Raw genomic sequence first — 1,112,085 nt, 5'->3', positions numbered from 1 at the left:
CCAGCGTGTTATCCAGGAGGATCTAATGTTTCTGCTGTACTTTCATGTCCATTTTTTTCTATTTTTTTCATTTGTTTTATTATTGAACTAGTTTGGTGTTTACTGTCGTTTGAAAGGAGGCGAAGGGAGCAGCTGGTGCTCCTCTCTGGTACTTTTGATGGAAGTAACAAACATTTGGCTCATTAGACGTTGTTTTTTTAACTGGCTCATTCATATTTAGAAAGACCTTTTGTATGTGAAGTGAGGTGCTATGTGAAAGCATCTTTCCTGTTGGCGACTGGGTCTGTGTAGGCCTTTGTTAGTGATTAGAAGGCATTACTACTTGTTAGGTATTGTGTGGTCTTAATGAACTCGTCCATTTCCCAATTAACATTAGCCCCTGGGCAAAGAAAGTCACCCACTGCCTTTGCACTGAACAGACAGGAGTTATGTCAGCTGCCCATTCACCATAGTATTAGGTGGAAATCAAGAGATGTATGTCCTTGGTCACTACATGCGCACATATTTTGGGAATGCAATGATATTTTCCTACAGATTAGTACAATTTACGCAGTGCTTAATTTGAGCCAGTGGCAACTAATTGTCAACACCAGCACTTATGACAATCTGCCACATGGTGGCAGTGTCTGTCTAATTTAGAGATGAGCACAATAACAGTTGTTAATTAATTCAATATACATTAAAAATGGCTACTGCCCGCCCCAAGCCATTCTTATAGCTTCAAGGGCCTGGAATAGTCTGAACTGTCACACATTTAGGAGTGTGATGGTAGTAGTTGTGTAGGTGCTGTCACTGGCAGTGCTGGCAGGGACCATAAGGTGTGCACACTACAGTGGCCTCCTGACGAGGGCCCTGGCACTAATTTGTTAAAAAAATTAAACACTGGTTACAAGTAAACAAAGACCCCCACAAGGTCACGCAGTCCATCAGTTTCCCTACATGTGTCAGCACCTGAAGGAAGCTTCTTATCCTAGATGTACCCCAACACTTACATCGCTTTGTGAGATGTAGCATTTTAAAATGTAAGGTTTTTGCTGCCAGACACTTTTACATATTCCAGATTTGTACACTTAATTTGTAGCTTTTGCTTCACGCCCCTTGCTAAATGGAGGCAACTTCTGAGCCAGAGATTCTGCAGATAGGCTTCTGCATGCCCTTTGTACGCGCACAAAAGTTGTTGGTCTCATCCTGAGTAAGCCGTCTCCTCCTTTAAGGGCCAAGATGCTCAGGTAAGTTGTAATGTGTCAAATCTCAGGATCTTTCACGTGTTTACTAAATTATGCAGATTGAATGGTAGTTCCGGGGCACCCTCTTGCCCGGGTGGGTGCCAGAGACCGATTCCAAGTGGGAGAGCTTCGAAATCACATCCTCCTTTCTGCAAGTGAGCCTGATCTGTAAACAGGACTCACTTCACAGATACCAAGGGGAGTGAGAGAAACACCGGAGCATAGCAGACTCTGTGCTAGTGCAACGATATGACAATCACAGCTCAGTCTGTGGATCTGACTTACTCTATTAGGATATACGTGTGTAAGAAAGGTCGTACATGTATCTTCTTGTAATCGCATTTAACCCTATTCTTACGTCCCAAGTTTGCGGAGCAGTAAGGGGAGAATTAATGGGGAACAATTGCTCATTTCAATACACTTGAGACCCCGATTTCCGAGTAAGGTGTAAAGATGAAATACATACATCAAAGAAGAACACAGCTTTGATAGCACAAAAGATGCAGGTTTACAGTCTGTGTAGTTTTTGGCCGCTGATAACCACCTTTTTGTCAACATCTAGAATATGTGGCCAGAATCTAATTGAAAAATGAACTAAGTGGAGTACAGGAGCTTGAAGGCCAATGAGCATAATCTCCTATTTATATAAAAAAAAATACACAAAAATGCCTGTGGTGTGAAGGAAAGTTGGGGCCATTTCCAAGGGGGCAGGAGTGTCTACTCCATTAGGATGGAGGAGTGTCGCCCCACTTCCAAAAATGCCCCCCATAGATGAAAAATAAAATGGTAATAAAGTTAATTTATTAAAAAATAAAATTTCATCCACCCGTCCTGAACCCAATGTCAGGACAGGGCAGAGCCACTGCTGCAGCAGGGAGGAGTGGTGGGCTGGCTGTGCTTAGGTTTAAAGTGCGCATGTCTCTTTGGCCGGCCATCTTGTGACGGCCAGTCAGACATGCACGTATTAAACCTCTCAAACCCAGCTGTCTAAGTTAGAGAAAGCACACGCCTCCAGTGCTCTTGAGAGCACTGAGGGAGGCTGCTCCCTCCAATCCTGCCACTGCTCTCATGCTGGTTGGAGCCATGAGAGCAGCGTCAGGATTGGTTAGGAGAATTTGCTGGAACCCACGGATCCTGGAGGAGATAGAGCAGAACAGGACCAGAGCAAGAAGGACGTCAGACGTCGTGCAACAAGCAAGGTAAGTGGTTATTTTCTTTTATTTACACTCACCTTGCATGCATGCATGCACGCACCGACCAAACATGTGCCTGCCTGCCTGAGGTCTTGAATGTCCAGGACAAAATACCTGCTTTTTAAGGACAAAAACCTTCACCTACCTTCAGGTGGCACATTTCATAGGGTTTCTCGTCACATCACTTGCACTTGCAGATGCCTGTGGTGTGAGCTGCGCCTCTTCACAAAGAAGAAGCACTTGGTATTGTACTACAAAACAGTCATAGCAAAAATATTGTGATGGTAAGTATGTATAGCTGTAAGTATGGCTATGCTAGTCTTACATTTTCTTATGTATCTTGAATGTGTGTGTGTGTGCATGCGTGGGTGTGTGTGTGTGTGATTAAGAATAGTACATCTAGACTTACCCATATATACTTGCCTTCACAATATTTTTTACATCACTGTTTTTACTCTGATTTTTTTGTATTACGATATCTAGGGCTTAATTGTACTACTATACCACAGCGGACATATACAACATAAAACTGTGAATGGGTTACTGTGAATAAAATAAAGTTTTTTGTAGCTCGAGGTTCTGAGTGACATCACAGACAACCCGAGCTTCACTCTTGATGTCTATTTGATGCCGCTCAAAGCGCCAGGGGGAAAAACATCCCCATTAATCGCCGTTAGCCATATGCACTTCTGCTTCTTTTTACTGAAGACAGTGATAGATATTGTGAAGTTGGAAGGATGTAGAAGACTAGTGGCAAATCTCTATACTTAGAACATGTACTGGTACTAACACTTAATTCTTAACACTGGCACTTCTGTTCATGAGAATCCACCACAAAGTGATGTTTCCTGACTATTTTTGAGCAGTAAAAAGAGTGTTTATCAATTCAAAACTCAATAAAAAAAATATTTAATGCCAGCGCCTTAAGTACTACTTTGAGGCATCTGGAATAGTCCAAATGGTGACATTTGAAGAGGTGTGGCGGCATTTGGCAGCACTGGCAGGGGCAGTGGGTGATGCAGTGTGCAGTGGTATCCTGAGCACATGGGGGCATATTATCAAGACAGGCGATAAAATTATCGCCGCTTTAGCGTCAGAAAACTGCCGCTAAAATGGCCATAATGGGCTTGATAATATGCTCTATGGAATTCCAATTGAAGCCCATGTTAGATGTGAAGGACATCTAACCTGAGCTTCAATTGGAATTCCATAGAGCATATTATCAAGCCCATTATCGCCGTTGCCGCTAAAGCGGCGATAATTGTATCGCCTGTCTTGATAATATGCCCCTAGTTTTCTACACATTAAGCACTTACTGTGTGCCGCTGCCTGCTTAACCAACCTTTGTATCGATATCCACATGCTAGCTGTCTATTTCAATCATTCAGTTTTCTTATAAAGCGCGACAACTCACCCATAAGGGTCTCAAGGCGCGGCGGGGGGCAAATGACCATGCTCTTTAGATGCATGCTGGCTTTGCACTCAATGGCAGTATGATTTAAAGTGTGCGATAAACGGTAAAAAGTATGCAGGAAATTAGCATATAGGCGATCCTAGTGGCCACAAAATTCTGTGCTTTGTTGCTTTCTATGTGCTGGCCAAAGACAATAAATTAATCACTTTATATGAAAATGAGTGGGCTACACTTTAATCATTTGTGGTCTGGACTTGAACGTTTGCGTCCCCCATAGCTTTGAGAGGGGCTTTACCTTTGCCGGCGGATGCAGTGTGATCAACCCTTATCCTGAATAGATGGCACCCAACAGCAGGAAGGGAGCAAATAGTAAACCATGCCTACTGAAACGGGTACCAAAAACCACATGCATAGTCTTGATTAGACCTCCTGCCTCTTTAATCACCACCAGACACTCCCTACCATTTTATCCCTGTCTTGCAGGCCCTATTCATTCCTGCTTTCTCCTTTTGTCACTTTTTTCGGTCTTTCTCTTGCTCCTTTCCCGCTTCTGTGTTGTTCTTTCTCTTGCTCTGGGTCAAAGCGTGATGAGGATAAATAAGTGCCAGTCCTCAAAAGTGAGTGCCAGTGGCCCCCACCTTCAACCACTGGCCTAAATTAAGCACTGGTTAGGACTACCCCATTGGGGCTCTGGCCTGTTTATTTCCCTCTACCGGGGAAAGGTAAGGAGTTGAATGACTGTAATGTTTGATGAAACATTTCGTTTTATAAAAAAGGAAGGCAGCAAGTTCCATTTTTACCTCCCTCTTAATTTCATACACAAATGACCTCCAACTCCTTTCCTTCATGCAAAATCCACATTTCTTCTGCCCCTTTTACTTACTACTTGAAATATATTTTAGCACTTCAAATGTTTTCAGTGCAGCAAACTTCAGAAAAACACAAGTGTAAATATTAAATAAATGTAAGACATGTTGTAAAACAATACTTGATTTTAAATAGATGGTTGTGAGATCTTTTCATAGTAAAGAAGTGATTTGAGGATGAATGACATGGCAATAGCATCACATCGTACTCATAAAAACATTAAAATTGGAAAAAAAGACACAAAATCACTCATTACAGTTCCCCATTATTTTGAGAGGTTATACCACCCCTATTAAATGCTAACACTTCCAGGTGCTGTATTTACTGGATGTGGTCCTACCTCCCCCCTCACCTGACATGGGGGTGGGAGGCGACGTAATACTGCATGTTTTCCCCTGCTCCAAGCTGCAAAACACAGACAGTACTGTATTTTCCTGCATAAATTCTGCAGCGCCTTACCAGGAGAAATGTGTGCAGGAAAATGGCAGTATTTCTGCATCAGTCGTAATCCTCCTTTGGGCACAAGGTATATCTGCACCTAAAAGAGTATTAGCACTGGACTCAAGAGAGACCTAAAACGGTTTAGGAAGATTATTTACATGCAAACAAGGCGCAGTCGTTCAATAAACATATCGTGTTGCAATTTCTCTCCCCTCACCAAGAGGCGAGCTTACTGAAGTTTGCTTTACCTTGAGAACATGGGAATCACAAGCAGGCCCAGCCTCAAGTAACGGAGGAGTCAACAGAGGCGGCCTTCGGGGCTTGGAATCCTTCAGCCACATTACTTGTAAACACTGCTTAGTAAACATGGGATTAGTTATGAAGGAAGCAATACCCAGGACACTGGCCTGTGAGCCCATCCACCCTGAAGGCCGGCCGCCTTGTGTTCAACATTACAACCCGTTGTCCTCCATTGGCTCCAAGGATGGCTCGCAGCTCCTTTCACCAAATCCGCAGGTAAACAAAGTCATCTCTGAGGCACTGAAGCAGGATTTAGAATTGCGTCACTTGTCTGCATGCCCTTCAGGGATTTGCAGAAAACAGATGTTTACGATGGAGTGAGTCCTAAATCAGCCTGCTTGTGCCTGGAAAAAGATACACGAGGGAAGAGCCTGCGGTTATAATGCCAAAGTGCCCATTTATATGTGTCGCATTTCTGTCCCAATGTTTAGAATGTTTTAACATGGGCAGGTGACCCTTTGTACAGATGTTAGTGTTAAACAAGTTTTGTATGCAAAAAAGAGATTGTTTAAAAAAAAACAGGAAGTGTGTTTTGTCAAAAGTGTCTCGAATTGTCACATCCTAAAACTTTCCATTTGTTCATGTTTGATCATGCCATAAAAATCTTTAGACCATCCACCTTTTTTCCCTTCAATCTTTATACACATTATGCAGTGACAACGAAATGATGCGGGAAAGGGGCACCGACTTGTGCCTTTCCTTGTCACATAATGTAGTCAGCTTGTAGCATATTTGCTGCACTTTCTGTGATAGCGCTATCCGCTGTTTTGTCACTTAACTCACATTGCTACAGAATGAGTTCCAATGCTATGTGCCATAGAGAGGTTTCTTAAGAAAAGTATGTACATTAACAACTTCCTGTTGAAAATGCTATTCACAACAAACAATTATTTTGTCTTGCATGACAGCACAGGGACTTAAACCCATCTAATTCCTAAAGTAGTATAATGTGTATCAAACACACAGTGCTGAACACAGCAGAAAGCAGACATGCACATTTCTTGTATTAAAGGTCCTGTATTATTCTAGGTATCTATCCCAGTTATGTGTTAGAACTGGCCTTCAGCTTTAAGTATGCCCTATGTCGGCACTATGCGCTTATGGTGCACCACTCTCCATTAAGAAACAGACCAGCAGGACAGTATTTTGCATCACATGTATATATTGTAAGCAGAGGCACTGTACCACACAAAGCATGATTAGACTATACAAAGGGAAGTGATATGGGGTTTCCCTGCACCCTACATGTTGAAATACCTGCTGTTTTGCAAACAGTGCCTGCGGTGTAGAAAACAAATATTGAGGCAAAACGTTTTCATGCCAAAGAAGCAATCATTATTTCCACCATGTTTGAAACACAAAAAAATGCGTCAAGACTTTCTCATTCGCCAGATAAAATTCTACCCCAGTCCTTCCTTCAACTAGGGACAGTAATACTGCCCTGGCAAAGGTTTCACCTCATTAGTAGAGCTTAAGCTACCCGAATTAATGCAGCAATGGACATGTGAACAGTGACCAGATCAAAGTGTCTGCCACTAACTACATTGCACCAAACAAGTTAGAAAAAGTGTACTTGCTCTTCCTACACTATAAAAACCCACTAGATGGCAGTAGGGAACAACACCGAAGCTTTCAAAACAACCGATAACTCTAGCTGGGCGAAAATAGGACGCTAGCAGCAATTCTTCAAAGTGATGCTATACTTTATTAGGTCTAAGGAAGAACTGCAATTCACTGAAGTGAAGGGTATTCATGCGAACTACCGTCAGGGACGCACAAAGCACCACAGCCCAGCACAAGATCATCAGAGGTATAAGGAACGCAAGCTTTTAGGCCCGTGGACTCCAATATGGCCTGGTATTGCCGAGTCCCCTCCCAGTCAGTGGCGTAGCTAGAGCTTGTGGCGCCCGGGGCTATCCCTCAGATTGCCGCCCCCCCCCCCCCGGGGGTGGGGGGGGGGGCATGCATTTCAAAGAGGTCCGAGAGACACGTAGTATCGCCGCTAATAGTTAACTTGATCATGCAACTTACATGCATATACATGACACGGTCCAAGGCTACACAGTTGCATACACCGGTGGCCGGCAGTACAAAAGAGAACACACAGACTGCATGATCTATCTGGGGACTCAGAAAAACCGCATGTGACATCCATCAGAGAGCTGCGTGAACAATTACCTGGTAATCCCCTCAACACAATGCAAACATGCACATACATGACACTGTTCATGTAACCTGCATCTACAGCTTTTTTGGCGCCACACTAATAACCTCTTTCTCCGTAAATACCTTTACTACCACCTTCCAACAGTGCCCCTCATCCCTCCATGGCCCCCCTAGTGACCTCCTCCTCAGATTGCCTCACGCCACAAGTGCCCCTCATCTCCCCATAGCCCCTCCCCCTCGTGACCTCCTCCTTGGACTCCCTCACTGCCACCATCCACCAGTGCCCCTTATCTCTCTGTAGCCTCTCCCCCTCATGACCCCCTCCTCAGACTCCCTCACTACCACCCTCCACCAGTGCTCCTCATCTCACCCTAGATCCCCCTCCACGCCATGACCTCTTCCTCGGATTCCCTCACTGTCATCCAGGGCACAAGTCCTAAAAAAAGAAGTGGGGGGACGCTGACGTCACAACAGCAAGTGATGTCACGAAAGGTGGCTTGCACCATCAGACTCATTGCCTCCCCTCGCTCACCCCTTAGATGCCATTGCATCAGAGAAGCCAGCGCGTGAGCAGCATTCTGAATGAGCTCCGATCTCGCCCCAGAGAGGCCAAAGAGTGAATGTGTGGCTCCATTTGCTCCAGTTATCGAGCTCCCGGTAAAATAAGTGGGGGGATGCCATCCACCCGCCTGGTACCCCGACTCGAGCCCTGCAGTCACCCTCCACCAGTGCCCCTCATCGCTCCACAGCCCCTCCAACTACCTCCTCCTCAGATTCCCTCACTGCCACCCTCCACCAGTGCCCCTCATCGCTCCGTAGCCCCTCTCTCATATGCATTTGTTGTTTAGCGCTACTCATATCAGTGTAGTGTGTCTGCACTTTACACCACGAACACATTATACAGAGACAATGAATCATACAAGTATGTAAATCAGTCTACAGGGAATGTCACATAAACCAATGAGGATTACAAGGTGTAGGAATCTGCTGCATACTTCGAAAGAGGACACAACAACCATAAATCAAGATATTTCTCCCCGTTGTGCCTCTGGTGGGGAGGCGTACAATTCTGATACATTCCCAGGTCTACTTATGTTGGTGAATCTGGGAATGTGTCAGAATCCATGGTTAAATGTGCTGGAACACCTACACTCCACCTGAGGCATGCCTCCCTGCTGCAGATTAACGCAAGGCAGCGATTGCGCTGCCTTGTGTTACTCTAGATTCCTCAAACCAAGGTGGCCTTGCGTGACTAGATAAATCTCATTTAGGTTTTGTGACGCCATTTTGTGCCCTTGCGACGACGCAGAACCTTGATAAATGTGCCCCTGTTTGTCTTTTGTCTCTGCAAAGCGCTCACATTTGAATTCATCCACACCCTCTTTCATCTTGTTTCATTGCTACAGATACAATGATTTCGTTGTAATGTTAGCAAAATGGAATTAAACATGCCGAGGAGGGAAGCAAAAGTGTGATTTGTTATGAAATGTCTCTAAAAACCTCCCCAATAAAAGATTATTCGCAGCAAAACACTCCAAGTGTTGCTTTATGTGTATGCTATTTCAACTGCATACACTCCTGCTTGCTGCAAAAACCTAATACCTTTTTAATTTTTCAATAATTTATTTTGAAGCCACATTTAATTATTAATTTGTGTGATTTAATGTGAACTGTACCTGACCAGCTACAAACATATTTCATTGAATCCATTACCCTGCATAATTCATTTTTATTTTTGCTTTATTCTGAAGGAACTTGCATCAAACTGCTTCCATACAATGTACTGTCGAAACGAAGCCCTGAAACAAATTGTTAAACATAGAATGCACAGCGTGCACAGCTTGATACATGTTTTAAATTTAAAAAAAATTATAATACACAAAGGGAAATGAAAGCAGCTGAAGAACACATAGCCACATCAGAGGTGAAATTAGTTGAATTTCATTTAATCACTTACACTTCTGCCATGACCAGCAAGTGTTAAATGGTAATGCATAGGCCTACTCGTAACATGATTATTCTGACCAAAACATGGTCATTATTCTTTAAAAAGGAAGAATATACGCGCTTTATTGGCCACAGATGTTTCCCAACTACTCCTAGGGCAATTGATCTTGTTGCCTGTCAGGGATTAAAAAAGAGGAAATGGAAAATATAGTCAACTTCTTTACTCTGCAGGATGTTTTCTGAGCCACTTAATGGTTGAATTAATAATCAGTGCTAAAAAAGATGTACATGGTGCCAGTCTAGAATGTCACCCCTCGTTACTGCTGAAATATATTGTTCTAAATGGAGCGTAAGCTCATTCAAATCCATTTGGAGACGGAGGAAGGTGATAGACTCTTGTGGTTTCTTAACTGCTTAATGTTGAGAAAAAGCTAACATAGCATTCGATCTCGGAGCTTTCACTCATGGGCTCAGATTAAGATGGGCCGTAAAATATTGTGGAGAGGCAGGTCTGGAAATAGCATTACCGGTAGCCTTTGCCGCACTGTATTTCAAAGTAGGTCCGTGTCATCCATACTGGTGGGCAGTATATTTTGAGAGGGTTTGGTCTGGGGAAACACAACCTTAGGATTTAAAAGAGTATTCCATGGGGGTCAGCTTTACTGATAAAAATGTATCTCTGCCCAAACATACTCATTTTAGCAACATTAGAATGATGAAAGACTGAGGAAGTTCTAACTATATCACAAAACAAATCTATACCATTCATGTTTGTATGCAGCTCTTTGGTGACAGTTCATTGGTCACTGTCCTATGTTAGGATTGTAACTTCTGAACTGCAAGTAACACAAGCATCTCTGTGGCAAAGGCAGCAACCCACTGAGCTTCCACACAAAATACAGTTGTTCATCTGCATATAAAAACTACTAACAGACAAATAATTGCTCTCCAGCGGATCATTAATCACCAGCGTTATTGGGGCATCTTTTATTGTCTTATTGTTGTCCTGCATCGGCCATGATAATGATAAAAATTGTTTAAATGAAGCGCACACGAAGTACGTGTCTTGCTGGGCCTGCGCATATTTTTAAAAAGAAAAGATTGAAACACATTCTCTTACCTACTACTGCAGTCTGCACTAAAACGAATTATCCACGCAGCAGGCTCAGCAGACTGCCCCAGGCCACAAGGTCCTCACGAGAGTGCGTAGTGGTGAAGCGCGTGACGCGTCACCGCTACGTTCTCATCGCGAGGGCCGGTCAAAAATGTAGCCCAGGGCCGTCATTGGTAGCGCTGGCGCGCGCTCCAACGTTGACGGCCCTGGAGCAGGCTGGGATGGGCCAGTCAACAACGTATAAGCGGGCGGCGCCGCGGGCAGAGATTAACGGTCATCATGGGGGCAAATTGCAATTGCAATTGCAGCAGCAGGCACTGGCGCACTCAGCACTACAGGTCAGTGCGCGCAGTGTGCAGCGCGCTGCTTGCACTCAAACTGGGCCGCCCGGCTGCGCGCGCCGTTGCGGCCGCGGCGGACTTTATAATTTATTTAGTGAACGCCCTAAATATAGTGCCGCCTGGGGCGGTCCGCCCCCACCGCCCCCCATAACTACGCGCCTGCTCCCAGTACATGATCAGTCACACCCTACCCCTGAAACCCTCTCTCCCCCGAGGTATTGATAGTAAAGCATCCAACACAATTATTTTGGATTAGGGGTCGTAGAACCCCAGCCGTATTTTAATAAAAATAATAAAACGTAGAATGTTATAACGCAATAAAAAAAATTAAAATATAAGCAGAAAACCACAACATATTCAATCACAGTTTTGAGTACATTATTGAACACAATTTATGGCTAACCTTAACATGAATCTAATATATAGCCATACCTAACTTAAAACTGGAGGATGTACATTTGTTTTCTGCGAATCCTGGATGAGCCTACGTGCAAGGTCATGACTGTTCCCCATTAATTGCCAGGTCCCCTTTTACCAGAGTGACCTTGCGCAGGAGGCCCGTGTGCCCAGCAGATTCTTTTCGGGGGCACCCCCTACCCCCTTCCGTCCTACCTCCCAGGGGCTGATGTTATGCCACGTTGGCGCCCAATGCGCCTGCGCAGAGGTTGGCCCAAGCAGCCTACCAGAAGCGGAACTCCCTACCCCCTGCACCCTTCAGCCTAACGGCTGCCAGCGCCCCCTGGAGTGTGATGAGGGGCCACAGTCTCCCCCCCAGGCGTCTCCGTTAAACAATGGGATGCCTACTAAGAGATGTAAAATTTGACCTAGCAATCATGACCTTACCGCAGACCAAGGATACTCAGACATAAAATACGACAAGTGAAAATTGACTGTGACCTGCAAAGTAAAACATATTGAAATGGAATTCCTTAACAAATAATGACAAACCAATTACAGACCTGAAACCTTATAAGCAAACAACCGATTAAAACAAGCCTGAGAGAAGTACTTTCTAAAACCTCGCTACCTCAGGGGATGGTGGGTGGGGAAACAAAAAAGAAGGCTTCAAGCGCCCTCCGCGCGTGCTGGCGAGGTGATGCGATCGGCGGGGGCAGAGTGGCAAAGAAGAGACTCTCCCGCCGCTCTGCTGCTCTTTTTAAAGAGCGCTTTACACACAAAAACCAGCTCAAACAGGTCCCGGCTAGGTCTGGGACCCGTTTACAATGCGTTGCCCCAGAAGCGCATGAAACTGCTTCCGGGGCATGCCTGTGGTAGCCAATGGGTGAGGGCGGGAAGGGCGGGCCCTACGCGCATCATCAGCGCTGGCCCTGCCCCTCCCCGCCGTGGAAAGTGCACCCGGGACTGGCACGACCGCCATATTGGTTCCAGGTTGCGCCTTCGTACCTGTCTTCAATATGGTTTACAAATCTGGGGTAGTGCTCCCTTTGTAGAGAAGAGCAATAAGTATCAAATCTTTAAAAATGGTCACCGATCGGACCCGACACACTACCACCCTATTTCATTGCTGGACATATCAGGGAAAATGTATGTGAAACTGTTATTTAATCACATTGAGGACTGGGTTGAAACTGAACAGATTCTAGCCAACATGCAGGCAGGCTTGAGAAGAGCAGTGGCCACAGTAAAATTCAAATTCACATTTTTTTATGGTAGCTGATTAAAACCACTCTATAAAACACTATATTAAAAACGAAATTTCATAGGCATAACATTTAAAAGACTACAAATACACTTAAATGATTGATTTACTACAGTCTTTGCCAGAATATTTTCAACAAAATTAATAAATGTTACAAATCAAGCGCTCAAGCGAATGTTAGGGACTACTACTTCGTGCTGACAGGAGCTAAGTTCCACCCGAAGAAGCAATAGTTGTTAGCCAAGCAAGCCTTACTGCTGCCACTGCTGGACAGAATGTGCTCTACGGTTTCCTTGGGATGGCCACAGAGCCTACAATGCTGCAGGGTAGGGGCATCATGCCACATGAGAAGCAAGTCCAAGGTGGAGAGTCTCTCAGTCGATATAGCAGAAGTTTGTGCTTTATAATTTTTCCAAGGTGAGTTCCTAAGTCGGGTTGGCTGAAGAGGACCGGATAGCTGTTGATCACTGTCCAGGCATGGGCACGTTTTCAAAGTTCAGGCTTGTATTCCACAAGTGACAGTAAACAGATGTTCCTGGAGAGCAGTTTTTAAAAAAGAGAGTACCTGACTGTAGTGTTCCAGAGCCCTTCAGCCTGCAGTCTGGCTAATGAGGCATGTAAATAGTGCTTTACTGGCATTTTATCTTATATCTTTATTTATAATTTGTAGCCAGAGCAGATGTTCCAATGTGGCCATTGGAACCTGGGAGATGTGAAACACAATTTCAAGAATGCGCATTCACAGGCAATGGAGTGCTTGACTCAACCAAATTCAAGATGAATTTGAGCCAGGGAGGAGAATTGTGGGAGGCGAAACACCCTCTTGTAAATCATTGTACTTAGGTTGTCTTGCAGTTTCGCCTCTCTCCTCCTCAGAGCTTCTGAACCATAGGCAAGCGTGGGAGGTGATTTTGCCTGGAAGCTTTTAAGCATCGGCACCATCGTGGGACCAGAAAGTTGCTTGAAGAGCCAGCAAAACGCAAAAAAAGTGTGACAAGGCTTTTTCATTGTGGAGTAAAAAAAACCTTAGTTGTCACACAGCAGGCCCAAGTATTTATACCTAAATCCCGTCTCATAAATGGTTGTATGCGTCACTGCTCCAATATCTCAAGTGAGTGAACGATTGGCACCCAGGTAAATTAGGGCCCTCACCACATTTCTTATATATATTCGTTGGGTCCTCACCCACAGGTGCCACCTTTGTCCTGCTTCACCATCGGACCCACACCTACCTCACCTTATGTGAGAGGGTGGGCTCTATGCGTTTGTAAGCCGATCAGTTAGAAAGTGAACGACAGGGGTTTACATGAGTGAGTTAAAATTGCCTCATAGATTAAAGAGCAATGTTTTAGAGAATAAGGTCTAGGGCGAGATTAAAAATGGTGAGATGTTGTGATGAATTAATGGTCGTTGACATCAGAAGGACAAATCGTTTCAGTCGTATAACTTCCCCAGGGGTCAATCGGTTTTCTTCAGGACCTAGATTATACTATGTTAAATCCCTGCACGATATGGTTGGGCTTTCCAACCTATTTCAATGCATTCATAGTACTTTTAAGAAGCATGCACGTGCGGGGGCGTGGCTTCGGCGTCTTCGGTGATGGCCGCCGATTTCGGGAGCTCCGTAGTACCGTGACACAGTTCACCCTCTCCAGGATATTTTTGCTCCTTTTCGGAGCGCGGAAAGGACATATATCAGCGTCGGAAGTGTATCCTGATGCAGCGCAATATCTTTTCCACCGTTTGGTGAGCTCCTAACAGTTTTTTCTCCTCAAAACGGCTGAAATGCACTCGCGGACGCCATTTTGTTTTCATTTTTCAGGCGTTTTTCACATTCCCTGATATTTTACCTCAGAAGTTGCGTATTATCGCCTGAAATGTCTACTTATCCAGAATTTTTCTATTGCCTCATTGATTTCCGGTGGTAGGATGCGCTTGGGTCTTCGTATTTGAACATTCCAGCTGTGCTATTTATTTACTTCAAGTTATTCTGCTCCACGTCTGGTTCTGGACTTGTGGGATTAATACTGCTTTATCCAGACTCCGTACCTCTACCAGCTTGCCTTGTGTTACAATACTCTCTGGGTCTGACTCTTTTGAAGCCGTCACCAGCATTTCTGCGTCTAACAAAATTTACACTATGGCGGCAACTCGGACCAGCCGTAAAGAGGTGCCACAGTCCGCTGGTGCCTCTTTAGAGGACTTCAACCCTTTTACTATTTTACCAGAAACTACAGATGAAGCTCTCAGCGACCCTATGGCCATAAAAAACTCCTCCTCGTCTACGACTCGTTTGGGCTCCAAACAGGGATCTAAAATTCCATCTTCAGCTCCCCTCACCCCTAGGAAAAGAGGGAAAGCGAATCCTCCATCTCCCACTGGCTCTTCTACACCTCTTTCAATGGAACTTCTTCTTGAGGAGATTCGTGCCCTCAAACCCTATATGGAGGAAACCAACACCCGTTTGCTGAGATTAGAAGATAACTGGTCTCACACTGAACAGCGGGTGGATGGTCTGGAGAAACGTGTTGATGCTGTTCAGGAGTTTGCTGACAAGGTTCCTCTTATCCATAAAGATGTTGAACGTCTTCAGCAACAAGTTGAACAATTGGAAAATCGTAATAGGCGTAATAACTTGCGCATTTATGGTTTGGCGGAAGGTCTGGAAGGTTCTAACGCCATATCCTATTTTCAGTCATTTCTTCCGACTCTTCTTGGCCTTCCGGAATCTCCTCCATTAAATATCCAGCGTGCACATCGTTTGGGCCAGAGTCCCCGTTCTTCATCTCCATCAACAAAACCCAGAGGAGTAATTTTGTACTTTCTGGAATATACGGAGCTACTTAAGGTTTTACAAGCAGCCAAACAACGGGGAAAAATTTCCTGGAATGGTTCCAACCTCTTCTTCGCTCAGGATTATGCCAAAATAACTGCTGACCGTCGAAAAAGGTTTTTAGATATGAGACCAGCTCTACGCAGTTTGAATGCACGTTACGGCTTATTCCATCCCTGCCTTTTTAAAGTTACTCTTAACAACAGAACCACCAACTATGAAGAACCCGCTGTCCTGCAACAATTTTTGGACTCTTGTAAAGGAACTTTCATGGATATCTCTAAACCATGATATGTCGTGTAGTGTTTGTTGTGTATTTACCCGTTAATGTACACTTCGTGTGTATCAGTCATTTCCGTTAGTTTTTGATGTCATTATCACTTCTCACATTAATTGTTATTTTATTTTATTTCTTCTTTGCCAGGTTGTGGTTTCCGTGCCCCCCTACATAATATTCTAAGTTTCGCCTGGATGGTGTTTCTCTGTGTACTTCGCGTCCTGCGTCCTCCCGTCTGACGTGTGGCCCTCCCCATATGGCTCCACCTACCCCGTTACTCTTGTTCTTTTGTGGTACGTTTTTCTGTTATTGTACTGTTTTATCAATTGTTAGCTTTAATTTGTTCCTCTGTTCCCTATTTCTTTCTTTCTCTCTTTCCCTCCTTTCTCCTTATTCCTCTGTTCTTCTCTATCTCTGGTTGTCCTTTTATATTTCTCATTCGTCTACAACGTTTCTCTTATTCTCACTCTCTTTTCTCTACACTGTTTCCTGATCTTCTTTGTTTCTCACTGCTATTTTTCCACAATAAGAAGTTGCTTTCATGTTTTGTTGTGCTTCTTGATTACTTCTGTCTTTATGCACAATACATTCTTTTACGAACAATTTTGAATATGTTTAAATAAGATCTATTATGTCGTTAAACATTATATCTTGGAATGTTAAAGGCTTGGGTTCTCCTATCAAACGTCAACGAGTTTTGTCTCATATTGCAAACTTAAAAGGTGATATTGTTCTTCTACAAGAAATTCATATTCCAGACACTGAGGTAACTAAATTGAGACGATGTTGGGTGGGCAATGTTTTCGCATCACCAGGTTCTGGAAAACGCAATGGCGTTGCTATTCTCTGTCATAAACGCTTAGATGTTCAACTCATAAGTCAAGATAATGATTCAGAGGGTAGATGGGTTGTGGTCTCTTTGCTAATTAACAAGATTCCTTTCACCATTTTTAATGTTTATGACCCCACTTCCCCAGATAAATTGTTTTGGCCTCAAATTCTCTCCCGTTTAATGCAATGTACTGATGATTATTTAATTTTTGGGGGGGATTGCAATATGATTGTGGATCCCTTTATTGACAGGAATTCCGGCTCCAGGTTTGTCCCGTCCTCTATGCATTCTCAATTTATGTCTGCTATTTCTCAAAGAGCTCTTGTAGACTCTTGGAGGCTTTGTCACCCCACACTACAAGAGTATACTTACTACTCACCTGCTCACTCCTCCCAATCTCGACTAGATTATCTTTTTATTTCTAAAGCTCTTCTTCAACACATTTCTCATTCGGACATAGGCTCTATTCTACTCTCTGATCATGCCCCAGTTTCCTTGAATTTAGATTTACTCCCTCCCACTAAAGGTAATAGACGCTGGAGATTCAATAACTCTCTTCTTTTAGACCCTAAGTTCCCGCCAGCCTTTCTCGAATTCGCTTCTTTATTCTTTAAAGAAAATGAATCCCCTCAATTATCTCCTCAACTTGTATGGGATTCCTTTAAAGCTGCTTCTAGAGATTTTATTATATCCTTTGTTGGCCGAAAAAAACGTGCAGCTTTTCTTTCCTCTCAAGCACTTACTTCACAAATCAAAAAACTGGAACATCTTTATTACTCATCGAAAAGTCAGTCTACCTTGAAAGAATTAATTAATGCTAAACTCTCTTTCAATAAGATTTCTACTGATTCTGCAAATTTATATTTACTCAAGTCTAGTGCTAAATTTTATAGTGCGCAGAACAAATCTGGCAACCTTCTTGCTAAATATCTCAAGATCAAAAAGGAACGTACTAAAATTGATTCTATTGTATCCTCTGCTAATGCCGTGCTTCATAAAGATGAAGACATTCTTTCGGAGTTCTCTAACTTCTATAAATCCCTATATACCCCTGAATCTACTCCTCTTTTATCTGACATTGATCAATACTTAGCTTCCATTCCTCCACCTCCTTCTTTAGATGTTGATTTCTCTGTTTTAGAGTCTGATATCCAGATCAAGGATATTCTTACTGCTATTCAGTCACTTAAAAAGGGAAAGGCGCCAGGTCCTGATGGTTTTACCATAGAATTTTATACCCACTTTTCCAAATTACTTATCCCTAAATTACTCAACTTATTCTTGTTTTTTATATCTTCCCGAAAATCTGAAGGTTCTTTTCAGGAGGCTTTGATTGGCCTTCTTCCAAAAGAGGGTAAAAACCATACATTATGTAAGAACTATAGACCTATTTCTCTAATCAATCTAGATTATAAGATTTTTGCAAAGATCCTTGCACTTCGTTTGGACAATATTTTACCTCATTTAATTGGCAAAGAGCAATGTGGTTTCATTAAAGGTCGTCATCTCTCAGATAACACTCGCCTCTTTTTCAATGTCCTTAGTAAATCTCAATCCCATAAGTCTTCGTTAGCAGCTGTAGCTTTGGATGCTGAAAAAGCTTTTGACAGGGTTAATTGGCAGTTTATTTTTTCGACTCTTACTTGGTTTGGTTTTGGCCCTAAATTTTTATCCTATATTTCTTTACTTTATTCTTTTCCGAGATCGTTTATTTTAGCTAATGGCCTTGTTTCTTCCTCTTTCCCACTTCTCCGTGGCGTCAGACAAGGGTGTCCTCTTTCTCCCCTTTTATTTATTTTGACGTTAGAACCCTTTTTATCTAAAATCCGGATGAACGGCAATATTACTGGCTTCCCTTATGGGGATAAGCACTTAAAGATCTCGGCGTACGCTGATGATATTCTTTTATTTCTATCTAATCCTCAGACCTCCCTACCGGCTTTTCTTTCAGAAGTTTCTTCTTTTTCTTCTGTTTCAGGTTATAAACGTAATGTGGATAAATGAAATTCTTCCATTAAATAAATATTGTTTTCATGCTGATTTTGTATCTTCTTCTTTCCATTGGAACTCTACCAAAATTAAATATTTAGGTTTATGGTTCACCCCTTCTATTAAGGAAACTGTATCGCTCAATCTTAAAAACCTCCAATCGACTTTAATTAGTTCCACAACAAGATGGCATCCCTTGTTTTTATCTTGGTGGGGTAGATTGGATTCTATAAAAATGATGTTGGTCCCTATCATCTTATTTTTCTTATCTAATCTGCCTATTAACATCCCTAAATCTTGTTACAAACAAATATATACTATTTTATCAAAATTTTTGTGGCAGAACAAAAAATCTAGGATGTCCTTTTCCAAACTTAAACAACCTAAAAATTTGGGTGGGGTTAATTTCCCTGATTTTGCATTATACCATACTTCCTTCTTTCTTAAGAATTCTTCTCCCCTACTATCTCAAAATACGACTGATTTGTTATCATTGCCTCTGTGGGTAGATATTGAATCCTCTTTCATTTACCCTCTCTCATTTGATGATTTTTTATCCATATCGAATACTCCTCAGAAATTCTCCTTTCCTATTCTTAAACATATTCGTAAAACTCTTCATCCTCTTATGCTGGATGGTTTCGATGACCGTACCAATTTCTTACAATCACCGATTTGGTACAACACTCGTATTAAGATCAAAAATCGGACCCTTTTTTGGAAAGAATGGTTCAATCTTGGTCTTAAATGGACTCATCAACTTTTCATAGGCGATACTTGCATTCCTTTCCGTATATTGCAACAGCGCTTCTCTCTTCCCTCCTCCTTTCTTTCTAAATACAAATTACTGACCTCAGCTGCCCAAAGTTCCTATGATAAGCTTCCGGCTTCTCTTCTCCTGTTACGATTTCATTCTTGAAATCGAACCCCTCAGCCTCTCAAATTTACAATAAATTGAGGCATGCTAATCAGACTCGAGACAAATCTGCAGTTGAAACTAATTGGGAATCCGACTTATGCACTTCCTTTTCCACGTCAGTATGGGATAACATCTGGATTAAGATAAGGAAATCTTCTAGAGCAGCAAATACTACACAAACATTATTTTTTATATACAATAGACTATTAATTACTCCAGCCAAATTACATCAGATTAACCCTATCTCTCCCTCCACTTGTTGGTCATGCCCAGCTCCTGTTGCAGACCTTAAACATATGTTATTTACTTGCCCAGTCATTCATCAATTTCGGATTAAAGTTTGGCAACAAATTAACAAAATATTTCACACACATATCCCCTTTTCCTTCTCTCACATTTTTCTAGGTAGTGTTGCGGAAGTTTGGCCTTCATCCACTTCCCTTAATACTCTTATTATTTACTTACTCATTGCTGTTGCCTTTCAACAGATCACTAAGTCGTGGAAAAATGCCTCTAATGTCTCTTTTCAAGCCTGGTGGTATGGCGTTTGTTATAATCATAGGTTAGATAGAGCTTATGTTTACCCGATTACTCTGGCTATTAAACGTGACTTGTTATGGCTTCCTGTTACCAGTTTTTTAGATTTATCTGCTCAATCATTGCCATCCCATGTTCCTGCCATAGAAGAAGTTTCCAAGCCCCCTTAAATTAAGTTTAATTCCATTAAGGTAATTTAAATGTTGTGCTATTTTATATATACTCTCAATATATAAGTGAATTCGTGGTAGTGAGTTCATTACAATGTATCTGTTATACTTGGTGTATAATACTGTTCTATGGTATTGTTATAGGACTTGCATATATTTTTCTTTTTCTCTCCTTCCCCCCCCTTCTTCTCCCCTCTTTTTTTTTTCTCTCTCCTTAGTATATATAGTTTATTTTCTATTGATATTACTTCTGTATGCTAGATTGTATTTTTGATGTATCTATTGCTTATTTTCAATAAACTTTCTTTAAACTCAAAAAAAAAAAAAGAAGCATGCACGTGCAATACAGACAATACTTTAGGACCTTACCCTTGGTAAGCACCAGAATCAGCGGACACAGGAGTATTATATGGTGTTGACACAGTAGCAAAAAATGGCAGAACACTTTATCACAACTAAACATACAGTGAACTACCTCAGATGGATCATCCTGGAACAAGTCACAGCAGAATCAATGAACCTAGAATGAATTCTCTTTGAAAAAGAACAAAGGTGGATTTACAAATTGTCCACCCATATAAGGGGCCTTAATGATGAAATTTCATGGTGGAATATCCTGGAACTCCTATAAGGTTCACTTCCCCTTTAAAACCTTATAAAAGTGCATGCTAATAAAACATTACTCCCCAGAGCAAGAAAGATGTGCAGGAAAATGTTAAGAGTAGAGATACACCTGAGAGGCAGGTCCTTGAATGTCCATATGGGTAGTGGCAGTACTCCACTGCATACTTGTAGTTGTATTTCACTATGACTGACAGTAGCTCTATTAAAATGTTTTAACCATATTTGGGGTCCATCGGTGGTGGTCTCTTTCCAATTTAAACAAATTCCTTTTGAATGACATATCCAAAGGAGGAGTGGCAGTACTGCCCTCAGGCCTTGCAGCTACAACTCTGACCCCATATTAATTTTTTACTCTTAAAAAACAATTAAATGAGTGGGATTCTTTAAACATACACCAGTGGCCTCTGGAGAAAGTATTTGTGATCAGAAATACTGGGACTACCATTCCTAGCAGGCACCTTCAATGTGCGGGTGACTCATGCACTATCGAGCAATGTGTGCTAACACGAATGCAGGCAGCGGTACCACACTTCCCAGCCTCCCTGCTTTGAGGCACTGTTGACGCATCCCTACGGAGACGTCATCAGTGAGGTCGGGCCTACTGTTCCGAGTCCCAAACCTCTCATTTTACACTATTTTCTTTCTCTCCTTCTGCCCAACACTGAGTGCTATTAGGGTGAGCACTTTACTTATTTAAAAAATCTTTTAATCAACATGATTAGTACTGGTTTAACAGATATTTTGGCCCAATCAATCACGTGACAGACACAGTGATCAAGTGAAGTTAGCTGCTGAGCCTCTTTTAATCGTCAGAAAGTGCGAGGCAAGTTAACATTCAGAGGTGCAGGGATATATGCAGGTCACAATATGGGCACGTTCCCATGAGGAAGTAAGTGCCTCAATCCTTTTGCACCATTTGATTAGCGGGACCATTTGACTAGGTTTACTAAAAAAAAAACTATCTGTTGTCCTCTTTTCAATGTTTGACTACGTGGACTGTCCCTCCGGCAAAACCCTACGATGCCTTATTAATAAATATGCCATGAAGGTAGACTGAAGTGTGTGTGAAAAAGGGTTCCCCTAGTTGCTTTTAGGTCCAAGAGGAGGGGAGAAAAACAAGTAAAGGAAAAACCTCTTATCTGACCTATCTTATTTTTACAGTACTAGTCACTTATACTTTAAGAAATCCCCAGAGTACAATATCATTTCAAAAACAGCTTACTTTTTCATCTTTTTATTATTTTCTTTTTTATAACAAAACATTCATATACTTTCTTTTAGCATGTACTTTATATATCATTTGTACATTTCCACAAAAATGTTTCCACATTAGATTACAACAATTTATAAAGTTGAAAGACAAAACAGTTTGAAGAGACATTAGAAAGAAACCCCCAAGGAAAACCATCACACTATCATTCTCACCTGTCACTCTACTCTTACATACCATCAGTCATTCCACAGAAAAAGGTTTATTTTAATTAAAAATAAGAACCACATCTGGTGTGAGATCCTGCTTGGGTTGTGATCCAAAAATTAGTAGAGTTCTTGAGAATTCATGGAGTGTTTTAGTGAGAACATTGACATATGATTCTTCTATGGATCTCCCAGATGTATGGTTATTGGTCTACGCACGTTTCGGAGACTACATACAAATTTCACGTCTCCTTCATCAGGACCAGTACATTTTTAGAAATGTCTTTATCGTCTGAGCGGCGATAGGCAGGGGTTCTCTATGTGTAATATGGCGTGGGATGCCCTCTAGTTCCAAAGGCACCTGATCCGTGTTTCAACTCGCGTCAAGTAAATAGACACTTCTAGGAATTAACTCCTCTATTAAATCAGCAAATATTGAGAATTATGTGTCCTGATCTGTTGGACAATTGGTTATTCTTATATTCTTTTTACTATTTTCAGAAAAGGAAGAGGTAGGGCCACACTTTCTAGAGCCCTATTCTGATTCCATCTAGATGGTTTGAATACACAATTCCACAAGGGGATAGGCTTCGTCTTTTCCTCTACAGAAAAACCCAATTAGGAGACGTTCAATGCTCAAGTCTTCATTCTCATGGTTTGTAGAGTGCTAGCCCCATTTTCGTTGCCGCCAATTCGGAAAAACCCCTGCAGGTAGACTGAACCATTACCACTCTATGTGTGCATGTTGTACACGGTTGTCTTAAGTTCATTCTTGATTTATTTTTTAGGTCTCGCCTAGGCTGCGTTTGCGCTGTCTCTTCAAGACATGCTGTATTTAGGATATGGGCATAAAGCTCCACCCACTTTCCGCCCATCTTTTTAATTGGCTCCTGTCCCTCTTCTTTGTAAATGGTGGCTTTTCATTGGTCGATAGGTTTAGTAGTCCCTCCTTAGTACCGCCTTGTCTCTTTCTGTAACCTCCCATGAGGACACCCCCTGGTACATGTGTGGTTACTCCCTAGGTTTTAATTAAAGTCTCAAGGCACTATTTTCTTAAAAGGCTTCAGGCAAGACACACACTTGATCCTAAGCTAGGCTGGCAGTAGTTACTTCGCTCATTAGAATATCTCACATTTATATGAGACCGTCTGTAAATTTCCATTCATCAGCTCCACACAGAGTACAACCTAATCCGAAATGAATGTAATAAATCTTTTGTCACGGGGGCGCTAGGGGGCGCGCGGACAAGATGGCCGCTAGCGCATAAGGCTCCCACAGCCTGGTGCCATTCTCCTTTGAATTATCCTGCCAGCAGCGCGAGACGGGGTTGCGGACGCCACCCGCTGCTATGTGAAGAACTCCGGCGGCTTTGTGGGGAAAATTCAGGGCCGGGGATGGCCCGCCGCCTCCGATATCAGCTCCGGTAGCTGGCCCGGTGAAAAGCACTGAATGGGCTGCAGGTGGCGGCTGGCTATGAGGGGCACTCCAGCCCGCGGCTCGCCACGAGGCGGCTAGGCCGCATAGGCCGCACAACACAGGGAGGACGCGAGCTGCCAGCGGCCCACAGAGACAACGAGGCCAGTGCAGGAGTTGGCGACGTGAGGCGAAGCCGGTAGCTGATCTAGCTGCGGCGACTACACGGGGGAAGTGCTGGAGCTGCGGGAGTCGCCGAGGTGGGTCTCGCCCACGGGAGGTGCTGCGGACGGCGGATCATGGCGGCATGATCGAGGGGAGAGCCTGAGGCGGCTGCTTCGGGGAGTGGCAGGACGCCCTGATCGGATCGGACCCCCCGGTGAGGCCTAATGGACTATCTATCGGAGCGGCCTAGGTGAGGCATACAGGGCTGGTGCCCGGCGCGAGGGTGAACTCTGAGGAAGCGGCGGGGAGGTCTGGGTGGCGGAGCGGGCCTCCCCGTGTGCAGAGTCGAAGAGCCCGTTGGAGCTCAGTGCGGGCAGCTGAAAGGGAACGGGCCGTCCCGGCGCTGTGGAGAGCAACCTTGAGGCCCAGAGACTGAGTGACTAGTGGGCCTGACGGACGAACATTGCCCCTGCTGTGGGGTGCGGCCGCACAAGGAGTGGGGAACCGCCTGCTTCCCATGGCGGGGAGGATGCCTGGCACTACCGTGTGCCCCCTGGGGAGTCGTCAACCTGCGGTGGGGCTTCGATTTCCTTGCACCTGCTGCGAACAGGAGGCGACGAAAGGTCAGTGAGTTAGCCGGCGGGGACTGGCAGTGATCGACTGGCGAGAGCTCTGTACAAGGGAGCGGCACCGACTGATGGTGATGGAGCAGCGGACCGGGGCATAGCTGCGGCCGGCGAGCCGCTGGGCCTGTACCAAGTAGATTGTCAGGTGGTTAGGGCTGCACTGGCTGGCAGCCCATGAGTGATGTGTGCAGACAACTGAAGTGGAACATTGATGGACCTGACAGATAAGAGGCACCCGCGACGGGGCTGAGGAGAGACACCTGGAGGGGGTCTTTGTTCTACTGCGAGACCAACGCGGGCGGCTTTGACAGCTTCGGGTGCCTGGAGGCGCCGGGCAGAGGACACCGGGTTGGCGACAGATGCTGAGGGGGTCTCGCGACCCTCTCCCTCTCCGGCAATGGTGGTGGAGAGGGGATGCTAATCTTCTAGTGCTCTGACGTAGCGGTGCTGACGACTGAACTTGTCTGACGTGCACCAGAGAGGACCGCGAATGCCGTCAGCACAACAGTTGGCTATGGGGCGGTTGAGGAACAAGCTAAGCGAGGGACTGCCGAGGGTGGAGGGCTCCGGCATGGCACCGGGACGCCCTGGCGGAGGTTCGGAGCAGCCTGCGTCGTCGCTTGAAGCCAAAATGGACGCCATGCTGGCGGCAGTGGACCGTCTGGGTAACACCCTGGAACAGACTAGGACCTCCCTGGAATCCCGCATTGATAAAGTTACAGTGGATTTCACCCTCCTCCATGCTGACCACCGCAAGTTGGTGGACTCCGTCGCTCAGCAGAGCCAAATGCTTCAGGCCGTTCAACCGGTGGTGCGCAGCCACACCGCAACCTTACAGGACCTGATTGACCGAGTTAATACCCCGGAGGACCGTGCTGAGGATGCTGAAGGCCGCTCACGGCGCCACAACATCCGAGTAGTGGGTCTGTTGGAAGGCGAGGAGGGGCGGCACCCAGAACAGTTTGTGGAGGGATGGCTGCGAGACATTCTTCCTTCGGGGGTGCTCTCCCCACAGTTTGTGGTAGAACGGGCACACAGGGTCCCGGCGCGGAGGCCTATCCCCGGGGCTCGGCCGCGTCCCTTTCTTTTCAGACTCCTCAACTACCGGGATAGGGATGTGGTGCTTCGTGAAGCCAGGAAGTTGGACGCCAGTGTAGTAGGCGGTGGACCGGTGATGATGTTCCCGGACTGTACGGCGACGGTCCAGAAACGGAGGAGCAACTATTTAGCGGTGAAGCGCCGGCTGCGTGAACTACAGATTCCGTACTCCCTGCTGTTCCCTTCGCGTCTCCGAGTGGTTGCGAAGGAGGGGACCCGTTTCTTTGATGCCCCGTCCAATGTCTGGAACTGGCTGGAGGAGGTGGGTCTGCACAGTGGTCAGAGGTCCACGGATCTGGGAGCTGATGGGCAGCAGGAGAGAAGATCGCGGCGGAGGCGGCGGAGGGAAACCCGCAGAGGGATGGGGTCGGCCCTTGCCGTGGCACCCAGCCCGGAAAAGATGCGTCTGGAACGCCAGGAAGCCCTGGAGGCGGTGGCGACCCTGGGGTCTGTGAGCAGCCAGGGGGACGCGATAGTTCATGAACATAGCGACCCCGAGACTAGTAGATCTTCCTCCCCGGCTGCCATACTCTTGGAAGATCAAATGCTACCAGTGGTGACACCTCAAACAGCTGATATCATTGTGTGACCATCGCCCACTGGGGCAATGGTGTGTGCATGCGAATGGGATGGAATGAATGGGACTGGGTGTGGGGGTAGGCTCTAGGCCCCTCTGCTCCTCTGTTGGACATAGTGTGGTTCCTCGCACCGGCGCGCGCAGATCGGCTGGGGCGCCTTCGGTGGGTGAGGTAATGAGCGACGGGGCATTTCCCCCTTGGGGGAGGGACACGCATGTTATGAGCAGTCGGCGGCGAGTGCAGCCACAGTATGACTACTCGCGCGGGCTCGGCATCGCTAGCAGCTTAGAAGGCACATAAGGTGATGGTGGGGGAAGCACAGTGACATAGCAACTTGCGACCGTTACAATCGCCCTGAGCGCCCACTAGCCACCACCTGGCTTAGTTTTCCATAGACATTAGGCTTGTAGTTTGGACGAATGCCCGTGCTGTGGTTTGCCCTGACAGTTACAAAGTTCTTGGGTTTTGTTAAGTGCGCCCAGCTGCACACCGAAGTTCCATTACTTGTTATTTTGTTACAGCATACCGGCATGACACCCAAAACCGAGGTCTTCCCCCTTAACCGACCCGACCCTGGTCCTGTGTCCTACATAGTCCTTGCTTGTCTTAGATGGCTAACACTGTGGTAATTACATGGAACATAAGGGGTATGCACACGCCGGCACGTCGTTATTCTGTTTTTGCCTATCTGCAGCGACATAAGGCAGCCATCGCCCTCCTCCAGGAGACCCATATGACACAGCCGGAGCTTGATAGGCTGCGAACTCGCTGGAGGGGTCAACTTTACGGGATCACTTATTCCGCACACACCCGTGGCACATTGATTTGGGTAAGGGCGGGCACTCCGTTCACATGCACAGACACAGTGGTGGACCCCTCCGGGCGGTACACCTTGATCCGGGGGAAGCTTCATGGACATCACGTGCTAATGGGCTCCCTATACGCCCGAATGTCGACCAGCCATCGTTCTTAGATCATCTCTCTGCGGTGCTGGCACCATACGCGGGCATTCCCTGGCTACTCGGTGGGGATTTTAACGCAGTCGTTGATACGCATCTAGATAGGTCCTACCCGCCCCTCCGCAGCAAGCAGGCGGTTTCGAATGCGAGGAGCCTCACTGACTGGCTGTCGCACTGGGCCTTACGTGATGTGTGGCGCAGCCTGCAGCCCGGCGACCGCATTTATTCGTACTACTCGGCGGTAAACGACCTTCATGTCCGACTCAACAGGGTGGTGGGCTCTCACTCTTTGACTCCCCTGATAGGCCAGGCAGAATATTTGGGCCGGACCCATTCGAATCATAAACCTCTTAGTCTGTGTCTGCGTTGGGACCCCGGGCGGCCCCCTGTCCCAACGTGGCGACTGCAGTCGGCAGCTCTGGAGGATGCTGAGTTCCGCGCCTCCCTGGGCACGGCGGTTGAGCAGTTCTTTGACCTGAACGAGGGGATGCCAGGTAGTGAACTGACGGAGTGGGACGCGCACAAATCCACCATACGGGGACACTGTCTAGGGGCGGTGTGGAATATCTGTAGGCGGCTTGCACTGTCGCTCGCTGCCTTGGAGTCTCGCCTTCTGTCGTCTGAACGCCACGGCGAGGGAGGAGGTCGGGACTCGATCCGACTGGCGCGGCTCCGGACGCGTCATGCTGAACTACTTGAGCGGCTGCGATGCCACAACTATGCGGCTCATTCGGCTCGGGTACACGCCACGTCCGATAGGGCAGGGCGGCTACTAGCCTGGTTGCTTAGGCAGGAGGCGGTGCACGCCCCGATAGACTCTATTCGTGGGCCTGACGGGGTAATGGTATACACACAGTGGGAGATCCATCAAGTACTGACGGCGCACTATGCGGCTCTATACAGTTCAGCGGGGCGCAGGCAGGCACAGGATCTAGATCGGTTTCTGGAGGAGGCCCACTTGCCCACGGTTCCCGAAGAGCACCAAGAGTCACTGGAATGCCCCCTCACAGTAGTGGAGATAGGAGATGCGGTGGCCTCTTTGGCCTCTGGAAAGGCACCGGGGCCGGATGGACTTCCGGCAGAGTATTACAAGGCCTACCGGGAGTCCCTAGTGCCCAAGCTGCATACTCTCTATCTTGCGGCCCTTGAAGAGTCCACTTTACCTGCCTCCATGCGAGAGGCCTATTTGGTCTCCCTGCTTAAGCCTGGCCGTGACCCTACCATCCTGGGGTCCTACCGCCCCCTTGCCCTTCTTAACGCGGACTACAAAATTCTGGCCAAGTTATTGGCGGAACGGCTGGCCACACCGGTATCGGCGGTGGTACACGGAGACCAAAATGGTTTTGTGCCAAAGCGCAGCACCTCTCTTAATCTGCGGCGGTTTTTTCGGGTGGCCACTGATGGGGCGCAACACTGGCCTAGGGCGGGCTGTTTAGTCCTAGACCTAGAGAAGGCCTTCGACTGTCTTGAGTGGGGGTACCTAGTGGCGACGCTGTCACATTATGGGCTGGGCCTTGGGTTCCTCCAGATGGCGGCACTCCTCTATAAGAACCCTGTGGTGAGGGTGAGAACTGGGCCTTACATCTCTGACGCCATCCCGATCGGTCGCGGTACTAGGCAGGGGTGCCCTCTCTCGCCCTTCCTCTTCGCGCTCGCAATGGAGCCTTTGGCCGCTACGCTTCGTAGAGTACTGACGGACGGCATCCCCCTGGGCGATGCGACCCACCGGGTTTCACTCTACGCGGATGACCTTCTGGTCTTTGTCAAAGATGTGGCGTGCATCCCGGTGGAATTGGAGCGCGCCCTGTCCGACTTCGCCGCGCTTTCAGGTCTCCGGGTGAATGCCGCTAAGTCGTGTCTCAATGCGTTCCGAGCCGAGACCCGGGACTCGCAGTACCATCTCGGGGGCGTGCTGGTCAAGTGGCAGCCGGACACCTTCCGTTATTTGGGTATCCAAATATATCGGCAACCGGCGGATCTCGTGGAGGGCAATCTGGGCAAGGCGGTAGCAGCGGTCAGGGCTCAGATGCGGTTCTGGGGCACCCTCCCTCTCGCGGTTACGGGGCGAATCGCCTTAATCAAAATGGTGATTCTACCCAGGCTACTATACTATTTCGCTAATCTGCCCGTTTACATACCAGCATCCTTCTTTGCAGCCCTAGAGCGATCACTTCGAGACTTTGTATGGGGTAATGCACGCCACAGAGTTGCATTACCCAAGCTATGCCTCCCCTCTGGCCAGGGGGGGCTCGCAATGCCGTGCTTTGCATATTACTATCTGGCGGCGCAGCTACAGTGGGTGGCTCGGTGGTTGGCGGACAGAGAACGTGACGACGCGGCGACCGCAGCGCCCCCCATCTCCTTGGCTGGTATCACCGGGTTGTTCCATCCGGCCGCAAAGGGGTTAAAGCCGGTGCCTCTTCTCGTCAAGGTGGCCTACCAATGTTATCGATGTGCTCTCTACCTGACCCGGAACCGTATCCCATACGCCCCAGCCATACCGATAGAGGGTTCTCCAAGTGGGCGGAGGGTGCTGTGTGCTGTCGAGCTCGCAGACTGGCATACGGCGTACATTCACACATTGGGGGACCTTTACCGGGACAGTGTTCTCCTATCATTTGCCTCGCTGGTGGAGGTGTCGGGGTTACCGCCTGGCCACTTTCTTCGTCACCGCTCACTGATAGCGACGCTGATGAACTGGTGGGGCGATCTCAGCGAGGAACCGGAGCAGCACTTCACGATGCAATATCTCCATGTCAAGGGGCGTGGGAGGCACATGATGCGGTGGTTCGCAGCCTCTCTGCGTACACACGCAGCGATTAGTCTAGCCCCACTGCACCGTAAGTGGGAAACGGACTTAGCCCGGCCCATGGCAGACAAGGAGTGGGACAGGGCGCTGCAGGGCCCGACGAAGATCCCCAGAAACATGCGATTCCGCCAAATACAATACTTTATTCTACATAGAGCGTATCTCACACCCGATTCTGTCAATCGGAATTTCCACCGTGCGGATGTGGGCTGTCCTCGCTGCGGGGAACTGGATGCTGGGCTGGGTCACATGTTGTGGAGCTGCCCCGCGCTGGATTCGTACTGGCGGACAGTTCATGGAGCGCTCAATGCATGTACGGGCCGTCGACTCCCATTTGAATGGCCGGTTTACTTGTTGCACCTTTTTCACAGAACCCCCTCCACGAGGGTCGCCTCCAGGTTTACTGACCTGGGACTGGTGGTGGCGAAGCGACTGCTTACCAAGCGCTGGAAGGCGGCGGAACCGCCTCATGCGCGAGCATGGAGGGGTTCGCTGCTGGTGTGGGCAAGGGCGGAGGGCACGGCCTTTTTGCGGGAGGAAACACTAGGCCTCAGGCAAACACCAATAGCGAGTCAATGGGATGCACTCCTACAGGCCATGATGCGACTTGAAGGGGACACCGAGGGGTTCGGCGGGGGTGAGATGGGGGCGCCCCTGGTGTGGAGCGGGGCGACAATCAGGCTGAGGGTGGGGCATGAAGTGTTGTACCAGGGGCCTGGTTGCTTAGGTGGGGCACAAGGGAAAGGAGATAGTGTTGCTCACACAGCCTGTATAGAGGGCACGGGGATGGTGGGTGGGGGGGGCCGGAGCAGGGGATAGAATAAGAGGTTGCTGGAGCGAAGGCCGGAATCTGCTGTTGTTGTTTTACCTGGGAGTTTGTTGTTCTGCCCCATTTCCTTATGGTTAGTCAACTGTTTATGGGAGCACGTAGGGGGTGAGCGGGCGAAATACTACAGGCTTATCTTGGTGAGGCCCCTCAGCGACATGCTTTCAAAGGGGACGTTGTGTTAGTATTTTAGTCGAGAGGCCCGCAATGTTCTTCTTTATTAGAGATTAGGTGATGAGCCCGCTCCCATTAATTGATGCATACATGGCCAGAGATGCACTATTGAGTCTATTTCAAATGTAAGTCATCCGGATCTTAAAATGTACTGTGTATTTTGTTTAATACTAAGAAATGCCAATAAACAGATTTAATAATAATAAATCTTTTGTCACATTTCAAAGCTACTAATTGTATATATGGACATAACTATTTGAATGTACTCTTAGTACTGTCTTGCAAGCAATGAATTATGGGTACGGTGGATTTTACCAAGACTTCTGCAGGGTGCAGTACCATATGTGACCAAAAGAGGTCCGCAGTGCTAGTACCTTGCTCACTAGGATCATCTAGGAGCAGTTTGTGGTACTGCACCTAGACATGCAGTACTGGTGCCTTGCTCACTAGGGACCTCTAGGAGCACCTTGCGGTACTGCACCAAGACATGCAGTGCTGGTGCCTTGCTCACCAGGGTCCTCTAGGAGCAGCTTGCGGTACTGCACCGAGACATGCCTTGCTGGTGTCTTGCTCACTAGGGACCTCTAGGAGCAGCTTGCGGTACTGCACCTGGGCATACAGTGCTGGTGCCTTGCTCACAAGGGACCTCTAGAAGCAGCTTGTGGTACTACACCTAGATGTGCAGTGCTAGTGCCTTGTTCACTAGGGACCTCTAGGAGCAGTTTGTGATACTTCCTCGAGACATGCAGTGCTGGTGCCTTGCTCACTAGGGACCTCTAAGAGCAGCTTGCAGTACTGCACCGAGACATCCAATGCTGGTGCCTTGCTCACTAGAAACCTCTAGAAGCCACTTGCGGTACTGTACTGAGACATAAAATGCTGGTTCCGGGCTCACTACCCAAGCATTTACAATGCACTAGATCTCGCATTACTGAAAGTATGAGCTATTGGCATTTTATTATTATTTGCAACACTAATACCTCAAACTAGCAGTAATGCGAGACCTATTGCATTGCAAATGCTTGTTTTGAAGACTGTGCCTTGCCTTTGTACATACTTGTGACTGTGTGGATTTGTGGATTTAGACTTAACGCATTGAGGGGTGATTCACACATTTAGCATGCTTTACCGCACTCTAAAGGGAGATTGTGCCTTAAGCAATATGATATCCAATATGAAATTTCTAATGCACTCATTACTTTGACACTTATTCTCTTTTCAGCTATGGCTGTACCAAGGAAAACGTCCTAAAGTATGGTCTGTATGTTGCATGCATGCTTCTTAAAAGTATCAAATCAAATCAAATCAGGGGCATTTGTTCAGCGCACATATCACTCGGAAGTCTCATGGCGCTTGCAGACAGCTCTGAAAGATTGCTTGATTAGTTGTCAAATAGCCATGATTTTAGATTCTTGCGAAAGCAATTGTGATCAGTGATTGTGCGCAGATTTCTGGGAAGTTTGTTCCAGAATGTGGGGGCAAGAAAAGGACCTTCCTCCGCTTCTGGCGGCGCGGATTCTGAAAGGTGTGAGTAATGATTCATTACTGGATCTCAGGGACCTACAAGGCTGGTACCACCTTAGTTTTTTGGACCAATATGCCGGGCCGATTCCATGCATGTTTTTGTGTACTAGTCAGAGGATTTTAAATTGAATCCGCTTTCTGATTGGAAGCCAGTGTAGGATCTTAGGCTGGGGGCCGAAGGGGATCTGGGCGGAAGATTGAGAACCAGCCTAGCTGCGGCGCTCTGCAAAATCTGAAGCCTTGTGAGAAGGCCTTCATTAATTGAGGACACCAAAGCGTTGCCAAAGTCCAAGCAGTTTATTATTAGTCCCTGGACTAATGGTTTCCTGGCCTCAGTAGGGATCCATTTGAAAACCTTTCGCAGACTACGCATTGTTCTAAAACAGGAGCCTACTAGATGGTTAATCTGACTTTGCATTGATAGTTTGTTGTCCATGTGGAACCCCAGATTCCGAACCGTCTGTTTTGGGGTTGGACAGTGGCCCAGGTTAGGGGGCCACCAGTCATGGGACCAGTGTTCTTGGGCCTTGCCAAAAAGCACAATCTCGGACTTTCCTCCATTTAATTGAAGGTGATTTGTGTTCATCTACCTATCAACATGGGACATGCATTCTTTGAAACGCAGCTTTGTTTCCACTGGGTCTGGGCCAAGAGTGACCAAGATCTGTGTATCGGCGGCTTATGATACAACATCAAAGCCGTAAGATCTGATCACCTTGGCCAACGGTCTTATGTAAAGATTAAAAAGAGTAGGGCTAAGAATGGAGCCCTGTGGCACTCCAATCTTTACTGGTCTGTTTCAGGAGACGGTGTTTCCCACTTGTGCTGTTGTAATTCGGGCTGTTAGGTAACTCTTGAGCCATTTTAGGGCGTTCCCCCTGACACCAATCTCCCAGAGTCGATGTTCTAGAATGCTGTGGTAGATGGTGTCAAAGGCGGAGGACAGATCAAGCAGGACCAGGATTGATGATTGACCTCTGTCCAAAGCTAGCCTGATTTTATCTGTTACCTCGACCAGAGCTGTCTCCGTGCTGTTGCCAGCCCTGAAGCCCGACTCAGAGGGATCCAGTAGCCCATGGCTCTCGAGATGGATGACGAGCTGTTGATTTACTAGAGATTCCCGCATCTTCCCAAAATAAGGGAGCAATAAAATGGGACGATAGTTTAGGAGGAGTTTGGGATCGGCTGAGGGATTTTCAAAATTGTTCTGACCCTGGCAGCTTTCCATGCTTTCGGGAACTCAGCCTGCGATAATGATCTGTTAAATAGGTCAGTTAGACTATCTAACAGTACCGGTGCGATGATTGGGAAAAACTTTGGTGGCACAGAATCAGTAGGTGAGCCTGATTTTATTTTCTGCATAGCTTTTCCCACTCCTTCGATGTTACACTCAAAAAAATCAGCCAGGATGTGAGGGGGGGCTGGAGACACGCTGAGCGTATTTTCTGGGTGGTTGTTATTTACTTGGGGCGGAAAGGAGTTATGGATGGCAATGATTTTGTCATCAAAGAATTTAGAGAGAGTCAGTCCATTCTTGGGAGTTGGAGGTCAGTGACTGAGTGGGAGGTGTTGTAAATTCTTTTGGAATTTGGTAGAGCTCCTTACACCAATTTGCCGCCTTATCTATTCTGTTTAGGCAAAACAATTTTTTTGCTTGTCTGATGTCCTCCATATAACTGCGGTGGATCTTTTTATATAATTTGCGGTTGGTTAAGTCTCTGGTTTTCCTCTATTTCCGCTCTGCTGTCCTGCAGGATAGTTTCGCTGTCTTTAATTGCTCCGTGAACCAGGGGGCGGTCCTAGATTTAACTTTGACTCTGGTAAGAGGGGCAATTTTGTCTAATGCGGCCGTTATTGCTTTATCAAAGGAGGTTGCTGCCAGAACTATGTAACTATGTTGCTGCCAGTACTATGAATGCTTTGAAATAGGTTGGAAATCTGAACCATATCACGCAGGAATTTAACATAGTATCATCTTGGTCCTGAAAAAAGCTGATTGATCCCTAGGAGTAGCTATACGGCTGAAACATGTCGCACTTTTGATGTCAAGGACCAATGATTCCTCACGACATCTCACTGTTTTGAATCTTGCCCAAGACCTTATTCATTAAAACAGTGCTTAAGGATCCATGAGGCAATTTTAACTCACTCATACAAACCCCTGTCGTTCACTTTCAATGTGCTCCGCTTACAAACACGTAGCACCCACCCATTCACACTAAGAGAGTTGGGTGTGGGTTCGATAATGAATCAGGCCACAGGTGGTATCTGTGGGTGAGGACCCAAAAAGTATATCCAAGAAATGTGGCGAGGGAACTAGTTTACCTGGGTGCCAATCGCTCACTCACTTGAGATATTTGAGCAGTGACGTATACAATTATATAAGAGACGGGATTTAGGAGAATTGGGATAACCTTCCTTTGTGTATATTCCAAGTATTTCTTTTCAGCTTCCCTGTTGTACCTTACTGCCATTCAAATCCCAGTTTCCATGTTTTTTAATTTTGTTCCCCATGATTAAGACTTCAGTTTTACACTGGTTCAATTTTAGCTTGTTAGAGAGAGAGCAGCTGTGTAATGTATTCACCAAACACTGTAAATTGATTCTGGTCTTGCTCATTAAAGTCAATGCAGTGAGAGGGGCCCCCGGACCAAAGGCACATGGCTCTGTAATAGACTGTCAGGTCAAAAGATAATTCCCTTTGGATCACTTGTTCATTCACAGGTTACATACATACACACTCTCAAAGTCATCATACATCTCCCATAATGCTAATTAAGCCAGATGTCAAACACATCAGTAAAAAAGATTGTGTTACAAATTTTGACAAAAAAGTCTCCTTGTAAATAATCAATGCAGACTTATTTAAAACCAACAAAATATAATTAAAATGAAATATGTTAAAAATACATCACAACAATTAGATTGAATAGGGGAGAGAGAAAAAAAGCGAACAAGACGATCACATGTCATTAATTTAAGCCAGCCTAACGGAATCAGTAAAGCCACACGATAACAATCAATTTCTTCTCTATTGTGTTCCTTTGATCCTCAAACTTGGCACACTAGATGCGTTGATGCATTTCGGTGGAAATATTAACTACCACCTTCTTCAGGACGTGAATACATTTCTCTCACCAGAAATATATCTAGTAATTTGTATTAAATCCAGTAAAAATAGGCCTTCTAAGGGGTTGTTGGATAGGATTGCATTGTACGCTGATGACGTCCTCTTCTTCCTTACTAATTTGGATGGAACGGGACCACGGCTCTTGCGCATCATGCAGATCTTTGGGGTGACCTCTGGATTGTATATGAATCCCCGTAAATCTACGCTGTGGATGATCGGAGGCTGGGAAGAATTGGGAAGAAGAACTTAAAGTAATCTACTCTTTTTCTAACTTTTATAGATCTGAAGACTGCATTCAGTCAATAGATGTCTCTTTTGGTCTATGACGAACCAAAGAATGCCTGAAAGAGCACTCACAGTCCTGCAATGTCTTCATCACCATACCACTGCCAAGGTAGCATACAGAATGATGGGTGCATGCACAGCTGACTTACCAATTAAAGTGGGCGTTCGCCAATACTATGTGCCAGTTCCTCTTCAGTTTATTTTGTATATGAATGACATAAGAAGGACCTTGCTGGCCTGAATTTGGACACTCCTAAGATAGGAGGCAAAAAAGTATTGATTCTCCCTTTCACCAATTACACAGGGGGGCAGATTTACAAGCCCCTTGCAACACTTTTGCGCCGCCGTTGCATCAACTTGTGTGATGCAGCGGTGGTGTAAAAACTGTGGCCAATTTACAATGTGATGCATCTAGGGAGATGCGTCACGTTGTAAAGCCCTGCGTCACATTATACCTGCGCCAGGTATAATGTATGCAAGGTGGGCGTTCCCATGCAGGAAAGCTTCGTAAAATTGGCGCAGTGAAATCTACAAGATTTTACTGTGTCACTTCTAGGACGCCACTGCGTCAAAACCTTACGCCTGCTTGAAGCAGGTGTAAGGAGTGTTGCAGTGTAGTGGGAATAGGCCTCAAAATGCACTGCTGGAGTTGCGTCGTGCTTGCGACACGACTCCAGCAATGCGTGACTTTTGCCCCAAAAGATGTGTGAGAATTTCAGACGCATCTGTCAATCCTTGCGCCATGGTGCGCCGTATTGTACATAGGGCGCATCCATGGTGGCGCAAGGGTTTCTCGGGGTGACACATGGAAAATGACGCATCTTTACAGATGCATCACTTTCTTGTAAATCTGCCCCAGGGTTTTTAACACAGACGAAGATGTCCATGCTCCGTCTGCTGAGGGCCTTTGAAAACTACTGGAAGCCCCAAGCACCATCAAAATCAGTAAAACAAAGTTCTTGGTTATGAACCAAACAACTCACTAGAAGAAAACTTTCAATTTGATTGTTCTGCATATTAACAAGTCGGCACATTTTATTATCAAGGTGTATGCGTTTACTGCAATTTGCAAAGGGCAAAAAGGTATTCACCATGAGACAAAATGTGGAAGCTGTACTGTGTTGCAAGAATAACATCCACGGAGTGCCAATAAAATAAATTCTAGAAGTGTGCAAAATGAATGCAGTAACCTCAACTTTGAATGGGGCTGATTTATAGGGCTTTGAAAAGGCCACAGAGCTCCAGGAGATTGAATATCCTTTCTTAAGAATCATGCTGCCACTGGCCCCAGGCACTCCGAGGGAACATCAGTGCTTTAAACTGGATCCAAACAGCACAGAGATGCTAATCCACCTAAAACCTGTTTATACTGGACCAGGTTTTGGATAAAACTGACAGAGAAGCTTTATCTAAAGTCGCTTATCCACATCATGACCTATAAGGCTCCACAAAAATACAATGGCTGATTATATTTAACAAACTTTAAAAGCAATAGGATGCACTGCTTACTGGTACAATCCCAGTTCAGGTAACAAGGCCACTGCTGCAATTATTAAAGCATGTTATTTGAGAAGAATGCTATCATGCCAACAAAATTCTAGGAAATTTAGTCTGCTATCCCTCAATTTGGAGACAAAGAAGCCAAAGACCTATGAATAGTATTAGGATGTCACCTACCCAGAGCCTATACTTAAAATGCAGACTCGGAGTTCTACTTGTTCTAGCCTACACATAAAATGGCGCACAAACAAGGAATGTTCAGGGTTCTGCAACAGTGATCTCAGTGGATCAGAGACCTTGAAATTTTAAATGCTTCTTTGTACAAAAACATTGATCCTGAGAAAACAACTGCTTTGCCCTTTGTCTTGGAAGAACAGCACAAGATATTGTAATGAGGTTATGGCCTTTTGTCATCAGACTGATCTATCCAATATTTTACTCCCATCGCTTATTATTGTATTGTATTGTATTGTAATTGCATTTATATAGCGCTTACTACCCTTGACGAGGCATCAAAGTGCTTTTTTCGACGAATAGCATGCTACTCCGGAACCCATAAATGATTAGTGGTGAATTAGTATAGTGAAAATTTGAAAGTAATTTGAGCGGTGAGTATGTTAGTCAGTTATTTGGATTAAGAAGGATAGTGGAGGGATAGAAGAAGAAAAAGGTTTTCATTTATATAGCTCTTGCTACCCTTGATAGTGTGCTGAAGCGTTCTTTCGGCGAGTAGCACGCTACTTCTGAACCCATAAAGTATGGTGCTGTGGAGTTCGCAACAACAAACTCCCAGACCACACACTCCCCACTGCCCCACTGCACCGTCAATGTCCAAGAATAGATCTAGACACCGCAGGGGCACAGGGCCCATGCACCTGCACCATCACTAGTGGCCTAGTGCACCCAGCTAGAGGGGCGGCCGACCCATGCAACAGGCAGCTTATATTTCCATGGACTGGCAACTCACGAGAAACGGTTAACATTACCTTACTTTGATAGTATATGTGGTAGCTATTACTGATCAGCTCATTCTACACATTTTAAACATATGTATTTTTAGCTGAATTATTTAAATGTTTTCTAATCTATTGCGTTGCTTTAAGCTGAAACAGCAAATAAGAGGTCAGTAGGGCTGTTTTTGTGGTTTAGGGCATGGTCTCTGACTCTTTCATGACAAGCTTCCCAAAATCGTATAACATTTCTCGCAATTATTATATGCAATGTTCTTAGCAACTTAATACATGGTAGTGGGCTTGAGGACACTTCCTATTAGAAATGCGGATACTGTGAGTAAAGGTTTTCAAGTTATCTTAATAAATATAAACCGTAGGAAACATTACTAGCATCGAAGGGACTCAAAGATCAGACCGTATTACAGAAATGCCCTAGGGGCACAACAGGGGTCTGCGCCTGCTTTGTGCACCCTCAGGACATTTAGGTATTACAGAAGGGGCCGCAAACACTGGTGCGGCCCCTTCTATAATACAGATAGTGCTGGCGCACAGATAGCGCCAATGCTACTATTAGAGGGCATTCCCTCATTTGCGTGGGGCATGGCCCAATGCAAATGAGGAACTCACTATGCCTCTGTGCCTGTGCGACACTACTAATGTGGGAGCCGAGGCAAACATGCCTATAGGAGATGCACTGAAAGGTACGCCTCCTACAGGCATCCCTCTGGAGGGAAGAAAGGGGGCCCATGGACCCACCCAGACATCCCCTAGCAGACGGGTGCACCTGCCTGCAAGGGGATCGCTAACCCCTCTTAAAAGTGCAGACGGGTTGCCGACTGCAAAGAAAAACACAGAGCAGCGGCTCCCTTGAGGGCGGCGATTTCCACTTAATAGGGCATACTTTCCCTGAGTCTGCTTCAAGGTACAGGAAGCAGCCAGGCTCCCTCACCTAAGTCAATCACAAGGCTGCAATGTGGTGTTGTGATTGCTAATGCGCGTAGGGACAGTGAATTCAGACAGGGGCTTGAGGGGTGGGCATGTCCTCCATGCACGCTGTAATGCTGGCTGCATTTCAAACAGGGAAGTGCACAAGACTGTTCTGGCCGGACTTAGAGGACAAAAAACAGACATTGTACACTTTAGTGGGCATACCACTGAGCCCTAGGCCTAATTGTGAGTAGAGCAGCCCCAATCACCCTCCCTCCCAGAAAGGAAACATAGCATTAGTACATAGAAAAATGACCTTCATGGTATTTGTTTCACCGTCTAGCACTGCTCAGATTCATGGGCCCAATGCTCCAGCACCATAGTGGATTATCCCCCACTGGGGGTCCCTCACCCAAAAGTGCTACCCCTGCACACCACTATACCCTGTGCATCCTCCACTACACTTCACACCTTCCACTCACTTGGACATCGACACGGTGGTGTTATCTGATTCACCCTCACAAAATCTGTGACTCAGCCAGAATGATCCTCAGCTAGGTGGGCTTACACAAGCCTGGGTACAGCATTCACTGCCAATACAGCTGGGTAATCACACGAGGAAGGTGATGCAACACAACTCCCTTAGGTGTGTAGTTTCAGTGCTTGTGCAACATAAGTTTGCATCATCTCAGGGTCCGCACCCTCCACAGCGTATGGCCAGTGACCCATCCTCTGGCCTCTGCTGCAGATATGCGTTGGCCACCATTGGCAATATCCTTTGTACAGCCCACGTATTGTTGGTGCATGGTATGCAATGTGTACCTCCCTACGTTGTTACTCAGGAGGACATGTACCATTCACAACTACAAGGGGGACCAGGGTGTATTCTCACACAAGTCTGCAACATGCCTCCATGCAACCTGGCAGACTACACCACCAGGAAAGGGTGATCACCAATGCCTCAATGCCTAACAACACAGACCACCAACTACACTGCACCTCGCATCCCAGGTCAGCTCACAAATAGCAGGCCACCAATGCTACCCTGAGCCGGAAACTCATTTGTACTTAGATGGGTTTGCATGCGATTGCGTAGTAGGAGTGCCCAATGAGATGTGATGCACACTGGTATTGCTCAGCAAAGCACTTGTACTCAGTAGTGTAGTCCAGATTTTCTCCTTTCCCGGGGTCTCTGGATGGTCATCATGGCTGTTGGGGGGCTTGGGGGAGTTGTTGATCTGTGATGTACTGGGGCCAGGCTAATCCATTCTACATGATAAAGAATGCTAGTTACCTAGTTCTAGTAGGTTGACTTATAGGCTTGTTTTCACTGTTGATGCCATAATAAATAGGGCTGACTAATTTGATTTCCTTTGCCGCTAATGTGCCTTTTGTCAGTCATTGCTTACTAACGGTGGAATTACTAACACTTTTACAGCAGTGTTTCTGGCAGACTTCATTGCAGCCAACTGCAAATCTCGCCATGTCACAACGTATTGTAATAACATCACTAACAGTGCGTTCTTAGTGGGCGATAGGCCGGGACATCGCAAACTTCCGCTAACTAGTGTTTGTGGTAGTTTGAGTGAGTATGTGTACCTATGGGCCATAATGTCGCCAAAATGTGCATGGACACATATCTTTAGGTTGGCAGTATGTTGTGCTTGAAAGGAGGCCAAGACACTGGTATCACACACTAATTTACAATTGACATTGCAGTGTTGCCCGAAAAGTGCACTTACCACTAAGAGCAACATTTCCAATGCACTGTATGTACACAGGGCAGTAATAATGAATACCAATGACCAACACCACTACTGTAACAACAAATGGTGCAATGTCCATGCAAGTGGGTATGAGTCTTGATCATCAGTTTGTATCAGGACATAGATCGCTTGAATGTGACACAGAGATCAGCTTTGATAAGCCACATGTGATGCCTCTTACTAAACCTCACTACAATTGAACATGCAAACACAACTAACAGATTTGCACCTTATTTTTCAGAGGATGCACCTTCAACATCACAACAGGTGGATGACACCAATCTTGTTGAGGGAATGGACGACACCCTGCCCTCCATTGAGAGTGACACACTGGAGGACCTCATTACCACTATACGGTCACCTACACCACCTCCTGAGCGTGACAACGGTGTGGTAACTGCTCCAGCTGAACCCCAACCACCACCACCAACAGAATCTGCCACAACAAATATGAGCACAGACTGGGAGAACACACAGGTAGAGTTCCAAAGAACCGCTGTAGCTCTACAACGGGAACTCCTCAGAGAGGTTCATGTGGCTGTGGAGAGTATGGGTGGCATCCTGCAAGCCATACTGCGAAGCCTGAATCCTGATTTGGCAAACATTGGTACAGAACAAGCCAGCACCACCCAAACACCAGGACTTGCTCAATCTCTGGCTCACATATCCAACATAATGAGTCAAAAGCATGTACAAATGCCACCACAAAGTGGCACCAGGGATGTCGCTCAGCACCTCGAAAACATCGATGAGAGAATGAGAGGCATGCAGCAACGGCAAGACATGTACATGGCAACTATGACTGCCTTTTATGGGGAGTTGCTGACTGTAGTTAAAAATCAGCAAGTGATGTTGAATGCTCTAATGGCAAACTTCATGTCACCAGAATACGTGTTCCCTCACACCTCCTCTGCCACTGCTGGCGGTAGCAGTGGGACAACACACCCTGCAGCTACAGAACCAAAAAAGGCCCAATCTGACGACTCGGAGGAGTAGGACGAGTCAGCAACACAGTTCCGGAGGAAGACTGGTCACTAAAATGACATAAAGTCACAGGTGTCATATGACAACAGAAACAATTTGACTTTGATGAAAAAAATGTCGGACAGACAAGATCATTTGAAAAACGTGAACACTTGTGCCGCACACATTTTTTTTTCTTCTTCATTCAGTGAAGTAGAATAGATTGTGTCCTTCAACAATGTATTCATCACAAAGCTAAATTCAAAATAAAATCTCTTTGTTTCAACACTCTCAAACATGTCAACATGAGTGCTGCTTCACTACTTGTGTGTCAAGAACAATGTGCCCTTGTGTCTGGTTTGTACCATTCCACAATATCACTGGGTATAATGTTTGTTGGAAAATCCAGACACACTTGAAAGAGTGTGTAAGCACTCGATCAATGTCTGTTAGTATGACTATGCAAATGTGAAAATACATGTTGTCATAACGAGATTTTAGGTGCAGATTTACATGAATGTGCCACAGAACAACAAGCCCTTTGACTGTGCTACACTGTGTAACGTTCTGAGCACAGTAATGCCACATATATCCAATCAAATGTGGCATTCCTGTGCTCTCCCCTGCTCTGGTGCTGAAACGGCTGACATGCACCTCTGTATGCACCATGGGGCATGGATGACTGCGTCATGGTGAGATTATTTGTTGTGCATGAAGGGGTACCTCCCTCCACAAAAACGGTCACAACAGGCTTTTTACTAAATGAATGCGTGCTGTAGACTGCAGCACACCTTCAAACTTTCAGATACGCGGAGAAAGGAAAAGCATGCTCCTCAATGTGCCTCTTTCTGCCACCCCTAGTGTGACGTAGCATACTGATGCATTGCCAGGTTTACGATTCCTCGTTAAGCTGGAAATGTGTCTGCTTCCAGGGTTGTGAGGTGTGATTGATTGATTGATTGATTTATTATTAACCGTTCGATTAGTTAAAATCATTAGAGTAAAAAGCTAAAATTAGAACCCCACCTTGCCCACCCACCCTTTCCACCCCCCTCCCGGTGCCTTCCATGAGATTAAAACCCCGTTCCAACAGTCAATCTTGTGTTGCAGAGACCTTTCGGCTTTCTATCCGGGTACTTAATTTTAGTGTGGCAGGATTCCAGACAGAGCACTTGAAGTAGCGGGCGAGGTCTTCTTTGCCCATTGATGTTTGCGGAAACCATTTGTTGGTGCATTTATTAACTCTGATTTTGAGAGCTTAAGAGTCCTTTATACTCTAGCGTCTAGAACTTGTCCAATCTGGTAAATACATTTTGCCGCTCTTGCAAGGTGGTGTGTTTTTGTTTCCGAGAAGCACCAATCTGATGCCTCCTTACAAGTTCTGATGCCAAGGGCTCTTAAAATGGGACGAAGCAGCCTCTGTTGTTCGTTGATGAGTTTTGGACAACAGCACAGTAAATGAAGCCATGATTCCCGTTGGTAGTTGCATAGGCGACATGAAATGGCTCCGTCTGTTCGTGCCCCTGCTGGATTGAAGCCCCAAATTCTTAGGGCCGTTAGCCTCATAAAAAGGATTTTATTACGGCCCGGGGCCCTCTAATGCTTCCATTAGATATGGTTGGACTTTCCCCAGGATGTAAGATTTGTCCAGTGTCATCGTATAGGTGTTGTGTCGGAGTGCAGTTAGTTCCTTTTCATAAGAAATGGAGCGGACCTGCCGTCTCATGGTGTTCAACCAGGCCTTATGCGGGATTTCTGTTAGGGGCAGACTGTTTCGATCTATGGTTAGGGTCTCTATTGCTTTACCCAGCTTGATGTGCCAGGGGAAGACCTCTTCTTTGAAGATTGTTGCCAAATGATGTTTTAGAGAGTTGTGCTGTGCTTTAAGGACTCCAATATAATACTTTATTAGGTCTCCCTGGAGGGACAGTTCCAGTCTGGCGAGCCCTAGTTCCAGCCGTAATCTCGTGTTCCTAGCATTCCTGGGTACTTGCAGCACGATCGTGTGGGCTTTGACCTGCGCTGCAGCTATAAGTTTGTCTAAAGCTCCTGGAAATTCCAGGTGCCCATAGTTGATGGCTGGAATTAATTTTGCCCTGAGGACCTTCAGCATGGGTTCGGCTGTGGGGCTGGTCAGGCATTGGCTTAGTCGTCTTATTGAACAAATTACTTTGTTGATTTTAGCAGTTAGATGTTTTGTATGAGCTGCCGATGTTGCCCTCTCATTTAGCAAAACTCCTAGATAGTTATAGGCTGCGGTGGTCCCAATTTGGTGGTCTTCCAACTTCCAGACCGCTTGTTTTTTGTGCGGGTATCAGCCAAATATCATTATCTTCATTTTACCTTGATTAACTGTCAGGTGATTTTCCTTGTTGTACTTCCCCAGCTCTATTAGGGCTCTTTGGAGACCTACCCTTGTATGGTCTAGCGCTACGGTGTCATCTGCGTACTGTAGGATTGCCATTCTCGCCTTGCCCAGTCTCGGTGGAACTAGGCTTGCCTCTTTCAGGGCTGCCCCCATGTCTGCTGTATAGAGGTTGAATAGAAGGGGGGCCAGGACGCAACCCAGCTTCAATCCGTTGTTGGTTTCAGCTTTTGCTGATAGAGCTGTGGGGCTTATCTTGACTTGTTCCCAAGTCTCCTCATGAAGGGATATGATGGCCATCAGTAGCTTAGGAGGTACCCCGCAGGATGACAGTTTTCTCCAGAGTTTGCCTCTATCGACTCTATCAAAAGCCTTACTCTAGTCGATGAAACAGCAGAACAGCGATGGGTGCCTGACTTTCACAGCACGTTTTGGGAGGTAGGCCAGGGCCATGAGGTTATCTGTTGTTGCGCTATTTTTCCTGAAGCCGGTCTGGTAGAATGGGAGTATGTCGTTGTTGTTGGCCCAATCCTCTAGATCTCTCAGTAGTAGTTTGACAAAAGCTTTGGCTTCTACATCCAGCGGGGCCACTAGCCTATAGTTTGCACGGTCAGAGTGGTCGCCTTTCTTGTGAATAGGGAAGGGGATAGATCCTTTCCATGAGTGTGGAATTACTGCCGTTGTATATGAGAAATTGTATAGGGGGTGAGGACTGTGGAAAAGAGTGTTTGAGCTGTTTTAAAGACCATGAATGGAATGCCATTTGGGCCTGACGCCCCATCATTCCTCATTTTCCCTGATCTCCAACGTTATTTCAGCTTTCGTAAAACCTGCGCCCTCCAGCTTCATTTGTCCTGCTTCGTCTGGGTGCTTGGGAAGAATGGCTGTCTGGGTGCCTACTCCCCGGAGGTTCTTCAGTGGGGCTTGCTCTGTAGCTGGTATATATTCCCCTTACCTACTCTTCCCACTCGTTGCTTGCAATGTTCTTCTCCTTGCTCCTGGGTTGGGAGCTCAGACGGTTGATGTACCTCCATAATTTAGCGTTGTTCTTTTCCTTTAGCAGGGCAAATATTGTGATCCATTTTTGTTCCATCTCTTTCCTCTTTTGCTCACCTACTTTCCTCTGCCGATGTTCCTCCTTTCTTCCTACTTCTGTGTGCCTTCATTAGCGCTCCTTTGCATTGTCTCAGGCACTTCGGTGGCTGTGGGTTCTTTAATGAATTGGCCTTGTGACAGAGAATTTTCTTGCGATGATTTTTGCCCAGCTTCCGCCATCGGTCTTCTGTCAGTTCTTCCCAGAGGCTGATCACCTCTGATTCGGTCTCCCATGGTCTACGGGCCTGCCACATTGATGCCCACTCCTGCATTTTCCCTTCGTGAGAGGTTGTCCATTTTACTCTTCTAATGGCTCTGACCATTCATCCCCTGTGGTTTCTCCCAACATTTTCAGAAGCTCTGCTGCTTCCGTTCCTAAGTTTAATCTTGCGCATAGAGGCCTGTGGTCACTTTCTCCTCTATCGGCAACCTGGAATTCTTTCAGCCTGTCCGCTGTTTTTTCATTGATTAAGATGTAATCTATAGTGGATATATTCCGAAACGATGGTTTAGAGCACCACAAGGGTGATCGTAATTTCATCAGGAAGTGGGTAGAGTATAGTTTGACATTTTTAAGAAGACTGAGCAGTTAGCCTGCCTTTAATGTGTTTTCCGGGGGCCCTTTCCAAACCTCTCAAATTAAAATCTCCTGTGATGATTACGTTGTAGTGCTCATATTTTACTATTACATCTTCCACCATGAACACCCACAGCAACTCACATGGAACGCCCTATTCACAAATAAAGCTGTGTGTAAAGTGTCTGTAGTCACAAGGACATGAAAGTCCAGGCAGGGTGGCTAGTTAAGTCCTTGTAAATATGGGGCAGAGAAAAGTGCTGCCAGTTTGTCACAAAAAGTCACATACTGGCAACGCTAGTGGATTTAAAATCTGCACATCACACATTAATGATGTAGTGTCACAATATAAAACTTGTACAGCCTATGAAATTAAACATACCAGTAAACAAGATATTGTCCAAGGACAGACAGTCCTGAATAATTAGTTGATTTAGATTCGGAGCTTGCTGTGACCAGATTCTAAGCCATCCTAATATCGGAGCCACAGCAATCTGGTCAGAAATATAACCAGCGCCCAAGTCTTCATGTATGTTAAAGGATGCTGCAGATTGAGGGAGCGATAGGACTTTTCTAAAAAATACATTTTCTGCCATTTGGATCTTGCTAGATTTAGTATAGCCCCACACCTCACTCCCATACAACACCATGGGCAAACATTTAGCGTTATAGATTTTCATGATGGCCGGTAATGGCTTACAACCTAAACGTTTAGCAAAGGCCAACAGGGCCCCTGTGGCCCTCACTAATGTGTTTTTTTTCATTGAGCATTGCATTACCCACGATCTTCTATCGTCAAAGGCAATACCCAAGTATGGGATTTTAACTAGAAAAGGTAAAAGCAAAACAGGGCGATAATTGCTCAAACATGATGGATAAGCAACAAGTTTCTTAAGCAATGGGAAAATCATCGCCGCCTTCTAACCTTCAGGAAATGCTGCCTGATCAATCAATTTATTGCAGATTTCCAGGGCCTTAGCTCAGGGAGGGTATTTGGGGTGTAACACCCCCCAGATAAATGCATTCTAGGCTTTGGAGATGGGTCTGGGGGTCCTGTGTCGGGTCTGCTGTGTCTGTGTTGGATTCTTTCGTTGTGCATCAAAAATAAAAAACAAAATTGTTGTAAAACAAGGAGAGGGAGAGAGAGACAGAGATATACATCTTTTAACTGAATATCAAAATGTGAAACCAGATAAACTGTTATCAATACCAGATTTCCTGCTTGCCCAAATTGTGTGACCCCAGGCAAACATTTTATCTCCGTTTTTATTTATTTTCACACATGAAAGTATATTTGAATACTTGAGTTAGGATGTGTGCTGTACAAACACCTATCCTGTTTGATTTAATAGCCTATAGTGATGCTCCACCTATAATAAGAATCTAGGTAATGGTCAGGGTTTACATGCTGTAATGGCATTGTTGGTGGGGGTAAGGGGAGAGCCAATAACTTCATGTTTAAAAACTATCACTTTTTATAAATGTCTCTCTATGCAGTGATCTAATCGGATGTAATAAGATGAAATGTTTACGCATGTTAAAGAAATACACTTTCTTGAATTTTGAACAGACTGTATCATATTTTTACATTATGTTTGTTGCATTATATATGTGCCAAATGTTTTCCTGGCTTGGGTTGTGGTTGGACTCATAGAGCCAAGCCAGACCATTGGTTCAGCTCAGGCTCAGCTCACTTTATTAATTTGCAGGCTTACCCACCTAAATTTGGGACTTAGGCTTAGTACACGGGCCATCAGTCACTTGATAAATGATTTGGAAACGGCGAGATTGTAACCATGGCACCATGCCTACATGCACCAATTTGAAAACTCTGCCATTAAGGCTCCTCATAGCAGAAACAAAGAAGAGTGTGTGCAGTGAAAATCCATTTCAATTAAATGATCCCAGGGCAGGGACTCCAGGCCGTTGGGTTGTACATGACCGTTGTCATGAGTTCACAGGGAGAACTACCATGTCTGGGTGGGATGGGCAGGGGCGTAGCATTAGAGTTTGTGTTAGGGGTGTGACACCCCCAAAGGCATTCTTGACTTCGTATTTGGGTCTGAGGGCCCTGAGTCATTTTTGCTATGTCTGTGTCCATTTTTCTCATCCTTCTCATTTCAATAAGAGCTTTTAACTCATTCATGTTTGTTGGAGCCGAAACAAAAATGTATGGTGAACAGTTTATCAAAAATAATAGTCAATCTGCACCTGTAGAAGTACTCCATGAATGGGTACACGTTTACTATTGTTGTAAATTCACAAGCATTGGCAGTGGTAGCCTTGGAAAGCTGAGGTAGCCTCAGGTTTCTAGCATACCACTGGCAATCAAACACCTAAAAGGTGATGGGATGAATGCTTGCAAATAGTAGAACCAGTGGCAATAGCTCGGAGTAGCATCTCAACCCATCGTTTTTTGCCCAATGTGCCACTCTAAACAAAAGCCCATTTTGGTTTGTGGCTGATTATAGTTGTTCTATGTTCATCTTATATCAGTTCCTTTGTGGAGTGCATTTTGGTTTTTCATATGCAGATGCTTTGTTGACGTGGAGGTGTACGCCGTGCTGGTCAGTCCATGGGGGTACATGGTCTGGCTGTAGTGGATGTGGTGATGTTCTGCCTTGGCTTGTGGTTGCGGGTGGTGACAAGTTGTTACTGTCAGATGTTTTCAAGGTTGTCCTTGCAGCTGGCAAATTTGTTGTCACAGGTTGTCAAGCTGTGAGTTGAAGTGTGTTACAAGTATGTTGTACATGTATGCGATGGCATGTTGTGCAATAATGTTGGCGATGTAGGTGGTGTACACAGTTCAAGGACTGGATGGTCTGTAGCCAAGTGTCCCTCGCAGAGTTGTCCATGGGCTGACCTGGATCTGGAAGTGTAGGTGTTTGGTGTTGAGCGGGCTGTTGCTTGAGCTTGAGTTTGTGATTCGGAGGTAGCTCTTAAGTGCAGTGATATGGCCTCATACAGTGCGGTTGTTGCAGGCCCTTCCTCATATTTTTATATTGTTCGGTGATGCAGTTGGCAAGTAAAGCTACATCGGGTGCAAGGTTGTCGATGACGATACAGATCTTCATGGCTAGTCTGTGCAGGGAGGACACTTTGAGGGGGATGCATTTCAGGGTTCATGAGTTGCTGCAGTTTGGTGTGTACGTAGTGTGTGTGTGCAGTTGATGGTGAAGTCCTGGGGGCAGTGTAGTCTAGATTACTGTCCATGGTTGTTGCTCTGTGTGTACAGGTAGCATTTCTGAAATATTCCACTGGTACAGTGCAAGGACAATTTTCTGAGTCATAGCTAAGGTTATTTTGGAGAACCATGACCTGTGTCGCTGGTTGGGTTTGGGTTTTTGATGGCTGCAGAGGGGTTTGGCTGTTGAGCAAATACTGTGCATGGCTGCTGTGTGGACAAGCATCAAACAGCATCAAATTGGGAAGGGTTTACGGATGCGCAGCTTGAACTCTGGAATTGTCATGGTGGAGGCACTGCGGGTGCATCAGCATCAGGGACAGAGGGGGAAGCAGGCAGCCAAAAGAACAAGAAGACATGTGCAAGAAACAATGCAAAAGTCACAAGCAAGGTCAAATCAGTGTTCAATCAGGCAACAATATAGAGTTTAACATGCTGCAAGCATGTTGAGAGTCGAAGAAGTATTGTGAGTCCGCACATCAAAAAACTGTGTACACATGTGCATGCTCAGACACATTTTTGGACCAGGCATCCTTACAGCATTGTGCAATTGTGTCTGTGTAAGGGCATGTCTGATGAATCTGTCAAAGCACATGCTAACTCACAGGGATGCTACACATGTTTATTTCACACTCAGTGAACAGTGATGTGGAATTGATCCAGCATTTACAATGTCCAGGTGTGGGTGACACAACATTGCTGTACTTAATGTGAAAAGAGTTACATGGTCTGGTAATTACATGCATGTGTCACGCTAACTTATGTTTTTTCCATAGAATGTAAATATGTCCGGAATTCCAACATGATTGTACATCTGTTCATGTTTCTTAGGTGGACCACTGCCATATACACAGGGGGAGGTCGACTCATTCTAAGACCCCAGCACTACCAGTGAGTATCATTCATCATTTATTGTGATGTGCAAGGATGGAAGCTTGACTCTGTATGAGGGCAACTATAGTATAATCACTACATCCAGCTGCAGTCTCAACTTGGCGAACGCTATCAAAGTTCAAAGATCACGATGAAACACATTGTGAATGTTGTACTGCGTGGAGACATGCGTGGACACATTAAAAGCCATGAAAGTGTCAGACAGGCCTTCCCTCTACCCACAATGCAAAATGGAGTGCCCATTGCCACTTAGACTGGAGTAGCAGAAGCCAAGCGGAGACAGCAGCATCAGATGGCTGATGTTTGGAGAGGAAGGCCTGCTTAACAGAGTCCCCACTACATGTGGGTAGTGGTGTTGTGCTCAATCGTTGGACAGGACATTGTTCCTGGGTTTCAGTGTGGGTGCAAGGTCAGAGTCAGCTGGTCTAGGGAAGTACATGGGTTGCAATGCTTTTTTGCATAGACTCAATGTAATAACGCAGAGAACAAGCAAGCACAAACTGGCCATGCTCAGTATCCATCGTTGTCATATGTCTCTTCACGATTTTGACATTTGAAGTGTGAACAAGTTTATTTTTGTGACTGTTTTTTGTAATCCACGCCTCAAATGTCTGATGTATCATACTAGGAATACCTGATCAATGATGCACTTTCAAACAACATGCATAGACCATACTCATTTGTATGCAAATGAGCCATAGGAATGGCAGTCTGCCTTATGTATTTGGATGGGGTAATCCTTGTGCTATGTCAATAACAATCTTAAATTGTGTCATCACACAAGGGTTCTGATGCTCCGTCCATCACCACTCCCTTTTGTACCGCATCACACAAGTGTGGCACATCCTGTACTCCAAAATTGCCTTCACAGTCATGACTCCGTAAGACTTATGTCATGATGCTGTAATGAATCCTTGGTCCATTATCATGAGGACTAAGTAGCTGTGAGCAAACTGTAGGTATGTTTTGTGTGTCGTAGATTTAACAATGTACACAAAAGCTACAGTCAACGTTTTGAAGGTAGGTGCATGTATGCTTCAATAAATAAGCTGAGCTGCAGTTCACCCTGCTAGTACTACATGGCATGCTGCATGCCAGTCAACATGATTAGTGTCATCAATTCTGAGGGTCATTGTTGTTGAGACAGCAAAAAAGGAAATTGCTACTACAGTGCATTACTCTGTGGAAGTGTGAAATGAACAGTCAAGCGGCATATATGTATAGAGAAGATGTTCTTCATCCACAACACACTGTGACACTGTCTGATCTCAGCTGCCGTTGCAGATTAAGGATCACATGACTGCATGATTTGTACATGGGGAGCCAGATAATGTGATGGCTATGAGCAAATTATCAAATGCCATGATGTATGTTAACTGGTTAGTTATTTCTCGGGCTGTTCATAAATTGATTAGTTTTTAAGTGTGAAAATGATTTACGTACAATCATGACCTTCAGCAGACTGCATAGTATGTGATGAACCAAATGAGTAGTATTGATTTATTGATGATTTTAGTTCCAAATTTTATTGTTATAAAAATATTGTTATTTCACCAGCTTTGACTATATTCTTTTATGGTCATCATTTAGTATGTTGTATGTGTGAGTAAGTGGGCACATGGACTGTGAACACAGATTACTTTTTGAGTGCATCAGATGCGTTTTGGAGGCCCCCACGTTACAAGTTGGCCCAAACTTCACTGGCTTCTGTTTCGGCAGCTGTGCAGCGATTTTCAAGGGATTGAAAAGTCTAGCCCACCTCTGAGTTCCGGATTGAGATGGGGCGGTCGTGAGGTGATTACATTTCACGCTGGGCGGGATGCACGATTATTCCTGCCCCCACCGGATAGATTTCTGGACTCAGGGGTTGACGTGGTTTGGGGACTCAAGGAAGCACTTCTTGCACATTATAACAGGATATTTTACTGCAGCGAAAGAAATTTATCCTGCCACTGCTAAGATGTTGTAATTTTGAACAGGTCAGACCAGCTCTGGTTTATTTACAAATGCTTGGGTCTTCTGCAATATGTTTCGGGGTGGCGAGTTACATTATAGGGGCTGTGAGATGTCGTAAGAAAATGCTGCTACCCTAATCGCCCCCCTCTGCCTTTTCATGTCCACAGTGTAACAGAAAGTTTTATTGTAATGACAATTTGATGCAATGATTTCTGAAATTTTTATAAAAAATAATTAATTTTCCATTGGGTGACATACTTTTTATTGTGTTTTTGTACTCATCAATTGTATAGCACTTTTTATATTGTAATATATTTAGTTGTGTTAATTATGATACAGTAATGTGAATTCCACCGTACAAACCAGCAAGTACGATTCGTACAGAAATACCATTTCCGTACGATTTGTAAAAAACACCGTACGGCTAAAAAATACATACAATTCCGATCCTGTCAGGCAGCGTTTTACGGACCAGCAAGTACGATTCGTACCCACAGCACTCCGCACGGCTATATTTTTACGGGAGCCAAAAAGTGCCGGAAAAGCTAAGTACGCCGCGATGCACATGGAAAAGGGGGCCCGGTACGCGCCATACACGCCATCACCCACATCGTACGTGTCATCATGTACAGTGCGTACCCCAACATTGCATATGTACGGACCGTACCCCCAGCCCCCCCGTATGTACGCACCGTACCCCCAGCCTCGTATGTACGCACCGTACCCCCAGCCCCGTATTTTTTTTCTTAATTATTACTCAATTAACTTGCCATCCTATACCCTACAAACCTAACAACCCACACCTAAAATATAGCTAAAATTATTAAGTATAACACAATTTACATGACTGATAATTAAATAACTAATTAACAATTAATTGTTAATTAATTATTACCTAATTAACTTCTCAGCCAGTAACCTTGCAAACCCAGCCGACCACACCTACAATATAAGTAAAAAATATAATTAGTGCACAATTTACATAATTATTACTCAATTAACTATTTAATTATACATTAATAATAATAATCATTTAATATTACTTAATTAACTTAATTAACTTCCCACCCCATATGCTAAAAAACCCAGCAACCTGCAACGAAAGTAAAACTAAAATAGATTAGTATTACATAATGTACATAATTAATAACCAATTCAATAATTAATAATTAATTGTAATTTAAGTATTACTTAATTAACTTCCCACCTTATACCCCTAAATACCATGCAACCCAACCTAAAATGTAACTAAAATATATGATTATTACAGAATTTACAGAATTAATAATCAGTTAAATAATTAATAGTACATTAAAAGTTATTTGTTAACTAATTATTACCTGATTAACCTCCCATTTTATACCCCTACAAACATAGCAACCCCCACCTAAAATATAGGTACATTAAATCAGTATTACATAATATACATAATTAATATCAATTACATACTTAATGAAAAAGAATTAATTAATAATTGATTATTACTTGATTAACTTTCCACCATATCCCCTACAACCCAACAGCCTGCTACAACACTATATATTACTATTAGCAATTAAATTAAACAGTCTGAAATTATATAGAATGACAAACTATATATTTGAAAAAATAATAAATATTATACAAAAAATTGTAACATAAAATTAATATATGAACTAAAACACATTAACATAATTTTAAACAATATTCATTGCAACTATATTATTGAAAATGATATTAACAACAATGATACTCTTAAAACCATAATTATTGACCTGAAAAAACGATATTATTAACAACCATATTTCTGCATCACAATATTTTTTTGTATCCTAATACTTTTTTTAATTTGTGTTTCCCAATATTTAAAACTCAATATTTTGTCCAGCTGGTGTCTTGCCACCTAACATCACAATGCATGCTCAGACTTGTAGGGCCATACCTATAGAGCTAAGAGGCAAATTAATACTGCATATCCAAGAATGCTTACTGCTGTTGGACTAAAAACCTTTCATGGGCTGAAAATCACTGACAATCACGCTTACGACTTGGGGTCACCCCGTGTGGTGAACCTCCACATCCGCCAAAGAATTGTCCAAGTCAGGTGGCCGAAGGGGGCTTCCAATTTTTGAGACCCCAAGACCCGATATGACCGAAACTTGCTCCCCCCACTTCAAAGATTGAAACGAGACTTTGCACAGTGGAGGACACTCCCTCTCTCTCTGCTGAGTAGGTCAGCACTTTTCAAAATGATGTTGTTGCCACGCTTCCTTTATGCCTTGCAGAACTACCCAGACCTGATCCCAATAAGTTATTTTAAGGCAGTAGAGGGCCTCCAGAGAGAACTACTTTGGGACGGCAGACCCCGAGTAGCTTTACAGAAGCTAGTTCTGGGATAGTATTATGGAGGGATCGGTCTTCCAGATATTTAAAAAATACTATTGGGCCGCTCACCTGGCCGCAATCAATCATTGCACATATCGGTGCTGGGATGACCTGGGGTATAGAATGGACAAATGGTTGCTTCTAGGTGGTAATTACAACTTGGCCCTCTATTCCAGTACTCGAAAGTTTCCACTAACAGGGCTAACCAAACATTCAGTGCAAGTCTGGCAGGCAGCAAATAGAAGCCTGGGATTGGACCAGAAGCTTACACTCGCTACTCCCTTTTGGGACACTGAACAGCTAGGCACATTGATGACCTCGAAGGGGCTCGACAAATGGGATTTGATTGAGATCTCACAGATAGGGGATCTATGGAAGTGGGGGATAGTGTCATTTGCCTCCTTGAAGCAAGAGTACGAACTAGCTGACACTGAGTATTTCCGTTATTTGCAGGTGCGGCATGCACTGATGGCGAATTTACCCAAAGGTCCGATCCCCTTAGACTGATCAGGGAACAGTGGGAGAGGGATGGACTAGAGCTTGACAACGAAGAGTGACAAGAAGCGGTCTCCTCCCCACGAGCGGTTGCGATTTCCTCTAGGTTGCGTCTGGTACAGTTAAAGATTCTTCATAGAGTGTATGTATCTGGGTCTCGGCTTGTCAGCATGAGAAGAGTGAATGAAGGGAGGTGGAGGAGGCAGTGTGGTCAGGAAGGTACATTCATGCACATAATATGGGAATGTGGTTATATTCAGAGTTACTGGATGGAGATACACGAGTGCATGAAAGAGGTCCTTGGGGTAAGCCTCAGACCTGAAGCTAAACGATGTCTCTTAAATGTTTGGGAACCCACTGACTTAAAAAGCAAAGATAAACTATGGGTCACACTTGGTCTGATGTTGGCTAAGAGGAATATAGCCCAGTTCTGGGGTTCTAGATTGCCACATAAACTTGAAAAATGGAGGGCAGACATAGATTGGTGCATGATTAGCGAAAATACAGTGTATATAGCTCGTGGGTGCCCTAAAAAGTGGTCCGCAATTTGGAACAAATGGAACGAATATCGGGGTAAAATTTGTGTTCCACCTGCTATCTCCTCCCATGGAGGAACCTGTAACGCCTTGAGTCCTGAATTTGTCAGTACCACCTGTGTGGCTCGATGTAAAGATGTAATTGTAATTTAACGCTGCTTTATTCCTCCTATCTGTACGCATAATGTTGATTCTCTCTGTCTAATAAAAAGATTTTATATTAAACACTTGTGCGGAAGGAGTGAGATCCCGCATTAAAACAAGAAGGGGCAAGAATGGGAATCCCTTCCCCAAAGGGAGTGTTAGTAGAGAGAGGGTGAGCTAATTTAAGGAATAGATAATCACTGCACATTTCCCTAGATGAGAGACAGTGCTGGGGAGTTTCTCATCCCACCATTACAACCAGGATGCTAATAGCAAAGATAGAACAGAAGGATTAGGAGAGCCAAGGGCAACAGCAGAAGAAAGAGGGTACACTAAAACTAAAACTAAATTTTCGCTTGTCCCTTAGCAGCGACCAAATGTATATAAAAAGAATCGAGACTCAGGCTGCTCAATTTTGGGGGAAACAGGAATTGATTGTGGCACATAAAAAAATTGAGAAAAGACAATGAAGTCTAGGTGAATGCCCATAAAATGCATTGTCTTTTTTATCCCGCGAGGGAATAGGCAATCACGCTATCACTTTTGAAATGAAAGGGGAAACAAATCAATGATTTCACCTGAAGTACCCGAGCTGCTGCTCCTTCCACAGTGTGTTTTGTGGATGGATGAATGGATGGATAGATATGTTAACACAACCTATAAATTAAGACAATCTGTTCCGCAAAGGCCCTACCTAAGCGTGTACATTTTCACCTCAAACTTCACTGTGTACATTGATGATCGAGAACAAAAACACACCGGCACGCTACATTCCACAGAGTAAATAATTAACTGGGTTGCATTCCAGTGCGTTCATGCACAATGATAATGCAGCAGTAAGCCAGTATGTACAGGCTGCTGTGGTGAGATTTCAAAAAGGAGCGCCACAAACTTGGCTAAAACAAACAAACCCCTCAAAGGCAGCATGGCGAGGCCGACATAGATTTATGAAGTCTGTACAGCAGCAAACATACCCGAACGCAGACTGGCAGTTAAAGATGCCAGGACGCGGTGTGAACTTTCATTTGTGTTTCTGGAACCCATCTCATGGTATGCTCGGAACTAAACACCTGTGGTGCCTTTGACCTTTCAAGGCACGTTTCTGTGTCTAGAGTGCAGGAAAATGAATCATTTACAATTCACACCAGTTAATATATAAAAACCAGCCAGACCATCATCATGCCCCTAGTCAGAGTAAGTAAGAGTTGTGCATTTCACGAGTGGTGTGTGTTTGCTGTGTTTTCGTGGTTTCTCGCATATACTCTGCGATGACTTGGCACCTATGACAGCATGTCGATGACACAATTTACAGTGTTTAGCACCTAATCATTTGTGTATGTTTTATGTTGTACATCTTTACTCTCCAGATGGGATAGAACACCATCTCGCCTACATGTGAATGAATAGACAGATGCATTATTAGGGGTCTCCTGTGCCCTGATGAAACCTCTAACTCTCTTTATGTGGTACAGTCCTCTGATAATCATTCAGCCTGCCTCTCCCCACCCCAAGGCATTCATTCAGACGAGTTTGCGTCTTCCTGGCAGCTGCTAACCTGCACGTCAAAGAAGCAATAATAACAGTAGTGACTCTCATCCAGAAACGAGAGGAGAGGAATCTCAGAGGCCACTGGCCCGACCTACTATGGATCCGATGCAACTGGGCCTTGTACCCCTTCTGCACATGGCTCTCAGTGGTAGCTGTGGACAGGCAGTCAAAGCTCCCTCTGGGAAAAAGTGTGGCTACAGGTAAGCGAACACAACTAATAGCTCAAAGTGCAAACACTAAGAACAACAAATCAATGTCCAGTCAAATACTTGCTTTTATAAGAAAAATACGTGTAATTTCTAACTCTACACATGCAAATGAATAACAACATTCCTGAGCAATGACACAATCCCCTTGAGGTTAGGGCACTAGTCGTTGTCAGGCAAAACCCTGTCCCACCCCCTTCTTATAACGTGGTAGGGGTTATTCCCCATTCATTGGTTGCCACATCCAGGATTGCTAACTAGTAGGCCGTATTCAAGAGTTCCTCTTGGATTCTTCAGGATTTAGTCCAAAAGTGTCTATGGTGCCGCGGCGTGTTAGAAGCTAGTCCCCCAGAGCCCTAAAGGCCCAGTTCCAGTCTTACCCGCTCCGGCAGTATGGAAGCATTCAGGGGTGCAGCGAGAGCCCTCTCCACATGCTCTTCTGAATACTGATCATGTTTGGCAAAGCTGGGCTGCTCGCAATAGGTGCAGCGGCACATACTCCATCCTGCGAACAGAGCTGCCAGTTTGTTCCAGTGGTCAGAACTGACCCACCCAGCAGACACAAGGTAAGTCACTTCTCCCGTAATGGAGGGGGGATTGATCCTCCAGCTCCCAATTTGAGTTCCAATGATGGTGAGACATCTACGGCAGCCCTTGCAGTCCTCAAAGAATCAAGCAGGTGCAGTTCACAGTTGGCGGGCTTGACCTGTCAGTCACAGCAATCTTTTTTCCGTCTGGGCAATGACCTGAACTCTTGGCCATGGTGTTACCAGCAGCCACTCTTAGCATATGAGATTCCTACGGTACACATGGTCGGACCTAGACTCCTCAGGTGAGATCACGTCTCACCACGGCAGCCCCTCCTGGCATATGGGTTCCCTGATCTTGGCGGACACAAGTCTCATGCACCTGTCCCAAATAGTTTCAACAGTGGCCCCCTCTGGCATGCGGGGTCACTGTTGTGAGACAGTGCAGGCCTGACATTTCTGCACGGCGATCCTAGCATGGTTTAGATCAGGGGTACTCACAAACTTTCTCTCGGGGGCCAAATTTACAGTGTGGTTTGTGGCCGAGGGCCGCACCGGCGGGGGCAGTGGGGGAGGAGGGGGGGGGGGGGCTAGAGCAAAAAAAAAAACTGTGACCATGAGGTTGAACACAGGCCCCTGCAGCAGACGCCTTCGTCCACTGAGCCACCAGACCCGGCATTCACACATCTCTATCTATCTATCTATCTATCTATCCATCTATCGATCTATCTATCTATCTATCTATCTATCTATCTATCTATCTATCTATCTATCTATCTATCTATCTATCTATCTATCTATCTAGCTCTGTCTCCCTCCCTCCCTCCCTCTATCACTCTCCCTCTCTCTGTCTCCCTCTCTCTCTATCTATTTCTCTCTCACTCTCTCTCTCTCTCTCTCCCTTGGTCTCCCTTTCTCTCTCTCTCCCTCCCTCAGTCTCGGTCACTCATTCAGAGGGGAGATGCAGGGGCGCTAAGAAGAGGTAAAATACAACAAAGCCTCATTAACAAGTGACTTGGCTTTTAAAAGAAACGCCCGGCCCCCATAGCTCCGCGCTGCTGCAACCGGCGGTGCTTGCACAGGTATGATGTCAGCAAGGTCCGCGGGCCGCCAGGGAAGGCTTGCCGGGCCGCTGGCGGCCCGCGGGCCGTACTATGAGTACCCCTGGTTTAGATCATTTTGGCCCTCTCCTGGCATACGGGGGTCTCTGGACTGCTCTGGAACACGGGCAATGACCTGATCGGTGCACAGCCATTCTCTTCACACCTCTCTCAAGGGTGTCCTCTCGGTAGGGCTCCCCACTGAACCTCGCTACCTCCAACACCTACTCCTCGTCTTCACAAGGCACACTGGTCTTTACAAGCAAGGAGACTAGCAGGCCTTGGCCCCAGTCCTGGACACAGACAGAAGTCTTGCAGAGATTCCACTCCTCACACACCCTATCTGGCTGCTTGGCAGATGGCAAATTTTGGGGTCTCAACCTCACCTTCTTATAGTCCTTTACCAGACACCTAATGTGATTTAGGGTCGGAGTCTTTGAAGTTATATGTTCGGGTTCAGTTTCTTTGGAAGTGTAGATTCCTACCTTTCTTTTCTACTCCTAAAAGAATGTGTCACAGCAGGCACAACTCCAAAGCTGATTGACCCACAGCACAAATCATGGGAGTGAACAGAGTTCACACCTGGATGTCAGCCACAATGATATGCGCCTCAAAAGGTTTATCCCAGGCTCCCAGCCCTACTCTTTATGATTCCCTTATCAGTACTATCTCCTTCCTGAGATATGCCCAGGCACCTTCCTTGCGAGCTATCACTGAATCAAAGAGCAATATTTTGAAGTGTATAGGGAGAGTCTCCTCCTCCCTTCCTCCAGTGTGTCCCTCCCATCACCCCGGAATTCAGCAAGACACAAATCTGTCTTGGGGGATTCCTTTCCCCCTCATACCTTCACTAGAAAGGCCTGGGTGTCCCAAAATGAAATCCCAGTGTTCTCCCTGTAATGTACCAATGCAGGCACACTTACTCAGTGTACATTCACAGCACACTTACTCTGTACTATTATCTCCATGCACTGTACCAATACAGGTACACATACATTCAATACACACATTCAGCCTGTGTGCACTATTCAGTTCTGAAGCTTTTCTATACTGTACCAGGGTGTGCTATTTGCAAACATATACACTGCCAGCACACACACTCACCATGTGCACGCTTCACAACACTTCACCCTTCATGTATTGTACTTCACACTAGCACACCTACACCCAGCACCCTGCATTGGACTTGTGACCTCAGACCCCTGCTGACTCACCTGTACGCCGAAGAAGGCCTGCAACTCTGTGAAGGCCGTTAGCAACACCACCAGCAGTTGCCAGCAAGCCTTTGAGGTGCAGCCCGCTCATATGCTGCTCATGGGCCTGGTTCTCGGCCGAAGTGCTGACACACTTGCAGCTGGTGCGTATTCCTCATTGAGGAGGGAGAAGATGCATGCTGCCGCCAGACTATGACCAGCCAACAGGACTCACATTTTGTGAGAAAAGTAACAGTGAGACTTTTAACAATGAGCATGCAAACTCTACATGAGAGGGATAGCACTGAACCTGTGCCTAAAAGCCTTCCACACGTTTACCTTACAGATAGAGGAAGTTGAGGGGAGAGCAAGAGGAACCTTGGACCCTGGGTAGATTGGCCCTGCGCCCGTACTTAAGTGTAATGGCATTTTATAGTGTGTAGTGTGTAGTATTTCACTTTCATAAAAAAAAGGCAAGACCTTGATTGGAAAATCAATAATTTTGGTGCTGGGTGACTCGAGTTATAAGATACATTCCCCCACACACTACCTTCCTAAATATCTGTGAGTGTGTGCCATCACTCCCACTGGCAGCCAAGTGTTGAAGGGTTTGTACTTGTTCAACCTTTGCAGAACCACAGCATGACAGACCCCGGGACTTGAGAGGCAAACGTCTACAGCCCCCGTGGCTGAGGCCGAGCTGCCCCTCCTTGCCTCGTGGATCGTGGACCCACGTACAGAGTCTAACAATTGGCGGCAAGTGAGATTCTGCTCTGCCATTATAAACCGTCAGCACAGGAGCATCAAGAGTAGATGGCTCCTAGAAACAAGGGTTCCAGTACACCTCTTCCTGATCACTGTGAAGTGTGGGGATTCATAACCAGATGCAGAATACTTATACTTCTTTGTGCATCTGTTGTTGGTGCTCCTATCTAGAGTTGGACCTGCTGTGAGGAGCATCAGTCTACACAAAGGCTGTGTCTAGAAGACAGTGTGGAAAGAGCACATGAAAGAAGATCCAATGCAAGCCAGTTCTGAATGTGCAGATAAAGAATACACATCACCTGTATGCTTTACCTATATAAAGGTAGGAGGAGCTGGTCCACTTGCTGTTCCAATTCCAAGTTCTCTAAGACTAAGGAAGTGGGTGCTGCACAGATCACCCAAGGACTGCTGTGCAACCAAAGCTGGTGCCTGCTGACAGGCAGTTTCGCAGAGGTAAGAGAGATCATCTGGAGTCTGACCTGGAAGGAAGAGCATTCTGCCTGAACTGAAGTGTCTGGAAGCTGACCTGCCTGAGAAAAAGCAGGAAGAAGCAAGTCGACCTTGCAGGAAGACCAGACGGTCAGGGTGAACAGGGGAAGCTGACCCTATGGCTGAGGGTCCACTCACTAGAGTATCACGAAAAAGTGTACGTCATGCTCCTGGATCGAACTGTTGTCGCCCTCAAGTGGCTAGCTCATTATGCTATCCTGAGGTGTGCAATCTGACATCACCATTACAACACTGACCACGAGTAGTCTGTGGCAGACGGGACGTGTGCCTGAACTGTGATGCTGCAAACTGAAATTATTTCTGCCTCGGAGCTGCTAATCTGCAGAAGGCTGACTGCAGTCGACTACATTGCTGCATCGACCTACTAGACTTGCACATTTTCAGCCGCTGACACCAACATCGAAGATGCACCACCACCAGCAGAGGACTTGTGACTTCTGCCCTGTTGATTTACTTGCTGCTCAGAAGAGGTACAGCAACCTGTGAAGGCCAGCTGCAACAACACCAGTGGCTGTGAGCAAGGTTATGATGTGTGGCCTCCACATCTACTGCTCCCGGGCCAGAGTGTTGACACACTCGCAGCCGGTGCCTTCCTCCTGGAGGAGGGAGCGGACGCATGCTGAAGGCCGACAAACATTAGTCAAGAGGACTTATGCATGGTGAGAAGAACAAAATTGATACTGTAAAGGCTGAAGACACAAACCCTGCATGAGAGGGGCAGCATTGCACCTATGTTTGAAAGCCTACCAAGTAGTACTCTAGAGATATTGGAAGGTGGGTGGAGCAAGGGGAATCTTTAACCATGGGTAGAGTGATATATAACAGTCCATGGGGCATATTATCAAGAAACGGCGTTAAGATTATCGCCGCTTTAGCTGCAGAAAACTGCCGTTAAAGCGGCGGTAATGGGCTTGATAATATGCCGCAGAGAATTCCAATAGAAGCCCATGTTGACACTAGAACATGGGCTTCTATGGGAATTCTCAAGGGCATATTATCAAGCCCATTGTCGCATCTTTAGCGGCAGTTTTTTGCCGCTAAAGCGGCGATAATTTTAACGCCGTTTCTTGATAATATGCCCCCTTATTCGTAACTGCATTTTGTTGTAGTGTGTAGTATTTCATTTTCAAGTGTATTAAAGTACTTTCTTTTATCAAAAGACAAGCACTGGATTAGAAAATCAGTTGTTGCACTGCTGGTTCTCTGTTGACTTCCACTGCTGCCCTGAGAAGCTTGTAACTGCTCGCCATCCCTATCATTGAGAGTCAAATGCGAAAGAGTTGTACTTGGCTCGGTTTTGCAAAGTCATAGCAGAACAGACCTTAGGACATCACAGGCAAACTATACCAACCCCTAGGCTGAGACCAGTAGCCCCGGCTTGCCCTTGGGCCCACTGAACATGATCTGACAACTTCCTTCTTGAAGAGAGATACTCAGTGCGGGGACAGATCCAAATCTGATGGCTTCTTCTCCACAACTTAATTGCCACCCTTAGCTCACTAAGTCATTCTTGATGTAAAGGCTAAATTATGCTTTTCTATTCTTGCCTAACTTGCATCTTCACCAGACTGAAGACACACACAATATTACTTCTGCCACTATTACAGTCTCATGCTTGGGACTTAAAGTTTTAAAACAACTGCTCACAAAATGTGCCTCTTAGTGTTACCATATACTCCTTTACACTCTACAGAACAAACAATCTAGCTCCTCTCATCATCCTTTTCCTCAATACTAGGTTCCTCTGTGCAACGTGATCCATCAGTTTGGTATAGTGGTCCTCCAACCTTAACAAGCATTTGCAATGCAATAGGTCTCGCATTCATGCAAGTTTGGTTTATTGGCATTGTAAATGACAATGCCTTTTATTTTTGTTTTGGGTTTTAAAACATAAATAAAAGGCATTGTCATTTACAATATTAATAGCTTAAACTTTGGCAAATGTGAGACCTATTGCATTGCAATAAAGGGCCTTCTCGACTGCTTGTTAGATTGTAAATATCAGAGGAAGAGACCGGCCGGCGACGTCATCAAAGTAGTGATAAATAGTGCAGTGAAGTAGATGTGTAAGTGTTGTAAATGACACAGACACAAAGTGTGAAGTGAGAGTTACATATGATTCGAGCTATAAACACTAACAAAGTGCTCCAACCCCTTTTGCTCTGTGATTACACTGTCGTGGCTCAGGAGGAAGAGCGGGGGGAGCTATTTCCTGCCCTCTCTGATCTTTGGCCTAATAAAAAAACACTCCAGCTGTAGTAGGGCCTTGGTTTCACCTCCTAGTGCAGGGCCTGCTGTGCTTTATGGCAGGCATGGAGGGAGGGAGGGATGGTCTCAGCTGCAGGTCCGGCCTCGTGCAGTGCCCCTGCTATTACTAGTGTTCGAGAGGCGCTGAGGTGGTGGTATTGGTGGTGGTGGTGGTATTTTTGGTGGTGTTAATTGCATTTGTAAATGTTAATGTTAATTGCATTTGTAAAGCGCTGCTGCTATCCGAAGGTGTCCTGGCGCTGGGGTGAAGACCTACCAGAGATTTAAGAAATTGTGTGTATTGCGAGCTAGTTTGTGAAGAGCCAGGTTTTTAACGCCTTCCTAAAGTCTATCAAATTGGTCATGCGTCTCAGATGTAATGGAAGTGTATTCCACGCCTTGGCTGCGTTAGCACTGAAACTTCTGCTACGCCAGTTAGCTTTTTTCCACAGGGGTATTGTCACCAATTTAGCATCCGATGACCGGAGTATTCTTTTTGGTGAGTACCAGCGGAGTTGTTGCTTTAGAAAGTCAGGCCCTGATCCATGCAGAGCCTTTAAAACCAGACACAGGGCCTTGAATTGAGTGCGCTTTCTGACTGGTAGCCAGTGGAGTTTTTTAATAGATGCTGTGATCGATGCATACTTAGGAGTTCCTGTAAGTAGTCTGGCAGCAGCGTTCTGCAGCATTTGTAATTTGTTCATAGATCCTTCTTGAAGCTTAAGGTAAAGACCATTACAGTAGTCAAGTCTGGACATTATTAATGCTGTGACCACCGTTTGTTGTGCATCTTTAGGAAGTAGGGGCATTATTTTTTTTACATGATCTGAGAATGAACGAAGTGGTAGATGGCACAGAATGACCCTGGTCCTTGAAACTGAGAGTATCATCAATCCAAACTCCCAGGTTCTTCATCTTCCTGGTCGGGGATGGCAGTGGACCCAGGGAGTTCGGCCAGCAGTTTGGGGTCCAGAAAATTGGAGTGTTGCCAAAGAGCACAACCTCCGTTTTGTTGGAGTTTAGCTTCAAACAGTTCTGTGCCATCCAATTGCCCACCACGTACATGCAGTCCTGTAATCTGGATGCGGTGTCGTGTAGCATCTCTGGTCGTATTGCTGCCACGATTTGGGTGTCATCGGCATAGGATGTTAAGTTAAAACCATAGGATTCAATAAGGGGGGCTAGAGAGGACACGTAAACGTTAAAAAGCGTGGGACTTAATGAGGACTCCTGCGGAACTCCACTTGGTGGTGGTGGTATTGGTGGTGGTTGCATTGGCATTCGTGGTGGTGGTATTGGTGGTGGCGGTATTGGTATTGGTGGTGGTATTGGTATTGGTGGCTGTGGTACTGGTATTGGTGGTGGTGGTGGGTGGTGGGGGTATTGGTTGGGGTGATGGTATTGGTGGTGGTGGTATTGGTGGGGGTGGTGTTGGTGGTAGTGGTGGTGGTGGTATTGGTGGTGGTGGTGGTGGTATTGGTGGTGGTGGAGGTGGTATTGGTGGTGGTGGTATTGGTGATGGTGGTATTGGTGGTAGTGATTTGGTGGTGGTGGTATTATTGGTGGTGGTGGTATTTGTGGTTGTGGAGATGGTGGTATTGAGGTGGTGGTGGTATTGAGGTGGTAGTAATGGTGATGGTGGTAGTGGTGGTGGTAGTGGTGGTGGTATTGGTGGTATTGGTGGTATTGGTTGTGGTGGTGGTATTGGTGGTGGTGATATTGGTAGTGGTGGTGGTGGTATTGGTGGTGGTATTGGTGGTGATGGTATTAGTGGTGGTATTGGTAGTGGTGGTGACGGTATTGGTGGTGGTGGTATTGATGGTATTGGTGGTGGTATTGGTAGTGGTATTGGTGGTGATGGTAGTGGTGGTGGTATTAGTGGTGGTGGTGGTAGTGGTATTGGTATTGGTGGTGGTGGTATTTGTGGTGGTGGTATGGATGGTGGTGGTGGTATTGGGGGTGGTATTGGTGGTGGTATTGGTTGTGGTGGTGGTCTTGGTGGTGGTCTTGGTGGTGGTATTGGTGGTGATGGTATTACTGGTCGTATTGGTAGTGGTGGTGGTGGTGGTATTGGTGGTGGTATTGGTGGTGGTAGTGGTGGTGGTGGTGCTATTAGTGGTGGTGGGGGTATTGGTGGTGGTGGTGATATTGGCAGTGGTGGTGGTAGTATTGGTGGTATTGGTGGTGGTGGTATCGGTAGTGGTGGTATTAGTGGTGGCATTGGTGGTGGTATTGGTGGTGGTGGTATTGGTGGTGGTATTGATGGTGATGTGGTATTGGTGGTGGTGGTAGTGGTATTGGTGGTGGTAGTGGTATTGGCAGTGGTATTGGTGATGTTGGTGGCGGTATTGGTGGTGGTGGTATTGGCAGTGGTGGTGGTATTGGTGGAGGTAATGATATTGATGGTGGTGGTATTGGTGATGGTGCTGGTGTTGCAGCATGGAACATCAAATTCCCCCTTCGTCACAGACCAAATACCTCAACAGCAAATTCACTCATATACATTCATTGGTGGGCCCATAACACCAATACTCACACTCTGTTGATCTGATTCCCTAGAGGAATAAGCTTCCAAACGCTGACATGAAAGGAATACCTTTACCTTACCCTAAATACATTGACTTTAACCCTAAGATATTCCTCTCATAAGGAGATGAACCATTTAGTTGTTATCTATGATATTAGTGATTAAACTCATCTATCTACACACTACTTCTTTATCCTAATTCTCTTCTCCAAATTATCGACACAACACATTTGTCAATTAATCAAATATTCTTTATCTAAGAAATATTGCAAAAAGTGTTAGAAATCATCATCAGCATTTCAGAGCATCATATTTACCTAATCTGGCTAAAAGTCGTCCTCTAAGTCAGTCAGGTCGGGGAAAATTTCTTTATTCAGCAAAGTTAGGCCGCAATTCAGTCTCTCAAAGATTCAGGATAACAGCTGTCCAGCAGTGTCACCGTCCTCTCCGTCAGCATAACGTCAGGAAATCGAGTCCGTCAAAGAAGAGCGAGCTTTTTTTAGTTCAATTCCCTACCTACTTTTATAATGAAAATAATGTCAAAAAGTATCAAGATCGGGGTTTTAGAAAGTCCTGATTGGTCGACTTGGGGTCGCGGGGTAAAGTTCTCATGGTGTCTGTGAGATGAACTCATCGCACTTGCTGGTTCCGGTTTTAAATTGTCCATTGTCTATGCTGCTGGCGAAGTTCCCGGAGAGACCTTGAAGGGTACATGTTCTCCCGGGGTCAGGCCCTTTCTGAGGCCAATCTAAAGCCATAGTTGGACTCGTTTCTCCTTTCAAGTGTTTCTCCATTTCTACATCCCAAACTGTTTTCTCCACTTTTCCTTCTGAAGCCTTTCTTTGCATTTTCAATCTCCTTTCTTCAACCATATCCAAAAATGTCTTCTCTTCTTTCTTTAAACTGCAATTCAAATTATCTCTAAATATATATTCTAATGTTAGTTCTTTGGTCTCTAAGAAAAATTCACCTAATACCTTTGCAGGTTTTACCTTGTTTAGTTTGTTAATTGCGGGTACTTGTGAAAATATAGTATCTACATCTCAAAAATAATATTCTAATTTACCTGTTTGATAAAATAAACTAGCTATTACACTACATGTTATTCCATATGTTACTGGAAGGTGATGATAAGTCACTCCTTCAGATACAGATGCAGGTAATTGCATACAAACGTAGCAATCCCTTACGTCCATTGTTTTTACATATTCATACAACAATTTTGAAAACACATTGTTAGAAAAATCTGTTATTGACCTGTCTTTATGTAAATAGTTTTTATCTATTCTAGTTGGAACTACCTTTTGAACTTTCCCTATATTAGTTATGTTATAACTATGTCCTTCTAATGTATCTACAGTTACTTTAAATGAAATTAGTAGAGCAAGAACACTCCAAAGAAGCATTCATAATCCTGTATAACAACAACACATTTTGCACCATCTTCTAAGGAAGGTACATCTACTTTTGCTACTTTCTATGTTTACCATCTTTTCTAAAATGAGCCGTGTCTTTTGACTTAGCCTGTTCTACTACACAACTAGTTTCTAACCCAAGGCTTCTAAGCACCTACGTGGTTCTACCAGTTTTTGTCTTTTTCAGTGTTTTATTGTCTTTCCATCAGTAATTTCTTGTCTCATTCAGTTTGGCATCTCATCATCTTTCACTTTCCCTTCGTTTTCAACATATAGGTTGTCCTGAACATCCGCTTCTTCTCCAATATCGGACAAGATAACTCTCAGGATTTCTGATTCTTCGTCTTCCTCAACCACTTCCGGTACAACCACCTCTGGATTTCCTTGGCTATCCACCTCTTCTTTCACTTCAGGCAGGGCCACATATGTCCATTCCTGTGATTTATACTTCTGGTTAGGTTTCCTTGTTCTTTTGCTTTCTTTAACTACTGTCTGTTCTTCTCTTTTCGATTTTTCCTGACTCTTCACTTCATTCACCTGTTCAGCCCTTGGCGAATTTACACGTGTCAGTCGATATCTCAGTCTCTTTATTTTGTTTGGACACACCTCGTCCTTTGCCGCTCTTTTCAATTTACTCCCTTTATCATTCTTTTCAGTTCGCCAAGCTCTCTTTCTCAGAACTCGGCCTTCTGGTAGTTCATCTTCGCTTTCCTCAGACTCTGTTTCAACTTGCTTTTTACCTTCAACAATTTTTTTTTCCACCACTTCTTTTGTTTTCCCTACTTCTGTCCCTCCTCGGATCTCCGTCACGCAATCTTCCTGCTGACTACTTGTCCCTGCTTCTAACTGGATGTTGGAGTTCCCTACACCTCCTCGGGGTTCTTCCACAATAATCTTTCCCTCTCTCTCTGTATCTGGCACCTGTCCATCTAAAGGTGTTGTTTCAGGTGGAATTTCTCTCAATCTTTCATCTGGCACTTCCTTCTCATGGATTTCTTTTATTGTCTCTCCACTGTCTTTTTCTTTGTTCTTCCCTTGTTCTTTCTTGGAAGAGTGTGCTCTTTGTTCTGTCTCTGAGTCTGAACTGGTATTAGAAATCTGTAACCTTCTCCTCAGGGAATTACTTCTGGGGACCAAAGTTAAACTTGGCTCTGTCTCCCCCCTTTCAGGGTTTTCTCTTTCTTTGTCTTTTGGCTCTCCGTCATCCGACTCAGTACTGGATTCTGATTCATCAAAATACTCCTTTTCTTTACAGTCAACTGGATTTGGGATTCTCAAAGTATGACTTGCATGGATCCAGTTCTTCAATCCAGCACACTTCACAGCTGTTGTTGAGGTCAAGATGACTTGCCTTGGTTTTCCCCACCTGGGAACCAAACAGTTTCTTCTTCTGTGTACTTTTATCCTTACCCAGTCCCCTGGGCTTAGATCATGGGCTGGCTTCTTTTCAAGAGTGGTGGCTTCCGCTCCAACCTGATGAAACACAGAATGAACTGCGTCAGCCAGGCTTTTACAGTATTCCAACACCATGTCATCAGTTATAGTCATCAGCTTGTTGACTGGTATAAACGCATGGCACGTCCCATGATGATCTCATGAGGACTCAAACCAGTAGTTCTGTCTGGAATTGATCTAATAGTCATGAGTACTAGAGGCAAGACATCGGGCCATTTCATACCTGTGGCTAAACACATTTTCCCTATTCTGTTTTTGATAGTACCATTCATTTGTTCTAGTACTACACCAGAAGCCTCTGGTCGGTAGGCACAATGCAGTTTTTGTAGTACATTCAATGCTTCACAAATCAGTTTTATAATCTCATTATGGAAATGTCCTCCTCTGTCTGAATCAATTGTTACTGAGAACCTAAATCTAGGTATAAATTCCGTCAAGAGTAATTTTGCCACTGTCATTCCATCATTTCTTCTTGTTGGGAACGCCTCTACCCACCTGGAGAATAGGCATACCATCACCAAAACATACCTCAACCTGTTACACGGAGGCATCTCAATGAAATCCACTTGCATTCTAGTAAAAGGTCCTTCCTCTCGACCTATTGTTCCTAGACTCACTACTGTCTTTCTTCCTGGATTGTATTGTTGACAAATTAGACATCTTTGACAAATACTTTCCTGAACTTGGCATTATACCAAGTTTGCTTAAAAGACCTAATCACGGGGTCTCTCCCTATGTGTCCCTGTCCATGATACATCCATGCCATGGCAGACATCATGCTATCAGGCATAACTGGTCTTCCATCTCGGTAGACCCACACATGATCTTTTTCTCTTGGTGCACATTCTGCTTTTACCCACTGTTTTACTTCTTCCTCTCCTGCTTCTTCCTGCAATTGTCTTACATCTTCCCATGTTCCCACAGTGTTAGTAAACATTGGGAAACAAGAAATCAATTCTCTTTCCTTTGCCCGATTGATTGAATTCTGATTTTGTGCACAATATTGTGCCATATCATTGGCGAATTTGTTTCCAGTGGCAATGTAATCACCACTGCGACTATGGGCAGCACATTTTACCACAGCCAATTGCCTAGGTAGCTGTATTGCCTCAAGCAACCTTCCGACCACTTCATCATTCTTAATGGGAGTTCCACTTGAGGTTAGGAAACCTCTTTGCAGCCAAATTTGGCCAAAATCATGGACCACCCCATAGCCATACTGGCTGTCAGTTATCACAGTCACTCTCACACTTTTCCCAATCTTGCATGCTCTGGTCAGGGCAACAAGTTCAGCAACTTGGGCCGACCTTACTCCTTTCAGATAGGATGCTTTCACCTCTCCTGCAACTGTACATACCGCATATGCTGCACTCATCACTCCATCATCTGTTCTCAAACAAGATCCATCAACAAACATGACATAATCACTTTCTGGCAAGGGTTCATCTTTTATGTCAGGTCTTGGTTTTGTACGGAAATCAAGTACATCCAAACAATCATGATCTGCTTAATCTCTTACCTCCACATGCTCTACGTTTGGCAACAGCGTTGAAGGATTCACATTCACACATCTCACAAGACTCACATTTGTTGCACCCAAAATGACCTTTTCATACTTAGTCAGTCAGCTGTGCATCATATACTGGGTACGACTCCTTGTTAAAAGAATCGCCACATCATGAGGTACAAACACTTTCACAGGATATCCCATCACAATTCCCTCACTTTGTTCCAAACTTCGACATGTAGCAGCTACTGCTTTCAGACACCCAGGAAGGGCTACAGCTACTGGGTCCAACATGGATGAAAAATACGCAATTGGTTTCCTCAGTTTTCCATGCTTCTGTACTAGAACAGAGAGTGCACATCCATTTCTCTCACTGCAATACAACTCAAACTCCTTGTCATAGTCAGGCATTCCTAATGCAGGCGCTTAAACAATTCTTCTCTCAATCTCTTGAATGCTGCCAACTCCTCTTTGTTCAAATCAATTGGATCTCTCACATCACTTCTTGTCAATCGTACCAAAGATTTTGCAATCAATGAAAAAATGCCTATCCACTGATGAAAATATCCAACCATTCCCAGAAACATTCTCACTTCCCTTTGGGTCATTGGTGGACTCATTCTTTTTATGATCCTGATTCTGTCTATGGTTATTTTCCTGTGTCCTTTCTCAATGCTGTGTCCCAAATATTGGACTTCTTTCTTACAAAATTGTAATTTCGATGGTGACACTTTTAGTCCTCCATCTGCCAAATGATTCAGCAAGGCTACTGTGTCTACCTCACAAGCTTCACGAGTTTTCGATGCCACAAGCAGGTCATCGATATATTGTACTAATACTGAGTTTTCAGGCATTTCTAGACTTTCCAAAGACTTTTTCAATAGCTGAATAAATATTGAGGGGCTTTCTGTATACCCCTGTGGAATTCGGCAGCACGCCAAAATACGCTCACCGAAACTAAATGCAAAAATTTGCTGACTGTCATGGTGCAATGGGATGGAAAAGAAAGCATGGCACAGATCAATCACTGTATACCATTCTGCATCATGAGGGATCTGATATAAAATCACAGATGGATTCGGTACAATGGAACAACATGGTACAACAATTTTGTTTATCTTTCTCAGATCTTGCACTATCCTGAACTTCCCACTAGGCTTTTTCAGTACCATGATTGGTGAATTACATGGACTACTCATTATTTCTCTAAACATTCCTTGTTTTATAATTTTCTCAATCACAGGAGTAACTCCTTCGATTATTTCAGGGGTCAATTTATATTGTGGGACATTTGGGTAACATACTCCTTCTTTTACAGTTATTTTTACTGGATCTACATTCCTCATCAATCCTACGTCTTCTCCTGTGAAGTCCCAAACTTCTGCTTTTACAGATTGTTTTAATTCTTTTGGTAATTTATCAGGGTTAAATACAGCATAGGTTCCTGTAACCTCTTTCTCTCTGTTTGCCATTGTCATTTTATACAGCACATCATCATCTGGTGTTTCAAAGGCTATTCCATCTGGAGTACAAAATATGGTGCAATTCATCTTGCACAATAAATCTCTACCTAACAAGTTCACAGGACTGGTATCGCACACTACGAATCGGTGCATTTCAGAAAATGTCCCTATACTAACTTTCACTAGCTCTGTAAGGTCAGTTTTAATCTGTCTGTTGGATACACTAACTACTTGGATCGTTTCATCCGAGAGAGGAAGATTCTTGACATCAGCTGATCTGACAGTTGATCGAGTAGCACCGGTATCAACTAGGAAAGTAATATTTTCATTATTAACTTTTCCATCTACAAATGGGCCTGTCTGGTCTACTTCTAGAGTTGCGCCAAGTACGCACTCTTCTTCCTCCCTTCGGCACCGTCAATAACCCTCTTCTGAATCGCTTTCATCGCGTTGCAGCCAATACTGCGAAGCAGCTCTAGCGCGTTGCGGCTTATTTACCTGTTCTTCGTTGTAGAATCCATTCTCCTTGCTATACTTCTGGCAATTTTTGTTCTGTGGAAAAGGTGGTTTTGGCACCTGATTTTGTTGTGTTACACCCTGCTGTTGTCGTTGCTGTTGACCACTCACCTCATTCTGCACCTGTGGATTCAATGAGGGATTTTCATCGTTAGTACTTGGAGGAAATTTACACTCGGATTTCCAATGCCCTATCCTACCGCAATTATGACGCGGAAATTTATTTTTAGCTTCCTCAATATTCTCTTTATTTTTCCCAGGATTAAATGTTTGTTTCGATCCAGCTTGTTCTGCTAATTGTGCTTCCTGTCTCTCTACTACTTTTACCTGTGCCCACATAGCCTTCTCTTTCAGTTTTCGCTGTTTTGCTTCAATTTCATCACTGAAATATTTAGCATGTCTCAATACTTCGTCTATTTTCTTATTTTGCCAATCTACCGTATGCTGTTTTATCATTTCACTAATTTCTGGACGAAGACCATATACAAATCTGTATACGAAATGACTCAAATCCTTGTCACTCAAATTTTCATCTCCACTGAATCGTTTAAAGGCTAAAATTAACCTCTCATAATAGGCATGTACTGATTCTTGGCTTTCCTGATGTGCTCTGTCAATTTTTACCCAATCTGTCTCTTTAGGGGGTACGTTGTTCTTCAAAAATGCCATAACCTGTTCATACTTCTTCATTACCTCGGGGTCTGGAGCTCCTGTTTTTGGATCCCTTGGGTATTCCTGTGTCGGCCAATCTATTACTATTTTACATTCTGTCCATAGATCTGCTGGTACTATTATGTCAAACAAGCTATTCAGATCGATCCACAATACTTTGGATAATTTCACAAATCTGTCCACCTGTCTATACCACTCGACGGGTTTTTCACGCAGTCGAGGGAAGTCATTCGTAAATGACAAAATATCCTGTCTAGTCCATGGGACATGTACATATCCTCCTCCTGGAATCTCTCTCATAGGGCATTCTGTCACAACCTTCTCTTTTTCTCCCACAGGGTAGGCTGAAAACGTTTTGTCTGAAACTTCATCTCGTTTACGATACCATCTGCTTTTCCATTTGTCCACATCTCCCCATTTTCTCAACAAAATAATTATCACTTTAATCTGACCTATTCGTCCTGTGGTATTCATGTTTTCAATGTCTTTTTTGGTGAAATCTACTCGATAGGGTTTCTGTAGTGCTTTTACCTTTTCAATATCAATGCCCATTTCATTTGCCACTTCTTCTAATCTTTCATGAAGACTTTTTGCTCTCCATGTTACGCTTTTACACAGAAATAACAACTCCTCATCTTGATAAGTTTTTAACTTTTCTGTCGGGATAGTTCCTACTATTAATTCTTCCAGTACCATTCGTAATTTGGCCACATCTATTGGCTGGGATTCCTTGTCTTTCTTCTGTAAGCTTCTCAACCATTCACTCAATTCCTCTGTAGATGGTCCTACTGGCTTTTCTACGTTTCCTTGTCCCAAATCTTTTTGAGTCTCTGACATTGTCTCTATTATCGTCATACGCTTTTCTTCACAGTTTTGACCTAAAAACAGGTTATTTGAAAAATTTGGTTCAATCATACTCATAGTCTGTCTCCATGGATTCTCACTCTGACTCATTCTTGGTTGTTCAACCAGTTTACTACTTTTATAAGGGACTGACAAACAATGTTCGCTATCTTTCTGCTTATCAAAAATAGGCATTACTGGACCAATCGTTACTGGAACGGTTACCGCTTCTAAATTCTTAGTCAATTCTCTTATTTTCTCGGTTAATTCTAGGATCGTTTTTGCTAGTTCTGCTGAATTTTCTCCATCTAATTTTCCTCCAGACGTCTTTTCTACCTCTCTAATGGAATTGTTTTTTCCCAAATCTTGGAACTCTGGTTCCGATTTTATGATTCGTACTGTTTCTTTCATTGGGGCACTTGGGGTTAATATTTCTGGTTCTGGTCGATATGGAGGTGGATTCTTATAGAACATATCATCAAGAACATCATCCTCTGATTCATTCACTCCATACCCTCTCGATTCCACATTATGCCTCTTTTCTACACACTTTCGTCCTTCATTCTCTCCTATAGTTCTTACGGGAAACAAACCCTCAGTCATACTCGCATTCCGCCACCTTCTCATTCGATCATCATGCGTCTCATGTCCGTATGATCTGCCAAACAGGTACCTATATCCTCTACCGTTTCTCTGTCTTTCTCGGTCATGCATCTCGTCTTCCCACTCCGTCAAAGCCTCAAATTGAGTCGGTCTAGGCCTCGGTTCTAAATTCATCATTTTCTCTCTCAAATTTCTCAAAACAGCCAAATTAAATGAACCATGTTCTGGAAAAGCCAACACTCCGTCCTTCTCGGTATACTTGACCCAATTATCTAACCAAATATAAGTGTGACATCCATATTTCGCAACCATAAAGGATGCAGGGGTTTTCAGTGGAGGAAGTAACTGTCCTTCCCTAGTTGCAATCGGTTTGTCCTTCTTAAACCACTTCTTAATTCTACCAAACCATGACTTTTTCTCCTTTTCTGGTGGATCGCAATACATTTTCCCTTCTTTCGTGCCTCACTAATCCCTTTACAACTGTACCGCTTTTCTGCCCAATCGTAGCGCGACTCACACTAACGCACCAATCCGGAGCGTTTACGTCACCCTGTATTTCTCCACTCCTAGCGCGGCGCACACTAACGCACCAATCCGGAGCGTTTTACGGTTCTGACCGACTGTCCAATCCCAGCGCGGTCGTTCTGACGTCAGCATCCACTGCGGCAGCTCCTGCTCCTGTCTACCCCTCCTTCAAAAACTCCGCTCAGTAAGTTTTTGTTTCAATTTCTACAATTCTGTTAGTAACAACATAAAGACGCCACCATTGTCCGCTTCGCTAACCAAGGAATAGCAATAGACCTTTCTCACGAGAATTCTGTTTTTCCCGAGAGCAGCGCTTACCTCTGCCCTACTATGGAATCGTTACTTCCGTTGATAAAGTAGCACATCCCTCTACCTTAGCCTTCTAACAAGCATTAGCTAACCGTTTCTCCAGAATTAAGACACATAGTTGGTGACCCAATGCTCCTGAGAAATAAAACTAGAGTTTCACAATTAACCCGAATGCCTTTACATTCACGCACTTTCATACAAGAAAATGTAGTACATTCACACAGAATCCTGTCTTTCCCGAGAACAGCGAACCGTCTGTCCTACTACAGAATTATGACATACGTTAACAAAGCAGCGCTTCCCTCTCCTTTGTCCTTCTAACAAGTTCAGAGAATACCTATTACCTTTCCAGTGATAAGCGTTATCGGAATGCCATTTGGATCCCTGGTACCTAAGACCAGAATTTCACAGGTAACCTTCGCTATCATACTCACTTCTCTCACACAGAAAATATCTCTAATGGCAACACACGGCGATATCACCGAGTCGAACCCAGACAATGCGTCGTGCAACTTCAATCGTCACACGTTTCTCCTGTGTACCTACATGATAACAACAATTCCGTCTTTCCCGAAAACATCGCTTACCTCTGCTCTACTACGGAACCGTTACAAACTTCCGACTTCCTACATCCCAGAAGCCGTACAAACAACATAAAACCCAACACGACACATAAAATGTTAGTACATAAACCAATATCAATAACCAATAATCAATAAGCTATTTACAAGCAATAATCACCAAACCAATACAATAAAAACCATAACTCTGCTACCAGAAAAACTGTTGCAGCCTGGAACATCAAATTCCCCCTTCGTCACAGACCAAATACCTCAACAGCAAATTTGCTCATATACATTTATTGGTGGGGCCCATAACGCCAATACTCACACTCCGTTGATCTGCTTCCCTAGAGGAATAAGCTTCCAAACGCTGACATGAAAGGAATACCTTTACCTTACCCTAAATACATTGACTTTAACCCTAAGATATTCCTCTCATAAGGAGATGAATCATTTAGTTGTTATCTATTTAGTGATTAAACTCATCTATCTACACACTACTTCTTTATCCTAATTCTCTTCTTCAAATAATCGACACAACACATTTGTCAATTAATCAAATATTCTTTATCTAAGAAATATTGCAAAAATTGTTAGAAATAATCATCAGCATTTCAGAGCATCATATTTACCTAATCTGGCTAAAAGTCGTCCTCTAAGTCAGTCAGGTCGGGGAAAATTTCTTTATTCAGCAAAGTTAGGCCGCAATTCAGTCTCTCAAAGATTCAGGATAACAGCTGTCCAGCAGTGCCACCGTCCTCTCCGTCAGCATAACGTCAGGAAATCGAGTCCGTCAAAGAAGAGCAAGTATTTTTTAGTTCAATTCCCTACCTACTTTTATAATGAAAATAATGTCAAAAAGTATCAAGATCGGGGTTTTAGAAAGTCCTGATTGGTCGACTTGGGGTCGCGGGGTAAAGTTCTCATGGTGTCTGTGTGATGAACTCATCGCACTTGCTGGTTCCGGTTTTAAATTGTCCATTGTCTATGCTGCTGGCGAAGTTCCCGGAGAGACCTTGAAGGGTACATGTTCTGCCGGGGTCAGGTCCAGGACATTGCTGCTGGCGGTGACGCCTGTGCACTTCACCCAGAACCTCGTGTTGTCAGGGGCAGTCACGTTCAACGTCTCGTTCAGCCATGTTGTCTAGGCCGAAATGGGCAACTTCAGCAAAAGAAACACAAAAACGTAATTAAAACATATAAATGGCTAATAAAATGTTATCCCTTCGCTAATACCCATATGTGTGTGTAATTATCTAGCAGAAAGCAACACTCAAAGCGGTTTATTCTCACTTAATAAAGCACAAATCACAAATACATCACCAAAGCAACATATATCATGCAATATTCTAATTTTCTACTCTTAGTATGCGTACTCAAGTTAGTTTACAATTAATATAGCCATGCAAAGTGCAATTCCCACGTGTAATTCTTTTGTTAGTATGATTGATAAGTATTTCACTGCAAACCAATTAATAAGATTACTATTAGTTAATTATTCAGATTAATATAAACATACAGAATGGGGGGTATACAAAATGTTGTACTACCAGCTCCAGCACTGGTATTAGTGGTGGTATTGGTGATGGTGATGGTATTGGTGGTGGTGGTATTAGTGGTGGTGGTGGTGTTTTTGTTAATAACACAGGCTTTTGAAAACAAGCCGTCAGGTGGCTTTAGTACAGATGACATGTAACACAGATGTGCTGTTGTCAGCTTCAGCCCATTAGCACAGGATTATGTGCTACCTGGAATTCACATGACTTAATTCGCTAATCATTTCTAAATCCATTTTACTTGGGGGGGTTGAAAGAGACACGAGGTAATGTCGGTTAAAGTGATTGAAAGCAGGCGCCTGCATTACGTTGGCGGCCATGCTGCTCAAAAAAACACAAGTGGTTTCAGCTGAAGCAGCGCATGTCCAGCCTGCAGTAAGAGAAACTCAATAAAATAAATAGTGCTTACAGACTATAAATAATAGGTCCCGTGTAACAACCGAAGTAAAAGGGCCAGTCGCCATGGGAGGGTACAAATAGAGACAAGGCCGTACTAAGGAGGGACTAACAAGCCTATTAACAAATCCAAAGGCCGCATTTACGAAAGACAATGATAAAAGCCAATGAAAAATATGGGAGGAGAGTGGACGCTGCTTCTCTCCCATATCAATCAATCAATCAATCAATCAATCATAGGCATTTGTATAGCGCACTGCTCACCCGGAGGGTCTCAAGGCGCTGGTGGGGGGGGGAACGCTACTGCTCGAACAGCCAGGTCTTGAGTTGCTTCCTGAAGGCGAGATGGTCTTGCGTTGTCCGTAGGTGGATGGGGAGGGAGTTCCATGTCTTGGCTGCCAGGTAGGAGAAGGATCTTCCTCCGGCGGTGGCTCTGCGGATGCGGGGGACGGTGGCGAGAGCGAGGCTGGCGGAGCAGAGCTGGCGGGTGGGCTTGTGGAAGGTCAGGCGGCTGTTGAGGAACTTGGGGCCCAGGTCGTGGAGGGCCTTGTGTGCGTGGGTGAGGAGTCGGAACGTGATTCTTTTGTTGACGGGGAGCCAGTGCAGGTCTCTCAGGTGTCCAGAGATGTGGCTGTGTCGGGGGATGTCCAGGATGAGTCGTGCTGAGGCGTTCTGGATCCGTTGGAGTTTCTTCTGGAGTTTGGCGGCGGTGCCGGCGTAGAGGGCGGTCCCGTAGTCCAGCCGACTGGTGACGAGGGTCTGGGTGACCGTCTTCCTGGTCTCGGTGGGGATCCACCGGAAGATCTTTCGAAGCATGCGCAGGGTGTTGAAGCATGAAGGCGAGACGGCGTTGACTTGTCTGGTCATCGAGAGGGAGGAGTCCAGGATGAAGCCTAGGTTGCGTGCGTGGTCCGTTGGCTTGGGGGTGGCTCCCAGGGCGGGGGGCCACCAGGAGGAGTCCCAGGCGGAGGGTGATGATCCCAGGATGAGGACCTCCGTCTTGTCTGAGTTCAGTTACAGGCGGCTGTTCTTCATCCATTCGGCGACGTCTTTCATCCCTTCGTGTAGGCTGGCTCTGGCGGCGTCCGGGTCGCTGGTGAGGGAGAGGATCAGCTGGGTGTCGTCGGCATAGGTGATGATCTTGAGATTGTGTTGACGTGCGATGGTTGCGAGGGGGCTCATGTAGACGTTGAAGAGGGTGGGGCTGAGCGATGACCCTTGTGGAACGCCGCAGATGACTTCGGTGGCCGCTGACCGGAACGGGGGGAGGCGGACTCTCTGGGTTCTTCCGGCGAGGAATGAGGTGATCCACTCCAGGGCCTTCTCCTGGATGCCGGTGTTGTTCAGGCGCTGTACCAGGGTGCGGTGGCAGACAGTGTCGAACGCTGCGGAGAGGTCCAGGAGGATGAGGGCCACAGTTTCCCCGTTGTCCATTAGGGATCTGATGTCGTCTGTGGCTGCGATGAGGGCGGTCTCCGTGCTGTGGTTGGCTCGGAAGCCGTATTGCGAGTGGTCGAGGGATCCGTTGGTCTCGAGGAAGGCGGCTAGCTGTCTGTTGACGGTCTTCTCGATGACTTTGGCAGGAAACGGGAGGAGCGAGATGGGGCAGTAGTTCTTGAGGTCGGAGGGGTCTGCAGTTGGTTTCTTCAGCAGGGCACTGATCTCGGCGTGTTTCCAGCACTCCGGGAAGGTGGCGTTGAAGGAGGCGTTGATGATGTCGCAGAGGTGGGGTGCGATGATGTGGTCGGCCGTGCTGAAGATGTGGTGTGGGCAGGGGTCCGTAGGGGATCCGGAGTGGATGGTGTTCATTGTGCGTGTTGTGTCTTCAGTGCTGACAGGGGTCCAGGTGCGGAGGGTGGCGGTGGGGGGCATCGGTTCGGTGGTGGGGTTCGTGGTTGGTGGGCCGAAGCTGTTGTGAATGTTGGCGATCTTGTCATGGAAGAAGGCTGCGAGGGAGTCGCAGAGGTCTTGCGAGGGAGTGATGTCATTGTTTCCGGCGTCGGGGTTGGAGAGCTCTTTGACGATGCTGAAGAGTTCCTTGCTGTTGTGGGTGTTGTTGTCCAGTCGTTCCTTGAAGGCTGTCTTCTTTGTGGCGCGGATCAGTTGGTGGTGTTTGCGGGTGGCATGTTTGAGGGCCGTCATGTTGTCTGTGGTCTGGTTGGTGCGCCAGGTGTTCTCCAGGGAGCGGCAGTTCTTCTTGGAGGTGATGAGCTCGTCGGTGAACCAGGAGGCTTTCTTGCTGCCGTGTCTGCTGGGGGGGGGTTCTTCTTCAGTGGTGCGAGGGCGTCTGCGCAGTTGGTGATCCACTGTGTGAGGTTGTTGGCGGCTTCGTTGGGGTCCGTTGAGCTGGTGGGGGGGTTCTGGCTGAGGAAGGTGGTGAGCTGGTCGCCGGTGATCTTGTTCCAGCTCCTGCGGGGGGCTTGTTGAGGGTGGTGGTGGGTTGTCGTTTTACTGAAGCTGAAGTGGACGCAGCTGTGGTCAGTCCACTGGAGATTGGTGGAGTGGCTGAAGGTGACGTATTTGCTGGATGAGAAGACTGGGTCAAGCGTGTGGCCGGTGTAGTGGGTGGGGGTGGTTACCAGTTGCTTGAGTCCGAGGTTGGCCAGGTTGTCCAGCAGAGCAGTGGTGTTGCGGTCCTTGTTGTCCTCCAGGTGGAAGTTGAGGTCCCCCAGGAGGATGTAGTCGGTGGAATTGATGGCGTGCGGGCTGACGAAGTCTGTGATGTCTTCGCTGAACTGTGTGCGTGGTCCCGGTGGTCTGTAGACGAGGGTGCCTCTGAGCGTGGTCTTGGGGTCGGTGTGTATCTGGAAGTGGAGGTGTTCGGCGGAGGTGAAGGTGTCATCGGAGTTGGTCGTGATGCGGATGGTGTTCTTGTGGATGATGGCGATGCCTCCTCCTGTCTGGTTGATGCGGTCTTTCCTGGTGATTTTGTAGCCTTCCAGGACGGCAATGGCGACGTCGGGCGCTGAGGAGGCGTTCATCCAGGTTTCCGTCAGGAAGGCGATGTCTGGTGCTGTCGAGTCGAGGAGGTTCCAGAGTTCGACGGCATGCCTGTGAACGGAGCGGGTGTAGAGCAGGATGCACATCAGGTGTTTGTTGCTGGGGCTCGGTTTAGCAGGTGCGGTGTTGGGTCGTAGGCCGGTGAAGCGGCAGGTCAGGCAGGTGAAGGGTCCGTGGGTGCGTCTCGGGGTGGCTCGGTAGCAGGCGGTGTTTCGGCCGGCGTTGAGTGCGTGGAGGGTTTTGGCATCGTAGATGTGCAGGGTGTGCTGGCGAGGGCGAGGACCAGGGGGTCTGGCGCTGGGCGCGGTCCAGGCGCGGACGGGCGCACACGGGCTTACCTTTGGCGCACCTTCGGCACTCAATCGGCGCTCCCGCTGCGCGCTTCCGCTGCGCGGTCGCTCTGGGGGCGTCATAAGTAAGGAGCCGGGAGGGAGGAGCAGCTGGGTGGCGGGAGCGGGGCGGCGAATGGAATCACAGGGGGGCGGGGCCGCAGGGAGGCAGCGGCGGGAAATTCCACGAAGCAGCGGGCAGCGGGAAATTCCCAGGAGCAGCGGGAAATTCCCAGGGGCAGCGGGCAGCGAGCGAAGGAATCTGCAGGCAGGAGGCGGCAAAGGCAGGCAGGAGCGGCAGCAGTGAGTGGGGCGACCAAGCCCTTTGGAGGGCTGAGTGGTCACCATACTCTACTACAGCAGTCTTGCAGAGCGAGCAGCACATGCGCGCTGCCGCTAGGCTCGTCCTAAAAATAGCTAACTTCCCTTTATTAATAGGCTTTTTTAATTGCATCCACAAGTTTCATCTATGGCTTAACCTCTGACCTGATATAGTATGCTGAATGTACTCCATCTCTTCAGTTGAAAACTTGCAATCTCTATGGTCAACCTAGCTTCTATCAAGATACCAAAATCTTGATGCAACAATCATACCCAAACTCTTTTCCCCCACATACCAAGATGTAATTCTGCAAATACTGGGCCTTCCTTAAACAAATTTTGCATCAAACATTGCAAGACTGCAGAAACTGAAACCATGTCAATGGGAGAGGGTGCCTGTGTATCCTATGTATTCCTTCAAATCTCTAAAGTCAACAAACATACTCACAGTAACTTAATACAAAATAGTAGGTTAATGGCCTAAAATCATGGGACTCAAACTATCAGACTTCCATTATATGTATAGTCGTCTCCTGTAAAAATCTTTGCAATTCTTTCTTCAATGCTAGAGAGACAATTATAACATTGTATACCTTTATTAATGTCTAGCCTTAAGTACTACATGGTGGGTAACTCCCTTTGAACAAACCATCTCCTCCTTAAACATGTGAGGAAGCTCTCTCCTCCACCTGTTAATTTCAATTATTCAGTTACCAATCTTTGATCAGGATGATTAGAATCTCTGTGTGGCCCAGTTGTTCTGCCCATTTGTCACTAAAGGCATTCCGAAAGGTTGATATTCATGAAGTAACAAAAAGTTATCCTGCTGAGGAGTCTTCACTATTAGACACAGAAATCCCTAGATATTTTCGGCAGGGGTCTTGAGAAATTTGGGAAGTTAACCATACACTGAGAGCCATATTCACAAGGAGCTATCGCCAAATTAACAGCACTTTATCGCAGCCAAAGTCGTGATAAATGTATCTCCCCATTCACAAGCTGGTGCTAACAGCTCACAGCACCAGTTTACCCGCGATAGCAGCCGCAGAAAATATCGCCACAGAGGATCACCGCAACTATCGCCAATGAGATGCAGAGTAGGCGTTCCTGTGCCAAACGCCGCGACAACACCACACCTCAACATTCTCAACGACCAGACAGATCGGGTATAAGAACACAAAACCGGCGAGAAGGCGCGTTAGCACCAGGAAATCTACACCTGCTCTGACATTGTGTTAAGTCAGACGGCAGCCAGCACCACAAAAGGGAGACCAGCCCTGGGCCACATCGGAAGTGCAACAGATGCCATGGAGCCACACATCATGCGGCCCGGACAGCCAAGAGGGCCACAACACCCACCAACACCACCCTCCCGACCACCCCTCCCTGGCACCCCCCCAAACAAAGACATGCCACATCAGCTACACAAAAACATGTACAAATTATTCTGCATGATGCCGCACAATCACAACAGTTGAAATGCATGTGTCGACACAGAAATGAGCATCACACATTCACTTCCGAAGCAACAAAAAAAACGTTATTAAAATGAACACCGAAATCAAATGAAGACACATGGCGGCTCAGTCCGTAGGTCACAGTCTCACAGTCTGCAAGACAAAAAACATGATGAGAAGGTGTGTCCTGCGCACATCAAAGGACAGAGACAGAGCGAAGGAGAGAGAGAGAGAGAGGGATAGAGAGAAGAAGAGAGGGGGAGAGAGAGAGAGAAGAAGAGAGGGAGAGAGAGAGAGAGAGAGAGAGAGAGATAAAAGAAGAGAGGGGGAGAGAGAGAGAAGAAGAGAGGGAGAGAGAGATAAGAAGAGAGGGTGAGAGAGAGAGAGAAGACGAGAGGGGGAGAGAGAGAGAGAAGAAGAGAGGGGGAGAGAGAGAGAGACGAAGGGAGGGAGAGAGGGGGGAGAGAGAGAGAAGAAGAGAGGGAGAGAGAGAGAGAAACAAAAGAAGAGAGGGGAGAGAGAAGAAGAGAGGGGGGAGAGAGAGAGTGAGAGAGAGAGAGAGAGAGAGAAGAAGAGAGGGAGAGAGAGAGAGAGAGAAGAAGAGAGGGGGAGAGAGAGACAGAAGACGAGAGAGAGCCGCCCCTGCGCACCCAGGCCACACAGCTCACCTGCTGCCACCGGTGTGTTTCCAACCACTTGGCAGCATGTAGTGCAGTCCATTAGGTCACACATCTGAGTCAGAGCCGTCATCTGAAACAGAGTCCAGATACATGACTGGCACAATACACACACTCGCACAAGACAGCAGCGCCTGCCCGCCCATGCACACCCAGGCAGAGGCATCATAAAGGCACCCGCTGCCCACGGAGCATGCCCGCCCATACGCACCAAGGCAGAGGCATCACAAAGGCACCTGCTGCCCACAGAGCATGCCCGCCCATGCACACCCAGGCAGAGGCATCACAAAGGCACCCGCCGCCCACGGAGCATGCTCGCCCATGCACACCCAGGCCTCACTGCTCACCTTCCGCCACCGGCGTGTAGACTGGATGTCCTACTACGTTCCGCTGCAAGCCACAAGCCATAAGCCCAGGGCACGCGGACATGGCACCCTATCACTATGCAGCCACGCTCCGCAGGCCACCAGGTCTCACGTGTGTTGCTGGGTCTTGAATACTCCATGTCTGAGGACATACCAGTGCACCCGGCAACATCGCAGGATGCACACCCGCTCAGTTTTGACTTGTTCAGCATTACGTACATCAATTGTGTGTCTTTTGCACACCCAATCAGCCCAATGGGTGCCACTAAGTCTGTGAGCCAGAAGAGAGGCCACGTGGCGGTAGGCCCGCGCTGCCCGATGGCTCTGGCCTACACTGCGGTCCAGCAGGGCACACGAAACCTGAGTTGCCCGGACCGCCGGAACGGGGCATCATCGCAGGGTGCCCACCCACTCAGCAGGTGCCACTGACTCAGTGCACCCAAAGTCACTGTCCCGCGGCGGGGTGCCTGTGCCTGCCACAATGCGCCAGGTGCAACTAACCCTGTGCAACCCCAGTCAGAGCCACGTGGTGGTCGGCCCGTGACGTATGTAGGCCTGGGTTGCCACTAACCCTGTGCAACCCCAGTCAGCGCCACGTGGTGGTCGGCCTGTGCCGTACGCAGGCCTGGGTTGCCACTAACCCTGTGCAACCCCAGTCAGCGCCACGTGGTGGTCGGCCCGTGCCGTACGCAGGCCTGGGATCCCACTAACCCTGTGCGCAACAAAACTCTTGTGCCTTTTATGACTGGGAACTGTGGCTTCCATCATCCAGTCACCACGGGCAGAGGAGAATGTGACGTCGTCGACCCCTTATGTTGGCGGAGTCACATGGCCTGTGACGCCTGTGCCGGATGGGTGTGGTGTGCGTGCAAACCTGCCCTCAGGGAGTGGCTGTGACATGCTGACAACTAGACCAGTGACCTGCACACCATCAGCGAGTACGCCTGCGACAGGTAGCAATGAGGACCCCCTCTCGGAGCGTAAGCGGAGTGGTCTGGCCTGCCGTACGCCAGATCAGTGCAGGGCTTGCCACAATGACACGTGGGCTCTGAGCGAAGTTCAGTCCATGTCCAGACAAGGAAGTGAGTGATGCGTGTGTCCCAGTTATAGTGTCCACGGGACCCGGTACACAAAGTGCAATGTAGCACCCTCTGACTGGCATCCCACAGGATGCGCATCATTGAGGCAAGGGAAATCACTGTCCCTACATTCATCCACACATGCATACATGACTGATGATAGACATGACACAGCAGTGCATCAATGGATGTTTATTGCACATCCAGTGCAGTTATGCAGCTGAAGTGGTTCAGGGCCATGGCCAGCACACTACACAATATGGGCCCGTGGAGGGCCAGCCAGAGTCCATCCGGGGATGACAAGTCCTGCTGAAGGGAAGGGTACAGTCCGCAGCCTGGTCGCCGTGTCATTGGGCATCAATCCGGAAGTGGCAGTCCAGGGAAGTGGTGTGGCGCCGCAGCCAGGGCGACTGACTCCGGAATCTGAGGATCACGGTTCAATCCCCGGCGCCGGCTGCAGATTAGCTCAGCACCATGTGACTCTGGGCAATAGCTTGCTTAATCTTCCTGACGGCCCCCAGCGCCTAGAGATCCTTACGGGTGATTGTTCGCGCTTTACAAAATGTGGATATTATGTCGCTGGCCAAGGTGAGTGCATCGTAGTGTATTGTGGGTCAGTGGAAGGTCCCATCCACGTCCTCATCCCCGGGTGTGTGCCCTGCCCCACCTGTGGGTGTTGTAGAAGCGGCTGCCGCACTGTGTGCCTCTGACACATCAGGGGCCTGAGTGAAGCAAGCTGCCGCACTGTGTGCCACTGACACATCAGGGGCCTGAGTGGATCCGGCTGCCGCACTGGCAGGCACTGACACACCAGAGGGTGGGGATGTGGATGGTGTGGGCGCAGCAGCATTCATCAGCACCACGCCTTGTGGCAGCAATGCCATGGTGGAGCTCTGTAGGGCATGATAGATCCCAGCTACATTTCGATGATGTGCAGCGGTGACTGCCATCTTTTCCGCCTCCATCCGCACCATGTCCTCCATGAGCCCCCCGTATGTGTGCCAGCTCACGGCTGGTATCTCTGGAGCCACTCTGAGCAGACAGCTGTTCTACTCTCCGTGTCATGACTCCAGCGATGTCAGTAAGGGCTCGCTGGAGACCATGGGGCAGACATAGACACCCAAGGATGGCGTCCAGTTTGGCAGCCATGATGCCGAATCCCACCCGTACCTGCTCAGTCGTCTCCATCTGGCACTCCAGCACACGGCGTTGGAAGGCCATGTGTTGTTCCTGGAGGTCTTGGGAGGGTGCCGGGGCTGTGGGTGCCTCTTGCTGGGTGGTTTGGGTGGTGGGTGGTGTCTCATCGATGTAGCTGGGCTGCCCTGAGCCTGGAGGTGAGTGGCGGATGAGGTCAATGATGTCTTGGATGGTTTGGGCATTGATGTTGGCGTTGTCCTCCTCGTCATCCGTGAAGAGTGTCTGGGACTGCTCTGCAGCAGGTGTTGACGGTGCCCCTGCGATGTGAAGGGGAGATGGTGTATTACAATGTGTCCACATGTGTGTAGACGCATGGTGCAGGTTGACATTCAGACAGCATGGCATTGTACATTGTGACAGTCTGTAGATCTGAGCGATGACCCAGAGTCATTGAGGGTGTGCACTGTGTTCTGCTTGATTGTGCATGTGTGCCATTGTGCCCATCTCCACCAGTCCCCCCAGTACCTGGTGGTCACTCACCCTGTTGCGGTTGTGTTGTGTCCTGTCGAGCAGTGTCCGGTTCCCCGACTCCGGCCACAGTCTCTACATTGATGACTGTTGACACCATCTCCTCCATGTCATCCAGCTCCAGCTGTGGCGCTGGGCCCCCACCTCTAGTCTGCGTTGCTACCTTCTGGTTGGCGGAGAGCTTCTCCTTGGTCTTCCGCTTGATGTCATTCCATCGCCTCTTGACCTCGTCCATTGTCCGCTTGTGCTCTCCGACGGCATTCACCTTGTCAACGATGTCCCGCCATATTGCAGTTTTGGTGCCCAGTAACACGTTGGCGGTGACGAAGAGTTGTTGATGTTGTACCATCAACTCGGTGACTATGATCCTGTACGCCTGCGGACTGAACATCGTCTTCCTCGTCTTCTTGTCCTTGCCCTTCCTTGTCCCAGAGGTCCCGGGCTGGTCGTCCGGGGTGCTTGTGGGGTTGCGCTCGTCCTCCGTGCCTCCTCCGGCTGCCTCCATGGTGCTTGGGTGAAGGTCAGTTTGTGTGTGGGTGTTTTTTCAGCTTTTATGGAGATTTTACCCACCTGCCAGGTGTGTGTTGCAGGCCTGGCGCTGCTTATCGCTGATTTCCTCATTGCGCTTTGGCCCATCGCAGGTTTTTTGGTGTTGTGGTTTGTGTTTGTCCGCGGTTTCGGCAGACTATCGCATGCTACCACCTTGTTGTGAATCCCACGTTGTCACTGGGTTTTTTTCCCGCGATGGGCTGTGATATTGAAAGTTGCGTTACGCTACTCTTGCGGTAGTTATCACACGTTCTTGTGAATATACCCCTGAGTTTTCAAAATGACCATTGTATGTGATCTTAATGGGGAATTGTGTGTTTTATAACTATACATTCTGAGGTGAGGAGAAAGCCACCAATATTATTGACAGGTTCAGATTTTTTGTTTTTTCATCAATGAAATACAGGATTGATTTGCAAATGACCATTCCATGATATAACATGAAGTTCCTGGATCTATGAGGACCATTAGCTCAACCAGTTGTGTGATACTCAAAGAGATATGAGCAGGAGATAATGCGAACGATTGATGGAAGCATGTGTAATGCTTGACCCCATCTGCCTTCTAAAAGGGAGCCTTGTCATTTTTAAATTACATTCTTAATTTGGAAGTGAGATACTCCTACAAATTTAATAAATGCAGTCTTGGTTTACAGTCCAGTTATTAAAGAAGATCTGCTTAAACTCTGGTAGCACTAGTACAGGCTGAAGGCAATTACCCAAAGAAAAGAGTGTTAGGTTTAAGCAGTACCAACCAACATTAAAATTAAGAACACAACACAACAAAATTCCTAAACCCATTTAGTTAAGTAAAATATAGAAACAAAAAGACAATAAATTATCAAAATTCGATAAGAGGAACAGGAGACATTAATTTTTAAAGTTTTATGGCAAAATAGTAAAACAGAAAATGCCCATAGGAACAATGGAGATCTAAAGCAGTGGTTCTTAACCTTTTGATTTTTGTGGACCCCCACTGAATTACTCCTGGAAGCCAGAGACACCCGCCTAAACACTTTCTACAATTAGAACCTCAGTAAAATACACACAAAAACAGAAACAAGTACACATCAACCAAATACACAAATGGCACATTTTTTTTATTCGATCTACAAACAAAAAAATTATAGAAAAATTGGAATTTTCATTTTAATTGAAAAGTTTGAAGCTTATCTATATTTTGTGTTATTTCTAGAAAACAAAGAGATATGCTAGATTCTACCATTTCGATTCGTTTTTTACTCTGAATGCGTGATCTCTTTTTGTCAGCGCAAACCAGTGCTTCATTTGAAGCCATCAATTGCCCATAATGCATTCTGTTTGCTGGACTTGTGCTATTCCGATACTTTAAGCTAAGGATAACAACTTAGGGGCATATTCTCAAGGATCTATCGCTGAGTTAACGGCACATTAGCGCAGCCAAAGTCACGATAATTATATCGCCCCCATTCACAAGCTGGTGCTAACAGCCCATATCACCAATTTACCTGCGATAGCAGCCGCAAAAAACATCGCCAAAGATGAACCCGGTATTTAACGCTAATGAGATGCAGAGTAGGCGTTCCCGTACAAAAAGCAACGACAACACCACTCCGCAACATTCTCAACGGCCAGCCAGATCGGTGATAAGATCACAAAACAGGCGATAAGACGCATTAGCAGCAGGAAATTAACACCTGCTCTGACCTGGTGCAAAGCCAGATGACAACCTGCAGCATAAAGGGAGCCCAGCCCAGAGACACACCTGAAGAACAACAGATGCCATGGAGCTACTCATCATGCAGCTCGGAGCCCCAACAGGGCCACAACACCCAACGGCACCACCCCCAGGACCGCCACCCCCCCTGGACCCCCACCGCCCTCCCGGACCACCACAGAGGCAGCGCAGACAAAGACAGCGGACCTTCAGGAAACGCACCAGCCTCACAGACTTAACTCCAAAGTATGTCATTGCCCACTACAGACTGAAAAGGACAACCATCCTCGGCATCCTGAACATCATTGCCCACAGGCTGACGGTACCAACACAGCGGACAGCCAACATCAATCCGCAGACAAAGCTGCTGGCTGTGCTGCACCTGTTGGCCTCTGGGAAATTCCAACCAACAACCGCCAGAGTCGGAGGAGTCTCACAGCCAGCCCTATCCAAGTTCCTCAAACATGTCCTGGATGCCATCACCAGCTTGATACCCCAGTGCCTATACTTCCCCCACACTGCGCAGGAACAGCTGGAGACCAAGCAAAGCTTCTACGCCATAGCTGGATTCCCGCACGTGTTGGGGGCAATTGACTGCACACATGTCCTATTTGTGCCCCCTGCCGACACTGCACACAATTACCGCAACAGAAAGCACACACATTCCATCAATGTGCAGGCAATAGTGGATCACCGGGGACTCTTCACCAATGTCGTCGCCCACTTCAAAGGCAGTGTGCATGACTCATACATCTTCCGACAGTTCATCATCAACCGGCACGTCCAGGATGGCACCTACGGAAATGCAGTGCTTGTTGGTAAGTACCAAATGAACACACCACACACCTCCAATCCACAATCATGCAACTCACAACTCTGGCAATACACATGTTACAAACCCAAATACAACATGCCCATCCACCAGACACGACAGCACAACTTATTGTGGCAACCTGGGCTAGCCATGTACATGAGCCACCAACGGCATGGCACATCAGCCACACACCAGCGGAATGTGGAGGTAGTTGGCAACCAGGCATGTGCGAAGGAGGCAAGTGACCCATGAATGAGAATGCACACATTGCCAAGTGTAGTGTGGATGTGCTGGACAGATTGCAGTATGCAGATACATGTCAACATATAATGCTGGTGTCGGTACTGTTGTGGACAGTGGACGCAACCATGTCACCCCAGCCAGTGGGGAAGATCACGGAAATGTAGCTTGTTATATCCACCCTGTAAGTGTGTGCGGAGTGGGCTTACCCGGCGTACGCCAGGCTAGCGTAGGAGTGTGAATGAAAAGCACGTAGCCCTGGGTGTGGTTCTCTTCCGGAATGGCCAACGTGTCTGCCAGGGCGGCGCCTCTCACCCGGCCACGAGGCCGACACCGTGTGCGACAGTGCCTGCGATCCTGTGTGCCTGCCGCAGCCCGGGCCGCTGCTCGCCGAACCAGTCTCGTCCACCCCTGGCCATCCAGGCCTTACTGCTCGCCTGTAAACACCGGCGAGTCTCCAAGAGGGCCCACCACGTGCCTGTGCTAGCTCCAAGCCAGAGACCCATGACCTTGGCAGCCTCCTCAGACCATCGCAGCCTCTGCGAGCAAGGCCCGCAGTACTCCTCTCCCGCTTACGCACTCCACCGGCATACACAGCAGACAAGTAGGTTACACATTTGGAACTGAGTCTTGATTACACGATGGCAGAGTACATATTCGTGGCATGGTTTAAATCCCTATACTCCCTTCGATGTGTTGCCACCAATTCTGTGCATAGCATTTCGCCCAAACGTGTCTGTGGGCCCTTGCGGACTTCTGCCTTAGGCCTACACACCGGTCCAGCAGGCCTCAGACAAATCCAATCCAGTCAGTCCCAGGCAGGACACGGCATCGTCGCAGGGTGCACACCCGCTCAGCTCTGGTGCCTCTACCTCCGTCAACCAGGTATCTTCTCCACATGCCATGCCAACACCATGTGTTAGAGATCCAGGAGGAGCTGGCTGCACAGCGGTTGCCCCACGCTGACCGCTGCCTCCGGCACACACTGCGGTCGAGTAGGACACACAATTGGAACTGAGTCTTGATTTGTTCATTGCAGAGTATATATCATTGTACAGGCCTCATCGCAGACTACATCCCCTTCCAGCTCTGGTGCCACTGACTCTGTGCCACAGGAGTCATAGGCACTCTCCCGTTGAACTTTGTTGGCATCTGAGTCTATGGCCTGGGGGTTGTCTATATCATGTAGCTGATACTGACACAGTGGGAAAAATAAGACTGTAGCATTCAACTCCTCCATAATGCTTGTTTTTGCTTGCTTCTGACCTCTGCATCATGCCCTGGATGGACACCTTTCACTGTCCCCTGTAACACTCCGCGACATTCTCCTTGGACATCAACGAGGACCCGCTCAGCTCTCGTGGCCCGATACCAGGGCACCACAAGTCACCGTCCCTTGCGTGTGCCTGTACCTGCCGCTGGGCATCCGGGGCCACAAACTCTGTGCAGCTCAAGTCATGGATCCTTGCTGTTTGTACTTTGAACTTATGATTGTCTGATCACTGTTGTAGTTGTTGCCAGCACCAACCAACCCCTGAGGGGTTGCTTACACTACCCAGCACCCATCCAGCACAGGCATCACTGGACGTGTGACCCTGGCAATAAAAGGTGATGGGCGCACATGCCCGTAGCCAGTTCCACAAATTATCTCAGTGTGTTTGTTTGGTCATTATGTATGCATGAGGGTCCCGGGCCATACCACATCACATTGTGCTGTGTACAGCGTGCGCAACCTTGTCACCTCAGGCAGTGGTGTAGACCTGGGACATGTGGCTGTGTCGGACCCCCCTGTGTGCGTAAGTGAGTGGACCGGCGTACGGCAGTACGGCTTAGGGGTGTGGTCATTCGACACGTGGCTCTGTGCGTGGTTGAGTTTAGGCCTTGACAAAGAGGTAACTGATGCATGTGTCCCTGGTGTAGTGTCTGCGCCACCCGTCACGCAATGTGCAATGTTGCCATGTAGCATGCCCACGGAGTGCGGCCTCGGTCGAGGGGTACATGAGGGTGAGCAAGCCCGCCCGGGGTCCGGAATCATACATACCAACTGTTGTGTGTGTAGCTATTTCCTCAGCATAAGACAAAGGTCTACCCTCAACCGCAGGGCGAGTTCAGCCAGGCATGAACTCTACATCTGTGTACGCCCTGTCCTTACCACAGGCCTACACACATGGGGCCGCCCGCCTTCAGGACACAACATCATTGTGTCATTGTCAGGCTTGTGGACATGCGCAGACGGGCATGACAATGGTGTGCCATAGGGGTGCAAGTGATGCAACCGCGCTGCGCACACTAGTGAATGGGCTCGGGAGGAGGGAGGAGCAGCAATGAGGCTACGTAATACACATTGATGCCGCTCATTTGCAACAAGCAGTACATGTCATACAGCAATTACAAGGCCACACATATCACACACCAATGAACCAGTGAGCCTGCCAACACATCATGCAGAACCACCTATTGACTTATGTCTCTCTGCACCATCACAGGTGACAAGGGATATGCACTCTGCGCTTGAATGATGTCACCCCTCCGAGCCCCGAACACACAGCCCCAGAGGCAGTATAATGCATCCCACAAGCGCACCAGGGGCATCGTGGAACGCACATTTGGCGTGTTGAAGTCACGTTTTAGGTGCCTGGACGTCACAGGTGGAAGGCTCCTGTACAGCCCAAACATTGTGTGCAAGATGATCATTGCATGTTGTGTGTTGCACAACATATGTGTATGCAGCAAGGCACCATGGATACCAGTTCCAGAGGCACCGGACGATGATGATGAAGATGAGGCAGATGGACCACACCCCACTGCAGCCGCAGCAGGAATAGCCCGCAGTGACACCATCATTGCAAATTTCTTCAGATGAGCACGTCACAATGTGACAGTCCTTGGCAATCATGAGACAGTACAGAATAACCACAGGTACAGCATGTGCAAATAAATGCATTCCAAAATTACATTCCCTAAGTGCATGTCATTCATCTGTACAGGCACATCACTCAGACAGGTGTGAGTGCGACATGTGTTGATAACAATTTTATGATGTGTTCATGGATGGTGGGTGTGTCACCTCTGTGCAGAGAGGCTGTTTGGGGTGTCACGTATTCAAACTGCCAGTTCTGTGTGTCACAGTTAGTAGGGTATCCCACTCTTCGGCGTTTCACATGCATCCAAGATCATTCCATTTTGGCTGCCTTTTGTGATCTATGGGTGACAACAGGGCTCCTTTTGGGGTCAGTTATGTACCACCATGATGCAGGGATGCCCCCTGTGACTCAAGTCCCACAACATGGTCAACATGTACATAAGCGGGAATCACTGCCCATACATTCGTCCACGCTGTCATGATTGATTGATCATGGAATTGACACGTCTGTGTGCAGGAGGGGTTGCTTGTCCCTCGGCAATGTAAAGGGGAGATGCGGTTTCACTGTGTGTTCCATGCATGTGCCTGCATTGGCTCAGTTTACATGCAGGCTGCATGTCAATGTACATTGTGACTGTGAGGAGATACCTATGTGATGCGGGACAATGGTCATTTGTTCTATGTCACGGATGTGGGGTTGTGCTCGTACACTGTCATCTCACCGTTTTTGTACTCTGCTTTTATGGTGCATTTTCCCACATGACGCGTGGGAATTGCAGGCCTCTCGCTGGTTATCACTGATTTTTGTATCGCGATTGGCCTCATCGCAGCTTTTCTTGCGTTCGGGTTTCGCATTTGTGCGGAGTCGCGTTGATTTTATCGCAGTCATTTGATGCGTTTTCGTAGGTCTATGGCATGGTGCCGCCGGGTTGAGAATACCACGTTAACACTGAGTTATTTTCCCACGATAGACTGCGATGTGAAGAGTTGCGTTAAGCTGATTTTGCGGTAGTTATCACACGTTCTTGAGAATATCCCCCTTAATTTTTAGCATCTTATTTCAAATTCCTTCATTCATAGAGTGTTTTAAATTTGTCAAAGTTGCTTTTATATGTGCATAGGTCAGTGTCACAGACCCCCCAGGTCCGTGGATCCCAGATTAAGGACTGCTGATCTACAGGTCACATTATGTCTATCTTCATTACCTAAAAACTGCTAGTAGGGGCCACCCTTGTACCTGAAATGAAAATGAGGAACTTTTCTATTCTGCAGGAAGCTTCAGTAAACTTCCACGCTGGTACACTTCAATGCTTGTTGTCTTCCAGATCCTCTTCAGAGGTACTATAGTCACCATTCCAGGAATGGGTCAAACCTCTCTGCCTGGCTTCCTGCTACAGAGAAAAATCTCAAATGTGTTATGATGCTGGAAAGTCACCTCTGGTCTCCCCAACATCCCTGGGATCCTCAAGGCAGGAATCATGCAGCAAGTCAGGCACCAGGTCTCTCTCTAGTTATGGCTCTCTTATGGTCCAGCCTCAAGTGGTCCGCTTCGAATTCTTCACAGCAAGCATCGCTTCTCTTTTTTTGTGTCCCTGTAGCAGTAACAGGAAGTCAACCAGCTGACACTCGCTGAATATTCTGTCTTTGATATGTTTCTTCCCTGGTCCTGGAATGCTCTGAGGAGGTGGTGGTGAAGTGACAGTCTTATCCTGTGCACTACCAGTGATTGGCAAATTCCTTACACCCAATCATGGTAACTTTCTTACACACTTACACAAATTGAACCTCCTTTTTCAGCATTTCCTTTCCTAGTTTACAGAACTCCTTCCCACGGTCGCCCACCCATTCCAATTGAAATAAACAAACAATATCTCAATTAAGAAATAGGGGAAACATGGGAGAATGGCGAGACACCAGAGACACTGACTAAAGTACAGGCACTGGATATCATCTCAGCACCTTCACCGAACCATTGCTCGGTACTCATTGAAAAGAACACAGCATGAAATAATGAGTATACTCAGAATACAAATAACTGCTGTGCAATATTTTGTGTTCAGTAATAAACTTACCCCTTTCAATGATGACCTCCATGTCTGAAGAGAAACATTGATTGAAGCCTCTCGGTGCTCAGAGATGGTGGACGAGCTAAAACACATCCAACATGCAAGTTCAAAGTTCAGTAAGCAAGTCCAAGTGGATAGAAAGTTATGTTAAGATTGAAAGAGAAATGGAGGAGCTTCGAAAGGGAATACACAACAGAAGTCACAAACGGGAAATCGGCCCGTTTGCAACTGCAAAAAAAGAGTGGTTGTATGTACAAACAATATTTTAGAGTCAATGACTCGCAAAATAGTGTTTGCGAGTCACTATTAGGAAGGGGCATGCCAAGGGCATCCCTTCCTTATAGCGAGTCAGAATGGCATGTACCATTGTTTTGCGACCGCATGTGTGGTTGCAAAACACTCGCAGTTTACCGCCTACTTCAAGCAGGTGGTAAGCCACTCGCAAACAGGAAAGGGTCCCCAGGGAACCCCTTCCCCTTTGTGAATGGGTGCAAAAATATTTTTGAAGAGAAGGCAAGGGTCCCAAGGACCACTGCCTGCCCTTAAAAAATGGAAAGAAAGTTGTTAGTTTTTTTTTTTTAAACGCATCACGTTTTCCTTTAAGGAAAACAGGCAGCTTTATTGAAAAATCAAACACAGACACAGGGGTCTGCTGTCCCCAGCAGGCCTTCATCCCTGTGTTTGCAGGCCATTCCAATGGGTCGCAAATTGCGACCTGCCTCATGAATATTAATGAGGCAGGTTCCTTGGGACCCATTTGAAAATCGCAAACAGTGTCTCAGACACTGTTGTACATTCCATTTTGCGAGTCACAAATTGCGAGTCACAAAACGTCGCAATTTGCGACTCGCAAAATGGAATGGTCGTACATCTAGCCCAAAGTCAATTTATTAAGTGGTAGTGAGGAAGCCAAAACAACAAAGAATGATGCCAGACACCTGAGCTTCTACAGGACCAAGTTTTATACAGCTGCTTCCATTCTTTTTTTTGGCAAACGTTTTTTTGTTTTGAATTTTGAAGCACATGCAAAATAGACATGACTTAAATGAGTGACATAAGTGACTACAATATGGTTTACAAATGGGTTGATCCAAATATCCATAATTGCAGAACGCCATGCGACAAGAGATTGAGCGCTATAAGGAAAGAGCCAAGTGACACTGTGGGAAGCCAGAACTGTCTGTGAATTTGCAACATCCTGTTCATTGGTCTTATATGGTAGAGAACAGCCGTGTATCAAGCAAGTGTTGGAACCTGATAGTGATCCTAAGCTAACCGTTTAACAGGCTTTCTCACACAGTCCTGCTTTTTTACTAAACCTGACAGTCTCTTATGCAAAATGGCCCTAATCTTTCTTCAGCTGCAGAATCCTTGTCCTTCCTTCTAACCACTACCCTATGCAGATGGAGTATGCTCCCACGGCTAGAAGTGGTTTCCCCTCCTATTTAGATTACATACAAAATGTCTAGAGTGGCTCTGGGTAATAATGATTTCACTTCTTGAGATCCCCATTTGGGGTTGCCACTTCTAAAGAAAGAACTATGAAAGCTGTCATTTGTGTTGCAAACTGTTTCTGTCGCCCATTCAAAAGGCTAATCAGTGCTTTGTGGCACTATGAACAACACTTCCTGCTCCCTAAGATAAACTCATTGTCATTCAAGAATTTTTTTTAATGACAGCCACCCTGGGATGTGTATTTAGTCCCTGGAGCAGAACTAGGCCAGCGGACATCTCTAAATTTGGAGTACAGTCACTCCAAGCTTTAACTAATGCCCTATGTTTTGTAAATAGGGGAGAAAGATAAGAACAATAAGCAAAGTGTCCAATTGGCCAAACATAAGCAGGGTGAAGTGAACCCAAAAAAGTTTCAAGGAAAGAATTATAGATGGGGAGCTGCAGGACACAGGGGTAACTCCAACTGCTGCCTGTGGCTGAAACCTGTGTGTTGGGTGTGTGGTCCCAAAGGACACTTTCAAAGAATTGCAGCAGTGGGAGTGGGAGTAAAAAGCTCATCAAAATTCTGACAGAAAATAAAGAGATAGTACTACAGGTGGTGGGGGAAAGGGTGAATAGATCACTGGATGACGTGTAAATTGAAGAAATGCGAGTGAAGATGTTATTTGAACCAGACATTGGTCTCGGAGAAGGGACTTGAGTGCGGATTAAAGACAAGGGTGAACTTTTTTAAACCAGAAGTAATGCCTGTGGATTATGAAGGTGAACCAAACAAGCTGATGGAATATTTCATAGGAGACATACAATACAGGAGTGGACATCACAGGCAACATGCATGTTTCGGTGAAATTCGACTGTGTTTGGGCTTAATAGTAGACCCCTCTGCTGACCCACCCACTGTTTTGAGAAAAGGGTGGAAGTCTCAGAAGAGGTAAATGTTAACAGGTTTGAGGAATTATTTATGCGAGTGTAGTGTTCAGTAACCTTCACAGGTACTTAAAAGGGTATGTGCATAAGATAAAGGTCAGAGAAGGAGCACAACCTAGAGTGAGCAAAGTAAGACTTGTGCCATTATTGGTTAGAGAAGTTATGAAGAAAGTGCTGAAAAGATTAGGGGAGAGGACATAATAGAAGCTGTGGAGATAACTGAATGATTTCCTCCCAAAAAACAGGGGGTGGATGAGAGGGATATCAGGCTGTGTATTTACTTATGCAAATTGAACAAAGAAGTTGTAGTAGACAAATACTTGTCAAGGGGAATGCTGGATACTCACGGTTTGACCACAAGACACATTCATTCTGCGGACCTTGGTGTCTGGTCTGTGTGGCCAAGTACTCTTCAGGATGTGGGCGAAAGCGCTTTCCCACACCCTTCTGATCTGGATAATGAATAGATCATATAAAACTATTCACTGAATTTACTAATGATGATTGCTGCAACATGTCATTATGTCTATCAACTGACTTGCTATATATTAAGTTGGCAGGTGTTTACATAACATGTTTATATATGTAGTTTGTATAGTAAAATGAGTTGGATGCATACCCTGTAACAATACTTCATAGGGGTCGATTACGATGCCGTCCGAAAAGGCTCCGAACGGGATTCGGATTCGGCGAATCCGGTTCGGAACCTATGTTTCCGACCGAATCGGACACCTTTCTGGACGACCGATTATGATGCAAGGAACCCGTTTTGAGCTGTCCGAATCATTTCTGAACGGCATTTGGATAGCTCGAGTTGTTCGGAGCCGACTCATACAGCTCTATGGTTTCTGCTAGAGCAATTACGATGCTCCGATTCGGTCAACCCGACACAAAATGGCTATCTAATTTTGGGGGCCCGTAGCAGGCCCCCCCCCATGACCTGGAGGCCTCCGGGTGGGGCCCGTGGGGGTACCCAAGGGATCCCTCTTACACACCATGCACAGTGTGGCAGGCACCATGGGGTGCCCGTCGCAGAGTGCCTGGTTTTCCCCAACCACCCCTTTTTAGTTCTTGCGCCTAGCGTTACAGTGTGCAGCACTGCTCGCTCAGCGAGAGACCTCATGTAGGGGGTTCTGAAAGCTGACCACACGCTCATGCGTGTGCTTTTGTTTTCATCAGCTGCTATTGGGTCTTTGTAAAAAAAGCAGCACGCCACTGGTGAAAGGCGTGTGAATGTCACAGCTTCTTTCCAAATGTAACCGCCCATTTCCCAGTGGTGCCTGTTACGCGCAGCAGCGGCACAGACAACATGCTCTCTCGTCCCCGCTCCTCTGTCCTCTGTGGTGCGCACGCACCACTGGTTTCAATTCCCGCCCCCGCTCCTCTGTGTTTTTCCGTGGAGTTAAAAATAGCCAGGACTAGCTTGCAATAGTCTCGTAACGTGGCGCTAACCGAAAGCGATGTTTCCGAGTTGCTCTGCCCTTCAGCACAGATCATGTCAGAGAGGCAGGGAATCACTAAGAATATTGGTCCCACAATGGATTTCGCCATCGTGAGCAGGTGCGCTCTCCGTGATCTGTTTACTTTTCTTTTCTTTTCTTTTCTTTTCCGGCATGGGCGGAGACAGCCCACGGTCAGCCGACAGGGATTGGTTTAAAAAGCAGGAAGAAGAAGTGATGCTACGGCCGTATCTACTCCAGGAACTTGCATTTTCTGCGTGCACCCCGAAAACAACAAGGCACCGAGGTTGTAAGGGAGGAAGTAGCGTTAAAGGCCAATTAAAATAGTGAGGATGTGCGGAGGGCTCTCCCCGGGCTCTGTAAGTACAAGTCGAGAGAGAGTCTCTGCCCATCTGGAACCACTCTACGCTAGGGGCATGTACTTGCCGGAGCGTTTGCTGCTAATTGGGAAAAGGCACGGGATGCTAAACATTGCCTTTTTTTGGCGTGAATGGAGCGTGATGCTGTGCAGAGAAGGGCTGCGACGCCGTGTGAACGCGGAGCTCTGCTGCGCTGCAGATTGGAGCCCAGAGAAGTCTACCACCCGCTACCATGTCCTCCGAGGAGACTATCAAGTTCCTGCTGGGGGATAAGTCCTACGAGGTGTGCAAGAGTAAGCTGATGGAGCGGAGCGACTACTTTCAGCACTGTACAGCTCGGGTATGAGGGAGTCCCAGCCGGGGCAGTCGGTGCAGCTGCAGGGGCTGAGCATCCCAGGGCTGGAGCTGGTCATCGAGTTCATCAACACCTCCCAGGTGACCCAGGAGCAGGAGACTCTCGAGGATCTGGTGGAGAGCGCCTCCTTCCTGCAGGTCACTCCCATGCTGGAGGTCCTGCTGACCCGGATCCAACTGGACAACTGCGTGGAGCTCTGCAATCTGGCGGAAATCTATGGCACGCATGACCTTAGGGACACCTGCTTGGAGTTCATGGCCTGCAACTACCACCAGCTGCTCCAAAGGCCAGAGTTTCATCTCTTCCCTACTGCTTTTCGGCAGCAGGTTAGGGAGCTGAGGATGAAAGGGGACGCCACCCTCATAGCCCTGTGGGACTTCTTTGGCTCCACGTTGACAGGTCTCCAACAGGAGGGACCCTGGTCCATGATGAGGTTTGATGAGGCTGCCCAGACATGACTGCCCATGGCTAGCAACCTGCCACCCAGCATGGTGCATGTGAGAGGATATGGCTAAGCTGTAATGGACAATTACCTCTTCATAGTTGAAGGCTTTAGGATGACCAGCCAAGAAATCTCTGCGGTCCATTGCTATAATCCTTGCAAGAATGAGTGGTCGCAGATAGCTTCAATGAATCAGAAGAGGTAACTGCCTGTTCAACTATTAACAAATCATGTTTATTTTGTACATGTTTTGGTATTTTGAAAGGAAATGAAAACAAAGCTTTCCTTGCATAATATTCTACCTCTCGAATCACACACTAACACTCAAGGCATTGATTTGACTCCAGAATAAAATGCACTCCTGCGTGCCTAGTTCAATTCATTGTTTTCCCTACCACTGAACCCTTGCATTATTTGATTTTCTTCATGGTAGACTGGTAGGTTTTGAAAGAGTTTAGCATAAATAACTTCTGTTGTAATGGGTGCACCAAATAAGTTAAACTTCCTGTATGATAGTTTGGGTTCCTCTTGCGGAGTTAGGTTGGGTAGGCCTGCCCCAGCGTTTTGTTTTTTTTAAAGGTCTAAATGGTGCAGATTGCCTTTCAAACACATAACATTACTAAAATCCAGAGTCACCAAACATGCACTAATAAAGTATTCCAGTACTTTTATTGTGGGTCAGCCAAGTGATATGATTCATAAGGGTGTTGAGGGCTCACCCTCCAAAGAGAACTTATAGGCATTTCCAACTAGCAGTTAAAACAAGCGAACGAGAACACAGGCTCCCATTGAAACAAGCACTGGCATAGCCAATAGGTCTCGCTTTTGGGACCTTATAAGTATTTAGTTATGCAGCATAATATCCTTGGTGCAACAACATAAACTGTTGCATGGCTAAACATTTATAAGGTCCCAAAGGCAAGACCTATTGGCTATGCCAATGCTTGTTTCAATGGGAGCCTATGTTCTCGTTCGGAACACAGGCTCCCATTGAAGTCAATGCAAGTCCGACCGAATGATGTTGGGAAGCATCGTAATCGGTCGGTCAGACTCTCAGAACCCGAGTCGGTCAGAAACCATTCTGAAACTGATTTGGTCGGAATAGTTTCCAAACGACATTGTAATCGACCACATAGTATTTAATGTACTGCTGTGGTAGGTACACATAGGTGTTCTTTCTGGGTTGGCAAGTATTTATAACACACTAACAGTTTGGTCCTGTGCACAAGAGCTTTCTCAATGGTGTTGTCAAAGTCAAATGGTAATTACAGGCTCTGGGATATGCTTAAATGTCACTGCTTGACTGTAACCCGTAAAGGGGTCTCAACAGCACTTGGGTTGCTTTTTGCAGCGAGGCAAGTATTTGCCACCTCTAGAAAGTTAGAGTGTCTGTAGAAAGACTGTTTAAAGCCACATTCCTTAACAGTACAATTTAAAATGTTTTTCCTCCTACAGGTTTATATCCACAGACTGCATGCCACGTAAAATTCCCCTTGGTATATTTCTAAAACCCTGCAAGAAAATAAAACCTTGACTTAAACTATAAATTCTTTCATCCCACCTTTATTTTGAATGCCCCTCTCTTCCCTTTCTACCTTCTGCATGCCTCCTGTATAGACTACTCTAAATTGCATGCCTCTCTTAATTGCTCTGTCTTGAATCTATATCCCTGCAATCTAACAATATCTATTCATTCCATCAACCATTAACTTCTCACATAACCCCCTCTAACGATCACACCTAAGTCATTAATGTACAAGAAAGAAACTGGATTAAATGTATGGAATAGTTTATTTGAGAGCACAAGACAAATTCCAGCACCAATGGATTGACTACTAACGTTGGGCTCCCGAGTAGCATGCTATTTGCTGTAAAATGCTTAAATGCCTCATTTGGATAGTAAGCTCTCTATAAATGCAATCAAAATTAGGTGTAATTAAACCGATACCTTTGCACCTGTAAGGAATAGTGCTTCATCAAGTGGTGAGTTGTAATTTCTCTTTGTGATTGTCATTCCTCAGATGCCCAGAACTTAAATATGGGGGAACAAAACAAAAGGATTAATTTCTACGACTTTTCCATGTACAAACCAGAGTAAGGCATGCTTTGACCAAGAACATAAAAAAAATAATGAGGGTTAAATGGAAAGAAATCGTCGCGTGGTTACATAATTCTCACATTTGAATATAATTTCGATTAATTCCACCATTTAACACCACACTCTGAGGTCTTTATTTAGAGGTTAACAGTAGCAAGCAGCAAAACCCTTAAAAATGCTTTCAGTGCCAGATTTTGCACTAGTGCTGATTTCAAATAGGAAACAAACAGCTTTTGTTTGATGGGATACTGTGCTCTGTTAGTCTCTTATTTTATTTTAGTTCTTTCTAGATTGCACTTAGACCCTGGGCATCATGACGCTAGGACAGTGAGAGGCACACCAGAGACAGAAAGAAACAAGCATTGGCAAAGCCAATAGGTCTTGCCTTTGCGAGGTATAGGTTGTGTTAATGTTTTTAGACGCTGCTGTGCAACATGGCTAATCGTTAAAAAAACAGAAATGACAGCCAGGTTATAGAGCTATTGTTATCGGCGGTGTGAGGGAGGGAGGGAGGGAGGGAGGGATGGTAGGGCAGTAGGCAACACTGAAGGAGGGGGAGGCAACACAGAGCGTATGGGAAAACAAAAGTGTTATGACATGGCCAGCGTGCCTGTATCATACCACTTTTTTTCTGTTACAGCAAGATGAGGGTGAGCCACAAGTTCGACAGAGCAAGAGGTCAAGGCAACCAAGACAAAAGAAGTAAGGAGTGTGAGTGGGGGTGGGGAAAGCTAACAAGGGGGAACGAATGAACGGAGGGAGGGTGAGAGCGGGCCAACCCAGACAGCAAACATTTGGAGGCAGGCCAACACAGACAACGACTAGAGGGAGAAAGAGATCCAACATGGCAAATGAACAGAGGGAGGGAGGAAGGTAGTTTAGGGACAAGCCAGCACGGACAAGGAAGGGAAGAGGATGAGGGATGCAAGCTAATCTGGAAAATAAATGAAGGGAGGGAAGGAGGGCAGTGGCAAGCCAACACGGACACTGGAAGGAGCGATGGCGGGTGGGGGCAAGCAGAGGTATAGGGGAGGAACACAGAGGGGAAGAACTATGCAAGGGAAACAGCTGCTAAAGACACACTCTGGTAGAGTGCTTAAATTGAAATAAAAAAAGTAGTGCCTAAATAATAAGCATTGGAAGGACACAAGTAATGAATCAATGCTCCAGGTAAGGGACAAACACATGAAGAGCAAGGAAGGCTACAGAAAATAACCAATAAGAAGCATTCAAATGAGAGTGACAATTAAGCCAAACAATGGTAAGCAATGGGCAGTCCCTAAGCCCACTGATAGAACACAAAAGATCTCTAAGAGACAGTGCTGTGTAGGCGAGACCTAAAAAAGAGTATGGGGTAACTAATAGGACAGATAAGTCTTGATCTGTTCATGAAACATAGCATGAGAGTTTGTTTTGCAAGATTTCACTTGCAGGTTTTTCCAAATTGAAGGGCCCAGAACTTTGAAGGATCTAACATGGAGGCATTCAGAATAATATTAGGGCACGTGAAAAAGCACCACATGTCCCAATTTCAAAGATCTGGCTGGCACATCCTGAATCACTAGTTGGAGATCAGCTTTGGTCCGGTCTTGTGAAAATGCCCGATACATCAGGCAGAGACTTTGAAATGAATCCTCTGTTTCACCTGACGTTAATGAAGGGAATGGCGAGCTTCAGACACCTGATCAAATTGACAAAGCCCACATGCAAGCCGAGCTGCTATGTTTTGAATATGCTGCAACTTTGTGATATGATGCTCCAACAGATCACGATGGAGGGTGTTCCCAAAGTCTGCGCAGGAGAGGATGGTAGCACTCAGAAACATTACACAGTAGTCCTGTGGCAGGAAGAGGAAGATTTTTTTCAAAGTTTTCAGCAGTAAAAGACACATCGTCCAATTTTTATCTATTTGGGTATCCAATGATAGGGTTCAGTCTAACCGGAAACCCAGACTTCTCACACGTGGAGGAAGAGGGAGTGCTGCTTAAAAAGAACAGCCAAAAGGTGTCAGACCACATCTAGGAGTTGCTTATGGCAATCAAAAGCCCTGTCTGTCTCCATTAAGCATGCTTGCCAGACATTTCTTAAGGGTTATTTGTTGGGGGAAAAAAACATATCCATATGTATGTATGTACCACATAGATAACAGTGTTTGTTCCACTTCTCCTCCACACTGTCTCATCCTATTCAGCTATTCCACTTTTCCCTGCACAACCTGCCTGGAGGTGCCAGCTAAGTCCTCCATGGCACACCAGCCTTCACGGATCACATTCCAGCCCTGGAGCAAGGAGGCTCTCACTCTGCCCTTGAATGACAGTTCCAAGAGCTGTAAAGACTCACACTTAGAGATCTTTCTCCTTTTTCTCTACCATACTATGCCTTTTCTGTCTCCCATGTTAGTTACCTGACAAAAGGAATTCCACACACAAGGTCATGGCTTCCTTTAGCCGCTTACACTGTACACTTGTTTCTGTTCCTTTAGGTTTGTGCAACTCTTTTGTCAAAAGTGCCCGTGGGTGAAAGCGCTGAAAGCTCAGCAACGAATTGCGTGCCATTGGCTTCTGAAATAGTTCTGTGTAGATCCTCCCGTCTTTAGGGTATAGCAGACCTCTTGCTTTCACCCACGGGCACTTTTGACAAATCTCCCAGTGGGTCAATTCCTGAGATTACGCGGGAATTGTACAGAATTGGCCCAGTATAAGAAACATTTAAAAAAACGTCTTATACAAGGAGCAGCAAAAAGAGCACGTAATAACAACAGAGAAGCGCTCCTGGAGACGCATGAAAAAACTAAAAGTGACAGGATGGTGTGTGTCACGACTTTTAGTGATTTGACTGACAATATTAAGAAAGCCGTTCATAAAAGCTGGCATATACTGAATACAGGCAACCTCACATTAGAGAGACCACTGTTCGCTCTGAAACGCAGTAGTAATTTACGTGACATGTTGGTCCACACTAGACCGAGAACAAGACCAATACAGGCAAGACAACAAACACTATGGGGGACTTCTCCGGTGATGGGCCATTTTCCGTGTGGTGCCTGTTCAGTGTATCCTTTTACCCAACACACTACTGTCCCTGAATACACCCTGGAGATTGAATAACCACACAAATTGTAACACAAGTGGGGTTATTTATAAGATAACATGTCCGTGTTCATTAAAATACATAGGGATGACTACACGAAAAATAAAAAATCGAATTGTGGAGCATCGCAGTGCATTCAGATGTAAAAAATTGAATACACGTATGACCAGACACTACATTGAAAAAGCACACTCAAAAAGCGATTTGTCATGGGTCATCACTGACAAACCTAAATATGATGTTGGTATGGGACCTCTGGAAAGGGTTCTCTCTTTCGACGGGAACAAAGATGGGTTTTTAGAACCCAGAGCCACATTTCAGGACTAAACGAGAACATTTCATGGGGTTCCCTTTAATAATGGTACCCTATTGATTGGGAAACACCCCTAATGATGAGATGGGATATAAATAACATTTTTACATTATGTAAGAGTTATTTATTTTGCCCTTGACCCTCATAATAAGGAACCATTGTAGTTAAGGGTCAGTAACAGCCCCTTATAATGTATACACACAGCGATAACTATAGAGGACATTTTCCAATGGCAATATTACTATTCCCATGACCATCGGGACGTTTTTGACCATATGGCAACCTCAGGGTGTACACATATATATATAGCTTTGAAAATTGCTGTCATAAGGGATTTTACAATAAACATGCAATTTTCATTTGACGGCCTGACGATTATGAGTATTTATTATTGCAGATGCATTCTGAATATAAAATTCGTCATTGTAGCGCATATCAGTAAGGGGAGAGTACAACTCCCAGCAATACTGGGACCGGAAGGCACGTTAACAACTTCCGGGTCACTGAGGGCGTTCATTGCTTGTAAAGGCTTTTTAAGTGCAGGAGACGGAACAGCTCTTCCCCTTCGGCCTTTAGCACAGGAGACATGCAGCGACTTTAGAGGTAAGGAGTGGGGCTTAATATATATAATAGCCTTAGAAACGTGTTTTTGCGTTGGACACCTCGTGTCATTAACTGAGAGGAGTTTTTGTTGTGAAACGGGACGTTGGAGATCGACACTTAATACCTTTACATGGCAGGAAGATCTCCTGTTCCCTTGCTTGGAAGCAGACATGTGTATTTTACAACAATACGTGAAAGGGACCATTGTACTATACTAAGAACGATTATGAGAGAGAGGTCTTGAGGAACATGTAAGAAATTATATTTCGACAGTCACACCACATTTTAAGACGCACTGTTTTTTTTCAATACAGTGGGTGTAAATTTGAAATGCTTTTCCAGAGCATACATCTTCTTTAAGGTGGTAATGAAAACGGCACAGTCTTTAGAAAACAAGAATATAGTGCAGACAAGATGGATGAGTTCACTATAGTGAATTTTGGGATATAGATGGATGTTATTTGATCTTAAACATAAGAGAGAATTGGAATTGAAATGAGGATTTCTGGCAAACTAATGAACGTGGAAGAAAAGTTTGACAATCTCTATAGATAATGAAAATATGTGTGTTTTTTAACCATGCATTTTTAACCATGCACCATTACAATTTCTAAATCTTCTGATTGTAGAGACCTGGTGTTAAAGGACCTCTTGAAGGAGGAGGTACACATAGGGCACCTTTTTGGTGAGACAATTATAATGAACTTTTGTAGTTTACAAAGTTCTAACACATGTGCTGGGACGTGGTATTGACACTGGTGTTTATGTGTGACACACAATTGTGGGAACTGGTTATATAGGTGTATATATAAATGAAATAATTATATGACTGTGTTTTTTCAGCAGACGGTGGACCAGACTGTGGTTGGTACCACCGGTGGATGCCATTTATTGAAGTATGGCCTTTTTTTACATATTTATGATTTCTCACAGTTTGAGCAGAGTGACTATAAGCAGGTCCTGAAGAATGCCACAAACCTGATGGTCAATAGGCAGAAACATGCTGACCAAATCTTAAAAGGGTAACATCCATATCCCTTTTCACTTCGCCTTTTTTAGCCCTAACCACCGGGGACCTTATTAAATTTAGCTTTGTCCACCAGGAGTTAGTTTTAGTTCACTTTTTCAAATTTATTTTGCACTCTGGCTCTCGCTCCCCACTACTTTGGGGGACTCAAAACACCTCACGCTCCTCTCCTGCAGGAGAGTTGTAGCCCACACTATGTACCTTGCGGACACAGTGTGCAAGAGGGAACCCAGTGATGAAGCATGTCACCCTTGGGTGAGTGAGGGCTCTTGTCTTTATAAGACGAATTGTCCATTTCCCTTATATACCTCCCCACACATATTTTCATTATTACAGTTAGATCGTCCAGTTTTCTTTTTGTGAGTTAGGGTATTTCAAGTGCCAGCTTCAGTACCACATGTATCTATAGCTGTAGCACCAGGTTTGTACCCTAAAGATTTGGGCAAACACTAGAACTAAGGATTTTACATTTCCTTTGGGAATTGTGTCCGTGTTGGGAGATAGTAAAGGATGGTGTTGGACTTTGTGCATGCTCAGAAATGACAGGACTGCAGTCTTTGATAAGCTTGAAGAGGAATATGACTTTAGAGATGACTAAAAACAAGGTTCTTGAGCAAGTGAATTCAGAGGTTCGGGCAAAGTGCAAAAATTAGGCTTTATTGTTGAAAACATGCCATCCCCATTAAGTGACACTTAAGGAGAATGCAATTACCTTATGTGCATCAGTACAGACCGTCACCTCAGGCAGAGAAGGCAATAAACCTGTGATTGAGCTTCTCTTACTACAGGGTATCATTAAAAAGACCCCTAGCTCCTGTAATAGTCCTATCATGTCACTGCCCAAGGATGATACATGACAGTATAGGTTCAGACAGGATTTACACCAGATAAACAACATTGTGACACCTGTTGTGCCTGACACTAATACAATATTATCTTCTATACCCGTAGAGGCAGAGTATTTTACGGTCATATATCTTTTCTCTGTGTTTTTCAGTATTAGAGTCCATCCAGAAAGTGAGTTTCGCTTTGCCTTCACAATAAAAGAAATGCAGAGCACTTTTCCACGATTAGCCCAAGGCTACACTGAGAGTCACACAGTCTATGTGGAGGCAGTAAAGAGAGACCCGGACAGCCTACACATGGAAGGTGGTAGCATCGTCTTGCAGTACACTGATGACCGCCTTGTGGCATCTCCATCACTTGAGGTCTGAGAAAAAGACACTGTAGCTCTGCTGAACCACCTCCAGGAGAGAGGACACAAAGCCTCACTGTCACAATTTAAGTGCTGCCACAAAGAGGTGACTTACCTAAGTTATGTGGCATCCAAAGGTACACACCGCATATTACCTGACAAAATAAAATTGATTCAGAGCATTCAGCCCCCATCCTCCAAGAAAGGAATTATGTCCTTCCTAGGGATGATGAACTACTGCCACAAGTGGATACCTGAGTACAGGTACTATGAGGCCATCTTGAGACAATGTACACTGAAAGATGTACCCAACTTCATTCTATGGACTAATGGACTTGCAGACTATTTTAAGAAACTGAAAGAGACTTGTGTACTGCACCAGCATTGGGGCTGCCTGATTACAAACTGCCATTCCATCTCTCAGTGTCAGATCAAAATGACATTGCAAATGGTGTGCTGACACACAGCAGGGCTCTGGAAAAAGACCTATGGTATTCTACTCTGTGACTCTTTCTTCAGCAGTGACTGGGCATCCAGCTTGTGTGAGAGCGGTGGCCACAGCAGCTGTGATGGCAGAGAGGACATCTCCCATTATGGTGGCCTATTACTGTATTGTTTATGTGTCACATTCGGTATAGTTGTTGCTGTCATCCGCAGCAACACAACACTTTTCAGTTGCCAGGTGCACAGGTTATGAGGTCACCTTGCTGTCTAACACTAATATCACCATTAAAAGATGCCCACCTGTTAATTTGACTACATTATTGCCTGTAACAGGTAATTCTGAGGAGACACCTGACCATGACTGTGTTGCGGTTATAGAAACATGCACCACACCAAGACCAGATTTACAGCAGACACCATTAGAAAAGGCAGACTATTAGTGGGTCACTGATGGTTCCTCCAGCAGACTGACAGACACTGATTACAGAGCAGGATATGCTATTATAACAGTTGACACCATAATTGAAAGCTCAGCTCTGCCACCTGGCATGCCTGCCAAGCAAGCTGAGCTGTATGCTGTAACAAAAGCATTCATCCTAACTGAAAGGAAGACTGTTAACATGTGCACCGACTCGTTACGCCTTTGGAGTTGTTCATGATTTTGGCCAACTGTGGCAATATCGTAGCTTCATAACAGCAGCAGGGCGCCCCATTCAAAATGGTCCTTTAGTTTGTTAAATGCAATATTACTACCCCACAGGATAGCGGTCATAAAATGGGAAGCACACACATGAGCTAATACTGAGATTGCCAGGGCTAGCTCCATGGCTGACACAGCAGCAAGAGAGAGCATGTTACAGCTAGTACAGGTGGTGCCTTTAATGGTGAAAAGCATACTAAAAATTCAGTACATTCAGTGACGATTGTTGCTAGTTGATGTGAAGGAAGCACAATGGTCTGCAACACCAGATGAGGAGAGAGTGTGGATTGATGCTGGATGTGAGCAAAATGATGAGGGATTGTGGATCCACTGTGATGGGAGGTTTGTGGCCCCACACAGTATGTTCCTTCTCCTTACAAGACTTGTGCATGGACCCACAGACATGGCACAAGTGGGGATGAATGCTGTGATTCAAAAAGAATGGTTTGCACCAGGGATAACAGTTGTCACTTTACAATTCTGCTCCCATTGTCTTGTGTGTACCCAACATTCTAAAGGTTGGTCCCCTGCTACACATGTCACTTGCCCGTACCACAGGGTCCCTTTACCAACTTGTAGGTTGATTTTGCTTCTATGCCCCCAGTGAATGGATTGAAATATTTGCTGGTGTGTGTGGATCAGTTTTCAAAATGGGTGGAGGTGTTTCCCACAAGGAAGAATGATGTAGCATCTGTTGGGCGAAGCTTGATGAAAGACATCATACCCAAGTTTGGGGTCCCCCAGGGCATAAATAGCAACGGGGGATGAGTTTGTGGCTTCAGTTGTGCAAAAGATGTGTGACTGTTTAGGAGTAGAGTGGAAACTGCATGCCCCTTACCACTCTCAAAGTTCAGGTCAAGTGGAATGGATAAACTCCACAATAAAAATAGATTAGCAAAGACAACTGATGCAACAGGTCTTAAATGGTCTGATGCTCTGCCTTTAGTGCTGCATGCCATAAGGGCAACACCACCTAGAACAACTCTTTTGTCCCCCCATGAGGTACTATGTCAGTGGGGGTGAGGTTGCCTCTCACAATGTCCCAAGAAGCACTGCTGTAGACTGAGGAAAACATTTCTGACTATGCTCTACAGTTGTCAGCAGTCTTGAGGCATCACAATCTCGAGGTGAAAGAAGCTTTTCCCCATCCATCCTCAGAGCCCTCACACCCTTTTAAAGCTGGAGACATGGTAATGGAAAATAAAAGATGTTTCTCTTAGTTCTAGGTGGTCTGGACCCCACATTGTGCTCCTCGTAAACCGAACTGTGGTTATGGTGGAAGGACGTCCTGAGTGGATTCATGGGACAAGAAGCAGAGCTGCAGCAACAGCACCTGAGACAGAGGCACCAGTAACTGATGAGCATCTGTCACCAGAGGAGCTGCGCAACACACCAGACAAGGAGAAGACAGACCAGACCATTCCTAAGAGCCATGCTGAGGGCCCATCATCAAGTGTTACAGGGACGGTGACACTAACTGATGCTGTTGAGTAAAGGACGACAATGAAGTCTTGAAGAAAGGTGATGGTCTGCACCTGCGGAAAAATAGACTGAAGAGGACACCGCAGGGCAGGTCTGAACAAGACAACTGCGGACCAAGAGGAGAAGCAGAGGGCAGCACACTGTGTGCCTTTGCATTACTGATACTTAGAGAAAGTGTCCTAAACCTGAGTGACAGAAAGACATTTCGTATCAATGTTTATAACTTTCGCAAGAATGCATCTCATTGTGCAAACAATATTTTTTAGTCCTTTAATTATGTGTATGCTACCTGTATTATGATCACCAGATGACCATCCCCTCATCGTAGTACATGAGAAAGTAGCCCAAGTTTTATGTCTTGAAGATTGCTGTATTTGTAGCGAGCTATCCAGACACCCCAGGGACCCTATTGGATTATATGATACCGCTGAGCTAATCTGTGATCAACTCTATTCTGAGCTAAACTATGATCAACTCTATTCTGAGCTAAACTGTGATAAACTCTATTCTGAGCTCTAGCTTGAGGCCTACTTGCGGTCATTTAAACTTAGGTGCCTGACACTTAGATGACCGCTCATCAGAACACTAATACCTGACCCTAATTTAGCAGCTCATCGAGTCCTTTGAGATCCATAGCACCATCCGAAATGAAAAGCGCGAGGAGCGATACCGGATTACAAACCCATTCCAGAGAATGTGAAATTTAATGATTAAATTATTCACAAAAACGTAATGATTTCCCAATCCTACCCTCTATGACCGACAGACTGAGGTAAAACCTAGGTGGCAACCTACACTGACAACAGGGACAAAATGATTCCGATCACCTAATTTTTCCTCCGTGCCCTTACACCGAACTACATGAAATCCCACGGCCCAAACTCTCTCTCCATCATCTTCCCCCCTAACCTTTCACTCAGAGCGAATAGGAAACTTCAAACAAAGGATGATCAGACAACACCCAGAAACATTATTCGTGGATATTTATCACTGCTCCTCCAAAGGTCAGCAGAAAATGGATCTCATATTTCACACCCTGAACCCCGAGGAATGGAATACCATTTTGAAAACCCACCTCCACATATCCAAAACAACCACCACCCCTCTCAGCTGCAAACTGACGATCTCACTCCCCAACCGCCCGAAGCACAGCGGCAACACCTCAGCGACCATTTACAGCAACGGTACAGTATTGATCCAAGCCAACAATGACACTCTTGACTCATTCGATACCCTCTTCCCCACGCTACACAACGCCCTCACCCATCTCCGACTTGTCCACTCGAACAACCCCCTAGTCACCAACAGACCGACCCCCCTGGAGAATTCACGAAGCAACCCCATGACACAACACACCAACCCCAACTCACACCCCCCTGACACCACCTTCTTCCCCTTCCATGCCTCCCCGGACTTGCACAATACATATCTCTCAGCCAGAACCAATCAACACTACGCCACAGCCAAGACTGTCCAACCACATGCAGAACTCCACCTCCCCACATCTCCACAATACTACTCCCAACAAGCAGCGAGCATATTTGACCCTCAGTCATTGTCTCCTAACCTTCTCCTTTCACCAACTCTCAAAAAATTGACGCGTGAATCACGACATGCCTTCCCACACCACATTACCTCGACCACCCCCAAGGGCAACTTAGCAAACACCCACACTCTGGGACACTCTCTTTCCGGAAAGCTATCTACATCCCTGGACAGACCCACTTGGGAAAGCAGAAACCTGAACTCCACCACCCCCTACTCCTCGATCATTACTCAGAGACTGACAACACTAGAAAACCAACTAGAGACTGTAATACAGGGCATCAACACTATCATATCATACCTCTCATCACCTCTGGAGCCCTCCCAATGTCCTCACCTCCCATCCACAATTACCAACACTAAACTCACAGGACCCCCAAGGCTCAATGGCACAGCTGGACTACAACCACCCTCCTGAATGAGCCTCGAAGACCCAAAAGAACAACCGAGGCAATGTCCATGAGTGAGGGGTTTGACCTTGCCAACTCCTACAACGCATCCTCAGCGGTCAACGCCGGCTCCAAAATCCAGGTGATCACGGTACTTGGAAGAGAACGCTCCCCACATAGAACGCCGAGGCCTCCAGCTGTCCTCACGAATATCCCCGCGATCCCCCCAATGATGAAACTCAATGACAAAGGGTCGACCAACTGCATGCTCATTAACTGTAGATCGGCCACCAAGCATGCTACTGAACTGGCAGAATCCATCCTCACCAACGACATAGACATCACATTCATTACAGAAACGTGGTTGAATGAGTCCTCCCCCCCAATCATGGACATGCTTGTCCCCCCAGGGTTCTCAATCATCAAAAAGATAGAACGAACCACCGCGGTGGGGGCATTGCGATCACTCCTTCAAATATAACTCATTTGAATATCTAACCACCATGATTAAGACGAGCGACAAAAAAACACTAAACTGCCATCTCCTCTACCATCCTCCTGGCAACACCCAGCCATTCGGAGAACACCTTTCAGACCTGATAACCCACTGCTCTCTCCTAGACTCCAACAACATAATACTAGGCGACCTCAACCTACATTGGAACGATGAAAACAACTTGCTGATCCAATACCTGAATGAACTTCTTCTTAACAACAATCATACCCAGCACTGCTCCAAACAAACCCATAACAAGGGGGCAATTCTAGATGCCATCATAGCTCACGAAGTCACAATCACTATTGAACATATCCTTCCTGTTGACTGGTCAGATCACCATATCATACTATTCCACATCAATCAGACATGCCACCACCTACCCCGTACACAGGAAGACCGACATTGGGTGAGAAATCTAAGACAGATCCCCCTTGCCGACCTAGAAGAAAAGGTAAGCTCACTCCTTCCCACCACTGCATGTGACCTTTCGACAACTGAACTCGCCTCGCACTACAATGCAACAATGACCTCCATTCTCGACCATAGAATTCCCATAGAAGCCCATGTTCTGGTGTCGACATGGGCTACTTTGGGAATTCTCTGCGGCATATTATCAAGCCCATTATCGCCACTTTTTCGATAATTTTAACACCGTGCTTGATAATATGCCCCTAAGTTTTCGTATTACCTTGTGAAGGGAGGGTCAGTCGCCGGAGTTGCACTGACGTCACAAAGAGCCGCGCTGGAATAGGTTGAAACAGATGGCGTGTGACTGACGCAAATTGTAAAGGAGGGGTTAGTAGTAAGGAGCAGAAATGACGACATCGAAAAAAGGCCACGCTGGCATTGGTCAGACCACGAGCATGAGCCGTAATCTGATTGGGTGATTGGATGAAAGCTGTTTTTAGAATGGTTGGTGAAAATGTGTATGGTTGATTCTCATTTGCCTTTTGGTGTGACAGAAAAGCTCGAGGATTTGCAGATTATTGTTTAATGTATCAAGCGTCCAGAATGTATGGAGAAAAGAGAAAAATGTAATTTATAAAGAAGATTAAGAATTTCTTTAAGAAAGATAAGCCTGTATTAACTAGAGAGGGAATTCCTATTCCACCGCCAAAAACGCCTGCTTCATTTATGATGATGGAGAGAGGATATTATACGTGTGTATGGATGGAGAATTGGATAGAGTACATGAAAGGTGATGGTGTTTTAGCTTTCCCAGAACATGGTATGTTTAATGGGAGAATTCTTCAGAATTTAACAATGCGGATGAATGATTTAGATCCGAGACCTAGGATGGCGCAGTATGAGGCATAAGAAGAATGGGAGACTGAATCATATGAACGAGAGAAAAACAGGAGTGGAAGATACATGGGTCATTTTTCTAGGTATTTGCGTGAGTCACGTGAGGGACAGATAAAGCAATGGGGAAGAGCAATGGTATCGGAAGGTTTATATCCAGTGTTAATGGCTGAGGAACAGTCAGGGGGCAAGTGTAAAGAAAAAACAAAACACATGAAAGTGACAGGTTATGGTAAATCAGATGATGAATTCATGGAGGATATTTTAACTAAAAACCCTCCACTGTATCAGGAAGGACCCAGTAGAGTAACCCCGAGTGCACCAGTCCTGGGAACACCCTTGATTCCACAGATTTTACATGATCCATCAGTTAATAGGGTACTTCATGATAAGGAAAAGGAAGCGTTGAATAAAAACAGAGATGAATTAATACAGAAAATAAGCCGATTAAATTTAAACCCTGAAGCATTGACAATACCCGTAACTATAGGTTCCGTTGTTCCATTGTATAGAGACAAGGTAAATTGCCCAAAACCACAAGCTGTAACAACTTCTTTGAATAATCCTAGAAAATAAATTGTAATAACTGATGACCAAGGCAGTGAGTGCGATTCAGTAATTTCATTACTGGATCTGCCGATAAGGGAATCGGTAATTGAAACCCCAAAAAGAGTTACACCTAGTAGTTCAAAAGAAGGAAGGTCAGTGACATCCTCGGGAGTCAGAAGTGCAACAGCGGTAACTCCAGAAGATCTAGAGAGATGGGCACAGGGAATAGAAAAACATATCTCACCCCCAAAAGATTTGAGATATTTACAAACTGAAAGTGGAATTGGAAGAAATGATAGCTGGAAATGTGGGAATAGATAGATTAAACACTTACAAATGAAGAAGAGTTGTTGTTTCTATGTAGGAGTATAACTAGGAATGCAAGATTGTTTCATGAGAAATTGATAGAACTTGCCTCTGAGATGGGGATAGACATAGGGAGATCAAAAGTGCTACAGAATCCTTATCGAGTGGAGTTTACTGACAAAGATTTAGAAAATATGAATGTGTCTGGAAAGAAGTTACAAGTAAAGGAGTTGATAAATATCTTGCAAAAATGGGGAGATATTGACAAGTGGAGGACAAGGTGGACAAAGAAGGAGGAAGTAAAGGCAAAAGAAGCGTCTACTGAATATATGTTAAAAGAGTCAGGGAAAGTAGAGAGACTGTGCCCTATGAGCGAGGTACCTGGAGGTGGATATGTTCATGTTCCATGGAGTCAACAAGATATTTTGTCATTTACAAATGATTTCCCTAAACTAAGAGAGAAACCAGTTGAATGGTATAAACAGGTTGAAAGGTTTGTGAACATTTCAAAGGTTTTGTTGAAAGACTTGGATGGTCTGTTTGACATAGTGGTACCTGCTGTTTTAGGGACAGAATGTAAGATCACAGTTGATAGGCCAAGTGAAGAGTATCCAAGAGACTCGAAAACAGGAGCACCCTCAGATGATGTGATGAAGAAATATCACCAAGTAATTACTTTCTTGAAAGGGAAAATTCCACCTAAAGAAACAGATTGGGTAAAAATAGATTGAACAACCCAAGAGCCGAATGAATCTGTTCATGCGTATATGAATGACTGTTGTAGGTGTTTAAGCAGTACAGTGGTTTTGAGAACATTGGAGATAAGGATATGGGTCACTTTGTGTATCGGTTTGTGTACGGTCTAAAACCAGAAATTAGTCAGATGATTCTACAGCATATGTTGTGTTGGCGGGGAAAGCCCATATATGATATTCTAAAATACGCGAAGTATTGTGGGGACGATATTGAGGCAAGGCATAAAAAGCGAAAAGAGAAAATTATGTGGGCACAAGTGAAATTGGCAGAACAACAGGAACTTAAATTAAATAGTTAGACTGATGGTCAGATGAAAGAACAGAATCAGAATGATAATGTGGCGAGTGGTGGTAAATCAAGAGGACGAATGAGTAGAGAGGATGCAAAGAGGAAGTTTCCTTGTCATGGGTGCGGAAAGCTTGGACAATGGAAAAACGATTTTAAGAATTTTCAGAATAATAATGGGCCAAACCAAAATTTTAATCCACAGACGCAGAATGAGGTGCTTATGAATCAGCCGCAGCAGGTAGTTAATCATCAGTGTCAGGTGCCATCTGCCCCATGCCGAATTTTGTGAACAAGCCAAAGTACAGTGCGGACGCCGGATTTCAAGGAAGTGGTAATAAAAATTCTGTGATTTCACAATACCTTTTGCAGAATAATTATGAAAGTGAGAACGAGCAATGACGGTGCCTGAGGGGGGAGGAAGAGGAGTGCGTACTTGGCGTATCCTTGCCGGTAGATCAGTCAGGTCCATTTATTGATGGGAAAGTGGAAGGCAATGATATAACTTTTCTATTGGATACTGGTGCTACCCCTTCTACTGTGAGAACAGCAGACATCCCAAACCTACCCCTCTCTGGAGAAGCAATCCAAGTAGTCGGAGTCTCGAATCAATAGATTAGAACCCCAATTACAGAAACTATGGAGGTGCATATTGAAAATTTTAAAGACATGCACAGATTTGTAGTCTGCAATTCTAGTCCAGTGAATTTATTAGGAAGAGATCTGTCGTGCAAAATGAACTGCACAATTTATTGCACACTGAATGGTGTTGGTCTTCAAACCCCTGATGAGGAAATCGTATACAAGATAATGCTTGCAAAACAAGGCACAGAGATAGATGAAATTAATGACAAAAGATGACTTACCAGAAGAGCTGAAAACAACCATGAATCCAGAAGTATGGGATTTCACTGGAAAAGAAATAGGGCTAATGGCAAATGTAGACACAGTCAAAGTGACTGTGAAAGAAGGTGCAGTTTACCCCAACACCCAACAATATAAAATGAGTCCCGAAGTCAAAGCAGGAATAGCTTCCGAGATTGACCGAATGATTAAACAAGGCATCTTAAACCCTTCGCTGCGGCGCGAATTCCGCCGCGGCGCTGGGGGGGTGCGGGGTGAGCGCGGTGCCGCCATGCTCGTGACGGAACCACGCCGTCATGAGTCACGGGCGAGCTGTGCTCATGACGGCGTGGTTCCGTCACCACTCTGCCCACTCATTATTTTGGAATTAGTGCCGCGTGGGCGGAGTGGCCGCAGCATGACGGAACCACGCCGTCATGAGCACACGCCGCCCGTGGCTCATGACGGTGTGGTTACGTCATGCGCATGAAAGGGGTTAAAAGAGATAATGAGCAGTCCTTGTAATTCACCTATAATAGGACTCAAGACGCCTAGTGGAAAGTACCGGTTAGTACAGGATTTGAGAAAAATTCATAAAATTGTAGTGCCTTGTTGTCCTGTAGTACCAAATCCAGCAGTGATTTTGTATCACATACCTTGGAATGTACGATGGTTTACAGTAGTTGATTTGTGTCAAGCATTTTTCTCCATTCCTTTACATCCAGACAGCTAGTATCTTTTTTCTTTTAAATTTGAGGATCGTATCTTGGCATGGAACCGAGTTCCTCAAGGGTATAGAGAAAGTCTTTCAATTGTCAATCAGATTTTGAAAAAGTGCCTAGAGAAGTTAATTGTGCCTAGAGAAGTTAATTATGCCCAGAAAATCAGTCTTAGTGCAGTATATCGATGACTTACTTGTGGCATCGAAATCCAGAGAACAGTGTGTTACTGATTCAATTGCATTACTGAATCATTTGGCTGACGGAGGACACAAGGTGTCACCAGAAAAATTGCAATTTTGCCGAACAGGAGTTAAATACTTTGGTCACCAGATAGAAAGGGGAGTGAGAAAAGTGACCCCTGAGAGAATTAAAATAATCAAGCAGATGCAGTTACCGCGAACACAAAGAGAGATCAGAATGTTTTTTGGAGTGGTGGGATACTGTAGACAGTGGATTGTAGGGTTTTCCTTACTAGCAAAACCATTTATTCAGATGACACGGAAATTAGTGAAAGATCGAATAGTTTAGGATGATGAAAGTGTGGAAACATTTGTAAAGTTACAAAATTGTTTATGTGAGGCCCCTGCTCTAGGTATGCCTGATTATACGAAAGAATTTGCAATGATCTGTTGTGAGAGAGAGGTTCGTTCGCTTTCAGTCTTAACCCAGAGACATGGTTTAAGCCGACGTCCAGTCGCATATTTTTCTGCTACTTTAGATCCTGTGGCTTCAGCATTACCCGGCTGCTTAAAAGCAGTAGCTGCTATCTGTATGAGTCTGGAGCAAAGTGAGTCAATTGTGATGGGACATCCAGTACAAGTCTATGTTCCACATTAAGTTCAGATATTGTTAACAATAACTCGAACACAGCATCTTACCCCTAGTCGAATGACTAAGTATGAAAGAATAATTTTGGGAGCAGAAAATGTGACAGTTATCAGGTGTACAATGGTGAATCCAACTACTTTATTACCAGATTCACATTGTGAAGAAGTGAGAGATGAAGCAGATCATGATTGCTTAGATGTAACAGAAATGTGCACTAAGCCGCGCCCTGATATACCGGAAGAGCCTCTGAAAGAGCCCGACCATGAACTATTTGTCAACGGCTCTTGTTTAAGGCGTGAGGAAGGAGGACTGAGTGCAGCTTATGCTATTTGAAAAATATCTGGGGTCATTGAAGCATCCTGTTTACCGGGAGTCAAGTCTCCACAAGTAGCTGAATTGATAGCTTTAATAAAAGCATGCAAAATTGCGAAAACTTGGAAAGTGACCATATTTACTGATGGCCAATATGGTTACAGGGTTGTGCATGACTTTGGCCAGCTTTGGGTGCAGAGGGGATTTCTGACTTCTTCAGGGTCCCCCATTCGAAATGGAAAATTCGTAAAGGAACTACTGGAAGCAATACAATTGCCAAAAGAAATAGCAGTGGTCAAGCTCACCAGTCAGGAAATAACTATGTGGTGGCTGGTAATCAATACGCTGACCAGATTGCTCAATACTGTGCGAGAAATAATATGGCAATAAACAAGAAAATTGAAACAAGTGGAATCAGCTGCCAACTTATGCTATTCTCAGCTTTCGAAACATGGGATGAGGTGAGACAGTTGCAGTAAGGTAGAAATTAGTGAAAAGGAAAAGTGGATAAAATCAGGCTGTGAAAGGAGAGCAGAAGATGACGTATGGGTGTACCCTGATGGCAGACCAATCATGCCAGACTGCTTACTTTCTCAAATGGCAAGAATGTACCATGTAGGCTGGGACACTATGATCAGACTATTTAGACAAGATTGGTATAATCCAAGGTTTAGGGTAGTCGCAGAAAGTCTTTGCCAGAGATGTTTAGTTTGCCAACAAATAAATCCAGGCAGGAAGACAGAGATCATTTGGGGAAAAATCGGAAAGGCAGAAGGACCATTCATAAGATTACAGCTTGACTTTATAGAGTTACCACCATGCAGGGAAATGAAGTACGTCCTTGTCATAGTGTGTTTGTTTTCACGATGGGTGGAGGCATACCCCACTAAGAAAAATGACAGTATAACAGTTGCCAAATTATTGTTGAGAGAGCTAATTCGACGATTTGGTTTTCCAGTAACTTTGGAATCTGATAAAGGACCTCATTTTAATAATTAAGTAATTCGATTATTCTGTGAAGCATTCAAAATTGAACAAAAACTGCACTGTGCATACCGCCCAGAGGCTTCTGGAGTGGTAGAGCAATTGAATGGCACAATCAAGTCAAGACTGGCAAAGGTGTATGCATCCACATCACTGAATTGACCAGACGCATTGCCTCTTGTACTGATGGGACTCAGAAGTATTCCTGACAGAAACACAGGATTGAGTCCCCACGAGATTCTCATGGGAAGAGCAATGAGACAAGCATTTATACCAGGAAATAAATTGCTGAATATATCTGATGATCTGGTATTAGACTATTGCAAAGGATTGGCTGACCTAGTGCGTTCTGGCTCTCACCAGGTTGGAGAAAACGCAGTTGCCAGGCAGCCGGATCAGGTGCATGATTTGAATCCCGGAGACTGGGTGGCAGTGAAAAACACACCAGAAAGTCATGCCTAGCACCCAGATGGGATGATCCACGCCAGGTCATACTGGTCACTACTATAGCAGTGAAGTGTGCACGTTTGCCAAATTGGATTCATGGAAGCCACACAAAAAGGATTCCAGCCCCTGCTGAAAAGAGACCGCAACTGACACAAACAGTTGAGGCTGCTGAAGGTTGTGCAGTCGAAGAATCTAGAGTAACAGATTCTGAAGACGCTGACTAAGAACTACGAGCACAAGTCAGAAGGATTGGATACCAGTGGTAGATATACCTGAGGTGATTATTCAAACAAGAAGCAGAACCAAATTAGCAAGACAAGAAACTAGAAAGAACCAGATAGGTGTAGGAGAACACGCTGAGGAAGAGGTGAATAAAGCTACTGGAGAACCTGAGTAGGACCAGACAGGGAAAGAAGAACATACTCAGGCAAGCAGATTGATCAAAAGACCTGAGCAGGGACAGACAGGTATAGAAGAACACGTTCAGGCAGCAGAAGAACCAATTGTGGTAAGACCTGACCAGGACCAGTTAGGTGAAGAAGAACGAGTTCGGGGGGAAAAAGAACAATTTGATATAAATCCCAAACAGGAACAGATAGAGGAAGAAGAACATGTTCAGGCAGACGAAGCCGCAATATTAATACCTGAACAAGGACAGAAAGAGAGGGACTCTGAAGACGAGGAAAATCTGGTTGTGCCACAACATAACCAGAATAAAAGAGCTCTTGAGAAGGACAAAGAAGGTGAAAGTGCAGTGCAAGTTAAAAGGGTCAGAAAAGGAGATAACTGGCAAGGTTAAAATATCATTTGAGGAAAACAACTGACAATCCTGAACAAGTGAATGAAGTTACGAGTCAGTCTGAGCAGTGAACTGTGAAAAACACTCAAAGAAGTCTGAGACTAAGAGTCTTGAACAATAAATCCAAAGGTCCTGAATGGACCTACATGATTCTAGAAAAGTTTGAGAATCTAGATTTAAATGAAGAGACAGACGAAGAAGTAAATACAGAACAGATTGGCGAAGGGAAAGTGAGGCCTCCTTGAAGTAACAAAGAAATAAAATTCATAAAGTAAAGTAAAGAAAAGAAGAGGAATCTTCTTAGACTAAAATGGCTGAAGACAGGGTTGCTGAAAGACCAAAATGAAATTGAGCAAAGAGATGCTGTAGGGCTTGCATATGTAGCATTATATTAGTGGTCATAGTATGGCTATTTCTAACAATAGCAGTTCCTTATCTTATGATAACAGACAAGAAGAATGACACAGACACTAATGAAAAGATAGCTAACATGGAAGGAGATAGAGTAGAATTAGAAGCAGCAGATGAGAGTGATTTACATCATACAGTAACAGATAGTGACACATCTTCGAATGTATTCACAAAATGATTGTTCCAATATGTAAACACAATGGAAATTAGTGATTATTATGTTTGTATGAACTTACCAGCTTCAGTAGCAGAAGGAGTCACATACCATCATTTACCATTAACATAGGGTATTTCATGTAGCATACTGACAAGTTTATTCTATAAAACCGGAAAACTTCAATATTACTATTCAAACTTAAATGTAGTATTTCCAGAAATTCCTATCGAAAGAATATGCATTCAGTGCTTAGTAGTCCAGATGCACAGTTTATAGGTGAATTTTTCTTAACTATGAAGTCAATAGATATAGCAAAGGCACACAAGAATAACCTAACATGCTCATTACGTAAAGAAGAGAAAGTGTTTTTGAATTTAGTTGAAGAGAGGAGACAGGATTTCCAAAGAAAGGCTACAGCCCAGAAAACCGATTACCACCATGGGCTGAGAAAGAGGGAATTTATACAGCTGGCAAAGCTCATGCTGCGATGTCTCTAGACTTTGTAAAGACAGGGAAAACCTGCCTCCATGGATTAAAGTCAGATTATAATAACGTATTTATTGGTTCCAGTGAATGTGAACATAACTTCCTAATTCTGGGAGGTTGGAGACTAAAAGGAGGAACAGATCAAGTATTTCCTGGTGTTTACTACGTGTGTGGGAATAATGCCTATTATAAGCTGCCTGCACGGTGGTACGGTAATTGCTACTTCGGTTAGTATTTCCGAAGATATATCATGTAAAAAGCATCACTGGAAGCAATGAAAACACTAATGAACTAACATGAAGAAAGAGAGCTAGCTTTCAGAAATAATAGATGACATATTTGGTGCATTGATACCTTCAGTGGGAGTCATTCTGAATTCGCGTAGAATCTGTCAATTGTCAACAGTAGTTGATCGTCTATCGACTGATATTGCTGGAGGTTTCTTGATGATTAATACAGAAATGGTTGCAATTAGGTCTATGGTTTTACAAAATCGACTTGCGCTTGATATATTATTAGCAAAAGAAGGCGGAGTCTGTAAAATGTTGAAAGTGCAACATTGCTGCACTTACATACCAGATAAAAGCACAGAAGAAAAGAAAATTCCTTCCTGTCACTGCGAGTAAAAACCCCTGTTTACTCTTCTCTCAACCTCGGGGAGGACCTGTTAATCCTCCAGGGATACTCCTCCTTCGGTTAAGGCCAAAGTTTCACAGGCGGGCCCTCTGCTATCAATCACACTCTACTTTTATACAATATAGTCCCTACTGTAATACTTGCAGCCCTCCGTAGCTTCTCAGTATTATGACAACAGACGAGTAACCTTCTGCAGTGTGACTTCCATTTAGCACACTCTTCCGAATTCCATTTCCGGGATTACCAGGTATCTCTGTACCTGTGCTTCCAGACAACATAAAACACAACACTAACTCTTTATGTTCAAACATATAGTCAAATCGTCATAACAAATGTCAATATTCAAATCAATGATCAATAATCACCAAACTAATCAATAATAACCATCACTCTGCTACCAGAAAAACTGATCCTGCGAAAGGCCAAAACTTTTCACACATCAAAATATCACTTGCAATGGGCCCCTATACGCATTTAGATTTCCTGATTGTTTCGCTGGGGGTCAAGTTTTATTTCGTTCGATCTGAATTTAGTCTATGTCTAACTAATCTTCACAGATCAATACTCTTCCTTTGGTCAATGGACCATTAGTTGAGTAGTTGATGGTGATATTAACTAAATTCATTAAAATTATCTTATAACTTGCAGTAAAATAATCACAGACTCCCTGTAAGATTCAATCATTTTTATCAAATAATTCAATCAAAATGAACGCTCATTTGCACAGATTCACAGTGCAAACTCATCAACTTTCATGGGAGAGAAAAATTCATTTATCAAATTTTCATTCAAATTACAGACTCTTTCAACAATCCCCATATACATTAGGAGTGATAGATGAAGAGAGAGAAGACACAATAATCTATACTTAGCAGCAAATATTCAAGATTTAAGGAAAAGTGAAAGTTACCAAAATGGAGCAGGAAATACAACCCCTGGCCAAAAGGGTTGATTGCGGTGTCCTGATTAAGAGTCAGGAGACAAAGACTGTAGGACAGGTGCCGGATAAGATTATACTTACTATACCTTTCTAGAAACCCGATGCACCGGAGCACATCCCTCTCTTACACTCTCTCCCTCCTCGATATTCTTCCGCAACTCTTCAATCTAATCAGACTGTCTCTGAGTATTGAATCTTCCCAGTCTGTTCTTCTTAGTAGCATCAGCGACTCTCCTCAGCAGCAGCAACTCTACTCATCTCTCTCCCCATCTCGCAACTACCAGTAACCTTAAGTTACTCAAATGATACCCTTTAGTTTTGCATGTCCCACCCCCAAAGGTTGCAAATATCTGTGAATCCTGAACTATGATTGGGCCAGAGCAGGAGAGTTGTCATCACCTCATGCAGTCATCTCAAAATCCTTACCTAATTCTTTGTTTAATAAACTCTTCCTACATAATGTATTCACTTTTCATGACTCTTCCTGTTCCCATACATCTCACACAATAGATAGATACAAATTTTATATAATTTCTTCAGTTGAGAATCCTTTCTCAAGCTCTTGTCCTTGGGTTTTGGCCGACGACCAATATCCCGGTCAGTGGGTCACTCTCAGTCTTCACTGCGCAGACTCAACTTTCATTGTGTTTCACCCGCCATCTTTCTTTCGACTTAGCATATCGGGCCCAAAACGTTCACTATTGACAAAGAAACATAAACAAATGTTAATTTCTCAAATATGTCATTATCTCTGTTTACCTCCCCCTTATACTCTATCCCATGTTATTTTCTTCTTTGTTACGCAAAGCGTTAGCAACGAAAAGCTTCTTTTAAAATCTGGGTAGCATATGCCAGACATGCGGTACTTCGAGACCTACAGTTAGTAACTCTTTGCACATGTGTGGGAGTTTTCCTCTCACATGGTTAATCACGTGGTTAGTTGCAGAGGACCGGTTCGTGCATGCGCAAAGCGATTTTCGGTTTCAAGCGGGATTTTAATCATGTAGCAATTTATTCTTTATTATTTAAGCAAGAAAAATGCCCTTTTCCCGTGTATGAATGTCATGTGTGTGTTAGTTTTCTTTTATCTATGGTTTTTATTGGTTAGTGTCTGTTAACAAGTGGTTGATACGAGCAAGTTTCTTTTTCTCGAATCCTTGCTCCATCACACCTATTATAGAGACAATACAGGGTCTATTTTTGAGCTAATGCATATATTGATTCCTGGAAATGGTTAATATGATTTAGAATTGGCCCTTGTTAATATGTCTTCTAAGTTAGCCATACCATACAGTGCAACAAGAGATGGACTTCAAGAGTTGCAGGTGGAAATTAATTCTGTGGCTGCCATGACTATTCAACATAGAATTGCAATTGACCTCCTGACCCTACAATAAGGAGGACTGTGTGTTTTACTCAATTCTTCTTGCTGTTATTTTTCTAATAGGAATAGAAACATAGCTAGGGATGTGGCACAAACTAAGCATGTGGTTCGAATATTTAATGGAGGAGAGAAAATTGCAGATTCTGGGGATTGGTTGTGGCTGTGGTCTTGGCCCCCAACAGAATGGTTGAAGAGCGTAGTTCCACCACTATTGGGTATCTTTATAGATATAGTTGTACTTTTGTTTTGTCTTCAGTGTTGTTGCTCCCTGGAACAGCAATTGTGTGTAGAGGGCACCCTTTCAATATCTGCAGTTAAAGCTTAGAATACAACAGGAAGTAGAGGAGACACACAAGGAAATATTTAAGTTAATAACTATTGACATATAACATATAAATGCATTGAATACTAGTATATCATTTTGTCCTGGTCTCAATAATGATTACCTCATGGTTCTGTATCTATGTGCCAATGTATGCATTTTATTTAAGCATGCAGTAATGGCCACAAAAGCTGCGTACTTTATTCTTTATATTGTTATGACTATGTTTCATCATATATATTTTTACATTGGTGTATGATGTAAATATAAAAAAGAGGGGATTGTTGAGAAAAAATATATTAATGTCTATATGTACGTACCACATAGATCACATAGTTAGTTCCAATTCTCCTCCACACTGTCTCAACCTACTCAGCTATCTCACTTCTCCCTGCAAAATCTCCCATGGGAGGTGTCAGCTAAGTCCTTCAAGGGACATCAGCCCCTCCTTCACAGATCGTACTCCAGCCCTGCATCAAGGAGGCTCCCACTCTGTCCTTGATGGGCAGGTCCAACAGCTGCGCAGACCCACACTTAGAGGTCTTTCTCCTTTTTCTCTACCGTACTATGCTATTTCTGCCTCCCATGTTAGTTAACTGACAAAGGGCATTCAACACACAAGATCATAGCTTCCTTTAGCTGCTTACACTTTACACCTGTTTCTGTTCTTTTAGGTTTGTGCGGCATTTCTACATGTGTGCCATATTTCACAATATACCTTCTGTTCATATTTGTGTGGACTGAAGTTATACATGTTAGCCCACATTTGGCACTGTGCCTTTTTTGGTCTGTGCTAATGCTGCATTTCTGTACTGTATATAAAGGCCACACAGTGGTCACTGGAGGAAGAAGGAGCCTGCTGTACTAGGTGCACATGGTGTGCGTCTGCTCCATCTTCCTTTGGCCGGACAACACTCATTGGTACTTACAAATGCATTTAATATGTTTCCAGGCCCCTGCTGTGTCTGTTGTGTTCCTTTCATCGCTCCGGATGAGATTGCAAAGCTATTCCCTGACAGTATTTCTGGTCAAATTTTATATGAATTTGGTTATCATACGCCTAGGTCAACACCTGGACACCAAAACTGTGAGTCAGTTATCCCAGGGGTTTGAACATATATGTTAAAATATGTATTATTGCCCTTTTCACAGAACCCAGTGACTTACGTGATCTTAGGAAGGAAATTATGGTATTAAAGAGGATTGGTGCACAGGCCATATGCTTCAGAATGACTCCTGGTTAAGGGTAGAGAAACTATCAGCTACATGGGCCAATTTGCCATTCAGCTGACAGATTTTGTCCTGCACCAAGGAGAAGTGTGCGAGGTTCTCAACTGACTTACTCACATTATTGCTTCCATTTCTTAAATGGGATCTCAGCGATCCCTCTCTTGGGGATCACTGAGATCCCGAGAGAGGAAAAAATAGATTCAAAAGCAGGCAGCCGATCTTGATGCAAGTGTGACAGTAGGCGCCGCATCCTTCCAGAATCTATGACACGAGAAATACTCGTGTTTAAAGTACAGAAACTTTTACGGTAAAACCCGTAAGTTACACCCGTCACCAACCTATGCTCACCTTAGCGTGTGAACATAGTTCACATGAGCCCAGGGTTCACTCCGAGCCACGTGTCCTGACGAAAGCCACTTTAATTCTCACCTGTGGCTGAAACATGTAGACCACATCACTTTAATTCCCTTCTCACATAATCGAAGAGTCGTACGAGACCATTGTTTCATTCACGTCCATCAAATCTAAATTTTTTATCCTACCCTAGGGACCACATAATAAAAGTACCAGGTACCCTGTAGGTAGGTTTAACCCACATTATCACGATACTCCCCCTTAAAAAAAAAACACAAAATAACCAGCTCCGTTGTGAACAGGCGTCGGAGCATACCTAGGAGGCATTCGGCCTTCTAGGTGGGAACCCGATGATGAAGCATACCACCGACTACGTTGGTGGGTGAGGGTTCTTCTAAAAAACCAACTGGTTTCCCTGTCAAGGAGGCTAATATTTAATTGACCCCTGTTATTGGGTTTTCTAGAGCGTGGCTCTATGCTCGTTCTCTTTGTTGAAATGCTTTCAGATATTAACATAGTGTAAATGTAATGCAAATATGTTACAAATAAGTGGAAAACTGGTACAAAATATCTTCGTTTCTCCCCACAATGATCAGACCCTGAATTTAAGATGAGTACTAGGTTGGATTCTCTGCAGTATTCTCGTTTGCACCTAGTTCCACAGAGGTTTTGCAACCGATTTAAGCCCTTATTTAGAACATGGCTATGAAACTAGCAGACACGGACTCACTGGAGTTACTATTGCTAAATTAGCCATATTTTGAATGAGGCCTGGGAAATTGAGGAATAATCAGTGGTGACGTTGTTGACAGTGAGTTCTTTCTCTTCTGTCTGGCAGCTAAAGCACTGTTGAAAATGACCTAATGGTGGTGTGCAGTACTACCACCACACATCCTGGCAATTTTCAAAAATGTTTGTGATTGCAGAGCAGAAAAAACATACAGTACCCTTTTAGCAAACATTTTTTCATCCTGTCCTATGCAAAATAGGGTCTAGGCATTGGGTGTAAAGTCCGGGCATATAATGTTTGTGCTTGTTTTTCAGCCATATTTGGGCACGTTTTGTATTTAATTTACCCACACCTTATAGCAAGGGCCACTAAAATTATGCGACAGGAGAGGACCAAATTATGCAGCATGGTTGACTAAATTGTGTGGGAAGAGAAGGTAAGTTATGAGGGGTAATGTGGCACATCATGTGACAGTATTACTGTATTATTTTGCCATTTTTAGAAAATTGAGGACATTGTAGAAGCTTCCTAGGAATGCATTCCGCCCATTGCTTACCATTGGCATTGTGTTTTGTAACTCACATTTGCTTGCTTTCTATTTGTTGACATTATATTGTTTTAGGCTGTCTTGCCTTTTCCCTCCTGTGGAGTGCAGCCTGTTCACCACCTCCCTGATTGTCTCCTTGTAAGCTTCCATGGGTTCCCTTCTTTCTTATAACTCTTTTTTCTTTTTTGTGAGGCACTCCACAAAAGTACATGTGTTTTCAGTTGTCTCCCTTAGGCTAGTTCACAGTGAACAAGTGCTGGATTTCTTTGAAAAGGTTACCTGTCTCCTATCTTTCTGCTTGACTGATTCTTCTTATCACTGCCAGTTCATCAAACTTGCATGCTTGTGAGAAACAATGTTCTGTCTACGAGCTTGTTTATTTTGGTCAGTGATTTTACTAATAGCATAACTCTCTCTTAAGGCCCATGCCATAGGACCTAGAAGTAGGGAATTTGGAGGTGATGAACCACCCCCAAAATAACCATGCTGGAGTTCACAAGTGAATGAGCAATAAACAGGCCTTAAATTTTATTTTTATCTTCTCACATTTGCTGTGGATGCAAAGTCAGATGCCAAATGCTCCTGAAGGAGGATTATGTGTACTTTTCTTATTATGACAGCAAGGTGAGATTTATGTGACAATCTTGCTGGGTACTGGGGGTTGAAAGGACAAGCTGTGGGATATTATATTTTTCTAGCACACAACAAAGTTTAAATACCAGTAATTAATTGCACAAATATTTCACAATATATCAGAATTAGGGAAGCATGCATGAAGCACAGTTTTGGTAATACTGAATTGTGGTGCAAACAAACATTTTAATACTCTCAAATCAATTCAATTCAATTCAATTCAATTCAATGAAACTTTATTTCCGCCAATTTGACCATAAAAGCATATATACAATAACATACATTTCATTTGATTCATGATAAAACAAATAGAGAATATACATTCATCATGTGGCATTGTATAAATGACACACAAGTATAACCTACAAACACCCTACGTTGCAATCAGTCCAAAGATCACTGGCTACATTAAAGTGCGTGTGCAGTGTATATGTACAATTTACAATGTCAAGTTTGATAAGCCCGTACTCTATCTCTCAGTTCAACCAAAAATGTATATAAATAAATATATATATATATATATCCCGCTCCCGTGCACCGATGAACGAGTCACTCCGCGGGCGGGTGCTGAAATGCGGCGATGCTCCGCATATTATGTCTGCTCCACAATTCCTTCAGTTTGTCGAAGGAAAAACAGCACTCGTGGGACCTTTTCACAGCAGTGATTTATTCTTAGCCAAACAGACGCGTTTCGGAAAAAATCCTTCGTCAATGTTTACAGTGTACAATACGAGGCGCCATTTTTAAGCAGCGTGTAAGTATCATGAAAACAGACAAGGGCTGGCGTACCGCCGTATTGCGTGCGCCATTTTGGAGCGATTATCACATCAATAGCAAATGCCACAGAGACAAATAGAAATCATTGTAAGTCATACGTTTCTTAATAAAAACATTTCAGTTCAAGCTCTTTATATGTGAATATCGCTCATGAGTCTTCAAGAGTTCTTAATAGTTTTCAAATTGTCTTATCGTTAATCTGTGTTTTACGACCAACACATTTGTGTTTGTAAGCGCCATTTTAGAACAGTCATCGCACCATTGGGGAATGCCCCAGAAACAGATGAAATTCATTCTACGTCAAACGTTTTTAAATTTCAAAAAGACATTTCAATTCATTCTCTTTGTGTGTGGCTGTTATTTATACAACATTAAGAACTCTGGAAAATCTTTGAATCATCTTGCCGTGTATCGGCGTTTAGCAACCAACTTATTCAGGTTGCAAATTCACCCCCTGTCTGTTAATTATATAGCCATATATCGGCACCTGCTATAAAAGACAAACTCAAAAAATAGATCGAATAATTATTAAAATCAATTGGTCAGTATCAAATCTATAAGTGACTATACAGCATTAGTTTCCCAAATGGACCACCAGTTCTTCCCCACCATTCAGTCCATTGGGAAATTTCGTGTGGAGATCTATGATATAACGAGATTCCAATCTCCTCAATTTTAGCACTCTGTCCCCTCCCCTGATATTTGGTGGTACAAAGTCAATACCAAAATATTGTAATAGGTCTCTATTACTTTTATGTTTAATGGCGAAATGTCGTGCTACAGGATAATTAAAATCCTTTTTGGCAATAGCACGCATATGTTCCAATATTCTGAGTTTGACGCAGTGTATGGTGCTCCCTATGTATCTTGGGGCACTTGAGACAATACACTACGTGTGTTGTTTGGCAGGTCATGAATTTGGTTATTTTCTTTCCTGATTTCAAACCTTTTATCTCATAAGTCAATGTCCGCTTACTGAAAGCACACGCCTTACGCTTGCCACATGGATAAAATCCTCTCATGTCACTAAGTGTTCCCTGTCTTGATGGTATCATGTCTAGATGACTGTGTACTAGGTTGTCTTTGAGTGAGCGTGCTTTTCTAAAGGTTATTAATGGTGCTGCTGGAATATCAGCTCCAATAATAGCATCAGTTTTCAATACATACCAATTTTTCTTCATTATATTTCTCAGAATATTGGCATCTTCGGAAAAAGTTGTTATCATCCGAAATTTGCCGTTATTTTCTTCTTTCTTTTCTTTTTGTTTAATTAAATCCGTTCTGGGCAGAAGTTTTACCTTCCCAAGCGTACTTTCTAACAGATTCAGATTGTAGCCTCTCGCTAGAAATCGACTTAGACTCGCTTCGGCTGCCAAATCAAAGTCGCATTGCCTAGAGCAGTTTCGTTTCAGTCTAAGAAATTCTCCATAGGGAATACTGTTTTTCAGCTTTTGAGGATGGCTACTTTCCGCATGCAGCGTACTATTCCCTGCTGTTGATTTCTAGAAATTTTCAATGCTTGTTTACTTTGATTCAATCAAGAAGGCATTCAGATGTCACACATTTTCCTTAAATTCTGAATGGTAGCACTCTAGTTGCTCATTAGATCACTGTAGTAAAGCTACTGCTCCCCAGGGAAGTCTGCTGCTGGTATTCAAAGTGCATGTTTCAGTCTGCATGTCAGAATTTTTTTATGAAATGGAAGAGGATTTGAGAAGTCAAAATGTGCCCTAATCTTTCTTTCTGCAGCACTAATCATAATTTCTATGGCAAAATGAACCCCCTCATTTTGTTCCTTTGCAAATTAAATGTTTTAAGTGTTACCACTTTATTCCAATCAAGATGGCATCAGGTGTGCCATACTTTTGTCATAAGTAGGACTGTTAGCGCTCTAGTTGTTCTTTAAAAAACTCTGGGACATTCTGTCATTGGGCTATAATTGGGCTACATCTCGGTGATATTTGTGCTACATTTGGGCTCTTTTGTCTCTGGTGGCCATCTTGGGAGACGTATTTGTTTTGAAGTTTCCTAATTTCCTCATTTACAGCAGTCTCCTCAGTAGGAAATACTTTCAGGTTTTTTACTTTCATTCCATCAAGAAGGCATTCAGATGTGTCACACATTTGCCATAAACTCGGAATGTTAGCACTCTAGTTGCTTATTAGATCACTGTAGTAAAGCTACTGCTCACCAGGGAAGTCTGCTGCTGGTATTGAAAGTGCATGTTTCAGTCTGCATGTCAGAATTTTTTAATCAAATCATTTTCTTTTGTCCGCACTAATCATAATTTCTATGGCAAAATGAACCTCCTCATTGTGTTTCTTTTAAATTAAACTACTCACTCTCTACTACTCACTCGCTACTACTTTCTACTACTCACTCTCTACTACTCTCTCTCTCTACTACTCTCTACTACTCTCTACTACTACTCTCTACTACTCACTCTCTACTACTCACTCTCTACTACTCTCTACTACTCACTCTACTGCTCTCTACTACTCTCTACCACTCACTCTCTACTACTCTACTACTCTACTGCTCACTCTCTACTACTCTCTACTACTCTCTCTCTACTACTCCCTCTCTACTACTCACTCTACTACTCTCTACTACTCACTCTCTACTACTCACTCTCTACTACTCTACTACTCTCTACTACTCTTTACTACTCACTCTCTACTACTCACTCTCAACTACTCACTCTCTACTACTCTCTCTACTACTCACTCTCTACTACTCTCTACTACTCACTCTACTACTCTCTACTACTCTCTAACACTCACTCTCTACTACTCTACTACTCACTCTCTACTACTCTCTACTACTCTCTCTCTACTACTCACTCTCTACTACTCACTCTACTACTCTCTACTACTCACTCTCTACTACTCACTCTACTACTCACTCTCTACTACTCTACTACTCTCTACTACTATCTCTGCTACTCACTCTCTACTACTCTCTACTACTCACTCTCTACTACTCACTCTCTACTACTCTACTACTCTCTCTACTACTCACTCTCTACTACTCACTCTCTACTACTCTCTACTATTCTCTCTCTACTACACACTCACTACTACTTGCTCTCTACTACTCACTCTACTACTCACTATACTACTCACTCTCTACTACTCTCTACTACTCACTCTCTACGACTCCACTACTGTCTACCAATCACTCTCTACTACTCACTCTGTACTACTCTCTACTACTCACTCTCTACTACTCTCTCTCTACTACTGACTCTCTACTACTCACTCTCTACTACTCACTACTACTCACTCTCAACTACTCTCTCTCTACTACTCTCTACTACTCTCTACTACTCAATCTCTACTACTCTCTACTACTCACTCTCTACTACTCTCTCTCTACTACTCTCTACTACTCATTCTCTACTACTCTCTCTCTGCTACTCAGTCTCCACTACTCACTCTCTACTACTCACTCTCTAATACTCACTCTCCACTACTCTCTACTACTCTACTACTCACTCTACTACTCACTCTTTACTACTCTCTACTCTACTACTCACTCTCTACTACTCACTCTACTACTCTCTCCTACTCACTCTCTACTACTCTCTCTACTACTCTCTACTACTCTCTCTCTACTCTCTACTCTCTATTACTCATCCTCTACTCTACTGCTCACCAGGGAAGTCTGCTGCTGGTATTGAAAGTGCATGTTTCAGTCTGCATGTCAGAATTCTTGAATGAAATAGAAGAGGATTTGAGAAGTCTCTCAAAATGTGCCCTAATTTTTCTTTCTGCAGCACTAATCATACATTCTATGGCAAAATGAACCCCCTCATTTTGTTCCTTTTTAAATTAAATGTTTTAAGAGTTACCACTTTATTCCAATCAAGATGGCTTCAGGTGTGCCATATGTTTGTCATAAGTAGGAGTGTTAGCGCTCTAGTTGTTCTTCGGAACACTCTGGGAAGCTGCAGTAGAACACAAAGGAATCAACTGACAGTCTCTGCCCTTGTTGGATGTACATGTTTTACTGAGAATGTCAGACTTCATTCTCACATGACTAAGAAAGATAATGTGAATTTACAGAAAATACGCTCTCAGTTTAGCTTATATATCACCTTCCAAACCTCTGTGGGAAAAGCATGTGAAAATAGTTTTCTCTCAAACATGATTCATGATATCCCAGCAGAAGGCTTTTTCACATGGTAAAATCACCTTAGAACATATCACAATTCCTAAAATGAGTATGGTACCATCAACAAATGATTTATAATGTAACTAAAGTCTTAAAACCTTCTATTAACTGCAATGCTTTTTAAGGAGTAATTTACGTAAATGGGTCGCGACACTGCTCGTCATGCTGCAAATAACCCCAAAGGATTGTGGATAGTGTAGTGGCTACGGTGAGTACGCCTACGCCACGAGTATATAGAAATATAATGCCATCCCTGGACACGTGTTTCGAGGTAATTGCCTCTCGTCAGCAGGGAGCAGGTAGGTATGCGGGGTGCCGATGACTGCCATATATATAGGTAAAATACCTTCCAAGGCGCGCAGGTGCAGACACCAGGCTCGTCAGCCAAAGTCGCTCGAATGAGCTATTAGTAATTTACGTAAATGGGTCGCGACACTGCTCGTCATGCTGCAAATAACCCCAAAGGATTGTGGATAGTGTAGTGGCTACGGTGAGTACGCCTACGCCACGAGTATATAGAAATATAATGCCATCCCTGGACACGTGTTTCGAGGTAATTGCCTCTCGTCAGCAGGGAGCAGGTAGGTATGCGGGGTGCCGATGACTGCCATATATATAGGTAAAATACCTTCCAAGGCGCGCAGGTGCAGACACCGGGCTCGTCAGCCAAAGTCGCTCGAATTAGCTATTAGTAATTTACGTAAATGGGTCGCGACACTGCTCGTCATGCTGCAAATAACCCCAAAGGATTGTGGATAGTGTAGTGGGTACGGTGAGTACGCCTACGCCACGAGTATATAGAAATATAATGCCATCCCTGGACACGTGTTTCGAGGTAATTGCCTCTCGTCAGCAGGGAGCAGGTAGGTATGCGGGGTGCCGATGACTGCCATATATATAGGTAAAATACCTTACAAGGCGCGCAGGTGCAGACACCGGGCTCGTCAGCCAAAGTCGCTCGAATGAGCTATTAGTAATTTACGTAAATGGGTCGCGACACTGCTCGTCATGCTGCAAATAACCCCAAAGGATTGTGGATAGTGTAGTGGCTACGGTGAGTACGCCTACGCCACGAGTATATAGAAATATAATGCCATCCCTGGACACGTGTTTCGAGGTAATTGCCTCTCGTCAGCAGGGAGCAGGTAGGTATGCGGGGTGCCGATGACTGCCATATATATAGGTAAAATACCTTCCAAGGCGCGCAGGTGCAGACACCGGGCTCGTCAGCCAAAGTCGCTCGAATGAGCTATTAGTAATTTACGTAAATGGGTCGCGACACTGCTCGTCATGCTGCAAATAACCCCAAAGGATTGTGGATAGTGTAGTGGCTACGGTGAGTACGCCTACGCCACGAGTATATAGAAATATAATGCCATCCCTGGACACGTGTTTCGAGGTAATTGCCTCTCGTCAGCAGGGAGCAGGTAGGTATGCGGGGTGCCGATGACTGCCATATATATAGGTAAAATACCTTCCAAGGCGCGCAGGTGCAGACACCGGGCTCGTCAGCCAAAGTCGCTCGAATGAGCTATTAGTAATTTACGTAAATGGGTCGCGACACTGCTCGTCATGCTGCAAATAACCCCAAAGGATTGTGGATAGTGTAGTGGCTACGGTGAGTACGCCTACGCCACGAGTATATAGAAATATAATGCCATCCCTGGACACGTGTTTCGAGGTAATTGCCTCTCGTCAGCAGGGAGCAGGTAGGTATGCGGGGTGCCGATGACTGCCATATATATAGGTAAAATACCTTCCAAGGCGCGCAGGTGCAGACACCGGGCTCGTCAGCCAAAGTCGCTCGAATGAGCTATTAGTAATTTACGTAAATGGGTCGCGACACTGCTCGTCATGCTGCAAATAACCCCAAAGGATTGTGGATAGTGTAGTGGCTATGGTGAGTACGCCTACGCCACGAGTATATAGAAATATAATGCCATCCCTGGACACGTGTTTCGAGGTAATTGCCTCTCGTCAGCAGGGAGCAGGTAGGTATGCGGGGTGCCGATGACTGCCATATATATAGGTAAAATACCTTCCAAGGCGCGCAGGTGCAGACACCGGGCTCGTCAGCCAAAGTCGCTCGAATGAGCTATTAGTAATTTACGTAAATGGGTCGCGACACTGCTCGTCATGCTGCAAATAACCCCAAAGGATTGTGGATAGTGTAGTGGCTACGGTGAGTACGCCTACGCCACGAGTATATAGAAATATAATGCCATCCCTGGACACGTGTTTTGAGGTAATTGCCTCTCGTCAGCAGGGAGCAGGTAGGTATGCGGGGTGCCGATGACTGCCATATATATAGGTAAAATACGGAGGTGCTATCATGTATATTGGTCCCAAGATGGCTGCCAACACTTCTTGGATGAAGTGCTGACAGCCAATCAGATCTCACGATGAGATGTGTGGTTAGGCTCCGCCCAGATATATATGTGAATTTACTTTTGATTTTCTCAGGAACTACTGAACGGATTTACACCATTTAAGCAAAAGGCATGACTCTGAACCAAGGTCTACCTTTCTGCCAAATTTGGTGTAATTCCGTTCAGCAGTTCGGGCTGTAGCTGCGTCAACAGGTCCTATGGGAAATTGCATGGGGAAAAAGTGTTTTGGGACCCCCCTTTTTTCTCAGCCCCCGCTTGACGAATCACCACGAAACTTTCAGGATAGGAGCGGACCGGAGCTGGCCAAAAGTTTGGAAAATTTTGGGAAGATTCGTCAACGGGCGCCAGACTTATTGGGAATAGAATGTTGCGGATTTCCTATGGAAAATAGGTCCTAACTGTAACGATCAATGGTTCTGTTCCGCAGGAGCGCCAGGAATCCTGAAGAGAAGTCCTCAGTCGTCCCCCACGCCCCTTCTGCTCTATCAAACTCTAGAGCTAGGAGGAACGTTAGGGAAAACAGGGAAACAAAACAAGGGTAGGCGGGGGAAAAAGGCAGGTCTTGTGGTGGACAACTTCTGTGTAACAGGCAGGCCTTCACGGCTGTAAAACAAAAAGGCTTCGTTAATGTGCATTTATCCACCCTCACTTGTATAACCTTGAGCGAGTGGAAAGAAACCTACCACGCTATCTTGACTCTGGGAACTCTCAGCACGTATCTTATCGTAGATGCTAGGAACCCTATGTGAATATACAAGTGTTACCACCAACAATCAATCCCTCTATAGACAATATATATCTAACTGTAGTTGTCTCGCTTACCCCTATCTTCTAACTAGTAGGAGCAGGCGGAACGCTAACTTCTTTGTTTTTCTAATGATCGTCTGAGGTGAGTACGTCACCGAAGGGCTGCAGGGAATATGAGTGTGAAAAGAACGTAAGGGATACACATGAACAACCCCCCCCCCACTTAAACCCGTGCAATGACTACTGTTTACCGTGTCTGTTGGGGAAGTACAGCTGTAACCTACGACAGAACTCAAAGGTCCACGCCAGTTTCTCCTACCTAATAGTGGTATATGAAATATAAACGGAACTGAAGAAATCCAAGAAAACAATATCCCTCTGGCCCAGAACAGTCAGAGAGGCTCCTTAACCGCAGGGTTAGTTTAGAAAACGCAAGATACTGAAACACAGGTCCCAGTGCTTAATTCAAGAAGTCCACAACAGTGAGCTGCATAGAGAACAGCCCCGTGAGTAACACCAAGCTACAAACGCCGAGGCCTTACTTGGAACCGGAGGCTTCTGGAAGGTAGACGACTTCAGTTGGTAAATGGACCAGCGCACGTCTACCGTTGCTGCCCCAGTGAATACTGAAAATCCAAACACCACGCCACACAAGGAACAGCACGGCCGCTCGTACTGTTCGCTACACGGCGACCACTAAACCGGAAACAGGAAACACGCCGAAACAGGAAGTCAGGCAATACACCGAAGGACGGAAACGGGCTATCAGCTAGAACGCTAAGCAGCGTTAGAAACCCTCAGTGCTCCTTAAGTACCCTCCGCATCTCCAGGCATGACCGCGGGGCATGACACTAACTATAACTACGTACTGGCGAACGCCAGTAGGTAATATATATATATATATATTACCTACTGGCGGTCACCAGTAGGTAGTTATAGTTAGGACCCCTTTTCCATAGGAAAACCGCAACATTCTATTTGGAATAACTTTGGCGCCGGTCGACGAATCCTCGCGGAATTTTCAAAACTAATGGGGCGCTACGCTCCGCTCCTACCCTGAAAGTCTCGGGGGGATTCGTCAAGCGGGGGCTGAGAAAAAAGGGGGGTCCCAAAACGTGTTTTTCCCATGCATTTTTCCATAGGACCTTTAGACACAGCTACAGCCCGAACGGCTGAACAGAGTTACTTGAAATTTGGCAGAGAGGTAGTCCTCAGGTCAAGGAAGTGCCTTTTGTAGGTCTGGTGTAAATCTGTTCAGTAGTTCCTGAGAAAATAGCATTTAAATCAATATCTACATCTGTGGCAGCTTACGGTGCGCTTACCGTGCGCTTACCGCAAGCTTACCGTACGCGTACGGTGACGTGCGCGAGCGCGATTCTGATTGGCTGTTAGATCTTAGTAAACATTCGAATCGGTCGAAACCAGGAAGCGGCGGCCGCCATTTTCTCTCTCGCACTCTGAGGGGGGGAGGAAAAACAAAGGCCAAAAACATGTAAAGGGACTGTTTAGACAGCTCCTAACCACCTAGCCTTGATGAATGTGTCTACAAAGAACCCCCAAGGCCAAAAATCCATATTTATTTTTTTACTAAAAATCGCCGATTACGCTTACCGTACGCGTACGGTAAAAAAATGTTTTTTTAAGAAACTAATCCTCTATTTCCCCACCCCGTGTGCAAATGGTGCCCGCAGGGCATCATTCTTGCATGGCATATTTAGTACTGCATAAAATGTAAAAGCTTATCTTTCACAACGAAGCGCATAATATCTCCTCCATGTGCGAACGGTGCGCGAAGCGCATCGTGCGTACATGGCCCATCCACGGCACTAACTGCGTAAAGTGGGCGCGCGGTGCGCAAAGCGCTCCGCGTGCTCACTGTGCGTGCACGGTACGAACTGCGTTAAGTGGGCGCGCACGCCACGAATGGCGTAAAGTAACTTAGCATTTAAAAAACCGTACAAATTCACTGAAAAAACCATAGGTTTCACACACGTTATAGTTAGGAATTAGCATTTAAAAAACCTTGCAAATTCAGTGAAAAAACCATAGGTTTCACACATGTTATAGTTAGCTGGACATTTTACTGATAAAAAACCAATGAAATTCCCCCGTTATAGTTAGTGCAGGCAACTATAACTCACGCGACCGCAATCCTCTGCTGATGACATATGTGTCTTTATGAAAAAAAAATATTTGTAATATATGTATAGCAAAAATTTAATGGAAGAAGACATGGGCAAATAAGTGTCTAAATACAGTATTAGCATCAGCAGAGGATTGCGGTCGCGTGAGTTATAGTTGCCTGCACTAACTATAACGGGGGAATTTCATTGGTTTTTTATCAGTAAAATGTCCAGCTAACTATAACATGTGTGAAACCTATGGTTTTTTCACTGCATTTGCAAGGTTTTTTAAATGCTAATTCCTAACTATAACGTGTGTGAAACCTATGGTTTTTTCAGTGAATATATATATATATATAGTTTTTTTTTATTTCTTTTTTTTTAAAGTGCTTATAGCAATCAATTTAGAGGCTGTAAACATTATCATAGACCCTTGGATCACAGTTCTACTTCTTGGTAGTCCTACACACTGGTGCACTATACATTAAGATAACAAACATCATTAAAATAGTTATAAAAAGCTCATAATATTCATATAAAATACCTTCAGTTAAAAAAGTGCACCAGAATTTAACCATTATCTGTGGGGGTCTACTTGCTACTGAGAATGCTATAGGGAGGCTAGCGTCATTTTTCAGTATCCTATAAGCCTCTGAGCATTGCCTGGTTCCCAAATTTCGGCATATCTGGATCAACCATCGTTTTCTCGCTTTCTTTTACCCAGGGCAGAAAAAAAACACGTGGTATTCTGATTCTGCTGCATTGTTACAGGCCGGGCAGCCCAAAGTTTGTAGGCCCGCCCATTTGTTCATAGAAGCACGCAGTGGCAGAACCCCGTGCCTGAATTGTAAATAGAGCTTCCTTGCGGTGACAGGCTTGATGTCGTCCAGTACCGACTCTAGCCTGTACTGCTCTTTGACTTCCAAAAAAGCTACAGTAAGCTTGCCTAATGAATGATTCCCTTGTAGTTGGGCCAATTTATACTCCCAGTAGCTGTCCTTTAGCTCCTTCCTTGACACTGTAGGGCATGTTAATTCTGGACTATCCCACAAATTACCCCGTCCCATGGTCAAAAGAGTGTTCCGGATAAGGGTAAGCCATGGTATTCTCCCCACCCCGGGTATTCTCAACACCTCTCTTAGTTCTTCCCTATACTCAGCCAGTTCTGGAGTGACCCACAAACGTCGCCAGAATGAGAGAGGTCTGAGTGCAACTTCTTCCGCGATTGACCTAATGCCCAAGTCTAGTCGTAGCAGTGTGAGAGGGGAGCTATGGGGGAGACCATATTATTGCCTGACAAAGGTATTTTCTACTTGTGTAAGACTGTCAGGAGGGCAGTGTCCCCATATTACTGCCCCAGAACCTCTAGCTTGTACCTTATATATTTCTAGTACTGGGCCCACAGGTTTATGGCTAGAATTTCGAAATACCTTGGTCAGGCCCCCCCATTGTCTGTGCTAACTTCAAACTAGTTTTTTTGATTTGCACCCCCCAGTCCATTTTTTCTGTGATCGTGATGAGGAAATATGAATTTTGTGATCAGTTATGTCCCCTATCGTAGACCCCAACGGCTCCATGTACATACTACAAGTACATGTATGTTCCCTCCAGTTCCAGTTATAAAGACGCAAATACATGTGCGTCCACCGTCAACATGTCCTCTTTCAGATCCGCCATGAATGAGTCGGATATTCCGTTCCTAAGTATGAAAGGCCACCGACTTTATGTGGTTCACTTTCCACATTTTACAGTTCAGGCGAGTAGGCCCTGAATTCTGCCATCAAGCCTTTTCCTGCCTTCTGCCTCTGAAAGCTCCAGTCCGAACCTGCATCTGTATCCATGAACTTTGTCCTACTCCCTGCGCGGCTAACGGTGCCTGATCCAGCCCGTTGCCTGCCAAAAACTGTATTTCACCTTCAAGATTATCTGCTCCGCTCCTCACCCGATGCATTCCTGTCTAGTAGTTTAGGTAAACATTCTTCCAGCTACCGTGCAAAGGGCCAGGCCTCACTGTCCTCACGCAAGTAATTCATAGCCCCTGTTACTATGGAAGATTCCTGCCCCCTCGCATCTCATGTAGACACTTAGACGCTTGTACACGCACTAACAGTCAGTATAGAATAGATTTCGTCCGAGAGACCTTTCCTTTTGGATAATACAGTTCTTTAAACATAAGATATTAGATATGATTTGGGATTAGGTTGACATGACCCCCCAGACTTCTGTCTCCACATGTAGAGCTAAATGTCAAGTCCCCTTCACCCCCTAGTTGCACGTCAATCACACGTCATATGGCTGCGCGCGCATCTCTGCCAAATATTTTCTGCTGACATTGCAGGATTCTCTTATGGATCCACCCACTTGTGACATCATGTTTAATGACGTTTCTAGTTACGCCTATGTTTACGCCTTTTTTCATTACGTATGTGTATCATTATCTGTATTATCAGCTGTTACGCCTCCTGCATATGTCTTAATGTAATGCTTTTCATATAAATACCTTTACTTGTCAATAATGTATTGCCTTCCCTTCCTGAACCTTCGTGGTGATGGAATTTGAAGCCTACAGTTCGAACTGTAATTCCTTTGTAGAGGAATAAAGCCTTTCAGAACCTCTAATACCACGGATTCTGCCTCTTATTTATACTGAGTTATTCTTACTAGACTTTACCGCATAAAAAATAGTACCGGTAATAAAATATTTACCACATAAATTGGCGCCCGAACAGGGACACTTTCTCATCTCACGCGCCGGAGGTGCGTTGCAGGCCCGGTCTCCTGCCACAGCTGAACGGACAAAAACGCGTACCTGCAGGATTTCCTGTATCTCCCTCCGGCCAAGCGGGGGCGACTGAGGCTGCGATCAACACCCAGACGAGGCGGTGAGAAGTGCGAAGTATCCCGACCAGAGCCTAGCTGAGAGAGCAAGATCCGAGGTATACAGAGGCCCACCAGGTTCCGAAGTTCCGAGTCGAGTCGAGTCCAGTCCGGTCCAGTTTCAGTTCAGTTCCGAGGCCTTCCGTTCCGCGCTACCCGGTGACTACCATTGCCGGGGAGGCATTTAAACGTGCACATAGGTTGTGCCGGTCAAGACGGGTTTGGGTACACAAATCCGGTCTGCACTGTTTCAGCAGTGTATCTGTACTGTCTAGCAGTATATCTAGTATGTCTTGCATATAATTCAGTATTATCTAGTGTTAGTATTATGTCAGTAACTAGTTTTCTATTAGTTATCATTGTTCGTTAAATATTAAATGTTAAATGTTTTAATACGTTCTACATATTGTGGTGTGAATGATTGTTCATTATTGTGTTTATTGTATTAAGTGTGTTCAAGATTAAGTAATAAGGTCTAAAAATGCCGCTCTTTTCAAAATTAAGACAGATCAAAACCAGAAAAGGGGTACTCGAAGAAGCTGTTCCCATTCCACCTAGGGACACTCCAGGGTACTTTATGTATCATAAGCATGGCCTAGATGCCGTACTATTTCTTGATTTATGGGTGGACTACACCAAAGATTTACCAGAAAGACAGAGATGGCCCGCAGCTGGGACCCGGGATGCAGATTGCATCATGAGAGTAGAAGAAGTATTATGGAAAAATAAAGCCAGACAGTCACAGAAAGATGCCATTGAATTATGGCGTAAAGAATCATATAGACGTACAGAAAAAGCGCTCAGACAGGAAGAGAAAAGTAGGGAGAATTCAAATAAAGCCCGAGAAAATATATTAATTGAGGAAGGTACCCGAGTAAAAGCAGAACAAGTAGATAGACAACGAAACACTCTTATGAATGGTATGTATCCTCTTTTGGCCGAAGGGTTACCTCAGGCCACCCCGGAAATACCGAAAAACTTGACACCCCCATTGCTCCCGATAAAAGCACATCCCAAAACAGCAAAAGATATTTTCCTTTCTTCCTATTTAGATGATGTAGCTCCTGAATATGCTAATGCTCCGCCACACGCACAGCCCACCGATGGTGCTCAACGCCAAGATCATCCGTCTGTATCCCCGCAACAACAAACTCCTACGCCCATTCCCACAGGTCCGTCCGTTTCTACCGTTTTTCCCGCATCTACAATTTCTATCTTACATCCAACAAATCCTTTCTTGCCCAGCACCTCAGATGGTGCTACAGGAGGTACGACAGACATGTTTGCCACCCCGCCGCGAAATAAACAGACCCTTAGAGATTTAGCACTCCAACGTACACCCCAACTAGCGACATCCGACATGTTTAAAGAACACCTTGTGGATTGTAGATACGATCCAGTGCCAGGTAAACAGGACAGATTGCTACTATCATCACTACGTATACGACGAGCTACATTGAAAACGAAGAAAAGGCCCGAGCTGCAGGATCAGGGCTTGGGGAAAAGACTACAGCACTACCAGGATTACTAGTACAGGTACTGCCACGTTTATTAACTACGAAAAAGGAGGACTGGGGTGCAATCTCAGCCTGTAAACAAAAGCAAGATGAAGACACTAGTGATTTCTATTCCCGATTTGAAAAATGTTTTGGTATCAATAGTGGCATAAAAGCAAGTAGCGAGTCATATCCACATCTGTTTGTGACAAAATTAGTTGAAAATTCCCTGCCGCAAGTTAAGAATAGAGTATTGAAATTTGAGAGTACCTGGCAAGGTAACACCCCGTCACAGATGTTACAGATGTTACAATATCACCACAATAGAATTAGAGAAGAACAAGAACATGAACAAAGACGTATGAAAGATACGAAAATGAAAATGCTTGTTGCCCAGTCAGTTCCAGCTGATGGTCATAAAAAAGGTGATTCCGCAGGTCCGACGAAAGGGACATGCAACTATTGTAAGCAACAAGGTCATTATATACACGATTGTGCAGTTCTGAAACATAATATCGCCACGGGTAAAACTCAGGAAAGACCACGTCCACCTAGACAGGATCAGAACCAACAACAAATCCCTCAGCATGCACAATCTAGGCCAGTTCCGCAACAGGCAGCTCCACAACAGACCGTAGCCACACCACAGCAGCAGCCTATTGCTGCAACACAAGCAACAACACAACAGATGTACCAGTATGCACAAACTGATTATCCCGATTATCAGCGATACACATGAAATAGCCTAGAGAGGGAAGTTGGCTTACCCCTTATCGAGGTTCCTGTAGATCAAGAGGGACCTTATGTACATAGTGAACTATTAGGGGAAGACAGAAAGTTTTTACTTGATACAGGGGCAAGCAGAACAACTATACGACGCAGTGAAGTTCCAGGGGCACCCCTCTCAGGCTCACAGAATATTTCCCTTGGATTCTCAGGAAAGCCTATCATTAATGAAGTAACGCAACCCCTTCCACTTACGGTTGGTCCATTGACACGAACCACAGATTTATTGCTTACTAAATCATGTCCAGAAAACTTGTTAGGTATAAAAACATTGAAATCTCTAGGAGCTATAATATGTTGTTCTCCGGAAGGAGTACGATTATTTTTACGTGATTTCAAAGGTCACTACGTGTCCAGAGACATGGATCACCGGCTGCAGAATTTACCTACACATCTATGGGCACAAGGCCCAACTGATGTTGGTTGCATGAACATTACACCATATCGAGTCACACTAAAAACAGGAGTAGTACTACCACGAATGCGACAATACAAGTTACCACCAGATGCTGTTGTGGCTTTGCTGCAAATCATTGACGAGCTCATTGCACAAGGAGTGGTTGTAGAAACCGACTCCAATGTATGTAATTCCCCGATAATTCCGATTCTTAAAAGAACGGATCCAAAAGCATCACCAGTATATCGATTAGTTATTGATCTGCGCGAATTAAATAAATGTATTGTACCACAATACCCTGTGGTCCCAGATATCTCTTCATTACTAACAGCTATTGACTCAGAAGCAACGTTCTTCACTGTAATTGATCTCAAGAATGCTTTCTTTAGCGTCCCAATAGATCCGGAAAGTCAATATTTGTTCGGATTCAGTTTAAATGGACGAAGTTTTAAATTCACACGCGCACCTCAAGGATTTACAGAAAGCCCCAGCATCTATAGCCAAGCACTGAAACGAGAACTTGACAGTATCCACATGCCAGTTAACACTGCCTTGCTTCAATATGTCGATGATCTGCTGATCACCGCCCGAAGCGAACCTGAATGTGAAAAAGCGTCACTGACGGTTTTAAGATTTCTGGCCGACAAGGGGCACAAGGTGTCCCCTTCTAAGCTGCAATTCTGTGTCCAGCAAGTTGTTTACCTTGGGCACTTGCTGTCCAAGGAGGGAAGACAGCTTACACCCGAACGCATCCAGTTAATTGCTAACATGCCACCACCCAAGACACAAAAGGAGGTGCGGGCTTTTATAGGTCTCACTTCATACTGTAGGCAGTGGATCCCTCAATATGCATTTCTAGCAAAACCACTCATTCAGTTGACAACACAGGAGGCAGCCACATCGACTGTCCTCCCTTGGACTCAAGAACATACGCAAACCTTTGAAAGCTTAAAGAAAGCTTTATGCCAAGCACCTGTTTTAGCAACACCATGTTACAGTAAGCCTTTTACACTCTTTGTTACAGAACGCGAAGGTACTGCCTTGTCAGTACTCGCTCAGGAACAAGCAGGATCACACAAACCATGTGCTTATTTCTCTAGTACATTAGATCCAGTAGCTCAGGCTCTTCCTGCGTGCCTGAAGTCAGTGGCAGCAACAGCTTTAGCAATCAGACAAAGCGATGCCATAGTGTTAGGACATCAATTGACAGTACAAGTACCACACGCAGTAGAGGTTCTCTTGAACCGCACACAAACACAACACTTGACTATAGCAAGACTCACTGGTTATGAATTAACATTGTTTCAGCCACATATAGAAATCAGACGTTGTAATACGTTAAATCCTGCCACACTTTTGCCCGTAAATGGAACAGATCCATTAGCACATGATTGTATTGAAGTCATTACTATCACGACGAAACCCAGACAAGACTTGACAGACATCCCTTTATCAGATCCAGACCTGACATTGTATGTAGATGGTTCATGTATGAGAACAAGTACAGGAGAGTTAGTGGCCGCTTACGCAGTCACAACAGACACTGAAGTCATTGAAACAAATTGTATTAACACTTTGTCAGCTCAAGCAGCAGAGCTCATCGCTCTGACACAAGCCTGTATTCAAGCCAAAAATAAGAAAGTCAACATATACACAGATTCACGTTATGCATTCGGAGTCGTCCATGACTTCGGCGTACTGTGGCGAGAGAGAGGTTATTTAACTTCTCACGGTGCCCACATCCAACACGGACCCCTCATTCAAGCCCTATTAGACGCGATTCATCTACCTATTGCAATATCGATTATGAAATGCAAAGCCCATACAAAAGTTACCGATATCATTTCTCAGGGTAATGACCTAGCTGACAGAACAGCTAAACAGACTGCTCAGAATCAGACCCATACAACTGACACGACAAAGACAATAGTTCCGACACCAACACATTGCATGACAGTTAAGGATCCCGCCCTTGATGTAATTGACATACAGACACATGCTACACCAGAAGAAATAAAGAAATGGACTGAATTAGGAGGGATCCAAACGGATCAAGGATGGATGACGAAGGGAAATTCTATATGGTTTCTTCCCGATTCCATGGTTCAAGTCATCATTAACACAATACATAGTCCAGCGCACCTAGGAGAAAAAGCTATGCTAGATAGCATTCAACACATTTGGTTCAACAAACACTTGCGAGCAGCAGCCAAACAGAAAGTACGTACCTGTATGATATGTTGTCAGTTTAATCCAGGTAAAAGCATTCCCGTAGAGCAGGGTGGATTTCAACCTCCCGATCACCCTTTTGAAGTCCTCCAGATGGATTATATCCAGATGGAACGATGTCGAGGATTCAAATATGTTCTCGTAGTTGTCTGTGCTCTTTCCCGTTGGACAGAAGCCTACCCGGTTTCAGATTACACTGCCCCGACTACTGCCAAACAGTTAGTTCGAGAATTCTTCCCACGATACGGTTTACCACGTGTTGTATACTCAGATAACGGCCAGCCCTTCTCATCCGAACTAATGAAACACGTTTCACTTCTGTTAGGTTATCAATGGAAATTCCACTGTGTCCGACATCCCGAGGCAGCAGGTCTCGTGGAAACGCCATAATCAAACTCTAAAAATTAGATTGTCCAAAATATGTAGAGAAAAAGGTGTCGATTGGATAGTAGCCTTACCAGTTGCGCTCTTTTACATGAGGATGGTAGCACATTCTCGAACAGGGCTATCCCCGTATGAGGTGATCTTCGGTAGACCGCCAAATATGTGGGGGACGCCTATACCTCGTAAAATCACTGATGTTGACTGTAATATGCTGACAGATTACCTAGCTTCCTTGATGTCTGCACTACAATCTTGTCGTTCACAGGTAGCTTCAGCTTTTCCCGATAACACTGAGGTGAAGCCCCATGACGTGGTTCCAGGTGACCTGGTTCTTGTGAGGAATTTTGACCGGAAGACCCAGCTGGAGCCCAGGTGGAAGTCGCCCAAACTCGTCTTGCTGACAACAAGGACAGCCGTGAAGGTTGAGGGACGTAAAGGGTGGTTGCACTCGAGTCATATCAAGAAATTTTATGGACTACCGTCCGATGTGAACACTCAGCCCTGCATTCCCTCACAGACAGACTCAAAGCTCCCCTTGGTTGAACAAACAAAAAACGAACTCTATAAACTGAAACTAAGGTCTAGCAAGTCAGACAATTTGATTGTTTAAGTCCTCTCCAAGGTGAATCGGTTGAATTTGTCTCTGACATGTATCCTCTAGACCGAAATAGAGAGAGAAATAGACAGATAAAGCTTAAAAAACACGCGTACTGTAAATCGCTTCGTAGTCACTGCACAGTTACATTATTAATTTTGTTTTTTCTAAGTCTTTTGATCATCATTTCTAGTGTATTGCTACATATGTATTACCCTATTTCTAAGCGTGCTTACAATGTTACTGCTGAACATTCTTTTAGCGAACTACCTCCGCATGAGTTGTCTTATAGATTTGCGCTGCGCAACAACACTTTTATTAGTATGTTACATCATTCCCATCAGACCAGCAATGCTACCAATTGTTGGATATGTGGCCGACTCCCTCCCTATCAGAACTATAAGGGAGTTTTGCCTCTCTTTCCGTATCCATTCACACACAATGGCTCCTGTGGAGCATGGTTTAGTTTGATTAATTCCCTAGATTCAAATTCCGTAGTTTATCAAGACAACTGGGTATGGGGAAACCTGAACCTAGTTTTGCTTAAAGTCTGCTACCCTAACAAGGAGGGACTTCCCAAAAGAACAGGAACTGATCTAGAAAATGAAGTATATAGATTAGGTAACTTTACACTTAACCTCATGATTCTGAATGTTGAATCCGAAGCTACACCAATCTTGCCTGCTATGTCAGTATTTCCAGTTAAAGGTGAATTATGTGTAAGAAAGAATGGTTCCATACACCTGGGCCATAGTAAATGTACCACTGTGATAAAATTCAGTGATCAAGGCAAGTCTACATTCAGAGCATCTCGTCATTCCTACTTCATATGTGGCCAGACTGCATATATACGTTTACCTCTAGATTGGGATGGTACCTGTTACATAGCATTCCTTCTGCCACCTGTTTTCCTAGCCCCTCCTGACTATCACAGAAATACCCATTTAGTACACAATAGACAGCAGAGAGATCTCCCGATTGTCGATTACACTGAAACGGCATGGGAGCAATACACAGATTTCAATAAAGGTTTCTTTCCCTATATAGGTACAGTCACTAATAGTAAACTGATACGTAGATTAACTAGAACCCTTGAAGCAGTAGTGAATGAGACTACTTCCGCCCTAGGCAACTTAACAGAGGAGCAGTCTGCGATGCGGATTGTTGTGCTTCAAAATCGTCTTGTCCTTGACGTCATCCTGGCCGATAGGGGCGGAGCTTGTAGGGTCATCGGATCAAGTTGCTGTGTTTTCATACCAGAAAACTCGCCGTCAGTATATAAAGCCATAACTCGCCTTCATAAGATTATAAGCCAGATACACCAGAGTCCAGGCACCTGGACTTGGTCCGGTTGGTTCTGGAGCGTGTTGTCAGCCTGGGGATGGAGGATCCTATCCTTCCTAGGTATTGGCTTTCTCATACTATTCAGTTGCTGCTTATGTCTACAATGTGGGCCAGCGATTTGTGGTCTGTGTGCCACATCGTGTATCCCGCATCCAAGTTTTCGTTCAAGATCCCGGAAGAAGAAAGAAGAACAAATGATGCTATATGACCAGATCGATGGATTGATGAAGATCGATATCTCCTGAGGGTCCGTAGGGGACAAGGAGGGAATGAGGAAATATGAATTTTGTGATCAGTTATGTCCCCTATCGTAGACCCCAACGGCTCCATGTACATACTACAAGTACATGTATGTTCCCTCCAGTTCCAGTTATAAAGACGCAAATACATGTGCGTCCACCGTCAACATGTCCTCTTTCAGATCCGCCATGAATGAGTCGGATATTCCGTTCCTAAGTATGAAAGGCCACCGACTTTATGTGGTTCACTTTCCACATTTTACAGTTCAGGCGAGTAGGCCCTGAATTCTGCCATCAAGCCTTTTCCTGCCTTCTGCCTCTGAAAGCTCCAGTCCGAACCTGCATCTGTATCCATGAACTTTGTCCTACTCCCTGCGCGGCTAACGGTGCCTGATCCAGCCCGTTGCCTGCCAAAAACTGTATTTCACCTTCAAGATTATCTGCTCCGCTCCTCACCCGATGCATTCCTGTCTAGTAGTTTAGGTAAACATTCTTCCAGCTACCGTGCAAAGGGCCAGGCCTCACTGTCCTCACGCAAGTAATTCATAGCCCCTGTTACTATGGAAGATTCCTGCCCCCTCGCATCTCATGTAGACACTTAGACGCTTGTACACGCACTAACAGTCAGTATAGAATAGATTTCGTCCGAGAGACCTTTCCTTTTGGATAATACAGTTCTTTAAACATAAGATATTAGATATGATTTGGGATTAGGTTGACATGACCCCCCAGACTTCTGTCTCCACATGTAGAGCTAAATGTCAAGTCCCCTTCACCCCCTAGTTGCACGTCAATCACACGTCATATGGCTGCGCGCGCATCTCTGCCAAATATTTTCTGCTGACATTGCAGGATTCTCTTATGGATCCACCCACTTGTGACATCATGTTTAATGACGTTTCTAGTTACGCCTATGTTTACGCCTTTTTTCATTACGTATGTGTATCATTATCTGTATTATCAGCTGTTACGCCTCCTGCATCTGTCTTAATGTAATGCTTTTCATATAAATACCTTTACTTGTCAATAATGTATTGCCTTCCCTTCCTGAACCTTCGTGGTGATGGAATTTGAAGCCTACAGTTCGAACTGTAATTCCTTTGTAGAGGAATAAAGCCTTTCAGAACCTCTAATACCACGGATTCTGCCTCTTATTTATACTGAGTTATTCTTACTAGACTTTACCGCATAAAAAATAGTACCGGTAATAAAATATTTACCACAGTGATGACGAGATACTCAAAGACAGACACCCTCTCTAGGGGTCTGCCGTCCAGACATGGGTTTGGTCGGGTACTTTTGCCTGAGTTAAACACCACTAATTTTGTTTTTTGTAGGTTAATCTCAAGCTCCCTTTCCTTACAGAAGGCATCAAATTTATTAAGAACCCTCTGTATACCATTAGGAGATTTTGATAATAACAAGGTATCATCGGCAAACATCATGGCCGGGATTTTGCGTGTTGCCAACTTAGGTACGTCTAAATCCTTCTCTGTGCTTAAAAAATCAACTAGCTGATTTATAAAAAGACTAAAAAGGGTTGGGGCAAGGACACATCCCTGACGACACCTCTGCCTACAAGGATGGGTGCGGTGAGTTCCCCGTGTTTGCCAAACCTTATTTGCGCATAGTTTCCTTCATGTAACCAACAGAGGATTTGGAACAACTACTCCAGGACCCCCATCTCTAGCAGGGTTGCCCACAACTTGTCTCTTGACACCAAATCAAATGCAGATTTCAGGTCCACAAATATTAGAAAGAGGCTGCCACCCTCCCTACACACGGTCTTCCAGTGTAATAATTGTACCCTAAAATCTGATCCAGTGTGGACGTTTTTTCTCTCAACCCTGCTTGAAACGGGCTAAGAACTTTATGCTCCTCCATCCAGCTCTGTAGGCGACACAACAGCACATGTGCAAAGATTTTTTGGCTCATATCAATAAGGCTTATGGGCCTGTAATTTTTGGGTAGCAACGGAGATCCCTTTTTATAAACTGGTATGATTTCAGCCCCAGCCCAACTAGCGGGAATTGCCATGCCTTGCAGAACAGCATTGAATAAGATCCAGAAATATGGTGCCCCGATGGTAGGTTCACTACGGAACAAATCCCTGGGTATCTTGTCTAACCCTGGTGCCTTTGCTGGTGCTATTTAGCCTAAAGCACCGGTTATCTCTTTGAGTGGTATCATCGGGGTATCATCGTTCTCTCTAAGTGCAGTCGTGAGTGCATTGGGACATTCGGCCTGTGGGGGGCAAAGTTCATTATCCACTGCGTCATCCTATATCTCTACCCTTGCGTAGAGGGACTTGAAATGGTCCTTCCACACATCTGCCCCTAGATTTGGTTCCATCGCCAATTTTCCTTCGGAACTACCCTTGTTTACCATGTTCCAGAATGTCCTCATATCACGGGTGCCCAAGCAACTTCTCAGAAATTCCCACTTATCACTTTCCCACCCTTTTTTAGCCTCATCAATATTATTTCGATAGGCCACTCTATTGATTTTAATCAATGGTCTATCATTGGCCTTAATGGCAGAGATCAAAGCTATTTTGGCCTTTCGGCATCTTTCATTATACCAAGGATGTCGGGGTTTTCTGTTGGTTCTAATTTTTTGGGTCGGAAAGAAGAAGTCAGCCATGGTAGTCATTAGTGTAGTATGGTTTTTGGGCGACCTTCAAAAGTTCAATTGAAGTGCCGTCAGCTGAAACAGATTGCATTGAATTCACAAGAATCGGAATAACGGTTTGGGACAGGGAGCCTAACTTTTCTTTGTATTGACTTATGTCCGCCCATCGGACTCTCATCCTGCCGTTGGTAAAGGTCAATCTGCCGTCAGCTGTCATAACCAGACCTGTAGCGCTCCCAGGACTTGGAGTAAACAACTCTAGAATTAAGGCATTGTGATCACTATTGTGACGTGGCTCGAATTTAAAAAAAAAAGCTACCCTGTGCCAAGATTTTATATCAATCAGAATATAATCTAGTATGGAGCCGTGTCCAATTCTATTAAAGGTGTATTTGCCTGGTGTGTCATACTTTGTTCTACCGTTACATGCCCTCAGTGAATGTTTTAGTACAAGAGAGTTCATCTTGAGCACCAAAGGGGTCCAGACTCTTACTAGCGGACTAGTAGTCTCTGGGATACCCCAATATTGATCTTCTTCACAAAGGTTATCTTTGATCATGCCATCTAAGGGCTCATGCTGGCAGTTGAAGTCCCCTCCTAGAATTACCAGGCAGTTATCAGGGATAGTAGCGAGAAAAGTTGTTAGCTCATCAAGTGTCCTTGACTCTTGATTACGGCTAACTGGTCTCGAGTAGACATTTATTACGGCGATTGTAATCCTTGATGGAAAGTTAAGAAGGACACATAGAATGTCATTTGAGGATGTTTCTAATTGTTTAGCGGTACAGCCCAGATATACACCCACCCAGATACAAAGCCCCCCTGAGGACCTCCCCTTTACCCCCGATGTTGCAGCTATGCTATACGAAGCATAGCCTGATTTGGGGATGTCACCCCTTGCCAAAGTCTCTTGAAACATGCAGATCTCATGTTGTTCGATAAATCTCCCCCATTCTGGATTTTTCGTCTTGGGGGCTAATCCAGCTACATTCCAGGATAGAACTTGCAGCCTTGATGGATCCGGCCGGCTATCTATGACAGCCAGTACAGGGGAGGGCGGGTGCGGGGGTCCCACCAGTACACAAATCTGACTTCTGGGTGATCACATTGGATGTAATATGAGATTGTCTGTTAGTTGTGGCCTTATTACATCTCTCAATTTTGTCCCTTAATGTCCCACTCAACCTCCCACAAGTCTCTTCCTCCCTTGATGACATACTCTGGCCTATGACCACCTCTATTTGGACAGTTTTCCCCTGTATCTCTCTCTGGTGCTGGTGTTCCTTCAGCCCGTATCTCTTGGGCTCAAGTCAATCTACTCCTTCTAGACCACCAAATCTGTTTGTTGTTGGAATATTAAAGAGTAGCTGCTTGGGCCGATCATAATCTAGGTTGGTAGTTTGGTAGTTCTGATTTAAAGTTCTCCCCTCTCAACCATTCTGCCTTCTAATTTGTTGGGGTCTCTCTGGAGGGTAAAAGTAACCCAGCAGAAGAGCCCTTATGGCCCCCTCCTGTCTCCAGTCATCCCTACTTAGGATTGCTCGGGCGACTAGGGGATTTCTGAAATTTATCACTATACAGTCTCCCTGCATAACCTTGGGTCTCCAACCCACCCATCCGACTCTGCGAGTTCTTAGGGTCTCTCCTGCATCCTCCTAAGGGAATTGCTTATGATTGGCTAACCAGAACATGCATTCATTTTTTAGTTCCTGGTGTGATTCATTTTACCCCCTCCCAAGCTCAGGAATACCTGTCAGAACAACAACATAAGGGGTTGAGGCAGGTGGTAGATTAATGCACGGCAGGGGTAGACTTTCTATGTTTGCTTCTGTACTTTTAATAGATCCTACCCCCTCCCGCTGTCTATTTGCTTGCCATTGCCTACTGTTATGTGGTTGTGGAGATGTTATATTGGCCCTGCTAGAACTTATAGTGCACTGTCTAGCTTGATTAGGGGCGATGATGGTAGTGGGACCATTATGTACAGGTGGCGGGTCAGCCTTGTTGATACTGGGTTCAGCCTGGGCTTCTTGACCATTGTCAGTCACTTCCCTCCCATTTATTACCCCTCAATTGCCTGCCTGGGCCTCGAGCAGCATAGCCAGTTTGTCAACCCTTTCTACCAGCATTTTAAGCTCATCCTATACAATAGCCCTTACTTGGATTTGTAAGTCCACCATTAGATTTGTGACCCATGTTGGATTTTCATTGTCCATTACTATGTGGCTGGATGATCCTCCTTCCCCAGTGTCTATGGTGTCCATAATTTCTTCTGCACCCTTCTTTCTTTTTACCCCCGTTCTCGCCTGTGCTTTGGGTTATCCTTTTTTCGCGTGAAGTGTAGGTGCGACCCCCATATGTAAATCAGCATTGGATACTTTGTCTGCAGTTATCAGGGCCCTAGGGGAATCGCTAACCAAGGATCCTGAGGCATGTGTGGTGTCCAGATCTATCAAAGGGAGGTCCAAGTTTGGGGTTAGTGATAGCCGTCTCTCAGTCAGCTCTATTTCTGTTGCCACCACTCCTATTGCTCTCTGTAACATCCTGTCAATAGAAGTGGGTTGGGCTTTAGGCTTTGATTTCGGGAGTGTCATTTGTTTCTTTTCAGCGCAGATTCGCTTACCCATTTTTAGGTCTCGCCTGACCCAGCGCATGCGCTGGTCTGGCGAGACTTATTGAGAGGGCTCCAAAAAGTGCTACCATGCCAGCCTAGAGCTACAGCGCATGTGAGCGGGCGCGCGCGCCGCGCTTTACCGCGATTACTTTCACTTTCACGGCCGTGCGGCCGCTTTGATGTGATCGCGATGGCGATCACTTTCACGCCCGCTTTGCATAGCCAATAGGTCTCGCTTTTGGGACCTTATAAGTATTTAGTTATGCAACTGTTGCATGGCTAAACACTTATAAGGTCCCAAAGGCGAGACCTATTGGCTATGCCAATGCTTGTTCTACTTGCTTTCTACTTGCTTTATTAACGTAGATGTTGTAGAATCACCACTTGTATTCAAAGCTAGCAGTAGAGCACCAACATTTGTCTAGATCATGTACTGATTCATCCCAAAATAAAAATTTAAAAACGGGAGAGCTCACTGGTACAGTTAGGTGTGTAGAGGGTTAGGACACTGACCTTAACCCCTTCTGTGCCACGCCCTTTCCCCCTCCTGTGCCGGGCGTTTCATTAGTGGGCGGGTTTCATGACGAGATAGTCTCGTCATGGGCACAGCGCGACCGTGCTCCATGATGAGACTATCTCGTCATGGGCACAGAAGAGGTTAAGCCAAGCGATATTCAGAGACCAAGTCCACTTATTTCCTGAACATGAACCAGGGGGGCCGCTCAGCCCAGCCTCGATCGGCTGCAGACGGGCGCAAACGGGCCCGCCTTTGTCCTGGGCTTTGCCCGGGCGCCACCCGTGCGTGTCCAGCACTGCGGAAGCCCACAGCTGTTTAAATACTTGCACCTCCTGGCGATGCGATGACGTTGCGCGCTCGAGATAGCGTGGTGGAGTCTGGGGTGGCAAGTCCTGGCCCCCACTAAAGGGCTGGCTTGCAGTGTGGGAAGCGGGCGTCCCACACCGCGGGAGCCTGCAGCTGTTTAAATACTTGCATCTCCTGGTGCTGCGATGATGTCGTGCGCTCAGGATAGCGCGGTGGAGTCTGGGGCGGCAAGTCCTAGCCCCCACTAAAGGGCTGGCGTGCAGTGTGGCAAGCAGACGTCCCACACCGCGGGAGCCCGCAGCTGTTTAAATACTTGCGCCTCCTGGTGCTGCGATGACATTGCGTGCTCGGGATAGAGTGGTGGAGTCTGGGGTGGCAAGTCCTGGCCCCCACTAAAGGGCTGGCATGCAGTGTGGCAAGCGGGCATCCCCTCAGTGATTTTGATTTCCACACATTATTTTTTGTGCTCTGTATAGTTTTATCAGTAAAACTGTATGTTTGTGCAATATAACGGCACGTTCAATTGAAAAGGTGTTCTCTTTAATGGCAGTGCGCTACCACCCCATGCATGCTGAACTCTATGCTACTCCACTCTACTCCACATCACTCCGCTCTAGGATACTCTATTCCACTCTCCACCACTACACTCTACTCTACTCCACTTTATAACACTCTATGCCACTCCACATTACACCCTTCTACTCTGATACTTTACTATACTCTGTGCTACTCCACTCTACGCCACTCTAATCTACGTCACTTCATTCTATCTATTCTATGCCACCCCCTCTACTCCACTCTATGCAACTCCACTTTACGCCATTCAGCTCTACTTTACGCCATCGTCACTCCACCAGACTCTACGCTACTCTATTCTATGACACTACACTCTACGACACCCTGCTCCACTCACCGATACTTCGCTCTCTCCACTTTGCTCCACTCTACACAACTCCACTCCGAGACCACACCATTCTACATCACTTCATGCCACTCCACTCCCCTCTAAATCACACCACTCTACTCCACTCACAGCAACTCTATGCCCCTCCACTCTACAACACTCCACTTCACTCTCCACCTCTCCACTTTACACTACTCCACTCTACGCCACTCCACTATTTGCCACTCCACGACACTCTACGCCACTTTGTGCTACTCCATTCTATGACTTTCAATGTCACTCCATTCTATACCACTCCACGCAATCCACTTTATGCTACCCCACTCTATAGCACTTTACAGCACTCTACACGACCCTGCTCGACCTTACTTTACGAAACACTGCTCCACACCACTCCACTGTAGGATACTCTACACCACTCTACTCTGCTCTACTCCAGTCTATTCTATGCCACTCCACTCTATGGCACTCTATGCTACTCCATTTTATGCCACTCCACTCTACAACATTCTACTCCACTTTATGCCACTCCATTCTATGACACACTACTCTACGCCACTCCACTCCACTCGACACCACTCCACTTTACTCCACTCTATGCCAGTCCACTTTACCCCACTGCACTCTATGCTACTCCACTCAATGGCACTCTATGCCACTTCATTTTATGCCACTCCACTGTACAACATTCTACTCCACTCTACGCAACTCCATTCTATGACACACTACTCTACGCCACGCCACTCCACTCTACACCAATCCACTTTAATCCACTCTACGCCATTCCACTCTACGCCACTCCCCATTAATCAGCTGTATGCCTCTCCACTCAATGCCACTCCACTCCACTCTACCCTACTCAACTCTATGATGCTCCATAACACTCTACGGTACTCTACTCTGCAATACTCCACTCTTTCACACCCTACTCCAGTGTATGACACTCCACTTTATGACATTTGACTCTACTTTACTCCCCTCTAAACCACTCCACTACAACACTCTACTCTACACCACTCCATGCCACTTTACTCCACTCTATGCCTCTCCACTGTATGCCACTCCACTCTACTGCACTCTTTGCCACTCCACTCAATGCCACTCTATGCTACTCCACTCTAAACCATTCCACTCTAGGACACTGTACTCCACTCTACGCCACTCCACTCTACACCACTCTACATCAATCCACTCTACATGTCTCCATGGTATGCCACTTCATGCCACTACACTCTACTCCACTCTGACACACCACAACACTCTATGCCACTCTACTCTATGCCACTTCATGCCACTTTACTCTGCTCTATGCCACTTTACTTCACTCCACTCTACGGCACTTCACTCTACGACACTCCTCTATATGAAACTCTACACCTCTCTAATCCACTCCATGACACTCCACTTAACTCTGTACCACTCCACTCTATGACACTCTATTCTACTCTGTGCCAGTCCATGCCAATCCACTCTCCGACTCTCCAATCTAAAGTAATTTTAATCCAGTCTGCTCCTGTCTAAGCCGATCTATGACACTCCACTCTACGACATTCCACTCTCCTCTCCGCTCTAGACAACTCCACTCTACGCCACTCCACTACACTTTACTCAACTCCACTATACAACACTATAATCCACTCTAAACCACTTCACTCTATAGTACTCCACTCTATGACAATCTACACACCTCCACTCTACGCCTCTCCATTTCCTTCCTTCTTTTTTAGAGCAACATGTATCACACACTTTTCAGTAACTTTTGAGCTGGAAACTATTTTCTTTGCAAAATCTGCAAACTATGCAGCAGATGACGGATCATGTGCTAAATGCTGAATATCTATATATAACTCGCAGCCTCAGTATCATATAATTCCAGTGACCCTGCTTACAGCTATTGATAAATATATACTAGAGAGAAAAATCTGTCTCAGGGGGCTCCATCTGACTCACATAGTAATATGTGAAGGAGTAATAATGGATATTAAAAACTTTAACAACCATATTTAGGTTAGACATTACAACGGGGTTGCTGCACTACTCCTCTTGGACCTCTCGGGCTGCCTTTGACACAGTTGACCATGACACTTTGAAACAAAGACTCTATGAAGCCGGCATAGAGGGAACTGCTCCAGATTGGATCGTGTCCTACCTTCAAAACAGAACTAATGTCATCCATATCCCACCTTTCTCGTGCAAACAATACTCCACAAAAGCAGGGGTCCCTCAAGACTCTATCATCTCGTCCACGCTTTTAAACATCTACATGAAGTCATTACCGGTACTGATCAATCAATTTCACCTCACGTGCTATAACCATGCAAATACTCCTTCAGCTGGAATGCCCCAAAGACATTGGAAAATCCCCAATTTTCAGTTGTCTCAGAGCCGTGGATCAGTGGATGACTTGGAGCCATCTCAAATTGAATGCATCCAAAACGGAAATACTCACGTGTGGCGATTGGAAACATTATAACCCGCTTGCCGCCTGGCCTGATGAACTGGGATCACCACCTAAAGTATCGAAGGAAGTAAGAAACCTTGGAATGACCATGGACTTCAAACTATCGATGAATGCCCAAGTGGACAAACTAGCAAGATCAAGCTTTGTAACTATAAAAACGCTGCAACACATTTTCCCTCATTTGGGAATTCCACACAAGGTACAAGCTACCATCTCCCATGTTCTGTCCAAACTCGATTACGCCAATAGCCTCTACCATGGGTCACCTTTAACAACCATGAAAAGACTACAACGGATTCAGAACTCGGCCGCCAGACTACTCTTGCATATCAAACCGCGAGACCACATCTCACCTGCCTTGAAAGCCTTGCATTCGTTACCGGTTAAATATCACAATCTAGAAGAGACAAGGGATTAAGTCCTCTCTGACTCCCTTAGCAAAACGTAAATCTCACACAACAGAGATAGACTTTATAGTACAAAATAGAGATCCTATACAGTAGAGACGGGAAAATCAAAAAAATTCTTAATACTGCCCTCACACACTTGGTAGTGTCATGCTTCATCATTGGGCCGCATCATACACCCAGGTGCAGACCAACACACTGGGTGGAGCGCAATTTTTTAGAGGAAAAAGGATGAAGCGCAGTGGTGAAGGTAGAGTATAGTAAAGAAAGACAAAGACACAACACAAAAAGTGTCAATCAAATTATACAGGAAAATAAGTTTTCTCCTAAAACGAAAAGGGACCAAGAGAGGTGCAGAAATACTTCTAAAACTGCCTAGGGGTTAACCCGTATCTATTTATTCCGTGTCAACCTCTGGCAGGGTTAAAATTTTCAATATGGGGAAATCGGGGAAGGTAACGACCCTTCTATCCCCACTGCAATTACCAACATGTTTCTGCCAGCTTTTTATGCGCCCCACAAGGTCGCTCTGGCATTCGTCAGGGTGTTGGTCCCTATTTTTGCGGTCTGGACCCCTATTTGGGTATTTTTTACCTTATTTACTCTGTAAACGTGGGCTTTTTCCCAACGTCTATTTTCTCTGGAAAATATCGAGAGGAATCTCTATTCTAAAATGAGAGAGAGACAAAAACAGACAAAACCCAACCTTGATTTTCATACTCATCATTGAATTTCATTGTCTTTCCTCACACCAAAATTCCCGTGCATTATTAAAAAGATTTTATTTCAGCCAGTATACTTCAGCACACACCTAGCCCCTCACCATAGGTCCACCACACAATACGAGTGCTTAATAGTTTCAAACACATCGTGGATAGAAATGGTCGGCTTCAAGTCTGTATATAGATTCTATAGCTTAAAGAACCGAACCACCGATCCCAGTGGATTAAAACCATGCACCACACCATCAACCAGATTCATAGTTACTTACAAGAGTTTACGGATTAATATTCTTAACCCGGGACGGTAGGGGAGGTGCTCTTGTCGTCACACTCTGTCAGTGTATGATTCATCAGATATATCAAAAGACATATAAAGGATAAAAAAGGGGGGGGGAGGGGGAAAGAGACACCAGGATACTAGCGTTACCAAAATGCTAAGCAGAGCAAAAAGTAAGTCCTTGTATGCCCCCACCTATTCTACCTCTGAAGGCTCTTTTGTCCAGGTTTAAAAACAGTCCTTATTTCCTTCATCCTCCACCTAGTCTCCGATTTACAAGTTTTTAAACACATTGGGGTCCCTCTGTGGTGCGAGGTCGATATACTTTTAGAACACCCCCAAAGCCTTGCTTGGTTCAAACACACACTCAGATGCCATCTTACTCACTACTCCAAAGAAGCACTGCCTCTGGTAGCCCCTCACGCGTCCTCCGTCGACGCTTGTCCCGGAATCTCGAATCTCCATATAACGGGGCAGGAAGGCTAAGTCCTACCTTCCTTTCCTGGTACACTACGTCAGTTCCCCTGTTACCCTAGCAACTCGCCAGCAACGGAACACGAAACTTAGTCTAAAGCCTCACCAGCGACTGACTAATGTGGCGGCCATTGCTCCCAGACCTTATTCTTATGAGGCACAGATCTTAAATCGTATTATCAACAAAGAGAAGATGTTCAAATATATATTACCCTTCAGGTCTACTCGCAAGGTTTTTTTATATATATTTTTCCTCGGTTATAATTATAAAAATTACAAATGTATGAAAATATAATAAAACAGGAAGGGTTATTTTCTATAAACAAAGGGAGGGATCAATCTAGTACTACCAGACCCGACCCACGGGACCATCGTTCCTTTTAAAAGTGCAAACCCGCCATCTGTACTGGTCAGTATATATTTGTGCTAGATTCTCCTTGAGACACATCTTTTTATCAACTTATATAAGTGACGATCATAGCCATCAACTTCAAAAAGCCTGATATACTCAATCTTACATGAAAAAGGTCTGTTTCATTGCCCAACTTCGTTTGTGCTTGCATATATGGTTCATCTTTTCATTATACCATATAGTTGGAACCAGGGTATGCCATCATTTAACCCCTTTGTGCTGCTTCCAAGTCTTTCAACCCATCTTTGTTCTCTCACCAACAGGTAGTTTGAAATATCGCCCGTGCCTGGCGGAACAAAGGGTTTATCTAGCACCAACCATCTCAACTCGTTTTCCTTATGTTTGTATTCATAAAAGTGAGCAGTCAGTTTTGTATTAGTTTTTCCACACCGTATCGTACTCATGTGCTCCAAAATGCGGGTTTTTATTTTTCGAGTCGTCATGCCCACATATTGCAACCCACAGGGGCACATGAGCAGATAGATAACCTTTTCGGTATTACACGTGGAGTGTTGTCGCAGCTCCCATGGTCGACTTAGTCCTAAGTCTATACTTTTTCCATTCACAGACCCTGGGCACGCTCTACAGTATCCACATGAATAATGTCCCACAACTGGTGGTAGGAACTGATTGCGATTAGATGGATTATCTGGGTCCCTTAGTGACCTCTGGCGTGTATTCATAATCATATCTTTTATGCTCGCACTCTTCTTAAAGGAAAAAAGAGGGGTGGGTTGATTCAATCCATTAGAATTCAGGATGCGCCATTTCTTCTCTACAATTTTTTTCAAATGATTAGAAATTGTGCTTCTTTGGAGTAGTGAGTAAGATGGCATCTGAGTGTGTGTTTGAACCAAGCAAGGCTTTGGGGGTGTTCTAAAAGTATATCGACCTCGCACCACAGAGGGACCCCAATGTGTTTAAAAACTTGTAAATCGGAGACTAGGTGGAGGATGAAGGAAATAAGGACTTTTTTTAAACCTGGACAAAAGAGCCTTCAGAGGTAGAATAGGTGGGGGCATACAAGGACTTACTTTTTGCTCTGCTTAGCATTTTGGTAACGCTAGTATCCTGGTGTCTCTTCCCCCCCCCCCCTTTTTATCCTTTATATGTCTATTGATATATCTAATGAATCATACACTGACAGAGTGTGACGACAAGAGCACCTCCCCTACCGTCCCGGGTTAAGAATATTAATCCGTAAACTCTTGTAAGTAACTATGAATCTGGTTGATGGTGTGGTGCATGGTTTTAATCCACTGGGATCGGTGGTTCGGTTCTTTAAGCTATAGAATCTATATACAGACTTGAAGCCGACCATTTCTATCCACGATGTGTTTGAAACTATTAAGCACTCGTATTGTGTGGTGGACCTATGGTGAGGGGCTAGGTGTGTGCTGAAGTATACTGGCTGAAATAAAATCTTTTTAATAATGCACGGGAATTTTGGTGTGAGGAAAGACAATGAAATTCAATGATGAGTATGAAAATCAAGGTTGGGTTTTGTCTGTTTTTGTCTCTCTCTCATTTTAGAATAGAGATTCCTCTCGATATTTTCCAGAGAAAATAGACGTTGGGAAAAAGCCCACGTTTACAGAGTAAATAAGGTAAAAAATACCCAAATAGGGGTCCAGACCGCAAAAATAGGGACCAACACCCTGACGAATGCCAGAGCGACCTTGTGGGGCGCATAAAAAGCTGGCAGAAACATGTTGGTAATTGCAGTGGGGAGAGAAGGGTCGTTACCTTCCCCGATTTCCCCATATTGAAAATTTTAACCCTGCCAGAGGTTGACACAGAATAAATAGATACGGGTTAACCCCTAGGCAGTTTTAGAAGTATTTCTGCACCTCTCTTGGTCCCTTTTCATTTTAGGCGAAAACTTATTTTCCTGTATAATTTGATTGACACCTTTTGTGTTGTGTCTTTGTCTTTCTTTACTATACTCTACCTTCACCACTGCGCTTCATCCTTTTTCCTCTAAATAATTGCGCTCCACCCAGTGTGTTGGTCTGCACCTGGGTGTATGATGCGGCCCAATGATGAAGCATGACACTACCAAGTGTGTGAGGGCAGTATTAAGAATTTTTTTGATTTTCCCGTCTCTACTGTATAGGATCTCTATTTTGTACTATAAAGTCTATCTCTGTTGTGTGAGATTTACGTATTGGTTACCGGTTGCCAGAAGATCCATGTTCAAGCTGCTTTGTATCACCCACAAAGCAATACATGGAATGGGACCGCTCTTCATCAGGAATAAAATGACTAAACACATTCAACAAAGGAACCTCCGCTCTACAGGGGCACCTCGCCTCAAAATCCCTAGATACAAGAAAAAAAACAGGAGTGGCTCATCCTTCTCTGTTCAAGCCGCTAAACTATGGAACTCTTTACCCCCCAACATAAGATCCACCGACAGCCACCTTATCTTCAGAAAACTACTCAAGAATTGGCTCTTCCTCACATAAGCACAATACACAAACAGAAATTTACTGCATATCCCTCTGTATATAAACATTTATTTTCACTATAGATAGATATCACTATAGATATGTACCTATCTTTGTGTATTGCCTGCAGAATAATTATGTAAACTAATGAAAGTACATAACACTTGAAAACCGGAGTTTATATGGTGCATCTTTGGTCTACATGTACTTGCTGCCATTTTGCATCTATGTACCTTCCATGTACTTGGATCTGTGTGTTTGTACTTTTCTACTGAATAAGCATATCCAATGCACTACCCTATTTCTCATCCTGTACCTCATCAATATCTTTAATCTACATATACTTACCTCATTTATGCATCTATATACTTTCAATGTACTTATGGATCTATATATTTATCACGTTCTTCTAATTTAGCATTTCCAATGCACTACCCTATATCTCAGCCTATACTTCTCTCAATATATCTTCTAGCACAACTTTCTGACTCATCTCAAACTTCTTTCTACTACTCTTTCCAATGCACTACCCTATTTCTCAGCCAATTCATCTATCAATATATCCTCTACATCCACTCTCTCATGTATCCCAAACCCCATACCACTACTATGATCCCCAAAATAACCCTTGCTAGACTCTCCCCTACTCTACCCCTCCTTGCATCATTTGATGCCTCTTTTACTATACCGATCCCCCCTAAACAAACCCTTCTAAACTCTTTCCTCTGGCTCTTCCCCTCCAAACCCCTTTTTACTCATCCAAAAGCATCCTCCTACTGCTATGACCTAAAAAACAAATTATCCAAATCCTTCACTCTTCTATCCCTCCACTATCCTTTTCAATCAAAATAACAGACTAACATGTTCACTTCCCAAATTCCATATTCCACTATGCTAATTCACCACTAATCCTTTATGGGCTCCAGAGTAGCGTGCTACTCGCCAATAAAACATTTCAACACCCCATCAGGGTTACAAGCGCTATATAAATGCAAATCTTTTTCCCTTTCTCCCCCTCCCCAACCCTTCTCAATCCAAATAACTGACTAACATATCCACCACTCAAATTACTTTTATGTTTCACCATACTAATTCAACGCTAATCCTTATGGATTCCAGAGTAGCGTGCTACTCTACAAAAAAGCACTTCAAAACCCCATCATGGGTAGCAAGCTCTATATAAATACAAAACTCTTTCCCTCTTCTATCCCGTCGTCTACCCTTCTCTATCCAAATAACTGAATAACATATCCACCACTCAAATTACTTCATATTTCACTATACTGATTTTCAACACTAATCCTTTATGGGTTCCGGAATAGAGTGCTACTCGCCAGAAAAGCGCTTCAACACCCATCAAGGGTAACAGGTGCTATATGAATGCAAAACTTTCTTTCCCCACCTATCCCTCCGCTATCCTTCTCACTCCAAATAACTGACTAATATCCACCACTCAAATTACTTTCATATTTCACAATACTAATTCACCACTAATCCTTTATGGGTTTCCGGAGTAGCGTGCTACTTGCCAAAAACAAGCGCTTCAACACCCCATCAGGGGTAACAAGCGCTATATAGAATACAAACCTTTTTTCTTCCTCTATCCTTCTGCTATCCTTCCGAATCCAAATAACTGACTAACCCATCCACCACTTAAAATTACTTTTATATTTCACTATACTAATTCAACACTAATCCTCTATGGGTCCCGGAGTAGCGTGCTACTCGTAGAAAAAACGCTTTGACGCCTCGTCAGGGGTAGTAAGTGCTATATAAATACAATTACAATACAATACAATACAATATACTATACATACTTGAGCTTTCAGCCTGCCCTTGTCATCCATTGGTATACATTTTGTTTCTGCCAGCATCAGCATACGTCAAGGAACACAGGGGCAGCCCTTCCAGCCACTGGATTACCTAACTGGAAGTGACGGTATTTCCGCTACTCTACAGTGTTTACATCCACACAAAAAGTGGTAATCTTCTGTGCCATGGTCCACTTTTGCAATGTGTGCTTTTACTTTAAAATAAATATTTTGACATATACACAATCCTTGCAACCAGTTCCCTCATATGCCACATAACATCATACTAAAACCGTCCACATACAAAATAAGAATTGGCAAAGCCGAAAGGTCATTAGCCCGTGCCAGACTTATTGGCTTTGCCAATTCTTGCTACTAAAGTGCCCTACAGTAATAGGGGGTTATGTAGATTTAGGTGTTAATTGTAGGACAAAAATACCCGGGAAGAAATGCATTTGTGTAATCTAGTGGTTGTCATTTTGTGCTATCAATTAGTACCTACGTGTAGAGAAATGGGAGGTAATATATTCAAAGTTTTTGCATCTGTCTTGCATGTGTTAATTTACCATTTTTGTACATTTGGGGCTCATTCTAACTTTTGTGCAATCCTGCTTGGTAACTGCGGACACTGTAAATCTTGCTACTGGAGTACGGTATTTACCAGATGCAAAATTACTGCACATATTGTCATACGGTTCCTACTAATTAATGTGTTTCCGGACAACATAACCATCAGAATATGGGGATTGAGTCAACACACACCATCAGAGTATATTGGCCCAATTCCTAGCTAGCTCAGAGTGGCCATCTGATTCCCTGATCTTCCAGGGTACCAGATGGTATCTGCAACCTCAGCACACGACCACTCTAATTCCCCAAGGAAATCATGGAAACAGATATATCCTTTTGTTGTTACTCAGGCATGCTCAAGGGAGACACAAGAAAGATATAAATTGGTTTTTCAAATATTTATTTAAACAAATGTATTTGTGTGTAAAAGGTGTGTGCTGCAATTATTAGTAGGATGAAACATTGCATTGTAACCAGCATTATAAGAATGGTAAAAAAGATAAACAGTTCAATCATTATAACATTGTTGTGTGATTATATAATTATATTTATGCTGACCTATCTAATACTACCTACAGTAGTGAAAGCATAGTGGGAGTACCCTATGCCAGATCTCCTGGGACACCCCAACCCCCCATTCCTGTGTATGATGTATCAAGAAGCCGATCTGATGTAGAGCAGGCTACCATCCTTTGAATTCAGTCTGAAGCCCATTCCCCCTCCAACTCAACCAAATTATTTTGTTCTTTGTGGTTTTTGTTCTTCTGTCTGTCTTTTTGTGTGACATCCTTGATCCATATTTATCATAACTGTCCAAAAACATATTTTTGGGATATTATTCTGATTACCATGTGGATCTATTTAAAAATGCACTGATCTTATGTAATTTGTACTTTTTCCTTTTTAAATTTGCTTATTTTCAAATACTTATGTCATAATTGATTTTGTTGTGGGATCCACCTGTGGTGTTGTGGAAAATATGCACAGCCTTGAAAAAGTCCCACGTCTGCACACTGTTGGCTGGTCACAGTGTCCAAAATCTTGTATCAAATCACAAACTGTGATAACTTATTGACTTTTATTCTCAACATACTCTGAATAACCCAATTTGGAATCTAACGATTGGATTTATATACTATACATGACTAACCTATACCCTTGGTTATTGTTTATTATTGGAATGTGGGTTGCCAGGGGTATAACCTTCTTATAGGTTAGTACCTGGGACATCATTCTTAGCTCTATCTAGGTGATGTAGACCTCCAAACATTGCAACCAGCACAGATTGGAAACAGAGAGAGTCAATCATTGTTCAGTGCTCAGTGACTCCGAAACAGAGAGAGTCAATCATTGCTATGATTCCCAGCAGTACTGTCTCCAGTGCATGCGCTAACTTAGAGAAATTCAGAGTTAAATGGATGTGTCTTAGAAAATGCATTTGCGTAAAAGAAGCACATAGCAGACCCTTGCATGAGCACATGCCTAGATGAAACTGCACTAGATAATACCTACGTGCATAAAATCATGGAGATGTGCCTTACATTTGTGTGCCTTCTATGATGCTTTATGATTAGGGCTGAAACCTGGCCTCTTTTTTTACCCCTATTACCAGTATTTTACTGCCTGGGATGGTACAAATATTGGGACAATCACCTTAAGCCGATATTTTTTTCTATTTCAGTATATACTTTAAACAGTAAATGTAAGACATTACTATAAAATGTGTTCTAGAGTTGCCTGCTCCGAGATTGATCATTAAAGTTAACAATGGCTGAAAGGTCATGTTAAAATGAATGTATACCATTTTATCTAAAGTTCTTCTTAAGTATCATATCCAATTTTTTTCAGGTTCTTACAACGTGAACAAGTTGCTGGTATGTTTATCTAGGAAAAGTGACAACCGAATTTACGAGGCATTATGCATGTGTATTGAAGAAAACAACTTAATTCTTTCATCGAGGCATGCACAAATCTCTTCACCTCTCATCTTATCAGCTTGGACAACACTATCTTCCTTGGTGATTTCAACATCCACTGGGGAAGAGAGGGTAACAGTCATGTGGACACTGTTACCTCCTTTCTCAAAGACAATGATTTCCAACGAAACTGCCATAAACCCACACTCCACAAAGATGTCATTCTGGAACTGATAAACTCCAATTCTCCCAACCTACAGTCATATGACCCCATTCCAGTTGACTGGTCTAACCACATGAAGATCCCATTCTCTCTATCCGGCATTTATACCAAAATATCTAGGTAAAACAAGAAAGAGAAAATATGGTTCAGGGACACATCCAACCTTGCTTCAGAAGTCAAAGCCATCATGGGCTTTCCTAACCTAGTTTCTATTACACCTCATCTTGATATTAACGAGGCCACTGACAAGTACAACTCCTGCTCATCAATAAAAGTGCACCCCTGAAGTGCAAATTATCCAGACCAAAACCAGCTAGTCCTTGGTTCTCTAAAGAACTTTATGAAGAAAGAAAGCTTATCAGAAAATGTGAGAAAGAATGGAGGCTAACGCCCTCTCACCTGAGAATGACTAAGTTTAGCAAAGCGCAAAAACAACACAAGGACTGAATCCTCAGAGCCAAAGCCGACCATTTTAGAGGCCTAAATCCTGCAAAGAACAGACTGATGCGCCTATTTGAGGTTTTTGCACAGACTACAAACCCTCCACCACTTCAGCTCTTAAGTCCGGGACCGGACTGGGAACCGAAACCAGCCCTTGCAAACTGCTTGGCCGGCCCCTGGGGGTGGGGTTTGGGGGAGGGTTGCGGCCAAGCTGTTTGCTAGAGCCGGTTTAGGCCGATTTTGTTACAGGGGGGCCGATATTGCTGGCCCCCTGTAACAAAAACGGCCCCACAGGAGCCCAAACCTGGCCCCCACCCTGGCAGCCCACATGGGAAACGCCCGGTGCCCGCTACGGCCAGTCCGGCCCTGCCTAAGTCATCCATGGCCCACTGCAACAACTTCGTAGATTTCTTTGATAAAAAAATTTGAGACATCCATATCGCTCTACCCACCAGCGACTTCCTGGAAACAGTTGAAATTCTCCCTTGCAAGGCGCTGCAATCATGGTCTTCTTTCTATACAATTTCCGAACGGGACCTACAGCTAACAATCTCCGAAGTAAAACCCTCTAACCACCTTCAGGGCGCCATTCCAGGTTATGTTAGCAAATCTCTTGCCAAACACCTACTGCCAATAAGGACCACCATGGTCAACTCGTCTCTCAAACAGAGTCTATTACCAGAACGACTAAAAGTCTTTCCTCTTGAAAAAACAGCCTCTCGATCCAGAGAACATGAACAACTACCGCCCTGTCTCCACACTCCCATTTTTAGGCAAAGTCATTGAAAGTTGCGTAGTGTTCCAACTCGCTTCCCACATTTGAACAAACAACCTCCAAGCCACTCTCCAATCAGGTTTCCGCCAGGGCCATAGTCCAGAAACTGCGATTCTTTAAATAGTTGACCTCTTCCTTAGTAACCCCAGACTCCCGGTCTTCCTGGATTTATCCCCTGTATTTGACATTGTCATCCATTTGGACCTCGTTCGCACTATAGAACAACATATGGGATGTGGAGGCACAATCCTAAACTGGTTCTCCTGATACCTACCCAATCATTCCCAAATGGTGAAAATTGGTAGCTCATTCGCTAGACCAGTCAGATTTCATCAAGGGGTCCCACAAGGCTCTATCCTCTCCCCAACACTCTTTAACCTCTACCTATGCCCACTATGTGTGATTCTCAGAAACTCTGGGATTCTCTTCTATCTCTACGCCAACGACACCCAAATATACATGAAAATCTCATCCCCAGAAGACGTCGCCCTGCCTTCAAACACGCTCTTAAAGATTCAAAATTGGATGTCTGAACACCAGTTACAACTCAACCCAACTAAAACTGAATTTCTCTTGATATTACCTCTGAAGGCACAAACTCAAGTACAAGAATGGATGACTAACCTTCTGGCCTTGGATGGCGGCCCGCCATTGTCCAGAGTGCCAGATCACGTGGTATATAACCCATGACATAAATCTCAATCTTCACAGGCACATCATAGCCATGGCCAAAAGCACACAACATCAACTTACGCAGCTTTGGGGCATTAACAAGGCATCAAAACAGTGGTGCAGTCTCTCGTGCTCTCCAGATTATGGAATTGCCCTTCTCTCGGGTATTCACAAAGTTCATTTAGGCTCACTGAGAGCAGCTCTAGAAATTTGACCGCATTTCCCCGGCCCATCTAACTCTTCAATGCCTTCCCATTGAAGAGCGGGCCCAATTAAAAACCGCCTGCATTACCCACAGGGCGCTGCACTCCTCTTCACCCTCCTATCTAAACGAGAAACTGAAAATCTCAGGAGCAAATAGGGGTTCCAGAATTGCCCAATCCCTGCTTCTGGAACCCTCCACCTTCAATTGAGAACGATACAGGAACCAATCATTCTCTGGTAGTGCCACAAGCATCTGGAACTCTCTGACTTACCCACCTTCAAAAAGGACCTTAAGCTCCACTTTTTTGATAGGCACCTCGGTTAATCATCCTCGACAATACTTGAGTACTCTCTCCACCAGGATCGGAACTAACTTGGTTATTGTGTTGTATTGTATTGCAATTGCATTTATATAGCGCTTACTACCCCTGATGAGGTGTTGAAGCGCTTTTTCGGTGAGTAGCACGCTACTCCTAAACCCATAAAGGATTAGTGGTGAATTAGTATAGTGAAATATAAAAATAATTTGAGTGGTGGCTGTATTAGTCAGTTATTTGGATTGAGAAGGATAGTGGAGGGATAGAAGAGGGAAGAAGGTTTGCTTTAATAGAGAGCTTGCTACCCCTGATGAGGTGTTGAAGCACTTTTTCGGTGAGTAGCACTAAAATTTAAATCAATGCTTTAACTGTGTGCGACCTTTTACCAACTCTTGCAATTGTCTAATGTGTTAACTCCTGCAGGCATCTACAGATGTAAACGTTGGACTTTCAAATGGGGGAGAGAAGTTGGCCTAACAGCTAGGGCGGTCGACCTCGAATCTGGGGAACTGGGTTCGAGTCTCGACAATGACGCTGAACATCCTGTGATTCTGGGCAAATCACTTAATCTCGCCGTGCCTAACAAAAAAAAAACAAATGAATGTGTCCTCATGTAATGCAACTGGAGCTATGTAAAGCGCTCTGATACCCGATTCGGGTCAGGTTCGCCCTATAAAAAACTCTGTAACCAGGGCTTTAAGTGGGTCGGGTTTCACTGGTGCTGAGCACCAGCAGTTTTTAGGTCTCGCCTGAGCCAGCGGATGCGTTGCTCTGGCGAGACTTTTAGTAAGTGCGCTTCAAAAATCCGACCACAGGCTTTTTGTGTGGCCTAAAGCATGCGGTTACACGCACGGTTACGCGCACAGGCGCCATCTGGCTTTCCTCTCTCGTCATGGCTCATTAAGCGCAGCTGCTTTCACTTTTGCCGCCTCGCGCACACGCATACAACTCCCGAGCTTGTTTTTTTTAACTTTCAGCACGAGGCGCGCGCGCTTGTTGCTAAGTGTTTTCCAGAATGTGTGTTTTCATTCACTGACTTGCAGCTCAAAACAAGCAAAAAAAGGATTTGAAGTAACAATTCTTTCCTCCACTTTGCCGCCACTGGAGGCACACGTAGGATGTACTCCTTCTGCAAAGCGAGCAGCGGGCTGAAATTCAATTAAAGCTTAACCCATGTGCTCACAATACAAACATCAGAAATAATTACTCTCTCCTTTATTCCCAGGTTATAATTACTCTCTCCTTTATTCCCAGGGCCGAGGTTTGTTGTTGAACCACCACCGCCTGGAGGTACATTGATTTACAGGAAGTTGCCCGTTCATTCGCATATTAATCATTTACAAATACTACTGTCGCAGCCAATGAACCCTGATAAGCCGCAGTTATCTGAGCCAAATGTGTCATCAGCGCGTCAGTGTCTGTTTACGAACAGCTCCCTTCCCTCCACCTCTCCCTCCCCCCTTCAGAGTTCAGGAAAATATTTGTTCCGAATGGTCTCGTTTGAACCGCACGCAGCTCCGCTCGCGGCTCTTCTGCAACCTGCCTCTGTCCTGCTTAATGTGTTCGAAGAGGGCATCTGAACAGTCAAGTGGAGCGAGTAGACAAGTAAAGTGGTTTTCATGGGAAAATCTTCTTCTTTAATTAAGAACAAAAAAGAATTTCTTTCTCTGGTCCTCCATTTTAGGTCCTTCGTTTGCTTTTAATGCAAGCTAACTCATTAGGTGAGTACACAGGAAACTCTGCCGGTAGAGACTTGGATTTTTTAATCAGGAAAAAGGCTGGCGTGGTTGCTCACTAAATGTCGCTGATGGACAGCTGGAAGTATGCTAAGTGATGAAGCAACCTGCCCGTTGTTGTGAAGCTCTTCCAGGCGAGTGTAGGCCGTTGCTGTATCACTACCAAAGGCCTATTTTCTTTGTGTGCCCATTAGTGCCACAAATACAGGTTAACCTCAAACAGCCCTGTGTCCAAATGGTAAGTCAAGGAGGAGTTCAAAGCAAACACACATGTTGATTGACACTTCCGGATATGTTACTTCCATCAGGCTTTTTCTTCGTAAGGCATTGAAAAAACAGGGGTTACAGTAACCAAATGGGCGATTTTTTTGTCATATAAAGAAGAAAGTTGCTGTAGAACGGATAATTGTGAAGATATATATAATGCACTTATCAGTTCCACGCATGTATTCCGAAGAGAGGTTCTTGTCTCTTGAACCAGTAAATCAGGACATTAATTTTAAAGGTTGAGTTGTGTTGAGAAAGGGTGTTACAAACGCAGAGACAATGATGGCTTGAAGCATACCTGGCAAAAGGTACCCACATCCCACTGCTATTATGTATTCAGAGAAAAAACAGGGATATGTGTGTTGCTGCGTCCGGACTTAGTCACCACCAGTGCACCGTCTGACCAAATCACTGTCAACACAGCACAGTGAACAGAACACAGTCTGCATCTAAATGGATTTGTATAACTGGAACAACAATGTAATTTAATGTACTTCAACTTAGGCTAAAACATTAAAAAATAAGGGCAACAATTTACTAATAAAGACATATTATTAACAAGCATTGGCATAGCCAATAGGTCTCGCCTTTGGGACCTTATAAGTGTTTAGCTATGCAACAGTTGATGTTGTTGCACCAAGGATATTGTACTGCATAACTAAATACTTATAAGGTCCCAAAGGCGAGACCTATTGGCTATGCCAATGCGTGTTTAAAGGGGGCATCGAAACGGGTCTCTATCGAGCTCTGTTTTGTGCCCTGGCACAGGCGGTCCGTTTGTTTCCGGACATCGATGTGCGCTGCTCACACTGCTCACTTCTCACTAGTGGAGAAGTTACAGCATGACGTCATGCCAGGTAAGCGTTGTATGGGCAGGGAAATCCTTTAAAGAGAGTCATTTTCTCTCTGGATTTCCCTTCTCTTTTTGAAACTCAGGAGCAGCAACATTGTCGTGGTGTCACCAGGGCTTTAAGTGGAAGCTTTTTCAATATTATATATAAGCCATAGTTGCTGCTTATTTATCTTATGAAACTAACAACCATTGACAAATCCTATAGTCTTGACTCATTGTAGGTGCCATGTTACTTCTTGTATCATCGATCTGGATGTAATGACAGAAACAGCAAAATGCCAGTCAGGCAGCACACTATGCTAAGCACAAACTTTTAGCTTATGTGTTTTGAAGCCACGCCCATAATCACATTGGCCACGCCCCTTTGTGAGACACTCCCCCCCCCCCAGTATTTTCATCCCTTTAAAGCCCTGACTGTAACTGGAAGTCGCCGTAACCCATGTGTCCTGCTACTGTTATAAAGTGTTCTGATGCCTTCGGGCCATGTCCGCGCTATATTAAATTGCAAAAATAAAATAAAAATAAATAAAAAGGCTAAAGCACTCCAGTTGCAACTTCTTTCATGTGGATGGTATCTGAACATGATTGTGTGGTACAAGCATTTTCTCTCACCCTCGCAGATGTTCTCCCTCTTTCCTCACCGCCCCTCCCACACCCTCTGACTCGGAAAGCATGGCCTGTGTGTACTGGGTGTACGCAGGCGCGATGAGGGAGCCCCGTAGAGGGAGAGGGAGGAGGAGGGAGGATGCAAGACAAGCTTATGTGATACCTAACTGTGAGCAGCCCATACCGGCTGCTGCCTTATCTCTGCTGCTACAAAGGGGGTCTGCGTGCACTGCCCTGCGAGACAAGGGGTTCTCCCGGAGCACGCAGCAGGGGTGAGGGGCCCCCACAAGCAAAGGGCTCACATGCCCATTCACAGATACATCCCCGTCGGCTCTGACTGGCCGAACCTGGACTTTTTGACTTTGTTTGCAAGGAGCGCGCAAAATAAACAATGGCAAGTAGGAAGGTGAGTCAGGCTCCGTGCAGGATTTCATTGCGGGGGTGCACCGTCTTAATTCAAGGAGGAAAAAGAATCAAGATGGGGTATACGTACAATTACACACCACCGGACCCCAGTAGGGGCAGTGTTGTGAGGGGTGGCTTGTTCTATGTGACGTCAGAAAGGTGTGCTGAGCTATCCTGCTCAGAGCTGTACTCAATGCAGTTTTTTGTAAGGAATAGAATACACTTTTTGCCCCCTCATTGAATGAAATGCCTGTTCTGTTTTGTGGTGGCTGCTGCTTCATGGGGGAGGGGGGGAGGTAGTGTTACTCCAGACTCCGTTCAAATAAAAGAGGACTTACATGCTGGCCAGGAAAGTGGGGTGGAAATGCAAACAAGTGCGGGAGATTTTCCTTTCTTTTTTTCTTCCCTTAAAGATTAAGAGGGGGTCTTTGCAGCATCTCCAGAGGCTGGAGTGCAGCAAGCCTGGCACACTCATACCTGCAAACTCTTAATTATGTGCGAATATCTCATTTTTTGCCTATTTTTTTTTTTATTGCATCCCTGCTTAAAAACATGACTATTTATAAGTTTTAGTTATACGATGTCTCTTTTTCCTCCCTGATTTAAAAACAAACATTCTAACACACTTTCACGACCCCCGCCACCTCAGTCGCACCTAACTGGGTTTTATTAACTGTTGACTATTTGTTGCGCTCGCTTAACTTGGACAGCCAGGTATTGCAAGGTTGGTATGTGGTTGCTGCTGCCGTTTTCTTTTTTTTTTCCTTTTCACTTTCATGGAACTTGTCGGCGCAGGCAGTGGGGGAGAAGTAATCTTAGCTCCCCCTAAATCCCTTTCGTGTTGCGGGGATTCTGCTCATACACAGAACTATGAGCAGGAAACCAGGACCTCAGTGAATTGTGGTGTACCAAAAAACTCACCTTAGTACCCAGAACCCCTATCCGACTAGCATCAGTGTCTCATTCGTTCTCTGTACTACAGCGAAGCTACCAATGATTAGACAACCCAGAACAAGCGACTTAGGTTACTCTCAGGAATGGTGGGAATCAAGAACACCTTTTCGTTGCTAGTCTCATATCAGTCCACAACATGAGTAATTAGAGACACGGAAAAGTTTAAAATGTTTATTTTTAACTACGTGCTCTAAGATGCAGTATTTTGGCTAACATAAGCAAACAAATGATTAGAAATAAAACCATTGTTACATTTCCATAAAACACAAAGGGAGAAATCATATTTTAATGATAGTGGAAACAGGTCCTATAATATCTTGTGTATCACCCTCCCCTGGCTATAAGCTAGTTTTATATTAATAATGGAAGATCTCTAGGTTTGAATGAGGAACCCCATACCTCCAAGATCAGCTTAGGTGAATCACATCACAGGATCAGCACTGCTCTCTGTGTCTGGAAAGGTTTTCTCCAAGAGTGCCAGCATCATGCATGCAATGCAATATTAAAGGCACCCAAGTTTCAGATATTTGCAGCTGTGTGCTTGTTGTGTCTAGAGCGTGGGCCAATCAACCTGAATTCAACAGCATACATTGTTATTTTACCTTGACGGTTTCTGCACACAGTGTTCAGACTAAGGTCGCGGTGTAAGTCTAGGGATGTGAAAAACAGACCATTCTCATGTGAAGAAAAAGCAAGCAAGCAGTTTTACTTATAATAACAGCTACCTATAGTGTCGTGTGCAAAAGCAGCAAAGTGGCAAGATGGCATTAGCGTCTAAAATGCTTATGCTAACATAGCAATGTGTGCAGGCAAAACCCTGTTTTCACTACACCCTCCCTTGATCAGACCACGAACAAAATAGGAAAGCAATGTAGGAACGCAGAGTTCAAGTTCAAGTGAGACAGAACCAAGTTCATATCTTGCCAATCCGGATAATTAGTAGTGAAAAGTTCGAAATTGTGTGTTGGGAAAATGTTAAAAAACAAAAAGATCACTCTGGAACAAAAATATAAAAGTAAAAAAATGTAAGTTTGTACATGTGGAGGATGGACGACCACCAATTCAATCCATCAACGTATAGGCACAGTATGTTGCAACAGCCTCCAAGAGGAAGTCATTGTAATCTTCATAAAATGATTCAGCCATCCAATCTAATAAAGTAAATGAACATACATGTTCTTCGATAACCAGAGCCTCTAGCACAACTTGCGTGTTCTTCGAGACAACTTCGCGCCAGGATGTCATGGGCTGCTGCATATATATCCCAATTTCCTAGGATTCCGTGTGCAGCTGCACAGGCCATAATCCCGATACCAGAACAGTCCAACTCATGAGCCACTAAGGGACTCATCAGTCGATCATTATCCAGGGCAGGAGACGCCGTATTTGAGAGGCCCAAATCCAGAGCACATTCAAATGAACAATCTAGGCAATGGAAAACAGGTTTGCTCGTAAGTAAAGTATGAGAACCGGAAGGACAATCCATAGGCTACACTCAAAGTGGCCAGAGGTAGTGTTCCATAGTATTCAAGCATCCGGTTGCGAGATTCGAGCAGCTGGGGCAGGCTGTCTTGTGACACAGATCATGCAGCCATTGCGGAGCAAACAAATCAACAGCAACACACCAGCAGTCAAGGCGAGGAATAACGGCTGCCCGCCGAAGACACTGGAAAAAATAGAATGAAAAAATGCCGGTATCACACCAAATATTGTTTGGAACGAAGTCACAAGGCCAGAGCCCACAACTTTGAAAAAATGTGCCAAGCCAGTTGTTGACGAGGCACTGAATATAGTGTGAATCAGAGCTCCAAAATGAGGTGGGAGAACAGTATTTAAAAGTGCATGCACCTCGGTGCGGGTGTTAGCTACGTGAAGGACAAATAGTTCAAGAGAGGACGTTAGGGCAACTTCTTTTTGAGACAATAGAGCCCTTATTCTGCTCATCTTGAACAACCCTGCTTTCTCGGTGCTAAATTCGGTGTGTGAACGTTGCAAGCGCCATGCAATTGGATGTACAAACTACTGAGTGATCAGGTGTCGAAGTGCACTCCTCTCCTTTTAAATAAACCTCTTTATCCTCTCTCAGGCACCTGTATGTGAAGGGGAGTGACCAAACTTCATGTAGGAAAGCGGTACCTAGTGGTTCATATCTGCCTAAGGCATAGTGTTTCATACATGAAATGAACTTAAACAATGGAAACGGTAGTGTGATTAACCCATGGATAAGCCACACAGCTGAGTTCGATTCAGCCACAGAGAATGGTAAAGGTTCCAACTTTTCAATATGCAATAGTGAATATCCTTCATGGACATGAACTGTTGTTTATCTGTCAGATTAAACTGCAAGAATAAAGATGATGTATTCATGTAGTCCCAGGGAACTTTCCCAGCCTTCAATGTTTGTAAAGTCCATGCAAACTGCACTATAGAACGCAAATGATTTTGACCATGGTATAAGACAGACATGTCATCCTGTACAATATCCACAACAGATGAAACAATATTATCTAATGTATAAATTCTGAAAGAAAGAGTGTTAATGCTATTATTAATGACAGCAAGCACTTTTTCCAAATTTGCTTGATCAATAGTTCTCAATCTAGAAGCAGCATCAATTTGAGATAATTTCCAAACTTCGTTGTAAATAGCATATACCCATCTTTTGGAACTGCCACCCACAGGGCCCTTAACAAAATCATTCAAATCTACATAGTCAGTTAATTTGGACAAATGAAGTTTAACTGACGCCAAGCTGGAATGTTTAAGCCAGCTTTGACATAATTTTCCTATTGAATACGTAGTAACAGAATGGGAGGTTTCAAACCAGGGCTCAACCCTAACCTGTGTGTAGCCTGATTGCAGCTCCAGAAAACGATGTTGACATGAGTCTGAAGTTTTTTGCCATAACAACCATCCGTGGGGATCTAAATTGTAAATATGGAAGGAAGTATTAGTAATTAGTGACTGCAATTCATCAAGGGACAGATCTGTGTGATTGTCCCAGGAACGATAAGCACCCAGGTCATGAATAGAAGGGGCATTCATTTTAGAAGTAGCCAATCCAAAGCAGGTTGTTTGAAAAATAGTAGAATTCAAAAATAACATATGGTTCGGGATAAGGCATGCAAGATGCAATGCTTCTGTGCCTTGGACTTGCCAGGATTTAGAACCCCAAACACTTAAGGTCAATGGTATCTTTCCACAGCTCATAGCACCCTATAGCTAATTCATCCATAAAGGACTTCGAATACAGTAATTTAGTGTGTGTAAGTCTAACTTTGAAAGCCGACTTAGCAGATATTTTAAAATAAAAGGCTTCAGGTTTAGATACACTGAAATCGGTAAAATATGTAAGTTTTTTCACTAGAATTTTGGAACTGTCTTCAATGGGAGCTGGACAATGTTCCCATTGTGTATAATTAACAACATTTCTAAATGTATTTGCTTTATGCAGGAAATGATTGCCATAGTGTTGGTAGCAAAATAACTCTCCATAATTCGCTGAGTCTAAATACAAATCTTCAGCATCAAAAGCAGCATAATATTTCAAATCAGAAAAAATAGCCTCAACGGCTTGGACATCCCAATCATCAGAGCGTATGTTTTGTTTCACAACATCCCCCATAGAAACACAAAGTACATTGGGGACATTAATCACCTCTGTAGGGCCATGAATTTGACATTTTACAGCATCCCATACAATCCCATCTAACACAGGCCAGGCAGTAATGTTAACAAAAGTCTGGTCCCTCTTCATGATGTGTGATGAGGAGAGGGGTGCCAAAGTTCCATCAATTAATCTAATTGCAGTTCTTTCAGTAAGATGATGTCCATTCACAAAACGAAAAAATACAACCACAAATCCAATCAACATAAACAAAAAAATAGATATGAGCACCAGCCAAATGTAAGTCCAAAGGGGGATTAAAAAATGTCTTTTAAACCAAACAGCAAAAATAGAAATTTACTATGGGGCATTCGATGTCGCTGAGTCAGTGTCAAAAAAATAACGTGACTGGTCAACTGCACTTGTTTGCACACCATGCAACGACACATCTGTGGGATAAGTATACTCCATTTCTTCATGGGGACCACCAGCTGGTGGAGTCAATAAAAGATTAGTAACTGTATGCATCTCAATGGCAATGTCAGGCCTGTTCGTATTTGCCGGAGCCAAAACAGAATTTCTCAGCATTGCTGGACAAGAGACCACTGGAGTCATACTAAGAAGAATCAGCCACTCGTTGTAGTTTGACATTGTTAATGGAGATGTACCTATTCTCCTTGCGACCAAGAAGTGGAGGTAAAATGACTATTCTTGTACCCTGCACGCCAAGCACTGGAACAGGTGCACGATAAGAGGGGCCGAACTCCTTCTTGTTCTCCACCTTCTCACGGACCAGGTCACCAACTCGAGGTAGCCAGCCAACTACCAGAATCTGAAGTGCAGCATCAGTCATGGAGGGCAAGTGTTCCTTTGCAAGACTGTCTCGAGTCTCTTGTAGATTCTGTAACACAGCAGAATGATCATCTACGTCAAAAGGGTGCGGCAAATGCCGCCATGTCTAGACCATCAAGGTCCGGGAGAAACATTTTTATGCCAAAGAGCATTTCGTATGGGGTCCGCCCACCCAGAGACCTTCTAAGGAGATTATTAAGTGCACGTTGAACGCTATACAAATGGGCCAACCAGTTCCTGCCAGTACCTAAACCCCTAGCTGTCAAGGATTGCTTTAAGTCACAGTTCATTTGCTCCACAACAGAATTGACCTCAGGCCGGTATGGAGACAAAAATTTTACTTGGACCCCCAAAGACCTCATAGCATCCTTGTACGCCTTAGAGGCGTACGCCGGACCTTGGTCCGAATGGAGGGTACCACATGCAAAAATTCCCACGAAGACACGCAAATCCCTGATGACAGTTCGAACATCAGCACTCCTTTATGGCCAGACCCATAGAAAACGTGTGCAGGAATCCACTGCAACTAAGATGTACTTATACGCAGTATCAGAGGAGAAAGGACCGCAGTGATCTAAATAAACACACCCAAGTGGTTTATTAGATATGTACAACTGTGTTTGAGGTGGACGCGCAGCAGTCGAAGGTTTAATCTGTTGTCAAATGTCACAAGTAAGGACATAATCACAAGTCTATTTATACAATCCGCGCCACCAGTAACGTTGTTGTAAAATAGTAACAGTCGCTGAGACGCCTGCATGGGCTGAGGCCATACGTTCGTGAGCGTCTGTTTTCAAGGAAAGTCTGCGGTCCACGTTGGGAATCAACCTGTCACCAACGTCATTAATTCTCACATAGGGAACATTATCAGGACTTAAATGATAAGAGTATTTAGAAGGGAAACCTCGAGGATAATTATCACCCTTCTCTGTTGCAGCAATGGCTGCCAAAATGTCATCATCAATCTTACTTTTGGATCTTGTAACTGCTGCTACTAGATATGTTGCCACTGCTGTTTTCGCTGCTTCATCAGCTAAACTGTTGCCAACAGCGAGTACCCCTACGCGCTGGTGACCAAGAGTATGAATTACATTCACGAGCGGCAGACGTTGTTTAAGATCTGCGACTAGAACCCAATGCATTTTATTTTTGATTGTGCTGCCTTTGGAATCACGATATTCATTTTGAGACCAAAAGAATAAATTGTCATTGAAGGAATGAACACAGTAGTATGAGTCACTTACAATAAGAGTAGTCACTCGAGGATCAGCAAACTCTAGTGCAAGCACCAGAGCACGTAGCTCTGCCACTTGGGCGGTACAATCACCTAATGTCTGCGTATGCACGACATCAGACTTGAATTCTCCATTCAAAAGGTACCAGCCACTATTGCGCAGGCCACTGAATAAGAATGCTTAGATTCCGTCGCCGGTTGCACCGAACCGTCAGTGTAAATGATACAATGGTAATCCTCAAGCAGGCGCAAGGACAGAGGAGCTGGATGAACAAATTCATACTGTAAATACTCCTGAGTCTGCAATGAGGCATCAAAGATGAATGTGACATCCGGAGACATCAAGAAGTGGCCCATTGTATCCAAGGCGGATGCAAAGCTTTAGAATTCAGTACACTGATACGGTATGACAACCAACATGCGTCTCCCTTGCGATAGCACTCTCTCTTTTAGAAACGCCATCTGTACTGCAGTTAATACTTTCTCAATGGTGGAAAAGCGCATTCCGGCCGAAGTGTACAAGTGTGACTAGTAAGCAATAGGGATCGTGTCCCCCTCATTAAATGTCAAGTACGTGAAACCCACTGCGCCAGGCACAATTCTGATTACGAGGTTTGTGTGGTTATCACGTGTCAACAAGTATTTAGAAGCAAGAAGATCCGCCTGCAAAGATTGCAAAATGGCTGAATGTTCTGACAGCCAGCAAGATTTTGTAAAAGTAGGTTCTACCAAGGCATATAGCGGCTTGATACGCTGGGCATAATCGGGAATGTAAGTACGCCCGAAATTCAGCTGGTCAAAAAAATTTTAAAACAGCAATTTCTCCAGGAAGTGAGGTGCTAAACCTCGACCTTCGTTGTTGAGTTCATAGCCCAAAAACAACACTGTATACTCCGAAATGAGTGATTTTGCAAAATAAATTGTAACCAAAGTCCGCAAACATGACAATGATGCGGTCAACGCGATACAGATGCAGCCATAATTCGTCGTCTGTGAGATACATATCACCAACATACGAGTACGCATCAGGGTCATTGCTCTCCAACAGAGAGACAACACGTGCGGCAAAGACGCCTGGATTGTTTTTGTAGCCCATGGCTAATCTTTTAAACTGTTTTTGTTTGCCGCCAGAAGTAAAGGCTGTCCATTGACTACTAATAGAGGACAGGTTATGGCTATAAAAGCCATTCGAAATGTCAAGTGTGGTTTTAAACCTTTTTCTCACGAGACTATACCCGAGGGCAGAACTGTGGGTGTTTTGTATCGCGCACGTCCGACAATGAGAGTTCAAATGCCGATAATCCAAAACAAGGTGGTACGACCCATCAGGTTTGGTTACAGTGAAAAGAGAATTATTCATGGCTGACACACATGTTTCAATTACACCTTGATATTCCAATTGTTCAAGGATTTCTGCGACGTGAGATCTAGCTTCTCGGCGCATGGGATATTGGGGTTGTGGCTGTGGCATAGACCGTAATGGAATTTCATGGTTGGGTGATAATTTATCCCAACCAACCTGAGTACGGTACAACGCTGGTGCAAGCACCTGTGTCCATTCCTCTGCAAAGTTCTGAGCTTGCTCCTTCGGCACAGTGTGCGCGAAAGATGGGAGGATTACCTCCTCCCCTCTCAGAGCAGCCAAAACGAAAGGTGGGGGCCAGTCCGCCCCCGCTAACAAAATGTCATATGTAGAGGTCAGATTCTCCCAAAAAATCCCTTTGATTGTATGTTGTATGTCACCTTCAATTAAAAGGACTATGTCATATAGTTTGTCAGTGGGAGCCACTCTAGTGTCAGCAGTTTCTACAGTAATAAACGTGTCAGTTGCTGTCACCTTCAGATATGGACGCAGTGCTTGCCGCACTACTGTAACTTCCGCTGCGCTGTCTAGCAGCGTTAGTGCCCATGTCAGGTTCCGAAGCTGTGATCTCACTATCTGTGGCATACCTCGCTGTTAGTGCAGCAACTTTCTTTTACTGAAACTGGGGTCAATGTTGAAAGTCGTCCTGCTTGCCTTTACCATCAGCTGGGCGGGGCTGCTCACATCCTTGAGGGGCACCCCGACCTCTGCCACGTTCACCTCCACCGGCTTGTGAGTCCGATGTTTTGTGTGTAGAACGAGGAGAACGCTGATCAGGAACCTGAAATCTATCAGGAGACCTAATTCTTGTGTGATTGCGCAATTCATATGCGCAGTCTCGCTGGCGAGATTTAACGTTTTAGGTTAGATTTCTCTAGTGGGCTTTAAGCCCCGCCCCTCCTTTCCATTGGCTGGCATCACCGTTGATGCTAAACGGTGGCCAGCCATTGGAAAGGAGCGTCTCGTGACGTACACTTTTCTCTTTTAGAGCCGTCCCAGTTGGACTGGCTGCCCCGACTTACTACTGGCGTAAAAGGTTTTTTATCTTTATGGGGCCAAACACATGGCCCCATAAAGATAAGAAACCAGTCATGCGAGGCAGTCCAACTGGGACGCTCCAAAAGAGAGTTGTTGTTGGCATTGTAGAACGCGCCTGCAGTGTCGGGGACCCGGGCTCACTCCTCCCGGTCAGGCGCTGCAGCAGTTGAACGCAGGGCAGCAGAAGAGGCTCTCCCGCCAGGTTCCCTCCTCCGCTGTAGTGGTGCACTGTGGCTGCCAACGCGCCACCCAGGCCGTGTGCAGATCGCAGCGCTTCGCGGGCCTCTCCGTCTGCTGCCAGAGTCGCGAGGAGCCCCAGGGTGCGCAGGGTCACGGGTGGGCCGCAGTGCGGGTCCTCGATCATCTCCACCAGGCAGGTGAGGCATTCGCTGGGTTGCACTTGGCTGGAAGCGAAGTGCCGGGTCAGCTTCAGACCGGCGATGACCTCAAGCTGCTGCTGTAGCGCGCGCCAGCGCCAGCACTTGCATAAACACACACGGGCTCAGCTGAAAGGGAACACGAAGGAGGAACTCAAAATGGCGGTCCGAGTTCCATCTCCACTCAAGTCCCTGCTTCCTTATTAATACCTACTCAACAGCACTTTCTTCCTGCAGGCAGCAACTTCCACTGGCCATAGCCGCCAAGGTTTCAATCTGCTATGTGTGACATTTTCATAATTTGAGTGTAATTAAGAGTGACACTAAAACGACTATATGTGACCCTTTCTTGCAAGCACAATAAGGTAATGGAGACAAGGGAAACTTACAAATATCAGAAATTACACCCATTTTGCTTGCGAGAAAGTGTCACTTATAGTGCAAAGGCAGAAGGATAGGTGAACGTTACCATTGCTTGGAGGATGCATGCACCACCTCTGCTCTCCTGCACCCTCTTGGGACTAACTCCACGCTGGACGTCCGATGCACAGCATTGTGACCCTAAATGCCACATTAAGAACTGACTCATGTGTTGCTCTCTCATTTGGTGCTCTCCTCAATCCCTCAACTGCCTGATGCAACCGCTAAGCTGAACACACACACACACAGGTGACAGGGAGTCCAGGTTTACAGCTAAAAAAACAAACTTATTTGAAGCATCCGCATTCCGTCTTTTCTGCTAATTGCCTCAATGCTTCCTGGAGGATGCAATGCGCTGATAGCTTGGATCCTCTCAGTGGGCCGGTCGGTCCAGTCACAGGTCAGATCGCTGCCTTTTAAAGACAGCACACAAGTCGATGATGTCCGTGCCCTGCCCGCGAACCCAGCAACACATGTGGAGGCTGGTAAGAGGTCAGGTCATGTCTGTCAGATACCCGGGGGGGAGGGGGGAGGATGAAGGGTAGCTGCTGAGACACTGGTAGGTGGGCCGGGCAGGTCAGGACTTGAAAAAACAACCTGTCTGCAAGCAAGAATAACCTCCTCCATGATCGGGCATGGACCACATTGAAAGGTGCTACTAACTGTAGTGGCAGCGGCCCAGCTCACCAATGAAAATAAAAGCTGTTGCTGTGCTCTGGGGCCAATCACCGTCCATAACAGGCAAGGCGCTGCCCCTGGACACTCTAGTATACAATGCAGCTGGGTCAAATTAAATTGTTTATCCAAGACGTGCTGGCAGCCGGAAGAACCACATATGGAAAGGAGTTGGCCTAACGGCTAGGGTGGTCGACCTCGAATCTGGGGAACTGGGTTTGAGTCTCTGCAATGACGCTGAACATCCTGTGATTCACTTAATCTCCCCGTGCCTAACAAACAAGCATTTGCTTCGAGAAAGTGTCACTTATAGTGCAAAGGCAGAAGGATAGGTGAACGTTACCATAGCTTGGAGGATGCACGCACCACCTCTGTTCTCCTGCACCCTCTTGGGACTAACTCCACATTGGATGTCCGATGCACAGCATTGTGACCCCAAATGCCATTGGCTGGCATCACCGTTTATGCTAAACGGTGGCCAGCCATTGGAAAGGAGCGTCTCGTGACGTACACTTTTCTCTTTTAGAGCCGTCCCAGTTGGACTGGCTGCCCCGACTTACTGCTGGCGTAAAAGGTTTTTTATCTTTATGGGGCCAAACACATGGCCCCATAAAGATAAGAAACCAGTCATGCGAGGCAGTCCAACTGGGACGCTCTAAAAGAGAGTTGTTGTTGGCGTTGTAGCGCACGCCTGCAGTGTCGGGGACCCGGGCTCACTCCTCCCGGTCAGGCGCTGCAGCAGTTGAACGCAGGGCAGCAGAAGAGGCTCACCCACCTGGTTCCCTCCTCCGCTGTAGTGGGGCACTGTGGCTGCAAACGCGCCACCTAGACTGTGTGCAGATCGCAGCACTTCCCGGGCCTCTCCGTCTGCTGCCAGAGTCGCGAGGAGCCCCAGGGTGCGCAGGGCCACGGGCGGGCCGCAGTGCGGGTCCTCGATCATCTCCACTAGGCAGGTGAGGCATTCGCTGGGTTGCACTTGGCTGGAAGCGAAGTGCCGGGTCAGCTTCAGACCGGCGATGACCTCAAGCTGCCGCTGTAGCGCGCGCCAGCGCCAGCACTTGCATAAACACACACGGGCTCAGCTGAAAGGGAACACGAAGGAGGAACTCAAAATGGCGGTCCGAGTTGCATCTCACCTCAAGTCCCTGCTTCCTTATTAATACCTACTCAACAGCACTTTCTTCCTGCAGGCAGCAACTTCCACTGGCCATAGCCGCCAAGGTTTCAATCTGCTATGTGTGACATTTTCATAATTTGAGTGTAATTAAGAGTGACACTAAAACGACTATATGTGACCCTTTCTTGCAAGCACAATAAAGCAATGGAGACAAGGGAAACTTACAAATATCAGAAATTACACCCATTTTGCTTGCAAGAAAGTGTCACTTATAGTGCAAAGGCAGAAGGATAGGTGAACGTTACCATAGCTTGGAGGATGCACGCACCACCTCTGTTCTCCTGCACCCTCTTGAGACTAACTCCACGCTGGACGTCCGATGCACAGCATTGTGACCCCAAATGCCACATTAAGAACTGACTCGTGTTGCTCTCTCATTTGGTGCTCTCCTCAATCCCTCCACTGCCTGATGCAACCGCTAAGCTGAACACACACACACACAGGTGACAGGGAGTCCAGGTTTACAGCTAAAAAAACAAACTTATTTGAAGCATCTGCATTCCGTCTTTACTGCTAATTGCCTCAATGCTTCCTGGAGGATGCAATGCGCTGATAGCTTGGATCCTCTCAGTGGGCCGGTCGGTCCAGTCACAGGTCAGATCGCTGCCTTTTAAAGACAGCACACAAGTCGATGATGTCAGTGCCCTGCCCGCGACCCCAGCAACATATGTGTGTCAGATACCCGGGGGGGGGGGAGGGTGAAGGGTAGCTGCTGAGACACTGGTAGGTGGGCCGGGCAGGTCAGGACTTGAAAAAACAACCTATCTGCAAGCAAGAATAACCTCCTCCATGATCGGGCATGGACCACATTGAAAGGCGCTACTAACTGTAGTGGCAGCGGCCCAGCTCACCAATGAAAATAAAAGCTGTTGCTGTGCTCTGGAGCCAATCACCGTCCATAACAGGCAAGGCGCTGCCCCTGGACACTCTAGTATACAATGCAGCTGGGTCAAATTAAATTGTTTATCCAAGACGTGCTGGCACCCGGAAGAACCACATATGGAAAGGAGTTGGCCTAACGGCTAGGGTGGTCGACCTTGAATCTGGGGAACTGGGTTTGAGTCTCTGCAATGACGCTGAACATCCTGTGATTCACTTAATCTCCCCATGCCTAACAAACAAGCATTAAAAATGCAATAGGCCTCGCCTTTTATTAAGTTAAAGCCATTTGCTTTGCTATATAATACCAAAGCAAATGGCTTTAACTTAATAAAAGGCGAGGCCTATTGCATTTTCAATGCTTGTTCTGTTGCTGCTTCCCCTGTTTTTTACCTTTCCAATTTTGTTTAGGAAAAACAGGATGGTTGTCTTTTGTAGACTTAGCCGTCTGAGTTTGCGGTTGCGCTGTTGTTTCAGCAAAAGGCTTAACACCCAAACTATTGCGGCCAATGATCTTATATGCCTCCGCAATAATCCTTGGTAACTGCTGGGGTTTATCGACGTCGTCGACGAGGCGCAGCGCATTCGACACCTCAAAGTTAACAGCATCTCCCTTGACGTTAGCAAGGATGAGATCAGCAACTACATCGAACACGCCGACAAGCCTCATTCCCAACTCGACCGCCGCCTCCGGACCGTGCTCATCCTGAACACGCTTAATCACGGAGGGCAACACAGTCATAGACGGTGTGCCGAAGCAATTAGCGTAGACCGCTGCAAATACTTTACCCCAGTTCTCACAATCTGTTACCTCTGGGACTAAGTCTTTCTGCAAACTAATTGTAAGAATACTGTGTTTCTCCACAGGAGTGGAATTAGGGAATACTGCTTCCAGCTGGTCAAATTTCTCAGCAACCCAATAAGGCATATCGTCCTTATTCTGGGGGCGCTTGCCCATTACCAAATTAACCATGACGGGACTAATATTAATCTCGGCCGGTCCAACTGGTTGCTGCGCAACCCCAGGTGCCCGCACCTGAAGATTGCGTGAGACATATTGCACCAAAGGCCTATGCACCGCAATCAAGGCGTTATGTAGATGACGTAAGTCATCCACCGGGGCTTGCAAATATCGTGGATGAGGAGTGAACCCGGCCAAGACTGGCCAAGTGGCCCCAGTAATGGACAAGGGACCTAACCGAACCAGAGTTTCGGTGTGAGGAAGGGCACCATTGAACCAAATACGATGCTGCCAAGCGGAAATCGGAATTTCCTGCGTCGTATGCGGCGTGTAATTCGCTGGAACTGCCGTACGAGTGTATGAGTGGAACGTCTTATCATTCGCATTTTCCTCCGGAAAAGTAAGCCAAGAGTAAAAAAGCTCATAGGGGAACGATGCATTGGCACTCACCACAAAGATAATTGACATTCCATCGTCCGGCACCCCGAACTGCGTCAAATGATGCCGGAGAGGTGCACGACTATGCGCTGCAATAGCAACTTCAGCCATAAGGACGCAGAGAAGAAAAACAATCTATATTAAACCGTAGCACAAAAAAAGGGGCAATAATTCAAAATGAAACCTTTTTAATTGTCAAGCTTGAACGAACCTATAAGTCTACTATATAGGTAGGTTTAAACCATCACTCCCGCCAACCGGAAACAAGAGTGAGGGTGTTGTGGACAAATACAAGCACTACTAAGGCGTCTCAATCATAAGACCAAAACATTAGTTGCGCCATGTTGCGGGGATTCTGCTCATGCACAGAACTATGCGCAGGAAACTAGGACCTTAGTGAATTGTGGTGTACCAAAAAACTCACCTTAGTACCCAGAACCCCTATCCGACTAGCATCAGTGTCTCATTCGTTCTCCGTACTACAGCGAAGCTACCAATGATTAGACAACCCAGAACAAGCGACTTAGGTTACTCTCAGGAATGGTGGGAATCAAGAACACCTTTTCGTTGTTATTCTCATATCAGTCCACAACGTGAGTAATCAGAGACACGGAAAAGTTTAAAATGTTTATTTTTAACTACGTGCTCTAAGATTCAGTATTTTGGCTAACATAAGCAAACAAATGATTAGAAATAAAAGCATCAGCATTGTTACAATTCCATTAAACACAAAGGGAGAAATCATAGTATAATGATAGTGGAAACAGGTCCTATAATACCTTGTGTACCACCCTCCCCTGGCTATAAGCTAGTTTTATAATAATAATAGAAGGTCTCTAGGTTTGAATGGGGAACCCCATACCTCCAAGATCAGCTTAGGTGAATCACATCACAGGATCATCACTGCTCTTTGTGTCTAGAAAGGTTTTCTCCAAGAGTGCCAGCATCATGCATGCAATGCAATATTAAAGGCATCCGAGTTTCAGATATTTGCAGCTGTGTGCTTGTTGTGTCTAGAGCGTGGGCCGATCAACCTGAATTCAACAGCATACATTGTTATTTGATCTTGACTGTTTCTGCACACAGTGTTCAGACTAAGGTCGCGGTGTAAGTCTAGGGATGTGAAAAACAGATAGTTCTCATGTGAAGAAAAAACAAGCAAGCAGTTTTACTTATAATAACAGCTACCTATAGTGTTGTGTGCAAAAGCAGCAAAGTGGCAAGTTGGCGTTAGCGTCTAAAAGGCTTATGCTAACATAGCAATGTGTGCAGGCAAAACCCTGCCTTCACTACATTCGCAAGGCCCCTCCTCTCCTGAGCACCTCAGAAGGGGGTGAGTGAGGCCTCTTGTTCCTCCAACATCAAAAGCACAAGGGGGAGGGATGAGGGAGGGCGCCCTTGAGTCACAGATATGGCCTTTTCAGCAGCCTGTTCCAAGCTATCTTTTAATTACTTGTTTCTAGGATGTTATTCCATGTGCATTTTTTGTACGGTCCTCCGGATTCGCAACAGGCTCTAGATTACAAGGTAGTTAATCAACATTATTTCTCTAAAATGTGATCATTTTGAACCGTGATCCTGCCAATCACAAACCGTAAGGTGCGTCAGCATGTTCACGCAAACTAGCTTCCTTCTAATTTTGACAAGTGTGAGATGGACTTAGTTCATGCTGAGCGATCTTTTTTTTCCTGGTCTTGCTGACTCTCTAAATAAGGTGTAATTTGAAGGCTGCTAGACCCCTTTATGTTGGGGTCAGTTTATTTAAATCGGGGAGGCCCCACCGATCTGACGCTTGTGAAACTGGCACCTGTGAAACAAAAATAATTTTGTGCTTGCCAGTTGCCCTGGGAGTAACCTTATGTCACGAGTAGCTTTAGACATCTGTGTTAGATTTGTAAACCTATGTTGGCAGCCCTTCTAGCCTAAACCGTATACCTTTTTCACAGTTTTTTTTTTAGGCAGGCATGGGTGAAACTTGATTTCTGGTTTAAAAAGATATGCGTTTAGGCGTGTGCCTAATAAAATGCTGTCTTCTCTAGATACTTCTCACTGGTAAATCCAGCCTCGTGCTAACGGTTTTCTGCTTGAGCAAAAATGCAGTTAATGATTACGAAGGAGTACTAAACAGCTTTACAGGGATAATTGACAGTAATTGGTAATCAAAGCAGAAAAGCTAAGGATTGACTGGGCATGGAACGTAAATCACCCTCTTGCCTCATGGCCGGAGGGGTGGACGTCCCTGTGTGGCAGGTTTTGAGACAGATGTTCAACTATGTGAAAAAGTCTATGGGACCTGCCTCTTGTTACAAATGAAAAGCATAACCCGCTTTGCATTCTGGGACGTGAGGTTCTGTATATATTATGGTACAAGGCTACCAGTACCAGAAGGCAAAACATGAAAAAAGGAATGTATAAGCCTTAATCAGGGCCACTGGAATTATGCGGCAGGGGAGTGCCAAATTATGCAGCAGGGTTGAGTAAATTATGCGGCAAGAAAAGGCAAATTATGTGACACATTTTGGGATAGTATTATGACATTATTTTGTCATTTTTAAAGTTAAGACTGTCTGGGCATAGGTTGCAACTCATTAGTACCAGTTTAAGACCCAAGCACAGCAATAAGCTACAAAGAGTGACCAGTCAACTTTTGCAAAGGGCCTTCCACTGTGCAGCAACACTGTTACTGCGTTTTTAGTAACTTTTGAACCGTTTGAGCTAGAAACAAACTTTTTTTTTGTTAAAATCTGCATATTATGCAGCAGGTGATGGATTATGTGGCAAATGTGGTAAATTTATAATTATGCAAGAATCACCACGATCGCACAATGGCATAATTCCAGTGGCCCTGGCCTTAATGTGCATTTCCACTGGGAATAAAAAAAATACATCCAGGGCCCCTTTGTGCCAACCTCTGAAACGTATTTGAAAACATTCCCTCTCCATGTCCTGTGATGAGACCCAGGGCATGCTTCGCCTTGGCTGAGGGGTTCCTGGGACACTGAATTACTTCTCTTTAAAACCTGCCATGCTGCGTCAATGAGGCGAGGCAGTGCAGCAGGGGACTGTTTAAAGAGTTCAGCTCCAGTCCCTAAGGAGAAGAGGGCTAGGGAAAATGTGAACATGCAAGAAACAATTATTAATGTGCACTGTCACCTGGATTTTTCAACAAAAAAAACCTGGGACCTGTATTTATTAACAGTAAAAGTGTCGGTACACCGGGATAGACTTTGAATATCGTCTGGTCACCCTATGCAAAAATGACCTGAACCCACTGCGTTTATTATTTTTATTAAACATATTGAACACATTTGTTCTTGAGTTATGATCAAAAATAGATAGCGCCACCATATAGTAAACTGTCTTAAATAAGTGCTGGTGTTTACAGTGGCTTGCTGAGCATCTGCAAACACTGGCACAACTTAAGTACCGGTTATGTTGTAGCTGCCTCCTGCTTTCTTTGAGATTGTTGCAGTAGTAGGTTTGCTGTGGAGTGTTTTTCAGTCCTGTGCCCTCATTCTGAACTTGTCTGTATTACACAGCGGTAAAATCAACCTGGGAATTACCGTTATTGCATGGTCACTGTTTAACCTCTGTCAGTTTTACTTTTTGATTCACAATTTCTCAGGCCGGATTGCGACAGCCCCCCCCCCCCCCCCCCCCCCCCCGTTTTTTCATCCCACTTAAAGCCCTGACTGTAATTGGAAGTCGCCGTAACCCATATGTCCTGCTACTTGTTATAAAGCGCTCTGATGCCATCGCCCGCGCTATAGTAAATTGCAAAAATAAAATAAGAAGAAATAATAAAAAAGGCAAAAGCACCCCAGTTGCAACTTCTTTCGCGTGGATGGTATCTGAACATGATTGTGTGGTACAAGCGTTTTCTCTCACCCTCGCAGATGTTCTCCCTCTTTCCTCACCGCCCCTCCCACCCCCTCTGACTCGGGAAGCATGGCCTGTGTGTACTGGGTGTACGCAGGCGCGACGAGGGAGCCCCGTGAAGGGAGGGGGAGGATGCAAGACAAGCTTATGGGATACCTAACTGTGAGCAGCCCGCACCGGCTGCTGCCTTATCTTTGCTGCTACAAAGGGGGTCTGCGCGCACTGCCCTGCGAGACACGGGGTTCTCCCGGAGCACGCAGCAGGGGCTGAGTGGCCCCCACAAGCAAAGGGCGCACATGCTCGGTCACCGATACATCCCCGTCGGCTCTGACTGGCCGAACCTGGACTTTTTGACTTTGTTTGCAAGGAGCGCGCGGGATGAACGATGGCAAGCAGGGAGGTGAGTCGGGCTCCGCGCAGGATTTCATTGCGGGGGTGCACCGTCTTAATTCAAGGACGAAAAAGAGTCAATGGGGGATACGTACAATATAATTACACACCACCGGACCCCAGTAGGGGCAGTGTTGTGAGGGGTGGCTTGTTCTGTGTGACGTCAGAAAGGTGTGCTGAGCTATCCTGCTCAGAGCTGTACTCCATGCAGCTTTTTGTAAGAAAGAGAATACACTTTTCGCCCCCTCATTGAATTCCATGCCTGTTCTGTCTTGTGGTGGCTGCTGCTTCATAGGGGAGGGGGCGAGGTAGTGTTTGTTACTCCAAACTCCGTTCAAATAAAAGAGGACTTACATGCTGGCCAGGAAAGTGGGGCGGAAATGCAAACAAGTGCGGGATATTTTTCCTTTCTATTTTTCTTCCCTTAAAGATTAAGAGGGGGTCTTTGCAGCATCTCCAGAGGCTGGAGGGCAGCAAACCTGGCCCACTCCTACCTGCAAACTCTTATTTATGTGCGAGTATCTCATTTTTTGTCTATTTCAAAAAATGCATCCCTGCTAAAAATGCGGGTATTTTCAAGTTTGAGTTATACGATGTCTCTTCTTCCTCCTCGATTTAAAAACAAACCTTCTAACACACTTTCACGACCCCCGCCACCTCAGTCGCACCTAACTGGGTTTTATTAACTGTTGACTATTTGTTGCGCTCGCTTAACTTGCACAGCCAGGTATTGAAAGGTTGGTATGTGGTTGCTGCCGCCGTTTGCTTCTTTTTTTTCCTTTTCACTTTCATGGAACTTGTTGGCGCTGGCAGTGGGGGAGAAGTAATCTTAGCTCCCCCTAAATCCCTTTAGCAAGGCCCCTCCTCTCCTGAGCACCTCAGAAGGGGGTGAGTGAGGCCTTTTGTTCCTCCAACATCAAAAGCACGAGGGGGAGGAATGAGGGAGGGCGCCCTTGAGTCACAGATCTGGCCTTGTCGGCCGCCTGTTCCAAGCTATCTTTTAATTACTTGTTTCTAGGATGTTATTCCAGGTGCATTTTTTGTACGGTCCTCCGGACTCGCAACAGGCTCTAGATTACAAGGTAGTCAATCAACATTATTTCTCTGAAATGGGATCATTTTGAACCGTGATCCTGCCAATCACAAACCGTAAGGTGCGTCAGCATGCTCACGCCAACTAGCTTCCTCCAAACTTTGACAAGTGTGAGATTGACTTTGTTCATGCTGAGCGATCTTTTTTTTTCCTGCTCTTGCTTTGGTGACCTTGTCGACTCTCTAAATGGGGTGTAATTTTAAGGCTGCTAGACCCCTTTATGTTGAGGTCAGTTTATTTAAATCGGGGAGGCCCCACCGAGCTGACGCTTGTGAAACTGGCACCTGTCAAACAAAAATAATTTTGTGCTTGCCAGTTGCCCTGGGAGTAACCTTATGTCACGAGTAGCTTTAGACATCTGTGTTAGATTTGTAAACCTATGTTGGCAGCCCTTCTAGCCTAAACCGTATACCTTTTCAGAGGTTTTTTTTTAGGCAGGCATGGGTGAAACTTGATTTCTGGTTTAAAAAGATATGTGTTTAGGCGTGTGCCTAATAAAATGCTGTCTTCTCTAGATACTTCTCACTGGTAAATCCAGCCTCGTGCTAACGGTTTTCTGCTTGAGCAAAAATGCAGTTGATGATTACGAAGGAGTACTAAACAGCTTTACAGGGATAATTGACAGTAATTGGTAATCAAAGCAGAAAAGCTAAGGATTGACTGGGCATGGAACGTAAATCACCCTCTTGCCTCATGGCCGGAGGGGTGGACGTCCCTGTGTGGCAGGTTTTGAGACAGATGTTCAACTATGTGAAAAAGTCTATGGGACCTGCCTCTTGTTACAAATGAAAAGCATAACCCGCTTTGAATTCTGGGACGGGAGGTTCTGTATTTATTATGGTACAAGGCTACCAGTACCAGAAGGCAAAACATGAAAAAAGGAATGTATAAGCCTTAATCAGGGCCACTGGAATTATGCGGCAGGGGAGTGCCAAATTATGCAGCAGGGTTGAGTAAATTATGCGTCAAGAAAAGGCAAATTATGTGACACATTTTGGGATAGTATTATGACATTATTTTGTCATTTTTAAAGTTAAGACTGTCTAGGCATAGGTTGCAACTCACTAGTACCAGTTTAAGACCCAAACACAGCAATAAGCTACAAAGATGTGACCAGTCTTGCAAAGGGCCTTCCACTGTGCCGCAACACTGTTACCGCATTTTTAGTAACTTTTGAACCGTTTGAGCTAGAAACAAACTTTTTGTTGTTGTTAATGTAGCAGATGATGGATTATGTGGCAAATGTGGTAAATTTATAACTATGCAAAAATCACCACGATCGCACAATGGCATAATTCCAGTGGCCCTGGCCTTAATGTGCATTTCCACTGGGAATACAAAAAATACATCCAGGGCCCCTTTGTGCCAACCTCTGAAACGTATTTGAAAACATTCCCTCTCCATGTCCTGTGATGAGACCCAGGGCATGCTTGGCCTTGGCTGATGGGTTCCTGGGACACTGAATTACTTTTCTTTAAAACCTGCCATGCTGCGTCAATGAGGCGAGGCAGTGCAGCAGGGGACTGTTTAAAGAGTTCAGCTCCAGTCCCTAAGGAGAAGAGGGCTAGGGAAAATGTGAACATGCAAGAAACGGTTATTAATGTGCACTGTCACCTGGATTTTTCTATTAAAAAAAACTGGGACCTGTATTTATTAACAATAAAAGTGTTGGGACACCGGGATAGACTGAATATCGTCTGGTCACCCTATGCAAAAATGACCTGAACCCACTGCGTTTATTATTTTTATTAAACATATTGAACACAATTGTTCATGAGTTATGCTCAAAAGTAGATAGTGCCAACATGTAGTAAACTATCTTAAATAAGTGCCGGTATTTACATATAGTAAGTGGCTTGCTGAGCATCTGCAAACACCGGCACAACTTAAGTACCAGTTATGTTGTAGCTGCCTCCTGCTTTCTTTGAGATTGTTCCAGTAGTAGGTTTGCTGTGGAGTGTTTTTTAGTCCTGTGCCCTCATTCTGAACTTGTCTTTATTATAGGGCGGTAAAATCAACCTGGGAATTACCGTTATCGCATGGTCACTGTTTAACCTCTGTCAGTTTTACTTCTTGGAAACAATCGCAATGGACCGCACTCCGCTAGCCCCTCCTCCGGGTCGCCCCAAGGGAAGCTGGTACATGAAGTTCTTGAGTGGTTCACCCCAGTGGGTGCAAGTAAGTACTTGTTGAACTGATGATCTCTGATGGAGTTCTTGAGTGGTTCACCCCAGTGGGTGCAAGTAAGTACTTGTTGAACTGATGATCTCTAGACCCGATACATGTCCCGGGTTTTAAAATATCGCCCGAGACATGGCTCGGGTTTCGGGATAACTTCCCTCATCAGTAGAGAAAATAGTTAGGGGTGGAAGAGAGGGCCGCCAAGCAACCATCAAAGGCCTCAGTGCCCGCACAGGCACGCAGGTGCGTCGTCCAGGAGCTCGTCAGCTCAAAGCTCGAGGGAGCCATTTTTAGAAACTATCGCAATGGACCGCACTCCGCTAGCCCCTCCTCCGGGTCGCCCCAAGGGAAGCTGGTACATGAAGTTCTTGAGTGGTTCACCCCAGTGGGTGCAAGTAAGTACTTGTTGAACTGATGATCTCTGATGGAGTTCTTGAGTGGTTCACCCCAGTGGGTGCAAGTAAGTACTTGTTGAACTGATGATCTCTAGACCCGATACATGTCCCGGGTTTTAAAATATCGCCCGAGACATGGCTCGGGTTTCGGGATAACTTCCCTCATCAGTAGAGAAAATAGTTAGGGGTGGAAGAGAGGGCCGCCAAGCAACCATCAAAGGCCTCAGTGCCCGCACAGGCACGCAGGTGCGTCGTCCAGGAGCTCGTCAGCTCAAAGCTCGAGGGAGCCATTTTTAGAAACAATCGCAATGGACCGCACTCCGCTAGCCCCTCCTCCGGGTCGCCCCAAGGGAAGCTGGTACATGAAGTTCTTGAGTGGTTCACCCCAGTGGGTGCAAGTAAGTACTTGTTGAACTGATGATCTCTAGACCCGATACATGTCCCGGGTTTTAAAATATCGCCCGAGACATGGCTCGGGTTTCGGGATAACTTCCCTCATCAGTAGAGAAAATAGTTAGGGGTGGAAGAGAGGGCCGCCAAGCAACCATCAAAGGCCTCAGTGCCCGCACAGGCACGCAGGTGCGTCGTCCAGGAGCTCGTCAGCTCAAAGCTCGAGGGAGCCATTTTTAGAAACAATCGCAATGGACCGCACTCCGCTAGCCCCTCCTCCGGGTCGCCCCAAGGGAAGCTGGTACATGAAGTTCTTGAGTGGTTCACCCCAGTGGGTGCAAGTAAGTACTTGTTGAACTGATGATCTCTGATGGAGTTCTTGAGTGGTTCATCCCAGTGGGTGCAAGTAAGTACTTGTTGAACTGATGATCTCTAGACCCGATACATGTCCCGGGTTTTAAAATATCGCCCGAGACATGGCTCGGGTTTCGGGATAACTTCCCTCATCAGTAGAGAAAATAGTTAGGGGTGGAAGAGAGGGCCGCCAAGCAACCATCAAAGGCCTCAGTGCTTCTTGATTCACAATTTCTCAGGTCGGATTAGAGAAAAATATGTGGTGTCTCTTTTGCTAAACAGTACTAGAGTGTGGTAATCCCCTTTCTCACTTATTTTGTCCTGTGCAAATTCCTCCAGGCAGTTCTTGGAGGCATTTGTGCAGGGGGTAAAAACACCAGTCCATGTGCGAATTGTACCTGATTTTGGACTTGCCGCAGCATTCAGAATGAGCTTGCAAGGTTTTAGCCATGCCTTCTTTTCATTTAAATCCTTTAAATTTCCGCTTCTGAAGTATGTCATACAACAGAATGGGTGAGTCATGTTGATTACACATCTCTCACATTTACAAGATTGTTACCAAATTATTTTTCTACATACAAGGTCCACTAGAAATCAAGCCACCCACATCCCCAATGTGCATATAAAAAAACATTTGTGAAGTCATGGTTTGCCCTTAGATCTGGTCCCCCTGGCACCTTTGTCCTTTCTGTGCCCACTAAGGGTCCTATCCCAGAGCACAAAAGGACCATCTCTTATGCAAATCCCTGCTCTTTATTTCTGTCGGTGACTCTTTCACCCCAGAGCAGCCCTACGTGGGGTACCCCCGACACCCGCCATAGAGTTAGCCTGGGAAACCGGGCCATTTCGAGTTCCCCCTGGTGCAGACTTCATCCTCCAACCACCCAAAAGGGCCTCGGTCCCCTAGCGCAATGCGTCGAAGCGGAGTTAAGGGTCCTGAAAGCGACTGACTAAACCTCCCAAAAAGTTGCAGCTTCTTTACTGATTGCTGCAAACACCCCCTTTAAGGTCCACATGACACTGGTGTTCTGCGCCTTTATGCCTGTGAGATTCCAAGGGGACCTCAAGAGTCCCTGTCAACCATGAATTCACCATACCCCGATAGGAAAACAGGCATAACATAACAATTGTCCTATAACAGAAAAGGAACTAAGGAATGTGTAGGTGGTGAAAACAAAAATTCCCACTGCCTGCAGCGGCTTCTGGTAACTGAGGGTCTCATGGTGACCGGAGGTAGTGTTCATGGCGAGTAGGACAGGAACATAGAGTTTGAGCACTACCTCGCTGCACATTTTAATTCCACTGACCTGCGGCTCTGGCCCACCTCCACGAGATCACCTCACAGCGTTTGACCTCCACGGGGGGGTGGGAGGGGGTGTTGACCCAGCATTGGGCCATCATCTGGTAGCTTGCTATTTTGCCTCACTTTCCAGCCTGCCGTGTCTTCCATATGTCTCATGTTAGGGGAGAGCCTATGGACATCAGGGGTGTGGAATTCCAATAGCCCAACAGTGGCAACAAGGTTTTATGTTTATTTTGTCCTTGGGACAAGTCGATCCAAACCCCTGCTTCACAAACCCGTTGGCTGCCAGTGTACAGTACCACATTAGGGATCATTGTCTGCAGTTAAAGTAGAATTTGAATCAATATGTTAATGCTGTTCGAACTTGTATTTATGGTTGATTAATGCAAAGACTTTATTATTAGGATGAGCGCTCTAAGGAACTTTAAGCTCTGACCGCACTACTGACCGTGGTTCCAGTAAAAAACAATTAATACATTTGCAAAGATTAGCACTATGAAGCTACATACAATGCTCCCAGAATGCTCCCTGATTAGATGCAAATATCTGAAGAAGGTTGAAAGTTAGATTGATGATCCTATCCTTTCAAAATAAAATGGTCACAAAAAATGCAACCATGAAAAAAAATGTTTTGCTAAACTACTATGAAATATTAGGTGCCATTTTGTTGAAGCATCATCTAGGAAAATGTAGATGCAAGTTAGAATTTCCAACAATATTCATAATGGAAGCAGCATAACCAGCTTCAACAAGATTGTGAGAAATATGAGAATAAACAAGAATTATCAAAGCCAAAAGGTCTGCCATTGGTGGTTAGCATTTTGGTTTTGTCAATGTGTGTCATGTTTTGACATGTTTTTTATAAAAAGGTATTGTTGTGGTAGCTGTCGGGTCCTCACCATTATAACAAACATTGGCAAAAATACCTTTTGGTCTCAAAAAGCACAGTAGTCCCTGGCACTGAACAACACTACTTTGTGTGCTGATATATGTTCCCTGTGAAAGAGCAGAATGCTGTCACACACAGTGAAGCCAGCTGAGGGAGAGAATTTTAGTAAAAAACAAAAGTTCTTGGTTAATGCCGACCTAATTAGGTGCCCAGTTCTTAAAGAAAGTCTCAAAAGTGCCCCCATAATATATGTCCTTGCATTAATGAATATTTACAGGTTTAATTAATTAACAAGAATTTACTAAAGTAGGCCAGAAAATCGTACTCCTGGAAAATATTCGTGATCTGCATTTTAGCACAAGAAAATATGTATGTGTAGATTTGCTCATGTGAAAATCTGAGCGTCTACAAGCTCTCCTTTCCTACAACCCCTTTTTTCCCAACTCTGGAAGAAGTTTTACTTCTGCCTTTGTCAGTAGTAAATTTCCAAACTTTCTCAGTATAGAAAAAGATTAGAGAGGAGCTGATGAAAACCCCTAAAACATGCAAGTTATGTAATGAGAATGCCGCCATAATCTGTCGCTGCACAGCGGGGCACAAAAGCGACAAGTGGATTTTTTTATAGGATAGGTAGAACTATGAAGCAACCTTCCCATGGACATGTAGATATTTTATTGAATTCCACACCACTGGGACATATGTAAGGGACACATCTGACCTCTGACTCAACCCCGTCTTCTCAAAACCTTTCCAAAGGACAGCCGTAGACCCAGTTTTGTTTGGTTAGAGATATTAAATCTCAGGCTGTACATAGTACAGAATATCTTGAAAACTGCATAATAGTACACATCACTTACATTTACAAGATTGTAGGGCCATCGTCTGCTGGCCTGCCATTTTGCGCCACTGTGCCCTCCATAATGTCAGATTGCCCCATGTTGGGGAAGAGCCTTGGGCAGAATGGGTGACTCTTGTTGCTTACTGCTTTATGGAAACATTACCCCATTCAGGAAATCCACTCCTATGGGTACATTGACTGAAGCATGAGATACTGTTTCAGAAGAACACCCAAGTAGTATGCACATGAGTGACGGGGGATGGGGAATTCATCTTCGCATTACATTCCTCAGAAAAAAGCAATGGTAAAGCCCTTATGTCTGGCTTTAATGTACCAAAACATGGAAACACAGGAATTCACAAATGCTGTTTATCACATTAAAGTCAGTTGTATTATTTTTTTAGCAATGCCGAGGGGAAAAAACCAAAATAAGAGAAAGCGTATGTGAGATAAAGAATTGAGACATACAGTGAGAATGGAGTGTACTTTTCTGATTTTTAATAGTCTCCCATTTATTCCAGTTGTACCATTCTGCCTTCCATTCAGTGCTTCATCAGTCAGTAGCATGCACCATCAGCCACTGGCATGAAGTGACAGAGTTTATGTGGATGGTGACAAACCCACTATGCCTATATTTCATAGAACTGGTAACAATAGATATGCAGATAGATGTGTCGTCAAGCCAGACCTAAAACACGGATTGAGACATGAAGAAGCTTGTTGCCACCTTTCACCACTGTAACAGTTACCCAGTCAACAAATTGGTCACGTTTTTGATGATTGAACAAATGAGAGAGCCCACCTTGTTCTGGGGGTGAGCAGTGATAGGAGGGGGGGCACGCTAGGATCCCTAATCCTCTCCCACTCCGGCCACCATTTGGCCATCTGGGCGGCAGGATGAATCATGTGGGTACCGCATACTGCAAGCTTCGTGCCCCTTGCTCTTGCATGAGGGATAATCGGATCCCCTAAGACTAAGCCACCTTCTTGTGACGTCACAAGAAGGTGGCATAATCGCACCGACTGGTATTGCTGGGGCGAGGGAAAAATATATTTAGGTTGGTGCCATCTTGGCATCTGTCTCCTTTCCATGTTTCTGACATCATACTAAATCATGCTAGATCAGCAGACGGTTCAAGCAGAGTTTGTTCTGACCATTAAAGTTTGGGTTGGACTGAGGTTGGCAGACATTTAACTTTTATAGTAAGTTTAACACTGGGCTGAGGTGAAGGTCAACAGTGTAGGCAGAGTGCATGGCATGGGGCTGTAGCTCCTCGTTTCACAGCAAGGAAGAGACCCTATAGGACCTGGTGGTTGGATGAAGCAGGACCATGACAGGTGTCCGGTAGGACAGAGGTCAGAGATCACCCCTTTGGAAGCAGGTTTTTTTTGTCGCCTACATGGATGGATGGATGGAATGAGTACCTGAATGCTGAGTGGGTGAATATGCATAATTCACAAAAAGTACGTTCTCAGAAAACTTGTACCATCCTAAATATTAATAGGACTTGAACTCATAATTCGAAATGTGAAAAGTTGTGTTAAGGATGTGGAGAGACCTTTCTTTAGGACAAGACCCCTCACTCACCCGAGGGTGACATGCTTCATCATAGGACTCCCTCCTCACACCGGAGCTGCATGTAATAGAAAAAACATGTTGTAAACAAGAACAGACGATTATCCTGGCCAGTAACGATTTGTAGCCAGCCAGTCTGTCTGACTGGTGAAGAGTTCACCATCTCATCTGATCAAAGGCATTAGATTACCTCTCTTTATCCCAAGGCTACCCCACTTGAAACTCGGCCGACAAACAGTCCGAGTCCTCCCTTTAGGGGTCCTGGCAAGAGGAATATGCAACCAGAAAGCCTGGTCTCCATTACATATAATGTCGATGTCAAGCGTAGGAATGATTTTGTTGATATTCAGATTGTGTTTAGTAACTGTCAAGTTATTGATTGATATGGACAATCGGAAATGTTTTGCTTTTCTTGTGTTTTGAATAAACATACTCCACGTGGTACATGCTCCCATATAAAGCGTCAGTTTTTATCATTGACTCAGTTGAGTTGGGGATGGGATTTTACGTCCGTTCCACATTGCTATGTTGTATATAGTTGATTTTGTGACTAATCTCTCAGGAAATGTTTTGACTGCATGGTTTGTGTGTAAAATGTTTAGTAAATTACTGAATTAGAAACCTGAACATCCTGCTAAATTGTTATGCTGATAATCCTTTAGATTGATTGAAATTAGATTAGGTCGAAAGGTCAATCTTTATTCAGGGTGTATTAGTTTTTCGTTACTGTGTTATATTTGCTTCAATGATGGCTGTTTCTGGTGACTGGAATAGTGATACATTTTCTACGTTGTGTCTGTAGCAACCTTTTCTTTGGCATATTGATTTACACTGTTTCACTGAATTTGTTGTTTACACTTGAGTCAGCAGTGCACGCTACATAAATGGTTACACCCACTCACTACATAAATCAGTATTATAAATAACACACCAATTTGAACAATACTTGTAATAGGAATCTGTGTATTATTAACCCATAGCAAGTTAGTCGTCCATTCGAACGGTGATTACACAGATCTGTATTTCCTATGGTGGTTTTAACTAAGCTATTAACTGTTGCCTCGGTATGGTTGTTGTCTCAAGAAGCAAACATTGACATGCGATGAAATTATAATTTCTTCAGGAGTTTTTTGTTCCTGGTGTGGTGGTGGACGATTGATTGGATGAGGCAAAAACCAACACAATGATCAAATAACCAGATTAATTATTGCATAAAAAAAGATCAATGTGTACAAAGAACAGTGTCACTTTAATGTGTGTCACTTTAAAACCAAAAACCTAGCACAGTGGGTCTGGCTTTGTTTGCCAGTAGGCACATTTTTCACCTGGCACCAAACTAGAGGTCTACCAGGTCATACCATTGACAGGATTTGCCAGCAGCTGCCTCTTACTGTTTCTCAGCAGGTGAATTGTCTGCTTTTGGTAACCTGATGTACTAGGGCAGCTTTTGGGGAAGCCTCATTCATTTTTAGGTCTCGCCTACGCAGACACAAGCGCTGCATAGAGAGACCTCTTGGCATCGCTCAGCACTTTTGTTAAAACTCGTGCATGTTTGCACTTCTGTCTATGGGCACTCGTGCATGTTTGGCATTTCCCTTGCGGGAGCGAGCAGCAGCACCATCTGTTAGCAATTATCACGCCTTGCAGCTCGCTCCCGCAAGGGAAACGCCAGATATGCCCTCAGCGTCTGCAGGCACGCAGGGGCCATATGTTTTTTTTTTAATTATCGTGTCCTTAGCGCGATCGGTTTCACTTTCACGGCCGCGCGGCAAGGTAAACCCTGAACATGGACTGACTATTAATAGTGCAATGTTTATATCTTTGCTGTGTGGGCCAATTTTCATACAGAATGCACAGTCTGTCCTAAACAAGCACAGGTGTTTCACATATAAACTGTAATTATTGCCTTTCTCAATTACTGGCATTAAGCGGTGCCTAGTATCTTTCATATCATACCGATGTTACACAGTACTCTTGTTATTATCGGCTGCATGAGGTGTGTTACCTCATGCAGCCGATAATAACAAGAGTACTGTGTAACATCGGTATGATATGAAAGATACTAGGCACCGCTTAATGCCAGTAATTGAGAAAGGCAATAATTACAGTTTATATGTGAAACACCTGTGCTTGTTTAGGACAGACTGTGCATTCTGTATGAAAAGTGGCCCACGATTTCTTCCATATCTACCCAGACAAACGTGTGTCATGCGTCTTTTGACGGCCATCCAGGTACCGTTCCTGTGCCTGCTGAGCTGCCTCTTCCTTCTCGGCTAATCTCCGGCTTTATCATGGCGGCATCGAAAGCTTGTTGTAACACCGGCCTCTGCAGCCTTAACAACCCGTTCTTTCTTGGTCCTGACCGTGGATTACTTATTTTATCTCTTGCTGTCCCTGTGGCTCCTTGCAAGGGCTCTGGACAGATTCACACGTAGTGAGGCAGTGCAGAAAAACAATGGCTCGGCGTTTTAGGAGCATTACAGCCTTTTGTGTGAAAGTGCAGCGAGTACCTCTTACATAAGTGAGGCGGACCTGAGGAGAAGGTGAGGGTTTTTTTAAAACATTGCTTCCTCTGTAGGCAGGCAGGACTGGTGCTGAGCCAGTTACTGTACAAGGGGAGGAATGGTGACAGGAATTACTGCACGTCTGAATAGATGTGGGGAAATACTAATGAGGTCATTCCTGAAGCACTGCTACAAGCAGCCACTGAGTTCTCACTATCCTTCTGTCCTAGTCAGTTGGTCATTTGCGGCCATGCAAGGGTGTGAGTCAGCGGGCCAGGATGGGGGTATATGACAGCAGTATAAGAGCCCCAGAAAATCCGAGTTCTGAGAACCAATCCGAAACCTCATGGCCGCACCATGGGGCTTATGTTTTTTAGCACAAAATGTGCCCTCACGTCAACAATAGACACGAAGCCGTGTTTGGTGCTAAAACATAAGCTTAGACGTTGAGCATTGGTTCGTTGGTGAGCAAAATACATAACCTATTGATTGTTGTTTTTGAGTTATGGCTAGTGTTTAATTCTAGGGTCTTTTCCATGAACCATCTTGCATGTGTGTAAATCGTGCAGGACATGCGCGTCACCATGCCTCCCAGTGGAACTGCTCATACGAGCAGGCTCTGCCAACAATTTGCTGAACCTGGCTTTTATGTAAAAGCAATAAAAGTCATGAGTAAATTAACAGCTGAGAGGCCGTGGTGGGGGCTCGCCTTTAAACGAAGTCTACACATATGCTTGCAGTAGGACAAATAAGGTAGGCATGATGTGCCAATTACTGACGAGTGTCCCAAGCAAAGGTACTAGTGTTTAACATACCCTCGTGATCGGGGTGTACCTATCAATATTGTGGCAGGTGTAGTGGCAGCATGGACTAGGGTTTTGAGGTGGGCACTGCCCCTCAATTAGGACTTTTTAATACAGAATATAGGGGGAACGACAGATTATTTTTCCTTGCTTGCCTAAGGTACCATTGCTATGTCACTGCTTGTAATTGACAGGTCATGGATATATGCTATGTCGAATGAATACAACCCACACTTGCATGATATTGCGACACTGGAGAACCCCATACACGCCAGGGCCAGACAAGGGAGCCGGTTATACCTGCACATTGACAGGAACTGGAAGAGCCTGCCGGAGCCTCGCCGCAAGAAGCGTTAACAGCCCTCGGGTCCTTGGCGGGCTTCCACAGTGCACCAAGGATATTGTACTGCATAACTAAATACTTATAAGGTCCCAAAGGCGAGACCTATTGGCTATGCCAATGCTTGTTTTATTTAGAAGGGGCGATAGGTGAGGTAGCTTAGCTGACGTGATCCAGCTTTGTGCAGCGTGAAAGCAACAGAAAGATATTCCGTTTGTCTACACTTTTGTATTGTATGCTATGGTTGATTTTAAACCAGGGTTTCCAAAACTTAAAAGAGCTGATGATTTAGCATTGACTTGCATGTTTAACTGTATTAAAGGGTAATTAAGCTGCCTGCCTCAGGACATGGATACACATTGCTAACCCTCAGGTGGAGTTAAGTCTGGCACTCATGACTTCCTCACTTACCATCCATGCTATTTGTAACGGCTTCCCGCAGACCTGGGTGGTGAGTCTGGAGGAGGGGAGAAAAAAGCGCTTACCTGAAAACGGCTGCCCGCCGCCTCTCCTCCGTACTCTTCTTCCCGTTTCTGGTCCAGCAGTACGAAGCACCCTGTCTCCCAGGCTCCCCTGAGCCAATCTCAAAGCTGCAATGCAGTGTTGTGATTAGTCTGAGCAATGTGGATCGGAGCTCAGGCGTGGAATGGGAGGCTGGCCATGTACCTCACCAGGCTGTGCATTACAGCCTGTTGGGGAACATGCAAAGTGCGAATGACTGTTTGGCCGGCCCAAGAGGGCGGCCAAGCAGTCCTGCGCACTCAGGGAGTGCAAACCACTCCTCCCCCTACTCTGGTCAGCCCTGCCCGAGAGACACAAACTGCAATAGGAAAACTAAAATAATAACGATACATTATCATCATTTTATTTTTCCCTTTGAGCAGTGGGGCGACGCTCCTCCGCCTTAGCCGAGGAGCCGCCACTGCATGCTATAAATTTACATTGAGGAATGGAGCCTGTCGTTTGTTACTGTTTCAATGAAAACTTGAATTGGGTGAGACAATTCTTTGGCACCTGCTATGTAATAAAATTGTATCAAACCTGTACTCTTCAGAACCTAAACACCCAATCATACGTTTTATGGAAGATGTATTTATTCAAAGTCTTGCATTAGGTGAAGTATCTTGTTATGCAGCACAGGGAAGGGATGGGTGTGGATATTTTCAACACCATCGTTACTCACTTGTCGAAATTCTTTGAAAGGCTATCCAACAAGAAGGGGCATACCTGGTTTCCAGGAAAGCAGCCTTGAAATAAAAGGATTTTCCACTCTTTGGTTACACAATGCACACTGAATGCTAAGTGGAAGTGAGTAGTCCTGTACTCACTTTGTCTGTGGTGAAGTAAAACCTGAAAATCAAACTTTGTGATTGAATCCGATAGCACATAGAGTGTTGTAGCGCGCGCATAATTTAGAAGCATAAACATTTGCAGTTCATACAAAACTGTTAACAAAACCAAATTTCCCACAATATTATATAACTGCATCTTCTCCACCTGCTTCTCCGTTTATGGACATTGTGTGAAATGAGTTGGCGTTTAGTAGATTCATTTATGGAGATGGGGCTAGCACAATATGGAAAAAAAAAATCTACAAGCTTGAATAACCTACAGCCAATACATAGGGTATACCTACTCAGCTGAGGCGGATTTCCCTTCACACCATGAACATCTCTGGTTTGGAAGTGAGTAGGGGTCTCTGAGAAAAGCACGACTGAACTAACCAACCGTTAAATAAGAACCCAACCAACGTTGGCGGCACCATGTCATGTAGTTCCTACTAATCCGTAGGATGTGTGCATTTGTTGGACAACATAATCTTTGGGTGAGGTGCCTAGACTGAGTCCGAGCACCCCCACAGGATATGGAGACCTGCTAGCTCACAATGCCATCATAAGCCCCCCTAACCTTAACAGGGTGCGACTGGTGTCTGGCAACCACAGAACATGACAACGCTGACCCCTCCGGGATCGTGGAAACGGGTCAGGACCTTTCACTCTGTAACTCGTGCTTACTAGTGCTCAGAGAAATATACAGATTACACAGTGGGACGTTTTCAATATATTTATTGAACCACCATTATTCTTGTATAACATACATGTGCTGTGATAATCAGACAGAAGCAGATGAAAGTGATTACAAGCACCAAAAGAGTAAATAGTAGATACAGTTCTACCTCTACCATGGTGCTAAAACAGTGTATATATGCAGGCATATGAGACAAGGCAATAATCAGGTGTACTCCTACTATGCAAACCCTACTCTGAGTGTACCTAGAGTGTGTGTAGGTGTGAAGCCAAGAATCCCTCCAAGGGACAATCCAACCCTATTACTTGGTGGGAAAGAATGTAGGAACCCGTCTTGATCACAAACTGGACAACCTCTCACAGAGATGCCAGACCGCTGCGTGGTGAAGTCTCAGCATGCAGGGACCCTCGGTGTCAGCTGAAGTGCCTCCTCTGCTAATCTTTTGGGATACTCTTTATCCTGTGTGAAGCAGTGTGTGTCCTGGTCGCTGCCTCCCTAGTGTGCATGCAAATGTGCCATTTTGTTTTTCCTGCGTTGCGGGTGGGTTTGTACCAAGCTACTTTATTCCCCTATTTCTTGTTCAGCCCCTCTCCTTTGTCGACGGGACATTATGACTCTGAGCCCTGCTGTTATTTTTTTATTTGAAGAGTTTTATAAAGCGCGGACGTGACCCATCCGGGTATCGGAGCGCTGAACAAATCATAGACAGCTGATACAGAGTAAATGGCAAAATAGTGAGAGAACAGCAAGAACTGCAGAGCACCATCAAGCAGGTTGACTCACAATCAGATATTGACAACATTATTCCTACTGAGGCACTCAAAAGGGTTCTTAATAGAGCTATTTGTTCATCAGAAATCTTTTCATTTCTATTTTGAAGGCAGTAATAGAGTGGTTGGTTCTGATAGTGGGTGGCAATGAGTTCCATATTCTAGGGGCTAGGCCAGAGAAATAACGGTTGTATTTTGTCTTCTTGTTGAGCTTCTGCGGTTTCAGCGATAGGGAATTGGCACTTCTCAAGTAGCTACTGCCCCCTGAACGTTCAAGTTTAATGGCCACGTAAATGGGAGTGTTGTGGTGTAGCGCCTTATGAGTCATGCAGGCTATTTCCAGTTGGATCCTTGCTTCAAGCGGGAGCCAGTTTAAAGTTTTAGGTCTGGACTGATATGATCAAATTTCCTAGATTCCGTGACTAACCTATCTGCTGAGTTCAGCACCGCTCTTAATGGTGCCAACCTTGTTTTGGGAAGGCCTGCGAGTGTAACAATCTTGTAGTCTAATCTGGAAATGACTAGGGATTGTATTGCCATATGAAGATCTTCAGGGGGCAAGAAAGGTTTGATTTTCTTTAGGATGCTCAGCTTGTAGTTGGCTCCCCTGGTTGTTGCGCTGAAATGATCTTGCATATTCAGGTATTTGTCCAAAGTTGTACTGAGGGATCTCATGGAGTCCATGATGGTCGGGACGCAATTCGAGAGCTGTAAGTTGTTTCAGCCGTTCATGTATAGGGACAGAGCAGTTGGGGGGGGGGGGGACGGGGAGATCAGGAGTAATTACGTTTTGAAGGCGTTGAGCATGAGGTGGTTGTGGGTTAGCCAATGTTGGGTTTGCAGCAGGGTGTGGTTGAGAGTCTTAACTTCTTCAGGGAGTGAGATTTTCAATTATAATTGAGTGTCGTCTGCATAGATGTGATAAAGAATATTACAGTGCTTTAGAATTTCCATGAGAGGGGTTCCATTAAAAAACTGAATAGCGTAGGAGAAAGCATGGATCCTTGAGGTACTCCGATCTAGACCGGAGTGGAGTCGGAGAGAGTATGGTTGACTTTTATTCTTTGAGATCTGTTATGTAGGAATGATTCAAACCAGCTTGCAACAGGTTCGGATAGCCCCATCCTTGTCTCCAGAAGGCTGATCATGCCATCATGTTTGACCATGTCAAACGCAGAGGATAGATCTAGAAGTATAAGTAGGCATAATTCCTTCTGATCAGGTCTCGGGTCATCATCAACCATATCTGTTAGCGCTGTTTCAGTGCTATGTCCCTTTCTGAAGCCAGATTAGATCAGCAGTCGTCCAGAAGATGGAACTTTTCGATCTGGTCACAGAGTTGCAAGTGTACACATTTTTCAATGGCCTTTGCTAGTGTGGGGAGGTTGGTAATGGGACGGAAGTTGTTGAGGTCAGACTGATCTGCATTAGGCTTTTTGAGTATAGGAATGACCTGCCCTATTTTTAGACAGTCGGGAACCAGGCCCTGAGATAGGGATGCGTTAATAATCCTAATCCAGAGCAGAAGAATGGAGGATTTTAGCTCTTTGGTAAATTTAGCTGACACAAGATCAAAGAAATGGTTGGAGGGTTTTAGCGATATTATTATGTTGAGTATGTCGACTTCGCCTGGAAATTTGAAAGCATTCCAGGTAGCATTGTTAGGTCTCGCCTGACCCAGCGCATGCGCTGGTCTGGCGAGACTTATTGAGAGGGCTCCAAAAAGTGCTACCAGGCCAGCCTAGAGCTACAGTGCATGTGCGCGGGCGCGCGCGCCACTTTTACCGCAATTACTTTCACTTTAGTGGCCACACGGCCGCTTTGATGTTTGATCGCGATCACTATCACTTTTGCGGCATAGCCAATAGGTCTCGCTTTTGGGACCTTATAAGTGTTTAGGTATGCAACTGTTGCATGGCTAAACAAATATAAGGTCCCAAAGGCGAGACCGATTGTTTTTTGTGGAGAAGCCTGGATTGGGGGGTATTACCTCATTGTTGAATGGGGAGGCGATTGGGAAAGGAATGGTTTGGTAGATGTTGGGAGGCAAGATGTTGGTCTGATTCGATCTGCTTGGTCTTCTCCATGAAATGGGTGGATAAGTCGTTTCTACAAAGTGACGATCCCTTCTCTCCCGAATAGGAGTTACTTGGGGGTTGCTTGTTGCTTGATAAATTCAAATCGTTTTTTGGGTCTATTTTTGACTTAATCTAGTTATGTATTTATTATAGGCACTTCTCGTCGCCCTCAAATGCTTGAGGTGAGAGATGGAGGGAGAGATTCTCTCAGATAGTCTTAACTTACACCTTTCTTTATTAAGGTAGCAGTTGAACCAGGGTTTGGATTGTTTGCAAGGGAGTCTTTTTAGCTTTTCAGAGCAACTATATCAAGAATGTCTGACATAGATGGGAAATAGTGATCTCTGAGATCGTTAACATTCATCATGTTTGTAGGGGGTTGTAAGATTTTGTTGCTGATAGATAGCTTGGTAAGGTTAATATTTCTAAGGTCTCTGGTCCATTGCTTAGTTTTACGTGATTGACCCTTTCGAGCTAGCGTGTTGCCCAAGATAAGGAAGGAAACTAGATAGTGATCAGACCAGTTGCAAGGGGATATGGATTCCATTTGTAAGACATTGTCTTTGGAGATAAGGTTGAGGGTTGCACCTCTATTGTGTGTACGGCACATGATTGAGTGAGGTTGAGGTCCAAGAGGAAGGCTTTGAAGATGTTCAGTAAATGGTCCTTAGTCTCATTCCAGTGAATGTTGAAATCCCCAATGAAGATCTTGTTGGTGTTTTGGTCTGAGGTAGATACAATGGTCTCCATTAGCTGTTAAATAAAAAGAAGATTGTTACCTGGGGGGTTGTAGAGAGTGTGTAGAGTGCATACTATCTTATTGTTGTTCCATATATCGATACCTATTCACAAGAGGGCACTGGAGCAGTACGAGCTTGTTTTAGGGTGAACGAGGGGTGTAAAATGCATACTAAGCCGCCTTTAGTTGGGTGATGTCAAAGTTGGGTGGAACGAGAATGTCCATAATAGGTGAGGAAGTGTCCAAGAACGCCCTCCTCACCGCCTCAGATGACATCTGCGCCCTCCTCGACCAAGGCCATACGGCAGCCTTCATCCTCCTGGACCGATCAGCAGCCTTCGACACCATCTCCCACCGCACACTAACCACCAGACTCCACAACGCTGTTATCCATGGAAAGGCCCTAGATTGTATACGCTCATTCCTCACGGGCAGAACACAGGGAATAAGACTCCCACCCTTCCTCTCGGAACCGACAGAGACCAGAACCGGCAGAGACCAGATGCGGAGTGCCCCAAGGATCCTCGCTCAGCCACAACCTCTACAACGTCTACATGGCCCCCCTCGCAACCATCATCAGAAACCATGGGCTCAACTTCGTCTTCTACGCCAATGACACCCAACTCATCCTCCCCTCCCCCCACCAAGCAACCAGACGTCACTATGCACAACTTTCAAGATGGGATGACAGCCGTCGCAACCTGGATGAAGATCAGCTGCCGGAAACTCAACTCAGAGAAAACAGGGGTCCTCGTCCTCGCCCAATTCGCATGGGATGACACCTGGTGCTCCCCTGCTCACAGAAACCCACCCCAACAGACCATGCACTTAACCATAGTATCATACTGGTCTCATCGCTCACTATGAATCGCCAGATCAACACCCTCAGCATACTACGCAAAACATTCAATTTGATAACCCCCCCCCCAACACCAGGAACACAGTCAGTCATGCCCTTCATCACCAGCAGACTTGACTAATGCAATGCCCTCAATGCCAAAATCAACGAAAAACTCCTCCGCAAACTCCAAACCATCCGGAATGCCGCAGCCAGACTGATCCTCGATATCCCATGGCACAACCACATCACCTAACACCTCCGCTACCTCCACTGGCTCCCCGTCGAAAGAAGAGTAACTTTCAGGCGGCTCACGTATGCCTACAAGGCCCTCTACAACATCAGACCACAATATCTCAGCAACTGCCTCTCCTTCCATATCCCCAAGAGAAACCTCTGCTCAGCCGACCTCGCCCTAGCCACTGTCTCACGCGTTCACAGGAACAAAACAGATGGAAGGTCGTTCTACATCACAGCCAAGACCTGAAACGATCTCCCCCCTTCACCTCCGGTGAAGCCCAACACTGCACCAATTCAGGGAAGACCTCCAGACCTGGCTCTTCGAATGACTCTGAGTTGCACCCCCCCACCCCCCCAGCGCATTGAGACCCCAACGGATAAGTTGTGCGATTTACAAACCCCTGATTGATTGATTGAGGTTTCCGTTAAGATTAAGAGGTCAAGGTCTTGTGCTGGATGAGATCAGCGATGTCTGCAGGGTGTTTATCGACTGACCTACAGTTGAGAAGCATGGGTTTGATATGAGATTTGGTCATTAGTGTTTTGCAATGAGTAGTTGGGACCTGTAGAAAATTACACCTGTTCAGAGTTCTAAGGTTAAGACTAGGTTCTCTGAGAGGGTTGGAGAGGATGGTCTGGAATGTAGGAGTCTAGCTTAATATATGGTTCACACTTATGTAAGTTGAGCACCTTGTACTAATCCAGACAACCCTTATGGTGATTTAAGTGGTCTTAGACAACCTTAGAAAGCTCTCTAAGCGGTAGCTGTGGAGAGCAGCCTTCAGGCTTAGTCGAAATGGAGTGTGAAGCAGCTTTTTTTTTACCAGTACTAATCATATAGTGAAGGTTAAGAGAAAAGGGACCACACATTGCAGTTATAAAAATATGTATGTATCATAAACACTTGCTAACACATTGCAAGGGCTCCTCCTGGAGATATAAACATAATACACACAATAATTCAGTAATAGTGCATGTAAGTAGTACAAATACACAGTGGTCATCAGGGTAAACCGTAGCCTTTTATCTACCTCTTATTCTTCCCAGCGCTGCGTCTTGTACCTGGCCTGCTTCCCTCTTAAGAGTGCGCTGTTCTGTGCTCTTGCTCTAATTCCTGGTTGCATGCCCTTTTTAGGTCTCGCTAGCGTAGGCTGCGCACATGTGCAGTCTCGCTGGCGAGATTCAATGTTTTGGGGATTTTTCAGTAAAGGGCTTTAAGCTCCACCCCTCTTTCCCATTGGCCGGCGTCACCGTTTATGCTAAACGGCGGCCAGCCATTGGGAAAGAGCTGTTGGTGACGTTTTCGCTCAGCTTTTTCTGCCGTCCCACTTGGACGGCCTCGCCTGCTTCTGAAGTAAAAGGTTTCTTATCTTTATGGAGCTAAACACCTGGCCCCATAAAGATCAGAAGGAAAGCAGGCCGTCCAAATGAGACGGCAGAAAAAGCAAAAAGTCGACGTCAACCGCGGCTGCCTGGCGAGCGCTTACAGACTTGTTTACTTTACTCGAAAAGGGCAGCTTCTCTTCGCAGAACGCAGCATGGCAACAGAAATCTCAAGGCACAACGCGTGGTGTTTATACAAAGCAATCCATAGCGGCTTTTACTGTCTAAGCTACATGAAAAAGTACGCACAGCTGCAGTCCATTTTGTAAGAGAACCTGCGAGCATTCGTGGCACATAGTAAAGGGCAGAAAAAAACAAGCCAAGCATGTGGCGCAATGGTCAGAGCTTCCGAACTTGTAGTTGGGGAACCAGGTTCGAATCTCAGCGTCGCTCTTAACCTGCTGTGATTTTGGGCAAATCGTTTAATCTCCGCGTGCGTACCAAAAATGAACGTGTCCTTGTGTAACGTAACTGGTGCTCATCTAAAGTGCACCAATACCTCCGGGCCGAGTTCGCGCCATATTAATTTAAAGTGCAAACAAAAAAAAATTCAGCAATTAGTCCTGGCGGGTACGTGGAGGGCGCTTACTCGTGGCAATGCACAATGTTTTGCAACCACACCTACTTCCACAAAGCATGGCATGGATTCACACTGTGAAGGCAGGGGGTAACTGCGGAGCTCGCTCTCTCTCTGCCTGTACCGACTTGGAAGGAGCTGACAGCGATCCTACCGACTCATTTATGCTGTCTCCCACCTCCCATTCATAATGTGTAATTCTTTGTTGTGGCTGCTTACTATAAGGCGAACAGCAAAACACACAAGATGATGGACGGAATGTTGCACATTGGCAAAACATTCACCCCCAGTCACAGATCTGGGTTTAATCCATCGTTCTTTTGCTCACCACGCCACCCCAGTTCAGACATGGCCATATGCAAATCAGTCTTGACCCTGTGCCTCCTGGGAACAGTCCAGCCCGAACTGCCAAGCCATGTCTTCCCTGGACCGGAATCAAGCATCCTAGGACCGGTTTCGGGGTTTCACCTCTCTTCAGCCAGGATAGCTTGACTCCAGTGGCGTAGTGAGCATGGGACCCACGTCTGGGCATACCCTTCCCTCATAGGGCGAACAGCAAAACACACAAGATGATGGACGGAATGTTGCACATTGGCAAAACATTCACCCCCATGCCACTGTAATCAAGCTGATCTGGCAGAAGAGGGGTGAAACCCAGAAACCGGTCCTAGGATGCTTGTTTCCAGTCCAGAGAGGACCTGGCCTGGCAGTTCGGGCTGGACTGTTCCCATGAGGCACAGGGTCAAGACTGATTTGCATATGGCTGGGTCCAAACTGGAATGGCATGGGGAGCAAAAAAAACGATGGATTTAGGCCCAGATCTCTGTACTGGGGTGAATGTATGACATTGTTCTGCATTCTGTCCATCAATAGTTCTTTTTGCAATCGCTTACTATAAGGGGCATTATCTGCTCTGTTTCTTTAAGGAACAGGGATCTCAGTGCCGACACACTGCAAATTGAGATGCTGAGAGGAACGTCTGCTGTTGCAGACAGGTCACTGTCCCGTCATTGACTTTAGTGCGCCATTACTGCCCCATTCATAGCATGGGGGGTGGGGGGTACGTCACTGCTTACAGCCCCACTCCGCTGTGCAGGATTAGTGAATCTTTTGCTACACAAATGCAGCTCGCAGCAGAACGGAAAGTTCTGCACAGCAAGCTCCCATGATCCCTCCTGCTGACATCACTCATCTGAACAATGCATGTGTTTAAATCTTTATTTATATTCTTCAGATATTTGAATATCTCTATCAAGGGGTGTTCCGGAAGTTCTCCCCAAGGGAAAACAAGCATTAAAAATGCAATAGGTCTCGCCTTTCATTAAGTTAAATCCATTTGCTTTGCTATACAATACCATTAGCAAAGCAAATGGCTTTAACTTAATCAAAGGCGAGACCTATTGCATTTTCAATGCTTGTTTTCTCTTGAGCATCAGATCACTCCTCTCTTCCATGCGCCGTCTGGCCTGTCTCTTTTGCTCTAAGCTGCGTGTCGCTTTCATTGACCTGGCTTCACTTTCAAATTCACTCTCCGCTTCCTCCTCTGCAACCTGGGCAAATCGTGTGGCCTCTCCCTCATCATTGGTTCCCGGGGGACTTGAGCTCCCTTCTCTCCTGAGCTCAGTCACTATCGAGACCCCCCCCCCCCCCCCTCTAACCCCACAAACTTTCCTGACACTCATGTATGCCCGCTTGAACCAGTGGGAGTGTGGATTTTAATTGCCTTTCAGGTGTCGCATGTTGAGCATTGAGGATGGGGAGTCGACCATTCTGGGGACCTTCCCTAGGTGCTTGGGCTTCACTGGAGGTGTTTGGGCTTGCTTGCCTTTGGTTTTCTTGGGCTGTCCTTGTTTAGGTGGGTGGCTCCTCGGCTTCTACTATTGTTGGATTTGAATATCCTAATGCAGGGGGAGCTTGTGTGAGGACATCCATCCTTGCATATGGTGGGTGAGGTGCAGACTGCTTGCTCGCTACCTGCATTGTGGGGCTATTGGTTTTAGCTTCTTCAAAGATGGCCCATAATTCTAATAATAATTCTCTTATCTGTCTTTAGCCAAATGCTTTAGCCTTTGTTTTGGGTTCTGATGTACTCTCTAATCCTCTGTGACGGCTGCTTCAGGACGGACCTTCGCCCCGGGGATTCAGCTGAACTTTAAATCAATTGCTCTGTCTGCCCACCTTTCTCGTTGCACAATCTCGATTTGTTCTGGGCGGGTATCCTTCCTTTGGCTTCAGGTTCCAGGTCCCAATCGGCTGCAATGGTGGCTCGCCAAAATGTTGCTTACGTTGGATTGCCCTTAAAAAACAAAAGACAAGAGGCGTTTTGGAAAACAGGAACAGTTTGTTTAATTGAACGTTAAGACCGGGAGAACAGTTACAGGCACAGGGTCTGAGGACAGTTTCAATTTACAATCTGTAAGCATTCTTCTCGTATACAAAATATGGTGAGTTGTAAAAGTTTCTGGCGTACCATATATGCTGAGGAATGTTGGTTGCTGCCTTTGGAGTCCTAAATTAATTGCCTAATGGTTACCACAGGTGGGTCTCAACCTGTTCAAAGTGTCTCGCGCTGAGAAAAAAACCTAGTACCACGCTCCTGTGACTGCTGGACAGTATCGTAGTAATCTGCCCCAAAACGGCGGTTTCACGAGTCCCTATTGTGCCTTACACCCCTGTGCTGTCTTTCAAATGGTTCTGTTGAATGCCTGCCAGGGGATGATGGCTGTCTGCTATTTTGTAAACCAGCACAAATGCCTGTTTATAGATATACTAATAACTAAAATCATGCAGTGTAACAATAAGTATGCTGAACATTTAGTCTATTGTAACAAATAGTTTCAAGACAGCGATTCTTTTGATAAAGAACGCGGTACCTGTCGTCATTTACCGGGTAATAATTTGTTTATGATAAAGTGCAAAACGCAAAACATTTAACTAGTTTTGTGGAAATATCTTACATTCATCTCAAACTTGTCGTGGGTTTCTTTAGGTTGCCGAAGTGTGCGATGGTTGTTAGTAGGTAGGGTTTTTGTACACAAATCAGTGCACTAAAACCAGAAACCAGCAAACCGGGTTTACTTTGAATTGGCATGGGCTGTTACGAGCTGTCACTTATGAGAGTTAATAGCAGCCGGCTGTCGCCTGCGCTGGGGGCTCGAGGGAGGTGCGAATTTTGATAAGATGCAAATGAAGCAGACATCTGTCCTCTGGGTGAAGGTTTTCAGAGGTCTGTTGTTAAATGCCGACGTATTGTGTTTGTTACAGACAGCCACAGCAGCTGTTGCACAAGGATTTGTACTGTTTTATAGGACATGTCGTTCTGCAGCTCTACCGAAATTTTACATTTATTTTGAAATTGGATCCAGTGTACTGGCTGCAATAATACGACTTGCATTTCAAGTATGCTTCGCGTCATAGGACTTGCTGTTACATGCTTTAACATTATTGTGAGGTTAGAAGCTCGATTATTGAACATGGGTTAAGTTCCGACTTATTGGTCGGTCGTAATTGGCTGTTTGAAAACTAAAGCTAGTCAGTAGTATGTGTTTTTAAATCTATTTTACTCGCTTTTTTATTGTATCTACTTATATTAAATACAATTCATATCGAGGAAATTGGGGCCAGCAGCTTGCTTGTGCTTTAAGAAAGGTTGTGCAATGGAAGTATGCCTATTATCAACATCTTCAGCGCAATTACACATTTATTGAACATAAAAACACAAATTGGTATAGTAGTTATAGACTTGTAACTATTGCTGCGATAACAGTGGTTCTCCCTGCCTTGCATAAAAAATGCACTGCTTCATTTACAGCAGATTCACCTCAGAAGGCGCTGCTTCACTCCTAGCAGATTCACCTCAGAAGGCGCTGCTTCACTCCTAGCAGATTCACCTCAGAAGGCGCTGCTTCACTCCTAGCAGATTCACCTCCAGAAGGCGCTGCTTCACTCCTAGCAGATTCACCTCAGAAGACGTTGCTTCGCTTACAGCAGATTCACCTCAGAAGGTGCTGCTTCACTTACAGCAGATCCACCTCAGAAGGCTCTGCTTCAATCATAGCAGATTCACCTCAGAAGGTGCTGCTTTACTTGCAGCAGATCCACCTCTGAAGGTGCTGCTTCACTTACAGCAGATCCACCTCTGAAGGTGCTGCTTCACTTACAGCAGATCCACCTCTGAAGGTGCTGCTTCACTTACAGCAGATCCACCTCTGAAGGCGCTGCTTCACTTACAGCAGATCCACCTCTGAAGGCGCTGCTTGACTTACAGCAGATCCACCTCTGAATGCGCTGCTTCGCTTACAGCAGATTCACCTCAGAACTCGCTGCTTCACTTACAGCAGATTCACCTCAGAAGGCGCTGCTTCACTTACTTCAGATTCACCTCTGAATGCGCTGCTTCACTTACAGCAGATTCACCTCTGAATGCGCTGCTTCACTTACAGCAGATTCACCTCTGAATGCGCTGCTTCACTTACAGCAGATTCACCTCAGAAGGCGCTGCTTCGCTTACAGCAGATCCACCTCAGAAGGCTCTGCTTCAATCATAGCAGATTCACCTCTGAATGCGCTGCTTCGCTTACAGCAGATTCACCTCGGAAGGCGCTGCTTCACTTACAGCAGATTCACCTCCAAAGGCGCTGCTTCACTTACAGCAGATGCAACTGCCAGAATGCACTTACCAGAATTTCAGTTCCAGCAGGAGCGATGAACTGTTCTGCACTTCTCCGTTTCCTGGGTTGAACAATCGTAATATGGCGGTTAGCAGTCAACCCAGAAGAAGGGGAATGAAATAATAGAAAGCAGAGATACTAGATATGGATATTTTTACTCCTCGCTAGTCGTTGGTAACATCTTCTGCATTGTAAATATTTAAAATAAGATTGTCTTAAGTTCCATATCTCCATATTGAACCATCAACCACTCACTATAAGAAATTATCTACTTCCATGGCGGTGCGGGTTGACTGGTGTGCCAAGATGGAACAATCAATTTACAAAGCTTGGGGCTGTCCACAGAAGCATACTAAGATTTGGGGCAAATGGTGGTCATATTAAGGGCTGGAGAACAATGATTGAATGGCTTGTAACTGCGAATGCAATGTTATGGTGTATACATACCGCCAATGTGTTGAACTTGAGATGAAATGTACTGAGAGTTTATAAACAAAACAAAAATTGGTTTATCAAAAAACAAATGATCTACTTTCAAAATATTTCATGCCTCAGACTCTGTTAGTTGGTGGAACTCTTATTCCTGGAACTGAAACCTTAACAGTATATATGTAAAAATGATATTACCCTGGTTTTGTATAAACTTACTCCCTTCTCTAATAAAGATACCTCCAGTTTTGTGAGTACACCCTCCCCGTTCTGATATACTTTCATGATTAGTTCCTTAAATAAGAAAAGCATTTTTTGAACAGTTGGAGAGATCAAAAGAATCTTATACCATTTTTTTAGTCACATATTAACAGAAGCAAATAAACCTTAATAAGACGGGGATCAATTGAAGTCATCTTTCCACAAGTATCCCAACGAATTCAATACAAAATATTACGTCCATTGTAGTTTGGACAAGATTGTCCACCTTTTTATCTGCTCTGGGTCCCCGTGCCTTGGCAATTGCCATTTCACATTCCTAAATCTGTCGAAGTATGGCCAAAAATGAGGATACTCTATGCGATATTACATCAACCCATGCCCTAGCAATACATAAGCGTGCACTTACTATAATGATCGAAATCAGGGACCTAAGATTCGGTTCCCTACGGTCTGCAAATCAATTAAAAATTTCTTTGTTAGTTACCGAAATTACAACCCCAACTGGTAGATATTAATTGAAATGGGCTATTCCAAAACTCTTTTAGCCTCGGGCTTTCGATAAACATGTGGATTATGTCTGCTGCAAATAAATGCAATTCACACGTAAGTCAGGGGCATAACACAGGTCCTGGCAGCCCTCGCGGTGCGCTGGGCCCCCAAGCTCCAGGGGGCCCCCTCAGCACATCATTGACTGCAGAGCTCCTGATTGAGCCAGGAGGGGGCCCCTCCACGTGCCTTGCATGGAGGCCCCCTCAAGCTTTGTTACGCCAGTGACTTAAGTACGCCTGGTCTTGTGATGCAAACAGGGCTGAAGGCTAGGACTCCGTAAAGGAAGAAAGCACTACGCTACAGTAGGGTACTTCTGGATGTACCTAGTGGCTTGAGGGTGGATATCACTTACTCTTTGAGAAGAACGACGGTGGACCCACCACACATACGGGCCATCATCACAGTGGCTGTCTTGATCCTTGACTGGCCACTATAAATAACTTTTTATATTATAGAAACACTGTGAACAGAGTGACTAACCACTAAGGTCCTGATGAATGCCTTGGAATTCCTTTTGGGGACCACTTGTGGGCAGAAACATGTTGACCATTGAGACAGGTATATCTGGTTCACAACTCTGATCCTCTTTTTAACCCTACCCCGTTGGGCCTATAGAATAAAGGTATTTTGGCCCCCTGGAGGTAGTTTTAACTAACACTACACATTGTATTTTCACTAGCACTCTGTCCCTTACTGACCCCTTTACCATCGCTCATCAAAACACCTCTGCTCCTCCCACTCAGGGAGTTGTAGCCCACACCATAGACTTCACAGTCTGGGTGTGAGGAGGAGACCCAATGAGTGAGTGAGGGACACTCGGTGAGTGAGGGTTCTTGTTCTAAGAAAGGATCGCCTTCATGTAAGCAAATTCATCATATCACACACATAATTATCTTTACAGGTTACAGTTTTGGGCAGTGGACTAGCCTTCAGCGCTTTTTGCATCACAAGACCAGGCATACCCAAGTGTGAATTGAATGTAATAGTGGGATTAGCACACATCTGGTAGGGCCAATCCCTAGTGAGAATATTATTGCTGCAAATAAATGACATTTAGGACAATACACACGTGATGAGTTTATAGAAGGTGTCCATTTAGAAATAAGTTCAGGTGTATAATACAGCAAATATACCATCTTAAATTGTTAAGATTAACAGATATTATTGCTCGGTCCAGTATTTCCTGAGCCTCTTGTATTTTTGCACCAGTTACTATAGTTGTTAACCACTGACTCCACTTTACCGCTACCTGTGCGCTATCATCTTTAACATGAGACATGAACTTCCAATATATTGTACTTGTATCACATTTTGGAGATTGACACATTAACAAATATTTAGCAGGAGTCTTGTGCTCCTCTTTATATTCGCACTTATGAGCAAGATAGTCCCTGACTTGAAGATATTTTTAAAAAGATTGTTGCGGAAGGCCATATTTCTCCCGTAGTACTGCAAAAGATCGTAGTCCATAAACATCGTAAAGCTGGCCAAGATTTTGTAATACACTATTCCCCCAAGCTTGCCCCACATTGTCATAAAAAATATTGCAGAATAATGGAATACCCCACTGAGGGTAAGCGAGTGGACGGTTGGTAAAGAAAACTTGATACAAATTTCTCGCCATATTCGAACTCCGTCCCTTATCACCCTGAATCTCACCCTCTTAAAATAGTTATGATCCATTAGCTTGTGCATTGCATACCTGATATCTGAATCTAGTGCTAATTGATACCCAACGACTAGTCTTACTTCTCGCCAACCAGTAAGCTTTGAATTCGACCCATAAATGAGTTCCAGAAATAGAATTTGACATCCGTCAATTTAAAACCCCCCTGCTCATAGGGCAATTTTATATATCTGATGGACCGTCTAGCTTTCTTATACCCCAATATGAAACTACCAATAGCCCCTTCAAGACGCCTAACAAACAAACCAGGCAACCGCACAGGTATAGAATGAAAAAGATAAAGGAATTTTGGAAAAAAAATCATTTTTATAATATTACATCTTCCCCAAATGCTCAAATGGAGGCGATGCCATTGGCACAGCTTAGAAATAACTACCTTTAAAAGCGGCTCATAGTTAAGAGTAACTATATTTTCCACTTTGCTGCTGAGCCAAGCCCCCAAGTATGTGGCACTATCTGCAGCTCCCATTAGTAAAGTGGGTCAGGTAGTTGTTTCAAAATTAAGTATCGTTTGCGTTTTGGATAAATTGCGCTTATATCCAGAGAAAGCACCGAATGCTTTTGCCTCCTTAGATATAAGGTTAATAGCTATACATGAGTTGGTGACATATACTGCAATGTCGTCTGCATTTGCAGTTATTTTCAGTTCGACCCTATTTAATCTTGGAGGCTGTATGTCCTTGTTCAACATCAGGTGTTTTATGTAGGGTTCAATATAGAGAGCAAACAGCTGTGGGAAAAGCGGGCATCACTGACGCGTCCCCCGAAATATAGAAGGAACTAGCCGCCCATTACAAGTTGTGCCCTTGGATTCATGTACAGTTTCTATACTAATGCTATGTACCTTACGCCAATTCCAAAAGCCCCCATACTCTCCCAGAGCGATTTCCAGGTGACTCTGTCAAATGTCTTTTCTGCATCCAGCATTATCATTCCCATTCAATCTCGAGTTTTACCGGCAACATCAAATGCTGCAATTGCAGTGCTGATGTACGCCGTAATATCCCTTCCAGGCACAAACCCATGCTGCTGTTTGGAGACCAGCTCGCGTATAAGAGAGGCTAACCGTGTAGCTAAAATGTAGCTACATTTTCTTTTTATATATCTTTGCATCTGCGTTTATCAGAGATATATTGGGTGATAAGACCCCCTGTCCTTAGATGGCCTGCCCTTCTTAAGAAAGACTACTATTTTAGTCACTCCCCATGATGCTGGGGTTCTCCCATAGTTCCTTAAACTAAGCCTGGGCGAAGTTCGTGGACTGCCGCGCTACGTGGAGCTCCACAAGCAACGCAGTGCGTTAGGGTCATACCGTTCACTGTGATTTTTAAGTGGTGAAGAGCCTTTCTGTTTTCTCACATGCATTTTCGAACCCAAAAGCTACAATGCAAGTTTAAGTTCTATAATACTTTAATTTGAACTTTGAAACAACATTTTAAGCAATTTATCTGTTTCCAAAATACAACTTCATTGCCTAGACCACTTTTCTGTATTCAGCTGTAATTTGAATCCTGCTTTCACAAGGAAAATAAGATCCATGACTTTCAGAGACTGCTAGCAAAAACCTCAAATGCCTAGCAAGGAAGCTCTGTACCACACAGAATCTTAATATCTTCAAGATGGCCACCAACATGACCCAACATTCGAAGAGTTCTGTAGTTTCATAAAACATATAGTTTGGAATTTAAGTTCAGGTACCTGTGTGTAGGGCATCCTCCAGAGATGCAAAGTCTTTTACTAAACTATGCCTATGTGTACTGCAAGCCTTTCCTTCCTGAGAATAAGCGTAAACCTTGTGAATTCCGCTTGATGTGAGCGCTAGCGCAGAAAGAAGAGTCTATGCTGCAGACCTTGACAGCAACTTGTATACCATAAATGAGAAATGTATGTTCAACAGTTTTAGACTTTACCAATGTTTCCGTCGATCAGCACTGGATCTATTGCCGTCCACATAAGAACTTAAAAACATATATTTTTGTTACAGGAAAATAATCACTGGGCAAAAGAATGTGTGCCATGAAAGACATTTACATAAAAACTATAGTTGAACATTATGGTTCCAATCTATGTTTTGGTAAACAAAACTCCACTACCCAATGCACTGATCATAATATTGCAAATGATTTCACAGATGACATTACAAATAACACGGGTGTAACCATATATCACATCCCTGTTAATAACAATGAAAACACCCCTTCACCACATGGGTCGCTGAGCTCAGCATTTGACTCTGCCCAGCAGGCTCTTCATGCACTATGCACCTCTTACCCAAGAGCCTAGCTACCTTTAAGCTAAGCACAGAACCTGACTGTCACCCAGGCTCTACTTTGTGCATCTTCCCTTTGATCTCTGTTGAAATTTCTCTTAAAGGTATTTTTCCAGGCTGTCTTGGTCCCGTCTCCCATCTGTGTGGGCTGTGTCTTGGGGCATGAGTACCTTTTGAATATTGCACCCAGGATTTATGGTATTTCTATGATTGGTCTAAGGATAGGCTTCATATTTTTTGTTTAATTTAAAGGGCTAGTCTAGTTGCCTGTTTTCTGGACATGGTGATGACAGGTTAGATTCTGGTGTAATGAAGATTTCTGGTAAGTAATCGGAGCTGAAGTCTCTGTTTAGAGCAAAGTACAGAGGTGATACCAAGCATGCTTCTTAATTTCTGTAAAAGACACACAATTGATGGACGGTATGCAGAACAAATCCAAACATTCACCCGCAGTCAAGAGATCTGGGTTAAATCCATCATTCTTTTGCTCACCATGCCACCCCAGTTTAGACCTGGCTACATGCAAATCAGTCTTGACCCTGTGCCTCCTGGGAACAGTCCAGCCCGAACTGCCAAGCCAGGTCCTCCCTGGACCGGAAACGAGCATCCTAGGACCGGTTTGGGGATTTCACCCCTCTTCAGCCAGGATAGCTTGATTCCAGTGGCACAGTGAGCCCAGGACTCGCGTCTCAGCATACGTGGCACACTTGGGGCGAGAAAGCAAAAGACACACAATTGATGGATTTCTGTAAGCAAACCCAACAACTTAATTTATGGAATCGAAGTGATATCAATTACCTACTGACGTTCAAGGGAATGCTGTTTTGAGATTTGAAAATTTAGTTGAGCAAACAATATTGGTTGGCCATTTAACAATTCAAACATTGACAGTATGCCCCATGCTAAATACATATATTTTTAGGTCGAGCCTGGGCAGTGCATGCGCTGCGAGCCATGCTGTATTGGAGAATGTACTTGAAACCCGCCCACTTTCTGCCCACATTTGTCATTGGCTTGTCATTCTCCTTCTTAAATGTTGGCATCTGATTTGTTAGGTTTGTTAGTCCCTCCTTAGTACCGCCTTGTCTTCATTTGTAATCTCCTATGAGGACTGGCCCTTTTACTTCGGTTGTTACACAGTATGTCTTCTTTACTCTGGAAGCACTATTTTCTTTGAGTTTCTCTTACTGCAGGAGGGTCTCTCATTCACAGTTGTGACCACTGGCTTGTTTATTTAACTTGTAGCAAAAGGGCAGCTCTTCAGGGGGCCATGGGAGATGGAAAGGGGCAACTCAGTGATGCCTTGAAGCATTTGCAATGTAATAGGTCTCTCATTTGTGAGAGTTTATGCTATTTGCATTGTAAATGGCAATGTGTTTTATTTATGTTTTAAAAACCAAAAAATAAATAAAAGTCATTGTCATTTACAATACCAATAGCTCAAACTCGCGTAAATGTGAGACCTGTTGCATTGCAGATGCTTGTTGGTGTTTGTCTTCAGGAACAAAAAAAACAAATCCGAACTATCTAAATTGTAGTATCACCCTCACTCCCACTTTTAAAAAAAATCCTATTTATAGTTGCTGGATTTGCTTCACTTAAGGTGTTCTATATGTACATCAGGAATTTTTATGTCACACCGTTCCACCATATTTTAAAAATAATTAAGGATATATATATACTAACAGTGTGCTAAATGGTTAGTGGCATGTGGCTATTACACCATTCACAAGACCTCTGTGCCACATGTTGAGAAGAATGGCAAATTAGAAAAAAAAGTACAATTGGTGAAACTAAAAATGTGTCCAAGACGCAATATATTTGACCTATTCTTGCAAAGGAGACCATGAAATGGGGACAGTGATGTATCTGATGTTTTTGTTTTTATTATTATATGTTGGTACTACTTTTATTTTCTAGTCCTGGACATTAAAAGTGTAGTTGTCCTTGGTTGGCAGGTTATTAATCGCGCCCTCCTACTTGCACTATGAAATGCCTTCACATTACTGGCACTCTGGTTCCTTTTGCCTGAAGTGTAAACATCTTCAGACTTTAATCTGGCATGATGTAGACAATTTAGAAGATCACTTAGCGTGTGAACTTATTATTACTGTCCTCCCTTTATTATTTGAGCTTCCTTGCAGCAGATTACAAAAATGAAACTAGTGCCTCTGATGATACAGTCACTTGGTAACCTTACTCTCAATACCACATCAGTTGAATGCGTAAGAATCATCACTGTCCTTAACCAAGCACATCCATACTTTAGAGCAGTGGTCTCCTATGGGCATCTCGGTAGCTACTGGTAGCTCACCTGTGCCTTGAAAGCTGCTCCCTGAAATGCAGCCCTGCGCAGTATGTATTTCAGAGTTTCTAGCCATTTTTGAATATGGCAGTACTACACATGTCTGTATCCTCGGTGGCCACCAACCTAACCATCAGCAGGGCAACATGCTTACATGCAAATGCACACTGTGGCAGCCTGTGGTAACTGCAACATAACCACTTGTCTCCACTCTCTATTTAGCAAAGTCGCAGGGAGACAAGTTGCTTTGCAAGGCCCATTCTATTGTTCATATGGTGCCTGTGAAAACTGGACCAGAAAAGATGTGTTACCAATTGCCAGAGTGGAAGCACTGAAGTGTGGAACGACTGGAGACCGAGTGGAAACATGTGCTCATGCTTTTGCAGCCCTGTAGCCAAGGAGAGCAAAGGCGGGGCTGAGAGTGGAGACAGGTAATGGCCATGCTTGGTTGAGACTGGGGGTAGTGGTATGTGCATGTATGTATGTTTAATTGTTTCTATGTATATGTGTACGCTACTATGTATTTGTCGTGTTTGTAACTGGTATTGTGTCCCTCTTTGAAAGACATTATCTCACCCTGGCAGCCATTCTTGATGTCAGGGAGCACCGAATACATATGGTGGCCCTAGTATAAGGGGTTCATCTGTCACAATTCTGATTATTTCTGACAATGTAGGCATTGGAAAAATAATTGTATAACTTGATGTTCGAGGCATGTGAGCTGTAGATAACATGCTGTGCATAGCCCGCCATCTAGCGTTGGGTTCGAATGTTTGCACTTTGTTTTTGTTTGAAGAAGTCTTTTCCAATCACGAGGTAGGTGACTGCTCCTTTCGGTGATAGTGCGCATGGGCATCAACTCCATTGTTAGAATGTTTTTTCCGCCATCCAGTTCGGATGTGCATTGCTGCGCTCCGGTTCGGCACGTTTCTCTTGTTCCCTTCGTCGTGCAATCCACTACCCTCCACAATATTGTTTCTCGATCCCGTTTCCTATTCTCCGCGTATTGTTTAGAACCAAAAATCTTCGATCGGAAAACTCGTGGAGGGCGGTTGGGCCTACCCGTGCGGGGCTCGCTAGCAGTCGATGGAACGGACTCCATTCAAGCTCTGTACGGGGTGTTGCGCCAAGTTCCTGCGCACTGACCTGCACGAAGTGTGCAATCTCGGTTTGTCCCCGGAACACGAAGAGAAAGACTGCGAAGCGTGCCGTTTCGATCGAAGAAGATGCTCCGTGACCGTAGGCCTCGACGTCACAAAATGCAGCAACAAGGCGGCTCCGCACCAGACATCTTCGGAGAAGATTCCGACCAAGAACACGCTCATGGAGCCGAGGAAGGAGAACATGTCTCAGTGTCTGAAGTCGACATGGAAGAAGAGGAGCAGGTTACACCTGATCAACGTACAGTGAGTACAGAAACCTCCTTGCCCCAACAACCAAAACCTAAAAAAGGCTCTGGTCCTTCCTCTGCCCTGCGGGCCAAGGTCGGCACTAAGAAAAAGTTTCCAGCACCCCGCCCGTGAGCCCGGCGCTGAAACGCAAAGAAAAGTCTTCCGGCTCAGGATCGAGTCGGCTCCATGCCAGTGCCGAACCAAAATCCTTGGCGCCGAAAACCAAGCATGTCCATCTTCCATCTTTGTCCAAGCCTAAATCTTCAGTGTTGAAGAGTTCAGAGCCGAAAAGTTAGACGCCGAAAACTACAACTAAAAAGAAAGACTCCAACAAAAGATTTTCGGTCCGATGTTCCACCTCCGGATCCAAAACAAAAAACTGGTTATCAACCCAAATACTGGACATATTCATGCCAAATTAACTGAAAAAAGGAAATTGACACATCAGAATGAGCATCCTATACCTCTAAAGACAAGAAATATGGGTATAAACCCATCACCACCTTGTACTCCACCTCCTTCACCTGATAATCCTCACCTACTTATTACCCCCACTAATTCACCAGCACCACCACTATCACCTGACTGACCGGATGAGTGGGATGGGGATGACAACAGGCCACAAGATGTTGATCAATGGGAGGATTATAATACTGAACCACATACAGACACTGAAGCTGATTTGTATCCATGTAGGCCTTCGCCTCCTGATGGCAATATAGGTTATATCAAGCTTCTTAATAGGGTTGCTCACTATCATGGGGTGGAATTACATAAACTTTAGAGGAGGAATTCTTATTCGAGACATTAAACTCCACTCAAAAAACAACACACACTTAACCAGTGCTTAAGTGGATGCTTAAGCATGCAGATGAGGTTTTCAAAGACCCTGTCAGGGCAAGAATAATCATGGCCAGGGTTGAGAAAAAATATAAACCAGCAACTACTGACCCTGCTTACATTAAGGGTCAACTGCCCTTAGACTCTTTGGCGGTCTCTAATGCGCACAAACAGGTGAGGCCCCTCCTCCTGATAAAGAGTCCAAGTTAACTGATGCCTCTGGTAAAAGGGTAGCTTCTCAGGCAGCTAATCATTGGCGCATTGCCAATGCTCAGGCTTTGCTAGCCAGATATCATAGAGCTCATTATGATGAGTTGGAAAAACGTATCCAATAGCTACCTGATGAGCACAAAGCTAAGGCAAATGATCTCATACAAGAAGGAAAACTCATTACCAATACCTCCATCAAATGTGCATTAGATGCAACAGACACAGCAGCACGTGCAGTAAACACAGGTGTGTTGCTACGCAGACACTCATGGTTAAGAATATCAGGTTTCAAACCTGAGGTACAGGCCTCCATTCTTAATCAACCTTTTGACAAGGAACATCTGTTTGGCCCACCTCGCTGGAGAAAATGAACAAGGACACTGAGTCCGCAAAGTCCATGGGAGCTTTACAATTACCTGCTAATAGAGGTTCCTTTCACCGCTCATTTTACAGGGATGGTTCCAAAACTGTTACCAGAGAAAAATCCCTCCTCCTCTTACAAGGGCAACAATCAATTGCCCTCATCAAGAGGATATTTTAGAGGAGGTTATAGAGGAAACAATGGTTAGGGAAGAGATAGAGGCAACTTCACATGCACTTCCCCCGCTATTAACAAACAGTGACTTGCTTCCACTACCCTTCGATCATTCCACTCCTGTCTGGGGACGTCTCTCTCAATTTCTACCTATCTGGAAAACCATCACCTCAGACAAATGGGTTCTACAAATTATCCAATGTGGTTACTGCTTGGAACTTATACACTCCCCCAAACATTCTTCCAAGATCACATGCAATGTCACAGGTCAGCTCACCCTTAAAAAAAAAAAAAAGAGGTTCAATCTCTGTTAGAAAAAGGCGCAATAGTGCCAGCCCCATTAAAACATCAAGGAACTGGAGTATACTCCCTATACTTCTTAATTCCCAAGGCGGACGGATCTCTCAGGTCTATACTGGACCTCAGAGAACTCAATCTATACATTCAATAAGACCACTTTCACATGGTCACTCTACAACCAGTATGTTCACTCCTTCAACAAGGCGACTTCCTGTCCAATATGGACTTAAAGGATGCCTATTTCCATATCCCAATACATCCTGCTCATTGCAAATACTAAGGTTCGTAGTAGCAGGACAGCATTATCAGTTCAAGGTGCTCCCATTTGGAGTGACAACTGCACCCAGAGTTTTCCCCAAGTGCTTAGCAGTAGTTGCAGCTCCCCTTCGAAGACACCTTCACATCTTCCCATATCTGGCCGACTGGCTCATAAAAGCCAGCTCACAAAAAAGCTGTCTCTCACACTCCCGAAACAGTGCAGTTGCTCCACGATCTTGGATTCACTGTAAACTTGTCCAAGTCTCATCTACAGTCATCCAACACACAGGCGTATCTGGGAGCCACAATAGATGCACAAACTGCTTTGGCCTAACCCAATCCGGCCAGAATCTACAACATGCAGACTCTGCTCTGCCAGTTTTGGCCTCATCACTCATTGCCAACTCAAGTGTTCATGCAGTTACTAAGGATGATGGCGTCTTGCATACTAACAGTCCCTTACGTAAGACTTCACATGCGTATCCTGCAAGAGTGCTTAGCACGTCGGTGGAACCAGGCTCAGGGTCTATTATTGGATCTAGTGTTTGTGGGCGGCTGCACCCATCACTCTCTGCAGTGGTGGAATACACAAAACCTTTCAAAGGGCGGCCCTTCATCGACCCGGTTCCACAGATAGTGCTAACAGCAGACGCATCGCTCACTGGTTTTGGAGCTCATCTCCAAACACATTCAATTCAGGGCATGTGGAGCCTGCAGCAAAAGCAGCTCCACATAAACCATCTAGAGCTGCTAGCAATTTGTCTAGCGCTCAAAGCGATTCAAGTTAATCTAGTAGGCAAAGCTGTCCTGATCCATGCAGACAACATGACAGCAATATACTACATACAAAAACAAGGGGGACACACTCTCTACAGCTGTCACAACTAGCACAGACCATCTGGAGATGGGCAATACATCACAGAATGCTTCTCCTGGCAGAACACCTTCCAGGAGTAAACAATCGAATTGCAGATCTGCTCAGTCGGTAAAAGACAACAGATCCACGAATGTGAACTCCACCCTCAAGTTCTCCTCCCATTCTTTCAAATGTGGGGCTTTACAGACCTAGATCTGTTCGCCACAAACCTAAACACAAAATGCCCAAACTTCTCATCCCGACATCAACGCCCATTGTCCAAGGGCAATGCACTATGGATGAATTGGTCAGGGATATTTGCCTACGCTTTTCTGCCTCTCCCACTCATTCCATTAGTGGTTCGGAAGCTCAGACAGGCGTCCCTGACATTTATCCTAGTTGCTCCCACATGGGCTTGACAACCCTGGTTCACAACCCTGTTGGAGTTCAGTAGTTCCTCATCAAAAACTATACCTCACTCCCAATATGCTCACTCAGAACAATGGAGGAATAAGATATTCCGATCCCAGCAATCTCAACCTTGTGATCTGGCATCTGAAATCTTAAGTGTTTGGCTACCTTAATCTTCTGCCAGAATGTATAAATATTATCAGAGGCTAGACGTCCTACCACAAGAGCATGCTATACAGCAAAGTGAAAGCGATTTGTGATATACTGCAATAACTATCAAATAGATCCACTGGACACTTCAGTTCAAAACATCATTTGCTATCTACTACACTGCAGCATTCCAATTGAGTGCACTCTTCCATAAGCTTACATCTTGCTGCATACCTACAGAACAGACAACATCTGTCTCTTTTTAGAGTGCCTGTCATCAAAGCATTTATGGAGAGACTTAAAAGAACATTCCTTCAAGACTTCCACCTGCTCCGGTGTGGAATCGCAACATTGTCCTCTCCAGGCTAATGGGTCCACCCTTTGAACCATAAATGTGAAATAAAATTTCTTACTTGGAAGGTAGCTTTCCTCATAGCTATCGCATCTATGAGGAGAGTGGGTGAGCTTCAGGCACTAACCATAAAAGAACCATTCTTACAAATACATCAAAACAAAGTGGTTCTGCGGACCAACCCTAAATTTCTACCAAAAGTCATTTCTGCCTTTCATATCAACCAATCTGTTGAGTTGCCTGTGTTCTTCCCTCAACCAGATTCTGTGGCAGAATATGCCTTACACACTTAAGATGTAAAAAGAGCTATTCTTTACTATATAGAATGTAGTGTTGTTCCTATATCCCTGATAGGCTCTGTGCATTGGAATAACATACACTATAGATTTTGACATAGGACTAAGGTCAGTATGTCTCTATCGAGTATATTAAACTTAATTACTTGTGTGTGCCAGCTAACTCAGAGGTCACTAGAAACTTCTTGAATATACAAGAAGGGATTAGTCTCTGACAACTGCATAAACATGACAACTTTGTTTCCTTTTAGAATCGGAACAGTCTCCGAATCGTGGAAACCATGGATAACCGTTTCACTCAGTCAATCGTGCATGCTTAGTTTCTACAGAGTTGCACAGAAATAGAGAGACGGGCGTTTCAATAAAAGGGTTTATTGAACAGTCTTATTTCTCATGCAAGAGATATGAATTGCTACAATCGTAAGACAGACTGCGAAGTACAATCTGGACGAGGTTAGCAGTAAGATAAAATCATACTGCAATAGCATGGTTTGTAGCTATGACATATATTAATCAAAATACATACATAAATAACATAAGCTAAAATGTGATACTCATCTGATTCTTCTAAATTGTTCTACCCCAGTGTACCTAACCTAAGTGCAGTACGAGGTTTGAAGTAGGTGCCATTTCTGAAGTATAGCTAGCTATATTTTAGTTTAGCCAAGAGTTGCCAAAAGTTTCTCTAAGTTCTAGTCAGCTCCATACCTTAGAATGAGAGAGGTTGGAATCTCTTTTCTGGACTCGATAGTCTAACCCCCCGCAAGGAAAGTCAGAGAGCACTGGAGCTGGATTCTCTGCGAGGAGGATGGCAGCGTCAGGTCAGTGCATCAGGCTGGAACTCTATCTCCTTCCGAACTTGCCGTGGCGAACCGCGTAGTCTGGGTTGGATCAAATCCTCCGGGAACCGCAATTTGCCAGGGCAAGTGGTGGTATATTTATACTTTGAAGGTGTCTAGGAATGCCAGTATTGACGTAAAAGTCGGGCAGAGGAACGCCATGAATGAACCCCTAAGGAATAGATGTTCATGCATACTTAATGAGTTCTTGGAGAAATCCATATTCAAGCTGAGGGAAATTCCTAAAGGCTTAACGTTCTGGTTTTCCAAGAATTCGTTGTGGATGGTTGATGTAGGTAGCCATGCCTGAATTTGGTTTGTACGGACAATGTCTAAATAAGGGCCGGATTTCTATATCCAAATAAGGGCAATGTGAATTGTACCTATGTAAGGGCATAAATCTGGAAACCTATATACGGAATTTAAATCTGCACACAACAAGAAAGCACAAAACCTTTCCGCAAAACAAAACAATTATTTGTCGCTTTTGCTCCACCACGTAATGCCAATATCAAAGTCAGGCATTGCAAGGTGAATAGTCAAATGCATTCAGATATGCTATGCAAAAGCAAAAAGAACTTTAACAGTTCCCCCTAGAGCACAGTCCACTCGCAAACTAGCGGCTTCTGTGGAATTTCTAGGAAACATACCCATAGATGAGATCTGCAAAGCTGCAACATGGTCTACACCTCACGCATTCACAAAACACTATTGTGTAGATGTGTTAGCAAGACAACAAGCTTGTGTGGACCAAGCAGTTTTCCGTACACTATTTCAGACCACTGCAACAGCTACAGGTTAGCCACCGCTTTGCAAAATAACTGCTTTTTAGTCTATGCACAGCATGTGATCCACAGCTCACATGCCTCGAACGGAACATGCTACTTACCCAGTATGCATCTGTTCTTGGCATGAAGAGCTGTAGAGTCCCATTCGCCCACCCACCTCCCTGGGTACCTATACATGTTGCAGTTACATCTTCCTTAAATACATACATATATGGACATCTCTTAGAGGTGTGGCGCCGCGGCCAGGGCGACTGACTCCGGAATCTGGGGATCACGGTTCGATCCCCGGCGCCAGCGGCAGATTAGCCCAGCACCATGTGACTCTGGGCAATAGCTTGCTTAATCTTTCCGACGGGCCCCCAGCGCCTAGAGACCCTTGCGGGTGATTGTTCGCGCTTTACAAATGCGGATTATTATTATTATTACTACTCTTACTAACTCCATTAGCGGCAAACAATCTAACAATGGAGTCAATGCCCATGTGCATTCTCACCGAAAGGAGGAGTCACCTACCTTGTGACTAGAAAAGACTTCTTTGAACAAAAACAAAGTGCAAACATCCGGACCCAACACTAGATGGTGGGCTATGCACAGCATGCGACTCTACAGAGGCATACTGGGTAAGTAGCATTTTCCATATGTTGGTTGGGCATCCTCTGATTAATCATGGCCTAATGCAGTTATCCTTGCTAGTATACATGGCCTAATTGTGACCATCTATTACATACCTGTGGCCATCCAGGGGATAATAATGCCCATGACCAACAGAAAGTGGTGCTCGATTGCTGACATCAACCTATATTCGTATGGAAAGCAATTGCAGTAGATTTACTGCACTGCCACATTGGCTCTGAGGTCCGGGAGCAGAGGCCATTTTTATATCCTCATGATATATTTAAAACGTTTGAGAGGGAAGAGGACGCAACATAATCTTGCTCAACTAGCACTTCAGTGAGTTCACGAAAGTGGACTCTAGTAGCTTATTCTCTCATTCTATGTCAGATTTTCAGTTCTCATTAATTGCCCTAGACTATCCTGGAAGCTGTATCACTTACTCATCATGATCTGATATTTACGCAGAAGGTAGCAGAAACTCTTAGTCTATACCTGTGCGGTCACCTTCAACATCTTCTGTGTAGCACTACATACACAGAGATGCAGTGGTTGCATACTGCCTTATGCCTTCAGCCCTGCATTGTTGGGCGTAACACCAGTGAACCCTTACATCCTCGTCCCACTTACTGCTTAAACCTAGAATTCTTTACAAGCTGATGAGTTTTCGCCACTCAATGAATCCTCACTCAACTAGAGCGATGTTCCTCTGCAAGCTATGGACATGTTATGGTGTTGGACATAGGCGAGGATTGCAGGAGCTTCAAAGTGTCTGGAACCTCTGGAAATGTAAGAAGGTCACCAGGAATCCAATGGGGGTGGGAGTATTCAAAGATTTGTATCTAATTTCCCTCTGTGTCGTTTCCTGGCTTTCAACTAGTTGGGCGTCGATTCAACTACATTTATTAGAGTGACTAAAATAGAGTTTTTTTTATATTGCACTGTACGGTCTTGGAATTGTATTAACTTGTTTATTTTTTTATATGTGTTTCTCATAACTTCTGTGCCACACTTTTGTGCTTTCTTTTAGCTCATATAAACTTATTTTTCAATGTGTTTTTGAAGTCTCTTCCATACCAAAGAGACCAAGGGAAGCCGAGTTGAAGTAATTGTGTGAGATTTGGGGGGAAAAAAGTTGTACCATCTTCTTTTTGGAAATATTGTGGGTGGGTGTGTAGCTTTAATGCTTGGCACTCTTGTTTCCCTGTTTCTGTTCCTCGGCATTTTGAACTCTGTCTCTTTTGCTTACTTCACTTCTTCTGGAAAGCTGTTCCTTATTTCTACTACTATTTCCTTTTCCCCTTCACCAATTATTTTACTACCTCTGCTCTTCAATGCTTACACAGTTCCTATTGAGTCCCTGTCACTGCATCTATTCTATTTAGGAATGTGAATCCGTCTCATAAACCCCATGCCTCTGTTGCTCCAGTGTATACATGTTTCAGTCTTGTGAAACAGATGTTCTCCTTAGAGTAGGAGGTAGGCAGACGCCATTAGTTTATAGTGGAACATCTGTTTTTGAGGCTGGTGGGGAGTGCCACTCTTAAATTAGTTTTGCCAGTAAAAGGATGAGCAACCCTCTAGACGTTTGAAGTAAATATGATTATTATTACGGGTTATTCGTGTTTTGGAAGCCAGGGCGAACACGCAAGCAATCGTGGAACCTGTTATCAGTTCAGTAGAGCATCAAATGAGAAAATTAGTTATGAGTAAATGTTTGCCAAGTTTTGGCTCCTTATTTTTCCTCCTCCGTGTTATTACTTGTCTACATTTTCTCCAGTATAGATCATTGATACATGTGGCGTGTGATTGAATTGAAAAAGTCTCCACTCATGTGATGACCTGTTCTCACACTTTGTATGTTATGTTAGGGGAGATTTTTAAAGCGCTCGTACACCGACAGGTCTCTAGATGCTAAGTTAGGGGCCACTGCTATCTAAGTCCACATCTACCTATAGGCTTAAGGAAATAGTTTGTACTTAGGATATTCATGTTCAAAAGGAGATGCCAAGTTCTCCCCCTTCCTGTATTCAGTCTCCAGTGTCGGTGGCACCAGCTCGGAGAGGAGGTGAGTGAGTTCCATTTTCTTAAAGTCGCTTCAGAAGACTGAGGGTAGGCTAGCTGGTTATTGCATGGCTGGGGCATCAAGATAACCTGCCGCAGCCAGTCTAGATCTACCTCTAGTATTGAAATGAAGACAGGCTGACAAGGAAAATATAGTACGTGTACTCATACAGGGACACAATATTACTAAAGAGGAAGGTTATTTTAGTGTGAACCATGCCCAATTCATTGGTACACTCGTTGGCAAACCTCTTAAATCTGGTCTGTTCGAGAGAGAAGGGGCCACTAGCCAACGAGAGCCATATCTTATGAGTGGAAAGACGGGCAAAGGCTCTTATGAATGCACTCGTATGTGGTGCCCACTTGTTTGATAAATGGACTGAGACTAAGTATTTTGTTTTATTTGCCTTCTATTATTGGTCAGGGCTAAGTGCACAAGCTTAAGTGCATCCTAGAAGCAGCTCCTTTCCCTCTCCATTTGTTTTTCAACTACTCAACATGCATGCCCAAATCGATGGTATGTCCAACTTGGATTTACCAGCAATGGAGCAGCGAAAGTTCTCTTAAGTTAGCCTAATGTGTGACTTCTTTGGCAATATGGTTTTTATACTGGGCTCACTGATAGAACTATGGTACAACAAACCTCATGCTCAATAAAGGACACGGTAGTGGATCCCCGCTAATAGTGGCAGACTAACTTGTTGGTATCAACTACAAAATAGTTGCGGAGCACCAGGAAAACCTAACTGTAGTGCTATAGCCTCAGGTCAACATATTACGGATTAGTTGCTGCTTTTGTGAAATACACAGTCCCCTTCATTTTAAGTACACTCACTATCATTATTGCTCGTGCATGACAAATACCATTACACCATCAAAAGAACTTATGCACACAGTTGAAGATCTTTACGTTTGAAGCAATAACTTTATTGTTGCTTATGACTTGTTCGTGCTGGAATTGTAAGCATGAGAATGTTAATACACAAGATGGTATAATCTAATACAAGCATAAAGATACTGGACACTTGAACGTAAACTGAAACTTATGCTTATACGGATGAGTGGATTCACAATTGCCTTAGGCAGGTAGGGATAAGAACCCCCTCATACTTCTGGTGGTAGTAAAGTGCTCTAATTTGGACACCATGTGCAGTAGTGTATCCTTGCACTTATTTAGCCACCTTTGGGACTGCTATTTCTTCTTTTTCTTGTTCAGTAGTGGCTTTACTTTATGGGTCTGTGCTCTGGAATAAACCAGCATTAGAACCAATAGACAACAGCCACCACATTCTGTAAACCCAAGAGTGGTCGACGTGTTGACACACAAAAAATAATAACCCTAATGGTGCAAGATCTGACAGTGCAACCACCGATATGGTCTTATCCATTTGAAGATCAACCTACATGCATCTAAACCCAAAACACCTTTAGTGTCATTGGCCATTCAGATGGCCCAGGAAAGTAAACAAGACTTGACTTTCAAAATACTTCACCACACGTTGTTTATAACAGCAACAGATGCATTCAAGCAATATGACTTGCTGTATGTCCTCCAGTTACACATTGCCTGCAGTCTTTACAGAGGGCCTCCATTTTAAAGTGAAAATTATGGATCTAACTGCACAAACCCGGTACACTTCTATGCTTACCAGCATAAACTGGTACTTTTAGAACTTGCACTGGCAATAATGTCAATCCAAGATCATTGAAGATGAGAGATGCTGCATATAACATGGGTGATGATATGACAAACCATTTAAAAACACACCAATATGTACTATGCAAATGTACAACCAACCAGACATATTTTAAGTGTTTAGCAACTTTACAACACCAAGGTCCTTCAAAACTTCCAGTGCGTCAATAAGCAGTTCAAGGACTCTCTGCCTTTGTATCGTTCTAAAATTGTAAACATTTGTTAAGCCATTTGATCCTGTCCTGAATAATTCAAATTTTTTCACCGCTTTCCACCCATCGCCCTTAAATTGTTTGGCTACTCCTCTGGGATCCCGGTTACTCTTAAACCCATAAACTCAGGTGAGATGGTGCCACTGTGAAATAAGATCAAAAGTTCTGATGCTCGTCATGGCCTCACATAACTCATGTATGCATCTCTCCTCAAAGGTTTAGGTACCAGCATCTTGAAAATGAAATTTCTTATGCCATCCAAAACCCTACAATTGACCCTCCTTCTCAAAGATGCAAAGCAAATACTTGCCTCTCTCTGATCTTATGCACGCCGGCAAAATCCTGCAAGTAGAACTGATCAACCAGTAGCAGTATCCAATGGAACATCAAATGCATTTCGTTCAATAACCCCCAACCTGAAATCAGGTCTGAGAATGGGATCAGAAACTGCATGTGGAAAACTCAGAGCTGTTTCTCTTACTAAACCAAGGCATTGAAACTGCTTGATCTTCGACAAATCAGCCAATAATCATGTAAACCATTATACTTTGCTAAAACAGGAATGAAAGTGGTTTGGAATATCAAGGGCCATTCTAGAGTGTCTGAAATAATTCCTTCAAAACTTGGTTCAACAACTAGAAATGAGACAGTTGGGTCCTGTAGGCTAAGGGCTTCGAGCTGTGTATGTCCAAGTTCCTAACACTTGTAAAACGCATACATGTGTTTTCCAGCACTCTTCATGCCACTCAGATTTCCAATTCCTCTGTATCTTCAGAATCCAGCTGCCTGCCAGCTCACTAATTCCCTCAATGAAATTTATTACTGAAGGAAGAGTGGCCTCTACCGTGTTGATGCTATAACTGAGATTTTGCCACTTAATAGCACAGAGAATAGTTCAGCACTTAAAAAATTCTGGACATAATGTTTGACCAAGATGTAAAAGCACATCATCACCCTAATCTATGACCTGACAAAAGTATGCCATCACCCCCACCCTGATGGAACGCCACTGGCTGCGTTGCCAGCCTGAGTCCTCCACAAAGCCACTCCGACCTTTCCTATCTGTTTGCCAAACACCCCATCTCTGATAGCTCCCTGTACACCCACCGCCAGGACACCATCACACTGGAGATGAAGCTTAAAAATAAAACAACAAAAAAACATGGCAGAAGGCTCTCTATCTATGCACCCAGGTTCTGGAGCAACTTTTGCATATATATCAAGACTGGTCCAGTGTAGGAAAGACCTGAAGACATAACGCTTTAAAGAACCCTCCATCATGATGTAGAAAAAGCAGCTCTTAAAAAACAGTTATCCTCCAATCACACGTTGACTGTGTCTGTACTTTCGACCCTGTACAGTGCTTTGCTGCCTCTTGCCTACGTTTGAGCTATGTAAATACCACATACTTGCATACATGTTGGTCACTAGCGAGAGCTTCCAGCTTTGCTCAATAGTTTTACACTTAGCAAACTGGTCATCCAGTGGAGCTGTTGAGAGCCCATGTCATGTTCTGGCTGACTATGGTAATGCTGTGTGCACTGTAGACACATTTCTTCCAGAAACTGCACAACCAGATGAAGCCTGAACATGAAAAAACACGTGAACTTAGATCCATTATATTAGGAAACATCTATCGTGCTTGTACCCAACCGGAAGAGCAAGGCCCCTGCTATGTACTCAAAACCTCCTGGGGGCAAGGGATCTCCAGATGCTTGTGCTACACAATGTACTATCAAGGAACATGCAATTGGCTGAGACATAAAAATCTTGCAAAAAAATCTCGCCATTCCATCCTTAAAAGGACAGCGTACCTACCTTTCTACAGAAGACCTGCGACAATTTAACTTAGAATCTGAGCTGGCCCAATAATGGAGAATATCCAGTTTTCTAACACATCCAGACTTGACCCCAATTGGCCTCTGATTTCGAGATATAGTCTGTCTCTCCCTTTTATTAGTTACACTATTGACTCTTCCCCCACCACCATCACAGCTAAGCACAATGTGAACTTTGAATAAGTGCATCCCATTACAACCATTCCCCTAGAATATTCGCTTAGATTTGTGTTGCACAGGAATTAAATATTGCCATGACTCTCACCCATCAACCTTCCCATAACTGCGTTTTGTAATCATTATCTAACAAAGTGCTAGGATGGCTGTAAGGTGACATTTTTCTCATTAAATAAAAAAATAAAATTATACTGTGCTGCAGAATCAGCCCTGGAAAATGTAGAATTTTCATAGGAAACTTTTTCATTCTGGTCTTTCCTTGCAAACTTTCATTGTGCAAGTTTTGGCTCCATTGCACAGAGACCTTTTTTATGTACTAGAGCAATGCACAGTTAGTGGGCATTATTGCACTCCAATTTGAAGCCACACCACTCCCTTTGTGCACACGTTAATCACCTAGCGTAGATGTTCAAGCAGTAGCAGCTTACTTGAGGCAGTGGTAGATTTAAAACTCCGATAAAGTATAGCACAGGTAATTATACTTGATAAACGAAAATATACAGTCATAGCTATACATTTGAAAAATAAAAGATTTTAATGTATTAGCTTTGCATTTACATGAGGAGAGTGGGTTTTGATGGCTTGTGTGTGATTTTTTTTTAAAATTTTTTTTAGTTGAGCCTTTAAATTTCTTTTGACTCCTAGTAACGAGATTATGAAAATTGTGTTGCTTCTTATGATTTTCATTGGCTAGTCGTCCCATACTCGACATTAGTTTGGTTACTCTATGATGACAGTCAGTGACAACCTGTAAGGCGATGCTGTTTGGCCCCTTCAAATTAGTCATCCATTTTTAAACCTGAAACTCGGTTGACTATCATTGCTGACGGAATGTAGTGCACTGTCTCTCTCAATTTCCTCATGTGTGCTAATGTCACCAAACATGCAGATGTAAGCTGAATCAAAGAAGTGTGTTTAAAATGTCTCGCACGATTGCACCATAAACTCCAGTGCAATCTTGATGGCTTGGTCAAGCTCAATGCAGGTATACATAATGAAATCCCAGCACTGGGGCGTGAAGAGCCTTGTATACACTAATGCCCGTGCAATACGGTAAGATGGCCTCCTGACGATCGCATTCCAGAAGGGATCTCTGGCCACATGCCTTTCCGCAGGCTCCATGAGGGCATCCTAATACCATCTGAATGTGGAGTCTCTCTGAATAATCATGATCCATGGATCCTCGGCACTAATTGCGCAGGCTCCACGTGTTTGTTTCAGTTCAAATGTGTTTTTTAATATTTATAGTTTAAATCTTCTATTGATAAAGCTCAGAAAACACATTTTATAATAAATAAATGACAAACTTTTAAAATCTTTTCAATTGCTTTATGCATGGTAAAGTAGCACGACTGAGATCCAGAAAATGTGAAGTATGAATCCCCTTATAAGATAGAAGCTTTAATTGCGGGCGGCCATTCTTGCTGCCACCTCTCTCTGGCAAGCATCTCTCAGTTCCACCAAAACAGTACCAAAAACTTGTCTTGATCTTGTTGCGACCTCTAGTCGAAATCCCGAAGGCTCACAAAATTCTATACCTGTTCCTGCATCTGCACCTGCTTTTAGCATCACTTCCTTAAAGAAGGTCATGCATCTCTGATTTAAGGTCTCCTTGGAGCCCCTCATCAGGCTGTAGATTCTTTGGTTTTGTTTTATGGCGCCTTTTTTCCATAGTGCTAAGTGATGCATTAGTGTAGTCCACCGATTCCTGGGTTCTGTGGACTCCATCCTTGTGATGCTGTACAACCATTTCAACATGTGTTAAGTGGCAGGCAGAGTTCTCCACATCGAGCTCGGTTGTGGGGGGTGGAGTTTCAGCTACTCCTGTGTTCCTTCTATGGCCATCATCTTATCCTCGTGTATGCCACATGGAACCCTGAATCTCTCTAAATGCTGCTATTGTTATAAACTCTTCCTGCCTGTGGAAGGACCTGCTGGTATCCAGTAGCTCCTCACTGCTCCTTCGGGATTATTTTAGTGTAGGGTTTTTGGAGCAAAGAAGCTGCCCTTGCTCCTCACCCATTCTGTTTTCTCTATTTGGTGATCATTATTATACGTCCTTGGATGCCCTCCACTCTCGCTGCCACTCAGCATCCATGTGCGCTTTCATATTGCAGAGAGCACAGTCACCAACAAATGCTTGGTGGCCACATCCAACGCTTCCCACTCCACACCAGCCTCTGACACCGGTGCCACTTCTTGTATTCCATGCGAGGGACACCTCCCACCCCCTCTCTAAAAAGAATTGTGATTCTAAAAGGCTTACTGTATAAAGAATCGAGATTTTATTAAAGACTAGGAGGCTAGCATTATGCATAATAACCTTTACTCGTCAGATCTGAGCAGCAACCATTTAAAAGCTAATAGAGCCAAATAACATCACAATAACCAAACCGAATGTTCAGTCCCGTAAATAGACTGTGTCCTCCATTTTCCTCTACTTTTTATTTACTGTTCTTCTTGTTCCCATGCTCTTATTCCTTATCCTTTTTCAGTTCTCTATGGAATAAAGTAAACAAATTCCATACAAATTCCATTCCATTCTATTCATATACTCCACTTTAAATAATTTCAAACCGGAATAATAGTAAATTAGAACTAGGGCTCCCGGTTTCATGGTATTTATTTTTTTGCCATTTACGTCTGTATTTATCCATATTTATTTTGGGTTTTGTGGAAGAATTAAGCTGAAATTAGTATATTTCCACATTTATTTAAACAATAAATATGCACTCATGCTTGAATGTCTGCCAGGTTTCAGTGCTGTGAACACCTGCAGAAGATAAATCAGTGCACTTATATGAAAATATGCAAATTTCAGTATCAACCTTGAGCATATCTACTGCTTTTTAAATTCTCTTTGCTAAAATTCCTTCCTTTTTTAACCCCCTTATCTATGACCCCACACATCTATTGGCCTGGCAGGCATGGCAGAAAGTATTTAGAATTTCTAAAAAAGCAACCCAATTTCCGTTTTTACCCACATTTGAAAATGAATACAGACCAGGAAATGGATGTTTTCTGTCTGTATTTATCTGTAAAAATCAGTAAAAACGGAAAACAGGGAGCCTTAATTATATAACCCACAAAATACCACACCCCCCAAAAACAAGGGTTGGTTGGGAGGGATAATGCTAGCCTCCTAATCTTTGTAAACCGTTTTTATGTCAAGACGGGAGGCTAGCATTTGCATGTTCAAAGCTTCTGTAACACACATCTTGATACATGATCTATTGACTAAAAATAAAACCTTCTGAATGTTTCAACTGAAGACCAATCTGCGGCTTTCATATTGTCTTCCAATCTACCTTCAAGCATACACGCTTTAATCGCCGTTGCTCCTCTCGCAGAATGAGCTGTAAAGTTTGAAACATCCACACCTGCTTCTTTCATTGCATTCTTAACCCATCTTGCGATTGATTCATTACCCACCGCTTTATAAGGCTTTACGTATGAAACACTTGATAAACTCCATCTGCTCCTTTCTCCAGCAATCTATTCTCATACTCTTTAAGAAAACGTATTACACACAATTTAGGGTGATCATCAAACCAAGGATGAAATACAGAACCAGACTTGGTCTTGGTTCTCTTACATAATTTTTTTTTTAAAACCATTCAGTTGATAAAACCTACGAGAGAGCTTCATTGCTTTCATGTCAGAAACTCTCCTAAAAGATATGACACAACAAAGAAGCCAGTTTCCATGACAGTTCTCTCACATCTAAATATTTATTAGATGGCCTCCCTTCAAACAACTTCGATATCAAATCAACATTCCACAAAGAACTATATTTCGAAATCGGTGGTCTCCTAAGACGAATACCCTTCATCACTCTACATACTAAAGGGCTTTTCCCAATCGATACACCTTGTTTAAGTGAATGACCCACAGAAATCGCTGATCTATAAGAATTCACTGTTGTATAACACAACCATTTCCAAATAATTCAGCTAAAAGGTTTGCTACCTGAACATCCTCTGTTTCCAAGGGATCCAAACCCCTTTCAACTCACCAACTAAACCACCATTTTCATGCACATCTGTACCTCTTTATAGTTCCTGGAGCCCAAGATTCATTGAGTAATTCTGTAGCCGAGCTCGAAAGTTCTCAGAATGCCTATTAACACCTGATATCTTCCATACTAGAAGGTTGAGAGAACCCGATTCCACCAACGGATGTTCTCTCCCCTCTACATTTTTTAACAATCTTCGAAATTCACCACCAAAAGAGGAACTTCCACCGTCAATTCCATCACCGATGGAAACCATGGTTGAGTCTTCAAAAAAGGAGTAACCAAAACAATCTGGCATTGCTGTCTCTTATGTGCACCAGAACCCTGTGAATCATTTAAAATGGGGGAAGCATAACCTCTCATCCCTTTCCAATTCTGCAGAAGTGCATTCACTGCCATTTCCCCCGGATCCACTCTCCAACTGACCTACCTTTCCAACTGGTTGGTTAATCTTGAGGTAGAAAGATCCACTTCCAACAGGCCCATCTCCTCCAAAATTCTCTGAAACACTTCCTCCTTCAGTTTCCAATCGCTGTAATCTGTCAAATAATGTGAACTCCATTCCTCTAAAACATTCTGCTCCCCTGGTAAATACTCTGCTTTCAATCCTATCTTCTGTTCCAATATATCTTTTGCCAAATTTGCTAGACCTTTGGATCTCGTCCCGCCTAACCTGTTTATATATGCCACCGCACTTATATTGTCCACCCTTAAGAGAACAGTCTTCCCTTGCAATCCTTTTCTGAAACTTCTCAGTGCAAACATGCCTGCCTTAATTTCTAGACAATTTTATATGACTCTCCTTTTCCTTCTGGGTCCAAAGTCTCTTCTCCAAAGCCAAATGCTCCCCAACCTGAGTTGCTTGCATCTGTTTCCAACACAAAATCTGGAGCAACCCCAAATATTGTTCTGCCATTCCAAGCATCTAAATTCACCATTCAACAAAGCAATTCCTCCTTTGCGTCTTCTGTAATTACTATCTCGTCTCCATACCATAAACCCCTCGCTAGACCTGCAATCTTTAAACGTTGTAAGGCCCTGTAATGCAACAGGCCTGGGAAAATTGCCTGAATAGATGTCAGTAAGCCAATCACTCTTGCCAAACCTCTCAATGTCACCTTCTCCTTCCTCAATACCGACTGAACATCCTGCTTTATCTTTTTCACCTTCTTCTCTGGCAGATGTAACTGACCTGATACAGTGTACACCACAAAACCTAAAAATTCCAAACTCTGTACAGGTTTCAAAATTGACTTTTCCAAATTCACTATGAAACCCAAACTCTCCAACAAGTCTTTAACAATCACCAACTGCTCTTCCAATTATACAAATTATTGATTCATCAGTAAAATGTTGTCTAGATACACGATCATTCTCACATCCCTTTCTCCTAAACACCCAACTACTGGTTGCATCACGTTCGTAAAGCACCATGGGGCAGATGGAAGCCCAAAAGATAAACTCTGAAACTGAAATAATTGGCCTTTCCAACGAAACTGCAGAAGCGTCTGACTCGTATCCGCCATTGGAATAGTGAAATATGCATCTTTAAATCCAATTTCACCATAAAATCCTTTCCTAGAGGAATATCTCTTAAAAAAATGAATTCCTTCCATCTTGAAATGTTGATCAGTCACATACTGATTTAAATTTCTCAAATGTATTACCGGTCTCCACCCTTTGTCCTTTCTCTCTACTATGTACAATGTGCTCACAAACCCTTTCTCCTTCTCGTCCACCTGAACAATCGCTATTTTTTTTCTTTTTTTAACATCTGCAAAACCTCCTCCTCTATTACTTTTTGTAATTTCTCCTGAAAACTAATTTCCTGAGGTTCGCTTAACTGAACCGGATCTGAGTCTAAATCTATTTAATAGCCCTCTACAGCCTTTAGAACCCATACATCTCTTGTTATCGTTTTTCACTTTTCCTTGAAATATTTTAATTTTCCTCCTACAACTTTCGGGATAGAAATGTAAATAATTCTTGTACTCACCCTGGTTTTGTCCTTGTGGCGTAAATTGGCCCCTTCCTCTATTTCCACTACCCCGTGACCTTCCTCTTTGAGGGGAAAAACTGAGAACTTCCTTGTTGTCCTTTACAATAGCCTTGTCCTTGATTCTAGTACTGGGCTCGGGAGTTTGCACGCCCGATAGATTGCCCTCTCCTACCAGCCCGTCCATAAAAACTAGAGTATCCAAGTACCCTTCTCATTGAACTCTGCTCCGTATCAAGGCCAGTAAAGGTTTGTACATACTATGTTAACAACCTCACCATCCTTCTCCAAATAACAAACCTTAGGCATCGACACTCGATTCCCTGTTTACTAGATCGCTCAATTTTGAATTTATGCACATGAGCACGGTCTTTCTCCTCTCTGCTAACAGTCCCGCTTACGCGTTTCCCAAAAAACAAATGGCTTTCTGGCACCATCGCTGTACCAAGCTTAGATCTAAATCTAGATTCTTAATGTATGCTTCTTCCACTGCGTCAATTTTTTGACAAAGGACCCAAAATGTCAAGAAGCTTATCTTGACATTGTTTTAGGGGTCTTTCTAAACCTTTCCTATGATCCTTTCCCATCTTGAATAAATAAGTTATTAACTCGGGATCCAAATTCGGTGTTACTGACACTTTTTCCTCAATAATTGGTCTTGAGCATTCTGCCTGCATTATATTCCTCTCCCTATAAAGTTTTCCTTAGTCTTGACATAATGTAGTCCACAACATGCTCTAAGGACCACCAATCCTTCCCTCTAGGATGTCTAATCCCTTTCGGGTTAAAGAGTACCTCACCAAAAGGATCAGCTACCTTTTCAGTATTGTTAACTCTACCAGATCCACTCTCAATTTCTTCTTTCAAACCATCTTTATATTCTAGATAAAGACTATACTCATACAAGTCTGCATTATAATTATTCAACACATCTTCTGATGTATCACCTTCATTTTCAGTGCTTGACTGTCCTCTCGTTGTACAGCGTCGGGTTCCTTCTCCATGTGAGCCGCTTTGGACTCCACTCTGTGAAGCTTTATTCTCGAAGTGCTTCCTCTAGTATAGGCATTTCTCTCCTGGGCCCCCCTCACCTTTCTCTTCATCTGAAACTGAGAATTACTCCTCTTCCTCAGGTAACTTTCTTTTGCCCAAAGCTTGTTTAACTTTCTCCTTTATAACATCTTTAAATTGCTTAGATATCATCTCCCTAATAAAACTTTCTTGCTCCTCTCTATAATTTTCCTCACAAAAAGAAACAGGCTGCCACGTTGAGGAGCCTTGGGCTTCAGCCACAACTGCGATGTAGGGAGCCCACAAGTGCTCAGTGTCTGCCGATCTCCAGGGAGGGTGCTCAGCCTGCACTGCGGACTGCCAATGCTGCCCGGCCCCTCCACTTTCAATCTAAGGACCGGGGCAAGGCCCATGGGCTAGTGCTCCTCCAAGGAGAAACGGCCATATCGCAGTCCTGTACGCTTTACAGACCTTATTTTTAATATTCCTTTATTTAGTGGGACATGTCGAATGTAATGATTTTTCTTGATAATTTTTCATGCTAATTATATGTGGGTGAGTCTCTGTAGCGTGAACTGCATGAACTGCTATTGACCATGTTATATCTGTTGTGTTAGTCAATATTAAGTGAACTTTTAAACTTTACAAAATTGAAGGCGATTGGCTTTGTTAGTGCTGATTTATGTCTGCAATGTCTAATTGGTATTATAGGATTATAAAAACTACCAATTCCGTATCGTACATAGCGTGAACTGTTAAAGTATTTTTTTGTGCTGGGAGAATGTTTTTGACTTCAATTCTTTCCAATTTTGATAGGTTATCCTATTAGAATGGTTCAACCAGCAAATGTACAGTGTACTTTAAGATTATAGACTAAAACTCAGAAACCGGATACCTTGCAATTAGCCACTTTTGTGTGTCATTCCGCAGGGTAACCAGTCAGGACAGAATTCTTACAACTGCCTGGTACACTTCAGAGCAAACCCAGACCTCTTTTGTTAGCTTTAAAAAAAATTCTCCTAATGTAGAAAAAATTAGAGCATTGTTCAGCCTCCACGGAAGCCCCATTGACATCCTAATGGCCACCGAAATCCATTCTCTTTCTTTCTTTGCCTCAAAAGCATGGTTCTAGTCCAAAATGTAGGGTCCCGAGCCCAAACACTGGGTCCTTTCTTTGCGCCTGAAAGGAGTTGTCAGTAATGTACAAATGTTATTGCTCATATAAATGAAACCTCTGTTGGATGTAATGCGTTTATGGGAGTTGAATCGGCGCAAGTATTTAATCTTTCGGAAGCCAGATTTCTGTGGGCTGTTTATATTCTGCTAATAAAGAGAGCTTCGTTTGTCAGTGTTACACAAAGGCGGCAATTAGCTCTTCTTAAAGGGTAAAGGAAGTGCGCAAGAAGTCTGCGCCTACTCGTTTTCGTTCGGACTAGCCGTCCAAAGATTACCCGCACCGCCTCCCTTTAAACACCCATCTCCATCAAAATGCTCCGTAAATATTTGGTCCCCATAAAGAAGCAAACTAGTTACTAAAGCCCGGTTTTCACTGCTTAACTGTAACACCAAACAAATTCCGGAAATGGAAGGCCGTTGCTAGGATTGTAGGTGCCCTCTGGAAAGTGTCCTTCTGCTTCTCTACTGCAGCAGTGAGTTGCATGTTTGGAGCTACTAGGAGCCACCTGGCTTGTGGCGCTGTATACGGCTGCCTAGAATAACCTTGGGGGTAGCATAGGGCCCGTCCGGACGCCTGCTTAAGAAATCAGTTGGTTTAGTGGTCACTGCTCTGTCACTGATGGTTAGCCGACCAACTGTGCCAGAGAACTTTGAGTCTCCGCAATGGAAACTAGTCTCCTTTCATCCTGTTGGGTATGTTCTTCTGGGGGCTCACTCTAATTCGGAAAATAGTTGCACCATGTTAGCATGGCTATAGATAGTAGTCATTGGAAAGTTAAAAAAACTAAAAAAAACTTAAACTATAGAGGTTTAGCTTATTGTAAATTATAAAGTGTTTTCATTTTTGCACTAGTGTGCAAGATCTGAAACTTTGGTGAAACTCTTTACTTTCTATATTGTTTCTTCAAAAGACTGCACTTTGAGCATGTGAAGCCTTTTCAATGTATCAATATGACTGGTATCACAAAGGCAGTCTCTGGACACGTAAGGTGGTTCATGAGTGCAAGCGGCCTATACTTTTGCCTCTGCTGTTTCACCTGGGATGTTACTGTCCGCCTCGATTGAGATCAAGAACATTGTACTGGCCTTCCTGAAGTTGATGGTGTTTTATTGGTTGCCAGTTAAACAGTTGTTAGTGCTTGCATAAATCCTTCTCCACTTTCTCTGCTTTTTCCAGTGGTTCGGCGGTCAGAGACCTGTCAGCGGGTGTGAGAGGGGTGGCAACTTGCTCAACATAAGGGGAAGATGAAACCGAGCGAGGTCTTGGATGGCTCGGAGGATTCCTAGATGTCTGCCCTCAAAACATCGAGTGCTCCACTGTCTTGTTGAGGTGGGGAAATGGAGAGATGACACTGCACCCTTTCTCTCAAGTCTCAGTTTTTAGTTGTTGCTTTTTTTTAGCTGTATATTTTGAAAAGGGTTCTACCTCAACTGTACCCAGGATGCAGGTGTAGATGCCCCAGTAGACTCCTGCTGTGGCTACTGCAGTGTTTTGTAACTTGATTTCCCTTCTTGCCTACTCCTAAGGCAAATTTTGGCAGGGCACCATGTTCTTGCTTTGAAATATTGTGATTTGGCGACCCATCCCCCACCCTCCGGTCACTCAATTGAGTTCCTGTTGCAGTGAACGTTAAAGACTGTCCATCAGAATATCTAAGGCCTGGTCACTACCTTCTGAAACTAAACTCTCACAGCTCTCTTCTACTTGAATCTATTGATTTACTCACTTCCATTTTCTTGCTATTTCGTTTTCAGAGCGAGTGCACGGGGGCACTTCTTTTCCATTTTCGCATCCACATTGTCGAATTGTTTTCCATTGGACATTTAAGCAATGTACAATCAGCATTTCAGGAAAAGACTTAACCTGTCCTTTCTCTTTAGGGTAGATTTCAGTATCAAGGGACGCTCTTCTTTTAGTGCTGAGAAACCTACTGTGTTCTTCAACAAAACGTAACACGCAAATATAGATTCTCTACGTCCAACCACTTCCTAGACTTGCCCATACTTAAAACTACACTGTGTCAGCAGTTAATTCATACATGTTTTTAGGAAGTATTCTATTATTTACTTGGCTGCAAGTATGATGTCTGTGGTTAATATGATACTGGCTTACATAATGGTTTTCAAGAGGTCCATTACGTGAGTGATGTTAAAGATTGGTCAAACAATGCAGAGTATCTTCTGGCTCCTACCGCCATAACACCAGGTTAAGCATTGTGTCATGAGGAAGTGAACCTTAAGCTACATTACTTGCCATTTTAACTGAAAACACAGTTGTATATGAAAGATTATCTGTGGACTTTCTGCAAAGCAATCGCTCATTTTGCTTAGAGATCTGCTATCATAAATATAAGACCGACACCTTAAAAGAGCAATTCAGTAAATGTTCTTGTTGTAAATGTAAAACAATGGGACTTATGTCTGTTTTAGCGTTTAATCAGTACAGACCTTGGTTACCGTATATAATGGCGAACAGGCATTAGTTTAACAGCTCATACTGTATTTCTTGCTGCTTTAGCTTTCATATAGTGTAACCCCCCACTCCAGTTCTTCAGTACGTCTTTGTACTTGGTCTGCAGAATCGTCCATTATACACATGCTCTCCAGACTACTACATAAGTCGTCAGTCAATGATACCTGCAGGATGCCTACTTCATGAAGGCTATAATTGTTTATTTTTTTAATAATTTGTAACAGTTGACATTTAGATAATAGACAGATGTTAAATAAGCAGGATTTGCTTCCTGTATTTATTGCATATGTGATATCCCTTGGTCTGACATTCTTTCCTTGTGTGCTATCAAACTGAAACAAACACGAAACCACAGAAATTCAGCAGTTCTAGTTCTCTCAAGTAACTATACCTCGTGCACTAAGGTAACTGTAACTTGCACCCTCACCATGCAGTTTTCTCTTGAATAATTTCACTGCAAATGTTACACTGATCTCAATGATGTCATAGAAGATGTCATGAATGTTGTAATATGTGGGGTAATTAGCAGTGCATGGCAAGGGCACGAGTTCTAGTTAACTTACGGTACGAGTTGTAGTTACTTGGGAACTGTAATGCTGAATTTCTATGGTTTTGTGTGTGTAAAAACTGAACCTAAAACTATAACGTCACTTTAACCTTTGCTTTTTCAGTGAATTTCCATGGTTTTTTAAATTCTATTTTCCGAACTATAACATCCCTGTTTTTAGTGGATTTTACTGTTTTTTTTTTTATCCATATAAATTGTACTACGATTTGGCCCATAAGCTCAATTTACTAATATACATTTTCACAAGTTTATAAATACATTTTATTCACACATTCATTCTTATTTATTTTAAATTTTAAAATTAAGGTAAAGTAACTTATGTAGACTTTCTATAAATGCAATGCACCAAGTTTTTTCTTTTTATTAAATTAATTTTATGGATCCGTGTATCTGTCGCACATCTTCAGACCAATTCGGACGGTAGTCGTGTCTAAAATTCCTATAGGAAATTGCCTGGGGAAAACATGATTTGGGCCCGCATCTTTTTCTCAGTCCCCACTTGACGGATCACCCTGAAATTTTCCAGACAGCATCTGAAGTGACTGGCAAACTAGTTTTGAAACTTTTGTGAAGATTTGTCAAATGTTGTCAAAGTTATTAGTAAAACAAAAAATGCTTTTCCTATGGAAACTAGGCCCTAACTATAATTACCTACTGGCGATCACCAGTAGGTAATATATATAATGCATATATGCAGTAGGTGGGCAGGGGGATCACGGGACAAAAAAGAAAAAATTAAATTAACTTACCTGCAGCTGGCTGTGTCGCACTATTCCGCTCCTCTTCTCGCAGGCAAAGGTACCCAGCCTCCCCTGCGGCCAATCCTGACGCTGCTCTCATGCGTGATGATGATTGATTAAACCCAGATCAGTTGACTGGGGGTGAGTGCTTGCATTGTTCAACTCTGTTAAACTCCTCCCCTTTGGTTTTGCTTTGTTCGCCCAAAGTTGGCAGGGTATGCTCAGACGTGAGTCCCTTGCTCACTTTGCCACTGGATTCAAGCAAGCCTGGCTGAAGACGGCTGATTAGCCAGAAACCAGTCCCAGGATGCTTTTTTCTGGTCCAGGGAAGACATGGCTTGGCATTTCGGGCTGGACTGTTGCCATGAGGCACAGGGTCAGACTGATTTGCATATGGCCATGCCTGAACTGGGGTGGCAGAGTGGGCTAAAGAATGATGATGGATTAATCCCAGATCAGTTGACTGGGGGTGAGTGCTTGCAATGTTCAACTCTCCGTCCATCATCCCCTTTGGTTTTGCTTTGCTCTCATGCATGAGAGCAGCGTCCGGATTGGCTTGAGCGCCCTGAATTTGTGCTCCCGGGAAGACTGGGAGCCTGTGCCTGCTCTCTCCAGCCCAGCAACGCAGCTGGGTTGAAGAGGGCTTCGGTGCGCATGACGGTTTGGCTGGCTTGAGAAGGCTGGCCAAACCATCACTGACAACGGTGCACAACCACTCCCCCCTGTGCATGTCTATCCCTGGTCCCATCCCCCAAGACTCAACAGGAAAGAAAAAATAAAAAGATATTGAAACGTGTTTATTATTTTATTTTTTATTTTTTGCCGTTTTGAGGCAAGTGGTCGATGCTCCTCCGCCATAGTGAGGAGCCGTCTCTGCATATGTGTTTGTTGTTTTCTGTTGTGCAAAAGTGTGCCGCACTTTAATGTAGGCTGGTGTATTGAAGCCTCCTGTCAGGCTGGTACCAACCGCAATCCCCCACTATGTTGCTATTGCCTGTCAACTTTGGTTCATGCCTCTAAAGCGGAAGTACATTTTTTAAAACATTATAGTCCACATCATTGGGCTATGAAGATAAATTATACCTTGCAAACATAAGGGATGGTTTAAGGGTCTCTAGTCTTTTGGGGAACCATTAATTTACCTAGATTTAAATACTTTCTTAGCTCCGAACCATTCTATGTTTCCCTTGCTTGTGGTTTCATTGCGTTGTAGCACCAGTGCTCCGTCTCAACCATGTGCGCTGTGACCGACCAGTTCTTAATTTGTTATAGCCCATTTTCCTTAACTGCGTCACACAAAACAACGCAAGGGCCGTAGGGCAGAATTTGTAATGACATTGACAGCAGCTGTGTATTTCAAAAGTAAAGTGTTATAATGCGCAACTGGTGACGTTTATCTGTTTCACAAACCAGATTGTCGGTACATCGTTTTACAGATTCCTTCCACGCACGCACCTCCCAAGCATCTCTGAACACACGCACACAGCTTCCACTTTACGCACGCAACCTTCAGCACATCCGCGCATGCCAGCGCTCGTCTCCCAGGAGATGGCACCTTCTGTAATGACTCCTCGCCCTGTTAACATATCCAGAGTTAACGCGCTCAAATGTTAACTGAAGGTTTTCGACCTGTGACTAGAAAACTAAATATAAGAAAAGCACGAAATTTAAATGTGTGCATATCATACACGTATAAACGCACATACATATACGCATGTCTATGTCCTTTTAGTAGCCAATGTTTGTAGTATGTTGTGTTTCTTTTTTTTTTAATTGAGTTTCATATCGACTTAATTAAATGTTCTCACCTTTGCATCTCTCTTCAAACCCAGTTTGTGCACTGCCACAGCCGCAGAAGCAGCATGTTCTTTGCGCTCTAATACACTCACCTCCCTCATATTTTGTTAAATGTCTTTTTCCCTTGATTCTCAGGATGCTTTCACAACACCGTGGACACAACCTCGAAGCAGACAGGCAGGGCGCAGGGATAATCAAATAACTCCTAAAGTAGTCCCCTCAAGTCTGACGGGAATCTGTTACGTTTTTTGATTGGGGTGGGGAGGGGAGTGTTGGGTGGGGGTTGACAGTTGCTATTCACGGTTCACGCGCACTCTGAGTAAAAAGCTCAAATCAGAATGACCATTTCTGGGGAGTGGGGACCCCCGTGGCTTGAGAGCAAATGGCAGACGACTGTTCTCGGAAGCACCTAGCGGGCTGGCGTCAGGGAGTCCGTATTTGTTTAAGGAAATGTCCCCATCAAACTGTTTGTTCGCTTAACGTGCCATGTCGGTCAACTGGACAGCCCTAGTCCTGGGACCAAAGAGAGAAATTGGTCAACTAAGCGTCAGATATTCACAATGTACTCAGCTGTTTCGTCAAAGGGAAAACAAAGTAACGAGAAACGTCGCCCCTTCCTCTTCCGAAAAAACAAAACACAGACCTCTCTTTACGGAGGAGTAGTGCCAGCACTTAAAGTGCGGCTCACCCAAGTTTGAAAGCGGCAGTCAGTCGCTGGAGCACTACAGGCAGTTGTCCACGTGGTGATTCGTGCTTATCTCACTCCGGCTGCATGTGTTTCTTGCACAGTGACTTGTGGCCTACAGCTTGGCTATTGTGTGCCGCGGATGCTGAAGTTTGCATTACGATTAGACCGTGAATGTTTAGCCAGGAGGATGGATGGCTGCTCCGGTGACGCAGATGTGACTGCGACAATTCCCACAACAGCCCTACAGCGAGCGAGGCGACATTAAAATGTACTTCTCCTGAACGGGATCTCAGCAGTGTCTGCTGTTTAGAAATGCCTTTATACTACATTGCAAAGAGACTCCCACCCGACCTAAATTTATTTTCCATAGGCTTAGATAAGCTCGATAGGCCAGACACTGCCATACACACACGTTCAATCTATAGTTTGTTGTTCATTTTATAGTTTTTATTAATTTATTTTGTCTTTTTTTTACAATTAGACACACAGTATCAAAAATATATCATTTCATTATACAAATATTAAAACATGAGATCTCCAAACATTTTTAAAGTGCTGATTTTTTTTTTTTATATATATAAATTATACAGATCCAATGAATATGTACTCAGCTTCTTTTGTACAAAATTAACTAGGACCTGAAGATTGAGCTTGTGTGTATGGGAGTGGGCGGCCTAACGAGCTTACCTAAGCCTATGGGAAAGAAATTTAGGTTGGGTGGGAGTCTCTTTGCAATATAGTATAGAATGTCCCCCCTCACTCCCAGACCTACGAATCATATATAGGGGGGTGCCGTCATTTCTTTGAAATAGATATGCCTTTATTACCATCGTTTCGTCTAGAAGAATGAAGGGAATAAACGACATTAAAAACAGAAGTCTTTGTTACACGTTCCATGTGACTTCTCGTCTGATACCTCTAAACATACCCTGCTTTGCAGTGACTGCCGCAGGGATTCTCCTCTGCTCAAAGCAGCCTGTGCGCCAGCCTTGTGTTTGCTGGAAGAAGTCTCTGGGAGGTCATCGCTGTGCTTCATCCTTCCCAGGTAAACACAATGGAGGCCATGTGTGCAGTGTGCCCTTTGCAGCTTATCAGGCTGATATATCATTACCGGAGTCCTCCGCATGAAGTGCGGGCCCTTCATACTGCCCTGGCCTCAATGGGGAAGCTTGGCTTTCATATCGGATGACCTGACCTTATCAAGGTTCCGCCTGTCACGTGTCTGATTGGAACACAGCTCTTGCTGTCCTCGGACGTTTGGTCTGTGGAATGCAGAAGACCTTGAAGTTATTTTTTGTGTATTCTACTGAAATATTAGATATGAATTTGAAAAGATAATATCCCGATGGCAGTTTTGCATTTTCTTACTATAAAAGAGGCGGGGAACTATTGAAAACGTAAATTACTATTAACAAAATAATAAGAGGCAACGTGCATACAAGTTACCCTTTATCAGTGCCTAATTTGCAAAAAAAAATAAGTGCCAGGCTACTCGTCAGTAGGCCACTGCAGCTTCCACCACACATTGCCCTGCTATGCTGCCAATGATAGTAGCAACACAACTACTAACCGTCACACTCCTACAAGTGTGACAATTCTGACTATTTCAGGCCCCCAAAGCTATAAGAATTGCTTGGGCGGCAGGTAATGGTTATTTTTAATGAATATAGCATTAATAATTAAGTGTTGTTGTGGTCATCTCTAAATTAACTAGACAGCGCCAGCTTGTGACAGACTGTCCCAAGTGCCAGTGCTGACAATGAAGTGCCAGTGACTAGTACCGGAAACCACCAGCTCAAATTAAGCACTGCCCTTTTTAAGAATTTATTGCTGACCTTGTCTGAAACATGTATACCCTACCAATGAGAGAGGGAAAATGGGTTACATGCTCACAGAAAAAAGTGAAATGGCAAACTGATGGCTTAAATGGCATTTTGTTGTTGTTGTCTAAACATGGGTGACAGCGTCTCAGCATGTTCATTGAAATAGATGTTAATCGAGCATTCCAAGAGTATTGTATTTCAATGAAGGGTGGGCATGTTGCATACATGAAGAAGCTGTACATGGGAAGGCAACCTCTAAATGTAGTTTATTAATTATGCATCACTCAACAGGAGATTCCCCATACAGCGGTGACTCCTCTGCCTCCTCCCAACTGTCAACACACCACTCTTCCACACGAGTACCTAGTTGTAGAACTCAAACAACACTTTGCTTGAGAACACGCACGAGAATTCCACAAAGAGTATTATGTAGACTTGTACACAAACCATGATACATGCACTGAGGAGGCCGTGCAGAACTTTTTTGCAGGGATTACTTTGCCCAGGTAGGATTTGCGATGGAAAGGAAGAGACTTTATCTATATCAGAGATGATGGTCAGAGAAGCTAATCGAAGTCTCGCTGGAGGCAAAATACGCAGTGCCGACGGCCTCCCAACTAAATTTTGCTGTCAATATTCTAAATGACCATCACCCTGAAGATTTTGAATTAAATTACTTGTGCATCACTATGAATGAAGCCCTGGTGGTCTCTTGAATTAAACCTAGCAGAGACCTGCTTGAGTTTGCATCGTATCGCCAGCTCTCTAGCTTGATTATTGACTATAAACTATTAAGTAAAACACTGGTCAGTCTACTCTGATTTCATTCACGCATACCAAAACCGTTTTATTGCAAATCGTAATACCGCCTTGAATATACTCCAACTTTATCATATAAAGTATGATCATGATGGCCGACCGGTGAGGAGCTCCGGCCGGGAGCTCCCGGCCAGGGATTGCCTTTATGGCTAAAATCCCTAAATTTCCCCCCCTCTTAGTACCTTTTACTCACCTGGTGGTCGCTTGTATACAGCGGTCTCCGACTCTCCTTTTTTTTTTCCTCCCGTTTCTGGACGTCGGAAGTTATCAGGATCTCTACTCAAACCGGCGGAGCCGGAGCAACATGGCCGATGCCCGGTGGAGCTGCATCAACAGCTATAGGGGAGATTGGCTCCAGTACACCGTAATGGCCATCACCTACCCAGCTATAGACATCAGACATAGGTCTCGTCGTTTCTCCGCTGCTTGTCTTCTTCCTCCCCCTGTCCTCAGACGAATCGTTAATGGTCTGCTATCGAAGGAGCCAGTCTCGGCGGTGTTTATCCCTCGTGGAGTTCCCTGGATGGCTGGTGAGGAGCTGGGAAGAGATTCACCCCTCCTGATTGTACCCCGGCCTTTCTGGGCGCGACTGCAGCTTCTTACCCTACTGCCTGCCCTCCAGTCGGACATCTGGGACCCGTGAGTTGCATTCGTTGGGGTCATCAGTTCGACTTTCCAAGGCTTCTTCATTCAAGGTGTCCTTGGCTTAGTGACATGGGTGCAGTCATTGTTTTCGGGCAATCTTTTTGAGCATGCGCGTAGTAGGGATTCCAGTCACCCTCCGAGGCCCAAATAAGAACTAATAATAGTCAGAAAATACACGTTAGAACACAGAAACAAATGATTTCACTATATACCACTTATCTCTACTCTATACCCATTTACTTATTTTAAATCTTTTGCATTAGTGTTTAATACAACTTACGAGATTTAGTTTATCAGCAGCAGATGCAGTAGCGTGTGAGTTCAAAGCGGACATTTTTAGAACCATTGCGCAGCTGCAAAAGTTTCCCACCAAAAGCGACAGTCCTGCTACGTAGATGCAGTAGACACATGTGCAATAGAAATCCCGCGTTTTGTCGGCCATTTTAGGACATTCATGTTATGGGTTAGTAATGCACATAGACAAGCTTTCCCAGGATAATAGTGTTTGTGGTGTATTGCGGTTTTAGTATTTACAAAACAGATTGACTACATTGTTACATGGTTTTTGAGAGGATTGAATCCAAGCAAGCTTGTTTTACGAATCCTTGCTCCATCAGCCTCCTTTACACACAGGACTCTTAGTAAAATGTAAACTACTGCATCCTCTCACTATACTATCTTTACAATGGGCAAGGCTAGATTTTGACACTTCTGAGACTGCCCAGACATATGCAGGCACTGGTCTGAGGTCACATCATTCATGTCTCGAGTCACAAACCGACTAAATCTGTTAACAGTAGACCTGTGTTTACTGGGAAACTTCACTAGTTCCCCCTCCCTCCCCGGGCAAAATGGCCTCGAAGAACTTTAGACTTGGCGCTTAAGTCACAAAAAAGGATGACATGAAAGGCTAAGATAGCACCTAGGCTTAAGAGATGGCAACATGAGCTAATAAAATAGGCTGGAGCTGAATTTCTCCTGTTGCACAAAGAGGAAGAGGGGACTCGGAAAATGCTCATATGGAGCCAATGGGAAGAAATACTAGAAGTGCCTGTATCGCTCCATAAAAATGATGACAAACCCCGCCCCTAAAAAAAATAAATGCAGATAGTAGCAGCTGATTTCTAAATTTACAACTTGCAATCTAAGTACAGACGCAATAAGTAACCTTAAATATCCGTTGTCACATTGGTAGTGACATGCATAATGTTTACTGCAGCACTGTACATTAGGTCCCAGATCCGATCATAGGCTGTGTGTCGTTCCTTTGGTCTTTTCATACTGCAGGACTCTCCCACCCCAATTCATCAAGGAGGAGTCCGGTACAACTGCACAGTACTGCGCTGGTCGGGTTACACCAAGTAAGGGAGTAGCACATGTAGGAGAAAAGGTTATTAGTCTTGTACTTTAGTAAACAATACTAAAACCTACAAATCCGATATATAACTCAATCTGAGGAATTAGAATTGGGTTTAGTTACTGTATTGTTTGACAGCATATCAAGTTATGTTTATTTTTATGCTGTATATTATATATTTTTGATCTATCGTTTGTCTGATTACTGCATGTTATAGCAACATGGTTAATTTGAAGACCGCTGTTCACGATGTTGCTTCTACTTAAAAATGATGTGGCTAATGACAGTTCGTAATGTTCAAATATGGTCGTATTCTCATAGACAAATTGGCACACATGCTAACTTTATCGGTCATAAGTTTTACTGCCAATATATGTCCCAGTGGCTTGGTCAATAATCTAATACAGGTCTGCTAATTAATGTACAAATCAAAAAATACAAAATTGTGAAAGAAGTGTAGCCTGTTGGTGGAAATGTAAAGCCAGTTTAAAGTTGGCCAGAGAGCTTAAGTGATTTGTGTCCAAAGAGCGTATTTAAACTTGTATCAGGAAATGATTACGCAAAAGATGAAAGCGATGAAGGGCTGAATGGATTCCAGTTTTGGGCAATTTGTAAGTCTCTGCTAATTTAACCACTCTTGTAATGCGCTCAACAGTTGACTGGTTTTTGGCTGCGCCTTAAATTATGTTTTCTGAAGCTTGACTTATTTCATACAGTAAACTAAATGATGATCTAGATTCTTGAATATATTTTTTGAGTTCTAGATAAGCAGCGCTGGTTGATAAATAGTAGTTTTTCTCCGTTGGTGGAGGACAGACCAATGTTGCTTTTACTTTGTGCAGTGTGGTTTTTTTCATTCTTTTTTTTTAGGTCTGGCGTAAGCAAGACTTTTTGATTTTTCTAAAATTGAATACATCTTTTATTATGGGGACTTTCAGCCAGTCCTCTTCAGCCATTGGTCTGTTGTTGTCATTCACAATGTGCTTCCGTCCTTCTACAGCATGGGACAATGGGTCAGTCCACTTAACTGATTAACTTCGCTGTGAGTGACAGCATACGGCTCTTTCACATGGAGCACATCCACAAACTAACTTTTTCATTTCATTGTCCAGGATTACTAATGCAATGTGTCCTTTTTTTAAACCAAAAAATAGTTTTCCTTTTAGGCAATGTTTTCTGTTTTTTCTATTGTAGAGAACCCAGCAGCTCCCCAGTGAATAAAGTTTTAGAAAAACCTTGAGAAAACCTAAAAGAATTGGCAAAAGCCACAAGGCTGGTAGCCAATGCAAGACCTTGCTGGTGCTTGGCTTTGTTTAACTCAGTTCCCTTATGTTTAACTTTGTTTCTCTTTGTTGGGTATTCTTGGTCGATTTTGAATCCTTCATAATTTGTGCCCAAACGGGGCCATGTCTAAATTAAGGCCATTCTAGGTGGTGATTTGGCTCACCTTGATGTGCAAGTTTGCCTCTTCAACCAGTAAAAAGGGCTCCAGTGTTAGTGGATGGGGGTGTCAAAAGCAGATGTTGCAAATCTGCAACATCGTTGCACTAGTCCTGACATCAAGCCGGGTCTGGTGGCTCAGTGGACTAATGCATCCACTGCAGGGGTCTGTGTTCGACATTATGGTCACAGGTTCAAATCCAGACCGTCCACTCAGCTTTTCATCCATCTGAGGTCGATAAAATGAGTACCATTGAGTTGGGTAACAGTAAACATCTGTTATTCAGCGCAAGATACCTATGGGTGAACGTGCGCTTTACAAATACACGTTATGCAAGTCATTCTTATTCGACAGTCTGTCTCGTGTAACTCACAGTTGCAATGATGAAGCGGGGTCTAATGAATGTCTATGTAGAAAATAGAACTGCTGTTAAAGTAAATTAGCCGCAATCACAAGAAATAATGCATATTGAGTGGTCAAAAGTGGTGTTTGTTACTAAGGTCCGGGTTGTGATTTTTGATATAGTTTTAAACTGGGCTTTTAGCCATTTGTAATCCGTATGGATGATTCTTTGCACCAGGCAGGCATCCTTATACATAGGCCTCCCTTCGAGGGCAAGCCAAGAAAGTGAGGATAAAACTGTTGTGATGCGGTCAGTTCTGTTCATTGCAGAGGCCAGGCAAGTGGCTGCAATAAGTGGGACTTTGATTAATGGTGGGTTTTGGGGATCCTGAGGGGGCATAAAAGGTTTTATGCGCCTGATAAGTTGGATTTGGCAGTTTCCATTTACAGCTGAGTTATTTATGTGGTTAAGGAAGTTAAGATTTCTGCCTAGGATGAAACTTCAGGATTTTTAATTATCCGAGAGGGTAAGATTGCATGCAATAATTTTTTTTTGTAGAAGGAAGGCATTCTTGGCGGGTGTTGACAAAGATTTTGGTGGAATGATAACAAACTCCATCTTTTTGGGGATTTAACTCAAGTTTATGGAATGTCAACCAAAATAGTGTTTTGTCAAGAGCAGAAGTCAGTCTGGAGATGTCAGCCGGGGAAAGACTTTTAGGTAGAGGTGTATATCGTGCAAATTAGTGGTAAGATGATCTGGAGTCCTTGGTGAGATTGCATAAAGGTTCAATGTAGAGAGTGAACATGGCGGAGGCTAAAATGGAACCTTGACGAACACCAAGGGCGGCATTGGCAATGTTGGCGACTTTGCTTCATGGTTTATTATGTCACCAGAACCCCAGAAGCCTGGTCCAATAATATTTGCTGAGAAACTGTGCTTTGTCTCAGGGTAACCTCTGAGGGCCTGATTAATATGAGCATCTCCTGGCTGAAGTCTGTGGGGCTCAGCGTCCTAGCTCTAGGGTTCATCCCGTAATATTGGTGCCAATTTACAGCACATGTCCCTATATAACTGTGGAGCCTGCGTTGCCACTCACTCTAATACATTTTCCATTGCATTTATCTGCCCTATTTATAACCTGATTCCATCGCCTAATTGTTCTCCAATGCCTCGGCGCCGTAGGAAATGTCCTGTGGCTAGGTGGCTTTGATCTGTGAGGTGCTCAGACAGGGCCAGTCCCAAAAGAGTGCCTCTTGGAGAGACCCTGTTAGGATTCTGGCATCAAAAGTTGTTTGGGGTACTGTTCCCTGGTAATATATTGCATATATTTCAGTTGGGTGGAAATGTAGAAAGGAGGGGGCAACACAATTCTTTGGGTTCATGCAGATACTGTGGGCAAAATATTCCCTTAGACCCAAATTTCTCCTGTCTCGACTAAAGTGTGCTCGTGAGCTGTAAGGACTTTATAAAAAAAAAAAGAATTCGAACCTGGAATACTATATTTCTGCACGTTCGAATCTTTCTCTTCATGCCACAAACCATGAGAACTCTTCCGAAGGCCTCTTTTCCCGACCATAGGGGGGAGACACTTCTCCCGTGAAGCGAATGAAGTCATCACTGGTCGAGCAGTGCCAAAGTTGGACATTGGAGGCCTGTTTCCCTTTGCTGCTTGTTCCCTTTCAGTGTCTTTGAGGCTGTTGCTCCCTGAGAAGATGGGAGGGCCGCGCACCGCGGTGTGAGGATTTTTCGCTCAAAGAGCTGCTGCTAATTAGCGAACTGTGTGCGTGAATACAACTTTGTGTTCGCCGAGAGGGCCCCTCCGCATCTTGGCATTGTGGCACCGCACAAGAATGCGGCGCTTGTGTGGAAGCCTTCTCCCATGCAGTAAATCCCTCCCGCTGAAAGTGCTCTGCAGAGGCGGCTGACGCAGCCCGGGCCTGGCCCCTCTTGGGGTGCTGCCGGCTAAATGCACCGGAAAGCGCTTTACACGGGGTACAATGCTCTAGCCGCCTAAATGTCACGCCGAAGTTCAAATGCCAAAGCCCCGCTGCTGCTTTCCCAGTTCAAGTCTGGGGGCTGTTTTGATAGCGCCAGGGGTCGGCGACCGCCCTTTCCGCCACAGCGGCTTTCCGCAGGCCTCTCTGCTGCCCTTTTGTGACAGGGCCTTGTTTCAGCGTCGGCGTCAGCCTTGTACATTTTTGTATCTTTTGCCTTTATTTTTCAGCTTTCCCTTTAGACGGAAGAAGTAAACACAGGCTTTTTAAGCCTGGGCACAGACAGGCCTCCCATTTCCCAAGAGCCCCTTCCCCCCCCCACCCCCCCCCCCCACCGCTAAAGTTATCTCTGGTTCTTCCCCCCTCTCTTTAGCTCAACCTCTTTCTGCGTCCCTCTACCCCGGACTCTCTCTGGCTCTCTCTACTTATCCTTACTTTACCTCACCACTCCCTTTCCTTTGCCTCTGCATCTCTATCCTTTCCCCCGAAGCTCTCTACATGTGTATCTCCCCCTTCACTCACCTCTTTCTCAGCCATCTTTCTGTACCTACCCTCACTGATGTTTACCTCCAATAACTTACTCGTCACGTCATCTCCCTCTACCGTGGCTCTCACCTTTCTACCTATCGATATTGTAGTATCTTATCTCCCTATCTCACAATAAATAAATTGCAGCTCTGACTCCTCTCTGTACCACCCTCTAGCCCCCATTCTCTGCCTCACTGATCTGTCTCATGCCTCTGACCTTCCTTTGCCTCATGTCTTCTAACCCACCTCCTCTATATCTTGATGTTCCCGCTCTCATCTCACCCCTGTCTGTCTCACATCTCTACAGCACCCCTCACCTCTCGCAGGTACACTTCTATGTACCTGACCTCTCTGTCCCTCACTATCATGACCTCACCGTGTCACTATTCTCTTTGCACCTCACCGCACTGTTCCCATCTCACTGCCTCACATCTCTCACAACCTCATCTTTTTCTTTAACTCTCCTCTTTTATCTCACTTTATCTCCCCTCTCTCCACCCTGCTTTCCCCACACTTTCACTTACCACCTCCATCTCATTTCTCTCTCTTCCTTACCTCACTCACTCTCATCTGTGTACCCCACCTCTCTCACAAGCTAATCTCTCAATTTGCCTAACATTTATTTGCGGCCTCACCTCTCCACCTCCCTTCTTTCTCCTCGTTGGTTGCTCCTAACTCACCTCTCACTACCTTCCTCCTCTGTTGCTACCTCTTTCTCTACAGCAACCCTTTATTCAGTCTGTCATTCTCTTTTCACTCCACTTTGTCTGTACCCTCTGTTTCAGTCCATCCTCTCTACCTCGCCCTCTACCCCTTCGTCCATTATTGTGCTTCACTCTCTCTACTTTCCTCTCGTACTCTACTTCACCTGTCGATCTACTTAATCTTTTCCCTCTACAAATCATCTTTCGGTTCTTCATCCCTCCTGGTCAATGCTTCTACTCGCCTAACCTGTCTTTCTACACCTCACTTCTCATTTTGTCCCTCTGTCGCCACTCCACCTCTGCTTTTCATCTCCTTATATTATTCTGACTACCTCACCCCTCTATCCCTTTATCTCTACCTCTCATTGCTTGTAGCGCTTTTTTCTAACTTAACTCTTGCCTACCTCACTCATCTGTGTACCCCGTCCCTCTTACTATCTCTAACTTTCTACAGCTCTCTCTACCTTACTTCAAAACCGTACCCAGCTCTTTACTTGTCCTTCTTTACCTGCCTCCTCCTCTTCTAGCTTCCTGCCTATTTTCTGTCTGCCTCACCTTTCTCTCTTTACTGTACAAGTCTCTTCACTTATCTCTGTACCTCATCTTTATCTCTACCATTTTTTTAAACACTCTCTATAATGTTCTCGTTGCAGCTCCTTCTGTTTTTTCAGCCAGATATTTTGCTTATTCAGCAGAGCGGGGGTCTCTGTCTTGTCCTTGGGGTATACAAGATAAGTTTGCACGGTGAAAGAGGAGTGAAGGGACGGGAGGAGGTGATGAAAGAGACCATGACCACTCAGTGGAATGATAAAAATCATCTGAGCTGTTAGCCTTCACAGTTTGAGAGACTCATTTTGGCATGGCATTAATTTGTGATTATGAATGTCCACCATGGTTACACCAGCGTCGAACTATCCGCATGCATATTATTCACTGGTCCGCTATGTAGCCACAAGTCACCCTTGCCAGTTATTTCCTAGAGTGGGAGGAGGGAGGGTTACCCCCTGAATTCTACGAAAAATATTGTTGCAAGGCAAAAAACATGGAGACTTAACATGTAGATTAAGAGCGAAACGTTGGTCACGCTGTCTGTTGGTACAATTTGTTTGGTGGAATCCAGGCAGCTTGAGCTTTTGGCTGTTTAAGTATATTTCAGTATTTTTTTGGCATCCCTTTCTTGAATGAGCAGAAAAAGGGCAATAAATTGAAGTTGTGCTGAACGGGGGGACCCCAATAATGGTCTTGACCAGGCCTCTTAAAGTATTCAGCTGTCACTGAGAGAGTCCCAGTACACTGCCAACACACAGGGGTGTTGATCAGCATTCTGCCTTGCTCGCCGTCTGGGCTGGGTGTCCTTTTTCGTTCTCCTGTTGCAGTGCATAGTAAATGCGCGATGCTCCCATGGGACACGGCTCGCCTGTCGCAGCCTGAGCTGATGTCCAGAAAGAAGCGACCCTCCCGCAGCAGCTCTCCCTGTCCTCCCAGCTTGCTGCGAACCGGGGATGAGCCTAGCTTTCCCACTTATAAACATCATACAACCTCTGCATGGGCAGCCCGAATCCTGCTACACCCCCCATCATGGCCGGCTTCCTCCTGGCATGCAGACTGGTAATTTATGTTTCATAAATAGGTGTTTAGTATGTGAGAAACAAACATAGTATGAGTATAAAAATTGTTTCCAAAAGTATCTTGTTCAAACTTTCTAAGTGATATCTTTTGACTTTGAGTAAACTCGAAATATAATTACTTTACCGAGTGTACATATTGATGGACTTGTTTTTGTAGTCTGTAAGGTTTGAATTTTAGCTTCATTGGGTCAATTGTTGCAATACAAGAATTCATGTTTTCTGAAACCGGTAGGTTTTGAATGAGTTTTATGTATCTTAATATCATATTTTACTGATGTCTTTCATTGTTTATTGCAAAACAGCATCACTGATATTAATCAGTTTCAGTATTTTATAATAGTTGTCTGGAGGTACATTCAGTCTTTCCTTTTCCTTCTCTGATGAAGCACCCTAGACTCCTGTAGTCACAGGCTCTGTTTTTGTCCTCACCCTGTGCACTCTGTTGTGTCTGTCTCTGATGTTTTAACCCTTTGCTCTCACTACTTCATGTACCTGACTTTTCACGGAGAGCTTGCTTTTGATAGTCCAGATGACTCTGAAATGTCGTGTTGCATGGCCTTAAATCCTTTGGAAGATATCCACATTGCTTACTGTGTCCGTACACGTGAGATTTATAAATGTTTGTGTGGCAGGGACATCCAGTGTAAGTCTAGGCGAGCCAGATCCATGCCATATTTTAAGATTGTTGTTGGCTTTTTTATTTTTTTTAATAAACCTTTTTATTAACAAAAATAAACTTGTTGGTCATTTTGCACTTATAGATTTTACAGTGTTGCATCCTTGGACTAACAGACATTATCATTTCTGGTGGAGCAATATTCAGGGTGGAAGCAGTACCGGCACACTATGGCGTTAACGATTCTTCAAGGGGAGGGAGCACGGGAGGTTCACAAATGTTGTTGGCTTTTTAAACAAGTTCTATTAAGATTCCATGTATGCAACTGTATCTTCTTTAGAAAATATGAAAATCTGGCATGGATTCAGCTCTTCCTTGTCTTCAATGGACGCTCCCACTCCCTCATAGCGCCCTCCCTCAGAGTTCGCAGCTAAGTGTATCACCTAGATCCGTCTAGAATGGGTGTTTTGCTGGGTTTATTTGGATGTGGTTGTTGGACGGCTTTGACTATACTCTTCAGTCATCTCTTTGAATCTTGTGCTTTTTGGTCTGGGGCATGATCAGGGAGGGGGTTCTTGCATCTTTCTCCTGTCTAGTTCTCTGTTCTCAAAACGCAGAGAATACGACTCTGTAATATTAAATCCTGTGTGAGTTTATGGTATGGTCTCAACTCTGTTTTCTTTTAGTTAATTGAGTGCCCCACTCATAGCTTACGTACAGTGTTACCCAGTGGCGGCCGGTACAATTGGGGGTGGTGAGGCGGGGGGGGGGGGGGGGGGGGAGGTTGCATGTGTAAAAAGAAACAAATATCACTTACCTGCTATCCGCGTCTCTACTCAGTCTCTCCCACATCATCTCTCCTCCACTCCTCAACCAGGAAGCACCCAGGCTCCCCTAAGCCGATCACAATTCTGCGTTGTGATTAGTTCCCCTAAGCCAATCACAGCAATGCAACGCAGCGTTGTGATTGGTCTGACTCTGTCGTTTGGCGCTCAGACCGGGAATGGGAGCCTTGGCATGTTCTCCTACAGGCTGTAATGCAGCCTGAGTGGAGAACATGCAAAATGTTCATGAATGTTTGGCCACTTGAGCCGTTCAGAGAGAGGCGTCCCTTTGACGATGATTTTTCCACAACCTCAGGATGGTTTCTCTACCACCCGGTTCGTGATATCCTACATTATGTAACCAGATCTTCACTGTGCATGCTTTGGTAAAAGTTATTGTATTGTCGATTGAGCTTGTTCAACAAAAATATATATATTTTTTAATGTATGTTGGGCCAGGCCAAGACGGCCAGCCAAATCATCATGCACACTTTAGAGTGCAGTAACCACTCCTCCTCCTGGACGTCAAGGGAGCAAAGCCCACCCACCCCGCCCTAACCTGGCGATACTAAAAATAAAATAATAAGTTATGTAATTATCATTTTATTTTTTATTTTACACAGCTCTTTGAGTAGTGGGGGACACTCCTCTGCCATAGCAGGGGAGCCACCACTGGTGTTACCTACACACTCTAATTGTAGTAATATTTGCCTGCTAGCCCTACGAGTAGTGTGTCTGCAGATCATCACTTTTATTTGTTTTGGGATAAGATGAATGATTACACAAGGTAGTGTAACGTATCGAAGAACAAAATGGGATTTTCGGGAAAATCCTGTGGTTTGGAATGGCCTTTCGTTCAAGGCATTGACAAACTATAGATTTGGACCTGGCTTGATCACAGTTGCCCCGAGTAAGTGAGGTATCCTAAGCCGAGGAGCAGGTAGAAAGTGGTATGAGATAGAATGTTGGGACGCTTTCTTGTAGAATATTCCTTTTCAATAGGTTTACTTTGATGGGGAAAGGAATATATAGAAGTTAATTGGTGTGCCACAATTTTTCTGTGACCTAAATGAGCAGATGGGCATATCTCTTTGAAAGTTGAGGGATTCAGGTGGTTTGAGGGAGAAGGGACATCTACAGCACCCAGTTGGCAGCTGGCACTAGAAATACCATAAAGTTAGCCCATCACCTTCTCTCCCCTGGCCCAATTCCAAATGGAGCCACTTGAATTAATTACAAAATTGCTAATATTACTGCATTAAATATGTTGAAGGAGATATTTTATTTAAGAAGATTTGAAAAACGCATGGTCGGGTGGTGTGATTGATGGAAGGCTGAGGCGACGTTGCAACGATTCGAACTGGTGAAAGCATTTGCCATTGGCAAAAGCTTGACTTATTGAGCTAACATACTCACTAAGCTATACCTCTGCAGCTGATTTCCCTTTACCTTGCAGTTGAAATAAAACACATTTTAATTATGCTTTTTTTTTGCACATGAACTAATTGAAAGCCGACATGAGGAAGAGCCCTGCATCTCACAATGCACGCCCTCTGATAAGACTCCGCGGCAGGGTAAGGTTGATGAAGGCCTGTCAATCACGCAGGTCTCGGAAGAAGCAATGAGGCGGGTTTAATAGGGTCCTTTGTCTCTTGTGGCTATCGAGGGATCGAACGCGTCTCCATCTGCTTTGAGATCCATCAGTGCTTGAATTGTGGACATGACCTTGCTGCAGGCCTGTCTGCTTGCAATACATGCATGGGTGTAGAACAGCTGCTGCCGCAGCTTGAGTAGGTCGAAAAATAAACCGATTACCATTATCCATTGAGCATGTCTGTGATACGACCAGCCCACGGGCCAAATAAAGCCAAAATCACTAACTTTCTCATCTGTCAATTGTTTTAACCATTTTTTCCTAATAATCGTAAAATATTTTTTGATTGGCTTGGAAGTGAGATAGAAATGTAATTTAAGGGTGGCAGAGCCTGTTCATGCCAGGGTCCAGTATTATGGGACCTCCTACCAGAGCGCTCGAGACACACTCCCAGTTACTAGATGTTGATAAATACTCAGTCTGCACTGAGTGACTGGGATCTATGAAGACCAGTGCCAAGCGCGTGTTTAATAGCAGTGATGAAGACGAGTAGTGGGTCCTTCAGCAGCTGAATGTAGAGGTGTGATGCCAGGGGTGTAACACAGGCCCCCGCATCCCCTGCAGTGCAGGGGGGCCCCAAGCTCCAGGGGGCCCCCTCAGCACTGCACTTCGGCTGGGGAGCTCCTGATAGAGTCCAGAGGGGGCCCCTCCACATACCTTGCAGGCCCCCCCCTCAATTATCGTTACGCCACTGTGTGATGCGTTTCAGAACCCCACTCCTGGCTTGTTGTGGGACTCATCCCTTGACTCTGCCGCATCACTGCTGCTCTTTGCACCATACACTGGCTCCCAGGTGATGGCAGGGCACGGTTACTATGCTTTGCTTAGTACATTGGGTCCTTAATTCCTTGCCTTTTAGGCTTGAATTGCCCGGCATACTAGCCAAGACAGCCCAGCCAGTCCTGTCCTAAGTCCCTGCATGCATAACCCCAGTGCTCCAGCCAGCACCAACATACTTTGTTTCCTCCTTTGCGTAGGGTATGGGAACCCTGCTCATGTGGTATGTAGCACTGTGCAAAGACATGCATCTAATGCAATACAAAGTTTGCTAGAAATACCCTGAAAGCATTTGTTTCTAATCCGAGATGGTCTCGAATCTGTGTTTCAAGGTATTGCGTTGTGTCGAGGGTCCCTCCTTCTAGAATGCTACCCTCCACAATCTTAGACTCCACTTTAAGCGTGCTTCATTCAGAAACCGAGAACAACTCTTCTGTGTGCTCTCTGAGACGCATGCGTAGAAGCTTTCTAATCCTCGGGGTGCACCTGACCGGTTCCTGCCAGAGTAATAAATACAGTGGCGCTGTTCATGGGATGACAGACATAGACACCTTTTAATCATAGACGTCATGTAGGGGTCGCCGACGTGTCCCTTGCGACCCTTGGCACTGCCTTTGCGACCCCTAGCATCAGCAGTGGCAAAATCAGTGACCAGAGCAACCGCAGCTCCTCTTTATGGGCGTTGGTGGGGGCTTCACTTACCTCGTTTTTTGCCAATTTTTTATTATGCTAATGGTGAATATTACATTATTTGCTATTAGTTTAATAAAAATGGAGTGCAGATAGCTGTAATATGACTTTCCCTGGTAGCTGAGGTAAGTAAAAAATACTTTTATATGTATGTTGTGTGCATGCTTGCAGTTTTGAGTGTATATGTAAGAGTGTGAGTATGTGTGAATATGTGTGCCTGTGTAGGCAGTGTGTGTGTAAGTGTGAATGCATGTGTATTATTATTATTATTATTATTTTTTTTTATTTTAGAGTTTTATATAGCGCAACTAGACTTGGGACATCGGGTATCGGAGCGCTTTACATAGCACCAGTTTTATTACAGAAGGACACGTTCATTTTTGTTAGGCATGGGGATATTAAGTGATTTGCCCAGAATCGCAGGATGTTGAGCGTCGTTGCCGAGACTCGAACCCGGCTCCCCAGCTTCGAGGTCGAACGCTCTTGTATAAGCATATTTATTTGTCAATGAAAGTGTAGTTCAAGGGACATGTGAAGTCACTTCCACTACTCCAGGCGTTTTGGTGAATAGCTTCCATGCTTTTAATCCTCGCTGTGCTTCTCAGGCCATATGCTGCTAAGTTTTTCATGACTGCATTGTGTGTATGCCACCACTTTGCTTTCTCTGTGTCACTTTGACATTGCAGAAGGGGCCACAGACACTTCCTCTTCTAATATATGGATTGCACCGGTCCTAAATACGCCCCAGCACAATCTCATGTAGGCATGGGCTCAAGCAAATGAGGGAGACCTTTGCACCCCTGAGAAGTTACAGAAGTGGACGCAAAGGCAAGGAGGCGGTCAGCAGGTGCACTGACTATGCGTCACACAGAGGGACGGGGGAAACCCATGACCTTCTTTAAAAGGTAGTCCAGGTCACTTTCTGTAGTGAAATGCATGCCCGTGACTTAAAAGCCAGTCCACCTTTCATCGATGCGCTCTTCACAGTGCAGACCTGAGATCATGCCCGCACTGTGAATAGCGTCTTTGCTGTGATAAGACGCACTGTTTCAGTCCGCACCCAGCGCACCTATTTAAAGGTGCTCCGAGGTGCAGAGTTAAACAGTGCACCCTATCTATATTGTGAACCTGGAAACTTCCTAAAGAAATTGTCAATATCAACCACTTTGGCTTTTCTATTGTGAAGAGGTTTTCTCAATCTTTAGTAACACCAGTTACCATATGAGCATCAGAGGGCAGTGCAAGCTTTTTTGCTGTCGATCATCGTGGTGTTCACATCACATGCAATCGATAGACAATGTGGCAATACTGTGGTGACAGCAAGATGAACGCAGGGCTGGGTATGTGCTAGAGAACCAGGAGAAAGGGATGCTGTTTAAGGACTTTGCGCACATCACGGGAAGTCTGTGTCCTGGAGTCTTATATCAAGTTCTGGATTTTTCGTTTGATGCTTTGTGTCAATTTCTGAAACCCACCTCTGACACAAAGAGTGCCAGCTGGAAGCTGTGGTTTGAGTCGCTCTCCTGGCCAACAGGTTCAATGTACTGCATCTGTTTGCGGGTTTCCCCAAGTATTTAGAAAGTCTGCCTTGACAGCACAGCTGCCTTCCAAGTGTAGAGGTACTAATTCTTTAAAATATATAGAGAATGGTCTTTGCCTGCACCCAGAGGATTATTGCTTTCTCACTTCATGCTTCCATTGAAATATACGAGGGTCTATTTTGTATATCAACTGTACGCTGTCATCGCAGTGTTTGTTCCATTCAATTCTTTGATCTAATATACTCGTTTTATACAGAAAGCAATCTTTTTTTGCTACTTTTTCTCAGCATTGGCAAAGCCAATAGGGCATGTAAATAGTATTTGTGAATTTCTTTGTTTTGCATGTATTGACACATTAAAAACGGGCCTATTAGCTTTGCCAGTGCTTGTTTCGGAAGCTGCAACCATCTTTTTTATAGCTTGTGCAGCATTTATTCTTAATGATGAAAAACTAGTTCGCTAAATGCAAGCAGTGGAAGAATACATCGGCAAGTCAAAAGGATGGTAGAGAGGCTAGGCTGCAAGGGAGGGACAAACACAAGATGAGTATGGCTGTTAATTGAAATGAAAGCAAGTAAATGAGTGACAATGTCAACCAGTGGTAAGGAATGGGTGGGCTCGAAGCCTACATTAAGTTTTGGTATGGTCCGCAATAGGCTTCACTTCCATTGTATACTTAAAGGTGCTTCCTGTCCCTCTTCACCCATTGGTCTGTTATGTCATTAACATTCTTCTTCATTCCACTGCAGTTTACAGCATGGGGCAGTAAGTCAGCACACCTCATTCATAAGCGAACTACACTGTGAGTGGTGGCATTCGCCTCTTTCTCAGCTAGCACATTTGCTTACATCATAGTTCCCTTCAGTGCATCAGTCTACTGTGGCAATGTGTGATTTTTGAGACCAAAATAATGTTTTGCTGTTAGCCTGTGTTTAAATAATAATTATATAATCTGAGACAAAATAAAACAAACAAGACAAACTTCACCTACAGAAAATTAACAGATTATACGAGTCAGCTTTAAAAAAAAAAGCAAAGAAAAGGTACTATTCAGACATAATTCAAAATGCTAAATGTGCAAAGAAAGAATTCTATAAAATACTCAAGGAATTTTGTAGTCCAAATTGCCTAAAAGGAACTCATCCCATTACTCAAGATTTCACAGACAAACTGGCAAATCATTACACAGACAAAGCAGACATGTTGGACTCGTACTTAAAACAGAGACAAAGCACCAGCATTAACCCTTTTATAAAACAACAATCCAAAAATACTCTAACTCAGCCTCTCCGTCCCTACCAACACATTTCACACAATGAATTTATGGACCTGGTCAAAGCAAGCCGGCCTGCCAGCAGCCCTTCTGACCCGTGTCCACTGCAAATTTTCAAGACCGTTCTTCTAACAATCTCTGCTGCCAATCCAGTAAGAAGAATCATCAACGATGCCTTAACTACCTAATATTTCCAGAAGAACTCAAAAAGTCATACATACGTCCTTTACTGAAGAAAACAAACTTGGACCTGCTGAACCCTGCCAACTACAGACCCATTACAAATGGACCTTTCCTGGGCAAACTGATAGCAAGAGCAGCGTTCGCCCAGATGTCACAATTCATTGAAGACCATACCATACTTTCAGACTTCCACACAGGATTCCGTCCGGGAAGAGGCACTGAATCTGCCCTCCTTGCCATCTGGGTTGACCTGAAGAACACAGTTGACCGCAACGGGGTTGCTGCGCTGCTCCTCTTGGACCTCTCGGCTGCCTTTGACACGGTTGACCATGAAACTCTGGTACAAAGACTCTACGAAGCCGGAATAGAGGGGGGACTGCTTTACACTGAATCACGTCCTACCTTCAAAACAGAGCTAATGTCATCCATACCCCCCTTTCTAGTCCAAACCACAAAAGCTGGGGTCCCTCAAGGCTCTATCATCTCGCCCATGCTTTTCAACATCTACATGAAGTCATTACTGGTACTGATCAATCAATTTCACCTAAAGTGCTATAATTATGCAGATGACACGCAAATACTCCTTCAACTGGAATGCCCCAAAGACTTTGGAAACTCGCCAATTTTCAGCTGTCTGAGCTGTGGATCAATGGATGAAATGGAGCTATCTCAAATTGAATGCTTTCACAACAGAAATATAGTGTGGCGATTGGAAACATTATGACCCACTTGCCGTCTGGCCTGATGAACTGGGATCACCGCCTAAAGTATCGAATGAAGTAAGAAACCTCGGAATGACCATGGACTCCAAGCTGTCGATGAATGCCCAAGTGGACAAACTTGCAAGATCAAGCTTTTGTTACTATAAAAACTCTGCGATTAATCTTCCCCCATTTGGGATTTCAACACAAGGTCCAAGCTACCATCTCCCTTGTTCTGTCCAAACTCGATTAAGTCAGTAGCCTCTACCATGGATCACCTTTAACAACTATGAAAAGACTACAACGGATTCAGAACTCGGCTGCCAGACTACTCTTAAATATCAAAACGCGAGACCACATCTCCCCTGCCTTGGAAGCCCTGCATTGGTTACTGGTTGCCAGAAGATCCGAGTTCAAGCTAGTTTGTATCACCCACAAAGCGATAGATGGAATGGGACCGCTCTTGGTCCGGAATAAAATCACCAAACACATTTATCATAGGAACCTCCACTCTTGAGTGGCACCTCGCCTCAAAATCCCAAGATACAAGAAAAAAAACATGGGTGGCACATCCGTCTCTGTTCAAGCAGCCAAAATATGGAACTCTTGACCCCCAAACATAAGATCAACCGACAACCACCTTATCTTCAGAAAACTACTCAAGAATTGGCTCTTCCCCACATAAGCACATACGGAAACAGACATATACAGCATATCCCTCTGTATATAGGCATTTATTTGTGCTATAGATATGTACCTATACATGTGTATTGCTTTGTATAAGTATGTCAAATAATTAGGTTTTAAAAAAAAATGGATACATTTTTAAGTGCAACACTTGAAAACCAGAGTTTATTGAATGCATCTTTAATATACTTGCACTTACTTCCTTTGTGTCTATATACCTTCTATGCACTTGGATCCATGTATTAATTACTTTCCTCCCAAAAATGTTTAAAAATACACTACCCTATTTCTCACCCTGTACCTCTATCAATATATTTAATCTACATATACCACCTTCCTTGCATCTATACATTTTCCATGTACTTATGGATCTATATATTACTTTCTTCTAATTCAGCATATCCAATGCGCTGCCCTATTTCTCGCACTATAACTCTCTCTCTATATCTTCTACCTCAACTCTCCGACTCCTCTCCAACATCTTTCTACTACTCTTTCCAATGCACTTACCTATTCCCCACACTATACCTCTATCAATAAATCCTCTACATCCACTCTCTCATTTATCTCAAACCCCATACCACGTATGACCCCAAAAAAGCCCTTCCTAGACTCTCCACAACTCTACTCCTCCTTGCACCATCTGCCACCTTTTTTTTTTACTATACTGAGCCCCCAAAACAAGCCTTTCTAAACTCTTCCCTCTGACTCTTGCCCTCCACATCCCTTTTTACTCATCCCAAGCTTCCCACTACTGCTATGAAATCCCCAAAACAAATCTCTAAATCCTTCACTCCCTCCACTATCCTTTCCAGTCAAAATAACAAACTAACATGTCCACATATCAAATTTCATGTTTCACTATACTAATTCACCACTAATCGTTTATGGGTTCCGAGTAGCGTGCTACTCGCCGAAAAAAAGTAATTCAACACCTCATTAGGGGTAGCAAATCTATATGTGTATGTATGTATGTATGTGTATATATATATATATATATATATATATATATATATATACTTTTTTCTTTTTCCCTCTTCCATCCCTTCGCTACCCTTCTCAATCCAAATAACTGTCTAACCTATCCACCACTCAAATTTCTTTCATATTTCACTATACTAATTCAACACTAATCCTTCTTGTGTTCTGGAGTAGCGTGCTACTGGCAGAGAAAGCGCTTAGACGCCTCATCAGGGGTAGTAAGCACTATATGAATGCATTTACATTACAATACAACCAATACAATACCAGAGCACAGAAATGTATGTTGCTTAAAACTGGAGGGGGTTCCACACTCCGAAATAAAACACTAATCTGTAAAAAAAAAAAAAGCAAGAATCGCAATTGGGTTTAGGGACATCAAGGAGGGAGATTATCGTCCTTCAAGGAAGTTCGTAGCTCAGTCAGTAGAGTGACCAAGCTGTTAGACAAAGCATTTACGCAGGATGCTAATATCCACTGGGTGCAAGGGGTGCTCTCTGCCCGAGCCCAGGCAGAGTGTGGGGGTGATTTCCATCTGCAAGTGATCAAACGCTTAGAAAGAAAAACAACCAGGGTTAGAAACCAGGCAGTTACTCTATTCCTTTTGGTACGGTGGGGTATACCCTGCAGGCATTTCTCCCTGTACAGTGGGCTAAGAGTTGTGATACCCAGTCAGTACTGAGAGAGTGCGGGACACATCCAGAACATGTGCAGGAAATCAGCGTCTGGCAAGAGGCAGCTGGAGCAAACCGTATCTGTGTGATGAAAGTAGGGGTTGATTTTGTCTGGAGTGAGGTAGGCCCTGTGTAATATTATAGTATTGACTTAACTTGAAACAAGCGTTACAAGACACCAAGGCAGAGTGTGGCAGGATGCTCTGCTACTCCTTATCCGAACAGGGGCGGCCAAGCTCATGGTCCCAATGGTGGCGTAGTGACATAAGAGGCACTGAGGCATGTGTACGTAAAGAACAAGCAACCCATTTTATTAGATGAAGGACCATCCCCATGACATGTAGACAAGAGACTGTAGCAGGGCAGAACGGTTTTAGAAAAGGGATGAAAAAGGTGTAGCAGGCGTGCTGGCTCCCATGGGGGGTGGTGGGAGCGCTGTCGCAGTATCGTCCAACTGGAACCCTGATGGCCACCCACTGTAGCTGTGAAGCCAAATAGTAGTGCTCCTAAACCTCCCTGATCAGGGAAGGGTAAAATTCAGTGAGCGCAACCCTGGGTAACTTAGCATACCAAATAAAGTCTCTTGTCAGTCGTTCAAGTGGCTAAGTGACATAAAGAGTGAGATTTGCAAAACAAAATAGAGTAGGCGTGCCAGCATCACCATTTTCGTGATGACTATGCTGCCTGCAACTGAAAGCAGTAAGTTCTGCAAGAAAGCCATCTGTGCCCACAATGAAGTCACCTCATGATTAAGATTGCCATGTGGGAGGTCCACAGGGGTATGATATTTTCTTATACCCAAGTAGCAGAATGTGACAGGCTACCAAGGTAGCGGCCAATGGTAGGAGGCAAGATTGAGCCTAGTTTACTTTGAGGCTTGTTGCACATGCGAATTTGTTGAGTGTCAGCGCTATGTCTGTCGGAGCATCGTGGATATCCGTAAGGTAGAGGAGCGCATCATCTGCGTAGAGCAAGACTCAGTGAGCTCCATTGCTTAATGTTCTGCCCTATTGCTGTCCCTGCATACAGAGAACATGATCCAGCTGTTATATTGCTGACTCAAAAAGTTGTGGAGACCGTGGACATCCCTGATGTGTGCTCATTGTATCGTTATAGGGTCAGAGATGAGACGGTCCAGTTTTTACCTTAGCAGGGTTTTGGGGTATAAAGGAGGTTAGTCAAGAGAATGAAGCAGGTTCTTAGACCGTACGCGGAAACACCTCAAACAAGTAGAATCATTCTAGTGAATCAAAGGCTTTTCTAAATCTAACACTAGACTGCTTGTGCTCTGCCAGACAGCAGCAACCTACTCCAGTGCACGATAAAATCTGCACAAGTTGAGGCAAGTGCTTAGGGCCGGTACAAACCAATTTTGATGTGGATGGATCAAGTGCAGGACAAGGGGGGTCAGATGATCGACTGCGATCTTAGTGAGTATTTTGTAATGTTCACTAAACACAGTTTGCCTTGTAAGTCTAAAGCCAGTGAAATAAAAGGAGGGGGTCAAAACTAAATTCTAGGCCTAGGCGGAGTTTGTGGAGTTTTGCTACGTGGAACTCCGCTAAGTGACCAAAAAACTCTGCTGCATCACGTGGAGTTGTGCAAGCAGCATAGTGGAATAGATTGAGCTGTTTGCGCTGAGTTTTAGCACCGGGTGTTTGTCCTGCAGTGGTAAATCAGTGCAAACTGCACTATGCACAGCACAAGAGGGTGCTGCCACTCGAGTAGAAGTTCTACACAAGCAGCAGCAGCTTCCTCAATGCAAACGGAAGACTTCTCAGAGCGAGCGGTAACAGCCATCTGCGACCGCTTGCATTGAGAAATCTCACTGGGCGGTGGTCTGGAGTAACATTTTCCTCGCTCACGCTCGCCAACTTAATGTTGGTGAGTGAAGAAAATCCTCCACTCCGTGCAGCAAAGTTTTTCGTAACTCCACGAACTATGTGGAATGCGGAGTAGGTAAAACAATTCAAGCGGAGCGGAATTTCACACCCAGGCCTACTAAGTTCCATCATTTACGCCACTGTGCCATTTGAGATTGGTTTTTTTATCATTTCTATTGCTTGTTCTTACTCCTTGATGCATACCTTAAAGCAAAGATTACAAAATGATGGAATTTACACACAGAAAAACACCAAGAGCTGGTAAAGTGTGAGGTGTTACCTTCCAATGCTAAAAAACAGATTCAGTATTTACTGGCCCAAGTAAAGGACTCGAGTTCCGAACTTTCATTTGGAAAATGGAGTATTACATTTATAACTGTTTACTACACTAAATTCTGCACTTATCAGAGTTTTCTCGCATTTTCCCACCAAAATATTTCAAAAGGTTTTGTCAGTTTACATTTTTCAGGGAAATATGCGCGGGTGCAGTGTTTATCACAAACCAGAAGCAGGTCTTTTTGCATGATTCAAAGTGTACCCCTTTAATTTGAATCTGAGAATAAACCTCTGTTTCAGCGACTATGAATTAATTGAAGGCTCTGGGGCTTGTGTCTTTTTATACAGCTTTAATGCTGTTTAAAAATAATTTAAATAAGTGAAAGTTGAGATAAGGCATTTGTTTATTTAAAAAGATGGTAAGAGTTAGACTTGAGCCCCAAAGCACCATTACGAGACTGCTTCTGGAAGTATAAGCATTGCTAGGCTAATGGAAATATTTAATGTCGACGCCATCTAATACTCCAAACAAACCTTACTTCACAGGTAGGTGGTTAGTTCAGGTTTTTGTGTTACCCAAAGAAACAATGCTTTCGTGTAGATGTATTGAGGGTTTTTTGAAAAAATATCAGCATTTTTAGGCACTCAGTTATGATGCTACCACTGCTTAATTTGCTATTTTCAAGTATTCCATGTCTAATAAAACTATAGGGATGTCCTGGAAATGTTGTTTTTAAGACAAGAGGGATTATTTTTCCATCCCTGAAGTACTCGGAATCATCATAATTAAAATTATTTATTTCATCAATGCCATGTCTTCATCGAGGGTTTTCGTTCTTACATTGCAGCAGGCATTTTTAAATGCAACCCGTACCTATTGTCTTTGCCAAGGCTTGTTTTTATGCCATTATATTAGGTGTGGAATGTCTTGTTAGATGACCACGTTGATCTAAAGCTATGTGTAATCTACATTTTGGTGTGCTGTTCACCTGTGTTCTCAGAAGCCTGCTAAATGGGTTAAAATTGACATTTACCTGTGAACAACTGGGCCTTCTTTTTCTGAAATAACCTGATGTGTTCTCGATTCTAAACAACTGCAAAGACACATGGATGAAGTGAGAACGAAAAAAGATTTTGTGCGTGCATTCCTGGTGTTTAAGACTTCAACAGATGGACTTTGAGAAGTGTAGTGATTTCTCTGATGTATAGCAGCTCAAAGTATCGTGAATAAAAGAAGCTTGTCTTCTAAAAAGCTTTAGGGGTCATGCACAGAATTTGACCAGCCTGCTGTACCACCAGGAGCCTATAGAGTGAGTGTGGTCTTGACATTTAAGATCCATCAAAAGAAGACATTGGATGAGTTTGCTTGGCAGACAAATGTAAACACTTTGTATTTTAAAACCATGGGAGTTGTGACTGTACTAAATCAGGGAGAATAGTAAGTAGTGACCAGAGAGGGTGGGGCCACAAGTATGTTCGGCATGTTTTACTTCTTCTGTTGAAAGATGTCACAACTTATCTGTTAACCCACAAAAATGTGATGGGAGGAATGCTTGCAATTTGTCTAAACACAGGCAATCACTTGGGCAGCATTCCAACCCATCATTCTTTTGCTCACCACGCTACCTCAGTTTGGTCCCAGCCATATGCAAATCAGTCTTGACCCTGCTCATGAGGACAGTCCAGCCCGAACTGCCAGGGCAGGTCCTTCCTGAACCGGAACACATTCAACCTAGGACCGGTTTTGCCCTAGCTTTGGGGTCATCAGCCGGTTTCAGTTTGGTTCCAGTGACAGTGAGCATTGGGACCACGTCTGGTCATGCCCATGCCACTTAGGGTGGTTCATGAAACACACAAAAGGTGATGGGAGGAATACTTGCAATTTGTCTAACCACTGGCAATTGCTCTGGGTCTTGCTTGACTAGTGGGTACAGTCTACAGAGAAACTGCTCTTCCAGCTGTGAGCACATGTGCGAAACTCCAGGATTCACAACAGGATCCAAAATGGCGCCCACTAAGTTGGTTGTCATTCTCAGAATTACAGAGCGCATATGATGGACCAGCAGCTTCAGTTTATGACTTATGTCACGAATAATAGGCTGTTGTAAAAAAAAATTCAAGACAAAGCAAGGGGCAATGCAAAAATACCACTTTCCTTCTTATAAAAATCTAGTTCTTTGCGTATTCACTTCACCACTGTTAACTGCATCGCTACCTGTTATTTGGATCAATTCTTCTTCCTCCTTGATATGACTGCAGTTCTTGGTCCTTTTTAAATTCCTGAAAGCATCAGTTTTACATCGCCTCACTTTGGCCTCTAAACGAAAAGTGGATGTTCCAGCCCTAGCGCACATCTGCAGTGCGAATCCAAGCCTGAACGAGTTCTGGAACTGAAGCTCTTTTAAGGCCTTGTGGTAAATAATTTCTCCTTTACCTGGACATAATTTGATACAGAAACATAATTAAATAGCTCAGTAAAATGAGAGGCAGAATCCGTGGTATTAGAGGTTCGGAATGGGCTTTATTCCAATAATCGATTATAATCGGTTGCTCCAAGTTCCATCACCACGGAGGTTCAGGAAGTGAAGTACATACTTTATTGACATGAAGTAACCTTTATAGTACATACATTGCAATGAAGCGAATGCAATAGGCGTAACAATTGATAAGGAAAATGACGATTTGTCTGCGTAACCAAAAATGGGTGGAACAAAGAGTAAAAAGGAACATAATTGGTTATGATGTCACCTATAGGTGGATCTATAAGATAATACTTGGCATAGATGCGCGCGCAGCAGCATGACGTGTAATTGACGTGTAACTAGGGGGTGAAGGGGACTTGACATTTAGCTCTACATGTGGAGACAAAAAGTCTGGGGGGTCAAGTCAACCTAATCCCAAATCATATCTAACATCCTATGTTTAAAGAACTATGTTATCCATAAAAGATGGACTCTCGGACAGAATCTGTTCTATACTGACTGTGCGTGCGTGTACAAGCGTCTAAGTGTCTACACTAAATGCGAGGGGGTAGAAATATTCCATGGTAACAGGGCTATGAATTACTTGCGTGAGGACAGAGAAGTCGAGCCTTTTGCTCGGTAGCTGGAAGAATGTTTACTTAAACTACTAGGCAGGAATGCATCGGCTGAGGGGGAAGCAGATAACTCGAAGGTGAAATACAGTTCTTGGCAGAGAATAGGCTGATGTCAGGCTTCGTGAGCCGCGCAGAGAATGAGACAAAGTTCATGGTCACAGATGCAGGCTCGAACTGGAGTTTTCAGAGGCAGAAAGCAAGAGGAGTTTGATGACAGAATCTGGGCCTACTTGCCTGGACTGTAAAATGGCATAAGTGAACCATATAAAGCCGGTGGCCTCTCGTACTTAGGAATGGAATATCCGGCCTATTCATGGCGGATCTGACAGAGGGCATGTTGACGGTGGACGCACATGTATTTGCGTCTTCATAACTGGAACTGGAGGGAACATACATGTACTTGTGACATGCACATAGAACCGTTGGGGTCCAAGATAGGGGACATAACTGACCAGAAAAATCCATATTTCCACAGCCTGCTGGACCCAACATAGGAGCTCTGATACATAGGGTTGTCTCTAGAAACACCCGGTCAAGTACAATTGTCCTTAAGCCGCAAGTGGAGACTTTATTGTTAGGCTTTTACTTGCCTTGGTACCTAGCTAGATGAGGCTGCTGCTACAATGATGGCTGCATTTAAATGCTTTTGGAAAATACACGGGGTTTCCCCTTCTCTGCTATTGATACCATAGGTTTAGTGATGACGTTAATCTTGTAATGATGCTTTACATGTAAGGTGTTCTTCAATGGCTTTAAGTATTAAGAAGGCAAATATTAAATGGGACAAACTCACCTCCCCCATAACCCCTCAACCATCCCTCAAACATATTATATGTTTCAGTATTTTGACGTTCATGGGCGCAGGTAATTATCGGATGAAGAGTTTGCGAATATAGACTTACAGCGGCACATCACCACCGCCTGGTACCCATCACAACCCCCACTCCTCCCGTGCGTGTAAACGTATAACCTGGTTTGTTAAGGTGACACTGCAGCTTTTTTTTTTTTTTTTTTAAAGGGAAATTATTGCAATTACCCGCAGACCTGTAGTGTGTAAACAGCAGGTTTATTGTGACAGGTGGATACATGCATACAATGCTGCACCTGGATGTCACCTTGTGAAAAACATAAACATTCCACCCCATACCCACCCTTAAATTGAACAGCTGGGAACATACCCATCAACCACAGATGCGCAGGGGACAACAGCTGCTTTATTTAAAAAAACATTTTTTTGTTTAAATTTGTTTATTGGTTTTTAAAAAACATCATTATACAACATAGGCTGAGGATAAGTCCCTTCCGACCTCACTTTCTTGTGTACCAAGTCATTAAACAAAATATACATTCCACTCAATCTGTTCCTTCTGCCTGTTGACGCATTTCAAGTTCTGCCGAGGGGGACGCTACAGGTTGCCCTCGGTAATTGTTCCACCATATAATTTTCATTCACCTCCCCTTCTTCTCAAAAGCTTGGAAGATTGGTTTACACTAGAAAAGTTTGATTCTTTTGTTGTCAGGTCTAGAATAAACATCCCATCTTTTTCTTCACGATTTTTTAAATATGTAACCTGTTTTCGCTTTTTGCGAATAAACAGAGGCATAGACACCCACAACCCCTGGGTAAAGAAGTATTCTGCTGTGAATGCTACAGAAGGACCAGCCTCTGCCAGAGAAGAGCCATCCGCAGTAAAGGGTTAATCTGCATTTGCAGCTGGTGCATTTAGCTCCAATCCTGCCTGAAAGGCTTCTAGTATAGGCTACAGAAAGAAGAGTGCATTAGATGTCTTAAAACCTAATGCAGTCTAATGAGGGGGCAATGTTAAGTCTTGGTTCTCTTTAATAGCCATTGTTCTGCCTCGTATTCTGCTCTGAATGAACATAAAGCTCAAAAGCATTGTGTGAAGGGGGAAGAGGCTTTCACTCCCCAGTCTACCGCCTCCACCGCCTTTGTGCCATCGGTTAAATTGCAGGCACTTATGTCATTTATGGATACCACTTTAAACAGGAAGTATCTGTATTTTTTCATTCCAGTTTTTCTTTTATTTCACAGCTTAATGCGATTGCACATAGGATCGAAAGATATCCTTCACAGCTGTGACATAATGAGAAGTAAATACTCGAGTGGCTTTGGTTGTGCCCAGATGCTTTACCTTACATGTAGATCTAGAATGTTGCTTTAAAATTTAAATCCGAATAATTTGCTTCCCAAAAGCTAATTAATAAGGTGTATTTTTCAATGGTACTCACTCTGAAAATTACTGCCAAATGTCTTCCCGTTTAGCATGACTGACACCATCCGATCCACTGTGGGTTGCCAGCTGAACCAAAAATAATGATAAAAAATTAATAAGACCTAGTAAAAATATCAATAATATTGACTATTGAAGCTAGCTGGACCAAAATAATCCTGTCCGTGTTGAATCAGACTGTGTTCTGACACAATAGTGTGACTCTTGGGGTATTGCTTAGTTTTGGCCGTACCTTCAAATGAGGCAAGAATCCTGAAGGCCTCCATGCCCTTGTCTTGAGATTTAACTCCGATTGGAACTATACAAGTTAATACTGTACAATTAAGATGTAATTGTGAATTAAGAGGCAGTGACCTTACTGACATCAAGGAACGCTCTGCGACTGTAAAAATGTTGCAATGAATGGCAACATTGTGCCAGGAGATATAGGGGATGTGATGGGAGGTGGCACACACAACCTCAGGTCCATGATTTAAAAAAAAAACTAGAGCAAAAGAAGCTAGATCAAGTAGATTATATTCATTTTGGCTTCACATTTTAGCTTGTAATGATGCATAAGAATTATTTAGAGTTTTGCATCTCCAGAACATCCTTCAAAAATTGGCAGATGATTCATTCTCACCATTTAGAGTTTAAGCTCTTTAAATTTGGGGGCAAGACATCTGCCAATTTTTGTAAGCACCCAAAACGGAGGTTGGGGGGTGGTACTGATCAATGTGTCAGGTTATTAATCCTGAATGTGGATAGACCCCATCAGGCTGCACAGCTCTCACAACTGGGGACATTGGCACCAAGCTGTGAAGATAGCCCTGGTAGGTGGGCAGGTATGCGAGGTGGACATGGCATTCTCAAGTTTCATGATTTTGACTCCCTAGCAGATCTGTTGCTCTGGATGGTACCTGTATGTTGTCACAGGCTCTTGGTAGGTTAAACATATAATATATGAAATTATTTTCCTTTTATTTCTGAAGTTAACATTTTCCACACATTTGAAATTGGTGGCTTCTAAATTGGTCCTCCTCTATTTAGCTTGGGATTCATTAGCTCATGAGATCAAAAATTCTGGAGCTTTGTCAATTATCAGTCACAATATTTATTAAATGAGCGCACTGTGCAGACAGTCTTTCATTATTGTGCTGGATCATTTTTGTATTTTTCCCTAGTAATGCTTTGTCAGAACCCCTTTCAGAGGGCTTCAGGGTAAGCAGGATCTTATAGGCCCAACTGTGGGAGTTGAGGTATTTTACACCTACTGCCCCAGGTCCCGACCTACTATAGGTCCAGAGTAACTAGGCCAAGTACTACCCCTTTGAGCATTTAACTCAGTGGTAGTGTAGGTTACGGTGTCCAAGGTTCTTTGTGAGCAAAGTAGGTGTGAGACATACACAGGCTTGAGAAACTGAGTACCCACAGTAACAGCAGTAAGATGATTGTCCAGCCAAATACTTGCTTTTGTTTAAAATGTGTAATTGTGATCACACCAAGCATAGAATGCACTTGCTAAATAACACGCACAGCCTCTTAAAGTTAGTGTGCTAGCATCGCTCCTGGCAGAACCCCAGAGACCCTCTGACCCATCTAACAGCGGTGGCCCCTCCATTAGGGCGGAGGAGCGCCACCCCCCACCAACCACAACAAATAAAACCGGTTTCTAACCCGTTATATTATCGTTTTTTTAAATCCCCCTGGAACCGCCCCCAGGACTCTGATGAGTCTTGGGGGCGGGTCCAGGGGAGATAACACTGTGGTGGAGGCGTGCACTGCGCATGAGGTGTTTGGCTGGCGTTTCAGGCCGACCAAACACCTCATGCACCGTGTAGCTTTCTCCAGCCCCAGCTGCGTTGCTGGGGCTGGAGAAAGAAGGCACAGGCTCCCAGTCTGCGTGGGAGTGCAAAGTTGAATCACTCAGACCAATCATGGCGCTGCTTACCTGCACTGTCCTGATTGGCCCAGTGCAGTCTGGGAGCCTGTCCCAGGATCAGGAAGTGCAGGACGGCGCAGACTGCGGCAGCGATCAGGTAAGTTTAATTCATTTATAATTTTATTTTTTTGGTTCCCCCAGGTCACTCCTCTTGCCCGCCCCGCCGTTTTGGCAGGGGACGGACCGCGACTGCCATCTAATGGTGTTGGTTATTCCGTATTCCATACTGGAGACTACTCCTCTCACATTCAGCCCATGGTACTCCACATTCAACAGCAACAAAGTCTATGTCTCACCTTAAGAGTCAATGCTAGAAGCATTTAGGGGCTAAGTGTGTGCAAGTCCCCAGCAGTCCTGACTGCCTGGAACAGTCTTTCAATACCTGATGACAACTAGAAATCCCAGAAGGACCTGGGTGCTCCTTTGAAAGTTCCAATTTCTAGAGACTGACGGTCTGTGACCTCTCTGGATCTTTCCTCGATGACGTGTTGGCCTCCTTAGTGCAACGAACCAGGGCACCACCACTCTCCCACCCCCCAGTCACACGGGGTCGCCGATCTCACCACACACACTGACAACAGCCCTATATACATGGTGGCCCCCTTCCTGGTAACACAGTGGTCACTAACTTTAGCAAAATCAGGCGAGCATCCTGCACTCATGTAGTGGCCCTGACTGGACTGGGCGTCTCGCACTTCCTCACCTGGATCCGCTTGCCAGGATCCCTTCACTCAGCAGTGAACCTAGCAGACCTTGGTCCCTTGTACTGGTTCCAGAAGTTAGAAGTCCTGGTGATTCTCTTTCTCCTGATGAACAGTGCTATTGAACAACTTATGGGTCTCCTGCGCCAACCTTTATAGTCAGGAGCTTAGCTTGGTCAGCAAGATTGAGGGGGTGTGAGCTTCAGATTTCCCGACAATCACACTGGCATATAATGTTAAAATACATTGTACAACAAACAGGGCATATGAGAGGAGCTTGAGGGGCGGTGGAAAGAGAGAGGAATACAGGTTAGTATGAGTACTAAGTGAGAGTGTTCATGGAATGGCAGGTTCGTGATCTGTATTCAACAGGACTCCAGGCTTGCTCCTGTGTTCTCCTAACGTCGCCAGTGTCACATCGAGATATCCACGCCAATCAGGTAGGTTGTATAGTTATATTTATTAGAGCTGGTATCAAGTACAACCATACAAGCCTGGGACAACTGCCTCCTTGAGAATGTGGAACACAAGTCACGTGTTCCACATTCCACTAGCGACAGCAAGTCACCACAAATCTCCAATATTTTGTGAAGTAATCAACATTTTTTAGGACTTTCAAAACGGAGATGAGAGAGAGTGTTGTGTTTTTGTTAGTGTGCGCATGCAAAATCCCAGGTGAAATTCGACAGTCACCTGGGAGCACTCAGTCAGCCTCACTATAGCGGACTGAGAGCACCAGTATCCAACTATTCATCAGAAAATACATTTCTATTGGGGTGTGGTGGGTGTAACACCCCCACTGAAGCTACTCCCCTGTTTATAGTCCAGCTCTAGATCCAAATAGGAGTTAGTGTCTGGTCCTTTGAAATTCGGTTGTGTGTGTCAGCTGCTTTGAAGTACTCGCACCTCTGCACTGCCCTCTGTCAAAGGGACTGCCTTACACAACAGGAATGGTTCCAATTCCGAATGATGCACAACACAAGCCAAGGGGATCACACCGGGCTGGCAGCCTCCACTGAAATATGCCTCATAAAGGTTCAAAGGCCGAAGCCAAGATTGCTTGATCCACAGTGCCAGCCTAATTAGTCCCACCATCTCCCTGACAGTGAGCCCAGACACACTGACCAGAAACTCTTCCTGGAACCAAAGCGACCTTTGATGTACAGAGCGGCTGCTCTGCTCACCTTCCTTCAGTGTGTGCTCCCATCCCAGCTCTCAAGAATGTCAGCAATACACATCTCTATCTGAGGTTGCAATCCGCACCTCTTCTAACCTCTTCAGGCCCTGTGTTTCCAAAATAGAACTCACTTGCTTCCATGTTATGTACTATACACCGGTAAACACACATTTGAGCACACACACACACAATTATCATGTGCTGTCTGGCGCTACATACAATAAATGCAGGCCAAGTTTGAGTTAAGTAGACAGCCACTTAACTTTACGTGAATGGGCCAGTAGGCACCCCTCTAAAAAAAGATCTGTTCACACTACTGATCCCTATGAAACACAAAACGGGATTGCTGCCACCACTGTGCGCGTATCACTTAACTCCAGGTAAGGGCAGTAGCCTTCTACCATAACGAGGGTATCGCTTGGTGCACCCTTCCCTTTCCAAGAAGACCGCTTTACCATGAGACAGTCCTAGGTAATGGCCTACACATCACCTATGATCAAAAATCCTGATATCGTGCAACAGGGGCAGTCCAGTCTCGGAAGCATGCCTGTCACCGTGCAGGGGACTCTTCCATACCAACATGCATATAGACGGCTGACTGTAGTTTGACTCATTTATTCGGTTTCGATGTAATGATGCTTTTGAAGCCTGTTTGATAAATGTATTGAAGTGACTGGGATCTGTTCCACGAGGTTGTAAGCTTGCTGTTTTGTTCATTGAGACATGCAAGTGTCATGCTTGAAGTATGGGGCTTTTCCGTTGCCCCATGCCAAGATCTCATCTGCATTTATTATTAATGTACATCGGTAGCCAATTCAATTTCATAAGGCTTTATTCGGAGCTTAAACACAAAGTCCATAAAAGCACATACATTTACACTACAAATACAACAATCATATGAATACAATAAAAACAGAATAACAGTCCCTAGAAGCACAAACCTTTACACTACAAATACAGCAATCAGGAAAGTAAAATACAATTTACAAAGTTTTAAAAAACATTTAAAGAAGCATACTAGGCCTTGCTTTGATAGCTTGAAGAAGAAAGGTGTCAGTAAAGAAACATACATCAGATGGCGGATTAAAAAACAGTTTAATAGAATCATGTACATTTCTAACTCCATACTTCTTAAAAATAGGTTTTAAAAAAGCTGAGCGGACATTACCATAAAGTTTACACAACAGTAAAAAGTGCATGGTGCTTTGTGCAGAGATATTGCCACATGGACATGGACCAATCGGGTGTTTTTTTATGCATGGGAAGGCCACCAAATGGTGCACTATCCCAAACCTTAATCTTGTTAAGACAAACCGATGTGATGGTCTGGTAACAAAGCTCAGATACGGTTGATAACCTACCGTCTCACAAAATCTTCCGTAGAGCAAACATGTAGTTAAATTACCACTGACCCTCCCACGCCTCTCTGACTTATGGCTCATAAAAACAGTCTTCATCTCATTTTTGGACAAGCTGGAGGCAACATAACAATCCTCTCTTAAATTGAAACCATAGATCTCTAAAAAACAACAGGTAACAAATTTGATCCAGGGGATCTTTAGATGGTTATCAATAGAAAAACAATCTTTAATGATGGCTCTATTTAGGGAGGTCTCTTCCTTTATCCAGATTGCGCGCCACAACATTAATGGTCTAAGGGCGATCAGATCTGAAAGATGTTGGATTCCAAACTCTCTGTGCACCAAATCGTTAGAAACCGATGTAGGTAAACACAGGAGTCTCTTAAGAAAGAGATTTTCCTCCACTTGTAGGCTCCCTACCATAGCATGTCCCCACACACCAGCACCATAAAGGGCAATTGAAAGACATCTCAATTGGTAGATTTTTAACATATCTTTAATCCGTTTATCCCCTATTTTGGTTGCAAACTTGAACACCCCGTGGGCGCATTTCGCCATCCTAGCCCGAACGTGGGTGATCTCACTAGTCCAACTACCTGTCTTAGAAAAAGTAATACCAAGGTAGTTGAAAGAGTCCACCGTTTGCACCTTATGTCCATCAATAAAGTAGGAGTGGGGTTTTTTACATCCCAAACCACATTCAAAAGTTTTTGTTTTATTGATCAACAACTTTCTTTCCTTGAAGAACAGGGAAAACCTATCCATTAGGCGTTGTAGGCCAATAGGGGTCCTGGACAAAATTACGGCATTGTCCGCATAAAGTAAAACTGGGACGTTAAAATCATTAATTTTAGGTGCATCTGCCGCAACAGTCTTTAAAACGGAGTCTACATCATTAATAAAGAGAGTAAAAAGTAAAGGGGCAAGCACACACCCTTGTCTAATGCCACGCCTAATATTAAACTTTGGGGTGCGCTCCCCTCCCGGGCCATAGCGAACACTAGAACTTAAATTGGCATATAATCGGGCCAAAAAATAGACAATGCCCTCAGGTGCCCCCATTTTAAGCAATTTCGCCCATAAGATGTTGCGGTTCACCATATCGAAGGCACTGCTCAAATCTGCAAAGCAGAGAAAAAGGGAACCTTTCTTAGCCTTCGTATACTTCCCAATTAATAATTCAAGGTTAAGACACTGTTCGACGGTCCCGCGTCCCTTCCTAAAACCAAATTGAGAATTTGCCAATATGTTATTAGATTCGGCCCATTCTTCTAGTCTAACCAGAAGCAGGGAGATCGGACGGTAGTTCTTTGCAACCCCCCTATCTCCCTTCTTATAGATAGGCATAATAATGGATTCCTCCCAAGTAGGTGGGACACCTTTACAAACAGCAACATTAAACACGTTAGTTAGCAACGGGCCCCACAACTCCGGTTCTTTTTTGTACACGTCAACGGGCACCCCGTCGGGCCCCTGGGCCTTCCCACCCCTATTGGCAGTAATACTTCCCTGCACTTCGGCAATGGATATGTCCAGAGGAACGACCGGCCAGCCGTCCCCGCGTACATCCCTTGGTTTATCCGAGTCGAAAATCGTAGAGAAGTGGGAAACCCAGCTTTCCGCACTAACGTTAGCCGTCAATTCGGGCATCTTGTCATCCTTTAAAAAAAGGACAATTAACTGTAGCTCAAAATAAAGAGGAATCCGAAGTTTCGGCTGCCTGATCTAATTTGTCCCATGCCTCTTGCCTTAGTTCGGTCTTCCTACGTTTGACTGCAGCCTGATAGGTAGCTCTAAGCTCCCTAATCGCAATTCTATCTCTTTGCTTAGCTGCCAGTGCTGCTTTAAGCCCCTTGAGCGCAGTAGTGCTAGCATGGTCAAACCACCCCCTTTGTTGACATGTCTTGCCCTTAAAAAATTTGCTACATTTATTATCAATTATAAGATTAATGTTAATAAACTTAGGCACAATTTCATCTGTTAATTTCTCGCTCTCTAAAATGGTAATAATATCAGTTAAACAGTTTTTAATAATGGAGTTAGACAAAATGTCTGCTTTATCCCTTTTCCATCTGATTCTGGTTCCATTCGGACGGTGCGGTTCAATGTTGGCAATTGAGCATATTTTGGGGCCCTGCTTCACCTTCCAGAGTATAGCCTCAATATTAATACAATTATGATCACTGAGTAAGTTATCCACTACCACAGGGGCCGTACACCATGGACTAAGGCTAGAGGACATGCAAATAAATTCGATCCCAGTATTTGCATTCCTACCCGTGAATGTGGGGATAATTACTCCAGAGGCACTTTTCATATTTACCAACCTTTCCATATCGTAAGTCATCAAGATTTTATTCAATGAATCGCCGTAAGAGTTATGGGGAAAGTGAGGGACACCCTCCCCAAAGCAATTTATAAAACCGCAGACTCTATGGGCGGAGGAGGAACACGCAACAGTGTTAAAATCCCCTAACCAAATGAAATCAAAATCAATATAATTCTTCATTATAATGTCAGCCAATGCGGACTCCAAAGCAAGCACTACCTGGTGCCTTGAAATGTCAAAAATATTGTTGTAAAAATTTATTAAAAGGATATTTCTACCTTGCTCCTGATAAAGCCATAAAATCTGGGAGTGGACCCCAACCAATACATGTTTTTTTACAATGATAGTTACTTCCACTGAAATCAAAACCAGGAGCCCACCCTTTGCTCTGCCTGAGGGGGAGGCCACAGCCGCTAATTTTTTTTCATTTTTCAATCTTTATTTCGACCATTTGGTCATAAAAGATACACATACATTAAAATCTCAAAAATTCGGTCACATTTGATAAAACATCAGTGCGTGATTTAAAAATCCACTTCAAACATTATTAACAATGTTAAAAATAGAGCAATCTACAGACTACCCAGCATTTTTTAAAAGACGATTACGCGTATGCCATACATTTGTAAAAAATTTGGCAAGCGCAAAAACGATTGGGCCGGAAACATCACATTTTAAAATCCTGTACATAGGTATATATTCCCTGCCACCCAAGTTCTTAATCAGAGGCAGCAGCCAGTACTTTCTGGCTGCCTTATATGCTGGGCAGAAAAAGATCACATGTAAGTCATTTTCCTCTTTGTCAGCGCAGAGGGGGCAATACTTAGTGGAAGGGACTTGCGACCAGGTGCTAGAAAAGGAGCGCAAATGCAATGTATCGTATCTCCACTGGAGAAATAACTTTCTAGTGAGTACGGGGTATATGGGATCAAAAGCCTTTTCAAGTGCATAGAGATCCTTATTTTGCAGGAATTTAGAAGAAAGGGACCCCTCTGTCTGGGTAGCTAAAGCCCTTACCCTTTTGTGTTCATGATACAGATTCGCCAAAAATCTCTTAGAGATTCTAGGTGCTGTATCTGCTGGTTTAGTCCACAGTTCGGGGAGCCCCAGATCTGTGCAGGTTGACTGGATATTTTGGACCCAGGGGATACTGAGCGCCTTGGGGTGTTTTAATAGTTCGACCAGTTCCGCCCTATAGTCGGCGAGATCGTCGCTGCTCCAAAGCCTGCGCCAGAAGGCAATGGGTCTTAGACTTATCTCGTCGGCGAGAGGCCGTAGCCCTAGATCAAGCCTCAAAGGGAGAAGTGGGGTGCTGGAAGGAAGTGCGGTAATTTGTCTTATGAATCTGTTTTCCGTGGATGACAGATTCCGACATGGGGTATGGCCCCACAGTTCAGCCCCATACAGAATCGCCCCCCTGGCCTGTGCTTTATATATCTGAATTAGGGCCCCCAATGGGCGATAGGTCGAACCGGTCATCATCCGGGAGATACCCCCGGTAATTTGTACTAGTTTAAGGTTAGCCCTGGTTTGATGAGTCCCCCAGGTCATATTTTCGTTGAGTGTCACGCCGAGATATTCAAACGTGGCTACTCTTTCCAGCCGTGCTGCTCCCAGCAGGGGATTCGGGCGCTGTTTGGGGCTTGGATTCAATACCATATATTTGGTTTTTGTGGCATTGATTTCCAGTCCTCTGTCCTGACAGAAGGCCACAAAGGCATCAAGTATCCTTTGGATGCCCATGGGAGTTTTAGATACCAACAGTGTGTCGTCCGCAAACATTATTGCGGGCACACTGTTGCCATTTAGTTTGGGGGCATCTGTGTAGTCGGTGGCGTTCAGATGAACGATTACCCCGTTGACGAAGAGGCAAAACAGGGTCGGCGCCAGCACACAGCCCTGTCTTACCCCTCTGCCCACGGGGAATCTGTCAGTCAGCTCCCCCGACCTCCCACACCTCACCTGGGCATAATTGTTATGGTGCAGCCTCTGCAAGGTCAATAAGATGTCTGGTGGTACGCCCATCCCTGCCAGAATGACCCAGAGTTTTCCCCTGGGCACGAGGTCGAAGGCGGCTCGTAGGTCCACGAAAATCGTGTACAAACTGCCACCCTCGAACGTCACTGTCTTCCAGTACACCAGGTTCAATCTAAAGACCTGGTCCACAGTCGATACCCCTTTCCTAAAACCTGCCTGGTATGGGCTGAGGGCGCCTGCCTCCTCAATCCATTCCTGAAGCCTATTCAGGAGAACCCTGCCGAACAACTTCTGCGCTACATCTATCAGGCTGATCGGTCTGTAGTTGGCTGGGAGGAGGGGGGATCCCTTTTTGAAAATCGGGACCACCTCAGCCCCCAGCCAAGTACTAGGGATTTCCATCCCACCGAGGATACCATTAAAAAGAGCAGCGAGGTAGGGCGCCCAGACGGTGGGCTCCTGCTTGTACAGGTCTCCCGGTAGCCCATCCAGCCCAGGGGCCTTATCCGAAGCCAGGCCTGAAATGGCAGCAGTGACCTCACTCAGTGTTATTTGGTCCACCTGAGAGCCCTGCCTTTCTGGTTCAATTGACACAGGAAGTTCTCCGGACTCAGCGCTGTATAAGGACTGGAAGTGGGCCTGCCACACTCCAGGAGCTATGTTAGGCTCCACTGCCGAATGTAAACTCCCTGATCCCCCGTTCACCATTCTCCAGAACAGGCGTTGATCTTGCACTGCTAGGGCCTTAGTGAGTTCTTCCCACTGGTTTTCCTCCCATTCTATTTTAGCCTGAGCGAGAAGTTTCTTATAGGCTTGCCTATATTGCTTAAGGCGTTCCCCTCCTTTGCCCTCCTTTATTACTCCGAGGAGTTCTGTTTTGGCCCGTCTACAGGCCACATTGTACCATTGGGTTTTGCCTTGGCACCTCTCTCTTAGCTTTCGTACCTTACATGTGAAGTGGGGTGCCGCAACTTTTATAAGTTCCTTGTGGGCATCAGACAATTTGCTCCTTATGTCTATTTTTCTTGCTACACTATCAAGGTCCCCAACAATTTCCAGGATAGGGGTAATCTCTGCATAGAGCAGTGGGAGTTTGTCCTTTTTTGTGACCAGATGCTCCCACCTAATTCTTCTCCTACTGTTGTCTATAAGGAGCGTGGGGTGGTTCCCTTCTTCCTGGGTCACTAAGCCCTGAGGTGCTGGATGAACAAGATCTAACTCTAGGGCATTATGGTCACTATCCAACCTATCTATTACCCTAAAATCCTGTATAGTTGACCACCTCGCTAGTTGGACCAGAATGTAGTCCAAGTGTGACTCTCTTCCCCGGCGGTTGTAAGTATTTTTGCCTGGTGTGTCCGATTTAACTCTCCCATTACACGCTCTAAGTCCATACCTTAAGGTAAGAGCAGTGATTTGCAACGCTAATGGGGTCCAAGCTTTCGGAGATGGAACATCAACCCCTGGTACTGCCCACCTAGCTTCTTCATCTGATAAAAACCCTTCCTGAAGGCCGGGGAGTGGCTCAAAGTGAGAATTAAAATCCCCACCCACCACATAGTATGAATCAGTCGACAGTTCAGATAAAAAGTTCGAGAGTTCATTAAAAGTCGGTGATTCTTTTGCCTTTCCCATCGGCCTGGAATAGATGTTAACCAACAAGAGGTTTGCTTTGTTTGGCCATGTTAATGAGACCACCAGAATGTCATCAGAGTTACATGGGAGCCGTGATGCCACACAGCCCAGATGTACAGCAACCCATATCACAAGGCCCCCTGAAGGGCGGCCTTTGCCTTCCCACCTAGCTGGAATAAAGAATGATATGTAGCCTTGGTGTCCATGGTCCTCTCTAGCCCAGGTTTCCTGGAACATGCATATGTCGCCAGTTTCTATATACTTTTCCCAAGTCGGCTCTTCCAATTTGTTTGCTAATCCCGCGATGTTCCAGGAGATTATCCTCAGATATTCAGAAGTGGGAGGTGTCAAAACGCAAGGGTTGGAAGAGGTAGGTCCTGGCTCCTCTTGTGTTGCAAAGCCTGGAGCGAGAGCAGCGTAAGTTTCATATGGCACCATGGCTCCCCTCTCCCCCTCACCAACAGGGAGGGGAACCAAAGTTATCCCCTCGGCAGCAACTACTCCATCAGTGGCTAGGTGAGAGAATTCGATTCTGCCATGATCTATGGCAGGTGGGTCATTCAATAGGCCAAAACTTGGGCCGGAGGACAAAGTGAAATGCTCCAACGACCCACGAGAACCCAAAACCCCTGACGCTGTCTTACAGGCAGTAAGTCAGTCAACCCCATCCAAGCCGTCCAGACAGTTGAAGCGATTGAAATCGCAAAAAGGTGTATCCGGTGGTTGAAAATACAGGGGTTGTACAGAGCCTTTGTGATTACGTCTATGTTCCACCCTTGTCCAGTCATCGTATATTGGGGCCTGACGCTTAGGAATCGGGGGAAAGAAAAAAGATACTGGGAGGGTCTGTATGGTGGAGTCCAGGGAACGGTTCATTCCTCTGCAAATATGTCGAACCGTGCCTGGATCCTTAAAGGTTACCATGATACAGTCCCCCACTATAGTTTTCCTGGTCTTCCCTAGCCATGGGACCCTTCTCACCATGATGATTTCGTTATTATACTGGGGAGGCAAAGGTCGATTCCAATTGAGCCATTTGATTACCTTTTTCTTAAGTGACTGGTAATCCTCGTTTTCCCCTGATCTTAAGTGAGGGGCACCCGCTAGAACCACCATTAATCTGTTGGCCTCAGGTGGAAGGTCTGGCCTCCGGGGTCTGGGAGTTGGACAAACGGGCGTAAGTGGGGGAACATTGACCTGGCCTTGATGCATTCCAGAGGACTCTATTTGTGAGCTATGTGAGATTAAAGCCGCATGATGAGTAGGTCTGGGGCTTTGGCTGTTGTGCCGTGCCTGAATTTGAGTGGCCATAGGGGGTTGCAGAGGGGGAGCAGATGGCATGCTTCTGGGGGGGGCTCTATTGGCATTAATTGCGGCATCTTCTTTGGAAGGTTCCTCAGCCGGGGGAGGGATTTCCACTAACTTTGTCTGCTTACTTACTAGAGTGCTCAGGGTGGTAAGAGAAGTTTCTAGTAAGGTGAGCCTAATCTCGACCTTTTTTAAGCTGTCGGTGATGGGCTGTAGAAGGGAGCGGAGTAGGAATTCAATGTTCCCCTTAGCAGAGAGTGGATTATTTGGATTTGGCGTAGTACCCTCTTGTTCTTTGGTGGTGGCAGTGGTTCCGGTGTTTGAGAGCTTAGAAGGAGGCACTATCTCCGTGTGCTTCCCCGGTAGTGCAATATTTGGCCGTTTCTTGCCAAAATCCAGATGGGATATTTTGGGTTTCCCCCGCCCCCCCGTTGATTTCCGAGCACGTTTACTGGGTGGGGGCCTATGTAACTCCACCACTGCGTTTATTTTGGGCTTACTCTTATTGGCCAATTGGATAGGTGGAATTTGGGTTACCAGGTTGACGGGGGGAATGAGAGGTCTCTGGGGGGACTGGCTCTATGTTTTGTACAAGCGCTATCCCTGGGGTGGGGGGGATTTCCCTTAATAGGACAGGGAAGTCCTCTAGTGTCAAATATTTAGACTGCTGGATAGCACGCCTCCCTCTTGAGTGGTGGGGAAGGGGCTGATGTCGATCAAGGGCCTGTTTTTTATAGATTCAATGGAGCGCCTGCGGTCCGCCCTGCGTTTCTCAAGTGAACCGTCCATGTCCGCCTCACCTTTATTGGGTTTAAAATAGTTATCCAAAGTCCCGGAGCTGGAGGCTCCATCCCTTGAGGGTGTGTAGGCGAGGGCATTTCCTTGGTTATGGCGCGGGCAGGAATCAAGAGAGAGGGCCCAGCCTCCTTCGGCCACTGACGGCCTAGGACGGTCCCGCCCTTGTCCCGGGCTTCTCCCGGCGCCCTCCCGCGCGCTCCCGCGCCGCGGGAGAACTGGCCTCCAGATATGGTAATCACTGACTAGGGGGGGGAGGGGTCGGGGAGAGCAGCCCAGGTGGTCACAATCAGGCAGGCGGGTGCTCCTGGGAAACAGAGTCCCAGCACCCACGCTCGCAGCCCCGCCTCACTCAGTCCACTCCGCCTTGCACGTCCCTCAGCAGTGGCCCCCGGTGTTGGTCAAACTCCCCTTGCGATGCGGGACCCGCGGAGCGGGTACCGCGAGGGGTGGAGGAGAAAGGTGATCAGCCAGAAAGGTAATCTGCAAGGTCCCAAATGCAGCGTCCGTTCTGCAGTACGTCCCGCTGGGCAATCCAGGCACAAAAGTTTATAAAGGCTCGAGGGCGGGGGGGAGGGGTCGGGGAGAGCAGCCCAGGTGGTCACAATCAGGCAGGCGGGTGCTCCTGGGAAACAGAGTCCCAGCACCCGCGCTCGCAGCCCCGCCTCACTCAGTCCACTCCGCCTTGCACGTCCCTCAGCAGTGGCCCCCGGTGTTGGTCAAACTCCCCTTGCGATGCGGGACCCGCGGAGCGGGTACCGCGAGGGGTGGAGGAGAAAGGTGATCTGCCAGAAAGGTAATCTGCAAGGTCCCAAATGCAGCGTCCGTTCTGCAGTACGTCCCGCTGGGCAATCCAGGCACAAAAGTTTATAAAGGCTCGAGGGCGGGGGGGAGGGGTCGGGGAGAGCAGCCCAGGTGGTCACAATCAGGCAGGCGGGTGCTCCTGGGAAACAGAGTCCCAGCACCCGCGCTCGCAGCCCCGCCTCACTCAGTCCACTCCGCCTTGCACGTCCCTCAGCAGTGGCCCCCGGTGTTGGTCAAACTCCCCTTGCGATGCGGGACCCGCGGAGCGGGTACCGCGAGGGGTGGAGGAGAAAGGTGATCAGCCAGAAAGGTAATCTGCAAGGTCCCAAATGCAGCGTCCGTTCTGCAGTACGTCCCGCTGGGCAATCCAGGCACAAAAGTTTATAAAGGCTCGAGGGCGGGGGGGAGGGGTCGGGGAGAGCAGCCCAGGTGGTCACAATCAGGCAGGCGGGTGCTCCTGGGAAACAGAGTCCCAGCACCCGCGCTCGCAGCCCCGCCTCACTCAGTCCACTCCGCCTTGCACGTCCCTCAGCAGTGGCCCCCGGTGTTGGTCAAACTCCCCTTGCGATGCGGGACCCGCGGAGCGGGTACCGCGAGGGGTGGAGGAGAAAGGTGATCAGCCAGAAAGGTAATCTGCAAGGTCCCAAATGCAGCGTCCGTTCTGCAGTACGTCCCGCTGGGCAATCCAGGCACAAAAGTTTATAAAGGCTCGAGGGCGGGGGGGAGGGGTCGGGGAGAGCAGCCCAGGTGGTCACAATCAGGCAGGCGGGTGCTCCTGGGAAACAGAGTCCCAGCACCCGCGCTCGCAGCCCCGCCTCACTCAGTCCACTCCGCCTTGCACGTCCCTCAGCAGTGGCCCCCGGTGTTGGTCAAACTCCCCTTGCGATGCGGGACCCGCGGAGCGGGTACCGCGAGGGGTGGAGGAGAAAGGTGATCAGCCAGAAAGGTAATCTGCAAGGTCCCAAATGCAGCGTCCGTTCTGCAGTACGTCCCGCTGGGCAATCCAGGCACAAAAGTTTATAAAGGCTCGAGGGCGGGGGGGAGGGGGCGGGGAGAGCAGCCCAGGTGGTCACAATCAGGCAGGCGGGTGCTCCTGGGAAACAGAGTCCCAGCACCCGCGCTCGCAGCCCCGCCACACTCAGTCCACTCCGCCTTGCACGTCCCTCAGCAGTGGCCCCCGGTGTTGGTCAAACTCCCCTTGCGATGCGGGACCCGCGGAGCGGGTACCGCGAGGGGTGGAGGAGAAAGGTGATCAGCCAGAAAGGTAATCTGCAAGGTCCCAAATGCAGCGTCCGTTCTGCAGTACGTCCCGCTGGGCAATCCAGGCACAAAAGTTTATAAAGGCTCGAGGGCGGGGGGGAGGGGCCGGGGAGAGCAGCCCAGGTGGTCACAATCAGGCAGGCGGGTGCTCCTGGGAAACAGAGTCCCAGCACCCGCGCTCGCAGCCCCGCCTCACTCAGTCCACTCCGCCTTGCACGTCCCTCAGCAGTGGCCCCCGGTGTTGGTCAAACTCCCCTTGCGATGCGGGACCCGCGGAGCGGGTACCGCGAGGGGTGGAGGAGAAAGGTGATCAGCCAGAAAGGTAATCTGCAAGGTCCCAAATGCAGCGTCCGTTCTGCAGTACGTCCCGCTGGGCAATCCAGGCACAAAAGTTTATAAAGGCTCGAGGGCGGGGGGGAGGGGTCGGGGAGAGCAGCCCAGGTGGTCACAATCAGGCAGGCGGGTGCTCCTGGGAAACAGAGTCCCAGCACCCGCGCTCGCAGCCCCGCCTCACTCAGTCCACTCCGCCTTGCACGTCCCTCAGCAGTGGCCCCCGGTGTTGGTCAAACTCCCCTTGCGATGCGGGACCCGCGGAGCGGGTACCGCGAGGGGTGGAGGAGAAAGGTGATCTGCCAGAAAGGTAATCTGCAAGGTCCCAAATGCAGCGTCCGTTCTGCAGTACGTCCCGCTGGGCAATCCAGGCACAAAAGTTTATAAAGGCTCGAGGGCGGGGGGGAGGGGTCGGGGAGAGCAGCCCAGGTGGTCACAATCAGGCAGGCGGGTGCTCCTGGGAAACAGAGTCCCAGCACCCGCGCTCGCAGCCCCGCCTCACTCAGTCCACTCCGCCTTGCACGTCCCTCAGCAGTGGCCCCCGGTGTTGGTCAAACTCCCCTTGCGATGCGGGACCCGCGGAGCGGGTACCGCGAGGGGTGGAGGAGAAAGGTGATCAGCCAGAAAGGTAATCTGCAAGGTCCCAAATGCAGCGTCCGTTCTGCAGTACGTCCCGCTGGGCAATCCAGGCAGAAAAGTTTATAAAGGCTCGAGGGCGGGGGGGAGGGGTCGGGGAGAGCAGCCCAGGTGGTCACAATCAGGCAGGCGGGTGCTCCTGGGAAACAGAGTCCCAGCACCCGCGCTCGCAGCCCCGCCTCACTCAGTCCACTCCGCCTTGCACGTCCCTCAGCAGTGGCCCCCGGTGTTGGTCAAACTCCCCTTGCGATGCGGGACCCGCGGAGCGGGTACCGCGAGGGGTGGAGGAGAAAGGTGATCAGCCAGAAAGGTAATCTGCAAGGTCCCAAATGCAGCGTCCGTTCTGCAGTACGTCCCGCTGGGCAATCCAGGCACAAAAGTTTATAAAGGCTCGAGGGCGGGGGGGAGGGGTTGGGGAGAGCAGCCCAGGTGGTCACAATCAGGCAGGCGGGTGCTCCTGGGAAACAGAGTCCCAGCACCCGCGCTCGCAGCCCCGCCTCACTCAGTCCACTCCGCCTTGCACGTCCCTCAGCAGTGGCCCCCGGTGTTGGTCAAACTCCCCTTGCGATGCGGGACCCGCGGAGCGGGTACCGCGAGGGGTGGAGGAGAAAGGTGATCAGCCAGAAAGGTAATCTGCAAGGTCCCAAATGCAGCGTCCGTTCTGCAGTACGTCCCGCTGGGCAATCCAGGCACAAAAGTTTATAAAGGCTCGAGGGCGGGGGGGAGGGGTCGGGGAGAGCAGCCCAGGTGGTCACAATCAGGCAGGCGGGTGCTCCTGGGAAACAGAGTCCCAGCACCCGCGCTCGCAGCCCCGCCTCACTCAGTCCACTCCGCCTTGCACGTCCCTCAGCAGTGGCCCCCGGTGTTGGTCAAACTCCCCTTGCGATGCGGGACCCGCGGAGCGGGTACCGCGAGGGGTGGAGGAGAAAGGTGATCAGCCAGAAAGGTAATCTGCAAGGTCCCAAATGCAGCGTCCGTTCTGCAGTACGTCCCGCCAATTGGTACGAGACGAAACCATTGTAATTAATTGGGTCCAAGCACCAGGTTTCCTGTAAACAGATTATATTAAAAGTATTAATAAACTCAGGCCAACCCAAACATGCATCCTTTAGTAAAAGTCCTGCGACATTCCAACAGGCAATCGAACATAAACCTTTGTTGGAAATATTTGTCATAGATGTAAATCCATTATAGGCCGGAAGAGTGGTCTTGGTGAGAAGGTCCCCTGCCATCAAAGACCAATCTCCCTGCTTTGCAGCAACCGGGATCATTATTGGAATTAACCATGAAACTACGATTACCATTAAACCCTGCAGTATCTAGTACCCCAGGAAATGCACTGCTAGGGAAGCAGCCGCAATCCCTGATTCTACCAAAACAGGTTCCAGTCAGTCATTGGAATCAAGTCCACTCAGAGACTGGAATCTATTAGACGTGGTAACAGTAAAGCCAGCGCACAAATTCAAATCTCTGTCCCCCCCCGATAGGCTCAACATTAGGATGATTATAAAGATCCCTATAAAAGTACCCTAGGGGACGTAGAGAGATCCCTTGGTCTTGGGTAGGGAGTGATGCGGCTTTGAGCAAAACAGTGGAGGTAAATTGTGGGTTTCGGAAGTTGATAACTATATGCAATCTCCACCACAGTTCTTACGTGAGCTACCTATCCAATTGATTCTACTGGTGCTTAAGATATCATCTGCTAAAGCTACAGGAAAACCACACTCTCGGTGGAGCCAATCCACAGTCTTATTCTTTAGTGAGGCATGGGATTCTCTATAGTTGTTGTTGCTTCCAATCTCTCTAACTGGGGGAACGTTGGTTAAAACTGCTACAAAAGGGGCACAGGCCGGTGGTAAATCAAGCTGAGGGCTATTAGGACTTTTAGCATTAAGTCCAGCCTGATTCCTTGGGGCCACACTAGGAAAAGATTTAATTCGACCCGTTATCTGCGAGGGGTTAGGTGCAACAGTTACCTCCTCGCGAATACCCTCGTAGCAGGGATTAGGATTAGTGCTCATAGCCGTTGATATTGCCTTACTAGAAGTTTTAGAGGGGGCCTTAACAACTCCCTGATCTTTTTCCTTGGTTTGGGGTCCTATACAGGCATTAATATGTGATTCCAATAAACCTCCCAGTCTGACTACTTCATCTGTAATTGTATCAAGTTTGATCAATAGAGGTTTAACAAGTAAATCAAACTAAACATCTATAGCGTTAATCAAGAAGTCAAGTTGCTCACTATCTAAAGTAACCGTGGTACCATCCGGTGCTGTTTTTTGGTCACGAACAGCACTGGACAATAAAGAGTCCACTCTCTTAGTGGGACGGTTCCCCCCACGCTTTGGCTTGACATTCTTGCTATTGTTCCTACATGAACGCAATAATCTCTGTGGCCTCGAAGCCGTCATGCTTGGAGTCGGTGGATCTGAAGAAATAGCCTGACTAGGTTCCAAGTCATTAGAAACCCCTAAAGTTGTACTAACCAGGCTCACTTTATCTATTGGGACAACCAAGGTAGAACTATCCATATAGTCAGGATGAGTACTAGCATCCTGATATGGGATGGGCAGAGGAATAGATCGATTAGGTGAGGGGGGAGTCGTGACTTGTGACCCCGACCGCCCCAAAGACCTCCTCCGTTCTTGGTTAATTTAGTCTACCATCTTGACCAAATAGTTATCCATAGTAGCAGTCGCTAGGGCAGTTTTGGCTTTGGACATTATGAGCCGGGCCTAACCCTGATGCCTGACTCAATAATGCAATAATAACAGAAAAACCCCCGCAGTGTGCAGCACAAACCTACTTCCTTTAACTGTTGTTGGCTTTCAGCTTGGGAAAACACGTTAGTCCACAACACAATTTACAAACCAAGTGGCAGTGATGCTGAACGATACAACCTACTGGACAAACGTCAAGCAGCATATATGCTCTTAGGCCCCCTCCAGCCCCCTCCTGTCCCGGACTGTTACAGACTGTCCGCCCTTTGTCCGGGCTTCGTCCTGGGCGTCCCGCGCACGTCCCCCGCAGCGGCTAACGAGGATAATTATTAAGGGGGCAGGAACCAATAGGCGGGTGGGGCGGGCTGCGACACAGCTGGGAACCCGCACGTGCTCCTTGGAGCTGAAGTCCCGTGCAGCACCCTTCCTTGTCCACAGCAGCGGCACAACAGCAGACACAGCCCCTCCAGGGGTAGCGGCAGCACAGATAGCGGTATGCCCCAGAGAACGAAGCGGGACCCGCGCCAGCGGGTCCCGCGAGGTGATTTATGTGTTTGTGGGCGGGTGGGCGGGCCGCGACACAGCTGGGAACCCGCACGTGCTCCTGGGAGCTGAAGTCCCGTGCAGCACCCTTCCTTGTCCACAGCAGCGGCACAACAGCAGACACAGCCCCTCCAGGGGTAGCGGCAGCACAGATAGCGGTATGCCCCAGAGAACGAAGCGGGATCAAGTCACTTTATATAACTTGAGGAAAATACGAATCGGTAGCCATATCCTGTCTCCAGAGAGTCCTTGACAGGTTCATACACTTGTATTGTTGCTTCAGTGTTCATAACTGCAATTTCTCATTGAAACAAGTAATTGATTTAACTGTTATCGTTCTCCGTCACATTAAAATATTATATAGGAGATCTGTAAAGAAATATAAACACATGAAATGCAAATGTGAGATGCATGCGGAGTGTATGAATACAAACTGTGCCAAGTGTGCTGTAAACACAGAAAAATCAATGCCAGTGAAATTGTCAACATTTTAAATACCGAATTAAGCATTTTGCCTATAAAATAAACGCGGTGAGGTGTGCCTTGAGAAACTTTCCATGTATACTTTGACATACGTTATGCTTGTGCGCGCCTCTTTCTCTCGATATTCAATCGATATTCAATCGATATTCACCATCACGCTCCTTCCATATAGCTTCTCCTGCCACTCCTTTCTTTATGCCTTTAAGGTTCCTTATCTGCTTGAGGGAACTATGAGTTTCTCACCCCATCTTTTCTCCTTATGCTGCATCCCTCGCCTTATCTCCTCAATCACCCCTTACTGTCGCCCCATCACTTCTCGCTTTCAAGCCTCCGCTTCGTACCGGGAGTGCGCTAATTGTGTCGGTAATCCTGGCGCTGGGCGTGTTAAACGGCGCCTGGCAGTGCGCCTCGTTTGCGCGGTTACTCCCAGCGGGAAAAAAAAATGTTCAAACCGAGAGTTCCAGGAAAGTCTAGTGGTACACCTGGAATTGTGCAGGTAATTGCAGGGTGGCGGGTTCAAAGCACCAACACCAAACTACAACCGTTGTGTTTTGTGGTGGGGTCCGGAAGCTGTCAAAGCTCATTCGCAAACACAATAGGCCGACTGTGAAAGATGTTGAAATGGCAACCAAGGTGGACAGACAGGCAGTCCTGTGGTTCTTTTGGGGCGTGCGTGTGTCTGTGGAGCTAGACTCTTCGTGGCCACGCCAAAGTTGAGTGCGCGGTGTCTGTACATGTCACGTGTGCGGTTCTTCTAATTTACAATATTTCGGAACATGTACACCTACCGAGCCGGTCTAGGGCCGCGGGCGTTTAATTTCTCAGAAACACACATCCACCTGAGGCCGTTTAATAATGCAGAGGCAGGACGAGTGTTAAGGGCATGGCCGCCTTCAGCACAGTGAGGGCAGGAAATTGACTATGTGACCCTGTCATGAGAGCATATTAAAATATGTCCGTAAACGTAAAAAAAAAAAAAATGGACGTCGCCTTTAGGGGTCTGTTAAAGTACTGAAATAGTTTCAAAGAGAAGGTGACAGGCTGGACGCTTGCAGCGCTAAGCCTTTGTGCTTTGTTCCTTGGTGCAGGATATGTAACTCCGTGTATCCTGTTTCCCTTTCACAAAACAGGCCCCGTTCCCTTGGTAACCACCACCGCTTCCGAGGATCGCATCTCACCTGCTCCAGGAGAGTCTACCACTGAGACTCGAAAATATGTGCCACTTAAAGGTCATTGGTATATTACAAATATTTTATGGAGAAAATGAAGTCTTAAACGTGAAAAGGCAAGGAAGGGCTCTGTCGATTTATAAAAGAGTTGACGTCAAGTTGAAGGGTTAATCATTGGGTATGATGAACAAGTGAAAGAGAAGATGTACTTTTTGAGTTATTGCTGATCTCTGCACATGGTGCCAGATGCAGAGAGGGTTTTAGTGACTGAAAACCCTCTTATTCGGTATACATCGGGATTAGCTAGTGTTAAAAACCCTTTTCCAAATTTACTAAGCCCATTTAACATGGTATGAAAGTTTTTCTGAATCGTTAAATAGATTTAGGAAACCACAATGAATCGGTTTTTTGAAGGGGTGTTTTTAGGGCATCCCTTCCAACCGATTCCTTATTGTGTGTGTTGATGTTTTGCGCAAAAAACCTGTTGCAAAACAGTAATATTTTAACAATTCATCTAAGGAGTTGGCAACTTCTTAGTGAATTTTGAAAAAAGCATTTTTTAGGAGTAAGGAGTGGTCCGTGGGACCGTTGTCTACTCCTAAAAAAAGTTTGTGACGTTTCTTTTTTTTTAACGCATCCTTTTCTGTTTTTAAAGAAAATTAGCTACATTTAAAACAAGCATTGGCAAATCCAATAGGTCTCAGCAAAGCCCAAACTATTGGCCTTGTCAAAGTGAATGTCTTTTAGCCATGCTGTCCAGCAGCACATCTACTGTTCAGCATGGCTAAAAGTTGCTGAAAGTTACTGAAAGCCTAGAATCACAGGATGCTGAACAGACACCCAGTATTTTCGTTCCCCCCATGTTGAGTTTATGGTCCTGCCCCTCCTAGCACAAAAAAATCGCTATGACATGGTCTACAGTGGACGCATCAAAGCACTTTTTTCAGTGACTTTCAGACATGCTGAACAGCAGATGTACTGCTAGACAACATGGCTAAAAGACATTGACATTGAAAAGGCCAAAAGCTCTGGCATTGCCGAGATCTGTTAGCTTTGCCAATGCTTGTTCGGTGTTGACAGTCTTGCTGAACAAATGTGGAAGTAATAGTGAGAAACTGTTGAGGAGCTTAGAAGTGAAGATGTGGTGTAATGTTATGCACAAAAAATACTCTAACAGATCTGAAAGGAGATCTAGTAAAATAAAGGAATGGGGGGAGAAATGAGAACTCATAACACGAGGTTGTGCCTAATACAACCGTGGTCGTGGGGAAATTAAGTGTTTCTTTAAGTTACCCTCACACACCCTAATGGTGTCATGCTTCATCATCGGGTCACCCAGACCCCTAGAAGTCCGGGTGGGCTCGACCACAGTGTTGGGAGTGCTTTTAATATGTTCTACGGCAGAGGGAGTTAACTAGATAAAATACCCCAGGCAGATCCCCAGTATCCCTTTATTCTTGGGTCTGTCCGGGTAATTAAAATACTTAAAAAATGGGTCTTTTAGGAGTGTTATGGTCCTAGGACCCTAGTGCCGACATGTTTCAGTCCGAAAAGGGGCCAAAAAATGGTCCAGGACTTTCTTCAGGGCAAAAAAGTAACTCCCCTATGTGAGTGTAATTACTCGTTATGGGGTGTCCCTATCCTGTCAGTATGGTGAGGGCAGAGTAGCTGCTCCACGTGATTTGGTTAAGAGTGGATGTATGTCAACTGCCAGGCTCCATCTGTAAAGGAAAAAGTAGAGACAAACAACATATAAAAATATCAGCGGTCGAGTTGCCGCTTAATTCATTTCTCCTTGAGCGGTATAGTGGTTACCGCACGTGGACATGCGTGTATCTATGTGCGCATGCTCTCGTGGGGAGGAGTGTCCTCCTATCATGCCACTCATAATGACTGTAACATATCGTTGTAATTGTGACAGACATACTGTGAGCGTGGCGAGATGATTCGCATTCTAGCGATAACAGCGTTATGTCTGTTTGTTGAAAGTAGCGTGCACACAGTGTCTCCAGATACTAGTGCACATTAAAAACGTGTACGTTCCTGGTGATTCCAAGATCTTTGCTACGGGTGGGCAGGTGAATAAGTGACGGAAATAATTACATACTACACATGCATACGACACATTCATTCGTGATAGATCTACGGATATACTTTACCCAAATCGGGGAGGTTGACTGAATCTCTCAGAACCAGGTGGCCAGATTGGGCGGTCCTGGGGGAACCGTGAATGAACAGTGTGTCACGGAGCAGAATGGGAAAAAAATGCCAGCATGTCGTTCCGTATCGGTGGAGTCAAAAAACGAAGGCTGACATACAAAGAGAACGGGACATAGTGCTGGTAATTGTACTTACTTAGTAAAGATCAATCGCCCTGCCCGCTACCTGTTTGGTTCTGGTCCTTGGCTTTCGCAAGGATGAAAAACACGCCCCTCAGTTACAGGAAGTGACGTAATACGTCACGGCGTGCGGGGTAGATGGGAGTTGTGGTTTAATACCACAACTCCCATCTACCCCGCACGCCGTGACGTATTACGTCACTTCCTGTAACTGAGGGGCGTGTTTTTCAATCAGCCCGAGGTTCCGGCGCGCTTTCCCCGTTATTTATGCGTGTCCCTGGCTCCACATCCTTGGAATCACCAGGAACGTGCACGCTACTTTCAACAAACAGACATCACGCTGTTATCGCTAGAATGCGAATTCAGTCATTATGAGTGGCATGATAGGAGGACACTCCTCCCCACGAGAGCATGCGCACATAGATACACGCATGTCCACGTGCGGTAACCACTATACCGCTCAAGGAGAAATGAATTAAGCGGCAACTCGACCGCTGATATTTTTATATGTTGTTTGTCTCTACTTTTTCCTTTACAGATGGAGCCTGGCAGTTGACATACATCCACTCTTAACCAAATCACGTGGAGCAGCTACTCTGCCCTCACCATACTGACAGGATAGGGACACCCCATAACGAGTAATTACACTCACATAGGGGAGTTACTTTTTTGCCCTGAAGAAAGTCCTGGACCATTTTTTGGCCCCTTTTCGGACTGAAACATGTCGGCACTAGGGTCCTAGGACCATAACACTCCTAAAAGACCCATTTTTTAAGTATTTTAATTACCCGGACAGACCCAAGAATAAAGGGATACTGGGGATCTGCCTGGGGTATTTTATCTAGTTAACTCCCTCTGCCGTAGAACATATTAAAAGCACTCCCAACACTGTGGTCGAGCCCACCCGGACTTCTAGGGGTCTGGGTGACCCGATGATGAAGCATGACACCATTAGGGTGTGTGAGGGTAACTTAAAGAAACACTTAATTTCCCCACGACCACGGTTGTATTAGGCACAACCTCGTGTTATGAGTTCTCATTTCTCCCCCCATTCCTTTATTTTACTAGATCTCCTTTCAGATCTGTTAGAGTATTTTTTGTGCATATAGTTTCTATGGGAGGATATACTCTACACAATCCTGCCTCTCTTACCCCCTTAGTCATTGGGATTTCCCAATACTTTTGATGTGTTATAGATGCGGTGTAATGGCCAGAACTGCCGACAGAGGAACTGGGGAACCAGGTTTGAATCTTTGGGTCGGCCAAACTATTTGTGATTCTGGGCAAATCACTTATGCTTCCCACTATCTGACCATGAATATGTCATTGTGTAATGTAACTGGTGAGCATTGAAAGCGTGCCAATATCATCGGCTGGTGTTAGCACCATGGCAAGATGGAGGATGAAACAAGCACACCATACCATAGGATCGTGCAAAGAAAGGAAAAAAAAAAGCAGCAGTGATGAGGGAAGTAGTGGGGGGACGGGTCAAGCAGGGAAGCAGGAGGGGTTGGGGAGATAGGCAATCAATAACAGGAGAAAAAACATTAATTGAAGCTGTATCAGCAACAAAAATGAATGTGTCGTGTAAAGTAACTGGTGAGCACTTAAAGTGCTCCAATACCATTGGCTTATATTTGCGCTATGGCGAGACAGACAATGGAGCGAGCGCTCCAATACCATCTGATTGTGCAAAAGATAAACAACTGCTGTTCATGTTCTAACAACTTTTTAAGAAAAAAATGTGTTTACGTACACACTCAGACATTTTAGGGGTATGTCTGTATGTGTACAAGCAAGACAGCCTGAAAACACAAGTACTCCTATGGAGTGCTTCAAAACAAAGAAAAAAATGCTCTGCAAACCGGGAGCAGTGTAAGGAGACATACTTGGTCCATGCGATACGGGTGGCCCAAACACCAGAAGAGGGCTTGACGCCCACATGCCATGATGAATGGCATCAAAGAAAATGAGAGCGATGCTGAAGTTTACCGATGGTAGCAGGTGGGCTGCCTTTAAGCCTACAGATGGAACACAACACTTCTCTTCAAGACATTACAAGCACTGTCTAGCCGATACCTAAAACTCATTGCTTTATTTATAGCCATCACAGACGTGGTGGTCTGCTGACCCCAGCAGACCACATCCCTCTGATGGCAACCAATGGTAGTGGGTTGCAGTTTAGGACCTACCTAATTAATATTAATGAAGTAGGTCGAATGGCGACCCACTACGCTTTGGTATTTTGTGAACTGACCAATTAGTACATAGGACAGTTCGCAAAATACCAATCCATTCAGTAAAGAAGGTGTGTAAATTGCAACTCTTTTTTTTTTTTTTTTTTTTTTTTTTACCAAATTCGTTGCATGTATCTCTGGCCCATGGCTCCTTGATGCCTGAGATATTGTGCCAGCTTTGTGTGCTGAAGATGAATGCATCCAAGGCGTTGCTTAGTTTGAGCTGGTGGTTGCAGGTCAGGCCCATCGGCAATAAGTTTTGGGACCAACAGTTATTGTTTCTCATTAGGCTTTGACCCAGAGCAAGAGAGAAAAGAACACACAAGGGGAAAGAAGGAGGAAGAGAAGGATGGAAAAATAGTGACCAAGAAAGAAAGCAGGGTTAGAAAAGAATCTGCAAGAGTGAGCAATGTGGCATGGAATGTATGATGGTGGATGAAAGAGACATGCAGTGGAATCAACCGTATGAAGCCTTGGTATTCGGCAGCCCTGACCCTTTGGTAGCAAAGGCCTATGGCTTGTGAGCAAAACGTTGAGCCCCAGCACTTAATGTTATTCAAATTAAGCACTGATCCAAGGGGGTGTTAATCAAGATCTTTTATTTAAAGTTTTACTTTGATGTGATCTTGTAGTTACATAGTTTAATTCTGACACCACAGCAAGAGATGGGATTTAAAAGAACCCTGGAGGAGCTGGGGCCATGATCTGTGTAGAAACACTTCCAACAACTACACACGTTAGCTTATGGTTGGGAAGACTTTGAGACTTGATGGATGCTGAGTGGTTTGACCAAATTCCAGGTCTGGAAACACAGAGTTGAAAGATGAGATAGTAGCAGGGCACTTGATTCATCAAAGACCTTGGACAGTTTAGTCCAGGAGGGCCTTTGTCCACTTTAACACTAGAAAGCAAATTCAGAAACTGAACTGTTGATTTTTCTGATCTTTACTTACCAATAACTTTTTTTGAGTGATGGTGACTACTGGGCAAAAATAAATTTTCCACATCATAGAAAAATGTGATAAATCAAAGGGCGTTGAGATGTCATTTCACACTGGTGTAGAGTGTAACATTGCATGGCGTGAGTGCTTCTGGGCTTGCATATCTTGGCCAAGCAACAGCTGTAATGTTGGGTTATTGGCCCTCTCAGTTGAAAGGACAGCTTAGAGGATGGTAGAATGCACCTGACCTGCATATTTTGTCTACATCAGGGAACAGTCAATGATTAATAATCACTTTGGTGGAGAGATTTAGTGAGGTTTATATATAGTAACTGCACTGACCGGAATGCCTGCATAGTGGTCTTGTGGCTGCACATGATTATTTTGCTCTCCCTGACCATGCCTCCTGGTCTTGCTATTGCCAAATTTGAGTATTACAATGTGACATCCATAAATAAGAATCATGTCGTTTCTCTAAGAGGAGTTCAGATGCTCTACCATGGTTAAAATGAACATCATCTGCATCTTTTGCAGACTTCCTCCTCTTGAAGGTGCTTACTTGGTGGGTTCTGTGTCTACCCTTTGAGAATTTTATTGTAGGTTTGAGGCAACCACTTGCTTTTGATGGTAGACAGTCTTGGGTTCTGACAGGCTCACTCTCTAGAACCCTCTTATCAAGCCTTCAAGTTACAAACCTATCTTATGAGTTAAGGGGATTCCAGGACTCTAAGTTGGGTGCTCTGGCCCCGCTCAGCACATTGCAGGGGTTCATGGGCCTGTGAGTCTCCTCCTCCGCGGGACACTTACTGTTTAAGTGAGTGATTTTAATTAACTTAAACACTTTAGTCTTGTATAGCAGTGTGGAGGTCATCAGCCATTTCACAACCTTTGATTCTCCAGATAAGAAAACCAATCCTTCTGAATTTCCTTGCATTAGTGTTAGACTAGCTGGGAAATTTTACATTTTGTATATAGTCCTATAATATTGATGCGGTTTATTCACCATAAACAAAACTTTTGGAAAAGTTTCAACAATGGGGGATACGTTCAGCGAAGATTTCAATCCGGGGTTGCTTTTTTTTTCTTTTTTAACAACTATTAATTACATTAGTTGAGAATTACTAGATGTTAAACATTATGAAAACTCAAACTAATACAAGGCCAGTATTTTTGAGGCGATTCTCTCTGTAGCTTGTTTTTTTATTTTTTTTATTTTTTTTACAACTGCACTATCTAATTATACTCTAGTTTTTGTATTCGACATAGTTTTACTGTCCATGTTCTTAAAATATTTGTTGCAGCTCTAGGCATGACTAATCGTGCAAGTAAGAGAGCGGTACTCAACTGATTTTAATGACACCAGTTTGCACATGCGCTACAAAAACATTTCTTTTGAACCCAGTTTCAATCTGGTTCCTCCTCTTCATGCTAATGCATTAAAGAAACCTTCCTGACAAGTTTAATTCACATTTACAAAGCGGCTTCTGACCACCTTCACCTGTAGTAAAACATAAGCTTGGCTGCGTTCCCTTTAGAGCATGGTAGCTAATTCGGGAAACTGAGCAACACAAACGAAATCAGCAAATTTACTGTTACAGTCTAATATGTGGTGATAACCCTATATAGTAACATTAATTAATAAACCAAAGACAGTTTATAGAACCAGCGTTGCTTTGTGGGCCCCTTTGATTATATTTGGTGACCTTATTTTGTTTTTACTCCCAACTATGTGGTATCGAGCTTTCCTTAAAGTATTACAATAACATGAACAGGACATTTCAAGGGTTCACACTGCAGTCAAAGCAGATGGAATAGAAAACTCTGAGGAAGAATAGCTGTACAAAGAAATATTCAGCATAAGAATCAACATTATACTGAAGCAGTAGTGATCTTTGAAGCAAAAAACAAGTTGTGCGAGGATGTTGAGATGTAATCTAGAGAGGATTCCCCCCTCCAAGGGACGGGATGAGGGTGTCTCTGAGGCTGTCTTGGGCGTATGAGGAAAGCATGTGAACTGCAGGGACAGAACTAATCTGTCCACTTCACAACGCACAGCTGCAGTCCCTAAGGTTTCTACAAATGTTTTGGAAACCTCGATTCTTTTAATCCCAAAACATAAAACCGTACACAAAACATAGTAAACTGATTTTTCTTTCTTTGTTTTGACTTTATATCACCAATATGTAAAGTATTTAATCAAATTCAGATATTATGAACACAAATTACATATTGTGCAATGATAATGCTATTCAGTGGTTCTCCACCTAACATCAAATGCTAACGTAACTTTAATCCTTGACAACCTCAATGCATTTCGGGTTTGGGCAACCCTTCTTCAGGGGAACAAACTTATATACATTTTATGCTTGTAGGTTGTTTTTGCGTTCCAAAAAGCCTCCTGCTTGAACAAACCAAACAAAATTAGTGTAAGTTACCTGTCTAATCGTGACAATCGTACATCAGAATAACTTTATATTATTTGTGTCCCTCAAGACCGTAAGCTCCAGTGTTCCCGACAGGTAAAATTAACGTGTCTCATACAAATTTGAAACCAATGCAAACTAGACATTCTACAAAAATCTAACAGTGCCTAATGAAATCAGTGTGTGCAACCAATGAAAAAGTGCCACCGAGAGACAAATACCAAGTGAAAACCGAATCATTGCAAGTATGTGTGCTATTTAAAAAAAATAGTTGAGCCCCATTCACCACGGTACAAACACATAGGTATCCTCATAAGTACCTGTGCTATTCAGTCAGGTCAATAACGTAAACTCTGAGAAACGAGTGTGTCAATCTGTCCAAGAAAGATACGAAAAGTGTAAGGTTGCCACTAGAAACATGCTCGCCAAACAGCGTGTAATACCAACGCTAAGTCTTACCCGCTGAAAACAATGTATATACTCAATGGCCGGGAGAACCCTGAAAAAGATATGCGAATATATCCAAATTAGAATGCACTCTCTCAACCTGTGAAGTTATCACAAGCTTAAGTAAGCGGGTACCAATGTGCTCCAAGTCCGGACTTCAGTAAGGGAGTCTTACCGTTGTCAGAAATCTAATCTTAATGCTAATTTTCGTTGCTCCGCTGAACCCGCGTCTACAACTTCCTGGTACCGCCGAGATCACATGACATTCCGTAAATATTTAAGGATACGCCCCATAAAAAAAACTTGTGTAACAGGGTCAACTTTATTCATAAGACGCAATGAGCACGCCCGTCAACAACCGAATCCAAGAATATTTGCCTTTCCATGTAAAATATCTGTGGTATAAAGAAAACTCTAATAATTGTAAGAGAAATACACTATTAAATTCATCCCGTGGGGAATCGATGTATATAGTGCTACTATGTCTATTGTACATAGCCATATATTCTAGTTAAATTTAGATCGTAAATGTTCGTTTAAGACAGTCCGTGGTATTCTTAACATAGGTTTCCCCACATCTGAACCTATCTTAAGGTACCACAGACTCTATTCCCCATGGAGAAGGCATAGAGGCCATAGAATGGAGGTTACTTAATAATTCACTGGATGAAGTTAATAGCGTATTTCTCTTACAATTATTAGAATTTTCTTTATACCACAGCTATTTTACATGGAAAGGCAAATACTTCCTACAACGCACAGGAACATCCATGGGCTTTCCAGGAGCCCCCTCGTATGCGAACACATTCATGGCGTATTTTGAAAACATGTTCATTCTTCACAATGAGCACTGGCAGAGCAATATGGTCACTTACATGCGTTTCATCAATGACATCCTGGTGATTTGGAAAGGGGATCGTGGTGAACTTGAAGCAAACATCCACACACTCAATCTATGTAATCCACAGATCCAATTCACATATAACATACTAAAACACCAGATTCATTTCTTAGTCATTCTCATCCAGAACGAACACAGGTACAGGGTTATTAACATCAGTTTACAAAAAGCCCACAGATCAGAACAATGCACTTCATTATGAAAGTTTCCATCCTTCGTCCCTAAAAAAACATGCACCTGTATCTCAATGTATAAGGATCAAAATAATTTTATCCGATGACCAGCAGACCACATCCCTTATTGCAGAACAATCTGTCAGATATGCCAAACGTGGATATCCACAAGACGTTTTACAAACAGCACGTGAAATTGTCAATTCCAAACAACGACTACTTTCCAACCGTCCAAAACACAGCAGCATGCAGGAAGTCTTCATACCATAATATTCCCACCAAGCCGCTCAAATCAAAAATCATCATGAAAAGATGGGAGATGATTGAGCAAGAAACTGATTTCAAACAGGTTTTTCCGAACAAACCATTATTTGCTCATACCCGATCTAGGAACATGAAGGAGATATTAAAAACAACTCCGCACAGAACATCACAAACATTCAAAGGAATGTCAAAATGTTATAATTGTGGACAATGTGGAAATGTGATGATTGGCGACGGTTTTTCTCACCCACATACAGGAAAGAAAATACATTTGAAACACTCCTCAAATTGTAATAGCGAAGGAGTAATATATGCCATCCAATGCCCATGTGGTCTTACCTATGTAGGTAGAACAGCACGAAAAATAAAAACAAGAATAGTGGAACACAGAAGTATGATCCGCACCAAAAACAGTAATTCATGTTTAGCTGCCCATTGGATAGATACACATCACACAATCCCACAATTGAAATTCACAGTGTTAGAGAAAATTACGAGCAGACCAGGGATTGCTTTTCAAACTCTACTCTCTCAGAGAGAAACATTCTGGATAAAATATTTGGCAACTCTTATTCCCAAAGGATTGAATGATCATTGTGAAATGTTATGCTTTCTGCAACACACTTGATTTACCAAGAACAGGGTTGTTGTACTACATGGAAGAACATTGTTGCTTTATCATTGAATTATCCTTGTGAAATGTTATGATTTCTGTAATATATTTGATTTACCTAAACAGGATTATTGCACCACATGGAAGAACTTTGAATCTGTGTTAATCATGATTGAGGCATCAGGATTGTAGCACTACATGGAAGATCCACTGTGTACTCTCTATTTGTGAATATGTGTCTCTCATGTTCGTGGCACCACTTCCCGAACACTCACTATTTCCTGTAAAACACTAAGCTCCGTGGACTACAGGCAGAACCAGTTTCAAGAATACACATAGTACCTTGTTTCCGTCTTGATTGTTGACCGTGAATAATGTCAATACTGAACACAATAGTCCGCAGATAGATATTACGTTTATTATTTAAATGCAGACTAGGAAGCGCGTCTACATTGGCATTTACGTTGATTGGCGGTATAATATTCTTGGATTCGGTTGTTGACTGGCGTGCTTGTTGCATCTTTTCAAAGTTGACCAGGGCACAAGTCCTAAAAAAAGAAGTGGGGGGACGCTCCAAGTTAGGTGGTGTCGCCGGAAGTGACGTCACGACAGGAGGTGTCGTCACGAAAGGTGAAGGGGACAAGCTGCCACCAGCAAACCTCGGCGTTGTCATCACACTTCCTTCCTATTCCAAACCCGGGTCCCTTGTGAGCGCGCGCGCCGTTTCCTCTTTTGCTTTATTTGGTGGTGTGCTGGGATTATGTTTTCCTCGTGAAGCCCTCAATGCGGCCAGTTTTTGCGCAGGGGGGACGGCGTCCACCCGGTAAAATAAGTGGGGGGACGCCGTCCACCCGCGTGGTACCCCGACTCGAGCCCTGAAGTTGACCCTGTTACACAAGTTGTTTTAGGGGCATATCCTTAAATATTCACGTAACTCATGTGATCTCGACGGTACCAGGAAGTTGTAGAGGCGGGTTCGGCGGAGCAACGAAAACGAGTGTGAAAATTAGATTTCCGACAGTACAACGGTAAGACTCCCTTACCGAAGTCCGCACTTCGAGCACATTGGTATCCGCTTACTTAAGCTTGTGATGAATCACTGACAGAATATCGAAGGTCAAAATATCGACCTACAAAAATATCGCAGCAAGAATATCGAAGTCAAAAATATTTACATTCTATCTACATTATGGTAAGTACAAAAATATATAGAGAAAAAATATCGGTCAAAAATATCATTGTTAAAAAAATAATGTAAAATAAAGTAAATAATACATATAATTAAAATAAACAGTTAAAATATTTTAAAATGTTTTAAAATTATAAGTAATATACAATTTAAAAATACATTAAACATATACATATAATATATATACTTATTAATGTTTTAATAATTATTTTAATAACATAAATTGTTAAACAATCTTATAAATTATAAATAGATTTATACAAATAAAACAATGATACAATGATATAAATGAAATAAATATATGTAACACATTAAAAAAAATTACATCTTTTTAAAATTAATTGTATACCACATTAGCTAAAATAATACAAAAAATATTAGATAGAGGAGGGAATAAAATTACTATTCCAACTCCAAACAGTACAACATTAGGGAAAATGTTGGATAGCGTAGGGGTTAAAATTACTATTCCCACTTCAGTGAGTGCAACAGTAGTGAAAGTGTTGGATAGCGTAGGGGTAAAAATTACCTTTCCCACTCCAGTGAGTACAAGAGTCGGGAAAGTGTTGGATAGCATAAGGGTAAAATTCATATTCCCACTCCAGTGAGTGCAACAGTAGGGAAAGTGTTGGATAGCACAGGGGTTAAATTAACATACTAATGAATCAAATACATTTTGTAAAATAAATTACATATTAATAATTAACATTTTTTTAATAAATAACAATTACATGAATTGTATATTTACTCAAATAACATAAATGTACTTCCCACACTATTCTCCCATAAACACACAACACACTACACATAAAAAAACACAACTAGTTTAATTAGCAATTAATCAATTAATAAAAATTACCAATGAAAAATTATCAATAAATCAATAACAATAAAAAAACATATTAATTAATAATTAAATTACTGCCCACCCTATTCCCCTATAAACCCACAACCTGTCACACTTAAAGCACATAATTAAATTATCAATTATTAAAAATTAATTACCAATTGATAATTAACAATGAATTAACAATAAATAAACATTAATAATGTAATCATAATTATTATAATTATACATTAACCAATTAATACTTTTTTGACCAATTAATGATTAATTGACAAATTAATAATCAATAACAATAAATAAAACCATATTAATTGTTATTAAATTACTTCCCACCCTATTCCCCTATAAACCCACAACCCACTCTGATACTAAAACGCAAAATGTACTTTAAAAAATTACTAATTTCTAAACATTTAATACATATATTTAAAAAATGATAATACATTTAAAAAAGTTAAACATACATATAAAATGCATACTAAAATACATAACACTAATAAGAATATCAATATTATTGACAACGATATTTTTGCTAACGGTATTACTTACTTTGATATTTTAAAAAACAATATTACTTACCTTAAGGTCGATATTCTGGTCAACGATATTCTTGACTTAGATAGTCTGTCCCTACAATATTAAAAACTCGATATTAAGGTAGGTCGATATTAAAAAATCGATATTTTGACTGCGCATCGCTTGTGATAACTTGACAGGTTGAGAGAGTGCATTCTAATTTGAATATATTCATATATCTTTTTCAGGGTTCTCCCGGCCATTGAGTATATACATTTTTTTCAGTGGGTAAGACTTAGCGTTGGTATTCCACACGGTTTGACGAGCATGTTTCTAGCGGCAACCTGACACTTTTCGTATCTTTCTTTGACAGATTGACACACTAGTTTCTCAGAGTTTACGTTATCAACATGACTGAATAGCACAGGTACTGATGAGGATACCTATGTGTGTGTACCGTGGCGAACGGGGCTCAACTATTTTTTTTAAATAGCACACATACTTGGACTGATTCAGTTTTGAGTTGGTATTAGTCTCTCGGTGGCACTTTTTCACACACTGATTTCAATAGGCACAATTAGATTTTTGTAGAATGTCTAGTTTGCATTGGTTACGAATTTGCATGAGGCACGTTAATTTTACCTGTCGAACACTGAAGCTTACAGTCTTGAGGGACACAGACAATATAAAGTTATTCTGATGTACGATTGTCACGATTAGACAGATAATTTACACTAATTTTGTTTGGTTTGTTCCAGCATGAGGTTTTTGGGAACGCAAAAACAACCTACAAGCATAAAATGTATATACGTTTGGTCCCCTGAAGAAGGGTTGCCCAAACCCGAAATGCAAGGGGAAGAGAGGTGGGGGAAAGAAGGGGGAGGAATAACGAGCCTCCACTTCTGGGGTGGAGGGAGGTGTTTGTATTTTTAATGGTTTTTACATATTAAGATGCCTGGTGACGTTTTAGGACCCATAACCCATGAAATATATCCGATGTTATTTACTATGGGGGTTGGCAGTTACTTAATTAAAAAAAGCTTTCAAGAGCTCATCTCCTCCAAATTGACGTGTCACATCCTATGCATAATACTGACTGAAAAAACATGATGAAATATCCACATAAGGTTTTGCGTTGTCCTCGACTCAAGTATATTCAATGTAAGATTTCAAATAGGGTTTACTTGACGCCTAAACGTATTGCTAGAATTTATCCAGGTGCAGACTCTGGTTGCCACTGATGTCACATACTGGATGCCGACTTATCTCGTATGCTCTGGACTTGTGACACTCTAGAACTCTCCTGGAATGGGGTTGTTGATCTACTGTTCCACACAACCGGTCATCCACTGGGTAACTTCATAGAATCCCTAATACTAGGCCTTTACCCTTGGCTGAAAAATGACAAGGCCACTAAATTCATAGACCTGGCACTGCTTTGAGCTAAAATAATTATTTCTATAAACTGGAAAACGTACCCCCACAGCACCATTCCACAGTAAAGACATGGAATAGAGTTATGATTCCCTGGCTTACATCCGAAGGTACACTTGTCCATAGAGAAGAACATGCAGGTTTGAGCAAATAGTTCATAGCACAAGCGTTGGAGCTGCTAGCGGAAGAGGTTAAAGCCCTTGTAGAAGATGATTGGCATCCAGAGATGCTCCCTGACTGTTCCTCTGTTTGCTATGTTAATGTTCATGGTATTGCTTCACGCCTTAGGGTTTCTAAGTATCTTAATGATAAGGATCAGGTAAATTCCACATTGATCTTTTAATTTCCTGTTCCTTCTGTTCTCTACTCCCTATTTGTTTTTATGTGCTGTAGTTCCAGTATGGCACAATGGTGATACTTTTTGAGCCATATCTCTTGTTAATGAATGCATGTCGTATGCAAAGCTACTTTTAACTATGTGGAAATAAATAAATATATGTAATTTTTTTTAAAGATGCCTGCTGCTGCAGGCCCTCTTTTTGATTCTATCTAAGATTTGTTTCTGGAATGTCCTCTGGTCTGTCCGGTGCTTCTTCTCTTGGGTAGGGGAGCAAGGGTCTAAACTTAGTCTCCTCCTCTGCTTGCCTCCTGATATGAGAACTTTTGCCACTTCTCATCATGTCGAAGTTAACCAGTGATCTAATTAATCACAATCTTCAGTATCCACTGGCTACTTCCATATAACAGCAGAGCGGCTACATCTCACAGGCTCCATAAGAACTGAGGAATCTTAATCTGCACACTAGCTACATCTAGCTGAGTGGCACAGCCTCCATTACTGCGTTTGGTTTTCCATATTGACCATTCACCAAGTAGCCTCTGTGCCCTCACTGCCTCGGTTACTACAAATTTGGTTTTCCAGATTGACCATCCAATTCGGAGCCTCGGGACCAGGCAGTTCATCCTCTTACTTGATCTCATCATTAGGGAAATCTTTATCCACTTACCTAGAGTTAGGCCTCAACTCCTCGTTTTAAGACATCACTGTAAAGTGCATTACTTGTGACCCTCGCCAGCCAGAGTCCTATGATGTTTATGGAACTCCTTGCATCACCGACCCCCTCCCACCCCCCCCCCCCTTCCCCGCAGGACACTCCAAGGTCATTCGACATTGGAGGCGAACCTGCCCTGCTGAGACTTAATGCAGACATCCATTAAGTGATCCACTTATGATGCATAAATACAGGAAACCTCAGTGGTACCGTCCCATTTGAAAGCACACAGATGGCTGGATAGAGCCCTTAGCTAAGCCGGGTATAGAGTAAGTGCTGCATAAGTTAGGATTTGGATGAAGAAGAGACAAGATGGCACTATCGGTCTTCCCACAAAACTCATGACCTCTTTCCATGGAGGAGTCTAGTGTGTCCTATCAGGCTTCGGATGCCACTTAGGCAGGGCTTAAAAAATGTTGATTATGTTAGCGCAAAGATCTCTGACTAACCTCTAGCACAGTGACCGTGATAACCAGACCTCTTCATGTGAGGCGCCCACTTTAGGTTCAAAGCTCTCGTGGGGCAGAAAATAAATACTGATAGCAGTAAAGGAAGTTTAGTCTCCATTTACCACCTGCTGAGTAGGCGGTAACTGTCTGCAGCGGGGTCTGAGTGGTTCTGGTTACTGGTGAGATGGCATGGAAGGGCGTGTTGGGGTGGGGAGGCTGCAGACCTTCTGAACATCTGGGTGGAGCATTGTCTGCACCTCTCATGGTGCTGAGGGGCGTGGGTGGGACCTTAGCTGTATTTCTGTCATGCAGCCCCTGCATCAGGTTTTCCTGGCACTGACAGGTAGCTGGTAAAACCGATGCAGTGTGTCTGTAGAACACCGGTCCACTTGGAGTTGTACTGCGTGCTATCCCCAAACATCGCTCTGGGCAACTGGTAATGGAGGGCTTTGAGTTAGTGTTTTAAAAGTCAGAATTACGAACAAGACACATTTATTTCGTTGCAGTTTTATATAGCACAGTCAAGACCTGATGGGTATCGGAGCGCTTTACATATGATAAGTTACAAATACAAAAGTACGTTCGCTTAGTTGCATTCCAATAAAGAGCCAGTAAAGTTAGTGTGAGAAAATGGCGGTCGGAAGTGTGGTGTTGATCCATGGTCGCAGGAGATGGTTATTCTTGCCTGACGGAAACAGCAGGGTCTGTGGGGGGGCACATGCAGTGTTGTGTATGTTGGAAAAGTGCATTCTGAGTCTAGCACTGCAAGCGACCATAGAATCCTGGCGTGCCTGCTGCCACTGAACGCTCTGCTCGTTAGATAGGGTGTTCCATAATTCGATGAGAGCAAGGGTTTCTATTTAATTCATTTATAGGTTGGTCGGGGTATTTGTATTGACGCAGATCCTGTGTGTGTTTTAACACAGCCCTCTTTTCCTTGCATTTCTGCCATTCTCTAGTTCAGCTCGTGAAGCAAGTGAACAGAGGGCCTTGTAAACTGAATTCCAAATGAATTCCGTTCCCACCAGTTTCTACATTTAATAAACGCTTGTTTTGTTTTATCTTCACAGGATGGGTTTCATGGAGCTGGCTTGAGCTGCTGCTGTGAAAGAACTTAAGCAACACTGTTGGGTGGACGATTCTTTTTGGTGGATTGACAACTTGCACCCGCTTCTCTTCAGGTAAGGACTGGCAGAAATCCATGTTTTGTTTTAATCTAGTCCTGTTTATAGAAGACAAGGTTAAGTATTTAAAACCCCTATAGCTTTTAATTATACTTTATGCATTGTATAGTTTATATAGCGCTTCACATCCCAGATGAGGCTGCGAAGAGCTCTGATTCGCAGTGGGTTACAAGTGGTCCTTTCACAGTGCATGGTTGAGGGGGTCTGGGTGGGTTGTAGATTGGTTTATGTGGAAGGTGTTTGGTGCAGTGCGTGAGGATCTGACACGCACTCCAGTCATAGTGCGGTGAACTGGAGCTATGGATACGCATGAAATAATGAAGTATTAAAAAAAAAAAGAAGAAGAAATTTAGGGGAACCTTGTACTTAAATGATGCAATTGCAAATCATGAATACACCTAATTGTGCTAAAATATAAATCTCACATTATTGAATACAATGCATTAGTTCTTCAAATTCATTGTACACAAGCTGTTTTTCATGTAGGTCCCGACTTGCTTTTATTTCCTAGTACGAACTTTTGAATTCAATAGCTTGAAGCCTATGGGAACCTTTCGTAAAGTTTCTACTTGTGCTTTAACAATCAGTACTTCCTTTCATGTTTGTAGCTTACGTGACTGGACTTGCAACAAAATTGTTACTTCCTAGAGCACGTGCTTGGGAAAGAACTGACCAAGGATGAGAACATGAACTCACCTGTTTCCTAAATGTCACAACCAATCATAAGACTAAATTACCGTGGTCCTAAGGAAAATGCAAAGTAATGGATTACTTCATTCTTCCGGCTATATATACTTTTACATACACATCATCTCATCCTTTTGAAACTGACCAATGGGACTGGCTGACCGACAAATTTGGTGATGTCAAGGGGTGTAAACCAGAAATAGATGGCGTATAATTGCCTAAACTCTGGACATGGGCGTTTCCTATGTTGTCCATCTCCCCTCTACCCATCTTGCAGTACAGAGACTGACAATTTGGACTTCCAGAAACCAAGTGAACTGTGACAAAATACCACATTTGCTGACGGCTAGTATGCTTGCGTAGTGGAATCTTTCTGGCTGGAAGATTTCTGACAATCAGCTTTGGCATTGACGCTGCAGTACGGACATGGGCAGACAATCCTGTCCATGAACTGGAACTGGTCATTCAGTGATTTACTGAACTTTCATCAATAGGGTTTGTATGAGAGAGAATTGATTTCCAAAAAATCTCTCTCTGGTGAAGAAGATGACTCCCTTCAGATTGAAATTCTGAAGTTGTTATGCTTATTAAATCTGTTTGCAGTCTTAAAATTAGATTTATATGCTAATCATTTTAAATTTGATAAAAATACAATTTGAGATCAAATAGTCTGTTTCATTATTTGTTGTGGCCAATTAATCTGCTTTAAAATTAACTGATCTAGAGGTAGAATTACTTGGGAAATTCCATCAGTAATAAATAAGTGTTAACAATTACCCTATTCCAGGTACTCCTATGATAATTGTTCTTCCACTTAGTATCCTAGTCCCTTTCAGCACAGAAGAAGATCCATCGGAGGACCTAAGAGATTTCGTATGGTAGCTGAGGTTCATTTTGAGGTTAAGAGTAACAAGATGATCAATTTAAATAATTTATAAGGCCTAATACACTTACGCTAAAACAAAGGCGACACAGAAAATATTGAGAATCGATGCAATCGCGTTTGTGGGTCTAGCACAGCTATCAGTAGACCATGTGTTTGAAGGAACACTTTTGTCAATGCTGAACAACTTTTGGTTTTGATATTATGCTGTGGCGCCTGTTTTTATTGGCTACAATTTCATATGAGGCGGACCCAGTCGTGTTTATGCCAGCAGATTTACCTGCAAAGATTTGCCATGGTTTTCCAGTCTGGTGGAATAAAATGTGACAAGTATTGTATATAATGGTTTTGTCTGGTTCGATGTCTTACTTACTTTAAATTGCATTGAGCTTTCATTTCACAAGGAGAAGTATATTGATGTGGATATCACAAGCGTCTCCTAAATTACAAGTTCTGATCTGTAGCCAGAGCACATATGTAAACTGTATCTGGTTTATTGAGACTGGACTGATACTACTCTGTATTAGCTGTCTTTACCTGGCTGTTGAGGTGTGGGCAGTAGAGATGTAGGTGATCTTCACCTCTTTATCCTAATGTCTCATGTTAATGCCGACCCTCCCTTCGCTTTTTTATGTCTTTCTGTTTATTCTGAGAATGATGTGTGCATTTGTAGCAAGCCTCAACAACCCTTTTACATTTGAGTCAGAAAACATCCGAAAGAGAAGTTCTGTATATACATTAACAAAACTGCAGTTGGAGAGCATCCTTGGAGAATCTCGCCGCCAGGAGGTTTGGGCAATGACGAAAAGGATCCAAGTGCACTCTGTGTTTTTTCTGATGTATTAGAACATTGGAATGTTGAGGGCTCCATTGAAAACCATGAAGTGCACCGGGCTTCTAATGTCCGATAGAAGCCCAGAGCATCAACATTACAATGTTTAACCCCTTCAGCATGGCGCGGATTACCGCGCTGTGCTGAAGGTTCCGTGCGCGGGCGGGTCCATGACGGAGCGGTTCCGTCATGCGCACAGCGCGACCGACGCGCATGATGGAACCGCTCCGTCATACGCATCGAAGGGGTTAATAAAAGCCTCACAGAGCCCAAGGGGATTTCAACCCCCTCTGGCTCCATGAGGCCTGTGTTTTACAAATTAGAACATTCTGTCCTTTCGGGGTGGAATGTTTTAATAGCCTTAGAGCCATCCATTTACATTTACTTTAAAGGCCAGTAGAGCCCGCTACGACGGGCTCTAAGGCTATAATAATGACTTGATACAGATATGCGCCACTCAAGCAAGATTTGGTGGTTCACCCTGTGGAAAGCCGCTGAGGGATTCAGGTGACAGCCTGCCCCCTTATTAGCCCTCCTCAGTGTGTCATTTCAGTAGGACACTTTCTGAATTCTGACTGAAAGACTGTTTGAATTGTCCAAATTTAGTTGGATCCGCAGGACCACTAACTACGCCATAATCTTGGCCAGAACAGGCAGGTTGGTGATAGGCCTAAAGTTAGTGGTTGTAGGTCAGGCTTGTTTACCAGGGTAATGAGACCATATGTGAGCATGGAAGATACAAGGCCCCCTTGGAATAGCCTAAGGGTTGAAGTTAATAACATTATGCTTGGAAAAAATTCAGGGGCCTATCTTTTCAGTTACCGTGCTGGCACTGACTCCATAAGAGCATTGGTAGACTTCAGCAACCAGATGATATTTTCTATTTCTGTGATAGAGACTGATTAAAGAGGTAGCTTAGAAACATTAGCCTGACAAGTAGATCTGTCAGTCACCTCTGTTTCAGAGATTTTCTTTTAACTTTATCAATAATGAATTGAGTACCTCTGTGAGCTCAGCAGAGAGTGCAAACCTGAGGTAACAGTGAAAGCGCGAGACTGCAGTTTTGGTCAAATTTAAGTGTGTGCGTGTCTGGTTTTGACTGTTGGATATTTCCCCTGAAATTATTGCTTTTAATAGGCTTTTAGTACTCTTCCTGAACCTCATATTGTGCTTCCACCATTTAATTTCCAGTCTCCCACAATGTTGTCCTTAGTGCTTGAGGTCCAAGTTATCCCAAGCCGCTATATGGGATTGCTATCTGAAGTACGATGGAAGGAAGGCAGACTAGTTAGTCCCAAATATGTAAAAGAGCTCAATACAGGGGCCTATGTGGAATTGCATCTCTTGGGATTGGCGGAGGCCGAGGATTCGAGAATTTATAAAATTTGCTCAATCATTTATTTTTCCATCATAGATGGCCTCTAACGTGGTCTTGTGTGGTGCATGGGATCATTGATGGTATGCGTATGCAAAAGATTATTCAAAGCCGTCAGGAAGCTGGTAACCAATGGGAAAATGTATCCTCTAACCACACATTAAGTCCCCTATAACTAAAATGGTTGTGTTTGTATTGTGCAGAAATAAGCTATAAAATTCAGAAAAGGATTATCTGGGCTAAATTTCTGTCAGGGAGTGGTATTACAGGACATATGTCACTGTACATTCAGAGTACAGATTTAGGGCCTTAGTTAGAGTTGGCTAGGCAGGATACTCTGTGAAAACATGACAGATATCCCGTCTGTCATATTACAAGTGCCATAGGCTATCTGCCAAAGTTGAAATGAGGTCCTTAGTTCACAGACCATCCCCTCAAAACCCCTGGCCTCCATAGAGATTGGCTCAGGCTTTTAATTTGTAGGGAGACCTTGCCATTATTTTGTAGGGAACGGCCACCCCATATTTTGACATTAGCCAGGCACTGATATCGAAGAAGTTATTCAGCTTTGTCTGCATGATCAGACTGTGCATCTGAACTTGCTGTTTGACTGCAGAATTGATGTAAATTAAGAACCAGTGCAGATCTGTGTTTTTTAATAGTTGAGGTGGCTGGTATATTTAGAATTTTAGCAGAAAAGAAGGGGGCAGAGACAATAAGAGAGCAGAAGAGGACTGGTAGCAGGAGAAATGTGATCCAGTAGGTATTTTGCCCACTGCATTTTATCTATGGTGACAGCCAAGGAGGATAGCTGTAAGCACAAGCCGCAAACTGCAGCTATCGGCCCGTCATCCTTGGCTGCTGTCCGTTGCTGTGCACCAGTCTCTTGCTTGGGCTGCACAAAGTGAATTTGTGTCCCATCATTGGCCCCCTGTGGCCAAAAGAGCCCTGCCCGGGACTTTGTATAGCCCATCAAGCCTTATTCTGGGCAGCGCCTAGCTGTCTCTAAGGAAGATTGAAACCATGCCTACAACTCATGCAGGGCAATAAAAAGTGACCAGAGCCGTAGTAGGAAATCAGGGGAACAACCTTTGCCTTGACTCCGGCACAACGAGTTCTGGAGTCACGCAAGTCGAACGACGACTTGCCCGAACAACGACTTAGCCAACCAAGCATGTGCTTGGTTAAGGCTGATTCGGTCTAGTGTTCGGGCAGGGCAGAGTTTGGAGGAGCGTCGCACAGGAACAGGTGAGAGGGGTTCGTGGTTAGTTTTTAAGGGGTGAGGGGTTTGGGATTAGTTTTCAGGGGGTGGGGGGTTGGGGTTAGTTTTTAGGGGGTGCGCGGTTAAGGGTTAGTTTTTAGGGGGTGGGGGTTTGGGGTTAGTTTTCTGGGGTGGGGGTTTGGGGTTAGTTTTCAGGGGTGGGAGGGGTTTTGGTTAGTTTACAGGGGGTTGTGTTCGTTTTTAGGGGATGTGGGTGATTGTGTTTGTTTTGAGGGGTGCGGGGTTGGGATTAGTTTTTAGGGGGTGGGGAGGTTGGGGGGGTCGGGGTAGTAGCTGGTATGCATTTTTTTTGTTTACCATGCATGCCTTTACCACAAAAAATCGTGGTAATAGAATGCGTGGTAAACAAATTTGTGGTTTCGACGAGGTTATGGTAGTGACCTTGTTTGTGGTCGTTGTTGTGGAACTCGTGCCAACATACAACCAGGAAATCAATAAAGTCTCTTTGTGCTGCTCCTCTCTAGATATTAAACGCTTATGCCCATAATTCCCAGAGTTTCAGGCTTGGTTTTTGCTTGGGCTCCCCATCCATCGTTAAAGTTTCTTGCCAGTTGATTAAAAAAAAAACGGAATATGGAACAATGCAAAATGGCGCCCAATAATCTCTTCAGATGATATCACATGGTTTGAGACCTGTATTTAGATGTCCAAGGCATATCTCGAGCTGAATCAATCCAAGACAGAGTTCACCTTCATCGTTAATGCCAACAAACAATACAAGGTCCAGGGATGGCTACATAAAATGAATAAAGATAACTTCACTCCCCACTTGTCCCTTTGCGTGTAACTCCAGAACATATTCTTCAAAACACAGATTTCACACAAATCTGACTACCTCGCTTCTGCTAGTCCTGCTTTGGAAAGTGAAGGCGACATTCATAATGGCAGTACAAGCACTAGTTCAGTCTCCTCTCCACAGAGACCAGGCCCTGCTCCAAATCATCCCTGGCACCCATCGTCCATGCTGTGGAACACCTCTTGAAAGTTCTCATTTCAATAAAAAGGAACTCCTCTGTCTGCACTACTGACCCAATCCTCTTAAAACACTTTTTTTTTTTTTAAAACACTGCATCATTCAACAAGATGGTCAATGAGGCCTCACCTTAACCTGTGGCGTTCAAACTCGAGAAATCAAGAGGTAGCTGCTGAACCGGCAAGAACTTCATCAGAAAACTTGAGACCAGCAATTTTGGTAGAAAAGAGACAACAGACTTCCTTTTTTGCGGCAAGTGTAGGGTGTATCATCCTGGCACAAGTGTACCATGCCCCAGCATTATGCTGATTAACAGTGCTTTGTTTTTAGCATTTAAAAATGACCAGCCGTAAGCCGCTCTGTAATGGCCATTGCCAACTTCTTCTGTCATTTGTATCCTAGCTGGGAGTATGTGTCAAAAGGTAAGGGACTTCAAATACTCTTCAAAACACCCACCCCCAAGTCTAATAATCACATTGTGGATACTTTTACACATAAGTAAGACCTGCCTGACCAGAATAGTATGTTTGGCAATCCTGTATTTCATTCATTTTTAAAACTGTAACAGAACTTCACTGCAATGTTTAAATAAGTCTAGGCATGGTTAAACACTGCCAATTTTATTGGCATACTTGTGAAAATGTTTGAGGGGGCGCGATAATTTTGTTTTCTACTGGGAGGGGGGTGGGGGTCGGGCAGAATTAAAAAGTTTGAAGACAACTGGTTTAGTGAACTGTTGTCCCCCACCGACCGCGTGCCCTCCTAGGCACCTCCTGGTGACCGTGGGGGCTACAATGTGCTAAAATTCCAGGCAACAAAACTGACTTGCAAGCTTTTTCCAAGTCTCCGCAAGTGCATGTATTTCTATGCTTCGCCTGAAACACGAAGGAGATGTAGAGAATACGACCCAATGTTTGAGGAGAGCACGGTTTACTAAGGCCGGGCCTCAAATGTTTGAAGAAGTGTTTGTTAAATTAAAAATACATGCAAAATACATGCATGGCAATGCAGGACGCAGCCTATGGGACAGACACGGCTGTTGAATAGATGAACAGCGGCAGTGCCCCCCCTGGGAGCTCTGTAGCTCTGGAACTGCTGTTTTTTGTTTGTTTTTAAATTGGTGGACGCATACTGCTGATCGATAAAGAATATGTAGACCTTCGCAGTGTCTCCATGCTATTCAGAAACATATGGCCGGTTTTCTGGAGGAGCTGTGGCTGGTTTTACGCCCCCATATTTTTTTCCAAGTCCTTGTATTCGCTGAACTGCATATTCAGCCTTGCATTCTAGCATCCCTGACTTTATGATATAAATTAGCCTCTTTGTGTCTTTGGTTCACTTTCGTTGCTTACCACATTGGTACTGGAAGCACGTGGTGCTGATGCAAGGAGTTTTACTGCAGACGATGGAGAAAGACAGCACAAATCTGTTCATCCCACGAGGAAGAGTGGGATGCTCTATGGTGGCGAGGCTCATAAAATGTGTTTGTTCAGAGTTTGCTTGTTAGGCTTGCATTGGCTGCGTGGGTGGATTGTCCTTGCGCTGGGTACTGTTAATTTAATGCCGCATAATGCCCACTGATGGAAAACCTCCATAAATTGCCTGCACACAGGCATGCATTATTGATAAATGAGGAAATAAACTGCTTCTTATTTAATGTTGTCAGCACAGCAGATGGCTCGATTGTACTCGTTTATGCGTGCTCCTTGCTTAAATATGTCTCCAGACGTTAATGTCAAAGTCCATCTTTAATGCTGCTTTTAAATAGACCTGGGCCTAGCTGTTTACCGTTACCGCAAGGGAGGTCGAACTCCGGGGGGGAAAAAAATATTCGATAAGGCCCATGACTTCAGCCGATAACACCAAGATTTTACATTGCTTCAACATTTGCGAAGGAAGATCAAAATCTTTGGGCCAGGCAGCACCCCCCTCGTGCCCTCCCCCGGCAGAGTTCCCAGGTTTTTGTCACTGAGCTCTTTGGAAGAGGAGCAAAGCCCCCACCCTTTGCAGCTATGATTATTTCTCCCCTACAGTCAGTTTTAACTTTAGCCAGGGTCACTGGAATTACGCAGCAGGGTAGGATCAAATTATGCGGCAGGGTTGACTAAATTATGCGGTAAGAAAAGGCTAATTGTTTTGTAACAATCCAACTCATCCATAAAATAAACAAACGAGTCCAGGTAAGGTCTGCAGGTATCTGGCGGTTCTGGCAATTAGTACCGCATCGTCTGCGTGTAATAAAACCAGCAGACGCCAGGGCCCCACCTGGGGACAGTCTACTTTTGAAATGGATAGGACATGCTCCGGAATATTAACGTATAAGTTAAAAAGGAACGGGGCCAAGAGACAGCCCTACAGCACCGCTCTTTGAATTTTGAAATGGCGGGTGACCTTTAGGTCTTTTGAATAGTGTACCGCTGCCACAGTGTCCCTGTGGCGGACCCTCAAAAATAAAACAAGGTCCTGATCTACCTCCATAGATGACATCGGCCAGAGTTTGGATCTATTTACACTGTCAAACGCAGATGATAGATCCATAAATGCCAAATGTATGTAGCCGGGTCTTGCAACAGTATATTTACTTAATACTAAATAGAAGTTCAGGCATTGATCCACGGTTGACCTCCCGTACCGGAAGCCATACGGTGCCTAGGTCAGGATAGGGACCCAAACCTCTACATCCTATATGTAAAGATCGGGGGAATCCCATCGGGCCTGGAGCCTTGTTCTTTGATAACCCCCAATATGCCTTTCATGACCTCCTCAGATTTATTTATTTTTTAAACAATTTTTATTGTTTTCAAAACAACAACTCAATACATGCCCCTCTACCTCCACCGTCGAAAGGAGAACTGTACATTTATCATTGCTACCAAACATCCAGGAGCTTAATCATCCTTCCCATGTGGACCCTCCCGCCCTCCCTCTCCATGTCAGTGTGCCCCCCTCTGTCGTCCCCCCTCCTTACGTACCCTTCCCAGACTAGGAGTCATGTACGGGTGCTCAACCGCCCCTAGGAAACCCAGGCTTTCCCACACATCCCGCTACTTCTAAATCGTCCAGTGCTCACCAGTATTCCTCTCCTACTCCCCCCCCCCCCCCACCGTGTCCTCCTGCCTGTCAGACGTGCTCCCTGCTTCCCCTGTGTCAGACATCAGCCCCTGAAATTCCACCACCAGCGCCTCCCACCATCGGACCGTCGCCAGAGCTCTCTCGTCGTCCCTCCGGAGGGCCAATTGCAACCGGAACGTACCCTCCGCCCCAGCCCATCTCGCAAACGCCACCCTCCACCGCAAGAAACTTGGCCCTGCCCGGGATTTCCAGTGCATGGTCAGTTCCCTCTTGGCCATGATCAACCATGACCTCCTCAGATGACAATTTTAAGGCAGAGTTCCCTTCTAAACTACCCTTCCCCCCACTAATTGCAGAGGATAGGGAATTCCTCAAAATGTCCCACAAAAGCTGTCTTCGGTTAAATGAATCTCTAAAGCGTCACCAGTATCGGCTGTGAAAAAGGGATTATTAATGATACACCCGAATTTGGAGCAACTCCTTGGTGTGCTAGCCTCTATCAGTTGTGACCAGGCCTCCTCCTTTATGATGATCTTCTATCTAGTAAGTTCTTGTTTGGACAGGCTACAACTATTCCTAACTAAGGTGAGACCCCTTGGTTTGGCCCTTGGAGCTCTCTTCAAGTTTCTCAATGCCGGGGAGCAACCTGAATCAAAGCACCTCAGCAGCATACCCAGCTCAGTCAAACAGGCACAGTAACTTACTATCCAGCAAGGAGCTCAGCTTAATAAAAAGTGAAGTACTTCAGTTCTCCAGCAAGATGAATTACTGCGTACATTAATGGGGATTCAGGGACAGTGTTCTGAATGTATAGGGCTGGGGCAAAGTATGACAATCCTCACACTATTTACAGTGGGAAAACAGTTCTTATGGCTTCAACACTAACTACAGTTTCAAAGCAGATGTATAAGGTCATACACAAAAATCAGACACAGATTAGAGCTGATTATCTAGCTATTCAAGCAGCTAACAAACCTGCTAGATAACCCATAGATTCATTCATTAAGATCTGGAGGAAAATATTTAATGCTAGCAATTGTTGATGTAATCAATGATGTCATTTGAGATGTCATCATTGATGTCCTAAATTATGTCACTGATAAGTGATGTAATATGAGAGGTCATAATCCGTGCATGTTGGGGCAGAAGTTACAGTTAGCTCCGCTAACTAGATTTGGTGAGTTTCATTATTTTTTTTTTACTTCAAAACATCACTTTTTCACTGACATTTTCATCTAACTAGAACACCCCTTTAACCTTAAGTTTTTTCAAATGTAAAGTAAGGGAGGTATACTTCCTTACTAAAAAGTTACTTTAAACTTTGTTTATTTTCTGTGAATTTTCAGGGTTTTTTTAAATGTAAAGTGCTACTTTATTACCACATGTAAAGCTAACCTCCTACTGCGCATGGCCTTCAGCAGTGCACGGCTGGTGGGTTGATCGAAGGGCCTCACCTGCGGCCAAGCCCTGTGTCCAACACCCCCACAGGCAGCCAGCCCCACGCTGGGGAGGCAGGAGTCACATGATCCTTCTCACCAAGCCACTATTGAGCCTGGGGACACCATCCCCAGGAGCCTTTTATTTATTTTTTTAAAAGGGGAAGGAATGTGCTCTGCGATCCTCCTCGAGTCTCCAGTTGCTCTGGGGACCCCATCCCGCAGGGACTTCTTTTTTGATAAAGGGGGTGGAGGATGCGAGGCACCCCTCTCCGGGGCCATAGTGTAATTATAGGGGAGAGGATGGGTGCCCCCCCCCCTCCCGAGACCCAAATGAGCCCCAGGGCCCATCCCCAAGGACCAACTACATTATTATAAGGGGAGGGCACGCGTGGCCCCCCTCCCTATACCCTAATGGTCCCTAGAGACCGCATCCCCAAGGGGAAATGGCAACGAAAGGGGGGGTGGACTAGCGGCCGTACTCGCAGAGCCAGAACAGACCCCGGAGACCTCATTCTCCAGGGCTGAGTGCCATATTAATGGGGAGTGGGCATGATGCCCCCCTCTCTGAGCCTTATTAGGCCCTGGGGACCCCATTTCACGGGTCTGATGTGATTACTAAGGGGGAGAGGCAGCTTGGCCACCTCCTGGGCCCTTAATAGGCCCTTGGGACCCATCTTTTTCAGGGCCTCTTTACTTTCTGCGTGAGTACCCCGTGCTCACCCGAAGCACCCACCAAGTAATATGTTCGGGGTATTGGGTGGCGACACCAGGGCCATCGCCGCCCCAGCCGGCTTTCCACATGCTGCGGGAGCCGGCATTGCTCCCACCCTGAGGGACAAGCTATTTATTGTATGCTCCCACCGGGTGGTAGCATTCTGTGTTTCAAACAAAAGTCTGCTCTCACCCGACTGGTTAGTTTTTAAATCTCCCGCTGAGTGAGATCAGATATTCGTTCACTGCTTGTGCTCCTGCAGGCAGCGAAGGCATGTCTGCTTTAACCTGTCAGGAGATTTAAACATTCTTCTGCCGGGTGGGAACAAACCTATGTTTCCCTGCCTGCGCTGATGCAGGCAGGGAAGCTACTATGTCCCGACGGTGGGCTCTCCGGGACACAGTATGTGAGCCGGTACAGGAGATGGGTTGTCTCCGGGGCCTTAATGGGCTTAGCAAGGGGAAGCCACACAGTACCAGGGGATGGGGCCCCTTGGGCCTATTAAAGGTTGGGGGAGGTGGGCCTCACACCCCCCTTATTTGAGGTAGTGGGCCCTGGGGGTTGGGGGCCACTGGTGCTGCAATCAACTCAGGAGAGTGGGGCCGCGCAGCCAATCAGAGCTCTTGCAGATCTCTTCGCAAGCTTGTCATGATTCGCGAAGGCTTAGTGACCCTAAATATACAGATTTGAATTTCCTTTAATTTCTCAAACTACTGAACGTATTTACACCAAATAACTGAAAGTGTGATCTGCAACCCAAAAGCTACCTTTCTGCCAAATTCGGTGTAATTCCATCCAGTAGGTCGGGTTGCAGGCATGTCTAAAAACTCTATGGGAATTAACACGGGAAACACACTTTTTTTTACACTGCTCCCCGTTTTCTCAGCCCCAGCTTGAGGGATCACCCCAAAACTTTCCATGCACAACTTGAATCACGCCACACTTTTTTTGGGTAATTTTGTGAGTATTCGGCAAATGGCGCCAAAGATGTAGGCAAGTCAAAAGCTTTTCCTATGTAAACCTGGTCCTAACTATAACTACCTACTGGCGACCGTGTCCGGGTTGAGGACCCCGTAATCTCCCAAATCACCTCAGATTCCAGCAATATGATGGCGACACACTCTCCTATCCAGTAGTAACAGAGTTCTAAGCCACTTCAATTCAATACATGAAGAGTTTAATCTTCAATCCCTAAAATGTACCCAATGCGTTTCGGCGTCTTCCGTGCCCTGCTCACGTGACCCATATTCTTCCACCAGTACTAAATTTACGTAAACAGGCTTTTAAATCTTGTTTTTATATTGTCACATTTGTGGTGCATTCAAAGACAGAGGTCAAATATACTGCACTCTATGCCACTACACTCGACTCTGCACCACTCTACGCCAGTGCAATCTGCCAATGCACTCTATGCCACTATACTCTACCCCACTACCAGTGGCGTGACACAGGCCCCCGCAGCCCCTGCGGTGCGGGGGAGTAATCTGGTTGGAGCTCTCCTGATCGTGCCCGGAGGGGGCCCCCCCAAATGTCTTGCAGGGGGCCCCCCTCAAGTTTTGTCACGCCAGTGCCCACTACACCCTACGCCAATCCACTTTCCGCCACTCTAATGTACTGTGCACCACTGCACTCTGACCCTGAACTCTGCCACTTCACTCTATGCCTCTCTACTCTACACCACTCTACGCTATGCCAGTACACTCTACACCACTCTACTTTACACCTCTGCACTCTACAACACTGCACTCTGACACTCTATTCTGCAAGACTGAACTGTCCGCCACTCTACTCTACGCCACTACACTCTACGCCAATCTGTACACCTCCACACCTACAGTCTACTCTGCACCTCTTTACTCTGTCGCTGCACTCAGTGCCTATGAACTCTATGCCACTTTACTCACACCACCCTTCTACCACCCCACCCTACTCGCCGCCACCCTGTCCACCACCACCATACCCTACGCAACACCACCCTAACAGCACCACCATCTTACCACCACCTTAACCACTGCCCTAACATCAGCACCACCTTTACTAGCCTACTACCACTCTGCCACACCACCCTTACCATCGTCAACATCCTAATTGCCCCCTAACAACCTCCACCACCAACCCCACCACCATCCTACCATTACCCTAACTACCACCACCTTAACCAGACTACCACCACCTTATCAACCACCCTAACTACCACCCTAACATCACCACCCTGCCATTACCTTAATCTCCACCACCATGCTTACCACAACCACCATTACCCTTACCTGCCACCCTACCCTAAGCACCACTCTACCCTAAGCACCACTCTACCCTAAGCACCACTCTACCCTAACCACCATCACCCTAACCACTACTACCTTCACCACCCTACCACCACTACCTTCACTACTCTACCACTACATCCTTACCTTCACCACCCTACTAACCACCTCCACCCTAAACACAGCTACCATCATTTACCAACACCCTAACCCTACTGACCAACACCTTCACTCTACCCGCCAACACCCTAATCACCACCACCACCATCTACACCCAAACCACCAGTCTACCACCAAACTATCACCGTAACCAGCACAGCAGCACCTTATCTCTACCATCACCACCCTGCCACCACCATCTCCCACCACCACCACCACCCTATCCTTACCACCACCACCCCCTTCCCCACCCTAACGACCACCATAACCCTCATCACCACTATTGTAACTGCCATCAACACCCTACCACCACCCCCACCCCACCCTACCTTGACTGTACTCTCACCACCACAAACGTCACCGATACCACCAACCACCACCATGCTAAGCAATATCTTACCAACACCCTACCTCAACCCAATTCTCACTGCTACCACACTCAACACCACCCTACCACAACCATTCTAACTAATACCCTCCCACCACCACCCTCAACACCACCGTAACCACCATCACCATCCGGCCACCACCCTCACAACCACCAGCCTCGCCACCTTCTCCACCCTAACTGCCACAAACCACCCTCTCTCTAAACATGGCTCTCAATTCCTGTTGAAGCTCTTAACATTTTAACAACCATTTTCAACCCATTACTTGATTTTTGCTTTCATGGAAAGTTGAGTTGTATGTTTGTTTACTCTTGGAAACTTGTTCTAGCCTGAAGCTATGGGTGTAGGTATCCATCAAAGCTAAGTCATAGCAAAGATTAAGACACATTTACATGTCTTATCTATGGAAATCAATAAGTGAATGTTGAGCATGAACTCTGTGGTATGATGTTGCTGTGAACCCTAGGGTGAGTGCTTGTTGGGCAGATTCACATTAACTTTATATTTGATTGCCCTGTATAATTTCTTTGCTGTGCAGTGGGAATAAAAAAAACTAGTGTTCAGCTGCATTATGTGGTATGCTTTTCATAAAGTAACCACCATTCATAGACAATCCTGCTTTGAAGACTTGTGTGGGCTTTGCTTCCTCCTGTTGTGTTTGTTTCGCCCCTGGAGCATGGCCTTATTACTTGTGTCCTTCCATTGCTTTTTGGTTAAGCACTCCATGAGAGTATATGTGTTTCCAGCTGGCACCCCCTCCCCTGTACACCGTTGCTCTCGCCTGTGTGCTGCTCTCCCCTCACCCCCCAAGGCCCTCTGTGTTGTGCTAGCCCTTGTGTGCTTCTCCCCCCACATTGCTTTCTCGCCCATGTGCTTCTCTCCATGCCACATTGCATTCTCTGTTGCCCACATGCTTCGGATTTTCCAGCTCCACATTTGGCGATTCTTCCCACCCACTCCCACTCTCCTTGTTGCTTCACCCACTCACTTGTTTAAAAAAAAAAAAAAAAAACCTTGGCAGAAACTTTTTTTTAAATCTTGTTCAACTTGGATCCATAAATGAAAAGAAAAAAGCCCAGCAGTTTGTAGGCACGTGAATGTGTGGTGCAAGCATCTACAAAATTAAACGGCTGCTACAGCTGCGTCATAGCTCCTTGCCTTGGTGCACAGCATCACTAAAAACTATAGGTAAATCCAAAAGTTCCCAAAGGCAAGACCTATTGACTTTGCTAATGCTTGTTATTAATTAGGATGATCTGTATGATAAATTATTTACAGTTCTTAACGTGCTTTATAGTTAGTAAGTCCTGTCCTATGCTTTGTTGGTTGCGGAGGTGTTGTTCAAAGTCAAACTATCCACCTTTGACATCTGTGTTTCAATCCCAGCTACCATACTTAACCAGATTATGTAAAAAACATACTTCTTATGCTTCAGTTTAATTATTTATCTAAAGTCTGAGCACTTGGAAAGGAAATAAACGAGAATCTTTATATAGCGTACTACTTGCTGAAAAGCACTTTGATGCCCCGTCAAGGCTAGTAAGTTCTATATAAATGCAAACCCTTCCCTCTTCTATCCCTCCGCTATCCTTTTTCAATCCAAGTAAGCGAATCACATGTCCACCGCTCAAATTGATGTCATATATTACTATACTAATTCACAACTAATCCTTTTTGGTTTCTGGAGTAGTGCGCTACTTGCCGAAAAGCGCTTTGATGCCTTGTCAGGGGTAGTAAGCAATATATAAATGCAAGTACAATATTCAGGTGTGCAATGTTGACAGGGGTCAGGGATAGGAGCAGTGGGGATAGATGCTGCGTAAACCAATGTGTGGGTCATTGAGGACATACTGATATACAACATATATTGCTATTCTATGCTTACACCAAGATGCACTATGGCATGATGCACATCATTGGGTGCATTTTTTGCAGAGAGAGGAAGCTTAAAGTGCTTTGGAATGTGCTACCCTACATACTATTTTTGTAATGCCAATACAGTTGTTTACCCCTAGTAGCGCTGCTATACTAAAATTATATAACGGGGTTCTGATTCATGCATTGGAGTGTAGGCCCTTGCCTTTGCATCATGCCTGCTCCTGAGCCTGATGGTGAGCCAATTGGTGACTGAGGGAGTCCGCCAGACTATAAATGTATTGATGGACCATAGTAAATGCAAGAATAATCGACCTGGCAATTATTTTCTTTGTTCCTTGGTTCCTCCTCCCCTTGCCCCTAAAGTGCAAGTTACTTACCTTTGGTAATATCTTATCTGATAGACACATGATCTAGCCGCAGATTCCATACCTGTGAACTTACAGGCGTCCGGCTGGATCTGGAAGATTTTTGAGAACAGTACCACTGTGTGCCGATAGGTGGTGGTGGTTGCTCCCTTTTGTCTCTTTTCTTCTCTTCTCCCCTGCTATCCATCTCCCCTTCTCGCCGTTTGGTTCACTCATTCTCCTGAGCTATAAATATAAGTTTATAAAAATGGGCGATGTCGTCATTTTATGAACTGGGTGGATACCACTGCACTGTACACATACATGTTTATTTCATGACCGCATTCATTAGCGCAGACCTTTCGGCAAAGGTATACCAGCAGAAACATATCACTAAAGTGTAAAGTCTAAAAATGTAAAATACCCAGAGGCACACATAGGGTTTTGAATTTGAGAACCTTTTTCTGAATTGCGCTACAATGCATAATGTTTAGAATGGAGACTTTTCACCTGAGGCGTGTACCTGGATTTCTTAAAACCTATTAGTTCTTTAGAAAATGTAAACAAGGCGAATACGTTAGATTTATAGCTTTCAAGAGTGCATAACTCTGAAAATGTAATTCGCTCATTGTCACTGTACTTGATTTACCCCATAACTCCCATCAGGAAATGGGAAAGTGTTGAAGAATGCCTGTTTCTCAGAGTAAATCGTCGGCAAGCCTCTTTCAATCATGGAGAGAAAATCTGGCATGATTGATAAAGTGCCCCAGGTTAATTGCCTCTTAACTTTAGAATGGCAAAAGTTTGAAAGTCACTGTGTGCGAGTACTGTCCATTTTTATGTGGTCTCATAGGCTCTAAAATGCGACAGAATAAAATACCTGTGCTGAGCGATCCTGCCCGCAACGTGTTTTAGGGTCACTCTGGCATCCCCGCTCTTTATGCCACAATCATCTGTTGACCTTGTGTATTTTTTCTGTATTTATCTCTAATAATTTTGTTTTTCTGAAGGCTGTTACACTTTTTTACGACTGTCCGACCTGTTACTCTCCTCATACATCTCATTTCTTATTCCCAATTCAGTAATCCCAGATTCAAGTTTGCCGGGGTGCTGGTACACAGTGTCCTATTGGTTTTCAAGATAATTCGCCTCACATGCTCTTTTGTTGGTAACTTTGACACTCATTTTATAGCCTTCCTGGTTATCATACTGTTTTTATAATATATTCGTCTGTTACTACTTCTCTCATTGCTATGGTGGCTGATTCGGAAATTCTATTTGACCTCTGCTGAATCTGTGGGCAGCATCCCCCCCCCCCCCCCCCCCTCATCCGTCCCTCACATCCATCCTTTATCCATTCCCAAGGATAAGCCAGGCGTAATGAGAATTGCTATTAATTTCTGGCTGAACTGTCTCCACCTCAGCCTTCCAACGAAATCTAAACTGCTTATATCCAACAAATCCTGAATGACATAGCAAGGCTGTTTGACTGTAAGAAGCGTAAGACTCCCAACACCGTGACGTGGAAGATGTTGGACTTTCTCTCTGTTGGAAAGCTTTTCACCTTCTAAACCATGTGTTTCACCCACAGACGAATCGATGGACATGCCTCTTGCAGAGTTATATCCCTGGTCATGTCCTGCACTTTCCTAACCAATCACCTTCTCCCGTCCCTGAGCATGCTGCGGCTGGAAAAGAGATTAAACACCTGCTATCCAGTGGCCATGTATAAGAAATGTACACTGTCGTCATCTGAACTAAAGTTAACCATCTCACTGTTTGGAAATTAAAATTTGAACTCTTCTTCTCTGAATCTGCTGCACACAGTCCATGCAAATAAGCATCTTTAAAATGACTAAGTGGCCATATATCGTTGGTAAAGATTTCTTCCTTCATTCAATTGTTCATGCTGTTAGCAATCTTGGTAAGGAGCTGAAGTGATGTGCTCTCTGATACGAGCCTTTTCCTATTGTCTTCCCATCCTTTTCTCTGCGATTTTAACTCTCTCATAAATCATGTGTGGCAATGTGCCAAGATTTATAATCCCATTGCTTTATTAATCGGCATGACCATCTCTGACTAGTGTATTTGGTTGCTCCTCCTCTTCTAGTGAGGGTATGAATCTACTATGTCAATCTTTTATTTTTTGGTATTAAATCTCCTTGAATTAAATCTGATATACTTTGGCTACCTTTCACTGCTTTTTTTATCTTCACACTTAACGTTTTCTTAAACATTATAAATATCTATCTCTTCTATTTCTTTTCTCTTTTTCTATCCCTTCCTCCTTTCTCTTTCTTTTTCTAAAATATATATAGGTATTACCGGTTCATTTTGATATTTCCCATTATTTGATTTGTATTTCAGAACTCCTTGACTTTTTAAGGGTTTCCTTGACTAAACAAGTTTGCCAACCATGTAATTTATCTAATCATTATATTTTGTTTGACAATTGTATTATTTACTACTTTTATTCTTCATTAAAAATATTTAACAAAATAATCTACGTGCTGATACTTTTATTACATGCATGTTCTTCCTCTCTGTTTGTTGCATCTGTAATTCAGATCATTTTTTCCCTATCATTTCTACACAAATCACACATTTTTTGCTTTTTCTGTTATTTCCTAATCTTTACAAGACAATCTTTCAATATGTCTCACTATTCTACTATTATCCTAACTATTTTATGTTCTCTTATCCCACCTTTGAGAGGATATTGGCACGTCTGTAGTTCATGGTTTGTTATCAGTAGACCTGCCCACTTCTCTCTCTGGGGTGCCTCAGCATGATTCAAAGTCTGATGGTTCTGTGACAATAGATTCTGATTGCGTTCTGGTCCATCTCTGGCTTGATGGCAGTGTCTTGTTCAGTATCCTGTTGGTGTACAATTTTGGAAATCTGGAAGTCCTGCAGGAAAGGCTTTAACCAGTTGTTGGTACACCTCTTAGAATGGTTAGATGGACCACAATTAGAAATGGTACTTTTAATACCAAAAGTAATAGTAGTGAACGCACTCAAACAGCAGGCGTCGCCTATTTGATATGAATCTGTGTTGCTAGTCAATGTTCTGGGTCAAGTTACGAGTATGTTGTTCAAAATCTGAGCAGAATGAAGCGAGGGAGTGCAACAAGATTCTGAAATAAAATCAAATAAATCCAGGAGTTGTAAAGTGCGGCAAATCACCCGCGAGGGTCTCAAGGCGCTGAATTGTAGGCACAAGGAGTTTGTGATTTGCCCAGAATCACAGGAAATTGATACCGAGACTCGAACCTGGTTACCATCTGCTCCAAAGTAGTCATCTCAGGCCGTTACGCCCCCCCCCCCCCCCCCCTCTTGACCCTAAAGATGTTTGCTGGGATTATAGGCTACTAAGAAAAAATAGAAACCACTTTTAAAATTTTAGGTTTTCCTATATGCAGTATCAACATTTGTGGCACAGTCACACTGTACTGTTCTGCTCCTGGTTTAACTAATCTCATTTATTCAGCTAAATCGCTTACCCTCAGTGTTTGGATACCCGCATGCCAAAGACAATAGCTCGCCCATGGGCGAAACCTATTGCTCTGTTGTGGGCGTGAGTTATTAAATTACTCTCCTAGACTGTCTTTATACCAGCGGTATTGATGGCTTACTCTTCTGCAACAAAAAGGTGTCTTGCTAAGTGGTAAGGGACCCCTGAAGAAAACACCAGAGTGGGTGGTTGGTATCACTCAGCAGCCTCCCGGGGTTCTCAGTGTTGGAGTGACTTATGTCATGCTGTCTATAGGGTACCTGCTCCTAACAATGAACCTACCTATTAGGTTTACCATGGTGCAGCGTCCTACTTTTTCACAGCTGACTTTGCTGTCCCTGTGTTGATTCGAGCAAAAATCAAATGAACGAATCTCTAGTTCATCATATATCACTGTATTACAAGCTTACATTGTTGGTGACAGTACCAGTGCATTACTGTTTTATTGTGCATCTCTGCGCCGTAATAATATATTTTATAGTTCGCCCTAAATGTAGGTCGACATGTTTTACTGCTATCTCTTAATCAGTAGTTTTATCAGGACTAAAACATGTTATGCCACAGCTCAACTCGTACTTACTTTATCTATATTTGAGTGTCAGTACTGTTGTTTAGACTGAATATCTAGCCACAGCAATGCCACACAAAAAAAACACAAATCAAAAGCAAACGTTTGCGTCAGTTTACTAAATATGAACCTAAGTTGATATAGGGTTTTTCAAATTTTATGCATAATATAACATTATCATGAAAATTAACACGTACCTAGAATGCAAACATTATGTCCAGTGAGTTTTGCGAGTATTAACATTTGCCATTTTGAAATTTGAGGCCTACGTTGACTAATCTGCTTGCAGCCATCTTTCATCACAGTGTCAGTTTTTCATTTCTGTCTCACCTGTCACATAGACAAACGAATAATGCAACAGTAATTTTGCAAACAATGTTTGAGATGTAATGTCACTTTCCCAGGTATAAAATGGTTATTCTTGCTTTAGTGCTCTGTAGCACAGTGCTCCACTGAGAGGGAGTCGTTTCAAGGCCTCACCTATCGGGACCACAGGGTGATTCTCATGAGAACTTGAGGTGCCCCAAGAGCATTGTGGATAGGAACTGCAATTATGTGAAATTGTGGAATGGTGCTGATAAATGTGATTTTAGGGACTGCATCGTTTTTTCTTTAACCTGAATGGTCCAAATCATTGGGCCCTTTTACAGCTGTATTCATGCATCTGTGTTGTATTTTGCATTATAAAAGAAATCCATTCCTGAGAGTGATGGGCACTCTCTGTTGACTTTTAGGAGGCGACTTTACATCTGTCTTACATTTGGTTTATAACTTTGATTTATTTCTTAGAGCGGATGCATCATACTTAGTGCTGATGCATCATTACTTGATTTAAATGACTGATGGACTGATTCTTACCATTTATTTGCTTTCAGCAATGCCTGTAAACCTTCTTGGTTTCATTTTAAACTCTTGTAGATCTTCATTGTAATTTTTTGGACAGGTCCAGTTTAGGAGCAATAAAATCCTGAGGGGATTAACCTGGTTCCCGGAACTTCTGAGGTCCTTTAAAATGACTTATTAGACAAGGAAAAAGGGGGGGTGGTGGCAGTCGTGCAAGGAAGGGGGGGGGGGGTGGTGGCAGTCGCGCAAGGAGGGGGGGTGGCAGTCGCGCAAGGAGGGGGGGTGGCAGTCGCGCAAGGAGGGGGGGTGGCAGTCGCGCAAGGAGGGGGGGGGGGCAGTCGCGCAAGGAGGGGGGGGGGGGCAGTCGCGCAAGGAGGGGGGGGGGGCAGTCGCGCAAGGAGGGGGGGGGGCAGTCGCGCAAGGAGGGGGGGGGGGCAGTCGCGCAAGGAGGGGGGGGGGCAGTCGCGCAAGGAGGGGGGGGGGCAGTCGCGCAAGGAGGGGGGGGGGCAGTTGCGCAAGGAGGGGGGGGGGCAGTTGCGCAAGGAGGGGGGGGGGGGGCAGTCGCGCAAGGAAGGGGGGGGGGTGGCAGTCGCGCAAGGAAGGGGGGGTGGCAGTCGCCTAAGGAAGGGGGGACCTAGAGTAAAGCACTATAAGTGGCAGTAGAGGTCGTACACCACACTGCCACGGCTGAAGATGAGCACCATCAGCCACTCAGATTTTGTCTGCTACATGGCCTTCTATAACATTGGGGCGTTTATGGCAATGATGTTTGTCTTTTGCAAGGTCTACCCTGAGCCGCTGGCACGCTCCACAGAGACTTTCTGGCACTAACCATTGGAGCAGTGATAGGTAGCGGAATGGTGATGGCCCAATTGCAGAGTGGCAGCCCACTTGAATACATTGGAGTGCAAATGGAGAATGACTGGTGCTGCTCATCCAGTGGAAGGCCCTTTTTGAGCTGTCAAAGTGGGAGTAAGACCCTTGGTGAGAACCTTTGGGGGTGCTGTACTCTCTAAACAATGTGAGATAAAGATTTTCTGTTTTTAATATAAATTTATCACATCCGGAATAATGTCAGGAATACAGGGCCATCAGTCTTTGGCTGTGGGCAGGCCACTTGTTCCGGAACAGAGCTGTATTATGACAAAATTATTGAAGGGACAACTGAAACTAGGCTTAGTATGTAAATTAGTTTTATCTACGTGCAGATTCTGAATGTACTGTTTGTAGTACTTAATGTGACAAACTCCACACTGTGGTAAACCTTCACAAAATGTTAAAGTAAATCTGTTCTCTTCGCCCTGGATCACAAGCACAAGAGTTCAAGCCATGCAGTAGGAAATTAAGTCATCTTGATGACCATGTCTCCACTACTCTGCTGTTCCAAACAGGTTGTTGGCTCAAGTCCATATCATTAACTATTTTATTTCAGTCGTTATGAAATGAAAGCACATTATGATTAATACACAAAATAAGGATGCAAATCCTTTTTCAAAAATATGTCCGGTGCTCTACTAAACTAGACTATGTCAAGGTATGGGTGGAACTATCAGAACACCAGCAAAGCCAGTTATCAGCTGTTGGAGGAGTCGCAGCACCAAGGAAGAGAATGTAAGCAGCAGTTTCCAAAGAGGAGGTTGAGCACCAATTCTTTGATGTCAAATTAAGTATTGATTTTAAGAGCCACATAAATGAGTGTTACACCGTTTAATCGAAATTTCTATCATCAGGAGTAATTGGTGTTCCAAACAATCAAATTGTATTGTATTGTAATTGCATATGTATAGCCCCTACTACCTCTGACGAGGCGTTGAAGGGCTTTTTCAGCAAGTAGCATGCTAATCTGGAACACACAAAGGATTAGTGTTAAATTAGTTTAGTGAAATATGAAAGTAATTTCAGTGGTGGATAGGTTAGTCCATTATTTGGATTCAGAAGGATAGCGGAGGGATAGAAGAGGGAAAAAGGTTTGCATTTATATAGTGCTTGTTACCCCTTGTGGGGTGTTGAAACGCTTTTTTCGGCGAGTAGCACCCTACTCTGGAACTCATAAAGGATTAGTGGTGAATTAGTATAGTGAAATATGAAATTTGAGAAGTGGACATGTTAGTCTGTTATTTTGATGATGCTGCCTATTTTCTTGGGGACACATTTCCACCCATTTTTAAGCCTTCTACACTTCTTCCAAGGAAGCGCAATCCTGGTAGACCAGGAAGTAGCAATACCCTGACAAAACAAAGGCACAAAAGAAATGTATCTCTACCCACTGGGTTTACAGACCACAAGATAAAAGCAAAATATACAGCTTGTATAGATAAGTGAGTTCATTTACTCTGTAGTGTGTAATCACCTCAAAATAGAAATTATAGTTCATCTCAGGGATAAAACTAGTTACTTACCTGTACACTATGGTTCTTCAGTATTATCTTTCATAGATTCACATGCTTGTATCTTCCCCGTCGTCATGGTGGGAGTCTCACGGTAACAGAATGACCACAGCAGTATAAGAAAAACTGCATAGCAAAATCCCATAGGGAAACATCTTATTTGGTAACCAAATCTCATCATTATGTGGTCCAAGACTCAGCCAATCGGCTGCTAGCCCTGCCCTCACACTCCCCAGCAGAGCCTTCCTGCCTCAGATTTCCAGCGCCGAGTGCGAGACTAAAATACACCTAGAGACAATGAGGTTCTACCTGAGAAATGGGGAGGTGGGCGGGCCGCATGTTAATCTATGAAAGATAATACTGGAGAACCATAGTGTACAGGTAAGTAACTAACTCGTTTTTCTCCAGTATTGAATCTTTCATAGATTCACATGCTTGTATCAGAATAGCAAGCAGTACTTATCCCAAACTGCATTTCCAGGCTAGAACCCCCAATAACCGTGGGCTCTGCTCTTTTGGATAGAATGTTAACATACATTGCAGCATTTGAAAAATTTGTGTAAATATACATATATCTGTACATACATCGTCATAATCCATGATAAATACCTTAATGAAATAGGTGCCGTAGAACTGCTTGTCCCACTGCTGCATCCTTTCTCCACGCTGCGTCCAGACAATAATGTCTAGTAAAGGTGTGCGCATTCTTCCATGTCGCAGCTCTACAAATGTCTGGCAATGGCACCCTGCAAATAGGGCCGTAGAAGTTGCCATCTTCCTCGTGGAGTGCGCACATACTTTGGCTTGCAAAGGTTTTCCAGCTTTGACATGACACAAGGATATTGCTGACGATATCCACCTCGAGATACTAGATCTAGAAAGTGCCACCCCTTTCTTGGGGCCAGCAAAGGCTACGAAAAGCTGATTTGTCTTTCTGAATGATTGGGTCTTGTCGATATAGAATTTGAGACATTGTTTAATGTCTAAAGAGTGCAATGCTCTTTCTGCCGCTGTTGACGGGTCTTTAAAAAATGTAGGCAGAACTACTGGTTCATTCAGATGAAAACTGGAAGGGACTTTAGGAATAAATTTGGGATTCGTCCTGAGAATCACTCTGTCCTGCCTGAATTGTAGGAATGGTTCTGCAATCGAGAACGCTTGAATCTCGCTGACCCTTCTTGCCGATGTGAGCGCTAACAACGCTGTCTTCCATGAGACAAATTGTAATTCCGCCTTATGGATTGGCTCAAAGGGCGGTTTCATTAACTGTGTAAGAACTGTATTCAGCTGCCAAGGAACAACTGGTCTTTGAACAGGAGGGAACATTCTGAAGAGCCCTCTGAGGAATTCCTTAATCACTCTTTGGGACCAAACAGAGGGCTGATCAGGCACTCTTGTGTACCTTGAAATCGCGGCTAGGTGTACTTTTATGGACATATGAGAGAGTCCAGATTTTGCCAATGTCAGTAGATATGGGAGAATCTGATCAGAAGAGACCCGAAATGGATGCAAGTCGTTAGATGCACACCACTGACAGAATCTTTTCCATTTCGCCGCATATGTTTTGTTTGTTTGTGGAGACTGCCCGGGATCGTGATAGAATGTCTCTGCAGTCCTGAGGGATCTTTAACAGGTGGAATTCATGCTCGTGAGGTTCCATGCTGACAAGCTGAGCGATTTCAAATTTGGATGCAGTATCTGTCCGTTGTTCATGGTTATCAGATCCTGCACTAATGGGAACTGTATCCTGGGTGTCATTGAGAGGCTGATCAGTTCGGAGAACCACGCTTGTCTCGGGCACGCTGGTGCAATCAGAATCAGATGGCACGGCTCTGATTTCATTTTCCTTAAGACTTTCAGTATTAGAGGAAAGGGGGGAAAGGCATACGCAAACATTCCTGTCCAGCACATCTGTAGCACATTGCCCCACGATCCTTTCTGCGGAAACCTGCTTGCAAAGTTTTTGCATTTCGAATTGTGGCGGTCCGCGAATAAGTCTAGCCTTGGCGTGCCCCATACCTTGAAAACTCTGGAAAGGTGCTTCCGATGTAGTTCCCACTCGTGAGAGATTTCGGGAGATCTGCTCAGAATATCCTCTCTTGTGTTGTCCACTCCTGCAACATGTTGCACCTGAAGCGAGATGTTGTGAGCTAGAAGCCATTTCCAAATGTCTTGTGCTTCCTTTGACAGAAGTTTCGACCTTGTGCCCCCTTGTTTTAGCAGGTAAAACATAGACGTGGAGCTGTCCGTCTTCACCAGAACTGTAGATCCGCGAATTCTGGGTAGAAAAGCCTTGAGTCCCAAGAACACGGCCCTCCGCTCTAGCAAGTTGATGTGGAGCTGCGTTTCGGACTTTGACCAGTGGCCCTGAATTTCAAGCTCCTGGAGATGCGCTCCCCAACCTTGAAGAGAAGCATCCGTCATCATCACGAAATTGTAGACCTGTGATTCGAAAGTCAGTCCTTCCGCTAAATGATCCCTGATCTTCCACCATGGCAGGGCGTCTCTGATCTGAGGAGTGACTACTATTCGATCCTCGAAGGATCCCTGCGACTGAAGCCATTGGTCGTCTAGCAGTTCTTGTATAGGCCTCATGCGGAACCTGCAATTTGGGAGTAGGGGGATACAAGAGGACATCATCCCCAACAATGACTTGTAGATCCTTACTGAAACGGACTTTTTTGTTTGCAATTGTGTTGACAACCGTATGATCTTTCGAATACGCTCCTCTGACGGGTAAGCCTTGGCCTCCTCCGTGCAGATTAGAGCACCCAGAAATTGAATGGACTGCGCTGGTCTGAGATGGGACTTCTCTAGGTTGACTCTGAGACCTAGCTGATCGAAAAGCTCCATGCAAACGTGAAGGGAGCGATGGGTATCTGAACGAACTTCCTTTGATAAGCCAATCGTCCAGGTAAGGAAAAATCTGGTGACCTTGTAGTCTTAGGTGGGCCGCAATTGGCGCCATACACTTTGTAAAGATTCTCGGCGCGGACTTTAGTCCGAAAGGTAAGACTTTGAATTGGTAATGACGCCCCGCCACCATGATGCGTAGAAATTTTCTGTGTTTTACGTGGATTGGGACGTGAAAATAAGCATCTAAGAGGTCCAGGGATGCCAAATAATCTCCTCTGCCAATCAGGAGAAGAATTTCCTGCAGGGATAACATTCGAAATGATTTCTTTTGAATGAATTTGTTTAGACCTCTCAGGTCCATTACCTGCCTCCATTTTGATGTGTCTTTCTTTTTTATGAGAAAGAAATGCGAGTAATAGCCTTTCCCGCGTTGAAGCCGCGGAACTTCTTCTATCGCCTCCTTTTGTAATAACGCTATCACTTCTGCTTTGAGGGCTGATAGATGTTCTTGTGTATAGGAGGCTGAATTGGAGGCTTTTCTACGAACTCCAGTGTATGGCCATGTTGTATTACATCTAAAACCCATCTGTCCGTTGTTATTGACAGCCAAGCTGGGTAAAATGAAGTCAGGTAATGCGTGCTGCTTCTCGGACAAGTGGCGGATGTGTTGAAGAAGTCATTGTCGACGATTGGATTGCTGCGACTTTCCTCTCGCAGATGATCTTCCCCTGGACTGTTGCTGATAGTTATTTGAGGATCGAAACTGTTGATTGTTCGAGTATTGACGATATCCCTGCTGCTGGTATGGCTGATATCTGCTCGATTGGAACGAGGATCTTTGTGTAAATTGTCCTTGGGATCCTCTCCTCCGAAAGGACTGAAACCTGCCCTGTTGAAGAGATCCCAGCGCCCGCGCTGTATCTGTGTCTTTCTTGATGCTTTGGAGGGCCTCATCGACATGCTTCCCGAACAGGTTCTCTCCATCAAATGGCATGTCCACTATTTTGGCCTGTACCTCTGGTCTGAACGAGGTGGCCTTCAACCATCCTTGTCTTCGCAGAGCTACTGCACCTGCCATTTGTCGAAAAGCCACTAAGGACAAATCCATAGCGATGTCTATGGATTCCGATGCAGCCCTAGCTCCATCCTGAAGAATAGCAGCCGCTTCTTCTTTTTTATCCTCTGGAAGATGGGAGAGTAAGGGTGCTATATCGCTCCACATCTGCCTGTTGAATCTGCTGATAAGGGCTAATGCATTAGAAGCCTTTATGGAAGACACTGCCATCACCGCAAAGCGCTTCCCTGCACCATCCATTCGTCTTCCGTCTTTGTCCGGTGGAACCATTGTTGTTGAAACCGGATTTTTTGAGTTTCTTTGGGCGGCCTGCGTCACCACAGAGTCTGGTCGAGGATGACCAATCAAACAGGCCGGAGACGATTCTGGAGCTCTATATTTCTTGTCTATTCGAGGAACTGAAGCAGCAACTGAAGCCGGGTTCCTCATTATCTTCAAGCCTTCCTCCCAAATATGGGTGATTATCGGGATAGATCGCATAGACTTGCGTGACTCCTCTTTAAAGTCATATAGAAAACATTCGGCTTCCTGAACTGGAAGCGGAAGGTCAAAGCGCTTTGATGCTTTCTCCATGATATCATGGAACCCTCCTATATCTTGCGGCGGAGAGTGCGCGGGTGTTGGAGATGTCGACGGTGTAGTTGGGAGAATATATTGGTCCCATTCATCGACAACCTGCTTATCTTGAAGGAGTTCTCCTTCTTCCAGTTGATCGGCGTCACTGTCTTCCAAGTCATCTCTGATTGTCATAATCGGTGGAGATCGTATCTTCTGAGTGGAAGATTTGGGAGAAGAATGAGGTGGTCGTACCTGTGTCTGCTTCTCCACCGGCTGTGGCGCTTGAGAGTTAGCGTCCGGGAAACGCCGATAGTAGTCGTTTATCATCAGCCGCAAGTCAGTCACCAAGGAGACCGGCATGGAAATAGAGTCCTCTCTAGAAGTATGTGGAGGCTCTTCTTCCTCGTAGTCATAAGACTGCTGAAAAGATTCATATCTCCGTGAATCTCTCGGAGGGCGATCTTGAAATGAGAAGACTTCTTGAACCTCATGAAACTCTTCCTCATCCGTTTCCTGACTCTTAATGCGAAGTTGGGAGGGACTATAAGCCACTCCTGAAGACTCCTCATCATCTGACTCTAAGTCTAGTAGATTTGAAGGCGGAAGCGGAGAAATACTGTGTCCATGATGTAAAATCTGTAGACTGTGTGCTTTGTCGCCGAGCCCGTCGACGACGCCATAGACTTCAATGTTATTTTCTTGACTTTAGGAGATTTAAAGGTTCCCGTCGACGGGGCTTCCTTCGGCGGAGATCTCGTCGACGGGGACAGCTGTATTATCGTCGATACCGTAGTCGTCGACGACGAAGTCTTCGTCGACTAAGGTAATGCGGCCGTCGACGGGATCGTCAACGGGCTTTTCTTCGAGGTTTTAGTCGCCGTCGATGCCGCTGTCGTCGTCGATATGGTGGTCGTCGACTGTTTCAAAGCAATAACAGCCGACGACGGTCCGATTTTCGTCGACGGGGCTGAGGAAACTTCTCTTGACTCTTTAGATTTTTTAAGAGGAGTATGAGGTAATGAAGGCGCAGGGGCCCCTTTGTCTTTTGTCTTCTGATTCTTCAGCTCTGAAATATCTTCCGAAGTTGAAGATTTTCTCTTCTTTGAAGACTTGGATTCCTCCTCAGAGTCAGATTCTGAAGTGACCTTCTTTTTCTGAAGCCACAGCAGAAGACGTGCCTCCATGTCACGTAGGGTTTTCGCAGAAAAGGTTCTGCAATGTTTACAGTCTTTAGGCACATGTTTTGGGTGCAAGCAATATAAGCAGTCCTTATGTGGGTCCTCAGAAAACAATCTAGGCTTTCCACAGGATCTGCAGGGCCTGAAGAGCCTCTTCTTAGAGCTTTCAGCCATACTGAACAAGAAAAAATGAAGCACAGTACCTTAAACCAGCAAAGATAAGTAAATTTTAGCTGAACCAGAGGTCAAAAGTTCACACAGGAACAAAACTGAGCAAGGCTCAGGGAGACTCCTCCTCACACAAAGGCGGTTGGAAATCTGAGGCAGGAAGGCTCTGCTGGGGAGTGTGAGGGCAGGGCTAGCAGCCGATTGGCTGAGTCTTGGACCACATAATGATGAGATTTGGTTACCAAATAAGATGTTTCCCTATGGGATTTTGCTATGCAGTTTTTCTTATACTGCTGTGGTCATTCTGTTACCGTGAGACTCCCACCATGACGACGGGGAAGATACAAGCATGTGAATCTATGAAAGATTCAATACTGGAGAATCCTTGTTACCTGGATACTCTGATACTGGATTAGCAGGGCGCATATTTCACTCACATGGAAGGTTCCCACCCCCCAATTCAATGCTACACGCAAACGTACGGGTTCACCTATCTTCCTGTCATTATGGCATTGGCTTCATGTTACTTCATGAAGCTTTGACACCCGTTTGCCACAAATCTCAGAGCATTCGAGTGATGGTGTGCTGGGGCAATATCTTATGTATGTCTTGTGATCCTAATCTTCTTCAGAATATGCTGTAGACGGTGAGGTCACTCTTTTGAGAACTTGGTTGTGCCTTAATACAGAAACGTGCCTTTGTGCCAGCCAAGCAAACCGGATTCCTAATCTTTCTTGTGGATTTCAAGCAATTTTTAAACTTTCAGAGGCCGACATCTGAAATATCAAGAGAAGATTATGCACTACTGGGTAGCTATCGACTGACCCCTCAGCAACTTGCCACATTAGGTGTGTTACCTCCAACATACAAGCAGTCTTCTGGATCAGCTTTATTATCAGACCTTTAAATATGATGTTTCCAGACATGCCACTGCTATTCGAACACTATTTTGTGGATTGTTTCCCCCACCTCAACCCATCCTGCTTGGCGTTTTTTCCCAGCCCTTCACCCAAACTTTTTTTTTTTTTTTTGGCTCCCTCACCCCTCCCTGTTTTTTATTCCACCAGCCTCCATGCCGCTTCATTCGCCAGTGATCTGTTGCTCCCCTGCCCCCGATGTGTTCTATGCTGTTTTTTTTCCATCTATTTTTTAAGCTGACTAGCGGGAGAAAATTGCTGCCAGGCCGCTATTTTCTAAATAATGTTCTTTCGCACACTTTCTTATATATTTTTTTATGCACTGCATTGACCATCTTAGAACAGTAAATCAAAAAGAAAAAAAAGCCACTGCAGCGTTATGATGCATAAGTGTGCATGCATGATTACCCATGCGCCTACATAAATCATCACGCCAAGGCTGCCACAGTGTCATGACGAATACGTGTGCGTGCCTGATGACACATGCGCATGTATCATTGCTCTGGGTCTTTTTTTGTGCCAATGGTGCATCAGCAATAACCATTTTTTGGAGGGGGGGGGGGGAATGCTAAATAGCATTTTTAAAATGCATTGGCAACACCAAATGGTAGTCCTTATGGTTCTGCTAATGCTTTTTCACACTGGGCAAGAGCGAAACTTCAGGGCATTCTCAGAGCTGGTTACTGGTCAAAAAACTCTACCTCAGGACATCTTTTATTTATTTATTTATTTTAACACAAACCGGTGATACATGCTTGTTCAAATGTGTAAAACCAACTTATCCGAAACCTCAAGTCTTTTTATAAAATGCAACATTTGCTAATTCGACAGTGTTGGAAGGTTCTGATTATTTTGTATTATTAAAAACACAAAGGTGTCATCGCTTGCCAGGGCTCTGGGTTGGGCTGATATATGGCGGGAATACCATCCCGCCGAGATAGGTTACACATACCTGTCCGCTGTCCATGGTTCCATGTCTCGCCTAGATTACTTGTTCACACCACAAAGCAATATACACAGGTTTGTCCAGGTCTCCCATTTCCCAAGGGGGTTGTCCTATCATTCCCTGGTCACGGTGACACTCCTCTTGCACCATCGAAAGCCTCCCTTTAGATGGCGGATGTCCCCATCGCATCTGTGGGTTCTCAATTTCCAGGAGTGTTTACACACAGCGATTCAAGAATATTTCACCTTAAATACCGACTCAGTACCATCTAAAGAAACCCTCTGGGAGGCCCTGAAACCCACTATCAGAGGGGTGGACAATAACTATAGGGCTAACGACAAACATACACACTCCGCACAGCGGACGGAGTTGGAGACCCAGTGTATATCCTTGGAGACACAATACATGCAAGATCCTAATCTGACCCTCCGGAGAAACTTGTCCCTCGCGCAACAACAGCTACACCATCATCTTACAGTGGAGGTGAAAGAAATCTAGCTGGAGTCTCAACATCGTATATACCAGTGGGGGGACAAATCCAGTAAAATGTTACACAGACTCTGTCAAGCCGGGCAAGCTCCAGCCACAGTTCTATCTATCAGGGGCAGAGATGGTGTCTTACATGCATCCCCCGCAGAGGTGGTGGAAGAATTCGCACATCATTTCTCCATGCTATATACCCGGAGAGAGCAGCTCTCAGAGGATCTCATAGCTGAGTTTATTCGGGATACTCCCCCTCGGAGGTTGTCGGATCAGATGAGAGACCAATTGGACGATCCCATTACAATAGACGAATTGACAGCTGCGCTGACCGAGATGCGACCAGGTCGAGCTCCGGGTCCCGACGGGTTCCCTATGGAGTTAATTCGCTCCCATATGGCTACCCTGGGCCCACACTTACTGGAAACAATATTTAAAGCCCTCGAGAAGCAACTGTTGCCTCAGGACTGGCGCTAAGCTGAAATGGTCTCCTTTTTAAAGCCTGGCCACCCACTGGAGGACCCGTCCTCATACCGTCCTATCTCCCTAATCAATTTCGAATCCAAGCTACTCGGGAAAGTTTTTGCGGATCGCTAGTGGGCCTGCATCCAAGATTTGGTCCATTCCGGCTTTATGCCACATCGGGCCACTCGCCATAATATCCGTCTGGCCATAATGCCATTGCCTTGGCCCCAGAACTGGGCCACCCTGTGGGCTTGCTCCTGGTTGATCTAGACAAGGCCTCCAACTCCCTTAGCTGGGAGTACCTATTCCAACTTTTAGAGGCGATAAATTTCGGACCACGCTTCTTCGCATGTGTGCGTGCCTACTATACACTAAACCTATGGCCTCAGTGCGTATTGCTGGTCATCGCTCCCCCTTCTTTCCCATCAGTCGCGGCAGGGCTGCCCTCTATCCCTTCTTTTTGCCTTGGCGGTAGAACCCCTGGTGGCATGGGTTTGTGGGGATCCGGTGCTCAGAGGCTTCGACTGGCCACGATCGCGACCAGACCGTATTGCATTATATGCAGACGATGTTTTGTTCTTCATGACGGACCCATGAATCTCAGGCCCGCGTATTCTGCAGATCCTCCAGGTCTTTGGACAAACCACTGGGCTTCACACTCACCCTGCTAAATCGGTACTGTTCCCGGTGTGTGGTCAGCAGGGCAGAAAAACGTGGGCATCTCAGCTAAAACATGCTACAGAAGGTTTCCAATATCTGGGAGTGTTTGTGTCTCCTTGTCCAAAGATCTCCTGGGCACGTAACATAAATCCGCTCCTCGTCAGCCTCCATGATGAGACTACTATATGGTCCGCCCTACATCTCTCGTTATATGGCCGCTCTGCCATTTTTAAAATGGTCTCGCTTCCCAGAGTGTTATACCGACTTCAAACTTTTCCATATCCCATAACGCGAGCGTGGTTTACGCAAATCAACGCTATACATAAATTCTTATGGGGGGAGGGGCGATTAGAGTAGCACTACTGACTTGTGCGCAATCCACCTATTGTGGCGGCATAGCCGCCGATGTATACTCCTATTACGTGGCTGCTCACCTCTTGGTTAATAATGACTGATGGTATACTTGCTCTGGAACACACAGCCATGGAGAGGACTCCCATCTTACGGTTACTGTATAGTGCACAGAATCTTGACTTTTTGCCACACGATAGCTGAACAACGATCCGACTCTGACAGTATACCGTCCGACAAATGGGGTGGCATATGCGGTTGACGCAGACGATGCCCTTGTGGCATGGTAATTATCTACGCCAGGTGGTCGCATTGAAGGGGTTCCGTCAGTGGGACCAGATTGGTATTTCCACACTAGGTGACATTATGCGGGGCACCACCCTAAAATCCCTTTAGCAATTACAGGAGGAGTTTAATCTCCATAAAACCCAGTTCTACAGATACCTTCAGTTACGCCATGTTTTAACCCCCTCACTTACAAGCCTAACTGACCTCCCTGAATTTCATCTGTTAGGCCGCCTCCTAATGGGTGATCTAGGCGCACACAAAATACGACACATATACCAAACATTGACAATACACTCCATCACGACTCTCCATACAACGAGGAAAGTGTGGCAGGATGACATCCCAGACCTGACTGGCGATGACTGGGCGGAGGAGATAGCAAGTCCCCAGGGTGTCGCGGTAGCCTTCAGATACCGTCTTATTCAGTTTAAGTATGTCCATCGTGTGTATTACACCAGTCTCCGTCCCTGGAGGATGGGAGTCGTTGCATCCCCTCAGTGCTTACGCTGCGATAGGGAGAAGGGGGTCATTTCTCCATATGGTATGGAGTTGCACGACATTACAGCCCTTCTGGCGCAGAGTATCGACCTGCCTTAAAATTAAAGAGTTGCTGTCCTGGGATCTTCCACACGATCCTAGATTGTTCCTGCTTCATAGCACGGAGGATATAGGTGGGAAACAATATAAACAGCACTTACTTTTCCTAGCCCTCACTATCGCCAAACGTGCTATTGTGCAGTTATGGAAGGGAACCTTGCCACCAACAACAGGAAAGTGGCAACAAGAACTAGACAGATGTATGGGCGTGAGATTGCGGTATTTCAAGCAAGGGGCTGTGCCCAAAAAAACAGAAAAATATGGTCTAGATGGGCTACATACCGGGGCATTGATCTCTCCCTCTTACTTCACAAACCCCGTAACAGCAGCTTCATGGGATGGTTGTGGGCCCTAATGTATGACGTATTGCTTCGTCCCTTTGGGTATCTCTATGTATCACAATTTGCTTGCCAATGCGGGTGGGGTGGGAAAGTCTGCTTAAAGTTTTGGGGTTACGCTGGTTTTTTTCACCTTGGTTATTATATAAGAACTGTACCCACTGTTATTCCCATGTCTGGTAACATCTCAATATGTTGTCTCCAATTGGTTTATGTCGGGCGACCGCCCAAGTGGTACTATAAAATCTTAATAAAATGTTATCAAAAAAACAAACACAAAGGTGTTTGCAAAGCCAGCTTAATCAATTCCACTGCAGTCCTCAGAAAAATACCTTCTTTTACATGATTCTGCTCCTGGTTCAGTTTCGTTTGTGACATTTAACAGTGTTAAATTAACCTTTGGAGTGAAGTAAAGTATGGACCCTGCCTGAGGCTCACTTGAGAGCTATACTTTTACTCCAGTGACAGCCCATGTCAGTTTGCACAGTGACCAGTGCAATCCGATGCACCTAAATTGCACAGCAAAACTCCTTCAAAGAGCATTCTTCAAAGCACGAGCCTGCCTCCTTTTTCTAGAACAAACTGACTGCACTTTTATTGTAAGTACCACCTTTTGTGAAGGGGATCTCGCGCGATTGATCTCTCCAGGGTGCAAGGGCGGGAAGCCAAGCCCCCCCCCCCCCCCTTCCCCCCAGTGCCTCGAGTCCCCGCAAAGAACAAGTTACCCGTGTACCCCGTATGATTGAACCGTTGGAACACGTTCCCTGGCCCTGCGCACCTGCAGAAACGTAGTGAATTACTTACTAGAACAGCCTCTGGCGAATACGCGCAGCTCGCGGAACAGTTGCCAAGGAGATGGTCACGTTACACAAATAAAGTAAGCGGCGCGTGATAAAGCCCCGCCAATGCCTGCGCACAAAGATGTCTCACGGCTGATCAAGTGTCACCTTCTGAATTCCTGGGGACAAAGAGCGGAAGCTAATCTTCCCCTGGCCTTCGCGGCTCAAGGTCCCTTACGGTTGGACATGGCTCGTCTGAACGAGCACAGGCTTCCTCGTGCCTGGCCTGTGTATGTTAAAGCACACACTGCACGATGGCGCGTAGGCGCGCCTCGCCTCTGTCCTGACTAAACCCAGTGGCTTTAGGACGGAACTGGGAAGGTTTAAACGTGCTTCAGTTTGAATTTTCCTAAAAGTTCTAACACTTGAAACTGACACAAATAACTTGGCTGTCATTTTGAATTTGATGGCCTAAACTTCAGAGGAAAACGCTCAACTGAACAGCCATAAAAACAATCAAAACCAAAGCTGACCTTTGAACCCTGTGTTTTTTCTTACACGCTTCCAATCCAAAAGGATGGCGAGTGGAGAGCAAAGGGCTTGGAGTGAATGGGCATGCCAGGCAGGGTGAAGCAGCAACAGACTGCAAACAACAGACACATTCCCAAGGACAGCCGGCGTCATTCATGGCGTAGACGCCAAGAGGCGCCCCCGAGCCCTCTTCGGAACAAGTGCACCAGTGTGGGATTTACTGACATCCCTTCGTGACCAGTGGCCTTGCCGGCTATTTGTTCATTTGTTTTTGGGTCAGTGACCCTGATTGCTCTCAAAGGCAACATTGACACAGAGCGATGCTCCCTATTTTCGTTAGACACATCAGCAACACGACGTGTTATCCCTGGAATTCTCTGAGGTAGTCTCACCCCAGAAATGAGGCACACGGTGAATGTGTTTTGTTCACTATAGACACTTCCTTTTTTGGCCCTAGTACTTAAAGGCTGAATTTTTCTGTGTTGTAATTTTGCACCAGCTTTGCGATCCGTCAACTTTGCGAGCATCCCTTTTGTAAAGAAAATGCATGCGGTTTTTGAAATATTTTCTTGGGATGACCAGCGTGTGAAAATATAGCTAAATTAAAAAAAATCTATATCATTCTTCCCAACCGTGCACCAGTCGGAGTGGTGCTTTTTTATAGGAATGGAGTGACTGGAACTTTCTGTTACGCAGTCGCAGGACCGCGGACAAATCCTATCCTAGCGTTTAAATCCCATTTAAACTCTCATAATGTGCTTAGAATATATGAACATACGCAGAGATGACGGTGTGTTGGATGGATATGAAGGGGACGGATAGCAATTGGCAGAGATGTGCGCCTATCAGGATCTACATTATAATAACTATATTAGGTAAATGGGTCTGAGAGCAGGGGCAGTTGTAGAATGCATTTTGTGATTTTTATACAAAAAGTAACCCAAAGTTAATGCAGCAGATTCACTGGTACAGTACATACCTCAATTATGTCTTGATTCCCTCCTCCCTAAAGCTGAGCGTTCAAATCCAGTCTGTGATCAAATCCACCATTCACCTATGACTCCTCATCCTCTTGGATATACCCCTTTCCTGGTTGTAGCACTATGCCGGTTTAGGATGAACTATTCGACTAAGCCCCAACCTAAGAGCAAGCCGAACCACCTCCAGTTGCGAACACCCCTAAAGATTGAACTCATCAGACCGCCATTCATCTGACCGGAAACTTCAGTCGGAGCTTCAGTAGAGGAATAGTGGCTGATCTCTCATTCACTTACAATCTATACCCCTCACTATTTGGTACTCTTTCTGACTGTGCTCTCTAGTGGCCGCTTTAGAAAACTCTAACACAAATAGACCCAAGCCTCTCTATGCTGACCCGTTCTATGCATGGGCCTCATCAGACTTTGTTGTTACAAAAGTACAAAATCTGGTAGTGTGGCGTGTATTGAGAGTGAAGTCAAAGCAACCCACTCCCCACTGGCCTACAGCAACTTCATAGTTTATTTTAAATCTGCCTAAATCAAAAAAGTGTATGTAACAAATGTGAACTATACAAATTCTCTTATTGTGTCCCAAGCTGCTTCCTTGCTTATCTGCAGCAAATCTTCTGTTCTTGAGGCTCTGTACATGTAACAGTCACTAGTGGTTGTTGTGCCCCTAGACCATGCAACGCCATCAGTTACCGCTGCCATTTTATTCAGCAGTCCTTTGCATATAGAAACTTTTAGGGCCATTCTAATGAGAAATACTACATTAGGAGTCCCAAAACGCAAAGTTGCAGCGGACCTGGACCATGCAGTCCCATGGATGGCTTTGAATTAGAATGATGACTGCTTTACCTATAGAGGCGCCTCTCCAAGCAATGCAGCTAGCAGACCAAAGCCGTGAAAGAATCCCAAAGATATTGAAACGGGGAAATGAGAAACATTAGGACAGGAATCCAACTTGACTTGGTCCAGGAACTACAGAAAGCATAGAAGGATGTATTGGGGGGAGGAAGATGTGGAAACCTGGAACCCGCATGAGCATATAGTCTGGTGAGATGCAAGTAGGCTAGGCCAAGCACGAAGAACATTAGCAACGCACTTGAGCCACCAAACATATGTGATAATATGGATAAATCTCGTAATTAAAGGGATCAAACATACTGTCCGATTCAGTATTGGTCATACTGACCCTAGGTCAATAGTAGAACACTCACATTCAGAACCGTTCAACTACAAACGTATGTATGGTTATTCTAACACACACCTGTTAATAGACTTAAGAAGGGGCAATAGTCCTGTTGTCATTTGAGGTCTGCCAAGGTCCCAAAAATGGCGGACTGCACGACTGGCATGGGATAGCTGGATGGTTTTAAGGTCTTAGCACTGTAAAGTACCCTAAAGAGAGAACTCAGAGGACTATTTTTCTGTCTGCTTGCAGGACCACCAACAAAGAACACGCAGCACAGCGAAAACACTTGCTTTCCAACCACACCATGGGTACACTCATTTGCTCGGGCCAAGGGTGGTCTTCAGACACACCCAGTGAAAGGCCCTGTTTGGATAAATACACAATCTCCTAGGTAGATGTGCATAGAGGCCTATTGATTAATAAATGTGCCCTATATGAAAACATTCATAACATAACAAAGAGTTGCTTAAAAAGAAAGGACTAGCTGAAAGTGTCAAGCCTGTATTATGCTGTTTGCCAGGTCATTCACACCTTTAACTTATGCTGTTAAGATATCCGCATATTGTAACTACCTTGTCTGCCTAACGATTTTCTTAGTCTGTATATATGTATACTTTAGTCTAACGATCTTGCATTATATGTAAAACGCTCTGATATCTTCGGGTCTAGCTAGTGCTATATAAAACGCATAAACAAGTAAATATTTCCTTCTCGAGGAAGACCTGAGCATAGTAACATATACAGAATACTTCACAGCAGAAACGTATAACAAATAATTCAGGCAACTCTTGAAAAAATTTATATTCCTCTTTTGTACTTGAAGGTTTCGTATTAATTTGTTAGGTGGACAGTACACAAATACTTCTAAAAGTATATTGTTTAAACAAAACAAAAAATCCCAGAGATTTTTTTGTGGGAAAATGTACAAGAAAACTTTCACTTTATTTTGTGAAGTTATTGACATACCAAAATGTTGGTAACCTGCAGGGATTTAAGAAGGTCATGAGATGAGTTGTATACTCAATAAGCGTTACAAAGGGTACCTGTACTATTTGTCTTAGTAGAACATTCTACATTTACTGTAAGGGAGGAGAGATTGGCATCTTCTACTGATGGAAAATTAGCACATATTGTTTGTTCATCAAGACGAATTAGGGAAACCGTTTCACCCTTACTTTTCGCGTTGGTGATGGAGCCTCTGGCAGCTTAGGTGAGGGTCGATGCCCTGCTGGAGAGTTGTCAGAGGGTGTGTTTGATTAGATCTCATCATATGCTGATGACGTTCTTCTGCTTCTGGCAATTCCAGACATCTCGGGCCCCGGTTGCTGGAGAGTCTAACCATATAGGGATTGTATTCCGGCTCCTGTTGAAAGTTCTCAAATCAATGTTCTACCCTATTCCTCCGTGCCTGGCTATCATGCCATGGGCATTGGAGTTACAGGTCCTTCCTCGTGGATTTAAATACCTCAGTTTGTCACCGCTGACATGACATGCTCCTATAAACAGAATTTGGCGCCACAGTTGGAGCGTGCAGGAAGGAATGTCAAGTTTTTGCCTGCTTTGCCTTTATCTCTTTTGGGATGTTTGACCATCTTTAAGATGGTCTCACTCCAACACCTTTTGTATCATCTGCAGAATTACCCCATCCCCCAAAAAATGACTTCCTTAAGAGAATCAATGCGCAGATTAGGTCGCTGCTCTGGAAGGGGGGAAATGGCCGGTAGAGCTCTGGGAAAGTGCTGCAGGCCTGCCTTTGAGGGCGGAATAACGATGCTGGATACGCTCCTATACTACTGGGCAACTCGCACTATTGTCTACGGGCTTAACATGTGATACTCCACTACCCGTGTTGCGGCTTGAACGCAAACAGCGCTTGTCCGGCATTCATACTACGCGCCTATTTAGGCCTCGATCGCATTACCATCTCGGCATCCTTCCAATCCAGTCCCTGATGGGACTCTGCCGACTCTCCTCTGCCGCATCCCTAACAATCCACCTGGTGTAATTATTTTCCCTACCGAGCAACCGCTCTTCTGTCCCGGACGGGACCTTTTCTCCACCAACCTTGCCCTACTGCAGTTCCTGACCCACCGCAGTCATGAGCTCCACGACACCCTAATTCCCTTCTGGCAACTTCCCAGGCACTCGTGTCATCACTTAGTCCTGATGAGATCCCAGTATCTAATGGGGATCGAAACGTCGTCGACACACACATCTCTAGCTCTATACTGTAATTGTATCTAACTGTTGAGTATGAGATGTAAATTTGATTGTGACTTTTTTACTAACATTTTCACAAATTGAAAAGTCACTTTTTAAGTCATTAGCCTGTGGTAAGGAAACCGGTTGATTTCCTATTACCTCGTCACAGTCTGCTCACTCACCCTCTGCATTTATTAACTTGTGCGTCTAATTCAATTGTAATAAATGTTTCTATCTGTCTATTGTCTACACACTAATAATTCTATTTTTTGATTGGAAAATTGTGATATTTTACTAATCTAACTTGTATGGGACCACTGTTGCTCTTTAAACCTATACTACTGGGCAGCACATCTGTTGGAGGTAAACGACTGATGGTTCACAGGCTTTAGGGATCTGTGGAAGGATGGCTATTGGAAGATCGAGAATTCGCTCATTGAACACATTACGTTGTAGACTCCATTATGGCGGGGTACTAAATTGCCACAGGTGGGCGCCTTGCTGGGATTTTTGGCTTGGCATATCAACAGTAAGGGACGTACTCAGGGGTGGGATGCTTAAATCTTTCCAGGACTTGTAGGGCGAGTTCGACTTGCACCGACCCCAGTTCCTCCATTATCTCCAGCTCTGGCATGCCCTTCTCTCCGCGATACAATCACTAGACAATATTCCCGAGGTCTCTCCATTGGAAGCCAACATTCCTGCTCATGCACCTCAGGGAGCATCAGCTGTCGGAGTTCTATAAAATGCTACTGCACAACATGTCAGATCCACTGGTGGGGGTTCGGGTGGCTTGGGAGGAAGACCTGGGCCTGCTGGACAACTATGATTGAAGAGAGCCATTGGAGGCCCCTAGAGAGGCTGTGAAAGCATCTCAGTTTCAGATGATTCAACGAAATGTGCCCCATAGGGTGTATTTCACTAGAGGCAGACTTCACAGGATGGGTCTTATTCTGACGGGTGACTGCCTACGATATAGTGACTCAAAGAGTTATTTGCCCCATATGTTCTGGCACTGTCCGGAATTGGCCCACTATTGGGGAAATGTGCTGAGGAAACTCGAGGGTGTGCTGGGATGGGCTATCCCCCGGGATTCCAAACTTCTACTTCTTCACATCACTAACTACTTGGGGGGCACACTGTACCAGAAGGCGCTCCTATGGCTGGGCTTAAATGGGGCCAAGAGAGGCATTGCTTGTGCCTGGAAGGACGTGTAGACTCCACCGGTGGAAGTTTGGGAAAGGGCATGGGCCATTCTATGGGGCAGGAATGCCAGATATATCTGTCACATGTATGTCCCCAGAAACATTTCCCGATATGGGCTGGATTCGGCAGAGCACAGAGGGATTCATCTGAAACCGGATAGGGATAGGCCGTGTGAGCTTTTTGGGGGTGTGGGGGGGTGGGGGGGGACGAGGAGCATAGAGTGCAGTATTTCTACTGTATGACCATAGATGAATGGTTCATGCACTGTTGTTTCAATGTATATGACTCTGATGACTTCTATGAGGAAATGATTTCATACGCTGTTATTTTTCGTCTGGTACAGTACTGTGGTGTTGTATTTGGATGAAACACTGAGCGCACTATTCTCGTTTATCACAAACTCAAAAAGGTTTCACCAAAAAAAGAAACGAGGGAAAATAACACAGGAAGTTCTAATTCAAAGCTTCTTTTTGAAATTTGTGGACAAATATTGTGACATGGTCATTTTGTAATCGTGATTCTGTTTTGCCTCTTCTTAGGGATCGATCGCTGGATGATCTGGAATATGTCTTCATGATTCTGCGTTTGCACCCTGGATGGTGTTTTCTTCACTTGACCAAAGAACTTGTTCAAATCGCCCAATGAAACTGAAGGTAGGAAGCTGGCATTGAGAGCATCCGTCACAATTTATTGTAGGAAGTAATTTTTGGCAAACGCACCACTCTTTACAATTTGCAGCGACTGTTTATTTTTCTTATATCGCACACACAGTGCGAAGTTAAATTTCTTCCGAGTGCTGAAGTACAGCAACCGTATATATAGCGAGAACAGATCGCATTTGATTAGTGCGAGGCTTCCGTTACATGTACTGGGCACAGTCCATAAGGCATACCCAAGGATGGGTCAGATTGTAATTACTGTGGTCCAAGCCCTGTGTCTGGAGCCCTGACTTGGGTGGTCGTGGTACAGTGAGCAAATTCAGGAGGTATTTGCAAGGCATATCAGACAGCAAACCTTAATGGTGCCAGTAACAGTAAGTGGCCCTGGCTCCAGCCAGCCTGAACTCAAGTATGGTGCAAGAGACTTGTAGATAAGGTAATGAAACTGGTTTCACTGATGTCAACACTGGCAGCACGAGAAGCTCAGGCACTGAAGTGGGGCCCTGCAAGCTGGGTAGCTTGCATTGAGCTCAGTGTGGGTTTAGAGCTCGTTTATCCTTTTAGTGTTTGTTGTCGATGTTACACCTACGTTTTCACAAGATTCCTCAGCAATGTGCATATTTCTACCATGCTCGCGCCACCTGGTTGGTTTGTTCTTTCATAGCTCCTCTGGTGCACGCAAGGCTTCATTTAGAGACAGGGTAAATGTGTTGTTACACTCACTTACCGTTGTATTATTGGAGTATAACTGCATTACAGAAATGTAACACAACAATACATCACAAATACAGTGAATGTTACTGCCAGAAGTGGCTTACAGCGTGCAGGAACATATGACTTATCGAAATACATTGAATGTCTGACTGCCTGTTGTTCCCACGCTCACGTTTTTGGCGTTGTACAAACATATTTTCGAAATGTGTTCAGCTTGCAAACATTTGAGCAGGATATGGCCAGTGGCAGTGCGTGCGTGTGCCAAAGGTGCATGGGAGCTGAGGGCTGTACCTTTAAGGTTTAAAGTACAAGAGGTGGGCATTTCGAAGAATGATGTAAGAACTAAAACAAGGTTGTTTTGTTTTGTGCTGAGAGTTCAGTCTGAAAGTCAAATCAGTACTACATGTAACATATTAGTAGATGGGTTTGGCAGGCGTAGTTCCTTTTGCCTCCTATTTGGCGTTTCCAGTCACTTTTATTTTGATGATTTTTTGTTTGTTTTTCCTTGTTAACACTTTTGTGATTCTTTTTTGCACTTCTTGCCTTTTGTCGTTCTTCCAGGTTTCTTTTTTCCCTCGTTTATTTGTATTGGCCACATCACTGGAGAGAGAAAGCAGTTCAGATATATGTTGTAATTGCATTTATATAGCACTTACTATCCCTGCCAAGGCGTCCAATCTCTTCTCGGCGAGTAGCACGATACTTCTAAACCCAAAAAGGATTAGTGGTGAATTAGTATAGGGAAATAAATTAATTTGAGCGGTGGACATGTGAGTCTCCTATTTTAATTGAAAAAGGATAGTGAAGGGATAGAAATGGAATGGGTTTGCATTTATATAGTGTTTGGTACCCCTGATGAGGTGTCAAAGTGCTTTTCAGCGAGTAGCATGCTACTCCGGACCCCAAACAGGATTAATGGTGAATTAGTATAGGGAAATATGAAATCAATTTGAGCGGTGGACATTTGTCTGGTATTTGGATTGAAAAGGATAGTGGAGGGACAAAAGAGGGAAGGATCTAGAAAGTGTTTATTTGGAGATCATAGCAGCAGGAAGAGGTTTGGGATGAGTAGAGGGGAGGTTTTAGAAAGGCTTGTTTTGGAGATCTAAGTAGTAAAAGAGGTTTGAGATCATACAAGGAGGGGTAGAGGAGGGAATAGTCTAGAAAGTTTTTGATGAGTCAGAGTGGAGGTAGAGGATATATTGAGAGATGTATAGGGTGAGAAATAGGGTAGTGCATTGGAGAGAGTAGTAGATTGAGGTTTGGTATGAGTCAGGGTGGAGGTAGAGGATACATTGAGAGAGGTATAAGGTGAGATATAGGGTAGTGCATCGGAGATGCTGAATTAGGAGTAAAGTAATAAATATAAAGCTACATAAGTACATGGAAGGTGTATATGCATAAGTAAGGTAATATAATCTAGATTTAAGTTGTATTTAATAAGACTTTCAAGTGTTGCTGTACTTTAATTTTTTTGTTTTAATAATTTTCTTTTTTTACACAATAGTGAAGCAATTTTAAATGAATTATGATAAAATGTACTTATTTGTGCAGTGACCTATATACATGTTAAACCTAGAATAATATAACCATAAGTAATATGTACGTTTGTTAAGCAGAACTAATGAATATCTATATATTTATAAACATGATTATTGTACACATTTATACAAAGGAATACACATATCTAGGTCCACACCTATAATCTAAATAACTGCTTATATACACCGGGATATGCTGTATATTTATCTTGGAGTATGGTGGTTATGTGGGGAAGAGTCAAGTCATGAGTAGTCTTCTGAAGATAAGGTAGTTATTCATGGATCTTGTGTTTGGGGTTAAAGAGTTCCATAGTTTGGCTGCTTGAACAGAGAAGGATGTGCCACCTATGGTTGTTTTCTTGTATGGTGGGATTTTGACGCGATATATGTGAAAGCGAAAACTGCTATTCAGGATTTAAGCAGCACTTGAAGCAGTTTGATAGACCAAACTAGAATAAAAATATGTGTCTAGTTCCCTGGTATCTGTATTTCAAGGAATTTAAATCTTCTTGTATCTAGTGCCTTTTTAAAGATCCAAATGTAAAGTGTTTTTGCTCAGCTAAGCTCCTCATCTTAGGTGCACGAATGCGCATTAAAATGTATACGCCTTTTTGTTTTACCTTGGCATAATAGAATTTTCCAATTAGTTATTATTTTTCCAGTGTAGTGGAGGTTCTACTCCAATAAGTCTAGTGTTTATGGACCAGGAGGAGAGAAAACTAGGCCTATTGTGTCCACAGAGGGTGTACGACAGGGATGTGTTTTGGTCCCCTTTTTATTTCTTTTATACACAAATGGGGTGGAGAAATTCCTAATAGACCAGCACCTGGACTATCCGATTATAGGAGGCAAGTCGCCTCCCTTGTTGTCATATGCTGACGACACTGTACTGATGACTTTAACAGCTAATAGCCTTCAAAAAGCCCTGATTGCTGTTACTGATCTTATGACAGCATTGGATCTTAAAGTGAATTTTAGTAAGTCCTTTATCATGGTCTGTGGCCCAAAAAACACAAAAACCAGAAAATTCGTGGTAAATGGAAGAACCATTGAGAAGGTGCCGACTTTTACATATTTAGGGAATGTTTTTAGCAATAAATTGAATTGGGACCACTCGATTGAGACTAGGGCACAACAGACTCCTAGAAATATAGAGGGCTTGTTTCGCTTTGCGGCCAAAATGGGACATAAGCCAGTGGCAGAAATTCTTATACTATATAAATCAAAATGCCGGTCAGTCACAACCTATGGGGCAGGAGTATGGGGAAGTCAAAAAAACAGGCAGTTACACATTTTGGAAAATAAGTTTATAAAAATATTTTTGATGGTTCTCATCGGCTCTCCCACAAAATGTTGTCACTCTGAACTGGGATTGGATTATGTTGAAGATAGAGTTAAAATTGCCCCCTTGATCTTATGGGGGGAAAATGTGATCTTTGGAGGAATTATCATTTACCAGAGCGATTATAAGGGATTGTTTAAGCTTGGAAAATGTATCGTCCATTCCCTGGCTTTGCTATGTTAAAAATGCTTTTAATAAGATCGGCCTGGGAAATTACTATGAAAGCCCTGATGGTATACAATCCAATATAAAATTAATTATTAAAAATGCCTTTTATAATGCGCTAAGAACACCCAACATGGATGATGAAACTTCAACCCTTAGGCTGCTAAACCTCCAACAATTCTATCTATCTTTTAGTACTCCTACACAATCGCGCTTCCTTCTGACCAGATTTAGTCTCTGCACACTGCACTTTCTTGTGGCTTTTCCCAATCAGATGAGTTGGTGTGAGAGACTGACTTCCTGCCCATGTAATAATTTAGCCGCACAAAACACAATGCACTTTATGCTGTTTTGCACTTTATATAAAGACATAAGGGCAGATTTTATTAGGCATATCCTGAGGGAAATTTCCCCTTGCTCATACCAGGATGGTTTTAATCATTTACGATCTTTTTCCAATGCCGTCACTTGTTGTGCTCTGTTAAATTTTATTAGAACCACTTTTTTAATCAGGAAAATATATGAATTGCGATAGGGAAAAAGGGGCTCCAAGTAATTATAGGTTATAAATTTATCCTGATATCTTTGGATTGATATAGAAAATGGTGGATCTTGTAGAATATTATGTTTCGAAATCTTATATGCTGTATAGATATAGTTTGTCTAAAATGCTGTATGGAATGTTTTAAGCTTAGTTTTATCATTTTAACTATGTACTTTTATGATTCACTTGAATCGAATAAAGTTTTTCGAAACGAAGTCTAGTGTTACAGGACAATTTGTGGGCTTTTCTGGATTAGTCCACTTACAAACGTTGAGTGTTTTGTAGGTTTTTATCAATGTATCTACAATTTCTAGATAGCATTTCACCATGCAAATGCAAGCAAGTGTATTCCAGTTATTTGCAGGAGTTTAACCACATTTTCAGGGAGTGGGAATGTGTAGGGAACACCTCAGATCCACACGGGAGTAGATATAATAAGAGTTTACAATTTTACATGTGCATTCAATTTACACAATTAGAATTTTACACCGGTATTGATTCTGCATGTGTATATACATAAGCCACTGAGTAATAAAACAAATCTGAGACTGTTATAGCTTACCTTGTCCGCTCCTGCACCTTGTTGAGAATACCAAACAAGCATTGGCAAAGCCAATAGGTCTCGCCTTTGGGACCTATTGACTTTGCTGATGCATTTTACCACTGCTGTAGAGCATTGGCAAGTTTCAGAGACATTACCACACATACTTCACATGTAAAACGAGCCAGAGAATACAGTTTATTCATCAAAATCAGTGTTTTCATGTTAAATACAGTGTAAAAAAATTAGGGTACATTTTGTGGTTCACTTTAAATCTTGGTATTTTAGCGTAGACAAATGACAACAAACTGCTGAGTAAAAAAAAGCTTATGCTTGGGTTCCAGGGTATTTTGGAGATGCTGACCTGTTGTCAACTGCTGCATGCAAATATATATATATCCTACTTTGCATGTAGGCAAACAAAAATATACCTATGTAGAGGTTTCTTGAACATACAACAGTTTGATAAACGAAGATAAACTAAAAGTGCTGTGCCACATGTCAAGTTTGGGCTGCTAACACTTGTCTTAGGGCCTGATTATGAGTTCTGCGGTCCTGTGGTGGAAGTGCGATGGCAGTCATGGACAGCCGCACCAGTGGTCTGACCCCCGCATTACGAGTATGGCGATCAAATCATTAGGGGACTGCTGCAACCGCCAGGGATCCATGATCCCCGTTGGTGGCACGGTAGTTCTGAGGCCGCAAAATACTTGACGGTGCTGCTGTGGTGAGCCCGCAGTGGAAGGTGAGGCAGGGAGAAAAAGGCCGCTGGGTTAGGAGATACATGCAGGGGTATGCCCCCCTGTATGCTACAGCACGGCCTGGACTTACCAGTCCATGCCATGCAGGAATAGCCTTTGATGTTCTCATTGTGGTGCTTTTTTCATACATACCACCGTGGGAACGCCAAAGGGCTACCTGCCAGATTACAACAAGCATTGGCATAGCCAATAGGTCTCGCTTTTTGGCCCTTATACGTTTTTAGCCGGAGCTATTGCTATGCCAATGTGTTTAAGTTATGTTGTACAGCAATGTGGCTACTGTCCAGCATGTTGATATCTTCTAATAAAAAAGTGTTATAGGTATTTTTGTTACCTTATATATAACCAAGAAGACATTATGTATAGCTGAACAACCTTATTAAAAAAATAACTGATTAAAAATGTCTGAGGTTTTGTTTGTTTTTGCAATGCTGGCAACTTCTTCCTGCATGTTTTAATGCTTCGGAGCTGCTGAACTGGATTCCAATCTCGGTGTCACCTCAACAACCTCCGATTCTGGGCAACAGACAATCTCCCAATTAACGAATGTGTCCTTAACGGCACCGGCTGCGCTGAAGGATATCAGAGACACTGGGAGGGAGGGCAGCAGCCATTGCAGAAGCAAACCACAGGCAGACCAGAGACAGCCCGGACAATAGCCATCGCAGAAGAGACGAAGGGCCAGGATCACAAGGGGTTCATAGCAACAGCTGAACGGCAGTGAGAGCGCAACGGACGAAAGTAGGTCAGCTGGAGGTTAGCTGCTTCAAAGGAAATAGACCTCCAGGTGGGGCTTAAAAGGATAGCAAATGAGACGCCGTGAACCCAGTCAGCAAGAGACATCTGGCCAGAAGGAAAGAGGTACCCTGGCTACAGATGTACGGTAATAGCGAATGATTACGAAAGAGACACCCTCGGAGGAAGATAAGGATACCCAGGAAAGAAGAGAGGCAACGGAACCCTTGTGGAATAGACTGTTCTGATACGGGTAAACAAAGAAGAGAGAGACAGGGCAGCAGCAGAAGAGACAAAAGGAGGAAAGACGGAGAGCATATATATACCCAAAAGGAGCGAGACAGCCAGGGATGCAGAAACGATAAAAAATACATCACCACCAGAGAGGTAAACAACCACTACAGAGAGACAGGGAGGAGACAGAGGCTTATGACATCACAAGGAGAGAGTCCGCCGGGGCATCAGTCGTTAAAGGAGACGCTACTCGAGTCCTGACACCAGGAGATTACACTGCCAAACGAGGAGAGACGCTCTTGAAAAGGGCACTGCGGAGCAGAGCATCAGGAAAACAAGCACGCGAGTGGTGCGTGCGTGCGTGAAAACAAGCTCGGGAGTTGAGTTCGCATTTACAAGTTTTCCAAACACATAAATAAAAAGCATCATCATTTACTATGCCAATAGCTCAAACTCTCGCAAATGCGAGATCTATTGCATTGCAAATGCTTGTTAATTTATTGAAATGTGTCAGGACGCAAGGTCAATCCTTGAAAACCTAGACTGTCCCAGGAAATCCAGGACGTCTGGTCACCGTACTTTAAGCCAACTGTAAGCTAACAAGAAGTCTTGCCTTGCCTTGCAAAAACGAAAAACACAAAGACAAGATGAGTGCAGCTTAGATTGCTCTTTTCAGTATATTGTTCACTTTTCAGAGCTGAAGGAGGCCAGTGGTATTTTCAGAGCCGCTTTAAGAACTTTTGAGGGTTTGTGGACTGACGCTATGCTGCTTCAAGTGGAGGGTGAAGAATTGCATAATATATGGAGCCTTTTGGGGCCTTTCCTGTTAACGATGCCGATAGGATAGAAATGTGCAGCTTTTTTTATAAGGCTGTTTTACGACCATCCAGTAGGTGGCAGAAAAACACACGTGTGAATCTGAGAAAGAAGTGAACCCGTATAGCAAGTGGAGCGGTGCTCTGAGAGAGCGAAAAAGCCACCGGAAAAGTGCTCTCTAATCGGAATTGTTCACAGGCTTAAATATCCCTGATTTAGAGGAATTTCCTGCCCTGTAAACTTTCATCGTGGCCCCGGGAGCAGCAGGCCCGCTGGCATATCCCCAGTCACTCTATCCAGGGTGTTTGCCAAGGAAGGCGTTCATGCCGCCGTGCTGAGCATGAAAACAGCTGTTTGGAAAAGGACATTGCAGTATATCAGGGCTCCCAACAGAGAGAGTGGGGGCTGCAAGGGTGTGCGCACGCCTGCCTTGCAGCCGAGGCTGTCAACAGATTGCTTGCGCGGCTGCTGCAAGCGCAGCTGGTGTGCACGCGAGGTTTGAGCTGCTGCTTCCGGGCTGTACCTGCTCTGAGTGCATGTTTTCATGTCGGACCCACCCTGCCGTTGCCCACGCTGCACCCGTTATAAAAGTGAAGGATTGTAAAAGTGAAGGAAGCTGACGCTATGGCTTCTGCTGTATGCTCCTTCTGATGTATATGTTCTTTAAGCTAAGGAAGCTTGCACCGCTGCTACCCATGATGTACAAGTTCTACACATTTGTGATAAAAGCTTGCACTTCTACAGCATTTGTTGCACGGTTCTTTTTGAGGTAACTATGCACAGCTTCTTTGTTATGATATAGCGGTTCACCGCTTATCTACTCATCTCCAAGGACTGAATGATAATATTCCATGGGGTTCCATATTGAAAAATTGATTCCATCATACATGACATCAACTCCTTAGTAGCCTCCGTGTAGTTCTTTTAAGCACACACTGCATTCTGTGTGTTTTGCCAGCATAAATTACCATATTTACACCAACTCCTCCGTTTATGCTGCCCATAGATTTTCCGCACGATGCGATATATACCAACCAGGGTATATTAACATCAAGAAAAGAGTGTTTATCTGCATCACTCGCATATGCACATAAGAATTCACAACCGGGGATCAGACATCGATAGTATATGCCTCTAATGGTAGCATTTGACAGATAAAACGCACCAACCCAAAAGAACCTCCTATTCTTGGGGAGAGCCAATAGGAATCCAACGCTTACACTCGTCATTACCCGCCCCTCCTTCTGTACTAATCACGAGGACATAACCAATGGCAAGGCATTTTCCGCATTCGGATTCACCCGCCCCATTGGTTTATACGTACTTGGAAACCATCACGTGATTAGAACCAGGAAGTATTTACTTCCGTAGTCCCCGCACAATTACCTAGATCCGGGCCGAGGAGGACAGATCGAGGTTGATCGCGGGAGTGTGCGAGCATGGAAGTAAGTTGACGAACCGCTAAGACACCGCATTAGGTTCCTTCCAAATTTCATTCCAAAAGCAGATGATAACAGTTACGATCTGCTTTTTTATCTCGCCAGATACTATAGCCCACTACCCCCCTCCCGGACCCATGATGTTAGTTACAACAACAGCATAAGTAAGAGGGCTTTTTGGTTCTTTCATGCAGCTATTTTTTAATGTTAGACATGCTTTGGAGCAACGGCGCCTGGCAAACACCACAGACGCTTGTTTTTAGCATGCCTGCCACTTCACGAGTTCGCTATATGTTTGACATTCACTCCGGCCAATTAGCCACTACGATTGCACCTTGTCAATAGTGCTGACATCACTTGAAGTAATCGTAATTAGACACAAATAGTGTTTTTTGTCTTGTGAATACCAGTCCACTTTTTCACAAGTTAGATACAACGAATAATCACTCGTACTGCGGTCTTGCTAGCTAATATTGCTACCAAGACACCCACTCTCGCTGTACAGCACGGTTCCATTTAATGTTTGTTCACTCAAGCACTTTTCTAAAAAAAACTGCAATCCAACAATGTTTTGTCTATGTATGTTTCTTTATATGTGGTTTGTCTGTCTTATTTCTATTTCAGACTTTCTGAGCCCCGGATAAATAGGAGGCTCCCGGGTAAAACCGTGAGTTTTACCATTTGATCTCCACAGGTTAGGGTGCGCCTTAGAGTGTGCATACCGCCGTGGGGACTCCCTTGGTCCTGATGAAAGCTTAGCCGATTAGGCACCATAAGCAGAAACATGTCGACCTAAAAATTGGTCAAGCCCTGGTCAACATCACTGGCCAGACCTTGCCCAATTCACGTTTTTATTGGTTTTTGATTTGCCAAGAATAAACTTGTCATTGGTTAAAATCATTTACCTTTTAATCTCACTCCCCTTCACAACCAGAAACCCGCTCCGCTGTAACACAGGCGTCGCAGCACACCAGAGAGGCATTCGGCCTCTCTGGTGGGAACCCGATGATGAAGCATGTCACCAACTAGGTTGGTGAGTGAGGGTTCTTTTAACAAATATTTTTGGTTTTTGCCCGTGCCTCTTTTTTGCTCCCTATCCCCTTGTCACTCTTTTGTTGTTTAAATGATATAGCTGTGTCAGGAAAGATTGCACAGCACTACCCTATGTTGTGTGTCTGTGTGACGATGATTTTTAGCCTTCTTCCTGTTCGTGAGGTTATCTGTCAGTGCTGTTTGCTATGCTTAAGAAACTCCTGCAGTGCTGCTGGTTCCGTGTTTGTGATGGACTCCTGCTGCCTTGCCTCTGTGTGTAGAAACTTTTGCTTTAAGTTGAGCAAACAAAGTATGGCTTGCGGTAATCCAAAACATTCCAGTCTGCATCTACTTATAATAAGTACAATTCTTTGGGTTAATGATGTAGCCTTTGAGATTTCTAGGCCTCCTTTTCTGAAAAGAAATAGAAACAAGCCTGGGAGTTGTGTGCGCACGCGCGCGCTAAACAGAAATTTTTAAAAAAACATGTGAGTGGTGCACGCGCGCGCTACGGCAAAAGTGAAAGCAGCTGTGGTGAGTGGTGTGCGCGCACAATGACGAGAGAGGAAAGCCAGATGGCGCCTCCGCTCGTGCATGTGTGCGTAAGCGCACGCTCCATGCCACCGAAAAAGCTGTGGTTGGACTTTTAAAAGCCCACTCACTAAATGTCTCTCCAGAGCAGTGCATGCGCTGGCTCAGGCAAGACCTGAAAATACTTGTAACCTGGCAGGAGGCCGGGGGTGAGCTTTGGCAGCGCAGGTGCGGGATGGCGGCCCGCCACACCAAAGTCGTAATCAGGCCCTAAGACAGGAATTGAGAAATTCAAGAGCAGTGCATATTAAGGGATGCCTTCCTTAGTATCACACAGCATGTGAGAGGGTCTGATTGGGATGTAACCCAGTGAAACGTGTTTTTCTTGCAGTGGTAATGCTCAGCTGAACATTTGCTTAAAACCGGGATGTGTATTTAATTTTAATAAAAGTACCGGGACGTCGGGAAACAAGTTAAAAAACTGGTGTGGTCCGGAGAAATCGGGACTTCTGGTCACCCTAATCCTAGGCCTCTTGTTAAAGCAAAACACATTTATGATGCGAAATCCGTATACACCAGGCTTTAGGAAAATAATCTCCCCTTGACAAAAATTTTAAAAAATTAATGTGGATTTGCGTACAGTAATTGGCGCTCATATACGTTGCACCAATACCTTTTGAGTTGGGTTCGCAAAAAAATAAAAGTAGTAACTCAATCACAGCTCAAGCAGCCGATGGACACAAATCAACTTTAATTAGTACTTGGCCCAAACTCCGCACCATGAGAACAGGAATTGACTTGTCACACGCTCTGCTTACTTAGGCGGCAGTAAAAAAAAAGTGATAAAGATCCCATCTAATTGTAAGTAATGGTGGGGCTAAAATGTCCTCCTTTAGATTTGTATTTCTTTTTTGTTGCTATAAATAATGTAGATCGACTAGCGACAGCAGCGCATGAGCGCTGCCTGCAGGCTCAGCCTAAAAAGAAATGTAGTTACAAACGTGGGAGTAATCTCTAGTGAGCAAATTACTCACTTTTTCCCCAAAACGTTTGCGAAAAAGATCCTAAGTATACAGCACTGCATTGTGGTTTGCCCAAAATATCAAGCAGTGCCTGCCAATAGGAGAACACCACTGACCCTAGGATCATTGTTTATTGGCCATGTCCTTCTCTTCGCCACCCAGTGATTAAATGTTCCTCTCCGTGTAGTGCAGTGGGAAATTTAAAACTGCAAGTCTCTGCCCCTGCACTATCCGAGCCTTGAAAATATTTGACATGTGAAGTAAAATTCTTTAACATGTAGAAATGTTTCGCCTTACATAAGCAACATTGCAATTTGCATCAGCACACTTGGGACTCTACTGCCAGCAAATGACTCAACATATTCGCCACAAAATGAGACTGGAACAGTAAGCTAGTGCCCATTACACAAACAGTGGACTTCTAGTGGAAAGCAATGCGGTGTATGCTTTGCCACATACTGATGGATAGTAAAGTGCAAGTGGTGTGGATTGGGCCTTAGAACCTGCTGCTGACAGTAGCTGAAGCCCGGATAGTAACGAACACAAAAGGCCAAACCAGCTGCTTTTCTTTACTCTCCCCTAGGAATCCTCAAAATCATGACGTGGCGCTAAGTCCTCCAAGCACAGACCTGGATGGCCACAAACAGCAGGCCGGCCGGTAACGAGTCAAGAGCACTTGTGAGGTCTATGCTGTATAGCTCTCTCTTTCACTCTTACCTTTTGCTGGAGAGATTATAGGAAACACATGGAAGCCTCCATGCTTTTATTTAGCATATCAATCAAGGTGCAAGACTGCTATGCAAAGCAGCAGCATGCTCCCCTCCCAATAGAAGCGAGCATCGAATGCTGACCCACTCCTTTTGCAAGACATTTATATCTTTGTACATGCATCGCCTCAAATGAAAGTATGCATAACGGGAACTGGAACTTAGATTAAGGGGTGCACTTACGACGTACGTGGAGTAATGGGCCTGCAGGATGAATTTCACAAGAGGCGACTTCCACTCCCTTCATGCACAACGCTGCAACTGGCACTGTCATTGCATCAACATGCTGGAAGCGTGACCAATCACTCTGGATTTAAAGTTTTAAAAAACACAGTGACGGTACTGCCCTTTAATCATCCCACCCTGTGCAGTCTTGTAAGCACCCCTGCCCTGCACCAATCCAGGCTTTGCTCTCATGCGCTTTATATTAAAAACTGCATGAGAGCAAAGCAAAGATTGGGTGGGTCATAAACCCAACGCTCCAAAGGAGACCAGGGAGGCTCTTCTGTATTCCCCTCAGCTCTTTAACAGAACATATGTTTGAGGCCTAAAGTGCGCATGTCAGGTTGGCCGCAGTCCGATACCTGTCCAACCAGTCATGCGCAGTGGATTTAGTTGAGGTTGCATTGCCAGTCACTAGGATTGGCAATGCCCTTCCTTCATGTTGCCCCCGCAGCCCACACTTAGTAAAGACACGGCATCTGACACCAGCGGCTCAGTAGTTTTTAACCCCTTCCCCGCTCATGACGGAGCCGCTCCGTCATGAGCCACGGTGGCCGTGTGCTCATGACGGAACGGTTCCGTCATGTCACGGCCGTTGGCGGCCGCTCCGCCTACGCGGCGCTGTTTCCCCGCCTGTGCGGGGGGACAACGCAAATGGGCGGAGTCATGACGGAACCGTTCCGTCATGAGGGCAGCTCAACCGTGGCTCATGACGGAGCGGCTCCGTCATGAGCACAGCGCCACCGCGCTGCCCCCCCGCACCCCCCAGCGCTGCGGCGGAATTCCCGCCGCAGCGAAAGGGTTAAAAAGAAATTATTATTTATAGGTCCCTCACCATGGTGGAGAGAGGGTTTGAGGGTTAAGAGGGTTGATACTCATTGAGCTCTGTTGATTAGGCTTACACAGACAGGTGCTTTAGGAGACCTTGACCATTGGGAAATAACCCATCTCCATTCTTGTTGATTCAGGAAGTGGTCACACTCCGGCCTGAGCTCTGTACTGCCAAAGAGCTATTGTAGCAGACATAGGAGTATCAACGGGACCTTGTGATTTGCCATCCTTGTGGAAAGACCAGACTCCCAGGAGAGATTTGTGAAGGCTTGTGGACATTTTTTCTGGTGCAAACGAGATGGACCTCGGCTATATACCGCAGCCCCTTCAACACACTCTGGGAGGTGATCAGCATAGTCCGTCAGAGGTCTCATGGTTTGAGTATATGTAGTAGTTTGAATGATGAGCATATTTGATGACATCTTAGAAAGTAATGTCTAATAAACTTGATCAATGATAACATAAGAAATGACTGGTGAAATAAAATAACTAAAACAGCAGGTAACCTCACTAAAGTAGACTCCCGCCTTCAAATGTAGTGCATTACTACTATAATGTGCTATAATTCCTCCCGTCTACTGAAGGGGTTGTTGGGAGGGCTTCTTCCATTATGATGGAAGTGCCTTTTAAAACACTTGTAGCTTCCATGAGGTGCTCTGTGCACAGCCGCTCTTAAGAGTTGCATTTCTAGTTCAACTTCTGGCCCATCTTTGCAGGTGTGGCACTGAGCATCCTGTGAGAGCCCACCCCGACCTCCTAATGTGCGAGTCTCGCACTTAATGATTGAGCCTTGAGGTCTCTGTAGTAATGTAGCGCCTAGAGCGGGCTCAGATATTGAGACCTACTGCTCTATTCAATACTTAGCCCAGCCCATCTGGCAGCGTAGCTTCAACCCCAACACAAAGGATTCTTTACAAAGAGAGGATGTGGCCTAACGTCTAGGGCTGTCGATCTCAAAGCTGGGGAACAGGGTTTGAGTCTCGGCAGCGAAGCTCAACATGATTTTGGGCAAATCGCTTAATACATCGCTTACATAAGGCAACTGGTGCTCACGTAAAGCGCTCCGATACCTGCTACCTGATACCCTCGGGTCAAGTTTGATCTATATAAAATTCTGGAGAAAAAAGATAATTCTTTTTGCAGTTTCACATAAGCTAATTTAAAAAAAAAAAAATTATTTCAAGTATTTTATTATTTATAATTTTTATAAACCAGTCCATTAGCATTTCCGTTACGAGGTACTAGCCAAACGTGGCTGGTGTTGCAGTAGTTACAGGTACTTGGTATACGTGTTTAGCTGAACCCCTTTACATGGACTTGCTGGGAAATTATGAATAGGATGATAGAAAGAGAGAGGATAGAAAAGAAAGGGTGGAGATAGGATACAAGAAGTATTCTATAGCAGTGAGCCTAGTCTGGGTTGTAGCCTTGTGTGAAAACCGACACCCCCAAGTGGCCTCACGGGGGTTCATAGGAGTCCAGATAAGTGTCGAGCGACTTCCACATCTCCCTAGTAGCTGGTCTCCAGGTTGGGTTTTGCAGGGTAGTGCTATCTGCGCCTCTGAGGTACGTCACCCAGTTGACCCAGCCTTTGTATGATGTGTTAGCAGTATCCTTCCAATTGGACAGGACCATTTTCACTACCGCGGTCAGCAGGAGGCCTAGCAGATCCCTGTCATGCTGTGAGGCAAGTCCTGTGGACATAAATGCGGTGGTGAGGGAAGAGAATTCTGGATTTAGTGTACATCGCAGCACCTTTTTTATGAAATCAAAGATTTTTCCCCAGAATGTTTTGAGTTTTGGGCAATAGAAGATAAGATGTGCTAGATCCCCCTTTTCGTTGGCGCAGTTCCAGCATAGGTCGTTTTCTCTGAGGCCTAGTAAGGCTAACCGAGCAGGGATCCAGTAAGTCTTGTGGAGTAGCCAAAATTTTGTTTGGGATAGTACTGGGGAGATTTTATTACGTGAGGGGGAGGCCCAAAGCAAAGCTAGCTGTTGCTCATTTAGTTAGATATTGCCTTGTTTTACCCAGTAGTTAGTTGACTTATCGTTAAGTTTGGTGGAGCTTGGGCGTAGAAGTTTGTAAAGGTGCAATACTTGATGACCTATTCTGTTGATTTTCACCATATACTGCATAATTGACGGGTTGGTTGGTGATAGTTTGGCTTTTGTTAGGGATGTTTTGATTTTTAGGAATTTGTAGAACTCCGTGTCCGGTAGCTTATGTCTGTCTATTAGTGTGGTAAACGTGATGGGATGGCCCGCCTCCTCTAGTTGGGCTGGGTAGGAGATGCCTTTCTCCATCCATGTGTCAAGGGACAGGCATTTCCCGTTGTATTTGATCTTGCTGTTGGCCCAAAGAGACTCCCGTTTCGAGTTCTTTACGCTGTTCTCCATTTTCTTGTCTATTTTGAGTAGGGCAATTTTTGTGTTTTTGAAGATTTGGCTGGAGGCGTGTGTGTGTTTGTTAGCTGTTAACAGTACCAGTGGGTTGAGGTTGTTTAGTATGGCTCGCTCGACTAGTAGCCATACCGGCATGTACCCTTGAGGGTGTGACATCCAGCAGGCCCCTTGTTTTGCTAGGAAAGCGGTTTGGAAGGTTCTATAGTCTGCTAGGTTTAGCCCTCCCAGTTTTTTATCTAGCCTTAGATTTTTTATACTTATACGTGCCTTTTTCCCCGCCATAGGAATTTACTAATCCGGTTATCCACTTTGCAGTGGAAGTCATCCGTAAGTAGAAGTGGTAACATGCTCAGCAGATAATTGATCATTGGGGTGATCATCATCTTGATCGTTTCTATTCTGCCCCACCAGGTTATAAATTTGGGGGACCAGGACTTCAAGAGTTTCTTTGTTTTATCAATAGCTTCTCATTTTGGTGTAGTGTGGTCCTGAGGTTATTACCAAAGTAGATCCCTAGATATTTGATGAACCCTGTTTGCCAGTCCAGTCCCAACCCCCCTAGGTTGTCCCTAGTGGTGTGGATGTTGAGGGGTTTGCATTTTGATTTGTCCCTGTTGAGTTTATATCCTGAATGTCCTGAGTATGTCTCTATGGTTTCTATCAGGGCCTCAATAGAGGTCTTGGGTTGCTCTGTCACAATAAGAATGTCGTCCGCGTAGGCGGCTAGTTTTATTTCCACGTCATTAATCTTGATCCCCTTTATTTCCGTGTTAGTCTTGATGTCACTAATCAGGGGTTCCAAGGCTAGCAGGAAGAGTGAGGGTGACAGAGGGCAGCCCTGTCTAGTGCTGTATTGTAATGTGAGTGGTTCGGAGAGTGAGCCATTAATGACAATGCGTGCTCTTGGATCCCCGTACAGTGCCAACACCTTCCGTATGTACCCTTCCCCTAGGTTGAATGAATGCATGCATTGCTCCAGGAAGGCCCATGAAACTCGGTCGAAGGCCTTCTCTGCATCTAGGGTGATAGCCACAGCTGGCTCTGCCAGTTTAGCGGTGCGATCTAGGATGTGGCAGAGGAGTCTTGTATTGTCATTAGACATACGGGTCTTTAGGAAGCCTACTTGTGAGTTGCTTATTAGACTGGGTAGGACGGGGTTTAGTCTTGTTGCCAGGATTTTTGCGTATATTTTGCAGTCCACATTAATTAAGGATATGGGTCTGTAATTGTTGGGTAGCAGTTCATCCCTGCCTTCCTTTGGGATTACAATTATGTTGGCCTCGGACATGGATTGTGATACCAGCCCATTCGCAGCACAATGGTTGAGCACCCTTTTCATGGTGGGTTTCAGGCGATCAAGAAAGGACTTGTAAAAAGTGGCTGTGTACCCATCTGGGCCTGGGGCTTTGTTGTCCTTCATAGATTTGACCGCCATTTCAATCTCGGCCGTACTAATTTCTTGCCCTAATCTCTGTGCTTCTACATTAGTTTGCTTAGGGATGCCGAGTCTGTTAAGGTATATTGTGCACGCCTCCAGGTCTAGGGATTGGTCATTTTTATAGAGTTCCTGGTAAAACTCTTGGAAGGATTTTAGGATGTCTTTGTGCCTTGTGTGGGTATTGTTGTGTGAATCAGTGATGGATGAGATGGTAAATTGGTTGCGTTTGTGCTTTAGGTAGGAGGCTAGTAGTTTCCCCGCTCTGTTAGCCTTGCAAAGGTTAATGGCCTTGTATTTGTTGACCCACAGTCCGGCCCTCTCACTCAGGATTTTGTTATATTCGTACTTTTTTCTGGTTAGGTCCGTTAGGGTTCTAATATCGTGCGTGGCTCTGGTGTGGGCAGTTTCTAAATTTTTGATGTCCTGCTCGAGCTGGCTCAGTTGTTAATTTTGGACTTAATTTCGATTATTGTGCCTCTGTCACCTTGAGTGCATCCCATAAGGTAGTGGGGACAGTCTCCTGTGTATCGTTGTGTGTAAGGTATTCTTTTATGGCCTCAATCTTTTTTTTGTTTTCTGGGTCAGCCAAGACGTTGCTGTTAAAACGCCACCTTCGGGGGATGTCTTCGTTGTGGCACCCGCTCAGCTTTAGGCTGATGCATGAGTGGTCTGACACTAGCCTAGGCGCTATGTCAGTATGCTCTATCAGGTGTGTGTGTGTGGGCCTGAGATTAATATGTAATCTACCCTGCTGTATGAGTTGTGCGGGTTGGAGTAGAAGGTGTAGTCTCTGGTGTCCGGGTGCTGGAGTCGCCATGGGTCTTTGAGGTTGAATTTGGCGCAGATGTTCTTTAGCGTGGAGTGTGCGCTTGTGGGTTGGGAGTGGCAGAGTGATTGTCTGTCGAGCATATGATCCAAAGGAATGTTAAAGTCCCCTGCCACCACTGTAAGGTCGTCCTGTGGGAGGCTATCAAGTTTGTGCGATACCCCCTCCCAGAATGCGGGATCGTCTATGTTAGGGCATAAATGTTGGCAACATGAATGAGCTCCTCCCCCCTTCTCAAGTGTGTTATCAAGAGTCTTCCTACCTCGTCGTGATAATGTGATCCTATTGTTAGGTTGGAGTTTTTAGATATCATTGTAATTACCCCACGTTTCTTCCCTTCTGCCGGTGAGCACGCCACCTGCGATATCCAGTTGGCTTTCACTAGTTTGACATCATCCAGGGATAGTTTGGTTTCTTGTATTAGGACCACATCCCCCTTACTCTTAGCAAGGTAGTAGAGTATCTTCTTCCTCTTGACGGGGTGGTTGAGCCCCTTGACATTGAGGGATACTACCTTTAGATCAGACGCCAGGTTAAGCTTGTTGGTGGGTGCCATTATTTATGGTGGGGAAACTCTGGTAAACCTAATCTGTGCCCCCAGCTCATTTGTTGTGTTTCCTCCCCTCCTGTTAGTCCCAGTTTTCTGGTGTAGGGCGGGTGTCTGTCCTGTGCATGCCCCAGTGTTAGGTCTACCGCTTCTGAGTATTATTCGGGTCAAAGTGTACCTTCTTGTAAGGAAATGTGATAGGAAGTGAAAATAGAGTAGACGACAGCGACAAGAGAAAAAAAAGAGAAGAAAATAGTGGCATCGCACCCCCCCTCCCCACCCTCCCCCCTACATAAAAACATCATATGCTGAACGTGCAACGACAGGGTCGCCGATCCGTCTCCCTCGGAGTTGTTAGTTACTGTTCTGTGTTTTGCCATTCCCAAGAGTCCATCTTTACAGTCATTCTACAGGCTCTTTGCCGTGCCCTTGGACCTAAGAAGAGACACCGGTATACGGCTGGACCGCCGGAATCCGAGGCGAGACATAGCACATGCATACCCATGACTTATTGAAAGGGCATACAACAGCCTATATTCCTCTATATACTAATTTAGGAGGATTGCACTACAGTTTCTTTATACCTTCATAGATCGAATTTGAAGCTCAGTGTATTCTATTCATCCTATATGTTATGGACTTGTCCTTGGAAACCTTTTCTCGCTTGCTGTTTTGAGAAAAGGAACAAACTACATACGAGAACTTCCTGAATATCTGCCCGATACTGGAGGCTTGTTTTATTGTGTTCAGGGTCCACTACAACGGGATGTGGATACCCTTCAATGTATGAATAGACCGGCAATCTGGATTAACAGGACTTGTAATTGGTACAACAATTCTCTCTTCTCATTTCAAGTTTACAATTGGTAAAGAATAGAAGCCTTGAAGAAGTTACATTAGTAATGAAACGCGTGTCGGCTGCCATCCCTATATGTCAATCAAGAGGATTTGAAATCGAGATCTTCATGTTTAAAATTGGTTTATGTTGCATATTGTATCTTTATTTTTCACCTTTTGGAGTGACAACCTTTTCTGGATAGAAAATAAATGAAAATTTGTAGTTATTCTTCCTGTGAGTTGTAAAATTGATCAGAAATTGAAACATATGTTCTACTATACATGAATGGGAATATTTAAACCAAGAGTGCCGAGGTGCTATTGCGTTGTTTACAGTGCCGAAGTCTGTTAGTTTCCCCCCCCTTCCCGCCCTCTTACGTCTCCCCGACAGATTAGGTAAAAAGGATATGTTTGGTAGTACTCGATTCCGTGCGAAGAGACGGTGTGACACTTGCGCTGCGTGCTACTTCAAGTGTCTGTTGTCCTAGGCATAGTCACGACTTGGTATTGTGGAGAGATCTCCATCGGGGTAGTTGGTGTTGTAACCATGTTCTGTGGGTCTGGTGCAACTGCGCCTGGCTTGACGCGATTGTTCGGTTTTTGTGGAGCAGATTAATAACCTGCTGGTGCAGGGATCACCACTTCGCCACTGGTTCTTATCAAGTAAGGAGGAATCAACAGTGGAGCGAAGTACAAACCATAGGTAATTTATTAAGCATTCAGAATGCGTCTCCATCCAACGAGCACCATGGAGTTTCTTAAGGAAAGGAGCACACTTGAATAATAGCTACATGGGTTTTTATAGGGAAGATGACAAACAAGGAACGCCCAGAGGTAAATAGAACTTTGGAAAGAACACACAAATGAGCTAAGGCAAGAATCTGACAGCCTCGGTGTTTTGTGCAATTTCTACGTTTTAAGGCTGAACAACAAAATGTGCTATTCTGAGTAGACTTTACTTAAGGATTAACTATTGCCTGAAAATCTCTGAGCAAGCTGACTCTGCATGTTTACGCAGCCTACAATGTCTCAACTTTAGCTTTGTGACCTAATGTTTATGCAGGTAGCGTCAGGGACAGAATCAGGCTTAAAACAGATCAAAGGTGAGTATGAATGAAGCACAGCTAAATTAAGAAAATGAGAGATTCAGATTTTAAGGTTTCACAGTCCTTCCTTTTCAGCTGTGCTGAATACATAAGGAAGGTACATATATACATTTTCATTATTTCATCAATTTCAAATTATATCATCATTTCTCTACTTAATTCATGAACATTAATTGGGGAAGGCTTGATACTGTTACAGGTATCTATATAAGCTGTACATGCCACAGGGGCATGCTGAATGCAGCAACAGCAAGTGAGAAAGATGGCTCCTATAATCACTATTCCCTTTAATTATGACCAGCCCCAAGCAGAAACAATACCTCAAAACCATTCTGACCAAATCCATGTTCCATTTTCCTGGTGTAATTCTGCAGTTATTTGATGAAGCTTTTGTGTGGCTCAATTAACATTAAGGGCGTTTTATGTATTTGACAGTGTGAATCCTTAAGAGAGGACAAGGTGAAGTGATAATGTTCAGATGCGGTAGAAGTAGGGGGCACTAGTCTATGAACAGCTAATATGTTTTAAGCCTCAAATATAGACCCAAAGAAAAATTCCAATACTAATAATGGAAAACATACAAATATCCCTATTTTTCTCTTTCTAATCCAAAACTGTCAGCTTTTAGCGGGCACCTTCCTAAAGGGCCTTAATGACCGACAACTCTACCTATTTCAACGTAATCTATATACAAATACCTATTTCAGAAGAACACCTAACACTATTCCCTATACTGATCTTTTATATCCAACCTGTATGTTTCTTAACCTTCCTTCCTCTTAGTGTAGTATTTGTTGTTTGATTGCCAAGATAACAAAGAGTAGCGTAACGATCAGCCAGAAACAGAGCAACGTAGTCTCAATTCTCCCAAAATTTCCTCACTACACTATCAGAGAGTATTAAGTCCCAAGTGTCTTTTGCTTCAAAGCCTCACTTGCAAGCTTATGTACTGGTCCGGACGTTGGCGGTCTTGACCACCAGCATGGGTTGCAATCTCTCCAGAGATAGTTTCTTCAATCAAAGTCTATAGTTCTTTTCGGTCCTTGGCCACACTTTGTTTCAGGGCTGAACAATGTCAGGATGTTCAAACAGAATCTGTTCATCTGGGTCAGGCATGATGGCAGCAAGTTATTATTCCAATGACACCACTTCACCATTTAAAAAAAAAAAAGATCAGCATCTCCAAAAGGCACTTGCTGAGAGATCTGTTTATATTCAGGTATTCCACTTGTTATCCACTGATCATATGGCAAAGGGAGTGGCGCTTCTTTCTCTACATCACTGGCATGGAGCTGGTGCCTGTGCCCTGTGCGCTTAACAGCAGTCTGGATGGCGAAGAAAACATGCACTGGCCTCTGAAACTGTTGGGTAAAGACACCGTCTCTAGGCCTCGGCTTGTGACCTGGACCTTTAAGACTGGGAGAGAGACTGGCCTTCACCTGTGAATGGATCAAATGCAGATCTTTAGTCAATACAGTAATCAACAAGAATGGTAACTTCAATGTCAGATTGTTCTTTATCTTGGTACACCCTATACATTTGCTGACCTCCCCATAACCACCTCAACTGGTTGCAAGACCTTCAAAGGGCAGATCTGGGGGTGCAAAATATCCTGTTGAAATGGGGTACCTTTTCCTGTGCTATAAGTATGGCACATCATGCACTTCTTGACATAGAACTCTGCCACCCTGGGAATCAGATTATTGAACCATACATGATCTGACCTGGCCACTATTCCTTTAGCACTGATATGGGTTGAACTGTGGGCCATGATAACAATAACATTCACATAATAATTTGGAAGCATTCATCTTTGCTTTCCTGACAGATCTATCCAACATCCTGTTGCATCCTGGCACCTATATTTTTTACGTTGTTCCTTCTCTTCCTCCGTAGCTTCTTCCTGTACTTCCCTAATGAAATCTAGAGTTTGATTAAACATAGTCACTTCTAGGGTCCATCTAACTGTCCCTACAATATACATTAAACTATACTCTAAATAGGCTGATCGATTAGCTGTTTCATTGGCAAAAGTATTTCCCTATATTACCTCATCTATAATTTTCTTGTGGACAAAATATTTAACAATAGCAGCTCTTTTTGGTAACATCAAGATATCCAGTATCTTTACTGTTCATTCCCCAAACTGTATCTTATCACCATGCAAAATAAAACCTTTTTTTTTTTTTTTTCCCTTCAAAGTCATCCGAATGAGGGGGCATCTCCAAAGATATATATATATTGATATTTACAGTCAAATCTTTACTTGATTCACAAGCTCTAGTCAAAGCTGTCAGCTTCACAAATTGCGTTGACATTTGTTGTATTTTACATAACTCAGCCACAGATTTCAAGGGAGTAACTGTATAAGCCGCTGTACTAGAGCCATCAGGTAGTTTGTAACATGCACCATCCACAGACAGTTCCCCTGGTGGATCAGATATAGGGATATGTGTCAGGTCTGCCCGTCCCTTAGTCTCCTTCTCAGTAATAAAATATGCAATCATGCTTCTCATCTTGTTGGGACTCCAAGAGGGGTAGTACAGTGGGTGGATTCAAAATGTTACAGCATTTCAGAGTGATATTTTGGAGCAAAAAGTATCAACTCATACCCTGTTAATATTGCACTGGTCAGGTGCTGGGTCTGAATATTTTTTTTAGATATCCACTAAATGTGGTACTATAATTGTTCAAATTGTGACCTTAAATATACACTTCAGATTGCTTTATCGCAGTGGGGTCCAATGTGGAGGAGAAATATGCACATGACCTATTCCTTCTTACATGGGACCGTGCCAAGTTGCAACCATATTTTACATGCAAAAATTTGTAATAATCAAGTTTTACCTAAAGCAGGAGCATTACATAAAGCATTTCTAAATTGCAAAAAGACAGCTTCACACTGATTAGTCCAAAGAAAACGGCATGCATACGTGCCTTAATGATAAGGCAAGCAGGGGGTTTGCAATTTATGAAAAATTTGGTAATAAACTCCTAGATATTAGATTGAGTCAGTGGTTTCTGCAAGTTCTGCCCCAATTATATCCTATGTTGTTGTATCGTCTCACCCCCTCCTCCCTTTGACACGAGAGACCTAATTAGGTAATCTTCTGTTGATAATACTGTTATTGAAAAAGAGATACTTTATGTCCCAAGGATACTAAGTGATGCAATGATTTCACTGTAACTTGTTTCAAACCTTCTGCTGTATTGCTATGTCTCCAACGAGTAGCTTACCAGTGGACGGTCCAACCTGTATTTGAAAAAATAAAACTTTGGCATTCAAAACAACATCTCTTTTATATTTTCACAACTCATAAACTGATGCCTACAGAGAAAATAGGTAACATTTTAAAAATGTGTTTAAAACTATTATTTCAGTTGGAGAGGTTTATTACTCATTTTTATACCTTGGTGAAAGTGGTATTTTAGCTATGGTTTGCATGCACTCCACATGCAGCTCTTCAGTTTAAATTGTCAAAGCCTTGGTTTTTTTTTTCATTACTGCTGAAAACCCTGCCTAATGCACCAATGTGATCACTGCTGATACTCTTGAATGGGGTGCTCATTTTACATTACTAGTAACTTTTGTCACAGAAAATGTTGGAGACCCTTGTACTAACATTAAGTTGTTGTGAAATAGGGCTTTGAACGGGGATGTCAGAAAATCCCATAGGTGTATTAACTTTACCTGAGAAACAACGGGATATTGAGGGACTACTATCTTGTTACTTTTTTCTCAAATCAATCATAAATTGATAAACTTGTATCCTGTATTTCATCCCCCCTTTTAAGGACAGGAAGAATAGGGCTATTACATACATTAGAGGAAACTTCCTCAAAGCGAGTAAAGAAATCGGGCACGGCCTCTCCCCGTTTCTGTTTACAAGCAGTAAGGAGTGTCAAATCTATTTTCCTAGCTGGAACCATCGTTTTTAGGTCTCGGCTAGCGAAGGCTGCGCATGCGCAGTCTCGCTTGCGAGATTTAATGACTTGGAGAAGAGGGGCTTGAACCCGCCCCTCTTGTCTCCTGTTCTCCATTGGCTGGCCTCTTAAATGCTGGTCAGCCATTGGAGAAGAGGCTTGTCTCTCCAAACAAGCCCCGTCATTTTGCGATTCGGGGGCGTGTTTTTTGTCGATTTTTCTCTGGGCGTGTTGTTCAAGAAAAACACGCCCCCCGAATCCGAAAACGCCGCTGCCTTTCTCCGAGGCATTTCTGCTTTCACCTCTGAGAAAGGCAGTGGTGTGCTTGTTTTCTTCTGGGAGTAAGCCTCTCTGTATTCAGATGCTGCCTGTGTGCCTGTTTTCTGCCTCGCCGTGTGCTGGAATCCAGAGTTCGTCCCTCGGGGTCGCGTCCACATCCTTCCCCGTGCCTGAATGGGTGACGTAACCGGCGCTCATGTAAGGCGCTACTAATCTCCCCGTGCCGAGATGTGTAATGAAAAAACGGTGCTATGTGGCGCGCTCCAACACCTTCCGGTCGAGTTCACGCTATATCATTGCTTTGTCCGTCGGCTAGACTGCCGACTTTTGTGCTGGAGACCGGAGTTCGTCCCTCGGGGTAGCATCCACATCCTTCCCCGTGCCTGAATGTGTAACGTGACCGGCGCTCATGTAAAGCGCTACAAATCTCCCCGTGCCGAAATGTGTAAGGTAAATACGGTGCTATGTAAAGCGCTCCAATACCTTCCGGGCGAGTTCACGCTATATCATTACTTTGTCCGTCGGCTACACTGACGACTTTTGTGCTGGAAGCCAGAGTTCGTCCCTCGGGGTCGCGTCCACATCCTTCCCCGTGCTTGAATGTGTAACGTAGCCGGCACTCATGCGGGGCGCTCCAAATCTCCCCGTGCCTGAATGTGTAATGTAAATACGGGGTTATGTAAAGCGCTCCAATAACTTCCGGGCGAGTTCGCGCCATATAAATATATAACTCTGCCAGCTGGTGCTTTCGTTCTACTGCTGCCTACATCGGGAGAATAAAGGGGGTTAAGAGTGAAGGACTGGGTTATTCTAAGACCCAGCGGTGCCAGGAAACAACACCTGAAACCTTCGTGGGTTACCTGTTCTGGCGTACCAAACACAGAGACACGGGACACTTCCAGCGACGTCAGAGATCAGCGTTTATTTACTGCAGGGATACAGAGGTCACAAGAAGTACACAGCGTGTAGGTTCTCGGAGACTGCTTCAATTTGCAAAAGTGGATCGCTCCTTTTATACACGTTTTTCCCATAGAACAGTATGGTGAACAAAGATTACAACTCAGTTCCCACAATAAACTTCAAAAGGGTCGCGTTCATGTTTCAGGAGGCCGGAACATAACTACAACAGTATTGCCAGTTCCCAACTGTAAAAACATATCTTCTCTGCAATAAAACACATTCCATCCTGACCATAAACCCATTAGGAGATAGGACAAAAACAGATGCAAAGAAAGGACAAGGATGCACACCAGGTTAAAGAAGAGTGTCGGGGGTAATAAAGGAAACTTGATAACGGGATCAGAGACCCCGTGTCTAATGTATGCATGACTGAAACAATAGACCGGCACGGCAAGATGAGCCTTGAGCGGGGCCATCTGCCTTCGTCGTGTCATTTCCCTCGTCATAAAAGTCATACTCAAAGGAACACGTGTCCCTCGTGTAAGCTTGGGAGTCCCAGGGTCACGAAGCGGACAAAGTCCGTTCGCTGGCTACTTGAGGGCAAGAAACAAAATGGATGCCGTATCTAAAATGGAACCCGAGGGTTCAGATAAACAAACCCGAAAATAAGACGAACCATACGTGGTTGCGTAGCGAAACTGCGTACACCCACTATACTCGTCATTTGCGGTTCGTAGATACCCAACTCATCCATATTCGTCACCACTCAAAAGTGTCGTTCCGTCCCACACGGAACCTCAGACGCTCCTTTTGCCCTCATGTAGGCAAGCACTAGTCAAGATCGGAATCTATTTCAATATTCATCAGATCGTTCAGTTGCTGCTGGAACATCATTCTATTCATCAACGTTTCCTTGGTAACAGATGGCCGTCTTATACACGTTGTAGCACATAGGCCACATAAGGCAGGACCACACTGTACACAAAGACAACACGTGAACAGAAACGTTACAACGACCCCTACGATCATCAGAATCTTCCAACCCCAAGTTGACATCAGGCCCCAAAACCATCCTAGAAGCGTCCAATTACCTTCGTCCACGTGTATGGACTCGGAAATCTTGTGCAACTTCGAGATGGCTTGGTAGACAGTTGGAGCATTGTCAGGAATAAAAATGCAACAACTCGAATGGATAACTTTACACACACCACCTCTATCTGCGAGAACAACATCTAGAACCATACGGTTCTGCAACGTCATGAGTCTATCCGCCTGAAGTTCAGCTGTCAGATTACCAAGGGCACTTGCAGTAATATTAGCAGTCGACTCAACTACACGTGTCAACTGTCTTAGGTTCCTGCTATTAACCATAGGTCCCCAAAACGGCAAGAAACCCTTAAAGAAGTCTCCTGCTTCTTGACCGGCAGTATCCTCTTTGCTAATAACGCCTCTCACAACTCTAGTTTTGTGATAATCTGAGGCGACAGTGAAAGTCGGTGGTAAAAGGTTCGCAATATAACAGGTACCCGAGAAATCACGGGGTAACCATGTATATGCGCGTTCATAACATACAAAATAAGTGCCCTTAGCAGTCAGAAAAACAGGGGAAGAGAGCATCGGCAGAACATACGTGTCAGTGCAAGCACTGTTCCCAAGTTGTGCTCTCGGATTTCGACCCAAACCTTTCAAGCAGAAATTACCGAGGTGTGGTACAATCCATATTGGGGACGAGCTCTTAAGCTGTCTATCACCCACTGACGTACTATACTCAGCCTCGCTCAGATCCTTATAAGCCTGTACCTCTTCACTTGGGATAAGCGATGCATCAAAAACATCTCTATCTAAATCCGCTATCGCTATCGCCAAAGGTTTGTGATACGGCCCAGGACCAAAATTGGCAGAACGTGGCTCTCGACTGGGGTAGGAATCTAGTGCACTACGAAACATAGTTTGGAATGCTCGAGCCGAACCCTGGGAGCTGTACGGAAGGACCAAATATGGAATACCCCTATCCATGGTATGTGGCATTAACCCACACACCCAACAATTGGTAGTATTCATCACCAACTGATGCTGATGTAGAAGTTGAACGAAGGAGTTATTCATAAATTCCGCACGTCTAATCTGTTCATGTTGAGGCAGAGGATGAAAAGAATGTGGGGAAACAGTGGTGAGGGAGCTTAGTTTAGGAGAAAAGGTAGGTGAAACAGAAGGTAATAACATCTGTACTCCAAAATACACTCCACCCACCAATAACATAGATACGGTCAGGAACAGTAGGAACACCTGAAACAAAAAACATTTTGTACATACAACTCTTCTTAATTCTGATCTCTGCGCTGACATCCTTTCTTCTTCCAACAGCTTAGAGAATGCCATCCTCTACAAACCGTCCGTGACGTACTTGACGCACTTCGTTCTGAGTAGCGATTATCAATCCCCAGGAGTTCCCAGGAATCGACAAAAGTAACCGACCTAGCGTCAGAAACCTGCTAAACAGAAAGGAGTACCCGCACGGCCCTACGGTGACCCGGATGGAGAGGTTTCCTCGAAAAGTTCAGTGTTTTTACAAATCTCTTAGCCGTGGGACAGCACATAAAAACTCAAAAAGAAAGGATATAATTGTCCATAATGTTCATAACATCAAAAAGCAAATATACAACTAATTTTTATTAGTCCTTGAACGAAGAAAGTATCGACTTCTTCCAGGTCGAGTTTGCTCTACAAACAATTGTTCAGCTGGCGCAACAGTATTCGATGAAGTGGACAACGAGTCAGACCTTAGGCTCTCTGCTACCGATGACTCCACATGTGGGTTTGGCAGTGACAAATCATTCCCCACAGGTTGAGCGTCGCTAAACGGCACAAAGTGCAAAGGAGTCTCAGTTTCTGTTGCCGAAATCCCAGTCCTCACCCAACCATCCGTTGGTAAGGGGATCGGTACCTTTTTCGTGTGGCTGGCGTGTACCCAATTCTTCCGGCCCTCCAGTTGAACCGCAGTCCTCGTTGTCAACAAGACTTGAAAGGGTCCTACAAATCTTGGCTCCAAGTTACGCTTCCGACCAAAATTTCGGGTAACAACCCAGTCCCCTGGCCGGAGCTGGTGTCCAGGACCCTCTGTCTGCGCCGGTAGAGCTTCAAAGACCTGTTGATGGATTAACCGTAGTTTAGTGGTCAAATCATGCAGGTAATCAATTAACATTGGATACTCAAGACTATCAAAAGCCCTTCGTCTCGGGACCCCCCAAATATTCGCAGGGCGGCCGAACACAATCTCATATGGGCTAAGCCCTACTCGAGAGTGTACGGTCGCTCTGGTCGATAGGAGAGCCAGAGGCAAGGCATCAGGCCATGATAGACCAGTCGTAGCTTGAATCTTGGCGAGTTTTAGTTTTAGGGTACCATTGTACCCTTCAACCAAACCCGCTGCCTGACGATGATTAGCACTATGGAATTTTTGACGAATTCCAAGGCCCTTACACACACTCTGCATTACACTTCCCACAAACTCACTTCCATTATCCGACCATACAATCCGTGGCATTCCATACCGAGGAAAGTATTCCTTCAGCAGGATTTTTGCTGTGGACAGGGCAGTGTTGTCCTTAAGAGGATAGGCCTCAATCCATCTGGAGAACGCACAAACCACAACCAAAACATACTTTAGGTTATTGCATCTCTCCATATGGATAAAGTCCAGCTGGATAACCTCAAAGGGACAAACAGGAGGAGCAAAATGACCAGGTGGAGTGGGGGTGCCCTTGCCAGGATTGTGCATCAAACACACCATACAATTCTTAACCACTCTCTCGGCACATTTAGCAATACCCTCATTCTTCCATACAGGGGACAAGAACCTACATATTCCTTTCGCACTGATATGTGACAACCCATGAGCCATCGTCACGACAGCTAATACGTACGCATCTGGTAACATCCACCTCTGACATTCCGTCTGGTCAACCCAACATCCATGTATGTCCAACTTTCCCGTACTTTCTTTCCACTTAGTCTTTTCAGCTTTAGTAGCTTCGTTCTGAATTGCTTTCACACTCTCAATAGTATTTTCACACATTCGGGTCGCAAGATCCTTAGCCGTTTCCTTAGCAATCTCATCCGCAAATGCATTACCACGACCAACATCATCCGTCACTTTCCGATGTGCACTACATTTAACAATCGCCACTTGTTTAGGCAGTGTAAGTGCATCCAAAAGGTCATTCACGAGCTGCCCATGCTGAATCTTCGTACCATGCGATGTCATAAATCCTCTTTCTCTCCACAGTCTTCCAAAGTTATGCGCAACACCGAATGCGTACTGACTGTCGGTAAACACATTCACTCGCTTTCCTTTAGACAAAACACACGCTCTTGTCAATGCAATCAACTCTGCAGCTTGTGCTGAATTCTGATTTCATCTCGCAGTTTCCACAACCGTGCTCAACGTCACTACAGCATACGCAGTCGTCACATCGCCATTCGGCAATTTAAAGCACGAGCCATCCACATACAAAGTACCATCGGGATCTGTCAAGGGAGTGTTTTTCAGGTCCACACGACCTTTTGTTTCTTCCTCAGTTCGTAAATAACAATCATGTGGTGGCACATCATCTGATTCCATATTAATCGGCAACAATGTCGCCGGATTCAGTACATTACAACGTTTGATCTGTATATGACTTGCCAAAAGGGTCAGCTCGTACCCAGACAACCTTGCACTCGTCAGATGTTGAGTCTTTGTCCGATTCAAAAGAGTATCAACTGCATGCGGAACCATCACCATGAGCATATTATCCATAACAAGACCTGCGGACTGCCGAATAGACGCCGCTGCTGCCGCCGTAGCCCTCAAGCAACTCGGCAACGCTCTAGCTACCGGGTCTAAGGTCGAGGAAAAATATGCACACGGGCGCTGCTTGCCACCAAATTGTTGCGTTAAAACACTCAACGCACAACCTTCCCTCTCGTGAACGTATAATGTGAATGGCTTGCTGTAATCAGGAGTACCTAACACGGGAGCCGAACACAGTGCATCACGTAGTTCAGAAAAACTTTTCTGACATTCCTCCGTCCATGGCAAAGGAGTCGAAACGTCCTTGCACGTGAGAGCTATCAATGGCTTCGCTAACAGTGAAAAATTCGGAATCCACTGTCTGCAGTATGACGTGATACCTAAAAAGGCACGCACATCTCTCTGGGTTGTTGGCACAGTCATTCGAGCAATTGCTGCGATTCTTTCAGGGGTCAACCTTCTTCCCGCCTTTGACAATAAGTGACCTAAGTAGGTAACTTCTTGACAACAATATTGCAATTTAGAAGGTGACACTTTGTGGTGTAAGTCACAGAGATGCTGTAACAGTGACACAGTAGCAGTCTTGCAAACTTGTTCAGTATCTGCAGCTACCAACAGATCGTCGACGTACTGAATCAAAGCCGCACCAGTCGGCAGCACAAATGCATCTAATTGACTCTTAAGAGCTTGGCTGTATATCGATGGGCTCTCACAGTAGCCTTGAGGTGCGTGTTTGAAACGGAAACTGCGACCTCCTAACGAAAATCCGAACAAATCACGACTTTCCTCAGCAATCGGAATGCTAAAGAACGCATTCTTCAGATCGATTACCGAGAACCATGATGCAGAGGCTGGAATCAGAGTCAGTAAAGCTGTAATGTCTGGAACCACAGGAAACTGCGGGACAACAATTTTATTTACTTCCCGTAAGTCAATAACTAGACGATACACGGGAGGCTTGGACGGATCAGTTCGTTTCAGAATAGGCAACACGGGACTATTACACACGTTACCTCGTGTCTCCTCGATAACATCTTTACCGATCAGATCATAAATGATCGCTAATAGTGCCCGTTCACCATCAAGGGAAATACGATACTGGGGTATGCGTGGTAAGCGCGCATCAGCTTTCAATTGAACAACATAAGGTGGGATATCCAGCAGGCCCACATCATTGGGACCTGTCGCCCACAAAGAAACCGGAAGTGAACTCAATTCCGGTGGGAGCTTATCGATCGATAGATACATAGGGGAAATCACATTCTCACCCAACGTAAGCTCCACACCCGTAGGAGAGCAGTACAAAGTCGCATGTAACCTCTTCAACAAATCCAAGCCCAAAAGATTCTCACCACAACCAGTAGTAAAAATCAAAGGAGCTTCTAACTCATGAGACCCAATCGTAAGGGGCAAGGGGCTAGAAACTGGATTGCTAACGGGGGCGCCAGAGAATCCAACGGAAACATTCGTTAAGCCAGACCAAGGCGCGCCAGGGAGTTTCGAATGCATAATGGAACTTTTTGCTGCACCAGTGTCCAACAGAAAAGGCTCAACGACGCCCAATGTGGCTACTGCAACATAAGGCCCTCTCTGATCAACCGGAACTGATACTTCTCCCTTCCTTTGTCTATGGCTGTCCTAATAGATACCATCCGTATCAACATCACGCTCTACGTAACAGTCATCCACATGATACTGTGCAGATCTACCGGACGATGGTTCACGTCGATCGAAACAATTCTGCGAGTCTGAGGAAGTAGCAAAACGCTCGGCCTGATTCTGAGTAACTCCACGACCTCTACCACGTGAAGCTTGTTGAGGACCACCACGACCTCCTCGAGCTGACACACCATTATTCCTATCACGGAGAACCGGACAATTAAACTTCAAATGGCCCTCCCCTCGACAATACGCACATTGATTATATCCCAACACAAAACGAGGTGCGGGAGAGTCATTTCGCGTCTGCGATCTAGAAAACTGTGATTGCGGTCGATTTGGCTGTTGCGAATCACTGAAATTCGAGCGCGGAGGATACGCTTGCTGCAATAAGACCTTAGTTTTAAGATCCTTTGTTTTCTTATCTGCACGTTCACTTTCCTCCTTTTCCCTATTTTCGTAATATTGGGCCGTAGCCAATATTTGATCAGTGATAGAAACAGCCCACGAACTCTCAGAATTTTTCAACTTATTGCTAAGTTCGGGCAACAAGTTCGATACAAACTTATCAACAAACAGCCGCTGACCACCCTCTGAACCCATGTCCTGGCCACTATGATCGACAAATGCTTCCTCGAATCTCGTAAAGAAATCGGAAACGCTTTCATCCCTCTTTTGCTTGCACGCGGACAACTTGTCCCAATTGACGCGCATCGCCGGCATAAGTGTTTTCATGAGGGTAATTATCCTCTGGGGCAATTCCACAATAAGTTGCTCAGGCTTAGCCCCACCGACTTGCTGAGCGTCTGCCGCCGTAAGGGCAGCCCAGTCACCGCCTAACTCGGCCGCGTGATTCTCGTGACGAATTTTCGCCCAAATCGGCTGAGGTACTACATTGCCAAACAACATGTCAATATCAGCAAGGTTCATAACAGTAGCATCCACCAATTGGGACAGCTCCTTATAATAACCTGCTGGATTTTTACGGGGATCAGGCAAAGTTTGCTTCACCTGTAAGACTTCCGATCGTTTCCATGGGAGGTGTATCCACACTCTCTGAAAACGGCCTGGGACAGCAGGGTTAGCATTAGGATCACCTGGCATCCATACTGGGGGAACTTCCCGCATCGGATATTGACCAGGTTTTGCCATCCATTCTGCAGTCTCTTCCTTAAACAATGCTCGAGGTTGCACTGTACATCGAAATGATAACAAACGTTCTAGAGTTTCTCGAATCTTGTCACCTACAATCACACCAGTTGTGAACTGATGCTGGAGCTCAGAAACGTCAGACGGTACATTATCTACCACATCATGATCCCACTCCTCCTTCAACGATTTACACAATTCCTCAAACACGAATCGTTGAGTGGGCGCATTAAACTGAGAAAATGTTTCAAACACTACACGCGAAGGGTATTTAACAGGATTACGAATCCATTTACGTGCCATTTTTACCAGCGATTCACGTTCCCTATCATCAGGAAGCTGGCTGCGCCTCTGAGCGACATCTGAAAGAGTCGAGCCGAGAATTGGCCCAAAAATCGGAGAATAAAGAGTAGCAACAGCAGTCAGGAGACGGCTACGAACAGAAGGAGAAGAGGAAGAAGATGCAGGCGCAGCAACAGTAGGGGTGGAGGCAGTAGAAGTAGACGCGGCACCAGGAGTAGTGGGAACGACAGACTGAGGAGGGACTTGAAAAGGCGCAGTAGGAAGAGAAACCGGTAAAAGAGGATGAACGATCTGCGGCACAAGGGGATTCGGGAGAGCGGGAGGAACGGCGGGCTGACCAGCAGCCACCAAAACAGCAGGTGGAGGAAGAGGTAGAATCACAGGGCCCAGAGTATCGGGAGCATAGGGAGGTGGTGATTTCAACAGATAAGACAATAGCGAATCCTCTACCGCTTCTTCTCCCGACTTATCAATATTAGACGGTAGTACCGGATAACATTTATCCACCGCCATATGATGAAGTCGAGCACTAACTTCCTGCTCTTTCTCATCTTTGTCTCGCTGATACTGTTCAGCATCTTGCATCACCGCAATAACGCCTTCTCTTTTATTTTTCTTACTCTGTTTGATTTCTTTCTGCTTGGCCTCTTTCCGCCATAACCGGAAGGAATCAAACATGGCCGGCCTAGCCTTCTTTTTAAACAATTTAGCTTCCAAATTATCTAAAACGGCAGTTTCGAAACTACCATGAGATGGCCAACTAAGAACACCATCATTTTTAGTGTAGCGGACCCAATATTCATTATACACGATAGGACCCACACCATGGCGACTATAGAGCTCGTAAATTGGAGTTCCAACCGGAGGTATCGGACATGAATCCTCCAGCCGGGAATCCGTTCTGCAACATTTGAGAAACCCAAACAAAGTACTACGGCTAGGCATCGCGCACACTAACCGAATTTACAAACTTCAAGGGCTATCGAATTTATGATATCCTCGCAAAAATTGCGAGACCCTCGGTTTTTGGCAATTGCAATCGTCAAATAAAAACCCAACAACTAAGAACCACGAATGCTATGGTACCATGCAAACAACAAAGGAACACTGGGAGCGACCCACAAATACTTAACTGAAAGAACAATGGCGTCACCAGGAAGGCCCGTCTATCGTCTCGCCGTACAAAGGACTACGCCAGGCGCCAAAACAGGTCGACAGTCAGAGCATCAGTCCGTCGCAGCCGTCAGGAGGCGGGGATCTTCGCGGGAAAAGACGTCGGGCCACTTATTTCGACAACTGGATCGATGAAGCGGGGTGCACCTTCCCTCGGAGATTTCACACGAAGTTCCTCACGATCGTCGGGCTTTGGACCGTTACCGTTGATGTCGCCCAACGTTGGGTGCCAACTGAAGGACTGGGTTATTCTAAGACCCAGCGGTGCCAGGGAACAACACCTGAAACCTTCGTGGGTTACCTGTTCTGGCGTACCAAACACAGAGACACGGGACACTTCCAGCGACGTCAGAGATCAGCGTTTATTTACTGCAGGGATACAGAGGTCACAAGAAGTACACAGCGTGTAGGTTCTCGGAGACTGCTTCAATTTGCAAAAGTGGATCGCTCCTTTTATACACGTTTTTCCCATAGAACAGTATGGTGAACAAAGATTACAACTCAGTTCCCACAATAAACTTCAAAAGGGTCGCGTTCATGTTTCAGGAGGCCGGAACATAACTACAACAGTATTGCCAGTTCCCAACTGTAAAAACATATCTTCTCTGCAATAAAACACATTCCATCCTGACCATAAACACATTAGGTGATAGGACAAAAACAGATGCAAAGAAAGGACAAGGATGCACACCAGGTTAAAGAAGAGTGTCGGGGGTAATAAAGGAAACTTGATAACGGGATCAGAGACCCCGTGTCTAATGTATGCATGACTGAAACAATAGACCGGCACGGCAAGATGAGCCTTGAGCGGGGCCATCTGCCTTCGTCGTGTCATTTCCCTCGTCATAAAAGTCATACTCAAAGGAACACGTGTCCCTCGTGTAAGCTTGGGAGTCCCAGGGTCACGAAGCGGACAAAGTCCGTTCGCTGGCTACTTGAGGGCAAGAAACAAAATGGATGCCGTATCTAAAATGGAACCCGAGGGTTCAGATAAACAAACCCGAAAATAAGACGAACCATACGTGGTTGCGTAGCGAAACTGCGTACACCCACTATACTCGTCATTTGCGGTTCGTAGATACCCAACTCATCCATATTCGTCACCACTCAAAAGTGTCGTTCCGTCCCACACGGAACCTCAAGAGTGCTGGTTAAGTGTTGTGTTGAGGGTCGCGTCCACATCCTTCCCCGAATGTGTAACGTAACCGGCACTCATGTAAGGCGCTCCAAATCTCCCCGTGCCTGAATGTGTAATGTAAATACGGGGCCATGTAAAGCGCTCCAATACCTTCTGGGCGAGTTCACGCTATATCATTACTTTGCCCGTCGGATAGACTGCCGACTTTTTTGCTGGAAGCCAGAGTTCATCCCTCGGGGTCGCGTCCACATCCTTCCCCGTGCTTGAATGTGTAACGTAGCCGCAAGTCATGCGGGGCGCTCCAAATCTCCCTGTGCCTGAATGTGTAATGTAAATACGGGGTTATGTAAAGCGATCCAATAACCTTCGGGCGAGTTCACGCCATATAAATATATAACTCTGCCAGCTGGTGCTTTCGTTCTACTGCTGCCTACATCGGGAGAATAAAGGGGGTTAAGAGTGCTGGTTAAGTGTTGTGTTGAATATTTTTGGTGGGGGTTATGAGCAATGCCAATAGCTCTAACTTTAACAATGCCGAGACCATTGCATTGTAAATGCTTGTTATATAAGTAAGTATGTTACCATGGTAGATCTAGAATGAGCTGACTAGGTTTCTGACCAAGTTTCCTATCTCCATCAGCTGCTATAATGGCAGTCTAATCTCCTCCCAAATCAACAGCATGATCCTGTTTCCAGGTAATTCGCCACATATCTGGTGGCAGGATCATACCCCCAAAAAAATATCGATATCCGCTAAAGTCATGATACAGGAATCAATGGCTGCCTATACATGATCATAAAATCCCCTAGGATTTTTCCTTATGTCTGGTAAGGAGGCTTTTAAAGTAAGTACATCCATCCTTTTCCAGGGCGTATATATCCAATTGTATAAAAAAATGCGCTCTAGCATTAGGACTATTTGGGTCATAATTATCCTCATTCCTTTTTCCAGGAATGAACTGTGGTGCAGCTTCCCTCATAGGTGTCTTTATTCAAGGAGAGGAAAAGAGTTCATTAAATTATCCAATTATCATTGCAATAGCATTATTAATTATATCTACAGGGAAGGCCCCTATCTGACACTGTCTATTAATATCTCTAACATCATCCAGGCCATTTCGCCCTGTAGTCATCTCCCATTGAACCATAAGTTGATGAGAGAGCTTATTTATAAGACAAATAAGCTCACCTTCAGAAAGAATCCTGAATCTGGTTCATCATGTCTTCTACTTCTATTTCAAAATCACTTAACCAATTGAATACCATCAATCTTATCGCATCCTGACGAAACTGAGGTACAGTATAGCGAATAACTCGAGGGGTTAGAACAGATGCAAAAAGTACATAATCATTAGACATTTGAAGTGCAGTGGCCTGAGGTGGAGGCGCAGAGGCTTGGGATGGGGGTGCAGTGGCCTGAGTTGGAGAGGGTAAAAAGTGTACCGGTACTGGTTGAAAAATAAGGGGCTGAATAACCGCAGGCAAAGGAGGTGGAACCGGGGGTACAAGGGGAACAACATTCAATGGTGCAGGTGTTAAAGGTACATATGAGGGTGGGGGTCGTTCTAGCAACAACCTATCAATATCTGAATCCACATCTTCTTGGTGGACCTGAACTGCTACAATTGGTCTACCTATATATTCCTTAGATATTAATAATCTATGCTCCTTATCTAAACATTACTTTTTCTCCTAAACTTCCTTATCCTTCAATTCCTTATACTTCGGATACTGTCTTCCTTTCCTGTTTCCTTTGTACCTTCTCTGCTTTGAGCTGCCGCTCCCTCACTTCTTTTCTCCACATACGCAAACTGTCAAACATAGCCGGCCTAACTTTCTTCAAAAACAATTGATTCTCTAAATACTCGAGTTTGTGAGGGTCCATGGTTCCCTCTAATGGCCATTATAACTGGGGATCCCCTTTTATATATTTGTTCCAAAATGCATTTATACATGATGGAACAAATAGCATATTTGATGTACATCTCAAAATTTGGCATACTTTCTGGTGGCGCCGGCTAACTTGCTTCCAAAATGCTCTGCTTATCGCAGCAGCAACAACAAAAATTCCAAAGGGTGCTAATCACAGGCATGTTATACAAGATTAAAAAAGACTTATAAACAGAGAGAAATAAAAAATATTCCCACATTACCTGCAAGAAAAAAAGGTTAGCAAAAACAAATAGCAAGTTCCAAAACAGAGTCTAAGTTTCAAAATACCAAACTGATCCTAGGTTTCAAAATTCCAAACAGATTCCGAACGGAGTACCAATTCCGAATGGTTTACCAAACAAATACCAAGTCAAGACGAATATCAAGTCAAGCAATAACCAAACATATCCTAAACAAATGAACCGGTTCAATACAGATTTACCTCATGCGTAGTCTTCACCTCCCACCTGTCGATCCTCCCTGATCCAAAGAAAATCACCAACCGAAGGCCCCAGTCAAGGCTAGCAGCCGCCAGGAAGATCAGAGTTGGAGAGCAGAAAAATCACCTTGGACCACGAGCAACACTAATCTAATCAGGTGGGGCGCTTCCTCAGCAAAGTTCATCTTACCAACCTAATTTCCTGCCCTGGTCCGACTGCAAGCGCTTGATGAGGACCCACGTTGAGCGTCAATTTGTGGAGCAGATTAATTAATAACCTGCTGGTGCAGGGATCACCACTTCGCTACGGGTTCTTATCAAGTAAGGAGGAATCAACAGTGGAGCGAAGTACAAACCATAGGTAATTTATTAAGCATTCAGAATGGGTCTCCATCCAACGAGCACCATGGAGTTACTCAAGGAAAGGAGCACACTTGAACAATAGCTACATGGGTTTTTATAGGGAAGATGACAAACAAGGAACGCCCAGAGGTAAATAGAACTTTGGAAAGAACACACAAATGAGCTAAGGCAAGAATCTGACAGACTCTGTGTTTTGTGCAATTTCTACGTTTTAAGGCTGAACAACAAAATGTGCTATTCTGAGTAGACTTTACTTAAGGATTAACTATTGCCTGAAAATCTCAGAGCAAGCTGACTCTGCATGTTTACGCAGCCTACAATGTCTCAACTTTAGCTTTGTGACCTAATGTTTATGCAGGTAGCGTCAGGGACAGAATCAGGCTGAAAACAGATCAAAGGTGAGTATGAATGAAGCACAGCTAAATTAAGAAAATGATTGATTCAGACTTTAAGGTTTCACATTCTGGCCTGTCGAAAGGGTAGGACCGTTGTGTCTGGGCTTCCGGGGTTACGGTGATACTTGCTGGTATTTGTGCTGTTTGTGCCTCTTGTGGTATCTTGAGGTAGTTAGGTAGCTAGTGCCTGCTTGTTAAAGTCTTATTTAGCTATTGAAGAAGATAAGGTTGCTTTTATAGTTCGTTACAAGCTTTTCCTTGTGAGAATTTTACCGGTTTTTGACCCACTCACTCCACCCTCAGCTCCGGTGAGGCTCTTCTCTTACTGGTGCCTGCTTGGGAGGTCTCCATTTCTTGTGCTGCTGGACCATCTAGGTATCTGCCTAGTTCTCTCGGGTCATCGAAGACATGAGAGCGACCTTTGTCGCTTTTCCGGAATTTTGCCGGACCGATGAATGAGAACAGAATGTTTTTCTTCCTTATTTTGTCGCGTAGGGACAGGAAGCCCTTCCTAATGTCCACTGTGGGCTTGGTGTATTCCTGGGTGAGGATTATCTTCTGCCCGTTCCACGTGATCTGGTGGTTTTTCCGTGCGAAGCTGAAAATGGTTTCTGTGTGTTTTGTTCTCAGCGGTTTGCATATTATTGGTCGCGCTCCGGTCTTTGTTGCGGATCTGAAGGTAGGAACTCTATAAGCTCTGTCAGAGTAAGCCTCAGCAAGGCCTACCAGTGAAAGGGGTTCGCCTTTCTCTGCACAGAGTCCTCAGACCAATAGGAAGACGTTGGCACAGAAACTGGAATAGAAAATACAAAGTTTAATAAACCTCATGAGGTGGAACTACATTCACACAGCACCCTTCGGTAATGCATGAAGTAGCACACCGAACAGAAGGAGCATGGTCCTTTTATACCCACACAGGGGCTCAAAAGAAGGCGGTACAAGTACAGAAGAAGGTTTTATGTACATATAAGGTCATATAGAAATGCACAGTCGACAAGTAGGAGGAGTTAGGTTTGCCAATGCTAGTAAACACATCCTGACAGTTACGTACTACTAACAGCTGCAAGGACAGCTGCAAACTCAACTGGGCATGTGCAAAGGTGGAAGATGCTAAATATAGTTCGTTTCTAGGCAGATTACAAGAGCAGTCAACACTGAGGGAGGACAGAGCACATGGTGAGCATGTGGCAGCACATGGCAAACAAAATGGCTGCCAGAAATACAAAATGGATTCCACAAAATGGACGAGATAGCCTCTAAATACAAGATGGCTTCCGCTAATGCTGACCCAATCGCTGCCAATTTACAACAGACTACCCTTTTAGCATTAGCTGAAGACATTCGTTCCTCTGGGGTAATCTAAATATGCATCCCGTACATCTATTGGCATTATTTCGGCCACTTCTTTATTCAACATTTGTTGGGCCTTTGTTTCTGCAACATTCCTTTTGGCAGGTATACAAACAGAGATGCAAATGGAGCAAAGCATTGGACCACATTGGATACATACACAGCATGTAAAAAGTATCGTAATCATTACACACAGGATAGTCAGTAGCTTCCAGCCCCAAGCAGAAACAAGAGTCCAAAACCATCCAGCAAAAGTCCAAGTACCAGTCTCTGGATGAATTTCTGCAGCAATCTTCTGCAGTTTTGATGTTGCGCCATATACTGAAGGTGAGTGATCCGGTATGAATACGCAACAGCTGCTACCAATGATGCGACATGCACCACCTCGATCAGCCAGAACCACATCTAGAACCATTCGGTTCTGGAGAGCTACTATCCTTGCAATTTGCAGCTCCTCCGTAATGTTCCCAAGTGCCATAGCTGTCTGATTGGTAACCGCTTCCACATCTCTAGTCAATCGTCTTATTTTCCTACTGTTTAATGCAGCACCCACAAAGAAGAACAAACCTAAATTAAAATCGACATATTGTTGCAAAGTAGTGTCAGTTTGGTCTGCTTCGTCAGCACTTATTGTCCTTTTGTATCTATTTCTAGAGATATCGTCGAATAATTTAAGGTCCCGGTGGTATGATGCAGGTGCCAGAAACACAGGGGGCAATAGAAAGGACAAATAGCACACACCTGACCACCCAGCAGGTAGTTGATAATATCCTTGGCTACCACAGATAAAGTAAGTATTATGTGAGGCTATAAAACTGTTATTTACACCTTCAATAGTCAGAATTACTGTACATTCGCTTTTCCCCACTGGAATTCTCCCAATACTGCTTATACATAGATCTGCTTTAGCTCTAGTAACAGAAATCACAAATTGTTCATTACTGGGAAAAGGTCTCATATTTGTGAAGACATATGGTGTTGAAATATTGTCCGGTTGATACTCTTCCCATTCGGTCCCTTTGGCTTGAGGATAACCATCTTTATCTTGGTAGCATACTTTATTAAGGCGAAAAAGAAGCCCCCCTACTGTACGTCTTCCAGATGCAAACAAAAGCGCATACCAAGCTTGACAAGAACCATTATGAGAAAAGGGAAGAGGAATAAAAGGTGTTCCTCCTTTCTTTTGATGTGCAGGTATCATCCCACACACCCAACAGTTGGTAGTATTTGTGGCATTATGAGTATGATGCAACATTTGGATAAAGGTAATATTTAAGTAGGATTGTCGATGCTTCTGCTCATGGTAGGGAAGCGTAAAGTAGTGGTGTTCAACTGATACTGGAGTAGTGGTGATCAAAAACTCTCGAGCAGGTGCCACTTTCTCAACGAACCAGGTTATTACTGTTACAGCCACCATAGCAACAACAAACCCTATAGCACAAATGATCTTTCTCTTAGCAACAGTTGATCTCATTGTGGACAAGATCAGCTCGTCGTTGGAAACAATCATTGGAGCTCTTATCCCTGGGCAGCCGTTGGTTTCTTCACCGAGGGTCAAGACGGGTGTCGCTACACTATACAGGACTGATCCCCCCCCCCCCCCCCCGCCACATCGGCATTCCGTTTCACTAACCCAGGGCGGTTGCTCAACCAGTCTATTTCGACGATGCAGGCTCTTTCCGCGGTCTCAGTTGGTATCGGGATACTCCAGGAATCGTGTGGTCCGGGAAGACCTCCTCAGATTCGTCAGGTGATATGGCGTGGCCTTTCTCCGCATTCAGGATCTCTCGATGGTCGGTCAGCACAGCAGGCTCCACCAAGGTAGGTAGCCCCTTCTTGCAGTGAGTGCTATGGACCCAGTTCTTCCGATTCGTCACTCGAACTGCTGTCCTCGTGGCCAAGAGCACCTGCTCTGGTCCTCGCAACCTCGGATCCAAGTTGTTCGACCTTTCAAAGACTTTCACCATTACATGGTCTCCAGGCCGGAGTTCATGGGCCTCACCTGTGGATCTGTCAGGAAGTGCTTCTCGCACCTGTTGATGAATAGAAACCAAACTGTCGGTTAACTGTGCCAAATAATCACTCATTAGAACACATGGTACATCATGTATGGAGCGTGGCTTAGGAACTCCCCAAATGTTCATCGGTCTCCCAAACACCACTTCATAAGGGGTAAGGCCAGTTCGAGAATGTGGCACCGATCTAATAGACAATAATGCCAAAGGTAATGCGTCTGGCCAATTCAAGGATGTGGAAGCCAGTATTATTTGCTAATTTCAGCTTCAAAGTAGCATTATACCTTACCACTAGCCCTGCTGATTGCGGGTGGAAGACCGCATGGAACTTCTGTTTGATCCCTAATCCTTTCAAGACATGCTTAATAATTTCCCCAACAAAATGAGGTCCATTATCATTCCACAAAAGTTTGCAAACACCATACCTAGGGAAGAAGTCCTTCAAAAGCACCTTCGCTGTGGTGATAGCAGTATTATCCTTCGTTGGGTATGCCTCTATCCATTTACTGAAGGCACATACCACCACTAGAACATACTTCAGGTTTTTACAGCGTTCAAGTTGGATATAATCCATTTGCAAAACTTCAAACGGTGCAGTCGGTGTAGCAAACCCTCCTGCAAGAGTTTGTGTCCCTTTTCCAGGATTGTACTGCAAACAGATCAAACAAGACTGTACTACTCTCTTAGCTGTGCTGGCAATTTCTGGATGCTCCCAAACTTGCGTAAGCAATTTCGTTATTGCTGAAGCTCCAACATGTGCCAGTCCATGTGCCATCTGAACCATAGGTTGTACAAAAGCTATGGGCAGTTTCCATTTGTCCATCTGCTTATTCCGCCAACAGCCCTCATCATCCAACTCTCCCTCTTCAAACCATTGCTTACGTTCTTTCACAGAAGCAGATTTCTGTATGTCTAGTACTTCTTGCCTAGCATCATGCCAACGTTCAGCTTGTGACTTCACTACATACATAGAAGTAGTGCTTCGCTGCATTGCGGTCTCACGAGCTACACGGTCTGCAAAGGCATTGCCTTGTCCTGCTTTATCAGTCACTTTCTTGTGTGCACTACACTTCACAATAGCTATTTTCTTTGGATATGTCAGTGCAGTCAAACGATTATGTACTAGTTCCCCGTGCATTATCTGCATCCTGTGGGACGTAAGAAAGCCTCTTTCCTTCCAGAGCAGGCCAAAATCATGGGCCACTCCAAAAGCATAGCGGCTATCTGTATAAATGTTCACACAAAAATCAGTGCTAAGCTCACATGCTTGTGTCAAAGCTATTAGTTCAGCTGTTTGAGCTGACTTCTGTGGTATTCGAGCTGTCTCCACTACCGTGTGAAGTGTCGTAATTGCATATGCAGCTGAGGTCATACCATCTGGCAACTTCAAACAGGACCCATCAACCCACAATTCCCCATCTACATCTGAAAGGGGCGTATCTTGTAAGTCAACGCAACCCTTTTCTGTTCTTCAGTAAGGAATATACAATTGTGTGATTCCTGCGACTGAGACGGAGTCACAGGGTATGGCAACAAAGTGGCTGGGTTTAGTGTCACACATCTCTTCAGTGTAATGTGAGGGGCCAACAATGTCAATTCGTATCCTGTCAGACTAGTACTAGTTAAATGCTGCGTCTTTGTCTGATTTAAAAGGGCATCAACCGCATGGGGTACTAGCACCAACAGCTTATGTGACAAAACTATCCCTTCACTCTGACGTATTGACACAGCTGTTGCTGCAACTGAACTGAAGCATCCAGGCAACGCACAAGCAACAGGATCAAGTACTGCTGAAAAATATGCACAGGGACACTGTTTGTCACCATGTGTCTGCACTAAAACTGACAATGCGCATCCATCTTTCTCATGTACATAGAGTGTAAAAGGCTTCGTATAATCTGGAGTACCTAAAACTGGTGCTGAACAAAGGGCTTGTCGTAAGTGTCGGAAAGCAGTCTCACATTCATCTGTCCATGGGAGGGGCATTGGAGTATCTTTAGTCAAAAGTGCTAGTAAGGGTTTAACAATGTGTGAAAAACCTAATATCCATTGCCTACAAAAAGAAGTAAGACCAATGAATGCGCGGACATCTTTCTGAGTAGAGGGTACTGGTGTGTCTAAAATTGCTTGAATGAGATCTGATGTAAGTGCACGGCCCTCCTTAGACAGAAGGTGACCTAAGTAGGTTACCTTCGGTCTACAATATTGCAATTTCTTTCGTGACACTTTGTGATGATGTGAAGCAAAAAAAGAAAGCAAGGACAAAGTACATTTTTCACACTGTTCAGGGGTATCGGCTGCCAACGAGATATCATTGACATATTGTATGAGAGCCACACCTTCAGGCAAAACAAAAGAATCCAGTTGCCTTTTTAATGCTTGACTGTAAATACTAGGACTCTCAGTATAACCTTGAGGAACTCTACAAAATCTATACGATAGATTATTCAAAGTGAAACCGAACAAATATCGGCTATCAGGATGAATAGGGATCGAAAAGAAAGCATTCTTCAAGTCTATCACAGAGAATGTAGTTGTTGTCGGAAGAACCAAAGTAAGAAGTGTTGTTATGTCAGAAACCACGGGGTATTGTGGTGCTACAATCTTGTTAACTTCTCGCAAATCAATAGTGAATCGGTAAAACCTAGTGTCAGTATCTTTTTTCAGAATAGGAAGAATCGGACTGTTACAAACATTGTAAGGAACTTCCTCAACAACCCCCACTTCAATGAGATCATGGACAATACGTATGAGTGCTTCTTCGCCTTCCTGTGAAATTTTGTATTGAGGCAAACGTGGCAGCGCAGCGCCCTCCTTGACACTAATATGTACTGGTGGAATAACCATTTGCCCTACATCAGTGTCTGAAGTAGCCCACAAAGTACTAGGGAGTGAAGCTAATGCAATATCCTCTTTAACAAGCCAAGCTCTCTCCGTCACAGGATGGTTGTCATTCAAGATAACACGTACACCTTCTGGAGAACATCGTATCGTAGCCCTTAAATACTTGAGCATATCAAGACCCACAATATTGTCTGGTGTATTCGGGGAAAGCAAAAATGGACATGGAGTAGTAAATTTATCAACATGGAATGCAAGTGGTTGTGACAGTGGGCTAAGGGAAAGTGTTCCATCGAAACCTATCGATGTAATGGTTAAGCCAGATAGGGGAGCCCTTGGAACCAATTGTTTAGACAAGGCGCTATGAGTAGCTCCTGTATCAACCAGAAACTGATCAGTAGAACCCAAAACATGTGCTGTAACATAGGGACCCCTCTGATCTACTGGAACTTCAACTGATTCCTTACCCCATCCTAGGCAATCCTATGCATAAGCAGAATCTTGAAAATCAGACGGCACATAGTCGGACATTTGATATTGGTTCCTTCTATCAAAAATGTTAAACCCATCCTTCCCACGTATATTAGCATCAAACCTAGCACGATCACCTGTGCTTCCTCTAGGCCATGAATATCCTGAACGATTTCTTATTTGTTCCCGACCACGTGGACACAGCGGAGCACGCAGTGCTGGACAATCGGAAGCCCAATGCCCAAATTTCTTACAGTACGCGCACTGGTCTACAGAAAAATTTGGACGAGTATAAGAAGGGAAAGACGAACCATAAGATCCACGTCCACCTCTATCACTACCTCTAGAAGGTGGACCATAAGCCTGAGCCAACATAACCTTTGTTTTTAATTCTTTAGTCTTCTTATCCTCATTACCCTTTGCTTCTAATTCCTGGTGTTCATAATACTGAGCCATAGTCGAGAGAGAAACCGGAGAAGAGGTAGTCCATGAACTCTCACTGGCTTTTAGGTGACTAGCTATTCCTGGCAACAGGTTTGCGACATATTTATCGACAAACAGATGTCTGTCCGTGTAATCTGTCAATGACTGGCCACTAAAATCGTGGAATGCTTTTTCAAAGCGTGTAAAGAAATCAGAGACCGATTCATCTGCCTTTTGCTTACAAGACGCTAAAACAGTCCAATCTATCTTTTTAGGGGGAATAATCGTTTTTAACTTAACTAATATAGCTGCTGGAAGATCTAAAATTAACTGACATGGCTTCTGTGCGGGTTCCCTTTCTACATCCATTTGTTCTAAGTCTTTCCATAACGCCCCAAAAGCTGCACGATCATCAATTTTACGAACAGTTCTCCACATATCAGGCGGTAATATCAATCCGAAAAAGAAATCAATATCAGGCAAAGTCATAGTACAAGAGCTAATAGCACCCTCAACTTCCTCATAAAAAGCGGCTGGATTTTTCCGCGGATCAGGCAATGCAGTTTTAAGTACCATGACATCCGTCCTATTCCAAGGAGTGTAAACCCAATTATAAATAAAATAACCCTTTGCATCGATAGAAGCCTTATCACTTGTACCCGTTCCTTTAGGAGGAACATACAAAGGCGCGGCCTCCCGCATAGGTTTTGCATGAACTATCATAGTCTTATCTGTTCCGAAGATAGAAGCTTGTGCCATGCCGGTCTGAGATGTCTGTGCAGCTACGTCTGCAGCCTTTTTCTCCTCTCACAAACTGACTGCATCAACACGCAGTTTAACCAAACGCCTGATTGTATCAGCCACCTGGGAGGAAACAAAAAGACCATCACGCATTTGCTTACAATTATCTGCTACATCGTCTGGCTCTAGCTCCTAAAAAAAATTCCTAAACACCTCAAGGACCTCTGCGGCAAACACCTCAGTAAAATACAGCTGCTCCCTTTCCTGCGACCCTTTCATACTATCTAGAAGTTCAGAGGCGGGGGCAGTGCTACGAACTGCTTTACGAGCAGCAGATCTAAGCTGGGACGCACGCTCAGCGGTCAACATAGAACGAGTTTCTCGTGCCTTCTGTTGCTCTGAACCGGAGTCCTCATCTGACTCATGAGGGGCAGAAGGAACAGTATACGGAGGTGGAGGACGATCTAATAATAAGAAATCATCTTGTGGTTTATTAAGTATGGGATAAAGGGGCCGCCGAACAGCGTTCTGGCCAGTTACCTGTAAATTGTGCTCCCTATCTTCTCTCTCTTTTCACTCTTTTATTTCTTTGTTTTTCAACTCTAATGCTTTCGCATAAATGTTCTTTCGCTGTTCCTTTTCAATCAAGACTTGCTCACGCTTCATTTGTTCATGCACTTATTTCTCCCACATTCGTACACAGTCAAACATATCTTGCCTAGTCTTTCGCTTAAACATACATTGTTCCACATACTCAATCTTTCGTAAATCAAATGACTCATGCATAGGCCAACACAACTCAGACTCAGAACCCTTACGAGTGTCTTTATTCCATAATGTGCTGTACATTATAGAAGAAAGACCATACTTAATATACATATCCCTATTAGGCGTCCCCTCCGGGGGGTCTGGTTGTGCTTCCTTGAGTCTCAAACTGGTACCACTACAAAAGCAACATATCCTACGAAGTGTGCTAAAAACAGGCATGCCAAAAATAGTGCAAAATATGCAGTATTATAATCAAAGTAGCACTTAAGGTACCTTTAGTACGATGTGCTGTTCAAATCAATTCAGATAGAGAAAATTCTCCTCATTACCTGCCTATATAAATTGCAATTTATATATGAATCCCATAGAAATCCAAGTTGGCCAACACAATTTCCAAAATACAAAAGCCGCAGTAAGTGTTACTAAACTACCTTACCAATCCCAGGCATAAAAACCAACAGCAAGCGCCGCAGAACGACTCTTACCAATCACTTGGTGTCCAGGTTCCAAATGCCAAGTTCTAAAATAGACCAAATGGTCACTGCGCAGCGAATCAACAGAAGAGATCTCAGTCGAGGACCGACATCACCTGGATGGTCAGATCAGAAAGAAAGGAAAAACGCCGTGGTTGCCAAGACTCTGGTCTCATCGGGCAGCGATCGCATCCAGAGCGAGATTCCAATCCTTCGTCGCGACCAATCCTTCGGGCATCCGAGTCGCCGATGAGCCCCACGTTGGGCGCCAGTTTGTCGGAGTAAGCCTCAGCATGGCCTACCAGTGCAAGGGGTTCGCCCTTCTCTGCACAGAGTCCTCAGACCAATAGGAAGAAGTTGGCACAGAAACTGGAATAGAAAATACAAAGTTTAATAAACCTCATGAGGTGGAACTACATTCACACAGCACCCTTCGGTATTGCATGAAGTAGTACACCGAACAGAAGGAGCATGATCCTTTTATACCCACACAGGGGCTCAAAAGAAGGCGGTACAAGTACAGGAGAAGGTGTTATGTACATATAAGGTCCTATAGAAATGCACAGTCGACGAGTAGGAGGAGTTAACAGTTTGCCAATGCTAGTAAACACATCCTGACAGTAACATACTACTAACAGCTGCAAGGACAGCTGCAAACTCAACTGGGCATGTGCGAAGGTGGAAGATGCTAAATATAGTTAGTTTCTAGGCAGATTACAAGAGCAGTCAACACTGAGGGAGGACAGAGCACATGGTGAGCACGTGGCAGCACATGGCAAACAAAATTGCTGCCAGAAATACAAAATGGATTCCACAAAATGGACAAGATAGCCTCTAAATACAAGATGGCTTCCGCTAATGCTAACCCAATCGCTGCCAATTTACAACAGCTCTATCCAGCTCGAAGGGATGGTCGAATTTGAGGTTTGTGATTTTTGGTAGCATTTCCTCGATGAAGGATAGGCATGACCCCGCTTTATCTTCTGCTCCCTCCGGTACACCTAGGATTCTTATATTCCCCCGTCTATTTCGATTTTCCAACTCTGCCGTTTGTTTCTGGAGTGTTGCCGTAGCTATGGTTCCTTGTTTACTTGCAGGTCCGCATCCTCAATGTCGCTTATTCTCTGCTCCGCTGCGTTTAATCTGTTGTTTGCTGCATGCATGTCTGCCCCAACTGCTGCCAGCTCTAGTTGAATTACATCTGTGGTCTGTTTTGTGGTCTTGGCCAGATCATGAACATCCGCCAGCTTTTTTAGAATCCTCTCTAGTGTGCTGTAGATGTCTGGTTTCTGCTTGATAGGAGAGTCTGTTAGCGTGGGTTCACCTTTTTTTAGTTGTTGCTGAAGTCTTGCCTCGGTCCCCGCCATTTTTGCTAGTCCTCTCTTCTCTTGTTGCTGGTTAAATCTTCCCTTTCTTCTTGGTACTACGACCAGCGTTTTATGCTCTCGAGTCGTCTTCCCTTGTGTCTGATGGGGCTGTTTAGGCTCCACCGTTGATTTGCGGGGTGTTTCTCTTGTAGTGCAAGGGGGGTCTGTTCTTGTGCTATTGGTCCTCCCGTATCGTGTAGGGAGTCTCTCTGTGGCCCTTGCATGGGGGTCCCTTTAGGCGATCCGCTTTGCACCTTCCTTCACAGCTCTCCTCGGATAGTCAGACCTTGGACAGTTGCCCCTCTTTCGGTTGCTGCCAATTGGTTGGGAGCTGCCCTGGGAGGGTATCACCCTTCTCTGATCTCCAGTCTGCCCCCTTGCACTCCTTTTACAGTGTCTGCTGTAAGCCCCACTTGCTCTCTCTTACACGCTAGGACCACTCCACTTGCAGGGTTATTGCACTGTGGTCGCCCTTCTGGCAGTTAATCTTGTGTTCTTGTAGCAGGCAGGTGGTTTTGGATGATTGTCGTGTAGGGCCTGGTCAAGGTGTGACACGCTTGCTTAGGATGCGCTTGTGGCGTATGGTGCTTCACTCTGAGTTTGTGCTCGAACTCAAACTGGGGGCCCGGTTTTCCTGCTTCCTGGCCTCCCTATTTTTTTTTATTAACTCCCTGTAATCTCCCTGTATTGCACTGGCAGTGTTCGTGCCTCGGAGGGTAGTGGTCGGGTTGCAGGGCGATGTTCAGGCTATGTTTCAGGAAGCTGACCTGGTCCGTGAGCGCAGCTCACCCAGTTCTGCGCTCTCCACTCTCCTTCAGTTACAGCGGTGGTGCTCCTCGAGTTGAGGGCTCTGTTCCAGAGCTCCTACTATCCCACGCTTGTGTGGGCGCCCTGCAGTTCACATGCGCTCGCGATCACCGTCTCCCCTTCCGTGTGGTAATGGCTCGGTTCACCTCCGTTTACAGTGGTGGCACTCCTCAAGTTGAGGGCTATGTTCAGACAGCTGACGTGTACAGTGAGCGCTGCGTGCCTCACCCAGTCCTCCGCTCTCCTCCAGTTATAGCGGTGGTGCTCCTCAAGTTGAGGGTACGCTTCCCAGAGCTGCTCCTATCCCTCGGTTGTTTGAGCGCTCTGCACTTCACAAGTGCTCGAGATCTCAGTCTCCCCCTCCGTGTGGTAATGGCGACGAATCCATTAACCCTGCTCCTCCCCTAAGATGGCAGTGTTGTTGTTCATTGTGAGCCTGCTGGGTTTCGGTTTTGCGGCTGTGGTTTGCCCGCCATTTTCCTTCTTGTACTGCTCGACTTTAAATAGCTTAACACCTTCTCTGTAGTGGCGGTGCCGGTGATTTCTGCCTCTTCTGTCGCCCGCAGGACACCTCCCCCATTCCGCACCTCATTCCGGTGTTGTTCCCTCTTGGTCTGACTACGCTCTGACTGTCATCCGCCGGGTCCGTGCCTGCGTGTGGCGCTCCTCACTCCCGACTAAACCAGCTATATTCACTCAAAATCGCTTGGTCTGGCGTGCGGTCCGATACTCTGGACGCTGCCCTCACTCAGGCTCATTGCCGGCCAGCTTTCACCATTTCACCAATCCGTTCCCTGCTCACTACCTTGTTACTCCTTCCCCCCCTACACGCGTACAGTTGTCTCTATTAGCACGGTTGGGATGGGGCGATGTGGCGGCGCAGTGTGGGCCGAGTGTGGTTGCGTCGCACAGCTTCCCTCCGTCCCGGGCTCACTGTGCTCGGTTTCACTTAGTTTCAGTTTCGCTTTTGCAGCGCAATTTTCTCGCTGCCTCGGGATCTTGGAAACTCGGCAAGTTCACTCTTATTTTCGGTAAGGGTCACACGCATTTGTTTCCATAGTCTGCCGCACACTTTCCGAGGCCCAAAAATCGCATTGTGGCCCAATTTGCCCTGCGCCAACTCGCTGCTGTTTCTTCCTGGTATGACTGAGCGGCTGACTCAGGCAAGCATCCCCCTTGCCGTCCAAGCCACGCCCCCTCAGGTAAGCTACGTTTTGATCAATATTCCTGGAAATTCACAAGAGCTGTGCAGTGAAAGCCCAGTAACACATCAATGTTCGGAAGGTCCGTTTGCTCCTCCATGTCCGAGGCAATTTGTGATTCTTGGATCACAGCCAAAAAGCTTACTCGCAGGACTACGTCGTTATTTACCTTATGAATGAGCTTTGTTATTTTCAGTTTCCCTTTTGCCGGCCACGGACCTCGCGAGCCGTGCCGTAGCACGTGTATTGATTGTTTGCTCTGCCGCCAAAAGCTGATGTGTCTGTTGCTCGCGCAGCAGTGTCTGCGGGTCTCGCGCCGGGTACCTCATAAATGCCGAGCTGCCGGGGGCGTGTGTAAATACTACACCCTTTGAGGTTTCTTTGTCAGGACTGCCAACACTTCTTGGTGAGGTCGAACGTGTTTGCTCGCTGCACCCTTTCATCGCGCACCTGCATAATTGCTGCCCGTACAATAGGGTGAATGGGCCAGTTTGTCGCGTTTGCTAAAACGTTTTTGAGGCCTAATACCATTTTATGAGGCAGTGTTAAGCTTCTAAAAGGCCTACGCGACCGTAATGCTTTAGAGCTCATAAATTCACCGTTTGAGGGGTTTACTTACAATCCTTTCATGCTTTCTCCTACTTTAGTTTTGCCAGACGTAGGACGACCGCTTTCAGTTCGGACATTTCCCCTTTGTTTACAGTTATCCTCAGTGCGGTCTGTGGTTAGTGTTTTTGGTACGGTGTGTGCTAAGGTGGGCGGGAGGAGTGCGTCGTTCTGCTAAGGAACATGACAACAGCACACAAGCGGGAGGCTGGAAATGAACGGTCCCAGACCGCCAATATATTATTTGCCTTTGGCACAAAAGATAGAATAATACATGTGTCAGACGATTGTCTGTTCTGAACAGATGGTGAAACAATGGTCTGTGGTACCACTGGTACCACGGCGTGAAGCCTTTTGAGCATTTTTTTTTTCAACGGCTGTGTTTTATACTTTGTATTGTGTCCAAATAGTTTTTCAATCAATACAGGTCTTTTTGTGTTTAGACTCAGGATTGCTCGTTTAGCAACTTGCTCACTAGATGGCATTGCTCGCTAGATGGCAGTGTAAGCAATTATTTTTGCAGCATTAAACATAGCAGGATTCAAATATCCAGTCTTCGCTGTTGAAGTGTTTGCAGAAATCTGTTAATAAGATGCCTTCCTCATAATTTGCATATATGATTTTGCTAGGCACCCAAAAACTGTCTGAAAAGTGACTGCGTTTTCACCGTTATTCCGTGCAACACTTCGTATTACTGACGAATAATGTAGAGAAGGCAATCAAAACCCAGCCTTTTATTAATGGCTTATTCCTTTTGTATGAGCCACGAATTGTGAAATCCCCTCCATATACACTGGTATATAAGCAAAGCAGACCTGCATACAAATTCTCTTATTTTTTTAATAATAGTCTTAAACTACTGTGCTTTAATCCATCTTAGTGGTACCCAGCAAAATATAGTGCATACCTGTTTGGCCAATCAAGTGGTTCCGTTTTCAAATGCTTTTCTCTGTCAATCTGCACATTAGTTTATTTTCCAATTGATTTGTTTGATAATTTCGCATTATTTCACTTTCACACAGAATTTCTGTGCTAGTCTCTAGAGCCCTTACTATGATGTTAATTACCTGGAACTGGTATTTGAAGCAGTTACACTTTTTAAATCTGAGGGGGCAGGGTGGTGGGGTGTGTGTGTTTGTTTGCGTTTGTTTGTGTTTGTTTCTTTGTTTTTTTTCCGCTGAGAGTTTGTGTTGGAAAGCAGCATGTCACACAGTGGATTCTGGCCCAATCATGGTATGCTTTTTGAGGTCCGCTGTCCTGGAGGAGCCTAGGGTAGTACTTTTCAAAGTAATTAACAGGGACCATCGTATGGTTCTCATCAGGTAAACTTCAGACGCTCTCATTGCTCAAATACATCGAGCTGGTTGTGTGTGATAGAAGCACGCATGGTTAAACCACGCAAGCCTCTTCCAATTTTGTGGTATAAGCACGAATGGTAAAGGGGTATGTGTCGTTAAGGTTGCCACTACCCCCGACTGCCCCCACACTGTTCCTAAAACCCTGCCCCTTTACTAACACTACCCGACCCCACCCCGCGCTCATTACCCAATCCCCTCCCCGTGCCCTAAGGCCTAAAACCCTTCTCCTTTACTTACACTACCCCACCCCACGCTGTGACTTAAACTACCCAACCCCTTCCACTGCCCTGGAGCCTAACCCCCAGCCTCACTCGCCTCACGCAACGTCTTCCTGCTACCGTCTAACCAGCAGCTAGCCCACGCGCTGCCTTAACCACGCATATGCGTGGTTTAGGCATATGAATGGTTAAGGCAAGCGTGGTTGCGCTTGCATAGTCGGAACACCCGTGGTTAAGACCGCGGTCTTCTAAATATTCCCCCATCGAGCAACATCATTTTGACACTGAGACACCTCATTGACAGGCAAACTGTAATTGAAGAACTGCAGATGAACTGTTAGGATTTCTTTTGTTGTTACTGCCAAAGTGTGATCCTTCTGCTGACCTGGACTTTGGACCAATGGGATGGAGGACGAATGCACCGATTGAGATGATTGAATGAGCCCAGGGTGATGGATTACTGCCTATAGATGAGACCAGCTAATGCCTGCCCAGGTATCTTGCATGTCTGAAGATCATTCTCTCCATGACACACCATTTGTTTAGCTTTGAGTAGCATTTCCTGTCAAGACGACTCTCACCACTGACAACAGATGCTATACAGAGGCTGTATGCTGGTGCATATAAGTCTGTATAATTAAATGTGAGCTTTGTGCACCTTGAGCAAGAAGTAATGGCTAGAAAGCTTACATTAATCTTAGCACTGGTGCTTACCGGATTCTAATCTATCTTTTTTTGCTCACTGTGATAGTAGCTTTTGGGCCAAGCCATGTGCAGTTCCAGTAAAACTTACCCAGTCCAATCAGCAAGAGGGTCCATCTGCACAAACGAGCACAAGCAAACCCAGCCCAGTTTCGTATTTCATGTCATTAGTGAGGTGACGCTTTAGTCCTATTGCACAGCGAGCTACAAATGCCGTGTGGCCATACCTTTCACAGTTAAGGCGTCCTACTGAGAAAAATAAGAAAGTATTGGGGCGGATCCTTGAATTAATGTCAGCCACTCTCCAGTGAGTTGCCCCCCCTCACCCCTTCAAAGATTTTCACAATTTTCCAGGCAAAATAAACAGCTACTCTTGACCACCTACTCAGTGCTTTGTCAGCATTGGGGCTTCACAGTAAAAACCTTCTAATAATGACCTATTCTCCAACTGGTCCAACTAAACCTATTACAGAGGGAATTTTCAGCCTCTTCAAACAAAGTCCGAGAATTTGACAAATTCAGTGGGCAAACTCAAACCAAAAATCCAACAGTGTTGCAATATGCTCATATGTTCCAGGTTGTTAATATTGGAGATTAACTAGCCTTGTCTGAAATGTTCCTACATTTAGGCGGGTCTGCTGCTGGCAAAGAATCGACGACGAGGAGAATTTGATATTTATTTGTTCAGCTAGCACATTTTTAGGACATTAGAGCTTCAGGATTGATGCATCGTTTTAGGTGATAAGGACCTTTATGGGGAGTGTTCCAGAGGTCAACCATAGTATATTTTTACAGGTAAAGATACAAATATCTGGTGTGTATCCTCAAGCACTGGTGCCTGACGACACTCCCAACACACGAAGAATGGTTGGCCAAACTCTTCCGCCTAGCCACCTATGAGAGGAACAGATCTAAAATGCGGGGCAAACGTACCCAGTTTGAGGATGTGTGGGGTTTGTTCGCAAGATTAAACAAACCTTAGCCACTGTCCCTTGATGATGGAGGATGGTTGTGCACTTACTCAGTATATTTGTAGTCGTCTTAATATGTCTCCGGGCCCGCATTGCATGAGCGGCACTCAACGGGAGGAGAGTTTTAAGAATTACGCGCGGTTTGTCACGAAACACAGGCTAGTGTATTGCTGAACTGACTACAGAAGATGTGCCGGACTGGGAAGAGGGGGTTGGGAGGGGGTTGCTCTTTTCGGTTTGTTTTTTATTTTTTGCTCTGTACACTTTATTGTTCACACTCTATTGGCCAGATCAGTATTGGCTTATACGCTTATTCATTTTGTATTTTCCCCAACCCCCTATCTTTGCTTTTGTTTTTCCCGTACTATCATGCACCTATGTATACAGTTATGACTATATTCTGTTGCCAGTGACCTCCTAGCCTGGTGAACTGTTTCGAACATCTTGTATTTTACAATAATAAAGTATGATTTAAATTATATATATATATATATATATATATATATATATATATATATATATATATATATATATATATATATATATATATATTCTACTGGCGGTTGCCAGTAGATAGTTATAGTTAAGACCGTGTTTCCATAGGAAATCAGCAACATTCTATTTGGAATAACTTTGGCGCCGGTTGACGAATCCTCGCAAAATTTTCAAAATAGGCGGGGCGCTCCGCTCCTACCCTGAAAGTCTCGGGGGGATTCGTCAAGCGGGGGCTGAGAAAAAAGGGGGGTCCCAAAACGCGTTTTCCCCATGCAATTTTCCATAGGGACCTTTAGTCCAAGGTACAGCCCGAACGGCTGAACAGAATTACTTGAAATTTGGCAGAGAGGTAGTCCTCAGCTCAGGGAAGTGCCTTTTGCAGGTCTGGTGTCAATCTGTTCAGTAGTTCCTGAGAAAATCAAAAGTAAAATCATAGTCCTGGGGAGCGCACGCTGCTATTTCGGACTCTCATTGCCTTGTTTGTGTGTTATTGTTGGTTTTTTTCCTTTTTTTTTTAGAAAATATGAAACCGTCCTTTTTGATCGCCCTTGGACTATGGCCGCGGCCTGTTATATGTGCTTTCGAACTTTCGGGAGCTTTTGCTCCTGGCTCATTTGAATGTATGAAGTCGCCCTGCTGGCTCCCGAGCTTTCTAGCGGCCGGCCCTTGTGGTTGTAGGCCCTTGTTTGTATCTCTTTAATGTGTAATAAAGGTTTCTTCTTAAAAAAAAAAAAAAAAAAAAAAAAGTAAAATCATATATATATGTGGGCGGAGCCTAACCACACATCTCATCCTGAGATCTGATTGGCTGTCAGCACTTCATCCAAGAAGTGTTGGCAGCCATCTTGGGACCAATATACATGATAGCACCTCATTAAAAAGCATTGCAGTTAATAGAAGGTTTTAAGACTTTAGTTACATTATAAATCATTTGTTGATGGTACCATACTCATTTTAGAAATTGTGGTATGTTCTAAGGTGATTTCACCATGTGAAAAAGCCTTCTGCTGGGATATCATGATTGAGAGAAAAATATTTTCTCATGCTTTTCCAACAGAGGTTTGGAAGGTGATCTATAAGCTAAACTGAGAGCTTATTTTCTGTAAATTCACATTATCTTTCTCAGTCATGTGAGAATGAAGTCTGACATTCTCAGTAAAACATGTACATCCAACAAGGGCAGAGACTGTCAGTTGATTCCTTTGTGTTCTACTGCAGCTTCCCAGAGTGTTCCAAAGAACAACTAGAGCGCTAACAGTCCTACTTATGATAAACGTATGGCACACCTAAAGCCATCTTGCTTGGATTAAAGTGGTAACTCTTAAAACATTTAATTTAAAAAGGAACAAAATGAGGGGGTTCATTTTTCCATAACAAGTATGATTAGTGCTGCAGAAAGAAAAACTAGGGCACATTTTGACTTCTGAAATCCTCTTTTATTTCATTAAAAAATTCTGACATTCAGACTGAAACATGCACTTTCAATACCAGCAGCAGTTTTCCCTGGTGAGCAGTAGCTTTACTACAGTGATCTAATGAGCAAAAAGAGTGCTAACATTCTGAATTTATGGCAAATGTGTGACACATCTGAATGCCTTCTTGATGGAATCAAAGTAAAAAACAAAGTATTTCCTACTGAGGAGACTGCAGTAAATGAGGAAATTAGGAAACTTCATAACAAATAAGTCTCCCAAGATGGCCACCAGAGACAAAAGAGCCCAAATGTAGCCCAAATATCACCCAGATGTAGCCCAAGTATAGCCCAATGACAGAATGTCCCAGAGTGTTCTTAAAAACAACTAGAGCGCTTACTGTCTTCATTATGACAAAAGTATGGCACACCTGAAGCCATCTTGATTGGAATAAACTGGTAACACTTAAAACATTTAATTTAAAAAGTAACACAATGAGGGGGTTCATTTTGTCATAGAAATTATGATTAATGCTGAAGAAAGAAAATGAGGGCACATTTTGAGTGACTTCTCAAATCCTCTTCTATTTCATTAAAAAATTCTGACATGCAGACTGAAACATGCACTTTTAATACCAGGAGCAGACTTCCATGGTGAACAGTAGTTTTACTACAGTGATCTAATGAGCAACTAGAGTGCTAACTTTCAGAATTTATGGCAAATGTGTGACATATCTGAATACCTTCATGATGGAATCAAAGTAAAAAACTGAAAGCATTTCCTACTGAGGAGACTGCAGTACATGAGGAAATTAGGAAACTTCATAACAAATAAATCTCCCAAGATGGCCGCCGGAGACAAAAGAGCCCAAATGTAGCCCAAAATCACCCGGATGTAGCCCAAATATAGCCCAATGACAGAAGTGTGCAAAACACTTATTATTTTGTGTTTTTGCAGTGTTATATAGTGCAGACTTGTCAGGTATTGGAGTGCTTTACATGAGCATTGGTTACATCACACAAGAACAAATTCATTTTGGTTGTAGACATGGGGAGACTAAGTGATTTGACCAGAATCACAGAATGTCGAGCTGAAGCAGAAACTCCAACCTGGTTCCCCAGTTGCAATGTGTGCAGTTCTGGAAGGAACACCACATCCTCTCCCCTAAGTGCAACATTTAATCAAGTGGTCAACTGAATAAAAAAACATAAAGATAACAAATAATTTAAAAGTGCTTTGTCGCTATTTGAAAACTCAGAAAATATGTCCTTATTTGAATCTTTTAGAGCACTAACCATAATTTTGATGCCAATAAGACCCTCTCATATATGTAATTTCTAAAGGAAATGCTCTAGGTATTACAGTTTTGATTACATCAAGATGACGTCAGGCGTTCCACACTTCTGTAATAAATATAGAATGTTAGCAATCTAGTTGTTCATTAGGATACTGTTGAGAGGCAGAGGCCAGGGGCAGGACTCTGAAAATTGAAGGCAGGTAGGAGGGTGCAAAGGCAACAATTTAACCACACTGAGCAGGCAGGAAGGGCCGTGGCAGCACAACAGACTATGGAGGGCAGTGGAAAGGGGGGCAGGGGCAACAAACCAACAATACAGGACTTGCAAGAGAGGCTGTGGCAATGTAATAGACCATTGTGGGCAGAAGGAAGAGGCAATGGTAGTACAACCATACATGCCAACAGACCCGATTCAGCCAGGAAACGTCCAATGTTTTTAAGCTCAAATGGGCTTTATTTGATCTGTCTCCTGTCTACAATCTCCTCTTTTTCAATGTAACTCAAAGGGGAAAATCAATACCCCAGTTTTTTTTCAAAATCTCCCTCTTACCAAGTTCAAAATGTTCGCAAGTATGGTACATTGGATCATGGAAGGAAATGGGGTAGGGACATGGACTTGGATAACAGAGGACAGGAGGGACATGGAGAGGTGCACCAAACTGACCCTGCTGGGCAGGCATCAGGGTTTGCAGCAGCACAATACACCACACAGGGCATGCGGGACGGGAGTGCAGCACAACAATCCATAGAAAGCAAGAGGGAGGGGACAGGACCATGCACATGGACAACAGAGAACAGAGGGGCAAGAGGCAATGGTAGCTAGCTGACCATAATGGACAGACAGGAGAGAAAGCTGCAGCATAACAGTCCATAAAGGGCAGGAGGGACGGATCAGGGGCATTACAATGGAACAGACAAGCCAGGAGGGAGGGAGTAGGGGTCTGCACATGTAAACAGAGGGCTGGGGGCAAGGGGGCAGGGCAGGAGCAGCAAGATAGCCATGGAGGTCAGGCAGGATGGGCACTAGAAGCAAGACACACCATGAAGAGGAACAGTGAGACTGTGATGGCATACACACAGACCATGGAGGGAAGGTGGGAGGGGGTCAGGGGCAGCTAACTGACCACACAGGGAAGGTGGGAGGGGCCATGGCAGCACAGAAGACCATGCATAGCAAGTGGGAGGGTTAGTGGCAGCACAATGGCTATGATGGGCAAGAAGGAGGGTGCAGGGGCATGCACAAAGGACGATGGAGGATAGAAGGGAGGGTCAGGACCTGTGCACAGACAAAGTTCAAGGGAAGGGGCCTCACAACAGACCGCACGGGGCAGGCAGAAGGAGCAGTTGCAGCACAACAGACCAGGGAGGGCAGAAGGGTGTGGCAGTACAATGGATCATGTAGGACAGGAGGAAGAGGATAGGGGCATGGCATGTGGACAGGCAGGGTGGAGGTGGCAGGGACAGGTTACAGTCATCTGACAATGCTAGGCAGGTGGGAGGGGAGTGGCAGCTCAACAGAACACTCAGAGTAGATAGGAGTGGCAGGTCCATGGAACATGGTGGGCAAAAAGGATGGAGCAGGGGCATGCACAAAGACATCGGAGGGCAGGGGGAAGGAGAATAGGGGCAGCAAGCTAAGCACAGAGTTTAAGCAGGAGGTCAATGATGGGGCATAGAATTGGGCAATGGAGGGCAGGAGGAGGGGACTGGTACATCATACTAAATTGAGGGCAGTGGCAGCACATCAGACCCTGCATGGCAGGAGGGAGGAGGCTAGTCCATGGATTCACACAACAGAGGATGGGGAGGAGGGGAATGGGGCAGCAAGCTAACTGTTCAGAGAAGGCGGGTATTAGAAACTTTATTGTTTTTAAAACGTGTGTCTGTGCGAACTACTTAAAATATGAACAAGTATGCAGCATAATCTCACTTTTATTCAGGAAGAAGAGGACGTTTGTGACTGTGACTCCGGGCTCACTTGGCAGAAACACCCCCTGACCCTCCACCCCCTATCGCAAAATGTAATGCCCGTGAAAAGGGTAGGTGAACACAGTGTTATATAGAACATAGTCCTGAGAGCACGATTGAAAATGAAAACTAGATATAGTGTATGGTATAAACTATGCACCAAAAAGTGTGATATAAGATGAACCGGGCGTGAAATATAATATGCAATACATTGTGCGCAATGACAGATTCATTGGAGAGCGCGAGATAGCACAGGCACTAGCGCGTGCTATGCGATGTGCGCCTTGGAGTGTAATATGCACAGGGCAGTGTTGTGTAACCTAACTAGTCTCTAAAGTTGTAATATAAAATATGTGCTGGGGAGTGTAACGTTGCATATACACTGTGACAAAGATATGGATCCCAGATTGTAATATGTATGGCATAGCACTGTGCGTTATAACCTAGGCATCGAGGAAGGCACGTTAGATGGGGCAATATAACCCGTGCGAAGACAAGTGTGGCATGACGTATTCACGGGGTGGTGTTACAGTGCACATGGGCTAGAGAGTGTCATAGCATATGCACTAGCTGGTGGAATACAACACAGAGGTGTGTGGCACTCGGCAGGCAATGGTGGGTGTAACACAGCATTGGGCTCTGCCAGGAGCGCGCTGTGACTCTCAAGTGATGTTCGTCCCCTTTCCAGAGAATAAAATAAAAAGTATTACACATCTGGCAGTGGATGTGTGTTTTATTAACCGTGAGGGGGGTTTCTTACATAGTTTTGGTCGAATTTTTGTCGAATCCCCTTTGAATGGCTTGGTGTGCATGTGTATTAAATGTGCCCGTCAATAGCTACCCATGTTTGTATAAATAAACGACAAGGGTGTCTACCGGGATTAGGCACGGTAGGGCATCAGACATGTCAGAGCTTCACTAGTGGTGTAAATACATTCCACGTGGATTCATTGTATGCATAGTCGCCTTTTAATGAATATCACTCAAATCGTCATGGTGATAGGTACGTACGGTTTGTCCAGCATGTCCTAGGTGTGTCTATAAATATATATTTTTTTAAAATAATAAAAAACAGTGGCCGGCCCTGGGGATTGGGGTCAAAAAAATATAATTAGGAGACAGGCCCTGGGGATGGGGTCATCAGGGCCAATAAATTAGAATAAGAAGGGGAACCACACAGCCCCCCTTCTTAAAAAATTAAAATAAATAAAAGACTGGCATGGTGCCGGAGGCCACGCCCCCTCCTTGCAGCACTCTGCAAACGCGCCCCCTGGCGAGTTGTAAGTTGGGGAATTCATTCCTCTTCAATACTGAGGGTCCCCGAGGGCCAACTAGCCCAACAGGCATCTCCAGTATGCGCCAGGGAGCTGCGCTGCAGACAGGTGTTCTGAGGCCAAGCCCCTTTTTACACCTCTCTGCAACGCAGCTCTGTGGCGCTTACTGGAGGTACCTAGTGGTCTAGTTTGACCCAGGGACCCTTAGGATTCAAGGGGACTTAATCTGTCAACTTAGAACAGCCACAGGGCGCGTTTACACAGTGGTGAAGGGAGGGGACGGGGCCTGAGGTGACGTGTGCAAACACACACTATGGCACGTTTTAAATTGGGGATATAATTTCCCTTCAATACTGAGGGCCCCTGGGGGCTAACTAGCCACCAAGTGCTTCCAGTAAGCGCCACTGAGCTGCATTGCAGAGAGGTGGTCCAGGCTGTGCCACTTTTTACACCTCTCTGCAACGCAGCTCTGTGGCACTTACTGGAGGTACCTAGTGGGCTAGTTGGACCCTAGGGACCCTCAGGATTCAAATGAACTTAATCTCCCAACTAAAAACGGACACAGGGCGTGTTTACACAGTGGTGAAGGGAGGGGACGGGGCCTGAGTTAACGTGTGCAAAACGCCCTGTGGCCTGTTTTAAGAAGTAGTTTTAATCCCCCTGCCCTATTATATACTAGGGGCTTACAGAGGAGGTAATGCTAATCACAGGGGGACCCCAACGCATAATGTTCCCTAGTGTATGTAGGTGTTTTCACTGTATTCTAAGTGTCTTTTAACATAGCACTGGCTCTAGGACTGGTTAGTCAGACTCAGTTACCACCAGTATCCGTCTGAAAAAGTTGAGGGTACAGGATGATTTTGCAACAAGGATTCTTTCTGCTCTTCTTTTTGTTCGTTCTGCACGTTATCCTTCTTCCTGCACTTTTCTTCGTCTTTGAGGACTTCTGTTGCTTCTTTCTGCACTTCTTTTTTTTCTTTCTGTGCATTTTTCCTTCTTTCTTCACATGTCCTATCTCTGTAGGCATAGTTAGAAATTAGCATTTAAAAAACCTTTGAAATTCACAGAAAAAAACATAGGTTTCAGGCACATTATAGTTGGGAATTAGCATTTAAAAAACCTCAGAAATTCACAGAAAAAACCATAGGTTTCAGGGGTGTTATGGTTAGCTGGACTTTTCACTTGTACAAAACCATTGAAATTCCCCCGTTATAGTTAGTTCAGCTAACTATAACTCGGGCGCCCGCAATGCACTGCTGATGACGTCACATATTACATCACTCATGACATGGTCAGTGACATCACTCATGACATCACTGATGACATCTCAAATGACATCACTGATGACATCATCCTTGTGATAGAGTGGCAGACCTCCTCTCACCCTAATATAACCTTTGATACACACATTCAAAAATAGAGACTAAAATTGTTCAAAACAATGGACATACCAATACCAGTTACAACAACCTCTTCAGTAATTCTAAGATCCACATACACATCCACTCATTCACCAACAGTCCTATACAGTCACTCATACATGTACTCACTCATCATATGTACTCATACACCTATACATCCTGTTACACAATGCCACTCATCCATAGAGTTACTCACACACATAGTCAGTCATGCTAATAAAGAATCAAACATACATTTACTTGCATATACAGTTATACACACACCACCACACTTACTTCTACGGAAACTTACACATACTTAGTATTTTAAACAATCACTTATAGAAACACATACTTATTCATACAGGAACTCTTTCAATCTCTCACTCTCACATATACTCACTTATATACACCAATAGTCACATAAACTAGTTTAAAACATATGTAGTTACTCATAAAGACACTATTGGGACAGTCATTCACTCACTAACACACCCATGCACACACTCATCCACCCATACAGTCCTGCACACATGCTGTCTTCAACACATACAAACAGTGAGTCACTCATTCATGCACCTATGCACTACGTAATACCCCCCACCGAACCATGCAGACACTCAGACTGATACTCAAAAAACCAACTAATAACCTATATAGACACCCATGTAGCTACTCACCAACCCATGCAGCCACTTATACACAAAGTGAGAGACTGATACAGATATTTACATATTTAAACATTACTCACTAAGCCATGTATTCACTATGATACACATAATCAGTCAGTTACACAATCAATTTTTCAAAAACAAATCATCCATTTAGACACTTATATACCCATTTATTCTTCCATCGACCTTGAGATATACATATATAAAACATATTTAATTTTCAGAAAAACAGACATTCACTGGATGATGTCATCAGTGATGTCATCAGTGATGTCATCAGTGATGTCATCAGTGATGTCATCAGTGATGTCATCAGTGATGTCATTTGAGATGTCATCAGTGATGTCATCAGTGATGTCACTGACCATGTCATGAGTGATGTAATATGTGACGTCATCAGCAGTGCATTGCGGGCGCGCGAGTTATAGTTAGCTGAACTAACTATAACGGGGGAATTTCAATGGTTTTGTACAAGTGAAAAGTCCAGCTAACTATAACACCCCTGAAACCTATGGTTTTTTCAGTGAATTTCTGAGGTTTTTTAAATGCTAATTCCAAACTATAACGTGCCTGAAACCTATGGTTTTTTCTGTGAATATATATATATATATATATATATATATATATATATATATATATATATATATATATATATATATATATATATATTTATTTATTTATTTATTTTCCTCTGGTGGGACTGCCCCTGGAGAACACCTTTGTGCACCACAGAATGATCCAGCGAGATTCTTAATAGTCATGTGGTTGAGTTTTCTACTCCGTGTGAAATTCGTAAATGTTAAAGGGAAAACAGGGCTAACACTTAAACCAATAGGAACCTAGGTATAGAGAATAATCCATCAGTCATTTGGGAGCACTGCAGACATAGGCAGATTTTGTTCTGCACTTTGAACTGCCACTAACATAGTGGATTTACTGGGCCCACTGACTCAGCTTCTTCTCCTGTGACAAGGGAAACTTTAGCAATCATTCCACATGTACTAATAAAGTGTCTTCTGCATTCTGTTGTATCCAGGCATGAATGTACAGCTGATTAGGGTGGCTACCTGAGTTTGCATTTAGTCATTATGCGACTAGAAGACGTTTGATAGAAGGGTAGAAACCTCCAATTTAAACAATATGGCCTGAAACTTACAAAGACAGTCTTGGGGCCCTTAGACTAATTTTGCATTGAGCTGTTTTGTGATTACATTTGGCCTGGGATTTTATTGCACTGAGGCATGCACACCTCACCTGTGTCACACAGTCGGCACCACACCATCAGCAAACCGTTAATTTGTTCAACCTAGGAAGAAAAAATATTTGCATATGAGATCAAAAAAAAATCCTGTAACTTAAACTTATTGAATTGCAGTTTTGTAAGATTGAGTACAATTAACTTCCAACAACAGATGCATGCATCCAGGCACCATATACATATGAACTTTATTTTTGACATATAAGGTGATTCCTATGGAGCCGTAGATCTTGACTAGGGTTCTTCACTCTAGTGTTGAACAAGCAGTCCCATTTGCATCCCAGTGTACCACAAAGCTACTTTGCACTATATATCTCGGAATCCTCGTGCTGGCTCAGGGTTTTTATTGACTGATGAACAGCATGAAGGCCTCTTACTTAGAGCATATGCTGGGACCGAGAAATATTTGCTTGGCAAGTGTACACTATATTATGGTTTGAAAAGAACTATCGTTTCCAGCTCACACAAATGTTTTTTCTCATAGGAGATGTCTTAGTGCTTGTATAACCATGTACTTGAAGAGAACTTGCAGTTGATTGTAAAGCAAAGCTTACGTTTTATGGTGGTTTTTATGATTTATGAGGTTATTTTCTTCATCGGCTTCCCGAAACCTCAAATGGATAGCTGACATTTGATTAGTTGCATGCATAATGTTTTTTTTTTGTTGAACACAATTTCTTTTCTGGAAAGCTTAACTGATGATTGTTCATATCATTGATTCCAGCATTGTTATTGTAAACACAGCTTTTAGCTGGCGTTTTTCCAAGCCTTTTTGACCACACCGTTTGGGCAGCTGCATGAGCGCTTTGAGTGAAGCCCTGTGCACTGGCTTTTGTTGGGTTTTATGGCTGTTCTTGAAGCAGTGCTCCCTGGTTTATCCCTGCTTCTGTGCCCACGCATTTCTGGCATGCCTGTGGTCAGGCGGCGCTTGATGCTCTGCCATGCTGCAGATGCGCAGGTTTTGGGCTGGAACAGCACGATCTTTAACGCCATGTCTGTGGGCCACATGTTTCCCTTCAGAGGATCTGTGCACCCTGAATTAACGAACCACGATTGTTGTTATTGAGACTGGGGGAAATGGCAGTTTCGAGTTTAGAAACAAAACAGCTTAATTATCATATCAAAAGGCAATGTTTGCAGTGATAGTTCTTTCCACCACAGTGATGCCATCCAAGGGAGGCAGTCCATGCAAGCCTGAAAAGTCAGGACTGTTTTTAATGTTGAGTGGTATTTCCTCGAACGAGGCTTGGTTTGAGCACTGATGGACCACCTCAGCCCCAGAAAAAGTGCCCTCAAGTGCCTGGCATCAGCTGTCTCTGTTCTGCAAACTAAAGACCATTTGATCGAAGCCAGACTTCAGAATTGCCATGTGTCCCTGATTTTTGGTACCACTGAGACACACTCACACACCAGGAGAGTGCACTCCATGGAGCGGCACTTCTGAGCAAAGGTCGCCCTGCCTACTCGCATCACATTCCGCTTCTGCTGATTAAGCTTCTAGGCAGTCAAAGTGAGAAACCTAGTGTACCCGACAGTCCGAGTTGGTACTCAGTTATTCTCGCGACTCTTGGTGCATCGTGTGACTTGAGCCCTGAAAGAGCCGGAATGAGAAGTGGAGATACTGTTTCTTCGTCTGCTTCCTTCTGCTCCTCGCACTAAGGGTCTGGGAGACCATCACAATGCAAATCTGTCTGGCTCCAGCCTTTCTCCACTAACATCCACCTTTCCACACTGCAACTACTCCATTGCTGCACTCCACCTGAAGAGAATTCCCCAATACACCACCCCCATCTTGTTGTTCCTACCCCTCTCGTCCGAACCCTTGTGCTGTACCACACATCTATTAAATTAGTACTGTTCTTCTACAGCACTCAATTGCTTTGTAGCTAGGTTGTCAAATAAGTACACATTCATATATACTAGCACTTGTATGTACATGCACTATGCTAAAAATGATGTACTTGATTTAAAATCTATTATTGTTTGTGTTTTTACGTAATTACCAACTTTAGGAAAAAAATCATGTTTCTCTTTTGTTTTTCTTTTCATGCTGGGGTTCATTCTCAGTGGTTAATAAATAAAACTGAGCCACCTGAAATGGATACGTTATAGTTTACCACACAAACCATAACTTGTGCCTCTGCCATGAAAACCATAACGCGCCTCTCAAATGGAACGCGGATGAACCAACACATGTGACAGATGCCATCACCAGTAACATGAATTACACCACTGGTTACTGTACATATCCCCTTACCATTGACATTTATGACCTCACAATGGATACAGTATAATTTCTTTGTGTGGTTGATTTCTTTCTGTGGTTTAACGATGTTGTTTTATTGAGTCCTGTTATTTATTGGAAAAAAATATAGTGAAGTCATTACCAGTCTAGTTGGGGGGGGGGGGGAGAGTTAAGTTGCAATTTTCATGTGTGTAGGTGACCTTGAATGCCCAATTTCTGAGTTTATTTTTGATTTCATACCTATACCTTCAGTCAAATGTGTTTAAAGGGAATTTCTCAGGTTTTTAAACATATGTTAATGTAGTAGTAAACTATAAAGCTTTTGTAGTTTTTAAAAAAAAATGATATACTATTTCGACTTTCTATACAACCTACCGTCAGTCTTCAGGTGTGTGCAGTCAAGGTTGGATGCAGGGCAACGCCTGCACGGTGCCCTGCACCCAACCCCTGGGGCACAGAATGTTTGGCTGTAGGTAACAGGGGCTCACTGGAGGGCCTGGACTCTGATCAACCCTGTGCACTGGGTCCACTTTGGCCATGTACAGTGGGGGGTTGCCTGCAGGACTTGGCACCAGACCCAACTTAATGTTTATCCAACCCCCATGGAAAACTGCCAGCTGGGGTTGGCTGTAGGCCCAGTACCCCATCCCCCCAGTGTAAATGATTTGCCTAGAATGGGGTTTATTTCTTTTTTTATATTTATATAGCGCACTACTACCCGAGGGCGTCTAGGCGCGTGCAGAATGGGCACACTGAATAGACTCAGATGTTAGATTTCCAGTCCTTGGGGGCGTATTTACAAAGTAAAAAGCCATGTCTTAAGTCCCTTCCTAAAGGACAGTAGATCAGAGGCATTCTTTAAGTGAAATGGTAGCTTATTCCACCATCTTGTAGTGATACTAATGAAACTTTTACCACCCCATCTCTGGAGACGGAAGGTAGGCTCTGTCACCTACTTCAGTGGGGCCGACTGAAGTGTACTTACGGGTTGATGCAGGACCTAGCATTGGGACGAACCACCGTTGCTCCCAACATCCATGGAGGATTTGGTGATCCAAATTAACGAGCCAAATGTCTCTAAAACTAAGGATTCACATCTCAGAATATTCCAGCTCACTCAATGTATTTGCACCAAACCAAATAAAAGGCATGGATAAACTTGTTGTGCTGTGCTAAGTTTAGTCTAATTTTGTTCAAAAAATTTTCCCTGTTGAAGACAGCAAATTTTGCAGTGGGAGTTAAAATGGAAAGCACCGTTTTTTGACCACCCACTGCTTAATTTTACCCACCCAGATGGATCTGCACAAGTTTCACATGCTAAATCGTGGCCATTTACAAAATTTGATTTGAAATTTGTTATAAACAAACTAAAATGGCTTTTCAATGAAAACTGAGACCCAAGAATCACGATCACTGCCTCTTTAATACATAAATTCATATGTATATATACATTTTGGTTAGACATCAGTTTTAAGTCTCATCGCCTTCTTACAGATTATCAATGTGCTCGTGTTTAAAACATCATATTTATAAACACTATGTTGTGTATTTAGTGATGTAAATATACCTGTGGTCTAAAGTGGACATTTTGCTGGTGTTTAACCCCTTAAGTGTGGGTGTCGGCCACTGGCCAACACCCGCATTACCCCCCCCCCCCCCCCCACCCCAGTGCGTCTGTTGGCAACAGGCAGGCACCGGGGAGCTGTAAAAATGTATTATATTATTTTTCGCTTGGACTGCTCAATGGTGGGCTTGCTTTACTTTCACTGAATCAGTGCTCGGGGGCATATCTCAGCCCCTCGAGCACCGATTCTCTTGGTGGAGGTATCGTTGGAAAGGGCAGAATCACCCCTTTCTAATGGTACCTCTGCCCAGTGGATCCCTGCGTGGGGATCGCCACAGGAGAGGCATCCCCAAGCAGGAATCCACCCACTATGCACCAGGGATAGTGGGAGCGACCCCTTTTGCAAGGGTGTGTGCTCCCCCTAGCAATTAAATTTCAGTCTTTCTGCTCCCCCTGGGGGGCGGATTGGGCTAGGTACCCCCGATCTTTCCACCTGGGACGCAAAAAAGCCCACTAGACACCAGGGTAAATTAAAAATAAAAAATATAGGGGTGGGGTCGCCCACTATGGCCATGCCCCCACCCCTAATAATATATAGTGATAGTCTTTGTGCCCCCTTTAGGGGCAGAAAGGCCACTAGACACCAGGGAATGTCTTTTGTTTTTAAATATAGTGGTGGGCTGCCCACAGGTGGAATGTCTTTCTGCTCCCATTAGGGGGTAGATGGGTTTAATACCCCTGATCTCCTCCCAGGGGGGGCAGAAAGCCCACTAGACACCAGGGAATGTCTTTTGTTTTTAAATATAGTGGTGGGCTGCCCACAGGTGGAATGTCTTTCTGCTCCCCTTAGGGGGTAGATGGGTTTAATACCCCTGATCTCCTCCAAGGGGGGCAGAAAGCCCACTAGACACCAGGGCCTAATATAAAAAAAGATATAGGGATGGAGACTGCCCACTATGGGCATGGCCATGGGCCCACCCCACAAAAAATGAGTCTTTCTGCCACTCCGGAGGGCAGATAGTGTGAATACCCTCAATATTCCACCATCCACCCTCCAGGAGGGCAGAAAGCCCACTAGACACCAGAGACTACATTATTGCAGTATTTCTGTGGGAGAGACTGCTCCCCTGGGCCCATGCACAACCCCACCCGCAGCCCAATAGATTTTCTGGCCCCTGCCCCGGGGGATGGATAAGGGTATTCACCCCAAATCTGCCCTCAGAGGGACAGATTGCCCACTAAACACCAGGCATTCCAAAACAAACAAAAAGAGCGTGTGGCCTACCCTGGCATCAAGCCATACACCCTCACCAGAAGGGGAAATAGTGTCTTGCTGCCCCCCCCAAGGACAGGTAGAAGTTTTGTCCCAATTGGGGAGATTACCCTAAATATGACCCCCGGGGGGGGGGGATAGAAAGTCCACCTGACACCAGGGATTTTGCCTTTGGGGCAAAATAAAGTGGTGTAGGGGGTGCACTCTTGCATAGGCCACACACCTACTTTCATAAAAGGAACAAAACAGTCTTTTTGCCCATGGAAACCAGTGCAGCCCATAGTATATCAGGAATATATTTTTTTCATAAAATTGGGTAGTTTTGGCCCATCCTAACATCTGCCCCACTCTAACCCCTAAAGCCTTAACAGTCTTTCTGCTCCCTTCACACAAAGAAATCCCTTCACAATGGCAAACTGGAGGACATTTGATTCCTTTGGGTGTTGTTTTTACATATGGGCCAGGAGAGTGTGGCTAACTCCCAATATCGTCACACTTGCAATGGTGAATAACTGCACTTGTTGGGATTGGACAGGCTGCCACATGGAAAACCTACCAAACCCAGACAGTTGTGAAAACGGGAAAAACACCCGGGGTGTTCCAAGGTTGTGTGCTTGTAGATCCCACAACATTTTCTTACCCACAAAAACGTATCCATAAGATTTCGTGGAAATGTGGTGCAAACCAGCAAACTCCTGAATAATGCTATAGTGAGAACATATGTGTTGTACGCTTTGTCAACCTTTCTCTAAGTGCTGTACTTCCACTGCCTTGCATCATGGGTTAACAATATCATAACTCAGAATAGCTAAGCTATAAGGAAGACCAAGACTTTTTATCAAAGGGTTCAATCCAAAAATAAATATTGAAGCATATTTTCAAGCCCGGGACCGACTGGAAAAAACAGTGAAGCACTAGTGGAGGATACGTGTGAAGGAAGGATATAAAGATTCTATCACCCGGTTGAGTGGCATGACAAAATGGTACTGCACAAGCTTCGCCATAAGAGGGATGGCTCGTTGGTTCAGCATTTATAGCTGTTGCCAAGTTATTTACATTTTATCATAGCCACAACTCCTCTGTGTACATAGCCCAAAGTAGTAGCTGATCACGAAATTCAACCTAAAATCAGCTATTGATCGTGTGAAGGAGCACGGAATGGACAAAAGGAAATCCTTTTCTTAAAGAAATTAGAATAATATATTTGGCAACAGAAGTGAACTAATAATCAAGGAAGATGCCGTCATGCCTATATTTTCCACCTTATGCATTCGAATGGTGAGTTACTTAAACATAGTTGGAAGAACGTTGGTCAAATGGAATAGCGGAATTAAAAATTTGGTGCCGGAGATGATATTTCCACTTTTAAAGACTTTTAATTGGAGCCATCTGCGATGTATCCACTGCTTTGTTTTTTCGATATACTTAGACAATCTCTAAAATCAAGAGTTGTTTCATTTCTTCTTTTTCTCTCTAGCCCTCTTAGTTCCTCACTTACCCTCTCTCCTATACTCTATCCTTTTTATCCCTCCGCTGTTCCCTTGCCCAGACCCCATAGCTAATTTTGATTTTAAGTCACTCCAATGTCAAATATATGTAGTTTATTTACCCGTTTTTCTTTGTATATGATGCTTGTAGTTTTGCATTTAGTAATAAATATTCAGAACTACAGATACCATAATGCAGTGTAAAAGCAGGGCTGGATGAGCTGCACACATTTGATTTTTTAACAACTCTGATGTTTGTTCCTCTACAGGTGTACCTTCCAGGATCTTAGTCTACCTTCTCTCTCGTTCTCGATTCTCCTCCTTTGTCTTTTCAGCTGTTTACCGCCTTCTTTCACCATCTCTCAATTCGCATGTCCCAATGCTTGCAGCTTCCTATCGCCCTTCTCCTTCCTTTGTTACTATGATCACCATCTGTCTACAGCAGTGCTTTCCAAACGGTGTGTCGTGACACGTTAGTGTGTCAGCTGCTGTCTGTAGGTGTGTCACACAATGCAGTCTAGGCAATGCTGTCTAGTTATCATGAAGGACGGTACTGCGCATGCTATTGATGCATTACTCAATTACCGTGTCGCGAAATGATGCATGTCTAAAAAGTGTGTCACCAGCATGAAAATTTGGAAAGCACTGGTCTACAGGCAACCCTCGGGCTCCGGGGGCAAGAGTCCATGATTGCAAACCTGACAGTCTCGTCAGACAGCGCACCGAGTTATCCAATAAACATCAGACACTTGCATGAGAGCTTAATGTCCAAATGATTCAGTCATTTCAATCTCCAGGTTTACCTAGATGTGGGATTGGAAATGCTCATTGCCTTACTACAGGGAAGAGTGATATAATGCGGTGGACTCTTAGATGCAGGGAGTGAAAGCAAAAACGCCGCTCCACCAGCGAAATCTTATTCAGTATGTTATTTTTTACATTACAGTGTAAATACACATCAGTTCATTTTATGTCAAATGTCGGTATGTCTCTCCCCCTCACCCCCCACACCATATGGAGGTTAAGATTTGTAGATCTTGCCCACATTGCAACCTCTATAGAGAGTCCCAGTTTGCAGCGAGGGCTCCTTTGAAGCATGTAGGCGCTCACCTGCGGCCATGACTCAGACTCTTGTTTGGGTCTGGCATATTTACAGTCCAAGGTAGAGTCAGCTGAATTTCATATACCAATAGCTCAGCAGGTGATGTGGATTGGTGGTGAAAACTATCCGCACGTGTTCCAGTTAGGCGCAAAATACCTTTTGGTAGGTCACGGACATATACTGGGAAAAGGTGTTTCCGTCTTTTCTCAGAGTACGCATGTGGGTAAAAAGTGCTGCAAAAAAGTGGTAGATTACTGAGTAAAATCTGTAGGCCTGCCTGAAAAGCAGTAGCCTGCCACATAATTTGGGGGGATTGCCAAGTGTGTGAAGGCTTGGCTCGTTTTGGGCTCGAAGGTCAGAGAGGACGTCAAGCTGAACCAGAGCCATGCATCTGGCTTGAGCTTTGAGTGGCTCGCCCACCTCTTCTTTACAGAGAACTCAAACTTTAACAATGACCATGCATTTACAGTAGGAAGGAAAGGAGCTGAGGGTTATTGAAGGGTTAAGTCCCCTTATTTAGGTAAAGAGCACAGACAGTGCTGTATTTGGATAATATATTTTACAAGGCATAAAGGCCTTATTTAGGTCGAAGCCTACCAGACAGCGGAGCTGTCTGATTGCTCAAGACTTCTTGGGTACATTCTGAAAGCTGACCTAAAAATGCATTCCACCCATTGGTTACCATTGGCTTTGTGGTTTATAACTCACATTTGCTTGCTTTCTATTTATTGCCTTTATTTGTTTGAGGCTATCCAGCATGTCTTTCTTTATCCCTCACATGGAGCATAGCCCGTTTATTGTATTCTTCCACGAGTGCTCACTTTCTGTAAACAGGCCTTTAAATGTTGTTCTTGTCACATTTGCTTTGCATTCAAAGACAGAGGTCAACGTCAGGCTATGTTTCTGAGGGAGCTTGGCATTTACTTTTCCTTCTCCCTCTGACTTCAAAGTGAAAGGATTTATCTGGCAATCTGAGTGTGAAAGGAAAGGCTTTGTTCTAGCACACAACGAAATAAAAAATGTAAATGTACTGTGCAAATATTTCAGAATAGATCAGAATTAGGAGAGCACAAATGAAGCATATATTTTTGGAATTCTGAAGGGTGCTGGAAACAAATATTTTATTACGATCAAAACATGCCATTTCCACACATTATCGTTTGTGTTTAGTTTTTTAAGTAAAACTTATGTCTGTGCAAATATAATGGTAATTTCCTGATTGAAAATGTTTTGTCTGTAATGGCAGTGCACTACAACACCATGCATACTCCACACTACTCCAATGTACAACACTGTACTCCACTCTTTGCCCCTCCACTTTACGCTTCCCCACCATACGCCCTTCCACTCTAATCCACTTCACTCAACGTCACTTGACTCCATGCCAGTCTACAACCCCCTACGCTACTCCATTCTATGCCATGTCGATCTACTCCATGCCCTTCCACTCTGACACTCTGCTCCATTCTGCCACTCCACCCTACGGCACTCCACTCTATGCAACTCCATACCCCTTTACTCTACTCAACACCCCTCCAAACTTCGCCACTCCACGACACTTCTACGCCACTCCATGCCACTTTACTCAACTCTACAACACTCCACTCTAGAACACATTACTCCACTCTACTCCACTACTCAACTCTTCACTACTCTAGTGTATGCCACCCCCCTCTACACCATGCCACTCCACTCTGACACTCTATTCCACTCTGCGCCCCTCCACACTACGCCACACTACATCACGCCACTCTACAACACTCCACTCTGCAACACGTTACTCCACTACTTGACTCTTTACTACTCTAGTATATGCCATCCCCTGTACGAAACTATGCCACTCCACAACTGTATTCCACACTACACCACGCCCCTCCACACCACGCCCCTCCACACCCCTCCACGCCAATACAGGCCACTCTACGACACACCACTCTACGACACGCCACTCTACGATACTCCACATCCCTCTCCTCTGTCACTAACTTTCAGCCATGCTGAACAGCAGCCACGCTGATGTACAACATGGCTAAAAGGCATTGGCAAAACCAATAGCTCTTGCATAGGCGAGACCAATTGGCTTTGTCAATACTTGTTTCTCACGTGTGCTTGGAAAGGAAGTGAGCACCATGAGAGCTGAGTGACGTGCAAGAAAAACAAAACACACACGGTCGTGTATGTGCAGCCCGATGTGATAACAAACAATCTTCCTGTTGCCAGAAGATTCCCAGCAAGAAACGTTGTTTTGGAAGACTGGTTGGGCGAGTTAATCGGGTCACTGCATGTCATTCCCTCTGTAGTGCACGTGACTTAGGTCATGCGTATATCTGGCTGGTTAAGAAGACCGCATGTACCTTTTTAAATTCTCAAACATTTTGTGTCATGCAACGTGCAGCACTTTTGCTAAGCACACATTTCGTTTCAAAAGAGCAAGAAAAAATGATTGTTTGTTCCATATGGTCCTGTGAGCAGTGGTAAGGCAAAATGCATGGTTTAGCATAAAGGCAGGCTGGAGATCTTTTCCAGTGCCAATGCCATTGCATTGTGTAATGGGTGGAAGCAAAATGTGAAAGACACATGTATCAATGGATGAAGAGGGGTGACGTATTTATAAATGTATTTTGGTGAGTCAGAGTGTAATTTTGAAAAGATATTCTGTCATAACCTTAATATCTCTGGTGCTGTTGCAATCTGCATGAAAAGTCACCAAAAACGGTCATCTGATTTTGGTTTGGCTGCGGCATGCACATTTCGTTCAGATCTGTTGGTGTGAGGGGCATGTACGTAACTTAAGGGTCTCCATGCGACCCTGGCTTGAGCCTTACAACCACCTGGCACTGTCTTTGCAGCCCCTGGTCTCAAAGGTGGCAAAATCAATGCCAAGAGCACAGGGGCGGCTCTGCGTTCCTCATTTTCTGCCCATTTTTCATTATACTGATAGTGAATACTGTGAGAAGTTGGCCGGGCATATGCCGGTCACTAGTTATAGTGGCCACCATGCACCAGTTCAATTCGACTCTTATGGTAGATAGGTTTAAGACAACCTTTTAAAGAAAGCTATCCTAGTGGTAGCTGTGGAGAGCAGCCTTCAGGCTAAGTCTCAGAGGAATGTAAAGCAGCTTGTTTTACCTTATAATCTCTTGAATTACCAAATGAAAGGACACCACACAGGTATATATATCAAATATATATGTATTTATTTCTAGACACACTCTACTAATCTCTTTATGAGATTAGAAGTCAGGAACACATTCAAATGTCAATGTTTCACAATAAATTAAGCACAAATATGGCTGGAGCCCTAGGGATGTACCAGACCATATACTAAAAAAATGGTATAAGAATTAGGCCTGGGCTAAATTTCCGTTCCGCTCGCGGAAATTGCGATAATTTGACATTTTTGCGTTCCGCGGAGAGCGCGAAAATGTCAAAATTTCTGCATTCCGCAGCTTAGCGATAATTTGTTTCTTGCTCGCGCTGTAAAATAATACATTCTCGTGCGCGATCGCCTTACCTGAATCCCTGCGTTCGCCGACAAGTTTTCCCGATCCGGTCGCGTTCTCCACGAGGTGTTGGATTGTTGGTAGCCATTTGCACTGTCTCGCGACAGTTCGCGCCTGCAGTAATGTCATTGGTCGCGCGATCACGTCTTTCTTCTCGCGATCATGCACCGCGAGAAGAGTGAAAACAAGATGGCCGCGCCCGCAAGCAACCGCATGGGTAAGTTGGTGAGCCGCGACCACGCAGAAAATACCGCGAACGGGCGGGAAAAAAACTTCCGTATCTTCGCGATCTTTCCGCGTGTTTGCGGAGATTTTTAAAATTTTCGCGATAATTTGTGAAAGTCACTTTCGCAAATTCCGCCCACCCCTAATAAGAATGTCGACTTGCAAAATGACAAGGCCTAGGGCCTGGGGAATCGCTGGGGCTTCACTTCTGAAGTATTAGCAGGTAAGTAACAGGCCCACGGGAGACGAGTGCAGTGTGTGAACACAGCCGCGGGTTCCCTATTGATTACAATGGTGCAAGTCGCGGTTTGATTTTTAAAGTTCTAGGGTACTTCGAGGAAGTCTACAAGCAAGCCACTTACAAGGTAAGTACTTCGAGGGCCAACACACACTCACCCAGGGAAGCCGGGTGCATAGGTGTATTTTGGTGTCGGGTCGCGTCGCTGTTTTCTATGGAGATCAAAGAATACTTGCTGCTTGCGTCGACTCAAGAAGTGTCCGGTGGAATCCAAGGGTGGATTCAAGATGCTGAAAACCTGAAAATTGAAGGGACAGTGTTCAAAGTCACTTGCCAGTGACCGGTGGCCAGGAAGATGGATGACCACGGATGTCGGGTGATTTCAGGTCGTCGATGGTGTTTTGACTCTTTGCTCACGAGGTCCAGGAGGGATCGACGATGACCAGCAGAGTCCCACGACGTCTGCAGCTGATTGCGGTGTCGGCACCCGGATTGGAGCCAACAAGCCTTGGCAACTGCAAGTCTTGTGTGAACTGAAGAAAGTCGATGGTGCAGACCAGCAAGGTCTGAGGGACTCACCCAGCGAGGGTAAGTGAGGGCAGGCCTGGAGCAACCAGGAAAGTATTCGGGGGACCCACTAGCCAACGGGCAAGTGATCACGAAGACGCCTCTTCAGGAAATGCTTCACAGGAGCACACGGTCACTCGGGACGGGGTAAGCCTCTGATTTTCGCTGCAAAACCTGCTGGAGGCTTGGGCCACAAATGGTCCAATGCACAAGTTTGTGGAACATCGTGAAGGGTTTGCACTTGACAATAGTGCATGGTCCCTGGGTATTGCTGTTCCTCGTCACTCGTGAGGTCTACTCGCCACAGCTTTGCTGGGGACGCACAATGGCTGTCGAGAAGTCAGGAAATCCACTTTCGGGGCAGCAGGGACTTCGAACTCCGGCGGGAGCGGGATAGTTTGCAACCGTTGTTTAAGGTTTTTGGTGCCTGCCAAGCAAGGGAGTCACTCCTTGACTCCAAGGGAGATTCGTCTGTCTTCCAAAGGTAGTGGAACGTCGAATGGCCAGGATTCTTCTTTGTAGAGCGTCGTCCAGGGTTATCTGATTTGCAATGGCAAAGTTTGCTATTTTATAGTGAAGATAGGGGAGGGACTAGCTCTATGACCACTCTTCTAGGAGGGTCAGGGGAGGGGGTGGTTACACCCACTTCCCTGTGTCCAGTTTCGCACCAGAGCAGGGACAGGTAGCCCCTGTACCGGGTTGAGCTGGCATATGCACTGAGGAGCCTACTGCTCCCCCAGTGCAGGACTTCAAAGCACTCTAGGAGTGCACCCCTCAGCCCCAATACACTAAATCCTGTCTGGAAGGTGGTGACACCTCCCTGTGACAGGATGCCTTTTGTTGGGCTTCCTCCACTGCGAGTTTGTCAGCAGCAGGAGGGCAGCCCAGTGTCTGTGCTGGTGGCATCCATTTTGTGATGCCAGGGCTCTATAGGATGTCTATCGTTTTACATGTCGTCCCCTCTAGAAGGGTGGGATTATGCTCCCACATCATGGACTGATGTGGGGGTATGATTCCAAGTTGTTTGACACCAAACAAGACATGTTTTGATGCAGTCATTTCAAAGTTAGCATTTTAATGCACTTAAGAGTATATGGTTTAATCACATCCACAAACAGCCATAGAGAATAGACTCTGGTAGCTGCAGAGGGGCCCTGCTCAGGCAGAGGCACCCCCTCACATTGTAAACCACGCACCCTGCCCTCAGGATTGATAGGGCCTGCCATAGGGGTGGCTGATAGGTTTATATGTGTGTGTATGGTGAGATATAGAAACCTATAGCTCAGTGAGGAGTGATAACACTACCTCACACAGGCTGCAGTTGCAGGCCTGTGGTGTCAGATTTAGTCTGCTTCCCAGGGGTGGCATAATACATACTTCAGCCCCTGGTAGGCCTGTGAAGTACCTATGCCCTAGGTACCTAAGGTAACATATACTAGGGGCTCATAAGGTACCACAGTATCCAATCACTAGTGCATCTAATATGCACACCAGTCATTTAAGGGAGTAGGCAGATAGGCTGGGGTCCTGGATAGCAGGATCCCAGCCAGACTAGTCAAAAACCATTCAAACACCAGGAAAAAAGTGGGGGCAACCATGTAGTCCGATTCCACCCTCCTATAAATACTGTTCTATTATTCAGTCTTACTGTAATAAAAATGGAGCACACTTAGCTGGAAGGGGACCTTAAGTGGGAGCAATGGTAAGTAACAAGCATTTGCAATGCAATAGGTCTCGCAGTTACGAGAGTTTCAGCTATTGGCATTGTAAATAACAATGCCTTTTATTTATGCTTAAAAAAAAAAAGGCATTATTATTTGTAATGTCAATAGCTCAAACTCGCGTAAATGCGAGACCTATTGCATTGCAGATGCTTGTTGCTTCTTTGTCAGGCTTCGTACGTTTTAGCCCCACATGGAGCGACTGCTGTTCCCGGATATGTCATTGATGTTTCTGCACAATCTGTGCTTGAAACAATGAGCCCTGTTCTCTTGGGCGGAATCCTCCCAGGGATTAACGGGGAGGGGGGCTCTCCAGGAGGTGTTATGGCAAGCATCCCTCCTGGACTCACGCGGTCTCTCGGGGCATTGGGAGGGGAGGGGGGGGGGGGGAGAAGGAATGCCGGTGACTGTGTGTGGGACAGGAGGTGGGGGTGCAGCAGAGCCGGGGGGGTTATGTTCAGTAGTTGTAATATTCTTTAATTCAAAGACACGTCTTGTCCATTTTGGAAGGATGATAAGAGGGGTCGTCATCATCATAATCTTATTTTTACCTAATTAGCATAAAGAGTGATCCAAGCTCTTGTGAACCTAAGAGCCTCCAATTCTACTTTAATCAGTGTAGCAAGGGCACCAACCCACTGATCTATGTTAGGCTATTCATTTAAATGAACCCCCTTAATGCTTGTTTTAATAGTGCTGAGTGATACTAGTGCTGCCCCTCGGCGCTAAAGTACAGCCCTCCATGCTATATACATGATTATTGTGTTTGTGCAGTGCAGCATGCTGCCGACTCACATAACACAAACCAGGTGGTGCTGCCCAGCTGGGATTGCCCCACAGTGACCCAGTGAGAGGGATTAATACATTAGTGATAAGGGCGCGAGGCCTGCAGTGGTGTCGGCTCCTGTGTGTGAGATGAGTGCGTGCGGCCTGCAGTGGGGTCTGTCCTTGTGTGTGTGGCTCTGTGTGTGTGATTGTGTGCGATCTGCAGCGGTGTCTGCCCCCGGATGTGCGTGTATGTGTTTGTATGATGGGTGTTTGTGGCCTGCAGTTGTGTCTGTCCCTGTGTGGGTGATGGGTGCGTGCTTCTGCAGCAGTGTCTGCCCCTGTATATGTGTGTCTTTGTGTGTGTGTGGCCTGTAGTGGTGACTGGGTGTGTCTGCTTGTGTATGTTAGTGTTTGTGTATATAATGAGTGTGTGTGGGTCCTGCACTGGGGTATGTGTGTTTCTGCATGCGTTTATGCGTGTGTGTGTGTGTGTGTGTGTGACACTGCGACCGGTTGTTTACTGTGACTATGCATGGGTGTTTATATGTGCGCGCGTGTAGTATCTGGCGTGTATTCCTGTGTGTGTGTGCGCGCAGTTGTTTGTGTGGTTGCTCATGTGTGCACTGGTCGTAAGTCGTGTGTTTGTTTTTCAGGGCTGTTTGTAAGCATGTGTGGTTGCGAGTGTGTGTTTATATGCACGTAGCGTGTGCGTTTCGAACCCGCATCTCATTTTTGTCACGTGGACACCGTTTGTCAGTGGCTGGCGTCTCTGGTATGCTGGCTTCAGAAAACAACTTTCTGTACCAAAGAGCGGTGGAAACCAAAAATATCAAATTTAAACAAGCATTGGCCGCACGCGCGCCTCGCGCTTGAAGTAAAAAAAAAAAAAAGAAAAACAAGACAAGACCGGCGGAGCGTGGTGCGCGCGCGCTTGGTGGCGGGGAGCGGCTCCTTTGAAGTGCTCCCAAAAGGCGGATTGCATGGCGGCACGATGCGCGTGATTGTGCGCGTGCTAGCCATGCAATCCGCTTTTTGGGAGCACTTTTCAAACCCGCTCTCTATAGTCTCGCTTTGCGATCGCTTACGCGATAGCAAGGTCGAGACCCAAAAATGGTTTTAAAAGTATCTTGTTTATGTGCTTGCAGGTGAGTGTGTTTATGTGAGAATAGCTTGTGTATGTGTAAGCATGTGTGAGAGTTAAAGTGAGCTAAAGTCGGTGACAGGTAGTGAGTGTGACTGAGTGCAGTAAGCATGAGTGAGACAGAATGAGTGAGATTGAATTAGTAAGACTGAATTAGTAAGACTGAGTGAATGTAAGCGAGTGAGTCTGAATAAGAATGAGTGTAGGGGTGTGAGAGTGAGAGACTGTGATTTAGTGAGAGAATGAGTCTGAGTGAGAGTGTGATGTGATGCTTGAGAGTTTGTCGGTAGCCCTTGCATGCTGAAGATCATTATTGTCTTATAAAGTCACCCATGGCAAAATACTGTTGACACAATTCTTAGCATGCCAGAGACCTGTGACAAAAGCCTGCACTGGCATAATGGAGGTAATTCTTGGCATAAATTGAGCCAGTGGTAAAATACGGGTACTGGCGCACTACTGTTAATTCGCGGCATATAGGGCAGATGTGGAAAAATACTGTCATACTTAAAGAAATTCTTGACATGGGGATACCAGTGAAAACATTCTTCTAGTAGCACACTGGGGGTAATTCTTGGCATAAAGGGGGAGAGCTTGGCATACAGGAGGGTAACAACCATGACACAATGCTGGTCCTGACATACTGAGGTAATTATTTACATAAATGACATATGGGTCTTTTAGTATATGGGCCGTATAAATAGCAAAATTCTGACGCTGGCATGTTTTATGTAATTTTTTATACGAAGGGACACCGATGGCATGTGGAGGCACACGTTTAAAAATTAATTTTGGCCCTGGCACAATGGAGAAAATTTGTGACGTGACGGGGCACCAATAGCACATTTTGGGAAAAATTAGGTAAACTCCAAGGGAATGTCAGATTTGATTGGTTTCACATGACAAGATTTGTATATTTAATAATTTCCCTTTGAGCACCTATGGCATTTTAGCAAATGTGTTATGTTATATGAATTTGTAAAGCACACTGTCACCCGCAAGGGTATCTTGTCACTGACCAGAAGTGTGTGCCAGGCCCTGCCTATGGTACGTTGGTTAATTGAAAATGTATGCAAAAATTGTGCTTTAAAATGCACTATTGCACTATGTGCTTTTCAAATTTATTTCAGGGGTGTGGAGGTGGAGTTGGGTGGTACCACCTATAGGATGTCTGGCTGGCTTGCTTCACTCACTCCAATTAACCCCTCTCATGCTCATGACGAGCTCAGCTCAGCTCAGCTCAGTGGAGCTGTGCTCATGACGAGCTGAGCTCGTCATAACGGCCGCGGGCCGCCCATGCACGATAAATTCCCTGCCTGTGCAGGAGAATTAATCAGTGGGCGGGGTCGTGACGAGCTCACTTCGTCATGAGCACAGTTCCACTGTGAGTCATGACGAGCTGAGCTCGTCACGAGCACAGCGGCGCCACGGCCCCCCCGCACCGTGGGGGAATTACCCCCGCAGGGAAGGGGTTAAGGGCAAGTATTCTGCCCCAGAACTTTCAGGATCAAGTCAGCAGTCCGCACCACAATATAGGTGGTGTCTAAAATTTACATTTTTTGTGTTATGTTATACTAATCATGCAGTTACTATGGTACTTCAGTGATGTTAATTATGATGTTAGGGTCATGTGACAGGCCTTCCTGGAAAAAAATCAGGATTAAGGAAAAACGGTGTAAGATCTCACTTCCGCTAACTCTGGTATTTTAGTGAATCAATCTCCATGGTGCGGGGTTTGGGGGAAGGAGGGGTAAAAAAAAGTTACAGGATTCTGAAGTAGTACTTTACTCAAACGTACGTTTGCTTGGTTTGGTGTAAATTTGTTGACTAGTTTCTGAGAAATTAGTGTTACAAAAATGTGTTGGGTGGGCTTTAAGGCATTAAAGTCAGTGATTTGGGATACAAGTAAAAAATAAAATAAAGGAATCTCATAAGATGCAGACTGTTTTTTTCCATTGGGCATTTTGGTACTGGAAGTGGAAAGCCTAATCCGTAAACCCGAAGCCTCTAGTTTATTGGCAATCACACAGAAAACTCTCATGGCCTCAATTGCAGGATGCAGGGTTTTGTTACTTTGTCCTGGGTAAAAAATGATGGTGCTATAATAGGGTCAGAAGAGCCTCCCTTCTTCCTGGCTCAGGTGGATGGACCCCAAAGAGAGCCCGCCCCCCTGAGATTCAAAGAATGTTTTTTTGCCATGGTGTCTACAGCATTCTAGAGTGGAAGCAAGGTCCATGAGCCCTGCCTCACAATCGTCGAACCACATGACAACAGACTGTTTTTTTTTTTTTGTTCCACTCAGTGGTGAGCATCCATCCGTCTCCTCATGTTCCTATCTGTTACAAGGATGGAGTTCAGGTCCAATAAATTTAAAATGGATTTATTTTTAACAGCACAGCAACCCAAGGTGACTGATCAGCATCATCCAGACAGAGATAACTGCCCAGAGCATCACAGTCCCTTAAGGTTCCAAATGGAACAAGAACTGTTTCTCATAAGATGCTACTATGCCATAACATAACCATGTTGAACAACAACCATTGAAAATGCAAATGTAACATATCTCCCTTTTTTTTTTAACAAACAAAAATACTCCACCAGAAACTAATACATTACTTATTAAGTACAAACATTACTCATCATCAAACCTTCTTGGAGCTGTTCTTATGCGATCAGAAACTTTAACTCTAGAAGCTACATTATCATTATCACTCACTGATGGAGAGCACACAGCTTGACTGGGTATATTGTGACATTTAGCAACACGTTTAACATTCCATAATCTTCCATCTTGGGTTATGACACTGTTATCAAAAACCCTCACAATCTTCATGGGTTTACCAAAACTTCCTGAACCCTTCATAGTTAAACCAGGTTTTTTAACCCTGACCCAATCACCCCTGTTGAAATTGTGAGCTTTAGTTTTCCACTTGTTGTCATACCACACTTTTGTTTTCATTTGTTTGGAACAAACTCTTTCTTTAACTCCAGTAACCATGGAATCAGAAAAAGACTTATGCTTGCATTTCTCCTTGAACCACCATGGACAAATCTTGGAAGCAGGATCTCTCCCTTTTAAAAGACGGAAAGGACTGACTTCCGTAGTGGAATGGGGTGTGATGCGGTACAACCATAATTTTTCCCTTTCAAAATTTTTCCAATTATCCTTCACTTTTACTGCATCTGCAACATACCCTTTTAACACCCTATTAAACCGTTCAACAAGACCATTCTCATGTGGTTCATAAACTGAAACAGTATGGTGTTTGATGTTATGACATTTCAAAAAGTTTTCCATATCATTGGATGTGAGTTGTACACCATTGTCTGTAACAAGCTCAGCTGGACATCCTTCTCTAGAAAAAATCTCTTTGAAAAATTCCATGACTAAATTGGTCGAGGCACCTGAGGAAAATTTAACTTCTGGCCATTTGGAGTGATAATCCACTAAGACAAATGCATACTGGGAATCACGCGGTAAACACAAGAAAGGACCAGAAATGTCAAATGCCACTTTCTTCCAAGGCTCAGTTGGCCATTCAGTATTCTTTAAAGGAGGAGTGTTAAGTTTTAACATATTCTCACTTGCCATGCACACATCACATTCTCTTACAATGCGATCTACCATGCGATCCAAACCAGGCCACCAGAAATAATTCCTAACCAAACGCTTCATCGCTGATATTCCTGGATGTGACTTGTGTGCCAAGTCTATAATGACCTTTTGAATTCCACAAGGAGGCACACACTTACCATCTTTAAACATCAAATCACCTTCTAATATCAGAGAATCTGCAACTCTATGCATTGGCATAAACTCTTCTGGTAACATTTTCCTTTCTGGCCAACCCTTCAAAATATACTCTTTGACAGTTTGCCATATGATATCCTCCTTCTCACAACATCTCCAGCTATTTTCAGAAATATCCTCAAAAGTTCCATTCACAACATCCTGAATTGTGGTAATCACCTCAGAATCTTCACAGTCACTGTTATCAGAAACCTGACATGGAAGTCTAGACATGAAGTCTGCCATGACATTTTTTTTTCCAGGAACAAACACTGGTATGAAGCAATATTCTTGTAATCTAGAGGTAAGTCTTGCTATTCGGGCGGTAGAGTTCCAGCCACCCCCCGGAGAAAGTATGTTAACTAAGGGTTTATGATCAGTCCTCAAGATAAACTTACTACCCCAAATGTAGTTCCTGTAATGTTCAATGGCCCACACGCATGCTAAAAGTTCTTTTTCTATTACTGCATATCTACGCTCAGTGTCATTTAACGTGCGGGATGCAAAACAAACATTCCATTCATCCTTCGAATGTGAACTAATTCCTTGTATAAATATATAACCATATATATATATATATATATATATATATATATATATATATATATATATATATATTTTATTTTGGATTGCAAGTCTGTGTGCTTTACTGATTCAAAACAACAAAATGCAATTCGACCCGCCCGACAAGTTTTTACAAAACAAAGGTGATCCTCCAATGCCTTGGACAAGATGGAAAGAAGAATTTTTAAATTATATGAAGGCAATAGATGGGGAACGCATGGGAGCAGAAAGAAAAAAAAGCATTTTTTTACATTGTTTGGGCTCGGAGGGTCAAATGGTTTTTAGAGCTCTACCTCAAGTACCACCGTTGGAAGGAGAAGGAGAGGGTTTTAATGTATACAAAGAAGCTTTACAACGTATGGAACTCCGATTTAAACCTGTTACTAATATCGCATTAAACAGATACAAATTTTACACCAGGATTCAACATGAAAATGAAACATTTGACGATTTTTTAACAGCGTTGAGAGCTTTAAGTATTCACTGCAACTTTGGGGCAATTTGCGATGAGATGATTAGAGACCAAATCATCGTACATGTAAAGAACAAAAAAACTCAAGAGCGTTTATGGGAAATTGGTGATCCTAAGTTAGCAGAAGCGATTTCAACTGCAAAAGCACTAGAACAATCTGAGAAGTGGATGTTAACTGTAAAAAGTACCACCATTAATAAGTCTGAGGTATCAGACGATATATGTGTGGTCAAACGTACTGAGACACAACAAAGTGATCATAAAGGCGAGCAGAACCCTTCAGGATATAATTCCTTTCGTGGTGGTACACATCCTTTTCATAAGAAATTCGAAAGGAATGATAGACCTGGATCCTGTTACAGGTGTGGTAGCAAGCTACACTTAGCTAATTATGGGGGTTGTCCAGCAATTAACAAAGAATGTAAGAAATGTGGTAGGATTGGTCATTTTGCCTCTGCATGCAGGGATGTTAGGAAAAACAATTTTTCTACTCAAGGCAGAGTATCTTCAATGGCTGAGTTGGATAATACTGTTCATAAATGTGAAACTTGTAGTTGCAAAGAACATAACAAAGGTTTTGTAGTTTCTATCTATGAGGAAATTTCTAGCATAAACAATACAGTCTCCAATGAATATAAGAAACCTCCCATGTGTGTGGTGGAAATCTCTGGCGTATTAATAGACCTGATGGCGGATTCTGGTTCACCATGGACCATTATTTCAAATGACTATTTCCAGCAAAAACTTAGTTCTGTATTGCTACCTTCACAATTGTTACCGTCCGACATAATTGCACATGGTTATGATGGTACAAAAATTGATATGATGGGGTATTTCGAGGTAAATTTACGGTTCAAAACAAGGGAAATAGATGTCAAGTTATACATTGCGGTCAAAGGCATAAATGTTTTGGGATGGTGGGACCAGTGGAAAATAGGCGTTATCCTTAATCCCCGTTCTAGTGAACCTGTATTATTGGATGAGGAAGTGCATTTAAACAACATTTCACATGTTTCTTCACAAGTGAAAGGAAATGTCATAAAGGGTAATTTCAGTGATGTATTTTCAGACACGTTAGGTAAGCTTAAAGATTATACCCACAGGATAAAACTTAAAAGAGATGTTGATCCGGTAAAACAAAAACTAAGAAATGTACCGATCAACGTCAGGGAAGAGCTTAAGAGCATGTTAAATGATTTAGTAGCAGAAAAAATTATTGAACCTATTGATTCGGCTGAGTGGGTTTCTCCCATTGTTTTGGTAAGAAAACCAGATAAAAAATTGAGAATGTGTGTTGATCTAAGAGCACTCAATGCTGGCATCATAATTGATTGCCATCCCCTTCCCAACATAAATGAAGTGGTTTCAATGTTAGAGGGTGCGAAAGTATTTTCCACTTTGGACCTCAGGTCCGCCTACCATCAAATCTGCCTCACTGAAGACTCCAAACCACTTACGGCATTCATCACTCCCCAGGGTTTATATCAATTCACTAGAATGCCGTTTGGGTTAGCCTCAGCGGCTTCGGTGTTTCAAAAAGTGATGTTTAACATATTTAGGGATGTGGACAAATTCGTCAAGTGTTTTCAAGACGACATCCTAATTTTTTCAAAAGATGAGGAAGAACATTTCAAGCATTTAACTGAGGTGTGTGGAAGGTTAAGACGCTGTGGATTAACCCTTAAAGCAGATAAATGCAAAATGTTTAAAGATTCAGTTGAATATTTAGGTCACACTTTATCTAAGGATGGGGTAGTACCTAAGAAATCTAATGTTGAAGGAATAGTGAAGGCTCCCCCTCCATCGAACAAGGAACAGTTGTTATCATTCACAGGAATGTGTGAATACTACAGTAAGTTTGTTGAAAACTTCGCTCACAAGATGGAGCCCTTGAGGAAATTGTTAAGAATGAAAGTTGTTTTTGAATGGGGTTCAGAACAACAAAAAGCTTTTGAACTTATTAAAGCTGAAATTCTGAAGGCTCCTACCCTTAAACCTTATTGCATGAACAAAGAATGCATCATTACTGTGGATGCAAGCTTATATGGAATTGGAGGTGTTTTATCCCATCCTCGTCGCCATTGTTACAAGGATGGAGTTCAGGTCCAATAAATTTAAAATGGATTTATTTTTAACAGCACAGCAACCCAAGGTGACTGATCAGCATCATCCAGACAGAGATAACTGCCCAGAGCATCACAGTCCCTTAAGGTTCCAAATGGAACAAGAACTGTTTCTCATAAGATGCTACTATGCCATAACATAACCATGTTGAACAACAACCATTGAAAATGCAAATGTAACACTATCATTTATGTTTCAAGAGATATCAGTCTATCCACCCCCATGGTACTTTCTGCAGATTACAAATATACGATTCTGAGCTTTTACTTCGTGGTCATTCAGATCTGGAACGTAATGCGTTAAATCCACTAATCTCAAGAAAATTGTTTTAGTCCGTATACCTGTCTGAGCACACCATGGTACTTGTTTCAGCCACTGCTGTGAAATGGGTAGGGCCGATTATTTTTGACATTGATGAATTACAGGACAATTAAAGTACTGAAGTTAGGCATACACCATAGCAAAGCCCCCTCCCTCTTTCTATTTTTGAATTTTCTTCCTCGAGTAAAAAAAGAAAAAAGTTCTGCAACCATTCTGATCCTCAGATATTACATTTGCCGGAGGCCTGTTCTTTAGCACCGTTCATGAGGCATTAGTCAGCCACAAATTATTCTTAAAACGTGAATTAATTTGGAGGACGATTATCTGACAGGTTGGCACAAGACCCTGCTATGAGGCGACTTTACTTAACCCCGCCAGCCTTATGTGATTTAAATTTACAGCTTTTATTAAAATGTAAACCTGGTCAATGGTGCTCTTTTTACACTAAGCACTGTTGTACATTTTAAGGATTTGTCTTAGCTAATTAGTAATTGTAGGAAATCTGCCTTTTCTGCGTTGTACCCCCAGATTCTTTGCCTCCTGCTGGACCCTATATTTTTGCTAGATTTAAAACTCTGTGCACTTTACCTAGCCTAACCAGTAATAAAGTGCTTGTGTTTCCACTTTAAATATGGTCGAATTGGCATATTACTAATCAGTATATTTAACGTACCTATAAGTACCTAGACTATGGTACAAGATGTACCGAGAGACTGGAAGTTAAATGCCACTAGTGGACTGCAGCACCTATGGTAAACGACCTTTACAACGCAGGCGTAGCCACACATGCCATTTCCCCGCAAGTGCAACTACGCTTGCCTTAACCACGCACCAGTTTTAGGTTTTAGGGATGGTGTTAGTTCTTAGGGATTGGAGCTGGTCAGGTTGCTTATAGGGCAGGGGGGCCGGGTTTTAGGGCTCAGGGCAGAGGGGTCGGGGTAGTTTTACGGGTAGTTTTTTGTGCTTGGGGTTGTTTACAAGGCAGGGTTGAGGGTTTAGCGTTCAGGACGGAGGGGTTGGGGTGTGATCTTTACCACACATCCCATTACCAATTGTGCCTTTACCACAGAATTGCGTGGTAAAGGCATGCGCGTTAAAGGAATGCGTTGTTCATATGCATTCGTTGTTTGGGCTGTGTGGTAGAGGCACGCGTGATTTAGCCATGCATGCCTCTATCATACAACTGCACCTATTGTACCATCCACAACAGTGGTAATGCCTACCATTGTAGCCTGATTGTAACAGTGTTAAAATCACAATTCAACCTGACAAAACAAACCCTTTCAACGGGTAAAACCTACCTTTTAGATATTAATAAGTCACCCATGGTATTTAAAAGTAAGACGTACAAATGTAATCTTAACATGTCAGTACAGTGTCTAGCACCCAAAGGCTACTTTTCAGTGTGGCAGGCCTAAATGTCCTAGGTAGAAAACTAACTTCTCCCAGCCAGAGATCAGCATCTAAATAGGTGTTAAAAAAAAAGGTGTGAAATGCCACCGAGGAGCTACATAATAGGACATTAACAGGTTGACCAGAATGGGCAGGGGTGACTCGTTTGTGTTTAAGAGTGGAGAATGTGAGCATTTGTTTTGAGATTACAGTGGCCAATGCAGCTTGATAGGTAGGTAGGGTTTACAAATAACACTTGGGACACACTTGAAAGGAAGAAAACGGGCTGCCAACACAGTTCTTCTGTATCTACTCTCTGGTTACTGGAAAATCCTGCTTTTGTCCTACCAGACTTCTATTTCTGTATTTATTGAGGGTACAGTGGCTGTTTGAAACTGGATCTTGTTGTTAGATGTGGGACGACACTAGGATTACCATAGTACTCTACCCACACACACACACCCAGTCATCAGAGTCCACGTTTAGTGTGGCCTAAGACTTTTGCAATCTTGAAAATGTCAACCGTGGGTAGGATTGGCCATGGGAACTTTTACCATATTGTTCAGGGAGTGCCCAGGAGCTATTACCACCCTCTACCTCATGCCAGGCATAATTCTGGCATCTCCAGGCACCCACTTCAGAACACTGCTGGACCTGAGGGAGAACTGAAGAGGTCTGGGCCTGCTGTCTGTAACTGGAGAAGAGCCGTGGAGAACTGGACCCGCTCCCTCTTATACCTATGACAAAGACATAGACTACAAACGTCTTAAGGCTGACCTTCTGTTCAAGCTACAGGGATACAGCAAGCTACAAGGGACTTTTTCCTTGAAGGACCCAGCTGACCAATGGCAACTGAACCTGGCCTGGACCTTGCAGTTGGCCTCTGCCTGACACCCTGTGAGTTTCTAAGTGCCTCCCCTAAAGTCCTGGAGGGGGGGTTAGAAGTATACTCCTGTGGTGGATTGGGACTTAAATGACAGTCGGAAATCTAAATCTTTGACCAGGACAAAGCTGATTGGTGTATTCGACCCATGCTCAATCGTGGCCAGCCTCAAATTGTGCCTAGGACCTGATCCCCCTTGACCATTGAGTATCATTGGTGCTCTGTGCTTCTTGGCATTATTCCTACTTAATATTTAAAAAATTCATATCTCTGGTTCCCCTTATTGGTTTTTCGTCCTTTTGGTATTATTTTATTTCTTAAATTGTGCTTTATTTTGCCAATTTAATATGGTATTTTTATTGTTCTGCATTTCGACATTATTTACAAAGTGAATACTTTACACACTGCCCTAAGTTAAGCTTGTCTTCTCTGTGTGATAGCTTACATGGGGTTGAGCTCAGGGTAATTTAGTGACTTGGAGGATTCAGTCTGATAAGGGGTGTGATAATTCCTTGAGCTGGTTACTCACCTACCCTGAATAATAATCCAATTTCTTACACCAATGAAATGCCTCTTTAGTATGTGAAGTAGTTGTGCAGTCATCACTTAATGGTACTAATGGAGTTATTATGTAAAAATGTTCTTACCCAATTACAACTAAGTGCTCATAAATTTCACACTTAATAGAACTGTGGTACAAGGAGGTGAAGTAACTTACTCACAGTCACAGAATTTGTTCTAGTCGGTAAGCTAGGATTTGTGCACAGTTAGAAACGTAGTGTCTAAATCGTACCTCCTCTGGTGTTGAGTCCAACAAGTCTTTGCCCCAGTTTGACTTTTACAATATAAGGGTCATAAATTGTTGTTTGTCTGTTCTGGGCATTGTAGATGTGTCTCTATCAACCGGCATCATCACAAGTAGTTCAGATGGGCACAATTATCCCTTCAGATATAAACAAGCCTTGGCAAAGCCAGTAGGTCTCGCCATGCCTGGTTCACCCTGCCCGCCCGTCCTCCAGCCCCAAATGATCAACTATTTAAAAAACAAAGAAGACTGTGGTGTTGGAGGCAATGGAGGAAAAGGTGTTGGGGCAACAGGGAGTGGGTGGGGGAGGGGAAACGCAACACATGAAGGAAAGCAACACTGGGCATGGTGAGAAGTACATGAGCACCGGTAGGGGGTAGTTCTGCAGTGGACGCGCACAAGAGCTTGCAATACAAAACAGACAGCAACATGAGCACAGGTAGGAAAGAGCTATAAAACACATACATTCCTGTGGAGAGATTAAGCAAAAATAAGTAGTTCCCTAAAAGTGTGTAATGTATAGATGCAAGTCAGCCAAGGCGAAGGATGGCAAAGAAGCTATGGTGGTGGGGTGGGACAAACCCAAAATGGACAAGACATTGAAAAAGAAGCAAGCAAATGTGAGAGGCAATAAAGCCAGCTAATGGTAAGCAAAGGGTGGACTGTAAACCCACCATACGTTTTTGGTAAGCCCACAATAGGTCTTTTCCAACCAGACATCGTGCAGAAGAGGCTGCAAAATCCTGGTTGACTATAGGCCTAAACTGAACCAACCTTGCATTACAAAACCACTGGAAGCTATGAGCATATCTCCGCGTTCTGCTAGCCTGGAGAAAAATAGTCTAATGTGGGAATCTGAGGGACAGCCCTAACTTGGTTAATCTTTTTCCCGCAAAGCTGTACTCACCAAGTTAAACTGGTATCATCATTATATAAGAGGATTGTCCTCTTGCTGACATCCTATCATACATGAAACTGAAGCAGCTGTCACATGTGAGGTCAACAACCATCTGCATCTCAGCTTATATAGTAATAAAGAAATATCAACATTGATGAGGCAAGACTGTCTTCGTCTTAATGTTGCTAAAAACAGAAGTTCTTCTCACGAGTCCAATAGACCCAACACCACTCCCTTTTCATTGAATGGAATCAATGTGATCCCTTCACCTGGCCAAACATAATCTATGCACCTAGTGGTTTTCTGTTTAACTGTGTTGTTTCCTTCACACCAAAGTAAATAGCTGCCAAAAGCGGATTCCATCCCCTGTCTGCTCTATGGAGCCCTTAGTTAACTCTGCTAAATTATGACTAAATCAACCTTATCTTTGTAGTGGTAATGACCACCTTGTATACTAGAATGCCCTCTCATGGAGCTATCAATTTAGATCTGTCTTATCTCAGGACCGTTCAATGCCACACATCCTACCTCCTATCTGGCATTGATTTTTAAGACGACCATCTGCTTGATGATTTTTCAATCAGGGTTTTTTCAAGATCAGCGCACGTAGGCACGTAGATGGCCCTACTATATATAACTGATGATGCTCTCAGAATCCTAGTTAAAGGAGACTCGTGTTGGTTTATCTAAATTGCCCTTTTGGTGGCATCGGATACTGTCCATCATGATATCCTTGCCTGCAACCTGAAGGAACACCTGTGGTTTGATGGGAACGTCTTGGAGTGGTTTAAATCATCCATGAGGAGCTGCTCACAAGCCAAGTTATTAAAGTGGAGCATGCATCGTCGGACCCTGCAGAAGTCTGTCAAGAAGTCCCACATGGCTCCATTCTAGCTCCTGTCGTTCAACCTCGACATTTACCTGGAACCGCCAACTGATTGCCACAAGAACGCAGACTTATGCTATTATCTTCTCAGATGACATCCAACTATACATGCGTTTCCTCCTCAGCTGGCATTCCCAGACCGGCTTCAACTCTTGACAAAATACAATCTTGGGTGATAACTCACCACCTTGATCTAACAACTCCTCTCCTATGTCAGTAAAGAATTGTTAGCCTTGATTAAGTTTGAGCCTTACCAGCTACTATCTCTTATAACTCCAAATCCCTCGGTTTTACTCTAGCTAGAAAACTACAATTCCTCAGCTATATCAATGTAGCAACAAGAGTATCAAATTATCATCTGAAGCTAATCTGGGTTATCCGAACCTTGAACTAGTCCTTCTCTGTGTGTGCTCCCAAAACTCGTAACTCTATCTCCACCCCCCCCGATCACCAGAAATTAATTAGAATGATGACCTCCCTAACAGCATGTAAAGACAACTCAGCCTTCCTCCTTTCTAAGTTCCTATCCAGCGAATATGACACGTTATTTCGCATGCCGTTATTTCGCATGCCGTTATTTCGCATGCCGTTATTTCGCATGCCGTTATTTCGCATGCCGTTATTTCGCATGCCGTTATTTCGCATGCCGTTATTTCGCATGCCGTTAATTCGCATGCCGTTAATTCGCATGCCATTATTTCGCATGCCATTATTTCGCATGCCATTATTTCGCATGCCATTATTTCGCATGCCATTATTTCGCATGCCATTTCTACGCGGTTATTACTTAGCAAAAACTGTTACTATGCAAGTGTTTAGTTCGCATAACATTACATTGAAAGTGTTAATGTATACGAAGTAAAAACTTGCCTAGTAATAAAAATGGTATGCAAAATAATGTCATATTAAAAAAAGACATTTAACCCCTTTTTTAAATGTTTAAAACACAACACTACAATAAATAACAAACAAATACACTACCCTACACATCTAAAAATGGAAAACACTACCAAAACACTCAAACACTACACTACCCTACACTACTGAAACATCACTACACTACCCTACCCTACACCCTAAATCACTACCACCTGCACAAACATACGCATTCCCTCACTCCGGTCCCTACACTCATTCACTACCCATCACAATCCCTGACACTACACTAAAACAGTAACCTACACTACACTAACACCACAACACTACCCTAAACCCTAAAACACTACCCCCAGCACTACCCTGCGCCGCAGTACTGTCCCTACTCCCAAACACTACACTGCAGGACGCCTGACACTACCCTAAACCCTACAACAGTACCCTACACTACACAAATACTGCAACGCTACCCTTAACCCTAATACACGACCCCCAGCACGACCCTACCCCTACTCCCAGTCCGTCCCCTTCACTTAAAAATTACCCTGCACGACCCCCTGACACTACCCTAAAACACTACCCTACACAAACACTACTACACTACCCTTAACCCTAAAACACTACCTCCAGCATGACCATGCCCCTACCCCCAGTCCATCCCCTAAACTGAAACACTACCCTGCACAACCCCCAGACACTACTCTAAACCCTAAAACACTACCCTAAGCACGACCCTGCCCCTACTGCCAGTCCTGCCCCTACACGCAAAAACTTCCCTTACACAACCCCCTGACACTGCCCTACACTACACAAACAATACAACCCTACCCTTAACCCTAAAACAAAACCCCAAGCACGACCCGTCCCCTACCCCCAATCCGCTCCCTACACTTAAACACTACCCTGCACGACCCCCCCGACACTACCCTACATTACACAAACACTACACTAATCCCTAAAGCACTAACCCCTGCCCGACCCTCCCCATCCCCCACTCCTGTACCTACACACAAACACTACCCTACACGACCCACAACACTACCCTTAAACTAAAAACACTACTCCTCAAACACAAACCCTTCAAAATTAAACAGTCCCTCTTACATCTCTCTCCTCAGTGGGTGCCCGGAGCCCCTCGTGCCCCTCCTTTGATGATGTTGTCACCTGTTCTTCCACGCCGCCGTCTTTCTGGCCTCCTCCTCACTGCAATTCGTCATTGCTGCCTCCTCGACTTCCGTCATCCATACACGCATTACAAGGCAAGCGTTGTAACCGCGCATGCGAAGTAATAACATGCGTAGTAAAGGCTACGCGTTATTACAGCGCATGCATTGTAACGCTTGGGTAGTAATGGTACGCGGTGTAATGACCGTGTACAAAAGGATGTTTACCCTGTCAAATGTATGATGCTACTTAGCATGCTATTAGTACGCATGTTTTAGTGCGATGTTTTTACATCGCAACTACCATTACTCCGCATATTTTTAATGTGCAAACCATTACTACGCAAAAGCATTTAAAATATAAGAATCTGCTTTTAATGCGCTGTTAATTACTTAGCATACCACTACTACGCAAAGATGAACCTTTTTTAATACATATATTTTTTTTTAAACGTTACCTAAACCCTGGGACGGGTTTGCAGTGAAATAGGGGTTTTGGGTGGGGGAGTAATTTAAAATATATTTTGAAAATTAATACTCTGGTATGTAATTTAATACACCGCATAGTTTTACCTCGCTTTTTTTCTTTTAATTAATTAACAAAGAAAGGTATTTAATTTTTTTAAATACATTTAATAAATAAATAACATCCCCAACGCTACGCAAAATACTAAATGCACATACACTACCCTACACACCACAAACTTCTCAACACTACTCAAATCCCTTCATCCGTACCTTTAGCACGACACTACCCTGTGCCACAATCCTGCCCCTACATTCAAACACTTCCCTACACGACCCCCTGACACTACCCTAAACCCTAAAACACTACCCTACACTAAACAAACACTACCCTAAAACACTACTCCCATTCCGACAAAACCCCTACCCCCATTCTTTACCCTAAACTGAAACACTACCTTACAAGACCCCCTGACACTACCCTAAAACACTACCCAACACTACACAAACACTACAACACTACCCTAAACCCTAAGACACTACCCCCAGCACAACCCTACCCCTACTACCAGTCCGTTCCCTACACTGAAACACTACCCTGCACATCCCTCCGACCCTACCCTAATGCCTAAAACACTACCCTAAACCTTAAAACACTACCCCCAGCACTTCCCTACCCCTACTCCCAGTCCGTCCCCTATACTTTAGCACTACCCTACATGACCTCCTGTCACTACCCTAAACCACTACCCTATCCTACACTACCCTAAACACTAAAACACTACCCCCTGCACGACCCTACCCCCAGTCCGTCTCTTACACTGCATCACTACCCTGCACAAACCCCCAACACTACCCTAAACCCTAAAACACTACCCTACACAAACACTACAACACTACCCTAAAACACTACCCTAAAACTAAAACAAAGCATTTGCAATGCAATAGGTCTCTCATTACTAAAAGTTTGAGTTATTGGCGTTGCATAATTATTTGCAAAGCCAATAGCTCAAACTTTCAGTAATGCGAGACTTATTGCATTTCAAATGCTTTACCTTTGGTATAATCGCGGCACCCGCGCTTTACTTATAACATTAAAAGTAAAGCGCGGGTGCCGCGATTATACCAAAAATAGAAAAAAAAATCTATTTCTTTACCTTTGGTATAATTGCAGCACCTGCGCTTTACTTTTAATGTTATAAGTAAAGCGCAGGTGCCGCGATTATACCAAAAGTAAAGAAATAGATGTTTTTTTCGATTTCTTAAACCTTTGGTATAATCGCGACACCCGCGCTTTACTTATAACATCAAAAGTAAAGCGCCGGTGCCGCGCTTATACCAAAAGTATAGAAAAACAAGTGGCGCGCGCGTCACGCCTGTGTCTGGGCACGATCATAGCTCCTCCCTCGGCCTATTGGTGTCTATTACGCGCTTGGTGCGCGTAATAGACACCAATAGGCCATGGGAGGAGCTATGTGCGCCTTGGGCCAGTTGCGTGCAGTCTTTTAGAATAAGACTCACGCAAAGGCCAATGGGGGAGCTGAAAAGGAAACGCACAAGCATGTGCGATTCCAGGGTCCATTTCTGAACCCCGGACAAAAGGACTCTCGCCTGCGCGAGCACTGCTACGCAGTGCAACGCAGGTCGCGAGACCTAAAAACTACTACTCAAACACCAACCCTTAAATACATACTCCCTCTTACCTCTCTCTCCTCTTTGCACGACCCGTCTCATCGTAACTCCCACAGCTCGTAGTAAAGTAATGCGTACTAAAAGCATTTGCGAAGTAAAAGCATGCTATGTAGCAGCATGCGTAGTAATGGTAAAAGCTCACAAAAAAATGCGGAGAAAAAGCACATCGTAGTAATGCCCGCGTAGTAACGGTGCATCACTGCAAGGTTCTAGGTTTTAACATAACAGCTGAACTTAACATAAGAGAGGCCACTAGACCACATTCTCACTGGCACATATAAAAAGATCCGTTCAACTATGAGATCACAGTAAACTGTATGTCAAAGGTTTGCTCCTGAATAGCTACTTGCAAAGATAGACCTTAAACCATCCAAACTAACTTCTAGTTCAGGTCTACAGTATTCTTTGAATGATCAGTGAGGCATTTGTACTGCTTTATACCTTCTATTTCCTGGAGTGTTCTCTTAAACGCTATTATTTAACTGTCTGTTTACTTGTTAAATTTGCTACCTTTACTGTTTATATTGTTTGTTTTGTGTACAGCGCTCTGATACCTGGGCAGGTCATGTTTGCGCTTTATAAAACTTTTCAAATAAAAATAAACTAGTATGCAGCCACCACCGTCTTATGTGCTAAACCCAAGGGAGGCTCTGAGAGAACACTTGATGCGTCTCTCCAGGTTACCGGACCGGTCCTGGACGTTGCATTGTCAGGGACATGTTGAGGCCTCTGCGCTCAAGTTAGAATACCGGGATACTATATACACATGCTTTTGGACACTCAGGGCAGCGATATGCACCCCTATACTACACACGGGGCATTCTCATCCCAACAATCTTGTGTTAAAGAGGATTAACCTAAACTGTTGCAGTAGGTGGGTAATCTTGACTGGGCCAAGAATGGGGCTATAGGGGTGGCTCCATTCTTTGTTGGCCAGGTAAAAGTGGTGATGTAGGTGAGAACAAGTCACGTAGGTCGGGTATTGGCATACAACTATAGTAAATGACGTCGACAAACAATGTACTGGTTCGGAAACCTCTTTGCGTCCTAACAAAGATACATGTGGAAAAGGATAATTGTATTTACAATATAACGTTTATAAAGACTTTCTGATGCACTGATGTTTTTTAGTCTTCTTTTGCACCAAGTATTTAAAGCAGATTGAAAGTGAATTTGATATTGGCAGTAGGGTATACATAAGACCTGAGAGGCAACTCCGTAAATGGGTAGTTGGGTAAAAAGCAGTCTAGACTCCAGCTCGGTGGAGCCACTGAAATAGCTCTTTTTGAATAGGTGATGGATTATAGGCATTATTGGTTCTTTTGAACCCGGCTGGGTGTTTGACACTCTGCTTCAGTCAATGTCTCTGATCAGTGTGGAAGAGAACACAAATGTGTCTAAAAAAGCCATATATCAGAGTGGTCTTGTAGTTGTATTTAGTTAAGAAAGGGTGAGGAAGATATGTAGTCCTTCATTATGAGTGGAGGAATTTCACCAAAAGTGATCACTCCAGGAGGAATTCTGCCACCCGCAATTCAGAACGTTTCTTGTCCTGAAATTATAGGTCAACAACCTAACCTGATACTTTGGTTTGGAGACACCCTTTTACATGCTGCAAGCACCTGCACGCCAGGGTCCTGACGAGACACCTGCAGCTCTACGAGTAGAGTATACAGTGATCTCCCGTGAACAGGCTGAAGATTGCCCTGATTCAATACCCCAATATCTCAGCCATCGCCCAGCCCACACTGGCTTACTTGCTGACACTTTCCACCTACTGTGAGCAGACGAGACATGTCAGTGGTTTTCTTCCTGGTATTGGTTAGAAATGCACACAAAAGGGCCCACTATTACCAGATCCCTGCAGTTATTCCCCATTCCAGGGAATAAACATGTAATCGTGGAGAAGACTATTGTAAGTTTTAGGGTTGAAGCCTACATTTTATTTACAGTTTCCTTTTTTCTCTATTTATTGTGGCATTTGGATATGGTCTGTGTGTGCAGTGAAGTACTGGATGGTAAGAAAGGTGAGAACTCCTAGCATATGTTTTGGCTAATGAAACCAATAATGGCAACTAATGTGTAGTTACGTTAATATTTCACAATATTGTGAGCTAGTTTTTGCTACATATCGTGGAGTTACATACAGTTTGTGGATAACTTTTATGTCTTAACTAAGCTAATTACCAAGTGATGTTAGAGGAATATTCCTGCTTTCTATGCCAGAGAGATTTTATTTTAGCAAAATGGTCTCTGCATCTGTCGTTTTCCAAAGGGCAGTTGACTTGCTGTTTGAAAAATCAGGCTTGAACTTTATTTGAAGATATATTTCAGTTTATGGAGGAAGCCTCATAGCACGGAAGAATTAAGGACATTTGGGGTGCAGGATCAGTTTAATAATGTTGAGCTTCTTGATTAGAGAGACTGGCAGGGTTCACCATATGTTCAAAAGACGAAAACATGATGTCAGTAATTAATAATAACAGAATTTCTCATCCTCGGCTCCATCCACTTAGCTTGGGACGACACCTGTTGGCTCCCTGCCCTCGGAAACCCACCCACCCCGACAGACCATGCACGTAACCTCGGCATCATACTGGACTCATCGCTCACTATGAACCGCCAGATCAACGCCATCTCCTCAGCCTGTTTCAACACCCTCCGCATACTCCGTAAAACATTCAAATTGATCCCCCTCTTAATCCAGAAAAACGGTCGCACACGCCCTCATCTCCAGCAGACTTGACTACGGCAACGCCCCCTAATCTGGAATCAACTAAAACCTCCTCCGCAAGCTCTAGACCGTCCAGAACACAGCAGCCAGACTAATCCTTGACATCCCCAGTCACAACCACATCACCCAACACCTCCACGATCTGCACTGGCTCCCCGTTGAAAGAAGGATAACTTTCAAGCTGCTCACGCACGCGTACAATGCCCTCCACAACATCGGACCAACAACCATCTCTCCTACCACGCCCCCCAAGAAAACCTTCCGTTCAGCCAACATACCCATGGCCACTATCCCACGCTTCTACAGTAACAGAGCAGGTGGAAGGTCCTTCTCCTACCTTGCAGCCAAGACCTGGAACAACCTCCCCCTCCACCAAAGCCCCACACAGCACCAGTCCAGGAAAGACCTCACGACTTGGCTCTTAAGATGATCCCAACGGTACGGCACCCTCCATCACCCCTCCCCCAAGTGCCTTGAGACCCTAACGGGTGAGTAGTGCACTTTACAAACCCCTGATTGATTGATTGAATAATTGCTGTATCCCACGGCATATGGCAAACCGTTTAGGCAAGGGATTGTTGATAGAAAACTTGAATCCATTTCATAAAAGTGGCCAATGCCCAATTTTCCCAATGACCTCCCATAAAAAGGTCAATGATATGAGGTTAAATGCCTTCTCAGCATCTAAGAAGAAAATTGACAGTGGCTGTCAGGGCACCTCTATTTGTTCAAGAAAATAAGTAGCTTTATAGCCTCTCCTTGGACAACCCATGTTGCCAGTGTGTGACCAGCATCTATATCTTCATTGTCAAATTGAGTGCAAGGAGTTTGGTGTATAGCTTTGTGTGAGCATTTACAGAGAAATACGGTGAGAGGAATGTTAATTTGTAATATAAAGGAGACTTCTCTGTCTTCAGAAAAACAATAACCCTTATCTCATCTCAAGAGCCAGGATCCTGACCAATCCAGATTAACAGAAGAAGCTCCTTAAAAATCTGGACAAGCATATCTTAGAGTACATTGTTGAGTAGGGAAGGTAGCTGATCCAACCTACAGCTGTAACATTGGGAAGGTTGCACACAGCCTTTTTCATCTCTCGAAGGATGAATTCAGCTTCCATTACCAAATACAGTCACTCTTATCATGGAGAGCTTAGCATCTTCTGAGAACAGTTGAGGGGCCAAGAAAATAAAGCAGAAAAGATGATTTATAAAAAGTCAAATTCCAGAACATACTTTTGAGAGATGTAATGATACTGAAGGCGGATTGTTACTTACTCGTGGATGTTAACATTGACCAGATATTTCCTCAAGTCGAAAAAAAATGGGACTAGATGACTGATTTGCTTTAGATGAGTTCAATATCAACTGTGTTTCTGACTGGGCTTTAAGATAGTATATGAATGAAAACATAAAATAACGTGCATTTGTAAAGCCCACGTTCACCCAAGGGTATCTTGGCGCTGAATAACAGATTTTTATTGTTACCCAACTCAATGGTACTCATTTTATCGACTGAAGAAGGATGAAAGGCTAAATGGACCTGCTGAGATTTGAATCTGTGACCATGAGGTAGAACACAGACCTATAATTCATGTCTCACAGATATCAGTGAAGAGTGTGGATAGAGGGCTATACCTGTATGTATGAAGCTAAAATTACTGCCTAATTGACCTTTGTCTCTTCCTTGACAAGATGAGTGTATTAGATGATTGTTGAGATAGGTGGTGGTCGCTGTCGTCAGTCACCAAGGCCACATTCCTTTTCCAGTGGAAGAACTGTGCATGTTTGTTTGCGACTTCAAACCCACTTGTGCATTTTAATTGGTGAGGCAGTCAGCCTCTGGATCCCAGTCTAGACCTTCAGCAGTTGGTCCTGAACTCAACCACTTGAACCTATTATTTGGGTGATAGATTATTGTGTTAACCAGACCTTAATAACTCTTAAGAATTGATCCTCCTCTCTGGGGATTCAAAAATACAGTGGAATTGCTCCTTTGTATTGCAGAGAATGGTTAGGGGATATTCCTGTAGGCGAGTCCTTCTACATTAGAATGGCTGATTGTGAAAATGCCTGAAAGAATCTAACAACGTGCTGGTGTGATGCTGCTAGCTAATTGATCAGGTCGGTGTGATTTCCTGCCCAAGGGAGGATTGACGCCCCATTCGACAGCCTTGGGTGTTAGTTGCTACAATGACACCAATTTTGAAGTGAAAAGTCCCTCCCTAGGGTCTTTGGGAGATGTTTAAAGATGAGCTCCTAGATTGTCAGATGAATCATAGCTTAGCTGAAAACCTTTCTATTGATGGCTGCGGCCCTAGAAAAGCTTGGATCAAAACTTGATTTCCCCAAGAACCACTCTTATAACCAAGGTTGCTTCATTGATAGGCTCTGCAACTCGTGTAGATATTGATTGCTGTAGCTGAGGTGAGCAGTAGTTGAATCTGTATTGCAAGACAAGCCCCAAATGAGGCTAAGATGACAAGTGAGGGGGTCAAGACTAGATGAGTTAGTTTTGCCATTAAATTTGCTATAGCAGTTGTCGGCAATGTATGGCAAATATTGTGTGCAAGATTAGAAGCACTTGTAGTTCTTAGTGCCATAATGTTGCTAGTCCATCCACAGCCACTGCAATTATCTGATCTTGGGGAGTCTGTATATGTGGAGTCTAAGGTCTCACTTGGAGATCTAGTGTTGCTCATTGTTTAAACCTGAGGCTTCTTGCTACTCACCATAACACTATTGAGTAATTGTGCAGTGCGGCCAGTAGTCTGTCTTGCTGGTGTTGTCTTCTATAAGGTCAGAAGGTGCAGTGCCAAGAGATCGGGGACACTTTATGTCCATTCTCTTGCAAGCCTCCTGCATATTTGACGCCACCAGTAGGTTGTCAGTGTATTGGACTAAGACTGAGTGATAGGGCATCACCAGAGACGCTGGATTCTTTTTGAGTATCTGATTGAAAATCCCTTGTGGGACTTGGCACCATGCAAAAATATGGCTGCCAAAACAGAAAGCGAGAAGGAACTGGCTATTCTCATGCAATGGTATAGAAAAGGAGGCTTAGCACAAATCAGTGACCGAGAACCACTCGGTCTCACATGGAATCTGAAACACAATTACAGCTGGATTCGGTACTACTGGACAACAAGTTAACCTGACTCAACTCTTGTACGATGCGGTGCTTTCAATTGGGTTTCTGCAAACCCATGATGGGTGAGTTACACAGACTCCCCTAATCTTTTCAGAATGCTTTGCTTTATCATCGAGTCAGTCCTAGGAGTCATCCCAGCAATGGTTTCAGAGGTCATATTGTATTGTGGGATCCTCTGGTACTCCGCATTAGGCTTCACTGTAATGTGAACTGGTTCAATACCTTTAATGAGACCTATGTCTTTCCCTGAAAAGTCCCAGACTTCAGGAAACACTGTATCTCTCAGCTTTGGGGGCAGATAGTCTTTAGTCAACATAGGGTACAGTCCGATTTCTGATCTGTCTTAACGGCAGTGTCTTCATATTGAGTTTGAAACTCTGTTCCATTTGGAGTACAGTAAATGGAACGATACAGCTTGCACATGCGATCCTGGCCAAGCAGATTGACAGAACTCAAATCACATACTACCAATTGGTGATTCTCCTCAAAGGACCCTATTTCTGACAGGTACCACTTCTGAAACTGGATTAGTCATTTGTTTATTTGCAACTCCTACAACTTGGGTTCTTTGACCCGAGAGGGGTCGGTTGGGAAACTCTGTTGTTCTCACAGGAGACCGGGTAGCACCAGTGTCAATGAGAAATGAGACTGGATTTCCATTTACCTCACCATCCACAACTGGACCACTCTGGTCTACATCGAAGGTTCCACCAAGTACGCAATACTCTTGGGTCATTTTGTCAATTTTGACCCAATATTAGAGATTTTCGATTTAAAAAATGTACTTACCCGATTATACTTTTTCATTGCCAGTGTGGATGGAGCATGTGATACAGGATGTCTTGTCGGCTTCACTTCGGGCCAATCCACTGCAACTTTGCGGGTAACCCATGAATCACCTGGAACCACGATTTCAAATAAGGTATTCAAATCATTCCATAGAATTTTTGATATTTTTACAAATCGATCGACCTGTCTGCACCATTCCACTGGGTTCTCTCTCAATTTCGGGAAGTAATTTGTGAATGGCGTAAGATCAGTCCTGCTCCAAGGTATCCGGTCAAACCCTCCACCAGGCACTTCTCTCAAGGGAATCATGTGTGTATCCTTATCTTGCTCCTCTGTTTCAGGCGGAGGCAGTTGTAACCTGACTTTCTTCAGTTCCTTTTTCTTTGACCATCTACCTAACTCACTCCACTTTTGAACATAGGCAATTAATTCCTTGATCTGTAATTTCATTCCTGACGGTCTCATGTTTGTGAGATCTGTCACTAAAGCTTAACCAGTAACTTCTTTCTAAGGCTTTAGATTTTAGCAAATCAATTCCATATCTGTGAGCCAAGTCAGATAACCTTTCTTGAGCCTGTCCTGCACGTCTGTTAATGTCTTTACACAGGAACAATAGTTCATCATCTTGGTAATACATTTAATTGTGACATGTCAAGAGTTCCAATTATCATTTGTTCTAATTCAGCTTTAAATTTAGCCACATCCATGACCCTTTCTCTCTTCGAGACCTGAATATTCCCTCCACTAGTTCCAGGATTTCCACTTCCAGTTTGGGTGTTTATGCCTCCAAGCAAATTATCAAATTCTCGGGCAGTAAGACCTTGTTGTTGTACTGGAATATTACAAAATTATCTCTCCGCTATAGGTACCACTTCTTGCATTCGGCAGTAAATTCAAAAGGGACCTGTCGGAAGTTGACGTTTCCATAGGTATCTCTATCCGAGGGGTACTGTAATTCACATTTGGAAGCCTATTCATTCTACGCAGGTAGAAAAAGTGATGATCTCTGAGGAAATCTTCTAATTGGTTCGTTTGATTGTTTTGGAAGCGAGCATACAACTTAGTTGGGGCTCAGAAGGACTTTTAACAATTTTTTCAAGTTTTACCGGTAATTTTACTATGTTGTATGTTGAACTTCTCTCGCTGCAGTCTTCGCCAGTTCGAGCGGGCCTCCATTTTTGTTGCTGGTCTAGCCTTTTGCTGGGTGGTAACTATAAAATTGAAGGCTTGTGCGCCTAGGGCAAGTCCGTCTTCACCCGTCTGCACACTGACCGTGCACAGCACCAGTGATGCTGCCGGTGACATCCTTGAGACACATGAGTTTGAGAGATCTCAATCAGGTACTATGATAAGATATACAAAAGATCAATTTCTACAAATCAGCGAGCAGCCTCATATGTTCCAACCACCTACTACAGCAGAGATATCACCTAAGCCGCTGTCTCACCTCGGTTCCCTTGATATTAGAAACGCCCGCCATTTTGAATTGTTCGTTCGTCAATGGTAGATGTCGAGTGAAACATTTGGAGGAAATTAACCTGTTACTAGAGTTGGGCAATTGGGACGTTCTATTCATTACAGAAACTTGGACTACCACTGACTCAGCAGTAGATCTAGGTAAGGCTGCCCCGTGGGATTTAAGTTACTCCACAAACCCCGGCTAAACAAGAAGGGGGGTGAAGTGGGCATTATATATATTGGAAAGTGGAAATTTTCCTTTCTTTCAATTGATGATTCTGAAGGCATAGAAATTTTGGGGTTTTCTATTAAAGCTGGCAGGGTCAATGTTTTTTCAGGGGCTCTATGCTATAAAACAGCAGGCTCCTCTTATTCGCTCCTTCAACAATTTACAGAAGTCTTATCTAATATGACTTTTGCCTACTCGAAATTCTTAATCCTAGCAAAAAAAAATCGATGGTCTGAGGCGGACTTGTCTCCCCTTTTCAAAGAATTGCAAAGTTCTTGTGAATTTGTTGGTCTACAGCAATTGGTGCATGGCCCCACCCATCAGGGGAGCCACATATTATATATAATTTTTGCCACAGATGGTTTCATCTCTGTGAAAGAGATCATCCCCCTTTGCTGGACTGACCATGCTTTAATATTTTTTTACTCACATTTTCAAAATCGCACCCTCAAGAAGGCTGCAGTTTCTGTGAGAAAGGGAAGGGCATGGCATAAACATATTAGGCCTTCTGAAGTGCCTGTTTTAAACCTCTCTAATCGATCGTAGGAACTCAATAAAACTAATTGCGCAATTTTTTATTTAGAAATCTCAGCAACTTTAGATTAAGTGTCCCCCCTCACTCATTTAAAATCTCGCCAATGACCATCTGCCCTGTGGTACAGCAAGACCCTGTGGTACAGCAAGCCACTAAAAGCAGCAAAATTAGTGGGTAGGCAACTGGAAAGGAAAGTGTGTTGGCACTATATAGAGGAAGATAAACACAACCTAAAGTACTCTATTTGAGCAGCTTCAAATAGTGTAAAAAAGGTATTTGACATTTTACATGCCTAATCTAACCCCAGTGTTCAAAACAAGATATTATACTTTTGGGAAAATTGTGCAATGACTTGGCAATCTTCTAAGAAAAGAAAATTTGCAAGGTTCTGAAGAAGATTGGAGGCTATCCTGATGGGACCCTTTATTCTTCAACGCAAGTACTGCTGAGGCAATAGGTCCCCTGTCCAAAATACATAGTTCTGAGACAATCTTTATTTTTATTTTTTTTGAAAAACCTTTATTGACATTTCAATCAATAACAAGTATGGGCCTACAACCCCCCGGGGCCGGCCGCTAAGCAATCAGAACAATAAAAAAATCAAATGTGAACACAGGCGGCACCTCGGAGAGCAGAATCTTCATGCTAGTATAGTCCGGCCAGTGAGCAGCACAGGTAGGACACCAGGAGAAAAAGGGTTTTTCATTTTATAATGGAACGAGACAGTAGGATCAGGTGCCAAACAATTTCCCAACAGCGATAAGAGGCAGGCAGAATAATAGACGTAAGCAATAAACAGCAATCTATTGGATCAATGGCGCAGACCCAGGAAATTCAGGATGGGGAAGAATATCATAAACAATTGCGCCTGCAGGCCCCCGCCCTAACGCCCGGAGAACACCCCGGAAACTGTGGCACAGATGAAAAGGCAACGATTCACAACAAAGGAGGTGTACCACGCTGATCCCAGAAAAGAAAAAACAAGAAGAAGCAGAGAAGAAAAAGGAGGCCATGGAAAAAGAGATGAAAGACTAAAGAATCCCCTCCCCCAACCCCCCACCCTGCACCTCTGCAAATGAGTACGGCCCCCCCCCCCCCAGCAGTGTGCCTGTCGCCCTGGAACTAGACCCGAAATATAGAAGAAACAGGGAAAAAGGAGTAAGAAAAGAACCCCACCAGACGGGGGGGTAGAGAAAGTATAATAAACTGGAGGAGGGCCTTCAAAACATACCCCCGGCTTCTCCCTCCCGCACGGTGAGGTCTCCCCACAGCAAACAATAAGCAGCACAAAAGCGACCATATCAAAGAGAGATGGGGAGCATATATGCACCTAATATGCGAATAGCTATGTCATGAGAGTACGCAACCCCTGAGTCCGCCCGTCTACTAGATGACCACCCCCGAAGGATCAGCCCTATCCTTGACCTCTCTTTGCAATTCTGCCCATGCCTACCCCTCGACCCAGCGCCATGTCCGATGTTCCCAGGTAAAGAAGTGTCCAAAAACGACCGGGAAGCGACGCACACAGGTGGGGTGGAAGTCTCTGAGTACCAACACAGTCCGCATCATGGAGGGACGTCTTTCCCAGTGCTGCCCCAGGATCTGCACTGCACACAAGGTCCAGGAAGGCGGAATCAGCCAAAGTAGACAACTGTTGCTGGAATTGTCCCTGGGTCGCCGGAGGCCGTGCACGGGACGAGGCCACCACCTCCCACTCAGGTCCAATACCTCCGGAACAGATCAAACCCTCAGCCAGCCGATCACACGGTAGCATACTGTCCGGAGTGTCCAGCTGTGCACTAATCGCAGGGGTGGCCGCGACATTGTCCTCCTGTGTGCAGTGTGGGAAGTCCCTGTGTACCTGAGGACAGGCAGGCCGCCACTGTCCCAACGCTGATGCCACACCATCGAGCTTACTCCCCAAGACCCCGACGCCACGAACCAAGGAGAAATGAAGGGCACCAAGGGCCTCTAGGAGGTCGCCGTACCCCAGCACAGCTCTCCGCGAGCGCTCCGCCACACTCCCAAAAGTCCCACACTCCCAGTCCTGCTGTGACCCAATGGACAGGATGGTAGGCTGCATCGCAACAAGATGGCCGCCGGAGAGGCCCGACCCGTATTGGGGCCGGGACCCAGGGACAAGCGCCTCGAGGTCCACGTCGCTGGAGACAGGATTCCGGGGGCAGGCAAAAATGTATCCGTTGCGTGGTCACGGGCAACAGTCGTCCCCACCACGGGCCAGCCCGCAAGGATCAGGGCGAGCTACGGGCGGCGTCCGGGCAGCTCACCGTCAAAGGCAGGGGCAATCACCGGAGAATCTGAGAATTGCACCCCCGGGCATGCCCTCGGGCCGCTACGCTTAGCAGTGGGAGCGACCACGGCGAAATGCAGGCCGAGGTTAGCACCGCTCCGGTGGACCGACTCCACCCAGTCACCACAGGCCGCTGTTGTTGAACTGCCACCCGGCCAAGGCGTCCACTCGAGGTCCAGGCTCCAGGGCTGCACGGGCCGCAAAGTTCAAATGCACATTTCTCCGGCGGTACCGCAGCCAGAAACCTCGGAGTCACACGATCGGGTGCCACTCTCATTCACAAACACGATCGCATAGCGCAGACTGAGGATCTCTTGCAGGATATCCGTGCGGGATGCGGAGGTTCACGGAGCCGGGAGTCTACGCTGCCGTCCCGGTCGCCATCTTGGCTCCTCCCCTCTGAGACAATCTTAAGAATTTTAACAGGCAAGAACTCTCTGAGAACCTTAATTGTAGGTTTGAATCCTCTGAACCAATCTCCGAGGAGAGGCTTTTACGCTGGTGCTATGCCCACTTTGTATGGCTCTCCCATAGCCCCTCTCCCTTCCACACAGTGGAACAAATGGGCAGAGGATCTAATTACACCAACATTGCAACTTTGTAACCAAGCTTTAACATCCGGATAGGTACCTCTAAGTTGGAAGAAGGCTATAGTCATGCCTTTGTTGAAGAAGCCCTCAGTAGATCCGACAGTGCTGGGCAACTATAGATTTATCTCATTCCTCCCCTTCCTTGTGAAAATACTGGAACGTCATGTCAGCAAGATCTTATCTACTTATTTGGAGTCTCACTCCTTGCTAAAGGAGGAACAATTTGGCTTCAGACGAGACTATGGCACAGAGATGGCGCTATTACTTGTCATGGATGAGATTTGAGTGAGAGTAGATAGCGGCCAGTCTACAGTGCGGATTCTGCTTGATTTGTCAGCAGCCTTTGATAAGTCAACCATCACACCCTGGTAGCAAGACTAGCATCTTTGGGTGTTGGTGGTACCATTCCGAAGTAGATGGAATCCTATCTTCAAGATCTTTGCCAGGCTGTGGCTTTACCCCCGCCCCCCTTGCTGCTCAGACTTCAGATGTATCCAACACAGAGTGCCACAAGGTTAGGCCCTCAGTCCGGTGTTTAATATCTACATTAAGCCACTAATCTCTCTAATAAAAATGAACAATATCAGTTTAGTTAATTATGCAGCTGACACGCTATTGATCTTGTCACTGACCAATAGTCGGGAGGATGCTGTAGAACTTTTTTAGACCTGCTTACTGGATATTGTAAAATGGATGAACGTAAATTCTCTTAAACTAAATGTTGACAAAACAGAATTTCTTTGCTGCTCGGTGAGCAAAATCCACATGTCACTACCCCCAAATTTCTGACCTCTGCCTTCAAAGACCAAGCTGTGCCCTTCTGATGCAAAACGTAATCTTTGAGTTACTTTTGATGACCAAATGTCCTTAGAGATTCATGTTCATAAAGTGGCCAGTGTTTGTTTTGCACTGCTTTTTGGCCTCAGAAGGCTGTTTCCTGTACTACCCGCACAAGCTAAGTCCTTAACTGTAAGGCAGTAGTAGTAGTTTATTAGCATAGTTAATAAAAACCATTGCAATACAAAACATCAAAATTTAAAAGCAGGGGGAGGAGCCAAGATGGCGACCGGGATGGCAGCGTAGGCTCCCGGCTCCGTGAATCTCCGCATCCCGCACAGATATCCTGCATGAGATCCTCAGCCTGCGCTACGTGCCCGTGTTGGTGATTGAGAGCGGCAACCGATCGTGTGATCCTGAAGCTTCTAGCGGCGGTACCGCCCGAGAAATGTTCATTTGAAGTTTGCGGCCTGTGCGGCCCTGGAGCCGGGACCTCGGGTGGACAACATGGCCGGGCGGCAGTTCAACAACAGCGGCCATTGGTGACCGGGTGGAGTCGGAATACCGAAGCGGCGCGAATATTGGCCTGAATCTCGCTGTGGTCGCTCCTATCACCGAGAATAGCGTGACGGGTGCATACCCGGGGTGACGATTCCAGGGGTTATCGGCGATCGCCTGGACCCTCGCCAGTGAACTGATCGGACGCGGCCTGTGGCTCGTCCCGATTTGCGCGGGCTGCTCCCGGTTTTCGCAGACACTGGCCCAGGGGGAGAACGACTGTCACCTGTGACCACACATTGGATACACTTTTTGCCTGCCTCCGGACCCTTGTTTGCAGTGACATGGAACTTGATGCGCTTGCGCCTGAGACCCGGTCCCCATCTGGGGTGGCCCTGCCCTGCGGCCATCTTGATAGGATGGACTCTATCATCCTGTACACTGGGTCGCAGCAAGATTGGGAGTGTGTGGCGCAGAGGAGCGTAGCGGAGCGAGCGCGGGGGGCCGTGCTGGGGTACGGTGACCTTCTCGATGCTCTCGGAGCCCTTCATTCCACCCTGGTTCGCGGCGCCCGGGTTTTGGGGAGGAAGCTTGATGGTATTGCGTCAGCGTCGGAACAATTGCGGTCGGCCTGTCCCCAGGTACATAAGGCTCTGTTTCACCTTCCACAGGAGGAAAGTACCGTGACCGCCTCTGTGAATAAGGGACAGATGGAAACTTTGGACACTGTGGCAGCGTGTGGTCGGCTGGCTGTGGGGTCGGTCTGTTCCGGAGGTTTTGGACTTGAGCGGAAGGTGGTGACTTCGTCCCACGCGCGGCCTCCGGCGATCCAGGCAATCTTCACGCAACGGTCGCCTGCTCTGGCTGATTCCTCCTTCCTGGACCTCGTGTGCGGCGCAGGCCCTGGGGCAGTACTGGGAAAGGTGATCTTCCATGACGATGACTGTGTTGGTGTTCCGAAACGTCCTCCCCACATGTGTGTGTCCCTTCCTGGTCTTCTTTGGACGCTCCTCTTCCTTGTAACCTTGGACATTATAATGGGTCGATGGGTATGCATTGGTGGATTCGCAAAGAGTGGCCAAGGATAAGGCTGATCCTTCAGAGGTTGTCATTTAATAGGCGGGCGGGCTTGGGGGTTGTGTTCTTTCACGATGTAACTAATAGTGTAGTCGGTGAATAATGCTCCCCATTTCTCTTAGATATGGCCGAACTTTTGCTGTTTACTGTTTGCGTTGGGGAGGAAGATATTGTGCGGGAGGGAGAAGCCGGGGGCATGGTTGAAGGCCCTCCTCCAGTTTATTATTACTCTCTCCCCTTTTCTGTTAGGGGGGGTTTCCTCTCTTTCCCCTTTTTCTCTGTTTCTTCTATATTTCGGGTCTGGTTCTGGGGCGACAGGCACGCTGCGGGGGGGGGGGGCAGTAGTCATCTGCAGAGGTGCAGGGTGGGGGGTTGGGGGAGGGGCTTCTATAGTCCTTTACTTTGTTTCTATGGCCTTCTTTTTCTTCTCTTATTCTTCTTTGTCTTTCTTTTCTGGGGTCAGTGCGGTAGGTTTCCTTCGTGGCCAATCATTGTTTTTCATTTGTGCCCCATTTCCGTGGGGTTTTATGGGTCCTAGGGCAGGAGACTGCAGGCGCAAACGGCTCGTGATATCCCTCCACATCCTGAACCTCCTGTTTCAGCGCCATTGACTTGATAGATTGCTATTTATTGTTGACGTTCACTATTCTGCCTGCCATTTTTCGCTGCTGAGAACTTGATTGGCACCTGATCCTTCTATCCTTTATTGTAAAATGAAAACCTTTTATATCCTGGTTTCCCTCTTGGGCTGTTCAGTGGATAAGAGAATACTAGCATGGAGAATCTGCTTCCCGAGGTGCTGCATGTGATTAGAATCTGCTTGCTGTTACTTTCACTGCTTAGCGGCCGGCCCCGAGGGTTGTAGGCCCATACTTGTCTTTATTTGCAATGTCAATAAAGGTTTTTCAAAAAAAAATAAAAAAATTTAAAAGCAATTCTGTGTAAATGTTAAAAACATTATTCCAGAATATGCATCTTTTATCTTTTTTTAAATCATCTCTAATATCTATATTTTTGGACGGCCATAAAATAGAAGTACTGTTTGTGTAAAGATAAATTATGAATCTGGTTTTGGCATTTTCTTTTCCACCACCCTCATGAACTTCACCAGACTACAATTCAGCTGTGGGTCATTAGGTGCAAAGCAGGCGAGGACTGCTTGCCTTCGTGAGCATATCCCACGCTGATTGAAATGGCATTTTAACAGATGCTTTCGTTCTTCCAAAAGTTCCTTGCAGGAACATAACAAATGCAGCAGATCCTCTGGCGCTGAGCCACATAGACAGCAGGAGGAGCCCGCCTTATCCTTTAGCCAATGCGGGAAATGCTGAATACAAGGTAACAAGCGCAATCTGTACTTTAAAAACTTAATTTTAGTAGTTTTAGCGTAGCCCTAATGAAGGTAGTTCTGTGGTGCTGGTATGGAATACGAGCTCATGGTCATCCAGCCATGTGACCTTTTCGTGAGGGATGCCTTGTCCTCGAGCCACGAGAGATGTTTAATTGTCTTCCTGACCAGTTTTTTAAGCGTTGAGTGATTTGTAGGAGTATCCCAGAGTTGGTTTAAGCCAGTATTTGCCAGACTGCTTTTGAGGTACTTGGCAGCTGGTGAGGCTGAGTGTTGCTCTAGCTCCTTCCTTAGGTATTCATTTAAGGTTCCTTGGTTGGATTTCCGCACTTTGTCCCAGGTAGTTATGTACGCCCCCTGTCTTGCCAAGAATTGTATCTGAGCACCAAACTCTAGCCTGATTTGAGCTGGTGAAGTATGTTTGGGCAAACAAAGAATAATCCTGTATGCAGCTATGACTGTATTATCAAGAGTTTTTGCATCTCTGCCTCTCTGTACTTCACTACCGTAAGGAATTGTTGGCAGGAGTTTGGCTCGTATCACTTGAGCCAGAGGTAGGAGCGACGGACCGGTTAATTTACTGTTTAGTGTTTTTAATGAGATTGCTAAGGCGAGGCCTTTGCCTCTAATGCTGGTTTTCTGTACTGTGAAATGGCCGCCTTTATCGATTTTTACTCCTAGACATTTATATACTGACATATCCTCAATACGAGTATTGTCCCAGAACCAGGTAAACTATTTTTTCCTATTTTTGCTGATCGTCATTGTCTGCATTTTCTCAAGATTATGGTCAGTTCATTTGCCTCAGAATAACCCTGTCTAGCGTTCACAAGTTGTTGCAGACCTACTTGAGTATGGCTGATTAGGACTATACTGTCCGCATAGAGGAGACACGGTAGTGATAGCCTACCTACCCTGGGATCATGAGAGTTACAGCTATTTAATATTGGGACGAGATCAGCAAAAAAAAAGTTGAATAATGTGGGGGCTAAGACACAACCCTGTTTGAGCCCTTTGTTGGTTAGTATGCGCCTTGACAGTAGTGACCCATCACCCAGCTTTATCTGGACCCATGTGTCCATGTGAAGGCTGATCAGCAAGTCTCACAGAGACCTTGGTATCCCCCAGCTGCTCAATTTAGACCATAAGATGTTCCGATTTATATGGTCAAAGGCAGCCTAGTAATCTATAAAGCAGAAATGAATGGGCATTTTAGGTGATTGTGCATTATCGATTAGCATTCCCATAGGATATTTGTAGTTGTTCCAACAGATTTAGCAAAACCAGTCCGATTAGCTGGAATTAAAGGATTTTCTGTGGCCTAGGCCTGCAGCTCCTCCAAGAGTGTACCTGCAAAATACTTTGCCTCGTTGTCCATAAGGGCCACTAATCGATAATTCTGTGGGAGTGATTTGTCCCCTCACTTGAAAATTGGAGAAATAATTGATCCCTTCCAGGAGTCAGGAAATCTGTTGAAATATCTTATTTTCAGTGTGATTCCCGGGGGCTGGACATGGAGAAGCTGTACCACCTATGGAGCGTCATATGGACACTTACGGCCGGGGACACCCTGCAATTACTAGTTATTGTATGGTTATAACTGTGCACTGATAATGATGCTACGAAAATCAATAAAAATGATTGGTATAAAAAAATATCTTATTTCCAAAAACAGTGGTTCAAGTGCTGCTGCCCATTCATTCTCGTCTTGTTTATAAAGGATGGGCGGAATTCCGTTCGGGCCTGGCGACCCTTCTCTCCTTCCTTTTCTAATTTGGTGCTTATTGATGTTTCGTATGCTCGTCAGACCATCATTTGTTGATAATGTATGCCCCTCAGGTTTACTGGTGCTCACGTGGACTGTCTGTGCTTTATTTTTAATAATGCTTTTTGTCGCATTGTCAGTTTTTGTCTCCAAATTAATAGAATCCATATCTTGGTTAAAGTGGTTCCTGAGGTAGCTTGCCCATACTTCTTCTGTAATATTAGAGGAAACTCCGTCATGCCAAGGTCTTGTGAATTAGTTTATGGTTTTCCAAAATCTTACACTATTATTCTGTTTGGTGTCAGCATGTAGTTGTGCCCAAAGATTGTCCTCCGCAGATCTGTTGGCTTCCCATTTTTGTGTTTTTCAGCATTGCCTATATCTTAAGTAATAGATCACGTTTCGCTGTTGGATTAAGCCGAAGTTGTCTCATCGCTTGATAGATTGATTTTTTAGTGCGCCTGATTTTCTCTGTATATTCTCGTGGGACATACTTCATGCTACTATGGCCCGGTTGGACCCATGGATTAGTTCTGGTAGCATAAGCTGCCATAGATGTTGTAAATTGCTCCCATTTCTCGACTTCACTTTATCCGGTTCTAGCATTAAAGTGCTGTTTTACATTTTCCAGCATAGTAACGTCGGTCGCTGCTGCAAACTTAATTCTCTTAAGATTGATAGTATAACCTGATTCTTTAGGAGCCAAAGATCGCTCGAATTTGGGCCTGCTTACTTTAAGAACAATTTCTTGGGGATGGTGATCACTGTCCGCTTTATCACCCATCTGAAATGAAGTCATGTGTCGAAATAGAAGCAGTGAAATGAAAGTGTAATCTAGTATTGTATTCATTTTTGTTGAATAATGGGTTGTAGTTGGGGGTTATCTCCGGCAAATCTTCAGTTTACGGCTCTGATATTAAAATGTTCGAAATACTCTAATATCTGTTTCCCTATTTTGGTTTGTGTGAGTATTCGCGGCTTCCCTTGTAATGAGATATCCCAAGTTGAATTTTGCAATAGGATATCTTCATCTGATGAAGTTCCCGTAAGGTTAAAGCCCCCAGTAAGCTTAAGATCTGTTGTAGATTTTTCCCCTATGCACACCTCCAGAAAATTGCACAGTTCCTTTGCTGCCTTTGTTTTCCTTTTTGGATGGACGTAGGCATTGATTAAAGTAAGATCCATGCCCCCTTTGCCTGATGTTGGTTGCGAGGTGAGAAGGTTTATTGCCATTGTCGATGAAGAAGTTGGTCCAACTACCTTAGCAATGTGTACACTTGTGACTGAGACGTAGGTTACTAGTCTGCCTTGGAGGTGACCATATTTTTCCCTCCTAAGTGCACAAGTAAAGAAACGCAAAAATCCTCGAAGGTGCAGAGGGTCTATTTGCCATGTGTCTTGCACTGCCACGATGTCAAAAGATCTTATGTAGCTAACAAAATCTAGGTTAGTAATTTTGTTTGCTAAACCACTTATATTCCATGAACATATTTGCAAATGATCATGCTTACTTGATCTTAATTGTGTACTGGTGTTTTGTCAATTTGTTTGGTTATTTAATTTTCTAGCAATCCATCTTAGATCTGTTAACCAACTTGATGACATCATAATGTCTTGGTCGTTTCTGTTGTTACTAGGATTTTGCTCATTACTCGTTCTACAGTTCCCCACCGCTCCTCTCAGTACCGATATTCCAGATCTATTTACAGAATCCTGAACTTCCACCATTGTCCCCGGAATTAACAAGTCAGGATATCTTGGCTTTATATACGGAGTAATTGTTATCCCCCAGTTTTTAAATGTATGAGCCTCTACTAGTATTTTTTTGTGCAATTGATGACATTGTCCATGTTTTTGTTTTTTCACTGTCCGTCCTTAACTGTGCGTAGTGTTATACTTCGTAGACTAAATTACTGTAATGTCCTCTTCCTAGGAGTCCCTGACTATATGGTTAAGAGACTAAAAGGAGTCCAGGTAGCTGCGTCTAAATTGACACTAAATAGATCCTGAAGATCCTCTGCATCCAATGCCCTCTGGGAACTCCATTGGTTCCATGTAGAGCAGAGGATCCATTAAAATCTGTGTATCGTGTTTCAAGCCCACCAGAATAAGAGCCCTGCACTATTGCCACACCGGGTTTAAAGATGCACTCCGGGGAGACCCATACGTTCTGTAACTGCTAATCTCATCTAGGTAAATATGTTCCGCAAGGTTCGACAAGGCAGGTGAGCCTTCTCAGTTAAGGCTTCTCAGTTGTGGAACAGGTTGCCGCCTGTTGAAATCTAGGAAAGCCTTGAAGACCTGGTGTTCGACTTGGAATTTTTGTGTGTGGTTTCCACTGACTTTTTGCCTCTACCTCCTATGCTGGATTCCGTTTTTGCTGGCTTAGATGCTTTGGGCACTTTGCCACTGCTGAACAGTGTCTTAAGTGCAAGTTCTCCCTGTGTAAATTGTTATTAAAATTGGTTCTCCCTGGCTGGCATATTTGATTTACTGGTAAGTCCCTAGTAAATTGCACTGAGTGTGCCAGGGCCTGTAAATCAACCACCCACATGAGTAGCCCTGAAAAGGTATGTCAGACCTGCTACTGCAGTGTTTGCACACAGTTTTAAACTGCCATGTCAACCTGGCAAGTGCGCCCACTTGCCAGGCCCTGACCTTCCCTTTTCTTACATGTACAGCTCCTCTATAGTGGGCCCAATGTATCCCCATGGGCAGGGTTCAGTGTATGTGAAAGGTAGAACATGTACTGGTGTGTGAGACATGTCCTCGTAGTGAAATAGTGTATTTCGTTTTTCCTATTGAAAGGCTATCTGCCCCGTAGGAGAACATTGGAGGTACTTTGTAACATCTTACAAGAATAACTTCCCATTGGGACAAAATAGAGAAATAACATTTAGGCTCTCTGAACTCAAAATTTAATAACACATATTTTAGGAAAGATGGTTTTTAAATTATGTGTTTGGAAAAAAACACTTTTATAAATGTTCTTGTTTAACCATGTAGTGTGTCTCTGCCTGTTTGTGGATTGACTGTCTAGTTTTGGAGTGACAGGGGCTGGCTGGGGATGTGCATCCACTGTAGACAGCCACTGAGGGGTTGAGGTGTGCCTGGCCCTTCCTGGATGACTCGAAGCTGAGCTGAATGGACCTTTGCTGCATTTAGATTAGTTGGAGGAGTTTTCCTTGCACCTCAATAGGGCCGGTCTCCCTTGCAAAATGCTCTCTCCACCCCCTGAGGTCATACTGCACCAGCGAGGACAGAACTGGTTTTGACTGGGCTCAGAGACCCTTACCCAAAGAACAAAGACAAAATGGGGTATAAGTAGTGTACCTTAAACCCCAAAAATTTAGATCACTTCGAGACTCAATAGAAACCTTTGCCAAGGAGAAGAGCTGGAGAGCCGTGCAGAGGAGTACTGCCCCTGTACTGTGTAGGGTTGGCCTGCAGTTGCTGCTTCTGCCAAGGAAAGGACAAAGACTGGAACTTGCTGTGAACCTGCTTCAAGAAGAGTCTCCAAGGGCCTGTGTGTGCAGGCCTCCTGTTCTGAAGTCTCAGGAACACAAAGACTTCACCTCCAGCTCCCCTGAGCTCCATTGCTGAGAGTTCTGACCTGCCAGGAGGTGCCTATTCCAGTTTTGGGCCTCTGGAGGTTGCCCTGCTGTTTAGAACTGGAAGCAACTGGAAAGAAGAAAGAAATCCGGTCTCTGATGCCATCAGCGACGCCGCTGTGACGCCTCAACCTACACCGAGGCCAGGGGTACCGCTGGTGAAGTGCACGACGCACTGCCCGGACTGCAATTGCAGCTCCGACGCCCTTAGACACCTGTCAACGCCTGCAGTTATCGGCATTTCCTGATGCCAGGGCTCACACCGACTCCATCATCGACCAGCAACCTGTTATCTCGGCACCGATAACCGTCGAGGGTGACTCCACAAACTCGCCGACTTCATGCCGTCACCAGAACTAACACCCCACCGCCGACGCAACCGACTTCCCTTGTCCTGGACTCGACACGTCGCCTCCTTGTGGACACGACACCTCGCCTCCCTCGTGGCAGCCAGGGAGCCGGCCTTGACCTCTGCACTGACGTCTCACCTCCACGACGCATTGTCATAGACTTTGTTATGCAAAGGTACTGTTTGTTTGGGGGTCCGTGTGACTCCGTGCCCGATGCACCTCGCGGTCGGAGCTGTACTTTAGATTTATTGCTGTCACAACTTTGCAATAGCCCCAAGTGGAGCTTTTTGATTTCTACAAGCTTAATTGTGGAATTAACTGTTTATAAGTGATATTTTACTACCTGTATGTTGGATTTTTGTCATTTTGGTCATGTTGAGTTTTGATAAAGATACTTTCTTTTTCTTAACCGGTGTGTTGCTAGTTTGTGATGTTATCACTGTATTACAGTGTGTTTTGAATACAAATACTTTGCACATTGCCTTTGGGATAAGCCTGTCTGCTTGTGCCAAGCTACCAAGGGGGTGATCAGAGGTTCCCTATTTGGACAAAGGTGTATACCTCTGCCAATTAGTGACCACCATTTCTAACACCTGGCTGTTCTCAAAGTAACTATGCTCGTATCGGTGTACCATTCTTGACATTATTTTCCTTCCTGACAATTTAAAGCTGTCAGCAGCAGGATACCAGTCTGGTCACAGTGCTCTCTATACATGCTATAAATAAATATAAATAAATAAACCCGGTTGCAGCACAAGGGGTATTCCCTTGTGTCAGAATCATAGGATTCTGAGGAATTGGTCTCTTTGATGAGCCCACTGAGTTGCTAGCTATAGCATTTGTTCCAGTAGAATCAGCCAAAGTATGTGTAGTATTTCCTACCAATACAGGCTTACACAAAGCACCTACAGGACCAATGGTGACATGAGCGGTAAACGCATCTGGAGCATTTAGATCAAGTGAATTTGAAGGGGCTGTCATTCCTGAATTCTCTCCCATCGGATTAGAATGTATATTTACTGGTGCCGTAGGCACACCAAAAGTCTAGCCAATAGGTACATTACTCACTCCACCAGTCTGGGTAACTTTGTATGGGTGTGAATGTATTAACAATAATTGGGTTATAAAATCTTCATTTGAATCTGTCACTGTCCTCATCTATATTCTTTGTCATCTGTCTCTTTCTTCATTTTCTTATCCTTACGTTTACCTTTCTCTAGGTCCTCACTTGTTAGTGCACGATATAGTCTAGCTTCCTCAGTCATGTCAGTTTTCCAGGATATCTGTTCTGCATCCCATCTAGCATTCGCATAAATGCGGATGGCTTTCTTGACCCTTCCTTAAAATCTCTCTCTGATGGTCCTTATGTTCCCAGGCAATAAGTGCATAGTATTGTGTAGGTCTAGCAGGCGGTTTCATATCATACAACATCCTCCTTAAATGCTCAATGATTCTCAAATAAAATATCCCATAACGAGGAAATGTCAAAGGACCATTGTTCTCCGTGATCTTATGTCATTATGTGAGCCAAACACGTGTGAGGACCCACGTCTATCGACATAATATGATTAGGTGTACCTTCGGGTAGTGCCTCTTCCCCCTTTCAAACAGGAACAGTCACATCCCCTTTTACAAAGCTTTGTAATGCTTTAAATGATTTCAGTTTTAATCAACAATATGTACTATTCACAAATAACTTTTTATTGAAACCAAGAAATAATTTTCCACCCACAATTCTCTGTTTGGCAATCGCAACCATTACCAGCACGACTCTCTACGACATATTCAACCAATACCAGAGCGGCTCTACACCAACCGACCTATGCCTGCGCGTCACACTGTGATGTCAATCTCATTCCTTGCAGAAGTCACTCTCCTTTACAATTTTTACAAGCGTGTTCTCTAAGCAATTTACACAAAACAAATTGAAGCAATTTCACCAACTAACTCTGCCTGTTCCTCTAATGAAATTAAAGCGTATTCACACCCACAAGAAACAGTTTGGAGCAACACTTTCTGACCTATCCTGATATTTGCTTCAAATGAAACCTCGATCAGCTGGATCTCACGTGGATTGATACAGTTCCTTTGTGTGCACGGAGTTAAACTATGCCAACCAGATCTCAAAGTCACATAAATATAAAGTCCCTAGCCCAATAATGCTGTTGACATGTCACGACCAGCACCACAACCAGCAGACAACTATACCTTGGCCCTGATTAAGATATCTGGTGGACACATGTCTGCACAACACCGTTGCGGAATGGGAACCGACCGACCTCAGGTCGGCAGATCCGAGCGCATCATTTGGATGTGACCGCACACAGTGAGCTCGGAAACTTCAATTTTTCTATGGGAGCTTGTGTGGCGGGCAGAAAATACCCACAGCATAAGATTGCATAGAAAAATTGATGTTTCCAAACATCCCTGCACCGTGTGGCAGGCACCTCTCTGTGCCTTCAACGCAGTGCAGGGATGTTTAGGGGGGCACAATAGATGCCCCCCCAGAGCCAAATGCAGAGGGCCAGGGGACCTTGCTAAGCGGCCCCCAAAGTCAGTTTCTGACAGCCAATCCATGTCGGAAAGGCCGACATGGATTGGCTGTCAGAAACCGACATCATAATCTAGTGGAAACGCTGTCCTTAAGGGATTATGAGAGCTTTCCGACTGGCGCCTTGAGCCCTTCGAAGCCGTGTCTGATTCCCCAGCCGGTTTAAACTCCGACCGCCGTCGTCATAATTCGGCGGTCAGACTTTAAACCTACAATGTCGGTCGGAAAGCCTCCGACCAGCGGTTGGAGACTTTCTGACCGACATTGTAATTAGGCCCCTAGTGTCTTCTACACTAACAACTTGACTTCTAGTATCTTTATGTATCTATCCTGGTTTCTTAGGCCACGACGGACCTGATAACCACTTCAACTTCTCTCCGTAAGCTCCACATTCAAACATAAACTTGTCATCTCCGTAGAACACCACACTGCCACTGGAAATACTGCAGTCTAAGCATAGCAATCGCAATGTGCAACCCAATTAATACTCACACACCTCTGGAACTCCATTTGACCGAATCATGGACTTTTGAGGTTTGGACACCCCAACTCATCCCTCACATCAGTGAAAAACCATTTGACGTACTACCAAATTTGATCCAGCGTTTTGGGCCTACCCTCTTACCATTGGTCCTCCGATGGACCTTTTATTTTCCACCTGAGAGGTGATGGGAGTTAACATGATATCAATTAATTCAAATTAACAGTGTAACCCATTTGGATACACAGTAAGGACCAGGAATTGGTAGATTTATTACAAATTAACAATCAAGTTAAGGTACAGGAGTCTTAGCACCATGCTATAAACATACAGAATTACCACAGGAAAGCCTAACCTTGTAAAGATATTTAGGAGGACTAATATGAAGTAAACAAGGAGTTGGGTCATAGCAATGCAAAAGATTAACAAACGTATTTAATGCTCAGAGAAGAGTCTCAGATTCTCTTGTCTACACAAGAGCAAATCTAAATCACCAAAAGTAAAGGCCAAGCTAAGAAGATGGTTCTAAAGTCTAAAGGATCTAAAAAATCAGGAAATTCCATAAAGGAAAACAGAACTAGCTAAGAAAATAAGAGGCAAGGTGACAGTATTTCAGAAGCTCGGCCAAGAGTCTTCTTGGGTCAGAGAAGTAAGTGTTAGCCTAAGCCACACTCGGGGAAGAATCAAGGAAAGCATAGAGGTCTGAACTTCTCAAAGCCCAAAGGAAAGTTTGGTAGGATCAGACAGTGTAGACTTCAGTTATTCACACCAAAATTGTTCAAGTAACACCCCCTCTGTTTGCATCATCAGGGGCCGATTGGCTTTTTTTCTTCTCATGTTGTAGACTGCAACATTCGCAAAGTACCCCTCACTGGACATGGGACCGACATTGTCTTCTCACATACTGGCCAGGTTTTGAAATTGCTGAATAGGCCTTTCAGTTAACGCTCTCCATGTTCTTTTGTCAAGGTCTTCTTCTTAGGCTCTCTCCTCATACCACTAGCACAGTAATATTTCTATTCTTCAACTAACGATGTGTGTGAATACCTGTAAAAAATGTAATGTCAGCAGAAAAATGGAAAACAATATTTTATGCAGCACGTTAATCAGGCTTACTAAAGACAACTTAGAGTATTAACTCAATGGAGCACATTTAATATGCATTTTCACATTTAAACACAAATGAATATGAATGGTGTGTGCGTTAGATTGATGTTACATAGGGCATACAGTAAAATCATAAATGTATGTCTCAGTATATGTAAGAACTACATTTTAATGCAATACATATGAAAGGTTAGTGTACACATTACATAAACCTAATTAGTTTCTGATGTAAATGAGATTTTATAATGTGAGGATGGTTTCCATTTCTACTCAAACATCTAAATGGTAAATGTCAATTAATGCATTTACGGCACACATGTACGTTGAATTTGTTTCTATAGCGAGTACATGTCTACTATGTAAAGATTGTTTATTCATCAAGACTTCAGAGAATATAGCATTTGGTATGGTTAAGGCACACAATACGAGTCATTTCACTAATCTTACTGTGACTGCACATTAAAATTCTAAAGTGCAACACTTTTTTTTTTTAATATCGTTCGACCACACGAGAAACATGCTAAATGCACATTCATGTCATGTAACTATTAAGTCATTTGTCGTATTTGTGATGTGTACAGGATGGTCAAAAATGTGCTGCACCAATCCGTAAATTACATTAGGGTAGCAGGTGCAGTGACACTGAGGTGGAGTCTGATGAACTTGCTGCCCCTCATTTATAGGAGTATTTTAATACTGGGTGGAGGACCTAGTTACATTGCGTGCACTTGGGTCCGTGAACCCCAGGCTACGCCAGTGCCTGTTCTCTACCCTTTCAAATGTGCCCAAGTGTTATATGATGGACCACTGGAATTGTGCAACTGATGCGTTATTTGCATGATTATGGATTTACTGTATGCCTCATAATCCATCATCTGCTACATAATTAATCTGCAGTTTTAAACAAAAAAAATAGTTTCTAGCTCAAATGGTTCAAAGGTTACTAAAAAAGCAGCGACACGTGTTGCCGCACTGAGCAGTCCACCTTTGCAAAGGGTCTTCGTCACCTTTCTATTACTTAGTGCTATATTTGGATGTTAGACCAGTACTAATGAGGTGCAACCCATGCCTCAACAGTGTTAACAAGTGTAAAAATTTGAAAAAAATGAAGTCATGCTGTAATAGAATGTGCTGCGTTATGCTGCATAATTTGCCTTTTCTTGTTGCATACTTTAGTCAACCTGCCACTTAGTTTGGCCCTCCCCTACTGCATAATTCCAGTGGCCCTGGTTATATGTGTACCCAGCAAATCTGTCAAGCAGGTTTTGACACTCGAGCAGGATTTGTAATCATACTGTCAAAAAAAATGCCCACATCCCCCACGCTGCATGTTTGGTCGAGTTCAGAGTCTTCTCTGCCCATTCGGGTCTGCCTATTTGCTTGTTTGAGGCATCTCACACCTATTCACCCCTATTGTAAGCTAATTACTGGCTGAGAGAAGCTAGAGAGACAATACAAATTAGCCTCCAGGAACCTCAGATATGTGAAAGATATCTTTTTAAAAGGTACTTTACCCCTAATATTTATTAAAAAATACAACTTCACAGTTTAATTGGATTTTTAATAAATATTAAAAATAGTTTAATTATTTTTCTAGCGGTCCAATGCCCAATATAGAATATAAGTATTTTACTCTGTACTCAGGTTTTCTACATAGGACAGCTCGGTCTGCCACAGTGAAACTAACTTTTGGGTGCTAGTCAATGTAAGGACATTTGAATTTGAATTTATAGTGCGCAACAGCTACCCAAAATGGGTTTCCCGGCGCAAAAGCAGATCCGAGACGTAGATGAAAATATGTCGGCAGATTAGTTGACAAAAAGCCACGTCTTCAGGGATTTGCGGAATTGAACATAGTCCGTTTCGTTGCATAGTGCTGTAGGCAGAGTATTCCACAATGAGGGGCCCAGATAAATAAACGATCTTCTGTCCGTCCAGGAAAGTTTGATTTTGGGAATTATGAATTTCCCTTGCGTGGAGGAGCGGAGGCTTCGAGAGGGGACGTAGGGACAGACCATGGATTGAAGATATTTCGGGGCATTTTCTGTTTCGATTTTATGCATAAAGCTCAGGGCTTTGAACTTGACTCGGTTCTCCACCCTGAGCCAGTGAAGGTTTTGTAAATGAACAGAAATGGAGGTGGCTCTCGGGACCCCGCACAGGAGCCTGGCTGCAGAATTTTGTACCATCTGCAGCCTGCGGGTTACGGCTTTGTTTGAGCCCAAATAGAGGACATTTCAGTAGTCCAGCCTTGATGTGATCAAGGCATTGACCACGGTTTTCTGAGTGGACTCTGGAAGCATCCAATAACATTATTTGGGAATCGTCGGCATATGAAAATACGGACAGCCCTGATTCCTCTACCACATCAGCTAAGGGTCTTGCATACAAATTGAAGAGAAGTGGGCTGAGGATGGAACCTTATTGCACACCATGGGGGAATGAGTGAGTTTCTGAACAGGCTGTATGGGGAAAAAACCTGAAAGGTACGGTTAGTGAGGAATGAGGAGAGCCAGTTAAGAGCAGAGCCACGGATACCCAGAGCACAGAGTTTTGATTAATACTGTATGAGACATCGTGTCAAATGCGGCGCTTAGATCCAATAAGAGTCACGGTGTCTCCAATATCCAGTTTGCGGCGTATGTTGTCCGTGACTTCTAACAGAGTGGTTTCGGTGGAGAAACCTGCTCTGAAGCCTGACTGGGAGGGATGCAGAAGTCTTTGGGCAGTCACAAACTGAGATAGATGATAATGACCATGTTTCTCTAGAATTTTTGAGAAGACAGGCAGTTAGGAGATAGGTCGATAATTAACTGGTTGGTCTGGGTCCGCGTTTGCCTTTTTCAGGAGTGGGTGTATCATAGCGTGTTTCCAGTCAGGTGGAACAGTGGCTTCCTGTAGGAAAGCATTTAGGAGATCTGTGATCACAAGTATCGAGGATGGATTCAATTGCTTGAGCACAGAGATAGGCAGAGGATCTTTGGGTGATCCTGATTTAGTGTTATTAAGAAATTTTACTAGAGTGTCTGTATTTATCAAGGGCCAAGAGTTTAGAAGGCGGTAAGGAGTATTAGATGACTCAACTTGGTTAAGGTGTGTTTTGTCTGTAGTGAGTGGTGTGGATAGTTCAGAAGGGGAAGGGAGGTTCTTATCTTACGCAAGCACAATATCTTGGTCAATTTTTTCCACTTTATGGACAAAAAAGGTGGCCAGTGCCTCACAATTCTGTTTCTTTAGAGCAGGGGGCGTAGCTTGGGTTTTGGAGCCAGCAAGCTCCTTGACCATATTAAAAAGCGTTTGGAGCAATTGAGGGCATCCGCGATGATGGTGGAAACATAGTCTGCTCGAGCGATTCTACACACGTTATGATACTTTTTTAACGTGGTTTTATAGCTAGTTTTGGATTCGGGTGTGTACTTCTTTCTCCATCGGCGTTCCATGTAAACATTAATTTTGTACATGTTCTACTTTTAAATACTATGCGTCCTGCCTTGAGGCGCGGCAAGGTCTACATAGGGGTAGGGGTTTTAATATTTTAAAAAGGAGGTTTTTAACCTGTCAAACAAGTTTATATTAACAAGTCAAATTGTAGTTTTTACATTGCTAAAGTAGGCTACAATGATAGGCCTGAAGCCATGTTTGCACTGCCAATGAGTGGATGGCTCAATAGGTGCTGCAGTCCACTAGTGGTATTTAACTTCCAGGCAGGCCCTATGTACATTTTGTACCACATACTAGGGACCTATAGGCAAGTTAAATATACTAATTATGAGTATGCCAGTTCGACCATGTTAAAGGGGGAGGGGGGCACATTCACTTCACTACTGGTTAACAGTGGTAACATGCACAGAGTCCTACAGCCAGCAAAAACAGATAGTTTAAAACTCTGGTGCTGCAACACAAAAAAAGTAATTTCCTACACAAACATTCCCAATTCCCGTGTGGGACTCCGGTATCATGTTTTAAGGGGGTCGACGCTTTATTTTAGTAATCTCTGGCTAAAAAAATACCCTCACTTGAATGCGAGTCGGTCGGGAAATTTAAACTCCCAGTGTATTTTCCTAAACCCTCTTCTTTTTTTTATTTTAAAGAATTGTGGGCCCGTATCTAGATTTCTTGGAAATGTACGTAATACACGGAGGATTTTTTTCTTGCTGCTCTCAATATGGAAAATAAGACATGAAAAGATTAACATCAGTGTAAATCATGAGGTAAACTAAAAAATTAAAACTACCAAATTTATTCTGTCTTAAGTCGCACGTCCTTTTTCATTCCGTTCAAAAATCTTGCGTGTTTTAAGAGAAACGTGTGCATTTTTAGGCGGCATTTCTCCCCTTAAATTTACGAGATAAATGCTTTTTTGGGACACTGGTCGGAAACTGCAGCAACAGTTTAAAGGAGAAAGCGGCAGCATGCGAATGAACACGGGGGAGGGGGCATTTTGATGCCCGCTTCATTTGGACTGGGGCGCCTCTGTGTGATGGTAAAACTGTACCTCTGTGCTGCGGACGCGCAGGGAGGCCTCCAGGAGGCAGGACTCGCCTCTAGTCGTTGGCTGACATTCCAACGAGTACAAAGCTTCCCAATCGGGGGCGCGGCGGGCTGTGCTTGGCAGGTGCTTTGGTTAGTCATCGAAAGGTGTCGCTTTCTGTGGAAATCTGCGTCGTTATTATACAACCCAAAGCGCGCGCTGTTTTGAGAGGCCGGTGGCATGGGCGTGTGGGTGAGTTTGATGTGCTGAGAAGCTGCCCAGAACTAATCGCCCCGAGGAAGCTAGTGTTTGCGTCCGAAGGAACACCTACAGACTCGGATTTTTTGGTGTCATTTCTCCTTGAGGAAATTAGCGTCATGTTGTCGTCCTTCTGGCTAGTCATAAGGTAAACGCATTTGCTCTCGGGGTCCCTGTGTTAAATGCGCCTCTGCCGGCTTCTCATTACAGCCCACATGGGTTTGGCTGTCACTCGATGAGTCCAGCTATACTTAGTAGCTGCCCTCTTCGACGCTTCCGTATTTAAGAACTTTATTTTAGTGGACGAGCCCAAACAGCCTTTTACCTCCTAATGGATCGCTGTCTGTTTCTGAGTATTTCTGCATTAGGACAGCAGGTAAGAGGTGTGTTTGCATGCCTAATTGTACGATGAGCCAAAAAATCAATCGGTTCGTGAATGATTTACTTGTTTGTACCAATACTTTGTGGGTTGCAGGTGTTGCGAAGTATCAACTTGTAGTTGAAAAATGCAGGTTGCCTCTGGAGCATATGTGGCAGTGATTACTTAATGAAACGAGTTTTTTTTATGACCGACGTTGTGTTATCGCGGAACTTTTTGTGAATGCCCCAATTGTATTTTGGGCAACCATTTTAAATTGATGCGGCGGATTTAGGTGCGTTACGCCCCTGCGCTGTGGTTGTTGGTAAGTGAGGTAATACACGTGTCCTTCAAACTTGTGATCTGCATTCAAGGTAACCTTCGTCAATCTAGCAAAAGCTTCAGGAAAATGCTGCATGTGGTCAAGAGCGCTGAGGTCCAGCGCGTGAGGCGTGGGAAAGGGTTAAAGTCTCAGGTGCCGTAATGCAAAGCTATTACTGTTTTAGTGCATGCCAAGTGGTAATGCTTTGAAAATAGTTTTGGACAGCTGCCCTTAGGTGCAAAAAGGTTTAACTCTTAATGAAAGGGGCTTATGCCTTAAACAAATAAACACATACTTTTACATGCCGGACATTTGTTAGTGCGGCTCTTGGTAAACACATTGCTCTAATTCATAAACAAATGCCTTCAAAAGGAGGAGTCACAAACAGTTTTCCGTATTTAAGTTTATTTTATGACGAAAACGTAGCAATTTGTAAGGGCTAATTCCGCATTGTTTCACAGCATTTTTCTATTTAAGTGAACTAACTAAAAATACAAAAATCTAGGATTATTTGTGTATATTTGAATAGTAACATTCACATGTTTTGGTATATGGATTGTGGCAGGTGCAGGGTGGTTGTCCTGCAAAATATGATAAAATGCTACATTGTCTCAGATTTGTGGATAGTGACATTTTAGTGGTAGTTTAGTTAGCCACCGTAAATCCATGCAGATTTACTCCTGTAAAAAGAAGTAGCAATTTTTTTTGCGGGGCTGGTGGGGGGCAGATATTTGGTATGGAAAACCTCACTATATATTGTGCATTTAGACAAATTGGTTTCACTTCAGGGCAAAGAGTTATTCCTCTGCAGAAATAACATTTTCAAGTGTTTTGGCATCACTTGGACGTGCAAATTCTCTACCTGGTGGAAATTTTGTATTTGTAAATATACCATTGAGTTCTCTTGAGAATCTTCAAATGCTGTAGATTATCTGGAGTACTCTTTGGCACGCCCAATAAAGTTTTGGAAGCTTGGGAAGCATGTTTATTTTTTTTCCCTTGAGATCTTTGCCAGTTGGGCCCATGAGGAGCACATAGTGCGTGGCATTTGGTACATTGGAAAGATGGAAGCCTGAGTCGGTCTTTCAGCTTGAAATTCAAATTTGTGAATTGGAGATTACTGCATGTTTCAGCAGCGAGCATTGAGGTTACTGAGCCATTATGCCGGTCAGCTGCCTCTCCCCATGGTCTTATGGTCACACAGAACTGGCAGAAAAAATTACCTTATGGGTAACATTGTTATCATAGGGGGCATCATGAAAAATATTTTTGTAATCTTTTAATTATCAAAATACGTATTCATATCAGTGACACAGATAGTCTGCAGAGAAATGTACTCCATAAAGTGGATACATTGGTGACCTACACTGTACGATTAAAGGCAGTGTATATTGTACAATCAGAAGGTTGGCACTACTATCCCTCACTGCTGGCTCGTTTCCATAACATTCTGTACAATAGACACATCAGTCTAGCCTTTGTTGACCTGTTGAGCACATATCTTGGTCATCTGTCCGTGCCCACCATTGTCTGCCCGTCACCACATCCATACGATCCATCTCTCCCCCATTAAGTATCCTCAAAGGGATCCCCATATATCTTTAGGGCGTGATGTGTGTAGCAGCAGTGTAGCTTTCATGTGCTGTACTGGCATGATGGATAACCTATAGCCAGTCCTTAGAAATAGATCCTGGGCTCCTCTCCAAGAAATAGCCTCCCTTCTCCTGGCCAGCACCAATGCTGTGGCAGAGAAGTATCCCAAGGGAGATGTCAAATCCTTAAACAAATCCCAACACGGTCATCAAGGCTTAGTGGGCAACATCATCAATGATGTTGCAAAAATTTGCAACAAGTATTTGAGCAGCATGGAGCATGTCCAGTCCAGGGAACCAGAAGTGGGGTTAATTCCCTAAGCATTTTTTTTCTTCTTGAGTCGACCGGTTCACCTATTCATTATTGAATAACAATTCAGAAATTAATGTAAAGCACATTAAGCTTTACATTGAAGACTGACAAGTATTGTAAACGACCTTTGAAGGTTTATTGAAAGTATTAAAAGCATTACAAAAAGCAAAATAATTTAGAAGTCAGTCAGTCTATCCTTCTTCACTTAGCTGCAGTTGCAGCTTACCTTCAAAATAGGAAACACTTCACTGTTAAGGATTTCAGGCATCAAGGCCTTCATGGAAGGACTTGAATGCGTCATCCCACCCAGGGTACAACAGTCACCTCTCTGGATCCTCTGCATAATTTTTACACAACTCATGGGCCCTCCCTTTGGTCCAGTTTCTCTCCTGAACTCACTCAGACATGTAAGCTAGCTTCAAGCTCTTAATCCACAGAAACCTTTCTTTCAGGTATACGATAGTTTATCTTTAGGACAAATCCAACATTTCTACCTAAAGTGTTATCTGTCCACATTAACCAAGCAATTGAATTCCCAGTGTTCTTTCCACACCCAGGCTGTGTGGCATAAAGAGACCTTCACACAATAGATGTCAAGAGGGCCCTCATATATTACAATGACGAGAGAAAATCCTTTCACAAAACACATCAGCTCTTTGTCTCCTTCCCAAAACCATGCACATGCCATGCTCTCTCCAAAGCGGGCATAGTCCGGTGGTTGATCAAATGCATTTAAGCCTGTTACGCCAAAGCCAAGAGGCAATTGCCCATCTCACCCAGATTCCAGTCTACCTGCAAAAAGGGGGCATCCGTGGGTTTCCTAAGCAACATCCCTCTGTAAGGCAGCTACTTGGTCTACCCCACAAACTTTCACTAACCATTACTGTATGGATGTGTTAAGTTGCTAACAAGCTAATGTTGGCCAGGCTATTCTGTATACATTTTTCTAAGCCACTGCAATACCTTCTGGCCACCTCTAGGGGAGAACTGCTTTACACTCTATGCAGAGCATGTGTATCTACAGCTACAGATGCCACATACTTACCATGTAATCATCTGTTCATAGGATGTAGTGGTGTAAATTCACATGCACCCACCCGTCCTCCCCAGAAGCCTCAGGTTGTTGCAGATGCTTTCCTTTCTAACTCTTTGCATGGTCACTTTCTTCTGTTTCTCTCTTCTCCAATTCATCCTCAATTCGCCGGGCAGCAAAAACAATCTAATGGAGCTGATGCTCATGAGCTTTCCCAGTAGGAGTCGCTATAACTCGTTACTCAAAAGACTTCTTTGAAGAAAAACAAGTTGCACACGTCCAAGCCTAACACTAAATGACAGGAGTAACCATGTGAATCTACAGCACTACATGTCACGAACAGATGCTTACAGGGTAAGTGACATTTTCCTTATTAGGTCACTGGGGCATTAATCATCTGTGTGTAGAGTGAGACAGGAATAAGATGACTGTACGCTGTAAGATGGCTGCAAACAAAGTTTGATATTTTGAATTCGAGTCCTACATTAATTAATGAGAACAGTTCTTCTACATAATGTCTTCATTTCAACCCAGTTAACTTTATCGTGTTAGTATTACAATATAAATAAAACCCTTTATTAACCCTCCCCTCTGATGATTTTTGAAATCATCACAATTCACACTAAATTAGGTAAATCTCTTTACACCATAGTTTTCTCTGATTTGAGCTTCATGCGTCTGGCTTCTTCCAACTCCTTTATTCAATCGTACATTTTGGATCTCATGTCCTCAAGCTCATAACCATTCCATTTTCTTTTTCTTCTGCTCGTTGCTGACAGCTTTTTGTACACCCTCAATTTAATCGTCCCATAGACGAAATGTATCCAACATTCTTTATTCAAATTAAAACTATTATTGTAGGTGTTAATGTAACGCTTAGGGTGCCTTCTCCTACATTAAAAAACTCTCCAGTCTTTGAGAACCCTTTCCCAATTACACTAAAGACTGAGCTAGCTCCCTCCCATGCATCTGATTCTTCAAGAACTTTCACCCTATGCATGGAGTTAATGATGTTTGAAAAATAACTAGTAATTCACTTACTGTTATTGGGTACATACATGCAGCATTGTTGTACCCGCAACCGCAACATGATTCTGACTCCAAATTTATTGCTATATATCTAAAGTTAACTGGTATTTCATAAACCTAGCTCGCATAGCCATTCCACACCAACAAAAGTAATCATAGAACAAAATATATCTTCTACCATCTGACTGGGAATGTTTCTTCTTCCTCTCAATTGAATCATCCTTCTCGCTAAATTAATTCATGCGATAGACGTATGTGAAAACTAAACGTAATTAACAGCTGCCCACCCAATAACCAGGGATATTAGAATAGGCTGTCCTTCCATGCACATACTAAATCCCTTTGTTAATGGGCTCTTGTCCAGTCAAAATCATATTGTTTACCACATAACTTATTTCATACTCGCTCCAACCCACTATGTCAGCAGTTTCCCTCAGTTTCTTTTCACATACTTTACATATTTTTCCCTTCTTTACCTGTTCAAGACTGAGTCTTGGGTGCATGTTGGGTTTTCAGTCTAAATCTTGAAGTAATTTGTTGACTTTTAATCTGCACAAGCTGTTGCAGGAGTGCCTCCTACTCTACAGGTCGTTTCTTCTAAGGCTTGAATAAAACTTTCACTTACCTGGTTGTTCCTGTGTGATTCATGTAGACTTTTCATTAGCGACGAGCGGACTGGACCTTTTTCCAGATCCTTGGTGTGTATGTGCCTTCTATCGGTCCTACTCTCTGCATGAAATTGAGACTGGCAGAGCATTTTCTCGATTTTCCACTGTCCTATCTAACATCATTATAGCTTTAACGGTGCTGCAGGTTCCTGGTTTAGTATGTATATGGTGATGCCTGTGCTTCCTTGTTAACAGAGGTTTTTCCTGGATAACGGAGGTGCTGTGCTGCTGATTCGTAGTGCATTTCATACTCACGCCTCTGCGTTCCATGTCATGTTCCATGTCAGACCATGTCATGTTCCATGTCAGGCTTAAGTTAACCCGGAAGTGCATCCTGAGGTACTTGAAGTACATCGCCATCTTGGCTACGTCACATGAAGTCATGCATCTGGATTCTCAGAGGGGACGCCATTTTGGATGTGGGGATATGCAGTCTTTGTCATCAACATTCCAAGCAACTTAACAGAACTTCGATCTTGGCAACGTGCATATGCTATGAATCTTGTGTTCTCTATGGTGATTCACACACCTCTTTAGTGCAAGTGGGTTTCTAGGTACTGTTTTTAAACTGTATAGGAGTCGACTTGCCTAGCACTATGGTGATTTGCACACCTGTCTCTGTATACTTCGTACTGTGATTGAGTTTCTACTTTTGGAGCTTTGCGGTGAGCTGCACACCCAGTCTCTTTACTTTGACCCTGCATTCTTACAGGTTTTTCAGTTTCTTCCACTACCACTGACCTATATCTATTTTCCATCTCTCATGATGCACGAAGGAATAATACCTCCTACAGCATTATCAACACCAGGGCTTCGTAAAATTCAGTGGGAACGCTAGAAGGAGGGGTTTGAAGCTTATTTATAAGTTCTTGAGGGTGAGGTATTAATTTAAAAAAATTAATCTGCCATTTTACGTCATTAGTTGGTGCAAGAAATACTCTCACCTGTGGTCCTAACCAATCCATCCTGTTCCGTCACGGCAAGTGCCGATGAGCGGAGGGCTGGGCGAGGCTGCTTTCACTCACTTCTGCCAAATCACTTCCACAAGGCAGCGGTCTAGTGCTCCAGTACAGTGCCTACATAAGCAGATGCCAGCAGGGACGCGCAAAGACAGCAGCGAGTAAGTTGGCTGCGTAAGCCCCGTTACCAGCAAACTGCATTTAGCGTGAATTGACTCTCAAATTTGTGTTTTTTAAATTGAAGTACTTTTAAAACCAAGTACCAACGTTAGCCAGGATTTTTTAACCTGCATGTACTGAAATAACTTTAAATACTCTCACCTGTGGTCCTGACTGATCCACCCTGTTCCATCATGTCAAGTGCCGATTGAACGGAGGGCTGGGGCAGGCTGCTTTCACTCACTTCAGCCGAATCACATCCGCAAGGCAGCGGTCTAGTGCTCCAGTGCAGTGCCTACATAAACAGATGGCAGCAAGGACGCGCAGCGGATGCGTGCAGGCTGCACGCCGCCAGCACGCTGAAGGTGCGCCAAAGGCAAGCCCGTCTGCGTCCTTCCTCGTCTGTCCGGGGCCACGAATTCTGGCCAATTTTCTAATGGTCAAAGTCTAAAGTATTCGCCATGGTTTAACCAGGATTTAAGGATGGCAAGAAAGGCGTGTAAAAGGCTAGAACCTAAATGGAGGGAGGCCTTCTTAGACTCAGAAAAGGCAGTATATAAACTGAAGCTGAGACATTAACACGCACTTATAAAGAAAACACGGGCTGCTTACTACACAGGGAGAATTGAAACAGCAGACCACTCATCTAGGGAATTATTCGGCATCTTTAAAGAACTATCCTCACTGAAAAGAACAGTAGCACCAGCCCCTTTTTCAGAAGAATTATGCAATAAAATCGCAGATTTTTTTGCTTAAAAGGTATCCAAGATTTATGACACCTTCCCGGTCAATGCTTGAAATGGACACTTAAGCCACAAGGAAAAAATGAAGGAGTGGGGGTAAACAGCATTTCCCAATTATCTCCTCATTCTCTAGAAGAGCTGGGAAAGATAGCACTGAGTATAACATCAGGCTCGCGAAAAGACCCATCTACACCTAAGGTCATCTGTGCAGGATTAGGGACGATACTACCATATATCCAGCAGCTGTTAGAGACCTCCTTCAGAAAGGTGAAGGTACCTGATATGTGGAAGGGAGCTATTGTCCGCCCACTGAAAAAAAAGCAGACGGCTGACAAGAACGTAATGGAAAATCTACGACCGGTCTCACTGCTCTCTTATTTTTCAAAAATAGCTGAAAAAGTGGTCAATATACAGCTAGGGGCACACATTAAGAAACATGACCTACTGCATCCCACACAATCAGGCTTTAGATCAACCTATTCAACTGAGACAGCACTGCTTTATGCCACAGAGTGAGTACGAAAGAGAGTGGTCGAAGGCCTGACGACTGCGCTGGTTCTCCTGACCTCAGCGCAGCATTTGACACTGTGCACATGAGCTGTAGTGCACCGACTCAGAAAGGGGGTGTATACAGGGTTGCCCTGAACTGGTTGGCCTCTTATCTGCTCGGTCGCAGCTTTCAGGTGTCACAATCTACGTACACCTCCAAACACATCAAGTTAACACAGGGGGTGCCACAGGGTTCAATCTTGAGCTCGACGTTGGTTAATCTATACGTCGCCCCCTTGGCCGAAATTGTGGAGAAATGTGGTGTCACGATAGTGTCATACGCAGATGACACACAGCTTGTGGTCACCTTGGCTCCGAATTCAGCACTAGCTGCCAGTAACTTTGCAGAATGCCTGAAAGAGTTAGCCGGGTGGATGACAGATAACTGCCTGAGACTAAACGGCAGTAAGACGGAAATATTGATAGTCGGGAACACTCCATCCATCTGGTCATGATGGCCAGCAAGCTTAGGACAGGTCCCTACCCCTAAGACGGAGGTGAAGAACTTGGGGGTATGGATAGACTATAGACTATCCTTTGAGACCCAGATCAAGAGAGTTGCAGGCAGGTGTTTCGGAATCCTCAGAGTATTAAGGAAAACCCTAGATATTTTACCTCTGGCGGCAAGAAAAACCCTGACCCATGCGCTCGTTACATCTAGATTAGATTATGGAAATCTGCTGTATCTGGGTGCCAACAAAAAAGGACTACAGAAGCTACAATCTGTTCAGAACACAGCGGCCCGCCTGGTTCTGAATCTGCCAAGAAAAGCACCCTCGAAGAATGCACTAAAGACACTACATTGGTTGCCCATCCAGAAACTACATTCAAGACACTATGCATCGAGCATCACATCTTGCAGGGCAGATGTCCATTGTACCTCAGCGATCTTATGACTCCATACAAAACAGGAAGGCAATTGAGATCCACCGGGACCCATTTGGTGAAAGTCCCAAGGATTAGGAAGGCACGAATGGATGAACGCTCTTTTGGCTACTTGGCAGCAAAAAGCTGGAACTCCCTATCTTTGTCCCTCCGGGAAGAACAATCAGAGAAACCCTTCTGAAAAAAATAAAAAATGTGGCACTTCACCCAATAAGTAAGAATTGGTACATGAATCTGTGAGGCACCATTTCCCGAAGTTCTCAGTCATTTTTAAATAGCGCGGGGACACACCAGTGGTTGTAACCAGGCACTCTACAAATTCAGAAATATCAAGAAGGGAAGAAAACTTTGAAACATTTACCTGTGTTACCTGTTTTATCTGAAGTGGATGTAATAGATGAATATGCATCACCTATTAAGGCTTTAAATATTCGATTTAAGAAAAAGAAAAATGTTATCATAGAGAGACATATGTTGTAATCTTAGATGCATGGAAATGGCCCTGTGTACACCGCAGGCCAATGGTTTGACCGAGAGGATGAACCGGGTTGTCAAAAGTTGTGCTCAGTGTGCTCTGAATCAAGGTTGTCTTTCAGCAGTGTCGTGAGAGATACATGGTGGGCACACCGCACCACTCCTAATATAGTCACGCAGAGGTCTCCTTTCGAGGCCTTGAGGGGACGAAAGGCTTTTTCGAAGTTTAAACACGTCTTGGTTGCCTGCATGTAGTGATGTGGGTATTTCTGTTGAAACAAGGCGTTCAAGGATTACTGATTATCAGCAAAAATACAAATTGAGTTATGACTCCAAGATGCGCGTGAAAAGCAAGTAGTGGTGTCTCGGTGACCAGGTTATAGTGAAAAATCCAAGACATACTCCAAAAGAGAATTCTAGCTTCATGGGTCCCTTCACCATTGTTGCCATCAGAAAGAATGTTGTGAAGGTTGACACAGGTTGCATGTACAGCATGTCTAGGCTGGTGAGATATACTGGGAAATCTTAAAATATGCATGCACCACATGAGAGTAGCTTCTCTCAACAACTGCACCGACTCCCTCTCCCCACTCAAGACCTCCGCAACCAATCACACCAACAAGAAAGCCACGTGGTTCACCGAAGACCTCCGGACCTCCAAGCACACCTGTCGGAGGCTGGAGAAGAAATGGCTCCGTGACCGTGCACCAGACAGCTACACAGCCCACAAGAACTCCACCAACTCATCAGGACCGCCAAGAGGACCGCCTAGACAACAACGCACACAACTCCAAAGAGCTCTTCAGCATCGTGACAGAACTCTCCAACCCCATATCCAACACCAACGACATCCCACCTTCACAGGACCTGTGCGACTCACTGGCCACCTTTTTTCACCACAAGATCACCGACATCCACGACAGCTTCAACTCCGACACCCCCACACCCACCGCCGAGACAACCAGTCCTGCGACCTCCACCAGCCGCCTGACCGCCTGGACCAACGTCAGCGACGAAGACACCATCAAGACCATGAACTCCATACACTCCGGATCCCCATCTGACCCATGCCCCCACCACGTCTTCAACAAAGCCAGCACAACCATCGCACCCCAGCTCCGGAAAATAATCAACTCCTCCTTCGAGACAGCAACCTTTCCGGAAAGCTGGAAGCATGCCGAGATCAACGCCCTACTAAAGAAACCCAAGGCGGACCCCAAGGACCTCAAGAACTTCCGGCCCATCTCCCTGCTCCCCTTCCCGGCGAAAGTCACGGAGAAGATTGTCAACAGACAGCGGACCTGCTACCTCGAAGACAACAACATCTTGGACCCATCTCAGTCAGGCTTCCGCAGCAACCACAGCACCGAGACCGCCCTCATCGCCGCCACCGACGATGCCAGGATCCTGATGGACAAAGGAGAAACAGCCGCCCTCATCCTTCTAGACCTATCAGCAGCCTTCGACACGGTCTGCCATCGCACTCTAGCAGCACGCCTCCATGACGCCGGAGTCCAAGAGAAGGCCCTTAGCCTGGACCACTTCCTTCCTCACCGGCAGAACTCAAAGCGTCCGCCTCCCACCCTTCTGCTCCAAGACCACCGAGATCATCTGCGGCGTCCCACAGGGATCCTCCCTCAGCCCGACGCTGTTCAACATCTACATGACACCACTCGCCCACGTCGCACGACAACACAGCCTCAACATCATCTCCTACGCCGACGACCCCCAGCTGATCATATCCCTCACCGGAGATCCCCACACCGCCAAAGCCAACCTCCACAGAGGAATGAAGGCCGTCGCCGAATGGATGAAGCACAGCAAATTGAAGCTGAACTCAGACAAGACAGAGGTCCTCATCCTCGGCTCCACCCCCTCCGCCTGGGACGACTCCTGGTGGCCAACATCGCTAGGAGCAGCCCCAAAACCCACCAACCACGCACGCAACCTGGGGATCATCCTAGACTCCGCCCTCTCCATGACCAAGCAAGTCAACGCAGTTTCCGCATCCTGCTTCAACACCCTCCGTATGCTCCGCAGAATCTTCAAATGGATCCCTGCCGACACCAGAAAGACCGTCACTCATGCACTCATCACCAGCAGACTGGACTACGGGAACTCCCTCTATGCAGGAACTACAACCAAGCTCCTGAAGCGGCTGCAACGCATCCAGAACGCCTCGGCACGACTGATCCTCGACATCCCACGACGCAACCACATCACACCCCACCTGAGAGACCTGCATTGGCTCCCCGTCAACAAGAGGATCACCTTCAAACTCCTCATCCACGCACACAAGGCCCTCCACAACACCGGACCAGTATACCTCAACCACCGACTCAACTTCCACACCCCCTCCCGCAGCCTCCGCTCTGCCAACCTCGCCCTCGCCACAGTACCCCGCACACGAACAACCACCGCCGGCGGCAGATTTTTCTCCTTCCTCGCCACCAAGACCTGGAACACTATCCCTACCAACCTACGACAGACCCAGGACCTGCTGGCCTTCAGAAGACTCCTCAAGACCTGGCTCTTCGATCAGTAGCAGCCCCCCCCTCCCCCTATCCCCCAACCCCCCCACCCCCCTCCCCCCCTCCCCCAGCGCCTTGAGACCCTCACGGGTATGTAGCGCGCTTTACAAATGCATCTGTATTGTATTGTATTGTATTCTCTGATGGTTATGACCCCTTGAGTGAGGATACTTGCAACAGGAAAACTGTCACTTCCTCTGGTAGGTGTAGAAATCTGCCTGTGAAGCTGAGGGATTATGTCTTATATTGATGCAATGTTTTCTTATACTGTGTTTTCCTTTTGCAGGATTTTTTTACTTTTGTCTTGCTTTCTTTACTGCATTTTGATATTTAGTTTTCTTTGTTTCTCTTGTTTATTTGTTTTCTCCCTTATTGAAAGGGGGATGTGTTGTAATCTTAGATGCATGGAACCCTGCTATGTCATGGAATGTAGTGATGCATGGCATCTCATGAATCACTCATTCCAGAGCTGGGTATCCTGCTGTGCAGTTGGTGCTGTGCTGATACGCTGTGTTCATGATTAAACCCTTGAACTTCAAACTAGCATCAAGACATCCTTATTTCAACAACATACATTTTACATGAGGTGCCAATTGCCAGAGGAATTAATTGAATGTTATGTTGGTTCTTTTAGAATCTTAGCTACCTCTTGGGAATACAAAACATTTGAGGAAGTGATAAGACATCAGGTTGTGAGAAAACCAATAGTATAACGAGTCAAGCAAAGTTGTAACTACAGAGAATTTAACATTGGATAAAGCTATAAAAATAGCTTGTAGCATTGCGTCAACCACAAGGTTAATGGGGCAAATTGCGTTGAATGCTCAAGTACATGCTCTTCACAGTGATAAGGTAAAGAAAGAAAGAAAATGATTTAAAACCTAAAACATTTAAATGTTATAGGTGTGGCAGTAAGAGTCATTTTAGTAATATTTCAAGTTTTCCAGTCGTTGACAAGACTTGCACTTGCGGCGGGGGTGGGGTGGCGGTGAGTCTGTAGAGACTTGTACTAAAAGTTAAAAGAAAAAGGAAAAAAAGGGGAGGGTGGCATTTTGCCAAACTGTGCTTATCATGGACCACCACGACTCCATCTAAGAATATCAGTACTGTTGTACAATCTGATTATGAAGAGGACAGTGTGGTTTTGTGTGTGGATTTTGATTCTGTGGAACACGAGTTTGCCAGAGGTAATTGTTGTAATCCAAAATCCATTAGCCGAGGTGTATATTCTGTAGATGGTTTATTATACTTAGTTACAAGGTAAGTTCCAGGTAAGTAGGTGGATGATAACAGATAGCCCCACCTCCCTGCTGCTCAGCCTGCACACTCCAACTTACTGACACTCAGCACATCACGAGGCACACATGCATTCTGTGACATCACCAAGCATTCAGCATTCCATTCATCACCAAGCACTCCAGCACTCATCCTGGCTGACAGTAGAGAATGAGTAACTAAAGAAGAGAAATGTCAACAGTTAAGTCAAAACATATCCCCTTTTCTTGGGGAAACTATAAATAAAAGTCATGCAAAGAACAGAAACATGCATATAACCAAAAAGGAAGAAAATAGAAGATCAAGTTACCTTGCCATATCAATAAATACATTCAATTCACAAATGATTGATTGAACATTCCTAATGTATACATGCATTAAAATCACGAAAAGAATTGACTGAACATTTCTTGAGCAAACAACTCCTAAAGCAATCAACACCTCCTAAATCAATTAGATGCATTAAGATCTACCCATCCCCCTTCGGTAGGGAACATAAAGCTAGAAGGATACGGAGACCAAAGAGGACGAGGCATAACACACAGCACACCCTGTACCTATGACCCAACAAGAATCTCAGGCAACACACTTCACACAGTAACAAATACGCACACCTGCAACACAACACTCAAGAAGACCCACTCAGCACTGAGGTACACACAACCCCAAAACTCTGGACTAGGGTACTCCCCACCCTACAGTTCTGGACTAGGGTACTCCCCACCCTACAGCTCTGGACTAGGGTACTCCCCACCCTACAGCTCTGGACTAGGGTACTCCCCACCCTACAGCTCTGGACTAGGGTACTTCCCATCCCACAGCTCTGTACTAGGGTACTCACCACCCTACAGCTCTGTACTAGGGTGAAATCACACTTACAAGTGTAGTGACCCCAACAAAAATGTACCGAAAATGTCAATACTGAGTAGCTGCAAACAAGGATGTTACTCCCCCCAAAAACTTCTCAAACTTGGGTGCTGCAATGTAGATGTCTGACAAATCACACAGGATTTACGATCAGCAGTACATGCCAATAACCATTGAATGTGTTGAAATGATATCTGGATGACCAGTGGAAAATCCGATGATACATGAATAATGTTGAAATACGACCAATACGCTCCTGGCAGCCACAGCTCCATTACAGTGGAAAACTAGATAGTTAGGAGTGGTTCTGTTCTGTATCCTGGATACCGAAGAAGCTGTACCCAAGAATGCTGCAGGTGCGTCCGGTTTAAAACTGTATTACCTAACGCTGCTCAGGGGCCAGTGGAAAGGGCTAGAAAACAGCCCGCACAGTCCAGCATGCAGCGAGTCCCCTGAGTTTGCGTGCTGTCTCAACACAAAGATGGCGGCACGTACATGAGCTGGCATCAGTAGACTCTAGGAGCGTGCGTGCACCAAACGTCAATGCACAGCGGGCATTCCAGTGCTGGATTGCAAAGACTTCACTACTTGCCTCGCTGGAACTTAATGCGCACCCTAAGAAAACAATATGGGGCGCGAGCTGCAACATAATCTGTTGAATCCAATTCAAAACCACAATATAGCGGTTTACGGGATCTCACTTGATAAACCCCAAAAACACAGTATCTCTTTCCTTTTTGATGGCTCCCTCAGGCTGCCGGTACCATGGCCCAATTATTAATAATGTTCAGTGCGGGAGTCAACTCTTCTACACACGTAATGTAGACCGCAAAATCTTCCAGTTTCTACCAGGCAAATTGTTACAATCCAAAAGAAGACCAAAGGTAGCCGTGAAGTAGGTTATAAATAAGAGGCTTATTAAGCTTTGTTACAGGTTACTTAGATGGTAAGTAAGTAAAATAAGGAGTTCAGCCCCACCAGGAGCAGCATCCTTGCAGCTCAGCCCACACACTTCAACTGACTTCTCTGTCAACCACACCAGGCACTCCAGCATTCCACTACCTCATCAAGCATTCCAACATTCCACACACATCACATTCATACTGGCTGAGCAGCAGCGAACAGGTAACTAAGGAAAAGGAGGCAAAGTAACAAAACATCTCCTTCCCTTAGGTAAAACAATAATAGTTCAACAAAGTACGATGGAAATACGCATCATCTGATATTATAAGCACAAGAGAAACATGCACAATGTAAACCTGCAAATTAAAAGGACTCAGGATAGAAGAATAGTAAACTAGTTATACGACATTAACTATATTGAAATTCCAACAGTGCAATATTATGCAGCGTTGGGAAAATCGAAGACACCATTGACATGTAACACCCCCTTGTATTGTTACTGTTCATCCTTTCCCTTAGTTCCCTGTTGCTCAGCCAGTATGAATGTGATGTGTGTGGAATATTGGAATACTTGATGAGGTAGTGGAATGCTGGAGTGCCAGGTGTGGTTGACAGAGAAGACAGTTTGAGTGTGTGGGCCGAGCAGCATGGATGCTGCTCCTGGTGGGGCTGAACTCCTTATCTTCTACTTACTTACCATCTGAGTGTCCTGCTACAAAGCTTAATAAACCTCTTATTCTAACCAACCTCATGGCTACCTTTGTACTCCTTTTGGATTGTAACACAAATGCTTGGTGGTAATTTTCCACACAACCGATGAAAGGCCCCAAATACACCAGCTTACTGAGAATGTGCAGTTGACACCCTAGAAAGATATCCAACCATTTAAATTGAACTCCGCTCCTCAACCACAGAGGCACCCTTGCACAGCTTGCTGAAATTGGTACACTACGGCTGAGCCCACAAGCAAACAGGCTAGCTGGGATCAGTTCATTAATGTCAAGAAGGTCAAACGTTGCAGGCTGTCCAGGTGATGTGGGAAGCACACTCCAACTTACTGACACTCCGCACATCACCATGCACCCATGCATTCTATGACACTACCAAGCATTCAGCATTCCATTCATCACCAAGCACTCCAGCACTCATCCTGGCTGAGCAGTAGGGAAGATGTAGATAAGGAAAAGGAATGGCAACATGTTGCTTCTTTTTCCATCTAGAGACCTTATGGTCAAATTGACTGTTTCATTTTTTACCCTCTTAGGTCCTAAGGAATGGGAACAGTGTAACAAAATTACACTTAGGGAAACATATATTCGTCCAGTTACCTACAGGAGAAAACCCATTAAAGTTTTGGATGCGTTTGAGGCCATGGTGAACTTCAAAACAAACAATGACATGATCTGTGTTGCCAGGGATGGGTGTTACTTTTTGGGGTGGCTTGAACAAAGCAGTCTAGGTATTACCTTGGAAGTAACGACCCTGATCAAGTAACGGTGAGTGAAGAGTGTATGATGGTTTTGGCCATAGATGCATGCTCATAGGGGAATGCCTTTCCAGACATTTTGAAGAACAATTGGGGAAACTCAAGGGAACCATTTACATTATGTGCTTAAGTAAAATGAGAAGGTTGTGTGGAGTGAGTATTTGAGATTATCAAGCAAGAATGTACCACATTACCCTCAGAACTTTTGATATGCATGATCCTTGTTTATTTGTCACTGATGCCAGGCTATGGTTTGGGCACTTGTGGAGGACATATAGGATGAGGATTTTAACATAAATGGTTTTAGATCTACACTAATGGAGGACAGCATTTTTGAAGGTGAATGGTAATTTGCTGTATTGACGGATGGTGTTACAAGAAGTAATGAGTTAATTAGCAAAGGATGGCCGGAGCATAGTACGAGTGAGTCTCTAAACTCATTCAAGCATGTGTTTTGAGCTGAATGTTACTGATCGAATACTTTAGGGTTTCCTTTTGCCATACATGTCAACATTTTCAGATTGACCTATGAGGGTCATATGGGCATGATAGAGATGAAAAGAAAATCTGGGGCAAATTCTGCTGGCCTGGTATGGATATGGAGGTTGAACTTTTATTGTGAGGAAGTGTATAGCCTGTGCCATTAGTGTGAAGTCCCAGGTCCCTAGTCCTGTTGAGGCTGTTCTAGTACCAGACAAACCATGGATTGAACTGGTTATGGATGTCATTGGTCATATGAATGTACTCAAGGAGATTTGCAGGTATGGTTTTGTGGTTGTGAACTATTTTGTCGTTGGCCCAAAGTAAAACACAAGTGAGAATATTGACTTTTTACAGACATTGTTTTCGAGTGGCGAAGCCCCTAGTAAGTTAGTAACGGATAATGGAGTACAAATGACCTTCTTTGAGTTTGAGAGATTGTTTGTGCATTTGAAGTATAAAGCTTGTGACGGTCATTATAGCATCCCAGTAGCAATGGTTTGGTGGAAAGTTGTGACAATGTGCGATTATCTGTCACCAATGGTTTGGATTGGTGTAAAGATCTTACTGATATGCTGTGGGCTATATGCATAATACTGTACCTGAGCTCTCTCCTTTTATTCTTCTGAAGGGCCGAGTGCCTGCCACTAAATTAGTGCATTGTTGGATGCGTAATTTGGATGTGCCTGAAGAGAAATTGTCGTCTGTTAAACATAAACAGGGAAAGAAGCAAAAGAAGTTTGCTCATGTAGACGAGGGAAGTGAGAACGTCAATTTTCTGTGAAAGAGGAAGATTGGGTCAGGATCAAAGTACCTGGCATTATAACCAAGGGTTGTTCCAAGTTTTCAATTCAAAAAGACTAGTACAGGTCAAATATTGTGTAGTTACTCTTAACAATGGAAGGTGGCGAAACAAAGATGAATTGTCTGTGCAAAGATAGAGACCTGGTCCTGATGAGTCTACCGTGGGTCTTCAGCCTCGTGATGGCAGGTATTTGAAGACTTCAACAGAGAGGAAAACACTAGTGAACATATGTGATCTATTGTAGCCTATGTGTTGTCTGAGTCCCAGTATTTTTATGTTGTAACAGGTTTTACTTTGGGGTCAGTTGTGAGAAGAATGATTTGTTGGATTTTTGTTGTAAATTTAGAAGTAGAATATTTACGTTTAGGCTGTGCAGGCAATTGCTGCTCTGCTGGTCTTTTCTTTTTAACCTTGAATAAAGCATTCCCTTACCTGGATGTTCGTGGGTGATTCATGAAGACTTTTCTGTGTAGCTTTGCATTCCCAACTTTGTGGTGTTCTCTTTCTAGTTGAACCTCTTTCGCCTCCTCCAAATTATCACTGAACCTTTCGTTCATTGAGCTCTTCCACAAGCTCCTTCTCATCTCTATTTAATCTGCTTGTAAATTTGTTAACAAGCTAGTTTGGTCAGTAATGTATGTGATGTATCTGAACATAGACCACAGGCTTTTGCTTCTATAAGAATACAAACTGCAGGCACAGTCTCCAAAGAAACATAATTCGATCAAAAGGATATATTTTTTTTAAAATCCTGTTAATAGAATAACTTTATAAACAAACTGCAGCATAAAGGGCAAGTAAGGGGAAGGTGATCATAAGTTACCCCTCACAGCAGGTTCAGACAAAAAGGTGCAAATATAACAATTACATACTTCCATAAGTTTTGGATATTTATCTAACAACCTAAAGTATACACTTTCCCTAACATTTCGTACATAATTATCTCTATGCAACAGTTTATCTTATTTTCTCTTTCATCTATTAAAGTATGGTTAATTTTGAATTTTGGTGAGGCATGATCAACTGAACTGCTAAATTCCACTAATAAGCCAACTATGATTATAAACATTAAAATCATCAAGATTAATTGTGAAAATTAGCAGTATTTTTTTCTGCTGTACGCCATGTTTCTTCAATAAAAATCCTGGAAAAAAGATAAAATTCAAACCCTAGCTGCTAAGTTTACGGTGCAAAAATCAATAAAACACAATGTCTTCAGGAAGGAACCCTGTTGTCTCTGACTAGACACCTATGGTTCAAAATCAAATAGCTCTAACTCGAGATTTCAGTTTGAATCTCATGTGAATGTTTAATTAGGAAATTATTCATAAATCATTATTTCAGCTTTGAATCCATTCATGTTCGTGGATGTTTTCAAAAAAATGAATTAACAGTCTGTCATGTTGATGGTTTCTTCTGACTGTTCTGATTCCCGAATATCAATTAGATAGGACCATTCAGGAGATGCATACTTTTTATTAGGCACTCTTAATCTCTCTGACCTTTGGTTGTTAAGTATCACTATCATCCTCCTCTGTTTCTTCTTCAAGGGTCTTAGGTCTTTGCACCCTTATCAGTATTCTTAATTTTTTTTCCTGTTCCTCTAAGCCACTCTGCCTTGTGATACTCTTTCACTTGAACTGCTCTAATTCACAGTGCTCACTTCCATCTTCAGATTCATCTTCAAAATCATTTTCGACCACTGCCACATGTTTTGAACTGTCTTTGATTTGATCATCCTCACATCTCCCAGCAGACCAAGACTTTACTGGAGTTAAGGAAATGTGGAGCTTTTATCTCAGTCTTTAACATTTGGTAAATCTCTTTACACCATAGTTTTCTCTGATTTGAGCTTCATCCGTCTGGCTTCTTCCAACTCCTTTATTATTATTATTATTATTCAAGCTTTAAGAAGCTTCTTCCAACTCCTTTATTCAATCATACATTTTGGATCTCATGTCCTCAAGCTCATAATCATTCTGTTTTCTTTTTCTTCTGCTCATTGCTGACAGCTTTTTGTACACCCTCAATTTAACCGTCCCTTAGACAAAATGTATCCAACATTCATTATTCAAATTAAAACTATTATTGTAGGTGTTAATGTAACGCTTAGGGTGCCTTCTCCTACATTAAAAATACGCGCCAGTTTTTAAGAACCCTTTCCCAATTACACTAAAGACTGAGCTAGCTCCCTCCCATACATCTGATTCTTCAAGAACTTTCACCCTATGCATGGTGTTAATGATGTTTGAAACATAACTAGTAATTCACTTACTGTTATGGGGTACATACATGCAGCATTGTTGTACCTGCTTCTGACTCCAAATTTATTGCTATATATCTAAAGTTAACCGGTATTTCATAAACCTAGCTCGCATAGCCATTCCACACCAATAGAAGTAATCATAGCACAAAATATATCTTCTACCATCTGACTGGGAATATTTCTTCTTCCTCTCAATTGTATCATCACTCGCAAAATTAATTCATGTGATAGACGCATGTGAAAACTAAACCTAATTAACAGCTGCCCACCCAATTACCAGGGATATTAGAATAGGCTGTCCTTCCACACACGAATAAATCCCTTTTTTTTTTTTTATAAGAAACCTTTATTACACATTAAAAAGGATACAAACAAGGGCCTACAACCACAAGGGCCGGCCGCTAGAAAGCTCGGGAGCCAGCAAGGCAACGCCATCCATTCAAATGAGCCAGAAGCAAAAGCTCCCGGTAGTTCGTAAGCACATATAACAGGCCGCGGCCACAGTCCAAGGGCGATCAAAAAGGACGGTTTCATATTTTTTAATAGAAGAGAAAAAAAACCCCCAACAATAACACACAAACAAGGCAATGAGAGTCCGAAATAGCAGCGTGCGCTCCCCAGGACGGGGGAAGATCCACATTATCTGGAATAACTCTTGACAGGAGGTGGCAGTGGGGGGCAGCGGAGAAGAGGACAAAGCATACACAATTACATAGAATGCTCGGCTAGGGGGACAAAGCGACGTCGACCTCTCGCGGCAGAGGCGGAGCGCAGATATTTCCACGATAGGAATTCCATGGACCCCACACCTTAGTCCACCTCCCAGGCTTGCCTCTCGCCACATACACCGTCTTCTCCCTGAACATACACTAATCCATATTCTCCTTCCATACCGAAACCGTAGGCGGCCTCGGGGAACCCCACATCTGTGCGATATTGCGCTTAGCCACCATGTACCCCAAAGTCACCCACTGCGTCTGCGCCGCGTTATAGTCATTTGGTTCCCAGACATTCAGCAAACACCTCCTGGCCTCTGGTAACAAAGCAACATGCGTGACCTCCTCCATTACAGTATGTACTCCGTTCCAAAATCGCACGACCTCCGAACATTCCCATAGGCTATGAAGAAAGGTACCCAACAAGCCACATCCACGCTTACACGTTCCATCCCTCGAATAACCCATACTTATCAAGCCAGGCCCTGTGACATACTCTATGGAGTATCTTCAGCTGCACAAATCTAAGGCGGGCCGGTATCGCCACCTCCTTCGGGGAGGCCACCGCCGATACCCAATCCTCATCGTCCAGTTCCAATCCGTCAGCCGTCCACGCCTCCCGCAGATGCGTCAGCAAGTCCGTACGATCATTAATACGTTTTTTATAGATCAGAGAAATAGTGCTGTCGGGCACATAGCCATCTAACACTCTATCTTCCAACGGGGAATATTCTGGGATAGCAGCAACATCCGGAAAAACCGAACACAGCGCATGGTAGACCTGTGCATATCGGAAGTACTCCCTATCATTTAATTTGTATTCAGTTTTGAGCATTTCAAACGTTTTAAAGGACCCTTTCGCCCAGAGGTCACCCACCTTACTTATACCAATCATGTCCCATTTCTCGAAGCCTTTCGTTTTCCACAGACAACCCAAGCGCTGGGAGGCATACAACGGCGTCGCTAGAGTCAAGCGATCCCTCCACCCCATCGCAGCATTCGCCGCATGCCACACGCGTACCGCAACTTGCGTTGGTCCCGTCAACCGTGCATCCGGAGTCGCCGAATACAGTGCCCTATTGTAATCCCCGCCCAGAAGTAATAACTTATCCATCTCGAAGGCCGGATTCAAAGCAGGACCGTGTATCCCGTGGTTCAACGCCGCCAACTGAGATGCCCAATAGTATCTTTTAATATCGGGGAGGGCAACACCCCCATCATACCAAGGGAGTGTCAACTTGGCGAGAGCGATCCTCGGTCGCCCGTCCCAAAACAGTTGGCGCTGAAGACCCTCCACCTCACGGGAGTAACGGGCCGGCACGACATCTAGCGTATTTTGTAAAGCGTACAAGAAGCGAGGCAGCGACATCATTTTAAACCGTGCGCCCGTCCGAGCGGCGAGAGCGGAAGCCGTCGCCACCGCGCGACGTCGGCCTTCAATCGCTGGAGTGGAGGGAGAAGGTTTCGCTCATAGCGGACCGTAGGGTCCAGTGATATGAAGATTCCCAAATATTTGAACCCCAATGTAGCAATCTGAATAGGGCACCCCCGCGGCAGGAGGGGGGCCTCGCCCGAGAGGACGTAAACACATGACTTGGCCCAGTTGATAACCAGGCCAGAATTACGACCGAAGGAATGCAATACGTCCACCAATACAATTAGGGACTTTCGAGGAGAGGTGAGATACAAAAGGATGTCATCCGCATAAAGGGAGACACGGTCCTCAAATTCCGGCGTCCATCTAATGCCCCGCAACGACGGCTCCCAATGCAACCAGGCAGCGAGAGGTTCTAAAGAAAGTGCAAGGAGGAGGGGCGACAACGGACAGCCCTGTTGCGTACCTCTCCCCAGCGCGAGGGGAGCCGACACCCTACCATTCACCACCACCTGCGCCAATGGGTCAGCGTATAGTAATTTTACCCACCCAATGAATTCAGGACCAAACCCGAATTTCGCTAATGCAGCCCAAATATACGGCCACTCTAAAGTATCGAACGCCTTGGTAGCGTCCAACGACGCCAAGATGGCCGGCTCACGCATAAACTCAGCTCTAGCAAGCACGCCATGCAACCGCCTCCGGTTCAGGGCGGTGTTACGATGAGGTATAAAACCGGACTGGTCCTGATGAATCAAGTCGCCCACGACCCGAACCAGGCGATTGGCCAATACCTTAGCCAGGATTTTGGGTTCCGCGTTCAACAACGAGATAGGCCTGTAGGAGGCACAGCGGTCTCGCGGCTTCCCCTCTCTATGTATCACAACTATGGTGGCAAGACGTTGGTCAAGGGGGAGGGAGCCCGCCGCCCGTGCAGCGAGGAACATTTCACGGAGATACGGTGCTATCTTATCTGGACGCAACTTATATAATTCAATGGGGAGACCATTGGGACCCATTGCCTTACCAGAAGCGATCGAGCGAATGGCCAAAGCAATCTCAGCCGGCGACAACTCCGCCTCCATTAACATGCTATCAGCCTCCGAGAGGGACGGCAATGCAATATCTCTAAGCAACAGACGAGAGTCCTCCTCCGAACGCCCAGAGACCGGAGAGTATACCCCACGGAAGTAATCCGCGAAGCAGTTAACAATTTCTACTGGGTCAGTCACACACACGCCATCCACTCTCTCCACAAACGGCACCACTCTACTCGCTCTCTCCTTCTTGTCCAACCAAGCAATCAACTTTCCGGCCTTATCTCCCACATCATACAGTCGTCCTTGTTGCTCTCTACTCATCCTTTTAGCAGCATCCGTGACCAGCGCTCTATAATCTGACTGTTTAAGGCTGAGAACGTGCACTTTCTCATCCGTAACACCCCGCTCCAAATCCCCCTCCATCTCAGCTATGTCAGTTTCCAGGCGGACCACCTCTTCCCTCCCGCACCTCCTAGCATGGGAAATAAGAGACAAGGCATGCCCCCGGATCACCGTTTTATAACCTTCCCATAGGGAGACAGCAGAATACACTGACCCTACATTATCGTCGAAGTAATGATCAATGGACTTAACCAGTTCCGCACGAATATTAGGGTTACGTAAATACCAGGGGTTAATTGGCGCTACTCTTCCCTCTGCCCCAGGAACAACCTCCATTTGCAACAATAGAGGGGAATGGTCAGAAATACCTCGGGCCAAATGACGCACCTCCCCGATCATTCCAGCCTGGAACGCCGGCATAAGTATATAATCAAGTCTCGAGAGACTCCCGTGGGCCCCCGAGTGGAAGGTGTATTGTGCCTGTCCCGGGTGCATCAATCTCCAGCAATCTATAAGTCCTAAAGTATCTAGAAAGCCACCCAGCCAGGCCTGGGCTCTAGGGAGATCCCTGGGGGGGCTACGGTCCTCTATACCGGATACAACAGCGTTGAAATCGCCCCCTAACACCAGAACCCCCCCAGGGAGTCCCAGGACCAAACGCCCCAAATCAGCAAATGTAGCCGTCTGCAATCCCGGTGGCACATAAACAGCAACGAGCGAAACAGTTCTACCCTCCCATCTCCCAACCAATGCTGCATATCGCCCTCTATCATCGTGAAGCACCTCGTCCACCTCCAACGGGAGAGAGGCCCTGACCAAGATACCCACTCCCCTAGAGCCAGAAGTGAAACCAGAGTGAACAGCAAGGCGATAGCCCCGCCTATTCAGGGCATGGAAGGAGTTCCCAATCAGATGTGTCTCCTGCAGGAAAACAATGTCGGGCGAGATCCGTTTCAAAACCTGCAACACCACCCCGCGCTTGATCCTATCCCCCAGTCCGTTCACATTCCACGAAAGTATTCTCAATCCCTTACCCCCCACCCCGCTCCCGTGCATGATGCCCACATCCCGGAGAACACAACCAGGACAAATCAGCAGCTAACCTCACATTGCCTTGTAAAACTAACAAACAGTCCCCAACACCCCCCCCCCCCTCCCCTACAATATCCAAACCACAACTCCCCCCTCCCTGCACCCCTGCTTGAGCCCGAACAGCCCCCCCAACTTGCAGTGTGCCTGTCGCCCTAACATATACTGAACCACAAAAAGAACCCCTGAAGGAGGAAAGGGCCCCAATATGCTCTCCACAACCCCCGAGCATTTGAAGGGCATATTACACCAAACTTGAGTCCCATAGAGCTAAGGTACAAAACGTCACCAGCCTAGTCCATCACCGGGAACCAAAGTTCTAGTCCTGCTCCGCCGAACCCTTGCCACTCTCCGCCGTCTGACCATCTCGACCTCGACTCCGGGGCAGGGTATCCAACCAGTCTCCAACCGCCTCCGGCCGGTCGAAGAAGTGCAAGCGATCCTCGAATTCAACCCGCAACCTGGCCGGAAATAGCATCGCATACTTCAGCTCCATGTCCCTCAAGCGCCGTTTGACGCCCAAGAATCCCAGTCGTTGTTTTTGGACCGCTTGCGTAAAGTCCGGATAGAAGCTGACGTTGGAGTTGTCAAACTTCAGCGGCCCATTCACCCTCGACGCCTGAAGGATAGCATCTCTGTCCCGAAAGTTAAAAAGTCGGGCAATTATAGGCCGCGGGGGAGCACCCACTTTCGGCGCACCACCCGGAATTCTGTGAGCCCGTTCCACCGCAAAGAATTTGCTCAGCCCCTTGGGTGCGAGATGGTTGACCACCAGATCCTCCACAAAAAGGTCAGCAGCAGGGCTCTCTGACCGTTCCGGTACCCCAATTATGCGAACATTGTTCCGCCTGGCCCTGCTTTCGGAATCCTCAAGTCGACGGTCAGTTAGGTCACTGGCCAGCCGTAACCTACGAACCTCCGTTTGCAGGGTGGCCACGTCCACAGTTAGATTCGACGCTGTGTGGTTCAAAGCATTGACCCACTCATTCGTTTTAGACAGATCCGCCCTGACCAGATTTACATCGATCAGGACCGCATCCAATTTACGAGCCAGGGTATCAAACTGCTGACCCACTGCAGCCTTCATCTCCTCAATGGCGCCCATGACGTCTATCAAAGTCAAGTCAGCGGATAGGCCCGAGACATCCTTGGACCTTTCCGGCGATTTATGCGACTCACCAGGGGATCCCTTTGTCTGCGCATAGCGGTCCATGTTATTAGCCTGGGTGTAAACTCCCCGCCGGGTATTCTTGGGTTTCTGCTTGTCTCCGTCCAGCCTCGCCGCCATCGTCTGGTGACCACTGAGATCGGCACCTGCCAGCACAGGAGTAGGGACCAGATAGCTAATTCAAGGGACCACAGCCGTCACGGACTGTAGCCTGTGTATAGTCCGAGATCCAGGCCAAACACTCCACCATCCACGCTCCTCTGGAACATCAAGGTCCCTCAGCCGATGTCAGCAAACGGGGTGCGAAAACGAAAGTGAAAGTGCGGGGTACGTGACAGGCCAGGCCCTGCATGCCGCTGTTGTTCGCTTCGTACCCGGGCACCTCACCAACTCGAGTTCGGGACCAAGGCAGGAGCAGGCCGTAAACTTCAGATCGCAGCCATTCCGGTTCCCCGAGCCCGATTTGAATTTGGAGAACGGATGGCACCTCAGCTCAAGTTCAGCAACAAAAGCCCGTCGACGAAACCAGGATTATTTCAGGATAGACGTGGGAGGTTGCGGAGGCCCTCGGGAGCCTTGAGCCTACGCGGCCATCTTGGTTACGCGCTAGGCTCCTCCCCATAAATCCCTTTTGTTAATGGGCTCTTGTCCAGTCAAAATCATATTGTTTACCACATAATGTATTTCATACTCACTCCAACCCACTATGTCCGCAGTTACCCTCGGTTTCTTTTCACATACTTTACATATTTTTCCCTTCTTTACTTGATCAAGACTGAGTCTTGAGTGCGTGTTGGATTTTTAGTCTAAATATTGAAGTAATTTGTTGACTTTTAATCTGCGCAAGCAGTTGCAGGAGGGCCTTCTACTCTACAGATCATTTCTTCTTAAGCTTGAATAAAACTTTCACTTACCTGGTTGTTCCTGTGTGATTAATGTAGACTTTTCATTAGCGATGAGCGGACCGTACCTTTGCCGGATCCTTGGTGTGTATCTTTTATCTCAGTCTCTGTTTCTTCTTCTGGATTTGAGACTCTTGAGAGACCTTTCCTTGATCTTGCTGCTGTAGCTCTAGAGCTTGATCAGACTAGACCTATTTTGTAAAGACTCAAGTTCTGCTTTTCTTCTTTTGAACCCTCTCACTGAGATGGGGTTTGATTTGGTTAATCAGTTGCTGTTGTGACCACGTCTTCATCAACTTGTCTTGCCTTCTGTGCTGAAAGTCTGAATCATTTGTGGCAGTCTGGCATATTTCACAGCAGTGCTGGGAACAAGGACCACCTAGTGTGGCCCCTTCCAGTGCAGCTCCAAATAGACCTTATCAACTTACTTTTTCAACACCATTCAGTCTCCAAGATTTAGGTCATGGCACTGCTGCTGCCCTGCTCATGGTATTGCCAGTCAACTGGACGAGAGATGGAATTCACCACATCAGCTCGTCCATCGCAATATTCAAGAACAATGTCATGTTTGATGTTTGAGTGCAGCTGCAGGGACCGAAGAGATTATCCTGTCCCTCTCTATCAACACTTCACGAGTGGAAGAATCCTGCCGTTTTGTTTGGTGTACTTCTGAGGCTCATTAAGGCAAGTGAGAGAGCATCAGGCCAGTTGATTGAGGTGGAGGTGTGCACCTTCTGAATTATGGATTTCAGCATACTGTTACTTTGCTCAACAACTTCTGATGCTCTATTCTGTAACTACAGTGGAATTTCTGACTGATGTATCGGTGCTAATCAGAGTAACTCAAGATAATATTCTTAAAATGTGTCCACAATCTGGCTCTAGAGAATCTGGCATGCCAAAGCATGGGATCAAATTCCTAAATAATAGATTGGCTACAGTGAGAGTTTCGCTCCTTCTAGTTGGGCATTTCTCTACCCATTGGGGAAAAAAGCCAAACTACTACTAGGATATACTTTGCCCAGTGATTCTTAACCTGTGGGACACCTACTGAGGGGGTTCCACGACTTTTGCAAAATTAAATTATATTAAAATTAACAAAGTATATACAAAGAAAGAAGCAAAATTGAACATTTTTAACTGTTAGCTATATTTTATTGTGAATTAAACAAAATATTTTAGTTTTTCGTGTACGCTTCTTTTGGTATTTTTGTGCATCATTTTGAGGTTCAAATGATAATTTGCTTAGGCCGCGGATTTCTGACTTCCAATAATGACTCAGTCGGAGTCTCCAGATTCTAGTAATGATTCTGTGGTAGTCCACAGAAGTCAAAAGGTTAAGAACAGCTGCCTTAGCCCATTACAGAAGGACAATTTAACAAAATCTAACTACAGGCAAATAAATGGCTCATCAGACTTTCCTATGTGACTCATTGTCCCAACTGTGCTTTTGCCGACATTTAGCTGCTAGCATGTAATGCATTGCTTACACAAATTTTCAGCCACAAGCAGGAAATGGGTGTTAAACCAATATTTCTGTAATGTGAAATCATCCCATCTCTCCCAAATTGAGTAAGACCATGAAAGTGCTGGATCATTGCAGACAACAGAGAATCGGGTTGCACCCATCATTTGAAACCCAAATGTCATATGCATCTTTGCTGCATCCCACTCTTAAAACTTCTCTTTCTCATTCTCGGATGCTTTATGTTGGAGTCCTCTGAGCTCAATGGATGTCTGGAATGTTGTCAACCCCGTACTGTGTATGTGATCACTGTACGTTTTACACGATTCATCTAGATTGGATGAGCTGGACTCAAACACAATATTTGGCAACTGGATCAGCGTTTTGATTGTCCACTATGACCTTGTCATTGCCACTCTTGTGTGCAGCGCATTTCACAACAGAAATTATCTAGGTAACTGCAATTCTTCAAGGAAACCTAGAATGTACTTCTCATTTCATATTTGAGAAACAAAGGATGTTACTGTAACAAGCAGAAATCATAGACCAAACCGATCCTAGCTGTCAGTGTAGATTGTAACACCGAAATCATTGGCCACATAGCGTGCTCTTATTAAAGTGATGAATTTGCTGCATATGCTGAGGTTACATTGCTAAAGTTGGATGCCACCACAACACCAGATGTGATCACAATTGTATATGCTGCTCTCAAAGTTCCAAAAGGGTCTCTCAAACTAGTGCCATCTACAAATGAGGTCAAATCTCAAGTGGTACATCCATTATTCCTAGTAGCTTGGTGCATAACTCTGTGGCATCCACACCGTGGTGGTCAAAATGTTGTTCCTCCTCATGTTCTAGAATTGTCAAAAGTGTTAAACATTACGTCTTCTAATTGAAATGTTTTCAGCCGCCAAGATTACTTGCTCATATTCGGTCAAATGGTTTGTTTGTCATATGCGAAGTTAGAATAGGCATCAGAAAAATTTCAACTTAGTAGGGAACCATCACAGTAAGAGTGTAACCATGGCTATTTCACTCCCTGTGGCTCTGTGCCAACACAGACAAGCACCTACATCGTAATCTTTCACAAGGAGCCTAACAGCACACAAAGTAGTTTTATTCAGGGCCAGGCACTACTATGGCAATGCGTGCTTTTTGAGACCAAGAAATAGGTTTGCTTTTTGCCAGTGTTTATTACAATAGTGTGGGCCCAGCAGCTCTCACAACACTGAAGTTTTACAATTGGCATGTCAAAACAAGACGAGCAATGACAAAACCAAAAGACAGACCACTAATGTCAACCAATTGGCTTTGCCTATGCTTGTTTATTTATGTTTCCCATAATCTTGAGAAACTGGTTGCACTGACTTTCCATTATGAATATTTTTAGGGAAATACTAGCATACATGTGCACATTTTATTAAATAATGCTTCACAGAAATGGTACCTAAAATTTCACTGTAGTTTAGCAAAATGTTTTTTTTCTAGTTACATTTTTTCGTGAACATTGTATTTTGAGAGCAAAGAATCCTCAATCTTGCTTTCAAGCTTCTGCAAATATTTGCATCTTAGCATTATACATAGCCTCATATTGTTAAACTTTGTAAATCTGTGTACACATTTTTTTAAATGGAAGCACTGTCATTGGTGCAGTTCGAGCTTATAACATTTATTTAGAATGCTCACCCTAATAATAAAGGCTTAATTAATGAACCATAAGTACAAGTTCGAACAGCATTAACATATGGACACAAATATTACCTCCACTGCGGACAATTCCCATCCCTGCTCCATAATGTTGTACTGTAAATTGGCAGCCAAAGGGTTTGTGCTGCAGGGGTTGGGCCTACTTGTCCAAAGGACAAAATAAACTTAAAAACTTGTTGTCCTTGACCCTAAACAATATGTCCTGGACATCGGGCTATAGGAATTTCAAACCCCTGTATATATTCATCCTCAAAGCAAAAGACTTCCTCTTTCTTCGTGCAAAAGTTGTCATCCAACCAATCAGATTAAAAGTCTTGTTTCTGTTCCGACCCCAGAGAAACAAGACACAGAAGGAATACGTTTGGAATCATGTCCTACTACAAGCAAACTTAACTACTTTATTCATCTAAACATTACAGTGAAAGTACCCAACAGTATCAGATCATAGTTCCATTGGTAAATCTACTTATTGTCAACGTCGTGAGCTTCATAGTAGTGGGGGAAGGTATTTGGAATGAGCGGGAGGGATAATCTTCGCTTCTGTGTCCTTAATAGCATTGAAACTTTCCTTCACGTCAGCTAGGAAATTTTATATTCTATGTCAGGATCAGACTATAGCTAGCTGAAATCTGGCTGACAACCAATGATGCCATTCCCGGGACTGGCTTAAACTGTAGCGTCTAAACATCAGAGTAGAGTCAGAGCACCAGTAGGCCGCCCTGAGAATATCCTTCAGGTGACCCCCAGAGAGAATGCTTTTGTTGTCATTCACCCCTTGTGGAGTGTGCCCCAAAAGATGATGCATCAATGCCAGCTTCTTGTAAAACCAATCTCCCCGACCGCGCGATAGAAGTCAGTGAAACTGGTTAATAAGGTTTCTTGATGGCAATGAGAAATTGAGCTGTCCCTGGAGGGCGGTGCTCGTCTGTCATGGCCTCATATGCCCTGAGGCATCGAACCACACAGTTTGGGATGAGAAGGAAAAGCTGGGTAGTGATCACTCTTTAGTTGGACTTGATTCTCCCAGAAATACTATAATGAGACCCCGTCTGGGGTTAACATACAAGCCATAATATCTAGTGATCTCACATCGGACACTCTCTTACATGAAATTAGACATAGTAAACGCCAACTTACCTGTTAGTTCCTTTCGTGATAAGTATTTGTTGTCCTGCCACGGTTGTAGCAGTTGCAGAACCACATTGACGTTCCAAAGGGAAGAATAGCGTGGTTCTGGAGGCGTAGACAGATGAATACCTCTCAAAAGTCTGTAGACCAGAGTATGTTATCCCGCTGGTATGTCATGGGAAGGCATATGACCTGCAAAGTAGCCAATCTACATTCATTGATTGTGCGATATGCCAATCTAAGACCCGCTAATTCAAAAAACAAATTCAGGATGTAGACTACATCTGCCCCCATTGGATCGAGGTCTATCTCTAAGAGGATGGAACAGGAGATATTGTTTGCTGCCAGACTTCCCACCGCAAAAGACGCTGCCAGGAGTTCCATATAATTGATGTGTAGATATTCCTCGTTTTCTGACCACTGATCTCCAGTGGTAACATCCCCACATCGAGCTCTCCATCCCTGGCTACTTGCGCCAGACTCGATAACTAGATCCTGCGCCGTGCCAAAGAGGACCCTGCCATTCCATGCGCGCATGTGGTCAAGCCACCAATGAATCTCTGATCCTCCTGCGAAAGGCTGATCTCCTGAGCATACCTCAGACCCATCCTGAGGTGCATTGCCTTCAGTCACTGGAGTGCTCTGTAATGCAACCGAACCTGGAAAATAGCCTGGATAGAAGAGGAAAGTAGTCCTGTGATGCTGGCCAGATGTCGTAGAGATAATGGGTCTCTCTCTAGCGTCTGTCGCAGTTCCCTGCTGATGAAAAACATTTTCCTCTGAGTTAACCTGAGTGATTGAAGAAGTGCACCTATCTCGAAACCCAAGAAGAATGGGATCTGGGTTGGTATGGTTTCAGATTTCTGTACGTTGACAATAAAGCAGAGGTCCTGGAGATGGGATCTTGTCAGCTGGAGTTGATCCAATAAGTTGTTTCGGTCCTGATGCTTTAGGAGAATATCGTCTAGATAGACTATAAGTTTAATCTCCTGCATGCGCAGCCATTCCATAACTGTCTGAAGTACTTTGGTGAAATACCATGGTGCGTGGACCGACTGAATGAAGGCGGGTGAATTTGAAGATCTGTTCCCCCCACTTGAACTGTAGGAAGTGTCTGTAGGGGGTGGAAAATCGGGACGGTGAGGTAAGCGTCCTTCAAATTGTCTTACCAGCCAATCGTTTGAAGCAGTATATCTCTGAGGAGAGGTATACCCTCTATTTTTAAATGCCGATACACCACCCACCTGTTGAATTCCTTCAAATTGATCACGGGCGGTATCCTTTGTCCTTTTTCTCCATTGGGAAAATGTTCCTGAGAATCCCCTGGGTTGGAGAACAGAAGGGGTGATCACCCTTTTTGCCAACAACTCGTTCACTTCCCGATCCTCCACCTGCATTTCCTCCTGTGAAACAAATAGGAGCCTGGGGCGAAAGATTTGACTGGGTGTTCCATTAAATTCAATGTGAAACCCCCTCACAGTTTAGAGTACCCACGCAACTCCTGTTTTTTCTACCTTATTGTGAAGGAACCTTTGCAACCTGCCCCCCACCTCTTGTAGGAAAAAAGGGGTATTGCTTACCGGAAGTACCACCTGGGGTGTTGTTGGCTCTCCTAAAGGCTCCGTTTCCACCACAGCCTCTGCCATTGGATGGGAAGAAACCCCATAACTTCTATTGGTCCTGCGACTGTATGGAACGTCTGGTCTGGAGCTTGTGGAGGTTAGAATAGTAAGTCCGGCTGGAGAAGCACCCCCTACCTCTTCTGCCCCCATCACAAACCTTTTGGCCAAAGACCTTGTGCATAGACTGCTTTGCTTAGTCAAGAGAGAAAAATGTGATGAATTTAGTGAGTTCCTTAATGATAGGTCCCAAAGAGACCTCCGTCAGTCACTGGTCCAGCCTCCGTGGTAGCCAATTCACCCAACTTGGGATCAATCTTTATTAGTAGCGAGCGTCTACGCTCGGTTGTCAACACACGTGGTTTTACCCCGAAAACATAGGGCTCGTTGAGTCCAACCAGAGTGTGGTTCCGTGAATTCTGAACCCATTCAATGAAGGTTGTCGTATCGTGATGATTTTGGTATCAGCGAACCGCGGCTGACAAGTGCGGTATGCGTAAGCGTTTTCGTCATGCTACACCGATGGATTCACTGTGTATTTGACGATCTAGTCTGCACCCGTGGGTTCCATTTTGTGCATAACCGCCATTTTGTGGTTGCCCTCACATAGGCTAATGACTACAGGATGACTGTGGCCAAGCGAGCCTCTAAGGACGCATACACCTTAGTTCGAGTTCGTGTTGACTTCAGTTTGACCTGAGTCAACTGACCCTGTTGCCCGAGGCTAAACTTGTTGAGCCAGTACCTTGTTAAGCAGCTGGTCAGATAGAGATCAAAGAGCAGGACATTATTGATTCTATGGCACACGCACACACCCCTCTATCTTTCCCTTCATCTGTTTCTGCTCCTTCCTTTTATGACCTTATGGCCTAATTATTGATTTGGGTTGAGGTCTTTTATGATGGGCCCGTCTGGCCTGTTCGAACAAGAATGCTGGATTTTTGCCTTGTCATTGGCGATGGGTTGGATAACTGTGGGTTTGTCGTTATGTGATGCCTCTGTAAATATCATCCTCTGATTGGTCAAATTTGTGAGTAATTGGTGCTAGCCAGGAACGTGGTTTTTGGCATAAAAGACGATGCTCCGCTCTATTATGTTGAGCAGTCTCCTGAGAACATACACCGTGTTGTACTTCTAGGACTACTGGCTGCAGCTAATAAAATTGATCTTTGATGTCAACAGAAGAATCCCGTGTCTCTGTACTCTAAGACAGGTGAACCCAAAGACTTCGGGCGTGTCCCCTGCGCCGCTGGGTTTAAATCCCGGTTCTTCAAGAGAGGGATCAACCAAGTCACTTGATTTGAGTGCCTCTTATCCCACATCGAGGATTTTTGTGAGGGGGCCTAAAATATTTAGCACATTGTCCTGGCAGGACTTCCAGGATCATTTAAGACCCTTCTTCGGGTCCTTAATAAACTTAGAAATAAATGTCGCCATCTTATTGTCTATCTCCTGGGTACAAGCAACTTTGCCGGCTAACGAGGGTCTGGGACATTCCGCCCTCAGCCGTCCCAGCACTTCTTAGTCCATCGGCATTCGAATACAACTGGCCTCATACTGTGCTACCTTATCGGCTGATATCCAATCACGGAGCTGGGGTGGTATATGTCTCCCAGATTTAACATGTCCGGCATGCCCATAGCATCCTATTTAACATATTTGGCACGCCCGCAGAATCCTGTGGGATAGGCTCACCGTTATCATCCAGCCTAGGTCTTTTGACATCGCCACAGTCTACCTAGTCTACCTTGCTCATCACTAGAGTCCCCATCAGGGTTATTAGTCGTTCCTGGCATTTGCGTTTACTCCCTGAGGGGAACAGGAAGGGTCATCTGAGGTAAAACCAGGTTGGGACCCCACCTCCTGGCTCTCAAAGGTGTCGAGACACAGGTCATGTATGCTTTGCAAAATCTTTCGAAAGCGCCCAAGGGTGGCGAACCAGCCCTATCCTTGGCGGCAGGTTTAGAAGTGCCTTTACCCTTAAAGGTACCCAAATGTCACTTGGAGGTGAATGCCCCTTACCTTCCCTGCCAGGGGGTAGCAATTGTGTCAGGCTGTAAGCTCAATAAATTGCCTTCTCAGGGGCTCCAAGGCTGACGATATTGCTCTCTGGAGAAAAGCACCAATATCATCCACCAATTCTTTGTGGATGGGAAGGAGCATCTGCTCCTCTTCCACGATTCCCAGTAGTCATTCTCTGCACCTGCCATGGATGATCCGGTATAGTTATATAGTGACCACGAGCTTGGAAAGAAAAACCCAGTGTGAACCTAATTAAAACGGCTGGGTTTGCCACTGCTTATTGAAATCAGCAGTGCTTACCTGCAGCTACCATAAGGGCAAGAACGAAACGAAGCACTGACTCGCCCTCTGATTAAACAAGCATTGGCACAACCAATAGGTCTCGCCTTTGGGACATTATAAGTGTTTAGCATATGTAACACAAAAGAATTATCAATGTACATTTTAATACAATGGGGAGGCAGTATACAAGACTTTGTGCTTCCATGTCTCTCACTAAGCTTTGTTAATGTGACGTGCAATAAAGTTGCAGACACATGCGCTATCCAAAATAAAAATACTGATTGTTTTTTTGAAGAGTTGGTAAGTGTAGGATTAAATTGGGTATTTGTTTTACATGTTGATGTTTTGAAAGTAGCTGTATAGTATAACAGCAACAAAACCTGTAGCACAACATCTATAGTTAATGACTTGAACCCTGTTCTCCACATTCCAAGTTTTAGGGTTCCCTCTCCATGCCAACCACCCCTAAAAAAGCAGAGACATGCTGCTAGTTTGGGCCTAGGAAACAAGGTTAAGTGCAGATTTTTCATCCAGAATGCATGGTGCTGCTGGATGCTGGACAAATCAGTGACATGCTAACAGCTGAACAGCCGGTACAGCAGGCCCTAGGGAGGAGGGGGGGTCAGAGGGGCACATTCTGCAGAGGGAAGATAAAACGGCCCTCTGCTCACCTCCAACATCTTGCTGCGAGCGACCTGCGCGCGCTGTCTCTGGGATGCAATAAAACGGTTTGTTTTCTGCAGGTGTTGCTATTTCTGGGGCATTGGGCAGAGGCATGCGATTTACATCGGCTGCACAGGTCATGAGAAGAAGCAGCACCAAGAGTCCGATCTCGGCCAAACTCTAGGATTTCTTGCCAGCTTTAGTCGATTTCTCTACCACTATCCATCTGGCTTTCCCATTTCCCCATTATTGTAACTCTAAGAGGAATTAAAAATATGACTCAATCGGAACAGAAGGGGTTAAAAGATAATGAGTGAAATAGCGAAAGGGCAAAGAAACGGAGAATGGGAACAGCGGAGATGGGGTTACGAGAAATGGAAGGAGGAAAGGGGTGGAGAGATGGTTGAAAACTGTCTTTAATCAAAGAGGGGGGAAAGTGCAATTCAGAAAACGTCTTAAAACCAATTTGGAAAACCATGCTTGCATATATTTTTCCATTTGGTTGTCAAAAGATTTGTCAATGCCATTTTACGGATTAAGGCATGTGCCAGTGCGCAGGGGCTTTCCACTGATATTCAGACTCACGACCCCCAGGTAGAAATGCCCCTAAGCAAAGCGAGACCTTTATCTCGGCACAATCCTCAACAAGTTGTATGTCAATAACTCTCCGCTCTTAAAGCAGTTGAACGCAGCGGGAGGAGTTCAGGGAAACCCCCCGCGCTGCCTCCCGGCTGCAGGACTCTGTCGCTACAAGGAAACTTCCCTTCCTTTAGATGCGCAGAACCCCCTCCCCAGTCAGTGGTCTCCGGGTGCTGAAGAAAGCCGGTCCGAATGGCGGCATGGGTTAGGGGGGTTTAAGAGGGCTGTGGTCTGGCACACTCTGCTCCCTGTGGGCTCAGATGTGCATCTGCTGAGGAGACACCGGGGCAGCCCTCTTCAGCATCCTTGCGTCAGTCTCATCTCAGAAACTCATCTTCTGGGGTGAGACGCTCTGCCCTTCACGTGGAGACGTGGTGTACAGAGGGAGGGGGCACTGGCAGGGGAAGACAAGGCAGTGGAGATATATATGGGAAGGCAGTAAGAACATCGCAAGCCCCTGGCAGCCCAGCTAAAGTTTTGCCTGGTTTGTTGGGGGTGCTCTCATTCTGAACTGCAATTGCATTTCTGCGCGTGCAAGTTTGTATACAGTCATCTAATAGTCTAAGGGCCGGAGTACACGTTTGTCGATGTATTCCAACTCATATGTTAATGTTTGAAGGTATTAAGCGCATTCGATAACTTTACAAATGCAGCGACAAGTCGATTTAAGAAAACTTTACTAATTATACGTGTAGTGGGAAGCAGGCCGCAGTTTCATCGCAGTATAAAGTGACAACAAGCGGTCTTCAACACGGACAGGGCGGAGCGAGAGGGCGCGCAGCTGCAAAAGGGAAAGCAGCTGCAGCGTCCACACGCTTAATGACCCGTGAAAGACAGATGGCGGTTGCGAATGTGCATGCTCGCGTGAACGCAAACGCTAGGCTAGCCAAAATGTGGGGTAGTACTTTAAAAACCCACCTACTAAATGTCTTGCAGCGCATGCGCTGGCTCAGCGAGACCTAAAAGGACTGTGTTTTTTAGCTCTGCAAAGAAAACCGCTTATCTGGAGCTAGGAGAATATTGAGGCACAGAAAACCCTCTTCTCCCCTGTACACTCATTCATATACTGTCTTCTCTTCACTGACTGGCCGAAGGAGAAGACAGAGCTGCGCAAAGGCAGGGAACCAAGCACATTGTAATCCCCGAGGTAGGTATCCTCATGCATGAGGAGAGGAGGCACACTAACACCAAACATCCCCTAGAGGGGTTGACAGCACACTCCGAACCTCGCTAGCCAAGTGGGTTCATCGCGGGGCTCTCGCGTGTCCTAGTGGTGCCGCACAGCCAGCAGTGTTCCGCCAATGCGCCACAGCAGCTTTTCAAAAGCGGGCTAATCAGCCCTGTGATAATAAACCGGCATAGGTTACAATAAAGCAACAGTTTCGCGTGCTACCTAAGGATAACAAACACAGCGCATTTAACAACACATAAGCACAAAAGCATTCACTAAGCAGGGCTCGAAAAATGTACTCGCCCGCTCGCAAATGCGAGCCAATTTCTTTCAGGGCGAGACAGTTTTCAGACCTACTTGACCGGCCTGGCGAGTGAGCTCTTCATTCCCAGCCAGCAGTCCGAATACCTACCAACATTAACTTGCTAAGCGATATCAGTACGGGCGAAACGGGCAGAGAAGGAAAAGGACTCTGTCTTTTCCTTCGTGCCCAAATAGGACAAATACATTGTCTAGTTCCTCTGCCGCTGGCAGCGGCCCCCCACCCCCTTTTTGTTCCCTCTCTCTCTTCCCTCTCTTACTGTCGTCCTCATGCTCATTTAGTAAAACCAAGACTTCAAGAAACTTATAGTATCTTCTCTTTCCTCCTTTCGTTTATTTGCTCCCTTGTGAAATGGATCCAAAAAAGAAAAACACTTGCTGGATACGTCGGCTTTTTCTGACATTTTTCAATTTCAAGTGCAGCCTCGGGGTGGAGAGAAATAAAACATTCAAAATATGAAAATACTAAAGCAAGACAGAGTGGTTGCAATGTGGCCAGATAATCCAGATTGAGTTATTCACCCCAGTACACATTAGCGCCATTTTACAGTGTTTGCCAGTGAAGCGCTACTTAGGTTTTCTCCGAGCTCTTTGAACAACATTGTTTTTCCTGGGTGGGAAAGTGCACTATTCATGGAGGTACTGAAATACCTGCTTGATGGGTGAATTGGAAAACAAAATGCATACTGTGGCTCTGTATTCACAAACGTGGTCTTTTTAAACCACACTGCTTACGTTTTGTAAGTATATAAGCAAATTTGTATGCAACCAATTTGTGGGTCAAGTGCATTGATGTTCGGTCGACTAGAAAATTCTAGTCACTAGACCTGCAGGTCAAGTAAGATTTTTAAGATTTGTCGAGCCCTGCTAAGGAAAAGCACTTATCTGGCTGCTGAGCAGTGAAGAAAGAGGAAGTGATTTTCCTTGGCGGATGAATATATAGAACTTACTCTGTGGTTGGTGATGTGCTGAGTTCAACAATAAAGACTCATGGGATATGTAGTCTTTGGTTAAAAGCTTTACTGATGTTGGTTATGGGCAGCTGAGTGTATAAAATGAAAGAGAAATGCATAATCTGAGCCTCCGGTCCTGACAGTCTACTCTTGATCAGTGAGTTTACTTCTGTGCACCAAAGAATAAACAATCACCAATCTGGATTAATATACATTCGCAACTAGAACTTTAGTAAAACCCTATCACATAGTGTGGATGCGGCGCCACACAACACAAACCTCAACCGTAACAGACAAGTTTATACCTCATGATCCTTTACAAAATAATGCGTAGACCGTGACAAAGGTTGACACAAAACACATTTAATAAACGGCAACAAAATCAACTTAAAATGAGACAAAATCATCGAAATTGCAATAACTAAAACTCCTAGTATCTCACACTATCATGATGCATTTCCCTACTTATAATCACTTTTCCCTAATTTATCGATCAACCTCAGGAGCACTGCTATTAATCTGCATGAAGGCACTGGAATTCTGGAGTACAGAGTGAATCAGGGCAGTTTAGGTTTTGGGTCTAATTAGCTGTAGCATCAGGATCCTGTTCAGACTCTTCAGATTTACTTTCGAACCCAGTGCTTAATTTGTAAAATATTAAGTGCCAGGGCTCTGACCAGGAGGCCACTGCAACTTGCCCTTGTCATCACTGTCAAAACAAATACTAAGCATCTAGCAATTTTAATGTATATTGTATTCCTAAACTACCGTTGTTCTGCTCATCTCTAAATTAGATTAGCAGCACAATCTAATGTGACATGCCTTTGTCCTCTGGCCAGCTCTCTGGGTGTTTGCATATCAGCGACTTCTAGCACATTTAAATCATTGTGGTAGAGAGCCCCTGTTTTGAGTAGCTTGCTTATTTCCCCTTATTTTCTCTACCCCATCCTATTCCAGGGGCCCCCTTTGTTTGAGTGGTTTTCTGGTCACTAATTCGGTTCAATATTTAATAACCATTCAGAAATTAATGTAAAGCAAATTAGGCTTGATAATAAAGATTGACAAATAATATAATCAAACCATGAAGAATTACTGAAAAACTTAAAGGCGTTCCAGAAAGCAAAATAAGAGGTTAGAAGTTAGTAAATTAATTAATAGCTGATGCTCCGAATAAAATGCAAAAATGAATAAGCAGAACCAAATAAATGTAGCTCTAAAGAAGTAAACCAAGATTATTAATCGGAGGTCCGACTGAAGTGCAGTCTCCACCTAAGTGTTAAGGGAAAGTGAGCCCAACACCTTCAGGGATTACTTTCTTTATAATGCAAAATACACATGAAACCTATACATGAATACGGTTCCATTAGAACTCTTACAGATTGAACCAATCATGTTAAAGGAATGTTTCTGAAATCACAATTATCTGCACTATCCTACGGATTCACATAATCCATCCCTCCTGCTAGTTGTGACTCCCCAAAAAGTTATAAGCCTGTTCCAAATTGATAGTAAACCTAGTGAAGCTGATTTCAATTTTTTTCTCTCAAGAACTTTTTCAGTTGGTCACATCAGTAGTTAGTGGATATATCGTTATTGGCGCATAAATCGCCTGTGTGCAAAGTGAGACAGAAATGAAAACATGGCTTTATGCTGGAAGGTGGCTGCAAGCAGAATAGGCCATTTTGAATTTGAGGCCTGCATTGATTAATGTTACCATGAGCATAGTTTCTTATGCATAATGTCTTCATTTCAACCATGTTAACTTTATTTATCGTGATAGTACTATAATATATAAAATAATGTATCGGGAAGTATCACCATGTAGTTGAGAAATGCAGATTGCCTTTAGTGAACGCGTGGTAGAAAATGACATAATGAAACGAGAATTTTTTTAAAGAGAGATACGTTGCGTAATCATGGCTTTTGTGAATGTTTTGTATCGGTTTTTGGCCAACCATTTTAATTCGGAGCAGCGGCTTTTGGTACTTGGTGGTAAATGAGTTCATGCATGTGTCGTCAAAATTGTGATCTGTATTCAAAGTACCCTTCCTCAATCTAGCAAAAGCTACAGGAACATGCTGCATGTGGTGCAAGAGCGCTGAGGTCCAACGCGTGAGAAGCTGGAAAAAGTTTAAAGTCTCAGGTGCCCTAATGCAAAGCTATTACTGTTTTAGTGCATGCCAAGTGGTGATGCTTTGAAAATAGACTTGGACCTCTGCCCTTAGGCGCAGAAAGGTTTAACTCTTCATGAAACGGGCTAGACTTGTTTGTGCCATATGCAGATAAGCACATACTTTACATGCCGGGCATTTGTTAGTGTTGCTCTTGGACAACACCTTGCTTTAATTCAGAAAAATATGCTAATAGGCGGATTCACAAGCATTTTGCACAATTACGTTTGTTTTATGACGAAAAAGCAACAATTTGTAATGACCAGTCCCACATTCTGATTCAAAGCATTCTTCTACTGAAAGGGACTAAAAAAATATCAAACAATATTTTGGAATAATGGAATGGTCACATTCGCATGTTTTGGTTAATAGATTGTGGAAGGTGCCCTGCAAAATGCAGTGAAAAGCTACACGCTCTCGGATTTGTGGATAGTCGCAACATTTAAGTGGTAATTAGCCACCTCAATTGCTTGCGGATTTACTCATGTAAAAGTTAGTAGTAAGATTTTCTGAGGTGGCGGGGAGGGGGTTATTGGTAAAGAAATTCCATATATATACTGGGTATGTAGCAAAAATGGGTTTGATTTAAGGGTAAAACAAAATTCGTCTGGAAAAAGAAAATTTCCAAATATTTTTTCATCACTTGCATGTGTGAATTCTGTTATTCGTGGAAATTTTGTACATGTAAATGTGCTTTTGAGTTCTATTGAGAACCTTCATATGTTGTAGATTATCTGGAGTGTTAATTGTGACTTCCCAAAAATTAGAAGCTTGTTCCAAATTGATAGTAGACCTAGTGAAGCTGATTTCTATTTTTTCCCCTCAAGGGCTTTATCAGTTGGGCCCACATGAGCACATAGTGCATGGCATTTGGTACATTGGAAAGCTGGAAGCCTAAGTCGGTCTTTCCTCCAGAATTAAAATGTGTGAACTGCAGATTACTGCATGTTGCAGCAGGTAGCGTTCAGGTCACTGAGCCATCCTGCCGGTCAGTCCCCTCTCCCCCATGGTCTCGAGGTCACATAGACCTGGCAGAATAAATGGCATTAAGGGTGATATGGTTTTATCATTGGGTGCATTGTGCAAAATATGTTTGTATTCATCTTTTTGTTATTTTTGAAACTGTCAACTAATAAAACAAAATATGTATTCATATAATTGACAGAGATAGTCCGCACAGGAATGTGCACAATAAATGGTGATCTACAGTACACTGTTAAAGACAGCAAGTGCAAGAAGGGCATCTGGTACTCCGCAGAAGGCCGGTACCCCTAACACTCATTACTGGCTGATTTCCATAACACTCCCTACGATACTTTCATCAGTCTAGCCTTTGCCAACCTGTTGAACACAAAGCTTGGTCATCTGTCTGTACCAACCATATTCACCCAATTCATCTCTGCCCTCTGGTGCTTTCACCTCACCTTCATTACGTAAGCATCTTCAAAGGGATCCCCATACATCTTTAGGACGTGATGTGTGTGGCAGCAATGTAACATAACGTTTGCGTTCTGTACTGGTGCAATGGATATCTTATAGCCGGTCCTTTACAATATGTACTGGGCTCCTCCCCAAGAAACACCTTCCCTTCTCCTGGCCATTACCAATGCTATGACTGAGAAGCATTTCAAGGAAGTCATCAAATTCTTATTGAAACCCAACTGGGCCATCAATGGTGTGAGGGGGCGACAACATCATTGATTGTGAGGCAAAACGTTGCCACCAGTATTTATTTGAGCAGCATGGGTCCTGTGCAGCCCAGGGTTAACAATTCGCCACTGACACCAGTAGCTTCTGTGTCCACGTCTAGCCCAAATGGCTTCAGCCTCACTGTGGTGTATACAGTTCTGTGCAGGTATTTGTAGTGCTGCAACCTATGTCTGCTATTTAAAGAGACAATCCTTTTCTGATAGCAGTATTGCCACTATTGGTCGGACAGCACGTGCCCAAATCTGCATTCCACTATTTGGCAGTTTACCTGGAGCCAGCCAATTCATTGTTTATATAAGATATAGCACAATGTAGCAAAGGAAATACAACCAGCAGCATTAATTCATTCTGTAGCTGTGGTTCACCTGGACAGGAGGGGGTCGCATTTCGGAAGACCTAGACCCATCGTATACAGCCTCAGGTAGCTTTGCATGTGCTTTATGCTCCATCATGGCCATCAAGCGGGGGTTGTCTAACAGTGGCGGCTCTGATGAATACAGTACCTCAGTGTACAGGGCTGCTGCTACCTGATGCCAAACACATACAGTGCATGCCACTATAAGTATCTTGGAGGAGGGCCTCTGTAATGGTCTAGCTATTATTATTGTGAGTGGACAGTGAGGAGCTGTTTCTGCTTCTACTGGAACATGGGGTTCTAGGTGAAATAACCAATGAAAGGCAACGCATACTTTCTCTACCCTGGAAAATTGTTACATAATGTTTGACATCCTTAGTCATTTGTTACTGTTATGTCTCAACTCACCTCATACTGCTTTATAGCCCACACCACTTTAAACAATATTGTGCACAAGCTTTTAAATATTCTGGTCAGAGGAACAGCGACATTAACATATAGGTATAAAAACCTGAGGAAGCCCACCATTTTAATAAGCGTGATCCTACCGGTCATCGACAATGGGGGGTGTTCCCATCTTCAGCAATGTCCTGTAACCTAGTAATCCCTGGGCCACAGTTGTCCTTGAGTATTACCTCTTTATCATGATGAATTCGAATCCCCAAGTAGTGCACTATCTCTACCCGACACAGCAGAGGGAAGTCCCAGACTGGCTCCACTGTAGTTGTGGTCCAGGGGAGCCTCTCGGATGTACTGCAGTTGATCTAAAGCCTAGAATAGATGATGTCCAAAACGTAAAAATGTCCTTGAGCACTTCAGAGACATTGCAGTTTAGTTTCCTAATGCATAGTATGATGTTTTCTGGCTTATCTGCAGCCTCCTAGTTGTACGTCCTTGCTGGAATGGTATTCCCTGAGAGCACAGGGTAAGGGATCCCTTTGCAGTCTCAAACTGTCCAAAACTGTGACAATGGACCTCCTTGCCTAGTGCCTCGTGTTATCCTAAAATCTGGCAATACATCTTCATAGTCCCTCATCTGGGCCCAAGATGTTGAAACTGAAGTGAAAGAAATCCTATTGTCCCTAAGCCCAATCCCTTGACCCTAAAAGTTGCAAATATGAAAGATCATTCTAGTGACTCGAAAAATTCTGTGTCCAGCACCACTACCCCCACGATGGATAGATCTGGGTATATTTCGTGAGCAAAACCAAGAAAGGTTCAGAGATTTAGTTGTGGAGTGGTTCAGTATAAACCCTAATTGATCTGACAGCACCAGCCCTTCCATGTATGCCATGAGTTTCTTAGCTGTAATCTTCATTAGTATCTCTGTACCTATGCTTATTAAAGAGAGTCACCTGTATGAAGCGCTGAGGGAAGGGGAACTTACAAGGTGTAAGTATTATAATGAGGACTATTTCCCTTAGTGAGGTCAGGATAATCCATGTTTTCTCATAAATATCTACAAGGTGTTGGGCACCCCAGGTTCATCATTATCCCGAAGTCATTAACCTGACCATAGATTTTCTGGTCAGTTTGATCTCTGATAGTGATATTGGTTGCATTAGAGGCTTTTGCTCTTTCAATCTTTCTTGGTACACATTAATATGTTCCGTGGAATCAGCGCTTCCTTTATAGTAGTATAGTCAACACTGACTGTATGTTGGGTGTGCTACTAAACACCTTTCCTGTTGCGTCTTCACTTTAAATTATCTCCAGGGAGGTACATTGTGATATTGTTAACCTGGCTAGAGCTCTACCTGGATGGTTCCCCTTACCAAACCACCAAGCTGCTACATTTTTGTTTAGGTATTTGACTCTCTATTTGCTTCCTTCTGGCCTGGAATTCTTTTCTTTTTAGGTCGAATCTAGGCAACGCATGCGCTGCTAGGAGGCATGCAGTAGTGGAGTATTGCTTTGAAGCCCCGCCCACATTTTTAATTGGCTTGTGTCATTGTCCTTCGTATCCGCTGGCTTCCGAGTCGTTATTAGGCTTGTTAGTCCCTCCTTAGTACCGCCTTGTCTGCATTTGTTACCTCCCATAACGACTGGAACTTTTACTGGTGTTGTTACATGGTCTGCTTTATCTAGTGGGTGAGCACTATTTTATTTAATGCTCTTCCCCTATTCCACCCACTACTCCACAGCACGTCGTCACTTTTATTTTTACTAATGGCAGTCTACGCCGCCCGCTTTTAAAATTTATTTTAGCAGCTTATTTTTGACTTTTTACTGTTTTGTTTACTAGCGCCCATACGGCGCTTTCACATTCATAGAGGCTGCTCCCCTTTCTTTACACAAACCGCGTCTAAAGAAAGGTACACGACCGATAATAGTGAAAGTGCGGCGTGGGCGCTTTTACCAAAAAAAACCCATCTGTTTGTCAACTTGACAAGCAGATGCTGTTTCACTTTAATGTTGGACACGCCCCATTCTTAGACGCGGCTTGTCTAAAGAAAGGGGCGTGGCCGTCATGAATGTTAAAGCACCACATGGGCACTAGTAAAACAAATATTTGCAGTGCAATAGGTCTCGCATTTGCGAGAGTTTAAGCTATTGCATTTTCAATAGCGTAAACACTCGTTAATGAGACCCTTTGCATTGCAAATGCTTGTTTTTATTTTATGTTCCTAGCGTCTCCAGACAGTGTTTGTTGTAGTATTCTATTTCTAATTTCCTAAGATCCCCTTCCATCCAAAGTGCGGCGATTTGATTTAAGCATGCCAGCTTGCTTTGCAGTGCTGATGCAATGCCTCTTATGTAAGCGTTAAACTCCTTCCATGTAATACTCTGACTAGTTACAGACACAAAGGTTGGCCAAAAATACCCATTAATGGCCTGTCATACCTCGTCTTTAAACAGTATGTCTAATAGCATCTGAGAAGGGAATCGCTATGGTCTGTATTTGTTACCCACATCCGGGAAAGTTTCCTTCCAGTCTGTAAGCGAGTGATCCAACAACACCTGGGCCCATATCCCTGTCTCCGTCAACTGGGTGCAGACATCCTGTGTAAGAATCCAGTTGTTTATGCTTGATTCTGAACAGTGACGTAATGCATATAAACACTGCCATTCCAGTTTCACCATATGCTACTAGCTCGTGCTGATACATAATGTTTATCTTCGCTTGAGAGACAGCCGAAAGAGCTGTAACTGTGGTGGTGGTCCTATACAGTGCAGGATCAAGGATAGTATTACATTTGCCTTCCCATAATATTGAGCAGATATAAGTAGGCATACATGCAGAGGTCAGATCCTCAAAAAAGTGGGGGCAACCTTAATCGTTCCATAAGTGGTGTTGCTTAATATACCTTGCACAATACAGTAGTGCCCTTCCACATATGCAACAGTTTGGACATACCAAAATTGCTGCTCTCTTCTAATCAATATAACTAAGCTCTTTTATTGTGCATTATATGCTGAAAAATTGATGTGCACCCCAGCTTCTAGTGAAATTCCTTTTTAGATTGCATTAATGCTGTGGAGTTACTGCATTAGTCCAAGTAGACCACCACCTTCTATACTTGTGATGTTCTAGAAAATCATGCTATTTGAGGGGTAATCTTGACTGTACCAGCTAACTTCTCTCTAATCATGCCTGCACTTGCCTCACCCCCTTATCTTACCTTGCATGTCTTTAAACATCTCAGTGGAAACCACTGTCTGCCATCTCCATTATTTTGCCTTGTCTTTCAAGGAATATATGCCCATCCGGTAACCCACCCTGCACATTGAATCCCCCATCTTCCAAATAATTACTCCTCCCAAATTCTGAAATCAAACACATGAACCTTACCATAACGTTACTTGAACCAAAAATATTTCTGGCAACACTTTGTGTGTACTGTTCTCCAGTGCCAGACCACAACCTCACTGGGAAACTTGAGTTAGAAGACCAACCCAACACTGTGGAACATATTTCTGCAGACTTTCTCCCCATATTGTCCATAGCATGTACACAGGTCCAATCCTGCGCCTGAAAAAGAAAAGAAGATAACATCTGTTCTCTTGCTATCCTGGTTTTACAACGGGAGAAGCACCATCCCTCAATAGGGAGACCACAGAGGTACAGTTATCATTTTATGGGATGCAGCACGTAGCAATGTGATGGATGAGCAAGTGTGAGCGATGGACAATAATTTTTTTATAGTGTGTTATTCTGGCACCTTTGATTAGCTCTGCAAGTCCCTTTATTGTGTTAGTTGTTTATCTTTCATGTTCTATCTAGATCTGATTTCCTATGCTTGCTCTGTGATCTTTAAATCTGCAAGAGGCAACAGAGTGATAAAGAGTGAAGGGGTAGGGGAAGGGAATCTGAAATCTGCCCTGATGGGCTTTGTTACTGTCCTACTTTATAAGATTTCTATTATGAGGAAAGCGGTGGAAGGAAAGGCAGCGTGGAAGAATTATAGCAGTGGGAAATTGTCATTAGGTAGGTTGCGGGTCTCCGGGTGCAGAGTCGTAGCAGATACTTTGAGTGCTGATTGGGGAGAGGTAGGTATATTCAAGCTGCATTCCGAGATTATTTTGAGGTTATGTTGAATAGAGGTTACCAGTCTGGATTGAATGGTTGTCTGTTTACTCGGTATGGTGTGCCTGTTTATTCTGTTGGGACTCTGGATAGTGCTTGTATTGATATGATTATCATTCTGAGTTCTGTCCCAGGGTCACCTGTTGATGTATTATCTTGGGCACAACCATTCTTTCCCCTGTCTTATGAATTTTATTTTCTCTTTGGATGAATCCTGACAAATGTCACACCATCTTGCGTTCCACAAGCTTTTCTAGATTTAAAACGATATTCCACAAAAGTCACCTTGGAAAGGAAAGAAAACAAAATATGACTGTAGAAAGCAAAATAAAATTGTAGTAGTTTGAGTTTTGGAATATTGCAGCTGCGTTATTTGGTTTCTGGCTCAGCCAGCACCCAAGGAAACCCACCAACCTCAGACATCTCTGAAAACGACACATCAATGCGAGTCCTAGTTAGTGCATCCCACTGGTGCAGCATGCATAGAGCGGTCCACAAACTCCAAACTTTGGTTAAAAAAAGGGAATTCCCTCATATGACGGAAATTTCTGTAGTTTGTAGGTACAAGCAGAAGCCCCAGCAGAACGGTTCAGAACTGTGACTGTGTGAAGTAAGTGTAGTGTCCATGTGATCTTAACACTGTCACATTTTTGGCCCATTCCTACCCCACAAAACGGGCCCTCACACACTTGGGGCATTAATACTATCAGAAGAAGTATGAGAACGTTGGCTTGTGGGACATCTGCCTGGTTCCTTTAAAGAGATTTTTCGAGAAATATTGTTCTCTTTGTGGACACTCTGCCCTGTTTCAGCTGGACTAACATGAGTGTATTTGTGTCCTATCCTGAGATTTTCTGGGAGCCCTTTCTTATTTATTGACGAAGACACATCACATCAAAGGCCCTCGAATAATAGCGCCTTTTCTTTTGTTACAGAGACTCGATGAGAGGTTGATGAGCATATCTTCAGAGTGTGATATGCGGCAGAATCCAGTTCGGCAGAGTGACATTAAGTGGTGACACTGACGAGCTGCCAAGATGAAAGCAATCTTTGGTAAGGCTAGATGAACTGTAAGTGTGCTTGACGGTGTAAGGGGCTTTACCCTTAGTTCAAATGGGTTAATTGCCATGCATAGTATTAAATGTTTTAGGGGCACTGGAGAAACTGAAGAGTACACTGGAGCTCTGGTAGAAAACTTATACTGTACATATAATAATTCTCCTGGATGTTTCTATCTCCAAAGAAGATCAGTTCCATGTTGGTATTCTACTCTGAGTAGCTCACTCAGTTCAAGGGAGTGTGCAACTAAGCCTGCCACATCCTTTGAGGTGATTAGACAAATCACAATTTTCATATTCTGAAGCTCTTCTATGAGTTTGCTGACTGTGTTGATGTGAATTCCTCTTACTGACTTAAATATGTAGAATTATATTTATTGTTCTCGACGCAGTAGATAATTTCTTTTCATGAAAGAAACATTTAGTTTCCTAAGAATGTGTACTCCATGCAGGTTTATTTGCTGTGTTATATAAATGACTGACAAAAGATTTCATGTGCGACTTACGTTCATGAAAAGGATACTACTGAACATTGCACAAGTACAGCATTACATAAAAGAAAGAAAAATTACAATGCATTGGGCCGTACTATTCATGACTGTACTCTTTGAGTACTTACAACTTTCATATAAAACACAGGACTGTTTATTTGTAAATGATTTGCCTGAAGTTGGGATATGTTGAAAGGTATATTCAGAAAAAGGGCTATTGCATACCTCATTTGTTCAGTGTATCACTTACTCAGGCTGCTGAACCTCACCCTTGTATGAGACGTATGGGATCCTCTCCTGTTTACCTCGCAGTGTCTGTGCCAAAAGTGGTAAATCACAACCTTTTGCCAATTATAACCACTATGTATGAGGTATGAAACATATGTAAAAAACTGTTTGCCTTGGATCTGGTTTCCCATGAAACGAGATCTGGACTCACGTGGGGTAAGTAGTAAGAACTAAAAAGAGGGGAAGGGCATTGCCTTTAAAGAGAGAAGGACATTGGTCTATTCAAAAACAATCCCCAGATAAATACTTTGTAGAAGAAACTCTCAAACGTTAAATTATTTAACTCCAAATTGACATTTTGCAGCTGCACTATGGACAGGTCATCAACCAGAATGGACAATTAGTAATTAGAGGTCCCTATATGTCTGGTGATGATTTCCATGCTGTGAAGGGAGCTGCCTCTGCGGCAACTCCGCTCCCAGCACTGCAGATTTGCTGGGTAGGTGCCATATTTAAAGTGCTGGGTCGGCAAAAACCATCACTGAGCAGTGGACCAACATACTTCAGATTCCAAACAGTGGTACTCTCTAAACCATATTTGCACACTTGCCTAAAGAAACAGCTCTTTTTTTGACAGCTTGTTGCATTTGTGACAACCTAATGCAGTTGGTTCAAATCAGGGAAAATTCGAATTGTTCCATGACTGAATATTACATTTCCTGCACCTACGCATAAGGGGAGAGGATGTGGCGTTATGGTTGAGCTGCTGTGGAACTGGGGAAGCAGGTTAGAGTCTCGGCGTCATGCCCAATATACTGTGTTTCTGGGCAAATCACCTATTCTCCAAGTGCCGTAAAAAATAATTAATGTGACCTTGTGTACTCACTGGTGCTCATGTAAAGAGCTGCTATACCCAGTGCTTGAAATGGAAAAATAAAAGTGCAGGTACTCTGTAGCAGAGTACCTGATTGTTTCCGAGAAGTGCCGGTACTCTCCAATTAAAAGTAAAGCATTTCTCTTGAAGTGCCGGTATTCTCCCTCCCAAAATAAACAAGGAAAAAACGCACGCAAAAAAGCGCTCGCCAGTCAGTCACTGTTTATTTTTGCATTGCGCTGTCACTTTAAGTACGATGCAAAAATAAACATGCTGCCTGCTTTCCTTCTGCCATGAAAGGTTTCTTGTCTTTATGGGGCCATGTGTTTGAAACACATGGCTCCATAAAGATAAGAAAGCTTTTACCACACACGTAAGGCAACTGAGCCAGTCCAACTGGGACGGCTCTAAAAGAGAAAAGTGTACGTCACTGGACGCTCTTTTCCAATGGCTGGCCACCGTTTAGCATAAACGGTGATGCCAGCCAATCGAAAAGAGGGGCGGGGCTTAAACCCCCCGCTAGTGAAAGCTACTCTAAATCATTAAATCTCGCCAGTGAGACTGCGCATATCTGCGCAGTCTATGCCAGGCGAGACCTAAAAAGTGGCGGTAATCTGTACCGGACAGTACCGGCCCATTTAAAGCACTGGCTATACCTTTTGGTCAAGTTTATGATATAGAAAACTACAACAAACAAAATAACACGTGCACACAAATTGCGTATATCCAAGGCCATCTTATTCCACCTCCCATTACGTATGCCTTATCTGATGCATTATTCATGATTCTCGTGACTTGTAGAATCTCAGGGGCCTAGTCACAAAGGAAAATTTACACATGAGTAAAACTACACTTGTAAATTTACTCTTACATTTTGTTAAAAATCTATAGCTTTTGGCTATTCACCAATTCCAATTGCAAATGTACTACAAAATGTAGATTAACATGTCTTCACCCTCTAAAACCGGGGGTGCAGCCTACTTTGAGTGTAAAGTTACTACAGGCAAACAGAACTCCAAACACTAGTAAGTGTACTCAGCTGAGATCTGTGGTAAGTCCAGCACCACATGCTACCAATCACTGGTACTTCTAATTAACCAACAGAAAAGCTGCCAATACTGATGCTCACTCAAATTTCACATTTAAACCAACAACCAGACGACCAAAACACACTGGATGGGGAAAATGGGATTTTTTTATTTTTCTTTATCAAATATCTTTAACCCCTTGAGTGCCCGCCCCTTTCCCCGCCCTGTGCCGGCCGTTGCATTAGCGGGCGGGGTTTATGACGATCTGGTCTCGTCATGGGCACAGCGCAACCGCGGCCCATGACGAGACCAGCTCGTCATGGGCACTCAAGAGGTTAAGCCTAATCTTTATTATTTTTTATATTGCAAAAACATTTGTTTTTTAGAAATATCAACATTACACATAAAATGTGAGTTGAACTACACTGAAGACAACACAACGACACTTAACACAAAGACAAAAAAATTGGGATACATTTTCAATCAAAAAAATTTCAATCAAAGTTTTTAACAATAAACCATTAATCTGTACAGCTCATGTTCTCTACAAATTTTAGATCTTCCGGTTTACATTAATCTGTACTTCTGAAGCTTATTTCAATACAAAACATTTTCGTTTTTTTCATTCAGAGGTCAATTTCCAAATGGTGGACCAACTGTGCTCACTTTTAAATTTGTAATCTTTATACACCTAGTCAGTAGCGAGCATCACGCGGTCTACTTGTTTTCATGGACACCTATTTGGTATAGACTAACAAATAGTCAACGCGTTTCGAACCCTTAGGACATAAATGTCAGGTTCTCCTCAGGACATGGAACATCAAGCTCAATCTTGTCTTATAAATGAATACCAATCTCCTTGTTCACCAGTCGGTGAACCAAGTGACAAAATGCAGCTTTAGACCTGCTGTGCTTTCACATGTTCGTCTTTCTTTGGAATCACATCCCAGAATAATTTTAATAATCTTTAGCTGCTCCTTGGCATGCCTTATGCGATAGTGTCTTCTACCGTGGCAGTACTTCCGGGTCAATCACTGGTACTTCAGAACCCTCCAAATGAAATAATGGAGGCAAGATGCTGTGCAACATGGGCAAAAGAAAAAGGAGAAAAAGCAAAAAAAAGGATTTGTTGATGCGGCCGCAGTGGCTTTGTTGCTATGTTGACACATTTTCGTACGCATGTATCATTACATGCATACCTCGGGACCCAATTGGAATAGAAATAAAAGTAGTGCAAAAGGGCTTTTTTATAGCAGAGGGTTTGGCAGCAGTTTGCTGCCTGGTCCTCCCCCAAAAATGACAAAACATGAAATATTTTTTTTTAAAAGTCCTGGGGGAGGGCAACAGACGAGTGAGTGGCCACAAGCAACTGCTAGTGGGCAGGGTGAGAGAGGAAAAGCAGCACACAATGGAGAGCAATATAGGAAGTGGTGGAAAAGCACACAAGCAAGAAAGCAACACCAGGCGAGAAAGTTTAGCAAGGGGAAGAAGCACATGAGAGAGCGTGCGAGAGAGAGAGCTTGCAACACAAGGGACACACCAACATAGAGCTCGGGGGATGTTGTTTGGAAGGGGGGACAAGCACACAAAGGAGAGAACAATAAAACACATGCACTCATGGAGTGCCTAAGCAAAAAGAAACAAGCATTTTCAACGCAATAGGTTTCGCATTTGCGAGAGTATAAACTATTGGCATTGTAAATGACAATGCCTTTTATTGATGTGTTTTTAAAAGCAACACATATATAAAAGGCATTGTCCTTTCTAATGCTAATAGCTCAAGCACTCGCAAATGCAAGACTACTTTAATGGTGGCCACGCCCTTTACCCCAGTATTGGAACTTTCATAGATTCTCATGCTTTGTATCATTCCCCGTCGTCGGAATGGGAGCCTCGGTAAACAAAAAATATATATATATATATATATATATATATATATATATCATAACCATAGAAACAAAAGAGAAAAATAGGCCTAGGCCTCATCTCCTTTTGTAGTATATCACCCTCTTTGTGCAAAAGAGCCCAAACTTTTGCCAGGACCAATCAGCACAGCCTCACCCTCTGGAACCTTCCTGAGAGAGCTCAGAGCCTCAGATTTTTCTACCGCACGTTGTGCTAGGGAGTCTCCACTGAGCTCTGCTCAGTTTCTCAGAACTTTACTATTAGACATCTTTATTTGCCATCTTTTGTGACATAATGTCAGAAAAGGAGAAGAAAGCCTTATTCAGATCTTGTGCTTCTTGTGGGAAGAAGAGACTGTTTGTGGAAGATAAGCATGAAAACTGCATTTACTGCCTATACCCGGAACACAAGGCCACAGACTGTAAAATTTGTCGGACCTTCTCTACCAAAACCTTGAGAGACAGAGAGGGTCGGTTGCTGACATGGCTGCAGAAGCTAAAGACCAGGACGGAGGTTCTCTCTTCGGATGAGGAGGATTCAGTCTCTGGTACCTCCTCCAGGAGATCTAGGAAGAGGGGTAGGTCATCTCCCTCCACCTCTGCGGAACCCCCTCTCAAAGCCCCTCACGGGATCTCTGAAAGGTCTGAGGAGGCTGGTCCCATGAAATCTCCTCACGGAAGTGTAAAGGAGAGGCAGGGACGGGCTGCTGGTGTGGACGTAGCCCTTAGGGACAAGAAGGAGGTTGCAACATCTTCTCCTCCGTCCCAAAAGTAGAAACCTGTGAAGAAACATGTTGCAGGAACTCCTCTGACAGTTCCAGTGAAGAAACAGCGCCCGTCGACGCTGGCTAAAGCAGGTACGTCGACGACGATCTCCATAGTTAAGACTGTTTCCATGGGGTCGTCGACGGGACCGTCGACGATATCTACTTCATCGTCTACGACGGCTTCTTTCTCGTCTTCGACGGCGGTGTCGACGACGAAGAACACATCGATGATGACGACGACGACGAGTTCGTCGATGTTGATGACGACGAGTTCGTCGACGAGACAGTCGACGGTTGCCCCATCGACGATGAAACATGCTCCGTCGACGAAGAAGAAGACTCTGTCGACGACCTTACCGTCGACGACGATTCCGGTATCGTCGACGTCCTCATCGTCGACGACAATTCTCGCCCCGTCGACGACGGTTACCCTTCAGTCGACGATGTCGTCGTCGAGTTCGTCGACGCATGGAATCCCTTTGGCAACGACTCGACGACGAAGAATTCGGGATTTGCCATCCAGAGGTTAAAAATTACGCCGGGCATGACTTCCCCTAGGCGGGTCACGCCTTTGCCACCATCCATGCTTCTTGATGACTCGGAGGAGGAGGAAGAGGATGGGCAGTATGGGGACGCCTACAGCCCTTCAGACCTGAATGTGAAACAGCAGGACACAGATACTGAGGAGTTTTATGGTCCAGAGGTGCAGCAGGGGCGACAAAGCTTTTCACAGGAAGTACAACCCCGCTCTCTGAGGCAGGATATGATAGCCTTGCCAGTGGCTTTAGTGATGGATTTGCAAATGATGCTGCAAGACTATAAAGCTCGTTTTCCATCACTCCCAGACCTCACACCGGTGCGTCCTTCTACGTCTGTGGTACCGCGAGACATGGCAATGGACTTGCCACCTCTGCCTAAGGATATACCTCGTACCACTTCAACGGTGGTACCGTTGGTGGTTCCTCAGTCGTCATATTCGGAACCTGCCAATCAAGACACACAAGATTTGGATACAGATGAGGATGATGAGGGGCATGTGATCCCCCTTACTGATCCAGGGGATCCGGATGGGGACCCTGATGACACTGGTATGCAGGATCCGGATGCTGTGGGCCAGGAGACACATATATCGCCTCCAGCAGATATTGGTGGTTTCCATAATTTGATGGAACGGGCATCCAAGAGGTTTGGTCTGCCCCTTACAGTGGAGCAGTCAGACTGTTTCCTATATGACTTTAAAGCACAATATAGGAAGTCGGTCAGATCAATTCCCATCATAGAACATGTCTGGGATGAGGGAATTAAGACGATGCAGAACCCGGCGACGGTCATCCCGGTTCTTCCCCGGCTGGAGAAGAAATACAAGGCCCCTGAGGGCAGTCCTGCATGTCTCCTAGGACAACCTAAGCTGGATTCCGTAATATTTCAGGCCGCACAAAGCAAGTCAAAGAATCCGTCCACTCCGTTAACCACGCCTCCGGACAAAGAAGGCAGGAGGCTGGACAATGTGGGAAAAAGATTCTCCACCATGGCCAGCTTGTTGGTGCGTGCGGCTAATTCTTTGGCTATTCTAGGCAGGTACGACCGCCAGATGTGGTGCGACATGGAGCCGTTTATGGACCAGCTACCAGAGTCGAGTCAGGAGGAAGCCAAGCAGGTTCTAATGGAAGGGGAAAGATGCTCTTCGGAAGTCATTGACTGTGCGATGGACATAGCCTCTACTGCTTTCAGGGCTTTGGCAGGGTCAGCGGTCTTGCGCCGTCAAGGCTGGTTGAAGGCGACCTGGTTTCGCCAGGAGGTCCAGAATAAGATCTTGGACCTTCCCTTTGACGGGGAGATGCTTTTTGGTAAGCATGTGGATGACGCCCTCCAAAGCATAAAGAAGGACACGGACACAGCGAAGTCCTTGGGGTCGTTGAATTATCGCAAGGTGCCATTCAGAGGAGCACGTGGTCAAGGGTTTTCTGATTACAGAGGAAACCAACGTCAGTATTCCACACAATCAGGACAGTCCTATAAAGGTCAATACTCCAGCCAACGCCAAGGTCATTCGGCGTCTTTCTCTCGGCAGTCCCAGAGAGGACGTCAGAATCGTCAAGGACGAGACAACGCCAAGAGGCAATAGCGGCCTCCTGGCTCTGGCTACTGTTCCTCCCCTGCCAAGAACACCGGTTGGGGGCAGGATCTCTTTTTGTCTGGACAGCTGGGTTCTTTTAACATCGGACCGGTGGGTCTTAAATATTGTTCAGAGTGGCCATACGTTGGAGTTCCAAGATCTTCCTCCAACAAGGGCTACGGACGCCGGTCCATCAAAACATCTCCGACTGTTGCATCTCGAAGCCCACCAACTTTTCATCAAGGGGGCGATAGAGCCCGTACCTCTTTCGCAAAGGGGCAACGGGTTTTATTCCAGGTTCTTCCTGGTTCGGAAGACGGAAGATACATGGCGTCCTATACTAGACCTAAGAGAGCTCAACACCTATCATCAAACTCTCTTTCCGGATGGTCACTCTCCAAGATATTCTATGGCTACTGAATCCGGGAGATTTTTTGGCGTCTCTGGATTTGGAGGATGCATACTTCCACGTTCCGATCCACCCAGCTCACAGGCAATATCTACGCTTCACAGTAGGCAAGAGCCATTTTCAGTTCAAGGTGCTTCCGTTTGGCCTTCGGTCGGCACCTCGGATATTCACGAAGATGCTGGCACCAGTTGTGGCCTTTCTAAGGAAGCAGTCCTTGGAAGTGTTCCCATACTTGGACGACTGGCTCGTCAAGGCTCCGTCGTTCAAGGCGACTTCTCAGGCTGTTTCAACTTGCATACGGTTGTTCGCCCATTTGGGTCTTCAGCTCAACAGGTCCAAGTCGGTGCTGATACCCTCCAGGTCACGAAAGTTCCTTGGGGCTATTCTGGACACGAAACTATGCACCGCTCATCCCTCTGAGGAGCGTCAACGCAAACTGACTGCCTCCGCTCGTCAAATGCTGCACAGGAAATATGTATCGGTTCGACGGTACAAGTCCTTACTCGGATCAATCTCATCCTGCATACCTTTAATACCGCATTGCAGGCTTCATATGCGTCCTCTGCAGGAGGAGTTCGACAAACAATGGCGCCAGGCAGAAGGGTCGTTCAACGACAAGGTGTGGATAACACCTGCTATGCGCAAAGCCTGCGAGTGGTGGCTGGTGAAGGAGAACATCGCAGGAGAATTGACGTTTCGGATTCCTCCTTCGCCTATGGTGGTGACCACAGATGCTTCCTTAGAAGGATGGGGAACTGTACTCCAGGAGCTTCAGGTCAGCGGTCACTGGAGTCCAGCAGACAGACTACGCCACATCAATCTCTTGGAGCTGAGGGCCATTCACTTAGCCTTGCTGGCGTTCCTTCCCAGACTTCAGAATCGTGCAGTGCTGGTCCGGACAGACAACACGACGGCCATGCACTATATCAACAAGCAGGGGGGAAAAAGGTCGCGGACTCTGTCCAAGGAAGCTCAGACGATCTGGGATTTTGCGATCTCTCACAGGATCACTCTGCAAGCCGAGCACCTAGCAGGGTGTCTCAACATCACAGCGGATGCTCTAAGTCGACAGACGGAAGTGACTCACGAGTGGGAGTTACATCAAGCCACGCTGGAGGCAGTGTTCAAGAGATGGTGACCTCCGACCATAGACCTCTTTGCGTCCCCGGAGAACGCCAAGTGCCGGTTTTACGCAAGCAAGGTTCCCCATCAAGGGTCTCTGGGGAATGCCCTTTCGATTGCTTGGTTCGGCGCATTTTGCTACGCCTTTCCTCCCATTCCCCTCATTCCTCGAGTTCTCAGGAAGGTCAGGGCGGAACCATGCAAGATGATTATCATTGCTCCAGCATGGGCGCAGCAGTTCTGGTTCACGGAACTCCTGCTTCTCTCCCAGGATCGCCCGATTCGCTTGCCACTGATTCCATCTCTGTTGTCGCGAGATCAGGGGCAGGTGCTCCATCCGGATCCGAAGTCACTTCACTTGACAGCGTGGCTCCTGAACACAGAGAATTCCGTCATCTGAATCTCTCCAGGGAGTGCAGGGATGTTTTATCTCAGGCGCGGGCGCCAAGCACTAATAAGACATATAGGGCAAAATGGAAGAGATTTTGTCTATGGTGCAACAGGAATAAACTCCATCCTTATAAGTCCCGGCCACATCAGGTTTTGCCTTACATCCTGTCTCTGGCTAAATCAGGTCTGGCGCACTCTTCTGTCAAGGTACATCTGGCTGCCATATCCCATTTTCGACGGAAGTCATCGGGGCCATCTCTATGGTCCGCAAGGATTGTTAAGCAGTTCCTTAAGGGGTTATTTCGGATGTATCCTCCGGTCCGACCACCCCCTCCTATCTGGCAGCTTAACCTAGTACTGGCTCAACTGATGAAAGCGCCCTTTGAGCCAATTCACAAAGCAGACTTGAAGTTCCTGTCGTGGAAACTAGCCCTTCTCTTGGCATTAACTTCGGCTAGGAGGGTTAGTGAACTCCAGGCTCTCTCTATAGTGGAGCCTTTTCTGCAGTTCAAGAGGGATGTGCTGATTTTGAGAACCAACCCAAAATTCATCCCGAAGGTGCCTTCGGAGTTTCATCTGAATGAACCCTTAATTTTGAACGCCATTTTTACGCGTCCTTCCACCCAGGCGGAACGAGCATTGCATTCTTTGGATGTCCAGAGATGTCTGAAATTCTATCTCGAGCGCACACGCTCTTTCAGGAAGTCTACTCAGCTATTTATTGCCTACAGTGCACCACGGAAGGGGTTGCCACTCGCCAAGAGTGGCATTTCCCGCTGGATCTCCAGTGCAATTCAATACTGTCATCAGGCTGCGGGCAAACCTTTGGATAAAAGGGCCCGGGCTCATTCTACGAGAGCGATGGCGTCTTCAGTGGCTCTCTTTGCTGGAGTTGCGATCAAGGACATTTGCAGGGCAGCAACGTGGAGCAGTGTACACACCTTCACGAAGCACTACTGCCTGGAATCTGTGGGACGAGATGAAGCTGCTGTTGGTCAAGCAGTCCTCCGGAATCTTTTCCAGTGAGAGGTGAGCTTTCCCTACAATCCCTCCATCCTGGTAAGCACATTTGGTTTCAGTAATGATTGTTTTTTCATGTACACTGAGGTGGTTGTGTAAGGCCATGTGTCTTCCAAATGTGCTTTTCTGATGTACTGCTTACTATTCTGATACAAAGCATGAGAATCTATGAAAGTTCCAATACTGGGGTAAGAAAACAAGTTACTTACCTGTAACTTTGGTTCCCCAGTATTGGTAACTTTCATAGATTCTCATGCGCCCACCCACCTCCCCTGGGAAAGCTCTGCCGGTTTACTGAGGTAGTGGCTGTTGGCACAACGGCTACGAAAATCTGAGGCTCTGAGCTCTCTCAGGAAGGTTCCAGAGGGTGAGGCTGTGCTGATTGGTCCTGGCAAAAGTTTGGGCTCTTTTGCACAAAGAGGGTGATATACTACAAAAGTAGATGAGGCCTAGGCCTATTTTTCTCTTTTGTTTCTATGGTTATGATATATATATATGTATATATTTTTGTTTACCGAGGCTCCCATTCCGACGACGGGGAATGATACAAAGCATGAGAATCTATGAAAGTTACCAATACTGGGGAACCAAAGTTACAGGTAAGTAACTTGTTTTCTTTCCTTAGACGCTGCTCACCGTATTCAGGTTACTGTGAGCAGCATCTAAGGAAAGGGGCGCGGCAAACAAAGTGAAAGTGCGGTATGGGGCGCTTTCACCCAAAAAGAAAAAAAATAATAAAGAAAGGTTCTGTAGCGCGGCCGCTAAAGTGAAAGCGGACATCGCTGTAAATTTAATAAATAAGCACACCCGCTATAGTTAAAGTGGACCGCGCTGTAAATTAAATACATTACTAATAACAATATAAAAGCAGACCGTGTGCTGCAACATCGTGGGTGGAACTGGGGAAGATCATTAAAGGAAACGGTGCTCACTGACTACATGAAGCAGACCGAGTAACACATGTAAAAAGTCCAGTCCTTATGGGAAGTTACAAATGCAGACAAGGCGGTACCAAGGCGGAACTACTAAGCCTATTCACGAATGAAAAGCAACAATTTAGAAAGGTTAGGAGTAGGAGCCGATTGAAAAGCTGGGCGGAGCCTCTATTCCATACCTCAATACAGCATGCCTCGCAGAGCAGTGCATTCGCTGACCAGGCTCGACTTAAAAAGTAGTTCCCTAAAAGTGGGTAGTGGGAGCATACAAGTCAGCCAAACAAAAGGATGTTAAAGAGGCTATGCCTCGGGGAGAGAAAAACACAAGATGAACAAGTAAAGCCATAGAATAACAAGCAAGCAAACGAAAGGGACAACAAAGCCAGTCAGTGGTAAGCTGTGAGTCAGATGTAGGGCCACCGCAAGTTCTTGAAAGCCCAAAATAGGTCTTTTCAAACCAGGCAACTAGCGCTGTTAGGAAAGTAAGACCTAACTAGATAATTACATTTTAAATTTCTCCGCAACACTTACTGTGCCTTTTTTGCTTGTGTCTGCTTTTGGAATGTGCACCTAATTTCAGTCTTCAACGACTCTTGAACTTCAGGTTTAGATATGTATGTAATTGATCTATCCATTTTATTTTGTTTTTACCTCCTAAAGGTTCCATATGAGATTTAGAATGGGGCTACAGCTTTTACTGGATGCGCCTACACAATGTTAACACTCTTGACAAATCCACACAAGAATTTCTCTGATTAAGCTAAAGTGTATATATATACTTGTGTCAATTTATCAAATGGGGCAACTGTTACAATCTAAAAACTGGCTGTTTGAATTATTTTACAATAGTACTCAGAGGTGTGGAATGTAATAAAATATCTACTTGTCCATGGGGCAGGTTGCTTCATAAATCTACTTGTCCTGTAACAAAGTGCCATGTAGTGCATCAACAACTTATGGCAGCAATCTCATTATATAAGAGCTCGGATATAGCCTCTCTGATTATGCCAGAGCTCGTACCATAGTAGTTTTTGAATACTTGCAATCCCCTTATGTTGCCACGTTTCCGCAGATCTACGTACTGGGGCTGAAGGTACTGGTAAGCAATAGTTCCAGGGTTAGAATGCCCTTTTGAGTCTGTGCAAACCTACTAAGTTGCATGTTTTATCAACAACCCATAATGAGAAATGTTGGAAATTTACTCCTGACCATGGCAGACGTAAACCTTTTTCCAGAGTTGAGGGAAAAAAGTGGAGGGAAAGTGAATTTGCAAACACTCAGATTTTTACATGAGCAAATCTACACATGCAGATTTGCTCATGCTAAAATGCAGTTCACAAATATTTTTTAGGAGTACTATTTCTTGTCCTACTTCTGTATATATATTTGGGAATTCACAAAAGCTGTATAGCTGTACTTAATGCAAGGACACTCCTCTGATCTATTTGGTGGAGGAGCTGGGGGCTAAGATTATAGCCTACGCAGATGACACTCAGCTCCTCTTCACGTGGAAGGAAAACGACATGTCCCCGGATCTAGTCAAAAACTGCCTTTCAGCCGTTTTTAACTGGCTTTCACAGGCTCAGCTCAAGTGCAATGAGGACAAGTCAGAGGTACTTCTGTATGAGTCTTTTCCCCCTCAATTCAGGGAGGATCTTTGGCCCACAGAGTGTCCCAGGCCCAATTCTGTTGGCAACCCATTTAAAAATCTGGGGGTTTAGTTCAGTGAGGACCTCCGGTTTTCTACGCAGATAAAAAAAATTGGCCGGAGTGTGCTTTGGCACATTGAAATCGCTTAGGAAGTTCCTGCCACTGTTACCCAGACCAGCCAAGGAAATGGTGAGTCGCGCCCTCATTCTGTCGCGTATTGACTATGCTAATGCACTGTATATTGGCCTGCCTGGATACCAGCTGAAAAAGTTGCAAATTATTCAAAACTCAGCAGCTAGAGTGCTGCTTGGTATCCCTGGCAGATCTAGCATAAAGCAAAATCTACGGGACCTGCATTGGCTCCCCGTGGTGCAACGTGTCCAGTTCACGGTTCTCACTCTTGCCCATGGTGCCCTCTACAAATCTGGGCCGCCGTAGCTTAGGAGTCGCTTTGACTTCTACGCCCCCTGAAGACAATTGCGATCTGCCGCACTACGTCTTGTAGTCATCCCTCGTTTTCGTCTTACATGAACAGGGGAGGTAGCTCTCTTTCTTTTAAGGCAGCCAAGGCCTGGAATTCCCTTCCTTATGAATTACGTAATACTCAAGATCTCAGGCTGTTTAAGAAGCAGCTAAAGACCTTGCTTTTTAATCAACCCACCGCTCCTCTCAGCTCCTGCATTTTGCTGCTGACTTTCGCGCCTGGACACTCGAGTATCCGTGCGCGCTAGGAGTGATTAATAATATAACAATAACATATACCCTGGGTGCACTTTTGAGACTTTCTTTAATATTTGGGCCCCTAATATGTTCTGCCGTTAACCGTGACTATTTGTGTGTATTAAAATTCAGTCTCTCTCTCTGTATCGGCTGGCTTCACTGTGAGTGACCGCATTCTGCTCTTTCACAAGGAGCATATCGGCACACACAGTAGTTTTGTTCAGTGCCTGTAACTAATGTGGCAATATTGAGACCCAATATTTTTTTTGCGTTTGCCAATGTTTGTTATAATGGCGATGGCCCGGCAGCTCCCACACCAATAAGGTTTTACAGAAACCTTGCCAAAACAAGTCACTCATTGACAAAACTAAAAAGCTAACCACCAATTTCAGACCTACTACTGGCTTTGCCAATGCTTGTTTATTTTTGTTTCCTATAATCTTAGTGAAACTGGTTACACTGATTTTCCATTATGAATATTATGAATATTTTTGGGAAATACTAGCATGCATCAGCACGTGTTACTAAATGATTCTGCAAAATAATAGTACCTGAAATTTTACAGTAGTTTAGCAAAATGTTTTTTTTCCTGCTTTAATTTTTTAATGAATATTTTATTTATTGGAAGCAAGGAATCCTCAATCTTGCTTTCAATCTTTTGCAAATATTTGCATCACACCAGAGAGAATTCTGGGAGCATTATACATTGCCTCATATTGCTAAACTTTGAAAACGTGTGTACACATTTTTATACTGCAACCACTGTCAGTAGTGCAGTCGGAGCTTACAACATTTACTTGGAGCGCTCACCCTAACAATAAAGGCTTTCAATTCATCAACCATAAATACAAGTTTGAACACCATTAACAGATGTGAAAAAATATTACCTTAACTGCAGACAGTGCCCTTCCCTGATCCAAAATGTGGTACTGCAAACTGGCAGCCAAAGGTTTTGTGCTGCAGGGGGTTGGGCCTATGTGTCCCAAGGACAAATTACACATGAAACCTTTTTGCCCTTGACCCCAAACAATATTTCCGGGCGTCAGGCTATAGGAATTCCACATCCCTGCCTGGCACCCTTGATTGAGAATCATCCAAAGAAGACCCATTATCTGTATTTTTCTGTATTTAAAAATAAATACAGACAGGAAAATGTAGTTTTATCTGTAAAAAATAGTAAAAATGAAAAACTGGGAGCCCTAGATATAATATTATTAAAGATGAGGGGGATTTTCGTACTTTTGGTTTTGGTTGAGGTATTTCAGAAGTGGGATCAAGCAGTGTTGAGTAGGGTTTTTCATAGGGAAAATACCCATCGCACCTATCCTAGAAATATGCAAGAGAAAGTGTCTTACCTATGGTAGGGGGTCTGGGGCCATAGAGATGTGAGCAGTGTGCGAGTGGAGGAAAATAGATTTTGCAGGCTTGGGTGTGGGGGGGTTCCCCCTTCTACCTCAGATTTTGCATCTCCTCTGGAGCTAGGTCTGGGTTGCGTGTAGGACTCAATTCTTGCCCGCTGTTGCTTTGGTGCTCGATATGGCGGAATGAAGAGGCTGATATAAATCGGATAATTTTTCTAGACTGCCTCTCCTTTAATCGTGGGCCCCAAAATTCCTTCGCTTACATATGTTAGAAAGACACACCTCGCCCTAGGTTGCTCGTATATATACGAACAGCCAGAGAGCATTGCAAAGCAGGACAAAAAATGGGTTAGGGATTGGTTTCTCACGCACAGACAGGCCCAGAGAGAGGGCACTGTAGTAATGAAACCAGCCGTTAGGGAATATTGCCTCCTCCAGGCGACAGAGGGGGTGGCTCCTTATCTGATCTTCGTCCAGGGTTCATGGGAATGAATGCTGCTGACCCGCTTTAGATAAGGGTCCATTAAATGGCTGCTACGTTTTCCGCAAGGGCAATATGCTTCCAATTATATATGTACCCTTGTGATGAGCACTCCTGTCAGACTGTCCTGAATTTGTTCTTTTTTAGGTCGAGCCTGGGCAGCGCATGCGCTGCTCTGCGAGCCATGCTGTATTGGAGTAAGTACTTGAAACCCTGCCCACTCTGCCCATATTTGTCATTGTCCTTCATAAATGCTGGCTTCTGATTCGTTAGTAGGCTTGTTAGTCCCTCCTTAGTACCGCCTTGTCTTCATTTGTAACCTCCCATGAGTACTTGCCTTTTTACTTTAGTTGTTGCACGGTACATCTTCTTTAGTCTGTAAGCACTATTTTCTTAAATGAGTTTCTCTTACTGCAGGAAGGCCGGAGGGTCCCTCAGGCGCAGTTGTGGCCACCAGCTTGTTTAACTTGTAGCATGCGGGGAGATCTTCAAGGGGCCATGGGAGGCAGAAGTTGGCAACTTAGCGATGCCTTTAGGGAGGTCAAAGGTCCATGATGTAAATTCCGCTAGATCAGGCGTGTTTATTTTCTGAATGAACAGCTATGTTAAACATGCATATACTTTAGGTTTGCTCCTCCGCTCAATTGCTAAAAACCATGATTTCAACAAAGGGCTCTTACCTTTTTTCCTCAATTTGTTCCTCTGTGAAATGGATCCAAAAAAGAAAAACTCTGGCTGCAAATGTCACTTTGGACACACTCTCCCGCAACTGCGAACCCGTCCGGAAGGTATTGGAGCGCTTTACTGAGCAGTTCTCCAGTTCCAAAGTGGCAGCTCGCTGTGCTTTGCTCCTAGGCTCAGATCACCTGTAAAGGGTGTCCTTTCACCCCCAGCTTAACATTGCTCTCGCTCATTTGCTTTTCTCCCCCTGCCTGCCACATTTCTCTACAGTTTACTTCCCTGGGTCCTCCGTGCCCCTTCCCCACCCGCACCATAATTTTTGCTTCCCCACACCTGCACCCTCAGTTTTGCTTCCCCACACCCTCCCCGTCTCTGTTCCTTCTGCTACCTTCTGTTTGCAACCCGCCCCCCACCCACACTTTTAACCAAGCATTTAGAATTCAATAGGTCTCACATTTACGAGAGTTTAAGCTATTGGCATTGTAAATAACAATGCCGTTTATTTATGTTTTAACAACCAAAACATGCATAAAAGGCATTGTAATTTACAATGTCAATAGCTCAAACTTGCGTAAATGCAAGACCTATTGCATTGCAGATGCTTGTTTGTAAATATTATCCTCCTCTTACCAGACGCTGTTTACTGCCTCTGCTACAGGGAAAAAAAGTTAGCAAATGTAGAGTGGCTCTGATATTTCAACAGCAGCCAGAAGAATGCTTTGCAGTTGGCTCCTTTTTGAAAAGTGCATTTCACTTGTGAAAATCAATGATGTTTTAATGATACTTTTAATATTTTTTAACTTCTATATGTGGGTCTGAACCTTTTTTGGTAAAAGAGCCTTATTGTACACAGCGCATAATGGATCCTTCTTAAAAATTGTATTTTAATTGCAAACTTTGGTTTTAAACAATTTTGCCTGCAATTTGTCATGAATTCATGGTTTTTAACAATTTTCTATCGTTTTATATAATACTGTATCGTTTATGATCTGCTTTTATGAGATTGAATAAAGAATTTTGAATTAAATTGATTAGAGTTTTTATTTTTTCTTGAATGTAGCTGGATTTGTTTTTGTTTTACCTTGGTGTAAAGTGAAGGAGATGTAATTTTATTAATATATTTTCCACATTTCTGACATTTATTACCAGTTGATTTGAGCGACCATAATTGGTGTGGTCTCGTAGCAGAAGTGTTACTTCTTTGGCTAATGTTAAAATAATTATGTTTCAGTATATGCTAGTGTAATTGTCCGCTAGATAGGTTGTATGTCAGTTTACTCACATGATGTACAGTGAGCTTCAAAACTATTTATGCAACCCCCCTTACCCGAGTGCATTCAATTCACAATAAAACAATCAAGATTGCTTTGCTTAGACTTGACTCTAGACCCCGGACAACCATTAAAAGAGCTTCCTAAGGGTCCTTCACAATATGTCGAGGCAACCTTAAATGCACACCCTTTACCACCCTGACAAATCTAGCACAATCAATGTACCAAACAAAATCCTTGGGTCTAATCAAAGAAAAAGACGAAAAAGAAGACACTGACAATATCGCACAGACCTAACTGTGGGATAATCCCTTTCAGGACGAAATCCATCACCCACCAAAGGTGGAATGCTTCATCATTTGGGATTCTCCTCTCAGAGGAAAACCTAGTTCCTCTGAGGGCTACAACCCCCTCTCTGAGAGGGAGGAGCACAGGGATGTTTTGATGTCTACTCTACATGGATATTCTAAATCCACCAAATGAGAGCCAGAGTGTAGCTGAGGGCTCATCGCAAAGAAAAAATTAAATGTGAGGGGAGTGTTGGTAAAACTACACAAGCATGTATTGTGTTCTCTCTAGTTAGTTTTACCAACACTCCCCTCACATTTAATTTTTATCTTTGCGCTGACACGGTTTAGGTACAAATTAGTTGCTATTGAGCATATTACTCCAATAACCAACAACACTCCACTCACTGAGATTCAGGGAAATTAAATGAACAAAAAATATGGGGAGAGGGGCTCTCAAGCTTGCATCCCAACCTCCCTATCACTTTACTTGGGCTGCGGAACTTAGTCTGGAGGTGCCACATGCTGTGATGGAAGAGCACCCTTCTTTTATCCCAACCTGACCCTTTGGATTTGCAGCATTATCCCAATGCCCAAAGAACCTCCCACCCCATCTGATACCAACATATGTTGCATAGTGCGTGCTCTTAACAGAAAGCAAAGTGACTATTCATGCAAAAATGCCCTCCACAAGAACACATTTAATTCTTGAATCACTCGCATAAGCACAAACCGACAACCTGTTTCAGAACCTCAAGTATGTCCTAGCCCTCTCAAATGGCTAGAAGGCAAAATGTCAACCCTAAACAGAGCACCATAGATAAAAACATAAGGCTCAATAGTTTGCTTTTAAAACAGATTGTGCAATGTTATATTTCTGGTTATACCGGATTACTTAGCTTGATGTTGGTGTAGTTCAGTACTTGGGAATGTGACCTTAAGTTTTTTCTGGTAGGTTATTTCTGTACGTGTGTGGTCTATACATAGCTAATTTCATGTTTTGAAGATACACAATAAGATATACTCTCAGCCAAACCAATCATTGGGTGGTGCCATAGGCGTAGGCCTCTTTGCCAATGCAACAGAGGTGCATTTTTTAACTCCATTACTGTTGAAAAGAAAAATAATTATCTAAAAGACATAGGTTTTGCAGGCAGATCACATTTGATGTGCGTTCAATTGGGCATCACTTCGAATCATTGTTAAAATGTTTATAGCATCTTTTTCTCAATACTGCCTTTCACCTTCTTTCATTTTACCATTCTGCTGTCCTTCAGTAGCTTTACTTTCAGATATTATTGAACGTCCTAATCTGTTAGTAGACATGCAAAACTTCATAAATGATTACAAAGTCGATTTGTTCATGGCCTCTAAAATCTGGTATTGCAGTAGTTTTTTTCACCCGAATGTAATATGTGTGCAGAGAGGTTATGGAAAAGTGGTGGAGGAGTTCGAAATTGTTTTAGTTCAAATTTAAAATTGCTCTTCGTAAATCACCCTGTGCTTGTCCTGCTGAAAACGTATTAGCTATTGTTTTTTACTTCACCTAAATGCACTCTACTTAGCTGTCTAATTTATCTTGTCCCCAGGACCTTGGAGCAATGTAGGCATGCCAGGCATCCTATTTCTTGTTCCTTGGAGACTTTGTTGTCTAGGCCACCCTGATACTAAAGATCAATTAGATGTTTTTGTAATAAACTTAACACAAATGATTAGTCACACCTGGCACTTGATAGTCTTGTCGAGGGAAAATACCACCCTCAAGACCAGTCATCCTGGGCTGTCTTCAAACCACATTTGTCTTTTATTCAGCCTCCCTTCCTAACACATTTTCAACTTTGGTCAGGAGCTTTATCCATCCTCAAACAATCTTGGTCGAAAATCGCAAACTATTTTCTTGCAGTTTTTTAAAATAGTTCAGCACTTGAGGTTTGTGAAGATGTCGATCTTAGCTCTTAGACATTGCATAATAAATTCCTTACTGAAAATATTCGTCCTTCTAAGAAACTTTAAGGAAATTAGTGAGCACAGTGCAAAATCTTCAGCCTGACAAAAATATCTTCTATAAATACTCTTTCACAAACTGCAAGTCGGCTATTCACATGACTGGAGCATAATTATACCTCTTTCACTTTCAGAATGCCAAAAATCCTTAGTTCAAAGTCTTCTAAAATGTCTAATCATTCATCCAGTCGTGACACAATCATTCCTCTCAGACCCTGTGTGATGACTTGCCCACCTTCCTCCTGGACACATTTGAGAAAATTAGATCCTTTTTTTGTCGTGAGTCGTCCGAACTTAGACCAGCCCACTACCCAAAGGTATTCTAATAAATACACTTTCCTCCTATTCTCCTCTTGAAAACAGTTGCACCCTTTTAGCTCACTGATTTTAAGTCTGGATCACATGGTAATCCTTCTGTTCCAAGCCAGGATTTTCCAGATGGTGGCAGTTACCATCGTCACATTTCTTAACTTAGGTCTATAATTTATTTATTCAAATTAAATTGACATTAAGTGCAACATTTCTAAAACCGGTATTGGCATGCTTTGCAGAGAACGGCTGTTGAGATGGAGCTCTCTTCCAAAAGATGCATATATATTAGTATGCCACTTTTACCATGGAAGGGTAAAAAGACTGGCTGGTGGTGGGCTAAAACACTTAGAGGCATTGACTTAGCAAAATAAATGGTAACGGGGATTTAGAGAGATAGGGAAAGGAAAGGGTGAGCGAGCGAGAGAGGGAAGTTAGGAATTCAAGAGGAGGAACAGAATGTTGGAAACAAAAATTAAGAAGAGAAGGGGGGACACAACTGGTTCAGGCAAGGGGTGAATAAAGGGACTATGGTTTGGGGACCGTAAAACTTCGGTATAATTGTAACAGAATTCGAAGTGAAGAGGTAGAGTGAGCTGGAGTGAAATTTTCAAACAGATCGATAAAGAGGAGATACAGCGGCAGTGAAGAGCTCGTCCAAGTAATATGAGTTGTGCAGGAATTCATTTCCAAAAGCCAGGTATGGTTTCCAGAGAAAGACTGAGTTTCAGCCAGGGTGGCGTTTCTACTTTTTCTTCTCTGAATTCCAAGAGTATCTTTGCTGCAGAGGCCTATCACTGGAACCGCTGTTCTTATAGACTTGAAATGGTCACTGGTCCAACAGCCGAATAAGAAATCTATGGTCGACCATGTGTTATGACAAACTATCACACTGGGTCATTGCTGCCTTTGGTCTCCAGACCCCCGAAAAGAACGGTTTCTTGTTCCACCTCCTTGCCAGATTTCTTCCTCCTCCTTGTCAGATTTTTTTCTCCCATACAGATTTTCTCTCAGGTCACTGCGCCAAGTCTAGTATTCTTGCTGCACTAGACGCCCTCTGTTTGACATTTGATAACCGAGGCTGTGCAGCCTTAATCCTCTCGCATCTTTCTATGGCCGCTTTCACGGTCTCTCACCTATTCCTACTTCAGTTGTTTGCTGAAGTTTGGTGGGGAGATGGCCTCTTTTCTCGTGAACTTGCATACTAGTAGTATTTCTTCAACCTTCCATCTCATCTATTAAACCAGTAAATTGTTGTTTCCCTCAAGACTCCTTGTTAAGTCCCTCCCTGTATTATCTGTTTTCTTCCTCTAGCATTCTTTATTCATTCTTTACTCTATTTTTTTCTTCTGATACGCAGATGACTTTTAATTGATTGTCTAGTTGGGCCACAAATCTCCCTTTACACTGTGTCATCTACACGAGTGCCTGGAATCCGTAGCTAGGTGGATGGCATCTAATTTTCCCAACCTATAGAGGTACTTCATTGCTCGGGTCTAATGCTTAGTGGCCACCTTCATTGGGAGAAACGTCTAACCTTATTGTCTAAACCGTTTGTTTAAATCACAAATCTTTAAAACCATTTCCCCCCACTCCCCTCGCCCCTTCCCGCCCCCCTCTCCGTTAAGCTTACCTTAAATCTCTCAGAAGAATTCTCTCACTACTTCCTCTAGACTAACTACTGCGAGTCTATCTTTCAAGCAATTGTTATGCCTGGACTACAGCAACTCCATGAATATTACACTCCCTAAGTAGATTCTGTTACAGCTTCAAATGGTTCTGCATGCTACTGCCAGGCTTGTATTAGCTCACAAGCGATAGGACTGTGTGCAGCCATGACATAAAATTGGAGTGGCTACCAGTTACTTTTAGGTTTAATTTTGTTTTTATTGACATTCTGCAACCAAGAGACAACAGACCGCTTTTGAAATTCCCTTCAGACCCCCTCCCAGTTTTTTTTTTTCTTCAAATAATCTTTATTCGGGTATTAAAAAATAACCATAAAAGATACATATAATATAATCGGGCCTTCATCTAATACAAAATATTTCATACATCTATACATAATTCACATTAAAACAAACATGTTAAAAAAAACCCATCAATATAAACATTATAAAACGAGACAATGATGCTCAGTTCATTTGGTCATGTAAAAATGTCCACCCTCCCTGGAGAGAAGGATCATGAGGCGTCAATCTAAATTTGGTTCTTTCATTTCTGCTCCCTATAATGAGGGCAGCCTGATTAATCCTCTCCCCTGGTCTTTCTTAATTTAACTGCCAAACGCAAAAAATGTACCATACTAAATAGAGTGAAAGGTTCAGAGGCGAGTTTGAGAAATAAAAGAGCCACTTTAGCCTGTCTTATATTAGAGCGTTTTAGGATTATTTTTAAAAACAGTGGGTAAGCATAAAAGGGACAAATTAGGACGAAGTGAAGGGTGTCTTGCGGAGATCTAAGATCGCAGCCGCAACACCCGTTTAAGCTAACGTCATGTACAAAACCTGCTGGGACGGACAGGATATGGTGCAGCAAATCCACTCTAAATCAGGACATTAGAAATCTATCCTGTCTGTTATACATATTGGCAAGATAGAATTCCATGCCCAGGTTAACTTTAATGAGCTGGTATGACCTTACTGTGCTTTTCAGCCCTTCTCTTGCCTCTCTGGCCCTAACCAGATGCTGCCTACAATCTGTCTTTATAACACCCTTGTCTCTGCTAACCAACGTACATGGTTCATAAAAAAAGTTTTCATGACCCAGGCTGGTCAGTATATCCCTTACATATTTGAGCCATGGTATACGGGGCCACTTGTCCCCTTTCATACAATCCTCTAAAATCAGTCTGCTTAGGCTTGCCTCTGGGTTTGTCCAGATTTTTATCCAGCAAGAAATTGGTTTAAGGGCAGCCTTATCAGTGAGATAATCTATACCTAGCTCCTCATGTGCAATAAACGAAGAAATACATGTTGGCACTTGCAAAAGCCTTTTTAGGAATTTGTCTTCTTCACGTTGGATGTTCCCCACATCTGAAAAACCCCAGACCTCGCTCCCATATAGGATCTTTGCACAACATACCGAACTGTATAGTTGAGCGATTTCGTGCGGGGACCAGCGACCCAATCTTGTCGCGTAGTTCATAATAGACCCCGTAGCGCTGGGATGTTGGCTACATTTATAACTTACTAGGGGCTTAAAGTTAAGATCTTGGTCAAAACCGATCCCCAGATAATTGAAAATTTTTACTTTAAGTGTATGGGTTCCTATTGAGAAGCTACAATTCTTGGCTGGCTTTTTACCCACTTCCATGATATATGATTTTGAAAGATTGGGCACTAGGTCTAAATCCGCCATGAACCTAACAAAACCATTAATAAGTGCCTGTAAACTCCTTCCTGTACGGGCCAAGAGGACTGCATCGTCTGCATATAGGAGGACTGGTATACTTCTCCTCCCTATGCAGGGACAATCTGCCTCCAGTACTCCCAACGCCTTATCTAGCCCGTTTATATAAAGCGTAAACAGAAATGGCGCTAGGATACAGCCTTGCCGCACCCCTCCCCGGCATTGGAAGTCATCTGTGAGGTCATCGGTGAATCTCACCTGTGCCGTTGTATCGAGATGAAGTGTCTGCAAGACTCGGATCAGTCCTGGTTCAATGCCCATCTCTGCTAGCATCTCCCACAGCTTTCTTCTGTTAACACAGTCGAAAGCTGCTGAGAGATCCATAAATGCTAGATACACAGTACCTTCCCTAGCCAGAGTGTATTTGGCTACGAAATGATAGAGATTGAGGCACTGGTCTGTGGTAGAACGCCCATTTCGAAACCCGTACTGGATATCGGTAATAATATTATGTTCTTCGGCCCAATCCGAGAGACGATTTAAAATGACTCTCCCCATAACTTTCGCCGTAACATCTATAAGGGATATTGGGCGATAGCATTGTGGGTCATTTCTATTTCCCTTTTTGAATATTGGGACGATGACAGCAGTGGACCATGATCTTGGCATGCCCACCTCTCTGGCTGCATTTAGTACCCTGGACAATATTGGGGCCCAGAGGTCCACTTGACTTTTAAATAGGTCTGGTGGAATCCCATCAGGCCCTGGCGCCTTTCCTAATGCCAGGCCGCCTATTCCTATTTTAACTTCTGCAACCGTGAATGGAGTGCACTCACCCTCCGGTAATTCTATGACTTGAGATTGCTGCATCTCTTGATTGCCCCGATTAAATAAACTTGTGAAATGCGCTACCCAAGCCTCTGGCAAAATGTGGGACGCCACTTGTGGCTTGTTCGGGGCTTGAAAACATGGGTCATTTATTATTCTGCAGAAGCTTGTCATATCGCGGCGCTCCGCTGCTTCTCTTAGTGACTCCCAGGCCTGAGATTGGAGACAATTTTTCCGCCTATTGATTGCCTTTTTATACTGATTCCTGCAATCAGTAATCGCACCTCTGTCCCTTGAGACTGTTTTAAGTGCCTGCTTCAGATTTCTGAGAGCCTTAGAACATTCCTTATCGAACCATCTGGGGCAGAGGTCGGTCTGCTTTTTCAATCTACGCCTTAAAAGACTATCGATGTGCTGGGCAGTGCCCTCAAATGCTGCAATCAGGTCGCTCCCCTCTATAGTGCATTTCCACGTGTGACTGTCACTGTCTACAGGGAGCGCTCTGTGTAATGCTAGCCCATCGATCTTGTTCCATTTAATTCTCCTGCCCTGGTCCTTAGCCTTATATTGTCCCTCAGTGATCCTTTTATCCACTTTAGTGCGCAAGTCTAAAATCCCTATTATTAGTTCTAACGGGTTGTGGTCGCTAAATGCACTAGGGACTATCGAAAAATGACTAACCCTACCAATTAAGGCATTAGAGACAAAGATATAGTCGATGATAGAATCGACGCCCCGTCCCTTAAACAAGGGGGTCATTGTGTTTGGTGATCCATCATCGACTAGATCCATTGTGTGTGTTAGGGCCAACTTACCCAAAATTGTGCCTAGTGCCATGCCCTCTCTGGAGTGCTCTGTGTGCCATCCCTTTATGGAGGGGCAAGCGTCCCATATACCTCCTTCCCATTTCAAGTAGGGGCACGGGTGGGTATTAAAATCCCCCATCAAAATTAACTGGGTACTTGAATCCCCCGTGTCGTTTAACCCCATTAATCTTTCATCTAGCTCCACCAAATTTGACATCGATTGTCCCACATTATAAAAATTTATAAAAATGACCTTGAGGCCCTTTGTAATGTATCTTATACCCTGGAGACAACCAGAGTCCCACCCCAGGTCTTGCCAGCTTCCTTGCAGCGTCAGTGCCACATACGTAATTAGGCCACCCTTGGCTCAACCCATAGGCGATTTGCGGGCCGGGACAAAAAACAGTTTATATCCCTCCAGGAATAACCCACTGCAATCCGTTTCCCAAGTTTCCTGCAGGCAGATGACTTTATACCCTTTAATAAAGACTTGCCATTCGCTATTGGTGACTTTAGTTGCAAGTCCCGCGATGTTCCAGGATGTCAGCCTCAGCTCCGAGATTGTTTGAACCCGGCCGCTGGTTCCTCCACTGTTCTTCCTTTGTGAAGGGCTTGTCTCTGGACAGATTACTTTCAGGGGCGTATCTTTCGCGACCCTCACCTGCCCTTCGGATATACCAACTTTTAGATCCTGGGCATTATTTCCTATTTATTTGCAATTCCCAGGTTCCCTTGGGTGTCTCGTGCCCTGTCGACCTCAATGCTCACCAGACTCCCCAGTCAATCTTGTTCATCCAGAGCAGAGAAATTGGAGAGGGTTGCAAATCTATTTGAAGCCAAGCGCATGTTATCGTCTTCTTGGCCATTGCAAATTCTGCCCGGGGTCAAGGGCACTGTCCCTATATAAAAAATACAGTGGGAGCATCCTTATGCATGACCCTCTCTCACTCTCCCCATACCGGTTATCTAGGAGTTCTTTAACTAACTCCGGATATCTAAAAATTTACAATAATGCAATCACCTGCAAATTTTTTCTCTCCACTCCCGATCCAGGCTACCCTCCTGGACATGAGAATTTGATCATGCTGAAATCTCCTTACTGCTATATTGTTGTGAATCCAGTGCGCAGCCTTATTAATCAGAGTACTGGCCGATTCCTCGCTGCCATTATTTACTCTTGGTACTCCTACTAGCAGTACTGAGTAAGGACAGGAGGCCGGGGGTAAATCTAATGTCTGGCGTCATGGAGTGCCCCGAATACAATCCATGCTGTTGTTCTTAAAGGACCTCTCGCGCTCCTTATGTACCAGACCAGTATCCCTGATCTCATGTCTGCTACCTAAATTATCCGGGGCCTCCCTGCTCAGGTCCTTACTGCTAGGCTTATCTGTTTCCGGGGGTGTCTTTCTATGCTCGCTCTGGGCTTTCTCCACGTTATTTGTTACCTTGTTTCTACGGTCGGTCACTGTAGTGCCCTGCTCTCTCTCCTGCGGGAGATCCTTAGTGGGTTGCCCCCTGTTTTTGGCCACAAAGCTATTTATGATCCATTCCATATTAGAGATTTTCGCCATTACTGGCCCTAAAAGGTGGTGGAGGAGTTGTTCCATTTTATTTTCTAATGCTAAAATGATTTCTTGGGTCCCATCCATCCCTTTTTCGTAACAACAATTTGGACAGGCTATGTTATCAGGGTTCTTACTAGTGCCTTCGGTGGACTTAGCCGTCCCTTTTCGACTGGGTTTACTGGCACGGGTAGAGCATTGTGAGCCACCCGGCACTGAGAGCCCCGCTGAGACTTGTAGTTTTTTAGAGCGTGTAACTACCTCTCCACTAGGACTCCGTATAGGGTTAGCATCCCCTTATACTATATGTATACTAGACCCCTCCCTTGGAACGTCCCCCTGCACTACTCTTTGTTGTGTAATCATCTGAGTGTCCCCTATGCCATGTGAACTCAGTACTGCATTTTGCCTGCCGTTAGACGGCCCTATTAAGCCCACAGTCATAGTATCCCCCTGTGAACTTAGATCGATAGTTAGCGGCGTGTCAGAAATGTCAGGCTGAATCTCGTGGACCGGGGAAGGTTCAATTGGTTCAATTGAATGTGCCCCTCCGCTGGGCGTTAGGCAGGAGGCTATGTTACCCAAAGAGGATCGCTTCTTTGCTATTTGGGAATCCAGGGAGAGTCTATGCTCAGCCAGTTGAATCTCGTGTACTAAAAGCGATTCGGCTCTTGTAATAAAAGCATCGAGAGTCCCTTTAACCCCTCCCTCCACCCTCGGCTTGGAGATCTTGTTTTTAACCATAATTAGGCGACACAATACCTATTATCCCTATTACAAACCCTCTTGTTTTAAATACACAGATCTATTACACTAGCAATATTACAGTGCAACCGGCTATACTCAGTACCCGCCGTTTTCAGGCAGTCTACCTGGGAGCAATGTGCACAAGGCCGGGTCAGTGAGGCATACAACATAAATTTGAGTCACATGAGTAGCAGCATATAATGTGGGGCCTCTCGTGTCCATGCCTGCAAAGTGCAAATATCGGTAGATGACTTAATGCCAGGAAGGAAAACAAAATAGATGAAGAACGGGACGTGGCCCGGCCCGGCCTCCTCTGGCCCCTGACGGCCACAGACGGCCCGCCCTCTGCCCGGGCTCAGCCCGGCGCCGCCCGCGCGCGTCCCGCGACGCGGAAGGAGCCGCTCGATTTTAGCGCCTCCAGGCGCGGAAGTGGCGGTGATTGGGGCGGTGCCGCTACTGGGAACCCTGGGAGCTGTAGTTCCGCGCTCCGTTTGTGAGGCCCGGCAAGCGCCGCCAGCAACGGGAGGGAGAGCGTCCGCCTTTCAGGTAGGTCCTGCAACAGCTGGTCTCCCCACAGTCAAACCCCAGATAGGGTAACTCCTTGCCAAAAGCGAAAAGCGATGTCACCCGCTCCACCAAGGGAGCCGCTCGATTTTAGCGCCTCCAGGCGCGGAAGTGGCGGTGATTGGGGGCGGTGCCGCTACTGGGAGCCCTGGGAGCTGTAGTTCCGTGCTCCGTTTGTCAGGCCCAGCAAGGGCCGCCAGCAACGGGAGGGAGAGCGTCCGCCTTTCGGGTAGGTCCTGTAACAGCTGGTCTCCCCACAGTCAAACCCCAGATAGGGTAACTCCTTGCCAAAAGCGAAAAGCGATGTCACCTCCCAGTTACTTTTAAGTGTCTGTTTGTCAGTGGCTGGCCCTGCCTTTCTCCATCATTGTTTTGTACTATATAAAAAAATGTGTCAGCCTTGTTCCATGAGTGCTGCTCTAACTCCTGCTTCTAAAATGTGTGAAACGCTCTGTGAGGAGGGTGGGAGCCTTCTCCTAGTACACCGCAAAATAGGGGAATTATCTAGCCTGGGCTCAGAGACCTTTATCCTGCCTGTTACTTAGGAAACGGCTCAAACCATGATTATTCACTGCACCTAGGTTTTCTGAATTCCTTATTGTGGCGCTACAATCCTGTCCACACTGTAGAGTCTGGCTGGACACGTTCTAGTGTTTGCCAGCTACTCCCCCCTTGTCTGTCATACGCACTCCACACCCATCCAACACAGGCCTCACGAGTGATGTTGCGCCTGACAAAAGGGGCCAGACGCACGTGCCCTGGGCCAGTTGTATGTACCCCAAACATGTCTCATCCTTTGTGCTGCGTGTGTGCGGGCTTTGGACCCAAGACCCTACACATACCAGGATATCTTTCGAAGCTGCAGCACGCTTCAAAAACCTCTGTTCGTTCATTCATCATTTTGGTAAGACTGATCTCAGTCTTGGACATTAGAACTACGACTTGATTATCGAGAATTTGTGTTGCATTTATATATTGATTGCTATACCTCTTGGTTTTTGCCAGGCCTAAAGCGCTTGCAGGTACACGCGGGACATAAACCCCTAAGGTTATATCAGTCTTACCTGCTCTGGACTTGGAAAGTAGCAGCGATAATGTCATAAAAAAAAGTTACATATGTTGCTGACGAAATTCCCCCACCCAAAGTCATGAAATAACTATCACTTCACCAACTGTTATAACTGGTGTTGAGGATAGGCCTAATGTACATGGAATTTGATCATACCTCTCTCCTCGTTGTATGCCCGCTCCGTAGGGTTGAGCTCTGAATAATTGAGGAATATACGAGAGCAGGCGGGAGCCACGCGGCGTCTAAAGCCTGAATATCAAAATAGGACGCCGTGTCCGCGTCAGATTAATCAACTACCTGTATCTAAAATTCACCACGATGCTCATGTAAACTCCCTGTGTAGGCACTACGGTCATGTTAAACACAATTACAACCCGTGGTGGTGGGCGATTTTGCAATGTGAGTGGATAGATGCGCGTACCCGGAGGGGTGCCCCACCTTCCCGTCTTACATAGTGTCATCTGACGCAGGAAACATTGGTAGACACCTCCGTGCAGATGAATTACAGCGAGTGTAAGAGCGCCACCTATTGGTAAAAACCTCTACCTCTCCATACGAGCTAATCCAATGACGTTAGCAGTAACACCAATAGTGTATGGAGCCATTTTGCTGGCGTGAGCCGTAGTGCAGTTCGAGTGCACATCAAACAAAAGAGCAGCAATTGCTAATTTTTTTAACCTATTTTTCTTTGAAAACTTTGCGGTCTTGAAACCACAATATTGACTAAGGTCCATATTTAGGAAGGATTTTCCGTAGTCTAAGCCTGGTTTGTGTTATCAGCACTTGTACGGCGCCACCTACTGTCAGCATGGCAGCATCGCACGTTCTAGTTCGGTTTACCGTATCGTAGGGGGCTGGGGTTTTCAATGATTCGTTGCATATCACTGTTTGGCTGTGTTGTTGCTCTATGTGGTTAAATATTAATTTGTAAGAAACCTAGTTTACTAATGAATGCCTAGTGTGTTGGCCAATATTTAATTAAAATAAACTCCTCCAAGCTCAGGGTTTTTGGACTGTGTAATGTTTATGGGTGGGTTTACGAAGCATTACCTTTACCCTCCTGTAATGAGATGGCTTTCCTAACTTTTAACTCATCAGTTAAAAGAGCTCATAAATCGGGTCCTTCACAAAAGTATATTTTTCTTACAAACACTAATGATGTGCGTTAGGTTTATAAATGAAATAAAATGCATTCAGGGTATTGTTTATATAGCAATACATGTGTCCATTTTCTGTCTTGCCGGCAGTTTCCTTCCTTTTCTTGTCGCCTTCCAGATCATTAATTCTGTACAGTAATAACGCAGTTGAAGACTTGAACTATAATAGTTTTATTGTCAGCACAATTTAGTATATCCATAATTTTTGGGGTTTTTTTTGCATTATGTGACACTTTGAATGTAATCCCAAATTAAAGGTCAACATTTTGGGCAAATCCGAAAAGTGCAGCGTTAGCTCGTGCTATGTTTTTTTAAGCATAAAAAACATATTTCTTTTGCTTAACTACATTGCCTTATTTTTGGTATACGTAATCGCATGAGATCTATTCAAGAATGACTAAACCATTGTTTTGATTTTGAATAACTTTTTAATTTTTTTGACACGGGTTGTGTTATCGTCCACAGGCGAAGAAACAGAGCTACACCCTTTTATGTCCTCTGGGAGATTTTATACATCGATGCAGGTCTAATCTGGTGACAATACCTTTGTTTTTGCCTGCAGTTATGCATACCTGGATAGTTACCTGCTAGAAATGTTTTAAATGTGGTTCTTTGGATTAATAGGTATTGAAGTAAAGGAAAAGACCCAAGCTCAGAGAAAGAGGAGATCCTCTTTGTTGGCAAGATCTACGGCCAGCAGAAATGGCCACCAGACTCATTTGGTGGGGAAGCCTCATTTCAAGGTCACTTGGAACCTTCGAATACCTTTAACTAGTGTACCTACATTCAATATTAATAAAGCCAGAGCTGGTTAGGTGATAAGATTGGTGTACCAGAAGGCACATCATCATTATAAAATCAAGACTTTGGCCAAGGCATAGGTGGTTGTATTAGTAACCGTGGGTCTCTTTTGCACACAAGCCTTGGTACCGGAGCTGACCTACTATATGTTTTTGTATGGCATAATATGTTAAAAAAAAAAAAAACTATAAAGAAATTCAAACAAATGAGAGAATTGTTAGTAGAACTCGCCTCACTACTTTGCCAGTAGAGCTTTAAATGTGAAATTTGCTCTGGAAATATAATCTGACTGTCTTGGAAGAAGACTTTGGACAGCCCATACAGTAGATGAAAATTATAATTGTGGTGAGCTGACTAGGGTGGGATTCTGGGATGTCTTAGTGTATTCCAGAATTCATTACTGCTAGTTATTTTCCTGTGTTCACTGTGGTGCTATTTGCTTGTAAATTGAGGCTGTATATTGTGTAAAATTCTGTTCAATACAAAAGCCTTGTTTGACCCCATAGAGCTGACTCTCAAGGGATCAACTAACTACTCTGGGTTCTTGATTGTGAATTATCGTTTGTGGGCTCTGCATCTGCTTGCATCTCCTATCTCTCCTTAGATAGCATGGCCCAAAATATTAGAACCTAGTGGAATCCTTCGCTTGAGCCATTATTGCGATCCCTGCAGCGTATATAGTTAATCCCAGCTGACATTGGAGGTATCCAAATTGCTTGCAATTACACATTTTCATGAATGAGATTCGTGAATAGTTTGAGGAATGAAGTGCACTGAAGAGGATGATTAATGACTGATAACTGACGAGCAGCAATAAAACAATTAACATAAACATAATTCCAACCTGAAAGGAGTTATTACGTTCCATGATTTATATGCCATTAGTAAAATAATGGTCACTCTTTCAGATAATACATCAAAAAGAATATAACATAAATTCTCAATATACACCAAGCAAGTTATTTTCCAATAAATACAATTATTTACATTGCACAATTACCCTAAAAAATGCAAACTATATATGCATATATATTCTGATTGCACTGGAGCTCACATTTTCCCTACACCCATTGCCACAGTACACAAGTGTAGATATAATAATCCTATACGCTCAGTATTACCGATAACCATGATCCTCCTTTCAGTCCTGTTCTTATACTAGACATCTCCCTTCGCTTAAATTCATTCCTGTTTGACCCAACCTCTATTTTGCTGTCATTTGGTCCAATAGTCACAAGGGGCAATAACATCATGGCTATATCTCATGTCTCGCCATGAGTAATTCCATAAACCCCACCCTTGTTATATAAGTTTGATATTGGTAGTACTAAATTACAAACAAAAGTTGATATTAACACCTTCCTCAAGGCTTGAAGAGATAACAACTTACCGACGCTCAATATTGCGGAAAGTTTTGTCTTCAAACACCAGGTGTATATTCGGCACTCTGTGTCAGCTGTTATATCCTAAATGCGAGACCAAAGGAAGTATTCTCATATTCTATTAAAAAAATCCAGTCAGACATGACTACAGTCTTATATACACCATATATCGCCACCACGAAAATTCTTACCACACGTTTCCTCTGGGAGTTCAATTCATATTAAACCAGCCAACAAAGCTATCAATTTCATTCGCGGTGTCCTGTTCCCTCCCGCGCTGTCAACAAAACACAGCCATATCAACCTCATATCCCTCAAAGGCATGATTAATAAGTTTGGGACAGACAGTGTGCAGGTGAAATTTAGACCATGACCGTTTTGCTGTTGTGATAATGTTTTATAAAACCTCTTTTGATTCTTATGTTAACTGCCTTTACTGTGGTAACGCAGTGTTCCTGTATGTTACCACTTGTTTGCTTTTCCATTGATTGTTGAGGTCTTGGTATAATCCTGTTTAAACTTTTAAATCTATTAAGCTATTATAGCAAGACTAAATAGGTATATTTTGCTGGATTTTGCTATAAAGCTAAAATCGAAATTGGCTTGAAAGCAATTTATATTTGCAAACTCGTATTTTAGAATATTAGCCTATATCGAAATTGTGTCATGTGCTAATGTTTTCGTGGTGGTTTACTCCGGTTGGAATAAAGGTTGGTGAAGTCCAAACATAGGTGGATAAGATGTCATCCATTGTCTGTTATTAAAATCTGCTGTAAACCAATGAATTGTCTACTGTTTTCATTCTTCAAGTTATCACTGCTGAATGTCCTTGCATAGTTTTTTCCCTTGAGAGTAAAGCTCTTAGAGAATTACCAAGTGTTTGACTGATTAATATGCTAAGTCGGTCTTTCACCCAACTTGTGCACACCCTCTTGCATCAATAGAGAATGGAGCAGGCTACAGTACAGGCATGGCTTCTGCATATGGAGTGAATGTTGTGCTATTTGATTAAAGCCAGAACATTTTTTTTGTTTTTAATGAAAAGACATATTGAACTGGACACACATTTAAGACATTTCCCACCACTGCTAGAACTCCAGGTGTGACAATTTATAATCCTGTCTGCTTTCAAGAAAACAGGTTTTGTGCACATGCCACTTTTGGGTGGTAAACCAAGCCTGGGTCCAGTCTAGCACAGGATGTTTCCATAACCCATCCCTCAAAGCCTGATTGGTTGTAAGCAGTATCAGTGCCCCAAGTGAACTTCTGCCTGGTAATGTGTTCCCCCTGAGAGGATAATTAGAAGACCGAAAGTAGGCCGAAGGGGTTTCTTACCTACTTGTATTGTTTCTACACCGAATCAGGCTACTTGTTGAATACAAATACTCTCCACTGGCCACTCCATTTTGTCACTTCCTCTCTTGCAATTTTCATTTAACTGCCCACATTTGGGCGTGTGGCGCCCAGACACTCTTGGATAGAAATGTACGTAGCCTGCAGTGTCATAAAACACACACACTAGTCACTACCAGGCCTGGAGCTGATTGAATCGGGTTCCAGGACTGCCAGTGGTGGTGATATCCAAAACAGGGTGCCAGCTACCAGGAGGATTCCAGTTAGCATAAGCAGAGTACAGTTCATCCTGCGGATAACTGGCTATTTATGTAATCTCTCTTTCGTGTTTTCGTGTGGAGAGTGGCACTAGACGAAGAAGCACTTGTCAAACGGGCACTCGTAGTGCCCTCCCCCTGTTCAGCAGAAATAAGGACGTGGGAGAGTTCCCCTACTTTGGACGGTTTTACAAAAACGTGCCCACTGCAGACAGAAGACCGGTCCAGATGTTGATCCGACGGTTGTACTGAGAGGATTCAGTGTAGGTTTTCGATCAGTATCGTGTTAATTATTGACATTTCCTAACTTCTGTGTTTTCAAAGTAAGCATGTTTTGCCTTTGCCACTTACAACGATTTGCTATTCTAGTACTTCTCTTCACGTTTTAAACATTGGCGTTGTATTTTTTTGTTTTGGAATTAAAACGATTTTGGCTATGCATTTTGACATGCAATCAGCCCCATAAAAGAATCCATTAATTCTAGGTGTCGAGTGCAAAGAAAAACTATCTATAACCCTGTTTGTGCGTGCTGTTGCCTGTGTCCCTCCAAGCGGTATGTGTCGGAGTCGCCTCAACTCCCCACACGCTTCCCGCCATTTCCAGCAAGCATTCTGTGTGGGTCCGACATGCTGTAAGCTGTCGGCGCGTGGTACGGACGAGTGAGTAAGAGATGGCGTACGGAGATCAGAGGTGCGACAGTTGGCTGCGTTCGTTGCTTCACGAGAAGCACGTGCCAAAGTGATGTGTAAGCCTGGATTGTGCAATCTGAACTTCAGCCCCTGGCAGGTAGGCCACGTGTGTGGCTGCGGGTACTGTGCCAAATATAGAATGGGAGGCTGAGGACGAAGTGATGCAGGATTTCAGAGCGGAATATTTACAAGACAGGTTGCTCCAGAGGCAGTAACGATTCATCGGATACCTCCATTAGGAAGGATTTTTAATAAATCACAATGTTTGAGATTGCATTCCGCATTTCTTTTTTCCTCTTCCCCCACGAAAACATAGCAACTTGTAAAGTTATGGAATTTTGATGGTGCTCATGCCGCCTTAGAGAGGTTTCCCCACAAAACGTAAGGCACATATATCAATGTACAGTGAAGTGAATATATGTTGCTTAAGGAACCGTGCCAAATTATAGAAAATCCTCTCATTCCTCCAGAGAGGTCATAGCAGAATAGAGGTGACATGAGCCATGTTTATGGCGTGTCTGAACTACTCTAATGCGATCTGTACAGCCCCACCAAAAAACTCCTATATAGCCTACACGTATTAAAGAAACCAGGCAGCCAAAACGGGCCTGCATTTACACCCACTGTACTAGCATACCAAGCTCCGAAGACGCATCTTTGCCTTCGAGTAGGAGACAAAATCAAATGTAAAAGCCCTCCGTGTTATGTACAGTCCTGACTGGCTCAAATGCCAAATTTATCTTGTGCCTACTGCATTACATACCACCAGGAATTCAAGATTGGCTTCCACCTAACTAATGCAACTACAGTCCTGCAGAAGACTCCAGCATGGAGGCATAAGTTTCAGGTCCAAGACCTGAGACACAGTCGTGTCAGTCCACAGCTTCACTCAGTAACTGATTATCTTACATTCAGAAACCCCTTAAAAATTTAATTATTCAACAAATCGTTTGACTATCATTGGGTGTAAGGTACAGAGTGCTATATATAAGATCAGCTCCTGCATATGACTAGACCCCCTTCTCCTTTTCACTCTGTTAATTCAGTTGGTTATTCCTCTGGTACCCTTATACGACTGCTGCACAAAACGCCTCCGAAAAAATAAAATATGAAGTGAGTAGACCATATGCTATTTTTCAAATTCATGTTGAGATCAAGAGGCCAAGGAAGTTTGTTCGAGAATGTTTTGCCTTGTTACTGTAAGGATATCCACTCTACCCAGCGGCCCCACTCTGCTGACCTTGGGCGACTGGTTGGCTGGTATGGAAACGTTCCCATTAAGAGCACAGCCATGTAATGCTTTGTGAACAAAGCAGAGGCTTTTGAAATCTTCTTGCCAAGAGAAACCGAAGTAGTGCATTACATTCTGTACATCTCAGCCCTCATCTCTCAAAATGAAGTATTTGGTATGTAAATTATGAACACAGTTGAGTATGACACTTTTGTCCAGTATATTTTATGACTTTTTCTGTGATCAACTTTTACCACCTTCACCTGCCCTAGACATCTGGATGCAGATTTAGATCCACGCAAAAACCTCGGTGCCAATATCTGCGAAGCCAAGGTTAGGTGTGCCACCTCAACCTTCAATGTGGCCACAGAATGTTCCAACACAAATGCTTTCCTCAGCGCCTGTCACTCTATCTACCACATTGTGAAGGTCCTGACACAGGAGGGCCTCATGCACACCACCCTCGCCAATCCTTTTCTCCCGTGCCGATCCTGATGCCTCAATGACCTCCAGCAGCATGAGGTTGTCCGTAGGATTGGCGTAGTATATCTGTCAATAGGTGCCTGAGTCTGGGGGTGGCCATTGGGCCCCGTCGTCTATGTCCTTGTGCCAGTAGCCTTTACTGGCTTTATTGCATTTGTGCACCCCTGGATGCAAGCAGGTTCGGTCTTGGGCACCAGGTGTCCCCACCGATCTGATGCCGCCTCCTGGCCCTCAGAGTCCGGAGGTGAAGGGCCGGACCCCACCGACCAACTTGTCCGGGGAAGGAATCCACGGCAGCCAGGCTAGAGTTCGCGCCCCTCCCACCCAGTCGATGTGTCTTCCTTCCAGCCCTCTCCCAGTCCCCACCAAGAATGTTCAGCAATGGAAGGTCTGAACCGGAATTTGGCAATATTTTGCTTAATCTCCTAGAACCCTTTTTTGGCTGTGCCCAGTTTACGGTTCTGGGAGACTTAAATTTTCATCTTGATAATTTAGATTCCAGGGAGACTCTCCCTTTTGGAATCATTGTCCGCATTTGGTCTTCAGCAATTAGTTACCAGCTCTACCCACCAGGCAGGTCATATTCTGGACGGGGTGTTTTCCAATGACATGAGGCTGAAGACTGAGGTCCCAATACCGTTGGTTTGGTCTGATCATTTAGCGGTCCCTCTGAAGCTTCAGGCCTCTCCTGCATACACTAAACCGAGAGGTCCTAGTAGGAGGGAACCGAGGCGTAATTATGGGATTATCTCGAATGATACTCTTGCTCCTTTAATCCCTAATGCACTGACTGCCACAGTAAAGGATGTCAGTTTGGCGGGGCATGAGCTAACTAACTCTATTGCTTTGGCGGTGGATCTGTTGACTCCTGTTTCTTTCCGCTACTCTGCTAGAAAGAGACCTTCAGCCCCGTGGTTTTCAGAGTCCCTGAGAGTGTTAAGGCAGGGCTGTAGGAGGCAGGAAAGACTGTGGAGGGCAATCGGGGGCTATCAAGAGAGGGAAAAACACAAACTCATTCTTAAGGGATACAAGGCGGAGGTGATCAGGAGTACTTTTCCAAGCTGACTTCCGCTCTCACCTCCCCCAGAGATCTTTTTAAAATTGCAGATTCTCTGTGTACCTTGCAAATGCCCGATCCCATTTCTAGCTCCCAGGCTCTCTGCGATAAGATCGCACAATTTTTCCACTCCAAAATTGCTGATATTTACTCGGCCCTTGCATTGCAAAGGGCAGCGTTGATGCCTCTCCCGTCGGTTATTCCTGCCGTGGGAGTTGGAATCGTGGCTTTGTCTGCGAACCTGTGCTACTTCCCTATGCTCTCTCTACAACAGCTAGATTTGCTTCTTAGTAAGACTAGGTCAGGGTCCCCTTTGGATCCCTGCCCCCTTAAAGTCCTTAAGGAATGTCGGGGAAACTCTTCTGCCCCCGCTTTTGACCATTATGAACCAGGCAATACAGGAGGGCATTTTTCCCTCTCTGTGGAAAAGTGCGGTGGTGAAGCCCCTTCTAAAGAAGCCAACCTTAGACCCGGAAATCCTCAAAAATGTTCTTCCTATTTCCCTGCTGCCTGCTCCTGCGAAGATGCTGGAAACGCATCTCAATGAACATCTCACAGCTTTTTTAGACAGTTCGGGCTGTCTTGACCAGTCCCAACATGGCTTTCGGAGACACCATAGTACTGAGTCAGCCCTTACGGTAGTGCTCAATAACATCCGCACGGAAGGTTGATTTAGGCCACACCACCCTTCTGGTCCTGTTGGATTTGACAGCTGCCTTCGATACCCTATCTCCCTCGGTTTTGATATCTCGCCTCAGGGAGATAGGGGTGGAAGGTCTGGCTTTGAACCTTCTGGCTTCCTTCCTTGACCAGAGGGAACAGAGGGTCAAACTGGGTGAATTTCTATCTCCACCCCTACCTGTGCATTGTGGGGTCTCTCAGGGGTCGGCCTTAAGTCCTACCCTTTTTAATATCTATGTGACCCCTCTTGCCAGGTTAATAAGATCTTATGGGATGGAAGTGGTGTCATATGCAGATGACACCCAGATCATGGTGTCCCTTTCCCACTCTGGTAGTACCCCCGCTCTCAGTTTTAGGAACTGCATGGAGGCAGTTTCTCAGTGGATGATTTACAATTCACTAAAACTGAACGGGGAAAAAACCGAGGTTCTTATCTTTGGCGGAAATAGGGACATCTGGTCTTTGGAGTGGTGGCCTCCCTCTTTGGGAGTGTGTCCTACACCTACGGTCCTGGCCCGTAATCTGGGTGTGATGATCGATCCTGCTATTTCTATGTCTCAGCAGGTTAACAGGACTGTTGCTACCTGCAGGGGTATTATCAGGATCCTTAGGAAAATCAGACACTATTTGGCTCCGCATGCCCGCAAACAGATTGTGGTTGCATTGGTCGCCTCACGGCTTGACTACTGCAATGCTCTCTATGTTGGCATAAATAAGAGCCTTGTGCAGCTTTTACAAATAGCCCAAAATGCGGCAGCCAAATTTGTGCTTGATGCTCCTAGGATTTCTTCGGCTACCGCTGCTAGAAAGAGTCTGCATTGGTTACCTATCCAAGATAGGATTGTTTTCAAGATCCTCTGTATGACCTTTGGGGCTCTGTCTGGCAGTGGGGCAGAAGGGGTGAAGGACTTGTTGGTTCCTTATGTCCCGAGCAGAAATCTGCGTTCCCGGGGAAGGAATCTGCTGTCAGTTCCCCGTTTTCAAAGAGTCAAATGGGGAGGGAGGGCTTTTTCGTCCCTAGCCCCAAAACTGTGGAATTCCTGCCCTATTGAAATCAAATCTCAGTATAATCTCCCTATGTTTCGAAAGGCATTAAAGACGTGGCTCTTTGCTAAGGCCTACCCGTAGGTGTAGTTCTGGTCTGTTTTGATCTTTTTTGTTAGGCGCCTTGATGCCTTTGGGCTTAGTTGCACAATATAAATTTTCTTTCATTCATTCATTCATTCAACCCAGGGCACAATGTGGTCACCTCCTCGGTGTGAAAATCTCAGAGCTGCCTGTGTACTGACTCACTTAACCGGAGGGAGGCTCCCCCCAGCATCAATAAGCAGTTGGGCTCCCAGAGGCAGGACCTCTCTTGCGAGGCCACTTGACAAGTCCTCGCTTGAACAGGTGTGTGCTCCAACACTCTTGTTGCAGCGCGCAGGCTATCTGGGCCAATCTCCCCTCTTCACCTGTCTGGCTGAGACCTCTCCTCAGGGCACGATGCGGCCCAACTCCTTCTGCGGAGCCTGTCTTCCCTGAGGCTGTATAACTCCTCGGCGGGCCCACATGTAATGTCCGCACGACGGAGGATGGAGCTGGTTTCATCTTCAGGGGTTTGCCGTGTCCGGTAGCCTGCTGCCAGCTTTTTCTTCACGCTGTTTGCCCTGTCGGCGAGAGGTGTGTCGGGGATCGGCTGTGCGATCTGCCTCTACCCCGGCCCTTGGGTGCCCAAAGGTGGCCTGGGGGGACCCCAGACACTTCAGACTACATTGGCGCCTTCGCAGCACCTCAGGTACTGGCCAACAACAGGATGAAGAACTTTTCCGGGCTCTGATGCCGGGAGCTCAGGACAGAGCGTCTGCCATTTTGGCCACTTAGGCCACGCCCCTTCATGCCATGGCCTTAGTATTTAAGACTTCTTCGTTAATTTTTTTCTTATTTAGATGTCTTTTCATTAAACATAAACGTTGACATTCGGCAGAGCAGCGCGCACTTACATGGTAAGGATACAAATGGCGAGTACTTTTAGACATCATAGGTGGATGGGACACATATTGAGCGCCCGAGAGGACTTCAAGGAGACACAGGTTCATCCTCTGAGAGGACCACAGGAACCGCGCAAATATCTCCCCGGTAGGCATTCCACTTACACCATACAGCGGACCACTTCTTAGGACATCCCCGTGCCACTTATACCGTTAATATTTAAGACTTCTTGAGGTGATCCAGTCTTTACATTTTTATTGTCATCTCAAACAAGGAACTGATACCTTCCATTGACTCCTTGTGCTGAATAACGAAATTGGCTTAACAAAAGAGAATATTTATAAAGTGTAGACGTCACAACTTTTGTTTTGCCTACATTCTAAATTCGGTGATAGCATGAAGGCAAGGACATGAGAGAATGCTGCTGACCTTTTTAGATTAGTTCAAAGAGTCTGATGTTAATAGTCTAATTGCCCTACATGTTTCTGAGCTGTGAATTGCACTTTAAACTCTTTATGTTCCCTTGTCTTCAGCTTGGGCATATAACTGTAGGACACGCCATTACCCGCACTTTATGGCCTAGGTTAGGGCAGTGAACATTTTTAGCCATGTAATACGTTTCATAGTGGGATGGGCTCATGGAATACATAATGTGATCAAGTGGTCATTGTCTGTCTAAACGTTAATTCTTTTTAGTTCACTAAAGGTATCAAGTTGAAACTTTCTTTTCAAAGAGCTTCCGAAGCGGAGCCCAACGTGTTTTTGGTTGGATTCATACGAGTGAAAACTTCTTCTACCTTGCTAATTTTATTTTTTACAAAAGTGAGTTCCTGGCTGGTTTTCAGTGTTAACTGGTTTATGTGTACACTGCTGTGTAAACATTGACAGTAGACTGTACACTGCCTAACCACAGGGAATAATTCAAGCATTTTAATTTATGAAAGATCCCAACACTGGCAAACTTTAGTTGTAGGTAGTTTTTTCACAAGATGAACAAATTAACAGTTTGAGTTTCCAGAGACTCTGCTTCTCAGTAAAACCCTGATGTTGAAATCTCATTATTGGACCAATTTTTTCACTGTTTCAACCAAAGTAAGACATAAATATAATTCCCTTAAAGACCTATAGTGAAGAATCCTAGCCGAAAAGATGTTGAAAGGAACTAACACACAGGTGGAAGAAGTAGAACCCTGTTTATCTGAAAAAGAAGCTCATGTGTGAAATAGAATGCATATGGCAGAATTGTAGTGCAGTATATCCAGATGAGTGAGAAGCATGTCATTTCTCCTTAGCAGAAGAAATCCAAATGAATTTTAAAGCGTTCTCAAGCAAGAAGCACACATTTCAGATTGAGCTAAAAGAGAACCAGGGGGATGTCTTCTTCAAAACTTTTTACTGATAATAAACTTGCCTATGCTAAAACAAATAGGCATTGTGTAGCAAATTGATTCCGCCCACTTAGTCCACCCGGATTTTTCACAGACACGGTTTTTGGACTTTTACTGTGAGCGAGTCTCACTTATGGCAAATTCACAGTGATTGGTCTGAGCGTGTTAACCACCATTGTCCATCTTTGAAAATAAGGCCACTGCTGTTCAGCTAGGATATGCAGCACTGGGTTGGTTGCATGTGGACACATGCATGTGTGGGCTATGTATGTATGACTACCGTTGCGCTCAGCCCGGTTCTGCACACAGGTATCCTGTCGCAGAATGGACGCAACATGATTGCTACTGACCTGGGTTAGGCCTCATAATATGAATGGGCATTCATGGTGTAGGTCTGTAGGGCTTACTGGAAAATATGTGGTGTATCACTGTACATTGTAGGTGATATCTGCCCTAAAGAATAGTTTTGCTTAGGTCTACAGGGTCCAGCAAGATACGAAGCTGGGATAAAACACGCACACAGAGATTGAATTTGCAGTCTCCAATAATCCACATACACATCTTAACTTCAAGATTTGTCATATTTCTCTGTCTCAGCGCATAATCAGAGTCCTGCCCTTTGCCATTACACCACCCTCCCCTAGCTAGGCCATGTTAATTGCTCTACTTCCCAGCAGAGGGATCAAAGATCTCCCGGCACAAAATGACAATCAACTGGGAATGGCCTAGTTCCTACTAGAGGTAAGGGGTGGGGAGGAATTCTGTATCTGTTAAATAGCAGGGCTGGGACAGCCAAGGTTCATTGGTACTAAGGAGGGAGCCCAGCCATCAAGCGCCAACACAGGACGTGGCTCTCCTTTGAAGTGTTAATGGGACGGGATCAGGAAGCTGTACCAGCTAAGGGCAGAGCGGAGTCTCTCAAGGGAGCTCTTACCCGAGACAACTTGAAGTCACCATTTTGGATTGTCTCAGAATGTTGTGCAGGAGTGTTGGGGCAAGGGTGGAGGGATGATGTGGCATCCTAGCAGTGACCAGAGGTCCTGGCCCCCAAAACTTTCCACCCTCACTTTAACACCCCAGCACAATGAAGACAGTTGAGAAGACCCTAGACCTGGGAGCGACGACGACAAAAGGATGTAAGCTGGAAGGAGAAGCCACCTGATGGCCTGCAGTTGATGAACTAAGAACTTTGACTCCAGCGGAACCCCAGGACTAGGATGGGTGTCTCCAGGGCCAGTGCAGATGGCCTCCCTATGCCCCCTGAGTCCCAGTTGTGACCAAAGAACCTGCTGGGGGACTCTGGATGGTTCCCCTAGGACTTCGATAGACTGGCCCGCGACTCCACTGTTGACATTCAGGTGCCATGCAAGATTGCCTGGAGGCCCAGGAGCTTGGGGAGTGCGTCAGGGAGGTTGTTTGCTGCCTAGTTACATAGATGCCCCAGCCAGCAGGAGACTATCACCAGCAGTCATTCAGAGGACAGGTCTGGCTCAGGGAACAGTACAAATCGAGCTATTTAGAGGTCAGGTGGCCTGATGCTCCTGGTTTTTAGGGCTGGTCGCCAGAAAAATTACAAGGCAAAGATTAGGAAAAATAGCCCAGTTTGGCCAGGTACATGCTGCTTTAAACGTTAGACTTTTTAAACCAAAAACTGAACACAAACAGGTGCGTAGCACTCAGCAGTATTTTCTCTTGATTACACCTGGGGTGGACCAGGGCTTGGGGATTAGCGTAATATTCAAATTTATAATTTCTGTTGGAAGAGGCCTGCATGGGGCCCCCTCCCTCAAGCATTATTGCCCCTCCTGGGGGCCATCTCCCCAGGGGCCAGCACAGTAATGGCTGGTCCCAGGACACCATTCCTGGGACTCAGAATAAACGAGGAGCCATTGCAGGCTGGTTGCATAGCCTGCCCCCAATGCCTGTGTCTAGGGTGGGCGGGGCGCGCCGACCTTCATCTTCCCAGCCCGCCATTATGAACATGGGAAACTACACCTTGCTCCCACCAAAGGTGGAACCCATGAGGAAAGAATGCTCCTGTCCAGCAGGAGCATAAAGTAATGTCTGCCCCCTGTGTGACCCCAGAGAAAGGGGGGGGGGGCTGTTGGCATGTCACAGCCTCCAACAATCCCCCAAGTCTGCTAGTGTGCCGGGTAGGACTGAAGCCCCCACAAAAAGAAACAAATACAGTGGAAGGCCGCTGAAATCATGGAGTGAAGCCGCTCATTAAATATTTTCTTTCCTGGTCAAGGGGTGCCCCACGCAGGGGCAGAAAATCAACCTATATTATATGTGGTGCCCCAAGAAGGGGTACGGGCACCACCGGCACGTTTTGTGGGGGGCTGCAGGAGGTACAGACAACCCAGACGGAACGATTTCCATAAATCTACACTGTCTTCTGGGGCCTTGCAGCAATGACCCATTCTGTGCTTGCTGATTTGAATGGTATCATAAGGTTGTAACATGACATGTAGCTTTTTTTACTAATATGGTGACACTGACCACAGTTAAAATGACATTCCTGTATATTGTGATGATGCATCTGGTTTAGTTGATGGTGTGGTGATTATAAGGTTTAGGACCCAGAGGTATATTGTGATATTAGGATATCACCAAGAGTATTCCTATCTACCGGATATTTGTAATTTAATGTGTACTATTTAGTAGTGTGTGTTAAATAAAAAAGTGTTTCCTTTTTAAAAGAAAAAGCATTGACTGGAAAATAATTTGAGTGTTGTTGCGTGCCAGAGTATTGGGAGTGCTGGCCTACACAGCCTTCCCGGAGTAGGCCTTGGACTTCTCTGCTTAGCTACCCTGAGAAAGTCAAGTACTACAATAGGATACTTGGTTTCCACTAATAAGACAATTGTGGACCTGCTAATTGTGAAGGATTCCCTAACCCTATTTTCTTACACATAGGAAAAGAGTTTTTTTTAGAACCTGACATTTGTGAATTTCTTTAGTACCTCATGGTGTGCCTATATACCTTGTAGTAGGAGTTGTTGATGTCTACATGTGTTAACAATCGTCTAAATAAAAAAATGTAAACGTACATTGGAGAAACACATGTACATTAGGGGGAGCCCAGAAGCGGATTGTTATCACCAGATCAATTCGATATTTTAAACCAAGATCAACAGTAGATCATCTATCTGAAAAGGAGAGTTCGAGTCTGGTGGATGTATGGCTGTTCCTCATTATGTAGCATGAGAACAGCTAATACAGTCTCACTGCTATGACATTATGGCGTGGCACTGTGGGGCCACATACACAAACAGCTCAAGGATATCAGTGAATGGAGAGCTTTCCTTCACTGTCACAAGCTTCAGAATTGTTATTGTGCCGTTCGCGTGCATAAGCCCATAGTTGAAGAAAAGTATTTTAAAGCATACAGCAATGCAGAAAAGGCAGTCAATGCTGCTAAGGGGCCTGTAAAAGTCGCATGCTTCTACCTGTGAGTTTGCACTGAATGATTTCACAGTTTGGCACTAAAATAAGGAGCCAGCAAAGATTCAGTACTGCGGTGCACTTGTAGCTGGGCTCAGCTGCTGGGGCAGTGGACAGTGGAGCACTGTGTGGGGAAATGTAGAGGAGGCTGTACGATGCATATGTTTACTGTCTTTCTAAAGCACTTTTGACTTGTTTAACTTGTCTTCGACAGTACAGTGCTGAATTGCTCATATTTCAATGTGATTCGAACTTCTGGCTCAGAGCTTTAAACCGCTAGTATTTCGGATGACCCCCCTAGGGATCCCCCACTTTCATAATGGAGCTTGACTTTGATTACTGTCCAACTGAGGGATGCATAATTTCATACCCCCATATATGAATAGCAGCACAAGAAATATTTTCTTTTTTTTTTTTTTTTAATTTATTTTATTTGAGCGTTCGTACCGGTAAATACATATTACTAAATGGGTACATAGATACATAAAATAGAAGCATAGCATTATACCATCATGCGAGACAAAAACAGAAAGAGTGATAAACAGTGACAAACAATACGAATTAAATGGACATGTTAAATATCGACACAGCCAGTATGTCATTTATTTGTGGTTAATTTTGCTGTCCTCCATGTAGCCACTGGGGCCCAGAGTCGCTTGCCCATATCCCTTAACTTTGCTCCCTTTAAATCATATAATGCCTCCTCAATATTATGTATACCCAACATTCTGCACAACCACATTTGAAAAGTTGGGGCTTCTGTATCCTTCCAGGCTGCGCTAATTAGAATCCTAAGAACTGCTACAGAGATAAAAACTAAAGCTTCAGCCTCGATACTTATATTTAGTTTCACGTCACAGCCAATTATTATCAGGGTCGGAGATAGGTTAATTTTGACATCAAGTAGCCCCTTTAAAAACCGTGTTATTTCAGTTTTGATTGATTTCAATTTTTCACAGCCATAGAACATGTGTATAAGATCTGCTGTACCTTTTCCACATCTGGGGCAATTACTATCTGTCTCTTTCCCCCACGAAAATTGTTTTTCGGGCGTGTAGTATAGATTAAATAGGGTTTTATAATGTTGGGCTCTGAGATTCGAGGAGCGTAAGAACCTCTTATCCATAGCTAACGCCTTATCAACGTCTATTTCGGGATCTCCCAATTTTTTAGACCATGCAGCTTCGATTTTCCCAATATCATCTATTGTTGCATCATTGAATATTTTATATATATCTCTAATTCTATGACCCCCTGACTTCAAATACTCAATTAATTCATATTTCCCTTGCAGAGTGATACATGGCCTAATTGATTTAATTCTATTTACAATCTGCATGTATTTGAATTCTTGATAGCCTCGTAGTGAATAGTGTTGTGTAAGTTCTTCAAGTGTTCTGCACTGATCACCAATCATTATTTGCCCCAGCTCCACTATACCATGACTCTCCCAATGATGCCACGTTCCATCCCTACTAAAATTTGGAAAAAGTGTTGAGTTCCAAAGTGGTGTGCGATAATGGATGGTAGGTATATCTAGAGCTTTTTTAACAGTTTTCCAAATATACCGTACATCCTCAAGCGTCTTGTATCCAATTTCCTTGAAATAACTCCTCTGAGTTCGCCTTAATAAAAGCCCTACGGCTTCACCTCCTACCAATAGCTGAAAAATTGATGGTATTGCCGCCTGTCTGAGGGTTGGACCCCCCGGATGGAGTAGAATAGCCATGTCTGTAAGGAGACATGCAAGATGGTAGCTCTTAATATCTGGCAGTCCCAAACCACCTCTGTCTTGTGGTAATGACATATATCTATTTGACCGCCTTATTTTGCCATATTGCCATAAAAATTTAATTAAAATGGCCTCAATCCTCCTAATAATTTTCTCATCAATTTTAAATGGGATTGATCTTAAATTGTAGAGCACCTTAGGAAACATTGTCATTTTTATAACGTTAGCCCTCCCTATCAGTGACAGCTGTTATGAGTCCATTCGTTTTAGGTCTGTTTCCATAGATTTCAAAAGAGGGGTGTAATTATCGTCAATTATTTTACCTGGTTCTGCATTTATTGTTCTACCCAGGTAAACTACAGATCCTACATATCTTCCATCCACCTTGGCTATTTTTTTTTAACATAATACCTGAGTTTTATCAACATTTAATCGGTAGCCAGACACGTCTCCAAACTGACCGGTTATGTTAACTACCTCCCTCATAGCTAGCTCTGGATCTTTTGTGATGACTGCTAAATCATCCGCATAAGCGAGAATTTTAGTATGAAACCCATTCGATGTTACTGGTTTAATAATCGCACTATTCATTAATTGTGTAATTAAGGGATCTATGTAAAGCGCGAACAAGATTGGAGAGCATGGGCAGCCCTGTCTCGTACCCCTTGTTATATTGATCCTATCTGATCTTTCCCCCATTGATTGAATTCTAGCCGTGGGTGATGAATACATAGCCTGAATAGCTTGACAAAATCTAGGGCCAAATCCCCTTGCCTCCATAACCTTCCATAGAAAACTCCATCTAACGCGATCAAATGCCTTCTCTGCATCGAGGAGGATCATTGCGACCCTCTCTCCCCTAGCAGCACCGATGTCAAATAATGTAATAGCTCTCCTAATATGGTTTGTAGTTCCTCTTCCTGGGATAAATCCATGCTGCCAGGGGGAGACCAGGGACGCAATAACCCTCCCGATACGAGTGGCCATAATTTTGGCATATAGCTTGTTCTCACTGTTAATCAGTGATATTGGTCTGTAGGAGCCCGGGTTGGTCTTTGGTTTCCCTTTTTTGTGAAAGATTACTATATTGGTTTCTTGCCAAGACTCAGGTATTATTCCGGTATTCATAACACCATTGAATAGATCTAAGAGCAGTGGTGTTATATCCTCCCTTAGGCTTTTATATACCTCTAACGGTATGGCGTCTGGGCCCGCCGCTTTTCCACTTGCAAGATCTTGCAGAGCTTCCGATATCTCCGTCAATGTAATATCTTGTTCCAGTAATTCGATCTGGCCTAAATTTAGCTTACTGCCCATGTCTAACCAACTTATATTCGTGTGCCCTCCAACCGCTTCCTCCTGATATAGTCCTTGGTAAAATTTCCTAAACCCCTCCAAAATTTCACCAGGTTTGTTGTATATTTGGCCCTGATATTCAATTTGTGTCACAATGTTTTTACTTGCAACCTGCCTGATTCGCAAGGCAAGAGCTCTACCTGCTTGCTCACCGGTTTCATAAAGGCATGATCTCTGTGCCTGATAGTATGCTGCCGCCTTTCTTGCTAATTGTTTCTGGATCTCAGCTTTTAAGGAGTTTACTTTATGTAGGCTCGCAACAGATTGATCACCTGTAATTAAATCTTGTCTATGTTGTGTCTCTGCCTCGCTCAATTTTCCCATCCATGCTTCCCTTTCCCTATTAGCCTTTTTCCATACGTTGGTGGTATAGCTTATGGTCTCTCCTCTTAGAAGAAATATTTTCAAAGGGCAGGAGCCATCTGACAGTCTGCCTAGAGTATTTTTTGACAGATGTTTGACTGTGGTGGTTGTTTGTCTGAGGAGAGAAGGCATACATATTTATGTACCCTAGACAACTGTTAGGTCAAGGGAAATTTTCTTCATAAATGTAATCTAACAGCTACACAATTATAGACACCCAAAAAACAGTGGCATTTATGACTAGTGAGAACAGAGTGGTCTGTGAAGCCTCGAGCTGCCCAGGCTCCCTGGCTGTCCCTGGTCTAGGCGGGATGGCCCTCGAGTGGCCCTGCACCCTGTGGACATGAACTTTGGAGATCCCACTGACTGGACCACACGTTAACCCCTGGGAAGGAATGTTGCATCCCTGAAGCTCACTTATTTACAGAGAGGAGTGTTTGACCATGGGTTGATGGTCTTTCAGATGGGCCTAGGTGGAAGTGTCTGTGGGGGTGTCTGCGTGCAGTTTACTGCTGAAGGGTGGCTAGGCGAGGTGAGGCATATTTGCGCTGACCTGCTGCAGATGCGGATCACTGCAGCCTTTTGCCGGGGCTGTGTATGATTTATCTGCCGCCGGGCGGCCTCTTTGAACTGGAATGCCTCGGATGTTTGTGTGAAAGGTCTTTAATTCTAAAGGAGATCGCGAGCTGCCCCTTAAAATGATTTCCAGAGCAAGAAAAACAACTTGCGCGCAGGTGATACTTATGAAAAACAGCAATTCAACCAAACGTTGGCGAGGAGGGAACAGTGAACCCCGCAGCCCCCAGCTGCTTGTTTTGAATCTACCCTGCACAGTTGACTTAGCCGTATTCCCAGGGAGGTATGACACGAGCAAGTTACAACCGGGCCCAGAAGGGCGTTTGGAATTCTATGAAAAGGTTTGAACTGATGAAAGCAGGGCTGTTTTTTCTTAAATCGTTTTTATCATGCAAAATAGCCGCATTCCTTTCTTGAATTCCACGTAGTGTGTGGTGTGCAGATAGCCGATCAGACATGTGCAAGCCCATGCTCGTGCAAGGGTGTGCTCGGAGGGGCGGTGTACTTTTTTGGACAGCTTAATAGTTCGGTGGGACGGCATTCGTTACGGTGTAGTAAGTGCCATTGCTTTCATGCGTCAGGCAGCCTGCCGAGGTGGAGTAAGGCCTCTGTGATTTCTCATTGGTGTCACGTGAGGGCAGCGCGTGCTGCGGCCTCCCCGGGCGCCGCGGTAAGGCCATAGGTGCCCGCGCCCGCTCATTTAAGTGTTCACGCTCCAGTTAGCTTGAGCATTCATGTGGTCTCCGCCTAGACGGCGCGACGTTATCTCTTCTCGGCCGTGCCGTTTCCGTAGCTTGTCAAGGTTACTTTTCCATCAGATTAGTATAATATGCTTAAGAGGCCCACTTTAGACGGCGGAGGCATCAGCAGCGCAGTTTAAAGTGCGCGCCAGCCAACAATCAGTTAACCACATTAAAACCGCGAGGGTCGTTGGGAAATTTGCCGGTCGCAAACGAACAATTTCAAGTTTTTTATTTTGATATTGCAAACAAATTAGGGAACACTGGTGTGAAAGGACAACTGAAAAGCACACCTCAGATGCTGCCAATTCTCGCGAGCACCAGAGGTAATTGCAAATCAGGCCAGAGATTAAAGTGCAATTTTTGTCAGTATCCCAACTAGGAATACAGCTATGCCTTCTTCACAATTCAAGTTTTGTAATCCACGTCTATGATTTACTGGGTGAAAGCTCCTGATGCAGGCTCACCAGTAAGGAGAAGCATAGTTTGTACCAGGAGCGGCTATCTTAGTGAAAGTTTGGAATGCCATGCATTACATTTTATCAGGCTGAGTGAGTGCCAGCGACCTCAGGCAGTTTAAACTTTTTAAAAAATGTATTCCTTATACTTATAGCTCAGCGTGCCAAAGCATTTTACAAACGACAACAAAATCGTAAGATTGAATTTAACAAAAGGAGAAATGGTAGTAACGTTAGCAAGTATATATAGTACAGTTAATTCCCTCTTGGGGCTTCTTAGCACTGCGAAGCAGGCACAGATTACTTAACTGCAAACCTGACAGTCATATCATGTGTAAAGTAACTCACAGGTTTCGAATTAGCACGTGTTGAGCATTTTCCGCAGCCTACCGTGGCCCCCTTAGCTGAAATGGAATCTGTCGTTGCCATAGTAGCTTTTACTGAGCATTGGTGCAGCCATAAAATAAAAAAATATACAAAGATCAGGAATAAAGATTGGGACTTAGTTACAATTCTACGTCCTCCATTGCAGCAGTCTCAAATATAGGAGTAAAGTACACTGCCCTGCACTACATTAGCTCCTTCCTTCCTAATAGATCTCTCATCATAGCACATCCTCCTACACACCATTCCACTACAAACCCAGAGTTCCTTGTGGACCACCATTGCCTCTTTTCTCTTTAGCAGGTATGTCAGCTTTTTCCATACATCTTCAAATTCTACAGTTATACTGCTGACAAGCAAACTATACAAATACTTGAAAATCCATGAGATTTAGATTCTTGTGCCAAAGGGCAATACGTCAGAGAAGTTGACAATTGAATGCTAAGGAACTATCTCATATTGAACATTTCAAGTAGAGAAGCTAACGTGAAGGAAATTGCCCAGGTGTCATCTGTGCACCGCGTGGCCGCAAGAATGTGGCACACCACCAAAACCAACTAATGAATATATAGGGAATTAGAAACTCTAATCAAGAACGCAGTTGCAAGACAAGTCCGTAATTTACATATTCAGATTCTGTTTCACCAGCCCTTTAGTCACATTGCATATTGATTCAACCATTGCCGAGGGCCAATTTACCTAAAGCATACACACAGTACCTATTACCATACTAGGTAACGCCTCTTTCTTGGCACCATTCCAACCCATCCCCCCCCCCTTCTCACAGTATGTTACAGATGATGGCTTCTCAGTTCAGATAGCAAAGCTATGGAACTCTGTTCCTGCTAGAATAAGTAAAATTGTCAACCACATTGCCATAGAGCAAAAAAAAAAAAAAAAACTAGATTATCTGTGACACAGATCACACCAAAACGAAAAATGCAATATCCTCCTATACCACTGTGCTATTCTCTCAATCTTATTGCAATTCCCCATTCTTCTTAGAAGGTAACAATTCACCATACTTTGAAACCTCATGCTCTTCACTCATCATCTGTGGTATAGATCCACTCCAACTAACAATCTATGAACTGTGCAGTTCGAAAAAGACACCCAGGAACCAGATGTTAGTTGAAGAGCTTAACCACTTAGGGAGGGTAGCAGATAGCTTTATGGCTGCTATAATACAATACTGAATGCAAAGAGAAAGTTGCAACATAGAACCGAGAGAATTGGCAATGGAGAGCAAAGCAGACAGAAGCAAGGTGAGGAGAAGTACAGATAGAAAGCAGCTGATCAGAAGAGTTAAGAATGTTCTGCTAAAGAGAAACCTGTTAGAGAATTTGGCTAAGGCTGAAGAACATTAATAGAGTGAGAGAATATCATAGACAAAATGCTATAGAGAAAGGTGGGAGGACTAAATCATATCCGTTGTACAGTTACTCCGTATGGCAAAAATATGGTTACAAAATATTTAATATGTTTACATTCATCAAGATTGTTAGGAGTAGGTGAAGGATGAGAGTGAAACTGTATTTTGATAGTGGACCAGTTAATGTGCTGTGCGTTAACAATACTCAAGTGAAGATGTTCTTACCGAGAAGCAGGAATCAGACTTCCAGATAGTAACCTCTTTTACTTTATCTGCTTCGAGCAGTCTTAAGTCCATCTTTTGTGGTGCCTCGAGTCTTTGCAAATTAAGGACGGTTGTATGTCGTTACAACACATTCCATTGCAACGCATGCCTTTACCACGCATGCGTTACAACGGAATGCTTTTTCAACGCATAACCTTTACCACGAATTTTCCTTTACCACGCATACCTTTACAACGGTTTTCGTTGTTAATTTATGCATGATAATGGCATACTCTTGGTAAAGGTTATACCCCTCCCCTGTACCCTTACGTGACCCCCCAGGCCCCAATCCTTCTTATATTTACCCCTGCCCTTAACCCTCAATCCTTTTATATATATATATTTTTTTTAAAAACAAAAATTCCCCTTACCTCTTCACGTCGTCTCTACATTCTCCGTGGTGACGTCGTAAAGAGGAAGTGGAAGTTTCTTTCCGTTTCCTCTCAAACAACACCGATTGCCTGCACTTCTCGTTGTGACATCAGGTGAGGTTTTTTTTGGGGGGGGGGGGAGACCCCCCAAGCCCCCTTTTTAACTCCACTTTTTTATTTTTGGGGGGAGACCCCCCCAAGCCCCCTCTTTCTAATTTTAGCCTTTACCACAGATGCCTTTACTACGTATTTCGTAGTAAAGGTATGCGTGGTAAAGGCTTTCGTGATAATCACGCATGCGTTATAATGCATGCGTGGTTAAGGTTTGCGTGGAAATGGCCGCGTTGTAGTGGCAGTTTCCCACTAAGGACAGGACTACTCGAGAGGCTGATGGACAGGTTCATGCCCTATCCAAAGAACAGAATTTGAGGATGTCTTTTGTATCCACATTAGTTGTGCATGATGCCTTTGTTGAATGTGTCACTGTTTTCTTTGTAGGTGTACTTTGCAGCGTCACACCTTTTGACTGGGGGAATTGAAACTGCTAGGACTTGAAGATGGAAATATTGTTGTCTGGTGGTGGATGAGTGAAGTGTATGTTTTGTGAGTATCTGTGATGGCTTGTGATAAGTAATTTTTAATTGTCAATGAAAATCTCCTCACACACCATTCTGAGTCTGAAAGGCTTTATTGACAGAAGAAAACATTTGAGTCAGATTCATTTGGTGAAGGTTTCCTTTGCAATGGTTTGTGGGGCGAGCTGCTAGACAAAAGCAAGACTCAGATTTATAACCTACTGTACACACGTTTTGAGTAGCTGTCACATTAATTACAATAAACACAAACCGATGGCTAGCCTGAGATCCTAGAACTGATAGAGGGTGTTTTTCATATAATACCAGAAACATAAATGGCTTCGGCTGAGCAAGCTCTTCTTGCATTTTTCATGCTTCAGGAGGAGAGATGCAAAAGCAGCTCTATCAGAGATGTGCTCTCCCAATGTTAGCCTGAGCAAGAAAACATGGCTGAGGCAGGTTAGTTACCCTAACGCCAGTAAATACAGTTTGTTTTCACAGTGTTGCTTCTCCGTTGTTTTGTTATGAAATTTTGTAACATCATCAGAGTTGAAGATATTTTATTCTTGTACTGCTAGACGAAAAGGAATACCGCCCCTTTTGGTCGTATGCAATGTGAAAAAGTCTGATTTGGAAATGTACCCACATTTCATTGCACCTGTGTTTTAAGTAAATAACATTCTTTCTTAAAATATTCCATATTCAAATAAAAAAAAATGTACACTCTTCAAAAATTGCAAATGGAAGGTTATAGGGCAATTGCAAACTTTTTCTTCTCCCTGGAAAAATAGTTTTCTTCTCAGAGAAATTCCTTTTTTGTGTACACACCTACTAATTAGGCCAGTGTGCTTATACCACCCTGAACATTGTTTAATTCATTCCCTTGAGAAGAGTAAAACTTGAACTGGTTTTAGTATGGGAAACCATCCGCAAATGTTGGTGAGTGTTGGGCTGCAGAAAGATCCCCTGCATGGCTCTGTAGAGTGTGCCCTTGGCTCAAAACTGCAATGGCAAGCTATAGCCTTTGGACCTTTGCTTTAGTACACACAGCCTTCATGAGTGTTCTCTGGGGACATAGTTTGCAACACGTATTGCGACCAACTGCCAGGGTCTGGTCAGATGGGCACACCATATTCACCCTTCTTTTGATGAGTGTGACTGCTGTCCACACACTGGGCTGTAGCGGATTGACACCGGGGACAGTGTTAGAGCAGGGCTGGGCTTTTTTATTTTCATTTACTAAGGAAGGTGACATTCTGGCTTCTGCCATGTCTTTAAATTTGTCTGGCAATACCTTACGCGCTGGGCCCTTTGCCCATCCATGTGGGGCATGGATGGTGCATGCATGATTGTTACTTGGGTGCATATAGGATATGTGTGTTGTGGGTATGACATATGTGGCTGTAGCCTCTCCAGGTCCCATTTTGTCTCCAGTGGTAGCTGAGTTGGAGAGCTGGAGAGCTGGAGGGAAAGCCCAGGCAGCAGATCTGAACTGCAGGGCTGCCCCCACAACATTTCAGGGATCCTTTGTGGTGGCTCCGATTGTGTAATGTTAAGCAGAGGACACAGAGTGACCCTTTAAAACTTTGCTGTCCCGGTTTCCAGCTGAGAATATTGAACTTCCCTGAAACGTCTTTGCAGCTGGGTGGGCTCCTAGTTTGTCTGGGTGAGTGGCTGTTCCCTGGGCCCGAGGAAGATCCCTTTGAGCCTAACTCACCTGACCACGAGCAACACAAAAGGGCAAAATGTGCTATCATTGTGACCACCCCAACCCAGGGGGGAGTGCTGTCAGAACTACCACGTGTTCGTGAACATTAAACAACCCACATTCTTGGTGCATGGAGGGAGACCTTATCCATAAGAGCTTCATCCACAATCATATCCCTGAGATTCCCCTGGGAGGGCCATGGAGCAAGGCACATCACCACTTAAGAATTGCCCACTAAAAATATTGCATTGTATGCCGAAGATTACAGTAGTACAGAATTACCGGACGTAGTTCAATTTCTATGCCCACTCAGTTATGCACAGTAATTGCATTGTGTTAGTAGTGTTAAATTACTTTTCTTTTTCCAAACTAAATTACTGACCGGACAGTAATTTACTAATAAAGAATGCCTGTACTGTCTTTATCCTGACTATAAGCCGAAAGAATGCAAGTACTGCTGTACTTTTTCTGCAAAAATCCCCCAAAACTGGGAGGGTCGATTACTTTTGTGGCTACAGAAGGAGAAGGCTATTTCTGACTCAGACTCCGAATGTGAGAAGACTCATACCTCTTCTAGAGAGAGAGAGAATCATCATCTTCTTCTCAGACTCTAAAAAAAAATCTCTCACAGCAGTGAGGCTAGTGAGGAAAAAAGATCAAGAAAGGAGTCAACTGACCCTTCTTTCCTCCCATCAAAGGTCTGATTCAGCACCTCCATCTGCTCCTCATACCCTGTTCAGGGAGCCCTCATCAAAGAAAAACCGACCATGGACGAAGAACTTTCCGTCTATGTCACCAGGAGCATTCACGCCATCGACTATGTCGACAGCGATTTCTACTACGTCGACGATCAAGACTGCAGCAGCCGTGTCGTCGCTGAAAACCACGACGACGACCCTGTCTCCGAAGATTTTCTCGTCGACCACTTCACCGCCGATGGCCGCACCTGCTGCTGTCCTATCTACGAAGATTCCTCTCAGTGTCGCGTCATCAGTGCCAACGTCAATGGGGGTAGAATACATTTTACATATTCCCAGTAAGGGCACAATGCCATCTCTCCCTCAGGGCTTTTCGAAAATGTCTGTCTCCAGCACGCCTCCTGGACTTGCCAGAATCTAAGGATGAAGGTATATTTGGCCCTGCATACAGCCCTTTACAATTAAGGGTGAAGTGTCAGGAATCAAGGACTGATAAGCCGAAGATAATCAGTTAGACTACCTTGAAGGTGATTACTCTTTCTCTGGTAAGGGGTTTCCCTCTGTTGAACAATTTGATACGTTTCAGGAACATTATCCTTAGGAACAAGAGGATGAATAGTACCATGTTCAGAAACTTTCCATCAATGTTCCAGTTACGTTGATCACAGCCTTACCCGTGATTCTAAATGACTATTACAAACGTTTCCCTGATTCCAACTCCGCTCAGCAGCCTCTACCGAGGCGGGAAGTCCCTGATGCAACTCCTGCTCCTCAGAGCACGCCTAGGCCTCAGAAAGACAGACCTATACCGCCACCAGTATCCATTTCGGATACTTTCCAGGACAGCGATGACCAGCAATTGGAAGAGGTGAACTTCAGACAGATCCCAATGCCCATGATGAGTGGAATGATTACGTCACACCAATGGGGTGAAAATCTACTGGGTTAATCACTGGTGCTCACTATTCCCGAGTTTGTACAACAGACCTGATATATTTTGCTGTACTCCAAGGGAAGGCGGAATCGCCCAACCTCCTTAGAAACAGATCTGAAGGATCTTTAACATATAATAACCAAGACCCTGAGCACACACTAAATCCTATCACATTTAAAGTATACAATATTATGCACAAAGGTTCCTTTTCGTGTTATTTATTTTCTTCCTTTTGCCCAGCCAACACGTGTTTCGTCGTACAGGGAGTTCCCCAAGACTTCTTCAGGGCTGTCTTCCTCTTAAAAGTCAGAAATCACCTTATAATCGGTTCTAATTCCATCCCTGTAAATCTTCATCAATGTCCCCGCAAAGGTATTAATCCGTGTGACTTATCGCTAACTCGGATCGCAGACAGCGTGGAGCACGAACGCTGGAAAGATGTTCAGACGGCATACTCGCTGAAAGGAAGAAGGAACTGTAATGGCACTAGAATGGATATTTGGATTACGTAAAGTAAACATTATCGAGGAGAATCGGGCAGGAACGGCGATAATTCACACAGATTAATAGGTTAGCTGGGACATTCATGAAGATTTACCGGGACAGAAGTATAACCGGTTATAAGGTGCAGCAAAAATGTGGCGGCCTAGGTACATTAAACAATCTAAACGTAAGGTATAGTGCAATAGTGTGCAGAAAAATGCCAAATGTATGAGACCCTCGTGCAGATTAGTATGGAAGGAAGGTCATTGTTCACCCATACAGCACCAGGCCTTCAGCTAACCAGTAAAACCTAGTTTATGGACATCTATTGTTTCTACTATCTCCAAAGATAATGTTCGCGTGCTTGTGTTTTTGTGTCTGAAATACTTCACTTCAAATTTTCTGTTTTCATCTGCTGTGACGTAGAAGAAACAAGTTTGCACTGCAATGATTAACCCAAGCCTAACCTTGCCTGACACTAATGTTTGAGCCTCTCTGCATGGGATCAGGATCACCTCAGCCCCAGCTAGGAAAAGTTTTGAGAGGTATGATGAATGTCTAATTGTAACTTTTCTTTCTTGCAGGTTGCTTGGCAGGTTGAACTTGATGCTTGAAACGTATATGACCTCTAACCTCTTTCTGGAGCGGACAGAGACCGGAGGCTGACATGGCGCATGCAGCCAGTGTGAATGGCATTGCATCAGGTAACCCAGCTTGCGTTTTTGTGACAACATGGATTGTGCAATGTTTGTGTGGAGAGCTTAAAGGTGTATGCCTCTTGTCCTCGCCTCTGTACTCTCCAAATCTGAAAATGATCTGCCGTTTACGAATCTGAGTTTGGAAGTTAATAACTTTCACCTAAACACTGCTTACAGTCTGTTTCTGGCTTTAATCCTGTAGGCCAATAAGTCAGCAATTCGGATGCTTAACTTTTTGGCAGTAAAATGGGTTATCTGTACACGAAACACCCAAGCAATAGGACCCACCGTTACACAAACGGAAATAAAATAATGTATCCCTGCATGAGTTATTTGGGAATCATGCACTGTTCGTTTTTTTAGTTACGACATTTTTCTACGTTCCTAAAGTTAAACTTCCATGGTCATCTGGTTTTTTTGAGTCTTTTTTTTCTCTAATTGTATTGTATTTGGTATTTACATAGTGCTTTGCTATCTCTTGTAAGGTTAAAATGTTGGTGAATGCTAGCTGTGCTAGACACCATCCTTTAAAAAGTAACTTTTGCTGCCTTAATCTTGGATTTGTGTGCAAAACTGTCCGACAGTGGGCGACGATTTCCAACACCTTCAAGTGATTTTGCTGTAGCGGTAGTATCTTTATGTAGTTGTATTTTTTATTCATTCTCCTTCCCTTAGATTATTCGAACCCATTTTTAGTGATTAAATATCTTTATTCTGCTCTTGTGTAAGAAGTCTGCCAGTAGTGTGGGCCCTCCGGTTTTTAACTACGTTTCGTTGCCTATGTTTTTTGTAGCATGTTGTCAGTTATGTATGATCCATTCTCAGGTGCTCTATTCCAGAGATACTTATGTGGTATTTGCCTTGATTGAAGATTTATTCTGTCATCCCAGGCAACCTATCAGTGTGTAGGGCCCGTTGCGGTCAGTGACGTGTCAGTATATCATCTGAATTGCATGTTCTTCTACTGGCTGCAGTAAAGCATAGCACATCTGGTTACACTAATAGCAGATCTTAGTGAGTAGGTGCCATATTTAGCCAGCATTTCTACTTTTTGCAGCATCTGTGCCGCCTTTCCTAGTCGAGCAGCATACGTGAGTTTCTTTCTAGCCAGTATGTTGGTGTCGTCCAGGGAAATAGACTGTCCTCACTTTCCTAAATATACTTTGTGCGGTGGTCCATAAAACCTTATATAGAAACCAAGGACTTTCTCTCCAAAAGAACAACACCTGCACAATAGTCTGGAACACATATTTGTTTACTCATCCCCCCATTGCAAGAGTGCATAATCTGAATTTACATGGAGACCTTGATCATCTGGGTGAGCCGTTGTTTACTGGAGGGTCAAGGCCTGCATGCATTTCTTCTCTCTCTCTCTCTCTCTCATTCAAACTGTCCACTTGCATACAAGCATTGTGTCTCATTCACACAAGTGAGGCAGTGTTTCCAAGTTCTCTTCACCACGGACAGGGAATCCTCCTCTCTCCCTGGCTTTCCATACCAGATGTGTACCCTACACTTACTCTGGAATGGTAGCATAATAAGCAGTGAGGCGGCACAGAGACTTGCAATAAGGTTTGAAGTCCGAACCCCCCTGGCACGGCAATGCCATGTTCATTGAAACGGTACTCAAGGACTATTGTGCAGCAGCTGAAATGATCCTTTAAGGAGAACGAGGATCCTCAACAGTAATCGCTTTGTCTATGGCCGTAGGCAATGCTATCTTTATACAAATCGCTTATGCGTCCATTCTGTGCAGAATTTGCTGGCCACATGGATCCTGCTTTTATACAGTCCAAGGATTGACCATAGACCTGTCTTTTGATCAAAAATTTGTTTAGCAAGCATATTAATGAGGCTTTTCGGGTTTATACAGATAGAGCAAAATCACTCGGGTCAGAACAAAGAGGCTGCCCCCTTCCTGTCGTAATCAAGCAGAGCCTTAACTCGGTGTCATAATTTTCATCCGCATCAATAACCCTCCTTTCATCAAGGCTCCTAAAAATTTCAGCTGCAATACCATGCACTAGGCTTAACATAGAAAGCGGTGCAGTTCAAACCATATAGCAAATATACAACTGAAGAGCACAGCTCCTCAAGGCATTTTGCCTGCACCTCCAACCCGCCTCTGAGAGGTAGGATCGCAAATCATTTCCCCATATGGCAGGACATTACCTCCAATCAATGGGTAGAAGACATGGTTTTCTTTGACTATTAATTTGAATTATTAGTAAAGCGCCACAGTTAATATCTTGAAGGAGAGCTACAGATATGCTCAAGCTCTACAGTAAGGATTATTTTGGCCATGTTACTTAAAGGGAAGATAGAGAAGGTTCCAGGGATGGGCCTTTTTTCCTTAAGATGCTTCCACACAAGAAGAAATCCAGTGGGTGGCATCCTATTTTAGGCCACCACAGATTGAACTGTTGTCTGTGCAAACAAACTGTCAGGTAGACATATGGTATATTTTGGCTTTCTTGGAATACAGCGACTATGCCACGTTTAATGACCTTAAGCGTGCCTGTTGACATGTTCCAATTTCTCTGTACCACTGTCACTACCTCTGCATCGTGGTGAACAGCCAACGTTATCAATTCAATTCAGAGTATTTCTGTTTGGCTTTAAGCAAGGGCCACAGATTTCTAGAGGTAGCCCACCTCTGTCATTCAGGACAAATTGAATTCCTTCAGTTGGTCAACTTGCTCCTGAAAGCTTCATCAATTTAGATGACCAGCAAAAGATCAGACTAAAGCAGTCACCATCTTGGAGCAGTTATGCTTGTCCCTCAATGTAGAACCATCTCAGTCACTGTAATTCCACGACTACAAGATCTGCAAAGAGGTCTTGTAGCAGAGGACTTTATGAGAACAGAGTTACAAAACGGAAACACCTGGCCTTCTTCCTGCAAATAAAGTCCACTTATATTGTGAGGTCATAAAATGCCTTCCTGGGCTGCATGTCATATGACTTCTTGCTCATTCTACAGTGCCAATTTTGCATGTGAAGTTTCCAGAGGAACTTGGCACACAGTGGTGCCAGAGCTTCGAAAATTGGGAATATGTTGTAATCAGAACTTTGCAGCGACCACACAAACTCCTTGAGCAGGTTCTACGTGTCCTGTCACAAGTGGTAACAGTATGATGAGCAACTAAACCTAATCTTTAGTCTGTTAGGAACCCCTATACAGTATCTCTTTCCAACCCTGCAGGACTTAAAGTGCCTATTTGGTACTAATATAAGGTGGCATCTTGGGGTGCGAGAGTGATTGGATATCTCTTCTGCTTTTCCTTCCACTGCCTTGTCTTTAGCTGCTTCCAAAATTAGAGAGATCTGCATGCTGTTCCTAGTGTTGCCAATATTGACTTGTGCACAATGTCAGTGGACATACCGACAACTTTCAAAGCATATTGTTACCTCCCGATCATTGAAAACTGATCCCTCAACCTCACTCCCCTCTAAAGCTAGACAGACTGCCTCTTGGCCGGAGAATACTTGCTTAGCTGCTGTGGCTGACAAAATCTGCCCTACTGATCAAAGTCCAAAAGACAACCAAACACACACAGTCCTTTCTCAGTATTTATGAGAGGGTTGTTAAGAACCCCCTCGTGGGACCTCGGCACAATCCAAGCAAACCTTATTGGATCCCCCACCTCCTCTAAGCAATTACTTCAGACATTTGAAAAATCTGTTTGGGAAGAGGTCATTGTTGTTGACTGTAGCTCCAGCAAGATGAATGAGTGAAACTCAGGTGTCCTCTATCAGCCCATCATACCTCCTGAGGCGTACTGCTGGGTAACCTTTGTTTCATGCCAAAGAAACCTTCAGACTTTCATTTGAATAATTGCTACACTTTTTTCTTAAACAGGCAACATTTTCAGAGAGGTCTCTTCTTGCATTCAAAGTAAAGCAAGTCTAAAGTTATATCTAGATGTGACAAGGGCTAGCCTTTGATGAAGCGTGGTATCTACTGTTGGGGTAGCCGCTTGTGGCTCCCATTTCCACTGCAAGGCTAAGAGTTCTCTCTGGAAAACAGTTATAGTATACTGTGCTAGAGGATTTGCTGCAAATGCAACTTTTTTGCAATTCTGCAAAGCTATGACATGCAAATCCTACCATTCCTTTAAAAGACACTACTGCTTGGCCATGCAGACCAGACCGAAGTCCGGAATGGGCCAGGTGGTGCTGCACAACATATTTAATTAATGTGATCCTCATTTATGCCTTTGACTTTTAATTTCTGGCACTATTTTTTTAGTTAGCTATTTAATCATGTGACTGTATGAAATCCAAAACTTGAGAAGAAATTGAATTACATGTGTCTACAGTTTACCTCTGTTACTATCTTTCATAGATTCACATCCAGCCCTCCATCCTCCCCTTTGCATGACTCTCTCTATACTTTGCATAATTAAGTGCTATGAGCAAAAGCAGGCTTTAGAGGCGGTGAAGCTCAAATCGTATCCACCTTGTTAGCAGCTTTGTGGGCCTGTGTTGAGTGCATTTTGGCCACTGCTGGTTTATCCTTTCTACCCCAAATTGTCATTCCTTCCACCTCCCATTGTCTTCCCCTCAGGTAGTATAGCAATTCTAGCTAGACACTGCCAATCACTTTGTGCTGCATGGAGGTCCGTTCCTTTAACCAATTGCACCCCTCGATTGCAATTCAGTTCTTGCAGACATGTGAGAAATCTCCTTACTATGTAAACTAAACTGCACTGGAGGCATATCTCCTACTACTAGACTACCTTTATGACTGATGACCTCCACATCACGATTATGTCCCCTTTTGAAATGTTCTGTATTATGTGCATAATATTTGTCTATAATCTTATAATTGCTTTCAATTACCACACACCAAACTACATTTTGGCGCCCCCAATGTGATATTGATTTCTCTACTATAATCGTGTTGCTCGGTACAGTGTTTCTTATAGATGTGCTCCTGTTCCTTAAAAAGTACATACACTATTTTACATAAATGAGCTGGATGGATGCATTCTTTGCAAGAAAATATGAGACTTGATTCGATGGCCTGAATAATGTGTGCAAGATTCGCAGCAAGGTGTGCTCACCAAGGAGTACCGCTAAAACACTGGCTAGTAACTGAGTTTAGAAACTCAATATTTGGCAACCACAGGAATTCTGAAATATATTCATTTGGTTTGCTTGGAAGGGTATATTTCTTCTTGCATCAGGCCTACGTGTTCTTTTCATTTCTATTAAGGAGTGTGCTAGATTATGTGTAATTGCGTGAAATTCAGCATTTTACAATTTCATGAATTTGTAGCAAGTCCATTTTTTCTTTCAATTATGTAACTGCAGATTATGTGATGTCTATCTAAAAATTGCTTATTCTGTGACTTTATAAACCTATTGCAGATGATTTCTCCCAAAATATAAAAACACCACTACAACTTTCATGAACTGTGCTATTTTTTTTAAATAGAATTTCACAAAACGTGCTTTATCTGAATTAGGACAACGTAGAATAATCCAGTTTTTTTCATTTGCTCACTGATTAGTAAGGACGTTCTTTAGAGCATAGTTGTACCTATGATCAGTTGAGCACTCTTACAGCCACCCTTTGCTTGCTGTGGACCATCTATTCTGGGTCGGCTTCTGTGCCTTGGCATATATCTTGTCTTGTCAGGAGGTGAAATATTCATGTAATGGCAAATCTAGCAAACCCTCTATTATAATTGACAATGTTATGAAACTGATAAAGAACATGGATACTCGTCTACAAAATCTCGTAGATCACTAATCAGACCTCCCTTGAGTAGTTGTAGATAGCTTGAAACACCACTTCCAATTTCCGAAGAAAAATTTGCTGATTGGTGCATTTAAAAAAAAAAAAGAAATTAGCACCTAATAATTACTTTCTCCCTGTCCTTTTTTTTTTTTTTTTTTTCTAAGCATGTTTTCTAAAGAAGATGGCATATACATTAAGTCATTTTATCTCTTGGAAAGCAGATAAACGTGTTTTTGAAAAGTATGCAGCTATTCCTCGGTGTTTTGACCAATCGTGGCCCCTCAAAGCCCCAGCTTCCAACTTTAGCATCTTGCACTCAGTTTGAATTGCCTATTAGATACATCAGCGAGATATGATCAGCTATGTCGTGGAAGCCTCACAAGTGAGAATATGCAGCAGACTGCTTAAGGTCCACTGGTCTTTCGGAGGAGCCCTGAAACTACTGAAACCTGCATCTGGTTATCCCTCAAAAGTTACATTATGAGGCTATTCTTAATTGTTTTGGAAGACCTTTACAGCAGTGTTCTTGAATGATGTGCATGAAAACCCAAACAATGCTGCAGTTCTCTTCCAGGGGATCCTCATCAATAGTCATAAGCATTAGAATATTCCCGCCCATGCGCGGGATCCCGGAAACAGTATATTATATGTGCCCCACATATATATATCCATACATATATACCTATATGTATACACAAGCAACTGCAGCCAATAAACCCTAGAGCTGAAACATGCTGTAAGGAATTTCCACTATACATAAAAAAATAGCATTATAAACGGGAGAAACAACATTATAACTTGTTTAGAAACTGTTTTAATGCTCAGAAAACAGCAGAAATTCTTATAAATCACTGAAAGCATAGGAAGCTCCCAGGCTGCATTGCAAATACCCAGTCTAAAAAGACTGAAAAGCTAACTAATAGCTGCATAGCAAAAAACTGACACCGTGCCTTTAAGGCACACCTGACCCCCAACTTCCCATCATGCCTCAGGGTTGGCAGTTAGGTCAGTTGTTCTTTCCGGCTCCTTCTGGAAGGATCCTGGCAACAGAGCTCCACTTTTTTCTGAGTTTGTCAGAAAATATTGTCTGTTTTTCAACTGTTTTTTCCCTTACTTCGACGTTTTACATCTAAAGAAGTAGGAGGCTGTCTTTTTTAGGCAGTTTTGGGCATTTTTTCTACCTTAAAATGCCATCTCTTTTCGATCCTTGCCCTGCTTGTGGCAAGAAGAAGGCCAGGACTGACTCTCATAGGGTCTGTATCCTGTGTCTACCGGAGGATCATGAGTCCAAGACATGTCCTCACTGCCAGAGCCTGTCCAAGAGAACTTTGAAGGACAGAGAGCAAATTCGCTTTTATGGCCTGGCACAACCATCCAGAGGGCGATCTCCGGTGAGGAAGGGCTCCAAGAGGCCTAGAGATACATCTAGAAGCAAGTCCTCTCGTCCTTCCGCCTCAGCGTCGGGACCGGCGCTGAGGAAAGATCTTCCGGTAGGTCATGTTTCAAAGAAGGGACCTTCGACAGCGGGCTCGCTGTCGAGAGCAGGTACGTCGTCGACGTCGAAGTCTAGACCGCCATCGTCAACTCGGCGGCGATCGGCGTCAAGAACCAGAGCCTCTCCGCCGTCGTCAACCCGGCGACGATCGGCGTCGAGAGACACCACCCCTCCGCCGTCGTCAACCCGGCGACGATCGGCGTCGAGGAGCAGGGAACCTCCGCCGTCGTCAACCAGGCGACGATCGGCGTCGAGGAGCAGAGAACCTCCGCCGTCGTCAACCCGACGGCGATCGGCGTCGAGGAGCAGGGAACCTCCGCCGTCGTCATCTCGGCGACGATCGGCGTCGAGGAGCAGGGAACCTCCGCCGTCGTCAACCAGGCGACGATCGGCGTCGAGGAGTGTCACCCCTCCGTCGTCGAGGGCACGATCCCCTCCGTCGTCGCGACTCCATCAGCGATCCACGTCGAGAGGGAAGAGTCCTCCGCCGTCGTCATCCAGGCAGCGTTCGGCGTCGAGGGTACCATCCACGTCGACGTCGAGAGTGGCAGCATCTCCGCCGGCATCAAGACGGCGTTCGGCGTCGAGGGAGAGAGGGCCTCCGTCGTCGGCTTCACACCGCCGTTCGACGTCGAGGCGGCATTCTTCGCCGGCTGAACATGGCCGCCGGTCCACATCGAGGCGTCGTTCGACGTCGAGAAGGGGAGAGTCCCGGCGAGAAAGAAGGCGAAGCCACGGATCGACGTCGAGACCACGCTCGACGTCGAGACAGGCCTCGGACAGGTCGGTTGTCCTGGTGACGGAGTCGGCTTCGCGCCATTCCTCCTCACGCTCAGGGGCATCTCCACGACCGGCAATTCCACGAGAGTCTGCCAGCCAACTCCGCAGGTCTTCCCCTCAGACTCAAGGGACCATTTCTGCGGTACGACTGTCGCCCAGATGGCTGCTGCCAGCACATCATTGGCAGGACTCAGGGACTACAAGGAGACTGCGGGAATATGTCAGTCAAGTGCATGACTCTCCGCTGCAACGGCTGGTGGAGGCAGTGGACAGAGCAAGTCCTCCCAGACCAGCACGTGAGAAGTCGCCTGAGAGTCGGCGACGCAGATCTCGCTCCCCCAGGCGGGAGGGGCGTTCAGCCTCGTGATCGTCGCCGGGATCGGAGGTCACCATCAACGTCATCTTCCTCGTTCACCAGGTCCTCAATAAGGGACTATTCACCTACGCTATCGGGCAGCCCAGTGTCCAGGGTCTCGCCCATAGACGACATCAACACCTACCATGAGGTGCTGCAGAGGGGGGCGCAGAAGTTGGGGATTGAGATGTCAGTCCCCCAAGTCACCACGTTGGTGATTTTCGAAACACTTCACCAGAAGTCTGCCTCTCGTCCACTGCTGCCTTTGGTCCCAGGGATCATGGAACCCGTCATGGACACCTTCCTCACCCCAGCGACCGTCAAAGCGGTTCCGGCTCGTATCCTCAAAAAATATAAGCCGGCTACCTCTGATCCTGTCTTTGTGAAAATGGACCCTCCTGCGGACTCAGTAATAGTGGCGGCTGCAAGAAAGGATCAGACGGTATCGGCGTCCTCTTCCGTTCCTCCGGATAAGGAGAGCAGAACCCAGGACTCCTGGGGGCGCAGGGCCTGCTCGTCCGCAGCGGCTTCCCTCAAGATCTCCAGCGCGGCGGCGCTGTTGGGCAGATACAATAGGGCTCTCTGGGACTCTATGGAGCGGTTCAAGTCCAAGCTCCCGAAGGAGGACCAAAAGGACTTCGAAGAAATAGTCACTGAAGGGTCACTGGTGGCTAATCAGTCGATTAGCACGGCGGCGGATGGTGCGCTGCTCTCAGCCCATTCCTACACACACGGAGTATGCGCCAGGTCGTCGTCCTGGTTGCGGCTGACAGGGCTCAAGCCGGATGCGCAGCAACGGATTTTAAACCTTCCGTTCTCTGGCACCTCCCTCTTCGGCACTCACACGGATGAGGAGATGGGGCGCATGAAAACTGAACTGGACACCCTCAAAGCTGTGGGGTTGGAGAAGAAAAAAGAATTCAAGCGCCGTTTTAGACCCACCCAACGCAAGGGGCCTCAACAGAGGGTTCAAACCCCTCAGTGGTCTCAGAGTAAAACCCAAGGAAAATCGCAGTTTCGAGGCGGAAAATCCACCAGGGGCAGGGGTGGACACCAGCAACAGTCCTCCACTACCACAAGAGGAGGAAAGTCATGAGCGGTGGCTTCCTCTACGACCGTTGCCCACTCCAGTGGGGGGAAGTGCGTCACAACATCTGGCAGAGTGGGACAGCATCACAAAAGATCGCTGGGTGCTGAATATACTGCAAAATGGATATGCGCTACGTTTTCGAGTGCATCCAAAAGACATCCCGCCAAAAAAGTCCCATCCTCACCACTTAAAGCTGCTCCAAAAGGAGGTGAGGGTCCTTCTGCTAAAGCAGGCCATAGAAAAAGTTCCTCCTTCGCAAATCGGAAAAGGAGTGTACTCCCGATACTTCCTTGTGCCCAAAAAAGATCAAGAGCACAAGTTTCGGCCGATTCTGGACCTTCGTCTCCTAAACAAAGTCATCATCAAGGAGAAGTTTCGTATGTTGGCGCTTCATCAAATATGTCCACATCTGCAAGTAGGGGATTGGATGTGTTCGGTGGACCTCCAAGATGCGTACTTCCACATTTCAATTGCGAGACATCACCGCAGGTACCTGCGGTTTGTGGTCGGAAGCAAGCATTATCAGTACAAAGTCCTTCCATTCGGGCTCAAGTCGGCTCCGCGAGTCTTCACCAAATGTATGGCAGTGGTGGCGGCTTGCCTACACAAGCAGGGTCTATTCGTCTACCCTTACTTAGACGACTGGTTGCTGAAGGCTCCATCCCAGCAACAGGTGAAGAAAGACTTCCAGACCTGTCTGAGACAGTTGCACGCTCTCGACCTTCACGTCAACATGGCAAAGTCCGTGCAGCAGCCCACTCGGACCATCCACTACCTTGGCTCCGTTCTGGACACAAGCGTGGGAAAAGCGTATCCTTCGGGGGAGAGACTGTCTTCAATGAAGCCGAAATGCAGGCTTATGCAGCAGATGCAGAGGCCGTCAGCTCGGCAGGTAGCATCTCTGCTGGGATCCATGGCGTCCTGCATTTTTCTCATTCCCAACGCCAGACTGCGAATGCGACCTTTGCAGCAAGCTCTAGAGGACCAATGGGATCAGTCCACAGGCCGTTGGGGAGATCAAATCTCTCTCTCCCAGGTGGCGAAATCTTCCCTTGCATGGTGGACTCGCCAGGACAATCTGATGGTGGGAGTCCCTTTTCACCAGCCACTTCCGGTGCAATCGGTGGTGACAGATGCGTCGCTGCAAGGTTGGGGGGCCCACATGGGGTGCCTCCAAATACAGGGTCGGTGGTCTACAAAAGAGCAGGGCTACCACATAAATATGCTGGAACTCCGGGCAGTCCACCTTGCTCTAAAGGCGTTCCTCCCTGCAATCAAGGCCGATTCAGTCCTGGTGCAGACCGACAACACCACGACCATGTTCTAGCTGAACAAACAGGGCGGGACTCGGTCACGTCCTCTTTCCCTGGAGGCACAGGCGATCTGGCACTGGCTGCTCGCCCGGAACCTCTCGGTAGTGGCAGTGCACCTTCCGGGGGAGTTGAATCTCAAAGCAGACGCACTCAGCAGGCACTTCTAAGATCAGCCAGACTGGGTGCTACACGACGAAGTGGTGGCCGACCTGTTCCATTGTTGGGGTCGTCCAGAAATCGATCTGTTTGCAGACGACGAAAATTCAAAATGCCACGCCTTTGTGTCCAGATTCCACCGTCCAGGGACCAGGGGGAATGCTCTTTTGATGGACTGGTCAGGGACATTTGCCTACGCCTTTCCGCCCCTGCCTCTGATTCCGAAGGTGGTATCCAAGCTGCTCAGATCCGACATGAAGATGATCCTCATAGCTCCGGACTGGCCGCGCCAGTGGTGGTACCCGGACCTTATCCATCTGTCGGTGCGACCTCACAGGCGACTGCCTTGCAGGCCGGACCTGCTGTCCAAGATGGGCGGGAGGATTCTGCATCCCAACCTTCCCTCGCTGAACTTAACAGCATGGCTCCTGAGGTCCTGCAATACGGACATTTAGGTCTGCCGCCTGATTGCATGCATATTCTGAAAGAAGCGAAGCGACCCTCCACGAGAGCGTCTTATGCGTTTAAGTGGAAGAGGTTCTTCATTTGGTGTAGAGAGAATCACCTTGATCCTACGAAGGGGCAGGAGGATGTCATTCTCCCTTACCTTCTGCACTTAGCGAGATCAGGCTTAAAGTATGCATCAATCAGGGTCCACTTGTCTGCCATTACAGCGTACAGGAGGTCTCCCAATCAGCCTTCTTTTTTCCAGATGCAGGGGGTCAAGGACTTCTTACAGGGGTTGAAGAAAGTTTACCCCCCTGTTCGAAACCATTCTCCTCCGTGGGAGTTAAACTTAGTGTTGTCCAAATTGATGGGCCCACCTTTTGAGCCAATCCACAGAGCTTCCTTGCAGCATCTGTCTTGGAAGGCCGATTTTCTGGTAGCTATTACATCGGCACGCAGAGTAAGCGAAATCCAGGCGCTGTGTACTAAAGAGCCGTACACAGTTTTTCACCAGCACAAAGTGGTCTTGAGGGCACATCCATCTTTTCTCCCTAAGGTAGTGTCTGATTTTCATATTAATCAGTCCATTTCTCTTCCATCCTTCTTCCCGAATCCAGCGACCCCGGCTGAGCGGTCGCTTCACTCCTTAGACCTCAAGAGGGTACTTAAATTCTACCTGGAAAGTACCAAAGGCATTAGGAAGACGGATCAACTATTTGTCAACTATGGCGCCATGAGAACAGGCTTCCCAGCAGCTAAGAGATCCATTTCCAGATGGATTGTTTCCTGCATTACCCTAGCCTACCAGCTGGCGAAAAGGCCCTTACCTTTGGCCCCTAAGGCTCATTCTACTAGAGGGAAAGCGGCCACAGTAGCTTTCTTGCATGACGTTCCAATGGCAGAGATTTGCAAGGCGGCCACCTGGAAATCGGTTCATACCTTTACCAGGCACTACTGCCTAGAATCCGATTCCAGGGCGGATGCCCAAGTAGGCCAAGCCTCCTTGAGGAACCTTTTTGGGTAGCTTGGTCTATCTAAGCATACTGTTCATTCTCTGTTTCTTTCCTTTGCCCGCAGGGGGATGAGTTGAGGCTCGCTATTCTATTCTAATGCTTATGACTATTGATGAGGATCCCCTGGAAGAGGAGGATTAGTTACTTACCTGTAATCCTAGTTCTCTTCCAGGGGTATCCTCATCAAAGTCATAAACAACCCTCCCGCCTCCCCGGGCAAAGGTGTGCTATTTTTTTCAGAGGTTATTATTTCTTTGTGCCATGACTTTTCAGTCTCCGCAAAGAACTGACCTAACTGCCACCCCTGAGGCATGATGGGAAGTTGGGGGTCAGGTGTGCCTTAAAGGCACGGTGTCAGTTTTTTGCTATGCAGCTATTAGTTAGCTTTTCAGTCTTTTTAGACTGGGTATTTGCAATGCAGCCTGGGAGCTTCCTATGCTTTCAGTGATTTATAAGAATTTCTGCTGTTTTCTGAGCATTAAAACAGTTTCTAAACAAGTTATAATGTTGTTTCTCGTGTTTATAATGCTATTTTTTTATGTATAGTGGAAATTCCTTACAGCATGTTTCAGCTCTAGGGTTTATTGGCTGCAGTTGCTTGTGTATACATATAGGTATATATGTATGGATATATATATGTGGGGCACATATAATATACTGTTTCCGGGATCCCGCGCATGGGCGGGAATATTCTAATGCTTATGACTTTGATGAGGATACCCCTGGAAGAGAACTAGGATTACAGGTAAGTAACTAATCCATACTGATTAATTGGCTTTCCCGTTTCACAATGTCCTCACATAAGAGTGGGTGGTGTAAAAGGAAAAGTCTGACTTCACCGTGTAACGTTAAATATAGGCCTGAGTGGCTGGAATTTCTTCCTTTAAATTACAGGACTTGTTGGGAGGAGGGGGGGGGGGGGTAGGCTTATTGTGAACGTTTGTTTCAAGACCTAATTGGCACATTGGCTTGTTAAATGATTTTGATCACTATTGCTTGTTTGCTAAATCGTGAGATCAATACTTTACTTTCAGTAGATAGCTGCTCTTTGCATTTTCGAAATGCATATTATTAGTGCATGAGCAAACTACTGAGTAAAACAAATTGTGTGTTATCACTCTGCTTCTGGGAGATGCTATTCTTCTGGGTGAAGCGAGCCTAGGTGATCACAGGTTGACTCTTTGCGAGTTCCCCTTTCAGTATCTTACGGCTACCACCATTATCAAACCCACAATTGTTAGCAGTAGTAATAACTGAACAAACGAGTACTACGGACCGTTTAGCAAAACATGCCTATTGTGGGGTAGTCTGCTGCCACTAGTTCATACTGTGACTGTTAAATTCATATTGACTACAGACGTCATTTATTGTACCCTCTCAGAGCCTATAATTGAATGGCCGTCCCTGCACGTCCCCAAGGAAGCCATCAGTGGACTTCTGATGAACCCCACTTCAAATATCCTATTGTAAGGTGTGGGTAATTCAGCAGTCTGATGAAGATGAGATAGGGACGAATGAAAATGTTTTCTATCAAAGGAACCCACTCTCAAACCTATTTCGGTGGCAGGGCCTGGAGTGGCCCACTCTTCCATTTTTCCTTATCCGGAGGAGATCATGGTGGACCTTCACCATCAGCGTGACTTCCTCCATGAACTCTCTAATGGCCAATCTCTCCTTTCTGATACCCAATACTACCTCGAGGATCAGATCCTGCTATAGCCTGACCATATTCACTGGTGCTCCGTCAATCCCTTATCCTTGGGTACACAACTTTTTAATGTTATTTATATGTATCCTAGCGTATGTAAAAAACAAAAAAAGGCTTATGATTCTAAGTCGTCTTTGGTATTGTCTTTCAGAGCATCTGATAACAGCTCAACAGTTTTGAACATGCAATTAATGTTTGGCAAAGAAGGATAAACACATCGTCCTTGTGCAAACGTAGGTGTAGGTACATTGCCACCTAATGCAAGAAGAATGGTGAAGGTCAGCTGAGTTCAGAGAGAGCAGGGTTCAAGTGAGAAACTGTAGAATCGGTGTGTTAGCCGAGTGAAGCAATGTTCTACACCGTGTGAATGTGCCAATCAACTTTTCTAGGATCCGCAGAATTTGTTGCAAAGCGCAGTGACCAACAAGGGCCCAGATTCCAGATATCTGTGCACACAGATCTGACCTAGCAATCACCAGCACTTATGCAGGCGTGGCAAATTCATAAAAGAACCGGATGATCAATACCTGAAAACTACACGTGTAAGAAGCGAAACAGACCGGTTGGATGCACCATGTGATAGTTTTATAGCATTAGTTTGCATGTAAATATGGAACTCCGATGAACTCAAGGTGAGGATACATGTTGATTTATTTCATTGGCAAGAAACGTAATAAGCAAATTAATAAAAGGAAGTTGACTAATGGGTTTGGAAATGACACACGTGAGTGTAGTGATTTTGATGTTGCAATAGAATTTCAAGCTGTGATCTCCAGTTATCAAATCGAGTGGCACACATGGTAAATACACTAAATGCTGAAGGGTGACCTTTCTTTCATCACAGTGATTGTGTAAGTGATCTTTGTTGCTGAAGAAGGTTACGAAGATAACTAAAAAAGTGATTAGTAGAAATCCTTTAGTCAACTCTACTTAACTCACTAGGAACTCCTCGGGGCGGTTGTGAAAGTCTACAAGAAGGACATAAAGGGAAAGTTGCCATGCTCTTCGTTGCAAAATATGGTAACGGGCACATCACCCTAGCTATACAGGTCTTACCAAAGCACACCAAAGACTCCTTGGAAGTAGCCTGTCACATCCCTTTTAACCGTGGCCTTAACGGAAAACGTATTCTGGTATAATCGGTCCTGCGTTGACAGCAACAGAAGAAACATTACAGTTAAAAGAGTAATGTTTGCAAGCTTCAACCCAGATTTATAAAATGAAAACTGTATAATCGGTTTACCACAAAACATAGAAAGAGCAATGATGACGAAAAAAAGTGTAAAATGGGACATTGAGAAACACTGGAAACAAATGCAGTGGGCTTTTGGGGAGCATAATGGAGTATGGAGAATGGAGAAAAAAAGTAAAAACAAAAAATGTTTCTTTTGAAAAATAAGTGACACTTAAACTGTGCAAAGGTATGCTGTCTTGTAAGTGTCCAAAGCTGGAAAATGTGGGTTAGATGGGCTCAGTCGAATGAGTGATCTGTGAGCTCTGTTTTCTAGCGCCAAACGTTCACCAGCTAGATTGGGTCTAAGGGTTCATCTGATAAGGGGTCCATAAGGTCAGATGGCTGCGTGGACCATCGTTGTGGAGTTAATGGACAAACAACAGGAGGCTTTAGGATAGAGAACAGGCCTCTCTATGTTGGATGCTAGCTGCAATGTTACCAGATACTCTTCCCAGCTTCTCACATTGTTGCGTTTTTAGTGGGAGTCATACAGCTTCTGTTTTTGTAGTGGGGAGGGCCCCACGACCTTGGATAAAGCTGATAGTAGTTTTCGTGCAGAGATTTTATGGTTTAAATCTTTTTATTGACATTTCAAAAATACACAGAAAAGCTCCAACCAAGGAAAATATCAACACCTTGCTTATTCCAGGAAGGGTAGGTGGGTCCCTTACCCCTCCGCTGTAGTCTAAGTTAAACGTCGTCCATCCTAGAAATGCCATAGTAGTTCACAATAAGGTGTTATGAAACAAATGAAAAACATCTAAAAACTCCCCCCTTTGTGCAGAGATTTTAGAGATGAAGAAAGCTCTGGCTAGTTTGGGTGCTGCTGATGTTCCATAAGTTCCATTTCATTGCAGAGAGTTCTCTGGGGTCTTCTGATGTGTGTCAACATTTTTCTTAATATTCTTCTGCACTGACCAGTGTTAAGTGAAAAACCGTGGTTAGTGAATTTAATTAATTTATTTTGTTTACACAAACTTTTATTCTGACTAATCAAGTAAGGCTCTGAAGGCGAGTGCCTCGCTCCTCCTGTATACGGTTGGATAGGCGACTGAAGGTTAAAAGAGCCTCTTCACTTCCAGGGATGTCCACGGTCTTCCACAGCTTTCAGGTTGCTCAGAATTTTCCACAGGCATTTAAAGCATTATGGGGGAAACAAATTAAAAAATGCGCATTCTTTTTTTTTTTTTTTTTTTTTTTTTTAGTTTGGGTAATCATGGAGAAAATCGGATAATAAAAAAAATACCTTAATGTTTTAGGGAGAGGATATGCGTGTTGGGTGTGTTAAGGGGCTGGGTTAGAATTATATTTGAGGTTTGGGTCATGACTTGAATAAATGTAACTTTGAATAAACTCTGGTAAGGTACTGCTTTTGGGAAGGGGCTGTGTTTAAAATAGAGGTTTGGATAGGTGTTAGAGTATTCCATAGATCATCTACCAGTCTTCTAGGTGAATGATAATGTTTGTATGGAATGTAGATAGGCAAACCAGCAAGCTTTGATACCCCACCTCTCCCAGAAGTCTGTTGGGGAGCTTACTTCCCATACCCAGGTAGGCAAACTCAGTCCTACTAGTGCATGGAAACCAGGAAGAACCAGCTTTCCTTTTTAGGTCTCGCCTGACCCAGCGCATGCGCTGGTCTGGCGAGACATTTTGTTAGGGCTCCAAAAAGTGCTACCAGGCCAGCCTAGAGCCACAGTGCATGTGCGCGGGAGCGCGCGTCGCGCTTTTCCGCAATTACTTTCACTTTCGCGGCCGCTTTAATATTTGATCGCGATCACTTTCGCGGCAGCACGGCTGCTTGTTCTAAATGTCAGCTGTTTTTCCTCTAAGCGTTTACACATTCCTACTGCTAATTCACGTGCAGCGTCTGCAGTTGCTTTTCGATTTGCCTTTTTCTTAACTCGTAATTACGTGACTGTGTTTATTTTTTATTAGGAACGCAAGCAAGACACGAAAACTCTTCCCCTGTTACTACAGTCAGCAGCTTTAATATGTACGCCACAACCTTACTCTGAATATTCCTGGGCATAGATCAGTGTGTTTGGGTGGGAGTGGCAGTCTTTACGTTATGTTTTTTGTTTGTTTCACATGAAACAAACGATCCGGCCAACAATGTCTGTCCAAAGACAAGACTATTGTGTCTCCTTTCCAAAGCTCGCATTCTCCCACATCTACGTTCTTTGGGGTGCAGCAAGTTCGTAGGAATGACTCTAAGCTCCACATTGCTTGAGCAAGCGCTCCCAATTCACGTTTCTATCTCCCCGAAGCACTCTCGGATGATTTGCAGCTCTCCAGATCTTTCAGGCTCTGCTTTTACGGGTTTCCAATGTGCTTCCAAATTCTTCTAATTATATTTCCGATGAACTGTCCTGTCCACTCCCAAGGTCAAGTGTTTACAGTTCACCAATATGTCATCACTTCCGGTTTACACTGTTTAGCTACCTTGCAGCCTTAACAATCGGGCTCCTTGGTTCTCAGCTGATCAATTTAGAAAACCTCCCTATCTACAGATCCATTTTAGTGCTTGAAGTGATGAGGGCAGACAGCAGCTTGCAGGTACGTGTTTATTAGGTATAATAATATCCCCATCGGAAATGCGTTCAGTAAATTTTTTGTTAAAAATGGTAACCTTCGCCGGCATTTGATAACAAGCTCATTGAGTCCATAAAGTAAATTACTTACGTACATGTTTTGCATGCTATTATGAGGCACTGGTCCAGCAGCAGTCAAAACGTGTTTCATGTGAACTGTTATGGGGCTTTTCCATGTTTCCAATGATGCCAAATGTTTCTTTAATATTGCCAAATACTTAAACATGGCATACTTTTCAGTGATATTGCTGTGTGTGCAGTCTTTTGGCTTTTAACCCTATAATGGCGTATTCTGCTTTTAGCAGATGTTTGCAATGAATTCATCAGATTTAGATACTTGTAAAGTGATGTGTTCTTTCTTAATTACGTTGTGTATTTCTCGGATTACTGCATAGCAGTGAACAAATGCATTTGACAGTCTACAAAATGACAGACTGATGTAGCGCACCATGTGGCATAATTCCAATCAGAATAATTGCACTCAACGCCACACAGTTCCATGCCATATAATTCAACTCCACACATTTCCATTCCACACCACATAATTCCAGACCAAACCACATCATTCAACTCCTCAACACAATTCCACAACACGCTACATAATCAATCCACACCACATACCCAATCCACACCACAGAATTCCACATCATGTCGCAAAAGCTAACAGCACACCACCTTATTAAACTCCACTACATACAACTCCACAACACACAATATCATTCTACATAATTAACTCCATGACACACAGTTACACTCTACATAATTCCAGTACACTCAATGCATATAATCACTATCCACATAATTCCACTGCACAATCATGCCACATAATTCCACTACACACATTCGCTCCACACCACACATTTACAAACCACACAATTCCACAACTGACAATTCTAATCCAATCCACAAAATTCCACTTCACACCACATATTTCCACTCCACTCAATAACACACCAGTAAAAGACATTGTCATGAACAACACCAATAGCTCTTCTTGCAAATGTGAGACCTATAGGCATTGCACAAAATGAATTCAACTTCACAACATGCCTCATAATTCCACTCCAATCTACCCACTTTATTCCACACAACACCACACAATTCAATGCCACACAGCTCTAGATAATGCAACACAATTATATTCTACATAATACCACTTAGTGCTCCATATTTACACGCCACATAATTACACTATACTCAACACAAGATAAATGCATCCCACATAAATGCACTCTATGCCACATACCAGCAGTTCACATAAATGCACTCCACAGTTTGACACTTCATTCCAATACGCATAATTTCACTCAAAGCCACTCAGTTCCAGGCCACACAATTCAACTCCACGCATTTCCAAAACACACCACATAATTCCACACCAAACAACATATCAAATACAAACACAATTCCACAACACACCATATGCCTCCCATTCACACCACAGATTTCCACATCATGCCACAAAATGTAACAGCACACCACATAATTCAACTCCACAACATGCCACTCCGTAACACCAATACCATTCCACATATTAAACTCCATAACACATAATCTCCCTCTACATAATTCCAGTACATGTAATCCCATTTCATTACTATCCACATAATTTCCCAGCACACCATGCCACATATTTCCACTACACAACTCCACATCACACCATACAAGCCTATGCCACACAGTTCCACAATAACCAATTCCAATACAACCCATCTTTCCCTCGCACTTCCATCAATCAGGTCATCTCTCCCCCACACCCCTGCCCCTCTAATCTCCCCCTCACAATGCCACTACCCCCTCTCATCTCGCAATCTAACTGCCCCCTCTCATCCCTCCTTCTCTCCTCTCTATACTGCCTGCTCACACATGCTACCTTCCTGTGCCTCCTCATGCTGTGCACTGGTCCACCTCTCGCCTCCCCCACCTTTTGCCTACCCCACTCGTCCCTCTCTCTCACCCCTCTCTTTCGCTCTCTCACACACTTTTCCCGCCTCTCTCATATGGTTGATTTCAGGTTTTCCAGCCCCATTTTTACATGCCTTTTCAATGTTTGTCCCTCAAACCCACGCTCTCCTCCTCTTGATGGGGTGTTTTCTGCGTACCCAGGCGCTCCCTCCCATCTGTTGCCTGCTCTCCCCTACTTTCTCTTTTTCTCTCACACTCTCTGCTTCTCTGTAAGGAGTTTGTTCACCTCTATGTGCGCAAACTACCTCTCTATATCTTCCTTTCTATTTAGTCTGTGCAGCATTTACCCCTATCTATTCGCCTTGCCACATTATTCCACTACACAAATGTACTGCACACCACTCAATTCCACCCCACACAATTCCAATCCAAACACATAATACAATTCCACACCAAAACACCTAGGTAAAAGACCTTTTCATTTACGCCAGTAGATCTAACTCTCGCAAATGTGAGATCTATTGCATTGCAAATGCTTGTGTTTTTTAAGTTGCTTGCACACTGCTAAGGAATGCCTTGCTTCAGCCCACCCCTGCTCCAGCCCCCCTCATCCCACTTCCCCAGCCTTGGAGCATGCATGTACGGCGGCAGGACCAGACAAATGCATTTCCAATGCTTGTTTAACATGTGAGTGTTCTACTAGAATGTTGGTGTTTACGTGTTACTATGCAGAGCTGCGATGCATTGTATTTTTGATGAGGAGTAAAAAGTTTCTTTAGTGGTAACTCCACAGCCGCTGCGGTTGCATTTTCTTTTTAAATATTGTTTTGCACGATGGAGGACAAATAAATGACAGTTGTGGCTGGTGCTTCACTCAGGATTTCTGTGGCTTGCATGCTATGGACGGGCTGCCTGCCTCTGCCGTAGAAGACTCCAGGCAGCCACTGGGATGTTCCTTTCTTCGTTCACCTGTGTGTTAACTCTTGCCACTGACTGCAGATGTGACCGTGACTGGAATTGTATAATGAGATGAACGATTTGTTTAATATTTGGGCTGATGAAATGAATTTACTGGTATCACTGACACTATAATTTTTTTTATCTATGGTGTATTGAAGCTCCGTTTTCAGTTGCTAGATGACTTCCGCATGACAAATTTGGGAAGATTAAATCCCTACAGCATGCCAATTAATGACACTAGCAAATCGCGTGTTGATTGACGTTCAGCCACATAGAATTCAAGCTTCTTTTAAGTTAGGGATACAAAGTTAACCCTACAAAATGATTTAAGTGCTTTCAGGTGATTTCTTAGTTGCTGACATTCTCAAGGATCGCTTTATTGTTTACACATATATAGCTCAATGTCAAACATCTGCATGGTCTGTTTTACTTTCGCAATGTTAACACCGGACTCTAGAAGCTTTGGTGATATCATAAATAACGACACCCCTCAATATGTGGTGAGAGACCCGTGTGATTCTTTCGACCTGCTGTCTACGTACCTTACTTAACTGATAGATATCGCAATAATAGCCAGTTTAGTTTGATACTTACTTGAGGTATTGAAATTATTGGCACCTTCATATCGGGATAGGTTGCTCTTGGAGACGATTTATGCCCGCATTCATATAAACTAGACATCTGTTAGAATTTTTAAAATTGGTATTGGGAACTATATATGTTTTTCCTGAAGAAGGTGATGCCCATATACTAGTGCCCACCGAAACGCGTCGAGATGCAATGAGAAGAAAAGTCTACTCCAAATCTTTATGAACAATTGTATTACATATGATCTATGGAATAATGTTTGAGATGATTAAAATTGATTTATTTCTAATCAAGTAGTACTTTTCTGTGATTTGGAAGTATTCTTCCTACCTGGTTTCCCAATTCTTTTCAGCAGCATTTGATTTTTCATTGTGTATTAGGCCAATATTATTTTCTAAAATTTTGTGTGATTTTATTGCTATATGTAGCTTAGATAGGAAACTATCTTTTTAAATATTAAATGTATGTTGTGTGATGTACACTGATATTTAGATACTTGTATTTTTATTATTGATTATTTTGTATCTTTTACACTTGAGTTATTTTGTGATTACTTTGTACCTCCGTCCGCTGTTCTCACATTGGTGATTTGAGGTTCCGTGTGCAAGTGTGATGTGGTAAATGTGGATTGACCCAAAGGGGTTCTTTTTATTGACCTAAGTACCTTGACAGCCTTGTACTAAACACCTTTTACTAATGTTCATTTTCAACCTTTTAGGTCTTCTCAGTGCATGACATACTTGCCCATTTTAATTTAAAAAGGAGCCATAAAAGGTGGTGGGGACCTTTTTAACTATGTTGTTCTTGCTTACATTTCACAACCTTTACTTAATCTTGCATTCCCTATGAGTGTTTGCTATTTCCTGGATGATGGTATTTTTTTTACCAGCCTGCATATTACTCTGGTCATCCCCCCCTCATAACCTTTTTCCCACTTTCTGGTTCTCCAGCGCCGAAAGGTCATACGAATGGCAATAGCGCTATGCAAACATCACTCCATTGCATACAAAAAAAACAAAGGTAAAAAACATTGTCATTTTCAATGCCAAGAGCTCTAACTCTTGCAAATGCGAGACCTATTGCATTGCAAATGCTTGTTTTATTCAGTAATCTAGAAAGCTTCAGTATCCATAACAACAGCAGTGCCAATGGGCCCTGACTGGGCAATAAATGGAGAAACTGTGTACCTGATAGTGAGCTTCATACATTTTAAGTGTATACATCATGAAACTAAACTAATCTATCTCCACTTTTGCAACTTCGATGTAGTCTGTTTCATGCACCAAAGCTCTCAAGACAATCCATTCACCTTAATGTGCATTTATGTATGCATTTGTTGGTCGTGGTTGTGGTGCTGCATCAAAGTTGCCTTTTCTGCATGGTCACCCCTGATCTTTCACCTCTTCGTGTTTTCGCTGTCTGTGCACTTTACCACTGCTAAAGAGTAGTAAAGTGCCATTGCTACCCATATAAATCATGTGCTGTACTTTGAAACTCCCTATTTGGCCTAGTTAACTTCTCTATAAGTACATTGTAAATAATGCCTCAAATGCCCATACCAAAAACAACAAGATGATGGACGGAGTGCTGAAACTTTTAAACCACTCAGCCACAGTCAAGAGATCTGTGTTTAGTCCATTGTTCTTTTGTTCACTGTGCCCCCTCGGTTTGGACCTAGCCATGTGCAACTCAGTTTTTTGCTGCTCCTCATTGGAACAGTCCAGCACGAACTGTCAGGCCAGGTCCTCCCTGGACCGGAAACAACCATCCTAGAACCAGTTTTGGGGTATCACCCTATATCAGCCAGGCTAACTGAAATCCAGTGGCACATCGAATAAGGGACCCACATCTGGGCATACCCTTGACCACTTAAATCGAACATAGCAAACAGAACAAGATGATGGACGGAGCGATGAAACTTCTCAACCACTCGGGATGTCCCGAAACTGGTCCCAGGATGCTTGTTTCCGGTCCAGGCAGGACCTGGCCTGGCAGTTCGGGCTGGACTGTTCCCTTGGGGAGCAGGGTCAAGATTGATTTGCATATGGGTGGGTTTAAACTGGAATGGCATAGGGAGCAAAAAACAATGGATTTAGGCCCAGATCTTTGTACTAGGGTGAATGTTTGATATTCAGCATTCTGTCCATCAATTATTTTTTTTTTCAAATGCTTATACGGCATGGAAATTTAAATATTGTTTCTGAGTGGCAGTGCATATTTATACCACCCATATATTTGGCAAAAAGCTATGTATGCCTGGACCACCACTGTGCTCTCTCTCAGCTGTAGTTTAAATGCACTGCAGTCACCAAAGGCAGGAAAAATGCCTTTTCTATGTTGGAAAAGCCTATTTTTATATATTCAAAAGTCACCCCTAGAAGTGTACCTTGTAAGCTCACAGGGCATGGTGCTGATGTATAAAAAAAAACACGACACACTACATATTGGGTTAATGAGCCGTCACAGTGGAACAACAAAACTCAAGAGCTATTTTCCTTCGTAGACCTGGCCCAACCTTTCTAATACGCCTAGGTGGGATTAAAAGGTTTATTTTCCACATCTGCTTAGGATGGGGCTAGAAAAATATTTGAAAGTTATCCCTGCTTTTAAAATCTGACTTAATAGAGAATCAGGTTGTATGATGTTACAACACATGCTTTTACCCCTCATGTTGTTGCAACACAATATTTTACCCCGACTTGCTGTCGGGGTGCGCTGGAGTTTGGAATAGTATAATTTACTATTCCAATTCCAATCTGTGCAACAGTATGGAAGGTGTTGGGGTTAAATCCAACACCTTATAACCCCTAGAGCAAGCCATTTTTGTAGTAATGGCATGCGGGGTAAAAGCATGCATTGTAATGCATGCGTTGTAACGGTTGTTTCCCAGTGAATCAAACTTTGTCAAACATGTCATTAGGCTGCCTGAGCCAGAACTGACTTAAAGTCAGCACCTATTATTAGCTATCTAGGATTGGGCAGGAACAGCTTGCAGAATGAAGGGCACTACCTATTTTGAATTGGAGATGCTAAAGATGGCTTCTGTTCATCGCAAGGATTCTCCTAGACAGGCTCCTACCACAATAGAAGGTAAAACTAGTTTTTACCCTGTCAGGCAGTTGAGTAGCCAAGAACCTGAAGACAAGCCTACCTGGTGCCAGCTGGGTCCTGCCATTTAGGTAATTTTTACTGTAAGGCAAAGAGGACGAGCTGCACAAGGCGGTGGGTGACTGTGAGGAAATTATGATTGGGCTATAGAATTCCTCCAATCACTGGCTAACATGCAGAATACATCTGGCACCTCCACCACCTCCTCAGCAATCCTTGACCTGGGAAGAGTCCATCTGAAGAAGGTCCTGCTAGAAGTTGAATCCTGATTGCTGGCTCCTGGTGAGGGAAGAGGGTGTACACAAGGACTCAGGGACCACGGAATCATGCTGGCACACAGGGACTGGATTTGCTCTTCAAGGGTCATGGGGTTGGCCTCCTATTTACCTGCTTCAGGGACACAAAAGGTAGAAGTACTCCTTACTCCCAGATGGCCCACCTAGCTAATGAAGACTAGACTCTGCAGCAGACCTGGCTGGGGTGAGATTTGGTACACAGAACGCTGCCTTGAGGCGCTAGAGGGTGCCGGACTGGACCAGTAGAAACGTTCCCAGCAATTAGAGGCTAAGTCCAAAGGCAAAAACCTTTTATGGTTTAAATCTTTTTTATTGATTTTATATAGCATAACAACAATACAGCATAAGCCACCTACAACCCTTGGCCGGTGTTAAGTGCAAATGGAAGCTTACTTAGTGGATAGCCAACCAAATATGAAGAACAGAAATTATAGACCGATATAGTTAGAGAGATGGGGAGGATGGGTGGGGGGGCAAGGGGGAGGCTCTCCCCTCTAGTGCGAAGCTTTTCTGCGCTGATGATTGCGGTCTAGTGTTATGCGGTGTGTGTGTGCGGCGGCTGTCAGTCGTAAGATCCACAGATATTGAGGACAGAATAACTCGCAAAACTCATCCGATAAATACTGTAAGCAAGGCTGCCACATCTTGTCAATCCGGGGGAGGAGTTGGGTGGCTGCGGCAGTCAGCTTCTCCATTCCCTGTATTTCCCATATTTTATGTAGCCATTCTTGGTGAGTGGGTATCTTGTCCGTCCCCCATCTAGCTAGAAGTTGCTTCGCTGCCCCCAATGTAAGAGTGATAGCTTTGCCTCTAGGTGATTTCAGTGGGTAGGTGACCGAGTTAGGCAGTCCCAGTAGTATGTAGCTTGGGAATTTAGGTATGTCTGTATTGAACATTGTGTCGACGGCATCCAAGACACCCGACCAGAATGATTCTATCCTGGGGCACTGCCATAAAAGGTGTGTTAGTGTGCCTTGTGGGCCGGATTGCCACCAGCACAGCCTATCCCCCCCTGGGGTCCAATGTGGCTACTCTGGCCGGAGTGAGGTACCAGTAGTGTTCTATTTTGAGGAGCATTTCCTTACTGGTGGTGTTGAGGGCGGATGTTTGTGCTCGATGTAGCATGTCATACCACTCTTTGCCTGAAAAGGGGCGCTTGCACTCTCTCCCCCATCTAGCTCTTGTGGGAGAGGGTGGGGGGTGTATGGGCTGTATTAGAAATGCGTAAATGTCAGAGAGCAATTTCTTATCTGAGGACCTTGTGTGGATCCTCTTCTCAAAGGGCAGTAAGGGTCTACCAGCGTGCGGTTGGATCCATGGACAGGTCATCCAGTGCGCCACTGCCAGATATTGCCATCTTGCCGTATCTGGGAGCGGGTAGCATGTTTGAAGTGTGGCGAAATCCTTGAGTCTGTCTGCGTCAGAGGTCACCCACCCGCTTACAATTGGACTCCTGCCACACCCTAAATCCCGATCCCGAGGCTGCCAGGGGGAAGTCTGGGTTTCCTATCAGTGGTTTCTGTGGGGATATCGAGGTCATATTTCAACTGCACCCTGTCCCAGACTCCGATCGTCGATTTTGTGACTGGGGAGATTTACACACCCACTGGCCTGTGCGGTTTAGGTAGCCATGGTATTTTCCAAATGTGTGTACCCCCAATGGCTTGGTTTATGAAACACCAGTGTTTTTTCGTGAGTGTGCGGGACCACTCTACCATATATCGCAGCTGGGCTGCCTGGTAATACTTGCTGATGTTCGGGACTCCCAGCCCTCCCGCAGCCAGTTTGAGAAAGGGCTGGGCTCTGGACATTCTAGCCCGTTTACCCTTCCAGATAAATCCCAAATCAGAGCCTGCAGTTTATCTAGTACCCGTGGTGGGGGCTGGGGCGGGAGAGTTTGCATTACGTGGAGTAGCTTAGGGAACAAGGTCATTTTGACCGCTGCCATCCGTCCCAACCATGAAAGGCCCTGTGACCTCCACTTAGTGAGGTCCGATCTGGTCATGACGAGTAGGTGCCCGTAATTATGGTGGCGAGGAGCGTGGGAAATATCTGTAGAGCTAGGTATAGGACCCCATCCTCTGCCCACTGAAACGGAAATTGGTTGTGAAGAATGGTTCTTTCAGGCTCCTGGAGGGTGAGGTCCAGGATCAATGAATTATGTGGGTTGATTTCGAAGCCTGATGCCCTCCCAAACTCGGATAGCTCGGTCAAGGCGGCCTCCCGAGAGTTAGACGGATCCGTGAGGGTTATGAGCACATAGTCTGCGTATAACATGATCTTGTGCTCCCTCCCTTCCATCTGGATCTTGGTCACCTTCACATTGGCCCTTATTCCTTCCACCAGCGGCTCCATGTAGAGCGCAAAGAGGAGAGGAGACAAGGGACAGCCCTGTCTAGTCCATCGCCCTATTGGAAAAGTGGGCAACTGCACACCATTGACACAGATACTAGCTTGGGGGGCTGTGTAACTGGCTTGCACCCTGCTGATGAACGTTACCCAAGTCCCACGTGTCCATCACCCGATATAGATTCGGCCACTGCACGCGATCAGCGGTTTTCTCCGCATGGATCCATCAGAACAAGTGCTGGGATCTGGGAGCGCTGTGTTTTATCCAATAAGTGACAACGCCTCTTCGTGTTGGCGCTGCATCCTTGCTCCGGGATGAATCCGGCCTGGTCGGGGTCGACAGACCTTTCATATAGGGTGCCAACCTGTGTGCCAGTACACTAGTGAAAATGTTCACATCCACATTTAACAGGGAGATCGGGCGGTAGAGGGGTGCAGCTTTTGGGGTCTTTGTCTTGCTTGGGAAGCACTGGGATGGTAGCCAGTCGCATTGAGTGTGGCAGTGCTTCTCATTTATTAATGGAGTTGAATACGCGTGTGAGAATCTGGGCCAGATGGGAGGCGAATGTTTTGTAAAATTCCCCTCTATAGCAGTCGGGCCTGGTGCTTTGTGTGATTGCAGCTTATGTATAGCGGTGAACACCTCCTGTATTGTGATTTCCTTTTCCAGGGTAGTGTACACGGACGCCCCTACATCTGGGAGGTAGACCTGGGCCAGGTATGTCACCATGTCCTCACCCTGTAAGGGTTTGGCGGTGTAAAGAGCCCTATAAAATGCTCCAAAGGCGTTCGCAATGCCCTAGTCTGTATTGCAGATGGAGCCATCCGCCCCTTGTATATCGGATAACCGCTGTTCCATGACCTGCGCCCGGAGGCGGTGTGCTAGCATACGTCCCACCTTATTGCCCCCAGCATAGTATTTCTGGCACAGTTGTAGTAAAGCGCCCTTCTCATTTCTATGGCGTTCAACTGTTTTCAGATAGCTGTAAGTTGGCGGCGGACTGCCACAGCCCCCACTGTGCATGTGCCTTCTCCGACTCCTTAATTTGAGCTTCTAGGCGGCGACGCTTATCCTGCCGCTCCCTGTTATATTCCGTCGCAATTCCAACAAAGTGGCCCTGAAGGACCACCTTTAAGGTCTCCCACAATGTGGCTATGTCCTTCTCAGGAGTATCGTTGAAGTCGAGGAAGGAAGTCAATGCTCCTAGGGTGGTCATTCGTACTTTGTCGTATGTGAGAAGTTTTGTATTAAGGCGCCAGCGACGAGGTATTGTTGATTGCGCACTAGGGTAGAAGCGCAGACTAATGGGGGAGGGGTCAGAAAGATTGGCTACGCTTATGTCCGCAGCTATTGTGTACCTCGTTATCCCTGAGGTTGTGAGGAAGTAATCCATGCGTGTGTATGTTTGATGAGCCACTGAGAAAAATGTGTAGTCTCCTTCCATGGGTTGTGTGGGGTGCCACATGTGAGTTAGCCCTGCATCATCCAGCAAACCCCTAGTGCCAGGAGTGAGTCCCCCATCTTGCCCCGCTCGGAGGATAGATCTGTCTCTTGACACGTCCATTACGACGTTAACGTCGCCCCCACCACCACCTCCCTATCTGGGGTGGAAATCAGGTGGCCCAAAACGTCCCAGAAAAATGCTAGTCATTGGGAGCATAAACGGTGGCAATCGTGTATCGGGTGCCCTTCATTTGTACATGCAGTGCTAACAGTCGGCCTGGGAGGTCCATAAAAATCCCTCCACCTTCCCTACAAAGTGTGTGGCAAACAAGATGGCTACCCCAGCTTTCTTGGTGAGCCCAGACAAAAAATATTGTTGGTCAAATCAGCGAGAACGTTACCGTCGCCAGTCTTTTTGAAGCAAATGGGTCTCTTGCAGCATGCAAATATCGCTCTTTGCGTCCTTGAGAAATGAGAGAACTGCTAGCCACTTTGTTAGGGAGTTAAGACCTCTGACATTGTTGCTAAGTAGAGATACAAAGATCAGCGCCTATGCACAACATTATCCACTCTCATCAGGTGCCACGCTGTTCCACCCATCTCCCGGGTTGAGGAACTGGGCTGAGCAACATAAGAGAAGAGAAAACGAAAGGTGCGGAAATTAGAGGGCAAAGAATAACATGATAGAATCAATGAATCGTACAACATCTCCCACCAGGGAGTTAACGAAGCTTCTTGTTTGGGGTCCATATCACAGGCAGGTGTTGGAGTTTAGCTGAGCATCCAGATGAAGCTCTGCCGGTGGGAACCATCCTGCTAGGGTGTTTAGGCGTAGATCCAGACCGACCCTACAGCAGCCATCCAGGAATTTGACAAAAAGACCAGAAGGCCCGCGGGAACTAGGCACCCCGAGTCGCTCAGTGACCGTTAGTTGAAGGCACTGAGTTACCTTCCTGCTGTAGGTGAAGTAGACACATGCGCTCGTCGTGGATATCCGTTTTCGGACGGCTTAGTCAACGTTTTCTGTCTGCACCTAGAAGAACGCCTCACCCTCCATCCCTCACCCGTGGGCTCCCGAACCGGTGACTCAGAGGGTGTGGGTTGTCGAAAGTTCTGTATGTCTGGCAGGTCGCGAGTGTCATCCAACATGTGAATTATCCGGAATTCCTCCTTCTATACGAACTGCAGGCGAAAAGGGTGGCTCATTTGTATAGATTTTCCTGGTGCTTGAAGGAAGTCAGTCAGTGGCTTGAGGGCCATACGACGCTGCAGCGTGGTCGGAATAGGTCCTGATGGAGCCAAACTTTAAAGCCTTCAAATTCTATGGTTTCTTTCTGCCTATAATAGTGTAGGCAGGTCAGTATGTCCGGGGTTGACCAGGAGAGCTGGCCGGTCTCCCGGCCCGGTGTGTGCGGTCCAAGGCTAGCTCCTGCTCTTGTAGGGAGGGTGTCACATGTTTGAAAAGGCGGATCACAAATCCCTCCAGGCTACTCGAGATGGCCCAGGCCAGCACGACCTTAATCTGTATGTTGGAGCATCTGGACCTATTTTTCCAAATCTTCGACTTGATAGCGCAACTCTGAGTTCTAATCCCGTAGTTCCAGTAGCTCCCGGTGTTGACCCTCCAATTCCTCCTCCCTGGCGCCTTGGTTTTTGCTCCACTGATGTCAATCTTTGGTTCATGGCGACAACGTCCTGTCTGATCCCTTTGATGTCCCCCATAATGTCTTGCTTGAGCTCTGCAAACTCGTCGCGAAGGGAGCTAAACAGCTGCTCCATGAATGCTTTAGTGATTGGGGACTCCTCCCAAACGCCATCCTCGCCTCAGGCTTTATTCGTGGGTGTCTCGTGTTCCTCAGTTTCCTGCGGCATGTCCATCCTTTTTCTTTGATTGGTCAACATGTCTTTTACTGTAGGGTCTTTCTTCGATTGCCGGTGGGTAGACATCCCAGCTAAGGCTTGATTCGCCAGCCGCACGTCCAGTGGCACACCAGTCCTATGTGCGTCTCCTCTGAGTGGCCACCAGATAGATTTGCTCGGAGCAGCGTAGCAGCAGGCCCCTAGCTAGCCGGTCACAGTCTCCAGGCCTGCATCCAGCTATGAGGAGGAGGGATGGTGCCCAGGATCAGGGCCCAGTCAAAGAGCAGAGTGTATTGGGCAGTCCACCACCAGTGGGCTGCAGAAGGCCGTAATCCAGCGCCCTCGCATCCGAGTCTGGCCTTTTGATCTAGGAGGGGACCGGTGCGGACCTCCAGGCCCGATCTCACCACACCCCCAATGTTCCCGAGCCTGCCGGAGGATAAAAGGGGGGATGGAGGAGTGAGACGCGCCCCTCAAGACCCACAGCTACCCCCACCCCCTCGAAGGGGCACTGCTGCTCGCTGAGGAAGGACAGGCCGTACCGATAGAAGCAGACCGCAGACCTCGGCCCTCGTGGAAGCCCCCTCTGGAGAGCAGGGCGCAAGTACCGATGAGGCTGCACAGCCCAGTCTGCCCCGAGCGCTATGGGCCCAGGCCTCTGAGATCCAGCCGCAGTCAGAGGAGAAACATAAGGGATGGGAGTTGAGACTGCTGCACCCGGCCCCCTGGCCCATACACTGTTGCCTTCACGCTCCCACACTGTGTTGCACAGTGGGCTGCCCCCATCCCCCCACACGCTGCTGGCACCGCGTCAGTCAGCCCCGGGCAGAGTCATTCACCGCCACCAATGCCGGTTCAATGTCTGTCCTGAGGGGTGGCCAGCCACCCGCTGCTCAACCAGTGTCCGGGCACCGGGCCAATAGGAGCAGGTGCAGCCCACGACGTCCTGGCCAGCCAGAGGCCTCTGCACACCGCCAGGCAGCTCTGTACCAGCCGGCCGGGTCTGCCTCAACTCTCGTCACTGCCAGGCACCTCATCGTGGTCCCGCGGGTGGATTGCCGCTGCTACTGGGTCAGGGGGCCCATTCCCCTGCGATGTTGATGCTGGGCCTAAAAAAAAACAGCGAAGCTCCAAGAAGGGCGTCCTACTCTGCCGCCATCTTGGACGCGCCCCAGCGCAAAAACCTTTTATTGGGACAACCAGCACAGTGTATCTGACGTCTGCTCTGTAGGAAGGTGGATATCTGACTATGGTTACCCCCAACTTTTTGCCTAGTGTCTAGCTGGTTTTTCGACTTAGTTGGCCTGAGATCCTGCCATTCAGGGTCTCAGGCTGTCTGCTCTCTCTTTAAAATGGACTCCATGTACCCTAGGTACATTCCCAATTGGTAAGGATCACCTTATTGGACCCTGTACAGTGTACCCTAGGTACCCAGGGCATAGGTGTACCCTAGGCCTCCCAGGGGCTGCAGCATGTATTATGCCACCCCTGGTCTGGCCTTCCAATCAGACACAACTGGCTGATCACTCAGCTGGGGCAAGGTCGTGTAATCACCCCTTGCTTAGATATAGTATGCCTATATCTACCCTTATATATAGACACATGTGTACCTATCAGTCACTCCTATGGCAGGCCTTAACAATCCTGGAGGCAGAGTGCTTGGTAACATGTGAGATGGGGCTCTAGCATGAGCTGAGCCTGTCTGCAGCTTTCGGAACCAAGTCCTTATAGCTGTTCTATGATATAGCCTACCATATACTCTTAAAGTGCCTTATAATCTTAGACGGTTATGGTAACTATGGTTTGGCTTTATCGAAACATATCGTGTAAGGTGTCTAACACTGTGGAATAATACCCCCATGCCATTTCTGGACATGAGGATATTATTCCCCCCTTCTAGAGGGAAAGACATGTTAAAATCATACTTCACTGTTAGCCTCTGACCAAAGCCTCAGCATCACAAAATGGATGCTGCTGCCACGACACAAGTCTGACCTCCTGCAGCTGGGAGTGATCCCAGCCAGGGAGGCCTGGACAATAGGTTTCCTGCTTGGGGAGGTGCTAGCACCTCCCCAGACAGCCTTTAGTGTATTGGGGCAGGGTGGGCTGAAAGGAATGAGACATGCCTGGGGCACACAAGGTGTTCCTTGCATAGTCCAGTTCAAACCGGCGCTGGGGCACTCCAGCCCCAGCTCTGGCGCGAAACTGGACAAAGGGAAGTGGGTGTAACCACCCCCTCCCAGGTCCCACCCATAAGGCGTGACCTAGCAGGTATCCCAGCCCCCCAGATTAGTATAAGAGTGGGAGTTGGGCCTCAAGACTTTAGATTATCCTGAACCTGCAAACTTGAACAGAAACTCTGGACCTTCGACATTCGACGAAAGAAGAAGACTGAAGAATCTCCCTTGTAGCCAAGGAGTGGCTACCCTGTGCAAACAGGCACCATCAAGAGACTACCCTTTGCTTTGCCCACGTTCTACGAGGAACCGACTGCAGAGCCCGACCAGAGCCTTGACTTCCAGACTTCTCCGACCCTGATCCACAGCAAAGCTGAGATCCGTGGAGGCGACGAGCGACGTGGGACCGGCTACCTGGGAAAAGTGGCTAGTAACTTAAAGCGCAGCTTCTGAGGCACCCTCGAAGTTGTGCACCGGGGATTGAGAAGCCCCAACCCCAAGCACCATCTGCACCGAAGATCAGCCCCCCACACTCCACGAGTCCTGCGTGGGGCCCTTCTGCATTTTCCTGCTTGCCGCGTCTGTCCGGTTGCTTGCCCGCTGGCTGGTGGCCTTTGTGACGACGCACCCTGAAATCTTCTGCGCTGGTTTGGCTCCTCCAGACTGGCTCCCGCTTCTCTGCAAAGAAGAAGCACCCCAGACCTTCCTGGTCTGCACCAGAAGCAAGTCCTCCGTTCTTCGTGGGTTCAGCTTGCCAAGGCTTGGTGAGTCCTAGTCCAACTTCGACGCCGCCGACAGCAAGAGCCTTCGTGGGACAGCTCGCCTCCTGGTCCTGGTCGTCCTCGACGCTTCCTGGTCCTCCTGGCTGCAGCGACAAGCTTCACCTTCACCTGCAATCTTCACGACATCGCCTGGTTCCTTCCTGGTTCCACGTGGTCACTGGCTAGTGACCTTGACTCTGTCCCTTCTGCTTGCAGGTTTCCTCTCTTCTTGATCCCAGCCTTGGGATCCACCGGACACTCTTCACTGACTGCCTGTCAGCATCTTTCTTCAGGCATCCATAGGAGTCGACGACGAAAACCGACGCATCTTCACCCCTATGCACCCGCAGCCTGTGGGCTAGGTAACTTGGGTACTCCGGGGCTCATCAGGATAGTGACTATCCTAGTGTCTAGTTTTCCAGTCTCAACTTCCTAGCTACTCCGGAAGTATCCTAAATCTATCGTTTTCTAAACTGTACTATTGCTAGTGACTTTTACGCATTACGCGTGAGTGTTTCCACTCTGCACACGAATCCCGTGGGCCTCCCACTTCCTAACTAACGCTAGTGTAGTGTAGCCCCAGCGATTCCCCAGGCCTAGGCATATTCTATTTCCGTGACAGTGGTCCTTATACCACTTACTTAGTATATGGTTTGCGTGGCCCCTTGGGCCTAACTGTATTACTTACCTGTGTGACTTAATGTATGCTTAAATAAGACTGTGTTGTACTTACCTCTAATCTCATAAAGAGTGCTGAGGGTTTGACTAGAATAAATACACTTTATTTTATATATATATCTGTTGTGGTGTCCTTTCATTTGGTATTCAAGGGATTATATATGGTATCACAGCTGGCTTCACATGCCATTCAGAGTTTAGCCTAAGACTGCTCTTGTCCATGCTACCACTAGGATAGCTGGTCTATCAGGTTGACTTTACAACCAATCACCATAAGGGTATTTGGACTGATATAAGGTGTACACTAGAACTAGTGACATCATACATCAGGCCAACTTCTCACATGCTCCATCATGGTCAGCCAGAAATTAGGCCTTGCTCCACTTTGAACTGTTGTCTTTCCATAGTGCTTGATATTTTTTATACACTTCTTGCCGTTTGAATAATTGTCATGTCCTGTCCCCCTTAACCTATTCTGATCATATATGTTTCTCTATTTTTCTAAATCGGTTGTTATTCGTACTGCTTGAACTTAGCATTCGTTTCTCTGTGTAGTGCCTGCCGCTTGTGCCCTAGCTACCAGGTGCTAAGCAGAGATTCTCTCAGAACTGTGTTTTGATCTAACCAAAGTGAGTTTGTTGAGTTGGTAGGTGTGCCTCCTCCCAAATCAGTAACCCCATTTCTGACAGTTAATTTCAAAAGCAAGATTTCACAGGAAGTAGGCATATATGCTCATTTCTAAAGGAATCGAACATCGTTTTTCTCCACAGTTGTGCTTTGTGTCGAACCCTACTTGCCCCCAAGTCAGTTGGCAAAATGTCTGTTTGCAGTACACACAGTCTCTGTTTATGATGAATATTTTATGAGACAGTGCATGGATTAAAATTTATTTTAATTGGAGTAGGAGACAATGCAAGGATGATTAATAATGCATTGCACGCAGTCAAATGGGAGTTGGGAGTAGTGACTTGCAAGGTTCAACCTTTATGAGCACCCCTGCTGTCAGGAGGGTGGGTACCGTAGGTGTTTGCTGCACTGCAAACGAATGCTCTTGGAATACATGAAGCAGGCATTGTTGCTAATGTGGCGTTGGATACTTAAATGGTCATTACTTGGATAAAATTTGAACTGCAGTTTTGCCACTTGCCTGAAAGGGTATGTTACCTTTTAATGGGATTTCTCAACATCCCTCCTACCTGGATGTCTCGGTTGTGACCCTGCATTCCATCTTCTTCTAGGCACTATCTGGATGTGTCAGCCCTGGGCTCGCGGAGGCCTCCTTTCTCCACACAGTGCTTCTTTCTCGAAGTGGGAGTATTCCTGGTGGTTTGCGTGAACTCTGACTGCTCAGACATACAATTTGCAACTGGGGAAGAACCAGGGAGCGGACTATTGAGTGAAACTGGGAGTTGAAGGCAAGCTGTCCTGTAGTTGGTTTCATGGGTGTGCGCCTTTAATGGTGGAAAAGCCTTTTTAGGGCAGTATTCGAGTGACGTGGAGTACAGCGCGTTTTCCTACAGTAAGATGAATCACCAGCAGGAAAGAACGGCCTCCGCGGCGCAGTCTGTGCTTGGAAATAGCTGAAATGCTTGAGTGAGAGGCCGTGGCACTGGGAGCACGCCGATGCCGGAGTAGACCGCGGGAGGTGGCGGTGTTCGCAGCATGCTCGGCATCCCTGCCTAAGAGCCCTTCCACCGGGGGCTGCTAGAAACAGGCTTCGCCGAAGAAGGCTTCTTCGAGGATAGGTGTACTGCTCGCACGTTGCTTTGCCGGTTCCGGTGTTCATCGGCTTGGAGCTGGTTGTGTGCGCGTGAGCTGGCATGCAGAAAGAAACTCAAACGAGGAAGACGCTTTTGCTAAAGAAGTCTTTCATCCTGAGAAGTAATACAGTTTTTGCGGGCAGGTAAGGTGCTAACGATCTCGCATCCATCGTGGAAATATTTGCCAGCTGCAAAGTTAGTTAAACACTTTTATCTCGGTGTTTTCTTCTGTGTGTTAATCTCTGCTACTAAACGCTATGCGGCGGCAGTTGCATGTTTGTTTTCATCAGTTGAAACCCTTTAGAAGTCGATAATCGGTGTGATAGATTCCTTGGCCTCACTTCCAGGTACACTGGACCATATGTGTGCCACGATAGTTAAAAGAACAGAGGATGCAAATCTGTTTTTTACAGGGAGCAGACTAAAGGCAGAGTTGTTGTGGTAGTTGGATTCCATTACAGCAGCGGCAATGCGTGTATAGCAGTAGTAGTAGTATTGCAGCAGTTATAATGCTACAACAAGGATGGTCTTCCCATTTGTACCGCAGCTTTCTGTCCCTGTCTCCATTGGGATAGGATGTGGCGTAACGACCACAGCTGCCGACTGGGGAACCAGGTTCTAGTCTCCGCTTCGGCTCAACTTCCTGTGATTCTGGGCAAATCACTTAATCTCCATGTACATAAAAAAAAGTCTTTGCATGATGCAAATGGTGCACATGTACAGTGCTCCAATACCTTTGGCTCGATTTCGCGCAATATAAACCCGCAAAAAATGGCCCTCTTAATGCCGCTGTGCAGTTATCGCAGTGGAATGTGTATGGCCGCATCGATTGCAGTGTCGGCCGTCCCATCACAGCACTGACAGTTCAATATGGCCGGGGCGGGTCCATTTCAGAGCACCTTCGGCGAATCACTCACAGCGGCAGTTGACTGAACAAACAGCTTGATCTGTTTGGGGTTCAGAGGATTCTTGACTGCTGATCCACAGATGAAGGGAGGTCGGTCCAGCGATTGAGTTATCAAGGATATTTGCTTCATTTTAGGTCTTGTGCCGTGAGTGCTTTTTCCGTGTCTTCTTTAAGTTTATAACACCGACATTACCAAATCACGTAAAAAAAATATTTTAGAGCTATTAAAAGCTTTTTGGGGGAGTAATCTACAGTTCGTGTAATCCGCAGGCACGTTCACAGGAAAATCACAACTAAATAAAAGCGAGTGTGCCTTGAGAAGGAGCCCCTCGCGGTCCACCTGGCAGACGTCATCAAGTAACTACCGTGCAACGCGGCTGTGACGCTGCGGCTGCGTAGTACGTGGTTGTTGTAACGAGGGTTCAATCCAGCGGCAGAGAAGAACTATAGAAACTCGTGAAGTTAAAGTGTTGTACTTTCTTTCAAGGCATAGCATGCTGATTACAGAGGAGGTGGAACGTGCTTCGTGTGTAATTACGCCTTGCTCTCGTGCCAAGGTCACGGTGCCTCACCAGAACCCTCAGATAAGCATGTCGGTGCTTGGGAGCGGCGTGGGATATGCTGGGCGAATGGTAGTGAGGTGGAGCTACAATAACAAAGGACGTCACAACGCAATCTGACAGGGAAAGGTTAGTGGGAGGGGGTGAGAACAGATTATTTGGAAGGGTGGCAAATTATACTGTTAGCACGCTGCTTTTTGTTTCCAACAGCTTTGTATTGGTTTTATTTTTCAATGCACTGAAAAAGAGGCTGCACGCCTGATGGGAGAGGTTTGTGTATTTCCAAAACCCCGTGTTATCTATCGTTCTTTTTTTACATATGACCACAGTTGACTTATTTCACTAGAGCACTTTTATTAAATAGCGATATGACTGCACTGTACAGTATGAAAAGGTACACGTAATACATTTCAAAAGTATGCGTACTGGGGTGGCAGCAATGGCTACAAAGCACAGCATCCAGGTGTGCGCATATTATGCACGGGCAGCCAGTACACCCTGTCTGCTGAGCCTCATCGCTCCAGATGTACTCATGAAGTGACATTGAAATCTGTGGGCTTCATACTACACTCAACAGGCTGTATATTGAAAGCCATTCTGAAAGATAAGATGAGCAATTAATAGCTGCCATATATGCATAGTGAGTAATAGGTTAGTTGTAAAATGTAATATCCAACATGAAATAGAATTGAGTCCAATCGCAAGAAAGGCCAGTGCTGAGGGCCTTTCTATTGTAGGAGCTTCCACACTGGCTGCAGCAAGATCAATAGTCCCCAGATTCATGCAGAAATAATTTTCAGCCCCACGTGCCTTCTCTTACATGACTTTACGTCATGTCTTTAAGCTATAGACGGTATAACTTGTAACAGATCTGTAAGCCCCAATGTCACTGGGGGAGCCTGCTCCATAGCAAGAAAACAAATAAGCTGGAACTATGCGGAAGAATTCGAGTCTGGTGCAGAAATGGCATGGCATATCACAAATTCCACAGCACTTATTACCAGAGAATCCTTTTCCGATCGGGTGGTTTTGAAGACTCGCTAGAACATTTACTTGAAGAATACAACAGAGGAGACCTGCACTAGTGTGAGAGAGCAAGCATGTATATAGAACACATGCTTTAAGGCATCCCTAAATATGGCAGATACGGCCAGTAAATAAATGACAACAGACTTTGTCTTCCTTATAGAGGCTCGCTATGCCCCATTTGGTCAAGTGATTGAGATACCTTGGAAAGTTTTGAAAAGTATTCAGAAACAACAACATTGATGGGCTGTCTGCAAAAAATAAACTCATTTTGTAATCGGTATCCCTTCTGAGCACAGATTTCTAGGGCAGCAATACTTTGGTATTCCAGCCTACTAACACCAGCATAGCTCTGGTCAAGACCTGACAACTTTTTTGACACCATACTACCGCAACACAGTGATAAAAGGCAAAACCAACCCCAGTAGTATTGGTACTTCTATGCTGTAACTGGCCCTTAGTTCTTCAATAACCATGTGATTCCTGATGGGGTATACAGAGGTAATTCCATCAAAGGTGGCAGGGCATAGATTCTAACTAGTGGATGTGGTAGGCCGTGTGATGCTTCTACTGCATAGAATTCCTGAAAAGCCAAGACATATAGACACCTGGAACCAAAGCTTTAACGGTATGAATGAACGTGGAAGTGATATTGATGCACATGGTATATACACCATTGATGTAAAGTTAGCCGTTATATTGAAACCTATAAATATGATTTGAGGAAATAAGCAAACAAAGACACAATGGCTCAAACAGCTATGACCCATCAAACAAAAGAGTTCACAGAGTGTACTCTTGTCTGCTTTCTCATTCTCAGTAGTGACTGATTGATATTGGCTCTTGGGCCATTAAATCATTGCACACCGAAACAGAATTCAAGAATATAATGTTTGTTTTTTGATAGTTATCAAATATTGAAGCTTCTTTTTTTTTTGCCTTTTGGTATTATGTCAACACTATAAGTAGTCACCAAGGGGCACATGCATCATTGTAGGCAATTGCGATTATTAAGGAATCGCAATTATGGAATCGCAATTGTCTATGCATGTAGGTTTCGCTAAAATATTAACAATTCCTACATATTCCTTAATTGCAAATTGCGATTCGCAATTAGGGAATAGCTTCCCATTGATTCCTATGGGCCTAGGAATGAATGGGAATTGCTTGTTCAATTTGTGAGTACCAATAGGTACTCGTGAATTGCGCATGCAATTTTAAGGGTGCAAGGAGGCCAAAAGGCCAGCCACCCTGATGCACCCCTGAAATTTTCATGTGATCACATGTTGCGCACACACATACCCCGCATGTGTGCGCGCGCAACATGGCACTTTGAAAAATGCACTTTTGTGCATTTTTCAAAGTTTTCGGAAATTGCCATCAACTTTAAATTGATGGTAATTTGCGATCCCAAATTGCGAAATCTCAATTTTAAAATGCATCATGCATTGCATTTAGGGAATCGCAAAATATGTGATTACCTAAATTGCTAGATTTCTTTTGGGTTGAGGCATGGCTCACTGGTTAGAGGCGGCAGACCCGTAAGCAGAGAATCGGCCAGGGACCAGGGTTCAATTCCCGACGCGGCAGGGTCGTGGACCAGGGTCAAAACGGACTCGATAATTCTCGCCTCGGTACCTACTCTAACCAGGAACCCACTCGGCAACTCTGGGCATTAAGCTTGCCTCATCTCTACAACGGCCCCCCACAGACGCCGGGGATGCCTGGTTTCACCTTGGAGATACCCAGAAAGGGACCATCTCACAGGGATAGCCAGGACGGGTTCCCCAGTGGTCTACAGCGCCGGGACGCCCCGTTGCTGGGGCAGCTGTGCGCTTTACAAGTCTACATCATTTACATTTATTTGCATCCCAAATGCAAAAATACCAGTCGCAAAGGGGCAGATTCGCACTTTGCGACCTGTATTTACAATGGTGCATGTGCCCCCAAATTTCTATCAGTGGTAGCACCTCATCAATGGCACATAGCCACATATGTATACCCATTATTGGTCAATTGCTTGATGAAAGGGACTTTTGTTCAATAATGTCACATGGACACAAATGAGACCCTCACTCATTGTTTTCTATTTGGGATTCAAACTCCGTGTGCAAAAGTCATGTCTGACCACTCACTTAATGAAAACTCTTTGGGGCTGGCATAAACACAAGGAGTCAGGTGGGAACTCTACAAATAATAGAACATAGTGTTTCAATGCATGATTCCTCTATCAAGCATTGTGATCTCTGAAAGTAAGAACAGTGATGAAGCTGGGAATTAGGGAATTACGTAATTCATTTGTTACCACATGTGAGGATACATTGGAGTCAAGTGCAATAGTAAATTGACAGTTAATCATTTGTCAACACTCTGATTTGACCCTTCGCACAAAGCCCTCAGTTTTCTTACCGCATCTTGGGGCTTTTTGCCACTACCATGGGAGTAGAACAATGACTTGGGGTTGTGGTGCCTTTCATTTTTTTTTTCTTACAAACAACAAAAAAGAAAAAAACATGGCAGATCATGAGTGACAATTAACGGCAGATTTTGACAGAACATTTCACCGAAAGAAAAGACATATGAAAACAGATTCAACCTACCCAATACATAATAGAGGCCCAGATTTTCTGGCCCATCTCGCGTCGTCTTCGACCTTTTAATCTATATACTGCTGATTCCATATTATATATGGCCAGTAATCGGGCCCTCCAGTTTGTAAATGTGGGTGGGTCAGGGCTGATCCATTGAGATCTAATGACCACTCTGAAAACAGACATAGCGATAAGCAAAAAACATTCTTCAGCTTTACTCCGTCCTGCCAAACTTTGCATCTGATCGACCCCCAAAATAACTAATGTGGATGTTATAATCAGATGTTTACCGGTAATCTGGACAAGAAAAGATTCAACATCTTGAATATATTGGGCCAGTTTAGAGCAGGAGTAAAACGTGGTTCGTGTCAGCAGCAAAAGAACCACATCTGCTGCACATATTCCCACGATTGCTAGACCATTTGGAGATTTTCCCGGGAGTATAATATAGGTCAAATATTGACATGTAGTGTTGGGCCCTAAGACTACCAGTTATTAAGGTCTGGCTAGCTAGCTCCAGAGAAACTGGCAGATCCGTACCTACTTGTCCAAATTTTCGGTCCCACTTGTCATTTTGGGTGCTCAGATCGTCGGGCAGGTCAGAGATGAGTGTTTGATAGATTAGCCCAATCCTTGATCTTCTCTCTATAAGCCCTACAAGAGGGATTTTCTTAAACTTTACAGCTCCTAAGGTTGCTATCTTCAGCAGATAGCTCCTGATTTGTAAGAACTTAAAGAAATGCCTAGTTGGGAGCCCATATTTGTCTTGGAGGTCAAAGAAAGAAGCAAATTGACCCTCAAAGAAGAGATCGCCGAGTACATTAATCCCTAGATTAGCCCAACTAAAGATGATTGAATCCAGAAAGATTGAGGGCAGTAGACCGTATGACAGAAAGGGGGGTATGTGCATTAATATTAGGTATGTCAGACCATCGTCGAACCTTTTTCCAAACGGAATACATTGATTGTATAACTTTGAATTTAGTTTTCTTATAATAACTTGGTTCAATTTTTCTAACTAAACAAATACATGCATCCTCCCCAAGTAATATTCAAAAATTGTAGGTCTAGCAAATTCAGGCACCATTGCCTTACCCCCAGATATTAATGGTCCCATTAGCTGTAAAAGTGTGGCCCAGTGGTATAGCATTAAAGAAGGTAAGCCCCACCCACCCCTTAACCTAGGGAGTATTGGCCATTTAGAGGCCCTTCTGGCTTTGTGATAGCCCCCCAAAAATCTTAGACAAGCCCTTTCTGCACTAGAGATGAGTTGCCCTGGGAACTCGATTGGGATGGTCCTAAATAAATATAGGAATTTCGGGAGTATAGACATTTTTAATACATTGGAACAACCCTGGAGTGAAAGGTGCAAGTGGTCTAATCTCTCCAGAGTCTGATTCACTTCTTTGATGATAGGTACTATATTGATTTCTGGTATCTTCTCTACTATAGGGGTGATCTTTACCCCCAAATAAGTTGCAACTGAAGCTATTGGGAGACCTACAGGTTTAGCAACATCTGAGTGTATAACTTGGGTTTTGTCAACATTAAGACGATAGCACGAGACTGCCCCGAATTGCTTAGCTACATCATAGACTGCTGGAAGAGCCAGACAGATATCCTTTGTAAAGATGGCGACGTCGGCATAAGCTAAAGTTTTAAGCCACACCATTAACAATGGCCGACTGTATCAATATGTTGTTATCCAATTTGCTCAAGAAGGGGTCAATGTAGATTGAGAACAGGAGCAGAGAGCAGGGACACCCCTGACTGGTTCCTCTGCTAATCGGGAAGGAGCGCGACTCTTGTCCTGAGATACAAACAGAGGCCTCTGCGGAGATGTATAGAGCTTGTATTGCTGTAATAAACTCCTGCGGGAATCCCTTGATTTTTAGCAGTTGCCATAAAAAGGCCCAGGAGACCCTGTTGAACGCCTTTTTGGCGTCCAACAGGATCATTGCCAAAGGCGGTTTACACCCCTGAGCCCAATCGAATAATGCAATTGCCCGTCTGATATGATCTGATGTATCACGGCCAGGCACAAAACCATGCTGGCGAGAAGAGACTAGAGGGGCAATGACCTTTCCTAATCTGAGTGCGATGATTTTAGCAAAGATTTTACTATCAGCACATATTAGGGAGATTGGTCGATAAGAAGAGGGACTGACCTCTTGCTTGTCTTTCTTTCTAAAGACTACAATGATGGTCTTATGCCATGAGTCAGGGGTCCTGCCAGTCTGGGCGAGTGCAAACAGGGATTCCAACTCCCCTGATAGAATATGCCTGAATGTTCGATAGAATTCGAGGGGTAATGAATCAGGACCAGCGGCCTACCTCGCTGCCAGTGAGGAGATCGCTATTTCCAGCTCTTCCCTGGTTACCGGGGAGGAGAGAGCATCCGCCTGTTCCGGTGTAACCTTGGATGTTGTATAGTCACACAAACTCCTGATCCAGTAGAATTGCATCATCCTCTTCCACGTCTGGAGCATAGAGCATCCTATAAAACTCTTGAAACACCTCCAGCACCCTGGCCGGTTGATCCTGAATCTGGTCTTCTTTATCTTTGATGCGACTTATACGATTCGAGACTCCCTTATGCTGTAGTCTTAGAGCCAATAGTCTGCCTGTATTTTCGCCGAACTCCTAGATATCCGATTTATACTGAATAAACTTAGCCGCAAGCTCCTCTCCAAAATATTGATATATTCTGTTTCTGCCAATAGCGATCTGACGCTGACATTTCTCTTTTTGGACCTGGTCCCCAATAACCCGAATAAGTTCTTGCTCTGCTTCCCGAAGTTGGTTGACCTACTATTGATCCTTTCCTTGATCACCTTTTGGCGATGTAGAGAGAAGCTGAGAGTCTCACCTCTCACAGCTGCCTTGAAGGTGTCCCAGTGTCAGAACTCCAAGGTTACAGATAAGTTCCATAGCGCATCGAAAGGTCAAAGCCTTCACTCCCCGTGCTATGGAAGATACATGGATGAAGCTAACTCGGAAATGGCACCTAAAAAGGCCACCAGAACCGAGTAGCTGTTAGCGTTCTAGTGTCTAGTAGAGAACGCGCTAGAGTTCCAGGTGAGGCTCGCGCTGCTTGTGAACTGCGCACTTCACCGAGAATTCCAGAGAGTCAGGAGCGTACTTCAGAGTGCGATAGCGAAAAGGTCATAGTGTTTGTTTTTTGAGAGAAATCATTATCAGGGCAGAGAAAGGCATTCGGGAGCCTGCTGGTTACGAGTTCGTGAACCCGAGTTCAAAGAAGTTTAGTGGTTGTGAGGAGAGCGGCAGGTCTCCGTGTTGTGAGGCATTAGTACCGTGAAGAGAGGAAGAGAGACGAAGCAGCGTCGCACCGAAGCATCTGAAAAAGAAGAAAACGAAGCCAAGTTATCAAAAGCGTATTTTTACAATCTGAATAGAAATACATTTGCTGATAACAAAATAAGTAAACAAACTACAGTGAAGAAAACGGCATTTCTGTAACCCAGTACAGAAATCAAGTGTTAAATCGGCAAGACCTGTAACAATGAAGTGGTTGTTAGAATTGCAGTTTAGAGCAACATAAGCAAGGTGTAAAGAGTTAAACAAGAGAACAATACTTACCAGAGAGATAAAAGACGTCAGTTGGTAGCTGGGAAACAAAGAGCAATAAGATAAAACCTAAAAGGAAAAGAAGAGAAAATACATTATAAACTGATGATAATTACCAATAGGAAAAGACCTTAAACACAGTAAGTAGAATTCTAATTGAATACAATAATACAGAGTCAAGGGGAGAGTAGAGGCCCTTAACAAATAAATGTAAATATATTGCAGGTGTGCTAAAAAGAAAGAAACTGCAAATAGAGGCTGACAGCAAGGAAGATTAAAATAGAAGAGAGTACAGAAAATAGAGAAGTAAGAAAAAAAACTCGGGGAGAAGCACGAAGAGGATAAGCAATAGGTTAAGTTGTCTTTCTATTGCAGATAAAGAATTCAGTTAAGGAAAGAAAGAGCACACACAGAAGAGACTACATAGAAATAGAAGAGGAGCTGTGTTCTGGGATTAGCTGGGTAAGGAAGCGAGATAACAGGGTTTTTAAAGAATTAAGACAGGTTTATGGACAAAAGGGTTTATGATAACAATAACTCTTGTCTACAGGTTTACCTCATCAACAACAGAAGTCTGCAGGACGGACTACTGAAGAAACCAGCCAGGACAGTCTCTTCTCTCTTTTGTTATTTTATCCACTTTTCCCCCTTCCCCCATGAAAGCCTCTCTAGAGACTTGTTACAATAAGCTCTAGGTTGCTGTCGGGGTGGATTCGGGAGCTAGTATCTCTGTTCCTGTGTAGTAGCATACAGTAACTTAAATCTGACACCCAGACTATTAACGTGGAAGCTGTACCCCTATTTATCTGAAAAAAATCTACAATCCAATTTGACATACATCTACAATACTCTTGGTCAAGTAATAATTTTTGCTCAAATGTCCAAGTTGCCATACCTGGTTTTGGACCACTGAGCGGTAATTGTAGAATTAATGGATTATGATCCGAGATTACTCGGGGATGTAACTCGCAGCTAGTCCCTTCAAGGATTGGGTCAGTAACAAAAAAATAATCTAAGCGTATACGTTTGTTATGGGGAGCAGAAAAGAAAGTAAAGCCCGGCTCAGTCGAGCGCAGTCTTTGCCAGACATCTATCAAGGCATGCTCGTGGCAAAGCCCACGAATAGCTTTAAATGTCCTGCCCTTCCTCCCAGAATAAGGGGTATTCTTATAGAGATCAAAATTAGAATTTGGGTGAATATTGAAATCCCCACATAAAACTTTGGGAGAGGGCCACAAAGCAAGTTCAATGCTCAAAAAATCTAGAATGGAGGGGTCCTCAAGATTGGGGCCATATAAAGAACATATAGTATATGGTGATCCCTTAATTAGAATATTAGCTATTGCCCAGCATCCTACATTATCCACCTTTCCTTGCTAGGTAATACAAATGCCTTGTATGGCCATTATGGCCACTCCCCTGATAGTTGTGGTTTGCCGGGAGCAGGCAATCAGATCCAGACCAAGTTCCTTCAACCAGGCACGGTTGTTCCAGGAAACGTGGGTCTCCTGCAAGCAGAGTAAATCTATGTCCAAGTGCCTAATAAGTTTAGCTAAGATACACCGCTTCCTTCTATCATTTAGACCACAGCAATTCAGACAACAAATTCGAATAAAGTTGTGCCTACCCATCATCTGAAAAAAACTGTCAAGACCAGCCCTATAAGCATCAGACATATCGGGCGAGTGTCTCTAATCAAAATACCATCTAAAATACCATTAGCCAAATGTTGTTTTAAGTTATGATGTCTGCCATGATTATTTTTACAAAAAACAATTTGTGCCCCCCACCCGCCACCACCCTTAAAATAAACCCTCCCTCCACCCTGGAAGGCTTCCCACCCCAAAACCCACCTCTTCTATCCCTCAACAAGGGCATGGGGACCAACGGTTCCTTGTGATGCTGAGCTAAAAGAACTCACACTCTCGCCACTGCACACTTAAGAATACTCGAAAGTATCTTGTGAAGGGAATAGAACAAGAACTAAGAGACAGCTATTTGAAGGAAATAGGAGAAGGGAAGAAAAAAAAAGAAAGGCAAAATGAAGAGTGAAGGTATTGACCCTAAAAAGACCGGACAGTGCCAGGCCTAACAGAGTCCATCAAATCTCAAGTGTGAATACTATACTTGTCTGGAGATTAAATCAGGAATTTTGTCCCATATTCATGGATGATAAATACTCCTTGGCCTGAGCCTCTGATTGAAAAAAATAGGTTTGCCCTTTATAGATCACTTTTAACTTGGCCGGATTCAGAAGAAAGATCTGAGCACCCTTCTCTTGGAATTCTGGCATCAATTGTCGTAGGTGCCAGCGCAGCTCTACTGTTTTCTGGCAGAAATCAGGGCGCACAAAAAAGTTACAACCCTTCCCCATTCTTTTGCGATCAGGCCTAGCCAGGTCGTACAGGGACTCTCGGGCCAGAAAGTTATTCAAGGAGATCAAGATGGCACGGGGGCGACTGTCAGAACGACCACCTGTGTTACGTTGGTTAAAACGGAAATGGTGCGCCCTTTGAATTTGGGTCTTCCAATCCCATTGAGGGAGATCCGGGAATGCTTCCTCGAAAAGTTCAACCACAAATTGGTGGATATTGGCGCCCTCTTGGCCTTCAGGAATACCCAAAATTCTTAAGTTATTGCGTCTAGCCCGGTTTTCCAAATCAGATAATTTGTACACAGTGTCATCCCTGATCGATTGGATTGTTTCCACCTTGGATTTCTGCTTGGCAAGATCATCTTCGAGACGGGAAATCCTAGTTTCTGCTTCTACTATTCTTCTTTTTTTTTTGGTTTTTTTTTTTGTTCAAGTACATCTTTATTATAGTTAACTGATTCATTCAAGATATAGTGTAATACTTTTTTCAACATTGTTTCTTATTCTTCAAAATGTTATCTTTTTCTGTCGCTTATTGATGTGTTTTTTTTGTTAAAATTTTTATTAGAAACCGTTGGTACACAAGAAAATACAGACAAGGGCCTACAACCACCAGGGCCGGCCGCTAAGGAGCCCGAGGGCCCGCAGTGCAACACCACACATTCGACTGAACCAGAGGCAAAGCCCCCGGCAGTTCGTAAGCACATGTAACAGGCCGCGGCCATAGGCCAATAGCAATCGGAATAAACAGTTTCATTTTTTATTAAATATAAAACACACTCAAGGCAATGAGAGTCCAAAATAGCAGCGCGCTCTTCCCAGGACGGGGAACAACGTACAGTGTCCAAAGCAGTGCTTGTCTGGAAGCGGTAGAGGGGGGCAACGGGAGAGCAAAGCATGGAACACACCTCACACCATCCCGCAGAATGCGTGGCTAGGGGGACAAAGCAATATCGATCTCTAATGGCAGAGGCCGGGTGCAGATACGTCCTCGATATAAATTCCATGGACCCCATACCTTAATCCACTTCCCTGGTTTGCCTCTCGCCACATACACCGTCTTTTCCCTGAACATACACCAGTCCATATTCTCCTTCCAGACCTCGATCGTGGGCGGCCTCGGGGAGCCCCACAGCCGTGCAATTTTACGCTTAGCCACCATGCACCCCAAGGTCACCCACTGCGTCTGTGCCGCATTACAATCATTCGGTTCCCAGACATTCAACAAACACCACCTAGCCTCTGGCAACAGAGCAACGTGCGTGACCTCCTCCATTACGGTGTGAATACCGTTCCAAAATCGCACAACCTCCGAACATTCCCATAAGATATGGAGAAAGGTACCCGACAGGCCACATCCCCGCTTACACAGTCCATCCATCGAGTAACCCATGCGCAGCAAACCGGGCCCAGTGATATACACTCTATGAAGGATCTTTAGCTGTACGAATCGTAAGCGGGCCGGGATCGCCACCTCTTTCGGGGAGGCCACCGCCGAAACCCAGTCCTCATCGTCCAGTTCCAAGCCATCGCCCGTCCATGCCTCCCGCAGACGGAGCAGCAAGTCCGCGCGATCGTTAATGAGTTTCTTATAAATCAGAGAGATGGTGCTGTCGGGCACGTAGCCATCCAACACTCTATCCTCCAGTGGGGAGTACTCAGGGATAGCAGCAACGTCTGGAAAAGCCGAACATAGCGCATGGTAGACTTGAGCATACCGGAAGTACTCTCTATCGTTTAATTTATATTCAGTTTTAAGCACTTCAAACGTTTTGAAAGACCCCTTCGCCCAAAGATCACCCACCTTACATATACCAATCATATCCCATTTCTCAAAGCCTTTCGATCTCCACAAACAGCCCAACCGCGCAGAGGCATACAACGGCGTCGCGCGAGTCAAGCGATCCCTCCACCCCATCGCAGCATTCGCCGCGTGCCACACACGTACCGCAACCTGCGTGGGTCCTGTCAACCGCGTGTCCGGGGTCACCGAGTACAGCGCTCTATTATAGTCTCCGCCCGGGAGCAGAAAGTTATCCATCTCGAAGGCCGGATTCAAGGCAGGACCGTATATCCCGTGATTCACCGACGCCAACTGAGATGCCCAATAGTATCGTTTAATATCGGGGAGGGCGACCCCCCCCATCGTACCAGGGGAGCGTCAACTTGGCGAGAGCAATCCGCGGCCGCCCGTCCCAAAACAGTTGGCGCTGAAGACCCTCCACCTCCCGGAAATAACGGGCTGGCACGACATCTAGAGTATTTTGCAAAGCGTATAAAAAGCGAGGTAGCGACATCATTTTAAACAATGCCGCCCGTCCGAGTGGCGAGAGCGGAAGTCGGCGCCACCTCGCGACGTCGGCCTTCAATCGCTGGAGGGGAGGGAGAAGGTTTCGCTCATAGCGGACCGCGGGATCAAGTGAGATGAAGATTCCCAAATATTTGAACCCCAGGGTAGCAATCTGGATAGGGCAATCCCGTGGCAGGAGGGGGGCCTCACCCGAGAGGGCGTAAACACACGACTTGGCCCAGTTGATGACCAGGCCGGAGTTACGACCAAAAGAATTCAGTACGTCCACCAATACTATTAGCGACTGTCGAGGAGGGGTGAGATACAGAAGGATGTCGTCCGCGTAGAGGGAGACACGGTCTTCAAACTCCGGCGTCCATCTAATGCCTCGCAACGACGGCTCCCAACGCAACCAGGCGGCGAGCGGCTCCAAAGAAAGTGCAAAGAGAAGGGGTGATAACGGACACCCCTGCCGCGTACCTCTCCCCAGTGCGAAGGGAGCCGATACCCTACCATTCACCACCACCTGAGCCAGAGGATCAGCATATAGTAATTTTACCCAACCAATGAACTCGGGGCCGAACCCAAATTTCGCCAACACGGCCCAAATATATGGCCACTCCAAAGTGTCGAACGCCATAGTAGCATCTAAAGATGCCAAGATGGCCGGCTCACGTATAAATTCCGCTCTAGCAAGCACGCCGTGCAACCGCCTCAAATTTAGAGCGGTATTCCGATGAGGTATGAAACCGGACTGATCCTGATGAATCAAGTCGCCCACTACCCGAACCAGCCGATTAGCCAATACCTTGGCCAGAATTTTGGGTTCCGCATTCAACAGCGAAATGGGCCTATAGGAGGCGCAGCGATCTCGCGGCTTCCCCTCTTTGTGTATCACAACTATATTGGCGAGGCGTTGATCGGGGGGGAGGAAGCCCGCCGCGCGTGCCGCGAGAAACATGTCCCGAAGATGCGGCGCTATTTTATCGGGACGCAACTTATATAGTTCGATGGGAAGACCATTAGGACCCACAGCTTTACCCGATGCGATCGAGCGGGTGGCCAGAGCGATCTCATCCGACGACAAATTCGCCTCCATCAATACTGCATCAGCCTCCGATAGGGTTGGCAATGTAATGTCTCTAAGCAAAAGATGAGAATCCTCCTCCGAACGCACAGAGACCGGAGAGTATACCCCGCGGAAATGGGCCGCAAAGCAGTCAACGATCTCCACCGGGTCAGTCACACGCACTCCATCCATTCTCTCCACAACGGGCACCACCCTGCTCGCTCTCTCCTTCTTATCCAACCAAGCAATCAACTTTCCGGCCTTATCCCCCACATCATACAGTCGTCCTTGCTGCTCTCTACTCATCCCTTTAGCGGCTTCCGTAACCAGCGCCCTATAATCTGATTGTTTGAGGCTGAGAACATGCACTTTCTCATTAGTAACTCCCCTCTCCAAGTCCTCCTCCATTTCAGCTATTTCAGTTTCCAGGCGAACCACCTCCGTTCTCTCGCACCTCTTAGCATGGGAGATAAGGGACAAGGCCTGCCCCCTGACCACCACCTTATAAGCCTCCCATAGGGAGACGGCCGATGGAACCGACCCCCCATTATCATTAAAGTAGTGATCAGTGGACTTGACCAGTTCCGCGCGGATCTTAGGGTTACGTAGATACCAGGGGCTAATAGGCGCAACTCTCCCCTCCGCCCCAGGGACAACCCTCAGTTGCAACCATATAGGGGAATGATCAGAAATACCGCGGGCTAAATGACGCACCTCCCCAATCATCCCAGCCTGGATCGCCGGCATAAGCATATAATCAAGTCTCGAGAGACTCCCATGGGCCCCCGAGTGAAAGGTGTATTGCGCCTGACCCGGGTGCATCAATCTCCAGCAATCTACAAGTCCCAACGTGTCCAAAAAGCCACTCAACCAGGCCTGAGCCCTAGGGAGATCCCTGGGGGGGTGACGGTCCTACAACCCGGAGACAACGGCATTAAAGTCACTCCCCAACACCAGAACCCCCCCAGGGAGTCCCAGGACCAAACGCCCCAAATCAGCAAATGTAGCCGTCTGTAACCCCGGGGTACATACACAGCAACAAGCGAGATAATCCTGCCCTCCCATCTCCCCACCAATGCCACATAGCGCCCCCTATCATCATGAAGCACCTCATCAACTTCCAATGGGAGAGAGGCCCTAACCAAAATGCCCACTCCCCTAGAGCCAGAAGTGAAACCAGAGTGAGCGGCAAGGCGATAACCCCTCCTATTTAGGGCATGGAAGGAGTTCCCGATCATGTGTGTCTCCTGCAGGAAGACAATGTCGGGCTAAACCCGCTTCAAAAACTGCAACACCACCCCGCGCTTGATCCTGTCCCCAAGTCCATTCACATTCCACGAAAGGATTCTCAATCCCCTACCCCCCATCCCACCTCCGCGCATGATACCCACATCCCGGAAAGCACAACCCGACAGAGAACTGCACATTGCCTTGCGAAACAAACAATCCCCAACAACCCCCCTCCCCCACAATCCCAAAACCATAACTCCCCCCTCCCTGCACCCCTGCTTGAGCCCGAACAGCCCCCCCAACTCGCAGTGTGCCTGTCGCCCTAACATATACCACAAAAAGCACCCCAGAAGGAGGAAAAGGCCCCAATAAGCTCCCTACAACCCCCAAACATTTGAAGGGCAGAAAGTGTCAATCTAGGGTCCAGTTGAGCCAAGGTACAAAACACCACCAGTTCAGTCCATCACCAGGAACCAAGTTCTAATCCTGCGTCACCAAATCCCGTCCGCTCTCCGCTGTCCGACTGTCTCGATCCTGTCCCCGTGGCAGGGCATCCAACCAGTCTCCAGCCGCCTCCGGCCGGTCGAAAAAGTGGGAACGACCCTGGAACTCAACCTGCAGCCTCGCCGGGAATAGCATCGCATATTTCAGCTCCATGTCCCTCAAGCGCCGTTTGACACCCGAAAATCCCAGCCGTTGTTTCTGGACTGCTTGCGTGAAGTCCGGGTAAAAGCTGACATTAGAGTTCTCAAACTTCAGCGGCCCGGCAACCCTCGACGCCTGAAGGATAGCATCCCTATCCCGAAAGTTAAAGAGCCGGGCGATTATAGGCCGCGGGGGCGCACCCACCTTGGGCGCACCACCCGGAATCCTGTGGGCCCGCTCCACTGCAAAGAACTTACTCAGTCCCTTGGGCGCGAGATGATTGGTCACCAGATCCTCGACAAAAAGATCCGCAGCAGATTCCTCCGATCTTTCCGGCACTCCAATGATACGGACATTGTTCCGTCTAGCCCTGCTCTCGGAGTCCTCGAGTCGACGGTCCGTCAGATCACTGGCTAGCCGCAACCTACGGACCTCCGTCTGCAGGGCGGCCACGTCCACAGTTAGACTCGACGCTGCTTGACTCAAGGAGTCGACCCGCTCGTTAGTTTTGGACAGGTCTGCCCTGACCAAATTCACATCGATCAGGACCGCGTCCAGTTTATGAGCCAGGGTATCAAACTGCTGACCCACAGCGGTCTTCATCTCCTCAATGGCGCCCATGACGTCCAGCAGGGTCAATTCCGACGATGGGCTGGAGACCTCCTTAGACCTCTCAGGCGATTTATGCGAGCCACCAGGGGATCCCTTTGCCAGCGCATAACGATCCATGTTATTGACCTGGGTATAGGCACCCCTTCGGGTTGACTTGGGTTTCGACTTGTCCCCGTCTAGTCTCGCCGCCATCATCCGGAGGCCACCAAGGCCGGCACCCGCCCGCACCAGGAAAAAAAGGACCAGGTAGCTAAGTCAGTTGAGCACAGCCGTCGCCGACAGTCAACCCATGTATAATACGAGAGTCAGGCCAGACACTTCGCCATCCGCGCCCCTCGGAAACACCAGAGTCGCGCGGCCGATATCAAAGAGCAAGCTTGAAAACGAAAGTGAAAGTGCGGGGTCCGTGACAAGTCAAGCCCAGCCAGCCGCTGTTGTTCACTTCGTGCCCGGGCACATCACCAGCTCGAGATCGGGACCAAGGCATGAGCAGGCCGCAAACTTCAGAGTCCAACCATTCCGGGTCCCGGCGTCCGATCTGAATTTAGGAAACGGGTGGCACCTCAGCGCAAGTTCATCTGCAAAAGCCCGTCAAGTAAACCAGGATTAAGTCAGGATAGACGTGGGAGGTTGCGGAGGCCCTCGAGAGCTGTAAGCCTACGCGTCCATCTTGGTTGCGCGCTAGGCTCCTCCTCCCTGCTTCTACTATTCTTGAAGAAAAGTCAGAGCAGGTCTTAGCCATCCTGCGGATGGAGTTTTGAAGTTTCCCACAAGCCCCTTGTGTGCGGGAGCTTTCAGCCCTTGACTCCTCTCTTTTGTAATTTAAGTAAATGCCAACACACATTAATATTATTAACATTTGATGCATCCTAATGTCCAAAACTCATTCCCTAGAATAACAAATGTGAGGCATACACACATAGACCCTGTACTACTTGTTTAATGTACACTTATAGTGTTTAGCGGCTAGTGAAAAATAACTTAGCGCTATCAGGAGATTGTTTAACGCACAATTATAGTACTTAACAGCTAGTGAAAAATAACTTAGCACTTTCATGAAAAATATGCTCAACATCTATGTCATTCTTACCAAGCATATCCATACACAACCCGTGTTACTTATACAAATCAAAGGCTAACAATTTACATCATGTTAGGCTAGCCAACAATGCCTCCTTCTTATAGTGTCAGAGACTCACACTTGTTTCGTTTAGAATAGATCTCCCTGTAAGTCTAGCCAGGATTTTTCATCTATGAACTCGAGCTGCCACTTCAAGTTGAATCAACGAAAAGCCTGTTTAAACAGAACATAACATACTATAACATTGCTACAATGAGCTTATATTGAGGCTACATATAATCTTGAGCCTATATTTCGGCTATTCCTGGTTACCTTAGACATGTATATTACAGACTTATACCAACTGCCAAATGGTCGTCCGTTTATTCAGGTGCGGTCCTCATAGATATTCCACTCATTAAAATCTGTGCCTATTGAAGAGGGAGAGCATGGATTACTAAAAGTGCCCCTCCATATTGGTACGCCCAATTCCTTAATGGTAATTAGTACAACCTATATTTACCTTAAGCAAGTACTGAATGCAGGTTCCAGACATATATTTTGGCCGTCACTATGCTTAAATGATGATCTCCAGGGATGATCAATGGATATATATCTAGAAGAGAACCATACCTATAATGACCTACTTAAATTAAGTTTTTAGTGTGACATAGCGTAGAATCAGCTTTTGCCCCTATCTGAGACACGCGATAGTCAATATATTCGCCGTCCACACATTTATTGCTGCTATTCCAGCGTTCATCTAGCAGTCAATACAACTCTACCACAAAGCCTTGTCCTTGCATATAGAGTATATGGCTGATCATTTGTTGCTAATACCAGTACCATAATAAATAGCCCGGTCATCAAAAAAATAAACAATAAATAAACATTACCTTAAGTATTGTGTTTTTTTCTCCCCTGAAGCGATAAAAATAGGATAGCCCCAGAACTAGGATCTATGCTGTCAATGAAATTAAAAAAAAGAAACGAAAAAATATATCCTTACAAAAATCAATCTAACAACCAAAACGGTGCTCGTACTACGCACACGCGTACCTGTATTCTGCTTGATATGGCCCGCGGGGTGATTTCCTCCGATTGATGTAACAGAGTTCAGAGTCGCGTTAGACCTTAAATACGTACCGGCTAATCATTAATGACCCGGAAGTAAACAAATCATTCCGGGACACGGGCGCCCAAAGGAAACAATTCAATGGCAAGTTTTGGATGAAATAAACAATCCGCCATCTTGGAAGTATCATCATACCCATATGAAGGCGTCTTGGTTACACAAATAGATTAGATTAAAAAATATATGTATAGATCCTTCTTTCCTATATTTATTCACTACTTTAAAACGAAGAGAAGAACGATGTAAAACACTGTTAGTTATAGCATCCCGCATCATTTTGTTGAAACTCCACGTTACTCATCACTCTCGATAAAAGTAAAGAGAGATCAAAAACGGACTCGTATTCAACCCACTTTATTAGGAGAGGTTGTAATACAACAAGAAACAAAAACTTTATTTCTGCTGTACACAATATAGAGAATATTGGAGTACTACTTACAGATTCCTAATCACTGTGAGTAAAAGATCAGAAACGGATCTGTTTCTACCGCCACTTCGGTGGGAAAGACGGGTAAGGATTTTCTTCATACAATTAAAAATATTTAAACACTCACAAAGATCCCACTAATTATTCCGGACAGATAAAAACATATAGTTCTGTCTTGAAAATTGGTCACTAAATGTCCACATTATTATCCTGAGATTAAGAGTCTACTACCGAGCCTCATACATAACTCAAAAAATCTCTTCACAGATATAGCTAAAATCATAGAGCTAATTACATCTATTATTGACTATGTACAGAGCAGGGACTCAAATCCCCTATACTAATAAAGCGGTTTACATGTGCTAATGTCCATATATAAGGCAGAGAGCCAAATCCCTTATCTTGCCACTAGGAGGCGTTCCCATTCCTCTCTTGAATTCAGTCCTTTACGTGCAGTACTAAGGTGGGAAATATACCATTGTTCACGTGCTTTCCGTTTACAAATGATATTTCCACCTCTTCTGTCTAGTTTAACCTTTTCCAGGATGAACCACAGAATCATTTCCCCATGTCCAAGTTCCAAGAAATGAGGCTCAAGAGGCGCAGTAAGTTTTTTAGTTTTTATGGCCGACCCATGCTCTTGTAGCCTACTGCGCACCTCTCTCCCTGTTTCCCCCACATAGCCCAGACCACAGGGGCATAGGAGGAAATAGATAACATTCTTGCTTCTACAATTATTGAGGGTTCTAGATCTAATGGTGCAACCATTGTGTGTAATTTATTTGGTTTGTATACATTGAGGGCACACATTGCATGTTCCACATCTAACATTACCAATTGCTGGAGTGTTAACAATTGTCCTCTGAGTGTCAAATTTATCCTCACAATATGTATGTACTAACATATCTCTGAGATTACTATTTTTTTTAAATGCATACAGCGGTCTTGCCAATTTTACCTCTTCATCATGGTTCAGTATATGCCAATTCCTATTGACAATATTCTTGATTTGGTTGCTAAGATTAGAAAATTTACTCACAAAAACCACCTTATTGGGTGGTTCTTTTTTACCCACAGGTTTGTTAACCAACACATCTCGGTCATAGAACCTAGCACGCTTAAAGGAATAAGATAGGAGTTTCTTTGGATAGCCTCTGTCTTTAAATTTCCGTTTCAGATCTTCTGCATGTTTATAAAAATCTTGTAAATCAGAACAATTTCTCCGAAGCTGGAGAAATTGGCTAAAGGGAATACTATCCCTCTGTGATTTAGGGTGAAAGCTAGAGAAATGGAGGAGAGTGTTTTTAGCCATAGGTTTGGTAAACAACTCCACTTCCAAGACTCCATCGGCATCCTTTATTGTGAGATCAAGAAAATCTACTTTGGTTCTACTATAGTGAGACGTGAATCTCAAGTTAGGGTCGCCTAAGTTCAGCCAAGCTAAGAATTCTTCCAATTGCTCTATGGCACCCTCCCAGATAAAAAAGATGTCATCTATGTAGCAGTACCAGCCCGCTACATTTTCATAGAAAGGGGCCACCTTGTTGTAGATATGTTTAATTTCAAACTGACCTACATACAAACAGGCCAGACTAGGAGCACAGGTGGCCCCCATGCTGGTCCCTTTGAGCTGTTAGAAATACTCATCTTTAAATAGGAAGATGTTCTTCTTTAGAATCAGGCTAACGCAACTCATGATGAAATCACCATTGGCGCCCTCCAAGTCCTGATCCTCAAGAACATCACAAATCACATTAACCGTATCCCCCTGTGGGATGTTCGTGTAGAGTTACTCAATGTCTAGAGTAACCAGACACTGACTCTCTCCACAGAACGTCTTTCCCTCAATAAGGGAGATAATGTGGGCAGAGTCTCTCACATAGGATCGTAGACCACATACAATGGGACGTAGAAAATGATCAACGTATTTGCTAACAGGTTCCAGAAGGGAGTCGATGCTGCTCACTATCGGTCTCATTGGTGGATTCTTATGAATCTTAGGTAGACCATATATTGCAGGAGTCCTAGGCTCTAGATTGTTCAGGAAATTAAACTCATCCTCACATATCCAGGAATTTTCCTTTGCTTCTATTAAGAGGGCAAGGCATTCCCTGGACACATTTACCAAGCTATTAGCATTAGTTTGCTTTTAATGTTCTTTCACATTAAGCAATTTCAGCATTCTATCCTCATAGTCAGGAGTATTGAAAAATCTTACCATGCTTCTAATATGATTTGTGGCTCATATGCAAACACAGTGAACTACTTTGATGTGTATATGCGGTGCTCCTAATGTGATTATTAAGTGATTTTAATGTATAGTACAAAGACTGTGCTTTTTGTCCCGCTGCAGTTTTGCAATAGGCGCATTAATAAAACAGAGTAATTATCTCTCATATTCGAGACATCCTATTTTTGTTTGGGAAGAGGGATATATATCCTTCACCTATTCGTATTTAACTTCTCATACGTTGCTATCCTGTCCCTGTGTTTTTTTAATTGAGTTTTTCACGGCATAGTTGCTTTGTCAAGTGCTTTTTTCCAGACACTCCCTCTTATTGATCAACCTAATTTCTTCCTCCCATTCACTGTTTCTTCCTAAACAGTCTGTCCACTTCCTCAGGTTAAACATCCACTTACAACCATGCAAGAAGGATCTGCATAAAAGGATATCTTGTTTATAATGCAGAAAATTTGTAACCAAAAGTGGGGCAGAAGCTTCTTGGTGCCAGTAGCTAAAATAGGTGTTCCTTCGTCAAAATCAGCCAAGGTCGCTTGCCAGCAACCTTTTCACTTTGGTCTCAAAATCCTTTTGGATAAAATTTTAATTCTGAGGTTGTCTCTCGATATTGGGGCATATCGAGTAACTGGTAAACTCTCCTCCCCAAACAGCAAGCCATATGCTGGATGGAATTTTGCCAAGCATGTAGTATTGGAGGTGGGAGATACCCTCCCTTTAAGCTGGAGGGACCATCTAGCAGTATCTCATAGAATCCTTCTTCAAAAGGGAATAAAATGGTTGCAGCGCAAGCCCATATCCTATAGAAGTTGGAGTAAAATCTCCTCCAAAGATATGGAACGAGCACTTATTGTAACATTGGTGAAGAATAACAGTTCACAGGAATTTGCGGCAGATGATTTTAATAAATGGGTGACTGCCACTATTAAACATGTTGCCTCTATTAAAACAAGACTGGTACTAGAACTAAACCTTCCTCACCCTGGTACTCAGATGAACTAAAAGACATCAGGCTGAAATGTCAGAGGCAAGAACGGCGGTGTAAGGTAACTCTCTCCTGAGGAAAAATGCAAACAGAAAAAGCTGATTCTCATGTACAAGTGCTCCATCGTAGCTGCAAAGTCCTCATATTATGTTAATAAAATAAGATCTGCCAGCAACACCCCCAACAAACTCTTCAACGTGGTTAAAGAATTCTCCACTCCCCCAGTCCAGCAAGCATTGGAGAATTCCCAATTTTTCTGCACCAATTTTGCAACTCTCTTCTCAGTATAGTGGGAGAGGATATTGATGATCTGCCTCCCGCCATAACCATGTCCACTTTTTCCCTTATATCCTTCATGAACATACAAAATCTTCTCATGCACTTGTCATCAGGTTCACTGGAATGACCCCTGCCCTCCCAAAGCCTTACCGCTTGTACCAGATCAGATTGCAACCTTCCTGGAAAAGGGTTTTAATCAGATAATAGCAGCAGGAGTGTTCCCCCAACCTTGGAAAGAGGCGGCAGTTATTCCCCTAAAAAAAACAAATGGGATTCTGGAGACCTTAAAAAGCTCTGCCCTATTTTGTTCCTCTCTGCTTCGACCAAAAGTTTAGAAAAATATATTAACCAAGAATTGGCCAAGTTGTTATATCCGCGTGCCCTCATTACTTTGGTATTTTATTGATGTGTATGCCTCTCCTGCTTAATGATTCGTCGCCTGGGTGGTTGGACAATACTCTGATTCAGCGAATTGACGGATCCTGTGATCATTGTCTTGTTATTGTTATGAATGTGTAGTCACGTATTATGGGCCCGGCTATTGCTTTGACATTGCTCTGTACCGATATCATTTTGTTGAAAAGTAAAAATTGTAAAAATAAAGAAATGGCCAGGTTTGTCACCATTCAAAACCTTCTAGACCCCCCGCAAAATGGTTTTCGGGGTCATCATTGTACGGAATCTGCTCTCGTTGCCGCGGCAGATACCATTCGATGCCAGGTGGCTCGCGGAGGTGCGGCCATCCTGGTAATGTTGGATCTGTCAGCGGCATTCAACATGATATCCCCACCCCGCTTGGTAAAAAGATTGCGCCAAGCAGGGTTTAGGGATACTACTTTGGACTTTCTGGGTTCCTTTTTGACTAATAGGACCGAAACTGTCAGCTGTGGAGACTTCAGGCCCAAACCTTTCTAGCTCCTTTGTGGGGTCCCACAAGGGTCCTCCCTCAGCACCCACCCAGTTTAATCTTTGTCGCCCCCTGGCAAAATAGGTGTGATTATTCGGCTTTCAGGCAGTGACCTATGTGGACGACACACAGATCATCATTTTAATGTCCAACAATATGGCATCAGCTGCAGAAAAATTAAAAATCTGTATGACAGATATTAGCAACTGGATGAAGGCGAACTGTTTGAAATTAAATGCCGAAAAGGCTTAGATCTTGGTCTTTGGGGCACACCATTTCATGTGGTTAGAATTATGGTGCCCAGAGATGTGCGGTCCATCACCTACTCCTGTTTCTGCAAAAAACCTGGGTGTCATTTTTGTTAATACCCGTACTTTTTACTCTTAGGGTAATAGGACTGTGAGTTCTTGTTTTTTTTATCATTAAAATGCTGAAAAAGATATTCCATTTGTTACCAGCTGAACTCAGAGTAGCAGTAGTTATTGCATTAGTCACTTCACGTTTAGACTATTGTAACACACTATACCTAAATATCAATAACCCACCTTCAACAATCTACAGGTTATTCAAAATTCAGCTGCCCGCTTGGATTTGAATGTACCTAAACAACTTTGTCAGGGAAGGGTTGCGCTCCCTACACTAACACTGGCTGCCAGTTAGGAAATGGTTGACTTTTAAAGCGCTCTGTATGGTCCATCTGGCCCTTCACTTCTAGTGGCCAGTATCTCTGAGGACAGCATTCCACTGGTACGCCCCTTAGAGACAGCTCAGATCCACCACTTTGAGTAAGGTGAACATTCTGAGATTTTGGAAAGTCAGATGGAGAGGTTGTTCCTTTTCTGTAGCATCGGCCAAATTGTGGAACACGCTGCCCCTCCATATTGCAAGTTTAATCTCCTATATGACCTTCTGCAAGCAATTGGAAGCTTGGCTTATCTTCCATCCTAGATCGCAGTGGTATGTTTCTCTCTCATCAGTCCTTTTTAGCTGGTGAAGGCTCTTTAATACCCGTGGGCATAGTGCGCTCTACAAACCTAAAAATACAAATATATTGTGGTAGTTGCAAAGTACTACCAAGTTTCGCCACTCCCTATTACTCATTTCTTCCTGTCTATCCTCTGCCTTACCTCATTGCATCGTCGTTGAGGATTAACAATAATTTCCCTTCTATTCTCCCACTCTATTCTTCTTGAAAATTTGCTGTCCTAATCTCTGTAGTTCATTATAAAAATTGGCAATTTATGGTTTGAACGTAAGGCCTGATACAAGATGGGAACCATTAGCATATGTTTTGAGCTTAAAGCCAGAAATTCCTCATTTGACAAATAAATCTTAAAGCACTTTAAAAATGCGTATGGAAATGCTGATGGTGGGGATCTGAGCACCTAATGGTATCTTCTGGTTGATGTTCATTTTTTGTGTTCACCAAGCTAGAAAATTGTAAAGTTTTATCATTAAAAAATGAGATGGCTCTCTGACACTGCTGTCAGAAGCAAGGACTAAGCCTTTTAACCATTACTGATTCACATCAACGTATTCCATTGCATTTGCTCGTGATTTGAATGTCGAATTATCTCGGTGTTAAAAAGATTGTTTTTTATTCAAATTGTATTTGGCCTAAATTCTGTTTTAGTTTTGCTGAAGTGATATATTGTTTTATTTTGCTGGAGTGTCTTCTGCTAAAACGGTTCAGCAGAGTGTAAACTACTTTTTGTTCTGTTGCTTTTTACTGGGCTGAGATTCTATTCCATGTAATGAATGCACAGGGAGTAATATGCTTGAGCCATCCTTGTGAGGAGGGATGTTCTTGATGGCGGACTGTAGGTTACCAAGTGACTCCTTGCTGATACTCTAGAGCTTTCATTAATCAAATCAGTGCTCTTTGGAAGTTATCATTTTGGTTTTATTCAGGTGAACCAATTGGGTGAATCAACCTGATGATAATTTATAAAAGTAAAGCCAAGAACTAGAGAAGTGGTATCGGGGCAATCCGATATATCTAGGGTTACCAGTCTACTAAACATGGAATTCACGAAGAATTAATTATATTAGTTCCTTGTAACTATTGTTACTTTTGTGAGATTGCTGTGCATCTTCCAGGGAGCTGTTGGTAAAAAGACTTTTCATGACTTGTTTGGAGGAGTAAAGTGATTTGAATTTACAATGAAACTGGATTTAAAGGCTTTTGGAGGCTGCCTTTTCTTGGGAGCATCCGGTCAGAGGTACCGCTGTTGTTGCACTTGAGTTACATTCCTCAGTATCCTGGTGGTTCGCTAGTGGTGATGCATTGAAGAGTCTTATAATTGGAAGGAAGGCTTTGCAGGCACCAACCTGTTCTTCTTTCCCGTCCCACCCCATCAGTCTCTGCCCACTCCACCCACCCCATCACTCACCATGCACAGGACAGGATCCGGTTTTTCCCAGTGAATATTTGCAGAGCAATTAGACACATGTTCGATTATGGCCTTGCAGGCACCAACCTGTCCTTCTTTTCCATCCCACCCACCACACTCAACCCATCCCATGTGCAATACAGAATCCTGGTTTTCCCTGTGTATATTTGCAGAGGTGTTAGACACGTGCTCATTAACGTTGGCATTGGTGCTAGGCGGAGCTGCTTTTGCATTTTCGAGCATAGGATTTTGCTGGAGTCGAGTTTTGACTATTCTGTCACAAAAGACAAAAAAAAAATACATTGCATATGAAGTTGAACTGCAAAAACACAATTCATCCAAATAGTAACACTAGTTGGGAACGAAGAAAGGCACAAATGTCTTGCACTCATCCGCTCAATGACCCTCTGAGTACTGGTATGACACCATTGGTAGTATAATTTTGCTATGCAGGTAGCAAAGACCAGGAACCTGTTTTCTTATGAAATCTGAGCAATTCGTTCTTCTTTTTTGTTCAGGTATGATTCAGCTCCATTCAGTACCTAGAGGCCTGCTTGGTAGCGTGTGCTATAAAAAAGCATGTACTTAAATTATGAAATGGTCGTACTAATTGAATATTATTATAACATACTTCATCAGGTAATGAATAAAATAATAATTCGTTATATACTGCTAACCTACAAGATACCATATCGGCAATCCTCCAGCTCTCTGGAGAAACAGAAAAGAGCAAGCCATGTTTTTCTTTTCATTAAACTGAGCACCTTCCCTTGCGAGTGCTAATTTAGGCCGTCACTGCAGACCGGCAGTGTAAGTGTGTGTGCTTGTTTGTGCGTACTTTTGTGCATGTGATAAGCAACTTCATCTTTGTGAGCCAGGCATGACTGCAATGTTTAGATCCTGTTCTCTCTGTGTTTACCATCCCTTTAGGGATGAATGCATTCATTTTGACATGTTTACCTTTGTGGTAAACAAGCTGGGAAGGTTTCAAAACCTCACATTTTACATGTTGAATAATTTGGTATAATAAGTTGGTTAATTTGTTGGGTATTTTAAAGCTAGCGCTCAGAAATCCAGAGTTTTAGTGATGAGTACTTAAATTACTTGTACACGACATAGAAGAGTGTTCCATGCCCTGTGCAAGTTACTTGCAAGTAACTATGCATTCTGTACACTAATACGAGCTACACCAAGTCACCAAAATCTCAGTCAACAGCTGCAGGCACAACCTTCACTTCAAAATCCTCTGCTGGCGAAACCTTTTAAATTCATGATCTCTCTGAGGGCTCTGACCAAAGCTCGCCCTTGAATTTTGTGACTGTGATCTTGCAGGAATTGGTTATAATTTCCTTGACACAGTGGTCAAAGGGCTGTGTTGCCGAAAAGGGTTGGTAGCCAAGGAACCTGACTGAACCTGACTTAGCGGACCCTGGGAAGGGACTTTGGTTGGAAACTGGAAATTCTGTGAAGCTGACTAAAAACCTTGAAAGTTTTGTCATGAATCCAAAGGGGCGGAGATTAGTCGCTTGACATATATTGAAATGTGGATTAATAGATACGTTTCCAGCTCTGTAATAAGGAGAACTGAGTTCCAAATCTTGCTTTCCCGTTATATTGAATTGAGTAATCCTGAGCGCATCCTTTTATCTTCCCAAGTTCTCTTAACTACAAAATTACGAATCTCTTCAAACAATCTAAATTCCATTTTTGATGACTGTGTGCAAAATGCAACATTTTCCAAATCTAATACGGGATACTTGATGATCCTAACAGTATTGCTCACATTATTTTTATGATATTACCAGTTGAATTTACCTGCCTGTTAGCATAGCAATTTACTACACGTATAGCGAGTTAGTTTATTTAACTGGTCAACTCCTTTCCGTGCAACATATCTTATTTTAGGAGGATTTCGTTTAGTTTATTTAAAAATAAAATGTATACGTCTGATATCCTTTCAGTGTAGACTTTTCGAGTTTGCGAAAAGATTTTTTTTTTTTTTTTTTGAAACCGTTTATTGCAGTTCGTAGAAGTTACAAGTATGGGCCTACAACCATCCGGCCGGCCGCTAGAATGACAAAAAACATATTACACACATACAGTAAAAGTCTCTAGGCAGTGTAGAGCAGTGAAAACAGGAGTAGTCAATGGTGCAGGCCACACAGCTCCAAGCCCACAGTGCGGTTCCCTTTTCTTGAAACAAAACAACACCAAAAAACCACACCCGCAAGGCAACCCGCGATCCAAAATAACAGCACGTGCTCCATAAGTGGGGGATCCAAACCAGCAGCAGAACTCTGGAGAGGGGAATGGGAATAGATCAGGGACTGGGGGACCGCGCGCCCGCGGCTGAGGGAGGGGGGGCCGTCTAGGGAGACGGAGCAGGCGAGGCAGCCGGTAGCAGTGGTGGCTCACAAATACCCCCGCGGTAGACGTTCCAGGGGCCCCAGATTTTCACCCACGCCCCAGGCTTACCTCTCGCCACATACACCACCTTTTCACGAAACATACACCAATCCATATGCTCTTTCCAGTCCGACACCGCCGGGGGCCTCTGGGACCCCCACAATTGGGCAATGTCGCGCTTGGCTATCATGTATCCCAGAGTCACCCACCGCGTCTGCGGGACCGAATAGTCATTCGGTTCCCATACATTCAGCAAGCATCTCCTCGCTTCAGGCAGCAGCGCAACACGCGTCACCACACGCAGGACCTCATGCACACCACGCCAGAATCGCTCCACCTTCGGGCACTCCCACAGTATATGCATGAAAGTCGCCAACGCACCACAGCCACGCTTACACATTCCGTCACCAGCAAAGCCCATACGCAGAAGCCTTGGCCCCGTCACGTAAACCCGGTGAAGGATCTTGAGCTGGACGAAACGAAGGCGAGCCGGGATGGCCACCTCTTTCGGAGAGGCCACCGCGGAAATCCAATCCTCATCGTCCAGCTCCAGCCCGTCGGCAACCCAAGCCTCGCGGAGACTAGTCAGCAGGCACGATCTATCGTTGATCAGTTTTTTGTATATGAGGGAGATCGTGCTGTCCGGGACATGGCCATCTAGGACTCTGTCCTCCAGGGGGGAAGACTCCGGAATGGATGCGACATCCGGGAAGACGGAGCTCAGCGCATGGCGAACCTGTAGGTACCGAAAGTACTCACTGCCCTGCAGCTGGAACTCCGCCTGCAGCGTCTCAAAAGTTTTGAATCCCCCCCTCGTCCAGAGATCTCCCACCGTGCTGATTCCGATCGTGTCCCACTTCTCGAAGCCCTTCGACGTCCACAGGGAGCCCAACCTCTCAGACGCATACAGCGGTGACGCCCGGGTCAAACGGTCCTTCCACCCCATAGCTGCATTAGCCGCGTGCCAGACACGCACCATGACACGCGTCGGTCCCGTCAAACGGGAGTCGGGCGCGCCAGCGTAGAGCGCTCGATTGTAATCGCCACCGGGCAGGAGCATCTTATCCATCTCGAATGCCGGGTTCAAGGCGGGCCCGTAAAGGCCATGATTAATTGCAGCTAGTTGGGAGGCCCAGTAATACCGTTTAATGTCAGGGAAGGGAGCCCCCCCATCGTACCACGGGAGCGTCAATTTAGCCAGAGCAATGCGCGGCCTCCCGTCCCAGAACAGGCGCCGCTGGAGGCCCTCCACCTCACGGAAATAGCGTGCCGGGACCAAGTCCATAGTATTCTGGAGGGCGTAGAGGAAGCGTGGCAGGGACATCATTTTAAACAAGGCCGCTCGGCCGAGCGGCGAGAGCGGCAGACGCCGCCAGCGCACCACGTCCTCCCTCAAACGCCGGAGGGGGGGCAACAAATTCCGCTCGTAGCGGGCCTCCGGGTCAAGAGAGATATAGATACCCAGGTACCGAAAACCTTGGGAGGCAATCTGGATCGGACAGTCCCGTGGTAGGGCCGGAGCCTCCCCGGAAAGCACATACACACAGGATTTCGCCCAGTTGATGACCAGGCCTGAGTTGCGACCGAATGAACGCAAAACATCAACCAGGACGATCAGTGATTTACGCGGGGAGGCGAGATACAGAAGGATATCGTCAGCATAGAGGGACACACGGTCCTCATGCTCGGGGGTCCAGCGGAGACCACGGATAGAAGGGTGCCACCGCAGCCACTCCGCCAGGGGCTCCAGGGCCAGGGCAAACAGGAGAGGCGACAGGGGGCAGCCCTGTCGCGTACCCCTCCCCAGCGCGAATGGGGCCGAGACTCGCCCATTCACTACCACCTGCGCCGATGGGCCCGAATATAGCAATTTGACCCAGCTAATGAAACCCGGGCCAAACCCAAATTTTGCCAGCATCGCCCAGATGTATGGCCATTCAAGCGTATCAAACGCCATGGTGGCGTCCAAGGACGCCAAGATGGCCGGCTCCCGCACAAATGGGACACGCGCGAGCACCCCGTGCAAGCGCCGCAGATTGAGCGCCGTGTTGCGGTGCGGTATAAAGCCAGATTGGTCTTGGTGGACCAAATCGCCCACCACGCCAACCAACCTGTTGGCCAACACCTTGGCGAGGATTTTGGGCTCCGCGTTCAAAAGCGAAATCGGCCGATAGGATGTGACCCGTTCACGGGGCCTCCCCTCCTTGTGGATCACCACAATTGTGGCTAGACGCTGGTCCGGCGGGAGGGAACCCCGCGAGTGGGCCGCCAGGAACATCGCGCGCAGGTGGGGCGCCAACACATCCGGGCGTAGCTTGTAGAGCTCGATGGGAATACCATTGGGGCCCATGGCCTTGCCGGATGCAACCGAGCGAATAGCCAGGGCAATTTCGTCCGAGGTGGGAGGGGCGTCCAGCGAATCCCTGTCCTCCACCGTTAGGGAGGGCAGTGCGATGTCCCGAAGCAGGGCATGGGAGTCTGCCTCCGAGCAGGGGGAAACCGGGGAGTAGACTTCGCGGAAATAATCCGCGAAGCAGGAGACAATGGCTTCCGGCTCAGTGACACACGCACCATCAACACTCTCAATCAAAGGCACCACACGGCTCGCTCTCTCCCTCTTGTCCAACCACGCAATCAATTTGCCAGCCTTATCACCCACATCATACAATCGCCCCTGCTGCTCTCTACTGAGGCCCCTGGCCGCCTCCGTGACGAGGGCCCGATAGGCCGCCTGCTTTAGGTGTAGAACATGCAACTTGTCGTCTGTTACCCCGCTTCCCAGGTCACCCTCCAGGTCTGCAATCTCGGCCTCCACCCGGGTCACCTCCTCCCGCTCGCGCCGCCGGGCATGGGCGATAAAGGAGAGGGCCTCCCCTCTAAGGACTACCTTGAAAGCCTCCCACAGGGAGATGGCCGAAGAGACCGACCCCACATTCTCATCGAAGTATCGCTGTAGGGATTTGATCAAATCAGCACGAATGGTGGGGTCGCGCAAATACCATGCATTGATTGGGGCCACCCTGCCATCCCCCCTCGGGAAGACATCGAGATGCAACAACAATGGGGAGTGGTCTGAGATACCCCGCGCTAGATGGCGCACCTCCCCCACCCTCCCTGCGTGGGCCGCCGGGACAAGGATGTAATCAAGCCGCGAGAGGCTACCATAGGCACCCGAGTGGAAGGTGTACTGTCGCAATGCAGGATGCTTTAATCGCCAGCAATCCACCAGGCCCAGCGTGTCCAGAAGGCCGGGCAGCCACGCCTGTGCCCGGGGGAGGTCCCTAGGGGGATGGCGATCCATAGACCCAGAGGCTACCGCATTAAAATCCCCTCCAACCACCAGCAGGCCACTCGGAAGGTCCAGAAGGAGGCGCCCCAGGTCCGCAAATGTGGTGGCTTGTAACCCAGGCGGGACGTACACTGATATAAAAATAAACACTCTACCCTCCATTCTTCCCACCAGAACAGTGAAACGTCCCCTCTCATCATGGCGCACCTCATCAATCTCCAACGGGAGCGAGTTCTTGATCATAATACCCACCCCCCGCGAGCCCGAGGTGAAGCCAGAATGGGCCGCCAAACGATATCCCCGCCGGTTCATTGCATGAAAGGAGTTACCTATAAGGTGCGTCTCCTGCAGGAAGACAACATCTGGCGAAATACGTTTTAAGTACTGCAGGACCACACCACGCTTAATCCTATCCCCCAGGCCGTTAACATTCCATGACAACACAGATTTTGTTTTTTTAATTCAAAAGAATTGATTTTCCACGTTTTTTGTGTCCTTCCAAAGATTTGCTTCGAATCCTTATCTTGTGCTAACATTGTATGACGTCCATCAAACTTGGCTGTTTGCCTAATTTATTTCACTTCTTGACCGTACCTGTGGAGTTTGCGCTGCCAAGAATTTGGAGTAGAGACTGTTGTGCATCCAACTGATCTAGACTGATCTGTTTTCAGGTTCGGGGTCCGGGTATAAGGGACATGAAAAGACATTTTTGCAAAGATCTTTTAAACTGCAATCAGTAAATCTATAATCGGCTGTTTATCCTTTAATGAAAGTCATCAGTAGATCTCAAAACAAAGTGTCGACAGGACAAAATGGGTGCAAGGTCATTGCTGGGTGAGTTTTTTTTTTTTAAGTCAACAGGCTGACCCAAATCTTCCAGCAGCATTCAGTTTCCTAATCTGAAAAGATAAAAGCTCACAGATTATTTTGTTGCAAGGACAAGGGGTAAAGTTAACCCTGTCCATATAGTCAAGTTCACCACACACAGGTATGCACACTTTAGCAGACCGGTGTTAGTCATCTATGGGAAGGGGCTATTATTAGGCGGCTACACCTAGACATGAATGTCATTTGGAGAGAGTAGCATCTTTATAGGGTGGTCAGTCACCTACTATCTCTGTCAATATGTGATACAGCGGCAGTAATATTACTTTTTATTAAATTCTCCAAGTGCTGCAGGTTGACTCCGGATTGGGCAGGCTCAGCCTGTGGGTCCCATGTGTTAGCGCAGATTTAATTCCCCGCAGCCCTGTTCATATCCTGCAGTAATGGACACCTTTATTAAGTCTGATGTAAGGGGTCCCTTGATGGTTAGATCTCGGGTCACTACTCCAAGACTCCCTTTAAACCTTCACTGCTTACTTGAGATGCAGTGATACAGCAGTTCCCCTTTTATGTATGACCAGCTAACACCTCCATCCCCTCCTTGACGGTCTTAAACGAGTTTGAAGGAACTGTCTTTTTCACAAGCAAGAAAGGCAGTACTGTCAAACACACAGGTAAGACCTCTGAGATCCAGTTATTTCCAGAATTAGTTGCAATATGAATCCCTTTATGGTATACAACTTAATTCTGTTCAACAGTACAGAATATGAGGACTGATTTAAAGTTTGTCAGGCAGCTTGCTGTCTGTTGTTGTGGTGGGAGTTCATCACCTCTGTTACCTTGGCCTCACTTCTCCACCATATTTAGAGAACTCAGCTGGTCCTGCGGGAATCTCTCAGCCTTCAGAGGAGCTACTGCCATGGCGATTCCTCGTGCAGGAACTGAAAGTTTGTTGCTGCTCAGTAAACATTTTTTTGATTTTCAAAAACAAACTAAGCAGGAGTTAGGTTTTGAAAAGCAAAATATTAGTCACCCTGAAAGTTTGCTGTTTGGAACAACCAGGTTTTGCCTGGCGGTCTTGAACAGGAAATAGTCCACACTATAAATAGGGTGGACACTTGCACAATCGACTCCAACCCTGTTGATGTAGGGTTTCTGCTGGCACAGTCAGCGGGGGGGGGGGGGGGTACCACTGTGCGAAAGATTATGCTTTGCCTGATTCTAAATGGAATGGACTGTTTGCCAGATTGGCTGAAGGGGTATTCTGCAACGCTTGTAGCAGAATAACCTGTTTGCCAAACTGCAAGTCAGGCCATTATGTGCACTAATGAAGTCTCACAGTTGCGTTAGAAAACCTAAATGTAATTTTAGATATATACATTTTCTATGAGCACACCTCTATACAGGTTGAAACAGGCGCACATAATATAATAAAATGTATATGTAATATATTATGCAGTATAATATATGTTTTTGTGAGCGGTCTGTTTGGAAGAGTCTCAGTACAACCCCTTCATATTTAGATTAACAACAATTGGCAAACCTTTAAGGAAAAAAAACAATTAAAACCTGACCTTCTCCCTTATGCATTCTCCAGTTTCTTCACCGTAGCTGTAATTTAAACCACTTTTCCATAGACACACGTGAAATCTCTAAAACTTTATTTAGTTTGCTTTTAAGTTGAATTTTTATTTCATAAATACCTTCCATCATACACTTCTAGTGAGAGTAAGTATTCAGAAAGTGTATGGTCTATATACATTTCCCCACTGGACTTGTTTACTTGTTGAGCTTAAAAACGTATCTAGTACCTGCCATATTGCAAGCTATGCGGCTGGATGAATGTCTGACAGCGTAACACATTAGGTTTATGTTGATATACAAGAAAGACCTGCTTCTCCACAGGAACGTGGACTTGTTCTGTGTTGCTATTTTTTTTTAATTGTCTAGTCCCACTGTTAAAACTGTAAAGTAGTCCTGACAATTGTTAAAATGCAAAATCCATATGTTGCCTAAATAACTTTATATCCCAAGGTATTTGGTTGTCAAACAGTATAACAGTGGCTCAGTCCTTGTCATCTTCAGGTTGCCAGTGTTAGAAAGGACTATGGATTAACAAGAGAAAGGACTACAATCGAAAACCTTATCTTTCCTCTTACCCCCAGCTTGCAGCTTCATTGTGCCACTGTAGACATTGTTTCACATCGAATACATTTGTCTCAGGTTTAGGCTGTCTTTGGTATCTTTTTATTTCTTTCTAATAGGTCTCTAGTCTGCAAGTCCAAGCGTGCACTGTTGTTGGACAAAACAGAACTGAGGATGAGATGCTGCCCGTGCCATGCATGTGGATATTAAAAGGAAGATGTGGCGTTGCATTGCTTCTTTGAGCACCTTCTTATTTCATCTGTTGAGTTCAACATTTTATAATGTTATTTATGAGCCCCAACATCTTAGAGTTTTTTAGAATTGCAATTGTTTCGTTCAGTTCTTATACTTAATCCAGCATAAAAGGCTGTAGCTGAATGATGGTGCCGCTCCAAGCTTACTTTCCCTGTGATCTCCTGGTGACTGGCTACACCCATATTGTGGAAATCAAATTTTACGTGTTTGCTTTTCATTGTATTTAATGCAGTCCTATGAAGGTGAATGCAGCGTAAATAACAGAGCTTGTGGAGCCAGAAAATGTTCTTTCTTCCTGAAATAATCGAGGGCACTGATCAAATTTTCTCAGATTGCCCAAATAGTTATTGATGTAGGAGCTGTTCTTTCATGGCTTGCCAATATTCCTAGTTCTTAAACCCAAGAATTCGTCCAACAGGTGTTAGTGTATTGGCAGTGACTGCATCTGAACAATGCATGGTTCCCAGATGCTCGTTTGCTGTGTTTTCTCCATAAACTACAGCAGCTCTTGTGAAACAGTGAATTATTGTGTACATGGCCGCCAACAGTATTCTTGCACGTTTCGTGGATGCCTGTGTGTCATCAGTTTGGTCATAATTTCTTACCGTCTCACGTGCCCGGTATGCCTCCTTGTCTCTGCCATTAGAAAACGCTTTAGAAGTATACGAGATGCATCTAAAATAATTTTGTTTTCTTAATTGTTTGTATAGTTATATCTGCAGACATCTTTTTCAAGTTTGCGTTGATATTAAGACAGTTTGTCGTTTTAATTTTCCAAGATTTTATCCTCTTTTTTTTTTTTTCTTTCTTCTTCTTCAATTAAGGGACATGACTTTTTATTTTCCCCCGTAGCCTTATTTCACCAGGGGCCATATTTGTTATCTGTATTTGTGGCTCAGAATGGTAAATCAGAGTAGGAAACAGTCTTCTTACAGGTATTGTATTAAGTTTGGATTTATATAGCGCTTACTACCACTGGTGAGGCATTGAAGTGCTTTGCGGTGAGTAGCACCCTACTCCAGAACCCATGGATTGTGGTTAATTCAGCGATTGTTACCGGGATAAGTCTTGTGCTGTCTAGAAACTCATTCCATGCATTTGCTCCAGTTTGTTTTTAGTAGGTTAGGTTAGATTAGTAGGAGTTAAGTGTGATCATTAGTGGGATCTACGCGAGTTCTTGCACGTTGTTGGTGGGATAAGTTGTTGGTGGGATAAATTTAATAAACTGGAGGAGGTTATGTATGGGTATGATTTCAAACTGAGAGGTTGTGATCTGTGAAATTAAATAGAGGTGATTTACAGACACAGAATAGAGAAACTTATGCAAGAGGTTTCCTGTAGCCTGGTCAACTACAAAATAACAAAACATGGTATGTTTCCACCACCGCCTTATGTGCTAAACCAGGGGACAAAGCTAAACTAGGAAAGTAGTTCGCTGTCCATTAGAAAGGCGAATCTAGGCGCGCCCCTTCAGGTCACAAGGCAAGTCCAGGGCCCTCAATGACAGCTCTTGGCATTTGTGTTCACACTAGCATGATGCCAGGCCAAAATGAAGGTCAATATATCAAATAAACCTACAGTTGGGAATTCTGGGTAAGGCCACAACCGCGTATGCCATGCCATTGGAAACATACCGTTTTCCTATCTCACATGCAAATAATATCTTTCTACTGTTTTACATCCTCGGATTGCATGCTACCCCGAAAGGCCTTGTCTGACTATATTCTAAAACACATTTACCTTGACCTAGAACTTTCAATTGTTCCCTCTTCTTTCAAGGACCCCTCCTAACTTCTACCCTCAGTGTGGCTCCTCTCTGAATCCAAGCAAAAGAAATTCCACCCTCAGAACAAGGGAGGAAGATGTCACCTGCCACCTGATAATAAAGGAGTGAGTCTACGTCTCCAAGCAATAACAACCACAGCCTGAATTTCAATCGGGGGAGAATACAATACTTAACACAACATATCAACAAAACGGATAAAATAAATACAGTATTTATTTGAAAATATAATACATGAATTTCAATTAATTTTCAAAGAACATTTCTTTTTTTATTATTTTTTATATATATTGGAGCAAGTCAACAGGACAAAGAAGACACAAAAACATTGATACAATAAACATGAATAAATATTAAATGGGATAAACAATTTTATCAAAACTAATTGAATGGTAGAATGAACAATATATCATATCCCCACAAAGAGAGCTCTATACAATAAAATATACAAATACAAACACATATATTTACATCAATCTCACCAATCAAACACTCCACATTCTCACATTCAACAAATGAAGCAATTCATATAGACAACAAAACATATATATAAAAAGAAGACGGAAAAAACAGAATAGATGTATAGGGCTATAATACATATAGCAAGTATTCCAATGGTGTACTGGTTCCAGTCTTGCATAGTGCCAATGCGCGTTTCGGTGCTAGGCTAACAAGTAGCCATCACCTTTCTCAGGGCACTGAATAGGGAAGAGCACTGAAGTGGGGAAGACCAAGGAACAAGGAAGATCTTGCAGGTGTATACTGAATATACCCTGGATCCACAGTCTACATAATTCAGAAAAAGAGACTGCTCCAAATACTAGAGTGTCCAATAGATAAGAGCTCAATAGATGCTCTTAATCTCAGCAAAAATGTTGCATAATAGATCAGACGTTGGTAACAGGCCTATTCAAAATTACAAAGGCCAAACAGTGCAAAAATCTGGAGTTAGATGTATCCCCCGAAGCGTACGAAGCTCCACACAACACAATCGGAGTCAGGATGCCCTTGTCAAAATAGTAGTAGCCTTAGACAGCAAATATCAAAGCAAGAATCTACTTCAAACACGATTGTACTGCCAAATCGCTATACAGGGGACTCCAACCGAAGAAAGATTACTCGGCGGGTCCCGAAGAACAGGAGAAATACCACATTCACCTCCTGAAATGGCGGCAACTATAAACGCATCCCGGTTTTAGAGGAAAGAAGTCGACGTCCGTATCCAGGAAACCTTCAAAGCGGAAGAACTCTGAATCTAACCGACTCCAAGTTGCATGCCTTTCTCCCTTAATTTACACCAGTTTAGAATAAATTCCAGAGAGAATCAGTAGAGTAAAAAGAATTCTGCTACAGTGTCTCCTTGAAATCCCTTCTATGGTAGTTATTCGATATATATATTCTTCCACAGCAGCACAATGTCGGCAACAAAGGACGCACTCAAGGGTCAATCTTTCGTTATCTTTATTGTGCGGACCCCCCCGCACTGCCAGACGCGTTTCGGCATAGAACGCCTTCTTCAATGTCATCACAGGAGTGGTCACAGACTTCAACATCGCCATAACAGACCCCTGAGAACAGCGAGAAGGTAGCTGAGACGGGCACTGATGAGGCCAATTGATGGCTGAAATGCATCTGCCCAGCGTTTCAGGGACATTTATTGCCAGCGTGAGAAAATCAATAAATCTGTCACTTATTCCCCCGGAGCTGTGTCACACTCTTTCTTGAGTAAGAGACAGCCTGGACTTCGTGTTTTACCAGCTTTTAGGTGCTGGTTTGTGACACGTCCTCTCGGTCTGAAGCTACGTGGTATACCTGCAATCTTTTTTGTGATATATATATATATATATATATCCATGCTACAAGTTCGCCTGGTATGGGAAAGCTCACACAAGAAGATCAAATTTGCTGCTTTTGAATATCTCTGTAGCAGCCCAGTTCCGCTGCTGGGAAACCTCTGTTAATTTCTCCACAGGCTCTTCTTGCTCTTTACTGCCTCGTCGGTTGGCGCTGCAGTATAGACTGCAAACTGCAGCTGGGCTTCCTCGCGGCTCAGGCAGCGCCTTTAATATCCATGCTACCCTCTGAGGATTTAATTTAGAGATTGAGGAATGCAGAACAGCGACTCACATGAGGATAAAGAAGGGCACTACAAATACCAATAGGCCCCAGGGGTGGCCACGCTCATCAGCGCGGGATTCAGAGATATTCAAAAGTGCCATGATAAACTGCTGCTCTGTGCATTTGTCAAGAAGCCCCTAGCCCATGAGGAAGTGCATCTGCACGAAACGCGTCAGGCTGGACTGATAGTTGTAACGCGGCTTTCTGTTTGGTTGCTGCAATTGCCACTAATAAAGCGGCAAATATGATCTTCTTGTGTGGGCTTTCTCATACCAGGCGAACTTGTAGCATGGATATATATATATATATATATATATATGTATATATATATGTATATATATATATTTTCACTGAAAAAACCAAAGGTTTCAGGGGCGTTATAGTTAGGAATTGGCATTTAAAAAACCTTAGAAATTCACTGAAAAAACCATAGGTTTCAGGGGCGTTATAGTTAGCTGGACATTTCCCTCGTACAAAAGCCTAGAAATTCCCCTGTTATAGTTAGTTCAGCTAACTATAACTCGCGCCCCCGCAGTGCACTGCTGATGACGTCACATATTACATCACTCATGACATGGTCAGTGACATCACTGATGACATCGCTGATGACATCATCCATGTGATAAATTAGTGCATCTTCTCACACCCTAATATAACCTTTGATACACCGACTCAAAATTTCAGGCGGCCATTTTGAAAACCATAGATACTCCAATAACTACATACCCACTCATTAACTCTTAGGTCTACATACACCTCCACTCACTCACCTGTACAGTCACTCATACTTACAGTCACTCCGTACAAGACTATCATATGCATTTAAACACCTATATAGACACTCACACCGCCAATCATCCATTGAGGTACTGACACACCTAGTCAGTCGTGCAAGTAATTAAACACAGTCCAATTTACTCACCTATACAGTTAAACACACTCAAATTCACTTACTCATAAAAATAGTACCACATTCTTACGCTCTTATACAATCATTGATACAAGCACACACTCATCCATACAGCCACTCTCACAATCATACACTCTCACATATACCCACTTATTTACTCTTACACACATATATACTGCCTTTCACATATGTAGTTAGTCACACATGTACCACTGAGATATACATTCAATCCCTAACACACCCATACATACACTCACCCAACCATACAGTTCATCACAGATGCACTCTTAAAACCATGCACCCATAGAATCACCCACTCACACATCTATGCATAGAGTCACACACACCCTACCCACACAAACACTCAGGCACCCATACAGATACTCAGACAACCAATCAATAACCCATATAGACACTCATATAGCTATTCACAAAACCATGCAGCCACTTATACACCTACACACAGACACATACAGACATTCACACAGTTTAGTCACTAGTCTGCAGTAAGATACATTTAATGACTCACTTATAGAATCAGTTACGCACCTAGAAAATCATCCATTCACACACTTGTACACCCACTCATTCTTCAACAGACCTTTCCCTATATATATTAAACATATTAAAACTGTACAGAAACACATACTCACTGGATTATGTCATCAGTGATGTCACTGACCATGTCATGAGTGATGTAATATGTGACGTCAGCAGTGCATTGCGGGGGCGCGAGTTATAGTTAGCTGAACTAACTATAACAGGGGAATTTCTAGGGTTTTGTACGAGGGAAATGTCCAGCTAACTATAACGCCCCTGAAACCTATGGTTTTTTCAGTGAATTTCTAAGGTTTTTTAAATGCCAATTCCTAACTATAACACCCCTGAAACCTTTGGTTTTTTCAGTGAATTTTAAAGGTGTTTTAAATGCCAATTGCTAACTATAACGTGCATGAAACCTATGGTTTTTTCAGTGAATTTCAAAGGTTTTTTTAAATGCTAATTCCTATCTATAACTTATCTCTAAAAATATCATGTTTAATGATTTTGATTGGATTTGTCTATTTTTCAAATTCAGTGTGTCAATTTCATTAATTACATTTTTTTTAAAAATACTTTTTTATCACCTTTTTTTAAACTTATTTTTTCAATTAATTCTTTTAAAAATTAAAAATTATTATTTGAACTTAATGGGTTTTTCAAACATATTTTTTTATATTTTTCAAAATATTTTTTTTAACTATATGTTCAAAACTTTATTTTATATATCTTTTTTCCATGTTTTTGGATCCGCGCTCCCAACGCGAGAGGAACCATGCACCCAACGCGATAGGATGCACGCACTGTGCGCGTATTTCGCAGTTTTTTTGTTTTTTTTTAAAAAGGGGGCCCCAGGGGTTCCTTCTGGGACCCCCTAAGCACCTCTAGAGGGTCAGAGTATTTCCACTCTGCCCCCTTTATATGTTTTACACACTTATTCCCCTTGCTTCTTCAGCCTCGCTTCTACCGAGGCAGAAAATGGCTGCCAACAGTTCCTGGTTTCGAATGTAGAGAGACACTCGACAGCCAATTAGCATTCAGCGCGCGATCGGGAGGGTGCGCGCTCGGTTCGGGGAGGGTGCGCTTACGGTGTGTGTAGGGTCCGCGGATCCTCCCCGGCCATAGATATTTATGTACTGTTAACTCTAATTTTCTTAGGAACTACTGAATGGATTCACACCATTTATGCAAAAGGCACGAGTCTGAACTGAGGACTACCTCTTTGCCAAATTTGGTGTCATTCCGTTCAGCGGTTCGGGCTGTAGCTGCGACAACAGATCCTATGGGAAATTGAATGGGGAAAACGCATTTTGGGACCCCCCTTTTTTCTCGGCCCCCCCCCCCCCCCCCCCCCCCCCCCCCCCCCCCCCCGCTTGACGAATCACCACGAAACTTTCAGGGTAGGAGCGGAGCGGAGCTGGCCAAAAGTTTGGAAAATTTCGCGAAGATTCGTCAACCGGCGCCAAAGTTATTCCCAATAGAATGTTGCGGATTTCCTATGGAAAATAGGTCCTAACTATAACTATCTACTGGCGACCGCCAGTAGATAATATATATATCTCTATATATATTGAAGAACTCCCATAGAAGGGATTTCAAGGAGGCACTGTAGCAGAATTCTTTTTACGCTACTGATTCTCTATCGTATATATATATCCCCTTTGCAAGAAAGTCTCACCTACCCAGTGAGATCCTCTATCGCCCTTGAGGCATCTACACCGCCTCTGTGACCTCCTAACTGCAGTGCACATCCTCCTCGGATCATACATTTCTTAACCTGAAATGTGGCACGTCAGTTTGCAGTACTGTTCCGCGTCCTTAGTAAGAGCCCCTCATGCCTTGTTTTGTTTTTCTCCGTTTCATAAGCACGTGATTCATGGAAACGCGAATCGCTGGAGAGTAAAATCTAGTCCTGTACAGACCCCTCTGCCTCCTCCCTCCCATGTGGAAATAAACTTGTGTGTTCTGCATTAACAAAGTAGTCAGCAGTGCTACGTGGCCGCGCGTAGTAATTTAATATTTAGAACCCCATGCAAGTCATTGTTTATATGTTCATCAGTCTTGATAGTCTCTGCAGACAGAACTGAAGAATGTTCAACTTTATCCGAACTAAAGCCAGTAGTTCTGGGTAAGAATGCGCGCGCACGGCGCTTTCCGACTGTCGGGCATCCTGACTCCGCCAAACATCTCCTCATGAAGGAGAGATGAAGGTCAGGTTTGTCCAAGGCCTCGAGTCCAAACTATGTGCGCTGCACAGAAATGTGTATTAAAGAAAGGCAACCCCCGTCCCTCAATATCAAAGGAGCAAACACCACGACGTAGATAGGGTGCACAGACTACGATTTCAGTCCGACTCCGCAGTAAGTGTGGTTTACTGAAGACGCTCTCGGGGAAGAGAAGCCCTGCTCATCTGCATTTAAATTTCTTTTGCCGTTATATAGCGTCCCATACTCCTGGCGAGGCGCCTAGTTGGTAGACTTGAAGTATTTTTGTAAACATAACCAGCCACTTACGTATTCAGACATCGGGCATTTGTATGTTTAACGTATGTGCGTTTGTCTCTAGGTGCATTGAATGGGAGGCACTCGCTACTGCGTTCCTCTTCATAATTCCCTTCGTTATTCTAGTGGCGTTGAGACACGTAGTGCCATGAAAAGTGCAGCAAACAGACTGTACCATAAGAATCAGATGGGTTCGATACGCGTTCGTAAATGCAATAACCTTCATGTCAATCCCAGACTCCTTGTAGCAGGTGTACAGCTGTTCCCACATCCAGTAAACGCGGTCTATTTTGACCCGTACCTCGTCGCTGCCACGCATCTGTGTTCCCGGAAGGCCTGTAGGTTATTCTGAACGCGCGCCCTGTTGGAGCCTGTTTTAGGATCGCGTGCTCTGAAGGCACGGACTTCCTTCAGATGCCTACCATTCTGCGCCATAGAGTAACGATAAACAGATGCGCACGTGGGAGCCTGCCTCTGAAAAGACAGAGTTGTTCTCTTTAATATTGCTTATCTACTCCCAAACACACTGGAATTTTGGGTGGGTTGTTTTCAGTACCATTTATGGCTTCTTGTTATTAAACTTGCGATACAACTCGACCTCTGGTGGTTTAATTTACTTTTGTTGACTGTCAGGATGAACAGGAAAAGCTGTTCCCTGGTGGTGGTGGTTTTCCTTGTATTACAGAGTGTGGTGCTCAGTATTCGGTTGCCAGCTTTACTATGGAGTTGCTTTGCATCCAGCTCCTGATATCAGGTTAGAATTGCAAGGTGCCTCGGCCAGTTTTTGTTCACACGATCTACGCAACGCTAAATGCTACCTGCATAACATTTTGTGACCTTATAGAGCTCAAGGAGCCATTAGCATAAAGTCTCCCAAGGCTCAGTAAGTAGTACCAGGCTATTTTTAGGTCTCGCCTAGCGACGCAGCGCTTCGTGCTGTCGCTAGCGAGATCTATTGTTGTCGACTTGAGTTTGGAAGGGGGACAGGACATGTGCACGCGTATGGCAAGACAGGAGATGTGCACGCGTACGTCTCGCAGCGTTATCACAACTCCTGCTCGCACCATACGGGTGCACATATCCTGTCTGTGCGTGCCGCGCTAACGGTCGCTCCTCTCCAATCCCCAGCTGTCCCTGCACCCCCTCCAGTGTCAGCCAGCCTTGCACCATCAGCCGACCCCCACCATATTCCTCCACGACTACACACTTCGTTTTTCTTCCCCCGCCAGGATGAAGGCATCGCGGCAGAACATTTCAGCCCCAGACGCCCCCTCCATACAGCTACTCCCTCCCCGTATTCCTTACCGTTACGCCATACTTCAGCACGATGCCCTGCAGCGTGTCCCCAGAGCTCACGGGGTGCTCGGTGTACCTCTCGGCCCAGGCGGCCGCCGTCATGCTGGCCGTGCTGCCGTAGGCGCGTGTTTTGGTGCTGCCAGGCTCAAGGACAGTTCAGTCTCCGATTCAAACTCGGAGCCTCAGCGCGGATAGACGGCGTGTCTTCTCTGGCGATCCTCAGCTTACGCCGGGACAGCCGATGTGCACGCATACGGCGTCTCGTGCGCTCCCACCACGCTTTCGGTTTTGCGCGCTCAGACAATGCCCCCGCTGCACTCGTGACGGCTCCGTGGGCTGAATATTTTACAGTACCAGGAGGGAAGGAGGCACCAGTGAATCCATATATAGCTGTACATTGGCCGAGCAGTATTAAGGTTTGGTACCTGTTTTTTTAATTTTTTTATCTTGTTACTTTAATCTAAGCGCCCTTTCTGTTGCTGTCCTGTTCCCGGCCCCCCTCCCATGTCCGCGTTCCTTTTCTTCCGAGCGCAAGCAGTATTAGGGTTTGATCCTTCTGTTTTTTAACTTTAATCTAAGCGCCGCACCGCTTCAGGGACAACGCGCTCGGTTTCATTCAGAGCACCGCCCCCATGTAAGCAAAAAAAGGGACAACAATAAAAGTGCAGTGCGTTTTACTAAACGGAAACCTCTTACTACAGTTTGTTCTTCCACACGTGATTTGTAATTGTCACTAGTTATACCAAAAATCCTAAGATTTTTTTTGGTATGTTTTTTCCCCCTCCATTTTTGCCCAACCATAATCTAGTTCACATGTCCCTCCCATTCTCATGTTGAAAAAAGGTGACCTCTCGGTGGACATTAGAGAGAGGACTATTGGGAAGGGGCACATTCTGCTACATATGAAAACATTTTTGTACCACTATTGGATCAACCGGTATAACAATGGTCTTGGATGCATTGAAATCCTTCATAAGAGTGACAATTTTTAGATTTACGGTGTATAAGAAATACAAGTTTGGGGGCAAAGATGCTGCTTTTTGGACGCAAACACTGTGCATGGAAACTGACAATGCTAATGCAGCCTGCACAAGGATGGCATGTGAACACAATATAGATCTGCAGCTTGCTGTTTGAAGGCATGCTTTTAACAAATATGAGAGAGAACTGCTAATGTGTATCTCCATCCACAAGGGGTTATGAATATAACAAGGCTGCAAATCAAATACTTTATTAAACTAGCATTTGCAATGCAATAGGTCTCGCATTTGCGAGACTGAACTATTGGCATTGTAAATGACAACGCCTTTTATTTATGTGGTTTGAAAACTTGCAAACGGTGTGTAAATACGCACTTTGTACTCGTAGAAGCAAGGCTGGCAGTAAAAGAAGCGCAGTTACTGCCAGCCTTGCTTTTCGTAAGCAAGGACTATAAACACCGCTTGCACGTTTTCAAAACACATAAATAAAAAGCATTGTCATTTACAATGCCAATAGCTCAAACTCTTGCAAATGCGAGATCTATTGCATTGCCAATGCTTGTTTACTCTGAAATCTATGTAAGTAGGATTTTGGCGTTGAATTTGGACCTATTAGCAGGCAATTTGGAAAAATGCACATTGGTATACAGTTTAAGATTTATATACCGAATTGTGACTTATTTTGAGTGAGACCGTGAAAGGCATTTTGTTTTTTATGTTTGGTAGAGAAAACGTAACACTTCATTTAAGCGTATTGCATTTAGCCACTCTGGCACCATTTAGCCATGCCGCAGAATTTCCCAGACCGGATCTGATCCACCTCAGTGTGTGCATTAACTTCCAGCCACAACGCATCAAGCACTACTTGGGGTTTTAGGCTCATCAACAGGCAATAATTACCAATTTGGGTTAATTGCATGTTGCATTAACGTTGTAGATATTCCCTTCGGAAATCTGACATTATGAAAGTTAAATGAATATCCCCCCTGGTGTATTTGCTCTGCAGGGTATGACAGCGTTACTTCATGTCTGCAAGAAACAAAAAGAAAACGATTACATTTCAGAAAGTCTCGTTGCACGTTCGTGCTGTTTCAATGGTTCCATATGGCCTTGTTGTCTGTCTCCCATAAATAGCAAACTAATCAGATAATATGCGCTGTGCAGTCAAGCAAAAGAATCAGCGTGCGTTATGACAGCATAAATGTGTGGCCAGTGATGATTGCACTGGACTGTTATAGGTGCATCTGTTTTAAACTCATTGGCCATGTCCCATATGGAGTGACCATATACTGCACCGTATTGTTGGGTGCTGGTTTGGCAAAGCTGCTACACCACTGCTTAAGTTTGGATTTGGCAGTGCAGTTGTCAAACTATTGCTTACAATGTACATAGTGGGGCTGTGGGTCCACCTCTTTATACATTGACTTTTTAAAACTTTTTTTATCAATCTCTATCAGCAATTGGCTTGGAACTTTGTCAGTCACGTATTTTCTGAGCCCCAGTGGCGGCTGGTGATATTTGAAAGTGGAGAGGCGTAACCATTGGGCATGACTTATATATAGCGAGCGACACAAACAAGTCTAATAGACAAACGTGGGGTCCAGGGTGGCTCCCTCCCCCGAGGAAAAAAAATGAAATAAAGATTGGCAAATGGTGCATTTTAGGACAACTGAATATAGTGATAACGCAATCCTTATAAAGCAGTGGCAACATATCGTCTTGTAATGTCTAAAAACGGCCCCATATCTTACTGCATTAATATGTTTACGAGTTAATTTAATGTCTGAATTGTACAGCGTGACACCTTTAACCCTTTAAAATGTATACTTTCCCACTGTCTTGCACTGTATGCAGCATTAACTTTTTAAAAAAATGCTCTAACCAGGCTTCGGGAAGCACAAACAGCTGCTGGCTGCAACCAGTTATATAGAAATATGTGCAGATTGGTCTTAAAGAGGGATGAAAAAAGTGGGGGTTCTCTATAAAGAAACATGTCGAATATATTTTTGTGATTCCCATAGTGTGCTACCTGACCGGTATTTTGGTTTCTCTCTGAGATGTAATTACATCCAGATAAATGACACATCAACTGACATACACCTAAAACCTGTCAGTATGATTGGCTTTGTCAAGCTTTGTCGATGGTTGTTCACTGTTTAAGATTTAAGATAAATGAATAACAACAAGGATTTGTTATAAATAATTAACATTGGAAATGTTTCAATTCTGAAATTGTGAGTGTGAATTAAATAGCTTTGAGGGCTGTGGAAGGAGTTTTGGTCTTCAGTTATGTGCGCTTTATGTTAGATATGTATCCTCTTTTTCTCTGCATGTCTTGTCCATTTGCAAATTTTCAACCACCTCTTTCCTCTTCAGCACCCTCTTTTCACTCTTTCCTGAATGCACTTCCTCGCATCTCCCTCACTTCACCTCCCTCAAATTTAAGCACTTTATTTTCTCTTACTTTTGCCTTGCAAATATTTTGACATCTGAGTACCGCCTTCACAATCCTTTCAACAATTTCAGTTGCAAATGGAATACATAAACATTGTTCTGTATGCTCTGCAGAAAGGCCAACCCACTGACAGGCACTTTGTTTGGCTTCAGCCTTAGTGCCCGCTTGCTCAATCAAAGCCCCTCATAAACACCTGGCATGACCTCAAAGTATGCACAGAAAAAAAATACAGATAAACAATAACATTATAAAATAGCTATCTCTTAGGGAGTAAAGCATGTGAAATCAGACCGGAACTAAATCGCTGAATGCACTGCCTTAATGTATTTAACATTCATTGATTGTAAATCAATTCATGTTTTTGGCACAAGGGTTAACTTAGGGGCATGAAAACAGGGACAGTTTTAATGTCATACACTGGTAGACTGACTGCTTAAGTAACAGACACACAAGCACATTGGGACCTTGGCACAGAATTTGATTTGGGGCTCTTCCACTGACATGGGGATAATGCGCAGGTACAGTGATAGAGGGGCACATATGATGGGACCAGGGCTGTGACCTGAGCACACGGTCATAAGGGCACTGGCAATAGGGGCACAGGAGCAAAAGGGAGAAAAGGAATGGCATGGGATAATTACACAAGGACGCTGGGCAGGAGGAAATACTAATGTGGAAAAGTCCTATACATGTGGAAATGGTCCTCCACAGTACACAAATATACATGAGCTCAGAGCATGTACACCTACACCATGTGCAGGGTGCAGCTTTCTGCTCTGTTATGCTGCATTTTGTTCCCAAGGCTTGCATTGTGTGTGTTTGACAGCTCTTGCCAGAGATTCCCTGGTCTGCCAACCATGGGGACACTAGAGTCTGTTCTGTAAATGAGAGGCAATGGTTTCTTTTAGCCTTGAATTCTGAGATGTGCTTAAACGTAGGGGTGAGGTTGAGGCCAACACTACCATTGGTGTAGTACAACACTGATGGTGAAAGGCATGACACTAAGCTTATGACTTGAGTCTTCCAAGTTTTCAGCTTAAACATAGTACAAATGTTGGTGACCTGGTAGCAAATCTGGACAACAATTTTTCCAAAAGACACAACCAGTGTAATAAACAATCCCTATTGTTTATTAGATTTATTATGCTCTCAATAAAGTAATTTTGAGATTGCACTAAGCAATTTCACCACACTAGTCTCCTCCCTTCAAAAGTGGGTGAAGTTAGAGAGCCGCAAGCATCAAAATATTTGCTCTATGGTGGCCCATATTCCCACTATTATTTCAAGGTACCTCTTCATCCACGACTGAGATTTAGTGGGTTAGGATCAATCTAGAAGCTCTCTGGCTGTGACTACCAAATCGTCCCCACTGGATCTTTGTAGGATCAACATAGTACAAACATATTTGAAATGTTGGTCATGAACAAATAATGACAGCCATGAGGACATCTTATCTAACTTGTTGGAAACCATCATACATCAGAGTACTTTCCACTTGAAGCACATATTTTTTACTTTGCCGTTAACTCAGATATTTGGATCAATTTCACAAGGGAACAAGAACCCTGGCTGGCTTGCTCGTCTTTTGGATCTATTTCGTGAGGGAACAAATGCTGCAGCTCCAATTCTAATGGGGCCAGCGACATGCAGCCAGGGCCTGGGATGTCACAGTGGGGAAGGTTAGCGTGGCAAGGGAACTAAGCACAATATACATAACACCAGAGATTAGTATTCAAACTCTTACTATTACATAGAAAAGGGCACCAAATCAGACATGCTTACATCTACTCCCACGTGTGACGAAAGGGTGGAATATTTTGCCTGTGAATGACAAACGTCTGAAATCACGCAGAGATGAAGTCTCCGCGCGAAACCTTGACGCTGAGCGCGTCACAGCCTACAGAGTGCATACCACCACAGACTACAATGGCAATGAAGGGCTTTACAACAGAAAGTCCTGTGTCACATTGTAGAAAGTTGATCTACTGCCTGGCTTCTATCTCTTGCTTCAGAACGAGGCAGAGCAGGCAGCCTGAAACAGACAGCTCGGACTTAAATACATCAATTTCTTTAGAGATGTGATCATATCTCTAAATAAATTGATTATATTTAATATATTTGTATGTAAATGTGTAGGAATTTAAGAGGGGCGCAGCTCCTGAGCCCTAATGGAGAAACTGCCCCCGCTGAGCCCAGTGGAGTATTCAGCCCTCGCCTAATTGTGTTTCCTATTTGGGTGTATCCTTCCACCTCCTCTCAAGTGTTTGCATCGAACTGCATGAGGAATTACTTTACAACTAAAGCTTCTTTATAGCTCCTGCTAGCTTGCTTGTGTATGTCTCCCATTAATGTGCTAACTCTGCATGGGTTACCACATCAAACTCAAAACTCTTGACTTTGCCAGTGGATGTTGCTTCTTGGGGACTGAGAACAAACCCTTTTTGAAGAGGCCCCATTCACCATAGAAGTTTTGCACTCTGATGTGTGATCTGGATCTCGCTTAGTTGCTGCCTAAAAGCTCAGCAATGCCTTTTGGTTATGATTTTGGTTACAATTTTTCCATTTTCTCCCCAGGGGAAATGTAGTAAATTTGGCATCTTCTTCCATTTTCACTCTATCACGACTTGCCACAAGTGCCACAGAAAAGACATCCCTGAGTATTCCAGAGGCTTTCCAGTTTACTTTTGAAGTGGACGGAGATTATTACAATTCTCTTTAGCAAAGTGGAAAAAAAGTAGTAATAACATCCCCAAACAGTTTTTATTTAAACAGTTCTTTTGTATGCAGGCTCATCGGGCTACAATAAGAGTTCGGAATTTAAACTATTAATGTTCCCCAAATCTTCAGAGCTTTATTTTCTCTTCCCACAAGCTTGTAGAGTAGTTCATATTTGTCCATAATTTTTTCTTCTTATGTATCCACTCATCCCATGAAAGCGGTTCTTCAGCTCTCCGTTTGCAAACTATTATTAAATGAGCAACTGATGACCTAAAAAATACAGATTCTTTGTTCTTGGATTCAAATTTTGTTCAAGGTTCTGCACCCTCCACAAAGGGCCACACAATGGTTGTATAGCATACTTGAATTTAATATTGTTTCCTTACACTTATAGAAACTTTGAATCCAAGGAAATTCACAAATTACTTGTATGTGCATGCCAGTGCTATTTTTGCAGTGTCACTGTTCTCTGTACTCAGGCTTTTTATGCTAAATTTCCTGTATATAGCATAATCAATAAATTGAGAAATATTGGATTTGTCTCAAATGTTAACTTTTTGGGACACTCTCTATTTTTACTACACAAATCTTCCTCCGTGAAAAGTATGTTCAAATCCCGTTACCAAGTATCTCATCTTTTTAGTGTGAATTGGTGGTGTCTAATAATGAAAACTTGGTTGAGAAGGCAGCAGAACACTGCACTGAACATAAGACGCTTTTTTTTTTTTTCTTTTTAACCCCAGAAAACAAATTACACAATTGGGGATATTTAATAAAATTGTCTTTATAGTCCATTCCAAACTGTTTTTGTAGTGCAGTAAACTGGGCACGCCCTTTCTGGTGTAATGGCTACTTTAATTCCTGAAAACCCTTTGCTACCATCCTTTCAAATCCTTTATTTTTTATGGCACAAAAGGATTGCCTCATAATGGGAGACAGCTGAAATCTCCTGCTATATTAAATGTTTTCATCCATTTTGAATAAAAGCCCAGCACAGGGGCACCTGTACACAGGATGATTGCCCGACGCCACCGCCCGGCCCCGGGCGACCCACTTTTCCTCTCCCAACACCCTACCCCTGAGAACTTGGTGGTCCAAGCCTCATCCTCAAAAGGCGCATTCCCTACAGCTCCCCCAGATAGCGAATCCAAGAAGCTGGACCATCTTGAAAAGATTTTCACCGCCAGCTTAGGACTCCGGTCAGTGAACACCCCATGTCTCTTGGGACGCTATACACACACCGTGTGGGATACGGTCGTGCAAGGGCTGCCATGGTGCCCGGAGGAGGCCTGGGCCGTGCTCACCCGCACTGTTGCTGAGGGTCAAGACGCAGCAAGGTTCACCATCCGGTGTGGGCTGGATACTGCCGACTCGCTGGGTAGAACGGTTTTCATGTCGGTAGCCCTGAGGCGCGACACCTGGCTGAGAACGTCTGGCTTCTCTGGGGATGTCCAATCTACCCTTTTGGACATGCCCTTTGATGGTCGTCTCCTGTTTGGTGACAAGGCGGACAGCGCACTCGAGCGTTTTAAGGACTCTAGGGCTACGGCCAGATCCTTGGGCCTCGCAGCAACTTCTCGCCCCATGCAGTCTGCCTTTCGCCCCTTTTGTGGCTACGGAAGGGGTACCCCACCACGCTCCACCCAGAGCCACAGGCCTGTGCAAGCTACCCAGCCTCTGCGTGGCCGCGGACGTGGGGGCCAGCGGGCATGCCAGTCCACCAATGCTCCCCCTGCAGCAGCCTCCACACCTTCCTAGTCAGACCTTTCAGGGCCACCAGTTGCCAGTGGGCATCAGGATCCGCCATCAACTCCCCCACTGGCACAGTATCACGTCAGGCAGGTGGCTTTTGCAGATAGTTCGAAGGGGCTACTCCCTCCCCTTTGAGATTACCCCTCCCTCCATGCCACCAACACTCCATTGCATGTCAGAGGATCACTTGGTTCTTCTCCGCCAAGAAGTTATGGCTCTCTTGGCCAAAGGAGCTATTGAATGCATCCCTGTGCCAGAAGTAGGTCGTGGTTGCTACTCTCACTACTTCCTCGTACCCAAGAAAGACAAAGGCCTGCATCCTATCTTAGACCTCAGGGACGTAAACTGCTTCCTCCGGAAGGAGAAGTTCAAGATGTTAACCTTGGCTGACGTCTTTCCTGCCCTCAACCCCGGAGACTGATGGTAGCGTTGGACTTGCAGGACGCTTACTTTCACATCCCCGTCCTGCTTGACCATGAGCGTTACCTACAGTTCTCAGTAGGCCACGAGTATTTTCAGTTTACCCTGCTCCCCTTTTGCCTTACCCCCGCCCCTCGGGTGTTCATAAAAGTGGTGGCGGTGCTCTCAGCTCATCTGCGCAGATCGGGGGTTCCAGTCTTCCCTATTTCGACAACTGGCTATTGAAGGCCGGCTCGCCCCAGGCTGTCGTCTCCCACCTCCAGACTACGGCGGACCTCCTGCATTCACTGGGGTTCACAGTCAACGTGCCGAAGTCGCACCTGATTCCATCTCAGAAGCTCCTTTTCATTGGAACAGTTCTGGACACATCGCAGTTTCGGGTCTATCCTCCCGAGCAGCGAGTCCAGGATATTCGGGCTATGATACTGATGTTGCAGCCTCTATCACGGATTTCGGTAAGAATGACCCTGAGGCTGCTGGGCCTCATGGCCAACTGCATCCTGCTGGTGGATCATGCCAGATGGCATATGTGGGCTCTGCAGTTGGACCTGAAGTTCCAGTGGGCGCAGCATCAGGGAAATCTTTCCGATGTCGTCCAGATCTCGGCGGGGACTTCAAGTCAGTTGCAGTGGTGACTCACAAGCCAGGATTGGGTCAGCGGCAGATCCCTCTCCCTTCCCCAACCAGAGTTCACAGTAGTGATGGACGCGTCACTCCTGGGATGGGGCGTCCACATGGGAGAGGCGGAGATCAGAGGCCTCTGGTCTCCGGCGGAGTCTGGGCTCCACTTCAGCCTTCTGGAGCTCCGGTCAATTTATCTTGCACTGAAGGCATTCCTCCCCTCTGTCAAAGGGAGAGTAGTGCAGGTGTTCACGGACAACACCACTGCCATGTGGTACTGTAACAAACAGGGCGAGGTGGGGTTGTGGACCTTGTGTCAGGAGGCTCTTCACCTCTGGACATGGCTGGAACATCAGGACATATCTCTGGTGGTCCAACACCAGGCAGGTTCCTTGAATGCCAGGGCGGATGAACTCGGCCACCGGAGCATGATGGATCACGAATGGTGTCTTCACCCAGAGGTAGTGCAATGTCTCTTTCAGCAGTGGGGAGAGCCTTGGTTAGATCTATTCGCCACTGAAGAAAACGCGTAATGTCAGCAGTTCTGCGCGTTGGAGATCCAAGACGGCATTCGCTCGCTGACGCCTTTCGTCGCGAGTGGAATTGCGGCCTCCTGTACTCCTTTCCGCCTGTACCACTTTTACCCAGAGTGCTGAAGAAGATAAAGCGCGACGGGGCACAAGTAATTCTTGTGGCTCCAGACTGAGCACGAAGAGTCTGGTACCCCGAGCTCTTGAGCATGGCCATCGATCCTCCGATCAGACTGCCTCTTCTAGGATCTTCTGTCGCAGGGGATGGTCCTCTACCCGAACCTGGCCAGCCTCCACCTCCTTGCGTGGAGATTGAGCGGCGACAGTTGACAGCTTTCGACCTTCCTCCCGAAGTCTGTAATGTCATCTTGGCAGCCAGGAGCCCCTCCACTAAAACGGTATACGCCTGTAGATGGAACAAATTTGTGGCATGGTGCATAGCAAAGGCTGTGGATCCCCTTTCTGCCCCTCTTTCAGAGATTCTCCTCTTCAGTCTTTCTTTGGCCCAGCAGGGCTCTGCTCTGGGCACGCTTAAAGGCTATATTTCGGCCTTTCATCGCCTTCCTGATCAACTTTCTCTTTTCAAGTCCCCTATTGTTAACAGATTTCTGAAGGGCATTACTCATCTCTTTCCTCCTTATCCTTTCGTAGTGCCCCAGTGGGACTTGAATCTTGTCCTCACTTATCTTATGTGTGCTCCCTTTGAGCCACTACATAATTGTCCTCGTCGTCTCCTTACTTTGAAGACTGCTTTCTTGCTTGCCATCACCTCTGCTCACAGGGTGAGTGAGCTTCAGGCTTTATCTTCCAAACCTCCCTTTCTTGCTGTCCATCCGGACAAAGTAGTCCTCCGTACTAGGCCCTCTTTTCTGCCCAAAGTGGTTACCTCTTCCCACATAGGTCAGACCATTACATTGCCCACCTTCTTCCCGCCTCTGCACCCTTCCAAAGAGGAGGAGAGACTCCACCGTCTGGACCCAAAACGTGCTTTCATTCTATCTTGACCGCACTAAAGACTTCTGGGTGGATGATCAACTCTTCGTGGGTTATGTGGGCGCCAAGAAAGGTCGGCTGTGCACAAGCGTACCGTCTCTCGTTCGGTTGTCCTATGCATTAAAATCTGCTATTCTTTGCCTAAAAAGGAACCTCCTGTAGGACTGCGCTCCCACTCTACCAGGGCGACGGCAGCCACTACTGCTTTGGGACTTGGAGTTCCCTTACTTGACATCTGCCAGGCATCCTTGCACACGTTTACAAGGCATTACTGCCTGGACAGCCTAGTCCAGAGAGACTGCTTTTTCGGCCGTTCTGTTCTCCAGGACTGCCTGGTGTGAACTTAGTTCGCAGACCCACTTCCTGGGTTGGTATTGCTGGGGTATCTATTTTTTCTAAGGTAAGGAATCTATAACTAATGGCCTCTTTCAGATGTAAAAGTTACTTACCTTCGGTAACGATGTATCTGTAAGAGACATAGGTTAGTTATAGATTTCTTACCGCCCCACCCATCCTCCCCGTTCTGCGAACTGACTTCTAGGGATAGGGATACATGGCCCTAGTTTTGTGCACCAGTTGTCAGTGTCTTGCATGGCTCTGCGCTTCTGGCGTGGAAAGTCGTGTCAGAACTGACGTCCGCGTGCAGTGGCGGCGTCTAAGTGGACACCGCAACGTCAACCCGGCACCGACGACGGACGCGCAGTCGACCGACACCACCTACCGATGCGCAGGGGTACTACTAAGAAAATATTTCTCCGGATCCAGTCTGACGCCTGGGGGTGATTCTAAGGTAAGGAATCTATAACTAATATATGACTCTTACAGATAAATCGTTACCAAAGGTAAGTAACTTGTTTGTTAAGGGGATAAGAAAACCTCCCACTCTAAACATCCAGGCCTGAGTACTGGGCAGTGAGCACCCTGCTGCTTCTGTTACTTCCTAAGAGATGTGAACATGTGTCCCTTTTAAGTGTAAATATGTGGTTTGATGCCACTCCCTTATGAGTGCAGAAGTGAGGGGATAAGTGCAATTTTTGGATATAAAGTGATCCCAGAATAGGACTGGATCCTTGGTTGTGATGTGTACTCTCTGAGGCTGCCTTTTGGCCCACTTCACTCGAGTCTAGAAGGCGGCATAGAGCCGTCATATTCACAGAATAAAAATTAAACGAAAACTTTGCTCTATAATTATACCAAAAGAAAGATTTTTTTTTTTTTTTTTAAACCTTTATTTTCAAAAGTCAGGACACAGCTATTCAGCCGACAACCCGGAGGTTCGGCAGCATCGATATATAGAAACAGAGATGCGCCCCCAATACCATGAAAGGAGAAGTGCAAAGGTTCAATTTTAATCAAACATAAAAACGCACAACAAACCCCAGCAAGGCAAGAACACTGAAAGCCCATGATGAGCCCCTCAGGGGAGGCCGGACCCCACTCATCTAACAGTTACAGTACAAAGTAAAGAGGAAGAAGAGGGACTGTAGAGGCCAAAAAGTCCATAAACCATACTGAGCTGGAAAGAAGGTTAGGAGGAAAGCTCTTCCTCGGGAGGATCCAGATCCGGGGCAAGACATATTCCCCCCCTGTATTGATTCCACCGCCCCCATATGGCGTGCCACTTCCGGGGGCGGCCTCTAGCGCAATAGACCGTCTTTTCCCTTAACATACTCCAGTCCATATTTTCTTTCCACGCGGTCAATGTGGGGGGCCCCGCAGAGCCCCACAATCGCGCGATATCTCTCTTAGCGACCATGTTGCCCAGAGTCACCCATTGGGTCTGCGCCGCATTATGATCAGTGGGCCCCCAGACATTCAGTAGACAACACCGCGCTTCCGGCTGCATAGCAATGCCCGTCACCTCCCCCATCACTGCATGGACTCTCCTCCAAAATTCCGTGATGACACCACATTCCCAAATGATATGCAGGAAAGTACCCACCATACCACAACCCCTCCTGCATAGGCCGTCCTCCGAGAATCCCATGTGAACCAGCCTTGGCCCCGTCACATACACTCGATGCAGTATTTTAAGCTGCACCAGCCTCAGACGCGACGGGATCGCAACCTCCTTAGGAGAGGAAACAGCAGACTGCCAATCCTCGTCATCCAACTCGAGGCCATCCCTAGCCCACTGGTCCCTCAACCCCAGAAGCATATCCGCCCGGACGTTGATCAGTTTCTTATAGATGAGCGAGATCGTGCTCTCGGGAATATGGCCATCAAGGACCCGGTCCTCCAAAGGAGAGGACTCAGGCACCTTCTCACCCTCTATGAGGACTGATCGGAGGGCGTGACGCACCTGAATATAGCGGAAAGACTCAGATGGCCCCAGTTCATACTCCTTCTGCAACTCTTCAAAGGACTTCACCCTCCCCTTAATCAGGACATCTCCGACCCTGGAGATGCCGATCAAGTCACATTTGTCAAAGCCTTTTGTGTGCCAAAGCCTACCCAGTCTCTCAGATTCAAATAGCGGGGTAGCGAGGGTGAGCCTATCCTTCCAGCCCAGCGAGTCAGTTGCCATCTTCCACACTCGCACCGCCACCGCAGTGGGCCCCGTGAGGGACGAGTCCAATGACCGCGAATACAACGCCCTGTAATAGTTACCACCACGCAGCAACCACCTGTCCATGGCATACCCAGGGCTGAGGGCAGGGCCATAAAACCCATGATTGATCGCACTCAGCTGGGTGGCCCAATAGTACCGACGGATGTCTGGGAGCGCAATGCCCCCGTCGTACCATGGAAGCGTCAACTTTGCGATAGCTATTCGCGGCCGCCCATCCCAAAGCAACGTTCGTTGGAGGCCTTCGACCTCCCGAAAGTATTTGGCCGGGACCCAGTCCAAAGTATTCTGCAGTGCGTAGAGGAAGCGGGGAAGCGACATCATTTTGAACAGGGCCGCACGCCCAACGAGGGAGAGCGGCAGCCTCCGCCAGCCTTCAACATCCCGCCTCAGGCGTGCCAGGGGGGGGAGCAGGTTCTTCTCATATCGCACAGCAGAGTCCATGGAGATAAAAATCCCCAAATACACGAAGCCCTGCTGAGCGACCTGTATCGAACATGTTCTAGGGATCGGGGGAACCTCGCCACTAAGAACATACAAATATGATTTACTCCAGTTGATAACAAGGCCCGAGTTCCTACCAAAAGATGTGAGTACGTCACAGACCACTATAAGTGATTTCTTGGGTGAGGCAAGATACAGCAGGATATCATCGGCATAAAGCGAAATACGGTCCTCGTGTTCAGGCGACCATCTAAGGCCCCGTATATCCGGATGCCAACGTATCCACGCAGCCAGCGGCGCAAGGGCGAGGGCGAACAACAAAGGCGACAGGGGACAACCCTGCCGGGTACCCCTCCCAAGCTGAAACGGAGTCGACGCCCGACCATTCACCACCACACTCGCAAGTGGCCCCTCATACAGCAACCTCACCCAACTCACAAAACCGTGGCCAAAGCCGAACTTGATCAGCACGGCCCACAAATATGCCCATTCCACCGTGTCGAATGCCATCGTGGCGTCAAGAGACGCCACAATAGCTGGTTCAAGCAGTGTGTCCGCCCTGGCGATTACACCATGAAGGCGCCGAAGATTGAACGCCGTGTTTCGGTGCGGGATGAAGCCAGATTGATCCGGGTGGACCAAGTCACCGAGTACCCTAATCAATCGGGTCGCCAGGATTTTAGCCAGAATTTTCGGCTCTGCGTTAAGAAGTGAGATAGGCCTATATGAGGCGCACTTATCTCGGGGTTTGTCCTCTTTGTGTATAACCACGATCGTCGCTGGTCCAACGGGAGGGTCCCACTCCCCCGCGCCTCCATAAACATGGCGCGCAGGTGAGGGGCGACCCTATCCGGAAATAGCTTGTACAAATCGACCGGCAAACCGTTCGGCCCCGAGGCCTTACCCGAGTTTAACGCGCGGATAGCCCCCGCCACCTCGTCAACCGTTATGTCACCATCTAGATCGTCCCTATCTATGTCGGAGAGACAGGGCAACTCTATCACGGAGGAGGTCAGACGAGTCCTCGGGCGGCCTATCCGACACTGAGGCATAAACCCTACAGAAATAGTCCGAGAAACACTGTACAATCCTCTCAGGTTCCACAATCGCCTCTCCCCTCTCTCCCGTCAACTCTGGCACAACTCTATTGACCCGTTCTTTTTTGTCCAGCCAAGCCAGGAGTTTCCCTGCCTTGTCCCCAACATCATACAATCGGCCCTGCTGCTCCCTGCTGAGGGTCTTAGCGGCGTTCGTCACCAGGTCCTTATACTCAGCTTGCTTCAAGCAAAGCTCATGCAGTGAGGACTCTGTAACCTCCTCCTCCAGTGCTCCCTCCAGAGCCGCGATCTCCTCCTCAACCTGCAGAACCTCGCCATCTCTCCGCCGCTTGGCAGCTACTACTAGGGAGAGGGCTTCCCCTCGGAGCACGGTCTTAAATGCTTCCCACAGCGACACTGCCGAGTCCACGGATCCCTGATTATCCTTGAAAAAATTATCTACTTTCTTTACCAGCGCGCTGCGCATCTTGGGGTCTCGGAAATACCACGGATTAATAGGGGCCACCCTTCCTCCTCCCTCCCGACCTAGATCCAGCCGGATCCACACTGGCGAATGGTCAGATATACCACGCGCCATGTGCCTCGCCTCGGAGACCAATGAGGCATGCGCAGCCAGAGTGAGTAGGTAATCAATCCTGGAGAGACTACCATGTGCCCCGGAGTGGAACGTGTATTGGCTCTGTGTGGGGTGCCGGAGCCTCCAGCAGTCTATCAGGCCAAGCGTGTTTAGGAAGTCTGGGAGCCACCTCTGAGCCCCCCCTGTGTCTCTGGGCGGGTATCTATCCAGCAGGCCAGAGCCAACAGCGTTGAAATAACCTCCCACCACAAGCATACCCCCCGGGAGATCCAGCAGGGCCCTACCCAGATCTGTGAACGTGGAGGCCTGCAGGGCCGGCGGGACATAAACCGAAACTAAAACCAAAGTTCTTCCTTCCCACCGCCCCGCCACCGCTACAAACCTCCCCCTATCATCAACAATGGTGGAGTCCACCTCAAATGGTAGCGAAGCTCTGACTAGGATGCCCACACCCCTGGACCCAGAGGAGAATCCCGAATGTGCTATGAATTTATAACCCTTCCTATTCAGAGCATAGCACGTATTACCAATAAGGTGCGTCTCCTGCAGCAAGGCAACATCCGGCATTGACCGTTTCAAGAATTGCAAAACAATCCCACGCTTAATGCGATCCCCCAAACCATTAACATTCCAGCTTATAACACTTAAACCCCTACCCCCCATCCTCAAACGTAAAGAGGCCCACCCCACTCCCGAAGAGCCACCATGGAACAGTCCTGGAAAGAATCATCATGCCTTGCAGAAATAAACCCCCCAACAACAAACCCAAAATCCCAGGAACCCCCCCCCACCCTGCACCCCTGCGGCAGCTTACGAAGCCCCCCCAACTTGCAGTGTGCCTGTCGCCCTACAAAAACCCCCAAAAATCTACAAAAAGTACCCTAAGGGAGGAAAAGAGCACCCCTCGTCCTCCCGCCGCCCTCCGCATTGACTGCACTCTATTCAAGTCTTCAAATATAGCCAAATCGAGTCAGACCGGCTCCGAAAAATCAGCCCTGCCCATCCCGGCCACTGTCCCCATCCTCGGCAACGTCCTCCCCCGTCCGTCGTCGGGGCAAAGCGTCCAGCCATTCATCGGCCATAACAGGAGAGTCAAAGAAAAATGTCCGATCTTCGTGCACCAAACGTAGTCTGGCAGGGAAGAGCATGGCATACTTCAGATCCCTCTCCCGAAGCTGCCTCTTCACCCCCAGAAAGCCCTGTCTCTGCCTCTGCACCTGCTGGGTGAAGTCCGGGTAGAAATTCACCGACGCGTTCTGGAAGGGGACCGGGCCCGTCACCCTCGATGCTTGCAGGATAGCGTCCCGATCTCGAAAATGAAAGAGCCGAGCGACAATCTGCCTCGGTGGGGCACCCACCTTGGGCCTCCCACCCGGCACTCTATGGGCCCTTTCAACCGCAAAGAACTTTCCAAGACCCTTGGGCTTCAGATGATTAAGCACCAAGTCCTCGACAAGCAGGTCAACCGAAGCCTCATCCGAGGACTCCGGGACCCCGATGACGCGCACGTTGTTGCGCCTGGCCCGGCTCTCAAAATCCTCCAGCCGGCGGGCGGCGAGATCACTCTCGGTCCTCAGCTTACGAACCTCGATCTGCAGTTCCGTGACGTCCTCGGTGAGGCCCGTGGTCTAGAGGTCCAGGGTCCTGACCCGTTCATTCGTTTTGCCCAAGTCCGCACGGATCAGGTTAACATCCACCAAGATGGCATCCACCTTATGCGCCAGGGCATCGAACTGTCTCCCAATCGAGGTCTGCATCCCTTCGAGCGCGCCCATGACATCCTGTAGTGAGAGCTCCAGGGCCAAAGGCGAGGCCTCCTTCTGGGTATCCGGCGACTGGCTCGACCCACTCGGTGATCCCTTCTGCAGAGCATAGCGGTCCATACTATTGACTTGGGTATAGGCTCCCCGCCTGGTAGACTTAGCCTTCAGCCGATCCACCTCTGCTTTGCCCGACATGGTTGATACCAAGCAGGTCGGTTCAGATAAGACGGGTCCCTCTCAATGAAAGGAATCAGGGGTGATCAGTTCTGCAGTGGGCCACCAGAGTAGCCTGCAGAGCGTCCATAGGGTAATAAAGCCACCAAGAGCTCTCCAGGGGCAGGGCTGACAAAGGGAGAGAAAGCGAAAGTGAAAGGACGGGGACCTCCGTCCGACTGTTCACACCTCGCCTGGCCGTTGTTGTTCAACTAGAAGTCGGGCATCCTGCCAACTCTAGCGCCTGGCATCCCTCGGAGATAGGCCGCAATCTTCCGCCAGGCATAAGTCCGGTTCCCGGTGGGCGATCCGACCGCGGGTAGCATCAATCGCCTCCCTGACAGGTCATCCACACGATGCCATGCATACCGACAGGATTAGAGACAGGATAGTCGACGGAGGGCACGAGGGTCTCGGGAGCTCAGAGCTCACGCGGCCATCTTGGTCAAGCGCTAGGCTCCTCCCCCAAGAAAGATTATTTTGATCGAGAAAATGATGTGCTATATTAGACCAACACGAGCGCATAAACCACACACAGCACAGCTTGTTCCAGAGTACTATAACCAATTTGGAACTAGGATTGGTTTTCTTCTGGATTGTATGAATAGACGCACTCTGGGCTCTACACAGAGGGTAAAGCCAAGAATTGGCGCATTCGGTAGCTGGTTTGTGCAGAGTTTCTCTTTAGGGACAGAGAAAAAAGGCCTTAGTTTGTACTATGATTTTTTAAGCAGGCTGGCTGCGCTGCTGGTGGGTCAAGGCTGGCTACCCTTTGACATTGAGGAAAGGATGCTTCAGGCTTGTTAGCGTCCAGGGATTGATGTGTGTCTTTCTACATGCTACTACAAGATGGACTATTTGAGGGTGCTAGAGAGGTGTCTGCAGGGACTTCTTTTGGTCCCTAAGACTGGAGGGGTGTGAACTTCCGATTTTCCAACAATCGCACTGCCATATCCTGTTAAAATGCATTCTATGACAAACCGGACGTGATGGAAGTGGAAAGGAAGAAGTGAGGATTGTTAGGGGTAATATGTGGAAGAAAACACACACACAAAAAGCAATAACCGATGTTCTTGAAGACCTGAATACAGAGAGTTAGGGGTGAGTGTGTGTTTGTATGTTTTTGACCGTGTGTGTAAAAATCCCAGGTGAAATCCGACAGGGATCTCGCGTTATCCTCCTGAGAGCGCCTGTATCGAACTATTTTACTAAATAATACATTCATTAGTGGGTAAACGCCCCCAAACAAATCCATGAAGCTACACGCCGGATGTCTATCAGCAAAGTGTTGGTGCCAAGCAAGAATGGTTATACAAACGTGGTTTTCTACGCAGTTAAGTTCTTCAACACAGCGCCATCATTGCTGAATGCACAATTTTGCATATGTAAATGAACATGTGCATTATTCTCTGACTGAAAGCGACTGGACGGGAGATATTTTGCTTCTCTTTCCCCCAGGACAGTGCCAATACTGTCATGCCGAGCACTAAAACATTTATTTACATGCCTTGGCTGCACTGTGGCTCTTTGTCCCCTGTTTGTTACTAATTAATGTCCCTGTGAATGGCCGGGTCCTCCGCACACATCCTTTCTGATGATAATGTGTGCTCCTGGCAGGCTGCTCGCTCTCCGCTGTCAGCATGTTTTCATTAGCGCCTGATATTTTGTGGGCAGCCGAATAGCTGCCTGGCTCCCGGGAGTTCCTTGCAGGGAGCAGCTGAAGTGCGGCCCACAAACATGGCTGTCCTCTGCAGTAAACGGCGGTGCGCTTGTATGCGCTGGGAATCTCGGTTTAAGAAGCCTGCTATAAAAGTGCTTTATTCAGGTAGCGCTGTAACATAGACAAAAAATAACAAGGAAAATCACGGGATTGGGCGGTGGGGTGTAGTTGTTTAGTAGAGTGTAGTGTAGTGCTCGGTGCAGTTGATGGAAAACCCCGAAACTGGAACTCGAGTTGGGATTTCAGAACAGCTACTTTGTGTTCACACTGGCATCGTCTTCATATCAGCTCACTTGCAATCCAGATTGTCAGAAGCAAGGAAGCCATTTCAGGGGGTTCAGCAAAATTGTGTCCCAGTACAATAGTTCTTTGCCAACACATCGTATATATTGATGAACGGTAGACATTTTCCGACCTTCTTGTGGGCCATGGGATTTTAAGGAGCCAAACAAAGATCTGAGAGGCATGATGCAAAAGCTAGTGGAGAAGCGCCAGTGCTCTATATCAAACTGGGCTGGGGTGTGACTGGTAGGCTGGGCTGGGGTTAGACATGGTGATACAAAGGGTATTCATTTTGGTTTACATTGTCCTTATTAGTAGCCTCAAATTTCCCATATGTGCAGATTCTCTGTGCGCCTTGGCGCAAGACATAGCCAGCAATAGCCAGTCTATTGCTGTGACCCTCTGAAATGTGTGCATCCCGTTACTTATAAAGTGATAGGTTAAATGGATTATTATTTCAATGCCACAAGGATTTCAGTACAACTTTCCCAGGTTTAGAAGTGTGCTTAATGGTCAGAACCGTGTGATATTAGGCCTTCCCTGACCTTGCCCAAAGGCTGTTTGTCTTGGGCCTGCGCTGTGTGATTCTGCTCCACTATTGTGCAATGTTATGCCAGTGTCGTGTGATCATACACCACTGCTAAGTAGTAGTGGGTTAGCAACAGGCAATACTGCACCTACACTGTGTTGTCTTGATTCAGCGCTGTGTGAATTTGGCTCAGTAATGCACGATCTTGACTCAGGTTTTCTCCCATCAGTATTTGATCTTGGATAAACTCTGTGTGAGGTTGATCCAACATTTTATGATCTTGGGCAAGGAATACCTTGATTTTGGCCCAACAGAGTGATATTGTTTCAGCACTGTGGGATCGTGAGCCATGCTGTGTTGTCTTAGGCCAGTAATGTGTGGACTTGGCTCAACACTTTCTGATGCTAAGCCACTCTGTCTGGTCTTCAGCCATTGCTGTGATTTAGGCCGGCATTGACTGGTTCTGGAGCATCGATGTGCTATCTTGTGCCAGTGATGTGGGATCTTGACTAACCGCTCTCTCTTCTTGGCTAAGCCATTTAGAATCTTTGCCTAGTGCTTTGTTCCCCACAGAGGACATAAATTATGAAAAGATCTGAGTGAGTTTACGAAGTCCAGACCTTAGGTCCTAATGATGTGCAAATAGAAACTGATGATGTAGGCGGGAGACTTTTTTATCTTAAAATTATATTTGAGCTTTCTCACGCTTTTGCCTTCAGTTGGATAACAGACAACAGAAAAATTCAATTATTGAAGTTATGTCTCTAATTTAACTCTTGGTTATTCTCAGTATGTTGCCATGTACACAGTGGGGTCTGTAATGTGAGGGGTCATGGTCCTATCATCTATCTTTACTACCATAGAAGGAGATTGAGATGGAAGCAGCTACTGCACAGTCCCTACAATATGCACACATCACGGTTTCCCTTTTTAAGCAGATAGCACCAAAGAATATATGTGCAGTCCTGGGCACAACCCCAATCAACACAATAGTTTTCACGTGATCCTCATTTCAAGGGCTCACCTGTATTTTCTATTGCATGCAGTGGGTATATTCATGCTGTCCGTTGCAGTTGCGTGTAATGGCCACACCCAAACCACGCCAGAAGTTCCTCAGAACGAATTTGACAGATTAGTACCTGTGCACATTAGTCATCAATTTGTATGATGATAGGCTTGGGCAGTGATATATGCCAGCATCAAGGGATCCCAGCATTGTGGGATACTGAGCGTTGGTGAGCTAGAATGTGAATTTGGGCCATTGCTGTATATTGGAGGGACGCTGTGTCTTATTGGATCTGCTCTGTGTGAAACTAAGAACACTTTGTATTGTACTACCATTATTCTGCGTGATCTTGGCCTACCACTGTGTATTTAGATGGACTGGGCCACCACTGTATATTGAGACATGTGATTCTAATGCAACAGCATGAAGAACAGGTTATTGATGGTGCATCTCATTAAATGTTTTACGATCTCGCTGAGAAGTAAATTTGATTACGCCGATGTAGAGGCATGTGTATCCTCAAGACAAGACAGAAAATCTTTTCAGTTAGCCAGATGTACTAATTTTCTAAGTGAATATGACGTTACAGTGCAACTATAATAATACTGAGTTAGTTTGCTATATTAACTGAAAGTGCATCTCTAGTTCTCTTCGCTGGTAGGCACCCAGCATTGGTGTACCAAAACTCCTGAAGATTCCAGGACTGGCTGTAGATGTACACTGTGAATAAGGTGACAAAGGGTGTCTTTCAGGGGACCGCCTTTCTTTACAAGGTGGCACTGAAAAGGCTTTTACCTTTATATATGATAATTAACAGTGGTGTGAAGACCTGCAGGGAAGAGGTCCCAAATGAGGTGGGCCGGAGCCTCTAAACTACCAAGCCTGTCTGTCTCTAGCTCTTTTAGCCATACTGGGTTAATGGCCAGCCTTCTCCTGCATCTGCTGACAGATACTTTGAAAAAACAACATTAATAATGACTTGTACAGCATTTGCAGCTCACCTCACTAAAACATGTGATAAATGTATTGTATAAAAAAAACAGGTTAACTTGTTTAAAAACATTGAAGCCAAACATGTTATGTCAAAGATTCCTGGTTTTGTGATATTTGCAACTTCTTGACGCCATATTGTCCTGATTTGTTTGCAATATGCACGATACTTCTATATTCTCGAGTGCACTCACCACAGATGCAAGCACACATTCGCACATAAAGCATTCCACGCATTTCTTTTAAAATATCTCTTGACACTGCCGTGATTCATTCTCTCCCTCTCTCTCTCTCTCTCTCTCTCTCTCTCTCTCTCTCCCTCACACAAACACACACATAAGTGAGCAAAAGACTCACGCGGGAATAACAATTTTTTTTTTAACTCCTTTCCTCCTGTAGTTTTCTTAATTACCGCTCTGAGCGGGCTACCTGTATTACAGTGTGTACACAACTCCACACCAACAGTGTGAACGTGATTGACAGTGCAGGGACGGACTCCACCCTGTTCTGTCAAACACAGCGTGACGCTGAAGCTCCCTACACCCCGACATCCCCGATAATAAAGCAAAGGAGCGGCTGCTGAATAATGCAGCAGCGGCTCAGCTCGGGGCCACAGAGGTGCTCTGGCTGCCTGACTGTCGCACAGACAGGCCCTACCCTGACAGCCTCAGCAGCACTAACACCAATAAGCCTGCCAGTCATGAGTACTAATACTCTCCTTGGCAGTGGAGATGTGTCGGTAAATAGTGGGGTTAATATAAGAAGTGCTGGTACTCTGTACCTGCGAGTACAGGCCCATTTAAAGCATTGAGGAGATGTCACTGGACTAACTAGCCTATATACGAGGGTGGCCATTTTTCCCCCCAACATGGCTGCTGCCCTTTGCTTCATGTATCTATGTCAAGATCAATGAACCATTAGTGGTGTTTAACTGACCTAAGGCAGGATATGACTGCCTCCATAGAAAGCAGACGAATAACGAGACCATGTCGCTTTGGTCCCTCTGCAAAACAGCAGCTTTCTCCAAGGCATGGGCATCTATCTATTGCCAACAAGTCCTAGGGCTGACACACGGGTCCATTTTCAAGAGCTTCCCTGGCCACATGGACTGATTCCCAGGTCCTCTCCACAACTCATGTCCATCATGGAGCACTGTGACTTTTTAAAATATCTTCATTATATAAATGTAATAATAAATCTGTTTTCAGTATTACTCTTAATTTTCCTTGCTATACAGAAATGTTATAGATGGCTATAACCACTCAGAAGAAAACTAGCTCTTCGAAATCCCCTTTAGATATTTCTAAAGTAATGTATCTTATTTGTTATATAGCAAACATTCACCATGTAATTGGTTTTTTAGCGCATTGGTGCAACACTGGTCTGTGGTTAAGGGTTTGCCCAGATGGCAGGGCTCCGTTCGGCGATGTCCCTGGTGGTTGGGCCTTAATCCAGTTATTGAGAATGGAAATGAGTGTAGGCTTTTCCGTGCTGATGGGATCTGTAAATGGGGGATGGGTGGGGAGCAGGTCTTATTACCTGCCGTCCAAACCTAGGTAGAGTTTATATATCTTTACCTTTGAGGGGCGCATCGCGAGATTACCTATCTCGGAAAGTGTGCCCAACCACTTGGGGGCTTACTTGGTCCCTTAATGCCTGGGTTGGTTACTCTCTTTCCTATCTGTTGATGGGTGAGGTAATCAGTTACTGGACCTTGAGTAGTAGTTTTATCACAGCGCCTAGAGCTGGCTTGTTATTAGAGGGGCATGGCCTTTTGATAAAATGATATTGGGTGTCTTATCTAGCACAATTTGGGTACTCTAATCCTTTCTGAGAAGTATTCTGCGGGGCCATGTGCCCAGTTCCTGTATTTTCCTGTACCCAGTAGAGGTGGGGCGGAAAGCATGGTTCAGCCTGGCTCCAGTCAAATGTCTGGCTCTGGCTTGGCCCTTGTTCCACAGGGACTGGCAAACCCATATAATTCTGGGTTCAAGTTTCCCTGCATCTGTCGTCTCCGGTACATGCACACACTTGTTATCCTAACACGGAAACTCTTCGGCCCAAGTGGTCGTATAAATACCGGCCAACCAGTGAACTTTATAGTGTGGGTTTGGAAGTTTAAAACATGTCCACAAAACCTTAACTCTGCGTGTGCCCTTTGGGAAGTTGATGCGTCTTTACATTATTTTCTGTAGTATAGTTAAGTGCTCAAAAGGTGATTTCAGTGTAGGATGTGTTATGAAATTTCTTCAGTTGCTCCTTATTTGTATTTAGACATGAGCACGGTAGTGTTTTATAACTTAACATGAACAATGGTATTCTGAGAAACTACATACCTCGAATATTATTACGTTTAGCTCTAGGGCCTTGTAGTATTTTTTCTAAGCCTTAATTACCAGTGCAGAGTCAATCTACCAGTAAAGCTGTGACATGAGCCTCAGCTAAGCCCCTTGCTTTTACTTTCTGCTGACTAAGAAAAGCAGACCACCCTTCTGTACCTGCTTTTCTATCCACATGGCAATCCACTTCTGTTCATGCCAGGACCTGAGAAGGAAAACCACAGTGTTAAGCCGATGAAAAGTAGTTTTGACATGTTTTCATTTACTGAATATTAATGTTAGCTATGTTTGTTTGCAACTGTTCACAGCAAGAGTAACATTTGTTTGTAGAATGACGTCTCGTCACAGGAACAGATGAAGGCCAAGGCCACACCCTCCCCATCAGAGAGCCTTTGGCCAGACCCTTCCGTGGTGCCCCTCTTGAATGATGCTAGGTTGGCTACATTACAATTAACGAAAAGGTACTGCTCAAGAGGCCTGTCTATTTGGCAGTGCTTTTCTGAGACCAGCCACTCTGAAACCAACACCACTGCTGTGCAGGCTGATAATTACATTATCACTGATCTGCACATGTACCCTTCACAGCTACGTTCAAGGAACAAGTCACCTTAACAGACACACACAAAACAGTCCCTGTGCTTATATGGATTTCTACAAGATATCTTTTTTAGAGTGTTCAGTATCTTGGAATATGTAAAATTGCATTAGCTTTACCATGACCTGCTTCAGCTATGTTTCCTTGCTCACGCTAACATTGTCTAAAGACCTGCCTTTCTCTTATGCAAAACTGTTCCCGCCTCTTGACTTTCGAGGCGTGAAAACAAAGACTAGCGTGCTCAGCCAAAATGTTTTGATATTCTAGATATTTTTGTAAGGTTGTTTTTCTTGTTGTCGTGTGCTCACGTGTTTGTGACTGAATCACATGATGTTGGTACAGGAATGTTCCTCGCATGGTGTACAAGAGTGTTCCCCTGCCCTGCCGGCATGTATCTGGTATGCTGACTTGATTTTTAGTGCTCATGTCACCTTAATCTAGAGTGTGCGCAGATGCTTAGTCCTATCCCTTACACGCGGAGGTCCTGGACTTAACCCTTACATGAGAAGTTCCTGGACTTGTCCAGTGACCTTCAGGGGCGCACCAAGCACACTCCCATTTACTTACAGAGCACTACCGTCCCTGTCATGGGTTTAGCATATGGAGCTCTGGTGGCAGTATACCATGTTTTTAGAATCCATAGTGTGATCACAGCTTTTTTTTTATCAAAGCTACTGGAGTTGAGGTCTCGTGGCACACTAGTGTAAACTTTTGCTTCTCTGCATTTTCCCAGCCTTTAGTGCTGACATCACAAGTGAGTGTTATGCTTGTTGATGTGTGTAGTGGTACATGCATGGTGTGTGTGAGTGAACCAGAGTAATGAAGGCCAGCAGGATCCATTTTGGATTCCCCTTAACCTGGCTTTGCACAAGATGGATGTGGGGTTGCATTTCGAGACCGTGGAAGTGTTGCTCACATTACTGAAACTGGATAGATATTGGAGCGATGGGCAGTGTGTAAATAGCTCCTTTTTAGACATTGGATTAGACCTTTTGCTTATAAAGGAGCTGCCAATTAGTTTTCCTGAACTCTGCAATTTAGTGGATGGTAGGATGAAGGGAAGGGCTGCAGACTGTGAGGAAACCATTAAGTGAGGCCTGGCCTTTTTGTCTTTTTCTGATTACTCCTCCTTTTGGGCAATGACAGCCAGGTGCAGAAACCGCGTACCTTTTTTTTTTGCCTCTGTTGTGGGTGTTCCACGTTGAAGACTACTCTGCTGTGAGAAGCATGACTCTACACTCTGAGTCTGGCGCATATCATGGGAAGAATGCTTGAAAGTAGAACCACTGTAAACCCGTTCTTCAGTATCAGATTGTGGATCTCCATTTCCTCACTGGACATAAGTGGGCCAAGGAATGATGTGGTGGGCAGTGTACTCTGAGGACTGCTCCAAGGCCTTTGTCTGCCTGACAGCCAGTCTCATAGAGGTGAGGCGTAATCACATGCTGGAGCAGCTGCATAGGTGTTCTGAAGTGCTTGGAAGCCTACCTGCCTCTTTATAGAGGGGAAACATCTGCCTCCTTGCATTGGCTACTCGTTCAGGAGGAACGAGGTGCAGCATGATCCCTGTGTCTATGGGGTACACAGAAGGGAGGACTGAGGATAGCGATATGCTGGCCCCCAGCATCTGCTGGCTGACAGTCTCCGCGCCGGTTCCTGGCAAGAAGTGCGACTTCATGACCACTATTGCTAAGGCCTAGTTATTATGGTAGTGAGCCCTGCATCTACTTGTGCGGAGCCACACCTATCAACCATGGTGACAGACTTGTGCATAACCGCAACTGACCAGTATGATCATCAGCCTGTGTGAGAGGCTAAAACTGTCTGTTGTACCCGGACCATGCATGGCTGCAACTACCGAAGTTTTGAACAGCCAGAAGAGGGAGCATCTGCAGAAGTGTCTCCTGGCCAAATCGGGGCCCCATTTAGGATCTGCTGGTTTTGAGACCCTGAAGTCAGTCACTTACTCTTAGTGCAGTAGGACCATACTAAACCAGGACTTCTGGATCTGCTCCAGCTGCCTCACAATCCTAGCGGGCACAGGTCAGTGTGCACCAAAGGTGGAAGCACATGAAACGCTGCTTGGACGGTGTCCCCCTCCCACACCAGGAGTCTGCAGCTGTGTCTGAAGGTGAGGCCTACACCCTAGGACTGTTGCCATAACTCTTTGGTAAGAACTGTTGAATGGAGACTAAGTACAGTCTATTCATGATGATCAAAAACTGCACCAGATCCTAATTTACACTCCTCCTGCATACATTATAGAAGGGGGAGCCTTCCAGAACCAATGGAAAGTCTGGTCCAGGGAAGGAAACAGGAAGTAAGTGGAAAGAGGCACAGCGCTGCCTGAGTAGCTCCTAGAGACACTAGTTTGCTTTCTATTGATAAGTAGTGTGAAAGTTGAGCTCTGAGATGAAGCACCACCACACTACCTCCCTGGGAGCATGTGACTTGCTTGCCTTTTCTACCGCTGTGAGTGAAGTGCAGATGGGATTGTATTTGGCACAGTTTGCAGTCATAGGATGAACTCCGGGACATTAGAGGCAAAAGTCCTGAACCCCCGAGCTGGACGCCCAGTAGCCCCTGCTTGCTCCATGGCCCCCCTGAACAGTATCCAATACATGACCCTATTCAAAACGTGCACACGTTCGTGTATAAATTAGTGCTTTGCTACTATTCTGGAAGTTTGCTCTGTTCTCTCGTACTAGAGGAAACTCCAGGAAGTTGACAATCTAATCAGACTATTCATTTTTTTATTTTAATAACCCGGTCAATGTGCCCTTTTTAAATTATTTTTGTAATCGTGCAAATGACCAGCTTAGAATAATGAATCTTAATGTATCAGAAGACGGATATTTCTACTCATTCCTACATTGTTTCCCTAACTGTTGGAGTTGTCACTCACCCGTCTGCATTGGCTGAACAATGCTGGAACAGTAATGTCAGCAAATGGGTTTCTTGCCCAAAGCTGGAGAAACTAGAAAATATGAATTGCCCCTAAAACACTACATTCTGTAATAATACAGGCTTCTCTAGAGGGTGTAAAGAAGATTGGTGAGAAAAGTACAAACTAGCGGCGGAGCTAGCCCCAGAAATCAACTTGTTTACGAGTTGTGGAATTAAAACCTTTAACTCTAAAATAATGTCCTAATCCAGAGCTGATTCCAGGATGTAATCTGTGTTCAAATGACAAGGACATTGGGAGAGCGTAGGGTACATCTGTAAGCTACTTTCTTTTACATTTAAAAAAAACCCTCCTCCCTGCTTTATTTTCCACTAGCAAAATGCATGATCTTCAGTTAATTATTGGTACAGTGATCACTTTATTTCAGATATGCAGGGCTTCTGTCCTACATGTGCATGCAACAACTAAGGACTTAACCAAGTCATATTCTCAGACAGAAGAGAATTTAGGCTTCAGTATATACCAGTAAAAGCTTTCTATGGCCCCCAGCCTGGAACCAAAGTATTCTTTCTGATGGAGACTTCTAACTGCAGATCCCTCGCCTTGTGAATACCCCCCGACATCAGACTGGATTCAGAGTCTTTTCACACCTCTTCTCCCATGCACCAGCAGGTGTCATCATGCGGCTCCACACCAGCTTTGTTCTGCCCTGGAAGTGAGCCGGAGCCACACATAAATGCCGCCCTTGCATGCTGATGTCAGTTCCTTTGTTTCTCTCCTTGGGGCGCAGATTTGGAGCTCACTCCCAAACTTTTACCTCCTCTTTTGACTACTTTTTTTTCTAAATATTTTTCACAGTATGCAAAGGTATATGTCGACGCCTAAAACTACAGGGGGTACGCCATGGAGGGAGTGACACAAACAGATGCCTGTGACTTATACCCTTGAGGTCTGTCTTTGGTGTTTTGGGTTGTCACACAACTCTAAGTCTTGCAAGAGCTGCACCCGGATAAACCGTCGATCTGAAGTACAAGAAAATAAAGTGGGATTTCCACCTTTTTTTCTGCCACTCTTAACCTGAGAATGTGCCTCTGTCCCAGTCTCCAACTGCACGATTTCCCATCTTATCTCGATGTTCGTCAAATCCTCAGGCCTGTCGGCAACATCGCAACAGATAGGGGCTTTTAAAGAGGCCATATTGCAGATTTTTTGCACCCTTTCACTCCATCTAGTGCGCTTTTGGGCCCAATGGATCAGAGAAGGGTACAGTTGGATTACTGTTCGCAGATCTATCCTTAACGCAGTCTGTGTCTCAACTCCAATGCAGGGTCTGCCTTGACTCCAGGGTTGACACCCACTCCGACAAGAAAGAACCAATTGTTTTATCTGATTCTAAACCAAATCCTGCTTGACCTTGACTAAATACATGTCATGCATCAGTCCAGACACAACTGGTCCAACTTGGGCAGGACACTGCACCAGTCAGGCAGTCGCACCCTGGTCCGCAAGAGCTGTTTCGATCAGAGTCTTCATAACGTAGGAGATGAAAATGGAGATAAGGTTGATGCCCAATATTATGACGACAACAGCCTGTACATGAATTTCAGGAGGCGAGTAGATTGGACACCTTCCCTAAAACTAAATCGAGTTCCCCTCCCGGTCCTTCAATAAAAGATTCAGCCTCTTTTGTTGTGGTCATCAGGCATGCAGCCAAAGTTTTGGACGTACCTCTTCAGCTTCCAAGCCGCTATAGTTTGACCTCTGTGGCATATCACCCTGTAAGAGGGATGATAACTTGTTATCTTCCAGAGTAGCAGAACATTGCATCTGACAAATGGGTTCTCGAAATAGTTCAACAGGGTTACACCCTGCCATTCTGTCTGATCCGCTGCATTTTCCACCCACTCCAGAATGGCTTTCAGAAGACCATTTGTCCATTCTGTGGCAGGACGGCCAGGCTTTTTTGGCCAAAGGAGTGGTAGAGAGTGTCCTGGCATCGAAAGTAGGAATTGGATGTTATTCCGGTTATTTCCGAGTGCCAAAAGATGTAAGCCTCCATCCTGTATTAGATCTTCACCCTCTCAACTTCCTCTTGAAGATGGACAAATGCAGGATGCTCACACTGGTCCAGGGTCTATCTGCCCTGGATCCTAGAGACAGGATGGCAGTGCTGGACCTGCAGGACGCACATTTTTATATTCCCTTCCTGCAGTCCTACTGGCATTACATGCGGTTGAGCAGAAGCATTTTCCGTTTTCTGTACTCCCCTTTGTGACCTCACCAGGTTACAAGGTAAGGAATCAGCGGTTAGATAGAGTATCTTACTGTAGGTAGGTTACTTGTTAATTTAAAATATAGTAGTGTTGCTTGCAGTGACAGGTAACATTGGCAAAAAAGGCATGCCCTGCAAGTGAGGGTTCTAATCATTTCATACTGTTGATACACTCTGGTTATCAATGATCATGAATTCCAAACTAAACCCAAATTGCATATTCCCCTCGCATTGCACTCCAGGCAACCTTAAAACCACCATGCCTGTTTTAAATGGTTCAGAAACATGTGACCAATTTGCAGTTGAGCTGGTCCTGTACATTTTAGCCAGGAGACAGAAGAAAGGAATGTTATACCATATAATTATTCAGTAAACCTTTCTACCTCTCAAAGTTTAAGATAGTCACATTTGGCTCAAATGCTAGCCTCCTATGGAAGGGAGGCTGGGTGTCCCCCTTAAACACGAAACACAGCTACTTTTCTGTTCTTGTTGGGGAAAGATTCCAGCAATTCTTCTTGTGTGTGGCACGGAATCCCCACTATCAGAGGACAGTCATCTAGTTGGCCTACGTGCACCTTAGCATGAGTATTTTGTACCTGAGGCTGGGCCAGAACTTCACATATTTAGGTTCGTGTCCAGCATACATCTGGTTCAAGTACCTCAACATTTCTAGTAGAAATTTACTGAATATGTGAACCAATCATAGCCTGCTTCAAATAGCACAGTTCCAAATGAACTAAAATGCACAAATAAATATTCCAGATTATCCCAACATAGATCTGCACCATCCTTGTATAGAATACATTTGACCTGTGGCTGCTAAAAATAATTGTACCACAATGCTGTAATATTTCGTTACAGCCCCCTTTCGGCACAACTTCCCAGGTCCTCATTTGAATAGTGGGCTGTTAAGTGCCAAAAACATTGAGGCGCATGTTTTGCAATTAGATTTTTTGCAAGATTTACTTTTAAAGTTCATACTGCTTTTTATTTATTTTTCAACTTAATTTATTATTTTTCGTTTCTAAACTTTACAACCAACACATATAAAGCCATACATCACAGAGTCCATATCACATCTGTTCAAGACATTACTAAATGAGCAGCATTGTAGTTTGCCCTAAACAGCGGTACAGGCAGCCTGGCAATAGGTGTGGATAGTACTAACATTGCAATAAGTACAACAGCATTAGTGAGTAACATGGGTCATTATCGTTGTCAGTTTTTGAAGCAAGGTATAACCTGAAGGCTTTCCATATATCTTGTGGACAGGCTTGAGGGTGCTGTAGTAGAACTTTAATACTGCCCTTAATTTACAACAAAGTTTGCATTCAGATTGTTACCCCATAATTGCAAACACAGCAGCCCATCCGATGACAGCCGTAGCACAGTCTGCCCGACATCCCACTGCTTTGCTATTACTTGGGCTTCCAGCAAGTGCGCACATTACCTTAGTTTTGTTTTACTATCACTGGTTTCTTTAGTAAAGTGAGGTGTTATACCCTACTTAATTGTATAACATGTACTCAGCCCTGCTGCCTCTAGCTGCTCAGCCAGAGCGTTAGATGGTCATGAAATGTTGGTGTGCCTGTGATGAGTGGAATGCCTGTGTGTCTGAGTGGGTGAGTGTTGGCAGCAAACAGATGGGCTGAGTAGCTAGGCAGGCTGCACCTGGTGGGGCTGGTACCACACTAGGCTGGCTGGAGTAGAGACAGTTGTAACCTGAACTGGAAGATGAATAAAGAAGACTGATAATACATACTGGCTCCAGTTGTCTTTCTACAGAGATTATAACATTCATTTTGGCGACGAGCGGACTTGAACCCTAGAGACTCTTGGTGAACCACTGAAACAAAGGAACTACAAAGAAAAAAAAAGAGAAACCAGGAGACTGCTACAAGTTAACACATCTACAAAGAAAGCATTCCCAGGCAAGCCTGCGCCAGCCCCACCAGTGTCCTCACCAACGGACAGCCCCACAGAGCAGTGTCTTCACCAAAGGACACTACAGCCTGGGAATACTACAGACATCTAAAGGAGTACAGTGAGTTGGAGGAGTAGCTAAGCTACAGCCGCATCTGGTGTTCCAGCCACAACGTATGCCACATAAAGGACTACAGTGAGTTGGAGGAGTAGCTAAGCTACAGCCGCATCTGGTGTTCCAGCCACAATGTGTGCCACATAAAGGACTACAGTGAGTTGGAGGAGTAGCTAAGCTACAGCCGCATCTGGTGTTCCAGCCACAATGTGTGCCACATAAAGGATTACAGTGAGTTGGAGGAGTAGTTCAACTACAACCGCGTTTGGTGTTCCAGCCACAAAAGGAAGAAATGGTGTTCCAGCCACAAAAGGAAGAAAATTACAATTTGGGATTTTTAGTCATGAAGATGTAAGAACTTACAGTGTGCAGTGCCTGCGCAGATGGTGAATATGTTTATGGATGCTCAATTGACAGTTGCAGCGAATTAAAGTGATTCAAAATCTACAGTGACCCACATGACATCAAGGAAAAGGCATAAATGGTGGTACTTTGTACATGCTGTCTCTAAGATAAGTTGTCACTACACTCTGCATCCAGTTGCTGCGCAGATGGAAACCAAATAATTGTTCAGCACACTGTTGCCACATTTGTGTTTTCTTGCTACATCGTGTGTGGAGAGGAGGTGTAAAATTATTGCGTTTGCCCTGGATTGTGATGGTTTGGGCACTTAAGGGATGGTGTCAGTAGTCCTGTCTGCACTGTGCAAACGCAAGGGCCAGCCCATGTGATTCACAAGCACAGGGTTAGCAGTGGACTTATATTCTGTTTTCATGCTATTTTAGGCAGTTGTTGAATCTACGTTTCCCGGCCATCATTTTTATTCGTGCAAATATGGGGGTAAGCCTTTTTCATGTTTTTTACGGTTCGTTCCTGCCCTTTGGTATGTTGTCAGTTTAACTGCAGCATTCATCTTCAAAACATTTTCAAATGCACACGCACGCGCTTACCTTTGTCATGCTTCTGGTCGCGTGCAGTCCTCCGGTGCAGATCTCTATGTTCATATTCAGTGTGACGTGTACGGCTGCCTCGCCTTCGTCTTCAGGCTCTTGTGGACGTTTTGGTGCACGGACGCACCGTGAGCCACTCTGCAGCGACGTTGACGGCGTGCCGCCATCTTGAGGCTGGCGGTCGTTATTGCCTTTCCCCATTGGCGGTTCCTCACGATACTTTTGGATCTAGCTTGTTTGCTGCCAGCCACGCTGTCTCAATAAAGTTTTATCTTCGACACTGAGTCCGGGGAAAGTGAAGCATAGTGCTTCGTTGGTGGTCTGTTTGCACTTCAGGAACCATTGTCGATGAGGCATTCTTTGGGGTAAGACTTTCCGCTTCATTTATGTCGGAAAGTAGATTCATATGGAATAGCTTGATGGTGTTTGTAAAGGAAATATTAAAACAAGGTGAGACGTTTTTGAGGGACATGTCAACGCTGGAGTTATTTAACGTCGAACGCATCTTACAAATATGTGCGGTGCAGGAGTGATCTTGATTGTGAGTTGTGTGCTCACACTTTTCCTTTTCCGTATTTTGCAGTGCAAACATTGTTCCTGGCAGACACTGTGTTTTGGGTTAATAACGTATGGGTTATGTTGTAGGTATTATGAAAAGGTATGTAGAAGTATTTTAGGATGCCCAAGTTTTATTTACATGCACTTCTACCAGGTATTAGTATGTTTTACGTTTACAGTGCTCCAGTGTGTTCACAGAGTTTTATGCGGGTGAGAAATCGCTCACCGGTGTGGTGCACGATGCCACAGTTCTGCGCTTATTGATGGATGTTTCATCCTTGTGTTTCGGGGTGGTCATCACAGTTTATCCTTTAAATTAGGGATTGGTCTGGGCAATAGTCATTTAACTATCTACTCTTTTTTTGTCAAACATTGGGTTTGGTTTGAGTCCCAGTTAGTAATCTCTTCAGGAGGTTTGGGTCATGGGTTTAGTTCCCAGACAAAATCGTTATGTACGACCCTTTTTACTGGGTTGGGTATGGGTTTATATTCCATTTACAGTTGCGCGCAGTACATATGTACAACTAGGTTGTGTGTTTTGGGTGCCGGCCCCTCACACAGTTTTATGGGTCGTTGTCCCGTATCTTGTTGGTTCCCTTATTCTTGGGATTGTAGTTGCAGGGTATTCTACTTTAGCGCTACTCTAGGTTATGCTTGTGGGCATTGGTGTTGTAGGGTCTTTTACCCTTTGCGTTATAGATCATTACGTAACAGTGTATGCTACAAAATGCTACGAAATGTATGTCTTGTAATGTTACGTTTTTTATTACGCTTCTAAATGTTTTAAAATCTTTTTAGGAGGGGATGGGAGATATTGCTGTTCAATTGTATGTATCTTTACCATCCTTTCTTTGCTTTAATGGTTCTTTCTTCTGCGATGTTTTGTATTTACTGCTGCATCCGAGAGACTTGTACCATTATTCATTTTTCTTGTTGATAGTTCTTGCTTGATGTTATATCACTTGCATGTTTCGTTTTTTTGGAAGAAAAAGGGATAATGTTATACCCTACTTAATTGTATAACATGTACTCAGCCCTGCTGCCTCTAGCTGCTCAGCTAGAGCGTGAGATGGTCATGGAATGTTGGTGTGCCTGTGATGAGTGGAATGCCTGTGTGTCTGAGTGGGTGAGTGTTGGCAGCAAACAGATGGGCTGAGTAGCTAGGCAGGCTGCTCCTGGTGGGGCTGGTACCACACTAGGCTGGCTGGAGTAGAGACAGTTGTAACCTGAACTGGAAGATGAATAAAGAAGACTGATAATACATACTGGCTCCAGTTGTCTTTCTACAGAGATTATAACATGAGGCATGGCTTGTGGTCATTTATTTGTCTGTATTAAATGGTATACCTTGTGCATGGAATGTGTCCATATAATATTCCTCTGAAGTAGTAGTAGAACTCTCCTCCAAATACTTTTTGGCTGAGCTGAGTACACGCTGGAGTTATTCAGCAGGATGCACGTTTGAAATTAAAACATAACATCATAAATGTTCCCATCTGGAGGGTGTCTGGCCTCGCAGTTCTGGCTGGACTGTTCCCATTGGAGGAAGACCAAGGCTAATCTGCATATGGCCGTCTAGAGTGGCATAGTGGGCAAAAAACAATAGACTGGAATGCTCCACTGAGTAATTAACAGTATTTGAGAATAATTCAAGCATTCTATCAGATGCGACCCGTCCTTATAGGTGAAGGCCCCCCCCACACACACACACACAAACCTTTTTGCAAACGAAGAGTATCTGTCAGGCTGAGCAAAGGTTAGCTTGACAGGCACGCTTTATGTTCACACAGATGAGGCAGCCATGTGCAGGCACCTGTGGCTGCTTGAGTTGAACTTTGCCGCGCTGAAAATGTCATAACCCTATGGGCGTGACCTCAGTTATGTGAAGTGCCTCAAGGTCCTTCCTCTCATGAGTGGGCACATCACAGATGGAATTTGACCTGGGCACTTCAGTTTTGTCCCTAAGGTGCCCAGGACTAAGTGTCAATCAGTGACACCTTGCCACAGAGTGGTGTAGGGTCGGCAACTCTCACTAACCCCATCCCACTCTGTGACGGATAAGGTTCTGCCGTCTCCTACAGGTCAGCCAATAAGAAAGGAGGCGGAAGTCCCAACTCTCCAGGAAACTCAGAGGCTTCCCTCCTGCCACCTGAGATCACTGCGGCGGCCCAGTCTTTTTTCTGTATTTTAATGGGAGGGGGGGGGGGTGTTAGTGCATGCATGCTGTGGATGGGTGTGTGTGCGTGCTTGGGAGTGGATGGGTGTGTGTGCGTGCTTGTGAATGTATGGGTGTGTGTGCGCTTGCTTGTGAATGTATGGGTGTGAGTGAATGTGCTTCTGGATGGGTGTGTATGCGTGTGTGGCCTCTCCACCCCCCTCCTGCCCAATGACTCAATTACCGGCCCCACTGAATTTTATCAATCGCCTACTTTCGATAAATTTAAATTTAACAGCATAATCATGGCTGAAGAGCCCTAGTGAAGGATTCAAAAGATGGACGTATTGATGTAATTAGATGTCCGTCTTCATTTAGGAAATGGAGTTTACAAAGTTTGTAATCAACTTTAAGCATTCCATGCGGGTCTTGCTACTTGTGCATCAATTGTGCCTCTACGTTCCTCAAAAAGTGCAGTCTCAGTTTGATTTATAAGAATCGAAAAATATAAATTGTTAATTTGGTGTATTTCTAATATATCCACGACTGACGAAATGGAAGGCTTTGATATTAAAACCTATTTCAGCCATAGTTTGATGCCAGCTTAAATCTAAAACCTCTTACTGTGTAGGAATGAAAGAAAATGCACGTTCATTTAAAAGCTATTTTTAACGCTTGTTGTAATCGCGCACGCATTTTATCCTGAGGCTTTCACCAGGAAACATTTTGGTAGTTGTGTGTTTTTTCAGCGTGCTGGGATTTAGTTCTGTGCTAGAATAGTTCCCAGTCTAAGTGACATTTTCCTGCCACCTTTACGGCACTAGAGCATTTATCTCATTTTAAAGGCTCAATTAAACTCTGTATTCCGTGAATGCCCCTCTTTTATGGAGCTGGGCTGATTCAGCTGCATTAGGCGTGACTCGTCGCTTTGGCATACTGGGGCGTTTGTGCTGTGTGTAAAAGGTGGGATATCATTTATTGGCAGTTGGCAGGGACAGCGCGCGCGCTGACGGGTCCGGTAGCTGCTCAGGAAGTGCGAGTTGGACGCGGTCCTGGCGCAGGGTTTCATGTGATACTTGGTTTCTGACGGAGCGGGCCCTTTTTCGGTGGAGTGGTGTGTGGAAATATCTGGCATTAGACACGTGACCGTCCATTTCGTTCTTACTCGCATTCCCGAAGGTGGGCTGAGGTCAGTTGCTGATGGCTGCCTTTGACCCTTAAACTGAAGGCCATTTGTTGACTGAGTTTGCCTGTCTTTGTACTGAAGTGTTTTGCAGCTGGTGCATTGATTCAAATAGTGTGTTGTACTAGAATCACAATTAATATCTTTCCATGACTTCTGGAGTGGCAGTTGATCTCCTTATATGTGGATTTTATGGTGCTGTACGTCCAGGACTCTGCTATAAATTTAGCTCCAGTAAGCTGGGAATATATTAGATTTGAGCGATACTCGGGCTGGAGCGTTAACAGGGCAAAGCCAGTGGGGTTCCCCCTGACGCTGAGCGCCCAAACATACTCCCTAGAGTCTCCCTTGCTGTGGAGTATGGACTGTTAAATACGTGGGGATCTGGGCCAATAGCGACCCTGAACTTGTAATACGTTTCAACCATGGCAGAGCCATCTCACACTTGCAGTATCAGGTACACAGGTGGTCCAGGTTACCGTAATCTTTCGCAGAGAGAATAGCCAGGGGAAAATTGAGTTCTATGTCCCTACAAGGAACCTACGGTCTTCACATCAAGCACTGGCCAGAACGAAACGTATCAAGAAAGTAAGGTCTGGAGGGCGCTCCTTCTCATATCTGGCAGCCAAGAGATGGAACGATCTCCCCATAGACTTACGGCTCACATCCAACTATTTGGTGTTCCGGAAAAAACTGAAAACTCATCTGTTCCCCAAAAAATAATACTCACTTGCCCTCCCTGTACCAGCAGCCTAACGCCCTCTTTCGCTACTAGCGCCTTGATATCCCCTGGGATGAATGTTGTGCTCTATAAATAAATAAATTATGAAAATGGTCGTACTGCACATGTTTCTATACCTTTTTATCAAATTCCAATAGTGCTGCTACAACATTTTTTTGAAACGCTTCGGCCACACTTGATTACTTTGGCGTGGGCAGGGAAACAGCCACGAATACGCTGGGAGGTGCTCACCCTACCGTAACACTAGAAGACTTTAATGCACCTGATTTGCAAATCATACTATTTATGTGCACAAGCCCATTACTCCCGCAATTGGTTTGTGCCTCATGACTATGTTGTGCATTTAGAGGTAGGACATGATGATGCATTTCCGACCCCGCTACAAGCTTTACTGCAGCATAAACGCAAGGGTGTGACTGATACAGAAATCAACACAATCCACTCCACAAGACAAGGTCCCTTAATATGTTCCAGAACTTATGCAGAAATACCATCCCGCCCTGTTGGTCACACAGGAGCATAAGGCGTTGGGACTGCTTGGTTGAGCTGGGCTAAAGACACTGGTGGCGCTTTCATTTAGTCTTGGACGACAATTCTCATACATACCTTCACACTCCGCTGTTTACCTTCACATGCTTTCCCCTCAAGCTGCCCTGCGCAAGTACCATCCACAGTTTCCTAGCAAACCCTCCACACGCTGTGCCCTGCGCAAATACTATCCACATTTTCCTAGCGAAGCCCCCCCACACACTATGCCCTATAATCCTTCCTGACTAGTAACACACATGGGGACTTGATCACTAAATTATACAGTTCGGCGAAGGCAGACAGAACGATGCCCCGGATCCGGCACTGGAGAGCTGGAATGCAGTGCTAGACCAAACATTGGAGCCGGTGGACTGGGCCGTCTATTGTGCAGAGCGAAGTATGCTTACATCTATCTGTAACTTGTGCATTATCCACTTTAAGTACATAAAATGTACTATACACCTGTCAGATTATGTAAATGTAGTTTGAGACGAGATGAGTGGTGTGCACGCTGTGGTGCACCTGACGAAAATTTCCTCCATCTGACCTATCTGTGATTCTCAGTCTGGCGGTTCTGGACTCACACTCCGGAGTGTGCTTGCTGGGATGGTCAAAGACTTACAAGGAGACAACCTTCGATGCTTTATTGTTAGCATAGTGGAGAGTTGTTTTGCACTGGCGCAAGCGTGCCGTCCCCACCCCACAACACTGGCTCTTAGATCCCACGTACTGCAAAGAACATTTGGAACTGTATGGGTCGAGCTTTCATGGCCGAAAGACATTTGGGGCGCTCTCATTGCCCATTTGCTCTCTGCCCCAGAGGAGACGTAGAGGGTAAGGTTTGCGGGTGGTGGATTTCACCAACTGTATGTTTTTTTGTTTGTTTTTCATCTTTCCACCCGTGGACGTGATGCTGTACAGATAAAGCCGCTCTAGTGTATTGCCAGTAGCGCAGCCGGTTGCTATGTTGCAAATGCTGTTAGTTTTGGAAAAGCAAATTAAAACTGGAGTGGCAGTTGCAGATGGGGAATTCACTTTCTACTGTGTGTGTATCCGAGAATGCGATGTATCTGGCGTAATCGGGGAACAACATGGCTAGCCATAAACCAAACCTACAGCAAAAAGATGCAATTGCCTTCTAAGTCTGGAAGGAAACAAGTTCAAACACTGTCTTAAAAATATTTCTACTGTGTGGATAGTTAGCCTGTGCACACACTGCCATCAGAAGTTGCACTTGCAGTATTTAAGGCCATTTTAAATTACCTCTTGGAGATGAATTGCACTTTTTGTTGACCTAGAAAGGCTGATGTGGAATAGTCATCGTGGTATTTAGAGACATAAAAAAAAATATATAATAGACCTTGTTTCTTCTTTCAACTTAAGTGCCTACATATTAACAATACTTTAAGGGCACTTATTTGTTTTATTGTTCTAATCAGACTAGCATCCTTGTTGTAGGACACAAATATCGGTGCTATACTTTAAAGAAAGCCCCATAGTAAATAACACAATACAATAAAATTCCTCAACCAATTAAAAAAAAACGGAGAAAAATGTAATGAGCAAAAAGGCAGCAAGATTGTTAAAATAGCTCAAGGGGAACCATCAGTATGGATTTTTAAAGTGTTAAGGCAAAAACAACAGTTTGCCGTGGACCCGGAATCTAGGTGCAATATTTAGGCTAACCACAATAGATTGAAAGTTGGACACAGCAAGCAGGTTGTCACTCTCAAACGGTTTACTTTCAGACTTGGGGCTTCATTACGAGTCTGGTGGTCCGCGGGGGCGCGGCGATCTCCTGACCGCCCTGTTATAATTAGGGTGATCAGACCGCCATTGACCCACCGCAGTCACCAGGGAACCGCCATTCCCTTTTGGTGGTGCAGCTCTGTAGAGGCATTAATATGCTTGGCGGGACCACAGCGGTCCCGCCAAGCATATTACAAGCTTCCTCTCCGCTACGGTTTTCATGGCTGTTCCTCCTGCATGACAACCATAGCCGAGAGGAAACAAAGGACGCCCTACAGTGCCCCATGGTGCCTTACGCCATGTGGATGCACACGGGGGAAGAACATGTGCTCCCCTATGTGCATGCAAACCAGTTCCTGCACGGCATAGACATTACAGTTCCTGCTGTGCAAGAACCTTTTTTGTGCATTCCCTTTACGGTGCCCATTTTCTGCGGCACTACCGTAGGAACGTAAAAAAAAAAACAAGACCCGAGAAACACTCGAAATCTGGCAGGGGGCCCGATCACAGGTTTGGCGGCGCGGCGGCAGGGCAGAACCAGTACCGCTAAACTTGTAATTAGGTCCTTAGTCTCCAACTCCTGGGAAATCTTCTGGCCAGTCCTGCATCCCCTAGCTCCTAAGGTCCGGCATCTGGGCACCAGCAATATTTCTTTTAGGGCCTAGTCCTCTTGTTAGCTAGCTGTGCTTGAGAGACAGGAGTCCTTCTGCTTTTGTATCTCAGTTCCAGTCTCTACATATTGAAGTCCTGTGTGAGTCCTTTTCTTCAGCAGGAACCAGGAGTCAGGATACTCCTTCAGATGGAATCCTCCCAGGTTTGGAATGTTCTGAAGTGGTGGTGGTGGTGAGGCCAGATTTATCCTGGGCTGTAGCTGGTGATTGGAGGAATTCTACTGCCCAGACCTAAATATTTTCTCACAGTCCTTTTGTTTCACTTCCTCTTTCCTGGAATGTAAAATTACCCATGAGCCCCTGTTTCAAGATAGCTAACCACCTTCCAGCAGGCAGGCCTGTCTTCAGCTTCTTAGACACTCCTCTGCCTGACAGGTTCAAAATTGGGCGTGCCTCCTACTATGGTTGGAGCCTAATTATCTAGGGGGTCCTGTGGAAGAATAGAAGAAGCCACCCATGGCACCTCCAAGTCAAAAGAGGTCGTGCTGAAGCTTCCCATTGTTCTGCCAACTGTTCTAGTCCACTCCCAGATAGCTAATCCCCGCTAAGGGGTCAGCAGTTCACACCAGTTGGACTTTGCAGTTCTAAGACGCAAGCATTGGTCCTCTGAGCGAAAATGATCAACTCTTCCAGGCAAGGATGTTATTCCAGCTTTGGAATTGGGATGATTGGCACATGTTCTGAGCCAGTTCTGGTTCAGGAAGCCTAAAGTACCTATTTACAGTGTTTTTGCTTAAGGTATCAAAAATCTGATTTCATTATTAAGTTCGCTTAAAAACTAAGAAAATAATATGAAGTATTTTTCTATCCCTCCCTAACTGGAAAGTAAAGAATTTAATCCATCTTGGGCCTATTAGTAAAAGGTCTTTCCAGGCCTACTGCGCGAAATAGCTTCTGGCTTCTATTTCACTTTGAGGGCACATGAACCCCAATATGTAGTGTGCCCTCTTTTTCTTTATTGGCACTGTGCCTGTGGGTTTAGAAGACAGACCTAAGCAGTGGCTTATGAATATATAAGCATAGCCTTTTTCTACATGGAAAAGTCAGTTTTCCTTGGCATGTGTCACTGCAGTGTTTTTTAACTGCATGTTTGCAAGACAACAGTGGTGCTACTGGCAGAAGTATATTTTTGACATGTATGTGGGTATTGTAAATACACGATTCAGCCCACATATGACGTTTAACTTTGTATTCCTCATGTGCACTTAAGGCACCATTTATAATCATCGAGATATAGGGAAGTTAAATAGGCCCAATGAGGAGTTCCAGTGTAAAGCACATGCTTTAGAGGGGAAGCAAAGGCACTTTTCTACTGTATAGCAGTGATAAAGTACGCAGTCCTAAAGCCACCAAAAACAAAAATATAATCCACAAAAAGGGGAAAAATCCAGTGTAACCATGCACAAAAGGCAAATTTGCTACACATACGCCAAGCAAGCACAGTTTACAACATGTAGCTTAAATGTAGTTTGCATTGGCTATGCCCATTAATGAACCTTTAATTAAACACCAGCCTCTAGTGGTAGTTTTGATCAATCTCAACATATTGAGTGCCACCTTGGAACTACTTTGGAGTAGAGTGACAATGTTGGCCAAATGAGTGTCCTGCTTCACGTAATACCCATGGAATTATACACATAAGTTCATACATGGTGGGAACAGACAGGATATGCAATTACACTGATAAATTGTGTTTATATAGAGCTCAAGCCCTGCAAATACTGTGGAACAACTAAGGCTGGCCAGACAGGAGCAACTGTGCTCACATAAAATCCTGGTGGAGGAAATGCGGCTCGACTTTACTGAATTTCACCTAGCTTCTTTGTACTTTTAGTTTAAGATCCAAGCTTGTGGGGCTCAGTATTGACTATCACCTAGGCAAGTGTATTTACAAATTCCGATGATCTCAGCAGTCTAAGACCAGAGTGTACAGGCTCTCACTCACTAGACCTTAAAATGCAGTGACAGTTGTGGCAAAGTATGTAACTAACACACCTTGTGTGTGGCACACCCACAGGCTATGTCCTACACTGAGAACAAGCATACACAAGAACAGGGTTGGAGTATAAACCTGACGTCTATATCGTGACTTAAGGCCATGCCATGTTGAATCTTTGACAGAGGGAATTTCATGTCTGAAGTTTTATCCTTACACCAGACACGCACCCATTCATTAAAATTGACTTAGACAGTGAGGAACACTTTTAATTTTCCTCAAGCACTCCCTCAGTGTGCACACCAGTATATTTTTTACTTGTTTTAATGTACTCATTTACAGATTGAGGTCAGGGATAAATGAATATATGTGGTACATAATTACCCATTGCACCTCCAAACGAATGTGAAAGGAGCAAGATTAATATTCCTCTCCATACATTTTTAGAGGGGAGAGTCCAATGACGACAATGATGAGCGTGGCATGGAGTGATTTCACGGTCTGCCTGCTGCTACTTGAGGGCTCTACATAACTCCCTAGTTTTCTTGCCTTTTCCTACTCCCTTTTGATCACTACTAAAGTACCTAATCCATACCCTTGAAGAGTTCCCGGATTGTTATGACTATGCAACAACTTCATTAATCACACCTACCTAGGTCCTTTCTTTTCTCTTCCCATACCTTTTGTTTAATAAGCACTTCTACTAGAGTATCTGCGGTCCACTCCCTCTCTTGAGAACACATGTGAACTTGATAAGGATAAGCGATGTATCCAGGGTGTTTGTGAGTATCGGAGCTGAAGTAGAGATGCATTTCTTTATTAAAAAAATAACCAGTTTGGAGAATGCTGTTGCTGAGTAGTGAACTAAATAATCCATAGATTTAGGAAGGATTGTGGATCTGTGTAGATTCAACTATATTTAGGTTTTCATAGACCGAAAAACGTAAAATTTTGTAAAGATTGTGGGGGAAGACCGGGTTTGTGATAATGTATAACGTTTGTTCTGATGTTTTTTTTAAGTTGTTTATATCTGAATTCTAATGCAACATGCCTCCTTGATCATTGGACGAAATGTATTCATCATATAACGTATTCTTGAGGTATTTTTTATTAATGTATTTGAAAATGTTCATTGTGCAATTTTATGGAATGCTGATTTCATGCTTGCATGAAACTTGGCTTGGCTGGTTTTTATGATGTACCTGAGTTAAGGTAGTGGTATCCACCTCAATGGCTAGTGTTATGGATTCTTGTATGATTTTTAAAAAAGGTCATGGATATAGGCCCGCGCTGCGGGTGAATTTTAGGTTTGGGCCCTGAGATTAAATTAAAACATCACCTGTGTATCATGTGATTCCGATTGGGAGATCATTCTGAAGTGCTTGTTCCCAGAGAAGGTTGGATCAAAGGTGTGGCCTTCTCTGTGTGGCGACAAGTTGTGTATAGTGTTGGCACTGGTATTAGTTTAGAGGACTTACGCTTGTGCAGCATACTAATTGTGCAATCTACCCAGAGATGGAAGTCATGTAGAATAGAGATCCTATGAGGCAAGCCTTGAAGGGCTATAACTAGGTTTAGTAGGCCTAAGAATAGGGGGCGGTATCCAGTGCAAGGGTAGACCACCACTGGGCTAAAGTATTTGTCCTCATCAAGTGTTCATTGTGAAATCCAATGTTTAATGTGTGTAGTGGAGACAGTGATAGTTTGGTTTGTTTATCAGTGAATAATTACTGAGTAATTGTCTCCTGATGATTAGTGCAAATCGATTGGTGCAAAAAATATTATAGTAATTGAGAGTATGACAAACCTAAAGGGACAACTGAAAACGATACCCAACCTGTGTGAATGCATTCCTATTTAGTGGTAGAGTCTAAGTTGTGAATATCTCTGTTCAGTGTTTCCTTAGCTTGCTGTTTTGTGCACTCGTGTAAAATGGGAACGAATCACATACCCTGTGGAGGAGTTTATAAAAACAGACATATCCCTTTTCTGTTAAGGATGACAGTTCTAGCAAGGTAGAGAATTCATTTTTACCATGATTGTGCAGGGAATGTAGCTTCCTGCACTAATGCCGTCATATGTTGGGTTTGCAATGTTTTTGTCCTTGATAGAGCTCAGGATATGTTGATACTTAACCGAGTTGGGATCCTGGAGGTGGATATCAAAAGAAGGCTGTCCATTGTATGGTGATTGCTTGAGTGTACAAAAAAAAATTCCTGTGTCTCAAGTAGTTGGGTTATGGTGCTCTTCAGAAATTTTAATATAATGTTTTTAAGGGTGAGTACTTGTTTTCTTTTTTACAGAGAATCATTTTTGCTTTTACTAAAACAATCTTAAATATGAAGAACGTAGTCATGAGTCTTGTAACACTGTTCTGTATATTATTTGTCCTTCAGTTTGTGAAGGATTAATTTTCTGTCTTTTAATTATATTAACAGCTTTATTGTAATATAATTGTATAAAAGTAGGCGGTCCGGTTTTAGGTTTAAACCTGTAATAACTGATAAAACCCCACCAAAAGGGAAATATTCCTCACCAGTGTAAACATATAAACACTGAAAAAAACACCTGCACAACCTCAAACGAAATGCCATGCAAAGAATGAAAAGGCGAGTGAAAGTCATTTTTGTCTCCCTGAAGGGGCCAACCCAATGTAACTTTAAACTGTAACTGTAAAGCAGCAAGAATGACTGGGATAACATTATTGTGCTTGAGGTTTGTTGTTTAGGGATGTCATTAAAATAGTGTTTCTTCTTCCTTTTGCTTTTTTCAGTTTTGTGGTCTTTGGTCTAAAGATGCAGGGTTTAGAAGCATGTTTTAGGTCTTGATTCTTCCACTGATAGGTAAAATGGCTGGTTTCATAAGAACCTTTCCCAATATGCGCCGTCACATTTACCCACAGAGAGTGGGTAAAATCCCTTGATACACAGCCCCCAGTTTCTAGTGAGTCAGTATTGATAGTGGGTGAATTGCCAACACCTCCGGCTTTAAACATTCAAAGAAAGGTATATGTGAAAAGAGTGCTATCACCAAGCATCTGGGATAGTGGTGAAAACATGACACCAGACCTTTGGAAAACATAGGACGAAGTGTCACTTGGAATGCTGCTGCTGAAAGGTTCTTTCCAAGTTCAACAAAGATTGGAGTGATATTGTTTGTATTTGCAGTGATTCAGCTATGTATATGAAAAAGTTGCGTGATGACCTGTCAAAATCGATACCTGAGCTGCAGTGCTTTCCTGTAAGAGATCCTTGCCAGTTGTTAGATGGTATGCTGAAAGCATCTTTACAATCTTAAGAGTTAATGAAGAATGCTATTGACTTGTCCATTCTGGTGCACTGTTTTCTTATGCGCGGGAACTAAAACGCAAATATTTCTCATTTTGTGCCTTGTGTGGCATCAAAGAAAGCGTCCTCACAACTGTGTCGCTTAGCTGATGATTCTCAGTCCGAGGGGCTGTGAATGTGATATTATCCATTTGGCAACCGTTTACAGAATTTTTGCTGAGTGATAAAGCCAAAGGGAAGCAATGTGAGGATCTTTGGTCGCATATTGATAGTGATGTGAAAAAAGTACACTACTGAATTCTTTGTTTTTTACAGGAAAACATAACTGCTGTAATGGACATAGTAAAAAAAAAAACTAGAGACTGAAAACACCCTTGTCTGCCAAGTGTTCAGCATAATTAGTGTAGATGTTAAACATCTCCTTGAGAGTAGGCTGGGCGACACCTTTAGTGACTTTGGAACTGCAACAGGTTTCATGTTAGAGAGCTTGCCACTTGGTAAGCAAAGCAATGTTGAGGAGCAATTCAGGAACTTTTCTTTTTTTTTTTTTTACAATGTATGAGAAATGGCTTGCAATGATACATAGAAATGTCCCTTCACAAACCATGCATTGAAGTCAATCAAACCTCACTGTGGTGCTCCGTACAAGTTCTAGATCCATTCCATAAAGGAGAATTTACTCTGTAGTTTCAAACGTGCGGTTTCATTTTTGACCGCTTCAATAACTCTGAGGGCATAAGCGCCCAGTTCAAAGCAAATGTTGTAGAATCTGCCCAGTGAATCGCAAGCTTCAAGTGCACAAGTATTGGCATGGAAAGCTAGGTCAGCGGCCAGAGTTAGCAAATTGTGTACTGGCTCTTTTGGTATTGCCCGTCTCAACTGGCAATGTTGGGAGGGCCTTTTCACAGATAAAAGTTTACATGGGAAGGAAAGAGCGAGCGCACATGACCAAAGACTCACTGAAGAAGTATTGTATGGTGTTCTTCAATAAGTTTGATTTGAGAACATGTATTTGGACCTCATATACACTGTACGTACACTGTCTATATACCATGCTCTATCAGTGCAGAAAGCAAGAAATAATAAAAGCAAAACTTTCCATAATCACCGAAAAAACACCGTTTTTGTTTTGAATGGCACGAAAATGTGTAACCACTGATAACCACTGTTTTTTTAAGGTATTGAAAATACTTGAAAACACTGGGGGGGAGAACACAAGAATTTACCAAAAATAGAACCTGAAAACAGGAAAGCCTATATAAAGGGCTTTTTCAGTCTGTGCCTTGTGGTTAATGTATTTCTAGATTGTGTATCTGAGACAAAGGAGGCTTTTTGGAGCAAGGAAGCTCAACTAACCGAATTAAAAAAAAAAAATTTTTTTAAAGTGTTAAGGATAGCTATCCTCAAAAGAGCCAGGACTCCAGCAGTTCCAAAGGGCCAGGTGGCCCTCAGTGCATCCCTGAACGATGGGAGAGACTTGAATAGCATCCTCAATGGCATGCACTGTTGTCTTGGATACTAGTGAAGGGAGATACGTCATCAGTTCCCTTCACTTCGATCTGAGCCTGTGAATGAGGAATGTTTTTTTTTTTTGTTTTTTTTTTTTTTTGCAGATATGGCCATAACCCTTTAGAAGTAGTAATTTTCTCTGGATTTACAGCCCAGTTCGTTTGTGGCACCTTTGTTGCCTCTTTCTCTCAGTACAGCCTCTGTACCTGTCAAGGGCCAGGAACCCAGACTGTGCATAGTGAGCAAACTGAGCACATTAAATGACTACACATCAGACCTATGTGCCACCAAACCTTGCTGAAACTATGGGTGTTGGGCAGTTGAGGACTTTCACACAGTGTCTGTGCAGCATCCGGGTCTGTGAATGCTAATTTGCTTTTTTGTTTAATTTAAAATCATGATTTTGGGCACCCCGCTATTGCAATTGTCCCTACGCCCATCCCAAGCTAACAGTATCCTGTCTCACGCCACCTCTACCATACCAGCTCTAGCGTAGGGCAGCCTGCGTTTAATACATAGTTTCTTTTCTCCAAAAAAGTGATGACCACAGCATGTCACTGCTGCTTCATTCAAGGCATACAGAGATGTGATTTTGCTTGTTTACCTCTTTTTACTCTATCTTTATTTGTTTAGCTCAAATGCATGTTATGATATAAAACAGTGCGACCCAAGGACTGCCTGTGGCCCTACTGACCTTTAAATGTGGCCACCTGTCAACTGGGGCACTGGGTTGCTGTTTACTTGACTTTGACCTAACATTCAGAAAGATGTTAAACAGGCAATCATTTATTTACAGGTTAACTGAAGTTAAATAAAGGAAATAACCAAGGTGTCCTATACTGCTTATCTTTAGGAACACCCTCATTTTTAAAGATATATTGCAACAAATGAGTAAAAATATGACAGTATCTTCAAAACTCAAAAAGTGTATTTCATGAACATGCAGAAGAGTTCCAACTTAGTACATAAGATTATATCAGTGAATCGAGTGGTATTTTAAGGTTGAAGCCTACCAGACAGCGCAGCTCTCTGGTTGTGAAAAGACTTCTCGTGGGCATCCTGAAAGCTTCCCTGGGAATACATTCCACCCATTGCTTTCAATTGACTTTGTGGTTCGTAACGCACATTTCCTGGCTTCATATTTGTTGCATTTGTTTTAGGCTGTCCAGCATGTCTTCATCCCTGCTGTGGAGCAAAACTTGTTCACTAGTGTGCCTTATATTCTTCCATGAGTCGTCGCTTTCTGTAAATAGGGCTTTAAATTTTGTTCTTATCTTGTCACATTTGCGGTGTGTTTAAAGACAGAGAATAAATGTCTGGCTCTATCTTCCGAGGGAGCTTGGTGTGTACTTTTCTGTCTCTGACTTCAAAGTGAAAGGATTTATGTGACAATCTTGCTGCGTACTTGGAAAATAAGTTTTTTTCTATCATACAACAAGATGTAATTGTCTGTAATTGAACTGTGCAAATATTTCAGAATTAGGAAAACACAAATGGCACATTGTTTTGTAATTAGGAAGTGTGGTGGAATCAATTTGAATACGATCAAAACAAATCAGTACACTAGACAATGTCATTTTCATACATTATCTTTTGTGCACTGTATAATTATATCAATAAAACTAAATGCGCAAATGTAATGGTCATTTCAGTTGAACATGTGTTGTCTATCGTGACAATGTGCTCACACCATGCATACACCACTCTAAGCCACTCCACACCACTCTGCTCCACCCTACGACACTCCACTCTACCCGACAACACTCGACCACACTCCACTCTACTCCGTGCCACTTCACTTTAGGTCACTCTACTCTACGTTACGACATTCCACTCTACGACACTCCACAACACTCAATGCCACGCTATGCACTCCACGCCATTATAATCCACTCTGTGCCTCCTAATTTCACTCGATGCCCCTCACCCATGTGCGCCTTTACTCTGACCCTCTACTTTACTCCACTCAATGTCTCTACATTAGATGAGGCTCTACTACACTGCACACCACTCCACTTAATTATATGCCACTCTCGCCGCTCCACTTCATTCTAAGCCACTCCACTCTGCGACCCTCCACTACACTATTCCACTCTATGCCACTCAATTCTACAACTCTATTCTACTCCACAAGATTCTACGCCATTCCATTCTACAACTTTTTATTCCACTCTACGCCCCTTCACTCCAGTCCATAAAACTCCACAACACTCTACTTTACTCTTCTCCACACTTAGCCACCCTACTCCACTCTCCTCTACGCCTTTAACTTTTAGCCATTCTGAACAGCAGCCTCGCTAAAACACATTGGCAAAGCCAATAGCTCTTCGCATAGGCTAGACCTATTTGCTTTGCCAATGATTGTTTTCAAAAGTGATAGGTTTCAAACACGAATTTAGAAACATCCATGGTTCCACCCACGCGTTCAGCAATGGCAATAGTGAAATGAGAGGCAAGCCAGTTATGTGCATCCTCTGGGTGTCCTGGGTTGCTATTATACATAAAATTGTACAGTGCACATCCTGAAGTCATGTATTTGGAGGTCCTCCTATATGTGCAAATAAGACAAAGGAGGCACAGTGAAATAAAACCATTGCCTAGGATCACACGGTGGTAAGTGGGGAAGCCGGGATTTATCACGGGTGTTCTGGTTTCACATTGTGCAATGCAGACACTAGATATACGCCCACCGTACCATACCACCACTTAAAGACCCTCACCATGCAGCCCTCAGTTACACCACAGACAAAACTTTTTGGTCCCACGTTTGTGAGTGCCATGATATAGAATATGTGTGTTATGTGCATGCTTGTCACTCTTTACAGCAAGAGGTGGCCCTGCACACTTGTAAGAAATAGTATTTTCAACAACCCACAGTTAGGTACATTTGTCATATGATTGTATGCTTATACAGAAGGAAATTATGACGTTATTCGGTTGAAGTTGGTTTATTTATCTTTATTCGTTATGTAACTGCCAACGCGTTTCGTCCAAACAAGGACTTCTTCAGGGCTCAATGATATTCTTTTTTTTATATTATATTTCTGGTAAACAGATGTTCATGGTAGAACAAATTTAAAGCAAGCTGTTAACGGGTAAAATTGTCCAGACATCGTCCATCATATGTATCCTTTAAGGTAGTGGGTGGGTCAATCACGAGATTCTTCCGTCCCTAAACGTCCGTCCAGTTCAATATGTATATATCACTCACATCTTGAACTGGACGGACGTTTAGGGACGGAAGAATCTCGTGATTGACCCACCCACTACCTTAAAGGATACATATGATGGACGATGTCTGGACAATTTTACCCGTTAACAGCTTGCTTTAAATTTGTTCTACCATGAACATCTGTTTACCAGAAATATAATATAAAAAAAGAATATCATTGAGCCCTGAAGAAGTCCTTGTTTGGACGAAACGCGTTGGCGGTTACATAACGAATAAAGATGAATAAACCAACTTCAACCGAATAACGTCATCATTTCCTTCTGTATAAGCATACAATCATATGACAATTGTACCTAACTGTGGGTTGTTGAAAATACTATTTCTTACAAGTGTGCAGGGCCACCTCTTGCTGCATGTTCCTAGTGTATCCAGTTGATTTTCTCCTGGTTTACCTAGTTTTGGGACGTAGGGGATTGTGTCCCAGGCTTTCTTGCACCTTGGACTTTTTCCTAAACTTACTGAGACGTTTAGACTAGTGCGGGTTCTTGTACTCCGATCCCCTTTTTTCTGTGTCTTGTCACTCTTTACCTTTGTATCAGCAGCAACGTCTTGCATTAGGGCGGTAACAGGGTGTTCTGGAAGAACCTGTTCAATTTGGAGAACAAACTAGCACAGCAGAATCAGCGTAAAGCATTGTTTGAGGTGATTGTTGCTATGAAGACTGACAGCTGTCTGGCAACAGAAGAACCTGTGCCTGTTAATGAGGAATATTACCCGAGGCAGTATAGAGGGCGGGCCTCCTATATTACCCGAGGCACTATGGAGGGCGGGCCTCCTATATTACTCGAGGCACTATGGAGGGCGGGCCTCAGAAATTAGGCGCTGTTCTTGGCACTGATTTGCGCTCCTCATAAACTTGTGGTGGGACACACACATCTGCAGCAATATGCACGTGGGTTTCTCGTCAAGTGAGAAACGCATTATGAAGAACACATTTCACTATGAATTATTTTGCTTTATTTTTGAAAATCAGTAAGTAGGTGTATATTTTTCACAAGCGTTAAGAAAACGTCAGAAATGGTCTCTCTTTGTCCCTGTGCCCAGTGGATACGAAAGCAGCCGGTATGAATGGGCTCTTACACTGCAGTAAGAGAAGTCTATGTGTCTACTTTATTGGTTCGGCGGAAGAGGGCAGTGCCCGGTCGCCGGGGACAGGCTGTCGGTCTGTACGTGTGAATGGAGCACTGTTCCCTGCGAGACCTCTGCTGGCTGCCATGGGTGCAGGCACTCTAAAAATATAGCGTATCGTTTTCCCCACAGCCTTTGATGAGTTGCACTGTGTACTGTGTCTTTAAATGAATTGCACTGTTTTATTATTAAGATAATGCAGTGCGCAGAACAGCTGAGGTTCCTGTGGGGGGTGGCTTCGGGACTTGCAAGACTCATTGGCGAAGGCTCAGCCTATGAAATGTGCGTGCTGCCTGCCTGCCAGCGTTCGCAGCGAGGAGAGATGCACTCTTTCTCGTGGGGTTGACTGCTGGAAAAGTTCAGGAGACCGTGTAGAAGCTTGCTTTGGGAACTGCGTGGCTACGAACCATGAAGCTTGCGAGTGAAAAAGCAGAGGGGCAAAGTCCGCGAGGGGTGTTTCTTGCCACTTTGCCGTGAGTAAATCCTGCGCCTGTCCGCCGCATTACCGCCGGCTGGCTGGGGTTGTTTTTGTGACTGCTTCTGTCATGTTGTGTGTAGAAAGCAGCCAGGGTTGCAAAAATACCCCCGCCACAGTCGTGCAGTGGGCCTCGGGTGTTTTAATTAGAATGACATGAGCTGGTGTCTGCGGGACCCGCGCTGCCCTGACATCCGAGCGGTTTCTCCTCTGGCTGAGGAATTTCGGACCCCGTTGGAACCTGTCTGGCTGCATATTTATAGCGTATATGTGTGCCAAACGCACTGGGGTGATGGCTGCTTATTACAGAACACGGAGAGAGAAAGGCTGACATCTACGTGTATGGGGGACAAGTTGTATGTGTCTGCCTGTGTCCGTTCTCGTCTACTTTGGAAGAGGGACCCCGGCAGTAATTTAGCAAAGAAACCTACGAGCTTTGGTAAATGGAGGGTGCTTTATCTGTATGTGTGTCCCTCCTCCCCCGGCCCTTCGTGGAATTCCTCCCCGGATGGGTTTCTCCATAACACACACTGGTTCTGTCAGCTGATCGTTTGCATAGCGGTGACGCTGTAGCCGCCCCGGGGTGATTGCTTGTCGCGATGAGGAAGGCAGCAGACAAGTGGAACTCTGTCCTGTCATTAGAAGCGGTGCTTTGCATTTTCTCTAAGGTGACAACAGTGTTATTCACCATGCAATTTTGTGTTCCGTCTGTGAACCCCTGGAAACCCTTTGAGCACGCAAACGAATATTTATAGAGAATGGTGAACGTGCACATTAAAAGCCTTCTTTTCCCCCCAAAAAAACGTAGTCTAAATTTCATGTTGAATTTTGTTTTTTCCGCCGTTTAAATGTTTTCTATTTTTTAAACTTGTTCATGTACATATTTTGAAATATTCGTTTGTCTTTACAGGTAAAGGCGACGGAGTCCCGAACGGCGAAGAAAAAGATCCGAAATCCCCTTATTTCGTGGAAACGCCCTACGGTTACCAGTTGGACCTGGATTTTCTGAAATACGTGGAGGATATTCAGAAGGGCAACACCATTAAGAAAGTACAGATCCAGAAGAGGCGGCCGCTGGTGCCACCGTGCGCACGTGCCAGAAGCACTGGGGGCCAGGTCAGCGGATGGACCTCCAATGACTCGCTCTCTTCCTCCAACAGTGATGAGAACAAGATATCGCCCTCCTTCCTGGCACCGAGGAGCCACTCCACACCTTCCTACGCTGCCAGGCCCTCTGTTTCCCAAGAACCCTCCCCAACGTTTTTGACCATCCCTGAATGCAATCAGTTGGCACCTGCTTCTCCACAGCTCCCCAAGCACAATTTTCATGTCACCAAGACGCTGATGGAAACGCGAAGAAGGCTGGAACAAGAGAGAGTCATCATGCAGGTGGCTTCTGCAGGAGACGTCCGTAGGCCCAGGCTGGCCACCTTTGGAGGGCTGGGGTCTACCAGCTCGCTCTCGCCATCTTTTGCTGGGTCTGGTGGGCACAGCCAGTTCTCTCACCTTCAGAATGGACACCAGCCCAACGGAGAGTACGGTGCCTATCTCGCCTCTTCATGGGGGGGCTCCATTCGCCACAGCCCCTTGAGTTCAGGGGTGAGCACGCCTGTGACCAATGTCAGCCCTGTACACCTTCAGCATATCAGGGAGCAAATGGCAGTGGCACTCGCCCGTCTGAAGGAGCTCGAGGGGCAGGTTAGGACCATCCCAGTGTTGCAAGTAAAGATATCTGTGCTACAAGAAGAGAAGAGGCAGCTGATGTCGGAACTCAAAAGCCAACGAGCACCTGCTCAGGTGGCCACTGGTGGTTTTAGAAAACGTTCTTATAGCGCAGGAAATGCGGGCCAATATGAGCAGCTGTCTGGGGTCAAAAGGGGAGGCGAGCTGCACATAGACTCCGAGGAGGAAATGGACACCGAAGAGCCCAGCCCGCAAGGTTTAGAGGAGTTCAAGCAACTCACTGCAGAGATGCAAGCACTAGAGAAGAAAATTCAGGACAGCCATTGTAAAAATCCTGTCGACAATGCTCTGGGTCCCCGAGCACGACAATCACAGAAGGGAAACCGATCCATCGCTGTGGGTGCAGATGAAAATATGAATGACATCATCATATATCACCGTTCTTTGCGGCAATGTAGAGATGCCTCGGTAGGGACTGAGAAAGAAACGAGAAGTAGTGGAGTGGGGGTAACTGAAGATATGCTTGGCCTGACCACTGAAGCTGAAAGAGAAATTGAACTTCAGCAGCAAACAATCGAAGCACTTAAGGATAAAATATACAGGCTGGAGGGGGACTTGAAAGAAACTACACATGGTATGGAGATGACCAAATTAAAACTGGAGCTGCAGGCAGCTGGATCCAGGAAAAAAGTAGATAAAGCACTGATGGTGCAGCCAATAGTCTTCAGTAGGACTGTTCAAGTGGAGGTATCAACACAGGACCAGATGGTAGGAGATCATGTGACTATGGCTGATTCTTGTGTGGGAAACCACGTGCCGATGAGCAATGTTGGTGTTTTGTGCAGACCATCTCAGCATCATGCAGCTGTGGGTCCAGATGTGCCAATGCATCGTTGGGTGGTACGGGAGAGAGTAGAAACACAGGACAAGTGTACTGGGTGGCACATAGAGATGAGTGACAAGAAGGAAGGCTCGAATGTGAGCGTGTGCGAAACTGGAATCAACACAGATGAGACAGCAGACAATTTGTTTTTGTGTAAGTCAGAGTTGGAAATTAAAGAACAGCGATCAACAGGATGTGGAGATTGTTCAGTGGATGTGATTGTTACCACAGCTAAGGAGTGCCTGTCTCGAAGCACCAACACAGAAGTGGTCGGCACTGTTGAGTTTGGAGTTATGGCTGCGCCTCATACAGTAACACAGCAAACCAGTACAGTATTTGAAACCACGGACCACTTTACCAACACAGAGAGACTATGTTTTCAAGACTCAAGCACAAACACTGCTTTGAGCTTCTATGATAAACAGACTAACACGATGGCTCTAGAAACACGGACTGTGGCTGTAGGTGATGGCAGGGTCAAGGACATGAATACAGCTGCAAAAACACGATCGATTGGAGTAGGCACTTCAATTTCTGATGATTTTGGCTTTGAAAAGGTGTCTCCTGTGAAGACCAAAGATTGTGGAGTGGGTCAGATCAGCATTAACGAGAACTATTTGGTTGGTCTTAAGATGAGAAACATTGCATGTGGCCCCACCGAGCAGTTGGTGTCTCCCATCAGTATGAGGAGCGTTGCAGTGGGCGATGAACCCTCTTGTGAAGCTGTGAGTTCACCGGTTGAGCAGCAGCCCAAGCCCGAAGCAGCGCCCCACTTGGATCACTACATAGAGCGCGTTCAGAAACTGCTGCAGGAACAGCAGATGCTGTTGACCCAAAATTACAGCGAACTAGCGGAAACATTTGGGGAGCCTCACGCCCAGATCGGATCTCTTAATTCACAACTCATTAGCACACTTTCATCCATCAACTCTGTTATGAAATATGCAAGCAATGAAGAACTACGGAGCCTAGAGAGCCAGAAAACCACCTTGGATACAAACGGTGTGGCAGGTAGGCTAATGAGACTCCCTTGTTTTTGAGGTTGCTCGCTTTTCTGTTTTTAGGTTTTTGGGTTCAACAATATGCTTTTGGTGTGTTTTAGTCATTGGATGACATTGTGTCTGTGTGGGCATGAACATAAAATGGACAGGATGAAGCTAAGTTTTACCATCGTTGATGATTTTTTTTCCCCATTTGTGACAGTCTGAAACTTCATCCAATTTTCTTGGTGGTATAGTTTCAGAAAGCACGGATAATATGCCGAAACAATGTGGTAAATGATTTCTACATTCGCATGATGGTGGTTGCGAGGTATACCTTAAGCTTTGGCCATATCCATAAGTGTTTTTTCTATGTTTGTCTGTGACCGTAAGGAGCCTGGCGACACACATGGCGTGTGAAGGAAACGTTTCTATCACAAAGCCCTTTCCTACCTGCAACCTAGTGTCCTCTCCAAGCCTGTAACAAAACAATGCATTCCTTCTCATTCTTTCTGTCTCTCTATATCTGTCACTTTCATAGTCCCTATGTCACTGCATTATGGGACTGGCACAAATGTTGACCTGGGTTTTGCATGCTCATAGGTCAATGGGCAAAGCTGGGTTTGGGTTGCACTGTTTTTTGCCTTTCAGTAAGTGGCACCATGAAAATGAGTTGGTGCGACCTGAACTTATTGAGGGGTAGAAGAGGTAACCCACCCACAGGGAAATCTTAACCTCATCCTGAAGTGTGCAATCTTATATGCAAATGCATGGATACTGCAGGAAGTGTTTTCCAGATGCTTTTTAGACCTGAAAAGAAGACGTAAATCTTAAATGTAGTAGGTATGACGTTTTGAGGCAATGTGAAGAGATCCTGAGAAACAATGATGTGGGTCCTGAGACCGAACAAATTCCTGAGTCTATGAGCCAATGGCACAATAGCAACTCTTGCGCAGCCACCGCCTTCCTCTTTGTTCCAGACAGCATCTCATATGTGTCACATAATTTTGGAACCTTTCTTTCACGCGATGTCACAAGGGGACCGCACCTAAATGCCATGGGTCAACAGTAGTAGACTAGGGTGAATTGAACTGGTTTTTAATTTTTTTTTATTTGAACTTGAGCCAAAAGGGTCATTTGAAAACTTTATTAGATGTGCTGCAAGTAGGTAACATGGATCATCAACATTACAAACACGTGATATGATGAAGCTCAATATATTCCTTGTCACCTTGCGTAGCACCATGACTACACATACTGGTCTAGTCACGTCACTGCACCTAGATCTGGACTTTCAGAAGTGAATTCTTTGTTGAAATCCTATAAAGTTCTGTTAGCTGCGGTCTGCAGAACTTGACTTCTGTGAGATGAGCTTTGAGTCCTACCTAACAGTCTCTATTACAGAAAGTTATCGCTCCTTTTCAACACATATATCTTGAACCTTGGCCAGTATTCTTCTTGGGTACTCCACTATGTCTACCTCTGCACAAGACGAGACTCCAGCTTCATAACTAGCAGAGCATCCCGGCTGTAAACTTTCAAACTTTTACTCTGATTCAGAGGTGTGTAGGATGCATTATTCCTAAAGCCATGTTCTTAATGCACACGCTGCCCCCAGCATCATAGTGCTCACTGATTGCAAAGGGGTAATTTGTCACATTTCTAACCCATAGTTTCAGGGCTTTCTCTGCATTTTTGAGAGTAAACGTAACTTCAAAATAAGGTTATTTGGCAGAAATGCAGAAGAGCTGTTCTGTGGAATTATGGCAGAGACACATAGGCGAACTTTTGGTACTCGGAACACCGGAAATAGTGTTGAAAAGGAGTTTGATTGACTGGCCCACTCCCATTAATGGTAGAACTTTGAGTTCCTCTCATTGCACAGAACATGATGGATGTTTAATCCACCAACTTCCTGTTGGCACAAGCTTCCTGGTTCCACCCTGTGATCTTTGTTATTGATTCCTAGAAGTCATCCCTCGTGGTGAAGGTTTTTTTCTGTTTCTTAGTACCATCAGTTTTGGCCATCCTGTCTTAAGATGTGCAAGCCCACACATGCCAGGCTCTCCGTTGCTTTCCATTGTATCATTCAGGCCCGATTTAATGTTTAGCTAGAATTCTTTGAGTTTAGCTAGAATTCTTTGAGTAGAGCAAAATGTGCATGCTGGCTGGATAAGCTGCAGATGCATGCACAACACAGTCAACGCAACACCACGATCTTAACAGTGTGCATGGATTAGGACTCTTCAGAGAACTTTTTACTAAAAGATAAGCTATCAATTTAAATTGAGAGTCCGGCCCAGGCTAAGTAGCCCTTAGTAGTCCATGTATCCTTGGGGTCAATCCAAAGGACTCACAGAAACTCAATTTTTTTGAGAGAGGTTCCAGTATTTAAAAATGCAATGAAAAAAGATTGGAAAAGTTATAGATCATACATCTTTTTGAGAGTTGTATAAATTCAATAAGCCTTAGTGCCCACTGCATTTTTACAGGATGCGCAGTTTACCGATATGCAATGAAATCCTTGCTTGTGGCAAAACACTTTTCCTGTATCCATGGAGTAAATGAGAATAGAGGGACTCTTACGTAAACTTTTATACCTTTCAGTTGCTGTATGCACTAATATACTAATGTTATTCTGCTTTAGAAGCACATACTGAAAAATATGCTTTGCTTCTAAGTGCTGAAGTATCGTGGTAGAATGCATGGTGACTTGGTGAAGGGCTCACAGGGGATTAGAGTTTCCGCAGACCGGTCGTCAAACATTAATGATACAGTTCCTCCCTAAAAATGAATACAGGTTGCATTGCAAAAATAGTTGAATAGGTAAATGGGATACTTGGAGGTTACAGAGTTCAGGGAATGAGGAGCAAGGCTTGGGTGGTTGTGGATACAATCACAGAGTCTAGTGGGAATATGTTACAGTGCAGTGTTAATATTTTAACAACATATTTTGTTCTGTGATGCCTTGATATTTTAGGCCATAGTGCCTTATTTCTGGTTAAGTGCATGGGCGCGGTGCCCACAACGTTAATATCCACTGTTGTTCTCTAGCTGAAAGCAGTCGCACCAAGCAAGAGTAAGGAATGATCAGACTTTGAACTATTGGTAGAGAAATTGTCCTTCTGGGGTTTACCGAATGCCTTTAAACAGATTTTTATGCTATATGTCCAACGTATAAAGACTACAAACAGTCTTGTCGCTTCATTGTACCCAGCGATCTACACAGATCCATTGAACAGGGTGCAGACCACTCCCTTTCTAGATCCAGCCCTACCCTTTTAAGCCTAACCCTCTCTCCAGTGTTTGCCCTCACCGGTTAGGTTTGTTGCCTCAGGTAATTTAAAGCCTTTGCCCTCCCCCAAAACCTTCAGCACTGACTGTCACTAAGGCTAGGCCACTCACCTTTCTTAATGTTGGCTTCAGGCAGATCTGGTGAAGCCTGCTTTGCCTTGTCATCTGTAAGTAAAGCAGCTTAACATTGCTGATCCTCTTTTAAGCTTTCACAAACTTTCTCGTCGCCAGTACATTGCTATGATACCTGCCCTGATGCAGCTTTAATGACAGAAAATCCTCTAAAAAAGTCCACGGAAAGGGATAAGGCATTTATGAGCAAGGTCGTCATAGACGAAGGATAAGCCTGTATTTGATCGACCAGTGAGCTAAGGTCTCGCAGTGGAAACCAATAAAGTCACTTGTTTTAACCCCGGCTGGGACGGCCCAGCATATCTCCATTTCGTGGTTGAAAATCTGGTACGATTCGGTTGTGTGATTGTAACAACTGTTGTTTACAGGAGCTTTTAACAACAATCATCTGTCCTAGCAAGCAGTATAAGATCACCAGCACATGTTTTGTGTCTCCACTTGCTCTCAGTGCATTGCTCCTGCATTCTCCTATATCTTGCAAAAAGTTAATCAAAATCCAACCTCTTTCAACGTTCCTTCCGTGTTACATTTTTAGGAAATGAAAGGAACTTTAAGAGCAGTTGTAGATTGAAGGCGCACGAGTTTATGAAAAACTCTGACAGTAACCGAACCTTATAAAAAAAAAAATCCCAGCACGCCTTCCTGTAATAATTGAGTTTAGATTTTTTTAAAAAATGCACAAACAAGGAAACTTGGCATGCCTCTGATTTTCATGCCCTTCAGTTCGCAGTGACTGTTTGACCTCTGCATAAACAATCAGACACGTATCTCTTTTATAAACTCAGCTGGAGGTGGCCAGCGACCAGTAAAGAACTGACAGTAGCCTGAGTGTGCTTTTCACAGTTTTATAGCTCACAAGTGTGTACAGTTTGTGTTGCTTTCTCACTCTTTAGAAGCTGTTGTAATTTGTTTAGCTTAGCGTACATTTTGTAAATAGTTAATCAGCAAATACTTTGCAAAGCTTCATCCTTGGCATGATAGGATTATTTTTGGTATGAAGCAGTACATTTCACTTCAATGCAGAAAAGAGTGAGGATGTTTTACTGTAATATTTGTATGGTTTGTTCATAGTGGCTACTACTGACAGGTCAGCCAGCTGCTGTTCTTTGGTAGGAGTTTGAGACCTCTTTTTGTGCCAAACAATGGTCTCTAACCAGCATCTCACAAAATTTGTCAAAGGAGATGCAGCTTTTAAATCGTGGCATGGTAAACAAATCTTTTTCCAAAGCCTTACCTAATATAGCACTATTTAGGGTATAAACATGTGGCAAAGGAGAATCCAACCAAAAATATCAGTACCGTGTCTTAACAGTGCTGGCGCTCACCAATGGTAATTAGGGGTTGTGCTGAGATTGAACATTCACTAAGGAGATAACAATATATTCTTTTGTGTTCTGAACAGAATACGCTCAGTCCTACTCTAATTTACTTTGATACTTCATTTGTCAGTTCTGTCCCGATACCATAGATGGGAATGTATGAGAGGGGTTATTGCAAAAAAATAGGTAGTGACCAGAAGTGGTGCCAACAAAGGTACAAACCAGACACACAGGCCACCATGCCCAGTTATAGTTTTAGAGAGCCACTGTGCTAAAACACGTTTGTGTTGTAATTCTTGTTGTTCCATTTTTTTAACGCATTTTGCCACAAAACCTATGTTGCTGGAGCTGTAAAAAAAATATAAATTTGTTTGCTCGACTATCGCCATATGTAATTACTCTGAATCAACTTCAAACACATTTCAATTTAGTCCAGCATGTAGTCTTTTTGAGTTTATTAATAATGATTCCCTATTCTTAAACAGTTCTACTAACATCTTCATCGCTCGTGTGGTTTGCTAATAAGCATATACTTCAACCTGGACTGAAGCAAACCTCATGACTAGTAATCAGTGCACTTCCAAATTCAACCCTACATTGCATTAAAGCAGGCAAGTCTTAAAACCTAAAGCTAAATGCACCAATTTTGTCATACTTTTTTAAAAGGTCCTTGGGGTATGTTTGAGTTTAGCCTTTTGCCCCCTCACATTATAAAGAGCACGAGGGAGAGGTAATCTGTGCTTTGCAAGTTAACCTGCGTCATTTTCCAACCACCTCACCTCATTCACATTATTTATTTTTTGCTTAGTGTAGGTTGGTCCCACTGGAAGATGCCACAAAGTTCCTGCCACAGCCCTCTAGACAGGTAGGAAACAAGCATTTACAATGCAACGGTCTCGGCATTGTTAAAGTTAGAGCTATTGGCATTGCTCATGACATTAATTTTGTTTGTTTTTGTTTTTAAAACATTTAAAAAAACTGCATTGTTATTTACAATGTCAATAGCTTAATCACTCTCCAATGCGAGACCTATTGCATTTGCACCCACACACAGAGCCACACACACAAATAGAGCCACCCACACATACACAGCCACCCACATAGAGCAACCCACACACAAATAGAGCCACCCACAGGGCCACCTACACCTCTGCTCGAAGTAGGGGACTCTTTCCAGCTGAGCTGGTACATCTCTGAATATCAAATCAAGCTTTTCTTTAATTCAAAGATGCTGAAGGAAACTCCATTATCTAATGACATGAAATACAACTGGCTGAAACATGAAGGCAGATGACGCCCATGATTTCAACTTTCCGGAGCCACGATCCAGTAAACCCTCAGCATGTGCTCGGAATTTATATTCTATTTATCCGCCTTGTAAAATTAGAAAGGGAAAAATATCAACTACGGTTTCATTGTATATGCTTAATAACAGTTAATTATTCAAACTAGCTCACTTATGAAAAATCTTTCCCATGGTTGAGACTGCCTTAGTTTGTAGAAAGTTTGAGTTGTGACAAGAAGGCCGCGCAGCACGTTCTCACTGCAGAGCCAATGTGGACTCCCACGAGGCACACTCACTCAAGAGTGTTCTGACAATATTTGGAACATTCCCACCCCACCGCTCACTCACAGGCCAATGCTCAGACTCCCATGATCAGCTTGAAGATTTTCAAGAAAACTCTACACGACATGTACTATTCCTTCCGACACGTCACACATGTAGTATGACTGGATCATGGCCAATGTTTTCCTAGAATTCTTGGATTGGGAAGTAAACAAGACACAATCGTGAAATTGAGAAAAAAATTCTGTAAGGCCAAAACATCACCTAATAAATAGTGCGAGATATTGCAAGGTACTTTAAAAAATATTGAAGCATAAGTTTGTACTATAATGCCAGATGTGGGATGCTATGGACTCCCGCACATTCTGCAATAAGTTTGTTCTACATCCAAAAAGAACCCGAAGATTCTACTTAATCAGCATGACTGGACACATTCAGCAGAACCAGTGCACCCAATCAGCATCAGGTCTCTTTTCTCCGAGAGACGTACTACAACTGAAGGGCCACAAATGGCCCCCGCACGACACACGGCTCATCTATGTGCCCAAGGGTGATCGAACCAAAACTTTTTCAAGTTGTGAAATGACCTGAAGCAAAATGGTAGTGACTTACAAAAATGTTTTTAAAAGTACACACAACTCAAACTCTTTCTCTAGAAAGTCGCTGGGATGTCGTCATTCATGAGGTGCCTCTGAGTTTCTTGACTGACATTAGCGGGCGGCCTATAAGGATGGGTGGTGGACAGCGGGCGGTTAGGGTTCTGCTCTCTGCTAACGGCAGCTGCACTTTACAGCTTTCAACAGAGAATGGTGGCGCTACCTTCATTTATTTACACAGTGTTACTGGTCTAATTGGTGTATTCCGTGCCCAACCAGCTCCAATGGGCCACTCAAGCCAAATTTGGGTATGGAAAGTTAACAAGCCTACAAATCACCGGCTAGGTCGATTTACGTCTGCTTACAGGCTGGCTCGTGTAATGCCTCATTCTAAAAAAAGGCAAACATTTAAAGGAGAAAAAAACACTTTCTTTTGACCTACAAAATATGAAAGAGAAAAGGGGGAGAAGGGTGAAGCGAAATAAAGATCTTTTCATTTGCGGGCCTGTCTGGCTTTCTTCTTCGCGTCTCTCGCGTGAAGTCTTTTGACGAGAGCACACAAACACCCTTTGCTTGCCTCAGCGCCGCACATACAGGGCCCTGTTCCTCACACATGGTTCCCGTGGGACGGGCAGTTTCAGAGGCGCTTTCAAACGAGGGCTGGCGGGGTCCAGATCCATCTTAACTGTCACAACCACAGCTCGAAGCTCCTCTGTCTGCGTCACATCTTCCCTAAAGATACGATTCTACATCCGGTTCTCAGTAAGGCAGCATGACTAAGCACTCTCACCCGAGAGGTCGATTTATTTAATAATTTGATTTAAGCCTCGGAAAACCTCTGCAGCGAAATGTTGATCTTTTGGAGCTGAAAATAAGGACGCGATGATTCTGCTCTGTTCAGCAAACTTCCCAGCTGGACGGCACAGCGACGGGCTCATTAGCACAGTTTGGTGCAGAAAGGAAATGTGCAGCCCCGCTCCTCCCCACTGGCTCCTCGACTTCAGGCTGAAAGAATAAGTGTAGGTGTTGGGGAGAGTAGGCATAGAATAATGATGGCTGCTGAAGCTGGGGGCCGAGAGATTCGAAGACAGAGGGGAGGAAGGGGGAAGAAAGAGCGAATGGTGGAGAGAGGTGATCAGGCAGGAGTGACTAGGGCGAGGAGCATGTGCGAGAAAGATGGGAAAGGGAAGGGCGATGAGCAAGAGAGAGGTAGAACAAGCACACCACTGCCTTTCTCCGAGGCGAAGCAGAAATGCCTCGGAGAAAGGCAGCGGCGGTTTCCGATTCGGGGGCGTGTTCTCCTCTTGCCATTGGCTGGAGGAGATAATTAGAAAAGTTGAAAAAAACACGCCCCCGAATCCGAAAAGGACGGGGCCTGTTCGGAGTGACAAAGCCTCTTCTCCAATGGCTGGCCAGCATTCAAGAGGCCAGCCAATGGAGAAGAGGGGCAGGTTCAAGCCCCTCTTCTCCAAAACATTAAATCTCCGACTTCCGGTTCTGCCTTCGGCAGACCGGACGGTCCTCGACCTAAAAAGAAGGGTTAAGGAAAAATGTCATTGTTGAAGCAGCACAGTCACTCCCAACTTAAAGGCTTAAGATCTTCAGCCAAGAGAAAAAAACAAGGTTTATCGGTAACATTGATGTAGAAGTTTGTGTGTTTGGCTTTGTGATAGACTTCTTGTTCAATATTATCAATCTTAAACTGCAGTACCACAGTTACTTTCTACTTCCTTGCTAATCCTCACTCTATGCCTATTTGTTAGTGCTGAATCACAGAAGATCACATTCCCACCTACCCTTGAAGGACATCCCTCTCGAGCAAAGTGGTGGCAGTATCTTCTTAGTACTTGCGTCAGAAAAGGTGGGCGACAGTGAATTCACACTTATCAAAAACTTTGTTGACATTACAGAGAAATAAAAAAAATCCTAAGTGTCAATGCCCTGGAATAATGGAGATAGTCAACTGTAAACATCTGCATAACAATACACATGCAAGCTCGAGAGATGCACCTCATTGTCTAGTTTTTCGAATAACACAAACTATGCAAAGCCAGTTTTATCCAATAAAAATCCACACACCTCAGATTGCCCAAAATTTGCAAAGTCATAGATATTTTTCAGAATTCTTCACAAGTCAATCACTGTAGCAACAGTCACCTGTCCTCTTAAAAAAGATCTGCGCAAACGAGTCTATGTTGCACACACAGAACTCCTTTGTTACAGTAGGCCACTCTATTTCTGCTGTACAGACATGGTCCTCTCGAAATACCACTCCATTTCAACCTTTACCCATTACATTTCTTGGCAAACCTAAATGTTGAAAAATAAATCCAACTAGGCCACACAAACCAGGGATTCCTCTAACCCTGAGACAAGCCCCTTTTATTTTATTTTTATTATTACTCACAACTTTAATAGCCCAAGGGACCAGTCACAACATATTAAACGTAACATACCTTCAGCCACTACTAAACCCATATTCCCATTCAAAATACACTGATATCACAAACCTGCCTTTACTTGAGAGCCATCGAAAGTCATTCCTCAGATCTAAAAAGGTCCGGCTTAATAAAAACCTGAAAGGTAAGGTTTTGGTACTTGCCATGCACCAAACACATTCAAGTACTTGACAATGCCCTCCACCAGCTGTAAATTATCTCACGCCTTCTACTCACATTAAATTCCTCCTAAGCAGTCAACTTTAGACAGTTACCTTTGTACCGCATGGATAAGGGGAGAAACAACTGGGCAAATTCTTATGACACACAACAGTTTGTTTCTCCAAATGAAGACTTCCAAATATGCAGTCTTTCATATTTGGTTTCCTCTGTATACTATTCAGTCTTTACTTGGTGTCACTGGGGAATCATCTGTGCAAGTTCAAAATCATGTGTATCGGGACAAACTACATCAGATTATGCTTAAAGGCCTCTCTGATACTAAACAGGCACCATCTAATCTTTTCGATAATGGCAATCGAGTGGAAGCCTTGCTTTACTCTCCACCCCTAAAACTATTAAAAAACAGCAATCATCGCCATTGGCTCAAACACTGTAGCCTAAGTCTTCAAACTTAGCTGTCTCATTTTTCCATAAAAGGCATCAGCCCCTATTGTTCCCATGCACAATCCTTTAATTTCACACCCTACCTGAACCTGTTTACCTCCTGTATCAAACACAATGGCACTGGTTTAATTAATATCAACTATATAGGTTATAAAGACTCAAATTGTTTATCTGGGCCCCCTTTTCAAAGATCCTTGTTTTAAGATCATGTGCTTCACAAACTTGTATTTGTATTTGTATCTGGGTTTTGTATCGCGCCAACTCACCGACAGGTCTCAAAGCGCTACTGACCAAGTACAGAACAAAGATGGAGGAGATAGAAGGTAACGGGTCTAGCAATTTGTTAATGAAGTGGGAACGCGTTCTTGAAGAGTAGAGTCTTCAAGGCCTTCCGGAAGCGGAGGAGATTGGGCTCTCTACGAAGAGCCTCTGGCAGCTTATTCCAGTTGATGGGGGCCTGTACTGAGAACGATCTGCCTCCTTTGGTCGTCAGCTTAAAGCGTGGTTGAGACAATACGAAAGAGCCCGACGATCGCAAGACGCGTTTGGGTTCGTGGAGCTCGAGCCTTTCCTTTATATAGGTTGGCGCCTGTCCATGTAATGCTTTATGGCAGATGCACATGCTTTTGAACTCCACTCTCTGCTGCATGGGTAGCCAATGTAATCGATGGAGCAAGGGGGAGGCATGGGTCCTCCTTGGAACTCCAAAGACCAGGCGTGCTGCGTCATTTAGAATGACCTGGAGACGGCTGATGGAATACTTCGGAAGGCCGAGGTACAGCACATTTCCATAGTCAATTCTAGACACTATTGTGGCTGACACGATGGTTTGCAGCATATTTCTCGAGAGCAGGGGGGCAAGTTTGCGTAGTTGCCTGATTAAGTTAGTGCAGCAGCCAACTACAGCAGAGACTTGATTAGCCATTGAGAGATCTTGATCGATTTTCATCCCAAGACTCTTGACATTGGGGCAGGATTTAGGGGCAGGGCCTAGCTCTTGGGGCCAGTATAGATCACTCCAAGGGGACACAGCAGTTGAGACAACCAGGACTTCTGTTTTATCCGGATTGATTTTCAACAGATTAGACGACATCCAATTCACTGTGAAGCGTAGGATGTCTTTGGCCTCTGATTGTGCCGATGAAGTGTTGTCGATGCTCAGCAGTAGCTGCGTATCGTCGGCATAGTTAAATACTTTGCACTTCATCTTAGCCAGCGACTCTACCAGTGGTTGCAAGTAGAGGTTGAATAGCAGTGGCGAAAGCGCTGACCCCTGCGGAACCCCACAAACTAACCTGCCCACCTCTGAGACCTGGTCTGCCAATTGGATCCTCTGCGTCCTTCCTGTTAGAAAGGCTGTGAACCATTTTAGCGCCTGTCCCCCTATCCCGAACCCGGCCAGCCTACCCAGGAGCAGTGCATGGCTGACAGTATCAAACGCTGCTGAAAGATCTAATAATATCAGCGCGCATGGCTTTTTACCGTCAGCCATGCACCTTAGCTCATCCAGTACCGACAGCATTACTAGCTCCGTGCTATGATGTGCGCGGAAACCTGCTTGCCGGTCGTGGAGAAGGTGGTGACATTCCAGGAAGGCTGACAAGGACTTAAGTACATGTTGTTCTAGTACTTTTGACAGGAATGGTAGCTGGGATATTGGCCTATAATTCTTCAGGCTAGATGGGTCGGCTCCCGGTTTTTTTATCAAGGGTCTGACACATGCCTCTTTAAAGGTGGATGGCAGAAGTCCAGTGGCTAATGAGGTGTTTAAAAGGTCTAAGATCTGATCCTCTAGAAGCGGTATTGCCATCCGAAGGGTGTCAGGCGGGCAGGGGTCCGCAGGGGAGCCAGATTTAGTGGACGCTACTAGTTTCCTCAGAATACTAAGGTCAATGTGGGGAAAGTCAGTAAAGTTAGGAGAGGGTGAGTCTGGGAGGGAAGGTTGTACGACAAGAGGGACTGGGTTGTTCTTCTTAATCTCAGACAGGATGGTCGCTACCTTACCCAAGAAGTACCCTTGAAAGGTGTCACAATCAATCTGGGTATCAGTCTTTTCCTCTTTCTTGCTTAACTCCTTCAGTATTTGAAAGGTCTCTCTCTGTATGTTGGTGGCATTCTTAATACGCGTCTCATAATACTCCTTCTTTGTTATAACAATAAGCTTTTTGTAAGCTTGGAAAGACTTCCGGTATAGCTCCCTGTCAGTGGCCCTTTTAGATTTCCTCCAGCATCTTTCGAGGTAGCGAAGCTTTCTCTTGTTTTCGCGTAAACCTTCAGAGAACCAAGGGGCTCCTTTCTCTACCCCTTTTATTTTTTGTACCTTTTCAGGGGCTAGTTCATCAATGGTTGACCTAAGGGTAGTTGTTATCAGGTAGTACTTGGAATCTAGATCGGTGCTATCAGCAGGAAGTGTAGAGTTCTGAATGTACTTGGGCATGGTCTTGGATAGAGTCTCGACATTCACCCTTTTCCATTGGCGCACTTTTTTAGTTTTAATGGGTAGTTTAACCTGGCAGATCTCTTGCGGTAAATCATATAAGATAAGGTAATGGTCTGACCAGAGACAAGGTGAGACGCTGGTGATACATGCTTTTGGGGATGAAGACCAAACAAGATCTAAGGTATGGCCTTTAATGTGGGTTGGAACTTCCACTAGTTGTTTCAGTCCAAGAGTAGTCATGATGGTCTGTAGCTTCTGGGCTGATAGGTCTTGAAGACTTTTATCCCAATGGACATTAAAATCACCAGTTACCAGAATGTTTTTATAACGTGTGCAAAGATCTGAAATGATTGGATGAAAGAGATCGTTGAACCCAGGTGTGCTTTGGGGGGGGCAGTATACTGTTAGGATGATGAGGCAGGAGTTGTTCATAGTGATTTTTATACCCAGTAGATCAACAGTGTTGGTTGTCTCGGCTAGGATCTTTGTTACCCTAAATGGCTTTTTAAAGATCGTTGCTACCCCCCCACCCCGGGTACCCTCTGGTCGATTGTGCCACACCATGTCATACCCGCTGGGAAGGGCAGCAATGATATCCGGGGAAGAGGCATCACTCAACCATGTTTCAGTGAGTGTCAGGATATCAATGGTCTCATCCTGTAGCAGGGTAAAGATCTCTAAATGATGTTTCTGCAGCGACCTGGTGTTAAGGGTCGCTAACTTCACAGGGGCTAAGAGACTATAATTCTTGCACCTAGAGCTATACAGGATGTTAAGTTCTTTGAGTATGGCACCTGTACTCGGAGATAGGGTATATCTGTCGGAGTTCAGTCCTAGAAGGTCCGCTGATGTATAGCGGGTGCGTGTGCCAGAGTCCCTATGCCCTAAGCCCGGTCGTGCGCAGACGGGCGCAGACGGGCAGGACTCTGGCACGACTCCGGCGCAGCTCCGGCGCGTCCGCTGATCGCGTCCGCTGCGCGGAGACATCCTAGCCCGTTTTTATAGCGCTGACGATGTCCTGGCTCACCTATCCCAACCCAAGATGGCCGCCAAACTCGACGCCCAGCGCTCTCGGCCTCGCAACTCAGGCGAGAGTGGGACTGGGGCTGGAGGGAGGGGGTAGGGGTGAGAAACCAGGCGCTGCTGAGCTCTCAGGGGTTATGGCTCCTCAACAGCACGCCCGCCGCAAAACATTAAAATTCACGGGACTGAATAACATCCCAGGTAAGCTGTTAAAAATAAATCAGTTTTTGACAAGAATAGATAGGAGACCTCCCGGCTTCCGCCTCAGGAGGGAAAGGAGCGTACAATGTCAGGAATTCCAGAAATCCCCTGCAATATGGAAGACATACATTTACTCCCTTCTCAATCTAATACTGCAAAAAAGTGCTTGGTTCATTGTTAGAACATGGTACTTTGACCACACCTCCCTCTTTCCAGCCTAACCAGAGTCAACCTCTCATGTGTGGCACTGCTCGTGGGCAGTGAACTGATGTGCTGCCAGAGAATGAGTTTGGCAAACAGTTTGTTTGTGTGAGATACCATGTAAATCCTAGAGCTAAAAATGTCCCTACCACTTTCGCCCTCCTGTCATCATGAGAAATGTAGTTATGATCAGATGATTTGTGTTACATGTTAACACCTTCGGCCAACACTGAATCTAACTAGACAGTGATTTCTATTGATTTTGATATCTGGTAGAGACTTCTAGTTGCAGATTCCTTACCTTAGAATATTTCCCGGGTAACAGACTGGAGCTGGAAAATCTTGAGCAGTACCCCTGCGTGCCGGTAGGTGGCATCGATTGGCATGGCTTCTTCATAGTCATCCGCGCCGGAAGTGATTTGTGTGGTGCCACTCCAGGGCACTGACATCAGTTCTTTTCTTTCCACACCATCACTGTAGATCTGAACAGAGCTACCTCTGTCCGTTTTATGAACTTTTTTTTTCTTTTCTCGACCTTTTGTCAACCTCTTTTCAGACTTCTCTCCTAATGTGCCATGAATGTCCACCTAAAAGCCCTGTCTGTTTTAAACTTTGTTATTCTTGTCACAGGCAGATATCTGTGACAGACCCTCCCCCCACCACTACCACCCCACCACCCCACACCTGGTTTGCCTCTGGAGCCAGGCCATGACTCCAAGGTCTGTGAAGACTGTCACATCATGAATCCCAAGGCGCTTTGAAAGCAGTCTGTGAAGTTCATGGTTGCTGGATGCCAGTCAACTCCAAAACGCTCCAGGGCCCGGCCTCATTCACACAGAGCCATTCTGTGCTCTCGACATCATGCTTCAAGTTGTCGTTTGGTAAGTCACACAAACAATCTAAGAAGTGGAACCAGTCTTTGACTTTGCTGCACCTATCCAAGACTTCAAACGAGGTCCAGGAATGTCCTAGTTCTAGGCCCTGCTCCCACATGTCAGCCAAGGAGCCTCAGTGTGGGTTTGCTCTCCGGTTCCCAGAGCCGGAGACGACCCTTGGCTTCGGCAATTGCCTCCACTGATGTTCCTGCCGGCTGGTCTGCCCTTTGCACCAGTCGGGCCCCTTGGATCCCTTTCTGTATTTGACTCTGGTCACAAGACCACAACCTTCCTTAGAGCCTGTTTCACTGACGTCATTCCCAGCGCCAATCCCATGGTTATACCCTACTCCGATACCGAGCAGGACCAGTGTCACCTGATGCTGGCTGGAATATGACCTTCTGACTCCGAGACGGGGCCCTCTTTTTTTCGATGGGCCCTGTGAAGGGTACGATTGGGGTTGAATCTGAGGCTCCGTTTGGCTACCACAATCCATTAGAAGAGCCAAAGACAACTGGTATGAGGAACTGGCAGATGCCAGTGGTTTGGATACTTTCCCAGACACTGGCTTAGTCCCTCCTCCCAGTGTGGCTACCTCCTAGTGTGGCTATAGAGAAAGGGGCTTATTTTGCCATGGTGGAAAAAAGGGTGGCTGAAGTCTTGGACCTTACGCTGCCTTTTGGTGGTAGTCAAGACGAAAGACTTGGCATACGTGCTTCAGCCGGGAGTTGCCCCCACAGAAACTCTCCTCTTTTTTTAATGAAGCTCTTGGCTGGATCAGGTCATTTTTTGAGGACCGTTTCCAGTCTGTCCGCCTAGCTCAGTTCACAGCACCTAAAATGACTATAACATGTGGAGTACCCCAGGGTTCATCATTGACACCTCACCTGTTCACTCTATATCTACCCACACTGATTCGGTCATTAAAAGAAAGGAAGGTGTGTACGTACAACTACACCGATGACCTGCAATTAAATGTTTACTACCATCAATAACACTCCCGACATTGTGTCCGAGTTTAAAGTTACCATGCTGTACATCCGTGATTGGATGAACAACAACCACCTAAAACTTAATCCGGACAAGACCAAACTCATAGCGATTGGAGGCACCCAGAACCCCTGGAGCTTCCATTTCTGGCCAATTGAGTTGGGCTCTTCCCCTATTCCATCTCCCTCGGCCAAGAGCCCCGGTGTGATAATCAACAGCGACCTGACTATGAAAACCCAAATTGGGACAGTTATTTCGACCTGTTTCTTCCAGCTGAGAATGATAAAGAAGATCAGTAGACTCCTTACCAAGGAGGCATTGATACAGGCTGTCCTAGCCCTGGTCATATCACATTTAGTTTATGCCAACTCTTTATATTTTGGTATCCCATTATACCTTGTTAAAATACTGCAATTGGTACAGAACCAGGCAGCAAGATTGATCTTCCAGCAGCCTGGATGGCAGCATGTCTCCCCTCTTATAGGAAAGCTGTATTGGCTTCCCATCCCTCAACGATCAGAATCCAAAGTCGGCTGCCTTATTTTTGAGGCCATGCCCGGCACATGCCTGAAATTCATCTCCAGCCTTATCCAAAGGCATGTACCTACTCGCAACCTGCGTTCATCTCATATGAATCTGTTGGCCATATCCTCTTACAAATTGAAACGCCAAGGTGGAAGCAGGTTTGCTGTGCAGGCGGAGAGAGATTTTAGAACTCCCTTCCAGCTGATATTAGAGCCTGTACAGACTTAATGAGATGTAGAAAGCTTCTTAAGACATGGTTATTTACCCAAGCGTATGCCTGAATTTAGGCACACAATTAATTAACAGGGCTTCAGCAAATCCTATAACCAGCGCCAAGAAACCAATCGGTGTACGTGCGCTTTACAAGATAATTTAACATAACAGATGTCCTTCTCTGGGCATGGGCCACACCCTGCACATGGGCTCCTGTGCATAGGACAACTGCCTTCTGCCACTGCTCCCAGGAACCCAGCTTTCCTCACAAAGTACCCCACTCAAGAGAGCCCGGTCTCCAGGCCTCCACCTCCAAAGTCAACCCTGGTGCATTCCCTACCACACCACCAGCTAGGGAATCCAACAAATTGGCTACTTTTGACAAGAGGATGTTTCTTTCCACCAGCCTTGCACTGCTGTCAGTGAATATTGTGTGTCTCATGGGCCGATATACTCACACAGTTTGGGATTCGGTTGCGCAAATGCTGCCCATGGTCTCAGAGGAGGCCTGAGCCAACCTGACCCAGGCTAGTGCCAATGGCAGCGGCGCAGCTAAGTTCACTATTCGCTGTGGACTGGACATGACAGACTCGCTAAGCAGAGTGATTGTGTAACAATGGCATTTAGGCACCACGCCTGGCTGAGATCTACTGGCATTTGAAGGGCTGTCCAAGCATCTCTAATGGACATGTCCTTCGATGACACCTGCCTCTTCGTCAGCAAGGCAGATCAGCAGTAATGGCCCCATGGCAGCCCTATTGTACCTTTCGCCTCTGCTGTGGCTACGGTAGGGGCTACAAGCTGCATCCATTCCCACCCTGTCACCATGGCCATTAGGCTCCCCAGTCTGTTCGTGGCCACGGCAGCTCCATTCTCCAAACCCCTTTAGTTTTCCCTCTCACCACCACAGGCAACTAGTTGGTGACAGGATGTGGCACCACTTGTTCAGCAGGGTTGCATCCTTCCATTCACCGAAAACCCACCACCCATGCCATCATCCTCAGACTGGTTGAGGTTGCTGGCTCAGCCTCCCTGTTCAACTCACTCTTGTGACCCGCTTACTCAAAGCACTCCAACACGTTTCAACGAAAACCCTTTTTCTTAACCCAATGGTACCTGAACTTGGTTCTGGCTGTTTTGATGTGCTCACCATCTGAGCCAATGCAGAGCTGCCCTCTGTCCCTCTCGACCATCAAAACAGCCTTTTTAGTGGCCATTACATCGGTCAGGAGGGTTAGCGAGCTGCGGGCACTTTCTGTGCACTACTTTTTCCCCAGAAAAATTGGATCTGAGGACACGTGCCTCTTTCCTTTCGAAAGTGGTGACATCCTTTCATGTCTGCCAGAATATCCCACTGCTAATCTTCTTTGCTCCACCTCATCCTTCCAAAGAAGAGGAGAGACTCCACCATCTGGACCCAAAACAGAGCATTCTCGTTTTACATTGGCCGTACAAAAGAGCACTGGGTGAATGAGTAATTCTTTATCGGGTTAATTGGGCCAAAGAAAGAAAAAGCTGTGCAGAAACAGACCATCTCCAGATGGATTATACTCTGCATTAAGATCTGTTATGCACTGGCCAAGAAGCAATCTCTGGAGAGGTTGCGGTATCATTCCACCAGACCCGAGGCCGTGACCACTGTGTTAACTCAGAGTTTCTCTCCTGGGTAGCTGTCAGGCTGTGACGTGGGCATCTCTGCACACGTTTACAGAGCACTACTGCCTGACATTCCAGTCTGTTGTGACGGCACTTTGCTCATTCGGTTCTCCAGGACTTCCTGGTCTGAATCTGTTTGCAGACCCTCCACCCAGGTGGTATTTCTCGGGTATCTATCCTAAGTTAAGGAATCTGCGGCTAGAATTCTCTATCAGATGAACAAGTTACTTACCTTTCATAACGCCTTATCTGGCAGAGACTCTATATAGCCACAGATTCCTTACTGACCCTCCCATCCTCTCCACTGTTCTAACAGATGTTTCCATCTAGGGTGACCCTTGTAGGTTCTTAGTTTCTACACACTGGTCCATCAGCATTCTGTCAGGGCTCCATGTTTCTGGCACTGAAATGTCACAAAAAGAAACTGATGTCAGTGTGCTTGGGGTGGTGCCTATATAAGCATCGAGCACGTCACTTTTGACACTGTCGACACCAGCCACGCTGACGTGGAGTCGATCGACGCCACCTACTGGCGTGGAGAGGTACTGCTCAAGATTTTCCAAATCCAGTCTGACGCCTGGGGAATAGTCAAAGATTCGGTATCTGTGGCTAAATAACTTGTTCTTCTTGTAACTAGTGTGACCTCATACTGGTCCTGTACTGAAATAATTTGATCTGTAGTGTTGAAGCCACAGACCTCTGGTTTTACTGTTGCAGGAGGTATCTGGTCCACCTCTTAGTTGAGGGTACTAAACAGGTCAAAAAAAGTAATCAGTCTCTAATATAGCTAGAGTAAGACAAGTCTCTCATAACTGAAGGTAGCACATTAGCTACAGTAATCTACCTCAACATTCACCACTGTAATCAAGGCTTGCGCTAAGAACTGATCTACAGTAAAAATTATATGTTACAGGCTTTAAAGGTTTTCAAGCAACCAGAACAGCTCAACTTGGGTCTGGCTGTCCCAGAGCATGCAAATCCATTGTTTTCACCCATTACTCTTATGGGCAAGGCTAGGCAGGTCTGCGACCTGCTTTGAGGTGGGTAACAGAATTTCTGAGAGAGATACTGTACCTTAGAAGCAGGCAATGTGCTTTTGGGCAAGCTTTTTGTCTTTTCTCATTCTAAGGCAAGAGTGTGTTTAGTAGCTCACATCCTCTTAGAGATGAAATCTGCGTGAAAAAACATGACTAACAAAATACCGACATATATGAATAGTTTCTTAGAGGAGTGGGAGAATGTATGCTGAGAGTGCATGTTCTTTGGATGTGTTCTACATGTTATACCAGCCACAGGTAGTATGGTAGAATGATGCAAGCTCTACCAGACACTCACTAAGTCCTAGGCTTGCTTGGAATGTACAAGACAGTTAATTCCATCTAGCAGTCTTGATCATAGATGTGAAATTGTGGTAGCGAAACATCGTTTTTTAAATGACTCATAATATTGCAAATTAGTCTCTTCTTTACCCTTGGGTGTCTCCAGCTTATGTTCCAAAGCTCCCACCAATTTTTCAGCCTGCTCCTTTTGGGTCTCCATTCTTTTAGGAGTTTAGCAATTGAAGAGACCTTCTGTTCTTTACTTTTGTCCTTACCCTCCTAGCCCTTTTCACGTCCTGCATCAGGAATTCACCCTCAGTGTACCATGCCAAACAGGGGTCATCTACCTGCTCATCTTGAAGTTACTCGATAACGAGTGTCTGGGTGTAAGTAACTCTTTATTCTCTTTGGTGCCTTTTTTTTTAATTTCTTTTTTTGATCCTTTTGTTATGAGGGAATATGATGGTAATGCTGCCTACTCATAAGTAACCAGTGTATTTTGCTGGGAAGGACTCCGGCTTCTCAGAAATGTCCTAATTGTTGCCTCTTCAGAGAACATGCTTCAAAGTGGTGGACCTTTCATGTCCCTCAGGGCCTCTCTTCCTGGGAGTCTAACCTCCCTGCCGCTCCTTGGCATCACACTTAGCCGCACGGTAATGTAAAGCTGCATTTTTCCAGTTACTCAGGGCTCCGTTTTGCTACCAGTTTCTCAAACCCCACCTTTAATGCTGTAGTTAGCCTCTTCCTAGAAAACTGGTATGCTGTTGCCAAATGCCATGGGCCTCTGCATTCCAGAATTCCATAGACCGCTTCCGAGCTCTTTGAGTGTGTGTGGGGCCTGCCAGCACTCCCAAACCTGTGCTTTTGGAGGCTCACAACTGCTACGATTCAAAACACCGCCAGTACCCCATCCATTGCTTTACATAGGGATGGGCCCGGCCCTCCCCTCCTCCCTGTGTCACTTTACCGTAAACTCTTATGAAAATTGTAAATTGTTCTATCTCCAACCACCTTTTATTACTCTACTGCTTTTTGTAAATCGCTTTCTCACCCTGTACACAGGATCTTGACACGCCTCTATGCTAAAGGTATTTTTCTGCTGTTCAAGTTGGGACTCTGCTCCCAGTAACCAAGAGTTGGGTTTCCATCACTCTGTCCCGCAGGGAGACTCCCACTCCCGCGGGTAGCAGCTTCTCTGCTCGCCTGAATCACTGCCCTGCATTGGTTGTTCTAGTTAGTTGCACGACACTGATATTGAGATTAAGTTTTTCTTTTTCCTTAAAGGTCACCCAAAAATGGTTATTTAACAGAACGTGAATCCAGTCAGTTTGAGGACTTTCGTTGAATAGGTTGGAGTTATGCTAATTTAGTTGCTCGGAGCCCTGTTGTCGGCGTTTACGAACCCTTTCTAAATCCAGCCCTTTCCTTTATTATCATAGTATCAGGTTGGCCGCTAGATCTATATTTAGTGTCGCCAGCCTTCATATTTTCTCAAGCTTGCTTTTTTAAAATCTCACAGCAACCACAATTGTCTCCGAAATGGCCTCCCTTCCTGAACTACGGCCTTGTAATTGAGGCTTCGCTCTGTTAGCGGTGTCCCTCTTTCATTCTAGGCGGTAGCTCGCCACGTCTGAAGGACAGACATTTTCAACATCTCTTCTTTCCAACAATTCAGGCTCATTGTAGTTTGCCTATTTAGTTATTGCAAATGTATCTCTTTGGGACTTATTTCGAGTGCATTCCGCTTGTAACGAGTTGGTATTTGTGATAAAACAGGAATCTTTATTTTATATTTATCCTGCCAGCAGCCTGATGTGCTGTGACAGGTTAGGCATGTTGTCTGTGACCCCGAAAAAATGCCTCACTAGTTTGGATTCTTACCAGTAATTACCTCATCCTGCTTCTATCAGGATAACAACTGACAAGCTTTAATGTTCGGTCAGTGCTATACAAGCAGCAAATTAAGCAACTGGCCGTCGGTAATATGTTTCAGAAATGAACACGAAAAATGTGAATCACTCTTTTGGAAATAAATGGCCGATTTGGACAAGTCTTGGCTGTAGAGAGCAGCCCGTTCTAGAACGTGCAATAATTTTATGTCATATGCTCGCCAGACTGGCCTGCTTAACACAGTTGTACACTACAGAGATCGATTTTCTAATTGTAAATCTCTGGAAAATGTAAATAGATGTACACTATAATTTTGCCAAGTTGTCTTTAAACAAATACATCTTAGCCTCTTTGCGGTGTTGCTGTCTTCCAAGAATTTCATTTGCCAACTGTTGTATTTTTTGTTGTTGTATTCTCTCTGGATGTCTGAGGCATTTTAGGGCTGTAGCACAATCTGTTTTTGTTATAGGTGCAAGTGTAGATTTTGACTATCCGCAGATATCAAAAATATCACAGTAGGTTTTGTACCAAAAATAGGGTGAGCGTTTAATGGAAGGTGGACTGTGTGCATTAGATAGCTTGACGTTGCTGAGAAGTATTTGGTTACTTTTAGAATGGTTTAAATGCTTCTGGTTACGCTGGAACACGAGTAGTGCTTGGTAATGGAGTAGTATTGTTGTTTTTCATGAGCATTGCACAGATTTGTTGGTCATTCCTGTAAATCTTTAATATTAAAATCTATAATGAATGTATATTTTTCATAGCAGTGATACTTGTAGATGAAAAGTAGCTTTCAGCTCAGTACAACCACGCCCGTCTTCCTAGTCCGAGGCATTATTCATGAGGTACTACGCCTTATGTTTGGGCCCTGTATTGATTTTAACAAAAATTCTGATGCAACACGGCATACAGGGTCCATTATAAAATTAAAGCTAAAGCCTGGACAGCGCAAGTGTAAGCAAGAGAACGTGACCGCTTGGCAAACGCGCTGGTCAAAGAGAAGATATTTCACAGGTGTTAATGCAAGTGAAATAGTTGGTAAAAGAGGGTGCTGGTAAGGTTGCTGGGTGAGATGACTGTCTAGAGTCTGCCAAGCGTAACCAGCTGGAAGAGGAAAGACTCAATGTCATTCCACATCTGTCCCTCAGGGTCATGGCAGGCTTCACAAAGGTAATAGAAAATGAATCGTGCTGTTTGAAAGAGAATCAGAGCTGTTATTAGGAGGCTATGTCCAAGGCAAACGTTAACCTATGACGATGTGTTTCCTCATGCTGTGAGAAGGGACTCCAGGCAGGTCTTGGTGCATGCAATAAACAACTAACAGAGATTAATCCTTCAAACCAAGGAGTCCAGATTGTCTAGACCAAACTTATAAATGCTCCACTTAGTAAACATTAAAACTTACCATTAATAGCACTCCACACCATTCGATCTCACACCAATCGCATACATTGACCCATAATCCAGACTATGTCAAAATAGAATATCACGTAAATTAAAAAAAATATGTATTGTTTAATCCCACAATCGGTGTTAAAAATACAAATCTATATAGGAAAACATATACTCCTATTACAAAAAACAAGGAAGAGCCTTCTAAGGCAAGTCAACCAGTCTTCAAATGTATCTGTCTCTACTTCATGTATCACTGAACGTCCATGATTTAGGTATACGTTTTCTTAAATATTTCTTGTTTTAACAGAACTTGTGGGTTTAAAACCATATATATTTTTCTAAGTCTTCCATGTATGTGATTGGTGTGAGATTGAATGATGTGGAGTGCTTTTGGTGATAACTTGTAATGGTTACTAAGAGGTGCATTTATAAACCTGGTGCATGCAGGACATGACATGTATTTTATTTATTTTTACTTTATTATGAGTTTTATATAACGCTGGCCGACCCAGGGGTATTGGAGCGCTTTACAACAGTTTTTTGCAAGAGTCATACAATAGAGCAGTGTTATACATATTGGTTCGGAGAGCATCCATAGCTTTTAGCCATTCTGCAATTTGGGTTTCTCTTCTTTGTTGGAGATGAGGAGAATCTCAGTTTTGTCTTGATTGAGTTTTAAGTGGTTTAGAGACCGCCAATGTTGGATTTCTTTTAGAGTGTCATTTAGTCTGTGAATGTCATCTATGGAGGAGGTTTCTAGATAGATCTGGGTGTCATCTGCATATAGGTGGAAAGGGATGTTGGCATTTTTAAGTATGGTGGTGAGGGGTTCCATGTATATGTTGAACAGTTGTGGTGAGAGCACTGAACCTTGGGGGACACCCCTGCTGACTGGGTGTAGGTCGGAAGTAAAGTTTTTTTAATCCTTTGTGAGCGGCTATGTAAGAAGGAGAACCAGTGTAGGACCACCTCATCAGCACCTACCCTTTCTTGTGAAGCCTTGATGAGTAGTTGGTGATCAACCATGTCAAAGGCTGCCGATAGGTCCAGGAGAATGAGTAGGCAGCATTGATCGGTATCGAGGGATTTGTGGATATCGTTTATGTTAAGGATCGCGGCCTCGGTGCTATAGCCTTTTCTGAAACTTGATTGGTGGGTATCAAGAAGGTTGATGTTGTCCATGTGCTGAGTCAGTTGTAGGAGGACGCATTTTTCGAGGATTTTGAATCGGAGGGTGAGATTGGACATGCGTCTGAAGTTATTCAGATCCTTGGAGTCAAGGCCTGTTTTTTTTTTAGCAGTGGCATGACTTGGCCAACTTTGAGGCATTCAGGTATGATGCCGGTTCTCTGGGAGCTGTTTATGATCTTGCACCAGAACGGGGCTATGTAGAGTTTGTTTTTTGGTCAATTGGGTAGGTATAGGGTCAAGAATGTGAGAGGCGGGTTTGGAGGTGGAGATCAGTTTAAGGATCTCCGCTTCCAGGATGGGGTTGAAGGACTTCGATGTTTTCGTGGGGTGCTTGCACATGCTGTCTATTGTCACTGGCACATGTCTCACAAAGCGCCTGGTAATGGGTCTGTTAGGGGACTAGCATGGCGGTTGTTCGATTTTCACAGATGTATGGATTGGTTGAAGGTGACTGGTTGCACTTCCACTCCTCAGTCTTAGGTGTGAGCCTGTGCGAGTGAAAGGAACAAGATAAATATCTGTGTACTGAGTTTGTGTTTAGTTTCAATATCCAATTGAGTGGTGAATCCCTTTCAGGAGATGTGAAGGATCTTCCACGAACCAGTGGGTTAGTGCAGATTGTGGCACAATGATTGCGTCTACATTAGCAGTTGGGAACGTTTCAGGCATTCATACATTCTCTTCTGGCTTTGGGAGAAAATCCATAGATAATTTAAACAGTTTAAAATCATGCTGTTGGCCCAGTTGAAAGTAATGGAGAATGATTCTGAGCTTTAGCTATTTTCAAAGGTATAGGTGAAATGTTTAATTAATGTTCGGTATGGGCCAGAGATGTGTCTCTTGAACATAGAAGATGGGCTCACTGAAAGGGTTGAGGAGCACAACATCAGAATTATTTTTCATAAAGTTGAGGTTTTGGTAGATTGTTGCAATAGTAATATCATTCAGGTCTTTCAAGAGTAGGAAATAGCAGGAGCCATAGAGGCAGTCAGGATCCTCATCTCGATCCTAGATGAGACTTACCTTTTGATGTGCTCTTCCTAAAGATCACGATTTCGGTCTTGTCAGTGTTCAGCTTTAGACAGTTGATCTTCATCCAGTAAGCGATTTCAGTCATGCCTGGATTGAACTTGCTCATAGTACTGGGTGTCTTGTCTGTGAGGGAGAGAATGAGCTACATGTCGTCGTCGGCGGCGTAGGAGAGGACGTTGATATCGTGAGAGCTGATGATGCTGGCTAGATGGATCATGTATGCCTTGAAGGGGGCCACATTAAAAGAGGATCATTGCAGGACTCCGCAGATAAGGTCACAAGCGTCTGAGGTGCGTCTGAGGTGCATGGCTCTGGGCTGACTAACTGGGTCCTTCCAGTCAAGAAGGAGCAGATCCATTGGAGTGCAAGTCCTTGGATTCTGATGTGTTTGAGGATGGGGTGGGAGACTGTCAAATGCTGCGGAGAAGTCCACGAGAATGAGGGCCCACGTGTCTCCTCTGTCTAGAGTCATGTGGATGTCATCTGTTGCAGCGGTGAGGGTAGTTTCTGTGCTGTGGTCGGGTCGGTTGTTGAGGTACTCGGTGAAGTGTCTGTTGATGATTTGGCCAGGGATGGTAGCAGGGAGATCAGTCTGTAGTTGGCGAGCATTGAAGGGTCTGCAAAGGGTTTCTTCAACAATGGTAGGACAGTTGTATTTTTCTAAGCATCTAGGAAGGGCTCAGAGGAGGCGGAGGCATTCAGATTGGGTGTGAACATGGCACTGATGGGTTGCAGTCCCGGAGTAGGCATGGTGGGAGGAGGGGTTCAGTGGAGCCCCTGAGTGGATGGAGTTCATCATGACAACTGTTTCTTCTTGGGTGATGATGGACCTTATAGTTAGCATTGGTTCTTAGGTTAAGATATTTGGCGAGGTCTATTGGGATTGCTTGTGGACTGAAGTTGCTGTAAATGGCAGTGATTTCTTCTTCCTTGTCACCACTGCTGTTATAGCCTGAGAACGGGCTGGGTTTCGGTTCTAACAAATATTTGTGAGCCAGAATTTGTTTCCAGGCCAGCCATCGGTGATGTTACTGACCATGTCATGAGTGATGTAATGTGTGAGGTCATAAGCAGTGCATTGCAGGGGCGTAAGTTATAGTTCGCTTAGGTAACTATAACTGCTGAATTTCTATGGTTTTGTGCAAGTGAAATCTGAGCCTAACTAGAACGTCCCTGTAACTATTTTTTTTTTTTCAGTGAACCTCTAAGGTTTTTTTTTTTCTATTTCCTAATTAGAATGTCCCGTACTTTTTGGGTTTTTTTCTGTGAATTTCTAAGCTTTTTCAAATTCGATTCCTTAACTATAACGTCCTTGTAACCTTTGGTTGTTTAAGTGAATTTGAGTTTTTAACTAGTAGTCACGTTTGCAGAGTAGTGGAAAAAAGGGGCGGACCTCCAACCAGCTCTCCGGAATCCTGCTGTGTCAGACTTACTGGAGTTAACAGGAGGGCTTCTTGGCCCCCAAGGACCCTCAGCATCCAAGAGGACTTAATCCCCCAACCAGTAATGCACCAGGAAGACCTTTTGCAGAGTGGTGGACAAAGGGGGTAGGGCCTCCAACCAACTCTCAGCAATCCCGCTGTGTGGGACTTACTGGAGGTAACAGGAGGGCTTGCTGGCCCCCAAGGACTCCTCAGCCAAGGGGACTTCATCCCCCAACGAGTAGTGTGCCAGGTGGACCATTTGCAGTGTGGTGGAGAAAGGGGGCATGACCTCTGAAGACCTATCAGCAATCCCACTGTGTGGGACTTACTGGAGGTAACAGGAGGGGTATTTGGCCCCCAAAGACCCGTACGATTCAAGGGGACTTTATCCCTTAACTAGTAGTGCACCAGGATGCTCGTTTGCACAGTGGCGGTGAAAGGGGACAGGGCCTCTGGCGACTTGCTGGGCAGGCATATTTTTTACAATTCTTTTTGTTTTGTCAGGGAAGGGGCGCTGCGTGGCCCCCCTCCCTGGGCTGATTTCGGCATCTGGGACCCCATCTACCGGACCACAGCCTTGTACAGATGGGGGAGGGAGTCTGCATGGTCACCCTCCCTGAGCTGAATTCGGCCCCAGGAACCCCACCCCCCGGGGCTTGGCCATTTAAAGTGGGTGTCTCCAGGGCACTCACTCTCCACTGGGACCGCGGTGGTAGCCTGAAGGTCCCCGAGGTACCTGCTGAATTCACGCCACCTGCAGGAGCTGGCATTGCTGTCACACACAGGGAGCTGCTAAAAACGCAGCTCCCTGTGTGTGAAAGCAATTCTGCTCCGCTTCCAGCAATCAAGAGCATTTATATAATGCTTTTGCTTGCTGGCTAGGTTAGGGTGTAGCAATTGGGGCAGTTTGCACCGCAGCGCGGGGACTCACTGGCCGAGTATAACCATGCGCTTTATAAATGTGCCTATATAAAGAAGCGTAGTGTGTGCTGTGGCTTGGCGGGTGCGGGTAAGGTGGCCACCGAGCCACAGCGAACAGCTATCTCCCGGGGGTGGGCACCATGCGACATAGCAGTAGCCAAGCCTGTGGGGTGGTGGTCCCCAGGGCCATCTATGACTCCAGGAAGGGGGCCCCATGGTCCCCCTCCATTTATTTAGTAGGTCCTACCCTTGGGAGGTGGTGGTCCCGGGGGCGGTGAATGTCCCTGTGCCCCAAGCCAAGTCTCAAGATGGCTGCCAACACTTCCTGGTTTGTAGTGTTGGCAGCCAATCAGATCTCAGCACGAGATCGGGAACATTCATGGAGCCTCGCGTCCCTATATATACAACGTTTTTTCCTCTTAATATCTCCAAAACTACTGAATGGATTTACACCAATTTACAGAAAGATTGCTTTCTGGACCAACAGCTACCTTTCTGACCAATGTTGTGTAATTCTGTAAAGCAGTTCGGGCTGTAGTCATGTCTAAAATCTCTATGGGAATTAACATAGGAAAACGTGCTTTGGGAAACCCCAATCACCCCCCCCCCCTCCCCCACCCCACACTTGACGGCTCACCGCAAATATTCCAAGACAGCTGCTCGAGTGAGCATCAGACTAGTTTGAAAATTTTGTGTGGATTCTTCAAACATCAAAGTTATTGGCAAATGAAAAAACGCTCTTCCTATGGTAACTAGAACTACGTCCTGGCGACCTCCAGATGGTAATTTATATTTAATTTAAATGTTTGAAGACCACTGATCAGACATAGTAAGCTCTGTAGCACCCACATGAATTCTGAGCTGTTTTATGAGGATTTAGACCTGTGACCACAGTGAAACAAATGGATAGCAGGTCTTCCAGACTCGTGTTTTTGAAAAAGCACGTGAGTGTATGGGCTTTTGTCAGCTCTCTTTACTTATTGTTTTATTCAAGTGTTATTCACCTTTGGCTTTAACCCACCATAACCCATAGAATGGGACAGTCTACTTCAGCTATTGACTTTCTCCATTACTAGTGACAACTTTTTGCTTGTGCACATCTGCTTAGAAAGTGGTCCACTTCAGTACCAGGGCTGGTTGGCTAAGCTTTGCTCTTATTTCTGCTTACATGTTTGTTTTTTGTTGTTTTTTTCTAACTCGTCATGTTTTGATATATTTTTTCGAAAAAATATGCATGTGGCTTTCAGATGGTAGGAATTCTGTTCCTTTTAGACTTGTAGTCTATTACCTATGTTTGCAAAAAATAAATATAACATTACTGGCTTGTCAAGGCCAGAACTATTACTTTGCCAGTACTCGCTTCTATTTGTATCATTGATTGTCACAGTTTCCCAGGTCTCTGCAGAGTAGCATATCCAGTCCAGTTTATTTTTCTTTACATTCTGAATTTAATATCCCTTTAATAGTCAAGACAGGAACCATAATGCAAATAAAACAAGCATTGGCATAGCCAATAGGTCTCGCCTTTGGGACCTTATAAGTGTTTAGCCATGCAACAGTTGCGTAACTAAATACTTATAAGGTCCCAAAATCGAGACCTATTGGCTATGCCAAGCGGCCTTGCGGCCGCGAAAGTGGAAGTGATCGGGATTGCGATTGTGATCAACATCAAAGCGGCCGCGAAAGTGAAAGTAATTGCGGTAAAACGCAGCGCGCGCGCCCGCGCACATGCACTGTAGCTCTAGGCTGGCCTGGTAGCACTTTTTGGAGCCCTCTCAATAAGTCTCGCCAGACCAGCGCATGCGCTGGGTCAGGCGAGACCTAAAAAGCTATCTGCACCATGGACTCTTAAGAGTTCTCAACTAAGCACTGGGGTAAAAAAGAATGGGACTCGGAGTAATGGCGATTGCTGGTGGGCAAAGAAAAGTCTCCTTCCATAAAATATTTTGCTTTATAAACTTTAAAATCCAGGTTTCATCAAAATAGAGCATAGTGAATAGTAGCTCCGGCACTTCCACTAATCCCTAAACTGTATTTAAAAAGAGAGGGCAACAAGTAAAAATATTAATGAATGATGCATTTATTTCATAAGATGAATCCACAATAAAACGATATGTAATAAATGGTTAAGCACATAGGGGCAGATGTCTCAAAGGGTTTTACCCTTTCTGTGTCTGAGAAAATGTGTTCATGCCCCTTGTATTACAGAATTAATTCACGTTTTACCTGGAAAGCAAACCGCATCCTTGCAAGCTGTCCTCCCGCTAAAGTTTTTATCACCGTTCTCCCTTACAGATGTAGGATTGATTGCCTTGCATCTTCTGGGTTCTAATGTCATAAAAGTTTGCGTTGGAAGCTGCTCGAACCATCTGAATGAACTTGCTCCTCTTGTAGTGTTACCAGAATCCATTGAGGACTTGAACAAGCGTTCAATTATCTGGCTCGCAGGGGACAAAGCGCGCGAGTTCTGACGCCAGGTAGTCTTTCCCGAAGGTCATTGCTCGAGGCAGGGAGCGCTTGTACCATGGCAACATGAAGGGCGACGGAAAATGTTTCCAGGACGATTAAAGTGGGATTTAAAAATGTAAATGTGGACGCAAATGATAGATTCCAGAGTTGCCCTTTTTGTTCGTCTGAATTAGGTTCATTCTCGGCCTTGAAATTCGTCTCTCGTGTTTGTTTGTCCATCTCGCCTTTTTTAAGTCTTTAAATTCCTGTTCTGGGTCTTTAAAACTAAGCTCTGTGCAGTTGGCATTCTCTTGCCTTTCTAACTCTGCTTTCGGGTGGCTTGGCCAGCCCATGACAATTGAATAGCGAGGGCACTCAAAACACGTTTTCTTGTTTATTGAAGAATATTTGTGCTAAAAAAGAAAAGTGCACGTGCCAGTAAAGTAAAGACACGTGCTAGTATTGCCATCTCCTAGCTAAAGTCACACGCAGGTAATGTGTTATAGTTGCCTGAATATAAACCTAAAAGTATTTTCCGGGCGCTTGCAGTCCTCCATAGTGACTCGCACAACATGAAAAACATATAAAAGCGCTGTGCTTCTGGATCTGTGTGTTTAGTGTACACACTCCCGAGTACACTGTGCACGTGTATTTTTTAATGCAGTTTATACCAGTGGGTTGTGTAAGAACATTGGCCAGAGGGTAAAAAATAGAAGATTGTGTTATACAGAATTTGGTATAACATAAACTGATATGAGAAACCCCTAGAAATTCTTAGAGAATGGGATTCTACGACTCCAATTTGCCCAAAATGTGCAGGCAAAAATGCAACATACATACACATGGCCTGGTCTTTTGAAATATCTACAGCAGGCATAAAATTAGAGGCAACAATCGGGACGGCTATTGGTTATTGTACCAAAACAGGAAGATATAAAATACTTTTGCACTTTTAGGCTTACTATTGGTAAATGCTGAAGAGCGAACATTGGGTCTCGAATAAGAAGTCCACTGGGATAGCCTGGGAGAAAAATATTAGGAAATGGGCCCTGGTGAAGGAAATTCAAATCAGGCAGATTGGAACTTATGAAGGCTGCAGGAGATTTGACAGAATGTGCAGAAATGATATGTAGTATGATACATTCGCCGATAGATGATTCACAAGACAGAACCTTTGGTCCCCAACAGGAATATGGGTAAGATCAGGGCTACTGACTAGAGCAACAGGATGCCTGCTGTGGTCGGGAGCTACAGGGTGCAGGAACAGCTTAAAGTAGAAACTGAAGCAAATAGAAGCTGAGGAAAGAGGTGGAGAAGGCTAATATCAAATGCAATGTTGTTGACCATGTGTCGAACTGGGGAAACTAAAAAAGCGCGGAATGATACAATACTGGACAATTGTATGTGGTCTGTGTGTACGGAGTTGCTGATTTTTCTGTGAAAAAGTAAACATTGTTATGTTGCTTGATCTTTAGAAAACCATAAATAAAGATGTTGACAGACGTACTATGGTCGGTATACAGTGGAGAATAATATCCCCTGCCCACCAAGTATGAAGAGGACCTACACGTTCAGGTCCGCTCTAAACATAGCATTACATATATGGTGAGATCAAAAGAGCATTTTAGCTCTCTAACCATTTCTCACCTAATCTAAGCGAGTCTCTCACTTGTAGGATCTCATCCAAAATGCGGTGGCACTCCCAAAGCCCAGAGATGAAATTTCTTGTGCGGCAACCAATTTCCAAACAAGTTCTCGTCAAGCCTGTCCAAAGAATATTACATAGAAAAAACATCTTTATCACTGACACACAATGTCACTATCCACCTTCTTGGGTAACCAGATGTGCTCCATTCATTTTTTCAACCTATTATTTTTCATTGGCACAACGGAACAGCTGCTTGCTTTTGTTATCTCCGCAATTTTATAAACGCAAATGCAGTCGAGTGGAGCTTCAACTGTCATTTTCCCATTAGCACACCCTTTCCAGTGAACATACAAACCAAGATCTTTTCCTGATGACACCCCTAGCACATGCTTAACACGGATGGGGTCTTCTCCACCATACGCAAGCCCTAGTAAGTATACGGTAGTAAGTATATACACAAGAAATCTCCATCACTGACCTTGAGCTAGCCTTCTAGAATGTTCTCCCGAGTAATACAAACAGACGGTTTTAGGTCCCAGAGAAACGTATATTTATCGAATTCCATTTCAGCTTTAGTTTCATGTTCATTTAGTGCTGGCCCTTTTCCCCTCTGACATCAAATGTTGTGCATGTTCACTGTGACCCACGAATCAAGATACAAGTAACCGAAGACTGTTAAGTAGAATTTGCAACCACCAAGGACAAGTAAGCAGAAGTGATGAGACCTGGTCAGAAGGCCTTTGTAAAAGACCATAGGGCCTGCCCCTTAAACGTTCTTGCGTTGTAGTGGTGCGTGTGTTGGGGCTGGGGGTGAAATACTGGGCAGGGGTGTCATATGCCTGTAATTAAAGGAGACAAAGTATATTTTTGCATATCACCAGAAAAAAAGACGCTAGAACAAAAAAGCTGTTTCACTTGTGACTCTTGAAAATGCATCATTTTCTAGTCTTGTGGCATAGTTGACTTTTAATACTCCCGAAATCTCCTAACACGTCCTGTTGTACCGCCTATAGAAATGTGCTTTAGACAGGTTAATGGTTTCCAAGAAATACAAACGTTACACTTGTCTCCTATTACTCATAGAACTCAGGATTCCTATACTGAACAGGACTTAAAATTCAGGATATTTCGTTTTTCATGAGAATGATATGAAACTTGCCCATGATGATTCCATTAAGAAACAGTACCCTTGAGTTGACAATTTTACGCAATACCAAATGTTCTAGCAGAAACTCGTTTGTGTGTTTCAATAGTGCCAAGCAAAAACTGAGATTGATGCCATAACCTTCTGGGTCTGTTGTAAGAATCGTTCCCTTCCTTTGGCGGGATGGATTGTTCTTCATTACTAAGCTATGTATGATTGGAAGTACAGATCATGTTTTTCTGCTTTAACAATAAAGTCTGTGCTTGCCAGTTTTCCAAAGATTTACTTTGTGCACATTTGAAAGAACATTTGGCAACTGTTTCTAAATTGACCTGCGAAGTCTAGCAATGCTTTGCCTCCAGGAAAGAGCATTTTCCATGTAGAAATAATGCCTTAATTTACATTGGCATCCTTGTACATCCTGGTTGCTTATGGGTGATTACCAGCCCTGCCTTGTGGGAGATGAGGGTTTAAGTTACTGGTTCATGTCTATTCTGCTTGGATTGCTGCTGAGGTGGCTAATGAAGCGTACATTTATTGTTTCAGCTCATTATCGAGTCCCTGCCAGTGCCGGGTCAGGGTAACGAGCATGTGCCAGTGGCACTCAGGCATACAGAAAATATAGTTATCCATTCTTTCATCTACCATTAGAGTTAAGTCCACGACGGTTACTCCATGTGCTCTTCTTCAGGATCCACGCATATTTCAAGTGCTGCTGGCCATCCAGACAATCTCTCCATATTCTCTACTCCTGTGCCTGTCCATAGGCGCCTGTCTCAATGGCCTTTTTGCTTTCAGAGCTTTTTGCTATCACGATTGGCAGCCTAGGCACATACCAACACTCAACATGAGTCACTCTGATCTATTGTCATGTGGAACAGATGGACAACAAACGAAACTGTTTTTGACTTGGCAGCCTCGCTTTCTATTCCCTGGTGTAAACTTAATTTGTGAAAGAGGGCTGTTCTGTTGCATATTTTGTTGCTGAGATATTATCATTTCATCACTTCACAGCTATCTTCCTTATCTCTGTTTCATTGGTCAAGAGATAATATGCTGTAGACAGGATGGATTTACATCCAGTTTGCCATTAGAAATGTCACTTTCCCTATTTTTTGTTTTTCTTCAAAAGCCATGTTTGAGGATTCATTCATCCTACTGCGTGGTATTGTTAGTCTGCAGGCTGTGAAGATCAAGTGATGGAGGTGGAAAACTAATATCATTAGAGAGATCATTGTACACTGTGTATACCGTATATATTGTATTGTACAAAAGTCATTTTCTTGAAACCCTTACTTTATCTATATTGTAGCCTTCATTGAAGTGCTTTCTACACTTTTTCAAGATTTCTATTGTACCTGCATTTGCGATTTCCAGTTTTTAGGCTCGATTCACAGAGTTTTTTTCTGTAACATATGACTGCGCCTAATTTAATTATGACTTAACGAAACAAGCATCCTGGTACCGGTTTCGGGGCATCACCCCTCATCAGCCAGGCTAGGACCTGGCTAGGCAGTTCGGGCTGGACTGTTCCCATGAGGCACAGGGTTAAGACTGATATGCACAAGGCTGGGTTTAAACTGGTGTGGCATGGTGAGCAAAAGAACAATGAATTTAACCCAGATCTATTGACTGGGGGTGAATGTTTGATTTGCCCTGTATTCCGTCCATCATCTGTGTGTCTCTTGCTTTCTTGCCCTAAGTGCGCCGGTTATGCCCAGTCATGGGTCCCGGGCTCACGGTGCCACTGGATTCAAGCTAGCCTGGCTGATGAGGGGTAATGCCCTGAAACCGGTCCCAGGATACTTGTTTCCAGCCCAGGGTGGACCTGGGTAGGCAGTTCGGGCTGGACTCTTCCCAAGAGGCACAGGGTCGAGACTGATTTGCATATGGCTGGCTCTAAACCAGGGTGGAATGGTGAGCAGAAGAACAATGGACTTAACCCAGATCTATTGACTGGGGGTAAATGTTTGATTTGCTCTGCATTCTGTCCATCATCTGTGTGTTTTTTATTTTACTTTTTTTAGTTAACTTCAGCATCACTTTTTACATACTAATGCACAAAAATTATTACAAGTATGTTTGTATAACATTCTCGGCAATAGTGAAAATCGAACAAAGTAAAAAAGAAATACACATCCTAATGTTATTCCGAGTTACACGGCCATCTTTCAGTAACCAGTCATCGCATGATCACTGATCCAGTTAGCAGTAGGGTCAAAGCTACTCTGCTTCATGTTGCATATGCGCAAAGCATCCTCGTTATCGCTATGCAAAATAGTTCTAAGTTGCATAGTCCTCTTCAAAGCAGTCCCATACGACTGTAACAAAAACCACCTATAGAGCAAGGAATGGGATCAAGATCACTGATCAATATTCAAACTTCCACATTTCCAATTAAATCATTCCTCCAAATCCTACCACATTTGTAATTTGCTATACCAACCTTTCGTACATAATAACACCAATAGTCCACACCCCGCATTGCTTAAACATTTTTTCTCTGCCAACACTCAACAAAAGCTGTGGGTCTCTGGTAAATTTAAACCTGTTAAGTATATGCTTTGGGGTCATGTAGGGATCTGGTTTTACAGAGCAAGACATTCTTTACTTGCTCTTCTTTAGAGATGTGTGTCTTCTGTTATCCAAGAACTCGCAGTTGGATTAACCATTATTATAGTAAGTCTGAAGCAGTTTTGTTACAGTGGTACGCGTTTGAAAGCCTCATTTAGGAATAAATAGATTAACAAAATGTTAACACATTTGAAGGTGCAAAGTACTTTCAGAATTGACAGTTGCTCAAGAAGAGTAAGAAGCACAGAACCACCATGACGGAATTGGCATAGGTTGTATTTATTCATTCTACACTTTTATTTGAGAGAGGACCGGGACTGCTCAGTAGACGTGAATATAGCAAGACCTTTGGGTCACACTTTTACATTAAAAAAGACAAAAAAAATCTGTAGTATATAAAAATCGTCGACAAGACATGGCAGAGGCACAAGGGCCATTCTAGCGCAAAAACAGCGATAATATCCAAGAAATAATATGAGCTGATCTAGTTCCCATGGCTACTGCAGGAGTCATGATGAATGAATGAGGGGGATTTTTTAAGTGTGTGGCTACTCAGAAGAGTGTCCCGGCGCTAAAAGAAGGACAAATGATACACATCCAGCAACCAAAGCCCTAATGCCTAGTAATATTGGGGTCACAAGAAAATACGCAGTAGCAAGATACAAGCTGCTTCATTGTAGCTCACTATACACAGTAATCTTCACCTTGTCTCATGACCACAGCAACCTAATACATGTACAATATCAAAATAAAAAGTTGGATGCAGATTGAAAACTATTTTAGCCCCAAGAGGTTGCACCATACGTATCAACTAAAAAATACTAACAATATAAAATGATATGTATGTTTAACCATTTAATTTTAGAATGCAGTAGTTGGTGGATAAATCGTCTGTTTCATTGTTGTTGCATCTGTGCAATAATTATGAACAATTGGAAATTGTGATTTACAGTGGGATTTGTTTTTAATTGGCTTTAGACATTTAAATATTTTTTTCTGCAAGAATTTGGCAGTGTTGTTTTGCTAAGCACTTCTGTTATGATGACCCATTCACTTGAAACTCCAAGCTACATTTGTGTGTCATTAATATCTTGGTGGTCTACCATTGTCAATCATTGCTCCAATAGGCTCCATTTATATGGAGTAAAAAGAACTCCGAAGTGAATTGATCCTTGGGCGATTGTCTGTGGCAACATCACTGGGAAGGATTTGGAGTATACACTTTTGACCAGCTCAGGGCAGTGTCCTAGAAATAAGATCTATTCAAGGACTCTGCCTGTGAAGCTCATATTGGTCTTCAGGGTGTTTACTAGTTTGCTGTGGCCGGCTACGTCCAGCACTGCCTAGGGGTCAAGTAGAATCAGTAGATATGCATCTTAATTATCAGTGTTGCATCCAAATCGCAAGCTTTACAAGTAATTCCACAAAATCTTATGGTCAGAAATAAAGTTTAACTGGAAGGAGATAAGGTTTCCAATTGTGTTTGCTAGGAAGGCAAGTCTTTTGATGGTGTAGTACATTGCTGAGATCGAGTATATGTGTAACAGTGGTTTATAAACAGATGATTTACTTTGTTCAGTGTGAAGTGTTTTTGTGGGACATATATCTTCTAATTTGAATCATATTAGTGTGATAATGCTGAAAGCAGTCTCAGTCATAATAGTGGGCATTGACTTCATGTAGAGATTGGTTGCTCTCAAGGATGGTACTTTTTTCCTAATTTCTATTATCACATTTTATGGAGTGCCTGCTGCAACAGTGTTGCTAATATTCTAATTTGCTGTTACTCCGGTACTCTGTTTATCCACTTACCAAGGACACAAGTCTGAATCTGCTTGGCCGGACTAGATCTTGTGACATGCAAATCACAGGGAGATGTTTGCACTGAATGCTTATTTAGCCATCTGGTGTTTTTTTAGTTAAACAACTGTGTTTGTTTAAGATTCGTGTGGGTGGTTAGTGAACAGAGGTGGGAGTTTAATTTCTAATTTATGTATGTGATCAGAAGAATTAGGTAATAGAACGAGACCTCTGTGTGGGGTCGCCAGTAAGCTGTGTGCGTTAGTTTCTTACAGTTACTATTTTTTGGGGACCGGGCAGGCTTTAGCACTAATGTCGCCCAGTGCAACAATATTCTTTGGCGCCACCTCCCCTCCTCCCCCCATTAACCCTCTGCGCTACTTTATAGCAAGTCAAAACTGCCCCTACACAAAACTCCGATCTCTCTGTCTAGCAGGGACATTAATCACAAGTTATCTTGACATTTTTATTGCTGCCTGAAAGCTGGACACACATGGAACTCTACAGCAGGTGTTTTTAAATAGTGAGTTATTGGTCAACTCAGGGCCTCCTCCAGATCAGCACCCAGTGAGTGCACCCGTTGCACACCGTAACGCCTGCCCTAATTCAGGAATTCAGCTACGCTGCTTTTTCTCGTATACTGCATTGAAATAAGGGTGTTTTTCAAAATCCTTAGTACTTTTAGGTAGTAAACGAATAAGCCCAGTGGCCCACATTTTTCTAAACAGTGTGGCGACACTTCAGAATATTAGGGTTGCCGAGTACCAGTACTGTCTAGTAGACTTTATTTTACCTCATACCTCTGTCATCTACCAAAATACTATCCCTGCCCCATATTTTGCACTGTCGTAGGTTCTTTTTTTATCTGTGCTTTCTCCCTTTGCCATCTTTTTCCATCTTTCTATTCCTTCCTCTTTAGTCTTTTGCAGCTTTTCTCTCTCTTGTTCTAAGTCCAGGTCCCCAAAAAAAGAGTGCCAGTGTGCCCCACCTGAAACCACCGCTCGAATTAAGCACTGCTTCTGAGACATGTATGCAATATAAGAGTTTTAACTTCTATCTTATTAGAATGTGTGAGTCTTTTCTTAAAAAATGCATTTTGATTTGTTAGATTGTGTGCTAATTGCTTACTTCTCTTTAACAACAGTTGATCTAGAGTCTGACTCTCGCGGCCAGATTCCCAACCCAAAAGTGATGTCAAGCCCTCGAACACTTGAACATGAACTTAAGACCACCCAAGGGGAGAAGGTTACGATGAGCGTTGCAATGGGTCCAACCAATCAATCTTTTCTTGATTCCGACAACACGTTACCTCTGTCTGATGAAGAGATGGCCTCTGGACTCTATGGTAATTCATTTTCTGACCTGAAGCTTAGAGTCGCGAGGTTTGTGATATCTGCTTCTACCTAGACATTATACCACCAATACATACACTGTTATATGTAAAGGAGATGGCCTAACATGCAAAAAAGTTATTTTTTTCTTTAAAAATCCTAAATACTTACACTGTCATTCTTATGTTATTGTCTACACCAGGGTTCTCAAAAGTCTGTCCTGGGGGGCCGGATCCATGGCAGATTTTTTGAATATATCCCCATTTAGATAACTGTAGTGGTCTTAAAAATCTGGCATGGATCCGGCCCTCAAGGACAGTCTTTAGAGAGCCCTGGTCTATACAGTCAATAACAACTGTGTTGTTAATACATTGTATCTCTTGTCGCCCCAGCTTTCTATCATCCACCAACCAGTCATGCTATTCTTACCTCCTGTTTATGGAAACATTTTCTCTGAGCTCTCAATTTGATGTAGTACAGACATTCCTGACCATATTCTGACATGATGGTGGCCAATCTTGGACACTTTGGGCATTCTTGGACACTTTGGGCATTCTTGATGATAATCTGGCTAGCTCTGGCATAATAATGGCCCATCCATTACATATTGTGGGCAGGTTCTAGCTGCCCTTGGCATAATGGTATTCATTCATACTTCACATATTGAAGCCTTTTTTGGAATAATTGCGACTGTCCATTTCCTGATGGTGCTACTGGCATAGTGGTGGCCATCCTTGACTTATTGTGAGCATTCTGGCATAATTGGAAAAATCCCTCGTATACTTTGGGACACCCCTTGTATTAGATGCTAACGGTAAATAGGTATGCGAGGAAGAATCTGTTTGTTTGAGTGCTTGTTGAAAAGGACAAGCTGAAGTTTGGGGACCAATATGTATTTACTTATAATAAAAATCTTTTTTTTAGGTGGACAGATTTACAGTTGCTGACGTAGATGGCAAGCTCTTGCTTAGAGAATGAGCTAATTTGTTCAAAATTAAGTGTTTTATTTTTTGGGAAAATGTCCCTAACTTCAGAAATAGGAAAGCTTAGGTTTCTAACAGAAATCTTTGCATTTCTACAACATATTTATAGCTGGTATTTGATGAATAAACCGTGGCAAGTTTGGGAGGCTTGCTGCTGCGTTTGGTACTTTGGTATCAGAGGGCACTCTGCTACGATTATTATTTCATTACTTGTTACATTTGATCATGTGTGTTGATTAAGCTTTCTATTACGTTATCTTTGTATCTTTAATAATCTTTATTCTGCAAACAATGCCATAAAAGGGTACACGAATAAAAACATTAAAATCATTGAAATAAAAAACAGCTATAAACATTTCATAAATAGCATAAAATGTAAACATTTACAGCCATAAAAATGTTCTTTTAGAAAAGAAATACCTACAACCAGTCCGCTAAAAGTCCAGTTTCAAATTGGGGAATTAAGCTACACATTCAAATTAACTCCACTGAATTACACTAAAAGGTTTAGCCATTATTTATCCACATGGCCAATAATAATTGACCAATGTGCCAATTTATGTTTACACAGTGCAAAGTTCAGAGCACTGCACTTTTCTGTCTAGATCTCCACATACCCAACAAAAAACGAGACAGCAAATGCAATATGAGGTGCTGTATTACATCCAAGGATCCTGGAGGCAATCCTGAAATCTCTAATTCGCCATTTGCGGTAAAGTGGCAATATCCATTTCTTCCTAAGCACATGATAGTGATGGCAAAAAATAAAACATAATCAATACAGTTCTTTACCTGGGGGCAAAAGGGACAGTATCAGTGGAGGAATGTTGCCATTTGACAGTGGAATAGTCCCAATACGAAATTTAATGTAGGACGGTTTTGATAGTGGGCCTCGATAGCTTCCATATACTCTGTAAGGGAGTAAACTTCTTTAAACTCTTGGAAGACTAGAGTCAAAGTGCCCACACTCCTGTTCCTACACATTTCTCCATCCATTTACCTCCAATAGATCCCCTTAAAAACAGTCTTTGGCACTCTGATTGCAGTGTCTGGGTTTGCCCTCAGTTGTTCGCACCCAAGCGAATTTTAATGTACTCAAACCAGGAGATCCTAGTAGCTCCTGGATGCCTTAGTAGCTCCTCTTGTCCCATCTCATATGGCACCAACTCCACAGAGGCCCAAAGTCTTCTCCAGTACAGCAAGGGCCACTTTGTGGATGATCGAGCTATGGCCAAGATCCAACCGGAGTGTGGTACTAGAAGGAAGACTAGTCAGGGATCGTAGAAAATGATTCTCCACCAGTTTCAAATCAGTAAAGTTCTAATGGGCCCAGAGTTCTCCCCCATATAATAATCCCCCCAAGTGCTCGGAGATTATAAATTCGCATAGCGGTCAAAAACTGATGTCATGAGAGCCCCACATAATACCTCCTGCATATTGCTGTAGCTTATGCTTACTCTTTTGGATCTGTGCGTATCAACCAAAATGCTCCATAAGAGTAGACTGCAAGTATTCAAAGCTGCAAACTCTCTCCAGGGGACACCATTGAGGGACGGATGCGGGCGGGTTGTGTGGCAAGGATTCAAAACCATGTAGTTGGTCTTTTGGAGGGTGATTTTGAGCTCTTCCTACCTGCAGAAATCACTGAACTGCTCCAACAGATTCTGAATGCCCATAGGGGATTTGGACACCAGTAGGGTATCGTCCGCAAACAGGAGGGCTGGGACCTTACTGTTCGCTCAACTCTGGGCATCATGATTACATCCCTCTAAATGGGCCACCAGGTCGTTGATGTAGAGTAAGAACAAGGTTGGGGCAAGAACGCAACCCTGCCTTAATCCCCTTGCAACCGGGATGGGCGTTGTCAGTTCCCCGCGGGTGCCATACCTAACCTGCGCATAATTCTTCTGGTGCAACCTACTGATAACATCAACAAGGTATTTTGGGTCGCCCAAGTCAATTAGGACTTTCCACAGGGCTTTCCTCAGTACGAGATCGAAGGCCGTCTGAAGGTCAACAAAACCTACATAGAGACGGCTGCCTCCCAAGGTAACGTATTGCCAATAAATACGTTGTAATTGAAATTCTTGGTTGCTGGTGCTGGTCTTGCTTGTAGGGGAGTTAGTAAACCCACATCCTTAATCCACTCATTTATCCTGTCCAGCAATATCCGACTAAAAAGCTTCTGCGGGTTATCAATGAGGGTGATTGGCCGGTAGTTGGATGGTAGGGACCTTGAGCCTTTCTTATAGAATGGTAAAATGTAAATGTAAATTGATACTTGTATAGCGCACTACTCACCCGCAAGGGTCTCAAGGCGCTTGTACGAATACCGCTGTGGAACCCATCCTGGCTTTCCCTGTGAGGCGCCCACTCCTGGGCACCCCCAAGGTGGAGGCCAGGCATCCTTAGCGTTGTGGGGGCCGTTGTGGAGATTAAGCAAGCTATTGCCCAGAGTTGCAGAGTGGGACTCCATGATTGGAATGGCACCGAGGCGAGAATTAGCAGGTCCGTGGAATTTTTGAGCACAAGATCCGCCGAGGCGGGGAATTGAACCCTGGTCCCGGACTAGACCTCTGCATCAGGGTCTGCCACTCTAATCATTGAGCCACACTTCTCCACTCCATGGTACAATCTCGGCCCCTGCCCATGTGGGAGGAGTTGGCAGCCCTTCTAGGATGCGGTTGAAGTACATGGCAAAGTCGGAGCCTCATATTTCCTTGTTAGTTTTAAACTGGTGGTCCTTATCGATTTGGTGGTAGGGCCCTTTGTGCAGTCAAGGTAGGCAAAAGTGGTCAATCCACGATACCGCAGAAACAATAGAATTCAGCGGGCAGCAGGTTCAGAATTCCTACCAGACAGTATTTGCCAAAACAGATGATATTTCTATTTTACTGACTTAAACAGTGCTTCCCATTTGGCCAACTCAAATTCGCGTTTAGCCTGAGTTAATGTGACTTTGTAAGAGGCCCTTGCTTCCTTGATTAAAGCTCTATTGCCACTGTTATTGGCACCCATAAAAGTTCGCTGAGCTGTTTTGGGACTGTTTTGGCCTTCCTAGGGAAAGACCTAGATTCTACCATAAAGAGCTCCTTTAGGGAATAGACCTTGATATTATGGATAGTACTGAGGTCACCCCATGTGGCAGCTACCAGAGAAACCCCCTACCCCAGCAGTAACACTGCTTCCAGGGTGGTGGCAATAAACGTATTTATATACGCTTCTGGATGACCAGGGTTGCGCAGTAACACTCCACCTCAACCTATAGTGGTTACTTGTGGGTGCAAGCCTCTTATCAAATGGTTTATTAGTGTGGGAGGAGGTATTAGATCCCAGTGGGCACATGGTAAGTTAAGGGCATTATGGTCACTATCCTGTCACCTCCATGTCAACTACTTGGAACCATAACCTTATATCCATCAGTATATAATCAATTAGACTGGAGCCCCCTGTCGATTGAAAGTATCCCTCCCCTCCTTGTCTGATGGTGTTCTCTCAATACATGCTCTCAGACCATTATTGAGAGCAAAAGCATTCAATTACAAAGCTGCGACTGACCACTTTGCAATTGGTGGAAGAGAGAGTAGGTACTGCCCATATTTTGTCCTCTTCTCCACTATGGAAATCAGCACCAGTATCAATAGGTTGAAATCTCTGCCACTATTCTGAATGTATCGGGAGAAAGAGATAATAAGTGGGCAATAATTGCGTCAATAATGGCTAAGTTTGCCTTATGACATTTGTTCCTACAATACACATTATATAAATGCAGTAAGACCCCAGTGGACAACTTCAAAATATCACATAATACATCAGGGGAACCAAGATCAACCATTTTAGATGAACAGGCAACAGTGGTTTTAAACCAAGTTGCCAAACCCCCTGACGGCCTGCCCCTTCTACACGTAATTGCTGGTTGGTCAAAACGAACAAACTGAGATCGAAATTGGGGAACAGCCCAAATCTCCTGGAACATACAAATTGAGCCAGTCAGGGCAAGAGAGTTTGTTCATTAGACCTGCAACGTTCCAAGATACACATTTATTATTTCCTACTACGGTTAAAAGGGTACTGCCATGAGGTATACTATTACATTATAACTGCTGCTGTCTGAGGTATCCATCCTCACCAAGTCTCCTCAAAGAATGTTGGACTTACTCATGCCAATTTGAGACCGGCAATTGTGCCTCACCACATTTTTAAGTTCATTTAAATGTGGTGGGGCACATTTAAATGAACTTTTCACGAAGTGCACAATCTACTTATCACAGAGGGTGCTCAGCTCGAACAGGCTATCCAATTCAGACACAAATTAGGAGGCTGAGAGTATTATCTAACTGGATCATGTGGACTGCCTTGCGCCTGCCTGACCCTCTGGCCATCGAGTCTTCTGACAGCAATTAAAAATGGTATTCTCCAAGTATACAGCCATTTTGCGGCGCAAGCGAACAGTGAGGCTCTCATTGCCAAGAGGCAACTTTTGTAGTAGTAATAGACCTTTGGACAAGTGCACTGTGATAACACATTTTGATATTAGGGAATACATTTTTATTTTGAGGGTATCAGCCACAGCAGGTAACTCTGGGATAAGAAAATCATGAAAATTAGGTAATCGTTACTTCACCCTAATAAATTTCCATAAAATTAATCTTCATATTTTAAACATGTATTGAAATCCTTTCGCTCATCAGTCTTCATGTACTCACCTCCAGGTCTACCAATCCACCTAGTCTTAGAGTCCTCTTTCTGTACCATTAGCAGACATCCCACGTTTTGTTTGATGTTGGGACACTGGAGCAATGAAAGGACCAGCCTACCCCTTTACACCTGACAGGCAGAAGAGAAGCCAAGAAGCTGGAGTAAAGTGTCTGAGGCCTAAACAATATCAATAACAATATGAAAAGAGAAGGCTATGGTGCCAACCAGACGCACTGTCACCCAAGCCCTCATCTGCAGCTGCCTGTACTACTGAAACTCGCTGCACGTGGGCATCACCTCACAACTATTGAGCAGACTGCAAACCATCCAAAACGCTATAGTCATAGTCAGGCTCTTCCTCGACCTCCTGGGAAAAGCCCACATCACCCCACCGCGGTCCAGTGTCTCCCTGTACAAGAAAATTGCCAGTTCTAACTGCTGAACCATGCCTTTAAGGCCCGGCACAACAAAGGACCAGGCTACCTCAACCACAGACTGAACTTCCACGAATCTGGCAGACGACGACGCTCCGCCTCCCTCGCCCACATGCCCCGTTTCTACAAAAGCAGAAGTGGTGGCCGCCAAGATCTGGACTGGCCTCCTACTCCACCTCTGGACTGCACCCACCCTACAGAAGTTCAGAAATGGCCTAAAAACCTGGATGTTCGACTGACAACTCCCAGCTGCAGCTCCCTCCCAGCGCCTGGATACCCTCATGACTGATAAGCAGCACTCTACAAATCATTGATTGATTGATTAGTATTTCTCCCTTGCTTTATGTTTAGCATCAGGTTGATCCTTTTACGCTGAAGGTCAGTACAGATCCTCTTATCTGAACCGTGTAAATGGGAGTGCCTTTGTGTGCTGTTCATTCAAAGCTAGAACGAGTCATCGTTTCCTCTGCAGCACGTCTCAAACTACAGCTTGGCTCTGCCCTAGATTCTTCTGCACATAATGGCAGGTAGCTCTGGTGTAGGTGTGAACTCTGGCTAGCATTTGTTTCAGACTTGGCCTCAGTGACATCATCTTCAGAAGCAGGACTCTTTTCATAGCAGCAAGTTTGAGCCTGTGTTATTGGGTTAATCCTGAAACATCCCATAAGGTCCTGCAGACTTTAACTGTCTCCTCTGCTGTTCGTAGCCTTTTCTTGCCAAGTACCGAAAGAAATGTTGTGAAAGGAAAATGGAAGTAGGTTGTTTGTTGAACTGGGTGGTGTGTGGGGTTGGGTACGGTACTAGCACAAGCAGTACTACGATATCGGTCTATTGTATATACCTGTATACTAAATAGGTTATATCATTGGGAAATGTGTGCAGCTTTAGAATAACATTATATAATATGTGCTCCAAGTATGTGCTTTCATATCATCTAATGTTAATGTATTCTCTTCAGTAAAAGGTAACCGGAGTGCATTAAAATCTATTATGAAAAAGAAAGATGACAAGAAGGGGTCAAGTAACACTAAGAAAAATCTTCAGTTCGTTGGCATTAATGGAGGGTAAGGCATAGCAAGTTTTCACACTCTCTGTTGTGTGACTAGTCTTTCAATATTCCCTTTTTTGTTTGATCAGTGTACTTCCTTTCATTGCTCTTTTACTCCCTCTCACCCAGCTTTCTATTCATTGTCTACTCTCTAGCTCTCCATATAATTTCACTTTTCGTTTACGTTTCACAGTTCATTCCTCTTATTTAATTTTTGCTTCCGCTTCAATTCACTTCTCCGTAATGTTTGTGTTTTCCCAAGCTAGTGAAAAATCTATCATAAGTAGTCCGAGTGGTTCATTCATACCATTGAGGTGACTAGAATTGTACAGTATTCTTGATCAAAAGTTTTGTTTGCTTGAACCTATTGTGGAATCAAGCAAGTGGAATATGTCTCTACTCATTGGCAAATCAGTGTGGCGTCCAAAGCACTTCACGTCTACAAGAGGTTGAATTTGGACATTATGGCAACTTCAGAACTTATTCGGGTTACTTGTCCTATACAGTTGTTCTAGGTGTTGCGATGTAGAATACCTTCTTGTAACAGAATTGACCGCTCATAAACTGCACTCTGCTTCCATTATAAAAAGCATTGGCAAAGCCAAGAGGTCTAGTGTTGCAACCCCCACCTTTTTTCTTATCCTGTACTTGTTTTGTTTTTCCATGCAACATATATGATAAATGTTGGCTTAGAGCAAAAATATTTTTGGGCCGCAAAGTACACCTTTACATAGTGGTTTTTTCCCTAAACAGAGCTACTTTGCTTGTGGTAGAGTGAACTTGTGACAAAGAGCAGAATGCTGTCACTCGCAGCGAAGTCGCCAGTGGCAGAAGTGGGCTGATTCGCATTCCCATACTGTATGCTTTAGTGGGCAGTAGAAATATGTGAATGACACAGATCAATGAATGAAGTAGGTTGGCTAATATCCCCTATTTTTATGTACATTAGCTATATATAATTTTAGGAAAATCAAAAAGGTCTTAGCTAATGCTAGACATATTAATACATTCCATGCTTCTTATGCGATTGGTATGGAGATCTGTTAAAACAATTTACAGTATAATCTTTTCTTAAAGTACTTCTGTAGGAAAAAAAACCAAAGTAACCGGTAGGGATGAATTGGTCAGTTCGGGCCCTACTGACAGCCCCAGAGCCACTTCCACCACACGTCCTATGCCATGCTCCCAGCCTCTTCCACCATTCTCCATCTTTCGCTTCCCCATAGTGGGGATGGAGAAGAATGTCAAACTTTCTCGAAACCAAATGTTGAGAAATACACTGGAAGACTACCACATGGACACATGTACATAATTTTCACTATTGTGGTCAATAACCTCTTTCCTGGATATTGGCATAATGTGATTGATGACTCTACATTCTCACTTAGTTGATGTGGGTCCTTGCATTGTTTGATGCTTTAGCGTTTGTTTTGCTTGTTGATGTTTATACTCTGTTGGGCATGTCTATGTGTTTTATCCGGTGACCATAAATGCCTTTTATTGAAGCTAACAGTTAAACTGAAGCATTACTTGCTTTAATTCGATAGTTCGAAGTAATAATTAGGGGTGATGTTTGCTGTGCATTTTTATTAAATATTTCATTTTTTTCAAGGTATGAGACCACATCCAGTGATGATTCAAGTTCGGATGAGAGCACCTCCACAGAATCTGATGAGTGCCAGAGGGCAAAAGGTTTTCATGGTGAAGTGATAGAGATGCAAAAGGGTTTGTTAAGTGGAGCAGATGGTGTTCACATAGAAAGTTTTTCATCAACTCTAGAGGAAACTAAAGTGCATATGGACGAGAAAGAACCAGAGAAGGTGGAAATCAGAGAAAGGTAGGGTATATTGCTACTTATAGCGTTAATACTCCACTTCTGGCATTTTGTAAGTGCTCTGAATTAAGTGATATTATACCTCATTTTATGGTAATCATTTTACCTCCAAGGTATTCAAACTCGTGACCGGCAGATGTCTGTAATGAGCATTGATTTGCTGAACCATTTTACCAGCATTAGTAAAATGGTGTAAAAAACATTGAAACTGAGTTATGGTTGAGGTATGCATTTTGAATTTTTTTGGCAAACAATATTTTACTGTTTATTAGTAATGATGAAAAAGCAATATTTCCTCATTTTGATGGGCTAATATATATTTCTTTGGAGTGGCTGCTATTTCTGGTTTTTAGCTATCCATAAAGTGCCGGGAATACAGTGCCCTAATTCTCTGTATGACTGTACTCTGTGGCTCATAAACTACATACAGCAGAGTTTAAGTGGGTTGTCTTTTATACTGTCCTCTAGCTTGTTTTGTTGTAACATTAACCTTACATATTTTTCTGTTTCACTATTTTGCTATCCCAAGATTATACTTTAAAAAAAAAAAAATCATGATCTTCACACTTACAAAATACACTAAGTTTACGTTAATAGATTGATTTTAAAAATGTCATTGTTTGATGTTCCTGCTATAGTAAGTATAATGTTCCTTTCCAATTTGACGCCTTGGATCTATGAAAAGTTATTGATTCTGTCTGCAAAAAAGGTTTAGACAGGGTTATTATTCAGTCAGCTTTATTTCATTTGGAGTTAGGAGGGGCACATTTTTTCCTTTTTTTAAGTTGGGTATTCTAAATACTGTATTTAAATGGTCATTGGTGAATATCTGCAGTTGATGAAAGAGGGTTGTTGAGTTTAAAACAAGGACAAAATATCACAGTACCATTTTAGTTTAGAAAATTAATCAGCATAGTATTTGGTGCAGTGGCACCATTTGGACTTTTTGATTGAGGTTCTTGCTTAGCAGTGCTGTAGTTAATGATAATTTATGTGTTAGCAGATTAAAGAACTTGTGTTAGCAGCTTAAAGGTATTAATTACATCTAAGCTGTCAGTAAGTGTGCTTAGGTACAAACTGTTTATGCAAATAATGAGCTTCAGGCTTTGAATTAAGTACGACGAAGAATGTCCAGAGAAAATAACGTGCTATTCCCAGCAACGCAGGCTTTTGTTTTTTGAAGATAAGCTGCTGCAGTACCAAGAGTGTGTACATTTTTTACCAAGTTTTCATTTTAGCCTTTAATTTCATTCATGCTAGGGTAGTTTCATTATCATGTCTCGGTACTTACAATTCCCTTTCATATAAATCTAAAAAAGGTTTTCTTCAAAAAATAAAGCATGTATTTGCCCAAAGAACCTTGAAAGCTGCTTCTCTGGCTTACCTCTGGTTCTTTCCATGCAAACTTCACACCCGTTGTTTGACTTTAGTTATCGTCTTACACTAGGTAGTTAGATACAGATCTTCATTTGGTTTAAAACCATTGAAGCATACAGTACATTATATACAGCATTAGATCATCAATAAAATCATAACCTATAAAAAACATCTGTATATTAAAAGGATCAATTAACCAACCCATATTTGGGTTCCACATATATTACAGACACATGGCCAGGAACAAGCGTGTTTTTTTATGGGCATTGCCAAGACCTAGAGTAACAGGACAATAGCAGTAGAAGTGTAAAGTGCAAAATATATAGTAGCATTTTTGCCACCCCATATGTGTGGCTATGGCCGTGGCTTTGGGCCTGTGTCCTATGTCATACAGTAACTATCAGTTCTCTCATAGTGGATTTCCATTGCTAGTCATAAGCACTGAATAGTCCCGCCCATGTGCAGGGACCCAGGAGCACTTCTTCAATATATATCTTCTTAAGTGTAGATTTACGCCTTCCTTCAGGGCGGTCTGCAAAGACACTTAAGAAAGAGACAGATTATGCAGTCTGCATACATAGGCTACAATACCCGTATTCTTCATCATGAAGTTAAAAAAGGGTCAGACCAAAGTATTTGTGTATAACTTCAAGATGTTTTAGCAAACAGCATAAATCTCCCTCAGAAGCCCTTTTTTACGATGGAGATGAAGGATAGCAGGGCAGTGTAGCCTCATAGGCTGTCATTATAAGGTTAAAAATGGAGACAGCACCTTTAAGAACCCAGGGACTACCAGTATCCCATCATGCTCAGCAGGTGGCAGGTTCTTCAGGTTTTTTTTTTTTCCAGCTGCTGCTGACAGGAGCATTAAGTTCGGCCATCTTTTAAGGCTTTTTCTCTCACAATTCTCTACAGACATTGGTGACAACACCTTTATTCAATGCCTTTCATCTCCCTGTTTTTTTCTGTTTATGACCGAAATGTGAACTGTTTAGTCAAATAAAATGTTTATTATTTGACAAGTGCCCAAGATGTGTGAGGAAGGCCAAAACAGACCGTTACGAGATCTGTATCATCTGTCTACCACCATCTCATGTTTATGACATGTCATCATTGCAGGAATTATTCGCAGTGTGCCTTACGTGAAAGGGAAAAGATTCACCTTCATGGGACTGAAGAGAGACAGCGACTGTAATAACAGCCTGAAGGTGGGACCTCAGAGCAAGGGGAAGGTCAATCTTCCACCAGGGCTCTTCAAACTCTAGAGGACGCTAGAGGCCTGAAAAGAGGTTTTCAGGGCAAAAATGGCATCGGTCCTGGTAAGGTATGGTGCTGACTTATTCCCTGCTAAGAACTGGATCGACATCGAGTAAGCTACATCGTTCTATGTCGAGGCAACCCTAGTCAACCTCGAAAAGCCATACACCGTCGATTTTGCAAGCTGCGGTTGACGTTGAGGAGTACATTGTCTACTAGAAGGAGTGGCTCTGCGTCTAGGGAGGTCAGCACCAAGGAGTGGAACAACTTTTAAATATCACAGTGAGATGTCAAATGGTTTCTCGATGTCAAGGAGACAAAGACGAGGAAAATAATATATTCTTCTCCAGACCTTCAGTATGTGAAATCATATTCACGATCTCCCATTCCGGTGCCATCATCTGCCTCCTCATCCTGAGCCACTTGCTCCACCTCTGTCTCCTCCTGCACCACTACTACCATCTGCGCTACCTCCACCTCTGCAACCATCCTTGCCTCTTCCACCACCACCAATAGCACCTCCTCCAGTGAAGCCAGTTCCACCCAGAGGCACTGCAGCTCCGAAGAATAGTTGGTGACTTCAAACGCACCAGTGTTCGAGCTATCCTAGGCGCTTATCAACATCTTCGTGCCAGTCTCACCAATGCCACAAGTCTCACCATATAAGAGCAAGATCTTACCAAAGACTTATATACTTCTTCCATGTCTACAGGAGGATATTCTCCTCGTATCTCCCCTGTGGATGACATTACAACCTTCCAAGAGGTCTTGCTACGAGGGATGGCTAAACTGAATGCACAGATGTCTGTCTCAACGCCTTCCACATCTGTGATATTCGACACACTACACCAACATACATCTTCCAGACCTTACTTCCGTTGGTCCCTGGCCTCCTAGAGCCAGCAATGGAGCTGTTTTTGACACTGGCCCTAATTAGGCCTGCTTCGTTGAGGCTTCAGAAGAAATACCGGGCTCTAGACTCTGTGGAAATATTAGAGGCCAAGAAGTACCCTTCCACATCTCCATCATGATCTGCTCCTCCGGTTAAAGAGAGCAGGAAACTGGACTCACCAGGCAACAAAGTCTGCAGCACGTCAGCAACATCAATGAAAGCAGTCAGCAGATATGACAGAGCCCTCTGGGATTCCTTCCAGCATTTCGCTGAATATCTCCCAAGAGAAGACTTCATGAATATGGTCAACTAGGGGACCATAGTGTCTAATCAGGTGATTAGCACAGCTGCAGATTCTTCCCTAGTAGCCATACATGGATACGGTCATGAAGTGACCTTAAGGAGGCATGCTTGGCTCCGGTTGACATCCCTCAAGCTGGAGCTGCAACAACGTATACAGAACTTGCCGTTCTCCAGTTCCACTCTCTTTGAAAGTCGCGCTCATGATTAAATGGTGAGAATGAAAAGCAAAATGGAGACCCTCAAAGCAGTGGGTCTAGAGAAACCTAAAGAACCAAGAAGATCATTCCTACCCTACCAACGTCTGTTTTATTCTCAGAGGGTTCAAACCCCTCAGTGGTATATAGGTAGATCTCAACAGCAACACCAAAGGTTGTACCAGCGAAAACAGATGAGAGGATGCTCTGTTCAACAGCCTGCCCAATGGGGTAAACTGGCAACAGGATCCCAATTATGAATCCTCTCTTCCCCTCTTCTGTTACCCACTCTGGCAGGGAGAAGCATGTCTCACTATCTAACAGAGTGGCAACACATCACAAAAGACGCCTGGGTTCTGAGTATTGTGCAAAATTAATATTGTCTCAGGTGCACCACCCTGCCACCATCCATTCCTCCGAAACCGTCCAATTTCCATCTTACATTGCTATGGTCAGAAATCAACATCCTCGTATAGAAGGCGGTGGAAGCCTTTCCCCACAGACGACGGAAGACAGGCATTGACACCAAGTAATTCATGGTGAAAAAGAAAGACAAAAATAATTTCAACCCCATGCTGTATCTCAAAATAGCCAACAAGTGGATTGGACAAGAGAAGAGCTGAATGCTGACATTACATCAAATCTACCCCCAATTACACCTGGTAGATTGGCTTTGTTCCATCGACCTTCACAATACTTTCACATTCCGATTGCCAGAAAGCATCAAAACATTTCAAGGTTTGTGGGACAGGACCATTATCAGTATATGGTCAGCACCCACAATGTTTTCAAAGTGCATGGCAGTGGTGCCAGCCCACCTCAGAAAGCACCAAATCTTCTTCTACCCACACCTAGACGATTGTTTCATAAAGGCGTCAACGTCTCGGAAAGCCCACCTTTACTTCAAGTAGACCTGCGATCTCCTTCAACGGTTGGGGCTTCATGTCAACCTCAAAATTCAACCCCATCTCCAGTTCAGAATTTGCATTACTTGGGATCCTCAATCAACACCAGGCAGGCAAAAGCGGACCCTACTACATACCAAGATATCATTCTTCCATACCTACTACACTTGGCTAAATCTGGCTTACAATTCTCTTCTGTAAAGGTTCACCTGACAGCACTTACTTCCTACACAAAATGTCCTTCACATCATTCTTTTTTTCAAAATTATTGTGATAAAGATTTTTGTTTAGGAGGGATGGAGAAGGTTCTCCCTTTCAGTAGACGTCCCTCACCTCGCTGGGAACTTAACATAGTCCTTTCGCGCCTTATGCAGGATTCCTCTGAGCCTATTTACAAAGCCTCCCTGCAACACCTTTCTTGAAGACAGCTTTCCTTGTAACGATAACATCAGCCCGCAGGGTTAGTAAGATCCAAGCACTATGTTGTCACGAACCATACACAGTCTTCCACTCTAACAAAGTGGTCATGAGGACTCACACAAAACTCCTCTTCAAGGTGTTTTTTGGACTTCCGTGTCTATCAGACCATCTCATTACCTACATTCTGTCAGAAGCCCTCTACCCCAGCGGAAATAACTTTTTATTCCCTAGATGTGAGGAGAGTTTTAAGATTCTATCTCGATAAAACGCAGGACATGCGCAGATCGAACCAATTGTTTATCAACTGTAGTCCGGTCCATACTGGTTTAACCACTTCTGGAACAATCCATTTCCAGATGGATAGTTTCCTGTATCAGGTTGTGCTATCAAAAAGCTAACAAAACACTGTCCGCTAAACCTAAAGCACACTCCACTAGAGGTAAAGTGGGTACTGCTGCCTTAGCCTTAATGAGAAATCTCCCAATAGCGGATATTTGCAAAGCAGCTATGTGGAAATCTGTTCACACATTCGCTAAACACTATTGCCTAGACACTGATGCTAGAGCAGACGCTCAAGTAGGGCAGGCTTCCCTCTGAAATCTATTTGCTTAAAGGCTACCTTCATTGAACCTCTGTCTTCTCCACCGCTCTTAGTGGGGATGGGCTTGCTTCTCTATCCTTATGAATATATGGAAATCCCTACGAGAGAAGGAATAGTTTCTTATGTGTAACTTCTGTTCTCTCGCTGGAGAATTTCCATTATAGTCCTAAGCATCCCTCCCTCCTCCCCGGTGGAAGGGGACAGAAGTATCCATGCAATCTACATATTATCATACATCGCCTTAAAGTACTGAGACAACTGCCACCTGCTGAGCATGATGGGATGCTGGTAGTCTTTGAGTTTTTTAACGGCACAGTCTCTATTTTTAACCTCATAATGACAGCCTATGAGGCTACACTGCCCCGCTCTCCTCTATCTCCATCATAAAACCGAATTTGTAAGGGAGATTTATGCCGTTTGCTAAAACATCCTGAAATTATACACAAATGGCAAATTTTTTAACTTCATGATGAAGAATTCAGCTTTTGTAGCTTACGCATGTAAGCTGCATAATCTGTATCTTTCTTAAGCTTCTTTGCAGGCCTTCCCGAAGAAAGGCAAAAGTCCCCACTTAAGAAGACATTTATTGAAGAAGTGCTCCGGGGTCCCTGCACGTGGGCGGGACTATTCAGGTGCTTATGACTATAATGGAAATTCCACTACGAGAGAACAAGAGTTACAGGTAAGAAACTATTCCTTCATCGGTCCTATAAAAAATCGACAGGGTTTGGAATCACTTTGAACAAGGCATGGGTACTTTCAGGGCTTGGCACAACAAAAGTAATAAGACGATAGCAGCAAGAAATAAGGTGCAGTAATTACAGTACAGTTGGTATCTGTCCCTGATAAAAAAAAAAGAATAAAACCTATCTATACTTGTAAATCAAATCAGAGTACCAGGTTCAGGTGCAGCTGCATTTATAATCAATTATGCACCAAGGATAAACATTCTTTAATAAACACTGCCTGGAACATCGCGACTGACACACTGACAACAGTGAAATAAAGTGTGTCAGTCAATAATCCATATTTAGGTCTACAACGTTCACGATTATTAATGGAGTAAGACCTATATGTACATGTGGTGTCAATTCAGGGGTCAAAATTCAGATTCCACTACATTTATAAACCTATATGTACCAGGGACAAAACATTCCTAGTGCACACTGCCAGATATTTGGCGCTTTATAGATAACACAATAGCAGCCGTTGAATAAAGTGCATCAATTCATATTCAGGTTCACAACAGTCTTACACTAAAACAACTTCTGGTTTAAGCATACATGAAAATATTATGTTCCTGGATCCATTGTTTTGAGATTTTGACCAATTTGGACAACTTAACCCACAGTGTTCCATTAAAGCTTATGCTACTATCCTCCGTGGCAGATGGGTGCCACATTATGTTGTTACCCAAGACATCTGGAGATTTTCCCATGTTTTGCTATTGTAAAACTTCTAGTTTACCAAGTATTTGCTCATGCACAATGTCAGGCAAACAATATTACACCATATTTTTTGCCTTTTTTACAATAGTAGTTGTGAAAGTTATATTTTCTATGTAATATTGACATTTTCTCGTTTATTTTCCATGTTCTTATTGGTCTTGAAGAATTATCTTGTGATGTGTGGGTGATCATTTTTTAAATTTATTTTTTATTGTCCGTTTGTTTTTTTTTGGGTCACTAAAGGAATGCGTTTTATGGTCAGTCAAGTGGATGTGTGCAACAGTGCCAATGAAATCTGCTGATTTGCATTAATTCTTAACGTTCAGTGCAAGCCATGCAATGTTTCTTGCACATGATTAATCTTAAGTGTAGAAGCAGTATTATTTAAAGCACTTTTTTGTGTTTTATGCTTATTTGTTTACACAGATACGAATTGAGCGAGAAGATGCTGTCAGCATGCAATATTTTGAAGGACAATGTTAATGACCCCAAAGCACTAGCAAGTAAAGATGGGGTAAGTTTAATCATTTGAGGTGTTTTATATCATGTTCCAGAGATTCTACTCCATACAGATCTTGCATTGTAAATTCTTAGTCAGTTAAAATTGGTAGTACCTTGCTATTTCACCAAACTTATGTTCTGAAAGACGGAAGTCTAAGAGAGGAGATTTGTCTACTCCTGTCTTACTTTTGTGACTCTTGTCTTTTGGGGCTTAGAGATGTTGGTTGCTCTTCTTAGAAGGACCTCATAATTTACGCCAGGCTTCGATTTCTAAGACTACACCTTAACCCTATTTCTAGCTGATTTTCCAGCCTCTGTTTAAGGATAGTTGTTTTTTTCTCTGCCGAAAATATTGTTTCCTTGTACTCACTTGAAATGTGGTGCTTATTGGCGTTCATTTCCCCCACAAACTACATTCCTAAACCAGGTGTTTTGTCATGCAAAATGTCTGTATGCGTTTTATGAGACACTGCATGCAAGACTGAGCACCCTATGTTTGCTGTATGTGCAGTAAACCTTTGCTTTGCGACCCTTATCTTCCAACCTTTCCTCCCTGTTTTGTCTTCCCTTTACCACACATAATTAAGCAGAAAGTTCTGATTTGTAGGAAGACATTTCTATTGCAGTAAGTGCCATTGTGCTCTGTTCCAGTTTAGAAGCATAAATGTCCTTTTTAAAGCTTGTAACACCTAAAGGCATGAAAACCCTTTCGAATTCTTTAGGGAAAACATTCCGCTCAAACAGAGGAGTACATACAGCAAAACATGAATGTGAACAAACCTTTTAAACCCACGTTGCTTCCATGAAATCGGGCAAGTTTAGACCAGAGACACCAGTGAAATCAAGGGAAGGATGATATTTAGGAGGATTAGCGGTGTACAGAAAAAAGGAGGATGGAGTGGGTTGTGAAAGATGATTTAATTGCAGCTTTGAAAAAAGAGGTCCTTAATTTATCAAGAAAGAGCATAGTGTCCACTCAGCTAAAACTAAGTCCATTCTTGCAAACAATGGCTTGCCTCAGCCTAAATTAGTCTTACAAAATGTTTGGGGAAACACAAACAAGTACTTGGTATTTGCTTTATGATTAGAAAAGTACAAATCTCGTCAGAGCATTCAGATAACGTTTAAAGAACTCTGATCAGTGGGTGGAGGGAGCATGTTTATTTACAAGTATTAAGTTGAGGCAGCTCTCTTCGGTCAAAATTAATTTAATCTTATTCATTAAAGGATTATTTCTAATATCCACAGTGCATTCTGATGATTGCAGTCTTGCTTTTTTCATTAACAATCTTTGTTATAAATTCCAGATTCATTGATCGTTGTAGTTTGTGTACACACAAGTTTTGCATCATACTAAGGGCGACATTTTCGTAACACTTTCTCCGTCCGTTCAAGTTTTTTAAAAGTTCTGATTCAGTGGACGCACATTTAGATGCCTGATTGACTGTGGTCTTGTTTTGTGCTCCCGTGTGCCTCCACCCTTTCCAAAATGTTTCTGCCTGCCTTTAATGTTATTTTGATCTGTAAGTGCCCCATCGTCCAGCAGCACATCAAAGACCCCATCTTTCTCTTTTGTCTGGTTCGTCCCACGTCAGGTTCCCGCTTGGCACGCCACCTTTTCTGCTTTCCTATCTAGTTATCTGCCTTCTTTAACTTGTCCATACTTGTCGCCTTTTATATCCTCTCCCTTGCACACTGACATTAATTTGAAGTAGATCACTGTATCAGTTGCTAACACTGACTTGCCCCTTGTAAGTGACTGCCCTTGCTATCCCTGCTCTCAGTAGTCATGAATGGAACGGCATTACTAGCAAATAAACAGGTTTCTTAGAGACACATTTATATTCTGTGTCCACACACTTTCCCTTCAGTTAGCCTCTAAGCAGCAAATAGGAGGCTGTTGAGAGGCAAGAGATGGGTCAAACCCTGTGATGCTCAAGGGGGTTAAAGAGTGTACCATATCACTTCTGCTATCCCTAGCATTTTGGTGATTAGAAGTCCATGGTTTAGCCACATATTTCCAGTTCTGCCCCCTTAGATCTCTAACTGCAAAATTCTGTAATCTCTCCCACCTCCTACATCCCCACTCCCCCCTCCGAGTAGCTGAAGAACTGAAATACTGCCAAAGATGAGTGTTCCCCACCCTTACAGTCTAATATCTAGTAGAAAACATCTACAATAAGTATAGCCAACAGTACACCTATTGTAAAGTTGGAGACGACACCATGATGCCGGAAGACCTAACATTGTACGTTGTATAGAGGAATTTTTTTTCTTCACAAAAGATGCCTTATTATAGTCTAAGTGATATAGGCGAAACACCTTTGATGGTACCAAAGCATAAATACAATTATACACTCAGCTATGCAGGTCTGTTTTGATCGAACACTGAAATGTCATAACATTATTATAGGGTTGTGAAATTTGGGTGATCTCCTTTTGCCGAATTAAACGAACTTTTTAAAGAAAAATATACAAAACACTAATGTGACTTTTTGGCCTATATTTTAGTGCAAAAAGCATCCTTGTGTCAAGTTTGAATGTGAGGATGTACTTTGTGCAAAGCAATGAACGCAAAAAACCCCACAATGTACTGTGTGCCAAAAAATTCGCACAAAAAACCCCACAAGTGCCGTTAACAAGAGCTGCACATTGTCTGCTTGCATTGTTGTAGTGCTCTCACAATAGAATTTTACCAGCACGAGCGCCTATTATGCCGGCATAATTGAAATATCGCCTAGGATTAGAACTTTTCCAGGACTTATTTTATTATTTGGTCGCATGTAACATGCCTCTCGGTTTGCAATGCGGCAACAAACATTTAGTTAAATACCATATCTCAAAAACATGGCTTCAGTTAAACTGCCATTGCAACATAAAAAATGTTTAGTTAAAAACAGCTTCGCCTCTTCTAATGTCAAAAAATGGTCGGGTTTGCAGTTATATTTATGAAATAAAAGTAATTTATGATGCCCTTAGCTTGAAAGCTGCCCATAGTTAAAAATTGTGTATTTCTCTTCGATTAATTTAACATAAAATAGAAATGAGTCCCACCCTTCAGGTTGCCTCTATCTGTGCCAAATCGCTCTTTGAGGACCCAGATCTGAGCTAGTTATTCCAGTTTAGAAAATGTCAATGTTTTTAGTAAAAGGATTCTATCACACATTTTACTGTCAGTGAAGTGAGTGTTGCTTGAAGCTAGGATGATCTGGATTTAGCAGACTATAAACAAACCTAAAAAATAAAAGGTGGCTTTTTGCTTAGCATTCTTTGAAAATTCTCTCTGCATTCTTAATGCATTTTAGTGACAGCTGCTAAAATACACCACTCAGCCTAATCGTTTTTACAAGGAAAGATTCAACTCGCGATGGCGGATCATCATTTTAATTTGCAGTCCCTAGAATAGAAAAATTGACCCTAGTGGATATGACATACCCTAACGTTAATTATTTTTTTGCATCAACATATTCATCCAGTGAGGTGAAGAATGTTTGGCATTTCTGAGAATGGATAACTGGGTAATTTACAGTTGTCAGTGATGTTCTGTATAGTCCAAATGAGATATTTCTAGAGCAATAGTATTGTTCATACCCTTTTGCAACTCACTAATTATTGTAACATCAGTACATTAAATCGAGCTAGTTTTCTCATGCATTCAGGTCTCAATTGAGGGAGTGCTTGTTAAAGTTTCCCCTTTTGTCTAAGCTGTTTTGGGAATGTCGTGTTGTGTTTTTTACTTAAAGATTGTTGGTACTTCTTGAATTTAGCATGCGCTTTCCTGGGGATTGCCTGTTGCTTGAGGGGAAATTGCCTCAGAACTGTGTTTTGACCTAACCAGAGTTGGGCTTATTGAGTCGGTAAGGGTACCTCCCTCCCAAATTAATAATCCAATTTCTGACCATTCTGTAACACGACCATGGGTGAAGGCCAAGGTGACTTAATTCATTCAATCAATCTGCGATATGCCATTTAGCACAGCTCAGGTGCTGACTCCATTAATCAAGAATTCTATAGATTCTTTTAAAAATAGAAACATAAAAATGCAGTGCAGTGTTATTATTCAGCCAAAACTGGCATTGACTCACAAATGTTACTGCCTGAAGTCTGGTCTGGTGATAATTCTTTGTCCAAAAGAGATAGATGTGTGCCCATTGTTATCAACAGTAAATACACTTAAGCTTAGTGAAACTGAAATATTAGTTTTGCTGTGCTTGCAAGCCTCTTTTAAACAAATTGCATTTTGTGGCACTGCATTTTGATATGTGAAAGACATCATTGTTGTCTTGTCAGTAGCAAGACCCAGCCACTGGCAAGTTATTGCTCTTCAAAACAATGCCAGACTCTCCATTCTGGCAAAACAGAGCCTGATTTACAGTTTGGAGGAAGATGCACTTGTGATAGGGTGGATCTCCGTCTCAGTGTCAGAGTACCCGTCCGCCAAACTCTAAATAAGGCCCATTGTCTTTTTGGCTCATTCATCAGTCTAAAGCAAATTAAGGATTTTTATTTCAAGCAAATTATTATTGTAAATGTAATCTTTTCCATGCATCATTTCAGCTTTACTTGCTTGGTATAGAGGCAGGTCTCCCTTTTTATAGTGGCTGTTTGAAGGCGGGGACCTTTTCCCAAGCGGGCTATAATCTTTGATTGGTTTACTCCAGTTAAATAAACTTTAATTTGCTTTTATTCTTGTCATCTCTAGTAACTCTCATTGTTCCCAGAAGATCCCTGTTCCCTTGTTTAAAGCGCATTCCCAGAGAGCTCAGGTGTTTTTTGGGACTTTCTTAAATGATTTGCCTTTTTGAAAATACAGTAGGCTTAGTCCCACTCTTTTCTTGATAGTATTCTTATTTGATAGTTCCAGAGTGGTAAAAGCTGCTATTTAACACCACCTATTTATATAAAGCTTGCATCTTTTCTCACCTCGACCCATATAATATGGTTGTGTTGCAATGACCGTACCACGATATTTGTAAAGTAAAAGTTGGAACCAGTGATTTCCGTCACATTTTCAGTACTTTCTGCTTTTGATTGAGTGAGAACTGCTGGATATTCTACCATCAGTTCATGCACTGGGCATACTTACTCAGTTGTCTTTTTTCTTTTTGTAGTATCGATTAAAAACGATCTGGCTTTGTTATATGCAAGCCTCTAGCGTTTGCCCATTTTTAAAATCTGCCCTTTGCAATAGTAAAAATTATTTTATTTTATTACCTACATTTTTTAATTATATGAATTTATGGAGAAACTGTATCATTGAATGTTTTATATATATTTATATATACGTAATATTTGTATTGCTTTTATGATTGATTTTACATGATTGAATAACGCTCTTATGATAAACGATTTAAATGTTTTAAAGTTTGTCAAAGTAATGGCAATGCTATTCTTTCGGTGCAGTGCCCATGTACCATACACTGAATTACTTGTATTACACATTCTCTCTTTAAAGAGTTATGCATCAGGCATAAATACAGCTCAGTTGCTATGCTTATTTTTAGTAGCTTTTTCTACCTCCTCTCTGTCCTCTACTCAGACTTCAAGGGTAAATACGCCTGTGACAGAGTTTAGGATATGGCTGCAAAGTTCAGGAATGAGAATAGAAAAACTGGAGGAAAAGGACTGTTCTTATCCATTGTCAGAATCCCCTGTCTGTAGACTTCGATATGTGGCACAGTAAACCGTTCTCTGTAGTTAGGCTAACAAACCTCAGCGCAGCCACTGCATAGTTAAGCTAAACCGGATTTCTGAGTCTCTCTTATTATCATTATAATTATTTTTTTTATAGAGTTTTATATAGTGCAAACACGACCTGAAGGTGTCAGAGCGCTTTACATGGGCACCAGTTTCGTTACAGGCAGACACATTCATTTTTTTGTGAAGGCACAGGGAGATTAAGTGATTTGCCCAGAATCACAGGATGTTGAGCGTCTTTAACGAGACTCTAACCCGGCTCCCCAGCTTCGAGGTCGACCATTCTAGTCCTTAGGCCACATCCTCTCTTCTTTGCATCCTTTGGTGCGGGCACCAAGAAACAGTTAGGACTTCATTGGGACCAATATAGAATATTTACTCGACTGAAACAAAAATGTAATTTTACTGCTTCAGTTTGTTTGCGCAGCGATCGGTCTCCATTTTGAGTAATATCCTGTTTGCAGGCAGCATCGTTTTCTGTTGATCAGCTAAGTTTGCAAAGCTAATCAATTGGGGAAAGCAACTTTTGAGCATTTAGTATGTTTAGTGCACATCCTCTTGAACAGTTCAATACAGGATCAGCTACAGAGGAGCAAAGTGAGTTGTACAGTTAGCAATACATGTGATTGGTTGTGTGTGCTTGCAGTTTAAGAGCCTTGGTTAAAATTGCTGATTTAATGTTTGCAGCGGCTCTGTTTGAACACCATCCAAAATGAATGGTTCCGCGTATCAAGTCAGAAGTCGGCTGTTCCCTCAATGGTGGGCGACTACATAGCTGCATTCAGTGAGGTTTCATTTGGCGTCCTCCGGCACATCATAAACATGTCTGATGGAAATGGAAACACAGCACTTCATTACAGCGTGTCACACTCAAACTTCGAAATTGTCAAGCTTCTTCTGGATGCAGGTAGGTTTTTGTTTTATTTAATGGACGTCTAATTTGTTAAATTCGCATGTTGCATTGCATTTTGTAAGTATCTCGAACCTCCGTTAAAGGCTGTGATTTTCGAACATTGCCTACTACCAAATAACTGGAGCTGTATTTTAAATATTCTATCCTCCACAGAGGCAGTGGTTGCACTTGGTAAAAATGTTGTGTGACAGGTGCATGCGTGAATTGGTCAGGGTTAGCACACAAAATAGTTTCTTTAAACATATTTATTTTTAATGTACAAACACAAAACGCTGCCACTCACAACAGCTCCAAAAACTTTAAACTACCAGTTTCTGATAGGAAAGACCCATAGAATCCCCATTATACACTACCACAACCATTTGACGCGACTACAGATAGCCATTCAATAAATCATTAAATTAATTAAATGAAGTTCAATTACATTGTTTGTGCTTCACTTCACCTTTGTCCTCACCACCCACCTCATAACACTCCATATAATTTGTGTATATATATATATATATCTGCTTAACTGCGGCGCAAATTGAAAAAGTGGGCGGGACGCGTCGGCCAGCGGACGTGTGCAGCACTAGCCAGGTAGTGCTCGCGACGGCCGTTGGCCAATGGGAGCACGGAAGGGGATATATATATATATATAATGTACTTTGAAATCATTTAAAATGAAAGTGTTATTTAATGGTCTTATCACATCTCACCGTGTAATTAAGTATATTAAATGGCCATCTGTGAGCTCTGTAAACTGTGATACAGCAGATTGATTGTATGCCACTTGAGGAACCTCTACTTCCATGGCATTTGGTCCAGTTGCATTAAGAAATTGTTCCAAGTATTGTAGCATGGTGTCTGATTTTTATTTGGCACCCCACTCTAGAAAGGATGCAACGTCTGAGGAACGCATACCCCTTCCAACATGCCACTGCTTTCCCATTGCCACAATCAGCCTTACCTTAAATCATGCACCAACACTACTGAGATTTGCGTCCTCCCAAGCAACATCGAGGGACCCATGAGCAACAAAGCTCTGTACATCCTGGACAAAGATGCCCTTGCATAAAATAGCCCAGAATACACCGTAGCAGCAGCAGCTGACCTTGGCACACTGGCTTGTCATTCTGGTCTTTTCCATATGTCTACAGCAGTTCGTAGTATCTTCACAGAGCAAAGGTAAACTTATCCACCAGAGTAATCTTTGTATTACATGAAGTTGGTGTTAGTAAAGAACTTGGTGCTGGAAATTGTAATATAAGCATATCAAAAGTTTGCTAAAAGTATCCGAAAGAAAAACATAGGTTGTACAAAAATGTTATATGTCCGCTTGTAGGGAAATCGGCACATGGCCAGCCTGCTACAGTTCTTAAATCAGGATTTTTCGTTCTCTTAGAAAGACCTCTCCGAGTCCAAGGAAATACTTGTTTAGCTTCTGCTGTAGAAAACACCCACACGGTTTGAAATGCAGAAGAAAATTACTTGAATTTACTGACACTGACTTAGAAGAGCTATTGTGTTCTCGGATTTGTTTTAAAATTGGGTCATTGTTAATTTACAGAAAGAGTCGGCAGTTTTCCACCGTGTGAACGGCGTGGCAGTGATAACTTGTCAAAAGTATAGCCTCTTGTGGCAGCAGGGAAACTGTGTCTTAGTGATGTGGCTTGTAGACAATTTGTTTTAATTTTGTGAAGCTTATTCTTAGTAAAGTGTGCATCACCCTCACATTTCATTGCACGAGCACAGTCGCTAATTATGAAGATTTTTTTCCCCTAATCCTGCTGGCCTGGTCTCTGCTCCCCTATCCTTTCATTATTATCCTTTCATTATTATCCTTTTCATTATGCGTTCCATTCGTGTGGTCGTCCACTGTCTAAACCAATGTAAGAGGGCATTCACTCCACTGGCACAATTGCTGTTTTCATATCACTACCATTGAAGAAGTTTCTTTGTTTCCATCTGCAGATGTTTGCAATGTAAATCACCAGAACAAGGCTGGCTACACTCCCATCATGCTCGCTGCCCTTGCAGCTGTGGAGGCTGAAAAAGACATGAAGATAGTGGAGGAGCTCTTCAGTTGTGGTGACGTGAATGCTAAGGCGAGCCAGGTCAGTAGCGTCCATTCCACATTTAAATGATACACAATCTGCACTGTGTTCACATTACTATCTTTAAAATTGTCATTTATATTCCACAAAAACTCTTTGCCAGAGGACAATATACAGTTATCCTAATATGTTTGACACAGATTTGACCATACTTGTGTGCAAATTCTGAAATGTAATGACATTGTTTGCTCTTTCTCTCTCTGTATTTATATAAATGTGTATATATATATATATATATATATATATATATATATATATATATATATATATATACACACACGCACACATATATATGTATGTATGTGTATATACATTACATTGATGGCACTAGTGTAGTCCTAGTTAGATCTGACTTTCCATAAGAAAGACATTTCTTGTTTAATAAATTCAGCGCCGTTCAATGAATCTGTATAAAACTTTCCAAAACAAGAGTTTGCTCATCAATGTTCCTGCCATTATTTGGTGTAAATCTGTTAGGTAGCTTCCAATAAATTTGCATTTAAAGATGTGCTCTGGAGGACATGAAGTGGTTATTTTCCTGGAATATCTAGTGATATCTGGACCTTTATGTACCGCGAGACTACTGCAGTTCTGGAGGGAAAATGAATATTCGCACCCTATTGACAAATAGAGCATTTTCTCCTGTCAAACAATGTGGTACTGCGGTTGCCAGAACCATAGCACAGTAATACACGAGCTGACTCATCTGACACAACAGCTCAAGAGACTGTTACGGTGGCCATTACAGGACTCTGCCCCGTGTCTTGAAATAAGTTTTTAAAGCGCATAAATGGGCAGGTAGGGACACTCTGACTCTCTGGTACTTGTGTAGACACCCAGAGTAATTCCCAAGTGATTAAAATTAAAAACAAAAGTTTGGTCGCAGGTACTGCAGTACTCTTGAGAGAAACAACAAAACTCTTCCATGAGGTACCACGGTATTCATGTCACAAGCTTCCGACCCATAGTACCGGTGGCGTAACAAAAGCCCCTGCAGTGTGGGGGGGGGGATGCTGAGCTCCAGGGGACCTCCTCTGCACAGTACCCTGGAATGAGAGCTCCGGAGGGGGCCCCCCTTCATGTACTTAGCAAAGGGGGGGGGGGGGGGGCCTCAAGTTTCGTTACGCCACTGCATGGTACCATAGTGCTATGTGAGCGTCACTGAGTACCATGGGGTAGATGTTTGTGGGATGGGTACTGCCGCAGTACCGTAGCATCAGAAAAAAATGTAAAATTAAAAGGAAGATTATGCAGGTTGAGTGCAGCAGGGACTAGATGCCCATGGAGGTCAGATAGGCCCTGTTGTTTGGCCGTATGCAATTCTGATTCGCTGCATGCAAAGAGTTGGCTGTTAGTCCAATCGAGAATATAATTGTAAACAATAAAATAAAAATCACTGAAAAAACAGAGGTTCAAGTTAGTCATTAACAATGAGAACATGCAATGAGACGTGAGCTAAGGTTAAGTAATCCAAAACACACTCAAATGCACCAGTTCTAGTTTAGACAAAAAACTATAACTTCTGCCCTCATCATGCAATGCTTATGACTGCACATATTACATCACGTATAGGATGTTAAAATAAAAAAATAACAACATGTGGGTTGAATGTTTGTACATAGATGAGTTCCGGGGCTGCATGTTGGGGGTTAACGTTATAGTTTTTTGACTAACCTACAACTGGTGTATTTCAGGGCTTCGTAACATTAGCTAATTTCACATTCCGACACGTAATTGTTACATTACTTTAACCTTTGCTTTTTTCCAGTGAAATTCGTTTTTTTTAATGTACGTTACAATCTTATACTATAAGGTCAGTAAATTAATGTGTGTGTGTGTATATTACATGCTCGGGTGCTTTTATTGTACTGAATGGAGTAGTATAACATTGAATATTTCATATGTAGCCATGAAATATGGAAATATTTCATCATTGTTGCCAGAGCAGTCAAGCCACTCTGCTTAGCTTTGCCATTGTAAGGGCCACTAGGATTATGAAGCAAAAAAGGCACACTCTGGCAGTATTTTCTTCCATTTGAGCTAGAATTATTTTTGGGAACTATGCAAAGTTATGTGGAAAATTATGTAGCAGATGTCATAAATCCATAATTATGTGGTAAATACTGCAGCCACAGATTGCTGGCCATTATTTATCAACAACTTATTTGAAATGTATACCTAAACATTATAATTCTATTCAGTGCCCTTTTCTTAGCTTCACTTCAAATAAAATAATTTTAAGCTAACTACCTCAAATAAACGTAGTGTAATAAATACATAATGGATAGCGTGTAATATGGTCCTGTATTGCATTCTTGGGATTCTGGTGACATTTACAAAGCACTTTGTCGCTGGATTCGTGGTCTAGGATGTCAGCATAACTCCTCAATGGACTATATTACATGATTACCTATTTTATATGCTCTGCGTATTGCAGATGTGCAGAGTGTAAAATATTGCTTATTTCATTATTGACTGCAGGGAGAAAGAACCACAACTGTGTTGTCCCATCACTCTCTATTGGTTATATAGAAAATGTTATACTCTGAGTATCCTCATATATGGTTTATCCCACAGTGTTTTTTTCATGCCAATTGTTCAAATCAATACTTCAGTCAAAGTTGCATAGGATTAGGTTTGCTTAATGAGGTGAAATCACAGTGAACAGGCTTTTTACAGTGTTCTTTTCCGTGTAAAGGCATTGAAACATGCTGTCAGTAAAGCAGTAAACACTGTTGTTCACATATCAGTCTGGCTGTACTGTGGTAAAAAAAATGAAAAATTGTGCCGTAGTAATAAATGTCTAACCATTCAAAAACAATAGTAGGGAACCCCTACCCTGATTAGCCCATCTCTTCCCTACCTGCCCATGGGTATCACCCGAAGGTGTTAAAAGGGCTGTCACCCCCTGGGATTCCAGGTAGCATGCTTCATCATTGAGTCCTCGTCCAGATACCTAGTATATCTGGACGGGTTCAACCTTGGTAGCCAAGGGAGCTCTTTGGTTATTGGTTGGGATCCTAGATTTAAATTAGTCTAGGGTGTCCTGGGGGTTAATTTTATTTTCAGACTGCACCCTGACGGAGTTAAAAACAGGTGGGCATGCACTAAGGAAATCAGTGTCCTCTGTATCCCTAGGTCAACATGTTTCAGCCTTCACACCAATACCTTGCCAGGCTAGTTGGCTTTCATCAGGACCCCAGACGGATCCCATTAGTATCCTATTTGTGTGCATTCACTTGTGAAACTTCTATTCACCATACTCATACATGCCATACATACCGACCCATTTTGTCTCTATGTTCAAATTGCTTTAGTACTGTCTTATTTAAAGCTCTATGAGGGAAAGGAGTCGGGTGAATCTTGTAGTCAAACTTCCATCAAAGTATTCTTCCTGGCCGTTAACCTATTTACCTCCTCCTTCTCCCATATCCTTCTCGTCATGGAGCTCTAAGAAATGCTACTAAAGAAATGCGGCCCTGATGAAAGCCAACTTAAACCTCTTGGGACATTCTGGAAGTTCTCTGGGAATGAATTCTGCCCATTGCTTATCATTGGCTTTGTGGTTTGTAACTCACATTTGCTTGCTGCGTTTATTTGTTTTTGGCTGTCCAGCATGGATTTGTCCCTCCCATGGAGCATAGCCTGCTAACCACCTCTGTGACTGGCTCCTTGTATTCTTTCACAAGTGCTCGCTTTCTGGGAACTTTTGTTTTTTCCTTCTTTTTTTGTGAGGCACTCCACAAGAGTAGGTGTGTTTTTAGTTATCTCCTTCATATGCTAGTTCAGCAAGCAGTAAACATGGGTGTATTTCTTTGAAAAGGTTTCCTGCCTCCTATCTTTCTGCTTGACTGATTCTACATATCTTTGCCACTCCAGTTCATCAATCTTGCATGCCTGTGAGGAAACCTTTCTATCTAAGAGCTTGTTTATTTTGGTCATTGCTCTTCACTAATGTCATAACTTAAACAATCCTCTTCTTCAGTTTCACAACCATGCCATAACAAGCATGCTGAAGTTCAGAAACGAATGGGCAATAAACAGGCCTTTAAATGTTGTTTTCTCGTCACATTTGCTGTGTATTCAAAGATGGAGGTCAAATGTTCGGCTCGGTCTTCCAGGGAGCTTGTTGTTTAGTTTTCTTTCTCTGACTGCAAAGTAAGAGGACTTGTGTGACAATCTACCCGGGTATAAGAAAATAAGAAGGCTGTAGGATGTTGTTTTTCTAGTGTACAACAAAATGTAAATAAACTGTACAAATATTTCAGAATTTATCAAAATTAGGAAAGCACAAATTATATTTTTTTGTAATTCTGAAGTGTGGTAGAAATAAATATATTGATAGGATGAAAATAAATCAGTTCACTAGGTGATGCAGATTTCCACACATTGTTTGTGCGCTGATGTTTTGTCAGTAAAACTGTATGTCTTTGCAAATGTAATGGGGATTTCAATTGACAATGTGTTTGCTGTAATGGCAGTGTGCTACCACACCATGCATACCCCACTCCATGCAACACCACTCTGACACTCTACGCTGCTCCACAACACTTAACTCCCCTCTACAACGAGGTACTCCCCACTTCGACACTCTTCTCCCTCACTGTACTACGTTATGTGCCGCTCCACTCTATGCCCATTCTACAATACTTTACTCCACACCACTCTATGCCCCTCCATTCTACATCGCTTTACTCCAATCTGCCCCCTCCATTGTATGCCTCTCAATGGCACTCTACTTCACTATCACACTCCACTTTACACTGCTCCACTACACTCTGCTTCACTCTACAACAATCTATTCCTAAACTCCACTCTATACCACTCCATTCTAGGTCATTCTACTTGACTCCACTCTACTACTCTACATGCTACTACACTCCACTCTACACCACTCTATTGTACTGTACTCCAATCTACTCCACTGCAAGCCACTTTACGCCACTTCACTCTACTCTATGCCACTCTAATCTATGACACTACTCTGTAGCCCTACTCTACTCCGGTCTTTGACACTCTATTCTACAACACTCTACACCACTCGACTCCACAACACTGTATGCAACTGCACTCTACTATATTACTCCACTCTATGCCATACTCTATGACATTATGCCACTCAACTCTTCTACACAACTTCACTCTACCCCACTCCCATCTACTTATGCAACTCCACAACCCTATTCCACTTTATGCCACTCTATGCCATTCCACTCTGACACGCCTCCACTCTACTGTACTCTTTCTCTTCACTCTACACCACTCTACGTTAGGCCATTCCACTGCATGCCACTCTACTCTACTGTGCAACACTCCACTCAAGGACACTCTACACTCCATTGTATTCCACTCTACAACACTGTACCCCATTCCAGTCTACTACACTCTGCTCTATGCTACTTGACTCTACGCTATTCCATTCTCTGACGCACTGCTCCATTCTGTGCCACGTCACTCCAATCAACTCCACACCACTCTCCTCTATGCCACTAACCTTTAGCCATGCTTTAGCCACACTGGTGCACAAAAATGCTAAAACACATTAGCAATCGTGGAGGCGATACCTATTGACTTTGCCAATGCTTGTTGTTGATTGAAAACAAGTGCTGGCTATTTAGTTTGCATTTAATTGTGTTTTTTGATCTTCCTATTGAGAAAGGAATTCTGATGTGGTTCTATGTAGGAAGTCAACTATGACTACAATAAATAGGTAAATTAGCTGTTTACCTATGCTTTCTTTTAAATATGATATTTTAATGAGTGACTTCCATATTTCAGTTCCATGTATTCCTGACATCTTTACTTTTTCTTGACAGGCTGGACAGACTGCTCTCATGCTTGCGGTGAGCCATGGCAGGATTGATATGGTAAAGGCCCTGTTGGCATGTGGCGCAGATGTTACTATCCAGGATGATGAAGGTTCCACTGCATTGATGTGTGCCAGTGAACATGGACATGTGGAAATTGTAAAGCTTCTGCTGGCTCAGCAAGGCTGTAATGCTGCCCTGTCAGACAATGTGAGTGTCTATGATAACAAAATATCGTATGCCAAACCATCCCTTTCTTTGAAGATATATGTTGTCCAGATTTGTAAACGTTTCATAGAAATGTCATTTTGTCACCCTTTACAGTGGGAAGCAATTAAATTAGCTATCTGCCGTACAGGACAACCTCCGTTTTGTTTCGTTTTTTGCATTTATTTTGTTTAACAAATGTTTATATTTGCAAACATTGTAAGCTATGAACTCTATACCCTCAGAGGATTACATTTAGAAATTATACTTGTCTATATGTTAAACATATCTACAATCCATGGCTTTTATTTTGCTTCAGCTTCAAAAAAGGATTTTCAACATATGGATGGATTTTAAAAACTTTAGACCATCTTACCAGTTTGCTGCCTCGGTCACCTCCATTCTGCAAGGAAAAAGCATGATCCATTACATATTGGTATTTAGCCCCTGTTTATAGTTTTGCTGCAACCTAGCCTTTGTTACCCTGTCTGTGTAAATACTCTCCAGCATTGAATCTTTCATAGATTCACTTGCTTGAATACTTCCCCCATCTCTGGGCTTTGGATTTTCTGTGCGTTAATGCTGAACAGCAGTCATTCATCTGCATTCATGAATATTAAACATTCTTATAGACCTCGTACAATCTGCTGTGATATGTCCAAAACTCTGACCAGTGAGGTGGAGAGACAGTGCCCTTTACTGCTCACCTGAGGCGCCAAATGTCAGATTTTCTCTCTCTTATAAAAGAGAGAGAATCTTACGGAATGCTGCTCCAATATTTACCGTTCTGGAGTATTTTTTAGCAGAATACTCCACATATTTCCAGATGAAACATGTGATACCATTTTTCTCTGTGGTATTCAATACTTTTAAAAAAAAAAAGAAAGACAATGTAGAATCAGAAAAATAAGTTACTTTTTAAAAAGGGTGTTGAAAAATAAACAGATTCAAAGAACGGGCACATGCTTTGTATAGCTTGCCTTCATCCTGATAATGACCCAAAGAAATGTGATATTTATCTAATACTTCCAAAGAAGAACACAAGATTGTGACAGGCGGGTGGCACTCAAGACCTTAGAGAAAGACAAAATTGGACTTTGAACAAGTCCGAGATGATTATGGAGAGTCTTCAACATCCTCTATGAAGCGACTCACTGAACCTACTAGAAAGGTTCAGTCTCCTGGTCAGCCTTACTCTTCTGGTCTAAAGAGTAAGATGGAATCACGCCATCCAGACGACCCTGCAGGTCTGACAGAGTACTCCAAGAAGACTGATAAAATGGCTGCTTTTCTTCTCTCCGCTGAATTCCCAGTCAGAAAACCAAAGGAAATGTACATTTTGTTATCATCTATGACCAAGTTGGATAGGTCAGTCAATGACATTATATTGGTCGCAGGGGTTATGACTTTGACACCTGTCTAAATGTGTACATACCATAGCTTTGCTGTTGGTGAAATAGTCAGTGGTGCAGATGACGCCTACTAAAATGAACGCCCTCAAATCAGCAAATTACCAGCTGACAGCTCGAAACCGCTGCCATCAATGAAGGATCAATCCATGATAAGGAATCCATGGATGTTGAGCGACCATCTGATAGCTCAGAGCCCACTGTCCATGAAGGGCCAGTCAGCAGCACAAAACCCAATGTCAACAAGATATCAGCCACTGAACAGAATCCCCCCTCAACAAAGAAATACATTTTTACAGCTGACGTGCACATGGGCCATTCAGCAACTGAGTCTGATGCACACCATCCGTGCCAGTAAGCTGTCTTATTGAAGCCATTATTCCAGTACTGATGACTGATCCCTTGTCATTCGTATAGATACATTTTGCATCGTTGGCGAACTCGCCATTGACAGTAATTTTGTTCAGTCTATGGCTCTCTTACCTTTAGACGTATCTCTCCAATATCCAGAACACTATGGAGATGCATATAAGTTTGCTACACCTGAGAACTGTCGTTGCAATAGGGCTAATACCCTGCACAGTAGGATTAATATCTTGCTGTGCAGGGTATTAGCCCTATTGTAATGAATGGTACTTCTGTAAAGCTTCTATGTTTTAATACAAAACTGTTTTCAGATAATAAGATGAGAATCTTACTGACCATTTACTCCTTTAATCTCTGCCGGGGCTCGGCACCAAAACTTCAGTTAAAGCCATCCACTTCGGTGCCCAGCTGACTAGCTCGACCTTCTGCACTGACCACTGCGGCACAAAAATAGAAATTCATCTTGGCTCTGAATATTTGGAGACCGGCACTGAGATCTGACCCTGGTAATCCAGTGGAACCGATTCTCCCCAAGATGCAGGAGAAACTCGATGCCCGCTAGAGGCAAATCCAAATACAGCCTCACATTAGGCGTATTCTGGCCAAGACTGTGGTTTCTGCACCACCTCTGTCCAAGCGCCAACTCTCCTTCGGAGAGGCTATTGATCTGCCGGTGCAACCTAAGAAAACTGACAAAGCCACCTGTCTCTTGCACCTTTCTACACCATCTTCTCCTCTGCCCCACTACCCTTTATTCCCCCACCACTTTCACCTTCACTCTCGGGGTGATTCAGTAAACATCACTCCTCAGGGGTCCCCACATTCCTTCTCAGGTGGGCATGGGACAGGAGATATATTTGATACACGGCAGCCCCCTGATACTTGGTCGACCTACGACATTGACCCTACAAGGGACACTGATCCCATCTTGTACCCTGCTAGGCCATTTCCTCCCGATGACACCACCTCTTATCAGAAGCTTACTGGCAGGACTGCAACTTATCAGGTAACACTTCATAAGGAGCCTTTAGAGCAGGATTTCTTCTTTGAAACCCTTTCCACAAAGGTTTCTCCCTACTTGGCAATCCATAATATTGGATCAGTGGGTGTTGGACATTATCCAACATGGTTATTATCTAGCGCTCATCACCACACCTCCAAACATTCCATCTCACACTCACAGACTGTCTCTGGAACAACAAACATTACTCACAGGATATTCAACCTCTTTTACTCAAAGGAGCTATAGTACCTGTCCCTCTACAACATCAGGGGTCAGGAGTATACTCCCCATACTTCCTAATCCCCAACAAGGACGGATCTTTGCGACCAATCTTAGATCTACAGACATTAAATCATTACATCCTGTCAGAGCATTTCCATATGGTCATTCTCCAAGACGTGATCCCACTTTTACATCAAGGCGACTTTCTGTTAGCCCTAGACTTAAAGGACGCCTACTTTACCATTCCAATACATCCAGGACATCGCAAATACCGAAGGTTTGTGATAGCAGGCAAACATTACCAATTCAAAGTCCTCCCATTTGGAGTAACTACTGCACCTCGAGAATTTACCAAATGCTTAGCTGGGGCAGCAGCATATGTACTCAGAAAAAACATCCATGTTTTCCCATATCTCGTCGACTGGCTTATCAAAGCCAGCACTCTTCCTCTGTGTCAAAAACACACCCAAAATGCCATAAACCTGCTCCATCGGCTAGGCGTTGACATCAATTTCCAAAAATCTCATCTCAGCCTTTACAGATTTACCAGTCTCTGGGGACTATCCTAAATACAGCAAGAATCCAGGATTTTCAAACGATATAATACCACATTTCCAACTCAATCAACAGTTAACAGTCAGAACTATTATGCGTCTGTTGGGTATGATGGCATCGCCATAGTGCCACATGCACAGCTGCACGGGACCGCTTCCGGAATATCTAGCACGACAGTGGTCTTAGTCACAGGGTCAATTAGAGGATCTAGTGTTGATAGACAGCCACACTCATCGCTCTTTGCAGTGGTGGAATACAAACAACCTGTTAACGGGATGAACTGCACTGCAGTACTGTACCAATAACATTTAACCATACGATTACACTCCGGCTGTGCAGATTGGGGCATCTTTGAGTTTGGTGATTGAACAACCATCTAACTACCATAAAAAAAGAAACTAGCATGGTAAAATTCAAGATAAAACTCAAGAACTGTCTTCTGTAAACCCTTTCAGAGAAGTAATAAAGACTGATGCTTAGATGTGATTTAGTGGTAAGAGCTTCTTAAAGGTCCAGCTCAAATTCTGTCTTAAAGGCGTAGCATGCACAGATGCCGATTTGGTGAATCATAACTTGCAAAGTATTCCCATAGATGGCATTTGCTCTACACCTAACTTTAAATTAGGTGTGCAAAAATGTTGTAATCGTATCCTAATATAATTTTCCAAGAAAAAATCTTGTGTTTTCTCTTAAGTTTAAATGAATTTTATCTGCCATCTTCGTAATCCATGTAGGAGTAATAGACATTTCAGACTGCACCCTTGGATTGAGGGATTTAGCCAGACAGTGGAGTGCCAGCATTGTGGTAATACCTTGATTGATTAACCAACAAATCTTAATGTATTTCTTTGGTTTCATAGATGCCTTTAACTTTTGTCTTGGTGGTTCATGACATGCTCTTGTTTGTTTGTAGGACGGGAGTACAGCATTGTCTATAGCATTGGATGCTGGACACAAGGACATAGCAGTACTTCTCTACGCTCATGTGAATTTTTCCAAGCCGCAATCGCCGGTAAGATTTCTTTCTCATTTAAACATTAATTATTGTATGTATATGTTTCCTTGTTCCCATAAAGCGCTCAGATAACGTAGGGTTATTGGGCAGTAGGTCAGTAAACAAGCAAAGCGCATGGTTATCATAACACCAAGAGAGTGCTGCGTTGTGGAATTATGGTTTGCATCATATCAGACTTTATTATAGACCTCAACAATTTAAACTTTGTGCCAGCCCTGCCACTAAATTGTATGTGCAGTATGGGGTTTTATAACAGATAACATGCAAAACTATTATTACACTCGAGGAACACATTTCTTATTTCTACATAAACAACCAGCTAATCGGTTCTACTTACTGCTCCTCATATTTCTACCCACAGTGATTTGCTTGCTCTGTAGCTTTGATGGCCACATAGTTTGTTTCTTAGACCTGTTGTCACTATAGCTGTCTTAAGAAGTCATTTACATCATACATGCACACCGGAAATAAATTGTGTTAGACCTGTCAGCCCTTTGGGTGGTCCCTCCTCATCATTATTTATTTTGTCCCACTTTTGCCTCAAACCCTGTTTGAATTTTTCCTTTTTGGGAACCACCAGACTTCTTTTTAGTGTTGCTACAGATTCAGGGAGCCATTTTAGCTACCCCTGAAACTTCTGTCTGAGGGCCTGAAGCACAAAATGGTGGCCTCCCATGACATCACCAGCATCCACTGGAACCTACCAGCACCTTCCAGAACCTTCCAGGAGATTCCAGAACTGTGTGACAGTTGGAAACCGTTTAGAATGTTGGGAGGATAAGAGAGAGAGTTGGCAGTTGGAGCTGGCAGTTGGCACCTGACTGGTGAAGAGAGAGGAGCACCACAGTGAAGGAGGAAGGAGTGAAGCAGCAGGGGTGGAAACTTGTGCCTGGAGTGGGGTCCATAAACCCACCCTTGATACTTGTCCCTACTGATGGATCCCAGCCTATAGCCCTGTGTGGGAAGAAGTCAGAAGAAAACCATCCTAAGGACCTGGACAGCAGGAACAGGCCTTAGAAACAAGAAGACAGCAAGATTCTGACCTGAGAACTGGTTTCCCTGGAGCCTGGCGTCGAGTAGCCGAAGACCTGGAGCCCGAGGTGGAGAAGCGGCGCTGACTGAGGTAGCAGACGTCGTACCCGGAGCCGCCTGAGGTCGTAAGAGGGCGCCGGCGGAGGTCGAGTGGAATACCAAGGGTCGAGAAGGAGGTGAACCGAGGTCGAGTGAGCGGCGTCATCGGAAGGGTGAAGTCCGCCCTCCGGAGTCGTCGGAGACCGAGGTAGAGGAGCACCGGAGGTCGGGAGTGAGGATCGCACTCCGGAGTCGCCCGGAACCTGTAAGGAGGAACACCGGAGGTCGGGGGTGAGGATCGCACCCCGGAGTCGCCGGAAGTCGACAGCGAGGCCAGGCCGGCCGACGTCATCGGAGCCGAGAGCGCCATCGGACCGGAGCCGCCCGAAGTCGACATCGTGTGAAGAGACTGCCCGACGCCGTCGAATCGGAGGTCGAGTTCGAACCGAGGCCACCGACATCGGACCGGAACCGCCTACCGGCGTCGTCAAAGAACTGACACTGTGCCGAGGCCGCCGAGACCGAACCGGAACCGCCTCACGGCGTCGACACGACTCCAGCGGCGTCGGAACATCAGAAAAGGGCAGTAAGTGGAGTAGAGGGCGCCTAAGGCCCTGTGGAGACCTGAGAGACTACTCTAAGGGGCTAGGGAGGTGCTGAAACCCACCTGACTGTGCCTGGGGTGAACTGGGACTAACCTAGAGAGGTTGTGTGGAGAGGGAAGCCAGGGCATTGGAATTTCCCCCCTTTTTGATCTACCTCAGTTTAGGCCTCAGCCTTTGCCTCAGCCAGGGAGTAGCCCCCCCTCAAGCCTTCCACACCCTACAAGCTGTACCTGGGCCAAATCAGCCCTTAAGAATTGAAGTGCCATCTGATTCACAAAGTGTACTGTATACTTCTAATTATTTATTGGGGATACTGTATTTATTAAGTTCTTATCTATTTATTGCTGCACTGAATTTATAGGTCCACAGGACTTGTTGGTGTACAGTACTTATTGGGACAGTATTTATTAGTACAGTATTTATTACCTCAAAGTATTTAATTGACTGTATATATTGCACTTGTATTTATGCCCTGTTATTTATGATCACCCCTATTTATTTCAGCAAACAGCCAGTATTTATTTGACCTGCTCTATTTAAAATGTATATACTGTGATTGTTATTTATTTTCCCAATCAGCAACTAAGAGAAGAAAGATAAAGAAAGCATATTTTCATAATTTTTACGGTGTAGAGTCGTTTTTGGAACGGATGCACGCATGGTTATTGTATGGGTATATTGTATGCTTAGCACTGCGCCTGTTTCCTGACCACTCGAGCCAAGCTACCCCGTTGTGTCGGGAAGGTCCACCACCACCCTGCGGAGTGGGAGTGGGCTGTTTCCAACATAAATTGGTGTTCAGTGGTGGGATAGAGCTGTGCCTACATATACTCAACAATAACTGTGGGTAGTCCATAGGCCTACACCGGGAGTTTTCTCACAGCGGCCTTCCTAATTGTGGGTTTTTGTTTTTTCCAAATTTACTCTGGTGGTGGGAGGAGGTATTATTAAAGGTACCCCCCTGCATTGTTACTGCACAAAACCTGTCCTCTAACCTGAGTGGGCAAGATGGAGTTTGTTCTTGAGAATCTAGACACGTACACTGTGGCCCAACTCAGGGAGTTTTGCCAGCGAGAGGGGGTGTACTGTCCCCCAGGAGCAAAGAAGGGTGCACTTCAAACCAGCTTAAGGGCTTGGGGGGAGGCACGCAGGGAAAGCAAGGCTGAGGAAGAAGACAGGGATGGAGAGCCTGACCCCGAGGGGGCTGAGATGTACCAACCTGAGGTGGGGAACCTGTCCGCAGGGCCCAGGACACTTTCTAGGGGGGGCAGCCGTGCCTCTAGCGGGGGCTTGTCTGAAGTGGAGTTAGCAGACCGGAGGGAGAAAAGACAGCTCACATGGGACTTAGCAAAGCTGGAGAAGGAAAAGGAGGAGCAGAGGATGGCCCATGAATTGCGCCTGAAAGAAATAGATCTTCAGATTTTGCGAATCGGGGCACAACCTGTTCCCAATGGTGGCAGCCAAAACCAAGAGTCCACCAGGGAATCCAAACCTTACCTGCCAAAGGACATTGTAGCGAGCTATGGGACAGGTGACGACATCGCCAAGTGGCTAGCAGCCTATGAGGTCTCATTGAGGGCCCATGGGGTTCCAGCGAAGTATTGGGGAGGGGGACTGTATAAATACATGCCTCCAGCTGGTAGGGATGCTTTATTGGCCCTCGAAGAGGATGAGCAAACCCACTACCCCACCATGAAACTGGCGCTCATCAGGAAGTTTGGACTTACTCCGGAAAAGTACAGACAGAAGTTCAGGGGTAGTCACAAACTGGGCACACAGAATTGGGTGGACTTCCTGGACTATGCAAAGAAGGCACTGGAAGGTTGGATTCAGGGCAGTGAAGTAAGGAACTACGAGGAGCTGTTTGACCTAGTATTGAAGGAACACCTACTCGAGAAATGTTTCCCTGAACTGCGGCAACACCTGGTGGATAGCAAGCTGACCAGTCCCCGGAAGCTTGCTGAGGAGGCGGACATTTGGGCTAGTACCCGGGTGTCCACAAGGGGGACTGGAGGGGATACTCAAAAGGCCGGACAGGGCGCCCCCCAGAAGAAAGAAGGAGGGGAAAAGAAAAAGGAGTTCTCCAAAGGCCCCCAAAATAACTTCCAAGGGAAGGGAACAGGATTCACCTCTAAGGCTAGCCCACCCAGAAACCCTAATCCTGGCCAGAGTCAGCAGCCAAGGGTTGTCCATTGCTACGAGTGCGGTGGCGTTGGACACTATAAAGGAGATCCGAAGTGTCAGAAACGCTCACCCCCTCCCACTGGAGGAAAGCCCCCCGGAGTAGCTAGTGTAGTGCTCGGGGAGGAGATGCCCTTAACTAAGGGAAGGGAGTGGGCGGGTGTCACTTTAGTGTCCCTGGGAGAACGGGAGATGGTTCCTAAGATCCAGGTGCCCGCAAATACTGCAAAGTATGGGCAGTGGATCACCATCAATGGCCAAAGAGGGGAGGCTCTGAGAGACACAGGAGCCAGTATGACTATGGTACGTAGCCAACTGGTGTCTCCAGAGCAAGTCATTCCCGATGTACTCCACCCAGCCGCGATGGCTGACGGCAGAACCGGCCACTATCCCGTGGCAGAGGTTCCCTTTGAATGGGGGGGGGTTGCAGGTTCACTTCGAGTTGCCGTAAGCCCTGCCGTGCCAGTCGATTGTCTGCTGGGCAATGACATGGAGCACAACGCTTGGAAGGAGGTGGAATACCGGACTCACACCGAGATGCTGGGTACACCTGACTGGGCCTGTGTTAGCACAAGGTCCGAGACTACCCGAAGAGGGAGCTCATTCCGGCTGGAGCCTGGAACAAAGGCCCAGCCAGCTGCCAGTCAAGGGAAGAACCGAGGACAGGAGGAGCCTGCCTCGGCGTCTCCACCCCGTAGGACGGATAGGCCACCGGAGGTGGTGGACCAGGAGTCTGCGGAGGGGGACGTTACCAACCTGGAGGACCTACCCATCCCGGCCGAGTGGCACGTGGAGGGAGGCCCGTCCAGGGAGGAATTCTGCCAGGGCCAGAGGGAGTGCCCTACCCTTGAGGGGCTGAGGCGACAGGCCGAAGCCCAGGCAGCAGGGAACGTTGAAGGGAACTACAGTGTTTACTGGGAGGATGGCCTCCTCTACAGTGAACCCAAGGCACCCCTACATGGATCGTCACGAGCCTTGGTAGTCCCTCAACGTTATCGAGCCTTCCTTTTAGAGTTGGCTCACGAGATACCATTGGCAGGACACCTGGGGCAAGACAAGACCTTCGCCCGTCTTGTCCCACACTTTTATTGGCCTCAGATGAAAGTGTCGTCCGATACCTACTGCCGGACATGTGTGTCTTGCCAAGCCAGTGGGAAAACAGGGGTGAAGCTGAAAGCTCCCCTGGAACCACTTCCTGTCGTTAGCACCCCCTTTGAAAGGGTGGGCATCGACATTGTGGGTCCATTAGATCCACCAACTACAGCTGGTCACAGGTTTATCCTGGTTCTGGTGGATCATGCCACACGGTACCCAGAGGCAATACCTCTGAGGACCATAACAGCACCTGTTGTGGCTAGGGCCCTGATGGGAATCTTTACCCGAGTGGGTTTTCCCAAGGAAGTTGTGTCCGACAGGGGGACCAACTTCATGTCAGCATATATGCGGGCAATGTGGAAGGAGTGTGGAGTGACCTACCGGTTCACAACTCCTTACCACCCCCAGACCAATGGTCTGGTGGAGAGGTTTAATAAAACCTTGAAGGGCATGATCAGAAGTCTGCCTGAAAGCCTGCGGAGGAAATGGGACGTCCTCCTACCCTGTTTACTCTTTTCTTACAGGGAAGTGCCACAGAAGGGAGTGGGCTTCAGCCCCTTCGAGCTTCTGTATGGGCACCCTGTACGCGGACCTCTTAACCTGGTGAGAGACGGATGGGAAAGAACTCCCAGAAAGCTCCCCCAGGATGTGGTGAGCTACATGCTGGCCTTCCGGAGCCAAATGGCTAAGTTGTGGAAGCAAGCTTCTGACAACTTGGAAGCCAGCCAAGCAGTAATGAAGGCGTGGTATGACCACAACGCTCACCCGGTGGAGTTGGAGCCTGGCCAGAAGGTGTGGGTGATCGAACCTGGAGAGCTTAGTGCCCTCCAAGATCGCTGGTCAGGACCCTTTGAGGTGTTGGAGAAGAAGGGTAAGGCTACCTACTTGGTGGACCTGAAGACCCCTCGTCAGCCCCTGCGGGTGCTGCATGCCAACCGCCTCAAACCCCACCATGAGAGGCCCGAAGTCATCTTGATGATGGTGACTGACGGAGGAGAGGACGTGGAAAGCGAGCCTCTCCCTGATCTGTTTGCGTCTCAAGAAAAGGATGGGTCGGTGGAGGGAGTGATTCTCTCCCCATCTCTAACTCCTGAACAGCAGGAGGACTGTCGCCAGGTCCTGGGGCAGTACTCCTCGTTGTTCTCCCTTGTCCCGGGTAGGACTCACCTGTGCGTCCATGACGTGGACACAGGAGACAGCCCACCTGTGAAGTCCAAGATCTACCGGATGTCAGACAAGGTGAAGGCCAGCATTCATAGTGAAGTCACTAAGATGCTGGAGCTAGGAGTGGTTGAACCTTCTAGCAGCCCCTGGTCTAGTCCGGTGGTGTTAGTACCAAAAGCTGCACCACCGGGTGCCCAACCAGAACTGAGGTTCTGTGTGGACTACCGGGGACTGAATTCAGTGACAAAGACTGATGCACATCCGATCCCTAGGGCGGATGAATTGATTGACCGGCTGGGAGCTGCCCAATATCTAAGTACCTTTGACCTTACTTCAGGGTACTGGCAGATCTCTCTGACTGATGGAGCAAGGGAAAGGTCAGCCTTCTCCACGCCCAATGGCCACTACCAGTTCTGTGTGATGCCCTTTGGGCTCAAGAACGCACCTGCCACGTTTCAGCGCCTGGTAAACCAGATCCTCACCGGAATGGAGAGTTTCTCTGCTGCTTATCTGGATGACATAGCCGTCTTCAGTAACAGCTGGGAGGATCACTTGCGTCACCTGCAAGCTGTTCTCCAGGCCCTGAGACAAGCTGGATTGACGATCAAGGCCAGCAAGTGCCAGATCGGGCAGGGGTCGGTAGTGTACCTTGGACACTTGGTGGGTAGGGGAACGGTGCAACCCCTCCAGGCGAAGATCGAGGCCATCATGGCCTGGGAACCCCCCAAGACACAGACTGAGGTCCGAGCATTTTTGGGCCTCACGGGATACTATCGCCGCTTCGTGAAGGGGTACGGTACCATCGTAGCCCCTCTCACGGAGCTCACGTCCAAGAAACAACCTCGACGGGTAGTCTGGACGGAGGCTTGTCAGCAAGCCTTTGAGAAATTGAAGAAAGCCATGTGCGAGGCCCCGGTCTTAAGGGCCCCAGACTTTTCCAAGGAGTTCATTGTCCAGACAGATGCATCAGAACATGGCATTGGGGCAGTGTTATCGCAACTCAACGAGGAGGGTCTGGATCAACCCGTGGTCTTCCTATCCAGGAGACTACTTCCCAGGGAACAGAAGTGGAGTGCAATAGAGCGTGAAGCCTTTGCAGTGGTATGGGCTCTGAAGAAGTTGCGGCCATACCTGTTTGGCTCGCACTTCCTGGTTCAGACCGACCACCGACCCCTTCGTTGGCTGATGCAAATGAAGGGGGAGAATCCCAAGTTGTTGAGGTGGTCTATTTACCTACAGGGGATGGACTTTCAGGTGGAACATCGGCCTGGAGTGGACCACGCCAATGCAGACGGTCTCTCAAGGTATTTCCGCCTTAGTGATGAGAACTCCCAAGGGGTTGGGTAGCTCTCCCCACTTTCAGCTGGGGGGGACGCGTGTTAGACCTGTCAGCCCTTTGGGTGGTCCCTCCTCATCATTATTTATTTTGTCCCACTTTTGCCTCAAACCCTGTTTGAATTTTTCCTTTTTGGGAACCACCAGACTTCTTTTTAGTGTTGCTACAGATTCAGGGAGCCATTTTAGCTACCCCTGAAACTTCTGTCTGAGGGCCTGAAGCACAAAATGGTGGCCTCCCATGACATCACCAGCATCCACTGGAACCTACCAGCACCTTCCAGAACCTTCCAGGAGATTCCAGAACTGTGTGACAGTTGGAAACCGTTTAGAATGTTGGGAGGATAAGAGAGAGAGTTGGCAGTTGGAGCTGGCAGTTGGCACCTGACTGGTGAAGAGAGAGGAGCACCACAGTGAAGGAGGAAGGAGTGAAGCAGCAGGGGTGGAAACTTGTGCCTGGAGTGGGGTCCATAAACCCACCCTTGATACTTGTCCCTACTGATGGATCCCAGCCTATAGCCCTGTGTGGGAAGAAGTCAGAAGAAAACCATCCTAAGGACCTGGACAGCAGGAACAGGCCTTAGAAACAAGAAGACAGCAAGATTCTGACCTGAGAACTGGTTTCCCTGGAGCCTGGCGTCGAGTAGCCGAAGACCTGGAGCCCGAGGTGGAGAAGCGGCGCTGACTGAGGTAGCAGACGTCGTACCCGGAGCCGCCTGAGGTCGTAAGAGGGCGCCGGCGGAGGTCGAGTGGAATACCAAGGGTCGAGAAGGAGGTGAACCGAGGTCGAGTGAGCGGCGTCATCGGAAGGGTGAAGTCCGCCCTCCGGAGTCGTCGGAGACCGAGGTAGAGGAGCACCGGAGGTCGGGAGTGAGGATCGCACTCCGGAGTCGCCCGGAACCTGTAAGGAGGAACACCGGAGGTCGGGGGTGAGGATCGCACCCCGGAGTCGCCGGAAGTCGACAGCGAGGCCAGGCCGGCCGACGTCATCGGAGCCGAGAGCGCCATCGGACCGGAGCCGCCCGAAGTCGACATCGTGTGAAGAGACTGCCCGACGCCGTCGAATCGGAGGTCGAGTTCGAACCGAGGCCACCGACATCGGACCGGAACCGCCTACCGGCGTCGTCAAAGAACTGACACTGTGCCGAGGCCGCCGAGACCGAACCGGAACCGCCTCACGGCGTCGACACGACTCCAGCGGCGTCGGAACATCAGAAAAGGGCAGTAAGTGGAGTAGAGGGCGCCTAAGGCCCTGTGGAGACCTGAGAGACTACTCTAAGGGGCTAGGGAGGTGCTGAAACCCACCTGACTGTGCCTGGGGTGAACTGGGACTAACCTAGAGAGGTTGTGTGGAGAGGGAAGCCAGGGCATTGGAATTTCCCCCCTTTTTGATCTACCTCAGTTTAGGCCTCAGCCTTTGCCTCAGCCAGGGAGTAGCCCCCCCTCAAGCCTTCCACACCCTACAAGCTGTACCTGGGCCAAATCAGCCCTTAAGAATTGAAGTGCCATCTGATTCACAAAGTGTACTGTATACTTCTAATTATTTATTGGGGATACTGTATTTATTAAGTTCTTATCTATTTATTGCTGCACTGAATTTATAGGTCCACAGGACTTGTTGGTGTACAGTACTTATTGGGACAGTATTTATTAGTACAGTATTTATTACCTCAAAGTATTTAATTGACTGTATATATTGCACTTGTATTTATGCCCTGTTATTTATGATCACCCCTATTTATTTCAGCAAACAGCCAGTATTTATTTGACCTGCTCTATTTAAAATGTATATACTGTGATTGTTATTTATTTTCCCAATCAGCAACTAAGAGAAGAAAGATAAAGAAAGCATATTTTCATAATTTTTACGGTGTAGAGTCGTTTTTGGAACGGATGCACGCATGGTTATTGTATGGGTATATTGTATGCTTAGCACTGCGCCTGTTTCCTGACCACTCGAGCCAAGCTACCCCGTTGTGTCGGGAAGGTCCACCACCACCCTGCGGAGTGGGAGTGGGCTGTTTCCAACAGATTGCCATTGGAGAAGAAGGTTAATCTACAATCTTAGACCGGTTAATGTCTGTTTGCCACATGACTACATGTATAAGTTGTGTGGAGTCATACAGTTCCTGTATGGAAGATTTGGGAATATAGTACATTTCAGGTAAATAATGTTTTTGTGGCAAGCATCTAGCATAGACTAGTGCTGTGGACAATACTCACAGAAAAGGGAGGGATAGGGAAGCAGGAGTTAACCTCATATCCTCCCCGCATATCACTATATCACTTCGAATGCAGTAAACTCATGCTGTTATGTAGTTCAAATTACCTTGTGTAGGAGACTTATATTTTTTGGACAACGAAACCTAACCCACACCTTTGTGGAAGGCTTCATCATAGGCATCCTTTCCACACTGTGGACAGTTTTTCTTTGTCAGAGGGAGCTCAACCTTATTAATATAGGGAGCTCTAAATAAAATTAATCTGGGCAACATAGACAATCCATGTGTTAAATTTATCACATGGATACCATTAAGTGATTTAAAGAGTGGCACCCTTAATAAGATTAAAAACATAAAAAGGATGCCAATTAGGACTGCATAATGACCCGGGGTTACCATATACGAGGTGATACACTGATCACAATTCTATGATTTAATGTTTAAGCACAGAAATAACATCTTGTTTTCACAAAAATCAAAGTTGTGTTGACCTCCTTGCCAGTGGCTCACTATAACGTTTATCTTAACAATTTGGGAATCACAGGGCTCCACTAACCAGAGGGGTGCACTGCCACTTTCCTCCGAGATCTAGGAGATACGTGATATATGATTGCTAAGCTATGTTTGTTTAATGTTTTTTCTTCTCTTACATTGCTGTAAAAGAAATAAATAGTAGTTTTTTCACAAAACAAGAGAAAAACGGTTTATTTGTACTTTAAAACATCCCTCACATCAAATCATCTTGAGATCTTCCTAAATATAATTCTGCTGCTATTCGGAAACTGCATTGGCTTCTGGCCACTAAACCAATGACCTTCAAAGCTTTATGCATTATCCATAAGGCACTTCACAATACAAACTATCTCTTCCAACGATATATACAATCTAGACAGCTGCGTTCTACTGGAAAAGTTCGGCTGGTTATACCCATGTTTCGGATGGCAAGACGGGGAGGGAAAGATTTTGCCATGGCCTAAACTTTTAAATACGCTCCCCTACTCCATCTCCTGCTTGTAAGCTCATCTTCCTTTCTGTAAGGCCCTGAAGACCTGGCTTTTGTCTTGCAATGTCCCTTTTAGGTCAGGGATGATGATCTTGCCCTCCTCAGTAGACTAACCACATTAGCAAGTTGACGTCTTCAAACATTTGTTTGCGCTTTATAAATTGCCCAGTCAATCAAATCATCTCAAGAGTGATTGTTCCCCTATCAGGCATAGAGGAATGCAAGGTGTTTAAAAGGAACTTATAGCATCAAATGCTTTGAACCACCATCCTTTAGAATTATTTAGGAGAACTGATATGTTTCCAAAATCATTAGCTTTTGAGGCCTCTTTTATCCTTTTTGTATCTCTTACTTGAAGAAAATACCCCTTGTGTTTCCCTTTCTTTAAATTTGTGGTTATCTAAGAACTGCACAGTATTTGCTTCTCACATAATCTCATTAACACAAAGTGCATGATTTGTGTATGTATGGTTTGAGCCTAAAAATTCAAAAGGAAAAATACCTGCAGACGTAGATCAACTCCGATTACATCTGAGGAAGCAGCCAATACTGGCTCTGATTCCAATTCTGAAGTGCAAGCCTCCGACATGTAAGATTTGGAAACACATAATACTCTTACAAGTGTCAAATTGAATAATGATTTTGAGGATGCCTTCTTCATTCTCCTAAATCTCCAAATAAAAGTTCCCCCAGTCACTGGAAAAGACTGTAAACCTTAACAAAGGTAATCAAGACCCAAGCTCAGCTTATCCTTAGCTGTAACCCGAATAGATTCAGCTAATTGACCCTTCATGGGCTTGAAATTGGTGCTTTTATGTGTAATAAGAAAAAGAAAATAGAACTAATGTGAAGAAATCTCCGCACCAGCAGCATTTATTAAGCGTTTGATACTAGGCGAATTATATATCCATAGGAATACAGTTAGCATTTATCAATGGATAACCTATATGTCACACAGGGGCTAGACCGCCGACGTTTCTCTGCAGTTGCTCTGGAACCAATCTCGATAGGAATTTCCCGAGATTGGCAGGTTCCAGCAAAGGAGTCTTTCAAACACCTATTTTACAATAAGATTGGTCACACTGAGTTTGTGAGAAAATATATGGCTACACCACGAGGTGCTTCTCCAATAAGGGGTTTGCAACATAGTTTCTGTTCAAATTATAGCTTCAAGAAACGCATCGATAAAACACTTTTGTAATCACGAGGCCAACCCCAATAGAAATAGTAAAGGGTTAAAGGTAATAGAGTGGAAAGTAGCCTTGCGGCAGCAGGCATAGCCACCTCCATAACACTACTCTGCTAGTGTGAGAGGCAACAGTGGGAGACATTGTAAGGCCTCATTTGGTATTTGCCTTCTGGTAGGATTCTTTCCCTGTCTCACCCCAGGCCATTAGAAATCTAGACTGCAGTCTCTGCTGAGCCCTATGAGTTTACAAAATCTACTGCAACTCCTGGGTAACTTTTGGTTATTTCACCTGCCCCTGAAGTGGCCTCAATTTCTATCACTCAACCTTTCAAGACACCACCTCCTTCTTTCCAGTAGTGCATCATGAATCCTAAATTCTAGCGCTGAAGTGCACTTAAGAATATTGAGATCTCAATGAATCTTAACAGGCCTAGAATACTTGGGAATAGTACTACCCCAGAAGTGCAGCAGACATATCTTTGATCAATATTCATCTACTGTTGGGCAGCTCTTCAAAGATGTGTACAGATGGGGCGCTTGAAATATCATGGATGGGCTGGATAATAATAATAGTGATTTCTAAAGCGCCTAGTTACACCCTACGGAGTGTCCCCGCGCTGAGACCTGACCTACCTAGGCTACAGAGCAAACTAATCCAGATTAAATTACCGTCTAACACGAAGGAGAGCTAAACAGCCAAGTTTTAAGTTTGTTCTTGAACGTCAGTTCAGAAGATTCTGCTCTCATCTGTGCCGGTAAAGAATCCCAGGCCTTGGCTGCCAGAAAGGGGAAAGACCGTGCCCCTAATCTGGCCCTAAAGACCCGGGAACTAACACTAGGTTGGCCACCGAGGATCTCAGATTGAGTTAGTGCTAGTGTTTAAATGACTTTCCTGCCAAGATTATTATACAGGGAGGGATCGCTGCCCTTTATCTTCCCACCAGAGGTGCTCAAGTCCATACAGAGGAAAGTATGGCATTTTATTTTAAATGACCTAACCTGTCGAGTGGCAAAACCCATATTGTAGAAAGTTCCTAATATCAACAGATACATTTTGGCTGCACAATTGGCCTTGGCACGCACTTGGTTTTCACAACACTAAACTAAACCCTGGTATCAGGTTGAGCAGGAAGTGTGTAAGGTCCCACTGCTGCACTTTCTGTGGCAGCCACTGCAAACACACACATTTCAGCTGCACCTACTGAATTCCACTAAAAAAAGATCTATTATTGGTACAGAATAGTATGTTTGCATCATTAATGACCTACCAGTGTCCCCATACTAAGAAACCCCGATTTCCCACTTGGGATGACTGACAATAGATATAAGACTTGGGCAGGAGGAAAAGGCATTTGGGTATGCTGTATGAAGTGGAGAGGATCGCTCAAGTGCAGAGACCAGTGCACTAATGATTTCTCCTCAGACCGCACAACGTCTACAGACTCATGGAACTGATACAATGGACGCACATTGGAGGCAGTGTGTTAACCAAAATGGAGACTAGCAGCAAAACCCTCAGTGTTTCAAGTATAAAAAAGCTGCTTATAAAATTATGCTCGGGTGGTACTGAACACCTTCGTTTGAGGGCAATGTATGGGTGTTCAGAGATTTGCAGGGAGGAAGTATGACTATGTTGGCTTGTATATTCAAATGTGGTGGACATGTGGTCAAGTCCAGGGAGTTCTGGATGCCAGTAGTGCAAAAAATTAAGGATATCACCAAAGCATTGCTAATGATGGATCCCCTTGTAGCTCTGCTATTAGAGGTGGACCACAAAGTTATAAACCCCATTTGGTAAACTTATAGCCCTGCTTTTATTGCTGACCAGTTTGAAGATGGTCCAGAAATGGAAATACCCATGTCTCCCAAATTTGGGTTTATGGTGTTCTAAGACTTGGAACTTCTTTGCCATGGGAAAATCGACAGCAATCCTTGGGGATAAAGTAGCACAATTTGAACAAATCTGAACCCCTTTCCCATTTATCACGAGACAAACCTAAGAAACATGACTGCATCCTCCAATATGGATCACAGCATCTAGCATGGATGTAAGCCCAACTAAATTGTCAGATTAAATAGGTTGAGAGGAAAAAGGAAGGCTATGTTAGTTAACAATATGAAAAACCTAATTTATACACTTATTTTTTTGTAATATTTACTGTCCGTCTTCTTTGGCCTCCGCAAATGGTGAGCAGATTTCTTATTAAGGGAGTTTTTTTTTTTTTTCTTTTTAATTAAATGGATTTGTTAAGTCGAGCCCCAATGTCAAATTTTATTTTAGCTTCTAAGGGTAGCTAGTGCAGATCATTTGGTGTGACATTTTTTTGTAGCGTTTAGAAGTCTAGCCATAGAGTATAGACCTGCATTTTAAGTGAGTGAAGGTGAGAACTCTCAGCTCAGACTATGTTGTTGATGTGTAGGCACAGTGAGAGGATGGAGTCAAGAGTATAGTCTAGTGATTTTGCTTTGGAAGAGATGAAAGGGTGAATACCTACATTTAGTTCAATGAGTGCGGGATACCAATTTCTCTTGTGTCTTGGTACGGTAAGATTACTCCCTATATTTGAACGGACATGTGTATTCTAATGGTTGCACATGTTAAATCCTCATCCATCAACATTAATACGTGTGCTAAAGTACCATGTAATGTCACCTGCAACAGTAGTGTTCATCTCTTGAGGCATCATACGCAAACTGCTTAATTTTTTCATATATTCTAGTATGGCATCTTCCTTCCTTAAAACTATGAATACACCTCAAGGGTCCAAATTCTAAGACCTTAGGAACCATGCAATTAAGTGTACTGCAACCTAGGTGTGATATTATTCTTAGGCGCATCTTGAAGTAGAGCAGGTATCTCATATGTGGCTACAGATAGCTAAACGAGATGTAAGAACAAGGTCTACCTAAGCCAGGTCAGTGCAGTAAGAATCACACTCAATGAATTCACAGGATTGCTCTGGTATGATGTGTGCTGGGGGGTAGAATGTGTAGACTAATATCTCTCATCAACTTCCAAGAGTGCAGTGCACGCCCCTTCGATTGCTGTTGAAGCTGGTCTTCTTTTCCTTTTGTGAGCAAAGAAACATGCAGTATTTCTGCAACTGTGAAGCCTTAATCTTGCACGAGTCATTTCAACTTCTACACACATATGAGCTCTAGTTCCTTCACTTATAGAGCTTTGGTGAACTTGGTTTATCCTTGTAAGTGCTGTGCTAGCATATGTATCTTTCAGTGATGAGCCCAGAGTTATGTTGTTTGTGCCCCCTGGGGTTAATAATTGCTGCCTTCTTTCAACTGTTAGGACACTGTGGTTGTGTTGTTCATCTAATTAATCCACCCATCAACCAATTGTTTCCATAGGTGACTGTAGAAAGTGATTAGGACCAGACGCATTTGCTTGAATTCAAGATGTATTGGGTGGAGTTGAATGTCAGCCAGTTTTTGTGTATCATCATGTGCCCCACATTCTGAGGGATCCTTCTGTAATAGTCAGATCTGGGATAGATATGTGAAATCCCATTCCCTTTTTACTTCAGTCTTTGGGTCCTACTTTGCAAACATCTCTGAAATATCACAGTAACAACCACTAGATCATTCCGCTCCATCAGTGATTCTAACCCCGGAGGGTAGAGCCACTACTGAAGTGGCAAATGTAATCCGGCCTGAGATCAATCGAACACATGAATCTGTCAACTTGGCCATTGTTCTGACAGAGACCGAAACATATGATAAAGTAGAACCGTTTTCTGAATAGCTATGGCATTTTCCGTGTCCGGTCACCTACTGCTCTTTTGTTGACTGGAAATTGGACCATACCTCTGTAGATTCACAGTGAACACTAAACTGAATACCAGGTTAATTAATTGCCCTATTCTGGCATTGATTGAAACTAATTCCTTTTTAACAACTAGTCTTTTTAAAAATAGAGAAGACATGCACTATAAATACTGCTAATCATTTTGAGGAAATCTTTGGTGCAGATGTTAGGCCTAATGGCTTACCTTTGAAATGGTTATGTTTTGGCTTAAAGCGGAGTAGTAAAGGAACTACATGGCATTCCAGTGCACAGACCTGTTGTTAGAAATGAGATTCCTGGTTGGCTGAGGTATGTACCCAAAACAGGCAGGAACCACCACTCTAGACATGGGTAAGCTAAGTAAACACTAAAAGATAGCCTGTGCTCGCCCTCTGGTAGCTTCGCACAGAGCAGTCAGGCTTATCTAAAGAGGTAATGTGTAAAGTATTTGTGCAACACACGCACTGTAACACAATGTATACACCACAAAATGACTCCACACAGGTTTTTAAAAATATTTGTCTATATTAGCAAAACGAGACCAAAATGATAAAAAATCACATATATTTTTCAAGATCTGCACAATTCAAGAATACCAAGAATCTCATGTTCAGTTTTTCTTGAGTGTTGACGGGACACTCGCGTGCATAGTTTTTTGTTTAAAGTAGACAGAAATGCACGATTAGCTAACTCTGGTTTGCCAAAAGAACACTTGCATTGGATTGGGCATTCATGGTATTGCTGACCGGTTTACACTACCAGGCTAAAACAACAGCAGTGTTGGAATAGCACAGCCCAGCTACTGAGGCCTGCTGTGAATCTGTACCTACTACGGGCGCTGGGAACAAGAGAAGCGGATCTCTGGCATTGGACGGCCCAATGCGGCTAGGGCGAGGATGACGTAGTCTCTGCACTCTGCGTTGTTCTAGCAATGCGTCAAAGGGAATACAGCTGATCCGCTCGGCACACAGCCTAAGGTGTCTCTCTGGTCTGGAGTCTCAGCTTGCCGAGCGCGAACGTGGGGGGCACGGAGTGCCACCATCCCAAGGTGGTGCACTTCAGAGAAGGGAAGCACGGAGTCGGAGGAGGTTTCAGCTGCTCAGAGTCCCACTGCAGTGCCGGTACGGTAAAAAAGTATTTGATGACCCTGAGCCTTTTAGGAACAGGGGGCAAGCCAACAAGCCCTTGGAGAACGCTCGTGGCATTAAAAAAGGTAACAGGCAGCAGGCCAGCACATGAAAGCAGGTTGCAGTCCCTTTTGCAGCACAGCACTTAGCAAGCAGCAGGCCAACACAGCAAAGCAGTTAGCAAAGTGGCAGTCTCTCCTGACAGCACAGCAGTCCTTCTGGCAATGTGCAGGTGTAGAGCCAGCAGCATCTGCTTACAAATCCCATGCAGTGTCTGTTTTTAGGTGGTCAGAGCACCAGCACTTATACCCAAAAGTGCCTTTGATGTAGGGGGTGACTTCAAATGAGTTCTCTGAAGTGCACAAGGATCCCTGTCAACCCAGTCCTGTCTTCCAGGCTGGTAGTGGTGTATTAAGAGTACCTTGTGTGTGGGCAGGACACTACCTATTCAGGTGGAGTGTGAGCCCCACCTACCCCTCTCAGCCCAGGAACACGCATCAGAATGCAGGTGCAGTTGAGTGGCCTTTGTTATGTCTGTATATAGAGGAATGCACAGCCTGTCTATAGGGGTCATCCAGCCCAGCGCAGACATGTATTGGAGACAGGCTGTCAGGCACATAGAGCAGTAAGTGCAGAGAAGAAATGTCCACTTTCTAAAAGCGGCATTTCTAAAATAGTAAAGGTAAATCCAACCTCACCAGTAGGTAAGATTTATCAATACCATTCCAAACATATGAAACATCAAGAAGCTACTCATCTCTGATGAGGAATTACCACTTAAAAGGTATAAGGGAATTCCCAATACTAACCTATGAGAGGGGTAGGCCTCAAAGTAGTGAAAGACGAACTAGGCTGTTTGTCACTACCAGGACATGCAAACCACCTCAGTACATGTCCTACCTTTTACTTACAAATCACCTTGCCCTTAGGGCTACCTAGGGCCTACCTTACAGATGATTTAAATGTAATAAAAGGGGAGTTTAAGGCTTGACAAGTAGTTTTAAATGCCAAGTCAAAGTGTCAGTAAGCTGCCCACACAGGCGCTGCAGTGGCAGGACTGAGAGAGGTTCGAAAGGCTACTCCTGTGGGTGGTACAATCAGTGCTGCAGCCTACTAGTAGCATTTTAGTTGCAGGCTCCAGGTATTTGGTATTGCACTTTACAAGGGACTCACAAGTAAATTAAATATGTCAATCTGATATACATCAATTACACACGTTTAGGGAAGAAGCACATGCACTGATTAGCAGTGGTAAGGTTCTCAGAATCCTAAGGCCAACAAAAATATACAGCAGAACGTGGAGGTAAAGAGCAAAAAGATTGGTGAAGACCACCCTAAGAATGCCAGGTCTACCACATAGGTGCCTGTTAAATCAATCATTAATATGAATTCTCCTTTTTCAAAAAGTGAGGATGCCTTGCATATTTGTCATGCTGAAGGTCTGATTGGAAGACTTGGTTTTAGGATAAACCTCCTCTGTGGAGCCTTTGCAAGCCAAGCACACATTTATTCTTACTAAAATAAAGTTGTATGTTCTTCATTTAATTGGTGTTGCTTTGAGACATAACTGGAAATACGGCTTCACGGACTCCATACACTACACAAATCTAATCTTAGACAATTTGTTTACTGATAGTTAAACTTTAGATCCCGGTACCTTGACCTTCAGCTGTCAAGACGGTTTAGTGGTGTTTTGTTGATGGTAATCACCTGCTGGGTGGAGAATTTACACCAGGTTTTCCAAAATAGTCGGTTTCTTTGCTACGCAGTTTGATTTGGTTAACATCCGAAGTCTGTTTTTCCTTTCTTGCACTGGTCTTTTTTACTATGTTTGTGTTCAGTTGGTCTACCTGAAGTTTGTAGGATCTTTAAGGTGTATTATCTAAGTCTAAGAGGAATATTAATGCAGGTCGCAAAAAAATTGTTTTTTCTGCAAACAATACATGCTCTAAGGGCTGTACATTTGTGTTAGTGTTACAAAAAATCAAACATATTAGATCGCTTATTTAACTTTTATGCTAGGTATTTACATTATAATAGCTGCAATCTTTTATTTTAATACCAAATTACTCTCTACCTTGTAGCAATCCAAGAATTGACCGTGAAAGTGAGTAGACTGGTATTAATCCATGTTCTTTACTCTCCTTTACAGGGCACACCGAGGCTTGGCAGGAAAGTGCCTCCCAGCCCAACACACAGAGGTCCGTTTGACAACTAGCCTCCGACGGGGAGAACCTCTGTTACTAACATCGTCTCTAAGCTGCTAACTGTTACTGTTCTTAGCGACAGATACTGAATGTAAATGTCTTGTGCCTGAACGTACTCACCAGCAAAACAAAAGCTTGCATGTCAAGTAAATGTACTCTCACCTGGGCTGAAACATTTTGTTGAAGCCGGGATTTGTCCAGCTCATGCAACACCATGGATTCCTTATCCTCCCACACCATAAAATCTTCAAAGTACCATCTACATTCTAATGCTACACTGGCAGTGTCTTCTGCGATCACCACAGCAGGGTTGTTCAGCTCATCAATCCACAACCCCTTTATTAATAAAACCTCCACCGTTTTAACTGCAGCATTACATTGGTAGCCATAGGCCAGTGTGTGATCACTATTCTCTTAGCATCCAGAGACAATCTGTTAGAAGAACAAATTGCCAACTTCGTCACATCATCAGAGCCTTAGAGGTGGAAGAAAAAAAAGTGTTGCTTCGACACACAAAAACAGGTGTGGTGTTTTGTGTTTCACTTAAGTAAATTCTAAGCCATTGTAGGGCTTTACGATATATCTATTCTGCTAATCTAAATCTATTTTTCTAAATTTAGTAAATTATGTCTCTCCATAGCCCCTTTGTAAAAGTGCCATTGACCCATATGGCATAATTTGTATTTTTATTTAGACTCGAATATTTATATTTGCTTTAACAATAAATTGTTGGCGATAATCCCTTTTCCCTCAATTTCATTCCAAAAATATTTTGAATGATTGCTGCATTTGTTTGATATAAACAATTGTTTGATAAAAACAAAGTGGTTTTTTTTCTCCATTTTTGTATGCAACATCAGCTCGTTAAACCTGACCTGATTGGTCGGTGATAGAAACATAGGTGACAGGATCTTAGATAGTATTTACTCGAAGAATGGAAATGTCTCAGAATTGGATGTATTGTATAACTTTTATATGAAAGAAAATTGTATCTATATAAAATTTTAAGTCACAGTATTTTCACATATTGTATATTATTCGATAGTTATAAAAATACATGAAGAAATTACATGTACAACTGTTACCATATTTTCTATTAATTTGTAATCTATGTACGTCTTCTCTTATGTTTAATGTTCGCTTCACAGTTAGGGGCGCCGTCTGTATATTCATCTCCTTCCACATGTAGCTGTATGTGCATATTTATAGACTATGCGATACGGTGCTCCGTTATTTAGTCAAATGTGTATTTAAGTGTTTGAAGTGCCTTAGACTCTTGCCATATTTTCAAAATAAAGTTTCAACATGTTCTTTTTAAACCCCTGTTATGCCGTGTGCTTATTTCTTAGCGGTGCTCCTGGATTCAGGAGGACAACTTTGCATCTTAGGTTTGTGTTTTTGTTGATGGTTGATGGGCGTTTGGTTATTCTGTCAGCAGCGCTTGAACAGACGCGTTCAGGTCCGCCACAAGACAGTTTTAGGTGGTTTGCTAGACTGCCTCTCAGTTTTACTGTTTTCATCTACCGTGTGCTGCTTTCCAACCCCTTGATTGGGAATTCGTCACAAGTATATATGCCTTTAGCTGTTACAAGTCTGAATATCAGACTTTATGTGCATATTGTCAATCATTTCTTATTAACATACTGCAGCCTTAAGCTATCAGTAATGAAGGTTTAAAAAGATTAAAAGCCCTCAGGCCGACATTGGGCATTTCATGTCTTTCAACCGAAACGTGTCCCAATTCTCTGCGATAAGGAGGGTAGCTGGATATGGACAGGGGCTCTCCCAGTGTATGCACTGGGTAAAGGAGTAAGTGCCAGTGCCCAAAATGTTATATAGGAGCCTGACATCAGGTTGCTGAATGTCAAGGCTGTCTGTTGATGGGCACCCCTGTACCACCAACTCAAATTAAGCACTTGGCACACCCAATCACAGCATGCTACAGGCAGGTTGTCAGCCTCTGGTGTGCTTGTCCCCCCATCTGGAGTGCTCAGATTGTACATGTTACTGCTGTCGTTGGAGTCAAACGTCATCCGAGGTCACTTATGCTACCAGTACAATTTTGGGGAAATGGCGTCACTGGACATACCTGAACAATCCCATCCTCAGAATGTGTGCCACATTCACATCACACTCATCTCTCTCTCTCTCCCTTTCTTATCTGAACGAGAATATCGATTTTCACACTGCTCCTCTAGATGTCACCCCATCACCCTAAAGATGTGGTTCATCTTTCCCCTGTGCAGTGTCTACATTTTGAGCTCTGTCGACCTCTGCTGCACTCGCTTCTCCCCCGGAAAATCCACCTTTGCGATTGACACCGCGGCGGCTTTCTGCTAAAGGATGCTCAGGTTGTAACTGCAGCCAGGAAGCCTGAATGTCCAGCCCAGCCTCCCAAACAGGTTTGAAGAGAGCCAACCAGGCAACGTGACGAAACTATGTTGATGCGAAGAGCTTTGGTTTCCATGACTATATGCGAGAACTGTCACGAGCTGTCACACCCAACTGCCTCGAAGCAACCGAGTTCGAGACTGCACCCACCACGCCCCTCCGGTAAGCACACGCCACATCCGACATCTCAAACACTCAGAAAGGGCGCCGAGGAATCTAATGCAAATCCGAGCGCTTCACACCCTCGCCAGGAGCACGAAGCACTTTACACATTCGACCATGAAATACAGTACACTAAACAAAAGGTGATGGATACCGAGCCCTTGTATCATTGTTTCGTTTATCCACACAGTTCCCCTGAGGTGCAGTTAGAAATGTTTCAAGGACGTTTTTGCTGACTGCATAATGTGCACTCCATACATTCATAATAACGTAAATTAAACCCATTTTTAAACAAATCGGGCAAAAACATCGCAATTCGGAAATATATATTTAGAATGTTCGTGTATAATTGGCTTGTTAAAACGAACACTTCAATGTCAATAGGTCTCACCTATGAGACTAACTGGCTTTTGCAATGATTTTTAGCAAAGCTGTACAGCAGCTCAGCTGAAAATAATGTAAAAAAAAAGCACTATGACACGGACATCGAGTCATTTTGTAGTCGAGCGACAACACGATGGTTTGCACTTACAAAATAAGGTGAACTTATTTTTCTTTATTCTTATTTACCAATCCGAGATGAAAGGTGATGCGTTAAAAAAATGATGGGTTTGGGTGGGGGCGATGCAGGTGTTGGAGAGAAGGACAAGTGAGAGGCGATGGGGATGCACACAGGCCACAGAGGAAAGGGGGTTGGTAAGAATATGGACAACATAGGGTAAGGTATAGGAGCGTACACAGACCACAGAGGGAAGGTGGTTTGGAAGCACATGGACAGCAGAGCATGGGGGATTGGAACACACACAGAAAAAGTAGGGTGGGGGTGAGGACGTACATGGACATCTGCAGAGGGTGGGCGGACAGGGAAGCACACAGACCACTGAGGCTGGGCAGGCGGGAGTGGTGAAGCACACGGACAACGGAGGGTAGGCGCAGTTGGGGACACAAAAAGACAACACACAGCGGTCAGGGAAGGGTAAGCAAGCAGATAACTGATGGGCAACCGAGGAAGTACACGGACTATGGAGGGGTGTGAGGAAGCAATAACTAACAGAAGATTGGGAGGAAGCAATAATGGCAACTGATACAAGGTGAGGGGAGAAACATGGGCGAGAAAGTAGAACACGAAGTACACAAGGAAAAGAGCTGGAAAACACACATTCCTATAGAAAACTAAAACTAATAAAAAAAAAGTAGCAGCTGAAAAAGGAGCAGTGGAAGAACACAAGTAAAATGTCTATGCTGCAGGGGAGGGACAAACATCAGAAGAGGAAGAAAAGCCCACGGAAGCAGATGAATAAGAAGCAAGCAAGCAAGCAAATGAAAGTGACAAAGCCAGTCAATGGTAAACCATGGGCGGGCACTAAGCCCACTGTAAGCTAACAGCATGTCCTCCAGCAGACTTAAGTAGCGCTTGAAAGGAATAAATCAACATATGATCCCGGAATAAATAAACATATGATCCATTCTTGTCCGGACAGAAAAGTGTATTGCCTAAATAGATGTCGGCCTGAGTAACAAAACCACCTCCTACTTAGAGACATTTCAGGTGAGGGAGAAATGTTGGCCTCTCATGAAGATGTTTTTTGTGCAGACAAGGGAGTGTATTTCTCCTCGCACTCCCTTCCTCCCCGTGACCTGCTTTGGACTGATTGCACAACCACAAAGCCATCGTCACAGCTTGTAAGAGCAAGTGGAGCACTCGGTGGAGTTTTCAGTGTCACTGACTAGCTTCTCATGACAAGCACATGTTTTTGGGGCATTTAAGTGACGGCTGTTTTTGGTGCATGGGAACCGAGTAATGGTTAGTGCCTATGGAGTATTTTAGGAAACTTATCCAAGTGGTACTGCTTTGTGACCAGCTGGCTGCTACTGGGCGCATACAGCATCTGTATATTTGTACCTTTTTGTGTAGGGTGAAAGACCAGATCAAAGGAAGGGCTAATAAATACACCTCAGCGTAACCTTACAAGATTCTGGAGTAGTCTCCTTAGTAATATTTCTCTGTAACTTAAGCAAACACAGCATCCAAGTTATGTGGTTAAACTTGATATACCCAATTCTTGATCGTTATCAAGTGGGGCCCTTGTGCTTGAGTGCACTGGGGTGAAAGAACATTTCTCAGTTAACATTGTCTGTTGCATGTAGGTAGTGTCTGAGACTAAACATACTGAATTATATCTGTTGGATACAGTTGTGTGATGGGGCAACAGATATGGAGAAGTGTAGCTCACTGGTTAGAGAAGGCATACCCTGAAGCAGAGATCAGACCCGGGACCTGGGTTCGATTCCCGACGCGGCAGGGTCCAGAACCCAATTGTCCATGGACTCGATAGTTCTCGCTTCGGTGCCCACTCTAAGCACGAGTTCACACTATGCAGCTCTGGGCAACAAGCCTGCTTAATCTCCACAACGGCCCCCCGCGGCGGGATGCCTGGCTTTCACCTTCGGGATGCCCAGTACGGGTTATCTTACAGGGAAAAACCAGGATGGGTTCCCAATGCAAGCGCCAAGATGCCCGTAGGGTGATAGCTGCGCTCTATAAGTACCTCAATCAATCAATCATATCCAGAAAAGTGTGGTTAAAATAGTGAATTCAGGATTTCGCCCACAAGACTGCACAAACATTAAGAAAGCCTCTCACGTGAAGGCAAGAAAACTAGATCAAGCACCTTTTTACAGAAGTGTCTTGATTTATGTCGCTGTATTCTGAATACCAAGCAAAATCTTTACCCATCCGTAAGCATCAAATGAGCGGTCTTGGCTGGGTCTCCTTCACAAGAGAACGTTGAAATATAGTGAGACAACATGGCTTTAACTCACTTAAGTTATCCACATCAAAGAGATATATAAAGGATTCATGTCAAGAGGAGGGTAGCTATGGTAGGGGGAAAAAGCGGCAGCTGTTCCCAAGGTCCCTATGTATCTCCACGCTCCGATATAGAGTTCCCTTCCCTTCTCTGATACTGGGAAGGGTGTTTTGCGTGAATTAAATTGACCGTAGCAGGTTGAAGGTAATTTTCTCCAGCACTCTATGGCTCCCATCCAGTAAAATAAAAATACTTTTCAGTATATTAGAAGGCCACTAGGTGCTGTTGTTTATCCTTTAATCAATCTATACTTTGGAAGTCCCTCTAAATACATGCATATATTTCAACCAAGATAAACACAGAATTGTTAAAACCCTAATTGCTTATCCAAGCCATTGATTTACTATAACCTGCTTGTAGTCCAATGAAGAGCTTTAAGAGGCATGCACAATGCTGACGGTCCTGTCTAGTTGGAGGATAACATTCTTAGTGTGAAAGGTAGAATGACCATGTTTCCAGCACCCTTACACAGCTGAAATAGTTTGTAGTTTGGTGGCTTTTTCTGGTTGAAATTGAGCTGTCAAGCTAGCAGCTTGCTGACTAACCCCCCCCCCACCTACAGTTTTAATGACCATCCTTTTTTTCTGTTCACTAAGAGGTTCCTCCAGCAACCTTTGAGGATAGAAAGTTCTGTTAATGTGGTTCCATCGTGGTCTCTAACATGCTTCCTATCAGGGATGTATGTCTGTAAAGCTGCTGCAAATAGTCAGAGTTTATTAATCTGTTATTATTTTGCTCTGCTCATGGATGTGGATTCCTCAAAAGTCCAAGGGTAGCAGAAGCAACACCATATTACTCTTGATCCTCATTCTTCCCAGATGACATCACAATAATTGACATCGCTGAAGTTCATAACAACTTCATGATTGATACAACACACACAGACAAATTTCTATTTTAGATACAACCTATATCAGGGATCTTTGAAGTGCTGGGGCACAAATACTGCCCTGAATCGTAGCTAGTGAACAAAACGAAAGAGCCGGCACTTTTCTTGAGGTGCCTAGAACATTTTGAATACATTGTGTCATAGTGTATTTTAAAGCACAATATTCACATAAATTTACTAAACCGCCATAGCGTCGGAAAAGACACTCCATAAATATTCAGGCTCTTGCATGGTGTGACAAGTTAATGAAACCTGGAGTTGACTTAATTTTTTTTCTTCAAAATATGGTATGGGTGTCCACATATGGCAAAAATTGCATCCATTGTTGCTGGGCCTAAAATATGCTAGTGAGAGAAGTTTGCCATTAATGCTGTCCACAAACCATGGGTGATCCTTACGTCAAAGTATCTCATTATGTCAAGGCTAGCATTTTGTCATAGTTGCCCCCCTTCCAAATGCCATGGTTATCATTAAGCGCAATTTATACAGCTGACCCTGCCTTTCAAGTTTACACACACGTGATATTCTCACGCTCGTACCTTCAGCTAATTAATCTGGGTGAACTCTTCTACCCTCAGCTGTTTTCTGAAGCCCTCAATTGCTCTTCCTTGTGGTACGAATAATTGCATCAATTCAGTTTGCTCACCCGTTATGTGTCCTGTTGAAGATCTCAAACAGTTGAGATCGAAACGCCGTTGACCCTTTACAACAAAACTCTTCCTATTCTATAAAGCTGCTTAAGGAGTTTTACACTATTGTTGTCAATGCGATGCCGTTATTTTAAACTTCTCCATCACTCTGCACGTCACGCCTCTTTCACGTATTGTGTGAGCACCTGAATTCTATTGTTGTGGATATAAATGTTTCACATGAACTGACTTATGTCCCTATGTACATTATTAATTTGTTTGCTCCTTTAAAATAATTAATCTTCAACTCTCTAACCATAAGTGCTCTCCTTAGGATCACTTTATTATTGGACCTTTTGGTCACACCCGAACCATTGTTTTTTTACTGCATATTTCACCCCAGGTTCACGTATTGGGGTACCCTTGTTTTTCTTAAAACATACTCACTTACTGGCACTCAAATGCACTAACTCTCAATCATTACCTGTCACTCAATCACTTTGTCTCACTCACACATGTTTACACATTCAAGAAGAGCCGCATGATCACACATACACAAGCTCTCTCTCACAAACATACTCTCACCTGCAAGCATGCACACAAGCTCTCTCTCACAAACCTACTCTCACCCGCAAGCATGCACACAAGCTCTCGCTCACAAACATACTCACCCGCAGCATGCACACATCATACATTTAAAATCATTTTTTACTTACCAAAGCTGCCAACAAAGGTCCCATTCCAGCTCCATTTTTTATTATACTAATAGTGAATAATGGATTTTTGTTCACTATTAGTATAATACAAAAGTGAAAAAAAAACAAAGGAGGGCAGAGCTCAAATGCCCCTAGGTTCTCTATCACTTATTTTTCCACCTTTGAGGCCAGTGGTCTCAAGTTCATTACCACGGGTTGCGAGGGGAAGCCCAGGTTGCATCTGCAATCTGGCTACCTATAAATGACATCCATTCCTCTGCTTCCTCTGAATCACATTCAGAACAATGAGTAGCAGGTAAGAAGAATGTTAATGCGGCTCGGTGATGCCCAATTGCATGGCGTATCTGAGCTGTGCTGGGCGTGCCTTCTGTGGGACCTTGTGATTTCCCGTTATTGTGCTTAGTACTGTTGTGAGTTTTACGGCACCTAATTATTTTCAATATATGAGTTCTGCTGGCTGTGTGCGCACATTGCTGTCTAGTGTGTACTGCTGGCATTGCATGACTCATTGTTTGCATTCAAATTGCACCACTAATTATGTATTGAAGGGGTTTTAAAGCAGGAAATAAAATATGTTCTCGCTGCAGCTCTATCTACCAAAATATTGCATAACAATTTGACAGAACTCTGAACATGCACCCTACATATCCAATATGTGCGCAGCGTTAGGGTCTCAAGGCGCTGGGGGTGGGGAGTTGGATGGGGGGGTGGGGGGGGAGCTGCAGGTCCGTTGAAGCACTGTGGTACAGCCAAAGAGCCAGGTCTTCAGGCCATTCCTGAATTGAGGCAGTGACAGTGATTGCCTGAGGTGAAGAGGAAGGGTGTTCCAGGTCTTTGCTGCGAGGTAGGAGAAGGATCTTCCTCCAGCTATGGTCTTGCAGATATGTGGGACGGTAGCCAGGGCCAGTTGGGCGGAGTGGAGGTCTCTGGTGGGTGCGTGGAATGCAAAGTAGTGGTTGAGGTGTGCAGGTCTCACATTGTGTAGGGCTTCGTAGGCGTGTGAAAGGAGCTTGAAGGTGCAAAGCTCCAACAACTCTTCTTCTCCCAGCCACTTACCACACATTCATATTTGAGAAGAACTCTCCTAAGTGTCCTGTACAGCCTTCCAGGTCCATCCTTCAAACTCTCAGTTCTCCAATGCTTACACAATCATTAACCAAGACTCCACTGATTCTGCGGTACCATGCTAATGCAAGTGATCTGCTATAAACATTTTAAATAAAAACAGTTATTGAATAGTATGTGAAGATGGGCAGCAGATCATAGCTTTGATATAGGCAACAACCATTTTTTAAGTGAATAATCTTGAGGTCTGACTTTCTAAAATATAGGATTAATGGTTCAGTTTAGAAACCTAACCACAACAATTGTGGATGATACAATAGAAGTGGTAGGCAAATCCATTACCTCTAGGGTTGTGATGAGAAAGAGCCACAACGTCAAAACTAGAGTATTCAATCGAGGTTTCTGTTTTTTCAAAATATTTGTGGGCATAACTATTCCTATAAACGAAACAGTGTACGACAGTTTCTATGTATTAGATTTCTACAGACCGCTACTGTGGGCAAAACCAACGCTTACAGTGGGCTTTGGGCCAACCAATTGCTTACCGCTGACTGGCTTTCTAGTAAATCTCATTTGGTCCCTTATTCAATGGCTTTCCTTCCTCCTCTATTTTTTTCCTCTCCCCTGAATAATCACTTTTTCCTCTCCCCTCTTCCTCCAGCTCGTCTGTTGCTTCTCTCACCCCTCCCTGAATTTATTTCCATTACTTTTTTTTTTTAGAATTCCCCCGGCCTTATCATTGTTCCCCTGTGCCATCACTCCCTATTGCTCCCCCTACATTGGTTTCTCCTTTCACCGCCTCTCGTCCGTTGCTCACCCGACTCTCCCGTTGCAATCTTTTTTTTAAAAATAATAATTGTTTGGGAGCCTCGACTACTGCTCTTTACTGTCGGCTTCTCCTTTTAAAAAATGCACTTTTGTGCACGTTTTTACTTATATGTCATTCTTTTATGCTCCAGGATTGGCGCCCCCTCGCCCCCGTCTTGGAACAATAAATGAAAATTAAAATGGCAGCTATGTTATGCCATGTGCATACGAATGGGTGGTGAAGTGTACGCGTCATGACGCATATATACGCTTGTGTCATCGCACTTATTTTACTCAAATCACCAACTAAAAGTATTTGTTTTTGCATATGCTGTTGGCAAAGAGAGGTCTGCCTGGCAGCCAAATAGCGCGACCTATTGGCTTTGGCAGTGCTTGTTCTGGAGGATGAACTTTAACATTTTTGCCCATTTCCCACAACCAATAAACAACAATACGCCAATACTGATAACCGGTTTACCTTTTTAAATGCACCACATTGAAAACAAACAATGTGACCACAAGACCTTTTCATCTCAGTTTTGAATCAATCACAATTTATTTATCCACAAAATCATTTGAATGGATTTAAGAATTATTAAAATGTATCAACATACCAGATTATTCCAAAACACCACATCTCAACATATATCTCATATTGCCTACCATACCATTTAACAACTTACTGCTTAACTTTGTCGCAGTTATGCAATCTTACCACTCATTCCAGCAGGCACACACACACACTCACTAAAAAACAACAGCACTCTACAAATAACAATTATTTGAAACAAAAGACCTAAAGTGAATTAATTTGACAGATAATGCAAGAATTGAGGACAATTCACACAATTATATACACTCAATAGGTCAAAGACAACAGGTCGACGCGTTTTGAACACCCAAACACAATTGGCGGTTTTCTCCTCAGGACCGACAAGCTGCAGAAAAAGAGACAAAAACTCAGTCACTCTATGAACCCAAATGGTCCCTCATTGCTCTCCAGCCCCACCAGAGGCCCCAGGCTTACCTTATTTTCTAAAATAGATCAGCCGATCTATTTATCTGCTGATGAAACAATTCATTATCTGAAACAACAACATAGCACCTACTAAGTAAAACCACTAGTAACTAGGCTAATCATTACAAACAGCGATCTTTCAGAAACACTTACTCGTGAACCATAAGTAAACTGCTTTTTTGGAAAATCTTTCCCAACTGACATCAGACCACAAAGTATACCTATAATAAAAGGAGAGATCTCACAACGACACCTCACTTGTTTGTGGCTGAACACTTTACCTACTGGTATCCTGCTTTAAATCATGAAGGAAAGTCCAAAAATAACAGCTATTATAAACTGCAGTCTGATTTTTGACTGCCACAATATTTTCCTATGGTAAACAGATTGTTACAAGCAATCAAACACGTCACATGTAGAAGAGGAAATATTAAAGTGAAGAGCCCTGGTACTCTAAAATGCAACGCTGTAATCTCCCCTCCTGGGGGAACGTCTACTCCTTTACTGCACTTCTCCAATGTGACCACATAGTCAACCTTCAAGATGATATCTCTTAAATGTAGGATGAACACTAATCAGGCCTTTTTAAGTATAGTTAAATCTAGAAGATTAGAATTGCCCAAAACACAAGATCTCCTAGACTGAACAGAAAATTAAAGCTTCAATCCACCAAGACTATCGTATAACAAACAATAGCTGAGCTACACAAAAATGGAATAGAAAGTGAGCTGAAAAAAGATGCTGACCAGGATAGCCAAGGATAATCATAAAAATGGTCCATTTGATTTACTATAGTGACCTTCTGAAGGAATTTGAGAAAAGCCTCAAGATGTAGAGGAGGGCCCATTCCCAGATTGACAATACTCTTAACTTCACTATCTATCTAGCAAACCCCTACAGTAGGCACACACTGTATAAATCTTTTACGAATGGATATGGTGACCCGAGCTGCTCTCTTCGGTCTCATAGCAACAAACCCAATAGCAATGCGGTTTTAGGGCACCGGCTACACCTTGACTTCTCACTAGTACAACACTTGTCCACACAAACCTTCAACTACATAGGTTTTCCACAGGTACAACCCTAAATGAGGATCTATCAAACCAAGTGCGAAGACTTGACTCATTCATCGCCCGACAAGGGGTAGAAATAACTTTACACTCTGAACATTTATACATTCGCAGGGTTTTTTCACATGCACTACCTGTTCCAAGTCAAATTCCAGTGTGATAATGACATTTTTACATACAAAATGAATTTAAATACATCATTCATTTGTTTCACATAGATACAAATTTTAAACAATATATAACGTTTGCAGAAATACATTAATAAATAGTCGCGCCCAATGCATTTCGGAACCTCAGGGGCAATTCTGAAATGAAAATGAAAATAAACAGTACACTATCAATGTTTGTGTGTTGGGAGGCTCATTCGTCACGATTTATGTATTTACTGATTGCTTAAAACCATGGGTTTATGATGAAATTCATACCTGTGCTTTGCTGACTAAACTGTCAGGGACCGGTTTTCCTATATGGTGGAAACTAAAGAAACCATATGTCAATAATGTTGCTTCATCCGATCTTAGGTACTAGTACTGTGGCTCACAAGTCAGTGATCTGTGTGAACAATGCACTTGCATCGCTGAAGCTTACCTCTCTACGATTTTTCCTGTTAACAGTCTAAACGGTAAGACATAAAAAATATATAGCGTCAATATGCTGCGGGGAATGAAATGGTGAGAATCTTTCGTTCACATGGTTAAAGAAACCAGCCGTTAAATGTGGGGAGCGTCCTTACCTCTAAGACGTCGTGTTTCTTGTTTAATCTACAAGACGTGAAAACATATATGTTTAAGATTACTATGCCCCGTAGCGATACAAGTCCGAGATACTATCGAAAAAGAATATACTAACAGGATTCTTACCTGCAGGAAGGTCATAGAAGATAGCTGATATTCACCGTAATGAGGGATGTCGTGACCGCCCTCAATTTCTCGCGTTTAAAGCTTGCAGTGAAAGAATGTTCAAGAACAGAAACAACGGACTAAAACTCGCTGATCGGACTACGAACGCCTAATCTTTGGGCGCCATCTAAACAAAGGTGCCGTGTTAGTATGAGATAGTAATATGCTATAAAACGTGACTGTAATGCGTCGGAAACTAACAGAGAAAAGAGTAATATGCAAGATTACACAATGTGCACTAAACATAATGCGCTCGGTGGTAAGACACGTAATTTCATGGTGTGTCTAGAAATACAAAAATAATGCTTGTGCTAAAGTCTATAATGAAGATATGAATACCGGAATGGACTAGCATCAAAAGCGCCGATATGCTTCCAAAGTGCAAAAGAAGTTGTCACTATCTCATAAGTGGCCGTGAGCCTACTAAGTGTGTGTTTACAATGATTGTACATAAACGGGAGATTACTACCAATTTACAATGTAATGTGTGAATATTGATTCTTTGTCGTAGTGTGCTCCATTGTATTATTTCAATATGTGACTGGCAAATAGTTATATGAAGGTTAGGTGCCAAACGATAAATAAGTACCCATTGTGTGTGCGGTGAATGGTCATGTGGATGTGTTCATGTATAAGTCATGCAACCTATGGTGCCTAACCCTACATCATATAAAACATGACATGTCCAGTCTGTCATTCATTCCCTTGGGGATCATTGTGTCCAGATATTTGATCCAATATACCTCTCGTTGAAGTGATTTAATGTGATTATTAACTCCTGGTTGAATTTTTATATGTTCAATAATCTGAAATCTAAGTTGAGAAATAGAGTGGTTAGCCTCTACCCAATGAGACGCAAGTGCTGAATTTAAATTCTTGGTTCTTATGCGACTCTTGTGTTCTGTGAGGCGAATTTTAATTTTCCGTTCTGTTTTTCCAATATAGATTCTGCCACACGGGCATTTGATACCATATATGACATTGCTGGTATTACAATCGCTTGTGTGTCTCAATGGTATTGCTTTGCCTGTTGAGGGGTGTGTTAAAACGTTTCCCAGAATGACATTATTGCAATGTGAAGAATTGAAACATTTTAAAGTGTCTTTGGGTGTTGTATGGGTGTCTTGGTCATTAGTTTGAGCCAGTAATTCACGCAAGTTTTTCCTTCTGGTGTAGGCATGTAATGGGGGTTCTTGGAATATGCTGTTGAAGCCTGGTTCGTGAGCCAGAAGTTCCCATCTCGTGTTGATTATTCTTTTGATAGCTGGGGAGCTTGTTGTGTATTTGGATACAAATACAATGTTGTTCGTTTTTAACGTTGGATGAGTTGTAAGGAGTTCCCTGTGGTCTTTCATGGCTGCTCTCTGTACACACTCTTGTAAGGTCTTTTCCGGATAGCCTCTTTGTTTGTATCTTTGTTTGTATTCTTCTATCTTGTCATTACTCACTTGAGGATTCGAGCAGATTCGCTTGATCCGAATGAATTGGGAATACGGTAAGTTTCTGATAAGACTTCTGGGATGGAAACCGGAATGGTCTAAAGCATTGTTGCTGTCCGTGGGTTTTGTGTATATTAGGGTTTCTAGTCGTTTACCTTCAAGAGGTTTGGAAATTGTGACATCAAGATACTCAATTGAATGTTCATGGATTTTATAGGTGACTTGAATCCTGGGGTTGTAGGAATTAATAGTCAAAATCATATTTTCTAGTTTTTCACGTGATTCCATCCAGATTTAAAAAATGTAATCTATAAAACGACAGTATAGTCTGATGTTGGACCACCAGGATGGGTTGCTCATGATATGTTGATGTTCGAATAGTGCCATAAAGATATTGGCATACGCCGGAGCCCCCGAAAAACCCATAGAGGTTCCTGAGAGTTGAGCGTAGTATGTTTCATCCCACTTAAAGTAACTGTGATGTAAACAGTAATGCAAGAGTTGTAGGAGAAATATCTTTTCAACGTTAATGTCATCAAGTTGTAACAATGCCCACTCAACTGCTTCCAATCCTGCCATATGTGGTATTGACGTGTAAAGGGCTACCACATCAATAGTACAGAGTAACCAAGATGGTTGTATGTCGGGTTGTATGCATTCTAGTTTGTTGAGAAAATCAGTAGTGTCTTTAACATATGATGTCCAATTTTGTACAAATTTTTGCAGGTAATAGTCAAGGTATCTGCCAATAGGATCAAACAGTGAACCACACCCAGAAACAATAGGTCTAAATGGTGGATTGGTAAGATTTTTGTGAATCTTGGGTATCGTGTACAGGTGTGGTCTGCGTGGATTTGAGGTAGTAAGAAATTGTTTGGTGGGTCCATCAATCCAATCCGTGTCTAATGCTTTTTGTAGGATATTTTCCAGGATGCCTAGTAATTCCATTGTAGGGTCAGTGGGTAAAGGTAAATATATGTCAGGATCCAATATATGCAGGTTGACTTGTTGTTGGTAAAAAGAAGTATCCATAATGACTATGGCTCCCCCCTTATCAGCTGGGTGGATGGTAATTTCAGGGTTATTAGCAATTGCTTTAATGATAGTTCTGTCCTGTTTGGTCAGATTCTGATGTTTATTTTTCCTCAAATCCAAAGTTTTTATGTCTTTTTTGACCATTATCTCAAATGTATCTAGCATTTTGTGCGAGACTGGCGCCTGAAAAGTACTTTTGGGCTTGAATTTCACAAGTTCATCTGTTTGTTGAGGTGGTTCATTATTGACTATATTGGTGAAAAAATGTCGTAGACGCAATGTGCGCATAAATTTAAATAGAGTTATGTCAATTTCCATGCTGTTTGTGGAATTGGTGGGCACAAAAGAAAGACCTTTGTTCAAAACTTTTTTTTGCTGAGACGTAAGATGCACTGAGGAGATATTAACTATTAAGGTATGTTCTTCCCGCTGCGCAGCGATTTGCCCACCCTTTCCTCTCCTGGTCGGTCGTTTGTGCTTAATGTCCCTTTTTGTGCTGCTGGTGGTAAGCCTTGATCCGGAGCCTCCGATAAAAAAGACACCGCTCTTGTTGTTTGTGTCTGTTCAATAGATTCTGTAGTTACTTGCGATGAGCTGGTTGTTGATGTTCCAGGTTGTAATGGAATCCTGCTAGTAGAAATGCCCTTATCAGTCACGAGGCTTTCTTCAGATGAATGGGTCATGGGATTCCGTTGGTCAAATCTTCTGCGGGCATATATTTCTGCCCACGTATAGACTTCATTTAATTTGTAGTCTTTTGTGTCTCTTTTGTATTTCCTCAGTTTGCCTTCTTGGCAACAGGCAAAGCAATACCATTGAGACACACAAGCGATTGTAATACCAGCAATGTCATATATGGTATCAAATGCCCGTGTGGCAGAATCTATATTGGAAAAACAGAACGGAAAATTAAAATTCGCCTCACAGAACACAAGAGTCGCATAAGAACCAAGAATTTAAATTCAGCACTTGCGTCTCATTGGGTAGAGGCTAACCACTCTATTTCTCAACTTAGATTTCAGATTATTGAACATATAAAAATTCAACCAGGAGTTAATAATCACATTGAATTACTTCAACGAGAGGTATATTGGATCAAATATCTGGACACAATGATCCCCAAGGGAATGAATGACAGACTGGACATGTCATGTTTTATATGATGTAGGGTTAGGCACCATAGGTTGCATGACTTATACATGAACACATCCACATGACCATTCCCTGCACACACAATGGGTACTTATTTATCGTTTGGCACCTAACCTTCATATAACTATTTGCCAGTCACATTTTGAAATAATACAATGGAGCACACTACAACAAAGAATCAATATTCACACATTACATTGTGAATTGGTAGTAATCTCCCGTTTATGTACAATCACTGTGAACACACACTTAGTAGGCTCACAGCCACTTATGAGATAGTGACAACTTCTTTTGCACTTTGGAAGCATATCGGCGCTTTTGATGCTAGTCCATTCTCGGTATTCATATCTTCATTATAGACTTTAGCACAAGCATTATTTTTGTATTTCTAGACACATCATGAAATTACGTGTCTTACCACCGAGCGCATTATGTTTAGTGCACATTGTGAAATCTTGCATATTACTCTTTTCTCTGTTCGTTTCCAACGCATTACAGTCACGTTTTATAGCATATTACTATCTCATACTAACACGGCACCTTCGTTTAGATGGTGCCCAAAGATTAGGCGTTCGTAGTCCGATCAGCGAGTTTTAGTCCGTCGTTTCTGTTCTTGAACATTCTTTCACTTGCAAGCTTTAAACACGAGAAATTGAGGGCGGGCACGACATCCCTCATTACGGTGAATATCGGCTATCTACTATGACCTTCCTGCAGGTAAGAATCCTGTTAGTATATTCTTTTTCGATAGTATCTCGGACTTTTATCGCTACGGGGCATAGTAATCTTAAACATATATGTTTTCACGTCTTGTAGATTAAACAAGAAACACAACGTCTTAGAGGTAAGGACGCTCCCCACATATTTTAACGGCTGGTTTCTTTAACCATGTGAACGATAGATTGTCACCGTTTCATTCCCCGCAGCATATTGATGCTATATATTTTTTGTGTCTTACCGTTTAGACTGTTAACAGGAAAAATCATAGAGAGGTAAGCTTCAGCTATGCAAGTGCATTTTTCACACAGATCACTGACTTGTGAGCCACAGTACTAGTACCTAAGATCGGATGAAGCAACATTATTGACATATGGTTTCTTTAGTTTCCACCATATAGGAAAACCGGTCCCTGACAGTTTAGTCAGCAAAGCACAGGTATGAATTTCATCATAAACCCATGGTTTTAAGTAATCAGTAAATACATAAATTGTGACGATTGAGTCTCCTAACACACAAACATTGATAGTGTACTGTTTATTTTCATTTTCATTTCAGAATTTCCCCTGAGGAAGGACCCGTCGGGTTCCGAAATTCATTGGGCGCGACTACTTATTAATGTATTTCTGCAAACGTTCTATATTGTTTGAAATTGGTATCTATGTGAAACAATTGAATGATGTATTTAAATTCATTTTGTATGTAAAAAATTCGTTTTGAACTACTGTTTTGCGTTAATGCAATTGGATATATGTATCAGTGGAACAGTAAAATCAAATCTCATGAATAAAATAGTAAATCGTGCAGATTTTGTTGAAGCAGTGGTGTAAACACACCAGGTGAATTTTGCGCAGCATATACAAGCCCCCAACTTGTAATTAACTCAGTTTCCTACAGCATTAGTGGACAACTCCTGCTTGCTGCAGCACCACAAAAAAGTTTGAATTAACGTTGAATAACCGTTGATTATACCACGGAGTGCACCCATTATTCTATAATTATTACTTATGGAATGAATCCAGGCTCTAGTAATACATAAGCTAGCGCTCACAATAATGATCGAGAACAATGACCCAAACACCCTCGCTTGCACCCTAAGAGGATTTCTTTATTAGTTGGAAGTCATGCCCTAAGTTTTCTGTGGGAAGTAAAAATAGATTAGTCCAGAATTTTCTTAGCACTGGACAGTCAAGAAACATACGAATTAAATCCGCTGCATAATAATTGCATTTCGGACAGTATGATTTATGAGGAATTCGGGACAGTGCCCAATTTGAAATGCGTTCTGGCATGTAGTAAAGCATCCAGATAGTCCTGAAATGTTGTGGCTTGAGACTAACGGAGGTCACTGATCTAGAATTGCTAGGGCCTCCTGAATTTCATTAGCCGTAATTTCGGAGAGAAGAAGCAGGCTGGATCTTGAAGCTATTTGTAAGCCATCATCTTGTGCCTGTGAGATGAACTTCTAATAGAGATTTTGCCATAGGTCTTATATAGACATGCCAAGATTACAGATTTTTCTTGTTTAATTTGCAATTTACACCCATATAGTAGGTAATCCCATACCTTTTTTGAAGTACATATCTAATACCAGGGCCACATACAAGTTGGTAGCCCAATGAGAGCATCCTTGCTTCACGCCCTGTTAGCAGGCTCTGGATCCGCCCAGCAAATGATGCCAAATAATGAAATTCAAAATCCCGAAGCTTGAAACCCCCCTGCCTGCAATAGCACACCTGGCCCTCATATAACCCCAGATGAAACTGCCAAAAACACTCTCCAGGCGCTTAAAAAAAGCATCTGGTAAACAAAGCGAAATTGAACAGAATAAATAAAGAAATTTAGGCAGTATGTTCATTTGATGATATTGCACCGTCCTAATATACTAAGAGGGAGCCGGTGCCAATGCCGTAATTTAGTCATCACAAGTTTCAAAAGCAGCTATAATATCTTCAACACAGCTGCTCAGCCTTATGCCTAAATATGAAGCTGTATCAGTTGCCCCTAAGGCTGAGGTGTTCGGTCGGAAGTTGGGGGTTATCTTTGTTTTCAACAAATCCAGACTAGGCTCCAAAAAGCTCGGCTTCTTTTGATATGTGTGCTAGGACTTCTAGCCGTTTGGTAGAAAAAAACGCTATGTCATCGGCATAAGCAGTTACCTTGAGGTTAATGGCATTTAGATTAACTGGGTGGATACCCTTGTTCTGTAGAAGATGACTTATGAATGGCTCGATATATAGAGCGAATAATAATGGGGAAAGTGGACACTCATGACGAGTACCCCTATATCCTGGAAATAAAGATGCGGAAATGCCACTAAACATAACCTTAGCCACAGTTTTCTTATAAAGTGTCTGGACAAGTGCAATAAATCGATCTCCAAACCCAATGCCCCTATTGTCGACCACAGGGAATCCCAGGTTACTCTATCAAAAGCTTTCTCGGCGTCTAGCTTATCACACCAATCTGGTCTTTAGTTTTCCCCGTGACACTGAACACCGCTATTGCGGTATTGACATGGGCTGTAGCATTTCTGCCAGGGTAAAAACCATGCTGTTGGTCTGACATTAAGCCATGCTCGAGAAGAGCCAAATGCTTTGCCAACATTTTTTAAAAGATGATCATCTGAGTTAATAAATGAAATGGGTCATTACGAGTCCCTTTCCTCCGGTGGCTTGCCCTTTTTAAGAAACACTACTATGTTAGTCATTTCCCAAGATACAGGAACATCTCCTCCATTGGTAATGTATGTAATCAAATCAGCGAATTCTGGTGCTAAAATATCCTTCAACGCCTTGTATCATCACCCGCTGCTTTACCAGAGGGCAGGGCACTAATAGCATCTTCAATCTCCCCAACATATTATCCTTTTGTAGCGCAGACATCTGCTGTGACTCAAGCCGAGATAGACGACTCTCTTGGAGGTATTCCATAATACTTGAATTAAAGGGGCCAACTGGCTTGCTATACACCCCTGGAAAGAAAAACATGAATTGCTCAGTGATAGATTGAGGTTGGATATATATCACCCCTCCATTGCCCTCTATACGCTTGATGTTAGATGTAGCCTTCTAGTCAGAGACACATCTTTTCCTTTGAATGACTTCAAATTCAAGATGGTTCTTGTACCTGGATTGTCTGTTATTACCAAAGGCAGTAGAATGACTACTAAATTTGTTCTGGAATCATTTCAAAAGTTAGAACCTGACCAGTGTTAAAATTATCAGGCCCCTGAACATAACACATATTTGGCACAAGATGGTGGCTCCTTGTAGATGTTCTACATGCTGCATAAAGACTGTCAAAAGACTAAGGGGACATTTTGGCCAGGGCAGAGGACCATCTGCTTAGCACTGAAGGCTTTCCGAGTGTGCCATGTTTAAAGTACTCACTTGGCAACATTTTTTGTTTAGAGAAAAACTGAGAAAGTAGGAATTTTTCTCTAAACAAAAACAAAATGGTTTTGAAGGATAGGGAGTTTTCTCCCAGTGTGGGCTCCATTCTAAATTTCCCCTGCCTGTGGCCACCATCCCTCGCATGGCAGACATTGGCAAGGAAAAGTAGAGATGGTTGCCTCACCATCAATTGAGTGGGACGCCCATCATGATGTGGTGATCCCTTGGCAGACAGACCACCAGGTCAGCGGATTGGAGAGACAGCGGAGGCTCTGTCTATGTAAATATAGCTCTTCCCCCAACCATAAATAAAGAGTGGGAACCATGGGTTTGGTGGAGCGTGAGAATTGCAGATTTAAGGTAGTGCACATGCTCGGCCAAAGATTAAATAAGACCCAAAGTGTCAGCTGACTGTAAATTAGGATACCGCCAGGCTACCACCACCTGATCAGGTGGTAAACCATTATTATCAACAACAATGGAGCCAAGGGGGTCACACGGCAGGTCGCCCCCCACTCATAACCTTATAAACAACAAGACCTGCCTAGAACAAAAGTATTTTGGTTTTTATAAGCACAGTGAGCAACTCCTGATCAAGAACCCTGGCACTTGCACAAACTGTTGAATTTTGGACCGTCTCCGCGGCACTATTTGCCAATCGCCAAAGGGGTCTAGTATCACTGGCTCTAAAAGTTCCTAAATATTTAGGTGTGTTTAAGAAAGTGTTTCCCTAGTGATCTATTTCCCCAATGGTAAGTGTGGGAAAGAAAAAGGAAAAGAAGGAAGAAAAAGCAAACTCAAACCCAACAGAACCATCAAGTGTGGTGCCTGTTCCAATGCCTCAAAGGGAGGAGTGCAAAAAAGTGAGGAGGCCGGCAGTGCCTCACGGAAGTAACCCCAACGAGGCTGTGCAGACTGGTACTCGCCTGCTACCTCACGTTCTCATCATAGGCGACTGCCGTCCGAAATGAAGATAAGGAATAAATCAAGAATTGTTGTGTCTATTCTAATAACTAGTGTCAAGTGGAACTAATAATCTAAACTGTGTCTATGTTCCAAAAAATAAAGTGAGTGTCGACCCTGGGACAAGGGAGACTGAGTCTGATCAGGACCCACGTAACTCCCAATTAAAACCCGACAATACCACACTCGCTATTTGAAACTTTTATTCTATGCTGTGTGGCTGTCCACTAAAACCAACATGTTTCGTTGCCTGTATAGATTGGCGGCAACTTCTTCAGGGCTAGGGTCGACTGGCTTCTCTGCTTTGCTAGTTCTGACCAGTTTTGTATCTGTTAGCGCCTAAGGGAAACACAAATTAAAAAGCACATACATTCAGTCTGGCTCCCCACTTACTCATATAGCGGATACACACATTCAAGAAAGCGATTTACAACTTTCATTGGTTTGCTTCAGTGAAAACAATGCCTGCAACACTTCTATCGTTCATATTTACCGTTAGGGTTGCTCATTTACAGCATACCTCAACCCTTAGTGTAGGTGGATGTATGCTACCTCGGATAGTTCTGAGCTGCTTGCCCGCTAACCGCGGATTCGTATATCTGAAATGCATGAGAATAAAACATAATATCATTGCACACTAGGACATAGATTTGACACAGCCTAAGCTCATGCACTTGTTACTCGCTACATTTGAGCTCGTTATCACATAATGGCTGGCTACTAGTGATGTTTGCCGACATTCTGTCATGTCCCCCGTGTAAATCACTTGCGTGTACTATTTGCTGCGAAAACGCGCCCCCTTATTGTTTAAATGACCACGTGGGTTACTGGCGTGTGTGGACCAACGCACTTCGCTCCCTCGTTACACTTATGGTCATATTCACATACCTTCCTGATTGTGATGTCTGCATGTGACTAATTTATATCGTAGCGGGGTTATCACACTGTAAGCCCTTCAATGGCATCTCCCCACCCGCTACGACCGAGGCGTCTAAATGTACCACTCCACTTCTAGGAATAAAGGTGTGCACAACTCCGTATTCGGTCTATGCCCTACAGCTTAGTAACGGTCTCACCTCGTCGGTCTAGCGCTCCGGGTGCTTGTCAACCTCCATCACGGGCTCAAGGACCGCGTCCTGTTTAAATGCATCGCGCGCGTTGACTGCGCGCATGCGTGGACGTGTATTGAAGGCAATGGCAGCCATGTTGTGTAAACCGGGATTCCTACCCCCAATGAATATTACATGTATGATATCAAGGACCCCTTCAAAACACACATAACTAAATACCGTTGTGAATAACTGAAACCTAATATAAAAACGAGGCTCAACATGTTATTTATTTATTTACAAACCGGACATCATGATGTGTCGTACCCATGGTTACCGGTGTTGCCCCGAACTATTGACTGGCCCCTTAGGTGTCATGGGTCAATTACTCCAATGGTGTGTAGGAACTGCAAAGGCTGCCCCAACTGCCATTCCGGTATGTGTATGTGACCATATACTGCACTGAGAATCCCTGATTGTTGTCATATTGAATGAGGTTGTAGTCAAACATAAATTATTGATTCACTACCTTGTTCCACTCAATGTAATCATTTAGGCCATCTTGGTCTGCTCTCTCCTGGTAAATCCAGCGCGCCTCCTTAGTTGTTAATCTGGCCTCCATGTTGTGAATGTCACCCAAGACCCGCTCCAATACTACCCAGCGTAATTCGCAAGGGCTGTGTCTGGCCGTCACAAAATGTTGGACCAACTTTGTGGTCAGTTTCCCCATACGAATAGTGCTCAGATGTTCTTGTACTCTGACCTTCACTTTACGTGTGGTAAGACCAATATAGTGGAGGCCACATGGACACGTGAGTCTGTATATGACGTTATTCGTATTGCAATTGCTGAATGCATTCAAATACCAAATTTTGCCACCTGCCAATGTGACACTCTTTGTTGGAGTAGTTAGTTCGCACACAGTGAAACCACTGCATTGGTAATGTCCTGGCGGGATCCCTGTGGTCTTGATCTCACACCTGGGTCGTGAGTGCACAAGGCGATCGCGTAAACTGGTAGAACGCTTAAAAGCAAAGCGAGGTTGGGGCATGGTCATGGTCGAGGTGTGAAGTATTGGCCAGTGTTTCCTAATCACTTGTCTAATTTGAGTTGACAAGGGGCCGAAGGTAGTGACTACGGGGATACAATCCCCTGTGGTCTTCGGTGTTCTCTCCAAGAGGGCAGCTCGAGGGGTGTGAAGGGCTCGTTTTTTAGCCTGCTTAATAACCTTGGTAGGGTATGCTCGTGCCTCCAGTTTACTCGACAAGATGCCGGCTTGTTGTACAAAGTCCTCAGTTAATGAACAATTCCTGCGATATCGCAGGAATTGTCCTACAAGCAGGTTATCCCTCAGAGCCCTGGGATGGTAAGATCTGTAGTGAAGAAGGGAGTTCTTGTCAGTAGGTTTTTGATGGACATTAGTAACCAGTTTCTGATTCACTGCACTGATGTCTAGATCTAGATATGTGGCTGTGACGTTACTAATAGACCAGGTAAATTTAAAACAGTCATCTAGGCCATTGAGCCACTGGAGAAATCTGTCAAGATCTCGTGCAGGCCCCGTCCATATACAGAGCACATCGTCAATATATCTCTTCCAGAGGGCAATGTTCCTCTGGAAGGGATTGGTACAATGTAAGATGTAGTTAGTCTCGAATTGGCCCACATAAATACAAGCTAGACTGGGGGCAAATGTAGCCCCCATCGATGTACCGGACACTTGCAGGTATAACTGGTCCTTGTAGGCAAAAAAGTTTTTAGTTAAGGCCAATACGATACATTGAAGAACAAAGGTTTGGGGGACATCATAAAACCATTCACATTCTCCCAGGGCATGTGCTGCTGCCACCAGCGTTGCTTCCTGGGGAATACTAGTGTATAACGATTCTATATCAATCGTGACCAGGAATTGATGTTGGGGATCAAACACAATATCGTCCAGGATTTTTAAGAGTGCTGTGGTGTCCTGTACATAGGATGGTTGAGTGATCACACATTCCCTCAAAAAGAAATCTGCGTATTGAGATAACGGTTCCAGAACAGATTGAATCCCCAATACTATGGGGCGTCCCGGGGGGGGGCCTCTGTGCCTTGTGAATTTTTGGGACGATGTAAAAAGCAGGAGTCCTGGGTTTTTCGTTAATCAAAAAGTCCGCTTCCTTGACCGTAAGCCATTTCTTTACTTTAGCCTCCGCGACCATGGTTTGAATGGTCGTCTGTAAGTTCTTAGTGGGGTCTCTCATAAGAGGTTGGTAATTATGGCGTACGTCAAGCAGTCTGTACACCCCCAACTCATAATCCGCAGTGTTCAGCACCACCACCGCTCCCCCCTTGTCAGCAGGTTTGATGGTGATGCTGGAGTTCTGCTGAAGGGAATGTACTGCTAGCCAGTCAGCCTGTGTCATATTGCTGCGGCTATAGCCCTGCTGTTGTTTTTCCAAAGTGGTGATGTCCTGCATGATTTTCTGTTCAAAAACAAAGACTTCGGCGCCAATAGAATGATTAGGGGGGCAGAATTGAGATGGTCGTCGCAGACTTGTAGAAAACACAGAAGATGCCTCAGTTTCTTTTTCATGGAAGAATTTTTTTAATTTGATCTTCCTCATCAATCCATACAGTTCACCCCGCAGCTTATAGCTGTCATGTTTGGGAGTAGGAACATATCCCAGGCCTTTGTTTAAAACCCTGTGTTCGTCTGTAGTCAAAGTATATGATGATAGGTTGACGACAATGTCATTCTCCTTCATGGTTATTGGGGTGTTCTGTCCCTGCTGCGGGTGATCCTGGGTGAGAATATGACAACAATCAGGGATTCTCAGTGCAGTATATGGTCACATACACATACCGGAATGGCAGTTGGGGCAGCCTTTGCAGTTCCTACACACCATTGGAGTAATTGACCCATGACACCTAAGGGGCCAATCAATAGTTCGGGGCAACACCGGTAACCATGGGTACGACACATCATGATGTCCAGTTTGTAAATAAATAAATAACATGTTGAGCCTCGTTTTTATATTAGGTTTCAGTTATTCACAACGGTATTTAGTTATGTGTGTTTTGAAGGGGTCCTTGATATCATACATGTAATATTCATTGGGAGTAGGAATCCCGGTATACACAACATGGCCGCCATTGCCTTCAATACACGTCCACGCATGCGCGCAGTCAACGCGTGCGATGCATTTAAACAGGACGCGGTCCTTGAGCCCGTGATGGAGGTTGAAAAGCACCCGGAGCACTAGACCGACGAGGTGAGACCGTTACTAAGCTGTAGGGCATAGACCGAATACGGAGTTGTGCACACCTTTATTCCTAGAAGTGGAGTGGTACATTTAGACGCCTCGGTCGTAGCGGGTGGGGAGATGCCATTGAAGGGCTTACAGTGTGATAACCCCGCTACGATATAAATTAGTCCCATGCAGACATCACAATCAGGAAGGTATGTGAATATGACCATAAGTGTAACGAGGGAGCGAAGTGCGTTGGTCCACACACGCCAGTAACCCACGTGGTCATTTAAACAATAAGGGGGCGCGTTTTCGCAGCAAATAGTACACGCAAGTAATTTACACGGGGGACATGACAGAATGTCGGCAAACATCACTAGTAGCCAGCCATTATGTGATAACGAGCTCAAATGTAGCGAGTAACAAGTGCATGAGCTTAGGCTGTGTCAAATCTATGTCCTAGTGTGCAATGATATTATGTTTTATTCTCATGCATTTCAGATATACGAATCCGCGGTTAGCGGGCAAGCAGCTCAGAACTATCCGAGGTAGCATACATCCACCTACACTAAGGGTTGAGGTATGCTGTAAATGAGCAACCCTAACGGTAAATATGAACGATAGAAGTGTTGCAGGCATTGTTTTCACTGAAGCAAACCAATGAAAGTTGTAAATCGCTTTCTTGAATGTGTGTATCCCCTATATGAGTAAGTGGGGAGCCAGACTGAATGTATGTGTTTTTTAATTTGTGTTTCCCTTAGGCGCTGACAGATACAAAACTGGTCAGACCTAGCAAAGCAGAGAAGCCAGTCGACCCTAGTCCTGAAGACGTTGCCGCCAATCTATACAGGCAACGAAACATGTTGGTTTTAGTGGACAGCCACACAGCATAGAATAAAAGTTTCAAATAGCGAGTGTGGTATTGTCCGGTTTTAATTGGGAGTTACGTGGGTCCTGATCAGACTCAGTCTCCCTTGTCCCAGGGTCGACACTCACTTTATTTTTTGGAACATAGACACAGTTTAGATTATTAGTTCCACTTGACACTAGTTATTAGAATAGACACAACAATTCTTGATTTATTCCTTATCTTCATTTCGGACGGCAGTCGCCTATGATGAGAACGTGAGGTAGCAGGCGAGTACCAGTCTGCACAGCCTCGTTGGGGTTACTTCCGTGAGGCACTGCCGGCCTCCTCACTTTTTTGCACTCCTCCCTTTGAGGCATTGGAACAGGCACCACACTTGATGGTTCTGTTGGGTTTGAGTTTGCTTTTTCTTCCTTCTTTTCCTTTTTCTTTCCCACACTTACCATTGGGGAAATAGATCACTAGGGAAACACTTTCTTAAACACACCTAAATATTTAGGAACTTTTAGAGCCAGTGACACTAGACCCCTTTGGCGATTGGCAAATAGTGCCGCGGAGACGGTCCAAAATGCAACAGTTTGTGCAAGTGCCAGGGTTCTTGATCAGGAGTTGCTCACTGTGTTTATAAAAACCAAAATACTTTAGTTCTAGGCAGGTCTTGTTGTTTATAAGGTAAACCATTATTGCCAACAATGAAATTGACATGGCATGTTTTACCTGCTCCATGCTGACCCAGAATAACACTGGTGATAGACACTCCTGCGGTCTTTCTCCATTTCCAAATACATACATAAACTACACTAGCTCCCGGTGGAAAAAAGAATTCAATTCAAATCTGTGTATCGCCCACAGAATTTTCCATGCCCAGGCTCCTTCCATTTTAACCAATCTTCTCATCACCTATATACCAGAACGTGCCCTCCGCTCATCACACCAACTACTGGTATGCACCCCCTGTGTCAGAAGACCCGGTTGGGCGGGCGCTCAATCCGGGTTCTGTCTGCATCTCTTTGGAATGCTCTCCCGAGCACCATCAGGAACTTACAAGACCATAAGGTGTTCATGAAGGCAGTCAATACTTGGCTCTTCCCTTGATTGCTTCCTCTGTCTATGTCTCGCCTTTCAGTCTTCCCTCTGCGGATCCAGCGCTGGGACGCCCTGTCACTGGGGCAGCCATGCGCTTTACAAATCCCATAACATAACTGGTGCTATAGAGTAAGACCTCTATGACGAGCTTGAAAGACTGTAGATTTAGTGAAGTGCATTACGCTAATGCTAACCACAATTCTGCCTCTTGACAGGTTGACTTAGAATCAATCATAAGTTCTGATCAGTATTCCCGCTGGGCATAATGGTAAGCCCTTAATGATTAACTTGTTTTTGTAGCATTCCAGGTATAGATCTTTGTTTTCAGTGCACAGCTCATGAGCATTAAAATAACAGGCAAGTCCCTGAGGAAGGGTGCATGGTTCCTGAAATGCATATATGAAGTCGTGTTTGCCAGTATATAAACATACAGGGGCAGGTCTTGTGATAAAATGTGTACTTTTTGGATTGCATGCAGATCAGCTGTCTTCAACTGGTTTCCTAGTCTGGAAGCACCCTTTTCTGAACAGAAACAGCCTTGCAGAACATTGTGTATAGTACATATTGGTTATTATTCAAGACATTGCACCTAAAAATAAGGAAACTTTTGGGATTGTTCTCAGTCCTGAGATTTTGAACTGGTTGATGCTTTGAAAGCACTGGTGTTAATTCAATTGGCATCAACGGTTAGATAACATTAATGACGCAATCACTTCTTCATTAGAGTTCAGTGGAGATAGGAACATCAGCTATGACAGCATCTCATCCCTTTCAACTGAATATATATCAATCAAGAGCTGAATATCACAAGTCCACTTCTGGAAACTTGCAGGAGCTACTCTGTATTCCATATCTGCCTTTTTAATACCTTTTGCTCTTTTAGCTAGAAACATTTGTGTTGGTTATTAAGCGCCAAATGATGCAAATCAATAATTAAGAGGACCTGACAATAGTAAGTCCAAACAGTGATAAAGGTCTAAAGATCTTTCCACTAAATATACACATGTACACTAATACGCCGCTCATCCTAAGGACTTGCCTTGAATGGGGGATCCCAATGTTGAGCCTTGCGATGACCCTCGAGGTCTTATCTTCAGCTAATCGGCTAGCGTTTGCCTAGTGTCTCAAACTGTGCAAAGTCTCACGAGCAGCCAGGCTAAAATAGCCTTTGAGTTTTTTTCCATTCTCCATAACATGCATTTGGGATTAAGACGTACAGTACCAGTTACCTTCATTAACAATATGGGACATCACATTACAACAACTAGCAATCACCCCCTCTTTTACTGACTACACGACATGTTCTTACAGTGGAGTCACTATTTACAGTTTTCCTCTCTTATCCTCTTCATCAGGATTGTCCTCCAATAACATTATCAAATTATGGAATTCTTAAATTTCAGATATATATTTTCCTATTACCTAGGTTTACACGTGGTCTTAAAGCATTGTGCCTACACAAATCTTTAATAGATTTTAATCGACCAAAATTGTGTACAGGTAGCTACAGCCGAGTTTAGGTTGCTTTTATTTAAGCGCCCTTATTGAGCAACGTAGTTGTTACTAGTGACTGAATAAGCTGGAGGGTTTGTGTATGAACTCCCTGCTCATTCACTTTACTAAATATATTCAGTGTCTCCTGCATCTGGAGGCTCTGCACATGCCCTGAAGTGTTTGACTATCATTAAGATGCACTGGCGATGGAAAACAGGTTCACTGTTTACCCTAGAAGCAGCCGCACCTCTAAGGCAAGAGACTGCAAACATCTAAAATGAATATCTCTTGAGCCACGTGAATTATACCTTTTGTAACACATCCTTTCAAATAACTAGTAATGATGTGAAAATATGAGTACAAAAATGTAGTTTAAGAGAATCGTGACTATGTTGTAAAAATATTCTTAGAGGGAAAGTACCACCTAATCCTACCATCCTGGGTTAATTGTAAACACTTGTCACAAAAATAGCAAAATTCAAAGTTGGCAAAGAGTGACCGATAAAGGAATTCATGAACTTGCACATACAAGTCTCCCTCCCAGAGATGTATGAAAGCATTTTTTAACTTCAGCTAAACCTATTGAAGCTGGTGCTTAATCTTTTCCTTTACTCCGAACCGCTATTCCCCAAAAATATGAAAGCTGTGTTTGTTGTGCGGCTTAAATCTTTCAGACAACAGCAGAATCTTTTAAGATATTGGATTATTTGGGGAGGGTAACTTCCCACCTCAAGAAATAATCACAACCCTTGTCAGGGTGAACCTTCAAAGTCCTTAAAATAACCAGCACTCAACTCCCGGATAGCCATGTGGTCCAGGGCAAACAGGCTTAATTTAGGACAATGTGTAACATATTTATGCAGTGACACCCAGTAATAAAGTCTCAATGCAACACGATAAAAATCTGAAACTGAATTAGAAAAATAGAGTAAAAATGAATAAACAAAACAATACAGAAATTACACAAATTCAATAAGGGGAACAGAACATATGCATTTTTACAACTTTAAGTAGGCATAGCGCCAAGAAGCATGCAGTGCCTAGGATAGTCAATGGTCATGGCAGGCCGGTGCCTAGGGGCAATATGACGCTGACCATAAATAAACGCATGTCCAATACACCAACCAGGTTCATCCTGATCAGAAAAGTTTACTTTCTGACTTCAGTCCTTTAAGTCCCAATCCACCACACTTCTTATACGCGCTGCCCCCCCCCCACCCCCTCCCACAGCGGGGTCCAGTCCAGGTTCAATTGTCTCAGGGCAGTTGCAGGAAACACCTCTTGTAGCTTGTTGTTTTCCTGTTGTTTTAGCAGGTCAGCCTCATGCCTCTTGGAGTTCACGTCTTTGTCCTCGGTACAAGATAAAGCAGGTCGAGTCCACCAGGACTTTTCTCAGGTATCAGATAGCAGGTTCAGTCCTCTTCTGACTTTCCTCAGGTTCAGAAGTATTCTGAAGAAAGTGCCAGGAGAGCCCACATTTATGCCTGGAATGAGCTAGTAGGTGGGAATGACTTCTGGGCATGTCCTAGCAAGTGAGGTAAAAGTTCCCAGGGTCAACCCTACCCACTTTGGGCAAATTCAAGATGGTGGACATCTTCGGCTCAGAAGGTTGTGGTCTGTGTGGGGAGTGTACTATGGTCAGTACTTATTTTGTAAAAAAATAATTGCCGGACCCATGGTTTTGCTCAGAAGCCCGCAGTCAGCTCTATCGAATTAGGGGAGTGCCTAATGCTAAGGCTGTGTAGTTTTGATCACACCTCAGGCCTCTTTCATCCACCATCAGACACTCCCTTTTTCTCACTCTTGCCACTTCCTGCTTTCTTCCTTTGTGCCGTTTTTTCCATTTGTATGTTTTACCTTCTTTGCCCCTTGTGTCTTGCTTTGGTGCAAAGTCTGATGAGGAAAAATAAGAACCGGTTCCCAAAACTAAGGCCCTACCTGCAGCGCAAGCTCAAATAAGACATTGACTATGGTTATCCTACTGTCCCCCCACATATAACGTTAAAATCCAATTTGGGGCAGTCACTGTAGCCCCAATAATCCAAAGGAAGAAGTCTGGTAGGAACAAAGCAGGATTTTCCAGCAATCTGACAGTGGATGCACAAGAATTGTCTTAGCATCCCTTTTTCACCCCTTGAAGTATGTCCCAAGTGTTATATGTAAAAACCCAGCAGACAGTCAAGCAAAATGTGACACTCCAGCAGGATTTGACACTAATGTCAAAAAGAGGTCCATTGTGATTGGAGCCTGTCTGACCTGGGCACAAATAAAGGGCTTTCCGGGGTGTCAGCTAACATTTGCCTGTGATGGGGAAGGATTCTTTGAAGTGCGCCCCAAGTGTTATATTTAGAACTGCAGCAGACCTGTCAAGCAGGATTTGAGATTCAAGCAGGATTTAACACGTCATGCCAAAAATTATGCTTACAGCCCTACCCTGTATATTCTGTCCGGTTCAGAGGAGTCATCTCTGCCCATTTAGGTCAGTCTATTGTTTGCTCCTGGGAGGCATTTCACACCCATTCACACCTATGCAAATGCTATTTTCTGCTAGAGCAAATGCAAATGGTCCTCCAGAGACTTTAGGCAGGGAAACGATAACTTTCTAAAAGTATCTTTTCCTTAATATTTTAAACAGTGTGACTTCACCATTGCAGTGGATGTTTAATAACTATTAAATATAGTTATCTAATTATTTTTGAGTGTGTTTTTTAACCTAGATCATTATTAAATGTAAAAATGTAACCCAGTGATTTCCTATGGCCTTGTTAAGGTAAAAATAGCTTTTGGGGCTTTTTCACTGTAAGAATATCTTTAACATTAATTCCCTATATGTCCTACTTTTAAATACCATGTACCCACCCTCGTGGGCAATGAGGTGTACATAGGGTGACCTATAAATATTTAAAAGGAAGGTTTTGGCCTGCCCAAAGGGGTTATTTTGACACGTTGAATTTGCACTTTAAAACTGCAACAGCCAGGCTACAAATGGTAGGCCAGCAGCCATTCTTGCCCTGTCACTGTATTGGGTGGCACAATGGGTGCTGCAGTCCAGTAGTGGCATCTAACTTACAGGCCATGGGAACACTTTGTACCATATACTAGGGACTTATAGGTGAAATTTCACCATGTTGAAAGATGGAGCACAGGCACTTGATCACTGGTTAGCAGGGGTAATGTGCACAAAGTTGTACAGCCAGCAAAAATATAGGGTCCAGCACAAGGTGAAAAATCCAGGGTGACCCTGCAGAAAAGGCAAATTTCTAGGGCAGGTGTTCTGTCCTCTGTCTCTCCGACTCGCCAACTCAGAGAAGACCGAGGTTCAACTCAGCAAAGACTGGGGTCCTCATCCTCGGACCCTGCACCTCCGCCTGGGACACCACCTGGTGGCTCTCAGCCCTCGGGAACCCACCCACCCCGACAGACCACGCTTGGAACCTTGGCATCATCCTTGACTCCTCCCTCTCCATGAACTGCCAGATCAACGTCGTCGCTTCCACCAGTTTCAACTGCCATCGCATCCTCCGTAAGACTGTTGAGTGGATCCCCCGACTGCAGAAAGACCGTCACCCACGCACTCATAACTAGCAGACTGGACCACGGCAACACCCTCTACGCCAGAATCAACAGAACTCTTCTACGCAAACACCAAACCATCCAGAATGCCGCAGACTCATCCTCGGTACGCCGCATCACGAGCACATGATAAAACACCTATGAGGCCTCCACTGGCTCCCCGTTGAGAAGAGGATCACCTTCAAACTCCTCACCCACGCCTGCAAATCCCTCAACAACACCGGACCCAAATACCTCAACGCCAGAGTATCTTTCCACGTACCCGAGAGGAACCTCTGCTCCGTCGACCTCGCCCTGGCAGAGATCCCCCGCATATGCAGAAGCAGAACCGGCGGGAGAGCCTTCTCCTACATTGCAGCCAAGACCTGGAACGAGCTCCCAGTGAAAATCAGACGCTCCCGGACCCTGCACACATTCAGGAAGGACTTCAATACCTGGCCCTTTGACTGATCCGGAGCAGCTTCCGCCCACCCCCCACACCCAGCGCCTTGAGACCCTCACGGGTGAGTAGTGCACTCTACAAACCCTGATTGATTGATTGAGAGATGGCCTCACGAGCGGCAGTCTTGAGGTACTCTTCTCTCAGAGCAGGTAACTCCAAACCCACTGGTCCTCCTACTGTTAATGGGCTCCACCTTCTACCCCTTATTCTCCATCTGGACTTCCATACTCTCCTTTTGATAGCAGAACACCCACAAATCTGTGTTTTTGGGGTATGCTCAACAAACGACCCACCAACTCTTTTCTCACCACTGGAATTTCATTGCCAAGGATTCAGTCAATGGGCATCTAGGGGCTGACAATGACTCTCCTCTGAGATTATACCCCTTGCCATTCTAGGGATACCTGGGCCATAGAGCAGAAGTCGTCCTGTCCATGGGCCTGTGTTACCTTACATATCTTTCCAGGGAGGTACAGTTCTGGGGAAAACAACCTTGCTACCACCACAGTCTCACTCCCACAGAGCAATACCATGGCCATCATTCAGGGTGACCTCCTGGAAGTGATGGCATCAGCCCCCTGAGAACACCAGCTTACTTTCTGGGTCCACTTCTCAACCAAGGGACACTAGTGCATGCTCTACTCACTCCTGTTGGGGGTAACCTCCCCCTTTAGGAAACACTGGCTTCCTCTGTGAAGTGCCTATCTGTGGGTGGTTTCCTGGGGCAGGCAAAGCCCCCCACTTCTGCCCAGAATGAAGACAGTCATAACACCTGGGTGGGTGAAAGGATGCCGTGGGCTTACACCTATCAGAACCCCCATTTGCTCTGAAGTGGTATGGGAATCCTTCCTCTCCAAACACTTTTCAGACTGTTTGGGGAACTTCTCTGATTTATTCGGCCTTTCGTCTCTCCTTTCTGAGGGGTACCTGCACCACCCTACCAGGGGTCACTCCCAGGGATATTTATGGACACTCTCGTGCTGATCCAGAGGTCACCCTCTTTCCCAGGTCTTTTGACACAGAGTGTGGGGCATCTACTAGGTGTTGGCCCACCTCTGTAAAACAATTACTTCGAATGTGTTCTTTCAAAAACAAATTGGGCCTATGTGGTGGACTGCAGGATGGGGACTTCCTCCCGTTCTCTGTGAGCGATGTGGTAATCCTCCTTCTTGGACTCCTCTGCCAGCCTCAGCCCTCTCTTCTTATCCTCCTCAGTTCTGTCTTTCTGAGGCTCCCAATGCTACTCAAATCCACTTCTATTCTTTCCAAAAACACAGCTAAAGAATTGGAGAATAGAAATGAAATTTAGATTTTTTTTTAAAAAAGACCAATTTAAAATCTGAATTCAATTTTAAAGTAAAAAGTCGATTTTGATGTCAAATTACAAAAGGGTTTTTTGATTTTAATTTAAATAACTGGGTGGTACTGCAAAACAGAAGTCTTGGATATCACAGCTGAACACCAATGTAAGAACATAGATGATTATTTGCGGTAGGTGACTACCCACCTCAAGGAATAATCACAACCCTTGTCAGGTTGAACCCTCAAAGTCACTTAATTAACCTGAGCTTGACCCCTTGGTAGCTATAGTACAGAGCAGACATGCTCAACTGAGTGCAATGTGTGACATATTTGTGCAGTACCAAATATATATATATATATATATATATATATATATATATATATATATATATATCAAACTGAGCATTGTTCGCGCGTTTCCAGGCGCATGAAAAAAGTCGCACACAGGTTTTTCGTTTGGAGGAGATTGTAATTGGTGACTCAGACGCGTTTCGACAGCACGGTCTTGGTCAGTGAGTCATTACATATATATATATATTGTGTGAGGGGGTGAAAACCTACTCAAGCAACAGCCACAATCCTAGTCAGGGTGAACCACAAAACGTCACTAAATTAACTTGTGCTTAACCTTGTGCTAGTATTATGTGGCCCTTAGGGTCATTCTCGACATTGCTACGTTAGCATGAGTGCTGCTGCTTTTGCGCACATTACTACATGACCTTATTTTGCAAGACTCTGTTTGTGTCTTTCACATGAGAACGGACTGCTTTCTGCTGTTCCTGGAGTTTAGTCAAAAAACATGCCCCTTGTTATTCTGTTCTGGTCAGTCCCTATTACCTAGACAAAATATGCTACACACAGCTGCAATGCTAGAGCTTGTGCTTTCATATTACGGTGTTGCATGTTGTTCACACACACTTGGAAGGAATCCTTTCCTTGGAGAAGAGCTATGCTCTGCCTATGATGTAAAGCTACCATCTAGGCTCTAAGGTATGGGGTCTGCTGACAAAGCCCAGAGGTTTTCTTTTATATAATAAACTTCAACTTACCAAGGGAAGGGTGGTCAGGCCTTATAGTCATTTTTCCACTGTCTATATAAAATGACATCCCCTATGGTATTGTAACAATGCTAACTGTGCTAGGTTTATGCATTTTGCTGCTGGTGGTGGCTCGTATACTGCATTATAGAATGCGATTGTTAAAATAAACATTTTAAACTACACAGTGACTCTGACTATCTTTATTGTGGACAAGTACGAGTGAGTGAGTGAAAGGATATGTCTTGCCACCGCGATTCCTGAGAGAGTTGGTAGTGTTGTGTTCTGGGTTGTCTAATTATTTGTAGCTTCGTGATTTGTCGGAGAACGAATGAGACACTATAGCTAGTCAGTCCTGGGATTTTGGGCACTAAGGTGGTAGGAAGGCACAACCCCCATACACCGAGGTCCTGTTTTACTGCGCATAGTTCTGTGTATGTGCAGAATCCCCACAACAATAGATTGACACACGGCCTGTCCGAGATGCCATTTACTAGGCGCTGATTTGCTACATATGTTGTGGTCCTGCTCTCTGATTCATACCTACTGGCGTGCAATAACGGAAATTCTTGCCCGCAGCACCAATGCTGAACTACCATGCACATGGGAGGTTTCCATCCTTGGGTTCTATAAACGTACCAAACCCACAAAGTGGGCTCCAGATTCTGCGATTTAGGTCTCGTCACCGCAAAACGATTAATAACTAAACAATGGAGGCACAGGGACCCACCAGAGGTATCCTACTGGCTAAAATCTCTAGCAAACTGGGCGCAAGCGGAGAGCACCAATCTTCACAGAGAAGAACCAGCGGGCTCCGTAAGTTCCCTATTGCACAATTTTGGGATGACATGTTGAAAGCTCTCGCACGGGCGAATGGGGAAACGAGCGCTCCCCAGGCACGGCAAGTGGGAGAAGAGGTTTGAAGAGAATGCCCGGGGGGCCGGGAGGACAGCCTAGACGGGACACCCTTGGGCAGGGCTGTAAGGGCGGGTAACGACTCCACGTTCCTTTATATTACAAAATAGACGCGAGCCCTGACAAGGGACACACTGGACACCGCACATCTGTACATACACTAGGGATAACAACCTATACATGACGAGTTAAGCATGGCTCCCAATAAGACTTCACCTGCATGGCACACAATATTTTACATGATGGACGCTTTGTGCATTTGATTTCTCACAGTTTTGTTATATTTCCTTTTATAATTATTGGTTATGAGTTATTTTAGGACGGAAGATGTAGACATCCGGCAAACCAGCGTTGTTAATTACCCTGCCAAAATATATGCTTTCTTGTTTATTGTTCTACAGAAATTGTACCATATATGCAGCATATATTGAAATGTTTATAGACACATTTGCATAAATACTAATAACGACAAACAGCAGATATATAAGATAAGAGTGTCCTACCCCTCAAATAGATGTGACGATATGTGCGGGTATTGCGTACTCGTAGCAAATCATTAATGCATGTCCACTGACGGGGAACAACTGATACCATTATGTAATGCACATTATAAAAAAATGAGTCACAACTATGCTAGTATTGTCGCAGTGATAATAACATTGTATATCAGTGCAGAATTGGACTATGATTGCTTCGTCTGTACTGCGAAATTGTTGAAAATTTAAATAAAGATATTAAAAAAAACCAAAAAAACAATAGATTGACACAAAAGCAGCCCGGATTAACTTGGAGGCAATGTGAAAAGTCTTTATGCAACACTTAACACAACACAAGAAAAATCCCACACTAATTTAGAATACTAAAAAAATGATTTGACACCAAAATGACAAAAGTTATAAGAACTGAAGATACACATTTTTAAACTTTAAATTGTAAAATAGCGCCAAAAAGAAAAGATCAAAGCGCTAACCACGGAGATCTAGTCGCGCAAGACTGTGACAAAGTTGGAAATTATGGCTGACCGCGATGGAGCATGGTTCGGATACATAAAGTGGATTGGGCCTGGTCACCGCTTATCCTCGGACTTAAAAGAATTTTGGAAGAAAAATATCTGAAAAGGTAAAGTTCAGCTGGGAAAGGCAGACTGCTGTGTCCAAGGACAAGATCTCGTCATTAAAGAGCCACTGGACGAAGTCACAGTGAGGATTTCTACATTCTGGCTGTGTCTCTTTTATGAAAGTCAAAAATCTCCAGCAGGAGGGAGCTGCATACTGTAGCCAACAAAGGTTCCAAGAGGTCAGATACCCCTTCTGCGAGGAACCACTGAACAGGATTTGCTGCTGCAGAGTAGAATGTAGTGGGAGCTGCCGAGAAGTCAGGCCGACCGGCGATGCACCTTGAGCAGATTGACAACAGGTAGGACCCAATCGCCTCCTGATTCTCATGGCTCTTTTTGGCAGAAAACTTTCCAAGTCTCAAGTTTTGGATTTTGAGGCACCTTTAGCACCATTTCCACGGGTCTAGGACTGGGGGAACACCACTTTGAGGGTCAGGACTCACTCAGTCTGGTTCCAGGTGTGAGTTCAAGATGGCTGTAGCCTTTAGTGTCCCTGACGCTCTGATCAGGTCACCCAACACACCTTTGGGATCACTCTAGAAGTTCTGGTTCAAGCAGAAAAGCAGGTCTCCAGCAGCAGGGCAGTTCTCTGAGGGCACAGGGCAGGCTTCAGGCAGCAGGACAGTCTTATGGGTGCAGCACTGCAGTCCTCGGAAGTACACAGCAGGCCACAGGAAGAAGGGCAGTCCTCTGAGAGTCCTCCTTCCTGCAGATCCAGAAGTGAACTGAAGAGTGTGTCTGAGAGACCTTTTTTATGCCTGGTGCATCAGATAGAGAAGAGAGCAAGGAGACTGTCCCGTGAGCACATCAAAAGTGTTCTGAAAATGAAGTCCCCTACCACACACATATAGGTGAGAATGTTTTTGGGAATGGCTGGCTACTGCTGACAGTGGATTCCCAGTTTCTCCCTTGAGGCGAAGCCCTTAAAGCAGCTCACACACACTGATGTCAATGACTCAATACCAAAGGATGCAAGAGCATGGAATCCTTCTAAGAGCTTACAAATCTAGAATCTCATGTGTGGTGCACTCGCTGTTAGAATGCCAGACAACAACCGATAATTTGTGCTGTTCTGTCATGAACGAGATGGGTTCACATTAGCAGTGTTGACACACTTATGGTAAAGCCAAACATCTTTTCACCTGCCTTCCCGCGACTCTTGACCCAGAGGCAGCATCAATGCCTGGTTGTCTCAGAGTGGTTGCAGCTGTTAGCCTAAGTGTTCCTCAGACCAAAAGTATTATAATGAGTCACCCACTCATTGTTATGGTTTCCCACTCCATTGAGATTCTCATGCCTTGTAAACGTGCATAGCATCTGACAAACAGCTGCCTAACTCGCTATGAGAGAATCATTCTAGCTGCAGAAAATGTGTCACTGAGATGCAATACCCTCAACCTTGCTACTATTATGTCTACCCCAGATGAAGACATATTGGATGTGCTCTATGACGAATCTGACCATCCATTGTTTATTGATGGCTCTCGTTCGAGTGACATTTTAAGAGCAGCTTATGCTGTCTATACTGAGTGGAGTTGTAGAAGCATCCTACCTGTGCCATGTAACTTCTGCACAAGTAGCTGAACTGATTGCCCTTACCAGAGCACCTCTGATGGATTGAGAGTCACTATTTACACTGACAGCCAGTATGGGTTTGGTGTGGTGCACGATTTTAGGCAACTGTGGTCACAGAGAGGGTTTCTGACTTCATGTGGTTCCCCTATCCGCAATGGATTGTACATCGCAAACGTGTTAAATGCACTCCAATTGCCAATGGAAAGAGCTGTTGTGAAGTGTAATGAACAAAGGAATGGCGATGATTTTCTAACAAGAGGCAACCAATATTTCGCTTGTACTGTGCTCTTACGTCCAGCACATTTCACTTAGATGAACCACGTAGTGCTGAGGGAGAAACAGTCTCAAATATGCAACTGAACACAGTGCAGACATTTAATGAACTGACACATGAAGCCTCCTAAACTGAAAAGGCTAAATGAAATACGGCGGGCTGTATGAAGGATGCAAGTGACATTCGGGTGTCAGGAGAAGTAAAACCCATTCTGCCTGACCCATGTTGCCTGGCATGGTGAGACACATGCATGGCCCGACCCATGTTGGTCAAGACGGAATGGTTTTGACCTTCAAGGGGTATTGGTACAACCCACATTTTCAAGTCAAGGCAGAGAATCTGAGTCAGAGGTGCATGACATATCAAAGATAGAATGTCGGTATAAGGGTTGTTGTAATAATGAAGTCCAATGGTCCCTATACCTGCTTCGAAACTGACTTTCTGGACATGCCCTGATGTAATAAACTGAGATATATATTAGTTTTGTGTGTTTCTTTCTCCGCAGGGTTGAGGCCTATCCCACCAGGGAATGTGAAAGCCAGTCAGTTGCCAAACTACTCTTGTGGGAATTTAATCTGCGTTTTGGGATGCCAGCTCATCTTGAGTCAGACCAAAGGCCTCTCTTTAAAAATGAGGTGATGCAGCCTCTATGTACCACTTTAAAGATTGACCAGTGATTCCATTGCAGTTACAGACTGGAAGCCTCTTGTATAGTAGAAAGGGTGAATGGGATTTATCAAGGCAAAATTAGTCTAAGCATGAGCTTCTAAATCTCTCAAATGGCCAGATGCAATTTCATTGGTACTCGTAAGCATTCGATACAGGAGGACAGAACTATCCCCATGAGGTATTAATGGTGAGAGCATTGGGAATTCCCTCTGTTCCAGCAGCTGCACTTGTGAATATCACAGATGACATAGTTCTCGAGTATTGTAAAAGACTGGCTAATGTGGTGCGCTCTATCTCTCCAAGAATTATCAAAGGTAGGGATGCACACCTTTTCATATTGTTTATTTCAAGACTTGTCCAATGTTAAATCTAAATGCGTGCAGTCTGGATTGGTGCCATGCCCAACAGGCACCTTAGTAAAATAAATTTTCACATTCTGGGTGAATTAACACCCCAACCAAACGCACAGCTGAACTCGCCTGTTTAGGCCGTTATCCTGTTTTCCAATTCATCCATGTATTCCATTGTAATCGAATCTTTAACCACTTTTATCCAACATTTCAAGCCAATTGTTTTTTACGTTTTGTCTCCCCACGCGGAATGGATTTGCCAATTTACAAGTTTTCACGTGCTTAAGCTGGGCCATCCGAACCTCTTGCATAAAACACGAAAGAAGCAATTTCGTCTGGGGCAGTGTTGTTTATTTTAAAATACCCAATGCATTTCGGGCCACTGGTGCCCTTCTTCGGGGGTTACTGAAATAACAAATAAAATGACCAGTATTACCGTTAGCATCTACGACAACATCAATGCTACTACATTAATGTGTAATCAAATTAGAAGCTCATGTGAATTAACATGCTTTTCGATGATTCAAACGTTACAAATAAACATCTTTAAACTGACGGGATTCTAACTCATTCACACACTTTTTTTCACCCACAATACTCTCTGAACGAAGCATCTATCTAATCCCCAGTCCCTTCTGTGAATGTTCCTGCTTTTAAAACATTTCATATTTCAGTAAAGCGCAATTACGCTGTTCAACCTGCCTTCCCCTCGGATCTTTAATTTACTTGTGCCCCATTCTCACACAACATCAACTACCAGACACTCCGACTTCTGTCCATTCCCAATCCTCCCTCTCCGCTCTATCTCTCACCAGGTTAACATGCAACATCAGGCATGAGGATTGCCCCTTGTCACGACCTGGACCCCGGAGATTGTGTTCATGTAAGAAAACAGGTTCACAAGTCATGTCAGGAAGAACATTGGAGAGGACATACCAAGTCATCTTGGCTACCAACACCTCCTTGAAGTGTGCATTCTTGCCTAACTGGAAGCACACTTTACATATAAAGAGAGCGAGACAAGAAGAGGAAGAAAGGAATCCAACATCCACTAATTCCTCAGGTTCACCTCAATTTGAAATCTCTGAATCGTCAGAAGAAGGAGGCGCATTTTAGAATCCTCAGCCCCATTCCTCTGAGTCACAGTCGAATCAAGGACAGTGTGAGGGGCAGAGTCCTTGACAACAAGTTAAAGTCGAAACCACAGGTAGGAACTTCAAAAATGTGAAAAATCTGGAGAGCTAAAACAGGAAAGAAGGCGGCTCCTTTTCAGAGAAATCTCAAGAGAAGCCCCAGCATCTAATCATTAACTAGTGTTTCATGAACCAGAAATAGCCAGTACCACCGAAGACAGAGTGCATGTCAAAGAAAAATGGCCAAAAACTGAAAACAGAAGAAAATGGGGAACTGTCTAAATCGACTAGACCAGAGACCATTAGTGAAGAGCCCAAAGATCAAGAGGACCAAAGACTAAGGGAGATTAGGGACAGCGACTTATAACAGACAGGGAGCAAAAGCCAAAGAAGGGAGAGGAAACTAAACCAAAAATACACAGGTCTGACTGGACTTACATTGTGAAGAACGACAACGCATCAGATGACTGCTTGACAGAAACCAACAAACCTCCATGAATTGAGTAAAAGATCAAAGGAGGTATTCAAATCTCACCAGTCATTCTAACTAAAAGACAAGGAGCAAAATAGAAAGTTTAAGGCAGAGGACCTTAGGGCCCTTAGGCACCCAGTTGACGTGGTTCATAGTCACTGCAGATTTCGATATTGGGGTAGAGAAGGTAGGGTAGGAACTGAGGACTAACAATTTGAAAGTTCAAATAAGTAATATTCCTTTACCATGATCTGATGCCAACATGGAGCTAAAAAGCAGCAAAATTGTCCTAGTGATTTTGGTGGTTGCCATAGCAGTCTCTGTAGTTGGGTGGATGTTATATTTCTATCTCCGGGAGAGAATTGATTAATCAAATTGGATAATGCGCAAATAGAACAAAAATAGTTAACAAAGAAACTCATGTAGGTAGAATTTCTCATGTTCCCTTCTCGGAGTGTTTCTGACTATAATGTATATTTACAGATGCGTGTTGAATATGTCAACTTAATGAAAGTTAAGAATTGTTTTGTCTGTTGATATCTTCCAGCCAATCCACAGAAGGTTCATCCGACTATACCCTTCCATAAGTTTTATTGCAGTGTGCTTCTGAATCTGCTTTATCATCAGTACTCGATTAAACTGTTTTATTCAGGTTATGAATCTCCCCTGGAAAATGTTCCTGTGTCGACTTGTTTGAATCTGTATATATGGGCAAATAAACATGCGTATCGATTTTTGAATGCTTAAAAGCATATGGACATGGACAGCCGTAAGTATATGATGGAATTTTTCACTCCACTTACTAATGCAAACCTCACTAACGCTGACAAGCATGAATTAACCTGTAAACCTAGTAAAATGAAAGAATTAGACAGGAAGATGAAAAGGTAAGTAAGAAGATTAAACTGGAAGTAAGGAAAGAGAAAGTGGAATGTCGAGGAAAGATTCCACATACAAAGGTGAGTTTAGACTTGGCCAAGAAGGGAACTTTATGTATTGTGCGAAGGCAAGAAGGAAACAAGACCATCCAAGAAGTGGGTTGGAGTGAGTGTGATCACAGTTATCTAGTGAAACATGGAGCATTAGCCGAGCTCAAAGTTAGTTTCAGACGGATATATTGTGTGTGTGGCAAATCAGCATACTTTCAGTTGCTGAAACAGATCAACAATTATATCGCCAACATCAGTAACATCACAAATGAACTAACTAAATTAGAAGAAACAGGTGCTGCGAAGAAATAGGATAAAGTTCAGGAAGCTTAGCTGGAGGAATACTAACATTGATTTTGACACCTCTGTGGGTCATACCAATTGATGCAGCATGTGTGCTTCTTTTCCTAAAATGCTGTGGAAAAAAACAATTATTGGAGGGTTGAATTGTGGAAAGAAGGCGTCAGCAATGAGGCTAATAAAGAGAAAGAAAGCAAATGCAGAGTGACTTTTATGACGAAATGAAGGACTAGGAAAGATCCAAGCAAAAGAATCCGGAGCTACTGACGACTGTCCTGTGATAACCAAGACAAAAATTGTGATGATCTGGGGAATCAACAGAGGGTGGGTTGTGAACACCATTTGTAGAAATGTATTGCCTGCAACCTAGAAATCGAGCTTGAGTGTTAGACCTGATGCACTTGAGGTGTTGTTTCCCTAAACGTCAAGCTTTTTCCTCATGGGTTTAGCTGGTTCTCTTTTAGTGGCTTTAGAACTCTGGGCACTTTCCCACTGTAAATGCAGTTTGAAAGTGTGCACGTCCTTCCTACACGTTAGGAAGTGGTGCTTACCTGATATTTTTAAAACATGTCACAAACCAGCCTTTGCAGGCCTGTGTGTGCACACATGCACGTATGATGTTTTTAAACATGTCTCAAGCCTGCCATTGCAGGCCTGTGTAAGCGCAATTGCACTTGTGCTCAGGTTGGCCTTTCTAAATCACTAGCCAATCCAGAGGGGACCTTCCACTACCACTAGATCACCCCTTGGGTAAGTCCTGAGGGGTGAAGCAAGTGGTAGGGCAAAGGCAGGGCAGGCACACGTGTGTTCTCTGCATAGGTAGTGAAAAATACCCATGTGTGTTTTCACTACCTAGGAGGTTTGCTCTTCCCATAGGTTAACATGGGGGAATGGTTGAAATTACTTTAGGCTTTAATAGTGACTTGCAGTAGAGCAGCCTCATAATGTTTCCTATCATTGGATTCACAATGACAAACCCTTTCATATGGTAAAGGTGGATTTGTCATTAATAGCGGAGAAATGCCACTTCTAGAAAGTGGGTATTTCTCTACTCTGTGTGTGCCATTTTAGTTTCACTCCATCAGATACTGGAGGCTGGGGGAGCACATCTGTGCATTCCCCAGTGACAGCTATAAACACTGGGCATGCAACTGGAATGACAGACCTCTGGCTTGGCTGGATAGATTGAAGGGAGAGGTTTTGACGGTTGGCCTCTGGGAGCCAGATCATGGCCCCACTAACGATTAATATCTGCACTCCACGGCTTCATGGCAGACAGGACTGAAATTTAGGGGAGACATCTGTGGTTCAAAGGGAAACCCTCTGAACCACCCCAACTTCAAAGTCACGCTACAGTATAACTACTGGTGCCATACTTCAGTAGGGTAGAGATACACTTGTGGGGACGTGGGACCGTAGAACCTGGAACTGCGTGGTGTTCACTGGCAGAGGAATCTGCTGTGCTCAAGGATGATTACTGCCATTGGAAGGGACTGGGCACCCTTCCTGAATAGCGACTGGCCTGATTTCCTGCTGCAGTGTGGCACCCTGAATTAATCTCTCAGAGGACGTGTTGACTTGTCCCCTGTTCTCTTGTGGAGGTCTCAGGGACATCAAAGACCTCCCGTGAGGGACCCACACCATCTATACTTTGAGAGTGGTGCCTACACCGTCTGCTGGATACCAACTGGTAATGGAACCGTGAGTTCGGAACTAAGAATTGTGCCTTGAGACTGGATTTCCTTGTGCGGAGCCCCAAAAGTATTGCCTGCATTTATGGACTGGGGCCCCTGCATCGTGGGGACCTCAACACCTATAAGCGTCTTGGTGGTGAGCAGATTTACTAGTCCTGGTGTAGGGCGGAAAGGTCCTGAACCACCAGCAGGTCAGTACCCCCTCCTGCTAGCCCAGTGTCCACACCAACACCCCTCCACGGAGTTGTCACAGAAAATCAGTCCAACTTTTTTGGGTAGCCCCCCTTTTTCTGCTGCTATTAATTTCGAATTCTGCCTTACAGGAGTGGGTGGGTGGGTGGATGTCTGATCCTGAACGCTGGATGCTGGTGTGCAGTGGAGGAGGGAAAAGTGGCCGAACTCTTGCCTCTCGATGTTTTAAAGGTTCAAGTCCCAGACGTCACCAAGACCCTCTTTGTGGTGGAGCAGAGAAAGAACTCCCCACCCTGTCTCCTGCTCGTGGAGCAACTAATGGCACCCCTTTGCTATTTGCAGGGGTCGCCTGGTCAACTGTTTTATTCCCTCCTAGAATAAAGCATTTCTAGACCTTCCAGAGCAAGATGAAGATTTTACTGAATGTGCCGAACGAAATTTAATTTTCTCAAGACTAAGTTTGGCTGTCCCAGGCTCAAAAACATACTATGCAACTAACAGTTGTGACCCCATGTATCTGCTGTTATGAGCACGGAAACCAATGTAGTATAATAGTGAGCAAATCTTTGAATGTTCTCTGTTGCAAATGAGCCTGAGAACATTGTACTAATGTTGTGAATGTACAAACCTTTTATCTAAAATTCTATACATGTGCACGATATGATATTAAGAAGAGTCCCTTACCCCATATTTAGAGGGCAAAACTCGGTTTTATATGAACTTTCCTGAGTTCATGATTTTCTGTACTGGGGCTTAGCACATATTCTGAACTAGTAATTGCTTAAATGCGATTGTGCCTTTGTACTTTGAATATTTTCGAAGTAAATCTTAAATTAAGATCTTCTTTGTCCATCGTTCTGAAAGAATTAGATTGCATGTTTGAGATCAGGCACTATGCTTACAGGAGAGACGTGTCCATCGGGGAGAACCAACGTCCACAGAGGGACTACACTACACCCTCCCAATCCCAGACCAGCACAACCAGGTTAAAGCGGTTCTGTGCGGGTTTGCGCGCAGACGCTCCCAGAAACACAAGAGTATGTGATAAACAATCAACATATGCTGAATGGAATCAGGCTGGCTAAATGTTTTAAAACCCAATACCCCGAAACCTCCTCGCACGACTGTCTTCTCAGAGGCATGCTGGCTGTGTGTGGGCCAGGGGTCAGCTTTACTCCAACCACCTGCTGAGGCGGCTTCTTATACAATCTGCGCCTTCTCGCCCTGTGGTGTCTGAGCTTCGCCTCCTAAAGACGTTTCCGTGGGTGCCTTTCGCTAGCGCCAAATTTAGAACTCAGTCTGTCCCTGGCTGCCTTTCAATGACAAACTAGTGGTGTCACGCCCTCGGATGTAAAATAATCTGACCTTTGACATGTGAAAGAAGCACGACACATTTCAGAGTAGGCCACTTTAAATTTGCAGCAACGACCTCGCGCAATGCTTTATGGGGGCTTGTTTTAACTTTTAATTGCCATTAAATACGGATTTTCTGACGGCAATTTCCGGTCTTTAGTTGTCATCCTATGTTGAAAAGTGTCTCGGATGCCGCAGGTAACGTTCCAAACATAACTACAGAAACCCAAGTCTGTCTTCCTCTGTACCTCCTTTCGTGCAGGGCAGAGACGCACGCTTGCTAAAGCGGCCCCTCCTCCTCCCTTCACTGGCTCTTTAGAACAGGATGCTGGAAACTGATCTGTTTTCCCGGAAGTTCAGGTGCTAGAATTTGTATCTGTCTATTTATTGGGCAGTTCTTGTATTTGCAGCTGTTCAAGTGTTAATGCTAAAGCAGAGCATGGCAAGGGGACAGGGCACCTTTGTCTCAGCGCTTCTTGGAGCATTGAACTATTGAAGGCACCAAATTAAAACTGACCATTGGAAAACAGAACACACACAGGCTTCTGCCTTAAAGAGCATAATAATTTAGACAGCCGAAACACAAATAAAGATTATTCACAGAAACAAAACAAGTGGGTATTCCTCCTTGTAAAACACTCTTTCACACAATCACTGGCACAGAAAAAAACAAGGTTACTTCCCCTTTCATGTCATAAATACAGTTACAAATGAGAGAAACAATATTTCATATTACTTATTACATTAGCATTAACACTACACATGGGACAACAGTGATTATATATGTTTTATGTTTTTGATTATGCGTTTTTTATGTAGTGACATTGTGCTTTTATGTGCTCTTATTGCTTTTTTTGTAAGTTCATAAGCTTTGCATTTGGTGGCTAAGTAATAGTTTTCCAGGCTCTGCTCCCAACACGTGCTCTGTGCCAACCTGGAGCAGGTGGCCGCCTGTGGCAGTTGGACTTTCTGCCCAACCTTTAGCCATGCCCAGTGGGGGTTGTCTACCTGGCTTGGCCACCACCACTGTCAACAGTCGAAGCTTGGGTGCATGGCCTGGCCACCGCAGCACAAGCGATTCTGCCATGCGCAGAGAGACTGGGGGCAACTCCCCCCCACTCTTCATATTTTTTTTATTTTAGCCTTTTTTATTAGTTTTTGGGAGAGTTTGTGAGCCCCAGTGGTAGTTTGCAAACGTTTAGAAGCTATTCTCACAGGTTTGCAGGTACAATTATTGGTTTTTGAACCCAATAGAGGGCCCAGCAAGGGTCCAAGGGCCCTTACCGTGGGACTCGTTCGCATACCTCAGTGCCTTGCAGTAGACAATGGGGTTCTACCAGTCATTGTGTCAATCAGCCTGTGTACTGCACAAAGGTAAATTGGAAAGCTCACTTCTCTGGCATCCTGCACAGGGTCACATATGCACAGTTTGTCTTGGATGGAACTACGGGCCTTGTCACAAACAAGAGATAGAAAGCTGAGGGGAGAAAGCAAACCCGTCCAGTCAGCATCCATATTTGGACGAATCTTTAGAAATGTAAGAACATGAATATGTTATTCAACATAAAATCTCCAGTTATTGGTCGCGTGGGCGGCAGTGTAAGATGGTGGGCGCAGTCTGCTAGTGCTCTGTGCCCAGTACCTAAGATCATGCATTATTCCGCGTACATGGACACAGCACTCATGGTTCAAGCACCGCGATCTGCTTTGTCTAATGGCGGGTGAACCGATTATTGGTGTAGATTCTGGTGAGGAGCCCGCACACCAGAGGGAAGCTGCGGAATTTCCCGGGCCCACAGTGGAGATCGGTCCCAAGATGGCGGTGAGACCGAGGTACTTCCGGGTCTGATTCGACATTAACCGCTCCTATGCTAGGCGAGCGACGACTGCCCGCAATCAAGGGCTGATCAGGTGGGCACTGGGGACACCCTTCCGCATCACTCTAAACTGAGTTCTCGCATCCTCAGGACTTGGGACCAAGCGCAGTGCCTATTGAGTGGAGCAGGTGTGGAGAAAGGAGAAATAGAGCCGGTGCCACAGGGAGAGAGGGGGCACTTCACAGAGACAACCTATGCCCTGGAACCCGGCGACCCGGCTGGAGCTACGGAGGACAGGGCCTGCTGACCCTGAGGATGCGCCCTGCTGGCCCTAAAGCACATCTGAATGATACCAGCTGGAGGAGGCGTTCAGTGGGTCCCTCGGACTTCCCCCCGCTGCCTCCTTGCTGCCAATCAAATGGCGCTGCACAGACCCACCTGTTGCCTGAGGGAGCATCCCTGAGGACGCATACAGCAACCAGAGATGGGGGTTCAGTGCCAAGTGAGGTGCGCAGGGTAAGAGAATGGTGAAGGCAGAGATTTACGTGTTGGTGGTGGAAACCTATGAGTCCCATTGGATGCGATCCACCGTGGGTGCACTGCAAGAGGTTGCACAGGGCCTCTCTTAGTTGAAGTGACCACTGGGCGTGAGTAAACCCTTGGAGGGAGTTTCTGGCCGGCCTCCCAGATATGGAAGACTAATGACAATCGGCATGCAAGACTTTCCTGTAAAGGTGACCCCCCATTTTTGTTTTTATTTTTCCCTCCTCCCGGCTCCTTTCTTCAAACACTAAACAGTCACTCCGAGGACCTGAGTGTAAGTGCAGAGTCACTCATTGAGTACCTTTGGGTGCAGTGACCTGACCTATGGGTGCAGCGCCTTAAGCTCCTGTTCTAAATGTCATTGACAGCCGGAGGCTGTTGGATAGGTGAGGTCTCCGGATTGGGCTTTGCTGCCGTCAGGAGTAGACCTACACCCAGTGGGTGACCTGAGACAACACCTGAGATTAGGTCACTCGTGCCTCACTGCTGGGGGGCCAAGTCGGCCAGCAGTGCCTAGGTCCCTTCCTCAGCTCACGAATCATGTATTTAGCCCACACCAGACCAAACAAGAGTAGGTTGATGGGGAAGATAAAACCATCTCATACCAAGGCAAAGTGGACAAATTTATGAAAATTCTCCCAATGGGAGGTGACTCACAGGCAGATCCCAGCGTAGAGCCTTGTACAGGCTCTACTACCGATATCATACTACATGCCACACAGTCCTCCAAACTTGACCTAGAGACGAATATTGGAGAGGTGGGGGCAGACGTGGAGCTCCTTCATCAAGACCTCCACAATGATACTTCATGAGTCACTAAAGCAGAACATGCATTTCTACTTTGGAGGACACTATTTCTACACTATGCCACATGATCAAGAATCTCCAGAGTTCAGCAAGGGAAACAGCGACTAGAGTGGAGGAAGTTGAAGGCCACACAAGGTGCAACAATCGCCGTCTGCATGGCTTTCTAAGGGAGTGGAAGGCTCACAATCAGTATTGTTTCTTGAATCATGACTCCTCACCTTCCTTCCGACAGACTGGAAGAGGCACATTGGATACTTACACAATGACCTCCTTGTGGGGCGCCCCCATGCCCTCTTATAGCATGCATCTCGAATTACAGAGACAGAAACGTCAAACTTCGATCATAGCTGAGCTGATTGGGATCAAATATGACGGCAACAAAATTCTTTGTTTCCCTGACTACACTATCTTAGTTTAAAAAAAAAACTAAGGAAATCCATTGAACAGGTAAAACAAAAGCTAAGGGTGATGGGTCTTAAATATATTCTTCTTTACTCTACAAGGCTAAAAGTTCTCTTTCAAGACAAAGCTTTGGGAGAGATCGGCTGAAGTTGTGAGAGGGGTGGTGTGGAACGGACGACCAGAGGAAGGTCCCGCTCGCCTCTATTGCTGGAGCTGAAGGTGGGGGCTTAGACCCCGGGTGGCCATGACAGCTTCCAAAGATCCAGCCAACTCTCAAGATATTAAAACTTCCAGTGCTGGGTGGTGTGTTTGGGGGGGGTTCAATGTTCTTGAAGTTTTTGTATTTGTGAAGAATGTCACACAGCGACACCACATGCAGCGCACAAATCAGATTTACCTATCACAATGCATAAGCAGACAGGTTTGCACAGACAGATTAGAGTTATAACATGGCCTATCAATGGGCTCCCGGATAGACTCAAAACAAGGAGCCTCCTGCGGGAAACCCACATTTTGGGCACAAAATGTACCACTCTATGCATACATGGGTTTACCAAGGTATCCCATTCCGGTTTCACTAGGGACTCCAGAGGGGGTTGCCATTTTTCGACCTCATTCCCTTCTCGTAGTGGGATCCAAGACCCGTACAGATGGACTAGGTCAGTTTGCCATAATAGAAAGCTCAATGGAAGGCTCATCATGCGTGCTATGTATCGTGTATGTACTCCCAATTCTGATAAGTCCCACCTTACACACACCTTAACCTCGCATCACTGCAGCTGGTGAATTGATTATTTCTCTATTCCTACTGCCTGTGTTCACCACCATTTCATCTCAGACCATGCTCTATTCTAAATACTTCTATACGCCCTCCGAATGGGATAGAGGGAGAGGTGGTGCCTGAATGCTTGATGGCTCAGTGATGAATCCCTGATATTGACACTATGTCAGGGCATAGTTGATTACTCTGATTGTAATATTTCATCTGTATCCTCCCCAATCAATCTGTGGGAAGCACTGCAAACAGTGATTGGGGGTGAGGCTTTCAGAGTGACAGGAGACAGGGAGCGTGATAGACAGTGTGCTACATATTAGAACCCAGATTTTGCAGGTTGAGCGGGGTATCTCTGCAGACCCCACAGAGGAATCTCATGCCTTATTAGATGGCCTTTGTTAGCATGTGACAGAGGTTGCTAGATAACGGCTAAAATAGATGGAGCTCTTGCCCAATACAGGCTGTATGTACATGGCAATAATTAGGGGAAATGAATGTACTGCCTCTCACAAAAAGAAGCGGGCGCCAGTATAATCCCTTGGATCTGCACAGCAGATAATGATGTAGTCATGGACTCCGTCATGATTTCAGAGACCTTTTCTAATTATTGCAGAAAATTATATTGTGGGGTATCACTTCCTACCTGGATATGTTGCATCCAATGGCTAATGATCTGCCAATGAGGGCTCTCTCCCTGAGCAACAGTGAAGAATTAGACGCACCCCTGACATTAGCGGATATCCAAGTGGCGATAACTGACTCCCCTTATGGTCTTAAAGCATCGCTATCGAGTTTTTCAAAACATTTGCATCCCTTCTGACGCCGCACATCCTCATTCTCTTCCAGGAGATTGGACGAATGGGACCATGGCCAGATTACCTCTGATGTGCCACCATATCCACTATCCTCAAGCCTAAGAACCCCTCCCCCCAGAAAATTGTGCCTCATATAGGCCTATTTCTCTTTTGAACGTTGAGGTAAAGCTTCTGGAAAATATCCTCACCACCAGACTGAACAAGATTATTCTTTCCTTGGTCCACGAAGACCAGAATAATTTTATGCCAGGCGGAAGCACACAACCTTGCCTATGCAGACTTCTGGTAGCGCTTTCCCCAATAGATGAACTACAGGGCCCAGCAGAGTTATTATTGACTCTGACAAAGCATTCCACAATGTCCACTGTCCACTGCCCATTCCTAATATGCATACTATAAAAAATAAACATTGGCCCAAAATTCCTTACTTTTGTGACAGCCCTCTATGTTGCCCAAGGGCACAAGTCAGGGTCAAAGGGACACTCTCCTTACCCTTTCCCTCTGAACAAGGTAGGTGCCAGGGCTGCCTGCTCTCTTCGCTCCTTTTCCCCTAGTCATGGAATCACTGGTGGTATGGATCAGGAGAGATGTGCTACTTTATATCTTTACCTGGCTAACTGGTTGGGAGAATCGAGTAGCATTATATGCAGATGACATGCCTTGAGAATTGAATATCCACAAGTTTCCTGCCTTGTTTGGTTCAGATGCAAGAGATTTATAGAGCTACCTCTGACCAAATGGTAAATCGGGAGAAAAAAATATATGCACACTTGAAGGACACACAGCCTTCATTTCACCCAGGTGTCCAATGCAAGGTGACAGACTTTCAGTTCAATATTTGGGCATGCATATTACGCTTAGTCGACAAGCAGCCTGGGATACAAACATCGCTCTCAATCGCACTCAGCTGGAATCCTAGGCCCCCTACCTTGAATCTCATGGGACGAGTGGCGTTGGAAATAGAATCTATTGGAGGCTAAACTAGCACTGGGCCCATTGGGTCCGAAGGGTATATCCAAACTAAATTGATCCGTTCTCCTTAATTGGCCAAACCCCTTGTAGGGCATTAGATCGGACTGGGGAAAAGAAGTAGGTGAGCTAGACTGTGACGACTGTTGAGATGGCAAAATAGCCACCCAAACTCTTTCCATTCCCTTTAACCTCCGACTGATTCAGTTCAACAATTTACATAGGACATACTAGAGCCCAAACAGGCTCTGGAAAATGGGGAAGGCAAAATCATCTGCATGTACATGATGTGGTGACCCAGGATGATCCTTTTAAGAAATACTGTGGCCTACCCCATTATCACTCAGTATTGGCAGAACATACACACAACCTTGGACAGCATTCCCCATACACCCACAACACTAAACCCAAGAGAGGCATTGTTGGGAATAATGGGGGAATGGATGGACTCACATAGCCAGAGAACACTGACGGGCATTGGCTTTCTGGTGCTTAATGAGACATTGCTCTGTACTGGAGGGACATGCATCCTCCCCCTCCCCTTAGTGGTTTGGTCCAGAAGTATCGACTACTGTGAGAGTACACAAAAAGAGATATATAAATATTGAGGTTATTCTAAAAAAAACACCAAAATATGAGGCTATGAAGACTCCTGATTGACACTAATCTGTCGGGTCACTTATTACTCTTGTATTGTTATTTTTGCTGTTTGTGATACATTTCTCACTGGGGGATCCCTCCTTGTTGCCGGCGCTGTATGTGCTACTTATCTTTTGCTGAAAGTTTCTCTTTAGTTGTAATTCATTGAATTGGTATAAAATGCATTAATCAGATATATACAAAAATCTCCAGTTATCTTTGTTAAGCACAGTGCAAGGGTTCACATTTTTATACCGGCTGCTTAGAACAATTTTCTGTCTAACCTCCTTCATGAACATGCTACCTACCGATTACAATATATTGAGGCACCTTGGACTATTGTACAAATTATTTAGTCCATTGCCTCGGTTGTAAAGCTCAGTCTTCAACTCTAGACGTATACAAATTATTGAAAAGCGTAGGTCACGCATGTGTCAATAATGGTTAGAAACCCTAAAATTATATTGGAAGGACACCATGTCACCCCATCTTCACCAACTTCTCCAATATCATGGTAGAAAAACCACCCCCTCACCAGTAAGGACCAGTCCCTCATTTGCTTGATGCCACTGGAACAAAATACTCAAGAACATATAGCGCTCCAAGCTCAGGTTTTGACACCCTGCATCACACAAACCCAACATGCGCCAATGCAAACCTGAACATGTGTATCACGTCCTACGCGGACATCCTGGCTTCTATGACAACCATACCACACCTTGCTCTAATTCCCAGGTCAACTGGACCACTGAAGACCTTCTACTCAGGAAGTGTCACTGCTAGTAGCTAAAATGAGCATGGTGCCACTTCCACACAACACTGACAAAGACTCCTACAAATCAGCCCTCTGGATCTGCCATCAATGGCTCCATGCCACCAAATACCTTGTCCTCATCAAAAGGATTCATAACAGTTGCAACTCCACCAAAGAAATCTTCATCATTGTGAAATAATTCACATTTCCTTGCCAGTAAAATGTCCCTTACCCACTCCAAGGAACTTTGCAATCAACTATCAAATTACTTATCAGAAAACATCTAAACCATCTACAACGACGTCACCCCCCAACTGGGCCTCTACTCTCTAAATGTCCTAAACTCCTAGGGCAGAATTACCCCGGAAACCACCCTGACCTATCTGCAAATCATCACCATGGAAGCTGCTTACACCATGCGCTCCATCCTCTCAGGAGGACCTCGAACCCATGCCGCAGTACATCTTCATCAAATTTCTCGATTCTATCTGCGAAGCTCTCACACCCATACCAAACTTATCACTCTCTATCACCAACTACCAGGACTCCTAGAAACAAGGCACCATCCTTCCACTCCTCAAGAAGCCATCTGTGGACTCCCTGACCCTGGCCAGCTTCAGGCCCATCTCCCTCCTCCTTTACCCAGCCAAAATCCTGGAGAAGCTCATTAACAGCCACCTGGACACCTGGCCAAATACCTCAACACAAACCACCTCCTAGACCCTTCCCAATCTGGCTTCAGACCCAACCACAGCAAAGAGACACCCCCTCTCATAGCATCTACTGATGACATTCGCCTCAGCATGGACAAAAGTGACACATTCTACTAGACCTCTCTGCAGCATTTGACACCATCTCCCACCATATCTTCATCCAACCTCTCCATGAGGCCAAAATCCGTAGTCTGGCACTATGATGGATCAGCTCCTACCTCTGGCGAAGTACCCTGTCTGTCAGTCTAGACCTTTACCCGTCCAACACCATCAATCTGATTTGCAGCATCCCTAAAGGATCCTCCCAGAGCCCCACCATGCTCAATGTCTATATGCCCCCCACCACCAGCATCTTTTGCTCCTAGGGATTCAGCTTCATCTCCTATACAGACGACACCCAGCTCATCTTCTCCCTTCTAGAAGATACTCCCACCACCCAAGCACACTTGGTCAGATGCATGTCCTCGGTAGAAGACTAGATGAGTAGGAACTGACTTAAACTCGACGGCAAAGCCGAAGTGGTTCTTTTCAGATACTTCTATGTGATCCCCAGCCTGCTGACCACCAAACTAGGACCAACTTCCGCCTCTCCAGTGCTGCTAGAAACTTGGGCTTTGTGATGAGCAGCTGAATCTCGATGTCCAACCAGGTCAACGCAGTCGCATCTGCCTGTTTCTACATCCCCAAAATGCTAAAAAAAAATCTTCAAATGGGCCACTCAGGAGACCAGCAGATCCGTCACATATGCCCTCGTCAGCACCCTCCATGCAGGCATCACATCCCAACTCACCAAAAGACTCCAAGTGGTACAGAACACAGCCATCCAGACTTACACTCAACTTATCCCACCGCATTCAAATAGGCAAATACCTCAGAGACCTATGCTAGCCCCCAATCTACAAACTCTCTTTTCAAACTCCTGACACACACCTATAAAGCTCCACATAGCCAAGGTCCAGCCTACCTCAACAACCGCATCCTTTCTCACACCCTGACCAGACACTTACGCTCGGCTAGCCTACCCCTAACCCACATCCCCGGCATACAGTGAGCCAACGCTGGGGGTCGGACTTTCTCCAACATCACATTCAAATCCTGGAACGAGCTCCTCTACCACATCACACAACCAGACCTGACCTCAAATTCCTCAAGAAACTGAGAACCTTGCTCTTCCAATAATCCACTTCAGACAGGTCGGATCATCTCCTCCTCAGGGACAAGGATACCCTCACAGGTGATATGCGTGCCCTACAAATCTGTATAACATAACAACATAATATAACAAGAATGTAAATTAGCACGAGGAAGTGACCTCATGGGTAGTCTCGCCAAGGAGAAGGCAGTAACAAATACGTGCTCACCTCAGTGTTCACCTAAGCTTTTAACAGTTCTAGTATTATAAAATCGAGTTTTAGAGTGCTAAAATAATATTGTAGCCGTAATATCAACAATCAAGTATATATAGTTATGTATGAATGTACTCTGCTTAAGTCACTTTATACCTTGACGATATATATTTTCTTGGAACATAGATGTGGAGCTAACAAAAGTGAAAATCTGTAGTAACCTGTATATAGTTTACCTTCACAAAAATGTGGTTGCCGATGTTCTGGCTATGGTATTTTTATAGCATTCTATTTATTATATTAGATATTGTAACATTATCCCTTAAACCCCCAAAACAATTTTTTCCCATTTTGTTGCAGCTGGTTCCTCTGATCAATATCTTTTGGCATATGCCAAGTGCTGCTGCTTAAGTGAAAATATTGTAAAACTATTATTGATAGGGGAATTGCAGACGGCAGGAGCTTGTTGATAACAGTAGGCAGGCTGGGCTCGTTCAGCAAGTGTACTGAGAAATACCCAGGGCACAATTCGGGGGTACACTCAGGTACACGCCATCCACCCACTTTTTTCACAGAGTGGATGCCGTCCCCCCTGCCAAGAAGTTGTGCCCCACAGAAATATGTTGAACTTGCCGTGGTGTAATTTTGACACACCGGGACACATTTAGCAGCTCCTGCGCGTTGTCTGCTTTCCATTTCCAGCAGCAACGTGCAGGCGGCGAGGCTTTTTTTCACCTCTAGCTGTGGCCGCAGTTGAGCGGCCATCAGGCCTCCTTTTATTTGGATATCATGACTGGAAGTGGCCTGGAACCTCACACTTAAATGTAAATGCCAGGGAGGGGAAACAAAGGCACACAGCTTATTATCTCTTCACAAGTACTTAAGAGAGGCAAAGTTTGCCTTTGTGCAGTCCCTGTATATAATGAATGCATGCACTGTAAGAATGTCAGGTGTGTTGGCTGTCCCAGTATTTACAAAAATACCAATTTCAATAGCACTCTTTTATTTCTTTTATAGCGCTACGCAACCCAATGCAGGGTGCCAGAGCGCTTTACGTAACATGCACATTATACATTGACAATAAATCATGTACATGTGTAAATCAATATACAAAGTGAGTTACATGAGACAGTGAGGGTTACAAGATGTAGGAGTCACATGTCATTCATAACTCACTGTACTTTATTACAAGGATTGCAATTTATGAACTGCAGGAAACAATAGAATCTCCGTGTTAAAAGCAGTAACCCACTTTACTATCAACATAAAATAAAAATGTCATCTTCGTGTTACATGATGTGCTTTGCAGGAGACACATTTACCTTCTCTACTACTTTGATTTAAATCTGGGACTTCACAAAAGACAGATCTCTCCAGCAAGTGCATTACCACCAGAAGTATCTCACCATTATCACTATCCCGTGAGATTTATGGGCACCTTCACAGCAGATGCCTTAACCCAATCAAATATTTTAAAATTTAAAATTAGTTGAGGCCCCAATTTTGCCGTGGAATTGCGCCACTTTTGTGGCACAACCCCAACGTCAAATCTCATTTCTTAGATCTCATAATGCTCTTAAATGTACTCATGATATACCTGATAAACATATGTGCGCGGTCTTAATATCTGATGACACTTCTTGTGATGTCACTTTCTTTGATGTCACGTGTCGGGACATCATGCACTGTGATGGCACGTGTCAAGATTTCACTTGCATACTGCCTAACCTGGTTAGTCCCCCCACGTCTTTATTTAGGACTAGTGCCTGGGAATATCCGTTTAATTGTTAAACACTCACAAACTCGCACCTACACCGCAGATTCGATGTCTCACTACGGTATACTATGCACGAATACTTAGAATTACGCACAACAGAGGAACGCGCCGCTGATCTGCAGCTGGAGACGAGGCCACTTCTATTCTCTGTTTTACTGAGAACGTGAATTTTATTTAGCGCTGGTCTGAGGCCAGAAGGAGTTGGGCTGAGCTTCCTGCCACAAGGAAATTACTAATCATAGGGTTGCCTCCAGCGTATTTGTGATGGCAGCAAATTGAAAGCCGGGTATCGTATAAAAAGATCCCGATGCTTAAGATTATATGGTGCAGTGAGATTGCCCAAGCAGGCTTCTGGATGTCCTTGCTTACTGGCATAAGTGCCTTTACCGCAAGAAACGCAGCTTCTAAAACAAAATACAAAAAATGCAAGTTTGATCGACAAACCAAAGGCATCTGTAGTTCTTGCCAACCTTTGAAATGTTTGGTCATTTTTAAATATTTCAGTCAGCACTGCTATCAAATCGTATCTTAAAAAAACACAAAAACCGACATAGAGAGTATACCAAAACACTGGAATGTGCCTCGTCTTTTTTGTGGAAAGTTTTTGAACTTTGATTAGAAATACACATTTAGATTCGTGCAACTTCAGCAAATATGGTCGTTTCTGAAATTACAGAACTCGGTAATGCATACTGTGGCCACTTTGCTTTTGACCTCTGCTTGAAGCAAGCAGCATAAACCTTACTCAGTCAGAGAACATCGAAAGGTAACCAATCTGTTAGTGTCTTCATGGTCGAAAACACTGGTAAAGGTAGTAAAAATTCACTTGCCATTTTGTCATTTGTAGCCACTGTGCTTGGTGACACTTTCAGATCATGGGCACATGGATCAAAACTGGTTCAACTCTTAGGATCAATAATGAGACTACGGGGAACTAGCTATCTGGGGGAAACGTTCTGCGCTTTACTACAAGCTTAATGATGGACGGAATACTGGATAAATCAAACATTCACCCCCAGTCAAGAGCTCTGGGTTAAATCCATCGTTCTTTAGCTCACTTCACCACCCCAGTTTGGACCAAGTCATATGCAAACCAGTCTTGACCCTGCTCCTCGTGGAACCAGTCCAGCCCGAACTGCCAGGCCAGGTGCTCCCTGGACTGAAAAAAAGCATCCTCGGACCTGTTTCTGGGCATCACCCCATATTAGGCAGGCTAGCTTGAATCCAGTGGCACTGCGAGCATACCCATCCCACTCAGGGCAAAAAATGCTGCAGCAACAAATGATGGATGGAATGCTGAATAAATGAGACATCCTTGGCCAGGGCCCTATCGTCACTATTATTGTGTCATGGACGTTCAATGTCTCGCTGTATATGATATACCTATTTCAAGGGCAAAAATGTATTCCCAGGTTCTATTGTTCCGTAGCTTCGTTCCCTTTAAACAATTGTTTGATATCAAGAGGACATCCATTCCAAATTAGAGTAAAAACCATCAATGTACTCCATTCTGCTTGCTATGGTTCAATAGAACCCAATGGCTCTATACTCCAAGGTTTTATTTTTCCAAGAAACACCAATACTAGCTTGAGAGGCCTGCTGACTTACGCAGTTGTAGAACAATGTGAGAAGACACCTCCTTAAGGTATGATAGAATGAGACCTATCCATTGTGAAAGTCGTTTCTCCCCATCTCTACAAGCAGTACTTTGATTACATTAGCCAACGAAAGGGAGAGCTGGGCAGTTTTAATGGACACTTGGAATTCAGTGATAACTGTGTAATCCCAACAACAAGTATTGCTTGTTGTCATTGGAACCCCAGGAACCAGACAATACTGGAAGTTAACTGCATCACAAGAACCTTATTTTTGGACATTGACTTTTAGGTGATAGCGAGGCAAGAAGTCAATGGTTTCATTGGAACGTTATCATCACAAAATGCTGCCAGAAGATCCTTTGATGATGTTGGTTCTTTCGGTGACTGCTTAGTTGTCCATGCTGTAAAAGTTGCATAAGGCTGCCCTTTAGTTAACAAGAGGCCATGTCGGCCTATATACAGTTTTCTGACAAGTGCCACTCGCCTCACCTGAGTATCAGATGAGTGATAGGGTATTGCTATCTAGTGGCTTTTTCTTTGGGGATTTCCTTAAACATTTGCCCCTCATTTTGTAGGTCCTTTAACTGTGGTACGTAAGATTGGGCAGTCTGTACTACACCTCACTCTACTGGAAAAGGACCAAAACCCATCAAATAGTCCAGGTTTTACAAGCTAAGCCAGCTTGTCCTTCAGGGACTAGTTCCCCTCCCCAGATACTTGTTGGAGGTTCTCTGGAGTTTGATGACGTTGTTGCTTCTTGTTCGGGTTGGGTCAACTGCAGTACCTGATGGCTCAGAACCATAAGAAAAGTTGTGGGAGCCTACCTCTTTGTTTCATGACCACTGTTTGGTGACTTCTTTCCATTCTTTCTTCCTTTCACAAGCCAGGTGGTGGTACTTTCTGACAGGGCGTTGAGTTTTCTTCAGAGGAAGGTGGTCGTGCCAGAAATGTGAGCCTAATTCCAAAAGGAGTTAAGAATTTACCTGGTTCTTGTCAAGATCTGAGAGGCCATTTGCATTGGGGTGAGTGGTTTAGTATGGTGAGGCACCAGATCTGAGGAGATTCTCTTAATGGATCTGAGATGCAGGAGGCTGGCGCTTGAGAGGTGTGTGCTTCAGATCCCAGCTGTCAGTTCCATGTAATAGACATGGTCCTTCTAGTGTGAGTAAGGTGCAGTAGTATATTAGGACTTGGCACACACACAGCTCAGTGCCTTGGAATGCTTAATTACTTTTATGCTTTTTGGACCTTTGCTCCTAGTTTGTCAACTAGCATTTTGCTCAAAACCTTTGTTGTTTTCTTCCCTTCGCCTTAGTCAGGTCTTCTACAGGTTGTTTCTTTTTGCCACTACTCTCTTTCCAGTCCATCTTCTGTTCTTCAATGTCTTCTGCCTCTAATGCACATTCTACGTTCTGGGCTCCGGCTGCTTTCTAGACTCACTGTCCTCCCTTCCCGACATGCAGCTAAGAACCAATTATTTTGATATATTGATTATCTGCTTTGTAGGATTACCTGCTGCACTAGTATTACAACTAATGTTGTTGTTGTTGTTTTTGATTTACCTCACCCATTTTCTCTGGAAGTGCTGAAAAACCCTACGCCACCTCCTGCGTTGGGATCCATGTTCCAGGTAAGTTAGTGTGTTGCATCGTGGGTCTCTTCCCCATCTCAGTATGACTTTGCCAAATGGATCCCTTATGTTTGACAGAGCCATACATCAAAGGTACACTGCATTCACAGGAATCGCCTTGATGGTGGTTCCTGTGAATTTTAGAAATGTCCATCAACACAATGGACATTTTTGATTTTCACAGTTGGGACCTTCGTGAAGGGGACAGAGTATTTCACTCCGTGGCTCTGACTGAGGAAGACCCAACTGCCAAAATCAAAATCTGGCCTTAAGTGCTTGAATTATATATCGGCACTAAGCATTCTCAGTTGTACTGCCAATATAATGGTGTGGCCACCAAACTTAGATGTGGGTAGACATTCGGCGTACTCTGTCTCTGCCATTGTTACATCTTTTGATTTTGGTAATCGGAAAATATAATTTTCTTTAAAAAAATAATTTTAAAAATACCCCCCTCGCCATGGACCTTATCTCCTAGGGAGGGGGACATTAGACAGTTTTCACGGTCCCTTGCCGCTAAGGATTTCCTGACAATGACGGGCAGTGAAAACTGACCTCTATGTTCACCCATCTAAATTAGCTGGGCAGACATACAGGTCAACCTCCGATAGCCCTTACTCTGTCCGGCCATTGGGTATAACCATTGTGGAGATGGATAGTCTCCGCTCTGGTTACACCAACGTGGTAGCCCTGTGGCAATGTCAGTGAAGGTTCATTTCCAAGATTTTTTTCTGTCTTAAAGTCTAGGGGACTCATTTACAAACTTTTGACGCATGGCAGTGCAGCACAGCTGTGCATTAAAAGAAAAGGGCAGGAATGCACCATATCTACAGGAAATGAACAGCAGCCGTGTGCCAGTGCAGGCACCCTTGTGTCCTATTGTAAAGGTGTCTGCGTTGTGAGGATGATTGTTTTTGTGTAGGAAAGGAAATTTTCCTGCACAAAAAAAAATCATTGGTGGCATTTCCTCTTTCTGTGCGTAATGCAGGAATCTGACACATTCCCAGGTTTCCAATTCCTCGTAAATCTGGGAATGCTTCAGATTCCATGGGTGTTGCCCGGGAACACCCACAGCCACACCCATGGAACGCCCCTTACACGCAGTGTTCTGCGTGAAAGAATAATATATTTACAAGGTCAAGTGGTGCTTTGCGTGGCCTTGCAAATATGCTGCGGCACATTTCTCCAATGGAGTGTCAAAAAAGTGCTGCTCCGGCGGTGCAAGAGTGCCACTAGGGCCACATAAATGATTTATATATTGGCGGTAAGCATACTCTCTCGCAATGGGCCTTGGCATCCATCCAGGATCTATAAAGATACTCGAGAAAGTGTATGGTGAGACGTTAAAGCATCAAGAACGTGACCTGTGGTTTACAAGTCACAAAAGAGTTGCACAGCCTTATGCACATATGTGATCAAAATTATCCACGTACTGAGGCAGTATTCCAAAACGTTTAATCTTATTTATTTGATGTTGTTGACAAAACTTGTCCATCACGTCAAAGGTGCGAGGTTCCATTGTTTCATGCTTTATATTTGCACAGGAATTGCCCATCCGGGCCTAATCACGTGCACATTATGAATCTCGAATCCTCCGTCACATTTTACTTTCACCCAATGCATTTCGGTCATACAGTGACCTTCGTCAGGGGTTTCTACAAATGTATTAAAAAGTATACGTCAGTCAAACAACTGATTCTCATGTAGCAATTATTTTGAAACAAACATTTCCTTGTTTAACCCAACTTCTAAAACAGCTACGAAATCTGTCCATCTGTAACTAATATTAAATACAAAGTCTCCGTGCATATTCCTCTACCCCTATCCTCAACTAGTTACCACCCACTGCAAATAAATCAGGACCCCATAACTTCAAATACGAACGTGATGCTCTTACATACACGTTGTGTGAATTCTACAAATACAGACAAAATTTAACAAATGAAAACTAAATGTGAAACCCATTCAAAAGTATCCTGCCCAACTTATCACCAAGTTACAGTTGATTAGAATCAACTATTTAAAGCATTTTTGACCCCCAGTGTATACCTGCGGTAATCCTGCCGTGTTCAAAACAACGTAACTCTTCTCTCTATGCGCAAACATAGGCTCATCTGAAACACTCTGCTCAACTGAATTTTAAACCTCACGTTACCTGAACCAGCTGTGTAACATCCAGGTCACCTGATCGTGTTCTCCACCCTCCAACATACTGGTGATCATATCAACTACTCTACCCACAATCCACCTAAAGCAAAATGCAAAATTCGTGCTCCCTGTATATATCAAGATTCTTCAAATGTAAAGAAGCGAAACACTGCTTTTCAAACTCACGTAGTCTTCCCCACCTATAAACACATATCCGTCCACCCACCAAAATCATAGTGTACTCCTAACGAAAAAAAGGCATCCTAAAAATAAAAATAAAAAAAGGCATCCTGCAAACAAAATTATATTTCATTCTCCTCTACTTTGCAACTGTCATAAATACAATAAGTGCGTATGAAAGTTCAACTTTAGATAGATCCGTTGTAATTTGCTAACATGTAAATGAACCATATTCTTTGCAGTTCTTCCTGCCACTGACATATCGTAGACGGCCTTTGACGTGAAAAGATGTTGTTCGTGAAAATCCTTATGTTTTTCAGTCGGCGTGCTTAACAGGGTTGGAACGGAAAAGATACGAATCACTAGAAGTTAAACTGAAGCACACCCTTTTTGCGTCTCGTGTTCAATCCATGTTTTACCTTTATAGTTCTCAAGTTTGGCGTGCATGCACTCTTAATGCGCTCCATCCCAGGTGCGCTTATGTAAATGCATCAAGAACGTGACCTGTGGTTTACAAGTCACAAAAGAGTTGCACAGCCTTATGCACATATGTGATCAAAATTATCCACGTACTCAGGCAGTATTCCAAAACGTTTAATCTTATTTATTTAATGTTGTTGACAAAACTTGTCCATCACGTCAAAGGTGCGAGGTTCCATTGTTTCATGCTTTATATTTGCACAGGAATTGCCCATCCGGGCCTAATCACAGGCACGTTATGAATCTCGAATCCTCCATCACATTTTACTTTCACCCAATGCATTTCGGTCATACAGTGACCTTCGTCAGGGGTTCCAACAAATGTATTAAAAAGTATACGTCAGTCAAACAAATGATTCTCATGTAGCAATTATTTTAAAACAAACATTTCCTTGTTTAACCCAACTCCTAAAACAACTACGAAATCTGTCCATCTGTAACTAATATTAAATACAAAGTCTCCGTGCATATTCCTCTACCCCGATCCTCAACTAGTTACCACCCACTGCAAATAAATCAGGACCCCATAACCTCAAATACGAACGTGATGCTCTTACATACACGTTGTGTGAATTCTACAAATACAGACACAATTTAACAAATGAAAACTAAATGTGAAACCCATTCAAAAGTATCCTGCCCAACTTATCACCAAGTTACAGTTGATTGGAATCAACCATTTAAAGCATTTTTGACCCCCAGTGCATACCTGCGGTAATCCTGCCGTGTTCAAAACAATGTAACTCTTCTCTCTATGCGCAAACATAGGCTCATCTGAAACACTCTGCTCAACTGAATTTTAAACCTCACGTTACCTGAACCAGCTGTGTAACATCCAGGTCACCTGATCGTGTTCTCCACCCTCCAACATACTGGTGATCATATCAACTACTCTGCCCACAATCCACCTAAAGCAAAATGCAAAATTCGTGCTCCCTGTATATATCAAGATTCTTCAAATGTAAAGAAGCGAAACACTGCTTTTCAAACTCACGTAGTCTTCCCCACCTATAAACACATATCCGTCCACCCACCAAAATCATAGTGTACTCCTAACGAAAAAAAGGCATCCTAAAAATAAAAATAAAAAAAGGCATCCTGCAAACAAAATTATATTTCATTCTCCTCTACTTTGCAACTGTCATAAATACAATAAGTGCGTATGAAAGTTCAACTTTAGATAGATCCGTTGTAATTTGCTAACATGTAAATGAACCATATTCTTTGCAGTTCTTCCTGCCACTGACATATCGTAGACGGCCTTTGACGTGAAAAGATGTTGTTTGTGAAAATCCTTATGTTTTTCAGTCGGGGTGCTTAACAGGGTTGGAACGGAAAAGATACGAATCACTAGAAGTTAAACTGAAGCACACCCTTTTTGCGTCTCGTGTTCAATCCATGTTTTACCTTTATAGTTCTCAAGTTTGGCGTGCATGCACTCTTAATGCGCCCCGTCCCAGGTGCGCTTATGTAAATGCATCAAGAACGTGACCTGTGGTTTACAAGTCACAAAAGAGTTGCACAGCCTTATGCACATAAGTGATCAAAATTATCCACGTACTCAGGCAGTATTCCAAAACGTTTAATCTTATTTATTTAATGTTGTTGACAAAACTTGTCCATAACGTCAAAGGTGCGAGGTTCCATTGTTTCATGCTTTATATTTGCACAGGAATTGCCCATCCGGGCCTAATCACAGGCACGTTATGAATCTCGAATCCTCCGTCACATTTTACTTTCACCCAATGCATTTCCGTCATACAGTGACCTTCGTCAGGGGTTTCTACAAATGTATTAAAAAGTATACGTCAGCCAAACAAATGATTCTCATGTAGCAATTATTTTAAAACAAACATTTCCTTGTTTAACCCAACTCCTAAAACAACTACGAAATCTGTCCATCTGTTACTAATATTAAATACAAAGTCTCCGTACATATTCCTCTACCCCGATCCTCAACTAGTTACCACCCACTGCAAATAAATCAGGACCCCATAACCTCAAATACGAACGTGATGCTCTTACATACACGTTGTGTGAATTCTACAAATACAGACAAAATTTAACAAATGAAAACTAAATGTGAAACCCATTCAAAAGTATCCTGCCCAACTTATCAGCAAGTTACAGTTGATTGGAATCAACCATTTAAAGCATTTTTGACCCCCAGTGCATACCTGCGGTAATCCTGCCGTGTTCAAAACAACGTAACTCTTCTCTCTATGCGCAAACATAGGCTCATCTGAAACACTCTGCTCAACTGAATTTTAAACCTCATGTTACCTGAACCAGCTGTGTAACATCCAGGTCACCTGATCGTGTTCTCCACCCTCCAACATACTGGTGATCATATCAACTACTCTACCCACAATCCACCTAAAGCAAAATGCAAAATTCGTGCTCCCTGTATATTTCAAGATTCTTCAAATGTAAAGAAGCGAAACACTGCTTTTCAAACTCACGTAGTCTTCCCCACCTATAAACACATATCCGTCCACCCACCAAAATCATAGTGTACTCCTAACGAAAAAAAGGCATCCTAAAAATAAAAATAAAAAAAGGCATCCTGCAAACAAAATTATATTTCATTCTCCTCTACTTTGCAACTGTCATAAATACAATAAGTGCGTATGAAAGTTCAACTTTAGATAGATCCGTTGTAATTTGCTAACATGTAAATGAACCATATTCTTTGCAGTTCTTACTGCCACTGACATATCGTAGACGGCCTTTGACGTTAAAAGATGTTGTTCGTGAAAATCCTTATGTTTTTCAGTCGGGGTGCTTAACAGGGTTGGAACGGAAAAGATACGAATCACTAGAAGTTAAACTGAAGCACACCCTTTTTGCGTCTCGTGTTCAATCCATGTTTTACCTTTATAGTTCTCAAGTTTGGCGTGCATGCACTCTTAATGCGCCCTGTCCCAGGTACGCTTATATAAATGCATCAAGAACGTGACCTGTGGTTTACAAGTCACAAAAGAGTTGCACAGCCGTATGCACATATGTGATCAAAATTATCCACGTACTCAGGCAGTATTCCAAAACGTTTAATCCTATTTATTTAATGTTGTTGACAAAACTTGTCCATCACGTCAAAGGTGCGAGGTTCCAATGTTTCATGCTTTATATGTGCACAGGAATTGCCCATCCGGGCCTAATCACAGGCACGTTAGGAATCTCGAATCCTCCGTCACATTTTACTTTCACCCAATGCATTTCGGTCATACAGTGACCTTCGTCAGGGGTTTCTACAAATGTATTAAAAAGTATACGTCGGAGGAGCTTAGCGCGTGATCAAGATGGCCGCGTGAGCCTAGAGCTCCCGAGACCCTCGCTCCCTCCGGCATCTATCCTGTCTATTATCCTGTACTTGATGCCCGGACTATTGGAGAGGATCTGCTGCTGAGGCGGGAACCGTTGTCCGGGTCGAAATCGCCCACCGGAGACCGAAGTTATACTGCCTGGAAGTTTGGGGCCTAATCCCCGCGCGGTGCCCGGGACTTGCGTTGGCACAGTGCCCGCGCCCTAATTGAACAACAGCGGCCTGGTCGGGGAGGAGTCGTCGGAGGTGGAGGGGACTTCACTTTCACTTTCGATTTCGCCTTCCAGTCTCCAGGGCGCCCGGGACGGGGCGTGCGCGGCGCCAGCCACTGGTTGCATGCCCATTTACCCTGTACGGGCCAGGAGATTGTCTACACGGCAGATTGAGATGTCGACCAGGTCGGACGCCGAAAAGCTGAAGCCCAAGAACACCAGGCGGGGCACCTCCACCCAGACTAATACCATGGACCGCTATGCCCATCAGAGGGGGTCCCCGGGCGAATCGGGCCCGACGTCGGAGGCCTCGAAGGACGCGGCGTCCCCCTCCACAGAATTAACCCTGCAGGACATCATGGGGGCCATCGAAGGGATGAAGTCCTCGATTGGGCAGCAATTTGAGACCCTGGCACAAAAAGTAGATGCCATATCGATAGATGTCAACCTGGTTCGGGCCGACCTCGGCAAAACTAATGAGCGGGTTCAGTCCTTGGACCTCAAGACTGCCGGCCTCCTGGGCGATGTCTCCGGCCTCCAGCAGGAAGTCCGTACTCTCCGGGCAGCAAATGATCACTTCGCCCGCCGGTTGGAGGACTTCGAAGGCCGTGCTAGGCGCAACAACGTCCGCATCATTGGGGTCCCGGAAAATTCGGAGGAGCAGTCGGTGGACCTGTTCGTGGAGGACCTGGTGGTGAACCATCTGGCACCCAAAGGCCTTAGCAGGTTCTTCACCGTCGAACGGGCCCATAGAGTTCCTGGCGGGAGGCCCAAGGTGGGGGCCCCACCAAGGCCGATTGTCGCCCGGATCTTTAATTTCAGGGATCGAGATGCCATATTACAAGCATCGCGGTTGGCCGGCCCGCTGCCATTCCAGAACACTACTGTAAGCTTTTATCCGGACTTCACTCAGATGGTGCAAAAGCAGCGGCAAGGCTTCATGGCGGTCAAGAGAAGACTGCGTGAGATGGGACTAAAATATGCCATGCTCTTTCCTGCAAGGTTGCGGGTGGTGTTCGAAGAGCGAACTTTCTTTTTTGAGGCACCCGACATGGTCGGAGACTGGTTGGACACTCTGCCCCAAGGGCGGCATGGCGTGGAACGCTCTGGTGGCGCTGATGGTGCTGGTGACGAACATTGACCCGGGACTCAAGTACCACGACTCCGATCCCTCCGGGAGGTTGACAGTCCGGGGGGTGGCGGGGGCGGTAGGGGAGCTTTTCCTCCTCTGGGGTTCTTTCCGTAGACTAGTTTTATAAGGGGCGACAGGCACACTGCAAGTTGGGGGGCACTTTAGAGCTTACGCAGGGGTGCAGGGTGGGGGGTGGGTGGGGTTTGTTGTTGGGGTTGTTGTTGTTTTTGGTTCTGCAAGGCGTCATGATGCAAGCTCCTGTGGTTCGGGTCGGGTTCCACGTGGGTGGTGGTGGTCTCCTTACATGCTGGGATGGGGGGTAGGGGCCTCAAAATACTCAGTTGGAATGTGAATGGCCTGGGGGATCGTATTAAGCGTGGGATTGTACTGCAATTTCTGAAGAGATGTGCCCCTGATATTGTCCTCTTGCAAGAAACGCACTTGATTGGCAACACGTGCCATGCACTCAATCGTAAAGGCTATAAGTTTGTTGCGCATTCCGGATTCACCTCGGGTTCCAGAGGGGCGGGAATACTAGTCAGGTCCTCTCTCCCATTTGAGGTTGACTCTACTACTGTAGACGATAGGGGGCGCTTCGCGGCAGTAGCGGGACGGTGGGAGGGCAGGACGCTGGTCCTGGTGTCGGTTTATGTCCCCCCTGCATTGCAGCCCACTACCCTAGCGGACTTAGAGAGAACATTACTGGGTCTCCCAGAGGGCGTGTTGGTGGTGGGTGGTGACTTTAATGCGGTCGGCTCAGGCCTGCTTGACAGGCACCCGCAGAGGATTTCGGGGGGGGCTCAGAAGTGGCTTCCTGATTTCATAGACACCCTAGGGCTGGTTGATTGTTGGAGAATGTTGCATCCCACACAACGGCAGTACACTTTCCACTCAGGTGCGCATGGCAGTCTCTCCAGAATTGATTATGTCCTTACTTTGGCCGCACACGCTTCTAGTGTCTCTGAGGCCAGGCACATGGCACGAGGTATTTCTGACCATTCTCCGGTGTGGATCTGTATGGATGTTGGCAGAGGAGTGGGTGGTAGGGTGGCCCCAATTAACCCGTGGCATCTCAGAGACCCTGTGACTCGTAGTGCGGTACTTAAGGCGATCGACCGTTATTTTCAAGAAAACCTCGGTTCGGTCACGTCGGCGGTGTCCTTGTGGGAAGCATTCAAAACCGTGATTCGGGGTGAGGCCCTCTCCTTGATTACAGCGGCCAAGCGTCGGAGGGACGCGGAGGTCGCCCAGCTTGAGGCGGAGATCGCAGACCTAGGGCTGGCCCTGGAGGGTGAGGTCACGGAGGAGGCGCTGCACGAATTGAGCCTTAAGCAATCGGAGTACAGGGCCCTCGTGACTGACGCAGCCAAGGCTCTGAGTAGGGAACAGCGGGGCCGTCTGTACGACGTCGGGGACAAGGCCGGGAAATTGATCGCGTGGCTGGACAAGAAGGAGAGGGTCAATCGAGTGGTGCCGGACCTAGTGACGGAGGCTGGCGTCCTGGTCACGGAGCCGGAGGACATAGTCCAGTGCTTTACGGATTACTTCCGCACGGTCTATACATCCGTGTCGGACAGGCCTGTGGAGGACTCATGTGCACTCCTGCGCGATCTCGCCCTGCCATGCCTCTCCGACGTGGACAGGGACGACCTTGATGGCGACATCACGGTCGATGAGATCGCGGGGGCGATCCGTTCTTTGCGTCCGGGCAAGGCCTCGGGTCCGAATGGCCTGCCCATTGAGCTCTACAAACTCCAGCCGGACAAGATCGCTCCGCATCTACGAGCCATGTTTGTGGAGGCGCGGGCGACGGGTTCCCTCCCGCTCGACCAGCGCCTGGCAACGATCGTGGTCATCCATAAAGATGGCAAGCCTAGAGACAGGTGCAGTTCATACCGGCCGATCTCGCTCCTTAACGCTGAGCCTAAGATCCTTGCTAAAATCCTCGCAAACCGGCTAGTCAGGGAGATCGGTGACCTGATCCACCCCGACCAATCTGGATTCATCCCACATCGGAATACTGCGTTGAATCTTAGGCGCATTCATGGTGTGATCGCAAGGGTCGGGACGATGCGGGAACCGGCCGTGGTGGCGGCGCTCGACGCAACGATGGCATTCGACACGGTTGAGTGGGCATATTTGTGGGCCGCGCTCGCGAAGTTCGGCTTCGGGCCCGGATTTGTGGGTTGGGTGAGGCTCCTATACGAAGGACCTCTCGCCAAAGTTGCGGTTAACGGGAGGGCCTCCAATCCCTTCGACTTGGGAAGGGGTACCAGGCAGGGTTGTCCCCTCTCGCCGCTGTTGTTCGCTCTCGCCCTTGAGCCGCTAGCGGCATGGATACGGTGGCACCCAGACGTGAGGGGGATTCGCTGGTCCCCCGACCACGAGGACCGCATTTCCCTCTATGCCGACGACATTCTGCTCTATCTTACCTCACCCCGGAAGTCCCTTATAGTTGTCTGCGACATCTTGACTTCCTTCGGGAGGAACTCGGGGCTCACCATCAACTGGGGTAAGTCATATCTGTACGCCCTGTGTGGAGACGCTCCGGTTCCCCCGCGGAATTGCCCGATCCAGATCGCCCGGGAGGGCTTTCAGTATCTTGGGATCTATATATCAGCCGACCCCACGATACGGTATGAGCGAAACCTGCTCCCTCCGTTGGCGCGCCTGCGGCGGGACGTGGCAGGCTGGAGGCGGCTGCCGCTTTCCCTCCTCGGTCGTGCGGCGCTCTTTAAAATGATGTCGCTTCCCCGCTTTCTCTACGCCCTGCAGAACACCCAGGAGCTGGTCCCGGCCAGTTACTTTCGGGAGGTTGAGAGTCTACAGCGTTCGCTGCTGTGGGACGGCCGCCCGCGTATAGCGATAGCAAAACTAACTCTCCCTTGGTATGACGGTGGTATCGCGCTTCCCGACATCCGGAGATACTATTGGGCCTCCCAACTGAGCGCAGTCAACCACGGAGTCTACGGTCCTGCGCTTAGCCCCGGCTTCGCTATGGACCGGTGGTTGTTGCGGGGTGGTGGCTACTATAGAGCACTTTATTCAAGGGCCCCGGCTGGATCCCTCACGGGGCCGACCGGGGTGGCGGTGCACGTGTGGAAGGCAGTCACGAACTCCCTGGGGTGGAAGGATAGACTCACACTGGCCACTCCGCTGTTTGACTCGGACATGCTGGGGAAACTCTGGAACTCTAAGGGTTTCGACAAATGGGACCTGATTGGTATCTCCAGGGTGGGGGACATGCTGGCCAAGGGGCGGATTAAGTCGTTTACAGAGCTGCAGACGGAATATGCGCTAGAGGGCACGGAATACTTCCGGTACGCGCAGGTACGTCATGCGCAGCGGTCGGTCCTCGCTGAGGGGGAGAAGGTGCCTGAATCCTCTCCGTTGGAGGACCGGATCTTGGATGGCCATGTGCCGGAGAGCACAATCTCTCTCATTTACAAGAAGCTGGTGAACGTCCGTACCGATCTCCTCCTGGGGGTGCGGGACCAGTGGACTAGAGACGGTCTTGAGCTGGACGATGAGGACTGGCAGTGCGCTGTCTCCTCCCCGAAAGAGGTTGCCATCCCCGCCAGGCTGCGGCTGGTCCAGCTTAAGATACTCCACAGAGTCTATGTCACTGGTCCCCGGTTGGTCCACATGGGTTTCTCCGAGGACGGGCTGTGTAAGAGGGGCTGCGGGATGGTGGGCACCTTTCTGCACATTATATGGGAGTGTGGTGTGATTGCGGAATTGTGGAAGCAGATTCATGTTGTGATGCAGGAGGTCACGGGTATTGTGTTGCACTCAGAGGCGCGGCGCTGTCTCTTGAACGTGTGGGGCCCTACAGACTACGATGCTGCGCAGACTCAATGGGTGACCCTTGGTAATATGGTGGCCAAGCGGGATATTGCACGATTGTGGGGATCCCCTAGCCCGCCCACCCTGGATGCATGGAAGGATAACATGGACTGGTGCATGTTTCGGGAGAAAACAGTGTATTGTGCACGGGGGAGGCCCAAGAAATGGCACAAGGTGTGGGGGGGGTGGAACCAGTATAGGGGGTACATCTGCCTGCCTCCTGCCGCTGACCCACCAGAGGAGCACCTTTCCCCCTAGCCCCACTTCCGACTTGAGTTTTGCGGATGAAATCTGATAGAAAGTTAGTGCCTCTGCCTCTCCCTCCCCTCCACACTTGAGGGCTGCTCTGATGGTGGATATGGGGCCGCCTCTTCGGTGGGATCTGGCGCGAACACATGATGTATATTGCCTTGCTTGTTATGTTTTTCTTAAAAATTGAAACCTTTTTCTCTCCTGCATGACAGCTGTAGAAGACTACATATGTTGATTGACGAGCTGCCGAACCTCCGGGTTGTCGGCTGAATAGCTGTGTATCTGAAATATCCGAATAAAGGTTTTTTAAAAAAAAAAAAAAAAAAAAAAAAAAAAAGTATACGTCAGTCAAACAAATGATTATCATGTAGCAATTATTTTAAAACAAACATTTCCTTGTTTAACCCAACTCCTAAAACAACTACGAAATCTGTCCATCTGTAACAAATATTAAATACAAAGTCTCCGTGCATATTCCTCTACCCGGATCCTCAACTAGTTACCACCCACTGCAAATAAATCAGGACCCCATAACCTCAAATACGAACGTGATGCTCTTACATACACGTTGTGTGAATTCTACAAATACAGACAAAATTTAACAAATGAAAACTAAATGTGAAACCCATTCAAAAGTATCCTGCCCAACTTATCACCAAGTTACAGTTGATTGGAATCAACCATTTAAAGCATTTTTGACCCCCAGTGCATACCTGCGGTAATCCTGCCGTGTTCAAAACAACGTAACTCTTCTCTCTATGCGCAAACATAGGCTCATCTGAAAACACTCTGCTCAACTGAATTTTAAACCTCACGTTACCTGAACCAGCTGTGTAACATCCAGGTCACCTGATCGTGTTCTCCACCCTCCAACATACTGGTGATCATATCAACTACTCTACCCACAATCCACCTACAGCAAAATGCAAAATTCGTGCTCCCTGTATATATCAAGATTCTTCAAATGTAAAGAAGCGAAACACTGCTTTTCAAACTCACGTAGTCTTCCCCACCTATAAACACATATCCGTCCACCCACCAAAATCATAGTGTACTCCTAATGAAAAAAAGGCATCCTAAAAATAAAAATAAAAAAAGGCATCCTGCAAACAAAATTATATTTCATTCTCCTCTACTTAGGATGCCTTTTTTTCGTTAGGAGTACACTATGATTTTGGTGGGTGGACGGATATGTGTTTATAGGTGGGGAAGACTACGTGAGTTTGAAAAGCAGTGTTTCGCTTCTTTACATTTGAAGAATCTTGATATATACAGGGAGCACAAATTTTGCATTTTGCTTTAGGTGGATTGTGGGTAGAGTAGTTGATATGATCACCAGTATGTTGGAGGGCGGAGAACACGATCAGGTGACCTGGATGTTACACAGCTGGTTCAGGTAACGTGAGGTTTAAAATTCAGTTGAGCAGAGTGTTTCAGATGAGCCTATGTTTGCGCATAGAGAGAAGAGTTACGTTGTTTTGAACATGGCAAGATTACCGCAGGTATGCACTGGGGGTCAAAAATGCTTTAAATGGTTGATTCCAATCAACTGTAACTTGGTGATAAGTTGGGCAGGATACTTTTGAATGGGTTTCACATTTAGTTTTCATTTGTTAAATTTTGTCTGTATTTGTAGAATTCACACAGCGTGTATGTAAGAGCATCACGTTCGTATTTGAGGTTATGGGGTCCTGATTTATTTGCAGTGGGTGGTAACTAGTTGAGGATCGGGGTAGAGGAATATGCACGGAGACTTTGTATTTAATATTAGTTACAGATGGACAGATTTCGTAGTTGTTTTAGGAGTTGGGTTAAACAAGGAAATGTTTGTTTTAAAATAATTGCTACATGAGAATCATTTGTTTGACTGACGTATACTTTTTAATACATTTGTAGAAACCCCTGACGAAGGTCACTGTATGACCGAAATGCATTGGGTGAAAGTAAAATGTGACGGAGGATTCGAGATTCATAACGTGCCTGTGATTTGCCCGGATGGGCAATTCCTGTGCAAATATAAAGCATGAAACACTGGAACCTCGCACCTTTGACGTGATGGACAACTTTTGTCAACCAATGGGAAAAAACAAGGACCCCCTGAACAGCAAATAGTTGTATTCCTAGGACAGGGTAATGTTCATGTAGAAAAATAAATTCCTAGGCAATCTCCAATTTCATAAGTAAACATCCATCGTATTTAAATTATAGGAAAACAAGAGAAAAAGCTAAAACATACATATAGTACAGGTGTTATGGATTTTATTTCTTTATGTTGCTCACATGGTCAATAAACAATATATTTGACATACAATATAAATTTAAAAATAATGAATCAACAATAATAAAATTGCATCTACAATACAATATAAAATAGGTGGCAGCTAGTAATGAATATTGGCAATCGACGCGCGTTTCGGCGTACACAACGCCTTCATCAGGAGTAGCCACTTAGGTATCTATAATAATAAAAAACATATAATTGTAGACAATTAAATAATATTTCTCTTTAAAACAAACACATAATACCATCCCTGTACAAATACTTTCTCGAGTTCCATGTTTTATAAATTGATATCATGTTTGTGATAATAGAAAACTCATGTAAATTCATTTATAAACATTCAATTATAAACATTCATTTATAAACATTCCAGACCAATGATATCATAGTTATAGAATATAGTTAAAGAGAAGATAGAAAAGAAACAGAGCAGAAAATTAGAGCAAGAGAAATAATCTTATAAGGATAAACTTACTTAAAAAATATAACAGATCAGTCATTTGAAAGAAATCCTTATTTGGGGTGCAGTCTATCCAGTATAAGTATTCGCTGTGGATATAACAGTTACAAAGAACAAAAATATTATTTATAATTGCGTGAGATGATAAATTGATGGTGACCATAGTGGAAACAAAAGTTCCACGTTATATTTAAATTGGCGAGATTAATTAACTAAAGACTCAGAATTATATAATGTGACTTACTTTCACAAATCAAAGGATAAGAAAGATCATCTTTAGTGCGATCCTATTTTGATGCGATCCTATTTTGATGCGAGAATTAATAGAGAATCTAAAAATTATAACATGACATAATATTAATGTTTGTGTTAAATCCAGGTAAAAGTGATAGACTAATTTTTTAACAGGGAGAACAGAAAAAGGACTACCTTCTGTGTCCCTTAGGGATCGGAGAGAAAATGATGATCCGAATAAAAGCCTTGGTTTGCGTGATAGCCTAATTTAAATAAAATCGGTTGAAGAAGAGTATCTAAAAGAAAAATAAACGAGTTATTTCAAAAATGGGTTGCAAAGCTAGCTTTATTTTTCTACATCAACTTTTGTCAACAACATTGAATAAATAAGATTAAACGTTTTGGAATACTGCCTGAGTACGTGGATAATTTTGATCACATATGTCCATAAGGCTGTGCAACTCTTTTGTGACTTGTAAACCACAGGTCACGTTCTTGATGCATTTACATAAGCGCACCTGGGAGGGGGCGCATTAAGAGTGCATGCACGCCAAACTTGAGAACTATAAAGGTAAAACATGGATTGAACACGAGACGCAAAAAGGGTGTGCTTCAGTTTAACTTCTAGTAGACGGATATGTGTTTATAGGTGGGGAAGACTACGTGAGTTTGAAAAGCAGTGTTTCGCTTCTTTACATTTGAAGAATCTTGATATATACAGGGAGCACGAATTTTGCATTTTGCTTTAAGTGGATTGTGGGTAGAGTAGTTGATATGATCACCAGTATGTTGGAAGGTGGAGAACACGATCAGGTGACCTGGATGTTACACAGCTGGTTCAGGTAACGTGAGGTTTAAAATTCAGTTGAGAAGAGTGTTTCAGATGAGCCTATGTTTGCGCATAGAGAGAAGAGTTACGTTGTTTTGACCACGGCAGGATTACCGCAGGTATGCACTGGGGGTCAAAAATGCTTTAAATGGTTGATTCCAATCAACTGTAACTTGCTGATAAGTTGGGCTGGATACTTTTGAATGGGTTTCACATTTAGTTTTCATTTGTTAAATTTTGTCTGTATTTGTAGAATTCACACAACGTGTATGTAAGAGCATCACGTTCGTATTTGAGGTTATGGGGTCCTGATTTATTTGCAATGGGTGGTAACTAGTTGAGGATCGGGGTAGAGGAATATGCACGGAGACATTGTATTTAATATTAGTAACAGATGGACAGATTTCGTAGTTGTTTTAGGAGTTGGGTTAAACAAGGAAATGTTTGTTTTAAAATAATTGCTACATGAGAATCATTTGTTTGGCTGACGTATACTTTTTAATACATTTGTAGAAACCCCTGACGAAGGTCACTGTATGACCGAAATGCATTGGGTGAAAGTAAAATGTGACGGAGGATTCGAGATTCATAACGTGCCTGTGATTAGGCCCGGATGGGCAATTCCTGTGCAAATATAAAGCATGAAACAATGGAACCTCGCACCTTTGACGTGATGGACAAGTTTTGCCAACAACATTAAATAAATAAGATTAAACGTTTTGGAATACTGCCTGAGTACGTGGATAATTTTGATCACATATGTGCATAAGGCTGTGCAACTCTTTTGTGACTTGTAAACCACAGGTCACGTTCTTGATGCATTTACATAAGCGCACCTGGGACGGGGCGCATTAAGAGTGCATGCACGCCAAACTTGAGGACTATAAAGGTAAAACATGGATTGAAAACGAGACGCAAAAAGGGTGTGCTTCAGTTTAACTTCTAGTGATTCGTATCTTTTTCGTTCCAACCCTGTTAAGCACCCCGACTGAAAAACATAAGGATTTTCACGAACAACATCTTTTCACGTCAAAGGCCGTCTACGATATGTCAGTGGCAGGAAGAACTGCAAAGAATATGGTTCATTTACATGTTAGCAAATTACAACGGATCTATCTAAAGTTGAACTTTCATACGCACTTATTGTATTTATGACAGTTGCAAAGTAGAGGAGAATGAAATATAATTTTGTTTGCAGGATGCCTTTTTTTATTTTTATTTTTAGGATGCCTTTTTTTCGTTAGGAGTACACTATGATTTTGGTGGGTAGACGGATATGTGTTTATAGGTGGGGAAGACTACGTGAGTTTGAAAAGCAGTGTTTCGCTTCTTTACATTTGAAGAATCTTGATATATACAGGGAGCACGAATTTTGCATTTTGCTTTAAGTGGATTGTGGGTAGAGTAGTTGATATGATCACCAGTATGTTGGAAGGTGGAGAACACGATCAGGTGACCTGGATGTTACACAGCTGGTTCAGGTAACGTGAGGTTTAAAATTCAGTTGAGAAGAGTGTTTCAGATGAGCCTATGTTTGCGCATAGAGAGAAGAGTTACGTTGTTTTGAACACGGCAGGATTACCGCAGGTATGCACTGGGGGTCAAAAATGCTTTAAATGGTTGATTCCAATCAACTGTAACTTGCTGATAAGTTGGGCAGGATACTTTTGAATGGGTTTCACATTTAGTTTTCATTTGTTAAATTTTGTCTGTATTTGTAGAATTCACACAACGTGTATGTAAGAGCATCACGTTCGTATTTGAGGTTATGGGGTCCTGATTTATTTGCAATGGGTGGTAACTAGTTGAGGATCGGGGTAGAGGAATATGCACGGAGACTTTGTATTTAATATTAGTAACAGATGGACAGATTTCGTAGTTGTTTTAGGAGTTGGGTTAAACAAGGAAATGTTTGTTTTAAAATAATTGCTACATGAGAATCATTTGTTTGGCTGACGTATACTTTTTAATACATTTGTAGAAACCCCTGACGAAGGTCACTGTATGACCGAAATGCATTGGGTGAAAGTAAAATGTGACGGAGGATTCGAGATTCATAACGTGCCTGTGATTAGGCCCGGATGGGCAATTCCTGTGCAAATATAAAGCATAAAACAATGGAACCTCGCACCTTTGACGTGATGGACAAGTTTTGCCAACAACATTAAATAAATAAGATTATGGAATACTGCCTGAGTACGTGGATAATTTTGATCACATATGTGCATAAGGCTGTGCAACTCTTTTGTGACTTGTAAACCACAGGTCACGTTCTTGATGCATTTACATAAGCGCACCTGGGACGGGGCGCATTAAGAGTGCATGCACGCCAAACTTCAGGACTATAAAGGTAAAACATGGATTGAAAACGAGACGCAAAAAGGGTGTGCTTCAGTTTAACTTCTAGTGAGACGTTAAAGCATGCCATCATATATTTCAGATGAACCTATACTCATGCAATAATGAGTAAGTATTTTTAGAAAGCTTACGCTATTCATCATCTGGCTTAGAGAAAAAAGTGAACAAGGTGTGAGAGTAGGCATAGTAGGAGAAAAAAGTCCTCCAGCTTAGATGGAGACAAATGTGCCATGGATGTATACACACCTAATCACAGGGTGTTATACCCCACTCATGTCGGACACTGATATCGTTCATTGTTACATTGGGCAATTATTGACTTCTGGAATTCAATGATCAAAATATACTGACATGCTACTTCTAAATTATTTTTACTCTACATTTTTTTGTGTTGTCCATCAATGTTGTTATGTCTCACCTATTTGGGGGCTTCTTGTTTTATGATATGACCCCTTTATGATTTGATGTATTATTGTTTGATTTCATCTTTAACTATAGCTTTATTTTGATACACATGCTAAATGAAAAAGCCCCATGCCTGCCCTCCGCTAAGGGGCAAAACACATGTTGGCTGGCTCTGAGTCACAAACCTCCATGACATTAATAAAAGCATATGAAACACCACATCAATCAAATATTATAAAAAAGCAAACAGTTGCTCAACTACCCGGACTGAAACATTTGAATACTACCTCCGAGAAAATTATAGGATTTTCATTTGACTAACCTATATAATTAGCAGTTAAAATGTAGAGATAACTCCTTTGACTTCAAAGTGCAATTGATAGTAATATTAACACCCAGCTTGAAAGTGGAGCAGCAGTCGCTCAATCCATGCATTTACCATCTTTTCTTTGCAGAAACATTGTTTTATTTTACTCACACTCCTCCCAAGCTCATTAGGAATATCATAAGGAAGACCTTTTATGGGGGGTCTCCATGCCAAGACCAAAAATTCCTAGGACAATATCCTTTGTGGTAAATCCTGATATGACCTACGACAGTCCTTCCATTAGGAGTCAGGTGCAAATAAAAACAACAGAAAACCACCCTTGTTCACACAATGGTGTATAATTATATATAATCGAGATTAATTAGATGTATTGGCTTGTAAAGAGAAAGTTACCTAACTGGATCAGTCAGTACAATTCACGTCACGTTTATTTCTCAACATCACCACATGTTTACCAACTTCTGCTAATCCCAAAGGGAGGATGCCCCATATTATGACATGATGTGCCAGTGCCTGTGATGGGCTGGCACTGATAGAGACAAAGGAAGGCAGTTCCAGGACGATTTCAATTAAATAGTCCGCTGGAAAGTAGCAAAAACAGTTCTTAGGAATTCAGTTCATATCTTCCACATTTCCTTTCTTTTCATTTTTGTGTTTTCACATGTTGATTTTAACGTTTGTTAAAGTTGTTTTCCACCCATGCTGGCCGGTTTCCCATTCAATTATTCTTGTCAATATCAACATTTCTGCCTGGAAAATTGCCTTCCTGTAGGCTGTAATAGGACAAATGCAAGGTGGTTATAAATTTGTCTTCAAATAAGATGACAATAAATACCGGGGAGATAGGTGCCACCCAAACCCTACCTGTATTTGAAGGAAAACTGTTGTGTGTGTGTATATATATATATATATCCAAGACAACTGCTGTGTTCAGCGGCTCACCGATTCCACGATGTTGGTGCCGGTTCAACGGTTACAGCAACCGAAATTATTTCCCAAAGATAGCTTCATACATCCTTCCACCGAAGGTTACAAAGCAAAGGAACGGCACACCAGGAGAATGTACAAGTTTTTATTGTACACAAACAACAAGACGACGCGTTTCGGCGTTAAGCCTTTTTCGAGTGAAATAAAATCGGCAAATTCCTCTAGAAATAGGCATCATTGTTTTCAAAGTGACGGAAAACATAGAAGACATACTACAATTGTGTACGGAGCTTCGATCTTTCAATCAACAATAAATTAGAAATTGCAATAATGGATTCAATTCAGTATTTTACCATGATCTTTGGTATTGGTTATGATTGTAAACTCTAACCGCAATTAATTGTTAATGCGATTAGATCGTGCAACGTTGTCTTAATAAACAAATGTTCTTTTTCGTCATGTACAATAAAGTTTTTGATTAGATGTTTTCCGCTAGTATGTCTTTGGGAAATAATTTCGGTTGCTGTAACCGTTGAACCGGCACCAACATCGTGGGATCGGTGAGCCGCTAAACACAGCAGTTGTCTTGGACATTTCAAATCACAAGCGGTTCCCGCCGTTCTGGGCTTGGATTGAATCGAAGGACGATTTGGCGGTAAGCGAGCGCAAGGGGAGGGACTGGAGGTGGGAGCGGTTGGGTTTAATAGTCGGAGGACTGAAATGCTTTTACCGCACCCGCCTTTGTTTCCCCTTTGAAAGCTCTGCTGATTCCTGCATTTTCCGTATCGATCTTGCCCCTGGGAACAGATGTGATGCACCCAGTCGCATAAATCACTGCGAGTATCTGGAGAAAAAGTTTAGCATAAATGTCGGAGTGGGAGAACGAGAGAAAGGCTGTTGCTGTATCACTATTTGATGAAGACCTGGACGCAATTTCCCCGATACAATCAAGGGGCACAGGGGAATCTACAATCGAGCCCTCATTGAAACAAAAGTTATTTCAACTCGAGAAACTATCTAAACGTGAGATCAATAAGTGGTGGGAAATTACATCTCTAACGAACTACGTAGAAGTCGGCCGCGTGCCAAGAGGCTTAAGGATCTCCATCGTCCCGACCTATGAGAATCCAAACCCAGACTTACTTTCTGAATGGGCTGAGTATATGAAGAAAACATGTAAAGGAATGCTGGAAATTCTAATCAAATATGCACAGATCGATTTGGAATCAACGAGGAAAGAACTGTCATTATTAAGAGCTGACTTGGACAAAGAAAAACAGACAAAATTGTGATTGAATTCCTACAAACCTTGCCCACAAGACTTAAGGAATACGAGGATACTATTAAAGTAAAGAAGCAACGCAAATTTCTAAGAGATAAACGCGAATACGCGGAAGGACGTATTCTCACATATGCCAAACGCTTTGATTGGGCACAAAGAAATCTAAGATCGAATCTAACTCAGCAAAAAGAACGAGAAATTTCCACCGGATCCAGTTCTGAACTAAGCTCGGATTCAGACGCACTCAATGTAGCCGCCCCTTTAGGCTTACGCCCCCTAACCTTCCTGCACGAATTTCAAATTCTCAAACAAAAGAAAGATCAAGTTCAACCGGACAAACAAACAGGAAGAGGCCGGGGAACAAGAGGCAAGGGTCCAAAAAGAGGAAAAGGAAGATGAATAAGAAAAGACACAGACAAGTGAAACGAAGGGGAGGAAGAACGCAGTTGGTTACCAATAATTCTGAGACAAATGATGATGCAATCTCCATCATTAATCTATCTACTCGCTCACTATCATCGATCGAAGAATCAGTACTCTTGTTAGGGTTATCTTTCTGTCCAAGCAAAACTCTGGACTATACGGACACAAGGATTGACTTATTTCTATTTGTTCGCAAACTCAAGTTAATGAAAATGTATAAAATGACTATTGGTTCACAAAATCTTAACATGTCTGGCAAAAATACATCTCCGGACGAATTTCAAGTGGCCGACATTGACATTATGTACGATCTTTATGATTTGGCGATGGAAAATAATCAACAACAAGAAAGAAATATGACTCAGATGCTAGAATATTTTGACGTGGAATCAAATCAAACTTTTCACAGAGGACTGAAGTCAAAATCAAAATATAATCCCAATGTCCCTTATGACAACATCGAAGCCTACAATTCAGCTGTTATACAGGGTTTCAAACGACTACGCTCTATAAAAGCAAAACGTCAGTATGAAAATCTGTCAAAAGATCAACGGAAAGCCTTACAAGCAATAGAAAATGACCCTACCATCAATATTAAGCCCTCTGATAAGGGGGGCAACATTGTAATTATGGATCAAAAACAGTATCGAGATGAGGCAATACGCCAACTTTCTGATCATACCTGTTATGAAGAGATTAATTGGAATAGATACAAAACATCTATCAAACGATATCACGATTTATTGATTAACTGGCATCTATGTGGTCTCTTAGACGAAGAAGAGTACAAATTCCTTAAAACTGACAATCCACGTATCCCCTGCTTGTACCTCCTCCCAAAAATACACAAGGACGCCACTAATCCACCAGGGCGTCCTATAGTTTCCTCCAATGGGGGATTATTGGAGAACACTTCAATATTTCTGGATTCTTATCTTTCTAAATATGTTGTCAATTTGAGGTCTTATTGCAAGGATAGCACAGATTTTTTGAAAAGAATTTACGATGTGCAATGGGAGGATAATTTCACAATGATCGCACTTGATGTATGCTCCCTATATACATGTATTGACCAAAAAAAAGGTCTAGAAGCATGCATGCACTTTCTCAAAAGTAGACACATCACAATGTGGGAACATAATGCAATACTAGAAGTCATGATGCTATACTGCTTAGAGGAAAATATCTTTCTATTTGAGAAAAGCGTTTATCGTCAATGTTCTGGGACGGCGATGGGCACTTGCTTTGCCCCCAGCCTAGCGAACCTGTTCCTAGGCTGGTGGGAGGAGCAAATTGTCTGGACCGAAGATAATGAACAATATACTGATCACATACCCATTTGGATAAGATACATTGACGATTTATTTCTAATTTCGGATGGTCCTGTTGAACAGGCCATGCAATTTATACGCAAATTGGAAATAAATGATCTTAATCTCAAATTTACATATAAACTCAGCAAAGATTACTGTGAATTTTTGGACATTTGCATACAGATAGTGGATAACAAAATAACAACACGTCTCCACAGAAAGGAAACAGCAGGAAACACCATCCTACATGGGTCAAGCAATCATCCCGTTCCACTCATTAAAAGCATCCCCTATGGGGAGATGCTACGGGCCCGTCGTAATTGAGCAAACTAATATGGTAAATAGATTTAAAATCAGAGGGTATGGCACCAAAACCTTGCAAAAGGCCAAAAAATAAACTCAAAGGCGTTACACAGAGGGAACTTCTTTTTAAAGATCTATCCAAACAAAAATCAGACCCCGCCAAAAAGAATGACAAAATACCCAGAATGATAACTACATTCAGTAAAGGGGCATCAGATTTGAGAAAGCTCATGAAGGCACATTGGGGCCTACTTACAGCAGACCCCATAATTGGCAAGCATGTTGGCCAAAGTCCCAAAATAACATATAGGAGAGCTAAATCCCTCAGAGATTCTCTGGTTCATAGCTATCCTCAAGAAGCAGTGGGCCATAACTGGTTCAATCCCCCTAATGGATTCACCACATGTGGATCATGTAAGGCATGCAAAAATGGCGTGAATCGTACTAAGTACCAAACTAAAACAGGGATAACCAAGAAGATCACGAAAATTATCAATTGTAACAGTGACTATACCATCTATGCCTTGGAATGCCCATGCGGGTATTACTATATTGGTAGCACCAAATTACCATTGAAAACACGTATTTTTCAGCATTTACGCGCAATAACTAATTGAGATGGTAATTACCCAGTAGCCCGCCATTTTGCACATAAACACAACAGCGACAACAAACTCTTGCGTTTTTTAGGTATTGACCAGATCTTGCCACATGTCCGGGGAGGAGATCGGGACCGTAATTTGAGAGTAAAAGAATCCAGATATATAATCGACTTAAATACAAAAACCCCAAATGGTCTCAACAGTGGTGAAGAATTGGCCACTCACATAGGTTGAATCAGACATAGTAGCAGTATCTTGTTCTCCTTTTCATTATTATTATTTGCACTGTATCACTGATTTTAATTGAAATTAGGACAGTAGTTTTCCCATAGCTTTCCCTGTAGAATAGGGCTTAGAAACATCTAGGATCACATATCCTTTAATAAGAAACTATACAATTCTCTCTGCAAAATTGCGCCTCTATTGTGATGTTTCAACTAACATAAATATCCTGTCTATTTCACTTTATGAGCACTATTAGCACTTTAACAGTTCAGATATCACTTCTCACACCGCAGGCACTTTATTTTACAGTGGCTTTCCCCTGGAATATTCAAGAGAACCAGTAGGCAGATAGACAACACATAGATGACAAGATGTCCAAGATGGTGGGTACATTACCAATTATCATTATCATTATTATCACCATGATCATTATTCCATCGGTACATTACCTATAATTCATTTCTTTGACGTCAAAATGTGATTTTCAAATAGCATCATTATTATGGTACATTACCTATAATTTCCCCCCCTTTTTTGACATGTGTAATTGTTTCATGTCGCGCTGCAAATCTCATAGAATGTCTAACCATTGATGGCATAATTACAGATTGTACTCATGCTGATAGGACAATAACTCGCATATATGGTATTTTATCATTAGTATGGCAGAGTACGGTCCGTAATCCAAAATTGTTATGTTTATTACACATGGTTATCTAAGTTTGTATACCACACACGGTCATCCAAGATTGTCAATGCTGCTTATTTATGGCATCTATGCTTGCATAAATGAAATATGGTTATACTTTGACATACTAACGGAAAACATCTAATCAAAAACTTTATTGTACATGACGAAATGCACATTTGTTTATTAAGACAACGTTGCACGATCTAATCGCATTAACAATTAATTTCGGTTAGTGTTTACAATCATAACCAATACCAAAGATCATGGTAAAATACTGAATTGAATCCATTATTGCAATTTATAATTTATTGTTGATTGAAAGATCGAAGCTCCGTACACAATTGTAGTATGTCTTCTATGTTTTCCGTCACTTTGAAAACAATGATGCCTATTTCTAGAGGAATTTGCCGATTTTATTTCTCTCGAAAAAGGCTTAACGCCGAAACGCATCGTCTTGTTGTTTGTGTACAATAAAAACTTGTACATTCTCCTGGTGTGCCGTTCCTTTGCTTTGTAACCTTCGGTGGAAGGATGTATGAAGCTATCTTTGGGATATATATATATATATATATATATATGAAATCCACAATCCTGAGCCAACCCAGTCACGGGCGCAAGAAACAGGTACGGACGACACTTTAAGAGAAAGTTTTTCGTTTATTGTTGCAGATAAACGTGGCTATTTCAAAACAAGTGCCCAGCCTGACCCGTTTCGACTGCCCCACGGCAGCCTTGATCACATCGAACTCCCTTTTTAATCTTCGCTTATATGCACTGCACTAACACTTTCATCACACAAGAGACGATTTACTATATTTGTATAATCATGACCATTCTGGTTAGTCTCTGTCTCTGAAGGTTCCTTCTCTGGCTTTATCTTTTTCGTCCACTTACAATCTTTGCTACATACTTTCCCTCGATGCTTTGAGGAGAAGTAGCAAGATTGAAGGATAACCAAGTGATGACACTGGCCTCTCTTGGCAGTTGATGGAAATCCTATCAATTTTTTGTGAATTTATTTCTTTTCCATTTTTCCTTTCTCACCTACATTTCAGATCTAGAGTGACTGTTGTAGGAAGGATAGTCTGTTTGGGTGCTAAGAGATAGGTTGTTTGTTCCATACTGCCTTTTTGACCACCAGTTTCTATTGTAGTTTTTTCAAATTGTATTGGGGATTGGAACTGAAAGTTGGTCGTTAAACTTTTCCCTAAGACCCTATTTCTCCCTTCTGGGAGTTGTTTATGATGATCACTGATGACATCTCAAATGACATCACTGATGACATCATCCAGTGAATGTGTGTTTCTGTAAAGTTTAAATACGATTTATATATATATGCCAAGGTGTATTGAAGAATGAGTGGTTATATAAGTGTCTGAATAGATGATTTAGTTGGTGCGTGTCTGATTGTATAACTGACTGATTAAGCATATCTTACTGAATGCATGGGTTACTGAGTAAACTGTAAATGTGTGTATCAGTCTGTTAGTTATATTTTTTTTATTTGAAAAGATTTATATAGCGCTGGCTAGACCCGGAGGTATCAGAGCGCTTTGCATGAGGACAAGCATTGTTTCAGAGCATAGTTACATGTTACATAGTTACACAGTTTCAGAGAATAGTTACAAGTTGCTGAAGCGTAGTTACATGCGTTAAAAACATATACGTAAGGTAAAAAGCAGGTAAGGGGAGAGATTCAGGGGAGCGGGGATAGGAGCAGGGGAGGTAGACAAAGACTGAAAGCGGGAAAGAGGTGGGGGAGGGTGAAAGAAACACAACTGGGAGACGAGGAAAAACAGTGTCCAATGTCCGGTGTGCTGTGATCCCAGTGGAAATGGTGTCATTCCCACACCTCCGCTGTGTGTGAATGTTGGAGTAGAAGCGACTGCATGGGTTGGTGAGTAGCTACATGACTGTCTGTTTGGGTTATTGATTGGTTATCTGAGTATCTGTATGGGTGCCTTAGTGTCTTAGTGAGTGGTTGGGTGACTGTGCATAGATGTGTGAATGGGTGATTTACTGGGTTTATGGGATCAAGAGTGCATCTGTGAAGTGCTGTATGGGTGGATGAGTGTGTGTATGGGTGTGTTGGAGAGTGAATGGATATCTGAGTGTTATATATGTGAGTAAATACATATGTAAATGACAGTATTTGTGAGTGTTGGAGTATATAAATGACTATATGTAAGAGTGAGTGATTGTGAGTGTGTACTTGTATCAGTGATTGTATAAGAGAGTAAGTATGTGTTAGTTTTTGTATAAATAAGTGAGGTGGTCTGTGTATAACTGTATAGGTGAGTAAATGGCTGTGATTGATCCTTTGCATGATTGAGTAGGTGTGTGAGTAAATCTATGGATGAGTGGCAGTATGTGAGTGTATGTATAGGTGTATGTACTAACTGCTATTGGTCTGTGTATGGTTTCAATATTGGTAGTCTGTATTTTAAAGTGGGTATATAAAAGGTTTTATTAGACTGTGAAGAGGTGCATCAGATTATTACAAGGATGATGTCATCAGTGATGTCATTTGAGATGTCATCAGTGATGTCATCAGTAATGTCACTGACCATGTCATGAGTGATGTAATATGTGACGTCATCAGCAGTGCATTCGGGGGCGCGAGTTATAGTTAGCTCTACTAACTATAAAGGCCGAATTTCTCTGGTTTTATACAAGTAAAATGTCCAGCTAACTATAACGCCCCTGAAACCTTTGTTTTTTTCAGTGAATTGCTAAAGGTTTTTTAAATGCTAATTTCTAACTATAACGTGCCTGAAACCTATGTTTTTTTCACTGAATTTCAAAGGTTTATTAAATGCTAATTTCTAACTATAACGTGCCTTAATCCAATTTTGTTAACTTTTTTTTAATTGACTATATATATATAAATATATATATATATATATATATATAGTTTGAATTTTGCATCTATTAAAGGAGCATCCATCTGAGGAAAAGAAATAAGTACTACATATCCCACAAATCCTTACGTACCTTTCATCCAGAACAGCTGATTCAACGGCGTACGATATGGAAATAAAGGGAGGTGTGGAACGCAATGCTCCTTGTGACCGCGCCAGCCTCTGAAGAAGTGATGTTCACGAAACGCGTCAGGCTGCGGACTCATGCTTTTAAAGGACTGGGAAATGAGGCTGTTCAACCAATAAAGGCTTTTACGGGGAAAAGCAGTCCGTGTCCGAGTGCTTCTCAATTTTGGTCACCCCACGAGCCTGTATATATATATATATATGTATATATATATATATATATATATATATATATATATATATATATATATATTATCTACTGGCGGTCGCCAGTAGATAGTTATAGTTAGGACCGTGTTTCCATAGGAAATCTAAAAATTTTTGAATAACTTTGGCGCCGGTTGACGAATCCTCACGAAATTTTCAAAACTAATGGGGCGCTCCGTTCAGCTCCTACCCTGAAAGTCTCGGGGTGATTCGTCAAGCAGGGGCCGATAAAAAAGGGGGGTCCCAAAACGCGCTTTCCCCATGCATTTTTCCATAGGACCTTTAGACACAGATACAGCCCGAACGGCTGAACAGAATTACTTGAAATTTGGCAGAGAGGTAGCCATAAAGTCAAGGAAGTGCCTTTTGCAGGTCTGGTGTAAATCTGTTCAGTATTTCCTGAGAAAATAGCATTTAAAAGCATATCAATATCTATACGCGCGCAGGGTGCGCGCACCGTGCGAGCACCCTAACGAGCGCGAGCGTAATTCTGATTGGTGGTTACATGTTAGTCAACGTTCGAATCGGTCGAAATCAGGAAGTGTTGGCCGCCATTTTGTTTGTTTTCAGTGCGAGAGGGAAAAAGGAAGGTGACGAACGTGAAAAGGGGGCAGGGTAGAGAGTTCCTGACCCCCTAGCCTTTGTCAGGGGGTCCCTGAAGGACCCCGAAGGCAGAAATTATATATATATTTTTTTAAATCGCGGGGGTGCTCGCACCGTGCGCGCACGGTCAAAAACCCCCCCAAAAACCACAAATTAATTTTTTTTTTTTTTAAATCGCGGGGGTGGGCGCACCGTGCGCGCACGGTGAAATTTTTTTAAAAAAAATTTAATACGTAGTTTATTGTAAAATAAATATATAAAAAAAATAATAATACATAAATAAATTAGCATTTAAAAAACCGTACAAATTCACTGAAAAAACCATAGGTTTCACACACGTTATAGTTAGGAATTAGCATTTAAAAAACCTTGCAAATTCACTTAAAAAACCATAGGTTTCACACATGTTATAGTTAGGTGGATATTTCACTCGTAAAAAACCAATGAAATTCCCCCGTTATAGTTAGTTCAGATAACTATAACTCGCGCGACCGCCACTCTATCACAAGGATGATGTCATCAGTGATGTCATGAGTGATGCCACTGACCATGTCATGAGTGATGTAATATGTGACGTCATGAGCAGTGGATTGCGGGTGCGCGAGTTATAGTTATCTGAACTAACTATAACGGGGGAATTTCATTATTTTTTTATGAGTGAAATATCCACCTAACTATAACATGTGTGAAACCTATGGTTTTTTAAGTGAATATATATATATATATATATATATATATATATATATACACACACATATATTAAACAAAAGCTGAGAATAATTTATAGTTTGGGAAAGTATATTCATTCTTTTTTTTTTATATTTCACAGAAGTCGCGCATTCTACACGATGGCTGCGTGCATATCGCTACCGCACATTTAAGAAGACGCGCCGGGGTCGCGACTTCGGCGTAATTTGAAAAGTTTGAAATATCATTATAGAAATTATCCATACATTTTTTGGTTATAGTGTTTGACTGATTTACTTTAGAAAACTGTTTATAAACTATTTTTTTCAGTGTAATATTGACAATGCAAAATTTCACGACAATGCGACGTATGCGCGTACGGTGCGCGACCCCTCCCCACACATATTTCCGGGGTCGCGCCGGGATCGTGTCGCGGTCGCAACTTCACCGTATTTTCAACGTTTTAAATATTGCTATTGAAATTTAGAATACCGAATTGGAATAAAGAGTTTTACTAATATCCCCTTAAACATTTATTTACAGTCTATAATTATTTATACTATATTTTATGGGTGCGCGATATGTAAGCGACGGGTGCGCCCACCCTAAGCGACTTCATGTCAGCAGGAAAAGAAAGACTGATTGGTTTAAATCATTTTCATTCTGTAAGAGGGAGGATCCATCCTTATGATATTCCTCTTATTATTTGGCTTTGTTAGTGACAAGACCTGCTTCTTGTTACTCTCATCTTTTTTTCAATTTGTGTGTGTTTCTGATTTTTTTTTCAACACTATGGCTTCTAGTCAGCAAGATATCAACCCCTTGGATATGGAGGAAGAAGAAATTATTGAACCAGTGAAGAAGAGGAAGGAAAGTATTGTATGGGCTTTCTTCTCAGTACCAGAGGGCGAGAAAAAAAGAAACGCCCGTAAGGTCACTTGCACAATCTGCCAACGCATTTTATCCAGAGGATCAGAAAAAAAATACTCATGCGGAACCAGCAGCATAAAAATGCACCTGGAAACTTTGCACCCGGTTCACCTGGCTAGAGAGGAGAGGAGGAGAGAACTTAATGAGGCGCCACAACAAGACACAAACGCCCCTTCTACCTCTTCGCAGCAAGTTCCTCCAGCGACAAGGCCCCACATCATCCCTGAACTTTTTGAAGTGGCGATCAGCTGTAAGAAGTGTGACACCAAACTCTGCATAGCAGAACAATGCATCAATGTTGTTACAGCTGCTCTAAAAGCACATAAATGTTAATTTATTTTATAATGTGCTTTTCTTTTTTGTGAAACAGCTTGTTTGCTGTTTCTAATTTTGTTATGTTCTTAAAAAAATCAAAAACACACAAAAAAGAAAAAAAGAAAAAAAGGTTTAAAAAATACCCTCAAAAATTAAAATTGTTCCCAAAAAAACGGTTCTTACGGAACCACATCTATTGGTTAAAAAAAGAAAAATTACCTGAGTGATTGCATGAGAGCAAGGACACTGTGTGGGTGATTGGAAAAGTTGAAGGGTACTGAGTTGTTATTTTATGAATGTTTGGGTAGTGGCGGCATGATCGAATGAGTGTATGGATAATGGTTGGGTGATTGGAGGAGTGCATGGAGGAGTGCATGGGTCGTACCTGGGCAATTGAAGAAGTGAATGAGTAGTGTCTTGGTGATTAGAGGACTGCATGGGTAGTGCACAGGTGATTGTACCACTGCATGGTTAGTGCCTGGGTCATTGTATGAGTACATGGGTACTGATTAGATGTTTAGAGTACTGCAAGGATACTGCATGGTGAATTTGTGAGTGCTTGGGTTTTGGCAGAGTGATTGGATAAGTACATGGTACTGGATGGGTGATTGGAGGAGTGCATGAGTAGTGACAGGGTGTTTGCTGGAGTGCATGGGTACTACCTGGGTAATTGAAGGAGTGAATGAGTAGTGTCAAGGTGATTAGAGGACTGCATGGGTAGTGCACAGGTGTTTGTAGCACTGCATGGTTAGTGCCTGGGTCATTGCATGAGTACATGGGTACTGACTGATGATTAGGGTAATGGAAGGATACTGCATGGTGAATTTGTAAGTGCTTGGGTATTGGCGAAGTGATTGGATAAGTACATGGTGCTGGATGGGTGAGTGGAGGAGTGCATGGGTAGTGACAGGGTGATGGCTGGAGTACATGGGTACTACCTGGGTAATTGAAGGTGTTAATGAGTAGTGTGTAGGTGGTTAGAGGACTGCATGGGTAGTGCACATGTGATTGTAGCAGTGCATGGTTACTGCCTGGGTCATTGCATGAGTACATGGGTGCTGACTAGATGATCAGAGTACTGCAAGGAGAGTGCATGATGAATTTATAAGTGCTTGAGTTTTGTCAGAGTGATTGGATTAGTACTTGGTGGTGGCTGGGTGTTTGGAGCAGTGCATGGGTAGTGACAGGGTGATTGCTGGACTGCATGAGTACTACCTGGGTAATTGAAGCTGTGAATGAGCAGTGTCTAGGCAGTTAGAGGATTGTATGGGAAGTGCACAGGTGATTATAGCACTGCATGTGTTAGTGCCTGGGTCATTACGTGAGTACATGGGTAGTGACTAGATGATTAGAGTACTGCAAGGAGAGTGCATGGTGAATTTATAACTGCTTGGGTATTGGCGGAGTGATTGGATAAGTACATGGTGCTGGATGGGTGATTGGAGGAGTGCATGGAAAGTGACAGGGTGATTGCTGGACTGCATGGGTACTACCTGGGTAATTGAAGGAGTAAATGAGCAGTGTGTAGGTGGTTAGAGGACTGCACGTGTAGTGCTCAGGGGATTGTAGCAGTGCATGTGTTAGTGCCTGGGTCATTGCATGAGTACATGAGTACTGATTGAATGATTAGAGTACTACATGGAGAGTGCATGGTGAATTTATAAGTGCTTTGGTATTGGTAGAGGATTGGATTAGAACATGGTACTGGCTGGGTGTTTGGAGCAGTGCATGGGTAGTAACAGGGTGATTGCTGGACTGCATGGGTACTTCCTGGGTAATTGAAGGTGTGAATGAGCAGTGTCTAGGCGGTTAGAGGATTGTATGGGAAGTGCACATGCGATTGTAGTAGTGCATGGTTAGTGGCTGGGTCATTGCATGAGTACATGAGTAGTGACTGCATGATTAGAGTACTCCAAGGGAAGTGCATGGTGAATGTATAAGTGCTTGAGGTTTGGCAGAGTGATTGGATTAGTACTTGGTGGTGGCTGGGTGATTGGAGGAGTGCATGGGTAGTGACAGGGTGATTGCTGGACTGCATGGGTACTACATGAGTAAATGAAGGTGCGAATGAGTAGTGTTTAGGTGGTTAGAAGACTGCATGGGTAGTGCACAGGTGATTGTAGCAGTGCATGGTTAGTGCCTGGGTCATTGCATCAGTACATGGGTGCTGACTGCATGATTAGAGTACTGCAAGGAGAGTGCATGGTGAATTTATAAGTGCTTGGTTTATTGCATGACTACATGGGTAGTGCTTGGCTGATTGGTAGAGTGCATGGTTAGTGCCTGGGTGATTTCATAAGTGTTTGGGTAGTGGGGGAGTGATTTCATGAGTGCTTGGATACTAACTGGGTGATTGCAGAATATGGAATCAGTCAATCATTACTCATGTAGTTTTAAAACCACCTAGACACTACCATTGCACTCCTCTTATTGGTCAGGCACCTCTCAATAGTTCACTAAGCATACATATAACTGTATAAATACAATCTGAACACATGGATGAGTCATTACATATTATCTAGTTAAGTAGATAAGTACAACATGCCTGCAAGGGTAATAAGTGGTGGTTTACTTTTGAGCTACATCCTGACCATTCTATCTACAAATATGCGACATCATTAAACTATACCTCTCAACAGACTTAAGAAAGAAGGCTAATTAACAACACCTTTTATGAGCATTTTGAAAACCACACTTTTATTCTACATCTTTACCTTTATATCTAAAATTATGTGGCATCATTCAACTAAACCTTTGTTCAGACTACAAAAATAAGCCTAATTAACAGCACCTTATTTCACCATTCTATCTTTAAATATATGGCATCATTTAACTTTACCTTTTGTACAAACTAATAAAGACGACCTAATTATTAACACCTTATATGATCATCTTTCAAACAGCACAGTTGTGCTGCATCTTTACCAAACTATCCATAATTATGCAATATCATTCAACTATACCTTTGTAGAGACAACAAAAAATGAAGCCTAATAAACTACACCTTATATGAACATCTTTCAAACTACACATTTCTTCTGCATCTTCAACCAACTATCTAAAAATATGCGGCATCATTCAACTATACCTTTGTACAGACTTAAAAAACAAGCTTAATTAATAACATCAGTAATCATCTTAAAAAATACACATATTACTGTACAGACTCTTTTTTAAACAACATTCAAGTACAATGAAACAAATTCCAATATACATCTCTACATTTAATAATATATTTCAAACAACACAGTTTTAGAATAATGTCAATTTTTTTAAATAAACCTCACAAATGTATAACTCACCTTGCAAATAAATGTGTTGAATGAAAAATCTCACAAACTCTGACAGGATTTTCTTTTACACACAATCAATATAATGCACCGGACTCAGCAGTTATGGCAAGGTTTCCCTCACTTTCTCCATACAAATACACATAAGCAACAAATAACATTGCTTCCCAGAGTTTTTCAAATTGTAAAATACATTTCCATTGGTTACACATAATAACCCTTAGCAACTGACTTCTTCACCCTTTCTGCTTAATGCCACTTTCCATAGTAACAGTTCATGGAACATTCAACTTTTAACTGACAGGTCACAAATTCACCATATTTTCAGGTTCACCACACAATGTTGCAAATGCAAACAGCAGGTGTGGATGGCTTTGCAAAACATGACCTTATCCTTTCTACTGAACCTTTCAAACATTTTTTACTAACCAATAAGAAACATGCTTTTTACACAAAGTAAAATGCACCCTATTTTTAAATGTACAATCAATTCTCTACAACCTGAAGCTCTGCATCCGTACTTACATGTAGCTACAACAATCTCCCAATGAAAACAAGGGCTCTTTTTAGAGCCACCCAATAACCCAACATATAACCTAGGTTTATATAAAAAAATCGTAATTATTTTTGCTTGGAGTCGCGCACCCAGCGCGACTGATGGAGCCACGCACCCATCGCGTTCACACTAGGGGGTCACGCTGGGGGCCGCTCACCCATCGCGTTCACACTAGGGGGGCCGTGCTGGGAGCCGCGCACCCGTCGCGTTCACACTAGGGGGCTGCGCTGAGCACCGCCCTAGGGTTGCGACTCCAAACTTTAGCAAAAAAAAAAACATCCACTTCCATTAATTTATATCCGCCCGGGGACCCCACCCCCGGGGCATGCCCAAATCTACTTTTATTTTTAAAAAAAGGGAGGGGGATTGCGTGGCCCCCCTCGCAGGCCATTTTTGGCCCCAGGGACCCCATCCCCCGGGGCATGGCCTCACGGTTGGGGACCGTGGGGGGAGCCCGAATGCCCCCACGGTCCTGCCGGCCCCCCACCTCCTGCGGGAGTCGGCATTGCTTTTGAGCAAGGGGAGCTGCTGACATGCAGCTCCCTTTGCCCAAAAGTGATCGTGCTTTGCTTCATTGAAGCGAGAGCAGGTTTTGCTGCTCTTGCTTCAAGGAAGCAAAGCAACGTTTGCTATGGCAGGGCGGGAGCCGCACAGCTCCCGCCCTGCCATAGCAAACAGCTGTGTCCCAGGGGTGGGCACCCCGGGACACCGCAGGAGCCGGCCCTGGGGGGTGGCGGTCCCCAGGGCCATCGAGGGCTCCTGGAGGGAGGCCATGCGACCCCCCTCCCACCATTTTAAAGCCTGGTGGTGGTCCCCAGGGCCCGGGGGTCCGCAATGGACCCCCGTATTTAACTATTAAGTGCCCCGGGTAGGTGGTGGTCCCCGGGGCACTGTGGGTGGCTCTACTTATTCTGTATAGCCCTGGGGCGGTGGCGGTCCACGGGGCTCGGGGGGGCTGCGAGGCTCCCCGCCCCTTTTCATCAATGCCCTGGGGAGGTGGCGGTCCCCGGGGCAGCGTGAGGGGGATTGGGCCCCCCATGCATTTATTTTTACAGCCCCGAGGAGGTGGCGGTCCCAGGGGCTGCGGGGGCACCCACGGGCCCCCTACACATTAATTGGCGAGTGCCCCCAGGACCTGGTCCACCCGGAGTCTTTTTGAAAATGAAGCGCTGGAGTCCGCGCTTCGTTTATCTTTTATATTCTCGGCAGGAGTCGCGACCCCAACGCGACATCTGCTGTTTTTTTTTTTAATGCTTTTTTGCCCCTGAGGGGCCTTGTGGGACCCCCTGAGCAGACCAAGGGGGTCAGTGTGTTTCTACCCTGCCCCCTTTTCTTCATTTTACAGTTTGTTTCACTGTTTTCTTGTGACTCTGTTCTACCGAGTCACAAAATGGCTGCCAGCAGTTCCTGATTTGGAGTGTTGGCAGCCAATCAGAGTGAAGCTCGTGCCCAGGAGGGTTTGGGAACCCACCGCGGCCATAGATATCGAAACCTTTTCTTTTTCTAATTTCTCAGGAACTACTGAACTGATTTACACCATTTAAAAAAAGGTCTCTTTCTGAACCAAGGGCTACCTTTTTGCAAAATTTGGTGTAATTCCGTTCAGCAGTTCGGGCTAGAGCTATGTCTAAAGTTTCCTATGGAAATTAACATGGGGAAAACGTGTTTTGGGACCCCCCTTTTTTCTCGGCTCCCGCTAGACGAATCCCCCCAAAACTTTTAAGACAGGAGCTGACCGGAGCGCCCCACTAGTTTTGAAAATTTAGCGAAGATTCGTCAAACGGCACCAAAGATATTGGCAAAAGAAAAAACACTTTTTGAATAGAAACGAGGTCCTAACTATAACTACCTACTGGCGACCTTTGGATAAATCTGTTTATTGACTTTTAACATTGTATAACAATAAGGTAAGGCGGCAGCCATTGTGAGGGAAATTAACATAGGTTTTATTTGCTTGCACAAGTACATTTGCTTTTGTCATAACATATGTTTCACGTACGTTTCATGTGATAGGACTGATTTCACTGCACTTAAAATTCATTAGAAAATTGTCATTAGAAATTAAAATTGATAATAAGTGTTTTAATCCGAGGAAATTGAAAGTCATGAATGTGGGACAAGAAAATATAAACTGAGAAGATAAAAAAAATTAAAAGGGAAGGTGACATCCTGAATTTCTTCTTCTAAGACCTGATTGACAAGGAAATAATCAATCCTTTAAACATGACCATATTTCTAATTGATACCCTATTGTGCTCCTGTTCTTTCCCTCCATAGGTTGCAAACATCTAGTTGCTTCATCGTGCTCTTTAAATATGCCTATGATTTAAGAGTGCCTATTGATCTACTTTTAGACGATCTGTCCATTTTGTTATCTAAAATCATGCTAAAATCACTGCCCATTATCACTGGATGTGAAAAATCAGATTAGAAAAGACTGCCTTAAGCGGTTCAATATCATTACAGTTTGGGCGATAGAATCTTACTACTGCCAGAATCCTGTCATACATTTTGAGTTTTATGAGGATCCGATCAGATTTATCAATAACCATTCCCAATATGGACACTTTAACCTGCTGTTTCACCAAAATAGCCACCTCCTTTGCATTTACATTCTGATCCGTACAGACCTAATGCTGGACCCTTCTTTGAGATTTGAACAATTCAACGCATTCTCCTTTGGTCAAATGGGTCTCCTGCAAGACTATTATATGCAATGATGAATCGCTTAGATATTGTAGGATCCTATCTTTCCTTCCTCTTGTACACAGCCCACTAACATTCCATGTTAATATCTGGGTCAGAACACCAATGCCCCTATCCCCCTGGTCCATGTTTGAGCTGTAGGTTCTAATGCACCAATCAAAAATCCAACTGAGGCTTTGGAGGACTTTTTTTTTTCTCTCCATATGCTCCCCACCCTTCCCTCATCCGTGCCCCTTCACCACTTGGAGAACCCAACCCTGCTTCCACATGGACTAGTTATTAGTCCTTTTTATAGAGTTACTGGGATGCCCGACAGAAGTGGAAATACAAAGAAATATTGTATTCAAGCCCCTGCAAAAATCAGGATATAGTAAGCAAAAAAGAGCATGTTACTATTTGAAATTATGAGGTTTCATTTTTCTAATCCAAGCCGCCTATATGCTGCCGATCCTATTAGGTCCCAGAGCTGTCCCTCTTGATGGCTTCTAGTAACACATCAGCTTCTCTGTGACCCCTTAGGTTGTGCATTTTGTTTTTATACATGACACACCAGGAAGCTGGAAGTCTGAGCTGGCCGTGGCTCCCTACCTCTTAAACTCTTTTAACCGCTCCCCAAGTTCCCATTGCCTATTTATGGTCACTCTGGATAGGTCTGATCTTATCTCAAAGGAGAAGTCATTCCCTCTCAAGGATTTCATTTACAAAGCTTTAAACAAAATCCTTCCTTTTAAAGGCATAGGTTTGCAAGTGCAAGAGGATCTTCCACAACTTACTCTTATTAGGATTCCTCTCTGTGTGCTTTCTGAATATCTCTTGCTGTTTCCTCCTTCCTATCCTCTATCTGTGCTCCTGCTTTTGTCAGGGAAACCACATATGTTTTTAAGTCATCCCCTTCCACTCCCCCTGGTACTTTCAGGATCCTCAGATTATTCCTTCTTGAGTTGTTCTCCAATTATTCAAAATTTTCCTGGAATACCTGCTTACTGCGTCTTAATGCCTGTATTTCTGTCTTATTTTTTCCCACTCCACCTTTCAGTTCACCCACTGTATCGTTAAGGGCCTGGGTTCTAACAGTCAAGAGATTTTTTCTCATGAGCTTCACAAGAACCACGTATTTCTCCTTGATTTGCTTCTAAGACCGCAAAGCTCTTCCTGATATCCACAGAGAGTGATGAAATCATTGATTCTAGGAAAGCGATAGTCGTCATGATTGTCTGCTCTGCGGGAGTTGGGGCTATGGGGGTCTTGTATGGATTAGGCCACTAAGGAGCTAGGGCTTGCTTCAGCCGAGTTAAAAGTGACCTAAGTTTTAGTTCTCCTCCAGATTTTCCAGGACCTGAAATCTGCTCCCCCCTGTCCTGAGCGTATTGCCCCTGCTGCCATTGCCCATGAATTTTGTGTCTCTACTTTCCTTGTTTCGAATTCCTGTCTCAACCCCACTCCTGGCTCGCTGGTCGCCTCCCTGGAATTTACTTCAGAAGGTAAAAACTTAAAAAAAGATCTTAATGAGTGAGTGATCTTTAACTTTCTAGGGTTGATTAAGTCCTGTTTTCTACAAACTCTTCCCCTATTATGAGGGTTATTTCTCAAGACTGCTTGCAGTACACATGATAGTTGCTGGGGGTAATCCACCGCAATTGTTGGTTCCGTTAGCCAAAATAGTGGTGATGCTGACTGCAGAAAATGCTATTGAAGAGACTTTCTATGAGGACCGGGTGATTTCCTGGGCCATTCCTTCATAGTAATTTTACCAGTCTCGGGACCAGACACAATGTTGAAACCTGCGCCACCCCTCCAACCCCTTCCCCTTACTTGAGGCACCTAGATAGCTTTACCCGCTTCCTGGATGGTTTTTTCAACAGTGAGATACCCTTCTTAAAGCCTCTGATCTTGCATCTGCTGTGTGTGCTGGACCTGTCCCCAGCCCCCTGGAGGATCCGTGCCTCTGCTCTGCAGCTCATTAGAAGTTCCAGAGCAGCTTGGAACCAGCGAGCTACTGCACTGAACTGTTGGCCGCACAACACCTCCTCCTCAGTTGAGGAAAAGTAACACACGGTAGGACGGCACATCTAGCTCACTTTTGCTGCATATAGCTGGGGCTTCTTTCACTTAGATTCAACAAGGCGTCCCATCAGGAGTGGAGGATCAAGCAACCTGCTACTATGCAGGCCTCTGTCAAGCCAATAAGTTTCCCTTTATGCCAATGATCTTATGGGTTTTACATCCGCTCTACCCATAGCCTTTCCAGCCATATTGCAGACATCTGCAAATTTCGGCAAGGTGTCAGGCTACTCTCTTAATGCAGAGAAAACTGAGATTATGGTCTTAATTCAGAAGGAGATGAGATATTTGGGGACATCAACAAAATTCTGGATGTAAATCTTTAGAAAGCACTGGTGGAAACAGGCAGTCTGGTGAAGGGGTTGGTACAAATGCCTTTGACGATCTTTGGTAGAACCAACTTAGTGAAGATGGTGATTCTTCCCAAATTTAGTTTCTTCTTTATTACAATCCCATTAGATCTTAAGAAAATTTGGTTAGAGGAAATACAACAGGCTATAAACTCCTTTGTTCGGGTATATAAGTTGCCGAATATCTCACGGAAAAGGTTGTGTAGAAGGAAGGAAAAGGGGGCCTTATCCTTGCCAGATATGCAATCTTATGCCTGGGCCTTTCGGCTGAAGAATGCTAGGATACTTTTCAATACCCCAGGCGGCTCAGAAATAGGGTCCCTGTTAAAGCTATGTTAAAAGGAGTTAAAGGGGCAGCAGCGCATTTCTTGTTTAAATTTGGAGATCCGAAGTTCTTCAAAAAGGGAAACTGGAAGTGCTGCAAGCAATGGCCAGGGTGTGGTCTAGTATTAGACGAGCAATGAAAAGCAGAAAATTACAGTAACTTGCCACCCATATGGGATTTCCCGGTCTCTCCGGAGTGTCATAGTGACAAATTGGCTTTACCAGTTAGGGTGGAGGGAATACAATTCTGTGGTAACCTCTCTCAAGATGGCAGGCTACTCCCCTGGAATGAGCTAAACAAGGAGTTGGGGGGAAGCTCTCCAGGTTCAATTACTTACAGCTGAAATGTTGGGAGCAGAGTATGCAATTGGACTTGGGATCTATGACCCATCTGGAGGAATAATTGTCGGGAAAACCCCCACGGGAGAAGGAAGTATCAATCTGGTACTGGGAACCTTTAGAGACTCTGGATGGGGATTTCAAACTGGTGGAGGAAATCTGGGGAGGATGCTTGCCGACGGAGCTGTTAGAAGATATGTTACAAGTGTCGATGCATATTTTATTTAGTATTGTTAAGCCTGCTTTTTTCCGTCCACAGAGCCTACTTGTCACCGTACAAAATCTCGAAGATGGGGAAAGGGGGGTAGCCAAATGTGCCAAATGCAAGTTAGAGAAGGCGACGGACATCCATATGATCATGGAATGCCCAGAAATACAGAGGTTTTGGGAAGAAGTGGGTAAGACCATTTCAAGCATTGTGGCAGTGGATGTGGAGGTAAGCCTTTCTTTGATCATCTTTGGGATAGTAGAGGGGCCAGAGGAGTTGAGTGGTAATAAGAAAAAGCTACTTTTCCAACTAGTGGCTTCTGGCAATAAGGGAAATCTGTCGAAAATGGGTGGGTCATATGCCTCCCCTACATTCAGAGTGGCTTGACACACTTTTTTATATATGACTAAAAATGGATGTGGCAGGGGAAATATCCAAGAGGAAAATGTTTTGGATGCTATTGTTGGAGTGGACAGGGGGGCATGAGGGCTAGTAGAGTGGTAATGCAAAGAGAAAATATAATGTTCAATGATTACACCTTTACGGCTCTCCTTGCTGTATATAAAACGTAGCTCCAGAAGTATGGTATCATGAGAGAGACGCAGTCTCTTGGGTCTAATGTCTACCCCACATAATCTAAGGGCACACATGGGAAAGGGGCGGGAGACCTTTTGGAGTCTGAGGAGAATGAGGACAAAAAAGAAACAAAATGAAAAGGGAGGGTGACAAACTCAAGGACAGCACCAAAAATGCAACAGTAAAGTAAGGTGCATAACAAAAACACATCACAAAACAGATGGTTCCATGTCTTGCACTGCACTCAACACATCATGTAGATTCTCACACCTGCCTTTCTTCTTGAAAACAACTAAAAAAGGAGCATCAATCCCCACATTTATAAACCCTGAACACTTTTCCGCCAAATTAGTGCTAAAACACACTTTGACTGGGAGAGTCCTTGAAGGAGAGAAATAACTGGTGCAATCCCAGAGCTTCACAGCCTAATTATGAATATAACATGTCCTAGCTCTTGTGAAGGAAAGTTTCAATACTATTATGGATGCGGAGGTGAGGATTATGCTTGTCTCTTCCAGTTTTATTGCTCAGCAGCCTTAACAAAACACTATAAGAAAAGACTACATATCTCATGAGTCTTTGCAAAATTCAAAAAACAACCATAGACGCAGTCCCATATAAACAACATCAAGGAACAGCACTTCCTCTTTCTTCAGGCAAAACCGGCATCATCCCGATTTTCAATCAATAGTCCTGTTTCTGATCAGATCCTGTATAGGCAAGAACAAAATCTGCATCAATCGAAAATGACACAGTATGTATCATCCATTAAACAACCTCAGAGAAACAATATACCAAACAACGTAGAACCAGGTTAGCCATTGACCATCAAACATTTATTTACAACAGTGTTATCAATACTTCAAAGCCATTCCCCCCCATAACCCTCTGGAAGCAACAATACTTATCCTATATGTAGGTAGGCTTCAGTACCTCGAGGGAGGGTAAGGAATATATGATTCAAGGGGAGATAATCCTCACCTCCGCGTCCTTAATAGAATTGAAACTCTCCTTCACGATACCTAGAAAATGTTATATTCTATGTCAGGACCGAAGGCTCAGATAATGCTAATTCAAAGCTGATCGACAACCAGAGAAGCCATGCCCATGATATGCTTGAAATAGAATGCATTAAAGGCGGAGCCAGAGGACCAAGCCGTTGCTCTGAGGATGTCCTCGAGACGACCCCCAAAGGAGGAGGCTTTCAAAGCCATACCTGTTCTGCTGGAATGGGCACCGAAGGCTGCAGTATTGATGCCTGCTTCCTGGAGTACCCATCTCACCCAACGGGCAATCGTGATGGCCAACACCGGTTTAAAGGGCTTCTTAAGCAAAAGAAACAGTTGTGATACTCCTGGAGGTGGATATTCTTCCATCATAGATTTATATGCTCTGAGGCATCACACTATACATAAATTCTGATGAACCGGAAAGGCCAGATAATGGACCACTCCAGTGTTAGACTTTGTTCTTTGAGCAATCATGAACGACACCCCCTCCGGGTGTCACTCTCTTACACGAGATGAGGCAGAGGAGCATCGCTAGCTTACCTGTCAACTCCTTACGGGATAGGTAAGAATTATCCTGCCATGATTGCAGTAGTCTTAGCACCGTATTAACGTTCCACAAGAACGAATACCTCGGAGGAGGCAGAAAAGACAGATGGATGCCGCTCAACATACTACATACCAGGGGATGCTTTTCTACCAGGACCTTCTGGTTGCACCGACATCGCAGATCTACTCACATAAATTGAGCGGTAGGCCAAACCTATGTCTACCAATTCCCACAAGTTTAGTTGGTAACTATGTGGTATTGGTCATAGGTATAATGGCGCCTCATTAGATTAGCACTTGTGTTCTGTACGCTATTCTATGACGGTGCTAATGGGTGTAGAGGAACCACAAACTCTACAATGAAAAAACAATAGCAATTCTTTTGAATCCCCAGCACACGTAAATTAGTATTTACAACATTATTTTAAATTTCGGAAGTAGACACATTAAACAGGTAATTGAAGAGGACATGAGTCATTGTCTAATTTCGTCCTGTGTACAATATTTTTGTCATCAAATTTATCCAAATCAGCTAATACCATCTTGTGGAATATGTCTATGTTGTTACCTGCAGCTAGTGTTGGGGTCCATCTGGATTTGTCTTTCAAATTGCTAGAGATAGCATAATCAGTTGTGATATCCAAATCCCTCATTATTGCCTCCGCAGTCAACACCTCATCCTCACAATCCGTAATAGATAGAAGTAATCTGGTGTCCAAAATGTCTTGTATCGTATTACCACCCAACAAGGACATACCCAAATGTTTGCTCATGCTTTTATTGCCAGTATTAACACAATCAAAATGCTTCTTCAGTTTCAATCGCCTGACAAATTTAAATAAATCAATTTTGACATCACACACATTCCCAATGGTATTTGGGCAAAAACTCATTCCTCGGGTTAGAACAGAAAGGGCATCCTCTGTCAGTTGTATGTCAGTTAGGTTAACTATGCTAACATCGTCTATTTCCTCCGGTTCCAGGACCTGGTCCTGACCCCTGGCTGTTCTTCTGTGCGTGCCCCCTCTTTTACCCCCCCTAGTTTTTCTTCTGGTGGTAATCGCCTGTACTCCTTGTTGCCCTTCTTGATTCTGGTTACTTCTAATAAAAAACTATTACCAGTGTTGTTAACATTGTTAGTATCTCCTAATTCACTACCACTGGTGTGTGTTGTGTCAAGAGAGGTGGTGCTGGAACCTAACGAGCCGCTCTCGGTGTTAGTTGACTTCTTATTTGTGGGCATCAGGTGGTCGTACTTCCTAGCGAACGTGAAAATGCGACCATCGCAATAGTCACGTTCGTCCCTCCTTAATTTACGTGCCTTACGTATTTTGATGTCTGATACGTGTTGTTCAATAATGTCATTCAAGATGGTATAGTTCTTAGTCGTGCCCTCAGGTATATTGAGATTTTTAATTTCTGACTCCACTATGTCTATGTCCTTTTGTAGTTGCAAAACTTTCCTCTCACAGTTCTCTATCAAGATGCACATAAGTTTGTTAGAATTACTGTTCAGTTCCTTTTCCCACTCTGTCAGTAGGTCGGGCTCTAGATCCTCGTAAGTCGGGATGATCTGTGACCTCAGACCCCTTGGTATCCTCTTTAGCTTGATGTACTGTTTTAGAGTGGCAGCATCCCACCACCGTGATAATTCGTTTTTCTTCAGTCTCTCAAGTCTTATAAATTTGTCTCTCAGACTCTCTTTCTTGGAGTTCGAACCCCCTTGTATTAGTGTATTCAGAGGGGCATTGTTAGCAATGTTATTGAAAAGGTCCTCTGCCTCCTTGTCTCTATTAGGTCTCTCTCTGATGTTAGAAGTCATTGTGCCTAATGGTTGTTGACTACGTGTACTACTTCTGACCCCACGGGATCCAAACTCCGTCACACACACCAACGTGACCACTTTCTCCATGCAGATCTATATCGTTTGACTGTAAATTCTGCCCACGCTTTGCTGATAAGGGAGGAAGCCCTTGCCAAAAGGGCCCGGGGTCTCCCAACGTCCCCTGTAATCTTCCAACCTATGAGGTTGAGGGTCCCCTCCCTAACCAGAGGGTGCAAGTTGCCGCAAGAGTTTGTCAGCAGATGGGGAGTCCGGGGAAGTTGGATTGGAAAATCCATAGAAAGTTCCAGAAATACTGGATACCAAACTTGAGACTTCCATCGCAGCGTCACTAATGTGGTAAATAAAATAAATATTACCTGACTGAATTTCGTACGGAGTCTTAAACTAAAGTAAAATAGCTCAAAATAACAAGAGGCAGAATCCGTGGTATAAGAGGTTTCTAATGGGCTTTATTCCATTCAAAATGGCCGACTCGAGTCGCGGCCCTCAGGTTCCGTCACCACGAAGGTTCAGGAAGTGAAGTACAATAATTTATTAACAGACATGTATTTTTATAATAAGTACATTACAATGAAACGAATGTAGAAGGCGTAACATTTGATAAGAAAAATGACGTAACAGTGACATAATCGAAACTAGGCGTAATAAGGAATAAAAGAAACATGATTGGTTAGAATTATCAGACATAGGTGGATCTATAAGATAATACTTGGCATAGATGCGCGCGCGGCAGCATGACGTGTAATTGACGTGCAACTAGGGGGTGAAGGGGACTTGACATTTAGCTCTACATGTGGAGACGAGAAGTCTGGGGTCAAGTCATCCTAATCCCAAATCATATCTAACATCCTATGTTTAAAGAACTATGTTATCCACAAGGAAGGACTCTCGGACAGAATCTATTCTATACTGACTGTGTGCGTGTACAAGCGTCTAAGTGTCTATATGAGATGCGAGGGGCAGAAAACTTTCCATGGCAACAGGGCTATGAATCACTTGCAGGAGGACGGAGAAGCTGAGTCCTTTGCTTGTGAGCTAAAGGAAATGTTTACCTAAATCACTGGACAGGAATGCATCGGCTGGAGAGCAAAATAGATAATTCGAAGGTGAAATACAACTTCTTGGCAGACAGGCGAAAACTGGCCGAGGCAGGCACCGTTAGCTGCACAGGGAGTAGGACAAAGTTCATGGATACAGATGCGGGCTCAAGCTGAAGCTGTCAGAGACAGAGAGCAGGGAAAGGCTTTGAGGACAGAATCGGGCCCACTCGCCTGAACTGTAAAAATGGAGTAACTTAGCCATATAAAGTCGGTGGCCTTTCATACTTAGGAATCGAATATCCAGCCCATTGATGGCGGATCTGACAGAGAACATGTTGACAGTAGACACACATATGTTTGCGTCTTAGAAACTGGAACTGGAGGGAACATACATGTACTTGTAACATGCATATAGAACCGTTGGGGTCCAAGATAGGGGACATAACTGACCAGGGAAATCCACTTTTCCACATTCCCTCCTTGTCCCCTTACTTGCCCATCAAGAAACATTAATCTTCATCATTCCATTGATTTGCTCATGGAGCATCATTTCTTCTTCTTTCTTCTTCCGGGATCTTGAGCGAAAACCTTGATGTGGAATACACGATGTGGCACACAGACCACAAATCGCTGGTCCACATTGCAGGCATAGACAACAACTGAAGAGCATAAGAAGGCCAATACCTAGGAAGGATAGAACTCTCCATCCCCAGGCTGATATCACATTCCAAAACCACCCGGACCACGTCCAAGTGCCTGGATTCTCGTGTATCTGGCTCACAATCTTATGAAGGCGTGTTATAGCTTTATATACAGATGGCGAATTTTCTGGTATGAATATACAGCAGCTGGATCCGATGACCCTACAAGCTCCGCCCCTATCGGCCAGGATGACGTCAAGGACAAGACGATTCTGGAGAACAACAATTCTCATCACTGATTGTTCCTCTGTCAGATTGCCTAGGGCGGCTATAGTCTCGTTTACTACAGCTTCAAGAGTCTTGGTGAGTCTGCGTATCAGCTTACTATTTGATATTGTACCTATATAGGGAAAGATACCTTTATTGAAATCTACATACTTGTCCCATGCTGTCTCAGTATAATCGACAACTGGGAGATCTCTTTTCTCTCTAATGTGTACTAAATGAACATTTCGATAATAATCAGGGGGAGCTAGGAAAACAGGTGGCAAAAGGAATGCTATGTAACAGGTACCATCCCAATCTAGAGGCAGACGCATATATGCAGTCTGACCACATATGAAGTAGGAATGGCGAGAAGCTCTAAATGAAGATTTACCTTGATCACTATATTCTACTGTAGTAACGCATTGGCTATGGCCCATATGTATGGAACCAACTTTTCTAACACATAATTCACCCTTAACTGGAAATACTGACATAGTGGGCAAAATTAGTTCAACTTCGGATTGGACATTCAAAATCATAAGATTAGGTGTAAAATTACCTAATTTATACACTTCATTTTCTAAATCAGTTCCTGTTCTACTGGGGTGACCCTCCTTATTAGGGTGACAGACTTTGAATAAAACTAGATTCAGATTTCCCCATATCCAATGTTGTTGATAAACTGCTGTGTCTGGGTCTATGGAATTTAATAAACTAAACCATGCTCCACAGGAGCCATTGTGTGTGAATGGATGTGGAAAGAAAGGCAGAACTCCTTTGTTATTCTGATAGGGAGGAAGTCGGCCACACACCCAACAATTGGTGGCATTACTAGTCTGATGGGAATGATGTAACATACTAATGAATGTGTTATTGCGCAGCGCAAGTCTATAGGATAATTCATGTGGCGGTAGGTCACTAAAAGAATGTTCATCAGTTATATTGAAAACACGTTTAGAAACAGGATGATATATGTGCAAAATCATACTCGTAATAATTACTAAAATACTCAATAAAAACAAAATTAATAATGTCACAATACAGTGGTTACGCAGTAATTTACAATAAGCATGTCGTTTCATTATGATTCTGGACTCTACATGATTCAGACCTAAGGGATACATGTCGGGACAGATTCAACCGCTTCACCTTGGAGAGGACTTAAACAATCAAATCGTCCGACAGTTTAGATCTGGACCTGAGTTTCTGTTTATAGCACTGAGAGTCAGTCAGTTCAACAAAAGGAAGTTTTGAATCAGTCTGTGAGGGAGTGCAGGGCACAGTGTCTATATCTGAAGGTAGTCCATGAAATTTTTTTATATGGGTGGAATGCACCCATCCTTTCCGTCCTTCGATCTTCACAGCTGTTCTGGTCGTCAGCAGGACCTGCTTAGGCAACTTCCACCTAGGATCCAATTGGCTTTTCCTATCAAAATTCCGAACCAGGACAAAGTCCCCGGGGACCACGTCATGGGGTTTCGCCTCAGTGTTGTCGGGAAAGGCTGCAGCTACCTGTGAACGAGAAGATTGTAGTGCAGACATCAAGGAAGCCAGGTAATCTGTCAGCATATTACAGTCAACATCAGTTATTTTACGTGGTATAGGCGTCCCCCACATATTCGGTGGTCTACCAAAGATCACCTCATACGGGGATAGCCCTGTTCTAGAGTGTGCTACCATTCTCATGTAAAAGAGTGCAACTGGTAATGCTACTATCCAGTCGACACCTTTCTCTCTACATATTTTGGACAGTCTGATTTTCAGTGTCTGGTTATGTCTTTCTACGAGACCTGCTGCTTCGGGGTGTCGGACACAGTGGAATTTCCACTGATATCCCAACAGGAGTGAGACATGTTTCATTAATTCGGATGAGAAAGGCTGGCCGTTATCTGAATATACAACACGTGGTAAACCGTACCGTGGGAAGAATTCTCGAACTAGCTGCTTGGCAGTAGTCGGGGCAGTGTAATCTGATACGGGATACGCCTCTGTCCAACGGGAGAGAGCGCAGACAACTACGAGGACATATTTAAATCCTCGACAACGTTCCATCTGAATATAATCCATCTGGAGGACTTCAAAAGGATGGTCAGGAGGCTGAAATCCACCCTGCTCTACGGGAACACTCTTTCCTGGATTAAACTGACAACATATCATACAGGTACGAACTTTTTGTTTAGCTGCTGCTCGTAAATGTTTGTTGAACCAAATGTGCTGAATGCTGTCTAGCATAGCCTTCTCTCCTAAATGTGCTGGACTGTGAACTGTAGCTATAATGGCTTGAACCATGGAATCAGGGAGAAACCATACAGATTTCTCCTTCGTCATCCATCCTTGATCTGTCTGGATCCCTCCTAGTTCAGTCCACTTCTTTATTTCTTCTGCTGTGGCATGTGTCTGTATGTCAATTACGTCAAGTGCGGGATCCTTAATTGTCATACACTGTGTTGGTGTCTGAACTATTGGCTTTGTCATGTCTAATGTGCGATTCTGAGCAGTCTGTTTAGCTGTCCTGTCAGCTAAGTCATTGCCTTGAGAAATGGTATCAGTAACCTTCGTGTGTGCTTTACATTTCATAATTGATATAGCAGTGGGTAAATGAATCGCGTCTAACAGAGCATGAATGAGGGACCCGTGTTGAATATGTGTTCCATGAGAAGTTAAATAACCCCTCTCCCGCCAAAGCACTCCGAAGTCATGTACGACTCCAAATGCATAACGTGAATCAGTATATATGTTGACTTTCTTGTCCGTGGCTTGAATACAGGCTTGTGTTAGAGCAACAAGTTCTGCTGCTTGGGCTGACAGAATATCTATACAATTTGTTTCAATAACTTCAGTGTCTGTTGTGACTGCATACGCGGCCACTAAATCTCCTTTACTTGTTCTCATGCATGATCCGTCTACATACAACGTCAGGTCTGGATCTAACAATGGAACGTCTGTCAAGTCTTGTCTAGGTTTCGTCTTTATTTCAATGATTTCAACACAATCATGAGCTAGTGGGTCGGTTCCAATTACAGGTAATAGTGTAGCAGGATTCAATGTATTACACCGTCGGATCTCTATGTGTGGTTGAAACAATGTCAGTTCATAACCAGTAAGTCTTGCTATGGTCAAGTGTTGTGTTTGTGTTCGGTTCACAAGAACCTCTACTGCATGTGGTACTTGAACTGTCAATGGGTGTCCTAATACTATGGCATCGCTTTGTCTGATTGCTAAAGCTGTCGCTGCCACTGATTTCAGGCATGCAGGCAAAGCCTGAGCTACGGGATCTAATGTACTGGAAAAATAAGCACATGGCTTGCGTGATCCTGCTTGATCCTGAGTGAGTACTGATAAGGCAGTACCTTCGCGTTCTGTAACAAAGAGTGTAAAATGTTTGCTATAACATGGTGTTGCTAAAACAGGTGCTTGACATAGAGCTTTCTTTAAGCTTTCAAAAGCTTGTGTATGTTCCTGAGTCCAAGGGAGAACAGTCGATGTGGCTGCCTCCTGTGTGGTTAACTGAATGAGTGGTTTTGCTAGAAATGCGTACTGAGGAGTCCACTGTCTACAGTATGAAGTGAGGCCTATAAAAGCCCGCACTTCCTTTTGCGTCTGCGGTATTGGCATGTTTGCAATTAACTGAATGCGATCAGGTGTAAGCTGCCTTCCCTCCTTGGACAGCGAGTGACCAAGATAAATAACTCGCTGAACACAGAATTGCAGCTTAGAAGGGGACACCTTGTGCCCCTTGTCGGCTAGGAAATGTAAAACTGTCAGAGAAGCTTTTTCACATTCTGGCTCGCTTCTCGCGGTGATCAGCAGATCATCGACATATTGAAGCAGTGCTGTATTGACTGGCATGTGGATACTGTCAAGTTCTCGTTTCAGTGCTTGGCTGTAGATGCTGGGGCTTTCTGTGAATCCTTGAGGAGCGCGTGAGAATTTAAAGCTGCGCCCATTTAAACTGAATCCGAACAAGTATTGGCTTTCCGGATCTATTGGGACGCTGAAAAAGGCATTTTTGAGATCAATTACAGTAAAGAATGTTGCTTCGGAATCAATTGCTGTCAACAATGATGATATATCAGGGACCACAGGGAATTGTGGTACAATACACTTGTTTAGTTCACGTAAATCAATAACCAATCGGTATACTGGCGGAGCAGTAGGATCAGTTCGTTTAAGAATCGGAATTATCGGTGAATTACATACATTGGAGTCTGTTTCTACAACTACTCCCTGGGCAATTAGTTCATCAATGATTTTCAACAAAGCCACTACAGCATCATGCGGTAACTTGTATTGTCGCATTCGTGGCAGTACCACTCCTGCTTTCAATGTAACTCGATAGGGTGTAATGTTCATGCAGCCAACATCAGTAGGGCCTTGTGCCCATAGATGCGCTGGTAAGTTCTGTAGTCGGGAATCCATGTCTCTGGATACATAGTGACCTTTAAAATCACGTAAAAACAATCTTACTCCTTCCGGAGAACAACATATTATGGCTCCTAGTGCTTTCAGAGTTTTAATTCCTAACAAATTTTCTGGGCATGATTTAGTAAGCAATAAATCTGTAGTTCGTGTCAAAGGTCCTATCGTAAGTGGTAGAGGCTGTGATACTTCATTAACAATAGGTTTTCCTGAAAAACCAAGGGAAACATTTTGAGAGCCTGAGAGGGGTGCCCCTGGAACTTCACTACTTTTTATGGTTGTTCGACTTGCCCCTGTATCGAGTAAGAATTTTCTATCTTGACCTAATAATTCACTATGTACATAAGGTCCTTCTTGATCTACTGGAATCTCGATAAGGGGTAAGTCAACTTCCCTCTCTAGGCTGGTTCATGCGTAACGCTGATACTCAGGGTATTCATACTGTGCAGTCTGATACATTTGTTGTGTTGTGGTTTGTGTGGCAGTAGTAGGCAACGGTGGTGCAGCTGGCACAAACTGTATGGGTTGCTGTGAGGCTGGCATAGACTGTTGCTGAACTGGCACGGACTGTCCATGCAGCATAGCTCCTTGTTCATTCTGATCTTGTCTAACTAATCGTGGTCTCTCTTTTGCAATACCTGTAGCTATATTTCGTTTCAGGACTTGACAATCATGTACATAATGGCCTAGTTGTTTACAGTAATTGCAGGTTCCTTTTACAGGAACTGCAGAATCACCAGAATGTGTCACACCCTTTTTGTGACCATCTGCTGGTACTGTCTGAGAAACTAGCATTTTCATTTTTGTATCCTTCATGCGTCTATGCTCGTGTTCTTGTTCATCCCTAATTCTATTGTGATGATACTGTAACATTTGTAGCATTTGCGACGGAGTGTTACTTTGCCAGGTACTCTCGAATTTCAATATTCTATTCTTTACTGGAGGTAATGCATTTTCCACTAATTTTGTCACAAATAAATGTGGATATGAGTCACTACTTGCTTTTATACCACTATTTATACCAAAACATTTTTCAAATCGAGCATAATAATCACTTGTGTCTTCATCTTGCTTTTGTTTACAGGCTGTGATTGCACCCCAATCTTCCTTTTTTGTAGTTAATAAACGTGGCAGTACCTGTACTAGTAAACCTGGTAATAGTTTAACTTTATCCCCGAGCCCTGAACCTGCGGCTCGGCCCCTTTCTTCCTCTGCTAATGCTGTCCAGTCTATCTTTTGGTCTCCCACTTCCCACTCTTTTTCTTTCAGTTTTTCATAAATGCCAGCAGGCAAAAGCACCTTTAATATCGTCATAATATCAGGAAAGGTGTACTCTCCCATCAGTAACATGTCTTTAATTTCTCGGTGGAAACCCGCTGGGTCTTTATCATGGCTAGGTACTACTTTCTTCATTTCTAATAATTCCATTTTTGATATAGGTGTGTAAACAAATACACGGTGAAACTCATTGTCTTCGCCTTTTATTGGGTGCACTTCTCGTAGAGGATTTTGTCTATCCATGTAGTACGGTGCTCTTTCTCTGGGGGCCAGGGAGAGAGAATCTGGACTTACAAAAAGGACATACTGTTTACGTGACACTAATATCTCTTTAATTAGCTTGTTACTAGAACCTCTCCATCTATACGTAAGTAGTTCCATTAATATATCAGGTAAAGGACCAGGATCAGCATGTTGGCTCTTATATAATATGAGGAGTTGCTGAATCATATAGATTCCAGCTAAACGTTGTTCATCTGTACTGAGGTTGAGAAACGTGTGTGCTACGGTCTCATCACCATATTTTTCAGGACTAACGATCCAGTGAACGGCTGATCTGGCTAATTCTTGCTCATCCATGGAATCGAGGAGGTGGTAACCCCTTCGTTCTCGTAGTATTTTATCTGCGGCTTGAAACGAATGTTCAGGAGACTTCAGATTTATTACAGGCGTCGGATACGTTCTGCTATTATTTGGACATACAGAATGTATTGGATCAGAAAAACATCTAGTATTTTCACAAGATCTTCCTCTGCCTACATAGGCTATGGTCTCTGACCGTCTTGCAGAATTCCCTGCTTCGGACACTTCATCTTGCTCAAACTCGTCTGTTCCCAATCTCTCTTCATAAATACGCTCTATTTCTTTACGTATTTTTCGGCACATGGCTATTATACAATTTTGCTTATCGTGTCTCCCTTCTGATATATTCTGACTCCATCTTGTAAGAGTAAGCATTGCATTCCGGTCTACCCCCGGACGATCTTGATTTCTGATCACACAGTTTATGAGGAAACGTAACAGTTCCCCTTGTATCTCTACTTTCTGGAATTCCATAGCTCTGTTAATACATCCTGGATCTCGTCCTGTTTGAACAAAGTGATATATGTTATCTAGATGCGTAGCCATCCCTGGTAACCTTGCTAAATACTCTGCGGCTCGTCTGATACGTAATGATGCCAGGACCATTTCGTCCTCTTTACCAACCACCGGGTCATATCTACAATTTACAAGAAGTTCCTTAAGCGTACGTTCATTTACGAACTTAGGTGTACGTGAATGTGCTGACTCTTGAAAAACAAGTTTATTTATTCTAGGTGGTGTAAAAGTATTGCTAGCACCTCCCGTGGCCCCATCTGGGGCGTCGGGTGTGAAAGGGTTCGTCGAACGTGATACAGCAACTATGGGTGTCGATACCCCTGTAGAGTCGACTGCGGAAACAGATGCGGAAACAGATGTGCTTGCCGGAGCTTGCATCGGGACTTGCTGTTGCACGGGGACAGATACCTGATCCTGACGTTGAATCCCTCCGCCAGACGGTCTATGTGGTGTGGCGTTAGCATACTCGGGGGCTGCATCGTCTAGATATGAGGAAAGAAAAACATCTTCTGCGGTTCTGGGATGCCCCTTTGGATGTACCTTAATTGGAAATAACGGGGGTGGCAAGTCTTTTGGCACCTCCGTAACAGCCTTAGGTAGTCCTTCGGCTAGAAGGGGATACATACCATTCATAAGAGCATTTCTTTGTCTATTTACTTGTTCTGATTTCACTCGGATACCTTCCTCAATTAATAGATTTTCTTGAACTTTATTTGAACTCTCTTTACTCCTCTCTTCTTGTCTACGTGCTTTTTCTGTTCGTCTATGAGATTCTTTACGCCATAACTCAACGGCGTCTTTCTGTGACTGTCTGACCTTTCTTTTCCATAACTCTTCCTCCACTTTCATGATGCACTCTGCATCCCAGGTTCCCGCTATGGGCCACCTTTGACTTTCCGGTAATCCCTTGGTATAATCTACCCATAGATCAAGAAATAATATGGCATCTATGCCATGTTTATGGTACATGAAATGCCCTGGAGTGTCTCTAGGAGGAATAGGAACTGCTTCTTCAAGCACCCCTTTTCTGGTAGTAATCTGTCTTAACTTCGAGAAAAGCGGCATATTGACAACTGACCTGATACTTACTCTTGAACTTACTTAATACGAGAAACACAATAATGAACAGTGAACAATGAACAGTCATTCATACCACAATATGCAAGACATTTTCTGAATACTTTAAACATTAAACATTAAACATTATAACAATGATCGACAATGATGACAGTCTGCCTAACTAATCACCACGCTGAATTCTTGACAATAACTGAATACTTCGGAATACTTGATATACTGCTAAACAGTACATATACACTGCTAAACAGTGCAGACCGGATTTGTGTACCCAAATCCGTCTTGACCGGCACAACCTATGTGCGCGTCAACACGCCTCCTCGGCGATGGTACTCACCGAGTAGCTCCTTGAAACGGAAGGCCTCAGAGAATGGACAGGACTCGATAACTACGGACATCGGACCCTCTGGACGTCGGAATTTCGGAAAACCTGGTGGGCCTCTGTATACCTCGGATCTTGCTCTCTCAGCTAGGCTCTGGTCGGGATACTTCGCACTTCTCACCGCCTCGTCTGGGTTGATCGCAGCCTCAGTCGCCCCCGCTTGACCGGAGGGAGCTTACAGGAAATCCTGCTGGTACGCGTTTATGGTCCGTCCAGCTGTGGCAGGAGACCGGGCCTGCAACGCACCGCCGGCGCGTGAGATGAGAAAGTGTCCCTGTTCGGGCGCCATTATGTGGTAAATAAAATAAATATTACCTGACTGAATTTCGTACGGAGTCTTAAACTAAAGTAAAATAGCTCAAAATAACAAGAGGCAGAATCCGTGGTATAAGAGGTTTCTAATGGGCTTTATTCCATTCAAAATGGCCGACTCGAGTCGCGGCCCTCAGGTTCCGTCACCACGAAGGTTCAGGAAGTGAAGTACAATAATTTATTAACAGACATGTATTTTTATAATAAGTACATTACAATGAAACGAATGTAGAAGGCGTAACATTTGATAAGAAAAATGACGTAACAGTGACATAATCGAAACTAGGCGTAATAAGGAATAAAAGAAACATGATTGGTTAGAATTATCAGACATAGGTGGATCTATAAGATAATACTTGGCATAGATGCGCGCGCGGCAGCATGACGTGTAATTGACGTGCAACTAGGGGGTGAAGGGGACTTGACATTTAGCTCTACATGTGGAGACGAGAAGTCTGGGGTCAAGTCATCCTAATCCCAAATCATATCTAACATCCTATGTTTAAAGAACTATGTTATCCACAAGGAAGGACTCTCGGACAGAATCTATTCTATACTGACTGTGTGCGTGTACAAGCGTCTAAGTGTCTATATGAGATGCGAGGGGCAGAAAACTTTCCATGGCAACAGGGCTATGAATCACTTGCAGGAGGACGGAGAAGCTGAGTCCTTTGCTTGTGAGCTAAAGGAAATGTTTACCTAAATCACTGGACAGGAATGCATCGGCTGGAGAGCAAAATAGATAATTCGAAGGTGAAATACAACTTCTTGGCAGACAGGCGAAAACTGGCCGAGGCAGGCACCGTTAGCTGCACAGGGAGTAGGACAAAGTTCATGGATACAGATGCGGGCTCAAGCTGAAGCTGTCAGAGACAGAGAGCAGGGAAAGGCTTTGAGGACAGAATCGGGCCCACTCGCCTGAACTGTAAAAATGGAGTAACTTAGCCATATAAAGTCGGTGGCCTTTCATACTTAGGAATCGAATATCCAGCCCATTGATGGCGGATCTGACAGAGAACATGTTGACAGTAGACACACATATGTTTGCGTCTTAGAAACTGGAACTGGAGGGAACATACATGTACTTGTAACATGCATATAGAACCGTTGGGGTCCAAGATAGGGGACATAACTGACCAGGGAAATCCACTTTTCCACACTAATATCACTTCCACCTTCTGCCTGCGGACCAGTGGTGTGAGTCTGCGAATCATGGAGAACGGGGGCAACATATATCCCCAGAACAGACACCAATCTTGCAGGAAGGCATATGTCGCCTCCGCTTAAGGGTCCGGATGCCAGCTGAAGAACCAAGGCATCTGGCAGTTGGGGCATGACGTAAAGAGGTCCACTTGCCATGGACCCCATAGAGTCATCAGGCTCTGAAATACAGCAGGATCCAGCTTCCAGGCACTGTAGTCCTGTAGGTGTCTTGTGTGCCAGTCCGCCATCTGATTGAGATTCCCTGGCAAGTATTCTGCCATGACCGACAGTCTGTGTACCAGGCAATAATCCCAGAAATCTTTGGCCAGTCTGCTAAAAAGCTGGATTGCTTGCCTCCCAAGTGATTGATATATCTCACCGCTGAGACATTGTCCATCTTCAGAAAGATGGCGCAAGATACTTTGTTGGCGGCTAGGCCCCGAATAGTGAAGGATCCAGCCAGGAGCTCCAGGGAGTTGATGTGTAATGATTCCTCATGCTTGGACCAGTGACCGCCTGTGGCGATATCTCCACAACGGATGCCCCAACCCTGTCGACTGGCATCTGATTCGATCCCCAGATCCGGGGCCGACCGGAAGGTTACCCTCCCGTTCCAGGCCTGCATATGCTCTAGCCACCAATGAAACTCGGTACGTGCTTCCTGAGAAAGGGGGATCTCCTGCGTGTACTTGAGGCCTCGATGCAGGTGCTGCGTTTTTAGGCGTTGTAAAGCCCGGTAATGCAGCCGACCCGGAAAGATCGACTGAATTGAAAAGGACAACAGGCTGACGATCTGAGCTAGGTGGCGTAGAGAAAATGTTTCCCGCGCCAGAGCACATCGCAATTCCCTGCGAATCAGATGCATCTTCAGTTGGGGTAACCTGAGGCATTGTTGAAACACAGGAAAGTCATTTGTTGTGCTGGCACACATTTCGATTTCTGATTGTTCAGGATGAAACCCAGATCATGCAATAGGTCTTGTGTCATCTTGAGCTGAGAGAGTGGGGGCAGCTTCACCTGGTGCATTAGAAGGATGTCATCCAGGTAAACAATGAGACGTATACCCTGGCCCCGGAGTCATTCCATGACTGGTCTCCACACCTTGGCGAAGCACCAAGGCGCTGAAGACAGACCGAACGGCAGATAGGTGAACTCGTAAATAAGTCTGTCCCAGTTAAACTGTAGAAACTGCCGGTGGGGAGGAAAAATTAGTACAGTGAGGTAGGCGTCTTTTAGATCGAGTCGAACCAACCAGTCGTTCGGCAACAAAACGTCTCTGAAAAGGTGAATGCCTTCCATTTTGAAGTGGCGGTACACCAGCCATTGGTTGAAATCTCGAAGATTGATCACTGGTCTGAACCCTTTGTCCTTCTTCTTGATGAGAAAGATATTGCTCAGTAAACCCTTAGGGTGAAGGGTGGTATGCACGATGGCCCCTTTGTGTAGAACGTCGTGCACTTCCCTGTTTATCACCTGCATACCCTCCTGAGAAAAGACTAATGGACGGGGCTGCGAGAGCTGTTGTGGTGTCCCGTGGAACTTTATATGAAAACCTGTCACAGTTTGTAGCACCCATGCTTCCTTTGTAATGGCCACCCAGTAGCGGTTAACCATTGCAATCTGCCCCCTCACCTCTGGTAGCAAAAAAGTGTACTCCTTACCTGTGGGTCAACCAGGTGCGTTGTTAGCTCCTCTGAAGTTGCCTTTCCCCCGCAGCCTCTCGAGGGATAAAAACCTCAGAACTTCCACTGGTCCTGCCACTGCATGGAACGCTTCTTCTGGAGCTAGTGGGAGTTGGAATTTTAAGGGCAGCCGGAGGAGTGCCCCCTACCTCTTCAGTCCCCCCCAAACATTTGCTGGCTAAATACCTTCTTAACTGATTTCTAGGCCTTATCTATTAAGGAGAAGGTATTAATAAAACGAGAAAGTTCCTTATAAATGGCTCTCCAAAGAGACCCCCGTTTTCCATGGGTCCTGCCTCGATGGAGGCCAGTTCACCAAGTCTCAATCTTGATCAGCAAAGAGCGCATACGCTCAGTTGACAATGCGCAATTCGCTTTCCCAAGAAAACATAGGGCTTCCTGTTCCCATCCCGACAGGATCGTGGGATAAATCATGAGGCCTGTCTCTTTGGCATCCTCTGCCATGTCTAATATTTTAGTGAGTGGCCCTAGCACGTCCAAGACTTTGTCTTGGCAGGACCACCAGGAAGGGTCCAAACCCTTCTTAGGAACTTTGCGATGAACTTTGCCATTCTGGCATCATCACCGGGGTACTCGCTACTTTGTTTGCCAGGGATCATCGAGTGCATTCCACCTTTAGGCGGCCACGTACATCTTAGTCCATCGGTTTCTGAATCCGGCTAGCCACATAGGACTCTAAGATGGGTGCTGGTATCCAATCCACTGAGTGGGGATGATATATATTCTCTGAATTAAGCATACAAGAGATATTCGCCGAGTCCTGGTTTTGAGGAACATCCAGCCGGGGCTTTTTGCCACCACCCTCAGTTCGCCAAACCTGGTTCGTCATCCCAGTCCCCATCTGAGTTCTCAGTATCTTCCCTGGTATTTTAATACGTCCCTCTCTGGGGGCAGGAATCATCCTCAGGGGTACCTACCGGCTGGGAATCCTCTCGTGCCTCTAGCTTATCCAGGCATCTCTTAAGAAAGGCCAGGCGCAGCCTCTCAAAGGCGTCTGAAGAGGTGGCAGTCTTATGGGCATTGGCAGGTGCCTTGGATTTGTCTTTGCTTTTGGAGGACTCCTAAGTGCCAGACAGGGGTTCCCCCCTGTCGTCCCCTGCTGAGGACGCTACACACCGCCTGACAGTGAGTTCAATGATGTGGCAGCTCAAGGGTTCCAGGGCGAAGGAGACCGCCCTCTCCAGGGATGCATCAATCACATCCACCAATTCCACATGGATGGGGAGTAGTGAGCTTTCCTCCTCCATGGCTCCCAAGAGTTAAGCTCACCTGCCATGTTATACAGATGAACTAGGGTTGCTTATATAGTGAGCACCAGATAGAACTCAGAAGGATAAACAATCAAACTTGCTTGGATGGGCCAAGGCTTGATAATGAACTAGAAGCCTTGATAATGAACTAGAAGCCTTAATACACATAGCCCAAAAACAAACACTGTTCTGCGGGTGAACCGCTATAATGGAGTCACAGAACAAAGCAGAAGAAACCTGACTACACTGTAAAACCCTGACTACACTGTGATGCTTGTCTCGATTGCTTCAGGCGAAACCCGGAATGACTGTCTGCTTCTTCGAAGGGAAACTGTTGTATGCGCCTGATGCAGCCTGAGGAATGCAAAGAATAAAGAAGGGAACATGCCTCAGCCCTCCAAGGCATGTGCGTGTGCCATGCCCTCTATCGAGGTTTCAGCGCACCCCACATCACCCTTGCTGCATTGATGAGAATAGGTAGAGCGCAGCGGGAGGCTGCCGTCTGAAACCCGGATCGGAGTGCCTCCCGCTAACACAGGGGGCTAACACATAAGGAACAATGAGATCCTGCCCAGCAACCGTTCAAAGCAGGCCGGTTACTTTTAGACCACCAGGCCGGCTGGAACAGCGTGAGGACAAGGTCAGATACCGGTCGTAGACCACTTGCGCACTGTCAGAGTCGTTTCCAGTACTGGCGCAGGAGCAGAGATGCCTTTTCGCAATACCCCGTACAGGAGATCTCCCGGCACCAATATAGCTAGCACCCAGTAGAATCTCCCAAAGGGGGAAGGGGGAGTGGATAAAATAATAAAGAAGACAAAGAGACTGCCTGCGGTTATCTGCTTCCAACTTTCTGTTTCGCCTCCACACTATGTTGTGCACCTGGCAGTAGATTCTGAAAACTAAAGACAATAATACTTAACACACATATGTATAATTATCCTAAATTGTTACCCTTATCTCTAACCTACATACCAGAATAACCTTAGACCTTTGCCTCACCTCTATTGGTCTTCATAATCTTCCTGCAATTTAAAGATTTAACTTGTTCTATCTTGCATGAAGAATTTCTGAGATAATCAAAAAAAAATGCATTAATGTTAATCATATGTTTCCTTTCTACTCTTTCTTTCTTATTACCATAGCTTAATGTTGTACATACCTACGTTTCCTATTCTACATAAGTTTTTTAATTCCTTCTCTTTTGTTCTTTCAGGTAAAATATGCGGCGATAAGCAATTGTCTTTGGTAAGTATGTTTAACCTCCTGTCTTATGCTTTCTCCGTCTATATCAGGAGATCGAGTCTGACAGTTATATACAATATTATTTACAATACCCAAATGTACTTAGCTCTGTGGCTGCTTTTCGATGTCATTTTCATTGAAGTAGCTGCTGCGCTGCACTTAATCAACCTAGAACTCTAACGCTGATTTCTCGACGAGATGTGTCTTCGAGTTCTAAGCGCAAGTTTCAGCAAGATGAACGCTGCTCCCTTGACGAGGTAGTGTCTTCGAGTTCAAGGCACAGGTCTCAACAAGGTAATGTTACTTACAGAACACCTGCGCACGAATTCCAGGCAAAGACCAATTGGAATAAGAAGGCAGCCCGGAGTAGTGCGCAGACTCGGCAAGTTGCTCACTGGGAACTAGTCTTTGGAAATATGCGTGAGTAGAGATAACCGATGGTTATCGACGAAACCCTAATCTAACTAACTAAACCGACGAGGAGAATTTGAAAATGCGTGCGCTTCTGTCAGGAATCTCAGTGAAGTGCATCAGCGTTCTATTGTGAGCGCTTCAAGTAGAACTCTGCAAGACGAAGAAAGACTAGAGCAACACCCTCCGTGAATCGTCGGCCATCTTGGAGTTATTCAATCTCCAAGCTTCTTTCCAGGTAACGGCCTTTACTTTCCGCGTTCTTGAAATTGCCTGTTCCCGATGTGTTAAACAGACAGAGAGATTCAGATCTTTTGGAGTCCTGACACGCACCGCGACAGCCGCAGGAGAAAGCACGTTAGTAGAGCGCCCAGTTAAAGCATGAGGTTAAGCAAACGCAGTTCTTTTATAAACAGCATTAAGGAAAATCACTTTTCTGACTGTGGAGCAGCGAAGAATGAGGAAGTGTTGTTCCTTGATGTTGTTTATATGGAACTGCCTCTATGGTTGTTTTATGGATTTTACCATGACTCATGGGATATATAGTCTGTTTTGTTAAGGCTGCTGAGCAATAAAAATGGAAGAGATGAGTTTAATCTGCTGTTTGCTAGGGCCGGTTTTGGCCAATTTTCTTACAGGGGGCAGATATTGCCGGCCCCTGGTAACAAAAAGGACCCCCAGGGCTTCCAACAACTTTATCACTGCCTCCACAGACAGCTCGGTGCTCCCTCAATCAATCCAGCTACACAAATCCACTATACCCACCTATCTGCGCACATGCGGAACACATGAAGGACACAGTGTCTGAGATATACAAGATCCTTACACATTACAGACTAACCAGTCTGTGATGTGTAAGGATCTTGTATCCAATACACTGATGAAGACTGTACAGAGGCCATGCTGGCTCACGATAATTATCTCCTAGAGGCCCGTATGAAGGCTGGGCTATTTCAAGATTGTACATAGGTGGGAATGGTGCCCCCAAATGGTTGAAACACACAGGCACATTACCAGGAGCTACGTCTTGGAGCTATGACTCTCCCAACAGTGACGTTGTACATTTACTATGGGAATGCCTAGCTCTGAGGCATCACTGTGAGAGAATATAAGAAACTTTATGAGCCTCGGAAGAGCTTACAGGCCAGACCGCCCTCTTACATGACCATACCGTTTACCCTGAAGTGTGTTTTAGCTAAAATTGGAACCCTTAGATTGGAGAGGACTAATCACACTCTGGATATAGTCTTCGATGAGAAAAATCTCCAAAACAGCACTATACAAACAAGTGATCTATCGTAAAAACAATCCATTGGACAACCTTTGGAGGGAATTAGGGGTGGCTTTTTTTAATGACTCCAGTGACCATGCAGGATTCACACCCTGTTACATCCCCTGACATCACCATCATTTACGACTGCTGTGGATAAAAGGCACCACTGCACAGCCAGCTGACTCATGAAAAATTAGGCCCATCCCCTCCTCCCCCCCCCCCTCCCTTGCTCCTGCTCCTCTAGTATAGGCATGGCTAAGAGTAAAGACCCCATCGACATCTATGTCCTACCAATGATGGTACGCCAGTGTGAGCTTGATGGAGATTACAGGCATTGCTCCCGATCCTTAAGGACACTTGGTAGGTCCTTAAAAGACATAACTTCAGGTTGATGGTACTTTGACAACCGGTCATCAGTATTTGTGTCACTTACCTCAGGGGGTTGGGTCTGTGGGTGTTAGGGGTTGCTTCTCCTATGTGTTACCTTTTTCTGGATTTTTATTGATAGCTTCTTAGGTGGACAGTAGATGGATTCTGTAGTTACCACGCTCTGGATTGCATTAAGAGCCATTTGGAGGTGGGAGAGTGGAAGAGTGACACATGAGTGTTAATGAACATAGAAATGGAAAGGAGTTATTATTATTATTAATGTTTGATATGCTTTCTTTGATGTAGTGCATTATGTACTGTTCTAAAAAACAAATAAAGAATTGGTGATAAAAAGATATCGCCTTAGCATTGACATCACACATGGTGTTATCATGGATTCAGTATCATATCTTTCCTTTGAGAAGTGTTATTATTAAATTATTTTAGGTTGTACATTTCTATAATTTATTGATGTAAATATTGTAACGTTGTAAGCTGTCAGGAGCGGGCTGTGCAGGTAAGAGAGGTGGGCTGGGCTGGGGGGATTTGACAGACGACCACGAGGGAAAATTAAATGAATAATTAATTTTTCCTCGTTATTTTCTGTCAAAATCCCCCCTCACCCGGCCCCACCGCTCTTACCTGCATGGGCCGCGGCTGTAAGCTGTGCATCTGAAGGGCTAGTTATTGTTTTCATGGCAGGAGGGGCAAGTCAAGATTTGAGTAACTAACCATAAATGGTCAATTTCAGGGATTGTTAGGCTTTATTTCATTACCTTAACTGCACTTTAACTGTGTTTTTAATGAGATATTAGATGTTTTTTTTAAAGCAGCAGGTCTTAACCCATGGTCCGTGACTGCTTAGAAAATTAAATAATATTAACAGATTAATAAGGTGTATATATAAAAAAAAGTCCTGTATATGGGAAAGAATTTTAAGTTAGAAGCTAAAATGAAGTAGGTATCTTGGGAGAAATGCAAGTGCATTAAACAGAGTAAAATATGGACAAAGGGTGGCCTAACTAATATACACAAACTCCAACCTTCCCATCAAAATAAAAGTAAAAATGTGTTTTATATTTGTGAATTAAGTCAAGTTTTGTGGGAAATTGATTCCCTCTTATAGTTAATTTGCTGTCCATTCCCAATAATGACTACTTTGAGATACTCGAGGGAGGAATTACTAGAAATCAACACTCCCATTCCAGTCAGCTCTGATTGTCATATAGTGAGTCCTGGGATAGCCTCAAGTTTCCCCTATATAATTAGACCTGAAAAGGCGGCTTCATCGTGCATTACAGATGGACAAAAACATCAGCAACTCAGGGCCGCTTATTTGAATGCTCGTTCCATCCCTAAGCACTCCATTGAACTATGGGCCTTTTTAGATCAAGAGGCTCCTGATATCTGTCTAATTACGGAGACTTGGCTTCATGATCATGCTTTGTCTGACATACATGTTGCTTTTCCTCTTCAATATAAAATAATAAGAGCAGATAGGACTCAGACAAAGGGTGGGGGTTTATTAATAGCCATTTCTGGTGACCTGGATCTGACTGTTTTGGAAGTCCATGTTGAAAGTTACCTTGAAATTTGTATTTTTAAACTCAAGGGCGGCCAGCATGGATCGTGGAGGGGGGCTTTGGTGTACCGTCCGCCTGGTCCCAAAGGTAACTTTACAGAAAAATTACTGGAGCTCTTAGCCCAGCACGCCCTGGCAGCAGATATTTTTCTTGTGATTGGGGATTTCAACTACCATATTGATGCATATGGTAACCCTGACACAGAAAATTGATCTCTACTATGAGTATCTTAGGCCTTACTCAAATGGTGCATGAACCTACTCACAAGGCCGGTCATGTTCTGGACCTTCTTTTTACTAATCAGTCCGAAATAGTTGTATCATCTCCCGTTCCATTACTGTGGACTGATCACTGCCTCTTAAAATTTCTAATTCCCAATATGTCCAGGGAAAATAAGTATCTGGAAATTGATTTCTCGTGGCGAAGATCCTGGCATAAAGTAACCCTGCCTCTCTTTCTAGAACATCTTCCCTGTGACCTAATAAGATCCGACCAAAATGTAACCCAGATGCTAGATTCATTGGAGGAAGCAGTTTCAAACGTGCTGGACACAATTGTCCCGCTGACGTTGGTAAAGACCAAGATAAGAACTGCTCCTTGGTTTACGGACCAGCTTAGAGCCACTAAGACTATGTGTCGTACAGCGACGTATAGTTATATGTTGGAAATCATAACGGCAAAAAAACGGTTCCTCACTAACAGGATAAATAAGGCAGGCAATTCCACTAAGGAGCTTTATAAGGTCCTGAAAGAATTTACCATTCCTAGGAACTTGCCGTCTGCCCCTGCTTCACCACACTGGGTGGAGTCTCTTTCTAAATTTTTTGAAGATAAAATCTTAACCATCCATCAGTCTCTGACTTCCAATACTAACAGTTCGGACTTAGTTAATGAGCCCTATGCTCCTATGGTTCCGTCCCATCTTTTTGAGGAATTTATTGAGGTTGATCCAGGATCAGTCCTTAAGACTCTACAGAGGATAAAATCTGGTTCTCCCACGATTTGATTTCCTCTAAACTACTTGTAATGATTTCCCCCGCATTGGTTGACAACATTACTGACTTATTTAACAAATCACGATCAGAAGCTGTTTCCCCCTCAAATTGGAAAACTGCCTGCGTGAAGCCTATTCTGAAAAAACCCATGGCCGATCCTAGCCTCCTCTCTAATTATCGTCCGATCTCTTTACTCCCCTATCTAGGGAAAGTATTGGAAACTCTTGCTAACCAGCAACTTGTCGGTTATTTGGAGAGTTATGAGTTATTAGACACTTCACAATCAGGGTTCAGAGTGGCTCACAGCACGGAGACGGCACTGGTCGAGGTCACTGATAACATCAGGCGGGCTTTGGATAGACAACAACCAGTAATTCTCGTACTCCTTGACCTGTCGGCCGCATTTGACACCATCTCCCACAGCATTCTAATACATCAGCTGGGGGAGATTGGTGTCAGCGGTACGGCTTTGAATTGGTTCAGAAGCTATCTCTCGGACCGCAGCACCACTGTCCAGTCGAGACTTAGTACCTCCTCTACTAGACCTGTTACTATGGGTGTCCCGCAGGGTTCCATTTTGAGTCCCACCCTTTTCAATCTTTATGTGGCTCCTTTGGCCCCAGTGATTAGAGCATACGGATTTGAGGTCATATCGTATGCCGATGACACTCAGATCATAGTCACGCTGGGCCCTGACCCAAAAGAAACCATGACGCGTTTCAAAAACTGTATGTCCCATATCAACAGGTGGATGAAGGATAACCATCTGCAACTGAATGGTGCAAAATCGGAGATTATGCTTTTCGGGAAAGCGTTAGAATACTGGTCTTCAGAATGGTGGCCCAGTGACCTTGGTGCCTGTCCTGTTCCCAAGGAGGTGGTCCGCAACCTGGGTTTTTACATGGACAATCAATTGTCCATGAGGGCCCAGGTTAATCATGTTGTCAGCTCCTGTTTCGGAATAATGCGTACATTGCGGAGAGTCTTTAAGTGGATCCCCCTGGAAGCGAGAAAACCGTTGCTTCAGGGTTTGATCACTAACCGAATGGACTACGGAAATGCACTTCTGCAGTCCATAAATGAATCCTTTTTGAATAAACTTCAGACGTTACAAAATATTGCGGCCAAGTTGATTTTGAATCTCCCTCAACGAACCTCCTCTGCCCCATGTCTTAGAGCACTGCACTGGCTTCCAGTGAGAAAGCGCATTCTCTGCAAGGTTCTATGCCTTACCCATCAATACCTGTATGGGAATAAACCGCAATACTGGTCCAGAAAACTCTGCTGGTACAAGCCTCAGAGGGCATTGCGGTCGAGTACTAAGTCCCTGCTCACTCCTTTTAGAATTTACACCACTAGGCAGGGTGGTAGATCCTTTTCTTACTTGGCTCCGTCTTCTTGGAACAAGTTGCCTGTTGACTTGCGATCCATCCCCGTTCTAGGGTGTTTTCGAAATAAACTCAAAACCTGGTTATTCGATCAGTAACCTTGTCCAATTCCCTCTCCGCTTCCAGCCGCTGCAAGCGCCATGAGAGTCCTCGGAGTGATATGTTTGCGCTATAGATGTGTTGATATTTATAACAAACAAGAGCGACCCATATGTCCCTGTGAACTGGGTATTACTGTTAAGTAAGAAAAATGTCCACAAGGAACTTATTCAAAATAATCCATTTGCAATATGGAGTAGAAGTTATACTCCCAACTGATTTAATCAAAAAGCCAAAGAAACGTACTTAGTTAGCCTGGAGAGCTTATTTACTTCAACCGAAGCAAATGCAATTTATTACACAATTCACAATTGTATCACAAACATTTTTAGTTTTTCAGGCACAAAAGAAAGATGGTGAAAAAAGTGAAGATAGAACCCAGTGAGATGATCATAGCCTACAAAGTGAACTTAGTGTTTAGGAGGTCTTTAAAAAACAATGAGAGGCATGTAAGAGTGTAACGAGTCTTTTTTGCTCTCCCTTTTTGTTGGTGTCGACGATGTTTCAACCCACTCTGGGTACGGGGTCTCTTCAGGACAATTATCTGGGGACTGCAAACAAGGGAAAGGTAAGTGCCCGAATTGTACTAGACTCATTAGTTGTCTGAAAGCTCCAGTTTTTTATTGGCTTACCTAATAGTATTCAAAACTCAAATTGAAGATGAGTAGTTGATAACATGTCTGACGCAGCCTAAAAATACAAAAGGGATATATAAGGAATTTAAAATGTATCCCTATAGGATATGTCTATCTCCATATTCTAAATAGTCATCATTGGTTAAACCCATAAAGGACTAATCCTAATATGAGAATAAAATTGATTATACGGCCACCTTCCTGTGGCTGGCCCTATCTTAGTTCATGTCACAGCGAACCCTATGTTAGCAATATACTCTATAGTAATGGATACTACATAGGATCACTTACTTGGGGCATCTAATGTCTCCGCTGTATCAGTGATCAAGGGCAATACTTGTCGAACAAGGGGACCAAATGAGTAGTCTGTATAAATGATCTACAAATAATATAAAATGAGGAAATAATCGGTACAAGAGGCTAAAGTACATATAGTTACTTAATATATATATGTAACAACTACTTACAGGACAGCCGTGAGGAAACGGGGTGTCCGTAATCCAAGTCAGAAGGGAGGACTTTGAATAATGTTCCCGTAATGACTATAGTACCTGTAGGACATTAAGGCAGAGGTTACTGCCAGTATATCTCAAGGGGGTACAGTCTAAAACGAGCAGTATGTGTAAATTGCTTACTTTTCCAGGAAACGAACGAGTGAAGCATCCGATCCAGCCGCGCAAGTCGGTGACTAGCCTCCCGTGAACCGGAAGTATTTAAATTGGCCCGGGAGTTCACGCATGCGCAAGAGAAGGCAAAATAGATTCGTTGGCGGCCATCTTAAAAGGTTTCTTGATGCATCATTATTCCATGATAGTATTTCAAATTAATAGCTGTAACATCTAATTTAAGGCGATACATCACTTAAAAGTAAAAGAACAGTTGTGTGTCTGTACATTTGATGTTGAACACGGAAGTATTTAAATTGGCCCGGGAGTTCGCGCATGCGCAAGGGAGGGCAAAATAGATTCGTTGGCGACCATCTTAAAGGTCTCTTGGTGCATCATTATTACATGATAGTATTTCAAATTAGTAGCTGTAACATCTCATTTAAAGCGATACATCACTTAAAAATAAAAGAACAGTTGTGTGTCTGTACATTTGATGTTGAACATTTAAACACCTTAACTCATTATTCCACATTGTCTCATGAATACATCAGAAGGCATCTCATAAGTACATCAGTACAACAAAAAATAGAATAGAAACTCGAAGTTATTCATCAAACGCCCTCATTGAAATGTATTGGTACATCATTATACCTGATAGTGTTATAATAAAGGCACCATAACATTTTGTTTAAAAAAAAGGGATAAAGGTAATTAGTTAGAACATTAGTACAGTTAATCAATATTCAAACTTTTAACATCCTTATTATTCCTCACAATCTCCCCGATTATATGGGGTGGGCAGAAGAGCAGTAAGGCCTTTTTTTTCCCTTATGGGAATTAAATGACATGTTCAAATATCAGATGTGGAGTATTTTAGCCACTTATCATACGGCGGTATAGCTTTATCATGAATAGAGCCCTATTCCAGTTATACTTCAATGTAAGCTAATGAACTTCCGCCATTCCTCTAAGCTGTTCAGACCAAGAGTTGTCGATTGATACTTATCGATCCATTTACATTCCAATGTTTGTAGCAGGATTGACATATCACCTCCTCTAGGTGGCAGTTTAGCTTTCTCAATTACCTGCCACCTGATATCATCGGGTGAGTGAGCTTTTTCCTTATAATGCTCTACAAGTGGAGCATTTTCAATTGAACACCGTATTCTGCTACGTCATGAATTGCCAATGTTTTCCTTTAGAAAAGGGAAAAACATAAGGGATCATTTGGTCCATTCTGACACAAGTATCACGAAAACATTGAAGTATAACTGGAATAGGGCTCTATTCATGATAAAGCTATACCGCCGTATGATAAGTGGCTAAAATACTCCACATCTGATATTTGAACATGTCATTTAATTCCCATAAGGGAAAAAAAGGCCTTACTGCTCTTCTGCCCACCCCTATAATCGGGGAGATTGTGAGGAATAATAAGGATGTTAAAAGTTTGAATATTGATTAACTGTACTAATGTTCTAACTAATTACCTTTATCCCTTTTTTTTAAACAAAATGTTATGGTGCCTTTATTATAACACTATCAGGTATAATGATGTACCAATACATTTCTATGAGGGCGTTTGATGAATAACTTCGAGTTTCTATTCTATTTTTTGTTGTACTGATGTACTTATGAGATGCCTTCTGATGTATTCATGAGACAATGTGGAATAATGAGTTAAGGTGTTTAAATGTTCAACATCAAATGTACAGACACACAACTGTTCTTTTATTTTTAAGTGATGTATCGCTTTAAATGAGATGTTACAGCTACTAATTTGAAATACTATCATGTAATAATGATGCACCAAGAGACCTTTAAGATGGCCGCCAACGAATCTATTTTGCCCTCCCTTGCGCATGCGCGAACTCCCGGGCCAATTTAAATACTTCCGTGTTCAACATCAAATGTACAGACACACAACTGTTCTTTTACTTTTAAGTGATGTATCGCCTTAAATTAGATGTTACAGCTATTAATTTGAAATACTATCATGGAATAATGATGCATCCAGAAACCTTTTAAGATGGCCGCCAACAAATCTATTTTGCCTTCTCTTGCGCATGCGTGAACTCCCGGGCCAATTTAAATACTTCCGGTTCACGGGAGGCTAGTCACCGACTTGCGCGGCTGGATCGGATGCTTCACTCGTTCGTTTCCTGGAAAAGTAAGCAATTTACACATACTGCTCGTTTTAGACTGTACCCCCTTGAGATATTCTGGCAGTAACCTCTGCCTTAATGTCCTACAGGTACTATAGTAATTACGGGAACATTATTCAAAGTCCTCCCTTCTGACTTGGATTACGGACACCCCGTTTCCTCACGGCTGTCCTGTAAGTAGTTGTTACATATATATATTAAGTAACTATATGTACTTTAGCCTCTTGTACCGATTGTTTCCTCATTTTATATTATTTGTAGATCATTTATACAGACTACTCATTTGGTCCCCTTGTTCGACAAGTATTGCCCTTGATCACTGATACAGCGGAGACATTAGATGCCCCAAGTAAGTGATCCTATGTAGTATCCATTACTATAGAGTATATTGCTAACATAGGGTTCGCTGTGACATGAACTAAGATAGGGCCAGCCGTATAATCAATTTTATTCTCATATTAGGATTAGTCCTTTATGGGTTTAACAAATGATGACTATTTAGAATATGGAGATAGACATATCCTATAGGGATACATTTTAAATTCCTTATATATCCCCTTTGTATTTTTAGGCTGCGTCAGACATGTTATCAACTACTCATCTTCAATTCGAGTTTTGAATACTATTAGGTAAGCCAATAAAAAACTGGAGCTTTCAGACAACTAATGAGTCTAGTACAATTCGGGCACTTACCTTTCCCTTGTTTGCAGTCCCCAGATAATTGTCCTGAAGAGACCCCGTACCCAGAGTGGGTTGAAACGTCGTCGACACCAACAAAAAGGGAGAGCAAAAAAGACTCGTTACACTCTTACATGCCTCTCATTGTTTTTTAAAGACCTCCTAAACACTAAGTTCACTTTGTAGGCTATGATCATCTCACTGGGTTCTATCTTCACTTTTTTCACCATCTTTCTTTTGTGCCTGAAAAACTAAAAATGTTTGTGATACAATTGTGAATTGTGTAATAAATTGCATTTGCTTCGGTTGAAGTAAATAAGCTCTCCAGGCTAACTAAGTACGTTTCTTTGGCTTTTTGATTAAATCAGTTGGGAGTATAACTTCTACTCCATATTGCAAATGGATTATTTTGAATAAGTTCCTTGTGGACATTTTTCTTACTTAATAGATGTGTTGATGACTTGACTTGACTATTTAATAATTTGTGTATTTGTTAAATGAATACTTGTTTCCATATTTTTCTGTATTGTTTTGTGGTTCAAACCATTGAAATTTCTTATGCCGGTGTCCCGGAATTCTAATAATAACTGAGTGGGCATGCCTAGATTCCAATAATGATTCAGGGGGGATCCTTGGATGCTAATAATCAGTTAAGTGGGGTCCACATAATTGAAAACATTAAGAACCACAGTTTTAAAACATATATTTTGATGGTTTGAGGCGAAGAAACTCTCATTTTTTTTTATATGACTTAGTTTTATCAGTGAATTTCTGGGAAGTTTCTGATAACATACTTCTATGAAAGCGATCACTGCTGTACACAGTCTTTGGTTGTGTGTAGTGGGAGTGGACCACAGTGACTTGCCCAAAACTAGGCCTTGTGTCCAACTCTTCAGGAGGGAGTGGCCAACCCCCACTGTACATGACCTTTGACCATGCATAGTGGCGAGGCTGACCCTACCCACCGAAGTCGGTCAAGTTGGGGTTAGCCACAGGGCCTGACCTTTAGCCAGGCGATGCTCTCAACCCTCCACAAGCGGCTAACTGCCACTCTGCAAGGACTATGGCCATGCACAGTAGGAATTAACTGCAGGGCCTGTCCTACAGAACTTTCAAACAGTGACAGGCTATGTGAGCTATGGGCCAAGGTATGACAAAGATAAGGATGGCAGGGCAAAAAGTGGAATTTAAATTTCGGCTCCAATTTTTCTCATGAATTTATACAGCCTTTCATAGCTTTTCTTCCTAGCTTGCTACCACACAGAACACACTGCATGGCTTGCTGTACCATGTGTGCATGATATGGTCATCTCTTCTAAGCTTAAGGTCAAATGGAGGCCCTTTTGGGACCACATTGCCTTCACTGCCTCTGAGTTGTCCATTTTAGGTTCCCAATCCTAAATACCCAGGTTAGAGGCAATCGTTTGATATTAGCCTTTTCTTGCAGCAGAAAAGCTGAACTCACCCAACATGCACAAAGTGTGTACTTCTGCTACTATCTTCCTGTTACTCAGGGTGAACTCTCTTTGAGTGTCAGATGTACTCAGAATGTGTGTGCCATGAAAATGTCCTTATTACATTGAGGACATAGGCTATGTTGTAGAAACTCCCTTTATGCTGTGTTGGAGTTGGGAGTGTGTCAATTTGGAAAGCATGGCACTTAAGAAGAAGCGTTATGCAACTGAGACATGAGTCTGTGATATACCACCTACCATGACTACTGTGGTTTTTTATTTTCTGCTAGAATATGCAGGTGAGTACCTACACAAGTGTAGAGAGTGCATGGCCTCTGTGAGTGCCATGTTCCATTAGGAAATGTAGCTCAAGAAATACTTCAAGTAAAACCATGTTGGCAAATATGTACCTGATATGTGTGTCTTTCTCACATAGTTGAAAATAATTGTATATATGAGCAATCCCTCTTTCACCTATTCTCATTTCTCTGCATCGTACTTACCCACAGTGGCTGCTCTCTACATATTGTTAACAATGTATGTATGTACATGGTGTTTCTATAGTGCAGAGCTGCACATGGTTAAATGCAAGCTTAAAGTCAATGCATAATAGGAGAGGAAACTGAATTGTGGATGGCTAAAGCATTGTGATGTAGTGCTCTTTAAAGAGGTGAGTCTTTGTTGCAGGGATTCTGCTCAGGAACGGAACTAAGCCTGGGACCATAGCCATCAATAAGTAGGAACTGAGACACCATACTACATCAGCATCTACGGGCCCGAATCCGACTAGCTCATAGTGCCTCACTTGCCCTCCTAACCTTTCCAGAGAGACAAATGATTTGGGACCCCAGAACACAACACCCTCAACCCTCTTAAGGATTGTGGTAGCAGGTCACCCGCTTTCATTCTCTCAATTGTACTAGTCCACAATACATAGAAAAGAGACAATAAAGAAGCTTACAATATTTATTTAAACTATGATGCTCTAGAAAATAAATACAGGTCAGTAATGTCATTAGCATGATTATCAGAACATATACAGTGAAAAGCCCTGTCATATTAACTGACAGATTTGACTAAACCCACCCTCACTACAGAAGCTAAGTGATTATAGAGTGTATAGACTACAAATATCTAGGTTTATTGGCAGACCCCATACCTTAGCATACATAGATAGTTGCTCTTCATCCCAGCTGACACAGCCCTCTTGTCTCAGGACCTTTGCTCTGTCTGCAGATCTCTGCTCTTCAGCCAGGGTAGCTTGATTCCAGTGGCACAGTGAGCCAAGGACCCACGTCTGGGCATACCTGGAGCACTTAGGGCGAGAAAGCAAAAGACACACAATTGATGGACGGAATGCAGAACAAATCAAAACATTCACCCCCAGTCAAGAGATCTGTGTTAAATCCATCATTCTTTTGCTCACCATGCCACCCCAGTTTAGACCTGGCCATATGCAAATCAGTCTTGACCCTGTGCCTCATGGGAACAGTCCAGCCCGAACTGCCAAGCCAGGTCCTCCCTGGACCGGAAACAAGCATCCTAGGACCGGTTTCGGGGTTTCACCCCTGTTCAGCCAGGCTAGCTTGATTCCAGTGGCACAGTGAGCCCAGGACCCACGCCTGGGCATACGTGAGTCCCGTGCTCTCCATGCCACTGGAAGCAAGCTATCCTGGCTGAAGAGGGGTGAAACTCTGAAACCGTTCCTAGGATGCTTGTTTCCAGTCCAGGGAGGACCTGGCCTGGCAGTTCGGGCTGGACTGTTCCCATAGGCCATAGGGTCAAGACTGATTTGCATATGGCTGGGTCCAAACTGGAATGGCATGGTGAGCAAAAAACGATGGATTTAGGCCCAGATCTCTGTACTGGGGTGAATGTATGACATTGTTCTGCATTCTGTCCATCAACAGTTCTTTTTGCAGTTATCTGTGATTAGAGCACCAAGTGACTCCATGTAAAGGTTGAAGATGACAGTATGGAGCCCTGGGGTACTCCACAGGAGATAGAGATCTTTTGTGATCTGGATGTGTCTGTATGAACAATCTGGTGTTGGTTGGTAAGGTATGAGGAAAACCAGTGAAGGACATTGCCTATTCGCGACTCAAGGGTGCATATAAGGGTTGGATGGCCGACTGTGTCGGAGGCACCTGAGAGGTCTAGCATCATCAGGAGGCAGGGGTCATCTTCATCTGCTGTCAAAAGTTCATTGTCTACTATGTGTAAGGCTGCAGCGTGATCTGGAGCCAGATGGGTAGTCGTGCAGAAGATGGTTAGCACTGATGTGTTCTTGGAGTTGAAAATAAACAGATTTTACAATGATCTTGCCAATTAATGATAGGTGAGTGATGGGTCAGTCATTGGTGAGGTGATCAGGGTCTGGTGTAAGTTCCTTTAGGAGTGGGAGAATCTGGTCAGCCTTGAGAGCTTCTGGGAAGATGCCTTGAGTGAAAGAGGTATTGACAATGGTAAGTAAGGGTAGAGAACATCCCCAGAGAGAGCTCTGATGAAGGACGATGGTAAGATATCATCTTGAAATGAAAGAGGTATTGACAATGGTAAGTAAGGGTAGAGAACATCCCCAGAGACAGCTCTGATGAAGGACGATGGTAAGATATCATCTTCATAAGAAGTGGCTTTAAGGGAATTGAGTGTTTCAGCCAGATCTGGGAGAGATAGAATTTTGAAAGCTAACCATTGCCGGATTTTATGGGAATGGTTGGGTGCAAGAGTTGAAGCAGGCTTGGTATTGTTGATGTGCTGGTGGATCTGCTGTCGGATATTCTTTATTTTTTCACTGAAGGAGAAATTGAGGACATTATGCTTTTCTGTGGAGAGAGGAACAAGTAGGTCCAAAAGAGGGCTAATGCGGTACTTGACAGTCTTGGAGAGTGGTCTGCATCTGTTGATGGTGATGATATAGTGCTTTGGCAGATGTGATGAGCTGTCTGCATTTTGGCGAGGAGTGACTTCAGTATCAAGAGGTCCTTGGGAGTTGTGTTTTTCTTCCATTTTCTTTCTGTGTACAATACTTGGATATGGGTGTGATTGTCAAAAAACTACGTAAAATGCTTGGCTATATGGCAGTATTGTCTAGCCTGTTTGTATTCTTGCTAATACATTTGTTCTCAGATAGGCTCAGTGTGGTGTAATACGCTGTAATTGCATATATGTGTGTCATTATTTTTGAATTTGGATGACAATTTGGTGAAATGTAACTCCCCTCCTCCTTTCCCATCTTTTCTTTTCTTTTTGGGTCTCACTTCTCAAGTAAAATTTTAAGCACTTTTCTTACTTTTTGCACATTAGACAAAATTATATTAAAACTTAGCGGTAATCGCTAATCCAGCACACAATATTTTAGTTCTCTTCACTGTATACTGTACTACTTTATAGACACCAACAGTAGTGTATATTAAAAGGCGCACGAAGGTGGCGCTTATAACAATTTTAGGACTTTGACCTCCGCAATCGCTATAAATGGACGCCGTGCCCCAATAAACTGGTGCTATATAGAAGTTTGTTTTATTTGCGAACTCTTTGTAAATGTTAGTTGATACACTACGAGCGTGAACCTTTAAATGATTTCTTGAAGCCGATTGGTTTTAACATACTCCTAATATAGATGATGTGAGCGTGAACCTTTAAATGATTTCTTGAAGCCTACTGGTATTAACATACGCCTAATATAGATGACGTTATTGTATACAATTAATCTTATTTGAGAGGCATACTGTTGTATTAATCGAATTCTTAATACAACTATAGTTATTGTACTATTTATCTTTGCCCACATCAAAATGGGGCATACTTTTCCTAGACGATAGAACTAACTGAATAAGTCCGTCGTCACTTTTCACTGAGTGGTTTGGTATATATATCCACTCAAAGATGGCACGAGTGCAACACGCCAACTTACGGAACGGAGTACTCTCCGTGGCGCCGCTGGTTTCTTCAAATAGGTAAGAGTTCCTCTTTGATCTAATCTTACTGAGTAATAAACATTAGGAGCTCGGTGATACCGTTTTTATAAAAATCATCAAAATTGTCGTACTTATTTGATGCTCCCGAATATATACATATCTCGAGTTAGTTGTGAGAGTATGAATGCACTCCCGGGCTTTGGGGCTTTTATTATGTGAACATTGACTATTGGTTATAATATTAAACCTTTTAAACTAATCTTACCAAGAAGTTATATCGCAATTATGTGACAACCTCTATTATATATATCACTTGAATTTTAGGGTCGTTATAAGAAGGGTGAGCATATCTCGCTCCCTGGGACATTATTCATGACAATATTTACTTTTATTCATTACGTTTTAAGAATACGTGTTTTGGCCCTAGATTAATACGTTTTACTTAGTACTTATCGTGACAAATAGACCTATTAGTACTTTTGATCTCCGTTTTAGAATAGTGGTTAAACACACTGTAATTGGGTATTTTACGATCAAGATAGATATTGCGGCAAATTAAAATTGAAATGTCTACCAATATTGATTCATACCATTTTCCTTTGGTGTTTCCAGTTGGAACAACCTTCTAACTATTGATACGAATACTCCTCGTTGAAATTTCAATGTTGTCCTTTGGACTTGCTATTCAATTGGTGAGTCCATATTTACTTATTCCATTTTGGTGAATTATGGGCAATTATACCCTAGTGTTGGCGTCTAATGAACTATGCATTTATACCTTGTTGCAGGGCACTACTTTGTTTTTATGACAATCTTCTAGTGCTTCAAATACAGAAATTATGATCTCAATTCATCTGTAGATAATCTTTCGCGGTGAGTCTATCATGTGTGATACATTGAATCAATGGAACTATGCACAGATCAGCTGGTGCTTTAACACATTATCTGGTTCCCCTTCTTTTGATTTTATCTTGTATCTTGGTTTTTTGTAACAATTTGGTGTTTTGGTAGTGGTATTTTGTGTTAATAGGCACAACTTTAGTATGATTTATTTTCTATCACGTTATACTAAAACTGTGTGTTTGGAACTTTACTGACTCTTAATATTTTGTTTCACCTTGAGGTGGCTCCTCTTTCCTTATCTTTAAAACTCACTATCTTGGGTGAAAGTGGTAATGATTGTTATATATTTGGCTTCATAGAGGTGTAATGAGGCTTTTGTATTTGTTTATTATAGCCCTGAGGAAGTCGTGGGTGAATGCCTGTATAAGACGAAACACGTGTTGGCTTTTTGGCTATCAGTTGTTGAAAGAAAAGAAAATGAAAACTGACGTACTCATCTGACGAGATCTGGCATAATAAATTAAGAAGAACTTTTGGAGAAGACCACTGTGTTGATTTATTTTGGATGTTAATATAGGAGTATTACTCAGGACATTGATTTTGTTTTGTATGTCATATGTGTGTAGACTTTGTCTACACTCATCTAACAACGTTGGGTGGTCGTTGTTCAATGCCCTTGGGAGAAGTCTCTTACACAAACTAATTGTGCTAATACATTTATGTACATCAAATTGCGCTATCAGTACCCTGCCACCAGTTATTCTTCTAGTCATTTATAAAATAAATCACATACTCCTAAGATGCCTGTCTAAATGTACCTAATTGTACCTAGCATGTGAGTAGGTGTGAAAGAGCTAATAAGCCTAAGAGCCAAGAATCCCGCTAGGATTTAGTCGAACCCCATTACCTGAATAATGAGAGTGTGGGACTTTGTCCTGGTCTCGAGTTGGACACCCGGAAAGGCTGTTTAGACCTCTGTCAGCTGGAGCGATTGCATGCAGGAGCCTCGGCGTCTCTGGTCAGTGTGTCGGCCTTGAAGTGTCGGTTCCCTCCAACTACTGATAGCAAGAGGTGCTGTATTTATACAGTCCATGTGCGTGTGTTAGCCATAGTTTAGCATGAGGATGACGTATGGGATTAAACCTTGTGCGTAGATAGGAGAGGTGAAGGATACCTCCTGGGTAGGGTCTTCATACATTATTCATACGTGCTAAGGATGACGTCTTAGCAATATGGATTGGGAAAAACCCTCCCTCTGCATGGAACTAGGTGAAAGGTTTAGTCCATAAAAGGCGTCAATCCTTATAAGGCGTTCTGCCCCTATAAGGCGTTATGTCCTTATTAGGAGTTATGTCGTTATAAGGCCCGTTCATGTGAAATGTCAGGGAGATGATGTAGGGAAAGGGTACGATGTTACCTGGACCTATATTAGAGTACCGATATAAAACATAACACCCACTCCTCCTAATACTCAACAATAATAATACACAATTGAGATACACATTTTAACTAGATGTCAGTGCTTAGAATTATGAAGGAGTCATTTAAAATGTTTCTAAAACGTTAAAAAATCATTTTAAAACAGTTTAAAAATGAGGAGAGAAAAATGTTCTCTTGAAATATGATTTCTGTTTTAAAGTTCCGCAAATCACAATCCTAAATGAGTTCGATCATACACGTTGAACAACTGCAAGGAGCCTCAGCGTCTCTGGTCAGTGTGTCGGCCTTGAAGTCTCGGTTCCCTCCAACTACTGATAGCAAGAGGTGCTGTATTTATACAGTCCATCTGCGAGTGTTAGCCATTGTTTAGTATGAGGATGACGTATGAGATTAAACCTTGTGCGTAGATAGGAGAGGTGAAGTATACCCCCTGGGTAGCGTCCTCATAAATTATTCATACGTGCTAAGGATGACGACTTAGCAATATCGATTGAGAAAAATCCTACCTCTGCATGGAACTAGGTGAAAGGTTTAGTCCATAAAAGGCATCAATCCTTATAAGGCGTTCTGTCCCTAGAAGGCGTTCTGTCCTTATTAGGAGTTATGTCCTTATAAGGCCCGTTCATGTGAAATGTAGGGGAGAAGATGTAGGGAAAGGGTACGATGTTACCTGGACCTATATTAGAGTACCGATAGGAAACATAACAGTACCAGTAGCATGCGCGTCATTGTGCATTTCATTTTGACATACAGAAGTTGTTTTCCAGATCTGTTTACACTTCATTACAATGCTCTCAATGAAACAGATCTGAGCTGTCTCAGCTTCTGACAGAAATGACTCTGTAGTTAGTTTTAATCAGCAAATATATGGGCAACTTAAAATGATACATTGTTGGTTGAAATAAGCACCCTAGTTAAGGCATTGGTGGCAATTGTCATTCCAGTTGGTGTAGACATCAGATTGACTCAACTGACTAGTGTTGGTGTGTGGCTACATTAATGGTGCTAATTATGCTGGGTATGAATATATTACAGAGTCCCTATTCTGTAGCCTACAGTGCTTGCAGATAGTGTGACCTTCTAATGTGTGCCCTTTGCCTGCTGCTGAATGGGTGGATATCCAGAGAGAGGACAATGGTATAGGCCAGCTCAGAAATGCCCACATATGAGGCAGATAAGCTGCAGCATAGACTTCCATACCGGTGAAGCGTAGTAGAGATTGAGCAGAAGGTGCATAACCATTGGAAGTGGCATCCGATTAGTCTTCCTCAACGTGTCCATGATGGCTGAAGAGCGAAATCCATGTAGGGTGAACATCTGCTCTATTTAGTGCAGGATGGAAATTGCTAAAGGTGATAATTTATTATTACTGGCAGGGCAAACTGCGCCTGTGCATTAGCTCATGGTCCTGGCAAGCATCTTCCTGTTTGAGTGACTGCAAATCGACAAAGCAGCTGGATTATAACGACATTACCTCCCTAAATTACATTTAAATCCATAGTTCCTATTAGCCTCACTGTATTTCAAATATGTATTTTCAGTATGTTTGCAATTATCTATAAGTGATCCTCACTTAATGCTAAATTTATGGTAAGATGTTTCCAGTTCTATAATTCTACAGGAAGTTAACCAGCCGAGGTATTGCAACACATCAGAAAAGGAATAAATGCACAGGCCCAAAGTTTATCTTAGGCACCTGCTGCAGGTACTGCTCAGTTCTAGGGCTGTCGAAAGCCAAGGCTGACCGCTGTTGCATCCGCCTCATGCTTCTTTCTTTCATCAGCCTGCTCTTCCTGTATCGTTACCTCACTTTTGACAGTACTTTTTCATCACTGCTTTTATCCATTATCACTGTTTCCTATTTTTCTCCACCCCATTTCTCCATTTTTGCAGAGGAAAAATAAGTCTCTGGGGCATATTATCAAAAATGGCGTTAAATTTATCGCCGCTTTAGGGGCAGGAAACTGCCGCTAAAGCGGCGATAATGGGCTTGATAATATGCCCTTGTGAATTCCAATAGAAGCCCATGTTCACACCAGAACATGGGCTTCTATTGGAATTCTCCAGGGCAGTGTTTCCCAAACTGGGGTCCGAGGACCCCCAGGGGTCCGTGGCACATTCCCAGGGGGTCCTCAGCCAGCAATTTTAAAAGCACTGCAACGTTCTTTGTAAAATTAGCAGTTTTTGAGCAACTATAAAAGTGTCAAGAAAATGCCAGTGATTAATGTACCTGCTGGAGACAGATGAGAGTTTTGTCCAGTGGCAGCTTTGACTTATCTAATGTGACACAGAGAGTTAATATGCCTACTGCAAAGAACGTGTACAATGCATTTTAAAAAACAGTATTTTATGTGCCTAGATCAATGGGTTACTGATTTTGTCACAGAGATTCTTTCGTCACTGTGCAATTCATAAGGGACAATCGTAATCTAGCAGTGTCCTATAAACTGTCATCAAAGAGCTGCTTGCAAACTGCATGGTAAAAGTTAGTAACATATGTTTATTCCCAGTCTATCATTATCCTGATGCTGCTATGTTCCCACTTCCTGCACATGAACAATTTTGTAATGCTGTTTTGTCACTTCTATGTGTGCTGCCTAATGCAGCACACATGGAAGTTACAAAACGTCATTTTTATTAAAGATTGTTTATGTGCAGGAAGGGTCAGCTTTCTGAACATAAACAATCAAATGTGTTTTGCTTTTTCCATTGGAAAAAGCAAAAACGAGGAGAAATAAGGCATTTCTCCTCATTTCGCAAAGTTAAGACCGGGTTTTTCATGGTTTTAATTTGGGTGCTGTCTCCTATTTAAGCTGAGCTTGTAAATAGAGGGCAGCGTCAAAATTAATGGGTGTTGGAGTGAAACGCCCACTGTAACTCCCACTGCCCACCTTTTTCACGCTAAGCATTGCATGATAGGGGGCCTTATTTACAAGGCAGCGTTAAGCCACAATAAGTGGCTTAACGCTGCCTTGTAAATAAGGTGAAGCCCCTATTGCCACAGGAACATCGCTAAAAATGACGTTCCCATGGCGATAGGGACTTGTAAATATGCCCCTGAAATCCTTAGTAATTCGAGTATTTGTTTTGTGTGCACACGTGTTTTTATTTTTTTTGAATTACTGTTTTAATGTTTGAAATTTAAATCCTACAAATTGCTTGGGGGTCCCCGGCTTTCAGTGGTGACTCAATGGGGGTCCTCAGGAGTCAAAGGTTTGGGAACCACTGCTCCAGGGCATATTATCAAGTCGATTATCGCCACTTAAGTGGCAGTTTCCTGATGCTAACGCGGCGATAATTTTAACGCCGTTCTTGATAATATGCCCTCCTGTCAAAATAAAAGTGCTGGTGCACACCACCAGCAACCACTAGCACAAATGAAGCAGTGCTTGCATGTTAACTGCTAACATCTACTCGTACCTCTTCCACCATCATTCCAAAATATGTTGGCTGATGAAGACATCCCAATAGCACGTTATGTTATGTTAAACTTACGGAACAGTTGCTTATGCCCAAGTAGAGGGCTTCACCCACAAGGATCAATGCATTTGATTGCAGGATGTTTCCAGAGGCTGAAGTTGTTTGAGGTGTAGTAATGAAGTTCAGCTCATTGCCAGCTCTTAAGGTGAAACACACAGTGGGATGTCTGCCCAAGTGTTCTATATGTAGTGCATAAGCAAGGTGAGATTTAGCTGTGAGATGATAGAAAAGGGACATTTTGCAAGACACTTAATAGAGCATTATTTGGTTTCACATAACTTTCATTGCAATAGCGCTGTCAACAGGCTCAACCGGCTGGCGGCGTGAGTAATTGCAATGTAAAGAGGATAGGTAATGGCCCAATGATGAAGGAAAAGGCATGTGTCATACAGGGCCCGCCTATGATGAATATCTACAGCCAAAGGCAGAGATAGAATTTGCTGCTCCCTTCTGTGGCATTAGGATACATTTACTATTCTAGAAGCAATGTGGCACCCCCTTGCTTGTGGCACTGTAGATGGTTGCCTATGGCTGCCTTGCTAGAACACCAGCACAGTTTTTTGTGATATATCATTGCATCTTAGGTACAAGATAGAACACTAAAGATTATTACAGCCTCTCTGTTCTGGTCTCTCAAATTTCGTGGAGTGAAGAAATGGGGTTATTGGTTGGGTGTTGGCTTGCTTGACCGGCCTCTCCACCTCTTTTTTTAATTCCACCTCCCATGCTCTGGCTGACAGGCTGCAGTTTTAAAATGCAGTTCCTTTAAATTGCTGTTGAGTCACTTGGATCCTGTCATGCTTCATTAGCTTCACAGAATTAATTTGAAAGTACTCCTCTTTCTGAAATTCTATTTCTTCATCAACTAATACAAGTTCATTTGCAAAGATGAAAAAAAAAAATTCAAAAAAGCTAATCACATATGTAGGCTGGGGTTCAGGTGATACCAACAGCATATGAGGCCTGCAAGGGCCATCTGAAGATCTCTCCTAGAAGGAGCGGCTGTGACATGAGACCGCGCTGTTAGAGTGGCTCAGGGGTACCACTGGAAAATATGTTGTTCATGAAGAAGGTTGGAAATCCAATGAAAAACGTCCTGGCAGAGGTAGTGGATACAGAAAGAATACATGACTTCTATTACCCGTAAGGGTGAAGATTATGTCAGGTGGGTGAACAAAGACCCTGCTTGGAACAGCCAAACTGTGTATTTCCAGGTCCATATCTGCCTTCAGATTATCTGTGTTGAGAGAAAAAGGTCATAGGCTGGATGAGTTTAATAAACCTTCAAGAAAGTCTCTTTTTACATGGGAGAAGCATGGAACCAACAACTGTTCTGTTGGCTATTCTGGAAACAATTATGCAACCACTTACAGCAAAAAAGTACCACATTTCCCGCCTCTCATTGGATATGTCCAAAGATTTTGTCATTTAAAGAATGGGGTTACATGCCCTGAGAGTGCACTTCCGGGTGTTAGTGTATGTCAATAAGATTTGACATCTCATGCCTGCAGCACCTCTCGTCGTGATGCAAAACTTCAGACTTTGTAGACTGGAATCTAGCATATAGTCAGCAGGAGGTATTGATAACAAATTGCTTAGAGTATTTTTCAGTTTGAAGATTGCATTGGTCAGTGGCCCAAGATCTGTCGTCCGCTCAGATGGGAGGTGACGAGTAAGGTGGAATACACTCTTTAGATGCATTGAGGACCATGTAACTTTGGTTCATCCAGGATTTGGTACCAGAAAGACAGGCTGAGTGGACAGGCCATTGTGGTGGGGTTTTTCTAGCTTCCGATAGAGATGTGCGTCATTGCCATGCACTGGTTGGAAAAGCTGTGCCCCCGGATGACATCTGTGCCTAAAGTGTTCCTTAAGTGATCCATCTTTAAATGATGGAGATACTGGATTTGAAATGATCTATTTTGATATATTGTCAAAGGTCCACCAGAAATTATTTAATCCAGGAAACAGCAATAACTTCAATGTTGATGCTTTTTTGAAGATTTTAAATATATCCTGGTTTATCATCTCAAACATAGTGCAAGGGCAAGAATTAGACCCTATGGACCTCATTTACAAGCCCACTGCACTGCTGGTGCGTCACTTTTTTGAGGCACCAGCGGCGCAGTGTGCCTACCCATATTTACAAGGCCACGTAAAGTCACCCTGCGTGACTTATCATGGCCTTGTAAATATGGGCTCCTTTCACGCATTACTCTGCGTGAAACGGGCAATCATGGGTGTTGTAATGGGTGTTCCCATTCAGCATCCATGGAACCTGAAACATTCCCAGATCTACAACGTTTTGTAAAGCTGGGAATGTGTCAGAATCCTACGCCTCTCCATGGGAGACGTAGGAGTGGCGCAACGAGGAGAAATACTTTTATTTCTCCTCGTTTTTTCCTCTTTCTATGCGTGCTGCATTCCGCAGCACGCATAGAAAGAGGAAAATGCCATCATTATTGTTTTTGTTCAGGAAGGTGTCCCTTCATCCCTGCAACGCAGGCACCCTTGCAACATTACACAAGGGTGTCTGTGTTGGCGCTCGGCTGCTGTTAGTGCTCGGGCACAGGGGAGAAGGACTTGTAGATACGGCGCATTCCTGCCCTTTTATTTTGACGCACGGCAGAGCAGCAGGAAGGCTTGCTGCGCGTCAAAATTCAGTAAATGAGGCCATAAATCTCTCCTCGAGTCCCGACATATAAGACACACATTGGTTTCAATGCACAAAAAAGCAGTAAATCTGCACTCGTAGTAGTACCACTTGGATCTACTTTTTGCTCTTCACAGACATTGCCAGCAGCACACCTAGAAAGCTGGGACAGCCTCAGTTTTTCGGTTAACTAATGTCAAGTGAGATTTGTAGACATGGCTATTTCCCCAGTGTGGCATTATACAAACAATACAATTCCACATTGCACATTTATTCTCCCCCCCCCCCCCCCCCCCCCCCACAGGGAACACCTGTTTTTTGCATGGAGAAGCCTTTTGCCCTACTTCCCCATTAAGTATTGAGAAGTTCCACTCCCCTTCCTAAACTGGGAGGGAATTTTCTCAGTCCTCAACTATTTGCAAGGTGGGAAAGGGTCAGGAGGAGATTGTGACTACCAGCAAACTGAAGAGCCTGTCGATGTTCACAAGCTCACAAGGCAAATCACGTCATGATCTGCTCGCTGCATGATTGTTAGCAGCTGTGGCATGTTAATACAGAGAGGTAATTGTAGTTCTACTTTCTAGGTACCCTTTTGTGCATGCCAAATATCTGTAAATGCAGCCAATTCAACTGTAAACACTTCTTTTTTAAATAAAAAAAAAAGCCATATGTATCAGGCCCTCTGCTTCTAGCCAGTGAAGGATACCCAGCCACCGTGCACAGTCCAATATGCCTGGATCATTATGCAGAATCCAAGCTGCTCGACTGAATTGTAGGCAAAAGAGATATGGGACAAGATAGACAGGTTCACAGTGGGTCCTTCAAGTGTACACAACTCGACTGATGGGCAGGCTCCAGTCAAAGCTTTAACCATAGCACAGGTTCTCTATACAGATCCACACGAGGAAGCAGGTAAGGGCATATTTTCATTACTAATTCTCATCTCCCTCTCTACAACGTGTGAATACAAAAAAAACGCAGACAGCGCCCCCAAGGCTATCTCATCACCATTGCAAATCCATAACCGATTGCTGCATCTTTCCTCTTCATTTCCTCTCACAAAGGTCTTGGGTCATTCACTTACATTTATAGGAATTGATCCTCAAAAGCGTTTTGCGCACCTAAATGCAAGGGGGGTTTTGAAAAGATTTTTTTTTAAATAATCCATTTGCAAAAGTGCATTCCAAGTGCTAAGTCACACTTACAAGAATGTGTCAATTCTACCCTCGCAAATGCTATTTTCAAATGCAGTAATTGCACCATTGAGTTTGTGACATTTTATGGCTCGTACCTGCAGAAGAAGGAGAACATCCACAAACTAACAACATTGCTGGTAGTTTTTTAGGTTTAAATTTTTTTTTATTAGGATTTAAAAACAGACAAACATTGCCACAATGAGATATATGCTTCGTCAATGGCAACAAAGGGTAGTTTTTCAAACTAGAAATGCACGCATGTTTACTCAGTCAAGTGCGTTTCTAAGATGGCAATGGGATGGCACCATCCTCTATTTAACAGGGGTATGTATATTGGATGTTGTTTCTCAGTGCAGAAACGCACTTTTCTTGTGGAGTTACAATTTTTCATCTGGTAAATGTGCAAGTTTTCTCTATGTGAGTACCCCAAACATTCATACATTTCCCCCAAATGTAGGACTAATCCTTTGTGAATGAGGCCCCTAGTGTTGTGTACACTCTTTTGGCAGGAAAACAGTTATTCAAAGTACATTATGTTGTCTAGAGGCATGCTGACATAATGTGTTTGTCGCATAAATACATGTAAACTTTAAAAAAAAAAACTTTATTGGGGTTTTGCAAAAACAACATCATACAGCGCACTACCTTTTACAAGCTATAGCAATAATGTTGGACAGAGTGCTTCAGTATCACACACTACCTCTATGCGCTACACTCGTCTGCAGCTCTCAGCTTACAGACTGTCTAGTACATGTGAGCTACTGTGTCACTTCATCTCCCTTTAGGTGTGTAAGCACCCGCCCACTTTAGTATTAGCTACTGTGTGCACTTGGGCTGTAGAGAAAGTATCACAACAGTAGGGTTTTATCTTCACATTTTCTGGACTACGCTATATTGAAAGTAGTGGGGGAATCTGGGGCTACTGCGGCATGTCGGAAGTAGGCGGCTCTTTCCAGTCAGCCTTATAGTATGAAGGTTGGTGTTTCACCATCTCCATCCAGCTGTCAGTCAAGGGCTCCTCATGCTTGAGAGCCTCACCTTTTCTGAGCCCAGCGTGTAACCTCTGCTTTCCACCTGCCATTATGGGGCAGGCAAGTTGGGGCTTCCAATGTTGTGCAAGGTCTCTGCGTGACACTCCCAGAGCCAGGTCTAAGAACCTATTTCCCACTGATTTTCTGGGGCATTCGTCGTACAGACGCAGGAGGCATATCTCAGGACTTAATAGCTGAGGCCTCCAGAACCTCTCTATAATCAGGAATTCCCAGACCATGTGCATAAAACCAGCCTCCGTGTGCATGCAGTGGGGGCATCCCAGGTCAGTGGTGAGGTGCATCATATTCAACCTATATGGTCTTAAGTAAGTGCAGTGCATGTAGTTGAACTATGTGAGTTTTTGTATGTACGCTCCAGTGTCTGCTCTCACTCATTCCCTACCAACTGGCGGCCGATACACATCTCCCACTTGGCCCGCAAATGGGACAGGGTGCCTGCTGTTATGGCTACTGTCATTCAGTAGGATCAAGATATGAGATGACAACCGTGTCCAAAGGTGACCACAGTCTGCAGGAGGTCTTGGGTGGGCGGTTCCCTGATCTGCCATCCCAAACAGTCCACGCAGTTCCTGCGTTGCTGCTCCATCCACTAGGAACATGCCTTCACTTAGGCCATTCCCCCTGTGAGCTCCTCCAATGTGCACAAGGAGCCTTTTGAGTAAAAGTCTCCCAACATTGTTATATCTGCCTCTGTCTAGGCAACTAAACTACCGACTTTCAGGTATCCGCCTCGTGGCATCAGCAACCCCACCAACGGAGTACAAGGAGCATAGAGCGGGCCGGTCCAACTCAGTTCGTCACCCCCCTCCAGCAAAGATGGCCAATGTGTAAGAGCCTGGGCTCGTGGGCCGGTGCTGGTGTCGCCCCCATCACCATCACAAGTATTGACCTCTTCCCTGCACTCCTCTCCAAATTCTCCTGTAGAAGCCTAAACAATCAAATAAAACACAGACTCTATCAGGCTCACGTGTAGAAGATTTTACTATACGTGTACACGGGGACAGCAGGCATGGTAGCCTAGTGTTCAATTTGCTGAAGTTCAGCACAGCCTTTTATTTCTGCAAACCACAAAAAGACGTTTCGGTACATATCCAACGAAATCACAAGTACATTAGAATTTCTTCAGAATTATGAACCAATACATCATGTTTTCATCATCAGACAGTACAGGTTACATAATTATTCGATACAGAACGAATAAGAAGAAGCTATTAGTGAATGCCACCTGCATGGTGCAGGGTGGTGGTGCTCATGTGTCCAGTGATTAGGGCAGTGGAGATTTTCCAAGCATAAGAACTGTTGATCCCTATCAGAAGTAGCCACTTCGTCTCATCCATATTTGATATGGTAATGGTGTCTGTTGCTGGGCTAGCGTGCAAATGCATGTTGCAAGTAGGTTTCTTGAGCAAGTCTTGCATTACAAGCTGTCTAGTTTAGCAGGATACATTAGTTTCTGCAAGATCATTATATTTCTGCACATATTATTCAGGCCTTGCCATCATTGAATATCACGAAACGTGACCAAGACAAGATTGATTCCACATAAAATAAAACACGGTTCCACACTCCCACCTCAGGCAGACCCAGCCCTGCCAGCCAGCTAGCCATCCATTGCAATTGGGCGGCATAATAATGGAGTTAAAAGTCCGGTACTCCAAACCCTCCTTTACCGGTCGGTCTCTGGAGTGTGTGCAACAAGATTTGAGTCCGCTGCACATCCCAGATGAGTTCCTGGAGCATAGTATCAAGGGCCTTGAACTAGCCTTTCGAGATCCAGACTGGCAAATTTACAAAGAAGTAGAGAACCTGGGACAGCATGACCATTTTTGTTGGGCTATCCTTGCCATGATTGGGAGCTGGAGCTATCCACAGAAAGTTATACTACTCCTCAACTGCAGCACCCAGGTTTCGCTCTATCATGTCCCCGTCCATACAATACACCTTCATCCCTAGGTATTTGAAGGTGCTGGGCGTCCACTGAATTCCCAGCTGCTGCACTGCATCTGGGGGGTCTACGTGGTCCAGCATTACCGGAAATGACAAAGGTTTTCCGCCAGTTGATGAACAACCCAGAAACATGAAATCGGAATGCCTAAGTGGGCATACACAGGTAAAGGAGAATATCGTCTGCATACAGTAAGATAACAGTTACCATCGTGAAGAGGGATTTCCCTGTCTCAACGCTCGGCTCTCAAAATGCACGCAAATGGTTCAACCGCCAATGCAAAAAGCAGGGGCAACAGAGGACAACCCTGCTTTGTGCCTGTATGTATTTTGAAGAGGTCTGATATCCAATGCCCCATGCGTGCTTGTGCTTGAGTGCCCGTGTATATCAGTGCGAACCACTTGTCCCAGCCCTATTGCCACCATGACATCTTGCAAATAATCCCACCTCAACATATCAAACTTCTTCTTAATATCCAGTGACTGTACCACCGCCTTGACCCTTAGGGATATAGCCATTCTGGTCCTTGTGTACTAAGGTGGGAAGATGGGGAAGGAGTCTATTAGTCAGGAACGTATTGAGTATCTTGCACTCGAGGTTTAACATCATCTGGGGGTGGTACGATGCCACTTCAGTAGTGTCTCCAGTAGATTTGGGGACCGAGTTTCTTAGGACTTCTCTAGTGGTTTCTGTCATGGGACCTGGCCAATACTCCATTCGAGTACATCTTCGCCAGTTTCGGAACAAAGTGACCGGTGACGTTTTGATAGAATTCGGCAGGGAGGCCATTTGTGCCCAGGGTCTTCTCGCGTACCAGCTACTTAATTGCTGCCCTGATTTCATTTCTGAAACCAGAGCTCCAAGTGCTTCCCTGTCCTCCGCCGTTAATCATGGCAATGTCGCCCTTGCTATAAAGACATCCATTGTCCCCCCTAGTACTAGATCAGGCCTCAAGCAAAGACCCCTTTAGTGGTTTGTGAAGGCTGCTAGTATCTCTTATTGCGTATACCATATTTCCCCACTCGGGCCCTGGATTTTATTAATGGGGCAGCCTTTACCAGCTGGCCGGACAAGCCACACCAGGAGCTTACCCGCTCTTCGCCCCTCTGAGTGGGTCGTGGTCATATAATCTCGCCTCTTCAGTGAATGGAGTTGCTACGCCATCGCTGCGTGTCTCTCTCGCTCCTCCCACAGTGTTGTCTGGATCTGTGGACGTACAGGCAGTGCACATTCTAGACACTAGATGTTGTTCTCCAATGAGTTTAGCTCCGTTCTATGTGCCTTCTCCACGCCCACTGATTGACAAGGCAGTGTCTCCCGATTATTGCTTTAAATGCATGCCACTGGGTGTTTATATGTGAAGCAGTGTGGGAATTCTGCTGAAAGTAGTCCACTATCCTCTCACCCAGTAGCTCACGGAACACAGGGTTGAGCGGATGGCCAGGAACAAAGTGCTAAATGGGGATGGGCGCCCTTGATCGGCTCCGCTTGATCGCAACCAACAGTGGGTTATGGTCCGACACTGTGCAGTAAAGATACTCCGCTCTGGGGGCCTTCACTGTCAGGGGCTGGGAGGACAGCAATCTATATAGGCAAATAGGGAACAGAATCAGTATTCCCTACAATCCCCAATACTAACTCTCCACACATTCTGTAATCTCTGCTTTTTTGGCTTAAAAAGCCAAAAAGCGGAGATAAAACTATCGCCCTATTTACAAGAGGGTGCTAACATGCATAATTGCATGTTAGCACCCTTTTTCCCAATGCCTCCCCTTGCATCTCTAATGAGATGCAAAGTGGGCGTCACAGGGCGTACCCGGATGGACTACCTTGCAAATATCGCTGATGTTCACATCGCGATATTTACAAGGCTTCCCCAGCATTTTAGCACACGTTAGTTTTTGGAGAAAACCACTGTTTTCTCCAAAAACTAATGTCTGCTAAAATGCAGACTTACCTATCCCTAACATTGGGGTGGATTATGCTGATACGACCCTGTGGGTCGTATCAGCAAGGTTATCGCCGTTTTGCAGGGAACATCGCTGGAAGACCAGCGATGTTCCCTGCAAAACGGCGATAACCCGCTATCTCTGGAATTTTTATCGCCCTGGAGAAACGCGGTTAATAACGCGCTACCAGGGCGATAAATTCCAGAGATAGCCTGTGATAACAAAATTATCGCTAAGCACGGCCAGCGATATTATCGCTGGCCGGTGATAATATGCCCCTTAGTTCTTTCTTTAACTCTTCTTTTCATTCTATGTGCACGGTTTGAAGCACAGTGTTAAGGTACTCCATAGTTAGGGTAATATTTTATTTTTCCACTGCTGTTTTTGCAGCAGGCTGTGCTCCATCTGCACTTTCTGACCCTTCCTGGTCAACTTTGGAATAAAATGTGTGCAAGAAATAGGTGTAATCTCTCCTATCAGGGTTCGATTCCCTTCAAAAAATCTGTTCCAATCTTCTCTCATGAAATCTAGCTAGCCTGACTATTCGTTAGTAATTTTTCTTAGGAAACAGTTAGAAAATAATTAAACAACTATTTGTAATAGTTATTAGAAATCTAATTCTACGGCGAAGTCAAATGTTTAATAAATATTAAGGAATAGGTACTTTTAGAAATTTACATTTTCCCTGCCTGAAGTCTCTGGAGGTCCATTTGCAGTTGGTCTCCCACTTCTGCAAGCTAGTGATTTGTGTTTGAATAGGTGTGACTGACCTGAATGGGCAGAGATGACTCCTCTTACCCTGCAATAATATGCAGGGTGGGGCTATGAACCTCCTTTTTGATATTACAGCATCAAATCCTGCTTGTATGTCAAATCCTGCTTGAAAGGTCTTCCGGGGTTTACATATAACACTTGAGGTGCACCTCAAAGATGACTTCCCTGTCACAGACAAATGTTAGCTGACACCTGGGTAGGGCCCTTCCTTTGTACCCGCCCTTATCCAGCCAGGAAGGCTCCAATCACAGTGGGCATGTTTTTGACATTACAGTATCAAATCCTGCTTGACAGGTCTCCTGTGGGTTTACAAATAACACTTGGGGCATACTGCGAGGGACGATAACAGGATGCCAGAACAATTCTTGTTTATCCACTGTCTGGTTACTGGAAAACCTTGCTTTGTTCTATTAGACATTTGTCTCTGGATTTATTGGGAGCACAGTGACTGCCCCAAAATAGATTTTAGTGTTAGATGTAGAAAGCCATTAGGATTGCCATAGTACAGTCCCCACACACACATACCCGGCCCTTTGAGCCCAAGATTAGTGTGGCAGAAGATTTCTGCCATATTGAAATTTCAGAAAGTGGGTTGGGGTTGGCCCTGGGAAATTTTACCCCATTGGTTAGGGTTTTCCCAGGAGTCAATACTACCCACTAGCTTGTGCCAGGCATAAATGTGGCATTTCCAGGCACCCACTCCAGAACACTCCTGGACCTGAAGAAGATCAGAAGAGGACTGAACCTGCTGTTTGCGACCTGAGAAAAACTCTAGTGTTCTCAGGACAAACACGTGGACTCCAAGGGTTCTAAGGGTGACCTCCTGTTAAAGCTACAGGGACAGAAGTCACAAGAAGCCATGACCTGCAACTGCTGAGCTGACCAGTGGCAACTGGACCTGGGCTGGACCATACTGTCTGGCTCTGCCTGACACCCTAAGTGCCTCCCAGAGGTTCTGGCGGGGCTTTAGAAATGTACTCCTGTGGTGGATTGGGGTTTAAAGTAGTAAAGTCAGAATGTAAAATCTGATGGGCCGGGTTGCTGTATCCGACCTGCACTCCATTGCTGTCCGCATCAAATTGCGCATGGGTCCAGGTCTCCCATGACCAAAGACTATCATTGGCATGTTCCATGTTGTGCTATTGCTACTGAATTTTTTTTAATTCAAATTGCCAATTCCCCTTTCTGAATTTTTATAATTGTTGGGTCATTTTGTTTATTAAGCTTTACTCTATTTTTCTAATTAAGTTTTGGGTTTTTCATTGTGTTGCATTTCGATTTTATTGCTTTTGTTACTGAATACCCATGTCCTAAGTTAAGCCTATCTGCTCTGTCACATAGCTACCAGGGTTTTGAGCTCAGTTTAATTTAGTGACTTTGAAGGTTCACCCTGACAAAGGTCAAAGAACTTGAGGTGGGTAGGCATCCACCCCAAATAAACATTCATTCTCTTACACCAGCGCTCTGGGTGGGTGCTGTATGTTGGAAGGTATTGCATGTGGGACCGCATTAGGCTTTTGACCATCACACACTATACATATTTTCAATTGATGGCACAGATAAATATGTGTGACCATATTCACATGAGTTTACATTCAATTGTATCTGAGGAAGCCTGATCCTTGGCCCATACATTTTTATAATCCACATACTTGAGACTCTTGAAACAATATTCTGTTAATACAGAGAGCCTATCTTCTCCAAAAACCTTTTATAGGACTTCATATTGGTCTATACTTCTGTTTCTATGTGCTATATATAACAGGTGTTATTATTACCCAATTTAAGGTGCTATGTTTACTGACCCTAAAGACTGTTCCAGCCTTGCCACGATTTAAAATTGTGACTTTCAAATCACTGCAGATGCTTGCAGCTAGCATTTAACTCACTGAGCCACCTTGGATACACGAAAAGTAGCCATGTATAATGGTAAAAAATAATCCAGGATGGAGTAACTTTGTGGTTCTCACCAGGTTCTGTTACCCAGAATCCCTTACAAAGGAAAACAGATTTTCCTCACTTTTCTGTGATGGAAAGTTCTGGAATCTACGGGGAGCCACAAACTTCCACCCACTGTGGTAAATTTAAATTACCTAGACTTAATTTATGCGGTAAAATTCAATAAGAATAACTCAGTAAAAATAAGAGGCAGAATCCGTGGTATTTGAGGTTATAAAAGGGAATTTATTCCTTACAAAGGAATTGGTTCGAACCAGGCAATCGGGTTCCGTCACCACGAAGGTTCAGGAAGGGATCGGCAAAACATTATTGACAGGTTATCATATTTATAGTAAATGCATTACAGTAAAGACATATGCAGAAGGCGTTACAGCTGAGAAGAGAGATAAGAATACACATACGTAATGAAAAAGGCGTTACAATAGGCGTGCATAAAGGCGTATACTAGAAACGTCATTATGATGATGACACAGGTGGGTGGATCCATAAGAGAATCCTGCAATGTCAGCAGAAATACATGGCAGAGATGCGCGCGCAGCCGCATGACGTGTGATTGACGTGTAACTAGAGGGTGAAGGGGACTTGACATTTAGCCCTACATGAGGAGACAGAAGTCTGGGATGTCAGAACAACCTAATCCCAAATCGTATCTAATATCTTGTGTTTAAGGAACTATATTATCTGGAAGGAAGGTCTCTCAGGCAGAGGCTATCCTATACTAACTACTAGTGCGTGTATAAGCGTCTATGTGTCTACATGTGATGCGAGGGGCATGGGCCTACCATGGCAACAGAAGTCATGAATTACTTGCTCGGAGACAGTAAGGCCGGGCCCTTTGCTCTGTAGCTGGAAGGATGTTTACCTAAACTACTAGACAGGAATGCATTTCTCGAGGAGCGGAGCAGATAACTTGAAGGCTGAATACAGTCTTGGCAGGCAACAGGCCGGGCCAGGCACCGTTAGCCGCGCAGGAAGTAAGACAAAGGTCATGGATACAGATGCAGGTCCAGGCTGGAGCATTCAGAGGCAGAAGGCAGGAAAAGCTCGATGGCAGAATTCAGGGCCTACCTTGCCAGAGCTGGAAAACGTGAAAAGTACACCATATAAAGACGGTGGCAAGGCATACTTAGGAACGGAATATCTGACCCATTTATGGCAGATCTGAAAGAGGACATGTTAACGTTGGACGCATATGTATTTGCGTCTTCATAGCTGGAAGTGGAGGGAACATACATGTACTTGTAGCACGTACATGGAGCCGTTGGGGTCTAAGATAGGGGACACAATTGACCATAAAATTCATATTTCCTCATTCCCTCCTTGTCCCCTACGGACCCTTCATGAGATATCGATCCTCAGGAATCCATCAATCTGTTCATGTAACATCATTTGCTCTTCTTTCTTCTTCCGGGATTTTGAATGAGAACTTGAACGTGGAATACATGATGTGGCACACAGGCCGCAAATCGCTGGTCCACATTGTAGACACAGGCAACAACTGAATACTATGAGAAGGCCAATACCCAGGAAGGATAGGACTTTCCATCCCCAGGCTGACAACACGCTCCAGAACCAACCAGACCATGTCCAGGTGCCTGGATTCTGATGTATCTGGCTTGCAATCTTGTGAAGACGAGTTATGGCTTTATATACGGATGGCGCGTTTTCTGGAATGAAAACACAACAACTTGATCCGATGACTCTACAGGCTCCGCCCCTATCGGCTAGGATGACGTCAAGGACAAGACGATTTTGAAGAACAACAATCCGCATCGCAGACTGCTCCTCTGTTAAGTTGCCTAGGGCAGAGGTAGTTTCATTCACTACTGCTTCAAGGGTTCTGGTTAATCTACGTATCAGTTTACTATTAGAGACAACACCTATGTAAGGAAAGAGACCTTTATTGATGTCTGTATATTGTTCCCATGCTGTTTCAGTGTAGTCAACAATCGGGATATCTCTCTGGGGTCTATTGTGTACTAAATGGGTATTCCTGTGATAATCAGGAGGGGCTAGGAAAACAGGTGGCAGAAGGAATGCAATGTAACAGGTACCATCCCAATCTAGAGGTAAGCGTATATATGCGGTATGACCACAAATGAAGTAGGAATGACGGGAAGCTCTAAATGTAGACTTGCCTTTATCACTGAATTCGATCACAGTAGTACATTTACTATGACCCAGGTGTACTGAACCATTCTTTCTTACACATAATTCACCCTTGACTGGTAATACGGACATAGCAGGTAAGACTAGTGCAGTTTCAGATTCAACATTCAGAATCATGAGGTTGAGTGTAAAATTACCTAATCCATATACTTCATTTTCTAGGTCAGTTCCTGTCCTTTTGGGAAGTCCCTCCTTATTAGGGTAACAGGCTTTAAGCAAAACTAAGTTCAGGTTTCCCCATACCCAGTTGCTCTGGTAAACTACAGTGTTTGAATCTAAAGAATTAATCAAACTAAACCATGCGCCACAGGAGCCATTGTGTGTGAATGGATACGGAAAGAGGGGCAGAACTCCTTTGTAATTCTGATAGGGAGGGAGTCGGCCACATATCCAACAATTTGTAGCATTGCTGGCCTGATGGGAGTGATGTAACATACTAATGAATGTGTTGTTGCGCAGCGCAAGTCTATAGGGCAACTCATGTGAAGGCAATTCGCTAAAAGAATGTTCGGCAGTATCATTGTAAGCAGAATGAGCACGCTTGAAAATAGGATAGTACATGTGCAACAGTATACTTGCAGCAATAATCAACAAATTTAGAAAAAACATAATCAACAATGTCACTATACAGTGACTATGAAGTGATTTACAATATGCACGTTTCTTGAGCTGTTTCTGTCTATCTCTCTCTTGATTTCGGTCTAGAGGATACATGTCATAGACTAATTCAACCGATTCACCTAGGAGAGGACTTAAACAATCGAATTGTCTGACTTATTAGACCTTAGTTTCAGTTTGTATTCTTGTGATTCGGTTTTCTCAACCAGGGGGAGTTTTGAATCAGTCTGTGGAAGGGGGCAGGGCTGAGAGTTCAAATCAGACGGTAGTCCATGAAATTTCTTGATATGGCTCGAGTGTAGCCAACCCTTGCGACCCTCGACCTTCACTGCTGTCCTCGTGGTCATGAGTACTAATCTTGGCGTTTGCCAGCGAGGCTCCAACGGGCTCCTCCTGTCGAAATTTCTTATGAAGACAAAGTCTCCGGGAACCACTTCATGGGGCTTCACCTCGGTGTTGTCGGGAAAGGCTGCAGCTACCTGTGAACGGCAAGATTGTAGTGCAGACATCAAGGAAGCAAGGTAATCTGTCAGCATATTACAATCAACATCAGTGATTTTACGAGGTATAGGCGTCCCCCACATATTTGGTGGCCTACCGAAGACCACCTCGTACGGGGATAGCCCTGTGCGAGAATGTGCTACCATTCTCATGTAAAAGAGTGCAACTGGTAAGGCTACTATCCAGTCGACACCTTTCTCTCTGCAGATTTTTGAAAGTCGAATTTTCAGAGTCTGATTATGACGCTCCACGAGACCTGCTGCCTCGGGATGTCGGACACAGTGGAATTTCCATTGATAGCCTAACAAGAGTGAAATGTGTTTCATTAGCTCGGATGAGAACGGCTGGCCGTTATCTGAGTACACGATACGGGGCAAACCATACCGTGGGAAAAATTCACGAACTAACTGTTTGGCAGTAGTCGGGGCAGTGTAATCTGAGACGGGATATGCCTCTGTCCAACGGGAAAGAGCACATACAACTACGAGGACATATTTGAATCCTCGACAACGTTCCATCTGGATATAATGCATCTGGAGGACTTCAAAAGGGTGATCGGGAGGTTGAAATCCACCTTGCTCTACAGGAATGCTTTTACCTGGGTTGAACTGACAACAAATCATGCAAGTTCGGACTTTCTGTTTGGCTGCAGCTCGTAAGTGTTTATTAAACCAAATGTTTTGAATACTATCTAACATAGCTTTTTCTCCTAGGTGCGCTGGACTATGTATTGTGTTAATGATAACTTGAACCATGGAGTCGGGGAGAAACCATGTAGATTTTCCCTTCGTCATCCATCCCTGATCTGTTTGGATCCCTCCTAATTCAGTCCATTTCTTTATTTCTTCTGGTGTAGCATGTGTCTGTATGTCAATTACATCAAGGGCGGGATCCTTAACTGTCATGCAGTGTGTCGATGTCGGAACTATTGTCTTTGTCACGTCCGTTGCGTGATTCCGATTCTGAGCTGTCTGTTTAGCTGTTCGGTCTGCTAGATCGTTACCCTGGGAAATAATATCGGTGACTTTTGTATGGGCCTTACACTTCATGATAGATATCGCAGTAGGCAGATGTATTGCATCTAATAGAGCTTGAATGAGGGGACCGTGTTGAATGTTGGCACCATGAGAAGTTAAATAACCTCTCTCTCGCCAAAGAACTCCGAAGTCGTGTACAACTCCGAATGCATAACGTGAATCTGTGTATATGTTGACTTTTTTATTTCTGGCTTGAATACAGGCTTGTGTCAGAGCGATGAGCTCTGCTGCTTGAGCTGACAAAGTGTTAATACAATTCGTTTCAATGACTTCAGTGTCTGTTGTGACTGCATAAGCGGCCACTAACTCTCCTGTACTTGTTCTCATACATGAACCATCAAAATAAAATGTCAAGTCTGGATCTGATAATGGAATGTCTGTCAAGTCTTGTCTGGGTTTTGTCGTAATAGTAATGACTTCAATACAATCATGTGCCAATGGGTCTGTTCCACTTAATGGCAAAAGTGTGGCAGGATTTAATGTACTGCAGCGTCTGATTTCTATGTGTGGCTGAAACAATGTTAGTTCGTAACCTGTCAGTCGTGCTATAGTCAAGTGTTGTGTTTGTGTCCGGTTCAAGAGAACCTCTACTGCGTGTGGTACTTGTACTGTTAATTGATGTCCTAATACTATGGAATCGCTTTGTCTGATCGCTAAAGCTGTCGCTGCGACTGATTTTAGGCATGTAGGCAGAGCCTGAGCTACTGGATCTAATGTGCTGGAAAAGTAAGCACACGGCTTGTGTGAACCTGCTTGTTCCTGAGTGAGTACTGACAAGGCAGTACCTTCGCGTTCTGTAACGAAGAGTGTAAAAGGCTTACTGTAACATGGTGTCGCTAAAACAGGTGCTTGGCATAAGGCTTTCTTTAAGTCTTCAAAAGCTTGTGTATGTTCTGGAGTCCAAGGGAGGACAGTCGATGTCGCTGCCTCCTGGGTTGTCAACTGAATGAGTGGTTTTGCTAGGAATGCATATTGGGGAATCCACTGCCTACAGTACGAAGTGAGGCCTATGAAGGCCCGTACCTCCTTTGGTGTCTTGGGTGGTGGCATGTTTACAATTAACTGGATGCGGTCAGGTGTGAGCTGTCTTCCCCCCTTGGACAGCAAGTGCCCAAGGTACACAACTTGCTGAACACAGAATTGCAGCTTCGAAGGGGACACCTTGTGCCCCTTGTCGGCCAGAAAATGTAAAACCGTCAGTGATGCTTTTTCACATTCCGGTTCGCTTCGGGCGGTGATCAGCAGATCATCGACATACTGAAGCAGTGCAGTGTTAACAGGCATGTGGATACTGTCAAGTTGTCTTTTCAGTGCTTGGCTGTAGATGCTAGGACTTTCTGTAAATCCTTGAGGTGCGCGTGCGAATTTAAAGCTTCGTCCATTTAAACAGAATCCGAACAAATATTGGCTTTCCGGATCGATTGGGACGCTAAAGAAGGCGTTCTTGAGGTCAATTACAGTGAAGAACGTTGCTTCTGAATCAATAGCTGTCAGTAATGAAGAGATATCTGGGACCACGGGATATTGTGGTATAATGCATTTATTCAATTCGCGCAGATCAATAACTAATCGATATACTGGGGGTGCTTTTGGATCAGTTCGTTTAAGAATCGGAATGATCGGAGAATTACATACATTGGAGTCGATTTCCACAACCACTCCTTGTGCAATGAGCTCGTCAATGATTTGCAGTAAAGCCACTACAGCATCTGGAGGTAACTTATATTGTCGAATTCGTAGTAATACCACTCCTGCTTTGAGTGTGACTCGATATGGCGTAATGTGCATACAACCTACATCAGTGGGGCCTTGCGCCCATAAATGTGCAGGTAGATTCTGTAACCGGTGATCCATGTCTCTTGACACGTAGTGACCTTTAAAGTCACGCAAAAATAGTCGTACTCCGTCCGGAGAACAACATATTATAGCTCCTAGAGCTTTCAATGTCTTTATAACTAACAAGTTTTCTGGGCATGATTTTGTAAGCTATAGATCTGTAGTCCGTGTCAATGGACCAACTGTAAGTGGAAGCGGCTGCGATACTTCGTTAATAGTAGGCTTTCCTGAAAAACCAAGGGAAATATTCTGTGAGCCTGAGAGGGGTGCCCCTGGAACCTCGTCGTGACTTATAGTTGTTCTACTTGCCCCTGTATCAATTAAAAACTTTCTGTCTTTCCCTAATACTTGACTCTGTACATAAGGACCCTCTTGATCTACGGGAACCTCAATAAGGGGTAAGCCAACTTCCCTCTCTAGGCTATTTCATGTGTATCGCTGATAATCTGGATAGTCATTTTGTGCATACTGGTACATCTGTTGTGTCGTGTTTTGTGTTGCGGCAATAGGCTGTGACTGTGGTGCCGCTATGGTCTGTTGTGCAGCTTGCATAGGCTGTACATTCTGAGGTGCTTGTTGTTGGATCTGATCCTGTCTAGGCGGACGTGGTCTCTCCTTGGTTTTACCCGTAGAGCTATTATGTTTCAGAACTGCACAATTGTTTATATAATGACCTGGCTGTTTACAATAGTTGCATGTCCCTTTAACGGGAACCGCTGAGTTACTGGACTGTGTCGCACCCTTTTTATGACTGTCAGCCGGAACTGACTGGGCGACGAGCATTTTCATTTTCGTGTCTTTCATACGTCTTTGTTCGTGTTCTTGTTCTTCTCTAATTCTATTCTGGTGATACTGTAACATTTGTAACATTTGTGACGGGGTATTAGCTTGCCAAGAGCTCTCTACTTTCAATACTCTGTTCTTAACCTGAGGCAAGGAATTTTCGACTAGTTTCGTTACAAAAAGATGTGGATATGAATCGCTAATTGCTTTCAGGCCGCTGTTAATACCAAAACATTTTTCAAATCGGGAATAAAAATCACTAGTGTCTTCATCGGGTTTCTGTTTGCAAGCTGATATTGCTCCCCAGTCTTCCTTTTTCGTAGTTAATAGACGTGGCAATACTTGTACTAATAATCCTGGTAATGCTTTAGTTTTGTCTCCAAGCCCTACGCCTGCAGTTCGGGCATTTTCTTCGTTTTCTAATGCTGTCCAATCAATCTTTTGTTCTCCCACCTCCCACTCTTTTTCTTTGAGTTTCTCGTAAATACCGGCAGGCAATAATACTTTCAATATTTTCATAATGTCAGGATAGGTATAATGACCCATGAGTAACATGTCTTTTATTTCACGGTGAAAACCTGCTGGATCTCTGTCATGGCTGGGCACTAATTTTTTCATTTCCAATAGTTCTATTTTAGTTATAGGCGTGTACACAAACACGCGTCTGAAAGTATTATCATCATTCCTAACTGGGTGCACTTCGCGTAAGGGATTCTGTCTGTCTATGTAATACATTTTTCTTTCCATGGAGGGAGCTGAATCATGCTCTGGACATAGGAAGGCACTGTATCGATGCCGATGTTCTAGAATTTCTTTAATTAGATCGGTACCCATACCTCTCCATTTATTCGTGAGTAATTCTATCAGTATATCAGGTAGGGGACCAGGATCGGAGTGTTCGTTTTTATACAATATAAGGAGGTGTTGTATCATGTATATACCAGCTAAGCGCTGTTCGTCTGGTGTGAGATTCAGAAACGTGTGTGCTAGCGCATCATCACTGTATTTTTCAGAACTGTCTGCCCATTGTACTGCTGACCTGGCTAATTCTTGTTCATCCATAGAATCGAGCACATGATACCCCCTTCGTTCTCGGAGTATTCTATCAGTAGCCTGGAATAAGTGTTCAGGGGTCCTTGGATTTGAGATAGCTGCTTGAAAAATTCTGTTACATTCTGGACGTATCGGACGCATTGTATTATTAAAAGATCTTCCCTTACCTACATAAGCTATCATTTCTCTAGCTGGTAATTCTAATTGTCCTGTGGTCATTTCTGACTGTTCCTCCTCCTCTCCCTCTGATTCAGTTTTATCTGCCTCTAATCTTCTTTCATGTATTCGTTCTACTTCTTTTCTGATCTTTCGGTGCATAACTTCTATACTCTTCTGTTTATCATGTTTTCCGTCTGCTATATTCTGACCCCATCTGGTAAGTACTTGCATTTCCTCTGGATCTACCTCAGGCCTATCTCTGTTTCTGATCAAGCAGTTTATGAAGAAGCGTAACAATAATTTTTGCATGTCCACTTTCTGGTATTCCATGGCCTCGCCAATACTTTCAGGACCTTGCCCTGTTTGGATAAAGTGATATATTTTGTCTAGGTGACCAATCATTCCTGGTAGCGTCATTAGATAGGTCGAAACTCGTCGTAAACGTACTGATGATAGCAACATTCTGTCGTGTTTACCGGGCACTGGGTCATATCTACAATCTGTAAGAGGCTCATTAAATATATTGTGATTAGCTGTTTGGGGTGTACGTTGGTGTGCTAAATCCCTATACGTCAACCTAGGTGCTGGCGGTGGCGTGGAAAAACCTCCTGTCGCACCTCCTGTCGCACCTCCTGAGGTGCCAAGTCCAAAAGGATTTGTTGGATGTAGGGTAGAGAGTGTAGATGCAGGAAGGAGTGTAGAAACAGGTGGAACGTTTAGAACGTGAGGAGGAGTTTGTTGCTGCAGAGGTGGGGGCAGATGATCTTGGGGTTGAGCGTCGTCAACAGGTGGTGCGCGTGGCTGCGCACCATTAGCATATTCGGGGGCGGCATCATCTAAATAGGAAGAAAGGAAAATGTCCTTTGCGGTCTTGGGATGTACTTTAATCGGGAGTAATGGAGGTGGCAGATCTTTTGGTACCTCCTGGGTGGCCTTAGGCAAACCCTCGGCCAGAAGAGGATACATACCATTCATAAGAGTGTTTCGTTGTCTGTCTACTTGTTCTGTTTTTACTCGGATACCTTCGTCAATTAATATGTTTTCTCGGGCTTTGTCTGAATTCTCTCTACTTTTCTCTTCTTTTCTGAACGCTTTCTCTGTGCGTCTATGCGATTCTTTACGCCATAATTCAATGGCATCTTTCTGTGACTGTCTGGCTTTCTTTTTCCATAATACTTCTTCTACTCTCATGATGCAATCTGCATCCCATGTTCCAGCAGCGGGCCATCTCTGACTCTCTGCTAAATCCTTGGTATAGTCCACCCATAAATCAAGATATAATACGGCATCTAGGCCATGTTTATGGTACATAAAGTACCCTGGAGTGTCCCTAGGTGGAATGGGAACGGCTTCTTCGAGTATCCCTTTTCTAGTTTTTATCTGTCTTAATTTCGAGAATAACGGCATCTTGAACCTTGCTACTTGATTTTTACTTGAATTTTAACACGTGGACTTGATCACAATTAATACAATAAACCACAATAATGAAAATCGAACAATCACTCATACCACGACATTTAAAACATATCAAAACATTTTAAAACGAACAATAATAATTAGAATAAAAACTAGTTACTGACATAATACTAGATGTACTGCTAAACAGCACAGATACACTGCTGAAACAGTGCAGACCAGGTCTGTGTACCCAAACCCGTCTTGACCGGCACAAACCAATGTGCACGTCTAGATGCGTCCCCAGCAACGGTACTCACCGGGAAGCACGGAACGGAACAGAAGGCCTCGGAAGTCTGGACTGGACTAGACCAAACTGGACTGGACTCGACTCGTGACTTAGATACTTCAGAACTTCGGAATCTGGTGGGCCTCTGTATACCTCGGATCTTGCTCTCTCAGCTAGGCTCTGGTCGGGATTCTCCGCACTCCTCACCGCCTCGTCTGGGTGTTGATCGCAGCCTCAGTCACCCCCGTTGGCCTGAGGGAGATACAGGAAATCCTGCGGGTACGCGTAATTGTCCGTCCGGCTGTGGCAGGAGACCGGGTCTGCAACGCACCTCCGGCGCGTGGGGTGTGAGAGGTGTCCCTGTTCGGGCGCCAATTATGTGGTAAATTTAAATTACCTAGACTTAATTTATGCGGTAAAATTCAATAAGAATAACTCAGTAAAAATAAGAGGCAGAATCCGTGGTATTTGAGGTTATAAAAGGGAATTTATTCCTTACAAAGGAATTGGTTCGAACCAGGCAATCGGGTTCCGTCACCACGAAGGTTCAGGAAGGGATCGGCAAAACATTATTGACAGGTTATCATATTTATAGTAAATGCATTACAGTAAAGACATATGCAGAAGGGGTTACAGCTGAGAAGAGAGATAAGAATACACATACGTAATGAAAAAGGCGTTACAATAGGCGTGCACAAAGGCGTATACTAGAAACGTCATTATGATGATGACACAGGTGGGTGGATCCATAAGAGAATCCTGCAATGTCAGCAGAAATACATGGCAGAGATGCGCGCGCAGCCGCATGACGTGTGATTGACGTGTAACTAGAGGGTGAAGGGGACTTGACATTTAGCCCTACATGAGGAGACAGAAGTCTGGGATGTCAGAACAACCTAATCCCAAATCGTATCTAATATCTTGTGTTTAAGGAACTATATTATCTGGAAGGAAGGTCTCTCAGGCAGAGGCTATCCTATACTAACTACTAGTGCGTGTATAAGCGTCTATGTGTCTACATGTGATGCGAGGGGCATGGGCCTACCATGGCAACAGAAGTCATGAATTACTTGCTCGGAGACAGTAAGGCCGGGCCCTTTGCTCTGTAGCTGGAAGGATGTTTACCTAAACTACTAGACAGGAATGCATTTCTCGAGGAGCGGAGCAGATAACTTGAAGGCTGAATACAGTCTTGGCAGGCAACAGGCCGGGCCAGGCACCGTTAGCCGCGCAGGAAGTAAGACAAAGGTCATGGATACAGATGCAGGTCCAGGCTGGAGCATTCAGAGGCAGAAGGCAGGAAAAGCTCGATGGCAGAATTCAGGGCCTACCTTGCCAGAGCTGGAAAACGTGAAAAGTACACCATATAAAGACGGTGGCAAGGCATACTTAGGAACGGAATATCTGACCCATTTATGGCAGATCTGAAAGAGGACATGTTAACGTTGGACGCATATGTATTTGCGTCTTCATAGCTGGAAGTGGAGGGAACATACATGTACTTGTAGCACGTACATGGAGCCGTTGGGGTCTAAGATAGGGGACACAATTGACCATAAAATTCATATTTCCTCACCACCCAGCATTCCTCCAAGTCTATCGATAAAAATGGTACCTCACTTATGTGGATAGGCCTAGTGCCCATTACATGAAACGGACCAAAACTCAACATGGGCACATCACATTGTTCTAGTGAAAACTGACTCTTTTTTCGCAATGTGCCTAGCTGTGGATTTTGAACCCTGGCTCAGCCGGCACCTAGGGAAACCTAGCAAACCTGTACATTTTTGAAAACTAGACACCCAGGAAAATCCAGGATGGGGTGACTTGTATGGCTCTCGACAAGTGCTCTAACCCAGAATCCCTTGCAAACTTCAAACTTTGTAAAAGAAACATATTTTCCTCACTTTTCAGTGATGGAAAGTTCTGGAATCTGTGTGGAGACAAAAACTTCCACCCACCCAGCATTCACCCAAGTCTCCCGATAAAAATGGTACCTCACTTGTGTGGGGAGGCCTAGTGCCCAGGACAGAAAATGCCCCAAAACGTACTGTGGAGACTTCAAAATTATCGATTACAAAGACTTGGTTTTGCGAGGGAGACACCTGCGTCTTTGGTCCAGAGCTTGGCGAGCATGTAGGGAAACGTACCACCCCAGATATTTCTGAAAACTAGAGATCCACAGGAGTCCAGGGAGGTATGGCTTGTGTGGATCTCCCAACATTTTCCTACCCAGAATCCACTGCAAACCTCAAATTTAGATTTAAAAAAAAGATAAAAAATCAAAATGTTCTCAATTGTCTGTGTGGGAAAGTTGGGGGATCGCTGGGCCGACACAAATTTCCGACCACCCAGCGTTTCTCATGTCTCTCGATAAAAATGGTACCCCAATTGTGTGGGTAGGCCTAGTGCCCGCGACTGGAAATAGCCCAAAACGTACTGTGGAGACTTCAAAATTATCAACCGCAAAACTATCTAATTTTGAGAGGGAGTCACCTGCGTTTTTTGTTCCGGGCACGGCACCATCTAGTGAACCCTACCAAGCCCAGATACATTTCTGAAAAGTAGACACCCAAGGGAGTTCAGGGAGGTGTAGCTCGCATGCATCTCCCAACATTTTCCTACCCAGAATCCCTTGCAAACCTCAAATTTAGCTAAAAAAAAACAAACACATTTTTCAACATTTCTTTGTGGGATTACCGTGCCGGAACAGGTTTCCAACCACCCAGCGTTCCCCTCAGTCTCCTGATGAAAATGATACCTCACTTGTGTCGGTGTCCAATACAGAGCCAGCCTAAAACGTATATAAAAAAATATATAGCGGCTAGAGCTTGTTGTTCTATCCCTCAGTCTCTACATTTTTGGCCATTCTCAGTCACAGGCGCTTGCCCACCCACACACAAGAGGTATAATTTTACTCACGAGACTGAGGGGAACGCTGGATGGCAGGAAAGTTGTGCCAGCGCGGTGAGCCCACACAGAAATGTGCGAAAAATTGGATTTTTTAAGCTAAATTTGAGGTTTGTAGGGGATTGTGGGTAAGAAAATGTTGGGAGATCCACGCAAGCCGTAGGAAATTTGTGGCGGCTCGGTGATCCCACAACTTCTCCACACAGAAAAGTGAGGAAAATTTAATTTTTTTAGCTAAATCACATCACAATATCTGAGTGGGAAAGTTGAGGGATTACCGCACAGCACAAATTTCCTGCCACTCAGCGTTCCCCTCAGTCACCCGATAAAAATGATACCTTACTTGTGTGGATGGGACAAGTATATATTCAAACACTGAGTATGAAGTTCCTATCGGGAAACGAAAAGAGGAAAGAAATGCTAACTGTGTGGTTGAAACCGATGGAAATTCGGAGAGTGATCTCCTTATTGGAATAAGACCCTCACACACCTGACAAGTAGGTGTCTTGCTTCATCATCGGGTCTGCTCCTACTCGGGCCGGCGCTGCAATGCCCGATCAGGCACCCGTTGAGGGGCCTACTTCTCGGAGATCTTTTTTCCAGAGCCGATGGGTGAAGTGCAAGTGAGGATCCTAGTGTCAGTATACGTGAAGGTGTTGTGTGCGTTAAAATAGGGAAAAATAATCCAATTCAAAAGAATTTTTAATGAGTATGGTTACTCCCCTAATTAAAATGAGAATAGCGCGTATCGTCACTACAATGTTGTGTTGTGATACGCTAAAAAGAGGTCGACATGTTTCTTGCCTATTTATCAAGGTTGATGGCAATTCCTCAGGACCTAATGATATACTACCTCCACATTTTTTGGTGGTGGTCACCCAAAACGAATAGTGAAGGAGCGGCCACCATTACAGCACCCTAAAAAATGTGTAGGGGTGGTTGGTACCTTGGTGTCAACCGGGGTAAGCAATGCTTAACCTGAAATAAAAACACAGTTAGAATAATCAAAAACAATCCATTAAAATGCTATTACAATGAAAGTCACTCATCCCGATACTGTAGTTTGTGGTAGTGTAAAAACACATGCATTGGGACTGAGTGCAGTGACGTGCTAAAGTGCAATAAAACAGTGGTCAATCAATGGAAGGACACTGCAGTGGTGAAGCAAACAACAGAAGTACGAAAGAAGACAGGAAGGAAACATCGTACTGGGAACATAAAGATATAAGGATATAATCTCATCAAAATGAGTCTCACCCTCGTTCAATCTGTGCCGGGCCATATTGGTACCGGTCTCCGCCAGCACTGCTGTCTAATGTCATGATATATGGTGAAAGCATGTTAAAGTCAAACCCATAATGGGGTGTAAACCACAGCGAATTCATTATTAGGACCCAGGTAAAGATGGTAACTTCTGTAAGGGTCATTCGAGCTCAATGGTAACGCTGATTGTGAAATTCGAACCGACAGAGGCAACCCTGGAGCGGTAACACACATCATTAAATAAATTTCAAATACATTACGAAATGATACCTGGCCGACTGTACTGACATCTGTGCCCAAATGATCAGAGATAGCCCTGGTACCGTAAACACATTGCCGAGCAGTCTACGTATCGTAATGGTGCTCGCTTGGAGTTTGGGTCGATTAGTATGAACCCGTGACAAGCGGATACCGCGTGTCTCTTAGTAGTAAAATCTGGTTAAAAACCCCAGACGACGAAGGGGGTTTAAAAAGAAATGGTATTACTCACGGTTTTGCAGTTGGATTATAGCGTTAACCCTACCCCTGCGGAACGGCCGGTCCAAGTAGTCCGGTGACCGTGGAATCACTAATGGTGCTTAAAAAGGGAAGTAGGACACTGGGTGCATGATCCATACTTCCGGGTCGGGTCAAGCACGGACTAGAGCGCTACACATTCTGGAGCGCCATATTGGGGAAGTGTGGACGGGGCTCGTCAACACTTCCCCAATATTCCACGGTCACCGGACTACTTGGACCGGCCGTTCCGCAGGGGTAGGGTTAACGCTATAATCCAACTGCAAAACCGTGAGTAATACCATTTCTTTTTAAACCCCCTTCGTCGTCTGGGGTTTTTAACCAGATTTTACTACTAAGAGACACGCGGTATCCGCTTGTCACAGGTTCATACTAATCGACCCAAACTCCAAGCGAGCACCATTACGATACGTAGACTGCTCGGCAATGTGTTTACGGTACCAGGGCTATCTCTGATCATTTGGGCACAGATGTCAGTACAGTCGGCCAGGTATCATTTCGTAACGTATTTGAAATTTACTTAATGATGTGTGTTACCGCTCCAGGGTTGCCTCTGTCGGTTCGAATTTCACAATCAGCGTTACCATTGAGCTCGAATGACCCTTACAGAAGTTACCATCTTTACCTGGGTCCTAATAATGAATTCGCTGTGGTTTACACCCCATTATGGGTTTGACTTTAACATGCTTTCACCATATATCATGACATTAGACAGCAGTGCTGGCGGAGACCGGTACCAATATGGCCCGGCACGGATTGAACGAGGGTGAGACTCATTTTGATGAGATTATATCCTTATATCTTTATGTTCCCAGTACGATGTTTCCTTCCTGTCTTCTTTCGTACTTCTGTTGTTTGCTTCACCACTGCAGTGTCCTTCCATTGATTGACCACTGTTTTATTGCACTTTAGCACGTCACTGCACTCAGTCCCAATGCATGTGTTTTTACACTACCACAAACTACAGTATCGGGATGAGTGACTTTCATTGTAATAGCATTTTAATGGATTGTTTTTGATTATTCTAACTGTGTTTTTATTTCAGGTTAAGCATTGCTTACCCCGGTTGACACCAAGGTACCAACCACCCCTACACATTTTTTAGGGTGCTGTAATGGTGGCCGCTCCTTCACTATTCGTTTTGGGTGACCACCACCAAAAAATGTGGAGGTAGTATATCATTAGGTCCTGCGGAATTGCCATCAACCTTGATAAATAGGCAAGAAACATGTCGACCTCTTTTTAGCGTATCACAACACAACATTGTAGTGACGATACGCGCTATTCTCATTTTAATTAGGGGAGTAACCATACTCATTAAAAATTCTTTTGAATTGGATTATTTTTCCCTATTTTAACGCACACAACACCTTCACGTATACTGACACTAGGATCCTCACTTGCACTTCACCCATCGGCTCTGGAAAAAAGATCTCCGAGAAGTAGGCCCCTCAACGGGTGCCTGATCGGGCATTGCAGCGCCGGCCCGAGTAGGAGCAGACCCGATGATGAAGCAAGACACCTACTTGTCAGGTGTGTGAGGGTCTTATTCCAATAAGGAGATCACTCTCCGAATTTCCATCGGTTTCAACCACACAGTTAGCATTTCTTTCCTCTTTTCGTTTCCCGATAGGATCTTCATACTCAGTGTTTGAATATAGTCTTCTGGGCATGTATGCTGGACCTGATCATAAAAGCCCTTCCTTGACTTCCCCTTAATTTTTGTTGTAGTGGATGGGACAAGTGCCTGTGACATGGAAGGGCCAAACATGTGTAGAGATTGAAGGGGGCCCAAAGCAGGTCCACAAGTGAGGTATCTTTTGTCTCGGGAGACCAAGGAGAACGCTGGGTGGTAGGAAATGTGTACCTGCGCAGTGATCCTACATTTTCCCCACACAGAAATGTGAGGAAAATATGACTGCGTAAGTCCAGGGAAGTTTTGGTCTTATGCTTTTAACCCATTTTCGTATTGGGACTTTTCACAGAATTATTACTTTTCCAGAAGTTAATGACTGGTCGGGAAATCTACTCCCATGCCTGTGCGATGACATTTCAATCCAAACTGCTTTGCACTGTATTTTATTTTGTAAATATTATACTTCTCCTAGGAAAAGGTTTTTAATACCCATTTTGAGGCATATGGGCCTTAGACAATGTAGAATAGCTTTATTGAAGTTATAAACCTTAGCTATTTGATTAATATTGATTGTTTTTAACTGTGTAACATAAGTGAAATGTTTCCTTTTTAACTTGTGCTTTTATGATTTTTATTGTATGAAAAATCGAATAAAGCTGAATTTTGAATTTGACTTCGTAAGTAAATTTGAGGATTGTAGGGGATTCTGGGTAAGAGACTGCTGGAGGATCCAGGCAAACCACGCCACCAGCCAAGAGTCAGTACACGCACACCACCATCCACACACACCACCACCACCAGCCAAGCGTCATCCACGCACACTGCCAGCCAAGCGCCACCCATGCACACCGCCAGCTGTGCCGTCCACGTACACCGCCAGCCAAGCACCATCCACGCACACAGTCAGATAAGCACTATCTATGCACATCGTCAGACAACCACTACTCACACACTCCACCATCCAAGCGCCATCCCTGCACACCGCCAGCCAAGCCCCATCCATTCACACCTTCAGCCAAGTGCCAGTCCACGTACACCGCCTTTCAAGTGCCACTTCACGCTCACCAACAGGCAAGTGCCAATATACACAGACCGTCATCAAGCGCAAGTCCACATACACCATTAGCCAAATGCAAGCCCACACACACCACCAGTAAAATGCCAGCCAAAGGTCACATGCACACACACACACCCACACACACACACACACACACGCATGCACACACGCACGCACACACACACACTCTCTCTCTCTCTTTCCCTGGTTTCTAGTGGTTTTCTGCACCCACTTAAGGGCAGATGAGGCTACAAATGTCACGGAAACAGCCAAAATGTGTGCCTAAAAAAAAGGGGAGCGACCCTTGCCTATGGGGCTTCTCCCTGACATGCCTATAAACACGTTCTGGGCAGCCCGCCCTATGAATTAAAAAAGACATAATCCCTGGTGCCTAGGGCCAAGCCACCATCTGCCTACCGGGGAAGGCAGAAAGACTGACTATTTTTGGGGGAGTAGGGGGCATTGTCATGCCAATTCTTGGCCGCCCCCTCCCCTACATATAATAAATAACATAAGCCTTGGTGCCTATTGGGCTTTCTGTCCCCCCCGGGGGGAAGATAAGGGACTATTGCCCCCATATGCCTCCCGGGGGGGGGGGGGGCAGAAAGACTGTGTCAACATTTTTTGGGGGTGAGGGCATTGGCATGCCCATTCTGGGCAACCCCCACTCATACAAATAACAAAACAGCATAATCCCTGGGGGCAGATCAGGGGCTATTACCCCATTTGCCTCTCAGGGGAGGCAGAAAGACTGTGGCAATGTTTTTTGGGGGTGGGTGCATTGGCATGCCCATTTTGGGCAGCCCCACCCCAATGTATAAAGAAAACATAATCCCTGGTGCCTAGTGGGCTTTCCGGCCTCCTGGGGGGCAGATCAGGGGCTATTGCCCCCATCTGCCTCCAGGGGGCGGGAGGCAGAAAGACTGTGGAAGTTTTTTGGGGGGCATTGGCATGACAGTTTTGAGCAAACCCCACCCCTAGATAAAGGAAATACATCCCTGGTGCCTAGTGTGCTCCTCCCACCGGGGGTGAGCAGATCGGGGGCTGTTGCCCCCATCTCCCTCCCGCAGGACAGAAAGACTGAATTCTGGGGAAAACATTGGGGAGGAGCAAAAGCCCTTGCCCGTGGGGCTGTTTCCCCCTCCCTGGTGCCTAGTGGGTGGATCCCTTGATTGCCCTCCTGTGGCGATCCTCAAGCAGGGATCCACTAGGGAAGGGTACCATTGGAAAGGGGAGATTTCTAATGATACCTCTCCCGTCTGCCTAGGTGCTCAGGGGCTGATATAGCCCCCTGAGCACCAAGGCAGTGAAACTGAAACAAGCTGATCGGCTCATTTCAGTTTCACTGAAATGACATCAGCATGACTTGCACGCTGATCGTCATTTCAGTGAAAACAAACTGAACAGCCTCGGAAGCTGGCCCCTTTGAGAATTTACTATATTGTAAAACAAAATCAGTGCAAAACATAGCATATCATTTGTTAAACAGACAGAATGAAGAGAATCATGCATAGTCAGTCTTCCACAAAGCTTTCTCAACACAAGTAGATCCTCTAAACAAAACACTCCTGACAGCGGCTGACCCAAGGGTCAACACATCAATCCCTATCCACAAACATTAAGAGTCCTGTGCATCCACTTCCGCCGTTGAGCTCCACTGGAATCCAGAAAAAGCAAACAGTTTTAAGATGGAATGTGCACCAGGAAATGGAGTAAAAATCATATATATAAGTCCATCAGTTTTCTTTATTAGTAATAGGAGTAAAAATGGCCATCAACCAACGTTTTTCATTCCTTTGACGAAAGGAAATTCATCAGGGCTCCAAGTATCAAGAAGAGTATTCAACACTTTCAATAAGTAACTGAAATAAACGTGTAGCAACCCAGGAAAATACCCCACAATAAGGGTGAACCGAATCCGATCCAGACTCGTAATCTGAATCTTCTATTTCCCGACATACGGCAAATAAGCCCGATCCTAAGTTTGACTTACCGTATGTAACAGCCATGAAATCTAAGCCATTCTTCACTGGGCTCTCTTTTCCAGAAATCATCTGACCACTAGGTTCCAACTGGACTTCCGACAAATTTCACCTCCATCCAGTTAAGCCTGTAATTAGAATTACCCCCACAGTGTTCCTTCAGCAATCATGATACAACAAATTTCACAACATGACTTAATCCAATATCCTCTTCCGATTCCCTTCCATTCACCTTTTGTTACACCCTTCATCACAGGTTGCCGTTTGTGCCACAAAAAACTCTAGATCATCCCCTAACTCAGTTCACTTACCTTCACCTATTTCACTGACTGGAACCTGCATAAGGAGTCTGTTTCCTTATTCTTTGCCTCTGTGGTATCCTCTACCATAAATCATATTCCACCTACTTGATTCCCCGTCACGCCTGTTGAACAATAATCTTACTGGAGTTCACATTAGTGCCGCTTAATATGTACACAAATGGTTTGTGATCTCTTTTCAATTTGAACCTGACTCCCCAAACATGCAACCTAAACCTTTGCACTGACCAAGTGCAAGCAAACAGCTCCTTTTCAATAACCAAATATCGCTTCTCTGGCCCTTTCAGGGAACAAGATCTAAATGCAATTGTTCTTTCACCATCCGCGCCATGCTGAATGAGAGCAGTTCCAGTAACAAGAGTGGGAGTATCTATCAACACATTCTTTAACGAATGAACATTTTCTGCTTGCTCCTTTTCCCACACACATGTTGTCTCCTTTTTCAACAAGCTAGTGAGAGGCTTAGCCACATCATTACATGTAGTTACAAATTTGGTGTAGAATTTGCAGAACCCCAAGAACAATAACATCTGATCCTGACTGCTAAGGTCTGACCCCTCTTCATAACCATGAGAGCGGCTTAATACTTTCTGCAGAAATCACACGCGCCATGCGCAATGTACTTCACTTAGCGTCTGCCAAATTCGCATTTATCCAGTCGCAGGCGTTACACATTTTGTTTGAAAATATCAAAGGCAACATCCACATTCTTGTATAGCCAAATACCAAAAACATCATCCTTGAAAGACAAAATTCCCTTTTCTTCCTGAAACCTTATTATTATGCAGCTGACTCCAATTCAAAAGGCATTCTCCTAAACTGGGAGACACTTCCAGGTTAACAAAGCCTGAGAGATGGTGAGTTTTAGGAGCCAGGGCCACCCGAGGATAAGCAGATCAGAGATACAAGTTTGAAAAAACATATCCTCTCTCAACATTGATGTCAGAACATCAGTTCTGGGTAAGATGTGTCCTGCTGTCCTAGCTGCTGTTTTAAGGCGCGCAAGTCTTTGTACATTTGCAGCTCTTTGTGCTTTTTAAAAGCTATGACTAAAGGACACAATCAATCAATAGCCTCAATTGTTCCTTCCGAACACAACTTTTCCATCACTTCGGCCAACTCCTCCCAAGCATGAGACGAACTTCTCTCATCTTGAACTCTACAGGAACACTCAACCCCTCGAAGTTCTACAGTTCTTCAAAATCCTCTTTATGTTCGATACCACACCCCTATTTAAACCAGTATCTAATCACAATTGTACCCAACCACAGATATATTCTTTTCAATACTGCCACCACCACTTTCAGCCGCTACTCTTAATACCCCCATACTGCAACACTAGCACAACTTATAGCTTAACATAACCTTTACTTCTCTTCCTGGCATAACACAATTTTTAACAAACCGTGACCCCAGAATGTGTTGCCCAGGACATAAACATAAACTTTCCCAAAATCGGTAATTCCTTTCAATTGCACAGTTGCTTCAAAATACCCAAATAGATACATTTTAATTCCACTATAAGGTGTCATTTCTGATTTCTTCAGCATCCGTGTGTGTCACAAGCAATCATAAGTGCTGCTAGAAATGATACCATTGTAGGACCTGAGCCCATGAGCAGATGAATTCATCCTTGTTGACACTTGAAATGAAGAGTCGTTTGCAAGAACTGACTCACATGTATTGCCACCCACAAAACGAGCAGTACACAGTTACAGCCTCCTTAAATCTGCACCACCAGTTTCTCCTCACTTCGAGGACATAGGCAAGGTTCCAATGACAGCTGATGAATGTGTATAAAAGATACCAGAAGCTAAATGAGCTTACCATACAAAGGGGCAGGATACTTTTTTCATGCAACTTAACGTAGTAAGAACCCCTGCTGCGATGCATGAAAGGGAGAGGCCAGGAATGCACCATATCTTTCAAGACATGGTGCATTCCTATCCTCTTCTTGTGCTGGCACACTCAGTGCAGCCTAGCGCCATGGTGCAAGAGTGCCTTTGCTACAAGCAGGATTGTTTCTGTGCAGGAAGCGACACCTTCCGGCAGAAAAACAATCTTTAGAGGCAATTTCCTCTTTCGAAATGCGATTCAGAATGCAACAAGTAGAAATAAAGAAAGTTCTCTTTGTTGCGCTTCTGGTGGGAAGGTGTACAGTTCTGAAGCATTTCCAGGTCTATCCTTGTTGGTAAATCTGGGAATGTGTCAGAATGCTTGGGTGGATGCCAGGGAACACCTACTCTCCACCCATGTAACGCCTTCACCACCCAGTGTAAAGCAAGGCAGCAAACTTGCACTGCCATGCTTACACCAGATTTACCAAGCCACACAGGATCACGTAGAGTGGCCTTGCGTGACTTGGTAAATCTGATTCTAGCTTTTGCGTTGCTCTACGTTGCCTTGCATGGCGCAGGCCGACGCAAAACAATGATAATCTGCCCTTAAGTTTACAGACACGACCTGACGCAAACACAAATGAACATCGAACAACACGATACTGATGTGCATAACACAATGAAACCTTACGCGGACCAGAGGTAATTGCAGAATCGACGCGCTGAAGGATTGTGTCAGGGTCATAACACAGCCCTGAATTTACCGATGCCAGACTGGGAATGTTAAAGGGGCATATTATAGCACTACAAAATGTGGGAAGGTTATTTGGCCTCAACAAGAAACCACTTGTGATATGTGATTCACCACATACAGGACGGACATCTACATATTAATAAGACAGACCCACTTCCCGGCCTTTTATCGTTGCTGACCGAAACACCTAGAACTTTTTTATCAAGGAACCTTCCTACTTCATGGCCAGTCAAACACCGTTTCTTGGGACCAGTCGGCCACGTTAGAGAATCCTCAGCAGACATCACGCTTTAATCTTGGCGCTTTTAGGACTTTCGAACATTTCGCCTCCCAATACGGCGAAGGGTTCACGCTCACCTTTGAGTCTTCCATATTCATCAATTTTTGAAGGACCTACATGTCTATCTCGCTCAAGCCTTAAAAGTTACGGATATAACGAAACATGTGTCGGCTGTTGTTTCTTTCTTCATCTCTAAGCTGTACTGTTCCTTCATGTTCAAATGTTCACAACAAACGTATAATTATTCATAACGAATGCACTTATATATGAAATTATGTATGAACCATTAAATTCAAGCATACTTAAGTGTAAAATGGTTTCTCCTGTGTTTTGAGCTACCAGAATTGTTTGAGGGCTGCTGTACATTTAATGGGACAAAAACATCACTCAGTATGGTTGCTTTGGGTCGAATAAAACCGCCATTTCTTAGCCTTATTGCTGTGGATTTCATAAAACAATAGAAGTACATCTTAGCAGGGCTTATGTACATGTAAAGGAACAGTATTTGTATTTATTGGCATGGCAACTACACGTAGAAAGGAACAGATCCAGTACTTACCAAGAGGGCTGCTGTACATTTACTGAGACATTATCGACATTTCTTGACACAGCTGTTGTACTTTTACTGAGATTGTATCGGTACTTAGTACTGATTGCTACAAATCACTAAGGCGATACATGCACTTCACATCAGAGTAGCTGTAGCTTAATAGGACTGATCTATCACTTTTAACCAGCGCGGTCATGTCCTATTGGCACTGTTTCAGAACTTTTAAGTTTGACCGCAAAACTGATGGTTCTCTACAGTCTCAGCATATAGGTCATTGTTTGAATGGACGTGGAGTCTGAACTCTCCTTATACACCCCAGGGCAGGGATGGTAGTATAATTGCAAGGTGTATACACAGCGACATCAGGCATTAATTCTCTCACACACACAACAGGTACACCACAGGCAGCTGCAGTGCAGGTCACTGTCGAACATAAAACATGTACCACAAAAGCAGCATCATTGGGATCCCCACAAACAAAGGCGTGGTTGTCCCCAAACTCTTTGGCTTGACTGCTGTTTTGATGAGTTTGTTTTGTCAGCATTAGGACACTGTGCATTTTACCTCTGCTAACCAGTGCTAAAGTGTGTGTGCTCTCATCTTTAAACATGGTAAGATTGGCTTACACCCAATGGGCACATTTAATTTAGCTATACGTCCCTAGTAAAGTGGAACTACATGTACTTAGGGCCAGTAAATTAAATGCTACTAGTAGGCCTGCAGCACTTTTTGTGCCATTCACTTAGGTAGTCTATTAAAACATGTCTCAGACCTGTCATTGCAGCCTATGTGCAGTTTTAAACTGTCATATTGACCTGGAAAAATCAACTTTTGCTAGGCCTAAACCTTCATTTTCAATACATACATGTCACTCCTAGGATAGGCCCTAAACAGCTGATAGGGCAGGGTGTAAAATGTTGGACATGTACTTTTACATTTTACATGTCCTGGTAGTGAAAAACTCTTACATTTGTCTTTTACTGCTCGCCCTACCTCTCTTACATGGTGTTGCCATAGTAAATGTAATGAGTGGTAACTTTTGTTTGAGAATAGGTACAAATATAATATTTGGTGTCTAATAAACTATAATTTAAAACTCTCTTTAATGGTAAAGGCAGATTTTAAGTCACAATTCTGAAAATGCCACTTTTAGAAAGTTAGCATTGTCTTGTATTAACCTTTTTGAACTTGCAGCCTGTTTCCTGGGTCACAAGACTATGTGTACTTAGCAGTTGACCTTTTTGTATTCCTCCCAGACAGTATCACAAAAGGGGACTCGGTGTTGGCAGATGGACCATCATGACCTGATGTGAGGGGTGGAGCTGTCACCTACTACATTTTCACTTCAAAGGAGCTGCCTCAGCACACACACAAATACCTTCACCCTAGCCTTTTGTGACTCCAGGCATCCCGGGACCAGGGCATGGGAAGGAAGGAAATTTCAGACCCAGGTGTGGGGGGAAGTCTAGAAGTTTCTCCCACTTCAAAGCTGTCACGAGGTATAACTATTGGACCCTTAGACCAACAATTCAGATCATGTCTGGACCTGTGGAATATTCAGAAGAAAGACTGCTATCCTGCCCTGCTGCTGGAAAGACTGCCATGCTGGTCTGCTGCAAGAAGGACTGACATGCTGCCTGAGGAATGAAGACTTGAACTGCTCCTAGAACCCAGAACCACCAGAGCGACTCCAAGGGCTGGCTGACTGGGCTCCTGTTCTGAGCTACAGGGACATAAGCTTCAGAGGCCTGTCCCGCATCTGCCCAGATGATCAACCTCAACTGGACACACCTGTGCCCTGCTTCCTCTGCTGTAGTGAGTCCTGATCCGCAAGAAGCGCCCCGAAGTCCACTCCTACTTGCCCAACTGTGGGTTCCCTCAGAATCGATGCACTGCAACCCTATTCGATACAGGGCGGCACAGTAGTAGTAAATCTTTATTGTCCAATCAATAAAAATCATTACAATCAAAGAACATAGAAGCAACGAGTTTCTTAAAACAGAGTCGTCATACTTTTGAACAAGTTCATTACAAATATTGAGGTAGTTCAAGGATGACTAGATCATTGAAATCGCATAAAACATCCTAATACTACTATTTCATTCACAAAATAACATTTAATTTAACTAATTATTACCATGTCTCTATGTAATGATAAAACGTTCCATACAATCAATCTTAGCTGCCTTTCCCTGCCCAGTAATTGAAATGCCTTCGAACAAACTATAATTAGGACAAACACTATTGAAATCGCATAAAACATCATAAAAGTAATATTTCATTCTCAACAAAGTATTTCATTTCATTGTTAATCACCATATCCCTCTATAATTATAAAACCTTCCATACAATCAATCTTGGCTGCCTTACCCAGCCCAGTAATTAAAGTGCATTTGTGCAATCCCCTCAAACAAACTATAATTAGTACAAACACATGTCATGTGCAGTAATAATGAATAATGGCTTAATATATAAAGTGCATTTGTGCCTCTTCTCAAAGCTTAACTGGGTCTTATTAGGGTAGTATGCAAGAAAAACCTATGATTCAAAACTGTTTTCAGAAACTATCCATAAGGGTACTCCTTGATAACTTCAAATAAATATAATTAAAAAACAGAAAATTAAGGTGTTTACATACCTTGTTCTTACAATATTAACACTATTAGTCGGCCAGCTTTAGCAACTGATCATGATGAGCTTTACTAGTTACAATAGCTACATGGATACATTGGCACGGTTACTAACATAACCACTTACTGGTCCTATAACACAGACAGAACATCATCCTTGGTCAGTTTTTTCCATTAACAAAATGGGCTGTTAGAACAGTATTATGCTCTCGAAGGCACGATATGATCGCTAGGCGACAGGTTCTCACTCCTATGTCTTTAAATATGGGGTTTAACAGTGTTTGCCTCTCTTGTCGCAATCTGTAACAAATACATACAATATGCAATAGTGTTTCGTTGACACAACCGCATAGTCTACAGTTTAGTGATTGCCAATTTTGTACCCATCTTGGAGCCCCATCCTTTGTTGGATAGTGGCCAAATCTTAACATAAGAAAGGAGTTTACTATCTTTACCCCGAAAGATTGTTGACCCATAGGCGAGCGAGGGAATCAACTTTACCTTCATTACCTTCAGTAAATGCTTTCGAATCTGGCATAACAGCTTGTCTCGCAAAAATCTAAAAGCAAAAGAATGTGAAGTTGCTTTGGCCTTTGAATTATTAAAATGTTGTTTAAAAGTCATTCTATCAACAAATGTAATTCCTAAATATTTATACTGCTTTACTGAATCGATCGATAGCCCATTGATTTTCCAAAATTTGTTATCCAGTTTAGTTGATCCTATCATCATAATATTTGTTTTTTAGTATTCATTTGTAGACCATTAGCTAAAACATATTGGTTAAATGACTATCAATCTTTGAAGCCCTATCGGCGTGTGGCTTAACAATATGGGGTTGTCAGTATATTGCAAGTATTTTACATTTTGGCCTGCAAAGTTTGGAGATTGCACGTTAACATTATACAAATGATGCGATAAGTCAGCCATAAGAAGATTGAAAAGACATGGGGCAAGTACGCAGCCCTGTTTGAGGCCATTATGGTGCCGATTCAGATCCTGGAAAAAATTTCCCCGTACGACTCGTATCCGGTCTTTTTACCGTACGAATCGTACAAGTGCCGTACAAACTGCCAAGTACGATTCGCTTGGGAAAAAGTCCATACGAATCGCATTGGGAATAATTCCCCACACGTTCTCGGGTCGGAAAAAGTGTCCGACACGTCCCCGGACGATTTACCGTACAAATGTGAAAAGTGAAGTCCGTCCGCGCAAGTACGATCCATCCCGTGCGTCCGATGTTACAACCGTATGGAAAATAAACCGTACGGACCGAACTCCCATAGCAACCATGGAGACATGTGCCCGCATACGCGCCGACCCTCCCCCCAGCCCCCGTGAGTACGCGCCAAACCCCCGTGTATGTACACCCGTGTACGTACGAGTCGTACCCCCCGTGTATGTACACCCGTGTACGTACGAGTCGTACCCCCACCCGTGTATGTACACCCGTGTACGTACGAGTCGTACCCCCCCGTGTATGTACACCCGTGTACGTACGAGTCGAACCCCCACCCTTGTATGTACGGTGCGTACAGGGGTACGCACCGTACATACACGGGTGGGGGTACGACTCGTACGTACACGGGTGTACATACACGGGTGGGGGTACGACTCGTACGTACACGGGTGTACATACACGGATGGGAGTACGACTCGTACGTACACGGGTGTACATACACAGGGGGGTATGACTCGTACGTACATGGGTGTACATACACGGGGGGTACGACTCGTACGTACACGGGTGTACATACACGGGGGAGGTACGACTCGTACGTACACGGGTGTACATACACGGGTGGGGGTACGACTCGTACGTACATGGGTGTACATAGACGGGTGGGGTTCGGCGCGTACTCACGGGGGCTGGGGGGGGGGTACCGGGCCCCCTAATCTGGTCGTTTCGCAGCATACTTCGCTTTTCCGGCACTTTTTGGGTGCTGTAAAAATATTGCCGCCCGGACGGCTGTCGGTTCGAATCGTACTTCCTGGTTCGTGAAACGCTGCCTGAAAGCGTCCCGACGTCACGTCGGAGCATTCCCGGATCACATTCGTATGTATATTTTCGTCGGTCGGTGTTTTTTACGATTCGTACGGAAATGGTGTTTCCGTGCGAATCGTACTTCCATGTTTGTAATGTTTTTTTCCCGGGTACGAGTCGGACGGAGAAAACGCTCCGACCGACGGTTCGTACCCGGTTTTTCCAGGATCGGAATCGGCACCTATGTGTTTCAAGGCGGCGGGTGGTACATCCGTCATCTCCCAGGTTGACCTGCACCCACGTATTTGAATATAGCATTCAATCATATCCAGCAGTGGATTCAGTACATCCCATGCGGATAACTTTGCCCAAACTAGGTTATGAGGAACGGAGTCAAAGGCAGCTTTTAGATATAAAGCTTTGTTTTTTGTGTTTTGCTCTCTCTGCCTTCAAAGTGAGAAATAGCAGGTACGTAGTTGTTGACTGCCCCCTGCGGAACCCGGTTTGGAAGATTGAAATTATTTTCCTTGTCATCTCCCATTCTTCTAAGTCCTTAAGTAGACATGTTGCAAACATTTTCGCCTCTACATCTGTTAGTGCAATTAGCCTATGATTAGCCGGATTTTCAGGAGGGCTACTTTTATAGATCCTAGAAGCTCCTGATTGTCAGCCTCATTTGAGCTGACGCAGATTTGTTATGTTAGCTATATTTGTATAGTGCATTATTGCCCTGAGGCGTCTAAGCGCTGTAATGTATCGGCTGCGAGTATCAGACAGGGTCTGTCATAAGAGTTACCAGGATATGAATAACCAGGTCTTTACAGCCTTCCTGAAAGAAAGGAGACTGGATGCGTTCTTTATATAGAGAGGAAGTGTATTCCATACTTTAGACACTTCCAGCACGATGCTCTTTCCACCCCATCGTACTTGTTTAAATTTAGGCTGTACCAATAGATTTGCAGTGGCTGAACAAAGCTTTCTAGCAGGGACATACTGTTTAAAACTTTGATTCAAAAAGTCAGGACCAAGATTATGAACTGCCTTATAGGTTAAACATAACACCTTAAAGGTGATTCTTTGCTTAACAGGAAGCCAGTGCAGATCTTTCGGATCTTGGGAAACTGAACAAAATTATGGGATTTTCAGCAAAAGCCTAGCCACAGCGTTTTGCAGGACCTGAAGTTTGTTTATGTTATACTCATGGGTGGTCAGAAGCAAACTGTTGCAATAATCTATTTTAGACAGGATTAGCGAGGTAACTAATGTTTTTTGTAGATTGGCAGGTGTGAAAGGCAGAACTTTTTTGATTAGACTTAGGGTGTTAAATGTGGAATAAGTAAGTATATTTACATGATCTGTAAAGTCAAGTTCAGTATCAATAATCACACCCAAGTTTCGAGCCTTTTCCACTGGAAGGGGAGTTGGGCCCATTGTGGTTGGCCAGGCTGACAGACCCCAAAAGGATGATTTTGTTCCAAACATTAGGACCTCTGTTTTTTCTGCATTCAGTTTGAGGCAGTTTTTATCCATCCAATCGTGGACTGCTAACATGCAGTTCTGAAATCTATTTCCAGTGTTATCATTTTTCCCTATGGAGACAACAATTTGGGTATCGTCAGCATAGGATGCGAGTGAAAATCCGAAATTTCTTATAAAATCTGCTAATGGGGAAACATAAATGTTAAAAACAGTAGGGCTCAGTGAGGATCCCTGTGGGACTCCACATGGCAAGGAGAAAGAGTGGGAAGTAAAGTTCTCTAACTTCACTACTTGATCCCGATCCGCTAAGTCGGATTCTAATAAGTTCCAAGCCAGTCCTGTGACTCCGCAGGTAGTTAAGCGACTTAGCAGTAATTTATGATTGACAATGTCAAAAGCCGCTGAGAGATCTAGCAGGATAAGGGCTGCCCTTTGCCTTGATCCAGAGCTTGCCTGATCTCTTCAGTTGCCTTCAGCAATACTGTCTCCGTACTATGGCCCGTCCAGAAGCCAAATTGTGTCCTATCCAAAGGTTTGTTGGTCTCTATGAAAGATACTTGTTGATCATTCAGACATTTTTCCGCTATTTTGGCCGGTAATTGGAGATGGGAGATTGGACAATAGTTGCACGGGTCATTATGATCAAAAGAGGCTTTCTTTAGAAGAGGGATCAAGACTGCCCTTTTCCAGATATTTGGGAAAGGGCCTGTTTTGCACACAGTTTGGTAAATAGATGTTAATTTAGATGCAATGATTTCTGCTGCTAGTTTAGTTGTATTTGGCGGGCATGGATCATCTGGTGAACCCAAGGTGTTTTTTTTAATAGGTTTATGATATACTCTGCTGGTGGAGGAACAAATTCATTCAAGGCTTTGGTTGCATTGAGGGAGTAATTGTTCCCATTAGTGGGTATCAACGTAGTGCATAGTTTACCATCTTAGAATTTTTTAACAATTGATTCTACTCTTTCTAAAAAGAAATTTGCCAGTGAATTACAAAAAGCCTGATTGGCAGTCAGAGACTTTTTGTTGTGACTACTTGTTAGTTCCGTCACAGTCCGAAAAAGCTCTTTGGTTGAGTCTTTGGCTTCCTCTTTGTACAATATTCTGCCTTGGCATTCAAGATGCTATCTTTGTATATAGCTATTGACTGTTTATATTTTTCCTTTTCTTCCTCTTTATATGCCAGTCTCTTATTTCTTTCCTGTTTCCTACAATTTTGCTTACATTTCCTAAGCTCTGGTGAGAACCAAGGAGCTGAGCGATTTTGTCACTTTAGTTTGACCATTTTGACGGGTGCTACTTGTTTTGATGTAGTTTCCAGCCATTTGTTATATTGTTTGGCTGCTGCCACCGCATTATTTTCTGCCACTAAACTTGTGTTCTTAAGTATATTGTTGAAGTGATCTGCCTTCACATTTCGCCAGTTACATGAAAGGCGAAAAGGAGGTAATTTCTCCGCGTTCAAAGTTTGATTGCGGAAGCAACAAATCAAAGACGATTGCTCTAAGGTCAGTCCAAGCTGCTTGAGAGGTCTTTACATTGACTAGGTTGGGTATTATTAGTAAAAATCCCATCCAAAGTATGACCTGCCTGATGTGTTGGTTCGAGAACTATTTGGTCTAGGCCTAAGGCCGAGAAGGTTTGCAGAAGTGAGGGAGTATCGGGGTTGGAGTTTGCCTCTAGATGGGAGTTAAAATCTCCCAGAACTGTAAAGTTTGTTTCTAGAATAATGTTTTCCAGAATACAAGCTCCATAAATAAGTGGAATTTACTGTTGTGCTTTATTAATGGTCTAGTGTTTAATAATACACAAGATATCATGTTTATTTTGTTTTTACTGTCTTTACTAGAATCACTTATTATTTAGTTTTTCTGATTATTGTTCCTTATCTTTTTTTTGGTGTATCTAACAGCTCTTTTCTTTAAATGGGATTTGTTCTCAGAGAAAAGCTTACTGGGTCTGGTTCTTACTTTTAGGCCACATGTTAAACAACGCATTGCTGAGTTAGTCTTTAAAAGGGAGCAATCAATATTAATGCAGCTTTCCCTCGTACCCTTATTAAGTGCTATAATAGTATCTTGAGTCATATGCACAGGAACAAAACGGCCAGGGTCTCCGGCCCTGGGCCCGGTCCAGGCGCGGACGGGCACAGACAGGTTTGCCTTTGGCGTGCCTGCTGAGCGTCTGCTGCGCGCCCGAATTCCCATTCTTTTTAATTGTCTTCCTCCGGAAATAGTCCAAGAGCTAGACCGCCAACCACCTAAAATGGCGGCCAGTGAAGGCAGAAAAAAATCTACTCTCTCTCTGCTCAAACGAGAGCCCCTGCGGCGGACCAGAAGTAGGAAGACTTCACTCAGGTAGGATACAGTAATAAAATGACATTCAGTTATTAAAACCAAAAGAGATCAAATGCTAAAAGGGTTAAAATATAGATTGCAGCATATAAGACCGTGCAGCACCTCACTTGCACTCAACTCAATGCATCTCAATGCAGGACCTTGCATCGTAGCACCTGGCAGCTCCTGATCTTCTGCCTTATAAGAACTGATGCAGCTCGACACATCTCAATGCAGGACCTAGCATCACAGCATGTTCAAGCTCCTGATTGGCGTCCCCATCGGAACCTACACAGCGTGACTCACCTCGACGTAGGACCTCGCACTGCAGCACCTCACAACTCCTGATCAGCGGCCTCATCGGAACATACACAGTGCAATGCAACTCAATACAGCACCTCACAGCTCCTGACTGGCAGCCTTATCGAAACTGATGCAACTCGACGCAGGACCTTGCATCTCAGTCCAAGTACAACCAGGTATATTGACCAGAGGGCTGACCTCTGTCCTGCACCTGGCCCACACGCCATTGTGGCCGGTTTGAACTTGTGACTCTGTCCCAGTCTAGCGCAACCAAATAACCCTATTTGGCACTTTGCACTTTTTGGTGCTACTATTACCTAAGAATTAAAAATTGCATATCTCCATGTCTACTTATTACTATTTGAGTCCTGAAGAAATACTTTAGACATTGCCTCCAAGTTAAGCCTAACTGATTTTGAGCCAATCTACCAGAGGGTTAGCATAGGTTAATTTAGTGACTTTTTGTGGCTCATCCTGATGAGGATGGTGGTTGTTGCTTGAGAAGAGTTGCACTTCTTCAACCAATAAACCAATTTCTCACACATGCATACAACAGAGAGCAAAAGGGCAATCATCCCTGACACAAAGGCTTTGATTACATGTACCTTGATAGGGAATGCAATAGTTATTTCACTCCTTAAAATCAAATTTCCAAGGGTTCAGAATAAAACAGGTGCAATTCACATAGTGTATTCCAAATTTAGCCCTAACAAATGAGCCATAGCATGCAGATTTTGGTCTTTTGCCCCGATTAAATATCAGTAGGTTAGTCCTGGTAAATTAATGGGTGGAGGGGTGGGGGATCTGAAAGTGGGGTCTTTATCACACCTAGAAATTACCAGGTGCCGCAAACATCACAGCACTTGTAATTTGCACCGGAACGTTAAATACCTGGCCATTTCTAATCGAGTCCAATGAAGAGATATGCAGGATCATAAGCAGATGTGCAAGTGGTCCTTGCTCTCAAACAACAGGTAACAACAGTGGAACTTTTCCTCTCACAGACACCAAACACGTCACAGCCAGCAGCACTGCATGACTATTTCGCAATTTCACTTACAGGACAGCAGCACAAAATGAGATCATCTTAAGGGGAGCACCAGAATGGCTAAGGTGAAGCCAATCCTTGTAACATCCATAAGTTAACCGGCACCTAGTACCGCACACAATACTTAATTTGCAAAATAATAAGTTCCAAGATATTTCTCAGGAGGATTCTGGAGCTTGCACCGACTATGGTCCCTGCCAGTATTGCCAGTACTTACCATTACAGTCCTACAGATGTGACACTTTGCACTATACTAGGTGACCCAAAGCAGTAATAATGACTTGAGCACCCTGGTATTATTTTTTATTTGTATATTGAATTGTTAAAACACTTTGCTCATGCGTTTTTTTGTAAAATAGACTGACCACGCCACCATGTGGTAAACTATCATAAATATGTGCCAGTGTTACGAAATAAGTGCTGATGCCGAGCAACAACAAGCACCGGCACAAATTAAGCTGACTGAGCAGGGAGGCTGAAGGGTGGGGGTGAGGTGTAGACAGAATTGAGTTGGAAAAAGTTGGGGAACCGTGAGAGACTGTTCTGCCACCAACATACGTACTCCTCTCTGTGCCTTGGTGACGGCATCACTGCTAGGGTGACCAACCGTCCGTAAATTTCACTGACCGTCCATTAATTGGAAGTCACGTCCGTTATCCATGACTATCCCTCTTACGGACACCTTTTGTCCATAATTTGGGGGGTTACAGTGACCTACACTGCTCACTTTTGGGCAGTCTCTCTGCTGGAGCCACCTTGCACTCTGTGCTCAAGAGCAGCCCCTCCCCAGCCTCTCACAGACTGTGATGGATCTATTGTCCTTCTGTCTGCTGGCTGATTGTGGCATACAGAATGGCAATGGGCCAATTTGGGCATTTAAGGCATGTCGTAGGCCTGAAGGCAAGGACAAAAATGTATCACTTTAGATGGAAGTAACATTGTGCAGTTACCTTTAAAAAACAAGCATATGCAGTCGGTCACTCATTTGTACAAGTTAGAGCTTTTGGCACTGAAAATAACAATGTTTACCTAATACCTTATATAAACGTATTTTCACTTGCACTTATGTTGGTTGTCTATTTACATATATATTATCGCACTATCTCCTCTGATGTGTCTGTCAAACATACCTTTTGTCCCAAAGTTTTGTCCTGAATTTTGACCTTCTGTCCTGAATTTTTGTCCTGAATTTTAACCCTTTGTCCTGAATTTTTACTGTCACCATCCTGAATTTGCACCCATGCCAGTTGGTCACCCTAATCACTGCCCATATCTATGGCCAGCACTGTAATAATACTTTTAACGATCTAAAGTTCCTCAACTACCTACAAGCTTCACGAGAGACCACGTCTTCTTTCTGAGGTGGTGATTAGCCCTGTATAGTAGGCTCACCGATTGTTTGGTGGTGGGCTTCCGTAAGACCTGATCGTCCGATGGACTCGTCGAGCATTGAGTTCGCTATCTGTGGTGGTGGGCAAGTTAGTGGGAATTGTAATAGCTTTTTCCGTTCTGGTCTGCACCAGCACGGTGGAAGAAGCGGCACTGTCAGCACCTGCAGATCCACCCACCTTCATGGTGGGCATGGACCAGGTTGGCCTGGTGGTCTTGGCACTTCTCTATGCTGCAGGAGGGCTGGGCTTTTTTGATGAAACTGTCAACATACAAGCTTACTTAGAGGCGCTGTGAGGGTTGGGAACATTACGCACAGCCCTGATGGCGTGTTTTAAAAGTGCATACGTTTCTTGTTGATAACCCCTTGTGCCTGAAACTACTCTACAGCCCCCTGTGGGGTTTGTCCAGTTGACCAGTCTTGTGTTGCTTAGCACCACAATATTACCACTACACATTACCATTCGGCAAAGGATCATTGTGAAGTATGGTCAGAAAATGCCCCTCTGCCCTAGTGTGCATGGGGTTATTTCATTTTAGCTCTGTTGCAAAACTACAAACTGCCCCACTGATACGTAATGGAATAGTAGAGAACTTAACTACTACTTATTGAGCATTGTAGGATGGTGTTCACAATTCACAAAAATTAAAGATTGCCAATTGATTGGGAATTCACAAAAAAGTTGTTTGAAAAACTACGAATTTCTTATCTTTCCAATTCCAGAAGAAACATTCCTTCTCTACATCTACAATGGGATGGCTGATTGAGATTGGGTGATCTGGTGGTTTCTCCGAAGACAACACAACTTTACATTTAGAAAAATACTTTCCCCAATTCACTTAAGAGAGAGGGAAGTCCGTCCCTTTCTCATCCTGTAAAATACACTTAGGTTGCTGATGTACACTTGGGACTATCTGCAGGAAAGCACAGTAAATACAAAACTCTTGCGCTTCTCAAATAGTTCCCAAACATTTTGCATGGCTATCCTCTAGTCTCAGGCTGCATTTTTTTAATACTTTCCTCTCCTTTTCCCAGCGTTTCCTGCACGGCCTTCAAGAGAAAACTGTGCTGGGGTGGCAGACGTGTCCTTTAAAGTACATGTCTGCTCGAGATTCCTCGTTCTGTCAGTAAATATTTCAGTTTTAGAAGAGTTTTAGAAGAGCTTCACATATTTAAGCCTTCAAATGTCATCTACAGGCGTAGAAACGTTTGTGAATCTGTTACTTAACTAAAAACATTGCAATATTTTCAGAAGCATGCCTAGGTTATAGTGTTCACACTTCCTGTAATGTTTATTTATATTTTCCCATCTGTTAGTGCTTATATCCTGAATGCTAAGTTTTGTTAGCAGCATTTGTAAAGCGTTCGATCACCAAAAGTAGGTGTGGACAAAACTAGCTAAAACACTCTAAGAACAGTCAAAAGTTTGTTCAAACAGTCATGTCTCCAGCCAGCGACAGAATTAGAATCAAGACGTTTCAGACCATAAGTTCGAGAAAAGGAAATTTCAAAGTTTAGCTTCAGTGATGAAAAAACATCGTTCTCCTGATCTTGATCTCCAAAACCAAGGGATAAACATTGGATCAGAGGAAGAAAATGCCAGCTTTGTCTTAGGAACATAACATTGTAGATTCTTCTGAATGGAAGCTGAAGCTACCCAGGATTGAGATTAATGCACTATACACCGAGTTTTAAACCTTAATTTGAAACACTCTTTAGTGGTAAAGAAATATTTAAAGCTACAATTATGAAAATTCCACTTTTACAAAGGTAACATTTTACTGCCCTAAATTGTCTGAGGCCTTCTAGGAGTTTCCAGCTCCCCCAAAAGGAATGCATATTGGGCCCAGACAGTGAACAATAGGACCTGGGTATAGCTAAAGAGGGCCATCCTGCCAGAATGGGAGGGGCAACGCTGTTGTATGCCCCACTTACATTTCAAAGGGCTGCCTCCAGCACACTTACTAAGGAACCTGACACAAGACCACAGCGCCTGCCTCGGCCTGGTCGCCCCCACGCTCCTGGTGTCTCCTGCCTACCAGCTGACCCACCTGCTATCCTCACCAGCGCCGCTCGCTTCCTGCAAGCGCCCCAGCCGCCGTAGAGCCGTCCGACGGCCGCACTCGATTTCCCGCCGCTGCCTCCCTGCGGCCCCGCCCCCCCGCCAGCCGATTGGTTCCCACGCTCCCGCCACCCAGCAGACCCTCCCTCCCGGCTCCCTTCTTAAGGGGACCCTGCCTCCACTTGAGTAGCGACCACAGCGCCTGCCTCGGCCTGGTCGCCCCCACGCTCCTGGTGTCTCCTGCCTACCAGCTGACCCACCTGCTATCCTCACCAGCGCCGCTCGCTTCCTGCAAGCGCCCCAGCCGCCGTAGAGCCGCCCGACGCCCGCACTCGATTTCCCGCCGCTGCCTCCCTGCGGTCCCGCCCCCCCGCCAGCCGATTGGTTCCCACACTACCGCCACCCAGCAGACCCTCCCTCCCGGCTCCCTTCTTAAGGGGACCCTGCCTCCACTTGAGTAGCGACCACAGCGCCTGCCTCGGCCTGGTCGCCCCCACGCTCCTGGTGTCTCCTGCCTACCACCTGACCCACCTGCTATCCTCACCAGCGCCGCTCGCTTCCTGCAAGCGCCCCAGCCGCCGTAGAGCCGCCCGACGGCCGCACTCGATTTCCCGCCGCTGCCTCCCTGCGGACCCGCCCCCCCGCCAGCCGATTAGTTCCCACGCTCCCGCCACCCAGCAGACCCTCCCTCCCGGCTCCCTTCTTAAGGGGACCCTGCCTCCACTTGAGTAGCGACCACAGCGCCTGCCTCGGCCTGGACGCCCCCACGCTCCTGGTGTCTCCTGCCTACCAGCTGACCCACCTGCTATCCTCACCAGCGCCGCTCGCTTCCTGCAAGCGCCCCAGCCGCCGTAGAGCCGCCCGACGCCCGCACTCTATTTCCCGCCGCTGCCTCCCTGCGGTCCCGCCCCCCCGCCAGCCGATTGGTTCCCACGCTACCGCCACCCAGCAGACCCTCCCTCCCGGCTCCCTTCTTAAGGGGACCCTGCCTCCACTTGAGTAGCGACCACAGCGCCTGCCTCGGCCTGGTCGCCCCCACGCTCCTGGTGTCTCCTGCCTACCAGCTGACCCACCTGCTATCCTCACCAGCGCCGCTCGCTTCCTGCAAGCGCCCCAGCCGCCGTAGAGCCGCCCGACGCCCGCACTCGATTTCCCGCCGCTGCCTCCCTGCGGCCCGCCCCCCCGCCAGCCGATTGGTTCCCACGCTCCCGCCACCCAGCAGACCCTCCCTCCCGGCTCCCTTCTTATGACACCCCCAGAGCGACCGCGCGCAGCGGGAGCACCGATTGAGCGCCGAAGGTGCACCAAAGGTAAGCCCGTCTGCGCCCGTCCGCGCCTGGCCCGCGCCCAGCGCCAGAACCCCTGGCCCCCGCAGACCCCAGCCCACCCGCCGGACGTACGACGCCACCACCCTCAACGCACTCAACGCCGGCCGAATCCCAGGATGCTACCGAGCCACCCCGAGACGCACCCACGGACCCTTCTGCTGCAACGCCTGCAAGTTCACCTGCATCCGGACCAGCACTACTCCAGCACCAACCAAGACGAGCAACAGCAGCAGCCACCTGAAATGCATCCTGCTCAACACCCGCTCCGTCCACAGACACGCCATCGAGCTCTGGAACCTGCTCGACACAACCTCACCAGACGTCGCCTTCCTCACGGAAACCTGGATGAACGCATCTTCACCGCCCGACATCGCCATAGCCATCCCAGACGGCTACAAGATCATCCGAAGGGACCGCATCAACCAGACCGGAGGAGGCATCGCCATCATCCACAGGAACACCATCCGCATCACGACCTACACCGATGACACCCTCGCACCCGCCGAGCACCTGCACTTCCAGGTCCACATCAACCCCAAGACCACCCTCAGAGGCACCCTCGTCTACAGACCCCCGGGACCACGTACACAATTCAGCGAAGACATCGCCGACTTCATCAGCCCGCACGCCCTCCCCTCCGCTGACTACATCCTCCTCGGGGACCTCAACTTCCACCTGGAGAACAACAACGACCGCAACACCACCACCCTGCTGGACAACCTCGCAAACCTGGGACTCAAGCAGCTGGTCACCACCCCCACCCACTACGCCGGACACACACTCGACCCCGTCTTCTCATCCAGCAAGGACATCGCCTTCAGCCACGCCACCGGACTCCACTGGACGGACCACAGCTGCGTCCACTTCAGCTTCAGAAGGACCACGATCCACCACCACCAGCAACAGGTTGCACGCAGAAGCTGGAACAAGATCACAGCCGACCAGCTCGCAATCTCCCTGAGCATGAACCCTCCCACCAGTGCAACGAACCCAAGCCAGGCGGCCACCAACCTCGCGAAGTGGATCAGCAACTGCGCAGCCGACCTCGCCCCTCTGAAGACCCCGCCTAGCAGACCCGCGAGCAAGAAAGCCCCATGGTTCACCGACGAACTCAAGAGCTCCAAGAAGAACTGCCGAGCCCTCGAGAGAACATGGCGCAGAGACCCGACACCAGACAACATGACCACCCTCAAGCTCGCCACCCGAAAACACCACCAACTCATCCACGCCACCAAGAAAACCGCATTCAAGGAACGACTGGACAACAACGCACACAACAGCAGGGAACTCTTCACCATCGTCAAAGAGCACTCCAACCCCAACGCCGGAAACAACGACATCACCCCTTCGCAAGACCTCTGCAACTCCCTCGCCTCCTACTTCCACAACAAGATCGCTGACATACACAACAGCTTCAGCACACAACCGATGCACGCCACGACCGAACCACCGCCCCCCACCACCACCCTTCGCGCCTGGACCCCGATCAGCACCGAAGACACCGCCCGCACGATGAACTCCATCCACTCCGGATCTCCTACCGACCCCTGCCCTCACCACGTCTTCAACAAGGCTGACGCTGTCATCGCACCCCACCTGCGGGACATCATCAACTCCTCCTTCAACACCGCCACCTTCCCGGAGAGCTGGAAGCACGCCGAACTCACAGCTCTACTAAAGAAGCCATCAGCCGACCCCACCGACCTCAAGAACTACCGCCCCAACTCGCTGCTCCCGTTTCCTGCAAAAGTCATCGAGAAGACCGTCAACAAGCAGCTGGCCGACTTCCTCGAGACGAACGGTTCCCTCGACCTCTCGCAGTCTGGCTTCCGGGCCAACCACAGCACCGAGACCGCCCTGATCGCAGCCACCGATGACATCCGAGCACTGCTTGACAACGGAGAAACAGCCGCCCTCATCCTCCTAGACCTCTCCGCGGCCTTCGACACTGTCTGCCACCGTACACTAGTGCAGCGTCTCAGCAACGTCGGAATCCAGGAAAAAGCATTGGATTGGATCACCTCCTTCCTCGCAGGAAGGACACAGAGAGTCCGCCTCCCCCCGTTCAGATCTGAAGCCACCGAAGTCATCTGCGGCGTTCCTCAAGGCTCTTCGCTCAGTCCAACCCTCTTCAACGTCTACATGAGCCCTCTCGCAGACATCGCACTCCAGCACAACCTCAACATCATCTCCTACGCCGACGACACCCAGCTGATTCTCTGCCTCACCAACGACCCCGCCACCGCCAGAGCCAACCTTCACGAAGGGATGAAAGAGGTAGCCGAATGGATGAAGAACAGCCGCCTGAAACTGAACTCGGACAAGACGGAAGTCCTCATCCTGGGATCCTCACCCTCCGCCTGGGACGACTCCTGGTGGCCCCCCGCCCTAGGCAGCGCACCCAAACCAACAGACCACGCACGCAACCTGGGCTTCATCCTGGACTCCTCCCTCTCCATGACCAGACAAGTCAACGCCGTCTCCTCGTCGTGCTTCAACATCCTGCGCATGCTACGTAAGATCTTCTGGTGGATCCCCACCGAGACCAGGAAGATGGTCACCCAGGCCCTCGTCACCAGCCGTCTAGACTACGGCAACTCCCTCTACGCCGGACCCACCGCCAAACTCCAGAAGAGACTCCAGCGGATCCAGAACGCCTCAGCACGACTCATCCTGGACATCCCCCGTCGCGGCCACATCTCCGGACACCTGAGAGACCTGCACTGGCTCCCGGTCAACAAGAGAATCACCTTCCGACTCCTCACCCACGCACACAAAGCCCTACACAACCAAGGCCCAGGATACCTCAACAGCCGCCTCAACTTCTACGCTCCCAAACGCCAGCTTCGATCGACCGGCCACGCCCTTGCCGCCGTCCCCCGCATCCGAAGAGCCACCACAGGGGGACGGTCCTTCTCCTACCTTGCCGCCAAGACATGGAACTCCCTCCCGACCCACCTCCGCCTGACCCAGGACCACCTCGCCTTCAGGAAGCAGCTCAAGACCTGGCTGTTCGAGCAGTAGCGGACCCCCCTCCCCCAGCGCCTTGAGACCCTCTGGGTGAGTAGTGCGCTATATAAATGCTTGATTGATTGATTGATTGACCATTGTCACCCTAGACGTCTTAGAACCTGGGCAGGGGAAGAAACAGGAAATAAGGAACTGTCCAGAACCAAATGTGGGGGTGGATTAGAAGTTTCCCCCACTTCAAAGGGTGGCACCAGGTATACATATTGGACCTTCTGGGCCACTCATCAGTACACTTCTGGACCTGTGGACTTTACAGAAGAAGGACTGCCTTTTTCTCCAGTAGACTGCCCTGCTGCTTGAGGTCTGCCTTGTCCTTCAGAGGACTGCCCTGATGCTTGAGACCTGTCTTGCCCCCCCCCCAGAGGACTGCCCTGCTGCTTGAGGTCTGCCTTATCCTTCAGAGGACTGCCCTGATGCTTGAGACCTGTCTTGCCCCCACCTGTCCTGCTGTTTGAGGCCTGTCCTGATTTCTGAGAAGAAAGCCTGGACCTGCTCCATTCACCCCCGGATAACCTAAGTAACTCCAAGGGTCAATTGGCTGACTTCCTGTTCTGAACTACAGGGACACACCTGTAGCACCAGCGGCCTCCCTGTAACTGCCAAGCTGATGTGCTGCAACTATAACTACCTGGGCCTGCAACTGTAACTGCCTTGACCTGCAACTGGACTAGCCTGAGCCCTGCTGGCCTCAACTGGAATGAGGACCCGATCCACAAGAGGTGCCTCCCCAGGCCGTGGACCCTTGGCTGGCATTGGTTGAGCTCCTCCTGTTAAATCTGAAGTTTTGAACTCAGCACACTGGACTTTGAAAAGGTGACATTTTCAGCTGAACTAACCTGGCCCCTGCATACAACCTGCACTCCATTGCGGTTGGCTTGAACTTGTGACTTGGCCTTGGTCTAGCGCGACCATATACCCACAGTTAGTGCTTTCTGCTTCTTGGCCTATTTTCACCTAACCCTTTAAAATTGCATATCTCTAGTACTCTCGTCATTGTGGTCTCATTTTATTGATTAGATTTTGCTCTATTTTTCTAAATTGGTGTGGGATATTTCTTGTTTTGTGTTTTCACTTCATTACTTTTTGTGTGATGCATACATACGTAATGCAGTGCCTTTAAGTTCAGCCTGACTACTTTTGTGTCAAGCAAGAAGGTTAAGCACATGTTAATTTAGTGACTTTTGTGGTTCACCCTGACATGGATTATTGTTGTTGCTCGAGAAGGGTTTTAACCCCCCTCAATCAAAAACCCTGGGCCTCATCTACGAGGCCCCTAGCAGCACTTATGCGTCGCTGGAGCGTCACGTTTTTGATTCTCCGGTGGTGCAATGTGCCGGAGCATATTTATAAGGCCACGCTAAGCCACTTTGCATGGCTTTTCATAACCTTGTAAATATGTGCCCCTTTCACGCAGAACACTGGATGTTGCTGTAGATGTTCCCAAGCTGCAACCAGGGAATCTGAAGCATTTCAGAGTTACGAGGAATCGTAAACCTGGGAATGCATCAGATTATAACGCCCCCTTGGAGGGGGGGGGGGGGGGGCTTTAGGGAGGCACAACGAGTAGAAATATCCCTATTTCTCCTTGGTTTTCCCTCTTTCTATGTGTGCTGCATTCTGAGGAAAACACCTCTTGTGATTGTTTCTGTGCAGGAAGATGTCCCTCCCTGCACAAAAACAATCACCCCTACAATGCAGACACCTTTGCACCATGGCGCAGGGGTGCCTGCATTGGTGCAAGGGTGCCTGCGTTGGCACACAGCAGCTCCCTGTGCACCAGCCCTGGGGAAAAGGGCAGGAATGCGCTGTATCTCAATCTCATAGATATGGTGCATTCCTGCCCTTTTCTTTTGACGCAGGGCAGTGCAGCAAGATTCCTTGCGGCACTGCCCTGCACCTAAATCTTGTAAATGAGGTCCCCATTTTTCTTACATTGGAGTTCAGTGGTGGGATTCAGAGCTTCTGTTTGTGCACTACCACTCAGTGATTTTGTGTAACTGTATTGTCTGCCTACTGGGATGCATCTGTGAGCAAAGTAATGTTAGGAGCTTCACAGATGGGCTCCATAGGTCAGCCCAGTGCCTCTGAAGAGTGTTGACGGAGGGATCCAACTGAGTTCAGAGGGGCACAGAACTGACTAGTGCCACTGCAGAAGAGACCCATTGTCCATGTTCTATCACATAAGCAGGGGAGCCCATCGAAGTATTGATTAGTCTACCTAGATGTTGGCTGGAGGTTTTTTTTTTGGGACTTGGCTCTCTTTGCAGGGTCATCCCCAAATGTTCTGCCTTTAACCCTCCTGTTTTTGGAACCTTTGTTTGTTACATTCAGGACCCTGTGCACTTTACCACTGCCAACCAGTGCTAAAGTGCTTGTGCTGTTCCGTAAAACATGGTACAAATGGCTTAAATCTGATTCATGCATTTAATTTACTTAAAAGTCCCTCTTATATATTACCAGGGGTCCCCCGAGCCTGTAAATTAAATGCTATTAGTGGGCAACATCACTCAAGAACAACCCACTAAAAGTAACGTTTTTTTAAACATGTAACAGGCCTGCCACTACAGCCTGTGATGTAGTTTTAAAATGCCAATTCGAGCTGGCAAAATAAGACTTCTGCCAGGCCTAAACCTTCCTTTTTAATACATATAAGCCAGCCCAGAAGTAGGCCCTAAACAGCCCTTAGGGCTGGGTGCATTGTATTTACAAAGTAGTACATGTGTTTTCAAGCTTTTCATGTCCCAGTAGTAAGGCCTACCTCTCCCATAGGATAACATTGGGTTACCCTATTACATTTAATAAGAGCTAACTTTTGATTAGGTGTAGGTAGAACTGTCATGTGCCAGAGCCCCTTTCAGAGGGCCATGAGGCATGGCGGGGTTACTGGGCCCAACCGTGGTGGTTGAAGCCTTTTACTCCTGATGTCATGAGGACTAACCTTCTATAGAGCCTGAGCAACTGGGCCAAGTACCCCTTCTGCATTCACTTTACTCTAAGTCAGTGGTTCCCAAACCTTTGACTCCTGAGGACCCCCATTGAGTCACCACTGAAAGCCGGGGACCCCCAAGCAATTTGTAGGATTTAAATTTCAAACATTAAAACAGTAATTCAAAAAAAATAAAAACACGTGTGCACACAAAACAAATACTCGAATTACTAAGGATTTCAGGGGCATATTTACAAGTCCCTATCGCCATGGGAACGTCATTTTTAGCGATGTTCCTGTGGCAATAGGGACTTCACCTTATTTACAAGGCAGCGTTAAGCCACTTATTGTGGCTTAACGCTGCCTTGTAAATAAGGCCCCCTATCATGCAATGCTTAGCGTGAAAAAGGTGGGCAGTGGGAGTTACAGTGGGCGTTTCACTCCAACACCCATTAATTTTGACGCTGCCCTCTATTTACAAGCTCAGCTTAAATAGGAGACAGCACCCAAATTAAAACCATGAAAAACCCGGTCTTAACTTTGCGAAATGAGGAGAAATGCCTTATTTCTCCTCGTTTTTGCTTTTTCCAATGGAAAAAGCAAAACACATTTGATTGTTTATGTTCAGAAAGCTGACCCTTCCTGCACATAAACAATCTTTAATAAAAATGACGTTTTGTAACTTCCATGTGTGCTGCATTAGGCAGCACACATAGAAGTGACAAAACAGCATTACAAACTTGTTCATGTGCAGGAAGTGGGAACATAGCAGCATCAGGATAATGATAGACTGGGAATAAACATATGTTGCTAACTTTTACCAGGCAGTTTGCAAGCAGCTCTTTGATGACAGTTTATAGGACACTGCTAGATTACGATTCTCTCTTATGAATTGCACAGTGACGAAAGAATCTCTGTGACAAAATCAGTAACCCATTGATCTAGGCACATAAAATACTGTTTTTTAAAATGCATTGTACACGTTCTTTGCAGTAGGCATATTAACTCTCTGTGTCACATTAGATAAGTCAAAGCTGCCACTGGACAAAACTCTCATCTGTCTCCAGCAGGTACATTAATCACTGGCATTTTCTTGACACTTTTATAGTTGCTCAAAAACTGCTAATTTTACAAAGAACGTTGCAGTGCTTTTAAAATTGCTGGCTGAGGACCCCCTGGGAATGTGCCACGGACCCCTAGGGGTCCTCGGACCCCAGTTTGGGAAACACTGCTCTAAGTGGTAGCTGTGGATGAGCAGTTAAAGGCTCCATTGGGTGGGAAGTGTGGATACAGATTAGTGAACACGACTCATAACTCAAAGAGTGCACAGCAGTATCAATAAATCAAGGTCCAACCAAAGACTTATTTTTATAATAAAAATAAGTATTTTATTTCTAGCTCTACACTTTCAAAGCCAGGTTACGACATTTATAGACAACAACACATTTGCTCCTTGAGGTCGGGCCTCTAGTGTTTCACTAGCAAATCCCTATCCACCCCGCTCTTCGCAATGTGGGGGGGTTATTCCCCATTCAAAGGAGGTCGCACCCAGGAAAAGCTCACTAGTAGGCATTAACTCAAGCGTTTGCTCTGATTCTTAGAAAATAGTTAAAGTGTCTTGGCACTACAGTGCCCTTAGCAGCGAGTCCCCGGGGGGGCCCGGTAGGCCTGTCACCAAGTCTTATATGCTTTAGCAAAGAGTAAATGTGTAGCATCACAGTGGGTTCCCCATCTGCGGACTCTTGCAAGGCACCGGTCCAGCTTGGTCAGTCGGCTGCACGTGCAAGGCACAACAGCACTCAGCAAGCCCAGGGTTTCCTCTGAGCCTACACAGTCAGGAAGCTATCGGAGGTGTTCCTGCATTCCTCCTGCACAGTAAGTCCTGCACTCCCCAATAATGGGATTGAGGGGGAGGGGGTTTGATTCTGATACTTCTGTTCTGGGCCTCAGTGATGTGGCGATGCGTCCACGGCATCATCACTCAGTCCACAGGGTCAGGTCAGCCAGGTATAGTCTTCAATACGCCTTATGACCTACAGGTCATCACGTCTTCACAGTTCTCGGGCTTTGGCCCGATCCTCACACCAAGATTGTTTCCATTAGCCCCTCCTGGCATATTGGGGTTGCTGCACCACTGCCTGCCACGTGCCAGCTCTATAACGGTAGCCCCTTCAGGCACATGGGCCTACTGCTATGATCCAACACAGGCTTCGGCCCTTGTTGTCCGGCAGTATCCTCCACTGCGGTCCCTCCTGGCATAAGAGGTCACCACAACGGTCCTATACTGGCTGTGCTCTCTCTGCACAGCACCCTTTCCATGGCTATCTTCATGGTGGTCCTCTCCTGGCATGCGGGAATCAACTAATTGAATCTGCGCACAGGTAACAACCCGATTGGTGCGACAGCCGTATCCTCACACTGGGAGTCCACTCTACAGGGTTCACCACTGGACCTCGCTCCCTCCAAAACTTTCCTCTTCCTCACAAAGCACACTGGACTTGCCAAGCAGGTAGGCACTGGTGCTTCAGGTTCCAGAGCAGGTGGTCTTGGTTTCCCTGGGTAATGTCCCCGCACCCAGCCGGCCTTGGCCCCCAGTCCTGGTCACAGGCAGAAGCCTTGCTTCTCCTCCTCACATAGCCCATCTGGCTGCTTGGCAGATGACACATTTTTGGGGTCTCAACTTCCCCATCTTACTGTCCATTTCCAGACACCAAACGTGATTTAGGGTCTGGGTCTTTGAAGTTTTATGTTGAGGTTCTGCTTCTTTTGAAGTACATTCTTCTCTACTCCGTCTGCACCTTGTAACACCGTCTGTCACAGCAGCAGAGACTGAGAAGATGACAGCCCCACAACACAGGCCATGGGAGTGACTGGAGTTCACATCTAGATGTCAGCCACAGAGATATGTGCATCAAAAGGTTAATTCCGGGCTCCCAGTCCTACTCTTTATTAGTCCCATATCAGCCCCATCTCCTCCCTGAGATGTTTTCAGGTCCCTTTCTTGTGATCTCTCACTGAATCAAAGAGCATCCGTTGAAGTGTACAGGGGGAGTCTCTCTCTCTCTTCTCCAGTGCGTCCCACATAGCTCAAAGGAATGCAGCAGTACACAAATATGTCTGGGCAGGTTCCTCTGTCACCTCATATCTTCACTTGGCAGGCCTGGGCTTCCCAAAATGAAACCCAGTGTCCTCCGTGTAATGTACCATTACAGGCACACTTCCATTCAGTGTATGTACACAGCACACACACTGTCCAGTACTGTAACCACCATGTATTGTGCCACCCCCAGGCACACATACGTTCAACACACACATTCACTCTGCGTGCACTTCTCAGTACTGTAGCCTTTCTGCATTGTGCCACCTTCAGGCACACATAGAGCCAGCACACACATTCACCATGCATGCACTACACAACACTACACCCTTCATGTATTGTACTCATCTCAGGCACACATACTCCCAGTACAAGCACAACACTACATCTCTCAAGGACTGTACTCCTCACAGGTATACATACACCCAGTATAAACATTCACCATACATGCGCTGTACAGCACTGTTCTATCCCTGTACTGTACCCTTCCCAGGAACACATACAACCAGGGCAGTTACCACTCCTGCACTGCGCAGCACTTCACATCTAACTGATGTAGGCAAAGGGAGAGTTAATCACACAGCAGCTGAACTTTAAAAAGTGAGTGAGCCGGCAGGCTTCACTCCAGTGACGCAAGTTAAAAAGGACCTGTTCACTCCTACTGATCACTACACCATATGCTGCCACCACTGCACTCGTGCTGCTTAACTCCTGGTGGTGCTTAGCCTACGAGAACAAAAATCCGCATTAGGGATCCAAACACCAGTACAGTTGAGCACTCAGGGCAGGAGTAGACATCCATTATCATTCAGAGAATGTTTTCATCCCAACATCATGTTTGGACTCATATAAATCATAATTAAAAATCCTCTTTACTGATAAAGTTGGATTTTAGATTACAATTTTGAAAAAGCAATTTTTTGAGGCCTTCTAGGAGTTCCAGCTGCCTGGGCCTATTAATTGCTCCAACTTCAGAAATGAGTTTTGGGCCCAGTCAGTGAAAAATATGACCTGGCAGAGGGCCATCCTGCCAGGATGGGAGACTGAGCTGTTCCCTTCCCCACTTACGTTTCAAAGGGCTACGTCCAGCAAAGGAACTTGACACCAGTCTTTGGTCACCCTAGATTTCTTGGAGGTGACTGAGGGGGGGAACTTTCCAGAATCAGCTGTGGGGGTGGACTAGACGTTTCCCCCACTTCAAAGGGTGGCACCAGGTATAACTATTGGACCCCCTGAGACACTCTTCAGTACACTCCTGGACCTGTGGGCATTAACCCCTTCCCCGCTCATGACGGAACCGTTCCGTCATGAGCCACGGTTGCCGTGTGCTCATGACGGAACGGTTCCGTCATGACAATCCTGTTGGCGGCCGCTCCGCCTGCGCGGCGCTGTTTCCCCGCCTGTGCGAGGGGACAACGCAAATGGGCGGAGTCATGACGGAACCGTTCCGTCATGAGCACAGCTCAACTGTGGCTCATGACGGAGCGGCTCCGTCATGAGCACAGGCCCACCGCGCTGCCCCCCTGCCCCCCCCAGCGCTGCAGCGGAATGTCCGCAGCAGCGAAGGGGTTAAAGAAGAAGGACTACCTAGTTCCTCAGTGGACTGCCCTGCTGCTTAAGGCCTGCCTTGTTCTTGAAAGGACTGCCCTACTGCTGCGGGAAGACTGCCCTGCTGCTCTCAGAGGGCTGCCTGTATGCTTGTGGCCTGCCTTGTTCTTTAGAGCATTGCCCTGCTGCCTGCCTTGATCCCTGAGAAGGAAGACTGGCCCTCCTCCATTCATCCAAGGCTAACCTGAGTGACTATAAGGGTCAGTTGGCTGACCTTCTGTTCTGAGCTACAGGGACACAACAAATTCCACAGGCTTCCCTGCAACTCCCCAGCTTAAGTGCTGAAGCTGGTCCTGCCTGAGCTCTGCTGGAGTGAGTTCCTGATCCGCCAGGTGCCTTCTCACGTCCTGGACCCTTGACTGGCATCAGTTGAGCTCCTCCAATGAAATACTGAAGTTTTGTATTCTCCGGACTGTGAGAAGGTAACTTTTTCAGTGGGACTAACCTGGTTCCTGCTTCCAGCCTGCAATCCATTGTGGTCGGCCTGAACTTGTGACTTGGTCCCAGTCCAGTGCGACCAGATGTTCACAGTTAGCACTTTCTGCTTCTTGGCACTATTTTTACTTAAACTTTTAAAATTGCATGTCTCCAGTTCTACTGATTGATTTTTTGTTGTTTTGTTCTCATTTCATTTATTAAGTTTTATTCTATGTTTCTAAATTCATGTGGGATATCTCCTTTGTTGTGTTTTTGCTTCAGTACTGTTAGTCTGCTGCATAAATACTTAACACAGTGCTTCTAAGTTAAGCCTGACTACATTTGTGCCAAGGTGCCAGAGTGTTAAGCACAGCTTAATTTAGTGACATTTGTGGTTCACCCTGACACGGGTTGTTGTTGCTGCTTAAGAAGGATTTTCACCCTTTCAATCAAAAGCCCAATTTCTTACAGATAGTATATTTCAGATTCTGGGACTGTCATACCTCCTTTAGTGAGTGGCATTGTCATAATCTCCCAGACTTTTAGTCTCACCTCCCTACCTGCCCCTATCAACCTACTGAACTCAGTACATAGAACTCTGAAGAAATTCTGGGACAGTGGTATCTGTATGTGCTGAAATAAGTATATAAACCTAGGTATGACTACCATTTTTAAGATAGATATTATACCAGCCTTCGACAGTGGGAGACCTTGCCACTGTTATATTTGTATGCGCAGTCTAGAGAACTCTGGGCCATATTTAACCTGTATCAAGTTTTCCATGTCTCTGTGTATCATGATACCCAGCTACTGTGTTGAGCCATCTTTCTAGCTCAGGGGTTATTCTGGGTAAATCTTACAAATGCTCGATGTTAGAGGATACATTTCAGAATTGCTGGATCCCTGACGGATCACTGACAAAATATCGAGAAGGAGAATATCGACCTGACAAAATATCGAGGCAAAAATATAGAATGCAAAAATATTGAATCCCTATCTACAAACAGGTAAGTGCAAAAATATAGAATCCAAAATATCGTTGTAAAAAATATAGTAGGTCAAAATATCGAATTTTTTAAATGTCTTAAAACTAATGTAAAATTAATGAAATAATACATATAATTAACTAAAACATACTTAGAAATACTTAAATAACTTTAAAATTAATAAATAATAAATGTAAGTAAAACAAATAATTTAATACACATATATTAACGTAATATTAATTTAAAATATTCAATATTTTTTGCGTAGCATAGCGGGCAGGTAAAATTTACTATTACCACTCCAGTAAGTGCAATAGTAGGGAAAGCGTTGGATAGCGGGAGGGTAAAAATTACTATTCTCACTCCAGAGAGTGCAACAGTAGGGAAAGCGTTGGATAGCGGGAGGGTAAAAATTACTATTCCCACTCCAGAGAGTGCAATAATAGGGAAAGCATTGGATAGCGTAGGGGTAAAAATTACTATTCCCACTCCAGAGAGTGCAACAGTAGGGAAAGCGTTGGATAGCGGGAGGGTAAAATTTACTATTCCCACTCCAGTGAGTGCAACAGTAGGGAAAGCGTTGGATAGCGTATGGGTAAAAATTACTATTCCCACTCCAAAGAGTGCAACAGTAGGGAAAGCATTGGATAGAGTAGGGGTAAAAATTACTATTCCCACTCCAGAGAGTGCAAAAGTAGGGAAAGCGTTGGATAGCGTAGGGGTAAAAATTACTATTCCCACTCCAGAGAGTGCAACAGTAGGGAAAGCGTTGGATAGCGGGAGGGCAAAATTTACTATTCCCACTCCAGTGAGTGCAACAGTAGGGAAAACGTCAGATGGCGTAGGGGTAAAAATTACTATTCCCACTCCAAAGAGTGCAACAGTATGGAAAGCGTTGGATAGCGTAGGGGTAAAAATGACTATTCCCACTCCAGAGAGTGCAACAGTAGGGAAAGCGTTGGATAGCGGGAGGGTAAAATTTACTATTCCCACTCCAGTGAGTGCAACAGTAGGGAAAGCGTTGGATAGCATAGGGGTAAAAATTACTATTCCCACTCCAAAGAGTACAACAGTAGGGAATGCGTTGGATAGCGTAGGGGTAAAAATTATTATTCCCACTCCAGTGAGTGCAATAGTAGGGAAAGCGTTGGATAGCGTAGGGGTAAAAAGTACTATTCCCATTCCAGTGAGTGCAATAGTAGGGAAAATAATAATTTAATATTTTATTAAAAATACATTAATTATTAATACCCAAAAAAATTAATTAAAATTAATTACCAATCACACAATATTTAATAATTAATTAATTATAAATACCAATACATTTTATTTTTAAATCATTACCTATTAATAATTAATTAACTACCAATTAATTTTCAATACCAAAAATTAATAAATACAAATAATACCAATAAATAATTAATTAATAATAAATTAATTATCAATATACAAAAATTATTTCAATAATTAATTATTTACAATTAAATTACTTTCCACCATATTCCCCTATAAACCCACAACCCGCTAAAAATAATAAATTAATACAATTAACATAATTATCAATTAAACAATTAATACAAATTAATTACTAATTAATACAAATTATTTACCAATTAATAATTAATCATCAACCAATTAATTTTCAATACCAATTAATAATTACTTAATAACAATTAAATTACTTCCCACCCTATTCCCCTATAAACCCACAACCCGCTACAGAAGAAAAACGCAAAATTTAATTAAAAATAATTAATAATTCCTAAAAATTATTATTTATAGTACTATAATTAAATTACTTCCCACCCTAATCCCCTATAAACCCACAGCCCCCACCGGAATTAAATTACACAAAAATTAAATAACATAAAATTCATTCCTTAACATTTTTTCAAACATACATTCCAAAATTAATACACACTTTTAACACATATACTAACACTTAAAACACTATAAAAAATCGATATTTTTAACAACTATATTATGACTGTCAATATTACTTACTTCTATATTATGTAAATCGATATTTTTTACCTGATTTTCGATATTCTTCACCACTATATTTTGGCAATTCGATATTCTGTCCATTCAAAATTAAAAACTCGATATTCTGTCCAGTCGATATTTTTTTTCGATATTATGTCTGTTTACCTCCCTGACTAAGCACTAATCTACTGGATGACATCTGTGTGGTTGGACTCCAGGGTTTTTATGAACAATATGATATCCTCTGCATCCATTGAAAGCACCAGACTAATTAGTGAGGCTAGCCCCCTCTCTATATGCGTGATGTTGCCTATATTTGCATGCCAATGGCTCCATTGCTATGGAAAATAAAAGTGGCAACAAGGGACAACCCTGTCTCATGCATCTGTTAAGGGGTATTGAATCTGACACCGAATTATTGATTCTTATACTGGCTGTCTACTGAGTGTATAGTAGTTGTATCAGCTTGAGTAGGTATGGCCCTACGCACATTCGTTTCAGGGTTGTACATATAAAAAGCCACTTCAATTAATTGAAGGCCATCTAAAAAGGCGATTCTATGTCAAGACCGGAGGTGAGGATTATGCTCTGCTTTCTTTCTTTCTTTCTTTCTTTCTTTCTTTCTTTCTTTCTTTCTTTCTTTCTTTCTTTCTTTCTTTCTTTCTTTCTTTCTTTCTTTCTTTCTTTCTTTCTTTCCCAACAGACTTCTACAAGCATACAAAAAAAGAACTTTCCCACCAGGCAATAGGAAAGACTACAGCAGATTAACCAATCAGTTTCATGAATACAGGCAGTTGTTGCTTGTCTAACTTCCTCTTTCTTTCCTGCTTCCAGCAGATGAGTGCTCTTTCATTATTTGCTTGATTTGAACAGTTTTTTTACTGATAACGTGTTGTATTTGTTTTAACTTTATGTACCTTGTTTTAGGATAGATACTCCTCTGCTGCGGGAGCACATGTCAGCGCTCCAATTGCAGTGTTTGGAAGCGTTGGGAACCGCTCGACTGCGGAGAGGCCGGATGCCTGCTAGAAGGCATGCGTATAGATGAGACACATTTAGTTGCTCCGCGAGAGACGCGCTTTAGTCTGCTTCAGGCAATCTGACGAGCTTCCGTCCACGTGGAGCCCGCGCCTCCCTGAACTGCCTGGAAGTCCCATACGCCCGTATTTACGGGCCTGTAAAATTTAAGTCGAACAATACGATGCCCATGACGTGGGTTGATATTATTGGCAGTCTTTACACTTGCGCTCATACACACCGCCTTAGCTGTTCTGGGGCAGGGCCCAGGCGCGTTACACCCTTTCACTACCGGGTCAGTCAGCCCTGGGTCTAGGACCCGCAAAGGGCTCTGTGCGGCCAAAACTGAGGCTGTCTTAGCCAGCATCACAATAGCTGTGTGATGCCAATATTTTTTTCAGCAGTTCTCTTTATTCTGTACCCATATACTGTGCAGACCTTGTCCTGCGGCCATTATTACCAGCTCTTGCATGCTCTGTGCCCCCAAAAATATTGCAGGCTTCGTCCCTGCTGCTGCTCTATCAAGGGCCTTGCCCTGCTCTTAGCTCAATGCCCCCTGGCGCAGCATACCTAGTTCAGGCCCAGTATTAATCTCTGAAACAATTATGGAGGAGGAGTAATTTGAGGAAGAGGCCCTACAGGTCCTTCCCGTTCATGACAAGTTTTCTGAGGTGGTTGATGCCTCCATTCACCAGGCCATGACATCAGCCATGGAGCCTCTTGAGTGCTAGTTAATGGAGTTGGTCTTTGCCTGTCCAGAACATTTCAGATGACTCTCTCCCCGTACTGGGAGTGTGCTCATTTCCTAGACGCACTCCTGACCGCAGGGCTGAGACAGTAGTGGATCTGAGCGTTCTCGAGCGTCTCAAAAAAGCCTTCTTCTCATGCCCCCCACCCACAGGTATGGGCGATGCTTTTGAAGACCTACCTGGTACCCCGTATGTTGATGAAGAGGATTCCCCTGGGAATTATATCGATGAGGTAGGTCTCTTCCAACCATGGCGCCCTTCCCCGGTCTCAAACCCCCAGGGCATGGAGGATTACTTCGATATGCTGGACCCTTAAGACCTAGTCCACCCCCAGTCAGTGGAATGATCCCCCTCGGCCAAAGTTGTGAAATATGTAGCCACCCGTCTCAGAAAACCATTAGAGAAAAATGTCTGGGCGTGCTTGAAGGCCGAATGCCCACATCCCTCTCTCACAGAAAAAGTGGCACATACCCCCAAGTTGGATACTAGAATGGCCACCTTCCTGCAGAAATATATCTGGGATCCAAAAAAAGGGATCATAGGTCCTGGCGTTCTTGCTAGGACAAACTCCTCAACATGTCGGGCCCCTGACAAAAATCTTGTACAGGGCTCAGCGAGCAATAACTTTTTTAGGAAATGCTAAATGTACCCTGTTTATCGAGAGGCATCGCTCCCTCCTGTTGAAGGTCGACCCCAAGCTGGGGGACCTAACTTCTACTAAGGCAGGCGCAGTGGCGAAAGGCAAGCTCTTCAGGTAGGTAGCCTTTCGTTAAAGAGCTCAACAAATCTGTAGCCACATTTACGTCCTTGAATAAGGTGCAGGCATCTATCAAGAAAATCTTTCTTCCCCGAATTATTGTCGGGCAGCCCGTGTCAGAGGGCGCTAAGCCGCCGCTTCTTTACCCAAAACCCTCAGCAAGGCTTCCGAAAGACCCAGGACCAGTCCAGATCAATGCAATTCTTCCCCTCACGAGGAGGCCAGCGAGGAAGTAATGCCCAAGGCTCCTCCAGAGGACAATTCCATGCACATATAGATGAGAATTTGCCATTTTTCCTATTCAGTCACAATTGGGAGAATCTTACCTCAGACGCGTGGGTTCTGCAGGACATATGTGGTTTTAAATAGAGTTTTACGGAACCCCAGTTAAAGGTTCGTGCTCACGAATGCTGGTTTTTTGCATAAGATCAAGCAGCCCTGATAGACCAAAAGGTGGCGGATCTACTGCAAAAAGAGGCGATCACCCGCACCCGCCTCCACCCTCACGGTTTCCTCAACAATATCTTTTTGGTCGAGAAAGAAGGTGGAGGTCACTGGCTCGTGTTAAATCTCAGTGTTCAATGGTGGTTGGTCTACTGCCACTTCAAGATGTCGGGAATCCATCTCTTGTGAGATTTACTCCACCCCGGCGACTGGATGGTATGTCTGGACCTAAAGGATGCATACCTGACAGTCCCCACTTTTCCCCACACCGCAGGTTCCTGCAATTCCAGTGGCTGGATCAAGTGTGCGAGTTCACAACCTTACCCTTTGGACTCTCCTCAGCCCCCTGGTGCTCCACCAAGGTTCTAAAACCAGTGGTGGAGCACCTAATGGCTCAGGGTTTCCGTCTCATTATCTTCTTAGACGAACTGCTCCTCCTGGACCAATGCCCATCGTGGCTGACGGACCAACTGCAAACGATGGTCTACTTGCTGGAATCCCTTGGCTTTGTCATCAACGAACGGAAGTCGCTCTTGGTTCCCTCCAAACAAACAACCTTCCTGGGTTTTGTCATCAATTTGGTGCAGAAGTCTCTAAGCCTTCTTTCTCGGAAAATGGCAAGCAATTGCAGAGAATTGAAATGGACGCTGGCACTGCCAACAACCTCCCTCAGGCAGGTGGCCCGACTGATAGGCCTTTTGTCATCCTCCATACAAGCGATCTTCTCGGGCCCTCTTCACTACAGGACCTGCCAATGTCTAAAAACCTTTCATCTGCACAAGGGCTTACAGTACTCGGAAAAGATTCCCCTCACAACAGAGGTCAGAGAAGAAATGTGATGGTGGTTTGCCTACATGAAGGCTTGGAATAGGAGGGGCATTTTTGGCTCAGAACCAGAAAAAAAAATTATAGAGTCCGGCGCCAGCAAGTCGGGTTGGGGCTCTCGCTGTGGGGACTCCTTTAAAGTAGGAAAATGGTCCACAGAGGAACAAGGAACAACAACTCCATACAAATTGCCTGTAGTTAATGGCAGGATCATTTGCGATACAATGTTGGCAATAGGGCAGGGCGAAGTACAGCGATCTCCTGAAGATGGACAATATCTCGGTTGTTCGTTACATCAATCACCTGGGCAGTACCAAATTGAAGGTGCTGGTGGACCTGGCCAAGGTGTTCTGGGCATTTTGCCTATCCAACGACGTCTCTGTTACAGCGGAGCATCTCCTGGAAGCCTCCAACCTGGTGGCAGATTGGTGCTCTAGAGAATGGTCAGATATGAGTCTGTGGCAGTTGAATCCCTGTCTTCCAGAGGCTGGAAACCTTTGGGGTACCTTTGTAGTGGACCTCTTTGCCTCCTAGCTGGACCACCAGGTTCCCAGGTACTTCATCTAAAAGCCAGACCCTCTGACGACAGCCACAGGTGCCTTCCCTCAGGACTGGTTAAAGGAGAATATGTGTTCCCTCCATTTGTGATGGTCATAAGATTGTCTACTGTGGTCAGGCGACAGAGGGCAAACGTGGTCCTGATCACTCCACTTTTGGAAATCTCAAGTATGGTTTTCAGTTCTTCTGGAACTTTCTTGAGATTCTCCAATCCTTCTACCCCATGCTCTGGATCTCCTTTGGAATCCTCTTGGCAATTTTCACCCGTTAATCCTGTAGAGGCACATGCTGCTCAAGGCTTGGCGGATTACTGACAACTATGGCTTTTGCAGGAAGCTGAAAGAATGCTGGTGGCAGCCTGGGCAGATGGCCCCAACAAACGGTATAGATCTGCGTGGCCCAGATGGGTAAGTTGGTGGGTTCAAAATGACTAGAAACCCATGGGATGCAAAATGGTCCAATCGTGAATTTCTTGGCGTTGCTGGCATCCCAGAGTTTGGCCTACAGGACATTAAACACCTACAGATCGTCCATCTTCGTGGACCACGTTCCTGTGATGAGGTCTCCGGTGGGGGAACACACTCTGGTATGCAAACTGTAAGGGGAACATGCCAAGCGCTTCCCCCGGAGCCCAGATACTCTATGTTATGGGACGTTAGTAAAGTCTTATACTTTTTCAAATCTTGGCAGCAAAACAAATTCCTATCCCGAATAGAACTCTCAGCGAAACACGCTATGCTCCTATGTCTGGTATCATGAAGAAAAGTGTCAGAAGTCCGGGCTCTAGACATCTTGTGCAGGGTTTTTACTCCTCAAGGGGTTACCTTCCACATCTTCATGGCCAATTTGAAGGTGGTGCTGTATCCAACTTTTGATAAAGCCCCCAGAATTTGCATGGTATGCTGTCTGAAGTCCTATGAGAACATGACAGAGGAATTCCCTCCTTCTTGCGGGTTCCATTTGTTAATCTCTCTCAAAAAACCTTTCAAAGCAATCCTTCCTCCCACAATAGCACGTTGGATAAGAAGGGTAATGTAAGGAGGCGGGCATTGATGTCTCCCAGTTTGGAGCCCATTCGGTCAGAGCAGCTATGGCTTCTAAAGCCTTTTCCCTAGGGGCGCACCTAAAGGACATCATGAATGCGGCAGACAGGTCCTCAGACTCCATGTTTAAATGGAGGCAAGGATTATTCCCACTGAGGTTCCTGAAAACCTTTTTCCCAGCCCTTGATCACTTGGTGGGTGTACGATTCATGGAAATAACTTTAGCTGAAGACTCTCGTAAGGTATAAGTAGTTGGCTTTGATCAACTTTCTGGTGATCCTCGGTTCTGAGAATACTCAGAACCGAGGATCTGGTTTCTCATTATTCAAACTTTATTCAAACTTAGGCGTTTCTTATATTTGTGCAAAGTTATTACTTTATGAGTTTGTCTGTAATCTTACTCTTATAAATATGGATTCACACCTCTATTTTCTTTCAGGTTCTCTGACTAACAAAGGGGGAATAATGTAAAGAGATGGAACCATGCCTGTTGCATCCAAGAAAGAGGAAAATAGACAAGGGACGACTGCCTATATTCATGGAATTGATACCTGATTGGTTAATCTGGTGTAGTCTTTTTCCTATTGCATGTTGGGAAAGTTATTTTTTCATATGGTTGTTGAAGTCTGCTGGAATAGAAATGAAGGAAGAAAGTAGAGCATAATCCTCGCCACCGTGTCCTTAATAGAACTGAAACTTTCCTTCCCGTTTACTAGTACATTTTACATTCTTGACAAGATGCTTAAAGTCAACAGATGACCATATTAGAGTAGCCAACCCCTGTGAGTAGGAGCATGTATCTCCCTGTATATGGGAAAACATCTCCAATTAGATTCCTGCATGTGTGTTTCCTGGAGTACCACAATTGAAATCTCATGTTTCTCCAAGGCCTGCACCAGTCTACGCTTTTTGAGAAGTTTAGTCCCCTAACGTTACATGTCATACGTTTAATGGGGATAAGAGTAAGTGGCTTTATTGCTTTCTCAGGAGTCACTATACAGAAGTCTTAACATACACAATGTCTGTTTACCAATGTTCCCGACTGTATGCTTGCTTGGAGCAGCTCAGGTAGGGGCCAACCAATAATGTACTTTATTAACAACAAATGTAGAACTCATTACAATGCCTAATCCAGTACATTCCTTCTCAGCCCACTCTATACTGGAGTCCCCTATGTCTAGCAATCCACCCACATGGATGGCCTCAACTATCAGTGAATAGAAACAAATTACCCGACATAAGTCAAAATCAAACCTAAGAACTCACTGTGTTTCACACATGTGGGGTGCAGAATTCCTCATCGTCAGGGGATATAACTGGGTATTTTAAAAAAAAACTCTCGTTTCAGAATACAAGACAGGGCCTATTAACATATATAAACGTCTGCTATATAACAATGCCAAAGTACATTGATGTGTCTAATGTCCAACGTCTGTCTTGCCAGCCATAGCCATCATTCCACAGCACTCATTGCATTTTCGTCCTGCGCTCCATCTCTGCTATCTGACATGGAGTAATGTTGGGTTGTTGTGCCTCCTATTCGTGGACACTGCTTTGCCTATTTCAATGTGACTCTGTGGTCCATGAAGTGCCTCAGTTTACAGCCTGTTTCAATATACAGCTTAGCTGGGTACTACATAGAAAAGTGAATACCCTTCGCACGCAGGAGCTTTTTTCCCACCAACTTTTGTCTAGTATTTTGTACCATAACTGAGAAATCAGGATATATGGCCACAATGCAACATTGGTATCGCAGGGGGACCTCTTTCTCTTCACATCAGCACAGCATCCCTATCTCACTAACTGAGTATCCGGGTAATGCTCAGGCGCGGTGACACCCCAGGCACAGCTCTTGGAACTAAAGAGTGGTGTGCAAGCTCACCCATGAACATGGTTGCGAAGCTCTCTAGCCAAAGAGTTCAGATAACATGGTCTCCACAAATATCTCAAGTTTCTCCATGTGTTTTGACTCTACCAGCCCCAGAATTCTGATGTCATTAAATCAGGAACGTGCCTCTAGGTCTTCATTTTTTGCTGACACTACCACCTGTGTAATTTAAATGCCTGCAGCTTGTCCATATGACTAGTGCTGTCATCTTTGAGATAAGACAGTCGGCGCTACACACCATCAAGGCGGACATTTTGCCTGTCCAGACATTCAGTCAGGTGATCAAGCCTGCTTGTAATGGTGTCCAGCTTTCCATTAATTGTTTTGAGGCTTGCTTTAAAGTCTAAGAGCAGATGTTTGGCCTAAGCATCTGCCATGTGTGCGGCAGGTGGTACAGGATCATGGTCTTTCTGGTGGTATCTGCTGATTTTCCATTGCTCGAAAGAATGCTTGCCCTGCTTTTGCTTAGCTTTGCTCATGGTTGCCCAATGACAGTGCCATGATCTCACCTACGGGCTGCTCACCACACTCCGACTCCAATCTGCAGTGATGATCTAGGAGCTAGTATTGAAATTTGGTCTATTCCAACGCATGGGGTGTGCCACCACCCCATCCTCCCTCTCAGTTTATAACATCTACCAGTTGCATGGACAGTGATGCATCAGCAGTGCTGCCTTATCACAGACCAGTACGGTCAGGCAACAACTTTATTACCAGCTGGGCTGAGGCATTCCAGCATTGTTGGGGTGTCACCGCGCTGCCCCTACAACAGCACAACTGGGATGCTGCACCAAAGACGAAGAGGAAAGGGTTTTTCTGCTGGTGCAACAGGATTCCAATGAACCCACCTTACCTGCCCCCGTGCAGCTAGTCTGACACCATTCAATCATGCCGCAACTCATCTCTGCTGGTGCACCTCCAAGGCCTCGATTCACCACACTAGCCGAATCAGTAGCACACAGGCCAAAATCACCTCTGGTGACCATTCAGAGCTCCGTACACCCCTGTCCCCAGCCAACGTTGGGACATAGCATTCGGGACCAGGAAGGAGGATAGAATGCTGACATTTGTTTCTCCCCCAGGCTGGAATACCATATTCAGATGGCCATCTGGAAGAGTAGGAAGCACTAAAGCAAGTTGTTGCTCTTAACTCTCAAAGTTTTTACATTTTTGGCTGATGATATCTATCTCTGTATCAATAAGCATATAACCAGAGATCTCTTTGCGGGCTAACAATTAGGACTTCCGTCTTCTCTGGATTGAGTTTCAATTTCTTACTACTAATCCATCGCCAGAGACAATTTAAGGTCTGTTGGAATGCTTCATGTGTGGAAGGCTTATCATCTATGTGCTGAAGAATCTGTATGTCATACCCACACATAAATGCCCTGACACTCCTCTTTATTAGAGTCTGAACAAGTGGGAAGATATAGATGTTAAAAAAGTGGGAGAGACTGAGGTCTTTGAGGTACTCCCCAAGTCCTCCCAGATGTTTGAGCGCCTACTTTTTTCATCTGTGAACAGCAACAGAAGAAGGATTTAAAAGGATGGAATCATCAACTGTGTTGAATTATTAGGCAACTGGTGTGGCTCTTGTCCTGTTCCCATCTTATTTACATATAAGGTATAACAGCACCATCTCTTTATTTTGGGCTAGGTAAAAGTCCACCTGGGTATCAAATAGGCAGTCATTTTCCCAGATGAAATTGCAAAGTTGTTTAGCAACAAATTCATCAACTATTTTGTCAGCAAAAGGAAGTAAATGTATTGGACAAAAGTTTTCAAGTTCAAAGGGTCAGTGCTAAGTTTCGTAAGGAACTACAGCACAGTGGCATCTTTGAAGAGTAACAGAACTGTGGGATAGGCTACTGAAGCGTTCAATAGTTCCACAAGTTAGGTCTACATGGATAATGAAGTTGCTTTAATACCATTGCAGGACAGGGTTGGTGGGACAGACCCATTTACTGACCTGTAGAGCAGATTTAAAGTCCTTGTGGGAAAATGTAGAAAAATCCTTATGCCACATATTTGTAGTCGGAGGCAAAATGTCAGCTATCGAAATCTTAAATGAATCCATCTCTTCCCTTATGCATCTAATTTTATCAGGAAAATACAAACTGATCTGGTTGCAGTTGTTGTGAGAGTGCAACGCCTAGTTGTCGGTAAGAAGCCACTTTAAGTTGATTTATTGCCTGAAAAATAGTTATCTGGGCGTTGGCAGCCTATATAATCTTAATAATAATAATAATACTGATATTTGTAAAGCGCGAACAGCTACCTCATGAGGAGGTGTCCCGGCGCTATAGACCGCTGGGGAACCCGTCCTGGCTATCCCTGTGAGATGGTCCCTTTCTGGGTATCTCCAAGGTGAAACCAGGCATCCCCAGCATCTGTGGGGGGCCGTTGTAGAGATGAGGCAAGCTTAATGCCCAGAGTTGCCGAGTGAGTTCCTGGTTAGAGTAGGTACCGAGGTGAGAATTATCGAGTCCGTTTTTGACCCTGGTCCACGACCCTGCCGCATCGGGAATTGAACCCTGGTCCCTGGCCAATTCTCTGCTTACGGGTCTGCCGCCTCTAACCAGTGAGCCACACCTCTCCACATCAGAGAATAATTATTTTTTACATTTAAAATCAATGCTTATAAGAAAGCAATTCAGCTCTGTAAACTCCATAAATGTCCTTATATTTATTGGACATGGAAGCTTTCCAATGTTGTTCTGCTGAACACAGTTTAACTTTTGATACTTTTAAATCAGGAGTATACCAAGGAGCAGTTTGACTAAAAGGTGTTTTAACTTGGTACATATGAAGGACACAAGTGTCTACTGTGGAACAGAGCCAGTCATAAAAACATGGATGTGCTCGTCTACTGAGTCGGGAGAAATAACTATTGAGTGAATATGTGCATCTGATACTTCTGTAGGATTTAACATGGAGTTTCTTCTAAAACAAGGTCTCTGGAGGTGGACTGATTCACTCCTTATCCCTAACAAGAACGGACAATTGAATTTCTAAATGGCCAGACCATGGACAAAGTGTATTACAGAGAGACGCTAACAGCCTAAACAACTACAGCAGAGCCTGCCTTAAGTAGATACCATGCAAGAGCAAAAACTCTGTCCCTCCCATGACATTCACACAGTGTCTAACTAAAAGTCAACCTAGGGCCCCAGACCAAAAACAGTTCCCACCTTCTTCCCAACCTCTGTGAAATACAAATCTTAAATACCACCAGAAAGATAAAAATACATCTAAAAAAAAGTGTTAATCAAAAACAGATTTTGTCAGAGTATAAATTTGAATTTTCAGTACATGTAAATTGAGGTAAAGCGTGGACGTGCAGTTGGGCCACTACAATACACCTCCTTACCACCACAAATACTTGGAGCACAGCTCCCAGGTCAAGCAACTAGAGTGCTGGCTGTCTAAACAAGGTACCATGCAAAAGCAAAGCTATCTCACTCTGAATGGGTCTGGTCATATTGAACGACTGACTGGGGGAGGGGGCTCCTAAGAGAAATAGAAGGATACAATCTCTATTGTATGCTTCTTTTGTATGAGATCTGCTGTATTTTCTTTTGTTTAAATTTTTTTATTTGTTATTTGTTTTGTTTCATGTCTGTTGTGTATTATATATTATATGCATTTATTTTTTAGTAATTAAGAAGGATCCTTACAAGATGTTTCTTAACTGCTAAGATTTACCAAGAGTCATATCTCTTCGTCTAAATTGTATTCACTTTATAGAGATGATGTTATGCTAATTCATACTAAGTTTGATTATATAATAGGTATGAAAATATTTAAAAAATATCTTTTAAAAAACACTCTCTTTCAATACCCACATGGTGTCAAACTAAAAAAGTGAACCTAGTACCCAAGATCAAAAACAGTTCCTGCCTTCTCCCAGTCTTGTGCAAAATACAGATCTTACATATCGTCAAAGAGATAAAAACGCATCTAAAAACTAATAATTATAAAAAAAACAGGTTTTGTCACAGTAAACATTTGGCTTTTCAATACACTTACATTTAGAAGAAGGTTATGTGTATCTGAAACATTGTAAGATAATTGAAGAGGAAAATATATGTATCATATTCAATTAAATGGATGTATAGATGTCTTTGAATTGTTGAATTATAGATTATAAGATAAGAAGTATATATTATATGATGAAGTAAGAAAATGACTTGATCCTACCCACAGTTCTTTGCTCTTCTGTTCGACTGCATGCAAGTGACAATCTTTCTATCGGCGTGGACTGCAGCTTGTGGATCTTTTCGGCATTTAATTCCATCACTCCTCTTAAACTTAAATCCACATCTACACTAATTGGTTAAGACACACAGTTAATAAACTTAAGATTTGAGACCAGATTCACAATTCTCTCTGACATCTAAAGTTTGTTATCACTATTTCATTGGTCACACTATAATTACATATTCCATACAGAATTCATTGGTAAAGAAATATTGGAAATTATACAATTGTCTATATTCACACATACATACAATATAATTACAGACATATGCTATAATTCAAGATAAACAGAGACAGTACAGCCGACATGTGTTTAACAACATTGTCACTTTTTCAAGGCTTTATTAGACAATGGATGATATCACAACATTGGTGTATCTTTAATAGCATTCAGAACCCATTGTTAGATAGTAAGTTTCAGTACCTTGAGTAGCAGCAGGATAAGAAAACACCAGTCGAGTTACATCATACAAAGTGATTTATCTCAATTTCAGTCAACATCCATACACTCAGATGAGTCTGAAAAGTTTGTTCAACTAATCATAAGATCTCATAGGTTGCAATTTAAATAATGTTTTTAAGTGTCTTGTTTAGCTTAATCAGAAGAAAGCACTGCATCATGTAAATTGATGTTGGTATCCACAACCATGGACGGACTAGTAGGGTGAATCGACAGTATAGTGCCCAAGCTATAGTTGGCAGAGAAGTGGTCTGTCATCAGGTGACGATGCTAGGTAAAGACACAATCATCTGTAGCCTTTAACTATACTGTGAACTTCATTTGTAATTCCCAAAAAGATAGGGGGTGTCCACATGTTCATCTTCTATCAAAACCTATAGAAAGGTTGGAGGCATGACGATCAACCTCTTAATGATGCTCTATCTACACCTGTTGCAATCCTCAGTTAAGTCAGGACCTAGGGACATCCAATAACCACTGTAAAGATTTAGAAGGCAAGTGGTATCATTTCTATATGGTTGAAGCAAACGACCCAAGTGGACAAAAGTACTGTCAAACATGAGTATCACAGGATCACATCAATAATATTGATGGGATAATCTGCCTACAATTCCTTGGGTAGATGGGTAAGGAGAAGACTGACCCACCTGCATATAAACTGGATCTGTTACATGAGAATGGCCTATTGATGTCAGTAGCAAAACAAACTCCCTACCCTCAGCCTAGGATGGAGGAATACAGTAACACCAACTAGTATAATATAAGTATTCTCAAAGACTTAAGGCATTATTTAGAGTTGCGCAGATGGAATACACCACCAAAATATGACAAATATCCCGTCCACCGTATTTCAAGTGCCACAGGCTTTAATGCACTTGTAATATAGCAGATGGGACATCGGCCACATTTGTGGTGGAGTATCCCATCCACCAATCTCTAATAGGATCCTTAGTCTCAAAACGGTCATCAAGGTCTGCTTGAGGTTGTGTTGCTCAAGACTGCGATTCATGATGACTCTTTCAATAATAATAGCACTGGGGTACTTAATCACCGATTTAACAGTGAAGTAAACTCCATGAGAACAGGGATTCTCCTAGTTACCATGCAATTCAACACAGCAAAAAGGCCAGATACTGCACTGGATAATAGGTTTCCAGGTGGCGATTGAGGGAAGTCTCACTAAGGAACTAAGCTGAACAGATCATAAAGCATTTTCTTTTGATAGTAAAACCTGCATTAGTAGATAAATCCAATCTGGAGCAGGGGTGCTCTTATACAGACCTTTATGCCCTGAGCTGTAGGATTTTTTTTCAAAATTTCTATTGAAGCAAAACCAGATAAAATAGTAGCAAGATTTAGCTTAGCGCTGTCTGCATCTGTAGATACAATCGCAAAAGTGAAGTGAAAAAAGAAATAGTTTTAATAAATAGTACTTCCCTGAATAGAAGCACTTAAAAAACAGGCCATAAACACATTCTGTGCTTGACACCCTATAGTAGTTGTTCCCAACTAAACGCTTAGATGTCTATCTTGTTTTTAAAGCTGTAGAAATAGAGAAATGGAGATGATCATCTTCCAATTTTAGTCACAAAACTCTCATAGGAAACTCAGGAAAAGCTAGGCTAGCACATTGTCTCCATGGGCAATACCACCAATGAACTCTTTATGACTGCCAATAAACCATCTTTTCTCCACGTCATCTAGATGAAGTTAGCTGCATCTGCTGAATTATGAGAAGAAACTTCCATCTTTGCCAGAGATGAAACTGAAATGAACTGTTGCAACAGTCAATGATTGTGCTCAGATAGTGATAGCACAGCTATCACTGTCTCTTTGCCCAGTAACCTGCGGGTGAAAAGCTCTCAACCTTCACCTGCATTAAGAAAATCAAGGTTTATGCTTTCTTTCTCAATCTAAATTTAAGGTCACCTTTGGATCAATGCCTACTTAAACCATCTAGATGATTTATCTGACAGTTTCCCTCCTCTCTACCATCCCTGAGACTACTTCTTAGTTACTGGTGCTGTTGCCTTTGATTTCAAAGAGGCAGTGATATACGCAGTGCCTAATTTGAGCCGTAGTTACCGAAGGGGGCCACCAACACTTATTTTTGGGCACCAGTACTTATTTATCTGCTCAAGAAACCATCCAATGACCCAGCCATGCTTTCCAATTACTGACCCCTTGCCCTCCTACAATACCTGGAAAAAGTCTTAGAGAAACTTATCAACCAACCCCTCAACGACCACCTCAGCAACCACCAGCTCCTTGATGCCATGCAGTCTGGATTCGAACCCAGCCACAGTACAAAAACAGCACTCATTGCCGCCACAGATGACATAAGTATGATACTTGAAAAGGAGACATGGCAGCACTCATTCTCCTGGACATCTCTGCAGCATTTGACACAGTCTTACATGTTATCCTCATCAGGTGCCTGCACGTGACTGGCATCCGAGGACTCGCTCTCCACTGGACCTGGCCTTTCTTAACGGATAGAACAGACACTGTCAGCCTGGCACCTTACTCCTGGGAAGCCCACAAACTCATCTGCAGAGTCCATTAAGGTTCATCGCTCAGCCCTATACTCTTCAACGCATACATGATCCCTCTGACTAATGTCATCCGTGCGCAAAACATCAACATCCTCTCCTAAGGAGACGACACACATCTCATACTCTCCCTCTCGGACAAGGCCCTTAACACAAGAAACAAGTTCACCACCTAAATGACTGAAGTCGCTAACTGGATGAAAGCCAACTGTCTCAAGCTCAACATGGACAAGACACAAATAGTGACCTTCGGGAAGAACACCTCACCATGGGACTCCAACTAGTGGCCGGCCGAACTCAGACCCACACCCAGAACCCACGCCAGGAACCTTGGAATATTCATCAACAGCATACGGGACATGTCTGCACAAGTCAACGCCGTCACTGTATCCTGCTTCCACACCCTGATAATACTGAGGAATGTCTTCAAATGGCTCCCAAGCAACACAAGGAAAACTGTCACTTGAGCCCTAGTCACCAGCAAGTTGGAGTATGGGAAAACCCTTTACACCGGGATCACTGAGCAACTCACTAGAAGACTACATAACTTCCAGAACTCAGCCAGACTATTTCTCAACCTCCCACACAGGCCTCACATTACACTACACATCAGGGAACAACACTGACTTCCAATGCACAAACAACTTTAATTCAAACTCCTCACACACACATTTAAGGCACTCCACAACTCAGGCCCCACCTACCTGAACAGTCACGTCTACTTCCACCAACCATTCAGACACCTCCGCTCCACAGGACTCATACTCGCCAACATCCCACGCATACACAGAACCAGGAGGACGGGTGTTCTCTTACACCGCTCCTAAAGAGTGGAATGACCTCCCTCTCCACATCAAAGCCTTCTCCTCTCTTTTTGAATTCCGCAACAAGCTGAAGACCTGGCGTTTCAGCTGACCAACCTACCATGGGTAGGGCTAGGTACACATACCTACTTAGCGCCAGGATACCCTCCTGGGTGATAGTGTGCTTTACAAATACACATAACATAAAACAACTTAACATCCAACATTTACCAAGTGCAAGAGAGGGAAAAACACAGAAAGAGGAAAGACGGAAGAGAAAGACGGACAAAACAACACAAAAAGAGAAAGCAGGAACGTGCAAGAGAGAGATAAAGGGGGCAGGCAGTGTCTTATAGTGAATTAAAGAGGCTTGAGGTGGCTATAAGACTATGAGCCTACGGGGTGGGTGAGCAGAGCTTCGGGCACCAACACTCTTTCTTTTACAAATTAAGCGCTGTTCAATTCCCTGTTTCTAGAAACTTGGTTTCCAAGTTTTTAGTTTCATTCATTTTTCATACTCTTTTAACTCCCTTAAGGCCGGATTTCATTCCACAAGAGGAATGTATTGCATCCGGGGGGCAGATTTATGTTCCCTGGCGCATCCCTGCAAATCAGCATGGATGCGCCAGGGAAGATGTGTCACGCAAGTTTGCCCTTGCGCCACCGCAGATGCGCCGCATTTACAATGCGGTGCATCGTGGCGCAAGGACAAACAGATACGTGACGCATCTGCCGGCGTAAGGTTGGCGCAGTGCTGAAGTTGCGTCGCAAGTGCTGTTCCAACCTACCCTATCCCTAACATGGTGCGTCAAGCCTTACGCCTGCTTCAAGCAGGTGCAGGGTTTTGACGCATCAGCGTTGGGAAAGTGACTCAGTGAAATCTTATAGATTTCACTGAGTCACTTTTCAGGGGCGTTTCTGCGACGGAACGCCCCCCCTGAGTAGGAACGCCCACATGAAACCTGACGCAGGTTTCATGTGGCGCAGGGCTTTACATCGTCACGCATCTCCATAGATGCGTCACGATGTAAATGGGGCGCAACATGGCGCAGGGTTTATGCCGCAGCTGCGTCACAAAAGTGACGCAATGGCGGCGTAAAAGTGGCGCAAGTCCCACATAAATCTGCCCCTTGATGTCTGTATTGCATATGACTCTGAATCCAGTGCTATTGCAGCCCTGATAAAACTTAGTCTGCAGGTAGCTCTTGCCACCATACATAATATCCTCTTCACTGCCTGGCTCTCTGACTTGGGCTTCAGGTGGAACGCCTCAGACTGAATTTCGCCTTTTACGTCCGAACCTTTCAAAGCAGCATCTCTGGTTCCCTTTATATGCTCTTCTCACCATCTTCTGTTTCATTTGCTGTTGTTCGCATAGTGTGTTTATTGTCATTGTCACAGATATGGACTTCAACAAAGGACAACAAAACAAACAAATCACGACAAAGGAAAAACCACAGTAATATTCATGAGTACAAGTCCCATCCTTCTAGACTCGAAGGTTCTATTAGTTACTTAAACAACACCGGAAACAGTTATTTAACATGGTTTAAATGGCTCTTATTCTCGGGACCTTGATTGCCCTGTGCCAGAAGGCTGACAGGAAGATATCATCTTATCACCCTCTATAACTTTTGTGTAATTTTGAAAACCAGATAAACTGGTGTCCCAGGTTTAAGGACTCTTTTCATCTGTTCCGGATGATGACGTGTCTAGGGCGAGATCATCTTCAATTTACCTAGGCCATTTCTTTGAATGACATGCAGCCAATCCTTCTGTTTTTATTTTGCCAAGTCAACTACTTATGCAGTCACCTGTAATACTCATATATCCGTTGTACCCACTAAAATGGCTTTATTGGGAATAACCTCACTGTCTCCCCAGATTAGCAGTAACACCTTGGGGTCAGGTTCAATCATCCATTTGATTCCAACCATTACGATGTGGGAAACTTCTCCCCTAAGGAAACAGTTGTGTAGTATGATGGAATCTCCCCATTTCCTGTGGCCCCCACTTTTTCTCCTTCTGAGAAGTCGCGACCCGGAGAAGTAAACCCTATGCAGTCTTTTAAACTGTCCTTGCCAAACCTATTGTTTATTAGACCCACTTTCTGGTCTTCTGTTGCCGCCTTGCAGCCATTTTCTGTTAGTTCACCCATCTCAGTTCCCTGCATCTTTTTAACCTAATTATTCCGAGGGTATCTAAGTACCAGTATCACTTTAATATCTTAGATATCACTTTCTTCTAATTTGTGCGAGAGCAGTACCCTGGCTTCCACCGCTGACAAGTTGGTAATCACTGACTTACCTTATCTTTGGACGGATACTGCCTTTCTAAATAGTAGGTTTTAAAATTGTTTCCTCCTGTGTTTTCTGTACATCAAAGGTCAGAAATGTACCGTTTAGGGTCATATCATTAGCAGTTCTGATTCCCTTTGCTTTTACCCCTTCACACATCTGCTTTTCAAAGTTTACTTTTTTTTAAACTTTAGTTAACTTATTCGGTAAATAATTCAAATACAGTACACCACAACCATCTGCAATTAGTTTTATAGATATTTGCACATTATAGAATAATCAAAACATATATGGGAAAGTATGTAGGACTAGGTAATAAACAAACGTTTTCCCACAACCAACAATATTTAGGGAAGGAGAAGAGAGGAGGCTGCATGTTGAGGAAATATGAATTTTGTGATCAGTTATGTCCCCTATCGTAGACCCCAACGGCTCCATGTGCATGCTATAAGTACATGTATGTTCCCTCCAGTTCCAGTTTTGAAGACGCAAATATATGTGCGTCCACCGCCAACATGTCCTCTTTCAGATCCGCCATGAATGGGTCAGATATTCCATTCCTAAGTATGAAAGGCCACCGACTTTATGTGGTTCACTTTCCACATTTTACAGATTCAGGCGAGTAGGCCCAGAATTCTGTCATCAAGTCTTTTCCTGCCTTCTGCCTCTGAAAGCTCCAGTCTGAGCCTGCATCTGTATCCATGAACTTTGTCCTACTCCCTGCGCGGCTAACGGTGCCTGATCCAGCCTGTTGCCTGCAAAAAACTGTATTTCACCTTCAAGATTATCTGCTCCGCTCCTCATCCGATGCATTCCTGTCTAGTAGTTTAGGTAAACATTCCTCCAGCTACCGTGCAAAGGGCCAGGCCTCGCTGTCCTCATGCAAGTAATTCATAGCCCCCGTTACCATGGAATATTCCTACCCCCTCGCATCTCATGTAGACACTTAGACGCTTGTACACGCACTAACAGTCAGTATAGAATAGATTCTATCCTAGAGACCTTTCCTTTTGGATAACACAGTTCTTTAAACATAGGATATTAGATATGATTTGGGATTAGGTTGACATGACTCCCCAGACTTCTGTCTCCACATGTAGAGCTAAATGTCAAGTCCCCTTCACCCTCTAGTTGCACGTCAATCACACGTCATGCGGCTGCGCGCGCATCTCTGCCAAATATTTCTGCTGACATTGCAGGATTCTCTTATGGATCCACCCACTTGTGACATCATGTATAATGACGTTATCTAAGTTACGCCTATATGTCCGCCTCTATTAGTTACGTATGCACATTTTATCTGTACTATCAGCTGTTACGCCTCCTGCATCTGTTTCACTGTAATGCATTTCCTATAAAACTGATTATCTGTCAATAATGTATGCCCTTCCTTCCTGGACTTTCGTGGTGATGGAATAGAAGCCTGCAATTCGAATTGTATTCCTTTGTATAGGAATAAAGCCTTTTAGAACCTCTAATACCACGGATTCTGCCTCTTATATTTACTGAGTTATTCTTACTAGACTTTACCGCATAAAAAATAGTACCGGTAATGAAATATTTACCACATAAATTGGCGCCCGAATAGGGACACTTTCTCATCTCACGCGCCGGAGGTGCGTTGCAGGCCCGGTCTCCTGCCACAGCTGAACGGACAAAAACGCGTACCTGCAGGATTTCCTGTATCTCCCTCCGGCCAAGCGGGGGCGACTGAGGCTGCGATCAACACCCAGACGAGGCGGTGAGAAGTGCGAAGTATCCCGACCAGAGCCTAGCTGAGAGAGCAAGATCCGAGGTATACAGAGGCCCACCAGGTTCCGAAGTTCCGAGTCCAATCGAGTCGAGTCCAGTCCGGTCCAGTTTCAGTTCCGTTCCGAGGCCTTCCGTTCCGAGGTACCCGGTGAGTACCATTGCCGGGGAGGCATTTAACGTGCACATAGTCTGTGCCGGTCAAGACGGGTTTGGGTACACAAATCCGGTCTGCACTGTTTCAGCAGTGTATCTGTACTGTTTAGCAGTATATCTAGTATGTCTTGCATATAAATAAGTATTATCGAGTGTCAGTATTATGTCAGTAACTAGTTTTCTATTAGTTATCATCGTTCGTAAAACTGTTAAGTGTTAAATGTTTTAATACGTTCTATATATTGTGGTGTGAATGACTGTTCATTATTGTGTTCATTGTATAAAGTGTGTTCTAGTAACCGTCTAAAAATGCCGCTCTTTTCGAAATTAAGACAGATCAAAACTAGAAAAGGGGTACTCGAAGAAGCTGTTCCCATCCCACCAAGGGACACTCCAGGGTACTTTATGTATCATAAGCATGGCCTAGATGCCGTATTATTTCTTGATTTATGGGTGGACTACACCAAGGATTTGCCAGAAAATCAGAGATGGCCCGCAGCGGGGACCTGGGATGCAGATAGCATCATGAGAGTAGAAGAAGAATTATGGAAAAAGAAAGCCAGACAGTCACAGAAAGATGCCATTGAGTTATGGCGTAAAGAATCATATAGACGTACAGAAAAAGCGCTCAGACAGGAAGAGAAAGGTAGAGAGAATTCAAACAAAACCCGAGAAAATCTATTAATTGAGGAAGGTACCCAAGTAAAATCAGAACAAGTAGATAGACAAAGAAACACTCTTATGAATGGTATGTATCCTCTTTTGGCCGAAGGGTTACCTAAGGCTACCCCGGAAATACCAAAAGACTTAACTCCTCCATTGCTCCCGATAAAAGCACATCCCAAAACACATCCCAAAACAGCAAAGGACGTTTTCCTTTCCTCCTATTTAGATGACGTAGCTCCCGAGTATGCTAATACCATACCACACACACCGCTTGCCGATGGTGTTCAACACCAAGAGCATCCGTCTGTATCCCCGCAACTACAAACTCCTACACAAGTTCCCACAGGTCCGTCCGTTTCTACAGTTTTTCCCACATCTACAATCTCTATCCTACGCCCAACGAATCCTTTCTTGCCCAGCACCTCAGATGGTGCTACAGGAGGTACGACAGACATGTTTGCCACACCGCCGCGGAATAAACAGACCCTTAGAGATTTAGCACTCCAACGTACACCTCAACTAGCGACATCCGACATGTTTAAAGAACAGCTTGTGGATTGTAGATACGATCCAGTGCCAGGTAGACAGGACAAATTGCTCATATCATCACTACGTATACGACGAGCTACATTGTATTTAATGACGATACCAGGAATGGTTGAACACCTAGACGATATATATCGCTTTGTCCAAACAGGGCGAGGTCCAGAGAGTATTAACGAAGCTATGGAATACCAGAAAGTGGATGTACAAAGACAACTACTACGTTTTTTTATAAATTGCGTGATTAGGAACCAAGACAGGCCTGGGGCAGATCATGATACCATGCAAAAAACTTGCCAAATGGGGTCAGAACATATCAGAAGAGAAACATGATAGACAGGCGTGTATAATCGCCATGTATCGAAAGATCCGCAAGGAAGTAGAACGAATACATAAAGAAAGACGAGAAGCAGACAGAGTTGAATCAGAGGAAGAGGAGGAGCAAGACTCAGAACAATTAGAAACGATAGCTTACGTAGGTAGAGGAAGACCCCATAATAATACTAGAGGCTTTAATGATCCGATACGTCCGATACGTCCAGAATATAATAGACATTTTCCAAACCCTATGTTAAATACAAGATCCCCTGAACACCTATTCCAAGCCGTTGATAAATTACTCCGAGATCGAAGGGGGTACCATATGCTCGATTCCATGGACGAACAAGAATTAGCCAGGTCAGCAGTACAATGGGTTGATAGTCCCAGTGAATACAATGATGATGCACTAGCGCACACGTTTCTGAATCTTGACCCCTACGAACAGCGTTTAGCTAGTATATACATGATTCAACACCTCCTTATATTATATAAAAGCCAACACTCCGATCCAGGACCCTTACCTGACATATTGACAGAACTACTCACGAACAAATGGAGAGGGTCAGGTACTGATTTAATTAATGAAATTCTAGAATTTCGAAACCAGTATATAGCTTTCGTATGCCCAGAACACGTTCCAGTTCCCATTATGGGAAGAAAAATGTATCACATAGATAGACAGAATCCGTTACGCGAAGTACACCCAATCAGAGGTGAAGGTAATAACTTTACACGCGTGTTTGTGTACACGCCTATAACTAAAATTGAATTATTAGAAATGAAGAAAGTAGTACCCAGCCATGACAAGGATCCAGCAGGTTTCCACCGTGAGATAAAAGACATGTTACTCATGGGAGAGTATACCTACCCCGACATTATGAAAATATTAAAAGTCCTATTACCCGCCGGTGTTTACGAGAAACTCAAAGAAAAGGAATGGGAGGTGGGAGACCAAAAGATAGATTGGACAGCATTAGAAAACGAAGAAAGGGCCCGAGCTGCAGGAGCAGGGCTTGGGGAAAAGACTACAGCATTACCAGGATTACTAGTGCAGGTACTGCCACGTTTATTAACTACGAAAAAGGAAGACTGGGGTGCAATCTCAGCCTGTAAACAAAAGCAAGATGAAGACACTAGTGATTTCTATTCCCGATTTGAAAAATGTTTTGGTATAAATAGTGGCATAAAAAGTAGCGAGTCATATCCACATCTGTTTGTGACAAAATTAGTTGAAAATTCCCTACCACAAGTCAAGAATAGAGTATTGAAATTCGAAAGTACCTGGCAAGGTAATACCCCGTCACAGATGTTACAGATGTTACAATATCACCACAATAGAATTAGAGAAGAACAAGAACACGAACAAAGACGTATGAAAGATACAAAAATGAAAATGCTTGTTGCTCAGTCAGTTCCAGCTGATGGTCATCAAAAGGGTGATTCCGCAGGCCCAACGAAAGGGACATGCAACTATTGTAAACAACAAGGTCATTATATACACGATTGTCCAGTCCTGAAACATAATATTGCCACAGGTAGAACCCAGGAGAGACCACGTCCACCTAGACAGGATCAGAATCAACAACAAATCCCTCAGCATGCACAACCTAGGTTAGCTCCGCAACAACTAGCTCCGCAACAGGGAGCTCCACAACAGACCGTAGCACCACCACAAGCGCAGCCTATTGCTGCCACACAAGCAACCACACAACAGATGTATCAGTATGCACAAGCAGATTATCCCGATTATCAGCGATATACATGAAATAGCCTAGAGAGGGAAGTTGGCTTACCCCTTATTGAGGTTCCTGTAGACCAAGAGGGACCTTATGTACATAGTGAACTATTAGGGGAAGACAGAAAGTTTTTACTTGATACAGGGGCAAGCAGAACAACTATAAGACGCAGTGAAGTTCCAGGGGCACCCCTCTCAGGCTCACAAAATATTTCCCTTGGATTCTCAGGAAAACCTATCATTAATGAAGTAACACAACCTCTTCCACTGACGGTTGGTCCATTGACACGTACTACAGATTTATTGCTTACTAAATCATGTCCAGAAAACTTGTTAGGTATAAAAACATTGAAAGCTCTAGGAGCTATAATATGTTGTTCTCCGGAAGGAGTACGATTATTTTTGCGTGACTTTAAAGGTCACTACGTGTCCAGAGATATGGATCACCGGCTGCAGAATTTACCTACACATTTATGGGCACAAGGCCCCACTGATGTTGGTTGCATGAACATTACACCATATCGAGTCACACTGAAAACAGGAGTAGTATTACCACGAATACGACAATACAAGTTACCACCAGATGCTGTTGTGGCTTTGCTGCAAATCATTGACGAGCTCATTGCACAAGGAGTGGTTGTCGAAACCGACTCCAATGTATGCAATTCCCCGATAATTCCGATTCTTAAAAGAACGGATCCAAAAGCACCACCAGTATATCGATTAGTTATTGATCTGCGCGAATTAAATAAATGTATTGTACCACAATACCCTGTGGTCCCAGATATCTCTTCATTACTAACAGCTATTGACTCGGAAGCAACGTTCTTCACTGTAATTGATCTCAAGAATGCTTTCTTTAGCGTCCCAATAGATCCGGAAAGTCAATATCTGTTCGGATTCAGTTTAAATGGACGAAGTTTTAAATTCACACGCGCACCTCAAGGATTTACAGAAAGCCCCAGCATCTATAGCCAAGCACTGAAACGAGAACTTGACAGTATCCACATGCCAGTTAACACTGCCTTGCTTCAATATGTCGATGATCTGCTGATCACCGCCCGAAGCGAACCTGAATGTGAAACAGCGTCACTGACGGTTTTGAAATTTCTGGCCGACAAGGGGCACAAGGTGTCCCCTTCTAAGCTGCAATTCTGTGTCCAGCGAGTTGTTTACCTTGGGCACTCGCTGTCCAAGGAGGGAAGGCAGCTTACACCCGACCGCATCCAGTTAATTGCTAACATGTCACCACCCAAGACACAAAAGGAGGTGCGGGCTTTTATAGGTCTCACTTCATACTGTAGGCAGTGGATCCCTCAATATGCATTTCTAGCAAAGCCACTCATCCAGTTGACAACACAGGAGGCAGCCACATCGACTGTCCTCCCTTGGACTCAAGAACATACACACGCCTTTGAAAGCTTAAAGAAAGCTTTATGCCAAGCACCTGTTTTAGCAACACCATGTTACAGTAAACAGTTTACACTCTTTGTTACAGAACGCGAAGGTACTGCCTTGTCAGTACTCACTCAGGAACAAGCAGGATCACACAAACCATGTGCTTATTTCTCTAGTACATTAGATCCAGTAGCTCAGGCTCTTCCTGCGTGCCTGAAATCGGTGGCAGCAACAGCTTTAGCAATCAGACAAAGCGATGCCATAGTGTTAGGACACCAATTGACAGTACAAGTACCACACGCAGTAGAGGTTCTCTTGAACCGCACACAAACACAACACTTGACTATAGCGAGACTCACTGGTTACGAATTGACATTGTTTCAGCCACACATAGAAATCAGACGTTGTAATACGTTAAATCCTGCCACACTGTTACCAGTGGGCGGAACGGACCCCTTGGCACATGATTGTGTCGAAGTCATTACTATCACGACGAAACCCAGACAAGACTTGACAGATATCCCTTTGTCAGATCCAGACTTGACATTGTATGTAGATGGGTCATGTATGAGAACAAGTACAGGAGAGTTAGTGGCCACTTACGCAGTCACAACAGACACTGAAGTCATTGAAACAAATTGTATTAACACTTTGTCAGCTCAAGCAGCAGAGCTCATCGCTCTGACACAAGCCTGTATTCAAGCCAAAAATAAGAAAGTCAACATATACACAGATTCACGTTATGCATTTGGAGTCGTCCATGACTTCGGCGTACTGTGGCGAGAGAGAGGTTATTTAACTTCTCACGGTGCCCACAACCAACACGGATCCCTCATTCAAGCCCTATTAGACGCGATTCATCTACCTACTGCAATATCGATTATGAAATGCAAAGCCCACACAAAAGTTACCGATATCATTTCTCAGGGTAATGACCTAGCTGACAGAGCAGCTAAACAGACTGCTCAGAATCAGACTCACACAACTGACATGACAAAGACAATAGTTCCGACACCAACACATTGCATGACAGTTAAGGATCCCACCCTTGATGTAATTGACATACAGACACATGCTACACCAGAAGAAATGAAGAAATGGACTGAATTAGGAGGGATCCAAACGGATCAAGGATGGATGACGAAGGAAAAATCTATATGGTTTCTTCCCGACTCCATGGTTCAAGTCATCATTAACACAATACATAGTCCAGCGCACCTAGGAGAAAAAGCTATGCTAGACAGCATTCAACACATTTGGTTCAACAAACACTTGCGAGCAGCAGCTAAACAAAAAGTTCGTACCTGTATGATATGTTGTCAGTTCAATCCAGGTAAAAGCATCCCCGTAGAGCAGGGTGGATTTCAACCTCCCGATCATGCTTTTGAAGCCCTCCAGATGGATTATATCCAGATGGAACGATGTCGAGGATTCAAATATGTTCTCGTAGTTGTTTGTGCTCTTTCCCGTTGGACAGAAGCCTACCCGGTTTCAGATTACACTGCCCCGACTACTGCCAAACAGTTAGTTCGAGAATTCTTCCCACGGTATGGTTTGCCACGTGTTGTCTACTCAGATAACGGCCAGCCATTCTCATCCGAACTAATGAAACACGTTTCCCTTTTGTTAGGTTACCAATGGAAATTCCATTGTGTCCGACATCCCGAGGCAGCAGGTCTCGTGGAACGCCATAATCAAACTCTGAAAATTAGATTGTCCAAAATATGTAGAGAAAAAGGTGTCGATTGGATAGTAGCCTTACCAGTTGCTCTCTTTTACATGAGAATGGTAGCACATTCTCGAACAGGGCTATCCCCGTACGAGGTGATCTTCGGTAGACCACCAAATATGTGGGGGACGCCTATACCTCGCAAAATCACTGATGTTGACTGTAATATGCTGACAGATTACCTGGCTTCCTTGATGTCTGCACTACAATCTTGTCGTTCACAGGTAGCTGCAGCTTTTCCCGATAATACTGAGGTGAAGCCCCATGACGTGGTTCCGGGCGACCTGGTTCTGGTCCGGAATTTCGACCGGAAGACCCAACTGGAGCCTAGGTGGAAGTCGCCGAAGCTTGTTCTACTAACCACAAGGACAGCCGTGAAGATCGAGGGACGTAAAGGGTGGTTGCACTCGAGTCATATCAAGAAATTTTATGGACTACCATCCAGTGTGAATACTCAACCCTGCATTCCCTCACAGACAGACTCAAAGCTCCCCTTGGTTGAGCAGTCAAAACCAGAACTTTATAAACTAAAATTAAGGTCTAGCAAGTCAGACAATTTGATTGTTTAAGTCCTCTCCAAGGTGAATCGGTTGAATTTGTCTCTGACATGTATCCTCTAGACCGGAATAGAGAAAGAAATCAACAGATGCAGCTGAAAAAGCATGCGTATTGTAAATCACTTCGTAGTCACTGCACAGTAACATTATTAATTTTGTTTTTTCTAAGTCTTCTGATCATCATTTCCAGCATACTATTACACATGTATTACCCTATTCTTAAGCGTGCTTACAATGTAACTGCAGAACATTCTTTTAGCGAATTACCTCCGCATGAGTTGTCCTATAGATTTGCGCTGCGTAACAACACATTCATTAGTATGTTACATCATTCCCATCAGACCAGCAATGCCACAAATTGTTGGATATGTGGCCGACTCCCTCCCTATCAGAACTATAAGGGAGTTTTGCCCCTCTTTCCATATCCGTTCACACACAATGGCTCCTGTGGAGCATGGTTTAGTTTGATTAATTCCCTAGATTCAAATTCCGCAGTTTATCAAGACAACTGGGTATGGGGAAACCTGAACCTAGTTTTGCTTAAAGTCTGCTACCCTAACAAGGAGGGACTTCCCAAAAGAACAGGAACTGATCTAGAAAATGAAGTATATGGATTAGGTAATTTTACACTTAACCTCATGATCCTGAACGTTGAATCCGAAGCTACACCAATATTGCCCGCCATGTCAGTATTCCCAGTAAAAGGGGAATTATGTGTAAGAAAGAATGGTTCCATACACATGGGCCATAGTAAATGCGCCACTGTAATAAAATTCAGTGATCAAGGCAAGTCTACATTTAGAGCTTCCCGTCATTCCTACTTCATATGTGGCCAGACCGCATATATACGTCTACCTCTAGACTGGGATGGTACCTGTTACATAGCATTCCTTCTGCCACCTGTTTTCCTAGCTCCTCCTGATTATCATAGAAATACTCATTTAGTACACAATAGACAGCAGAGAGATCTCCCAATTGTCGATTACACTGAAACAGCATGGGAGCAATACACAGATTTCAATAAAGATTTCTTTCCCTATATAGGTACAGTCACTAATAGTAAGCTGATACGTAGATTAACCAGAACCCTTGAAGCAGTAGTGAACGAGACTACTTCCGCCTTAGGCAATTTAACAGAAGAGCAGTCTGCTATGCGGATTGTTGTGCTTCAAAATCGTCTTGTCCTTGACGTCATCCTGGCCGATAGGGGCGGAGCTTGTAGGGTCATCGGATCAAGTTGCTGCGTTTTCATACCAGAAAATTTGCCGTCAGTATATAAAGCCATAACTCGCCTTCATAAGATTATGAGCCAGATACACCAGAGTCCAGGCACCTGGACTTGGTCCGGTTGGTTTTGGAGCGTGTTGTCAGCCTGGGGATGGAGAATCCTATCCTTCCTAGGTATTGGCTTTCTCATACTATTCAGTTGCTGCTTATGTCTACAATGTGGGCCAGCGATTTGTGGTCTGTGTGCCACATCGTGTATCCCACATCCAAGTTTTAGTTCAAGATCCCGGAAGAAGAAAGAAGAACAAATGATGCTATATGAACAGATCGATGGATTGATGAAGATCGATATCTCCTGAGGTCCGTAGGGGACAAGGAGGGAATGAGGAAATATGAATTTTGTGATCAGTTATGTCCCCTATCGTAGACCCCAACGGCTCCATGTGCATGCTATAAGTACATGTATGTTCCCTCCAGTTCCAGTTTTGAAGACGCAAATATATGTGCGTCCACCGCCAACATGTCCTCTTTCAGATCCGCCATGAATGGGTCAGATATTCCATTCCTAAGTATGAAAGGCCACCGACTTTATGTGGTTCACTTTCCACATTTTACAGATTCAGGCGAGTAGGCCCAGAATTCTGTCATCAAGTCTTTTCCTGCCTTCTGCCTCTGAAAGCTCCAGTCTGAGCCTGCATCTGTATCCATGAACTTTGTTCTACTCCCTGCGCGGCTAACGGTGCCTGATCCAGCCTGTTGCCTGCAAAAAACTGTATTTCACCTTCAAGATTATCTGCTCCGCTCCTCATCCGATGCATTCCTGTCTAGTAGTTTAGGTAAACATTCCTCCAGCTACCGTGCAAAGGGCCAGGCCTCGCTGTCCTCATGCAAGTAATTCATAGCCCCCGTTACCATGGAATATTCCTACCCCCTCGCATCTCATGTAGACACTTAGACGCTTGTACACGCACTAACAGTCAGTATAGAATAGATTCTATCCTAGAGACCTTTCCTTTTGGATAACACAGTTCTTTAAACATAGGATATTAGATATGATTTGGGATTAGGTTGACATGACTCCCCAGACTTCTGTCTCCACATGTAGAGCTAAATGTCAAGTCCCCTTCACCCTCTAGTTGCACGTCAATCACACGTCATGCGGCTGCGCGCGCATCTCTGCCAAATATTTCTGCTGACATTGCAGGATTCTCTTATGGATCCACCCACTTGTGACATCATGTATAATGACGTTATCTAAGTTACGCCTATATGTCCGCCTCTATTAGTTACGTATGCACATTTTATCTGTACTATCAGCTGTTACGCCTCCTGCATCTGTTTCACTGTAATGCATTTCCTATAAAACTGATTATCTGTCAATAATGTATGCCCTTCCTTCCTGAACTTTCGTGGTGATGGAATAGAAGCCTGCAATTCGAATTGTATTCCTTTGTATAGGAATAAAGCCTTTTAGAACCTCTAATACCACGGATTCTGCCTCTTATATTTACCGAGTTATTCTTACTAGACTTTACCGCATAAAAAATAGTACCGGTAATGAAATATTTACCACATAAATTGGCGCCCGAATAGGGACACTTTCTCATCTCACGCGCCGGAGGTGCGTTGCAGGCCCGGTCTCCTGCCACAGCTGAACGGACAAAAACGCGTACCTGCAGGATTTCCTGTATCTCCCTCCGGCCAAGCGGGGGCGACTGAGGCTGCGATCAACACCCAGACGAGGCGGTGAGAAGTGCGAAGTATCCCGACCAGAGCCTAGCTGAGAGAGCAAGATCCGAGGTATACAGAGGCCCACCAGGTTCCGAAGTTCCGAGTCCAATCGAGTCGAGTCCAGTCCGGTCCAGTTTCAGTTCCGTTCCGAGGCCTTCCGTTCCGAGGTACCCGGTGAGTACCATTGCCGGGGAGGCATTTAACGTGCACATAGTCTGTGCCGGTCAAGACGGGTTTGGGTACACAAATCCGGTCTGCACTGTTTCAGCAGTGTATCTGTACTGTTTAGCAGTATATCTAGTATGTCTTGCATATAAATAAGTATTATCGAGTGTCAGTATTATGTCAGTAACTAGTTTTCTATTAGTTATCATCGTTCGTAAAACTGTTAAGTGTTAAATGTTTTAATACGTTCTATATATTGTGGTGTGAATGACTGTTCATTATTGTGTTCATTGTATAAAGTGTGTTCTAGTAACCGTCTAAAAATGCCGCTCTTTTCGAAATTAAGACAGATCAAAACTAGAAAAGGGGTACTCGAAGAAGCTGTTCCCATCCCACCAAGGGACACTCCAGGGTACTTTATGTATCATAAGCATGGCCTAGATGCCGTATTATTTCTTGATTTATGGGTGGACTACACCAAGGATTTGCCAGAAAATCAGAGATGGCCCGCAGCGGGGACCTGGGATGCAGATAGCATCATGAGAGTAGAAGAAGAATTATGGAAAAAGAAAGCCAGACAGTCACAGAAAGATGCCATTGAGTTATGGCGTAAAGAATCATATAGACGTACAGAAAAAGCGCTCAGACAGGAAGAGAAAGGTAGAGAGAATTCAAACAAAACCCGAGAAAATCTATTAATTGAGGAAGGTACCCAAGTAAAATCAGAACAAGTAGATAGACAAAGAAACACTCTTATGAATGGTATGTATCCTCTTTTGGCCGAAGGGTTACCTAAGGCTACCCCGGAAATACCAAAAGACTTAACTCCTCCATTGCTCCCGATAAAAGCACATCCCAAAACACATCCCAAAACAGCAAAGGACGTTTTCCTTTCCTCCTATTTAGATGACGTAGCTCCCGAGTATGCTAATACCATACCACACACACCGCTTGCCGATGGTGTTCAACACCAAGAGCATCCGTCTGTATCCCCGCAACTACAAACTCCTACACAAGTTCCCACAGGTCCGTCCGTTTCTACAGTTTTTCCCGCATCTACAATCTTGTGGAAATGTGGATTTTCCTGGTCAGTTATGTCCCCTATCTTGGACCCCAACGGTTCTATGTGCATGTCACAAGTACATGTATGTTCCCTCCAGTTCCAGTTTCCAAAACGCAAACATATGTGCGTCCACCGTCAACATGTTCTCTGTCAGATCCGCCATCAATGGGCTGGATATTCGATTCCTAAGTATGAAAGGCCACCGACTTTATATGGCTAAGTTACTCCATTTTTACAGTTCAGGCAAGTAGGCCCGATCCTGTCCTTAAAGCCTTCCCTGCTCTCTGTCTCTGACAGCTTCAGCTTGAGCTCGCATCTGTATCCATGAACTTTGTCCTACTCCCTGTGCAGCTAACGGTGCCTGCCTCGGCCAGTTTTGCCTGCCTGCCAAGAAGCTGTATTTCACCTTCGAATTATCTACTTTGCTCTTCAGCCGATGCATTCCTGTTCGGTGATTTAGGTAAACATTTCCTCTAAGCTCACAAGCAAAGGACTCGGCCTTTCCGTCCTCCTGCAAGTAATTCATAGCCCTGTTGCCATGGAAAGTTTCCTGCCCCTCGCATCTCATATAGACACTTAGACGCTTGTACACGCACACACAGTCAGTATAGAATAGATTCTGTCCGAGAGTCTTTTCTTGTGGATAACATAGTTCTCTAAACATAGGATGTTAGATATGATTTGGGATTAGGTTGACTTGACCCCCCAGACTTCTCGTCTCCACATGTAGAGCTAAATGTCAAGTCCCCTTCACCCCCTAGTTACACGTCAATCACACGTCATGCTGTTGCGCGCGCATCTATGTTAAGTATTATCTTATAGATCCACCTATGCATGATAATCAGAGCCAATCATGTTTCTTTCTGCTCCTTATTACGCCTAGTTTCGATTACGTACCAATATGTCATTTCTCTTATCAATTGTTACGCCTTTTGCATTCATTTCATTGTAATGTATGAACTATAAAAGTTACTTCTTGTCAATAAAGTATTGTACTTCACTTCCTGAACCCTCGTGGTGACGGAACCTGAAGGCCGCCACTCGAGTCGGCCATTTTGGAATAAAGCCCATTCAGAAAATCTCTTATACCACGGATTCTGCCTCTTGTTATTCTGAGCTATTTTACTTTATTTTAGATTCTGTATGAAATTCAGTCAAGGTAAAAAAGAATATTTACCACATAATGGCGCCCGAACAGGGACACTTTCTCATCTCACGCGCCGGCGGTGCGTTGCAGGCCCGGTCTCCTGCCACAGCTGGACGGACCATAAACGCGTACCAGCAGGATTTCCTGTAAGCTCCCTCCGGTCAAGCGGGGGCGACTGAGGCTGCGATCAACCCAGACGAGGCGGTGAGAAGTGCGAAGTATCCCGACCAGAGCCGAGCTGAGAGAGCAAGATCCGAGGTATACAGAGGCCCACCAGGTTTTCGAAATCCCGATGTCCAGAGGGTCCGCTGTCCGCAGTCATCGAGTCCCGTTCATTCTCTGAGGCCTTCCGTTTCAAGGAGCTACTCGGTGAGTACCATCGCCGGGGAGGCGTGTTGACAGCACATAGGTTGTGCCGGTCAAGACGGATTTGGGTACACAAATCCGGTCTGCACTGTTTAGCAGTGTATATGTACTGTTTAGCAGTATATCAAGTATTCCGAAGTATTCAGTTATTGTCAAGAATTCAGCTTGGTGATTAGTCATGCAGACTGTCATCATCGTCGGTCATTTTTAAAGTGTTTAATGTTTAAATGTTTAAAGTGTTCAAATGTCTTGCATATTGTGGTATGAATGATTGTTCATTGTTCACCGTTCATTATTGTGTTTTCCGTATTAAGTGAATTCAAGAGTAAGTATCAGATCAGTTGTCGAGATGCCGCTCTTCTCGAAGTTAAGACAGATTACTACCAGAAAAGGGGTGCTCGAAGAAGCAGTTCCTATTCCTCCTAGGGACACCCCAGGGCATTTTATGTATCATAAGCATGGCTTAGATGCCATATTGTTTCTTGATCTATGGGTAGATTATACCAAGGGATTGCCGGAAAGTCAAAGGTGGCCCGCAGCGGGAACCTGGGATGCAGAGTGCATCATGAAAGTGGAGGAAGAGTTATGGAAAAGAAAAGTCAGACAGTCACAGAAAGACGCTGTTGAGTTATGGCGTAAAGAATCTCATAGACGTACAGAAAAAGCACGTAGACAGGAAGAGAGGAGTAAAGAGAGTTCAAAGGAAGTTCAAGAAAATATATTAATTGAGGAAGGTATCCGAGTAAAATCAGAACAAGTAGATAGACAAAGAAACGCTCTTATGAGTGGTATGTATCCCCTCCTAGCCGAAGGACTACCTAAGGCTGTTCCAGAGATGCCAAAAGACTTGCCACCCCCATTATTTCCAATTAAGGTACATCCAAAAGGGCATCCCAGAACCGCAGAAGATGTTTTTCTTTCCTCATATCTAGATGACGCAGCTCCCGAGTATGCTAACCCCACACCACATAGACCGTCTGGCGGAGGGGTTCAACGTCAGGATCAGGTATCTGTCCCCGTGCAACAGCAAGTCCCGACGCGAGCTCCGGCAAGCACGTCTGTTTCCGCATCTGTCCCCGCAGTCGATTCTACAGTGGTATCGACACCTATAGTTGCTGTGTCACGTTCGACGAATCCATTCACACCCGACGCCCCTGAAGGGGCCACGGGAGGTGCAAGCAATACTTTTACGCCACCTAGAATAAATAAACTTATTTTTCAAGAATCAGCGCATTCACGTACACCCAAATTCGTAAGTGAACGTACGCTTAAGGAACTCCTTATAGATTGTAGATATGACCCGGTGGTCGGTAAAGAGGACGAAATGGTCCTGGCATCATTACGTATCAGACGAGCCGCAGAGTATTTAGCGAGGTTACCAGGAATGACTACGCATCTAGATAACATATATCATTTTGTCCAAACAGGGCGAGACCCAGAATGTATTAACAGAGCTATGGAATTCCAGAAAGTAGAGATACAGGGGGAACTGTTACGTTTCCTCATAAACTGCGTGATCAGAAATCAAGACCGTCCGGGGGTAGACCCGAATACAATGCTTATTCTTACAAGATGGAGCCAGAATATATCAGAAGGGAGACACGATAAGAAAAACTGTATAATAGCCATGTGCCGAAAAATCCGTAGAGAAATAGAACGCATTCACGAAGAAAGATTGGAAATAGACGAGTTCGAGCAAGATGAAGTCTCCGAATCAGGGAATTCCGCAAGACAGTCAGAAACCATAGCATACGTAGGCAGAGGAAGATCCTGTGATAATACTAGATGTTTTTCTGATCCCATACACTCTGTATGTCCAAATAATAGCAGAACGTATCCGACGCCTGTAATAAATTTAAAGTCTCCTGAACATCTGTTCCAAGCCGCAGATAAACTACTACGAGAACGAAGGGGTTACCACCTCCTCGATTTCATGGATGAGCAAGAATTGGCCAGATCAGCCGTTCACTGGATTGACAGTCCTGAAAAATACGGTGATGAGACCGTAGCACACACGTTTTTTAACCTTAGTGCAGATGAACAACGTTTAGCTGGAATCTATATGATTCAGCAACTCCTTATATTATATAAGAGCCAACATGCTGACCCTGGTCCTTTACCTGATATATTATCGGAACTACTCACGAACAGATGGAGAGGTTCTAGTAACAAGTTGATTAAAGAAATATTAGTGTCACGTAAACAGTATGTCCTTTTTGTAAATCCGGATTCTTTCCCGCTGCCCCGCAGAGAAAGAACGCCGTATTATATGGATAGACAAAATCCCTTACGAGAAGTGCACCCAATAAAAGGCGAAGACAATGAGTTTCACCGTGTATTTGTATACACACCCATATCAAAAATTGAATTGTTAGAAATGAAGAAAGTAGTACCAAGTCATGACAAAGACCCAGCGGGTTTCCACCGAGAAATTAAGGACATGTTGCTGATGGGAGAGTATACCTATCCTGATATTATGACGATATTAAAGGTGCTCTTACCTGCTGGTATTTATGAAAAACTGAAAGAAAAAGAGTGGGAAGTGGGAGACCAAAAGATAGATTGGACAGCATTAGAAACGGAAGAAAAGGCCCGAGCTGCAGGTTCAGGGCTCGGGGATAAAGTCAAAGCATTACCAGGTTTACTAGTACAAGTACTGCCACGTTTGTTAACTACGAAAAAGGAAGATTGGGGTGCAATCACGGCCTGTAAACAAAAGCATGATGAAGACACAAGTGACTATTATGCCCGATTTGAAAAATGTTTTGGAATAAATAGTGGTATAAAAACAAGTAGTGAGTCGTATCCACATTTATTTGTGACAAAATTAGTAGAAAATGCATTACCTCCAGTAAAGAATAGAATATTGAAATTCGAGAGTACCTGGCAAAGTAACACTCCGTCACAAATGCTACAAATGTTACAGTATCATCACAATAGAATTAGAGATGAACAAGAACACGAACAAAGACGTATGAAAGATACAAAAATGAAAATGCTAGTGTCTCAGACAGTACCGGCTGAAGGACATAAAAAGGGTATGACACAGTCCGATTCAGCAGGACCGGTAAAAGGGACATGCAATTATTGCAAAAAGCCAGGTCATTACGTACACGATTGTCCAGTTTTAAAACACAATATCGCCATAGGTAAAACACAAGAAAGATCACGGCCACTCAGACAAGATCAGAATGAACAAGGAGCTATGCCACATTCCCAGGCCATGCCAGCCGCACAACAGCCAATACAGTTTGTGCCAGCTGCACCACCGTTGCCTGTTACTGCCACACAAACCACCACACGACAAATGTATCAGACTGCACAGTATGAATATCCTGAGTATCAGCGTTACGCATGAACCAGCCTAGAGAGGGAAGTTGACTTACCGCTTATCGAGATTCCTGTAGATCAAGAAGGACCTTATGTACATAGTGAATTATTAGGTCAAGATAGAAAATTCTTACTCGATACAGGGGCAAGTCGTACAACTATAAAACGTAGTGAAGTTCCAGGGGCACCCCTCTCAGGCTCTCAAAATGTTTCCCTTGGTTTTTCAGGAAAACCTATTGTTAACGAAGTATCACAGCCTCTTCCACTTACGATAGGACCTTTGACACGAACTACAGATTTATTGCTTACTAAATCATGCCCAGAAAATTTGTTAGGAATTAAAACTCTGAAAGCCCTAGGAGCCATAATATGTTGTTCTCCGGAAGGAATAAGGTTGTTTTTACGTGATTTTAAAGGTCACTATGTGTCTAGAGACATGGATCCCCGACTACAGACTTTACCAGCACATCTATGGGCACAAGGCCCTACTGATGTTGGTTGCATGAACATTACACCATACCGAGTTACACTCAAGGCAGGAGTGGTATTACCACGAATGCGACAATACAAGGTACCGCAAGATGCTGTAGTGGCTTTGCTGAAAATCATTGATGAGTTAATTGCCCAAGGAGTAGTTGTAGAAACAGACTCCAATGTATGTAATTCACCGATAATTCCGATTCTTAAACGAACTGACCCTACTGCTCCGCCAGTATACCGATTGGTTATTGATTTGCGGGAACTAAACAAGTGCATTGTGCCACAATTTCCTGTGGTCCCCGATATATCATCATTATTGACAGCAATTGATTCCGAAGCAACATTCTTTACTGTAATTGATCTCAAGAATGCCTTTTTTAGCGTCCCAATAGATCCGGAAAGCCAATATTTGTTCGGATTCAGTTTAAATGGGCGCAGCTTTAAATTCTCACGCGCTCCCCAAGGATTCACAGAAAGCCCCAGCATCTACAGCCAAGCACTGAAACGAGAACTTGACAGTATCCACATGCCAGTCAATACTGCACTGCTTCAATATGTCGATGATCTGCTGATCACCGCGAGAAGCGAACCTGAATGTGAAAAGGCTTCTCTGACAGTTTTACATTTTCTAGCCGACAAGGGGCACAAAGTGTCTCCCTCTAAGCTGCAATTCTGTGCCCAGCGAGTTATTTATCTTGGTCACTCGCTGTCCAAGGAGGGAAGGCAGCTTACACCAGATCGCATCCAGTTAATTGCTAACATGTCAATACCCCAGACACAAAAGGAGGTGCGGGCTTTCATAGGCCTCACTTCATATTGTAGGCAGTGGATCCCTCAGTACGCATTTCTAGCAAAACCACTCATTCAGTTAACCACACAGGAGGCAGCCACATCGACTGTTCTCCCTTGGACTCAGGAACATACACAAGCTTTTGAAAGCCTAAAGGAAGCTTTATGTCAAGCACCTGTTTTAGCAACACCATGTTATAGCAAACATTTTACACTCTTTGTCACAGAACGCGAAGGTACTGCTTTGTCAGTACTCACACAGGAACAAGCAGGATCACGCAAGCCATGTGCTTATTTTTCCAGTACATTAGATCCCGTAGCTCAGGCTTTGCCCGCATGCCTGAAATCAGTGGCAGCAACAGCTTTAGCAATCAGACAAAGCGATGCCATAGTGTTAGGACATCCATTGACAGTACAAGTACCACATGCAGTAGAAGTTCTTGTGAACCGAACACAAACACAACACTTGACCATAGCAAGACTTACCGGTTATGAACTGACATTGTTTCAGCCACACATAGAGATCCGACGGTGTAATACATTGAATCCTGCTACACTATTACCTGTAATTGGAACAGACCCACTAGCTCATGATTGTGTTGAAATTATTGAAATAAAGACGAAACCTAGACAAGACTTGACAGACGTTCCATTGTTAGATCCAGACCTGACGTTGTATGTAGATGGATCGTGCACGAGAGCAAGTACAGGAGACTTAGTGGCCGCGTATGCAGTCACAACAGACACTGAAGTTATTGAGACAAATTGTATAGATACTTTGTCAGCCCAAGCAGCAGAACTTATTGCTCTAACACAAGCCTGTATTCAAGCCACAAATAAGAAAGTTAATGTATACACTGACTCACGTTATGCATTCGGAGTTGTACACGACTTCGGCGTGCTGTGGCGAGAGAGAGGTTATTTAACCTCCCATGGTGCCCACATTCAGCACGGAACCCTCATTCATGCCTTGTTAGACGCAATACATCTACCAACTGCCATATCGATTATGAAATGTAAAGCACACACGAAGGTTACTGATATCATTTCTCAAGGCAATGATTTAGCTGACAGAACAGCTAAACAGACTGCTCAGAATCGCACATTAGACATGACAAAGCCAATAGTTCAGACACCAACACAGTGTATGACAATTAAGGATCCCGCACTTGACGTAATTGACATACAGACACATGCTACTGCAGAGGAATTAAAGAAATGGACTGAACTAGGAGGGATCCAGACAGATCAGGGATGGATGACGAAGGAGAAATCTGTATGGTTTCTTCCTGACTCTATGGTCCAGGCCATTATAGCTACAATTCACAGCCCAGCGCATTTAGGAGAGAAAGCTATGCTAGATAGCATTCAACACATTTGGTTCAACAAACATTTACGAGCAGCAGCTAAACAAAAAGTCCGTACCTGTATGATATGTTGTCAGTTCAACCCAGGAAAAAGTGTTCCCGTAGAACAGGGTGGATTCCAGACTCCTGATCATCCTTTTGAAGTGCTCCAAATGGATTATATCCAGATGGAACGATGTCGAGGATTCAAATATGTTCTGGTAGTTGTCTGCGCTCTCTCCCGATGGACTGAGGCGTACCCAGTATCAGATTACACGGCCCCGACTACTGCCAAACAGTTAGTTCGAGAATTCTTCCCGCGGTACGGTTTACCACGTGTTGTATATTCAGATAACGGCCAGCCTTTCTCATCCGAATTAATGAAACATGTCTCACTTTTGTTGGGATATCAGTGGAAATTCCACTGTGTCCGACACCCCGAGGCAGCAGGTCTCGTGGAACGACATAATCAAATTTTGAAAATCAGATTGTCTAAAATATGTAAGGAGAAAGGTGTTGACTGGATAGTAGCATTACCAGTTGCACTATTTTACATAAGAATGGTAGCACACTCTCGAACAGGGCTATCCCCGTATGAGGTGATCTTCGGAAGACCACCAAATATGTGGGGGACGCCTATACCACGTAAAATAACTGATGTTAATTGTAATATGCTGACAGATTACTTGGCTTCCTTGATGTCTGCACTACAATCTTGTCGTTCACAGGTAACTGCAGCTTTTCCTGACAACACTGAGGTGAAACCCCATGACGTTGCTCCGGGGGATCTGGTGTTTGTGAGAAATTTTGATCGGAAGACCCAGTTGGAGCCCAGGTGGAAAGCACCGAAGCTAGTCCTGCTGACCACAAGAACAGCCGTGAAAGTTGAGGGCCGCAAGGGCTGGATACATTCCAGCAACATTAAGAAATTTCATGGACTATCCTCGGATATAGATACTGTGCCCTGCACTCCCTCACAGACTGATTCAAAACTTCCTTTGGTTGAACAGAATGACTCTCAGTGCTATAAATTAAAGCTTAGGCCCAAATAGTCGAGCAATTTGATTGTTTAAGTCCTCTCCAAGGTGAAGCGGTTGAATTGTCTCCGACATGTATCCCTTGGACCTGAGTAGAGAAAATACCCGAGAAATGTTGAAACGACAGGCGTATTGTAAATCACTGCGTAGCTACTGTATGAGGACATTATTAATTTTGTTTTTATTGAGTGTTTTAGTAATTATTACGAGTGTGATTTTGCACATATATCATCCTATTTCTAGACATGTTTATAATGTTGCTGCTGAACATTCTTTTAGTGACCTACCGCCACATGAATTATCTTATAGACTTGCGCTGCGCAATAACACTTTCATTAGTATGTTACATCATTCCCATCAGACTAGTAATGCCACCAATTGTTGGGTGTGTGGCCGACTCCCTCCCTATCAGAATAACAAAGGAGTTCTGCCTTTCTTTCCACATCCGTTCACACACAATGGCTCCTGTGGAGCATGGTTTAGTTTACTAAACTCCATAGACCCAGACACAGCAGTTTATCAACAACATTGGATATGGGGAAATCTGAATCTAGTTTTATTCAAAGTCTGTCATCCTAATAAGGAGGGTCGCCCCAGTAGAACAGGAACTGATCTAGAAAATAGGTAATTTTACACCTAATCTTATGATTCTGAATGTCAAATCCGAAGTTGAACTAATTCTGCCCACTATGTCAGTATTTTCAGTTAAGGGTGAATTATGTGTAAGAAAAGTTGGTTCCATACATATGGGCCATAGCCAATGCGTTACTACAGTAGAATATAGTGATCAAGGTAAATCTTCATTTAGAGCTTCTCGCCATTCTTACTTTATATGTGGTCAGACGGCATATATGCGTCTGCCTCTAGATTGGGATGGTACCTGTTACATAGCATTCCTTCTGCCACCTGTTTTCCTAGCTCCACCTGATTATTATCGGAATGTTCATTTAGTACACAATAGAGAGCGAAGAGATCTCCCAGTTGTCGATTATACTGAGACGGCATGGGACAAGTATGTAGATTTCAATAAAGGTATCTTTCCCTATATAGGTACAATATCAAATAGTAAGCTGATACGTAAACTAACCAAGACTCTCGAAGCTGTAGTAAACGAGACTATAGCCGCCCTAGGCAATCTGACAGAGGAACAATCAGTAATGAGAATTGTTGTTCTCCAGAATCGTCTTGTCCTTGACGTCATCCTGGCCGATAGGGGCGGAGCTTGCAGGGTCATCGGATCCAGCTGCTGCATATTCATACCAGAAAATTCGCCATCTGTATATAAAGCTATAACACGCCTTCATAAGATTGTGAGCCAGATACACGAAAATCCAGGCACTTGGACGTGGTCCGGGTGGTTTTGGAGTGTGATATCAGCCTGGGGATGGAGAGTTCTATCCTTCCTAGGTATTGGCCTTCTTATGCTCTTCAGTTGTTGTTTATGCCTGCAATGTGGACCAGCGATTTGTGGTCTGTGTGCCACATCATGCATTCCATATCAAGGTTCTCGTTCAAAATGCCGGAAGAAGAAGGAAGAAGAAATGATGCTCCATGAGCAAATCGATGGAATGATGAAGATTGATATCTCTTGAAGGGCAAGTAGGGGACAAGGAGGGAATGTGGAAATGTGGATTTTCCTGGTCAGTTATGTCCCCTATCTTGGACCCCAACGGTTCTATGTGCATGTCACAAGTACATGTATGTTCCCTCCAGTTCCAGTTTCCAAAACGCAAACATATGTGCGTCCACCGTCAACATGTTCTCTGTCAGATCCGCCATCAATGGGCTGGATATTCGATTCCTAAGTATGAAAGGCCACCGACTTTATATGGCTAAGTTACTCCATTTTTACAGTTCAGGCAAGTAGGCCCGATCCTGTCCTTAAAGCCTTCCCTGCTCTCTGTCTCTGACAGCTTCAGCTTGAGCTCGCATCTGTATCCATGAACTTTGTCCTACTCCCTGTGCAGCTAACGGTGCCTGCCTCGGCCAGTTTTGCCTGCCTGCCAAGAAGCTGTATTTCACCTTCGAATTATCTACTTTGCTCTTCAGCCGATGCATTCCTGTTCGGTGATTTAGGTAAACATTTCCTCTAAGCTCACAAGCAAAGGACTCGGCCTTTCCGTCCTCCTGCAAGTAATTCATAGCCCTGTTGCCATGGAAAGTTTCCTGCCCCTCGCATCTCATATAGACACTTAGACGCTTGTACACGCACACACAGTCAGTATAGAATAGATTCTGTCCGAGAGTCTTTTCTTGTGGATAACATAGTTCTCTAAACATAGGATGTTAGATATGATTTGGGATTAGGTTGACTTGACCCCCCAGACTTCTCGTCTCCACATGTAGAGCTAAATGTCAAGTCCCCTTCACCCCCTAGTTGCACGTCAATCACACGTCATGCTGTTGCGCGCGCATCTATGTTAAGTATTATCTTATAGATCCACCTATGCATGATAATCAGAGCCAATCATGTTTCTTTCTGCTCCTTATTACGCCTAGTTTCGATTACGTACCAATATGTCATTTCTCTTATCAATTGTTACGCCTTTTGCATTCATTTCATTGTAATGTATGAACTATAAAAGTTACTTCTTGTCAATAAAGTATTGTACTTCACTTCCTGAACCCTCGTGGTGACGGAACCTGAAGGCCGCCACTCGAGTCGGCCATTTTGGAATAAAGCCCATTCAGAAAATCTCTTATACCACGGATTCTGCCTCTTGTTATTCTGAGCTATTTTACTTTATTTTAGATTCTGTATGAAATTCAGTCAAGGTAAAAAAGAATATTTACCACAATCTCTATCCTACGCCCAACGAATCCTTTCTTGCCCAGCACCTCAGATGGTGCTACAGGAGGTACGACAGACATGTTTGCCACACCGCCGCGGAATAAACAGACCCTTAGAGATTTAGCACTCCAACGTACACCTCAACTAGCGACATCCGACATGTTTAAAGAACAGCTTGTGGATTGTAGATACGATCCAGTGCCAGGTAGACAGGACAAATTGCTCATATCATCACTACGTATACGACGAGCTACATTGTATTTAATGACGATACCAGGAATGGTTGAACACCTAGACGATATATATCGCTTTGTCCAAACAGGGCGAGGTCCAGAGAGTATTAACGAAGCTATGGAATACCAGAAAGTGGATGTACAAAGACAACTACTACGTTTTTTTATAAATTGCGTGATTAGGAACCAAGACAGGCCTGGGGCAGATCATGATACCATGCAAAAAACTTGCCAAATGGGGTCAGAACATATCAGAAGAGAAACATGATAGACAGGCGTGTATAATCGCCATGTATCGAAAGATCCGCAAGGAAGTAGAACGAATACATAAAGAAAGACGAGAAGCAGACAGAGTTGAATCAGAGGAAGAGGAGGAGCAAGACTCAGAACAATTAGAAACGATAGCTTACGTAGGTAGAGGAAGACCCCATAATAATACTAGAGGCTTTAATGATCCGATACGTCCGATACGTCCAGAATATAATAGACATTTTCCAAACCCTATGTTAAATACAAGATCCCCTGAACACCTATTCCAAGCCGTTGATAAATTACTCCGAGATCGAAGGGGGTACCATATGCTCGATTCCATGGACGAACAAGAATTAGCCAGGTCAGCAGTACAATGGGTTGATAGTCCCAGTGAATACAATGATGATGCACTAGCGCACACGTTTCTGAATCTTGACCCCTACGAACAGCGTTTAGCTAGTATATACATGATTCAACACCTCCTTATATTATATAAAAGCCAACACTCCGATCCAGGACCCTTACCTGACATATTGACAGAACTACTCACGAACAAATGGAGAGGGTCAGGTACTGATTTAATTAATGAAATTCTAGAATTTCGAAACCAGTATATAGCTTTCGTATGCCCAGAACACGTTCCAGTTCCCATTATGGGAAGAAAAATGTATCACATAGATAGACAGAATCCGTTACGCGAAGTACACCCAATCAGAGGTGAAGGTAATAACTTTACACGCGTGTTTGTGTACACGCCTATAACTAAAATTGAATTATTAGAAATGAAGAAAGTAGTACCCAGCCATGACAAGGATCCAGCAGGTTTCCACCGTGAGATAAAAGACATGTTACTCATGGGAGAGTATACCTACCCCGACATTATGAAAATATTAAAAGTCCTATTACCCGCCGGTGTTTACGAGAAACTCAAAGAAAAGGAATGGGAGGTGGGAGACCAAAAGATAGATTGGACAGCATTAGAAAACGAAGAAAGGGCCCGAGCTGCAGGAGCAGGGCTTGGGGAAAAGACTACAGCATTACCAGGATTACTAGTGCAGGTACTGCCACGTTTATTAACTACGAAAAAGGAAGACTGGGGTGCAATCTCAGCCTGTAAACAAAAGCAAGATGAAGACACTAGTGATTTCTATTCCCGATTTGAAAAATGTTTTGGTATAAATAGTGGCATAAAAAGTAGCGAGTCATATCCACATCTGTTTGTGACAAAATTAGTTGAAAATTCCCTACCACAAGTCAAGAATAGAGTATTGAAATTCGAAAGTACCTGGCAAGGTAATACCCCGTCACAGATGTTACAGATGTTACAATATCACCACAATAGAATTAGAGAAGAACAAGAACACGAACAAAGACGTATGAAAGATACAAAAATGAAAATGCTTGTTGCTCAGTCAGTTCCAGCTGATGGTCATCAAAAGGGTGATTCCGCAGGCCCAACGAAAGGGACATGCAACTATTGTAAACAACAAGGTCATTATATACACGATTGTCCAGTCCTGAAACATAATATTGCCACAGGTAGAACCCAGGAGAGACCACGTCCACCTAGACAGGATCAGAATCAACAACAAATCCCTCAGCATGCACAACCTAGGTTAGCTCCGCAACAACTAGCTCCGCAACAGGGAGCTCCACAACAGACCGTAGCACCACCACAAGCGCAGCCTATTGCTGCCACACAAGCAACCACACAACAGATGTATCAGTATGCACAAGCAGATTATCCCGATTATCAGCGATATACATGAAATAGCCTAGAGAGGGAAGTTGGCTTACCCCTTATTGAGGTTCCTGTAGACCAAGAGGGACCTTATGTACATAGTGAACTATTAGGGGAAGACAGAAAGTTTTTACTTGATACAGGGGCAAGCAGAACAACTATAAGACGCAGTGAAGTTCCAGGGGCACCCCTCTCAGGCTCACAAAATATTTCCCTTGGATTCTCAGGAAAACCTATCATTAATGAAGTAACACAACCTCTTCCACTGACGGTTGGTCCATTGACACGTACTACAGATTTATTGCTTACTAAATCATGTCCAGAAAACTTGTTAGGTATAAAAACATTGAAAGCTCTAGGAGCTATAATATGTTGTTCTCCGGAAGGAGTACGATTATTTTTGCGTGACTTTAAAGGTCACTACGTGTCCAGAGATATGGATCACCGGCTGCAGAATTTACCTACACATTTATGGGCACAAGGCCCCACTGATGTTGGTTGCATGAACATTACACCATATCGAGTCACACTGAAAACAGGAGTAGTATTACCACGAATACGACAATACAAGTTACCACCAGATGCTGTTGTGGCTTTGCTGCAAATCATTGACGAGCTCATTGCACAAGGAGTGGTTGTCGAAACCGACTCCAATGTATGCAATTCCCCGATAATTCCGATTCTTAAAAGAACGGATCCAAAAGCACCACCAGTATATCGATTAGTTATTGATCTGCGCGAATTAAATAAATGTATTGTACCACAATACCCTGTGGTCCCAGATATCTCTTCATTACTAACAGCTATTGACTCGGAAGCAACGTTCTTCACTGTAATTGATCTCAAGAATGCTTTCTTTAGCGTCCCAATAGATCCGGAAAGTCAATATCTGTTCGGATTCAGTTTAAATGGACGAAGTTTTAAATTCACACGCGCACCTCAAGGATTTACAGAAAGCCCCAGCATCTATAGCCAAGCACTGAAACGAGAACTTGACAGTATCCACATGCCAGTTAACACTGCCTTGCTTCAATATGTCGATGATCTGCTGATCACCGCCCGAAGCGAACCTGAATGTGAAACAGCGTCACTGACGGTTTTGAAATTTCTGGCCGACAAGGGGCACAAGGTGTCCCCTTCTAAGCTGCAATTCTGTGTCCAGCGAGTTGTTTACCTTGGGCACTCGCTGTCCAAGGAGGGAAGGCAGCTTACACCCGACCGCATCCAGTTAATTGCTAACATGTCACCACCCAAGACACAAAAGGAGGTGCGGGCTTTTATAGGTCTCACTTCATACTGTAGGCAGTGGATCCCTCAATATGCATTTCTAGCAAAGCCACTCATCCAGTTGACAACACAGGAGGCAGCCACATCGACTGTCCTCCCTTGGACTCAAGAACATACACACGCCTTTGAAAGCTTAAAGAAAGCTTTATGCCAAGCACCTGTTTTAGCAACACCATGTTACAGTAAACAGTTTACACTCTTTGTTACAGAACGCGAAGGTACTGCCTTGTCAGTACTCACTCAGGAACAAGCAGGATCACACAAACCATGTGCTTATTTCTCTAGTACATTAGATCCAGTAGCTCAGGCTCTTCCTGCGTGCCTGAAATCGGTGGCAGCAACAGCTTTAGCAATCAGACAAAGCGATGCCATAGTGTTAGGACACCAATTGACAGTACAAGTACCACACGCAGTAGAGGTTCTCTTGAACCGCACACAAACACAACACTTGACTATAGCGAGACTCACTGGTTACGAATTGACATTGTTTCAGCCACACATAGAAATCAGACGTTGTAATACGTTAAATCCTGCCACACTGTTACCAGTGGGCGGAACGGACCCCTTGGCACATGATTGTGTCGAAGTCATTACTATCACGACGAAACCCAGACAAGACTTGACAGATATCCCTTTGTCAGATCCAGACTTGACATTGTATGTAGATGGGTCATGTATGAGAACAAGTACAGGAGAGTTAGTGGCCACTTACGCAGTCACAACAGACACTGAAGTCATTGAAACAAATTGTATTAACACTTTGTCAGCTCAAGCAGCAGAGCTCATCGCTCTGACACAAGCCTGTATTCAAGCCAAAAATAAGAAAGTCAACATATACACAGATTCACGTTATGCATTTGGAGTCGTCCATGACTTCGGCGTACTGTGGCGAGAGAGAGGTTATTTAACTTCTCACGGTGCCCACAACCAACACGGATCCCTCATTCAAGCCCTATTAGACGCGATTCATCTACCTACTGCAATATCGATTATGAAATGCAAAGCCCACACAAAAGTTACCGATATCATTTCTCAGGGTAATGACCTAGCTGACAGAGCAGCTAAACAGACTGCTCAGAATCAGACTCACACAACTGACATGACAAAGACAATAGTTCCGACACCAACACATTGCATGACAGTTAAGGATCCCACCCTTGATGTAATTGACATACAGACACATGCTACACCAGAAGAAATGAAGAAATGGACTGAATTAGGAGGGATCCAAACGGATCAAGGATGGATGACGAAGGAAAAATCTATATGGTTTCTTCCCGACTCCATGGTTCAAGTCATCATTAACACAATACATAGTCCAGCGCACCTAGGAGAAAAAGCTATGCTAGACAGCATTCAACACATTTGGTTCAACAAACACTTGCGAGCAGCAGCTAAACAAAAAGTTCGTACCTGTATGATATGTTGTCAGTTCAATCCAGGTAAAAGCATCCCCGTAGAGCAGGGTGGATTTCAACCTCCCGATCATGCTTTTGAAGCCCTCCAGATGGATTATATCCAGATGGAACGATGTCGAGGATTCAAATATGTTCTCGTAGTTGTTTGTGCTCTTTCCCGTTGGACAGAAGCCTACCCGGTTTCAGATTACACTGCCCCGACTACTGCCAAACAGTTAGTTCGAGAATTCTTCCCACGGTATGGTTTGCCACGTGTTGTCTACTCAGATAACGGCCAGCCATTCTCATCCGAACTAATGAAACACGTTTCCCTTTTGTTAGGTTACCAATGGAAATTCCATTGTGTCCGACATCCCGAGGCAGCAGGTCTCGTGGAACGCCATAATCAAACTCTGAAAATTAGATTGTCCAAAATATGTAGAGAAAAAGGTGTCGATTGGATAGTAGCCTTACCAGTTGCTCTCTTTTACATGAGAATGGTAGCACATTCTCGAACAGGGCTATCCCCGTACGAGGTGATCTTCGGTAGACCACCAAATATGTGGGGGACGCCTATACCTCGCAAAATCACTGATGTTGACTGTAATATGCTGACAGATTACCTGGCTTCCTTGATGTCTGCACTACAATCTTGTCTTTCACAGGTAGCTGCAGCTTTTCCCGATAATACTGAGGTGAAGCCCCATGACGTGGTTCCGGGCGACCTGGTTCTGGTCCGGAATTTCGACCGGAAGACCCAACTGGAGCCTAGGTGGAAGTCGCCGAAGCTTGTTCTACTAACCACAAGGACAGCCGTGAAGATCGAGGGACGTAAAGGGTGGTTGCACTCGAGTCATATCAAGAAATTTTATGGACTACCATCCAGTGTGAATACTCAACCCTGCATTCCCTCACAGACAGACTCAAAGCTCCCCTTGGTTGAGCAGTCAAAACCAGAACTTTATAAACTAAAATTAAGGTCTAGCAAGTCAGACAATTTGATTGTTTAAGTCCTCTCCAAGGTGAATCGGTTGAATTTGTCTCTGACATGTATCCTCTAGACCGGAATAGAGAAAGAAATCAACAGATGCAGCTGAAAAAGCATGCGTATTGTAAATCACTTCGTAGTCACTGCACAGTAACATTATTAATTTTGTTTTTTCTAAGTCTTCTGATCATCATTTCCAGCATACTATTACACATGTATTACCCTATTCTTAAGCGTGCTTACAATGTAACTGCAGAACATTCTTTTAGCGAATTACCTCCGCATGAGTTGTCCTATAGATTTGCGCTGCGTAACAACACATTCATTAGTATGTTACATCATTCCCATCAGACCAGCAATGCCACAAATTGTTGGATATGTGGCCGACTCCCTCCCTATCAGAACTATAAGGGAGTTTTGCCCCTCTTTCCATATCCGTTCACACACAATGGCTCCTGTGGAGCATGGTTTAGTTTGATTAATTCCCTAGATTCAAATTCCGCAGTTTATCAAGACAACTGGGTATGGGGAAACCTGAACCTAGTTTTGCTTAAAGTCTGCTACCCTAACAAGGAGGGACTTCCCAAAAGAACAGGAACTGATCTAGAAAATGAAGTATATGGATTAGGTAATTTTACACTTAACCTCATGATCCTGAACGTTGAATCCGAAGCTACACCAATATTGCCCGCCATGTCAGTATTCCCAGTAAAAGGGGAATTATGTGTAAGAAAGAATGGTTCCATACACATGGGCCATAGTAAATGCGCCACTGTAATAAAATTCAGTGATCAAGGCAAGTCTACATTTAGAGCTTCCCGTCATTCCTACTTCATATGTGGCCAGACCGCATATATACGTCTACCTCTAGACTGGGATGGTACCTGTTACATAGCATTCCTTCTGCCACCTGTTTTCCTAGCTCCTCCTGATTATCATAGAAATACTCATTTAGTACACAATAGACAGCAGAGAGATCTCCCAATTGTCGATTACACTGAAACAGCATGGGAGCAATACACAGATTTCAATAAAGATTTCTTTCCCTATATAGGTACAGTCACTAATAGTAAGCTGATACGTAGATTAACCAGAACCCTTGAAGCAGTAGTGAACGAGACTACTTCCGCCTTAGGCAATTTAACAGAAGAGCAGTCTGCTATGCGGATTGTTGTGCTTCAAAATCGTCTTGTCCTTGACGTCATCCTGGCCGATAGGGGCGGAGCTTGTAGGGTCATCGGATCAAGTTGCTGCGTTTTCATACCAGAAAATTTGCCGTCAGTATATAAAGCCATAACTCGCCTTCATAAGATTATGAGCCAGATACACCAGAGTCCAGGCACCTGGACTTGGTCCGGTTGGTTTTGGAGCGTGTTGTCAGCCTGGGGATGGAGAATCCTATCCTTCCTAGGTATTGGCTTTCTCATACTATTCAGTTGCTGCTTATGTCTACAATGTGGGCCAGCGATTTGTGGTCTGTGTGCCACATCGTGTATCCCACATCCAAGTTTTAGTTCAAGATCCCGGAAGAAGAAAGAAGAACAAATGATGCTATATGAACAGATCGATGGATTGATGAAGATCGATATCTCCTGAGGTCCGTAGGGGACAAGGAGGGAATGAGGAAATATGAATTTTGTGATCAGTTATGTCCCCTATCGTAGACCCCAACGGCTCCATGTGCATGCTATAAGTACATGTATGTTCCCTCCAGTTCCAGTTTTGAAGACGCAAATATATGTGCGTCCACCGCCAACATGTCCTCTTTCAGATCCGCCATGAATGGGTCAGATATTCCATTCCTAAGTATGAAAGGCCACCGACTTTATGTGGTTCACTTTCCACATTTTACAGATTCAGGCGAGTAGGCCCAGAATTCTGTCATCAAGTCTTTTCCTGCCTTCTGCCTCTGAAAGCTCCAGTCTGAGCCTGCATCTGTATCCATGAACTTTGTTCTACTCCCTGCGCGGCTAACGGTGCCTGATCCAGCCTGTTGCCTGCAAAAAACTGTATTTCACCTTCAAGATTATCTGCTCCGCTCCTCATCCGATGCATTCCTGTCTAGTAGTTTAGGTAAACATTCCTCCAGCTACCGTGCAAAGGGCCAGGCCTCGCTGTCCTCATGCAAGTAATTCATAGCCCCCGTTACCATGGAATATTCCTACCCCCTCGCATCTCATGTAGACACTTAGACGCTTGTACACGCACTAACAGTCAGTATAGAATAGATTCTATCCTAGAGACCTTTCCTTTTGGATAACACAGTTCTTTAAACATAGGATATTAGATATGATTTGGGATTAGGTTGACATGACTCCCCAGACTTCTGTCTCCACATGTAGAGCTAAATGTCAAGTCCCCTTCACCCTCTAGTTGCACGTCAATCACACGTCATGCGGCTGCGCGCGCATCTCTGCCAAATATTTCTGCTGACATTGCAGGATTCTCTTATGGATCCACCCACTTGTGACATCATGTATAATGACGTTATCTAAGTTACGCCTATATGTCCGCCTCTATTAGTTACGTATGCACATTTTATCTGTACTATCAGCTGTTACGCCTCCTGCATCTGTTTCACTGTAATGCATTTCCTATAAAACTGATTATCTGTCAATAATGTATGCCCTTCCTTCCTGAACTTTCGTGGTGATGGAATAGAAGCCTGCAATTCGAATTGTATTCCTTTGTATAGGAATAAAGCCTTTTAGAACCTCTAATACCACGGATTCTGCCTCTTATATTTACCGAGTTATTCTTACTAGACTTTACCGTATAAAAAATAGTACCGGTAATGAAATATTTACCACATAAATTGGCGCCCGAATAGGGACACTTTCTCATCTCACGCGCCGGAGGTGCGTTGCAGGCCCGGTCTCCTGCCACAGCTGAACGGACAAAAACGCGTACCTGCAGGATTTCCTGTATCTCCCTCCGGCCAAGCGGGGGCGACTGAGGCTGCGATCAACACCCAGACGAGGCGGTGAGAAGTGCGAAGTATCCCGACCAGAGCCTAGCTGAGAGAGCAAGATCCGAGGTATGCAGAGGCCCACCAGGTTCCGAAGTTCCGAGTCCAATCGAGTCGAATCCAGTCCGGTCCAGTTTCAGTTCCGTTCCGAGGCCTTCCGTTCCGAGCTACCCGGTGAGTACCATTGCCGGGGAGGCATTTAACGTGCACATAGTCTGTGCCGGTCAAGACGGGTTTGGGTACACAAATCCGGTCTGCACTGTTTCAGCAGTGTATCTGTACTGTTTAGCAGTATATCTAGTATGTCTTGCATATAAATAAGTATTATCTAGTGTCAGTATTATGTCAGTAACTAGTTTTCTATTAGTTATCATCGTTCGTAAAACTGTTAAGTGTTAAATGTTTTAATACGTTCTATATATTGTGGTGTGAATGACTGTTCATTATTGTGTTCATTGTATAAAGTGTGTTCTAGTAACCGTCTAAAAATGCCGCTCTTTTCGAAATTAAGACAGATCAAAACTAGAAAAGGGGTACTCGAAGAAGCTGTTCCCATCCCACCAAGGGACACTCCAGGGTACTTTATGTATCATAAGCATGGCCTAGATGCCGTATTATTTCTTGATTTATGGGTGGACTACACCAAGGATTTGCCAGAAAATCAGAGATGGCCCGCAGCGTGGACCTGGGATGCAGATAGCATCATGAGAGTAGAAGAAGAATTATGGAAAAAGAAAGCCAGACAGTCACAGAAAGATGCCATTGAGTTATGGCGTAAAGAATCATATAGACGTACAGAAAAAGCGCTCAGACAGGAAGAGAAAGGTAGAGAGAATTCAAACAAAACCCGAGAAAATCTATTAATTGAGGAAGGTACCCAAGTAAAATCAGAACAAGTAGATAGACAAAGAAACACTCTTATGAATGGTATGTATCCTCTTTTGGCCGAAGGGTTACCTAAGGCTACCCCGGAAATACCAAAAGACTTAACTCCTCCATTGCTCCCGATAAAAGCACATCCCAAAACACATCCCAAAACAGCAAAGGACATTTTCCTTTCCTCCTATTTAGATGACGTAGCTCCCGAGTATGCTAATACCATACCACACACACCGCTTGCCGATGGTGTTCAACACCAAGAGCATCCGTCTGTATCCCCGCAACTACAAACTCCTACACAAGTTCCCACAGGTCCGTCCGTTTCTACAGTTTTTCCCGCATCTACAATCTCTATCCTACGCCCAACGAATCCTTTCTTGCCCAGCACCTCAGATGGTGCTACAGGAGGTACGACAGACATGTTTGCCACACCGCCGCGGAATAAACAGACCCTTAGAGATTTAGCACTCCAACGTACACCTCAACTAGCGACATCCGACATGTTTAAAGAACAGCTTGTGGATTGTAGATACGATCCAGTGCCAGGTAGACAGGACAAATTGCTCATATCATCACTACGTATACGACGAGCTACATTGTATTTAATGACGATACCAGGAATGGTTGAACACCTAGACGATATATATCGCTTTGTCCAAACAGGGCGAGGTCCAGAGAGTATTAACGAAGCTATGGAATACCAGAAAGTGGATGTAAAAAGACAACTACTACGTTTTTTTATAAATTGCGTGATTAGGAACCAAGACAGGCCTGGGGCAGATCATGATACCATGCAAAAAACTTGCCAAATGGGGTCAGAACATATCAGAAGAGAAACATGATAGACAGGCGTGTATAATCGCCATGTATCGAAAGATCCGCAAGGAAGTAGAACGAATACATAAAGAAAGACGAGAAGCAGACAGAGTTGAATCAGAGGAAGAGGAGGAGCAAGACTCAGAACAATTAGAAACGCTAGCTTACATAGGTAGAGGAAGACCCCATAATAATACTAGAGGCTTTAATGATCCGATACGTCCGATACGTCCAGAATATAATAGACATTTTCCAAACCCTATGTTAAATACAAGATCCCCTGAACACCTATTCCAAGCCGTTGATAAATTACTCCGAGATCGAAGGGGGTACCATATGCTCGATTCCATGGACGAACAAGAATTAGCCAGGTCAGCAGTACAATGGGCTGATAGTCCCAGTGAATACAATGATGATGCACTAGCGCACACGTTTCTGAATCTTGACCCCTACGAACAGCGTTTAGCTAGTATATACATGATTCAACACCTCCTTATATTATATAAAAGCCAACACTCCGATCCAGGACCCTTACCTGACATATTGACAGAACTACTCACGAACAAATGGAGAGGGTCAGGTACTGATTTAATTAATGAAATTCTAGAATTTCGAAACCAGTATATAGCTTTCGTATGCCCAGAACACGTTCCAGTTCCCATTATGGGAAGAAAAATGTATCACATAGATAGACAGAATCCGTTACGCGAAGTACACCCAATTAGAGGTGAAGGTAATAACTTTACACGCGTGTTTGTGTACACGCCTATAACTAAAATTGAATTATTAGAAATGAAGAAAGTAGTACCCAGCCATGACAAGGATCCAGCAGGTTTCCACCGTGAGATAAAAGACATGTTACTCATGGGAGAGTATACCTACCCCGACATTATGAAAATATTAAAAGTCCTATTACCCGCCGGTGTTTACGAGAAACTCAAAGAAAAGGAATGGGAGGTGGGAGACCAAAAGATAGATTGGACAGCATTAGAAAACGAAGAAAGGGCCCGAGCTGCAGGAGCAGGGCTTGGGGAAAAGACTACAGCATTACCAGGATTACTAGTGCAGGTACTGCCACGTTTATTAACTACGAAAAAGGAAGACTGGGGTGCAATCTCAGCCTGTAAACAAAAGCAAGATGAAGACACTAGTGATTTCTATTCCCGATTTGAAAAATGTTTTGGTATAAATAGTGGCATAAAAGCAAGTAGCGAGTCATATCCACATCTGTTTGTGACAAAATTAGTTGAAAATTCCCTACCACAAGTCAAGAATAGAGTATTGAAATTCGAAAGTACCTGGCAAGGTAATACCCCGTCACAGATGTTACAGATGTTACAATATCACCACAATAGAATTAGAGAAGAACAAGAACACGAACAAAGACGTATGAAAGATACAAAAATGAAAATGCTTGTTGCTCAGTGAGTTCCAGCTGATGGTCATCAAAAGGGTGATTCCGCAGGCCCAACGAAAGGGACATGCAACTATTGTAAACAACAAGGTCATTATATACACAATTGTCCAGTCCTGAAACATAATATTGCCACAGGTAGAACCCAGGAGAGACCACGTCCACCTAGACAGGATCAGAATCAACAACAAATCCCTCAGCATGCACAACCTAGGTTAGCTCCGCAACAACTAGCTCCGCAACAGGGAGCTCCACAACAGACCGTAGCACCACCACAAGCGCAGCCTATTGCTGCCACACAAGCAACCACACAACAGATGTATCAGTATGCACAAGCAGATTATCCCGATTATCAGCGATATACATGAAATAGCCTAGAGAGGGAAGTTGGCTTACCCCTTATTGAGGTTCCTGTAGACCAAGAGGGACCTTATGTACATAGTGAACTATTAGGGGAAGACAGAAAGTTTTTACTTGATACAGGGGCAAGCAGAACAACTATAAGACGCAGTGAAGTTCCAGGGGCACCCCTCTCAGGCTCACAAAATATTTCCCTTGGATTCTCAGGAAAACCTATCATTAATGAAGTAACACAACCTCTTCCACTGACGGTTGGTCCATTGACACGTACTACAGATTTATTGCTTACTAAATCATGTCCAGAAAACTTGTTAGGTATAAAAACATTGAAAGCTCTAGGAGCTATAATATGTTGTTCTCCGGAAGGAGTACGATTATTTTTGCGTGACTTTAAAGGTCACTACGTGTCCAGAGATATGGATCACCGGCTGCAGAATTTACCTACACATTTATGGGCACAAGGCCCCACTGATGTTGGTTGCATGAACATTACACCATATCGAGTCACACTGAAAACAGGAGTAGTATTACCATGAATACGACAATACAAGTTACCACCAGATGCTGTTGTGGCTTTGCTGCAAATCATTGACGAGCTCATTGCACAAGGAGTGGTTGTCGAAACCGACTCCAATGTATGCAATTCCCCGATAATTCCGATTCTTAAAAGAACGGATCCAAAAGCACCACCAGTATATCGATTAGTTATTGATCTGCGCGAATTAAATAAATGTATTGTACCACAATACCCTGTGGTCCCAGATATCTCTTCATTACTAACAGCTATTGACTCGGAAGCAACGTTCTTCACTGTAATTGATCTCAAGAATGCTTTCTTTAGCGTCCCAATAGATCCGGAAAGTCAATATCTGTTCGGATTCAGTTTAAATGGACGAAGTTTTAAATTCACACGCGCACCTCAAGGATTTACAGAAAGCCCCAGCATCTATAGCCAAGCACTGAAACGAGAACTTGACAGTATCCACATGCCAGTTAACACTGCCTTGCTTCAATATGTCGATGATCTGCTGATCACCGCCCGAAGCGAACCTGAATGTGAAACAGCGTCACTGACGGTTTTGAAATTTCTGGCCGACAAGGGGCACAAGGTGTCCCCTTCTAAGCTGCAATTCTGTGTCCAGCGAGTTGTTTACCTTGGGCACTCGCTGTCCAAGGAGGGAAGGCAGCTTACACCCGACCGCATCCAGTTAATTGCTAACATGTCACCACCCAAGACACAAAAGGAGGTGCGGGCTTTTATAGGTCTCACTTCATACTGTAGGCAGTGGATCCCTCAATATGCATTTCTAGCAAAGCCACTCATCCAGTTGACAACACAGGAGGCAGCCACATCGACTGTCCTCCCTTGGACTCAAGAACATACACACGCCTTTGAAAGCTTAAAGAAAGCTTTATGCCAAGCACCTGTTTTAGCAACACCATGTTACAGTAAACAGTTTACACTCTTTGTTACAGAACGCGAAGGTACTGCCTTGTCAGTACTCACTCAGGAACAAGCAGGATCACACAAACCATGTGCTTATTTCTCTAGTACATTAGATCCAGTAGCTCAGGCTCTTCCTGCGTGCCTGAAATCGGTGGCAGCAACAGCTTTAGCAATCAGACAAAGCGATGCCATAGTGTTAGGACACCAATTGACAGTACAAGTACCACACGCAGTAGAGGTTCTCTTGAACCGCACACAAACACAACACTTGACTATAGCGAGACTCACTGGTTACGAATTGACATTGTTTCAGCCACACATAGAAATCAGACGTTGTAATACGTTAAATCCTGCCACACTGTTACCAGTGGGCGGAACGGACCCCTTGGCACATGATTGTGTCGAAGTCATTACTATCACAACGAAACCCAGACAAGACTTGACAGATATCCCTTTGTCAGATCCAGACTTGACATTGTATGTAGATGGGTCATGTATGAGAACAAGTACAGGAGAGTTAGTGGCCGCTTACGCAGTCACAACAGACACTGAAGTCATTGAAACAAATTGTATTAACACTTTGTCAGCTCAAGCAGCAGAGCTCATCGCTCTGACACAAGCCTGTATTCAAGCCAAAAATAAGAAAGTCAACATATACACAGATTCACGTTATGCATTCGGAGTCGTCCATGACTTCGGCGTACTGTGGCGAGAGAGAGGTTATTTAACTTCTCACGGTGCCCACAACCAACACGGATCCCTCATTCAAGCCCTATTAGACGCGATTCATCTACCTACTGCAATATCGATTATGAAATGCAAAGCCCACACAAAAGTTACCGATATCATTTCTCAGGGTAATGACCTAGCTGACAGAGCAGCTAAACAGACTGCTCAGAATCAGACTCACACAACTGACATGACAAAGACAATAGTTCCGACACCAACACATTGCATGACAGTTAAGGATCCCACCCTTGATGTAATTGACATACAGACACATGCTACACCAGAAGAAATGAAGAAATGGACTGAATTAGGAGGGATCCAAACGGATCAAGGATGGATGACGAAGGAAAAATCTATATGGTTTCTTCCCGACTCCATGGTTCAAGTCATCATTAACACAATACATAGTCCAGCGCACCTAGGAGAAAAAGCTATGCTAGACAGCATTCAACACATTTGGTTCAACAAACACTTGCGAGCAGCAGCTAAACAAAAAGTTCGTACCTGTATGATATGTTGTCAGTTCAATCCAGGTAAAAGCATCCCCGTAGAGCAGGGTGGATTTCAACCTCCCGATCATGCTTTTGAAGCCCTCCAGATGGATTATATCCAGATGGAACGATGTCGAGGATTCAAATATGTTCTCGTAGTTGTTTGTGCTCTTTCCCGTTGGACAGAAGCCTACCCGGTTTCAGATTACACTGCCCCGACTACTGCCAAACAGTTAGTTCGAGAATTCTTCCCACGGTATGGTTTGCCACGTGTTGTCTACTCAGATAACGGCCAGCCATTCTCATCCGAACTAATGAAACACGTTTCCCTTTTGTTAGGTTACCAATGGAAATTCCATTGTGTCCGACATCCCGAGGCAGCAGGTCTCGTGGAACGCCATAATCAAACTCTGAAAATTAGATTGTCCAAAATATGTAGAGAAAAAGGTGTCGATTGGATAGTAGCCTTACCAGTTGCTCTCTTTTACATGAGAATGGTAGCACATTCTCGAACAGGGCTATCCCCGTACGAGGTGATCTTCGGTAGACCACCAAATATGTGGGGGACGCCTATACCTCGCAAAATCACTGATGTTGACTGTAATATGCTGACAGATTACCTGGCTTCCTTGATGTCTGCACTACAATCTTGTCGTTCACGGGTAGCTGCAGCTTTTCCCGATAATACTGAGGTGAAGCCCCATGACGTGGTTCCGGGCGACCTGGTTCTGGTCCGGAATTTCGACCGGAAGACCCAACTGGAGCCTAGGTGGAAGTCGCCGAAGCTTGTTCTACTAACCACAAGGACAGCCGTGAAGATCGAGGGACGTAAAGGGTGGTTGCACTCGAGTCATATCAAGAAATTTTATGGACTACCATCCAGTGTGAATACTCAACCCTGCATTCCCTCACAGACAGACTCAAAGCTCCCCTTGGTTGAGCAGTCAAAACCAGAACTTTATAAACTAAAATTAAGGTCTAGCAAGTCAGACAATTTGATTGTTTAAGTCCTCTCCAAGGTGAATCGGTTGAATTTGTCTCTGACATGTATCCTCTAGACCGGAATAGAGAAAGAAATCAACAGATGCAGCTGAAAAAGCATGCGTATTGTAAATCACTTCGTAGTCACTGCACAGTAACATTATTAATTTTGTTTTTTCTAAGTCTTCTGATCATCATTTCCAGCATACTATTACACATGTATTACCCTATTCTTAAGCGTGCTTACAATGTAACTGCAGAACATTCTTTTAGCGAATTACCTCCGCATGAGTTGTCCTATAGATTTGCGCTGCGTAACAACACATTCATTAGTATGTTACATCATTCCCATCAGACCAGCAATGCCACAAATTGTTGGATATGTGGCCGACTCCCTCCCTATCAGAACTATAAGGGAGTTTTGCCCCTCTTTCCATATCCGTTCACACACAATGGCTCCTGTGGAGCATGGTTTAGTTTGATTAATTCCCTAGATTCAAATTCCGCAGTTTATCAAGACAACTGGGTATGGGGAAACCTGAACCTAGTTTTGCTTAAAGTCTGCTACCCTAACAAGGAGGGACTTCCCAAAAGAACAGGAACTGATCTAGAAAATGAAGTATATGGATTAGGTAATTTTACACTTAACCTCATGATCCTGAACGTTGAATCCGAAGCTACACCAATATTGCCCGCCATGTCAGTATTCCCAGTAAAAGGGGAATTATGTGTAAGAAAGAATGGTTCCATACACATGGGCCATAGTAAATGCGCCACTGTAATAAAATTCAGTGATCAAGGCAAGTCTACATTTAGAGCTTCCCGTCATTCCTACTTCATATGTGGCCAGACCGCATATATACGTCTACCTCTAGACTGGGATGGTACCTGTTACATAGCATTCCTTCTGCCACCTGTTTTCCTAGCTCCTCCTGATTATCATAGAAATACTCATTTAGTACACAATAGACAGCAGAGAGATCTCCCAATTGTCGATTACACTGAAACAGCATGGGAGCAATACACAGATTTCAATAAAGATTTCTTTCCCTATATAGGTACAGTCACTAATAGTAAGCTGATACGTAGATTAACCAGAACCCTTGAAGCAGTAGTGAACGAGACTACTTCCGCCTTAGGCAATTTAACAGAAGAGCAGTCTGCTATGCGGATTGTTGTGCTTCAAAATCGTCTTGTCCTTGACGTCATCCTGGCCGATAGGGGCGGAGCTTGTAGGGTCATCGGATCAAGTTGCTGCGTTTTCATACCAGAAAATTCGCCGTCAGTATATAAAGCCATAACTCGCCTTCATAAGATTATGAGCCAGATACACCAGAGTCCAGGCACCTGGACTTGGTCCGGTTGGTTTTGGAGCGTGTTGTCAGCCTGGGGATGGAGAATCCTATCCTTCCTAGGTATTGGCTTTCTCATACTATTCAGTTGCTGCTTATGTCTACAATGTGGGCCAGCGATTTGTGGTCTGTGTGCCACATCGTGTATCCCACATCCAAGTTTTAGTTCAAGATCCCGGAAGAAGAAAGAAGAACAAATGATGCTATATGAACAGATCGATGGATTGATGAAGATCGATATCTCCTGAGGTCCGTAGGGGACAAGGAGGGAATGAGGAAATATGAATTTTGTGATCAGTTATGTCCCCTATCGTAGACCCCAACGGCTCCATGTGCATGCTATAAGTACATGTATGTTCCCTCCAGTTCCAGTTTTGAAGACGCAAATATATGTGCGTCCACCGCCAACATGTCCTCTTTCAGATCCGCCATGAATGGGTCAGATATTCCATTCCTAAGTATGAAAGGCCACCGACTTTATGTGGTTCACTTTCCACATTTTACAGATTCAGGCGAGTAGGCCCAGAATTCTGTCATCAAGTCTTTTCCTGCCTTCTGCCTCTGAAAGCTCCAGTCTGAGCCTGCATCTGTATCCATGAACTTTGTTCTACTCCCTGCGCGGCTAACGGTGCCTGATCCAGCCTGTTGCCTGCAAAAAACTGTATTTCACCTTCAAGATTATCTGCTCCGCTCCTCATCCGATGCATTCCTGTCTAGTAGTTTAGGTAAACATTCCTCCAGCTACCGTGCAAAGGGCCAGGCCTCGCTGTCCTCATGCAAGTAATTCATAGCCCCCGTTACCATGGAATATTCCTACCCCCTCGCATCTCATGTAGACACTTAGACGCTTGTACACGCACTAACAGTCAGTATAGAATAGATTCTATCCTAGAGACCTTTCCTTTTGGATAACACAGTTCTTTAAACATAGGATATTAGATATGATTTGGGATTAGGTTGACATGACTCCCCAGACTTCTGTCTCCACATGTAGAGCTAAATGTCAAGTCCCCTTCACCCTCTAGTTGCACGTCAATCACACGTCATGCGGCTGCGCGCGCATCTCTGCCAAATATTTCTGCTGACATTGCAGGATTCTCTTATGGATCCACCCACTTGTGACATCATGTATAATGACGTTATCTAAGTTACGCCTATATGTCCGCCTCTATTAGTTACGTATGCACATTTTATCTGTACTATCAGCTGTTACGCCTCCTGCATCTGTTTCACTGTAATGCATTTCCTATAAAACTGATTATCTGTCAATAATGTATGCCCTTCCTTCCTGAACTTTCGTGGTGATGGAATAGAAGCCTGCAATTCGAATTGTATTCCTTTGTATAGGAATAAAGCCTTTTAGAACCTCTAATACCACGGATTCTGCCTCTTATATTTACCGAGTTATTCTTACTAGACTTTACCGCATAAAAAATAGTACCGGTAATGAAATATTTACCACATAAATTGGCGCCCGAATAGGGACACTTTCTCATCTCACGCGCCGGAGGTGCGTTGCAGGCCCGGTCTCCTGCCACAGCTGAACGGACAAAAACGCGTACCTGCAGGATTTCCTGTATCTCCCTCCGGCCAAGCGGGGGCGACTGAGGCTGCGATCAACACCCAGACGAGGCGGTGAGAAGTGCGAAGTATCCCGACCAGAGCCTAGCTGAGAGAGCAAGATCCGAGGTATGCAGAGGCCCACCAGGTTCCGAAGTTCCGAGTCCAATCGAGTCGAATCCAGTCCGGTCCAGTTTCAGTTCCGTTCCGAGGCCTTCCGTTCCGAGCTACCCGGTGAGTACCATTGCCGGGGAGGCATTTAACGTGCACATAGTCTGTGCCGGTCAAGACGGGTTTGGGTACACAAATCCGGTCTGCACTGTTTCAGCAGTGTATCTGTACTGTTTAGCAGTATATCTAGTATGTCTTGCATATAAATAAGTATTATCTAGTGTCAGTATTATGTCAGTAACTAGTTTTCTATTAGTTATCATCGTTCGTAAAACTGTTAAGTGTTAAATGTTTTAATACGTTCTATATATTGTGGTGTGAATGACTGTTCATTATTGTGTTCATTGTATAAAGTGTGTTCTAGTAACCGTCTAAAAATGCCGCTCTTTTCGAAATTAAGACAGATCAAAACTAGAAAAGGGGTACTCGAAGAAGCTGTTCCCATCCCACCAAGGGACACTCCAGGGTACTTTATGTATCATAAGCATGGCCTAGATGCCGTATTATTTCTTGATTTATGGGTGGACTACACCAAGGATTTGCCAGAAAATCAGAGATGGCCCGCAGCGGGGACCTGGGATGCAGATAGCATCATGAGAGTAGAAGAAGAATTATGGAAAAAGAAAGCCAGACAGTCACAGAAAGATGCCATTGAGTTATGGCGTAAAGAATCATATAGACGTACAGAAAAAGCGCTCAGACAGGAAGAGAAAGGTAGAGAGAATTCAAACAAAACCCGAGAAAATCTATTAATTGAGGAAGGTACCCAAGTAAAATCAGAACAAGTAGATAGACAAAGAAACACTCTTATGAATGGTATGTATCCTCTTTTGGCCGAAGGGTTACCTAAGGCTACCCCGGAAATACCAAAAGACTTAACTCCTCCATTGCTCCCGATAAAAGCACATCCCAAAACACATCCCAAAACAGCAAAGGACATTTTCCTTTCCTCCTATTTAGATGACGTAGCTCCCGAGTATGCTAATACCATACCACACACACCGCTTGCCGATGGTGTTCAACACCAAGAGCATCCGTCTGTATCCCCGCAACTACAAACTCCTACACAAGTTCCCACAGGTCCGTCCGTTTCTACAGTTTTTCCCGCATCTACAATCTCTATCCTACGCCCAACGAATCCTTTCTTGCCCAGCACCTCAGATGGTGCTACAGGAGGTACGACAGACATGTTTGCCACACCGCCGCGGAATAAACAGACCCTTAGAGATTTAGCACTCCAACGTACACCTCAACTAGCGACATCCGACATGTTTAAAGAACAGCTTGTGGATTGTAGATACGATCCAGTGCCAGGTAGACAGGACAAATTGCTCATATCATCACTACGTATACGACGAGCTACATTGTATTTAATGACGATACCAGGAATGGTTGAACACCTAGACGATATATATCGCTTTGTCCAAACAGGGCGAGGTCCAGAGAGTATTAACGAAGCTATGGAATACCAGAAAGTGGATGTAAAAAGACAACTACTACGTTTTTTTATAAATTGCGTGATTAGGAACCAAGACAGGCCTGGGGCAGATCATGATACCATGCAAAAAACTTGCCAAATGGGGTCAGAACATATCAGAAGAGAAACATGATAGACAGGCGTGTATAATCGCCATGTATCGAAAGATCCGCAAGGAAGTAGAACGAATACATAAAGAAAGACGAGAAGCAGACAGAGTTGAATCAGAGGAAGAGGAGGAGCAAGACTCAGAACAATTAGAAACGATAGCTTACATAGGTAGAGGAAGACCCCATAATAATACTAGAGGCTTTAATGATCCGATACGTCCGATACGTCCAGAATATAATAGACATTTTCCAAACCCTATGTTAAATACAAGATCCCCTGAACACCTATTCCAAGCCGTTGATAAATTACTCCGAGATCGAAGGGGGTACCATATGCTCGATTCCATGGACGAACAAGAATTAGCCAGGTCAGCAGTACAATGGGCTGATAGTCCCAGTGAATACAATGATGATGCACTAGCGCACACGTTTCTGAATCTTGACCCCTACGAACAGCGTTTAGTTAGTATATACATGATTCAACACCTCCTTATATTATATAAAAGCCAACACTCCGATCCAGGACCCTTACCTGACATATTGACAGAACTACTCACGAACAAATGGAGAGGGTCAGGTACTGATTTAATTAATGAAATTCTAGAATTTCGAAACCAGTATATAGCTTTCGTATGCCCAGAACACGTTCCAGTTCCCATTATGGGAAGAAACATGTATCACATAGATAGACAGAATCCGTTACGCGAAGTACACCCAATCAGAGGTGAAGGTAATAACTTTACACGCGTGTTTGTGTACACGCCTATAACCAAAATTGAATTATTAGAAATGAAGAAAGTAGTACCCAGCCATGACAAGGATCCAGCAGGTTTCCACCGTGAGATAAAAGACATGTTACTCATGGGAGAGTATACCTACCCCGACATTATGAAAATATTAAAAGTCCTATTACCCGCCGGTGTTTACGAGAAAGTCAAAGAAAAGGAATGGGAGGTGGGAGACCAAAAGATAGATTGGACAGCATTAGAAAACGAAGAAAGGGCCCGAGCTGCAGGAGCAGGGCTTGGGGAAAAGACTACAGCATTACCAGGATTACTAGTGCAGGTACTGCCACGTTTATTAACTACGAAAAAGGAAGACTGGGGTGCAATCTCAGCCTGTAAACAAAAGCAAGATGAAGACACTAGTGATTTCTATTCCCGATTTGAAAAATGTTTTGGTATAAATAGTGGCATAAAAGCAAGTAGCGAGTCATATCCACATCTGTTTGTGACAAAATTAGTTGAAAATTCCCTACCACAAGTCAAGAATAGAGTATTGAAATTCGAAAGTACCTGGCAAGGTAATACCCCGTCACAGATGTTACAGATGTTACAATATCACCACAATAGAATTAGAGAAGAACAAGAACACGAACAAAGACGTACGAAAGATACAAAAATGAAAATGCTTGTTGCTCAGTCAGTTCCAGCTGATGGTCATCAAAAGGGTGATTCCGCAGGCCCAACGAAAGGGACATGCAACTATTGTAAACAACAAGGTCATTATATACACAATTGTCCAGTCCTGAAACATAATATTGCCACAGGTAGAACCCAGGAGAGACCACGTCCACCTAGACAGGATCAGAATCAACAACAAATCCCTCAGCATGCACAACCTAGGTTAGCTCCGCAACAACTAGCTCCGCAACAGGGAGCTCCACAACAGACCGTAGCACCACCACAAGCGCAGCCTATTGCTGCCACACAAGCAACCACACAACAGATGTATCAGTATGCACAAGCAGATTATCCCGATTATCAGCGATATACATGAAATAGCCTAGAGAGGGAAGTTGGCTTACCCCTTATTGAGGTTCCTGTAGACCAAGAGGGACCTTATGTACATAGTGAACTATTAGGGGAAGACAGAAAGTTTTTACTTGATACAGGGGCAAGCAGAACAACTATAAGACGCAGTGAAGTTCCAGGGGCACCCCTCTCAGGCTCACAAAATATTTCCGTTGGATTCTCAGGAAAACCTATCATTAATGAAGTAACACAACCTCTTCCACTGACGGTTGGTCCATTGACACGTACTACAGATTTATTGCTTACTAAATCATGTCCAGAAAACTTGTTAGGTATAAAAACATTGAAAGCTCTAGGAGCTATAATATGTTGTTCTCCGGAAGGAGTACGATTATTTTTGCGTGACTTTAAAGGTCACTACGTGTCCAGAGATATGGATCACCGGCTGCAGAATTTACCTACACATTTATGGGCACAAGGCCCCACTGATGTTGGTTGCATGAACATTACACCATATCGAGTCACACTGAAAACAGGAGTAGTATTACCATGAATACGACAATACAAGTTACCACCAGATGCTGTTGTGGCTTTGCTGCAAATCATTGACGAGCTCATTGCACAAGGAGTGGTTGTCGAAACCGACTCCAATGTATGCAATTCCCCGATAATTCCGATTCTTAAAAGAACGGATCCAAAAGCACCACCAGTATATCGATTAGTTATTGATCTGCGCGAATTAAATAAATGTATTGTACCACAATACCCTGTGGTCCCAGATATCTCTTCATTACTAACAGCTATTGACTCGGAAGCAACGTTCTTCACTGTAATTGATCTCAAGAATGCTTTCTTTAGCGTCCCAATAGATCCGGAAAGTCAATATCTGTTCGGATTCAGTTTAAATGGACGAAGTTTTAAATTCACACGCGCACCTCAAGGATTTACAGAAAGCCCCAGCATCTATAGCCAAGCACTGAAACGAGAACTTGACAGTATCCACATGCCAGTTAACACTGCCTTGCTTCAATATGTCGATGATCTGCTGATCACCGCCCGAAGCGAACCTGAATGTGAAACAGCGTCACTGACGGTTTTGAAATTTCTGGCCGACAAGGGGCACAAGGTGTCCCCTTCTAAGCTGCAATTCTGTGTCCAGCGAGTTGTTTACCTTGGGCACTCGCTGTCCAAGGAGGGAAGGCAGCTTACACCCGACCGCATCCAGTTAATTGCTAACATGTCACCACCCAAGACACAAAAGGAGGTGCGGGCTTTTATAGGTCTCACTTCATACTGTAGGCAGTGGATCCCTCAATATGCATTTCTAGCAAAGCCACTCATCCAGTTGACAACACAGGAGGCAGCCACATCGACTGTCCTCCCTTGGACTCAAGAACATACACACGCCTTTGAAAGCTTAAAGAAAGCTTTATGCCAAGCACCTGTTTTAGCAACACCATGTTACAGTAAACAGTTTACACTCTTTGTTACAGAACGCGAAGGTACTGCCTTGTCAGTACTCACTCAGGAACAAGCAGGATCACACAAACCATGTGCTTATTTCTCTAGTACATTAGATCCAGTAGCTCAGGCTCTTCCTGCGTGCCTGAAATCGGTGGCAGCAACAGCTTTAGCAATCAGACAAAGCGATGCCATAGTGTTAGGACACCAATTGACAGTACAAGTACCACACGCAGTAGAGGTTCTCTTGAACCGCACACAAACACAACACTTGACTATAGCGAGACTCACTGGTTACGAATTGACATTGTTTCAGCCACACATAGAAATCAGACGTTGTAATACGTTAAATCCTGCCACACTGTTACCAGTGGGCGGAACGGACCCCTTGGCACATGATTGTGTCGAAGTCATTACTATCACGACGAAACCCAGACAAGACTTGACAGATATCCCTTTGTCAGATCCAGACTTGACATTGTATGTAGATGGGTCATGTATGAGAACAAGTACAGGAGAGTTAGTGGCCGCTTACGCAGTCACAACAGACACTGAAGTCATTGAAACAAATTGTATTAACACTTTGTCAGCTCAAGCAGCAGAGCTCATCGCTCTGACACAAGCCTGTATTCAAGCCAAAAATAAGAAAGTCAACATATACACAGATTCACGTTATGCATTCGGAGTCGTCCATGACTTCGGCGTACTGTGGCGAGAGAGAGGTTATTTAACTTCTCACGGTGCCCACATCCAACACGGATCCCTCATTCAAGCCCTATTAGACGCGATTCATCTACCTACTGCAATATCGATTATGAAATGCAAAGCCCACACAAAAGTTACCGATATCATTTCTCAGGGTAATGACCTAGCTGACAGAGCAGCTAAACAGACTGCTCAGAATCAGACTCACACAACTGACATGACAAAGACAATAGTTCCGACACCAACACATTGCATGACAGTTAAGGATCCCACCCTTGATGTAATTGACATACAGACACATGCTACACCAGAAGAAATGAAGAAATGGACTGAATTAGGAGGGATCCAAACGGATCAAGGATGGATGACGAAGGAAAAATCTATATGGTTTCTTCCCGACTCCATGGTTCAAGTCATCATTAACACAATACATAGTCCAGCGCACCTAGGAGAAAAAGCTATGCTAGACAGCATTCAACACATTTGGTTCAACAAACACTTGCGAGCAGCAGCTAAACAAAAAGTTCGTACCTGTATGATATGTTGTCAGTTCAATCCAGGTAAAAGCATCCCCGTAGAGCAGGGTGGATTTCAACCTCCCGATCATGCTTTTGAAGCCCTCCAGATGGATTCTATCCAGATGGAACGATGTCGAGGATTCAAATATGTTCTCGTAGTTGTTTGTGCTCTTTCCCGTTGGACAGAAGCCTACCCGGTTTCAGATTACACTGCCCCGACTACTGCCAAACAGTTAGTTCGAGAATTCTTCCCACGGTATGGTTTGCCACGTGTTGTCTACTCAGATAACGGCCAGCCATTCTCATCCGAACTAATGAAACACGTTTCCCTTTTGTTAGGTTACCAATGGAAATTCCATTGTGTCCGACATCCCGAGGCAGCAGGTCTCGTGGAACGCCATAATCAAACTCTGAAAATTAGATTGTCCAAAATATGTAGAGAAAAAGGTGTCGATTGGATAGTAGCCTTACCAGTTGCTCTCTTTTACATGAGAATGGTAGCACATTCTCGAACAGGGCTATCCCCGTACGAGGTGATCTTCGGTAGACCACCAAATATGTGGGGGACGCCTATACCTCGCAAAATCACTGATGTTGACTGTAATATGCTGACAGATTACCTGGCTTCCTTGATTTCTGCACTACAATCTTGTCGTTCACAGGTAGCTGCAGCTTTTCCCGATAATACTGAGGTGAAGCCCCATGACGTGGTTCCGGGCGACCTGGTTCTGGTCCGGAATTTCGACCGGAAGACCCAACTGGAGCCTAGGTGGAAGTCGCCGAAGCTTGTTCTACTAACCACAAGGACAGCCGTGAAGATCGAGGGACGTAAAGGGTGGTTGCACTCGAGTCATATCAAGAAATTTTATGGACTACCATCCAGTGTGAATACTCAACCCTGCATTCCCTCACAGACAGACTCAAAGCTCCCCTTGGTTGAGCAGTCAAAACCAGAACTTTATAAACTAAAATTAAGGTCTAGCAAGTCAGACAATTTGATTGTTTAAGTCCTCTCCAAGGTGAATCGGTTGAATTTGTCTCTGACATGTATCCTCTAGACCGGAATAGAGAAAGAAATCAACAGATGCAGCTGAAAAAGCATGCGTATTGTAAATCACTTCGTAGTCACTGCACAGTAACATTATTAATTTTGTTTTTTCTAAGTCTTCTGATCATCATTTCCAGCATACTATTACACATGTATTACCCTATTCTTAAGCGTGCTTACAATGTAACTGCAGAACATTCTTTTAGCGAATTACCTCCGCATGAGTTGTCCTATAGATTTGCGCTGCGTAACAACACATTCATTAGTATGTTACATCATTCCCATCAGACCAGCAATGCCACAAATTGTTGGATATGTGGCCGACTCCCTCCCTATCAGAACTATAAGGGAGTTTTGCCCCTCTTTCCATATCCGTTCACACACAATGGCTCCTGTGGAGCATGGTTTAGTTTGATTAATTCCCTAGATTCAAATTCCGCAGTTTATCAAGACAACTGGGTATGGGGAAACCTGAACCTAGTTTTGCTTAAAGTCTGCTACCCTAACAAGGAGGGACTTCCCAAAAGAACAGGAACTGATCTAGAAAATGAAGTATATGGATTAGGTAATTTTACACTTAACCTCATGATCCTGAACGTTGAATCCGAAGCTACACCAATATTGCCCGCCATGTCAGTATTCCCAGTAAAAGGGGAATTATGTGTAAGAAAGAATGGTTCCATACACATGGGCCATAGTAAATGCGCCACTGTAATAAAATTCAGTGATCAAGGCAAGTCTACATTTAGAGCTTCCCGTCATTCCTACTTCATATGTGGCCAGACCGCATATATACGTCTACCTCTAGACTGGGATGGTACCTGTTACATAGCATTCCTTCTGCCACCTGTTTTCCTAGCTCCTCCTGATTATCATAGAAATACTCATTTAGTACACAATAGACAGCAGAGAGATCTCCCAATTGTCGATTACACTGAAACAGCATGGGAGCAATACACAGATTTCAATAAAGGTTTCTTTCCCTATATAGGTACAGTCACTAATAGTAAGCTGATACGTAGATTAACCAGAACCCTTGAAGCAGTAGTGAACGAGACTACTTCCGCCTTAGGCAATTTAACAGAAGAGCAGTCTGCTATGCGGATTGTTGTGCTTCAAAATCGTCTTGTCCTTGACGTCATCCTGGCCGATAGGGGCGGAGCTTGTAGGGTCATCGGATCAAGTTGCTGCGTTTTCATACCAGAAAATTCGCCGTCAGTATATAAAGCCATAACTCGCCTTCATAAGATTATGAGCCAGATACACCAGAGTCCAGGCACCTGGACTTGGTCCGGTTGGTTTTGGAGCGTGTTGTCAGCCTGGGGATGGAGAATCCTATCCTTCCTAGGTATTGGCTTTCTCATACTATTCAGTTGCTGCTTATGTCTACAATGTGGGCCAGCGATTTGTGGTCTGTGTGCCACATCGTGTATCCCACATCCAAGTTTTAGTTCAAGATCCCGGAAGAAGAAAGAAGAACAAATGATGCTATATGAACAGATCGATGGATTGATGAAGATCGATATCTCCTGAGGTCCGTAGGGGACAAGGAGGGAATGAGGAAATATGAATTTTGTGATCAGTTATGTCCCCTATCGTAGACCCCAACGGCTCCATGTGCATGCTATAAGTACATGTATGTTCCCTCCAGTTCCAGTTTTGAAGACGCAAATATATGTGCGTCCACCGCCAACATGTCCTCTTTCAGATCCGCCATGAATGGGTCAGATATTCCATTCCTAAGTATGAAAGGCCACCGACTTTATGTGGTTCACTTTCCACATTTTACAGATTCAGGCGAGTAGGCCCAGAATTCTGTCATCAAGTCTTTTCCTGCCTTCTGCCTCTGAAAGCTCCAGTCTGAGCCTGCATCTGTATCCATGAACTTTGTCCTACTCCCTGCGCGGCTAACGGTGCCTGATCCAGCCTGTTGCCTGCAAAAAACTGTATTTCACCTTCAAGATTATCTGCTCTGCTCCTCATCCGATGCATTCCTGTCTAGTAGTTTAGGTAAACATTCCTCCAGCTACCGTGCAAAGGGCCAGGCCTCGCTGTCCTCATGCAAGTAATTCATAGCCCCCGTTACCATGGAATATTCCTACCCCCTCGCATCTCATGTAGACACTTAGACGCTTGTACACGCACTAACAGTCAGTATAGAATAGATTCTATCCTAGAGACCTTTCCTTTTGGATAACACAGTTCTTTAAACATAGGATATTAGATATGATTTGGGATTAGGTTGACATGACTCCCCAGACTTCTGTCTCCACATGTAGAGCTAAATGTCAAGTCCCCTTCACCCTCTAGTTGCACGTCAATCACACGTCATGCTGCTGCGCGCGCATCTCTGCCAAATATTTCTGCTGACATTGCAGGATTCTCTTATGGATCCACCCACTTGTGACATCATGTATAATGACGTTATCTAAGTTACGCCTATATGTCCGCCTCTATTAGTTACGTATGCACATTTTATCTGTACTATCAGCTGTTACGCCTCCTGCATCTGTTTCACTGTAATGCATTTCCTATAAAACTGATTATCTGTCAATAATGTATGCCCTTCCTTCCTGAACTTTCGTGGTGATGGAATAGAAGCCTGCAATTCGAATTGTATTCCTTTGTATAGGAATAAAGCCTTTTAGAACCTCTAATACCACGGATTCTGCCTCTTATATTTACTGAGTTATTCTTACTGGACTTTACCGCATAAAAAATAGTACCGGTAATGAAATATTTACCACATAAATTGGCGCCCGAATAGGGACACTTTCTCATCTCACGCGCCGGAGGTGCGTTGCAGGCCCGGTCTCCTGCCACAGCTGAACGGACAAAAACGCGTACCTGCAGGATTTCCTGTATCTCCCTCCGGCCAAGCGGGGGCGACTGAGGCTGCGATCAACACCCAGACGAGGCGGTGAGAAGTGCGAAGTATCCCGACCAGAGCCTAGCTGAGAGAGCAAGATCCGAGGTATACAGAGGCCCACCAGGTTCCGAAGTTCCGAGTCCAATCGAGTCGAGTCCAGTCCGGTCCAGTTTCAGTTCCGTTCCGAGGCCTTCCGTTCCGAGCTACCCGGTGAGTACCATTGCCGGGGAGGCATTTAACGTGCACATAGTCTGTGCCGGTCAAGACGGGTTTGGGTACACAAATCCGGTCTGCACTGTTTCAGCAGTGTATCTGTACTGTTTAGCAGTATATCTAGTATGTCTTGCATATAAATAAGTATTATCTAGTGTCAGTATTATGTCAGTAACTAGTTTTCTATTAGTTATCATCGTTCGTAAAACTGTTAAGTGTTAAATGTTTTAATACGTTCTATATATTGTGGTGTGAATGACTGTTCATTATTGTGTTCATTGTATAAAGTGTGTTCTAGTAACCGTCTAAAAATGCCGCTCTTTTCGAAATTAAGACAGATCAAAACTAGAAAAGGGGTACTCGAAGAAGCTGTTCCCATCCCACCAAGGGACACTCCAGGGTACTTTATGTATCATAAGCATGGCCTAGATGCCGTATTATTTCTTGATTTATGGGTGGACTACACCAAGGATTTGCCAGAAAATCAGAGATGGCCCGCAGCGGGGACCTGGGATGCAGATAGCATCATGAGAGTAGAAGAAGAATTATGGAAAAAGAAAGCCAGACAGTCACAGAAAGATGCCATTGAGTTATGGCGTAAAGAATCATATAGACGTACAGAAAAAGCGCTCAGACAGGAAGAGAAAGGTAGAGAGAATTCAAACAAAACCCGAGAAAATCTATTAATTGAGGAAGGTACCCAAGTAAAATCAGAACAAGTAGATAGACAAAGAAACACTCTTATGAATGGTATGTATCCTCTTTTGGCCGAAGGGTTACCTAAGGCTACCCCGGAAATACCAAAAGACTTAACTCCTCCATTGCTCCCGATAAAAGCACATCCCAAAACACATCCCAAAACAGCAAAGGACGTTTTCCTTTCCTCCTATTTAGATGACGTAGCTCCCGAGTATGCTAATACCATACCACACACACCGCTTGCCGATGGTGTTCAACACCAAGAGCATCCGTCTGTATCCCCGCAACTACAAACTCCTACACAAGTTCCCACAGGTCCGTCCGTTTCTACAGTTCTTCCCGCATCTACAATCTCTATCCTACGCCCAACGAATCCTTTCTTGCCCAGCACCTCAGATGGTGCTACAGGAGGTACGACAGACATGTTTGCCACACCGCCGCGGAATAAACAGACCCTTAGAGATTTAGCACTCCAACGTACACCTCAACTAGCGACATCCGACATGTTTAAAGAACAGCTTGTGGATTGTAGATACGATCCAGTGCCAGGTAGACAGGACAAATTGCTCATATCATCACTACGTATACGACGAGCTACATTGTATTTAATGACGATACCAGGAATGGTTGAACACCTAGACGATATATATCGCTTTGTCCAAACAGGGCGAGGTCCAGAGAGTATTAACGAAGCTATGGAATACCAGAAAGTGGATGTACAAAGACAACTACTACGTTTTTTTATAAATTGCGTGATTAGGAACCAAGACAGGCCTGGGGCAGATCATGATACCATGCAAAAAACTTGCCAAATGGGGTCAGAACATATCAGAAGAGAAACATGATAGACAGGCGTGTATAATCGCCATGTATCGAAAGATCCGCAAGGAAGTAGAACGAATACATAAAGAAAGACGAGAAGCAGACAGAGTTGAATCAGAGGAAGAGGAGGAGCAAGACTCAGAACAATTAGAAACGATAGCTTACGTAGGTAGAGGAAGACCCCATAATAATACTAGAGGCTTTAATGATCCGATACGTCCGATACGTCCAGAATATAATAGACATTTTCCAAACCCTATGTTAAATACAAGATCCCCTGAACACCTATTCCAAGCCGTTGATAAATTACTCCGAGATCGAAGGGGGTACCATATGCTCGATTCCATGGACGAACAAGAATTAGCCAGGTCAGCAGTACAATGGGCTGATAGTCCCAGTGAATACAATGATGATGCACTAGCGCACACGTTTCTGAATCTTGACCCCTACGAACAGCGTTTAGCTAGTATATACATGATTCAACACCTCCTTATATTATATAAAAGCCAACACTCCGATCCAGGACCCTTACCTGACATATTGACAGAACTACTCACGAACAAATGGAGAGGGTCAGGTACTGATTTAATTAATGAAATTCTAGAATTTCGAAACCAGTATATAGCTTTCGTATGCCCAGAACACGTTCCAGTTCCCATTATGGGAAGAAAAATGTATCACATAGATAGACAGAATCCGTTACGCGAAGTACACCCAATCAGAGGTGAAGGTAATAACTTTACACGCGTGTTTGTGTACACGCCTATAACTAAAATTGAATTATTAGAAATGAAGAAAGTAGTACCCAGCCATGACAAGGATCCAGCAGGTTTCCACCGTGAGATAAAAGACATGTTACTCATGGGAGAGTATACCTACCCCGACATTATGAAAATATTAAAAGTCCTATTACCCGCCGGTGTTTACGAGAAAGTCAAAGAAAAGGAATGGGAGGTGGGAGACCAAAAGATAGATTGGACAGCATTAGAAAACGAAGAAAGGGCCCGAGCTGCAGGAGCAGGGCTTGGGGAAAAGACTACAGCATTACCAGGATTACTAGTGCAGGTACTGCCACGTTTATTAACTACGAAAAAGGAAGACTGGGGTGCAATCTCAGCCTGTAAACAAAAGCAAGATGAAGACACTAGTGATTTCTATTCCCGATTTGAAAAATGTTTTGGTATAAATAGTGGCATAAAAGCAAGTAGCGAGTCATATCCACATCTGTTTGTGACAAAATTAGTTGAAAATTCCCTACCACAAGTCAAGAATAGAGTATTGAAATTCGAAAGTACCTGGCAAGGTAATACCCCGTCACAGATGTTACAGATGTTACAATATCACCACAATAGAATTAGAGAAGAACAAGAACACGAACAAAGACGTATGAAAGATACAAAAATGAAAATGCTTGTTGCTCAGTCAGTTCCAGCTGATGGTCATCAAAAGGGTGATTCCGCAGGCCCAACGAAAGGGACATGCAACTATTGTAAACAACAAGGTCATTATATACACGATTGTCCAGTCCTGAAACATAATATTGCCACAGGTAGAACCCAGGAGAGACCACGTCCACCTAGACAGGATCAGAATCAACAACAAATCCCTCAGCATGCACAACCTAGGTTAGCTCCGCAACAACTAGCACCGCAACAGGGAGCTCCACAACAGACCGTAGCACCACCACAAGCGCAGCCTATTGCTGCCACACAAGCAACCACACAACAGATGTATCAGTATGCACAAGCAGATTATCCCGATTATCAGCGATATACATGAAATAGCCTAGAGAGGGAAGTTGGCTTACCCCTTATTGAGGTTCCTGTAGACCAAGAGGGACCTTATGTACATAGTGAACTATTAGGGGAAGACAGAAAGTTTTTACTTGATACAGGGGCAAGCAGAACAACTATAAGACGCAGTGAAGTTCCAGGGGCACCCCTCTCAGGCTCACAAAATATTTCCCTTGGATTCTCAGGAAAACCTATCATTAATGAAGTAACACAACCTCTTCCACTGACGGTTGGTCCATTGACACGTACTACAGATTTATTGCTTACTAAATCATGTCCAGAAAACTTGTTAGGTATAAAAACATTGAAAGCTCTAGGAGCTATAATATGTTGTTCTCCGGAAGGAGTACGATTATTTTTGCGTGACTTTAAAGGTCACTACGTGTCCAGAGATATGGATCACCGGCTGCAGAATTTACCTACACATTTATGGGCACAAGGCCCCACTGATGTTGGTTGCATGAACATTACACCATATCGAGTCACACTGAAAACAGGAGTAGTATTACCACGAATACGACAATACAAGTTACCACCAGATGCTGTTGTGACTTTGCTGCAAATCATTGACGAGCTCATTGCACAAGGAGTGGTTGTCGAAACCGACTCCAATGTATGCAATTCCCCGATAATTCCGATTCTTAAAAGAACGGATCCAGAAGCACCACCAGTATATCGATTAGTTATTGATCTGCGCGAATTAAATAAATGTATTGTACCACAATACCCTGTGGTCCCAGATATCTCTTCATTACTAACAGCTATTGACTCGGAAGCAACGTTCTTCACTGTAATTGATCTCAAGAATGCTTTCTTTAGCGTCCCAATAGATCCGGAAAGTCAATATCTGTTCGGATTCAGTTTAAATGGACGAAGTTTTAAATTCACACGCGCACCTCAAGGATTTACAGAAAGCCCCAGCATCTATAGCCAAGCACTGAAACGAGAACTTGACAGTATCCACATGCCAGTTAACACTGCCTTGCTTCAATATGTCGATGATCTGCTGATCACCGCCCGAAGCGAACCTGAATGTGAAACAGCGTCACTGACGGTTTTGAAATTTCTGGCCGACAAGGGGCACAAGGTGTCCCCTTCTAAGCTGCAATTCTGTGTCCAGCGAGTTGTTTACCTTGGGCACTCGCTGTCCAAGGAGGGACGGCAGCTTACACCCGACCGCATCCAGTTAATTGCTAACATGTCACCACCCAAGACAGAAAAGGAGGTGCGGGCTTTTATAGGTCTCACTTCATACTGTAGGCAGTGGATCCCTCAATATGCATTTCTAGCAAAGCCACTCATCCAGTTGACAACACAGGAGGCAGCCACATCGACTGTCCTCCCTTGGACTCAAGAACATACACACGCCTTTGAAAGCTTAAAGAAAGCTTTATGCCAAGCACCTGTTTTAGCAACACCATGTTACAGTAAACAGTTTACACTCTTTGTTACAGAACGCGAAGGTACTGCCTTGTCAGTACTCACTCAGGAACAAGCAGGATCACACAAACCATGTGCTTATTTCTCTAGTACATTAGATCCAGTAGCTCAGGCTCTTCCTGCGTGCCTGAAATCGGTGGCAGCAACAGCTTTAGCAATCAGACAAAGCGATGCCATAGTGTTAGGACACCAATTGACAGTACAAGTACCACACGCAGTAGAGGTTCTCTTGAACCGCACACAAACACAACACTTGACTATAGCGAGACTCACTGGTTACGAATTGACATTGTTTCAGCCACACATAGAAATCAGACGTTGTAATACGTTAAATCCTGCCACACTGTTACCAGTGGGCGGAACGGACCCCTTGGCACATGATTGTGTCGAAGTCATTACTATCACGACGAAACCCAGACAAGACTTGACAGATATCCCTTTGTCAGATCCAGACTTGACATTGTATGTAGATGGGTCATGTATGAGAACAAGTACAGGAGAGTTAGTGGCCGCTTACGCAGTCACAACAGACACTGAAGTCATTGAAACAAATTGTATTAACACTTTGTCAGCTCAAGCAGCAGAGCTCATCGCTCTGACACAAGCCTGTATTCAAGCCAAAAATAAGAAAGTCAACATATACACAGATTCACGTTATGCATTCGGAGTCGTCCATGACTTCGGCGTACTGTGGCGAGAGAGAGGTTATTTAACTTCTCACGGTGCCCACATCCAACACGGATCCCTCATTCAAGCCCTATTAGACGCGATTCATCTACCTACTGCAATATCGATTATGAAATGCAAAGCCCACACAAAAGTTACCGATATCATTTCTCAGGGTAATGACCTAGCTGACAGAGCAGCTAAACAGACTGCTCAGAATCAGACTCACACAACTGACATGACAAAGACAATAGTTCCGACACCAACACATTGCATGACAGTTAAGGATCCCACCCTTGATGTAATTGACATACAGACACATGCTACACCAGAAGAAATGAAGAAATGGACTGAATTAGGAGGGATCCAAACGGATCAAGGATGGATGACGAAGGAAAAATCTATATGGTTTCTTCCCGACTCCATGGTTCAAGTCATCATTAACACAATACATAGTCCAGCGCACCTAGGAGAAAAAGCTATGCTAGACAGCATTCAACACATTTGGTTCAACAAACACTTGCGAGCAGCAGCTAAACAAAAAGTTCGTACCTGTATGATATGTTGTCAGTTCAATCCAGGTAAAAGCATCCCCGTAGAGCAGGGTGGATTTCAACCTCCCGATCATGCTTTTGAAGCCCTCCAGATGGATTCTATCCAGATGGAACGATGTCGAGGATTCAAATATGTTCTCGTAGTTGTTTGTGCTCTTTCCCGTTGGACAGAAGCCTACCCGGTTTCAGATTACACTGCCCCGACTACTGCCAAACAGTTAGTTCGAGAATTCTTCCCACGGTATGGTTTGCCACGTGTTGTCTACTCAGATAACGGCCAGCCATTCTCATCCGAACTAATGAAACACGTTTCCCTTTTGTTAGGTTACCAATGGAAATTCCATTGTGTCCGACATCCCGAGGCAGCAGGTCTCGTGGAACGCCATAATCAAACTCTGAAAATTAGATTGTCCAAAATATGTAGAGAAAAAGGTGTCGATTGGATAGTAGCCTTACCAGTTGCTCTCTTTTACATGAGAATGGTAGCACATTCTCGAACAGGGCTATCCCCGTACGAGGTGATCTTCGGTAGACCACCAAATATGTGGGGGACGCCTATACCTCGCAAAATCACTGATGTTGACTGTAATATGCTGACAGATTACCTGGCTTCCTTGATTTCTGCACTACAATCTTGTCGTTCACAGGTAGCTGCAGCTTTTCCCGATAATACTGAGGTGAAGCCCCATGACGTGGTTCCGGGCGACCTGGTTCTGGTCCGGAATTTCGACCGGAAGACCCAACTGGAGCCTAGGTGGAAGTCGCCGAAGCTTGTTCTACTAACCACAAGGACAGCCGTGAAGATCGAGGGACGTAAAGGGTGGTTGCACTCGAGTCATATCAAGAAATTTTATGGACTACCATCCAGTGTGAATACTCAACCCTGCATTCCCTCACAGACAGACTCAAAGCTCCCCTTGGTTGAGCAGTCAAAACCAGAACTTTATAAACTAAAATTAAGGTCTAGCAAGTCAGACAATTTGATTGTTTAAGTCCTCTCCAAGGTGAATCGGTTGAATTTGTCTCTGACATGTATCCTCTAGACCGGAATAGAGAAAGAAATCAACAGATGCAGCTGAAAAAGCATGCGTATTGTAAATCACTTCGTAGTCACTGCACAGTAACATTATTAATTTTGTTTTTTCTAAGTCTTCTGATCATCATTTCCAGCATACTATTACACATGTATTACCCTATTCTTAAGCGTGCTTACAATGTAACTGCAGAACATTCTTTTAGCGAATTACCTCCGCATGAGTTGTCCTATAGATTTGCGCTGCGTAACAACACATTCATTAGTATGTTACATCATTCCCATCAGACCAGCAATGCCACAAATTGTTGGATATGTGGCCGACTCCCTCCCTATCAGAACTATAAGGGAGTTTTGCCCCTCTTTCCATATCCGTTCACACACAATGGCTCCTGTGGAGCATGGTTTAGTTTGATTAATTCCCTAGATTCAAATTCCGCAGTTTATCAAGACAACTGGGTATGGGGAAACCTGAACCTAGTTTTGCTTAAAGTCTGCTACCCTAACAAGGAGGGACTTCCCAAAAGAACAGGAACTGATCTAGAAAATGAAGTATATGGATTAGGTAATTTTACACTTAACCTCATGATCCTGAACGTTGAATCCGAAGCTACACCAATATTGCCCGCCATGTCAGTATTCCCAGTAAAAGGGGAATTATGTGTAAGAAAGAATGGTTCCATACACATGGGCCATAGTAAATGCGCCACTGTAATAAAATTCAGTGATCAAGGCAAGTCTACATTTAGAGCTTCCCGTCATTCCTACTTCATATGTGGCCAGACCGCATATATACGTCTACCTCTAGACTGGGATGGTACCTGTTACATAGCATTCCTTCTGCCACCTGTTTTCCTAGCTCCTCCTGATTATCATAGAAATACTCATTTAGTACACAATAGACAGCAGAGAGATCTCCCAATTGTCGATTACACTGAAACAGCATGGGAGCAATACACAGATTTCAATAAAGGTTTCTTTCCCTATATAGGTACAGTCACTAATAGTAAGCTGATACGTAGATTAACCAGAACCCTTGAAGCAGTAGTGAACGAGACTACTTCCGCCTTAGGCAATTTAACAGAAGAGCAGTCTGCTATGCGGATTGTTGTGCTTCAAAATCGTCTTGTCCTTGACGTCATCCTGGCCGATAGGGGCGGAGCTTGTAGGGTCATCGGATCAAGTTGCTGCGTTTTCATACCAGAAAATTCGCCGTCAGTATATAAAGCCATAACTCGCCTTCATAAGATTATGAGCCAGATACACCAGAGTCCAGGCACCTGGACTTGGTCCGGTTGGTTTTGGAGCGTGTTGTCAGCCTGGGGATGGAGAATCCTATCCTTCCTAGGTATTGGCTTTCTCATACTATTCAGTTGCTGCTTATGTCTACAATGTGGGCCAGCGATTTGTGGTCTGTGTGCCACATCGTGTATCCCACATCCAAGTTTTAGTTCAAGATCCCGGAAGAAGAAAGAAGAACAAATGATGCTATATGAACAGATCGATGGATTGATGAAGATCGATATCTCCTGAGGTCCGTAGGGGACAAGGAGGGAATGAGGAAATATGAATTTTGTGATCAGTTATGTCCCCTATCGTAGACCCCAACGGCTCCATGTGCATGCTATAAGTACATGTATGTTCCCTCCAGTTCCAGTTTTGAAGACGCAAATATATGTGCGTCCACCGCCAACATGTCCTCTTTCAGATCCGCCATGAATGGGTCAGATATTCCATTCCTAAGTATGAAAGGCCACCGACTTTATGTGGTTCACTTTCCACATTTTACAGATTCAGGCGAGTAGGCCCAGAATTCTGTCATCAAGTCTTTTCCTGCCTTCTGCCTCTGAAAGCTCCAGTCTGAGCCTGCATCTGTATCCATGAACTTTGTCCTACTCCCTGCGCGGCTAACGGTGCCTGATCCAGCCTGTTGCCTGCAAAAAACTGTATTTCACCTTCAAGATTATCTGCTCTGCTCCTCATCCGATGCATTCCTGTCTAGTAGTTTAGGTAAACATTCCTCCAGCTACCGTGCAAAGGGCCAGGCCTCGCTGTCCTCATGCAAGTAATTCATAGCCCCCGTTACCATGGAATATTCCTACCCCCTCGCATCTCATGTAGACACTTAGACGCTTGTACACGCACTAACAGTCAGTATAGAATAGATTCTATCCTAGAGACCTTTCCTTTTGGATAACACAGTTCTTTAAACATAGGATATTAGATATGATTTGGGATTAGGTTGACATGACTCCCCAGACTTCTGTCTCCACATGTAGAGCTAAATGTCAAGTCCCCTTCACCCTCTAGTTGCACGTCAATCACACGTCATGCTGCTGCGCGCGCATCTC

The 1,112,085-nt window shown here is 44.4% G+C and overlaps 1 protein-coding gene, 1 long non-coding RNA gene and 1 pseudogene across 7 annotated transcripts; 2 read left to right on the top strand and 1 right to left on the bottom strand.

Moving 5' to 3' along the window:
- The first annotated feature begins 99,470 nt into the window (after positions 1–99,470).
- LOC146865988 (kelch-like protein 42 pseudogene) lies at positions 99,471–100,341 on the top strand (annotated as a pseudogene).
- Positions 100,342–192,973: 92,632 nt separating this feature from the next.
- Positions 192,974–827,811, top strand: KANK1 (KN motif and ankyrin repeat domains 1). Of its 6 annotated transcripts, XM_085632970.1 has the most exons (15): positions 192,974–193,269; positions 322,437–322,547; positions 364,461–364,574; positions 539,765–539,882; positions 597,359–597,478; positions 730,460–733,126; positions 771,123–771,323; positions 778,383–778,488; positions 780,085–780,309; positions 788,130–788,217; positions 794,589–794,808; positions 796,768–796,910; positions 802,727–802,927; positions 807,393–807,491; positions 826,438–827,811. In XM_085632970.1, exons 5-15 carry the CDS (start codon positions 597,442–597,444, stop codon positions 826,501–826,503), a joined length of 4,053 nt encoding a protein of 1,350 aa, XP_085489096.1. In that variant the 5' UTR covers positions 192,974–193,269; positions 322,437–322,547; positions 364,461–364,574; positions 539,765–539,882; positions 597,359–597,441; the 3' UTR covers positions 826,504–827,811. The 6 variants fall into 6 exon arrangements, with proteins under 6 accessions (XP_085489096.1, XP_085489099.1, XP_085489100.1 ...); XM_085632973.1 differs by lacking the exons at positions 192,974–193,269; positions 322,437–322,547; positions 364,461–364,574 and adding an exon at positions 491,736–491,914; XM_085632974.1 differs by lacking the exons at positions 192,974–193,269; positions 322,437–322,547; positions 364,461–364,574 and adding an exon at positions 492,029–492,142.
- On the bottom strand, positions 384,259–632,969 carry LOC146865987 (uncharacterized). Its single transcript, XR_014970365.1, has 4 exons — positions 632,729–632,969; positions 538,095–538,274; positions 429,508–429,559; positions 384,259–386,413 (listed from the first exon to the last, which is right to left on the bottom strand). It is a non-coding gene; the product is annotated as an uncharacterized LOC146865987 (long non-coding RNA).
- Positions 827,812–1,112,085: the final 284,274 nt, after the last annotated feature.

The sequence above is a fragment of the Triturus cristatus genome, chromosome 2_1 (genome assembly GCF_964204655.1).
Source record: "Triturus cristatus chromosome 2_1, aTriCri1.1, whole genome shotgun sequence".
In the NCBI taxonomy this organism is placed as follows: Eukaryota; Metazoa; Chordata; class Amphibia; order Caudata; family Salamandridae; genus Triturus; species Triturus cristatus.
Note: the sequence above shows the minus strand (reverse complement) of the source record. Positions and strands in the feature narration are given on the sequence as shown.

Excerpts from the sequence above, each read along its gene's own strand:
- KANK1 (XM_085632967.1), top strand. The coding sequence starts at position 729,706 with ATGAGCTGGTGTCTGCGGGACCCGCGCTGCCCTGACATCCGAGCGGTT. Across the intron at positions 729,989-730,459 it reads AAAGAAACCTACGAGCTTTG|GTAAAGGCGACGGAGTCCCG; the intron begins GTAAATGGAGGG and ends TTGTCTTTACAG. Across the intron at positions 771,324-778,382 it reads GATGGCCTCTGGACTCTATG|TAAAAGGTAACCGGAGTGCA; the intron begins GTAATTCATTTT and ends TATTCTCTTCAG.